Source organism: Brienomyrus brachyistius, chromosome 4, assembly GCF_023856365.1.
Source record: "Brienomyrus brachyistius isolate T26 chromosome 4, BBRACH_0.4, whole genome shotgun sequence".
In the NCBI taxonomy this organism is placed as follows: domain Eukaryota; kingdom Metazoa; phylum Chordata; class Actinopteri; order Osteoglossiformes; family Mormyridae; genus Brienomyrus; species Brienomyrus brachyistius.
The window spans coordinates 8,853,088-9,818,333 of record NC_064536.1 but is presented as its reverse complement, the minus strand read 5'-3'; the positions used below and the strand labels follow the sequence as shown (position 1 = coordinate 9,818,333).

Genomic DNA, 965,246 nt, shown 5'->3' with positions numbered 1-965,246 from the left:
GAATTTGTGCATATGAACCCAAGGTGTTTATATATAGAGAATAGTCAGGTAGATGTTGTGAGGACAGTGAAAGCTTCCTATCCCATAATTTACACTTATTAAAAATGGGTGAGAGCAAGATCCTCTGCTCTTGCATAAACCTTTACATTAGGACTATGAGCCATATTCATTAAGGCCTTAAGCACCAGAATGACACTACTCTCTGTAAGCCTCTTTTCAAAAACCTTGGCAACTGACGTTTTCCCCAGTGCTCAAAAAAGACTTTAATGAATATTCGGGCAATATGAGTATTTTTCTCCTCGTATAACGTTCATTTGTATTCAGTGAACTAACGTAACATTCACTTCTAACCTGTATTGATGGTAATAGTTATAATGGTTACAACTGAATTGGAAATGTTTTCACTGGAGAAACTGGGATAAAATACCTTTTTTCAAGGGTGATGTACTAAGTTCTGACCCTGCTTTAGACCCCATATCCTCAGGTCCAAGGCCTTGTTTTTTAATCACTGCCACACTACCACCTACCTCTACACTGATACAAGCACCGTTTGAAGAAAAAAAATCACCATGTGGAATTTTGGCTTTTTTCACTCATTATATGATATAAAATTGTAAGTTCTTTGTGCGATGCTACACTGTAGATAGAGCGTGTTTCTCGTCCTGCGCGTTGGATACTGAATGACATTTCTTCCCCCTGATAGAAAACGACGCCAAAGTACACCTTAAACTTTGAAAATGATTTCCACAAGTTTGAGTTCGCCCTGAAGTCTTTAATGGCATCGACTGTGGCGCCATCTCGTGGATGAGTGATGGCCATTCAGCGAACGGCACAATGCTTTGCTAACACTTCCCTTTTTTTCGGGTCATGCAGCCGTCGTAAGCACTTACGTTCTGAACAGTAGTATTTTTCACTCTGCCTTTGTGTAAATAATCCTATGTACGTATGTATATATGTGTGTATTTTCTAAAGGAATCTATATTGGCACTTGTATAGCCATTACTATGCAGAAACTGTCAATCCTTCGGCATGCTTCAGAATAAAAAATCATAAAAATGCCTGTTCAAGTTTATAATAAAAGCTACAGTAATTACAGTGATAAGGAAGAGAAAAGCGTAATACAACCAAGAAAGTGATGTCGGTGAACGAATTTCGAAACACGAATGCTACAATCAAACTAAACAGTCCGTGAGTAATGAATGAATGTCAGTCACTGGAGATTTGACACAAAAAATATGTATATACCTTACCTGTAAGGGTCAGCGCTAAAATCAGTTAACCTTATTCATATCAAAAAATGACCAATAACACTACATGGTTTGATTTAGTGTCAGTAGTGCAATGGAATGCAATCCTTACATTTTTTTTTCAATAAACCTAGCTCTTCGGAAAAACTACGCTCGTGATTCTTTTCTTGTGTACTCAAAACATCCGGAATGCATGCTTGCTCATCCGTGCACTATGCATGTATACAGAGTAGCTACTACAAACTTCCGGAGGGGAAAGATAATGAATTCATCATTTTATACATATTTTGTAATAACCGACAGACTAAAGAATCACAGTGGCAGGAACGAAAGAGACACTAGTTCTAAAAAAAGGAACGTGCTCTTTAATAATAGCCCTTGAAAAGACCATCTGATTTCATGTTTATTTTTATTTCGAGATACCGGCAGAAGGTTAAACAATTCGCCTGGTTTTGCTTTGGTCAGTTAGGCCTACTTTCAGACTTACGTTGTGTTTTTTTTTTCTTTTCAGTGGACGCAAATGCCCTCTTCATAAATCCAAAAACAAGTTAAACATATATACACATCTAATATTCTAAATTTGCGGCAAGCAAGTCTTAATACGACAGCACAGTGTTTCCCCACTAGGGATTACATTTTAACTGTGTGGTAATATTTCATTTGTTATTCGGTGGGTTGTATGAGGAGTGAAAAGTAGCATACCCATGGTATCCTGCATTTAACATCTTATTGTCTAAAAATCTGTTTTATTCCAGTCAGGGTGACATTGCTGCCTGGAGCCTATACTAGGCAGGATAGGGCATATGGTTGTGTTATAACCCAGACAGGACACCAGTCAATCACAGGGCAAATACATACACACACTCAAACTCTATGGGAAATTTCCAGACAACAGTTAACCTAACGGCATGGGAAGAATCTGAAATACCCAGAAAAAAACCCCACACAACAGAGGGAAATGAAGCCAATATTACATTTTATTTACACGTAATGGTGAAATCCCCCAGGGGATTTGAACCCGCAACCTTTCGATCATGCGCAGAGTCGTTAGCTCACAAAGCCATACACTTATAAAGTCACCAGCACTGCTACCCACCAAGCCGCTCGAGTCTGATAATGTTACCTGTGAAGTTTCGAATAATTTGACAGCTATTGAACTACCAGGCGCACATCATCCACCCATCCATCCATTTTCCAAACCACTTATCCTACTGGGTCGCGGGGGGTCCGGAGCCTATCCCGGAAGCAATGGGCACGAGGCAGGGAACAACCCAGGATGGGGGGCCAGCCCATCGCAGAGGCGCACATCAATGTTTTATGATTACTTTGTATTCAGAAATCTATTTTACGAAGCAAAAATCAAACAACAATCGTGATGTTGGGTTTTCGTTTTAAAGCTAGTGTGAGCTGCCAGTTTTTCGTCGTTAATATACCATATGTGGTCATAGTTCTTGTGGTTTGCCAGCCCTTTTTAGATCAAACTACATAACTCACTTCCTGAAATGAATTACATACAGCCCACCGTCCAGGAATTTGACATTTGGGGTTGACCAGGGACGATTCTAAGATTTGGACACTGGACTGGGGGTGTAGTTAGATTTTATATTCGCCTATGCTGATGACGTGTTTTTTATTTTTGGTTTAATGAACGGGACCTTTAGGACGTTTTGTATTAACCGTGCAATTACTGAGCTACTTTATACACGAAAAAAGGATGCTTCCGTATTTTTTAGTCAATGCAACCGATAAAGAGACAGTATAATTTGTTCCCGGCACGAAGATCCCACGTTCCCACTGCGGACATGGTGCGGCTCCAACTGGGTGACGCGTCCGTCATGTTTGGCCGCCCGGACTCCTTTCCGTTCCGCCTGAGGGCGTCGCCATTGGGCAGCCGCCTCGTTCCGTAAAAGGAGCCGAACTGACCGATTGCGCGCTTCATCTGTCCGTCAAACAGCAGGGGAAGCGTCGGGCGTCTCCCGAAGACGGAAAGGCGTTGCGCGGGCGTCGGCGCTGAAGCGGTGCTGGAATTAAGCCGCGTCCTGCAGCGTTATCCTCTCCCAGACTAGCGGTGCGGGCGGCAGTCGGGCAGCTGTCAGCGAGCCCATTGGCTGCGGTGTGAGCGGGGCGGGGACGCTACGAGCCCATTGGCTGCGGTGTGAGCGGGGAGGGGGTGCTGTGAGTCTATTGGCTGAGGTGTGAGCGGGGCGGAGGCGCTGCGCTGCAGTCTGCGCTCTGCGGGCGGCGCTCTTCGGCGGCGGGGAGGGCCGATCTGCTGGCCTGAGCGGGCGACGCAAGGCTTCTTCGCGAACTGTCACAGACAGACGGAGGACGGTGAGTCCACCTGCGTGTTTGCGGGCGGCCCGGGCGGGGGGGAGGGACGCGGCGTGGGGGGTTTTACTTGGCTTCGCTAATCCCGGAGGAATACCTGAGTGAGCGGTAGAGGTTTGCGGGTCGGTCTATGTGCAGGATAATGTACGTGTCGGATGAAGTCAGATGGACTTACGAGCCGTGCTTTGAGCATAAAAGTTGTCCGTCTGGCCTTAATGCTATTCTGTCGCTTCTTACCATCATGTATTTCACGTCTCTTATCACGCGTGGCCTTTTTGTTTATGCGCGCATCTGTCCCAAGCCCTGTTAATGCACCCAGTGGTAGTTTTAGTTCGCTACTGCCTGCAATTGAGCTCAGATTTGCTGCGGCGCTGACCTGTGTTTTTATTTTTATTTCATTTTTTTCATTTTATTTTTAAATTCTACGAAAGCTTTGCAGTGACCACCGAGAACAGTTCCGCTATTGTTGTTGTGTGTGTCGAAATGGCGTCAGTTTTAGCTCTATGCAATGTAATTAACTTGAAATGGACAGTCGCATACTCAATTTAATGTAGCTTCTGTTTTGATGTCGATATCAAACTTCCCCTACTGCAGTAAACGCTGGCACGGCATTCTGCTCGGTATTTGACAGGATTGCGACACGCTTTTGCTTCGCACCACACTCTGTTTACTTTGGGTCTGTTAGCCTAATTTCCCAGTCAAAACTTCCCTCTCCGTCAGATTGTACTGCTCTAGGGGCGTAGCGGTTCTCTAAGCCTGATCTGCACACTTTGCAGTGGGAAAATGAAAAACTTAATGATATTTGTATTTATGTGGAGCATGAAGAATAAAAACTGAGAGTAGCAAGACAGATTATACTTTTCATATAAAGAGTGTCTGCCATGCATTTTTGCATTGAGCTTGATTGTTCCTCTGCACAGCACTAAATCCAGAGAAGATGTAGAGGGTTTATCGATTCTGCTTAGTCTGTTGTGGGTCAGCTAGCGTTTAAGGATAGCTGTGTGGAGTGGCCTGAATCATCGGCCGTGCCGTAGGATCCTTCTAGCAATCAGTGCAAAGGGTGGGTTTTTCAGTGGTGCTAGGCTAGAAATTTGAGGGTTGGTAGGTCTGCACACCTCTTTTGAGACATGATTGCTCAACTTCTACGCAGTGCAGAGATTTACCTCTGTTGTGCTGGTAGAATGCCAAGGGACTACGAACAGTGAGAAAGAAACTCAAGTAGCAAGCATTTGCGTTTTATAAAGAATATACCTGCATGTAAACAGTCCCCACAAATAACGTAAAAGATGAGTTTCTCACTTCCTTTCCGGAGGGTGACGTAGCGTGTTATTCGGATGTCAGGACAAGGGCCATTGCTTCACTATAGTGTTTAGCCCAACTGACACACGTACTTTGCAGCTCTCTGGTGGATACGCCGGGCCAGACTTATCACGGTAGACATCACCCCACACCTCCCCCCTCGTTGACGCCACTTCTACATCTTGGACGTCTTGCTGTTCTTTGGTTGTTCCAAGCTCAGTGGAGGGGCTTTTACATACTGTAAAAGTACTGTACACCGGGGAATGTGGCACCTGGACTGTTTCGTGTGCGTTAAAATTGTTGATTTAATCGTAGGAGTCACAGGGCGATGTGCCTTGTGGTGGAGGCAGTGTTCTTTGGTCAATGGCTTCTGCATACCGGTAGTTCCTCAGTAAAATAGTTAAGCCATTAAACTGCTGGTCATGAAAACTGGTGCTGTTTCTGTGTTTGTGTGTGTGTGTGTGTGTGTGTGTGTGTGTGTGTGTGTGTGAGCGTGCCTGCGCTTGTGTCAGAAATGGAGGAAGTCCATGCTCTGTCTCGTTACGGAGGCTGCAGTTTCTTTAATTTTTTTAGCCATAAATCTGTTGCCGTGGAAAGATGGGCCAGCGTTTCCTCATGTGTGATGGGGGGGGGGGGGGCTTTCCCATCACCCTCCTGCTCCCTGCGCCCTCCTATTCCCCGTTTACTCCTGTACTTTGGCTCAGGACATTGCAAAATCCGTTCGGGGCCTGAGCAGAGCTGTCTGCTCATGCCGCGCCAGTCGTCGAACTGGGCCAGGCTGGCGTGCTAAACTGGTATAGCTGGTTAGGATAGACGGCGGCCCTGTGCATGCACAGATGCACGTATGTATTTCTACATGTATGTACAGGAGGGTTTTTCATTTGGTAGTGGGATCTCTGTGTATTAACAGGAGACCTTTGATATGGTCACCATTCAACTCCTGCTTATTCCACTGGTCTTTCTGTGAGATGGAGACTGGACATAGGAAGTTGTTGACATGAAGGAGGTGTCTAGTGGCAGTGTGAGGGCAGACTGCTGAGTCACCTTGGGCTCACCCTGTGCCCAGCCCTGTCAGCGCCAGTGTCTGGGTACATCGCTGTTGTGACATCTTCGTGATTGATTCACTCTTGTCATGGCAGGTCACAGAAGCCTGATTCTGTATCTTATCCCTGTCCTCTGATCTGTAATTAGCATCTGTGGTGAAGGATCTGGTTTGATATCAAATAGCGTTGAATAATAAAAAGATACTTTTGGCGTTAGTGTTTTGAAGGTACCATGTGGTGAATTTTCCAGATTAATCTCACGTACCGCTTGACTTATATTTAAATCCATGCCTTTTCTCAGAGATATCGATCTAAAATGAAATTCACTGGACTGGTCGGAAGGACCTATCTAGTAATCCGGTAAAATGAATGTAGTAAAATTCGATCTTATCTGATGAAAGTTACCTTAAAATACACGTCAATGTGTGAAAATCCATATAAGAGCTTACAGTATGTGAGAATGGTGAACGGTAGGAGACATTGATGCTAAATGGATTTTATAAGCTGGTCTGGGATTGCTTATGCCGACAGCTCTTCAGTATACAAGGTCCATCCTTCTTCCTTTGAGGGTCTGTGCAAATGCAAGCACGTCTCCGAGCGTGTAGGTGTTTTGGTAAGCATGTGTACACCCACGGTTCACAGTGAATATCGTGGCTAAAAGCATGTGCAGCTCATAAAGAGAGGGTGGATGAGAGAAGTCGATCAGACTTAAGAATTTTTTTTTTCTCCCAGCAAATGAGTTCATAGTATTGCAGTGAAGGTGGGGGGGGGGGGCAGTCTCCACATTGGGAGAGAGGGCCAGGGACTTCGGCCTCTGAAGTGAGAGCAATTTAATTATCATTGTTGACACATCACGGCACAACAACGAAATGTGTCCTCTGTATTTAACCCATATGTGACGTAGCAAGGGGTAGCTGGTTTAGCACTTGGTGGGGAGTGGTACCTTGCTCAGGTTACCTCGGTGGTACTTTGCTGGTCGGGGATTTGAACCAGCAACCTTTGGATCGCAAGGCCACCACTCCGTGCGGCATACGTGCGGCTCAGCTCTGCGTCTGTTTGGCTCCAGATGCTCAATTTCAATATTTATCAAGGTTTGTCTGTGATTTATTCTCTCCTCAGATGGCACTTATCGGACTTTGGACACAGCTCATAGGCTGCCAACTGCTATTTAGATAACTGTCTGCCTGGTAGAATAGAAACCAGGCTTTGGATTTTCTGAAGTACCTTTCGGGCAGGAAGAGCGCATAGTTATAGAAGAAATGGAAGGCAAGAAGACAAGTGGGAGACCAGTGACAGAACAGGGAAGGGAGAGGGGTGAGGAGCTGCTCTGCTGAGCTGTGGCTTCTTTTAGTGGTGGAGAGCTGATCTGATGGAGGTTGTGGAGAGCCTCCATCTTTTCCCCTCAGCGTAGCACTGCCAGGAAGATGGAGCTTTCAAGAGGCAGACAGTCCTAAGGGAGCGGGAGGTGAGAGAGACACACTTCGCATGCAGAACATGGAGTTAGTGTTGGACATTTATTTCTTCATTATAAAAATTGAAGTTGTTGCATAACCATACATTGTTGTCAAACAGTGCAGGTCTCAGTTGTGTGTCTCTCTTTTTCTGTTCCGCAGTGCAGGGATTTTTCTACTCCTGTGTGTTTGGTTGTTTTTGGCCTTGCTGGGCATTCACTCGGCTTAGCAGCACTCCCGCTTGTCTTGTCCCCGGCATGTTGAGGCTGATCCTGAAGCAGTGCACATTGGACTTCCCACCGTGACAGTCCCCTCTGCTGAAGGTTCACACGGTTGGTTCATGAGCCTCTGAATGTGTGGGTACAGGTTCTGCTGCAGTTATTTTGGGGACAAGGTCTTCAGATGTCCTCACAGAGAGAGAGAATATGGGGACAAACGGGCGTCGAGGGAATGTCCTCGCAAAGCAGACTCATTTTTGGTTTTTGCAAGCTAATCTGCTGTTTCATTAGTATCCTTTTGGGTTTGTTGGAGTTGTGGTGCATCTTCACTTACTAAACTGAAGTGTAAAGTCACAGAAATGCAGGTCTGTGTATGTACCTGTGTGTGTGTATGTACCTGTGTGTGTGTATGTACCTGTGTGTGTGTGTATGTATGCACGTGTGTGTGTCTGTGTGTGTATGTGTGTGTGTACAGTACGTACCTGTGTGTGTGTGTGTGTGTGTGTGTATATTTGTGTATGTAATATTTGTGTTTTAGTGATGTAGATCATTGCCGTTAAATATCAGCCAAGACCGACACACTAGGCTGATGCCCGTATCTTGGTCTTTAACAATGATGTCCAATACCGAAGTGTTAACCAATATGTTGTGCATCTAGAAGGCTAAAATTGCTTTTTAAATGCCTATCAAGTTAGCTACCTCAGGGTCCTGACCCTTGATATGGTAGCATGCAAAAAAGAACTTTGTAGCATTGTTTCACAGAGGTTATCTTACCATTAGAGTGAGTTTTCTGTCCTATAAACAGGGGCGTGTTTCCCAAAAGCATCGTAGTGCAAAGATAATCAGGAAGGGCTTCCTGTATGAATATCAATAAACCTTTTCCTGCCATCCTGCATTTTGGAAATGTACATGCCGACATTTTTTCTTGCAGCAGATCCGTCTCCCTGCAGCATGTAACCGCCTATATCTGTATTATACCTTTGTAAATCAATTCTGACATTACAGATCGATACATTGAATCGCCACCTTCATAACTGATTTATTATGATGCATCGATGCATCTTTACACCCCTTGCTTGAGTGTGTGTGTGTGTGTGTGTGTGTGTGTGTGTGTGTGTGTGTGTGTGTGTGTGGGTGTGTGTGTGTGTGTGTGTGTGTGTGTGTGTGTGTGTGTTGGTGTGTGCATTTGCCTGTGTGCACACAGACATGCAAGGAGCAAATAATCCAAAAGGCCGGGAGACTGAGTAAGTTATATATCTGATTGTTTCTTTATTTAGAGCAAGATGGGGTAGGTATAAAGTAAAGTAAATGCAGAAATAAAGTATTTGTATTGTATTCTGTTCTGTTCTATAATGCAGGTAAGATAGTTCTCATTGGTTCTCCATAGATTCAGTTCTGGAATCCCTCTGCCTGATGCCCTCACCAGACAGAGAGGAAGACGCACGAGTTTGCCCGCCCCAGTAGGGCGGGGGTAGTGAGGTGTGGGTGGCGATTATGCTAAACTGTGGGGAAAGGAATACAGGCTGTAATGGGCTGCAAGGCTGCTGGAATTAGAGAGTGAGGGATAACTGGATTACTAGCAGACACTGGGGGGCACTAGGTGGGGGGTGGGTTCACACAGCCTCTTTGCTGTGTCTGTGCACCTTCCTCCACACACAGAAGTACACCTGTTTCACATGGGGTGTATGTTGGGGCTAACCTGAGAGGGCAGTGCCCTCAGTCTGTGTGTGTGCGCGTGCCTGTGTGTGTGTGTGCTGCTTCTCCTCACACCATCTGCGGCGGAGAGTGAAGCCCAGTGTGTCCATGAGGAAGCTGCAGGAGATGGGCAAGGCGGGTGGCAGGTGCAGCATCATGCAGATGCATGCAGTAATGCACATGCATGCTGACACGCGTCTGCTGATCTACACCATGGGCACTGACACACATACATGCATGCATGTATACAGTCATGCACTGCTGCATGGGGGCCACTTGCTGGAACGCCTCACAGACGGGCCTGTGGCCGCAGATCCAGCCCGGCTCGCTGGCTTCGCTCCAGGGACAGGCATCCCGCTCCGGTCCATCTGCTCAGGTCTGGAGTCGAAACTTGGAAATGAACAGAACCAGCCTCATTCTTCACAGATCGATCATCTATGGAGTGCGTCTGCTTCGCAGAATCTAAAAAGGGGTTTCACGTTCTGGCTGATTCCAGGATATTTTCATCTATTAATCATCCTTGGGCTGTTTAAGCTCACCTGATTTTCAGGTACTTTGGCTTTGAGGACTGGCTCTCGGTGGGAAACGAATGGGGGACGAGTTATGAACTTCATAAACAAACTACTGGCAGCCAGTAGTACTAACTGTCTGCACTGGTTTTTTCCAGAAAAAACTGGTTGAGTAGCATGACAGACCAGTTTTGGGGAGCAGAGACTGCTGCTGTTTAGAGTTCCGGAAAAGTTAAGCGGTAAAGGAGGACCATGCACTGCTTTCGTAACAAGCGATTTGTATAAATATGTAATGTTTTAAATGCTTGCTATGGAAACATTCCAGAGTAAGCTTGCCTGCTATATGGGTAAATAATTTAGCTCAAAAGAGCTGAGTAAAGCTTTATTCGTCTGCCAGAAAGGACGCGTTGTAAATGACAAAAAGTAAAAGTGATGCTGAGCGATGAGAAGGATTCCTGCATCCTGAGAGACGCGATAACAGCAGGCTGTATGGTTCCATGAGTGTATGCCGACATGCCTTGCGCGTGCATCATGGTTTCCGATATCTAAGTGCTGTCAGTTACTGGCTAGTTTGCACAAAGTGCAACATGGCCGTTGAAGAAGGGATCGAAATAGCGAGTTAATTCACATAGTTAACTGACATGTCTCCACCCTTACCAAAAATGCAACCTCACCCATCGTTAAATCAAAAGAAAAATAATAACAATAAATTGGTCCAATAGCAGTGTTCCAGAAAGTGTGTCAGTTTGACTTCAGCGGCATTCAGGCAGACTTTTCCCTGGCTCACACATACGCGTTTTGGCTCATTCCCAGAACTTGGATGTTGAACCTATTCTGCGCACCTCTGACTGTCTTTGATGACAAATAGGCATTTTCAGGTTTTAAACCTCTCTAATACTTTAACTACTGGTGAAATTGAGTACACAGGGATTACAAATTTATTAATAATCCGCAATACTGAGTATGTTCTTCCCTCAGGCCTGGCTGCTTCCTTTAGATGGCTTCACACCTTTAGAAACTTCACACGAAATCAATGGAGTCGACATCATTTAATAGCAATACGACGCTTTATTGGCGGCGATCACCATTGTTTGTTTTGATCCCACCCTCTGTCCATGATTGGCTGACATAAATGTAACACTACAGGGTTGGTCAGCAGGACTAATTAATCCGTTACCAGCATGCTTTGCACTCCACCATGTGTATCTGTAAGTAATGTAAATGAATATGTGTATTTATGTGGTAAATAGTGAATGTTGTAACCGTGTAATGTTTGTCGTGGAATTTGTGAGAGTGTTGTGTAAATTGCTGGCTTCCCTGCCTGCCGCTGCTAGCCGACAGTGGATGTTAATAAAGAGATACCGACTTCAGATTGTTTATGCCGATGAGTTCGATTCGTCTGGCCATCGTTTGAAGTATACGGGTAGCTTTAGACACTGGTGCACCGTCAGCTTGGAGAGGGACTTGCAGGGTCCTGCTTCAGCTCAGGGGCTGCACATCGTGTTCTGTGGATCTCTTTCCCACAGCATGCAGGTGGGCTTTTATGTCTTGGTGCACTGGGGAAAGTTCAGTTCCAGTTGTCCCCTTGAGAAATAAGAAACCTTGAACTGCTTTTTCAAAAATATGTGACAGATTATATCATTCACAGTATGTCTTGTCTGAGGGTTGATGTTGAGTGATTGATGCAGACCGTAATGTGATTCTATCTGATACTCGTAACATTTTACATTTGGGGAGTTGTCTGTGGCTCAGTGGGTTAGGCCGCTGTGCCTATGATTGCTGGTTCGAATCCAGTCCTTGGCAAATTGTTCACATCTGTTTGGCCATTGAGCAAGGCCCATAACGCACTGAAATGCTCCACAGATGCTGGATAAATGCCCTGACCCCGTGCTTGGACCCTAACCTCTACTCTTATATATATATTTTCTTTTTCTCTTATTATATATATTATCTTATATTATTTTATATATATATATATATATATATATATATATATATATATATATATATATATATATAATAGAGAGAGAGAGAGAGAGAGAGAATTGCAGTGTATCCATACTTGTACTTCTGCAAAAGATTAACTTTATTGATCCCAAGATGAAATTCTGGTGCATACAGCAGCAAGAGCATAGTGCACAGACGAACATGCATATAGTACCAAGCAGACAAGGTACAAACACATAGTGCACAGATGAACATGCATATAGTACCAAGCAGACAAGGTACAAAGACAGTAAACCTAATGCAAACAGATTTTACACAAATAAATTAAATATTCTGAAAGGCATTATTTCATTTAGTGTTTCAGGTGATATTATAATTTCAGCCATCAAAATGCTAAATATCAGAGGAGTCTGAGGTAGGTCTTCTGTGGTGTGATCTCCTGAGAACAGAAAAATAATTGCACATAACCCTGTTAACCCTGTTGACTATGGATGTAACAGTACATGTATTCGTTGTTTACAGTTCGGTGCATCATGTTTAGGTGGGGCCATAAAGTGACACTAATGAATACGTTTGTTGACATTGATTTAAATTTCCAAATAAATGTACTCGGTCTCTCTCTAAAATTACGAGTCTGAAACAGAGGCACTGTAGTCCAAGATTCAAGACCAAGTAGACATGCTTTCGATTCCGTGACAAGACGTACGGAGTGAAAAGTGGTTGTGACCCCAAGACTGGACTTGAGTATTACAGCACTGGACCATAATGAGCAATATAGGCATGAGTGTCAAAAAAATGTAAGAAATATGTAAGTATAATGGAATATATAGTTTGCAGTGGTGGCTTAATGGTTAGGGAAGTGCACTTGTAAGTGAAAGATTATAGGTTCAAATCCCTGATCAGCAAGGCACCACTGAGGTACCCTGAATAACATACCACCCCCAAACACTGCTCTTTGGACGCTGAATTAGCTGCCCCTTGCTATGTCACGTATGAGTTAAATACAGATGCATGCATTTACATTTCATTGTTGTGCACTGTCTGCTGTGGCATGTCCACAATGATCACTGAAATTCTTTAATTAAGAAAAGTTAACTGCAAGCTTCAGGCCACCATAGAAGAAGTATGATAACTGAGACCAAGAGGATTTTTAGACAACTGGCAGCTGCTCTTCATTTCAGCCCCTGGTGGGTGGCCCGCACAGGCCAGACATTTTTTTTTCAGTTAGTCTTTTCCAAATAGTGCCTTTTATAATCCTAATACTCCGGAACGGGTGACCTGCCACGTTTTTGTAAACACGAGGAGCGGAGGAAGAGCACATGGCGGTGTAGCTAGGTGCCCTTGGAGAACTAGGCCTGCCTTCAGCTGCATGGAGAAGCAGGGCGGAAAGGGCCTTGTTGAGGAAAGGCTGTGATGTCGCTGTGATGTCGCTCTGAGATTCGGACATTAATAGCCTTTTCGGTAATGTTACTCCACATATGAGCTCCGCTGCTTCCGACATTGGCCATACTAAACATTCCATTATTGTTTATTTTACATTGTGTGTCAGTGTTTTTTATTTTTTGCATGAGTCCGGTCTGTCCGTGTGCTTTATATATATATCTAGCACCGCAATCCAGGGAATGTTATTTTGTGCCACCTTATGCAGTTCAATGAATCAATGAATTTGTTTTCCTGTGACAATAAAGCCCCCCCCCCCCATTTGACATATGGAACAAGTGCAGTCAGTTGCGTCATTGTGAGCTAAACCCGAAGAAGCCATAAAATTCGGTCGTTGCGTTTTCTTAGCTTGAGTGCGTCGGAATGCAGTTCAAAGTATGAAGTGCAAAGAAATCCAGCCAAAGCGAGTTGTGACTAATTTCAGAAACAGCGCTGTGCAGTCAGTCGTACAAGCTGGTTAAGTTGTGACTAATTTTAGAAACAGCGCTGTGCAGTCAGTCGTACAAGCTGGTTAAGTTGTGATTAATTTCAGAAACAGTGCTGTTCATTCAGTCGTACAAGCTGGTTAAGTTGTGACTAATTTCAGAAACAGAGCTGTGCAGTCAGTCGTAGAAGCTGGTTAAGTTGTGACTAATTTCAGAAACAGCGCTGTTCATTCAGTCGTACAAGCTGGTTAAGTTGTGACTAATTTCAGAAACAGAGCTGTGCAGTCAGTCGTACAAGCTGGTTAAGTTGTGACTAATTTCAGAAACAGCGCTGTGCAGTCAGTCGTACAAGCTGTTTAAGTTGTGACTAATTTCAGAAACAGCGCTGTGCAGTCAGTCGTACAAGCTGGTTAAGTTGGGAGGCAGAAGACCTTTTGACCTGGTGCTTTGAAAACCACTTCAGGGTTGTTTCGCTTAGATCCTTCAGTGCTTGAAGTGGCCACATGGGAGATTGAAACTCTACATTGCTGTCTGATCTGCCCTTGGGATGGCCTGTGGTTGCTCTTGACCCACCCTGTGCCAAACACTCCTTCGCTGGGGAGTAAGTGCCAGTGCCAGGTCACCGCAAAGCCCCTGGGGAGCACTAGGCTGTCCTCTCCCATGAACAGGTTTGCACTTGACTTTAACTCCAACCGACATCTCCTCCAAAACACTGTCCTCTCACACAGTGGGATGCACATTGTGGAGAATTCAGCACTGACCAGGACAGTGTGAAACATTGTTGTGAAATGCCGATTTGTTGACTGCCAGCCCAAAATGACAGTGTGTCTGCAGAACGTGATAGCCAGGGGAGTTTTGTGACTGCCTTGTTTGAGTGATTGCTGAGAGGATCCTGATGTGCAGGACCAGTGTGGGGAAGGTGGCAGTGTCACCCCCAGGCCCTGATATGCAGGACCAGTGTGGGTAACGTGGCAGTGTCACCCCCAGGCCCTGATGTGCAGGGTCAGTGTGGGGAACGTGGTAGTGTCACCCCCAGGCCCTGATGTGCAGGACCAGTGTGGGGAACGTGGCAGTGTCACCCCCAGGCCCTGATGTGCAGGACCAGTGTGGGGAACGTGGCAGTGTCAGCCCCAGGCCCTGATGTGCAGGACCAGTGTGGGGAAGGTGGCAGTGTCACCCCCAGGCCCTGATGTGCAGGACCAGTGTGGGTAACGTGGCAGTGTCACCCCCAGGCCCTGATGTGCAGGACCAGTGTGGGTAACGTGGCAGTGTCACCATCAGGCCTGGCACAGCCCTCTGTGCCCCTCACAGCATTAACTGGTGACTGTCTGAGATGTACGAGACGTATGATGCACTAGGGCAAAGTACAGCCTTCTGTACATGTTTATATACACAGACCAGACTCTGCTATCAGACAGACACGGCAGCTTTGCCAGTCTGTCATAATGACAGGAGAAGCAACGTTTCAGAAAGCAGGCTGAGTGCTAAGGGAAGTGACGTAACTGATGATGGAGCCAACTATGGGTTTTTAAGCCTCATGCTCACCATTCATTTTGATGTAATGCCTAGAATGTTTTCTTTCTTTCTTTCTTGTTTGCTTGCTTTCTTTCTTGCTTGTTTGCTTGCTTTCTTTTGTTCTTGTTTGCTTGCTTTCTTTCTTGCTTTCTTTCTTGCTTGCTTGCTTTCTTGCTTGCTTGCTTTCTTTATTTTTCTTTCTTTCTTAGTTGCTTGCTTTCTTGCTTGTTTGCTTGCTTTCTTTAGTTCTTGTTTGCTTGCTTTCTTTAGTTCTTGTTTGCTTGCTTTCTTTCTTGCTTGCTTGCTTTCTTTCTTGCTTGCTTGCTTTCTTTATTTTCTTTCTTAGTTGCTTGCTTTCTTGCTTGTTTGCTTTCTCTCTCTCTCTCTCTCTCTCTCTCTCTCTGTCGCTCTCTCTCTCTGTTTGTCTTTCTGCCATGCTGCTTGAAAAATAACTGATCAGTAGCAGGGATAATGGTGCACCTGGAAGTCTCCCCAAAGAGAACCGGGCTACCTTCCTCTTCACATTTCTGCTTTTTTCTAAAAGTCAAAAACAATTAAGTAAATTCTGGTTGGCAGGGAAACGTTAAGGACCTAAAACCCCTTAAGGCACCAAAATGAACGGCCCTTCAGTACAGTAAAAACAAAGATAACCCCACCTCTTTCAGGGGGACCCTTAGTGATCTCGCCGGTCTGTAGCTGCTGGCAGCCTGGTGAAGTGACCAGATAAATATAGGCCTGAATGTCTAAGTACACGGAAGAAGGAGAGCAGGGCCTCAGCCTGGTAACCACACTAACCTTGTGCTGGGAGGGGTAATTGAGGTTAATTGGCTGGGGGTGGAGGTTACGTTGTTGTTCCCTGCTCTAATGAAAGAGGACAATATGGCGAATATAGAGCATTCCTGGCCTACTTTCTGCTTCCAGCATCAGTCTGAGGTTGTGATATATGTCCTACTCTGCCCTGGCTCTTCCTTTTGGGTTATACTATCCCTCTTATAACTCCCTCAGCCTATTGCAGATCTCTGGACTTCTAATCTGTCCTCCAAGGACTGTCTGATGCTTTGATTCTGCATGGGCACTGACCAAGATAGCCGGTTGAGCTTCCGTGTTAGATTCTTTGTATACTGTCCGAATCACCCGTGTTCGTGGCCTGAATTTCAAATGTCCGTGGGAAACCAAAGTAAGAAATGCAATGGCTGATCTCTGGCATTAGTGCAAAGCCATATGTGGTCTGTTTGCTCTGATGACTGGATGACCACCCAAACCATGGGAGCAGACTTCATGAGGTAACGCTAAGGGCAGGAAGTACCGGCTGGCTGCTGGTTTCATTCCTTTGTGGGATGCCCAGCATTTTTTGGCTGAGACGTTGGACAGTTATTGGTATGCATGTGTGTACTCAGAAATAAAAATAGGCCAAAATAGGAAATGTAGAGAATGGAAGAAGGCAATTACGTGGGTCAGTGTAGCATGTAATTAAATCTCAATGGAGGTATTTTTGGCTGTTTTTGAGAACCTGAGCAGACCTGAGTGGACGGGTGATGATTACTCTTGGGTTGTCATGCTATAAAGGGGGGGGGATGGTGGGTGTCAAGTATGTGTACACAGCAGCATTGTAATCCTTTTGCCCATAGCGTCCTAATTCCTCTGACTAAAGGAAGCTCGGGGAGGCTGGAAGGAAGAAGAGAATGGCAGGATTATTGGAGAGGGAGATGGCTGGGTGCTGAGAGATGGAGGGACTGCCTGAGAGGTGTAATGGAGGGAGGAGGGGTGGAGATGAGAGAGCCTGAGAAAAAAAATGTGATGGATGTTTGGTCTGGACCCATACACCCAGAAAAAGGCAGCTCTTCTAGTCGTCTTGGTCCGTCAGGCCGAGCGAGACGTGAAGGTTTCCTCAGCTCTCCAAATGGGGGTAGTGTTTTGGATGAAGGGTCCACCGAGACGTCGCTCTGCGTGAAACACCTGGTGGTCTTCAGTGTGACCGCAGTGAGTGATACTCAGGTGTGCGCCCTCTAGTGACATGATATAGAATGGCAGACAAGGGAGCGACAATCCTGCAGAGCCTGTGTATGGAGATATCATCTGATGTCTGCATCTTCTGCAAGGCTTTGCATAGCCCTTTAAAGGCTCCATCCCCTACTGCCGCTGCTTTCTAATTACTAGAGTTACTACTACTGATGGTACTTTCTCAGCATATGTTGTAGCATTTGTTAAAATGATTGGCTGTTGAGTTTTCTCTCTATGGAAGAATGTCGATTAACCCACGGAAGCCCCCTCCCCACAGTCCAGCATTTAACACGTGACCTCTCCGTTTGCCTGCACAGAACAATGGACCTGAGTCTGAGTGATGCTTTGAACAGCAAGCTGCCCCCACAGTCAGAAAGCCTGGTGCAGAAAGATTTCATCGCTACTCTGGAGGCTCAGAGCTTCGAAGACAAGGTCAGAGAGACTGTGGGCAAGACCGAATACTCCCCCCTACGAGACATGGATGGGAAAGGAGACGGTGAGTGGACGACGCGCCAGTTTGCCCATCTTCACAATTAACAACTGAAAATTTTCAGGCTTGTGTTTTAGCTCTGCAGGGTGCATGCATCCTGCTGCCATATCGATAACGGGCATCGTATTCTAACTATCAAAATGGATCTTTTTCTGTTTATCAGCAGCATTTTAGCCGCAGTTATATGGAGGATAACACTTAGTGATACTGAGCACCTTGCCGTCCAGACAGAAAGCGAGGAGTCGTTCCCGGCGGAAAATCAGAGGCGCTTATTTGGAGAGAGAGCGGGCTGGGATGCGCGGTTTGTCCTGACTGCAGGAACACGTGACACCTCCTTCCTATTGTGTGCCTCCGCTCCCCATCTCTCTAACGCGGCGATCAGCTCCTGTCAGACACGCCGGGCCTTCACTCTGTTATTTATATCCCCGGCGTGGGATGCCACTTTTGCACAGTCTTTCTTGTGCGTTTGCAGTGTAAGGATTAAAGCCACAGCGTCCATGTTTTTTGGGGGAAAACTTCCCGGTCCATTGAGTGGTGCCAGCATCCATTAACACCAGTATCTAGTTGTGGTTTGGATCATAGCATCCTTAGGAATGATCCTTGATCCTTAGGAGTGACTCTTGAACTGTTATGCAATGATTGGATATCTAGGTTAATTTTCGTAGCATCGCTAACCTGTGAGATTTAATTGAGGGAGTTGGGGTGGAGTCACTGTCTGCCTGCGAGGGGAGAGTTGAACGACAGTAATTGTGCGGTATTGACTTCCTGCACCTGCACTTGCACTCGCCCCTCCCTCCTGGCTGTTTGTCTGCATCAGTGTCTTCTGTTCCTGATTTTAACAGCTGCACTGGCAACACCCTCGTCAGGTATTTCTGTCAGCAGTTCGACTCTGCAGGCATTTCAGGATTTTTTTGGGCCTCATCTATAAATACATGTCAGAAGAGTGTTACAAAAAGCCATCGCTGCTCAAGTAGGAGTGAAATGTTATGTAGGTCATGTGCACCGGACTCTGCACCTACATGCTCCTCTTTTTTGGGGGGTGGAGGGGGGCGTTGACGTTGGCGTTGGCAGTTTACTGCATCGGCGCCCCCTCTCAGCGCATGGGCTGACTGGCCCTACCTCGGGGCATCTTCCCTGCTTTGCATCTCTTCATGTCCACAGAGATGCCACCTCATGAGGGCACCACTGTGCTCCACATTGAATGCATTTCAGATTTTTCTGCAGTTGAAGTGGATGGTAAACGGGGAGCTTGTTCCGCAAGAACTATGCGGAAAAACTGGAATCAGGCTTGTAAGAGTGAGCATGCATACCGCCCGGGGTTGTGGTCTGGTTCTTTGGGTGTGTGCTGTAGGTAGATACAAGCCTATAATTCCTCTTGCTCTCCATCACCTTTCAGAACTAATGGAAGGTTCGTGTTTTGAAACACACAATGGGCAGGACTTCCTGTCAGTCTGCGTGACACCGATAGGCTTAATACAACAGAAGATGGGTAAACATTGATTGTCATTGTCATCAGATGACTGCAGGATTCTCCCTTCCACCCTGGGGTCCAAAGCCGGGCGTCTGCCATACGTTTACATCCCAGTCCCCTTTCTCCCTGTCTTCTGCTTGCTGGATGATATTGTTGTCCTCTTACCGCTCTGCAGGCCCACCTCCCCCTCGCACCGCCTCCTGCCATCTCTGGCCGCTCCACACGTTTTCTCTTCCTGCTTCCCGTCTCCCTGACATGGAGTGATGCTGATCAGAAGCATCTGCTGACATCACCAGCACTTCCTACGTGCGGCCATGACACCGTCCGGCTTAGCTGTCTTAGCTATTATTTCTCACACTTCCTGCAATAACAATCGCACAGTAGTGCTATCTTAGGCATCATGGTCTGAAACCGAATATTCTAGATAAGTCTCGGTTTCCTCTTTCTTGGAAGGTCAGCATTTTCTTTAACCTTGAACGTGAGCTGTGAAAATGTATTTAAAAAAATGCAGGTAACGTATGCAGAAACTCGCATGCATACAGTTTGAATAATTGATGGGCCTTGTACTCACAGGATTGTGCGGTTGCATCAGTTCTCATCCCTCAATACCCCCCCACCCCCTCGCTTGTTAATTCCCCTGAAGATTGTCTCACTGAGTCGTACCCACCCCTGTAGCAGACACACTTCCTGTGGTCTTCGCCATTGTTCTACCATACCATTTTTGCAATATCCCTCCTTTGCCTGCTGTTCGTATGTCGTCACCAGTGGCACGTTCACTGGTCTGGCGCACACGAGGAGCCTTCAACTTTATTTTTTTGGGCAGTTTTTATTTTGCAGTTCAGATGGGCAGATATGTTAACTCGCATAAGGAATTTGCTTGCGGCCAATGGTGTCTCTCATGCTTTACAGACAACCTACAGATAATGAACATATAATTTACAGGCAATGCACAATATGCATGCAATATACAGATTATATACAAGACAATATACATTAAGTGCAAAGAACAATAATGAGTATGACATATGGAAATGAGGCTGTGATGTATAAGCGTTGTTAAATGCAGTGTTATTGTACAGTATTTCTAAAGGTGAGGCAGACGTTAAGCTGGGTGTGCAGCAACGGTACCTGGCACAGCAGATGATGCTGGTCAGCTTTATGCGCGAGGAGAGAAAGAAAATGGGCGATGGCGCGAGGAGAGAAAGAAAAACTGCTGCCTACCTTAATTCACATGCGTAAATGTCTAATATTCTGATGTTTGTCTGTTTTATTCCTGTTACGCGAGGCATCCCTAACGTCAGTGGCTGGTTTTGATCTCAGCATAACACCCGCTTATCTCAGTCTTCCTCGCTATTGAAGTGGCTCTGGAGAAGGATTTGGCTCCCCCTGCTGGCTGACACTGAGAGAGAGAGGAGAGAGGAGGAGAGAGGAGAGAGGAGGGAGGAGGAGAGAGAGAGGAGAGAGAGAGAGAGAGAGAGAGGAGAGAGAGAGGAGGAGAGAGAGGAGAGAGAGGAGAGATGAGGAGAGAGAGAGAGAGAGGAGAGAGAGAGAGAGAGAGAGAGAGAGAGAGAGAGAGAGAGAGAGAGAGAGAGAATCTACTGTCAAGCAGATTTTTGAAATTCCTGGTGTCCCAGAATTCTGAGAATATCTTAATCCAGGATCCTCTGGACTCCTGCCCTGGATTTGATTAAATGCTTTTATTTAATCAATTATTTATATCAGCATAGGGCAGAGATGTTATCTGTTCGTGGCCAATATTTGTATACGAAGTATAACATTGCAGTGTGTGTCTGCTTGTACTGTGATGCACACGTCAGGCTCCATTTTAGATAATCTGTGTCTTCTTTGTATAATCTGTGTCTGTCTTCAAACTGATTTTAAAAATTTGAGCAAATCCATCCATCCATCTATTCGGGGTTCAAGTCACGGGGGGCAGCAGTCTGAGCAGAGATGTGTAGGTCTCCCTCTCCCCGGCCACCTCCTCCAGCTCCTTACTTAAACTCCTCCACTTGGGCCAGTGACTGATGCTGCTGCTGATCCTCACCCCCTGCCACTTCACACTAAGCTGCAAACCACCCCAGCACATGCCGGACAGCACGACATGCAAAAAAAAACCAAAGGTGTGGTACTGAAGATTTTCAGCACTCGCCGGAAACAAGTTTGACTTACTGCCGGCAATACGAAGCAAACGTAGAGTGACCTAATGGCCCATAATGGCAGGCTTGGTACCCCATAGTCCCGAAAGCACCCCCATATATCACCCCCCCACTCCCAGAGGGACCCAGTCATATGTCTTTTCCACCAAGTCCACAAAACGCATATAAAGTAGTTAGGCAAACTTCACTGAACCCTCCGATAACCTTGTGTGAGGGGGTAAAGAGCTGGTCCAGTGTTTTATTGCCAGGACAAAATCCGCATTGTTCCTCCTGGACCCAAGGTTTAACCAACGGATGGACCCTCCTCTCCAGTACCCGGGCATAAACATTCCCAGGGTGGCTGAGGAGTGTGATCCCCCTGAAACTGGAACGCATGCCGATCCCCATTCTTGAAGATTGGCATCCTTGCGTGGTGGTCCCAATCTCCATGCAGTGTTGGCGAGGCCTGGTCAGCCTTCTACAGCCCAACAACGTCCAGAGCCTTCAGGAAACTTGCGGTAAATCTCCTCCAGCCCTGGAGTCTCACCGCTGAGGAGTGGCCTCAGCCTTGGCGATGGCTCGCGTTTTCCCAGGGAGACGTGTCCGCAGGGTTTCAGAAGATCCTAGAAGTCTGACTATATCCTCCATTGAGGTCAGCGACACTCCATCCCTACTGTAAACAGGATGAGCAAAGCCTTCTTCCTACTCCTAAATTGCCTGTCAGTTTGCCAGGATCTCTTCAAGGCCATTCCAAACTCTCTTTCCAAGATCTCACCACACTCCTCCCACACTTGAGTTTTTGTTTCCTCATTGGCCAGTGCTACATTCGGCTTGACCTGCTGGTACCTATCAGCTGAGTCCGCCAAGGCCCCTGCTTATGACTGCAGGCCAATTCACAAAGCACCTTCTACTGTAAGCCTTCTTTGATAAAAAACGTCAATTAAATATCAGTGACATACATATACATCATTCACATCGAGGGGGGAAAACAAATTGTCTGTAGCCCATCCACAGCACCATATATGCTATTAGTGAATCTGTTTCAATTTTTAAGGTTATGACACTGAAAGTTTTGGTCATAGTGTGAAAATTTCTAAACATAAAAAATAGAAATGCCATTATCAGACATAGAAAGGAATACAAGTAGCCACCTAATTGATGTTTGAAGATTCTGCAAATCGTCATGTAAGGGGAATGTGCAGGTAAATGAATAAGTATATAATCCCACATATGATGACATGGACTCACAGCATTCAGGTAAAAACACATTAATTAGATTTTACGTTTGCAGAATATCCATCCAGTCATAGTAGAAGTTGTACAAGTTGGTGAGTGAAGGACGAGTATGTTTTAGAGAGGGCTGCCTGGGGAAGGCCAAACAGTCGTTTCTACCAGCACAAAATCTAGTGTAAATTTATTTTTTATTTACCCAGATACTCTTGGCGAAAATGATTAACAGGTGACAAGGTGTTGACTGGGCCAGCAGTCTGAACTTCCAGCGATTGCCCAGTCACGAGTGCAATTAGAGCTACACAATATCATTCAGCAAAACAGGAACCTGATATGAGGACCAGTAGCGGAACATTACTTTTTTACTTCAAGGCTTCATGTTTGCTTAAAATTTCCTTCGGATCCCCATGAAACAGATTCGGAAACAGAAGTGTCCCCTGGTCTAATTGAATCTCCATTTCTGCTGCGACATGCAGTTGTAGGATCAGAATGACTGGTCCCAGCCTGCATTCTGTCAGCAGTACCGGCTGGTGGTGGTGGTGGTGTAATGGTGTTGGGAATTCTTGGCACACGTTGCTCCCCCTCCCATGCCAATTGTGCATCGTTTAAATGCCACAGCCACTCTGAGGATGTTGCTGACCATGTGCATCCCATTATGTTCACAATTAAATCGTCAAATGGCTGCTTCCAGCAAGATAATGCGCCCTGTCACGAAGCACAAGTCGACATGGAGTTCATGGTTACCTCAGTGGCCTCCCCAGTTACGTGATTTGAATCCTGTACTGTATGTTGGGATGGATGACTCTCAGCCAGAATGTACAGCCAAGAAATCTGTGACGCAGTCACGTCAGCATAGATCAGAGATGTTATCTGTTCCTGGCCAATATTTGTATACCCAATATAACATTGCAGTGTGTGTCTGCTTGTACTGTGACACACACGTCAGGCTCCATCTGTAGCTTTTACTCATTTATCCAAAGTGACTTACACTAGACCAAAGAGTTATAATTTGCACATGCTCCCTGGGATTTGAACCCATAACCTCTGTGTTATTAGCACGCCGCTCTACTTGCTGAGCTACATAGCATAGCCTGCATGCTGGGCTGTTTGATTCTTTCCTGGAATGTACTCCTGCAGCATTTGCCCTCCTTTTCATTCTATCCTCCCACCTCCAACCTGAGTTCACGCAGGACTTTATTAATAGAGACTTAACACCGTGATACGGGGTCAGTGTCTCCTGCTGCGTAGCGGACGGCAGGTTTCACCAATGGCGCCCAGGACCCTTCCTGCTGCGCAGCCTCTCCCAAGCTGGGGAGCTGGGGTGGGAGTTGGGGGGGGGGGGGTCCTTGCCTGGGTACTGTGCCACATGCTCCTCTTTTAAAGCTAACTGATGCCCCCCCCCTTTCTGTGCTGGTTTTAAGCTCCCTACCTTTGCCAAAGCAGTTAATGGGCTTAATCATTAGGAGATCCCAGTGCTTTGCCAGTTTCATTCACCTCACTTTATTGCACGTCTATAAATAAATCTTGGCAATAATAGTTCGGAGTGGATGTTGATACACATCTGAGTGCTTGGAATAGTGAACATGTGCACAGTTCTGCCCTGTGTAGCAGCAAACAGGGTCATGCTGAGATGTTTTCATTTGTGCTAAACTGGCTTTTACACCAGTCTTCCTGCTTTCTCATCCGTTAAGCAGCAAGGAAACTGCAGTAAGATATCGAGTCTAGTTTTTAAAAAACCCGTCGGAGAGCCTGATGGCCAGACTTGGTTGTGACCTGATGTACCCAAAAGTATGGCACGGTGACAGGCTGGGAGCTGGCTTTCGATTGGCAGATTTGACTTCCAGATCCTCCTGTTGTGGCAGGATTGACGGTATGCTGGGTAAAAACAGAACTGGACTGCCATATTTTTCTGGGGCGGGGGGGGGCAGTGCAGCCCAGCACTGTCATTGCCACACCATCACACTCACTGCGAATGCAAAAAATGTGAAGTAATATAGAGGAATATCACCGGGACCTGGTGCTTTTCAGCATGCAAGCGAATGTCCAGAGTACTTTCGCTGTGCATATTTTATGTAAATAAGCCTTTAACTATAACGAGCCAGTTCTTTCTTTAATCTCCCCATGCAGCTGTTGAAGGTTATTCACTGAATAATAATACGTTTTCCTTTAACCAGCGACAAAAAAAAAAGTCATGGTGTGTGAAAGTCTGTACAGCCTGTATTAAAAATGTGTACGATCAGTATGTCGAAGGGGAAAAGCTTCCCCTTGGCTTGGTAAACAGTTGGCACAAAGGGCTCTGTTTTCCCCAGAGGCTCTTGACTCCGTAAATATTCATGCATCTTTGGTCCTAGTCAGAGGCATTGAATACAAAATTTATAATGGCTTTTCGCTCTGCCTGTCAAACATAGTGTTTTTAAACTGACAGATTTGCTTCTGAATTGTCTGTAAATGCAGACTTTTATGCTTTTATTCTCCCTCGCTGCTAGACTGATTTTTTTTTTCTTTTTCTACCAAAGACTCCCTAGATGGAGCCAGCCAGCCACACACACGAACAGATATGCACAGCCCTGATTGGCTGGGAAGCAGTGAGGAGATCACCCTCACAGCCATTGGCTGCCGTGTCTCTGTCAGCAGTTGCTTGTGTCTGTGTATGATTGCGTGTTTTCATGCTTGCGTTTGTGTGTTTGTCTTTCTGCCTTTTTTCCATGGCGTGGGTCAGCCACCCAGTCACACATTATATTATTATTATTATTATTATTATTTCATAATATAAATCTAAAATCTATTTGCCCAATGGCTCAGAAATCAGAAGCTTGACAACCGTTTAATGCGCGATGAGTAACTTTTAAAGGACCCTCATTTTAAGGTATTAGCCTGCAAGAAAATACAACAAACATTGCAAAGCATTATATCTTTAACAGTGTTTTAAAATGAAATGAGTCAAGCAACAATGATTCCTTACCCCCCCCCCCCCCCCTGGCTTCCCAGTGAGGCTGAATGGTTTGATTTTTAGCTGTGAATTCTGGGATTCTGTGTAAACCCACAAATGAAACTCCTGTGCTGTTTATAGCCAGGGAGGAATGGTATTAGTTTCTAATAAAAATCTTTTAGAAACCCCTGATTTTAACATATAATTCAAATATATCAATATAGACAATGTTGTGCCATCCTATATCTCGTTTTGAAAAAATATCGATATACTAAATAAATCTGATACAGGCTACTGCTAAACATTAGCTTCAGCAGTGTGTTTTTTTTCCTTTTATGCTTTTCAAATAGATTGTCTGCCCCCCCCCCCCGGTGCTCGCTGTATTAAATGATATTGCTGGCATTAATGGCTCGAGCCCTGCAGGGATTGGTCAGTCTGGCTTCTTGTTTGCAAAACCCACATGGAGATTAGAGTGAGGTGCAGGCAGCCTATGGAACTCGGGTCATCAGACTGAAGTTCCCTGATGTTACACACTTGTGCTCTCCATTAGGGTCTGATGCAGAGACGGCTTTAAATATGACCTCCTAAACAGCTTCTGTTATTTGCGTGACTTAAACTTTCATATTAACTAGATTTGCTGCCGTCAGAAATGTTCTTATTTACAGTATATAGAAGGGATTATCTACAATAAACAAGAATGGTGTTTACAGATCAAATATTTTTAATGTATACAAACAAAACAACGAGGAATATTAGCAAACAAGTGACTTCATCTTACATGATGATTGAACATTTCGAATGGTTAAATGTGGTTATTCACTCTCATTTTCAGACACATTGAGACAAATATTTAGATGTACACAGCTGAGAGTGAAGCTTGGGGTTCGAGCAGAGCCAGTTATGCGCGCTGACTGGCTACCGGAGTGCTGCAGATGAAATTTGCTGAAAGGAGCGGCCAGCAAGCGAAAATCAATGTAATGTTCAAAAAATCATCTTAATCACCCCACAGTTTTAAAATTAGTCACCTGTACAAAGAGCTACGGAATAAGATCAGATAGCTGATCTGTGTTTACAAGATGGCGGCTACAGTTTCCATTTTCACTCTTGGCTTCCCTCTGTTGGTGCAGTTGCAATTTTGGTTCTGATCAATTGATCATTTTTAGATTTTCATTCAGGTGGGGGCTAAAAACGCGTATTCCCTGAAAGGCGGGGGGGATTAGGTAATGTAGTATGATTTGATTTGCCTTCATTAAGCTCTTGGCCAAGTCCAAGTCTAGGTCTAATTCTTCATCACTGTCATGCACCACAGGAGTGGAAATTGTGCTGCTGCTATACAAAGCTAACAAGGCTAATTTAATTGTACTCCGTGGCCTTTTGGGGAATATGTATGGCTTTACCACCAGTCTGTCGCCACCGTCTCTGCTGCTACCGCAGTGCTTTGGCATGTGAGTCAATAACTCAAAGAACATTTGACAGGTCTTGTTCAAGCTTTGCACAGGCATTGTATGGGTGAGGAACTAAAAGATCACATTTTGAGACGGATCGCCTTAAAACTGAAGCAGTGCTACACAATGATAACAAAAAGGACAGGGGTCCATCCATTACCTCTAGAAATAGTACAAGTTGGTGAGTGATGGATGAATATAGCTTAGATATCCAGACCGAATGATAGAGCTGTGCGGGCAATGCAAAGCTGTCGTTTGTGGCAGCACCAAATCTAGTTTATCGTATTTCTATGGCAACTAACAAAATAAACAATGTAGGCTATTATCATTATTCTTCAATACTAAAAATGGAAGAGATGAATTACAAATCATAAATACAGCAGTAATTATTTTATTGGTGAGTCATTATTAATGCCCTACTGCGTTTAGATTTTCAAGCTTGTTGGGGTGAATTTCCAATCTGAATTAGGCTAATTATGGTTTGCTGTAGGGGGAGGTAGCATCGTCACGCACCTCCAGGACCGGGGATGTGATTGTGGCCATGTGTTACCGGTATATGGTGGCGCGTCTGTATTATGGAGGAACTGTATACTCCAGGGAGCGGCATGGTGGTGCAGTGGTTAGCACTGTTGCCTCACACCTCTGGGACCTGGGTTCAAGTCTCCGCCTGGGTCACACGTGTGCGGAGTTTGCATGTTCTCCCCATGTCATCGTGGGGTTTCCTCTGGGTACTCCGGTTTCCCCCCACAGTCCAAAAACATGCTGAGGCTAATTGGAGTTGCTAAATTGCCCATAGGTGTGACTGGTGTGTGAGTGTGCCCTGCGATGGGCTGGCCCCCCCATCCTGGGTTGTTCTCTGCCTCGTGCCCATTGATTCTGGGATAGGCTCCGGACCCCCTGCGACCCAGTAGGATAAGCGGTTTGGAAAATGGATGGATGTATACTCCAGTTCAGTTTTTGCCAATCCGCTCCCTGGGGACTCACTGAGCTGGGAGGAAGTGAAAAACATGGACTGTCTGGTAGGGAGCTTGGAGGGAATAAAAGCATGGACCGACTGTGGGTCCCCAAAGACAGGATTGGGAAACATTGCTCTTGTTGTAGCGTTAGCACGGTGCTTAGGCATGGCCTCCTTAAACTAAACTGTCTTTTATAAAGCCTTCTACATTGAAAGCTTTGAGGGACAGTATGCCAGCTGGATGGGGCAAGAGAAAGAACTTCTGACAGTGTCAGCAGTGACAGCATCAGGCTTGAGGTTGAAAGTCATGCTCGCTAATGAGAGGCTGGATAAGGCAGCGAAGCCAGAAAACAGCAAGAGCCAGAAAATGGTTCCGAAATTTGAAGAGCATGGAATCCCGTCCCAAAGGGTACAAAAGTCCCAGATTAAAGGTACCCCTGGCCAAGAGCAACACATCAGGCAGAAGTGACCAGCAGCCCATCTCAACCATCTGCCCATTGGCTGCCTGCATCTTCTGTGAAATAACGTGTGAAACAAGAATGCAGCAACTTCCCAAACCTGAAAAGCAGTCTGGTAACAGTTTGGATTTCACTGGTAATTATTATTGTGGGGACCAACGTGGCCTTAACCAAAGTCAGTATTCGATTGCATGATGTTGTTTAACTTTTAAGTTATGTTTAACGTTTAATGCACATAAGCCTTTGTTAACCGTCTAGTGTCGGTCATCTTCTGCCAAAGGTTTTTGTTATTGCTCCTGGCATTTCTGTCCTGTGGGTAACTAAGTAAATAAAAATGTGTTGTTATATATTATTGTCTCCTCATCATTTTTCTGCCAAGACAGCAGTAGGCTAGCGATAGAGATTTCACCTTTCACGGTTGGTTGCACATAACAGACTGACTGCCTGTAATATCATTAATATTTGAATTTCATTGAATGATGAATCTGTTATATCATACCCGTGTAGTTTCCCAGCCCTAGTCCACGTCTCAAAGTGCATTTTCTCTTGTCGTTGCTGCACTCATTACTGCATCTTTTTCTGTTGTGCTTTTTATGGAAGGAATCATTCTGTTGGTCATTTCATTTTATGAAGGTCAGTGTTTCATTGTTGCATCTTTTGTGACTGAGGTGCAAAATGACTTATTCGCCGCACTCCTTGTCTTTGAAAAGTCAGCCCTTCGCTTCTTACTTTAATTTTACACTTTTTTTTTTTGTTGTTGTAGCATCATAAATATGCAGGACTGTTGGCAATATCTGTGCATAACAATGTGTCTTTGGGATTGCAGAGTTCCCTCAGACCGGGATGCTGGTGAATATGGATGTAGGAGTAGCCCCACATCAAGTGGCAAAGCCACCCGGCGTGCCCCAGCCTCAGACGACCACACTGCCACTGTCCCCCAAGCCCCTGATGCAGCCCCAGAGCATGCAGGACGCCCCTGGAGGTAAGCAGAGAGCACAGAAGGGACCTGAGCATCCAGCATGGGGGGACGGGATTGTTGCTTTCCTACTCAAACCTCTATGCCCACCAGTGTACTTTCTTGTGTTATATGATTTCACGGGCTAGAGTTGCTGTTTTTTAAAGTAGGTTAACTTGGATTAAGTCTCCTCAAGAGTCCCGAGAGTGTTCAGGACGCTTGTAATTTTCATAAAGCCCTAAGTCCTTTGACTCGTATGACATAACATTAAGAATTCCAGTTAGTCTGCGCGCAGATCCGAGCCGTCTGCCATGTCCTGACATGATGAGGCGCCGTTGTGTGTCACGAGGAATCAACGGGAACTGGCTGTTGACTCCTGGTAGATTTATGTTCATGAAAATCCCCAAATCCTCCAGAAACTGTGAGGTTAAGACATTGTAGAAGATTAAGGGATTTCACCGATGATGGCTTACTGTTTTGTCCACTTTGGGGGCCCCTATTAGTTGCTGCTAACTTCTTTCTCATTGAGACATTTCTAGTAATTAAACCCTGGACGGTTAATATAGGTCACATTACTTTCTCAGCATTTCCAGCTCTGTGACGGATCTGCATATTTTTAAGATTGAGCATTTTAAGCAGGTCTTCCATAAGCAGGGCAGCCGTAGAGTCTCCCTGTCATTGGTCCACGGACAGGAAGTAGCATGTGACCAAGCCATCAAATGGAAAATGCATCTCTGCAGCATTCCTCCATGCCCACACTCACCATGGTTTTTTTTTTTTTTTTTTAACAAAAAGTTAAAGCAAGACATTTTATTTCTCTTGATCCTCGTTGGACACACGTGTTGGTTCCATTTCGTGGTTGACCCACATTATGAAGAGTATTTATTCTTGGTGGTTAGGCATCCATTTTTGAGAATGTTAGCAGTCTAAACTCCATTTAAGCATCTGAGTATTTTTAGGGAACAGCAGCTTGCTGACCTCCACAGAATATTCTTTGGTGTCCCTTTATAAAGCTGTTGTTTTGTAATGGCTGGACTATCTTAGATTTGCTTGCTCACTGCATTTGCATCAGAGTCATTTGGACCACAGGCAGATTCAGTGAGTCTATTTAGATGGAGGCAGCAATTCTGCTCACCTTATAAAGGAGGATTCATGTATGACCAACAAGGTACTGTAAACTGACTTTTTTGGCCCCTGTTCCAAATATAACAGGGCTCAGTCTAATGTAATATTTTGAAAATATCTTAAACAATCTTTTTTTGCCTGTGAATGGCTGGATGTATGTACATGAATCTGGCAAATGGCCACTGGTCAGTGTGGCCAAAGACTACATGGAAAATACTGCATGTTATTAAACCGCATGCATGATGATGTGACAGGACATTCAAGTATTTATAGCCCTGAATCAAAAAACGTCAGTATAATAAATCATTTATTGGAATCTATTTAAAACCAAGTATGCTTTGGAGTACCAAGGAGAAGTGATATGTCTTTGCATGTTAACAGCAGTGTGTATGCGTCTGATAAACGCTGATTCTCTACGAGTTTATAGCCTTAGCCTATGAACAGGATAGCCCTTCTCTTATCCAAACTGTGACATGTAAGGCTTCTGTGTTCTCCACAGAACCAGATTAAGTTCCTTGTCCTGAGCCCCTTGTTCTCCACAGAACCAGATTAAGTTCCTTGTCCCGAGCCCCTTGTTCTCCACAGAACCAGATTAAGTTCCTTGTCCTGAGCCTCTTGTTCTCCACAGAACCAGATTAAGTTCCTTGTCCTGAGCCCCTTGTTCTCCACAGAACCAGATTAAGTTCCTTGTCCTGAGCCCCTTGTTCTCCACAGAACCAGATTAAGTTCCTTGTCCGGAACCCCTTGTTCTCCACAGAACCAGATTAAGTTCCTTGTCCTGAGCCCCTTGTTCTCCACAGAACCATATTAAGTTCCTTGTCCTGAGCCCCTTGTTCTCCACAGAACCAGATTAAGTTCCTTGTTCTGAGCCCCTTGTTCTCCACAGAACCAGATTAAGTTCCTTGTCCTGAGCCTCTTGTTCTCCACAGAACCAGATTAAGTTCCTTGTCCGGAACCCCTTGTTCTCCACAGAACCAGATTAAGTTCCTTGTCCTGAGCCCCTTGTTCTCCACAGAACCATATTAAGTTCCTTGTCCTGAGCCCCTTGTTCTCCACAGAACTAGATTAAGTTCCTTGTCCTGAGCCCCTTGTTCTCCACAGAACCAGATTAAGTTCCTTGTCCTGAGCCTCTTGTTCTCCACAGAACCAGATTAAGTTCCTTGTCCTGAGCCCCTTGTTCTCCACAGAACCAGATTAAGTTCCTTGTCCTGAGCCCCTTGTTCTCCACAGAACCAGATTAAGTTCCTTGTCCCGAGCCCCTTGTTCTCCACAGAACCAGATTAAGTTCCTTGTCCTGAGCCCCTTGTTCTCCACAGAACCAGATTAAGTTCCTTGTCCTGAGCCCCTTGTTCTCCACAGAGCCAGATTAAGTTCCTTGTCCTGAGCCTCTTGTTCTCCACAGAACCAGATTAAGTTCCTTGTCCTGAGCCCCTTGTTCTCCACAGAACCAGATTAAGTTCCTTGTCCTGAGCCCCTTGTTCTCCACAGAACCAGATTAAGTTCCCTGTCCGGAACCCCTTGTTCTCCACAGAACCAGATTAAGTTCCTTGTCCTGAGCCCCTTGTTCTCCACAGAACCAGATTAAGTTCCTTGTCCTGAGCCCCTTGTTCTCCACAGAACCAGATTAAGTTCCTTGTCCTGAGCCCCTTGTTCTCCACAGAACCAGATTAAGTTCTTTGTCCTGAGCCTCTTGTTCTCCACAGAACCAGATTAAGTTCCTTGTCCTGAGCCCCTTGTTCTCCACAGAACCAGATTAAGTTCCTTGTCCTGAGCCCCTTGTTCTCCACAGAACCAGATTAAGTTCCTTGTCCTGAGCCCCTTGTTCTCCACTGAGCCAGATCACATTCCTTGTCCTGAATGCTTTGTTTCCTCTAGAGCCAGATAACATTTCTTGTCCTCAGTGCCTTGTTCTCCAAAAAAAACAGATTAAGTTCCTTGTCCTGAGCCTCTTGTTTACCACAGAGCCATATTATATCCTTTTTCCTCAGTGCCTTATTGGCCACGGAGCCAGATTACTGTTCATTAATAGGGACCAGTGGCCATTGTGCTGCTGCCTGATTCCTTTGAGGAAAAGGATGAATCTGTGTCGGTTGTTTTTGATATCGCTATAAGTGGCTTGGTAATTAGAGGCCAGTTGGAGGGCAGCAGGTAGCGTAATGAGCTCTTGGATTTAAGCCAGCCGCTTATGCTCTGCATTGCAGGCTCCTAGAGCAAGAGCTGCTGGGCCGCCTCAGTAGGCCACTGCATGCACAGGGAAGGGCCTGGCTAAATAGGCCATCTTTGCCCCAGTTTTTCTGCATTCACTGCAGCCGTAAGCAGCTGAAGTACATCGACTTCTCATTCCTTGATCCCTCAGGTGTAATTACGCTGATCCTTCCACCAAAGGAGTAGCAAAACAGGGAGAAAATTTCTGCTGATGATTTGAGTTAACCGAAATGTTACATTGTTTTATTTATATGTGACCTCCAGTGAGCCCGCACCCCTGTTTTTGTGTGCCCCCCATGGCTGCTAGCCCTCAGCATTCCTGCAGACTCGCCCCGTGCCTCTTCTGCGTTGTCAGCCAGAGACAAAGGCTCTTTAATGCCATCTTCTGCCATACTCGTCATTCACTCTCACACCAAACACAATTTAAAAGCTTTGCAGCCTTGACTCTGTGACCAATCAATGTCTGTATCTCTTAAAGTGCCTCAAAAAAAAGGGAAACTCCTATTGTGCTTTTGTGCTTTTGACTTCCCGATGAGCTGTATTCGTTATTTGTTGTTTGATCTCCCTGAGGACTATAGCGAAAAGTGTGCATATATCTCTAATGTGAGCATGAAGGTCTTTGCTTTAAACCTGTCAGTGGTTCTTAGCCCCCTTTTTACTGGCAGATGGCCACATGTTCAGGTTGAAAGGCAGAGAAATGCAGTGGGCAGGGTCAAGAAATAATTGCTCCAAGTAACTTTGGTAGACTGAAAACCCTCCATGTGGTAGTGGCCCATCAGAACCAGGGGTGAGAAACATTGCTGTAACATACAGGTACGGTGAATACAATGTAACCATCTCTCCATCTCTGCACATGAGGACCCATAGGAGCATCGCTGGATGGTGTGGGTCAGCCGACAGCCGACCTGTCCCTCAGCCCCTCAACAGAGAGTTCCCCGGGATCCTACCAAGAGAACGTCCTGACCAGAGAGGACAGGGAGGGTGACAGGAAACAGCAGAGGAAGAAGAAGAAGAGGAGAACCAAGGAGGAGATATGTGATGTTGGGGAGGATTGGGGTCCGGAACAGTGGAACCAGGGAGAAGACACCTTTCCATTTGATAGCCCAGACCAGTCCCCACTGAGGGGAGCAGGGTGGCAGTGTGAGGAGGGGGGTAGAGGTGGAGTCAGGGTTAAGAAGGGCAAAGTCAGAAAGAAGATTCCAGATGTGTGGGATATTTTTCCGGAGTCTTCTTTACCCTCTGCAGCCACTGTTCCCAAGATAGATCCTGCAGGGCTCACCTTGAACTCCAGTCTTCAGACCATGGAGAGCCCCAGCCATGTCGCCATGGAAACCCTGGACACTGTTCTGCTGAACGCAGAGGAGGAGCTGTCATCTGATACTCCCCCTTCTCCTACCAAGGATCTGCCAAACCTCTCACCTGGTTCCCACTCAGCAAATAAGGCTGCTTCATCACCGAAACAGACCACCAATCAGGACAGTGTCTTCCCTGAATCCCTTCTCATAAATGCAGGTGAGCCCAGTCAGTTGAGGCACCAAGATGACGACACGTTCCTTCTGCTCCCTGGTGTTAGCACTGACGCTATAGCTCAGCCAGTTAAGCAGGATTGCCATCCCATCCCTACAAGTCCTCAGCCTGAGAGTGCAGTGAATGCCATTACAGCTGCCGCAGAGAACACCTCCAGTGTCAGCACTGTGAAACCCCCTCCCTCAGATGGCCCCGCTTTGATCTCAATGCCATCTCACCCTGCTGTGTCCCCAGTGTCTAGTCCTGTGCCCCCCCAGGCTCTGCCTGTCATGGAGGAAACAGCCCCCATGTCCTCAAAAGTGCTCACTGCAGGTGTCACTGTAGATCCTAACAATGCACTGGCCTTATCTTGTGAGGTTGCTTTAGCTCCTGAAGACGATCCCTTCAAGTTACCACATCACCAGGAGCCTCCTCCCCCTAGTGTCCCAAGCCCTATGAGCCCTGCCCAGTCCACTCCCTCTCCTAAGAAGTCATCTAGAAAGAAGAGTTCCACCTCCCCGAAATCCCCAGGTCCAACCATCCCAGTCCCTACCCCTGCATCCCCAGTCACTCCAAGTGTTACCTCCACCTCCCGGAGCCCCCCACTGGTCACTGCGGCTTCCACACCTGCCCCTGCCACACCTGTAGTGAGCTCAGGCCTGAACCCCTCAGCCCCGCCGTTTTTCCCTAATTCTGTGGAGTATCATCAGTCCCACCTGCAGGACTGTGACCAGAAGCAGGGCCAGGCCGGACCCTTTGTACTGGAAGGTTGGTGACACCCTGCGAATCGCATGGTGTGGTGCAAGCTTGGGCCGGCACTCTTAAAAGCGTCAATTAACTTCCGCTGCGCTGCATCTGTACTGTATAGTATAGAATGTGTCTGCGGATCTGGGGTTTGCTTTTTCAGGCTTGGGAGTGGATCTGATTTTTTGCTGCCTTTCCCATAATGCACTTCTGGCTTGGTAGTGTTTGATTAACCATGGAGTCGAAAACAGACTAATCAAGATTTGATTCGGCTTTTTCAACTTAATGGCTTATTTAAAGCTGTACTAAAACGTTCACCGCCTTATAACACCCTACTGCTGATTCTTTCATCAAATGTCGGTAACATGGTTTAATCAAAATGAATACTGTTTATTCATTTGAAACCCATTATTTGCAGCATGTAAAAATAATCTCTCTTGTTTCTTGTTCCATACATTTCCCACCCCACCCTTTCTGCCACCGACGATGGATGATCAAAATAGGTAAGTTAGTCGATTTTCTTGCTGATTTGTCCTTGACAGCGTGGTTAGGGTGCGATGGCAGTAGCCTGTGTCTGTGGGTTGGACATAGGTAGTGTCCCAAATATTGTTAGTTGAACTCTTAGGAATGCCAGATAAAGTGTAAATAAACAATGAAATTTATTTATTTTATTATTGATTTTTTAAATCGAGTTTTATTTTCATTGATTTTTACCTTTCAGGACCTTCAGTTTTAAGTGGTTTAGAATAGAACTTTGAGCTCCCATTATGTCTGTCGATAGTCTGCGTTTGTAAAATGTATGTCAAGATGAATGATGACTCCTGCAAACCGTATTTACCTTCGGGTACTAAAAACGTAACCTGAACCAAATAACTTGTTGCGTTTAAGGTCCTGCAGTTTAAATGGATTTTACTTTCATTCACTTACGTTTAGCCCAGACTACAGACAAGTTATCCAGCTAAGCTAGAAATCCTGCTTCCTGAAACAGGTCCCTGAAGTTTAATGTGCAGGCGGTTACATACAGCTATGGAAGAAATTAAGAAATTTAATAATAAGCATTTAATTTTTTTTGCAAATTCAAGCCTGCCTGTTCCCTGCTTCTCATTGGTGAAGGGCTTCTTCCTTGGTTTATAGATCTCCAGTCTTGTTTCTAGGAACCTGTTAGGGATTACCTTGCAATGCACTTCACACCACTTAATGTTTTTGAAGGTCACTTGAGGTCATCCTCCAGTTTATGAGGCACTGCCGAATAGGTTGACAATTGCTTCTGCCCTCTACCTGGCTGGTTTTTGGTCATTCCCAGTGTCTCCTGCTTCACCTTATTCTTGTATACTGCTGTCTTAGACACTTTGAGCTTGGAAGCAGCCTGTCGTGCAGTGTAGCCTTCTGCCAGCAGAACCAGGATTAAACCAGAATTTTAAAATGTAATTTTAAAAAAAATATATAGAGTGGTCTCGATATTTTTTCCAGAGCTGTATATGTAAATATCAGGGAAGAGCAAGTGCTGTGAATTCTCGCTGATGATTGTGGGGATTTCCCCCTGTTTGGTTGCAATTGTGTACTTTATTCCAGGAAGTCCCTTATAAAACAGGGAGGTGGCTGTAACGCTCCAGAGTAGCAGGGCAGGCATGGGAAAGGACTCCCCCCACTAGACTCCTCTCTATCCCCCATTTGTCTCCACAAGCCGTGCTGTGCTGGAGTCATATTAAACCTCGTAGGAAACCTCTGTACTGTCGCAGCACTGAATGTACAGGAAGGGGCTCTGTCCTGTCATTAATGTGTGTGCTGGACTCATATTAAACCTTGTAGGAAACCTCTGTACTGTCGCAGCACTGAATGTACAGGAAGGGGCTCTGTCCTGTCATTAATGTGTGTGCTGGACTCATATTAAACCTTGTAGGAAACCTCTGTACTGTCGCAGCACTGAATGTACAGGAAGGGGCTCTGTCCTGTCATTAATGTGTGTGCTGGACTCATATTAAACCTCGTAGGAAAGCTCTGTACTGTCGCAGCACTGAATGTACAGGAAGGGGCTCTGTCCTGTCATTAATGTGTGTGCTGGACTCATATTAAACCTCGTAGGAAACCTCTGTACTGTCGCAGCACTGAATGTACAGGAAGGGGCTCTGTCCTGTCATTAATGTGTGTGCTGGACTCATATTAAACCTCGTAGGAAACCTCTGTACTGTCGCAGCACTGAATGTACAGGAAGGGGCTCTGTCCTGTCATTAATGTGTGTGCTGGACTCATATTAAACCTCGTAGGAAACCTCTGTACTGTCGCAGCACTGAATGTACAGGAAGGGGCTCTGTCCTGTCATTAATGTGTGTGCTGGACTCATATTAAACCTCGTAGGAAAGCTGTGTACTGTCACAGCACTGAATGTAAGGAAGGGGCTCTGTCCTGTCATTAATGTGTGTGCTGGACTCGTATTAAACGTCGTAGGAAACCTCTGTACTGTCGCAGCACTGAATGTACAGGAAGGGGCTCTGTCCTGTCATTAATGTGTGTGCTGGACTCGTATTAAACCTCGTAGGAAACCTCTGTACTGTCGCAGCACTGAATGTACAGGAAGGGGCTCTGTCCTGTCATTAATGTGTGTGCTGGACTCATATTAAACCTCGTAGGAAACCTCTGTACTGTCGCAGCACTGAATGTACAGGAAGGGGCTCATTCCCGTGCATCCCAGTGTCACCTATAATTGAGTGTGCTGTGATTTAATAGGGAGCCATGTTTCGTTTTTCATTTAATATTTATTATGAAGATGGCAGCTATGAAATGTTGCCATACGTCCATATTGCCTGGGGACAGCAATTTAGCTGCGGTTCTGCAAACTCTGCCTCTTTATTGTATTTGCTGGTGAATGTAATGAGCTTGAAAATCCATCCTCAGTTGTTTTATCAAGTTAGTCATTGACTGTGGTGGTTCATCTTAATTACCAGTAATTATTTCTTAACTAAAAGATCCTAGAGAATGAGCAGGCTGTGTGGATTGTGGAGTGGTTTGATGAAGTCCCACTGTGCTCGTCCAGCAGAGAATGGGCTGGGGGGGCCAGGGGCTGCTGCCCGATTCCAGGGATGGTGGAAAAGGAGAGGGTCATGGAGTGTGAGTCGCAGTGTGAGGGGTGCAATGGAGAGGCACAAAGTGTTCAGTGAGCTTCCTGCCTCTCACTGAGCCCCTGTGTACAGAGCGCTTCCTGCCTCTCACTGAGGCTGTGTGTACAGAGCGCTTCCTGCCTCTCACTGAGCCCGTGTATACAGAGCGCTTCCTGCCTCTCACTGAGGCTGTGTGTACAGAGCACTTCCTGCCTCTCACTGAGGCCGTGTGCACAGAGCACTTCCTGCCTCTCACTGAGGCTGTGTGCACAGAGCACTTCCTGCCTCTCACTGAGGCCGTGTGCACAGAGCACTTCCTGCCTTTCACTGAGACCGTGTGCACAGAGCACTTCCTGCCTCTCACTGAGGCCGTGTGCACAGAACACTTCCTGCCTCTCACTGAGGCCGTGTGCACAGAGCACTTCCTGCCTCTCACTGAGGCCGTGTGTACAGAGCACTTCCTGCCTCTCACTGAGCCCGTGTGTACAGAGCACTTCCTGCCTCTCACTGAAGCTGTGTGTACAGAGCACTTCCTGCCTCTCACTGAGCCCGTGTGTACAGAGCACTTCCTGCCTCTCACTGAGCCCGTGTGTACAGAGCACTTCCTGCCTCTCACTGAGCCCGTGTGTACAGAGCACTTCCTGCCTCTCACTGAGCCCGTGTGTACAGTGAGCTTCCTGCCTCTCACTGAGCCCGTGTGTACAGAGCACTTCCTGCCTCTCACTGAGGCTGTGTGCACAGAGCACTTCCTGCCTCTCACTGCGCCCGTGTGCATAGAGCACTTCCTGCCTCTCACTGAGCCCGTGTGCATAGGGCACTTCCTGCCTCTCACTGAGCCCGTGTGTACAGAGCACTTCCTGCCTCTCACTGAGCCCGTGTGTACAGAGCACTTCCTGCCTCTCACTGAGCCCGTGTGTACAGTGAGCTTCCTGCCTCTCACTGAGCCCGTGTGTACAGAACACTTCCTGCCTCTCACTGAGGCCGTGTGCACAGAGCACTTCCTGCCTCTCACTGAGGCTGTGTGCACAGAGCACTTCCTGCCTCTCACTGAGCCCGTGTGCATAGAGCACTTCCTGCCTCTCACTGAGCGCGTGTGCATAGAGCACTTCCTGCCTCTCACTGAGGCCGTGTGCATAGAGCACTTCCTGCCTCTCACTGAGGCCGTGTGCACAGAGCACTTCCTGCCTCTCACTGAGGCCGTGTGTACAGAGCACTTCCTGCCTCTCACTGAGCCCGTGTGTACAGTGAGCTTTTTGCCTCTCACTGAGCCCGTGTGTACAGAGCACTTCCTGCCTCTCACTGAGCCCGTGTGTACAGTGAGCTTCCTGCCTCTCACTGAGCCCGTGTGTACAGAGCACTTCCTGCCTCTCACTGAGCCCGTGTGTACAGAGCACTTCCTGCCTCTCACTGAGCCCGTGTGTACAGAGCACTTCCTGCCTCTCACTGAGCCCGTGTGTACAGAGCACTTCCTGCCTCTCACTGCGCCCGTGTGTACAGAGCGCTTCCTGCCTCTCACTGCGCCCGTGTGTACAGAGCACTTCCTGCCTCTCACTGCGCCCGTGTGTACAGAGCACTTCCTGCCTCTCACTGAGCCCGTGTGCATAGAGCACTTCCTGCCTCTCACTGAGGCCGTGTGCACAGAGCACTTCCTGCCTCTCACTGAGGCCGTGTGTACAGAGCACTTCCTGCCTCTCACTGAGCCCGTGTGTACAGAGCACTTCCTGCCTCTCACTGAGCCCGTGTGTACAGAGCACTTCCTGCCTCTCACTGAGCCCGTGTGTACAGAGCACTTCCTGCCTCTCACTGAGCCCGTGTGTACAGAGCGCTTCCTGCCTCTCACTGAGCCCGTGTGTACAGAGCGCTTCCTGCCTCTCACTGCGCCCGTGTGTACAGAGCACTTCCTGCCTCTCACTGCGCCCGTGTGTACAGAGCACTTCCTGCCTCTCACTGAGCCCGTGTGTACAGAGCACTTCCTGCCCCTCACTGCGCCCGTGTGTACAGAGCACTTCCTGCCTCTCACTGAGCCCGTGTGTACAGAGCACTTCCTGCCCCTCACTGCGCCCGTGTGTACAGAGCGCTTCCTGCCTCTCACTGCGCCCGTGTGCACAGAGCACTTCCTGCCTCTCACTGAGCCCGTGTGCATAGAGCACTTCCTGCCTCTCACTGAGCGCGTGTGCATAGAGCACTTCCTGCCTCTCACTGAGGCCGTGTGCATAGAGCACTTCCTGCCTCTCACTGAGGCCGTGTGCACAGAGCACTTCCTGCCTCTCACTGAGGCCGTGTGTACAGAGCACTTCCTGCCTCTCACTGAGCCCGTGTGTACAGTGAGCTTTTTGCCTCTCACTGAGCCCGTGTGTACAGAGCACTTCCTGCCTCTCACTGAGCCCGTGTGTACAGTGAGCTTCCTGCCTCTCACTGAGCCCGTGTGTACAGAGCACTTCCTGCCTCTCACTGAGCCCGTGTGTACAGAGCACTTCCTGCCTCTCACTGAGCCCGTGTGTACAGAGCACTTCCTGCCTCTCACTGAGCCCGTGTGTACAGAGCACTTCCTGCCTCTCACTGCGCCCGTGTGTACAGAGCGCTTCCTGCCTCTCACTGCGCCCGTGTGTACAGAGCACTTCCTGCCTCTCACTGCGCCCGTGTGTACAGAGCACTTCCTGCCTCTCACTGAGCCCGTGTGCATAGAGCACTTCCTGCCTCTCACTGAGGCCGTGTGCACAGAGCACTTCCTGCCTCTCACTGAGGCCGTGTGTACAGAGCACTTCCTGCCTCTCACTGAGCCCGTGTGTACAGAGCACTTCCTGCCTCTCACTGAGCCCGTGTGTACAGAGCGCTTCCTGCCTCTCACTGCGCCCGTGTGTACAGAGCACTTCCTGCCTCTCACTGCGCCCGTGTGTACAGTGAGCTTCCTGCCTCTCACTGCGCCCGTGTGTACAGAGCACTTCCTGCCTCTCACTGAGCCCGTGTGTACAGAGCACTTCCTGCCTCTCACTGCGCCCGTGTGTACAGAGCGCTTCCTGCCTCTCACTGCGCCCGTGTGTACAGAGCACTTCCTGCCTCTCACTGCGCCCGTGTGTACAGAGCACTTTCTGTCGTTCTCAGCTCTTCTGCCTCACCCACAGTGTTGGTGTATTCAGATGGAATTTCATACGTCAGCAGTGAGGAAGTGTCCTGACCTCAATCGTTACCCAGCAGCTTCTGTGCCTTTGCCTGACTGCTAATGCAGACAGCCCCCCCCCCCCCCCCTGCTGCCTCTGTCCTTGCTCCATGCTGCCTACATCTCATATATCTTTCACAGGTGACTCTTTCTTCTTTCAACCCATTACACAAGATGAGAGCAGTGCTTTCTTTTTATAGATGGGTTTTTTTTTTTTTTGGGGGGGGGGGGGGGGGGGGTCCCTTCATGGAAGTGTGCAGCTTTAATTACCGCACCCTCATTTTTCTGAACCGACTGGCATAACTCAGCATGCCGGCAGCCAGTCGCGTCGTCTTTCGGGGTGGGGGGTCCCTTGGGCCCGGGCAGAGGTCTCCATTGCACAGAAAGGATAACCAAAGCTTTACAGGGCTGCGCATTCGGGGCTTGCTGCTGTGCTTTTGAGAATCCTATTGCGTCAGTCATTGAATTATTGAATTATTGAATTATTGTATTGTATAGGCAAATACAAGTCATCGAAGAAAGTTTATAAATCAGAATATTTGCTGAAGCAGGGTAAATACCTTGAAGAATGGCAGTACAGACAGGCACCCCCGGGGGCTCGAGGCAGCCATCTGTAAGCCATGACATCACAGCGGCATGTCGGTCCTCGTCCCCTTTTGGCCTGTCTGTGGCTGTGTCCACCTGCTTGTCTCTGAGATCCTGCCAGATAAAGGCTCGCAAGTGTGCTTCCTCAAAACGAGGAGAGAGGAACACTGACGAAGATCATAGGCTCCTCCCAAGGTGCTTCAGCCCCATTCCCACCCTTCATAATCTGCTCTTGTCTCACGTATTCTCACAGTGTCCTCACACTGTGAAATATTCTATTTCGTTAGGTTACTTACTTATGGTTAAAGTTAGGGCTGGGTAGCGGTTATGGTTGTCATTGTTGGGATTAGGATTATGCACATAGAAATGGATGGAGAGTCCCTATAAAGATATGAATATGTGGACTTTGTGTGTGTGTTCTAATGAGGGAAGGGTCTTCTGCTTTTGGTGACAGGGTTCTAAAGAGGGAAGGGTCATCTGCTTTTGATGACAGGGTTCTAATGAGGGAAGGGTCATCTGCTTTTGATGACAGGGTTCTAATGAGGGAAGGGTCTTCTGCTTTTGGTGACCGGGTTCTAATGAGGGATGGGTCATCTGCTTTTGATGACAGGGTTCTAATGAGGGAAGGGTCATCTGCTTTTGATGACAGGGTTCTAATGAGGGAAGGATCATCTGCTTTTGATGACAGGGTTCTAAAGAGGGAAGGGTCATCTGCTTTTGATGACAGGGTTCTAATGAGGGAAGGGTCATCTGCTTTTGATGACAGGGTTCTAAAGAGGGAAGGGTCATCTGCTTTTGATGACAGGGTTCTAATGAGGGAAGGGTCATCTGCTTTTGATGACAGGGTTCTAATGAGGGAAGGATCATCTGCTTTTGATGACAGGGTTCTAATGAGGGAAGGGTCATCTGCTTTTGATGACAGGGTTCTAATGAGGGAAGGGTCATCTGCTTTTGATGACAGGGTTCTAATGAGGGAAGGGTCATCTGCTTTTGATGACAGGGTTCTAATGAGGGAAGGATCATCTGCTTTTGATGACAGGGTTCTAATGAGGGAAGGGTCATCTGCTTTTGATGACAGGGTTCTAAAGAGGGAAGGGTCATCTGCTTTTGATGACAGGGTTCTAATGAGGGAAGGGTCATCTGCTTTTGATGACAGGGTTTCTAATTCATGTTGTGATGGAAGGTCAGTTTTCTTGCAAGAGACAGACCTTCATACAAACTGTCTTGGATGGCTGTACTTGAAGGGGTGGAGTGATAGGGTTCTGTCTGGTTTCCATGGTAACTAAGCAGCCGATGTTGCCTAGACAGCAAGGAAAGCTACTGATGACAACGGCGGATGTGCGTGACTGTGATATGCATCGTCCCTCGCTGTCTGTCATAGATACACAGATAAATGAGTAACCACCACACAAGCTCTTTGTACCACACGCGGACCGGACACAACACCCCCCCACCCCCCGCAACACTTAACACTTACTTAATGACACATTCTTTAATTTAGGCCTAAATGTACGATAGCCGACAGTACATTGAGTCATGGGACTGCAACATAACAGTTCAATGAAACAATAGAATTTTGATTCTGCGTTTTACTTTTATTGATGTCCACTGTAACCTGCAGTCTGCAGTGTAAGCGGGGAAGTTACAGTGTGTCGTTCCAGCCCTCTGCTGTCCCTCAGCTTTTCTCAAACTCGACACTCCATCTTTCAGAAATGTATATACAATATACAGTAGCATGTCCTCTGACAGCAGAACTAAAACCACACCTTTTAATCAAGTGCCTATTTTATGAAAATTGTTTTTATGGTCATTGGTTGAGAGAAAAAAAAAAGTTTAGTTCTTATTTAATAATGACAGTTTTAGCATTTAAGATGTAGATTTGAATTCAACTGTCTGGAGACACTGCTACATGCGTGTTTGCTTGGTTTTCATTCAGGTATCAGTCTTTTGTGGTGCAGTGACACATATAAAAAGATATGCGTCCGTATAAAAAGACGGTCAGAATCCCAGGGTGAATCTCAATATGCATATTAACCATACTTATGTTTTTGTGTATTCGTTTTATGTCCTCTTTCACTGCTGAAGACCAGTTCCAATACTCAAAAACACAAGTACAGAGGACGGTAAAAATCCCTGCGTATTGGTTTTGCCTTATCCCAAATATCAAGGATGTGTCGGTTGCATCCTGGCCAAACGAGACCAATCCCATGATTCATTGTGCCCCAAGGTCATTCTAGGAAGTCAAGTTGGCACGATCGGTCTTGCCAAGACCACAAGTACGGTCTTTGCGTTCTTGGTATTGAGAAACACCCCCAGTCTTTATTAATGACAGATGTACAGTAAAAACCTCCATTTAATTTCTGTAGTGGACAGTGTAATGTTGCGAGTACAGTTTTCACCATAGAAATTAGTGGAGAGTCCCCACAAAGATATAATTGCAAACATGTGGGGTGGGGGGGGGGGGGTGTGTGTGACAGAAAGCACACATAGCAGAATCATATTTTTCCAAGAAAAAGGAAAATCAAAACCTATTTCTAAATATTCTTCATTTAGGATTATGTTTCATCATTCTATTGTGAAACATCTGTATCAAACATCCCTTATTTAGTATTTATAACTAAAGAAATCATAAAATTAGAATTTTCTTTGTGTCCATGTCAGCAAGGTTTTCTAGAGTGGTTGATTCAGCATGTTTAGCAGTACAGCAGACGTGACAGGTTGTGAACACACAAAGCAATGGAAAGTTTCAAGAGCTCCAGCCAGGCTGGGTATATCAAAATATCAGTGCATAGACAAACGAACGGTGGACAGCAGGGTCTGGCAGTGGTGTTTCAGGCCTCGTCCACACACACACAGGTATTTTTTAAAACGTCCACATGCAAGCGGCGTTTTAGGTCATTGACAACTCAGCTTTTGCAAAACTCCGTCCAGGGTGAAGATCTTCAGAAGCTCCATTTTCAGTGCCGACGTGTACACAGGAAAAACAAAGTTTTTGGCTTGTAACGTCAGAGCGTGTACCGTTATCTACTTTGAAGACAGAGTGTGTGCCGTTCGCTTTTTACATTAGATGTTTTTAGCATTTTCATGAGGACGGAGATTTTTTAAAGACTTATGAAAAAAAACTTATTTAAAAATTTTAAGAAATATGTGCCCTGCCTTGTCCTATGTGCATGTGTGTTTATGTTTGTTCATATCATTATTTAATATTTTAAGTTAAAATGTCGCATATTATTTTTTTTGATGTTGCCCATCTCTATATCATATCAAAATCCGTGTGTACAAGAAAGGGAGTACTGCTGCTCATACTCTGGAAAAAAATTAGATTGGATGCATCCTTATGTATATAAGATATTTTTAAAATGATAGCTAGTGCTGAATGAAAAAATGATTGTATTCCGTTATAAGCACAGAATTGGGTGTTATGTGGAAAGGGCTATGTTTATCCGAAGCCTGACAAAATAAGGAAGATGTTTGCATGCATGATGTACAAAAGTGTTTCACGATTTTTCTGCCTTTGGCTGAGGAACAGCCGTTCCTGTCATTGATGGAAATTTGGTGTTAATGATACATGGAATCTAAATAGCGTGTCTGTATGTTTTGTTAGAATGTATGCAAAGATTTCAACTCGTTTGAAATCGAAAATTCAGCTCTCTGAATTTGCTCCATCAATAGGGATACGCCGTTGTGGTTCACTTGCCCGTAGATTGAAAATAAATCCAATGTTGGCAGACTCAGTCACCTAGAGGCTACACATAAATTTTGAAAATAATCATCTCAAAACTAGGGCAATTCCAGACTATAACGGTAATTTCAGACGGTTGAACCATCTGCCTGGGCTCTAACCCGCCTCTACCATTAGGAGACTATGGCCTAAACATTTTTGATCTTTTTACTGGAATGTTTTGACATTTAATGTTAAATTATAATTAGCACAGGACCGAAATGGCCGAAATATGTTATTTATTTAAGTGTATTGCATAAATGTAGGACTTTTTGTATAGTGCGTTTCCTTTACAGATTTTATTTTGTTATTATTGTTTTAATACAAAGATTAGTGCTAATTAGATTTAAATTTTTGTGATATGTAACATTTTGCAAAAAATTGACCTTTCTTTCACAGCTCCAGTTAAATTTAGTTACTTGCCTGGGAACATGCATTTTCTATCTATTTATCAGTTCATATTTCACTGGAGACATTCCATCTTCCATCTTGCTACCTTCTGTCATACCTACAGATTGAGTCATGCCACATGGCCTGTGGCAAAACTACCTCTGTCTGGGAGTAGAACCACATGACACACATGGAAGGGACATGGAACAAAGTTATTGGAGAAGGGTCAGGAAAATCAGAAACAATGGCAGGAGCTGTTTGGGAATGAAAAAACAAAAGTCAAAATTGGAGTCTGACATGATTTCAGTTCAATTTCAATGTTCAGTTTATTTCACGAGCTATTATCTATGATCTGTAAGTGGTTAACTGTAGCCACTGAGATTCTACACTGCCCCTGACTTCTGCTGCCTGGAGACTTTACTAGTGGATGTCACACTAAGCAAGTCACGCTCTTGGCCATTTATGAAAGTGTTCTTCAATTAAATTCTGTAGGTACTGAAGATAGTTACTGAAGTAGATAATATGGTTTCATCATATTAAAAACCTGGAAGGCCTAATTAAAGGCCTAAACAGTTGCTACACTAGGGGTGCAGTTCAGGTACCACTTTCTTCCTAAACCTGGTTATGATCTTTAGACCTGGTCTTTAATCATATGGATTTTGACCTTTTTTAAAAAAAAAAAACACTGTGTGCAAGTTTTAATATAGATTCATATGGTTTTGACACCAGCTATACAGCCATTGTATGGGCAAGGTACTGGATCTAATTAAAATTTGAGATGGGTCGCCCCAAAATTGAAGCAGCGCCGCATAGTGATAACAAAAGAAAAGGCAGTTGTGACACTTGATCCCGTTAAGACGATAACTCAAAAACTATTCAACTTCGCAGAGGCAGTGTATGGGTGCCAGCCTGGAACTGGCAAAATCTTGAGATAAATTATCCCAAAACTGAAGCAGGTCGCATAGTAATAGCAAAAAGTGCCCTTGATCCTGTTAAGACGATTTATTTTTTTTGCTGGATCTTTCTCAACATTGCAGAGACTGTGTATAGATGCCGAAATGGAAGAGATTCAGTTTTGAGACAGATCATCACAATATTGAAGTGACGCTGCCTAGTGGAAGCAAAGGAAAGGATGAAAGCAGATGACATTTGATCTTGTGAATGTGATAAGTCAAAAAGTATTTGATGAATCTTTTTTCTGGGTCACTGAAACATTATATTGATGAAGATGTATACGTATACCTGGTTTTATTTGCTGACAAATTGCCTGAAAATGAAGCAGTAGTGCTGCGTGGCAGCAAAGGAAGGAAAACAGCAGCTATAGAAGACACTTGATGTTGTGAACGCAGTAACTATAAAAGTATTGTATGAATTTTTACAGACCCATTGTAGGCATGACAAACTGAAAGTGGTCAAAGCCCCAAAATTGAAGCTGCACCACGCAGTGACAGAAAAAAGGGTAGTTTCAGACATTTGATCCTTTGATCACACAATAACTCAAAAAGTATTTGACAGATCTTTTTCAACCTTTGGATACAAATTTTGAGACAAATCCCATTAAAACTGAAGCAATGGCACATAGTGATAACAAAAATAAGAATAAGATGATTAGAGGCGTGTCCTTGCGAATTGGGTCAATCTATTTGTTATTAACCCTCTGGAGTCAACAGCATTGTTAGCGATGCCGCATATCTTTCTCGTGTATTTCAGTTCATAACTTGCTGAAATCTTACTGTAGAAACATGAATAAAACGCTGACTAAATCCGTAAATCTGACATATTTCCAATGAACACTAAGATGAGTTTAATGCCAAAACAAATATCTAAGAATTTTTTTTTTTTGCCAAGAATTAAGTTTATGATATTGGATGAAATGTGTGACCATGCCCCAGTCAGTGAAAGTGTGTTCCCTACCCCTAGACCCCAGAGGGTTAATATACTTATTCTGTTTGAACTTCCATGGATCTTATTGCCACTTCATAAAAGCAGCATATGGATGAAAATATACACCTAAAAATATACACTTGATCAGATCCAAAACTGCAATGACAGAGGGCAGTCGAGACCAAAAATAGCGCTGTTGTGAGAAATCTCTTCCACCGTTCACATTTCCAGCTGATCCATTTAATACTTGTATAAATTGTAGAAAGGTACTTAGTGTGAGGCAATTACAGATGAGATGGGCGGAGCAAGTGACATGTTCTCCAAGGAATACAATGCTTTCATTTCCATAAGCACCTATTCTAGTTGAATTTTTGGTAGACAGTGTAGCAATAGATTTTCAGTGTCTGTATTAAATGATTCACTGCCTTCCTTAAAGGTTACCCTATATTTACCTTTATCTAACCTAATTTTATTGGTCATAGCCTCCTGGAATGCTGGGGAAAATCCAGCTGCCATGAATTCAAACTCAGTCATGTTTTGGGGCACAGTAATTTCTACTGGATTATAAAAAAGGTTAGTCTTTCAGAATTGACACAATTGAAAATCATTGCAGATGATGAAAATCATAAGATTGGATGGAAGATGAGTTTGAGGTTTGGTAAGTTAAAGACCTATTTGTGAAGACCAATCACCCCCCCCCCCCCAAACCAGGGGGTTCCCTAGGACTAGGAATTGTTCATTCTGCAATATTTCCCCCTCAGAATACTGGAGGTCGATCTAGCTAAGGTATAGAGGCCAGTTTGAAAAACTATACAGTATATATTTAGCTAATGCTAAGTCTGCTACACATGCCACTTACGGCATTTAAAAATACAGTTTAATATTAACCTGTGGATTTTATTTAATTGTGGACTCCGAAGACTCTGTGCTCAGACATTACGATAGTCAGGGTGAAAGCAAGAATGTTCTTTACACATATGGCAATAGCTGCGTTAAGCATCTCTTCCTGCTGGTCTTTAGTGTATGATGGCTTTGTGTTTGCGATCATTACACACTTGAGACCATAATATAAATACATTGTGGTGATAATGGAGTAGAGGAATGTCATATTTGTTTCAAAATCGAAAGGCTTTATTGTCGTCTTTTTTTCTCCTGTGACTCACATCCATTCATCCTCTTGCTCTTTCTCCCCACTCCTCGCTGCTTTCCTCCGCCCTTACCTCTGGCACCGTGCATTGCGGTACAGCCCCTAATCATAGCAGCTACTGTCAAAGGGAGCCTGTTTCCGTGGAAACAGAAGGCTGTTGCCCTGGAGATGTAAGGAATCAGAGCAACCAAGGAAACGATGGGGTGTGACACAGGCCCAGAAATAGAAACCCGACGATATACCCCCCCCCCACCGCTGCCCCCGCTTCCCGAGCTGCAGCCTCCTCATCTCCTTCACACTTTAAACACCTGCATTTCTGCTATAACCTACAATCAGTGCATTGTCTTGCAGTAGTGAAAGTGTCCACCAGCTCGTTGGCATTGTCTCCTGAAGCATTAATCTGTCCTATCATCCTATCAGATTATTTGTATTATTAGCTACCTCGTCCATGCCATTTTCCTGTGTCTAATCTCTCTCTCTCTCTCTCTCTCTCTATCTAAATATATAAGAATATGCTATGTGTATATATATATATATATATATATATATATATATATATAGCATATTCTTATATATCTATATATCTCGCTCGCTATATATAGATATATAGAGATGAATATGCTAGATATGTATATATATGTGTGTGTGTGTGTGTGTGTATATATGTGTGTATATATGTATAGAGAGAGAGAGAGAGGGGGTATATATGGATAGATATGAACATGCTAGAGATTTTCATTAAACAGATAATCACAATTTGATGTTTGGATATGACTGAAAATGTAATTGTTTCAGAGCAGCACGACATGCATCACCTGCCCTACTTCCTATTTTCTCTCTGGTAGAAGTCAGAGTCAGCTTATGAATTGTAAGCTCTTTACTGCCTCCAATTTGAGAGTTTGCCCTTTTTCACTCTGCTTTTTGCCCATGGGACTTCCTTACATCTTCCTTGAATGGCCGCTGTGCAGATGCAGAGAAAGGCTAAGGTTTTCAGCATTTTGGTAGCTTTACCCTATCCTTTACCCTGCCCGTGGTCCATAGCTGAAGAGACTTTGACCAAAGGAGACTGGTTGAGATATTCCATTATACAATTAATTATACTCTCAGTGTGTAGCCTACCAATGACTTTCATTCATAATTGTCCTGATGGCTAGAATGACAAGAGCTCAATGTGTGAGTGAGAGAGAGAGAAAGTCTGTCAGCTGTCATCGTGTGACTTATAATATTATTCAGTTAATGCGTCTTAGCACGGCACTTGCAGATTGTTCCTCTGTGATCCTGGCACTGCAGCATAATCTGTGATTAATCCCGTTTACGTCACCGGTCATCCCACAGGTCGTTACTGGTCAGGCTATGTACTGTAGCCTGTTGAAGAGGGGGTGTATTTATGCAATATGTTCCCATTAAAATTGGAGTTTTAGTTGTTTTTGAGCAAACTCAGGGACACAAATGACCCGTCAGACCTTCCCAGCTGCTGTAGAGTTGGTGTACACACTTGGAAGGGGGGAATTTATGTAACTATGGGCCCCCACTGGATCACAGACCCTGTAAGAGGGTGAGCGCTGCCGTAGTGTCATAGTGGCATGTTTCAGGGGGGCTCACTGAGGTCATGCCACATGCAGGCTGTCGGCTCCTGATCGTCCATCTGCATTATTGTCTGCAGCCTACACTGTCCCACTTTGTGCCACAAAGCTACACCACTGCTGACCAGCCGCCTCCTTATTCAGGTCAGTGAAATCCCAGCCCGTTGTGTCCCTGATGAAAGCCCGCTTTTGTGCACATCCACCATCTGGGTGGCTCTTGGAGAGGAACTGGGAGAATGACAACAGTGTAGCATCTGGTGCTATGCGGGACATGCATCAGTACTCCGCAGTGATTCTGCTGCCGTGTGACACTTTGTGTCCGTCACACACTGGCTGTGGGTCCACACAGCTGCCTGTCGCTGTAGAGGTTGATCTCCTTGGTTGGAATTCAAAGATATGGATTACAGTATGGTTTTTTTTTTTTTTTAAAGTATGTATATGTGAATAGGTATGTATATGTGTGGTTTGCATGTTTGTGTGGCATATAAGCTTGTTAGTGTTTATTTCTGGTGCCACTGCATAGTGATTAAGGTCACAATCATGCAGACACTGGGGTGCAGACTCAGACGTAGAGCATGCTGCTGTACCCTGAGTAGAGGATTTTATTTGACACAAGAAAATGATAGACATGTAATGATATATCATGCAACGATAAATTGCGGTACTTATTTATGACCATTCGTATAGTGGAAATGAAGAATGAACGATGAAATATCTCAAATCATCATAAAATGAACCCAAATTATTCATGGCTGTAATTGCATTATTTAGACAGCAGAAGGCAGAAATCACTTGGCCTGCCACCTGACCAGCAACTAACCAATGCAACCTGCAGAAGTAATACTATGGGATGGCGAAATGGCTATTAATAAAAGGGATATTTTCGTTAAAAAGCTACTGTATTATATTCCAACTTTTACCAATGTTTGTAAAAAAAAATTGTTGGTTGTTAAGAAAATGAAACGAGTATTTTTTTTAAATTTACAAAAAAAAGAATATTGGAGTTGATAAAGAATGTGAAAATAAATGCTGCATATTTTGGTAATAAAATTTTATTTTAATTATGATTTGGGTGAATTTTTACATACCTGGAAAGCATAACATATCCCAGATGTTCGTTGTAAATCAAAAGAAGGACCCCCTAAAAATAATTATAATAATCAAACTCCTCACTAATCTCTCCAGGTCATTGGACAGACCCTTATTACATAGCTTTGGTCGGTCCCCACAACAAAAACACTGAAGCACTCAGAGCCGAGCACCACGCATTTGGGATGTCTGCCAGCAGTGGGCATGGGAGGAGTAGGGGCTCTCTAAGGAGGTGGCGAGCCAGAATAAGATGCAGAGGCTTTGGGGGTGAGGGGGGAATTAAGAGCAGAAGGTAATGGAATTTCTTTGATGGGAGGAGTCAAATGCCACTGAGAATGTGGGCACACTGCGCTTACCTGTGGACACAAATGGGGGTGCAAAAGTGGTTTGGTCCTTCTGGTCTTGAATAAAGGCTTTGGATTGGGCAGCATGGGGTCTCCTGAAACGGTAAAGGAGCAGGGGTATGTAGATCGAGCAAGAGACAGGCGAAGAGAGGAAACAAAGGGGAGGAGGGGGGATTTGTGCTTTATGCAATTGGAGGGAGATGTGTGTCTGCAGTAGCGAATGGGGACCTGTGAGGGAGTCATGTGACCAGAGTCACAGCTAGGCTGTGATGTCAGGAAGAGAGAATGAGCAGCACATCCAGCTCTGCCTCAGTGCTGCTCCTGGTCTGCTCAGTGTGGAGAGAGAGACCTCGCCAGTGAGCAACCCATCACACACATCTACGGATTTAACAGCTGAAGAACACGGCCATTCCCGACCGGGGGGAGGAACAATATACTTTAAGAGAAGGAGACAGACTCTTCAGTAGTGAGAGAGAGTGAGAGAGAGAGGAAAGCATGTCTTCTCTCTCTAACCAGCAGCCGGCAGCTCCGTTTGCAGAGTACAGCGAGCTATGCAAAGTCTCCTCCATACCGACTACACAAGCTCCCCAAAGATGGGACTGGCAGCACGGAGAGAGGGGGCCTTCGAAGAACCTGGGGGTCGCCGGGCTGACGGATGAGGACAAACTGTGCTTTTTTGACGGACCGGCAGGAATCCGCGTGGAGCCTGACCTTAAAGTTCCAGGACGGACAGGGAGCGGTGCTTCCTTGGGCAGCGCCGGGGAGAGTCCTGAGAGCCCCCTCTCCTCCTCCCCATCCCGCTTCTCTCCAGGGAACCTCCCCGCCTCACCTGAGTACGGGAGCAAAGCTGCGGCCAACGGATCACCCGCCCGCCTCTCGGGCACAGCGCTCCCCCCTGACCTGCACCTGCCAGCCGACACCAGTGTCTGGAATCCCTTCTTTGGTGGGACCCCGGAGACGAGCTTGAAACCCGGCGGCCCAGTGGTGCCCAACTACTGCATCACAGGCGTCGTTAATGACAGCTATATGGAGGGTGCCGACGAAGTCTTGGAGGGGTCGACGGACGAGAGCGAAGACGACGTCGCCCCCGGCCTGCAGGGCCGTGCCGAGCAGCAGCGCAAGGCCATGCGGCGTGCCATGTCAGAGTGCTCACACCTGTCGGTGCCCGCCAACCTCGAGCTGCCCGACAAGTACCCTGACAAGCATGGGACTCTGGATGAGCTGTGCCCCCTGGGCGGCGCGGCCCGGCGCACTACCTCCACCATGAAGCGCTCCCTGACTGTGGCCAATGACCAGCCGCCTACACCACCGCCGACTCTGTCTACGGCCGGCGTCACCATGGATGACCTGAGGCAGGAGGTGGAGTTCAGCCCCAAGAGGGTGCCTTTTCTGCCACGACAGAGGGACTGCGCGACTTTCGCGCTGGAGGGAATCGTGGAAGTGACACCGCTAGAGAATGGGCAGGGTGTGGTGTTGCCCGTGCCTGTCGGGGGCCTGGCCTTCGGCACCAACAACGCAAACGGTGCCATGGAGGGTAGGTGATGTCATCTGCTACTGCTTTCCAGCGCACCCACCACAACCCAACCCCCCCGGGTGCTGTCTGGAAATGGTGGATCATATCGACTGTGTGTGGCGGGGAGGGGGATTCATAAATGAACTGGTCGTACTAATCTTGCATGTTTGCTTGGAGGGATGACAAGCCATAGGTGTGTGTGTGTGTGTGTGTGTGTGTGTGTGTGTGTGCGTGTGTGTGCGTGTGTGTGTGTGTGCGTGCACCAATGAAATAAGACATGATGGAGAGATCAGGTCACAAACTAACAGAGTGACGCCACAAATTCACTGCCCTTAGCAGTGGCTTTATGAGTTGTAAAGCTTGCTTTTTGTTAGACAGAAACCCAGGGCACACTGGTAGCGTGAAGCTCGCATCCTCACTGGCAGAGATCCTGAGACGGTCGTGCTTGTTTTTTTAATGAATGAGCGCTTGCAGCCTGTGGAAGACCCTTCACTCCCACCCAGTATGAACGGCCAGAGTTGTTCAGCATGTTTTTGCAAGATTATACAGACAGTGTTCCCCACGTTGAGCCCCCCCCCCCCCCCCCCCGGCTGTGATCGTCCTTGAAGTGGGAAAAGGACGATGCGTATTTGTGGATTTCTGTGGCAAGGTTGCTCAAAGTAACATGGTCTTGTCTTTATGGAGGAGCCAAGCACAGTGATAATCGCCCTAAGCATGTATGCCCTTGACTTTCTTCAGGGATGAGTATGTATTGATTGACCAGTAGAAACCTTCTGTTGACATCATAGGCTGCAGTGTGTGTGTGTATGTGTGTGTGTGTGTGTGTGTGTGTGTGTGTGTGTGTGTGTGTGTGTGTGTGTGTGTGTGTGTATGCGCGCGCGCACGCACGCTTGTCTGCATGGAAATGCCTGCGTGTGATGTCTGTCTGTCTGTCTGAGCACGTTTCTGGGTGTGTGTGTGTGTGTGTGGATTATGTTTATATTACATTGCGGGGACCAAATCTTCCCTACGATCTAATAAAAACCAGTTATTTTGATGTTATGTGGACCATTTTTCAGGTCCCTGCAAGGATCTGTGCATACAATCAAAAAACTACAAATGCCGAAAGTCTCATATTTCATATTTTGTTTGGTTACTTATGGTTAAGGTTCGGGCTGGGTGGGGGTTAGGGTCGTCATGTGTGTGTGTGTGTGTGTGTGTGTGGCCATCTTCATCTTTGCTTCCGCGTCTGTGGATTTAAGATTGCACGTTTGTTTTCCGTGCAGATATGTGCAAGCAGAAGGCTTATTCACCGGGGATTAAGATTCTCTTACTTTATATGCGGTTCAGACATAGTGAGTTATGGGTAAAGGTGAGAGAAGAGTCTGGCTGTCGGAGACAAAGAAAATTTGATACATATGCTGCAAATGGATTTATTGCTGCTCATGCAGTGGCGTCCTTGAATTAGACATTCAATGAAATGTATAAACATATGGCAAGTTCTGATTATTGGCTTTTATGATTTCATTGCTGCAAGCCCCCCCCACCTTCCCATGACACCCAGCTCATCAGCAGCGCATTATCACCAAAGCAGTATGTTTCTGCTGAAGCTTGGCTGAGATTCCCAGTTTTTTTAGTTTCAGTATGTTCTTTGGAAGATATGTCTCTTGTGTCTTTACATGGACTTCCCATGCAGGGGACAATAAGATATGATTTGTTTTATTGTTTTGTTATTTTGGGTATATTCATTTTTGGGAATTTATCATAGCAAGCCCAGTCAGCAAATGTTATTGCAAAGATTTCTAAATACTGTATGGTGATGCCTGCTGCCTCAGTTACTGATGCTTTCCAGTTTTGTAAATCTGCATTTACAAAATATAGTCTTCTTTTTACCAAATGTCTTTAACACAAACTGGATGATTGCTGATTTGCCAGACATAATAAGGGGCATGGGTGTGTGCGTGCGTGCACCACTTATGAAAAACGTTTAAGCTAATATAATAAATTGCTATTCTGTCGAGACCAGTCTGAAGTACCACAACTCCATTATTGCCACTTCACAAAAATGTTGTATGGATGAAAATTTACACCTGTTACGCCTGAGATAATTTGCCCCGAAATTGAAACAGCAGTGATATGTGGCAGCAGAGGATGGAAAAAGCAACAATAGGTGTTTTGCTCTTGTTTGTTTGCTGTGTCTTCACTGTTTTGGTGCTAATTCATGCAAACACATGGATACCACACTGCCTGACCTCCTCAAAATTTTTGTGTTTATCTAGAGGCTTTGGCAGTGGGTACATCGGTGGTAACTTGTTTTGGCAGGTTAGTGGAATGGCTGATGCATTGTGGGTTGAATTACAAAAGCTCTGAGAAGTCGCAGGTTATAGTTGGTATGTGTATTTATATGTTATGCTTCTTTATTAGTTTTCCTTGCTCAAAATATGTGATGCTCTTGACGACTTTAGTTTACAGCAGTGCTTCTTGTTTCTGTGATACATGCCCATCACGCACCACCAGGTCCTTCTTCGTGCCAATTTAAGTCTTCTGCTTTTGCCAGTCCCATTCTCTGACATCAGTGCTAACAATTTCACCATCATTTTGTCTCTTCCAAACCACCCCTTTATCCTCCGCCATGACTCTCTCTGTGACACATCCTGCCTGCCACATCCACCTGACCCTCCCTAGTGTGCTCCTAACAAGCGACGCCTGTTACTCATTTGTCTTACTTCTTATTCGTAACCCTCATGTTAATCACTCCCAGCTGCCTCTTGTCAGCTACCTCGTTAGTCTTGTATATACGTGCTTCCCAGTCCTGTATGCCCCAGTCTAGTCATTTATGTTGTTCCCTCATGTTGCCTGTGCTTTGTTGTTCCACTCAGCCGGTTTTTGTCCGTCGATCTCAATAAAAAACCCCTTTTGTTTAGCCGCAATGCCTGCCCCTGAGTCCTTCGTCCTTCACGGCATGACACTCTCTATCCCCATCCCTTCTGCTCTCTTACTCATCTTTTTTAATCTACTTTGAATAGAGCACAGATCCAGGTTATGTAAACACTCCTGGCCAACAATGTGCTTTTTTTTGTCAGCAGAAGCCTCTGTCATTTTCTGTCTCATTAGATTTTAACTCCTCCCCCATCAATATCTAGTCCTCCCCACACTAATCCCCTCTTTTCCTGCTCATAAACAACTGTGATGATTTATGCAAAGTTAGGGGTTTTGCAGAATTGGAAGTAGATAGACGGGGCTGAGTACAATGCAGATGGTGCGGACTTCCCCTACAACCACACCAGTTTATGATCGGCACACTCATGAACTACATCTGTGTCAACAGGCATTAGCCTCTGAGACACAACATTCCTCTGTCCTTTCGGGGGTAGATCAGACATCGTTATGTGGAAGTAGCCTCATATATTTAGCTTATGTACTCAGCTTATGTATTAAGGTTTCTTTTTAAATAGATGTTTCTACTAGTAATAATCGGTAATTCAGTTCAATTCAGTTTCTTTTTAAATAGCTCCATTCACAACAGAGTCGACCCAAGACACTTTACAGAGAGGTGTACAATGTCATTAAGAGAGAATTATACAAAAACATGGAAAAGGGAAGACATGGGAATGAAAGAAAGAAAGTCAAAGTCCATCATTGAGTTGATTCTCCATGCCGGTGTGTGTAGGGTGACAGATTGAAGGCTGTACCCACGATATTGCAGTTCATGTCGTCCACGATGTCAGCCTTCCATGGGAGTGATCCAGCACCCAGGGCACCATCCAGACATGTGAGAAGGAAGGCAGAGAGCATGGGTGGTCAGAACATGTATAGACACATTAATGGATAAGCACAGTAGATCAAAATGTTATGTTATGTTACGTTACGTTACGTTACGTTACGTTGTGGGCAAGCTAAACTGAAGTAATAAGTCTTGAATCAAGATTTAAAGACTGAAACCAATTCGGTATCCTGTACATTGGCTGGCAAACCTTTCTACAATAATGGGGGCCCTGTCGCAGAATGCTTTACCTCCACGTCACTTTATTTATATGTGGAACGACAAGGAAACCTGTGTTCTGTGATTTGAGCAGACGATGTGGTTTGTAAACATGAAGTAATTCTGTTAGGTAGGCAGGAGCTAGACCTTTAAGTGCTTCATACGGTATGTAAGTAGGAGAACTTTGAAGTCAGTCCTGAATCTAACAGGAAGCAAAAATGGGGAACTAAGAACAGGGATTATGTGTTCAAACTTCCTTCTCCTAGTGACAATTCGAGCTGCTGCATTTTGAATACGCTGCAAGGTGTTGAATGTGCAGTGTGTGCTGACAGATAGCAGAGCATTACAGTAGCCTAACCTACCTTGTAGAAAGGCATGTATCAATTTCTCAGTGTCTTGAATAGTAAGGAATCATCGTAGTTTGGCAGTGTTACATAGTTGTAGGAAGCACACCTTCAATACTGATGTAACTGGATGCAGTTACAGTAGTACTACTGAGTAATAAAAGGCATTACAATCTATGTATTCATTTGGAATTTTTTTTTTCTTCCATAAGAATGTTTATGTCAGCTAACTAGCTGACTACCTTGTTTCCCAGGTGTGGAATTTTCGGAATTTCATCGGTGTTTACCTGGATTAGTCAAAATGTGTTTTGCATTAAACAGCTACGAGTAGTTAGCATTTTTCCCATAGAAGTGAATGAGCGGTCCCCATAAGGATAGGTATACCCTACGTGTGTGTGTGTGTGTATGTGTATGTATGGGAGCAGGAAGGGGTCAGGAGAAATTAATCAAATAAAAAATTTGAGTACCATAGCCCTAACACATGTCTAGACCCTAGACAGGGCGTAAACATCAAGACATACTGTAACTAAGTATTCCAGATGATGCGATAGGGGTTGACAATATAGCAAAAATATCATATCACATTTTTTTCTTATCCAGACAAGTTCCGATATTGAATCCTTTTTAGGGAACAACTCCTCCACGTTGTCCATGCTGCTATATTGTTAAATACGGAATGTGTTCCACGTTGTGCTTTGCATGTTGAGACAAAGGCAGCACCTACTATTTGCTATTACTGGTTTATCGGTGTGTCTAAAGGCATTTTGGCTGACAAAACAACTTTAGATACATGTATGAGTCATAGAACTGCAACTGCTACAATGTGCACTGTAGTGTGATATTAACGATCTCTCCATAAAGCTTAAACTTTCCACAAGCCATTCAACTTCTCCCTTAGTGCGTCCTGAAATGTGTCCATGCTGCACAAAAAACTCTCACCCTTACAAACACTAATATTTATGGAGCATATGACAGACATAATGATTATTTTTGCCAACAACATACTCATCTCTTGTGTAAAAATAGGACATTATAACTTAATTATGTAGCAAAAGCATTTAACCTAAATAGCGATACGCAAATGGATGACGATCGAAGTTCATCATCACGATACGATATTTTACTGATGCATCACCTCACCTTATAATGATGGGAGATGACCTTAAAGTATTCTGGCTGCAGAAGCAGGTGTGAGCAATGCTTTTGGCTAGTGCTGCTGATAAGACTTTGTGTGCCTGTATGACATCCAGGGGTCATAAGGCTGTTTTAAGTCCACCATGAACATCCATCCTAAAGGTCATGATCTGTCTTGAGCGTCAGCATTTCCTGAGAAATTAAGTCAGTTAAATGCTGCAGTTATTTAAATGTGTAACATTATCAGCTTCAGGTTATCAGGCAGGTGCTGAAATCATGTAAGCCTTTGGATTTTGAGCATTGGCCAACATATCACTCATGGTGTCTTCCTTAATTCACAGTGAAGTCCCAGAAGACGGATGAATCGGAGAGGACCGAGAAGACAGACAACTCCCTGAATGTCAAGAACGTTGACTTGGGTGAGATGACAGACAAACCAGAGGAAGTCGAGAAGATGGAGACATCAGAAAGCGACGTTAACGGGAAGAGCGATAATGTGGAAAATCGGGAAACAATGGACCAGACAGTGAAGGCTGATAAGATGAGCGATGAGGACAAGAAGGTGGATAAAACTGACAAGATAGATACTGACCAGGAGAAGACACAAAAGACTGAAAAGGTAGAAAAAGGCAAGGATAAGATACACAAGGTGGAAAAGACCGCAAAAGACAAGAAGATAGATAAGGTGCAAAAGGTGGAGAAAGACAAGAATACAAAAAAGGTGGAAAAGATTGACTGTATCGATAAAAAAGACAAGCAAGAAAAGACAAATAAAGTTGGGAAGGTCAAGGCGAGAGCTCAAGAAAATGGCGAGAAGGTTGGTAAAGTAGAGAAATTAGAGAGAACTGACAAAGCACCTAAGAAGACTATGGCTAACCGGAGCAGTGCACCTCCAAACAAAGGTCTAATTGCTGCAGACAGGAAGACAAAGGTAGGCTAGTACATGTGGAAGATGCTGCCATCACCCATAGCTGTGTGAGCTTCTGCTTTTGCCAGTGCTCTGTGTATGAATGCACTGGAGAGAATGCGGGTTGACCAATACAGAGCAAGCCTACAGATATATTCGTATTCAAAGCTGATGGCTTCCTCTTCTCTGACGACGTGCAAGCAAATAAAGATTGTTATCCGCAGAGGAGTAAACAAAGTCGTGCATGACTATCGTTAAGGTATCGCATGTGTGTGAATGTGCTGTATGGGGCGTCTGTGTATCCATGGTATAGAAGCTTATCTTTGATTGGCTGGAGCTGCCGCACCCGTTCTTGTGTTTATCATTTATGCTGCTTGTGTTTCGTTACCATTGTCATTTCTGTTTGGTTTTCTCCTCCACCCACCTGCCATGCATCCTGTGTGCTGTCCATCTGGTAGCCAGCTGCTGGGCCAACCAAACCAAGTTCTGTAAAAACACGACCAAACCCGTTACCAGCGGGGGACAGTGCCCCTGACGGCCCCACCCCTGTCCCCACGTCCTCCGGCACTGTTAGCAAAAAAAGCCCCGTTCGCAAGGTGTCTGAGCCCACAGCTAGCACCAAGCGGCCCCCGCCTACTGCCAGCCGTACCCCATCCATCACACAGTCCCGAGAGCCCAAGCCCAAGGTGAGTCTTCCTTCACCCCTACCTCAGTGCCCATGCCCCTCCCTGCACTGAAGGAGGGTGATCCAGCTCTAGTCTTCCTTCTCCTCTTCTTCACTTTGATTACCACATGGGGGGGGGGGGGGGTTCTGCTGATGCCAAAGGTCCCATTTAAACGTCTCCATTACCAACGCTCCCGAAGAAACTACTCTACCAATTTTTGAGTCACGGACATTTTTTTCTGTCTACAGCTACAGTATAGGAGCTCATTTCCATCATGACTCTGGCTGCTCTCCCTAATTAGATGTGTTTACAAAGAACAAAACATAGCAAATTACTCACAGCAGCTAAACGTTCTTCTTGTACATAAGTTCCATTCCTGAGAATGGACTAACTGTATAGCTAAGCCTTCTCTAACAAGAATTGTAACTCTCCTGCTCTCCAAAGCTTGTAGGACACCTCATGCGCCATTTGCCATATGCTGTTTTGTCCCATAAGCATTCCCTGTCTCCATCTGCGCTATTCAGTCTGACTGCCCTCCTCCCAGACACTGAACTTTGACAGGTTCCTTCTCTTTCCAGTCGACTGAGGCCCGGCGCCCCCCCGTACCGAAGGCTAACGCGGCCTTGCCCACCCGCACCGCCACCCCGAAGATCAGCTCCGCCACTCTGGCTGCCCCCAAGCCAGCGACACGGACCTCCAGTGGCGTCTCCTCACTGAAACGCACGGCAGGTAGGCATCCCCCCCCCCCCCCCACACACACACACAGCCGACAGCCTGTACCAGCATGTCTGTATTATCGTGCAAACTGGTCCCTGTATTCATAGTCACCAAGACTGAGAGCAAAGCCGAAGAAGTCAAGAAGCCCAGTACACTGAGGACAGCAACCGGTAAGCCCGTCTCAGTGGGACTGTAAATCGTTGGCCCCAAGGCGATCGGAAATCTTACATTTCTGCCATGATTTGATTCAATTGATGTATTGATTTTTTTTGTAATTAATAAATTGTAAAATTTTTCAAATCTAAAAAACTAAGTACATGAACAAACTGTATAGATAATAAATTATATATAGTTATATATGTATTATTAATATATATATATATATATATATATATATATATATATATATATATATATATATATATATATGTGTGTGTGTGTGTGTGTGTGTGTGTGTGTGTGTGTGTGTGTGTATGTATGTATGTATATACACACACACACAGTGTATTCAGAAAGTATTCAGACCCCTTTCAATTCTTAACCTTTTGCCAGGTTCTAGCTTCATGCTAAAATTATGTTCATTTTTCATTTTTGTTCCTGGTGAATCTACACTCAGGACCACATAATTACAACACAAACACGGAATTATAGAATTATTTGCAAACTTATTTAGAAAGGAAAAACTGAAATATCAAATGGCCGTAAGTATTCAGACCTTTGCTGTGACGCTGACATATTTAACTCGGGTGCCGTCCATTTCTCTTGATCTTCTTTGAGATGGTTTTGCACCTTGATTGGAGTCCAGCTGTCCAATGAGATTGGTTGGACATGATTTTGAAAGGCACACACCTATTTATAAAAGGCCTCGCAGATCACAGTGCATATCAGAGCACAAACTAAGCCATGAGGTCGAAGGAACTGCCCAAAGAGCTCGGAGACAGGATTGTGTCAAGGCACAGATCTGGACGAGGCTACAAAATAGATTCTGCTGCAGTAAATGTTCCCAGGAGCACAGTGGCCTCCATAATAAAAATGGAAGAAGTTTGGGACAACCAGGACTCTTCCTGGAGCTGGACGCCCAGCCAAACTGAGCAATCGGAGGAGAAGGACCTTGGTGCGAGAGGTAACTAAGAATCCAAAGATGACTCCGGTTGAGCTCCAGAGATCCTTTGTGGAAATGAAAATTCCAGAAGGGCAACCATCACCCTTCACCATTCTGGACTTTGTGGCAGAGTGGCCTGATGTATGCCTCTCCTCAGTGATAGACACATGATAGTTTGTTTGCAGAAAAAACTCCCAGATTGTGAAAAATAAGATTCTCTGGTCTGACGAAACCAAGATTGATCTCTTTGGCTTTAATTCTTAGCAGTATGTGCAGAGGAGACCAGGCCCTGCTCATCACCTGCCTAATACCATCCCCACAGTGAAGCATGGAGGTGGCCGCATCATGCTGTGGGGGTGGTTTTCAACTGCAGGGACTGGGCGCCTGGTCGTAGTGGAAGGAAAGACGAACGCGGCGAAGTACAGAGATATCCTGGATGAAAACCTAGTCCACAGTGCTCAGAACCTCGGACTGGGGAGAAGGTTCACCTTCCAACACGACAGTGACCCTAAGCACACAGACAAAACAACACAGGAGTGGCTTAGGAACAGCTCCATGAATGTCCTTCAGTGGTCCAGGCAGAGCCCTGACTTAAACCCAACTGAACATCTCTGGAGAGACCTGAAAATGGCTGTGCACCAACGTTCCCCATCAAACCTGACAGAGCAGTGGAGGATTTGCACAGAACAGTGGCAGAAAATCCCCAAATCCAGGTGTGAAAAACCTGTTGCATCATTCCAAATAAGACTTATGGCTGTATTAGCTCAAGAAGGTGCTTCTATCAAGTACTCAGAAAAGCGTCTGAATATTTACGTCCATTTGATATTTCAGTTTTTCTGCTTTAATAAATTTGCAAAAATGTCTATAATTCCGTGTTTGTGCTGTCATTATGGGGTACTGAGAGTAGATTCATGATGCTACAACATGCCAAATGGTTCGCCAGTGGTGAAACTTGTAGGCTTGCCAGTGCAGATTACATTATGTTGCATATGAATGTTACATCATTCATTATTCTGTGGAAAACCAAAGATCGATCTATTGGCCAGATTTCACAATGGATTTTGATCATGTCGCGGGCCGGAACTTCCAGACCTTCTATAATAAGTGGTGAACAAACTGATAAAATACCTCATCCTTCGCTATGGAAAATGACTGATCATCCGATGCACTCATCTCTTATTTTTGGAGCCAGTCTGTGCTACGAAAGAGGGCTGAGCCTGATCACCAAGGGATCGCCAAGTAGCACCTCCTTTATGAATATTACTGAGCCTTCCCCAGTCATCACACGTCTGAAATCCATTTGCCGGTGCTGCTGTTTTGAATGTCTGCTTGTGGCCCGGGAACGCGAGAGCACACAACCAGGAAATAGGAGTATCTGTATTTTTAAAGACTATTTGCCTGCAAAAATTGCTTATAAGCGATCTCTTTATTTGCTTATGAAGTATACAAAATGAAATATATATAGCATAGAAGTAAAGAGTAATTGTGTGATTTTTTTTTTTTTTAATTAAATATATTTTAGGTTCATAATTTGGAGATATTCTTGTGCAAAGAAATGTAATTTATTGATCCATATCAATATTTGCACATGCTAAATAAGGCGAGTTTATACCCGTAAGATACTTCATGCTGTCTAGAGTTGCTGTAATGCTTATTTAATTTAGGCACTTTTAGCAGCTGTCCTGCTGGAGACTTCAGAAATAGCTGTTTGGAGATCTTTCTCCTCCATCTTACATAACTTCAGAATGAATGGAGCTTTTTTTGGTGAAAGTAGCATCAATCGAAGTGGTATATTGAATACAAAATCATTATTAGGCAACTGTAAATTATAGTAAAAAAAAAGCACATTTTTTGGCCCTTCTGCTCTGCTTGCTGGCCATATAAAAATGATTTGGCCAAACAACTTGTATTTTGATTAGTTAAAGATCCGTACTTGGTGACCCAGAGTAAGCAAGTACTATTTGCAGGTTTTTAACAATAAACCTTGGCATCCAAGCATGTACATTTAGGTGGAAATACCGGAAAAATGCCCTCATATTGCATTTTCTGAAGGAAGTAATTAATCTGAACTGCAGGACATATGCAAAAGCTTAAGGATTGTCTCTGAAAAATGAGCGAGGGAGTCGGCAGGTCATCTTCAGCATTCGACCTCTGAGATCTCGACTGACTTATCATCAGTTTTCAAGCTGATTTTGATATTAGCTGGTCTAGAGTTTACATTTTTTTTCCAGGATTAAGAGGTCAAACTTTCAAAGGAAGCCTTAGAAGTGTCTTTCCGAAGGGAGAGGTTATTGATTTCATTTTCAGATCAGGCTTCCTCAGTGAAGCCCTTTTTCTGAAAATGACTGCGAGTTCCACCTGTGCTCCCATTACAGACTCCAGTCGGAATGGACCTGGTTCCACCCGAAAGTCGCCCACCACCCCCAGCACCCCCACGGCCAGCGCCCACAGCACAAAGCCCCCCACACCTACTGCTACTCTGCCAGAAAGAAAGCCCCCAGTTCCACGTGCCCCCCGATCCAGCACCAACCCCCGCCCAAGCACGGCCCCCACACCAGACATCAAGAACGTCCGCTCCAAGATCGGCTCCACGGACAACATGAAGCACCAGCCTGGGGGGGGCAAGGTTAGGCGTCGTGTTGGGGGGGGGGGGACATTTAGCAGTGTGATGCTTCACGTCGGTGCCCTGTGAAAGTCTACCTCATTTCACCATGTTTTTTAATTTCTGTCTGTACCTTGCAGGCCTCTTGATTCTGTGTCATCTGCTTGCTTCTCACACTGTCTGGTCATGTCTCTCATAGTCCGACTAGGTTTGGTATAAACCGAACTAGACAAATCACCCCCACTAGTGTTAAATTATTCTGCTTTGCAAACCTAATTTAGAGCATGTTGTCCTTGAGCAGCATGTTCTATACCTGTGCTTCAGAGTATTGGGATCCGTGACTAAGCTGCTTTACCTATTCAAGGGGGACTTCCCAGAACTGGTACCTGTCCATGAATAGGTGACACCGAACGTCTTGTGCAGCTCAAGGGAATTACGCTAAACGTTCAGAGAACTGAGAACTTGTTTTCTTCGAAGTCCAACCTCTTCTCTGCTCTCACTCCATAAAGCCCCTGTTCAGTTGCCTCGACTTACATCACATCCTGTCGCAACATCCTCGTCATATTTCTTTGTATTTCCCCCCACATTTTTTTTTTTTATCTCCATAAAATGGAGGATTAAATGCCGTTACTCGTAGCACCTTTCCTTAACGACAGTGGGTCATGTTTTCATTATAAGCAGCAGTCGCTGTGCAGTATCTCACCCTGTGCTCTTTTCCAACTGCCACCTCCGTATCCTTCTCCAGGCCGGTCTGAGTGGTATGTTGACCCCGGGGGGTGGTTGTCTCCCCAGGTCTCTACATCACAGGGTACAACTGACACCCTGGCTAAGGGCCCCCTCTCCAAAGAGACCAGCCAGGGCAAAGTGAGTCCATCGCACAGTCATCTCTCACCTCATCTATTTCTAGACAAGACATCCTGTCCTATCCGTTTCCATCCTCCTTTCACATTCACTCATGCTCTTTGTGTTTCCTTAAATCTCACTTCTTCCCTCCTGACACTTGGTTGTCTTGCTGATGCAGGTGAGTGTCTGCAGGCATGAAAAGCAGCTACTTGGCCCTTTGTCTTTCCTGGATGTGTTTACCCTTTAGTCTCTTCGTTTATTTTCTTAAAACCCTGATGGGAAGCGTCTTGCATGCTGACCCTACACTTCCACAAACACTGCAGCACTAACACGTTATACTTTTCTCATCAAAGATGGACAAACACTTGCAGATGTTTACACTTACAGTGCTAACCTGGGTATCTCATCACCAGTGGTGCTTTAATGCACCGGCTCTCCCTGACTGAAGCCCACAGGCTTTGGCTACAAAGCAGCTTTAAGTGACCGTGTTTAATAAAATTTTAACTACTAGCCGCCCCCCTCCCCTTCCGGCCGCCACCCCCCAAATTTTACCGTCGCCGTCCAGGATGACGACCACACTTTTATAGAATGAAGTAGTGCAGTCTCTACTCATGTAGCCCAGAGGTCACTGACCATGCTAATGTGTCTGTACTCATATAACCCAGGGGCCTCTGACCATCACCTCCAGTTCACAGTTTTTCATCCTAGACTGTCTCTTCCAATTAATTGGCCCTTCATTTTAAAAAATGATTTTGTTCTTCCACTTACCACCATACTTTGATTTCCTTCTGACATCGACTTCCTTCTTTCACTGAAATCTGCAGGAAGCGTGGCGCCTGCGCTAAGAATCATCTCTTTGTATGTTCCTTTTTTAACCGGGTCTCCTTCCATTTCTTACTTTCAGCTTTACGGCTGCATGTTGGAGGGTTTGCAGGATTTTTGCAGGACTAAGAAACATTAAAACGTTTCAGTTTTAGCGGATGACGGTTTCACAAAGGGGCTGTAGTACAGTAATTCCGACAGTGTCCAAGCTGGTGGCTCAAGTGTGATGTCATATTGAGAGACAGAAACCTGATCCGTCTCCGTTGGCAAGTTTATGAAGTAGAAAGTCAGTGTTTTTCTTGGGAAGCTGGGCTTCGCAAACCTTTATTCTCTATGGGGTCTATTCTCCCATCAGGTGCAAAAGTCGAAAAAACACCCAAAAAGTTACATGCTTTTGAGTTACACCTATTCCCCCCTGTCATCCCGGTCACGCCCTCCGTGTAAAAGATGTGTAAAGTATAATTAATTCATCAAACAAGAAAAGGGGGTTGGCTCCCTCAGTGATTTCAGCAACAAGCGGCATGTGGAACTCAGACTCTTTAACTTGCAATGTGAACCTAACTGAAATTCACAGAAACCGCTTTATTCTGAAAATGAAAGCGTGCTGGCAGCCGGCTACGTCCGTATCTGTTCATTAACGTCAATTTGAGAATCCTTTGACAAAAATGAGGCGTCACAGTGAAACACTTTTCACTTTTGTGAGCAATTGATATTTAATACTTTCTGGGCTTCGGCTTTTTTTTCGCTCTCTCTTCAATAACAATAAAATAATAATGAAATTTACTGCGTGGTCCATACAAGTTTATATCTTAGATTATTTGCTTACGAATAGTTTTGAGCAAGGCAAGTATCCTGGTCAGGGACTTCCATTGGTAACCCCTGACATAGTATATGTATGAAACAATGTGTACTAATATATCGACAAATCGCATCCCATATTGGTTCAAAATGGAGTCGGCACAAAATGATTAGCCTTTAACTATGTGCCCGGAGACATGCTATGCATTCGGTGCCCGTCATTTGGAGACGATAGCGGACTATACTTGGCCATCTCTGTCTTTGCACCCTTTGCCGTCTTTCCAGCTGCCGGCGGTTCACACGTACATGCATGTCAGCTTAAAGCTGAGAGGGCACACTACCTACTTTGAAACTATTTTTTGCTCATTTTAATTGAGGTAACTATTTTTTAACCGAAAAGTATCTTGGCCTTATTGATTCACCTACAAGGCATTTCGACAAGGCAGCTTGAGTCTAGCCTTATGATTATATTTGCATATACTGATATATTTCTATAGACTATTGTGTTATATAATACTTAGATATTTATATGAATACACTTAAAGGGAAAAAGCACGCAGTTATTATTTTTTTGGTTGTTTGGTTTTTTTTTTGACAGACACGCATGGGAGAATGGACCCCTACATCTGTAGGTACATTTAGGGACCCAGACCAAAGTCTGAGGTATGAATGGAACAGGATATGCTTTGAGTTGGTTGTACTTCTCTGTACTTCATATTGTGTGCATTTATTGGGCATTGGAAAAGACGCAGGGTGCAGGGTGGAGAATTAGTGTATCTGAGGTTGGTTTGTCTGTCATCTTATAATGGACGTCTTTGATGCCTTTGGTCACCTTAAGCTCCCTGGAACCTGAGCTGTAGTTCTGCCCTGGTTTGCAGGTCTAGGTGCTCTTATGTTGCTTAAATTTACTGCATTTAACTTTTGTAGCACTTAATGTAGAACTATGAATAAGCAGAACAGTAAACATAGTAATTTTTTGCACATTAATATTGTTGCAGCCATATTTAATCGTTAAGTTGTAAAATTTGAGTGGGTGGCTGAGCCAGGGTCTCAGATATCTGAGCAGACAGACACCTTAGCAAGGCTGGAAGAGCAGCAGGTGGGCTACGGGCAGTACGAGCTGGCGGCCAGTCAGCGAGCGACTGGCTCTTCATGTGTTTGGTGATTCATGAGTAACACCTATGAGACCAGCCACTGGCGGATTTTCATCTAAATCCTACGAGGGATGATATGATGTTTTAACTTTTAAATAAATCAAAATAAGTCATCTCCTCAGACAACTTGGTACTCGCTGTGTGAGTTACTTTCAAAACCCTATGGAAACCATCTAATTTAGTTTGTATGCAGTAAACTGAGAACTTGGGATCATGCACGAACACCTGAAAACATGAACTAATGACTAATCCCGGGCCTGAGCACTGCGGGGTGACTGTAGTTTTGGTCTAACATCACATAGAAGCTTCTGCTCGCCATCCTGCTCTTTCTAACCCGGGAAGCTGGTGACTCTGTCCTTTTCTGCTGCTGTGCTGTGTTATAGGTTCAGATAGTAACCAAAAAACTGGACTTCAGCCACATCACGTCACGCTGTGGCTCCAAGGACAATATCAAGCATGTGCCAGGTGGAGGCAACGTAAGTACATGGCTGCTGTGACACAGGTGCCATTTGCCCCAACAACTCAAGCAGTAAGAATCTCCTTCAGTGTCCCTTAAGCAGCAGAGACCAAATTCACATGACAAATGGAGATGCCTCTAGACTGATGTTTCCTGGCGCAGTGTCACAATGGGAATTACATTTTCTGAGTAATGAAATCCTATAGGACCAGGGTAACCGCTGTCTGTCATGGTTTTCGCAGCATCCAGTGTGAGTCAGTTTCAGTCTGTATAACATAGTGTGTTATCTCACTCCTCACTTCCGGGTGCCATTTAACCTTCTTAGCTTATAGCTCCTAACTATTCGCTGTCCTTTGAATATTTGCTCTGGGTGCCACAGCATTGCTTTTCACCAGCATGTGGCACATTTGGGGATTTTGAATAATGGACCTATTTTTAATAACATTGGCTGAGCTGTTGCCCACTTTTCAAAACCCTCGCGTCAGGATTCTCACCGAGTGATAGGGGCTGTAACGGTACACATATTCATCGTGTGTCATTCGGTTGCATCATTTTCGGTTCAGAGCACACAATGAGGCAAATGAATACATTTCTTGGCACCTAAACTCAAGTAGATGTTCAGCATGGAAAATATAATTCACCTGCAGCTGTTGGTTGGTTATGACTAGTGTTAGTTACAGTCAGTTCTTAGCTCGAAGATCCTCCCACATAACTTAAATCAGTAGTTTGGGAACATTTCGGTTTTCTGGAAAAGCTCACCAATGCTAGAGAGAGGGTAGTTGATAGGACCAAGACCGTCTGTTGGCTCTGTTATACCAAACTCGGATATGTTGCTGAAAACACTTCCAGCATGCCAACTTATTTAAGGTGACATCATCGGGGTGTGTATACGACCAGAGCAATACAGAAGCAGTTTGACAATTTAGTCTTCCAGTGACATTTTTAAAAGTGCCAGGAAATTTACACTGAAATAAATAAATACGACTGTGAAGTGTTTATCACTACAGGTATACAACCGTACTTGACAGTAGAGAGGATTCGTTTCATCATTATTGTTACGATGCAGTCTTGCTTTTGGATGATTATTTAACATATTTATTTTTCCCGTGTGCAAATAAATGTCTTTTAGGTTTTGTTTTTTTTTTTTAGACGTCAGTAGACACATTGTTCCTAATTGTTTTTGAGGTTTTAATAATAAAAAAAAAAAATAAAGAAATGAATTCTGTTTTTCCTGCTGTACCTAAATGGCAGTGAACCATGAACCCAAAACCACAGTGTGGACATTGTGTACCATTACAGCCCTGCTAGTGAGCGCTGAGCTACATCTCAGCAGCTGGACTTATGGTCGCGTAATGGAGTCTCCGGCTTGGATTGGATCCTTGCAACCATTTAAAAGATATTTTTAAATGATAATAATAATGTGTGTGTATTACAGTTTACTTTTTTATTATGTAATTTAATAGTTTAATAGCCATCAAATATGCTTGTAATTTAAGGAAAGCATGTATAACTCCTGCTGCTGTATAATAGCTTTCAAGCATTTTCAAGAATTGAGCGGCTGTTTCTGACTCTTCTTGTTGTCATCGTTTGTTGAAAAGCTGTTTTGTTTATTTTAGATCCAGATACTGAACAAGAAGGTTGACTTGAGCAAAGTGACATCAAAATGTGGCTCCAAGGCTAATATGAAGCACAAACCAGGTAACCGGCATTTGTGATTGAGGCTTCATCGACTAGACTACTTTTCGTTGCGTGTCAGTGATTTCTTTGCTTGTATATATTCCTATATAGTCACCCCTTCACGTTTGTGAGAGTTTGGGGCAGAAGATCCCAGCAAATGTGAAACCTGGTAAATAATACTTGTGCAACCCTAACCTCAACCCATAGCAGTCTGCTGGCCTGAGCGATAAGATAAAATTCTATTCATTACCATTAGCAGTACTGTTAACAGTACTGTTGAATTACTTTGTCATTTCCTATCAGGACCTTTTTATATAATATACAAACCATCTAAATTATGCCTCTGTATGTACATAATTAGTACTGTATGAGCTGTGAGCACTAAGTTTTGAACTCATTACTAAAAATGCAAAATTAATAGTACTAAAAAGTTAAAAAGTAACTGCAAGAAACGCAAGATCCCACGGTCACAGACAGCTAACGTGCGAATGAGGCTGGTTGCCAATGATGCGCGACGAACCCAAGCCAAGACTTTTTATATTAAAGGTACCATGTGCGCTCACACTAACAAATATTTGTATATTATAAGATTTTATGTCATCCAAATAATTCTCTGTATTGTTTTTGGCTTACGCCTCGTCGGCAAGTTTTTGAAATGCTACAGCAAGCTCCAGAAATATCCCTGTTGAATTGTTCACAGCCGACTCGAGAATAACCAAAGCCACGAATATCGAATGTGCAAAGTGAAGGGGTTACTATATGAAGTGTGCATGTCAGAGTCTCTAGCAGCATAATGTAATAACTACTGTTAATGCAATAACTGCAGATAACATAATAAATTTTCCATTCTTAAAGTTATGTTATTGGTTCAGAAAATGTTACATTATTGGCCAGTTGTTGTATTGTTGACTTCTATTACATTAATAAGGGAAAAATTAGTCGTCATTATTTTATTACATTAACAGTAATAATCACATTATTGGCTGCTATAGACCCACTTATCTGCGGATTACCATGGTCGGGGAAAATAAATATCTGAAAATTTCGGAAATAAATGGTTCATAACCTTCAAACCTGGTATGGCAAGTGATTACAGGCTGTAACATGGTGAAATCTGCCAGCCCAGTCATACCCAGTACATGACTCATCCCTCTTTTGACCCCAAACCCACACGTCCCCACGGAACTCTCATCCCGGCCGCCTCTAGCGTTATCACTCATCGCATTCACCGCCACATTATCGCAGTGTCTGTGTTATAGGAATGTATAAAAAGCACGACTTTCATTGTTCCGTCATCCCTTGATACATGATATTTGTTCATTGTTCTGTCCTCTCTTGAAAATTAGGCTAAAACGTCAGAATTGCTTTCTTTTCAGAGAGATAGTATTATATAGTAATGTACAATGTACTTGATTATTAATGCTGGTAATGTCTTACTTGGTGTAATTTATCGGTTTAAGTTTATGATATGAATATGCGTGAAAATCGCGTTGTACCGTATATTGGGTCCAAGGACGGTTCGCTGTTTTTCGCGGCTTTGGCCATCCACGGTGGGTCTTGGAACATATCACCCCTGAGTATGGGGGCGACTGCTGTACCTGTAATTTTTGCCGAATCTATGTCTCCTGTAGGGGGAGGAGATGTGAAGATTGAGTCCCATAAGATCAGCGTCAAGGCTCAGTCCAAAGTGGGGTCTATGGATAACATGAACCATAATCCCGGTGGCGGCAATTTCAAGGTGAGGATTTCAGTTGGGTAATCAGGCGTAAGCATCCGCACCAATGGGGTATATAAAACAGTCCTAAATGCTGCATTACATTCATGGGGATTACAGGACAAGCTCCAAAATATGTATTTCTTTTTCCATATAATTAACTTCTGGAATGTTCACATGACAAGTGATTGCTCTAAGATGACAGGAGAAGCACGCTTTCCCTATAAAGTTGCCACAAGAATTGAATTAGTCCGTGTACCAATGCAAATCAATTGTATTTGCCATTAGAAATGTCATTTTTCTTACTAATTGAATCACAGCACTGATCATTTCACGGGAGTTGCTTTTGACAGTATATATATATCAATTTCCCCTCTAAACCCAGGTTATTTACAGCCCATAGATGCCCATTCATGCCCAGTGATGCAGGGCTTCACTGTAAATGTGTGGAAGAGCCGTGCTTCACTGGGAGTCTATGAGAGCATCATACATGGTTTTTCATGGGCAACGTTTATTGGAGACCTGCCTGGAAGCCAGGCTTCTTTTCACAGGACATGATAAACTACCAGTACCATTAATGCTCAGGACTGACAGGTTTCACATGCTGTTGGCGGTGTTGGCTCACAGAATTTATTTATTATGTCACATGCAGGGACGCAGAAGTGTTTAGCTGAAGCCCAGAGTGACTGTTTCATATGTCATCTTTCGCCACTGGCATTTTAAAATATTGTACAGTAACTAAAGTCATCAAATTGTACTGATTTTTAGTAGACTGTTTTGGTAGGTAGCTTGCCAACTAAGCTGTGCGTGCTGGAACTGAGCTAGGGGCTCTGAAGCACTACAGACCTTGCAGCTAATGCTGTTGACTTCTAAAGAAGCCCCTTGACGGAGGAGAGCGGAATTTACATATAAGCAGCAGACCTAATAAAAAAAAAAAAAAAAACGTAGCCTGTTTAGGTCACGCTTCCAGCTGTCCACACTGTGCTTCCTCCCTTTTTAAAAATCACTGCCACTGATTCACACACAATATATTCCATATGTGTGTATGTAAGCAGGCATGTACAGAATAAACAATAACAATTATAAAGATTTACATATGTAATCTTTTAAACTTCAAAATGTTTAACTTAAGCAAACATTTGATGTGTGTGTGTGAACTTTTTCTTTCTGACTTTAGTTTGTTCACCCTGCTATGATTCTTAAAGACACAAACTCTTAGTCCTCAACCTGTACAGTTTTGAAATGATCAACCGTATGCGTTGGAATGGCGTATTATATACCATGTCTTGCACACCCTAGAAAACTGGATGCCGCAAAGTTCTTCCTAGTTATCTTTTGTTGTTTTTCTACTTGCCAACATGTTTGAAATTGAGAGATATGCCTACATTTGGTAAATATGTACTGGACGCTGGAAATACTGATCGGTAAGTTTGTTGGAACATGTATGAATGAAATTGCGATGACAGGTGTCTCGGGATCCCACAAGTAACATCCTAATAAATCATATCTAGCAACGTGTAGTTTTTTCTTTATGTTACCTATATTTTATCACTATATTTGCCTAAACTTTAGGATAATTATGTTAATACATTAAAAGGGTTCTAGATTTCAATGCCCTAGTGTGCTCCTCGTCTTCCTCGTCCTCTCGTGTCCTCGCCCAGGTCTGGATGACAGTTGGCTCCATGCCACTGCCCACATGTGCCAACTTCCTGCTGGACATTGGACGGGTGTCTCCGTCTCCGCATGTGTGCCCCCCGCCCCAGTCCCGCTGCCCCGTCTAGCCCAGTGTTCCATTTTCTTAGTCTTTGTTTTGTCTTTAATGCCTTTAATATTGTTAATAACGCCCTTGCTGGTGAGGGCTGCTTTGAACCTCCATCAAGGATCCACATCTCCAGCTGTTTTAACCCCAAGGATGACCTTGAGTCCCATTTTTGGGGTGGGGGTGGGGGGGTCCCCAATGGTAATATTTGCTGAGCAAGACATGGAGCACTTTGCCTCTGGGTCAGTATTTGGCCTAGAAGCATCAAAACATTACAAATGACTTGGTTAGACATATTGCCCACAAGGAATCTGCAGGACACAAAAGAAGGTTAGATATCAGAGGGAAAGAATAAACGTGGACAGAGCTGACCTGACTGTTCTGACTCCTTGGCCTGATCTCTCCAGCTCATCCTGAGTCTGAGAGGACTGACAGAGAATGGGCAGCCAGTCAGAGTTCAAGGGTGATGTCACACTACCCCTCAGCCTATGGAGATCCATCTTTCAAACAGCATCATTGCTATGTCCATGGTTGCATCACTCATCATCTGTGGCAATGTTGGTCGTCCCTCGTAACCCCCCCCATCAGACATTTATAAACCCAGTCAGTACATCATAAGAAGCCAAATTTGAGAGTCCATGTCACAGTTGGTGTAAATACCAGCATTTATGTGGTCCAGATGCTTTTACGTTATACAATGAGCCATCTCAACAAAACATGTTTAAAGTTTTTCACGCACTGCGTAAAAGATTTCAGCCGTTACCTACATTGCACCAAGATTTCTAGAACAGACAAAAAAAAAAGTTCAAATGAGAATAACTACCCAAGCATAAAATCTAGGTGCACATGAGGCTAACTGTCCTAGCTGTTCTCTGTTGTGTGCAAAGACGCACAGCCCCAGACCCTTCTGCACAAAAGCATTCACTTCCCTTTATTTTGGTTATGCATTTGCACAGCTGAGCTCTCACCTGTCATTAACGTGAAAAACCACATTGATGAAATCCAGAACTGCACAGTGTGCTTGCTGAGGCATGGTGGCCCACTGCACCATATGATGCCGCTGGGATCTCGCATGGGAACCGTGACCATCACAACTCCGACTCCATCTTCTCCCTTTCTGTAACTGAGACCTCCCTCTTGGTTGTCTGAACTGCCCCCTTCTGGCCATTAAAGGGGTTGCAGGGAGATAAACTGAACCAGTCGGTTACCACACAGCCAAACGAGATTTTCCTAAGATCTGATCATTCTCCGCTGGCTTCTAAAATCATGCAGCTTATTTGGCCACAAATATAGACTCTAATTAAAGTAATTTTGAAGCACCTACTTTACAGTAGACGGCGTACATCGTGCCTGGAGTGAAAGTGTTACTGTCGAACTCTTGAGGATGCGACTTAAGTCCAAGTGCTTCATCAGATTTGTAGCCAAATAAAGCATCATATGAATTACAGTGTCACTAGTGTGGGGCCTTATTTTAATATTTCACGGTCATTGCCCATCGACATTTTGTGTTTTAACCATTGCTTTTCCTCCACCTGACCAGGTTAGAGGACACCTTCCTGCAATTTGTCATCTCAGACCCGTTTCATGTCATTTTTGGTTGGCAGCATCAGCCATACATTGCGGAGACTTGTGATCGCCCCATCATCCCATGGCCATCCCTCCTCCCCTACTGACACCCTACTGTCCCACTGTGTGTTTCTAGGCTGAGGGGATGCAGGAGACAACTGAGGGCAATGGGGCCCCCTGTATTGGGGGTACAGCCCAGGAGACTGGCCTGCTGGAGGCTGTGTCTTGCGGGGGCGAGGGGCTTCGTGACCCCCAGGTCCTGGACACACGCATCCCTGAAACAAGTAAGTGTGCCCCACCCATGGACCACCCTGCCCCCGCTCCCATCGGTCCTGCTCTCTCCCATCCCTTATAGTGGGACTCCAGCTGAGCTAAACTGTGTCCCCTAGGTTTGCTTTTTTTTGGGGGGGGGGGTCAGTTGCTACACCTGGCTGACAGTTTTGGGCAGGAAGAGGGAGCAGTTCCTAACAGTCCATAGCAGGGGCTACAGCGTGACCTCCTACCCAGGGCAGGGTGCAATGCTTTTTTTTTTTCTCATTTGAAGCGTCGCGTAAAAATTTCCCTCAAAAATGTTTCATGCAAATTTGGAGATTCTTATTTTTTTCATGGTGGAAGCAGGAGGACAGTGGCGTTTTGTGTAGGTGAGAAACGTGGTTTGTGTATGGGGTTCTGTGTGTACGGGGTTCTGTGTGTACGGGGTTCTGTGTGTACGGGGTTCTGTGTGTACGGGGTTCTGTGTGTACGGGGTTCTGTGTGTACGGGGTTCTGTGTGTACGGGGTTCTGTGTGTATGGGGTTCTGTGTGTACGGGGCCCTGTCATTCACTCGATGAAGTAGGCCGTCAGGGGTCCTGCTACGCTGCACAGGAAGGAAGACGCCAGTCCGGAGCAAGATGCTAATGGGCGTTTTATGTTTTATTAGCATCGTTAAATCCAAACCCGTGATCTCTCCATCCGCTCAAACTTCCATTGTGTGTGTCTGGATTATTTCTGATGGCATGTCTGTTCTCCTTTAATTACTTTCTGTGACATTGGGAAAATGCAGAACTGAAATTCTCAGCTAATGCTCTAGCTAAGTTTTATTTTAGCATCTTGTTACATAATAGCTTAAAGTAAGTATAGTTAAAACTCTTCATGAATCCTCATGCAAATATGGTCTGTTTTTAAGGCACAGTAGAAATAGCTAGAAAATAAATCTTTACTGAGAGGTAAGACAGCAGCTGTTACTTTGCATTTAGGTTTTATTTCACCGGGTGTATATGTAGATATATATTTGGTAATACATTTGTAAATAGTATTTTCTATCCTGGATGAATGGTAACCTATTTTTATGTTACTGGAGACTGGCCAGCTACACAAAGCAGTGGTTTAAGGGTATTATTCTAGGTGTTTGAAAGTATATGTGGGATGATTGCATTCCAGGGGCTGCATCACACTCACTGACAAGGCAGAGTCATTCCTGCATCCTGCTGAGTTTGTGTTCATAGGTCCGGTCTCTCCATCCCTCTTCCTCTTCCTCTTGCCTTTCCTTGCTGCAGATTGAGTCTCACAAGCTGAACTTCCGTGAGAACGCCCGGGCTCGCACGGACCACGGCGCTGACATCATCATCCGAACGCACCCACCGCGCAGCATCTCTCTCACTGACTCCCTGGGGTCCGCCAGCATGCTCCGCTCCCCCCCGACCCCCTCCTTCATGTCCATGATAGAGCAGGGGGGCGACGGTGTGCTGCCGGGACTAGCAACATGATTTTAGCTCTCTCCCCACCTCTCACCCCTCATCTCTCGCTTTCTTCTTTTCTTCCTCAGCTCTCCCTATCCCCTCATCTCCCCAGTCACCGTCGTACACAGTGCAGGTAGCGCTTTCAGCTTCCCAGCTTCCTTTGCCTCATGGGGACCTGCTTCACATACAGATTCAGTGCAACTCATTATCACAAATCACCCCCGCCCCCCAGCCACGCCCTTCTGCCCCTACACAGGAGCTATAGTGAGATGCTCCCCCCCCCGTTCCCAGCAGCAGTGCCGTCATTGTTAAAGTGCGGCTGCCACCAACATCGTCATTCATACAGTGTGACACCTCAGTCTTGATAAGTCAATGTCCCGTTGTAATTCCAATGATGGCCACCAGGAGGCAGCCTCACCCTGTGTGTACCCCGTGGCAGGCAGCTTTTAGAGTGCACTATGAAAGCAATCCAAAAAAAAAGCAAGTCTTGTCAAGAGCCTGTAGGACTATTGTATGTAGCTAATGACTGCAGACAGCCTGCCCTTCCCTCTTCATTCTCCCTTAGACCCTACACCACACCTTCTCACTCCCAAACTTCAGAATGCATACAAGTATTAGAAACACGTAGGCTGTCCAAACAGTAGTCTATTTAAATCTTGTTAAAAATTCTGTGTTGTGTTTGCGTAACTGTGTATTTCGTTTGTGCCTTTTTTGCCCCCGGTTCTTCATTCTTGTCTTTATCGTTGTATTCTCTTTAAGCAATACGGTGGTCTTTGCTGATACGATACAAGAATGTGCACAGACACGAGTACATGTCACCTTTATGGTCTGAGCGATACGGATGGCCTGGGGTGGAGCAGGGAGACCAGGTGGGGCGATTAGGAAGCTGTCCAGAGGGAACGAGGTGGGTGGGGCTGGGGAAGGTGGATTTATGGACAGAATGACATGCAGTACATTTATGTACACTTATTCCTTTTGGTTGCTTAGCGATTTCTGCAGTTGGCAGTAGAAGAAAGGGGAAATTTTACATTAGTGATTCCGCCATGAGGAGGACGTGAGTTAGGGAAATTGGGGGGGGGATATGCACCTTTTGTATAACTAAAGCCGTGGGGGGGAGAGGGTCTCTCGAGTCTGAAAATAGATAACACACAAATTGAATGGCAACAGTAAAAAGATACATTTAATCCTGATGTATGTGTAACTCTTGTGTGCTTTAATACTGAACAGATTTGAATATCTTTTATGGATTTTAACAGTTTTTTGTCTTGTAGCTTGTACTTATCACTTATAAAATGAGTCAACTATACAGTTTTTATGATCGTAGGATTGGTGTGGCAATGATGTAGCTAAGCAATGCTAGCACTACCAGTGACTTCGACCTGTAAGGTGGTCAAAGGTAACGGAATGGCGGCCCTAGAACAAAGTTATATGGTTTGTGAAAAGGAGATTGTTTAAAAAACAAGAAAGGATTTGTAACGTTATTTAAGTCTCTGGGGACTTCAGCGGGTGAATGTGGAGAAGGTTCTCGTCCTTTAAATGAGTTTTAGCAGCAGCCTGCTTCTATAAATGCAGCTGTACTTTCTGGTGCAGCAGGAAGCCTGTTGTATAAGTAGAGGCAGAGTCCTGTGCTGCCTTTTTAATAATGACTGTGAGCAAGCAATGGCGCTTTGGGTCAGCCAGCACTGATTGTATGCTGTGTCTGAGAACTCTCACATCCAAAGTGTAGTACGTACACACATTCACAGTGTCACTCTAATAATATCTAGGGGTATAGTTTGCTTATAACTCTTTAGACTTTTAGCCAGAGGGAGACGGAGAGAGCAATGCAGAGGGATGTGAGGAATGCTACTTTGTGAATAAAGATGTGGTAGACCGTGGGTGTTTATCAATAGCAAGAATGCAAAGATCGTACTTGTGGTCTTGGCAAGAGCCGCCTTGAAAACCTGCTTCCCAAGAACAGACTTCGGACACAGTGAATCGTGGGATTGCTCTCGTTCTGCGAGGATTCAGCCGATGTATCCTTGATATTTGGGGCGAGGCGAGAACGACATTCGGGGATTATTACCACCCTCCGTACCTCTCTGCTTAGTATTGTAACTGGTCTTCGGCCATGGAAGACGTTGAAGAACGGGGGCGAGAACCCAAGTACGGTCGAGTACGCATATTAAGAGACACCCTGTGACACCAGATGCATTTTTCCTGTAATGGCATTTGTTTCTGACAGTGGAGGGCTGTATTGTCCCTTGTGTTTTTAGTGCACGTGACTAGTGCCGTGGTATCTGTTCACTAGCTAGTTTAGGCATGGACCCTGGGCTCATCACCATAACTATATTGAGTGAAACAGGAACCTTGTTCTGATCTTCACTTAGTTCTTCCATGACCTAAGCTTGCAGTGTGTAAGGTGGAGCTAGGAGGTGGTAAGGTGAAGATAGGGTTAGGGTTCAGGGGACAGGCACAGTTTGCAGCATAGTGTGATGGTGGGGGGCACCCGGTAATGACAAGCAAATGAGTAGAAATGATTATAAACGTCATCTGGTCTTCTTTGATTAGCAGTATAGGCACTGTTGTGCTGTCATACGGAGAATAAAAAAAATGGTTTATAAACGATTTGGAGTTGTACAGAGTTTAAAAAAATATAGTTTTAAACCCTTCTAAGGTGGATGGCAATCATATTGGTCATCCAGTCCATGACCTGTTGGGTGATGGCAGTGTAAGTCTCGTGCCTGCGCCAGTACTTTCTATGGAGTTTGCGAGCTTAATTCTGTGTGGGTGACGATCTGCTTGCCGTAATGGTAACCCCTGTGACCTTTAGACAGCGCCTGCACTCGACTGCTGGTAGTTACTCTCCTCCCCTTGTCCTTGTCATCCCTCGCCTCTTCTCTCCAAGCTGATCGTGTGCGTGCGTCATTTCGTATTACATATGCTGGTTCGCCACAGGGTCATATGGTTATATGGATGTTTTAACTCAACATTAAGCTTTTTTTTTTCCTTTTCTGAAGGTTTGTCTTTTCTTAAAAGAAGGAGCTGAAGTAAAAGAACATTTTTAAAACATTATGTATTTAAGAAATAAAACATATATATATATATATATATGTGTGTATTATTTCATTGCACTTAACCACTACAGTGTAGGTGTTTGGTGAGGAACACTGGAGGGGTTATTTGTGGTGTGTCTTAACGGTAAGTCTTTGAATCAGAAATCCAGCAGGGTACAGCTGTTGTACCTAAGAAAAACCTTTTCAACAACTGTAGTTCCTGAGTCGAATGGTGCATTAATGAAGTCAGGCTGCTATATTTAACGATTTCTACAGTTGGCAAATGCCCATGTGCCATCTCCCTGATGCTCTAAAGCATTGGTAGGATTTTTTTTTTAATTACTGAAATTGTATATGCTTTAAGATGTTTATTAAGTTAAATAATTTTGACAAGTGCGCTAGTGAAAAAAGCTGAAATAGAGATCAAAAGTTGTATTTGGTCTGTACTGATGGCCCCTCCAGTGCAACCTACCAACACATAAACACACACACACACACCGCTGTAGAGTGTGCAGGAGATGTCAGACCCCACCACACTCCTGTGTGAGATTTCAAAGGCGGTCTGCACCATCGGATACAGCAGTGAGGATCCCCTCTGTTGTCATGGCACACTGGGTATGTGCACTCTAATGGGAAATACCAGAAGACAATGTATCCTATCAAACAGACATTTGTCATTTTTACAAGTATTTTTCTTTTTTTTAATATTTTCTGGTTTGGAGGAGATGGTTATTGTGGTTAATTGTTAATTAGTGATGTGATTATTAATTATAAAATAAACATGTTACAAAATATATTTGGATATGTGTGTTGTTCTTTGTTTTTGTAAATATTTCAAAGTTATTTCCTTGATGCTGTAGTTATCAGATTTTACTGATTAATGCAATTTCATCCATCCAGCCATCTTCCAAACCTGGGTCGCGGGGGGTGCGGAGCCTATCCCGGAAGCAATGGGCACGAGGCAGGGAAGAACCCAGGATGGGGGGGCCAGCCCATCGCAGGGCACACTCACACACCATTCACTCTCACACGCACACCTACGGGCAATTTAGCAAGTCCAATTAGCCTCAGCATGTTTTTGGACTGTGGGGGGAAACCGGAGTATCCGGAGGAAACCCCACGACGACACGGGGAGAACATGCAAACTCCGCACACATGTGACCCAGGCGGAGACTCGAACCCGGGTCCCAGAGGTGTAAGGCAACAATGCTAACCACTGCACCAACATGCCGCCCCTGTTACTGGTTATGTTGTCAATATTTTAAATAAGAAATGTGCAAGTTGTAGTTAGTTCAGTTGTTTGGTACGTATATGGTTTTAAACCGTATATCTATCTGCAGGGCAAACAGAACAAATCTACCCTATTGCATATAAATAACCTATGATAAGATAAGATAAGATAGGACTCTATTGATCCCACAGTGGGGAAATTTGAGTTATCACAGCTCTAGACAGATAGCAAGAAAGAGTTACAAGAGTAAAGAATATAAAAAATGCAAGAATAAGAATACAGAAATAAAAATATAAAATAAGATAGGCACTACTATTGTATTAGTGTTTTATGTACACCCATATACAGTATGAAATATGGATAGTGGGTCGTGGAAAAGTGCAAGTAATAATAAATATCAACTATTTAACTACTATAGCTACTATAATACCAGGGAAGGGAATAACAAAGGAGAAATGATCCATGCAGCAGCAATCAACAAAGAGGGTTCTATTAAACAATACAGAACACAAAGGGAGAACCAGAAAACAAAGGGACCATGAGGGGCCAAGAGTAGGCAAGAACAAGAATTAAAATACAACTAACTACAAAGTAAACTAACACTAAAAGTACAACTAAGAAGACAGCAGCAATAAGACCTGTGCTGACCAAGCAAAGAGCAGACCACTAAAAACACAGTAACAACCACTATGACCGTCTAAGGAACAGAACAAAAGGCAGGCACTAAAATACACTGACTAGACGAGGGACAGGTGAGAACCATAACCAATTACTAAGGACCCAGGGCAACAAGGAACAGGTGGGAGCAGTCAATCAACAGATACAGAAAAGGTCCAAGCACCAAGGGAAACTAAAACAAAGAAAATTGAACAAACAGGCAACAGGGAGTAAAAATCAAGGAACCACACAGTTCTGGCTCAGCTACCTCTTTACCACAGCAGAATGGTACAGCAACCTCATAATTGCCAACGCTGCACCGATCTGTCTATCGATCTCCCGCTCCCTGCTGTCTGGGTAGTTATGTAATTTTAGTGTTGCTGCTATAATATGGAGTTTGATTACTGTAGACATAAATCTTACTTAAGTTTCACATTGACATTGTAATTTAATGAGACACAAATCTATATTCAGAGTTGCAAATCTGTGCTTTTTCCACACAAGGCAAAACTAACTAGTAAGAAGCCCATTTAAATTTCAGTACTTTTAATTGCGTTATTTAGTTTGAAAAGGTAATTGGTTACATTACTCATTACCACTAAAAGTAGTGGAATTACACTAATACCTTACAAACTACCAACACTGGAGGAGACAAAGAGAAATATTGACTCTCAGACAATACTGACATATACTGTAGTATCCAGCACCATTAAACATTAAAGGGGAAACCAAAACACACAAATTGGCTATTTTTAAACTAACCTAATGTTCTAACATGCCTAAACTACCCCCAACATGCACCTTCTTTTAATTCTAAGCAATAGCAAGGAGCTGCTGCGCTTCTTATGATGGACCACAGAAAATAGGAACTCTGACACAAATCAAACAGGTTCATTGAAAGTAGTGATGGCAAAAATAGGGCTTCCGAGAGACAAACAATTTATTTGGGGGAAAAAAAAAAATAACATTTTGGCAACAATCGAAACATAACGCTACATGGTGCCATCTAGTGGCCAAATAATGCTTAATTGACGCTGCAATGGAGAAACAGAATGCATGCGGCATTAGTAAAGCCATATTAAATAAACACCGATTTAATGCTCCCAAATTCCCCAGATCTCAGTGCAATCGAGCATCTGTGGGATGTGCTGGACACACAAGTGTGATCCATGGAGCCCCCCCCCCAACTTACAGGGCTTAAAGGATTTACTCCTAACCAGAAACCTCGTGACACTTCAGGGAGTCCAAGAAAGTCAGAAACAAATAACAATTTTTTAAATGGTATATTTTGGATCAGAAAATCAGTTAGTATCCATGATGTATTATACTGACTTTAATAGGCATGATAATTTTATTTAAACTAATCAATGCCTACAGTAAGAAAATGTTGACTCTCTTTACACATTTCAGTAGTGGTTAAATAGAAAGTCTGGAAGAATTCTTAGCTTGTCTTAAGATAGAAGAAATGATATTTTGAGGTATAAATGTAATAATGAGATCCTTACGGCTCATATATCTGATTATATCTTTGCAATTTATTACCGTTTATTGGAATTCTGTATTTAGAAAATGGTTTGATTGGAAAATGATTTGGGTGATAACCAATAAGTGTTTTTATAACTAATAAAACTAAGAGATACAAGATAATTCATAGAACTTATCCAGTGAAAATCCTTCTTAAACATCAATTTAATTTCCTTCTAGATGAAAATTATGAGGTTTGCAAAAGCAGCCCTTAAGCTATTCGACATTTATTTTGGTTGTCAGGGTCGGTGCCTGAAGGACCCAGTCCTCCATGTGCTGTTTTTGGCCAACATATGTTGCTGGTCATTCTGGTTCTCCTCCCTCCCTCTTGTAGACCGCAGCCCTTGTGTTTTTGCAGCTCAACAGGTTCAGTATGTGGCTCAGAAGTTGCACCCTCCAGTTGTGGGTTTGAGTCCAACACGTTTACTCAACACAAGGAGTGCAGTATTTATACAGATAGCTAACCTTTGGCCGTCTCATGAATAAATCATGCGTACTATTAATCGGTTTATTAAATGGTGGGGGTAAATAAACATCCTGCCCCTTTTCCTCTTTTCAGCCGGTCATTTAATCAGTTGGGTTGCTTTGTTTGCTCCCGGTTTTACTGTGTGTATCTGTTACCTGACTGTTCCTGTGTTGCTCCCTGTTTTAGTTCACTGTTCTCTGCCTGTATTCTTGACCCCTCATGGTTCCTTTTGCTTCTTGTTTTTTGCTTTATTTTAAAGGCCTTCGTTCTTTTTGAGCCTCAGCAAGGATCATCCCTCCATGCTTCACCATGCCCGTCCATAACAAATACGTGAAATTGTTATGTTTTATTTCTTAATCTCAGTTTTATATGTTTTTGTTGAATTAGGGTTAAGGGCCTTGTCCAGGGACCCAACAATGAAATCATTCTGCTGCTTGTGGTCCTCAAACCAGCAACCTTCCGATTTAGGGGCACAGAATTCTGACCCACAGAGCCATTCCACAGGAAAATGGGCAAATTTAGAATGGATTGGGGTGGGTGGGTGGGGGGGGGTAGTAAGTTAATGTAAAAAAGGCCTGCACTTGGAATTGCTTTTTTCTGTAGTAGGTCAGCTTTTAGCCCCCTTTTCACATCATCTATTTTACATCATCTATTTTCACACACTGAATCTAAATTACAGAAACATCAATTTGTGTACAAATGAAACGCCTCATATAAATGGAGGATCTGAATTTTAGCCTCACACAGTTTTATTTTTTGCATTAAATAGATCCTAACAAACTTTAAAATCCATTACAAAAACTTGCGTGACAATCTATTCTCCATTTAAATATCATTAAGAAACCTGGGATTAACGAGAGCTAAAACTGTAGACTAGAGAATGTCAACAGCACTCAGGTGTGACAAACTGGGCCCTCCTGCTGTTTTCATGGAGGCCCAAGGTCACTACAGGCTACATTATTATCCAGAAGCCCTTTGTCTTGTTGTCATTGCATTGTGTCATTTTTTTATCCTTGAGCACAAAGATAACCCTGTGAAATGCTTCGTCTTTTCTTGACCCAGGTGGAAGGTTATTAAGACGCATCTTCTTCTTTGTCGGCATCCACTCACAGTGTATAGTTTAAAGTCAGTTATACACATCAAAATAAAAATCTGTTCATCTATTTGATGTAGTCTTTGACATATATTTTAGGTATTCCCTAGTGTCCTGAGCACATTGCATTCAAATGTTCAGGGATCAGGGATGTCTGCCTTTAAGCAATAATTCAATTCCCCTGTAAACATTTTAACCTTAATAAGGTATAATTTTTTTCCCCATTCGGTTTTAGCCTTACAAGTACAAATACAAGCATCCTCACAGTAAATTGTTTAATTGTAGTCATTGTATTCAACCATATGGTACATATTCAATCACAATGCCTTTCAGTTGAACTTTGGGTGTTAAATCTCTCACGGGATAAATCTCCCGACAGATTTTTGATGTGTTTAAAGAGAAGCTTGTTTATGATCCAGTTGTACAGCTGAGAGTATTCTAGAGGTCAATGCTAAACATGTAAGCTTCAGATATGTTGCAGACACACTGAATAACGCGCACGGCTGCCTGATTTTCCAGTGGCAGGATGCGACAGGACTGATGTACTGATGTCCCACAATTAAAAAGGGTGTTTCATACTTAATATGTAGTAAAACTTCCCTATTTGTTCAGCTTTTCCCATGTTTAGTTAAGCTAATTTTAAATATTAACTGGAGATGTGGAAAGTTCAGGTTAAGAAAATACCGATCCAAACCAATATTTTGTTTCAATCAACCAGTTCAGTACTCTGTGACTGAGTACTCTGTACTCAACACTTCTTGCAAAGGCTAAAATATACTGGACTTACATTTGAAGGGTTTTTGTTCTGTGATCACGCCGGACCTGAATGAATATTTTTCACTGTTGTGGAATTATGCATTGATGAATGAAACAACTTTATAAGGTGCAGGTTGAACAAAAGGGGTAGTACAGTTTGACCTCATAGAAGGCACAAGGTGTAAACTTTCATTAACATACTATGTTTCGATCACAGTCAAAATGAGGTTAAAGGGAACATGCATCCAGGCCATAGCCATGCTTAAATGTCATGAGAGTTCAATGAGTACTGGGTGTGACATTATTGCCAGTCAACAAGCTGCCCGCGAGTGTTCACAACTGTCGAGTCCATAATGTTAATTTAGAAATGTGCTAATATACAGTGACAGTGTGATTATGGTTCTTCCATCCTTTAAGAGATTTGCAGTTGCTGCTATCATTTGACGCTCTCTTTGGCTGCTATGACACTCCCTCTGTAAGCACCTTAATTAGCTCTAGCACTTGGCCATTCCTTTCACTGCTCTTCAGTGACACTGGGACCCCTCCCCCAGCTGTCCCAACTCCCTGCCAGCGGTTTATTAGAAGCAGTAACCCGACTCTTCATTGTCTCCTAACATGGGCTATTATTGGACTGGGTTTCAGCATCTTATTTGACTGAAAGAACAAATGGATGCTGCTAACCCTAACCTCTCTTCTCTGAACTTTTTATAGCATCGCAGCTGCTCTTTCATTTAAGACTTGAGGTTGAAAGTTAAAAGAACTGGCGTGGAACAAGTTCTACAAAACCAAACCCAATGACCACTTCAGAAAGAAGTTAATCATATCCATTATGACAAGGTCTTAGACGAAGCACGAGAAATTTGTATTTATAATTGTATACAACATTTATACATTGACGTTGCCTTATTGTCATGCGACAATGGAAATGCATCTCATTTGCACTAATTTCACATGCTTAGACCTTAGAATTGTTTCTCCACAAAAAGGTCAAGGCCACACAAGGCCGTATTCCATCTCAGAGCAGGTGCAGGCCGGCCAGAGGTGAGAGGTCGTCACGGGAATATTTGTAATGTAAGCAGGATCTCAGCAGTGCGAAGATTTGCATCAATAGGGGATCTGCAATTAGTAACCAGCACGACTCTCCCTCCTGTTCCTCATGAAGGTCTTAACAGGCTACTGTGATGATGATGAGGACCTATGTGACAGACTGTACTCGGGATCGGGCACCAAAGAGGCGAGGAGGTAAGGGCACGTTCCATGCTCATTTGAATTTTTTATTTTGATGAAGAAGACAACTTGACTTTACAGGCAGTGTTATGATAAACTTTGGTAATTTTTTTTGCAGAATTGTATAATTAAAATTAATAACGTTAACATTAAAGAGTACAACTGCTTTCACTTAGATCCTTATACTTCCTGTGATTAGTAATGTAGGGCAAAATAGCATGCTTTTTATTTTTTGTCTTATTTATTTATATATTTATATTTATAATTTATATATATTTGTACATACGCATACACATACATACACTGAAGAGCCAGATCATTACCACCACCCAATGAATAATGGCGATTATCTCAGAACAATTGCGCTAATCATGATCTGAGATATATTAAATGGCAGTCAGTTTTCTTGGGTAACAAGTTGGATGCATGAGAAAAGGGCATAAAAATCTGAGTGACTGGCAAGGGATATAATGCCAGTTGATTGACTGACCTATATAACTGGTCTAGCCAGTTTCCTCACTGTGAGGTACTGCTTGCTATGAACTACTGCCGGCTGCTCTTGATTCCTAGATTTCCCTGCATGCTTGCCCCCCCCTCTTGTGCTTGATCCAATAATGACCACATACAGCGTCTTAAGAACATAAGAAATTTACAAACGAGAGAAGGCCATTCGGCCCATCAGGCTTGTTTGGGGAGAACTTAATTAGTAGCTCAGAGCTGTTAAAATCTTATCTAGCTCTGATTTAAAGGAACCCAGGGTTTTAGCTTGTCCTACACTAACAGGAAGACTATTCTATACGGTGGGTAAAGAAGCGCTTCCCTCAAATTCATTTTGAAATGTTCTCCCGAATTTATTTGCAGTCTTCAATTTATTGAAGCTTAAGCTATTCGACATTTATTTTGGTTGTCAGGGCCCTTGAAGCTTTGAAGTTTTCCTGTCAATTGCATTGAAAAGTGGTTAATTTCTCAAGGCTTCAGCTGCTCAGTAGAGCGTCCTGTAGATCAAAAGAGCTTGTAGATGGATATGATGTAACACACAGGCTGGCACACATAAGGTCATCAGACCAGTGTAACGGTGATTCAGTATTTTTGCACCGTTTGTAGTCTTAAATCTGTTTAGTTTCTGTTCATTTCTGTTTAGATGGTCTCATTCTGTTTAGTTGTATTTCTTAAATAAATGTCTTTACCTCACATGTTTGTCCCCAAATGGTATTGAATTTTATAATAAGATTATAATGTTTCAGTAGGGCGGCATGGTGGTGCAGTGGTTAGCACTGTATGGGGCGGCATGGTGGTGCAGTGGTTAGCACTGTTGCCTCACACCTCTGGGACCCGGGTTCGAGTCTCCGCCTGGGTCACATGTGTGTGGAGTTTGCATGTTCTCCCCATGTCGTCGTGGGGTTTCCTCCAGGTACTCCGGTTTCCCTCCACAGTCCAAAAATATGCTGAGGCTAATTGGAGTTGCTAAATTGCCCGTAGGTGTGCATGTGTGAGTGAATGGTGTGTGAGTGTGCCCTGCGATGGGCTGGCCCCCCATCCTGGGTTGTTCCCTGCCTCGTGCCCATTGCTTCCAGGATAGGCTCCGGACCCCCCGCGACCCCGAAGGATAATCGTTTTGGAAAATGGATGGATGTTTCAGTTGTGTGTCCCAACTCTTAATGTTGTTGTCTTCTATTAAACTGGTAAAGCATCTGATAATAGTGCTATTACTACGAGTGTTCCAACTATTGTGAGTGAGTAAGAAGAGATTTGCTTGTGTGACTGGAATGGTCATATGTAGAACAATAAATGTGTGAAAAGTAAAAAAGTAAAAACTGTGTTTCTGTTTCTCAGCATGTCATTTAAATGACCATCTATTTCTATTTAGCAGAGCCCCCTCACCATCAAGGAATCAAATCCCGGCCTCCCAAGTGACAAGCAGGGTTACTCATTTCTGTGGATCAAAAGGATCATCATGTTACAAACAGCTGTATTTATAACATATCAGCATTACAGCTCCCTGTTATATTTCACCTTTATTAGTTGATACCATGTGAAATGTCCTGGGAGGGATTTTGGAGCCGGCTCCATCTCAAACTGTCGGTCATTACTCACTTATTGCCTAAATAAGAAAGTACTATGGGGAAACAAGCCAAAACCATTCTGTGAGTGACAATACCTTAGCGCTGGGGCCACCCATGGGGCAGTGTGGCGAGTTGGAGCGGTATTGGCGGGTGTAAATAATTTAGTGTCGTTGTCATATCTTGTCTTGTTGCTGTGTAGTTCAGTAATGTCACATGTAGCATTAATTGTTATACATAGTGGGGTGCGTGTGCTAACTGTGTGTGGTGTGGGTAGTTGGGGTGACCTGTACAGTGGGCAGTGTGTGTGTGTGTGTGTGTGTGTGTGTGTGTCGTTAGGAGTGAATGGTGTACATATAAAAAATGCCACCTTGTGGTTGAGTAAACATTGTTCACTGCCTCATCGTTTACCACAAACATGCTGCATCTGTATAGCACAACATTCATTAGCAACTTTATGGAAAATAATAAGCACAAAATCGCTTATAATAAGCAGAACTGGAAACACTGAACCCAGTCCACTTTTACCTCATAGTCCCTAAACGAGGCTGCAAACCTTATTGACGCCGTGATTCAGTCAATAAATACACGTCTTGATGGAGAACTTTGGCAAAAAAATGAATGAATGTTACATTTACAGTATATAGTGCTTTTCGGAAGCAAAGGGGAGCCACTTCAGCCACTGTCACTGTGTGGCCCCCCACCTGGATCAGGCGACTTCAGTCATTCTGTGCCAGTGCCCTCACCACATAGTGTTCTGAGGGGCAGGTGAGAATTCGCCAGTTGGAAACAGCAAATAATTATTGTAGGAGGCTGTATGTGATTTTTAGCCCGAACATTGGGATAGCACCCCTACTGTTTCAAAAGTATGTCTAGGGGTCTTTTTTTTAACTCAGAGGGTCAGGACCTCAGTTTTACATTTTCATTCAAAAGATGGTGCCATTTTTCCAGCACAGTGTCCCCATCACTGCATTGGGATCCACACAGACCACAGGGCGGCCCGACCAGTTGGGCGAACCAACACCTTTTCCAGCAGCAACCCATCTTTCCTAGTTGGTCTCGCATCCAAATACTGGCCGGTCCCAAGCCTACTTAGCTTCAGGTGGATCACCTATTCTGAACTGCAAATGGTGTACCTACCACAGATGCATACAAGCCTCGGCTTCAACCTCACCATGATACACCCTAAATGTGCAAGGCCTCCGTTCGGTCTATGTAGGATTTGACTGCAAATGGAGATGAAGCCAGTTTGACGTTGATTATTTCCTCCTGTTCTGGTGCCCTGCCCCAAAGATTTCTCATTACAATGCGCAATAAATTCATATTCTTTTATTACATATTTCTAGAAAGTATTTTGTAAATATATTTTGGGTATTTACTGTTACAAATTGGTGAGGTTTTGATATGTGAAGATTGATGGATAGTCGTATAATGCTCTTTAATATTTTCATGAATGCTCTTAAGCTATAATTACTGAATAATATTGGTTGTTTATCTTATCTTCTAATAGAAATGCATGTCTTTCCAGTGATATATAAAAAAAAAATTGTTAAGACCAAAAGAAAGCCATTCAATTCAAAACCATTAAGAAGGGTTCACATAGAAAGGAACGGGGTTCGAATTTTAACGGTGGACATGGTGACAGTCTCTAGTAATGACTTTTATAAATAGTGGGGTCAATGAAGAGAGCTTTGTGTCAGTTGCAAAAACGTTTTATTCTACAAAGATACAACGTGGGGGGGGGGGGGACTAGCACACGGCATGCAGGTTCTCAGGAGGCGCCATCCGAGAGCTTTACTCTTCATCATGGCCTTTCTGTAATGGGAAGGTGGGATTGGGACCGTGGATGACAGAAAGAAGGAGGAAAGTGAGAAGACTTGGTAACATAAGCACCACCATTGCATCAGACCTAAATTACATGATACATTAGTGTTCACATTGGACCCTTACAAGGGTCTCTGTTGATCCTTTCCCCTATTTTTGTGTTATTCTGTATAAATGATATAGTCGTGTATCACTCTCATGGAAGACGCCTTGGGGTGACTGCTGTGAAAGACTTTGTAGAAAAATAAGACTGAATCGAACTGAAACCGTGAGGATAAGAGGCAGACTGGTTCAGTGGCTGCAGTTTTGTGGACACCAAGCAGATCCGTGGAAGTATAGAGGGAGATAAAAAGTCAAAAGAGGCCAGTGATTTACCAGTCCATCTATATCCATATTCTCACTAATCTGCATGTGTTATGGATAATGACGCACACAACAAGGTCATATATATATATATATATATATATATATATATATATATATATATATATATATATATATATAAGTGACTTGCGGGGCTCACTCTCAGTGGAAGTATCGTAGTTTGGAGGCTGGAATGGAGCGATTGCTCCTTTGCATCACAGGTGGATCAGTGATTTCATAATGGATGCTGCCATTTCAGAGTGGAAGGGAGCGGTACTGGGCAATTTCCACTGAGTGGAGGCCCTGGAGCACACCCAGGAGATACCAGAGCCATTATTTATCTCAGCTGGCTGGGGAACATCTAGGATTCCCCCTGAAGAAGCTAAAGCCAGGAGAGAGCGGCCTAGCCTGGCCTGTTCGGAAGCCTTCGCCTTTAGAAGTGGCATGATTATGCACACAAGCGAAAGACACAGTTATAGCATGCAAACGTCCAAGCATGTTTCCTTTACCTTGGAGCTGACGTCGCGACTCTTGGCGCGCAGCTTGTTGACCTGCGACTCGGCGATGTCGGCTCTCTCCTCGGCCTCGTCCAGCTCGTGCTGCAGCTTGCGGAACTTGCCTAGGTTGGTGTTAGCTTGTTCCTCCTGGGTCACGGAAATATGGACCACAACACATGATTGGCCTGAGGAATTATGCTGTGTGTATTAAGGTCCCCATTAAGACATATAAAATATAATCTATGTGCAGTAGCGTGTGGTACTTGAATAATTGTACTTTGTTGCAGTACTTAAGTATTATTTTGGAAACTTCGTATTTCAGTTATTACCGATATTAGTAACCTTCGCTTTCTACTCAAATACAATTTTAAAGAAATTCTACACTTTGTACTCTAATATACTTCTATTGACAGCAGCCGTAAATTGCATTACATTTTGCATGGACAAACTATCACAGAAAGGGCAGTGCCGCCTGAAAGTAATTGTACCAAAATGACTAACATTTACCACCACTTTAGTGTACATGTAATACCAGCTAAAAACTTTTGTTGCTTAATTAATGTTAATATCAGATGTAATGTAAGACTTACTCAAGTGGTATCTTAATGAGTGGCTTTCTATGTTTACTAGTCATATTCCCAGTAAGGTATCTCTCCTTTTACTCAAGTTTGGTTTTAAGTTACTCTGTCTGTATACTTACAGCTTCCTCTGCAGTCCGCTTGTACGATTTCACCTTCAGCTGCAGTTTGTCCACCAGATCTTGCAGACGGGCCAGATTCTTTCGGTCCTCTTCAGTCTACCCATTTAGAAAATGTGTCAATGTAAAAAATCGAAACCATTTTTTATATATAACCAGATTTCTGCATGTTGCTCTCCGTGACAGAAAAGTAAGTGAAGAACAGAGAAAGGCAGGACAGACCTGATAGGTGAGTTCCTTGATGCGTCTCTCATATTTGCGGATTCCCTTTATAGAATCACTGCTTTTCCTTTGCTCAATTTCCAGTTCATTTTCAAGCTCTCTCACCTGCAATTCACAAATGAAAAATCATTACCCACAGAAATCGGTATTGTAGAAGAGCAGTGAATGTTAATTGCTTTGTAGTCTGCAGAGCAAGATATCAGTTACAAACTAGATACTCACACGAGCCTCCAGCTTCTGCACCTGCTTCTTGCCCCCCTTCATTGCAATCTGCTCGGCTTCATCCAGCCGGTGCTGCAGGTCTTTGATCGTCTGCTCCATGTTTTTCTTCATGCGCTCCAGGTGAGCGCTGGTGTCCTGCTCCTTCTTCAGCTCCTCCGCCATCATGGCAGCATCAGTGATGGCTTTCTTGGCTTTCTCCTCAGCATTCCTACACTCCTGCACAGCCTCCTCCACCTCAGTCTGAAGCTGGGATGTATCGGCCTCCAGCTTCTTCTTCTGGTTGAGCAGGCTGGTGTTCTACACAGTCGGAGAGATGTGGGACAATGGAGATCCCCAGTGAAGAACACACTATATCATCTAGACTAGGACTAGACAGATATAATTCTTATATAATTCTTTCCTTACCTGGGAGTGCAGGAGCTGCACCCTCTCGCTGACATCCAGAAGCTCCTGTTCAGCCAGCTTGCGACCCCTCTCTGTCTGCTCCACCATGGACCTCAGCTCCTCCAGCTCTGCCTGCAGAAGGTTGTTACGTCTCTCTACGATGGCGATGTTCTCTTTCAGGTCATCATTTGCTCGTAGGGAGTCATCCAGTTGCAGTTGAGCATCCTGAAAAATTGTGCATTACATCTGTTATTGAAGGAGAAATGAAGACTGTGCAATTATGAAATAATAGCATAAAAATGATTACAAAGTGATTTCCCCTAACTCACCTACAGCATGTACTGTGTACTGGGAAAAAAACAAAACAGCAGATTGGTAGTTTACCTTCATATGTGCATGGAGACTCTTCAGTTGCTTCTGAGCCTCAGCTGCCTGTCTGTTGGCCTGGCTGAGCTGGATCTCCATCTCATTGAGGTCACCCTCCATCTTCTTCTTCAGCCTAAGGGCTTCATTCCGGCTCCTGGTTTCTGCCTCCAGGGAGCTCTGCAGGGTATCTACCACCCTCTGTTGGTTCCTCTTGGCCTGTTCCATCTCCTCATCCTTCTCAGCCAGCTTGCGTTCAATATCAGCCTTTACTTGACTGAACTCAAGCTGGGCTCGCAGGATCTTTCCCTCTTCGTGCTCTAGAGAAGCCTACAGGGGTGGATATACATATACCTCCATCCATTGATCTTCCAAGTGCTTATACTGAGCAAGGTAAATGGAGAGTCCAAGAGCCTAATATAAGGCAGCAGTACACTCTGGACTCAGTGCTAGTCAATCACAGTAAACATGCATTTACCATTATAACACACTAATGATACAGTAACAGTTGCCTAAAAAACCCAACTTATTCCTTAATATAATGCTATAGCAATGTCTCCATTGCTATCTGCCAGTCAACATAACATAGACAGGCACAAGTTTACTTTTAACAGCATAATAAAAGTAGATTGACTACCAACTATAGTAATCAAATTATATTCCAGATACATTCTGCATTACTTACCTCTGCTTCTTCCAGGGCAGCCTGTATCTCAGCCTTCTCCTGTTCCAGTTGTTTACGGATCTTCTCCAGTTCATGGATACTCTTTCCGCTCTCACCAAGTTGCTCAGTCAGATCAGAGATTTCCTCTATTGAAAATAGGGATAGCAATTTAAGATACCATCCACCCATCTTTTAACTGTTTATCTGGTGCATACCCTGAATAGAGCATCAGTCTGTCATAGGGAACATACTCAGATACACAAAATCATACTCTATGGGCAAATCAACTAGCCTAACCGCAAGTCTTTGGACAACAGGAGGACACTAGAGTACCTGGAAGAAACCTGTACAATAGGGAAAACATGCAAACTCCACGCACAGTAGGAACGGAGGCGTGAGGCTGCCACAGCACACCTGGAGGATTTCTCATATTTATTTAATAGAATGTATTTTAAAACTAAGGGATTTTTGAAAATGACCTTGCAGGTTCTTATTCTCTCTCTTCATCGTCTCCAGATGATCCAGGGATTCTTCATAAGAGTTCTTTAGCTTGAACAGCTCAGTGCTCAGAGACCTGGCCTCCTTCTGGGAGCTCTCCAGCTCACTCTGAGACTCCTCATACTTCTGCTTCCACTCAGCTAGGACCTGACAACACATGCATCAAGACTTTAAGAATCAGCTCTGGGATTTACCTTTACATTGCAGACACTCCTGTTCCTCATTATTACCTTGTCAAAGTTTCTTTGCTTCTTGTCCAGAGCGGCAGCAGCTGCGTTGGATCGTTCTACATCCACCATGAGATCTTCAATCTCATTCTGCAGCCTGTGCTTGGTCTTTTCCAGCGAGGAGCATTTAGCATTAACAGCTTCCACAGCCTCTTCTGCATCTTGCAGACGCTGAGCCAGTTTCTTCCTGGGCAGAATGGATGGGGTGGATGCTGTTTAGTTTGCTGTCACAGCACAGCCATTCACATTTATAAAAGTACTTTACTGTACTGACTTGGCTTCTTCCAGCTCCTCGGTCCTCTGTATGGCATCAGTCTCATATTTTGTCCTCCACTGAGCCACCTCAGTGTTGGCCTTGGAGAGACTACGCTGCAGCTCCCCCTTGGCCTCCTGCTCCTCCTCATACTGCTCCCTCAGCAGGTCTGAGTCGTGGCGAGCAGACTGTACCGCGTGGGCCAGTGCATTCTTAGCCTGGTATATACAGAAAAATGGTACAAAAGGTCAGGTTTATTGTATAGTGTTTACTGAATTATACATATGCAGGATCTTATGATTTACCTTGACTTCTTCTTCCAGTTGTCTTTTGAGGTCCTCAATCTGTTGAGTATAGGACTGTTTTCCTCTGGTTAACTGGGAGACGAGTGCATCCTTCTCCTCTAGCTGCCTAGCAAGTTCTCCTGTAATGCAGAAAAATGTTGAGAATTGTATACTCTCCACTTCTTGGTCATGGTAGTGTGTAATGGACATACTTACCATTTTCGGTCTGAAGCTTAGCCTTTTGCATGGTGAAATCATTGATGCTACGTTGACTTTCTTCTGCTTTCGTTCTGTATTCACTCATCTGGTCTTCCAGGGTTCGACACATTTTCTCCAAATTTGTCTGAAATGCGTATTTGAAATTGAATAATTCTGATTTTTCTGTATTGTGTCAATTTTAATTTACAGTTTTTCTGAGTTGCTAAAACACAAAACCTCATTCTTGAAACAAAATTGTCAAACTCTTATTTATCAGATTATCACTCTGTTGTAAACAGTGTTTGCCTAGTTAAATACAATTTTCACCTGAGTAACCCTTTTTGAAAAACTTTAAACACATTGTCATTCACCAAAATATATTTTGCACCCTGGTGACTCAGGCCGCTAAAGGCAAACACAGCAAGCACACGGCAGTCATCATATAATGTCAATGACACAAAACTGTTCACACATGTTTGTAAACATTTGAGGAAGCCAGTTAGTGACTAGAACAGAGAATATGTGCCAGATGAGAGTGCCATAGAGTGCCATAGAGTGCCATAGAGTGCCAAAGAGTGCCATAGAGTGCCATAGAGTGCCAAAGAGTGCCATAGAGTGCCATAGAGTGCCATAGTACCACATTTCAATGTGAAGGCATGGAAGGGTCACAACAGAGGATTCTTCCCCCCTTTCCTAGCAAGCGAGAACATTGCCTGTGATGTTGATGGAGTACTCTGTCCTGGCAATGCCCTGAGACTTGATGATGAGGTAGAATCATACATTCAAAAGACGTCTTTTCAACATCTCATAAGACATTGGAAATATGTCCCCTGGGTAGGCAAAATGAAAGTTCATAAGATGCCTTCTAAATGTCCAATATTGTGTCGTGCACCTGTCTTGCATGTCCACAAATGTCCAAAAAAAATCACCTAGCAAGACATTCGAATATTGAACTGCATATCTATGTTCAAGCAGAGTCACAGTCAGATGTTTGATGATGCAGACATACAGATACGCTACTGGACTGACTGACGGATTATAGATATGGTCTACACATCTGGAAGATGCCTCATGTTTGCTGGAATGTATATTCTTCCTTGACTTTGGCTTGGCAGTTGTACTCTAATGTGCTTTTCATTTGGATATTTTTACTTTGTCCTCTACAGTTGTGCAGATGGTTTCCAATGTTGCTACTCAACATGCAAGACCATATGCATTATGCACTTCTCTACATGCTATGAACCATTTTCTTTTAGTGTCATGGATGATCAGTAGTGCTTATGTACCAACGAGCGTTGTGTGTCATCTGAAAGGAGTGCTTGGTTTTGAGCAAAGATAAAGTTTTGATTCAATTTCATAAGAACAATGATAGGTTTTGTTAATGTAATTAAATGAAAATTACATTTTGTGTTTGCCTTTTTGAGAAAAGGGATGGAAGATAACAGGAAATGTGGCTTAGCAATTGAGAAAAACTGTAAAGCACGAAATTGCTACTGTGTTACTGAGGAGACCCCTCCTGACCTTAGCCTTCACAGTCTGTTCCATGTTGGAGACGACATCATCCAGCTCCAGCCGTAACTCGCTCTTCTCCTTCTCCAGCTTCTGCTTCACTCTCTGCAGGTTGTCAATCTGCTCGCCCAGGTCAGCCACACTGTCGGCGTGTTTCTTCCTCAGTGTGGCTGCCGTGGCTTCGTGCTGCAGTGTGGCCTCTTCTAGGTCTCTGCGCAGTTTCTGAAACTCTGCCTCCCTCTTCTTGTTCATCTCGATCTGGGCAGAAGTGGCTCCACCAGCTTCCTCCAGCCTCTCGCTGATCTCCTCCAGCTCCCTGGACAGGTCTGCTCTCTGCTTCTCCACCTTGGCACGGGCAGCTCGCTCTGCTTCCAGCTCCTCCTCTAGCTCCTCAATGCGAGCCTAAAAGTTTATTTTTGAGGGTTATTCGAAAGTTTCGTTTTTCTATACCATAGACTGTGATTTCCTGTTTCTTGGAGTTTTCTATAGTCGTTTACACATTGTCAGTGCAACCTAAGACAAAATCGCTGAAACCCAAAATTCGAATCACCCTCCCCCAGTTTGAATATTTTTTCAAAGCAATGCATTTTGCATTTAAATGTTTTTGTCCCGCAGTAGTGTCTGTCTGTCCATAGATACTCGAGTAAGCAGTTCACATGGAGTTTTACTGGCTACTATATTATCTTTAAGTGTAACATTAAAAAAAGGCTTAAAAGGCACTACAACAGCTGGCAGTGTTTTCCACTGAGCACATCAGCATGCTAGATCACTGAAAGGGACATGCATATATTCATGTGTTTATAATTGTGATAGAAAAAATACCATTTTGAGACTGGATTGCATAGTTTTGATAGCACTTTCATTTTGCAAGAGACGTGAGATGTTCTGTTCTTTGTGTTGTTAGTGAGGGTCGTGTGTAGAGTTTTGAGAAAATGGGAGTTTGAAATTAGTCGTATAAACAATTATAAAAAGCTGTAACTACTTAAAGATCACCTGCAGTTCTTTCAGCTTCTTCTGGAGTTGTGCACCTACTGACTGCTCATCTTCAATTTTACTGTTGAGTTGACTTATCTCAAAATCTTTCCTGCAATGAGGAAATAGATCTATTTTAAATATTGTACACATTGTCCCATATATTCTTTAATTACGGTATGCAGTATAAATTTACTTCTTTAGCCTCTCTTCAAGCTGCTGCTTGTCATTCTCCAAGTCCATCACATTTTCCTGAGTCAGCTTCAGATCACCCTCTAGCTTCCTTTTGGCTCTCTCAAGATCCATTCGAACCTTCTTTTCTTGTTCGAGAGAACCTTCAAGCTGGGGTTTAGCATAACATGTCAGACTTTCGTTTCACAGACTACGTGTCTTCATTCTTCTCAGAAATGGTTTCCCTCACAAATAAGTTCTTGAAAAGTTAATGTGTTTCTTTTATGTTCATTAAGAAACTCACATCATCGACTTGCTGCTCCAGTTTAGCCTTGGCCTTGGTCAGTGTGTTGACTTTGTCCTCCTCACTCTGCAGGTCATCCAGCGTTTGCTGGTGAGCCTCTTGTAGAGCTTTCTTCTCCTTTGTCAGCTTGGCAATAATTTCATCCAGAGCTGCCATTTCCTCAGTCAGGTTCTTCACCTGTGTACAGACCGCTGACTGTCAGTATGCATGCTTCCCCATATTCATTCTGTAGATCATCATCACGAGAGACTCTAACCTTGTTCTCAGTTGCATGCTTCTCCTTCTCCACTTTGGCCAGAGTGAGCTCCAGATCATCAATGTCCTTCTTAAGCTCAGAACACTCATCCTCCAGCTTCCTCTTCTTAGCAGTCAGCTCTGAATTCATCTCCTCCTCATCCTCCAGTCGCTCGGTCATCTCCTTGACTTTGGCCTCCAGCTGAATCTTGTTTTTTATCAGTCCTTCACATCTTTCTTCAGCATCAGAGAGGTTATCTTGCTCCTGACGTGAAAAAGTATGCAATTATAGATTCACACTTATCAAAGCATAACAGTAATTATTCATGCATAATATATAACCTGTAAACATAAGCATATTTTACAATTTTATACATTCACACATACAGTCTGGACTTGTAACTGCAGGTCATTCTTCTCTTGGAGAAGAGAGACCATCTTCTCTTCTAGCTCCTTCCTGCGGGCCTCTGACTTTGCATACGCCTCTTTCAGTTTCAGGAACTCCTCCTTCATATTGGCCATCTCCTTTTCAGTCTCAGCGGATTTAAGCAGAGGTTTGATTTTGAAGTAGAGCTTCATCCAGGGCCAGTTTTTCACACCCATGAAGGCCCGGATATTCCACTGGATCACAAGCAAGGAATCCCTATGATTTGGAACAAAACACACTTAGCTGCTGGCTGCAGGTTTCCGTGCACATGAACTAAATTTGCACATTGTGCTTTTTTATTTTTATTTTTTTTTTACCTTCGCTCAACAATTTTTTGGAACTCAACCCTTGCGAGAAGGCCGCGTGCTCTAGCCTGGATGCCTGTCAATATCAGTGCCAAACGGTCATCCCTCATCTCTTCAAGCTGACCTAATAAACCGGCCTTGAAAAAAACCTGGAAGAATGAAATAATGCCTGTCATTCCTTTTTCACTCCTCATTCAGATGATTATTTTTTCAGCCTGTAAATGCGCCTCTTTACCTTGGTGTGTCCAAATCTGTACTGCTGATGGTCAATATCCAAAGAGCCCAACAGTTTTTCTGCCCCCTTTTTGCTGTCAATGAACTGCCCCTCTGGGATGGCTGCAGGGTTGAGGATCCGGTATCTGCATTTGGACAGTAATTGGCAGCAGTTTACGACAATCTGTTTTTGTTATTTATGTTTCGCATTAGTTATAGTGAAGCCGGTACTGTGAAAGATGGAGAAAAATGATTATAAGGTGTGAGATAAATGCACAAGGTTGTGTTTTCTTGCTGTTTGAAGATCTTGAAATTTATATTATAGCCACAGGTACACAAGGCTATGTGATTTCACCAGTTCTGTTGATGGGGACCTAAAGTAAATATGAATGATGCAAGGAAAAATAAACGTTTGCGTTTTAGGAGATATTGCTCGTATTTTCATAAATTATTATGCAGTGTAGTAAATCACCAAAATAGGTTCTATGGTAAGAGAGACAGACCTCTGTTTGAAGTCTCCGTAGAGGATCCTATTTGGGAAGCCCTTTCGGCAGATCCTGATGCCTTCCAGCACACCGTTACAGCGTAGCTGGTGCATCACCAGAGGGTTCTCCATGGCCCCGGGAGTCTTGGTCTCATTGGGGATGATGCAGCGCACAAAGTGAGGGTGGGTTGACCTCAGGTTTGTCATCAGCTTGTTCAGGTTCTCCTAAAATGGGAAAAAAAACAATAACAGATTAATTTCCAGGTTCTGAGAAGTGTATTATGTTAATTCAGTGAATGAGATGGCATTAAGGAGATCAGGTATGCTGAACTGGTTCTCACGCTCACCCTGTGCAGAGCCGACACAGTCTGGAAGGAGGATCCCTTCTTCTTTCCTCCTCCTTTACCTTTTCCTCCAGATTCTTGTGCTATATTAAGATGGAAGAAAAATGTTTGGTTGCTGTCCTAAATAGTTATTTGTTTACAACTTCAGCTGTATTTAAATTACATCACAACTGTAAATTATTTAACGGACTCCTATCTTTATTAGATAGGTACCTGAATCTGCCCCTGCATAGTTGGCAAACAGCATAGCCAGCAACTTGAGCGATGATTTCTGGTACAATCCCACCACAGTCTCATTCAGAGGGTCCTTGTTCTTCACCAGCCAGTTGGTAATGTTGTAATCAACAGTGCCAGCATAGTGACCCAGGGCAAAATGGGCCTCTGGTTTCCCTTTAACAATCCTGGGCTTCTGGAAGTTGGCAGATTTTCCCAGATGGTTGTCGTACAGCTTTGCTTTGAAGGAGGCATCGCTGGCCTTGGGAAACATGCACTCCTCTTCGAGGATGGACATGATGCCCATGGGCTGATGGTAAGGGAATTGAAAATGCAAATACACTGATTATTCAAAAGGATTATCTGAACAGAGAGTTTTCTATGGATTTTGAAAGTTAGAAGACATGCTTATTATGGACCATGGTTACAAAAACTAGACGATGCATTTCATTTTCAAAACTTCTTTCAAACCCAAGCAAAAATGTTGTGTATAACATACCTTTTCGATGAGATCAATGCAAGCCTGCAAGTCCATGCCAAAGTCAATGAACTCCCAGTCAATGCCCTCTTTCTTATACTCTTCCTGCTCCAGGACGAACATGTGGTGGTTGAAGAACTGCTGCAACTTCTCATTAGTGAAGTTAATGCACAGCTGCTCAAAAGTGTTGAACTGCAAGAGATTTACAGGCATTGATATTTTCTTCATGTTATTTAAAAATACATCAGCATTCGAATATTGAAAGATTTGAAAAAGGTATAGTTTTAGAGGAACTCACGTCAAAGATCTCAAAACCAGCAATATCCAGCACACCAATGAAGTACTGGCGAGGCTGTTTGGTGTCCAGTGATTGGTTAATTCTCACCACCATCCACAAGAACATCTTCTCATATACTGATTTTGACAAAGCACCAATGGCATAGTACACCTGTAATGGAAAAATGAAGATTTTAGGGAAAACTCTGGGATTAAGATACCATTTGTTGTTGTTAAATGCTTTTCTTTTACAGCATTAAATACTTACCTGCTGGACATTTTGTCCTTTGGTGACCCACTCATTTCCTACTTTGACCCTTGGGTGACACAAGCCCTTGATGAGGTCAGCAGAGTTCAGGCCCATTAGATAAGCTGATTTGTCAGCATCTGACCCAAACATGTAAATACATTTAAGTACAAAGCAGCAAGAGTTTCTAAATTGCCAGTGAAAAACCCACAACCCACACGCTCACAAGAATCATAATCATTAATATAACTGGATCATTAAAATACCTTTATCATTAATAAAACTGTTTTTTTACACAGCAGACTCACCCTCAGTGCCATCAGCTTCTGCCTGCTCCTCACGCTGTTTCTGCTTGAACTTCATGTTGCCATAGTGCATGATGGCGCCAATCAGCTTGTAGATGCCATTCTTCTCTTCCTGAGTGAAGCCCAGCACATCAAAGGCATCCTGAAGGGAAGAGACAAAATGCAATTCTCTGCTTTTTATGATATGCAACCTGCATAGAAAGGCATATCTTCTTAAATAATGAGGTTCTCACGTCAGTCGCAATCAGCTCTTCAGCATCGTCGATAGACGCTACAGTGGTTTCTCCTTGGGAGATGTAGGCATAGTCGTAGGGGTTGTTGGTGATGAGCAGCATCTCTAAGGAAAATATAAAAAAAATTAGCATCTACTGATGTAGATACCAGACGATTCTAGAATGGAACAGACATCTCTACTTACCCAGCAATTCTGGTTTCCTTTGTGAAAGAATCTGGTAGAAGATGTGATAGTCTCTCTCAGCCTTGAGCTGAAATGTCACACGGGACTTCTCAAGAAGATCTGGGAGTAAGTAAGAAAATGTATTTATCTAATATGTGGGTCTCTAAGCAGCCCATGAGCAATTTACAACAGTTAAAAATCACAAGTCTCCTTACAGGTTTCAATATCAGCAGATGCTAGTTTTCCACTGGCAGCAAAGTGAATTCTAATGAACTTGCCCTAATTAGAAAAGAAATAACGTGAAATGTAGCAAATATGTCTTAGTTAAATATTTGAAGCTCATAATCATTTTTAATCTTGTAAATAATACTCACAAATCTTGAGGAGTTGTCATTCCTGATGGTCTTTGCATTACCAAAGGCCTCCAGGGCTGGGTTGGCCTGGATGATTTGATCCTCCAGGGTCCCCTAATAAAAGAAAAAGCAGCTGTCATCTAACAAGAATTAATTTTTAAAATGACTCTTTATTGACTCATATGTGCGAGTGATAGTAGAGGTGGAGACTTGGGTCACATAACTCGCAACTCAACTCAGACTCAAGTCACAAATCTGATGACTTGTGAGTCGGCTCTGCAACAATGATGGAGAGACTCAGACTCGATTTAGACTTGAGGTCAAAAGACTCCAGTCAGTATTTGACTTGAACCATAGAACTCGAAAAGACTTGAGATTACTGTCCCCATCTGAATACTGTAATGTTATTTTTTTCAGTCTATATTAATTGTCTACTGTCTGCATTTTAATTTTGCTGAACGCAAGATCTCCTGAGATCGTTTGTTGAGAAAATGCATCACTCTCTGCATGTATACAGACCTAAAAAATGCACGAAGACAACTGTAATGGAATGGAGACTCTCTTTTCAACCTGTCTCTGTCAATGAAGGACATAACTTACATGATACTGTTTCAGGTTTTTGCTTCAGCAGGTTTTTGATTCAAGGATACAATACAATTAATGCGGTCTTGCAAATTGTCTGATTTTAGATAGTCAGATGTGTGATTTCCAATTTCCCATTGCGTAAAAACACGGACAGAGGTGGGGACTCGAGTCACATGATTCGCAACTCAACTTGGACTTGAGTAACAAATCTGATGACTTGTGACTCGACAGCAAAAAATGACAGAAAAATTTGGATTCGACTTGGACTTGGAAGCCGAAGGCTCAAGACTTGACTCAGACCTGCACTGAATTGACTTGAGACTTGACTTTACTCACTAAGGAGTGACCTGTTCCCATTTCTGTGTGATAGAGGTTAGGTTTGGCCTTTTATTTGAGTGTGTTAATGTAATAATCACTTTTCCCAAGACCCTGCTTAGGATAAGAGGTTGGAAGATGGACAGTATTCACTCTTCATCGTGAGTGAGGGGGTTTACCTTTTTCTCTTGAGCTGCATCCTTCTTCCCAGACACGGCAGCAATGCTAGCAAAGTACTGAATGACCCTTTTGGTGTTCACAGTCTTTCCAGCACCAGATTCTCCACTGAGCGTAGAAACAGATTATATATTATTTTATTTTCTTTGTCTGTCTTCTCACCGCGATTTTGACCGAGCTGAGGTCCCTCATGTCACCCTCTTTAATGCAGCTGTCTTCAGACTTTCACCCTACTTGTCAGAAAGTATGAGCGGCAGTTGTGTTTCTTTGATATTGCTTCACCAAATATCTGTCATTATTAGCTAGAACACAGAATTAGCGAACAGCCAACACATCCCTTGTAAAACATTTGGCAGAGATGCTCCTAACGCTCTTGCTCGGAGACATAAAGCAAATAGAGCAAATTACAAAGCCAAGATTGCACCGGTGATCAAAGCCAAATTATTCCAGCAATTTTGCAAATTTGTATATTGTATATAAAGGTGTACGTGATATATTTAAATGAGCATATTAAAGATAATATTGTTTAAAATGAAACAATACACAAATATGCCAGGCCATTACATAAGTAATGGAATATGTGTAGTATGAGCCAAAACAGTTTAAAATACTCACAAAAAGCTGTATTAAGACAAATAATGAGAAACAGACTCACGTGATCAAGATAGACTGGTTTTCTCTGTCTGGCAGTGGGATAAATAGACATATTTTCATATAAATAGACAGATTTTTTTTAAATTGTTGCAAGAAAACCGTTTTTCAAATATCAACATGAACATTATTATAATCAAAGTACATGACGAAGAGTTTTTACCTGACAGCATGTACTGATAAGCGTTGTCGGAGATGGAGAAGATGTGAGGAGGAGCTTCAGTTCTCTTCTTTCCTCTGTAAGCAGTCACTACAGCGGGATCATAGACTGGCAGCCACTTGTAGGGGTTGACAGTGACACAGAAGAGCCCAGAGTAGGTCTGCAGGGGATACAGACCAAATAAGTCAGTATGTTTCTGCTGGATCTGAAAGGGTGAGCTGAGCAAAATGTGTATCTGCGGTTCTACACTCACGTAGATCATCCAGGCTGCGTAACGCTCTTTGAGGTTAAACAGCACGGCGGGCTCATGCAGGAAGGTAAACATCGCCATGTCTTCGATTTTATCGAACTTGGGCGGGTTCTGAGGATTGACATCAGCCTCCTTCACAGTGACGGTCTATAGGCAGAATCAGTTATTGTAACTGTGAACATCTCAACATATGAAGCCTGACTAACACTGTGCACAGTTTAGATAGGTATCAGTAATACGAAATCAGCCAGCCCATCGTAACTGGATTCATTCTACACATTTTCATTCAATTTGTGTTACAGAACTTGTGCTTTTTGGGGAAAACAATACTATACAGTCATATCCCACAAATGGAACAACAGAAATATTGAGCTGCGTTTTTGCAGGAAAAATGTTCATTTTAGTTATTTACAAATAAGTCACTTATATACCTTCCCCTGCTCTGTCTGAGCAGTTACTTTGTCTCCATCTCGGCTGGTAATGGTGGCCTTGACATACTCCACTTCAGCATCAGGCACAAAACATTCCTTCTTCATGTCGAAGGGGCGAGTTTGTGCCTCCAGACGTTCCTTGTCGGATTTCCGCAGGTAGGAGGCCGCTGCCCCAAACTCCTCCATCGCTGCATCCCCCATGCTTAATGTCTGTTATGTATATGTCATCATTAGCTTGGAGTTTCCTTATGATATAGATTTATTGTTTGAGATTTTTTTTTTTACACAAATGCTAATGACCATGACAGATTATCCACCACAAATCTGTGGAGCTTTCAAATAGCATCTGAAACCACATATTGTTTCATACATTTGCATGAAATAAACAGCACCATGGAGACACCTGTTGTCTATAAAAAAAAAATTTAAGAACACAAATGTGTGTTCTATAGATAGACAACGATACTAAACCATATAAGATAAAATAATTCAATTGCATGTCCTTATTTTTGTAACATTTTATTATAAAGCACAACTCTGAACACATGTAAATGAAGCACTTCAGTCACCTGATTCATTAGCAAATACCCACAGCTTTCAGAATTACAATTGATTAATAAATGCAGAAAGCCTTACCTAGTTTTGCAAAAGTGGCTTTTAAGTCTTTACCCTGTAAAACAGTCAGAGAAAACAAGCAAATATTGAATACGTTTGTAGAACCAAGCAGTTGAGTAGTAAACAGCAAACCTACTGTAAACTGAAGCTGTTGGATAAGTCAGGTAAAATTGCATATCAAATTCTGCTATTGTTCTGCTATATCGTTCTGCTATAGTTATTAAAATAACATTCTTGCATAAACAAAATACAAAGCCTGAGGTTTCCTTAATAGAGTCTAACAGACTTTCACCTCGTACCTTGCTGTAGTGAGCTTCCTTGAGTTGAGTAGCTCATCTGATTTTTATAAAGAACTCCCTTTCCTAATTCGGTGGTGCTTCATGAATCATGAGCGTCACGTTCTCTATATGGGAAGAGACAATGTCTCAGAATGAAAAGTGTGGCACTATGCACTCACAGTCATATCAAATTTTTATTTTCTTTGGTCCTAGTTTTATTTTTACAACTGTGACTCAGAGATCATCTTTCTTCAAGAGGTAAAACATATTCATACAGCATCTTGTGGAATTAGATATAATTGTAACAAACAAGAGATAATAGGGTTCTGCCTTTTATTTTGATTTATAAAACCGGGATTTAGTCTACATTAATTCTGTAATAGAATATACAATACAATTTCATTCATTTCTTTGACTGCAATGTAACAGTAATATAGGGCAAATAAGTCTTCGAACACTTCACAGCTTTTAGACTTTTACCTGAATCTTTTATCGTATTTAACATAATTGTTTATTTGCAGTTTCATGTCTCTATATGCAATTACAAACCATTGTAGTAATCGAAACAATGTAATCTAAAAAAATCTATGGTAAATGATGCTATACCGTGCACCATGAACCTGTACAATGATCATCTTTCTTTTTCAGGCGTTTAAAACATAGCAATTTCATTACGCTACACCTTTTGAACTTACTTCTTCGAAAGTTGTTTTAGGCATGAAAAACAATAAGGTGGCAAGTATTAAATTGTTCCTAAATTGATTCGGGTGCAAACGCAGACCAAGGTCAGCACAAAGTCACATAGTCCACTTGGTTTATCACCCACCAATCATCTCAAAGCTTGACAGAGCATGCTACTTCTAGTGTCATTGTTACCCATGTTGCTGTCACTGCATTGTTTCCTTCAATGTATCCTTGAGAACAAAGATAGCCTTGTGAAATTCCTACTGAGTGCCACCCATTGATTGAGGAGGACAGCTTGTGAAGAATAGTGAGGTCTAGACTTCAGTCATTGCAGCTGTGTATGATCACTTAACCAGGTGACCTTTGTTTAAAGGTCTATGGGGACATAAATAAAGACATGAAGCCATAAAGTAAAGCTTAGAACCTTAAGTTTGTTTTGTATGCTTTTTAGGCTATAATATCAAATTAAATGAAATACAGTCGTAATACATTACATCTAGAAATCTAATTTGGTTTCTACCCAATTGTGAGGTTGAGGTCAAATTAACTGGTTCCCTAATTGCAGGTACATTCATCACAGAAATAGAAAATTCAACTTGATTGTGTCATGGAATGAAGACGCTTCATGCAACAGAAGAAAAAAGTACTTTAAGAAAGAACTGTAACTGCAAGATTGAAACGATCCTGTATTTGCCATTGAACGAGTACAGTTAACATATCCCATCATGCTCTCCTCTGACATACACACACACATTTGGTCCCCACAAGGTAAGGTATACCTGGACTGCACACATGCGCACACACACACACACACACACACACAAACATACACAGAGTAAGTACTAGACAGTTAAACCACAAAACAAGGTTTCAAAAATGGCGGAATCTCATGAAATTGAAAAAGCACAAAAGTACAATTGTACTCAAGGCATACTAAAAAATATAAAATATAATATAATATAGTGAACATCAACTGTATGTAGCAGCCGATAATGTAAATGACATCCTAATAGTAATACATTTCTCAGTACTTATTATACTAAAGGTCACGTAATTGGCCAATAATGTAATACATTTTGCCAATAATGTTATTACATTATTAGCTATTTATTACATTTGTTGACTTTTAGTATATTATGTTATTGGCATGTTATTAGATTATTGGCAGTACATTAACTGCACCTTCATAATGCATTCATAGAACATTCATAGCCATGTAAATATACCTTAATACCCTAACATACTTTAACAACTTTAATATACGTTAATAACTAATATTATAGGACAATAATAAAACATTATTCAGACTCGAACTCTAACAAATAACTAACTTGAAATGTTTGTAAGTCGTTATTCAACATCATTTTAAGGGTAAAATAATTAGGACGCTGGGAGTACGCAGGCTAGGCTGCTGCGCGGCGGGAGTAGCGGCCGGAAGTCGTACTACCTGGAATTGGCGCGCAGAATTTTTTTTTGTTTTGTGGAGACCAATTGTTGTGGACTGGAAACGGGAGCCCAGTGAACACAATTTGGACTCACAGTGCTCTTCGTTCGTATGTCTGAAAGTTCGTAAGTAGAGGAGCGTCTGTAAAGTTAAATGGTAGATAAACCTGTTGGTGCTTTTTCGTTCTTCTAGGACTAATGCTTGTCTGTTCCCCATGTCTTGTACTAGAAGGGTGCTATTCACCTTTCTTTGTCCAATGGTGCAAATGAGCAGTGAAGAAATACTGTAACAACAGACACGGTGCTAAGTATCAGGTCAGGAAATAAAACAAAATGTTAAGGCAAGTGCAAGATTTCTGTCATTGTGACACAGACCATAGAAATAGCATGAAGGCGTCTGCACTCTGGCTTCCGTAGCTGTTAGCGTCTGTGACTGTCTTTCCAAGCCAGTCAACACCCCGAGGACCCTTAGTTAGCACTAGCATTTGGTCATGACGCTGTCTTCTCCTCGCTGACACTTTAAGCAGCTGTCCATGGGCCTATTTGGTGGTGCACTAACAGGTGAGCGGCCACCCTGACACAATGGCAACTTAGCTTTGCACTTGACAGATGCCGCAACATGACTCCAGATCATCTTCCTATTATTAGTGCTCATTTGAAAGGCAGAAAGCGTGATTCTTTTCACCTGTTTTTATTTGCTTTCCCGTTGAACTTCTCGGATATTGTTCTACGATCCAGACACCAAATTGCCTCATTCCAGCGCTCACATATAAAGAAAATGTGAAAGCGCTTGAAAGCACATTTGATTCCATCTTAGTTTGAAATCAGAGGAATCGGACGCTGGATGGCAATGAGTAGGTGCTGACTTGTATGCGGTGTACTACATCTGATTGCAGACGCAGAATGAATGATAAAATGTGAGGGGTAATGTAATTGTTGACCTCCCAAAGAGATACAATTCCGTCCTCCTTCTGGCAACTTTATCATTCCCAGTTGAGTGTTGGAGTTTGCGAGAAGCACAGAACGCTCACAGATGTTAACTAGGACATCCCCCACTCACGTTTACTGATGACATCACACATCACTTTGGACAATTGGCAACTGCATAAATTAGAATAATTTATAAAACACTTCCAAAATAAAAATAATGCAATGAAATTAGAACATATTCCCTACTGGATTTAAAGCCTTTTTTCCCCTAATGAAATATAGATAAGGGCATAAATTATTGGGTCACAACACAACCTTGTGAGGATTTATGCCAAGAGAATAATTCTGTAGTATCCATCATCTTGCACTATGTGTTTTTTGTTCTTCTCCTGATGGCACAAACAGATTTCAGGACGCGGAGGGATGGCACTCAACAGTGGGAACTACAGGGCACATTCGCAGGTAAGGTGTGCAGTTTGTTACGGATTTTGCTATTCATTTCCATAGGAGACCATATTGAGATCAGAATCAGATTTGGTAAATCAGTCAACTTATACGTGTCAAAATGAATGTAGCTTAGTACGAGATTTTATTTTATTCATTATAAGCTGTTACATATATTTCATTATTATCTATATCGGGGTAAAGGGAAGAAAGAAATCCATTGATCGTTTTTTGACCTAATATAACACAAATTGATCCTTGAAACTGATATGTTGCGAAAGCAATTTATAATGCAAAAAAAATGTATATATTTGCCTAGAAAAGAAACAAAAATACAAAAAAAAAAAAAAGATTTTAAAAATGTTGTGTCGATGATTTATTAATATTATATGCTGTTCTGATATCCCTAATACATGATAATGGGGAATATTAAGGTTTTGTATATGTAATACAAAAGTAATATATACAAATATTTATATAGTATGTAATCTTTTTTAGTCTGTCGGAAACACATTAAGTAAGCTTTGCTTATTGTAACATTGCAGATATGTATCTGTATACACTCACTATATTCACTCAGTTTGTTAAGTACACTTTGCTATCACCAGGTTGGGCCCCTTTTGCCTTCAGAACTGCCTTAATTCCTAGTGGTTCAACAAGGTGCTTGAAACATTCCAGGGAGACTTTTGTCCATATTGACATGACAGCATCACACAGATGCTTTAGATCTGTCAGCTGCATCCTCATGATGCGAATCTCCCGTTCCACCACATCCCAAAGGTGCTCTATTGGATTGAGATCTGCTGACTGTGGAGGCCATTTGATGAGTGAACTCATCGTCAAGTTCAAAAAACCAGTCTGAAATATGAGTTTTGTTACATGGCATGTTATGCAGCTGTAAGTAGCCATTAGAAGCTGGGTACACTGTGGTCATAAAGGGACATGGTCAGTAACAATGCTCAGGTAGGGTTAGGGTTAGCACCAAATGATGCTCAATTGGTGCTAAGGGGCCCAAAGTGTGGCAAGAAAATATCCCCCACACCATTACACCGTCAGCAGCAGCCTGAATTATTGATACAAGGCAGGATGGATGCATGCTTTCACATTGTTTACACCAAACTCCCTACCATCTGAATTTTGCAGCAAAAATCGAGATTCATCTGACCCGACAATGTGTTTCCAATATTTCCAATGTCCAATTTTGATGATCCTGTGCCCACTGAACCCTCAGTTTTCTGTTCTTAGCTGACAAGAGAGGCGCCCAGCGTGGTCTTCGGCTGCTGTAGCCCATCTGCTTCAAGGTTCGACGTGATGTGCGTTCAGAGATGCTCTACTGCATACCTTGGTGGTAACAAATGGTTGAATTACTGTTGCCTTTATATCAGCTTGAACCAGCCTGGCCATTATTCTCTGGCCTCTGCCGTCGCAAGGCATTTTCACCCAGAGAGCTGCCGCTCTTTGGATGTTTCTTTCTTTTTCAGCCTATTCTCTGAAAACCCTGGAGACGGTTTGCATGACAAGCCTGGTAAATAAGTTTCTGAAATACTCATGCCGCTCAACCATGCCGCGTTCAGATTTAAAGTCACTTTAAATAACCCCCTTTTGGTGTTTGATGTGAGCATTAACTGAAGCTCCTGACCTGTAGCTGCGTGATTTCATACACTGTGCCACTAACCTCAGAAATTCAATCAGAAAAATGAAAAAAAGAGAAAACAAAATACAATACTCTGCAGTCTTAGGCAGTGAAAGAGGACGATACTGTAAATGATCTTCATGTTGGTGTGAATCTATATTACATCTGTATAGGTGTGTTAGCTTAGCATTTCAAAACCTCTCCTAAAGTCATCCCAGCGTTTGCAGTGACCACCCAACACCCATGTATTTCGAAACTCACCCAGCAACAGACCGTGTATGACTAATCAATACTTCATTACCTGAGAAAAAGTTTGGGAATGGAATTGGGGTTCTTCTGGCCAAGCAGAAGAAATTCCTGCTAGTTTTTATTTCATTACTCTTAATTTGCATATAATCTAATGTTGAATTGTGCTTTTGGTTCTGAGCAAATATACACTGACTACCCAGATAAACGACATTTTCTTTGGGGTGGGGGCAGGGCTGGTCATCATCGTGTAGAAAATAATAGCAGTGTGTGTATGTGTGCATAGTCATGTATATATTGCATTGCGGACCAAGCGTCCCCACAATGTGATTAAAAACCTGCTATTTTGACCCTGTGAGGACATTTTTCGGTCCCCACAAAGGCAAATTCAGGTTTTTTAAAAATCTGTGAATGCAATCAAAAATCTAAAAATGCCAGATGTCTTGTACTTTGCTATCTTTAGCGCTTGGTTAAAGTTGACATGAATGGAGAGTCCCCACAAAGATGAATACATGGCCACATATGTATATATGTGTTTGTGTAAATACACTTAAGCCTGGTATTGGTACTATTTTCATATTGCTCAATGTAGCAAAAAGGAAGGGAACAAGGAAACCTGTCAACTAAATATCCCCAGAAATGATGCTCTTTAAATTCTGGCATAAAGCAAACGCAATGGAAGCAATGCACTTATTCTCAATACTGCCAGCTGTCTGCGTGGCCATATGCAGGCAAAGAGTTTCATACATTCCCCTTTTATTAAGTTTGAATTGATTCACTATTAAAACCTATGCTGTACAGCAGCTTAAAATATTTACAATAGAACTATAAAGATTGTCGTACTTCAGGAGCTGGCTAATTAAACACAATTGCTAATTGTCATGTTTCTTTTTATATACTGGTTCAGGAAATACACAGACAACAATCGAGTTTTGCTTAATATCTCCATCATTAAAATATCTTTTACACAGCGACTATGTGCAGTTATTATACTTACCGTGTCGTCCAAGGTCGTTATTGTTTATTCGTTTCCTAGACAGCTTGTGCAGCCAATCTGCATGGCAGGGGTTAACCCTGTCACAATGTCTCGCATGAAATAATCCATGGATATTGACGTTAAATTAAATTTAGCCTCCCTTCACAGATCACAGTATTGTAGGACTAGTGCTTGTTTTGTCCCCTCCATGAATCACCACTGCACTGCGGTGGAGGGGTTTGTGTCTCCCAATGACCCTAAGAGTCCTGATGTCGGAGGCAACACGCTCTATGAGGGTCTCCAAAGGCAAATTGGTCCTAAGTGATGGGTCACACTAAGTATTATTTCAGTGACGAACTAAAGGATCCAGAAACCTGACTCCAAACAGGTATACAGTACCACGAGGATGGACTGAGCTGCTAGAAAGGGACTGGACCCTATTTCACTGTGGGGTTTCCTTGGGCCATCAGGCAGGTGTGGGTTTCTCATAGTTCCCTGGTTCAGAGCTTGTGCATTGGAATTCGCCTGAGTGAAAGACAGGGCAGCTTCTGTTTAACTTTGAGTCGGGGATGGGTTCTGACTATTGTCCTTGTCTATGACTAAACACCAGAAAAGAGTATCTGGCTTTGTTGAAGACTTTGGGTGGTATGCTGGTAGACAGCCCCTCTAGGGACTCCATTGTTCTACTGGGGGACTTTCACACTCACATGGGTAACCGGAAGGATATGACTGAGAAGAATGTCCTGCCCGATCTGAACCCCAGCTGAACTGAGCTGTCAACTGGCCACCACCTAGTGGTGAGTTCAATCAGATGGTAAGTGAAGATAGTCACACCTGTTAGACCTAAATGTATAGTGAGCATGTGCAGGGTGATTCTGGCAGAGGCCCCTGAACAAGAGAACCTCAACTCACAGCTCCAGCAGAACTTCTCTTGCCTTCCAGAGGAGGCTGGAGACATTGAGGCGAGTGAGCTATGTTTAATATCTCCACTGTTGAGGTGTCTGTTGTGGCAGCAACCCCTGAACCAGCGGTAAAGGGCACTGTCAGCCTGAAGAAGGAGGCCTTCCAAGCTTCATTAGCTTGTAGAACTTCAGAGGCAGCTGACAAGTACCAGGAGGCCCAGCAAAGCACAACCTTACAGTTATGGAAGCAAATTTAAGGTGTGGGACGAGTTCGGTGGGGCTTTGGAAAATAACTTTCTTTTGTCCTTGATGAGATTCTGGCAAAGTGTTAGGAAATTCAGGAGGAGGAATTAGGACTTTGCCCATACTGCTCATGGCAGGGATGGAGTGCTGTTCACCTCAAGTGGAATATAATTGGGAGACAGAAGGAGCACTTTGAGGAGCTCCTCAGTTCCAATGACATGCCTTCCTTGGAGGAAGCAGAGTTGGAGGAATCACCCATCACTAGATCTGAGGTCACTGTAGTAGTAAAAAAACTGTTCAGTGGTGAGACTTCAGGGGTTGATGATATTCACATGACTTAATATAGCCCTCAAGAGCATGTAGTGAAAAATTCAATTAACCTCACTTATGTCAGTAGCAGAATGAGGTCATTTAAACACAATTTTGGTGCTTCTTCTGCCAAAGTGCGTTTCTGGCCTAAGCACTCGTAAACTCCACGCGTAAGTCGATGGGAGAATACATTATGCGCTTTTTGACTTAAGTGCATGGAATGATAGATCCCTGTGTGAATAGTATTAGCATTGATTGTTGTTGACTGTTTTCAAAGTGAATTATTCTTTGCCATGATGAATGTGTGTATGCATGTGATCAGAATGGAGAAAGGGATCAAAAGACCAGTTTGCTCCAGGGCCCTTGGTGCTGATTCTTGTAAGACTGAAACTCATCAGATAGCTTCTCCTCCAATCATTCTGAAAACACATTGGGAGTGACTTATTATTTAGCATCACTAAGAATTTTGATATTAAGGAGAACCAACAAGCATTAGTGTTAGAAGAACGAAAAAGCACCAATAGGTTTATCTACCATTTAAGTTTACAGACGCTCCTCTACTTACGAACTTACGACAAACATACGACAGAAGAGCACTGTAAGTCCAAAATGTGTTCACTGGGCTCCCGTTTCCTGTCCGCAACATAATTTTTTTTTTCTGCGCGTCAATTCCGACTAGTAAAACTTCTGGCTGCTACTCCCACCGTGCAGTAGTGTAACATGCGTACTCCTAGCATCCTAGTTCTTTGTACTTGTGTATACCCTTAAAATGATGTTGAATAATGACTTACGAACATTTCAAGTTACGAAAGGCCATTCAGAACGTATCTCGTTCGTAAGTAGAGGAGCGTCTGTATTCTACAGAATTGCTTAGTAAAGAAGGAGTAGACGGTAACAAATGCACAATAAACAAGTTTCAGAAAGGTCCATCAGAGGGCTTCACTCTTCATCAAACCTTTTCTGTGACATGAAAGATGCATAGAAAAACAAATTAGGAATAAGAAGAAAACAAGCCAGGAATAACTATGACTATAAAATATCACATTCAAACTGCATTATTGCCCAAGTAAGTACTGTCAGTACATCTCTGAACAACTGACAAAGACTGAAAATGAACTCGTCCAACTTTTCAATGTATAAACATTTATCCATTATCCCGCGGCTTGAAATAGATAAATAAAAACTGTTGACTTATTACTGTGCATCTATATGTCTACTAAGAGGAGTATCCTTCAATAATATCATATATTGTAGATCAGTACATACACATTGTGTTCAGGATGCTTCATGAATGCATAGCAATGCATGCATGTCTTTGGAGATTATTTCTGTGATCATTCTTATTATCTAAAGCAGCATAAGTGGAATATCAACAGAAGTGTATTGTAATGTAAGACATTACAATACATCCATAACAACTGTTATACAAACATTTATACAAAGATATACTGAATTAATACAGAATAACTGCTTTACCTGCTGCCTTTTCCCAAAATATTCTTTATTATACAATAAAAACATCTCTTAGTTTTAAGTGAACGACATAATATATCTAGCAGAGCCAATGGAATATAAAAATCTGGTGCGTAAAATTAATTTTTCATTATTTTTCAACCACTATGTACCTACTTAGAGTTCTACTGTTTGTACTGTGGCAAGATTGTGATGAGATTTTTTGAAAATGTAGTATTTCAAAGACTGCAATAGCACAGCTGGAAACATTTGGTGTATATTCCATTCTGTATATCCTATATCATCTGTGGATTTGAGATTAGTAAACTTGCCCAGTGAAGTCCAGCAAGGCAGCTTGTTGACCTGCAACTCGGCGATGTCGGCTCTCTCCTCGGCTTCGTCCAGCTCGTGCTGCAGCTTGCGGAACTTGCCTAGGTTGGTGTTAGCTTGTTCCTCCTGGGTCACAGAACTACAGATCAGAACAGTTTAGTGTGACCTGAAAATCAGTGATGTGAGCAGAAAGACAGAAAACTAACAAAATATAAGTGAACTACTAACAGCTTCTTCTGAAGCTCTTTTGTAGGTCTTCACTTTATGCTGCAGTTTGTCCACCAAGTCCTGAAGACAAGCCATGTTCTCATGGTCCTCTTCGTTCTGTGAACATCAGGTGAAATGCATTTTATTAATGCAACGTGTTAATTCAACACCATGCATATTCAGACTGCTAACATAAAGTATATTTGCCAGCAGCTGGTAGGTGAGCTCCTTAATGCGTCGCTCACATTTGCGGATTCCTTCCAGACCGTTGCCACTCTTCCTCTGCTCTGCCTCCATCTCCGCTTCCAGATATCTTACCTGTAACACGTCATAAAATTGACTATGGAAACATTTATAATGTTGACAAAAACCAAACAGCTTGTAAACTCCACCATCGGTGACCACATGTTGAAAGTTCTCACCCGAGCTTCCAGCTTCTGCACCTGCTTCTTGCCCCCCTTCACTGCAATCTGCTCAGCTTCATCCAGCCGGTGCTGCAGGTCTTTGATCGTCTGCTCCATGTTTTTCTTCATGCGCTCCAGGTGAGCGCTGGTGTCCTGCTCCATCAGTCTTATATTTTGTCCTCCACTGACTGAGTTATATGTTACTGAGATGCCTGGCATACGCCCCTAACCCCTCACACATGTCTGAGCTCCTCACCCTATCTATAAGGGTGAGTCCAGATGCTATGTGAAAGAAGCTAATTTCTACCTCTTGTATTCTTTTGGTCTTTACCCAACGATCATGACTTTAGGAGAGGGATAGGAATATAGGTCGACCAGTAAATTGAAAGTGTCACCTTTCGACACTTCATTCTTCACCACGACAGACCAGTACAATATCCACATAACTGCTGTTGCTGCACCAATCCGGCCTATCATTCGCCCAGTCTGCCTCCATGACTTCAGCCCTAGTGATGGCCGAGTGCTCCTCCAATCGTCTGACTCTGCTTCCATTATGGAAGGCGTTTCAGCAGGATTCAGGAGGTCCTCAAAGTGCTCCTTCCATCATCCGACTATTGAGGTCAATAGTACTCCATCCCTGCTGTACTCAACGGGGGAAAGCCCTGCTTCTCCCTTCAGAATCACCTGCCAGAATGTCTTTGAGACTGATCGAATGTCATTTTCATCGGCCACATCAAACTTCTCCCACTCCGAAGTTCTTGTTTCCACAAATGCCAGTGCTGCACTCTGATTGGCCTCCGGAGCAGAGGTGTGAAGTATTGAAATACAAATACTTTGTTATGGTACTTCAGTAGTTTTTTTTTTTAGATTTGTACTTTACTTGAGCGTTTCAAGTTGTTGCAGCTGCAAACTCATTTCACTTCTTGAAGTATTGCCATCCAGTCCAACATAGAGAATGCAATTGATTACAAACAACTGGGGTTTCCACTTTCAATGAGAATAAATATAGGACAAATCGCATCCTGTAATCTTTTCAATATGGGATGTTTGCTAACTGTGCTCACAATTGCACTAATTAAATAAGAGCAATCAGCCATGGGGAAGTCAAGGAAAAAACACAGCAACAAATCAAATTATAGGCATTTTCTAATGTTAAACCCTACAACAATTGGCCTCTACCAGTCACTCCCAGCACAACCTCACTCTACATTTAGATCTACCAGGTTTGTCCGGCATAACACACGACGCCCGGCAGGTGGGGGGCCCACAGCTGGTCCGTAACTGTAATTGTATTTAATATTTATATTTTCTGTTCAATTTGTGTAACTCTGTTTTTGGAAGGTAAAAAAAAACATACGAAAAGAAAACATGATATTGAAAATTATGAAAATAATACAGTCTATGAAAGTGTTTTAAAACTGAATGTCATGACCCTTTAACTGACTTCTAAACCATGCAGTAGAGCTGACTTTGACAGTGAAAAAACCTATGGGAAGAAAACAAATCTGCCCAGCATCCTGATTGGTGTGGGGCTCCAACCCCCCTTAATCAATCTGCATAAAGGGAATCTTATTCTAACACAGCTACAGTGCCTGCACTTTCCCCGCTCCGAGGACAAGTGCATCACCACAGATCACTCCCCAAACATTAGGGCATAAAGTGGGGATTTGTTAGGTTAGGGGCACAACATGATGTTTTTTATATAGTACAGTAGATTCTTTAAAGGATAGGAATATGATACTAAATTGTGCCAGAATTTCACAAAAACATGCTCAACTGCGTGGTTGATGTCAGTAAAGGGTGAACAAGCAAAGAAATTAGATTATATTATTAAAAAACAATCTTATGCGTTAACATATGCCTTAGTATGGATATGTATATTACAGGGAAACGTACTGCAGTGTAGTGAGACCTTCATTGCTTTCATTCTTAGTGATGGACATCAATTTTTATAATGGCAGAGGAAAGGGTAGCAATGCTGTGCTCCCCCTTGATTCGTAGGAACCAGACATGCTGTATGATGCAGCATGTCAGTACATACAGACCTGTGTGCCATTGTAATTGATGAGACGTTTGTAGGCCAAATTCATGTTGATGGAGTGCAAAAAAAAACAATATATTGTTTCAGGGTTCTAACGAGAGATTAAAATGATTATTTCAGGAATACTGTTAAAAATTCTGCGATTTTTCAGCTTCTATTCACCGTAAACTGACAGCTCAGCCATTAGATAGAGGTCTATTATTTCTTTTTTAAAAAGGGAGGGTCAAATTTTGGAAAAAAAATAATTAAAAACTTGTTAGACATTGTTATTTGGTGCTCCAGTAATAGGTATTTATGGTTAAATGGTTTTCTTCATCACTTCTTTCAACGAGTGTCTGTTAAAGGGACATAATTTCATCAGTTTCATTGTTGTACATCCCTTTTCACATCCCTATACTAACAGTGCATTTCAATTTCCTTACAATGAAACTGCAACAGCGGTGCCTGTACTGCGAGAAAGAAGATCCTACCTTCCCTTTCTCAGTCTCAGCAGTAACTACACCTCCGTCTCGGCTGAGGATGTTGACTCTCACATACTCCTCCTCCTTCTTCATGACGAAGGGGCGCGTTTGTGCCCCCAGATGCTGCTTCTCTGACATCCTCAGGTGGGGGGCCGCTACCCCGGACTCAGCCGTCTGGGAATCTGCCATATTTACCGGACCAAAAGGTTTACTTTGAAAAAATTTTTAAACATACCAACAACCATAACCTGATTAAATGTACTACAGTAAATTGAATTTTGAAATACATACAAAATACATAAGATGTCTTTGAGCAAAATCGACTAATCAAAATCGACTAATCAGAACGAACGGAGGAGAAAGATACGTTGCGTACTGGTACCGTTACGAAGTGTGTGGTAGGACGTTCAGCACTGTAACTCTGCGGAGTTAAAAAAGTCAAGTTAGACTTTAAAAATGCTTTACTGAAATCAGAGATTTGACTGCAGATGGCAGCATAGGAGAATATGAGCAGCTCAGTACTGCCACTGAAATGTTTAAAGTTCAGCTTCCTGCCAGAGTCTGCATCTAATCATTTTAAACACATGCACATTGCCGTTTTCCCGCTCCGTGGCAAATAGAAACAGTAAATATTGCAAAATCCAGTCATAGCCTACCATGAGATGAAACAGTGAGTGATCTCGGCCCTTCTTCACTGTTTATAAATGGGCTGTGCTCACATATTTAGGAATGACATCCCAGGAGGATGTGTCTGTCTATGTGCCTGTGTTTGGTAGAGCTGAAGAAGGAGGGGAGTGTGTAGGCTGATAAGAGAGGGAGAAAACAGCAGTATAATCTATGTCGGGAGCCTAATTGGTGATAGGCTTGCTGCCTATACATATTAGCAGAGCCCTGGAAAAAAGTAGCCTATGATTGCAATAGATATTTTGTGGGCTGTACTACATATTTTCTTCATTGGTGTTTTGAACCATTTTCATTAAATTTTACTCGATGGGGCACAAATACTTAGTGATAACTTAGTTCCTACTGAAGCACAAATCGTGAACAAATCATAGACACATGTTGTCAGTACTTGAGACAAAAGATGCTTCATGAGTCATTAATGATGAACAAACATGAGACCAATATTATACTTCTGTTATTCATTACTTGTTCCTTCAGTTTGTCCTATATAGTTCCTTCAATGATTCCTTCAATAATTCTCAAAGGAATTAACAGATATAGTAACAAATATAGTAACTACTTGAGGTAAAACGTGCATCATAATTCATTAATGATGAATTAACACGAGATCAGTATGTATAAGACTTTGTGATTAATTTGTACATTATTTGTGCCCCATCAAGTAAAGTGTTACTGAATCTTTCACTTCATTGTCTTACCCAAGGGGTGGTCCAGTGGTTGGCATTGTTGCCTCACATCTCTGGAAGCTGGGTTTGAGTCTCTGCCAGGGTTCCACATGTGGGGAGTTTGCATGTTCTCCCTGTGTCCTCATGGGCTGTCCTCCAGGTACTCCAGTATCCCCCCACAGTCCCAAAATATGCTGTGGCTGACTGTGGTTGCCGAATAGCCCATAGGTGTGAATGAATGGTGTGTATATGAGTGTGCCCTGAGATGGGTTGGTGCCCCATCCTAAGCTGTTCCTTGCCTTCCACCTGTAGCATCTGGGATAGACTCTGGACTGCCTACAACCTTGAACAGGATAAGCAGTTATATATATCTCAAGTGCTTTTGATAACATGAGCAATTGGGGTTAAAGCCCCTCTTCAAGGGCCCAACAGGGACATCACTCTGCCAGCCATAGGACTTGATCCAACAACCTTGTGATCACAGGCATAGTGCCCTGAGCCCCTGAGCTACCCACCTTCCACTTCTTTTCCATAATTTACTGCGTTTTAAATTAAAATGGTGCAACCATTTTATAGAGTCACAATACTACGTTTCACAATATTTACTATGCTGTTGATAATTTGTGTATGTTGCTGATTTTTGCAGTGTAGATCACTTGGATAAAACAGTTTTACATCTAATTTCACAAAAATGTATTTGATTGGCTAGACTAATCACATTTCCATATGTGTCTCTATTTAATATTTTCTACTTTATAGTCCCATATAAGGCTCCGGACCCCCCGCGACCCAGTAGGATAAGCGGTTTGGAAAATGGATGGATGGATGGATGGATGGATGGATGGATGGATGGATAGTCCTATGTAGTGATGGACTTATTTATGGAACACTTTAGGTCCAGTTTGTAGGATCACAGAAAGGGCATTTACAGCCAACAAAATGAAATAAAATAAATACATTACTTCCATATATACGAAATGTTTTTACCAATTAAGAAATAGAATAACTGAAATGTATGATAACAGTAACATTTTGGTAAAAACAAAGATATTACTAGAAATTATCTTGTTAATGGGGATTTGCTCATCAGTATAATATTTACTGCAGTAATGTGTTTTAAAAGAGTATAATGAAGAATAACATTTGAGCATTCTAGACTGTAAATAAGAATCTTGTAATGGGTTAAATGGTGGTACACACCACCAGCACACACTGACACTGCTAACCCGCTTTGGAGGGTAATTGTAGTAAGAATTTGCATGAAGTGCTAGTTTGACCCATGTGCAGCTCAAGGTGTCCAGTAACTTGTTGTCCATTATCACCTACCTAGGAAAGAAAAGCCTTTGCCCCGTGTTAGACCTTCTTGTCATTGCACTGTCGTTTCCTTCTCTTTATCGCCGAGTGCAAAGATAACTCTGTGAAATTCCTGCCGAGTGCCTCTTGCTGACTGAGGAGGACAGCTTGTGAGGCTGCTGACAGCTGCCCGGTCCATAAGGCCACGTCAGGAAGGTGACAGACAATCTCCCTGCCGTGTACAAAGTCTGATACGAAATTCTAGCAATAAGATTATTAGCTACAACGGTCTGGACCCGCCATTTTATGTGATGCGGCTGGCAGTAAAGACAGGAAACTGAAGAAGCAGTTTGCATACACTTTGCTAGATATTTGTCAAGGTCATACAACTTTATGTTTTTTAATTATTTATTTATTATATTTTATATGTTTTATTTTTTTTATTTTATTAGTTAATGATAGGGGCAGCATGGTCGTGCTTCAAGTGTGTGGACTTTGCATGTTCCTCCTGTGTCATCATGGGGTTTCCTCTGGGTGCTTTAGTCCCGCCCCGAAGTCCAATGACATGCTGAGGTTAATAGAGGTAATCGGACACATAGGTGTGAATGTATGGAATATTATTTAGCACTATACAACGTAGAATATAATCATTATGGTATTATTAAAAAGCATGCCAAATACCCATGATGTAATCATTACAATGTAATCATTATAATGTAATCAACACAATGTAATCAACTTGGTATGTATTTGCACCTTGTATTAGCCTCAAACTTTCTGTTAGATACTTCATTTTAGCCCTGAATGTATGAATATCCACCTTTATTAGTGTTATACCTTATCACTATAGGTTTGCTACTGAAGGAAGGGATTCGCCCGAGTTCACCAAAAGTTCACGGCTGAGCATTTTTAAAAAACCAAGTGGAGATGGTCGCACCACTATTATGTTCGGCCGAGGGACCAAACAGTGAAAGAAATGATGGACAAACGTATCACCTAGGGGTGTGGATTGAGGGAAAAAAAGATTGTGAATTGTTGATGGAATGATGATGCTTAAGTGACGAGATATTGTTAAATGATAAGAACTTGTATAAAAATTGGTGTAAAACAGTACTGGACACACTTTACGTGTCCGGCCTTGGTTGTAACTTCATTGTTGCAATAAAGACTGAATTTGGATCTAAACCAGCGGCTTCTGACTTCTGATTTGATGGGGAAGGAAAAACCACAACAAATGGTGTGTGAGTGCAATGGGCTGGTGTCACAACCCTGAATTGGACAAGCAGTTACAGAAAATGGGAAATAATGTAATAAAATGAACATGTAAATCAACTTGACACACAATCAAAGTGTATGAAGGTATTCCTCTTCTAAGTTTGGTTTTATTAAGTCAAAGGCTGTTTGTTATGTCTGAGGAACAGAATAAATAGTTATTACTTCCAACCATCAGATTTCCTGCTTGTACAGACTTCTCTAATTTTTGTCAGATACTGTGATCAAGCGCTATAGTTCCAGTGTGCTGCAGACAAATACTGTAAAAGCTGTTTCCCCTAACTGCTATTACAACAAAAACATTATTAGTAGCAGAGGTGGACATTTCAGGTCCAGAGAGTACAAATCCAAACCAAGATTTTGTTTCAACCAACCAGTTCAGTACTCTGTGACTGTGACTCTTTATACTCAAATGGTTGGTTGAAACAAAATCATGGTCTGGATTTGTACTTTCTGGACCTGAAATCTCCACCTCTGGTGTCACATATTACTAAATCGCAGATATACAATGTTTTTTTTTTTTTGAAGGTGAAATCAATGTGGTGTGACTTTACAGACACCGAAATACATGTTCAGTATGTTAACTGCATTCATATTTGAATTCATAGCCATCAGCATAGCATGAGAATGCTGGGCTCTTGCATGGGATATCAAACAATACTGCTAACATGAACCCATAAGTAAAGTGTAGGGAGACCCTGCTAAAGTCAGAGCTGCAAAGGATCTCTGATTATAACAACTAAGGGACAAGTATTGAAACTGACAGGCTCACCGGTGGGGTGTTATTCACATAATGAGAAATAACTAGTCAAAGGTTCCCTCCCGATGACGATGATAATGACCCTTAACATTCTGCTTGACAGGTGAGTCTACCAGGCACAATGGAAAACAAAACACCATTAATTCGCTGCTACTGGTTTTGGATCAGTTCACTTGCAAAAGAACTGTACTTTGGGTTTGTTCAAATTGTCAAGTCTCACGTAGAAAGTTTGAGCCTACAGCTCCCCATCGGCTCCTTAATTAGTCCTATCAGTAGAACATTCCCTTCCCTACCCCTCACTGACGATCCCTTTGCAGCCGGGCCCCTCTCCAAATCACCAGTGGTCACTTCTGCACAAAAGCAATGTGACACTTCACAGTCGCCCTTAGACTGTGCTGATCTGAAACCTGATTCCCCACCTTTCCCTCTCTGCCTAATATTAGCCTGGGGTTCTCTTTCAGTGTTTGAAAGGACAATGAGGTCATTAAGACACTCAGCTTTAAATATAGAAAGCAGCAATTGTGAATAAAGAGCAGGGAGACTGCCGAAATACAAAGCAATCTTCTGTAAATTGGACCACTCTGCAGGAAATTAGTTCAAACAATTAAATGGTACTATAAATATAATTAGAGAGAGCCTTAAGTTTGATGACTACAAAACAGCATTAAATACATTCACTTCAAACATTATTCATGTACTGCTCAACTATGAACGATTTAACTAAAAGGATTCATGACTTTATATTAGTTGTAATAACTGGAGTAAAACTTTGTGAAAAGTCCCATTGTGAGAATGATCGTATATGGGAATGAATACTTGAACACCGTATAATGGGCAGAAAACATAAAACAGATTTTTATTTTGAAATTTGATATTGATCATTTGAAGCATAATATTGTGCCTACGTCTGTCGTACTGTGAATGTCAGGTATGGAGACCTTTGTAACATGAGCAGTAACTCAGCGGTGTGAAGATTCGCACTTGGAGTATAAGTCTGTAATTAGCATCCATCATGCTTGCTTGTGCTCCTCTCTCTTCCCCTGACTGGCTTTGCTGGGCTCTGAGGCGCTGAGCTGCTCTGAAGGGCAGCTGCTTGAGTGACTAAGGTAAGGCAGCACCTCCGAAAATGACCCACTTACACTTTGGTCTCAGACCATGATAACAACTATTTCAAATTTAAAGTAATGCATGAAGAATTTCATACTGAATAGTCATTCATCTTTTAAGATTTCCATTTGATTCATTGCTTTGATGCATATAATGAGCCATATAGAGAAAAATATTCATATGTACAGTATATAAACAAAAACACGGTTTATGTTAGAACAGGCTCTCACCCTTCAAATACAGCCAAACGCTTCACTCTGATCTGCTACGTGGAGGCAGCAGTTCCATGGCTGACTCTGGTCAGACTGCAGGAGCAGGTAGGTGATGCCTAACTGAGTGAGAAGAAGTTCACATGGAAGCAGATGATGGTCAATGTATCTTCCGGAAATTCAATCAGACGAATAACGATTAAAATGTATATCATACTTATACAGTTTTAGTTTACAGTTTCGCTTAGAAATTAATGCTCCGACAATCTAAGGATGATTGATAGACAGACAAATGTTTATAAAATAGTGTTTTATAAACTATGATTAAATACTTATAATTGTCGTCACAAATATATATTTTGCAAAACGAACTGACATTTTGTCCAAATATGTGAGATTTTAACATCCTGGTCAAATGTACGCATGTGTATGTGACTGCATTGTGCCGAAAGGTCTTCACACACGGCATATGTGATTATGACAAAGACCATTGGCAGCCTCAGTACTTGAACTTCTGCAGATGAGTGACACAAATAGACCAAATGAAAGTTAATATCGGGCCTGGTCAACCTTCTGCATCTGACCTTGAGACTTTAGATGTGTGTGTGTGTGTGTGTGTATATATATATATATATATATATATATAAAACCTCAATTTTTAAAAATCTGTGAATGCGATCAAAAAAGTAAAAGTGCCAAAAGTCTTGTATTTTGGTCGGTTATGTCACGGGAGATCGGCAGTGATCACGAGCAGAGCGGCGATCGTGCGGGCAGGCGGGTAGGAAGCAGGCAGACAGCCGAGAATCAGGGTAAATGAGGGGTTTAATCATAGGGACGAGGGCACGAACATCGACTGACATCAGGTAACATCAATGACGGACGAAGGACTCAGGTAAGACACAGACTGAAATACACAGGACTGATTGAAAATAAGCAGACACAGCTGGGTACAATCGGGAAAGAACACGTGGGTAATCCGGGGGCGTGGCACACACGAGGAGCCGACGAGCAGGGCATGACAGGTTACTTATGGTTAAGGTTAGGGCTGGGTGAGGGTTAAGGGGGTCGTGATTGGGGTTAGGGTTTTTCCCATAGAAATGAATGGATGGTGCCCATTTAGAAAGGAATACCAGTTTAGACCTAGCTTAGTTCTTTCCCTTGATTTGGCTCAAGAGCTGTGTGGTAATTAGCACAAGGAGTTGAATCAGGTGTGTTAAATGAGGGGAACCCAAAAATGTGCAGGGCTCTGGCCCCCCAGGACTGTTTTAAAGGCTGAGTTATGTAGCACAGGACAGGGGTATTATTTATGCTGTAAATGTACCTCAGGAGTTTGGTTGCAAGTGCAGAGTTGTTGGGATCCCAAAGGATCAAAGGTTTTTGTTACGCTTATATGTACAGGTAAAGTGGGGGTCCTCACAGCATTTGTAATTTAGTACAATTTAGGAGAATTATTTGGTAGCGTGTTCTGAGGTTTTATAAAACAGGCATCTCATGCCTGGCAAATGTTTTTTCCAAACCTTTTGCCTAAGATAATTTATCGACACGTATGAGTCCTTTTTAAATGTGTACATCTTTCAAACGTTTGACACGGCTCACTGTTTAGAAATTGCCACAGACTGTGAATCAAAATCGCTGGGGCTGCAGTTTTCAGGTCCGGGGGGGAAGCAACTCAGCCAGCAGGGGGCATTGCGGCAAAGGAAGCAGCCGTCTGATTAGGGGGCTTATAATGTGTGTTAATTAGTTATTTGTGGCATTCAGCATGTCAAGAAAGACCATACTGAAGGAAGCTTTTTTAAGTAGGCTTTTAAACGCAGCATGTGGGTGTTAATGCTATTAAATTTCAACCTCCTGAAGTGTACACTGAAACTCTTACTGTTATTAACAGTTGTTTTCATTGCAGTAGTTCATTGGCCTGTCACACAAATGGCCTGTTTATTGTCTTAATAACATAATACAATATATTCAACTGTAAGATGAAAATTATAGGTGCAAGTTTACATGAATTGTATCAGAAACCTGTTCCTATGCCTTTGTGCTGAGTCTGATGTCATATTTGTTATGAAATACTTTCTATAGAATCAATATTTAATTTTTGTTTAGACAAACAATAAAGAAATTATGAGAGCTGATTGTACTTTCCATCGGTGTTGGCAATTAATATCTACAAAATGACTTGGCGACATTATAGATGCAGGTAAAAATTTCTGTTTTAATTAAATCATTAGATTCAAGAAAGGTGCATGGCAGAACTTTATTCTACTCGAATAGAGGAGAAGCACTGATAGTGGAGAGAAACTACAGCAGGAGGATTTCAGAAGGGTCCATCAGAGAGCTTCACTCTTCATCAAACCCTTTCTATGGTGGCAGACATAGTTGGAAAGAAGGAATAAAAACCTGGTTAGTTTCTGCTATAAGCTTGGTTTAAATGAGTTTTTTATAGAAGAACCCAAACCTGAAGACTTGGAAGAAAGAAATTCATTTATCTAAAGAGTGCTGCTTCTTAACAGTACTAAAGCTGTATTTATTGCAATATAAAATAAAATGCAGCATTTAGTTTTCAACAGGTGGGATGTTTTTTATCTGTGGTTATTATGGAATGTCTGACCTTGGAGCCGACGTCGCGACTCTTGGCGCGCAGCTTGTTGACCTGTGACTCGGCGATGTCGGCTCTCTCCTCGGCCTCGTCCAGCTCGTGCTGCAGCTTGCGGAACTTGCCTAGGTTGGTGTTAGATTGTTCCTCCTGGGTCAAAGAGACACGGATCACAGCAATTAAGTCTGAACTGGTGAATAATGCTGCGTTCAGTAAGATCCTCGAGAAGAATCTTTACGAAGCGTAATAGTGATAAACGTCTCAAATCTATATACGTACAGCTTCCTCTGCAGATCTCTTGTAAGATTTGACCTTAAGCTGCAGCTTATCCACCAAATCCTGCAAGCGGGCCATGTTTTTGCGGTCCTCTTCAGTCTGAAAAAGAGGTTATCCACCATTAAATCTCTTTTCAAACCAAGTTCATGAAGCAATCAATGTACAAGTTGCCTTAGATGGTATCCTAAATGATATACCTGGTAGGTGAGCTCCTTAATGCGCCTCTCATATTTCCGAATTCCCTTAACAGATTCATTGCTTCTCCGCTGTTCTGCTTCAATTTCAGTTTCCAGTTCTCTCACCTGCAAAGATAATGCAACAAATTAGGAAAAAAAAACTCCCAGTGATTTAGACATTGTTATGTACATTCATGCAAAACTCAATACATGCAATCATTAAAAGAGGAAAACTTGATACTCACACGAGCCTCCAGCTTCTGCACCTGCTTCTTGCCCCCCTTCATTGCAATCTGCTCAGCTTCATCCAGCCGGTGCTGCAGGTCTTTGATCGTCTGCTCCATGTTTTTCTTCATGCGCTCCAGGTGAGCGCTGGTGTCCTGCTCCTTCTTCAGCTCCTCCGCCATCATGGCAGCATCAGTGATGGCCTTCTTGGCTTTCTCCTCAGCATTCCTACACTCCTGCACAGCCTCCTCCACCTCAGTCTGAAGCTGGGATGTATCGGCCTCCAGCTTCTTCTTCTGGTTGAGCAGGCTGGTGTTCTACACAGTCGGAGAGATGTGGGACAATGGAGATCCCCAGTGAAGAACACACTATATCATCTAGACTAGGACTAGATAGATATAATTCTTATATAATTCTTTCCTTACCTGGGAGTGCAGGAGCTGCACCCTCTCGCTGACATCCAGAAGCTCCTGTTCAGCCAGCTTGCGACCCCTCTCTGTCTGCTCCACCATGGACCTCAGCTCCTCCAGCTCTGCCTGCAGTAGGGTGTTACGTCTCTCCACGATGGCGATGTTCTCTTTCAGGTCATCATTTGCTCGTAGGGAGTCATCCAGTTGCAGTTGAGCATCCTGAAAAATTGTGCATTACATCTGTTACTGAAGGAGAAATGAAGACTGTGCAATTATGAAATAATAGCATAAAAATGATTACAAAGTGATTTCCCCTAACTCACCTACAGCATGTACTGTGTACTGGGAAAAAAACAAAACAGCAGATTGGTAGTTTACCTTCATATGTGCATGGAGACTCTTCAGTTGCTTCTGAGCCTCAGCTGCCTGTCTGTTGGCCTGGCTGAGCTGGATCTCCATCTCATTGAGGTCACCCTCCATCTTCTTCTTCAGCCTAAGGGCTTCATTCCGGCTCCTGGTTTCTGCCTCCAGGGAGCTCTGCAGGGTATCTACCATCCTCTGTTGGTTCCTCTTGGCCTGTTCCATCTCCTCATCCTTCTCAGCCAGCTTGCGTTCAATATCAGCCTTTACTTGATTAAACTCAAGCTGGGCCCGCAGGATCTTTCCCTCCTCATGCTCTAGAGAGGCCTAAAGAAAAGAAGAAAGCAAACAAATGACCATACAGCCAACAACTACTTTAAATGCAAATAAGAGCCAGAAATACAAGTTTTTAGCTATAACTTACTGAACTGAATGCAGACTCATCTGAAAATCTTCACTATATACCAGCTACATTCTGCATTACCTACCTCTGCTTCTTCCAGGGCAGCCTGTATCTCAGCCTTCTCCTGTTCCAGTTGTTTACGGATCTTCTCCAGTTCATGGATGCTCTTTCCACTCTCACCAAGTTGCTCAGTCAGATCAGTTATTTCCTCTAAGAAATGTTGCAAATATTAAAATGCTGTGTAGTTTCTTGTCATGTCGGTTGTAATATTCACGGTCAGTTATCAAATTTGGCAGTAATGCAGGATACCTTGAAGGATCTTATTCTCTCTCTTCATCGTCTCCAGATGATCCAGGGATTCTTCATAAGAGTTCTTTAGCTTGAACAGCTCAGTGCTTAGAGACCTGGCCTCCTTCTGGGAGCTCTCCAGCTCACTCTGAGACTCCTCATACTTCTGCTTCCACTCAGCCAGGACCTGACAGCAAGATTTTTAGAATGACTTCTGCGGTTAACTTTATAACGTGCTGCAGATCTACCGCGGTGCCTCGGGTGTCCTGGGCCCACCCAGATGAAACTCCGGCCCACCCATTCAGCATTTACAGTGAGCGATACAGTACGATAAAACTATCGCGTCTGACAGGTATGTGTGTACATGGCTAGATCGACTAATGAAGCAGTGCTGTTAAATAATTCTCCTTATCTGTTCATGTGGTATTAGTAATGCCACGGGTCATTTAAAAACTGATAAAAAATAGGCAGGTGAGTCTGTAGTGTGACTTATTTTGCCAAGTGAATTGTTATGGGACTGGGCCACCTGATTTCCTGCCAGTCCACCCACAGTATGATTTCTGCATCCACTCTTGTTGCAGACACTCCTGTTCCTCATTATTACCTTGTCAAAGTTTCTTTGCTTCTTGTCCAGAGCGGCAGCAGCTGCGTTGGATCGTTCTACATCCACCATGAGATCTTCAATCTCATTCTGCAGCCTGTGCTTGGTCTTTTCCAGCGAGGAGCATTTAGCATTAACAGCTTCCACAGCCTCTTCTGCATCTTGCAGACGCTGAGCCAGTTTCTTCCTGGGTAGAATGGATGGGGTGGATGCTGTTTAGTTTGCTGTCACAGCACAGCCATTCACATTTATAAAAGTACTTTACTGTACTGACTTGGCTTCTTCCAGCTCCTCGGTCCTCTGTATGGCATCAGTCTCATATTTTGTCCTCCACTGAGCCACCTCAGAGTTGGCCTTGGAGAGACTACGCTGCAGCTCCCCCTTGGCCTCCTGCTCCTCCTCATACTGCTCCCTCAGCAGGTCTGAGTCGTGGCGAGCAGACTGTACCGCGTGGGCCAGTGCATTCTTAGCCTGGGAAATTAAAGGAAAGGCTATACAGTTATGGATATGGACATACTGTCTCTTCAGGGACGTCATACATCTTTGCTATATCCTCAACCAATCTGGATTTTAAATTAAATGATGAATCTAAGGTAAAAGTACAGAATGTCTCTTAAGTTAAAAAATATAATTGTATCTTACTGGAATGGCAACAATATATTTCCTGGACAGCCCAGTCAATGCCCCCCATCTAATCCCTACACCTCCCACACCCCCAAACTCTACAAGCTTTAACCCTCCTACACATGCTCTCCAAATGAGGTGTACATCATTATCCATATGATGTTTTTGTGACGTGGCAATAAGAGCCATCAAACACTTTTTGAGTTATCATGTTCACTAGATGAAGTGTTTTCAGCAGTCCCCTTCCCTTTGCTGTTAGGTCCAAATCTTCACCCAAACAATGCGTCTGCTATGTTTGAAAAAAATCTGTCCAATACTTTTGGAGTTATCATTCTACCTGGATAAAATGTGTGAAGCTGATATTTTCTTTGCTGACACTATGTGGCACTAATTCAATTTTGATGCAGTTTGTCTCTGGGCCTAAGTCAGTATATATATAATGCTCCTCTGAAGTTTGAAAAAGATCTGACTAATACTTTTTGAGTTATTGTGCTATTCACATGTGTCTCTTTGGCTACCCATCTCTTTGCTAGCACTATGTGATGCTTATTCAATTTTGGTGTGATTTGTCTCAAAATGTGACCATTTCCAGATTTTCACCCATACAATGTGTCTATAAAGTTTGAAAAAGATATGTCAAATACAGTGGTACCTCAGAACTCGAACTTAATCCGTTCAGAACTCGGGTTTGAATCCTAAAAAGTTCAAGTTCTGATTGAATTTTCCCCATAAGAAATATTGGAAAACCAATTAATTGGTTCCCGGCCGCAAAAAATTATACCTATATATACGTGCCGCGTGACTCATTTCCCCGCGCGTACAAGTCGTCTTAGGTTGGTTTTTGCGGTTCGACTTCTGAGGTTCAGATCGAGTGCTAGGTCATTTTCTTCGAACTGGTTGGTTCGACTTTTAAGAAATTCGAGTTCCAATGAGTTTGAGAACTGAGGTACCACTGTACTTCTTAAGTTGTCATGCTAACAAGCAGATCAGTTGCAAAACCGGGATGATATATTACCTTGACTTCCTCTTCTAGTTGTCTTTTGAGATCTTCAATCTGCTGAGTATAGGACTGTTTGGCTCTAGTTAGCTGAGAAATTAGAGATTCCTTTTCTTCTAGCTGTCTGAAGAGCTCCCCTGAGATTAAAATTGACAAATTACATACATTTGTTTTATTAAGTTCACACCTCTTCCTTTGCATGACTCATAGTTATGCTTACCATTTTCAGTCTGAAGTTTTGCTCGCTGAGTTGTAAAGTCATTGATCGTCCGTTGATTTTCCTCAGTCTTTGTTCTGAATTCACTAGTCTGATCTTCTAGAGTCCTACTTATCTTCTCCAGATTTGCCTTTTAAAAAATGTATACATAATTTTATGAAATCAACAGATGAAGTTAGCATACTCAGAGAAAGCCTTTGATTAACAATATTTTATTATTATAACCATGGTAACAGACCAATCATTTCATGATTACCAATTTTGGTATTCACAAATGACAGTGGTGATGTTCTAACCTTGGATTTTGCAATCTGTTCCATGTTGGAGACGACATCATCAAGCTCCATTTTCAGTTCACTCTTCTCCTTCTCCAGCTTCTGCTTCACTCTCTGCAGGTTGTCAATCTGCTCGCCCAGGTCAGCCACACTGTCGGCATGTTTCTTCCTCAGTGTGGCCGCCGTCGCTTCGTGCTGCAGTGTGGCCTCTTCCAGGTCTCTGCGCAGTTTCAGGAACTCTGCCTCCCTCTTCTTGTTCATCTCGATCTGGGCAGAAGTGGCTCCACCAGCTTCCTCCAGCCTCTCGCTGATCTCCTCCAGCTCCCTGGACAGGTCTGCTCTCTGCTTCTCCACCTTGGCACGGGCAGCTCGCTCTGCTTCCAGCTCCTCCTCCAGTTCCTCAACGCGAGCCTAAAAGAGGTAGATTGCAGATGTTTGAAACACATGTTAACACTGGTTAGACTGTTAGTACCTTCTCCATAGACCCAAGACTTTACCTGCAGTTCCTTTAGTTTTTTCTGCAGCTGTGCGATCATTGACTGCTCGTCTTCAATTTTACTGTTGAGTTGGCTTATTTCAAAATCTTTCCTGTTGAAGACATTGTATAGTTAACAACCTATTATAGATTTTAGTCATGCAAATTTTAAGTCATTAGATTGTTTTCTATATGTGTATTTGCATTTTAAACCAATATTAAGTTTTATATTTTAAATATTACTTCTTCAGTCTTTCCTCCAGTTGCTGCTTGTCGTTCTCCAGGTCCATTATGCTCTCCTGGGTCAACTTCAAGTCTCCTTCTAGTTTCCTCTTGGCCCTTTCAAGGTCCATCCGTACTTTTTTCTCTTGTTCCAGAGATCCTTCAAGCTAAAGGAAGTAATAATTAAAGGATTTTCATGGAAGTGTTATCACTTAGAAAATCTCCTTCATATTTTTAGTAGCACTCACATCATCGACTTGCTGCTCCAGTTTAGCCTTGGCCTTGGTCAGTGTGTTGACTTTGTCCTCCTCACTCTGCAGGTCATCCAGCGTTTGCTGGTGAGCCTCTTGTAGAGCTTTCTTCTCCTTTGTCAGCTTGGCAATAATTTCATCCAGAGCTGCCATTTCCTCAGTCAGGTTCTTCACCTGTGTACAGACCGCTGACTGTCAGTATGCATGCTTCCCCATATTCATTCTGTAGATCATCATCACGAGAGACTCTAACCTTGTTCTCAGTTGCATGCTTCTCCTTCTCCACTTTGGCCAGAGTGAGCTCTAGATCATCAATGTCCTTCTTAAGCTCAGAACACTCATCCTCCAGCTTCCTCTTCTTAGCAGTCAGCTCTGAATTCATTTCCTCCTCATCCTCCAGTCGCTCGGTCATCTCCTTGACTTTGGCCTCCAGCTGAATCTTATTTTTTATCAGTTGATCACACCGCTCCTCAGCATCACAGAGGTTATCTTGCTCCTATGGAGACAATTAAAGGATTGAATGAATAGATAGATAATCTCATAAACCTCTGTAGCTCTGTAGGGCTTATTAACTGTGTGTTATATGCAACTAATTCATTGTAATTAACTGTAAACTCACAGCTTGGACTTGTAACTGCAGGTCATTCTTCTCTTGGAGAAGAGAGACCATCTTCTCTTCTAGCTCCTTCCTGCGGGCCTCTGACTTTGCATACGCCTCTTTCAGTTTCAGGAACTCCTCCTTCATATTGGCCATCTCCTTTTCAGCCTCGGCTGACCTCAGTAGAGGTTTTATTTTGAAGTAGAGCTTCATCCAGGGCCAGTTCTTCACGCCCATGAAGGCCCGCACATTCCACTGGATCACAAGCAATGCATCTCTGCAGTAGATACATGCAGATATTTAATGGATGTATGGTGTCAGTGGTGATTCATGGGATAATAAGAAGAAAACTGTAAACATTATCCAACTTGAAACATTTAAATTTTAGATGCACTCCGTTCTAAAAAGCCCAGTGTTTTTAAACAGTACTTTGCATATTAATCCATCCATCCATTTCCCAAACCGCTTATCCTACTGGGTCGCGGGGGGTCTGGAGCCTATCCCGGAAGCAATGGGCACGAGGCAGGGAACAACCCAGGATGTGGGGCCAGCCCATCGCAGTTGTATATTAATTTAGTTAATATTTTGATATAGAAACTTTTCTTTCTTAATTTTTTATTTTACTTCTTAATTTTACTGAGGTAATGTTTATGACAAAGCTGTGTGGACTTCTTTGATTTTCAATAATTTTATTAACCTTTTTTTTTTTTTTTTAGGGAACTACATAATACTACAATTACGGAATGCATTTTTATGATATTGCAAAAGCATAAATTTAAAGATGTGTACCTGCGATCCACCATTTTTTGATACTCAATTCTTGAGAGAAGACCACGAGATCTGGCTTGGATGGCAGTTATGATTTTGGACAGACGTTCGTCTCTCATTTCCTCCAGTTGACCCAGCAGACCAGCTTTGAAAAATACCTAGAAAGTTCACAATGATGCTGCCTTATTTTTTTCCATTCTTTAACGTAGAAGATGATCAACTTCAACAATTGGTGGGCTAGTACCTTGGTGTGTCCAAATCTGTACTGCTGATGGTCAATATCCAAAGAGCCCAACAGTTTTTCTGCCCCCTTTCTGCTGTCGATGAACTGTCCCTCTGGGATGGCAGATGGATTGAGGATGCGGTATCTATAAGATAAGCACTGGTGTAAGGACTGTCACTTTGTTTGCTTGTAGGTATCATGGAAAAAGCAGACTTTACCTCTGTTTGAAGTCTCCGTAGAGGATCCTATTTGGGAAGCCCTTTCGGCAGATCCTGATGCCTTCCAGCACACCGTTACAGCGTAGCTGGTGCATCACCAGAGGGTTCTCCATGGCCCCAGGAGTCTTGGTCTCATTGGGGATGATGCAGCGCACAAAGTGAGGGTGGGTTGACCTCAGGTTTGTCATCAGCTTGTTCAGGTTCTCCTGAGAGTGAAAAGTTTCCAGTTGAACGTCATTATGTTTGACGTCTCTTTGTGTTCTTGTTTTATGCCTTTAAACTGCCGCTACCAGCTGTTATTACCTGATCTTTTCATTTTTGGATGGTTCAGCCTAACTTTTGATATTTGTCCTGGTTTGAAGAGATCGCAAACATACCCTGTGGAGAGCAGATACAGTCTGGAAAGAGGATCCCTTCTTCTTCTTCTCTTTCTTGCCCTCCTTTGCATCTTGCAACGCTGAACAATTGGGAATCAAGAAAACGTAATTATATATAAAAAAACATCAGTTCATACTAGTTTTTTTAACCATCATACAGAGCAGTTGTACACCCTGTGTCACCTTAAACTGTCGCAAGATTTTAATTAGCAATTAAGCATTTTCCTATTTGACATTACCTTGATCTGCACTAGCATAGTTAGCAAAAAGAGTAGCCAGCAACTTGAGCGATGACTTCTGGTACAATCCCACCACAGTCTCATTCAGAGGGTCCTTGTTCTTCACCAGCCAGTTGACAATGTTGTAATCAACAGTGCCAGCATAGTGAACCAGGGCAAAATGGGCCTCTGGTTTCCCTTTAACAATCCTGGGCTTCTGGAAGTTGGCAGATTTTCCCAGATGGTTGTCGTACAGCTTTGCTTTGAAGGTGGAATCGCTGGCCTTGGGAAACATGCACTCCTCTTCGAGGATGGACATGATGCCCATGGGCTGATGGTAAGGGAATTGAAAATGCAAATATGATGATTATTCTAAAGGATTACAGAGATAAGACGATGCATTTCATTTCCAAAACTTCTTTCAAACCCAAGAAAAAATGTTGTGTCTAACATACCTTTTCGATGAGATCAATGCAAGCCTGCAAGTCCATGCCAAAGTCAATGAACTCCCACTCAATGCCCTCTTTCTTATACTCTTCCTGCTCCAGGACGAACATGTGGTGGTTGAAGAACTGCTGCAACTTCTCATTAGTGAAGTTAATGCACAGCTGCTCAAAAGTGTTGAACTGCAAGAGATTATGTTAAAAAATAGATTTCAACATTCAAATATCATTATGTCAAGAAGATAAGCAAATGCAAAGATTTGAAAAACATGTATTTTTTTTAAAGGAACTCACATCAAAGATCTCAAAACCAGCAATGTCCAGCACACCAATGAAGTACTGGCGAGGTTGTTTGGTCTCCAGGGATTGGTTAATTCTCACCACCATCCACAAGAACATTTTCTCATATACTGCTTTAGAAAGGGCACCAACTGCATAGTTTACCTTAGATCAAGAAAGCAAAACATTCATATAAAACTTTTAAATGCAGAATTTCTGACGGAACTAGATGATATCTGGAGCATGATAAAGAAGCCCCTTATGGGAAGTACTTATTAAATACACTTACTAGTAAGTGTTTGTTTGTTTAAACTTTCATACCTGCTGGACATTTTGTCCTTTGGTGACCCACTCATTCCCAACTTTGACTCTTGGGTGACACAAGCCCTTGATGAGGTCAGCAGAGTTCAGGCCCATCAGATAAGCTGATTTGTCAGCATCTGACCCAAACATGTAAATACATTTAAGTATAAAGCAGCAAGAGATTCTAAAGAATCAGTGAAAACCCACAGCCCCTCTGCTCACAAGTATCATTATTATACCTGGATACTTCATATAACAGTTTTTGTTTTAACTCAGCAGACTCACCCTCAGTGCCGTCAGCTTCTGCCTGCTCCTCACGCTGTTTCTGCTTGAACTTCATGTTGCCATAGTGCATGATGGCGCCAGTCAGCTTGTACACAGAGTTTTTCTCCTCTTGTGTGAAGCCCAGCACATCAAAGGCATTCTGTATAGAATAAGAAATTTTTACGTCAAAGGTAGCAAATTAACAGTGTTGCAGTAATAGCAATAGCCTTAAGACTCTATAAGGCATTGTTGTGTCATCTTATTATGAGCCAATACACTTCATGGACACATGTACTGGGACACCTGGCCATTACACAAACAGGAATTTTTATGACATGCCGTTCTAAATCCATAGGCACCAAACAGGGCTGGTCCCCCCTTTGTAGTTATAACAGCTGCCACTCTTCTGGGAAGGTTTTTCACAAGACTTTGGAGTGTCAGGCACTGATGTGGGACGTGAAGGCCTGGCTCACAATCTCCATTGTAGTGCAAGGTGTTTCATGGGGCTGAGGTCAGGGCTCACCCATTCGTGTCTTTTGAATTGAATTAAATGGCAAAATTAACTTTACGATAACAAAAAATATTCTCTGTCTTTAATTGTGATGAGCTAATTCCTTTTAAGATATCTCTATAGTTGTTATTTTGAATGAAATGATCGAAAAAGTGTCAACATTTTTTCAGTCTAAGGTACCGTCAACCGTTAGATTTGACGCAGTAGCTGGATCGAGATGCAGCAGGGCCACAATTAGTATGAGAAATGTGTCCACGAGCCCTGGTTTGTGCCTGTAAACGACAAGAGTAAGGCAGACGGAAGGCAGAGGGCAATGCACTCACGTCGGTGGCCATCAGCTCCTCAGCATCATCAATGGATGCCACGGTGGTCTCTCCCTGAGAGATGAAGGCGTAGTCATAGGGGTTATTTGTCACCAGCAACATCTCTGTTTTTGGGCAGCGAGAGAGAGAGAGACAAAACAAGCATAAGAGAGCCGCATATTAATGACCAAACTCCTTTTTTGATATAAAAACTACCTACCCAGTATCTCAGGTTTCCTGTTGGACAGAATCTGGTAGAAGATGTGATAATCTCTCTCAGCCTTAAGCTGAAAGGTGACACGAGACTTCTCCAAAAGGTCTTGTTAAACGGAGAGGTAAAATGAAAGATAGAAAATAGGTATCAAATATTCTCCCTCTAACACAACAACAAAAATAATAGTTATTATTATTATTTACTTGCAACTGTACAGCAATCGTACAAAAAAGAACCTTGAAAATGACACATGTGATCATTAAAGTACATGCCCATTCTTACAGGTCTCTATATCAGCTGAGGCCAACTTCCCTCGAGTATCAAAATGGATGCGGATGAATTTGCCCTAATTATAGAAGAAAGAATGACTTGGTTAGATTCTGTTTTATATACAGTCAACCAATTCCATATAATAGCTTCACACTCACAAATCTGGAGGAGTTGTCGTTCCTGATGGTCTTTGCATTACCAAAGGCCTCCAGGGCTGGGTTGGCCTGGATGATTTGATCCTCCAGGGTCCCCTGGAATTTACAAGCAAAACTAATGCTGGATGTTTTTTTTTTAGTTAAATATGACCATCATCTCCTTATTAATCGCTTACCCAGAAGTAGAAAAATTATGATTACAGCTAGTATAAATAATGACCTTATTCTGAGCAGAAGAATCCTTTTTCCCAGTGCCTGCAGCAATGCTTGCGAAATACTGAATGACCCTTTTAGTGTTCACAGTCTTCCCGGCACCGGATTCTCCACTGAGGAAACCGAAACATTAAAAGAAGGTCACATATGGAGAAGAAATGGCTTTTGCCTTTTGTTTCTCTGTTTTAATGTAGGAAAGATTTTTTTTTTTGCACCGCTTAGAACTTACAAACGGCGGCAGTCGACAGTTATTACACAAAACCAGAAAATGCGCTGAACTCACGTGATCAAGATAGACTGGTTCTCCCGATCTATAATACAAAAAAAGGATTGTGAATATCAGAAATGAGGATGATAATGAGAAAAGGAGAAATTATGACCATTTATTACCATTAGATAATAACTCTACAAAACATAATACTACCATAAGCATTATGAAAGATGCTTTACAATTATTGTGAATGGTAAATATTATCTGAATTAGCTTGGTGAGTCTTTTTGTTTTGAGCTACCTGTCAGCATGTACTGATAAGCGTTGTCAGAGATGGAGTAAATGTGAGGAGGAGCTTCAGTTCTCTTCTTTCCTCTGTAAGCAAGAACCACTGCCTGGTCATAGACTGGCAGCCACTTGTAGGGGTTGACAGTGACACAGAAGAGCCCAGAATAGGTCTGAAATCAATATACAGCAAACAGCATTTTAATGCATTGCCTTCATTGTACCACCATAATATTTTGTTTGTGATTCAATCACTCAGATCCTCACGTAGATCATCCAGGCTGCGTAACGCTCTTTGAGGTTAAACAGCACGGCGGGCTCATGCAGGAAAGTTAACATGGCCATGTCTTCGATCTTGTCAAACTTTGGAGGGTTCTGCTGCAGAAGGTCTGTATCTTTGACAGTTAATGTCTGGAAAAATAATATCAGAACGTAACCATTCTTAGGACAAAGATGGAGAGTATATCTTTTGAGTGATATTTCATCATGGTTTGTTTCTTCTGATTCATATCTCCCGTACATTAATTTAATGTTAACTTATCCAAGCTATCTCCAAAGGTATTTATAAAACACTGTTTATTTGTATTATTCATCATTTCAAAAATACAATTAGGATTCGATTTGAATTTGTGTGACGGGCATACTAAGCAACTCACCTTCCCACCGTATGTTTCCACAGTCACTTTGTCTCCCTCTCGACTTACGACGGAAGCCTTGACAAACTCCTCCACAGGATCGGGTACAAAGCACTCCTTCTTCATGTCGAAGGGGCGAGTCTGGGCTTCCAGGCGCTCCCTGTCTGATTTTCTCAGGTACGAAGCTGCACCCCCAAACACCGCCATCTCAGCATCACCCATGGTGACTCTGGAAGACATTTATGGGTAGAGTAACAAAACTATAGTGTCTAACCAGGATTGCGGATATACAGCGTGCCAATGTTCCTGATTGTAACTTACCAGTAGGTTCAAGACCGACAAGAAAACTGAAGAATGGACACGTTAACAGACAACTGACAGACCTGGGGAAAAGAAAAATAGCATGTTAAGATACAGAATAGTGGTCCAAGGATGGAAGTAGGGATACTGAGGCAGCATTATGTCAGATCACACAAGTAGTGGAAAGCAGGGCTGTAGCTGCACCATACAGACAGGGGGACACACAAGCTGCCAGAACTGTCATACCAAATCAGCTGGACTCTTTGGCTCTGCGCTGACTTGGGGTGCAGGATGCAGGTCACTTTTATACCTCTTGATGCCATGCCCTATAAGGCCAGGGGCACGACCACCCAGCGGCCCTCCCCGCCCTCTGCTCCCTTTGCGTGACCTGCTCGCTCACCGAGGGCAGGCCACCATCCTCCAGAGGTGTATCCACTGGCCATTGATTGCCCCCCCCCCAGCCCCCACCACACCAAACCACCCACCACATCCCCTTTTTGAAATGCCATTGTGACAAACTGGGACAATAGCCAGGGACCCTAAATTTCTGTGCTATGAGTCACACGGCCACACACATACCGACTCCGCCAAGATATCCCTCTTTTATTTATCTCTCTTTCCCTCATTCTCCCTCTTTCTTATCTTTCATGGCAGAGTTATGGGGGGGGGCATCCCACTCGAGTGCACTCAGCACGCTTTCTTCCCCTCTCCTACCTGCTACGTGCCTCCTATCAGCTGAGCCCTATTAGGCTGTCTGTGCCTTTGGAGGAAGACAAGGTCACATTGAGTATAACGCCCCCTACTGGCACTCTGTGGCCAACAAACACAGTGCAAGGTCTTTCATCTGGTTATCATTAAAGCTTATTTATAACTTCTGTCAATCCATTACTTCACACATTCCACCATATCTGCGTTCAGCTAAATACAAACTTTGGCATAACCATTGCCTAATAAAAGTATTTGTCCAGTACTAGACATCATCCACAACTTTAAATTAACACTTAGTTTATTAATAGAATGTCAAAGTGCGGTAAAGTAACTTAAAGCAAAAGGACTATACACTTTAATAACTATAGGCTTTTGTTAGGTTATATAAAACTACTAATAATAATAATACTAATGATAGGAAGAAGAATACTTCTTTTATAGGCACTTAAGGATGCCTTACAAAGACAATCATTTGATTGTCATATGACATATCAAACAATACACCATAGCAAACAATAAGAAATATGTGTAGGTTGTTGGCTGTTATTTTTCCTATATGGTGTGGACTTACCAGTGTGTATCCTATTTTTAAAGGGATTACTAAAATTCCACTCAAATTAGGGCCATTTTTTGCACCTGGTAATGGTGTATAATGTTTCACCATTGTTCTTCGATGTGATCATGTCCACGGGTCACACCGCGAGCAAAAGCTGCGGCAGATAAAGGCTCGGCATGCACTTCATGTTCATCAGCCCCCCAGGACTGGTATGTCACAGCCGGGGCAAATGCACTGACCTTCACGTCTACAGAGTCAAGCCACCATGGTAGCAAAGCCAAAAGTCCTTGTGTAGACACTAACTATGGAGATATTTGGGACTTTGAACATTTATGAGCACAATAACATATGGTTTGTCTCTCTCTCTCTCTCTCTCTCTCTCTCTATATATATATATATATATATATATATATATATAGGAGATTAGAATTCCACATGTATAATAACAAATAAACCCAAAAGTATATCAAAATAATGTAAATGCATTATAATAATTGTGTGAATTTATAATAATGATAAACATGCACTATACATCTATTTTTGATCCATTTTACATTTAACTTGAGATAAAAAATAAATTAATTAATTAAAAAATCTACATCTGAGAGGAAATCCAGGTAGCACCGAATGCAACAATGACAGGCAGGGCATTTAGTAGATGGTAATGCTTCAAACAAAATAAGCAAATTATAGAAAGTACCAACTACGGAGAAAATGAAACCTCACACAGAAATAGAAATACTGCCAGAGTACAAACTTAATCCTTATCAAGGAGGAAAAGCCACGAGATTTATGTCATTTTTCCATTTCCATTTCAATCGTGTTTACATTTCTAAAAAAAGAATCTAACATATTATTAGTATTATCAATGAGGAGGAAGATCTATAATCGTAATACCTACATAAGCAAACCTTTAAAATACAAGGAGTTAGCAATAAACTATTTATACACAACATACGCGATGGACATGAATCCACTATACGAAGGAAGAGCGCTTGGGAGAGCGATTTAAAACGGAAAGGGTAAATTAGACGGGGCGCCACTGAAGAGTCACTGACAGCATGGCACAAGGGTTAACAAGGTGCCAGAATACTTTCAGATCTCTGAGAGACTGATGACAACAAATGTGAGAACCACATATCATCTATTCTTTCGCACCTCATCCAGTCTTCCTCTTTTAAAGAGTCTTATAACATAGGAACGCATTATTCCATATAAGAAATATGATTTAACACGTTAAATGATACCCACGACCCCGTACTGAATAAGCAGCTGATTGAATAGATGTTATTTGACAAGTAGACCGATAATGTTATTGTATGACACACAGCTAGGAATGCACATAATTCGCGCGCAAATACGCATTCTCCCTATAAAACTATACATGTACATGTGGTATAGTGAATGCAAGTATACATTGACGAAACAGTACAAATGCGTGCTTATCTTATATGCATTGGCGCTGCTATAACAAGAAATTACAATGCATTTAATCTTTATACCGCGAAAGAGGTATGTGATATCCGTATAAAGGTTGCAGTGCACGGTAATTTCTTGTCATAAAGGCGCAAATGCGCATAAAATAAATGACATTTGCGCTGGCAAGCAAACAAATTGCCGCACCTCTACGGCAAACGTGTACATGCAGACCAGTTACGTGCATCCCTGGTATATAACTATGCTTTTTGGTTTACATAGCCTTCAGGTTATTTTGTAGCCCTTACTCTTTGAAAAACAAAGATAGTGTCAGCTCAACACCTAGGTGCATTTATGTCTTCCAAGAACGACGTTACCCAAACAGATCATTAGTCAGTCTCCCGCTTAAGCCCTGCCTCGGAGATTTACTAGCTATTTCAGTGGCATTAGTGGAGAACGCCATGCATAATGAACCAGCTGTCGTTGGTGTCAATCAAGATTTTACCAGAAGTTCCAGATTGAGCACCAGGGTTCACAGACGAAATAAAATGCAATGACATTTTTCTGATAAGGATGATACACTGCTGACCGCCAACCTAAATTAAACTAACAATATACCCGCAAAATAAGAATACGTGTATTTTAATACTTTAACAGGACACTTACGCTTTCAGACTCACGCACACGCAAGAAATCTTACGAGAAATCTATATCATTCAATTAGTAATGTAAAGAGTTGAGGTAGTTTGCAAACTCTCCATATTATTTACATGGTAATACAACTGTCACATACATGTAAATGAGGGTGCAGCCTTGTCTCGAAATGAAAATCTCACGCCAACCTGCTGACCAAAGTTTGCAACCCACTTTATAATTGATACGTTTAGCATGACAAAAGAGTGATTTCCAAATGAACAAAACAAGAATACACCCAATATACAAAACTAATACATGTAATCTTATAAACAGTGCTCAATAGATAAAGCAAAACAGAGGAAAACAATTTCATAAAAACTGTTTTTTTTTTTAAAGAGCACCGGTATGTCAATGGTAAAGACTAATTTCAAAGAGAAACAAAGGTGACAGACATGAGAGGGACACTGGCAAATAGCACGGGCCAGAAAGGGTCATACAGACAGACATGGTGCGGATAGTGACCTGCAGATATTTAAAGGTACAACAGTGGCTGGCATTCTTTACATTGCACTGTGCTGAAACAATCGGAGGAAATTCGCGAAGGGTACACACAAACAACACACCTATTTTCACACACTAAACAGATGCTTGCAGTCAGAGAGCAGTATTTTTGTGGTAGACTACGCAGTGAACTATTCTGGATGATGAAGGAAAGCAGCATACATTTGCATAGAAATCGGGAAAACATACACACCAATTGAAACTTCTCAAATTTAATCTGATACGCCAATTTTTAAGCAAGAAGGAGAAATAATTACCTGTACATACAATCATAACCAGACATATAATGTCAATCCACTTGTATTTTTGTAGTGCTTTTAACAATGAGCACTGTGGGCCTTAAGTTACTAGAGGTTGAGCAGGCAACACGAAGGACATACTGCCCCCAGAGAAAAGGAAACTTTGGGAGGAACCATACAAGGTAAAGATTGATTCTATCCGCTTTCACCAATGCCATCATTCAGAAGAGATCCGGCGGAGTTAAACTGGCTGTCTCATGTTTACTCTGTATCCTGGATTCAACACAAATACCTATTAAATTCTATTTTCAGAATCAGTCTCAGCTGACCTGCATGTTGCCCGAAAGCCCCCTGGTGTTCGGTAGCCAGCGTGGCATTCTCTCTGCAAGCCACCGAGAGGCAGTGTTTCTTACTCTATTAATATAAGCAACAGATTATAGACGAATTTAGACACCATCAACACTGAATTAAAGAATATGACCTTTATGATTAACGTAACATATTCTACTCTCCGCTTCCCCCTTCTATCTGGAGATGACTCGAAAAATCCACCAAACCAAATCCAGTTTCTCTTGACCAGTTTTGAAGTGGTCGCAACACCGCCATCTGCTGCTCACTTGTAAATTTGTATCCATTTTTGTGAGCATATAGAAAAAGAAAACCTGCATTCATTATTTATAAAGCCAATATTGTACGAAATGAAAGTAAAAGGCAGTTAAAACCTGGCCACGCCGCATTTAAAGGAGAGAGATTATCCATGTTACTGAAATAAAACACAGCAGACCAATGTTTTTACAAGTTTTTTTTATTTTTTTTCCTCTAATTACATTTTTTTTTGGATTAAAATAAAATTAAAATAAAAACCAAACATCTTTTTTTTTTTTCTTTAAATTCAGTCCCCCTCCCTCAATCCTTGCCCCTCCCCAAAAGCCAAAAAACCTCAGCACCTCAGTGTTAAATGTTGGGTGCCTTGTTGCCCCTGGGAGATCTAAGGTGGCTGCCCATGTACACTGAGGGCTGGACCCCAGCTCTGGAACCCCTCTTTGTACCTGCCTCTCTCTCTCATAGTTAAAACAGCTGCCACTACCTTGGCTGAGCTCTCTCTGTATAAATGTGAAGTCTGTGTTATGGTTCCTGTGTATGCATCTATTCTCCATCTCAGCGTTTGTGGTTATAATAAAGGCCCCCCGTGGTGGGTCGGTGGTCGCCTTGCGCCCCACCCCCCCACAAAGATAGGATGGGTTGAGTGTGGATAGTGGGAGCAGAGAGAGAGAGAGACGCTGCCGAAACAGTGGGGGGCGCCGCAGGCACAGGAGGAGGGGGCGTGGTCAACCTCCACTGGTCCTGAAACCTGAAACGACAAGAAGTGGTCTAATACAGAGACAGACAGAGAGAGAGGGAAAAGACGGAAAAGAAAAACAGCGATGGGGCCGGGTGGCGTAAACCCTAATACTGAATGGCAGCACTGGGCGGAGGGGGGGGGGGGAGCACCTGGAAGAATGCTGGGGAGGACAGAGCGGTAAAATGTTACACTGCAAAAGGAAAACCATGGAGGGAAATCAGGGCGTGCTGGACAGCGCTCCTTAAAAAAACCTTCATAAAATAAATAGGAAGAGAACCAAGCACTGAACAGCACTGAACAGTGAACAGAATCGTCATCGATGTCTGACTGGCTACAGGCCGAAAGCCGCTGGTGAGGCGAGGATGAGGGGGGAAAGGCGGCGTAAAGGCGTCAAGCTCGCGGTTATTCCTCAGAGGGCGACGGCGGAACGTCATACAAAACAAAACCCATTCCTGAAACAAACAGCCTCGAAATAAAAACCAAAGGACGAGCTAATTCCGCTAGGAAGCCGCCTTCTGCAAAACATAAGGATACCGGTCGCTGCGTTCGATGGGAATGGGCGAGCGATGTGGTGCGTGAGTCACGGGCAGAAAAGAGGATACATCTGCAGCCTGACATTTCATCCTCACCATCAACGTCATCATCATCATCATCACCACCATTGTTGCCAGGGCGATGTCTGCACATCTCCCTCATAGCCAGTTATACCTTACCAGGACGAGCGCCCCGCCGGGGCAGCCACACACACACGCACTCGCACACTGCGGTCAGTCTGTCTGTCTGTCCAGGAGAAATGAGGCAAGGGCTCACTTTCCCTTTTCGGGGGTTTGTCTTCTGCTTCTTCAATTTTCTCTTTTTTTTTTTGTTTGGGGAAGGGGAGGGGTCAATGTTTTTTTTTTTTTTCCTTTCCTTTTTTGGGGGGATAGGCAATATTAATAAGGGGAATACCACGATGTTGTTCGCCCTCGGTTCCTGGAAAAGAGAGAGAGAAAAGGAGGGTGAGTTTTTTTTTTTCCCAGTGGCCAAGAAAGACAGCAGTTTTTGGAGGCTTGTGTGTAGTGGAGCAGGGTCGTAGGGATGTGGGGCAGTTACTGCAATTTAGCCAATGCTTTTAATAAGGGTATACATTTACCCTAATTATACCAATGGTATATACAAGTAAACAATTTCAACCAACACTAAAGTTTGAATTGACCAAATTAGAAACCAAAATCAATTCAATCATTTATGATGGTTATTTGAAAATGTGTTGAAAGTTGTTGATAATTGATAGTTCATCTGTGGATATGTATGGGAGAGTGAAGACACCCTCTTTCTCCCTCTTTCTCTCTCTCTCTCTGTGCAAACGCCCCTCCTGGAATTGCTGTTGGAAGAAACCTTATGGATGGAGGTTCCCCATCACCACAGCCTTCCTTCAAGCACAAGCATGCATACCCATACGCACGCGCGCAGGTTTCACACTGCAGATCTCTCACAATGGCTTAAGACGGATTGTTACTACTGGTAAAGAGATGGTTAAAAGTTTCAAGAGAATATCAGGCTGCAGGAATGAACCCCGTATGTTGGAAGTGATGCAAACAAGCAGTTGCGAGTGAGCAAACTGGTGGTGGTGGGGGGGGCATGAGAAGGCATCCAACAATAGCTAACATCTGAAACCTGAGGGGCTGCGGCTGCGACTCTCAGCGTCAATCAAAAGTGCATTAAACCAGCGTTTCTCAATCCGATCCACGTTTTTACTCCCTCCCAGCTCCCTGCCAGACAATGCAACATGGTCAGCACACGTTTCTCTACGAACATATACATGGCAAGGCAATGCAAGGCGTGCATTCTGCACTTAAAATTAATCTCCTGCCGAAATTAGCTGCTTTTTGCTATTAAACAACTGATTAGCTTAAAGCACTGAAAATTCAGGGTGCAGACAAAAAACCAGCCCAGGTAAGAGCCTAATTAAACACTTTGATAAATCTTGGAGAGTTGGGGCTCCCTACACAGCAATGCACCGCACTTGAACTCCCCTGCAGATTCTACAGTAACTCAGGATAGCCTCTGATTTATCTCTGAAAGAGCCGACAGCCTTTCCAAGCCCCAGTCCCTCAGAGTTCACACCCAGCTATCAGCATCTCACTCGCTGCCTGCTCACCTGAAGGCCCGGCCTCTGCCTCGGGGTGCTGTGTAACCACTGTAGTACCGCGACCGCGACGATGAGAAGCTGCCGCCCCGTGAGCGGAAGCGGGCCCTTGGGAAACCACGGTCTGTGGTACTGATTCCTGGCCTGTTGGTTCTCTTGGCTCCCACCTGAGGGGAGGAGAGAATGTCAGTGGCTACAGTTGGGTCGTGGGAGTTTTACTCACACAAAAATGTTCTGAGGGCAGACGGAAAAATGGTTCAAAGACATAACCTATCAGACTGTAGAGGAGGTGGATCCAAGCAACTAGAGGAGACAGAACCAATAAATCTGATTGGTTGGTCCCACCTCCCCTTGTTGGTTGGACACACATGCTCTACAATCTGATTGGTTGAAAGAGAAAACCAATCATGTTTCCATCTGCCCTCAAAATATCTGTGCAAGTAAACACCCATGAGCCTACAGTTCTCCTCGCTGGTCAGCTTGACTCTGGAGCTGGCAAACCAAGTCAACACAACGTACAGGTCGGTCTGTTCAAAATCACATTCCTTTACACATCAAATCGCATGAATCACACGAATCCAAATGGTTAGCGGTGCAGCGGGTTTTGCCCAGCAGCAGCCTTGAGGCCAGCCCAGCAAGCCCTTCCCCACTCCCACCTTAATCTGTCTGCCTCTGAACAAAGACTCATCGAGAGCCATGGCCGTCCGCACAGACTCCTTGTCTGCAAATTCGATATATGCAAACCTAGAAAGAAGAATAATTCTGTTAGTGCCTCATGACAAAACCTTCAATAGATTATATTAATGCAAATATTTTCATAGCCAAGAAGTGGGCAGAAAACCATACAAAAATATTTTGAAATTATTTACACACAGTGAACTGTTGCCCACATAAGCAGCAGAGTGACACAGATATTGATATAAACAGACAAGCTGCCATTGTCTAAATTTCAGTTTTACAGCTGATGCAAGTAAAAATAAAAATATGTAGGGGAACCTAAACGTAGACGTACCCCCCTATTCATTATAATGTTGAAAACCAGAGCTGCCAAATGATACACATTAATAATAAATAGTCAATGGGAGAACAGAATTTAAAATGAGTAATTCGTCGTACATAATATGTGCAATAAAGAAATTTAGCACAATAAAATATACATAATACAGTAAGAACATCTCTCTGCAATGTATATTACAGTGCTCCTAGAATAGCTGAGCCAGAGCAAAAGGGTGGGTTAGCTACCCCTTTGGATGCCCAGTGAACTTGTCACACAAGATGGTAACTCTGTTGACGGAGCCACAGCCGTGGAAATGAGCTTCCAGCTCTTCTGCAGTAGCACCATAATCCACCTATGAAAGAACATTCGCCGGTGATTCAAAGACAGCCAAAAGGAGATTAATCCAATATGCCACCAAACCCGATAACATCTACTTACCAAACCTGCTAACCAAACCAACAAGGTGGCAGACACGCACGAGCTTGGAATACACAACTCCTTTTTGCAACACTTCACTTCCACTTAACTGAATGACACCATCTCAACACACTGAATGATACCATCTCAACACAGAACACTAGGTGCCAACCCTCCTTTCGCATACAATCCTGATGGCCAGACACTTACATTTCCAACATAAATTGACCTCCCATCTGCCTCCATCTTCTCCTCTAAGGACATAATAACAGGCCCTGCTGAAGAAAATGGAGAGTGTTAATGAAAAAAGAAAACAACCTGAGTAGAATATCAGTCATACCGAAAGTCAACCCCATGAGTCTCCTTCACCAGCCCTTCAGTTGTAGTGACTATGAAACAAAGGTCCACGTCATGTCTGACATTTAAGATCAAGTTTAATGTTAAACTCCAACAGCTATATTTCCAAGCTCACTGTCACTTGCCATTATGAGCTATTACTATAAATTAACAGAGGGAGCACCACTTCACTTCCAGTTTAATTTGGACATAGTAAGATGAGAAATACTTTTGCCAGCTAGAGGGTAAGGCTAGTCTAAATAAGTGGTACACTTATTATGGTGAGACCCAAGAACTAAAATTACATGGGGCTGTAACCACAACATAAATAACCAATCGAGGCACAGCCTCATTCATCCGAATCAAACCTTTGAGGCAAGTTCCTACTGTAGTTGTTTCACCTGTTCCCAAATTGGGTCTTAGAAACTTGCTCCCCATTGCTTACCAGGTGGAGGACTCAAGTTCATCTGCTTCTCCACCTCATTCTGCAGCTCCTTCAGCTTCTCTGCTTCCTCCTCCATCTCTCGGACGCGAGCTTTTATTGCCTCCAGCTCCTGAATAGAGAACCATTAAAAAAATTAGTTCACACACCCCAAAATGGCAATACTCTCCCATTAGACGTGAATGCAAAACTTAACTCAAGTGATGACAGGTAATTAAAAAAAAACACAAAAATCATGCCTCGTGCTGCACAGGATGCATGTACCAATGCCCAGACAAATAAAGGTCCTTGCATTCCTTAATCTCGTTACACCGATCAATGAGAGAAAACTGCTGGTTAAAGGCATTGTATTAATCCACCAAATCACACAGTACTAAACCTGGGGCTACTGGTCAGAGTGTTCACTGTCAATGTCATTGTAGATGCATTTCATATCAAAAGAACAGTCCTGCTCACCACTGGTGAATACAGCAGTAAAATGCAGCAGCAGAATACAGCAACTAAAGCTAGGGGGTTTAAAAATATCTTTACCAGTCATTGAAAAATTAGGTATACACCTGATGTGGTCAGCCTGCATTGAAGGATACATCTGCAGTGCGATCTGGATGTGTGAAACCGCCGCCCGCATGACAGAAACAATTCTGAACCAACAAGAGCGATGTCGATGCTCAGAAGTTAAAAAAAACGCTGCACTGCAGGGCAGCAGCAGCTGGACAAAGCAGCTTCCAATAAGCCCTGCTTCAGGATCACTACTTTCATACCATTCGGGTCTCGGAAATTACACATCACAACCCTTAAAGATGAGGATGCAACCGACGGCTACTGCTAAAATTGATACGCCAATTCGGCACGTGTGCATTTGGCGCAGACGTGCCTAGCTTCATTCTCAACGAATTCAGTCAAATAATTTTAAGGAAGCGTGTCCACTGCAGATGGTTCATACGTGTGCACATCATAAACAAAAGGGGAAAAAAGCATCATAGTTAACGCACACACTCGCCATGCAAGGGACATTTTAACGAGTAGCTGGATGGTCAGCCAATTATGAACACATAGGGTGCACAAAAGCCACACTAACGACCAGCCACGGACACCACATACATCTCGATCTCTTAAATTCTTACATAATTTAACCCTTTGCATGAGGAACAAAAGGAACAGGTTACTTCCCTAATAAGTCCATTTAAAGCAATCAAATCGCCAAGGATTGCGGAAATCCTCACACAATCGGCGGGTTTAAGTCAAAATGAAACATCATCCAGCCAGCTCCATCTCGAACCCAGCCACCAAGCTACATTTGACAGTGGAGCGACTGCAACGCATCATTAGCCTAAAATCAGCGATTAACATTTTCACGGCCGTAAATGCCCGGAAAAATACGAGCCGCGTTGCTTATGTTAAACCGGGAACCTTCGACGTAAGAAAACATCCGCCGAAAAGGAGAAATGTGTTTACCGTGAGCTTTAACGTTTTCTATGGTGGACAGACTCGCACTGCGGCGCTTACTAATGGCGGCCTGTCCTACCCTCGCCCTAGACTTGCATCTCCGTCTACTAACATTCATGCGACGAAGATAAAAAAAAAACACTACTGGGCACCTGGTGCAGGGAAGCTGGAGTCACGGTGGAGCCAAAATGGCTGCTAGCGACACGAACTGGCCATGCTTCTGCATCGTGTGAACCACAATGGCGATAAAAGGCGAAAAACGGAGACATGGCCGTTACCGCGAAGAATACAAAAATCCCACATTAAAAGAATGAATACTGTACTGATAGCTAAAATAAATGATAATGGTGAAATATTATTTATTTCTTCATTTAAGGTTAACTGCCACTCACGGGGTCTTCGATGGCGGCCTCTCCTTCCTCCAGCCCTGGTTCATCGTCGCCCACACCCGGATCTTCCAGCTCGGGGTGCCCAGAGTCCGAGTCCAACAGCGACTCTTCTGCTAGTCCGTTACCGAACTCCGCCATCACGCGCTCTCTCCGGTTCCAACTGGCCTCGTGGTTAAAGGCCGCTACTCACGCTGGGAGTAACGGGGGGCAACACGGCGGAAAGACGCTGCTTACGAAAGTTAAAATGAGAAGAAGAGAGAAAAAGCGACCGGCGTCGTCCTTTCTGTGTCTACTCGGAGGAATAGTTGTCCTGATTTGACTCGCGTCCTCCGAACGTTAGCTTATTTACACTAATAAGAAGCTATGAAAAATATAAAACGGTAAATCTTCTCTCAGGCGCCGTGTCTCCTGTAACAGTAATGGACATAGAAGGGCGGTGCTTCTGTGTGTCGCTACTGCGGGAGTGAACTCTGAATGCTATTGGCTGGGGCAACCTCTCCGGCACGCCTTCCCCAGGATTTACGCGAGCTCATAGGCTCTTATGCAAATCCATTGTACGTTGACGCCGAGAAGATTTGACCATTCGAAATTCTGATTTGGTTGATATTACGTCAATCGTTGAGGTAGAACACTTGTCTCGTTAATATTATACTGCTTACAACTAAGTCATTCGTTTTTATTGATAATTTTCTTTTTTTTTTTGTTACATTTTTGGCAACATTGACTTTTTCATCCGTCAAATGAATGTACATTTTTAGATCAATATGTTATTATATGTCTTATTTCTTAATTTCCCCCCCCCAAAATTCACGTATAACACAATGTCCTCTGATCTGGAAAAGAGCACATGAAATACGTGATTGGTTTATGTAATATATAAACTAGCTGTATTTAACAGAATTTTTAATATTACATTTTGATGGCATGACATTACAGGACACTGCATGGAAGGTCATAATTAATTGTTTCATTATTACGTGGAAATTGGTAATCATGACCTGATATCGTTTTTAATTATTCGACGTCTTAGACAAATTGTTCACCATGTTTTCTCTCTATTATTTTTAAAGTGAACAACAAAAAATAACTGTGGTTACACAAAATTACCGAATTCTATGTAGTGCTGTCTGAGAACAATGATTTGAATCACCATTGTGCCGTCATTTCGTAAATTATTTTGTGTCCACCACCAACTCAAAATAATCCGCCTTAGGGGTATGTACATTCTGCCTGTGCTCATATTGATGCTTCAGTGGGTGTATGTGGGTAAATAGTAACTTGTTCTCATATTCATGCTCCCCAAGATATCAAATACATTTTATTGCAGCATGTGGATCTACATTATGCAATACCCTTCTTGCGATTAAAAAATGTCCTTTAACAGGTTTCTCCACATGTAAGACCAAATACACTTTAAAATAATAAATTTTGTGAGATATAACAGCTTGACAGTACAGAAAACTGTGAAAAACAAAGTAGCATTTAAATAAACTGATATTGCTTGAAATTCCTTAATTCAGCAATTATGTGTGACATTACATCAACTGATTCACATAACAAGGGCATTTGTAGAATGCAGTTGTTTTAAAGCTGTTCATTAGACTATAGGCTTGCTGTATCAGCACACACATCAGCATGCAGAGCACTCTCCAGGCCCCCTGAAGTGGATGAGAGCTACAGAAGCATCCAACTCAGTATTTCCCAGTACTGCATCACAGGTTGCCAACCACATTTGTAAAGAAACAAACAAGGAAATTAGTACATAGATGATGTGCAAGTTAACACAAAGAGAAAAAAAACACCTATGAGAAACAAGTCACTTAAATTTAAATTGATGAAAACATCAATACAATACTAGACAGATATAAGAGGGTAAATAAAGCAGATTGAAGTTTTCTCCAAAAAAAAGTTCAACAGGTTTTATTTATACTTTTTCTCTGGAAAGCAAAGAAAACAGAATGGAAATCAAACACAAAATAAAGTTACAAGTGTGGACAAAAGAAGCTTAATCAATAAACTATTGATTCATATAATATTATCAACACTGTCACATTATTGTTGATATTCATACAAATGCCATTAAAATGGGTACAAAGCAATAATAATCATGGCAGTGATGATAACAATGATAATAGGAACTAGTACAGTTATGAGTGATAATAAAGTGAAATTGAAAATGGTTACACATGGAAAAAAAAACCTTCATTACTTGTGTCTTCCTTAGACAGTACAACACGTTAAGATAAAAATTTGCTTAACATAGTCCTGGCTTTGTATACATGAGCTACCATCCTGATACACCATGAGACAAAAAAAAAGTAACTGTGCCACTAAAACAAATTCAATTAATTGAAATTAATTCGGTTACAACTTGCTAAATGCTCTGGAACACTGCGAGAAACTCAATATTCAGTTATTTTATTTTGATGTCTTGGTAATGCACTCATCTGTAGCTCATGCATAAATCCTGGGCTAGCTGGCACTGTCAAACAGTGGATGTTTCTTTACACTGAGAATTAAAACATGATCTCACCAGTCATCTCACCCTTTCCTTACCCTAAATATTGTTTTTTGGTTTTTTTTTGTTTACTGATAAAAAGCAATTTAGAAACAACTTTGGAATAACACTTCTCTTAATATATTTAACCTTTATTTTAGGTTTGAGTTTAATAGTAACAACATTAATAACAATAATATACATCTTTAAAGCAAAAGGAAAAAGAATATCTTTAGTATTTCTTTGAATTACATCTGTCTACACCTCCCTTCACTGAACATCGATTAACCCTGGCATGTCAGTACACTCCATTCCTGACCAGTACTATGATCACAGCCCAGTGCATCATCAGCTTTTCACAAATTAAAAATTACAGAATAAAATGTGTACCCTTCACAGGTATATCATACAGGATTCGTTGCAATGGACCTCAAGATATGATCGGCATCTATTATTTCCGTTACCTTTTGCAGACTTTAGTTAGGAACTGTAGACAGGGTAGAGGGGTATGAGGTTAAGTAGTACTGTGGTGTAGACTAACACAAAACAAACGCAATGACTGATTTAACATCAAGTGTTTCTGGATTATACATTATTAGGTTAAAAAAAAAGCCATCAGATTTGGTTTCTGATCACTGCGTGGCTCGATTTTTGAATAAGGTCAATACAAGTTATTAAAAGTAATTTCATTATTTAAAGTCCACTGATAATCATTAAAAAAAACACCCTGGTCATCAGCATTTGTTTTGTAAATCTTTTGTCACAGATGATCTTAACATAAAAAAACAACAACAACAGACTCCCACTGCACAGCACAAATGTCTAGTCTATGCTTTACGATCTGCAATGTAGGCCCTTGTACACAAAGTGCTAAAAGCAGGAACAACAGCAACTATTCAATAGATTTATTTTGACTCACAATCACAGAACATATATATTTATATCCAGCACCTATTGTGTCAAGTGTAGAGCTATATTTTATCTTGTATACAAAAATTGTTTATGTTTTGTAAAATGGATCAAGTGCTGTGTAATGAGAGTCTGACCCCCTGACTTTCATTTCCACTTCCCTTCTCTCTCCAGGATTGTCTTTTGGACAGAATGAGTGTGCAAAAGAGAAAGAGAAAGATTACAACATTTTGGTTATAGGCCCAGTTGTAGACCACCTACGTGGTTCTTTGAAAGCCCAGTTTGAGTCTTCACACGTTCTGTGTTCAGTGCCAAATGATGCCTGATGACTCATGAGCGTTCACATTGTACACTGCATAGCCTCTCTAACTAGGTAGGTTTCTTGTGTACAAAAGGTCAAATTCAACACAATCAAATCCACAAATTGCTCTAGCACCAGCAGGTCCAATCCATCAAAGTATTTGGTGAATCCAAAAACCAAAAATCTGGGTCTCCTTCTGTCCCACAGGAGCCAAATAACCAGCATTCTCTATTCAAAGATTGTCCTGAACCAGTTCACCAGGATTTAACCCAATACATATGTAGGCTGGGCAATGAAATCTCTTGCCATCCATGTCTGAGTAGCAGTGAAGGAGCTGGTTCAATTCGAGAACCTTTTCATGATGAAGGGATTGTTAAGTGTGAAAAGCAGGAAAGGGGTTAAAATGACGACAGATTATCGTGAGCTAACTGTCTGCTGATTAAAAACACAAAAGATCAACCATCACATAACCAGGACAGAGAACCTGTTCCAGCACTTCAGTCTGTAGATTATTACTGTTAGTGAAGCAGTCTGTAGTTAGTCTATTAAAATGGGTCCTGTTTTGTACCAAAACTAGACAGCTCTGCAGATAAAGTCCACCTGATGTCCAATGAAAAATAAAAGGTATCAAGGGGGTTAGGGCTTTGCTCAGAAATTCTAAGTTACTTAAAGACCAGGACCCAGAACCATTTGTGTCCATTAAAAGCAAAGGGCTCAATGGGCCCAGTTTCTGTGCCAGCATCCTGAAAGCTATGTCTAGCTTGTGGTGCTGGCTGGATTTGGGGAAGACTGCACAGCCACTCCAGAAACCAAACTGGACCCAGTACCAGAACCTTTGTTTACGAGTGAAGGAGGCTGACCAAAGTTAGTGGATCTCAGTGTGGCTAAGTGCCGAGGGGAGAAGACGTGGGTTCTCCCTGCTGCTCTGGACTCAAACTCCACTGCGCATGCATCACAGCGCCCCCTCAGCGTTTCACGACCTGCTGGCTGACCCAGGCCAGGGGGAGCCGACGGTTCCAACACTGTCAGTTGAACTGGTTTTGGTAGGATGGGACGGTTGGCTCGGAGTGCATTGTAGAGCAGGAAGCTGCCCGAACTGGTGTCGACTTTCTTGGATGATTCTGTACTGGGAGACTGCAAGTGAATGAGAAAGAGAAAAATGGTTAAAAGAAGAAACGGCTCATGTTTTTGACACTGACCCAAACAGACCGGTACACACAAGTATATGGTATTCTAGCTTGCAGTGGTCTGGAATTGGCCTTAGGTCATAATATAACTCAATAATATGTTTCCAACTAAACTGAAAACAACAAAACTAATAAATCATGCTGCCTGATGCACATCTTGCATATAGTTAGTCCTCTGGAAAAAAAAATGCATGAAAAATCCATCACAAATATGGATTACATGAACCAAAAGTGAAAGAAATTTAAGGTCTGAATATTCAAACAATTTCCCTCTCATCACCATTCTGAGCTGAAGAAGGTAAGTCAACTAACCAATCAAAACAACATGTGAGAACTGCTAGAGCAGGATGTCCTTTGTTAAATAGTGTAACTAAATCAATTAATGTAAAAATCAGGGGACTCTCCAATTAAGCATGGAAAAATAATCCAGGGAGTATTTAAGTCCTGCTGCTCAAACACAGCACTCATATTCAAATCACACAGAGCTAGGGGACGTAATCTGTCTCACCTGCTTCTGCAGCTGCAACCTCCAGCGCTTCTCCTTGGCACGGGTGTTCTGGAACCAGATCTGCACTACCTTCAGGGGCAACCCCAGCTCTGTCCCCACGGTCTCACACTCCAGCGCATTTGGGTGAGGGCAAGTCTCATAACACGACTGCATTATTGACACCTGCAGGGATGTCAGGTGGGTCCGTGGCCGTCGAGGAGTAGAATGAAGCACATAAGATCCTTCCCCGGGACTGGACTTGGGGGTGGTGCTTGCATTAGTGGGAGTGGAGGGGGCTGCGGTCGTTGTGACAGATGTGCGGCCCGATGACAATGACAGTTGCTCTCTGGACAAGGTGGTCATCTTAAAGGTACTCTTTGAGGACCAGTCGTTCAAACCATTTTGTTTGTGAGATTCTGAAGGAGGAGGTTTGATGGCGAGTGCAGAGGGTATTTTCGGTACCATACGGTTGGAGGACCCAGGACCCATTTTCTTTTCTCTATGATCCTCTTCTTCCTCATCAGTCTTTCCTTCTTCCCCTTCATCCTCTTTGCCTCGTTTGCGCTTTTGGGAAGAATTGGATGAAGGAGAAGAACGAGTCTTCATAACCACAATAGGGATAGCAGGAGCGGCAGCCACAGCTTTGCTGGCAGGTTTAGCCACCGTTACTTGATTCTGCGTTTCTGACTTGGGTTTCGGCATCTTCGGCACAACCGACTGAGGGAGGGAAGGGGAGGCGACAGACTCCTTTGAATTACTCTCTTCTTTCTCCTTCCCTTTCTCTTTCTCCGCCCGTGTGTTTTGTGGTGCAGTCACGGGACCAGCTCCAGCAGAAACTTTAGCAATTCCAGAACTACTAAGGCCACTGGTATTTGGGGAGGGACTGCTAGAGAAAATGGGCAGGGTGAGGGGCCAGGTGAACTTAATGAGCGGCTTTCCCACTGCAGCCAAGGTGCCATCACTGATGAATCGAACTTCCCCTTTGCGCTCACGTGCTCTCATGTTCTGGAACCATATCTGGACCACCTTCTTTGGGAGATGGACCCACTCTGAAATGCGCTCAAACTCATGCTTCCCAGGATTAGGATCTTTAAAATAGCAGCCATAGAGAACATCTAACTGCTCCGTTTGAATGATGGTCCTAGATCGCCTCATGTCCCTGAACCGTCTACCCTTGGGATGTTTCTGCTGTTTCTCAATTTCTGTCTCTCTATCTTGCTGCTTCCCTCTTTCTTTCTCCATCATAGAGGCATTCACTCGTTCTGCTGCTCTAATATACACTGTGCTCGTTCTGGAATTATTGCTATTGACACTGCTGTTGGTGGTTGGAATAGCTACAGCTGAATCTGGTTTAACACGAACCACAATTAGCCCACCCGCTCCTGGTGTTGTTGGAGCCAGACCAAGGCCATCGAGTGCGTGGTCTCTCTGGAGGTGCACTGCCTTGCTACCAGCGGAAGATGAGGAACAGGGAGTTGTGGAGCTGGGTTTTTTCCCGATGCTGAGATCCAGAGCAGATTCGCAGATGCCTCCGTTAGAAATGGAACGGGCTGGTGACATGTGGGAGGCTAGAGGAGGGGCTTTCAATGAGTCGAGGAAAGGGGCAGAGCACCGGGTAATGGTAGGGGGATGTGTGAAGGTAGGGCCACGTCCTCTCTCCCGATCTCCATCACCTTCAACCATCCCCAACCCGACTGCCGAGGGTTGGAGAGAGAGCACATATGGGTTGAGAAATTGGGTGGCAAAAGGTGTTAGAGAATGAGAAAGATGGAGAGCTTGCAGGTTGCTGCCACTGGCAATGCTGGGAAAGGCCTGCTGCTCAACAGAGGCAGACAGAGGTGGGGGATCAGCTTGAGCTTCTAGCTCCAAATCTACATCAGGATCTAGTCTGACAGCCTTAACCTCCATTTCCTCAGCCTCCCTCCTCCTTTTCCTCTTCTTTACTTTCTGGTTTGTGCCATCCTCATCCTCTTCAGTGTCCTCTGCATCGGACAGGAACACTGTGGAAGACCGAAGTACTTTTCCTCCTCCTCTTGATTCCTTCTCATCTCTCAGTGTTTCCTCTCTTGCCGGGCTGCCTAATTCTTCCCTAACTGAGCTGTTTTGACTCTCCTCATCAGTCACAATGAAAGAGGTATAGAGTCCATCATTGTCAGAGTCAGAAGTCAGGCAGGACTCTCCGGGGCTCTCCCTCCCTTGCTCCTTGCCTCTACCTCTTCCACCACCGTGCGATAAGTCTATAGCATGACTACTTGTTGTTGGACTCTCACCTTCTTCAGTCTCAACTATAGTAAGAACCCCTTCTTCCTCTACCTCCTCCTCTTGATCAACGGCCTTGTTTAGCTCTTCAAACTGTGCTTTGCCTAAGCTATTTTTTTGCCTGTCTCTGGTACGCCGGGCCTCTCTCAGCCACCTGCGCACAGCCTCTTCATCAAGGCCCACCTCCTTCCCCAAAGCTTCACAGTCTTCCCGTAGCGGACTGGCTGCGTCTGTTTCGCTACGCGATTCCAGAAACGCCCACAGCACCTGCGATTGAAATTCAGACAAGACAGGGGGCACTAATTTGGAGTTGGGACTTTTCAAATTTGAAATACGAGAAGCAGTTAATGGTTGAACCGCATTTAATGGTATGAGACTACTATGTTTTAGGTCAGCGCTGATGCAGTTTAAGAGTTTGTCCAAGTTAGGACTTGGGCTTTTATGAGGGCAACAGGGGTCTACGTTGCCAGGGCAAAAAGTATCATTATTACAAGGGGAGAACGTTGTGATATGTATTCCCGGGGAGTCGTGATGCATAGCATCACGAAATGGTTCGGAGTCATTTTGTATTTCTTCAGTCTTATTAAATGCATCCTCTTTGATTTCCAACTGCTCTGTGATGTCACTTCCCACAGTTGTGTCTTTATCGGTGGGCTCTGCATTAGATTCACCCTCCATGTTCTGTTCACTTTTAGAGGTTCCGTCAGGCTTTGAAAAATGCTTCCCCATATTTTCCCCCTCATTCTCGTTCTTTATAGTAATCTTCTCCAATACTTCACTGTCTGCTTCAAATTTGGGATTCATTGAAACTCTCTCTTCTTTCACCACAACTTTGCCTTGACCATTCTCCCCTCTCTCTTCAGTGTCTTTATTAAGCTTTTCTTCTACATCTCTGGGCTCTTCCCGCTCATTCTGCCCTGTGATGCCTTGCAGAGAAGTAGAAAGTCCAAGTAACGACCCGGTACTCTGGTTCTGTATAGTGCTGAGTCTTTGGGCCAGGAGAGCTTGCTGTGCAGCACTGAGGCCCAACAGGGGGACTGACTGGGTCAACACTGCATTGGGAGTCTCAAGGCTTGAACTCTGGTTTTGGGTCTGCAGTCCATTCAGGAATAGGGGCAGAAGCAGCTGTTGCTGGGCTATCAGTTCCAGCTGAGGGGTGGGCGCACCGGGAGCAGCACCAGGGTTGGCAGCAAACAGAGGGGGAGCCACAGAGTGCGGACTGGAGGTGAGCAGAGTGAGAAAGGCTGAAACAGCCTGTGCCGAGGCCACAGGAGACGAAAGCAGAGAAAGGGCTGGAGCTGAAGGAGGGCAGGTTGAGGGTACAGTCTGGGGCTGACTTTGTTCTGTATCTTTGGTTGCCCCTGACGATGAATTCAGACTTCCCTGGATACCATTAGCGTCAGTGCTGGCACTTCCACACTGCGAAGCATTAACCACAGACCCTGCAGCTGGGTTAGCAGTATTAGCTGCACTTGTTGCTGTGGTAATATTTCCAGAATGCACAGTAACTTTCTTATCAGAATTCCCAGAAATAGTGTTTACAGCATTTCTGCTGCGCGTCTGGTGCAGAACAGACTTCATGTGACTCTCTAAGGTGAAAGCGTGGTTGTAGGAAACGCGGCACACGGCACACTGGTAGGGTTTGCTAGAGATGAAGGGCCGGGGCAAAGTTGGCTGGGAGGCCACGGAGCTGCTCGAGGAGGAGGCGGCATCGCTCTCTTCACCCTGTTTTACTGACCCCATTCTCATCCGCTGCAAGTGGGAGGTGGAGCTGTAATGCACCCCCAGGGCACTTTTAGAAGGAAATGACTCCAAGCAGGCATTGCATTTATAGGGCCGGTTTGGGTCGAGAAACTTTTCCAGCACCGGGTCACTGGTAGCTTTGCTGGTGTTGGTGCTGTTTGCAGCATTACCCACATCAGGAGAGCTGTCCTTTTTAAGAGCACCCTTTCTGGTTCTCATTGATTCTGAGTATGGGGACTTTTCTTGAACGGCTTCCACCTTGATCTTTGCTCCCTCCTGCTCTCCCTCTTCCTCACTTTTAGCTTCCGTTTCTGGCTGGGGTGCGGCTTTGGCCCGGGTGCCCCTCAGCAGCCGTGTGCTCACAGCACCTTGCTTGGATCCCGCCGTGTTTGTGTCTGCGTCCAACTGTGCTCCATTGCTCTCGGAAGGCATCAGCTGCCTGGACAGGGCATCTGCGAAGAAAGAAGCTTCTTTTCCATAAAGCTGAATGACAGCCGATCCTCAAACAAGACTCACTAGCCATTCACAACATGCTACTCTATATTACCTGTTTGTCATTACGAATCCACAAAGACTGAAACTCAAATTTCAACTTAGTTGTTTTTCAAAACATCCGTTTCAGAACAATTTTTTTTTTCTACAGCTGGTTTCATAGAAAAATTCTTTCAGCACATCAATACTATCGTTTTGTCCTGACATTTCTGACGGCTAGATGCATACACAGTTGCTTGTGGCATGTAACTATTAATGGAGTCAGCAACAAAAGATTATGAGTGATACAAGCTTGTCTACTGCCACAGTCAAGATCAATTACCTGGAGAGCAGGTAGTATTGAACTGAGGCTATTTTCTTTGTCAAGCACTTAATGAAGAGAAAAAAAAATAAAAAAAATCACAGTTCCCCGATTATGCATTACTGCTCATATATACACAAATCACTAGCACACTTTACAGTAGAGCCCCCCACACCTTCCGGTTAACATTAACAGTATGCACAGTCATATTGACTCAAATTTGAACTCGAACACTGAATGCGATGCGGCGCCCATGACGAGCAGCGAGATCTTACCAGTGTTGCTTTGACTGTCAGTTTCCTCTGATCCACTCAAATTTTGCACTGGTGTGGCCTGAATCAAGACACAATACAGTAAGAGGTCAAATTAGACCTAAATGCACATTAAAATTCGGGATGAATTTCTCTGAATACTGCACTATGATTCTACAATAACAGAAGAGACGATGAACAATCCTAAATAAATCAAATATGATATATTTCCTATGCAAAATTCTCAGTTAGAAGACTGGCCATATGTAAAAGCACTTACGATACAAATTACGAAGCAGTGTCCACAAATGTTATATGGTATTACTTAATCACCACACATTAAAAAAAAAACACTATTTTAGTTTATTCAAAAACACAATAAGGAACTTACAGTGTCAAGCAATCTGTCCAGACATGCAGGCAGGACACTGTGTTTATCTGTTAGGTGCTGAGCAAGAGAATCTCTGTCTGTCTGTCCCTGTTGACACAAGGGACATGGCCAGACCAACACGTTGCTCTGTCCTTGCACATTCTCTCCTGACTCCTCCTGAGAGACACATAAAACATGCCCATATGTGAACATATTAAAAAGAACATTCTCTGTGTTATCATGGGGCCCCAGTAAAGAATAATAATAAAGAAAATAGTTGCGTGGGTGTTCTGCTGTGGAGGAGGGGTCACAATACAAGGAAACAATATACTCTAGTTCCCAGTGACCTTGATTGTGTGTATGCTGATCACTTCTTTTACAAGATTGAGTTGGCTAGTCTCCCCTGAATTGCACAATGCGTTTTAACATTGCTGGCGAATCAATAAGAGCGGTCATTTAAATACTGGTATTCTAGCCACTAGTCTAATATGAATCCATTGCCTCCATACACATTTTTGAAGAATGTATTTCAAGTATGTACTTAAAGACTTATAAAACTTTGACTGCACCAATATGAACGAGAGTACCTGCTGTTTGAACACACTTATCTATATAAACTATATATATAATGCAATATGACATTTTATGAACACTAAGTGTAAAGCCATTCGTACATAAAACAAGCATACCGTCTATGCCTCCGACTTGTCAGACGTATTGTAAAGTGAACTTGTGAACCAAGCAATACCCTTCTGTGATGTTCACTCAAGATACTTCGAGGAATAACAATTTTGCTTTTTTTAAACACATTTATAAATTGATACGAATACCAATCTTAACAACACCTATAAGCAATGCATGTGAAACGTCTTTGAAGGTCAAGCACCACTTATTTCATTTACGCGCAGTCCTTTATTAAGAGGCAAAAACCAAGATTTACTGGAAATAATTTCCAAATAGTATTCAAGCACTGATGGACACAATTCCACACGGTGAGAAATCCTTGATCACCAGATTTACAGAATCAAACAGCTTCCATTTCTAGTTGAACTGCTTTGGGGAGAGTGGGGGAAACTTCTTTATAAACTCTAGTGATATGATAACTTACATTTACATTTACAGTATTTGGCAGACGCCCTTAGCCAGAGCGACTTACATAAGTGCTTTAAGACGCTGCGATGAATTTTTCCGATACTAGCTCAATAAGGACCCAAGCTATGAATACCATCTATCCGAACACTGTTGAGGAAGTGTAACAATTTTTTATTTTTTTTGTACACATACACACACACACTGAACGTATTTTTCATTTGCACACATATGAACCCATAGAAATTCTCTGGTTTTCAGATATTCCTTCTTTGTCTCCTGAGAGAGACAGAGACAGACAAACAGGGTGTAAATCATTGGCCCTAAGGCGATTCAATTATCATTACTTAAGGAACGATTCAATGCATCAGATATCCTTAATTTGCACCACGATTCCATTAATCAATTATTCTGATTCAAACCTTTAACTTCACTAAACAAATATAACCAAAGAAACTCACATACTACTAATGGAATACAAATGCAGAGTCATTTAATATAGCAGAATTCTTCCTCAAAAACACCAACTAATAAACTGAACAAGAAAAACAACACAGAGAAAGCTCTACCTGATTGGCTGCTTTAACCTAGGGTAACTAGGGGAGCACCACTGTGGAAATTTTAACTGATACAACAACTGATGTGCGTCGAATATTGTCAATACCAATAAACTAAACTACAGACCTCAGTACACCGGAGTTCCCATTTCTAGTTTTTTTTTTATTTCGTTGGAAAACAAAGTGATCGATCTGCAGGCCAGATTCATTAATGAATCAAACATATCAGGGGCTGGATCTTTGAGGCATCTTATGGTGGAGAATGAGCCAATGAAACCCGTCATCCTACACTATGGAAAAAGCTGATCATCCAGTGTGATCACCTCCGTTCTGATGCTTAACTTTGAATATTGATAAAGATTAAATATAGGCCAAGACTGACACTTGGGACCACTGGCGATATTTTAATATTTAATGAATTATCGGCTGTTACCAATATGTTGACCAATATGTTGGTTGTCATCACCAAGGCTAGCATTACTTTTTACTTTGATAGCTAGTTAGCTACCTCAGAGTCTTGACCATAGACATCATAAACAGCAAAAAGATTTACTTTCTGGGTGCTACAAGAGTGGGTTCCCCAAAAGCATCACAGCACAGATTCTCTTAACCATTCTGCACTACAAAGCAGGACAGAGTTTCCACAAAAGCATCAAAGATCATCAAGTAGCACTTCCTTTATGAATATTAATGAACCTTTCCACAGCCATTCTATATTTTGTGTGCTGGAACTGCTACTTTGGAAGCCTACCTGCAGCACAAGTGCAAGAGCACAACCCAGAAGTAGGAATATCTGAGAAATTACCAAACACTAATTACAAATTAATGGAATTGAATCACCAACCTTAACCGATTCATCACCAAATTATCTTTACACCACCACACACACGCAGAACACTCAGGATGTTATTCAGCTCCCCTGGAGCAGTTCTCAGGGTTAAGGGTGTCACTTAAGGGCCCAACGTTCTAATCACAGCCACAGAATGCCAAGCTGTGGAGTCACACAATGCCCCTTGGGCATTAGAATAGAAGAGGTCAGAAGACAGTTCACAAGAGGCCTTTATTTTGATAAATCCCTACCACAACAGGTGAAACTTCACCAATTCAAACAAGGCACCATTTGAAAGACAAAAAAAAAATTAAGATGAGTGTTTAGTTCGTGAAAAATTTGTAAGGGGGGCAGCTATGACATGGCTGGAAGTTCGATTCGCACCTCCACTCTGTGCCCCCCTTTACCCCATGTCACGAAAAATTCCCCCTACAGTTCAACACACATTTAGGATAAATGGTATTGCTAAATTGCACACTGCATGCATGCCCTATGATGGACTGGCATTTCATTGACGGTGTAAAATCGCCTCTGCGACATGCTGCCTGGAAGAGGGTAAGTGATTAAAAGATGGATGGATATTAAGTTATACTTTAATAATTTTATAGCTAAAGATACAATGGATACATGAAGGTATATAACTGCAGTTTTAGAAGTATGCATTTCATGGTCTCTTAAAAACACACAAGTCATAACGTGTATGTGGAGGCACCTTCACCTCTTGGGGTGAGATCACAAGACCAAAACCAACCACCTTTAAGGGAATAGCCTGATAAAACACTGGGCAAACACTTCATTGATCACAGAAGTAAAGTCGTTTTGTGGAAAAGCCAGATGCATACAAGTTTCACTTTTAAATACCCGATTACTAAAACCCAGTACTCAAAAGTATAACATTTGAGTAGTTCCTATCCATTCCATTGCCTTCCAAGACGATACTTCCAATTTATGGTTTCTATTATTAAAAACATACAGAAATGGGAAAAAACTATGCATATAAACACCACACTAAATAGCCATAATGACAAAAATACGACAAAAACAGTCAGTTTTCACTACGAAATCGCGGTGCAAATTACCAACTCTAAAGGTCCTTAAAAGCTATCAAATCTAATCTGATTACAATAGGTAAATCCCACAATGATACATGTAAAGATAGCAAATTAATGTCAGTTATCCGCTGTAATGGAATCCTTTGACTTCCATATTTTCAACATTTGAAGATCACGGGGGGATGGGGGGGGGGTCACTTAAAGGATCACCGCGCTGCGAGTCCCCCCTTGCAGTTTTAGTGGCTCAGGTTAACTTGATGCTTGTGCAATTAGCAGTTAGCCGGTGAAATGTTGCTTAGAAAAAGCTGCATTGTTTATGAACCAAATTGGACGTTTCGAATACGAGGTTAAAATTCGCCCCTGCAATTAAACAAAATAATTGGCGAAGACCATCTTCGTATGACGTTATTACGAGTTCTTATGCAAATTACTACCGTCCCCGTTTTGCCTGCCAATTAACCCACAGACTACTTGGCCAACTGGCTGGCCGCTCAATCTGCTAGCTAGCTGGGTACTTCTCTGCATCGCCGACACGTCTCTTGTAAACAAGCAGCTCGCCTTGTATATTCAAATAAAATGTCCGTGTTAGCCAGGTGCGTTAATTTAGACGAGTACTTCTTGACCATCGGTTATATAAAATAAGACAAAAGACCCCCCCTCCTCCTCCTCTCCAAACACCAACACATAAGAGACGTGTCACAATTACCTCGCTAGGTCGCCATAATCACTACAAATTTACCACTTTTCTTTCGTGCAAAAAAACCAAAGATCCGCCCATTAGAGCGCACACTCACGAAGAGAGGCGACCACAAACAAAAAAAAAGCCCACACTCGTAACGATAACTCATCTACATGCAACGCGTATCCTTAAAAAAATACACGGTGGGGAAAAAACTCCTTCCCAAACCTCGGCCTCGAGTAGTGCCCTAATCGCCGGGGCTTGTGCGACGCTGCCAGCCCGCCGCGCCGCGCCGCGCACCGCCGACCGTCAGCCGCTCGGACGGTGTAGATTGAGGCCTACGACCGCTTAGGCTCGGTGTAATTAATTAGGGCTCTTTTACAGATGTGTAAAAACACTAGCCCCCCCTTCCCCACTCCTCAACCTTATCGCCAAAATTTCACCGCTTTCCTTCGCCCACTCGAACTCCTAAAATGCCAATACGCGGCTCGCTACTTTTTCATAGCTACGAATTTATTCGATTAATTGGCAAATTGGCCGATTAAATCCGCGCAGCGGGCATGCTAGCTAGCTAGCTACTTCTTGTAACAGTCGGTATGCACGACAGAACCGACGGCTAATGGGGTGGTGGTGCTTATACGGGAGAAAGACGGACACGGAAAAAGTTTGAGTTTTTTTCCGAGGTGTGACCTCTCGCAAACTTACTGCCTAGCAAAATGCAAACATATTACTCAAATGCATCTGCACGCTCCATTCAGCCACCCCACACGCAAAGTATGAAATGCGCAGCAGCTAGCCCATTCGGTCGCAAGCTAGTCGCCGCGTAATTAGCGCGGCGCTACATTTATTTAGCCCGGTAAGCAGGTTAGCTAATTAGAGGCAATTCAATTAACGCGTTACCTGCATGGTCGCTGCTCCAGCGCACGCTTCCTCTCGCTCTTTAAAACCCACTGAAAAGTTTTCTCTCTCTCTCTCTCTCTCGCTCGTTCGCTTACTCTCCCTCCCCCTCCCTCTCTCTCTCTCTCGCTCTCTCTCTCTCTCAGTCACTCACTCTCTCTCTTTCCCCTCTTTTCCTCTACTGTAGTAAACATACAGCAGCTCACTGGCAGCCGTGATATGCGCATGCGCAATCATAACACCAAGGAGGACATTGAATTTAATGGTGTGCCTGTATCAGGGGGCCGTTCCGAGGCAACTTTTGTGCCTTATTCTTGTTCCGATCGACTTCCTCTTTCTTCTAACGAAACTTTGTTAACTTACTGTTTGTTATGTATTTCGTGCTTCATTGTTTAATCCTTTTGTGATCTGTTTAAAATCCCTTCAACCAAAGTTGTGTAGTACACGCGTCACACTTTTAGCTATCCGTCAGCATAAAGGGAACATTAAATATTTATTATGTTTTATGTTGTACCATGTATGAATGCTATTTATTTACACATATATATGGACATGAATTCTTGATACTACAAATACTCAAGGGACACTAAGAGCATTTCCATAACAAATAACAATTATGCTAAATAGGAAAATAATTTTCTTTATTTTTTGAGGGCACTTTTATCCAGAGCAATTGGGGTTAAACGTGTTGCTCAAGTGCCCAACGGTGACATCACTGCGCTGATAAGATTTGAACCAGCGACCTTCCAGAATCCTAATCCACATAAACAGGGACGTCATTAGTGGGCCGTATCCCCCCCAAATAAATGAGTATTTCTTGACTGAGGTCATGAATAGCTTTTTATATTACATACAAGTTCGCCACCCAGTAAAGACTCAGCTCCCCTATCCATTCAACTATAACTACGCCCCTGCACATAACCACAATTTACCCCCAAATCCTCTGATTTAACTGAATTTCAGCAACAAAGACAAAATAAGTATGTAATAGGTACTGGCTAATTTAGGAATTCTTTTGACATATCAAGAACAGCAGGTTGCATGGTGTTTAAGGGCAGCCTTTTAACTTGACAGGCACAGAAGGATTCTTGTGACTGTATACCACTGATAGAGGTACTTATGTTTAATTACTCTGGTAAAACAGGAAGCTGAATAAATATATGCAATTATAAAACTTTAAATAAAGACGTTGGCCAAACAAGGTGGTGATATCGCATTTTTAAAAAATAATTGCAACAATATTATCCTGCCCAGTTTGAGAATATGGTGATGTTTATGTATGAGAAGGAACTGATCTTTCTTTAAACAAAACAGTAACATATAACTTAATCATACAGTAACACTCCCACTGTTAATACAATCCTGGCTAGCCAGTAACAGCTAACCATTTATGCTATGTGTGACTGACCAATGATATGGCAATGGATATTCATAATGCATTATTTCTCATTTTATGTGTATATTAAATAATCTATTCTGGTGTATTTATTCACAATAATACAAAATGTTCTGTTCATATCTGTACATAATAAACTGTTTCTTGTTCCTTTGTTTCTTATTTGGTGACCACCGGAAATTTCGTAAGATATACTTTACTGATGCCAAAGGGAAATTCATTATTCATTTGTGAAGTTCACTTATTTAATCTCTTTTCCACAATATACAAGTATGAAATAATACACTAATATAAAATGCTAATGGTAAAAACAGCAATAAGAGCTGCAGTTAACATTTCTGTGGATTATTTAATGAATTGACAAGTAGTTCTTTTTAAAATGCAAGTCATTTTTACCATGTTGGCAGAAAAAAATCACACTTGTGTTGGCATATTAATTTACATAGCATTTGCTTATTTACTGAGAAGAAAGAACTGAAGAATACACAGTGAATTCTGATTTGTTAAGACTTGTAGGATTCAGACATCCAGAAACACAGTCAATCAGCATGTATTTAGGAACAAGATTAGGTTTTGACCTTTGAATAATAATTAATAATAATAATAATAATAATAATATAGATCAGCAATTTAGACATTTTAGACGACTGTGTTTTAAAAGTCTAAACTAAATATTGTACATGTTTATACTAATAAATCGTCTTCATGTTTAATTAGCAGTGGTATGTTTACAGGTGAGGACCTAAAATATCAATTATATGTCTAAATTAATTACTAATATTTTGAATTTTGTATATACGTACCAAAGACTAAAAATATGCATGACTGGTGAGTCCAAAATGCCTCCAAAAGTGAACATTTTTAAAGTGAAAATGTGCCATATATATGCAACCATTCACTTTTTTACACCTTTATAATATAACGCAAAATTGAAAATTGTGCGTTTCATCATTTACTCAGGATCTTGGCAGGAATAAAAGCTATTGATATAATAGCTGGCACTCCAGCCACCATAAAAACTTCACTCTGCTCCAGCAAAACAGACAGGACTCTTTTCTGTTCTCCGCGGGAGTAGCTTTGCTGCAGCCATCTACAGGAAGGCTGCATGTATGATGATGGGGATGGGGGAAAGTCCTCGAGAGCCTCGGAAGAGACGAAACTGCTGGAGAACCAATGGGGTCAGGCCTGTAGAAGACCAGGACTGATGTGGTGCTGAGACACTTCGGTTCAAATCTGAGGCAGCCCATCCTGGTAGGCGTGTGGAAAATCTTTTCTCCCTGCCATGATGACCATCTTCCTCTACTGTCGGAGGAGCTTTGAAATCTCTACATTTCAGTGGCAGGACTCTCCAAGGTACGCAGACCGGGAAGTGGCCAGATCTCTTTAGGTGGGTACACCTGTTATTGGTCTGGTCACTCTGAGTAGCTGTAGCTGTGGTGGATCGGGTCCTCCCGATGGTGTCTGATGTCACTCCTTTTAACGAGCATATTATGAGACTCAGGCTAAGGGACTCATAGGGTGTCTTGTCTGTTGTCTCAGTGTATGCTCTGACCCTGGTGAGTGATCTCTCAATGAGGGAGACATTATATTTGCAACTTTGCTTGATTGTTGAAGGGTGCCCACGAGGTGACATTCCTCTGGTCGTGGGTGACTTCAATGTGACCACTGGTACTGACAGGGCTTGCTATGAGGATTATGCTGGTTCTTGCTGGTCTGGTAACCATGGTAAAAGTGGCTCATTTTCCATGACCTTGCATAAGGTCAGGGACTGCAGGTCGCTGAATCCTGGTTCCAGCGCCCTGAGCCACATCGTTGGATTCAGTACTGGTGGTGCGGTAAATGAGACTGTAGAGTCTACAGGAGTACTCAGTTGTGAATTTTGACCACAGACTTGTTGTTGCTACTCTGAAGATTCAGCTTAGATCCAGTAGGCTGGATCACCTACTAGGAGTATGAGGCTGGACTTAGCCAGACTCCAAGATCAGGCTGTTTCTGATGAGTTTGCACACAGTTTGTGTGAGGAGCTTGCAGACGTGGATGCGACTTCTGACTCTAATGTGATGTGGGAGACCTTCTGTGATAAGAGCCTGAAGGTTACTGATGGTTGTGTTGGTGTTGCCAGTGTTCCCAGAAGGAGGTGTTTCATCTCCCAAGGCACCCTGGATATTATCGAGAGGAGTCACAGCGCATGGCCTGAAGGCAATTCTGGTCTGTACCGGGAACTGAGAAGGACAACTGTGAGGGCTCTGAGGGCAGATAAGGAGGTGCTTGTTAGAGGAATCTGTGAGCAAGTGACACACCATCTATGGTTCAACGATCCATGTCCTGCTCACAGAGGAATTGAAGCATTGCTCACATCCGAATCTTTTCCCTGGAGAGTCACAGTCAGGCTGGGTGATAGAACAGAGCTTATGTATGATACTGCAGTTGTGACTGGATAGGCTACTTTGAGCTGATCCTTCAGCTAGGACATTGGATATCTCTGGTTTCACAGTTCATGAGGCTGATACTCCAGTTAGCTATGAACCACCCAATCTCACCAAGATTGCACAGATGGTGAATCAGCTGGAGGTAGAGAAGGCTGCAGCGATCTGTGCTTTCTTTGGTGAACTTCTCCAAGCTAGTGGTAAGGCTGTCCTCCTGGCATTGCAAGTAATCTTTGTTTCCATTTGGGAGATGGGCGTTATCCCAACTGACTGGAAAACAGGACTTGTTGTCCCTTTCAGGAAAGGGAAGGGTGATCGCCTGGATTTTGGCAACTACAGGGGGATAACACTGCTCTCAGTGCCTGCCGGGTAAGGTCCTTGCTAGGGTCATCCCCAACAGGATCCGTGATCACTTGCTTACCTGCCAGTGACCAGAGCAGTCTAATTTTACACATAAGAAGTGTACCATTGATTGCATCCCGGCACTAGGATTCTCATCGAGCGCAAGCACAAATTTCAGCAGCGTATCCTCCAGCCTTTGTCGATTTTCATGAAGAATTTCACTCAGTTGATCGAGCTGCCCTGTGGGACATCCTGAGACTTTGTGGGATCCCCTTAAAGTTGCTGGAAGTCATGGCCAACCTGTACACTGGTACTGTGAGTGCTGTGCGAAGTGGAGGCAGAACCTCTGAATCCTTCCCAGTTGATTCTGAGGTTCATCAGGGGTGTGTTCTTGCTTCTACTATGTTAAATGCTTGCATGGACTGGGTGTTGGGCAAGGTCATGGTGTCTAGCGGCTTTGAGGCATCTGTTGGTACATACTACATAATACTTTGCCAATAATGCTGTGATCTTCACAGAGTAAATGGAGGTTCTGATTGGGGCTCTTGAGAGACTGAGCAAGCAGTCTTCAGTGTCTGGGCTTGCGAGTGTCCTGGATAAAAACCAAGACCCAAGCCTTTAATGACCTCTTAGGCACAGCCATCGACAATGTGTCTGTCTGCAGAAAGAATGTCAACCGCGTCAAGAAGTACACTTACCTCGACAGTGACATTCATGTCTCTGGTGACTCTTCCTATAAAGTCAGTATATAGACTGGGAGAGAATGGGGAGTCAGAAGGCCGCTGGAATGGGGTGTGTGGTGTTCCCAATTTCTTTTTAAGAGGATTAAAGTCTAAGTCTTTAGAGTCCTGGTGCTCCCTGTCTTGCTGTATGGTTGTGAGACAAGGACACTATCCAGTGAGCTGGGAAGAAGACTGGACTCCTTCAGTACTGTGTCTCTTCGAAGAATCCTTGGGTACCACTGGCTTGACTTTATGTCAAATGAGCGGTTGCTCATGGAGTTCCAAATGAGGCACGTTACCTACATCGTGAGGGAGCATCAATTACAGTATTATGGCCACATGGTGCGATTCCCTGAGGGTGATCCGGTTTGCAGGATCCTCATTTCTGAGGACCCGAGCAGCTAGACCAGGCCGAAGGGACACCCATGTAACTCCTGACTGTGGTAGATAGACAGCCATTTTTGGAGGGTGGGACTGAACCATGTGTGGACCATGGGAGGTCGCCAACCAGGATCCCGAGGTGTTTCGTCGTGTGGTGGGTGTGGCAACAAGCTGTACCAGTGCATGCTCCCCAACCTGACTTGGAAAATTAGGCCACCTGGTTTAAATGTTGAACATGAAGATCCAAGGATATTGGTATCGATGTGTTGATGCCATGTCTCTAAGAGATTAAAGAAGTTTTATCTGGTTCCATTTACTATTTGTTTTATCATAGTAATGACACTCTATAGTAGGTGCTACAGTAAATCATTAAGTTTGTAAATACATGGTATAACGTGGCCTTAAACGCTTCATACATTTTTGTGGCATCTTTTAAAATAGGAGAGGACCAGCCACACCAGTTTAACCTTCAACAAAGGTTCTCCATGAGACACACGGACAGATGAGCGCAAGCTCAGGGGTCGGGGGGTCACAGTGATAGTCAGCCAGCAGGCAGTGCCCCTGGAGCTGGAGGTCAAAGGCCCAAAAACTGGGTTCAAACCCACCACCCTCTGTGTGAACCTCTGTTAGTCTGTATTGGTGTCCTTTATCATTAGTATGTTTTAGGGATGAACTACAAAAACTCTTGCTATCAATTTTGTGGCTATATTGTGTTTTTGTTACAAAAGGTGAACTTGGTGTTCTATTAGATGTTAGAAAATATGCACCAATACTAAGAAAACAAATTCCTAGTAACATTCTGATTCAGATGCATTAAAGGTCATGCATTAAGGAATGTTATATTAGGAACAGGGTTCCCAACTCATGGATCTGGAGTGACTCATATGCTCACGCAAGAAATCTTACAGCAAATATGACCTAAAATTAGCTAGATGAAAAGCATTGTGGTAGTTAGCAAACCCTACAGACTATTTACAAGGTAATAGAACTGTTACATGCATGTATATGCATGTGCATGTGTGTGCAGACTTGTCTCAAACTACAAATCTCAAGCTAGCCAGCTGGCCAAAGTTGGCAACCCTGCAGGAAATTGTACAGACTTTATTTCTCATGTAATTCCATCCTTTAAATGTATCCAAGTAATATATTCAGTTCCCGGCATGGTGGTGCAGTGGTTAGCACTGTTGCCTCATACCTCTGGGACCCGGGTTCGAGTCTCCACCTTGGTCACACGTGCGTGGAGTTTGCATGTTCTCCCCATGTCGTCGTGGGGTTTCTTCTGGGTACTCTGGTTTCGTCCCACAGTCCAAAAACATGCTGAGGCTAATTGGAGTTACTAAATTGCCCGTAGGTGTGCATGTGTGAGTGAATGTTGTGTGAGTGTGCCCTGCGATGGACTGGCCCCCCATCCTGGGTTGTTCCCTGCCTCGTGCCCATTGCTTCTGGGATAGGCTTCGGACCCCCCACGACCCAGTAGGATAAGTGGTTTGGAAGATGGATGGATATTCAGTTCCACAAATATTGTTGCAATATTCATAACACTGAAAACTAGAATGCTTTTTAGCTAATTAATTTATACATTAATTGATTGGGATTAACAGCAAAAATTTCGCTCTAAAATATATTGAGATTATCTTAAATATTACATGGACTGTTAAAGCAAAGAGTATTTTAGATGTGTTTTTGTACATATTATTATGGCTTTGTGTACTTAACTGTCAGGTTATATATTTAATTATCTTCTATATTGTTATCGGTCAGTAGTAAAATATTCTTTTTAAATCTCGCCGTGTTTCGTTTCGTATTAATACACGCTTTCAGAGCCTTTAGAATGTTTTTGCAACAATAATACATGTTTTACAGTAGATGTTGAGCAACAATATTGATAAAATACAACTATTAAATATAGATTACAATAATAAGAATACACAAATACTGGAAACCGAAATAATGTAATAGAGACTCAAAAATGTCTATACTGGGATAGAGAGAAAACTAACCTTTTCAGGTTATTTTTTAATGCATTCGAGCATCATTGGTTCACTTCATTTACCGATGCCATCTCGTCCAATCCGAGTGAGACGCATTCATTAATCGTAGACTAAAACAACTCGCGAATGTAGCGATCATGTGACGGCGAAAGGGCATCACGGACAATGTAAACAACATGGCGTCGCGGGTAGGCAGTGCGGCCTTCGCTGGAGTATCTTGATAAGAAGAGCTGTTTTACGGAGCAGTAAACACTAACAGCGTTCTAATGCTGAGGAATAGCAATCGTTGATTCTAACCTGCCAGCTCATAATTTAATAAATTGAGACTTCGGGAGAAAACGCTACCGAAAAGAGCTGACACGACTGTTTACGCCAAATAAACACGGTAATTTCGGTTTTAACGGGTTGTTTGCTTTTTCATAGCGATATATCTTACGTGACGACGTTTGTTATTCGCAATTGTCACTATCTCTATATATTCGTACAGTGCGCTGCTTTTCCAGTTTTAGGTTAAGAAAATAGCTCGCTGTATAATACGAATCTGCCTAGTTTTATTAGACGGGTAACGTTTGACAGTAAAAATAAAAGCAGCAAAGGTTGATGACCCCATTATCTAATATGTCAGAGCTCCTTTGACTCAGTTTAATATTTTTTACACACGATCTGCATTATGCATGACCATCAGTGCCGTATTAGAATCAGTCTTTTAAGTAAAATGTATTTCCACATAGAAAACGAACTAAATTCAAGTCAGTCGTTAATAGAATTTGATACTGGCTTCTACGTGTGTGACCTATTTTGTCTTGGATAAGACAATAAAATAATACTAATAATAAGACAACGTCCAGAGTTTACACTTCAAATATGGAGCCCTCGTTATATTATGCATCATTTATTCATAATAATTATAACAATAATAATTATTATTATTTCAGTGAAGCATTAAATAAAAAGAAAATGACAAAAAGAACTCATCATTGTACTGGGTGTGCAGTGTATTTGTATGTGTTTCATTAGCTGAGTGCCCCGAGGCTGGCATCTGTCTCCCACATGTCTATGCTGCATGCAACCATTCCCAACCTAAAAGACATGTCATGCATTTTCCAACCTAAAAGAATATTTAAGTGCGTTTTGTGAAAGCCGCTTGAACTATATTTGATTCCTGAAAGGTTTTTGCTAAGTTGAAAACTGTCCAATGACTTTATTCACTCCTATACTATCCCACTCCTATAGCCTCTGTCTATGGGCTCTCGGTCCAGTTCTGGGATGTCCAGTCGTGGGTCCAGCGGCAACCCAGACCAGTCAGAAACAGGACCCAACCAGACCAACAACCAGCAGGGCCGCGGACAGGACGAGAGGCAGACAGACAGACAGTCAGCAGACGAAGAGGACGTCGATTTAGCTCAAGTGCTGGCGTACTTACTGAGGAGGTAAATGGCAGATCGTGACTCACTACCGCTCTGTGTTGACATGTTGTAATGTCTGCCAATCTATTGCTGACAAACTCCACAGTCTTCGTTTCATGTTGGTAACATATTCTGTGCATCCTCTGAGATACTTAGCTAATACTCTGGTAATAGATCATGAGTGTTCATGCTTTATGGCTGAATACAGACTGCTTACCTATTGTAGCTGACTGCCATTGGGCGTGCATGCATCAGTTGTTCAATTCATATCTCTTATACACCTCCATAAGAGTGTCTTTAAAAGTGCATTGGATTTGCAAGACTTTAATTTTGTCATTAAATGTATGTTTGTTGTCATTTAATTGGAGGGGCCAGGTGCGTCTGGTCCATGGGGGTGGAGCAACAGGACTGCAGCTGGTCCAATCGTATTCTGACTCTGATGAAGATAGCGATGGTGCCTGGGAAGGGCGCCTAGGAGACCGCTACAACCCCCCTGGTAACCATAACTGATAAGACGATAAGTCAGTTTGTACATACATTGTGACAGTTTTGTCCTTATGCACCAAAAAAGAGAAGGTGATTATACCCTTAAACTTCTTTGAGCATTTTTATGGATTTTTATGCACCTGTGGGCCTTCCTTGCCTTGCCAGTGGACTCCCAGCCTGACACCCAGGATGTTGATCGGAGCGAGATCCGAACTCAGATCCTCCTGGCCACTGCCTCCTCAGGTCATAAGGGTGCCAAGAGCTTCACCCATATGTTGAGAGAGGTGAGAAGACAGGGGTCTGCTACATATCCACCGGCAGCCTTTTTTTTTTTTTTTTTTAACCGATTAATCTTGGCTGGTTGTAGAAGCTCCTCCAGGTTGAGTCCAGTTATTTAATTTCAGAGGGAACAGGGCCGATGTCTGGGCTCCAGTTTTTCTCATGGGGAGTGCAGCCGCATCCGCTCGCAGTGAGTACATGTCATGGCACGTTAGCACACTCTACAATCCCACCATCCGCTGCTCCATGCCTGTGGGTGGGGTAACTTTGAGTCACAAAGTGCACACAGCTAGGCCATGTGTGTAATTTGTTTCTAAAGTTTTAAATCCTCCTTCTCGTCTTTTATATTTGTTCATGTGGAAGGCCAGCTGTGTGTAATTCCAGGATTACGTTAGCTGGTGAACTTTTTTTAAAAAAAATCACGTTCAGCTGAAATACCTTTGGCAAACCACACATTAAAGTAAGCAAGAAATTTTTTGTCTGGGAATGATAAACATTTCATAATTACCCATGGGGCATTTCCTGTCTGAGGTAAAGCAATTAGGTGTCGGTATTTAGTTTACACCATCTTGTGTCTAAGATGATCAATCCAGTCCAATTTGTGAGTGTCAGAGTAGTAAGAACAGATTATTCTATTCTATTCTGCACATGCATCTCTGAAATTATTTATCCCTGCAACACATTGCAGATTAATGGAATGCATTTTTATAATTATGTTTGATTCTGCTGTTGTTGACATCGCCATTTGCCATTTTGAATGGAGCTGCAGTGGTACAAGGTGTAGGCCTTGATGTGTTTTGTATGCCATTATCACCACACAAGTTTCCTGCCCAACCACGTGGTCCTGAAGGAGACCTATCATCAGAAGGCCTTCTGTGGAGTGTACAGTGAGGATGGCAACATGTTCCTCTCAGCTTGCCAGGGTAATTAGACATGCCATTTGTAGTCTGGTGAATTTTTCATGTTACCATGATACACAGGATTTTTATTTCATATAGGTTTCTAATTTACTGCCCATGTTTGGAAGAACCTGACCTGGTACCTCTTTGCTCTCCTTTCTCAGACCAGAACATCCGCCTGTACGACACCAGCAGGGGGCGCTTTGACCTGAAGCGCACAGTGAGGGCACGGGATGTGGGCTGGAGTGTGCTGGATGTCTGTTTTACCCCTGACGCGAACTGTGTGCTCTATTCCAGCTGGTCTGATTACAGTAAGCAAGGGGACCTCAGTCGCCCAAGTCACATGGTCGCAGTTACCCAATGACATGATGGCCACATATTAAAAATTAAGAACAATATCATGGTCTGTATTTAAATGAAAGCTATACCTGTCATTTATTTGGATATTCAGGTCTGTCAATAATATTGAGTCAAAACTGGATTTAATATGTGACGCTATAGCACTTCTTATTTGACCGAGGTTGTTTACTCTGGAAAGACCCCCACTCAGTCTGGCTACGATGTATTTGGAAGCTAATGACTTTAGCTCATTATGCTATTTGTTTATACAAGTATCTGTAGAAATGTAGGGGAAATGTTTAGTTAGATTAAGTGTCTTCAGTGACCAGAATTGTAATCCAGTCCTTCGTTTACATTAAAGTGTGTGTGTAAGGCAGATACTTTTGGGTGGGGCGGTGCTCTTCGAACAACAGCTGTGTTGAGTCTCTCTCCCCCCTCTCCCCTTGTAGTTCATGTTTGCAGTATAGGTGGAGACAATGAGACACACACCGCTCTGGATCTCAAGTTAGTGCCTCTTCGTGAGCTGTTACACCTTCGAACTCTGCAGCTAGTCACATGCAGCTTTTTGCTTCCCACTCATTTCATAGTTTAGCCGAGGTCCAAAAGCAGTTTATGCATTTAACATGTATAGCACATGATATTTCACTGGGAGACCTTCAGGTTAAGTTCCTTGCTCAAGGGCACAAAGCAGATCCGCTGGGATTTGAACCAGCACACGTACGGTTATATGTGGAGCTGAGACAATGTCCTTTAGGAAGTGGGGGGTGTAAACCCCCTGCAGCGCGTGCTGCCCACACGTGACACTGGCTGGGGGCAGTTTGCTTCACGGTCATGCTTGCATTCCATGAAAGAAGTTCCACGTCCGCATGCCAGCAGAAGCTGGCTCCCATTCGAGGAACGCCTTGTCACTCCAGCTTTCTGTCGCTCCCTCAGCCCAGAGGGGAGGAGATTCTGCGTGTTCTCCTTGGCAGCATCCTCAGATGGAAAGGAGGTCTTGGGCGGGTGAGTGCTCTTCTTATAAAAGTTCAGGGCTCTATACATGAGGAATAATCGCTTTTCCCTTAACTCATGAAGATGAGGAGGGTCCACAGGAATTCATCCTTTGCATATATCCATCCTCTAACCATTTGTCCTGTCAGGGTAGCCTGTAGCCTGTCTCACAAGGCATGGAGTACACCCTGGATGGGATGCCAGTCCATCACAGGGCCCATACACACACACAGACACACGCACACACTACGGGCTCTGATAAACCTAACTGCATGACTTTGCACTGTGAGAGGAAACGTGCCCAGACGTAATGTGCACAACACATGGCAAGCATACACAGTAACAGAGCAGGGGTCTGAATTCCCAGCTCTGGGGGTATGAAGCCTTAGCCCTCGAGCTGCAGCCTTAACCCCTGAGCTGCAGCGCCTCTCTTTTCAAAATGTATTGTCAACGCTTTGGTGCTGCCCACGGCTGGTCATGTGGAGCTGCGGAAGGCATCTGCCAGCTGTTGCACTCTTTCTTGTGGGCACCTTCAGCACCTGTCTCTCATTGTTCCTCAGAGCGAATGATGGCTGCCTTTACGTGTTTGACCGTGAGCTAAACAGGAGGACACTCAAGGTTGGTTGCTGGGGGATTCCCCCATCCCCTCACCCCGCCCACTAGGGTGTCTTCTTGCCATCAGACCCTTAATTCCCTCAGCGTCTGCACCTGACACGCATGTCATCTTCCACTGACAGTTAGACAGTGTGGAATATTTTAACCAAGTGAACTTTATTTTCTGTAACAAAACATTTAGGCATGCATTTGCTAAAAGTGTGTTAACATATATTCTGCCGTAGTCTGTTATCTAGTGCCAGGTGGTTGCACATCTTATTTTGGACCAAATCAACCAATGCAAAATATATTTATTATTTACTGCTCGCATATAAATTTTAGCTTTTGTGTTCAATATATGGCATTCCAATGTTAAAAATAAATCAGGAAAATGCATGACCCTATATGGTTTAAAATTAAATTTTGTATTCTGAAAAAAGACAACGCGAGTTTTTCTTAGTCATCATGTTCTCCACAGAATCAGGGAAAATAAAAGCTTGCTGATTTTATATCTAGACTTATCATTAATATTAAGCTACCGGGTCCAATTATAGTAGCAGCACTGTGAGTGTAACAGCATGTAGACCATATCTGTGACGGCGCCCCCTGGGCTTTGAGTCGGCGTGCTGCAAGCTCACCGTCCACCTGTACGCCCCTCTCAGATTGACGCCCACGAGGACGACGTAAACGCCGTGGCGTTCGCTGACACCTCGTCTCAGCTGCTGTTCTCGGGCAGCGACGACGCCCTGTGCAAGGCGTGGGATCGGCGCATGCTCCGGGAGGACCGGCCACAGCCGGTGGGGCACCTGGCCGGGCACAGGGACGGCATCACGTTCATTCACAGCAAGGTGAGCCTGCACCCCTGCAGTGCTCTGTCACATGCGCCTCTTCACTACCTCATTCACCCTTATATGGAGACACTGATAAATGTTTGCCTATTTATGCACTTAATACTTCAATGGAGCAGGGTAACTTAAGGATAGATACTGCGCTTTAATGCAGTTAAGGATAGGCACCATTCTTTAACACATTTAGCGTTAAGCACCATGCTTTGACACACTTTAGGATAGACACCGCGCTTTGATGCACCTTAGGATAGGCACTGTGCTTTGGCACATTTTAGGGTAGCCACTGTGCTCTGGGTAGACACCATACTTTTATGCATTTAAGGATAGGTACCGGTCTTTGATGCACTTCAGGATAGGCACTGGACTTTGACATACTTGAGAATAGACACTTTGCTTTAGATAGGCACTGCACTTTGATGCACTTTAAAATAGGCACCGCGCTTTGGATAGGCACCGCGCTTTGGATAGGCACCGCGCTTTGGATAGGCACCGCGCTTTGATACACTTTAGGAGAAGCACTGTGCCTTAGATAGGCACCGCGCTTTGGATAGGCACCGCGCTTTGGATAGGCACCGCGCTTTGGATAGGCATCGCGCTTTGATACACTTTAGCACAAGCACTGTGCTTTGGATAGGCACCGCGCTTTGGATAGGCACCGCGCTTTGGATAGGCATCGCGCTTTGATACACTTTAGCACAAGCACTGTGCTTTGGATAGGCACCGCGCTTTGGATAGGCACCGCGCTTTGATACACTTTAGGACAAGCACTGTGCCTTAGATAGGCACCGCGCTTTGGATAGGCACCGCGCTTTGATACACTTTAGGACAAGCACTGTGCCTTAGATAGGCACCGCGCTTTGGATAGGCACCGCGCTTTGTATAGGCACCGCGCTTTGATACACTTTAGCACAAGCACTGCGCTTTGGATAGGCACCGCGCTTTGGATAGGCACCGCGCTTTGGATAGGCACCGCGCTTTGGATAGGCACCGCGCTTTGGATAGGCACTGCGCTGTGATACACTTTAGGACAAGCACTGTGCCTTAGATAGGCACCGCGCTTTGTATAGGCACCCTGCTTTGGATAGGCACCCCGCTTTGGATAGGCACCGCGCTTTGTATAGGCACCGCTCTTTGGATAGGCACCATGCTTTGGATAGGCACCGCGCTTTGGATGGGCACCGCGCTTTGGATGGGCACCGCGCTTTGGATGGGCACCGCGCTTTGGATGGGCACCGCGCTTTGGATGGGCACCGCGCTTTGGATAGGCACCGCGCTTTGGATAGGCACCGCGCTTTGGATAGGCACCGCGCTTTAGATAGGCACTGCACTTTGATGCACTTTAAAATAGGCACCGCGCTTTGTATAGGCACCGCGCTTTGGATAGGCACCGCGCTTTGGATAGGCACCGCGCTTTGGATAGGCACCGCACTTCGGATAGGCACCGCGCTTTGGATAGGCACTGTGCTTGGATGCACATTAGGACAGGCACCATCCTTTGACCACTAGCAGCCTGCCTCTGGGGTAACCTTAATCCTACATACCCGTGTCGTTACGGTGGCAGTTTGAAACTGCTAATAAGTTTTTGTGACTTTACTTATTCAGTCATATGTGGAACAGCAGGATACACAGTACATGGGTACTTTGGAAACAAACTGAACACGCCCCTTATCCCTACCAGGGAGATGCCCGATACCTCATCAGCAACTCTAAAGATCAGTCCATCAAGCTGTGGGACGTGAGGAAATTCTCCCCCAAGGAAGGGCTGGCTGCCTCCAGGCTGGCTGTCACCCAGCAGAACTGGGACTACCGTTGGCAGCAGGTCCCTCAGAGAGGTGTGAACAGTGATGGTTGGGGGGGGGGGGGCAGGCAGAGGTGTGTGCAAGACGGTGTGACATCACAGTTCAAAAGCACTCTCACACAGTTTTCACCTGCCTCACTTCCATGTGGTTTACTCTTTTTGCCTTTTTATCATTTTCTATCTACTAATACTTGTACAAGTGGGACTCAGACCTTAGTGGCTATGCCTTCTGAATTGCCCTGCTCCTTGTGCTTACTGTCATTTGCCCTGCCCGCATATCAGTCATACAGGCCACTCTTATACCCCGTTTCCACCAACTCTGTGCCGGGTTTCTGGTTCTGGGAACTGGTTCCGTACGTTTCCACAACAAAAGTCTGGCTCAGGGCCAGAAAAGCAGGTCCAGCACGGCACCGCAGAAAAGCTGGTCTCAGAATTTGGAACTGTAACGTCAGCGAAAGTGGAATGGGCTATCGCGTCCAAATCTACAGCCAGAAAATTCAACCAATAACCGATACAGTTTTGTCAAATATCGCTGGTGCCAGCTGTAAAGCAGTAAAACAACTTGCCAGCTTATTAGCGGGATAACGTTTTTTTGTTTTTTTTTAATTCTGTGGCCAAATTTAGTAATAAATTATAAACATGTTACAGGTTGAATAAGTAAAGTATTCTGGTGCTTGAGTGGGGAGGAAATCATGAGGCAGACAGCGAAGTTAAGTTTGTAGCAGACTCTGTTATTGCGTGATCCATAAAAGGACAGCGGTAAAAGCTCAGTCACAGACCCAGGAGAAATACAGCCTTTAAGGAGACACAAGTGGATACAGGCGATAGAGACAGAGCGCAGTGAGTCATACTCTGAAAATCGAGACTTTAAAGATTCGTCTTTTTTCAGTTCGGCAGCTTATGAAAACTTAAAATCCAAAACCGGTCAAAATAAATCCAAATAATGGAACAGATTTGGACCTTTGCTTTACTCTCACTTCCGCCTACGTAATGTTTCCGTGCTGTTCTTTTTTGAAACCGGTGGAAACGCAGGCAGGTTCTCAAAAGGCGGCAAGCAAGAACCAGCTCAGCACCGGCACCAGCACTGTGTTGGTGGAAACAAGGTAGAGAGTGAAGGGAAGCTGATCAGGTGTCATCCTAAAGCTGCAGGCGGGCTGCTCAGGTTTGTGAGCATTGTCTTCGGCTCCTCACCTTGACGACATCTTTCCCCCTCAGCCTTGAAGAGGCACAAGCTGACGGGGGACACCTCAGTGATGACGTACCGGGGCCACGGCGTCCTGCACACCCTCATCCGCTGCCGCTTCTCCCCTGAGTTCAGCACGGGCCAGAAGTTCATCTACAGTGGCTGCTCCACGGGGAGAATCGTCAGTAAGTCTTCATGCATGTCTGCGTGTCAGGCAGCAGTGGGGGGTTACCGCCCCCCATGCTCTTTCACCCTTACATGAGGTTCTACACTTTGACTGCTTTTATTATGGATTTTCTCTTTTAATGTCACATAGAGAACCTTTGCATATTCCTGTATTGGTGTATTGGCTCACACCTTCATCGTTGGGTCTGATCAGTGTGTTTCCTCCTACATTCCAAAATGCACAGGTGTTTCTAAATCACCTTTAGTTCATCAATTCTATTTCCATATCCTGTGCTTCTGGGATAAGCTCCAAGCTTGCGACCCTCTATTGAAAGAGGTTTATAGGAAAGATTAATATTTCCCTGCTGTCCTGCACGGTGCTATCTGTTAGTCTTTGCCTGTATCACTATATCCCCTCTCCCTTCTCGCGCAGTTTATGACGTGCTGACGGGCAGCGTGGTGTCCAGGCTGTCTGATCATGGCGCCTGCGTGAGAGACGTCAGCTGGCACCCGTACCAGGACAATATCGTCAGCAGCTCTGTGAGTGCCCTGGCGCCACTGCCGTTTTCCCTGCAGCTTCCGTCTCTGCACCTGTCAGTGCTGAGCGGGACCCGAGGCTGTGCCAGAGTCTGTCTGCGTGTGCAGGACCCCCCAGGCGAAGCCAGGATCTGTCTGTCTGTGCGGGACCCCCTAGGCTGTGCCAGAGACTGCCTGTGTGTGTGGGACCCCCCAGCCTGATCCAGGATCTGTGTGTGTGTGTGTGTGTGTGTGTGTGTGTGTGTGTGTGTGTGTGACCCCCCCCCAGCCTGTGCCAGGGTCTGTCTGTGTGTGTGGGACCCCCAGACTGTACCAGGGTCTGTCTGTGTGTGCGGGACCCCCTAACCTGATCCAGCATCTGTGTGTGTGTGTGTGTCTGTGGGGACCCCCCCCCAGCCTGTGCCAGAGACTGCCTATGTGTATGGGACCCCCCCAGCTTGTGCCAGGGTCTATGTGTGTGTACGGGACCCCCACAGCCTGCGCCAGGGTCTGTCTATGTATGTGGGACCCCTAGGCTGTACCTGGATCAGTCTGTGTGTGCATCTTATTCTCCTGGTGAAGTGACATGTTCCTGTGGTGTCTCCTCCTTTCTCGCAGTGGGACGGAGGGGTGCGGCTGTGGGAACACAGGCAGACTCACCCACTAGATGAGGAGAGGCTCCGGGATCGAGTGATTGACAGGAAAAGGAATTAGTCCCCCTAGTGACTGTCTATCCTGTGACAGCCATGATCACATCTGTAATTGCTAATTAGCAGGCGGCACATGGTTTCAGGCTCTGCAGCGGTGGCAGTCTATAGGTATTCTCTCCTTTTGTAAGATAAAATAGCGGATTGCTGGCCACAGCTGTGGCTTCCTGATTCGCCAGCTGTGAACAGGAGCACATAACTATGCAGCACTTCAGCAAAGCCAGGCGTGTATATATGTTCCAGACTTAGCATATTCATTTTAGTCTGTGATCACTTTTGTTGCTTTGTGTGAAAGCAGCAGCCAAATGCAGAATATTACAGCTACCGAGAAGATTTGAGCAATGTGCACAGGATCAAGAAAGGTATTATTTCAATTAATCTGATCTTTTAAATAAAATATTTTGTAAACAAATGTGAAAATAAATTCCATCTATAAGAACAAATGTCTCTCTGCAGGTTAAGATTGAGCGTGGGGGATGGGGGAAAAATGTGTGTGGGCGTGTTCATCATTGTCTTTCCCTTGAAACAAAATTTCCACTAATAAAATCACTTTAATTTACACTTTGGTATGAGAATTTTGTGTTTGACTGCTTTTGTGTGTGTGTGTTTTTTTAAATTAGTTAAAATTTCACAGTCTTTAATGAACTGTAACCATGTTACTTTTGTACAGCATCCAAAATAATTATTTGAATAGACCTACTTGTGAATTGATTTGGAGAAAGACATTTCCCTCTAGAGTTAGTTAAGGAAACAGTTTCTTTAATGTTTCGGATCAAAGGAAAAGAAGTTCAAAATGGGATGTCTGCCACATAATATTTTCCTTTCCATTTAATTAAGGTTTGGGGTGTGTTTAGTGCAAAAACTGCATGATGGGATTGGTGCTTATGCTGAAGAATTAATAGGTGATTGTGCAGATACCTCAACTTGAACGTTTCAGAAAATGGCATCCTTTTTGAGGATGAGGGGTGTTTTTCCAGTATACACTACATGGACAAAAGTATTGGGACATCAGGCTATTACACCCACAGGAACTTTTATAACATTACATTCTAAATCAACAGGCATTAATGTTGAGTTGGTCTCCCCTTTGCAGCTATAACAGCTGCCACTCTTCTGGGAAAGTTTTCCACAAGAGTTAGGCGTGTCTGTGGGTTTTTTTGCCCATTCATCTAGAAAAACATTGGTGAGGTCGGGTACTGATGTTGGATTTGACTGACTGCCTGGCCAAGACATTTTGGACAATTCTATGCTTCCAACTTCCAACAGTTTGGGGAAGGCCCTTTTCTGTTCCAGCATGACTGTGCGCCAGTGCACAAAGCAAGGTTCATAACATGACTGACTCGCAGAGCCCTGACCACAACCCCATCAAACACCTTTGGTATGAACTAGAACAGAGTTTGCAAACCAGGCCTTCACCTCAAACATCAGTGTCTAACCTCACAAATGTTCTTCAGGATGAATGGGCTAAAATTCCGAAGACGCATTCTAAAATCTTGTGGAAAGCCTTCCCAGAAGAGTGGCAGCTGCAAAGGGTGGGAATAACTCCATATTGATGGGTATGGATTTAGAATGGGGTAAAATTTGTTGTCCATACAGTGTATATACTTGACCATACTTGTGTTCTCACACACCCATGTTACATGATCTTCCACTGCCAAGGACCAGTTCCGATACAAAGAACAGTAGTACAGAGGACGGTAAAAATCCCTGAATGTTGTTCTTGTGAGGGGTGTCCCTTCCAAATATCAAGGATGTACCAGTTGCACCCCTGCTAAATGAGAACAATCCCATCGTTCATTACGTCTCCAGTTTGTTTTTGGGAGACAAGTTGGCAAGATCGTTCTTGTCAAACCCGTAAGTATAATCTTTGCGTATTTGGTACTGTAAAGCACCCAAGATATTGGGGGGGGCTTTCCAGGCTTTCTCCCTGATTATGCTTCCTGTATGCCTAGCTGGAGCCTCTGTCTCCACACCCGAGATACTGACTGGAAACATGGAGAGCGCCACCATCAGGATGGGAGGGCGATGGGGGGGGGGGGGAGGCAGCTGCTGGATGGGGAGGGGGTGGATATAGAGTGGTTGAGATAGGCCCCCGATCCCCTTAGAAACCAGCCACGAGGTTCCACTGTAATGGCGGAGGACAAAGGCACAGATGGCAGGAGCGTGATGAAGCTGACATGTGAGGGGAAGGCCGTGCACCCCCCCCCCCCCCCGAGATTGACAGAAACAGGCTTCGACACCAACAGCTGAGGCTAAAATTGGAGCGGGTACAGCTAAAAATATACGGAGGGGGGCTTATTTAGAATCCCGTCGACATTACAGCACGGCAACAGAATACAGCTGATCAGCTCGGTTTCTGTCTGACTCTAAGTGCTCCTATATCCATTCAGGAATGCTTTGTGATTTCGCACTTAAAAGCATTCGGGAACGAAATGCGAAATGACACGAGTCGCTTAATAAAAATGAACATTGGTCTTGCATGGCCAATTGGATGGAGCTGTACCCTACAACTGATTTTAATTTGCCAGCCGTTCAGCTAGCCTTGATATCCACCCTCCCCCAGTAACTGAAACCAGTCACTGGTGCCCTATTTAAATATCTTTTTGCATTCTTCCCCAGAATCAATTAGCCATTGTTTTTTTGGAATGAATTATAGCTCATCTGAAACTAATCGCCCTTCAACGCAACAGAAAAAAAAAAAGTACTGTAAGAGCGTTCGCACAATGGAAGTTCAGTACACAAAGTGTGGCGCATTGCGGCGGAGGACAGGAAGCGACCGTTTATTATGCAGCATGTGAGTCAGTCGATCTCGCACAGGTTGGTGTGGGCGCAGGATTTCTGTTAAGTGTGTAACACCATAGAACATTAGAACGTCGCCAGAACTTTATTTAACGTTGGCAGCTCTACTGCAGTCTTTATTCAAACGGACATCGCTGCACGTTGAAGATTTGTTTGATTGGCTTGCTGCATCCGTTCTATGCCTTCCTTTGCTGGCCTAGACCATGTGGCATATATATTTGTATGTGTATTGTGTGTGTGTGTGTGTGTGTGTGTGTGTGTGTGTGTGTGTGTATGGGTGTATGTATCACACATGCAGTCATGTAAGGAGGAAATGATACCTTGTGAAAAGGCACTGAGGATTGTGTACGGGCACACGTACACCCCATCACCTTTCAGCTTTTTAAAGGGGCAATGTGACACTCGCTCTGGGAACATGTCTTTTTCTGTAACTCCCTGTCAGGGGAATGGGTGGAGCTGAGACTGTGGGAGGGGCAGAGGGTCCTTTTTTTTTATAACCTCCGAATTGCTGCAAGAGTAAAAGAGAGAGGGGTGAGGGGGATCAAGGAAGCCCAGCAGTGCGCCGGGCAACGCCGTTGTCATTTGGTTGGGTACGTGGAGTGCTGGTGAGAGGGTTGCAAAGTGCCAAAAAGGAACTGACGTGGATAGAAGTGCAGGGAGTTTGCTGAGAGACTGGAAAAGGAGAGGGGCAACCTGGAGGAGAGAGCAGAGGCTGCACCTTGTAGGAATACCATGTGACCAGACGCGACATGCATCTGGGATAAAAGAGGCTCGGCACCGGACCCTTGTTCTGCGAGCGACGACTGGCTTCTGGGCTCACTGACCTGTGCATCACCAGTCTGCAAGGTCATTGAGCTTTGAATCAGTAAGGCGATCAATCTTCTGAGCAACGTTCAAGCACCCTTTCCATTCCTTCCAAAGTGGAAGACTTAATATTACAACAAAGGCATTGTTTTATATGATACAGATTGTTGCATTACTCAAATACCTTTTTGTTGGATTATCACCAGTGGGTTACAAGACAACAAGAGAAAAAAACTTTGGACTTCTGAGACGTCTGAGTTGTTCAGAGACACACACCCCCCCCTGAATCCGTGCCTTTGAAAGGCAGGATCTGTCTTCAGATGTTGCTGAACTCGGTGTTAGTGGCGGTGACTGACCTCGCCGCCAGACTGCTGGGTAATGCCACCTTCAGGCGGCATTTCCACTTGCTGCTGTCGGGCCTGGTTGTATTTGGACCAGCCCTGAGCTTGTGGGTCTCACAGTACAGCGTATTTGCCAAGAAGAGTCACTTCCTGTACAGGTGAGACCCGACCGCTCGCATGCTGCCATGCTCCCTCTCTCTTCACGCTGATGTTGAGTATTCAGCCTGCCCTGTCCTTCTCTCCCGTCAGGATGTTCCTGCGCTCCGGCTGGGGCTGGACCTGCGTCTTCACCGGCTCCTTCGTCTTCCTGCTCTCCTTCTCTGTGCGCCGCTCCCTTGTCATCTCCCTGCGCCACCTCTCCCGGCTGCTGGTGGCGGGCGTGCTGTGGGTCGGCTTCCGCCGCGTCATGTCCGTGCTGGAGAATGCCACAGGGAGCTGTTACGAGCCCCTCAGCACCCCTCCGGATGGGCACCTGACGCAGGGGGTGGTGGAGGCAGGGCAGCCGCTCCTGCTGCTGCGCCAGGGGGAGACCAAGGTCACCTGCCTCGGGGGCGGCATGCTGTGGCGCGGGTACGAGGTCTCAGAGGATGCCTTCTTGCTCTGCATGTGCTGCCTGCTCCTGGCAGAGGAGACCGCAGTCTTTGGGCCCTACCTGACCCTGGGTGGGCCCTCAGGAGCCCCTCTGCGCCTCCTTTTCCTCTTCTGTGTCCTCCTGCTAAGTCTTTGGATCTTCTTGCTTCTCTGCCTGCTGGCATACTTTCCACAATTCCCCACTCAGCTGGTAGGGGGCGCCTTGGGCTGTTTGAGCTGGAGGGGGCTGTACCAGGGCTGGTACCGCATGGGACCCAGCTGGTACTGTCCTGGACGCCCTGGAGTGGGCCTACTGACCAGCCAGGGTCGGAAACATGGACAGCAGTCAGATCCATACGGAGCAAACAAGGCGGAGTGGAATTAATGCAGGAAATGAAAGAAAGGGAAGCAAGGAATAGTCTGGACTAAATGCTGTTCGCATAGTGCATGTGTGCTGCAAAGTGTGATTACCAAAACAGGAATGACATGCTTGAAAGTATAATTTAAAAGGAATATCTTGGACATTCCTAATCTTCAATCCACGGTTTTTGTATATTTATTGTAATACGATCCACTGCACCATATAGCAAACAAATAAGGATTTTAAAGTAGTCTGGCCTTTAGCAGAAAGCATATGTTCCCTGCTGCGGCTGAGAAACCAGATGCAGACTGAGGGGATGAGACACGCATTCCTGCATTACCAGTGCTGAACATACAGGCCGAAATTCACACCGTCGTGTAAGAATGCCGAGGAGGCAGGTACTGACCATATAAAGTAAATGGGAGCGATTGGGAATGAAGAGTAGGCAGCCCCGTGTGAAACATTACAGACAGCTCCCTCAGACAGAGAACTGATCACCGTTAATGGAATCTGTACTGCACCCCCCTCCATTTACCGACATTAGCAGTCAGGTTAGCCACTGCTAGCCTGCTATTATTAGTGCCTTTGTTTGTAGTGGAATGAGAGAGATGTCTGAAGGACACGGCGCATGGTGCTGTGGTCTGACTTTGTTGCTGGCTGAGGGGCGGGGAAGTCCAGCTTCCCCAGTCTCGAGAGAAAGCAGGCCTTTGAGTTATTGGCCGCAGATAGCGCTTCAGTTGTGCCGGTGCTCAGCCCTGGAGCAGAGCCACCTTCCTTCGCTCCACCACCTCAAACACTACACCCAATACAATTTAAATTTATTTGAGTTAAGCTTGGAATAAAAACAGATTGAACTAAAGAAATATATAATCAAACAATCAGTTGTGTTGGATTTTTTTTGACATGCATTCATGTAAATTACTACATTTAGCTTATCTGACTTTTGATTTGAAAGGGGGAAAAATAATGCAACGTACATCCGCAGAAAAATCCACTTTTTGGTCACTAAAATAGATGAAGTTTTCTTCAGAACCATTAAGCTAATAGGGTAAGTCTTTCTCACAGTTAGAAGTAACTAAGAGGTGTCGACAGAAAGTATTGCATTGTACGTTATCATTATTTAAAGACTGATGTGTGTGTGTGATGACATTCAAAGTCAGTGTTCTCTTGCTTTTCAAAGGTACCTGGAATTTGTTGTGTTAGCTATTGACTATTTATCTGTCTAACTAGCTTGTAAAAAAATATGATTACAGCTGAAAATTATTAAGGACAAAACCCATTTCAAACTGATAAGGTACTTTATTGATCCTGGAGGGAAATTTCCTTTGCATATAGCAAGATACATAAAGTGCCCAGATTCAAACACAAAACAAAGACATATTTCAAAGACACATGAGGCAAATGTAAAAAGGCCACAATTCACAAACTGGGGGGCTGTTAAGTGACACTTTGTGCCTGATGACAGGAGGTCAGAATGATCCCCAGAAGAGATTTTCAGTACACCGTGGTAGAGTGAGCTTTGGGCTAAATCAGGGGCGTTGTTGGAGATTTTGGGCCCCATGAAGGGACATCATGCTGGGCCCCCCAGTGCAGACCAATCCAGTTATTTTTCAAATTTTCTAGGCCCCCTGTCACTCAGGGGCCCTTGAAATCATTCTAACTTTCCCCCGCCTTATGGTGTCCCTGGCTAAATGTGCTCCAGGATACTGTGCCCTGAAGAGAATGGGCAGAATCATTCATAATATTGTCCAATTCTGCTAACATACTCTTCTCCACCACTGGAGCTGGCCTTCCTGATGACTTCGGTCAGGCGTTTGGTGTTGCCTGAACTGATGACAGGCCGCAGTGTAGAAAAGCACACTGAGCACTCTGGAATGGTAAAGCGCGCCTACTATCATACTGTACACATCAAAAAACTGGAGCCTCTTCAGAAAGTAGAGTTTGCTCTGGCCTTTTATGTGCAGTGCTGCTGTGTTATCGACCCAGTCCAGTCCGCTGTTCAGGTGGACCTCCAGGTACTTGTCCACTTCCTCCCCCCAAATGGTGACTGGTATCAGGGGCTCCCTGTCACTCCAAAAGTGCACCACCGGCTCCTCTATCTTACTGATGTTGAGCTGCAGGTTTCCTCCCGGCACCAGAAGATGAAGCCTTTAACAAGGGTTGAAGCTGTTTCAGCACCGGCCTCTCAAAGATCTTCGTAACATGTTAGTAACTGGTCTGAAGCACTATTTCTTTGTAACGGGGACCAGAGAGGACGTCTTCCGTAGCTGGGGCGCCTTGTGCAGGCTCAGGTACTGAAGGAGCCTGTGGAGATGTCTGCCACGTCTTCAGTGTGGCATAACGACATAATGGAGAAATCTGTGGAGATGGAATTATCATTAAGATGATAATAGTGCTATTACACTAATGAATAAATTAATTTACAAGCCAAAAATACCCCAGTAAAAGTCTGCTTGTCACACTGTAAGATATTAACTCATCGGCATTCAAAATTAAATGGATGTTGAGTACAAAAACATTTAAACTTTATGTTTTTAGTAAATGTGTTAGTGACATTGCCGTCCACTGAAGAAATAGGTGCCGTACTTATAAAGAATGTTGATCAGGCTTTCGGCTGGTGTTGATTATATTTATTTAATTATTAATCATTTATTGTAGATATGCATTTCCATGCTTTAATGGCTTTGTTTGGGTATTGGTTTAGCAGATCTGTGAACAGGAACGACCCTGTAATCCTGCTGATGAGAGCCTGCTCAACTTCACCAGCTTTCCTGATCTTGACATAATTCATCTTGATGATATCATGCAAAACGACTCTCCATTACTGACAAAACAAAAAAACATTATCAGCTCCTTCATGGCTGTAGCTCAGTGCAAAATGATGACCGTTCCAGATTTATCCATTATCTCTTCGCAGGTTAAATCAATTACCATTAAACTGACATCTAAGCACAGATCCCACAGGGAAACTGAGAAGCGTTTTAACTGGATGCAGCGTGATGTAGAGGTATATCAAATCTATCCACTCCGTCACGTCAGCCTGACTCTTCCCTTTCTCTGAATATCAATCAGTGTTCTGTGAACTGCAGGGAACACATACGTATGTAACTGGGAGACGCAGTCAACGAGCAGCTGAGGATTTCATATGCGTTTGGATGTTAACTGTGCTCCTGCACACAGCCAGTGTCTACTTCAAATACAGAACCACAGTGGGACACTGCAGGGTGCAGAAAGAGAAATGCACTGCACACCCTCACAGAGTTGCATCTCCAGAACCATACTCACAGAACTGGTGCTGATCCAACTCCTCTACTGATTGCTGACAATCTTCCTGAAAGGACCAGTCTGCAGACATGTAGAGACATACACATACACACGCACACACACAGACATGAAGGACACACACGTGTACGCGCACATGCACACACACACACATGCACACGCACAGGCATAAAGAGTCACACATGCACACACACAGACATGAAGAGACACGTACATATACGCACACAAGCACACGCACACATGCACACGCAGACACAATGTTCAGTTCAAACTGGAAATCTCAAGGCTCTTATATAAATAAACATATTGGATGCATTTCTATTCACACTGTTTCTGGCGCATTTTAAAGCAGTGGGAAGTTTTGTTCGCCCCCACACTAATGACGATAAATGCCAAGACGCACTCGCTCACCACATGTGGCTGCATGCAGGCCTTAACCAGTATCTCATCTCTCACTGCAGTCGCCTCACAATGTAACACAAATATGTCACCGAAACTGAAGAACGCACAAGACGATCAATTCTTAAACTCGGATATATTCAGTCAGTGCATGTTTTCGCAATAATACACGAAGAACTGTCGCTAGTGTCATTCTTGAGACATTTGTAACTTTCACTAAATATAAAAAAGCAATAAATATTTTATGTTTGGAAATAATAATTGGAATATGTTACTATAATGCATGAATTAGTGACACAATTAGTCCTAATTTGTAATGTTTATGTAGAATCCTTCTATTTTAATGTGAGAATTAGCTAGGAATCCAGACATCCCTTCCTGTAATGCAGCACTGGTAAAATTATCCTCCTATCCCATCTATAATAACATCTCCTGTAACATTATATTTCAAATCTGTGCACCAAAAGTACACACAGAGCACAAAAGCGGTGCGCTCCCTTCAAATGTTGGGCTGGGAGTACGGCGCTTTGCTAATGCAAACTCATAAAATTATAGGTGGTCACAAATGTGAAGGGGCCAATTTAATGCTCGCTCCACGCTGAGTGGGAAGGCCCCCTCCCCAAAGTCACCCACGCCAGGAACGCTCCCATCTCCAGCCACTCTAACACTTGGCATGACGGCGTCCATGTGATTCAACGTTCTTCACAAGTGTGCCTTTGTTGCAAGCTTTTGCACAACCACAGAACAACATTTGGAACTGGATAATGGATTTTTTTTTTTTTTTAAGTTCTGTATATTAAATAGTGCACTCTGTCATGTTGTGGACCTCTGTGGTATTTAACTGAAGTAACTGCTTTTGAATGCGGTATTAATTTTTGTTTGCAGGAGAAACAACTGCAGTAGCAATAAAATTATACATGTTGTGTCACTACAATGCGTGACAACTGCATCAGTACAAAATGAAAAACAACTCAGTAATGGAAGATGTGACAGGGACTTCTCTGAGACTGCTCTGAGGTTATTTTCATCTTCGGTGATCTGCAGCAGCACCTGGAATGAGACCCGACAGAGAGTCAGCAATTAGCCCCCGCCTCAGTCAGTATGAAGACATCAGACATGTGATGCATTGAGATCAAGGACATGCAGGGAAGCCACACAAGGATGAGCCTTGACTGCAGCAGGAAAGGCAGATGCCTGGCTGATTCACTGCATGGCAATTTGCCTTCACTACAGAAATTTAGCAGATACTTTTATTAAGTGATGGACGTCCTTTCAGAAGGCAGGACCAGACAGTTCCCAGACAAACTGGGGTTAGGGGCCTTGCACCTGGACCCAATTGTGAAATCACTCCTGCTGACCATGGGATTTGAACCAGCAACCGCCTGATCACGGGTGGACTGCCCTACCCTTTCAGGGTCTGGAGGTCCCTTTAACTTCATGATCTTCTTCACTTTCTGGTTGTAAGCAATCGAGCTGTAAAAATAAGAGGCCTGATCACAAAGCAAACCTGGCTACAAACATTGTTACATATCAGACAGGAAAGGAACTGTAACTAAACCTGAGAAAAGTCATAATATATCTAACTAGACAAAGTGTTACAAAAGAACACTTTGCTGATGTAATGGAGGGAAAAAGCCAAACAAAAGATCTTAAAGAAAAATGTGCAAATTTATATAAACTGGTTATGCCTCAATAGAGCTGTTAATTTCAGTGTCTCATTTAATTTTAAAATACAGTAGAAAACTGCTTATCTCAAGGACATATGAAATGCAAAATGTTAGTTGAGAACAGCACCCTCTTGAGTACATGGTTAGAACTGCCGTCAGAAACAATACAACCTGTTGGCTCGGATACATGACTGAGTGCTACAAACAAAAAGAATTTAGCCAAGAGTCACCAGAGGTGTCACTAGGCTAATAGTATTGAGCTTCTTCTTGTTTCAGACCTGTGGTTTTTGTGACTTCCTTCTGAAAAGATATAAACTACATTTCTATGGACAAGAGAAAGCAACTTACCTCTTTATCTGCGTCTAGCCCTCATTAACCCTCTTACTCGTTTGCTGATCAATTTTTTTAATTTTCCACTTTCTTTACATTTCCAGCTGACAGAATATTTTCACACGGTTTGTGCTAGGGCTAATTTTCTTTCACATCAAATGTGAAAATCCATATGTTGGTATGTATTTCCTTATCTAGAGTCCACTATGGCACAGACATAATGGCGAAACAATTGACAGACAGACTGATGCACGTTGTATTTGAAGTCAGTTAGATCAACATTATCGAATCATGTGCAGCTACAATTAACACTAATTAAAAATATTACTTGTGACTGGATCAGTATCCGTTTCAAATTTCTCGTGTCCAGATATTTTTGTGTGATTTTTATTCATCGACAAAAGTGTCAGTATATTTTGCCAAAGTTTCTGTCATGATACATTAATAATGATACATTAATGAAAAATATTTTTTGATGCATAATTTTCATCATAGTCTTCATCAACAAAACACTGGTTCAGCTGTCAGGACATGCCCCCGCTAGTGTCTGCCCCCCCAGGTTGGGAACCTCTGCTATAGCATATCAACTTATAAGTTATTTTGAAAAACAGACTCAAAGTACAGAACTTCACTGTCTTAACTGTTGATTTGCCTCTGGGATAGTTGTTCAATTTTGTTAAATGATCATTTGTTTCTTTAATTAACAGAAGTATTTCATCAAATCCAGGAAAAGAGATGTGGAGATGAAAAAGAGTGACAAACCTAATAAAAAAAAAATTGAGCTAAATATAAACATCTCACAAAGCAGAAAATATTTGTTTATTGTCAGTTACGCTGTGGCCTCTTACGTCTTGGGGGGAGGTGGGGTTCTGACATGAGTCTCTGCATGTGGAGTCTGCAGTCCAAAAGCATGCAGTTGCGTAAGTTAACATCTTCCAAATTACCCATAGTGTGTCCTACAATATGCTGCCATGCCTTCCAATCTACTCCTCTGCCCCCTGCATCCTCAGACTCAGCTGTTACCCTGTGCTATATAAGCGGATAGTCACCTCACCACACCATGAAAAATCCTTAGTTGAGTGGTTACCATGTAAGTACAGGCAGAGTTGCGGCACTGTAATCCGGTCTCGAGTCCACATATCAACAGTCACGTCACACGTTTGAGTGAATCGAACGCGTCGCACTCATGCCCCTCATCATGTCTGCTAAGTCAGCAATTAGCTGAACTAGCAATTAGACATCCAGTAAAAAGAAACACACCAGAGAAAGGAAGTTATTGCGAAGCCTTGTTAACTGAGGTGGCTGGCAGGACGTCCAATTTCTATAAACATCTGGAAAGGAAACAAGGGCACAGGATTGGTTTCAGCAATATTGCGTTCAACACGGGAAGCAGGGTCATTTATTTATATTGTATCATTGTTGGGATTCGCATTTCCCGGTATGCCTCATGATCCATTGTGTGTTGTTGTTAATGGTAATAGTAATGGTGATACTAATGTTCCAGATTGTTGAGTGTGTGTTGGCCTGTGTCTTGTGTGAGCCCTGTTCGATCCTCGCGTGTCTCTAGTTATTATGTAAACTACTCACTGTGTATGTACCTTACTGTCCAGCATCCAACTTTCCCCAGTAAGTTTGGTTCCTGTGCTTGTTGAGTGCCTATGTTAATCCTTTTCAGGACTTAATAAATGGGTGTTGTTTTCTCCTTAAACAGAGCCTCCTCTTCTTTTGCCACTGCCATGATGGCTCGGTCTACCGAGCACTACATTGGTGTCAGAAGTGAGATGCCAGAAGTGGACCCACTGGTTGTGCCGGAGTGGATAGTCCTTATCATCATTCGCCGTGCCTGCTTCAGCCAGGCAGACCTGAAGGCAGAAGTGGAGTGGCGAACCAGGAGGGCCAGCGATGAAGCAGCAACAGGCATGCTACTGCCAGGAAGCCTGTGCCAAAGCCGCCAGCAGCCAAGCAAGGATGGCACCACCCTGTCTGAGAAGCCCTGGACCCGTGCAGCACACCATGAAGCCACCCCTGTCCACCCACTGACTCACCGTCTGAGATGGCATTAGCGACCAGGGAAGGGCCCTAGGGGGCTCTGCCTGCTCACCAGTCAGCAAGGGCTCTTTGCTCGCCAGTCGTGAGGAGCCATGGCACGACCCCAACTTTGAGCACGACCAACGGAGGCAGCAGGCTGTGGCTCTTCTCCTCAGTCATGAGGAGGCGTGCCGCATGCTGGAGGCAAGCTGGCTGAGGAGCAGTGTGAGCTGGACAGAGCCAGCAGGATTGGGAGCGGCTGTGTGAGCTGGGAATGCGAGCAGCAGAAGCATTTAGCGCAGGCAGCATTATGCGGCTGCGAGACGGCGCTGCTCGGCCAGAAGGAGGCGTGCTGTGCTCTGGAGACCCAGCTGGACCAGAAGTGCAGCGATTGGTGCAGAAGGCACAGATCGAGCAGGACAGGGAGTGGCTGTGGCAGAACAAGCGGGAAGGGGGGGCACACCCTGGAAAAGCTGCATGAACAGATACAGCACTGGGAACAGGAGGCCGAGGCAGTAGAGGCTGCGCTGTGTGACTGCAAGGAGGCCTGCCGCGCAATGGAGGCCTGGCTGGCTGAGCAGTGCTGTGATCTGCAGGAGATGATGTCCTGCTGGGAGCAGCTGTACGCGGGCACCCAATCCAGGGAGGTGGAGGGACAGCAGGCTGCCTCTAAGCTGTGTACGGGGAGGGATCTTGGGGTGGGGGGACCCTGCTATGGCAGCCTCCGCAAGCCTCCTGGTCCCTTCAGCCTTATCAGCACTCGCAAGCTCAGGAGCTGACAGTGTCCCCATTTCATTGGGGGTGGTGCACCGGTGACTGCCACCGGACCCTAGAATAGAGAATAAAGTTGGGGACTGAGGGTGGCGGTCGCCAAGACAGCTGTCCTTTTGGGGGGGGCAGTGTAGCATCAGTGGGATAAGCATGTCCAGGCATACCTTGCAAGCCATTGTAAATAGCCCATTGTTGTGTGTTGTTGTTCATACTTGTGTTCCCAATGGTCAAGTGTGTGTTTGCCTGTGTCTTTTGTGAACCCTGTTCGATCCTCGAGCGTCTCTAGTGTAAATTACCCACCGTGTGTGTACCTTGCTGTCCGGCATCTGACCTTCCTGCTTTTCCCCAGTGTGGTTTGTTCTGGTGCTTGGCGAGTACCTAAGTTAGTCCTTTTCAGGACTTAACAAAGGGGAGCTGTTTTCCCGCTTAAAAAGATCCTCCACATCTTCCGCTACCACCGTGGTGCCTTGGTCTGCCAAGTGCAGCAATATTTTACTTGTATGACCTACCACACGTTCGTGATTCTTATTAAATCTGGCCAGCATATTGATCATTTGTTTTCCACAGAATGTAAAAAAACTGCAGTCAAACTATCTGTGCTTTACTGATACACGGTCTGATCTGTGGCAAATCATGTGGAGATGCAAGCAAAAAAATATTAATTTGTGCTTTAAGTCTAATTAATTTACAAAAATAATTCCATCAGTTTTTGCTCCCCTACATCTCTTTTTCTGTACTTCTGAGGGTTTGTGGTCAACAGATCATCAAGCTATCGCTGTAAGCGTCTCCCCAGTGTTCTATGTTCAAAAGAAAAGAACCTACTCTGGAGCAGGTACTAAAAAAGGGTTGTGGAACTGCTTCCGAGTACAATGTACTGAGTACTACAATTGGGCTGAGTTCTTACAGTGTGAACATAACAAAAGTCCGTTCATTAAGATTTGGACCACCAGCCCAATCTGTCGATCCAAAGGCACTGCCTCCAACCTCCACGCAATGTTGAAGAAGTGAGTCAGCCATGACAGCCCAACAGCATGAAGGGCTTTCTGGATCCTTACCACTGAAGAGTTTTTTTTTTACTATTGCAGCGACCTCAGTCCTAGTGATGGGTGAGTCCTCTGAGTCTTCCTTCTACTTCCTCCAAGGACACCATATCAGTGGGTTCAGGAGGTCCTCAAAATTCTCCTTGTACTATATCCCCTTTTGAGGTCAACAGCACTCCACCCCTGCTGTACACGACATGGGTGAAGCCCCCCACCCCCACCCCCCCCCCCCCCCCCCCGATTCGCATGACAGTTTGCCATAATCATTTTGAGGCCGACCGAAAGTCACTTTCCATGGCCTCGCCAAACTCCTTCCGTACCTTAGTTTTTGCTTCAAGAGCTGCCAAGGCTGCATTCCGCTTGGCCTGCTGGTACCTGTCAGTCGCTTCAGGAGTCGCACAAGCCAGATGTTCCCAGCACACCCTCACTATGCGTCGGGTGGTGATCAGTTAACAGCTCAGCTCCTCTCTTTACCCGAGTGGTGGCGGATCTGATGATACAATTACGAAACAGATCGTCAAGCTTCAGCCTAGGGTGCTCCGGTGCCAGGTGCATCTAGAAACACCTTCATTATTGAACGTGGTGTTTGTTATCGACAAACTGTGGTTAGCACAGAAGTCCAATGTCAGTGCATCACTGGGGTTCAGATCGGGCCAGCCAGTCTTCCCAAATACCCCCTTATTGGATTCTCTGTTGCTACCTACATGAGCATTAAAGTCTCCCGATAGAACAATGAAGTTGCAGCACCCCATGCAAAGTCTCCAAGAAGACCGGATACATTGGACTGCATAAGCACAGACAGCACTCCCCGACTCGAAGTCAAAGGGAGGTGACTCTCTCATTCACCAGGGTGAACTCCAACATACTGGCACTGAACCAGGGGGCTATAAGAAGATCCCCACCTGTCTGGTGCCTCTCATCTAGGACAACTTCAGAGTGGAATGCAGTCCAGCCCCTCTCCAAGAATTTGGTACCAGAGCCTGTGCTGTGCATTGAGGTGAGCCCAACTTTATTTAAGCAGTATCTCTCTCTACCTTCAACACCAACTCTGGCTCCTTTGCCAGCCAGATAGGTTATATTCCGTATTGCTAGAGCAAGGTTTGGTTGCCAATGATTGGTCCACCAAGGCCCCTGCTTTTGACTACCATCCAATCCACATTGCACCCGACAGCCATGGCCCGCCCTGCTACAGGCCTAACCACCAGGCGCTCACAAACAAGCTCCCCCACCCAGGCCTTGCTCAATAGCAGGGCCACATAGTCCTTTATGTTATTCATCCTTAAAGGTCAGTCTCACTTTGGCTGCTCACCTACAACCAATTTGCCTTGGGAGACACTACCAGGGGCAATTGTTCACAACCACATAGCTTCAAGAATAACAGAGGTGTACAAACCCCTCCACCGTGAAAAGATGGACGGCGACTCATGGAGGGTTATGCGTGAGTGATAAATACCAATTTGTTCTATGCACATTATGATAAATGAGATCACTCTTCTTATCACCTACTCTCTCTACAGTGCTGGTGTACTTTATTGGGAAACCAAAATGTTCCCAAACTTATGATTGACTGTGGCCAGCATTAGTCAAGGCCAACTCTCAGCCACAATTAACATGTTTTCCATGCTGAGCATCTACTTGTGAATTTACGTTCCATCCATGCCAATAAATGTATTGTTTTGATTAATTGTGCAAACTGAAAAGTTCTCCTACTTACATATGAGGCACTTAAAGGTCTAACACCTGCCTGCCTAACAGAATTACTTCATGTTTACAAGCCACATCATCCACTCAAATCACAGAACACAGGTCTCCTTTTCATTCCACTTATAAAGTGACATGTGGGGGTAAAGCATTCTGCTACAGGGCTCCCATTATCGTGGAAAGGTTTGCCACAATAGGATACCGAATTGGTCTCAGTCTTTAAATCTTGACTCAAGACTTATTACTTCTGTTTAGCATTGCCCACAATATAACACATAACATACTGTAACTATGGCTGCTGTACATGCTATTTTGATCTACTGTGCTTATCCATTAATGTGTCTATGCATGTTCTTACCACCCACAATCTCTGCCTTCCTTCCCATATGTCTGGATGGAGCCTGGGGTGGGCACCATCTGAGCTGGAGTCCTAGTTCAGTCCCACAGATGGGTGACATTGAGGATGTGACTTGTAAACTGTAACATCGTGGATGCAGCCTTCAATCTGCCACCGTGCACAGGTCAGGTTGGAGAATCGACTCACTGATGGACTTTGGCTTTGATCTTGATCACAGTTTGCACTTTGATTATAACAAGCAAAGCCAATTCGTTCTTTTTTATAATCTTAGCATGCCTGGGGGGTTGGGACCTTGGACCCCCAGAGGTTTCTTTTGGTTCCTCCCCTCCATTGTCATCTGGCTCTCTTTCTTTCATTTCATTCCTTTATCTTTCCTTTCCCTGTTTTTGTATAATTCTCTCGTATTGATGTCGTAATGTATTATAATGCACCCATGTAAAGCACCTTGGGGTGACTCTATTGTGAAAGGCGCTATATAAAAATAAGTTGAATTGAACCGAAAATGATGTGCGTGAGGAATGTGCACTTTATTTTTAGCTACATTATGTGAATGTTTAATAAAAAGTTACATTAAAAAGCCTTTTATATGATCTTTTAAAGGAACTGTGTTATGTATATTTTTTTGGTTCCAGAACCTAATTTAAATGTGTTCAGCATGATACAGCCGTGTTACAATGAAATTAATAATTAATCCAAGATACAGTGGAGGTGTGGTTGTGTTACCTTGTTTGACAAATTATTTATTCATTAGTTACAATTATTTTTTATAATTAGTTATTTTCTTTTCTATTTTTTAAAGAAATATTTATAAATTATTAAAAATGAATACAAAAAATTAAATTGAGGTATTTCATTAGGTGTTTAGTCTTCAATTTATGGTTTTTGATTCATAGTCTAGAATTATATTTCTGGTCTTGGACTCGGCTGCCCCGCTATGGTAATGGATTCCCAGACTCGTCCCCTATTGGACTTGGTCTTGACTCGGATTTGATTTGTTAACTTGTTTGACTCGGACAAAACTAAAGTGAAATTTGAGCACAACAGTGAGCATAAGAACCCAAAAGCCAAATATTTGTAAGTGTGGTTTGTGTCAATAGAGTATTCAGCTGCTTTGTCTATTCTGAAGAAAGGAATATACAAATATATGGCCGATTAGGCCATTTATTGTGGTGACATCAGAGGCACCACATATCTGGTATTTACGGCATTTCTGCTTCTACCCCAGGAAGACAGGAATAATCAAAAAACAAGAATGCAAACTATTCGGTAATAATAAAATAATAAACATTAGAGGTAAGAGTTTCTCCACCTCGAAAGGTGTACCAGCAGATGTGCTTCATCGGGGGTTACATAAGCCTGCAGAAGTTTACATTATGGATTCATTTACACACGCCAAAACACACAGCACAAGCCAATAAGGTGACACGCTGCCAAGTCAATAAATCCAGCCAATAGCATGTCTTTGAAATAAACCAGTGTGGGTGTAACTACAGCAATATAAGAGCCCTGTAATGCATTTGCATGATGTTTAAATACTGGGCTTCGACAAATACTTCCAGACACGGAACACCAGCTTCTTTTGTTACATCTTGACGCCTGTTGGGTTTGGTCTCTAGAGAGACTCAGGCTCCACTATGCAGAGACATTCAAATATAAACCATGTTTAAGTTCAGTAACATGTTTTATTGACTTCTTAGTTGTATTTCATTTATCATCCATCTGATCAAATGAGTTTTTTCTCAACACGGACATGAGTGAACCCCACACACAACATAACAGACTCTCACGGTGTTTACTTGAATTTCAGCAATCTTGACACAGCTGTACTTAGAAAATTAGCACCTGGATTAAACATTAACTTCTTCTTGAAGACAACTTTAAGGTAGTATTAATTCTATTAGAGAGTTTATGTTAAACTGAGTTAATTACTATTTAATTTTCAACCTAGATTTACTTAAACAATAGTGTTAAGTATGATTATGTACTTGACAATAGATTTATTTCAATAATCATTAATTGTTTAATGTTCTAGATCTGAATAATAATGTTTTACTTTCTAATATGAAGTATAAAACGGATATTTAATCTGATATTTAATTTCCAAGACATTTAACAGTAAAGACAAATAATGAAATAAATTAATAAACATTAATCAGTTAGTAGAGCATTACTTTCACCTCTGTGATGTCTTAGGACAAATTGGATGGATGTTATTATGAAAAAAGAAACAAAAGTAATTAAAATTCAAATAATCAAGAGGACATATACTGTCTTCTTTACGGCTACACACATTTGTTTGTAATACTGCTCAAGTGGTCAAGGGTCCAAACAATATTTGCACATAGACTTTGGCCCAGATAATCAGTTAATTTGACTAGTGAATAGTCATTAAAGTAGACAATGATTTCATCTCAACCAGGTCATTGATCAAAGGCTTTTAACTAAGTGATACTGGAACAGTGGACCAAAATGAGCTGATTTCACAATGTAGGAGAACTAATAGAACACAAGCAGGCAGTCATGATGGTTAATAAATGTTTGCCTTTATCTCTAGTCAGGCACAATATGCAGAGTGTTCATCCCCTAGTAGAGGAAGGATTCCGGGAAAGTGTAACATTATTGTACTCCCTGGCCTTCGGGTTTAGCTCTAGTTAGAATCTTTGGTATGGAGGCAATAAGTCAAAAACCATTTAATAGATCATTATCAAACTTTCCCTGGCCATTATATGGGTGAGGAGCTAAAACTTTTTAAATTTTGAGACAGATCGCCCAAAAAATTGAAGCAACACCACATAGTGAGAGCCAAGACGTTTTGACACTTGATCCCATGTAGACAATAAGTCAATAACTGGGAAGGGTGAAAGCAGATGACATTTGACCTTGTGAATGTAATAACTCAAATGGTATTTGATGGATCCTATTAAGTCTACTGCTTCACAAAAACATTATACAGATAAAGATCTACACCTGGTTTCAATTTCAAATTGCCCCAAAACTGAAACTGAAGCACTACGTGGTATCAAAGGATGGAAATGATAGCAATAGAAGACATTTAGTTTTGTGAACACTGTAACTCTAAAAGTATTGTATGGATTTCTTTAAATTTTGCAGGAACACTGTAGGTGTGACAAACCAGAAGTCATCAAATTTTGAGATAGATCAGCTCAAAACTGAAGGAGTGCCACTTAGTGAAAAGGGTTTCAGATCCTGTTAGCACAATAACTCAAAAATTAGTTGACAGATCGTTTTCAACCTTTCCAGACATGTTCTAATGTTGAAGATCTGACTTAATCATATTTCGAGACAAATCACACCAAAATTGAAGTAGCATTGCATAGTGATAGCAAAGAGAAGGTCAGCTCACACACTTGATGATTTTAGCATGACAATGCAAAAATTATTTGGCCGACCTTTTGCACGCACATTGTATGGGTGAAGATCTGGATTTTTTGAAATGTTAAGACAAATTGCACCAAAACTGAAGCATCAGCATTTAGTGACAGCAAAAAGAAGTATGAGATGATTAGAGGCTTATTCTTGTGAACAGGATTGATCTATTTGTCAATATTTCTCAATCTATCCTGTTTGATTTTTAATTAATCTTATTACCAAATCACAAAAACTTTTCTGAAACCACGGTCCTATTCAGGGTCACTGGGTTTCCGGAGCCCCTCCTGGTACCAATGTGCACACGGCAGGGAACAACCTAGGATGGGGTGCCAACTCAGTGCACCAGGATGAAAATCTACACCTAAAAATGTACACGAGATCAGATCCAGAATTGTACCTACAATGACAAAGGGCAACGAAAGCAGAAGGTAGTGCTTCAGGGTAGCAGCATAAATGACTTTACCGTGCACTGGGCCCACAAGCTTTACTCTCGACTGTGTGTGTGTGTGTGAAACAGGATCTAAAGGAGAGTGATTAACCATGTTTAACCATTTAAAATGTGAGTTCAACCATCAGGCAAGATAAAGTCACTAGTTCTTCTGTATTGGGGGGAGTGTGTGATTCAGCAGGCTAAGCCTTTGTCGCCAGTTTGAGCCTGGCCTAAGCAGAATAGTCACGTCTGAGGGCCTTTGAGCGAGGCCCTTATCCCCCAGCTCCATGGGCGCCGCTATAGGTGGCTGCCCTTCGCTGCCAAGCTTGTTCTCACCTGTATATGTGTCTGTGTATCATGGAGAGCAGGATGGGGGAGGCGTTATTAAAGTGTTACTGTTATTATTTCTTTTTTGTTGTGGACAAGGACTTGATATACTTTAAGTCAAAGAGCCCAGAGTTAAAACTGCTTTGTTTTGCACGCGCCTCATTTTTGGACTTTATTGGACTATTTCTTGACATATCTGAAGGGGGCGCTGTTTGTGTGCCAACCAGTGGCTTGCAGTCTGGCAAACAGTTTGCTGTTTTATGTTGTTCTATGTTTTGCAGCATTTACTGTTACTGTCTTCTTGTAACAAGTGTGTGTGAGTGATTATATGTTTATTCAATGCGTTTAATGGCCTAAGAGGCTTTGGTAGAGGTATAAATAAAGATGATGGATGTCGTCAAACTGCACCACATTACACTGATTGTGTGGACTTGGCTATACCCACGGTTCAAATGGGAAAATGATCAACACCAAAGAACATGGCCACAGATGTTAAACCATGATTTTATTCTACTATAAATTTGCAATACAGCGGTTTTAGAGACATACTGTACTACAAATACTGTATCAACTACAATATACCATCTGAGATATTACAGGGAAACAAGCTGTGTACAGCTAATACAAACAAGCAAAGTAAGAGGAGGAGAATAAGGAAAGTAAAAATACTACAAGAAGGAGATCCCTGCCATCGGTTATCCTTGGAAATGTGTGTTCTCTGTGGAATAAAGTAGCTAAGCTACAGGCCAATGTGTACCACCTGCAGGAGTATACGAATGCATTTATCACGTCCTTCCCGGAGACAGATTCCTGATTCAGATCTGCATATACAGGGATTTGGTTCGTCGATCTGACTCAGCAGAGACAGCAACATCACCGATAAGCAGGAAGTGAAGTCAAATCATATATTTATATAGCACATTTAAAAACAACAGGTCTGGGGAAGCAAGGATTTACCCATGCTGCTTATAGCAGGAATGGGGAACTGTTGATCTCAACTGGGGATATAGTCAGGTGGTGATAGGAGAACTTCGAGGATCTCCTGAATCCCACTGACATGCCTTCCTTGGAAGAAGTAGAGCTGGAAGACTCAGAGGAGGACTTGCCCATCTCTAGGGCTGAGGTCACCGAAGTAGTCAAAAAACTCTTCTGTTCAGGCCATCGATCACTGGACCAACTCTTTACCCTCACAAGGATACTGGGGGGGTCATGGGAGTTTGCCCATGAGTATGGCATATGGAGTCTGTTGTTGTAGGCCATCAGGTCCCTGTACAAATGGAACGAGAGCTTTATTTGCATTGCCAGCAGTAACTCAGACTTGTTCCCTTTGGGTGGACTCCACCAGGACTGCCCTTTGTCACCAATTCAGTTCATAACTTTTATGGACAGAATTTCTAGGCGTAGCCAAGGGTCGAAAGGGGTCCAGTTTTGGGGGCTCAGGATTGAGTCTTTGCTTTTTCTAGATGAAGTGATCCTACTAGTATCGTGGGGCGGTGACCTGCAGCATGCACTAGGGCGGTTTGTAGCTGAGTGTGAGGGTGCCGAAATGCGGATCAGCATCTCCAAATCTGAGGCCATGGTTCTTGACCAGGAAAAGGTGCATTGACCTCTCCTGGAGGGGAATGAGTTGCTGGCCCAAGCGGAGCAGTTTAAGTATCTCAGGGTCTCGTTCAGGAGTGAGGGAATCAGGGAGGGGGAGATCGAAAGACGGATCGGTGGAGCATCAGCTGTAATGCAGCCGCTGTACTGTTCTGTTGAGGCGAAGAAGGAGCTGAGCTAGAAGGTGAAGCTTTCGATTTACCAGTTGATCTATGTAGATCTTTCTAGAAAATAGTTTTCTACAAAATTAGAGTACAGCTGCTATTCCTCCTCAGTGAAAGGAGCCAGTTGAGGTGGTTTGGGGATCTATTTAGGATTTAGTGTTTTGAGCATGTCCAACCAGAAGGAGGCCCCAGGACAGATGCAGGACATGCTGGACAGATTATATTTCTCGGCTGGTCTTGAAACGTCTTGATATTTGGAGCTGGATGAAGTGGAGCTGGAGGAAGTGCTTGGTGAGAGGGAGGTCTGGGCATCCATGCTTAGACTGAGGCCCCCACGACCCAACCCTAGATAAGCAGCAGAAAATAAATGGATGGATGGATGGATGGATGGATGGCCAATGCTAACATAGACTCTAAAATTATCCACATAGAGAATGTTAAAGATGAGACCATGCCACACAAATTAAATAAATCTTCAAATTGTTTTGATACTCAGGATTTCAGCACCTAGCTCAGTGTGTGCCTGTACTCAACTTGTGTATGTATGTTTTTTTAAAGATTGTTTTAGATTGTCGGTATATTGTCATACATATAGATATATATATATATATATATATATATATATATATAGATTGTTAGCATGTAAGTGTGTGTGTGTGTGTGTGTGTGCGTGTGTGTGTGTGTGTGCATGTGTGCATTGCTGAAATTTCTGACATTAAATTGCTTACCTGCTTGCCTTGAATTGCACCTCTGGGGACAAATAAAGTATTTTGAATTCAATCAAATTGAATTGAATTGTAAATATTGTCCTTGTTGACTGCAGCAAAAATAAAATAAGAAAATATGAAAATAAGAACATTCATTTTTATTCAGTTTTTTATTGTGCCAAAGGAACACTTCACTGTAGTTTGCACCCATCCTGTATATTGCACAAATGCCCTATATTGCATAACAGAAATAAATATAATCCATTCATTTTCTGAAGCTACTTGGGTGGTCCAGAGCCTATGGGCACAAAGTAGGGAACAACCCAGGATGGGGCACCAACCCATCGTAGGGCACCAACCCATCGTAGGGCACCGACCCATCAAAGGGTACCAACCCATCGTAGGGCACCGACCCATCGTAGGGCACCGACCCATCAAAGGGTACCAACCCATCGTAGGGCACCGACCCATCAAAGGGTACCAACCCATCGTAGGGCACCAACCCATCGTAGGGCACCGACCCATCAAAGGGTACCAACCCATCGTAGGGCACCGACCCATCAAAGGGTACCGACCCATCGTAGGGCACCAACCCATCGTAGGGCACCGACCCATCAAAGGGTACCAACCCATCGTAGGGCACTGACCCATCACAGAGTACTAACCCATCGTAGGGCACCAATCCATCGTAGGGCACTGACCCATCACAGAGTACCAACCCATCGTAGTACTTGCAGACGCCACACACATAGAACCCTGGAGGAGACTTGAATCCAGGTGTGAGGTAACAGTGCTAACCACTGCAAAACCATGCCACCCCTAATAGATACAATATAAATATTTAACGATATAGAAACTATAAATGATACAAATGGCATTTTAAAACATGGACATTAAAACATATACAAATGAATATAAGTAACCACCTTGTTGATGGGGAAAGATTCTGCAACAAAAATGCAAGTGGAATATGCAATAAATTAATAAGTATACATTCAGATCTACATGTCACTACATGAACTCACAGCATTCAGGTAAAAACACATTTATTAACTTTCACATTTTCAGGTCACGCATCCAGTAATTGTAAAAATTGTATTTCGCTTTCCCAATCCCAGGTGATTGTCACGGCAGAAATACAGGAAGGACATGAGACCCGTATGGTGAAAACAGGGGAGTTAATTGAAGGGATGGGGCAACCAGGAGGCAGAGAAGTAGTCGGGGTCACAGTGCAAGACAGGCCGATATCTGGAGAAGTCAATCCTATAGGCAGACAGGAGAGGCGGGGCATCAGTACGGGGCAGTACAGGCAGGTGAGCAAGATGGGATCAAGCAGGGCAGGGAGAGGAGAATGAGAGGCAGGGAGAAGAGAACGCTCAGTAATGCACATGAAAGCAACAATGAACGCTCAGTAGTGCACATGAAAGCAACAATACGTCACACTGTTCATGCCATTGGGCATGACTGATCCATCCAGTACTCCTAGAAATCATGCAAGTTAGTAAATGTGGAACAAGTATGGTTTAGACGGTCTAATGACAGGGCTGTCTGGGTAATACAATGCTGTTATTTCCGACAACACCAAATCTATTTTTTTTTTATCCATTCGTTTCCTTCTTTTTTACGTTTGTCTAATATGTATGTTTAATGGTTTTTGTACTTTCAAAGTTATAAATAATAATGAATGGAATATTTGACTCATTTCATATGTCACCTATAGATGCACACAAATCTTACCTCAGGTAGAAAAATTGAGAATTCCAAATTTCAGAATTCCAGCATTTGGCCAAATGAAATTGGTGTGACGTCTATCCTGACTACTCTCTGTACTTCGTCGGATGATCACCAGGCTCCCCGTGACCCTGTACTGAAGAGGAAGGTGCTTGATTATACCCAGAGTCAGAAGTACTTCTCTCAGTTGCTATAGTGTTGTGATTTAATGATTGTGTGTCAAGTGTTGACCATACATTTATTGTAATCACAGAGCCAAAGTTTAAACAGTGGCATGTTCTATTCACCTCTCTCTCTTTTTCTTCTGTCCTTGTTAGCATTTTCTTGAACCTAAATGTTCATCTGCTTAGAATATCTAAAAATGTAGACATTTCAATCTTTCTGTATACAGTTTACAGTCTAGTAAACATTTTTACGCACACATGGCAGAGAAACGTACTAATTTAAATACAGTACATTTAAACAATAAATTTAAATGCAGTGAACCCATTTGAACCTGCATTCATCAATAAAAGAGTAGTTTGGTACTGGAATAGTCAGGTCTCAGGTCTATAAGCTTCAATCAGACGTTAATCCAAATATGTGCCTGTAATAACCAAAACGATCTATTATTCAACAAAGAACATTGAAATTATCCAGAGGAATGTAAAGATCTGCGCAACATAAAAGAGTGTGTATTTAATGATGTGGGCCGCGTTTAAGTAATGCAGCTGTAATTGAAAGCCATGTGTCATTAAGGGGATTAGACAGCAGGCTGACCTTCTGAAAAGAACCTTTTCTGCTAAATTTTCCATAATATTTAGCACATGTCAGCTGAGCCTGCTTACAGCGATCCGTCTGATTGGTGGCATGTGAAAAGACAGCCAGGTGCAGTCTGGTTTCTTGGGGGGGAAAAATAAATAAATGATTTCTGATTTTTGTAAAACCACAAACAGGAAATTTATGATGCGCTGCTAGACATTAAAGATACGCAAAATGGTAATAAAGTACTAATCAAACATTATAACACCCTTAAGATGATACACAGTTCCATGAAAGAACATTTTGAAATGAACGTGAACATGCCATGGATCAAACATAGCTGGGAAGACACACGGCTTAGAATATTTCCTGAACTCATGTTGGGATGCATGCTTCTTGTATTCATTTGATTGTAAGGCACTGACCGCTGACCCCTGGGCACAAAGTGATGGAGAGTTGCTATAAGTTGCTGTAGAGTAGGTAAACTGTGGGGTGTTCCTTGAAGCAGGATTTCCCAGTTAGCTGGGTAACTTAAGCCAAATGTGAAAACTGTCCAATAATAACAGAGATAAGTGACATTCCTATTGGACAATCCCTACATTTACCTTATCTGGCTAATGCTTAAGTCCTGCTTTATGGAATACCCTCAAGAACATTACTGAAGTCTGAGTTTGTTAATCATATGCTATTGACAATGACTACAATTTGGAATATCTTGGGATTACTCATTCAAAGTAAACATTTTTACAACAATGATAACACACATATCTTTATTAGTTACTTTTATCAGTTATCTACACTTCTCGGTAACACTTTACTTCATAGGGCACAAATACTTAGTAAAAACGTATTTACTACTGAACAAATCATGAACAAATATAGTGGGTACGACATAAAAAATCCATTATGATTCATTAATGAACAAACATGAGATCAGTATTTCTATTTTATTTTCATCAATTGTTCCTTCAGCAGTTCCTTGGTAATTCCTTCAGTAATTCCTGCAGTAGTTCATAAAGGTTTACAGAATTAGATATAGCAACAAATATATTAACTGTTTGGGATGACAAATGAACTTTGATTGATGAACAAATGTAAGATCACTATTTAACTCGAGTTATTCATGACTTGTTCCTACAGTAGTTCACAAAAGTTTACAGAATTAATAGATATAGTATCAAATATAGTAAATGCTTGAGATAAAATATTCATCACGATTCATTAATGATGAATTAACATGAGATCAGTATGCACCTAAGACTTAGTTTGTGGTTGATTAATACGTAGCATAAGTAAGTAGTAGCATAAAACTATATTATTTGTGCCCCGTCAAGTAAAGTGTTACCCACATCTCAAACCTCATGCCAAAGCTGGGAATTATTCTGAAAATGTTTTCCAAAAGCATAGCGTATATTACCTGTTACTTACTTCTGACTTATGTTGGCAAGCTAGTCTTTCTCGCATTACCATAAGTCATCCAGGTTTGACAGACTCTGGTATGCGGTTAACAAAAGAGTTTTACGTAGTTTGACTTTAATCATTTCAGACGCAACTTCCTTGTTTTATGTCTCTAGGCAACTTTTTCACAAACTAAATATACCTTTCTCCAAAATACAACATAAAAAATATACACAGGGAATTAGTAAGCTGTGTCCAGTCATTTCCAAATTGCTCAATACACAAATAGTTGTAGTGTACGAAGTACACACCCTTTTACCGCCTATTATTTAAATTTGAAAAGGTGCTCCGGCTATAGTGACATAGGTATATTCCTCCATAGTAATAAGAGGCGGGTCATGAGGCGGTAGTTTATAGGGATATTCTTCCGCATTTTTTATTAATCTCCTCCGTCATATTAATTCAACGTTTACCGCTATAGTAGGTTTGACCCGTGAGTGTCACCCTTACTTCCGCAGTAATGGTTTCTGGGGAGACTTTCGATTCGATGATGTTATTAAATATATGATCGCATTGACACGGGAACTACATTATGATTGCATGGAGCCGAAAGACACAGTGTCAAAGTTCGGGTTGCGAGATATAACAGGGCAAGAGGGAAACCGGTTCCGGCAGGAGGACGGGGAACGCGGCCGGCGTCGGGCTGCGCTTCATGAGTAAATGAACCGTATGCCTTACCTCTGTCTTTGTGTTCCCTTCTACAGACAGCTGTAACATATTCAGTCAATAATAACTCTACTTTATATTTCTGTTTTGGTGTGCCTGCTCAGGGGATTTGCTTCAAAGCCCGTTTTGTAGCATTACGTTTCAGGCGAATTCCGCGGTTTCTGCAAAATTGTAAATGATATTTTATTTTGGAGGCGTTTTTACACGTGTTTTTAACGGCGAGGTTCCGCTCCTCAGACTCATTTTATTTTTTAAATATATTTTAATACGTGCGAGAAGACCACCATTTGGATTCTTTTAGGATTCAAAAATTTTACCTAACGCCTAAATAATAATAAAAATGTCGTTCCGTTTAATGGGAGTTCTAAGAAGGTGAGTGTCTTTATCGTGAGATGTCCTGAATGGCTCACATCGTCCAAAACGTAAATATTAGAAAACAAAAAGTATAAAGTGATTGAACTCTGACGTAATGCTTATATATATTATATTATATATATATATATATATATATATTATATTATATATAATGAGAGAGTGTTATATATAAATAGTGTGTGTGTGTGTGTGTGTGTGTGTGTGTGTGTGTGTGTGTGAGAGAGAGAATTTCTCTAGCAGATATTTGTCGAAGTGTATATTCTAAAAATAAGTATATCTCTTATTACTATCTTACCTGGTCTATTTTCCTTAATTCGTCTTGAACTTTTTAGTGTATACATGGCAATTTATTTAGCACTGGCTTGGGAACATCACCGTTTGAATCACTTGTCTTTTTGCGTTATGACAACAAGCTCCCTAGCTTGTTTATGACATTAACACTATGTAGACCAGTTACTTTCCACATTTTCTTTAACTGTGTTAATGTAATGGCTTAAAATGTATTAAAATATTGTGTGACTGCTGAGTAAGAGTAAAATGAACAATTCCTATTAACTGTCTTTGGAGCGGATTGCATCGATGATGGGGTGAGATGGCACTTTTTGAATAGTGTTGTAAAGTTGTACAGCTTCTGTTGTTTTTGTGGTATTGGTCAGTCTTACCTGTTGATGATGTAATATGCTTCTGTGTTGGGTCTCTGCCTTGCTTTTGCGCTCTCTCTCTCTCTCTCTCTCTCTCCCTCCCTCCCTCCCCCCCTCCCCCCCCCCCCCCAGGCCTCTTTAATTCTCAATCACTACCTCACCTATTACCTCTACCCCTCATGAGACACGTGTCAGTGCCTAGGAGAGTGTGAACAGAGGGTGTCAGGTTACAGGCTGGAATGGGTTATGTCTGCTCTGTTATGGCTTCGGCTGTTTGAGTTGTTTCTGCTGCTGTCATTGTAGCTGCTGACCTTTTTTTTTGTTTTACATTTAGCTTCTGGTGGCACTTTAACAAAAGTGACGGTTTTGTTGTGTGCTGCGGTTTAGAATTGTCATTATTAATAACCACGGGAAGGTAAACTTTGTAAAGGAAAATTGAATAAATTGAATTAAAATAGATCTGAAATTTAGGCAAAATGATGTTGCTGCTGAAAGCTGTGACGTGTTTTTTTTCGGTGTCTGTTTATTGTGAAGACTGTATACCAATAAGATATTGGATTGGGATGTGGGTAATTCATGCCAATGTTGCAAGATCAGGAGTGAGATTGTGGGTGTGGCTACTGGCGGAGAGCTGTAATTGGTCACCTTCTGGGAGTGAGTTGTCTAATTCGTGCACTTCCCTGGAAAAAACAAAAAACAAGAAAAACGGGAGTAAAGCTCAGTTTCAAAAGGGAGTATATTCTGATTACTTATCTTTTGTTTTTTCTTTGGTTTTTCTTTGTCCATCCAGTGAGAAGGGATAGTGTGTCTTCTCATGCAGTGTTGCACTGGAAATACCCCTATAAATGCTGCCTACTTGGCATAGCGGTTGCAACCAGTTGTGTTTAGGCCGAAATTCTGTGGCACAGGTGAACGGTCACCAGTGTGCATTTGCGTACAGTATTACCTGCTTTTAATATCAATCAGCAAGTTGGGTGAAGGTACAAATGCTGCTACTGTAAAGTGTAAAAGAATAAGTGGGAGGATCAGTAATGGTGATTTTAAAAGAATAAAAAGAAGACAGCAGGAAAATAAATTGGATTAATAAGACACTTTGTGTGAGCGATTTCAGTGCTTTTGTGAAGGTGGTAATCATTCATTAATGGGGGCTGTTAAACTTGCTGAACTGTGGTCTTTGTTCATTTTGTCATTGCATGCACTTCCCTGGGCAAAAGGTCATTTCTCAACTGTACGGATTCTGCTGATCTTATTTTGCAATATGAAGTGCTTCTCCTGTGCGTTTGTGTGTGTGTGTGTGTGTGTGTGTCTGGTTACACCTATAAGATGAATCTGGAAAGTGGAGGTTAAACCTAATTTGTTTTTTTTTTTCTTGAGTTTCATCGGTTAGCTGTGATAAGTCGAGATATCGTCCTTTTGGATAGTTCATGTTATGAAGCTTTAGTTCAAATGGGAAAACGGCACAAAACATCTGTTTAATGCGGTGCAGTGTTAAGTTTGGAGGCCTTTATTTTTTGTCATATTTTGACCTTAACATCCCAAAAAACCTTTTGCAGGCAGAGCAGAGTGGGGATTGTGGCATGGACCCGCTCTGCCTCCTCGCTGCCTTCCCTGCCTCCAGCAGTAGCCAACTTTGTTTCGGAGGCAGTGGATGAATGCCAGCCGGCAAAGGTGCACATTGTGAGTGGCACCCAGGAAGAAATTGCAGACATCTTTGCTGGGCTGGAGAGAGACGGCATGGTGAAGCGCCTTTCCAAGTACCAGAACTGGTAAGAAGCGCGGTGGGCACCACCCCCTGCCCCCCCCCCCCCACTACCGCACTGCCTTCCTGCTTTCCTGTGATCCTTTTTCCCCTCTTTTTATGCAGGGTGATTTTCATGTCTTCACTTTCTCTCTTTCTTTTCAACAAGTTTCCCTCTTTCCACCGCCTGCTTTTTCGGCCTCTCCTCGGTCGCTCTCCGTCCATCCCGTCCAGACTTCAGTGTGTGGCCTTCTGTGCACCCTAACTGGAAAGACCTGGATAACTTGTTATGCTGTCAAGTTGACCAAAATTCTGCAAAAAGAGGACCTCTAGTGGTCAGGATGGAGGTATAGCAGTCAAATTGCATAATAAGAGGTGTGTGCGTGCGTGCGTGCGTGCATGCATGCATGCATGCGTGTGTGTGTGTGTTTTCCCTATGATATATCCTGGACAAGATACTGGACTATCTGTCTTCTGCTTTTTGCTATCTGGGATAGGCTCAAGGCTCCCCATGACAAGTTGTTGGAGGTAGGATGGATGTTACCTCACTTTTGTTTGGTGCACTTTGGTCCATTTTTTGACTAAACCACTAGCACACCTCGTATAGCTGATCAGTATCTCATTGACTTTTAAAAATTAATTAATTACATTTCACCACCAGCTCACTTAATTTAATAAATACATGGAATGACTGAGGTGCCCCAAAGGGAAGTTTGGGAACTGAAGCGGTGTTCATTTAGCCATTCAGCAAAATATCAATAACTTTTTTTTTTTTGAGAACAGAGAAAATTTGTACTGGTTTTTGTTGTTAATTTTCACAAGTTGTAATGCAAATTTTTTATTTTTTTTGTTTGAGCAGAAGTGCTCTTACTACCCAGATAAATAGCTTTAATAATTTCTTTTGACTGTCTAAGACTTTTGCACAGTACTGTATAAGTCTGCTGCAAATTTGAATAAAAACTGCCCTGATTTTTGTGTGTAGTTGGTTAGCACGCACGGACCCTAAGGATGTGGCACGTGTGGAGAGTAAGACCGTGATCGTGACGAGGCAGCAAAGGGACACGATGCCCATTCCTGCTCCTGGAGTGAAGAGCCAGCTGGGCAGCTGGATGAGTGAGAGTGACTTCCAGAAGGCCAGGAAAGACCGTTTTCCCGGCTCCATGAAAGGTCTGCACGCCTGTGGGAGACCCCTTCAGATTGCTTGGAAAGGAACTGTTTTTGTTTGTTGTCTTGCTGATATAACTGAACAGCCAGTGACTGCAGTAGCGGATGTTTGTGCGTTCTGTTCAATTTACTTAAGTCCAGATGACGCAAGTCTGCCTGCCTTTGACACTGTTATGAAGGACTATGACCTGGCCTGCTCACTGACTCTTGCTCTCCAGCTACTTTTAAGCTTTAAAAATGAACCCAGATTTTAACGTGCATGACAAAATGGTATATAATGTCTAATCTAAAGTAAAGTTAAAATTAGTTTTTCCCAAAAGGCCGGAAGATGTATGTGATCCCGTTCAGCATGGGACCTGTGGGCTCTTCGCTAGCCAAGTTTGGCGTGCAGGTGACTGACTCGCCCTATGTGGTGGCCAGCATGGGAGTTATGACGCGCATGGGCTCCGCGGTGATGGAGAAGCTCGCCCAGGGGGCCGACTTTGTCCGCTGTCAGCACTCCCTGGGACGACCCCTGCCTCTCAAAGGTATGCATGTCACTTACACTGCGTCCAATCACCCTGCTCCCCTACGTCTTTTACAGTTTTAAGTGTAGATATAGTTCAGTAAATAGTTACATTTTCATTTGTTTAGTGGATGCTTTTGTCCTAAGCGACATGCAAGTAAGGCTGATAATGCATCACAAGCTGTCAAAGAGCGAACTTGTTTCCAAGTGCTGTTAGACTAGAAGCTGATTCATACGCCTACGTCGAGTCGACGCTGTAAGTATGGTGTAGCCTTGGACCCTATGCCGTAGTCTGAGCTGTACCTCCGCCGAAATCTAGCTACATCCTAGGTGCACGTGTATCGCTGATTGAAACTGAAGTGCTATTTATATCTAGCTTTAAATATCCCACCCTAGGCGTCATAGCAACAGGCCTACAAAATGCTGATGGTGACAGTGCCAGTTTCACTTCCCTCCTTTAAGTTTATTCATGCTTTTCAAGAAAAAGTAAGAAGTAGTACAGACACTAGATTTAGAAGGGAAAAGTGTACAAAGGGGCTTTGTAGCGGCTCAACATTTTTTCCGAATTTGTCTGCGGGAAGTTTGGAGCAGCACAAATATAACCATCCATCCATTTTCCAAACCGCTTATCCTACTGGGTCGCGGGGGGGCCGGAGCCTATCCCAGAAGCAATGGGCATGAGGCAGGGAACAACCCAGGATGGGGGGCCAGCCCATCGCAGGGCACACTCACACACCGTGCACTCACACACGCACTCCTTATGGGCAATTTAGTAACTCCAATTAGCCTCAGCATGTCTTTGGACTGCGGGGGGAAACCGGAGTACCCGGAGGAAACCCCACGACGACATGGGGAGAACATGCAAACTCCACACACATGTGAACCAGGCGGAGACTCGAACCCGGGTCCCAGAGGTGTGAGGCAACAGTGCTAACCACTGCACCACCATGCCGTCCCCCCAAATATAACCAGGCCTCAATAAATGGATATTTTTGTTAAATGTTTTTTTTTTTCTTTTTTCTATTTGTTGTGTGGTCTACAATCATACAGGTTGGGAAGACGATAAATGCAACATCCAAAATTATGTGTCACCTAGTGTTTTGACAGTGTAATTGCTGAGCATCAGACAATACCAGCACACAAGTATAAAAGTATAAATGCTCGCAATGGTGTAGGTTCCGACGCTAATGTATAAATCAGTCTTAAACTTGCAGTGAGGGATCAGTAACGAGTGGAAGTGAGCCTTGGAGAAAGCGGCAAACATTGTAGAATCTAGCTTAAGGAAAAGCTGGTCAAATCAAAATATCATCAGAGCTGGCTTCTTGCTAGACGAGGGGAAAATGTAACTAGAAAGGGGGATGCTGAGACGACAACATTGTATTCGCCGGACAGCCCCATCACCCATCTGTTCCTTACTCCAGCCACACTCCTCGGCCTCTGCAATGTCTGGAAGTACTGAATGGATCAACTGGAAATGTGAAACCAAAAAATCTGTTTCTTATTCGAATGCTCTGAATCCTAGTTGTGACACGCAACTTGTTCATTCCACTTGCATACCAGTTTGCACAGTCTTTCCCCACCAGTTAAGCAGTTTACCTGTACCTGTATTTGTCAATATCTGACCATGACTGTTATCGCCTTTGCCTGTGATGTAGCCTTAGGCTACACACAAAGCAAGATTACAAAGACTTGCGATTTGGCTATCAGTTCAGCCATCTAGCCTATGTTTCCAACTCTGTGTACAGATACACACACACACACACACACGCATACACACAGAGTTATGTATGTAAGCATCAGTTATGAAGGCCGGGACATTCTTCTACACAGGCAGGCTGTGTTCGCACATCTGCACGTACAAGACACACACGGAACTGTTCATACTTCTGCGGTTAAGCCCTGGTAGAAAAAGTACTCCAGTTTTCATATTTTAATAAATGTACAGACACTACACTAAAGTGTTACTCAAGTAAGTCATACAGTGAAATATTACTCCGGTAAAAGTAGAAAGTACTATATGTTCAGTTCTGTTGATCTTGAAAATGAAACGTGTCCTTTTAAATTCACCCGACAGGTTTGTATATAGCACTGTAAGTTGCGGAGTGACACATTCATATATTCTTCAGACAAAGTAACAAAACTGGCCAAACTTGCTGGGACAGATTAGCAGAACTTTTATTATTAATGAAATACATACCTTCATACCTCAGCCCTACTGAGGTGCTCTTCATGTAATAGATTTTATTTATTTTTATATTTAATCGGGTGAGTAATGATAGTTATGCAGAATGTTTCAGGAAAGAGGAAAGGACAATAGGTGACCTAACAATGATGTGGACGGAAAATACAGGCCAAATAGTGTCCCATATTTGTTCACCTTTTGGACACAGCATTTGCACCATATGAATATACTCAGGTGTAGATTTTCATCCATATTATGTTTTTGTGAAGTGATTAATGAGACCCATCCAAGATCAAACATTTATCCTGTTCACAAGGTTAAGTGTCTTATCTAAGTCCAGTTTGTCACTCATATGATGTTTTGGAAAAAAAACTCTAAAACCCTTTGATAGATCATCTTATAACAAGCAAGGAACCTGCAGTTGCTGCGGTGGACTGGTCCCTAGACCAAAGCAGGAATACAGAAATAAGCATCCAGCATTGCAAGAGACTGTGCCTATGGAATAGCTAATAATGCCAAGGTGTGTGTATGTGCACATATGTAGATTAAATTAATTTTTTCTTCTCCTGTTATTGCAGCTCCGTTGATTAGCTCCTGGCCCTGTAATCCAGATAAAGTGCTGATCTCCCACCTGCCAGACACCAGGCAGATCCTCTCCTTCGGCAGCGGCTACGGAGGAAACTCGTTGTTGGGAAAGAAGTGTTTTGCCCTGAGGATAGCTTCCTGCATCGCCAAGGACGAGGGCTGGCTGGCCGAGCACATGCTGGTGTGTGGGGAGCAGCGGGGGTGCTGCTTTCGTCACCGTCTCCGTTTTTAGCTTTTGTTGAGCCGCGTACCCAGAAGAACGATTATTTTGTTTACCGTCTCTCAGATCCTAGGAATCACCAACCCTCAGGGAGTGAAACGTTACGTGGCAGCGGCCTTTCCCAGTGCCTGCGGGAAGACGAACCTGGCCATGATGAAGCCAGCCCTGCCTGGCTGGAAAGTGGAGTGCGTGGGAGACGACATTGCCTGGATGAAGTTCGACAGCCAGGGTGAGAGCGGGAGGCAGGACGTTGCTCCTTGAATCGTAATTCTTCTCCCACTTACGACTGATAATTTTGATGTTTGTTTCCTCGATTAGGGAGACTCAGGGCCATCAATCCAGAGAACGGCTTTTTTGGTGTGGCTCCTGGCACTTCGATGAAGACCAACCCGTATGCCATGGAGACCATCTCCAAAAACACTGTGTTCACCAATGTTGGGGAGACCAGTGATGGTGGGGTGTGGTGGGAGGGTATGGACTCCCCACCCCCGGGGGTCTCACTGACTGACTGGCACGGCAAAGCATGGAAGCTAGGTGAAAGAGACTTGATAGACCAGAAGAATCTCTCACAAATATTAGCATTACGTTCTAAAGCTAACTAGCCACACGGCCCCTCTTTACCCCCTTTCAGGAAACCCCACTCCTTGCGCTCACCCCAACTCCAGGTTTTGTGCCCCAGCCGCACAGTGTCCCATCATTGACCCAAAGTGGGAGAGTGAGGAAGGGGTGCCCATCGACGCCATCATCTTCGGCGGAAGACGACCAGAAGGTGGGTCCTATCCACTGTGCCCTATGCACCGCCGTGGGTTTCATAGATTTAACCAAGAAATGCTGCCTGCTCATGGCTGGGGGGGGGGGGGTCCTTAAAGCACCACTTCAGAACCTTGTATATTTCACAAAGTTGCGTTCATTTACATTTATTTAGCAGACGTTTTGTCAAGAGTGACACACAAGTGAGACAAATGGCAGGTTACAAGCATACAGCTGTCAAGGTGTCAGCCTGTATCAGAGATGCAGCAAATGGGAGTTCTAACAAAACGCCTGTTTGCCATGCACAAAAAAAAAGTCCCTTATCTTGGCTGCTTGGCAACTCCACATGTCGTGGTAGTTAATCAATAAAATGTCTTTATGAAGCTATAAATTCAGCATGTATATTTGGTCAGCTCACTGCAGTGCTTAGAGATGAGCTTTAAAGTGAAAGGCTTTATAAGAACAATGTCACACTGAGTAACTATCAGTTTAGGCATAATTCTCTTTTTTTCAGTATTAATCAACAAAGTTTGTCATATCCACTATACAATGAATTTTGAAACTACATTCAAAATGCAAGGTGTTACATGGCACCTTGGAATGTGACCAATTGCTGCTGAAGTTTTCTCAAGATGCACTAACATTGTAGAGTTATGAGTAGGCATATATAATTTGTGTCGTTTGGCATGCACTCAAGGCCACTTGAAGTCTTGCCAAGAACAATGAAGCTGATGACTGATGTTTTTGAAGTGTAGTCGTCTCTTAACAGAAGATCCTGGTTTGTCACCACTGCCACTCCACGGTATCTAAATGGGCTAAAACGACTTTTACACACAATTTTACATAGGTAGTGTTAACACAATCAGTGATGGTAACGTTAGCATTGGCACTACAGAAACGTGTATGCTATCCGTTAGCGGCCCACCCACTTACAGTCTCCTAGCATGGAGAGGAGAGCTCTGAAATGTGTGAACTGAGGGGGGGGGGTATCCTGGGGGGGTGTTTCCTGAAGTCCTGCAGTCCGGAGTCCATCATACCAAAATGCCTTGAGATCCACAATTGCACCTGTATCCAAGAACAACCCAGCCCGTCTAAATGACCACAGTCATGACCTCTGTGGTGATGAAATACTTTGAGAAGGTCATCAGACACTTCACCTGTTCATCTCTGCTCAGCTCTTTAGACTCTCTTCAGTTTACCTACCAGACCAACGGGTGTAGAGACAATGTCATCCCATATGTCCTTCTAACTATTCATTCCACCTGGATATTGGAAGGGGAAACCTGTTTGCAGGTGGTGTGTGTCTGTACCTGCACCTTCAATGCCCTCATCCTCAACACGCGGCGCTTAAGGTTGTGTCCTCAGTGTCTTCCCTGACATGGATTATCTGGTCACCCTAGAGTAGTGGTAATTTTCATTTCCCTGGTGGCGTACCCCTACGTTCATGCATGTGACCCTGAACCTTGAATCCTCAGTCATGTGACGTGTCTTTCCACAGGAGTTCCACTGGTTTATGAGTCCTTCAGCTGGCGTCATGGTGTGTTTGTTGGCGCCTCCATGAGGTCTGAGTCCACTGCTGCTGCTGAGCACAAAGGTACTGATGGGGGGAAAGCTGAATCAAGCTTGAGAATTCAACACGTGGACTTTAAATTTAAGGCAGAGATTCAAAGACTCAAGTGTTTAACCCATGCTGTTCCGTTACAGGCAAGGTCATCATGCACGACCCCTTTGCCATGCGCCCTTTCTTTGGCTACAACTTTGGGGACTATCTGGCCCACTGGCTCAGCATGGAGACCCGGTCAGAGCCCCTCCAGCTCCCCAAGATATTCCATGTCAACTGGTTCCGAAAGGATCCCACAAATGGGTCGTTCCTCTGGCCCGGCTTTGGCGAGAATGCCCGGGTCCTTGAGTGGATCTTCAGGCGCTGTGGCAGGGAGAGGGAGGACGAGGCGGCCGAGAGGAGCATTGTGGGCTGGCTGCCCCAGAAAGGTGCCATTGACCTGAAAGGTCTGAGCAATGTGGATATGGAGGCCCTGTTAAACCTACCGAAGGCCTTCTGGGAAAATGAAGTGCAGGAACTCCAGACATATTTTAGTCAACAAGTGGGGTCCGACCTTCCCCCACAGATATGGGAGGAGCTAAAGGCCCTGAAGGAGCGGGTGAGAAAATAATGGCAGGTGCAAGGGATCAGGAGGAGGAGTGAGGATAAAGACATGTTTCAAAATGATAAAACCTGAAGTTTTAATAAGAAGGAATGGGGTTGGTGACATATCAAGCTGTGCAGTATTTAAACAGTTTTATGTGGGACTCACTGAAGTGTAAAAAAATAAAATAGGGAATCACTGTGTATTTCAATATATTCACATATAATAAGTGGGAAGACGTGGTTGTCTGAATTGTTTATAAATTTAAGTTTTAATTATATATATAATATATATAAATTTGTTTTTGGAAAACTTGAATGGCAAACCAGTAGTAATACGTTTTAACTGAATGTGATGGTGGAGACTTTTTGTATGTTGAGCAAATAAAAATATTGAAATGTGTCGTAAGTTTTTATGCTTATGTTTTTTTGAAGATGATGCAGGCTGTATGTGTAAAGACGGAAAGCTTTATAAATGCACATGTTTTCTAGTTGCAGCACATAAATCTTCATTTAGAACAAATGAGAGCTGCAATTAGACAAATACTTGTGTCAAATGAAAACGACCTGTAAGAAATATAATGGTACTAAATATAATGGAATTAAATTGGCATTGGTGTGTGAAACATACATGTAACCCACATATACAGTATAGATTGTATAAGATTCTGAATTGCCTAACAGTTTCTATGGAAAATGAGTTGGGATTTCCTGGTGCAAGTCTATTACCCATAACTTCTGTGTGTTTCTTTGCAGTCCCACAAAGCTGATTTATGATCCACAGCTTGGCTGGAATTATTTTGCAATGACTCACAACACTACTGATGGAATACCTGCAGAGATTTTTCTTTTTTTTTTTCAGTGCATCTGTACAAAGCGTTTTTTTTTATATCAATATAGACAAGCAAAGAGCTAAACAAGGAGGACCACAGGTTATCATTCCACCAGTAACAATCAATTAAATAGCCAGCATATGCAGGCGGTCTGATCTCTGAATGACGAGCCAGTCATTCTGATTGCTGAGATGACATCACAGGTTTTAGGTAAAAAGGAGTGCATTTTAACTGCAATAATATTTAGTTACAGCTGCTGGGCTTCTCCACTTCCACTGTGTGACATTGCCTCCCTGTTTCATGTGGGTTTCCTCCTGCAGTCCAAACACTTCCAGTAAGGTTAACTGGCATCTCAAATTATTTGTAATGTGAGTGTATGTGTGTTTGTGTGTGTGTGGGGGGGGGGTTCTATATTACATTGTGAGGACCAAATGTGATAAAATCCTGTAACTTTTTACCTTGTGGGGACATCTTTCATGAATTTCATAAAAATCTGTGAATGCACTCAAAAAACTAAAAATGCTAAAAGTCTTGTTTGGTCACTTATGGGTAAGGCTAGGGCTGGATATGCATTGAGGTTGTCATAGTTGGGATTTGAGTTTTGCCCATGGAAATGAAAGAATGGTGGTAGGAGATCGGCAGCTGGACGCTGAAATGCCAGGGGACGCATCATAAGTAAGATACAGGTATGGTGAGAAGAGGGTCTGTCTTAGTTGATTTCCTGTGTGAAATTAGCAAGTGACTGACAGCTTCCTTTGTAGAGCTTAACTCTAATAAAACTGGTGTCTTAGTTATAGCTTCACCTGACTTTTATATGCAGAGTTTAGTCTCAGGTTGTCCTCTCTCTTCATTTCCGAACTTGTGCCCAGAACGTGGGTGTTACATTCAGTCGCTTCCTGAATTTGGATTCTTGTGTTAGGTCCCTTTCTCGCTCCTGTTTTTATTCTTTAGGAAATATTGCAAAATTAAGAACAATAGTGGCCAGTGGCTCAAACGGAGATGTTGGTTCATGTCTTTATTTCGTCACATTTAGATTATTGTAATTCTCTGTTCAAGTGTTTATAAAAAGACCTCACCACTACATTTTCAATCAATTTTAAGTGCTGCTGCTGGACCCGATTTTATTTTCTCATTGGCTTCTGGTACAATTTAGGAAATTTTAGTCCTCACTTAAAGTGCCCTGCATGGTCAAACCCCTCAGTATATTTCTCAACTTCTACACCAACATACCATAAGTCGGTTACTTAGGTCATCTCACCAGGGCCTTCTTATTGTTCCTCGTAGAAGGCTAAAGACACGTGGATCATGCCCTCCAGGCTGTTGCGCTGAAATGGTGGAGCAGCCTTCTTCCTGCTTTGCGGACTCTATTGATGTCTTCAAAATCACATGCAGGCATATTTGTCGTCAGTCCTGTGGGTAGCCATGTGTTCTGTCTTTTGTCATTTTTAGTGCTTACTGCCATTGGAGTGCTAGGTTACATATTTAATCTTGTTTGCTGTCTTTTAATGTTTTTTTTATTATTATGTACGATGCTGTGTGACTGTCTGAAAGGCGCTTTATAAATAAACTTCTTCTTCATGAAAGAGAAATTGAAAGGAGACTGCGGCAAAAAACAGGTGAGTTGATATATGATGAAGGAGAGCAAACGACAAAGTAGGAGAGAGTGTCTAAGATTAGTGTAAGTACGCCTGCCTCTCTTGTGGGGACAGTGTCGCCTGGACAACAGCACAAATGACTTTCAAAGGTGCTTTTCCTCTGAAACATCTCTTTAGAAGTGAACAGCTGCAATTAAAAGAAGTACAGGTATGTGTGGAAGAAAAAAACTGTTAAAAACCAGATTATGGTAGATGAGAGGTATAGACTTACTGGAACCAGTATTCTGACCTGAAAGCAGATTCTACTTCCTGGTAAGGTAAGGCAAGCAAACACACACACGCACAGGTTTGTATAGTTATATTTTTGTGGGGATTCCCCATTCATTTCTATGGGGAAAACTCTTATCACAACATGAGGAGCTTAACCCCTACCCAGCCCTAACCTTTACCATAAGTAAGCAAACAAAATACAATACATTTTTAGTTTTTCGATTGCATTCACAGATCTTTGTGGGGACAAAGAAGGGGAAAATGGGCCCCACAATGCCAAAAAACAAGCTTTTATTACATTGTGTGGTACATTTGGTCCCCACAATGTAATATAAACTTAATCTACCCACAGGCACACAAAACAGAAACACACAAAACCCAGTCTGTAAAGCCCTAAGGCCATGGTGCCTTTGTGCTGATTCACAACTTCACTTAGCTGGCTGACATGAGATCTTTCACTCGAGACAAGTCTGCGCACACATGATCACGCATTTATATGTATGCACCAGTTTTATTACGTTGCAAATAGTCTATAGGGTTTGCAAACAGTGATATGCAGCTGATTTTTGGTTTTTGATGTAATAATATAGATCTGCCGTAAGATCTCTTGTGTGAAAGTCTGAAAGCGTGAGTGTCACGCCAGTTGCGTGAGATTTGGCAACACTGCTTGGTCAAAAAATAATTTTACTCAGCACATTATAATAATAACTATGTTACAATCACTGTGTTCCGCGGGAGCGATTTTCTCCAGGTAGCCTGCTTGCCTATGGGTGTCTCCGAGAAAGCGCGCTTTCTATTAGTTGTTTGAGGCGGATTTCCCAGGGAATGCCCATCTACAACATCGTTTTCGAATTTTTCACATCTGTCAACAATTTCCATTGATTCGCACGTACTGAAAATTTGTCTCGTAATCGGCTGGTTCTAACTCTTGAACGGTGTTTATGACACTATCCTAAGGTAAGCTGACATTTTATACTATATATGTTTAAACTATAAACTGACAAATTTTCATGAAAAATACATGTCCAGAAGATACTTTTTTAGGGACCAAAAGGACAGGTGGTCCGATCAGAATCCATCATGATGGACGAAAATCCTGGAAAAAGGCCAACCATCCCGGCAGAAATAAAGCACCCAAGGACATTTAATATTAGTTTAATCGCAACATTATTTACCTCACCCAGAATCATAGTTTAGATCTCCATCAAATGTCTAAAATGTGATTTCTTTCCACTCTTTAAAGGTTAATGAGTACTTTTCAAGCTTTAATTATTCTCTTTTCCAGCTTAGAAATGAGATATAACTCTTACATTAACAAAGAAGCATGGAATTTCATGGATATAGAGTAGTATCCTTGTGTGGTAACCATCAGCTCAATGCCTCATCAACCTTGAAGATTCTCTCAAATCATATTGTCATTAGAAAGGAAGGGGTTAATTTGGGTTAATAAGAAAATATTCTATTTATCTTGTCCTGTTCATAAGCTGCCCAATGGTACCTCAGTCGTGCAATTTGGATAAGAATTAAGAAAGTTAGAGCATTTTGAAGTGAAGCGTCCAAGAATCAGATCACAAAGCCAAGTACTAGTTCCTATTGTTTTTCAATGACCGAATCAATGGCTATTTTTCACTCATTAAAACGTCATAATATCATTAATATTTGGCCTAGAAAAATATATTTTTTTACTGTTGGAAAGCTCTTTCTAAGATGTTCCAATGAAGGTAGTGCCATAAAAATCTATAAAAGTTGATTTTTTTTTGTAACATAGCTAAATCATTATATCCCGCTTCATAGAAATAATATTCTAAAGGTAAGTCAACATAGATCTGATTTTAATATATAATTTTAAAACCTCGACAAGGACTATATTTATTTTGAACGTTTAAAGGCAGCTCTCATACTTCTGTTACATTAAATAACATTATAATACACAAAAAAAAAAACAGTTTGGGTATCAGCCTACCTACTAAGGAATTGAAATGCCACAAGGGATTTGGACAAAAGTGAAAAAGCGACGGGGAGGCGGGGTCAGCGGCGCGGCTGCGTCAGACCTGAGAGGCTCCACCCACCCCGGAAGAGCCAGGCGCAATGTGCTCTCCCCGATGACGTGTATGGGCAGCTGTCCGAATGCGACTACTAAAATAATAATAACAATAATCGGGAAATTAGCGCCGTCTCCTAGATAAATAAATGCATTTAATTAACTGGCGAGGTGCTGCGGAACATCTGTTTTGAGGCCGAGCTGAGCCCGGGGGGGGGGGATCGCTGCGGGGTTTGTGCGCGAATCTTTCCGGGCCTCGGATCCACATCACCGGCGAGCAAGATATCACTGTGACACTGTAGGAAACTGCGGTACTGTAACCGACTGTGTGCCAAATAGAAGAAAATGCATAGCTGTAAGCGTTGTGTGTCTTGATGGGCGCTTTTGACACGTTCGAACGTTTTCTCTAAGAATATCTGCATTTGGTTGGCTGCCAATGAGGGGTTTTGTTGCATTATGTTTTACAGCCAAACCTGTCAGGTTGCGTTCTCATTACCTGTCCGATGCTGCTGTTTCCAATGTGATTCTAAAACAGAGTAACAACCACCGGCTGATAAATTGCAGCGTTGATATTGCATGTTCTTAATGCTTTATCTTACAAAGATTTAAAATGTATTTAGACGCTGTAACATTTTATTTGATTTCAGAGCGGACATAATTGTGGGATCTTTATGGTTTTAAAGTAGTTTTTCTTTAAAAAAAAAAAAACAGATACATCACATTCTTTGGCCTTAGGGACGATGGAATCGTTTTAATTAAAGAGTTTCGTTGGAAAATGCATTCTTGAGATATACGGATTTATGTTTTAGCTCACTGTTAGTAGAATATGACAAAGTTGGTCTGTGTTTCTTGCTGGAAGTCGAAGGCAAGCTTGGTTTGATCATCGTGGCCTTGCTTTTTCTTCTCAGACTGGTCATTCTGGATTGCTGTAATATCGGTTGTTTTCAAATAAACTTTAAAAGATCAAGGCCCACTGTTGATAATAATGAGGTTCGGTTTCAGGCACTATAGTGAGTCAGCACACGGATAGAAAAGCATATTTCTCCATTGCCCAAGTTGTTGGACACTTTCTACAGAATGTTTTTTTTTCCCTCTGCATGACTCTTTGATTATATGTTTATAATCAACGAATGTTGTGGGATTGATAAATACAACAGGCTACTTGGTACTGAATAAATAAAGAACTATACATATTGATTGTTTGGGGAGATTAACTGTTTATTGCTGACTTCCGTCGGGAGGTGAAAAGACTAATTCTGAGTTTTTCCTATTGTCATTGTTTAATTATCCGGTACCATGAAAACTCGTGTTGATTTGATTATGTGTTTTGTTGACAGGGGCTGTCATGAAGGGAAGCCTGCAGATTTTCATAGAGGGCCTGGCAGTGGGTATAGTAGCTCTCAGTCTACTGCCCTGTGCAGAAGGGGTGATAAAGTACAAGCCGGGAGATCATGTGATGCTCTACGTGAACAAAGTTGGCCCCTATCATAATCCCCAGGAGACCTATCATTACTACACCCTGCCAGTCTGCAGGCCCAAAGAGGTCAGTAGCCAGCGTGCAGCGGCATGAAACCCGGCGTGAGCCCGTGCATCCTGAAGAGTCCTGAGTATTGCTGTTGCCCCCCCCCCCCCAACAGATACGCCACAAATCACTGAGCTTGGGCGAGGTGCTGGACGGAGATCGGATGGCGGAATCCATGTACGACATCCGCTTCCGTGAGAACGCCGATAGGAAGACGCTGTGTCAGCTGACGCTCAGCGAAACCGAGGTGCTGCTTTTCTCCTCGCCTGGACCACTGGGAACTGCTTTGAGAAGATTCTACTTATAGAAATACTTTGCCATTTCCCTGTTGTACTTTTCTTTGTATTTCTTCCTGAGCACAGTGGAATTTACATGTTCTCCGCAGATTTCCGCCTGTAGTCCAGATCCATAAGTGCAGTTAGCTTAATCATGGTCTCTAAATTGCCCATCGTGTATGACCTTCTGTGTGTGTTCGGGCTACCTCATGTCTTATGCTGCCTGGGACAGGTTTCAGCCCCTCCGTGATCTGACCTGGTTAAGGGCTAGAGCATGGATGCAGGGATGGATAGAGAGGCAATCGATAATGACATCAGAAAGATGAGGAATTGCTTTTGCCATTTCTGACCCCTTGTCCTTGCCCTCCACCTCTCTCAGGTCGAACAGCTGCATGAGGCGATAGAAGAGCTCTATTATTTTGAGTTTGTCCTAGATGAGATTCCCATCTGGGGATTTGTGGGTTACATGGAGGAAAGTGGCTTTCTGCCTCACAGCCATAAGGTCTGTACTGTTGTGTCCATGTGCCACCCCTTTGTGTGCCGTCTCTCTGTTCACAGGCGTGTTTCTCCTTTCCTTTGCGGTTCATTTTGCTCGCTTCTCTCACCATGATCTTTCACCCCTAACTCTCCACCCAGGTGGGCTTGTGGACGCACCTGGACTTCAACATCGAGTACAACGGAAACTCTGTGATTTTCGCAAACGTGTCCGTGAAGGACGTGAAACCCGTGCCCCTGGAAGGGGGCGGCGGAGTGGGGTCCATGTCAGGTGCCTTGGGGGGGCTGACGGTGACCCACACGTACAGTGTGCGCTGGTTTGAGAGCCCCATCCCCCACGAGAGGCGGGCGGAGCGACTCAGGGACTACTCCTTCTTCCCAAAAACCCTGGAGATCCACTGGTTGTCCATCATCAACTCTTTGGTACTGGTGGTGCTCCTGCTGGGCTTTGTCATCATCATCCTCATGAGGGTGCTGAAGAATGACTTTGCCAGGTGACAAGCAGCGGGCTTGGGGGGGTGGGGGGTGGAGTGGGGGGGCTGAATGGCAGAACAGCAATGGAGATGGAGCATGCTGACACTTATTTTGCCTGCCTGGTCCTTCTCGCAGGTATAACATGGAAGAGGACGGCAGCTGCGATGACTTGGACCAAAGTGACAATGGCTGGAAGATCATCCACACCGACGTCTTTAGATTCCCCCCTTACAAGAGCCTCCTCTGTGCTGTTCTAGGGGTGGGTGCTCAGTTTCTCACCCTGGCCACAGGTACTGTTCACACCTTGTGCAACTCCAACTCCCTACCACTCTCCTCCTCAATGTCTATTCACAGGATCGTTAAACTAATCACCCTAAACACACACTGTACTACTACCATGAATTTTCGGTAACCTTCCTAATTTCATTAATCTTGCATTTGAAGTCTTTCCGCATATAAATGCCTAGATGCAAACCACTCCTTCATTCCTTGGGCTGCACGGTATATTGAATTTTTATGGTATATTGGTATATACGGTATATGTATTTTCAAAAAGAGATAAGGGATGACACAATACCCCATTTATCGATATATATACTCTTACTGTGCATTAAAATTAGGGCTCTGTTAAATATTTTTTTAATGGAAACCAACAGTATTCCTTCCTGGTTGTAAGCAACGCGAGAGTTTCGGTCATGATCTTGCACAGACTCCCAAGATTGACAGCTAAACTCAAACCAATTCAATTGGCTGAGCGAGAAACGCGACAAATCGTTGTTACTTGGTTCATTTTGCTTTGAAACGTTGACAAGCAGCTCACAGGTTAAAAATATGGTCATTTGCAAAATTTCATTTTATCTTGTTTCCTGTTAAGTCTAAGAGCGGTAACTTAAAATGAGGATCTTTGCCGTTAAGAGCATTTTCAAAATTTCTACAGCCATTTGCCACACAAGTTTTAGATTTTAGTTTTTTTTGTCCTCATAAATATCCACCATCTGCAATACGATAAACTGGTTTTAAAATGCTGTTGGTAGACATGGTGGAATGAAAAGGTTTTATGTTGAAGCTACTTTATTAGACCAATGCAACACAGATATGCGCATCATTTATTTATGTTTTTCTCTTGAGACTTCTGTTTGCAATAAGGAAGATGTCTGTACTGAATAATCATGGCTGCATATTTGCAAACAGAGAAGGGAACACAGTATTTGCATACTGTTTTAATAAAAGCATGTGGCTTAAACTAGAAATGACATGTGTAGTTCACTTCATAGAAAATACTGAGATACAGGTGTTGTGGTTTTGGTCCGTATCACCCAGCCCTACCTTTATTTTTTCGTCTTGTCAGTGTTTTCCCTCTTAAATTAACAATGAATTCCAGATATTTCCTGCAGCCAAACCTTTTCTCAGAAAGTTCTCAGGAACTTCTGATTTTCTCTCAGAAGCTCAGAATCTCTTCAGCTGCCCAAACCATTCGGTTGAGCCAACGTGAGAGCTGTAATCTTCTGACTGAGAACATCCAGTGCTGTTGACCTCTGACGCTCTCATGCCTCCCGCAGGTATAATCATCATGGCATTATTCGGGATGTTTAACGTGCATCGGCACGGCGCCATTAACTCCGCGGCCATCGTCTTGTACGCCCTGACCAGCTGTGTGTCTGGCTACTGCTCCTGCCGCTTCTACACGCAGATTCAAGGGCAGCGATGGGTCTGGAACATCATCCTCACCTCATCCCTCTTCTCTGGTACGTCTGAGGCCTGGGCAAGGTGCCAGGATGCTCCACGGCGATCCTTAGCAGTCACACACACTTGTTTTTATCACGACAAGTGACCAACTCATTTTAAATAATCCATTTTTAAGGTTCACCTTTCATTGTCACGTATGTTTGGAAGAACACAGGAATTCTTGTGCCGCAGTTGCAGGGAAGGGGAGGACAATATGGCAACCAGTGCAGAAAAACAAAACAAAGTTGTAAAAGTGTAATATAGGATTAAGTAAAGATAATAAATGGGAACAGAGTAATCAGCTAGTTCTAATTGTGAAGACCTTGATGTTGGTGATGGGAGAGAGTAGCCAGCTTCAGAGGACTGACGTTCGCTTCGATGCCCAGCGCCGCTCTTCCTCACCTGGAGCGTGGTGAACTCCGTGCACTGGTGCAGCGGCTCCACCCAGGCCCTGCCCGCCTCCACCGTGCTGCTGCTGCTGGCCGTCTGGGCACTGGTGGGCTTCCCGCTCACCGTCATCGGCGGCATCGTGGGCAAGAACGGGGCGGGCAACTTCCAGGCGCCGTGCCGCACGCGCAACATCCCGCGGCAGATCCCGGCGCAGCCCTGGTACAAGCACACGGCCGTGCACATGACCATCGGGGGCTTCCTGCCTTTCAGGTGAGCTTGGCTTCGTCCCCCCAAGACCAGCCTTCATTTTAATCAGGAATCCATCCATCCAGCCGTCCATCTGTCCGTCTATGTTTATCGTGGCCTATAATTTCATCGTGTCCCTACATTCAACTAAAATTAACGCCACAGGTAATTTTCCTGTGTATGTGATAATGGTACTGAGCCCAGTGATTCCTGTGCGGTGTCAGTACTAATCCTGGCAGTAATAAATCGTGCCCTAGTTCGTACAGCAGTACCGATATCCCCCATCCCCTTTCTTTCCGGTTGCCAGTGCCATCTCCGTGGAGCTCTATTACATCTTCGCGACTGTGTGGGGCCGTGAGTCCTACACCCTTTACGGCATCCTGCTGTGTGTCTTCGCCATCCTGCTGTCGGTGGGCGCCTGCATCTCGGTGGCGCTCACCTACTTCCTGCTGTCCGGGGAGGACTACCGCTGGTGGTGGAGGAGCGTACTGAGCACAGGTTCCACTGGCCTCTTCATCTTCGCCTACTCGGTGTTCTACTACAGCAACCGCTCCAACATGAGCGGCGCCGTGCAGAGCGTCGAGTTCTTCGGCTACTCGCTGCTCACGGCCCTGGTCTTCTCCCTGATGCTGGGCACCGTCTCCTTCTGCGCCTCCCTCACCTTTATCCGCTACATCTACCGCAACATCAAGATGGACTGAAGAGCCAGTGAGAGCAGGGGGTGTCGGGCTGGTCCGGGGGGAGGATGGGGAGGTGACTGTGTGTGTTATCGTGGTGGGGGGTAGGCGGGAATGCGGTGGAAATATGCTGGGGATGAGATCGCAGCGATGCAGGGGTTTGTCCGTGCTGAATCAGTGCAGACTGTTCAACAGCGTAACATTGACTGTGATTTCGATGTAAATATCTTTTCAATAAAGTCTCTTTTTATTACAGCGCAGTAATTTTAGTACAGAGGTTAAAAACGATACATTACCAAAACAGCTAAGAGCAACTCTGATAACCCTTCAAACCGTAGGACAAATTGTCAAAAAAACAAGTATATAGGAATAGTTTTGAGAGGCCAGACAAAGCAAACCCAACCTAGCTCAGCCTAGTTTGAATGATTTGGCTCAGGTGAAACGCTTTGCTTTCGAAGAAATCTCTAATACAGCCCAAGTTTAGATGTTGTAGATGTCGGAGATGGCGTCCAGCGCAGCCTAAACGAGAAGCAGATGAATCCATGTTCAGGGGCCACTGGAAAGCTTTGACTCCAGCAAGGAAGAGTATAAAAAGCTTACAAGTCTATATTTATCTATAATTTCACATTACAAGAAGATGTTTATTTTTCCCAGCCCTTTTTTCCCCTTCAAGGTCAATGCCTTCGCTGACGTTTGTTGAAACTGCCAGCCACAAAATTGACTTGTGGGCGAGTCCCCCTCCTTTCTGCACTTCTAATCAAATGTATCATTAAAGCTTAACTTACAAAGCAGCAGGAAACCTGAAGCCAAAAATAGCATGAAAACTTAAGCTCTCTGTCATGTCCTTTATAAATTGGCACAACGGACGTCTAAAATTATGACCTTTGCCTGTATCCATTTCATGGGGGGGGGGGGAGGGGGGCAGGGTGTCATAGCTGTGTTTGCTACAGCTGAGGTCTGGCTATTAGGCTTTGTTCAAAAGTAATAATTGTGATGTTTATTACTGTGAACTACCTTTCTCAAACTGTTGCATCTTTAAAGGCAAACTCCATAATACAGGAAACCATGACCTTTTTTTAAAGAAAATAGTATCCTTAATAAAGACATTTTAAATGCTTAAAGTGTCATTAGTAAACAAATATCTACTGAAGTAACTAAAAACAGCACTCCTCGTGTTTTTTTTTTTTTTTTTTTTTGTTTATTGGTGATAAGGTTTTGATAAACATGGTTAAAAAAAATCAAGATCAAATTTTTGTGCACTGATATTGTGATTTCATAGAATCCCAAATATTAAATCACACTAATACAGAACCGGTATGTCTTTGCATAGTCATTTAAACTGAGCATTAAGCAATACTAAACTTCCTATTACCAGCAATCAAGGACTGCCAGGTATAGGAAAGTTAACCTCTTACACATAATTATGAACAAATATATAGTACGAAAATCAATGAAGGCTGGTACAATATCAATTCATCTATTTTAAATGTATATCATCGGCAGAACAACGTGCGTTTACATGCATTTGCCACTAGGTGGCAGAATGCGCCACGTCACGCTTCCCTACTGTTCTACACTTATTGCTGGTATCGTAACTGCTTTGATTCAACTGAATCAAAATTACTTTGTGACTGACAGGACAAAGGTCAAATTAGACAGCAGGGAAAATCACACATTGGTCCTGCGTATCTAAAAACCACGATTTAACCGATTTGTTAAGTTTAACTGGGACTTGCATACATGTTTCGAAAAATGAATGCAGGTGTGTTGAGTATGATATCGTCACGTACCTTCATTTGCATGACTTCATTTTCCCATGAATGTGGTACTGCTCGCCTTTAAAAATTCCAGTTGGAACGGTTCTCAGAAAAGGCTGGTTGTCAATTTCCAAAAATAAGTTTAAAATACACACACAAGAACACACGAAATAAAATTAAACAGCCGTTTTATATTAGTGTTTTCTGAAATTTTTAGTTTTATTTTAGTTTTGTGTGCAATGTCACTATCCATGCAATGCACTGCATATTACGATGCTGCCTGATTTGTCCGTCCCAACGTATCGTTATCACGTTAGTTTGGTATCGTATGCAGCTGTAGTCCCAGTTTTTATTTTTTTTTATGCCGCGATAGAATATTTTTTACTGATAGACGTTAACGAGAGCTTAAAAAAGATGGAGAGAGATTAAGAGCGCTGCGTGACCACAAACTTCACAATGAAAGCTATACCGAGCTTCTTGGTCAAATGAAAGTGCTTATAAATTTTTCGGGGGTCCGATCTTCAACAAGTACCGATCACAGTATTCTTTATTGTCAAGTTAATGTTAATAGCTAAGTTTATTATGTCATTTTCTGGTACAAAAACAGTGCAGGCAATTCCAAGGAAAGTGTGAAGGTACGGAAGGTGGTTAAAATGATCGTTTGATTGTGACGTATGAAGGAGCAAGTGTAATGAATTTGGGGTAATTAATGGTTTGGCTTGATCCCTTTTGGAAGAAGGCCATGGAGGTGACCCCACTGGAGAGACAGTTACCTTGTCTGTATGCCACTTAGCATACTGCCCTGATGGGATAGACACCATGTTGAGTGGATGATCGGAATTGTCCTTTAATGGCGGGAAGCGTAAATTAGACTTGCAGTGTTGATTTATTTATTTTTTTAAAACTTAGTTTGGATAGTCACTGGTTAGTATTTAACAACTATGATGAGCAATATGGCAGAGTGGATGGGAGGATGCAGGAAACCATTAATAGGCAAGTAGCATCTTTCAGTTTCTGATTTTCTTCTGGTTCATTGATGCACATGGGGAGCTCCTCTGGTCCAGTCCCACAGGAGAGCTATTGCAGTACAGATTGAAGAAAAAAATTAAAGCTGAGTATGATAGAAAGGTGTCAAATCACATAGCATATTGTGGCTTGGTGCATATAGGGCTGTGTAGCCCATAATGAGCCCTGTCCACCATCAGAAGTGCCTACAATGGGCACGTGAGCGTCAGAACTAGACCATGGAGCAATGGAAGGTGGCCTGGTATGACGTATCACGTCTTCTGTTACGTCATGTGGACCACCAGATGAATCTGCATCATTTACCTGGAGAAGAGATGGTGGCAGGATGTACAATGGAAAGAATTCTGCATGTCAGCAGATGCAGTGTGATGGTCTGAGCTATGCTCCGCTGGCAAACTTTGGGTCCTGGCATTTGTGTGGATGTTACTTTGACACGTACCACCTACCACCTACCTAAACATTCTTGCAGACTATGGACTCCCCTTCATGGCCACAGTATTCCGCTGATGGAAGTGGCTTATTTTAGCAGGATAATGTGCCCTGCCACACTACAAAAAATGTTCAGGAATGATCTAAGGAAAGTGAAAAGGAGTTCAAATTGTTGACTTGGCCTCCGAATTTCCCATAGTTCAATCCGATAGAGCTGGACCAACAAGTCCGATCCATGGAGGCCCCACTTTACAACTTACAGTACTTAAAGGATCCATGGCTAATGTCTTAGCGCCAGATACCACAGGACACCTTCAGAGGTCTTGTAGAGTCCATGCCTTGACAGGTCAGAGCTGTTTTGGCTGCACGATGGATACCTACATAATATTAGGTAGGTGGTTTTAATGTTATAGCTGATCGAAGTATATCTTTGATAATTTTGTCAATATGTCAATAGGAATATGTCTACTTTCCCAAGCACAATTGTACATTTGTTACCGCATAAATAATATTCCCTCCGATATATTGGTATGTAAACAGCAAAGGTAACGGTATGCATCATAATTTGGTCAGCGTCGATCTGCCCAGGCGTCCGGTCGCACACGCTCGCATCCGCAGGTCGGAACCTCTCTTCCGAGGCGGCGTTTCCTGTGAGGCGCCGTCAGGTCGTACGCACTTCCTGTTTTTCTGCGTCTGCCGCTTCTGCACTGACGGCAGGGAAAGGGTATGAAACTGTGTTTACCGGCGCATCGACAGCCGAGCTACGTTGACGGAGGTCCCCAGTGGAGTGACAGCGCAGCTGAGGGTGAAGTCCCCCGCCTGCAGAGCCAGCGACATGGCGCTGAGCTCGGGTGGGTGGACGCGCAATCCCCCTCCGGCCCAGAGCCCGTCGGTACTGGCGTCCGCGTCTGCCTACTCACAGCCCGGCTGCAGCACCGTGCTAATGTCTGTGAAGGTGTCGGTGTGTCACTCGGGGATCCGCCCGCTCTGCCTTCCCGGTGCTGGAGACGAGTCTCTGCGCCTGCAGCTGAGCATGGACCCCGGACGAGCGGGGCAGTTCCGCCTGGCGCTGAAGGGCGCTGGAGGCGCGGGTCGCAGCGCGGTAAGCCTGCTGCGCGGTCCGATGGGCATGTGTCACTGCTTCACACATTTCATTATAAACATCGGCGCTTGCTATACTGGTACATGTAGCTGTGTCAACCTGATGGCGGGTTTGTCGGTTCTTTTTGGCGATAAAGAACAATTTTCTGTGACCAGTGCTGGGTAAGATTTCAACAGGTACCCGAAATTCATGCATTAAATCAAGGATAAACCTGCCAAGTCAGTGTCCCTCGCTTGGCGTTATTCTCATCAGCCTCTTTCTCTGGCCTAGGTGAACCAATTTATAATTTCTTATACTTAAGTATTTCCGAACAAAATCTATAGTTTGTTGAATGCCGGCTAAATTACCAATTCAATGCATATGAACTTGATAAGAACAGGAATGACATTTTAATAAAACTTTTACTTTTAATTGGGTCAGTGGGTAGCATTGTGGCCTCACATATCCAAGGTTGTAAGATTTAACGCCATCCCTCTGTGTGGGTAGTTCACATGTTCTCCCCATGCCGTGTGAGTCACTTCAAGGGTCAGATGTTTCAGGCAGAATTACTAATCGAATTTCCCCTGTCGTTATTTGAATAATGTTGGATTAATCCCCCACTTACGGTATACACACAGGTGAAATGTGTACGCAACATGTATAAAAGTTTTTATTTACCTACAAAATGAGATGTATTTGGTGCTGCAAAAGGGTAATGCTAAACATTAAAAAGTAGCTTGAATAGATTGAACTGAAACGGTGTCGTAACATCAATATTTAATAGTGTGTGCCTTGGGCAATCAGGGTGAATAGAGATTATTTTTAACACAATCCTAACACTTCTCTGGCTTATAGGCTATTGAATTAATTTATTTCCATACAAAATGAGGCATCACTTGTTGCTACAAAAGGATATTCCTAAAAGTAGTATTGAAGCTAGGGCAAAATATTGGGGGAGGGACAATCACATTATACCATTCCCACAACCCGAAATGTACTATAGCCAAATAGTAACTTGTGTACCATTAATCTTTAGTCTTTAGTAGGAATGGCAAGTGAGTAGTTCATATTCTGGGTGACTTGTCATAAAGTCTCTTGTGTTGCACTGAAAACACACTCTCTAACATTTTTATTAAGAATCGTTTTCACTGAACATTTTCATCATGAGCATGACAAACTGAATGTTCATATAAGTTAAACCGCAGCCGCATGAGCTTCTACACTTGTTACCGCAAGCTGAACCCGCAGACACAAAACGGTGCTGTGGAATTCTAAATATTTTTCCAAAATATCTTTATGGATGGATAGATAGCGGTATTTCAAATTAAAACAATCATTGCAATGGGAGAATGGTCCAGAAATGTATCTTTGGATCCCTTCAACTACTGAGGTATCTATTATTGGTTGCAGGTTGCGTGGTGTAATGTGGTTATCTCTGAATAGAAGTTTCTAATGAGGAATATGTGTTAATTTAATACTTCTTGAACAAAACACCACATGTCAGCATCAAACATTTACATCATGGTTTAAATATTTAGGTTCTATAAAGTAATATAAAAATCACAGGGTATGTGTCTAAACGTTATAAATGTAGATTCCTGTTTGCCACACAGTGTGTTTGGACTGTGGGTGGGTACTGGAGAGCCCAGAGGAAACCTTTGAGATGCGTGAGGAACATACAAACTCCACACACAGTGGGGGCTGGATTTGGTCACCTATCCAATGGAGATGTCAGGCTGCAGTGCTACCCATTGTGTAACACTGAAGTCATACTCATTTAACTTAAAAAGTTGTCATGTTGTACGGCCCCAGATGTCTAATTCATTGTTTCCCAATCCAGTCCTTGGGGAACCTGCAGACAGTCCACGTTTTTGTTCCCTTCCAAACCCTGAAGCAAAAACGTGGACCGTCTGCAGGTGCTCCAGAACCGGGGCAGGAAACACTGGCCTAATTCATCCGACGATTAATAACTGTGATTAGAGATGACATCAACTTCGTTCTATAGTGTCGGTATGTTTTCTCTGTCAGAAGCTAGGGCTGGGGATGAAGTTACAGACAGTAGATACACACAGTCGTTGCATTCAGTTACTATGGGGGACCCCATCAGTCACGGGAGTGTTTGGAGGAATTAAGTGCCTGGATCCTGCAAACAACTGTGCGCTCTGTCTGCTCCCAGTCCGTTGCAGAGTTCGATTTGTGCTCAGTGCGATACGAGGTCAAGTCCCCTTGCTGCCATGAGCTGCACTTGGTCACTCCCCCCAATGATCGTATCAGCTTCACCTTCCGGTGTGAGCGGGAGGCTCAGGAGTGGGCCACAGTGGTGATGTCATCGCTGAGGGAAGCACATAGAGGTGGGTCTTATTCACAATTTCTTTGCATCCCACAGATGAACAGTCCCAGCACTGCGTTTCGGTTTGTTTTGCAGCTCTGTTCCTTTGTCCTATTTCTGTTGGGAGTCCTCCTATCTGCATATCCGGTGCCTGTGGCATTAAACATAAAATGGAAATCCTGTCCTGTGGGGAACGCTTTAGAACAGAAAATACAGTCAGAAGTGTTCCTCAGGTTTCATTTGTACAGTGTATGCTGCGTTTTTGAAAGTAACCTTGACGTGGTCCAGACATGTCAGGGAATCCATGAACCATCACCCATGCACTCACCTGGAATTGTCTTTACATCTGCTTTTTAGAGTATGTATGTCATGGTAGACGCAGAGATCCTGGCAGAGGTTAGATGCTATGCTGATGGTGTTTATGTTACTTTGGCAGTTCTATTTTTTGTGCACATTGATGAATATGCTTTGTCCCTTTGCACTGGACACATACCGTTCCTGCCCTCCAAATCCCAGAGTACAGTCCTGGTTCCCATAACTAGTGCATCTTGTTGAAACTGGGGTTCTGTATTAGAGTTGTGACAGGAGCTTTCTTCCTCTCGCAGTAGCAAACAGTGCCCCCTTGCCACCCGATGAAGGACTGCCACAGCAGCAGCCTGACCAACATCGAGCCCTCCTTTCCGTGCCCCGCATTGGTTAGTATGTCACCCCTGCCAGCCCCAGCTGTCTCCATATCTAGCATGCTTTTCAGGCCTCACATTCCTGCCTCCTCTCTGCTTTTGCAGAGGAACTGTGTGAGGGACTGTTGCGGGCCATTGAGATGGGGGACTCTGAAGCCGCTTCGCAGTGCGCAATAAACTTGGCTCGCCACAAGGTGGCGCTTAAGATCCAGCCCGCCGAAAAGACCTACTCAAACACAGAGATCAGGTGAGCCGGACGGAGAGATAGGTAGGGTAAAACAGACTTAAACATACTCATTAAACACACTGACATCTTTGTCATCTTATAGCTTGAAGTGTGTAAACCCCTGTCTGTTACTTGATGTATTAATCTATAAATTCTAATTAAGCTTATCAAGCCAATCAGATAACTGCATAAGATATGCAAAATTATGGGATTAATGTTCAAAACCGTTTATAGCATAATGATAGATTTTTTATTTTAAAGATGTAAATCTAGTTATGTTTTTCTTTAGGTTTTAGCAGTTTATTTCTTGGGATAGACAGAACGTTGCAGGACTTTGCTGGCTGCTACAGAATGTAACAATGTACTGTAGCTGGCTATTTCTGTATTCACATGCATTGCAGATAAGTCATTACTTTAAGTATCATTTAAAAATGGTAGTGGGAAGTATTTAGCCATATTTTAATTCAGTTAGTTTCAGAAACGGTATAGTTCTTTATTATAGTTCTTATTGAATTTTTGTATCAATTTATTTCATTTTATGGAAATTTCGTTAATTTATAGCCCTGCCTTACTGTGTTCTACATAATTTATGGCTAATTTTAGCAAAGTTCTTATCTATTCTTCTAACATCCATACCACACTTCATCAACTTGACTTATAAGAGCAGCTTTGCTAGTATGAACATTCAGGACCGTGGACGGTCCGGCAGTACGGTTGGCCGCGTAGCAAAGTTAAAGTGTGAAGCTGCTCTTCTCATGGTGTGGTGTCTGTTGCAGTTTGGCCGTCGGGGTGGAGGACGCCACCTCGTCTTGTTGTGTCACGGTGAAGGTCTTCCCACATATGACCATTGCGTCGCTCAAGCAGCAGGTCTGTATGTGTGGCTTTTTATATAGGGATATTAATGTGTGACAGTAACAAGTGTAGATCAATCGGCAGATCTTAAGCACGGTAGTCGGTGGCGTGGTTTGGTGCCCTTCCGGATGGGACGATGGGGATTGGTCAGCGCCTTTCTCTTCCCCAGGTGTTCCTGGAGTACGGGTTTCACCCGCGGGTGCAGCGCTGGGTGATCGGGCAGTGCCTGTGTACAGAGCCCCGCTCCCTGGCATCATACGGCATACAGAAAGACGGTGACACTGCGTTCCTCTACCTCCTGTCGGCGCGGCAGGGACGACTCACCCGCCAGATGTGTCAGCAGGACCAGGAAAGTGCTCTGCTCACGCCAGCTCCACCTGGCAACGGGCCTGCCAGTCACGACTGGAGGGGCTACAGTACGCTGCCCTCCAGGCTGTCTCACGGGGGCGCAGGTGAGCACCTGGGCTCATACGTAATAAAGGCATATTATGTTTCACAGACCGACGAAGCAGACAGAACTACACTGATCTGAATATCACACATAGTTACACTATAACGGGTGCAACCATTGACGTGGAGTTTTGTGCCGGTTACGCATAAAAACGTCACAGCTTTCTTGTGATTGGCTGTGCAGGCAGTGCGGGGGGCGGGGCACAGAGGCTGGCGGCTGGAGAGTTCCAAGATCATCTCAGCCTGGACATGCTGCATTTGAATGAATCTTTGAGTTCCAGAACCAGTTCACAGGTAAATGACCCTGTTAATGTCTTCTAAGAGAATGGCTGCTATGAACCTCTGTAACTTGGGTAGATATTTCATAGCAGTGTTTCCCAACCCAGTCCTCAGGGAACCCCAGACAGTCCACGTTTTTGCTCCCTCCCAGCCAATCAGTAACACCGAATACCTGGTACCGGAACACTGGGAAGTCAGAGGAAGCAAAAACGTGGACCAGGGTTCCCCAAGGACTGGGTTGGAAAACACTGATTCATAGTACAGTAAAACCTCGGATTGCGAGCATAATTCATTCCGGAAACGCGCTCGTAATCCAAAGCCCTCGTATGTCAAAGCGAATTTTACCATTAGGAATAATGGAAACTCAGATGAACAACAAGAAGATTTTTATATAAAAATGATTAATACAAAACATAAAGTAAAAATACATAAAACAAATTAACCTGCACTTTACATGTGAAAAGACTTGTGGATGGTGTGAGGGAGATGAGAGAGAGGAGAAGAGGAGGGTTATTTTGTAGGACGACGTTCACCATAACTAACGGAATCACTGCTATCTGTTGATTCACTGTTGGTTCAATATTTTTCTTTTTGTGCGACTTTAACAAGGAACCTATCCAATAATCCAATATCCAACTCCTTTTCGATGTCGCTAAAATGTGGACATCGCATTGTCGTTAAACAGATTCATCGCTCACACTGCTACACCCTTATTCGGGTGGTGCTTTTTACTAAGTTTTGACTATACAAGTGAGGCACACAGACTGAGACTGAGCATGGGAGACAATTACCCATAATCCCACAGCGCGAGAGAGAGAAGAACCATCGGCTCAGTTGTGATCACGTGACACTCGACAGACAAAGCGTATATATAATACTCGTATTGCAAGAATTCGCTCGTTTATCAAGTTAAAATTTATCTTTAATTTTTGCTCGTCTTGCAAAACACTCGCAAACCAAGTTGCTCACAATCCGAGGTTTGACTGTACTGTGTTAATGATGCTGCTTGTTTAAAAGGCAATGTTAAACAATTGTCCACTTCAGGATTCCATTGTGTGTTGTGTAATATTGTTTTATGCTGTACTTTCCCAGCTCATATAACCTGCAGTCGTACATATTTGTACAGCCAGATATTCTGCTGAAGCTCCTTTATCAGTGGTTAGGAGTGTTAAGTGGTGGATTCAGTCCTATGGCCTCTGCTCTAGCTGCGTCTCTCCGTCCTGAGTATCCCTTGTTCTCCATCCCACAGGAAGGATGGTCCTGTCCTTCCTGCACTTTCATCAACAGACCCACCCGGCCTGGCTGTGAGATTTGCAGTGCGGATCGGCCCGCAAGCTACGCAGTACCTGGAGGTCGCCGGCCCGACCCGTTAGAATTGCGCCGCGTGCAGCAGGAGGAGGCAGTGGTACATCAGTACCAGCGGGTAAAGCCTGCGCCCTGTGCGTTACGCTACATAACGTGCACAATCAAAACTGCCTTGTGTCTCTATGACTGTTTTCTAGCGATTGCGTGAAGCGAGTAGCATAGGTAGCAGAGTGTGACAAACTGACATAGCTAATGTGAAATGTCAGTACAGATGTGTTTGCGATAACTCTATAGTTGTAAGAATACTGTGTTCTAATTGTGTGGATTAAATGCACTAAAGCCAGTATTTTAGGGCAGCGTGTGGCTCAGTGGGTTAAGCCTGTGTGCCTGTAATCAGAAGGTTGCAGGTTCAAACCCAGCCTCAGCCTGTGGGTCCTTGAACAAGGCCCTTAACCCCCAGCTCCCTGGGTGCTGCTACGGGTGGCTGCCATTTGCAGCCAGCTTACTCACACCTACAGAGAGCCGGGGGGGGGGGTGTAAAGAGAATTTCCCCACAGTGCTGATTAAGTATCAGTTAATATTATTGAGGCGGTGGTGGCCTAATGGTTCGGGAAGTGATCAAAAGGTTGCTGGTTCAATTCTTTGACCAGTAAAGTACTACTAAGGTAATCTGAGCAAGGTACCACCCCCCCACTGCTTCGTGGGCACTAAACAGCTGCCCCCCTGCTATATCACGGTGTCACATATGGATTAAATACAGAGGACGCATTTCTGCGTCGTGTGCTGTGGTGTGACTTTCACTTCCACTCATTGTCTTGTCACTGGTGTCATCTGATTGTTTGGTTATTCACTGCAGAGCTGTTTTGTGGGTGGGCGAGTCTTCGAACACTTGAATCACTGCAGAGAGGGGGGTGTAGTTAAACTACACACAGAGACACACTTTATAATAGAATATTCAGAGAATCATCTTGCACTCCATGATATTAGAATGACAGACCTCCATTCTTTTTGAAGTCTGCAAAAAAAATCCATGGAATAAGCTATGAAGGGAGCTGCAGGCTCCATTTTGAACAATGTATACATTTTTATGAAGTGGTGGTAAGAGATAAATAAAAAGGTGAGTAAATGCAGTAATAATAAATTGATTGATTGGGGGCAGGATGTGGCTCTGTGGGCTAAGCCTGTGTTCCTGTAATCAGAAGGTTGCAGGTTCAAACCCAGCCTCAGCACGTCTATGGCTTCTTGAGCAAGGCCCTTAACCCCTTGGGGCACCCCAACATGTGACTACCCTTCATGGACAGCTTACTCTACAAAGAGCAAGTTCAGGGATGCGTAAAAAGACAATTCCAATAAAAGTATTAATTATTATGTTCACTAAGAGCCGACCCTCCGATTTTAGTGCGATTTGCCTCAAAATTTTGAAAAGGTTGAGATCTTCATCCATTTCATGTGCCCGCAAAGTTTGGAAAAGATAGGTCAAATAATTTTTGAGTCATCGTGCTGATCAAGTGTGCGAGCTGGAGATCTCTCTCGAAATGTAACGTTTTTTTTTGCTAAACCTGGGATGGTCTGACGTCAGTATATCAGTGAGGATTTGCTGAAAAGCATAGTGTGCGGTGACATCGCATGTAGCTGAACTTATAGCCCACTTCCCCGAAGGTGCTGAGAAATATATTGCCTATCACTAATCTGCCTTAAAATACTGAAATATAGTTTACTTTTATTAGTTTTCGTAATAAATCGAAAGCTTTTTGCAAGCAATCTGTTGAGAACTAATCTGAATGTTTGACCATATCTGAGAATGTAATCTTGACTGTTAATATAGCCAATTTCATTATTGTGTAAATAGAATGTACAGGTAGGGGAGATGCCTGTTCATGGGCCTTGTCTCTGTTATTGTTTCCAAGGAGACCACAAGACGTGAGGAGGCAGGAGGTCCAGGACAGAAGAGCTCGCTGCTGCTGTACAGTTTGAACCAAGCCCATGTCCGGGACTACTGACACACACACACACACACACACACACACACTGACACTCAGTGACTCAGCTGGATTGTTGCATGTCTATACCTCACCAGCTGTAAAACAGTACCCAACAAACGCTGGTATGCAGTACCAGCATGTGCACACACAGGTGTTTGGATGAACTTTGACTCTCATTGTCAATGCCCACTTGTAAGCCCTTTTGTATGGAGCCCTTGGCAGATCTGTATAGCCGAAAGGGCATGGAAATGCACGTCAATCGCAGATGCACAGCACAAAATTAAGTGCTTGGACCTTGTATATTTCACAGTTTAATGATCAGGGAGTGGTTTCTGAAGACGTTGAATGTTTTACTTGTGTTCGCCTGATTTTTTTTTTATTTTTTGTTTATAATTGTCATTTTAAAACTGTGAAAAGATATTATGCTGAGAAGCAGATATTATGTCCTGAGTGGGTGGGTGTGAATATTCAGAGGAGGTAGTGGCCTAATGGTTCGAATCCCCCAAGCACTGCTCACCGGGCGCTGAATTAGCTACCCATGATATCACATATGGATTAAATGCAGAGGACACATTTCGTTATTGTGCTGTGTCAGCAATGATATTCTGGTGCCAGATTGCATCACACCAGGACCATTTAATTCATATGCTTGTTCATGAAGTAAACAGCCCCCAAAGCATTGCATACATGTATTTTAAAATGTAATTACATTTTATTTCATAAATCGACAGTGCTAATAAATAAATTTAATTGATCTGCTGGCTTCTTGCTTTTCTACTTGCAGACTTTATACTCTGGAGGGGGCGAGGGTATGTACATCATGTTCTATGACCCCCCCTTCCTCCCCCAAGGTTTCCCAGCGCAGTCCATGTTTTTGCTTCCCCTCAGCTCCCAGCGTTCCTGATTGGCTGGGAACTGGGAGGGAGCAAAAATGTGGACTTTCCGGCATTCCTTGAAAACTGGGTTGGGAAACACTGAAGCTGCGCCTTCCGGTTGGAAAGGTTGAGAAATCCTGTTCTAGAGGACCCGGCCGCATGAAAGTTGTTACAAACACACTCAGGGGCCACTATATTAGGTACACCTACATCTAAGAGAATCTCTACAAAAAGTGATCAAAATTCCAAATAGGCAATGCAATTATGGTTTTCATAAGTATTCGCCTCTTTCAGGTCTTCATCAGAATTTCCCTGCATTTTCTTGCATTTATTTTGCCCTGCTGAGAATCTCACACACTCTGCGATGTGGCCCCCACCCTGCTTCAGGGTGGGGATGTGTACTTTTGGTAATGTGCAGTGTTTGCTGTAAGCGGAACACCCAAAGAGCGTTTAGTTTGAGCTCAATTTTGGCTTCATTAAGACCTTTAGCCCACACATTCCTTATATTTCAAGTAGCTGTAGAAGGTTAGGTAGTGATTGAAAGTTATTAAATTGTTAAACACACACACAGAGTAACAGCCCACTTTATTTTTTAGTAAAACGTCCTTGTCACAATTAAAATGCGCCACCGCGTGGTCATTTAATTTCCGTTCCCTCATTTCCTGTCCTATCTTCAGTGAAATTCCAGTATAGGGCATCTTGCTGGAAGGTCTTTCTTTTTTTCTTAACTTGCATCTTTACCACAAAATGAAACAGGTACTCAGGGCCAAAAGCATGCCTGGGAAACCCCAGTTTCACATAAAAGCAAACCTGATACCGGCTCCCCCCCTGCTCACCATCCCTCAGCAGATTCAGCTCTGCCCCGGACCCTCCTCAGATCGCGGCCGCCCCCCCCCCGCGGGTCTATTTCCAGAAGAGAATGTTCCAGAGAAGCAGCCAGCAGGGGTAGACTAAGAGGGAGATGAGGGGGTAAACCAGGGAGCCGTACAGGTTATGGTCCAGGATGCCCTGCGAGATGACGGACAGGAAGAGGCTCCAGCCATCCAGCAGGGAGACCGGCATTTCCTGTAGCTCCTGGTAGACGAACACGGAGAAGAGGAGCGTGCAGGCGGGACTCAACAGAACCATGGCCATGGCGCTCGGCACCCTGTGCGAGATACACGTGTCAGGGTAGGAAAATATTATATATAAATCGCTCCCAATCAAGCGGTGTGTCTGTATTATTTTACACACACAGCTTGATGGGAGCGTGGCTCAAATTAGAGACTAAAAAAATAAAGCAACTAAATGCCATGAAATCTCATAATTCATCCAAGAGCTTCGATTAAAATTAAATATTAAAATGACTATGGGACATGAGTGTTATTTGCTTAACCTACATTAAGCACAAGTTCCTACATACCATTAATCAGCAATAAGCATGGACTGTTCTCAGTATTCGCATCGAGGCATTTCCTGTCCACATACTCCAGTTATAAAATATGACAGACTAAACATAGTTACAAGTATTGCTTTACATAGTCAGACGGAGGATCGATTTCATACCTGACCACAAAAGTCAAGGGCGTCATGGCGATGGCTCGGCTTACCTGGGCACGTGGGGAGTGATGAAGGCTGCTACGGGAACTAGTGTGAGGGCCAGGATGAAGCCCAGGGAGAAGTTGATGAGGGCAGTGCAGGCCAACAGAACAGCCATGTAGAGAACTGCCACCAGCTTCAGGACACGCCAGCCTTCCTCTGTGCCCTGACCAGACAGCACCCTGACACACACACACAGAAACCAGCTTCAGGACACGCCAGCTTCCTCTGTGCCCTGACCAGACAGCACCCTGACACACACACACAGAAACCAGCTTCAGGACACACCAGCTTCCTCTGTGCCCTGACCAGACAGCACCCTGACACACACACACAGAAACCAGCTTCAGGACACGCCAGCTTCCTGTGTGCCCTGACCAGACAGCACCCTGACACACACACACACACACACAGAAACCAGCTTCAGGACACGGCAGCCTTCCTCTGTGCCCTGACCAGACAGCACCCTGACACACACACAGAGAAACCAGCTTCAGGACACACCAGCTTCCTCTGTGCCTTGACTAGACAGCACCCTGACACACACACAGAGAAACCAGCTTCAGGACACACCAGCTTCCTCTGTGCCTTGACTAGACAGCACCCTGACACACACACACACAGAGAAACCAGCTTCAGGACACACCAGCTTCCTCTGTGCCTTGACTAGACAGCACCCTGACACACACACAGAGAAACCAGCTTCAGGACACACCAGCTTCCTCTGTGCCCTGACCAGACAGCACCCTGACACACACACACACACAGAAACCAGCTTCAGGACACACCAGCTTCCTCTGTGCCCTGACCAGACAGCACCCTGACACACACACACAGAAACCAGCTTCAGGACACACCAGCTTCCTCTGTGCCCTGACCAGACAGCACCCTGACACACACACACAGAAACCAGCTTCAGGACACACCAGCTTCCTCTGTGCCCTGACCAGACAGCACCCTGACACACACACAGAGACACCAGCTTCAGGACACGCCAGCTTCCGCTGCATGCAGAGTACACGTACCTGTGCGTGTTGTGCGGAAGCGCCAGGCCAGCAGTGTAGATGGCGATAGCCGTCAGCACCACAGCCTCGGTTTCCGACACAGGGAAGTGCTCCACAGCAGCCTGCTGGGCCAGAACAGGCAGCGTGTACAAAGCCACCCCTGTGAGATGGCTAATGACCACCGGGGTCATCACTGACAGAAACCCAGGGCTGGAAGGCTGGGGGAGACGAGAAAACCAACAACAGCGTGAAATGCAATGGAAGCACTACTTCTTCAATACAGGTGCATCAAAAAGTGAAATATTTTAGTTATTACACAGAGCACGAGAGTAGAAATGTTTTTTTTAATTCTACTAAAGAACCAAGAACTAAAGCAGTTCAAATATTTGTGTCCCTCAGATGCAGTGACATCCTTACAGTCAGGGCTGATCATCGCCTACAAAAACCTGCATCTACAGATCAGCTTATGCTGGAGCTGATGGCATTCAGACTTACCTGCTCTCCTTCCACCAAGCCATCCACGGCTGATGGTGCTGCACCCTCCAGCTGAACCCACAGGTCAAGAGCGTGAAATGGGGGGTCAAGGACCAAGCAACCTGCAAACAGCTGCTTGCTAGCTCTACCGAATGGAACACTGGCCCTTTATATAGAGCTCTTACATGGTTATTGCCTCTCTTACGGGTACTTTCTCAGTAAATTTTTCAACCAAAACAAATTGCACAGATTACACATAATTACCCATTTGTTGCATAAGGGTAGAAATTCCATGGTTATCTTGGATGAAGCAAAAAAAAAAAATCTTAGTTTTGCATATTAGCACCGTTTGTTTTCAAACCTAATTCATCTACAAAACATCAGATAAATGATTATATAACATCAGGGCAATTCAAATCACAGTCCTCAAGGCTGTTCCCTCCCTGCGCCCGCACCACCCCCATCCCCGCCGCTCCCTCCCTGCGCCCGCACCACCCCCATTGTGCCCCAGTGCCTCGTCAGGATATCCGGAGTAACGGGATGAGAATCAGCAGGCCGAAAGCTGGCATATAGTATCCGATGGACACAAAGTGCGACAAGGAGGGCAGCAGGTAAAAGAAATAGGACTGGTGAAGGCGCTCCAGAAGATTATTCAGCTTACGGTACATTCCCTCTATGAGCCTGGGGGGGGGAAATAAAGCAGATAAATTACAGGGGTTACTGAACATGGACATTTCTTTTGGAATCATTCTACTAAAGGGTTATTTTTAATACTCAGATTTTATACCGAGCACCTGTGCGTTGCAGAATTTTTTTTATTTCATGACTATTGGACCATCTGCATTTACACAATACTACTTTATAAATCTGGATTGGTTATTTCGGACTTCCTCTGCCGGTCCCTGGAGGACGGGCTTCCCCTTTGAGTCTGATTCCTCCCAAGCTCTTTTCCTATGAGGGAGTTCTGCTCCCTTGCTACTATCGCCTCCGGCTTACTCTTTGAGGGCATTGGGCAGAGATATTGTAAAGCACTTTGAGACAATGTAATGTTACAGGTCAATGCAATACAAAAATAAATGGACTGATTGATTGATACTGGATCTGCATAAATAATTCATAGGAGCCCAACTGGAGTGCATTCTTGCACTGAAAATATATGTAGAAAAAAAAATATTAATCTACCCTTTTCTGATGAAAATTAGCTACACTTCATTGCAACACCAGACACGCTTCAATCCAGACCCTACACAGGGTTGCCGGTTTTGCTCAGCTGCTTGGAGTGAGCTTTTCAATTACAAACAAGTCTGCACGCACATTTATATGTACGCAACAGATTCATTACCTTGTAAATAGTCTGCAAGGCTTGCAAATTACCCCATCACTTTTGATGTAGCTAATTTTAGGTTTTTAACGGAATAAGAGAGACTTGTCGTGAGATTTCTTGCGTGACAGTAAAAGGCCGAAAGAGCAAACATCACGCCAGATGCGTGAGATTCGGCAACCCTGCCTACTGCTCCTCCAAAGCACGGCTGCCCAATCAGCATAATCCATCAGCTGTTTATCAGTTGATATATTTACTTATATAACTTTATAAACACAAGTGTATAAATGAGACCCAGGTATATGGCCTCGGTACCGGTGTGGATTACAGGGCAGGGGCAGCTCACCTGCCCACAGTGGTGGCGTCGGTCTTGTACTGCCGGAAGCTGTTGATCCCCCGGATGGTTGCCGCCTCGATGTGGTAGCGCAGGAAGAGGCCGTGGTCGCCCCAGGGCCGCCCGCTTGCCTGCTTCAGCACCATCAGCAGCATGGTCTGCACTGCGTGGCTGTATCCTGCCACACTGTCCCAGTCGTTCCTCTGCAGCTGGTTCAGCCAACATACTTTCATCACACACTGAAACCCCGAGACCTTTACTTGCTTACCTGACAGACATAAAGGCTTGGATGTCTCATAAATATTTACAACTAAATGATAATAAGATCAAATTGTACTAACCCTGAGTATCTGGGTCAACATTCTACTTTTGCAATAGATCATGCACTAAATTTGGGTTTTATCTTTGACTGTGATTTTAAATCTGATAAGCAAATTAATTCTGTAGTTTTGTAGATCATTTTTTTTTTATCATCTTACAAATCTGAGAATCATTTTTATCACCTCCAGATCTCGAGGAAGTTATTCATGTCCTGATTTTGTCCTGCTTAGATTATTCAGGAATCAATAAGTCATCACTCTCTCGCCTGCAACTAGTTCATATAGCTTATACAGACAATCTAACGGTGTAAAAGGCATTCTGTGCAACTACAGGACTAGGTTACTGCTGAAATCTATGCATCAGCAGAAGCCCTCAGACAGGATTCTGTCCTGGTGCCTCAGATCCTCATATATTTCATTTAAAAAATCCCTTTTTAAAATCCGAGCTGTACATTATTATGAGGAACATCTGGTGGCCTACCTTGCCCTGGATGGTGCACAGCACATTGATCTTCTGACAGAAAGCATAAAAGAGGTTGGCCAGGTCCAAATTGGGCAGCTGACCATTGAGACCCTCGAGCACCAGATCCAGGCTGGTGACGACGTCACTGCTGAGCTCCAGCGTGAGGGCGGCCTGGATGGAGCCCCCTCTGCCGTGCAGAGGCGTCCAGCTCATCCCTACACACACAGAAAGTCATCAGCCTCTGCTCAAGCTGACAATCCCCAGGACTTTGGCAGGGCGCCTGGCCTGGACTCATACCAGTGCTGTTAGTGTGGTGGTAGCCCTCCAGCCAAGCCTGCATGCCAATCAGGTCGTGTTCATTCACCAGGAATATGATGTCCTTGGCCCAGTAGACCTGACCTGGCAAAAGCAAAAATACACAGAGCATTTAAACTCAAGAATGAAGCTTCGCCTGGAGTGAATCAGAAAAAATGCTTCAGTCACAGATTGTGTGCGTACATGGCCAAGCTCATGACGATGTAGCTGTATTAGTGTGTGTAGGAGGAAGTGTGTTCATGTGTGTTTTCACTGGGAAAGAAAAACTGAAACTAAAGATGAAACATGGCATTTTTCTTCTATAAAACTGTCTATACTTGCTTTGGAGGACCAAGTTTGTACACAAAAAAAAAGGATTTAAGTGAAATTGTGTTTTTTTAAATACCGCAGATCCCTGAAGGCCAACTCATACTTCACTTTTCCACGTGTGCTTTTAGTCCGAGCAGAGTGCGAGTGACGTGAATTTCATCATCAGGGGTTTATGCCATACTTGGGGGAAGATGGTGGTACAGGAGGTAGTGCTATTGTTCAGCAACTAGAGAGTTGCAGGTTCGAGCCCTGGTTCCTCCTGACCCCATCAAAGCGTCCTTGAGCAGGACACTGAACCCCAAATCGCTCCCGGTGAGCAGGTTGGCACCTTGCATGGCAGCCTCATGTGTGGATGGGTGAATGTGAGGCATGAAATGGAAGGCGCTTTAAGTACTCGTAGCAGTGGAAAACGATATATAAATGCAGTCCATTTACCATACAACGCGTGCATAATCCAGACTGTCTTATGTCTGGCGGAGACCATGTGTGTCGTTGCGTATTAACTGTGTAAGGAAACTGACCAGGCATTTGCTGCAGGTGGCAGCAGTGACTTTCACAGAGCAGAGGTCAACCAAGAAAGAGCAGAAGGATTGTTGTAGGAGGGTCAGAGGTTCCCGCATATCTAATGCTGCATACTGTCCAGACATTATACTGCGGTACATATGGTATTTTCAAAAGCAACAGTATTCCAGAATTTTTAAATCCTTGCAAAAAAAAAATAAATAAATCACCTAGCGTGACATTGTGGGGGTGTCCCAGCTAATTTTGTCGAAAGGAATTCAAAATACCACAGTATGCCGTTTTACCTTAACTTTGCCAAAGCCTAACTTTAAACTGTTTATAATATTTACTTGTATCACTATACTGCTTGTATTTGTGCTTGTCGCACTACATCTGACCTCTCCTGGTCTGGTGGAATATCACTGCTGTATGTAGAAAAACACCATAACACGGCTGTCCGTGACCCAGAAGCGCACATGGATAAGTGATGTATAAACTAAGCTTTATACATATGGATCTGTATCAGAAAATGGATGTGTGACTGTCTCTGTCACTGCGAGACTTGCACCTCACCTCTGAAGTACTGTGCCAAGCCCAGTAGGAGACCCACAGCCTGCTCATTGCCCTGTGGACTGCAGGGGGCACTAAGCACCAGGGCCTCTGTACGGGGGGCGCGGGGGGCCCGGAGGATGCCATAGACATTAGTGCCACGTACCATCTGAACAGGTTGCACAAGGAAACATAGACCCGGTAAGAGGAATATGCAGAAAACGATCCATCATTGTACTGCAAAACCGACAGGAGAGAGCAACACAGTGATTAAGGCAACAGAGCAAACAGCAATGAAATAGGTGGAAAGTTCAGGTGCAGAAAGTCAAAATCCAGACCGAGATTTTGTTTATACCAACCAGCTGAGCACTCTGTGACTGTGACTCTTTATACTCAACCGGTCGGTTGAAGCAAAACCTTGGTCTGGATGTCTACTTGCTGCACCTGAACTTTCCACCTCTGGAAACAAACACAGGAATTTTTACTACTCAAAGTTGGGTGACCATGCATTATAACAACTCTGCAAGATGGAGGGGGGGGCTGACATCAGGTGACACTCACTCAGTTTACCCATTTCTTGTTCGCCGATTCCTTAATCAGTACATAACGCAGAGCTTGTTTACTCTGGCCCATAGTAACCAAAACCAGACCACGATGCCAGATAGATGTAGCCTTTTGTAGGAGCCAAGGCCCACTGTGGCGGAGTGCTTTCCCCACACTGAAACTACAACTCCCGGACTTTGTTTCTGTTCATCCACATCACTTTTGTCTCGATTCCTATCCCCCCGATAACGTCCTTGTCACATCCTCTCATTGCCATGTCACGCTGTTCTCCTTTGAGACCTAAGTAAGAGTTACACTCACGTAGCGTTCCTTGTTCTCATCTGGGAAGGGCAGAGTGCGTGAGAATGTCTGAGTGAACACCTCCAGGCCCTTAGCCTGCATCGCTTTCACCAGCCAGTCCACAGGCATCCCGCTGTGAAGCAGAGACAGGGAGGCAGCGATGGGAATGTAAGCAGCAGGGAACCCCGGCAAGGTGGAGCTCGACACTGGGCCCCAGCGGCACTCACCCTGCCTGCTTCTTGTGAGCGGCAAATTCTCTGCCCATGGCCAGGGCCCTCTCCCCGGCTGGGAAATGCTCCTCCACCATGGTGGAGCCCATGGCATTCTCAGACATGTACGTGCGCAGAGTGAAAGGCTGAAAAGCCAGGCCCATGAACCAGGCCACACCTGCCAGGTAGCACACTACACTAAAAACCAAAGAAGGGGAGAGAAATATCACATCATCCCCAGCCATGTAGAGCCATACATGCAAGAGATTTCATTTATCATTTATTTTATACTATCGGGTATCCGTTAGTCACTAAATTAGCGCCGCTGCAGAGACTCACCAGAGAGGCGTGTTGAGACGGGTGAGAAGCGTGGTGAGCGCCCTCCTCCGATTGGGGTCTGACAGCAGCCCCATTTCTGGAAACAGCACTCAGTGAAAAAGGAAACTGACGAGGCAAGATACGCACAATGTTATTCGACAGCTAAACATCAAACGTTAAGTGTTTGGAAGAAACTTTGTCTTGCTCACAGTTCTACGAGTAAACGTTTGACTTTTTTCCAGGCTCCTAGAAGATGCAGACCACCGACTATGGGTCATAATGTAAATGGTTAAAGGCTGATCCAACTTGTTTTCCCAAGATAAATGTTCATTATGCTCAACATAAAAAAACATGTACAAGTACAAACTGAACTTTTGAGTAAATGTATGCATAAACAATACCTACACGATCGCCATGCATTCTATACGTGTGCATATCGCGCATTTGTGTAAAATATAACATTTGTGTTATTATCGCTATCGTGTATGTATCATGAAAAATAATAAATCTGCAGTGAAAATCGAAAGTATAACTTAAAAAGCATTTTAAGTGGTGAAATTACAAGGTTGGCCCGTTTTAGAATCGTTCCGCCTCAGCAATTGAGATGCTCAGTAAGGTTCCAACCTGAAAGTCGATCTTTTGGAGAAAAGCCCCTCAAAGCGGATGACAGCCCCGGTGAAAATGCGTGCACCCGGCGTTCTCACTATTCCATCAACAGCTCCTGCCCAAATTGCAGCACACATGCGCAAGGTCTTCGCGCATGCGTACGCTACACTACAATACACACTACCGAGCGTGAACGTCCAGCTTTACGTATGCGTATACTACTACACATGTCGCACCGGTTTGTACCGCGCAGGCGCAAACACTTTACGGCACAGGAAGCAGTGTTTCGACAGCCCGACTTTTTTATGATCAAAGGCTTCAAGAGAGTCTACCTGCTGGGTTGCAAAGAAGCATATCAGTATTTGGGCGAATTTTGACAAAACAGTTTAATATACGTAGCCTTTTCTTTACCAATCCCTGGTCATTTTATCAAAAAGCTTAATTGTAATTTTTTATATCATCCGATAAAAATGTTTCGGTTAAAAGAATAGAGGAAGGTGAGCGGAAAATGATTTTGAGGGAATAATAAATTAGTCTATAACAATAAAATGGTTGTAGACCTTTCTTAATACATGACCATAGTTTGTGGTTTGTTTACCCACCGCGTTTATGTCAGCTGATTGGTAGTATTCCATTTCTTTTCAATTATGATTTTCAGCTATGAAACTACCTATTAAATTATCTAATTATCATAAGCAGGTATTACTATATTGGAAAATGTTTTTGCATGATTTCACTCCTCACAGTAGTCCTCTTTGGAATAATAGACATATTTTATGAAGACTATATTGTTCTATAAGGATTGTAGGGAAAAGAGACATTCGGTCTATTCATTTAATGAATAATAATGGTGATTTGTGAGACCACGGTCAGTTTGCTCTAAAATGTAAGCTTGTCAAAACGATTCCTGTTTCTTTTGTAAAGATGGTTAAAGGAATTTTACAGTACTTGACTGTTATCCCAAGAACTGGCAATCTGTGTGTGGGTAACTATAATTTTTTGGATCACAAAAATTTTACGATTGATTGATTTATTGATTGATTGATTAATTAATGAGAAAGGTGGAAAACAGCTGTTTTTTGTATGCTATTATTTAAGTTTTTTTTTGGGGGGGGGCGGTTACTTTAAATAATTGGCTGCTCAACAAAATGGAACATATAAAATTTGGTCTTTTTCTACAAGACCTCGAATAAATTTGCAATAATCTCATTATAATTGCTAAGTTTTATATACATAAGTGTAGATTTTCCTAAGATTACTCCAAATCATGTACCTTTTAAAAATGACTTAAAATTATTCTTTCAAGTATTGAATAATTATTATTGGAAAAATTGTTTTTTCCAAATGAATAATCCCCCTTTGTCTTTGGTTGTTTATATATATATATACATACACACACACACACACACACACAAAACATAGAAACATGTACATGTATACAGTCGGTTTACATACACCGGAGTGTAATACTTTGCTCAACTTCCATTTTGATATAATTTCCTGTTTAATATTCATCATTCAGTGAATTCCTACAATAATTTCAACCAATCTTCTTTATTTCCATGAATGATTACAGCAACTCTTTCACTTTCAATGGTTTTATTTACAATGCAAATATTGAAGTTACAAAATTAGTAGGTCTAAAGTTTACGCCAACCTCATATTGTCTAATACTTTGTTGCATTGCCATTAGTTTTTAGAACTCCAGTCAGTCTTACCGGATAACCATCAGTTAGCTTTTTACATTACTCAGACGGGATTCTTCTGAGAGAGTTTTTTCTTAAGTTCATTCCACAAATTCTCTATAGGATTTAAATGTGGGCTTTGAGCAGGCCATTCCAAAACATCAATTTTGGTCTGCTGAAGCCATCCTGTGACCGACTTGGAGATTGGGTCGTTGTCTTGTTGAAAGGTCCAACGACATCCAAGGCCCAACTTTCAAGCAGACTGCTTCAGGTTCCCCTGAAGTATGTCCAGATAATATTCCTTCTTCATGGTAACATCTATCTTACACAGTGCTCCTGGACCACTAGCAGCAAAACAGCCCCATAGCATGGTGCTGCCACCATTATGCTTCACAGTGGGCACTATGTTCTTTGGGTTGAGGGTCTCTCCTTTTTGTTGCCAAATATACTGTTGGTCATTAGAGGCAAAAAGTTCCATCTTCGTTACATCGGACCAAAGAATACGCACCCAGAAGCCTTTATCTTTATCCAGCCTCACCTTAACGTGGCATTTTTGAAGAAAATCAAAAAGGGGGTGCTCTGCAGCCCCTTAGCCCATTACGATGTAGGACCCCTGGACTGTGGACAGAGAGACACTGATTCTTGAATCCTTCAGTTCTTGACATACTTGTTTCTTTGTCATCTTGGGATTGAAGCGGAGCTTTCGAACCAATGCCCTCTCATCGGTTGGTGTCAATTTCCACTTCCAGCCTGATCTTTTAAGGCAGGGGTAGGGAACCTGATCCATGGAGAGCCGGCGTGGGTGCGGGTTTTTTGGATGTCCTCTCAATCAGCCAATAACAGTGGATTCCAAGGACTGGAGTTGAGAATCGCTGCTTTATTATTGGCTGACTGAGAGGTCATCCCAAAAACCCGCAGCCACACCGGCTCTCCATGGATCAGGTTCCCTACCCCTGTTTTAAGGGTTTAAACTGTCCCAAATCAATGATATCGCTGTACAGTTGTCTGGATGGATGACCGATGTACTCCTAGTTGCCTGGCTTTGGCACCTAGGGAGTTTCCCCGACTTCTGCAACTGAATTATGGGTCTTATGTCTTCAGAGTGCCGCGACCCAGTAGGATAAGCGGTTAGGAAAATGGATGGATGGATGTCTTCAGAGTGTTATTTTCCTTTTCCCATGTTGGATTAAGTAGAAATAAAGCATTAGCAGGTAACTCTGGCCCTTTATATAGCCCTGTGTGCACCACCTGAACTATTACAAAATACTTGCAATCAAGATCTAAAAGGACACACATGAGAACCATTTGGGGATTAATCCACGCTGCTGCAAACGCAAAAATGCACCAGATCACCCTGGCGCATGTAAACTTTTGACCTACTGAACCGTAAATAAAACCATTGAAAATGAAAAAGCTGTTCAAAATCAGTCATGGAAATAAAAGAGATTAGTTGTCATATATCCATCCATCCATTTTCCAAACTGCTTATCCTACTGGATCGCCGGGGGTGCGGAGCCTATCCTGGAAGCAATGGGCACGAGGCAGGGAACAACCCAGGATGGGGGGCCAGCCCATCACTCACACACCATTCACTCACACACGCACACCTACGGGCAATTTAGCAACCCCAGTTAGCCTCAGCATGTTTTTGGACTGTGGGGGGAAACCGGAGTACCTGGAGGAAACCCCACGACGACATGGGGAGAACATGCAAACTCCACACAAACATATATATATATATATATATATATATATATAAAGCTGCTTAGTTGCTGTAAAACTATGTGTATATTGTTAAATTTCTTGCTTTAAGAAGTATTAAAAAAAATGCCTTAGGAATGAAGTCCAATTTATCTTTCATGTGCTGTAATCTGCGTTGGTATTTGTATATTTATTAGTCATTTGGAACTTCTTGTATTTTTGTACTTTTCATTCACTCAGTCCTCCAGTTTATCTGTAGTAATCCGGTTATATTCATCTCAGTACATGAATTTTCAAAGGCAAAAACTGTAGTTTCCCTCAGCCTACATAGTATCGGGAGTAACAAAACAATGTCATCGTATTCATTTTTTAAAAATATCGTGCCTTGGTGGCTTCTGAAAGAGCAAGAATTTAGAAAAATCCGACACCCCCTTTCTATTTTTAAGGGAAAGTACTGCTGGTACATAACAGATATTGTGGATATTGTGGAAAGTGCAGCTGTGTTTATACCGTGACGTGTGACGTGGTCATATGCTGCTGCATTCAGTTAAGCTGCAATCCGGTACATCAGACAAGGAGGCAGATTAGTTACCTGTGCCTGGTCCACACAGCAGAATGTAAGAGCATTCCTAATTACCGAAACACGTTTACGTCCACTGTGATCATCTTTTTAGCTGTCCCAGTGAAGTGGAATAGTGTGACCTGACTGTAGGGCTATAAATGTGTGTTACGTTGGAGTAGCAGGCCTCTGGGCTCCTCATTTATAGTGTTTTCGTTACTGTTGTTTTTGGTATATTTCAATATACAGCTGTGAAAAGAAATCGCGACCACAGCACAATTTGTTTTTCACTCATTGGATGGGCGTCTGTGAATATGTATATATTTTTTTGCAAACTGCAGCCTAGCTCTTCCTGCTTCTAGGAGCCTGATATGAGCTGTCCTAGTAGTGCATTTCTCATCTGCACTTAATGTTTCCCACTCCTTGTGTTAACTTGATGTCTGAACAGTTCACTTGATAACTGTTGGATAAGTTAACAGTCGTCTCTGCCATTAGAATGTTGCTTCCTCCCTTTACCTGACTGGTTTCTGGTCGTTTCCAGCGTCTCCTGCTTCACCTTGTTCTTGTGTACTGCTGTCTTACAGATTTTGAAGCTGTAATCATCCTGCTGCTCAGCATAGTCTTATCCCAGCTCAACCACGATTAAACCAGGATTCAAAAATGCAGATTTGTTTAAAAACATAGAATCATCTGTAATTTTTCCCACAGCTGTATGTATTGACAAATTCTTTCTATTCAAAAGTATGAATTAGAATAATAGTCAATTTACAGTACATAGATATATGTGGCATATTTCATTTAAAATTAAAAATATAATTTTAGTCTATCATGAGATAATGCAGATCTTATTAGCAGTGCCAGTAAAGATCCTTAACAAGTTGGTATGTCGCTCTGCAGGTTACTACTTTGTGTCCGGGACTGGAAGGTCACTGGTTCTAATCAGCTATGATTTCACCATTCACCCTACCTCCAAATAGAATACGACTGAATCAAGCATTTTATACTCCTTATTATGAAACGTAATCATTTTTCAATGAGAATACATGCTTTTCTTGTGCATGCAGCACTCCATGCCTCTATGGACAAAGTGCTTTTTACAGTTGCTGTTACAAACAGCTTTAGACACTTTACACATGTAAAATTTTATTACAAGGTTGTTAACTAAAATATATTGGTTTTGTTTGATTTCTATATGGACCACAAGTTTAGCATGAGTTTAATAAGTAACTGTGCCCTATTCCAAAGTCACAGGTAACATAAGAAGAAGTAACTCACTTGCAGTTTAACAGCCACTTTGATCCAACTTTGAGTACAAGCGACATAGCAGGGTCAGCCGGTCCCCTGAGCAATTGCGGTTAAGAGCCTTGGTCAAGGCTCCAACAATAAAATCTTTCTGCTGACCCTGGGATTTGAGCTGACGACCTTCTGATTAGACGCAGGGTCCCAACGTGCAGAGCCACCTGGACATTGTGGATTACCTTAATTTTCTGCTTTCCGGTGTAATGTTTTATGTTAATATTTAATAATGACTGCACTTGGGTCATGTAACATAATTGTTTTTCCAAAAGGCATCTCTGACTCATGTGTTTGGGCGACTATGACAGTCGTCAGGGAAGCCTCTGAATGTTGCCTAGCAGAACCACATCAGTCACGTTAATCTGACCCAGGCCACAAACCACAGGTGCCACATTTAGTCAAAGCAGTTTCACAAAATCTGTTTTATATAAAGCAACCTATAATGTATATTTTTGACTCCCGAATTTAGTCTTAAGGTACATGGATAAAGACTGTGACTGCAGTTTTGGTACTGGTGCTAAATAAAATAAAGCTGATAGAAATGTACGTGGGTCTTTGTGATCAGGCAGCATGCTGAACACCAGCAGGGGTCCTCACACAGGAAGTCTATAGCTAGACAAGTAGAAATGCCCTCCTCTGTGGGTACCACATATAAAGAGCTGTTAAATAGTTTTCTTTATACATCAATCAATTCTTTCCATCACAATCAAATTCAACCATCCTTTTTCAGTTCCACAGGATCTGATACTATGAACCCTGCACTGCTCACTCCCCCGTCAGGACAGACAGCTCCTGCAGGTGCTGTCGAACAACCCCATCCAGCACTTGGCCCAAGCTGCGGCAGGCAGTCATGGCGGCCTCCATCAGAGTATCCAGGTGGTCCTGGTGCAGTCGGGCGTCCATTTGCACCAGGGCGATCTGCCCGCCTCGTGGCAGCAGCGCCAACGACATGACCGTGCCCCCACCGCTCTCCTCTGCATGGCAGAGGTCCGCGACTGCCGTGTTCTCCATGAAGCCAGCGCTGCAGGCGCACACGTAGTCACGCATCGGGATGCCAGCGTCGATCACCGCCAGGGTGGCTGCGTTCACACACGCGCTGTAGTTTCCACCATCCGACTGCAGGATCTGAGGCGCAGCAAATGAGAGATTCTTCAGGATGACACTAACCGTAAACAACTGAATCTCTTACTCATACAAGGGACAAAACTTCTGGACAAACGATTTTGATTAATAAAATTCAGTGCCCACAATCTACAGGCAAGAAACTCCAGATACACAAAGCAGCATCTTACATAAACATGGTTACAATCTTTATTTTTTAATTGCTTAGTCATTTTGCTATGATTGTTGTAGTTAAGCGTAACATGCTTGCTTCAACGGCTAATTCATTATTAACTTTAAAAAGGAAAACAGAGTTAAAGACACCAGTCTGTGACCTTTCTGAAAACCTGTGACTGTTGTCTATTGTTACCCTGCTCAATCTCAACTGTTTCAGTAAAACATACAGCAATATAAATACATAATACGTAGGTTACCTAACAAGCCAACAATCTGTCACCTTTTTGCACATATAAGATTCCGGCACCTCCACTTCAAACCCCTGTTACTAGGGCTGGGCGATATGACGATTTAAATCGGATGATGAAATAAAACTGTCTATTGTTTCATACTGTGCTTTATCGTTTATTTCGTGGTGCCGCAAAATACACCGTTTACGGCAACATTTGTTCATTTTTGTGGATGACGGTTTTGCTAGGTTACGTCACCACATGGGATTTGGCATTTATATGGAAGTTTTTAATGAGTTTTTAATAAGTTTGTAACCCACAGAAGACAGTTCACAAATATGCACTGCATGGTATGTATAGTCCTACATGACAGTTACAGTGTTCAGTGTCTCCCATAGTTTAATACTTATAGGACATTTAAGACATCTCTGTATCGTTTAGATTTATACTTTAGTCCATTAATTGTATGTTTTGTACTTTAAACAAACACAGTAGTTACTAATAAAAAGTATATTGGGAAGGAACGCAAAACTATTGCGAGGGAACTCACAACTTTTCCAAAAAATATTTTCCCACGTAGACCCCTTAGGGGCTCCGTATACCACAGTTATTCTTTAGAAAAAAAAAATCATATCCACAAAAATACAGAGGGATTTGTACACCTGAACAGGATTTTGCCTATTTGTGGGTCACTTCCCATCTATTTTCGGATCACGTGACATTTATGACCTCGTTCCTTTTTATTTGCGGATTTTAGACCAGTTCCTACCGCTGCTGATCTGTAGAAGAAAATCCATAAGTATGAGGTGCAGCCTTGATATCTTTTGTTATCGAGATAAGATGACATATCGGGATATAAGATTTTGGCCATATCACACAGCCCTACTTGTTACTGCACTTCATCTGCCACTGATTCGATTTCATACAGTTTCGCATGTCTGTATTGTTCTGTGCTCGTGTTGGGCACCATCTGTAATCTTCTGCACTCATGTATTTGTTTTACACTAGTGGTCTCCAACTCCAATCCTGAAGAGCTACTATCCAGTAGGTTTTCTATTCTACCTGGCTTCTGATGAGTCATACCTGTTCCTGGTATTTACCCGAGTAGGATAGAAAACCTACTGGACAGTTGCTCTCCAGGACCGGAGTTGGAGACCCCTGTTTTACACCATCTGCATTGTTTGGCAGTCTATATTGTTTTGCATTGTCTTCTTTAGTCATTCGTAACTGAATGAGCCTGAAGGGGCATTCCACTGCACCTGCTGCACATGTCCAATAAAGAATCGTAAATCATATTTTTTTAGTTGTGTAGATTTTTTCTATAAACTGAATTTGGGATTTGATAATAAATGGCGAAAATGGCACCTTGACGAAGATGTCGATCTGTGAGCGCGGATAGAGGCGAGTCAGCACGGCCGCCTCGAAGGTCTGCTTGAGGTGGAGGCTCATCTCGCTGGACTTGCGGTCCCCGTGCGGCCGGCGCTTCCTCTCCGCCGTGCTGAAGGTGGCCATGCTGTACTGGCAGTTAATAACAGCCCGGTCATGGAGCACCTTGCTGCGGGAGCCACGCACCTGCGGGACATGTACAGGCAGGTGTCACACTCGCAAGCTACTGTTACCGACTTCAAATTTGATTTTAAAAGGCACCATTTGAAAAGAAAGCATCCGACGTATAGTTAAAATGCTCAATACATTGAAAATAACATTGAAAGTAATTGGCAGTTCTAATGCTACTTTCTGATTGGCTAGTATGTAGCTATTAACTCAGTATAAGTCGGGACAGTATAAGTAGGCGGAAAACTCCCTTGTGCCTCGTCCATGAATTCTGTATAACGGGACACCTATAGGAGGGCGTGACGCCGGAAACTGCTTGAAAGCTGGTTGAAATGCGTGTCCGACGATCAATGCATGAGATTTCAGAGTTGATTATAAGTCAGTACTTATGCATTGCATTATGCTCCGTTTCAATAACCAGACACGTACGTACTTTCCCTTTTTTGGTCACGTTTAAAAAGTTTTAGAAAAGAGTGCGGAATTTAATTTGTTCTGTTCCTACCAACTATATTAAGTCTCCTCTAATGGCAATGGATAATATGCCATTTTGTGCCTTTTCATGTTAATATAACGATTCAGGCGGAAACAGTAGCGAGACTCTGAAAATATATTCTGGATAAAAATAATTACTCGTTGTTGCTAAACATTTAGTCTGTGGATAATCGCTCGTTGTCTACTGGAAACCTACCCTATCCAAGTAGAATAAACGGTTAACATTTTTGTTTAGCTATGAACAATCGGTATTACGGAAATTAACACATCTAAAAATCCACAAATAGAGCCCCCCTCAGCGCGAGCAGAACTACATCTGCCAACAAGCCTCACCTCATGGGGGCCGTACACCACCGCTAACGCCTTGGTATTTCCTTGTTCAATGTACGCTGACCCGTCGGCTTGGGTAAAAACTCCCATACGAGCCTGCACCTTCCGCAGTTCGGATGGTTTTCTACCATCTAAGCGGTATCCCTGATCCGACAGCAACTCTAGACCCGCCATAGTGTTGTCACACGTGCGCGCTCGATATTACCCACAATGCTTTATGGTACGTAACGGCAATACTTCCGGTACCCCCCGCCAATAGCAAAGTGTAACATCTATATTGCATATTTATTAACTGGGGTCTTGGATAGTAATGACCTATAAAACCACTCCGAAGGCTAACTAAACTGGGTTTCACATGAAAATTGAAAATATAATAGAGTATAAAACTCATTTAATATGATATAGAAATAATATAAAAACTAAATTAAAAAATCAAAACTATAAATAATACTGACACTCGCAATCATACTGGTTCAAACTTTATGCGGACACGACCGTGCCAAAGTGAGTGTCACTACTCCATCTGCACCTCCTGCCTGATTTGCAGCTCGCCCAGATTTTTAAAACTGTGAAGCTTTTGTGACATAAGAAGAATTCACTGTTGACTTCTAACACCGTACCATCGTTACAAAGCCATGATTTTGCAGGTGACGCCCCCTTAACCTCAAGTCTATTGATAGCTGCAATAAATTTGAATGATAATTCATCCATCCATACATCCATTTTCCAAACCGCTTCTCCTACCTGAGGATAATACATGTCCTAATTAATTGCTGTTGGCCATATGTATAATTCTCCCTCAGCTAGATATTGTTGGGCCACCGAATTTGGAAATATTAATTAGAGAGCAATTTAGACTTATAATATGCCTAATTAAAAAAAAAAATCATACGTCTATTTCACTCAGCAAAACAGGTTCTCTAGAGATTTAGAAATGATAATGATGCAGAATGTACACTACCTTTTCATGTAATACATATTTTCTGTGATGTGTCTGTGTCTATCTAAAGTTATTTTGGTTATATGCTGAATATTGAATACATTATCTGTTGATAATGTTCAGCTGAATGAACAGGATATATTTTATTATGCAAGAAATGATTCTGATGGAGGGGCGGCATGGTGGTGCAGTGGTTAGCACTGTTGCCTCACACCTCTGGGACCCGGGTTCAAGTTTCCGCCTGGGTCACATGTGTGTGGAGTTTGCATGTTCTCCCCATGTCGTCGTGGGGTTTCCTCCGGGTACTCTGGTTTCCCTGCACAGTCCAAAAACATGCTGAGGCTAATTGGAGTTGCTAAATTACCCATAGGTGTGCATATGTGAGTGACTGGTGTGTGAGTGTGCCCTGCGATGGGCTGGCCCCCCATCCTGGGTTGTTCCCTGTCTCGTGCCCATTGCTTCTGGGATAGGCTCCGGACCCCCCGCGACCCAGTAGGATAAGTGGTTTGAAAAATGGATGGATGGATGATTCTGATGGTGAAAGAAAGTTTATGTTGACTCCCTTTCTTTTGTACAGGAAATATTCATAATGTTGATCCCTACCTTGTCTTGTATTGTCTGTTTTTGGCCAGCAGATGTCGCTGGCCATCCCATTCCTTCCTCTGTCTTGTAGCTCCTTTATGATGCTGTGTTCCATTCACCTCAAAGGTTGGAAGTCGGAGCTAGGAATGATGTCACACCCGAGTTAACCAGTACAGCAAGTCAAAAAGCCATTTAGCAATACCAGGGAGCAAACTTGTTGGATTGAATTTACAGTTTAAATGACCTTTATCTTCATTCATGTACATTTAGCCCAGACCACCTTAAATCCGATAAGTTATCTGGCTAAGCAGGAAATCCTGCCTTCTGAAACAGGCCCCAGTTCTTGCTCGGTTAATTGTTAGCCATTGTTAGCAATATCAGTTGATAACAACACATTTTATGGTAATTTGCATATAAATACATTGTAGCAACACAATAGCGGTTGGACAGTACTGTGTGTACAACCGATGTAATGAGCCACAAATAAGATGTAAGCACTAATAAAACAGTATAAAACTACAGCTTTAACTTCTTTTGATAAAGGGTGTAGCCATCTTGAATTCTAAGGTTGGGATTCTGCAGATTCCCCTGACTTTTTTAGTAGGAATTCCGACTTCAAGAGACACTCCAGTTGAAATTTCCGACTAGGAACTTGGAGTTTCCGTGTCATGAGTTCAAATGGAACACAGCTTTAGTTCCTAGTGTGTTTCCCTGTTTCCCAGGTCACCTTGTGGCTGAATGGACTAAGCAGGCAGCCATATATCCCTTTTGTCATGGATTCAAGGCTAGAAGGAGACCAGCCTCAGCCATATATATTGGACACTGAGGTTTGACCCATGTTCATATACATGTAGTTTTTGTATTGTTTCCTAGTTGTTTGTAGTTGTTGCTTCTGGTTTGTGGTTATGTTCTGTCTCACCCTTGTTCTTAGTCTCTCCTAATGTCTGAAGTCAGTCTTTGTTCATGCCCCTCACCTGTTCTCTGAAGCTCCTAGTTCGTTACATGTAATTAGTGATGACCCACACCTGTCCCTCATTTAGGCATGTTCCTGTGTGTACCGTTCCTTTGTCGGTTATTGTGGATATGCATGTGTATGTTTGATTTTGGAAAAATGAAGTCCCCTTTGTCTTAGTCATGGTTGGAGAGAAGGCCACACAATGATAATATGGTTTCCCCACATAGATTTTCATGCACACTGACTGACAAGTTTTCATCCACTTTGACATGCATGCATATTTCATTCATTCATGCATATTTGTTAATTATTTGGTACATTTCACTTATTGTGATTGGTCTGCCTTTCATCACTTTTTTTACATTAAATAGACAAGGCACATCATTTAGTGTAATAAATTAACATCCTGATAAATATAATTATCAGCGGTAATCATGCAAGCATTTATATTTGTGTGCATTATTTTGTGTCTTGTACCTGCACGAGCATAGCAGATAATTTGGGGATTGCGTGGCCATCTTTCCAGTCTGACAGGCAAATAGTTCAAGGTCATGGTGAGTGACATAAATTTCATCATAGGTGACAGCGCAAAGCCCAGAATTTTGGGTGTCTGTCACTATATGTACTTGCCCATTCATGTGTCTTCACATACCCATTTGACTTCATCTTCAACGGTCAAAGAACAGTTCTAATGCTCAAGAACAGAAGGACAGAGGAATGTAAAAGTCCCCGGATGTCGTTCTTGCCCCTCCAGTAATAACAAGGAGGCATCGGTAGCATCCACACTAACAAGAGAGAACAATCCCATGATTCCTTGCATCCCAAGTTAGTTCTTGGGAGGCAAGTTAGCAAGATCGCTCTTGCCAAGCACACATGTATGGTCTTTGCATTCTTGGTACTGAGAAACACCCCGTGTCCCACAGTTGATTGCACATGTGCAGGAAAAGTGACTAGATGCTTCCAATAGGTGGCAGCACTGACTTTCACAAAGCAGAGGTAAATGATAAAAGAGTATCAGAAGAATGGTTGTTGTGAAAAGTTATAATGAGCAGCTAAATGAGGCGGTATGGAGGTACCCACATGTCCAATATGTTATACTATTCAGCCATTATACCGCAGCATGCAGTATTTCCAAAAGCAACAGTATTTTGGCTATTAAGCCCATTAATATAGAAATGCTGGTTAAATCCACCCTTTTTTAAAAAAAAAAAAAAAAAAAATCTGTCATTGTTTGGCTTATTGAGCTGACTGCATTAACAGCAGTAGTCAGATACTATCGTCTGACACTTTCTGTGTCACCCTGGCAGCCGTACTTCCACGTAAAATCATTTGGCGTTCCTCTACTTTGGACACTATAAACTCTGCTCTTCACATTCTGAGAAATTGTTTATGGCTCTATTGTCTCTGAAATTACATTTCAGGGGCTCCATCCTTCTAAGGCCGCATTCAAAGACAGAATGCATGGTGTGACAAGGCTGCCCCATTTTGGAGGGTCCATCAAATGAAGAAATATGTCCTTCTTTTCCAGGGTAGATCCTTTGTGGCCCAACCTATCCCAAGAGCAGATTTTTAGAAGGACACAGCCTACGAAGGCTATGCTTCGAAGGATGCAGCCCCTGAATTGGGATGCAGCTGTAATATCTGGTCGTGTTCACGTGGCTGATTTGCATTGCCAATTTAGGGTCATTTCTGGATGGGAATGGGGTCTATTAAGTGCGCATACCTGCTAATGTGTCTATGATAATGTTTATACGAAGATGTATGACCTGTACGGTGTGCATCTCGGTTTGTGCAAGGTTTTATGAATCTGATTCTCACTGTTTGTACGAACACTGAATTTTGTTACGTACATTTTCTTCCTCTGCAACAATGCACAAACATGTTTCATAAATGAGCTCCAGATATCATACCAGAGATTGTATGCAAACACATTAGGGCATCACCGATCAGATTAAAATCAAATACGGCCAATAGATTCGAATATTGCCTAAGCAAGTACGAAAATGCAGCATTTATGTGATTTCTTGCTGCTGGATTATAAAGTCTCTCCGATGGCTGAAAACTAAAATGAAATTCACTTCTGGCCAAAACAAATTGGACCAAAGCTTAATGTCATGCAATTAGGGTTCGGCCCATTTTTTTGCCCAGGATTGGATGTTGTAACTGCAGTGCCATAAACCTGTATACTGTATTTCCTCGTATTCAGTATTCTTAGTACATAATGCCATACTGAATAAACTAGCAGCTCTGCTCTACAGCGCTACCCCTTGGCATCAAAGTACATAGTTGCCTGATGTATTGGCACAAGAAGTAAAGATTCAAACCTGATTAAACTGTTGTTGCCGTGTTGCTGCATAATGTAAAGACCCGCTAGGGGCGGCACAGGGGCTTGCGTACCTTGACAGATTCAGGGGGCTCAGCACTTTACAGAGGCCCTTGAATATGTAAAATTGTACGACTATAATGTAAGGGGAAAGTAGTCTTTAAAATGTATTGAATTGCAGAGGTTTACATACTTGGAACAATTAACCTAAAATGCCATTTCCTCAAAGTATTAAATTGTTGATAATTATTGATAATACTTTTACAGTAGAGCTTGACCAGGCGCTCTGACGCTTTTAGTTAGCACAGCCTAACCTGCTGCTTTGGGCATGTTAGCGGTGGTGTCTTGCTTTCGGGAGAGGTCTCCAAGCAGCGCGCGCTGGTGGCGCCGGTGGTTGTTATGGAAACGCGGCAGGAAGCGGAAAGGTCGGGAATCTACAGGCTGGTACTTCGGTTTACAACGAGTTTATGTGCTGAAGTAATTAAAATATATCAGGAACTCTCGTGGACGGGTTAAACGATGAACCCAATAAATTAATCCGTAGATAGATAGCAAAGCTAGCAGTCTGTCACCGAATAGCAAAATGCAGCGGAATTCACTTATGCAGCCGGATTAACTGGTAAGATGTGCAGTTTCATTTCTGATTGTTGTGATTTAGCCATTTAGCGTCACATATCTAACTTTTCAGAATAATATGTAGCCAGTGTTACTGTGTGAGCCAAATGATATTTCAAAATATTTGTAGTTTAATAGTCTGTTAGCCATGCAGCTCGGTTTCTTTATGACGGGAACAGTTTGACGACTCTCTGCTTTTCGTTTATTTGTAGGTGTACTGAAGGGTCTTACACCCTGGATTTACTTTGAATTTTCAGAGATACTGATTTTTATTTTACAAGTGGAACTGGATATGCCTCTATGTCCTAGAATTTCGCATGTTTTTACACGCAAGCAAGCTTTAACAGGTCCTAAGTGACAGGAAAACAGCCGATGCGTTCACAGATACACCATGCTGCAGTCCGGCGCAGTGCAGCTCCTGTGCCTCACGGCGAGCAGCGGCGTGCCGCTCTTCTGTCGCGGCGCATCCAAGCAACTTCCCTTCTCAGTCATCGGCTCCCTGAACGGGGTGCATATGTTTGCTGCGGGCCAGGGCGTCCAGCTTTTTAACTGTGAGACGGACCGTGGTGGCCGAGTGCTATGGAAAGTTTTCCACGACAGCGTGATGCTGATCGCTGTCACTGGCCAGCACAGCGATAACTGCGGCGACCTGCAGCTGCGCCGCCTGCTGGATAACGTGTGGAACTGTATGGTACTCGTGCTGGGCCTGGACGAGCTTACTAACGTGCGTAACGTGGAGCGCCTAAAGCGGGAACTGCGCTCCTGCTACCAGCTCATCGACACTTTCCTTGACGTTGGCAAAGACTGGATGGGGGACCTGACGCACTGTGTCGAGTGTCTGCTGCCCGCACAGCCTGCAATGCTGCAGGATACCCTGAATGCCTTTGCCCAAGCTGCAGAGAGTGAGTTTGGCTGCTTGCTGGTCCATGGCAAGATGGTGGTAGCTACTGATAAGTGGTGGCGCCTCGCGCCTCAGGAGGTGGTGCTTTTGGCAGCTCTGGTGCGGACGCTGGGAGGCTCAGCATGCCGTGACTGCCCCATCTTCCTGCCTCAGGGCAGCCCCACGGTGCCCCACCGCCTGCTGTGCTTCCAGCTGCTTCCAGGAGTGAACGTGTGCATGCTGTGCGGACCCACGCCGACACTGCAGAGCGTTGAGGGTGAACTGGTGGTGCGTTTCTGGCACCCCCTGGTGGACATGCTCCATGGTTGCCAGGCCCTGCACCAGCGCTGCTTCCCTGGCTCTGTGGGCTTCCATAGGGACATGCTGGCGCTGTTGTTCATTAACCGGGAGTCCAGTCGGGCCATCTCTTCTGTCCACCCTGCCCCCTCTGGCCCAGATGCCCCCTCCCCCATACGCCGCTGGGAGCTGCTGCGCCTCTTCTTCACGTTTGCCTCCACGCGCTATTTCAGCCCGACGGAAGCGCCGCAGAAAGGGGAGCAGACTCCCTCCCAGGAGGAGTTTGCTCTTGGCTTCTCTGATCAGCCCCAGCAGTGTTACCTGGTGACTGACGAGTGCAAATTCTTCGCTCTACAGACAGCACAGCACCAGCTCTACATCCTGACAGCTGCTTCCGTGCCGACCTTTGCCCTCCGACCCCTGGCCACGCGCACACTCTCCGCACTTACTGACTCCACTGGTTTCTAAAAAGCACTGTTGTGGCCATTAAAGATACACTTAAAACATGATGCTTGAATGTTCATCTAAAGTTTACTTGAAAGTCTGCTAAAAACATGTAGCAATGTAAAATGCAAAAAATTCATATTCTTATGTAATATCAGCATTTCTGCATTTAAAGAAACTAAACACAATTTTTCATGTCATTACACTGGATAGTTAGTGTGTGGCTCAGGAGGCTACACTTCTTTGCCTATGAGCTGAAGGTTGCTGGTTTGAGCCCCCATAGACACATCTATGGCTCCTGGAGCAAAGGCCCTTAACCCCCAGGTCCCTGGGTGGCGCTATGGGGGGGTGACCTTTTCAGCCAGCTTGCTGTCATCTAGAGCACACCTTGGGGGAGGTGTAAAGAGAATTTCTCCATGGAGGTCAATAAAATGTCTATTATTATTTTATTTAAACCAAGGCAGCGTAGTTCTCACAGCTGGCAGATGCCCCGAACTGAGGGCCAGTCCATTACAAAGCAGCTTCTTTAAATTTGCAAATATCATGACCTAGTTGAAATAATCGTTCCTTCCAGTCCTCAGTAAGTGTGGAGCTGTGGGCTCTCTCTTGTTTCAAATAACATGTGACAAGGCTGCACCCATTATCATTTATTATTCACACCATTTAATTTTGTTTGAGTAAGGGGGGAGTCTAATAATTCCAGGAAACTGGTCAAGGTTTAATGACCGCAATGGCGATTATGAATTTATGATTTAATTGTCAGGTAATAAAATGGAGTACTATCTCACTGTTTTAGTATGTAAAAAACTTCCTAGCCATAGTAACAAGAAACATTTTAGTCTGTTTGGTTAGTCTTTCTCATTATACAAATACCTCAATCATTGTCATTACTGTGGCTTGGTAGTGATACATAAATATTTATTGCATATAATATGCTTAATATACAATATCTTACTGTATTTAAACATTTACTTTCTTACAAATGAATATTGGTGAAATACAGTTAAAACTATTAATAGGGAACCTGATTCCAATTTGCTCTCTGTGTGACATGACAGACAGACTCTGGTATTTCCACTGATACCTTGTATTCTAGCCCTTCCTGCTGGAGTATGTATTGTTACTCAATATCAGGTTCTGAATAACATTAGGAATGTAAATAAATATGCCTTAAGTATGCATGAAAAAGACACGTTTTCATTCAGATTTTAATGCTTTTTTGCTATTTGTATCTTGAAAAATGTCACGCGTGGTATTAAAAAGGCTAACTCGAACTGCTTTGGTATTGAGTATTCTAGCATACAAACCTAAATTAAAATAACAATACTTGTAACGATAAAAGTAAATGTGTTCTACGGCCGTATAAGTTGTGGTGTCTGGGATAGGCTCCAGCCCTCCCCTCGAGACCCCATTTAGGAAAAGCTATTGGACGAATGTAAACACACAAAACACACGTTATGTACATGCATTAATGTATGAAAACAAAGGTCACGTGACAGCTGGACACTGCGTGCCTTCGCCTTCCTATTGTTTACCGTCATGTGTCTTTGTGTCTGAAATGGGGAATTCCCGTCACGACAGGCTTAATCCTCCTTAAGTGTTTTTACTGTCCAATCGTATTTATTTGCAGTGTGTTCCAATTAAATAAAACTCATTCAAATTGATTAATGAAAAAGCATGGTATAAACTAATCAACCATTTTGATATCTAATTATTGTGTTTATCGGTTGTTTTCCATTTCACGAAGAGTGCTGGAAACCGACACCTTCCGAAGGCATTCTGGATCCACCCTCGGTGGGATGGCAACACCTCTGTAGCCTAGAGGCAGCGTCTGAATACTCTTGACAATGACAACACACAGAAATGCACAGATCGCTCCAAAGGCCTGCCTCATCCCCCGCCCTTGTCCTACTGTAATGAGCTACGAAGAAATAACAGAGCAAAACAGACCCAGGTAAAAATGTAATTATGAGCTACAAATGATTCTAAACACGTTTGTTTCTCTCTTCTTATTGCTTTACTAATACAAAGTCGTTTGCAATCGCAAATTATATTATATTAGTACAATAGGGCCATTAAGTGCACTTAATACAAATCATCAATAGATTGTGTGGTATCCTGAAAAACAAATGCTTTTCTTTTTCCACTTCACCTTGATAGAGTAATCGTTTCGAACAATGACCTCTACATTGCTTCCTCCGCCTTTGTTCAAACTCCAGGTACAGCTCTCCTGTCCTCAATCTCACGCTTCTTGCCGGGCAAACAACTCTTTGCGGTGGCTGGCATCCAAAGAGGAGGAGTCGTCATCCTTGTGCACCATAAACGAGCCTATAGTCTCCACCTTAATGAAGAGTGTCATTTTTTTCGAGGAGCCGAGCAGAGGTGCATTTGTACTCTTCCTACTGTCCGCATCTGTCTTCTGCTAAGTCTGAAGATCAATCTTGACTATTTCTGGGTATGTAGTTCGCTTCAGCTGTACAGGCAGAGCGGAAAAGCGTGAGTGTAAAAAATGCATTGTAGCGGAAAGTAATATTGCATAATAAAAACAGATAATGACTATCAAGTAAATGAAAATAACTGTTGGCGGGCATCTTGTGAAATCTGCATGGTAAGGTACAAAGGTCTGTTTAGGTTTTTCGGATAAAGATAGTTACACAACGAAAGACAGTTCATGAAGGTGTGCTTACTGAAGCACCGTGCTGGACACTTGCATCTCATGCACAGCTGGCGGTATTTTAATGCTAAACACGCAGGAGCCAAGTTAATACTTAAAGTTACTTGGCAGCACTAATGTTTTCTTTTAGAGAAGCGTGGTCTGTTACTCTGCGGGGGCTGTGTGGGATCCTGCACTCTGCTGCGCGGCAGCGGCCACTTCGCACACCCGCGATGCCGGTCCCAGCTCCGCTGTCACTTTCGTTTGGCAGGGCTCCTTGGTGGCTGTCCGCGACACGCCGGTCAATCAGCTATAAGATGTCCGAGAACGGCGTGGCGTCCCGCCGGGGGAAGGTGCTCACCGTAGACACGATGAACCCACGAATTAAGAGGGTTGAATACGCCGTGAGGGGTCCCATTGTGCAACGGGCGGTGCAGATCGAGAAAGAGCTGAAGGAGGTACTGATCTTTGTTTGTTTGTTTGTTTGTTTATTTATTAAATCCTGATAATTCCCGCCAATGAAAAGGTGCATATGGATATGGTTGATATAAATTGGAATTTGAACTATTACAGGATTTTGGTATATGAACAGGTTAATTATAAGACTAACGAATGCAGAGTTCCAGAAAAAGTTTTAAAAAATCCAGCATGAGGCATGCCGGTAAGTGCCAGACTGGAGAGCTCCTTGACTATAGCAAGGTACTTATCGTGGGCAATTTAGAAACTTGCCTATGAGAGACAAGGTTGCCAATTTTGGTTAGTTTTAGAGTGAGATTTTAAATTTTCATGCCTGCACACACACGCACATGCATTTACATGTATGTAACAGTTTTATTACCTTACAAATTTGTCTGTAGGATTTGCAAACTACCCCAGTGTTTTTAATGTAGCTAATTTTAGGCTTAAATTGGAATAATATAAATTGGCTGTAAAACTTCCTGCGTGAGCGTGAGAGTCTGGAAGTGTGCGTGTCACAGCAGTGCAGTGAGATATGGGAACCCTGGCGAGGTATCCCGGTAAAAACACACGAGTACACAGGTAAGGAGGAAGAATGTGCAAAACCTGTGTACACAGAGTTGGTTGCAGGAGTTGAATCCACCCGTGTCACCCTCAAAAAGTACAGTCGTCCCTTCCGCATCATGGGGGTCAGGGGCATGGCCCCCAGCGATATGGAAAAACCGTGTACATTTTTTTGGTGAACGAAACAAAGCATTTCTGATGTAAGTGTAATTTAGTGCAAAATACAAAAATCACTGCAAGATATCATGCCAGAGGCTGCTGTAAACACGTCTGGTGTTCTCCTGACCAGCACTCTAAATATATTTTATGCATTTGTGAGTTACTAAACTTTTTGTGCGCCGTCTGCGGCTTTTGCAAAACTCTTGCCAAATATCGAAAGCGTGGTGGGGAAGGTTAGGTAGGATGCAGGGTTACGTCGACATGCTGTATATGCGCTGATATATAGAAAGGGGGCTGTTTATGTGCCATTCGGGTAATTGTCAGTCATGATATAAAACTGCTTCTGTGCTATAACTGTGCCGTAAAACTATTCCTTCTGCTGGGTAATCACAAGGATGAACACATTCATATGAGTTATTTCTAATGCTTCCTTTAAACATTCCTTCCATTTCACAGTGTTTTAACACCACAGTGTGTACAAAAATGTCAACAGCAATGGATTCATGACTAATGGGATTTCTAGACCCGGGAAAGGAGTAAATCTTGATTCTAATTTTATGTACGAGTTTAACAGAAGGGCTAACCCAAGCACATTCCTATCTCACAAAGTTGGCTAAACATAAGTCGTAACACTTACGATTATTGAAAAATGATGTTGACTTTGGGCTTTATGTATAATCATATCTCTGTCAGTATAAGTTATTTGGTTACATTTGTTTGAATGCTACAGTGTTGTAAAGAATTCCAAATTGATACTACAGTCACCACCCTCCTTGTATGTAGTATATAGAATAGTGTATAGCAAGTAAAAGTTGCATCGTCAATCACAAGTTGTCTTGTGACACTAATGAGCCGCATAAACGGTTGTGTCTTGTTTGATTCTTGTGCTTAGGTTGGCAAAACCGATGTTAGGGTCTTTTTTTGGTCAGGTTTGTGCATATCGTGGGCTTCTTCAGAAGACAACACTTCACTTGAATTGCTACACACATGTAGGGCTAATTTCAAGGTAACAGCAAGTTGGTTTTCTGCCCAATCATGGTTGTTTCTTGTTCCATTATGAGTCTGAAGGTCACGTGCTCCACTGCCTTTACCACTTTATCAATTATGAGTCGTTACACCAGGTCCACAGAATTTTACTCCCTCCAGTAAACCTCAGTACTTGAAGCTGTATGGAGGAACTCTGAGTGCCAGGTTGTGTGACATCCCCTCCCCCACACCATAACCTTTCCCTAGCATATCTGTGTACTAGAGCTGCGAAACTTCTCTTAAAAGGACTTTTGAATTTCTATGATAGATCAGAAAGCTGTGTATGTTCCCAAGTTCTTGTGCACAACTCCAGGAGTCAAAAGCCAAGATGTTTCACGTCTCTGTCCTTTTCTTACGGCCTCAAATGCTGTCTTCTGCTGCAAAGCCTGGCAGTCTGCAGTGAGAATAAGAGTCACACTAACCTCAGACAAACCTTTGATGAGAGAAGCACCTTTTCGACTTTGGAACGCCAGATGATTCTGTCACACATTAAACTGTGGTTAGTATGAGTTACTCTTTGACAGCAAAGCCTCTTTAATTCATTGGAGATTCCACTGTATTTTTCAGTGTTCAGCAGTAATCTGTAACCTATTCTGAACTTACCATATGTTCTTAGTTTTTGATGCTGACCTGTCGGGTAGAAATGTGATTTTGTGACAGAAGAACTTTATTCGCTTGTTTGGCTCTTCTGACATACGATTGCAAGTAGAAGTATTAATCTTTAACTTCATAAGAAGTTGTAATTTAATGAGAATGGAAATGTTATGCATCAAATCTTCTTCCGGTACAGTTACCAAAAGAATGGCAACCTAAACATCAGCTTATTTCAACAATTAAAACTTGACTAGCACACATGACAAAGCATTAATTAGTCGTTTTTCCTATACAGGATATTTGCCTAGACAGGACGAAATGCCTTTCTATTTAACATACAAATTCCTTTGGAAAAAAATGTTTCCAAGAACTGTAAAAGGCATTTTAAATGTCCTGTACACTGTACTGGCTGGAGGACGGCTTGATGGCAAAGATCACTGGGCTTTTCTGGCTGCCAATCCACCGTATTTGCAAAGGTGAGCTGTAATTGGATGCAAAATCTGAATCCAGAGTCATCTATAGACTTACCTGTTCTGGTGTATGGAAAGGAGGTATGTGAAATCCCATATCCCCCCTTCCACTAATCTGGGGTGGGGGTGGGCGGGGGCTCGCTTCCGGCACCTCTGTACCAATCCATTCTCAAAAACCAGCTGAGCAGCAGTCATTACAGGGAACAAAAGTACTCCAGAAGATGGGGGGGTTGGTCGCTTTTGCAGAGTTCCAGAAATTTTGGGTTGACTGAACCAGAGTGATGTGCCTGTTCAGCAAGCAGTGTTGTAATGATCAAACTGGAAGGGGTTTTTTTGCTCTTGGCTTGTGATGAAACACTGAAGCTGTCGAAATGTGACAGTTTTAGCTGGGAGGGAGAAGGAAGTGACAAGTCTGGGCGAAATATTCAAGAAGCCCTAGAAATTTCGCAAAAGTAAGCCATCTTTGACTGATTTTAATATTTAAATGTCTGCTGTCTGTGAGTGATTATGAATTTGTCAATATCCATAGGGCTGGAACGCATGTTCTGCCTAATGAGTGAGTTAATATTGAAGGTGGGGGTGGTTCCTCCCCAACAGGTCTCTGCTCAACATTGCATAACATGGCATAGGAGTTAAGTAAATATACGGGGATTGGCTGCACGTAGCCTCTCCCATTTAGAACTCTTCCCATTTCACTACACAAAGTTAAACACGATACCTGCGTTTTCTATTTGCTCATGTTACGTGGCAAGGACAAAAGGCTTTCACACAGAATTTTCCACAAACAAGTGAGGCTTCACCTTGACCTGAAGTACCACAGTGACAGTTGTGGTTTGCTGTTTTGTCATTTCCAGAAAGTGGACACATCTCTATTTTGTGTTTACATGTCATGCTAATCTGAAAGTCAACTTAAAACTGCGTGTTTTATAAGATGTTTAATGTATGAAAGAGCCCCTGTGGTTTAAGCCTCTCATCGTGGGCATCCCGCATTCGCTCATATGCTAATATTACAAGTAATGCTAACTCCTGTTACTAATATTGTTCATGCATAGGTGTGGAGGAGGGGAGCAGTACAGGGAAGGATAACAGTAATAGGAATAAGCACAAAAAGAGAGGGAGGGTCTGTGTGTCCAGCAGGGAACAGCGGGATCATTGTGAGAACATTAGCAACAATGGGAGAGGAAAGAAGCTGGTGGTGTAACATACGGGGAAGGTTTATATTTAATTATAGAGATGGGAATGAGTCGCGCATGCAGGAAGCAAATTATAGTAATGATCACAAGTGTACATATACATCTGTGTGTGTGTGTGTGCGTGTGTGTGTGTGTGTGTGTGTGGACTTTGCATGTTCTACCTCTGTGTCCTCCTGCATTCTGTTAGGTGAATTTCTTGTGATAGCCTTCAGGACCCCGCACCCCCAACCTAATACTGGGTAGGTGCTTAGGAGATCCCTGAAGTTCTGTTCACTTAAAAAAATACAGTAACAACAACAAAATGTATAAAAATTGTTTGAAAAATAATGCAGAGCACAGAAAACCTAAGTCGCATGTCTAGTTGCATGCCTAGCTGATAGCTTGTTGATTTATTTCCATCTTATTCATTTTGTGGAGAATAATGCGTCCTACAATGAAGCTGTACAGCAAACACAGCCTTAGGTAATGAAACCTCATTTTCGCATTTTTGCGTTTACCAGATTATAAAGCCTAAGGTGAAGTGTGTATGGATTGTATCATTTATGTCATACAATACACATGGAAAACAGGTTCTTGTGTAAATGTGTAGGATTTACTTATTGAGCCTGGACTGCCGTCAGTCTGCTATTACAGCCTGCAGATTTATAAATCCCTCTGATGCCTCACCAGCACAAAGACCAGTCCCATTCACACCAGCTCAATTCTCCCTTTACCGGACTAACAATAGAGAAGGAGCTTGATTGTCCGTTGGGTCTTTGTGTAACACTGCAATAGGGGACGAGAGAGAAGCTAAATTTAGGTGAAATCGTTTTTGGTCAGTGGTCAGGAAGGCTGCTGTGTCAGAACTTTTTGATTTTGTTAATGAACACAGACTTTTTGAAGTCTTGGAAGTATAAATATTAATAGAAGTGCATGAGGGCCACGTCCCCAGGGTAGGAATGTACAGGAGTTGAAAACCTCTAAGCTCAGGCTTTGTACCCTTGAACTTTAGTGTTTGTATGTAAAACACACCCATCTTGTCCTATTATCTTCTCTGCTTTACTTGATTGGTTGAAAATGAATGATATTCTAGCAGCAGCCCAATTGATGTGCTCTGTAGACATCAGTCATGTTTTTTGAGGCAGAATGTTTTTGGTGAGCTACAAACATTCGTGGTTTATGAATTGTTATAACTCCGAGTTACTTGTGAAAATCAATTGTTTGATAAACTGGTCATCAATTTTGATACACATGTACTTTTGATAAAACTGAACATAGTATCAGCATATCCCATACTGCCTCCAGATATAACTATTTAAAAAAAAATTATGGTGGTATTGAGTGCATCTCGTTCTGGTTCACAGTCAGGACACAGCGTTGGATAACTGGACCCAGGCATGTCCGGGATCTACTCCTTTTAATTGTGGTTAAAGTCCTGAGCAGCGTCTTAGGGCCAAAGCCTCATTTGGTTTCACAGTCGGGAACAATGCATAGTGTCTATTCACATATTAAGTGAACAGGATATAATAATGGGAAAGATTTAGCCATTGTTAAGCTGTAAACTGAACAGGGTATAAGAACCGGAAAGATTCAGTTGCTCCAGGGACTGACTGACCCTCCTTTCTCAATTGTCCATCGCTTAGAATAAAAGCTTCTGCTAAATTAAAACACGTTGACATGAACCGTGCTTCTTATTCACCCCTGCGTTTGGGTCTGATAATAGTCTAACAGGCTATCGTTACTGTTAGCATTCCATGCTAAGCAGCAGCATAAAAAACGTGACATGAAGCTGCCAGTCTCCGAAATAACACAAGTGTTCTATATACAAACAGGATGATTCGCATGGCATCGTACCCCATAAATTCCAGGGTGAACACTGTGCGAGTAGAAAAGGCCAGACCCTCAGCCATTCTGTCGCATGTAAGGCATCAACGTGCTATGTACACAGCAGAGGACAATTGAATCTGTCACCGATGAACAAAGGAAGAGAGGGAACGTAAAATGCTAGACAGCCAGGGAGAAGACAGTAACCTAGTGCCATGCACCGACTCTCCGGGAACCGTGCAGTGGAAACAGAGTCCTGGTACCATATATCGATTGACTTAGGAAGGCAGTGATCTCATACCATATGCCGATTGGTTAACAGATTTGTTTTTATTCAGCACATATATATATATATATATATATATATATATATATATATATATATATATATATATATATATATATATAATCATCAAATTGTTTGGTTTTCTGTTATAACAGGCTGTGCGATGCGCCCTCACAGTGGGAAAAGGCCAGGCTTAATGAATGGCCTAGACTGTGGCTTAATGAATGTTAACCAGGCAGTCGTGTGATTACGCTCACAAGGACATCACTATTATTTCATTAGGGGAAAGAAAAACACAGCTAGGAATACTGCCCCAACGGGGAATTTGAGGCAGGGAATGTTCCTCCTCTTACACCTTCTTACACCTGTTACCTCATCGAAGTAGTTCTCTGAACTTCTCATACTGGCATCCTTGGCATTTAAAGTAGAAACATTAAAAGCTCAATTCCAGTTCCTGAGCCACCGGCCTTGTGAACCTGCATACTGTCTAGCTATACTGTATGTTAGAGTTGGATCGATACCAAAATATTGACTCTGATACTGATACGTACCAGCAGTGGGACCTCGATGTCGATGCCAAATTAATACTATAAAACATTCATATTTAGATGTGGGGGAAATGGTGCCAATCATTTTCATATTTTCTGGGATTGCCAAGCCATTCATCAGTACTGGTCTCAAATCCAGGAACATATACAGAATGTCTTCTCATTTGTGTTCTCCTTTAACCTCTGAAACCATATTTCTGTGTAACATACCGGTGGATAAATTGAACCCTAACGATAAAAAACGTCTGTACATCTTACTGGCTGCGAGTAAAAAGGCCCTCTGGAGGAGGTGGATCAAACCTGAACCACCCGACAACTAAGGATTGGATAAATGTGTTGCAAGGAATTTATACAATGGAAAAACTGCCTTTCTCTCTTAAAGTGCAGAGGGATACCTTTTACAAAATATGGGCGGAATTTGTTAAGCCCGTTAGGTCTGATTTTCTATAAATCATGCTGCTCTGTATGTTGGTGCATGGATTCGAACCCTCATCTCAATGATGTGATTGTAATCTGGCTCATCTCAATGATGCAATAATATTTGTATATATTCAGTGCTGTGGAAAACGTCTTAGATAGTCAAAGAAAATGTTTAAAGCTGTTTTTATGGGTAGCATGTGTATATTTGCTTGGAGGGAAAAAAAATAAAAATGTAACATTAGAAATTAACAGGGACACAATAAGGATTTACAAGAATTTCTTGTGCTTTCCAAAAAGTTACTAATATCTTGTTAAATAGCTAGATGAGCACCGCTTCTTAAGGGGCACCCCACTTAAGTGATTAACTTAATTAGTTAAATCACTCAGTGAGTTATTTATTTGCCATACATGGTGTGCTGGTGCTCCAATCAAAAAACACATTGGTGTATCGCATGGTTGCTGCAAATACTAGGGTGACTTCAGGAGAGGGAGCCACGGTATGCAAGCGCAGCTACAAGGGGTCGGCACGTCCAACCTGGCAAAGGATCTGTCTCACTCACCCTCATTTAATAAAAGGAGTTTAAAGATCGTCAGTGGTGCATGATAACAGCTATAATACGTGATAGTGGTGTAATTTAGCAGTTGTTACTGAACATGCATGCGAGTTCATTCACATCCATTTCAGCGGTGAGGGAAATTGGGTGGGTTAAATGGCAGACAGGACACAGAATTATAGCCCCAATGTCATTGTATTATCTATGAGGTTTTATAACAGCTGAGGCCAAATTAATATCATAATCTTTGCAATGAATGCAGTTTAATTAATTTATTGCATATGTCACAGATAAAGTGAAAGGAGTATTGTGGACAGCACGGATGGCATAGAAACATAAGAATGTTTTGTCAAATAGCTGTACAATCTAGGCCCGTTATTTTACTTGTTCATCTGAAAACACAGTTGACCTTCTGACATGCCTGTGAGCTGTTAGGCTGGGTTCATTTTCCAAGGATAATAATGGGTGACAGATTTGGAGTAGCGCCACGGAATGTCACAGCCCTTCTTGCCTTCACTTTTAGGGTGCGAAGAAGCCCTTCACCGAAGTCATCAAGGCAAACATTGGTGACGCACATGCCATGGGCCAGCAACCAATCACCTTCTTCCGACAGGTCTGCCCATTCCCCTCTGCTCCAGTCCACAGTCAGCAATGCAATCAATAAATGCTCTGCTTTTTATGGTTTTCTATTTATTTCCCTGCTAGGTCATGGCACTGTGCGCCTATCCGGAACTCTTAAACAGCTCCCAGTTTCCAGAGGACGCCAAAAATCGGGCACAAACGATTCTTCAGTCCTGTGGAGGGGGTAGCATAGGTGAGAGAGTTGTGTAGCTATGTAATATAAAAAATAGCAAATTAAATGTATTATTCAGCGTAACAGTGACTCAGATTCAGTCTTCTCATTTAAGTTCAAAGTGCAGGTCAAAGTCTCCAGTGATGTTCTTTCATTTTCAGAAGCTTGAAATGAGAGTTAGGGTTATGTATGTGTGAAATGTTTATGTTTCCTAGCTTATAAGGTTAACCTGGTCATGTGTAACGTTGATTCAATGAAATTAGTTTTTTTTTTTGTAAGACACCTTTCCCATTATACCAGTGCTTGACAATAATTTAACACCAACAACATAATAGATTTACGTTAACTGTTATCTGAAATGTTTTATGAAAATTCAAATGGAAAAAGCTGGAAGATAACAGAATTACTATAAGTAGATTTGTTTTAGTTGCAAGGATTTTCCACTGCCACCAAGAACCGAGCCATACCCAAGCAGTACCACGAAAAAGATGTTTTTCCATTGTAAAGTATGAGATCCATACCTTATCCGTACCCGTGCTAACGTGGCTGTGCTTACCAGCGAACCATATCTGATCCGTACCCATACTAACGTGGCTGTGCTTACCAGCGAACCATACCTGATCTGTACCAGTGCTAACGTGGCTGTGCTTACCAGCAAACCATACCTGATCCGTACCCATACTAACGTGGCTGTACTTTCCAGCAAACCATACCTGATCCGTACCCGTGCTTACCAGCGAACCATACCTGATCCGTACCCGTGCTAACGTGGCTATTCTTACCAGCAAACTATACTTGATCCATACCCATGCTAAAGTGGCTGTACTTACCAGCAAACCATACTTGATCCGTACCCATGCTAATGTGGCTATGCTTACCAGCAAAGCATGACCAAACTGAGCTGGTTGCATCACCCTCATCAGCATGGGGGCAGCGTGTGGCTCAATGGGAGATAAGTCTCTGTGCCTGTCATCAGAAGGTTGTCGGTTCAAGCCTGGCCTCAGTGTGTCTGAAGGTCCTTCAGCATACTTTTCCTGTATGCCAGTGGAGAAGAGCCATATGTCTTAAGCAGAGACACCATCATATTGAAATCCCAGGGAGGTGTCATAGGCATATTGTATATTAAAGAACTGACAAGTAAAGGAAATTGCAGATCAGGGTTGGGTGACTTAGACTAAAATATTCTGTATTCCATTTATTTTATTGATCCCTAGCAAAATTATTTTACATATAGCAGCGAGGTGCATAAAATGCACAGATGATGCCTATTCAATGTGCAATATTAATATCAATATTGGGTGTTATGAATGAAGGAGAAAAGGGAACTGGTCGCCATAAAAGATCTGTCAACTGCTGCATGGAAATATTTTGGATTTTTTAGATATGATACTGAGCAAAACAAGTGATTTATCAACACTGCTTTGTGTCTCACGGCAACACCGCCAACCTATTTCAAGAAATGCATCAATTCATTTCATTGCACGTTCTGAACCGAAAATGGGACACACAACGCGACACACAATGAATGTGCGTATCATTACAGCCTTACACAGGAAGTAGGGATCATCCTGCGCAAACCTGCCCTGTACCTTTCCTCTTCCTGCCTTCCCTCCACTGACAAGCTTAACAACAGCGAGTTAGCATAAAATTTTGCTAAATATTGTAGTTGTAATTGGGTGGCTTTCTTGGGAGTAAACCAGGGCTATGCAAATCAAGGTCTGAGCAGTGCTGATTTTCCAGCCTTCCTCTACTTGTGACCTCGGTGTGAAGCCTCCAGCCAATCAGAATCAGCAATTATAAAACTAACTACCTGGAAAACTGAAACTTGTGAACAGTGCCACACACTAAGACTACTTTCTCATGTGCAGTAACAAATTACGCAATGGATCCTATTTATGTGCAATAAAAGTGAATATTTATATCTGACCCAGGGCCAGAAAAATCAGAAGTAGGACGGGTTATCGCGTCGATATGTTCCACATAGCTGGAAAATACAATCAATAACCAATATAATCTTGTCTAATATCGCTAGTGCCGGAAGTGAAACAACTTGCCAGAACTTATTAACATCATTTTTTTTTTTGTGGAAAGCAAAAGATCGATCGTCTTTCCAAATTTAATAATAAGTTATAATTATGTTTGAGGTTGAATGAATAAAATACTGTGGCACTTGGGTGGGAAAGAGATCATGAGTTGGACAGTAAATTTCAATTTTTAGCAGACACTTTTATTGTCTGATCCTTAAAAGGACAGCGGTAAAAAAAAATATTAAAATCCAAAACAGATAGAAATAAATCCAAAAAAGGCAATTCATGTAGATCTTCACTTTATTGTTATTTCTGTATTTTTGTAAAGCAGTCGAAATGTGGGCGTGTTCTCAAACAGTACCAAACGAGAACCAGCCCAGCACCAACACCAACACCAGCACTGACTCCATGTTGGTGGAAACGAAGTACATGTCAGGGAGAACACAGCTACTTCAGGTTTTACAAACTACTCTAAAACTGAAAGGCTCCTGTGCTTGGCTGCATAGTTCAGTTATTCATGTGCTTTGGCTGGTTTGTCTCCTTGATTGAGAGACTCATCCAGCTGTTAACATTAATTTTAGTGACACATGCGTGATTATAGGAGACTGACCAATCAGCACGCAGCTAGAAGTCGGTGCTTAAATGAAATCCAGGTCCTTTTTAATTGAAATGGTAGTTTATGAATCCTGTCCTAGTTAAAAGTGTCCCACCTGGCATGGATTATCTGGTCACCCTAGTTTATAGGCTCATTCTCATGTTTGTCTCTCAGGGGCCTACAGTACCAGTCAGGGTATTGAATCTGTGCGCCAGGATGTGGCACGTTACATCGAGAAGCGAGACAATGGCATCCCCTCCAACCCCGATAACATCTACCTATCCACAGGAGCCAGCGATGCCATCGTGGTATGATGACCTCATCTGTTCACTTCCTCTTACCCTGTCGGTGTGTTGTGTGTGCAAATTCCTTGTACTATAATCTTGGGCTTTCTGCCATGTTTTTCAACCTGATGGCTCGTTATTCATTGTTTTAAGGAACCATGTAGTCCAACAATGCAGAACATTCAAGAATAAAAGTGCAGATTTTGTGCTGGTTGATTAGCGCTGATGAAAGCCCCCCCTCCTCCCCATGCCGTCAGACTACCCTGAAGCTGCTGGTGTGCGGTGAGGGCATGAGCCGCACAGGTGTGATGATCCCCATCCCCCAGTACCCTCTCTACTCAGCGGCGCTGGCAGAGCTGGGTGCTGTCCAGGTCGACTACTACCTGAACGAGGAGCAATGCTGGAGCCTGGACGTCAGCGAGCTGCGGCGCTCTCTGGAGGCTGCCCGGAAGCGCTGCAACCCCCGTGTCCTCTGCATCATCAACCCTGGCAATCCCACAGGTATTCCTCCACCTGCATTGTGTCACCTATCTGTTCTCCATCGCTTATCTGAGTCTAGGTCACAGGGGCAGCAGTCCGAGTAGAGTAGTTCCCTCTCCCCAGCCACGTCATGCAACTCACCCAGGGAAATAACACAAAGTTCCCAGGCCAGCTGAGCGATGTAGTCTCTCCAGCATGTTCTACAGTTGATCTGCCCTAGGATCTCCTCCTGATTGGACATGACCAAAGCATCTCTCCAGGGAGGCATCCAGGAGATATCCTAAACAGATATCTGAACTAATTTGGAAGAACAGTCGCTCTACCTTATGCCACTCCCAAATTTCTGAGATCTTCGCCCTAACTGAGCTCAGATGATCTGAGAAGGAAGTTCTTTTCCACTGCTAGCATATGTGATCTCATTCTTTCGGTCACTACCCTGAACATTTCACCATAGGTGATGGTAAGAATGTAGATTGACCGGTAAATCGGTAGCTTCACCTTCTGACTCAGCTCTCTGTTTACCACAATAAACTTGCACAATGCCCATATGCCTGCTAATGCTGCATTAGCCCTTACTCTTGAACAACATCCTGAGACAATTAAACTCCTCTGCTTGAGACAATAACTCATCTCCGCCCCGGAGGAGGCAATCCAGACTTTTCAATTTGATTACCATGGCCTCAGTCTTGGAGGTGCTGATCCTCATCCTGACCACTCCACACTCAGCTGCAACCTGCACCAGAGCTTGCTGGAGGTCACAGCTTGATGAAGCCAGCAGGACCACATCATCTGCAAGAAGCAAAGATGCGATCCTGAGGTCACTGAACTGGAGACTCTCCACGCCTTGGCTGCACTTACAAATTTTGTCTGTAAAAGTTGTGAATTGGTTGAGTTTAACTTCTGGAAATACGAGCCAAGCTTTCACTCCAGTTGTACAGTGACCTAATGGCTCATAGCAGCTGGCCAGGCACCCCATACTCCAAAAGCACCCTCCACAGGACCTTCATGGTCATATGCCTTTTCAAAGTCCACAAAACACACATAGGCTGGTTGGGCAAACTTCCATGAACCTCCCAGTATCCTTGTGAGCATAAAAAGCTGGTCCAATGTTCCATGACCAGGATGATATCCGTGTTGCTCCTCCTGGATCCAAAATGTGATTAACAGATGGACCCTCTTGTCCAGTACTCTGGCATAGACCTTCCCAGGGAGGCTGAGGAGTGCGATCCCCCTGAAGTTGGAATACACTCTCTAGTTCATATTCTGTCAATCCAGAGGCACTGTCCCCGACTTCCATGCAGTGTTGAAAAAGAATGTCAGCTGAGACATCCAGAGCCATATCTGGTCTATTTGTGTCCCTTTTGCACTTTATGCCGTACAATATGTAGCATTAACGTGTAAATGTAGTAAGTGAAGTACACTGCCCGGCCAAAGAAAAAGTGGCCATTTGGTGTTCTTGTTTGGCTGGGAGCTGGAAGGGAGCAAAAATGTGGACTCTCTGGGGTCCCCAAGGGTTGGATTGAGAAAGACAGACTGATCTACTGGTATGTGGCAGCTGCCTCCAGAGTCCCATAGGCCACCCAAACTCAGAAGACCTTCTTCTGCCTCGTGACTCCCTTTACTGCTGGTGTCCACCACAGATTGCGGGATTGCCACTGTAAAAGGCACTAACAACCTTATAGCCACAACTCTGTACAGTTGAAATGGAAATGGACGCACAGAACATGACCCACTCAGGCTAAATGTCTCTAACATCCTTTGGATTGCAATAGAAGTTCTGCCAGAGGGGTGAGCTTAAGATCTTCCTGACAGGGGCTTCTGCCAAATGCTCCCAGTACTTGCTGACTGTCTCTTTGGATCTACCAGGTCTGCCTGCCATCTTACCCTACCATCTGATCCAATTCACCACTCAGTGGGTCCCCCACAATAACATTCACTGAATGGCGATCATTATGCTCAATCATTCTTACTCCGTAGGAAACAAAACTTAAAAAGTTTTACAATTTTAATGATTGTTTATTTTCAGGATCAACTAGTATATCTTCAATCAAAAATCAATGTAAAGCTTACCGACGCTGCATTTTCACAAGCTCTGAACGCACTCTCTGACACAATCATGATTTTCATCCTTGTTGTTAGACTCACTCGTAGACCGTGTGGCACGTTTGTGAGAAATTTAACAAAACTGAGCGAAGTGGAGACAAGCGAACATAAGTCTACTGTATGGAAAAATTTTGGATTTCATAGAGATGGTATTGAGTGAGGGCAAGGAATTTGTAACTCGCGGCAATAACACCAATTTACTTGATGTAGTCTATTGGTAGATAGTACGTTCTGTTTGGCTATAGTTTATTTTGCCTTATAAGTATATAATTAAATAAAAAATATATATTTATTGCAAAAACTCCACATCAAATTTTTAAATATTGTGCAGCCCTAGTATGCCTGGTAGTGCATGTCTCAGCAGGTTAGTGCCTGTGGTTGGAAGGCTGCCAGTTCAGATTTCAGAACTGGCAGGGTGATTCCAACACTGCAGCCCTGAGCAAGGCCCTTCACCCCAATTGCTCCAGAGATAGTTTGACCCTTTAAAGCAAACTGAAATAAATAAAATGTAAATTAATAACTGAGGGGTATGCAGCCTTGGTCTTAGTGGATGAAATGTGTCATTTACTTGTTGACTACATGAACCTGAAGTATAGAATAAAGAAAAGTTCATCATTTTATTAAATCATCGTCTAGGTCTTCTTTGCCCCTTTCAGATTGCATCTCTGATCTGTGATAGGTCAGGTCCAGAGCAGGGAGTGCATTGAGGAAGTGATCAAATTCGCTGCGGAGGAGCGGCTTTTCCTGATGGCCGATGAGGTAACGTGTCACGCAGAACTGGCCAGTGTGCTCCCCTCCTCTGCTTCCCCCACTGCCTCTTCCTCGACGTTCGGCTCCCCTCCCACCTTTATAGCCTCTCCTCTCTCTCGCCCTTTCTCACCCGCTTCCTCTCACCCTTCCAGGTGTACCAGGATAACGTCTATGCCGACGGCTGCCAGTTTCACTCTTTCAAGAAGGTGCTGTTTGAGATGGGACCACAGTACTCAGACACACTAGAGCTGGTCTGCTACCACTCAACCTCCAAATGCTACATGGGAGAGTGAGTGACAGGCAAGGGGACATGACACTACACACATAGATCAGCCCACAGAGACGCATGTACACACACGCATACAGAGCAGCCGCCAGAGACACATGCATACACACACATAGATCAGCCCACAGAGACGCATGTACACACACGCATACAGAGCAGCCGTCAGAGACACATGCATACACACACATAGATCAGCCTAGAGAGTCCATGTATTCATATCTATGAAGGGACTCTTCATTTATTTCTATTGGCATAACATTAATCTGCCCAATGATTACCTTAACCCCTACCCGGCCTTAACCTTAGTCAAAAGTAACTAGGCAAAATTCAAGACAATTGGCATTTTTAGTTTTAATTTTTAATTTTTTTTTGCATTCACTGATTATTATAAAAGTCGGGTTATCCTTGTCGGGACCAAAAAAATGTCCCCAGAAGGTAAAAAGTCACAGGTTTTTATCACATTTCGGGGAAACCTGGCTCCTATAATGCAACAACTACAGAAGCACATGTTCACACACCCTCACACAGAGCAGCCCACAGAGGCACACATACTCACAAGGCCTCAGACACACACATGCACTCAAAAAAACAGATTCCAGATATACACATACAGTACGTACACAGACAGGTCCATCTCCTTCGTATTCCATAGGCCTATGCAAGGTCTAAGATGTTTTGAAGTTTTGAGCGAATTTGTATGATGGCGTGGGGCACTGAGAGAAGCCCAAGCTGGGCTTTCATGTCCGTTTTCCACAGGTGTGGTTTCCGGGGAGGATATATGGAGGTGATCAACATGGATGCTGAGGTGAAGGCCCAGCTGACCAAGCTGGTGTCAGTGCGGCTCTGCCCTCCTGTTCCCGGACAGATCATGATGGACCTGGTGGTGAACCATCCCCAGCCTGGAGATCCATCCCACAGCACTTTCATTAAGGTCAGCATCACAGGAAGTATTTGATTGCATTAGTTACCTTATAGAGGGCAGTGTGCGATTCATTGAGATAGGATGCTGTGCTTGTCATCATACGTTTGCTGGTTCAAATCCCACAGGTAGCTTATAGTCCCACAGCACCTTTAACCCAAATTGATCCCGAGACTGGCTGACCCGTCGCTCTTGATTGTACTTTGGATAAACACATCACTTCGATAAATTAAACGTTCATACAAATGTTGTTCTTTTTATGTCATTCATATATACAGCTTGGTAATTCGCTTAAGTGCTACAGTGCACCTACCCTAACTAGCCAAACCAGTCAGCCTGATAATGAGTAATGTTTACCAGCCAATTAACTGATGTTGTTGGTGTTCGGCTGGTGTGTCTTCCCTACCCGCAGGAGAAGTCTGCTACTCTCAACACGCTGGCGGAGAGGGCCAGACTGACGGAGGAGATCCTCAACACGGTGCCGGGGATCCAGTGTAACCCCGTACAGGGAGCCATGTACTCCTTTCCGCGGATCACTATCCCAGAGCGTGCTGTGCAGAAAGCCAAGGTCAGTGCACTGCACATCCCTGTGAGACTTCCTCATATGTCTTTGTGATCGGTGTAATAGGTTCTCGCTTAAATTTAGAGCATGGAAATAATAACATGCTTTTACACTGTTTGACCATATAGTGGCGCCGTATCAGAATACCCGCTGGGATTTTAGTCACTTTTTGGTTAGAGACACTGACACGACTCCAGAACATGACAGCATCAGATGTGAAGCTATTAATACTTGCCAATTAATACCGTACCCTAAATTCTTTTGTACAGAGAGGCCACACATTTTATACATTTATTCTATACTGGCTGCCATTTTTAAGAGGAACAATCATTGCTGTCTGTAGTTATGAGGTAGGTGCGCACAATGATGCTTTTATAATACTGATGATGGGTGTTCTTATTTGATCTCATATACCTTTAGGAGAAAGGTCAAGCCCCAGATATGTTCTACTGCATGAACCTGTTGGAGGAGACAGGCATCTGTGTGGTCCCTGGAAGCGGATTTGGTCAGACAGAAGGGACCTACCATTTCAGGTGCCCTCTAGCATGTCTGATTGACAGAGTGGTGAACTTTCAGTGTATATAGTGGCGTACGATTGTCTTCACTTTCCGCAAATGTACATTTACTATTCAGCATTTATTGCAACGGGACATGCTAAAACACACTAAAACTCAAATGTGCTGCTTGCATGAGTATTTAGTTGCTTTGCTCTGGCAGTTCTAGGTGCAGAAGTATGACTGAAATAACACAGAGACTTATTCACCTTACCGCTGGTCAATGCTTGTGTACCAGTGAAAAAAAAACAACTGTATCTGAGTAAAAATCCTGGCATATCCAGAGATTATCTTTGAAGCACTGAATCTAAAGGAAAAAGTGGACTATGAAACTAAACTATGAAAAAGTAGACCAAAAATCATACTAAATAAGTTGGAGATAAAAGCATAGAGAAGGATATCTCAGTGAGTAGTGTTGGCTCAATAATCAAAAACAGTCAATCCTCCAATCTATCAATCCACCAAGACACTGTCTATAAAAGGCCATCCCTCAAAATTCACCATTCAGACAAGAAAGAGACCTCTGAGGGAAGCTGAGAGCCATACAGCCTCTCTGGAAGAGCCTCTCAGTTTGGTGCCAGATTGGAGTAAATATGCATCTATACCAAGAACTCTGCATCACACTGGCCTATATGGGAGGGTGTCAATTAAGAAAGCCGTACTTAAAGATATTCAGCTCATTTGCTAGACAGCACCAAATTTAAGATGTTGGAAAAGGTAAGTGTCCACTCAAGTCTGGCAGCAGCAAAAATGTGACCCGTCGCCACGAAATGATTTTTAAGTCGCGCTGGTAGAACTTCACCTATAAGACTCATTGGGTCACAAATATGCTCTAGATGTACTTCACATTAGCAGGGACTGTTCAGAATTGAAGAATTGATGGGTGACAGAAAAAAATACAATGATAAACTGCAAGGGGACTCAAGACAGAATAGAATAGAATAGAATAGAATGTTCGACTTTCAGAATGACACCCTAAGCCAAGGCAACATGGAAGTGCTCAGCAAATAGCCGAATGTCCGAGAGCAGCCCAGTCAGAGCCATCCTTAATTCCATCAGAATCAGTGACGTGCACTGAAAACTGCAATTGTCACATGCTGTCCAAGAAACCTGCATGAGCTTGTGGAAATCTGTCGAGAGGAGCAGATGAATATCACTCCCAACCAATGTCAAGCTGGTAAACACCTGCTCCAACACCTGCTCCAACACCTGCTCCAACAGACAGCAAGCTGTCATTGTGAAAAGGTGGTGCTACAAGTACCTAAGGTGTCGGGTCTGAATACTTATGCAAGCAGCATATTTCAATTTTAGGCTTTTGATCTGATATTTATTTATGGGGACACAGTATCCCCACAATGTGATGAATACCGTGTTTTTTTCCCTTTTGGGAAAACTCAATTTAATAAAAATCTGTGACTGCAATGAAAAAACTAAAAATACAAAAACCCTTGTATTTTGCTTGGTTACTTATGGTTATGGTTAGGGCTGGGTAGGGGTTAAGGTTGTCATAGTTAGCGTTAGCATTTTTCCCATGGAAATGAATGAGCGGTCCCCATAAAGATATGTTTACCTGACATGCAGGTGTATATACATGTAACTGATGATGCATGGCACTTTTCCAATTAAAGAAAATGTCTCTTTCCAGAATAACCATCTTGCCTCCCACTGAGAAGCTGAAGATCCTACTGAATAAACTGAAGGAGTTTCACCTGCGCTTCACGCAGCAGTACTCCTGAGCTTCCCAGCCAACGGGCATCAATCATCTCCTCACCAAGTGCCTTCTGCCTCGTGACTTCGATGGCCAATGTTTTGCACTTTGTTACACAGTGCCTTCACTGTTCATTAGTAGTTCGCTCATTGGAGCAATTAGCTTGATATGTTTTACAAAATTTACTTATATATGTGTTGTCCACTTCAAATATCAAGGGCATTTTTAAATTTCTTAATCATCATCATTTTGACGAGTGGATCGTCTTCTATGACTATACAAACACAGTTAGATATAATACTGTGTTTGTACGCCTGTGTACTGCAATTTAACCAAAGTTAATCCTAAAGTTTGCATACCTGGAAATGCTGCTCCTTAAGTGCACCTGTGCTCCAATACTGTTTAAATTGTCTAAATACACATGCATACTTTATAACACCCCCAGCCTCTCACCCTGCCAAGTGTATGCCGCCTTTCCCCTATCACTCATAAATTTCAGTATTTGATGTTGTCCCTGGGAAAAATACCTGTATACACAAAAAAATCAAGTAATTATGTGAAGAGGATGGACCCTTCCTTGCCCTTCGCCTGTAGCTCCCGGGATAGGCTCCGGACTCCCTGCAACCCGGATTAGGGAGAGTGGGTACAGAAAATGGATGGATGGAGTGACCCTTAAAGAACACTTTTCATTGTGTTTCATAACACTGTGATTCAAATCCCAAAGAATGATGATCTTATATGAATAAATGAGTGTTACACTTCTATAGAGCTTTTCCTTGACACTCAAATTTTTTTGTTGGCACTATCAGAAAAAATATATATGTACATGAACACATGAATGAGCAGAAATGATGTACTGTGTTACTGTGAAAGAAAGTGTGTAGTGAAATTTACATGGAAATATCATTAAAGCCATATATTGATTTATATTAACGTTGGAAAAAAAACCAAAATATGAACTAACAATACTTTTATCAAGCATTTCTGGTAATACTATAAGATCCACATTTTTCTGATTTGTGTGATGTATTATGTTTGCATTTAGATTCATTTATTTGACAGACTCATTTGACACTTTCTGGAGGCGTCCTCGACACCAGCGTGAATCCAGCAGGGCGCTCGTCTCTTATGGGTAATGGACCCGGGGGGCTGGTCCCGGTGTCCAGTGGGTGAGCAAAGCTGCAACGTGAGGGTTTTTACAGGGATCGGTGAACAACAGGGGAAATGCGGAAGATGCGTGGGAGTTGGAGACTATAAGTAGCCGGATCCGTCTTGGAGGATGTGATATGCTCCAATTCACCACAGGGCTAACTTACGGCACCCGAGAAGGCGGAGGTTTCCGCGTAGCTAGCTAGACCCTCTGACCAGGACGAAGCGCGGGCCCAGAGCGATGATGTCTGTCTGTCTGTCTGTTCGCTTTCGCTATTGTGCTCCCGCCTGTAAGACTCAGCAAGTTCTGTGCCAAATCCTGCGGCTGTTTCGGAACCACTCATCTAAAGCCGGGATCTCGCTCTGCGAGGGGTCCCAGGGAGACAAGGGGGGCTGGTAGCCTAAAACACACTGGAAAGAAGTCAGTCCGGTCTCTGGCTGGGGGTGTGAATTGTGGGCATATTCTGCCTATGGGAGATAGCATGCCCACTGTGTGGGATGTTCGGAGCGGAGACTTTGGAGGATCTTGGTGATCTCCTGATTGGTGCGTTCCTTCATGCCGTTAGTCTGTGGGTGATAACTGGATGACAAATTCCGGGAAACATAAAGCAGTTTACAGAAAGCAGAATAGGGTCTTCAATGCTGTCCATGCAGTTTCAGCTTCGGGGTTCCTCGCCAGCCATTTTCAGAGAGGTCAATGGCGCCACTAAGGTGCTAAACCCCAGAATGAACCGTCAATAGAAGTTAGAAAAGCCAATAAAACATTGGAGGTCTTTCACCTTTTTCGGCCTTGCACCGCTCTCACCTTTTCTTCGTCCATTCCAACCCCCCCTGGTCGAATCTGATACCTTAGGAACTTAATAGACAAAACTCACATTTCTCCCTTTCATGTAAAGATGATTTTCACTATGGCATTGTAGCACCTGTCGAACGTGAATTACGTGGCTTTCATAGTATGGGGAATACACCAGGATCTCACCAATGTAGACAATGATAAATAGGTGTAACGTTAGCAAACACTTAACACATGAAACTCAAGGAATATTGACGGACTATTAGCTAGCTTGTAAGGCGTAACCAGTTACTCGAATTGACCAGTAGTGGTAATGAAAGAGGTTTTCCACTCGTCACCTTCTCGAATGTGGACCAGGTTGTACGCACTTCGTAGGTCAAGTTTAGTGGAAATCTGAGCGGACTGCAGTTGTTCCAGAGTGGAGAGGATCAAAGGCAGCGGGTCCCCACTGCTTGTGCATGATGGCGTCCAGACCTCAGTAGTCGATGCAAAGTTGGAGACCCCCATCCCTCTTCTGCACAAAGAAGAATCCTGGGGAGACAGGGGACGTGAAAAGATGGATGATACCCTGGGCAAGTGCTTTTTTTTAATGTAGGTCTGCATGGCTTCCAACTTGAGGCGAGAGAGGGCATACAGGCGTCCCTTGGACCAGTGTAGTTTATTGAAGTACACTTGAAGTATACTTTTATGAACTTAGAATTACTAAAACTAAATAATATATATTTTTTGCGATTATACTTACTAATAACTGCTGAGCACTTTGCATACTCGTAAATGGACTGCATTTACAGCTTTATTATTCCTACAAGTACTCAAAGCACTTTACAATACATGCTTCATAATTACCCATCCACACACCGGTGGCGGAGGCTGCCTGCACACCAGGAACAATTTGGGGTTCAGTGTTTTGCTCAAGGACACTTTCATGGGGTCAGAAGGAAGCAAGGCTCGAACCTGCAACCCTCTGGTTGCCAAATAATAACACTACCTTCTGCATTTTAGTTGTAGCATACTACGTATATACCTGAAATATACTTCTTAAAATATTCTTAAATTTAACTCATACTGTATGTACACTAGACTGCAATGTATTTACAAAATCACAAGACAGAATGTTGAGAAGTAAAGTATACTAAAGAATAAGTATAAGCTTTAGTATTAAAATATAAGTGTAAGTATTAATGCACGTAGTCTTAGACTTGTCTTTATACTTATCAGTATAAGTCAAGTATACTTCACTATGCTATTCTTAAGTATATAAAATATAGTATGTAAAAAGTAAACTTCAAGTATACTGCCTCAGTTTTAGTATAAAATAAGTACACTCATAGTACACTTGAATAAACTACTTTTTGCTAAGGCTATCTGTGCTACACGATAAATAAACAATGGGTAACAAGGATAAGTTGAAATATACTCCCCATGTGATCTGGAGTGCTTCCATCTTCATAACATCATCCAGTCTCAATAATATACGGCTACAGCCACCCTCTTCAGTCCCTGCCACTCTCAGGCCCCGGTCTGGTTTAAACTTTTTCTTGTTGAAAGTTTTACTGTTTATACATAAAAATTCACACAGCAAAAATACAAATAGCAGGTGTCTATGATAACTTGTCATGTCTAGATATTTATTGATCACTTTTAAAATCTGAAGCATTCTGCATATTAATTTAGTTACAACATTCTTGATGGTGTAATGATTATGAAACATCTACTGCATTATCTATTGTGTTATTCATTTTGGATACATGAAATACATTTATATCAGGTTTAAAACAGTACTGAAGTAATACCATTATATGATGATCATTTTATTCTCTTATTTTATTCGCTTTTGTGCATGTGAGGTCCTAAAAGTGGATAAGCTTGAGTGTGGTGTATTGTTCTGTGCATGCGTGGACCAGAAGGGGCCTGAGAGCGGCGAGGCTTGGGAAGGGCGGGGCCTGAGGGCGGCTGGGCCTGAGATCAGTGGGGCCCGAGAAGGGCAGGACCTGAGGGCGGCAGGGCCTGAGAAGGGCGGGGCCTGAGGGTGGCGGGGCCTGAGAAGGGCGGGGCCTGAGGGTGGCGGGGCCTGAGAAGGGCGGAGCCTGAGGGTGGCGGGGCCTGAGAAGGGCGGGGCCTGAGAAGGGCAGGGCCTGAGAAGGGCGGGGCCTGAGGGTGGCGGGGCCTGAGAAGGGCAGGGCCTGAGAAGGGCGGGGCCTGAGGGTGGCGGGGCCTGAGAAGGGCAGGGCCTGAGAAGGGCGGGGCCTGAGGGTGGCGGGGCCTGAGAAGGGCAGGGCCTGAGAAGGGCGGGGCCTGAGGGTGGCGGGGCCTGAGAAGGGAGGGCCTGAGAAGGGCGGGGCCTGAGGGTGGCGGGGCCTGAGGGTGGCGGGGCCTGAGAAGGGAGGGCCTGAGAAGGGCAGGGCCTGAGAAGGATGGCTGCAGTCGTATACTTCCCTCCAGCCTTGAAGTGCAAAACAGAATACATTAAGAAAACACAAAACATTAAGAAAATGCAAAAAAATAAATGTACCTTGTTTTATTAATCGTTTTGCATTTGTCCAGTGTTTTGTGGTTTCCTTTTGTGTGTTTTTTTTTGCATTTCCGTTATTTTTTTTTTTTAAATAAAGCTCTGGACTAAGCTCCCAATGGGAAAAGGGGTTATGCAAACACTGCTTGCATCACAAATGCTGTACACATGCAGATCACTCAAGAAAGAAACCAGTTAGAACTTAAACCTGAAGTGCAATATAAGGAAACGAAGAGCACGTTGTACTTCCAAGTTCACCGCGCTTCTGAGGGTTAGTGTGAGGTGAGCTCAGCGAGCATATGTTGAGATTTTCTTGGAAGAAATCAGTCTTAAGCCTTTTTTTGATGTCAGTGTAGGTTTCATATTAACATTGGGGGGAGCACGGATATATTGGGGTCAGAGGTATGACGTCATGTTGTGTGGTAGAAAAATCCATGATTATGCAAATCCAATATAAATTCAATCAGTAATTAATAATGAAACTTATAACAGTGTTGATTCAAATATGATGATTGTAATGATTAACTTTTGCCTTGAAACATTTAATATACTAAACATGTAATGCAAGCTTGCTTAAGTAATAGGTTTTCATTTAGGTAAGAAAAACTAACATATTTTGGCATAAGACCTTGTTTTGCAAAAGGTCAAGTTACAGACCTGATTTAAGAAGTAAGGCTGCTGCAGTAAACATTTCTAAGAGAAGCGTCTATACTGGGAGTCGAGATTTGAGAAAAGAGAACTAAAGGAATGTAAGGGGATGTGAGATGAACATGTTTGAGCAGGGTGATGTAATCACAAGAGCGATCATGAAAAGGTCTACCCTGCCTTTACCTGATAATGGATCAAGTTTAACAGAAGTCACATGTCTACAGATATCTGACCTCTCCCCAAACTGTCTGTAATCTGTTGCGTTTTTGGCTATAAAAGATGTATGCACTTGTTCTTCGGGGAGCAGATCACGAGACGCCTGAAAGTGTCTGTTCCTCCAAAGCTTTGCGGTAATAAAGTGTGGTCAGACTCTTAAACAAATCGACTTCAGCAGAATTTCTACCACAGTTGCATTATAGGGCGATTCCATAGTCATGCTGAATTAAAAAAAGTTTCACTGCATACAGTTCATTGTTTTTTTATTTATAAACTATTACTGTTACAATGTGGGAATTATTAAAATTATGCATAAACCCAGTGATTCTGCCACGAATGTCAGGCCAAGAACTGTACAAAAATGACCTCACCTCAGGGTTCTCTGTGATGTCCCTGTCACTCTCCTACACCCTGTCATCTCTCACAAACGAATAGAAGTAAATATAGGGGATGTATAGACCCTATTCTTAGCAATAACTGGGACTTTCTGTCGGCACTGTTTACTGTATAAATTGAATGATTCTGAGTTTCTGGCAACTCAGTAGCTTACTTTGTGGTGCTTTTCAAATAAATGTCAGGGGGCTATTCCACAGCACAGGATTTCCCAGTTAACTGGATCACTTAAGCCAAACATAAAACCTGTCAAATAGGAAGAGTGATGTGACATTTCTAATGGACAATCCTTACATTTGGTTATTATCTGGCTAATGAACAAATCCTGTTTTGTGGAGTACTCTCCAGGCCTGGCCCTGGTTTTTGACAGCCTTCTTACTCATTCTTATAACACAAATGCTATTTTGCTACAGTATTTGTGTTATGCTATTAACTCATCAAGCTAGTTCCATCCATCCATTTTCCAACCCACTTATCCTACTGGGTTGTGCGGGGGTCCAGAGCCTATCCTGGAAGCAATGGGCATAAGGCAGGGAACAACCCAGGATGGGGGGCCAGTCACTCACACATGCACACACTTATGGGCAATTTAGAAACACCAATTAGCCTCAGCATGTCTTTGGACTGTGGGGGGAAGCTGGAGTACCTGGAGGAAACCCCACGGCAACATGGGGAGAACATGCAAACTCCACACACAGGGGGAGACTCGAACCTGGGTTCGAGGTGTGAGGCAACAGTGCTAACCACCGCACCACCATGCCGCCCCCTAAGCTAGTTCCATAGTTCCTTATGATCTGGTCTGAGCTCTTATTTCTACAGCTGCTTGCTTGGCCACGGTTTACAGTAAACACTTTCAGCCACCTCTTCCAGGGACTCAGCAGTGTGGGCTTTGTTACATCACAGCTTCTTGCTCAAGGCCTGTTTTAGCGTGATGCTTTGTCCAGCACTGTTTGCATTCTCTATAGTTGTTTTAAAGCATATGACAATACATGTAAACAGCTTGTAATGTGTGTTTTATACAAAGCATAGTCAGCCTACCTTCATGGCACCTGAAAAGGTCAAATATGGAGGATCTCCAAAGCAGAGTACAGTGCAATACCTTAGTAGGGACCAGCATTCAGCAATGGTCACTGTATGCTAGTGATGGACACAATGATGCTCCATGAAACATTTACTGATTTTTTGACCCCACTAGATGGCGGTCTTGGTTTGCTTTGGGGTTTACTTTGGGTGCCCTTTTTGAACAGAGAGCACCATCTATTGGAGTCAAAGAAAATCAGCAAATGGTTCATGATGCCTCATTTTGTCCATCCCCACCATGTGTGTTTCCTGTCTGAGGGGGCTCCTGTCAGCATCATGCTGAAGGTGAGCTGCTTCACCTGGCCTGTTAACTTCAGCACCAGATCAAATTTTACCAACAACAATGAGAAAAAACTGCATAAACTATTTACATAAGACATAAAAGACAAACACTTTGCATAGGCTACGAATGCTTCAGCGATTGTTTGTTATCCACTGAGTTTAACACTGCATTACTTTCTTTGATTACATTTTTAATTGTGGTACTTTTCTGCTATGTGAATGGTATGTGCTACTAAAATTAGTTTTTTAACTAGCTGTGTATGGCTAAAATTATTGTTGTTGCTGATAATAGATCACTAAATAGAAATGAAGATTTTGTAGTATCGCAGATGCGGGGTATGATGCAGGCGGGAAAAGGTGATAATCCACTTGCAGATTAGATACTACGGAGGGTTTATCTAAATATGCAAAGAACACTGGGGAAATGAACCAAGAAACAGGACCACGAGGGGTCAAAAGCAAAGAGGGAAAACAACTATGGTTAGGGAAGTGCACTTGTAATTGAAAGATTGCAGGTTCGAATCCCCGACTAGCAAGGCACCACTGAGGTACCCTGAGCAAGGTACCGCCCCCAAGCACTGCTCCCCGGGCGCTGAATTACCATAAACAAGACTTATTAAACACAGGGATAAACAATATCCAAGTAAGGATCAATTAAAACAAGGAAGCAAAAGACTAAACACTAGGAAACACAAAAAGGCAAATAATTGGTGTCAAACCTACAACGGCAGGATTACTAGCCTTTTTGCTGCACACTCAACCCACTGATCTATGCGACATCAATTAAACATTCAAACAGAATAGTGCAAAGAGATTTTTTGCCTTTTCAGTTTCAGAATCCAGTGGGCAGGTCACTGTGACTCCTGCAGTTAAAGATCTTCTTCCAGGACAGATTATCACTGCAGAACCATTTCAGCTATAGCTAGTAGCTGTTACAATGGTGAATTATGTAACTATTCCTGTCTATAGTAGTACCTTCAGAAACCTGGAGAAGCTCTCGTACTCCTAATCTATCCAGGCTGTTACTGGGTCTATGATGGATCAGTATTTTTAAATAGCAAAATATTGTGAGTTTAATGAACTTTCATCATCATTACCTTCCATGCTCAAGAAGTACATCATGCAGTGCAACCATGATTAATGTTAAAAAAATAATATATTTCCTTAATATACATAACATTTTAACAAGTCATCAGTATACTGTAAGTTATTCTGAAATAAAAAATGGTTTGGTCTAACATCACACTAATCCTCACAAAAAAACAATCCATTTTAGATCACTGTTTTAACAGCACCTTAAACATGATGTTCATGTAATTTATAGACCAATTATTTCTCAAGAACCCATATAATTGACAAATAAAGGTATAACAATACTATCCACATGCATATAGCATCAGTGATTAATATTTCCATCCATCCATCCATTTTCCAAACCACTTATCCTACAGGGTCGCAGGGGGTCCGGAGCCTATCCCAGAAGCAATGGGCATGAGGCAGGGAACAACCCAGAATGGGGGGCCAGCCCATCGCAGGGCACACTCACACACCATTCACTCACACATGCACACCTATGGGCAATTTAGCAACTCCAATTAGCCTCAGCATGTTTTTGGACTGTGCAGGGAAACCAGAGTACCCGGAGGAAACCCCACGACGACATGGGGAGAACATGCAAACTCCACACACATGTGACCCAGGCGGAGACTCGAACCCGGGTCTCAGAGGTGTGAGGCAATAGTGATAACCACTGCACCACCATGCCGCCCCGATTAATATTTCATCCATAGTAATTAAAAATGCAATTTTTTATTAAATTTTCTTCCATTCTTGGTTATACCACATGAGCACACGGTCACACTGAATGATATAAAGACTTCATGAGGTTCAATAATTAGTCAAAAAGCCCATAGATACATACCATACAACAACGACGTTTTTATTATTTCCTGAAATAAGTGCGATACACATCAGAGAACTTAACAGTGAAATACAATGCACATCATAAAAAGAACACTGATATAGAGCTCTGAGGACTAACCCCAGGCAGCTTGGAACTTCACCCAGTCTAGGCCAGTCAACTCGGGCCTTTTCTCCCTCCCTCACTGGATGCAGCCCACCGTTTATCAGTCTGTTTTTTCTTATATAATATCTAAAATAGTGATGTATAATATTATGACATGCTGCCATTCTGTGTCAATGGTAAACAGCAAAAGAAAGTTGCATGTTACCATGAAAAAAATATTAAGAACGCTAAACTAAGTAAAATTAGACCACAGTAATTTCTTATCCTTTTCCTCTTTTTCAGTTTTCTTCTAGCAAGCTATTCTTTTGCTGGAGGGATCAGCATTAACACATTTTTTTGCTTGTTAAGGACATATAGGTAATAGGTTAAAACGGTTATAAAACATGTTATAAATATATAAAAATAGGTAATAAATACAATCACCACTGTAAATTTTCTTTCAATTAATCATTTTGCTACTTTTCTTATGAATTATCAACCCATCTGACTGTGCTGAAATCATGGAAAAACATTAGCAATTTACGGTAAAATTGCACCTTATATATGTAAGTTAATGTCTATTTAAGCTAAGCTAAAACAATTTTATATGGCAGTTCGCTACACATGTAACCAATGTTCTGCAACAAAATTTATCAAAAATAGGAATGTTCAGAACTAAGCAAAATGAAAAGTTTTAATTTCTGCCAAATGCACACATTCATACAGTATAGCTCTAAATAACTGCTTGCTCACTGTTTTCAACCTACAGTTTCAGTTTGATCCCTGATATCGCCACTTTCACTTCATCATATTTCTATAAACTGGATGTGACTCCTGACGTGCAGGGTCTCTGTCATTGGCTGCAGTCTTCAGCATGTAAGATAAGAAACACAAGACATAATAAAGTCACACACTATTAATGATCTGAAACATCTATGATTACCTGATTTACTTATAAGAGACTCACCATCAGAGTGTTATATTCAGGTGACTTTTTACGCACATCTATAACTGCATATGTATTATTGTCAGAATCAGAATGACAGCTCTGTAGAGACAAAACATTATATGCAGGTTTTTGCATTTCATTTACATTAACATGCTGAAGATTTTAGCCACAGTCCCCATTTTACCAGTTTCTGCAGAGTGATATTTAACTGGAGAAATTCAGGTTTAGTACCTCATTCAATGATGCTACAGCAGAACCCTTACAAAGTCTGACTACTGGCTGATACCGTTCATTGACTACAGCTGTAAAAGGATTCTGAGTTACAACATTCTGGTTTTATTTGCATTTAACATACACTCTCAACTTTTATCGAATTTAGGTTTGAACATGGTAACTAAAATTTAAATTTAGCTGAGTATTACCAGACCGGCAGTTTGTTTTATCTGTAAACATGGTCTTACACTGAACCCCCTACATTACAGTCATCTCACCTGTTTATTTCCTCCTCTGTTACCTCCTCTGTTACACAGTAATTTAATCGTCCTCCTAAAAGAGAGAATATCAGGGAGCCCCTGAGCAGGAACACGGCACACTGACAAGGTGATGTGCAAGAGATGTGTTCCAACCAGGGATGTACGAAAGCAGCCGATACAATTATCAGTGTTGGGCAGTTCAGGTACAGAAAGTACGAATCCTGACCAAGATTTTGTTTCTACTAATCAGTTGAGCATAAAGACGGTTAGGTTAGCTGGTTAGCTGTGAGAAAGGTCAGCTGAGAGAAATGAGGGGCAGGCAGGACAGAGGGAAGGGAAAACAGTGCGGACTGGAGAGAGAAAGGGGGTCTCTGGGGCAGGGGAAGAGGGAGGGGTCTTGTTTTTGAGGGCTGGGATTCATTTAATTTCATTGTCTTTAATTAGGTTAATTTAGACGTTTTGTGTCGAGTTGCTGATATCTGAATGCATGGTATGGATGATCCTGATAAGCATCAATAAATAAATATTTGCAAATATTTAAAATGTTATTTTAAAGCAAATGAACCCTGAAACACTCACCATATTATGCAAATTATTATAGGTAAAACAGACAGCAGGACTCCCAGTACCACTAGGATTACTGTCATCGGATTACCATTAGCTGAAAAGAGATAAGACCATTATAAAAGGGAAATTATAAATCTGTGCTGTGCCAATAAAAAAATGCATGTTAATCAAGACAAATCTCTTTTTATTATTACTCTTAATTCTGTTTCTTTTGGTATTTTTATAATTTGAGAATTTGAGCCCAAATGAACAAGTTTTGTAAACAAAACTGTGAGAATGAAACTGTATCTGACAAAATGCTCACATTGAAGAAGAAGTAGGATGGGATTAGACAAAGTCCCTCTATATCCTTTTAATGCGCATGAGTATTTTCCAGCATGATGGTAGGAGACAGGATTGAAATGGAGTGTGGACCATGTCTCTGTGATTGGCTGGTTGTCCTTAAACCAGGTGAATTCTGATTGGCTGGGAGAGCAGCTTTCCATGTCACATGTCAGATTCACAGAATCTCCTTCTCTCAATGCGCTACTTCCACCAGATGAAGTCATCACAACCTTTAATTCTGAAATTGTACAGTGTAAGGAATTAGTAATAGGCATTTTCTGCATTTGTATTTCAGGTATTTCTATCACGACACCTAAAACAGCAAGGAGTATAAATCCTAAAACTAGCAATAAGCATTGTTCGGAAACACATCTCATGCTTCGCAGTGCAGTTCTCTTCTGAATGGTTTAATCTCCTTTCTGATATTCTGCTGTTTGTTAATGATCATCGCCAGCAGTAACTGATTCTGTCGTTTATAAGGTTTCTACAGGAAAATAGGCATCTGCCATAGAATGCAATTTGTTTATGTTATATGATACAAATACTTTGGTGAAACTTCAACCAAGTATAGACTCACCACCAACACGAAGTGCTACTCCAGGCTGACCACACTGTTCACACCCATTAGTTGTAAACCTAAATCTATACACTCCGGCATCAGTGTCAGTAATGTCATTTATCTTTAACATACAGTTCTTGACTTTGTCCCCCAAACACTGCGCTCTGCCTCTGTACTCAGATTTGACGTTTATATTATTACTGTGACAGACATATGATTTTCCAGTGCAGTCCCCTGTGTTATGGCTCCACATCATGGACTCCACACTGTATGACTTTGGATAATGATATTCACATGGAATCACCACAGCTGATCCCCTTACTGCACATATGGTTTTCTCTGGATAATCTACAGTCCATGCACCACCTAATACCAGCAAAAAACATATTGAAAAGTTAAATCAATGTTGTTTATACTATTTTACTTAAGAAGAAAAGCTACAAAAATGCATTTTACCTTGAACAATTAAATCCATTTTGTTAGACACTTTACTGTCTTTCAAAGCACATGAGTATTTTCCAGAGTGATATTTGCAGACAGGACTGAAGTGAAGTGTGGACGTTGTCTCTGTGATTGGCTGGTTGTCTTTAAACCAGGTGAAATCCGATTGGCTGAGAGAGCAGCTCTCTGTATCACATCTCAGATTCACAGACTCCCCTTCTCTCAATGTTCTACTTCCAGCAGATGGAGTCATCACAACCTTTAATTCTGAAATTTTACAGTATAAAGAATTAGTAATAGGCATTTTCTGCATTTGTATTTGAGGTATTTCTATCACGACACATAAAACGGCAAGGAGTATAAATCCTAAAACTGGCAATAAGCATTGTTCAGAAACACATCTCATGCTTCGCAGTGCAGTTAGCTTCTGAATGGTTTAATCTCCTTTCTGATATTCTGCTGTTTGTTTATGATCATCGCCAGCAGTAACTGATTCTGTCGTTTATAAGGTTTCTACAGGAAAATAGGCATCTGCCATAGAATGCAATTTGTTTATGCTATGTGATACAAATACTTTGGTGAAACTTCAACCAAGTATAGACTCACCACCAACACGAAGTGCTACTCCAGGCTGACCACACTGTTCACACCCATTAGTTGTAAACCTAAATCTATACACTCCGGCATCAGTGTCAGTAATGTCATTTATCTTTAACATACAGTTCTTGACTTTGTCCCCCAAACACTGCGCTCTGCCTCTGTACTCAGATTTGACGTTTATATTATTACTGTGACAGACATATGATTTTCCAGTGCAGTCCCCTGTGTTATGGCTCCACATCATGGACTCCACACTGTATGACTTTGGATAATGATATTCACATGGAATCACCACAGCTGATCCCCTTACTGCACATATGGTTTTCTCTGGATAATCTACAGTCCATGCACCACCTAATACCAGCAAAAAACATAGTGAAAAGTTAAATCAATGTTGTTTATACGATTTTACTTAAGAAGAAAAGCTACAAAAATGCATTTTACCTTGAACAATTAAATCCATTTTGTTAGACACTTTACTGTCTTTCAAAGCACATGAGTATTTTCCAGAGTGATATTTGCAGACAGGACTGAAGTGAAGTGTGGACGTTGTCTCTGTGATTGGCTGGTTGTCTTTAAACCAGGTGAAATCCGATTGGCTGAGAGAGCAGCTCTCCATATCACATCTCAGATTCACAGACTCCCCTTCTCTCAATGTTCTACTTCCAGCAGATGGAGTCATCACAACCTTTAATTCTGAAATTGTACAGTATAAGGAATTAGTAATAGGCATTTTCTGCATTTGTATTTGAGGTATTTCTATCACGACACCTAAAACGGCAAAGAGAATAAATCCTAAAACTAGCAATAAGCATTGTTCAGAAACACATCTCATGCTTTGCAGTGCAGTTCTCTTCTGAATGGTTTAATCTCCTTCCTGATATTCTGCTGTTTGTTAATGATCATCGCCAGCAGTAACTGATTCTGTCGTTTATAAGGTTTCTACAGGAAAATAGGCATCTGCCATAGAATGCAATTTGTTTATGCTATGTGATACAAATACTTTGGTGAAACTTCAACCAAGTATAGACTCACCACCAACACGAAGTGCTACTCCAGGCTGACCACACTGTTCACACCCATTAGTTGTAAACCTAAATCTATACACTCCGGCATCAGTGTCAGTAATGTCATTTATCTTTAACATACAGTTCTTGACTTTGTCCCACAAACACTGCGCTCTGCCCCTGTACTCAGATTTGACGTTTATATTATTACTGTGACAGACATATGAGTTTCCAGTGCAGTCCCCTGTGTTATGGCTCCACATCATGGACTCCACACTGTATGACTTTGGATAATGATATTCACATGGAATCACCACAGCTGATCCCCTTACTGCACATATGGTTTTCTCTGGATAATCTACAGTCCATGCACCACCTAATACCAGCAAAAAACATAGTGAAAAGTTAAATCAATGTTGTTTATACTATTTTACTTAAGAAGAAAAGCTACAAAAATGCATTTTACCTTGAACAATTAAATCCATTTTGTTAGACACTTTACTGTCTTTCAATGCACATGAGTATTTTCCAGAGTGATATTTGCAGACAGGACTGAAGTGAAGTGTGGACGTTGTCTCTGTGATTGGCTGGTTGTCTTTAAACCAGGTGAATTTCGATTGGCTGAGAGAGCAGCTCTCTGTATCACATCTCAGATTCACAGACTCCCCTTCTCTCAATGTTCTACTTCCAGCAGATGGAGTCATCACAACCTTTAATTCTGAAATTGTACAGTATAAAGAATTAGTAATAGGCATTTTCTGCATTTGTATTTGAGGCATTTCTATCATGACACCTAAAACGGCAAAGAGAATAAATCCTAAAACTAGCAATAAGCATTGTTCAGAAACACATCTCATGCTTTGCAGTGCAGTTAGCTTCTGAGCTTCTGAATGGTTTAATCTCCTTTCTGATATTCTGCTGTTTGTTTATGATCATCGCCAGCAGTAACTCTTCGTGTTACATGTCAGATTCACAGAAACTCCTTCCCTCACTCTTTTAGATGGGGTTACCTTTAATTCTGCAGAAATCCATACTTAATTTTTCATTCACTGATTCTCGCCCTTTTCACGAGTAAATTTAGCGTCAAAACACAGAACTACTAGATGACTTCTCACTTTTTTAAATGTTAACCTACTCATGATCCATTCTGTATCATTTAAAAATGACTCTTATAGAACAGCACCTTTAGAATGAAGAGTTTATTTCATTACTTTCATTAGAATACATTGAATTGTTATGTTTAATGACAGCATTCATTAAAAGTGTTTAAGCAGGACTTACCACCTACTTGAAGAGTCACTCCAGGCCCAGTAACCCATATTTGTGTATCGTAACCGGATGTAAACCCTAATTTATAAACTCCAGCATCAGTGTATTTAATGTCCTTTATCTCTAATGCATAGTTCTTCACTCTATCCCCAAAACACTCTGCTCTGCCCCAGTGGTGAGCATTAATGTTTGTACTATCACTGCGACAGACAAGTGTTGAGGGTTCACAGTGATCATTACGACACCACATGAATGTCACCACTCTGAGGGACTGTAGATAAGCATATTCACAGGGAATCACCACAGTAGATCCCGTCACAGCACAGACTGGACTCACTGGACAGTTTATATCCAAAGCTCCTGGAAAATATACAATATTATGGAAGGCAATATAATATCAAGATGCATGTGGATGATTAATTTTTTAATTCATTACTCAGGTGATATGCTGAAGCAAGCAGATATTTTTCCTTGCAGGTTAAAATTATACATTTGCATTTTTTCAACCTCTAGGATACCATGCTTCATGCTTCATCAAGGTCCATCCATCTGTCTTCTGTAACTGCTGTCCTGTTCAGGGTTGAGGGGGTCCAGAGTCTATCCCAAAGGCTGGAGGGAACAACCCAGGCTGCACCACCTTAACGCAGGGGACACTCACACACCATTCACACACACATGTATACCTACGGGCAATTTGGCATGTTTTTGGATTATGCAGGGAAACCGGAGTACCTGGAGGAAACCCCATGATGACATGTAGAGAACATTCAAACTCCACACATACAATAATGAATTTAAAACGCGATTTGAATTATTCGAAATAATATTAATGGGAGTGCTACCTGTGGCCATGTCTGCCAGCTGCCATTAGACTCAACAATGTGTCTCCTTCCTGACCTCTGACCTCTTACTGCCAAACGGCCTGGAGTTATGGATCGCCACACATTTGCATGGGTTGTTTTTTTTTCCCAATGCCCCACTTTTGGCTACATTGTGCCTTTCATATTCCTATTGTATTGTATTGTTTTACATTTTATGCTGCTGTACCTTCTGTAAATTCTGTAACGCTGATCAGGACCAGCAGATAGAAAATAGATGGATGGATGAGAATGTTATTTATTGTAATCTAAAACTAATTATACCATTTGACCAATAACACCACAAAACTTCAAATTATATTCCATCTGTATAACCTATAATTATATAAATATAATTCACAAATTTAAGCACTTAAAATTTATCTAAACAGAGTCAATCCTTCTAAAAAGATTTTTTTTTGTTCAGAAACTTAGGAATGAAGCTGGACTGTTAAAGGCTTCTTTGAGATACTCGTTTCTGGTTAAAAGCAAGTCATTTGTGCAGCATGTCTAACAGTACATGCGTCCTACCTGAGCAGATGACTCCGGCATCTTCATGATAACCACAGGGAGGATAAACGATTCCTCCGCATACATAGGGTCCACAGCAATACGCTGATGGCCCCCACCCTTCAAAGCACACCTGTGGCTTGATCCATCCTGTTCCTGCCCCAAAGAAAGCACGCCCTGGTGTTGCTACAGCATCTCCACAGGACATCCGCCTACACACCTCTGCAGCGTCCAGCATTCCCCATCCACGATTACACACTGTGCTCCACTGTCCACAATAAAGAACCTCCACTATCCCAGCACAGCGGCTGCCGCCATCCACCAGCCTCATGTCAGCACTGCGTGAAAGCACTGGACACTGAGAATAGACACTGCCTGGAAGCATAGGACAGACAGTTCATGTCAATATTACAGTCATACGGTACATTTTTTCAGAGTTTTCAGAGCTGCATCACATGGGTGTCAGTGGAAAATAAAGTACCCCTGTAACTTAGTTCCTGTTTCATATCCAAATTTGTACTTAATGGAACCTGAAGTGTTAATACCAAGGATCTTCCAATTTCCAAATTCCATTTTTTTGGGGTTTCTGAACATCGAAAGCGGGCCAAATCTCTCACCGATACACCTGCATCTGACTTTCATCTTCTAACTGCAAGGAAATTGTATGATATGTTTAAATATATCATTGGAATTTTCTTCCATTTTCCATCCCTAAACCAGCACAAGGTCATGGGGGCAGGAAAGTCAGCTTAAGGCGAAAGGCAGAGCATGCCCACTGTGAGTGTTACAGCTCTTAGTCATAAGGGCCTAATCAGAGCCAGTGGACAGGGGTGGACAATCTTATCCGCAAAGGGATGTGGGTTTTTGCTGCAACTCCCTAATTAGATTACTGATTAGAGGACTGATTGGCTGAAGAGTCCTCACACCTGGGTGAACAGCTGATCTACATGTTATCCCAAAACCCTGCATACATACTGGCCCCTTGCGGATAAGACTGCCCACCCCTGATCTAGAATGATTTTCAGATTCAACCAAACGAAGGAATTGCGGCCTTGTTTCCACACAGTGTAGAGTTTAGCCATAGCAGAGGATTAGAATAGTGAATAAAATGAGTAACTGGACAACAAATGATATATTGAATTAGTGGGAAATACAAAAACAAAAATATACCGGTGACACATTTTGGGATTAACCATGGCCAAAACAACAAAGAAACCAAGACTAAGTTCATAATATCCCCACCCTAACTTAACTAGCTAAACAAAAAGGGAACAAGAAGACAATCACTTCCCTACCTCCCTAACTAATGCAACGCAGAGCAGGAACATGCTGGACATGCGAACATACAGGAACATGTATCCTGGGCAAAATTTGAGCCAACTGCTTCACCAGAGATTTACAATAATTTTATAGAAAAGCTGTCCGCAGATTTTGTCCAAGGACTCTGGTTTCAATTTGTAGCCCAAAGATGTGCAGTAAGGTTCACTGGTGTTTCTCAGGTGCCCACAGTAGGCATGGGCCGGTATGAGGTTCTGACGATATGATAACCTTAAACAAACATATCACGGTATTGAATTAGAAAAACCAAGACATGTTAATTTACCCTAAATCTGTAATGACAGTTGAAGGAGCAGTTCAGTGATATCCTTGAGGTATGCCAGCATCAGACGATTAAAGGTTTTCATGACCAATAACGTCAAAGCGACTGGTCGATAGTCATTGAGATCAGTGATCTTGTCTATCTTGGGAGCTGGAACAATTGTGGCAACCTTGAAGCAGATCGGGACCTTGCAAAACTGCAGGGAAGTGTTGAATATCCCATTGAAGACAGGGGCTAACAGCTCCGCATAGAGGTTTAAGGTGGCAGGTGATACACCATCAGGGCCTGCTGCTTTCCTGATGGTTGTGAACATCTTCTTGTGTCACAGTGAGTGCAGGGTGAAGGGTGGGTGGAGGGGAGGCCGAAGGAGGTGTGAAGTGCCTTCTTGCATGGGGGGTGGTGGCAAGGGTTGCAGGGGAGATGGTGACAATGGGACTGTCCTCAGAAGTGGGTGAGGGGCAGGGGGGGAACAAAAATGGGTCTGAGTGTGGCGAACTCAGGAGAGGTATGGATGGACAGATGTTGACTGTCCGTGTCAATCCGGCAGTAGAATTTGTTAAGCTTATTGGTCAGACTGTGGGAGAGAGATGCTGAGGGGCTCTTCACTTTGAAGTTAGTAACATGTGATATCATATTTGAACTTGCATTGTCTCCTCTGGCAACCACTCTTTGCAAGCTCGTCTTGCATGTCGGATTACCTTCCTCCACCAATCTGTGGCCGCCTGTGTTTTTTTTCCGTACCCGAAACTACTTGATTGGGGATAAAGTTCGGGGCGGGGGGGGGGGGGGGGGTTCCCCTCCTTCTGCCATCATACATAGCTGACTGACTGTTGGTACCAAATGGAGAGGGAGGGGTTACACTACGCTACACACCACAAGAAGGATTCCTGCACTCTCTCTCTTTGACAGTCGTAAAAACAGCTCATAATTACGCCATACCTTCAAACTGGAAACCGGCCCACGCCCGGCCCACAGCATGTGTTAGTGTGTGTAAGTGAACCATCCCACCTGGGTGTTCCTGTGCCTTGTGCCCCATGCTGCCTGGGAGAGGATCTGAGCCCCTCTGTGACCAGGAGAAGGGGCAGGAAGGTGGGTGGATGCATGTAAAAGTGAAATAGGTTACATTTTAAAGGCCTTTAACTAATTTCCTTTTTTTCTAGATTTCATCATCAGTGAGTCTGCGTCACATTAGATGTATGTTTATCTGATTATCACTGAGAGTCACTGTTATTGCAGAAACACTATCAAGTTGATATGTAATTTTTTTTCTTGACGTATTATTCCTTCATTAAAACTAATTCTAACACAATGGTAATTGTCCTGTAAACCATGTAAATAAACTGCATTACAATTACATATTGAAAGTGACATTACAAGCTGTATGTTTCTTTTTTTCATGGATTCTGTTACCATAGAAACACAAAATAAACAAAAAAAAACAAGAAGTTTGTGACAAAAAGCAAAATGCAGATTGTGAAGGGTCAGAGGCAGTGGGGGTGGGCTGGGGGGGGGGGGGGCAGGCTCTGTGGTCAAGAGGAAGCGCAGCCAGCATTTCCTTCACTTCTGTCTCCCACACCTCCTCACTGCCTCATATTTAAGTTTAGACTTGGGGGGGAGGGGTCTTGTTTTGCCTACTTGCATGTAGTGATGATGAGATGAGGCCTCATTTAACACTGACATGTTCCAGCTAACTGTGTTAAAAATAGGTTTATAGGTACGAATTTGACTTAATGACATGCTTAGTAAACATTAATAACACTGTAGATCGTCATTTACTATGTCAAATCATGGCATCAATCTACCCCAGTTGCCTGAAACATTGAGGCCACAGTGGCCAGACATCAAGCTGTTCCGCTGCCTGGGAGCCCAGAACAAGAGAGATCATCAAGGATGCCATCATGCACACTGCATACCTGACTTACACCCAGGCCAGAATGTATGGATCACCACTGTGAACCAGCACTCGAGGGCAATGCTGTGCATGAAAGCACAAAATGAACGCAATTACCTGAACATGCTCATATTTTTGGTGAATGGTGAACTAAATAAATCAGATTGCTACTCATGAATGTGAACATAAACATCGTTCACAATGGTCAGACACCAGAAGTAGCACCAATAGGCAGAAAATGTTCATATTGGGATATGAAACACGATGCATTACGATGTCTCAAAAATCACACCTTGGAAAATGATCCTGATTTTCTTGCACATTCTTTGTCTTGATCAGTGTTGATGTGCTCTAATGCACTGGTCATGATGCTAATGATTTATTTATATCAATAGACTCAAAGAGCTACCTGATAGTAGGTGATACTCCTGATATTTTAATTGCTTAACAAAAATTTCATTTTGCATTCAAAGCAGCTCATAAGAAAAACTCAGAAGATATAAACGAGAAGTTATTTGGAACCGTGAACAAAATTCAAAACTGTCAACTATGAACGTGAACTAATTCATATTAATCTGTGTGAACTGAACGTCAGTCTGGTTCTTGGTAGGTGTGAACTTCCATTTGCACAACTACAGTTTTATATCATGTCTTTGACAGAGATTATAAAATACTTTTACACCAACTTGAAGATAATTTAAACATCAGTGTCTTTGACTGCCTAACATTTTTGTACAGTATAGTAGGTTATATCATTAATACGATGATATAGGTGAACAATAGAATGATTATAAAGGTATAAATCTGCTAGTTATGAATCCACCCTTTTTATATAGTCACATTTACTTTTCATTTATTTAGCAAATGCTTTTTTCCCAAAGCCACATACATTTGATCAAGGGTCAAAGCCAAATCACGCTGTTTACCCTGGGCCTTGAACAAACAACCTTCGAGTTACAGACCCAACATCTCAACCACATCCTCCACTGGGCTCAGGTATGTTGGATCATTACTAAAACACAAAGATACTACTAAAACTGCAAATAAATATAGACATATAGTTAACTTTTAACATTGTGAAAATATTTGAAATGTGATGTTAAGATCATACATATCAATACTGTGGAATGGCCTCTCAAAATGAACCCTGACCCACTAAATATGAGTGGAAGCAGAAATAGGAAGCAGTCCTTACTGGTTGCGGTGAGCAGGAGCAGGCATGAGAGAGGGAGGATGAACTGGCAGATCTCCATCCTCATCAGAACCAACCGGCTCTCCTAAAGCTGAAACTCCAGCCTTCACTTCTGAGCTCTCAGTGCGAGCGAGTGCCTTTGTACCATCCTGCCCCCCAGCGAGAACACGCCCCCACCCACCACTCACACTCAGAGCTGCCTAATTAGAAGAAATAAAATAGAGATAGCTTATTAATCCCCATGGGGAAACGGTCTACTTGCTAACACCACCATCTAGGTCTGTATGACATAGACACGCATGGGAGAGCAAGCTCAGTGGTCACTGTGAGGGGGCAGCCACCATACAGCACCCAGGGAGCTGGGGGTTATAGGTCTTGCTCAAGGACCTACGGCCATATGACTGTTCTGCTGCGGCTGGGCAACCTTCTTATTACAGGCACAGAGGCTTAGGCTGCTGAGCCACTCACCATAACGATCAGAGAGGCACAGAGACCAATCAGAGGAATCTATGCTTATTTTCCTCCATATATGCATACAGGAGCAGTGATGTCTACCAGGACTCCTTCTCTTGGCAGTAATCCTCGATGTTAAGTCAGGTTAACATCGGGCCCAGTGTTCCCTCTAATTTTTCATGTGTCTCAGCAAACACACAAACTCCCTGAGCGGTCCCTTGGACCACTGCGAGCAACGTCAGACGTGTGCACTGTGGTCACGCCAGCACCGCTTCCATCCGAGTTACATGGTTTATTAAAAGAATCAAATGACAGCATTTGCATTTCTGTTAGAATACTTTTCATTAAGTGCTTTAGCCCACTTACAATGAAAATTACAAAAAATCTCGTACATGACCTGTGCAGTATGCTAACGCTTGGAAGTATAAATATTTAGTTTTACCTATGGCAAAACATGAACTGGCAACCAAACCAAGCCAACTATAAACTCCAATTTTGAAAACACGTTTAACATTTTTATTATAATGCTCTGACTTGTCTGACCTGAGTATGAGCCAGTGTGTGAAGCTCTTGAGGTGCGCTGGGTTAGAGGCTCCTACTGTGGTCTTTGAGAGAGTCCTGTAACACTCTGTCTGCAAAAAACAGTACATAATGACACAATTATTTGCATTTCTACTACTCATAAACTAGTATGAGTATTTCATGATCAATATCCATAAATGAAAACTGTAAAAAAATGACACTAGATGAGCACAAATCTGATTGAGGACTCAAATTTCACCTTCATTTTTCCGTTTGTCCTTCTCACGTCTCCAGTGGTTGTACACGTTGTCCAGGTTGATGGCCTCGTCTGCTTGCAGCTTTGACTTTATGCGCATCAGCTGGTCCAAATGGTCCACTTCAAGACGATTTCTGGATGGTGTTTTGATAAGATTCGTCAAACTAAAGCCTCTTTCACAATCTGCACTGGACGCTTGAAATGTAGCACAAATATCCACAAGCTGTGAGATGTGTTTTTGCTCCTCACATTTTAATGTTGCAGCCACCATATCTGAGAATGTGCCGATTGACCCGTGTTTAAGTTTTTGCCTCATTATGTACTTGAATTCAGCATATTCACTGTTAATGACCTTCACAGAATGTAGGTGATGGAGAATGACCTCATACTTCTTTGCCAGTGTGGCAATGTCTGCTGCTCCATACTCAATGATGATGTCTGAGCTCAATGCTTCAATTTGAAATGCAGACCACTCCTTTAATTCATCCTCTGGAGAATGAGCATCCAAGTGATCACAGAGCTTACGATTAAAACGAGTAATCTTACGGGTATTTTTGCTATCGGCTGATGAGGCCCTCATCGCTCTTTGACACGGTCATTCCACTTAACATCCTTTTCCTCTGTCAAGTATTGGGAATGCAACTTCTCAATCTTTGCTCTTGCGAAGCAGTACCCTTCCATCATGGTCAGCTTGCGACTTTAAAAAGAAAGACACAGGTGTGAGAACTCGCCCGAAACATCTCCCAGAGCAGTGAGAGGAACCTTGAACTTTGAATCGGTCAGCTTTTTGTAACAGTAATTTGCCACTGGATCTTTGTTATCACTGGATTCTCTTTTGCAGTATTCTCCCAGCACAGTGTAGTTCCTCAGCATTCACAGCATTCACAGCTTGGTCCCGTGACAGCCATCGCACTTCGTTCAGAGGCCTGAATGGCAGCGTATCCTCATCAAGAATCTTTGCTACTGTACGTCTTCCAGTGTTCCCCTCTTTACAGTGGATCTAGAGTAAGCGGAATAATCCGTTCTAAGAAGAGTTTCCACATCACGCATCAAAGCGACATCTTACCAAGCATCGTCAAAGCCTCTCTATAGGCCACACAGTGTTGTTCAGTTAGGTGTGGTATTTGCCGCTTTAATAAAGCTGCAACTTCCTAGCATTGCTGAGGCACCATCGGAGGTCAGCACCACCATTCTCTGCATATCTAGTTCATGCTTGGTGTAAAACTGGGTTATTGCCTGCAGGGACGAATTATGGGTTGTGTGGGCCCCTGGGCAAAACGTTCATGAGGCCCCCCCCCCCACCAGCACCACCACCACAACCACCACAATTCAAGGACCCTTGGCAGCCAAACGCCCTCCCTATAGGGTCAGGGGCCCTTGTAGGCAGAGGATCAAAGAATGTAGGCCCTCTAAAATAGACAAATGAAAATACATTGTTGATAAGCATTGCGAATTGTTTTGGGCTAGGGGCCCCACGGGCCCCCTGCACCCCAAGGGCCCCTGGGCAGCGGCCCCGCTGGCCCGGTCCGTAATCCATCCCTGATTGCCTGCACAACATCCTGAACAGTGCATGCTGTCAGCTGGATGATGCCGCCAAACATAGTTTTATGGTTGACGTTATTTTCCTCCCTGTATTTAATATACAGGACTAGCATTTTGTTCACTGTTATCTACGATCAGGGTGGGCCAAGGTGCATTTTTAACTTTGCACATTAACAATTTGATTCATTGAATTCACAAACTTCAAAGGCGTGATTTTTTGTGGTCGTGAATTTGTTGAACCGACAGCACAGAAGCATTCATGCTGATGGCTGGTAGAATATTGTCGACCTTTAACTTACTCGGGGTTGGATTTCTTTACGAGTGACAGCTCGTTCCTCTTCTCTCGGTCTTTGGCACTCTCCCCCAACAATGTACCGATCCCCATCCCCATCTAACTATCTCCTTACAACTCCATACCGCTTTCAAATGACTTTTGTGCTGAGTGTGACGCTTGAGCTAGTCCAGCCTCCATTCTGTCCACACTTTTCCCTCCGAAAACTCGCTCGCTATTTTGGCTTCGCAACAGGTTTTGCAGAGCAGACCTTTCTCGCTCAAAAACGAAAAAAATTCACCCAGTTTAACGTTTTTCTCTTCTGTTTGCACATACTCTGGCAGCTTTTCTACTTTGGCTTGGCGAGGGGAATGTGCCACTGCCTGTTCGTTTTGCCATTATTATAAAGGGTCAACATAAGCAGCACTTGGCATCATTAGCGTGTCTTCACTCCACACCGGCCACACCGCTTTGCTAGCTAAAACACCGGTGGGGGCACATAAGGACGCTGTCAATGACACTGATTGGCTACGCAAATAAGAATGTGAATCGCATCATTGTCTGGAGCCGCCAGTCACCCGTCACTCACTGACTCACATTGCAAAGCAGTTTATTTTATGTTCAATTCAGGTTGGACTTTTTTTGTGTGCGGAGATCATGTCAGCAGTGTGCAATTGCGCACGCGTGCAGCTTAGAGGGAACAGTGATTGTATCCTGTTTAATTCTGTGGTAAAGGACAGAAATCAGACTTTGTTCTAATATGACCGAGGCTGAATCTGCTTGACTTCATCAGTATGGAGTGGACATACATCTCCAGATGCGCCCACTGGCAAATGGAAACCACCAGTCTCTGTTCTTCAGTGTTCCTTTGCATTAACAGAGTCTCACTGGGGAGGAAAAGGATCCCAGCCTACCAACTCATACAGCTGCAAACAGTACAGTGAGATTCAGTGACTGGTGTCCAGCTTGAGGAAAATCCAATCTAAGAAACTCAAAGATGAATAGAGGGCTCTATTTCGAAGATCTAACGCAAGTGCGAAGCGCAGCTAACATTTATGGGCAAATCCTTTTGCTATTTTGATGCCGGAAACAACAGACTTCACACCAGTGCAAGGCAGAAAAGGCTATACTAACTCTCTTAATTATTCAGAGGCATGTTTTGGGTGAGGACAGTGGGGGCTTAATCGTTAGGGAAGCACACTTGTAATTTAAAGATTGCTGCTTTGAATCCCTGACCAGCAAGGCACCACTGAGGTGCCCTGAATAAGATACCAAGCGCTGAATTAGCTGCCCATTGCAGGACACACTCACACCCCAGTCACTCACACATGCACACCTATGGGCAATTTAGTGACTCCAATTAGCCTCAGCATGTCTTTGGACTGTGGGGGGAAACCGGAGTACCTGGAGGAAACCCAACGACGACATGGAGAGAACATGCAAACTCCACACACATGTGACCCAGGCGGAGACTCGAACCCGGGTCCCAGAAGTGGGAGGCGACAGTGCTAACCACTGCACCACCATGCCGCTCACCAGAAGAAAACAGTATGATTACGTGAAACAGGTCTTACATTAAACAGTATGATTACGAGAAAGAACCAGATTACACAATCTGAATAACAAGGGGAATATCAGCACCTGGTACTAAACAACAAGGAGAATATCAGCACCAGATACTGGATAATAAGGGGAATATCAGCACGTGGTACTGGATAATAAGGGGAATATCAGCACCTGGTACTGGATAATAAGGGGAATATCAGCACCTGGTACTGGATAATAAGGGAAATATCAGCACCTGGTTCTGGATAATAAGAGGAATATGAGCACCTGGTACTGGATAATAAGGGGAATATCAACACCTGGTACTGGATAATAAGGGGAATATCAGCACCTGGTACTGGATAATAAGAGGAATATCAGCACCTGGTACCGGATAATAAGGGAAATATCAGCACCTGGTTCTGGATAATAAGAGGAATATGAGCACCTGGTACTGGATAATAAGGGGAGCAGCAGCACCTGGTGCTGGATAATAAGGGAAATATCAACACCTGGTGCCGGATAATAAGGAGAATATCAGCACCTGGTGCCGGATAATAAGGGGAATTTCAGCACCTGGTACTGGATAATAAGGGGAATTTCAGCACCTCGTAGTGGATAATAAGGGGAGCAGCGGCACCTGGTAGTGGATAATAAGGGGAGCAGCGGCACCTGGTAGTGGATAATATGGGGAATATCAGCACCTGGTGCTGGATAATAAGGGGAATATCAGCACCTGGTGCTGGATAATAAGAGGAATATCAGCACCTGGTACCGGATAATAAGGGAAATATCAGCACCTGGTTCTGGATAATAAGAGGAATATGAGCACCTGGTACTGGATAATAAGGGGAGCAGCAGCACCTGGTGCTGGATAATAAGGGGAATATCAGCACCTGGTGCCGGATAATAAGGGGAATTTCAGCACCTGGTACTGGATAATAAGGGGAATTTCAGCACCTCGTAGTGGATAATAAGGGGAGCAGCGGCACCTGGTAGTGGATAATAAGGGGAGCAGCGGCACCTGGTAGTGGATAATATGGGGAATATCAGCACCTGGTGCTGGATAATAAGGGGAATATCAGCACCTGGTACCGGATAATAAGGGAAATATCAGCACCTGGTTCTGGATAATAAGAGGAATATGAGCACCTGGTACTGGATAATAAGGGGAGCAGCAGCACCTGGTGCTGGATAATAAGGGGAATATCAGCACCTGGTGCCGGATAATAAGGGGAATTTCAGCACCTGGTACTGGATAATAAGGGGAATTTCAGCACCTCGTAGTGGATAATAAGGGGAGCAGCGGCACCTGGTAGTGGATAATAAGGGGAGCAGCGGCACCTGGTAGTGGATAATATGGGGAATATCAGCACCTGGTGCTGGATAATAAGGGGAATATCAGCACCTGGTGCTGGATAATAAGGGGAATATCAGCACCTGGTACTGGATAATAAGGGGAATATCAGCACCTGGTGCCGGATAATAAGGGGAGCAGCGGCACCTGGTAGTGGATAATATGGGGAATATCAGCACCTGGTACTGGATAATAAGGGGAGCAACGGCACCTGGTACTGGATAATAAGGGGAATATCAACACCTGGTACTGGATAATAAGGGGAATATCAGCACCTGGTGCTGGATAATATGGGGAATATCAGCACCTGGTGCTGGATAATAAGGGGAATATCAGCACCTGGTACTGGATAATAAGGGGAATATCAGCACCTGGTGCTGGATAATAAGGGGAATATCAGCACCTGGTACTGGATAATAAGGGGAATACCAGCACCTGGTGCTGGATAATAAGGGGAATATCAGCACCTGGTACTGGATAATAAGGGGAGCAGCGGCACCTGGTAGTGGATAATAAGTGGAATATCAGCACTAGGCACTGGAAAACAAAGGAATGTCGGTAACTGTTTTTCCTCACTTCAAGTACTGATTGCATGTAATTTTTTCTGAAACTCTTTAGCACATAAATTTCTTTGTTTTCCATACATTAAATAAGTTTCGTTTGTGTTCATTTGTGTATCTCAAATCTCAGTCTTTTCTTTTTATTAGTCATTCTCAGATACGGCTTTTTCTTAGCAATTCTCCCTAGAAGGCCAGCATCCCAGAGTTGCCTCTTTTTGCAGGATCTGTTTAATAAAGCTGCCAGTTGCAGACCTATGAAGCGTCTGTTTCTCAAACTACACACTCTGCTATATTTATTTTCTCACTCTGTTGTGCACCTGGGATTTCCGCTCCTCTTTCTATTGTGGTTAGAGCCAGTTTGCGCTGCTCTGTGAAGGAAGTAGTACATCTTCAGTTTCCTGGCAATTTCTCACGCGGAGCAGCGTTCACTTTTCAGAACAAGAATAGACTGACGAGCTTCAGAAGAAAGTTCTTTGTTTCTGATCGGTTTGAACATGTAATCGAACCCACAATTGCCGATGCTCCAGATCCTCAGCTTGTCCAAAGAAGGCCAGTTTTATTGCTTCTTTAATCAGCAAAACAATTTTAATCTGTGCTGACATACTTGCAAAAGGGGTTTCTAATGATCAATTAACCTTTTAAAATGTTTAACTTGCATTAGCAAACACAGCATTGCACCGGAACACAGGACTAATTGTTGCTGATAATGGGCCTCTGTACCCCTATGTAGATATTCCCTTAAAAAACAGCCGTTTCCAGCTATGATAGTCATTCACAACATTAACAATGTCTACACAGTATTTCTGATCAATTATTTTAATGGACAAAAAAAAAGCAATGTAATTTCTAAGTCAAGCCAAACTTTTTAACAGTAGTGTATGCCACATTAAATGAGTGACCTTTAGCACACGTCTCAGCCGATGTATGTTCTGTCAGCCATCTGCTCTTTTTTGCGTTGCATTTGCATTACAAACTGACACCTCAGTCCACGGTGGATGATGTAATGTGATGTGATGTCCTTCCTGCTCTGTGCTCGTTCTCACTCTCTGTTTGGTCGGAGTTGGTAGGAGTTTCTCAAAGTTCATAAAAGATAAGAATCAATTTGCTTTCCCATAAATGTATATATAAAATGAAGATTTATTTGCCATTTGTACAATTACATTGGAACTTGTCTTGGCCATATGACATTTCTCTCCTTCTTAAGGTACATGCACAAATAATTTGAGGTTAAAGTGAAGCTTTAAGCGCAGTCAGTCAGCCAGTGGGCCAGGAGTATTTCTTTATTTTATTTGACTTTTTACATTTATTTTTTTTTTTGGGGGGAGGGGGGGGGGGGGGTAAGTGCATTGCTTAAGGGCTCAGTGGAGAGTTGGTTACCCTGCCATGCCCTGCATTCAAACAGCAACCTTATGATTATAGGCCAAACCTATTGATCCACCAGCTGCTGCCCTATATACATTATTTAAATAATCAGTGCAAATTTAGAATTACCAGAACCATTTCCTCTTTGATTAACTCATCCGCGTGGTTAGTGCTGCATCTCACACTTCTGCAGTTTCTACGCTGCTGTGCTTCTGGACATTACATGTCCTCCCTGTGTTCATGTGACTTTCCCCTGCTGTATTTTCTCTTTATCAGCTAAAGATATTTGTCAGGCTATGTGTACATTTCACATTTGAAGAATTTAATTTATGACACAACTAAATATTATCGTTTCATCATTTCTCCCTGGTCAGTATTATGGACTTTTCTTTTGTTACAAGAAATGCACATTGTATTAAAATGCACTTGATCAAGATGGCAGCCGTCTCTGGGTACTACCATCTGTGCAAGCAAGATGTTTAATGGTCTACTTAACCATGCTTCTGAGGAGACCTATGTTACAAATCATCAGACAGAATTCTGGTTTAGTCGTGGAGGAGTGAGGTGCGTGAAAGAGGGGCTCCTGACCGACTTTTCAAACATTGCACTTCATACATTTATCCAAACAAAATACTGTCATGGTAGCATTAATGTTGATTAAGAGGTTTCAAGGTGCCAAATCAGTAGCAAAAAGTTCAGTCTACACCTGCTGCGAGATCTATGTTTAGCATCGCTAGTACACTAGCCACAAAGGCGGTGTGTGCTGGTGCTGAAAAGCTGAAAAAAGCTCATCCATGTGTTTCATAACTAACTATAGTGCATCAGTATTAAAGACGACATTTCAGCACTTATCTGAGAATCTATTAGCTCACTATAGACTTCTGTGATCAGGTTATGAGAGGTTATGAACAGTTTTCAGAATCATTTGGGTGCAGCGGCGTCCCGTGACATGTTGGTCACAGCTGAGAAGACTATGAAGTGTTCATACTTTCCTTTTTAGACATTTGGTCGAATACTGGATGTTCTCGGGTTTAGATCCACATGTGGATAAGCAGCATCCGTCAGAACTATATGGGGGTCGCACTGAATGACAACACAGTCTAACATAGCGCAGGGGGTGGGGTCAGCTATGCACTTTGTTAGTTGGAATTTAAAGGGATTGAACGGACCAATTAAAAGATTGTGAATACTGGCTCACCTAAAGAAAATGAATGGAGATATAGCATTTTGGCATGAATAACATCTACAACTGGCAGATCGTGCGATACTCAGGAAGTTGTAGGTTGGGAAAGTTTTCTATTCTCAATTTAACACAAAAGTGAGAGGAACGGCTATTTTAGTTCATGCAGAGGTGACGGTTACTTTACCCAGCATTGTTTCAGGCACGAAAGCTAGATACGTCATTGTTTCAGGTTGTTTTTTTATACTCCTGTATTAATCTGTGTCTATGCATGGTATCACATTGTGCATCCAACTAGGATGACCAACCTTCGCTCATAAGAACATTTCTAAGCTTCCAGAGTTGAACAGATGTTTCATCTTTGCTGGGGATTTAAATCGTGCCATAGATCCAGCTTTAGATTATTCAGATCCTAAAACATTACACCTAAGTAAAAGGACCCAGGCTTTTTCTACCAACACAACACAAATGGGTTGTTGTGGCCCATAGAAATTCATCATTCTACAACACACTGATTTCTTATGCACATCTCGTCACAAACTCAGGAGGTTCTGGCACAGGGGTGAGGCACGGTGCAGGCAGGCAGGAAGATGGAGAATCCACTGGCAACTCCACAGGAACACAAGGGTTTATTACAGGAACAGAAAACACCAGGAGTACTACTATACAAGAAGGACCACGAGGGGTCAAAAAGCAAAACATACTAAGGTCAGGGCAGCAAGGAGCAGACATATGGGGAACAAAATGCAAATAAATAAATAAACAAACAAACAAACAAACAAACAAACAAACAAACAAACAAACAAACAAACAAACAAACAAACAAACACTGGGGACCTCAAACACACATGAGCTACACCTAATGAAATGCCATAACATACAAAAATGACCCACTAAGGAACTGAACTAAGGCAGGAACTTAAATAGAGAAACTGATCCGGGTAATAATGTAGTAGGAGTGAGACATGAAACAATTAGCCAATCAGGGAGTGTGCAGGACAATGAGCAACCTGGAAACACACAAGGACCGGCACAAGAACAGGAAACAGGTGAAACAAATAATTAACTCAAGGAACTGGGAGAATCATACAGGGAATCTAAGAAACTGAAAGAAACAAAAAGGAAACAGAATCTATCACTGGCGAATAACAAAGATGGGTTAAACACAACCAAGGCACAAAGCAAAACCCAAAACAAACCACAAAATCACAGGAACTAGAACAACTGATAAATGAAACACTAGAGAGCAAAATACAAAAACAGAGGAGGCAGGATTTGAACACATGAGAGAGGAACTGATAGGAAGCTACATGCTCAGCTCATTGAGCCATGTGGCAGACTGGGGAACTGGGGAAACACACTAAAGACTTTGAATACAGGGAGGACAGGACAGCCGGCGACACCTGCTGGCCAAACGGGGAGAAGACACAAAAGACTGGGACAAACAGGTGCTGACCCTGACACATCTTTCCTATTCAAGGGTAGGTTACTTTTTTATAGAAGATAAGCTCTTGCCATCATTAGCAAAAATAGAATACTCAACAGGAGTACAATCAGATCATCAATCTGTTTCTCATTGAACCAGAGAGATTGTCCCTTGTGGAGGTTAAACACTTGTTATGGTGCCTGTTCATTTTGATCCTAGATATCTGATCACCAAAGTCTTTGGTACATAAAGGTGACTAAATAGTGTAGCTGCAACATCTAACTCGTGTCACTATTTCTGGCCTCCTTTCATTGAATATGTATGGTGCGTTCGATTATTTGTCTCTGGCTCGGAACTGGGACGACAACGTCACGAAAAAACGTCACTTCCCATCGGAAACACGCCTCTTTTATGACTTTGATGTTGAACAGAGTTTTTCTTGTCCGAGTTGCTCCTGTGACGTAATTTCAACATGGCGGCTAACACACTCAACAGTAATTCTATTTTATAAATCATTAAAAATGCTTATTTTGTTAAATGTATTAATAGTTATAAATGTAATTGCACGTGTTTGATTTAGCGAATCCCATATCGTGACCGTAAACTGTATCCTAGCAGCAATATCAGATTTTTACCAGACTTGTTAGTGTCTTTGCTTTGTTTGTAGTTTGTTTGCCTCTCGAAAAAATATCGCTATGAATGTATAAAAATATTTGATAAAGCTTTTAATGTGGTTTGACTAGTTTGTGTTTCTTATTTGTTTGTCTCTCCGAAAAATAATCTCACTCCAAAACTGCTAGATATAAAGCAACAACACACGCAGGGTGTTCATGGAGGCAGCCATGTTTGTTCCGAGATGTGGTACCTCGAAGGGGAGATTGTCGGACGCGATGTCACTCAACTCGGAATTTCCGAGTTCCGAGCGTAAAACGAACGCACCAGTAGAGCTTTCATGTGTAGGCATGAGCCATTCACACTTAGCCCCTCCCACCCTTCTTGGGGCCAAGCTATTCACACCTCTCCTCACCCCCAAGACACAAAGAAAGAATTCTGTAAGAGAAGCAAGAGGAACATTTCATTCTTAGAAACATTTATTGCAAAAAAAAAAAATAGAAGTCAGTTTACAATGTAATTTTATAAACATAAGCAACTGCAGATACACACACCAAACAAACCATATACACGGGGAAGCGATTTGCAGTCACAGTTTCTTGTGCCACTCTTGGAAACAGTTCCTTGTAAGCTGTAGGCAGAGTGGAACATCACACGCCTGACATTTCCAGGGAGTGTTCTGCCTCTTGCCATCCTCTCTGCACAGAATACAAGTCCTACGGCCATACGATGCCACTTTGCCGACGTCTGGGTTCACCGGGTTCACTGGCACTGGAACATGTTCGGAATGACGTTGTCGTGGATACTTCCTTGTGCAGCCACACAGCTGCACGATAAGCTCCTCCATGAAGTCCTTGTGCGACATAGGCTTCTGCCGCACTGATGCCGACAGCTCTTTGTGTAAGATGTAGGCGTTAGTGGCAGCAATGTCTAGGAAATGTAAAAACAGTTTTCTGTACCATTTCATATTCTTGTGCTGCGCTGAGTAATACTGAATAAGTTTATCTGAGAGGTCAACACCACCCATGTGACTGTTGTACTCTACAACTGGAGAAGGACAAGGAAAAGTCTTTGTAGTCCAGGTGCCACCTCTGGACTTCACTCTTCTCTGTACTTCATCCCCTTTGTAAGCACTGTGGATAGTGGAGCAGACGGATACCTCTCGTGCGTCCGTCCACTTCACGAAGACCGTTGGGCCATCCCGGATCCACCTGAATGTTCCTCTAGCAGACTCCTCGGACATAGCATTTGATGGGGGGCGGGGACAGCCCTTCCTGTTGTCTCTGTATGTCCCGCAAGCACCAACGCTTTGTGAGAACAGGTCCGTCAAAAGCTTTACGCTAGTGTGGAAATTGTTCATGTACACGTGATACCCACATCCCAGGTAGCGACGATTCAGAAGTGACATCACACTGTCATATGAAAGTCCTTGCCCTGACCGGAAGTCATCCTTTCCCGTGAACACGGAAAAATCTACTGTATATCCGTTGCTACAGTCCACGAGAACAAACAGCTTGAATCCACACTTGGTAGGTTTTGCCTTCATATACTGTGTCATCCGAGTCTTTGCCTTGGTTGCTACCATTCTTTCATCCACAGCAAGGCTCCTGCGTGGCTGATAGAAGGCTTTGCAAGCATCCTGGATCGTGGTCATGAGAGGCTTCAACCGGAACAATCTGTCGTGCTGCGGTGTTCCGAGCTTCTGGTCATTTGCAGGGTCAGCATCAGGATCACTCATGTGAACGTTCCATGAAATTGTCCTGTACCTGTCCCTGCTCATGACTTTCGGCGGGAGAATCTGTGAAAAAAACGTGTTCTGTCGCCAGTAGTCCGTTATGTGGTCCAACTTCACCATAGCCATGTAAAAAACAAGTCCAATATACTTATAAAATTCCTCAACACAGACATCAGTCCATTTATACTTCTTTCCTTCAGCAACATGCATGGCGGCGCGTCGGTTGGTATTCCTGCAGAGTGTCTTCACAGCATCTGTGCTAAAAAACATCTTGAATAAATCCAGCGGCGTGTGACGGTCCTCTGGACTCAGCTGCACTCCAGGTGGTCGGGTAGGCTTGAACATCAGGGCAGGTGGACCCACATCAGTATCTTCTTCGGAGTTCCATGATGAACTTGGCCGAGTCGATTGTGATGCAGGGGACGTGCGTCGTCGCTTTGCAAAAGCTGAACTGTATAATAAACAGAAAAAATATGCATAAATACACACGCTAAGGTTATGACACAGAAGTTTTCACATACAAAACTGGATGCAGGAGTAAAATCTCACATAAAGCCAGTAACACACATACACGCAAGACACGTGGATCTTTTCATACAGTTTGAAATTGCTCTTATGCATGTACAGATCCATCTGCGTCTGTGTGGATCTTGCCAGAAATATGCGATTACCACAATCACGACAACAATAAACCGAAACTGCTCTCCAGACATTATCAGACACGCAACAAAAGAAAGTTTGGATGCAACAGATACTGCATTCCAGCCTTCAGCAGGTATTTAATATGACAACATTTCGCATGACAATGACAAATGACAACTCAAAAGTGACAAAACATCATGCGGGAAAATGATGTTAATACCGCTTCGAATCACGACTACATCAGTGAGACCGTAAAGCAGAAACCTATTACGCCAATACATGGCATAGTAGAAAAAAACTAACACAAAACTCTTTGTGCGTACATGATTTCAATTATAGGATTTTTGTACCAAAACGAATGTGAATGAAAACTGTACTGCTTTTCAACACTGTACAGTTGGGAATTGGCCGCTTTTACTCACCTCGCAGTCACGTGATCCACTTTGACCGACGCTGCAGGTACAGATCCATCTTCATCTCTGTAAATGTTCGAAATATTGTGGTTACAATATGACAACGACAAACTGAAACTGCATTCCAAACGTTAGCGGACACCCAAAAAAAGAAAGTATAGACACACATACAAAGCAGTTGTCACAATATTTTGCTAAATGAAAACTTAATGCGTTCACATGATTTCAATAAACAAATGTTGACTTACGACTGCATTAGTGGAACTGTATAGAAATCATATTAATGACAACAGTTATGCGGCAACACGTCGCATAACAAAAACGTTAAGTCAAACATTTTTGCTTCCATAATTTCAGTATTAGTTTTGGTATTATGACTACATTAGTGAAACTGCAAAATAGTAATCATACTGACCAACCTGAGAACGAGTAAATATAACTTAAGAGAAATATGAATATATCTTACGATAAGATAAGCATGTGCACACTAAATTAGGTTTCATAACTTTATGCACGTATCAAAAATCACGGAAATAAAAATACACTTACTCGGAGAGGTCATCCACCGCTGGATCAAGCCGATCTTGAAAATGACACAGTTCTTCATCAGTGTCGCAGTCTTCGGGCGCAGATGAATCTTCATTTTCACTTTCTTCCATCCATTTCCGAACAGCCTGCAGTGCCTCCTGTCCATTCATGCGACGTGCCATCTTCCCAGCGAAATCAGTGTTCTCAATAAATTTAGTTTCAAGCTGCGTCAGCTTATATGGCGCTGATGCAGATGTATCTGGATCGCGACACACTCACCGATACAACGAGGGTAATTAGAATAAATTTCCATGGATTTCTTCAAGGTGAGGGCGGCACTACACGCCCCCGATGCAGGTAAAACAAAGTAAGGTGACATGGTTTACTTTTTTGCCGATTTAACCTAATTTTAAAAATACTTCCGACAATGGACATTTTGAAAAGAAGACAGATTATCGACGTAGTCTGCGTTTTTTTTCCCAAAAAAAAAATATTTCAGCTAGTTATGAACTGAAATACAAGAGAAAGATACGCTGCATCCCCGACTATGCGCTCGTCCTCAGATGGTTAAAACATGCTATCAATCAAAAAGGGGTTCCCACCTTTAGATAGCTCCTCCAATCATCATGCAGAAACCAAGCGTTCCGGCCTGCCCACTGCTACTTTCACAGCCAGAGACGTTGAGCTTCCCTGGAAGTGACGGTTCTGGTGCATTTATCCAATAACCGTCCAGCATTTCTGCAGTGAAAAAAAGTCTTCTGTACCGGGTCATTGAGGTCCGGCGAAGCTCAGATTCGGGAGGTTTTCAAGCACTGTGCTGCACGGAAATGTATGAGAAGAAAATCGCGTCAAGCAATCAGAAATAAATATCCGATTCTGAACGAGCTCGTCATGACGTTTAACGCATTCTAGCGCACTTTTATTAAAACCAATATAAATACGACAGTGCATATATGAGCATTTATTTCCTGACATGTAAGAGAAAGCGGAGCTTCCGTCAAAGACAGGTTGGCAGATTATGAAATACTATGTTCATAACCAAATTGTTTCTAGCAAAAGAAAACTACAGCCAAGTAAATAGCTGCAGGCTTTTTCACAGAAAGTGACAAATTTGTTTTACATACATAATGCAGCTAAAATACAGATGTATTTTATTTTGCCCCACAATTTTAAATTGAAATCCCAAAGTCTTGGGTACATAAAGATGACTAAATGGTGCAGCTGGATAGATTGGATAGATTTTTCTTATTTAACCCATGTCACTATTTCTGGCCTCCTTCCATTGAATATGTAGGAGCCTTCATCTGTAGGCATGAACCATTCACACTTGGCCCCTCCACGTACAGATCCATCTGTGTCTGTGTGGACGTTGCTGGAAATATGCGATTACAACAATCACAACAACAATAAACCGAAACTGCTCTCCAGACATTATCAGACACGCAACAAAAGAAAGTTTGGATGCAACCAATGCAGAAAAAATTGGATTCACGTCACGTACGCTAAATACAGTGGAGAAGAACTACTCTCAACTGGATGAGGAAGGTTTGGCAGTGGTGTTCACCATAAAACGTTTCCACCAGTACCTTTATGGATGCAAATTTCTATCAAAAAAAAGGAGTGGATGTGGGGGATGCTGGTCCATCTTCAGCAGAACGTTCTTCAGAGGTTCAAAAGCATTTGTACGAGTCACAATGAACAATAAATGTTAAATGTTGTTGATCTGTACATATAACTAGTATTACATTATATGTTTAGAAGCAACAGCCGATCAAGACAGTGTGTGTCTGTGAGTTCCTGTGTGCACACCTGTGTGTGTGAGCGCGCTGGCGTTCATAAGGTTTCTCCATGTAAATGTCTAGTAGTGTGTGTGTGGGATGCCACAGTCCTGCCCCCCAGGACATGAAGCAGACACAGAGGAGACCCGGGCCCCAGACATCCAGAGGCCCCCCAGGGCATGGGCGCCCCCGGAGGACCACCGCAGGGAGTACTGCAGCCCCCACCCAGAAAAGGGCAGAGGAGAGCTCCGGAGGGAGGTCATCCGGCAGCCACAGTGCAGGAACCCCAGTGGGCCGTGGCGGTCACGAGGGCAGACCGGTCCCTGGGTCCAGAGATCCAAGGCCCCCCCACCACCCCAGCAGGGGCCCCACAGAGACAGAAGGGCCAGGCAGCCAGTACCCACCCGAGCATCCAGCCCCAGACATCGAGAACCACCAACGCACCAGAGGCCGGGCCCTCATCCACCGGCAGAGAGTTGATGAAACTTTAATTTATTTCGGGATTGTAGATACAGTAAGATACTCTGGACAGACCTCAATAATTACATAAACACGGTTGTTGTTGTTTTAGTTCTTTTCAGCCATTTATATTGTCACAGTGAACTGTATCCTAAGATGTGCTTGTAAAATGTTTGTATATAGTACAGCATTAATAAAAATAATAATATTAAAAATACTCCGGCAGAGGATCTCTTTGGGGTCACTTTTGCTAACCCCGGATATAGGAGGAGGGTTGGAATTGTGATATATATATGTATATATGAATTAAAAAAAATAAAAAACAGAATAAAGTTCATTTGTAGTTCTAAACATATTCATGGTGTTTTTTTTAACCACTTTTTGTATCTCCAACGACATTATTCCTCTTTCCTACAGCGTCCATTACAATTACATACACATTGCACATTGTGCAAATGAGGCGATGGTGTCATTTAGCCGTTTCTAGCGACTTTTGGGACAGCCAACCACTGCTTTCCTTGCTGAGTTTGAGCTACACAGCTATTTGTTTATATTTTACTTATGCAACCTGTTATATGTTTATAATTCATAAATCTGGCCAGCAGATCCATCTTTCATTTTAAATAGAATAAAAAAATGATGTAATCTTATCCCGCTAATAAGTGCTAAGTAATAAGGGCAAGTTTCACAAAAATAATTCCATCCGCTCTGTCTCTTCTTCTGCAATTCTGCGTAACTTCCATGTTAACGCCAGTGCTTGTGGTCAAGCAATCAGCAACTAATCACTGTAAGCTTCTCCACAGTAGTGCTTCCGAGGAACTACAATCAGACTGAGTTTTTATGAATTCACTCACTCACTCACTCACTTACTAACTCACTTACTCACTCAATCACTCACTCACACACACACCAATTCGTCACTATATGATGATGTGGTCAGCCACTATATGGTATGACATGTTTGTAAGTCATACTAGTGCACCTACTTATAAATTGTTTTAAAAAAATGCAGTCTGGAACCCTGTGGAGCCCCATTTTTGACTTTGTAGGCATTGTTACACTACAAAACAAAGAAAAACAACAGCACACATGTGAACCAGCTCACAACTTTGTCTCTGGGCATATGTTTTCTTTCGGGCCTCTATGACGTGTTTGTGTGATGTTACGTTAGCCAATCATCAGTTACTTAAGATCTTTACATATGTGTGCTGTATCCTTATTAGCTCACAGATGCTGCAATTTACTGTCGGGGTATCTGAAATTGACACAGGAAGATTATAAATTTTTTGATCCTCGAAAATATCGCAGTATTTTGATCAGTGACACAAAAGTACCGAAGTTTGCTACCCACCCCTAGTCAGGTATGCTGCCTGATCCCGCTGCTTTTCGTGAGTTAACTCCCAGCAGAGTTTTCACAAACATCCAGGAGTAGGGAAGATCTTCTTTTCATGCATGTCATTCAGTTTGTTCATAACCTCCAGCTCCACTGCTTTCTCAGTCTGTTCTTCTCAGCCTGGCCTCAGTCCAAAACCACACCTACTGCAAACTGAGAAGCAGGAAGTTCCTCCCACTCTCACACACAGACGACTGTGAGAGAAAATGAAACTAAATCTTGTCAGTGTTCGTGGTAAAATGGCAGACGCCAGTGTTGCAGTGGATCAGAACCAATTCAGCTGCCCAGTCTGTCTGGATCTACTGAAGGATCCAGTGGCTATTCCCTGTGGGCACAGTTACTGTATGAGCTGCATTAAGAGCTGCTGGGATCAGGAGGATCATGCTGGAGTTTACAGCTGCCCCCAGTGCAGACAGACCTTCACACCCAGACCTGTTCTGGGCAGAAACACCATACTGGCTGAAGTGGTGGAGAAACTGAAGAAGACTGGACTACAAGCAGCTACTCCTGCTGACCAGTATGCTGGAACTGGAGATGTGGAGTGTGACGTCTGTACTGGGAGAAAACACAAAGCTGTCAAGTCCTGCCTGGTGTGTCTGGCCTCCTACTGTGAAACTGACCTGCAGCTTCACAATAAACTCCACCATGCAAAACAGCACAAGCTCATTGATGCCACCGGCCATCTGAAGGACAAGGTCTGTTCCCACCATGACAAACCCCTGGAGGTCTACTGCCGTACCGACCAGCAGTGTATCTGTTATCTCTGTTTGATGGATGAACACAGAGGCCATGATACAGTCTCAGCTGCTGCAGGAAGGGCGGAGAAACAGGTCAGACTGGAAACGCTCGTATATAAATTATGAATTTTATATAAAGTAAAAAGTTTTTTGTCGCATGTGAATAAATTTCCATTGAAGAGAGATTATAATTAAGCGTAGTTAATTATCTGAAAGGAAAATGCTCAGAAAATTAGTCACTAAAAATGTCTTAAAGAGAACGTTTAGCACCTTCAGGTCTATCAGTAGATCTTTTCTTGAAGTACTTGAAGCTCCTTCAATCAGTGAATTTGAATGGGTAAGATGTGTGATGATTGTTTGTTAGAAGCATGGTGGTTCCAGTATCTCAGAAATAGCCACCATCCTGAGACTTTCGCACACTGCAGAGAGTAGAGTTTCATGAGAATGGTTCAGTGAACATAAAACACCCAGACGGTGGCAGTTCTGTGGGAGAAAACACCTTGTTAATGTGAGAGGTCAGAGGACAGTGGCCAGACGGATTTAACTACAACTAACACAAAGGACACAAGTGCAATGATAAGAGTGCAGTTTAACAGTGATGAGCAGAATGACTACACTGAACACACATCTAATCTACACATGAAGTGGTTCTAGAGGCAAAGTCCTACCCGGTACTAGCTGGTACCTAATAAAGTGGCAACTAACTACATGCATTATATACAGTAAGTGAACTTCAGGTTGAATGTGAGAACTCTTCATATCCTTCAATGGGAATTGGAGTCAAAGGGTCTTTGTCCAGTTTATCCTACCTACAGTCAATAAACCATTTAAGAACAGCCACCCATCCATCCATCCATCCGTCCATCCAACTCATAAATGTTTATCTGGGTCAGGGTCGTTTGCGCCTATGTCAGGAAGCACGGAGCACAAAGCTGGGGTCCACCCTGGACAGGATGATTAAAGAATATGATATCAGCTAATGAAATAAACTCATTTTTACCATCTTTTTTTCCTATCTGTAGAAACAAATGGGTGAAACACTGCAAGAATTTCAGAAGAGAATTCAGATGAGAGAGAAGGAGCTGCAGGAGCTGAGAGAGGCTATGGGCTCAATCACAGTGAGTATGAACCAGAACAGAAGATAACAGCTGGCTTGTAGGAACCATTTCAGGGTTGAATCGAGGCTCTTCTAAGACAGGTGATTTAAGTCCTTTAAAGTTTAATTAATGTAAGGTCACTGTGGGATATAATGAGTCAGGGTTCTCCCAGAAGGTTGGGATTATGTCACTGGACAGGAGGGTTGAGCTAAAGTCTTTCTCAAATGGCCCTTAAATGATATTCCTCTTGCTAAACAGCACCTTTTCATACACCTCTGTAATGCAAAGAAACAACAAAAAGGTCACCTATTAAACTGAGACCTAATGGTGACAACCAACCTGCCCCATACAGCCACCAGTCTCTGCCAAATCCCTGCAGCTGACAGTGTATAAGCTTAATGAGTGATCATTTCCAATCAGTGCTGGCTGGGTTTCAGTACCTGAGGCGTCCAGCATGGTGACGCTCCAAACCCCAGCCCTGTGCTGTTTTTATACCTCCTGTCAGCTCACATCTCTATTGTACAATGAGGCTCTCTGGAGTCTCAAAAGGGGCCAACTGTAATTTACCGTCCTCTGCTCTCTGTGTCACCAACAGAGCTCAGCACAGTCAGCAGTGAAGGACAGCGAGAGGATCTTCACTGAGATGATCCGCTCCATTGAGAGAAGACGCTCTGAGGTAACACAGCTGATCAGAGATCAGGAGAAGGCTGCAGTGAGTCAGGCTGAAGGGCACATGGAGAGACTGAAGCAGGAGATTGATGAACTGAAGAGGAGACACTCTGAGCTGGAGCAGCTTTCACACACAGAGGATCTCATCCATTTCCTCCAGGTAACAGAACAGCTACTTTGGCAATAAGGAAACCAGAGTATTCAAATGGATGCATATTGCCATTTGTGGTCAGATGTTAATGGTCCTGTTAATTAGATTGCAATACACATTTGTATTGATGAAGCTGTTTAATCAGACTGTGTGTCTGTAGAGGTACCAGGGTCTTCCTGTCACCCCTGAAGCTGAATTTGGACCCAGAATCTCGGTCAGTCCACGCTGCTCTTTTGAGAATGTGAGGAAGGTGGTTTCTGAACTGAAGGATCAACTGGAGAATGTTTGCGAAAAGAAAACAACAGAGATAAATCACACAGGTAAAAAATACATTTTCCACTCTGTCCATGTTTAGTACAGACCATGCAGACAGAGTATGCAGTACAGCCAACTTCACATGTGTGTGATCAAGTCAGTTTCTATTTCCAATGAGATTGAATCTTTCAGAAAACCATTGAAATAGTAGGAATTATGTTTCTACAAAATGATATAATTCAAAAACCTGTACAATGCCTGACAAAAATCTTGTCACTTAACCAAGTTGTAGGAACAACAAATAATACACATACATAGTGAACCTCTAATCAGTGATTGGTTGAATCATTAAAAGACATAAGACTTTTGTCCTTGCAAAAATAGGGCAAGCTGAGAACATTGGTACACTTTTTGACTGCTTCATTTTGTACCCAGTTATTAATGTGAAAGCCCTTGGCATTTACTGTAACAATTGATTGATTAGAAATAAAGTTACATGCCTTTTTATGTTACTATGTCCTTATGTAACAAGACTTTTGTCAATGACTGTATTGTGTTTTACTCAGAATGATTATTACATTTTTGAACTGCCCTCATAATGATAATACCCCACTGCTGTTATCTCCACAGTGAGTGAAGTCCATCTCCCACAAGTAAATTCCTTTTACTCACATCCCTGTTTCTCTCTGTCTCCTTCTAGTTACCAAAGACACCATCCTACCAATATTAGTGCCCAGAACCAGAGCAGAATTCTTACAATGTGAGTCTGTTCACACACACGCTTCTCTCTCCCTGTATGAGGTGGAGTGTGTTTTATTGTGTTTTATTGTGTTTTATTGTGTTTTCCTGTGTTTTATTGTGTTTCATTTTCTTCTGCTAGTGGAGCTTCTCTTTCTCTCTCCTGCTGCCTCCTGGTCTTTCACATTTACATGAGCTGTTTATGTCAGGAGCCTCTGAATCTGATTGCAATGTGGCTGTCAATTTTGCTTGTCATGCTGTTCTCTGAGATGTCCGTGTTGAGAATGTGACCATATAAGCACGAATGGGTAAACATATATTTATTTATATATACTTTTCAAAAACTATTCAAAGCATTAAAAAATACCAAAAAAGTGTGCATTCTTGTTTAATATAAGGAGTGAATAAAACCAAAAGATCACCTCCTGATCTTCTCTTCCGTCAGATTCCTGTCAGCTCACTCTGGACCCCAACACAGCAAACAGATCCCTCCACCTGTCTGAGGGGAACAGAGTAGTGACATGGAATAAAGACACAAAGTCATATCCTGATCACCAGCAGAGGTTTGACACACTCCCCCAAGTGCTGTGTACAGAGGGTCTGACTGGGCGCTGCTACTGGGAGGTTGAGTGGAGTGGGGCTGTAGTTAATATCGCTGTGACACATAGAGGGATCAACAGGAAAGGATGGGGTGACGACACCAAGCTTGGATGCAATGACAAGTCCTGGTGTTTGTACTGCTCAACCTCCAGTCACTCATTCTGGCACAACAACATTAAATCTGCAGTGTCTGCCCCCCCCTCCTCCAGGATAGGAGTGTACCTGGATCACAGGGCAGGAACTCTGTCCTTCTACAGCGTCTCTGACACAATGACCCTCCTGCACAGGGTCCAGGCCACGTTCACTGAGCCCCTCTATCCTGGGTTTCAGCTTTGGTACAGTACAGCCAAACTGAGCTAAGTAAGCTAACTAATATCTCTTTATATTTGGAGTATTTAATCTTCAGTATAAAAAGTGGAAATAATGAATATGAAAATAGACACAAGAAAATTTAAAAATGTTTTATAATGTATGCATTTTGCCCATTTATAGGTGTAAATAACAACAAAATAAAAATGAATACCTTTCAAAGTTTTTATGTGAAATTTCTGTACAGTGATCCAAAGTTTGCTCTCACCTGTATATGTGTCTGTGTGTATTCCTTCAGATAATAGTAACAGGTTTAATTATCACATTGTTCAAAATGTTTCCTTCTGTCAAATGAAAAGGATTATTTTTGTCAAAGAATGATGCATTATGCCGTCATTTAAACTTCTTATTGATAATAAGTACAACCACAGTCAATCAGTATAAATTCATCAGTTGTCATGCTTTTGTCATGTAAGATATCTGTATGAATGATTGCTATGCCACTGCAGTTGCTATCTTTGATATCAAATCGTCTTAAAGTGCAAAAACTATACAGTGCATCTATCCCTGAGCTAATAGCGAAGGTGTGTCTTTGTCAGATTTAAGGGTTTGGTGAATTTTTAAATAAATAATAGTAATAAGAGTCAAAGGAAGCCATTGTCATGTCAAATGCTTTAAAGCAGTCATTGGTCGTAACTGTGTTGCAAACTGTAACCTCATGTCATGAAGCGATGGAAGGTCAAATGCGACACATTAATGTAGATTTATTTTTATAAATGTTCCTACGTCTAAATGAGTTTCACTACACAACCGTTGTGGATTACTTGTAAAATAAAGACAATTCTTCATCTTGCAGTCATATTAAAGAGTCAGAGGATTTTTCCTGCTCTATGCTGCAGTGATTAACGCCAATACCTTTTTACTGAATGGCTCTTTCTGCCTGAATTTAATTGTTTTGCATTCTTCTGGGTTATATTTATAGAATTAGTAAACATCTAAGCCATTTTTACCACTTTAAACACCTCTATATGAGCAGTATAACCAGTACAACAAAGTTTTCCGGTTGCCAAAAAGTGATTACAGTCATTATATTTTTACTGACAGGCATTTTCTACTTTAGTTTAACTTTATAGGGCTCTTGTTACTGTAGATATACTTACTTACAGGATTAGTAATCATATAAGCCATTTTTACCACGGTAAACACCTCTATAGGACCAGTATAACACAGTACAATGCAGTTTTCCTATTGACAAAAAGTGATTAGCGGCCAATACTTTTTTTTTACTGAAAACCTCTCTGCCTGACATTAATTTTTTTGCACTCTTCTGCGTTACATTTACAGAATTACTAAACATCTAATTCAATTGAACTTTTTAACTGTTTTCCTGTTTTTTTTTTTAACCTATTTTCATTTTTTTTTAGTTTTTCTTAGACACGAGTTTTTAGACACCATTTTCTTTTTTCAGTTAACTGGTAAGTATTTATTTTCTTAATATAAAAACTACTTATAATATAAAACTACTACTAACTGCCAACCTGTACAAGGCTGCTATGCCTCTAGTCCTACCTTATTGATTTGGATTCAGCGCAGTTTTAATTTGGCAGTTCACAGGACTGTCCTAGCATCTTTATCAGGACTTATTTTCGACATGGACCCCACTTCGTACAAAGACTTATTGTCTTTCAAAAAGGATGGCATCTGTCCATCTGGTTTGTCAGTTACCCAAAAGTGCAATTTTCGTAGAAAAGCTTGACGTTTTGAGGTGCAAAGTGAATATTATTAAACCTTTACACTGATGCTACATTTATATTTGCATTAGCTAATGTACATGTACTGTTATTTCTACACATGTGATTTTTTCTTTCATGTTTAGGCATCGTATCTTCTAAATATTACTAAAATTGGACAAATTAAAAGCAGACTGCCGCCTGGGATTCTTTTAATTACCCTTTAAGTGACAAGTTAATCTAGTGTGAACTACATACTGCAAGTAGCCAATATGGCGTAACAGTTATTGTCAGTGCTGGCTTCCCAGTATACCTATATTATTGAAGAAGACATGTTTCCCAGATTTAAACTAAAGCACGTTTCCATTAGTTACTATGAAATTCAAAAATGGTACCTTAATTATAATACGCTAAATAGCTACTATAACGTGAAATAGCTAGATATTTAATTAGATTAAGTGATATGTTTTAACTAGAAAAAAAAACACGTGAAAATGCAAAAGGTTTACGTCTTGTAATGGTCAGAATTTTTTTCTCAGTATGACATCATAAGCAACAAAGATAAAACACTGGAAATTTAAAAACTTATTCAGGTCACCTATAGGGGTGTTGTCTTTTCTGCACAACAAGAATAGACAAGCATACTTTCCTAAAATAGCCTATTATTTCCTTAAGAACTGCACTTATCTTAATACTGTAAATTACCAACAATAACACCAACTGTCTTGCATTAAACCAGGGAAGCACAAGCAGAGACGGAAAATCAATACAATGACCGTACTGGGGAAACAAACTAAAACGTGGACTAAATACATCGGACTAAGGACGGCAACAGGAAACAGCTGGTGAACACAGGGAATCCACACGGGGTTAATGAGGGGGCGTGGCATACGGAAGGAGTGGATGACCGGGGCAGGACAGGACCCATCCCCCAAAGGCGTGCACTCCGGGCACGCCTATGGCGAGCGAAGTCACGGGAACCAGGGACACAACAGCACCTGGGGAGACAAAAGCAACAACATCAACACGGACACACAGAACTGGTACAAGGAAGACAACTCAAACAATAAGCCACAAACCATGGGGAACACTGACAAACACAAAGACACCAAAGACGGAAACACAGGACCGGGGAACAGTAAAGGGGACAACGGAGGGACCACACCAGGGAACAAAGGCACGGAGGGATGAGGAGGAAACACAGGGGACACACCTACAGGAGGCACATAGGGACCCGCAGGGGACGAAGACACAGAAGGACACACAGGGGACAGAAAGGGACCGACAGGGAATGAAGACACAGACGGACAGGAAGGAAATGCATGGGGCACAAAAGAACCAGAAGGTACTGAAGGATGAGGGGGAAACACGGAGGGCACAAAGGGACCAGAAGGGAGCAAAGGCACGGAGGGACGAGGAGCTGGGGGGACTACAAAATAGCTGAATACAATCAGGCATTCACTCGAGGTAACGAGGAGGGCGTGGCACACAGAAGGATCATACGAGCAGGTCATGACAGTGCCACATCCTCTACTGCCAGTACCTCCCCTGGGCCATTCACCACATCCTCTACCGCCACTACCTCCCCTGGGCCATTCACGACATCCTCTACCGCCACTACCTCCCCCGGGCCATTCACCACATCCTCTTCTGCCACTACCTCCCTTGGGCCATTTACCACATCCTCTACCGCCACTACCTCCCCCGGGCCATTCACCACATCCTCTACCGCCACTACCTCCCCCGGGCCATTCACCACATCCTCTACCGCCACTACCTCCCCCGGGCCACTCACCACATCCTCTATCGCCACTACCTCCCCCAGGACATTCACCACATCCTCTATCGCCACTACCTCCCCCAGGCCATTCACCACATCCTCTACCGCCACTACCTCCCCCAGGCCATTCACCACATCCTCTACCGCCACTACCTCCCCCGGGCCATTCACCGCATCCTCTACCACCACTACCTCCCCCGGGCCATTCACCGCATCCTCTACCACCACTACCTCCCCCAGGCCATTCACCACATCCTGTACCTCCACTACCTCCCCCGGGCCATTCACTACACCCTCTACCGCCACTACCTCCCCCGAGTCATTCACCACATCCTCTACCGCCACTACCTCCCCCCGAGTCATTCACCACATCCTCTACCGCCACTACCTCCCCCAGGCCATTCACCACATCCTCTACTGCCACTACCTCCCCCGAGCTATTAACCACATCCTCTACCGCCACTACCTCCCCCGAGTCATTCACCACATCCTCTACCACCACTACCTCCCCCAGGCCATTAACCACATCCTCTACCACCACTACCTCCCCCAGGCCATTCACCACATCCTCTACCGCCACTACCTCCCCCGAGTCATTCACCACATCCTCTACCGCCACTACCTCCCCCGAGTCATTCACCACATCCTCTACCGCCACTACCTCCCCCAGGCCATTCACCACATCCTCTACCTCCACTACCTCCTCCAAGTCATTCACCACATCCTCTACCGCCACTACCTCCCCCGGGTCATTCACCACAACCTCTACCGCCACTACCTCCCCCGGGCCATTCACTACATCCTCTACCGCCACTACCTCCCCCAGGCCATTCACCACATCCTCTACCGCCACTACCTTCCCCGGGCCATTCACTACATCCTCTATCGCCACTACCTCCCCCAGGCCATTCACCACATCCTCTACCGCCACTACCTCCCCTAGGCCATTCACCACATCCTCTACCGCCACTACCTCCCCCGAGTCATTCACCACATCCTCTACCGCCACTACCTCCCCCAGGCCATTCAACCACATCCTCTACCGCCACTACCTCCCCCGAGTCATTCACCACATCCTCTATCGCCACTATCTCCCCCGGGCCTTTCACCACATCCTCTACCGCCACTACCTCCCCCGGGCCATTCACCACATCCTCTACCGCCACTATCTCCCCTGGGCCATTCACCACATCCTCTACTGCCACTACCTCCCCCAGGCCATTCACCACATCCTCTACCACCACTACCTCCTCTGAAACATCCACCACTTCCTCTGGAGCACCCACCACCACAGTCCCTGGGCAACCGACGACTACCTGTACTAGTCGAACAGTGGACCCTTTGATCACAAAGAATATGTATCAGACCACTTCATGTAAAATTTTACAAATCATAACAAGTACATCAAATAAAGCTAATAAAAATATTTTATTATAACAATAATTAAAACATCCCCGATGACCCTACATAGGATAAGCAGTTTCAGAAAATGGTTGGATGGATGGACAGTTAAAACATTTAACTAAATCAATTTTAATTCCTTCGACATTTTCTTCTCATGATTGCAAAGCTTACATTAATATAAATTATAATATTTTTCATTAGTCATACATGTAAAATATTATAGAATAAAATAATATTACAATTACCATAGGAATAGATTAAAAAAATAACAACAATCATCCATCCATCCATTATCCTGAATGCTTTTGCATTTAAGGGTCATGAGAGTGCTGGAGACTATCCCAGCTATCATTTGGTGAGAGGCAGGGTACAACCTGGACAGGCCCCAGGCTATTGGAGGCTGACATGCAGAGACAAAATGTAGGATTGATTTATTTATCAACAGGTTGCAATACTAGCCTTATTTATTATGGTTATATCTGTAGACAGGGAACCAAGAAAATGTTAAAGAATCATAGTGAAATTTGGAAGTCCTGGAGTAATATTATATAACATTATACTCAAAACTTTAAGGCAAATTACTTTAACTGTTTTGTTACATTTTACAGGTGTATAAAGATGCATGGGGGGAAAAAGAAATATGTCCTTCTATCAAAGAGCGGACCATACAAAATATTCTATGCAGACATGTTTAACACAGCTCCACAGAGAGAAATAGAGAGGGGGTGAGGTATTATTTCATTCACTTGTTTCCTTCATATTGCTTATACAAGTTTTAAGTTACATTCAACGAGCAGTAAGTTGAAACTCAAATGCAAATACACCTCATCTCCTTTCACTGTATTGCTGTGTGGATTGCAGTGACGATAGAGGCTCTATCTATACAGCGGTCACTAAAGTTAATGCAAAAATGATGGCTGGATGTTTCAAAGAAATGAAAGAAACTAGTCAAAGCCCCCCCCCCACAAAAAAAAAACTAAGCCATTCAGCCAAGCACTGGAGCCCTTCAGTTTCAAAGTACAGTGATCCCACGCCTATCACGGAAGTTAAGCCCCAGACCCATCAGCGACAGGTGAAAATCCGCCTCATAGAAAGACCATATGAATAGACCTTTTTTTGTGTATGTGTTATACTTTGAGCCTTAAAATATCCCTCCCGCACCCTTTAAAAGCGATAATTGAAAATCTGCGATATACAAAGACCATATGATTAAACATTTTTTATATAGTTTAAGCGTTAAAATACCCCTCCTGCATGCTTTAAACACATGTTATTAAACACACTTTGCAAACACATATGATATGTGGATGTCGGGCTAAGGATATGAGTGACATAATAGTAATAAGAAAATGTATAAAAGTTTGCTCACAACAATCGGACCACAAGCAAGGTGCGTGATACGCACAGAACTGCGATGCATCGGGAAAAATCCACGCGGGGGCGCCAGAGCACAGACTGAGAAATAGCGGGGATCGCTGCAGTTTAAAAAGCAAAAAAAATGTCAAGTATCCTCCCTAACATGGATTAATCAAGTAGTAATAAATTGAAATTATATTTCCAAGAGCAGTATATTGTCATTTTGGAAACATTATATAAAATAACTCAAGAGACACATCGCCTTCTGGAATGGCAGGGCCCCACTGACTACATTGGTGACTAAAGTAATTTTAACACACCATTGATAGGTATCTATACTGAACAAAAATATAAACGCAACACTCTTGTTTCTGCTCCCATTTTTCATGAGATGGACTTAAAGACCTACAATTCATTCCAGATACACAATATTACCATTTCTCTCAAACATTTCTCACAAATCAGTCTAAATGTGTGATAGTGAGCACTTCTGCTTTGCTGAGATAATCCATCCCACCTCACAGGTGTGCCACATCAAGATGCTGATCTGACATCATGGGTAGTGCACAGGTGTACCTTATACTGCCCACAATAAAAGGCCACCCTGGAATGTGCAGTTTTTTGCTTTATTGGGGGTCTGGGGACTCAGAACCGGTCAGTATCTGGTGTGACCACCATTTGCCTCATGCAATGCAACACATCTTCTTCGCATAGAGTTTATCAGATTGTCAATTGTTGCCTGTGGAATGTTGGTCCACTCCTCTTCAATGGCTGTGCGAAGTTGTTGGATATTAGTGGGAACTGGTACACGCTGTCGTATACGCCGGTCAAGCACATCCCAAACATGCTCAACGGGTGACATGTCCGGTGAGTATGCTGGCCATGCAAGAACTGGGACATTTTCAGCTTCCAAGAACTGTGTACAGATCCTTGCAACATGGGGCCGTGCATTATCTGTCTGAGTGGCTGGTCTCAGACGATCTTGGAGGTGAACCTGCTGGATGTGGAGGTCCTGGGCTGGTGTGGTTACACGTGGTCTGCGGTTGTGAGGCCGGTTGGATGTACTGCCATATTCTCTGAAACGCCTTTGGAGACGGCTTATGGTTGAGAAATGAACATTCAATGCACGAGCAACAGATCTGGTTGACATTCCTGCTGTCCGCATGCCAATTGCACGCTCCCTCAATGCTTGTGGCATCTGTGGCATTTTGCTGTGAGACAAAACTGCACATTCCAGGGTGGCCTTTTATTGTGGGCAGTATAAGGTACACCTGTGCACTACCCATGATGTCAGATCAGCATCTTGATGTGGCACACCTGTGAGGTGGGATGGATTATCTCAGCAAAGCAGAAGTGCTCACTATCACACATTTAGACTGATTTGTGAGAAATGTTTGAGAGAAATGGTAATATTGTGTATCTGGAATGAATTGTAGATCTTTAAGTCCATCTCATGAAAAATGGGAGCAAAAACAAAAGTGTTGCGTTTATATTTTTGTTCAGTGTATAAGGACTGGTCTCCTGAAGCATTACACACCTATTCTGGCATCCGTCTAGTGTTACTCCAGCTAATTTCAGACATCTAGCTTTACCTCACCTGGACCCATGACCTGACAAACGATAGGTGGGTATGCCCCATTCGCTTTACATCAGCCAATGATATTTTTCCTCCGGAATGGACCGCTCGATGGACCGCTCAGGTGATTATACTTGTCCTCTGGAATGCCGGGGTCCACTGACTGTATTGGTGACTATGATGATCTCCACAAATAGTTAATAGGTTTCTATACGCTCATAATTCCTTATCTGCTTATTCTGGCATGTGTCTACTGTGTCCTCAGCAAATTTCAGACCTTTGCCTTGTATGGCCCAGCCCTCAGGCACCTACCTGTCCTCTAGAGGCCTAAGGTAGGCCAAGCCATCACTAAAAGGTATCCATGAGCTCTGCATTCATGACCAGGGGCGCTGCTAAGGATTTTGGGCCCCATGAAAAGAATCTTGACAGGGCCCCCAACACAGTTTATTGGGGGCTTCTCTGGGCCCCCTCTCAGTCATGGGCCCCGAGAATCGTCATCGTTTACCCCCCCTTTACAGCGCCCCTGTTCATGACCTGATATTTGTCTACTGCGTCCCCCAGCAAATTTCAGACATCCAGCTTTACCCCACCAGGACCTATGGCATGACAAATGGGAGATTTTAATAATTTACACCTCACAATAATCTGTCACCAAACAGCTTGACACTGCCACTTGTCTAGTTACCCTTATGGAAGATGAAGAAGTACCATCAGACACTGATGAAACTCAACTCGCTTTTATTCAAACACACGTACACAAACACAAACATCAAAGCACAGCATCGTGATTTCTGATGTGGAGCGACTCAAGTAGTTGGCCTGGGAACCATCTTTCTACATCAGGTTGAGGGGCCTTGATGTATTCTTCAGCCCTACAGTCGATCATCCCCTTGGTCATTGCTCCCACACACCAATAAACGTGCTGGTTTGACATGAAGAAGGCATAGTTTTAATGGACATATCTAGATGGGATTAAAAAGCAGACTAGTTTCAGGAACACTTTGAACCGTCTTCCTGCATCACTCCCACATGGAGTTATATACTGTCAAATGACAGGTGGGGTGTCTCTATTCACTTAACATTGCCGACTCCAAACTTTGCAGGCATGCTTGGCTATGGCCCTAGTATGTGCACAGCAAATTCAGCCCTCTAGCTTACAGAACTCAGGGTCAAGGCACATTAATGTACTTTGCAGGCCAATGATGAGGGCTACATCCATGGGACTTCAGAGTGCTGTTTGGCCATGCATCTAGCTTGTCTGTGCCAAGTTTCAGACCCCTAGGTTGTACGGTTCAGCCGTGAGATCCCCTGAAGTAAGCTTACCCTTTTTCTCATTTCTGTACATTAAGAACTTAAATTCAAAAGTCCACCAAATATGTCGTGTAAGGTGTGAACTCATGAAACTTTGCACACTTCATCAGGCATGTGTCCAGCACGTCCACACCAAATTTCACTAGATATATGTGTAAGGCGTGAACTCATGAATATATCGCATATATCTAGTTTCTCTGTGCCACATTTCAGACATCTGGCTAAGTGCTTGCTGGAGTTAAGTGCTGACAAAGGATGTGTGGTGGCCCCCATTCACTTTAATTCACTTTCACATTTTCCCAAGTATAGCAAACTACAGTACATTTACCGGTATTCATGAACAAAAATCCACATTTATTCAAACACAGACATCATGTCATATTCTCATGGTGTCTTTCCATGTAGAAAAATATGTTCCAATTTAACGGTGCATTTATTCATGAACAAAAATCTACTGTATACTGTATACGTTTATTCATATATAGTTGTCATGTCATCTTCTTCTGGAACATCATCATAAATCTCCAGGCTCCAAATTCCGTCCTAAATATCTCGCAACTCAGTTTCCTGTAGAACCAGTGGCCTCAATCTGTCATGTTTAGCAATAGCTGTGTCCTTAAATGAGCGCCTCTTGTCCATGTAGCCTTATCGTAGTATAATCGCACCCCCTTTAGTTACCGTACAATCCATGGGACAATAACTAGGACGTATTTTTGGAGTAGGGCTTATATTACGAGCATCCTGAAAAAAATCATGCTAGGGCTTATTTTCGGGGAAATGCGGTAGTAATCAGGAAAAGCGGAAATCTTAGTTTCGGTACCTTGAGAGTGAGTAAATAATGTAACTTATGGAAAGTGTAAGACATGTAAAGGATTTGACTTAATAGTCAGGTGTTGATGCCAGCATTTGGATTGAGTGGGCTGCTATATTTGATGCACATGAACCTTTCCAGTGTTGTTTTTCGCTGTTGTTCTGCGTATCAGGGAAACTGTGCACAAACTGGCTTGTTTTTATAGGTCAGGTTCCCCTGCTGAAACGCAGACGGCCCAAGTCAAGACCAGCGCATAAGTTTCCCAAGCGTGTGTTTCCTGTATCGAATAAAGATGGCAGAATTTTTCTCAGTGTGCAATACTGACTGCCAAGTGTGATATCTGTGACGATTGTGATGTAGTGTTGTTGTACAGTGACATAAGGATTCATTTTAATTAAATATGCTGTCCTCTGTCTTTATAATCCCAAAGGACAAACCAGTTCCAGTGATGCTGGCCGTCGGAAGAAGTGCCGCACCGGGCCGCCGGCAGCCAGCTCCCTGACCAAGTCTGTCTCCCCTGGATCTGCTGCCATCCCGGTGGCAACCAGCAGGGGTCAGCAGGGCACAGGCCACCGTAGAAATACAGCGGGAGGCCGGTCAGGGCGAAGAAGGAGGTCTGACCAACAGAAGGGGTTAGAGCCTGAGCCCAGCTCACCAACCTTCTCCTCCTCTTCATTTTTATTTCCGTCTTCAGCCCCCTCCCCTTTTGTTTCATCCCCATCTCTTTTTATGGGCTCTTCTCTTTTATCACCACACTTAGTTACACCTGTAAGCCCAGCTCCACATCCATATTCAGCTCCAGGTATGGTTCATCTGACCCCTCTGCATCAGGTTCCAGCACAGGCTGCAGCCGCCTCATCTCACCTGGAAAAATTCAATTGGTTGTATAACTTTTATGTAACCAAGTACTCTAAAATGACCTATGACGCCAAGTGTTTTACTTATTGTCATGCCCAGCTCGCCCGCTTCTCCTGTGTGCCACGCCCCCTGCTTACCCACGTGTGTTTCCCGGATCGTACCCAACTGTGTCCGTTTGCTTTCAACCAGTCTTGTGTATTTAAGTCCTGGTCTCCCCAGTTTTCCTTGTCTGTCATTGATGTTTGTGAGCGTCAGTACCCGGTTCTCGTCCTGCTTTCCTTAATAAATTCCCTGTTTGCCCCGATCCTGACTGCCTGCTTGTTCCTGTTCGCTTGCCTGCCCGACGATTGCCCGCTTCCAGCGCGATCGTCACACTTATTACTGGTGTCAGGAATTTTGGAACAGATATTTAAATGAAATTAACTTAGCAAAACAGGGGAAGAATGAAGATAATGAGGGTACTCATGCAACCAAGAGGCGTAGGATTGATGAAGATGAGTTCACCTTTCCTATTAATGCACTGGACCAGCTAAGTACCATGCCCAGGGCTCAGGAGCTGGCTGTGGAGATGGGCTATCAGTCAAATGCACATAGCTACATTTCACTATAGTTTCAGCACATAATTAGACGAGATTTGTGATAAGTACTTAGGATATGTTAAGATGTAGTTCTATAGCATAAGATAACATAGGATAAGATTAAGATAGGACAGGTTATGATAAAATGGTTGAACATAGGATGAGATTAAGATAGGACAAGTTAAGATAGTTTATATGCTATTTTATGTTATACAAAGTCATAATAAATTACCATAAATTTAAGATAAGATTATATGATATAAGATAGGATTGTATAGCATAAGATAAGAAAGATAGGATAACATAGAATAAGATTATGATAGGATAGGTTACGGTAAGGTTAAGATTGTATAACATAGGATTAGATGAATTATAAATAAAGCAGTCCTCCTTAGAGGGGGGGTGGTGGAGGGAATATATATATAAAAAATAGAATTAGCATAAGGTTACGATAAGATTGTATAACATAAGATAGCATATCAGTTAAGACTAAGATAGGATAAGTTATGATAAGGTTAAGATAAGGTTGCATGACACAATAACATATGTTAAGACTAAGGTAGGATAAGTTATGGTTAGGATAAGATTGTATAACATAGGATTAGATTAATTATAAATAAAGTAGTCCTCCTTAGAGGGGGGGTGGTGGAGGGAATATTTAAAAAAATATATAGGATCAGTTAACATAAGGTTAAGATAAGATTGTATGACATAAGATAGAATAAGTTATGATAAAGTTAAGATAAGATTGTATGACAGAACGGGGCGGCATGGTGGTGCAGTGGTTAGCACTGTTGTCTCACACCTCTGACAGTCTCCGCCTAGGTTGCATGTATGCGGAGTTTGCATGTTCTCCCCATGTTGTCTCTTATGGGTACTCTGGTTTCCCCCCACCAATCCAAAGACATGCTGAGGCTAATTGGAGTTACTAAATTGCCCATAGGAGTGCATGTGTGAGTGAATGGTGTGTGAGTGTGTTCTGCGATGGGCTGGTCCCCCGTCCTGGGTTGTTCCCTACTTCATGCCCATAGCTTCCGGGATAGACTATGGACCCAATAGGATAAGCCCAATAGGATAAAAAATCCATTTGTTAAATGGATGGATATGACAGAATATAACATAGGATAAGATAAGATTAAGAAGTTCGTGAGCACAGCACTGCTGTTTGCTAATTGCTCGATTTTTCTGTCCTTTAATAGCATTCAGTGAGCAATACTCGTGAGTGTATTATGAGACTTAGGCTAAGGCACTCATAGGGTGTCTTGTCTGTTGTTTCACTGTATGCTCCGACTGCGGTGAGTGATCTCTCGTTGAGGGAGACATTTTACTCGCAAATTCGCTCGGTGGTTGAAGGGTGCCCACGAGGTGACACTCCTCTGGGGCTGCGGGTGGCTGGATCCTGGTTCGTACAGCCTGAGCCGCATCAGTGGACTTGGTACTCGAATACTGGTGATGCCGCGAAAGAGATCGATCACGTCCTTGTGGGCAGATGCTGGAGGCTCCTGCAGAACTGCAGGGTCTACAGAAGTGGCCAGTTTGTGAATTCTGATCACAGACTTGTTGTTGCTACTCTGAAGATTCAGCTTAGGTCCAGTAGGCTGGATCACCTACTAGGAGTATGAGGCTGGACTTAGCCAGACTCCAAGATCAGGCTGTTTCTGATGAGTTTGCACACAGTTTCTGTGAGGAACTTGCAGACTTGGGTGCGATTCCTGACTCTAATGTGATGTGGGAGACCTTCTGTGGTAAGATCCTGAAGGTTGCCGAGGGTTGTGTCGGTGTTGCCAGTGTTCCAAGAAGGAGATGTATCATCTCGCAGGGCACCCTGGATATTATAGAGAGCAGTCGCAGTGCCCGACTTGGTGACAACTCTCAGTGGAACTGAGAAGGACAGCTGTGAGGGCAGATAAAAAGGCGTTTGTTAGACAAATCTACGAGCAGGTGACACTCCATCTGTGGCCTAGTGACCCACGTCCTGCTTACAGAGGAATCAAAGCATTACGCACATCTGAAGCTGTTCCTCGGAGGCTTGCAGTCAGGGCGGGTGACACTGCAGTTGTGATCCGCTGGGCTGGTCCTTCTGGTATTGCAGGCAATCTTTGTTTCCATTTGGGAGTCATGCATCATCCCAACTGACTGGAAAACGGGACTTGTAGTCCTTATCTGGAAAGGGAGATCACCTGGATTGCGCCAACTACTGAGGGATAACACCGCTCTCAGTGCCTGCCGGGTAAGGTTCTTGCTAGGGTCATCCTTAATTAGACACTAAGTTAACTGTATACAGCAAAACAAGCCCCACAAACCTGTAAAAACAGGAGAAAAGATGACGCAGTGAAACCGGTGCTTCTGGCTACTACAGCTCTGCTGGGTAGAATGAGGGAGAGGCACCAGCCTGCGTGCAAAGTGGGTCCAAAAGGGGGCGCCACACTGACTCCTTGTGGAATGATGGAATTAATGTCTGTTACATTAAAGAAGCTTAAACCTTTAATAAAAAAATATACATATATAGGACTGCATAAAGTCAATCAGGTAAAAAAATCTAAATCTCCCAATAATAAAGTGACCATCCATTTTATGCATCACACTCCCTGACAAAAATAAAATGGCTCCAGACATTTCATAATCTAACTTTAGAACCTTTCATAACCTCATAATCTTTTCAAGTAAGTGTGTGTAGATTTAACATCCAACTAGTTGTGCAGTGCATGGTATGGTATGGAAGTAGTGCAGTGGAAAATTTGACAAAGAGCGGTATATGGCATTGTGTTCACGGGTGAGCAGTACGCCATGGGGTACTTCTGGATCGCCCAGTTTGGTAGGGGCCCCTGGGCTCCCACTGTGTTGCATACTGTCCAGAGCTGGTATGAAGGTTGGGCCAATGAGTCGTAAGTGAGCCTCTGGGTAGGCCTCCTTTCACGAATAGACCTCCACACCTGGGGAGGGCTATGTGAGTCATCAGGAGGTTGTATACTGACTGTCGATGGGAACACCAACCTTTCTTCTTCCTGCATCTCACTGTCAGGCTCAGTTTATGTTGTTTTCCCTTTCGGATCTCAGCAGGCGGTTTGGGACTATATGGGTGGTCATCCCATAATTGGGCCTCCTCTGAGACTTAAGTACAGGCTGTGTGCTTGCAAATTCTTGTCTTTCAGGTATCCTTAGCCAATAACGTGATTCATCATCATCCGAGGAGTCACTACTCAAATACCCTGTGTTTGAGGCAGGTTTATGTGGCTGACTGTTTCTCGTCCTCTTTAGATGCTGGGGCTCTGCAGGTAGAGTAGGAGTGTCTCCTCTCTGCTGTACAGATGGAAGTCTCTGGGGCTGTGGATCTATGGGCAAGGTGAAGCAGGTTTCGGTGTAAGGTTCTTACACATTTTCCACCAGCTACTGGTGCCACCATGTAAATAGGACCTTCAGCAATTCTCTCCACCACATAAACTGTTTTCCCAGTAGGGTCTTAGCTTACCGGGGCCTCCCCTGTTGCCCAGATTGCGCACCAAAACCCAGTCACCAGGTTCAAGGACAATACCTTTCCCATGGCGGTCATAGTACCCCTTGGCGCGAGAACTGGACTGCTGACTGTTCTCGGACGCAACTCTATAGGCTTCTTTCATTCTAGAAGCCCACTTCTCTGCATATCGTCTGGGGCAGGTTCTTTCTTGATCTGTAGCCAGTCCAAAAACAGGTCCACTGGCAGATGCGGTTGATGGTCGCACTTCAGATGACCGCCTATCTGGTTTGTTGGTATACTGGCATGAACACTGCACTTGAGAATCAGATGTCGATGGCTTTGTCTGTGCTGCTGCTTTTGTCTGCAGAGAACTGTCTACCTGAGTTAGGGCCTGTACTTGAATGCTCAATTGGTGGATGAGCTCATCTTTACCAGCTGTCAGGGTTACACATCCCTTTACTTACTTCACTGGTATTCACTTCACTACTTCGCACATGGGTCAGTTTTGGGGCGAGCGCTGTGTCCCAGACACAGTTTTCTTTCACGCTCCTCACTTGTTATTTTAGTGACTTGCCAGAGAAGGGTCTCATCAGTGACCATAGAGTCGGAGAGGAGTGGCCTCAACTCCCGCCTGAAGCCGTTATGCTTCTCACTCAAGCCTTGACAGACTGTACCCAGAAATACATGCTGTGCTGTACGTGCTTCATATTTGATATCTGAGTCTGTCTGGATGTGAATATCACCTTTTGCTTGAGTCCCATTATTCTATACAGAAACTGCTGTGGTGTTTCATAATCATGCTGCTTAGCGTTCATGAGTTCTTGAAAGAGCTCAGTGCTACTTTTCTCTCCCAAATGTAACTGTAAAAAGCTCTTTATCTCTGTAATGGACATGTCATCTTTACTAGCAAGCATATCCTGTTTTATAATGCAAAACACTGCTCAACTGATCTCATCCTCTGTATACTTTTCTTTCAGTCCCTCGTCAATCAGTCTGCTAATGTTTCTGAAGCATGTTTCAGATGCATAAAAATTCACCATTTGTCCTCCATGAATTTTTAATCCTTTCCTCTGCAGGAGGGGGAGGTCCTTGAGGGCAATCATGCTTTTAGTGGTGTTGGTGGCAGGTTAGTCAGCAGTACAGACAGGTGAATGTACAGCAATATTAGACTGGGCGTCATCGTTTTCATTTGTACATGAATGAATTGTAACACTACCCTTGTTAAGCTGTTGACACAATTCGCCATAACTTGACATTAACTTAGTGAGCTGCAACTCAAGAGCCTTACTTTGGGAGGCTAACTCTGCTGTTGATGATTCTGTGTGCAAGTCTATAGGAAGAGCGTTAGCATGAGTCACATTACATGGCGGGGGAGACAAAACATTAGCATCTGGCACAGTAACATGACCTCCCATCTCAACAGAGAGTATATCTCTACCATGTTTACCAATAATGTCAGTAATCATCTCGTTTACAAACAACAATTGTGACATTCCTTCATTCTCTAAATCTAATAATTGTGAGCTTTCTGTTTATGTGCATACGTATTCAATACAACTTTCTTCATCATTAATGTCTAACTTAACTGGGTCTTCGTCAGATGTCCCCGGAATGCTGGTTGCAACTTGAAAGACCTCCTCCAATGAGAGGCGGAAGAGTCCCTTCTTCACCATCCAGATCAGATTCTTTCTGCTGTCTGCCATTGTGATCAATCATCAGATGCCCTTGGCCTTGAGAAAGTCCCTTGCTCTGGAAACAAATGTACTGGACTCTCTCAGCCCTGCTGCTTCTATGATGTAGGTCATGCTGGTCCACAGGTTCATGGATCATTGGATCAACGACGTCCTCCAAACACAGGCGGCGCTGATCCTGGACGAGCCCCCAAAAATCTGTAACAAGTCCCAGTCACGGACCATTATCAGATTGAATCCCTGTAAAAATAGGAGAAAGGATGACGCAGCGAAACCGGTGATCCGCTCAGCAGAATCTTTAATTTTACGGATGGCAGACATACATTTTGTTTTCCCCCCATACAGCTTTTCTTGCATTTTCTTTACAATATCTTAATGTCATTTTCACAGGCAACTTAGGCCAAGGATTAAAACTGTAAGTCAAATAACAAATAAATAATAAAACAGTACTGTAACAATAAGTCTGCATGTACAGTTCGTACTGTTCCTTTTAACACTTCGTATGTTTGGTACCAGTCACGGGTTTGCAAAACTACAAAGTAATTTCCACCATCCACCATGGCAGTTAAAATAAAGAAAACTGGCACACGGCCAACATCTTCCGTTACTACTGAAACTGTATTGCACGAGCTGGTGGCTGAACAAAAAAAACCTTGCATACGTCTGAGATATTTTCAACACATTTATACTCATATAACCCCCAAACACAGCGTTTCTACGCGGCGCCTGCACCCTTAACATAAACACAACCAAACTAAATCTGAAGCCATCAATAAAATTACATTTCATTAACGGGCGGCGCCATTTTGGTTGGCTAACTGATAGCCAAACCGCCCGTTTACATCAGTGGTCTAATAAGTAACCAAACGCGCTCGCTATCGTTACACAATCAATCATAAGATTGATTGGACGTTTTAAGTTATCTGTATACGGCAAAATAAGCCTAAAAACCCCACAAACCTATAAAACAGGAGAAAAGATGAAGCAGCGAAACCAGTGCTTCTGCCTACTACAGCTCCGCTCGACAAAATGAAGGAGAGGCACCAGGCTGCGTGCGAAGTGGGTCCAAAAATTAATGTCTGTTACATTAAGAAAACTTAAAGCTTTAATAAAAATAATATATACATTGGTACCTCGGTACTCGAACTTATTAGAACTCGAATTTCTTAAAAGTCGAACCAACCAGTTCGAAAAAACTACCTAGCACTCGATCTGAACCTCAGAAGTCGAACCAAAAGATAATTTGTACGCGCGGGAAAATGAGTCGCGCGGCACGGCTCTCAGCGGAAACAAAGCATAACGCTTCAGTCTCAGCCTCGCATTCGCTGTGAATTTTTGTTGATAGTGCTTTTTAAAGATATTACTATTAGTGTTATTCGTGCATTTTTTCCAATGTTCATATTGTACACTCAATTTTTTTCTCATTTTTAAAATGTTTTGCTTTTGTTCCTGCATTAAATACAAACCATTAGTACAGTATGACTCAAGATAGTAGAGCTGTGCCTGGGTTTATAAAAAGGTGTCATTGTGGCATGCACTAAATCAGGGAAGCATGAGCAGAGACGGGAAATACGGTATTTAATTACAGGAAAAGCAGACAAACCGCAGACGGACAATACAATGATCGTACTAGGGAAACTGAAACGCGGACTCAATACAGAGGACTAATGACAAGAACCAGAAACAGCTCATAACACGGGGATTCCACACGAGGTTAACGAGGGGGCGTGGCTCACGGAAGAAGCGGACGGGGGCAGGACACATTGTTGTTTTTTTAAAAAAACTTTACACATTGTTTGGATATATTGATTTTCTTGCTTTACAAATTACTGTTTTGATAAATGAGCTTAGATGTGTTTAGTACAGTATATACTATTCTTGTTTTATCCTGTTCATTTTGTGTTTAAGTGCTACAAAAAAAAAAACAAACATATTTACGTGTAATTTTTTGGGACCGGGAACCAATTAATTGGTTTTCCATTATTTCTTATGGGGAAAATTCGGTCAGAACTCGAACTTTTTAGGATTCAAACCTGAGCTCTGAATGGATTAAGTTCGAGTTCTGAGGTACCACATACTGCATAAAGTCATTCAGGTAAAATACAAAATCTCCCAATAATAAAGTGATCATACATTTTATGTGTGTCACAATAGCTCAGGTACGCTTGTGCAATTGTCTAACGCTGCCATATTGGTGCATTGCCAGTTTTTTTAACTGCACATTGTATATTACATTCTAATACTTGCAGAGGATGAAAGCTAACATTGACAACGTGTCTTAAAAGAGGGTAAAGATACAGTAAAGATAACAAAAGTTTCAAGCCAGCATGAAAGTAATGCATAATCAGGGATGTGCAATTTCTGAGGTATATATTTAAAAAAAGTATTTTAATTGAAAAATTGTATTTTATAATTCATATTTGACTTATTGTGTATAATTGTTTTTTCTAAAGACTTTGATCAGTGTTTTTGTATTTTGTAATATACAAGAAATACTATATGCATGGTAATGTCATGTGTGCAAAATATTTGTGCATACAAAGGGCACAGAGCCCCGGGAATTGGCACAGAGCCACTAGAAGGGCACAGAGCCACTAGAAGGGCACAGAGCCAGGCTGAGCACCGCAGCGCTATCCAGCCCATGGCTGCCGATGGTCACATTCCACCAGAACCCCCCAACACTAACTCCCCGGGGAACTTCCAAGCAACAGAGCAGATTCCAACAACCGAGGATCAAAGGAAAGGAAAGATCCTGGCAGGAAGAAGAAGATCTTGTGGCCAAAGATTTAAAATGTAGAAGTTTGAAGAACAAATGTGTTACAAATGAAATATCACATTAAGCCTGGGTAATTTCACCATTTTCATTACAGGGATATTTGGGAAACTTGTATTTGAAATAAATGTATGTGTTACAGCTTATTCATTTTTTTCATACATTATTTTGTATTTTCAAAATGTCTTTATTATGAACTGCACAGCATGTGCCGCTGTGAGCACTATCCCCCGTACAGGGAGTGTGGAGAAGAAGCCTTTAACCTGGGCAGGAAATACATTGTTTGTAAGTCGGTATTAATGAAAGAGGACCAATTTCAGAGGGCTTTAAGGTGAAATATCTAATAAAAATATCTGAATATTCAAACAGCATACAACTCAGTACACGAATTCAAACAATTTCATTTTAAAGAACTTATTAATATCAGAGCCAATTGCCATGTGGCCACAAATATTTGAATTATTGTTTATGATTATAAATGCTGGGGCGGCATGGTGGTGCAGTGGTTAGCACTGTCGCCTCACACCTCTGGGACCCAGGTTCGAGTCTCCGCCTGGGTCACATGTGTGTGGAGTTTGCATGTTCTCCCCATGTTGTCGTGGAGTTTCCTCCGGGTACTCCAGTTTCCCCCCACAGTCTAAAAACATGCTGAGGCTAATTGGAGTTGCTAAATTGCCCATAGGTGTGCATGTGTGAGTGAATGGTGTGTGAGTGTGCCCTGCGATGGGCTGGCCCCCCATCCTGGGTTGTTCCCTGCCTCGTGCCCATTGTTTCCGGGATAGGCTCCAGACCCCCTGCGACCCGGTGGGATAAGCGGTTTGGAAAATGGATGGATGGATTATAAATGCCAAATACCTTCCTGGAGCCTTCGATTTAGCATACACAGTGCCCTCTACAGGATTCTGTTGAAACAGCATCTCTTTCAACCTCGTTAACAAAATGTGCATCTTTTTCACAAACCATTTTTCTTTGTAAGTCCTAAAGTCTTCCCATAAATGAATGTATGAATGCTTCTCGTCTTTTTCAGTCACACAGAGCCTTTATAAATGAGCTCCCCGATAAATCTGTTTACATGAAAACATCTTAATTGCGTTAAGGCATGTAAATGTAGCCACCTAACAAAAGGTAACATCATGACTTAGCAGACTGCATGTTCCTCATGTCCTCTGTATGGATAAAACCACAAGTAAAATACCTTGTAAAATAATACAAATATAGATGGTGCTGAACCATGCTGAACAGTGGAGTCATAACAGAGGCTGCGCATTGTGTTCAGTCACCTTTCACTGTAAATCACACATGGGTTCACAATCTTTTGTGTCTGCTCTGAATCCCTCAGGGCTGGAGTGAAAACTCCATTCACACTAACATGGTGCCAAGGGGTATTGGGTATATTGTGTGATAGTATACATGATTCTATCCTTTTTGGAAGTAATTTCTTTTACTGATTTAAATAAGTTTTAAAATTTTTCAAAATATAAGGATAGCTCATTGTATACAAAGAGATGTGCCAAGCTTGCAGTGTTCAAGTGCTGTCACCTTCAAGCCAATAACTGCTGCTTGAAGCTCCTGATCCTCGGTGGGACATCGGCGATGTGCTGGGAGCCCTGGAACGCGCTAAGGATCGTCGCACCTTTTCCTGCATTTGGAGCTGTTTCATTCCCTAGTTTTGCGACTTAACAGACTTTGGGCCGCCCTTTCTTTCTGTTTGGGGCTGATACAGAGTGACGGCCTGTATTCTGTTACTCATTGTTTGCCCTCTTCATAGATTTCAACACTCAGATTCTTGGTCAGATTGGGGTATTTTCTTTTTGTTTTCCGTTTGTTTGTATACCAGACGCTGCCTCGATTGATCTGTCTGACTAAGATTTGATTGGTCTGGGGTGGTGGTGTTCACACTTTCACCGTGTGCAGTATATTTGTGTGGGGATCAGTGTGGTGGAGCACAGGTGTGTGTGTGTGCGTGTGTGTGTGTGTGTGTTAGTTTAGGGTACTCCATTCCCCCTTTTCATCAACCTCACCGGACACCTGTTTCTTGCTTGCTTTTGTCAGCCGGTGGTCAAAGGCTGGTTGCTGGTTTATTTTTAAGGTTATTGATGCTAAAGCGCTTGTCTTGTTTCTTTGTTTTATATTTTCAACAAACTGTTAATAGTACAAACACGTCCAGCTCCATTCAGTAAATGAACTTGTGTGCTCTTAATTTAGAGTAATTTTTCCTGTGGTGAAATTCCCCAGGTGGTGAAGTCGTGTCCTTGTACTACTCACCGCTCTCTGCCACAAACATTTTACCCTAAACCTAAGCCTAACCTAACCCTAACCCTAATCTTACCCCTAACCATAGCCCCAAACGTCATGTCCTGCCACCTCCCTGACGTGGCTCTAATAAGCCATGCCTGCTGCTCGTTGGTCTCGCGTCTCGTTCCATCCCTCATGTTAAACACTCCCAGCTACTTCCAGTCTGTTCCCTTGTTATTCCTGTATAAGTGCTTCCTGGCCCTGTGTTCCCCATTGATGTGGTGCCCTCCATGTTGCTCGTTCCCTTGCCTCCCATCTTGATCCCAGTAAATCCCAGTTTATTGTCTGACAACACCTGCTCCCAGAGTCTTCCATCCTGGCACCCAACAGACTGACGGAACTCGACAAGCCCCAGTAGATTTCCCAGGTCCCTACAGCCAATCACTGCTACTTGTGTCAAGCATACCTAATGTCGCTGGTTCAGGCCGCAGTACATCTTTCCCCAGAGAGAATGGCCCATCTCTGACAGAAGGCATAGCCGCCCTCTCCCCGGACTCCCAGGTGGAGGGTGTGACAGCTATAGCAGAGATCCTCAGGGCCCTCTGGAATGGAGTGAGTGTGCTGAACCCCGCAGAGGTGGGGTGCTCTGGAGAAAAGGAGCCCGCCGACTCCATGTCGTTTGCCGTAGGGCGACCTGCCTCCTCATTGTCACTTGAAGTCTGACAACATGATGCTTCTCCGGGATTTACTGTGGTCCCCCTGTTCGCCAAAACATGCTCCCCAAAGCTCTCCAACACAGAAGAACAGGCTTCACTCCTAGTTCTATGGTTGTCAGAGTGCTGGACCACAGTAGAGGTAGGGCTTTGCTTCAACATGGTTTTATTGGAAATCTGCACACAATACAGATGGTTCCTACCGTCCTTCGTTCCAATTAAATGTGGAAACGTTTTGTCAGCTGGCTGGACAAGACCCTACTGCCTCTATTAATAGTACAGATAGTAGTGAGTGGTGGTGACGTAATGGTTAGGGAAGCGCACTCGTGATTGAAAGACACTGCATCTACAGCATCTGGCCCAGGAGAGCCAGCCGTTGCATTTGTTACATCCGCACTTAAGGCTCCCGGCCCAGAGAGGGCAGCTCAGGCCGCACCCACAGTGTCCAACACAGGTGAGGCCTTGGTTGCCTCTAGGCTTCTCATAGAATCTGACACGGTTCCCTGGTAACCAGCCGACACCTGCCACACTGCTCCATCATGTCCGGCCAGCGTCCGCCTCGCTGTCCCCTGATGCCTGGCCAGCACCCACCTCAATGTCCCCAGACGTCCAGCCGGCGGCCACCTCATCTCCTGACGGCCTGCTGGTGCCCACTTTCTATCCTGACGTCCCACAGGCACATGCCTGCAGGCTGCCACCAGCGCTGAGAAGATGGATCCAGAGGATGTCCTGCTGGAGTGCCCTGGGTCCTGCTGTGTGGGTCCCTCCTTCGACCCAGACTCCGGTTACTCTGGTCCCAGTTTCTGGGTTGGTCACCAGTATCATCAGGAGCCCAAGAAAGCGGCAGGCAGAATGTCTGTCTCCCAGAGAGGGTTTGCCAGTCTCTGCTCTTGCCCCGTATGTCCCTTGCCATCTTCCTGTTCCTGTCCTGTTGTCTCCTTGCTGCCCTACTGCTCTGCGGTTTTCTCATCGCCTGCCAACCCCTCATGTCCTCCTGCCCTGCTGGCCCTGTCAGACCCTCTGGTCCTGTGATTCGGCGGAGTTCAGCCTCACCTGGAAAGGGGCCTAGGAGGGTCCCCAACCCCGAGTCTTTGCCTGGCTTCCCTGGATGCCCCATGTTATTCCTTTTTGTGCCTCAGTGTTTGTCTTGTTGCTCTGTCCCGCCTGTATCTCTCCTTGTCTTCTGCATCCTGTGCCCCTGTTCTTGTTGACCCTCCACCTGTCCGTCCTGTTTTGGGGTCTGACAGGACTGCTGTACCTGTGGTTCCTAGCTTTTCCTTTATCCGCTCCATGTCCTTAGTGGTGTTCTGCAACTGCTCTTATGTCTGGTGTTGCTCTCTGTCTAATGTTCTGTCTAGTCTTGTCTGGTCTTGTCCTGTCTACCATCTGTTCTGTCGTCCCCTGTCTAGTCCAGAGTCCAGTCTCGTTCCATCCCTGTTGTCGAACCCCCTTGGACTTCATGGCCGGAGCGCATGCTTTTGGTGGGGTGGGGGGTTGGGGCATACTGTCACATTAAGCAATGCCATTTTTATCCACTATGTCTGTCCATTTATGTGTCAATGCGTGTTCTGACCATCCATGCTCTCTGCCTCCCCACATTTCCAGGTGCTGCCCAGGGGGGGCACCATCTGAGCTGGAGTCCTGATTCAGTCCCATGGAGGGGTGACACTGCGAATGGGACCTGCTAACTGTGTCATCCTGGGTGCAGCCTTCAGTGCCACCCTACACAGGCCAGTGTGGAGAACAGGCTTATTGACAGACTTTAATCACACCTCACACCCGGCCTTTAGCAAGCAGCTCCACTCTTTTCTGTTCTCAGTAATATTAGTCTGCCTGGGGGGGTTGGTTAGCCAGTTGACAATGGACCCCCAGAGGTCTTTTTTTCTCCTTATTTGGGGTTTTTTGGTTCCTCTCCTCCGTTGTCATCTGGCTTTCTTTATTTAATATCTTTCTTTCCTTTTTCCCCTTGTGTATTACTCTCTTTAATGATGTTGTAATGTATGACTACACATCTATGTAAAGTGCCTTGGGACGACTCTGTGATGCGCTATATAAAAATGTAATTAAATGTCCCGCCTCCTCCCTGACGTGGCTCTAAGAGGCAATGTTTGCTGCTTGTTGGTCTCACGTCTCATTCCAGCCCTCGTGTTAAACACTCCCAGCTGCCTCCAGTCTCTTCCATCATTAGTCCTGCATTTAAGTGCTTCCTGGTCCTGTGTTCCCCAGTTCGATCACTGATGTGGTTCCTTATGTGTTGCCTGTTCCATAGCCTCCCATCCTGATCCCAGTAAGTCCCTGTTTGTTATCTGACAAACACCTGCTGCACGAGTCTTTCATCCCGGTGACCACGACACCAACCGCCAGTAATGTCTGTGGAGCCCAGAAATACCAGCCTAGCTGCACTAGTGCCCAGGCAGCACCTTGACAGCAGCATGTTTACAGTGTCATGTTTACAGTGTCATGTTTGCAGTGTCATGTTTGCCTCACTTGTTCACCACTTTCGGTAACAGTATCTGCTAAGTACTAGAACTGTAATCATATGCGAGTGAGTCTGTCTGCTTTGAAGGAGCAGAGATCACACCTCCTTACTGTAGGTACAGGGCACAGAAACAGGTAAATCCTGTAAGGTAACATTCTTAAAGTCAGCATAGATTCCAACACAGTTCTGGAATATGAAGTTCATAGTCAGTCATAATTTTGTAGCATTAAAATGTAAATAATTTTTTAAATAAATCCTAACAGTATGTGTGATTGTGGGGGGGTGTGGGGTCTCGGGGTGTAACTTCTGTCTCTGGGCTTGTTTCCTGTCCCCCCTGCTGTATGTGTGAAGTTTGCATGTTCTTCCAATGTGGGCTTTCTCCTCCTACTTTGGAGAACATGAAACTGCGATCAGCCGATTGGAATCTCTAAGCTGCCCTTAGTGTGAGTCTGTATGTGTGACTGTGTGCTCTGCTATAAACTAGTATCCTGTCCATCGTGTCCCCCGCCCTGTGCCACCTGGGACAGGCTCCAGGCTCCCCACCCCCCTGTACAGGATAAGCAGTAATGGAGGACGGCTCCACACTGTTCCAAAGAAATGGCGCTCCAGCTCCCTTCAGGACTTCAGACCAGCTGCTCTCACTTCACGCCTCCAGGCTTGTGGGTGTGGTTCCCACTCCTGGTTCTGCATGTTCAGCTTGCATGTTCTCCCCATGTTCCTGTGGGTTTCCTCAGGTTTCCTCCTGCTTTCCAAGATCATGCAGTTTGGTGAATTAGTGTCTCTTGATTGTCCTCAGCGAGTGAGTGAGTGTTTGCCCTGTGATGGACTGGCATCCCATCCAGGGTGTCTCTGCCTTGTGCCCTGTGCTTCCTGTGATGTGTGTGTCCCATAATCCTGTACTGGATAAACGGGTTTTTGGAATTAATTGGATACTTTTTAAATATATGATCTTTCTGTTCCTGGGGATGGCTGAAGCTGGTCCATTAACTTTTGGCTTAAATATGGGACTTTAACTTAATAGTGTTCAATGAATATCTAGAATAAATTTTCATTATTAGAGTATGGAATTATTTTGGTTGATAAAAATTATCACTCTGAACCTGGTCACCTGACTCTCCTTCCTGACACAAATACACTCCCAGCACAAACACACAGAAAGAAAAGGAAGAAATGACATATATGTGCTACACCCTTTATTATCATGAATATTATATATAGAAGAATGTAAAAAAACAAATCTGTGGATTGACAGCACTTGTCAAAGCTTGTTCTGTCTAATCCTAACACAGTCTGTCTATAATTTCACATCCCTGCATGTTTCACCTGAAACCACATGATCCCAAACATGTTTCTAAACAGACACAGAAATTCATTCTCAGTAGATCTGCTCTCTTATACCTTTATACCTAATTTCTATCTACTGTACAAAATCAAAGAGTAGGATTATAGTTTGTTTACAGAAAAACAATGTCAGTAACTGTTATTCTTATAAAAGATAAATAAATGTTCGCTTTGGGTACAGTTTGTATAATGTTCATAAACTCCAGCTCCACTGTTTGTCCAGTCTGTTCTTCTCAGTCTGGCCTCAGTCCAAAACCACACCTGCTGCAGCCTAACAAGCAGAAAGCTCCTCCCACTGTCACACACAGACGACTATCAGAAAAAATGAAATTGAATCCTATCAGTGTTTGTGGTAAAATGGCAGAAGCCAGAGTTGCAGTGGATGTAAACGAGTTCAGCTGTCCAATCTGTCTGGATCTACTAAAGGATCCAGTGACTATTCACTGTGGACACAGTTACTGTATGAGCTGCATTAAGAGCTGCTGGGATCAGGAGGATCATGTTGGAGTTTACAGCTGCCCCCAGTGCAGACAGACCTTCATACCCAGACCTGTTCTGGGCAGAAACACCATGCTGGCTGAAGTGGTGGAGAAACTGAAGAAGACTGGACTACAAGCAGCTACTCCTGCTGACCAGTATGCTGGACCTGGAGATGTGGAGTGTGACGTCTGTACTGGGAGAAAACACAAAGCTGTCAAGTCCTGCCTGGTGTGTCTGGCCTCCTACTGTGAAACTGACCTGCAGCTTCACAATAAACTCCACCATGCAAAACAGCACAAGCTCATTGATGCCATCGGCCATCTGAAGGACAAGGTTTGTTCCCAGCATGACAAACCCCTGGAGATCTACTGCCGTACCGACCAGCAGTGTATCTGTTATCTCTGTTCGATGTATGAACACAGAGGCCATGATACAGTCTCAGCTGCTACAGGAAGGGCGGAGATACAGGTAAGGCTAATTTAAAAGAATTTCCCCAAAGGGATCAGTGAAAGTATCAATTATTGTTATTATCTAAAAGTTAGTTTTAAATAAATGGATTTTGTCTTAACACATGTTAGTGTAATTGCTACGAAACACTCAGAACAAGTCTGGTTCGGTAAAGTTGTCGTGACCTGCTTATCCGGTCTTACTAGCAGGGTTACTAACTTGTCGGATTTAAGGTAGTCTGGGAAAAATGTAGGTGAACGAATATGAAGTCAATTTAAACTGTGGTACCTTAAATCCGACAAGTTACCCCGACAAGCCAGTAACCCTTCATAGTACAGAAGAACTCGCTAGGGCCACAGTAGTACAGGCCACTGAAGTCAGAGGAATCTACAGAACCCTGACCTCAGAATTCAAGATGGCCGTGCCCTTTATCAGCAGAAGCTAAAGTTGTACTTTTATACTGTTTATTAGCACTTATGTCTTATTTTTAGCTCATTAAATCAGTCATACACACAGTACTGTATAGCTGCTATCTGTGGAGGTGTTGCTACTGTATGGTGTTTTTGTGTGCAAAATATCATGGAATGTGTTGTTACCAAATGATATTGTTAACAATGGCTAACAATTAGCCAGACTGGAAATGCGGCCCATTTCAGCCAGCAGGATTTCTTGCTTAGCCAGACAGCTTGTCGGGCTAAATATAAGTCAATGAAGAAAAAGGCCATTTAAACTGGGACACATTAAATCCAACAAGTAATCTGGCTAAACAAGAAATCTTGCTTTTTGAAACTGGTCCCTGGTTTTGCTAAATTGCTCTCCGACTGGCTGCACTGGAACGTGTTTAACTCGTCTGTGACGTCATTCCCAGCTCCGAGTTCCGACCTCCGAGGTAAATGGACTCAGCATAAGAGTAGCGGCTCCATCACCTCAGAAACAGCCACCGTCCTGGGATTTTAATTTCACACACTGCAGTGTGTAGAGTTTACTGAGAATGGTGCAGTAAACATGAAACCCCCAGAGTGTGATAGTTCTGGGGCAGCCTGTGGCTGAGTGGGCTAAGCCTCTCTGCCTATGATCAGAAGATTGTCAGTTCAAGCCTGGCCTTGGTACATCTGGGGGTCCCTGAGCAAGGCCCTTAGCCCCCAGCTCTCCGGGTCCTACTATAGGTGGCTGTCCTTTGCAGCCAGCTGGCTCTCACCTACAGAGTGCCAGTTGTGGGGGGGGGGAGTTTAAAAAACTGTTTAAAGAAAAAAGAATAAATTTGTATTTTTATAGTGTATTTTCACAACATTACATTGTCTCAAAGCGCTTTACATTATCTCTGCTCAAAGTCCCCAGAGAGACAGTCAGAGGTGACAGTGGCAAGGAGAAACATAGGAAGAGACCTTGGGAGGAGCCAGACTTAAAGGGGGAGCTCGTCCTCCAGGGGGCTGGCAGAGAGTCAAATGATAAAGATGGCAAAATCCTAATTTATAAAGCATAAATTTTAAACGTGGGGGCGGAATGGTGGTGCAGTGGTTAGCACTGTTGCCTCACACCTCTGGGACCCGGGTTTGAGTCTCCGCTTGGGTCACATGTGTGTGGAGTTTGCATGTTCTCCCCATGTTGTCGTGGTGTTTCCTCCGGGTACTCTGGTTTCCCCACACAATCCAAAAACATGCTGAGGCTAATTGGAGTTGCTAAATTACCCGTAGGTGTGCATGTGTGAGTGAATGGTGTGTGAGTGTGCCCTGCGATGGGCTGGCCCCCCATCCTGGGTTGTTCCCTGCCTCGTGCCCATTGCTTCTGGGATAGGCTCGGGACCCCCCGCAACCCAGTAGGATAAGCGGTTTGGAAAATGGATGGATGGATGGATGGATGGATCAGTGAAAGTATCAATTATTGTTACTATTAAAACACCTTGAGTCAAAAGCTCCGGTTCTAACATGCGTCTCCACATCCATCTTGACCATCCGTTTGTAACTGGATCTCACTTTCCAAAGTAACTTAAATAAGCACGTAAATACAGTCGAACCTCGTTACTACGTACCCGGATACAACTTTTTCAACGTACAGGTTTCTAATTCCCGTTTTAGCCTATGTATTATTCCAATAGCAGCCATTGTTTACAGCGTACACCCTTACAGCGTAAACTTCGATACAACATCCAAATTTCTAGAGAAAATACGAAAACTAACCATCGTTACAACGTGCAGCGCTCTCCCCGCCCACCACAACTTATGTCGCTACATCTACCTATATCTACCCGATCTTCGCCCGACAATGCACATTTGTCTATTGCGTTGCTTGGCAATGCTGGCTTTATTCCGTCACGGCCGGACTCCGGTAATAACTGCAGGGCGCCCCGTACGTTTTTCCTCTTGTCATTCAGCACGTGTCAAAATGTCTCCAAAACGAAAGCAGAAATAATTAATTTGACCAATATTTAATTAATATTTTCAGGCCAAATGCCAATTTGGATGCAAATGTTTATTTTAAAAATCTATTTTGACCAGCCGTTGTGTATTTTCGTTGCCGTTTATCGCCGGCCGGCACTAAGTAATCGTGAGTAATTTAAGGAAAATTTCAAGGATCCAAATGAGCTTTGTTGAATTATTTAACAAGTAATAATGTGTTTGTTTGTTTTGTAGTCAATTTAAGGGTCTGTTCTATTAAAGTTTTATCACTTACATGGATATTTCGTGAGTTCTTTCATCCATCTTGCACTGAGTGGTTACAACGTTCTGTGCTTATAACGGACATGTTTTTGATATCCCGTCTTGTACGTAGTAACGAGGTTCGACAGTAACGTCCATATGCAGAATCTGCTGAACATTAAAAGGACAGGAAGAAATCAGAAGCTATTAGCACATTTTAGGGTAACTAAACCGCCTGAGATGTTTGTATGGAACACCATGATACTCAAAATAAAATAAATAAGTATATCAAAAAATATAAATAAAATGATAAATATTTCAATAATGTATCCTTTTATTTTTAAATAATTTCATAAAAGGTATTACATTTCATAATAACACCTGCCTTCCATGTATAATTTTAAAATTTACATATCGTATTAAGTTTGGTAATAATGTTGCGATATTCATTAGACAATCATTATTATAAAATATAATTTTCACAATAAAGTTTAACTTTTCACATTATCCACATGCATTTTTATACTGCATCAGGAGGTGTTTTGCAGGATTGGCACTGCAGCCACCGGATAAAACTCACACTGTTCCATTAGGACTGGTGTGGTGCTGAGGTGTCACCCACTGTACGGCTGCACTCAGGTTCTCATCCCTGAGGTGGTTCGTCGTGTGGTGGGTGCGGTAAGGCACTGTACTCAGTGTGTGCTCCTTACCTCCGTACCTTACCTACATCAACACAGTACAAATGTACATGTTAAAAAAGGTCTTTCAGTACTAAGAAATACGTAGATTAATACTTTTCTATTCAAGGTTAAAGGGCTCAGCCTTTAAAGCATTGTGTTGGTTGCCATAGGATAATATTTTGGCTTTTAATGATAACCAGTGAAGCTCAAAATTTATGAAAATATTAACAAAGAGGTTCATTGTTTTGTCTGATATGCTGAATTATATGTCTGACTTGGAACAAGTGAAGTAAAAGTAGTCAGGGCTGGAGTGGGACTGAATATCTAACCAGGAATTCAAGCCCCCGGACAGCCCAATATAAAACTACATAAACAATGACACTGTTATTATATGTTTCTATTCACACATCCATTTGCTAGGCTACTGAACACACATTCTTACCTACATGCTTTAATTTTACATTATTGTAAATTTTTACCTGCACATTTCACTAATATTAATAACGCGTGGAGCAGCTTTGACATAAATAATGAAGCTTCGTCTCAGTGCCTGTCCTTGTGTCTCTTCCCTGTGTGGCCATCAGCCATCGCTGTCCATCCCCTTTGTCCTCTCATCGTCTTTGGCCCTAGTGTGTTCTTCCTTTTCCCCACATGGCTGCATTTGGCTCATTGGGATGAGTGTGTGACACAGAGGCTGGGACCAGCTGGTCATGGGTTTGAGGCAGGTCAGGAACCAACCTCACCTCTTTCATTTAATTATTGCTTTTCTGTTCTTCCCAGTGTTTATTAGTTCTCTGTTCTCCTTGTGAAGCTTGTCCCTTGTTTTATTATGTTCCACATGTTTCTGTACTTTCTAAGTATTGAATTCCTTGTGTGTGTTTCTTACTTTCAGTGTTTGTGGGAGTTTTCCTAGTCTTGTGTTCATTAATATAAGTTACTGCACTTGTTGCCTGTTTTCCCTGCACTGTTGTTATTGGTTAATTGTCTTATATGTCACATCTGCCTCTTTGTTAGTTCGGTACAGCAGCCTGAGCATTAGATTGGCTACAGAAACCTGCAGTTTTATATCTTGGACCCAGCAGTGTGGCCAGTGTCATTATGCTATGTGAGCTCTGTCTTCAGAGTGACCAATGCAGCTCCAACCGACTCTCCTTGATCATGTGATCATCGCAGCATTGAATAGGTGATATTCCAGCTGGTTTCCACTTCTGTAATCATTCTCAGAGTGGGGCTGCCCATCTGCTGCTGGATTTGACAAAGCCTTTCTCTAGCAGTTTACTGGTTCTGAAGTAGGTCACGTAGAATCTGTCTTACCTTGGACCTGATATTATCGGGTCCTTGTGTCTGATCCATGTCCTTCTTCACAGCCAAACTCAGTGCATGTACAATGCAGGTTGTGTGTCTGACACAGACAATCACATTTTGTGCAGCATCAATGTGAGCCATCGGACTTTATTCTGTATTCCCCACTCCTCCATCAGGCTGCCTCGAATGCAGCCATGTTTTCTGCAGAATGAGACTCTGGGAATTTTCCTGCTCCCAATAATACGGTCGACAGCTCAGTCTTATCATTTATAAAATGGCATTTGACTGCTAAATAAGCTTCCATATGTATTGATGTCCACATGTCAGATGCTAGTCTTACTGCTTTGGCCTTTCTCACCTCTTCCTTTGCTTTCTCTTTTTCTATCTTAAATGTTTCTGTCACCAAACCCTTTCATGTTTGCCTGGATGGGAGAATGTAGGTTGGATCCAGGATCCCCACAAACTCCCTAAATCCAGCGTTATCCACTATGGTGAAGGGTTGTGCATATTGACCAAAGCCTCATCAATCATTTGTTTCTTGGTCTCTATACTGGGAAAATTATACAGATTATTGGGTAATACCCTCACCCAAATCTGATATTATGTATTCATACAATTAAACTGAACCTTGGACACAATAATGACTAATAATTGTTGTGTTCGCCGAAAAGCGGGTAGCGCACGGACAGGCAGGCAGGCAGGATACAGGGCAGAACTCGAGGTTTAATCAGGGAACGAAGCACGAACATCGACTAACATCAATGACAGATCAGGGACACAGACAAGACTTAGACTTAAAAAGACAGGATCAAATCAAAATAACAAGACACAGCTGGGTACGATCAAGGAAGCACACGCGGATAATCAGGGGGGCGTGGCACACACGAGGATATTAAATATTAAACCAACATCCCAGCAGATTCTAATTTTTCAGTATTGCAGGAGAAAAGATGGAATAGAATAGAATAGAATACATCTTTAATGTCCATCAAATTTACATCAGATGGAAATTCATCTTTGACAGTGACGAATTCAACACACAATACAAGCAACACTATACACAATGAACATATGTCAATGCAACTAAAAGTATCAGTCCAGTTTACTCCAAGCGAGAAAGTTTACATAAATAAATGCATTTAAAACAAAATACATAAGATACCAATAAAATAAAACTAGCTGCTAATTAATTTATCTAAGAAAAATAGTCTTTGTTCAGGATGGTTACAGCCGATGGGATAAATGACCGCTTGTAGCCTTTTTTCCTAGCTAATGGGACTACAAGTCTCCTGCCTGATGATTGGAAGGTACAGTGAAGTGGCTGAGTGAAATCTTGATAGACCTGTTGTGCCTTTTTTGTCAAAATCTATGAGTACAGGTGGGAGAGTTGATGTTGTTTATGTCCAATGATTTTCCCAGCCTGGTTTACGATTTGTGCCAATATATTCTTCTGTTTAACCGAAAGTTGCCCATACCATGACACTATGTTGAATGTCAGCACACTCTCAGTCAATGATTTGTAAATCATGGACATTCTGCACTGGCTGGTGTTAAAACTCCTGAGCTTCCTCAGAAGAGACAGACGCTGTCTTCCTTTCTTGTACACATAATCCACATGGTTTTGGAAACTTAACTGATTGTCTATTATTGTCCCAAGATATTTGAATTCGGTGACTTGCTCCACTTCCTGACCCTTCATACTAACTGGCTTGAAGGTGGCCACAGCATTCTTGTCGCCTCCTGTCTTGCTGCTCACCAGCCACATCTCCTTGGTTTTGCTTACATTAAGATCCAGAAAGCTGTTGTCAAACCACAAAGCCAGGGTGTCGATATACTGAAGGTAGGGAGAGCTGTTTAAGTCTCGAAGGCAGGCGACTAAAGCCATGTCATCTGCATGGAAAGGTGGCTGCTATTACACTGAATTTCATTTGTATATATGGAAAAAAGCAGGGGAGATAGTACACATCCTTGGGGGACACCTGTGTTTAGGACAAGAGCATCAGAGAGGCAGTTCTTAATACAGACTTGCTGGTGTCGGTCTCTCAAGAATTCCCTGGTGAAAAGGATGAGACCACCGCTCACTTTCAGGTCACAAAGACGCCCAAGGAGGAGGTGTGGCTGGACTGTATTAAAGCCTGAGGAAAAATCCATAAGAAGAATACGAGCATGAGTGTTGGGTTTGTCCAGATGACTGTAAATGCTATTTAGCAGGGTGAGTGTCGCATCCTCCACCCTCCTGTGGTTTCGATAGGCAAATTGCATGGGGTCCAACGATCCTGCTACCTGGTCAGTTCATCCCGAACATTCCATGCATTTGCTGGGGAGGGGTGTGAGAGCGATGGGTCTAAAGTCATCTTTTGTTTTTGCGTACTGAGTTTTTGGTACAGGTATAATGATCGCTGTCTTCCAGGCCCAAGGATAAAAGTTAGAGTCCAGAAACAGCTGGAACATTTCCGGGATAGATGGTGCCAGCTGGACCCTCCCTTTGAGCCCATCTGGACCCGGGGCTGTGTGAGGATTAACCTTTTGCAGTACAGTGATCACTCTTTCCTCCTGAATAATCATTGGATCATGGGTCAGTCTGGAACAAACAGCGTCACACTCATTTCTAAAATCATGCTTATCAAATCTGAAGCAGAAGATGTTTAAATTATTTGAAAGGTGGGCGGGGTCGTCACACTGAACAGTCTGTCTCTGCTCCCTACCCATCATTTTGTTCAGCCCTCGCCATGCATCTCTAGCATTACCACTCTTCAGTTTCTCCTCAACCTTGTCTTCATAATTCAATTGGGCTTTTTTATTAATCGTCTAGTGTCCTTTGTCAGCTCCTTTATTCTTCCTAAGTCACCTGTCATGCCCTGCTAGTCGGCTCCTCCTGTGTGCCACGCCCCCTGCTTACTCACGTGTGTTTCCCGGATTGTACCCAGCTGTGTCTGCTTATTTTCAATCAGTCCTGTGTATTTCAGTCCGTGTCTTACCCGAGTCCTTTGTCCGTCATTGATGTTAGTTGGCGTCTTCTGTTCCCTGCCTCGGATCCCCTAAATAAACCCCGTATTTGCCCTGATTACGGCTTGTCTGCCCGTTCCTGCCTGCTTGCATGCACGATCGCCGCTTACGGCCGTACCACCCTGAACACGCCCGACCGCGTCCCGTGACATCACCCTGCATAAAAGATATTTTCTTCACATTTAGATAGTATTTAAGTTTCTTACTAACCCATGGTTTGTTATTTTGGTAGATTTTAATTTCTTTTGTTCCAATTACTGAGTCCACACAAAAATTAATATAGCTAGTTACGGTGTCATTTAATAGTTCATAATTGCTCTGACAGTCCTTATCGCTTAGAAACAAATCCCATTCCGCTGCCTCAAAACAGCCCCTCGGTATGTCCACCGAGCTTTCTGTCCAGGCTTGACAGTGCAAAACAGTTGGTTTAGTTCTTTTTAAGGATTGTCGATACTTTGGTAAAAGGTGGATGCCGTTGTTATCTGACAGTCCCAAAGGTGGGCGGGACCGGGAAGCATAAGGACCTTCCACGTTCCCGTAACATAAATCTATAGTTCTGTTCATTCTTGTCGGACATGTGACATATTGTTCCAAATTAGGCAGCAATGCAGAGATATCACATCTGTTAAAATCTCCCAGTAGGAAGACGGGATCATCAGCAGAGTAATGTAGAGCCTTATAATACTTAGCAGCAATCCTCTCTGCCGCGAGTTTAAAGTCTGGCCTCAGCACATACACCAAGATCACTGTTATCTGACCAAACTCACGAGGTAAATAATACGGTCTGAATGAAACAGTCTTTAATTCATAATGAGTGGTGCAATCGATGTCACGTACCGTGATATTTGTTGCCCAGCTGGAGTTTATGAACATACACAGTCCACCTCCAGTTCGCTTTGCCGTCTGTATTATATCCCGGTCACAGCGAACTAGAGAATATCCATCTAAACTGATATTATTGACATCCTCGTTCAACCATGTCTCAGTAAAACAGATCAGGTTAGCCTTGCTGAAATCCCTATCGTACTTTATCAGTGCAGCACGTTCATGCATTTTGTTCAGTAGTGAGCTCACGTTGGAAAGAGTTACTGTCGGAAAGGGGAAGCGGCTTCCACGGCATTTAAGCCTGTTCCGAATCCCACCTCTTGATCCTCTTTTCTTCTTCTTCTTAATGCTCCATCGAGGATAGATTATTCCAGGAGGGCTAAGGGGAAATTTCGGAGGTCCTTTGAGGGAATACCGGAGATTCAGTAGTTCCTCCCTGGTATAGACACGAGCGTTGGATACCGGATCACCATGCCTCAAGTAACACATTTCTCCTCCATGTCCGCTTACAATATCCCAAACTATTACAAGGGCAAAAATAATTATAGCAATCTTACTCAGCGTATTGTCAAATATAATTATCATGCAACGAAGTAGACAAACATACACAATGTCACTGCCGCGGGTCAGCACTCGCGCATGCACCCCTGCATTATTGTTGTTCAGAATACAGTTTACTACACAGTGGCCCATTCTCAACTGACATGCGATCTGACATCAATCTAATAGGACGTCAGTTGAGTAGCCGGTCCTGCAGTGCAGCCCAGGACACATTCGCCTTCACATTGCTATAAGAATGTGGCCATATGCAGCCCAGACCACCTCCCAATGTGGGTTGAGTGATCGGATCTCAATGCATCTTCAATGCGTCCTGGGTAATTAGAGCTGTCCACTTGTGATTGGATCACCCAGGACGCATGTTAATACCAGGTGGAAACAGGACCAAAGGGTCTATGTCCATTGAATCATACCTACAGTCAATAAATCATTAATGAATATCCATCCATCTATCCATCCATCCATCCATGTCCTAACTGGTAATCCAGGTCATGGTCAGGGGGAGTGCCTGGAGCCTTTCCCAGGCAGCATAGGGCCCAAGGCTGGGGTCCACCCTGGACAAGATGATAAATGAATGTGATCTCAGCTAATGAAACAAACTTGTTTTGTCGTCTTGTTTCCTATCTGTAGAAACAAATGGGTGAAACACAGAGGGAATTTCAGCAGAGAATTCAGATGAGAGAGAAGGAGCTGCAGGAGCTGAGAGAGGCTGTGGCCTCATTCACAGTGAGTATGAACCTGAGGAGAAGATAACACCTGGCTTGTGATCATATTGAATCTTCTCTCAGATTCAACAGATTGCAGATTTACAGACTTCCACGGATTAATCAAATTAATGCTGCTCTGGGTTATTCTGGGTCAGTGGGATAAAGTTGCTGGATTACAGAGTTTAACCAAGTGTTGCAGCAGTAGTAGCTTATTTATTTTAAAAAAATACCATTAAAGGCCCATTTGAGAAAAATGCAACTTTTCACAACCCAGCGTAATGCAAATAAACACAGAAAAAGTCACCTATTAAACTGAGACCTAATAGTGACAACCAACCTGCCCCATATAGCCACCAGTCTCTGCCAAATCCCTGCAGCTGACAGTGTATGAGCTTAATGAGTGATCATTTCCAATCAGTGCTGGCTGGGTTTCAGTACCTGAGGCATCCAGCATGGTGACGCTCCAAACCCCAGCCCTGTGCTGTTTTTATACCTCCTGTCAGCTCACAAAGTCTCAAAAGGGGCCAATTGTAATTTACCGTCCACTGCTCCCTGTATTACCAACAGACCTCAGCACAGTCAGCAGTGGAGGAGAGCGAGAGGATCTTCACTGAGATTATCAGCTCCATTGAGAGAAGACGGTCTGAGGTGACAAAGCTGATCAGAGATCAGGAGAAGGCTGCAGTGAGTCAGGCTGAAGGAGACATGGAGAGACTGAAGCTGGAGATTGATGAACTGAAGAGGAGACACTCTGAGCTGGAGCAGCTTTCACACACAGAGGATCACATCCATTTCCTCCAGGTAACAGAACAGCTACTTTGGCAATAAGAAAACCAGAGCATTCAAATGGACGCATATTGTCATTTGTATTTCAACTAGTCTGTCATTGGTCAGATATTAATGGTTCTGTTAATTAGATTGCAATACACATTTGTATTGATGAAGCTGTTTAATCAGACTGTGTGTCTGTAGAGGCGCCAGGCTCTTCCTGTCACTCCTGAAGCTGGATTTGGACCCAGAATCTCTGTCAGTCCAAGATCTGATTTTGGGAATTTGAGGAAGGCGGTTTCTGAGCTGAAAGACCAACTGGAGAATGTTTGCAGAATGAAAATGGCAGAGATCCATCACCCAGGTTAATACATTTTCTAGTCTGTTCATGTTAATATAGACCAGGGCTGGCCAATCAGGGCTGTCTGTGGGGTTTTGCTGGATTACTAATTAGAGGACTGATTGGCTGAAGGGTCTCACACCTGGGGTTGAACAGCTGACCTAAAGGTTACCCCAAAGACCTGCGTACATACTGGCACTTTGCGGGTAAGATTGCCCCCCCCCCCCCCCCCCCCCCCCCGATGTAGACCATGCAGAGAGAGTATGCAGTACAGTCAGCCTCACATTTGTGTGACCAAGTCAGTTTGTTTTCAATAAGTTTAAATCTTTGTGATAACTGGTGAAAGAGCTTCACATTCTATTGGCTGCAAAACCCAGATTACATGAAACATGTTTCTTCTACATTACAAAAACCAAAAATATGTATTATGTGTAATTTACCATGATTTGCAGTTTGTTAAAATGCCTGTTATTGTCCCTCATAATGATAATACCCCACTGCTGTTATCTCCACAGTGAGTGAAGTCCATCTCCCACAAGGAAATTCCTTTTACTCACATCCCTGTTTCTCTCTGTCTCCTTCTAGTTACCAAAGACACCGTCCTACCGGTATTAGTGCCCAGGACCAGAGCAGAATTCTTACACTGTGAGTCTGTTCACACACTCGCTTCTCTCTCCCTGTATGAGCTGGAGTGTGTTTTATTGTGTTTTACTGTGTTTTATTGTGTTTTATTGTGTTTCATTTTCTTCTGCTAGAGGAGCTTCTCTTTCTCTCTCCCGCTGCCTCCTGGTCTTTCACATTTACATGAGCTTTTTATCTCAGAGGACTTTGAATCCAATTGCTAAGTAAGGCAAGTTTATTCAGGGTGCTTTTCCACTGCACCAGGTACGGTGCTTTTGGTTCTTTCCCTTTTCCATTGACTTCCGGTCAAGTACCAGTACCAGAAGTTCCAGTACCAAAAGCACCATTGGAGCTGGGATACTTTTTCAGTACTTCGGAACTTTGGTGTGGGACTTACAAACATGTTCATTGTTGTCATGCCCGGCTCGTCCACTCCTCGTGTGTGCCACGCCCCCTGATTACCTACGTGTGCTTCCCTGATCGTCTCCAGCTTTGTCCACTTACTTTGATTAGTCCCGTCCTATTTAAGTCCTGGTCTTACCTGTTTCTTTTGTCTGTCATTGATGTTAGTCGGCGTCAGATGTTTTCAGTCCTGAGTCTCCCCATTAAACCCCCGTATTCCCTGAATCCTGCCTGTTTGCCTGCTTTCCACTCGCTCGCCCACCTGTGCGATTACCCGCGTCCAGCGAGATCGTGACAATTGTCAATTTAAAAGACAATTTTAAAAAGTCTAAAAGCCCAAAAAGCAAATAAACAGTTAACTAAAAAGAAGTGACATTGTAGAGGCAGCATATAACTAAACTCCTGCTAATTTAATTTATTGAAACAAAGCAGCAACAGTAATGTTTTAAGCCCTGATTATAATGAGCTGACAGTGTTAGCAGAACTCAGGTCTTCAGGAAGTTTGTTCCACAGACAGGGAGCATAGAGACTAAAAGCTGCTTCAGCCTGTTTGGTCTTCATTCTGGGACACTGAGTAAACTTTCAGGGGTCTGGATGCTTCACAAGGTTCAAGGAAGTTAGTGCCTTGTACACAAGTAATATTTAATTATTAATCCTATGATGCTCAGGAAGCCAGTGCAGTGACTATGGACCTGTGTGATATGCTCCACTTCCTTGGTGTTAGTGAGGACTCTGGTGGCAGCATTCTGGATGAGCTGCAGCTGTCTGACTGATTTATTACCAAGACCTGCAAAGACACCATTTCAATAGTCTAGCCTGCTGGAAATAAGCACATGAACAAGCTTTTCCGTATCTGGTTTAGAGAGAAATCCTTCTCTCTCTCTCTTATTGGGCTGGTTTCAGCTTCCGTTGGGTGGATCTTAAGCAGACCTTGGGCTGGACCTGGGAACACTGTACTGATGCCTCATTTCCACCAACATGGAGCCGGTGCTGGGCTGGTTGTCACTTGATGCCTTTTCAGAACCTGCCTGCGTCTCAACACTAGAACTGCCAAATCTACGCGAATTTGCGTAAATTCCCTGGGCCTAACACCTACTAGCATCCCTGCTGAGAGTTTCTTGGGCCATTGTCCTCCTGCTTTTGTTGTGCAAACACACCCATTACCTGTGAGGCCTGGCACATTTGCATTTTTTTACTCAGAGCAGCTAAAATCCAAGGCAGGCTAAACCTCTGTGTGTGACATGGAAACCTTCACAAAAGTCTGCCATATCTATACCAAACATCCCACACGCTGACTGACCTGCAAATATGAAAGACACACATTCACAAAATATATGGAAGCACAAGTCTGTTTTATTTATTAAAAAAATTTACTGTTTCAAACTTTGCAGTGTTTGCAGACCCAGTGACCATCATCCCTGCATTTGGCGCAAGTGAATTTGTAACACTTTGCACTGGTGCTGCGGTTTCTGTTGCAGTTCTCCTGTACCTGACACTGAGTTGTCCATACAAGTCCTGGCACAGCAGCAGCCTTCCTCTGTCCCCATAGCCTTTTGTGGCATAAATTGGCAATGGAGTTCCTTGGCTAGATGACTCAAAAATAATCTTCTTTTGCCTTCCCACCCTGTACATGCCTTGTACAGAACGTAGGAATTTGCCACCACCAGGTCCAGCATGTTGTAAAATACAGCTACTGGCCACCTGCATGTTGCTGCTCTTACGGAATACATGCGCGCCATTTGGTCCAACACATTTACACCACACTATAACAGCAGAGAGAGAGAGAGTCTTGAGTGTATTTACTTTTTTTCTACCTTCTTTCTATATAGGCCTGTATAGTACATATCAGAAAACATTGTAGCACTGATGTAAAATTATACACACATTCACATACCTTCATGTGGTTATAGTCTGTTATCGTGTTGGGTTTCCTCTTTCTGCCTTCACAGATCGCCACATCTTGGTCAAAGGAACTCAGAACACACACAATCTTGTTTTTTTAGGTGCATAAATTGTCAAGGAGACACTGCCACTTCTAAGCACTGACGCGGAGAATTCCTCTTGCTGTGCAGTGTCCTTTGAAATTGGAGGAAGTTCATACCAAACTTTATTCCCTGTACTCAGTAGTGTTGTTTTGCGCTGAAGCAGTCTGTGTGACAGTGCCAGTGAGGTGAAGAAATTGTCCGTTGTGACATTTCTCCCGTCATCCAGAAATGGCTCCATCAGACTCATGACCATGTTCTCTGCCAGCCTCTCCCTTTTCTGGTGACTGGGGTCCTTTCCCAAGTTAGGGGACACGTTGCAGACGTATTTGGTCTCCAAATCCGTGGCCATCCAGAACTTGATCCCAAATTTGTCCGGCTTGGATGCGATATACCAAGTGACATGGAATGGATCCACATCTACTCCACGTTGTCTTTCCACTGGTGTCCCTCAGGGCTCGGTTCTTGGCCCTCTCCTATTCTCCCTCTACACTAAATCTCTTGGCGAAGTTATATCCTCACATGGCTTCTCCTACCACTGCTATGCCGATGACACTCAACTCATCCTCTCCTTCCCTCCCTCAGACACTCATGTCTCCACTAAGATCTCTACATGCTTGGCAGACATCTCATCTTGGATGACCACTCACCAGCTAAAACTCAACACTAGTAAAACTGAGTTGCTTTACATCCCGGCTGACTCATCCCCCCTCCAAGACCTTGCGATCTCCTTTGACAACTCCCTGATCCGTCCTTCGGTTTCTGCTAGAAACCTTGGAGTTACCATAGATGATCGGTTGTCATTTTCCTCACATATCGCCAGTCTTTCTCGCTCTTGTCGGTTTCTCCTCTTTAACATCAGGAGGATACGTCCATTTCTTTCCACCCAGGCTACCCAGATACTCGTCCAGTCCCTCGTCATCTCACGCCTTGACTACTGCAACTCGCTTCTAGCGGGTTTACCACTGAGCGCCATCCGTCCCCTCCAACTGATTCAGAATGCAGCTGCTCGTCTTGTTTTCAACCTTCCCAAGTTCTCCCACACCACTCCTTTGCTGCGCTCCCTCCACTGGCTTCCTGTAGCTGCACGCATCAGATTCAAAACACTGATGCTCGCATACAAAGCCAAAAATTCTCTGGCATCATCCTACCTAAAGGACCTCATCACACCCCGCTCTGCACCACGATCTCTCCGATCCTCCAGCACTGCTCGACTGGTCCCATCTCCCCTCAAGGCACAAGGAAGACACGCATCTCGGCTCTTCTCTGTCCTGGCACCTAATTGGTGGAATGAACTCCCCCTAGATGTCCGAACAGCTGAATCCTTGAATGTCTTCAAGCGACGACTCAAAACTTTTCTTTTTCAGAAATACCTGACGTAGAACTTCTATATTCTTACTCGACTCTTTTTCTGGTGTGTGTTTTAAAAAAATAAAATAAAATAAAAATTCTGCACTACTCAATGGCGTTCTCAGAGATAGTATTCGTAGCTGGGGTCCTTATTGAGCTAGCATCGGAAATTCATTGCAGAGTCTCAAAGCACTTATGTAAGTCGCTCTGGCTAAGGGTGTCTGCCAAATCCTGTAAATGTAAATGTAAATATACTGCATGGACAATGAACCTTGGTCAAGAACAGCTGTACATCTATGTTCATGTGTTCTCCTGGAGTGAAACTTTCAGCACAGTTCTTGGTGAAGGCTGGCAGAGAACGTGGTCATGAGTCTGATGGAGTCATTTCTGGATGACGGGAGAAATGTCACAACGGACAATTTCTTCACCTCACTGTCACTGTCACACAGACTGCTTCACTTTACTGGGCATGGTGAATAACGTTTGCCGTGAACTTCCTCCATTGGCAAAGGACACTGCACAGGGAGAGGAATTCTCCACGTCAGTGTTTAGAATGGCGCGCATGTATTCAGTACGAGCAGCAACAAGCAAGTGGCCAGTAGCTGTGTTTTACAACATGCTGGACTTGGTGGCCGTGAATGCCTACGTTCTGTACAAAGCATCTACAGGGTGGAAAGGAAAAAGAAGATTGTTTCCGATTCTTCTAGCCAAGGAACTCCATTGCCAAATACAGGGATGATGGTCACTGGGTTTTCAAACGCTGCAAACACGGACTTTGAAAGATAGACAGACTGTGTGGGACAGTAACCACTGAGACAAAAGGCAGAAAGATGACGAAGAGATGAACCTGGAACTGAGGCACGGATACATCAATTTTTACATGAACAGCCAAACATGCAAAGCTGGAGAGATCACACAAAAACAAAATTCACTTTTGGTGTTATAATTCAGTGATGGCCAATGAAAATGAAATGACATTTTATTCTGTATGTGTATGAGCATGTCAAAAACCATGGACCATGACTTCACTCAGCTTATGACATTTATATACAAACATGCATTGGAGACTGAAGTGTTAGCATGTTTTCATTTTATTCATTTCATTCTATTTTCACTCAATTTGTTTTATAAATAACACAGACTTGTGTTTCCATATATTTTGTGAATGTGCGTCTTTCATATTTGCAGGTCAGTCAGCGTGTGGGATATTTGGTATAGATATGGCAGACTTTTGTGAAGGTTTCCATGTCACACACAGAGGTTTAGCCTGCCTTGGATTTGAGCTACTCTGAGTAAAAAATGCAAATGCGCCAGGCCTCACAGGTAATGGGTGTGTTTGCACAACAAAAGCAGGAGGAGGATGGGGCTGAAGACCTGCGAAAATCACAGCAGGGGTGACAAACACCTTGGGACTCTCAGCAGAGAATAAAAACTCGGTAAATCTAGTGTTTAAAAAATGAACATAGGTGACAGTGAGAGTAAAGGTTCATATGTATTCCGTTTTGTGGGATTTGTTCTTTTCTGTTCCAGAATAAGTTTTTATAAGCTGCCATTGTGCCTTTGACCGAATCACAGCCATGATATATCAGAGTATCTTCTCATATGTCATTGCTTAATTATACTGCAGTCATAAAGCATTCTAAACACAGCTATTAATATTTATGAAAAAAGCATAACATATTATACCCATCATTATAATGCTTTATGAATGCTTTATGACACACTCAACTATAAGGCACTATAGATACCTTCATAATGCAATACAAAGCATCCTTAATGCTTATACCGATCATTTTAATGCATTATGAAGGTATTTATAGTGCATTAAAAATGAGAGCTTCTTAAATAATTCATTATGCATAATAAGCATGCCTATAATGTGTTATGCCTTTTGATAAATATTTAAAGCCATGATTATAATGCATAACAATGGATTATTATTTGTTGTGAATTTACTAACAACATGGCCTTAAGTGTTCCAGAGATTTTATAGTGTTCCGTAATCTGAGCAAATGGAAGCATGTAGATGTTGAACAAAGAGGCTTGGTGAGGATTAGAATTGTAATTGGTGATCAGTGTTGACACACCACAGCACACAGTGTACAACACCGAAATGTGTCCTCCGCATTTAACCCATATGTGACATGGTGACATAACAAGGGGCAGCTAATTCAGCGCCCAGAGAGCAGTGCTTTGCTTAGGGTCCCTCAGCGGTGCCTTGCTGGTCGGGGATTCAATCCAACAACCATTAAGCCACCACTGCCCACTGCCAATAACGGACCCTTTAGAAACTCCACATGTAATTTCTGTTCATTCAGATTCATAATTACCCTTCTGACAGAAAGTAGTGCCTGACTTGTAAAAATAATTCAAACCCATTAAATAAGGCGGCTGCTCCACCTCCTTCCCTAAGTGCTCTAGTCTCACTGATAAAGGGCAAGTAGGAGTAGCTGGTTTGATCAGGGCTGCTGCATAGTTTTCATTTGACCCCATTTCAGTTTAAAGCATAAAAATCAAGGTTTATCTTGATAATAAAATCAGTCATTAATAATGATTTTCCAGCCACAGACCTGATATTCAGTATAGATCAGTTTAACGTATTAAACACATTGTCTGACCCAGTGTGTAGGTGACGCACAACAGGAGTCAGATGAGAGAGAGTAGCTGTGGGCTTTGATGCAATTTGTTCCCTCTGAAGTCAGTCAGAGCAGGAATGGCTGACACTGGGGCTACTCCTCACTGCCTAGTGTGGGCTGTAGCTGCAGCAGGGGATATAAACCAAATAAGTGGGGGGCGGGGGGGTAAGGGCCCAGTTTGTCTTAGATGTCATCATGCACTGTAATGCTGAAAGCAGGGAGGCTGCCCTTGCTTTGTTTGGGTAGCAGGAACTTTTGGTATCACTCAGTAAGAGCTCGTCAAGACCTTTTATCTGCATCCTTATCCTGTGTGAGCTACGGTATCTATGAGCAGTGAGGTCCGGGGCAGGGGGGGGCTTCCTTCACGTTTGCTTCATTAATATTGTCCTAAGACGGCACCCGCAGTCTTCCCCAAACTGGTTGTGACACTGAACATCTCCTAAGTCTGTGCTTTAGGGCCATGACTTCACACGACACGACTACACCTGCGCGCGTGCATCTATCTGGAGGATTGAAGGTCATGTCCACCAGGGGGCAGTGTGAGAAAACCATCTTGGTCGGTTCCTTCGTTTCCAGTCTGACGTGTTAGTATGAGGTTGTGGCATTAAATGTAGAAGGAGGAGGGAGTCAAGATGGCGCTCTGAAGAACACGCTTTGATTAGAGCTGCAAGCCGACTTGTTTTGTTTACCGTGTAGTGTGAACTACATGCAGTTTTACTACTGTCTGGTTTTATTTAATCATCCAGTGACTGCAATAACTATACATAGTCATGATGACAGGTTCTGAAAAAAGAAAAAAATGATTGAAGAGATTAAACAAGAGATAAAAAAAGTCACAAACTGATTTTTGGCTTATTTCTAATGAATTAGGAAATATTTAAACAAACATTATACCTTCACCATTTTCTGACCACCGAGCCATTGACATCCATGTATCCATATTGTCATCGTCTATCCATCCATCCATCCATTTTCCAAACCGGAAAATCCTTACTGGGTCGCGGGGGGTCTGGAGCCTATCCCAGAAGCAATGGGCACGAGGCAGGGAACAACCCAGGATGGGGGGCCAGCCCATTGCAGGGCACACTCACACACCATTCACTCACACATGCACTCCTATGGGCAATTTAGCAACTCCAATTAGCCTCAGCATGTTTTTGGACTGTGGGGGGAAACCGGAGTACCCGGAGGAAACCCCACGACGACATGGGGAGAACATGCAATCTTTGTCATCGTCTACTGGATATAAAATATCTTCAAACGGGAAATTAAACAGTTCAATCTTGAGAAATAAAGTAGCTATTTTAAATACAGAATGAATAATTGACTTACACTAGAACAGATCCAATACAGAAAAAAAGTATTGCAATAATAACATGATGTAACAAAATTTGTCAGAAGGTTTAGTAGTGACTTGGCGTGAATTGGAAGAGATGAAGAAAACTAAATTATAAATGAGATTTACTGCTTTAACCTGCAAACCAGTCAACCGTCTTACTGATACAGAAAATAATGTAGGAGGTAACTTACAGAATAAATTGGATGATCATATATAAACATAAGGCAGAAGGAGCCTTTGTTAGATTGTGGCAAAAAATGGCTTGAACAAGGTGAGCAGAACTCAGCCTATTTCTTTAGGCAGGAAAGTCAGCAAGTCAGGAACAACTGCATTATGCGGGAGAGGATTTATGGAAATGCTGCAGATGACATCAAGAAAATAGCCAAATTCTGCACTGAGTACTTTAATAATTTGCATGTCATTAGTCTTGATTGAAGATTTTCGATTTCTTCTCAAACATCATGGGAATAACTGATGCGGATCGTGAACTTTGTGACGTCCCAATTGATTTAACTGAGATGTCTGCAGCAATAAATTGCTTAAAAAATAATAAATCGCCGGGAACAGACAGTCTAACCTCAGAATTTTATAAACCTTTCACTGAAAATCTTGCTCCTTTCTTACGGCAAATATAAAATGAGAGCATAATAAACTCAGTACTTCCTGCCAAATTATGCCAAAGCATAATCAATATAATTTTAAAACCTAATAAAGACTTTCTTTTAGTTGATAATTGGCATCCAATATAAAGTTCTAGCTTTGATTCTAGGCAAAAGTGTTGAAAATGACTTTGAACTGTATTTGCCCTCTCCCTCTCTTTCCTTCATTCTTTTTTCTTGTCCTTTCCTTATTCTTTCTCTTCTCTTTTCTCCCGCTTTCGGCTAGTATAAAAGTATATGAATAATTTCATCATGCATTACCTGCTGCGATGGGCTGGCCCCCCATCCTGGGTTGTTGCCTGCCTCGTGCCCATTGCTTCCGGGATAGGCTCCGGACCCCCCACGACCCAGTAGGATAAGCGTTTTGGAAAATGGATGGATGGATGGATGTGTAATAAAGCTGGGGGAAAATGTTGTACAATCGCAGCCTCCACAGTGAGCTGCTAATTTTGTAGCACTGCTGCAGCATCTCTAAACAGACACTCCTCACTTAACCACCGAGTTCCAATCCTACAACTAGGTCCTTAAACTAATCCAGAGTCTTTTTTCATCATTGCTGAAGACTTCAATCAAGCAAATCTGAAGCCAGTTTTACCCAAATTCCTCCAACATGTGAACCTCCCAGCTAAAGAGAGAATCTGTCTGGACAATGTTCACACAAACGTTTGTGAGGCCTACAAGGCCCTTCCCCCCCACCTCGGCTACTCAGACCATGTCACTGCGTTCATGGTTCCTGTGTATAAATCCCTGCTGAAACACAACAAACCAGTCGGTAAGAGTGTGGCCAGCTGGTGTATATAAACTCTGTGATCGATGACCACGAGAGCCGACCAAAGGCCCTGGATGACGAGGGAAGTGCTCACATAGCCCTCACTCTGCCTTATCACTGCCTTAACCCCCCCCCCCCCCCCCCTTTACCCCATAACTAAAGGCCACAGACCGACCCTTAAGCGCTGCACTTAACACTTTGTCACTCTGACATGGGGGCAATAATAAGAATCCCCATTATTCTCTGTCTGCCCCATTATTCTGCTTCTGTTCCTATTTTCAGCTGTTATACATGTTAGACGTGTTACTGCTGTTACTACTATTATCATACACTGTTTTGCACTGTGAACTCAGGCTGTTACAGTGTGCATGATGGTAAATTCAGGTCTAACTGACTACAGAAAAAACCATATTTTTAATATAGTTCTAACAATATTGCACATTACTGTATATTGCACAATCTACTCCTCTTCCTCAGTTGCACTCTCCTGTAAGTCCTTTGCACATTGTCTTGTCTTGTTTTCTATATTGGACTAAGTTTATGTTTACACTGTGGGCCCTGAGCTTCGCCATTTCATCTCTCTCTATACTTATATATGGTGGAGATGACAATAAAGTTCAATTTGACTTTGATCTCAGAGTCTTGATCACAGTGCAGCAATTTGGAAAAAGAGGGAACTGAGATGGAAGGTGAAGCTTTTAATTTACCGGTTGATCTACGTTCCTACTCTCACCTATGGTCATGAGCTCTGGGTGATGACCGAATAAATGAGATTGCGAATACAAGCAGCAGAAATGAGTTTCCTCAGCAGGGTGTCTGGGCTCAGCCTTAGAGAGGGTGAGGAGCTCAGACATCCGGGCTCAGAGTAAAACCGCTGCTTCTCTGAATTGAAAGGAGTCAGTTGATGGTTCTAGGATACCTCTTGGACGGCTCCCTGGGGAGGTGTTTCAGGGCATGTCCAACCGGAAGGAGGTCTGGGGGCAGACCCAGAGATTGTATATAATAGTATAATCTCTCTCTCTCTCTCTCTCTCTCTATATATATATATATATATATATATATATATACTCTGAGAGATTATATATAATATATACCACATTATATATAGATTATATGTTATATATTAGATAAGTGGCAAAAAAATCGATGGATGGATGGAACTGTATGAAAAATAATGCTGCTTATGAAAGTAGGCAAGTAAGAATTTCAGGTTAGAATTTCATTGTACCTTGTACGCATGACACTGCTTTCTTAGAAACTTATACTGCCATTGAATTTTGAAGATGCTGTACAAAGAAGGACACAATAGTGTTCGGAATATTTTTTTCTTGTCTGTGAAAATATACAGCTCTTCTGGACACTCATTCTTAAAAAAATCAAATGCTACTGTAATACTATCTGTACCGTAAGTAAAGAAAATGTTCCGTGACAAAACGTGACCATACTGCCACCCCAATTTCTGGTGGCACTGCACGTCGCGCATGCGTCCTGTTATCCTCATGTAGGTGCACAGACAAAGCCGGAATCAAGACACAAAAAACATTTGGCGGCCAGACTGGTACCTCTCCGCGGACGTGTTTGTGTAGACTTTTATGATGCATTTTATTCCTCCGCGGACGACCGCCTGCCGCACTCCAAATTCGTCTTTAAACGCCAACATAGATTATTTTGATGAGGATTGTTGTAGTTTGCATATACATATAAATGTGTATGCATATGTGTGCAGACTTGTCCCGAATTGAAAATCTCACGCCAGCCAGTTGATCAAAGTTGGCAGCCCCGTGAACTGCCGCTCTGAATTTGTAAAACGTACAACAGTACTACAGTACTGCGGCTGTAGTACGTGTGCAGGGAATATCAGAATAATAATTTACTACTAATAATACTTAAATAGGACACGTGCGCATGTGCACAGCTTGACCAGAGAAATATGAACGTTATCATGTACACGTACGCGGTGTAATACGCGAGTGCTGCGCTTTGCAGAGAACCAGCCTAGATGCGTCCGCGTTGGGAGCGTCGCGTCGGCGCGCTGCTGGAGAGAGGTGTGTGTCCAAAGTGGATTAAAAGAAATTCATATTGTGATCTAAAGAGAAACTCACTTTTAGTGGTAATCTTTGTCGTATGATTTTATGGTTAATATGTTTGATGAATGCTGTTTGTAATTTTATTTACCTGTAATTAAGGCCATTAGTTTAACACGCGCATTATTTTGGCGCGTGTTCCCGCCGGCGTCGCGCGGGCGTCCAACATTTCCTGAGGTATTTCACATATTTGACTTTTTATATTTTATGCATCGTACAGAATAATAGAGCGCAGGCTAAAGTGCAGTTCGGTCCCCAGCGAGTCTCTCAGCGCGGCGTGTCTCACAGCGCAGGGGGCAGCTGGAGCGCCGCAGACTCTGGCGGCTACATGAGTATATTGGGAATAAAATGTGTGTATTGGAGCGAGTTCTGTGTGAGTGAGTGTGTGAGGTGTGACAGTGATAATGATGGAGATGCTGGGCTTCGTCATGGGATTAATCGCTCTTTCTCTTGCCTACAGACTCCTGCCAGCTGACGCTGGACCCCAACACAGCACACAGACGCCTGTCTCTGTCAGAGGGGAACAGGAAGGTGACACGGGGGGCAGAGCAGCCATATCCTGACCAGCCAGAGAGATTTGACTACTGGCCCCAAGTTCTGTGTAGAGAGAGTCTGACTGGTCGCTGTTACTGGGAGGCTGAGTGGAGTGGAGATGACGTCTGGATAGGAGTGACTTATAAAGGAATCAGGAGGAAAGGAGGGAGTTATGACTGTCTGCTTGGATTCAATGACAAGTCATGGATGCTGATCTGCTCTCCTGACAGTTACTCTGTCTGGCACAATAAGAAAGAGACTGTCATACCCATAAAGCCCTCAGTCTCCCGCAGAGTAGGAGTGTATCTGGACCAGGCGGCTGGTACTCTGTCCTTCTACAGAGTCTCCTCTGATGGACTGACCCTCCTGTACAGCTTCACCTCCTCATTCACTGAACCCCTCTATCCAGGGTTTTGGGTTTATTATAACTCCCCCGTGTCGCTGTGCATGCTGGGATAGCTCACTGTGTGCTGGAGGAATCATTTTTACCGTATCAGAGTGTCACATGTCGCTGCTTCTCCGTGGCAAAAAGGTAAAATCTCTGCTTTTTAACCAGTATAACCCTTTTTACTCTGTCTGCAGTGTGACGTATGTTAATAAAACAAGTAATTGGGTTCTGTAAGCTGAACAAACATGCAAAATTACTCTTTTTCTCTGACTTATGTTCTATGTTGTCTGTAAATGCACCTAAACTGCCAAAACAAATTCATAGTACATGCAGTTGTACCAATAGAGTGAATTCTGATTCTGAATAAAATTAAATGTAATGAAATCTAAGCCTGATGAGTAAGGGGAGCTTTTCCCCTCCCCTCTATATGTATATTTTATATTTCTGTCTATATATTGTATTGCTACCTGTACACTGACAATAAAGGCTTCCTATTCTATCCCATTAATGTCCCGGTTCCGCGCTGCCCAGAACGTAACTGAGTAACAGACTTAATCCGCGCTCTCTGCTCACTGAGCGCAGCAGCCTGATATCGCAGCGGCGACGCTTTGGCCAGCAGGGGGCGGCAGACGGCAGACAGTTTATTAACTCAAAACCTACTGCGGTCCTGAGGTAACTTAGTAAAGATAATAATATAATCAAATTAATCATATATTAACTAAGTAAACATAAATAACATAAAATCTTAATAAGGCATGTTAGTACAACAACAGAAAAGCACCTGATCATCAATGAAGTAGTGTAGGTGATTACCAATTACCAGAAATAACACATAAATCCTGTTTCATTAGGAATCCTGAGATATATACAGTACTGTGCAAAAGTCTTAGGCAGTCATAGGAAATGTTTAAAGCTATTTATCTGGGTAGTAAATTTATATTTTCTCAGTATGAAAAAGAAAATTTAATATTATAACGTGTAAATTATGAGTAAAACAAAAAAACTAAAAGGAATTTCTTATGTTCTCCAAAAAGTTACTGATATCTTGTTGGATGGCTAGATGAACACCAATATGGTTCCTAAACCTCTCCTCAGGTTCACCTCAGCCATTTCATGTATTTGTTAATTTTCACGACCAGCTCACTTAATTAATTAATGAAACTAGTTTTGAAAAGTCACTGAGGTATTGATTAGCTATATGAGGTGAGCTAGTGGTCATGTCAAAAATACATGAGTATATTGAAAATACTGCCAATACTGGGATGACTTTAGGAGTGATTTTGAAATGGTTAAGGGCAAAAAGTTTGACAGACATAATATCATAGGTTTAAATCAATATGCAGATCATTTTGCACAGTACTGTATATATATATATAGTAGTCAAGTCAAGTAGTCAAGTAGGTTTTATTGTCATTTCAACCATACACACAGTATATAGAGAAATGAGATAACGTTCCTCCAGGACCATGGTGCAACACAGAGCAGGACAAAGACAGAGCAACATCAGTGCAGACAGGACAGCATAACAGTACAGATTGACAAGACAGACAAGACAACATACAGTGCCAATTAACAGTGGTAACATTTTGGATACAGTATTTGTTACTGTATGGTAGCAGCGAAGGGTGTTTGTGCAAAAAATGCTGTACAAAAATGCCGTGGTATAATAAATAACAATAAATATTATATACAGATGGGCTGGCCCCCCATCCTGGGTTGTTCCCTGCCTCGTGCCCATTGATTCCGGGATAGGCTCCGGACCCCCCGCGACCCAATGGGATGAGCGGTTTGGAAACTGGATGGATGGATGGATATTATATACAGATGTACAGATGTGCATGTGTGTGTGTGTGGGGGGGGGGATTGTGTTCAGTTCCGGTTGAGGAGTCTGATGGCCTGAGGGAAGAAGCTGTTCCCCATTCTGGCAGTGGAGGCCCGTATGCTACGGAACCTTTTGCCAGACGGGAGGAGCGAGAAGAGTGTGTGTGAGGGGTGTGTGGGGTCATCCACAATGCTGGTGGCTTAGCGGATGCTGCGTGTGGTGTAGATGTCCGTAATAGAGGGGAGAGAGACCCCAATGATCTTCTCAGCCGTCCTCACAATCCTCTGTAGGGTCTTGCGGTCCGAGACGCTGCAATTCCCGTACCAGGCTGTGATGCAGCCACAGAGAATGCTCTCTATGGTTCCTCTATAAAACATGGTGAGGATTGGGGGTGGAAGGTACGCTCTCCTATAAGAAGTGGAAGGTACGCTAGATATATATATTAGTTCCTTTTTTATTCCACACAGTTTAGGAATAAGATTATCAGCCACAATATGACCTACAATACACTCACAGTGGCACTGCAGTAATACAGATATACCCCTGAACACAATGGGAAGGTGGATTCTTACTCCCTCTAGTGACGAGCTCCACATTCTGTGCTGCTGCCTCTGCTGGCGGCGTGTTTGTTTCTCTCCCCCCTGTCTAATTTAGACGTGGTGCACTTGTTCCCCTGGGGGTGGGTGTATAAGGTGGGTCCCCGGCTAAGGGGGGAGGAATCGATCCTGTGGCAGCCACCACGCCGGCTTCGGCTCTGCATCAGTGTTTCATTCTCCTTTTCTGTTCTGTTCTCTCCTGTTTGTGCTCTTTGTTAATAAATCACCCCTGACAATCCAACCATCCCGGGTCTGAGTCCGTTTATGCTGCGTCTGACAGCAGCCGGAACGAAACACTTACAGAGACTGAAATGCATGAGGGTTTACAGCCTATATGCACAAGCATTTCTCTCACATCTGTGATACACTTACAGACGGTGACACACATGCAAACAGGGAGATTTATCCCTCTGGTGACACAAACACAGACATTTTTGTCTCCAAAAGCATACAAATTATCACAGTTGTGTCCAGTTACTGTGACACATGTGTGACACGCATGTAAACTGTCCTTTCACAGTCACAGGACTGACTGTCACTGTCATTCCTCTGGGCAAACCCCTAATCCTAACTAAGGTAACCGTATCTTTTATCCAGTTCTAACCTGAACCATAAGTAACCAAACAAAATATAAGACTTTTGGCTAAATTCATTCTTTGATTGCATTCATAGATTTTTGTAAAATTGAAGGTTATTTTGTGGAGAGCTGAAAAATGTTCCCACACGCTAAAAAGTAACCAGTTTTGACACATTGTTGGGATGTTTGTTCCTCACAAATGCGGTAAATACAAACCCGTACACACACACACATTCACATACACACTCTGAAAGTCCACATATATCGTTCCATTCACCCTATTCATGTACACCATCGCAGTGGCCGACGTCCAGGCAGGATGTTCACCAGCATACGCAAAGACTTCTGGAGAAAAACACACCGAACCACCCCCATATGTGCACTCATGGTACAACCTCAGCTGCCAAAAAGCAGCTACCATTAGCATTCCATGGGGAGGGGAGGAGAGGCACTCAGGCTGGTGGTAAGGCTGTCCTCCAGGTATTGCAGGCAATCTTTGCTTCCATTTGGGAGTCATGCGTCATCCAAACTGACTGGAAAACGGGACTTGTAGTCCTTATCTGGAAAGGGAAGGGTGATCGCCTGCATTGTGGCAACTACAGGGGGAAAACACTGCTCTCAGTGCCTGCTGGGTAAGGTCCTTGCTAGGGTCATCCTTAACAGGATCTGTGATCACTTGCTTGCCTGTCAGTGACCGGAGCAGTCTGGGTTTATGCCTAAGAAATCTACCACCAACAATCTCTGCCTCTTGTACAACCCGGCCCAGTGCATAGCTCAGGTAAACCTGTGCAATCATCTCACACTGCCATCTTTGTGCATTTTCAGTTTTTTTAACTGCACAGTGTATAATACATTCTAATACTTGCAAAGGATGAAAGTTAACATTGACAACGTGTCTTAAAAGAGGGCTACAGTAAAGAAAAGAAAAGTATCAAGGCAGCATGAACGTAATGCACAATCAGGGATGTGCAATTTCTGAGGCACATATTCAAAAAAAGTATTTTAATTGTAAAATTGTATTTTATGATCCATATTTGACTTAGCGGAGGCGGCATGGTGGTGCAGTGGTTAGCACTGTTGCCTCACACCTCTGGGACCCGGGTTCAAGTCTCCGGCTGGGTCATGTGTGTGTGGAGTTTGCATGTTCTCCCCATGTCGTCGTAGGGTTTCCTCCGGGTACTCCGGTTGCCCCCCACAGTCCAAAAACATGCTGAGGCTAATTGGAGTTACTAAATTGCCCGTAGGTGTGCATGTGAGAGTGAATGGTGTGTGAGTGTGCCCTGTGATGGGCTGGGCCCCCATATTGGGTTGTTCCCTGCCTCGTGCCCATTGCCTCCAGTATAGGCTCCGTAGTCCTTATCTGGAACCCAGTAGGATAAGCGGTTTGGAAAATGGATGGATGGATGGATGGACTTTGATCAGTATTTTTGTATTTTGTAAAACATGAGAAATACTATGTGCATGGTAACGTCATGTGTGCAAAATGTTTGTGCAAAGGGCACAGAGCCAGGCTGAGCACCACAGCGCTATCCAGCCCATGGCTGCCGATGGTCACATTCCACCAGAACCCCCCAACACTAACTCCCCGGGGAACTTCCAAGCAGCAGAGCAGATTCCAACAACCGAGGATCAAAGGAAAGAAAAGATACTGGCAGGAAGAAGAAGATCTTGTGGCCAAAGGTTAAAAATGTAGAAGTTTGGAGAACAAATGTGTTACAAATGAAATATCACATAAAGCCTGGGTAATTTCACCATTTTCATTACAGGGATATTTGTGAAACTTGTATTTGAAATAAATGTATGTGTTACAGCTTAATAATTTTTTTCATACATTATTTTGTATTTTCAAAATATCTTTATTGTAAACTGCACAGCATGTGCCGCTGTGAGCACTATCCCCCGTACAGGGAGTGTGGAGAAGAAGCCTTTAACCTGGGCAGGAAATACATTGTTTGTAAGTTGGTCTTAATGAAAGAGGACCAATTTCAGAGGGCTTTAAGGTGAAATATCTAATAATAATATCTGAACATTCAAACACAGCATACAACTGTTTGCAAATTAAAACAATTTAATTTTAAAGAACTGTTTAATCTCAGAGCCAACGGCCATGTGCCCACAAGTATTTGAATTATTATTGTTTATGATTATAAATGCCGAATACATGCCTGGAGCCTTCGATTTAGCATACACAGTGCCCTCTACAGGATTCTGTCGAAACAGCATCTCTCAACCTCGTTCACAAAATGTGCGTCTTTTCACAAAACGTTTTTCTTTGTAAATCCCAAAATCTCCCTATAAATGTATGTATGAATGTTTCTCGTCTTTTTCAGCCACACGACGCCTTCATAAATGAGCTCGCCGATTAATCTGTTTACATGAAAACATCTTAATTGCGTTAAGGCATGTAAACGTAGCTACCTAACAAAAGGTAACTATGTGACTTAGCAGACTGCATGTTCCTCATCTCCTCTGTATGGACCATAGAGCTGTGTATCGGAGAGTCTGACAACACGCTACGTTTCAAGATACAGGCATTACAATTCAATGCGCTGCTCTATTTTGCCATTCTTTTTTTAAAAAATCTGCTTTTAGGAAAACATGGCATATTATAGAGAGCACACCACGAAATGGATGAAATCTGAGTAAAAACATTTGATTTTTAACGCAATCAGAATAAAGGGGTCTGCATTTATCACTGTCCCTGTAACAATCCAGCATCGTAGCACTACAGCTATTTCGGATTCAGCCAACGAATAACGTTGCTAGTCAGCAGCCTTGTGCTAGCTACTGAAAATTACTAATTACCAATTACTGCATCTAAAAGTAATTATAATAAGGGTGGGATTCGACCGTGTGTCTGCCTGGGGGGTCGCTGGGCCGGCAGTTTGGACGTGTGGTTGGTGCGGCAATGCGCTGCATCAGCGTCTGCTCCCCCGGCCTGACCTGCCCTGTATAATAATATAATCAAGGAAAATAACAGTGGGCTAAAGGTTGCATAGTGATCACATTAACATCGCGTCGATGTTGAAATACATGGTGCAAACAAAAGTAGTGGAATTACACTGACGAGTTACTACCAACACTGCTAGGCAGCTAGGTTTGCTAATGCTAACGTTAGCAGCGCACCCATATGCTACTTCCTCTCGCAAGATAAGGCAGCGTTACTGTCACTGTAAATACAATGAGATCTCTTTGGAGCAAGCCTGTCGATACCATGTTAAGTGTAAAACCACAAGTAAAATACCTTGTAAAATAATAGAAATATAGATGGTGCTGAACCATGGTGAACAGTGGAGTCATAACAGAGGCTGTGCGTTGTGTTCAGTCACCTTTCACTGTAAATCACACATGGGTTCACAATCTTTTGTGTCTGCTCTGAATCCCTCAGGACTGCAGTGAAAACTCCATTCACACTAACATGGTGCCAAGGGGTATTGGGTAGACATGATTCTATCCTTTTTGGAAGTAATTTGTTTTACTGATTTAAATAAGTTTTAAAAAATTTCAAAATATAAGGATAGCTCATTGTATCCAAAGGGATGTGCCAAGCTTGCAGTGTTGATGTGCTGCCACCTTCTGCGAAAACGATGAACTGATTTTCAGATTAAGAACATGTATGGTTTTCTGGTATCAGGTGAGATCTGTTCATACTGCGAACCTATGCTTATGGGTTAGGGTTAAGCTTGGGTCTAGAGCTCAGGGTACTTCCAGGCTTGGAGGCCAAGGATAAGGTCTCTCTTTCCCCATGTAAGCATTTAATGATGATCCAGCACCAGGGCTTGGGTAAGTCACCATGAGTTGGGAGCCTCATTCCCCAGGTAAAGGATGAACGATGTCCATCCAGCCCGGGGATTCTGGTGAACCTCTCCTTACGCTGGAAGCCTCCTCCCTCAGGTAAGGGTTTAAGAATCTCGCGGTACTTCCATTGAGCCTTGGGGTTCTGGATAAAAATCCCAGGGCCATCCAACTGTAGCAGTGTGGAATTTTGCGAGTAGGACTTGTTGATTATTTCCGGTAAGTGTGTGTGGGGACCCCTAGTGTGTGGAGGCGTCATTGGCGTTTCCCGGTCCGGTAACTCCCCTTCCGCACCGCAGTGGTCTGCCGTGGTACGCTGGCATGCTGGCTGAGGTTCACACTTATTCTGTGTCTTGGTGGGAGGTTTTGCTGTTGTAATTAGCGTTAATCCTCTGCTTGATTTAAATGGCTAATGGTAATATTTTATATTGCAGTGTTTCTCTGGTGTCTGTGTTGCAGCTCCAGTGGTTGCAAGTTATTCCGGTGACTAGACCTATAGCTACTTGTCAGTTGCTTTACTTGATGTGTTTTAATTGTAGTTACGGATGTTGCCAGGATTACAGTTTCAGTTGCTCGTCAGCTTCAGTTTATGCCTCTTCCAGCAGATTTGTCAGACACCTTTTTTGTAAACCAAATTGTTAAAAAAAAATTTTTTTAGCGATTCATTGTGTTTGTTCCGTTGCAGGAAACATAAAATAGTTTGAACCTGCACTGTGGCTGCTGTGTTTCCTACGTCAGTTTTTCTTTTCCGTCAGTCTTGTCTTGTCCTCGGCCGGTCCGATGTCGCCCAACAACCGCGGCTTGAAGCTCCTGATCCTCAGTGGGACATCGGTGATGCGCTGGGAGCCCTGGAACACGCTAAGGATCGCCGCACCTTTTCCTGCTTTCTGGAGCTGTTTCATTCCCTAGTTCTTAACAGACTTTAGGCCGCCCTTTCTTTCTGTTTGGGACTGATACAGAGGGACAGCCTGTATTCTGCTACTCATTGTTTGCACTCTTCATAGTTTTCAACACTCAGATTCTTGGTTAGATTGTGGTATTTTCTGGGAGACTGTGAGCAGTGGCTGCCTCGATTGATCTGGCTGACTAAGATTTGATTGGTCTGGGGTGGTGGTGTTCACACTTTCACCTTGTGCAGTATATTTGTGTGGGGATCAGTGTGGTGGAGCACAGGTGTGTGTGTGTGTGTGTGTGTGTGTGTGTGTGTGTGTGTGTGTGTGTGTGTGTGATAGTTTAGGGGACTCTATTCCCCCTTTTGATCAACTTCACCGGACACCTGTCTCTTGCATGGGTTTAGTCAGCCGGTGGCCAAACGCTGGTTGCTGGTTTATTTTTTAAGGTTGTTGATGCTAAAGCGCTTGTCTTGTTTCTTTGCTTTATATTTTCAACAACCTGTTAATAGTACAAACACGTCTCCAGCTCCATTCGGTAAATGAACTTGTGTGCTTTTAATTTTAGAGTAATTTTTCCTGTGGTGAAAATCCCCAGGTGGCGTAATCGTGTCCTTGTACTACTGACCGCTCTCTGCCACAAACATTTTACCCTAAACCTAATCCTAACCCTAACCCTAATCTTAACCCTAACCATAGCCCCAAACGTCATGTCCTGCCATCTCCCTGACGTGGCTCTAATAAGTCATGCCTGCTGCTCGTTGGTCTCACGTCTCGTTCCATCCCTCATGTTAAACACTCCCAGCTACTTCCAGTCTGTTCCCTTGTTATTCCTGTATAAGTGCTTCCTGGCCTTGTGTTCCCCGTTGATGTGGTGCCCTCCATGTTGCCCGTTCCCTAGCCTCCCATCTTGATCCCAGTAAATCCCGGTTTATTGTTTGACATCACCTGCTCCCAGAGTCGTTCATCCTGGCACCTGACAGAATGATGGAATTCGACAAGCCCCAGTGGATTCCCCAGGTCCCTACAGCCGATCACTGCTGCTTGTGTCAAGCATAGCTAATGTCGCTGGTTCAGGCCGCAGTACATCTTTCCCCAGAGAGAATGGCCCATCTCTGACAGAGGGCATAGCCGCCCTCTCCCCGGACTCCCAGGTGGAGGGTGTGACAGCTATAGCGGAGATCCTCAGGGCCCTCTGGAATGGAGTGAGTGTGCTGAACCCCGCAGAGGTGGGGTGCTCTGGAGAAAAGGATCCCGCCGACTCCATGTCGCTCGCCGTAGGGCGACCTGCGTCCTCATTGTCACTTGAAGTCTGACAACATGATGCTTCTCCGGGATTTACTGTGGTTCCCCTGTTCGCTGCGGATGCAACCGTTGGCTCCTAGTTGTATAGTTGTCAAAGTGCTGGACCACAGTAGAGGTCGGACTTTGCTTCAACATGGTTTTATTGGAAGTTTGCACAAAATATAGATGTTTCCTACCGTCCTTCGTTCCAATTAAATGTGGAAACGTTTTGTCAGCTGGCTGGACAAGACCCTACTGCTTCTTTTAATAGTGCACATAGTAGTGAACAGTGGTGACTTAATGGTTAGGGAAGCGCACTCGTGATTGAAAGACACTGCATCTACAGTATCTGGCCCAGGAGAGCCAGCCGTTGCAGTCGTTACAGCCGCACTTAAGGCTCCCGGCCCAGAGAGGGCCGCTCAGGCCGCACCCGCAGCGTCCAACACAGGTGAGGCCTTGGTTGCCTCTAGGCTTCTCATAGAATCTGGCACGGTTCCCTGGTAACCAGCCAACACCTGCCACACTGCCCCATCATGTCCGGCCAGCGTCCACCTCGCTGTCCCCTGATGCATGGCCAGCACCCACCTCAATCTCCCCAGACGTCCAGCCGGCACCCACCTCATCTCCTGACGGCCTGCTGGTGCCCACTTTCTATCCTGACATACCACAGGCACATGCCTGCAGGCTGCCACCAGCCCAGAGAAGATGGATCCAGAGGATGTCCTGCTGGAGTGCAACCCTCCGGACTTGCCCTGGGTCCTGCTGTGTGGGTCCCTCCTTCATCCCAGACTCCGGTTACTCTGATCCCAGTTTCTGGGTTGGTCACCGGTATCAATAGGAGTCCAAGAAAGCGGCAGGCAGAATGTCTGTCTCCCAGAGAGGGGGTGCCAGTCTCTGCTCTTGCCCTGTATGTCCCTTGCCATCTTCCTGTTCCTGTACTGTTGTCTCCTTGCTGCCCTACTGCTCTGCGGTTCTCTCATCGCCCCCCAACCCCTCATGTCCTCCGGCCCTGCTGGCCCTCCCAGACCCTCTGGTCCTGTGATTCGGTGGAGTTCAGCCTCACCTGGAAAGGGGCCTAGGAGGGTCCCCAGCCCCGAATCTTCGCCTGGCTTCCCTGGATACCCCATGTTATTCCTTTCTGTGCCTCAGTGTTTGTCTTGTTGCTCTGTCCTGCCTGTATCTCTCCTTGTCTTCTGCATCCTGTGCCCCAGTTCTTGTTGACCCTCCACCTGTCCGTCCCGTTTTGGGGTCTGACAGGACTGCTGTACCTGTGGTTCCTAGCTTTTCCTTTATCCGCTCCATGTCCTTAGTGATGTCCTGCAACTGGTCTTATGTCTGGTGTTGCTTTCTGTCTAGTGTTCCATCTGGTCTTGTCTGGCCTTGTCCTGTCTACCATCTGTTCTGTCGTCCCCTGTCTAGTCCAGTGTCCAGTCCGGTTCCATCCCTGTTGTCTAACCCCCTTGGACTTCATGGCCGGAGCACGTGCTTTGGGTGGGGTGGGGGGTGGGGGCATACTGTCACATTAAGCTATGCCATTTTTATCCACTATGCCTGTCCATTTATGTGTCAATGCGTGTTCTGACCATCCATGCTGTCTGCCTTCCCACATTTCCAGGTGCTGCCCGGGGGGGGGGCACCATCTGAGTTGGAGTCCTGGTTCAGTCCCATGGAGGGGTGACACTGCGAATTGGACCTGCTAACTGTGTCATCCTGGGTGCAGCCTTCAGTGCCACCCAACACAGGCCAGCGTGGAGAACAGGCTTATTGACAGACTTTAATCACACCTCACACCTGGCCTTTAGCAAGCAGCTCCACTCTTTTCTGTTCTCAGTAATATTAGTCTGCCTGGGGGGGTTGGGCAGCCAGTTGTTCATGGACCCCCAGAGGTCTTTTTTTCTCCTTACTTGGGGTTTTTTGGTTCCTCTCCTCCGTTGTCATCTGGCTTTCTTTATTTAATATATTTCTTTCCTTTTTCCCCTTGTGTATCACTCTCTTTAATGATGTTGTAATGTATCACTACACATCTATGTAAAGTGCCTTGGGACGACTCTGTGATGCACTATATAAAAATGTAATTAAATGTCCCGCCTCCTCCCTGACGTGGCTCTAACAGGCCATGTTTGCTGCTTGTTGGTCTCACGTCTCGTTCCAGCCCTCGTGTTAAACACTCCCAGCTGCCTCCAGTCTCTTCCATCATTAGTCCTGTATTTAAGTGCTTCCTGGTCCTGTGTTCCCCAGTTCAATCACTGATGTTGTGCCTTATATGTTGCTGGTTCCATAGCCTCCCATCCTGATCCCAGTAAGTCCCTGTTTGTTGCTTGACAAACACCTGCTGCACGAGTCTTTCATCCCGGTGACCACGACACCAACCGCCAGTGATGTCTGTGGAGCCCAGAAATACCAGCCTAGCTGTACTAGTGCCCAGGCAGCACCTTGACAGCGGCATGTTTCCAGTGTCATGTTTGCAGTGTCATGTTTGCAGTGTCATGTTTCCAGTGTCATGTTTGCCTCACTTGTTCACCACTTTCAGCAACAGTATCTGCTAAGTACTAGAACTGTAATCATATGTGAGTGAGTATGTCTGCTTTGAAGGAGCAGAGATCCCAGCTCCTTACTGTAGGTACAGGGCACAGAAACAGGTAAATCCTGTACAGTAACATTCTTAAAGTCAGCATAAATTCCAACACAGTTCTGGAATATGAAGTTCATAGTCAGTCATAATTTTGTAGCATTAAAATGTAACTTTTAAATAAATCCTAACAGTATGTGTGATTGTGGGGGGGTGTGGGGTCTCGGGGTGTAACCTCTGTCTCTGGGCTTGTTTCCTGTCCCTCCTGCTGTATGTGTGAAGTTTGCATGTTCTTCCAATGTGGGCTTTCTCCTCCTACTTTGGAGAACATGAAACTGCGATCAGCCGATTGGATCTCTAAGCTGCCCTAAGTGTGAGTCTGTATGTGTGACTTTGTGCTCTGCTATAAACTAGTATCCTATCCATCGTGTCCCCTGCCCTGTGCCACCTGGGACAGGCTCCAGGCTGCCCACCCCCCCGTACAGGATAAGCAGTCATGGAGGACGGCTCCACACTGTTCCAAAGAAATGGCGCTCCAGCTCCCTTCAGGACTTCAGACCAGCTGCTCTCACTTCACGCCTCCAGGCTTGTGGGTGTGGTTCCCACTCCTGGTTCTGCATGTACAGCTTGCATGTTCTCCCCGTGTTCCTGTGGGTTTCCTCAGGTTTCCTCCTGCTGTCCAAGATCATGCAGTTTGGTGAATTAGTGTCTCTTGATTATCCTCAGCATGTGAGTGAGTGTTTGGGACTGGCATCCCATCCAGGGTGTCTCTGCCTTGTGCCCTGTGCTTCCTGTGATGTGTGTGTCCCATAACCCTGTATTGGATAAGCGGTTATTGGAATTAGTTGGATACTTTTTTGATATATGATCTTTCTGTTCCTGCGGATGGCTGAAGCTGGTCCATTAACTTTTGGCTTAAATGTAAGACTTTAACTTAATAGTGTTCAATGAATATCTAGAATAAATTTTCATTATTTTGGATGATAAAAATTATCACTCTGAACCTGGTCACCTGACTCTCCTTCCTGACACAAATACACTCCCAGCACAAACATACAGAAAGAAAAGGAAGAAATGACATATATGTGCTACACCCTTTATTTTCATGAATATTATATATAGAATAATGTAAAAAACAAATCTGTGCATTGACAGCACTTGTCAAAGCTTGTTCTGTCTAATCCTGACACAGTCTGTCTATAATTGCACATACCTGCATGTTTCACCTGAAACCACATGATCCCAAACATGATTCTAAACAGACACAGAAATTCATTCTCAGTAGATCTGCTCTCTTATACCTTTATACCTAATTTCTATCCACTGTACAAAATCAAAGAGTAGGATTATAGTTTGTTTACAGAAAAACAATGTCAGTAACTGTTATTTTCATAAAAGGTAAATAAATGTTCGCTTTGGGTACAGTTTGTATAATGTACTATTTTGTTCATAAACTGCAGATCCAGTATTTGCCCAGTCTGCTCTTCTCAGTCTGACCTCAGTCCAAAACCACACCTACTGCAGCCTGACAAGCAGAAAGTTCCTCCCACTGTCACACACAGACGACTGTGAGAGAAAACAAAATTGAATCCTATCAGTGTTCGTGGTAAAATGGCAGAAGCCAGAGTTGCAGTGGATGTAAACGAGTTCAGCTGTGCAGTCTGTCTGGATCTACTGAAGGATCCAGTGGCTATTCCCTGTGGACACAGTTACTGTATGAGCTGCATTAAGAACTGCTGGGATCAGGAGGATCGTCTTGGAGTTTACAGCTGCCCCCAGTGCAGACAGACCTTCATACCCAGACCTGTTCTGGGCAGAAACACCATGCTGGCTGAAGTGGTGGAGAAACTGAAGAAGACTGGACTACAAGCAGCTGCTCCTGCTGACCAGTATGCTGGACCTGGAGATGTGGAGTGTGACGTCTGTACTGGGAGAAAACACAAAGCTGTCAAGTCCTGCCTGGTGTGTCTGGCCTCCTACTGTGAAACTGACCTGCAGCTTCACAATAAACTCCACCATGCAAAACAGCACAAACTCATTGATGCCACTGGCCATCTGAAGGACAAGGTCTGTTCCCACCATGACAAACCCCTGGAGGTCTACTGCCGTACCGACCAGCGGTGTATCTGTCTGCTGTGTGTGATGGATGAACACAGAGGCCATGATACAGTCTCAGCTGCTACAGGAAGGGCGGAGATACAGGTCAGGCTAATTTAAATAATTTCCCCTTTCTATCTAAAAGAATTTCCCCAAAGGGATCAGTGAAAGTATCAATTATTGTTATTATCTAAAAGTTAGTTTTAAATAAATGGATTTTGTCTTAACACATGTTAGTGTAATTGCTACGAAACACTCAGAACAAGTCTGGTTCGGTAAAGTTGTCATGACCTGCTTATCCGGTCTTACTAGCAGGGTTACTAGCTTGTCGGATTTAAGGTAGTCTGGGAAAAATGTAGGTGAACGAATATGAAGTTCATTTAAACTGTGCTACCTTACATCCGACAAGTTACCCCAACAAGCTAGTAACCCTTCATATTACAGAAGAACTCACTAGGGCCACAGTAGTACAGGCCACTGAAGTCAGAGGAATCTACACAACTCTGACCTCAGAATTCAAGATGGGCGTGCCCTTTATCAGCAGAAGCTAAAGCTGTACTTTTATACTGTTTATTAGCACTTATATCTTATTTTTAGCTCATTAAATCAGTCATACACACAGTACTGTATAGCTGCTATCTGTGGAGGTGTTGCTACTGTATGGTGTTTTTGTGTGCAAAATATCATGGAATGTGTTGTTACCAAATGATATTGTTAACAATGGCTAACAATTAACCAGACTGGAAATGCGGCCCGTTTCAGCCAGCAGGATTTCTTGTTTAGCCAGACAGCTTGTCGGGCTAAATATAAGTCAATGAAGAAAAAGGCCATTTAAACTGGGACACATTAAATCCAACAAGTAATCTGGCTAAGGAAGAAATCTTGATTTTTGAAACTGGTCCCTGGTTTTGCTAAATTGCTGTCCGACTTGCTGCACTGGAACGTGTTTAACTCGTCTGTGACGTCATTCCCAGCTCCGAGTTCTGACCTCCGAGGTAAATGGACCTGGGATTTTATCCTGTCCTGGGATTTTAATTTCACACACTCTAGTGTGTAGAGTTTACTGAGAATGGTGCAGTAAACATGAAACCCCCAGAGTGTGATAGTTCTGGGGCAGCCTGTGGCTAAGTGGGCTAAGCCTCTCTGCCTATGATCAGAAGATTGTCAGTTCAAGCCTGGCCTTGGTACATCTGGGGGTCCCTGAGCAAGGCCTTTAACCCCCAGCTCTCTGGGTACTGCTATGGGTGCCCATGGGCTCTGAGTGCTGCTATGAGTGCCAGGGGGGTTTGTTAAGAGAATTTCCCTAAAGGGATCAGTGAAAGTATAAATTATTGTTACTATTAAAACACCTTGAGTCAAAGGCTCTGCTTTTAACATGCGTCTCCACATCCATCTTGACCATCCGTTTGTAACTGGATCTCACTTTCCAAAGTAACTTAAATAAGCACGTAAATACAGTCGAACCTCGTTACTACGTACCCCAGATACAACGTTTTCACCTTTTCAACGTACAGGTTTCTAATTCCCGTTTTTAGCCTATGTATTATTCCAATAGCAGCCATTGTTTACAGCGTACACCCTTACAGCGTAAACTTTGATACAACACCCAAATTTCTAGAGAAAATACGAAAACTAACCATCGTTACAACATACAGCGCTCTCCCTGTCCACCACAACTTGTGTCGCTACATCTACCTGTATCTACCTGATCTTCGCCCGACAATGCACATTTGTCTATTGCGTTGCTTGGCAATGCTGGCTTTATTCCGTCACGGCCGGTAATAACTGCAGGGCGCCCCGTACGTTTTTCCTCTTGTCATTCAGCACGTGTTTAAATGCCTCCAAAATGAAAGCAGATCAATTTACAAACGAAAGCAGAAATAATTAATTTGACAAATATTTCATTAATATTTTCAGGCCAAATGCCAATTTGGATGCAAATGTTTATTTTAAAAATCCATTTTGACCAGCCGTTGTGTATTTTCGTTGCCGTTTATCGCCGGCCGGCACTAAGTAATTGTGAGTAATTTAAGGAAAATTTCAAGGATCCAAATGAGCTTTGTTGAATTATTTAACAAGTAATAATGTGTTCGTTTGTTTTGTAGTCAATTTATGGGTCTGTTCTATTAAAGTTTTATCATTTACATGGATATTTCGTGAGTTCTTTCATCCATCTTGCACTAAGTGGTTACAACGTTCTGTGCTTATAACGTACATGTTTTTGATATCCCATCTTGTACGTATTAACGAGGTTCGACTGTAACGTCCATATGCAGAATCTGCTGAACATTAAAAGAAGGACAGGAAGAAATCAGAGGCTATTAGCACATGTTAGGGCAACTAAACCGCCTAAGATGTTTGTATGGAACACCATGATACTCAAAATAAAATAAATAAGTATATCAAAAATAAATAAAATGATAAATATTTCAATAATGTATCCTTTTATTTTTAAATAATTTCATTAAAGGTATTAAATTTCATAATAACACTTGTCTTCCATGTATAATTAAACATTTTTACAATTTACATATCGTATTAAGTTTTGTAATAATGTTGCGATATTCATTAGACAATCATTATTATAAAATTATATTTTCACAATAAAGTTGAACTTTTCCCATTATCCACATGCATATTTATACTGCATCAAGAGGTTTTTGCAGGATTGGCACTTCAGCCACCGGATAAAACTCACACTGTTCCATTGGGACTGGTGTGGTGCTGAGGTGTCACCCACTGTACGGCTGCACTCAGGTTCTCATCCCTGAGGTGGTTCGTCGTGTGGTGGGTGCGGTAAGGCACTGTACTCAGTGTGTGCTCCTTACCTCCGTACCTTACCTTACCTTACCTTACCTTACCTTACCTACATCAACACAGTACAAATGTACATGTTAAAAAAAGGTCTTTCAGAACAAAGATATACGTAGATTAATACTTTTCTATTCAAAGTTAAAGGGTTCACCCTTTAATGCATTGTGTTGGTTGCCAAAGGATAATATTTTGCCTTTTAATGATAACCAATGTCCTGGGTATGATGTTAAACTGCATCTGGCCCTGCAAGCGGTTCTCCAACTTGCAGGGAATTTTTGGGGGTTAGTGGTGGGGGGTAGATGGAGCTCGTCAGCCTTGGCAGGCAGACTGTCTAGGAGAAGGAAAACTCTGATTTCAAACCACAGCGCCAGGTGTGTTGGACAGTTTCGACGCGCAACGACCCTGGGTTCACGGACATGTCTTAAGTATTCAGCAACCATGCCCCTGCCAGGGTTACCAGCCCCACTGCCTTGTGGGTATCTCCCGATACTGAGGAGAAAAGGCTACGGGAGTAAACCCAGACAGAAAATCCGGAGTGGAGCCCCTAAGCAACTCCTGCAGCCAAGCTGGTGCCAAATGTATTGCTTTGCTTTCCTTTGGACTTCGCCTGCAAGGCCGAGAGGGGGATGCTAGTGTCCGGGCAGCCTAGTGTCTCCAAAACCTGCGCCCAGGCTTGCGCCCTGTAGAGGTTACTCCAGTGCCGCTGTCTTACAGCGTCATCACAACACGGAAGACAGCAGTTACGAGTTATAAGCCCATGTCCGATTGGCATAGGATAGGGCACTACGGGCTGTCTTCGACGGTGGGAGAATCCATCGTGTTCCACTGGTCAGCTACCGCCCACCTCAAGCTGGACAGCCCCCGGCTAATTGGGTGCCGACCTGCCACGGTCTGCCTGCTTCATTGGCTGCTTGGAGCTTAGAGATAAACTCGACAAGCAGACCGCAAAACATTGCACCAGGCAAATATCAACAGAAGAAAAAACCAGTTCTACGGCTGGGAAGTTGGAATGTCAGAACTATGTGCCCTGGCCATACAGACGACCTTTCTGTCGTTGATGACTGTAGAAAGACCGCCGTCATAAACCGTGAGTTGAAGAAGCTCAATATTGACATCGCTACCCTCCAGGAAACTAGACTCCCTGCAGACGGCAGCCTCAGAGGAAAGGACTACACCTTCTTCTAGCAGGGGAAGAGACCTGAGGAACCACGACAGTATGGCGTTGGCTTTGCCATGAGTAACGCCCTCCTCACCTCAGTGGTGCCTCCAGAAGGCGGCACTGAAAAGATCCTGTCCCTCCGACTCTCCTACTGCACTGGACCCCTGAACATCCTGAGCGTCTATGCTCCAACACTATGCTCTCCTGCAGAGATCAGGGATCAGTTTTACGAGGAACTTTATGCCGCCATTAGAAGAGTACCTTCCTCAGAAGCCTTAGACCTACTCGGCGACTTTAATGCCAGGGTGGGAAGTGACCATGACTCCTGGCCCACATGTCTTAGCCACTTTGGTGTAGGAAAACTTAATGAGAACGGCCAGAGGCTTCTTGAGCTTTGCTCCTACCACGACCTCTGCATTTCAAACACGTTCTTCTCCACCAAACCTCATCACCGAGTATCATGGCGGCACCCCAGGTCCCGCCACTGGCACCAGTTAGTCCTGGTTATCACACGCAGGACTATGCTTTGCAGTATCCTCGTCTCCCGCAGCTATCACAGTGCTGACTGCGATACAGACAACTCCCTGGACGGCAGCAAACTGCGACTTCAGCCTAAGCGTCTCCAACACACAAGGCAGAAAGGGCGGCCACGAATCAACGTAGCTAGAACCTTTGTCCCCGATCTATGCACCCAGTTCGCAGAATCCATCACGCAAGCCTGCCAGGAACCCCCAACAGGCAGCGTAGATGAGAAGTGGAACTTCATTCGGGACACCACATACCATCATGCTATGGCCACCTTTGGCAAGAAGGAGAGAAGAAACCCCGACTAGTTCGACGCAAAAGTCGCAGAGATTGAGCCTGCAGTAGACGCTAAACGTGCAGCGCTCATCAAGCACAAGAACAACCCATCAGAGGGCACTTTAGCTGCACTAAGGAAGGCTAGGAGCGAAGTCCAACGCATGGCCCGCCGCTGCGCCAACGACTATTGACTGAATCTCTGCCTGAGCATCCAGCAAGCTGCTGACAGCGGCAATGCCCGTGGCATGTTCGAAGGCATGAAGAAGGCGATCGGCCTGTCTGCCACCAAGATTGCGCCACTGGAGTCCTCAACCAGCGATATTATCACAGACAGATCCAAACAGATGGAACGATGGGCCGAGCACTACCAACAACTCTACTCCCAGGAATCCGCCGTCACCAAAGATGCTCTGCAGCACATCCAGACCCTGCCAGTCTTAGAGGAGCTCGATGCCATACCTACCCCAGAGGAGCTCAGCAAAGCCATAGACTCCCTAGCCTGCGGAAAAGCTCCAGGTGAAGACGGCATACCCCATCATCAGTCTCAAGAAGACTAACATCATGAGTCAGGATGTCAGCAGCATCCCCAGTATCTGCATCGGTGACGACACTCTGGAGGTAGTGGAAGAGTTAGTCTATCTGGGCTCTACCATCAGCAGTAACCTATCACTTAACACTGAACTTGACAAACGGATCGGCAAGGCCGCCAGAACGATGGCACGCCTCACCAAACGGGTGTGGGAGAACACCATGCTGACCATCAACACCAAGATTCATGTCTATCAGGCCTGCGTCCTCAGCACCCTCTTGTATGTCCGCCAGGAACACAGACTCAACATGTTCCATCTCCGCTGCCTGTGAAGGATACTGGGCATCACATTGCAGGACCTTATTTCCAACACGGTTGTCCTGGAACAGGCAGGCATCCACAGCATGAATGCTCTGCTCACCCAGCGCCGCCTTCGCTGGCTCGGCCACGTTCATCGCATGGACGATGGACGGCTCCCCAAAGAAATCCTCTATGGAAAACTGGGCTCTGGCGTCAGACCAGTGGGGAGGCCAGCACTGTGCTACAAAGACGTCTGCAAGCGTGACATGAAAGTCTGCGACATCAACCCCACAACATGGGAAGCTGCAGCAGCAGATCACAGTGGCTGGATAATTACTCACGAGCCAGGAAATGCTGATAAGCTGTTCAAAATCAGACCAGTGTTGGATACACTAGAGAAAACCTTCCATTCAGCAGTCGACCCTGACCCTGAAGAATTTCAATCAATTGACGAGCAGATTATTGCCTTCAAAAGCCATCTGTCACTCAAGCAGTACATTGCAAAAAAACCCAAACCCTGGGGAGTGAAAGTGTGGGTGAGAGCAGGGACCTCAGGATACATGTATAGATTTGAAGTGTACCAGGGTTCAGCTGGGCGTGGTCGGGACAGTGGATTGAATGGCTGCAGAACTAGTCATAGGCCTCTGTGATGATATAAAGCAGAAGAATCATAAGGTGTTTTTGACAACTCCTTTTGTACCATTCCACTCATTCAGGCACTGCACCAACAAGGCATTTTTAGCACTGGCACATGCAGAGTTAACAGGCTCCAAGGAGCACAGGTGAAACTGAAGAGCGAGAAGAAACTCAAAGAAGAGGGAAGAGGGGCTTGCTCTGTTGTCACCAATGCTGAAAAAATCACCGTCACACGTTGGTTAGACAGTTCAGTGATTCACATGGCATCTTCCTACGCTGGCCAATCCCCACCAGATGTGGCCAAGAGATGGAGCAAGAAAGAAAGGAGTATTTGGAGACACATAGACAATCTTCTTTTCTTGTTGTTAGAAATAGATTATGACAGTTTAGGCTACATAATTCCTCATCGCTGATTTTTCCAAAGGCTAGAACAGTATAAATCTTAAAATATATAGAAATATCTGTTCAACAGAATTAAAACGAAATACATTTTCATACCTTTCATGTAATCAGTTCTATTCATTAGTTTTTGATGGCATATTGCCAAATGCATGCAGTTCACTGAAGTGGGCATGTAAATAACTTTTAGAAGAAATGTATGTTGAAATAAAAAGTTAACAGCTGTTTTTTTTATCCCTTCAGAGAAATAAAACCACATAGGAAAAAAATCCTGACTCAGATATTCATAATTCATGCATGAAAGGGTTAAATATATTATCTGTTCAAATTCTGAAGCATCTTTAATAAATCCCATTTTACACATTTTCCTTTCTGAATTTGCATGGAACATCAGGGATGTACACTATGACACGGTTTCCATATGAATGGGTCACAACAGTCCAATATTAAACCAACTTCCCAGCAGATTCAGAGTTTTTAGTGTCAATGGAGAAAAGATGCATTATTGTTGTTCACAGTGCAGTTTATACACAGTGGCCCATTCTCAACTGACATGCGATCTGACATCAATCAAACAGGACGTCAGTTGAGTAGCTGGTCCTGCAGAGCAGCCCAGGACACATTCGCCTTCACATTGCTATAAGAATGTGGCCATATGCAGCTCAGACCACCTCCCAATGTGGTTTCAGTGATCGGATCTCAGCGAATCTTCAATGTGTCCTGGGTGCCTTCACACCTGTAATTAGCGCTGTCCACTTCTGACTGGATCACTCAGGACGCATGTTAATACCAGGTGGAAACAGGACCAAAGGGTCTATGTCCAGTTTATCCTACCTACAGTCGATAAATCATTCACGAATATCCATCCATCTATCCATCCATCCATCCACCCATCCATCCATCTCCTAACCGGTAATCCAGGTCAGGGTCAGGGGGGGGTGCCTGGAGCCTTTCCCAGGCAGCATAGAGCCCAAGGCTGGGGTCCACCCTGGGCAGGATGATTAATGAATGTGATCTCAGCTAATGAAACAAACTTGTTTTGTCGTCTTGTTTCCTATCTGTAGAAACAAATGGGTGAAACACAGAGGGAATTTCAGCAGAGAATTCAGATGAGAGAGAAGGAGCTGCAGGAGCTGAGAGAGGCTGTGGCCTCATTCACAGTGAGTATGAACCTGAGGAGAAGATAACAGCTGGCTTGTGATCATATTGAATCTTCTTTCAGATTCAACAGATTGCAGATTTACAGACTTGTGAGGATTAATCAAATTAATGCTGCTCTGGGTTATTCTGGGTCAGTGGGATAAAGTTGCTGGATTACAGAGTTTAACCAAGTGTTGCAGCAGTAGTAGCTTATTTATTTAAAAAAATACAATTAAAGGCCCATTTGAGAAAAATTCAACTTTTCACAAACCAGCGTAATGCAAATAAACACAGAAAAAGTCACCTATTAAACTGAGACCTAATGGTGACAACCAACCTGCCCCATACAGCCACCAGTCTCTGCCAAATCCCTGCAGCTGACAATGTTTGAGCTTAATGAGTGATCATTTCCAATCAGTGCTGGCTGGGTTTCAGTACCTGAGGCATCCAGCATGGTGATGCTCCAAACCCCAGTCCTGTGCTGTTTTTATACCTCCTGTCAGCTCACATCTCTATTGTACAATGAGGCTCTCTGGAGTCTCAAAAGGGGCCAATTGTAATTTACCGTCCTCTGCTCCCTGTGTCACCAACAGAGCTCAGCACAGTCAGCAGTGGAGGAGAGCGAGAGGATCTTCGCTGAGATGATTCGCTCCATTAAGAGAAGACGCTCTGAGGTGACAAAGCTGATCAGAGATCAGGAGAAGGCTGTAGTGAGTCAGGCTGAAGGAGACATGGAGAGACTGAAGCAGGAGATTGATGAACTGAAGAGGAGACACTCTGAGCTGGAGCAGCTTTCACACACAGAGGATCACATCCATTTCCTCCAGGTAACAGAACAGCTACTTTGGCAATAAGAAAACCAGAGTATTCAAATGAATGCATATTGCCATTTGTATTTCAGCAGGTCTGTCATTGGTCAGATGTTAATGGTCCTGTTAATTAGATTGCAATACACATTTGTATTGATGAAGCTGTTTAATCAGACTGTGTGTCTGTAGAGGCGCCAGGCTCTTCCTGTCACTCCTAAAGCTGGATTTGGACCCAGAATCTCTGTCAGTCCAAGACCTGATTTTGGGAATTTGAGGAAGGCGGTTTCTGAGCTGAAAAATCAACTGGAGAATGTTTGCAGAATGAAAATGGCAGAGATCCATCACCCAGGTTAATACATTTTCTAGTCTGTTCATGTTAATATAGACCAGGGCTGGCCAATCTTATCCAGAAAGGGCTGGTTTTTCTAGATTACTAATTAGAGGACTGATTGGCTGAAGGGTCTCACACCTGGGGTTGAACAGCTGACCTAAAGGTTACCCCAAAGACCTGCGTACACACTGGCACTTTGCGGGTAAGATTGCCACTCCGATGTAGACCATGGAGAGAGAGTATGCAGTACAGTCAGCCTCACATTTGTGTGACCAAGTCAGTTTGTTTTCAGTAAGTTTAAATCTTTGTGATAACTGGTGAAAGAGCTTCACATTCTACTGGTTGCAAAACCCAGATCACATGAAACATGTTTCTTCTACATTATAGAAAACAAAAATCTGTATTATGTGTCACTTAGCATGATTTGCAGTTTGTTAAAATGCCTCTTATTGTCCCTCATAATGATAATACCCCACTGCTGTTATCTCCACAGTGAGTGAAGTCCATCTCCCACAAGTAAATTCCTTTTACTCACATCTCTGTTTCTCTCTGTCTCCTTCTAGTTACCAAAGACACCGTCCTACCGGTATTAGTGCCCAGGACCAGAGCAGAATTCTTACAATGTGAGTCTGTTCACACACTCGCTTCTCTCTCCCTGTATGAGGTGGAGTGTGTTTTATTGTGTTTTATTGTGTTTCATTTTCTTCTGCTAGAGGAGCTTCTCTTTCTCTCTCCTGCTGCCTCCTGGTCTTTCACATTTACATGAGCTTTTTATCTCAGTAGACTTTGAATCCAATTGCTAAGTAAGGCAAGTTTATTCAGGGTGCTTTTCCACTGCACCAGGTTCGGTACTTTTGGTTCTTTCCCTTTTCCATTGACTTCCAGTCGAGTACCAGTACCAGAAGTTCCAGTACCAAAACCACCATTGCAGCTGGGGTACTTTTTCGGTACTTCGGAACTTTGGTGTGGAACTTACAAACACGTTCATTTGTCAATTTAAAAGACAATTTTAAAAAGTCTAAAAGCCCAAAAAAATAAATAAACAGTTAAATAAAAAGAAGTGATATTGTAGAGGCAGCGTATGACTGAACTTCTGCTAATTTAATTTATTGAAACAAAGCAGCAACAGTAACGTTTTAAGCCCTGATTATAATGAGCTGACAGTGTTAGCAGACCTCAGGTCTTTAGGAAGGTTGTTCCACAGACAGGGAGCATAGAGACTAAAAGCTGCTTCAGCCTGCTTGGTCTTCATTCTGGGACACTGAGTAAACTTTCAGGGGTCTGGATGCTTCACAAGGTTCAAGGAAGTTAGTGCCATTTAGTGCCTTGTAGACAAGTAATATTTAATTATTAATCCTATGATGCTCAGGAAGCCAGTGCAGTGACTAAGGACCTGTGTGATATGCTCCACTTCCTTGGTGTTAGTGAGGACTCTGCTGGCAGCATTCTGGATGAGCTGCAGCTGTCTGACTGATTTATTACCAAGACCTGCAAAGACACCATTTCAATAGTCTAGCCTGCTGGAAATAAACACATGAACAAGCTTTTCCGTATCTGGTTTAGAGAGAAATCCTTCTTTCTCTCTCTTATTGGGCTGGTTTCAGCTTCCGTTGGGTGGATTTTAAGCAGACCTTGGACTGGACCTGGGAACACTGTACTGATGCCTCATTTCCACCAACATGGAGCCAGTGCTGGGCTGGTTGTCACTTGATGCCTTTTCAGAACCTGCCTGCGTCTCCACCAGTTTAAAAAATGAACATAGGTGACAGTGAGAGTAAAGGTTCATATGTATTCAGTTTTGTGGGATTTGTTCTTTTCTGTTCCAGAATAAGTTTTTATAAGCTGCCAACTGTCCTTTTACCGATCGCGCTATTAAAGATGCTAATAACTGAACTTTGCAATCTGCCTCATGATCTCTTCGCCACTCAAGTGCCACAATATTTTATTTATTAGACCTGGTTTTCATTTACAATGCAAAGTTACTCTGATAATAAGCTGGCTAGTTGTTTTACTGCTGCCACCGGAAATATTAGACAAAACTATATTGGTTATTGACTGAATTATCCAGGTATGCGGACGGTTTGGACACGATTATACCCATGATTATAACGCTTTATGGATTCTTTATGACAAGATGATAGGCGCTATAGATACCTTCATAATGCAATACAAAGCATCCTTAATGCTTATACCGATCATTATAATGCATTATAAAGGTATTTATAGTGCACTAAAGATGAGAGCTTCATAAATCATTCATTATGCATAATAAGCATGCCTATAATGTGTTATGCCTTTTGATAAATATTTAAAGCCATGATTATAATGCATTACAATGGATTATTATTTGTTGTGAATTTTTTAAATTACTAACAACATGGCCTTAAGTGTTCCAGAGATTTTATCTGTAATCTGAGCAAATGGAAGCATGTAGATGTTGAACAAAGAGGCCCAATGAGGATTATAATTCTAATTGGTGATCAGTGTTGACACACCACAGCACACAGTGTACAACAATGAAATGCATCCTTTGCTTATGGTACCTCAGCGACGCCTTGCCAGTTGGGGATTCAAACCAACAATCTCTCAATTACTAGTGCGCATCCCTAACCATTAAGCCACCACTGCCCACTGCCAATAACAGACCCCTGAGGAACTCCACATGTAATTTCTGTTCATTCAGATTCATAATTACCCTTCTGACAGAAAGTAGTGCCTGACTTGTAGAAATAATTCAAACTCATTAAATAAGGCAGCGGCTCCACCTCCTTCCCTAAGTGATCTAGTCTCACTGATAAAGGGCAAGTAGGAGTAGCTGGTTTGATCAGGGCTGCTGCATAGTTTTCATTTGACCCCATTTCAGTTTAACGCATAAAAATCAAGGTTTATCTTGATAATAAAATCAGTCATTAATAATGACTTTCCAGCCACAGACCTGATATTCAGTAAAGATCAGTTTAATGTATCAAACACATTGTCTGACCCAGTGTGTAGGTGACACACAACAGGAGTCAGATGAGAGAGAGTAGCTGTGGGCTTTGATGCACTTTGTTCCCCCTGAAGTCAGTCAGAGCAGGAATGGCTGACACTGGGGCTACTTCTCACTGCCTAGTGTGGGCTGTAGCTACAGCAGGGGATCCAAACCAAGTAAGCGGGGGCGGGGGGGGGGCAATGGCCCAGTCATTCTTATATTATGTGAGCTATCTATGAGCAGTAAGGTTGCGGGGGGGGGGGGCTTCCTTCCTTCACGTTTGCTCCTTTTGTGTATTTGCTGAGTGTACTTTTTCACTCAGTGGTAATTCTTACCTGAAGAACTTTATGCAGCAGTTTGACTGAGCAGATGTTTGGAAAATGACCCGTCCACTTCAAAGACCTTTTACATGGAACAATAACACCTTTTCAAATCAGTCACAAGCTGATTTTTCGCTTATTTTTAATGAATTAGGAAATATTTATACAAACATTATACCTTCACCATTTTCTGACCACTGAGCCATTGACATCCATATATCCATATTGTCATCATCTACTGGATGTAAAATATCTTTATGACGGAAATTAAACAGTTCAATCTTGAAAAATAAAGTAGCTATTTTAAATATAGAATAAACAATTGACTTACACTGGAACAGACCCAATACAGAAAAAAAGTATTGTAATAATAACATTATGTAGCAAAATTTGTCAGAAGGTTTAGTAGTGACTTGGCGCGAATCGGAAGAGATGAAGAAAACTAAATTATAAATGAGATTTACTGCTTTAACCTGCAAACCAGTCAGTCGTCTGACTGATACAGAAAATAATGTAGGAGGTGACTTACAGAATAAATTGGATGATTATATATAAACATAAGGCAGAAGGAGCCTTTGTTAGATTGTGGCAAAAATGGCTTGAAGAAGGTGAGCAGAACTCAGCCTATTTCTTTAGGCTAGAAAGAGAGCAAGTCAGGAACAACAGCATTATGCGGGAGAGGATTTATGGAAATGCTGCAGAAGATTTTTGATTTCTTCTCAAACACCATGGGAATAACTGATATGGATCGTAAACTTTGTGACGTCCCAGTTGGTTTAACTGAGATGTCTGCAGCAATAAATTGCTTAAAAAATAATAAATCGCTGGGAACAGACAGTCTAACCTCAGAATTTTATAAAGCTTTCACTGAAAAACTTGCTCCTTTCTTACAGCAAATATAAAATGAGAGCATAATAAACTCAGTACTTCCTGCCAAATTATGCCAAAGCATAATCAATATAATTTTAAAACCTAATACAGACTTTCTTTTAGTTGATAATTGGCATTCAATATAAAGTTCTAGCTTTGATTCTGGGCAAAAGTGTGGAAAATGACTTTGAACTGTATTTGCCCTCTCCCTCTCTTTCCTTCATTCTTTTTTCTTGTCCTTTCCTTATTCTTTCTCTTCTCTTTTCTTCCGCTTTCGGCTAGTATAAAAGTATATGAATAATTTCATCATGCATTACCTGATGCGATGGGCTGGCCCCCCATCCTGGGTTGTTCCCTGCCTCATGCCCATTGCTTCCGGGATAGGCTCCGGACCCCCTGCAACCCAGTAGGATAAGCAGTTTGGAAAATGGATGGATGGATGGATTACCTGTATTATTTTACTTACTATATTATCTTGTTTTGACATACAATATTCAGTAAAGTTGGGAGGGAAAAATGTTGTACAATCGCAGTGAGCTGCTAATTTTGTAGCACTGCTGCGGCATCTCTATACAGACACTCCTCACTTAAACACCGAGTACCAATCCTACAGCTAGGTCCTTAAGCTAATCCAGAGTCTTTTTTCATCATTGCTGGAGATTTCAATCAGGCAAATCTGAAGCCAGTTTTACCAAAATTCTTCCAACATGTGAACCTCCCAGCTAAAGGGAGAATCTGTCTGGACAATGTTCACACAAACGTTTGTGAGGCCTACAAGGCCTTTCCCCCCCCCACCTCGGCTACTCAGACCATGTCACTGTGTTCATGGTTCCTGTGTATAAATCCCTGCTGAAGCACAACAAACCAGTCAGTAAGAGTGTGGCCAGCTGGTGCCGTCTCAGCTCTCCAAGGCTGCTTTGGATCTACTGACTGGGACATTTTTAAGGAGGCTGCCATAAATGGTGACGCCATCAACCTGGAGGAGTATATAAACTCTGTGATCGATGACCACGAGAGCCGACCAAAGGCCCTGGATGATGAGGGAAGTGCTCACACAGCTAAGAATCAGAAATGCAGCTTTCAGATCTAAAGACAAGGCTGCCCTCAGGACGCCCAGAGGCAACCTGTCCCGAGCTATGAGGATAGCCAATCAGGCACATGCACAGAGGATCAGTGAACACTTTAAATGCACCAAAGACACACGCCGTATATGGCAGGGCATTCAGCCAATCACGATCTACGAGCCCAACCCACACATCAGTGGCAGTGATGTCTCCCTTCCAAATGAGCTAAACAACTGCTTTGTACAGAATAAGCCGACACCGCCCCCCCCCCCCTGCCCCCCAAGTGAGGAGCTACTCTGTCTGACCACAGCTGATGTGAGAAGTACTCTATCCACATAAGGCTGCAGGACCTGACAACATACTTGGCTTAGTGCTGAGAGAATGCACTGCCCACCTGGCTGGTGTCCTCACAGAATGCACCTCTTTAAGCCAGTGGTCTGTCCCAGCATGCTTCAAATTAACCACCATCATCCCAGTGCTGTAGAAGCCACCAGTGACAGGCCTGAATGACTACTGCCCAGTAGCACTCATGTCAATCATCATGAAGTGCTTGGAAAGGCTGGTCATGGCAGTAATACATAAAGACCAATCTTCCCACCTCTCTAGACCCTCTCCGATCTGCATACCGGTCCAACAGGTCTACTGAGGACACCGTAGCCTCTGCCCATCACCTTTCCCTGACACATCTGGGTAAGAGAGTCACATATGTCAGGATGTTATTCATAGACTTCAGCTCTACTTTCAATACGTTCCTCAAAAACTGAGGGGGTTAAGCTTGAACACCACTCTCTGCGGCTGGATCTTGGATTTCCTGACAGAGACGCCCCAGTCAGTATGTATGGGCTGCAACACCTCCAACACCATCATCATCAAGTTTGTGGATGATACCACTGTGGTGGGACTGATAAACAGAGAAGATGAATCAGCATACAGAGAAGAGGTGGAAAGTCTGTCCACAAGGTGCAGAGACAACAATCTATCTGGCAACATTGACAAGGCAAAGGAGATGATTGTGGACTTCAGAAGGACATGACCTGCCCACACCCGACTCAGCATCAAAGGTACTGCTGTGGAGATTGTAAGGAGAACCAAGTTCCTCGTTGTGGACATAACTGAGAAACTTACATGGACAAAAAAACACCGCATCCTTATTCAAGAAAGCCCAGCAAAGACTAAACGTCCTGAGGCACTAAAATAAGCAAACCTTCCCCTCCCATCCTCACCATGTTCTATAGAGGCACCATCGTTCTGACTAACTGCATCACCATCTGGTATGGCAGCTGCAACAAATCTGATCACAAGTGCCTGCAGAGAGTAGTGAAGACAGCAGAGAACATTATGGGATGCCTCTCCCTTCTCTACAAGCCGCATTTTGCAAACGCAGTGTCCGCAAGGCCTGCAGCATTGTGCAGGACCCATCACATCCCTCACATGCTCATTTCACACTCCAGCCACCTGAGAGAAGATACTGCAGCATCAGAGCCGGGTCTGCCAGGCTGCGTGGCAGTTTTTACCCCCAGGTTGTCAGGCTCCTCAACACCATGCTGCCCCCCAGGATCCCTCACTCTGCCTCCTCACTGCCTCAACCCCCCCGTAACCCACAACTAAAGGCCACAGACCGACCCTTAAGCGCTGCACTGCACTTAACACTTTGTCACTCTGACATGGGGGCAATAATAAGAATCCCCATTATTCTCTGTCTGCCCCATTATTCTGCTTCTATTCCTATTTTCAGCTGTTATAAATGTTAGACGTGTTACTGCTGTTACTACTATGATCATACACTGTTTTACACTCTGAACTCAGGCTGTTACAGTGTGCATGATGGTGAATTCAGGTCTAACTGACTGCAGAAAAAACATCATATATTTAATATAGTTCTAACAATATTGCACATTACTGTATATTGGACAATCTACTCCTTTTCCTCAGTTGCACTGTCCTGTAAGTCCTTTGCACATTGTCTTGTCATGTTTTCTATATTGGACTAAGTTTATGTTTACACTGTGGGCCCTGAGCTTCGCCATTTCATCTCTCTCTATACTTATATATGGTGCAGATGACAATAAAGTTCAATTTGACTTTGATCTCGGAGTCTTGATCACAGTGCAGCAATTTGGAAAAAGAGGGAACTGAGCTGGAAGGTGAAGCTTTTAATTTACCGGTTGATCTACGTTCCTACCCTCACCTACGGTCATGAGCTCTGGGTGATGACCGAATAAATGAGATTGCAAATACAAACAGCAGAAATGAGTTTCCTCAGCAGGGTGTCTGGGCTCAGCCTTAGAGAGGGTGAGGAGCTCAGACATCCGGGCTCAGAGTAGAACCGCTGCTTCTCTGTATTGAAAGGAGTCAGTTGATGGTTCTAGGATACCTCTTGGACGGCGCCCTGGGGAGGTTTTCAGGGCATGTCCAACCTGGAGGAGGCCAGGGGGGAAAGCCAGAGATTATATATTAAATATACCCTGAGATATTATATATAATATATACAGCATTATATATAGAATATATGTTATATATTAGATAAGTGGCAGAAAATCGATGGATGAATGAATGAAACTGTATTGAAAAATAACGCTGCTTATGAAAGTAGGCAAGTAAGAATTTCAAGTTAGAATTTCATTGTACCTTGTACACGTGACACATAAAACTTATACTGCCAATAAATTTTGAAGACGCTTTACTCAGAAGGACACAATTGTGTTCGGAATATTTTTTTTCTTGTCTCTGAAAATATACAGCTCTTCTGGACACTCATTCTTAAAAAAAATCAGATGCTACTTTAATACTATCTGTACCGTATGAAAAGACAATGTTCCGTGACAATACGTGACCATACTGCCACCCCAATTTCTGGTGGTACTGCACATCGCGCATGCGTCTTGTTGTCTTCATGTAGGCGCGCAGACTCAGCCGGAATCTACACAGAAAACACGTGGCGGCCAGACTGGTACCTCTCCGCGCGCGTACAGGCGGACGTGTGTGTCTGAACTTTTATGATGCATTTTACTCCTCCGCGGATGACCGCCTGCCGCACTCCAGATTTGTCTTCAAACGCCAACATAGATGATTTTGATGAGGTTTGGGGTAGTTTGCAAACCCTACAGCCAATTTTCAAGGTAATAAAACTGTTACATACATATAAATGTGTATGCATATGTGTGCAGACTTGACCCGAAATGACAATCTCACGCCAGCCAGTTGATCAAAGTTAGCAGCCCCGTGAACTGCCGCTCTGAATTTGTAAAACGTAGGGAAACATACACAGACCTCGCGGTTGTAGTACGTGTGCAGGGAATATCAGAATAATAATTTACTACTAATAATACTTAAATAGGACACGTGCGCATGTGCAAAGTACACAGCGTGACCAGGGAAATATGAACGTTTCCATGTACGCAAACGCGGTGTAATACGCGAGTGATGCGCTTTGCGGAGAACCAGCCTAGATGCGTCCGCGTTGGGAGCGTCGCGTCGGCGCGCTGCTGGAGAGAGGTGTGTGTCCAAAGTGGATTAAAAGAAATTCATATTGTGACCTAAAGACAAACTCACTTTTAGTGGTAATCTTTGTCGTATGATTTCATGGTTAATATGTTTGCTGTTTGTAATTTTATTTACCTGTAATTAAGCCTATTAGTTTAACACGCGCATCATTTTGGCGCGTCTTCCCACCGGCGTTGCGCGGGCGTCCGACATTTCTTGAGGTATTTCACATATTTGACTTTTTATATTTTATGTATCGTACAGAATAATAGAGCGCAGGCTAAAGTGCAGTTCGGCCCCAGCGAGTCTCTCAGCGCGGCGTGTCTCACAGCGCAGGGGGCAGCCGGAGCGCCGCAGACTCGGGCGGCTACATGAGTATATTGGGAATAAAATGTGTGTATTGGAGCGAGTTCTGTGTTAGTGAGTGTGTGAGGTGTGACAGTGATAATGATGGAGATGCTGGGCTTCGTCATGGGATTAATCGCTCTTCCTCTTGCCTACAGACTCCTGCCAGCTGACGCTGGACCCCAACACAGCAAACAGCCGCCTGTCTCTGTCAGAGGGGAACAGGAAGGTGACATTAGGGGCAGAGCAGCCATATCTTGATCATCCAGAGAGATTTGACTGCTACCTCCAAGTTCTGTGCAGAGAGAGTCTGACTGGTCGCTGTTACTGGGAGGCTGAGTGGAGTGGAAATGGAGCCCTGATAGCAGTGACTTATAAAGGAATCGGGAGGAAAGGAGGGAGTGCTGACTGTGGGCTTGGATTCAATGACAGGTCATGGATGCTGATCTGCTCTCCTTACGGTTACTCTGTCCGGCACAATAATAAACAGACTGTCATACCCATAAAGCCCTCAGGCTCTCGCAGAGTAGGAGTGTATCTGGACCAGGCGGCTGGTACTCTGTCCTTCTACAGAGTCTCCTCTGATGGACTGACCCTCCTGTACAGCTTCACCTCCTCATTCACTGAACCCCTCTATCCAGGGTTTAGGCTTCATTATCCAAACTCTTCCGTGTGGCTGTGCATGCTGGGATAGCTCACTGTCTGCTGGAGGAATCATTTTTACCTTATCAGTGTGTCACATGTCGCTGCTTCTCCGTGGTTAAAAGGTAAAATCTCTGCTTTATAACCAGTATAACCCTTTTTACTCTGTCTGCAGTGTGACGTATGTTAATAAAATAAGTAATTGGGTTCTGTAAGCTGAACAAACATGGAAAATTACTGTTTTTCTCTGACTTATGTTCTATGTTGTCTGTAAATGCACCAAAACTGCCAAAACAAATTCATAGTACATGCAGTTGTACCAATAGAGTGAATTCTGATTCTGAATAAAAAAAATGTAATGAAATCTAAGCCTGATGAGTGAGGGGAGCTTTTCCCCTCCCCTCTATATGTATATTTTATATTTCTGTCTATATATTGCATTTGCTACCTGTACACTGACAATAAAGGCTTCCTATTCTATCCCATTAATGTCCCGGTTCCGCGCTGCCCAGAACGTAACTGAGTAACAGACTTAATCCGCGCTCTCTGCTCACTGAGCGCAGCAGCCTGATATCGCAGCGGCGACGCTTTGGCCAGCAGGGGGCGGCAGACGGCAGACAGTTTATTAACTCAAAACCTACAGCGGTCCTGAGGTAACTTAGTAAAGATAATGATATAATCAAATTAATCATATATTAACTAAGTAAACATAAATAACATAACATCTTAATAAGTCACGTTATTACAACAACAACAGAAAGGCACCTGATCATCAGTGAAGTAGTAGTTGATTATCAATTACCAGAAGAAACATAAATCCTGTTTCATTAGGAATCCTGAGATATATACAGTACTGTGCAAAAGTCTTAGGCAGTCATAGGAAATGTTTAAAGCTATTTATCTGGGTAGTAAATTTATATTTTCTCAGTATGAAAAGCAAAATTTAATATTAGAACATATGCAAATTATGAGTAAAACAAAAAAACTAAAAGGAATTTCTTATGTTCTACAAAAAGTTACTGATATCTTGTTGGATGGCTAGATGAACACCAATATGGTTCCTAAACCTCTCCTCAGGTTCACCTCGGGCATTTCATGTATTTCTTAATTTCACCACCAGCTCAATTAATTCATGAAACTAGTTTTGAAAAGTCACTGAGGTATTGATTAGCTATATGAGGTGAGCTAGTGGTCATGTCAAAACATACATGAGTATATTGAAAATACTGCCAATACTGGGGTGACTTTAGGAGTGATTTTGAAATGGTTAAGGGCAAATAATAACAGACATAATAACATACGTTTAAATAAACATGGAGATCATTTAAAGTTTATGTGACTGCCTAAGACTTTTGCACAGTACTGTATATATATCCATCCATCCATCCATTTTCCAAACCACTTATCCTATTGGGTCGCGGGGGGTCCGGAGCCTATCCCGGAAGCAATGGGCACGAGGCAGGGAACAACCCAGGATGGGGGGCCAGCCCATTGCAGGGCACACTCACACACCATTCACTCACACATGCACACCTATGGGCAATTTAGCGACTCCAATTAGCCTCAGCATGTTTTTGGACTGTGGGGGGAAACCGGAGTACCCGGAGGAAACCCCACGACGACATGGGGAGAACATGCAAACTCCACACACATGTGACCCAGGCGGAGACTCGAACCCAGGTCCCAGAGGTGTGAGGCAACAGTGCTAACCACTGCACCACCATGCCACCCCTTGTGTGTGTGTGTGTGTGTGTGTGTGTGTGTGTGTGTGTGTGTGTGTGTGTGTGTGTGTGTGTGTGTGTGTGTGTGTGTGTGTGTGTGTGTGTGTGTGTGTGTGTGTGTGTGTGTGTGTGTGTGTGTGTGTGTGTGTGTGTGTGTGTGTGTGTGTGTGTGTGTGTGTGTGTGTGTGTGTGTGTGTGTGTGTGTGTGTGTGTGTGTGTATATAGAGTCCTTTTTTATTCCACAGAGTTTAGGAATAAAATATAACCCACAATACACTCACAGTGGCACTGCAGTAATACAGATGTACCCCTGAACACAATGGGAAGGTGGATTCTTACTCCCTCTAGTGACGAGCTCCACATTCTGTGCTGCTGCCCCTGCTGGCGGCGTGTTTGTTTCTCTCCCCCCTGTCTAATTTAGACGTGGTGCACTTGTTCCCCTGGGGGTGGGTGTATAAGGTGGGTCCCCGGCTAAGGGGGGAGGAATCGATCCTGTGGCAGCCACCACGCCGGCTTCGGCTCTGCATCAGTGTTTCATTCTCCTTTTCTGTTCTGTTCTCTCCTGTTTGTGCTCTTTGTTAATAAATCATCCCTGACAATCCAACCATCCCGGGTCTGAGTCCGTTTATGCTGCGTCTGACAGCAGCCGGAACAAAACACTTACAGAGACTGAAATGCATGAGGGTTTACAGCCAATATGCACAAGCATTTCTCTCACATCTGTGATACACTTACAGACGGTGACACACATGCAAACAGGGAAATTTATCCCTCTGGTGACACAAACACAGACATTTTTGTCTCCAAAAGCCTACAAATTATCACAGTTGTGTCCAGTTACTGTGACACACGTGTGACACGCATGTAAACTGTCCTTTCACAGTCACAGGACTGACTATTACTGTCATTCCTCTGGGCAAACCCCTAATCGTAACTAAGGTAACCGTATCTTTTATCCAGCTCTGACTTGAACCATAAGTAACCAAACAACATATAAGACTTTTGGCTAAATTCATTGTTTGATTGCATTCATAGATTTTTGTAAAATTGAAGATTATATTATGGAGAGCTGAAAAATGTTCCCACACGCTAAAAAGTAACCAGTTTTGACACATTGTTGGGATGTTTGTTCCTCACAAATGCGGTAAATACAAACCCGTACACACACACACATTCACATACACACTCTGAAAGTCCACATATATCGTTCCATTCACCCTATTCATGTATACCATCGCAGTGGCCGGCGTCCAGGCAGGATGTTCACCAACATACGCAAAAACTTCCGGAGAAAAAACACCGAACCACCCCCATATGTGCACTCATGGTACAACCTCAGCTGCCAAAAAGCAGCTACCATTAGCATTCCATGGGGAGGGGAGGAGAGGCACTCAGGCTGGTGGTAAGGCTGTCCTCCAGGTATTGCAGGCAATCTTTGCTTCCATTTGGGAGTCATGCGTCATCCAAACTGACTGGAAAACGGGACTTGTAGTCCTTATCTGGAAAGGGAAGGGTGATCGCCTGCATTGTGGCAACTACAGGGGGATAACACTGCTCTCAGTGCCTGCTGGGTAAGGTCCTTGCTATGGTCGTCCTTAACAGGATCTGTGATCACTTGCTTGCCTGTCAGTGACCGGAGCAGTCTGGGTTTATGCCTAAGAAATCTACCACCAACAATCTCTGCCTCTTGTACAACCCGGCCCAGTGCATAGCTCAGGTAAATCTGTGCAATCGTCTCACGCTGCCATCTTTGTGCATTTTCAGTTTTTTTTAACTGCACAGTGTTTAATACATTCTAATACTTGCAAAGGATGAAAGTTAACATTGACAACGTGTCTTAAAAGAGGGCTACAGTAAAGAAAACAAAAGTTTCAAGGCAGCATGAAAGTAATGCACAATCAGGGATGTGCAATTTCTGAGGCACATATTCAAAAAAAGTATTTTAATTGTAAAATTGTATTTTATGATTCATATTTGACTTAGTGGAGGCGGCATGGTGGTGCAGTGGTTAGCACTGTTGCCTCACACCTCTGGGACCCAGCTTCGAGTCTCCGGCTGGGTCATGTGTATGTGGAGTTTGCATGTTCTCCCCATGTCATCGTGGGGTTTCCTCCGGGTACTCCGGTTTCCCCCCACAGTCCAAAAACATGCTGAGGCTAATTGGAGTTACTAAATTGCCCGTAGGTGTGCATGTGAGAGTGAATGGTGTGTGAGTGTGCCCTGTGATGGGCTGGCCCCCCATCTTGGGTTGTTCCCTGCCTCGTGCCCATTGCCTCCAGTATAGGCTCCGTAGTCCTTATCTGGAACCCAGTAGGATAAGCGGTTTGGAAAATGGATGGATGGATATTTGACTTAGTTTATGAAATAAAATGTTTTTTTCTAAAGACTTTGATCAGTATTTTTGTATTTTGTAAAACATGAGAAATACTATGTGCATGGTAACGTCATGTGTGCAAAATGTTTGTGCAAAGGGCACAGAGCCACTAGAAGGGCACAGAGCCAGGCTGAGCACCGCAGCGCTATCCAGCCCATGGCTGCCGATGGTCACATTCCACCAGAACCCCCCAACACTAACTCCCCGGGGAACTTCCAAGCAGCAGAGCAGATTCCAACAACTGAGGATCACAGGAAAGGAAAGATTCTGGCAGGAAGAAGAAGATCTTGTGGCCAAAGGTTAAAAATGTAGAAGTTTGGAGAACAAATGTGTTAGAAATGAAATATCACATTAAGCCTGGGTAATTTCACCATTTTCATTACAGGGATATTTGTGAAACTTGTATTTGAAATAAATGTATGTGTTACAGCTTAATAATTTTTTTCATACATTATTTTGTATTTTCAAAATGTCTTTATTGTAAACTGCACAGCATGTGCCGCTGTGAGCACTATCCCCCGTACAGGGAGTGTGGAGAAGAAGCCTTTAACCTGGGCAGGAAATACATTGTTTGTAAGTCGGTCTTAATGAAAGAGGACCAATTTCAGAGGGCTTTAAGGTGAAATATCTAATAATAATATCTGAACATTCAAACACAGCATACAACTGTTTGCAAATTAAAACAATTTCATTTTAAAGAACTGTTTAATCTCAGAGCCAACGGCCATGTGCCCACAAGTATTTGAATTATTATTGTTTATGATTATAAATGCCGAATACATTCCTGGAGCCTTCGATTTAGCATACACAGTGCCCTCTACAGGATTCTGTCGAAACAGCATCTCTCAACCTCGTTCACAAAATGTGCGTCTTTTCACAAAACGTTTTTCTTTGTAAATCCCAAAATCTCCCTATAAATGTATGTATGAATGCTTCTCGTCTTTTTCAGTCACACGACGCCTTCATAAATGAGCTCGCCGATTAATCTGTTTACATGAAAACATCTTAATTGCGTTAAGGCATGTAAACGTAGCTACCTAACAAAAGGTAACTTCGTGACTTAGCAGACTGCATGTTCCTCATCTCCTCTGTATGGACCATAGAGCTGTGTATCGGAGAGTCTGACAACACGCTACGTTTCAAGATACAGGCATTACAATTCAATGCGCTGCTCTATTTTGCCATTCTTTTTTTAAAAAATCTGCTTTTAGGAAAACATGGCATATTATAGAGAGCACATCACCAAATGGATGAAATCTGAGTAAAAACATTTGATTTTTAACGCAATCAGAATAAAGGGGTCTGCATTTACCACAGTCCCCGTAACAATCCAGCATCGTAGCACTACAGCTATTTCGGATTCAGCCAACGAATAACGTTGCTAGTCAGCAGCCTTGTGCTAGCTACTGAAAATTACTAATTACCAATTACTGCATCTAAAAGTAATTATAATAAGGGTGGGATTCGACCGTGTGTCTGCCTGGGGGGTCGCCGGCCGGGATTTCCAGCAGTTTGGACGTGTGGTTGGTGCGGCAACGCGCTGCATCAGCGTCTGCTCCCTCTGCCTGACCTTCCCTGTATAATAACATAATCAAGGAAAATAACAGTGGGCTAAAGGTTGCATAGTGATCACATTAACATCGCGTCGATGTTGAAATACATGGTGCAAACAAAAGTAGTGGAATTACACTGACGAGTTACTACGAACACTGCTAGGCAGCTAGGTTTGCTAATGCTAACGTTAGCAGCGCACCCATATGTTACTTCCTCTCGCAAGATAAGGCAGGGTTACTGTCACTGTGTAAATACAATGAGATCTCTTTGGAGCAAGCCTGTCGATACCATGTTAAGTGTAAAACCACAAGTAAAATACCTTGAAAAATAATAGAAATATAGATGGTGCTGAACCATAATGAACAGTGGAGTCATATCAGAGGCTGTGCGTTGTGTTCAGTCACCTTTCACTGTAAATCACACATGGCTTCACAATCTTCTGTGTCTGCTCTGAATCCCTCAGGGCTGGAGTGAAAACTCCATTCACACTAACATGGTGCCAAGGGGTATTGGGTAGACATGATTCTATCCTTTTTGGAAGTAATTTGTTTTACTGATTTAAATAAGTTTAAAAAAATTTCTAAATATAAGGATAGCTCATTGTATCCAAAGGGATGTGCCAAGCTTGCAGTGTTGATGTGCTGCCACCTTCTGGAAAAACGATGAACTGATTTTCAGATTAAGAACATGTATGGTTTTCTGGTATCAGGTGAGATCTGCTCATACTGCGAACCTATGCTTATGGGTTAGGGTTAAGCTTGGGTCTAGAGCTCAGGGTACTTCCAGGCTTGGAGACCAAGGATAAGGTCTCTCTTTCTCCATGTAAGCATTTAATGATGATCCAGCACCAGGGCTTGGGTAAGTCACCATGAGTTGGGAGACTCATTCCCCAGGTAAAGGATGAACGATGTCCATCCAGCCCAGGGATTCTGGTGAACCTCTCCTTACGCTGGAAGCCTCCTCCCTCAGGTAAGGGTTTAAGAATCTCGCGGTACTTCCATTAAGCCTTGGGGTTCTGGATAAAATTCCCAGGGCCATCCAACTGTAGCAGTGTGGAATTTTGCGGGTAGGACTTGTTGATTATTTCCGGTAAGTGTGTGTGGGGACCCCTAGTGTGTGGAGGCGTCATTGGCGTTTCCCGGTCCGGTAACTCCCCTTCCGCACCGCAGTGGTCTGCCGTGGTACGCTGGCATGCTGGCTGAGGTTCACACTTATTCTGTGTCGTGGTGGGAGGTTTTGCTGTTTTAATTAGCGTTAATCCTCTGCTTGATTTTAATGGCTAATGGTAATAGTTTATATTGCAGTGTTTCTCTGCGCGTCTGTGTTGCAGCTCCAGTGGTTGCAAGTTATTCCAGTGACTAGGCCTATAGCTACTTGTCAGTTGCTTTACTTAACGTGTTTTAATTGTAGTTACGGTTGTTGCCAGGATTACAGATTCAGTTGCTCGTCTGCTTCAGTTTATGCCTCTTCCAGCAGATTTGTCAGACACCTTTTTTCTAAACGAAATTGTTAAAAAAAAAAATTTTTTAGCGATTCATTGTGTTTGTTCCGTTGCAGGAAACATAAAATAGTTTGAACCTGCACTGTGGCTGCTGTGTTTCCTACGTCAGTTTTTGTTTTCCGTCAGTCTTGTCTTGTCCTCGGTCGGTCCGATGTCGCCCAACAACTGCTGCTTGAAGCTCCTGATCCTCGGTGGGACATCGGCGATGTGCTGGGAGCCCTGGAACGCGCTAAGGATCGCCGCACCTTTTCCTGCTTTCTGGAGCTGTTTCATTCCCTAGTTCTGCGACTTAACAGACTTTGGGCCGCCCTTTCTTTCTGTTTGGGACTGATACAGAGTGACGGCCTGTATTCTGTTACTCATTGTTTGCCCTCTTCATAGTTTTCAACACTCAGATTCTTGGTGAGATTGGGGTATTTTCTGGGAGACTGTGAGCAGTGGCTGCCTCGATTGATCTGGCTGACTAAGATTTGATTGGTCTGGGGTGGTGGTGTTCACACTTTCACCTTGTGCAGTATATTTGTGTGGGGATCAGTGTGGTGGAGCACAGGTGTGTGTGTGTGTGTGTGTGTGTGTTAGTTTAGGGGACTCTATTCCCCCTTTTGATCAACTTCACCGGACACCTGTCTCTTGCTTGGGTTTAGTCAGCCCGTGGCCAAAGGCTGGTTGCTGGTTTATTTTTTAAGGTTGTTGATGCTAAAGCGCTTGTCTTGTTTCTTTGCTTTATATTTTCAACAACCTGTTAATAGTACAAACACGTCTCCAGCTCCATTCGGTAAATGAACTTGTGTGCTTTTAATTTTAGAGTAATTTTTCCTGTGGTGAAAATCCCCAGGTGGCGTAATCGTGTCCCTGTACTACTGACCGCTCTCTGCCACAAACACTTTACCCTAAACCTAACCCTAATCCTAACCCTAACCATAGCCCCAAACGTCATGTCCTGCCATCACCCTGACGTGGCTCTAATAAGCCATGCCTGCTGCTCGTTGGTCTCGCGTCTCGTTCCATCCCTCATGTTAAACACTCCCAGCTGCCTCCAGTCTGTTCCCTTGTTATTCCTGTATAAGTGCTTCCTGGCCCTGTGTTCCCCGTTGATGTGGTGCCCTCCATGTTGCTCGTTCCCTAGCCTCCCATCTTGATCCCAGTAAATCCCAGTTTATTGTCTGACATCACCTGCTCCCAGAGTCGTTCATCCTGGCACCCGACAGAATGATGGAATTCGACAAGCCCCAGTGGATTCCCCAGGTCCCTACAGCCGATCACTGCTGCTTGTGTCAAGTATACCTAATGTCGCTGGTTCAGGCCGCAGTACATCTTTCCCCAGAGAGAATGTCCCATCTCTGACGGAGGGCATAGCCGCCCTCTCCCCGGACTCCCAAGTGGAGGGTGTGACAGCTATAGCAGAGATCCTCAGGGCCCACTGGAATGGAGTGAGTGTGCTGAACCCCACAGAGGTGGGGTGCTCTGGAGAAAAGGAGCCTGCTGTTTCCATGTCGTTTGCCGTAAGGCGACCTGCGTCCTCATTGTCACTTGAAGTCTGACAACATGATGCTTCTCCGGGATTTACTGTGTTCCCCCTGTTCGCTGCGGATGCAACCGCTGGCTCCTAGTTCTATAGTTGTCAAAGTGCTGGACCACAGTAGAGGTCGGACTTTGCTTCAACATGGTTTTATTGGAAGTCTGCACACAATACAGATGTTTCCTACCGTCCTTCGTTCCAATTAAATGTGGAAATGTTTTGTCAGCTGGCTGGACAAGACCCTACTGCCTCTTTAAATAGTACACATAGTAGTGAGCAGTGGTGACTTAATGGTTAGGGAAGCGCACTCGTGATTGAAAGACACTGCATCTACAGCATCTGGCCCAGGAGAGCCAGCCGTTGCAGTCGTTACAGCCGCACTTAAGGCTCCCAGCCCAGAGAGGGCCGCTCAGGCCGCACCCACAGCGTCCAACACAGGTGAGGCCTTGGTTGCCTCTAGGCTTCTCATAGAATCTGACACGGTTCCCTGGTAACCAGCCGACACCTGCCACACTGCTCCATACTGTCCGGCCAGCGTCCACCTCGCTGTCCCCTGATGCCTGGCCAGCACCCACCTCAATCTCCCCAGACGTCCAGCCGGCGCCCACCTCATCTCCTGACGGCCTACTGGTGCCCACTTTCTTCCTGACGTCCCACATGCCTGCAGGCTGCCACCAGCCCAGAGAAGATGGTTCCGGAGGATGTCCTGCTGGAGTGCAACCCTCTGGACTTGCCCTGGGTCCTGCTACGTGGGTCCCTCCTTCATCCCAGACCCGGTTACTCTGGTCCCAGTTTCTGGGGTGGTCACCAGTATCAACAGGAATCCTAGAAAGCGGCAGGCAGAATGTCTGTCTCCCAGAGAGGGGGTGCCAGTCTCTGCTCTTGCCCTGTATGTCCCTTGTCATCTTCCTGTTCCTGTCCTGTTGTCTCCTTGCTGCCCTACTGCTCTGCGGTTCTCTCATCGCCCCCCAACCCCTCACATCCTCCGGCCTTGCTGGCCCTCTCAGACCTCTCGTCCTGTGATTCGGCGGAGTTCAGCCTCACCTGGAAAGGGGCCTAGGAGGGTCCCCAGCCCCGAATCTTCGCCTGGCTTCCCTGGATGCCCCATGTTATTCCTTTTTGTGCCTCAGTGTTTGTCTTGTTGCTCTGTCCCGCCTGTATCTCTCCTTGTCTTCTGCATCCTGTGCCCCTGTTCTTGTTGACCCTCCACCTGTCCGTCCTGTTTTGGGGTCTGACAGGACTGCTGTACCTGTGGTTCCTAGCTTTTCCTTTATCCGCTCCATGTCCTTAGTGATGTCCTGCAACTGGTCTTATGTCTGGTGTTGCTGTCTGTCTAGTGTTCTGTCTAGTCTTGTCTGGCCTTGTCCTGTCTACCATCTGTTCTGTCGTCCCCTGTCTAGTCCAGAGTCCAGTCTGGTTCCACCAGTGTTGTCTAACCCCCTTGGACTTCATGGCCGGAGCACATGCTTTTGGTGGGGTGGGGGGTGGGGGCATACTGTCACATTAAGCAATGCCATTTTTATCCACTATGCCTGTCCATTTATGTGTCAATGCGTGTTCTGACCATCCATGCTCTCTGCCTCCCCACATGTCCAGGTGCTGCCCTGGGGGGGGCACCATCTCAGCTGGAGTCCTGGTTCAGTCCCATGGAGGGATGACACTGCGAATGGGACCTGCTAACTGTGTCATCCTGGGTGCAGCCTTCAGTGCCACCCTACACAGGCCAGCGTGGAGAACAGGCTTATTGACAGTCTTTAATCACACCTTACACCCGGCCTTTAGCAAGCAGCTCCATTCTTTTCTGTTCTCAGTAATATTAGTCTGCCTGGGGGGGTTGGGCAGCCAGTTGTCCATGGACCCCCAGAGGTCTTTTTTTCTCCTTACTTGGGGTTTTTTGGTTCCTCTCCTCCGTTGTCATCTGGCTTTCTTTATTTAATATCTTTCTTTCCTTTTTCCCCTTGTGTATTACTCTCTTTAATGATGTTGTAATGTATGACTACACATCTATGTAAAGTGCCTTGGGACGACTCTGTGAGGCGCTATATAAAAATGTAATTAAATGTCCCGCCTCCTCCCTGACGTGGCTCTAACAGGCCATGTTTGCTGCTTGTTGGTCTCACGTCTCGTTCCAGCCCTCGTGTTAAACACTCCCAGCTGCCTCCAGTCTCTTCCATCATTAGTCCTGTATTTAAGTGCTTCCTGGTCCTGTGTTCCCCAGTTCGATCACTGATGTTGTGCCTTATGTGTTGCCGGTTCCATAGCCTCCCATCCTGATCCCAATAAGTCCCTGTTTGTTACCTGACAAACACCGGCTGCATGAGTCTTTCATCCCGGTGACCATGACACCAACCTCCAGTGATGTCTGTGGAGCCCAGAAATACCAGCCTAGCTGCACTAGTGCCCAGGCAGCACCTTGACAGCGGCATGTTTGCATTGTCATGTTTGCCTCACTTGTTCACCACTTTCGGTAACAGTATCTGCTAAATACTAGAAATGTAATCATATGTTAGTGAGTATGTCTGCTATGAAGGAACAGAGATCACAGCTCCTTACTGTAGGTACAGGGCACAGAAACGGGTAAATCCTGTAAGGTAACATTCTTAACGTCAGCATAAATTCCAACACAGTTCTGGAATATGAAGTTCATAGTCAGTCATAATTTTGTAGCATTAAAATGTAACTTAAATAAATCCTAACAGTATGTGTGATTGTGGGGGGGTGTGGGGTCTCGGGGTGTAACCTCTGTCTCTGGGCTTGTTTCCTGTCCCTCCTGCTGTATGTGTGAAGTCTGCATGTTCTTCCAATGTGGGCTTTCTCCTCCTACTTTGGAAAACATGAAACTGCGATCAGCCGATTGGAATCTCTAAGCTGCCCTTAGTGTGAGTCTGTATGTGTGAGTTTGTGCTCTGCTATAAACTAGTATCCTGTCCATTGTGTCCCCCGCCCTGTGCCACCTGGGACAGGCTCCAGGCTCCCCACCCCCCTGTACAGGATAAGCAGTAATGGAGGACGGCTCCACACTGTTCCAAAGAAATGGCGCTCCAGCTCCCTTCAGGACTTCAGACCAGCTGCTCTCACATCACGCCTCCAGGCTTGTGGGTGTGGTTCCCACTCCTGGTTCTGCATGTACAGCTTGCATGTTCTCCCCGTGTTCCTGTGAGTTTCCTCAGGTTTCCTCCCGCTGTCCAAGATCATGCAGTTTGGTGAATTAGTGTCTCTTGATTGTCCTCAGCATGTGAGTGAGTGTTTGCCCTGTGATGGACTGGCATCCCATCCAGGGTGTCTCTGCCTTGTGCCCTGTGCTTCCTGTGATGTGTGTGTCCCATAACCCTGTATTGGATAAGCGGTTATTGGAATTAGTTAGATACTTTTTCGATATATGATCTTTCTGTTCCTGGGGATGGCTGAAGCTGGTCCATTAACTTTTGGCTTAAATGTAAGACTTTAACTTAATAGTGTTCAATGAATATCTAGAATAAATTTTTATTATTAGAGTATGGAATTATTTTGGATGATTAAAATTATCACTCTGAACCTGGTCACCTGACTCTCCTTCCTAACACAAATACACTCCCAGCACAAACACACAGAAAGAAAAGGAAGAAATGACATATATGTGCTACACACTTTATTTTCATGAATATTATATATAGAAGAATGTAAAAAAACAAGTCTGTGCATTGACAGCACTTGTCAAAGCTTGTTCTGTCTAATCCTAACACAGTCTCTATAATTTCACATCCATGCATGTTTCACCTGAAACCACATGATCCCAAACATGTTTCTAGACAGACACAGAAATTCATTCTCAGTAGATCTGCTCTCTTATACCTTTATACCTAATTTCTATCTACTGTACAAAATCAAAGAGTAGGATTATAGTTTGTTTACAGAAAAACAATGTCAGTAACTGTTATTCTCATAAAAGAAAAATAAATGTTCGCTTTGGGTACAGTACATGTACTATTTTGTTCATAAACTGCAGATCCAGTGTTTGCCCAGTCTGCTCTTCTCAGTCTGGCCTCAGTCCAAAATCACACCTGCTGCAGCCTGACAAGCAGAAAGTTCCTCCCACTGTCACACACAGACGACTATCAGAGAAAACGAAATTGAATCCTATCAGTGTTCGTGGTAAAATGGCAGAAGCCAGAGTTGCAGTAGATGTAAACGAGTTCAGTTGTGCAATCTGTCTGGATCTACTAAAGGATCCAGTGGCTATTCCCTGTGGACACAGTTACTGTATGAGCTGCATTAAGAGCTGCTGGGATCAGGAGGATCATGCTGGAGTTTACAGCTGCCCCCAGTGCAGACAGACCTTCATACCCAGACCTGTTCTGAACAGAAACACCATACTGGCTGAAATGGTGCAGAAACTGAAGAACACTGGACTACAAGCAGCTACTCCTGCTGACCAGTATGCTGGACCTGGAGATGTGGAGTGTGACGTCTGCACTGGGAGAAAACACAAAGCTGTCAAGTCCTGCCTGGTGTGTCTGGCCTCCTACTGTGAAACTGACCTGCAGCTTCACAATAAACTCCATCAAGCAAAACAGCACAAGCTCATTGATGCCACCGGCCATCTGAAGGACAAGGTCTGTTCCCACCATGACAAACCCCTGGAGGTCTACTGCCGTACCGACCAGCAGTGTATCTGTCTTCTGTGTGCGATGGATGAACACAGAGGCCATGATACAGTCTCAGCTGCTACAGGAAGGGCGGAGATACAGGTGAGGCTAATTTAAAAGAATTTCCCCAAAGGGATCAATGAAAGTATCAATTATTGTTATTATCTAAAAGTTAATTTTAAATAAATGGATTTTGTCTTAACACATGTTAGTGTAATTGCTACAAAACACTCAGAACAAGTCTGGTTCGGTAAAGTTGTCATAACCTGCTTGTCCGGTCTTACTAGCGGGGTTACTAGCTTGTCGGATTTAAGGTAGTCTGGGAAAAATGTAAGTGAATGAATATGAAGTCCATTTAAACCTTTATCAGCAGACATTAAAGCTGTAGTTTTATACTGTTTATTAGCACTTATATCTTATTTTTAGCTCATTAAATCAGTCATACACACAGTACTGTATAGCTGCTATCTGTGGAGGTGTTGTTACTGTATGGTGTTTTTGGGTGCAAAATATCATGTACTGTGTTGTTACCAACTGATATTGCTAACAATGGCTAACAATTATCCAGGCTGGAAATGGGGCCCGTTTCAGCCAGCAGGATTTCTTGCTTAGCCAGACAGCTTGTCGGGTTTAAGGTCGTCCAGGATAAATATAAGTGAATGAAGAAATAGGCCATTTAAACTGGGACACATTAAATCCAACAAGTTACCCAGCTAAGAAAGAATTTTTTCTTTCTGAAATCGGTCACTGGTTTTGCTAAATTGCTGTTCGACTTGCAGCACTGGAACTTGTTTAACTCGTCTGTGACGTCATTCCCAGCTCCGAGTTCCGACCTCCGAGGTAAATGGAGCTCAGCATAAAAGTAGCGGCTCCATCACCTCAGAAACAGCCACCGTCCTGGGATTTTAATTTCACACACTCCAGTGTGTACAGTTTACTGAGAATGGTGCAGTAAACATGAAACACCCAGAGTGTGATAGTTCTGGGGCAGCATGTGGTTGAGTGGGCTAAGCCTCTCTGCCAGTGATCAGAAGATTGTCAGTTCAAGCCTGGCCTTGGTACATCTGGGGGTCCCTGAGCAAGACCCTTAACCCCCAGCTCTCCGGGTCCTGCTATGGGTGGCTGCCCTTTGCAGTCAGCTGGCTCTCACCTACAAAGTGCCAGTTGGAGGGGTTTGTTAAGAGAATTTCCCCAAAGGGATCAGTGAAAGGATCAATTATTGTTACTATTAAAACACCTTGAGTCAGAGGCTCTGCTTTTAACATGCGTCTCCACATCCATCTTGACCATCCGTTTGTAGCTGGATCTCACTTTCCGCAGTAATTTAAATCAGCACGTAAATAACGTCCGTATGCAGAATCTGCTGAACATTAAAAGAAGGACAGGAAGAAATCAGAAGCTATTAGTACATTTTATGGTAACAAAACCGCCTGAGATGTTTGTACGGAACGCCATGATACTCAAAATAAAATAAGTATGTCAAAAAATATAATAAAATTATAAATATTTCAATAATGTGTCCTTTTATTTTTAAGTAATTTCATAAAAGGTATTACATTTCATAATAACACTTGACTTCTATGGATAATTTTTAAATTTGACAATTTATTAAGTTTCGTAATAATGTTGCGATTTTCATTAGACAATCATTATTATAAAATAATATTTTCACAATAAAGTTTAACTTTTCACATTATCCACATGCATATTTATACTGCATCAAGAGGTTTTTGCAGGATTGGCACTGCAGCCACCGGATAAAACTCACACTGTTCCATTGGGACTGGTGTGGTGCTGAGGTGTCACCCACTGTACGGCTGCACTCAGGTTCTCATCCCTGAGGTGGTTCGTCGTGTGGTGGGTGCGGTAAGGCACTGTACTCAGTGTGTGCTCCTTACCACCTTACCTTACCTACATCAACACAGTACAAATGTACATGTTAAAAATGGTCTTTCAGAACAAAGATATACGTAGATTAATACTTTTCTATTCAAGGTTAAAGGGTTCACCCTTTAATGCATTGTGTTGGTTGCCAAAGGATAATATTTTGTCTTTTAATGATAACCAATGTCCTGGGTATGATATTAAACTGCATCTGGCCCTGCAAGCGGTCCTCCAACTTGCAGGGAATTTTTGGGGGTTAGTGGTGGGGGGTAGATGGAGCTCGTCAGCCTTGGCAGGCAGACCGTCTAGGAGAAGGAAAACTCTGATTTCAAACCACAGCGCCAGGTGTGTTGGACAGTTTCGACGCGCGACGACCCTGGGTTCACGGACATGTCTTAAGTATTCAGCAACCATGCCCCTGCCAGGGTTACCAGCCCCACTGCCTTGTGGGTATCTTCCGATACTGAGGAGAAAAGGCTACGGGAGTAAACCCAGACAGAAAATCCGGAGTGGAGCCCCTAAGCAACTCCTGCAGCCAAGCTGGTGCCAAACGTATTGCTTTGCTTTCCTTTGGACTTCACCTGCAAGGCCGAGAGGGGGATGCTAGTGTCCGGGCAGCCTAGTGTCTCCAAAACATGTGCCCAGGCTTGTGCCCTGGAGAAGTTACTCCAGTGCCGCTGTCCTACTGTGTCATCACAACACGGAAGACAGCAGTTATGAGTTATATGCCCATGTCCGATTGGCATAGTGCGCTACGGGCTGTCTTCGACGGTGGGAGAATCCATCGTGTTCCACTGGTCAGCTACCGCCCACCTCAAGCTGGGCAGCCCCCGGCTAATTGGGTGCCGACCTGCCACGGTCTGCCTGCTTCATTGGCTGCTTGGAGCTTAGAGATAAACTCGACAAGCAGCAAAAAAAAAAAAAGCAAACATTGCACCAGGCAAATATCAACAGAAGAAAAAACCAGTTCTACGGCTGGGAAGTTGGAATGTCAGAACTATGTGCCCTGGCCATACAGACGACCTTTCTATCGTTGATGACTGTAGAAAGACCGCCGTCATAAACCGTGAGCTGAAGAAGCTCAATATTGACATCGCTACCCTCCAGGAATCTAGACTCCCTGCAGGCGGCAGCATCAGAGGAAAGGACTACACCTTGGCAGGGGAAGAGACCTGAGGAACCACGACAGTATGGCGTTGGCTTTGCCATGAGTAATGCCATCCTCACCTCAGTGGTGCCTCCAGAAGGCGGCACTGAAAGGATCCTGTCCCTCCGACTCTCCTGCTGCACTGGACCCCTGAACATCCTGAGCGTCTATGCTCCAACACTATGCTCTCCTGCAGAGATCAAGGATCAGTTTTACGAGGAACTCCATGCCGCCATTAGAAGAGTACATTCCTCAGAAGCCTTAGTCCTACTCGGCGACTTTAATGCCAGGGTGGGAAGTGAGCATGACTCCTGGCCCACGTGTCTTAGCCACTTTGGTGTAGAAAAACTGAATGAGAACGGCCAGAGGCTTCTTGAGCTTTGCTCCTACCACGACCTCCCCATTTCAAACACGTTCTTCTCCACCATACCCCAGATCCCGCCACTGGCACCAATTAGTCCTGGTTATCACACACAGGACTATGCTTTGCAGTATCCTCGTCTCCCGCAGCTATCACAGTGCTGACTGCGATACAGACCACTTTCTGGTCGGCAGCAAATTGCGACTTCAGCTTAAGCGTCTCCATCGCACAAGGCAGAAAGGGCAGCCACAAATCAACATACTGTAGCTAGAACCTCTGTTCCCGATCTATGCACCCAGTTCGCAGCATCCATCACGCAAGCCTTCCAGGAACCCCCAACAGGCAGCGTAGACAAGAAGTGGAACTTCATTCGGGACACCACATACCATCATGCCATGGCCACCTTTGGCAAGAAGGAGAGAAGACACCCCGACTGGTTCAAGGCAAAAGTCGCAGAGATTGAGCCTGCAGTAGACGCTAAACGTGCAGCGCTCATCAAGCACAAGAACAACCCCTCAGAGAGCACTTTAACTGCGCTAAGGAAAGCTAGGAGCGAAGTCCAACACATGGCCCGCCGCTGCGCCAACGACTATTGGCTGAATCTCTGCCTGAGCATCCAGCAAGCTGCTGACAGCGGCAATGCCCATGGCATGTTCGAAGGCATGGAGAAGGCGATCGGCCTGTCTGCCACCAAGATTGCGCCACTGAAGTCCTCAACCGGCGATATTATCACAGACAAATCCAAACAGATGGAACGATGGGCCGAGCACTACCAACAATTCTACTCCCAGGAATCCGCCGTCACCGAGGATGCTCTGCAGCACATCCAGACCCTGCCAGTCTTAGAGGAGCTCGATGCCATACCTACCCCAGAGGAGCTCAGCAAAGCCATAGACTCCCTAGCCTGCAGAAAAGCTCCAGGCGAAGACGGCATACCCCCTGCGGTGTATAAGGCCGGCAAGTCGATCACTCTGCTCACCCGTCTGCATGAACTGCTCTGTCAGTGCTGGGATGAGGGCACCATCCCTCAGGACAGGCATGACGCCATCATCGTCACTCTCTACAAATACAAAGGCGACCGCAGCGACTGCAACAACTGCAGGGGTATTTCTCTCCTGAGCATCGCTGGAAAGGCTTTCGCCAGAGTGGTCCTCAATAGACTTCAAGTGCTCGCCGCGCGAGTTTACCCAGAGACACAGTGTGGCTTTAGAGCTGGAAGATCAACAGCAGACATGATTTTTACAATTCACCAACTGCAGGAGAAGTGCCGAGAACAGCAGCAGCCGCTTTACATCTCTTTTATCGACCTGACCAAAGCCTTTGACTTTATCAGCAGAAAGGAGCTCTTCGCAATGCTCTCCAAGATTGGATGCCCCCCAAAACTACTCAAGATGATCACATCCTTCCACGAGGGCATGCAGAGTACAGTAAAATATGACGGCTCTTCATCAGACCCCTTCCCAATTAACAACGTGGTGAAACAGGGCTGCGTCCTTGCTCCTACTCTCTTCAGCATCTTCTTCTCCTTGCTACTCTCTTACGCCTTCGACTCCTGCGACGACGGCGTCTACCTCCACACAAGAACCGACGGGAAGCTCTTCAACCTAGCCCGACTGCGTGCCAAGACCAAGGTGCGTCACATACTCTTACGGGAAATGCTGTTCGCCAATGACGAAGCGCTAACAACTCACACTAAGGAAGCCCTCCAGCGACTCATCAATCGCTTCGCTCATGCTTGCAGAGCTTTCGGCCTCATCATCAGCCTCAAGAAGACTAACATCATGAGTCAGGATGTCAGCAGCATCCTCAGTATCTGCATCGGTGACGACACTCTGGAGGTAGTGGAGGAGTTCGTCTATCTGGGCTCCACCATCAGCAGCAACCTATCACTTGACACTGTACTTGACAAACGGATCGGCAAGGCCGCCGGAACGATGGCACACCTCACCAAACAGGTGTGGGAGAACACCATGCTGACCATCAACACCAAGATCCGTGTCTATCAGGCCTGCGTCCTCAGCACCCTCTTGTACGCCCGCCAGGAACACAGACTCAACACGTTCCATCTCCGCTGCCTGCGAAGGATACTGGGCATCACATGGCAGGACCGTATTTCCAACACGGTTGTCCTGGAACAGGCAGGCATCCACAGCATGTATGCTCTGCTCACCCAGCGCCGCCTTCGCTGGCTCGGCCACGTTCACCGCATGGACGATGGACGGCTCTCCAAAGAAATCCTCTATGCAAAACTGGGCTCTGGCGTCAGACCAGTGGGGAGGCCAGCACTGCGCTACAAAGACGTCTGCAGGCGTGACATGAAATTCTGCGACATCAACCCCACAACATGGGAAGCTGCAGCAGCAGATCGCAGTGGCTGGAGGCGGACTGTCAAGGTAGGTGTAAAGAACGGCGAACAAAAGCAACACCTATATTGGGCAGAGAAGAGGGAACGCAGAAAAAATGCAGAGAAATGAAGAGAGAAGTGTCCAAACTGCACCAGAAGCTGTACATCCAAAATCGGGCTCTACAGCCACCAAGGAGTAACCAAATTTCATGACGCAGTAACGCAGAATTCCATGGTTTCCCGAGACAGAGGACGCCAGAGAGAATGATAACCAGTGAAGCTCAAAATTTATGAAAATATGAACAAAGAGGTTCATTGTTTTGTCTGATATGCTGAATTATATGTCTGATTTGGAACAAGTGAAGTAAAAGTAGTCAGGGCTGGAGTGGGACTGAATATCTAACCAGGAATTCAAGCCCCCAGACAGCCCAATATAAAACTATATAAACAATTACACTGTTATTATATGTTTCTATTCACACATCAATTTTCTAGGCTACTGAACACACATTCTTACCTACATGCTTTAATTTTACATTATTGTAAATTTTTACCGGCACATTTCACTAATATTAATGGAGCAGCTTTGCCATAAATAATGAAGCTTCGTCTCAATGCCTGTCCTTGTGTCTCTTCCCCGTGTGGCCAGCAGCCATCGCTGTCCATCCCCTTTGTCCTCTCATCGTCTTTGGCCCTAGTGTGTTCTTCCTTTTCCCCACATGGCTGCATTTGTCTCATTGGGATGAGTGTGTGACATAGAGGCTGGGACCAGCTGGTCATGGGTTTGAGGCAGGTCAGGAACCAACCTCACCTCTTTCATTTAATTATTGCTTTTCTATTCTTCCCAGTGTTTATTAGTTCTGTTCTGCTTGTGTGGCGTTACTGCGGGAGGAAGTAGCGAGGGAATACGGAAATGGACAACCCGACTACGCCACTCTGGGAATTGCACCCAGAGAATTAGAATACCGGAGTTCAAAACCCACTCCAATATAGAAGGACACAGATTCGTGATCACCATAGGGGAGACGCGAAGACCATAAACACTCCCTTTATTAGGCTGCTGTTAATTAACACTCCAAATAAAAACACAAAGAAACCAAACAGCAAATTACTAAACCAAAATCACAGCACAAATAATACAAATCAAATCATGTTTAAAACACTCCAATCACACGACAAAAGAGAAAACCCAAACCAGGCAGCTGTTATCGGGAGGGGAATGGGAGGCGTACAGTCAGACAACACTCTAAGGGGTCCCGCAGTACATGACGCACGTACATCCACCCAAGGGGTGGGCTAAAAGAACGCAACGCGACCACGCAGCGCGGTATCGCCCGACACGGATCCTCACCGCCCAGCACTAAGCCTTCTCAACGACACCCCCCAATTTACATCCAATCAATAAAACACATTAATACTTAAAAACAATTAAAACATGAAACAAAACATAACATCCGGGCAAAACAGCAGCAATTGTAGTGACTTAGTATCCCGTTGATGGTCTGGCTCACGTCGGTCCGGGACACTCCAAGTCGCGATCCACTACAAATACAAACACAGTATTAGGTATGCCCCTACTACCCAAACGTTGGTAAAAGGAGACGAGACATACCTGGCAGATTACACGCGGTAAGAGTTGGAAAACCTTAAAAGCGGAAGCAACCGCAAGCTGCTAGATTTACCAAGCCCTTGCAACTGTAAGGAAGATACCAAAGCACATTACAACCACCCATACAGCAAGCAAACGACCCCGTCCACTGATGCCCTACCTGCAGCGTTGGATATAGCCACAACTTCCGGAAAAGGAGATACTGGCGCACGGAGAGTCACGTCACGCTTACAAATCAGTCACACACGCAACCACAACCGGGTCCTATATACGCGTGCTGGCAGCAACAATTAAGCAATCAGGTTAATGAAATTACCGTGCCCCAACCAGATCGCACCCTCCAGCTCCACCTCATTACACTTGTGAAGCTTCTGTCTTGTTTTATTATGTTACACATGTTTCTGTACTTTGTAAGTATTGAATTCCTTGTATGTGTTTCTTACTTTCAGTGTTTGTGGGAGTTTTCCTAGTCTTGTGTTCATTAGTATAAGTCACTGCACCTGTTGCCTGTTTTCCCTGCACTGTTGTTATTGGTTAATTGTCTTATGTGTCACATCTGCCTCTTTGTTAGTTCGGTACAGCAGCCTGAGCATTAGAAAATCTGCAGTTTTATATCTTGGACCCAGCAGTGTGGCCAGTGTCATTATGCTATGTGAGCTCTGTCTTCAGAGTGACCAATGCAGCTCCACCTGGTTCTCCTTGATCATGTGATCACTGCAGCACTGAATAGGTGATATTCCAGCTGGTTTCCACTTCTGTAATCATTCTCAGAGTGGGTCTGCCCATCTGCTGCTGGACTTGACAAAGCCTTTATCTCGCAGTTGTACTGGTTCTGAAGTAGGTCACACAGAATCTGTCTTACCTTGGATATGATATCATCAGGTCATTGTGTCTGATCCATGGCCTTCTTCACAGCCAAATTCAGTGCATGTACAATGTAGGTTGTGTGTCTGACAGACAATCACATTTTGTGCAGCGTCAGTGTGAGCCATCGGACTTTATTCTATATTCCCCACTCCTCCATCAGGCTGCCTCGACTGCAGCTATGTTTTCTGCAGAATGAGACTCTGGGAATTTTCCTGCTCCCAATAATACAGTCGACAGCTCAGTCTTATCATTTATTATGTATTCATACAATTAAACTGAACCTTGGACACAATTATAATTGACTAATTATCATTATTCATCCATCCATTTTCCAATCCGCTTATCCTTCTGGGTCGCGGGGCTCAAGGGCCCATGGGCATATGACTGTTCTGCTGAGGTGGGGGCTCAAAACAGCAATCTTCCAGTCATGGGCACAGATATTTAGCCCTCTGAGCCACTCACCGCCCCCTTTATTATCATTATTATTATTAACTTAATTATTTAAATAAATTATTATGATGATTAACACTTACGCTGCAGTGTGTGTGCGCTGAAATATGTGCTGTACAACAAGTTTGAAACCAGTAATGAGGATTGTGCCACATTTTCAGTTTCCAAAGCAGTCACATGGTTGAGTGCAGAAACGAAGCTTCAGATGACCATGGTCACGTGTTCAGGGTGGAACGAGGGAAACCTTGAAGCTGTGCTTCAGAATGTAGTGAATTATTTTTTTCAATGTCGAGCTTAACATCACTAGCTGCCCCAGTTAGTCTACGTGTCATTTTCTTAGCTACTTTTTCCCTGTTGAGTTTTAACATCTTATTGTTCCTTTATTTTGTGTCTTTCCAGTTTGGTTCAGTCTCCTTAAATCCCTTTGTCTTGGAGCTTTTAAGTGCATCATCACCTTGTTTCCCTGCCTGCACCAGGCTGTGCCCCAACATGCACATTAAATATATGATCTGTTCAAATTCTGAAACATCTTTAATAAATCCCATTTTACACATTTTCCTTTCTGAATTTGCATGGAACATCAGTGATGTACACTATGACATGGTTCCATATGAATGGGTCACAACAGTCCAATATTAAACCAACTTCCCAGCAGATTCAAATTTTTCAGTATCGCAGGAGAAAAGATGCATTATTGTTGTTCACAGTGCAGTTTATACACAGTGGCCCATTATCAACTGACATGCGATCTGACATCAATCAAATAGGACGTCAGTTGAGTAGCTGGTCCTGCAATGCAGCCCAGGACATATTCACCTTCACATTGCTATAAGAATGTGGCCATATGCAGCCCAGACCACCTCCAAATGTGGATTCAGTGATCGGATCTCAGCGAATCTTCAATGTGTCCTGGGTGCCTTCACACCTATAGTTAGCGCTGTCCACTTCTGATTGGATCACTGAGGACGCATGTTAATACCAGGTGGAAAGAGGACCAAAGGGTCTATGTCCAGTTTATCCTACCTACAGTCAATAAATCATTCACGAATATCCATCCATCCATCCATCCATCCATCCATCCATCTCCTAACCGGTAATCTGGGTCATGGTCAGGGGGAGTGCCTGGAGCCTTTCCCAGGCAGCATAGGGCCCAAGGCTGGGGTCCACCCTGGGTAGGATGATTAATGAATGTGATCTCAGCTAATGAAACAAACTTGTTTTGTCGTATTGTTTCCTATCTGTAGAAACAAATGGGTGAAACACAGAGGGAATTTCAGCAGAGAATACAGATGAGAGAGAAGGAGCTGCAGGAGCTGAGAGAGGCTGTGGCCTCAGTCACAGTGAGTATGAATCTAAGGAGAAGATAACAGCTGGCTTGCGGTCATATTAAATCTTCTCTCAGATTCAACAGATTGCAGATTTACAGACTTGCGCGGATTAATCAAATTAATGCTGCTCTGGGTTATTCTGGGTCAGTGGGATAAAGTTGCTGGATTACAGAGTTTAACCAAGTGTTGCAGCTGTCACGATCGCTGACAGGCGATCGTGCGGGTAGGCAGGTAAGGAGCAGGCAAACAGGCAGAAATTGGGGCAAAACTCAGGGTTTATTGTAGACTAGGGAGCAGGAGACACTTATCCACACCATAACCACAGCTAACCACACCATAACCACAATGACGGACTAGGGAGACAAGCAAGACTAGGACTTTAATAGGACAAGACCGATTACTTTAATCGGACACAGCTGGAGACGATCAGGGAGGCACACGTGGGTAATCAGGGGGCGTGGCACACACGAGGAGCGGACGAGCCGGGCATGACAGAAGTAGTAGTAGCTTATTTATTTTACAAAAAAATACCATAAAAGGCCCATTTGAGAAAAATGCAACTTTTCACAACCCAGCGTAATGCAAATAAACACCGAAAAAGTCACCTATTAAACTGAGAGCTAATGGTGACAACCAACCTGCTCCATACAGCCACCAGTCTCAGCCAAATCCCTGCAGCTGACAGTGTTTGAGCTTAATGAGTGATCATTTCCAATCAGTGCTGGCTGGGTTTCAGTACCTGAGGCATCCAGCATGGTGACACTCCAAACCCCAGCCCTGTGCTGTTTTTATACCTCCTGTCAGCTCACATCTCCATTGTACAATGAGGCTCTCTGGAGTCTCAAAAGGGGCCAATTGTAATTTACTGTCCTCTGCTCCCTGTGTCACCAACAGATCTCAGCACAGTCAGCAGTGAAGTACAGCGAGAGGATCTTCACTGAGATGATCCACTCCATTGAGAGAAGACGCTCTGAGGTGACAAAACTGATCAGAGATCAGGAGAAGGCTGTAGTGAGTAAGGCTGAAGGAGACATGGAGAGACTGAAGCAGGAGATCGATGAACTGAAGAGGAGACACTCTGAGCTGGAACAGCTTTCACACACAGAGGATCACATCCATTTCCTCCAGGTAACAGAACAGCTACTTTGGCAATAAGAAAACCAGAGCATTCAAATGAATGCATGTTGTTATTTGTATTTGAACTAGTCTGTCATTGGTCAGATGTTAAAGGTTCTGTTAATTAGATTGCAATACACATTTGTATTGATGAAGCTGTTTAATCAGACTGTGTGTCTGTAGAGGCGCCAGGCTCTTCCTGTCACTCCTGAAGCTGGATTTGGACCCAGAATCTCTGTCAGTCCAAGATCTGATTTTGGGAATTTGAGGAAGGCGGTTTCTGAGCTGAAAGATCAACTGGAGAATGTTTGCAGAATGAAAATGGCAGAGATCCATCACCCAGGTTAATACATTTTCTAGTCTGTTCATGTTAATATAGACCAGGGCTGGCCAATCATGGCTGTCTGTGGGGTTTTGCTGGATTACGAATCAGAGGACTGATTGGCTGAAGGGTTTCATACCTGACATTGAACAGCTGACCTAAAGGTTACCCCAAAGAACTGCGTACACACTGGCACTTTGCGGGTAAGATTGCCCCCCCCCCCCCCCCCCCCCCCGATGTAGACCATGCAGAGAGAGTATGCAGTACAGTCAGCCTCACATTTGTGTGACCAAGTCAGTTTGTTTTCAATACGTTTAAATCTTTGTGATAACTGGTGAAAGAGCTTCACATTCTACTGGCTGCAAAACCCAGATCACATGAAACATGTTTCTTCTACATTATAGAAACCAAAAATCTGTATTATGTGTAACTTACCATGATTTGCAGTTTGTTAAAATGCCTGTTATTGTCCCTCATAATGATAATACCCCACTGCTGGTGTCTCCACAGTGAGTGAAGTCCATCTTCCACAAGTAAATTCCTTTTACTCACATCCCTGTTTCTCTCTGTCTCCTTCTAGTTACCAAAGACACCGTCCTACCGGTATTAGTGCCCAGGACCAGAGCAGAATTCTTACACTGTGAGTCTGTTCACACACACACTTCTCTCTCCCTGTATGAGGTGGAGTGTGTTTTATTGTGTTTTATTGTGTTTTATTGTGTTTCGTTTTCTTCTGCTAGTGGAGCTTCTCTTTCTCTCTCCTGCTGCCTCCTGGTCTTTCACATTTACATGAGCTTTTTATCTCAGTTGACTTTGAATCCAATTGCAAAGTAAGGCAAGTTTATTCAGGGTGCTTTTCCACTGCACCAGGTACGGTACTTTTGGTTCTTTCCCTTTTCCATTAACTTCCGGTCAAGTACCAGTACCAGAAGTTCCAGTACCAAAAGCACCATTGCAGCGGGGGTACTTTTTCGGTACTTCGGAACTTTGGTGTGGGACTTACAAACATGTTCATTGTCAATTTAAAAAACAATTTTAAAAAGTCTAAAAGCCCAAAAAACAAATGAACTGTTAACTAAAAAGAAGTGACATTGCAGAGGCAGCGTATAACTAAACTCCTGCTAATTTAATTTATTGAGAACCTGCAGCAGGCCTGGTCGGGCGCAGCCCGAACAAGGCACGTGGGTCCCCCCTCCAATGGGCTCACCACCCATGGGAGGGGCCATAGGGGTCGGGTGCGAGGTGATCTGGGCGGCGGCCAAAGGCGGGGACCTTGGCGGTCCGATCCTCGGCTGCAGAAGCTAGCTCTAGGGACATGGAATGTCACCTCTCTGATGGGGAAAGAGCCTGAGCTGGTGCGCGAGGTTGTGAAGTTCCGGCTAGATATAGTCGGACTCACCTCGACGCACGGCTTGGGCTCTGGAACCAGTCTCCTTGAGGGGGGTTGGACCCTTTTCCACTCTGGAGTTGCCCGCGGGGAGAGGTGCCGAGCGGGCGTGGGCATACTTATTGCCCCCAGGCTGGGCGCCTGTACATTGGGGTTTACCGCAGTGGACGAGAGGGTAGCCTCCCTCCGCCTTCGGGTGGGGGGACGGGTCCTGACTGTTGTTTGCGCTTATGCGCCAAACAGCAGTTCGGAATACCCACCCTTTTTGGAGTCCTTGGAAGGGGTGTTGGAGAGCGCTCCTCCTGGGGACTCCCTTGTTCTGCTGGGGGACTTCAATGCTCACGTGGGCAGCGACAGTGAGACCTGGAGGGGCGTGATTGGGAGAAACGGCCCCCCCGATCTGAACCCGAGCGGTGTTTTGTTATTGGACTTCTGTGCTCGTCACGGACTGTCCATAATGAACACCATGTTCAAGCATAAGGGTGTCCATATGTGCACTTGGCACCAGGACACCCTAGGCCGCAGTTCGATGATCGACTTTGTAGTCGTGTCGTCGGACTTGCGGCCGCATGTTTTGGACACTCGGGTGAAGAGAGGGGCGGAGCTGTAAACCGATCACTACCTGGTGGTGGGTTGGCTCCGCTGGTGGGGGAGGAAGCCGGCCAGGCCTGGCAGGCCCAAGCGTATAGTGAGGGTCTGCTGGGAACGTCTGGCGGAATCCCCTGTCAGGGAGAGTTTCAACTCCTACCTCCAGCAGAACTTCTCCCATATCCCGGGGGAGGCGGGGGACATTGAGTCCGAATGGGCCATGTTCCGTGCCTCCATTGTGGAGGTGGCTGACCGAAGCTGCGGCCGCAAGGTGGTCGGTGCCTGTCGCGGCGGTAATCCCCGAACCCGCTGGTGGACACCGGTGGTAAGGGATGCCGTCAAGCTGAAGAAGGAGTCTTATCGGGCCTTTCTGGCCTGTGGGACTCCAGACGCAGCTGACGGCTACCGGCAGGCCAAGCGGAATGCGGCTTTGGCGGTCGCTGAGGCAAAAACTCGGGTGTGGGAGGAGTTTGGTGAGGCCATGGAGAACGACTTCCGGACGGCTTCAAGGAGATTCTGGTCCACCATCCGACGGCTCCGGGCGGGAAAGCGGTGCAGCATCAACACTATTTATGGTGGGGATGGTGCGCTGCTGACCTCAGCTCGGGACGTTTTGGGTCGGTGGAGTACTTCGAAGACCTCCTCAATCCCACCGACACGCCTTCCAATATGGAAGCAGAGTGTGGGGACTTGGGGGTGGACTCGCCTATCTCGGGGGTGGAGGTCGCTGAGGTGGTCAAAAAGCTCCTCGGTGGCCGGGCCCCGGGGGTGGACGAGATTCGCCCAGAGTTCCTCAAGGCTCTGGATGCTGCGGGGCTGTCCTGGTTGACACGCATCTGCAGCATCGCGTGGACATCGGGGGCAGTACCTCTGGACTGGCAGACCGGGGTGGTGGTCCCCCTCTTTAAGAAGGGGGACCGGAGGGTGTGCTCCAACTACAGGGGGATCACACTCCTCAGCCTCCCTGGTAAGGTCTATTCGGGGGTCCTGGAAAGGAGGGTCCGCCGGATTGTCGAACCTCGGATTCAGGAGGAGCAGTGTGGTTTTCGCCCTGGCCGTGGAACAGTGGACCAGCTCTATACTCTCAGCAGGGTTCTGGAGGGTTCATGGGAGTTTGCCCGACCAGTCTACATGTGTTTTGTGGACTTGGAAAAGGCATTCGACCGTGTCCCTCGTGGGGTCCTGTGGGGAGTGCTCCGGGAGTATGGGGTACCGGGCTCCCTTTTAAGGGCGGTTCGGTCCCTGTATGACCGGTGCCAGAGTTTGGTCCGTATGGGCGGCAATAAGTCGGACTCGTTTCCGGTGAGGGTTGGACTCCGTCAGGGCTGCCCTTTGTCACCGATTCTGTTCATAGTTTTTATGGACAGAATTTCTAGGCGCAGCCAGGGCGTTGAGGGCGTCCGGTTCGGTGACCTCAGGATTAGGTCTCTGCTTTTTGCGGATGATGTGGTTCTGTTGGCCTCATCGAGCCGTGACCTTCAGCTCTCACTGGAGCAGTTCGCAGCCGAGTGCGAAGCGGCTGGGATGAGAATCAGCACCTCCAAATCCGAGACCATGGTTCTCAGCCGGAAAAGGGTAGAGTGCTCTCTCCGGGTTGGGGATGGGGTCCTCCCCCAAGTGGAGGAGTTTAAGTATCTCGGGATCTTGTTCACGAGTGGGGGAACGATGGAGCGGGAGATCGACAGGCGGATCGGTGCGGCGTCAGCAGTCATGCGGGCGCTGCATTGGTCTGTCATGGTGAAGAGAGAGCTGAGCCAAAAGGCGAAGCTCTCGATTTACCAGTCGATCTACGTTCCTACCCTCACCTATGGTCATGAGCTTTGGGTAGTGACCGAAAGAACGAGATCGCGGGTACAAGCGGCCGAAATGAGTTTCCTCCGCAGGGTGGCTGGGCTCTCCCTTAGAGATAGGGTGAGGAGCTCAGTCATTCGGGAGGGACTCAGAGTAGAGCCGCTGCTCCTCCGCATCGAGAGGAGCCAGATGAGGTGGCTCGGGCATCTGATCAGGATGCCTCCGGGACGCCTCCCTGGGGAGGTATTCCGGGCATGTCCCACTGGGAGGAGGCCCCGGGGAAGACCCAGGACACGCTGGAGAGACTATGTCTCTCGGCTGGCCTGGGAACGCCTCGGGGTCCCCCCAGAGGAGCTGGACGAAGTGGCCGGGGAGAGGGAAGTCTGGGTCTCCCTGCTGAAGCTGCTGCCCCCGCGACCCGACTCCGGATTAAGCGGGAGATAATGGATGGATGGATGGATGGAGAACCTGCAGCAAACAGTAACGTTTTAAGCCTAGATTATAATGAGCTGACAGTGTTAGCAGACCTCAGGTCTTCAGGAAGCTTGTTCCATAGACAGGGAGCATAGAGACTAAAAGCTGCTTCAGTCTACTTGGTCTTCATTCTGGGACACTGAGTAAACTTTCAGGGGTCTGGATGCTTCACAAGGTTCAAGGAAGTTAGTGCCATTTAGTGCCTTGTACACAAGTAATATTTAAAAACCAATCCTGTGATGCTCAGGAAGCCAGTGCAGTGATTAAGGACCTGTGTGATATGCTCCACTTCCTTGGTGTTAGTGAGGACTCTGGTGGCAGCATCCTGGATGAGCTGCAGCTGTCTGACTGATTTATTACCAAGACCTGCAAAGACACCATTTCAATAGTCTAGCCTGTTGGAAATAAACACATGAACAAGCTTTTCCGTATCTGGTTTAGAGAGAAATCCTTCTCTCTCTCTCTTATTGGGCTGGTTTCAGCTTCCGTTGGGCGGATTTTAAGCAGAACTTGGGCTGGACCTGGGAACACTGTACTGATGCCTCATTTCCACCAACATGGAGCCGGTGCTGGGCTGGTTGTCACTTGATGCCTTTTCAGAACCTGCCTGCGTTTCCACCAGTTTAAAAGATGAACATAGGTGACAGTGAGAGTAAAGGTTCATATGTATTCAGTTTTGTTGGATTTATTCTTATCTGTTTCAGAATAAGTTTTTATAAGCTGCCAACTGTCCTTTTACCGATCGCGCTATTAAAGATGCCAATAACTGAACTTTGCAATCTGCCTCATGATCTCTTCGCCACTCGAGTGCCACAATATTTTGTTTATCAGACCTGCGGCATGGTTTTCATTTACAATGCAAAGTTACTCCGTTAATAAACTGGCTAGTTGTTTTACTGCTGGCACCGGAAATATTAGACAAAACTATATTGGTTATTGACTGAATTATCCAGCTATGCGGACGGTTTGGACACGATGGCCCCTCCCACTTGCACTGACTTTGTCAGAATTGTAAATTTTTTTTGTTGTGTCCCCAAACTGGTTGTGCCACTGAACATGTCCTAAGTCTGTGCTTTAGGGCCATGACTTCACACGACACAACTACACTTTGTGCTTAGTTTACATCTATCTGGAGGATTAAAGGTCATGTCCACCAGGGGGCAGTGCGAGAAAACCATCTTGGTCGGTTCCTTCGTTTCCAGTCTCACTTGTTAGTATGAGGTTGTGGCATTAAATGCAGAAGGAGGAGGGAGTCAAGATGGCGCTCTGAAGAACACGCTTTGGTTAGAGCTGCAAACCGACTTGTTTTGTTTACTATGTAGTGTGAACTATATGCAGTTTTACTACTGTCTGGTTTTATTTAATCATCCAGTGACTGCAATAACTATACATAGTCATGATGACAGTTTCTGAAAAAAGAAAAAAAATGATGGAAGAGATTAAACAAGAGATAAAACAATAGCACCTTTTCAAATCAGTCACAAACTGATTTTTGGCTTATTTCTAATGAATTAGGAAATATTTAAACAAACATTATACCTTCACCATTTTCTGACCACCGAGCCATTAACATCCATCCATCCATCCATCCATCCATCCATCCATTTTCCAAACCGCTTATCCTACTGGGTCGCGGGGGGTCCGGAGCCTATCCCAGAAGTAATGGGCACGAGGCAGCGAACAACCCAGGATGGGGGGCCAGCCCATCGCAGGGCACACTCACACACCATTCACTCACACATGCACTCCTATGGACAATTTAGCAACTCCAGTTAGCCTCAGCATGTCTTTGGACTGTGGGGGGAAACCGGAGTACCTGGAGGAAACCCCACGACAACATGGGGAGAACATGCAATCTTTGTCATCGTCTACTGGATATAAAATATCTTCAAACTGGATATTAAACAGTTCAATCTTGAGAAATAAAGTAGCTATTTCGAATATAGAATAATTAACTGACTTACACTGGAACCGACCCAATACAGAAAAAAGTATTGCAATAATAACATGATGTAGCAAAATTTGTCAGAAGGTTTAGTAGTGACTTGGCTCGAATCAGAAGAGATGAAGAAAACAAAATTATAAATGAGATTTACTGCTTTAACCTGCAAACCAGTCAGTCGTCTGACTGATACAGAAAATAATGTAGGAGGTGCCTTACAGAATAAACTGGATGATTATATATAAACATAAGGCAGAAGGAGCCTTTGTTAGATTGTGGCAAAAATGGCTTGAACGAGGTGAGCAGAACTCAGCCTATTTCTTTAGGCTAAAAAGAGAGCAAGTCAGGAACAACTGCATTATGCGGGTGAGGATGTATGGAAATGTTGCAGATGACATCAAGAAAATAGCCAATTTCTGCACTGAGTACTTTAATAATTTGTATGTCATTAGTCTTGATCGAAGATTTTTTCTTCTCAAACATCACGTGAATAACTGATGTGGATCGTGAACTTTGTGACGTCCTAATTGGTTTAACTGAGATGTCTGCTGCAATAAATTACTTAAAAAATAATAAATCGCCAGGAACAGAGAGTCTAATCCAGAGTCTTATGTCATCATTGCTGGAGATTTCAATCAGGCAAATCTGAAGCCAGTTTTACCCAAATTCTTCCAATATATGAACATCCCAGCTAAAGGGAGAATCTGTCTGGACAATGTTCACACAAACGTTTGTGAGGCCTACAAGGCCCTTCCCCCCCCACCTCGGCTACTCAGACCATGTCACTGTGTTCATGGTTCCTGTGTATAAATCCCTGCTGAAGCACAACAAACCAGTCAGTCAGAGTGTGGCCAGCTGGTGCCGTCTCAGCTCTCCAAGGCTGCTTTGGATCTACTGACTGGGACATTTTTAAGGAGGCTGCTATAAATGGTGACGCCATCAACCTGGAGGAGTATATAAACTCTGTGATCGATGACAACGACAGCCAATCAAAGGCCCTGGATGACGAGGGAAGTGCTCACACAGCTAAGAATCAGAAATGCAGCTTTCAGATCTAAAGACAAGGCTGCCCTCAGGATGCCCAGAGACAACCTGTCCCGAGCTATGAGGATAGCCAATCAGGCACATGCACAGAGGATCAGTGAACACTTTAATTGCACCAAAGACACACGCCGTATATGGCAGGGAATTCAGCCAATCACGATCTACATGCCCCACCCACACATGAGTGGCGGTGATGTCTCCCTTCCAGAAGAGCTAAACAACTTTTTTGTACAGAATAAGGAGCGGACCCCCCCCCGTGACCAGGTACTCTGTCTGTCCACAGCTGATGTGAGAAGTCTTCTATCCAGAGTCAATCCACGCAAGGCTGCAGGAGCTGACAACATACCTGGCTGTGTGCTGAGAGAATGCACTGACCACCTGGCTGGTGTCCTTACACACATTTTCAACACCTCTTTAAGCCAGTGGTCTGTCCCAGCATGCTTCACATGAACCACCATCATCCCAGTACTGAAGAAGCCATCAGTGACTAGCCTGAATGACTACTGCCCCATTGCACTCATGTCAATCATCATGAAGTGCTTGGAAAGGCTGGTCATGGCAGTAATACATAAAGACCAATCTTCCCACCTCTCTAGACCCTCTCCGATCTGCATACCGGTCCAACAGGTCTACTGAGGACACCGTAGCCTCTGCCCGTCACCTTTCCCTGACACATCTGGATAAGAGAGTCACATATGTCAGGATGTTATTCATAGACTTCAGCTCTACCTTCAATACGTCCCTCAAAAACTGAGGGGGTTAAGCTTGAACACCACTCTCTGCGGCTGGATCTTGGATTTCCTGACAGAGATGCCCCAGTCAGTATGTATGGGCTGCAACACATCCAACACCATCATCATCAGGATTGTGGATGATACAACTGTGGTGGGACTGATAAACAGAGAAGATGACTCAGCATACAGAGAAGAGGTGGAAAGCCTGTCCACAAGGTGCAGAGACAACAATCTATCTGTCAACGTTGACAAGGAGATGATTGTGGACTTCAGAAGGACACGTCCTGCCCACACCCCACTCAGCATCAACAGTACTGCTGTGCAGATTGTAAGGAGAACCAAGTTCCTCGGTGTGGACATAACTGAGGAACTTACATGGACAAATAACACCACATCCTTATTCAAGAAAGCGTAGCAAAGACTAAACGTCCTGAGGCGCTGAAATAAGCAAACCTTCCCCTCCCATCCTCACCATGTTCTATAGAGGCACCATCGGCAGTGTTCTGACTAACTGCATCACCATCTGGTGTGGCAGCTGCAACAAATCTGACCACAAGTGCCTGCAGAGAGTAGTGAAGACAGCAGAGAACATTATGGGATGCCTCTCCCTTCCCTACAAGCCGCATTCTGCAAACGGAGTGTCCGCAAGGCCTGCAGCATTGTGCAGGACCCATCACATCCCTCACATGGTCATTTCACACTCCAGCCACCTGAGAGAAGATACTGCAGCATCAGAGCCGGGTCTGCCAGGCTGCATGGCAGTTTTTACCCCCAGGCTGTCAGGCTCCTCAACACCATGCTGCCCCCCAGGATCCCTCACTCTGCCTCCTCCCTGCCTCAACCCCCCCTTACCCCACAACTAAAGGCCACAGACCGACCCATAAGCGCTGCACTGCACTTAACACTTTGTCACTCTGACATGGGGGCAATAATAAGAATCCCCATTATTCTGCTTCTATTCCTATTTTCGGTAGTTAGAAATATTAGACGTGTTACTGCTGTTACTACTATTATCATACACTGTTTTGCACTGTGAACTCAGGCTGTTACAGTGTACATGATGGTGAATTCAGGTCTAACTGACTACAGAAAAAACATAATATATTTAATATAGTTCTAACAATATTGCGCATTACCCAATAGTGCACATTACCCAATATTGCACATCTACTCCTCTTCCTCAGTTGCACTGTCCTGTAAGTCCTTTGCACATTGTCTTGTCTTGTTTTCTATATTGGACTAAGTTTATGTTTACACTGTGGGCCCTGAACTTCGCCATTTCATCTCTCTCTATACTTCTATATGGTGCAGATGACAATAAAGTTCAATTTGACTTTGATCTCGGAGTCTTGATCACAGTGCAGCAATTTGGAAAAAGAGGGAACTGAGCTGGAAGCTGAAGCTTTTAATTTACCGGTTGATCTACGTTCCTACCCTCACCTATGGTCATGAGCTCTGGGTGATGACCGAATAAATGAGATTGCGAATACAAGCAGCAGAAATGAGTTTCCTCAGCAGGGTGTCTGGACTCAGCCTTAGAGAGGGTGAGGAGCTCAGACATCCGGGCTCAAAGTAGCGCCGCTGCTTCTCCGCATTGAAAGGAGTCAGTTGATGGTTCTAGGATACCTCTTGGACGGTTCCCTGGGGAGGTGTTTCAGGGCATGTCCAACCTGGAGGAGGCCTGGGGGCAGACCCAGAGATTATATATATTCTAATCTGTCTCTCTCTCTCTCTCTCTCTCTCTCTCTCTCTCTCTCTCTCTATATATATATATATATATATATATATATATATATATATATATATAATGCTGCTTATGAAAGTAGGCAAGTAAGAATTTCAGGTTAGAATTTCATTGTACCTTGTACGCATGACACTGCTTTTTAGAAACTTATGCTGCCATTATTTTTTGAAGACGCTGTACAAAGAAGGACACAATAGTGTTCCGAATATTTGTTTCTTGTCTGTGAAAATATACAGCTCTTCTGGACACTCATTCTTAAAAAAATCAGATGCTACTTTAATACTATCTGTACCGTAAGTAAAGACAATGTTCCGTGACAAAACGTGACCATACTGCCACGCCAATTTCTGGTGGCACTGCACGTCGCGCATGCGTCTTGTTATCCTCACGTAAGTGGACAGACGAAGCCGGAATCAAGACACAAAAAACATTTGGCGGCCAGACTGGTACCTCTCCACGCACGTACAAGCGGACGTGTTTCTGTAGACTTTTATGATGCATTTTACTCCTCCGCGGACGACCGCCTGTCGCACTCTAAATTCGTCTTTAAACGCCAACATAGATTATTTTGATGAGGATTGGGGTAGCTTGCATATACATATAAATGTGTATGCATATGTGTGCAGACTTGTCCCGAAATGACAATCTCACGCCAGCCAGTTGATCAAAGTTGGCGCCCCCGTGAATTGCCGCTCTGAATTTGTAAAACGTATGGAAACATACACAGACCTCGCGGCTGTAGTACGTGTGCAGGGAATATCAGAATAATAATTTACTACTAATAATACTTATAGGACACGTGCGCATGTGTAAAGTACACAGCTTGACCAGAGAAATATGAACGTTTCCATGTACGCAAACGCGGTGTAATACGCGAGTGCTGCGCTTTGCGGAGAACCAGCCTAGATGCGTCCGCGTTGGGAGCGTCGCGTCTGCGCGCAGCTGGAGAGAGGTGTGTGTCCAAAGTGGATTAAAAGACGTTCATATTGTGACCTAAAGACAAACTCACTTTTAGTGGTAATCCTTGTCGTATGATTTTATGGTTAATATGTTTGATGAATGATGTTTGTAATTTTATTTACCTGTAATTAAGGCCATTAGTTTAACATGCGCATTATTTTGGCGCGTGTTCCCGCCGGCGTCGCGCGGGCGTCCAACATTTCCTGAGGTATTTCACATATTTGACTTTTTATATTTTATGCATCGTACAGAATAATAGAGCGCAGGCTAAAGTGCAGTTCGGCCCCAGCGAGTCTCTCAGCGCAGGGGGCAGCCGGAGCGCCGCAGACTCGGGCGGCTACATGAGTATATAGGGAATAAAATGTGTGTATTGGAGCGAGTTCTGTGTTAGTGAGTGTGTGAGGTGTGACAGTGATAATGATGGAGATGCTGGGCTTCGTCATGGGATTAATCGCTCTTCCTCTTGCCTACAGACTCCTGCCAGCTGACGCTGGACCCCAACACAGCAAACAGAGAACTGTCTCTGTCAGGGGGGAACAGGAAGGTGACATGGGGGGCAGAGCAGCCATATCCTTATCATCCAGAGAGATTTGACAGATGGTACCAGGTTCTGTGTAGAGAGAGTCTGACTGGTCGCTGTTACTGGGAGGCTGAGTGGAGTGGAAATGTAGCCTGGATAGCAGTGACTTATAAAGGAATCGGGAGGAAAGGAGGGAGTTATGACTGTGGGCTTGGATTCAATGACAAGTCATGGATGCTGTTCTGCTCTCCTGACAGTTACTCTGTCCGGCACAATAATAAACAGATTGACATACCCATAAAGCCCTCAGGCTCCCGCAGAGTAGGAGTGTATCTGGACCAGGCGGCTGGTACTCTGTCCTTCTACAGAGTCTCCTCTGATGGACTGACCCTCCTGTACAGCTTCACCTCCTCATTCACTGAACCCCTCTATCCTGGGTTTGGGGTTTATCCAAACTCCCCCGTGTCGCTGTGCATGCTGGGATAGCTCACTGTGTGTTTCTCTGACTTATGTTCTATGTTGTCTGTAAATGCACCTAAACTGCCAAAACAAATTCATAGTACATGCAGTTGTACCAATAGAGTGAATTCTGATTCTGAATAAAATAAAATGTAATGAAATCTAAGCCTGATGAGTGGGGGGAGCTTTTCCCCTCCCCTCTATATGTATATTTTATATTTCTGTCTATATATTGTATTTGCTACCTGTACACTGACAATAAAGGCTTCCTATTCTATCCCATTAATGTCCCGGTTCCGCGCTGCCCAGAACGTAACTGAGTAACAGACTTAATCCGCGCTCTCTGCTCACTGAGCGCAGCAGCCTGATATCGCAGCGGCGACGCTTTGGCCAGCAGGGGGCGGCAGACGGCAGACAGTTTATTAACTCAAAACCTACAGCGGTCCTGAGGTAACTTAGTAAAGATAATAATATAATCAAATCAATCATGTATTAACTAAGTAAACATAAATAACATAAAATCTTAATAAGGCACGTTAGTACAACAACAGAAAAGCACCTGATCATCATCAAGTAGTGTAGGTGATTACCAATTACCAGAAATAACACATAAATCCTGTTTCATTAGGAATCCTGAGATATATACAGTACTGTGCAAAAGGGGCAGTCATAGGAAATGTTAAAGGTATTTATCTGGGTAGTAAATTTATATTTTCTTAGTATGAAAAACAAAATTTAATATCAGGACATATAGGGGTGGCATGGTTGTGCAGTGGTAAGCACTGTTGCCTCACACCTCTGCGACCCGGGTTCGAGTCTCTGCCTGGGTCACAGGTGTGCGGAGTTTGCATGTTCTCCCTATGTCGTCGTGGGGTTTCCTCCAGGTACTCTGGTTTCCCCCCACAGTCCAAAAACATGCTGAGGCTAATTGGAGTTGCTAAAATTGCCCGTAGGTGTGCATGCGTGAGTGAATGATGTGTGAGTGTGCCCTGCAATGGGCTGGCCCCCCCATCCCGGGTTGTTCACCTTGTGCCCATTGCTTCCGGGATAGGCTCCGGACCCCCCGTGACCCAGTAGGACAAGAGATTTGTAAAATGGATGTATGGATTAGAACATATGCAAATTATGAGTAAAATGTTCTCCAAAAAGTTACTGATATCTTGTTGGATGGTTAGATGAACACCAATATGGTTCCTAAACCTCTCCTCAGGTTCACCTCGGCCATTTCATGTATTTGTTAAATTTCACCACCAACTCAATTAATGAATGAAACTAGTTTTGAAAAGTCACTGAGGTACTGATTAGCTATATGAGGTGTGCTAGTGGTCATGTCAAAAAATACATGAGTATATTGAAAATACTGCCAATACTGGGATGACTTTAGGAGAGATTTTGAAACGGTTAAGGGCAAAAAGTTTGACAGACATAATATCATAGGTTTAAATAAACATGGAGATCATTTTTAAAAGTTTATGTGACTGCCTATGACTTTTGCACAGTACTGTATATATATATATATAGTTCCCTTTTTATTCCACACAGTTTAGGAATAAGATTCTCAGCCACAATATGACCCACAATACACTCACAGTGGCACTGCAGTAATACAGATATACCCCTGAACACAATGGGAAGGTGGATTCTTACTCCCTCTAGTGACGAGCTCCACATTCTGTGCTGCTGCCTCTGCTGGCGGCGTGTTTGTTTCTCTCCCCCCTGTCTAATTTAGACGTGGTGCACTTGTTCCCCTGGGGGTGGGTGTATGAGGTGGGTCCCCGGCTAAGGGGGGAGGAATCGATCCTGTGGCAGCCACCACGCCGGCTTCGGCTCTGCATCAGTGTTTCATTCTCCTTTTCTGTTCTGTTCTCTCCTGTTTGTGCTCTTTGTTAATAAATCACCCCTGACAATCCAACCATCCCGGGTCTGAATCCGTTTATGCTGCGTCTGACAGCAGCCGGAACAAAACACTTACAGAGACTGAAATGCATGAGGGTTTACAGCCTATATGCACAAGCATTTCTCTCACATCTGTGATACACTTACAGACGGTGACACACATGCAAACAGGGAAATTTATCCCTCTGGTGACACAAATACAGACATTTTTGTCTCCAAAAGCATACAAATTATCACAGTTGTGTCCAGTTACTGTGACACACGTGTGACACGCATGTAAATTGTCTTTTCACAGTCACAGGACTGACTATGACTGTCATTCCTCTGGGCAAACCCCTAATCGTAACTAAGGTAACCGTATCTTTTATTCAGCTCTAACCTGAACCATAAGTAACCAAACAAAATATAAGACTTTTGGCTAAATTCATTGTTTGATTGCATTCATAGATTTTTGTAAAATTGAAGATTATATTGCGAAGAGCTGAAAAATGTTCCCACATGCTAAAAAGTAACCGGTTTTGACTCATTGTTGAGATGTTTGTTCCTCACAATGAGGTAAATACAAACCCGTACACACACACACATTTACATACACACTCCCATGCACACAGACACACACACACCTGCTCTCCTCCCATGAAGCTCGGAGCTCTGAGTGGAGCGCCCTCTGCTGGCCACATCTGTTTCGGCTCCCATTCCTCTAATATGGAAGCCATCTGCTTGTGTTGATGTTTCGCCTGATATTTCAGGTGATATTTCAGGATGCAGGCGGATGGACTGGGTGGTATTACTGTTATAGTGGGGTTTGCTGGATGGATGGGCGATTCACAGTTTATATTCCATGAAAGTCCACATATATCATTCCATTCACCCTATTCATGTACACCATCGCAGTGGCCAGCGTCCAGGCAGGATGTTCACCAGCACTTTTCAATCTCTTAATGCATGTTACAGTGAGCAGCTGCCATTCTGGGAAAGTCTGGCTTCCCTCTTGGGGACATGATCAACAGAACAACGTGGGAAAGACAGTGAACTAAAATTATGTGTTTTGGGGTAACTCTCAGGGGGGGGTGGGGGTGATTTATCACTATTTTCCCAATAGTGAGTCAAAGTCAGAAAACAAAAGCCTTTGTTCTGTTTTGGGATCCTGCGCCCAGATGGGGTGACTGGCCCTGCAGGCTGTTTGACTTCACTGGCTTGTTGTCAGACAGTTTAGCTGTACTTGTGGCTCAGATCACGTGGGGACTTGTGGAACCCATCAGCTGGGTCCAATAAATCTGACTGTCGTAGCCACATTTAGCATTAGCACAACTTCTCTATCCATGGCCTTCTCACTTCATAAGCCAAAGTCAACTTTACTGTCATTGTGTATAAGCACAACGAAATGGGGTAGTAGGGCCAATAAAGGCAGTAGAATAGAATAAATAACGATAAAGGTAGTGCGACAATTAGCGTCCTGAATATATATATATATGAAATTGAGTGGGGGAACGATGGAGCGGGAGGTCGACAGGCGGATCGGTGCGGCGTCAGCAGTCATGCGGGCGCTGCATCGGTCTGTCATGTTGAAGAGAGAGCTGAGCCAAAAGACGAAGCTCTCGATTTACCAGTCGATCTACGTTCCTACCCTCACCTATGGTCATGAGCTATGGGTAGTGACCGAAAGAACGAGATCGCGGGTGCAAGCGGCCGAAATGGGTTTCCTCCGCAGGGTGGCTGGGCTCTCCCTTAGAGATAGGGTGAGGAGTTCAGTCATTCGGGAGGGACTCAGAGTAGAGCCGCTGCTCCTCCGCATCGAGAGGAGCCAGATGAGGTGGCTCGGGCATCTGATTCGGATGCCTCCGGGACGCCTCCCTGGGGAGGTGTTCCGGGCATGTCCCACTGGGAGGAGACCCCGGGGAAGACCCAGGACACGCTGGAGAGACTATGTCTCCCGGCTGGCCTGGGAAGGCCTCGAGATCCCCCCAGAGGAGCTAGATGAAGTGGCCGGGGAGAGGGAAGTCTGGGCTTCCCTGCTGAGACTGCTGCCCCTGCGACCCGACCCCGGATAAGCGGAGGATAATGGATGGATGGATGGATGGATGAAATTGCTAATGACCGCATTCATTTTACCATCGTCAAACTCATATTAAGCAGGTCCCAGCCAATCTTTCCTTCAAAGGAAGTTCTGTCTTGTGGTTATGGGTGTAATAATTTTTCTGTTTGTAAAGATCACTTGACTGTCAAGGCAGAACTATCTGAAGCTCCAGTAGGTGAGATGGGTCCATGCAGGAAATTCATTGAAGAATGAGTCAGGGCGGTGTGTAATTTGGCAGATTAGGGGTCCATGCCCATGTGTAGAAGGCCATGGGGTCAAATCCCATGGTTGGTAAAGTTCTGTCACTGTCACTTGAGCAAGGCTCCTGCTCTCTGATCCTCACTTGTTTGTCACAGATAAAACGTGAACTGAATATTATCATGAATAAGAAGCGTACTGGTCAATTACAAAAAAGTAGGATTCAGATATAAATCAAAGTAATTACATCCCCAAATCAGAAAAAGTTGGGACAGGGTGGAAAATGTGAATAAAAAAATAAAGCAGTAATTCACAAATGTCCCTTAACTTTTATTTCATTGCAGACAGTATGAACGCAAGATAATTCATGTTTTTTTTGGTCAACGTCAGGCCTGAATGGCAAGAATGGATGTTTATTTACAAATCAAATGATGTTGACCAAAAAATACATGAATTATCTTGTGTTCATACTGTCTGCAATGAAATAAAAGGGGTTTGACGGGGTGGCTGGGTGCAGTCCCGTTTTGTTCTGGGTATGTAAGGACTGTTGATCTCTTCCCAGGCTGGGTTCAGGGCGACGTGTGTGTCCGGGTTTATGCTGACGCTCAGGAGATGGTCACTGCTGTTTTGCCTGTTTTGATTTCGTTTGGTTTGTAAGATTATGTGCGTTGTACTGGCATAGTTGTGAATAAGGGGGGGGTGTGGTTACCGGGGCTAACTGGGTGCTGACTGGTATAGTAGGAGGTCTGGAGGGTAGTTTATTCTCTTCCCCATTTACAGCATAGAGCCAGTGAATGTGGTGCTGGAGTTTGGGGGTTGGAGGTTGTTTTCTTTCACTGCATGGAGTGAATGTGGGGTGAGTGAGAGGTATTAACTCCAGGATGTGGTTTGCTGTGATTTTGATATTAACTCCCACTTGGATATGTGTGCCCTCGGGGTGTATGTGTGTGGTGTCTCCCCTTCCTTCCTTTTTCTTCCTCCAGTTAAGCACCTTCCCTGGCTGGCTAAGGGGTTAAGGCGTGATTATAGTATTGGACCACCAGCACCTGGGTTTTGCTCTCAACCCCATTTGTCTGTTTTAGTGGTGTCATATGCTGGTAATTGTTTACCGGCTGGGAGGGTTCTTTTTAAGTATTGTGTTAAATTGTTTTAATTCTGGGATATGCGTCTCTGTATGTTCATGCAAATGTAACTGCAAGGGGGAAGTCGTGGGGTTAATTTGAAGTCCTGAGGGGCAGGGCCTCTGGTGGCGTAGTCGGGGTTACGTAACCTTGCAGCCCGGGGTTACATAATCTTAGTACTTACATGTACTAGTACTACGGATAGCGCACTATTGTATACAAAGCGACAAGCCAAGCTTGCAGTTTTGCAGTGTTCATGTGCTGCCACCTTCTGGGAAAACGAAGAACTGATTTTCACATTAAGATCTAAAAAACTACACATTTACATTTTAGCCCATGTCACACTGGGCTTTTCTCCCAGGGGAGTAAGGTCAGAGAGACCTACCAGAGAGAAATCTACCGTAGTTACTATTGTATATACATTTATACTGACTTACATTTTACTTATTTATCAGAAGCTTTTATCAAAACGACATACAAATGAGGAAGCAGATTGACACTGTACAGTGCTGGGCGTCGCCCCGGTATGCTAAGTGCTTGGAAAGATTAAAAGCGACAAAACATTGTATCAAAGATCGAGTCCAAGTGCAACAATTATTAAAAATAATACTTAAGAATATCAATAACAGAGCTCAGCACCAGCATGTATGGGCCCTCAGGACCTGTGATGATGAGCACAAAAACGCAAATTGCACAATATTGTGTTTTGAGTGACACCTCAATGAGTCTTTAGGTCCATGATACTGTAACAATTTCGAGGAACTTTGGCGCTACATGCAATTCCCAAAGCGGACCACTAGATGGCGGCTTCCAACCGTGAGCTGAAACAGCCGCCGTAGGGGTGATACGCGGCAAGTTTCCCCAGCCGCCAACCGGCGTGCACCGGGGCTGCGTCTGGGTCAGGCTTTTGCCTGCTGCTTTCCTCCAGCTTATTTTCTTGTGTAACTTGGTGCTGGGCTCCTCGCCATATAAACAAACTCAGCCTCGCAAACATTAAGAAATCTGGATGCTATGAAAGGATCGTCTACCATACTCCCATATTCCACTCTGCTTTCATCCGATTGTCTTTGGTTTGTGCTGCTGTGAACCATTATCACTGTCCTTTTATTTTGCTGCAAACGTAATCGTATAATCACATTATATCGCGACGTCCCTTGTCCCAACCAACGTTTTGTTGAAACTGCATGAAGGTCAGACCCAATTTTGTACTGTTTAAAACATATGTTGATCATTTTTTCTCCTGCAAAGGAAGAGCATTTACTTTTATTTTGGAGATATTTTTTTGCAAAGCGACTTACAATTGAGAAAGCGGCGATTTGAGCAACAAACTTAGGGCGGTGTGACTAAGCAGGTTTGGACCCACGAAGCTCAAATTCCACAGTCAAATAATAAAAATAATAATAATAATAAAATAAAAATTAAATTATTTCTTTGAGAAGGCAGACGCAGGCAGTCACTAGTGCGTTTGGGGTTAAGGGCCTTAGTCACAGGAGCAAAGTGATATAAGCCACTGAGCCAAACGCCAACCCACAGCACTGACCTCTGGCAGAATTAACCTTTACAAGCATGTTTGGCAAATGCCACTAAGTACAAAACTGATGCACTTTTAAATAAATAATTGTACTTATCATCATGGTTCAAGTGTCAGAAGTGCTTCTGCTACTCTTTAGTAAGGTTGCAAATTCCATCTGTCCATCCATCCATCTTCTGTAGCCAAGTATACACACGCACACACACACGCGCACACACACACGCACACACACACACAGACACACGCACGCACATGCATGCACACACGCGCACACACACGCATGCACACACAGACACACACGCACACACACAGAGGTTTGTAATTATATCTTTGTGGGGACTCTCCATTTGTTTCTATGGTGAAAACTCTAATCCCAACAATGACAACCTATCCAGCCCCAACCTTAACCATAAGTAAGCAAACAAAATACAAGATTTTAGGTATTTCCAGTTTTGTGATTCTATTCACAGATTTTTTTATGAAATTGAGGTTATGTTTGTGGGGTGTGGGGAGTGAAAATGTCCTTATATGGCAAAAGGTTTTTATCACATCGTGGGGGACGTTTGGTTCCCACAATGTAATACACTGTGTTCACAATTATTAGGCGAGTTGTGTTTTTGGGATTAATTTTAATAATAAACAAATATAGTGTCATTAGTCAGTCCAAAATATTAATAAACCTGAAGCCTGAATGTTATGCAAAGGAAATGTGAGTGTGAACATTATCAGGGGAAAACACGTGTGTGCACAATTATTACACAACTATTAGTGTGCACAATTATTACACAACTATTAGTGTGCACAATTATTACACAACTATTAGTGTGCACAAATATTATGCAACTAAATGAAAAAGCTACATTTTCCCATCTCCCTTGTTTATTATCATCTTTCAAAGTGCGAATAATAAACAAACATCACATAATTTCCAAATAAACATTTCTGACATGAAATATCAATTAGTGAGCAATATAGCCACACCTCCTTACGGACGCAGCAGGAAGTGTGAGTGTCCTGCAGGCTGGAGAGAGAGCTGCTGATGACGCGCTCAGCGGTCCGGACCCTTCAGAAGACTGTGCAGACCGCTGAGTGCATCATCGACAGCTCCCTCCCAAGCCTGCAGGACAATAGGGATAATGTCAGGTGAGGAAGGGGGCCATGTCATTATTTTGTCATCCTTAAGGCTTTTACTGGGTAGCCATGCAGTGGAGTACTTCAATGCATGCGATGGAGCATTGTCCTGCATAAAAATCATGGTCCTGCTGAAAGATGCTGACTTTTTCCTGAACCACTGCTTGAAGAAAGTGTCTTCTAAAAACTGGCAGTAGGTTTGGGAGTTGAATTTGAATCCATCTTGACATTTTCTGGGAAAGTAGAGTGCACCCTTGGGGAGGTGGGTTCCGGCTGGGCTTAAGATATGGTTTCAATAATGAGACTCACACGGTCAGAAGGTTTGAGGTAAACGAGTCTCACTGGCTGTTTCTGAAGGTGGGACCCCCCCCCCCCCAATAAAAATCTCACATCTTCCCATTAAAATAATAATTGTAACTCTCCACTATGATTATTCATGTTACAAGGTCCAACTGACGGCACTACTTTGAGGAGAGTTCTTCATCTTCTACCTGTGTGTTGGTAGAATAGTGATTCAGAACTTGGGCCTGTGATCTGAAGCAGGCAGGTGTTTGCCGTTGTACCTTTGAGGCAGGTTCCTCACTGAATTAATCTTGTTTGTATAAACCTTCAGCAGCGAGAGTAGTAACTATTGTAGTGAGATGGAGCTGGAGGGTGCGATCTCTTCAGGTATCGTGATTTTGTTAAATTGATTGATTAATTGTTGTGGCCAGCGTGCGTATATAAGATCCAGTTGTAGTTGTCTGTTGGACCGCCCTGTAACCAGTGACGCGACTCTCCATGTGCCAGTATCTCCTATTTCAAAGTTGTGGGTATCTCCATCGCTGCAGTGTGCGAGGGTTTGGTAATCTAGCCGCTTGCAGTTGTTCCCGTTTTAAGGTTCCCTTTTAATACCGCTTGTAATCAGTCAGTGGATGGCGATTTGGTGGAGTGTCCCGGACCGGCGTGAGCCAGGCAGCCGGCGGGATACTGAGCCACTACAATTGCTGCTGTTTTGTCCTGCTGTGTTTTCTGCTTTTGTTTCGTTTACTTTGTTTTCGGGTTTCCTGTTTAATTAGTATTAAGTATTTATGTTTTTTGTTTAGTTTGTTGTATGTAAACCGTGGGGCGCCACTGGGGAGGCCTGGTGTTGGGTGCTGAGGATCTGGTTTGGGGGGGGTAGGTCGTGGTCGCTCTGCCTTCTTAGCCCACCCCCCTGGTGTGTGTATCTACGCCATGTGATGTGCTGACCCCGTGGAGTACCTTCTGACAGTGTGTCCCCCCACCCCACCCCAAGGTAATAGCTGCTGGGTTTGGGTTTCTTTGTGTGATTGGAGTGTTATTCTAACATGATTTGATTTGTACCATTTGTGGGTAGTTTTTAAAGTCATTTGTTTGCTGTTTGGTTTTTCCTTTGGAGTGTGAACTAAACGCAGAATAATAAAGGGAGTGTTCATGGTCTTCACGTCCCCCGGGCGGTGATTACGAATCTGTGTCCTTTTATATCGGAGTGGGTTGCAAACTCCTGTACTTAATTCTCTGGGTGAATTTCCCAGAGTGGCATAGTCGGGTCTCCGTTTCTGTGTCCCTCGCTGCTTCCTCCCTAACCGCCACAGATTTGACGCAGTCGGCAGGATTTCACCAGTACATGGTGGAGATGTGACTCCCTGATCGCTCCCTGGGAAGGTTAGGTGAGATTTTTTTGTTCTTTTATTTTTTGGTGTTTAATGTGTATTAGTGGAAAGGCAAAGTAAAACAGCAGCATTTGTTTCCCAGGAGTCGGTACTATTTTGAGTAAATTTTGTTTGCTGGGCTTTGTATCCTGTCTAGTTTTATCGTCTGTTGTCATTATGGACAATAATGTTGTCACAAAGCTAAACATTGGGTGATCATCTAAGACAGAATTCCATGGCACAGCATAGGCCTTCATTGTGGATCGTAGCCTGAGGTAGAAGAAAAATTAGAAGCCAGGCAGAATGTATTCTTTTTGAATGTCCTGGAATGTGCGCACAACATTCGCATCAAACGTATTAGAAAATGTGAAAACCCCCTTGGATGACCAGGGGGGACAAACAAAAGCTTTATAGTCTGACAGAAAGTGGAAATTGTTCCATAAAGGAGATTGTTGACCTATTACTTTTTCGGCGTTGTACCATGCAGCTAAGGTGGATGAAAAGATACAACCAAGTTTGTGTCGTGATTTACGAAGACCTTCCCCTGGGAAAGGTAAGTCCTGGAGTCCGTGGGGATGCACTATAGCCGATTCAATACCTCTCCATGACACTACACTGCCTGCGTCTGTCCAAGTGCGCATAGCCCTAATTTGAAATGCCCAATGCTAGAGCTTAAAATCAGGGAGGGCGAGGCCACCGTCTGATTTGGTGCGCTGTAAAACTGAGAAGCGTTTCCTGGGTTGTCTGCCGTTCCAAATAAATTTGGATACAATGGAATTCAAATCTTCAAAATAATTTGGAGGTGGTACACATGGAATCATAAAAGACCAAAAGATAAGTGAGTAAAATATTCACTTTGATTGAACGGCATCTTCAGATAGAGGAAGACGTGGAGACAAAAGGCTGGAGGAGATAAAGACAGCGCAGAAGGAAAATAAGATAAGAAAAAAACTTTATTTATCCCTAGGGAAATTCTTTTGTCATATACATGCTCAGTGCAACAAGAGGAATAAAGGTAAGGTAATGAGTTTAAAGGGAACAGAAGTCATGGTAATAGAAGTAATAGTGCAAATAACTATGAGTAATACTTTGTATTATAACTATATAAATACTCATAAATACTCATACTCTGTACAAAGTAAAAAAAAACAACTACAAGTAAGCTATAACAAATATAATAAAATAACAGATTATTAGTGCACGTGTAATGAAATGTGACTTAGTGTTTGTGCCTTGAATAGTTGAGACAGCAGCATGTGATGATGGGATAAAACAAACATTCAATAACAAACAGATGAGTAATATTGCACAATCCAAATAAGGCTTAATGACAAATTCTGAAAAGATCACCTACAAAGAAGATGACGTATGCAGACAAGTGACAAACCACTGTTTCACAGAATGGCCAGAGAGATGTAAGTTTGATCCAGACATTAAACCGTACTGGCAGCACAGAATGGATTTTCACCTTGCTCACGACCTTCTCATGAAGGGAGAAGGACTTGTGATACCTCCCCCCTTGTGAGCGGATGTTCTTCAGCGTCTGCATGAAGGCTATCAGGGAATTACAAAATGCCGAGCCAGAGCTACACAGTCAGTATGGTGGCCCGGTATCACAGCACAGATTAGCCAGATGGTGGACAGCTGGGTCCTAAATGGCCAGATCTGCAAGTTTTTCGCAAGCAGGATGAGGAGAGAAGGCGTCAGCAGGTAAAACACTACAACCGCAGACTCCGCTCCAGACCTCTCGCAGAACTCACATCTGGTCAGACAGTTTGGATTAGCACAGAAGGGACTGCTGGGAGTCGTCAGACCTGCAGATACTCCTAGACCATATGTGGTAGAGACTGATAAAGGTCATCTTTGGCCTACAGGGACTGTTACTAGGTCGATTTGACTGGTAAAACCACCTGACAGAATGGACTTGTGAACAAAGAGGGAAGTTCAGTAGGAGAGAGAGAGAGAGAAGGAGGTTGTTGATAGCAGTAACAGAAATTAATGTAAAAAGGTAGACAGCACATTTGACTTAAGTTAAAAGGAGGAGGTGTAATAATAGGACTACTGTTCCCATAATGCTCTATTCCCCACAGTGCTTTTGTGCCTTGTATGCAGTATTCCAGTTGTTGTATTAAACATGATCTAACCATGTACCGACAGTCCCATCTGCTCATTATACAGTTTAGTCAGGGTGATGGACTAAATCCAAGTAACTGAGTGGACAGTTAAGTTACTTTGGTTATTCTTTATTTATTTTGGGTTATTTCTGTATGTTTTTCCTTTTTTTTAATTTTCTTTAATTACATTTGGTTGTTTGGAGCCTATTGACACTTGGTAGAGGGATTTAATGGACAATAAAGCATGTGCATCCTATCCTATCCTGTAAGCATGTGCATCCTATCCCATCCTGTAAGGCCTTCAAGTTTGTCTGGTGGCCCACAGGCCAGCAAGCAAAGGCAGTTTAAAGTTTATAAAAGTTTAGATGAATGCAAGTATTTTCTGATCATGTACACGGGACTGATTGCTTCCTAATCGTATAGTTTTTATTATTTATCGTTTTATATGTTTTATCATGATTAATTCTGCAAGGTATAATGACAGACAGACAATATGTAAAACAATTGTATGTAAATCAATTTTGAAATCAGCCTAAGGCTGGGCAATATTGTACAATAGTAAAGTTTTTCATATGAAATGATATTGATAATTATCACGATATAATTTTATTCCATATTTTTACTTAAAATTCACATAATTGCGTTTAAAAAAGGCAACGTGAAAATTGAGAAACATGGAAAAGTGAATTGACTGCAAACTAAAATCTAAATTTAATAAATCATATATATGATATTTGAATGATGTGTGAGTGTGCCCTGCGATGGGCTGGCCCCCCATCCTGGGTTGTTCCCTGCCTCGTGCCCATTGCTTCCGGGATAGGCTCCGGACCCCCTGCAACCCAGTAGGATAAGCGATTTGGAAAATGGATGGATGGATAATGATATTTGAATGATGTGTGACTGTGCCCTGCGATGGGCTGGCCCCCCATCCTGGGTTGTTCCCTGCCTCGTGCCCATTGCTTCCGGGATAGGCTCCGGACCCCCCGCGACCCAGTAGGATAAGCGGTTTGGAAAATGGATGGATGGATGGACTCTGGGAGAGACGCACAAGAATTCCAATGTACTTCTACTGACCTGTTCTTGTGCAAATGGCAATAAAGATATCTACTACTACGCTACCAATGATATACCAGGCCCTTCAGGTCTGGGTGTGCAGCAGGACCACAAGACAGGAGAGTTCAGGACAACTGACTTCACTGACTCGACCTGGTCCACTAATGCTGAATAACCTCTCAGGTGACAATGAGCGAAAGCGGAGAGATATAGGTGGGAGCTATGGAAGTGAGAAGGGTGAGCAAACTGTAGGATAAACCCAAGATGACGTGAACCAGGATGGGTTAGCAAAACATAAGAGTGGAAATTGGTGGTATAAAAGGGCTGATACAGCGCTGCTTCATTAGGGAGGAGGATTGTGTGGTGTGTGCGAGTGCAGACCCTCCAGCTCAGGGGGTCCCGTTCCCGTACACTAATAACCAGTGTGGAGACTGGGGAATGGAGAGAGTTAGAAGAGTCTGGAAGGGTCTGTGTCAGGATGGTTTGATTCCCCTGATAAAGTATGCAAACTTAAATCTAGTCCGAAAGTGCGCATGCAGTACTGTCCATATCGGTGCCTGATATACCAGGAAAATACTAAATATGCTTATAGGGTGGAAAAACATTGTGGACAGTTTAGGCCTTGGGAAGGGGGACAGCGAGATATTATGGGGCAGAAATTGAGTTTTTTCAAGGGACTTCCTTGTGAGTGTTTTAAGAATAATGGGACAGAGGAGGTAGGCATCTCCGGGGGAAACTGTGGAACTGTTTGGGATGTGAAAGATGACCAAGTGCAGAATGGAGAAGTATCGAGTATTCCGCTGGATGCATTAGAGAACCAGAGCGTGCCTCTGGCAGATACGTGGTGGCTGTGTGGTCAGGAGGGAGGATTTAGGCCTCCTCTCCCCAATAATTGTGGAGGCCTCTGCACTAGGGGGATGTTAGCTAGCCAGGTGGATATTTACTCTGACAAACAGCCCTCTAGGTCCCACAGGTTTGTTACGAGCTGCGAAGATGATCCCAGTGTGTATATAGATGCCATATGCCAGCCAAGGGGCATTCCAGAGAAATATAAGGTGAGAAGTGAGATAGCTGCAGGGCTTGAATCAATATTAATTTGGCCTACTGTTAACAAAAATGTGGAATGGATGAATTATTTGTACTATAATCAGCAGAGGTTTACCAACTATAGTCAGGAGGCACTCACATCTCTGGGGGAGCAGCTTCAGGCTACCAGTCTAATGGCCTGGCAGAGCAGGATGGCCCTGGATTGACTCCTGGCAGAGAAAGGGGGAGTGTGTGTGCTGTTCGGGGATCAATGCTGTACATTTATTCCCAATAATACAGCTCTGGATGTTTCATTTACTGAGGCTATGAGAAAGTTGCAGGGGTTACAGGATGAGATGGCGAGAAATTCGGGACAACATGACGGGTTGTTTGACTGGTGCTATAATATGTGGGGTAGTTGGCAGTAAGCCCTTATGAAAGCACTCTGTGTGCGTGCTGTGTTCATTCTTGCTTTGCTACTAATCTTTTGTTGTGTAGTTCCTCTTGTTCGCTCCCTAGTGGGAAGAGCACTGTCTCAGCAGGCAACTATAGCTGCAATGTTTAGAGTGGTGGGAGGACCGTTTGGAGCGGCAACCTCCTGGACCAACACGGAAACGGATGGCGACATAGACACCTTCGATACACTCCTGCCCATAGCTGAAGTTCGGCCGTACCGCCTGTGAATACTCCATGTTGGAAACGCTGCAGCCTGCCTGCCGCCCACGACACCTGGGACTTTCCTGCTCATGACAGAGTGCCTGTTATAGTAATCTACAGTGTTATCAGTTAACCTTTCAGTTATCTTTGCATTAGCCGTATATGTTTATGTAATGAGCTTGTGGTAGGTGATGTACTCCTGGTAGATTATGTATTCCTGATAATATATGCAATGTATCCTGGGGAGTTCATTGCTGTTGGTTGATTCTGAGTGTTGATAGTTTGTGAGCCATGTCAGCCATGGACCCCAAAGGGGGGCCGTGCCTGTGGCGGGCTGGGAGTGGAATTTCCCTAGATCTTAGGGTTTTAGCCCTCCCTCCTAGGCTGGATGGACAGAATTGTGTGTGGGACTCTTTGGAATCCCAAAGGGGGGAAATATATGGGATATTATTTAGCACTATACAATGTAGAATATAATCATTATGGTATTATTAAAAAGCATGCCAAATACCCATGATGTAATCATTACAATGTAATCATTATAATGTAATCAACACAATGTAATCAATTGAGTATGTATTTGCACCTTGTATTAGCCTCAAACTCTCTGTTAGCTACTTTATGTTAGCCCTGAATGTATGAATATCCACCTTTATTAGTGTTATGCCTTATCATTATGTTGAAGGACAAATATATTATCAACCCTCTAATTAGACAATGTGCAACAGGTTGAAGCTGCCAAGGTTTGCTACTGAAGGAAGGGATTCGCCCGAGTTCACCAAAAGTTCACAGCTGAGCATTTTTAAAAAACCAAGTGGAGATGGTCGCACCACCATTATGTTCGGCTGAGGGACCAAACAGTAAAAGAAATGATGGACAAAAGAAACTTATCACCTAGTGGTGTGGATTGAGGTTAAAAACAATGATTGTGAATGATTGAAGGAATGATGATGCTTAAGTGACAAGATATTGTTAAATGATAAGAACTTGTATAAAAATTGGTGTAAAACAGTACTGGACACACTTTACGTGTCCGGCCTTGGTTGTAACTTCATTGTAGCAATAAAGACTGAATTTGGATCTACACCAGCGGCTTCTGACTTCTGATTTAGCAGGGAATGAAAAACCACAAAACTAACATTTTGCCTTTTTCCCCATCTGTAACTGTTATTGTGTTATTATCATTTAGAACTGAATATCCATACTCCCTTTTAATCTCATGCATCTTTTTTATCATTCCCCAGACTTTACGAATGTCAGTTTCCGTCCTACTGAATTGCAGAAGGACCTCCAAAACTCCCTCTTTGCTCATTTAACTACCCTCCTGACGTTAGCCTGCAACTTTTTGTACTCAATCAAATTCTGAAAGTTGTGAGTACTTTTTAACATTGTAAAAGCTTTGTTCCGAGACTTAACTGCAGTATCACATTCCTTTGTTTACTATGAGATCTTTGGTTAGTCTGCTTTGCTGCCTCTAGAATTACTGCATCACGGTTAGATTTCTTTTGTCTGACATAAAGCCGGCGCTGCAAAACGTCACCACACGTCACCAAGTCACATGGTACAAAAACCTACAAGAGCAAGACGATCGTGACAGATCGTGCAGCACGTGCAGAGAGCAAGGAAGATCGTGCAGCACCTTTTAGCCGGCATAACTGTAAATGCTGCTACTATGTGCCCCTGGCTTATTTAGTAAATGTCTTGTAAATGTTCTTGTTTGTTTTGTTAATCTTAATGGTCACTGGTCAGCTATTACTTCTGTTGTAATTTAAAGCTTCAATAACAATAATAACAAACTGGAACCGCCTCCGTGACGACACAACTTTGCCCTTATTGGCTGAACAATTTTAGTCACACGCATGACGTTTGTATCCCTGGAAGTTCCGATGCGTCATCTGCTATTTCTCCCGAAAAGTCTGTAAAGAAGTAAAGTTTAAATAAATGCTCTAATAGTACACGTAAGTTAATCGTTTATTTATTGTTAGTTACTGTAATGTTGCGCTGCTTTATGTGTTTAATCGTCTAGTCTGTGAAGAAGGCATTCAAGTAAGAATTGCATTGTACTCTGTGCATGACAATAGAAACTTTCCTTGAAATAAATGTATTTGATCTTTTCACTGCTAGCAGTTTGGATCAGGAGTTGGTTATTATAAAAGAAGTTATGTGCATACAGGTGATATTTGTATAGATGTATCTACACCCTTCTGGCAGTGCGGCCATCTCAGTCAGGTCTCGCACTACGAGGAGTAGAAGTTGTCTAGTTTGGCTGCTGTCAGTTTATATTCCACTCTTGCTGCCGTCGGCAGATGGCGCTCCCCCTCACGTCAGCTGCAGACAGACCTAAGCCCAAGTCGAACGCACCCAATGGTTCCTCCCCATTCCCCACTATCAAAAAACCCACTAATTGAATGGGTCGCGTAATTATCGCTATGAATTCTGGGAGTCTGTGCAACTTCAAGACCGCAACTCTCGCGTTACTTATAACAAGGAAGGAATATTATTATAAATCTTTAATGGCGACTGAATGATTGATTGATTGATTGATTGAAATAATGTAGTGTGTCATTCTATATCCTGATATATCGATATTCTATATCGATATTTCGTAAACTTTCGATATACAGTCCAGCCATAATTGGTCCGTCTTCTTTCTTTGTCACCCAGAAACTTCACAACTGTGTTGTGAGCGGATTTTCAGCGCTTATATGTTTTTAAACTTGTCTTCTAAATTTGTGGTACTTCTACGTTACTGCGCTTTTGTAAATGAAGATCGTATGTTTTGTCATTTGATTAAGCGTTTGAAGACTTTGCAGCGCGTTGACACCAATCGGCCACCGTAGCTTAGCAACCGAATCATAACAATTCTAATTCCGTTTAGAGTTTTCATTTGAACATTTAAAGCAACTCAGACTTGCAGTTTATCAGCAAGAGAGAAGACGCGAAAGATGTCCATCGTGAAAACCACCGTGAACCTCCAGAGGATTGACTGGCTGCTGCCGAATGGTGCAGTCAGTGTGCGGATCGCCCCGGAATACATCCCCGGTCCAGTTGGCCGAGGTAAGGACGGCAAAATGATGCCCACACTAACTCAGCCCTTAAAGAGTTAAAGTCAGAATATGCTTGACTAGTCTTCTTGAATCTTCTGTTCTATTATCTTGTTTTAGAAGTACATGTCTAAATAATAAAGTAGTTCACCTTTAGCTTTAATATACGGGAGTCTTTCTGCATGTCTACTGTATTATATAATGAAATCAGTAAAATCTGTGGCTGTGCTGTGTTTAAACATCAGAGAAAATCGTCATGAAGTGGTAAAGTAACCGGTGAATATGTCTCCATATACGGTGTTTCCCCGAAAATAAGACAGGGTCTTGTATTTATTTTTGCTCCAAATGACGCGTTAGGGCTTATATTAAGGTCGTATTTTCCCAAGTATAACATACTACAGTATATTTACCGGTATTCATGAACAAAAATCGACATTTATTCAAACACAGACATCATGTCATCTTCGAACAGTATCTTTCCATGTAAACAATTTGACGGTAAATTTATTCATGAACAAAATTCTGCTATATACTGTATATGTTTATTCATATATAGTCGTCATGTCATCTTCTGGAACATCATCGTAAATTTCCAAGCTCCAAATTCCGTCCTGAATATCTCGCAACTCAGTTTCCTGTAGAACCAGTGGCCCTAATCTCTCATGTTTAGCAATAGCTCTGTCCTTAAATGAGCGCCTTCTGTCTATGTAGCCTTCTCGTAGTATAACCGCATCTCATTCTAGTTACCGTACAATCCATGGGACAGTTACTAGGGCGTATTTTTGGAGTAGGGCTTATATTACGAGCATCCTGAAAAAATCATGCTAGGGCTTATTTTCGGGGAAACGCGGTAGTAATCATGAAAAGCAGAAATCTTAGTTTCGGTACCTTGAGAGTGAGTAAATAATGCAACTTATGGAAAGTGTAAGATATGTAAAAGATTTGACTTAATAATCAGTTGTTGATGCCAGCATTTGGATTGAGTGGGCTGCTATATTTCATGCGCATGAACCTTTCCAGTGTTGTTTTTCGCTATTGTTCTGCGTATCAGGGAAACTGTGCACATACTGGCTTATTTTTATAGGTTAGGTTCCCCTGCTGAAACGCAGACGGCCCAAGTCAAGACCAGCGCATAAGTTTCCCAAGCGTGTGTTTCCTGTATCGAATAAAGATGGTAGAATTTTTCTCAGTGTGCAATACCGACTGCCAAGTGTGATATCTGTGATGGTTGTGATGTAATGTTGTTGTACAGTGACATAAGGATTCATTTTAATTAAATATGCTGTCCCCTGTCTTTATAATCCCAAAGGACAAACCAGTTCCAGTGATGCTGGCCGTCGGAAGAAGTGCCGCACCGGGCCGCCGGCAGCCAGCTCCCTGACCAAGTCTGTCTCCCCTGGATCTGCTGCCATCCCGGTGGCAACCAGCAGGGGTCAGCAGGGCACAGGCCGCCGTAGAAATACGGCGGGAGGCCGGTCAGGGCGAAGAAGGAGGTATGACAAACAGAAGGGGTTAGAGCCTGAGCCCAGCTCACCAACCTTCTCCTCCTCTTCATTTTTATTTCCGTCTTCAGTCCCAGCTCCACATCCATTTTCCGCTCCAGGCATGGTTCATCTGACCCTTCTGCATCAGGCTCCAGCACAGGCTGCAGCCGCCTCATCTCACCTGGAAAAATTCAATTGGTTGTATAACTTTTATGTAACCAAGTACTCTAAAATGACCTATGACGCCAAGTGCTTTACTGAGTACTGGTGTCAGGAGTTTTGGAATAGACATTTAAATGAAATTAACATAGCAAAACAGGGGAAGAATGAGGATCATGAGGGTACTCATGAAACCAAGAGGCGTAGGATTGATGAAGATGAGTTCATCTTTCCTATTGATGCACTGGACCAGCTAAGTACCATGCCCAGGGCTCAGGAGATGGGTGTGGAGATGGGCTATCAGTCAGATGCACATAGCTACATTTCCCGGTAGATTCAGCACATAATTACACGAGAGTTGTCATACGTACTTAAGATAAGATAAAATTAGGATATGTTACGATGTAGTTCTATAGCATAAGGTACTATAGGATAAGATTAAGATAGGATAAGGTTAAGATAGGACAAGTTAAGATAGTCTTAACTTGTATGCCATTTTATGTTTTACAAAGACATGATAAATTACCATAAGTTTAGGATAAAATTATATAAGATAGGATTGCATAGCATAAGATAAGAAAGATAGGATAAGATAACATAGAATAAGATAGGATAGGTTACGGTAAGCTTAAGATTGTATAACATAGGATTAGATTAATTATAAATAAAGCAGTCCTCCTTAGAGGGGGGGTGATGGAGGGAATATTTTAGAAATAAAAATAGGATCAGTTAACATAAGGTAAAGATAAGATCGTATAACATAGGATTAGATTAATTGTAAATAAAGCAGTCCTCCTTAGAGGGTAGGGGGGTGGTGGAGGGAATATTTAAGAAATAAAAATAGGATCAATTAACTTAAGGTTAAGATAAGATTATATAACATAGGGCTACAGTGAAGAAATCAAAAATTTCAAGGCAGCATGAAGGTAACGCACAATCAGGGATGTGCAATTTCTGAGGCATGTATTCAAAAAAAGTATTTTAATTGTATTTTATGATTCATATTTGACTTAGTTCATGAAATAAAATGTTTTTTTCTACAGACTTTGATCAGTGTTTTTGTATTTTGTAAAATACGAGAAATACTGTATGCATGGTAACGTCATGTCTGCAAAATGTTTGTGCTAACAAAGGACACAGAGCCCCTAGAAGGGCACAGAGCCAGGCTGAGCACCACAGCGCTATCCAGCCTATTGCTGCCGACGGTCACATTCCACCAGAACCCCCCAACACTAACTCCCCAGGGAACTTCCAAGCAGCAGAGCAGATTCCAACAACCGAGGATCAAAGGAAAGATAAGATACTGGCAGGAAGAAGATGATCTTGTGGCCAAAGGTTAAAAATGTAGAAGTTTGGAGAACAAATGTGTTACAAATTAAATATTATTTGAAATGTGCTACAGCTTAATCATTCTATCATACATCCATCCATCCATTTTCCAAACCGCTAATCCTACTGGGTCGCGGGGGGTCCGGAGCCTATCCCGGAAGCAATGGGCACGAGGCAGGGAACAACCCAGTATGGGGGGCCAGCCCATCGCAGGGCACACTCACACACCATTCACACCTACAGGCAATTTTTTAGCAACTCCAATTAGCCTCAGCATGTTTTTGGACTGTGGGGGGAAACCGGCGTACCCGGAGGAAACCCCACAACGACATGGGGAGAACATGCAAACTCCACACACATGTAACCCAGGCGGAGACTCGAACCTGGGTCCCAGAGGTGTGAGGCAACAGTGCTAACCACTGTATCACCATGCCAGCCCACAAATTTAAACAAATTCATTTTAAATAACTGTTTAATCTCAGAGCCAATTGCCATGTGGCCACAAATATTTGAATTATTATTGCTTATGCTTATAAATGCAGAATACATTCCTGGAGCCTTCGATTTAGCATACACAGTGCCCTCTACAGGATTCTGTCGAAACAGCATCTCTCAACCTCGTTCACAAGATTTGTGTCTTTTTCACAAAACGTTTTTCTTGGTAAATCCCAAAATCTTCCTATAAATGTATGTATGAATGCTTCTCGTCTTTTTCAGTCACACGAAGCCTTTATAAATGAGCTCCCTGATTAATCTGTTTACATGAAAACATCTTAATTGCGTTAAGGCATGTAAACGTAGCCACCTATCAAAAGGTAACTTCCTGACTTAGCAGACTGCATGTTCCTCATCTCCTCTGTATGGACCATAGAGCTGTGTATCGGAGAGTCTGACAACACGCTACGTTTCAAGATACAGGCATTACAATTCAATGCGTTGCTCTATTTTGCCATTCTTTTTTTAGAAAATCTTCTTTTAGGAAAACATGGCATATTATAAAGAGCACACCACCAAATGGATGAAATCTGAAGTAAAACATTTGATTTTTAACGCAATCAGAATAAAGGGGTCTGCATTTATCACTTTCCCTGTAACAATCTAGCATCGTAGCACTACAGCTATTTCGGATTCAGCCAACGAATAACATTGCTAGTCAGTAGCCTTGTGCAAGCTACTGAAAATTACTAATTACCAATTACTGCATATAAAAGTAATTATAATAAGGGTGGGATTCGACCGTGTGTCTGCCTGGGGGGTCGCCGGCCGGGATTTCCAGCAGTTTGGACATGTGGTTGGTGCGGCAACGCGCTGCATCAGCGTCTGCTCCCTCTGCCTGACCTTCCTTTATTAAAAACATAATCAAGGAAAATAACAGTGGGCTAAAGGTTGCATAGTGATCACATTAACATCGCGTCGATGTTGAAATACATGGTGCAAACAAAAGTAGTGGAATTACACTGACGAGTTACTACCAACACTGCTAGGCAGCTAGGTTTGCTAATGCTAACGTTAGCAGCGCACCCATATGCTACTTCCTCTCGTAAGATAAGGCAGCGTTACTGTCACTGTGTAAATACAATGAGATCTCTTTGGAGCAAGCCTGTCGATACCATGTTAAGTGTAAAACCACAAGTAAAATACCTTGCAAAATAATAGAAATATTGATGGTGCTGAACCATGCTGAACAGTGGAGTCATAACAGAGGCTGTGCGTTGTGTTCAGTCACCTTTCACTGTAAATCACACATTTGTTCACAGTCTTTTGTGTCTGCTCTGAATCCCTCAGGGCTGGAGTGAAAACTCCATTCACACTAACATGGTGCTAAGAGGTATTGGGTATATTGTGTAGACATGATTCTGTCCTCTTTGGAAGTAATTTGTTTTACTGATTTAAATAAATTAAAAAAAAATTTTAAATATAAGGATAGCTCATTGTATCCAAAGCGAAAGAGAGACCTTATCCTTGGCCTCCAAGCCTGGAAGTACCCTGAGCTCTAGACCCAAGCTTAAACCTAACCCATAAGCATAGGTTCGCAGCATGAACAGATCTCACCTGATACCAGAAAACCATACATGTTCTTAATCTGAAAATCAGTTCATCGTTTTCCCAGAAGGTGGCAGCACATCAACACTACAACCTTGGACAAGGATCGCCGCCCCTTTTCCTGCATTTGGAGCTTTTTCATTCCCTAGTTCTGCGACTTAACAGACTTTAGGCCGCCCTTTCTTTCTGTTTGGGACTGATACAGAGTGACGGCCTGTATTCTGTTACTCATTGTTTGCCCTCTTCATAGATTTCAACACTCAGATTCTTGGTTAGATTGGGGTATTTTCTTTTTGTTTTCCGTTTGTTTGTAAACCAGTGGCTGCCTCTATTGATCTGTCTGACTAAGATTTGATTGGTCTGGGGTGGTGGTGTTCACACTTTCACCGTGTGCAGTATATTTGTATGGGGATCAGTGTGGTGGAGCACAGGTGTGTGTGTGTGTGTGTGTGTGTGTGTGTTAGTTTAGGGGACTCTATTCCCCCTTTTGATCAACTTCCCCGGACACCTGTCTCTTGCTTGGGTTTTGTCAGCCAGTGGCCAAAGGCTGGTTGCTGGTTAATTTTTTAAGGTCGCTGATGCTAAAGCACTTGTCTTGTTTCTTGGTTTTATATTTTCAACAAACTGTCAATAGTACAAACACGTCTCCAGCTCCATTCGGTAAATAAACTTGTGTGCTCTTAATTTTAGAGTAATTTTTCCTGTGGTGAAAATCCCCAGGTGGCGTAATCGTGTCCTTGTACTACTGACCGCTCTCTGCCACAAACACTTTACCCTAAACCTAAACCTAACCTAACCCTAACCCTAACCCTAACCCTAACCCTAACCATAGCCCCAAACGTCATGTCCTGCCACCTCCCTGACGTGGCTCTAATAAGCCATGCCTGCTGCTCGTTGGTCTCGCGTCTCGTTCCATCCCTCATGTTAAACACTCCCAGCTACTTCCAGTCTGTTCCCTTGTTATTCCTGTATAAGTGCTTCCTGGCCCTGTGTTCGCCATTGATGTGGTGCCCTCCATGTTGCTCGTTCCCTAGCCTCCCATCTTGATCCCAGTAAATCCCAGTTTATTGTCTGACAACACCTGCTCCTAGAGTCGTTCATCCTGGCACCCGACAGACTGACGGAACTCGACAAGCCCCAGTAGGTTCCCCAGGTCCCTACAGCCAATCACTGCTGCTTGTGTCAAGCTTACCTAATGTCGCTGGTTCAGGCCGCAGTACATCTTTCCCCAGAGAGAATGGCCCATCTCTGACAGAGGGCATAGCCGCCCTCTCCCCGGACTCGCAGGTGAAGGGTGTGACAGCTATAGCAGAGATCCTCAGGGCCCTCTGGAATGGAGTGAGTGTGCTGAACCCCGCAGAGGTGGGGTGCTCTGGAGAAAAGGAGCCCGCCGACTCCATGTCGTTTGCCGTAGGGCGACCTGCCTCCTCATTGTCACTTGAAGTTTGACAACATGATGCATCTCCGGGATTTACTGTGATCCCCCTGTTCGCCAAAACATTCTCCCCAAAGCTCTCCAGCACAGAAGAACAGGCTTCACTCCTAGTTCTATGGTTGTCAGAGTGCTGGACCACAGTAGAGGTCGGACTTTGCTTCAACTTGGTTTTATAGGAAGTCTGCACACAATACAGATGTTTCCTACCGTCCTTCGTTCCAATTAAATGTGGAAACGTTTTGTCAGCTGGCTGGACAAGACCCTACTGCCTCTTTTAATAGTACACATAGTAGTGAGCAGTGGTGACTTAATGGTTAGGGAAGCGCACTCGTGATTGAAAGACACTGCATCTACAGTATCTGGCCCAGGAGAGCCAGCCGTTGCAGTCGTTACAGCCGCACTTAAGGCTCCCGGCCCAGAGAGGGCCGCTCAGGCCGCACCCACAGCGTCCAACACAGGTGAGGCCTTGGTTGCCTCTAGGCTTCTCATAGAATCTGACACGGTTCCCTGGTAACCAGCCGACACCTGCCACACTGCTCCATAATGTCAGGCCAGCGTCCACCTCGCTGTCCCCTGATGCCTGGCCAGCACCCACCTCAATGTCCCCAGACGTCCAGCCGGTGCCCACCTCATCTCCGGCCGGTCTGCTGGTGCCCACTTTCTATCCTGACATCCCACAGGCACATGCCTGCAGGCTGCCACCAGCCCAGAGAAGATGGATCCAGAGGATGTCCTGCTGGAGTGCAACCCTCTGGACTTGCCCTGGGTCCTGATACGTGGGTCCCTCCTTCATCCCAGACTCCGGTTACTCTGGTCCCAGTTTCTGGGTCACCGGTATCAATAGGAGTCCAAGAAAGCGGCAGGCAGAATGTCTGTCTCCCAGAGAGGGGGTGCCAGTCTCTGCTCTTGCGCTGTATGTCCATTGCCATCTTCCTGTTCCTGTTCTGTTGTCTCCTTGCTGCTCTACTGCTCTGCGGTTCTCTCATCGCCCCCCAACCCCTCATGTCCTCCTGCCCTGCTGGCCCTCCCAGACCCTCTGGTCCTGTGATTCGGCGGAGTTCAGCCTCACCTGGAAAGGGGCCTAGGAGGGTCCCCAGCCCCGAATCTTCACCTGGCTTCCCCGGATGCCCCATGTTATTCCATTTTGTGCCTCAGTGTTTGTCTTGTTGCTCTGTCCCGCCTGTATCTCTCCTTGTCTTCTGCATCCTGTGCCCCTGTTCTTGTTGACCCTCCACCTGTCCGTCCTGTTTTGGGGTCTGACAGGACTGCTGTACCTGTGGTTCCTAGCTTTTCCTTTATCCGCTCCATGTCCTTAGTGATGTTCTGCAACTGCTCTTATGTCTGGTGTTGCTGTCTGTCTAGTGTTCTGTCTAGTCTTGTCTGGCCTTGTCCTGTCTACCATCTGTTCTGTCGTCCCCTGTCTAGTCCAGAGTCCAGTCTGGTTCCATCCCTGTTGTCTAACCCCTTTGGACTTCATGGCCGGAGCGCATGCTTTTGGTGGGTTGGGGGGGGGGCACCATCTGAGCTGGAGTCCTGGTTCAGTCCCATGGAGGGGTGACACTGCGAGTTGGACCTGCAAACTGTGTCATCCTGGGTGCAGCCTTCAGTGCCACCCTACACAGGCCAGCGTGGAGAACAGGCTTATTGACAGACTTTAATCACACCTCACACCTGGCCTTTAGCAAGCAGCTCCACTCTTTTCTGTTCTCAGTAATATTAGTCTGCCCGGGGGGGTTGGGCAGCCAGTTGTCCATGGACCCCCAGAGGTCTTTTTTTCTCCTTACTTGGGGTTTTTTGGTTCCTCTCCTCCGTTGTCATCTGGCTTTCTTTATTTAATATCTTTCTTTCCTTTTTCCCCTTGTGTATCACTCTCTTTAATGATGTTGTAATGTATCACAACACATCTATGTAAAGTGCCTTGGAACGACTCTGTGAGGCGCTATATAAAAATGTAATTAAATGTCCCACCTCCTCCCTGACGTGGCTCTAACAGGCCATGTTTGCTGCTTGTTGGTCTCACGTCTCGTTCCAGCCCTCGTGTTAAACACTCCCAGCTGCCTCCAGTCCCTTCCATCATTAGTCCTGCATTTAAGTGCTTCCTGGTCCTGTGTTCCCCATTTGATCACTGATGTTGTGCCTTATGTGTTGCCTGTTCCATAGCCTCCCATCCTGATCCCAATAAGTCCCTGTTTGTTGCCAGACAAATACCTGCTGCACGAGTCTTTCACCCCGGTGACCACGACACCAACCGCCAGTGATGTCTGTGGAGCCCAGAAATACCAGCCTAGCTGCACTAGTGCCCAGTCAGCACCTTGACAGCGGCATGTTTGCATTGTTATATTTGCCTCACTTGTTCACCACTTTCAGCAACAGTATCTGCTATGTACTAGAACTGTAATCATATGTGAGTGAGTCTGTCTGCTTTGAAGGAGCAGAGATCCCAGCTCCTTACTGTAGGTACAGGGCACAGAAACGGGTAAATCCTGTAAGGTAACATTCTTACAGTCAGCATAGATTCCAGCACAGTTCTGGAATATGAAGTTCATAGTCAGTCTGGGGTGTGGGGTCGCGGGGTGTAACCTCTGGCTCTGGGCTTGTTTCCTGTCCCTCCTGCTGTATGTGTGAAGTCTGCATGTTCTTCCAATGTGGGCTTTCTCCTCCTACTTTGGAGAACATGAAACTGCGATCAGCCGATTGGATCTCTAAGCTGCCCTTAGTGTGAGTCTGTATGTGTGAGTTTGTGCTCTGCTATAAACTAGTATCCTATCCATTGTGTCCCCTGCCCTGTGCCACCTGGGACAGGCTCCAGGCTCCCCACCCCCCTGTACAGGATGAGCAGTAATGGAGGACGGCTCCACACTGTTCCAAAGAAATGGCGCTCCAGCTCCCTTCAGGACTTCAGACCAGCTGCTCTCACTTCACACCTCCAGGCTTGTGGGTGTGGTTCCCACTCCTGGTTCTGCATGTACAGCTTGCATGTTCTCCCCGTGTTCCTGTGGGTTTCCTCAGGTTTCTTACTGCTGTCCAAGATCATGCAGTTTGGTGAATTAGTGTCTCTTGATTGTCCTCAGCATGTGAGTGAGTGTTTGCCCTGTGATGGACTGGCATCCCATCCAGGGTGTCTCTGCCTTGTGCCCTGTGCTTCCTGTGATGTGTGTGTCCCATAACCCTGTACTGGATAAGCGGTTATTGGAATTAGTTGGATACTTTTTTGATATATGATCTTTCTGTTCCTGCAGATGGCTGAAGCTGGTCCATTAACTTTTGGCTTAAATGTAAGACTTTAACTTAATAGTGTTCAATGAATATCTAGAATAAATTTTCATTATTAGAGTATGGAATTATTTTGGATGATAAAAATTATCACTCTGAACCTGGTCACCTGACTCTCCTTCCTGACACAAATACACTCCCAGCACAAACACACAGAAAGAAAAGGAAGAAATGACATATATGTGCTACACCATTTATTTTCATGAATATTATATATAGAATAATGTAAAAAACAAATCTGTGCATTGACAGCACTTGTCAAAGCTTGTCCTGTCTAATTTTGACACAGTCTGTCTATAACTGCACATCCCTGCATGTTTCACCTGAAACCATATGATCCCAAAAATGTTTCTAAACAGACACAGAAATTCATTCTCAGTAGATCTACTCTCTTATACCTTTATACCTAATTTCTATCTACTGTACAAAATCAAAGAGTAGGATTATAGTTTGTATACAGAAAAACAATGTTAGTAGCTGTTATTCTCATAAAAGATACATAAATGTTCGCTGTGGGTACAGTTTGTATAATGTACTGTTTTGTTTATAACCTGCATATCCAGTATTTGCCCAGTCTGCTCTTCTCAGTCTGGCCTCAGTCCAAAACCACACCTGCTGCAGCCTGACAAGCAGAAAGTTCCTCCCACTGTCACACACAGACGACTGTGAGAGAAAACGAAACTGAATCCTATCAGTGTTCGTGGTAAAATGGCAGAAGCCAGAGTTGCAGTGGATGTAAACGAGTTCAGTTGTGCAGTCTGTCTGGATCTACTAAAGGATCCAGTGGCTATTCCCTGTGGACACAGTTACTGTATGAGCTGCATTAAGAGCTGCTGGGATCAGGAGGATCATGTTGGAGTTTACAGCTGCCCCCAGTGCAGACAGACCTTCATACCCAGACCTGTTCTGGGCAGAAACACCATGCTGGCTGAAGTGGTGGAGAAACTGAAGAAGACTGGACTACAAGCAGCTACTCCTGCTGACCAGTATGCTGGACCTGGAGATGTGGAGTGTGATGTCTGTACTGGGAGAAAACACAAAGCTGTCAAGTCCTGCCTGGTGTGTCTGGCCTCCTACTGTGAAACTGACCTGCAGCTTCACAATAAACTCCACCATGCAAAACAGCACAAGCTCATTGATGCCACCAGCCATCTGAAGGACAAGGTCTGTTCCCACCATGACAAACCCCTGGAGGTCTACTGCCGTACCGACCAGCAGTGTATCTGTCTGCTGTGTGTGATGGATGAACACAGAGGCCATGATACAGTCTCAGCTGCTACAGGAAGGGCGGAGATACAGGTGAGGCTAATTTAAAAGAATTTCCCCAAAGGGATCAATGAAAGTATCAATTATTGTTATTATCTAAAAGTTAATTTTAAATAAATGGATTTTGTCTTAACACATGTTAGTGTAATTGCTACGAAACACTCAGAACAAGTCTGGCTCGGTAAAGTTGTCATGACCTGCTTGTCCGGTCTTATTAGCGGGGTTACTAGCTTGTCGGATTTAAGGTAAGCTGGGAAATATGTAAGTGAACGAATATGAAGTTCATTTAAACTGTGATACCTTACATCCGAAAAGTTACCCCGACAAGCCAGTAACCCTTCATAGTACAGAAGAACTCACTAGGGCCACAGTAGTACAGGCCACTGAAGTCAGAGGAATCTACACAACCCTGACCTCAGAATTCAAGATGACCGTGCCTATTATCAGCAGAAGTTAAAGCTGTAGTTTTATACTGTTTATTAGCACTTATATCTTATTTTTAGCTCATTAAATCAGTCATACACACAGTACTGTATAGCTGCTATCTGTGGAGGTGTTGCTACTGTATGGTGTTTTTGGGTGCAAAATATCATGGAATGTGTTGTTACTAACTGATATTGTTAACAATGGCTAACAATTAGCCAGACTGAAAATGGGGCCCATTTCAGCCAGTAGGATTTCTTTCTTAGCCATATAGCTTGTCGGGCTAAATATAAGTCAATGAAGAAAAAGGCCATTTAAACTGGGACACATTAAATCCAACAAGTAATCTGGCTAAGGAAGAAATCTTGATTTTTGAAACTGGTCCCTGGTTTTGCTAAATTGCCGTCCGACTGGCTGCACTGGAACGTGTCTAACTCGTCTGTGACGTCATTCCCAGCTCCGAGTTCCGACCTCCGAGGTAAATGGAGCTCAGCATAAGAGTAGCGGCTCCATCACCTCAGAAACAGCCTCCGTCCTGGGATTTTAATCTCACACACTCTAGTGTGTAGAGTTTACTGAGAATGGTGCAGTAAACATGAAACCCCCAGAGTGTGATAGTTCTGAGCAGCCTGTGGCTGAGTGGGCTAAGCCTCTCTGCCTATGATCAGAAGATTGTCAGTTCAAGCCTGGCCTTGGTACATCTGGGGGATCCCTGAGCAAGGCCCTTAGCCCCCAGCTCTCTGGGTACTGCTATGGGTGGCTGTCCTTTGCAGTCAGCTGGCTCTCACCGACAGAGTGCCAGTTGTGGGGGGGGGGGGGGAGTTTAAAGAACTGTTTAAAGAATAAATTTGTATTTTTATAGCGTATTTCCACAACATTACATTGTCTCAAAGCGCTTTACATTATCTCTGCTCAAAGTCCCCAGAGAGACAGTCAGAGGTGACAGTGGCAAGGAGAAACATAGGAAGAGACCTTGGGAGGAGCCAGACTTAAAGGGGGAGCTCGTCCTCCAGGGGGCTGGCAGAGAGTCAAATGATAAAGATGGCAAAATCCTAATTTATAAAGCATAAATTTTAAATGTGGGCTGGTGCAGTGGTTAGCACTGTTGTCTTACACCTCTGGGACCCGGGTTTGAGTCTCCGCTTGGATCACATGTGTGTGGAGTTTGCATGTTCTCCCCATGTTGTCGTGGGGTTTTCTCCGGGTACTCCGGTTTCCCCCCACAGTCCAAAAACATCCTGAGGCTAATTGGAGTTGCTAAATTGCCCGTAGGAGTGCATGTGTGAGTGACTGGTGTGTGAGTGTGCCCTGCGATGGGCTGGCCCCCCGTCCTGGGTTGTTCCCTGCCTCATGCCCATTGATTCCGGGATAGGCTCGGGACCCCCCGCAACCCAGTAGGATAAGCGGGAAAATGGATGGATGGATGGATGGATCAGTGAAAGTATCAATTATTGTTACTATTAAAACACCTTGAGTCAGAGGCTCTGTTTTTAACATGCGTCTCCACATCCATCTTGACCATCCGTTTGTAACTGGATCTCACTTTCCAAAGTAACTTAAATAAGCACGTAAATACAGTCGAACCTCGTTACTACGTACCCCGGATACAACTTTTTCAACGTACAGGTTTCTAATTCCCGTTTTTAGCCTATGTATTATTCCAATAGCAGCCATTGTTTACAGCGTACACCCTTACAGCGTAAACTTTGATACAACATCCAAATTTCTAGAGAAAATACGAAAACTAACCATCGTTACAACGTGCAGCGCTCTCCCCGCCCACCACAACTTGTGTCGCTGCATCTACCTATATCTACCTGATCTTCGCCCGACAATGCACATTTGTCTATTGCGTTGCTTGGCAATGCTGGCTTTATTCCGTCACGGCCGGACTCCGGTAATAACAGCAGGGCGCCCCGTACGTTTTTCCTCTTGTCATTCAGCACGTGTCAAAATGTCTCCAAAACGAAAGCAGAAATAATTAATTTGACCAATATTTCATTAATATTTTCAGGCCAAATGCCAATTTGGATGCGAATGTTTATTTTAAAAATCCATTTTGACCAGCCGTTGTGTATTTTCGTTGCCGTTTATCGCCGGCCGGCACTAAGTAATCGTGAGTAATTTAAGGAAAATTTCAAGGATCCAAATGAGCTTTGTTGAATTATTTAACAAGTAATAATGTGTTCGTTTGTTTTGTAGTCAATTTAAGGGTCTGTTCTATTAAAGTTTGATCATTTACATGGATATTTCGTGAGTTCTTTCATCCATCTTGCACTGAGTGGTTACAATGTTCTGTGCTTATAACGGACATGTTTTTGATATCCCGTCTTGTACGTAGTAACGAGGTTCGACAGTAACGTCCGTATGCAGAATCTACTGAACATTAAAAGGACAGGAAGAAATCAGAAGCTATTAGCACATGTTAGGGTAACTAAACCGCCTAAGATGTTTGTACGGAACACCATGATACTCAAAATAAAATAAATAAGTATATCAAAAAATATAAATAAAATGATAAATATTTCAATAATGTATCCTTTTATTATTAAATAATTTCATAAAAGGTATTATATTTCATAATAACACTTGCCTTCCATGTATAATTTAAAATTTTTAAAATTTACATATCGTATTAAGTTTCGTAATAATGTTGCGATATTCATTAGACAATCATTATTATAAAATAATATTCCATCCATCCATCCATCCATTTTCCAAACCGCTTATCCTATTGGGTCGCGGGGGGTCCGGAGCCTATCCCGGAAGCAATGGGCACGAGGCAGGGAACAACCCAGGATGGGGGGCCAGCCCATCGCAGGGCACACTCACACACCATTCACTCACACATGCACACCTATGGGCAATTCAGCGACTCCAATTAGCCTCAGCATGTTTTTGGACTGTGGGGGGAAACCGGAGTACCCGGAGGAAACCCCACGACGACATGGGGAGAACATGCAAACTCCACACACATGTGACCCAGGCGGAGACTCGAACCCGGGTCCCAGAGGTGTGAGGCAACAGTGCTAACCACTGCACCACCATGCCGCCCCTATAAAATAATATTTTCACAATAAAGTTTAACTTTTCCCATTATCCACATGCATATTTATACTGCATCAAGAGGTTTTTTGCAGGATTGGCACTGCAGCCACTGGATAAAACTCACACTGTTCCATTGGGACTGGTGTGGTGCTGAGGTGTCACCCACTGCACGGCTGCACTCAGGTTCTCATCCCTGAGGTGGTTCGTTGTGTGGTGGGTGCGGTAAGGCACTGTACTCAGTGTGTGCTCCTTACCTCCGTACCTTACCTTACCTTACCAACATCAACACAGTACAAATGTACATGTTAAATAAGGTCTTTCAGTACTAAGATATACGTAGATTAATACTTCTCTATTCAAGATTAAAGGGTTCAGCCTTTAATGCATTGTGTTGGTTGCTATAGGTTAATATTTTGGCTTTTAATGATAACCAGTGAAGCTCAAAATTTATGAAAATATTAACAAAGAGGTTCATTGTTTTGTCTGATATGCTGAATTATATGTCTGACTTGGAACAAGTGAAGTAAAAGTAGTCAGGGCTGGAGTGGGACTGAATATCTAACCAGGAATTCAAGCCCCCAGACAGCCCAATATAAAACTATATAAACAATTACACTGTTATTATATGTTTCTATTCACACATCCATTTGCTAGGCTACTGAACACACATTCTTACCTACATGCTTTAATTTTACATTATTGTAAATTTTTACCTGCACATTTCACTAATATTAATAACGCGTGGAGCAGCTTTGACATAAATAATGAAGCTTCGTCTCAGTGCCTGTCCTTGTGTCTCTTCCCTGTGTGGCCAGCAGCCATCGCTGTCCATCCCCTTTGTCCTCTCATTGTCTTTGGCCCTAGTGTGTTCTTCCTTTTCCCCACATGGCTGCGTTTGGCTCATTGGGATGAGTGTGTGACACAGAGGCTGGGACCAGCTGGTCATGGGTTTGAGGCAGATCAGGAACCAACCTCACCTCTTTCATTTAATTACTGGTTTTCTATTCTTCCCAGTGTTTATTAGTTCTCTGTTCTCCTTGTGAAGCTTGTGCCTTGTTTTATTATGTTCCATATGTTTCTGTACTTTCTAAGTATTGAATTCCTTGTGTGTGTTTCTTACTTTCAGTGTTTGTGGGAGTTTTCCTAGTCTTGTGTTCATTAATATAAGTTACTGCACTTGTTGCCTGTTTTCCCTGCACTGTTGTTATTGGTTAATTGTCTTATATGTCACATCTGCTTCTTTATTAGTTCGGTACAGCAGCCTGAGCATTAGATTGGCTACAGAAACCTGCAGTTTTATATCTTGGACCCAGCAGTGTGGCCAGTGTCATTATGCTATGTGAGCTCTGTCTTCAGAGTGACCAATGCAGCTCCAACTGGCTCTGGGAATTTTCCGGCTCCCAATAATACATTCGATAGCTCAGTCTTATCATTTATAAAATGGCATTTGACTGCTAAATAAGCTTCCATATGTATGGATGTCTGCATGTCAGATGTTAGTGTTACTGCTTTGGCCTTTCTCACCTCTTCCTTTGCTTTCTCTTTTTCTATCTTAAATGTTTCTGTCATCAAACCCTTTCATGTTTGCCTGTATGGGAGAATGTAGGTTGGATCCAGGATGCCCACAAACTCCCTAAATCCAGCGTTATCCACTATGGTGAAGGGTTGTGCATATTGACCAAAGCCTCATCAATCATTTGTTTCTTGGTCTCCATACTGGGAAAATTATACAGATTATTGGGTAATACCCTCACCCAAATCTGATATTATGTATTCATACAATTAAACTGAACCTTGGACACAATAATGACTATTAATTGTTGTGTTCGCCGAAAAGCGGGTAGCGCACGGACAGACAGGCAGGCAGGATACAGGGCAGAACTCGAGGTTTAATCAGGGAACGAAGCACGAACATCGACTAACATCAATGACAGATCAGGGACACAGACAAGACTTAGACTTAAAAAGACAGGATCAAATCAAATAAAAAGACACAGCTGGGTACGATCAAGGAAGCACACGTGGATAATCAGGGGGGCGTGGCACACACGAGGATATTAAATATTAAACCAACATCCCAGCAGATTCAAATTTTTCAGTATTGCAGGGGAAAAGATGGAATAGAATAGAATAGAATACATCTTTATTGTCCATCAAATTTACATCAGATGGAAATTCATTTTTGACAGTGACGAATTCAACACACAATACAAGCAACACTATACACAATGAACATATGTCAATGCAACTAAAAGTATCAGTCCAGTTTACTCCAAGTGAGAAAGTTAACATAAATAAATGCATTAAAAACAAAATACATAAGATACCAATAAAATAAAACTAGCTGCTAATTCATTTATCTAAGAAAAATAGTCTTTGTTCAGGATGGTTACAGCCGATGGGATAAATGACCGCTTGTAGCCTTTTTTCCTAGCTAATGGGACTACAAGTCTCCTGCCTGATGATTGGAAGGTACAGTGAAGTGGCTGAGTGAAATCTTGATAGACCTGTTGTGCCTTTTTTGTCAAAATCTGTGAGTACAGGTGGGAGAGTTGATGTTGTTTATGTCCAATGATTTTCCACTCTTCAGTTTCTCCTCAACCTTGTCTTCATAATTCAATTGGGCTTTTTTATTAATCGTCTAGTGTCCTTTGTCAGCTCCTTTATTCTTCCTAAGTCACCCTGCATAAAAGATATTTTCTTCACATTTAGATGGTATTTAAGTTTCTTACTAACCCATGGTTTGTTATTTTGGTAGATTTTAATTTCTTTTGTTCCAATTACTGAGTCCACACAAAAATTAATATAGCTAGTTACGGTGTCATTTAATAGTTCATAATTGCTCTGACAGTCCTTATCGCTTAGAAACAAATCCCATTCCGTTGCCTCAAAACAACCCCTCGGTATGTCCACCGAGCTTTCTGTCCAGGCTTGACAGTGCAAAACAGTTGGTTTAGTTCTCTTTAAGGATTGTCGATACTTTGGTAAAAGGTGGATGACGCTGTGATCTGACAGTCCCAAAGGTGGGCGGGACCGATAAGCATAAGGACCTTCCACGTTCCTGTAACATAAATATATAGTTAATAATAATAATAATAATCAATACTTTTATTACTAGTTAGTTCTGTTCATTCTTTTCGGACATGTGACATATTGTTCCAAATTAGGCAGCAATGCAGAGATATCACATCTGTTAAAATCTCCCAGTAGGAAGATGGGATCATCAGCAGAGTAATGTAGAGCCTTATAATACTTAGCAGCAATCCTCTCTGCCGCGAGTTTAAAGTCTGGCCTCAGCACATACACCAAGATCACTGTTATCTGACCAAACTCACGAGGTAAATAATACGGTCTGAATGAAACAGTCTTTAATTCATAATGAGTGGTGCAATCGATGTCACGTACCGTGATATTTGTTGCCCAGCTGGAGTTTATGAACATACACAGTCCACCTCCAGTTCGCTTTGCCGTCTGTATTATATCCCGGTCACAGCGAACTAGAGAATATCCATCTAAACTGATATTATTGACATCCTCGTTCAACCATGTCTCAGTAAAGCAGATCAGGTTAGCCTTGCTGAAATCCCTATCGTACTTTATCAGTGCAGCACGTTCATGCATTTTGTTCAGTAGTGAGCTCACGCTGGAAAGAGTTACTGTCGGAAGGGGGAAGCGGCTTCCACGGCGTTTAAGCCTGTTCCGAATCCCACCTCCTTCTTAATGCTCCATCGAGGATAGATTATTCCAGGAGGGCTAAGGGGAAATTTCGGAGGTCCTTTGAGGGAATACCGGAGATTCAGTAGTTCCTCCCTGGTATAGACACGAGCGTTGGATACCGGATCGCCATGCCTCGAGTAACACATTTCTCCTCCATGTCCGCTTACAATATCCCAAACTATTACAAGGGCAAAAAATAAGTATAGCAATCTTAATCAGCGTATTGTCAAATATAATTATCATGCAACGAAGTAGACAAACATACACAATGTCACTGCCGCGGGTCAGCACTCGCGCATGCACCCCTGCATTATTGTTGTTCAGTATACAGTTTACTACACAGTGGCCCATTCTCAACTGACATGCGATCTGACATCAATCTAATAGGACGTCAGTTGAGTAGCTGGTCCTGCAATGCAGCCCAGGACACATTCGCCTTCACACTGCTATAAGAATGTGGCCATATGCAGCCCAGAGCACCTCCCAATGTGGGTTGAGTGATCGGATCTCAATGCATCTTCAATGCGTCCTGGGTAATTAGCGCTGTCCACTTGTGACTGGATCACCCAGGACGCATGTTAATACCAGGTGGAAACAGGACGAAAGGGTCTATGTCCAGTTTATCCTACCTACAGTTAATAAATCATTTACGGATATCCATCCATCCATCCATCCATTCCTCCATCTCCTAACCGGTAATCCAGGTCAGGGTCAGGGGGAGTGCCTAGAGCCTTTCCCAGGCAGCATAGGGCCCAATGCTGGGGTCCACCCTGGACAGGATGATAAATGAATGTGATCTCAGCTAATGAAACAAACTTGTTTTGTCGTCTTGTTTCCTATCTGTAGAAACAAATGGGTGAAACACAGAGGGAATTTCAGCAGAGAATTCAGATGAGAGAGAAGGAGCTGCAGGTGCTGAGAGAGGCTGTGGCCTCATTCACAGTGAGTATGAACCTGAGGAGAAGATAACAGCTGGCTTGTGATCATATTGAATCTTCTGTCAGATTCAACAGATTGCAGATTTACAGACTTGCGCGGATTAATCAAATTAATGCTGCTCTGGGTTATTCTGGGTCAGTGGGATAAAGTTGCTAGATTACAGAGTTTAACCAAGTGTTGAAGCAGTAGTAGCTTATTTATTTAAAAAAATACCATAAATTCCCATTTGAGAAAAATGCAACTTTTCACAACCCAGCAAAATGCAAATAAACACTAAAAAAGTCACATATTAAACTGAGACCTAATGGTGACAACCAACCTGCCCCATACAGCCACCAGTCTCTGCCAAATCCCTGCAGCTGACAGTGTATGAGCGTAATGAGTGATCATTTCCAATCAGTGCTGGCTGGGTTTCAGTACCTGAGGCATCCAGCATGGTGACGCTCCAAACCCCAGCCCTGTGCTGTTTTTATACCTCCTGTTGGCTCACATCTCTATTGTACAATGAGGCTCTCTGGAGTCTCAAAAGGGGCCAATTGTAATTTACCGTCCTCTGCTCCCTGTATTACCAACAGATCTCAGCACAGTCAGCAGTGGAGGAGAGCGAGAGGATCTTCACTGAGATGATCCGCTCCATTGAGAGAAGACGCTCTGAGGTGACAAAGCTGATCAGAGATCAGGAGAAGGCTGCAGTGAGTCAGGCTGAAGGAGACATGGAGAGACTGAAGCTGGAGATTGATGAACTGAAGAGGAGACACTCTGAGCTGGAGCAGCTTTCACACACAGAGGATCACATCCATTTCCTCCAGGTAACAGAACAGCTACTTTAGCAATAAGAAAACCAGAGTATTCAAATGAATGCATATTGTCATTTGTATTTCAACTATTCTGCCATTGGTCAGATGTTAATGGTCCTGTTAATTAGATTGCAATACACATTTGTATTGATGAAGCTGTTTAATCAGACTGTGTGTCTGTAGAGGCGCCAGGCTCTTCCTGTCACTCCTGAAGCTGGATTTGGACCCAGAATCTCTGTCAGTCCAAGATCTGATTTTGGGAATTTGAGGAAGGCGGTTTCTGAACTGAAAGATCAACTGGAGAATGTTTGCAGAATGAAAATGGCAGAGATCCATCACCCAGGTTAATAGATTTTCTAGTCTGTTCATGTTAATATAGACCAGGGCTGGCCAATCTTATCCAGAAAGGGCTGGTTTTGCTGGATTACTAATTAGAGGACTGATTGGCTGAAGGGTCTCACACCTGGGGTTGAACAGCTGACCTAAAGGTTACCCCAAAGACCTGCGTACACACTGGCACTTTGCGGGTAAGATTGCCACCCCCCCCCCCCCCACCCCCCCGATGTAGACCACGCAGAGAGAGTATGCAGTACAGTCAGCCTCACATTTGTGTGACCAAGTCAGTTTGTTTTAAGTAAGTTTAAATCTTTGTGATAACTGGTGAAAGAGCCTCAAATTCTACTGGCTGCAAAACCCAGATCACATGAAACATGTTTCTTCTACATTACAAAAACCAAAAATATGTATTATGTGTAATTTACCATGATTTGCAGTTTGTTAAAATGCCTGTTATTGTCCCTCATAATGATAATACCCTACTGCTGTTATCTCCACAGTGAGTGAAGTCCATCTCCCACAAGTAAATTTCTTTTACTCACATCCCTGTTTCTCTCTGTCTCCTTCTAGTTACCAAAGACACCGTCCTACCGGTATTAGTGCCCAGGACCAGAGCAGAATTCTTACACTGTGAGTCTGTTCACACACACGCTTCTCTCTCCCTATATGAGGTGGAGTGTGTTTTATTGTGTTTTATTGTGTTTCATTTTCTTCTGCTAGTGGAGCTTCTCTTTCTCTCTCCCGCTGCCTCCTGGTCTTTCACATTTACATGAGCTTTTTATCTCAGTAGACTTTGAATCCAATTGCTAAGTAAGGCAAGTTTATTCAGGGTGTGTTTCCACTGCACCAGGTACGGTACATTTGGTTCTTTCCCTTTTCCATTGACTTCCGGTCAAGTACCAGTACCAGAAGTTCCAGTACCAAAAGCACCATTGGAGCTGGGATACTTTTTCAGTATTTCGGAACTTTGGTGTGGGACTTACAAACACGTTCATTGTCAATTTAAAAGACAATTTTAAAAAGTCTAAAAGCCCAAAAAACAAATGAACAGTTAACTAAAAAGAAGTGACATTGTAGAGGCAGCGTATAACTAAACTCCTGCTAATTTAATTTATTGAAACAAAGCAGCAACAGTAACGTTTTAAGCCCTGATTATAATGAGCTGACAGTGTTAGCAGACCTCAGGTCTTCAGGACGCTTGTTCCACAGACAGGGAGCACAGAGACTAAAAGCTGCTTCAGCCTGTTTGGTCTTCATTCTGGGACACTGAGTAAACCTTCAGGGGTCTGGATGCTTCACAAGGTTCAAGGAGATTAGTGCCATTTAGTGCCTTGTACACAAGTAATATTTAATTATTAATCCTATGATGCTCACGAAGCCAGTGCAGTGATTAAGGAGCTGTGTGATATGCTCCACTTCCTTGGTGTTAGTGAGGACTCTGGTGGCAGCATCCTGGATGAGCTGCAGCTGTCTGACTGATTTATTACCAAGACCTGCAAAGACACCATTTCAATAGTCTAGCCTGTTGGAAATAAACACATGAACAAGCTTTTCCATATCTGGTTTAGAGAGAAATCCTTCTCTCTCTCTCTTATTGTGCTGGTTTCAACTTCCGTTGGGCGGATTTTAAGCAGAACTTGGGCTGGACCTGGGAACACTGTACTGATGCCTCATTTCCACCAACATGGAGCCGGTGCTGGGCTGGTTGTCACTTGATGCCTTTTCAGAACCTGCCTGCGTCTCCACCAGTTTAAAAAATGAACATAGGTGACAGTGAGAGTAAAGGTTCATATGTATTCAGTTTTGTGGGATTTGTTCTTTTCTGTTCCAGAATAAGTTTTTATAAGCTGCCATTGTGCCTTTGACCGAATCACAGCCATGATATATCAGAGTATCTTCTCTTATCCATCCATCCATCCGTCCATCCTTCCATCTTCTCATATGTCATTGCTTAATTATACTGCAGTCATAAAGCATTCTAAACACAGCTATTAATATTTATGAAAAAGCATAACACATTATATCCATGATTATAACGCTTTATGAATGCTTTATGACACACTCAACTATAAGGCACTATAGATACCTTCATAATGCAATACAAAGCATCCTTAATGCTTATACCGACCATTTTAATGCATTATGAAGGTATTTATAGTGCATTAAAAATGAGAGCTTCTTAAATAATTCATTATGCATAATAAGCATGCCTATAATGTGTTATGCCTTTTGATAAATATTTAAAACCATGATTATAATGCATAACAATGGATTATTATTTGTTGTGAATTTACTAACAACATGGCCTTAAGTGTTCCAGAGATTTTATAGTGTTCCGTAATCTGAGCAAATGGAAGCATGTAGATCAGGGGTCGGGAACCTTTTTGGCTGAGAGAGCCATGAACGCCATATATTTAAAAATGTAATTCCGTGAGAGCCATACAATATGTTTAAAACTAAATACAAGTAAAAGACCAACATTTTTAATGTACAATAAGTCTCTGAATTCTTTTTAATAACGCTGTTATGCTGTTGCTAACCAATGATGAATAAAGTACTTCTTACCATTAATGCGACTTATGGTGCTGAATAGTTCTGCTGGTGGCTTTGTAGTCTGGGTGATACGTCGTGAGGTTAAGCTTCATGCAGGCATTGAGACTTCCATCCGTTAAACGTGATCGTAGGTTGGTCTTAATGTTCTGTGATTGGCTCCAGCCACCTGCAACCATGAACATGAGCGGTAGGAAATGAATGGGTTGAAATACATGAGCATGTTTTATATTTTTAACGTTATTATTTTTTTTATTAAAGATTTGTCTGTGAGCCAGATGCAGCCATCAAAAGAGCCACATCTGGCTCGCGAGCCATAGGTTCCCGACCCCTGATGTAGATGTTGAACAAAGAGGCTCAGTGAGGATTATAATTCTAATTGGCGATCAGTGTTGACACACCACAGCACACAGTGTACAACACCGAAATGTGTCCTCCGCATTTAACCCATATGTGACATCGTGACATAGCAAGGGGCAGCTAATTCAGCGCCCAGAGAGCAGTGCTTTGCTTAGGGTCCCTCAGCGGTGCCTTGCTGGTCGGGGATTCAATCCAACAACCATTAAGCCACCACTGCCCACTGCCAATAACGGACCCTTTAGAAACTCCACATGTAATTTCTGTTCATTCAGATTCATAATTACCCTTCTGACAGAAAGTAGTGCCTGACTTGTAAAAATAATTAAAACCCATTAAATAAGGCGGCTGCTCCACCTCCTTCCCTAAGTGCTCTAGTCTCACTGATAAAGGGCAAGTAGGAGTAGCTGGTTTGATCAGGGCTGCTGCATAGTTTTCATTTGACCCCATTTCAGTTTAAAGCATAAAAATCAAGGTTTATCTTGATAATAAAATCAGTCATTAATAATGAGTTTCCAGCCACAGACCTGATATTCAGTAAAGATCAGTTTAATGTATTAAACACATTGTCTGACCCAGTGTGTAGGTGACACACAACTGGAGTCAGATGAGAGAGAGTAGCTGTGGGCTTTGATGCACTTTGTTCCCCCTGAAGTCAGTCAGAGCAGGAATGGCTGACACTGGGGCTACTTCTCACTGACTAGTGTGGGCTGTAGCTGCAGCAGGGGATCCAAACAAAATAAGTGGGGGGCGGGGGGTGTAAGGGCCCAGTCTGTCCTAGAGGTCATCATGCACTGTAATGCTGAAAGCTGGGAAACTGCCCTCGCTTTGTTTGGGTAGCAGGAACTTTTGGTATCACTCAGTAAGAGCTCGTCAAGACCTGTTATCTGCATCCTTATCCTGTGTGAGCTACGGTATCTATGGGCAGTGAGGTCCGGGGGGGGGGGGGGGGGGCTTCCTTCACGTTTGCTTCACTAATATTGTCCTAAGACGGCACCTGCAGTCTTCCCCAAACTGGTTGTGACACTGAACATCTCCTAAGTCTGTGCTTTAGGGCCATGACTTCACACAGCGCGACTGCACTTGCGTGCTTAGTTTACATCTATCTGGAGGATTAAAGGTCATGTCCACCAGGGGGCAGTGTGAGAAAACCATCTTGGTCGGTTCCTTCGTTTCCAGTCTCACTTGTTAGTATGAGGTTGTGGCATTAAATGTTGTACAAGGACGAGGGAGTCAAGATGGCGCTCTGACGAACGCGCTTTGAGTAGAGCTGCAAACCGACTTGTTTTGTTTACCGTGTAGTATGAACTACATGCAGTTTTACTACTGTCTGGTTTTATTTAATCATCCAGTGACTGCAATAACTATACATAGTCATGATGACAGGCTGTGAAAAAAGAAAAAAATGATGGAAGAGATTAAACAAGAGATAAAACAATAGCACCTTTTCAAATCAGCCGCAAACTGATTTTTGGCTTATTTCTAATGAATTTGGAAATATTTAAACAAACATTATACCTTCACCATTTTCTGACCACCGAGCCATTGACATCCATGTATCCATATTGTCATCGTCTATCCATCCATCCATCCATTTTCCAAACCGGAAAATCCTTACTGGGTCGCGGGGGGTCTGGAGCCTATCCCAGAAGCAATGGGCACGAGGCAGGGAACAACCCAGGATGGGGGGCCAGCCCATCGCAGGGCACACTCACACACCATTCACTCACACATGCACTCCTATGGGCAATTTAGCGACTCCAATTAGCCTCAGCATGTCTTTGGACTGTGGGGGAAACTGGAGTATCCGGAGGAAACCCCATGACGACATGGGGAGAACATGCAATCTTTGTCATCGTCTATCCCATCCATCCATTTTCCAAACCGCTTATCCTATTGGGTCGCGGGGGGTCCGGAGCCTATCCCGGAATCAATGGGCATGAGGCAGGGAACAACCCAGGATGGGGGGCCAGCCCATCGCAGGGCACACTCACACACCATTCACTCACACATGCACACCTACGGGCAATTCAGCAACTCCAATTAGCCTCAGCATGTTTTTGGACTGTGGGGGAAACCGGAGTACCCGGAGGAAACCCCAGGACGACATGGGGAGAACATGCAATCTTTGTCATCGTCTACTGGATATAAAATATCTTCAAACGGGAAATTAAACAGTTCAATCTTGAAAAATAAAGAAGCTATTTTAAATACAGAATGAATAATTGACTTACACTAGAACAGACCCAATACAGAAAAAAGTATTGCAATAATAACATGATGTAACTAAATTTGTCAGAAGGTTTAGTAGTGACTTGGCGTGAATTGGAAGAGATGAAGAAAACTAAATTATAAATCAGATTTACTGCTTTAACCTGCAAACCAGTCAACCGTCTTACTGATACAGAAAATAATGTAGGAGGTGACTTACAGAATAAATTGAATGATTATATATAAACATAAGGCAGAAGGAGCCTTTGTTAGATTGTGGCAAAAATGTGCCTTGTGCCTTGAACAAGGTGAGCAGAACTCAGCCTATTTCTTTAGGCTGGAAAGTCAGCAAGTCAGGAACAACTGCATTATGCGGGAGAGGATTTATGGAAATGCTGCAGATGACATCAAGAAAATAGCCAAATTCTGCTTTACTTTAATAATTTGCATGTCATTAGTCTTAATTGAAGATTTTTGATTTCTTCTCAAACATCATGGGAATAACTGATGCGGATCGTGAACTTTGTGGCATCCCAATTGATTTAACTGAGATGTCTGCAGCAATAAATTACTTAACAAATAATAAATCACCGGGAACAGACAGTCTAACCTCAGAATTTTATAAACCTTTCACTGAAAATCTTGCTCTTTTCTTACGGCAAATATAAAATGAGAGCATAATAAACTCAGTACTTCCTGCCAAATTATGCCAAAGCATAATCAATATAATTTTAAAACCTAATACAGACTTTCTTTTAGTTGATAATTGGCATCCAATATAAAGTTCTAGCTTTGATTCTAGGCAAAAGTGTTGAAAATGACTTTGAACTGTATTTGCCCTCTCCCTCTCTTTCCTTCATTCTTTTTTCTTGTCCGTTCCTTATTCTTTCTCTTCTCTTTTCTCCCGCTTTCGGCTAGTATAAAAGTATATGAATAATTTCATCATGCATTACCTGCTGCGATGGGCTGGCCCCCCATCCTGAGTTGTTCCCTGCCTCGTGCCCATTGCTTCCGGGATAGGCTCCGGACCCCCCACGACCCAGTAGGATAAGCGGTTTGGAAAATGGATGGATGGATGGATGTTTAATAAAGCTGGGGAAAAATGTTGTACAATCGCAGCCTCCACAGTGAGCTGCTAATTTGGTAGCCCTGCTGCAGCATCTCTATACAGACACTCCTCACTTAACCACCGAGTTCCAATCCTACAACTAGGTCCTTAAGCTAATGCAGAGTCTTTTTTCATCATTGCTGAAGCCAGTTTTACCCAAATTCCTCCAACATGTGAACTTCCCAGCTAGAGAGAATCTGTCTGGACAATGTTCACACAAACGTTTGTGAGGCCTACAAGGCCCTTCCCCCCCCACCTCGGCTACTCAGACCATGTCACTGTGTTCATGGTTCCTGTGTATAAATCCCTGCTGAAACACAACAAACCAGTCGGTAAGAGTGTGGCCAGCTGGTGTATATAAAGTCTGTGATCAATGACCACGAGAGCCGACCAAAGGCCCTGGATGACGAGGGAAGTGCTCACATAGCCCTCACTCTGCCTCATCACTACCTTAACCCCCCCCCCTTTACCCCATAACTAAAGGCCACAGACCGACTCTTAAGCGCTGCACTTAACACTTTGTCACTCTGACATGGGGGCAATAATAAGAATCCCCATTATTCTCTGTCTGCCCCATTATTCTGCTTCTGTTCCTATTTTCAGCTGTTATAAATGTTAGACGTGTTACTGCTGTTACTACTATGATCATACACTGTTTTGCACTGTGAACTCAGGCTGTTACAGTGTGCATGATGGTAAATTCAGGTCTAACTGACTACAGAAAAAACATCATATATTTAATATAGTTCTAACAATATTGCACATTACTGTATATTGCACAATCTACTCCTCTTCCTCAGTTGCACTGTCCTGTAAGTCCTTTGCACATTGTCTTGTCTTGTTTTCTATATTGGACTAAGTTTATGTTTACACTGTGGGCCCTGAGTGTCGTCATTTCATCTCTCTGTATACTTATATATGGTGCAGATGACAATAAAGTTCAATTTGACTTTGATCTCAGAGTCTTGATTCCAGTGCAGCAATTTGGAAAAAGAGGGAACTGAGCTGGAAGGTGAAGCTTTTAATTTACCGGTTGATCTACGTTCCTACCCTCACCTATGGTCATGAGCTCTGGGTGATGACCGAATAAATGAGATTGCGAATACAAACAGCATAAATGAGTTTCCTCAGCAGGGTGTCTGGGCTCAGCCTTAAAGAGGGTGAGGAGCTCAGACATCCGGGCTCAAAGTAGAACCGCTGCTTCTCCGCATTGAAAGGAGTCAGTTGATGGTTCTAGGATACCTCTTGGACGGCTCCCTGGGGAGGTGTTTCAGGGCATGTCCAACCGGAAGGAGGCCCGGGGGCAGACCCAGAGATTATATATAATATTATAATCTCTATATATTATTATATATATATATATATATATATATATATATATATATATATATATATATATATACCCTGAGAGATTATATATTGTACTACATTATATATAGATTATATGTTATATATTAGATAAGTGGCAAAAAAAATCGATGGATGGATGGAACTGTATGAAAAATAATGCTGCTTATGAAAATAGGCAAGTAAGAATTTCAGGTTAGAATTTCATTGTACCTTGTACGCATGACACTGCTTTCTTAGAAACTTAAATTGCCATTGAATTTTGAAGATGCTGTACAAAGAAGGACACAATAGTGTTCGGAATATTTTTTTCTTGTCTGTGAAAATATACAGCTCTTCTGGACACTCATTCTTAAAAAAATCAAATGCTACTGTAATACTATCTGTACCGTAAGTAAAGAAAATGTTCCGTGACAAAACGTGACCATACTGCCACCCCAATTTCTGGTGGCACTGCACGTCGCGCATGCGTCTTGTTATCCTCATGTAGGTGCACAGACGAAGCCGGAATCAAGACACAAAAAACATTTGGCGGCCAGACTGGTACCTCTCCACGCACGTACAAGCGGACGTGTTTGTGTAGACTTTTATGATGCATTTTACTCCTCCGCGGACGACCGATTGCCGCACTCCAAATTCGTCTTTAAACGCCAACATAGATTATTTTGATGAGGATTGTTGTAGTTTGCATATACATATAAATGTGTATGCATATGTGTGCAGACTTGTCCCGAATTGAAAATCTCACGCCAGCCAGTTGATCAAAGTTGGCAGCCCCGTGAACTGCCGCTCTGAATTTGTAAAACGTAAGGAAACATAAATAGACCTCGCGAGTGTGGTACGTGTGTAGGGAATATCAGAATTACTACTAATAATACTTAAATAGGACACGTGCGCATGTGCAAAGTACACAGCTTGACCAGAGAAATATGAACGTTTCCATGTACGCATACGCGGTGTAATACGCGGGTGATGCGCTTTGCGGAGAACCAGCCTAGATGCGTCCGCGTTGGGAGCGTCGCGTCTGCTCGCTGCTGGAGAGAGGTGTGTGTCCAAAGTGGATTAAAAGAAATTCATATTGTGATCTAAAGAGAAACTCACTTTTAGTGGTAATCTTTGTCGTATGATTTTATGGTTAATATGTTTGATGAATGCTGTTTGTAATTTTATTTACCTGTAATTAAGGCCATTAGTTTAACACGCGCATTATTTTGGCGCGTGTTCCCGCCGGCGTCGCGCGGGCGTCCAACATTTCCTGAGGTATTTCGCATATTTGACTTTTTATATTTTATGCATCGTACAGAATAATAGAGCGCAGGCTAAAGTGCAGTTGGGTCCCCAGCGAGTCTCTCAGCGCGGCGTGTCTCACAGCGCAGGGGGCAGCCGGAGCGCCGCAGACTCGGGCGGCTACATGAGTATATTGGGAATAAAATGTGTGTATTGGAGCGAGTTCTGTGTTAGTGAGTGTGTGAGGTGTGACAGTGATAATGATGGAGATGCTGGGCTTCATCATGGGATTAATCGCTCTTCCTCTTGCCTACAGACTCCTGCCAGCTGACGCTGGACCCCAACACAGCAAACAGCCGCCTGTCTCTGTCAGAGGGGAACAGGAAGGCGACATGGGGGGCAGAGCAGCCATATCCTGATCATCTAGAGAGATTTGACTGCTGGCGCCAAGTTCTGTGCAGAGAGAGTCTGACTGGTCGCTGTTACTGGGAGGCTGAGTGGAGTGGAGATGGAGCCCGGATAGCAGTGACTTATAAAGGAATCGGGAGGAAAGGAGGGAGGGCTGACTGTGGGCTTGGATTCAATGACAAGTCATGGATGCTGTTCTGCTCTCCTGACAGTTACTCTGTCTGTCACAATAATAAACAGACTGACATACCCATAAAGCCCTCAGGCTCCCGCAGAGTAGGAGTGTATCTGGACCAGGCGGCTGGTACTCTGTCCTTCTACAGAGTCTCCTCTGATGGACTGACCCTCCTGTACAGCTTCACCTCCTCATTCACTGAACCCCTCTGTCCAGGGTTTTGTGTTTATCCAAACTCCCCCGTGTCGCTGTGCATGCTGGGATAGCTCACTGTGTGCTGGAGGAATCATTTTTACCGTATCAGAGTGTCACATGTCGCTGCTTCTCCACGGCAAAAAGGTAAAATCTCTGCTTTATAACCAGTATAACCCTTTTTACTCTGTCTGACGTGTGACGTATGTTAAAAAAAACAAGTAATTTGGTTCTGTAAGCTGAACAAACATACAATATGACTTATGTTCTATGTTGTCTGTAAATGCACCAAAATTGCCTAAACAAATTCATAGTACATGCAGTTGTACCAATAGAGTTCATTCTGATTCTGAATAAAATAAAATGTAATGAAATCTAAGCCTGATGAGTGGGGGGAGCTTTTCCCCTCCCCTCTATATGTATATTTTATATTTCTGTCTATATATTGTATTTGCTACCTGTACACTGACAATAAAGGCTTCCTATTCTATCCCATTAATGTCCCGGTTCCGCGCTGCCCAGAACGTAACTGAGTAACAGACTTAATCCGCGCTCTCTGCTCACTGAGCGCAGCAGCCTGATATCGCAGCGGCGACGCTTTGGCCAGCAGGGGGCGGCAGACGGCAGACAGTTTATTAACTCAAAACCTGCAGCGGTCCTGAGGTAACTCAGTAAAGATAATGATATAATCTAATTAATCATATATTAACTAAGTAAACGTAAATAACATAAAATCTTAATAAGGCACGTTAGTACAACAACAGAAAGGCACCTGATCATCAGTGAAGTAGTGTAGGTGATTACCAATTACCAGAAAAAACACATAAGTCTTGTTTCATTAGGAATCCTGAGATATATACAGTACTGTGCAAAAGTCTTAGGCAGTCATAGGAAATGTTTAAAACTATTTATCTGGGTAGTAAATGTATATTTTCTCAGTATGAAAAAGAAAATTTAATATTAGAATGTGCAAATTATGAGTAAAACAAAAAAACTAAAAGGAATTTCTTATGTTCTCCAAAAAGTTACTGATATCTTGTTGGATGGTTAGATGAACACCAATATGGTTCCTAAACCTCTCCTCAGGTTCACCTCGGCCATTTCATGTATTTGTTAAATTTCACCACCAGCTCACTTAATTAATTAATGAAACTAGTTTTAAAAAGTCACTGAGGCATTGATTAGCTATATGAGGTGAGCTAGTGGTCATGTCAAAAAATACATGAGTATATTGAAAATACTGCCAGTACTGGGATGACTTTAGGAGTGATTTTGAAATGGTTAAGGGCAAACAGTTTGACAGACATAATATCATAGGTTTAAATCAACATGGAGATCATTTTGCACAGTACTGTGTATATATATATTGTCACGCTCGGCGTCTGCGGGTGAGGCGCACGGACAGGGCGAGCGGGCAGGAAGCAGGCGAGCAGGCAGAATCAGGGCAAACGGGGGTTTATTAGACAGACGAGGACTTGGGAACATGTAACGCCAACTAACATCAATGACAGACACGGGTTAGTACAAATCAGGAACTTAAATACATGAAACAAGGCAGCAGGAAACAAGACACGACTGGGCACGATCAGGAAATCACACGTGGGTAATTACGGGGCGTGGCACACACGAGGAGCGGACGGAGCGGGCGTCACAGAACCCCCCCCCAAAGGCGCGCTACACCGGGCGCGCCCAGGAAGGGGGCGACGGACGGGACGAGGCAGAACAGGACCTGAAAGACAAGAGCAAAAAAAATCAATGGGGAACAGGGAACAAGACAGACAGGCAAAACTGACACAGAGGCAGAAGCCAAGACAGGACACTACACAGGACAGGAAAAGCAGACAGACAGACCAGGAAGGGAGAAACAGAGGGAACAGGCGGAACAAAAGGAGTGGGAGTGACGGGAGGGAACGACGGGAAACCAGGAACAGAGCGGGGCAGAACAAAGGCAGGAGGAGGAACAAAGACAGGCGGGACAGAGACAGGAAAGAAGGGAGAGAAGGAGGAGGAAGGAAGGGGAGCCCGAGGGAGCCCCAGCGGGCGACGGGAGGCAGCCGGAGGGGCCGCAGGCGGCCGGGAGGCCGGAGCCGGAGGGGACCTCGGAGGGGCCGAGGAGGCAGGGCGAGGGACCTGCGGAGGGGCCAGGGAGGGAGCAGGAGGGAGCACCGGGGAAGGGGACGAGGGAGCAGGAGGGGCCCACGGCGAAGGCCCGGAGGAGGGGGGAGCCGCAGCAGGCGGCGACGTCCGGTGGAGGGCCGGAGGTAGGGGCCCCGCAGGCAACCGAGGAGCCGCCGTCGGGGAGCCCGCAGGCGGCCGACCAGGCACCGGAGGGGGGAGCGAGGCGGGGCGACGAGGTACTGGAGGGGAACCCGCAGGCGACAGCCGACCCGGAGGGCCAGGACCCGCAGGCGCCAACCGAGCCAGAGCGCAGGCGAGGGAGGGCGAGCCAGGGGGCAGGGCGGGAGGGACCCCAGTCCGACGTCTGTGCCCCCTCCCCCTGCGGGACACAGACATACCGACCCCCGGTCGGGGTCGATGTCGCCGGGGTGAGGGTGAAGGAGTCACTAGTGCGGTCCCCGAGGGGTCCCATTCAAGCTCCTCCACCTCTGAAGAGGGAGGAGCCACGATGGAGTCCTCTGGGACCACCTCAGGGACTAGGGCGACAGGACTTGGAGCTGCTGCAGGCGGAGGGGGCGCCTCTGGAGCTGCTGCAGGCGGAGGGGGCGCCTCGACAGGAACAGGAGCGCGGTCAGGAACAGGAGCGCGGTCAGGAACAGGAGCGCGGTCAGGAACAGGAGCGCGGTCAGGAACAGGAGCTGGCTGCAGAGGGGGCGCCTGCCCGGGAGCTGCAGCAGGCGGCTGCAGAGGGGGCGCCTGCCCGGGAGCTGCAGCAGGCGGCTGCAGAGGGGGCGCCTCTGCAGGAACAGGAGCGCGGTCAGGAACAGGAGCACGGTCAGGAACAGGAGCACGGTCAGGAACAGGAGCTGGCTGCAGTGGGGGCGCCTGCCCGGGAGCTGCAGCAGGCGGCTGCAGAGGGGGCGCCTGCCCGGGAGCTGCAGCAGGCGGCTGCAGAGGGGGCGCCTGCCCGGGAGCTGCAGCAGGCGGCTGCAGAGGGGGCGCCTGCCCGGGAGCTGCAGCAGGCGGCTGCAGTGGGGGCGCAGGGACTGCTCTCCGGAGAGAGATCAGCCTCCGGAGATCCTTGGCCAACCTCTCAAGGTCACTCAGAGGCGAGGTAGGGGAGAACGCGGCGAAAGCCTGCCCCAGGTGCACGGCAAGTTGTTCCCCCTCCGGGAAGCCCCGTGTGGCAGGTTCCTCCATCATCCTCCAGTACAGCCCCTGGAGGGCAAAGAACCGATTGGCGATGGCCAGGGGCTCACTCGGGACCTCCAGCTGGGGCGCAGCGCATGGGGGAGGCAGCGGCGAAGGAGGCGACTTGGGCTGGGGGGCTGTAGCAGGCAGAGCGGTTGCCTGCTCGGCCTGAGCAGGGGCTGCAGGCACAGGGGTTGCCTGCTCGGCCTGAGCAGGGGCTGCAGGCACAGGGGTTGCCTGCTCGGCCTGAGCAGGGGCTGCAGGCACAGGGGTTGCCTGCTCGGCCTGAGCAGGGGCTGCAGGCACAGGGGTTGCCTGCTCGGCCTGAGCAGGGGCTGCAGGCAAGTGCTGTGGGGAAGCTCGCCCGGGAACTGCAGACCGTCGTCGTGGGGGCGCTCGCCCGGGAACTGCAAGGGACTGCAACGGGGGTGCCTCAGGAGCGGCTGCAGCAGGCGAAGACGGGAGCGGCTGCGCGAGCGGCGTAGGCGGCCGCGCGAGCGGCGTAGGCGGCCGCGTGGGAGCAAAGTCCGAGGGCGGCGGCTGCGTGGGCGGTAAGAGCAGAGGGAGCTCCTCAGGCTCACCAGCTGGGAAGGAGGCGGGGACGAGAGCGCACGCCCCTAGGACGATCGTCCGGGCGACCGTCTGCTTCTTCCTCCTTCTCCGCGTCACCGTCAGGGGGGTAGGCTGCGCACTGTCCGAGAAAGCGGACGGCGGGAGGATGGTCCCCGGTTCGTGTGGCGCAACCCACCGCTCTTTACGGAGCTCGGCCACCCGCTGGAAGTTATCGCGCACCTCCTCCGCGAGGTGCGCGTCCCTTTCCAGGGACAGCCGGTCCAGGATGTCCCAGCTCCGGCTGATGAGATCCCAGGCCGGGGGATCTTCCCGGATGCCGGGCTGGGCGATCCAAAATAGCAGCTGATCGACGTAACTGCGGTAGTCCTCCACAGTTACGGAAGCTGCTTGTTTGTGGTCTGTCATTCTGTCACGCTCGGCGTCTGCGGGTGAGGCGCACGGACAGGGCGAGCGGGCAGGAAGCAGGCGAGCAGGCAGAATCAGGGCAAACGGGGGTTTATTAGACAGACGAGGACTTGGGAACATGGCACACCGACTAACATCAATGACAGCCACGGGTTAGTACAAATCAGGAACTTAAATACATGAAACAAGGCAGCAGGAAACAAGACACGACTGGGCACGATCAGGAAATCACACGTGGGTAATTAGGGGGCGTGGCACACACGAGGAGCGGACGGAGCGGGCGTCACATATATATATATGTATATATATATATATATATATATATATATATATATATATATATATATATATATATATTAGTTCTTTTTTTATTCTACAGAGTTTAGGAATAAGATTCTCAGCCACAATATAACCCACAATACACTCACAGTGGCACTGCAGTAATACAGATATACCCCTGAACACAATGGGATGGTGGATTCTTACTCCCTCTAGTGACGAGTTCCACATTCTGTGCTGCTGCCTCTGCTGGCCGCGTGTTTGTTTCTCTCCCCCCTGTCTAATTTAGACGTGGTGTACTTGTTTCCCTGGGGGTGGGTGTATAAGGTGGGTCCCCGGCTAAGGGGGGAGGAATCGATCCTGTGGCAGCCACCACGCCGGCTTCGGCTCTGCATCAGTGTTTCATTCTCCTTTTCTGTTCTGTTCTCTCCTGTTTGTGCTCTTTGTTAATAAATCACCCCTGACAATCCAACCATCCCGGGTCTGAATCCGTTTATGCTGCGTCTGACAGCAGCCGGAACAAAACACTTACAGAGACTGAAATGCATGAGGGTTTACAGCCTATATGCACAAGCATTTCTCTCACACTTACAGATGGTGACACACATGCAAACAGGGAAATTTATCCCTCTGGTGACACAAACACAAACATTTTTGTCTCCCAAAGCATACAAATTATCACAGTTGTGTCCAGTTACTGTGACACACGTGTGACACGCATGTAAACTGTCCTTTCATAGTCACAGGACTGACTATCACTGTCATTCCTCTGGGCAAACCCCTAATCCTAACTAAGGTAACCGTATCTTTTATCCAGCTCTAACCTGAACCATAAGTAACCAAACAAAATATAAGACTTTTGGCTAAATTCATTGTTTGATTGCATTCATAGATTTTTGTAAAATTGAAGGTTATTTTGTGGAGAGCTGAAAAATGTTCCCACACGCTAAAAAGTAACCAGTTTTGACACATTGTTGGGATGTTTGTTCCTCACAAATGCGGTAAATACAAACCCCTACACACACACATTCACATACACACTCTGAAACTCCACATATATCATTCCATTCACCCTATTCATGTATACTATCGCAGTGGCCGGCGTCCAGGCAGGATGTTCACCAGACTGAGGAAATCCCTAATTTCCATTTTAAAACTAAAGGCAAGTAAACTGCTGATTCTATTTCCACCTGCACTCCTCGGTATTCTAACATTTTTGGTGCAAAACTGATATCTTTCTTTTTTCTACATGTCTCCACCAGGCTGTTGTAAGATCATCCCTGGGTGCATCAAACTTGTGGACCACTGCCTGCAAGGGAGCGGAAATTGACTGGAACCCTGTCATAAGCAAAGTTTGAGCCTCATAAATTTGTTTAGAATCAATGTTTCTAATTAAATAGTTTAATTTCTGTATTTTACTTGTATACCATGTACATAAAGCACAATGAGCGCTTAAAATTTCAATTCACAGGGTAAAACGTCAAATAAAGTGTTTTAACAGAATATTTCATGTAATTTCAAGGTCACAGCAGAGTTGCCCTGCAGCCTCATCGGCAAAGAGCAGGAAACTGATGATGTTTCAATGATCCGTGTGTTGGCCAGTGAAACTGACAATGTACTGTATATTGGGAAATTTTTTAATTTATTATAAACACAGTACTGTATATTAATCTGCAAAACAGTCTGAAACTTAACTGAGATACAGAGGTTATACACTGATCAGCCATAACATCATAATAGGTGAAGTGAATAACATTGATCATTTGGTTACAGTGCAATCTGGCTGTGGGGGGGTTATATTAGGCAGGAGGTGAACGCTTTGTCCTTGAAGCTGATGTGTTGGAAGCAGAAACAATGTGCAAGTTTAAGGATGGGAGTGACTTTGACATGGGCCATTTTGTGATGGCTAGAGAGCTGGATCATAGCGTCTCCAAACCCCCAGCTCTTGTGAGATGGTCCTGCAGTGGTCAGCAGGTTCATGGTGGGGCCCAGGCTCACTTTTGTGCCAAAATAGCCTTGACTCGTCAGGGCGTGGATTCCGCTAGACCTCTGAAGGGTTGCTGTACTATCTGGCATGTAATGAGCCTCCGTTACCCGTTCACATATTTTCCTTCAGTTTTGGAGATGATATGAGTCATCTAGCCATCACAACTACGCCCTTGTCACTCAAATCTTTAGACTTGCCCATTTTTCTGCATCCCAGTATATACTACACATTGTTTATTTGCTGCCTAATAGGTCCCACCCACTACTAGGCGCCACTGTTGCCAGGTAATCAATATTATTCACTTCACCTGTCAGTGGGCGAAATGTTTGATATATAGTTTCAAATATCAGTAATTTAACCAAATTCCAAAATGATAAATGTGGACTGGAAATAATGGAGGCTATTGCTTGTGAGGAGTGAATTGAACTTAATTTTGAACAATGTTTCAAATTGCTACATACCTGAAATGTTTGTGGTTTCTTGTAGAAAAAACAGGAGCACTTGAGGTTTGCCTCCAGGACATCACACCTCCATTTAAGCACCTTTACAAAGTAAGTAATTTCCTTGAAATATCATTAATTTTTTTTTTCTGGACAGCTCTAAGACTGGGTTTCCGTGGGACATTATAGGAATTAGGAGTAATTAAACCAGTTTAGTGAAAATTATGCTCTTACATAGCATTAAAAATGGTTTAATTGACAAATAAGGCCTTAAATGGCTTTAGAAAGCATTACATTTTATTGTCATGTGCACTAAACATTTAATATACACACAGGACCATTTGGCTAAGTTCTCCAGCCTGTGATTGGCTGGTTTGTGATGCATTTATGATGCTTGTGGGTATCACTGTGCTCTCAGAATGGAGTCACAAATATACCAGTGTAACATATACGGTGTTAAGGGGGAATTTGCTTCTGGGTTAATTAGTGACAATTGCAAATGTTTTGTGTTGATTCTTCAGCTTCATATACAGATTCGCAGATTCATCAATTCTACAGAAGGGGAAGTAAAGTCTGTGCTATTTAAAAGCCAGACATGTTAAATTACTGCAGGACACATTAACCTGTCCACGGTGCCTGTTGTATGAGAGCATCATGATTATTAAAAATATACACTGTATTTCAAAAGGACCTGTGGGAGTAAAACTGAGAGTTACCAACACACACCTTGCTTATACCTCTATACCACTGTGAGTCCACACAAGTTAATGTAAAGAAACATCAGCTAGTTTCGGGGAGCACATTTTGACATGGCCATGATTCCATTTTTAGTGAATACCTTATGTATAGAACATAATATGGACTTTCTGACACCTACAGAAACTCTGTAAGAACAAGCAAAAGTCTATATAAACTTTCACCAGCTGTTTCGTTTTTTCTCATTTTTATCTCATACATCTTACTGACTGATCCGAATGTTAATACATTTTGATGTACAAGTTGTAGTAATTGCATGTTTGAACAACCTCTGTCCTCCTAATATTTTTCCTTCTTTACCGTTATAGGCAGGAGATGGAGGTAAAAATACATAGATGGGCCAAGTAAGCAGCAGGAGCAAGGAGCAGAAGAGGAAATAGGAAAGAAGAAGGGAGAGGAAAAGAGAGAGAGAGGAGAGAAGACAGATGAGGAGGGAAAAGCAGTGGAAGAAGGAAGCAACAAATTTAAAGGAGGAAGAGGCTATGAAGACGGAACTTATAGCCCAGCGAAGGCTTTCCAAGCCCAAGGGGGCAAGCGGCCGGTAAAAGGAAGGAAGCAACAAATGTAAAGGAGGAAGAGGCTGTGAAGACGGAACTTATAGCCCAGCGAAGGCTTTCCAAGCCCAAGGGGGCAAGCGGCCGGTAAAAGGAAGGAAGCAACAAATGTAAAGGAGGAAGAGGCTGTGAAGACGGAACTTATAGCCCAGCGAAGGCTTTCTAAGCCCAAGGGGGCAAGCGGCCGGTAAAAGGAAGGAAGCAACAAACGTAAAGGAGGAAGAGGCTGTGAAGACGGAACTTATAGCCCAGCGAAGGCTTTCCAAGCCCAAGGGGGCAAGCGGCCGGTAAAAGGAAGGAAGCTTTTCTCATTGTAATTCATTCATGCATGATAATAAAACAATACATTTGTCATATTGGTTTGTGATTTATTATGCTTTATTTTTTACATAAACATTTCAGCGCACAATTAAAATGAAGTGGTGATATAAGGATATTTTAAGTGCTTAAAAACTTAAAACAGTGTTAAATAACCACCTTAATTAATAAACATTGATGGGTGAAATAATGAATTTTTAAGGTTTACGGACCCTTATAATAATATTAAACTATCCCTTTATTAGAATTAAGGGGAGATTTAAGTAATTTTACGTAGTAAAGGAACCTTACAATACTCTTAAACTGCCCCTTAATTAATCATAATTAAAGGGCAATGTTATGTTATTACAAACCTTGAAACAATCTTAAATTGCCCCTTAATTCATAAAAAAACACTAAAATAATATAACTCCCCAGAGAGCACACATGCATTGGTACTGTCTCCGTGATGCTTGAAAATCCATCGGCAACCATCTCTGTGTTGCAGAAACATCGCTACCGAACATTTGATTCCATATTCCCCCGATGTCTGCGCCATGTATTAGAACAGCGACGCGATGTTAATGTGATCACTACCTTTAGCCCACTGTTATTTACCTTGATTATGTTATTATACTGGGCAGGTCAGGCCGGGGGAGCAGGCGCTGATGTAGTGCGTTGCTGCACCAACCACAAGTCCAAACTGCTGGCGATCCTGGCCGGCGACCCCCCAGGCAGACACACGGTCCATTCCCACCTTTATTATAATTACTTTTATATGCAGTAATTGGTAACTAGTAATTTTCAGTAACTTGCACAAGGTTGCTGACTAGTAACGTTACCTGTTGGCTGAATCCGAAATAGCTGTAGTGCTACGATGCTGGATTGTTACAGGGACTGTGGTAAAAGCAAATGCAGATCCCTCTATTCTGATTGGGTTAAAAATCAAATGTTTTACCTCAGATTTCATCCATTTGGTGATGTGCTCTTTATAATATGCCATGTTTTCCTAAAAGCAAATTTTCTAAAAAGAATGGCAAAATAGAGCAGCGCACTGAATTGTAATGCCTGTATCGTGTTGTCAGACTCTCCGATACACAGCTCTATGGTCCATACAGAGGAGATGAGGAACATGCAGTCTGCTAAGTCACGAAGTTACCTTTTGTTAGGTGGCCACGTTTACATGCCTTAACGCAATTAAGATGTTTTCATGTAAACAGATTAATCAGGGAGCTCATTTATAAAGGCTTCGTGTGACTTAAAAAGACGAGAAGCATTCATACATACATTTATAGGAAGATTTTGGGATTTACAAAGAAAAACGTTTTGTGAAAAAGACTTTTGTGAATGAGGTTGAAAGAGATGCTGTTTCGATCCTGTAGAGGGCACTGTGTATGCTAAATCGAAGGCTCCAGGAATGTTTTCGGCATTTATAATCATAACAAATGATTAAGCTGTAGCACATATTTTTATTTGAAATTTGAGTTACACATTTGTTCTCCAAACTTCTACATTTTTAACCTTTGGCCACAAGATCTTCTTCTTCCTGCCAGGATCTTTCCTTTCCTTTGATCCTCGGTTGTTGGAATCTGCTCTGCTGCTTGGAAGTTCCAAGTTAGTTGGGAGTTAGTGTTGGGGGGTTCTGGTGGAATGTGACCATCGGCAGCCATGGGCTGGATAGCGCTGTGGTGCTCAGCCTGGCTCTGTGCCCTTCTTCTTTCATCTACCCGGGCAGTGCCAGGTTGCCTGTGGTCGTCCCCGAGACACTTTGTCTTCCCTTGGTATCCTCTCAAGCCTCTGAGATAAGCACAATTTAAGCTCTTCACTCAGGAAGATCTTTAAAAGTTTAAACATGAATAGGTTCTAAAAATGCAGGTCTTTTGGCTCAACACAAGTGATCAACTAGCTACTGTCTCTAATGACCATTCATTAAAATGTATGAATAATGAAGCTTCCTCCTTGTGTATAAATAATTTGCACATATGACGTTATCATTAATATAGTATTTCTTGTATTTTCAAAGTACAAAAATACTGAACAAAGTCTTAAAAAAAATATTTTTAAAAAATTTTATGAACAAGTGAAATATGAATTATAAAATACAATTTTCCAGTTAAAATACTTTTTTTGAATACATACCTCATAAATTGCACATCCCTGATTGTGCGTTACCTTCATGCTGCCTTGAAACTTTTGTTTTCTTTACTGTAGCCCTCTTTTAAGACACGTTGTCAATGTTTAATGTCATCCTCTGCAAGTATTAGAATGTATTAAACACCGTGCAGTTAAAAAAATAATAAAAAAAACTGAAAATGCACAAAGATGGCAGCGTGAGACGATTGCACAGGTTTACAAGAGGCAGAGATTGTTCAAATAGTTCTGAGTAACATTGACGTAGGATTAAGGGAAACACAGACAGCTGAAACTGAAAACACTACAATGTACAGCAAACAGTCAGCATTTGTTTTATCATTTTAAATGAATGACATTATATATACAAAATATTAATTCTGTCCAAGGTTAGAGGTGTCATGCCCGGCTCGTCCGCTCCTCCTGTGTGCCACGCCCACTGATTACCCACGTGTTTTCTCCCGATTGTACCCAGCTGTATCTAGTTTATTTGCTCAGTCCTGTGTATTTCAGTCCGTGTCTTACCCGAGTCCTTTGTCCGTCATTGATGTTTGTACTCGTTTGCTGTTTCCCGGTCCCTGGCTTCCTAATTAAACTCCCGTTTTGCCCCGTACGCTGCCTTGCCTACTTCCTGCCCGCACGATCGCCGCTCTGCCCGCGATCGCTGCCGTCTCCCGTGACAAGAGGTGTGCGTATGGACGAGTCAATATAGGCCACAACATGTGTGCCCCTACGTATAATAGGTATATAAAGACCCCTGTCTAAATGTGCCACATGCGGCATCATTGCGGCATACAGTATTTACCTTTGTTTGAGGACGGTGTGTGTGGCCAAATATGAAGAGAGGGAGTATTTAGAGATCACAGTGATTATTTTCCCAGTGATGATTTGGCCCTGGAACATACCAACAGGAACCGACAGATCAGGGATCCCAGCCCATTCTCAGTTCCATTAAACCTTAGGCTGTGGCTGGTTTTAACCGACTATCAACACAGTGTTTTAAGGTTCTTTAGTGTGGATGTTTGGGCCAACATTACAGTGCAATTTGTAACATTGTCCGGCTCCTAATGCTGTTTGTGCTCTTGTTTGCACGCAAACACGCTGCAAATAGTACTAGAACTACTGAGCTTTGTAATTTCCGGTGGGCTGGGCTGGTAGCTCCCTGTCCGGTGTCCTCTGGTGGGGCCCCTAATGTGGGGGGGCTGTTGTCCTGGTGCTGAAATATATGGAATTGAAATACTGTCCATCTCTTTACAAAAGCAGCTTCAATCTCTGATGGTAGAACTACTAAGCCTGCGCAAATCTGCGTAAATTTACTAGAACTACTTAGCCTACGCAGATTTGCGCAGGCATTCAGCTCCATTGTCCTCCTGCTTTTGTTGTGCAAACGCACTAACTACCTGTGAACCCTGGCACATTTGCATTTATTTACTCAGACTCCTAACTCAAATCCATGGCAGCCCAGACCAATGTGTGTGACATGGAAACCTTCACAAAAGCCTGCCATATCTATACAAAATATCCCACACACTGACTAACCTGCAAATATGTAAGACACACAGTCACAAAATATATGGAAACACAAGTGTTTTATTTATAAAAAAAGAGTGAAAATAGAATGAAAAGTTGCTAATAGAATGAAATGAATAGAATGAAAATATACTAACACATCAGTCTCGAAAGTAGTTTTGCACATGCGGCGTTACTGTGGGAGGAAGTAGCGAGGGAATACGGAAATGGACAAGCCGACTACGCCACTCTGGGAATTTCACCCAGAGAATTAGAATACCAGAGTTCAAAACCCACTCCAATATAAAAGGACACAGATTCGTGATCACCATAGGGGAGACGCGAAAACCATAAACACTCCCTTTATTAGGCTGCTGGCTATTAACACTCAAAATAAAACACAAAGAAACCAAACAGCAAATTACAAAAAACCAAAATCACAGCACAAATAATACACATCAAATCATGTTTAAAACACTCCAATCACACGGCAAAAGAGAAAACACAAACCAGGCAGCTGTTATCGGGAGGGGAATGGGAGGCATACAGTCAGACAACACTCTAAGGGGTCCCGCAGTACAGGACGCACGTACATCCACCCAAGGGGTGGGCTACAAGAAAGCAACGCGACCACGCAGCGCGGTATCGCCCGACACGGGTCCTCACCGCCCAGCACCAAGCCTTCCCAACGACACCCCCCCAATGTACATCCAATCAATAAAACATTAATACTTAAAACCCATTAAAACATGAAACAAAACATAAAACATCCGGGCAAAACATCCAGGCAAAACATCCAGGCAAAACATCCAGGCAAAACATCCAGGCAAAACAGCAGCAATTGTAGTGACTTAGTATCCCGTTGATGGTCTGGCTCACATCGGTCCGGGACACTCCAAGTCGCGATCCACTACAAATACAAACACAGTATTAGGTATGCCCCTACTACCCAAACGTTGGTAAAAGGAGACGAGACATACCTGGCAGATTACACGCGGTAAAAGTTGGAAAGCCTTAAAAGCGGAAGCAACCGCAAGCTGCTAGATTTACTAAGCCCTTGCAACTGTAAGAAAGATACCAAAAGCACATTACAACCACCCATACGGCAAGCAAACGACCCCGTCCACTGATGCCCTACCTGCAGCGTTGGATATAGCCACAACTTCCGGAAAAGGAGATACTAGCGCACGGAGAGTCACGTCACGCTTGCAAATCAGTCACACACGCAACCACAACCGGGTCCTATATACGCGTGCTGATTGCTTAATTGTTGCAGCCAGGTTAATGAAATTACCATGCCCCAACCAGATCGCACCCTCCAGCTCCACCTCATTACAATCTACCCCAGGATTTTGCATCGTCGTCCCGACGATGGACAGCTACAACCAAACCCCGAGTTACTGCCAAGGTCTAAACACAGCCCCTACCGCATGAGACACAGGTCCGGAAGAACTCACAGCCCCTAAGGCCACGCCCCCTACCGACCTAGGAAGATGATAAAGATTAGTATGTCGGCCTACAGTGGTCCTGGCGGTTCTTCGTATCCCTACCCCACTGGTACTTGGCTGTTCCATCACTTGAGTGGTGACTACAGAGGGTCTTGAAGGGGTACCCGTATGCCAAGAGGCATATTCCTCCCCGCCTACCCCAGAGTGAATTGGCATGGCTGGAGGCAACGTTGCAGCCAACGACTGGGGGCACTGGGAAAGACCTGTACAGGCAGCCCCAGGGGCAGATGACGCTGTATTCCCCTCCACTGCAGGGATCTGAACCCAGAGCTCCTGCTCAAACGAGTCCTCGGAGGTAGCCACCTCTTCAGCTGGAAAAGGCTGAGGATCACCTTCGACTTCACAACCAACACAGGGCTTAAGCATGGTCCGATGAACATGCTTGACCTTCTCTAGAGCATCAACTGGTGCGACAGTATAAACCACACCCCCCAACCTAGGGGTTTTCAATACCTTATGCACCACTGAACTCCAGAGGTCTTGGATTTTATGTCGGCCCCGGACTCCAAGATCACGTACATACACTAACTGGTTCTCCTGTAACGGTGCAGCCTTCACCCGGTAATCATGGCGCTCCTTACGCCGCCCTGCGGCCATAGCCAGACGCTCCCTGGCACCCTCAAAAGCTAGCTGAAGTCTGGCTTGATGCTCCACTATCCAGTCATTCACTGTACCAGGCACTGGTTCTTGAACCCTGCCCAACAAAAAATCCACAGGCAGTTTGGGATCTTGTCCAAACATAAGAAAGTATGGTGTCTCACCAGTAGATTGATGCGGTGTAGTATTGTAACTAAATGTCACCTGGGGTAAACATGCTGACCAATCCCTCTTCTGGGACGCAGGAAGTGTCCGCAAAAGATTGTGCAAAGTACGATTGAAACGCTCACACTGACCGTTACCCGCTGGATGATAAGGGGTAGTACGTGACTTACTAACACCATACAAAATGCAGAGTTGATGCATCAACGCACTCTCAAAATTACGGCCCTGGTCGGAATGAATATGGCCCGGGACTCCCAATTTGTAAAACCACTCGGTCACCAAAACATGCGCCACTGTTGAGGCGCGTTGGTCCCGGGTTGGTATAGCCAAAGTATACTTACTGAAGACATCAGTCATCACCAACACATTCTCCACCCCATTACGTGCTGGCTCCAAAATGGTGAAATCCAAGGCTACGATTTCATTGGGTCGTGAGGCCAACAAGTGTCCCATGTAGCTGTGGGGAACAGGCTGAGAGTCTTTACTGACCTGGCAGCGTTCACACTCCTGGCACCAGCGTGTAATATCAGATGCCATTCCTGGCCAATAACACCGCTGCCGCACTAGCTGACTCGTTCTCTCGATACCTTGATGACCATGATCTTGATGAAGCTGTTTCAGCACCACCACCTGCAAAGACCTGGGCAAGACCAGCTGGAACACCTCTTCACCCCCATCAGGACGGAGAATCCTCCGATACAGCACCCCATCCTTTTCCACCAGACGGTCCCACTGACGTAACAACAACAAGGCTGAAGATGATAGCTGACCCCGTTCCACAGCAGTAGGACGCTCCCTCCTATTCCAAAAGGTCAGGATGCTACAAATATCAGGGTCAGCTTCTTGCTGAACTCGCAAGTCGACCGAAGAACACTGCGGAAAGACTGAAACAACCGCCTGTGACGCAAAGATGCAATTACTGGGTACCGGGGTCTGCTGCACGACAACTGGGACAGCCGTCCCAGGACGATCTGAGGCAGAACTAGGCGGTAGATGTTGCCGCGACAAAGCATCGGCATTTCTATTACTAGTACCCGACCGATACTTCAGTTCATAATCAAACACCGCAAGTTGAGCCGCCCACCGCTGTTCTGTAGCACCCAGCTTGGCGGTAGAAAGATGGGCAAGGGGGTTATTATCAGTAAACACAATGCACTTAGCGCCCAACAGGTACTCACGAAATTTCTCCGTCATGGCCCACTTCAGCGCAAGAAACTCGAGTTTCATGGAGCTGTAGTTCGACATGTTCCGCTCCGCGGGCCTCAAGCCCCGACTAGCATATGCAATAGGCCGAATTAGGCCACCCTGTTCTTGAGAAAGGACAGCACCCAGGCCCCCATAGCTTGCATCTATTTCCAATCGAAAAGGCAAAGAAAAATCGGCATAGGCCAACACTGGTGACCCCACCAATCTACTCTTTAAGCCCTCAAAGCTAAGCTCACACTGTGCAGTCCATGCAGAAGCCAGAGAACGACCTGAAGCGCCTCGCGACTTTGTCCCGACTAGCTCTGCCACTAACTTATGCAAAGGGGCTGCCAGCTGTGCAAATCCCTCCACAAAACGGCGATAGTAGCTAGTGAACCCCAAAAAGGAGCGGAGCTCAGAAACATTAGAAGGCCTCTTCCACGTAGCCACAGCCTCAACCTTTTTAGGGTCTGTCGAGACACCCTGGCTTGAAATCACATGACCCAAGTAACCAACTTCCTTCTGAAAGAAAGCACATTTCTCCAACTTAGCTTTAAGGCCCTCCCGCTGTAGCCGTCCAAGTACCAACTCCAATCGTTCCAGATGCTGTACAACAGAGGAGGAAAAGACCACCACATCATCCAAGTAGAGCAACAATGCCTGACAATGCTGATCCCCAAAGATTCGCTGCATCAACCGTTGAAAGGTACTAGGCGCGTTACAAAGCCCAAATGGCATTCGGTTCCACTCAAAAAGCCCAAAAGGCGTGCAAAAGGCAGTCTTGGTCCTATCCGATTCCGCAACGGGCACTTGATTATAACCACTGGCTAGATCGAGGGTAGAAAACCAGCATGCACCTGAAAGGGCATCCAAAGATTCCTCGATACGAGGCAATGGAAAAGCATCCTTACGGGTCTTACTATTTAGCTGCCGATAATCCACACACAACCGAGGGCTACCATCCTTTTTCCTAACCAGAACGATGGGGGATGCATAGGGACTGCAACTCTCCCGAATGACCTGTGCCTCAAGCAGCTGTTGGATATGGGCCTTCACTACCTCATACTCGGAGGGAGGTAATCGCCGATAACGCTGACGAACCGGAATGTCATCCAATAATGGAATCTCGTGGGAAATGAGGTTACTGCAACCCAAATCCCCATCATGTACAGCAAACACCGAGCTAAACTTCCGCAAGACGGCCCTTACCTGATCCTGCTCCGAACTAGGCAATGCTGACAAATCAAGTTCCTGGATCCGGGTTTCAATGGAAGCATGGGCAACTTGATCGGTAACCGAACCAGCCACCGCCCTCACTTCAGCAACTCCAGTAGGTAAACTGGTTATAAGAACATCACTCAGCCTCCCCAGAATGGTACGGGGATATAACACCACTGCCTCCGTACCCACGTTAACCACTGGAATATAAGCAGTTCCCCGATCCACTTGAACCAAAGCTGAAGGGGCCAAAAGCCCTCCGGGCAACCCAGCCGCATGCGGCTCAAACAAGACAGAGCCGTGCGCAATGTGACCAGAACAGGTAGTCGGAACAAATGCAAGGACACCCCCAGGGACACGAGATGCCCTGCCTCCCCTTACACGCACAGTCCTACAGGACTCAGTAGGGATCGCATCAACCTGATGACACTGCTGCAAAGCCTGCCGGACTGACCTCGGGGCCTGCACCACAGGCGGATGTTCAACCCAAAGCGGCCCATGCTGACCAAACAGGTCGCGATAACACTTACTAATGATGTTCATCCCTAAAACACCAGGTGCTTGGGGAACTACACCCCCTGGTGGGTCCTTGACCACTAATACACCACAACCTGGTATCTCCCTACCACAAAGGGTCACATCCATTTCCAGATACCCAACATACGGAATGGCCAGGCCATTGGCAGCCCGAAGCTGCAGCCACTGACACAGCTTCAATCGATCAGGCCCCCATGGTTCAAAATGGCTCCTAAAACAGCTTTCCGTAATCGTGGACACCATCGATCCAGTATCCACCAAGCAGGATACCTCCACCCCACCCATATTAACGCTGATGTGCGGACAAGATGACATTAACTGAGACACCATCCCCACATTCTCCACTACAGAGCCAGTAGAAACCCCCTCCGCGCTGTGGCTCAACAACGCGGCGGGTACTCGTTTCCCGGCTGCTGACCAGACTGGGCAAGGCTTGACACCGAGCCGGAAGAGGGTGGGTCCCTAGGACCAGAAACCCTTGGTCCCTCACAATTCCGTGCAAAGTGACCAGGTTGCTGACACCGGCGACAAATGACAGGGCCGTGAGAAGGGTGGCGAACTTGCTTAGAGGCCTGCAAAAGTGATACAGACCGAGTGAGCAAATTAATCTGCTCTTGTTGCTGTGTCAGAAGGTCCTTTAATTCTAGAAACTCACTATTTGAGGCTACCACCCTAGGGGCAGAGTATGACTGACCTTGCAACCCATAGGAGATACCATAGGCAGCGGGAATGGACGAACTGCGACCGCGCCCACCAAAGGGGGTACCCTCACGTTCCCATCTAAGAGCCTCCCTCCGTACATCTAACAACCTCATGGAGGGTTGACACCGAACCAGTCGTTTCAACTCTCTACGGAGTGCACAATCAGCAACATGCTCCATAAATTGGTCTCTTAACATTACCTCGGCATTAGGTACCGCATGTGGCGCAGCCTGTTGAATCTTACCCATCAAACTCATTAGGGCCAATGAAAACTCAAGCAGACCCTCCCCATCCTGTTGCTTCCTCGAAAAGAAAGCTTCCTGCAACAATACATGAGAATAAGAACAACCATACAGCTCACGCAATATTGCCAGTATCCTTTCCGGGTCACCCCGTTCAACCGTGGAGCGATGTTTAATCTCCACCTACAAAAAACCAAAATCACAGCACAAATAATACACATCAAATCATGTTTAAAACACTCCAATCACACGGCAAAAGAGAAAACACAAACCAGGCAGCTGTTATCGGGAGGGGAATGGGAGGCATACAGTCAGACAACACTCTAAGGGGTCCCGCAGTACAGGACGCACGTACATCCACCCAAGGGGTGGGCTACAAGAAAGCAACGCGACCACGCAGCGCGGTATCGCCCGACACGGGTCCTCACCGCCCAGCACCAAGCCTTCCCAACGACACCCCCCAATGTACATCCAATCAATAAAACATTAATACTTAAAACCCATTAAAACATGAAACAAAACATAAAACATCCGGGCAAAACATCCAGGCAAAACATCCAGGCAAAACATCCAGGCAAAACATCCAGGCAAAACAGCAGCAATTGTAGTGACTTAGTATCCCGTTGATGGTCTGGCTCACATCGGTCCGGGACACTCCAAGTCGCGATCCACTACAAATACAAACACAGTATTAGGTATGCCCCTACTACCCAAACGTTGGTAAAAGGAGACGAGACATACCTGGCAGATTACACGCGGTAAAAGTTGGAAAGCCTTAAAAGCGGAAGCAACCGCAAGCTGCTAGATTTACTAAGCCCTTGCAACTGTAAGAAAGATACCAAAAGCACATTACAACCACCCATACGGCAAGCAAACGACCCCGTCCACTGATGCCCTACCTGCAGCGTTGGATATAGCCACAACTTCCGGAAAAGGAGATACTAGCGCACGGAGAGTCACGTCACGCTTGCAAATCAGTCACACACGCAACCACAACCGGGTCCTATATACGCGTGCTGATTGCTTAATTGTTGCAGCCAGGTTAATGAAATTACCATGCCCCAACCAGATCGCACCCTCCAGCTCCACCTCATTACACACACAAATGTCATAAGCTGAGTGTAGTCATGGTCCATGGTTGATAACATGCTCGTACACGTACAGAATGAAATAATGTCATTTCATTTTGATTGGCCATCACTGAATTATAAAACCAAAAGTGAGTTTTGTTTTTCTGTGATCTCTCCAGCTTTAAATGTTCTCTCCTCTGGCTGTTCATGTAAAAAATTGTGAAAAAAAAAAGTAAAAAAAAAAAAAATTCAGTCCCTCAGTTCCAGGTTCATCTCTTCATCATCTTTCTGCCTCTTGTCTCCCACACAGCGTTTGCAGACCCAGTGACTATCGTCCCTGCATTTGGCGCCGGTGATTTTGTGACACTTTACGCAGGCAAACCAGCTGCGGTTTCTGTTGCAGCTCTCTTGTACCTGGCACTGAGTTGTCTGTACAGTTCCAGACACAGCAACAGCAAACCCTGCTGTCTCCATTGCCTTTTGCTGCATGAATCGGCAACAGAGTTCCTTGGCTAGAAGACTCAGGAACAATCTTCTTTTGCCTTTCCACCCTGTACACGCCTTGTACAGAACGTACATACTGCTCGTACTGAATACATGCGCAGCGATGGAGGAAATTCACGGCGAACTATATTCACTGTGCCCAGTAGAGTCGTGTTGCGCTGAAACAGTCTGTCTGACAGTGACAGTGAGGTAAAGAAACTGTCCGTTGTGACATTTCTCCCATCATCCAGAAATGGCTCCAACAGGCTCATGAGCACGTTCTCTGCCAGCCTCTCCCCCTTCTGACGACTGGGGTCTGTTCCAAAGTAAGGGGACACGTTGCAGACGTATTTGGTCTCCAAATCCGTCGCCATCCAGAACTTGATCCTAAATATGTCCGGGTTGGATGCTGCGTGAATGGACAACGAACCTTGCTCGTCTATGGTCATGTATTCTCCTGGAGTGAAACACTCTGCACAGTTCTTAGTGAAGCGTGTCCAGATGTCAGAGATCACAGCAAATCTGTCTGTTTTCAACTGTTCTGCCCGTGTGTCCTTGTCATCAAATCGAAGGTGTTGCATAATTGAAAGGAATCTATCTCGCGACATTGTCTCTTTGATTACTGGCACCAGAAAGTTTTCCGACCAGCAATCTGTAATGGCACCAATGGGAGACATGATCGCTCTCACAAACAGAATAGAAGTGAATGCCATCAGTTCATTAATTGCCAGCTTCCAGTCCGGCTCTGTTCTGCGGGCTTGATGGACTGTACACTCTGTGATGGTCTGCAGCATTCCCACGTCTAGCAGGCAGAGGAAGCTTTGGAGCACACTTGTAATTTTACGCTGTTGGAAGATAAACAAATAGGGAATGGTAAATTTACATGAACCTCACTCTAAATGGGTTTATATAAATAATGGGTATATATAAGTATCATATGTAATATGGGAATGACAAACCTTAGCAAACTCTGTGGGTCTAGCTGATGCACTGGGCGTTCGACTTCCAATGTCCTCCTCTACCCACACAGTGCCGTCTTTTGCCGTCTGGCTCGGACAGGGCTTCCTGGTACCACGGCGCATCTTCCGTGGAGGCATGTCGGGTTCTTCTTCCATCTCCATTTCGGAGTCACTTGTTCATAGGTTCTGGGTCTTTTCCCCATTTGCGCTATAAAATAACTGGGAAAGCAGTAAGATTTAAGCTTATTGCCAAGACAATCAGCTGCTGCTGCTTCTCAATCTAACATATTTGTATGAACGGAGCTTGATATACTTACTGGCCTACGGTTAAATATCATGATAGCGCGAAACAACTCTTCTAAATCTTCAAATTTTTTAAACGCACTTTCGTCTCGCGCATGCTCAATACGACGGAACACAGGTGTTTGGAGACGACTTTGACGAAGAAGAATAGGCTGAACAGCACGTTTTCGGGATGTGGTGGCACAAGAAGTAAGTATGCTCGTGATGAGCTGTTTATAAACCCCAGTGTCATTGTATTACTCATTAAAAACTTAAATATAATTTTCATTTGCTAGTTGTGAGGAAAGAGGAAAATACATAAAAAGGCACATTGAAGTAGTTTTATGTGGAATGCGACCAATTGCTTACTAGCTACGTTGCAAAAATCGATTTTTACTGAACACTCGTTTTATTCACAGCTTGTAAGCTATTTTGATCGGTTGTAAGTTCATGGTTTATCATTAATGATGTGTAAAAACCCGTGCGGCCTTCATGAACATTCTTTCAAGAACTGGACAAGTTCACTCAACGTTTCATCGATATCTTCAGGACTAAAGGTGGAGAGATTGGCGCCAAACTTAAGATGATTCTGCACCAGATTGAAAATGATGTAAGCTCCTCAGACACATCACAATTTTTTTTATATTAAAACAACTGTTTCTTTTGCTGTTGTTCTTTGCTCTGTTTTGTGTTAGTGTCATGAGCTCTATTAAGTAGTAATTTTTATCATGACTTTCCAGAAATCCAACATCAACGCATGACGAACCGCCGTTCTTCAAGGACTACCATTCCTTCTTAGGGAGGACCCAATTCCAATACATTCCAATACTTGCAGAGGATGAAAGTTAACATTGACAACGTGTCTTACAAGAGGGTTGCGGTAAAGAAAACAAAAGGCCAAAAGACTTGCAGGCTCCATTTTTAGGGCCTATTCATGTTTGAACTTTTAAAGATCTTCCTGAGTGAAGAGCTTAAATTGTGCTTATCTCAGAGGCTTGAGAGGATACCAAGGGAAGACAAAGTGTCTCGGGGACGACCACAGGCAACCTGGCACTGCCCGGGTAGATGAAAGAAGAAGGGCACAGAGCCAGGCTGAGCACCACAGCGATATCCAACCCATGGCTGCCGATGGTCACATTCCACCAGAACCCCCCAACACTAACTCCCCAGGGAACTTCCAAGCAGCAGAGCAGATTCCAACAACCGAGGATCAAAGGAAAGGAAAGATCCTGGCAGGAAGAAGAAGATCTTGTGGCCAAATGTAGAAGTTTGGAGAACAAATGTGTTACAAATGAAATATCACATTAAGCCTGAGTAATTTCACCATTTTCATTACAGGGATATTTGTGAAACTTGTATTTGAAATAAATGTATGTGCTACAGCTTAATCATTTTTAAGCCGGAGCTAGCGCTCACTGATCAGGGCAGACACAGGGAGATGAGTAACTGTACCGGGAAAGCAAGACCTCACGCTTACAGGACAGTACTGGCGACATTTGGAAAGTTGCTAAGGTTTGTCCAAAAGTCGATAGATTTGTCGCTAGGCGCTTTTTTGAAAAAAAGTCGTCAAGGGGTCTGAAAAGTCGCTAAATCTAGCGACAAAGTCGCTAGGTTGGCAACACTGTGCCGAATACATTCCTGGAGCCTTCGATTTAGCATACACAGTGCCCTCTACAGGATTCTGTCGAAACAGCATCTCTCAACCTCGTTCACAAGATTTGTCTTTTTCACAAAACGTTTTTCTTTGTAAATCCCAAAATCTTCCTATAAATCTATGTATGAATGCTTCTCGTCTTTTTCAGTCACACGACGCCTTTATAAATGAGCTCGCCGATTAATCTGTTTACATGAAAACATCTTAATTGCGTTAAGGCCTGTAAACTTAGCTACCTAACAAAAGGTAACTTCATGACTTAGCAGACTGCATGTTCCTCATCTCCTCTGTATGGACCATAGAGCTGTGTATCGGAGAGTCTGACAACACGCTACGTTTCAAGATATAGGCATTACAATTCGATGCGCTGCTCTATTTTGCCATTCTTTTTAAAAAATCTGCTTTTAGGAAAACATGGCATATTATAAAGAGCACATCACCAAATGGATGAAATTTCAGTAAAAACATTTGATTTTTAACCCAATCAGAATAGAGGGATCTGCATTTGCATTTACCACAGTCCCTGTAACAATCCAGCATCGTAGCACTATAGCTATTTTGGATTCAGCCAACAGGTAACGTTACTAGTCAGCAGCCTTGTGCAAGTTACTGAAAACTACTAATTACCAATTACTGCATATAAAAGTATTTATAATAAGGGTGGGACTGGACCATGTGTCTGCCTGGGGGGTCGCCGGCCGGGATCGCCAGCAGTTTGGACGTGTGGTTGGTGCGGCAACGCACTACATCAGCGCCTGCTCCCCCGGCCTGACCTGCCCAGTATAATAACATAATCAAGGTAAATAACAGTGGGCTAAAGGTTGCATAGTGATCACATTAACATCGCGTCGATGTTGAAATACATGGTGCAAACAAAAGTAGTGGAATTACACTGACGAGTTACTACCAACACTGCTAGGCAGCTAGGTTTGCTAATGCTAACGTTAGCAGCGCACCCATATGCTACTTCCTCTCGCAAGATAAGGCAGCGTTACTGTCACTGTGTAAATACAATGAGATCTCTTTGGAGCAAGCCTGTCGATACCATGTTAAGTGTAAAACCACAAGTAAAATATCTTGAAAAATAATAGAAATATAGATGGTGCTGAACCATGGTGAACAGTGGAGTCATAACAGAGGCTGTGCGTTGTGTTCAGTCACCTTTCACTGTAAATCACACATGGGTTCACAATCTTTTGTGTCTGCTCTGAATCCCTCAGGGCTGGAGTGAAAACTCCATTCACACTAACATGGTGCCAAGGGGTATTGGGTATATTGTGTAGACATGATTCTGTCCTCTTTGGAAGTAATTTGTTTGACTGATTTAAATAAATGTAAAAAATCTTAAAAATATAAGGATAGCTCATTGTATCCAAAGCGAAAGAGAGACCTTATCCTTGGCCTCCAAGCCTGGAAGTACCCTGAGCTCTAGACTCAAGCTTAACCCTAACCCATAAGCATAGGTTCGCAGTATGAACAGATCTCACCTGATACCAGAAAACCATACATGTTCTTAATCTGAAAATCAGTTCATCGTTTTACCAGAAGGTGGCAGCACATCAACACTGCAACCTTGGACAAGGATCGCCGCACCTTTTCCTGCATTTGGAGCTGTTTCATTCCCTAGTTCTGCGACTTAACAGACTTTAGGCCGCCCTTTCTTTCTGTTTGGGACTGCTACAGAGTGACGGCCTGTATTCTGTTACTCATTGTTTGCCCTCTTCATAGATTTCAACACTCAGATTCTTGGTTAGATTGGGGTATTTTCTTTTTGTTTTCCGTTTGTTTGTATACCAGTGGCTGCCTCGATTGATCTGTCTGACTAAGATTTGATTGGTCTGGGGTGGTGGTGTTCACACTTTCACCGTGTGCAGTATATTTGTGTGGGGATCAGTGTGGTGGAGCTCAGGCGTGTGTGTGTGTGTGTGTGTGTGTGTGTGTGTGTTAGTTTAGGGGACTCTATTCCCCCTTTTGATCAACTTCACCGGACACCTGTTTCTTGCTTGGGTTTAGTCAGCCGGTGGCCAAAGGCTGGTTGCTGGTTTATTTTTTAAGGTCGTTGATGCTAAAGCGCTTGTCTTGTTTCTTTGCTTTATATTTTCAACAAACTGTTAATAGTACAAACACGTCTCCAGCTCCATTCGGTAAATGAACTTGTGTGCTCTTAATTTAGAGTAATTTTTCCTGTGGTGAAATTCCCCAGGTGGTGTAGTCAGTAAACAGACACAGAAATTCATTCTCAGTAGATCTGCTCTCTTATACCTTTATATCTAATTTCTATCCACTGTACGGCCAACAATGTCAGTAACAGTTATTCTCATGAAAGCTAAATAAATATCTGTTGTGGGTACAGTTTGTATAATGTACTATTTTAGTTATAAACTCCAGCTCCACTGTTTGCCCAGTCTGCTGTTCCCAGTCTGGCCTCAGCCCAAAACCACACCTGCTGCAGCCTGAGAAGCAGGAAGTTCCTCCCACTGTGACGCACAGATGACTGTGAGAGAAAACGAAACTGAATCCTATCAGTGTTCATGGTAAAATGGCAGAAGCCAGAGTTGCAGTGGATGTAAACGAGTTCAGTTGTGCAGTCTGTCTGGATCTACTAAAGGATCCAGTGACTATTCCCTGCGGACACAGTTACTGTATGAGCTGCATTAAGAGCTGCTGGGATCAGGAGGATCATGTTGGAGTTTACAGCTGCCCCCAGTGCAGACAGACCTTCATACCCAGACCTGTTCTGAACAGAAACACCATGCTGGCTGAAGTGGTGGAGAAACTGAAGAAGACTGGACTACAAGCAGCTGCTCCTGCTGACCAGTATGCTGGACCTGGAGATGTGGAGTGTGATGTCTGTACTGGGAGAAAACACAAAGCTGTCAAGTCCTGCCTGGTGTGTCTGGCCTCCTACTGTGAAACTGACCTGCAGCTTCACAATAAACTCCACCATGCAAAACAGCACAAGCTCATTGATGCCATCGGCCATCTGAAGGACAAGGTCTGTTCCCACCATGACAAACCCCTGGAGGTCTACTGCCGTACCGACCAGCAGTGTATCTGTCTGCTCTGTGTGAAGGATAAACACAGAGGCCATGTTACAGTCTCAGCTGCTACAGGAAAGGCGGAGATACATTTCATGCTAATTTAAAAGAATTTCCCCTTTCTATCTAAAATAATTTCCCCAAATGGATCAGTGAAAGTATCAATTATTGTTATTATCTAAAAGTAAATTTTAAATAAATGGATTTTGTCTTAACACATGTTAGTGTAATTGCTATGAAACACTCAGAACAAGTCTGGTTCGGTAAAGTTGTCATGACCTGCTTGTTTGGTTACTAGCTTGACGGATTTAAGGTAGTCTGGGAAAAATGTAAGTGAACGAATATGAAGTCCATTTAAACTGTGGTAACTTAAATCCGACAAGTTACCCCGACAAGCCAGTAACCCTTCATAGTACAGAAGAACTCACTAGGGCCACAGTAGTACAGGCCACTGAAGTCAGAGGAATCTACAGAACCCTGACCTCAGAATTCAAGATGGCGGTGCCCTTTAAGGCCGCGCCCGCCTAAGATGTTGGTACGGAACGCCATGATACTCAAAATCAAATAAATAAGTTGTCAGGTTCGCCTTGTAAGCGGGTAAGCGGACGGGCATGCAAGCTGGTATTTTTGATATTTTTATATAAAAAAATAAATAAAATGATCAATATTTCAATAAGGGGCGGCATGGTGGTGCAGTGGTTAGCACGGTTGCCTCACACCTCTGTGACCCGGGTTCGAGTCTCCGCCTGGGTCACATGTGTGTGGAGTTTGCATGTTCTCCTCATGTCGTCGTGGGGTTTCCTCCAGGTACTCCGGCTTCCCCCCACAGTCCAAAGACATGCTGAGGCTAATTGGAGTTACTAAATTGCCCATAGGAGTGCATGTGTGCGCGAATGGTGTGTGAATGTGCCCTGCGATGGGCTGGCCCCCCATCCTAGGTTGTTCCCTGCCTCGTGCCCATTGCTTCCGGGATAGGCTCTGGACCCCCCCGTGACCCAGTAGGATAAGCGGTTTGGAAAATGGATGGATGGACAGATGTTTCTTACTTTCAGTGTTTGTGGGAGTTTTCCTAGTCTTGTGTTCATTAGTATAAGTTACTGCACCTGTTGCCTGTTTTCCCTGCACTGTTGTTACTGGTTAATTGTCTTATGTGTCACATCTGCCTCTTCGTTAGTTCAGTTGTCTGTTGCATTTAAGTGCTTGTCCTCCTTTTTCATGCTGATTCATTGTTTGTCTGTTGGTGGTGGAATGTTAGGTCATTGTCTTTAGTTACAGCCTGTTTTTCTACCTGGTTGTTTTTCCTGGTTTTCTTCCCTTAGTTGCCCATAGTGATGGCAAAACAAAGCTTTCCGAAGGAAGTGTGTCGAAAAATGGTTCAGTACTCGAAGTTTTTCTGAATGGTGAACATTAATGATACTAGGTGGTCAAATATGTAAATAGCATTTTGAGTGAGTGCACAACTTCTCCCACTTTAGAGAACACCTACTAACATGGAACGGAGGTCGCTGGAGAGCATAAAAACTGTAAAGGGTCTTCAGAACGCAGTATATTTGGGTCACTGAGGTACTGCCAAACCTCCGGAGTAGCATCTGCTGTTGAACTGTTGACCCATCTGCTCTCCCCCTGTCACTGTCCAGAAGACCTGGAACTAAAATGACAAAGCATGAGTTATTATATACACTATGCATTTTGTACTGTGCAATAATAATTGTACCTCCAAATTCAGTGTAATTGAACATTCAGATTAAAATGTGAAAGGTTGCAGTACTGGTGTGCATTGCAGTACCAGATGAAGTTCCTCCAGGCTCTGGTTCTGGTGGCTGGATGCATGTTGGTGTGCATGGGTTCTGCTGGGCCTCCTGTAATCTTATGCTGGACACACACTCTGCTGTAAGGCGTTTCACAGCAGCCTGAGCATTAGATTGGCTACAGAAACCTGCAGGTTTATATCTTGGACCCAGCAGTGTGGCCAGTGTCATTATGCTATGTAAGCTCTGTCTTCAGAGTAACCAATGCAGCTCCAACTGGCTCTCCTTGATCATGTGATCACTGCAGCACTGAATAGGTGATATTCCAGTTGGTTTCCACTTCTGTAATTATTCTCAGAGTGGGTCTGCCCATCTGTTGTTGGACTTGACAAAGCCTTTATCTCGCAGTTGTACTGGTTCTGAAGTAGGTCTCACAGAATCTGTCTTACCTTGGATCTGATGTCATCGGGTCCTTGTGTCTGATCCATGGTCTTCTTCACAGCCAAATTCAGTGCATGTACAATGCAGGTTGTGTGTCTGACACAGACAATCACATATTGTGCAGCGTCAGTGTGAGCCATCGGACTTTATTCTGTATTCCCCACTCCTCCATCAGGCTGCCTCGACTGCAGCCATGTTTTCTGCAGAATGAGACTCTGGGAATTTTCCTGCTCCCAATAATACAGTCGACAGCTCAGTCTTATCATTTATTATGTATTCATACAATTAAACTGAACCTTGGACACAATTATAATTGACTAATTATCATTATTCATCCATCCATTTTCCAAACCGCTTATCCTTCTGGGTCGTGGGGCTCAAGGGCCCATGGACATATGACTGTTCTGCTGAAGCGGGGGCTCAAACCAGCGATCTTCCAGTCATGGGCACAGATATTTAGCCCTCTGAGCCACTCACCGCCCCCTTTATTATCACTATTATTATCATTATTATTATTATTATCATTATTATTAAATTGTTTAATTATTGAAAATAAATTATTATGATTAAAACTTATGCTGCAGTGTGTGTGCGCTGAAATATGTGCTGTACAACAGGTTTGAAAGCGGTATTGAGGATTGTGCCACATTTTCAATTTCCAAAGCAGTCACATGGTTGAGTACAGAACGAAGCTTCAGATGACCATGGTCACATGTTCAGGATGGAACGGAGGAAACCTTGAAGCTGTGCTTCAGAATGCAGTGAATCGTTTTTTTTTTTTTGGTGTCAAGCTTAACATCACTAGCTGCCCCATTCCCTCTGTTAGTCTACATGCCATTTTCTTAGCTACTTTTTCCCTGGTGAGTTTTGACCCCTTATTGTTCTTTTATTGTGTGTCTTTCCAGTTTGGTTCAGTCTCCTTAATTCCCTTTGTCTTTGTGCTTTTAAGTGCATCGTCACCTTGTTTCCCTGCCTGCACCAGGCTGCGCCCCAACATGCACATTAAATATATGATCTGTTCAAATTCTGAAGCATCTTTAATGAATCTCATTTTACACATTTTCCTTTCTGAATTTGCGTGGAACATCAACGATGCAGACTTTGACACAGTTTACATATGAATGGGTCACAACAGTCCAATATTAAACCAACTTCCCAGCAGATTAAAAGTTTTCAGTATCACAGGAGAAAAGATGCATTATTGTTGTTCAGAATACAGTTTACTACACAGTGGCCCATTATCAACTTACATGCGATCTGATATCAATCTAATAGGACGTCAGTTGAGTAGCCGGTCCTGCAGTGCAGCCCAGGACACATTCGCCTTCACACTGCTATAAGAATGTGGCCATATGCAGCCCAGACCACCTCCCAATGTGGTTTCAGTGATCGGATCTCAATGCATCTTCAATGCGTCCTGGGTAATTAGCGCTGTCCACTTGTGATTGGATCACCCAGGACGCATGTTAATACCAGGTGGAAACAGGACCAAAGGGTCTATGTCCAGCTTATCCTACCTACAGTCAATAAATCGTTTACAAATATCCCTCTATTCATCCATCCATCCATCCATCTCCTATCTGGTAATCCAGGTCAGGGTCAGGGGGAGTGCCTGGAGCCTTTCCCAGGCAGCATAGGGCCCAAGGCTGGTGTCCATCCTGGGCAGGATGATTGATGAATGTGATCTCAGCTAATGAAACAAACTTGTTTTATCATCTTTTTTCTTATCTGTAGAAACAAATGGGTGAAACACAGAGGGAATTTCAGCAGAGAATTCAGATGAGAGAGAAGGAGCTGCAGGAGCTGAGAGAGGCTGTGGCCTCATTCACAGTGAGTATGAACCTGAGGAGAAGATAACAGCTGGCTTGTGATCATATTGAATCTTCTTTCAGATTCAACAGATTGCGGATTTACAGACTTGTGAGGATTAATCAAATTAATGCTGCTCTGGGTTATTCTGGGTCAGTGGGATAAAGTTGCTAGATTGCAGAGTTTAACCAAGTGTTGCAGCAGTAGTAGCTTATTTATTTAAAAAAATACCATTAAAGGCCCATTTGAGAAAAATGCAACTTTTCACAACCCAGCGTAATGCAAATAAACATCGAAAAAGTCACCTATTAAACTGAGACCTAATGGTGACAACCAACCTGCCCCATACAGCCACCAGTCTCTGCCAAATCCCTGCAGCTGACAGTGTATGAGCTTAATGAGTGATCATTTCCAATCAGTGCTGGCTGGGTTTCAGTACCTGAGGCATCCAGCATGGTGACGCTCCAAACCCCAGCCCTGTGCTGTTTATAGCTCCTATCAGCTCACATCTCTATTGTACAATGAGACTCTCTGGAGTCTCAAAAGGGGCTAACTGTAATTTACCGTCCTCTGCTCCCTGTGTCACCAACAGAGCTCAGCACAGTCAGCAGTGGAGGAGAGCGAGAGGATCTTCACTGAGATGATCAGCTCCATTGAAAGAAGACGCTCTGAGGTGACACAGCTGATCAGAGATCAGGAGAAGGCTGCAGTGAGTCAGGCTGAAGGAGACATGGAGAGACTGAAGCAGGAGATCGATGACCTGAAGAGAAGACACTCTGAGCTGGAGCAGCTTTCACACACAGAGGATCACATCCATTTCCTCCAGGTAACAGAACAACTACTTTGGCAATAAGGAAACCAGAGTATTCAAATGAATGCATATTGTCATTTGTATTTCAACTAGTCTGTCATTGGTCAGATGTTAATGGTCCTGTTAATTAGATTGCAATACACATTTGTATTGATGAAGCTGTTTAATCAGACTGTGTGTCTGTAGAAGCGCCAGGCTCTTCCTGTCACTCCTGAAGCTGGATTTGGACCCAGAATCTCTGTCAGTCCAAGATCTGATTTTGGCAATTTGAAGAAGGTGGTTTCTGAGCTGAAAGATCAACTGGAGAATGTTTGCAGAATGAAAATGGCAGAGATCCATCACGCAGGTTAATACATTTTCTAGTCTGTTCATGTTAATATAGACCAGGGCTGGCCAATCTTATTCATAAAGGGCTGGTTTTGCTAGATTACTAATTAGAGGACTGATTGGCTGAAGGGTCTCACATCTGGGGTTGAACAGCTGACCTAAAGGTTACCCCAAAGACCTGCGTACACACTGGCACTTTGCGGGTAAGATTGCCCCCCCCCCTCTAATGTGGACCACGCAGAGAGAGTATGCAGTGCAGTCAGTCTCACATTTGTGTGACCAAGTCAGTTTGATTTCAATAAGTTTAAATCTTTGTGATACCTGGTGAACGAGCTTCACATTCTTCTGTATGCAAAACCCAGATTACATGAAACATGTTTCTTCTACATTATAGAAACCAAAAATCTGTATTATGTGTAACTTACCATGATTTGCAGTTTGTTAAAATGCCTGTTATTGTCCCTCATAATGATGATACCCCACTGCTGTTATCTCCACAGTGAGTGAAGTCCATCTCCCACAAGTAAATTCCTTTTTCTCACATCCCTGTTTCTCTCTGTCTCCTTCTAGTTACCAAAGACACCATCCTACCGGTATTAGTGCCCAGGACCAGAGCAGAATTCTTACACTGTGAGTCTGTTCACACACTTGCTTCTCTCTCCCTGTATGAGGTGGAGTGTGTTTTATTGTGTTTTATTGTGTTTTATTGTGTTTCATTTTCTACTGCTAGTGGAGCTTCTCTTTCTCTCTCCCGCTGCCTCCTGGTCTTTCACATTTACATGAGCTTTTTATCTCAGTAGACTTTGAATCCAATTGCTAAGTAAGGCAAGTTTATTCAGGGTGGTTTTCCACTGCACCAGGTTCGGTACTTTTGGTTCTTTCCCTTTTCCATTAACTTCCGGTCTAGTACCAGTACCAGAAGTTCCAGTACCAAAAGCACCATTGCAGCTGGGGTACTTTTTCGGTACTTCGGAACTTTGGTGTGGGACTTACAAACACGTTCATTGTCAATTTAAAAAACAATTTTAAAAAGTCTAAAAGCCCAAAAAACAAATAAACAGTTAACTAAAAAGAAGTGACATTGTAGAGGCAGCGTATGACTAAACTCCTGCTGATTTAATTTATTGAAAAGCTGCAGCAAACAGTAACGTTTTAAGCCCTGATTATAATGAGCTGACAGTGTTAGCAGACCTCAGGTCTTCAGGAAGCTTGTTCCACAGACAGGGAGCATAGAGACTAAAAGCTGCTTCAGCCTGCTTGGTCTTCATTCTGGGACACTGAGTAAACTTTCAGGGGTCTGGATGCTTCACAAGGTTCAAGGAAGTTAGTGCCATTTAGTGCCTTGTACACAAGTAATATTTAATTATTAATCCTATGATGCTCAGGAAGCCAGTGCAGTGATTAAGGACCTGTGTGATATGCTCCACTTCCTTGGTGTTAGTGAGGACTCTGGTGGCAGCATTCTGGATGAGCTGCAGCTGTCGGACTGATTTATTACCAAGACCTGCAGGAAATAAACACATGAACAAGCTTTTCCGTATCTGGTTTACAGAGAAATCCTTCTCTCTCTCTCTTATTGGGCTGGTTTCAGGTTCCGTTGGGCGGATTTTAAGCAGAACTTGGGCAGGACCTGGGAACACTGTACTGATGCCTCATTTCCACCAACATGGAGCCGGTGCTGGGCTGGTTGTCACTTGATGCCTTTTCAGAACCTGCCTGCGTCTCCACCAGTTTAGAAAATGAACATAGGTGACAGTGAGAGTAAAGGTTCATATGTATTCCGTTTTGTTGGATTTATTCTTATCTGTTGAATAAGTTTTTATAAGCTGCCAACTGTCCTTTTAACGATCGCGCTATTAAAGATGCCAATAACTGAACTTTGCAATCTGCCTCATGATCTCTTCGCCACTCAAGTGCCACAATATTTTGTTTATCAGACCTGCGGCATGGTTTTCATTTACAATGCAAAGTTACTCCGCTAATAAGCTGGCTAGTTTTTTTACTGCTGGCACCGGAAATGTTAGACAAAACTATATTGGTTATTGACTGAATTATCCAGCTATGCGGACGGTTTGGACACGATGACCCCTCCCACTTGCACTGACGTTATCAGAATTATAATTTTTTTTGTTGTGTCCCCAAACTGGTTGTGCCACTGAACATCTCCTAAGTCTGTGCTTTAGGGCCAGGACTTCACACGACACGACTACACTTGCGTGCTTAGTTTACATCTATCTGGAGGATTGAAGGTCATGTCCACCAGGGGGCAGTGCGAGAAAACCATCTTGGTCGGTTCCTTCGTTTCCAGTCTCACTTGTGGCAGTCAAGATGGCGCTCTGAAGAACACGCTTTGATTAGAGCTGCAAACCGACTTGTTTTGTTTACCATGTACTGTGAACTATATGCAGTTTTACTACTGTCTGGTTTTATTTAATCATCCAGTGACTGCAATAACTATACACAGTCAAGATGACAGTTTCTGAAAAAAAAGAAAATGATGGAAGAGATTAAACGAGATAAAACAATAGCACCTTTTCAAATCAGTTACAAACTGATTTTTGGCTTATTTCTAATGAATTAGGAAATATTTAAACAAACATTTTACCTTTACCATTTTCTGACCACCCAGCCATTGATATCCATATATCCATATTGTCATCGTCTATCCATCTATCCATCCATTTTCCAAACCGCTTATCCTTACTGGGTCGCGGGGGGTCCGGAGCCTATCCCAGAAGCAATGGGCACGAGGCAGGGAACAACCCAGGATGGGGGGCCAGCCCATCGCAGGGCACACTCACACACCTTTCACTCACACATGCACTCCTATGGGCAATTTAGCAACTCCAATTAGCCTCAGCATGTTTTTGGACTGTGGGGGGAAACCGGAGTACCTGGAGGAAACCTCACGATGACATGGGGAGAACATGCAATCTTTGTCATCGTCTACTGGATATAAAATATCTTCAAATTGGATATTAAACAGTTCAATCTTGAGAAAAGTAGCTATTTTAAATATAGAATAATTAACTGACTTACACTGGAATAGACCCAATACAGAAAAAACTATTGCAATAACATGTAACAAAATTTGTCAGAAGGTTTAGTAGTGACTTGGCGCGAATCGGAAGAGATGAAGAAAACAAAATTATAAATGAGATTTACTGCTTTAACTTGCAAACCAGTCAATCATCTTACTGATATAGAAAATAATGTAGGAGGTGACTTACAGAATAAATTGGATGATTATATATAAACATAAGGCAGAAGGAGCCTTTGTTAGATTGTGGCAAAAATGGCTTGAAGAAGGTGAGTGTCACGACCAGGCGCGCCGCGGAGAGCGGCGATCGTGCGGGTGCGGCGAGCAAGCAGCAGCAAACAAGCAAAGTTGGGGTAAAACTAGGGATTTAATAAGGGAACCAGGACAGGAGAACATCGCACACCGACTAACATCAATGACAGACACGGAAAGAGGGGAGACCAGGACTTAAATACGTTAAAGCAGGGCAACATAATCATCCGGGGCTGGAAACAACTCGGGGAAGCACACGTGGGTAATCAGGGGGCGTGGCACACATGAGGAGCGGACGGGTCAGGCATCACAGAACCCCCCCCCCCCAAAGGCGCGCTGCACCGGGCGCGCCAGGGAGGAGGCGAGGAATGGGGGACAGGAACCAAAACCATTAACGAGGGACCGGGAACAAGACAGAGACACAGAACAAGGCAAGGGACAGGACGTAAGACAGGAGCTGAGACAGGACAGGGAAAGCGGACGAACATACCAGAAAAGGGGACACAGAGGGAACAGGAGGAACAAAAGGACTGGGAGTGAACAGAGGGAACCCAGAGGGAGGAGGAGGAACAGGAGGAGTGAAGGGACGAGGGACAAAGAAAGGGGAAGCAAACAAAGGAGGGACAGAGGCAGGGAAGAAGGGAGAGAAGGGGAACAAAGGAGAGCCCAAGGGAGACCCAGCGGGCGATGGGCGGCAGCCGGAGGGGCCGCAGGCGGCCGGAGCCGGAGAGGCCCGCGGAGGGGCCGAGGAGGCAGGGCGAGGGACCCGCGGAGGGGCCAGGGAGGGAGCAGGAGGGAGCACCGGGGAAGGGGACGAAGGAGCAGGAGGGGACCCTGGCGAGGACAAGGTGAGGGGGGGAGCCGCCGCAGGCGGCGACGTCATCCGCTGCGGACAAGCGGGCGGACCCGCTGGCGACGGAGGAACCGCCGTCGGGGAGCCCTCAGGTGACCGACTAGGCACGGACGGGGGGAGCGAGTCAGGGCGACGAGGCACCGGAGGGAGGCCCACAGGCGACGGCCGAACCGGGAGACCAGGGCCCGCGGCCACCAACCGAGCCCCAGCACAGGCAACGGAGGGCGAGCCAGGGGGCAGGGCGGGCAGGACCCCAGCCCTGCATCTGTGCCCCCTCCCCTTGCTGGACACAGACATGCGGGCTTTAGTCTGGGGTTTCTCGCACCGGGGCGAGGACAAAGGAGTCATGAGTGAGGTCCCTGAGGGGTCCCATTCCAGCTCCTCCACCTCCGGAGGGGGAGGAGCCAAGATGGAGTCCTCCGGGACCTCCTCGGGGACTTGGACAGAAGGGACTGGAACCGCTGCAGGCGGAGGGGGCGCCTCGGGAGCCGCTGCAGGCAGTGGCGGCTGTAGTGGGGATGCCTGCCCGGGAGCTGCAGGCTGCTGCAGTGGGGGTGCCGGCCCGGGAACTGCAGGCTGCTGCAGTCGGGGTGCCTGCCCGGGAACTGCAGGCTGCTGCAGTGGAGGCGCCTGCCCGGGAGTTGCAGGAGGACGAGGGAGCTGCGCAGGCGTAGGAGCCGCGGGCGGCGGCGGCTGCACGGGAGCGGAGACCGCCGGCAGTAACGGAGGGAGCTCCTCCGTACCGGCGATCGCCGGTCTCCTTCTCCTCCTCTGGCGCCTGGCGGTGGTGGGAGGCGGCGCGACATCCGAGAAAGCGGACGGCGAGAGAACAAGCTCCGGGTAAGGGTAGAGGAAGGGCTCTTCATCCTCGTCCTCACTTGAGGGCCAGTATCTCCACACGGAGTAAGCGTCCTGTGGGCTCGGCCTCAGGGCTGGAGTCAGGACGTGCTGCTTTATCTCCGGAGACTGCCACATGCGGGAAAGCGCGCAGGCTCCGAGGGAGATCGTCGGCTCCCTCACTCTCCTTCTCCTCTGCTTCTTCGTCTTTTGGTCTGTCATTCTGTCACGACCAGGCGCGGGGAAACTGGTGATCATGCGGGTGCGGCGAACAAGCAAAGTCGGGGCAAAATTAGGGATTTAATAAGGGAACCAGGACAGGAGAACATCGCACACCGACTAACATCAATGACAGACACGGAAAGAGGGGAGACCAGGACTTAAATACATTAAAGCAGGGCAACATAATCAGACGGGGCTGGAAACAAATCGGGGAAGCACACGTGGGTAATCAGGGGGCGTGGCACACATGAGGAGCGGATGGGTCAGGCATCACAGTGAGCAGAACTCAGCCTATTTCTTTAGGCTAGAAAGAGAGCAAGTCAGGAACTGCATTATGTGGGTGAGGATTTATGGAAATGTTGCGGAAAATTTTTGATTTCTTCTCAAACATGATGGGAATAATTGATGTGGATCGTGAACTTTGTGACGTCCCAATTCATTTAACTGAGATGTCTGCTGTAATAAATTGCTTAAAAAATAATAAATCGCCGGGAACAGACAGTCTAATCCAGAGTCTTTTTTCATCATTGCTGGAGATTTCAATCAGGCAAATCTGAAGCCAGTTTTCCCCAAATTCTTCCAATATATGAACATCCCAGCTAGAGGGAGAATCTGTCTGGACAATGTTTACACAAACGTTTGTGAGGCCTACAAGGCCCTTCCCCCCCCACCTCGGCTACTCAGACCATGTCACTGTGTTCATGGTTCCTGTGTATAAATCCCTGCTGAAGCACAACAAACCAGTCAGTCAGAGTGTGGCCAGCTGGTGCCGTCTCAGCTCTCCAAGGCTGCTGTGAATCTACTGACTGGGACATTTTTAAGGAGGCTGCTATAAATGGTGATGCCATCAACCTGGAGGAGTATATAAACTCTGTGATCGATGACCACGAGAGCCGACCAAAGGCCCTGGATGACGAAGGAAGTGCTCACATATCTAAGAATCAGAAATGCAGCTTTCAGATCTAAAGACAAGGCTGCCCTCAGGACGCCCAGAGGCAACCTGTCCCAAGCTATGAGGATAGCCAATCAGGCACATGCACAGAGGATCAATGAACACTTTAAATGCACTAAAGACACACGCCGCATATGGCAGGGCATTCTGCCAATCACGATCTGCAAGCCCAACCCACACATCAGTGGCGGTGATGTCTCCCTTCCAGATGAGCTAAACAACTTCTTTGTACAGAATAAGGAGCCGACACCACCACCCCCCCCCCCCGCCCCCCCAGTGAGGAGCTACTATGTCTGTCCACAGCTGATGTGAGAAGTCTTCTATCCAGAGTCAATCCATGCAAAGCTGCAGGACCTGACAACATACTTGGCTGAGTGCTGAGAGAATGCTGACCACTGACCACCTAGCTGGTGTCCTCACAGAATGCACCTCTTTAAGCCAGTGGTCTGTCCCAGCATGCTTCACATCAACCACCATCATCCTAGTGCTGTAGAAGCCATTAGTGTCTAGCCTGAATGACTACTGCCCTGTAGCACTCAGGTCAATCATCATGAAGTGCTTGGAAAGGCTGGTCATGGCAGTAATACATAAAGACCAATCTTCCTACCTCTCTAGACCCTCTCCAATCTGCATACCGGTCCAACAGGTCTACTGAGGACACCGTAGCCTCTGCCCGTCTCCTTTCCCTGACACATCTGGATAAGAGAGTCACATATGTCAGGATGTTATTCATAGACTTCAGCTCTACCTTCAATACATCCCTCAAAAACTGAGGGGGTTAAGCTTGAACACCACTCTCTGCGGCTGGATCTTGGATTTCCTGACAGAAACGCCCCAGTCAGTATGTATGGGCTGCAACATGTCCAACACTGTCATCATCAAGTTTGTGGATGATACAACTGTGGTGGGACTGATAAACAGAGAAGATGACTCAGCATACAGAGAAGAGGTGGAAAGTCTTTCCACAAGAGACACAATCTATCTGTCAATGCTGACAAGGCAAAAGAGATGATTGTGGACTTCAGAAGGACACGTCCTGCCCACACCCCACTCAGCATCAACAGTACTGCTGTGGAGATTGTAAGGAGAACCAAGTTCCTTAGTGTGGACATAACTGAGGAACTTACATGGACAAATAACACCACCTACTTATTCAAGAAAGCCTAGCAAAGACTAAACTAAACTTTCTGAGGTGGCTGAAATAAGCAAACCTTCCCCTCCCATCCTCACCATGTTCTATAGAGGCACCATCGGCAGTGTTCTGACTAACTGCATCACCATCTGGTATGGCAGCTGCAACAAATCTGATCACAAATTCCTGCAGAGAGTAGTGAAGACAGCAGAGAACATTATGGGATGCCTCTCCCTTCCCTACAAGCCGCTTTTTGCAAACGCAGGGAACTGAGCTGGAAGGTGAAGCTTTTAATTTACCGGTTGATCTACGTTCCTACCCTCACCTATGGTCATGAGCTCTGGGTGATGACCGAATAAATGAGATTGCGAATACAAGCAGCAGAAATGAGTTTCCTCAGCAGGGTGTCTGGGCTCAGCCTTAGAGAGGGTGAGGAGCTCAGACATCCGGGCTCAAAGTAGCGCCGCTGCTTCTCCGCATTGAAAGGAGTCAGTTGATGGTTCTAGGATACCTCTTGGACGGCTCCCTGGGGAGGTGTTTCAGGGCATGTCCAACCGGGAGGAGGCCTGGGGGCAGACCCAGAGATTGTATATAATATTAAAATCTCTATATATAATATATATATATATACCCTGAGAGATTATATATAATATATACTACATTATATATAGATTATATGTTATATATTAGATCAGTGGCAAAAAAAATCGATGGATGGATGGAACTGTATGAAAAATAACGCTACTTATGAAAGTAGGCAAGTAAGAATTTCAGGTTAGAATTTCATTGTACCTTGTACGCATGACACTGCTTTCTTAGAAACTTATACTGCCATTGAATTTTGAAGATGCTGTACAAAGAAGGACACAATAGTGTTCGGAATATTTTTTTCTTGTCTGTGAAAATATACAGCTCTTCTGGACACTCATTCTTAAAAAAATCAGATGCTACTTTAATACTATAGGTACTGTAAGTAAAGATAAAGCTCTGTGACAAAATGTGACCATACTGCCACCCCAATTTCTGGTGGCACTGCACGTCGCGCATGCGTCTTGTTATCTTCATGTAAGTGCACAGACGAAGCCGGAATCTACACAGAAAACACGTGGCGGCCAGACTGGTACCTCTCCGCGCGCGTACAGGCGGACGTGTCTGTGTAGACTTTTAGGATGCATTTTACTCCTCCGCGGACGACCGCCTGCCGCACTCCAAATTTGTCTTTAAACACCAACATAGATGATTTTGATGAGGATTGGGGTAGTTTGCAAACCCTACAGCCAATTTTCAAGGTAATAAAACTGTTACATACATATAAATGTGTATGCATATGTGTGCAGACTTGCCCCGAAATGACAATCTCACGCCAGCCAGTTGATAAAAGTTGGCAGCCCCGTGAACTGCCACTCTGAATTTGTAAAACGTAGGGAAACATACACAGACCTCGCGGCTGTAGTACGTGTGCAGGGAATATCAGAATAATAATTTAATACTAATAATACTTAAATAGGACACGTGCGCATGTGCAAAGTACACAGCTTGACCAGAGAAATATGAACGTTTCCATGTACGCATACGCAGTGTAATACGCGAGTGATGCACTTTGCGGAGAACCAGCCTAGATGCGTCCGCGTTGGGAGAGTCGCGTCGGCGCGCTGCTGGAGAGAGGTGTGTGTCCAAAGTGGATTAAAAGAAATTCATATTGTGACCTAAAGACAAACTCACTTTTAGTGGTAATTTTTGTTGTGTAATTTTATGGTTAATATGTTTGATTAATGCTGTTTGTAATTTTACTTACCTGTAATTAAGCCTATTAGTTTAACACGCACATCATTTTGGCGCGTCTTCCCGCCGGCGTCGCGCAGGCGACAACAACAAAAACAAATTTATTTTTATATAGCGCATTATCACAACATTACATTGTCTCAAAGCGCTTTACAGTATCCTCACCCAAAGCCCCCAGTGAGTAAGCCATAGGCGACAGTGGCAAGGAAAAACTCCCTAGAAGGAAAAAACCTTGAGAGGGACCAGACTCAAAGGGGGAGCCCATCCTCCAGGGGCCGGCAGGGATAGTCAAATAGAGAGAGGAGAGCAAGGAAGATGATAAGCCAATGCCGAAGCCGAGTCTTCTTCCAATTGCCAGGCAACCAGAGGTAAGGCAGCGGGTCATACATGGAAGATCAGAACGGCGAGCTGGATGCAGGGACGTCACTGGTGGTGGCGACGTCACATGTGGCCGGGTGTGCTGGATATCATGATAGATTGAGGTCTCCAGGCATCACCCCCCAGGAGGAGTAGGGGAAATAAAATGTACAATTAGGCATAGTAGAGGAGGCTATTGGCAGTGCTAAAAGCTAGGTGAGTACAATATGAAGTGCAATCTGCAAGCTCCGGCAGATATGGCTATGGCAGCATCAGTAGGAGGGAGAGGCAAGTGGGAATGCCGACATGGGGAGTCCCTGAAATGTCAGCACTCCAGTTCCACAAGAGATTGCAAAGCTAGAGTGACAGCACTGACAGTCCAGTTCATCCAAAGCCAATGGCACCGATCCCCGCCCAGCTCTACACCTCACACTACAGGTCTGACTGGGAGTGAAGAGTTAGCTAGGGCTAGAACTAGTGTCCCTATACGCTAAACTAAACAGGTGTGTTTTTAGTCTGGACTTGAATATTGAGAGTGAACCTGAAACCCGCACATCCGGTGGAAGACCATTCCACAGCTGAGGAGCTTTGTAGGAGAAAGCTCTGCAGCCTGCCGTAGCTCTTTCTACCCTAGGCACTAACAGATATCCCATGGCTTGAGAGCGAAGCAAGCGTGGAGGGTTGTATGTGGTCAGCAGTTCACTAAGGTATTCTGGTGCAAGGCCATTTAGTGCTTTATAAGTTAATAGCAGTATTTTATAGTCAATTCGAGACTTAACTGGCAGCCAATGAAGAGAGGATAAGACCGGTGTAATATGATCAAATTTTTTAGTGTTTGTTAGAACTCTGGCTGCAGGATTCTGTACCATCTGAAGTTTATGCAAGGATCCAGACGGGCAACCTGATAGGAGGGCATTACAGTAATCCAGTCTGGAACTTACGAAGGCATGTATTAGTTTTTCTGCATCATTAAGTGAGAGCATCTTACGAAGCTTGGCTATGTTCCGTAGATGATAAAATGCAGTTCTAGTAATACTTCTTATGTGAGCTTCAAAGCATAGATCTGAATCGACAAGAACGCCAAGATTTCTAACTACCATGTTAGGTTGTGTAGGAAGGTTACCAACGTTCAGGTGGTGGAACTTATTTCTAGCAGCCTTGGGACCAATTACCAGAACTTCTGTTTTTTCTGTGTTTAACATAAGGAAATTTTTTGCCATCCAGCACTGGATATCTAATAGACAGTCTTCTAACCGAGATAGCAGTGATATATCATCAGGGTTAACAGATATGTACAACTGTGTATCATCTGCATAACAATGAAACCCAATACCATGATTTCTAATAATGTTACCAAGAGGTAGCATGTATAGGGTAAACAGTAGCGGGCCCAGGACTGATCCCTGTGGGACACCATATTCAACTTTAGTGGCCTTGGATGATTCATTGTTCACATGGGCATACTGATAGCGATCAGACAAATATGAGCGGAACCAAGAAAGTGCTGTCCCTGTAATGCCAACTACACCTTCTAACCGGTCCAAGAGGATATTATGGTCCACAGTATCGAACGCTGCAGTTAAATCTAGCAATACCAACAGAGATACACAGCCATGGTCAGAAGCCACAAGTAAATCATTCATTACTTTGACTAGAGCAGTTTCTGTGCTATGGTTTGGTCTAAAGCCAGACTGATATAATTCATTGGCATTAGTTTTTTGTAGGAAAGAGGACAACTGACGAACTACAACCTTTTCCATGATCTTTGAAATGAAAGGAAGATTTGAGATAGGTCTATAGTTTCCTAAAACACTGGGTTCAAGATTTGGTTTCTTTAGGACGGGTCTGATAACAGCCATTTTAAAAGGTTTTGGAACATATCCAAGCCTAAGAGAAGAGTTTAACACATTTAACACGGTAGTGCCAATCTGTGGTGCAATTTCCTTGAAGAATTTTGTAGGAATTGGGTCTACAAGGCTAGTAGAGGATTTACAGGAGAAAATTAAGCTCAAAAGTTCTGAGTGTGTAATAGGAATCCATCCATCCATCCATTTCCCAAACCGCTTATCCTATTGGGTCGCGGGGGGTCCGGAGCCTATCCCGGAAGCAATGGGCACGAGGCAGGGAACAACCCAGGATGGGGGGCCAGCCCATCGCAGGTGTAATAGGAATGAATGATTCAAAGGTCTCATTATTGGTAGGCATAAGACTAGCAGGAGGCAGGCAGCCGTAAGTAGGTAAAGGTGTGCACTGTATAGTCTGTCTAATTGTAGTTATCTTACCATTAAAAAATGTAAGAAAGTCATCACTCTTAAGAGCTTGCAGGATTTGCAAGTTTAATGAGGAATTCTGTGTTATCCTAGCCACGGATTCAAATAGGAATTTAGGATTGGTTTTGTTCATGTCTATTAATCTGGAGAGATACACAGACCGAGCAGTTACTAGTGCTTGTCTGTATTTAGAGAGGCTCTCTTTCCAGGCAGATTTGAAAACTTCCAGTTTAGTTGAGCGCCATTTTCGCTCTAGCTTGCGTGATGCCTGTTTGAGTTCACGTGTATTATCAGAGTACCAGGGGGCAGGTTTGTTATTGCTATGCTTTATACTCCTAAGTGGAGCCACAAGATCTAGAGTGCTGCGAAGGGATTTTTCCATGTTTGAAGTTGCCTGTTCAAGTTCATTTACACACGATGCTTCAGATGTAAGGCTGAAGGACTGTGGAAGTTGTTTCATAAATGTTGTTGTAGTTAGTGCCTTAATAGAACGTCTGATTCTATACTTTGGAGTGGTGGTCAACAGGAGGCTATACTGGATTTCAAATGTTAACAAGTAATGATCTGAGAGCAGAGGACTCTGTAGCATAATAGACACATGTTCTACCAGGATGCCATGACTAATGATCAAATCAAGGGTATGGTTACAGACATGAGTAGCCCGACTACATTCTGACATACACCTACAGAGTCAAGAATAGCTGCAAACGCTGTTTTTAAAGGATCATTATCCTTCTCCATATGAATGTTAAAATCACCCACAATAACGGCTTTGTCAGTACTGACCACCAGGTTTGTTAAAAAATCAGCAAATTCCTTAAGAAAATCACTGTACGGCCCAGGCGGTCTATGCACAATAACCATGGTGATTTGGGGTGAAGAACCAGAAAGAGATGAGCCAGCAAGGCTAAGAACAAGAGTTTCAAATGTGCTGAAACTCACACCACATTTCTCAGACACTCCTAAGTCGGACTGAAAAATTGCAGCAACACCACCACCTTTGCGATTTGGTCGCGGGTTATGCTTATAACTGTATTCCGCTGGAGTAGATTCATTTAGTGCCATGAATTCATCCGGTTTAAGCCAGGTCTCAGTAAGGCACAGGGCACCAAGACTAAAATCAGTAATTATTTAATTTATTAATAGTGCTTTAGGGGCCAGTGATATTATATTCAGAAGTCCAAGTTTAAGTTTAAATATTGCATCACAACTGTTTTCTAGTAACGGATTCATTGTGATTTTAATTAAGTTATTATGGCACACTCCACGGTGGAATAGTCCTCCACGATTAAAGACGCGGGGAGCAGACACAGTCTCAATGAAATGAACCCTAGGCGACGACTCTAAGCGACTAGCAGGCGGTCGGTTATGCCGGTTTACCTGCCGCCTGGACTTGGCTCTAGTTAGTCAGCGATTTGCCTGTAGACTACGAGCTATGCTTTTAGACAGGAGGTCGGCACCAGCCCGCGAGGGGTGAATACCGTCACTCTTCAAAAGCCCAGGCCTACCCCAGAACATCCTCCAGTTGTCTATATAACCTACACCATTTATCGGGCACCATTCCGACAGCCAGCGATGTAGCGACGATAATCTGCTGTACATTTCATCGCCACGTCTAGCATGGATGGGGCCAGAGCACGTTACTGACACACACATCTTCTTCGCAATGTTGCACACCTCTTTAAAATTTGCCTTAGTGATCTCCGATTGCCTCAATCGGACATCATTAGTGCCGACCAACATTTCCTGAGGTATTTCACATATTTGACTTTTTATATTTTATGTATCGTACAGAATAATAGAGCGCAGGCTAAAGTGCAGTTGGGTCCCCAGCGAGTCTCTCAGCGCGGCGTGTCTCACAGCGCAGGGGGCAGCCGGAGCGCCGCAGACTCGGGCGGCTACATGAGTATATTGGGAATAAAATGTGTGTATTGGAGCGAGTTCTGTGTGAGTGAGTGTGTGAGGTGTGACAGTGATAATGATGGAGATGCTGGGCTTCGTCATGGGATTAATCGCTCTTCTTCTTGCCTACAGACTCCTGCCAGCTGACGCTGGACCCCAACACAGCAAACAGAGAAGTGTCTCTGTCAGAGGGGAACAGGAAGGTGACAGCGGGGGAAGAGCAGCCATATCCTGATCATCCAGAGAGATTTGACTGCTACCCCCAAGTTCTGTGCAGAGAGAGTCTGACTGGTCGCTGTTACTGGGAGGCTGAGTGGAGTGGAGATGGAGTCTGGATAGCAGTGACTTATAAAGGAATCAGGAGGAAAGGAGACAGTGCTGACTGTCAGCTTGGATTCAATGAAAAGTCATGGAGTCTGTTCAGCTCTCCTGACGGTTACTCTGTCTGGCACAATAATAAACACACTGTCATACCCATAGAGCCCTCAGGCTCCCGCAGAGTAGGAGTGTATCTGGACCGGGCGGCTGGTACTCTGTCCTTCTACAGAGTCTCCTCTGATGGACTGACCCTCCTGTACAGCTTCACCTCCTCATTCACTGAACCGCTCTATCCAGGGTTTTTGGTTTATTATCCAAACTCCTCTGTGTCCCTGTGCATGCTGGGATAGCTCACTGTGTGCTGGAGAAATCATTTTTACATTCAGTGTCACATGTCGCTGCTTCTCCGTGGCAAAAAGGTAAAATCTCTGCTTTATAACCAGTATAACCCTTTTTACTCTGTCTGCAGTGTGACGTATGTTAATAAAATAAGTAATTGGGTTCTGTAAGCTCAACAAACATACAAAATGACTTATGTTCTATTTTGTCTGTAAATGCACCAAAAATACCTAAACAAATTCATAGTACATGCAGTTGTACCAATAGAGTGAATTCTGATTCTGAATAAAATTAAATGTAATGAAATCTAAGCCTGATGAGTAAGGGGAGCTTTTCCCCTCCCCTCTATATGTATATTTTATATATTTGCCTATATATTGTATGTGCTACCTGTACACTGACAATAAAAGCTTCCTATTCTATCCCATTAATGTCCCGGTTCTGCGCTGCCCAGAACGTAACTGAGTAACAGACTTAATCCGCGCTCTCTGCTCACTGAGCGCAGCAGCCTGATATCGCAGCGGCTTTGGCCAGCAGGGGGCGGCAGACGGCAGACATTTTATTAACTCAAAACCTACATCGGTCCTGAGGTAACTTAGTAAAGATAATAATATAATCAAATCAATCATATATTAACTAAGTAAACATAAATAACATAAAATCTTAATGAGGCACGTTAGTACAACAACAGAAAAGCACCTGATCATCATCAAGTAGTGTAGGTGATTACCATTTATCAGAAAAAAACACATAAATCCTGTTTCATTAGGAATCCTGAGATATATACTGTACTGTGCAAAAGTCATAGGCAGTCATAGGAAATGTGTAAAGCTGGGTAGTAAATGTATATTTTCTCAGTATGAAAAACAAAATGTAATATTAGAACATATGCAAATTATGTGTAAAACAAAAAAACTAAAAGAAATTTCCTATGTTCTCCAAAAAGTTACTGATATCTTGTTGGATGGCTAGATGAACACCAATATGGTTCCTAAACCTAAACCTAAACATGAGTATAATGAAAATACTGCCAAAACTGGGGTGACTTTAGGAGAGATTTTGAAATGGTTAAGGGCAAACACAGTTTGACAGACATAACATCATAGGTTTAAATAAACATGGAGATCATTTTTAAAAGTTTATGTGACTGCCTATGACTTTTGCACAGTACTGTATATATATATATATATATATATATATATATATATATATATATATATATATATAGTTCCCTTTTTATTCCACACAGTTTAGGAATAAGATCATCAGCCACAATATAACCCACAATACACTCACAGTGGCACTGCAGTAATACAGATATACCCCTGAACACAATGGGAAGGTGGATTCTTACTCCCTCTAGTGACGAGCTCCACATTCTGTGCTGCTGCCTCTGCTGCCCGCGTGTTTGTTTCTCTCCCCCCTGTCTAATTTAGACGTGGTGCACTTGTTCCCCTGGGGGTGGGTGTATGAGGTGGGTCCCCGGCTAAGGGGGGAGTGTTAGGTTGAAGAAACTATTATTAATCATTTTGTTATCATTTTCGTATAATCAGCGATGAGTGTAAATATGTATATACATTATTTTGTTTTCTTCTAACCTCATACTCTAGATTATATTAATAATAGCGTTCAGCTTGCACGTACCCTGAGTATGTGCTCAACAGCTGCCCACTTAAGCAAAAACAGAACTGTCTCTTCTTGGCCTCACCTCCCTATCTTGCGTGACTCTTGCGCCTCCCACTGATTATAAATAAAGGAGCCAAGGGGAACCACACTCTGTAACACATTCTGCTGTAGCTCGCATTGCAGAGAGTGTGGGTACCCTTGCGCAAGTAAAACTTTAAAGTGTGTTGTCTCGTAATTCATAGTGTAGTGTGAAGTTGGGGTGGAAACGCCGGGCGCTTTCCCCAACAGGGAGGAATCGATCCTGTGGCAGCCACCACGCCGGCTTCGGCTCTGCATCAGTGTTTCATTCTCCTTTTCTGTTCTGTTCTCTCCTGTTTGTACTCTTTGTTAATAAATCACCCCTGACAATCCAACCATCCCGGGTCTGAATCCGTTTATGCTGCGTCTGACAGCAGCCGGAACGAAACACTTACAGAGACTGAAATGCATGAGGGTTTACAGCCTATATGCACAAGCATTTCTCTCACATCTGTGATACACTTACAGACGGTGACACACATGCAAACAGGGAAATTTATCCCTCTGGTGACACAAACACAGACATTTTTGTCTCCAAAAGCATACAAATTATCACAGTTGTGTCCAGTTACTGTGACACACGTGTGACACGCATGTAAACTGTCCTTTCACAGTCACAGGACTGACTATCACTGTCATTCCTCTGGGCAAACCCCTAATCCTAATTAAGGTAACCGTATCTTTTATCCAGCTCTAACCTGAACCATAAGTAACCAAACAACATATAAGACTTTTGGCTAAATTCATTGTTTGATTGCATTCATAGATTTTTGTAAAATTGAAGGTTATTTTGTGGAGAGCTGAAAAAAGTTCCCACACGCTAAAAAGTAACCAGTTTTGACACATTGTTGGGATGTTTGTTCCTCACAAATGCGGTAAATACAAACCCGTACACACACACACACACATTCACATACACACTCTGAAAGTCCACATATATCGTTCCATTCACCCTATTCATGTATACCATCACAGTGGCCGGCGTCCAGGCAGGATGTTCACCAACATACGCAAAAACTTCCGGAGGAAAAACACCGAACCACCCCCATATGTGCACTCATGGTACAACCTCAGCTGCCAAAAAGCAGCTACCATTAGCATTCCATGGGGAGGGGAGGAGAGGACAGGCACTCAGGCTGGTGATAAGGCTGTCCTCCTGGTATTGCAGGCAATCGTTGCTTCCATTTGGGAGTCATGCGTCATCCAAACTGACTGGAAAACGGGACTTGTAGTCCTTATCTGGAAAGGGAAGGGTGATCGCCTGCATTGTGGCAACTACAGGGGGATAACACTGCTCTCAGTGCCTGCCGGGTAAGGTCCTTGCTAGGGTCATCCTGAACAGGATCTGTGATCACTTGCTTGCCTGTCAGTGACCGGAGCAGTCTGGGTTTATGCCTAAGAAATCTACCACCAACAATCTCTGCCTCTTGTACAACCCGGCGCAGTGCATAGCTCAGGAAAACCTGTGCAATCGTTTCACGCTGCCATCTTTGTGCATTTTCAGTTTTTTTAACTGCACAGTGTTTAATACATTCTAATACTTGCAAAGGATGAAAGTTAACATTGACAGGGTGTCTTAAAAGAGGGCTACAGTAAAGAAAAGAAAAGTTTCAAGGCAGCATGAAAGTAATGCACAATCAGGGATGTGTAATTTCTGAGGCACATATTCAAAAAAAGTATTTTAATTGTAAAATTGTATTTTATGATTCATATTTGACTTAGTGGAGGCGGCATGGTGGTGCAGTGGTTAGCACTGTTGCCTCACACCTCTGGGACCCGGGTTCGAGTCTCCGGCTGGGTTACATGTGTGTGGAGTTTGCATGTTCTCCCCATGTCGTCGTAGGGTTTCTTCCGAGTACTCCGGTTGCCCCCCACAGTCCAAAAACATGCTGAGGCTAATTGGAGTTACTAAATTGCCCGTAGGTGTGCATGTGAGAGTGAATGGTGTGTGAGTGTGCCCTGTGATGGGCTGGCCCCCCATCTTGGGTTGTTCCCTGCCCGTGCCCATTGCCTCCAGTATAGGCTCCGTAGTCCTTATCTGGAACCCAGTAGGATAAGCGGTTTGGAAAATGGATGGATGGATGGATGTCGAATACATTCCTGGAGCCTTCGATTTAGCATACACAGTGCCCTCTACAGGATTCTGTTGAAACAGCATCTCTTTCAACCTCGTTCACAAGATTTGTGTCTTTTTCATAAAACGTTTTTTTTTGTAAATCCCAAAATCTCCCTATAAATGTTTGTGTGAATGCTTCTCGTCTTTTTCAGTCACACGAAGCCTTTATAAATGAGCTCCGCGATTAATCTGTTTACATGAAAATATCTTAAATGCGTCAAGGCACGTAAACGTAGCCACCTAACAAAAGGTAACTTCCTGACTTAGCAGACTGCATGTTCCTCATCTCCTCTGTATGGACCATAGAGCTGTGTATCGGAGAGTCTGGCAACACGCTACGTTTCAAGATACAGGTATTACAATTCAATGCGCTGCTCTATTTTTGATATTAAAAAATCTGCTTTTAGGAAAACTTGGCTTAGTATAAAGAGCACATCAGCAAATGCATGAAATCTGAATAAAAACGTCTGATTTTTAACGAAACCAGAATAGAGGGGTCTGCATTTGCATTTATCACAGTCCCTGTAACAATTCAGCATCGTAGCACTACAGCTATTTCGGATTCAGCCAGCGGGTAACGTTACTAGTCAGCAGCCTTGTGCAAGTTACTGAAAATTACTAGTGACCAATTATAATTACTTTTATATGCAGTAATAAGAGTGGGACTGAACCGTGTGTCTGCCTGGGGGGGGGGTCGCCGGCCAGGATCACCAGCAGTTTCGACATGTGGTTGGTGCGGCGATGCGCTACATCAGCGCCTGCTCCCCCAGCCTGACCTGCCCAGTATAATAACATAATCAAGGTAAATAACAGTGGGCTAAAGGTAGTGATCACATTAACATCGCGTAGCTGTTGAAATACATGGCGCAGACATCGGGGGAATATGGAATCAAATGTTCGGTAGCGATGTTTCTGCAACACAGAGATGTTTGCCGATGGATTTTCAAGCATCGCGGAGACATAGTACCAATGCATGTGTGTGTACAAGAACACGATATGACAGTTACATGGTGTACATTGTCCCTCAAAGTTTAATGCTTAAAGCACACGTAAGTGGACTTCTGGATCGTTTACGTTCATATGTCACGTGGGTATTATGGGCACGTGGGTTTTGTTTATATCCTTGTGCCTTTGGTACGTTAGCCGGGATCGCGGGACTAATTAATTGCCTTGACAATTGCGGCGCTGGAACAATGGTTGGGATTGGTTGGGGAAAGTGAAGGGGGAGGATCGCATTACAGAAAAGGCACCCTGGAAGTTAGGACAAGACACCCGGAGGAGAGACCCGGAGGAGAGACCGGAAAAAGGCGCACCAGGGAGTGGACAGCAGAGACCCGGAGGAGAGACCGGAAAGAGGCGCACCAGGGAAAGGACAGAAGAAACACCGGACGAGGCATCGGGAGAAGACGCACCGGAGAGTGGACCGGGGAGCCGATACTGGAGAGCGGAGCACCTCGAGTGGCGATCGCGTCTCGAGACGCTCTGTCGGGGAAGGAGTCGCTGGGACGCCGGAGCGGGGGAGAGTAACTGGGCATTCCCCCCCCCCGCAGCGAGTTAAGTGAAAACTCTGCTCGCTTGGACAGAGCCAAATATCGGGTCGGCGTCGGATCTGGGGTCTGGTTTAGGCTGATGTAGTGGCGGGTGTTCGAAACCAGGTTATCAATCCTCCCTGTAGTGGATACCGGGATATGGTGTCGTTTGTAGTGGGTGTGTACGGGAGTTTCGATTTGTGTGTGTGATTATTGCGGTGCCCTGTGGGGGTGATAAGTGTGCGGTAGTGTGCCTTTGTCGCGATACCCTCGGTATCCCTATACGGCGATTGTGGGTCGTGCTGTGGTAGAATCTGTTTGCTCGCCTTGTGTTTGTCACCCTTATAGGCTGGGGCGGACGGAACCGGGCTTGTGGGGATCATCTGTTGCACGGACATCGCCTGGCCCCGCTGATCTGACAGTGGGCCCTGAATGGACCAAATTTTTATGACGTTTTTGTATGCCATCGGCTAGCCTTGGCGTTTTAAAGTGTGTTTTTACTCTTGTTGTAAAATAAATTGGTAAAATACCAACCCTTGGGTGTTTGGGTGTCTGTGGAGCCACTCATACCAGCACAACCAGTTGGAACCAAATTGGAGGGTCCTGGTGCCCTATGGTAACATCGGGTGGCGTAGTCGGCAGGATATTACTGGTTCGTGCTGGGTGAGTGGAGTTCACATACCCCACACCTATGATGGAGGCCTCTGGCCAACCGCGTTCAGGAGCTGCTCAGGGCCCTTACTCGGGGAGTAATGTAGTAGCGATGTCGCCTTTTTTTATTGGGTCGCCTTGGGTGCCTAGATTTGGGGGTAGTGAGTCAGCTGTCTCATATGGGGAATGGAAGAATAGAATTAAGGCAATGTTGAGGAATGAGTCCTGGGATCTGCAGCAGCAAAGTGATTTTATAGTGGGGGCTTTAGAAGGTGGTGCCAGGAGAGAGGTAGTAGTTTTGGAGGAGCCTTTAAGGAATACCCCCGAAGGGATATTTGCCTACCTGGATGAGCTCTATGGTGATCGTGTGCCTGTGGCCCATTTGAGGGGTATGTTTTTTGATTGTAGGCAGAAAGCTGGTGAGACGGGGAGGGCCTTTGCCTTGCGGCTGCGGGAATTACATCAGCGCTTACAGCAGCGGGACCCGGTTATGATGGGGAATGCAGATCAAGTGCTGAGGGACCAGTTTGTGACAGGGTTGCAGGATGCAGATTTAAGGCAGAATTTGAACCGCTTGATCCGCCGGAGGGAACTTAAGACATTTGATCAGGTGCGAACCGAGGTTCTCTGGGCAGAGGAGGATCGTCAGGCCATGGTTTGGCAGCCACCGGCTTGTGCACAGGTTTCAGCTAACAGGGCTCTGGATGGGAGAGAAGATGATTGGAAGGCAAAGTTGCAGGAGGAGCTGCTACAGGAAGTTCGTGGGCAGTTTGAAGAACTGCAGAACAAAGTGATGTCGGAGCTGCGGGACCTAAGGGCTGGAGCGGACTCTAGGATGCAGGGGATTGAGCCAATGCCCCAAGGGATGTTACCAGGACGGCCAAGTGGTGCCCAGGATCGTATTGGGCATGCTCAACCCACACAGGTGCTGGCCCCTCGAACAGCAGCCCGGAACCCCAGGACCCAGCTACCACGTCATCGATTTCAATGGGATGAGCAGGGACGTCCCATTTGTGGCCGTTGTAAACAGGCAGGGCATATTGCACGGAATTGTGGTGCCACCTCCCCAGCTTTAAACTAGATTGTCCAGACACCAGGGCCCAGGTGTCTGGAGTGGAGTTGCAGGGCCTCAGTCAGTCTTCAGAGGTTTTAGTTGGGACTTGCCCTTTGGTAACGGTTGGTTTTAATGGGATGGAGGTAGAATGTTTATTGGATACAGGGTCAGAGGTGAGTTTATTGCCTGAGAATGTCTTTGACAAACTTCCAGGGAGAGATGAGAGGGTTGTGGGGGAGGCTACATGGTTGACTTTACGGGCCGCGAATGGGCTAGAGATCCCTTATGTGGGCTATGCCCTTGTAGATGTGAAGGTGGGTGGATTATTGCTGCCCAAGAAGGGAGTGGTAGTAGTAAAGGATTTAAAATCATGCCAGCGGCCCATTTTGGGGATGAACATCATTGGGGCATGCTGGAAGGAACTGTTGGCGAAATCCCTCTCTCAGTCTGATTTCCTTTCAGGACAAGTGGACTTCCAAAGTCACCACGGGTGGGCCAAGGCTTTGGCACATTGTAAGAGGGTGGTAGCGGAGGCGGAGGACATCCAGCCAGGGCATGTACGGATAGGACAGCGCCAGGGTGTGATCGTGCCCGGCCAGAGCGAGATGGTTCTAGCAGCCCGAGTGTTTGGACCTAGGGTGCAAACTGGGGTGTATGGGCTGGTGGAGCCATTGGAGGGAGGGGGATCAGTGGATGTTGCCCGGAGTGTAGTTAAGATCGAAGGTGGTAGGGTCCTCCTCCAGGTAAGGAACCTGCACCCGGCTCCAGTACAGCTCCACAGGCATCAGAAGTTGGCGCGAGTGACCCAGCTGAGGCCTGCAGATATTGTTGACCCTGTGGTCACCCTGCGAGAGGTAGAGGGAGGTGTGATTGAGGTAGGTGTAAGGGCAGTGAGTATGGAGCCGGCGGGGATGATGCCTTTGTTGCAGGAATTGGTTGATCAGTGTGAGGGATTGATGGAGGAAGAACGGGAACACGTACAAGGGCTGGTGACTACGTGGGCAGGTGTGTTCTCCTCAGGAGACCACGACCTGGGTAGTACAGATGCGGTACGGCACACGATTCCCACAGGTAATGCCGCCCCTGTTCGGGAAAGATATCGTCCAGTTCCACCTACCCTGTATCAGGAAATGAACCAGCTGTTGCAAGGCATGTTATCCACAGGTGTGATTCGAGAGAGCAGCAGCCCGTGGGCAGCACCCGTAGTCCTGGTCCGTAAGAAGGATGGTGCACTGCGCTTCTGTGTCGATTATAGGAAGCTAAATGCAATCACTCACAAGGATGCTTATCCCCTGCCCCGAATCGAGGAGGCCCTCACCAACCTTAAGCAGGCAAAGTACTTCTCAACCTTGGATTTGGCCAGCGGCTATTGGCAAGTAGCAATGGACCAAGGGGACCGGGAGAAGACTGCGTTTGCCACCCCTATGGGTCTGTTCGAATTTGAGAAGATGGCCTTTGGCTTGTGTAATGCCCCGGCAACCTTTCAGCGACTCATGCAGCGATGTTTGGGGGACCTGGGGACTGATAAAGTGTTGGTATACCTTGATGATGTGATAATATTTTCTGCCACGTTCAAGGAACACCTGGGACTTTTAGAGAAGGTGTTGAGCCGGCTTGGTGGCTATGGGCTAAAGTTGAAGCCGCAGAAGTGTAAGCTGTTTCAGCACCAGGTCCAGTTCCTAGGCCATGTGGTGGACGAGGCTGGGGTCCATCCGGATCCAGAGAAGATCAGGGCCGTGACAGAGTGGCAACCCCCAAAGACGGTGCGGGAGGTGAGGTCTTTCCTGGGCTTTGCGGGGTACTATCGAAGGTTTATCAAGGGATTTGCAAAGATTGCTCGACCCCTGCACGCATTGTTAGTTGGAACGGCAAAAAAGGGGCAGGCACCTGTTGTGTGGACTGAGGAGTGCAGTCAGGCCTTCGTTAGTTTGAAGGAGAGGTTGACCCAAGCGCCTGTGCTGGCCTTCGCAGATTTTTCATTACCTTTCCGGCTGTACACCGATGCGAGCCTTGAAGGCCTAGGGGCGGTATTGGCCCAAGTCCAGGATGGACAAGAGCACGTTATAGCGTATGCTAGCCGCAGCTTGCACCCGGCCGAGAAGAAGGATTCAAATTATAGCTCGTTTAAACTGGAGCTCCTGGCCCTGAAATGGGCTGTGACGGAGAAGTTTAAGGACTATCTATGGGGGGCTCAGTTTACTGTGTACACTGACAATAATCCTTTGGCACATCTGAGAACGGCTCGACTAGGGGCGACGGAACAACGTTGGATGGCCCAGTTGGAGAATTACACCTTTGACCTCAAGTATCGGCCGGGGAAGGAGAATGTTAATGCAGATGTGTTGTCCCGGAGGCCGGACGCAGTGGAAGATGGTGGAGCGACTCCATGGTCAAGAGTCCAAGTCCAGCAGAGAAGTATACAGGTGGAGGAGGAGCCAAGCTGGGGATGGGACCCCCCACGATGGGAAAAGCTCCAAAGTCAAGACGTGGCTCTGAGGCAGTTGGCAGAGTATGTGTCCAGAGGACATCTTCCTGATGGGACTGAGAGGAAGCGGGCAGGTGAGGTGGTGCGTAAGCTATTGAGACACTGGCCCCGCTTGTCATTGAGGGAAGGGGTATTGATGAGGAGAATCCAGGATTCCGCCACTCTGGAGGTTCATGGGCAGATACTGGTTCCCCTCTCTGAGAGGAAGGTAGTATGGGAGGAGGTCCATGGCCAGGTAGGCCATTTGGGAGGAGAGAAGACCCTTTCAGTCCTCCGCAGACGATTCTTTTGGCCGAACATGGAAATGGACAATAGAGATTGGATTGCTGCGTGTGAGAGGTGTGTCGTCCGCAAGTCCCGGACTGAAGGCAAGCCCCCCCTGGTCCCCATTGTGACCTCTGCTCCCTTGGAGGTGGTGGGTATGGATTTTTTAACATTGGGTCGACCCTGTGATGATTACCAGAACCTGCTGGTTGTGACTGACTTGTTTTCCAGATTTGCGTGGGTGATTCCCACCAAGGACCAGACTGCACGCACTGTTGCACAAGCCCTTTGGCATACTGTCATACAGCCATTCAGTTGCCCACAGCGCTTCCATTCTGATCAGGGGGCCAATTTCGAGTCTGAATTGGTGGCAGAGTTGTGCAGGTATTATGGATGTAGGAAGAGTAGGACTAGTCCTTATCACCCTCAGGGTAATGGGACCTGCGAACGTTTTAACCAGACTCTTTTAAACCTGTTGGGTACGCTAAAGGAAGAGCGACAGAGCAGGTGGGTGGAAGCTTTGCCAGAGTTGGTGAAGGCTTATAACACTACTGTCCATGCATCCACAGGTTTCACCCCTCATTATGTTATGTTTGGCACCCAGGCGCGGCTCCCGTTGGATTTAGTGTTAGGAACGTGGACCGGGCAGGAGCAGGTGTCTGTAGAGGGGTGGGTACAGCAGCATCACCAGCGGTTGGCCAGGGCCTATCAGAAAGTGATTGAGCATTCTGCTAGGGCCAGTGATCACCAGGTACAGCTTCATTCCAAGAAGGTGCAGGGGGAGCCCCTCTTACCTGGGGAAAGGGTGCTGATACGTACCTTTAGGAGGATGGGGCTGGGTAAACTTGCTAATCGGTGGGAAAGAACCCCTTGTGTGGTGGTAGGGCAGTTACCGTCTGGGATTCCAGTCTACCAGGTGAGGCCGGAAGGCAGAGATGGGCCTTTAAGGACAGTGCATAGGAACCGATTACGTACCTGTAAGTTTACTCCGAAGCCAGTGGTGGAGCCTCAGGTTGAGCCACCACGTTCTCAGGAGGGACCCAGGTGGATGGGGTGGCCCTGTTGGGGTGCCCCGTATTTGCCCAAAGGGCCAGTTCCTGGGCATAGGCGGGAGTACTCCCAAGGACCAGGAAGTAGTGTTGGTGGGGGTGTGGAAACAGTACGCAGGTCACAGCGGGCTAATTTTGGAAAGAAACCAGTGCGGTATACCTGAAGGCATGCTATGGTGTATGATTGATGCATGGTGTGTTTTTTTTGGGGAAGTGTTAATGTACCTCTGGGAGCAGGCTCGAGGACGTGCCTATGAAAAAGTAGGGAGGAGTGTCACGTGGGTATTATGGGCACGTGGGTTTTGTTTATATCCTTGTGCCTTTGGTACGTTAGCCGGGATCGCGGGACTAATTAATTGCCTTGACAATTGCGGCGCTGGAACAATGGTTGGGATTGGTTGGGGAAAGTGAAGGGGGAGGATCGCATTACAGAAAAGGCACCCTGGAAGTTAGGACAAGACACCCGGAGGAGAGACCCGGAGGAGAGACCGGAAAAAGGCGCACCAGGGAGTGGACAGCAGAGACCCGGAGGAGAGACCGGAAAGAGGCGCACCAGGGAAAGGACAGAAGAAACACCGGACGAGGCATCGGGAGAAGACGCACCGGAGAGTGGACCGGGGAGCCGATACTGGAGAGCGGAGCACCTCGAGTGGCGATCGCGTCTCGAGACGCTCTGTCGGGGAAGGAGTCGCTGGGACGCCGGAGCGGGGGAGAGTAACTGGGCATTCCCCCCCCCGCAGCGAGTTAAGTGAAAACTCTGCTCGCTTGGACAGAGCCAAATATCGGGTCGGCGTCGGATCTGGGGTCTGGTTTAGGCTGATGTAGTGGCGGGTGTTCGAAACCAGGTTATCAATCCTCCCTGTAGTGGATACCGGGATATGGTGTCGTTTGTAGTGGGTGTGTACGGGAGTTTCGATTTGTGTGTGTGATTATTGCGGTGCCCTGTGGGGGTGATAAGTGTGCGGTAGTGTGCCTTTGTCGCGATACCCTCGGTATCCCTATACGGCGATTGTGGGTCGTGCTGTGGTAGAATCTGTTTGCTCGCCTTGTGTTTGTCACCCTTATAGGCTGGGGCGGACGGAACCGGGCTTGTGGGGATCATCTGTTGCACGGACATCGCCTGGCCCCGCTGATCTGACAGTGGGCCCTGAATGGACCAAATTTTTATGACGTTTTTGTATGCCATCGGCTAGCCTTGGCGTTTTAAAGTGTGTTTTTACTCTTGTTGTAAAATAAATTGGTAAAATACCAACCCTTGGGTGTTTGGGTGTCTGTGGAGCCACTCATACCAGCACAACCAGTTGGAACCAAATTGGAGGGTCCTGGTGCCCTATGGTAACACATACTTAATAGTCGATAAATATTAATATTATAAATATTAGATATAAATCTAAATAAAGATATAAATGTTTTGTATTTCAAACAGACATGGCACAGTCATTAATGTTTTGCAGGATCTCGCAAATGTTTCTCTTTTTTTCCCCTCCTGGGCTCTGTAGAAGACAACTTTATTAAATTTTAAGATTTTGATTACAACCTTGAAGTGGACTGTCACAAGCTATTCATTCTTTTTCTAAAAACTCTGGGACCAAGCAGCCTTCTGGCAGTCACTGGTTTCCCGGATCTTGAAGCGCATTCGGTGGCTTTGCCGGCACAGGCGTCAGACTCGATTTGGTTCCCTCGTTTGCTGAGGAGCTTCATTTACATCACTGGCATCGTTGGCTCCTCCCTCCTCCTCCTCCTCACTGCTAGACACCAGTTGTAAGCTTTTGTCCAATTCACTGACCATCGGAGGTTGGGGCTCCAAGCATCTAAGCTCACGCAGGGCTTTTACATTAGCCTGCCATTTTGCCTCCCACATGAGACATCGTCAATCTTCTTTCTGGAACGACATATAAATACTGCAGCGATGTTAATTCATTTTCATATAGCACCTTTAGGGCGTCTCGTCTCGTATCGCTACATCGTAGAGACGAAATGAGACAGGGGAAAGGACAGAAGGCCAGACGACATCTGCATTCAATGAACTGCAAGAGGATGCTTCACTAGGAGCACATTAACCCTAACCCTAACCCTAACCCCATCCTACGGGGAAGCAGAACTGTCATAAAAACAGATGCTGACGTCTGAAAATGCCATGTTTTTTCTAACCCTAAACCTAGCCTCAGTTTGCTAACCCTAACCCTAATTTGGGGCCATAGGGTGAAACATCAGGCTGTTCAAAAGTAGGAAATATGCTATGAAAGTATGCTAAATTGTGGTTTCCTATCCAACAGGGGCCCAGACCTCTCATAAAAACATATATTGATGGCTGAATATGCCATACTTTTTCTGACCCTAACAAAACGTGCTTATTTTGCGAGCCAAGGCATAGCATTTCAATGAATAGCAAAAGGCAGAAATGTAGACTTAATAAAACGAATGCACAGGCAATGATGATACCTGATTGACTTTTAGGATTATATGGATATTACACATGCAAACACACACATATATATATATACATATTGAACATGTTCTGTAAACACGCACTACTTGTAAGGTCATTTTGAGGGATGACAGCTCAAAATCCATAACAGTACATCCATTCTTGGGATGTATATAAATGAAACTTACATTAGCTAGTGCAAGTGTTACGACTTTGTTTAGTGTGTTAGATTCAGTAAACGGAATACGTTTCGATTTATATTTTGCTTTTGGAATGGTTAGACGTTAGGATACAGCTCGCCGGAAAGCTACAGAGCTTTGAATTGATCCCCACCGCAAACACAGCCCAGATGTCGCCTCCGAGGTAGAAATAAGCGCGGCGCCACAGCAGGCCATTTATATATTCGAGGCTGATTATGAATTCCTTGTGTTTGCTGCCTATCTGCATAAGAAACCTGTTGAATCATGGGATATTTTAGCGATTTTATTTGACTAGCTGTGGGGTATTCCAAAAGAGAAATGACGCCTTTAAAGTCTTAAGCGCTAATGAGCTTTAATTGTCAATGGATTTGAATGTTATTACCACCAATTACAATTGGCTTACAATTCCAACTTTTTGTCTTTTTTTGATAGAAATTTAACAATTTTCACCTTTTCGTTGCCCCTTTGAATTTGAATATTGTCATTTTGGAAACGTTATATAAAATAACTCGAGACACATCGCCTTCCGGAATGGCAGGGCTCCACTGACTACATTGGTGAATATAGTAATTTCAGCACACCATTGATAGGACTGGACTCCTGAGGCATTACACACCTATTCTGACATCTGTCTAGTGTTTCTCCAGCTAATTTCAGACATCTAGCTATACCCCACCTGGACCCATGACCTGACAAACGATAGGTGGGTATGCCCCAATCGCTTTACATCAGCCAATGATATTTTCCCTCCTGAATGGCTCCCGTTGCACCTCGATGGACCACTCAGGTGATTATATTTGTCCTCAGGAATGTTGGGGCCCATTGACTGTATTGGTGACTATGATGATCTCCACAAATAGTTAATAGGTTTCTAAATGCTCATAATTCCTTATCTGCTTATTCTGGCATGTATCTACTGTGTCCTCAGCAAATTTCAGACCTTTGCCTTGTATGGCCCAGCTCTCAGGTACCTACCTGTCCTCTAGAGACCTAAGGTAGGCCAAGCCATCACTAAAAGGTATCCATGAGCTCTGCATTCATGACCTGATATTTGTCTACTGTGTCTGCAGCAAATTTCAGACATCTAGCTTTACCCCACCAGGACCTATGACCTGACAAATGGGAGATTTTAATAATTTACACCTCACAATAATTTATCACCAAACAGCTTGACACTGCCACTTGTCTAGTTACCCTTATGGAAGATGAAGAAGTACCATCAGACACTGATGAAACTCAACTCGCTTTTATTCAAACACACGTACACAAACACAAACATCAAAGCACAGCATCGTGATTTCTGATGTGGAGCGACTCAAGTAGTTGGCCTGGGAACCATCTTTCTACATCAGGTTGAGGGGCCTTGATGTATTCTTCAGCCCTACAGTCGATCATCCCCTTGGTCATTGCTCCCACACACCAATAAACGTGCTGGTTTGACATGAAGAAGGCATAGTTTTAATGGACATATCTAGATGGGATAAAAAGGAGACTGTCTAGTTTCAGGAACACTTTGAACCGTCTTCCTGCATCACTCCTACTTGGAGTTATATACTGTCAAATGACAGGTGGGGTGTCTCTATTCACTTAACGTTGCCGACTCCAAACTTTGCAGGCATGCTTGGCTATGGCCCTAGTATGTGCACAGCAAATTCAGCCCTCTAGCTTACAGAACTCAGGGTCAAGGCACATTAATGTACTTTGCAGGCCAATGATGAGGGCTACATCCATGGGACTGCAGAGTGCTGTTTGGCCATGCATCTAGCTTGTCTGTGCCAAGTTTCAGACCCCTAGCTTGTACGGTTCAGCCGTGAGATCCCCTGAAGTAAGCTTGCCCTTTTTCCCATTTCTGTACATTAAGAACTTAAATTCAAAAGTCCACCAAATATGTCGTGTAAGGTGTGAACTCATGAAACTTTGCACACTTCATCAGGCATGTGTCCAGCACGTCCACACCAAATTTCACTAGATATATGTGTAAGGCGTGAACTCATGAATATATCGCATATATCTAGTTTCTCTGTGCCACATTTCAGACATCTGGCTAAGTGCTTGCTGGAGTTAAGTGCTGACAAAGGATGTCGGGTGGCCCCAATCACTTTAAGGGGATGTCTTATTTTCCCAAGTATAACAAACTACAGTACATTTACCGGTATTCATGAACAAAAATCCACATTTATTCAAAAACATGTCTTTCCATGTAGAAAAATATGTTCCAATTTAATGGTGCATTAATTCATGAACAAAAATCTACTGTGTACTGTATACGTTTATTCAAATAAAGTCGTCATGTCATCTTCTTCTGGAACATCATCATAAATCTCCAAGCTCCAAATTCCGTCCTGAATATCTCACAACTCAGTTTCCTGTAGAACCAGTGGCCCCAATCTGTCATGTTTAGCAATAGCTCTGTCCTTAAATGAGCGCCTCTTGTCCATGTAGCCTTATCGTAGTATAATCGCACCCCCTTTAGTTACCGTACAATCCATAGGACAATAACTAGGACGTATTTTTGGAGTAGGGCTTATATTACGAGCATCCTGAAAAAGTCATGCTAGGACTTATTTTCGGGGAAACGCAGTAGTAATCAGGAAAAGCGGAAATCTTAGTTTCAGTACCTTGAGAGTGAGTAAATAATGTAACTTATGGAAAGTGTAAGATATGTAAAGGATTTGACTTAATAGTCAGTTGTTGATGCCAGCATTTGGATTGAGTGGGCTGCTATATTTGATGCACATGAACCTTTCCAGTGTTGTTTTTCGCTGTTGTTCTGCGTATCAGGGAAACTGTGCACAAACTGGCTTGTTTTTATAGGTCAGGTTCCCCTGCTGAAACGCAGACGGCCCAAGTCAAGACCAGCGCATAAGTTTCCCAAGCGTGTGTTTCCTGTATCGAATAAAGACGGCAGAATTTTTCTCAGTGTGCAATACTGGCTGCCAAGTGTGATATCTGTGATGATTGTGATGTAGTGTTGTTGTACAGTGACATAAGGATTAATTTTAATTAAATATGCTGTCCCCTGTCTTTATAATCCCAAAGGACAAACCAGTTCCAGTGATGCTGGCCGTCGGAAGAAGTGCCGCACCGGGCCGCCGGCAGCCAGCTCCCTGACCAAGTCTGTCTCCCCTGGATCTGCTGCCATCCCAGTGGCAACCAGCAGGGGTCAGCAGGGCACAGGCCGCCGTAGAAATACAGCGGGAGGCCGGTCAGGGCGAAGAAGGAGGTATGACAAACAGAAGGGGTTAGAGCCTGAGCCCAGCTCACCAACCTTCTCCTCCTCTTCATTTTTACTTCCAACTTCAGTCCCCTCCCCTTTTGTTTCATCCCCATCTCTTTTTATGGGCTCTTCTCTTTTATCCCCACACTTAGTCACACCTGTAAGCCCAGCTCCACATCCATATTCAGCTCCAGGCCTGGTTCATTTGACCCCTCTGCATCAGGCTCCAGCACAGGCTGCAGCCGCCTCATCTCACCTGGAAAAATTCAATTGGTTGTATAACTTTTATGTAACCAAGTACTCTAAAATGACCTATGACGCCAAGTGCTTTACTTATTGTCATGCCCAGCTCGCCCGCTTCTCCTGTGTGCCATGCCCCCTGCTTACCCACGTGTGTTTCCCGGATCGTACCCAACTGTGTCCGTTTGCTTTCAACCAGTCTTGTGTATTTAAGTCCTGGTCTCCCCAGTTTTCCTTGTCTGTCATTGATGTTTGTGAGCGTCAGTACCCGGTTCTCGTCCTGCTTTCCTTAATAAATCCCCTGTTTGCCCCGATCCTGACTGCCTGCTTGTTCCTGTTCGCTTGCCTGCCCGACGATTGCCCGCTTCCAGCGCGATCGTCACACTTATTACTGGTGTCAGGAATTTTGGAACAGATATTTAAATGAAATTAACTTAGCAAAACAGGGGAAGAATGAGGATAATGAGGGTACTCATGCAACCAAGAGGCGTAGGATTGATGAAGATGAGTTCACCTTTCCTATTAATGCACTGGACCAGCTAAGTACCATGCCCAGGGCTCAGGAGCTGGCTGTGGAGATGGGCTATCAGTCAAATGCACATAGCTACATTTCACTATAGTTTCAGCACATAATTAGACGAGATTTGTGATAAGTACTTAGGATATGTTAAGATGTAGTTCTATAGCATAAGATAACATAGGATAAGATTAAGATAGGACAGGTTATGATAAAATTGTTGAACATAGGATGAGATTAAGATAGGACAAGTTAAGATAGTTTATATGCTATTTTATGTTATACAAAGTCATAATAAATTACCATAAATTTAAGATAAGATTATATGATATAAGATAGGATTGTATAGCATAAGATAAGAAAGATAGGATAACATAGAATAAGATTATGATAGGATAGGTTATGGTAAGGTTAAGATTGTATAACATAGGATTAGATGAATTATAAATAAAGCAGTCCTCCTTAGAGGGGGGGGTGGTGGAGGGAATATATATATAAAAAATAGAATTAGTTAGCATAAGGTTACGATAAGATTGTATAACATAAGATAGCATATCAGTTAAGACTAAGATAGGATAAGTTATGATAAGGTTAAGATAAGGTTGCATGACACAATAACATATGTTAAGACTAAGGTAGGATAAGTTATGGTTAGGATAAGATTGTATAACATAGGATTAGATTAATTATAAAGTAGTCCTCCTTAGAGGGGGGGTGATGGAGGGAATATTTAAAAAAATATATAGGATCAGTTAACATAAGGTTAAGATAAGATTGTATGACATAAGATAGAATAAGTTATGATAAAGTTAAGATAAGATTGTATGACAGAACAGGGCGGCATGGTGGTGCAGTGGTTAGCACTGTTGTCTCACACCTCTGACAGTCTCCGCCTAGGTTGCATGTATGCGGAGTTTGCATGTTCTCCCCATGTTGTCTCTTATGGGTACTCTGGTTTCCCCCCACCAATCCAAAGACATGCTGAGGCTAATTGGAGTTACTAAATTGCCCATAGGAGTGCATGTGTGAGTGAATGGTGTGTGAGTGTGTTCTGCGATGGGCTGGTCCCCCGTCCTGGGTTGTTCCCTACTTCATGCCCATAGCTTCCGGGATAGACTATGGACCCAATAGGATAAGCCCAATAGGATAAAAAATCCATTTGTTAAATGGATGGATATGACAGAATATAACATAGGATAAGATAAGATTAAGAAGTTCGTGAGCACAGCACTGCTGTTTGCTAATTGCTCGATTTTTCTGTCCTTTAATAGCATTCAGTGAGCAATACTCGTGAGTGTATTATGAGACTTAGGCTAAGGCACTCATAGGGTGTCTTGTCTGTTGTTTCACTGTATGCTCCGACCGCGGTGAGTGATCTCTCGTTGAGGGAGACATTTTACTCGCAAATTCGCTCGGTGGTTGAAGGGTGCCCACGAGGTGACACTCCTCTGGGGCTGCGGGTGGCTGGATCCTGGTTCGTACAGCCTGAGCCGCATCAGTGGACTTGGTACTCCAATACTGGTGATGCCGCGAAAGAGATCGATCACGTCCTTGTGGGCAGATGCTGGAGGCTCCTGCAGAACTGCAGGGTCTACAGAAGTGGCCAGTTTGTGAATTCTGATCACAGACTTGTTGTTGCTACTCTGAAGATTCAGCTTAGGTCCAGTAGGCTGGATCACCTACTAGGAGTATGAGGCTGGACTTAGCCAGACTCCAAGATCAGGCTGTTTCTGATGAGTTTGCACACAGTTTCTGTGAGGAACTTGCAGACTTGGGTGCGATTGCTGACTCTAATGTGATGTGGGAGACCTTCTGTGGTAAGATCCTGAAGGTTGCCGAGGGTTGTGTCGGTGTTGCCAGTGTTCCAAGAAGGAGATGTATCATCTCGCAGGGCACCCTGGATATTATAGAGAGCAGTCGCAGTGCCCGACTTGGTGACAACTCTCAGTGGAACTGAGAAGGACAGCTGTGAGGGCAGATAAAAAGGCGTTTGTTAGACAAATCTACGAGCAGGTGACACTCCATCTGTGGCCTAGTGACCCACGTCCTGCTTACAGAGGAATCAAAGCATTACGCACATCTGAAGCTGTTCCTCGGAGGCTTGCAGTCAGGGCGGGTGACACTGCAGTTGTGATCCGCTGGGCTGGTCCTTCTGGTATTGCAGGCAATCTTTGTTTCCATTTGGGAGTCATGCATCATCCCAACTGACTGGAAAACGGGACTTGTAGTCCTTATCTGGAAAGGGAGATCACCTGGATTGCGCCAACTACTGAGGGATAACACCGCTCTCAGTGCCTGCCGGGTAAGGTTCTTGCTAGGGTCATCCTTAATTAGACACTACGTTAACTGTATACAGCAAAACAAGCCCCACAAACCTGTAAAAACAGGAGAAAAGATGACGCAGCGAAACCGGTGCTTCTGGCTACTACAGCTCTGCTGGGTAGAATGAGGGAGAGGCACCAGCCTGCGTGCAAAGTGGGTCCAAAAGGGGGCGCCACACTGACTCCTTGTGGAATGATGGAATTAATGTCTGTTACATTAAAGAAGCTTAAACCTTTAATAAAAAAATATACATATATAGGACTGCATAAAGTCAATCAGGTAAAAAAATCTAAATCTCCCAATAATAAAGTGACCATCCATTTTATGCATCACACTCCCTGACAAAAATAAAATGGCTCCAGACATTTCATAATCTAACTTTAGAACCTTTCATAACCTCATAATCTTTTCAAGTAAGTGTGTGTAGATTTAACATCCAACTAGTTGTGCAGTGCATGGTATGGTATGGAAGTAGTGCAGTGGAAAATTTGACAAAGAGCGGTATATGGCATTGTGTTCACGGGTGAGCAGTACGCCATGGGGTACTTCTGGATCGCCCAGTTTGGTAGGGGCCCCTGGGCTCCCACTGTGTTGCATACTGTCCAGAGCTGGTATGAAGGTTGGGCCAATGAGTCGTAAGTGAGCCTCTGGGTAGGCCTCCTTTCACGAATGGACCTCCACACCTGGGGAGGGCTATGTGAGTCATCAGGAAGTTGTATACTGACTGTCGATGGGAACACCAACCTTTCTTCTTCCTGCATCTCACTGTCAGGCTCAGTTTATGTTGTTTTCCCTTTCGGATCTCAGCAGGCGGTTTGGGACTATATGGTTGGTCATCCCATAATTGGGCCTCCTCTGAGACTTAAGTACAGGCTGTGTGCTTGCAAATTCTTGTCTTTCAGGTATCCTTAGCCAATAACGTGATTCATCATCATCCGAGGAGTCACTACTCAAATACCCTGTGTTTGAGGCAGGTTTATGTGGCTGACTGTTTCTCGTCCTCTTTCGATGCTGGGGCTCTGCAGGTAGAGTAGGAGTGTCTCCTCTCTGCTGTACAGATGGAAGTCTCTGGGGCTGTGGATCTATGGGCAAGGTGAAGCAGGTTTCGGTGTAAGGTTCTTACACATTTTCCACCAGCTACTGGTGCCACCATGTAAATAGGACCTTCAGCAATTCTCTCCACCACATAAACTGTTTTCCCAGTAGGGTCTTAGCTTACCGGGGCCTCCCCTGTTGCCCAGATTGCGCACCAAAACCCAGTCACCAGGTTCAAGGACAATACCTTTCCCATGGCGGTCATAGTACCCCTTGGCGCGAGAACTGGACTGCTGACTGTTCTCGGACGCAACTCTATAGGCTTCTTTCATTCTAGAAGCCCACTTCTCTGCATATCGTCTGGGGCAGGTTCTTTCTTGATCTGTAGCCAGTCCAAAAACAGGTCCACTGGCAGATGCGGTTGACGGTCGCACTTCAGATGACCGCCTATCTGGTTTGTTGGTATACTGGCATGAACACTGCAGTTGAGAATCAGATGTCGATGGCTTTGTCTGTGCTGCTGCTTTTGTCTGCAGAGAACTGTCTACCTGAGTTAGGGCCTGTACTTGAATGCTCAATTGGTGGATGAGCTCATCTTTACCAGCTGTCAGGGTTACACATCCCTTTTCTTACTTCACTGGTATTCACTTCACTACTTCGCACATGGGTCAGTTTTGGGGCGAGCGCTGTGTCCCAGACACAGTTTTCTTTCACGCTCCTCACTTGTTATTTTAGTGACTTGCCAGAGAAGGGTCTCATCAGTGACCATAGAGTCGGAGAGGAGTGGCCTCAACTCCCGCCTGAAGCCGTTATGCTTCTCACTCAAGCCTTGACAGACTGTACGCAGAAATACATGCTGTGCTGTACGTGCTTCATATTTGATATCTGAGTCTGTCTGGATGTGAATATCACCTTTTGCTTGAGTCCCATTATTCTATACAGAAACTGCTGTGGTGTTTCATAATCATGCTGCTTAGCGTTCATGAGTTCTTGAAAGAGCTCAGTGCTACTTTTCTCTCCCAAATGTAACTGTAAAAAGCTCTTTATCTCTGTAATGGACATGTCATCTTTACTAGCAAGCATATCCTGTTTTATAATGCAAAACACTGCTCAACTGATCTCATCCTCTGTATACTTTTCTTTCAGTCCCTCGTCAATCAGTCTGCTAATGTTTCTGAAGCATGTTTCAGATGCATAAAAATTCACCATTTGTCCTCCATGAATTTTTAATCCTTTCCTCTGCAGGAGGGGGAGGTCCTTGAGGGCAATCATGCTTTTAGTGGTGTTGGTGGCAGCTTAGTCAGCAGTACAGACAGGTGAATGTACAGCAATATTAGACTGGGCGTCATCGTTTTCATTTGTACATGAATGAATTGTAACACTACCCTTGTTAAGCTGTTGACACAATTCGCCATAACTTGACATTAACTTAGTGAGCTGCAACTCAAGAGCCTTACTTTGGGAGGCTAACTCTGCTGTTGATGATTCTGTGTGCATGTCTATAGGAAGAGCGTTAGCATGAGTCACATTACATGGCGGGGGAGACAAAACATTAGCATCTGGCACAGTAACATGACCTCCCATCTCAACAGAGAGTATATCTCTACCATGTTTACCAATAATGTCAGTAATCATCTCGTTTACAAACAACAATTGTGACATTCCTTCATTCTCTAAATCTAATAATTATGAGCTTTCTGTTTATGTGCATACGTATTCAATACAACTTTCTTCATCATTAATGTCTAACTTAACTGGGTCTTCGTCAGATGTCCCCGGAATGCTGGTTGCAACTTGAAAGACCTCCTCCAATGAGAGGCGGAAGAGTCCCTTCTTCACCATCCAGATCAGATTCTTTCTGCTGTCTGCCATTGTGATCAATCATCAGATGCCCTTGGCCTTGAGAAAGTCCCTTGCTCTGGAAACAAATGTACTGGACTCTCTCAGCCCTGCTGCTTCTATGATGTAGGTCATGCTGGTCCACAGGTTCATGGATCATTGGATCAACGACGTCCTCCAAACACAGGCGGCGCTGATCCTGGACGAGCCCCCAAAAATCTGTAACAAGTCCCAGTCACGGACCATTATCAGATTGAATCCCTGTAAAAATAGGAGAAAGGATGACGCAGCGAAACCGGTGAGCCGCTCAGCAGAATCTTTAATTTTACGGATGGCAGACATACATTTTGTTTTCCCCCCATACAGCTTTTCTTGCATTTTCTTTACAATATCTTAATGTCATTTTCACAGGCAACTTAGGCCAAGGATTAAAACTGTAAGTCAAATAACAAATAAATAATAAAACAGTACTGTAACAATAAGTCTGCATGTACAGTTCGTACTGTTCCTTAATAGCTTCCACCATCCACCATGGCAGTTAAAATAAAGAAAACTGGCACACGGCCAACATCTTCTGTTACTACTGAAACTGTATTGCACGAGCTGGTGGCTGAACAAAAAAAAACCTTGCATACGTCTGAGATATTTTCAACACATTTATACTCATATAACCCCCAAACACAGCGTTTCTACGCGGCGCCTGCACCCTTAACATAAACACAACCAAACTAAATCTGAAGCCATCAATAAAATTATATTTCATTAACGGGCGGCGCCATTTTGGTTGGCTAACTGATAGCCAAACCGCCCGTTTACATCAGTGGTCTAATAAGTAACCAAACGCGCTCGCTATCGTTACACAATCAATCATAAGATTGATTGGACGCTTTAAGTTATCTGTATACGGCAAAATAAGCCTAAAAGCCACACAAACCTATAAAACAGGAGAAAAGATGAAGCAGCGAAACCAGTGCTTCTGCCTACTACAGCTCCGCTCGACAAAATGAAGGAGAGGCACCAAGCTGCGTGCGAAGCTTTAATAAAAATAATATATACATCGGTACCTCGGTACTCGAACTTATTAGAACTCGAATTTCTTAAAAGTCGAACCAACCAGTTCGAAAAAACTACCTAGCACTCGATCTGAACCTCAGAAGTCGAACCAAAAGATAACTTGTACGCGCGGGAAAATGAGTCGCGCGGCACGGCTCTCAGCAGAAACAAAGCATAACGCTTCAGTCTCAGCCTCGCATTCGCTGTGAATTTTTGTTGATAGTGCTTTTTAAAAATATTACTATTAGTGTTATTCGTGCATTTTTTCCAATGTTCATATTGTACACTCAATTTTTTTCTCATTTTTAAAATGTTTTGCTTTTGTTCCTGCATTAAATACAAACCATTAGTACAGTATGACTCAAGGTAGTAGAGCTGTGCCTGGGTTTATAAAAAGGTGTCATTGTGGCATGCACTAAATCAGGGAAGCATGAGCAGAGACGGGAAATACGGTATTTAATTACAGGAAAAGCAGATAAACCGCAGACGGACAATACAATGATCGTACTAGGGAAACTGAAACGCGGACTCAATACAGAGGACTAATGACAAGAACCAGAAACAGCTGATAACACTGGGATTCCACACGAGGTTAACGAGGGGGCGTGGCTCACGGAAGAAGCGGACGGGGCAGGACACATTGTTGTTTTTAAAAAAAAACTTTACACATTGTTTGGATATATTGATTTTCTTGCTTTACAAATTACTGTTTTGATAAATGAGCTTAGATGTGTTTAGTACAGTATATACTATTCTTGTTTTATCCTGTTCATTCTGTGTTTTAAGTGCTACAAAAAAAAAAAACATATTTACGTGTAATTTTTTGGGACCTGGAACCAATTAATTGGTTTTCCATTATTTCTTATGGGGAAAATTCGGTCAGAACTCGAACTTTTTAGGATTCAAACCTGAGCTCAGAATGGATTAAGTTCGAGTTCTGAGGTACCACATACTGCATAAAGTCATTCAGGTAAAATACAAAATCTCCCAATAATAAAGTGATCATACATTTTATGTGTTTCACAATAGCTCAGGTACGCTTGTGCAATTGTCTAACGCTGCCATATTGGTGCATTTCCAGTTTTTTTAACTGCACATTGTATATTACATTCTAATACTTGCAGAGGATGAAAGCTAACATTGACAACGTGTCTTAAAAGAGGGTAAAGATACAGTAAAGATAACAAAAGTTTCAAGCCAGCATGAAAGTAATGCATAATCAGGGATGTGCAATTTCTGAGGTATATATTTAAAAAAAGTATTTTAATTGAAAAATTGTATTTTATAATTCATATTTGACTTATTGTGTATAATTGTTTTTTCTAAAGACTTTGATCAGTGTTTTTGTATTTTGTAATATACAAGAAATACTATATGCATGGTAATGTCATGTGTGCAAAATATTTGTGCATACAAAGGGCACAGAGCCCCTAGAATGGCACAGAGCCACTAGAAGGGCACAGAGCCACTAGAAGGGCACAGAGCCAGGCTGAGCACCGCAGCGCTATCCAGCCCATGGCTGCCGATGGTCACATTCCACCAGAACCCCCCAACACTAACTCCCCGGGGAACTTCCAAGCAGCAGAGCAGATTCCAACAACCGAGGATCAAAGGAAAGGAAAGATCCTGGCAGGAAGAAGAAGATCTTGTGGCCAAAGATTTAAAATGTAGAAGTTTGAAGAACAAATGTGTTACAAATGAAATATCACATTAAGCCTGGGTAATTTCACCATTTTCATTACAGGGATATTTGGGAAACTTGTATTTGAAATAAATGTATGTGTTACAGCTTATTCATTTTTTTCATACATTATTTTGTATTTTCAAAATGTCTTTATTGTAAACTGCACAGCATGTGCCGCTGTGAGCACTATCCGCCGTACAGGAAGTGTGGAGAAGAAGCCTTTAACCTGGGCAGGAAATACATTGTTTGTAAGTCGGTCTTAATGAAAGAGGACCAATTTCAGAGGGCTTTAAGGTGAAATATCTAATAAAAATATCTGAACATTCAAACAGCATACAACTCAGTACACGAATTCAAACAATTTCATTTTAAAGAACTTATTAATATCAGAGCCAATTACCATGTGGCCACAAATATTTGAATTATTGTTTATGATTATAAATGCCGAATACCTTCCTGGAGCCTTCGATTTAGCATACACAGTGCCCTCTACAGGATTCTGTTGAAACAGCATCTCTTTCAACCTCGTTAACAAAATGTGCGTCTTTTTCACAAACCATTTTTCTTTGTAAGTCCTAAAGTCTTCCCATAAATGAATGTATGAATGCTTCTCGTCTTTTTCAGTCACACAGAGCCTTTATAAATGAGCTCCCCGATGAATCTATTTACATGAAAACATCTTAATTGCGTTAAGGCATGTAAATGTAGCCACCTAACAAAAGGTAACATCATGACTTAGCAGACTGCATGTTCCTCATGTCCTCTGTATGGATAAAACCACAAGTAAAATACCTTGTAAAATAATAGAAATATAGATGGTGCTGAACCATGCTGAACAGTGGAGTCATAACAGAGGCTGCGCATTGTGTTCAGTCACCTTTCACTGTAAATCACACATGGGTTCACAATCTATTGTGTCTGCTCTGAATCCCTCAGGGCTGGAGTGAAAACTCCATTCACACTAACATGGTGCCAAGGGGTATTGGGTATATTGTGTGATAGTATACATGATTCCATCCTTTTTGGAAGTAATTTCTTTTACTGATTTAAATAAGTTTAAAAAATGTTCAAAATATAAGGATAGCTCATTGTATACAAAGAGATGTGCCAAGCTTGCAGTGTTCAAGTGCTGTCACCTTCAAGCCAACAACTGCTGCTTGAAGCTCCTGATCCTCGGTGGGACATCGGCGATGCGCTGGGAGCCCTGGAACGCACATTAGTTTAGGGGACTCCATTCCCCCTTTTGATCAACCTCACCGGACACCTGTTTCTTGCTTGCATTTTGTCAGCCGGTGGTCAAAGGCTGGTTGCTGGTTTATTTTTAAGGTTATTAATGCTAAAGCGCTTGTCTTGTTTCTTTGTTTTATATTTTCAACAAACTGTTAATAGTACAAACACGTCCAGCTCCATTCAGTAAATGAACTTGTGTGCTCTTAATTTAGAGTAATTTTTCCTGTGGTGAAATTCCCCAGGTGGTGAAGTCGTGTCCTTGTACTACTCACCGCTCTCTGCCACAAACATTTTACCCTAAACCTAAGCCTAACCTAACCCTAATCTTAACCCTAACCATAGCCCCAAACGTCATGTCCTGCCACCTCCCTGACGTGGCTCTAATAAGCCATGCCTGCTGCTCGTTGGTCTCACGTCTCGTTCCATCCCTCATGTTAAACACTCCCAGCTGGCTCCAGTCTGTTCCCTTGTTATTCCTGTATAAGTGCTTCCTAGCCCTGTGTTCCCCATTGATGTGGTGCCCTCCATGTTGCTCGTTCCCTTGCCTCCCATCTTGATCCCAGTAAATCCCAGTTTATTGTCTGACAACACCTGCTCCCAGAGTCTTCCATCCTGGCACCCAACAGACTGACGGAACTCGACAAGCCCCAGTAGATTTCCCAGGTCCCTACAGCCAATCACTGCTACTTGTGTCAAGCATACCTAATGTCGCTGGTTCAGGCCGCAGTACATCTTTCCCCAGAGAGAATGGCCCATCTCTGACAGAAGGCATAGCTGCCCTCTCCCCGGACTCCCAGGTGGAGGGTGTGACAGCTATAGCGGAGATCCTCAGGGCCCTCTGGAATGGAGTGAGTGTGCTAAACCCCGCAGAGGTGGGGTGCTCTGGAGAAAAGGAGCCCGCCGACTCCATGTCGTTTGCCGTAGGGCGACCTGCGTCCTCATTGTCACTTGAAGTCTGACAACATGATGCTTCTCCGGGATTTACTGTGGTCCCCCTGTTCGCCAAAACATACTCCCCAAAGCTCTCCAGCACAGAAGAACAGGCTTCACTCCTAGTTCTATGGTTGTCAGAGTGCTGGACCACAGTAGAGGTAGGGCTTTGCTTCAACATGGTTTTATTGGAAGTCTGCACACAATACAGATGTTTCCTACCGTCCTTCGTTCCAATTAAATGTGGAAACGTTTTGTCAGCTGGCTGGACAAGACCCTACTGCCTCTATTAATAGTACAGATAGTAGTGAGTGGTGGTGACGTAATGGTTAGGGAAGCGCACTCGTGATTGAAAGACACTGCATCTACAGCATCTGGCCCAGGAGAGCCAGCCGTTGCATTTGTTACATCCGCACTTAAGGCTCCGGCCCAGAGAGGGCCGCTCAGGCCGCACCCACAGTGTCCAACACAGGTGAGGCCTTGGTTGCCTCTAGGCTTCTCATAGAATCTGACACGGTTCCCTGGTAACCAGCCGACACCTGCCACACTGCTCCATACTGTCCGGCCAGCGTCCACCTCGCTGTCCCCTGATGCCTGGCCAGCACCCACCTCAATGTCCCCAGACGTCCAGCCGGCGCCCACCTCATCTCCTGACGGCTTGCTGGTGCCCACTTTCTATCCTGACGTCCCACCGGCACATGCCTGCAGGCTGCCACCAGCCCAGAGAAGATGGTTCCGGAGGATGTCCTGCTGGAGTGCAACCCTCTGGACTTGCCCTGGGTCCTGCTGCGTGGGTCCCTCCTTCATCCCAGACTCCGGTTACTCTGGTCCCAGTTTCTGGGGTGGTCACCGGTATCAATAGGAGTCCAAGAAAGCGGCAGGCAGAATGTCTGTCTCCCAGAGAGGGTTTGCCAGTCTCTGCTCTTGCCCTGTATGTCCCTTGCCATCTTCCTGTTCCTGTCCTGTTGTCTCCTTGCTGCCCTACTGCTCTGCGGTTCTCTCATCACCTCCCAACCCCTCACGTCCTCCAGCCCTGCTGGCCCTCCCAGACCCTCTGGTCCTGTGATTCGGCGGAGTTCAGCCTCACCTGGAAAGGGGCCTAGGAGGGTCCCCAGCCCCGAGTCTTCGCCTGGCTTCCCTGGATGCCCCATGTTATTCCTATTTGTGCCTCAGTGTTTGTCTTGTTGCTCTGTCCCGCCTGTATCTCTCCTTGTCTTCTGCATCCTGTGCCCCTGTTCTTGTTGACCCTCCACCTGTCCGTCCTGTTTTGGGGTCTGACAGGACTGCTGTACCTGTGGTTCCTAGCTTTTCCTTTATCCGCTCCATGTCCTTAGTGGTGTCCTGCAACTGCTCTTATGTCTGGTGTTGCTCTCTGTCTAATGTTCTGTCTAGTCTTGTCTGGTCTTGTCCTGTCTACCATCTGTTCTGTCGTCCCCTGTCTAGTCCAGAGTCCAGTCTGGTTCCATCCCTGTTGTCGAACCCCCTTGGACTTCATGGCCGGAGCGCATGCTTTTGGTGGGGTGGGGGGTGGGGGCATACTGTCACATTAAGCAATGCCATTTTTATCCACTATGTCTGTCCATATATGTGTCAATGCGTGTTCTGACAATCCATGCTCTCTGCCTCCCCACATTTCCAGGTGCTGCCCAGGGGGGGCACCATCTGAGCTGGAGTCCTGATTCAGTCCCATGGAGGGGTGACACTGCGAATGGGACCTGCTAACTGTGTCATCCTGGGTGCAGCCTTCAGTGCCACCCTACACAGGCCAGCGTGGAGAACAGGCTTATTGACAGACTTTAATCATACCTCACACCCGGCCTTTAGCAAGCAGCTCCACTCTTTTCTGTTCTCAGTAATATTAGTCTGCCTGGGGGGGTTGGTTAGCCAGTTGACAATGGACCCCCAGAGGTCTTTTTTTCTCCTTATTTGGGGTTTTTTGGTTCTTCTCCTCCGTTGTCATCTGGCTTTCTTTATTTAATATCTTTCTTTCCTTTTTCCCATTGTGTATTACTGTCTTTAATGATGTTGTAATGTATGACTACACATATATGTAAAGTACCTTGGGACGACTCTGTGAGGCGCTATATAAAAATGTAATTAAATGTCCCGCCTCCTCCCTGACGTGGCTCTAACAGGCCATGTTTGCTGCTTGTTGGTCTCACGTCTCGTTCCAGCCCTCGTGTTAAACACTCCCAGCTGCCTCCAGTCTCTTCCATCATTAGTCCTCCATTTAAGTGCTTCCTGGTCCTGTGTTCCCCAGTTTGATCACTGATGTTGTGCCTTATGTGTTGCCGGTTCCATAGCCTCCCATCCTGATCCAAGTAAGTCCCTGTTTGTTATCTGACAAACACCTGCTGCACGAGTCTTTCATCCCGGTGACCACGACACCAACCGCCAGTGATGTCTGTGGAGCCCAGAAATACCAGCCTAGCTGCACTAGTGCCCAGGCAGCACCTTGACAGCAGCATGTTTACAGTGTCATGTTTACAGTGTCATGTTTACAGTGTCATGTTTGCAGTGTCATGTTTGCCTCACTTGTTCACCACTTTCGGTAACAGTATCTGCTAAGTACTAGAACTGTAATCATATGTGAGTGAGTCTGTCTGCTTTGAAGGAGCAGAGATCACACCTCCTTACTGTAGGTACAGGGCACAGAAGCAGGTAAATCCTGTAAGGTAACATTCTTAAAGTCAGCATAGATTCCAACACAGTTCTGGAATATGAAGTTTATAGTCAGTCATAATTTTGTAGCATTAAAATGTAAATAAATTTTTTAATAAATCCTAACAGTATGTGTGATTGTGGGGGGGTGTGGGGTCTCGGGGTGTAACCTCTGTCTCTTGGCTTGTTTCCTGTCCCCCCTGCTGTATGTGTGAAGTTTGCATGTTCTTCCAATGTGGGCTTTCTCCTCCTACTTTGGAGAACATGAAACTGCGATCAGCCGATTGGAATCTCTAAGCTGCCCTTAGTGTGAGTCTGTATGTGTGACTGTGTGCTCTGCTATAAACTAGTATCCTGTCCATCGTGTCCCCCGCCCTGTGCCACCTGGGACAGGCTCCAGGCTCCCCACCCCCCCGTACAGGATAAGCAGTAATGGAGGACGGCTCCACACTGTTCCAAAGAAATGGCGCTCCAGCTCCCTTCAGGACTTCAGACCAGCTGCTCTTACTTCACGCCTCCAGGCTTGTGGGTGTGGTTCCCACTCCTGGTTCTGCATGTTCAGCTTGTATGTTCTCCCCGTGTTCCTGTGGGTTTCCTCAGGTTTCCTCCTGCTTTCCAAGATCATGCAGTTTGGTGAATTAGTGTCTCTTGATTGTCCTCAGCGAGTGAGTGAGTGTTTGCCCTGTGATGGACTGGCATCCCATCCAGGGTGTCTCTGCCTTGTGCCCTGTGCTTCCTGTGATGTGTGTGTCCCATAATCCTGTACTGGATAAACGGGTTTTTGGAATTAATTGGATACTTTTTAAATATATGATCTTTCTGTTCCTGGGGATGGCTGAAACTGGTCCATTAACTTTTGGCTTAAATATGGGACTTTAACTTAATAGTGTTCAATGAATATCTAGAATAAATTTTCATTATTAGAGTATGGAATTATTTTGGTTGATAAAAATTATCACTCTGAACCTGGTCACCTGACTCTCCTTCCTGACACAAATACACTCCCAGCACAAACACACAGAAAGAAAAGGAAGAAATGACATATATGTGCTACACCCTTTATTATCTTGAATATTATATATAGAAGAATGTAAAAAAACAAATCTGTGGATTGACAGCACTTGTCAAAGCTTGTTCTGTCTAATCCTAACACAGTCTGTCTATAATTTCACATCCCTGCATGTTTCACCTGAAACCACATGATCCCAAACATGTTTCTAAACAGACACAGAAATTCATTCTCAGTAGATCTGCTCTCTTATACCTTTATACCTAATTTCTATCTACTGTACAAAATCAAAGAGTAGGATTATAGTTTGTTTACAGAAAAACAATGTCAGTAACTGTTATTCTTATAAAAGATAAATAAATGTTCGCTTTGGGTACAGTTTGTATAATGTTCATAAACTCCAGCTCCACTGTTTGTCCAGTCTGTTCTTCTCAGTCTGGCCTCAGTCCAAAACCACACCTGCTGCAGCCTAACAAGCAGAAAGTTCCTCCCACTGTCACACATAGACGACTGTGAGAGAAAACGAAATTGAATCCTATCAGTGTTCGTGGTAAAATGGCAGAAGCCAGAGTTGCAGTGGATGTAAACGAGTTCAGCTGTCCAATCTGTCTGGATCTACTAAAGGATCCAGTGACTATTCACTGTGGACACAGTTACTGTATGAGCTGCATTAAGAGCTGCTGGGATCAGGAGGATCATGTTGGAGTTTACAGCTGCCCCCAGTGCAGACAGACCTTCATACCCAGACCTGTTCTGGGCAGAAACACCATGCTGGCTGAAGTGGTGGAGAAACTGAAGAAGACTGAACTACAAGCAGCTACTCCTGCTGACCAGTATGCTGGACCTGGAGATGTGGAGTGTGATGTCTGTACTGGGAGAAAACACAAAGCTGTCAAGTCCTGCCTGGTGTGTCTGGCCTCCTACTGTGAAACTGACCTGCAGCTTCACAATAAACTCCACCATGCAAAACAGCACAAGCTCATTGATGCCATCGGCCATCTGAAGGACAAGGTTTGTTCCCAGCATGACAAACCCCTGGAGATCTACTGCCGTACCGACCAGCAGTGTATCTGTTATCTCTGTTCGATGTATGAACACAGAGGCCATGATACAGTCTCAGCTGCTATAGTAAGGGCGGAGATACAGGTGAGGCTAATTTAAAAGAATTTCCCCTTTCTATCTAAAAGAATTTCCCCAAAGGGATCAGTGAAAGTATCAATTATTGTTATTATCTAAAAGTTAGGTTTAAATAAATGGATTTTGTCTTAACACATGTTAGTGTATTTGCTACGAAACACTCAGAACAAGTCTGGTTCGGTAAAGTTGCCGTGACCTGCTTATCCGGTCTTACTAGCAGGGTTACTAACTTGTCGGATTTAAGGTAGTCTGGGAAAAATGTAGGTGAACGAATATGAAGTCAATTTAAACTGTGGTACCTTAAATCCGACAAGTTACCCCGACAAGCCAGTAACCCTTCATAGTACAGAAGAACTCACTAGGGCCACAGTAGTACAGGCCACTGAAGTCAGAGGAATCTACAGAACCCTGACCTCAGAATTCAAGATGGCCGTGCCCTTTATCAGCAGAAGCTAAAGCTGTACTTTTATACTGTTTATTAGCACTTATGTCTTATTTTTAGCTCATTAAATCAGTCATACACACAGTACTGTATAGCTGCTATCTGTGGAGGTGTTGCTACTGTATGGTGTTTTTGTGTGCAAAATATCATGGAATGTGTTGTTACCAACTGATATTGTTAACAATGGCTAACAATTAGCCAGACTGGAAATGCGGCCCGTTTCAGCCAGCAGGATTTCTTGCTTAGCCAGACAGCTTGTCGGGCTAAATATAAGTCAATGAAGAAAAAGGCCATTTAAACTGGGACACATTAAATCCAACAAGTAATCTGGCTAAACAAGAAATCTTGCTTTTTGAAACTGGTCCCTGGTTTTGCTAAATTGCTCTCCGACTGGCTGCACTGGAACGTGTTTAACTCGTCTGTGACATCATTCCCAGCTCCGAGTTCCGACCTCCGAGGTAAATGGACTCAGCATAAGAGTAGCGGCTCCATCACCTCAGAAACAGCCTCCGTCCTGGGATTTTAATTTCACACACTCCAGTGTGTAGAGTTTACTGAGAATGGTGCAGTAAACATGAAACACCCAGAGTGTGATAGTTCTGGGGCAGCCTGTGGCTGAGTGGGCTAAGCCTCTCTGCCTATGATCAGAAGATTGTCAGTTCAAGCCTGGCCTTGGTACATCTGGGGGTCCCTGAGCAAGGCCCTTAGCCCCCAGCTCTCCGGGTCCTACTATAGGTGGCTGTCCTTTGCAGCCAGCTGGCTCTCACCTACAGAGTGCCAGTTGTGGGGGGGGAGTTTAAAAAACTGTTTAAAGAAAAAAGAATAAATTTATATTTTTATAGTGTAATTTCACAACATTACATTGTCTCAAAGCGCTTTACATTATCTCTGCTCAAAGTCCCCAGAGAGACAGTCAGAGGTGACAGTGGCAAGGAGAAACATAGGAAGAGACCTTGGGAGGAGCCAGACTTAAAGGGGGAGCTCGTCCTCCAGGGGGCTGGCAGAGAGTCAAATGATAAAGATGGCAAAATCCTAATTTATAAAGCATAAATTTTAAACGTGGGGTGGTGCAGTGGTTAGCACTGTTGCCTTACACCTCTGGAACCCGGGTTTGAGTCTCCGCTTGGGTCACATGTGTGTGGAGTTTGCATGTTCTCCCCATGTTGTCGTGGGGTTTTCTCCGGGTACTCTGATTTCCCCGCACAATCCAAAAACATGCTGAGGCTAATTGGAGTTGCTAAATTACCCGTAGGTGTACATGTGTGAGTGACTGGTGTGTGAGTGTGCCCTGCGATGGGCTGGCCCCCCATCCTGGGTTGTTCCCTGCCTCATGCCCATTGCTTCTGGGATAGGCTCGGGACCCCCCGCAACCCAGTAGGATAAGCGGGAAAATGGATGGATGGATGGATGGATCAGTGAAAGTATCAATTATTGTTACTATTAAAACACCTTGAGTCAAAAGCTCCGGTTCTAACATGCGTCTCCACATCCATCTTGACCATCCGTTTGTAACTGGATCTCACTTTCCAAAGTAACTTAAATAAGCACGTAAATACAGTCGAACCTCGTTACTACGTACCCCAGATACAACGTTTTCACTTTTTCAACGTACAGGTTTCTAATTCCCGTTTTTAGCCTATGTATTATTTCAATTGCAGCCATTGTTTACAGCGTACACCCTTACAGCGTAAACTTCGATACAACATCCAAATTTCTAGAGAAAATACGAAAACTAACCATCGTTACAACGTGCAGCGCTCTCCCCACCCACCACAACTTGTGTCGCTACATCTACCTATATCTACCCGATCTTCGCCCGACAATGCACATTTGTCTTTTGCGTTGCTTGGCAATGCTGGCTTTATTCCGTCTAGTGATGGGATTTATGGCTCTTTGAGGGGATCCGGATCTTGGCGATCCGTTCCTTTCAAAGAGCCGTTCAAAAGAACGGCTCTTTTGGCTCTTTTTAAATATTTAGTCAGTTTTAAGAAGCCAGCTTGGGGGCATCTCAGTTTATCCTGGAAATAATCACTGGGAGGAATGATGAGGTGAGATTTGTAGTCAAATAATTAAAACTCAGATATCACACACCAATATCTGAGTTTGAATTATTCTGAAATATTGATTATTACCTCATTTGTCATGTGTGGACTATATTCCATAGGGCTGCACAACATCCCTCTGCTTAGACAGTGACATCACTATTTTGGATTTACCTTTAGTACAAAGTGTGTGTATGTGTAAAGCTACGTTGACTTATGTTATTCATACAATACCTACTCACAAATAAACACAAACAAACAAAAACAAAGCCGGCTGCAATGAATTTCTGTGCAAAACAGCTTTTACTACAAACACTTCCACACAAGAACATTGTTATCACGGCAGCGTGCATAAGTCATGGCTCCGCTCCTACCCAATGACAGAGGCACGCAGGGTTTTTTCCCACTGGAGCACTCACGTGAAGGATGCGTGCACAGCTATCATCATGCTGTTAGGCAGTAGCACCCCTGCGCTGGGTGCGCCCCTCCCCCTATAACTGTTCTGTCTTGCGGAGGTAATTTGTGTGCATCTGTGTGAAACACGCATAGGAAAAACAGAACGACAGAAAGAACGGCTCCCCCCCAGCCGCGACTCGGCTCCCATCGTTCATGTTTATGAGCCGTTCAAAAGAATCGGTTCGTTCGCGAACGTCACAACTCTAATTCCGTCACGGCCGGACTCCGGTAATAACAGCAGGGCGCCCCGTACGTTTTTCCTCTTGTCATTCAGCACGTGTCAAAATGTCTCCAAAACGAAAGCAGAAATAATTAATTTGACCAATATTACATTAATATTTTCAGGCCAAATGCCAATTTGGATGCGAATGTTTATTTTAAAAATCCATTTTGACCAGCCGTTGTGTATTTTCATTGCCGTTTATCGCCGGCCGGCACTAAGTAATCGTGAGTAATTTAAGTAAAATTTCAAGGATCCAAATGAGCTTTGTTGAATTATTTAACAAGTAATAATGTGTTTGTTTGTTTTGTAGTCAATTTAAGGGTCTGTTCTATTAAAGTTTTATCATTTACATGGATATTTCGTGAGTTCTTTCATCCATCTTGCACTGAGTGGTTACAACGTTCTGTGCTTATAACGTACATGTTTTTGATATCCCGTCTTGTACGTAGTAACGAGGTTCGACAGTAACGTCCGTATGCAGAATCTACTGAACATTAAAAGGACAGGAAGAAATCAGAAGCTATTAGCACATTTTAGGGTAACTAAACCGCCTGAGATGTTTGTATGGAACACCATGATACTCAAAATAAAATAAATAAGTATATCAAAAAATATAAATAAAATGATAAATATTTCAATAATGTATCCTTTTATTTTTAAATAATTTCATAAAAGGTATTACATTTCATAATAACACCTGCCTTCCATGTATAATTTTAAAATTTACATATCGTATTAAGTTTGGTAATAATGTTGCGATATTCATTAGACAATCATTATTATAAAATATAATTTTCACAATAAAGTTTAACTTTTCACATTATCCACATGCATTTTTATACTGCATCAGGAGGTGTTTTGCAGGATTGGCACTGCAGCCACCGGATAAAACTCACACTGTTCCATTAGGACTGGTGTGGTGCTGAGGTGTCACCCACTGTACGGCTGCACTCAGGTTCTCATCCCTGAGGTGGTTCGTCGTGTGGTGGGTGCGGTAAGGCACTGTACTCAGTGTGTGCTCCTTACCTCCGTACCTTACCTACATCAACACAGTACAAATGTACATGTTAAAAAAGGTCTTTCAGTACTAAGAAATACGTAGATTAATACTTTTCTATTCAAGGTTAAAGGGCTCAGCCTTTAAAGCATTGTGTTGGTTGCCATAGGATAATATTTTGGCTTTTAATGATAACCAGTGAAGCTCAAAATTTATGAAAATATTAACAAAGAGGTTCATTGTTTTGTCTGATATGCTGAATTATATGTCTGACTTGGAACAAGTGAAGTAAAAGTAGTCAGGGCTGGAGTGGGACTGAATATCTAACCAGGAATTCAAGCCCCCGGACAGCCCAATATAAAACTACATAAACAATGACACTGTTATTATATGTTTCTATTCACACATCCATTTGCTAGGCTACTGAACACACATTCTTACCTACATGCTTTAATTTTACATTATTGTAAATTTTTACCTGCACATTTCACTAATATTAATAACGCGTGGAGCAGCTTTGACATAAATAATGAAGCTTCGTCTCAGTGCCTGTCCTTGTGTCTCTTCCCTGTGTGGCCATCAGCCATCGCTGTCCATCCCCTTTGTCCTCTCATCGTCTTTGGCCCTAGTGTGTTCTTCCTTTTCCCCACATGGCTGCATTTGGCTCATTGGGATGAGTGTGTGACACAGAGGCTGGGACCAGCTGGTCATGGGTTTGAGGCAGGTCAGGAACCAACCTCACCTCTTTCATTTAATTATTGCTTTTCTGTTCTTCCCAGTGTTTATTAGTTCTCTGTTCTCCTTGTGAAGCTTGTCCCTTGTTTTATTATGTTCCACATGTTTCTGTACTTTCTAAGTATTGAATTCCTTGTGTGTGTTTCTTACTTTCAGTGTTTGTGGGAGTTTTCCTAGTCTTGTGTTCATTAATATAAGTTACTGCACTTGTTGCCTGTTTTCCCTGCACTGTTGTTATTGGTTAATTGTCTTATATGTCACATCTGCCTCTTTGTTAGTTCGGTACAGCAGCCTGAGCATTAGATTGGCTACAGAAACCTGCAGTTTTATATCTTGGACCCAGCAGTGTGGCCAGTGTCATTATGCTATGTGAGCTCTGTCTTCAGAGTGACCAATGCAGCTCCAACCGACTCTCCTTGATCATGTGATCATCGCAGCATTGAATAGGTGATATTCCAGCTGGTTTCCACTTCTGTAATCATTCTCAGAGTGGGGCTGCCCATCTGCTGCTGGATTTGACAAAGCCTTTCTCTAGCAGTTTACTGGTTCTGAAGTAGGTCACGTAGAATCTGTCTTACCTTGGACCTGATATTATCGGGTCCTTGTGTCTGATCCATGTCCTTCTTCACAGCCAAACTCAGTGCATGTACAATGCAGGTTGTGTGTCTGACACAGACAATCACATTTTGTGCAGCATCAATGTGAGCCATCGGACTTTATTCTGTATTCCCCACTCCTCCATCAGGCTGCCTCGAATGCAGCCATGTTTTCTGCAGAATGAGACTCTGGGAATTTTCCTGCTCCCAATAATACGGTCGACAGCTCAGTCTTATCATTTATAAAATGGCATTTGACTGCTAAATAAGCTTCCATATGTATTGATGTCCACATGTCAGATGCTAGTCTTACTGCTTTGGCCTTTCTCACCTCTTCCTTTGCTTTCTCTTTTTCTATCTTAAATGTTTCTGTCACCAAACCCTTTCATGTTTGCCTGGATGGGAGAATGTAGGTTGGATCCAGGATCCCCACAAACTCCCTAAATCCAGCGTTATCCACTATGGTGAAGGGTTGTGCATATTGACCAAAGCCTCATCAATCATTTGTTTCTTGGTCTCTATACTGGGAAAATTATACAGATTATTGGGTAATACCCTCACCCAAATCTGATATTATGTATTCATACAATTAAACTGAACCTTGGACACAATAATGACTAATAATTGTTGTGTTCGCCGAAAAGCGGGTAGCGCACGGACAGGCAGGCAGGCAGGATACAGGGCAGAACTCGAGGTTTAATCAGGGAACGAAGCACGAACATCGACTAACATCAATGACAGATCAGGGACACAGACAAGACTTAGACTTAAAAAGACAGGATCAAATCAAAATAACAAGACACAGCTGGGTACGATCAAGGAAGCACACGCGGATAATCAGGGGGGCGTGGCACACACGAGGATATTAAATATGAAACCAACATCCCAGCAGATTCTAATTTTTCAGTATTGCAGGAGAAAAGATGGAATAGAATAGAATAGAATACATCTTTAATGTCCATCAAATTTACATCAGATGGAAATTCATCTTTGACAGTGACGAATTCAACACACAATACAAGCAACACTATACACAATGAACATATGTCAATGCAACTAAAAGTATCAGTCCAGTTTACTCCAAGCGAGAAAGTTTACATAAATAAATGCATTTAAAACAAAATACATAAGATACCAATAAAATAAAACTAGCTGCTAATTAATTTATCTAAGAAAAATAGTCTTTGTTCAGGATGGTTACAGCCGATGGGATAAATGACCGCTTGTAGCCTTTTTTCCTAGCTAATGGGACTACAAGTCTCCTGCCTGATGATTGGAAGGTACAGTGAAGTGGCTGAGTGAAATCTTGATAGACCTGTTGTGCCTTTTTTGTCAAAATCTATGAGTACAGGTGGGAGAGTTGATGTTGTTTATGTCCAATGATTTTCCCAGCCTGGTTTACGATTTGTGCCAATATATTCTTCTGTTTAACCGAAAGTTGCCCATACCATGACACTATGTTGAATGTCAGCACACTCTCAGTCAATGATTTGTAAATCATGGACATTCTGCACTGGCTGGTGTTAAAACTCCTGAGCTTCCTCAGAAGAGACAGACGCTGTCTTCCTTTCTTGTACACATAATCCACATGGTTTTGGAAACTTAACTGATTGTCTATTATTGTCCCAAGATATTTGAATTCGGTGACTTGCTCCACTTCCTGACCCTTCATACTAACTGGCTTGAAGGTGGCCACAGCATTCTTGTCGCCTCCTGTCTTGCTGCTCACCAGCCACATCTCCTTGGTTTTGCTTACATTAAGATCCAGAAAGCTGTTGTCAAACCACAAAGCCAGGGTGTCGATATACTGAAGGTAGGGAGAGCTGTTTAAGTCTCGAAGGCAGGCGACTAAAGCCATGTCATCTGCATGGAAAGGTGGCTGCTATTACACTGAATTTCATTTGTATATATGGAAAAAAGCAGGGGAGATAGTACACATCCTTGGGGGACACCTGTGTTTAGGACAAGAGCATCAGAGAGGCAGTTCTTAATACAGACTTGCTGGTGTCGGTCTCTCAAGAATTCCCTGGTGAAAAGGATGAGACCACCGCTCACTTTCAGGTCACAAAGACGCCCAAGGAGGAGGTGTGGCTGGACTGTATTAAAGCCTGAGGAAAAATCCATAAGAAGAATACGAGCATGAGTGTTGGGTTTGTCCAGATGACTGTAAATGCTATTTAGCAGGGTGAGTGTCGCATCCTCCACCCTCCTGTGGTTTCGATAGGCAAATTGCATGGGGTCCAACGATCCTGCTACCTGGTCAGTTCATCCCGAACATTCCATGCATTTGCTGGGGAGGGGTGTGAGAGCGATGGGTCTAAAGTCATCTTTTGTTTTTGCGTACTGAGTTTTTGGTACAGGTATAATGATCGCTGTCTTCCAGGCCCAAGGATAAAAGTTAGAGTCCAGAAACAGCTGGAACATTTCCGGGATAGATGGTGCCAGCTGGACCCTCCCTTTGAGCCCATCTGGACCCGGGGCTGTGTGAGGATTAACCTTTTGCAGTACAGTGATCACTCTTTCCTCCTGAATAATCATTGGATCATGGGTCAGTCTGGAACAAACAGCGTCACACTCATTTCTAAAATCATGCTTATCAAATCTGAAGCAGAAGATGTTTAAATTATTTGAAAGGTGGGCGGGGTCGTCACACTGAACAGTCTGTCTCTGCTCCCTACCCATCATTTTGTTCAGCCCTCGCCATGCATCTCTAGCATTACCACTCTTCAGTTTCTCCTCAACCTTGTCTTCATAATTCAATTGGGCTTTTTTATTAATCGTCTAGTGTCCTTTGTCAGCTCCTTTATTCTTCCTAAGTCACCTGTCATGCCCTGCTAGTCGGCTCCTCCTGTGTGCCACGCCCCCTGCTTACTCACGTGTGTTTCCCGGATTGTACCCAGCTGTGTCTGCTTATTTTCAATCAGTCCTGTGTATTTCAGTCCGTGTCTTACCCGAGTCCTTTGTCCGTCATTGATGTTAGTTGGCGTCTTCTGTTCCCTGCCTCGGATCCCCTAAATAAACCCCGTATTTGCCCTGATTACGGCTTGTCTGCCCGTTCCTGCCTGCTTGCATGCACGATCGCCGCTTACGGCCGTACCACCCTGAACACGCCCGACCGCGTCCCGTGACATCACCCTGCATAAAAGATATTTTCTTCACATTTAGATAGTATTTAAGTTTCTTACTAACCCATGGTTTGTTATTTTGGTAGATTTTAATTTCTTTTGTTCCAATTACTGAGTCCACACAAAAATTAATATAGCTAGTTACGGTGTCATTTAATAGTTCATAATTGCTCTGACAGTCCTTATCGCTTAGAAACAAATCCCATTCCGCTGCCTCAAAACAGCCCCTCGGTATGTCCACCGAGCTTTCTGTCCAGGCTTGACAGTGCAAAACAGTTGGTTTAGTTCTTTTTAAGGATTGTCGATACTTTGGTAAAAGGTGGATGCCGTTGTTATCTGACAGTCCCAAAGGTGGGCGGGACCGGGAAGCATAAGGACCTTCCACGTTCCCGTAACATAAATCTATAGTTCTGTTCATTCTTGTCGGACATGTGACATATTGTTCCAAATTAGGCAGCAATGCAGAGATATCACATCTGTTAAAATCTCCCAGTAGGAAGACGGGATCATCAGCAGAGTAATGTAGAGCCTTATAATACTTAGCAGCAATCCTCTCTGCCGCGAGTTTAAAGTCTGGCCTCAGCACATACACCAAGATCACTGTTATCTGACCAAACTCACGAGGTAAATAATACGGTCTGAATGAAACAGTCTTTAATTCATAATGAGTGGTGCAATCGATGTCACGTACCGTGATATTTGTTGCCCAGCTGGAGTTTATGAACATACACAGTCCACCTCCAGTTCGCTTTGCCGTCTGTATTATATCCCGGTCACAGCGAACTAGAGAATATCCATCTAAACTGATATTATTGACATCCTCGTTCAACCATGTCTCAGTAAAACAGATCAGGTTAGCCTTGCTGAAATCCCTATCGTACTTTATCAGTGCAGCACGTTCATGCATTTTGTTCAGTAGTGAGCTCACGTTGGAAAGAGTTACTGTCGGAAAGGGGAAGCGGCTTCCACGGCATTTAAGCCTGTTCCGAATCCCACCTCTTGATCCTCTTTTCTTCTTCTTCTTAATGCTCCATCGAGGATAGATTATTCCAGGAGGGCTAAGGGGAAATTTCGGAGGTCCTTTGAGGGAATACCGGAGATTCAGTAGTTCCTCCCTGGTATAGACACGAGCGTTGGATACCGGATCACCATGCCTCAAGTAACACATTTCTCCTCCATGTCCGCTTACAATATCCCAAACTATTACAAGGGCAAAAATAATTATAGCAATCTTACTCAGCGTATTGTCAAATATAATTATCATGCAACGAAGTAGACAAACATACACAATGTCACTGCCGCGGGTCAGCACTCGCGCATGCACCCCTGCATTATTGTTGTTCAGAATACAGTTTACTACACAGTGGCCCATTCTCAACTGACATGCGATCTGACATCAATCTAATAGGACGTCAGTTGAGTAGCCGGTCCTGCAGTGCAGCCCAGGACACATTCGCCTTCACATTGCTATAAGAATGTGGCCATATGCAGCCCAGACCACCTCCCAATGTGGGTTGAGTGATCGGATCTCAATGCATCTTCAATGCGTCCTGGGTAATTAGAGCTGTCCACTTGTGATTGGATCACCCAGGACGCATGTTAATACCAGGTGGAAACAGGACCAAAGGGTCTATGTCCATTGAATCATACCTACAGTCAATAAATCATTAATGAATATCCATCCATCTATCCATCCATCCATCCATGTCCTAACTGGTAATCCAGGTCATGGTCAGGGGGAGTGCCTGGAGCCTTTCCCAGGCAGCATAGGGCCCAAGGCTGGGGTCCACCCTGGACAAGATGATAAATGAATGTGATCTCAGCTAATGAAACAAACTTGTTTTGTCGTCTTGTTTCCTATCTGTAGAAACAAATGGGTGAAACACAGAGGGAATTTCAGCAGAGAATTCAGATGAGAGAGAAGGAGCTGCAGGAGCTGAGAGAGGCTGTGGCCTCATTCACAGTGAGTATGAACCTGAGGAGAAGATAACACCTGGCTTGTGATCATATTGAATCTTCTCTCAGATTCAACAGATTGCAGATTTACAGACTTCCACGGATTAATCAAATTAATGCTGCTCTGGGTTATTCTGGGTCAGTGGGATAAAGTTGCTGGATTACAGAGTTTAACCAAGTGTTGCAGCAGTAGTAGCTTATTTATTTTAAAAAAATACCATTAAAGGCCCATTTGAGAAAAATGCAACTTTTCACAACCCAGCGTAATGCAAATAAACACAGAAAAAGTCACCTATTAAACTGAGACCTAATAGTGACAACCAACCTGCCCCATATAGCCACCAGTCTCTGCCAAATCCCTGCAGCTGACAGTGTATGAGCTTAATGAGTGATCATTTCCAATCAGTGCTGGCTGGGTTTCAGTACCTGAGGCATCCAGCATGGTGACGCTCCAAACCCCAGCCCTGTGCTGTTTTTATACCTCCTGTCAGCTCACAAAGTCTCAAAAGGGGCCAATTGTAATTTACCGTCCACTGCTCCCTGTATTACCAACAGACCTCAGCACAGTCAGCAGTGGAGGAGAGCGAGAGGATCTTCACTGAGATTATCAGCTCCATTGAGAGAAGACGGTCTGAGGTGACAAAGCTGATCAGAGATCAGGAGAAGGCTGCAGTGAGTCAGGCTGAAGGAGACATGGAGAGACTGAAGCTGGAGATTGATGAACTGAAGAGGAGACACTCTGAGCTGGAGCAGCTTTCACACACAGAGGATCACATCCATTTCCTCCAGGTAACAGAACAGCTACTTTGGCAATAAGAAAACCAGAGCATTCAAATGGACGCATATTGTCATTTGTATTTCAACTAGTCTGTCATTGGTCAGATATTAATGGTTCTGTTAATTAGATTGCAATACACATTTGTATTGATGAAGCTGTTTAATCAGACTGTGTGTCTGTAGAGGCGCCAGGCTCTTCCTGTCACTCCTGAAGCTGGATTTGGACCCAGAATCTCTGTCAGTCCAAGATCTGATTTTGGGAATTTGAGGAAGGCGGTTTCTGAGCTGAAAGACCAACTGGAGAATGTTTGCAGAATGAAAATGGCAGAGATCCATCACCCAGGTTAATACATTTTCTAGTCTGTTCATGTTAATATAGACCAGGGCTGGCCAATCAGGGCTGTCTGTGGGGTTTTGCTGGATTACTAATTAGAGGACTGATTGGCTGAAGGGTCTCACACCTGGGGTTGAACAGCTGACCTAAAGGTTACCCCAAAGACCTGCGTACATACTGGCACTTTGCGGGTAAGATTGCCCCCCCCCCCCCCCCCCCCCCCCCCGATGTAGACCATGCAGAGAGAGTATGCAGTACAGTCAGCCTCACATTTGTGTGACCAAGTCAGTTTGTTTTCAATAAGTTTAAATCTTTGTGATAACTGGTGAAAGAGCTTCACATTCTATTGGCTGCAAAACCCAGATTACATGAAACATGTTTCTTCTACATTACAAAAACCAAAAATATGTATTATGTGTAATTTACCATGATTTGCAGTTTGTTAAAATGCCTGTTATTGTCCCTCATAATGATAATACCCCACTGCTGTTATCTCCACAGTGAGTGAAGTCCATCTCCCACAAGGAAATTCCTTTTACTCACATCCCTGTTTCTCTCTGTCTCCTTCTAGTTACCAAAGACACCGTCCTACCGGTATTAGTGCCCAGGACCAGAGCAGAATTCTTACACTGTGAGTCTGTTCACACACTCGCTTCTCTCTCCCTGTATGAGCTGGAGTGTGTTTTATTGTGTTTTACTGTGTTTTATTGTGTTTTATTGTGTTTCATTTTCTTCTGCTAGAGGAGCTTCTCTTTCTCTCTCCCGCTGCCTCCTGGTCTTTCACATTTACATGAGCTTTTTATCTCAGAGGACTTTGAATCCAATTGCTAAGTAAGGCAAGTTTATTCAGGGTGCTTTTCCACTGCACCAGGTACGGTGCTTTTGGTTCTTTCCCTTTTCCATTGACTTCCGGTCAAGTACCAGTACCAGAAGTTCCAGTACCAAAAGCACCATTGGAGCTGGGATACTTTTTCAGTACTTCGGAACTTTGGTGTGGGACTTACAAACATGTTCATTGTTGTCATGCCCGGCTCGTCCACTCCTCGTGTGTGCCACGCCCCCTGATTACCTACGTGTGCTTCCCTGATCGTCTCCAGCTTTGTCCACTTACTTTGATTAGTCCCGTCCTATTTAAGTCCTGGTCTTACCTGTTTCTTTTGTCTGTCATTGATGTTAGTCGGCGTCAGATGTTTTCAGTCCTGAGTCTCCCCATTAAACCCCCGTATTCCCTGAATCCTGCCTGTTTGCCTGCTTTCCACTCGCTCGCCCACCTGTGCGATTACCCGCGTCCAGCGAGATCGTGACAATTGTCAATTTAAAAGACAATTTTAAAAAGTCTAAAAGCCCAAAAAGCAAATAAACAGTTAACTAAAAAGAAGTGACATTGTAGAGGCAGCATATAACTAAACTCCTGCTAATTTAATTTATTGAAACAAAGCAGCAACAGTAATGTTTTAAGCCCTGATTATAATGAGCTGACAGTGTTAGCAGAACTCAGGTCTTCAGGAAGTTTGTTCCACAGACAGGGAGCATAGAGACTAAAAGCTGCTTCAGCCTGTTTGGTCTTCATTCTGGGACACTGAGTAAACTTTCAGGGGTCTGGATGCTTCACAAGGTTCAAGGAAGTTAGTGCCTTGTACACAAGTAATATTTAATTATTAATCCTATGATGCTCAGGAAGCCAGTGCAGTGACTATGGACCTGTGTGATATGCTCCACTTCCTTGGTGTTAGTGAGGACTCTGGTGGCAGCATTCTGGATGAGCTGCAGCTGTCTGACTGATTTATTACCAAGACCTGCAAAGACACCATTTCAATAGTCTAGCCTGCTGGAAATAAGCACATGAACAAGCTTTTCCGTATCTGGTTTAGAGAGAAATCCTTCTCTCTCTCTCTTATTGGGCTGGTTTCAGCTTCCGTTGGGTGGATCTTAAGCAGACCTTGGGCTGGACCTGGGAACACTGTACTGATGCCTCATTTCCACCAACATGGAGCCGGTGCTGGGCTGGTTGTCACTTGATGCCTTTTCAGAACCTGCCTGCGTCTCAACACTAGAACTGCCAAATCTACGCGAATTTGCGTAAATTCCCTGGGCCTAACACCTACTAGCATCCCTGCTGAGAGTTTCTTGGGCCATTGTCCTCCTGCTTTTGTTGTGCAAACACACCCATTACCTGTGAGGCCTGGCACATTTGCATTTTTTTACTCAGAGCAGCTAAAATCCAAGGCAGGCTAAACCTCTGTGTGTGACATGGAAACCTTCACAAAAGTCTGCCATATCTATACCAAACATCCCACACGCTGACTGACCTGCAAATATGAAAGACACACATTCACAAAATATATGGAAGCACAAGTCTGTTTTATTTATTAAAAAAATTTACTGTTTCAAACTTTGCAGTGTTTGCAGACCCAGTGACCATCATCCCTGCATTTGGCGCAAGTGAATTTGTAACACTTTGCACTGGTGCTGCGGTTTCTGTTGCAGTTCTCCTGTACCTGACACTGAGTTGTCCATACAAGTCCTGGCACAGCAGCAGCCTTCCTCTGTCCCCATAGCCTTTTGTGGCATAAATTGGCAATGGAGTTCCTTGGCTAGATGACTCAAAAATAATCTTCTTTTGCCTTCCCACCCTGTACATGCCTTGTACAGAACGTAGGAATTTGCCACCACCAGGTCCAGCATGTTGTAAAATACAGCTACTGGCCACCTGCATGTTGCTGCTCTTACGGAATACATGCGCGCCATTTGGTCCAACACATTTACACCACACTATAACAGCAGAGAGAGAGAGAGTCTTGAGTGTATTTACTTTTTTTCTACCTTCTTTCTATATAGGCCTGTATAGTACATATCAGAAAACATTGTAGCACTGATGTAAAATTATACACACATTCACATACCTTCATGTGGTTATAGTCTGTTATCGTGTTGGGTTTCCTCTTTCTGCCTTCACAGATCGCCACATCTTGGTCAAAGGAACTCAGAACACACACAATCTTGTTTTTTTAGGTGCATAAATTGTCAAGGAGACACTGCCACTTCTAAGCACTGACGCGGAGAATTCCTCTTGCTGTGCAGTGTCCTTTGAAATTGGAGGAAGTTCATACCAAACTTTATTCCCTGTACTCAGTAGTGTTGTTTTGCGCTGAAGCAGTCTGTGTGACAGTGCCAGTGAGGTGAAGAAATTGTCCGTTGTGACATTTCTCCCGTCATCCAGAAATGGCTCCATCAGACTCATGACCATGTTCTCTGCCAGCCTCTCCCTTTTCTGGTGACTGGGGTCCTTTCCCAAGTTAGGGGACACGTTGCAGACGTATTTGGTCTCCAAATCCGTGGCCATCCAGAACTTGATCCCAAATTTGTCCGGCTTGGATGCGATATACCAAGTGACATGGAATGGATCCACATCTACTCCACGTTGTCTTTCCACTGGTGTCCCTCAGGGCTCGGTTCTTGGCCCTCTCCTATTCTCCCTCTACACTAAATCTCTTGGCGAAGTTATATCCTCACATGGCTTCTCCTACCACTGCTATGCCGATGACACTCAACTCATCCTCTCCTTCCCTCCCTCAGACACTCATGTCTCCACTAAGATCTCTACATGCTTGGCAGACATCTCATCTTGGATGACCACTCACCAGCTAAAACTCAACACTAGTAAAACTGAGTTGCTTTACATCCCGGCTGACTCATCCCCCCTCCAAGACCTTGCGATCTCCTTTGACAACTCCCTGATCCGTCCTTCGGTTTCTGCTAGAAACCTTGGAGTTACCATAGATGATCGGTTGTCATTTTCCTCACATATCGCCAGTCTTTCTCGCTCTTGTCGGTTTCTCCTCTTTAACATCAGGAGGATACGTCCATTTCTTTCCACCCAGGCTACCCAGATACTCGTCCAGTCCCTCGTCATCTCACGCCTTGACTACTGCAACTCGCTTCTAGCGGGTTTACCACTGAGCGCCATCCGTCCCCTCCAACTGATTCAGAATGCAGCTGCTCGTCTTGTTTTCAACCTTCCCAAGTTCTCCCACACCACTCCTTTGCTGCGCTCCCTCCACTGGCTTCCTGTAGCTGCACGCATCAGATTCAAAACACTGATGCTCGCATACAAAGCCAAAAATTCTCTGGCATCATCCTACCTAAAGGACCTCATCACACCCCGCTCTGCACCACGATCTCTCCGATCCTCCAGCACTGCTCGACTGGTCCCATCTCCCCTCAAGGCACAAGGAAGACACGCATCTCGGCTCTTCTCTGTCCTGGCACCTAATTGGTGGAATGAACTCCCCCTAGATGTCCGAACAGCTGAATCCTTGAATGTCTTCAAGCGACGACTCAAAACTTTTCTTTTTCAGAAATACCTGACGTAGAACTTCTATATTCTTACTCGACTCTTTTTCTGGTGTGTGTTTTAAAAAAATAAAATAAAATAAAAATTCTGCACTACTCAATGGCGTTCTCAGAGATAGTATTCGTAGCTGGGGTCCTTATTGAGCTAGCATCGGAAATTCATTGCAGAGTCTCAAAGCACTTATGTAAGTCGCTCTGGCTAAGGGTGTCTGCCAAATCCTGTAAATGTAAATGTAAATATACTGCATGGACAATGAACCTTGGTCAAGAACAGCTGTACATCTATGTTCATGTGTTCTCCTGGAGTGAAACTTTCAGCACAGTTCTTGGTGAAGGCTGGCAGAGAACGTGGTCATGAGTCTGATGGAGTCATTTCTGGATGACGGGAGAAATGTCACAACGGACAATTTCTTCACCTCACTGTCACTGTCACACAGACTGCTTCACTTTACTGGGCATGGTGAATAACGTTTGCCGTGAACTTCCTCCATTGGCAAAGGACACTGCACAGGGAGAGGAATTCTCCACGTCAGTGTTTAGAATGGCGCGCATGTATTCAGTACGAGCAGCAACAAGCAAGTGGCCAGTAGCTGTGTTTTACAACATGCTGGACTTGGTGGCCGTGAATGCCTACGTTCTGTACAAAGCATCTACAGGGTGGAAAGGAAAAAGAAGATTGTTTCCGATTCTTCTAGCCAAGGAACTCCATTGCCAAATACAGGGATGATGGTCACTGGGTTTTCAAACGCTGCAAACACGGACTTTGAAAGATAGACAGACTGTGTGGGACAGTAACCACTGAGACAAAAGGCAGAAAGATGACGAAGAGATGAACCTGGAACTGAGGCACGGATACATCAATTTTTACATGAACAGCCAAACATGCAAAGCTGGAGAGATCACACAAAAACAAAATTCACTTTTGGTGTTATAATTCAGTGATGGCCAATGAAAATGAAATGACATTTTATTCTGTATGTGTATGAGCATGTCAAAAACCATGGACCATGACTTCACTCAGCTTATGACATTTATATACAAACATGCATTGGAGACTGAAGTGTTAGCATGTTTTCATTTTATTCATTTCATTCTATTTTCACTCAATTTGTTTTATAAATAACACAGACTTGTGTTTCCATATATTTTGTGAATGTGCGTCTTTCATATTTGCAGGTCAGTCAGCGTGTGGGATATTTGGTATAGATATGGCAGACTTTTGTGAAGGTTTCCATGTCACACACAGAGGTTTAGCCTGCCTTGGATTTGAGCTACTCTGAGTAAAAAATGCAAATGCGCCAGGCCTCACAGGTAATGGGTGTGTTTGCACAACAAAAGCAGGAGGAGGATGGGGCTGAAGACCTGCGAAAATCACAGCAGGGGTGACAAACACCTTGGGACTCTCAGCAGAGAATAAAAACTCGGTAAATCTAGTGTTTAAAAAATGAACATAGGTGACAGTGAGAGTAAAGGTTCATATGTATTCCGTTTTGTGGGATTTGTTCTTTTCTGTTCCAGAATAAGTTTTTATAAGCTGCCATTGTGCCTTTGACCGAATCACAGCCATGATATATCAGAGTATCTTCTCATATGTCATTGCTTAACCCTCTATGGCATGGTGTAACCCTCAGGCAACAAACCACTTTTTTGGCCCACACACTGCCCCTTTAAATTTTTTCCAAAAAAACATCACAGTAAAAGTCTGATGACAAGTCTGTAACCAATAAAATTTGAGGTGGGCGTGGGTTTGACCTTTCGTCTGGGGGTGGAACAGTCCTTTTTGCAACCATAGCCGGCTTGGACACACTGCTAGCAAAAGGTAAGATACATTTCACTTTTTAACATGTTAAAATGTAAATAATTTTGTATAAATAATATCTGTGATGTGCATGAATATGTGAAGAAGCCTATTTAATTGATTAAAGGCACTTTTTGTCTTTATTTATATACTAAAACGGTAGTCTTTCATTTGTTGCCACAGGGCAACATTGCGCAGTTAGACCACTTTCGTTTTAACAATAACATGCTCATGGATGGAGATGTGTAGGGATGCATAGTTATCACCATAATCAATTTTTTTGATGTACTATCTACTATTATTCACAGGAAATGGATGCAAGGACATTTTATGGGTGTAAGGAACATGATCGAATCCCAATGTCTGAGAAGCTGGCTGTAGATGAGCAGATGGTCCCCTTCAAGGGAAGAAATAGACTCAAGCAATACCTGCCATCAAAACCAAAGAAATGGGGCTACAAGATACTCATCTTAGCTGGCTCTGATGGTGTCCCACACAATTTTGAGATTTATACAGGGAGAGCTGTGCAACCCCCTGAGCTGCCAGATGTAGGAGCAAGTAGTACGTGGGTGGGATGTAGGACGTGGATCTTTTGAACAGAAGACGGCTAAGGTTGGAGAAACCACCTTGCATGTTGTGAAGTGGTATGATAACCGTTCAGTCAGTCTTCTCAGTAATTACATTGGAGCACACCCAGTCACCAAGGTTGATAGGTGGGATGGCAAGCAAAAAAAAATCATTCAAGTCCCCTGTCCTGCTGTGGTGAGAGAGTACAATAAGAATATGGGTGGGGTGGATCTGCTGGACTCTCTCATTGCACTGTACCGCAACAAAATCAGATCGAAGAAGTGGTACCACCGGCTGATGTTCCACCTTATCGACATGACCATCGTGACTGCCTGGCTGCTCTACAAGAGAGACTGCAGCAGTGCTGGGATGAGAAAAGACGAACAGATGAAGCTTTACACGTTTAAGTCATATATTGCAGAAAGCTTGTGCAAAAGTGGCAAGAATCTGGAACGTAAGAGAGGTCGTCCCAGTTCCACAATTGCTGGGGAGTATGAAGAAAAGAGGAGAAGAGGACCCGCTACACCTATTCCAGTCCCTGATGTGAGTCTGGATGCCACAGCCCACTGGATGGTCATGGATGAAAAGAAAGGGAGATGCAAGGTACCCGGATGCAAAGGTAGACCTAAAGCCAAGTGCCAAAAATGTGGCGTGCATCTGTGTTTCACATCCACCAGCAACTGCTTCCTGAGGTTCCATACAGAATAATATAGACTGTGCTTTGTAGGGTTGGAGAAACACTGATTCAGTCTTTACCCCACAGGAACATACATTCAGAAACACAAACATACACTGTAGCTAATCTCCAACACACAGATTGATAAACCATCCACTGATGATTGTTGAAATTGTTGTTGTCGTTGAAATAAAACTTTTTAAATTAATTTATTGCTTGTTTGCTTCTCATTCAACTTATTATATAATATACAAAACCTTGGCGTTTTAGTACCCTTGAAGCATCTTGTTGCCCTGAGACAACAGACCAAAATCTGGTGGGGGGGGCTGGGGGGGACACATTTTATGATTAATATTTTATCAAGGACCCCCAAGCTCCCTAAAACTAGAGTCAAATATTTTTTTCCTCCTAAAATAAAAATTCATGCCATAGAGGGTTAATTATACTGCAGTCATAAAGCATTCTAAACACAGCTATTAATATTTATGAAAAAAGCATAACATATTATACCCATCATTATAATGCTTTATGAATGCTTTATGACACACTCAACTATAAGGCACTATAGATACCTTCATAATGCAATACAAAGCATCCTTAATGCTTATACCGATCATTTTAATGCATTATGAAGGTATTTATAGTGCATTAAAAATGAGAGCTTCTTAAATAATTCATTATGCATAATAAGCATGCCTATAATGTGTTATGCCTTTTGATAAATATTTAAAGCCATGATTATAATGCATAACAATGGATTATTATTTGTTGTGAATTTACTAACAACATGGCCTTAAGTGTTCCAGAGATTTTATAGTGTTCCGTAATCTGAGCAAATGGAAGCATGTAGATGTTGAACAAAGAGGCTTGGTGAGGATTAGAATTGTAATTGGTGATCAGTGTTGACACACCACAGCACACAGTGTACAACACCGAAATGTGTCCTCCGCATTTAACCCATATGTGACATGGTGACATAACAAGGGGCAGCTAATTCAGCGCCCAGAGAGCAGTGCTTTGCTTAGGGTCCCTCAGCGGTGCCTTGCTGGTCGGGGATTCAATCCAACAACCATTAAGCCACCACTGCCCACTGCCAATAACGGACCCTTTAGAAACTCCACATGTAATTTCTGTTCATTCAGATTCATAATTACCCTTCTGACAGAAAGTAGTGCCTGACTTGTAAAAATAATTCAAACCCATTAAATAAGGCGGCTGCTCCACCTCCTTCCCTAAGTGCTCTAGTCTCACTGATAAAGGGCAAGTAGGAGTAGCTGGTTTGATCAGGGCTGCTGCATAGTTTTCATTTGACCCCATTTCAGTTTAAAGCATAAAAATCAAGGTTTATCTTGATAATAAAATCAGTCATTAATAATGATTTTCCAGCCACAGACCTGATATTCAGTATAGATCAGTTTAACGTATTAAACACATTGTCTGACCCAGTGTGTAGGTGACGCACAACAGGAGTCAGATGAGAGAGAGTAGCTGTGGGCTTTGATGCAATTTGTTCCCTCTGAAGTCAGTCAGAGCAGGAATGGCTGACACTGGGGCTACTCCTCACTGCCTAGTGTGGGCTGTAGCTGCAGCAGGGGATATAAACCAAATAAGTGGGGGGCGGGGGGGTAAGGGCCCAGTTTGTCTTAGATGTCATCATGCACTGTAATGCTGAAAGCAGGGAGGCTGCCCTTGCTTTGTTTGGGTAGCAGGAACTTTTGGTATCACTCAGTAAGAGCTCGTCAAGACCTTTTATCTGCATCCTTATCCTGTGTGAGCTACGGTATCTATGAGCAGTGAGGTCCGGGGCAGGGGGGGGCTTCCTTCACGTTTGCTTCATTAATATTGTCCTAAGACGGCACCCGCAGTCTTCCCCAAACTGGTTGTGACACTGAACATCTCCTAAGTCTGTGCTTTAGGGCCATGACTTCACACGACACGACTACACCTGCGCGCGTGCATCTATCTGGAGGATTGAAGGTCATGTCCACCAGGGGGCAGTGTGAGAAAACCATCTTGGTCGGTTCCTTCGTTTCCAGTCTGACGTGTTAGTATGAGGTTGTGGCATTAAATGTAGAAGGAGGAGGGAGTCAAGATGGCGCTCTGAAGAACACGCTTTGATTAGAGCTGCAAGCCGACTTGTTTTGTTTACCGTGTAGTGTGAACTACATGCAGTTTTACTACTGTCTGGTTTTATTTAATCATCCAGTGACTGCAATAACTATACATAGTCATGATGACAGGTTCTGAAAAAAGAAAAAAATGATTGAAGAGATTAAACAAGAGATAAAAAAAGTCACAAACTGATTTTTGGCTTATTTCTAATGAATTAGGAAATATTTAAACAAACATTATACCTTCACCATTTTCTGACCACCGAGCCATTGACATCCATGTATCCATATTGTCATCGTCTATCCATCCATCCATCCATTTTCCAAACCGGAAAATCCTTACTGGGTCGCGGGGGGTCTGGAGCCTATCCCAGAAGCAATGGGCACGAGGCAGGGAACAACCCAGGATGGGGAGCCAGCCCATCGCAGGGCACACTCACACACCATTCACTCACACATGCACTCCTATGGGCAATTTAGCAACTCCAATTAGCCTCAGCATGTTTTTGGACTGTGGGGGGAAACCGGAGTACCCGGAGGAAACCCCACGACAACATGGGGAGAACATGCAATCTTTGTCATCGTCTACTGGATATAAAATATCTTCAAACGGGAAATTAAACAGTTCAATCTTGAGAAATAAAGTAGCTATTTTAAATACAGAATGAATAATTGACTTACACTAGAACAGATCCAATACAGAAAAAAAGTATTGCAATAATAACATGATGTAACAAAATTTGTCAGAAGGTTTAGTAGTGACTTGGCGTGAATTGGAAGAGATGAAGAAAACTAAATTATAAATGAGATTTACTGCTTTAACCTGCAAACCAGTCAACCGTCTTACTGATACAGAAAATAATGTAGGAGGTAACTTACAGAATAAATTGGATGATCATATATAAACATAAGGCAGAAGGAGCCTTTGTTAGATTGTGGCAAAAAATGGCTTGAACAAGGTGAGCAGAACTCAGCCTATTTCTTTAGGCAGGAAAGTCAGCAAGTCAGGAACAACTGCATTATGCGGGAGAGGATTTATGGAAATGCTGCAGATGACATCAAGAAAATAGCCAAATTCTGCACTGAGTACTTTAATAATTTGCATGTCATTAGTCTTGATTGAAGATTTTCGATTTCTTCTCAAACATCATGGGAATAACTGATGCGGATCGTGAACTTTGTGACGTCCCAATTGATTTAACTGAGATGTCTGCAGCAATAAATTGCTTAAAAAATAATAAATCGCCGGGAACAGACAGTCTAACCTCAGAATTTTATAAACCTTTCACTGAAAATCTTGCTCCTTTCTTACGGCAAATATAAAATGAGAGCATAATAAACTCAGTACTTCCTGCCAAATTATGCCAAAGCATAATCAATATAATTTTAAAACCTAATAAAGACTTTCTTTTAGTTGATAATTGGCATCCAATATAAAGTTCTAGCTTTGATTCTAGGCAAAAGTGTTGAAAATGACTTTGAACTGTATTTGCCCTCTCCCTCTCTTTCCTTCATTCTTTTTTCTTGTCCTTTCCTTATTCTTTCTCTTCTCTTTTCTCCCGCTTTCGGCTAGTATAAAAGTATATGAATAATTTCATCATGCATTACCTGCTGCGATGGGCTGGCCCCCCATCCTGGGTTGTTGCCTGCCTCGTGCCCATTGCTTCCGGGATAGGCTCCGGACCCCCCACGACCCAGTAGGATAAGCGTTTTGGAAAATGGATGGATGGATGGATGTGTAATAAAGCTGGGGGAAAATGTTGTACAATCGCAGCCTCCACAGTGAGCTGCTAATTTTGTAGCACTGCTGCAGCATCTCTAAACAGACACTCCTCACTTAACCACCGAGTTCCAATCCTACAACTAGGTCCTTAAACTAATCCAGAGTCTTTTTTCATCATTGCTGAAGACTTCAATCAAGCAAATCTGAAGCCAGTTTTACCCAAATTCCTCCAACATGTGAACCTCCCAGCTAAAGAGAGAATCTGTCTGGACAATGTTCACACAAACGTTTGTGAGGCCTACAAGGCCCTTCCCCCCCACCTCGGCTACTCAGACCATGTCACTGCGTTCATGGTTCCTGTGTATAAATCCCTGCTGAAACACAACAAACCAGTCGGTAAGAGTGTGGCCAGCTGGTGTATATAAACTCTGTGATCGATGACCACGAGAGCCGACCAAAGGCCCTGGATGACGAGGGAAGTGCTCACATAGCCCTCACTCTGCCTTATCACTGCCTTAACCCCCCCCCCCCCCCCCCTTTACCCCATAACTAAAGGCCACAGACCGACCCTTAAGCGCTGCACTTAACACTTTGTCACTCTGACATGGGGGCAATAATAAGAATCCCCATTATTCTCTGTCTGCCCCATTATTCTGCTTCTGTTCCTATTTTCAGCTGTTATACATGTTAGACGTGTTACTGCTGTTACTACTATTATCATACACTGTTTTGCACTGTGAACTCAGGCTGTTACAGTGTGCATGATGGTAAATTCAGGTCTAACTGACTACAGAAAAAACCATATTTTTAATATAGTTCTAACAATATTGCACATTACTGTATATTGCACAATCTACTCCTCTTCCTCAGTTGCACTCTCCTGTAAGTCCTTTGCACATTGTCTTGTCTTGTTTTCTATATTGGACTAAGTTTATGTTTACACTGTGGGCCCTGAGCTTCGCCATTTCATCTCTCTCTATACTTATATATGGTGGAGATGACAATAAAGTTCAATTTGACTTTGATCTCAGAGTCTTGATCACAGTGCAGCAATTTGGAAAAAGAGGGAACTGAGATGGAAGGTGAAGCTTTTAATTTACCGGTTGATCTACGTTCCTACTCTCACCTATGGTCATGAGCTCTGGGTGATGACCGAATAAATGAGATTGCGAATACAAGCAGCAGAAATGAGTTTCCTCAGCAGGGTGTCTGGGCTCAGCCTTAGAGAGGGTGAGGAGCTCAGACATCCGGGCTCAGAGTAAAACCGCTGCTTCTCTGAATTGAAAGGAGTCAGTTGATGGTTCTAGGATACCTCTTGGACGGCTCCCTGGGGAGGTGTTTCAGGGCATGTCCAACCGGAAGGAGGTCTGGGGGCAGACCCAGAGATTGTATATAATAGTATAATCTCTCTCTCTCTCTCTCTCTCTATATATATATATATATATATATATATATATATACTCTGAGAGATTATATATAATATATACCACATTATATATAGATTATATGTTATATATTAGATAAGTGGCAAAAAAATCGATGGATGGATGGAACTGTATGAAAAATAATGCTGCTTATGAAAGTAGGCAAGTAAGAATTTCAGGTTAGAATTTCATTGTACCTTGTACGCATGACACTGCTTTCTTAGAAACTTATACTGCCATTGAATTTTGAAGATGCTGTACAAAGAAGGACACAATAGTGTTCGGAATATTTTTTTCTTGTCTGTGAAAATATACAGCTCTTCTGGACACTCATTCTTAAAAAAATCAAATGCTACTGTAATACTATCTGTACCGTAAGTAAAGAAAATGTTCCGTGACAAAACGTGACCATACTGCCACCCCAATTTCTGGTGGCACTGCACGTCGCGCATGCGTCCTGTTATCCTCATGTAGGTGCACAGACAAAGCCGGAATCAAGACACAAAAAACATTTGGCGGCCAGACTGGTACCTCTCCGCGGACGTGTTTGTGTAGACTTTTATGATGCATTTTATTCCTCCGCGGACGACCGCCTGCCGCACTCCAAATTCGTCTTTAAACGCCAACATAGATTATTTTGATGAGGATTGTTGTAGTTTGCATATACATATAAATGTGTATGCATATGTGTGCAGACTTGTCCCGAATTGAAAATCTCACGCCAGCCAGTTGATCAAAGTTGGCAGCCCCGTGAACTGCCGCTCTGAATTTGTAAAACGTACAACAGTACTACAGTACTGCGGCTGTAGTACGTGTGCAGGGAATATCAGAATAATAATTTACTACTAATAATACTTAAATAGGACACGTGCGCATGTGCACAGCTTGACCAGAGAAATATGAACGTTATCATGTACACGTACGCGGTGTAATACGCGAGTGCTGCGCTTTGCAGAGAACCAGCCTAGATGCGTCCGCGTTGGGAGCGTCGCGTCGGCGCGCTGCTGGAGAGAGGTGTGTGTCCAAAGTGGATTAAAAGAAATTCATATTGTGATCTAAAGAGAAACTCACTTTTAGTGGTAATCTTTGTCGTATGATTTTATGGTTAATATGTTTGATGAATGCTGTTTGTAATTTTATTTACCTGTAATTAAGGCCATTAGTTTAACACGCGCATTATTTTGGCGCGTGTTCCCGCCGGCGTCGCGCGGGCGTCCAACATTTCCTGAGGTATTTCACATATTTGACTTTTTATATTTTATGCATCGTACAGAATAATAGAGCGCAGGCTAAAGTGCAGTTCGGTCCCCAGCGAGTCTCTCAGCGCGGCGTGTCTCACAGCGCAGGGGGCAGCTGGAGCGCCGCAGACTCTGGCGGCTACATGAGTATATTGGGAATAAAATGTGTGTATTGGAGCGAGTTCTGTGTGAGTGAGTGTGTGAGGTGTGACAGTGATAATGATGGAGATGCTGGGCTTCGTCATGGGATTAATCGCTCTTTCTCTTGCCTACAGACTCCTGCCAGCTGACGCTGGACCCCAACACAGCACACAGACGCCTGTCTCTGTCAGAGGGGAACAGGAAGGTGACAGGGGGGGCAGAGCAGCCATATCCTGACCAGCCAGAGAGATTTGACTACTGGCCCCAAGTTCTGTGTAGAGAGAGTCTGACTGGTCGCTGTTACTGGGAGGCTGAGTGGAGTGGAGATGACGTCTGGATAGGAGTGACTTATAAAGGAATCAGGAGGAAAGGAGGGAGTTATGACTGTCTGCTTGGATTCAATGACAAGTCATGGATGCTGCGCTGCTCTCCTGACAGTTACTCTGTCTGGCACAATAAGAAAGAGACTGTCATACCCATAAAGCCCTCAGTCTCCCGCAGAGTAGGAGTGTATCTGGACCAGGCGGCTGGTACTCTGTCCTTCTACAGAGTCTCCTCTGATGGACTGACCCTCCTGTACAGATTCACCTCCTCATTCACTGAACCCCTCTATCCAGGGTTTTGGGTTTATTATAACTCCCCCGTGTCGCTGTGCATGCTGGGATAGCTCACTGTGTGCTGGAGGAATCATTTTTACCGTATCAGAGTGTCACATGTCGCTGCTTCTCCGTGGCAAAAAGGTAAAATCTCTGCTTTTTAACCAGTATAACCCTTTTTACTCTGTCTGCAGTGTGACGTATGTTAATAAAACAAGTAATTGGGTTCTGTAAGCTGAACAAACATGCAAAATTACTCTTTTTCTCTGACTTATGTTCTATGTTGTCTGTAAATGCACCTAAACTGCCAAAACAAATTCATAGTACATGCAGTTGTACCAATAGAGTGAATTCTGATTCTGAATAAAATTAAATGTAATGAAATCTAAGCCTGATGAGTAAGGGGAGCTTTTCCCCTCCCCTCTATATGTATATTTTATATTTCTGTCTATATATTGTATTGCTACCTGTACACTGACAATAAAGGCTTCCTATTCTATCCCATTAATGTCCCGGTTCCGCGCTGCCCAGAACGTAACTGAGTAACAGACTTAATCCGCGCTCTCTGCTCACTGAGCGCAGCAGCCTGATATCGCAGCGGCGACGCTTTGGCCAGCAGGGGGCGGCAGACGGCAGACAGTTTATTAACTCAAAACCTACTGCGGTCCTGAGGTAACTTAGTAAAGATAATAATATAATCAAATTAATCATATATTAACTAAGTAAACATAAATAACATAAAATCTTAATAAGGCATGTTAGTACAACAACAGAAAAGCACCTGATCATCAATGAAGTAGTGTAGGTGATTACCAATTACCAGAAATAACACATAAATCCTGTTTCATTAGGAATCCTGAGATATATACAGTACTGTGCAAAAGTCTTAGGCAGTCATAGGAAATGTTTAAAGCTATTTATCTGGGTAGTAAATTTATATTTTCTCAGTATGAAAAAGAAAATTTAATATTATAACGTGTAAATTATGAGTAAAACAAAAAAACTAAAAGGAATTTCTTATGTTCTCCAAAAAGTTACTGATATCTTGTTGGATGGCTAGATGAACACCAATATGGTTCCTAAACCTCTCCTCAGGTTCACCTCAGCCATTTCATGTATTTGTTAATTTTCACGACCAGCTCACTTAATTAATTAATGAAACTAGTTTTGAAAAGTCACTGAGGTATTGATTAGCTATATGAGGTGAGCTAGTGGTCATGTCAAAAATACATGAGTATATTGAAAATACTGCCAATACTGGGATGACTTTAGGAGTGATTTTGAAATGGTTAAGGGCAAAAAGTTTGACAGACATAATATCATAGGTTTAAATCAATATGCAGATCATTTTGCACAGTACTGTATATATATATATAGTAGTCAAGTCAAGTAGTCAAGTAGGTTTTATTGTCATTTCAACCATACACACAGTATATAGAGAAATGAGATAACGTTCCTCCAGGACCATGGTGCAACACAGAGCAGGACAAAGACAGAGCAACATCAGTGCAGACAGGACAGCATAACAGTACAGATTGACAAGACAGACAAGACAACATACAGTGCCAATTAACAGTGGTAACATTTTGGATACAGTATTTGTTACTGTATGGTAGCAGCGAAGGGTGTTTGTGCAAAAAATGCTGTACAAAAATGCCGTGGTATAATAAATAACAATAAATATTATATACAGATGGGCTGGCCCCCCATCCTGGGTTGTTCCCTGCCTCGTGCCCATTGATTCCGGGATAGGCTCCGGACCCCCCGCGACCCAATGGGATGAGCGGTTTGGAAACTGGATGGATGGATGGATATTATATACAGATGTACAGATGTGCATGTGTGTGTGTGTGGGGGGGGGGATTGTGTTCAGTTCCGGTTGAGGAGTCTGATGGCCTGAGGGAAGAAGCTGTTCCCCATTCTGGCAGTGGAGGCCCGTATGCTACGGAACATTTTGCCAGACGGGAGGAGCGAGAAGAGTGTGTGTGAGGGGTGTGTGGGGTCATCCACAATGCTGGTGGCTTTGCGGATGCAGCGTGTGGTGTAGATGTCCGTAATAGAGGGGAGAGAGACCCCAATGATCTTCTCAGCCGTCCTCACAATCCTCTGTAGGGTCTTGCGGTCCGAGACGCTGCAATTCCCGTACCAGGCTGTGATGCAGCCACAGAGAATGCTCTCTATGGTCCCTCTATAAAACATGGTGAGGATTGGGGGTGGAAGGTACGCTCTCCTATAAGAAGTGGAAGGTACGCTATATATATATATATATATTAGTTCCTTTTTTATTCCACACAGTTTAGGAATAAGATTATCAGCCACAATATGACCTACAATACACTCACAGTGGCACTGCAGTAATACAGATATACCCCTGAACACAATGGGAAGGTGGATTCTTACTCCCTCTAGTGACGAGCTCCACATTCTGTGCTGCTGCCTCTGCTGGCGGCGTGTTTGTTTCTCTCCCCCCTGTCTAATTTAGACGTGGTGCACTTGTTCCCCTGGGGGTGGGTGTATAAGGTGGGTCCCCGGCTAAGGGGGGAGGAATCGATCCTGTGGCAGCCACCACGCCGGCTTCGGCTCTGCATCAGTGTTTCATTCTCCTTTTCTGTTCTGTTCTCTCCTGTTTGTGCTCTTTGTTAATAAATCACCCCTGACAATCCAACCATCCCGGGTCTGAGTCCGTTTATGCTGCGTCTGACAGCAGCCGGAACGAAACACTTACAGAGACTGAAATGCATGAGGGTTTACAGCCTATATGCACAAGCATTTCTCTCACATCTGTGATACACTTACAGACGGTGACACACATGCAAACAGGGAGATTTATCCCTCTGGTGACACAAACACAGACATTTTTGTCTCCAAAAGCATACAAATTATCACAGTTGTGTCCAGTTACTGTGACACATGTGTGACACGCATGTAAACTGTCCTTTCACAGTCACAGGACTGACTGTCACTGTCATTCCTCTGGGCAAACCCCTAATCCTAACTAAGGTAACCGTATCTTTTATCCAGTTCTAACCTGAACCATAAGTAACCAAACAAAATATAAGACTTTTGGCTAAATTCATTCTTTGATTGCATTCATAGATTTTTGTAAAATTGAAGGTTATTTTGTGGAGAGCTGAAAAATGTTCCCACACGCTAAAAAGTAACCAGTTTTGACACATTGTTGGGATGTTTGTTCCTCACAAATGCGGTAAATACAAACCCGTACACACACACACATTCACATACACACTCTGAAAGTCCACATATATCGTTCCATTCACCCTATTCATGTACACCATCGCAGTGGCCGACGTCCAGGCAGGATGTTCACCAGCATACGCAAAGACTTCTGGAGAAAAACACACCGAACCACCCCCATATGTGCACTCATGGTACAACCTCAGCTGCCAAAAAGCAGCTACCATTAGCATTCCATGGGGAGGGGAGGAGAGGCACTCAGGCTGGTGGTAAGGCTGTCCTCCAGGTATTGCAGGCAATCTTTGCTTCCATTTGGGAGTCATGCGTCATCCAAACTGACTGGAAAACGGGACTTGTAGTCCTTATCTGGAAAGGGAAGGGTGATCGCCTGCATTGTGGCAACTACAGGGGGAAAACACTGCTCTCAGTGCCTGCTGGGTAAGGTCCTTGCTAGGGTCATCCTTAACAGGATCTGTGATCACTTGCTTGCCTGTCAGTGACCGGAGCAGTCTGGGTTTATGCCTAAGAAATCTACCACCAACAATCTCTGCCTCTTGTACAACCCGGCCCAGTGCATAGCTCAGGTAAACCTGTGCAATCATCTCACACTGCCATCTTTGTGCATTTTCAGTTTTTTTAACTGCACAGTGTATAATACATTCTAATACTTGCAAAGGATGAAAGTTAACATTGACAACGTGTCTTAAAAGAGGGCTACAGTAAAGAAAAGAAAAGTATCAAGGCAGCATGAACGTAATGCACAATCAGGGATGTGCAATTTCTGAGGCACATATTCAAAAAAAGTATTTTAATTGTAAAATTGTATTTTATGATCCATATTTGACTTAGCGGAGGCGGCATGGTGGTGCAGTGGTTAGCACTGTTGCCTCACACCTCTGGGACCCGGGTTCAAGTCTCCGGCTGGGTCATGTGTGTGTGGAGTTTGCATGTTCTCCCCATGTCGTCGTAGGGTTTCCTCCGGGTACTCCGGTTGCCCCCCACAGTCCAAAAACATGCTGAGGCTAATTGGAGTTACTAAATTGCCCGTAGGTGTGCATGTGAGAGTGAATGGTGTGTGAGTGTGCCCTGTGATGGGCTGGGCCCCCATATTGGGTTGTTCCCTGCCTCGTGCCCATTGCCTCCAGTATAGGCTCCGTAGTCCTTATCTGGAACCCAGTAGGATAAGCGGTTTGGAAAATGGATGGATGGATGGATGGACTTTGATCAGTATTTTTGTATTTTGTAAAACATGAGAAATACTATGTGCATGGTAACGTCATGTGTGCAAAATGTTTGTGCAAAGGGCACAGAGCCAGGCTGAGCACCACAGCGCTATCCAGCCCATGGCTGCCGATGGTCACATTCCACCAGAACCCCCCAACACTAACTCCCCGGGGAACTTCCAAGCAGCAGAGCAGATTCCAACAACCGAGGATCAAAGGAAAGAAAAGATACTGGCAGGAAGAAGAAGATCTTGTGGCCAAAGGTTAAAAATGTAGAAGTTTGGAGAACAAATGTGTTACAAATGAAATATCACATAAAGCCTGGGTAATTTCACCATTTTCATTACAGGGATATTTGTGAAACTTGTATTTGAAATAAATGTATGTGTTACAGCTTAATAATTTTTTTCATACATTATTTTGTATTTTCAAAATATCTTTATTGTAAACTGCACAGCATGTGCCGCTGTGAGCACTATCCCCCGTACAGGGAGTGTGGAGAAGAAGCCTTTAACCTGGGCAGGAAATACATTGTTTGTAAGTTGGTCTTAATGAAAGAGGACCAATTTCAGAGGGCTTTAAGGTGAAATATCTAATAATAATATCTGAACATTCAAACACAGCATACAACTGTTTGCAAATTAAAACAATTTAATTTTAAAGAACTGTTTAATCTCAGAGCCAACGGCCATGTGCCCACAAGTATTTGAATTATTATTGTTTATGATTATAAATGCCGAATACATGCCTGGAGCCTTCGATTTAGCATACACAGTGCCCTCTACAGGATTCTGTCGAAACAGCATCTCTCAACCTCGTTCACAAAATGTGCGTCTTTTCACAAAACGTTTTTCTTTGTAAATCCCAAAATCTCCCTATAAATGTATGTATGAATGTTTCTCGTCTTTTTCAGCCACACGACGCCTTCATAAATGAGCTCGCCGATTAATCTGTTTACATGAAAACATCTTAATTGCGTTAAGGCATGTAAACGTAGCTACCTAACAAAAGGTAACTATGTGACTTAGCAGACTGCATGTTCCTCATCTCCTCTGTATGGACCATAGAGCTGTGTATCGGAGAGTCTGACAACACGCTACGTTTCAAGATACAGGCATTACAATTCAATGCGCTGCTCTATTTTGCCATTCTTTTTTTAAAAAATCTGCTTTTAGGAAAACATGGCATATTATAGAGAGCACACCACGAAATGGATGAAATCTGAGTAAAAACATTTGATTTTTAACGCAATCAGAATAAAGGGGTCTGCATTTATCACTGTCCCTGTAACAATCCAGCATCGTAGCACTACAGCTATTTCGGATTCAGCCAACGAATAACGTTGCTAGTCAGCAGCCTTGTGCTAGCTACTGAAAATTACTAATTACCAATTACTGCATCTAAAAGTAATTATAATAAGGGTGGGATTCGACCGTGTGTCTGCCTGGGGGGTCGCTGGGCCGGCAGTTTGGACGTGTGGTTGGTGCGGCAATGCGCTGCATCAGCGTCTGCTCCCCCGGCCTGACCTGCCCTGTATAATAATATAATCAAGGAAAATAACAGTGGGCTAAAGGTTGCATAGTGATCACATTAACATCGCGTCGATGTTGAAATACATGGTGCAAACAAAAGTAGTGGAATTACACTGACGAGTTACTACCAACACTGCTAGGCAGCTAGGTTTGCTAATGCTAACGTTAGCAGCGCACCCATATGCTACTTCCTCTCGCAAGATAAGGCAGCGTTACTGTCACTGTAAATACAATGAGATCTCTTTGGAGCAAGCCTGTCGATACCATGTTAAGTGTAAAACCACAAGTAAAATACCTTGTAAAATAATAGAAATATAGATGGTGCTGAACCATGGTGAACAGTGGAGTCATAACAGAGGCTGTGCGTTGTGTTCAGTCACCTTTCACTGTAAATCACACATGGGTTCACAATCTTTTGTGTCTGCTCTGAATCCCTCAGGACTGCAGTGAAAACTCCATTCACACTAACATGGTGCCAAGGGGTATTGGGTAGACATGATTCTATCCTTTTTGGAAGTAATTTGTTTTACTGATTTAAATAAGTTTTAAAAAATTTCAAAATATAAGGATAGCTCATTGTATCCAAAGGGATGTGCCAAGCTTGCAGTGTTGATGTGCTGCCACCTTCTGCGAAAACGATGAACTGATTTTCAGATTAAGAACATGTATGGTTTTCTGGTATCAGGTGAGATCTGTTCATACTGCGAACCTATGCTTATGGGTTAGGGTTAAGCTTGGGTCTAGAGCTCAGGGTACTTCCAGGCTTGGAGGCCAAGGATAAGGTCTCTCTTTCCCCATGTAAGCATTTAATGATGATCCAGCACCAGGGCTTGGGTAAGTCACCATGAGTTGGGAGCCTCATTCCCCAGGTAAAGGATGAACGATGTCCATCCAGCCCGGGGATTCTGGTGAACCTCTCCTTACGCTGGAAGCCTCCTCCCTCAGGTAAGGGTTTAAGAATCTCGCGGTACTTCCATTGAGCCTTGGGGTTCTGGATAAAAATCCCAGGGCCATCCAACTGTAGCAGTGTGGAATTTTGCGAGTAGGACTTGTTGATTATTTCCGGTAAGTGTGTGTGGGGACCCCTAGTGTGTGGAGGCGTCATTGGCGTTTCCCGGTCCGGTAACTCCCCTTCCGCACCGCAGTGGTCTGCCGTGGTACGCTGGCATGCTGGCTGAGGTTCACACTTATTCTGTGTCTTGGTGGGAGGTTTTGCTGTTGTAATTAGCGTTAATCCTCTGCTTGATTTAAATGGCTAATGGTAATATTTTATATTGCAGTGTTTCTCTGGTGTCTGTGTTGCAGCTCCAGTGGTTGCAAGTTATTCCGGTGACTAGACCTATAGCTACTTGTCAGTTGCTTTACTTGATGTGTTTTAATTGTAGTTACGGATGTTGCCAGGATTACAGTTTCAGTTGCTCGTCAGCTTCAGTTTATGCCTCTTCCAGCAGATTTGTCAGACACCTTTTTTGTAAACCAAATTGTTAAAAAAAAATTTTTTTAGCGATTCATTGTGTTTGTTCCGTTGCAGGAAACATAAAATAGTTTGAACCTGCACTGTGGCTGCTGTGTTTCCTACGTCAGTTTTTCTTTTCCGTCAGTCTTGTCTTGTCCTCGGCCGGTCCGATGTCGCCCAACAACCGCGGCTTGAAGCTCCTGATCCTCAGTGGGACATCGGTGATGCGCTGGGAGCCCTGGAACACGCTAAGGATCGCCGCACCTTTTCCTGCTTTCTGGAGCTGTTTCATTCCCTAGTTCTTAACAGACTTTAGGCCGCCCTTTCTTTCTGTTTGGGACTGATACAGAGGGACAGCCTGTATTCTGCTACTCATTGTTTGCACTCTTCATAGTTTTCAACACTCAGATTCTTGGTTAGATTGTGGTATTTTCTGGGAGACTGTGAGCAGTGGCTGCCTCGATTGATCTGGCTGACTAAGATTTGATTGGTCTGGGGTGGTGGTGTTCACACTTTCACCTTGTGCAGTATATTTGTGTGGGGATCAGTGTGGTGGAGCACAGGTGTGTGTGTGTGTGTGTGTGTGTGTGTGTGTGTGTGTGTGTGTGTGTGTGTGATAGTTTAGGGGACTCTATTCCCCCTTTTGATCAACTTCACCGGACACCTGTCTCTTGCATGGGTTTAGTCAGCCGGTGGCCAAACGCTGGTTGCTGGTTTATTTTTTAAGGTTGTTGATGCTAAAGCGCTTGTCTTGTTTCTTTGCTTTATATTTTCAACAACCTGTTAATAGTACAAACACGTCTCCAGCTCCATTCGGTAAATGAACTTGTGTGCTTTTAATTTTAGAGTAATTTTTCCTGTGGTGAAAATCCCCAGGTGGCGTAATCGTGTCCTTGTACTACTGACCGCTCTCTGCCACAAACATTTTACCCTAAACCTAATCCTAACCCTAACCCTAATCTTAACCCTAACCATAGCCCCAAACGTCATGTCCTGCCATCTCCCTGACGTGGCTCTAATAAGTCATGCCTGCTGCTCGTTGGTCTCACGTCTCGTTCCATCCCTCATGTTAAACACTCCCAGCTACTTCCAGTCTGTTCCCTTGTTATTCCTGTATAAGTGCTTCCTGGCCTTGTGTTCCCCGTTGATGTGGTGCCCTCCATGTTGCCCGTTCCCTAGCCTCCCATCTTGATCCCAGTAAATCCCGGTTTATTGTTTGACATCACCTGCTCCCAGAGTCGTTCATCCTGGCACCTGACAGAATGATGGAATTCGACAAGCCCCAGTGGATTCCCCAGGTCCCTACAGCCGATCACTGCTGCTTGTGTCAAGCATAGCTAATGTCGCTGGTTCAGGCCGCAGTACATCTTTCCCCAGAGAGAATGGCCCATCTCTGACAGAGGGCATAGCCGCCCTCTCCCCGGACTCCCAGGTGGAGGGTGTGACAGCTATAGCGGAGATCCTCAGGGCCCTCTGGAATGGAGTGAGTGTGCTGAACCCCGCAGAGGTGGGGTGCTCTGGAGAAAAGGATCCCGCCGACTCCATGTCGCTCGCCGTAGGGCGACCTGCGTCCTCATTGTCACTTGAAGTCTGACAACATGATGCTTCTCCGGGATTTACTGTGGTTCCCCTGTTCGCTGCGGATGCAACCGTTGGCTCCTAGTTGTATAGTTGTCAAAGTGCTGGACCACAGTAGAGGTCGGACTTTGCTTCAACATGGTTTTATTGGAAGTTTGCACAAAATATAGATGTTTCCTACCGTCCTTCGTTCCAATTAAATGTGGAAACGTTTTGTCAGCTGGCTGGACAAGACCCTACTGCTTCTTTTAATAGTGCACATAGTAGTGAACAGTGGTGACTTAATGGTTAGGGAAGCGCACTCGTGATTGAAAGACACTGCATCTACAGTATCTGGCCCAGGAGAGCCAGCCGTTGCAGTCGTTACAGCCGCACTTAAGGCTCCCGGCCCAGAGAGGGCCGCTCAGGCCGCACCCGCAGCGTCCAACACAGGTGAGGCCTTGGTTGCCTCTAGGCTTCTCATAGAATCTGGCACGGTTCCCTGGTAACCAGCCAACACCTGCCACACTGCCCCATCATGTCCGGCCAGCGTCCACCTCGCTGTCCCCTGATGCATGGCCAGCACCCACCTCAATCTCCCCAGACGTCCAGCCGGCACCCACCTCATCTCCTGACGGCCTGCTGGTGCCCACTTTCTATCCTGACATACCACAGGCACATGCCTGCAGGCTGCCACCAGCCCAGAGAAGATGGATCCAGAGGATGTCCTGCTGGAGTGCAACCCTCCGGACTTGCCCTGGGTCCTGCTGTGTGGGTCCCTCCTTCATCCCAGACTCCGGTTACTCTGATCCCAGTTTCTGGGTTGGTCACCGGTATCAATAGGAGTCCAAGAAAGCGGCAGGCAGAATGTCTGTCTCCCAGAGAGGGGGTGCCAGTCTCTGCTCTTGCCCTGTATGTCCCTTGCCATCTTCCTGTTCCTGTACTGTTGTCTCCTTGCTGCCCTACTGCTCTGCGGTTCTCTCATCGCCCCCCAACCCCTCATGTCCTCCGGCCCTGCTGGCCCTCCCAGACCCTCTGGTCCTGTGATTCGGTGGAGTTCAGCCTCACCTGGAAAGGGGCCTAGGAGGGTCCCCAGCCCCGAATCTTCGCCTGGCTTCCCTGGATACCCCATGTTATTCCTTTCTGTGCCTCAGTGTTTGTCTTGTTGCTCTGTCCTGCCTGTATCTCTCCTTGTCTTCTGCATCCTGTGCCCCAGTTCTTGTTGACCCTCCACCTGTCCGTCCCGTTTTGGGGTCTGACAGGACTGCTGTACCTGTGGTTCCTAGCTTTTCCTTTATCCGCTCCATGTCCTTAGTGATGTCCTGCAACTGGTCTTATGTCTGGTGTTGCTTTCTGTCTAGTGTTCCATCTGGTCTTGTCTGGCCTTGTCCTGTCTACCATCTGTTCTGTCGTCCCCTGTCTAGTCCAGTGTCCAGTCCGGTTCCATCCCTGTTGTCTAACCCCCTTGGACTTCATGGCCGGAGCACGTGCTTTGGGTGGGGTGGGGGGTGGGGGCATACTGTCACATTAAGCTATGCCATTTTTATCCACTATGCCTGTCCATTTATGTGTCAATGCGTGTTCTGACCATCCATGCTGTCTGCCTTCCCACATTTCCAGGTGCTGCCCGGGGGGGGGGCACCATCTGAGTTGGAGTCCTGGTTCAGTCCCATGGAGGGGTGACACTGCGAATTGGACCTGCTAACTGTGTCATCCTGGGTGCAGCCTTCAGTGCCACCCAACACAGGCCAGCGTGGAGAACAGGCTTATTGACAGACTTTAATCACACCTCACACCTGGCCTTTAGCAAGCAGCTCCACTCTTTTCTGTTCTCAGTAATATTAGTCTGCCTGGGGGGGTTGGGCAGCCAGTTGTTCATGGACCCCCAGAGGTCTTTTTTTCTCCTTACTTGGGGTTTTTTGGTTCCTCTCCTCCGTTGTCATCTGGCTTTCTTTATTTAATATATTTCTTTCCTTTTTCCCCTTGTGTATCACTCTCTTTAATGATGTTGTAATGTATCACTACACATCTATGTAAAGTGCCTTGGGACGACTCTGTGATGCACTATATAAAAATGTAATTAAATGTCCCGCCTCCTCCCTGACGTGGCTCTAACAGGCCATGTTTGCTGCTTGTTGGTCTCACGTCTCGTTCCAGCCCTCGTGTTAAACACTCCCAGCTGCCTCCAGTCTCTTCCATCATTAGTCCTGTATTTAAGTGCTTCCTGGTCCTGTGTTCCCCAGTTCAATCACTGATGTTGTGCCTTATATGTTGCTGGTTCCATAGCCTCCCATCCTGATCCCAGTAAGTCCCTGTTTGTTGCTTGACAAACACCTGCTGCACGAGTCTTTCATCCCGGTGACCACGACACCAACCGCCAGTGATGTCTGTGGAGCCCAGAAATACCAGCCTAGCTGTACTAGTGCCCAGGCAGCACCTTGACAGCGGCATGTTTCCAGTGTCATGTTTGCAGTGTCATGTTTGCAGTGTCATGTTTCCAGTGTCATGTTTGCCTCACTTGTTCACCACTTTCAGCAACAGTATCTGCTAAGTACTAGAACTGTAATCATATGTGAGTGAGTATGTCTGCTTTGAAGGAGCAGAGATCCCAGCTCCTTACTGTAGGTACAGGGCACAGAAACAGGTAAATCCTGTACAGTAACATTCTTAAAGTCAGCATAAATTCCAACACAGTTCTGGAATATGAAGTTCATAGTCAGTCATAATTTTGTAGCATTAAAATGTAACTTTTAAATAAATCCTAACAGTATGTGTGATTGTGGGGGGGTGTGGGGTCTCGGGGTGTAACCTCTGTCTCTGGGCTTGTTTCCTGTCCCTCCTGCTGTATGTGTGAAGTTTGCATGTTCTTCCAATGTGGGCTTTCTCCTCCTACTTTGGAGAACATGAAACTGCGATCAGCCGATTGGATCTCTAAGCTGCCCTAAGTGTGAGTCTGTATGTGTGACTTTGTGCTCTGCTATAAACTAGTATCCTATCCATCGTGTCCCCTGCCCTGTGCCACCTGGGACAGGCTCCAGGCTCCCCACCCCCCCGTACAGGATAAGCAGTAATGCAGGACGGCTCCACACTGTTCCAAAGAAAGGGCGCTCCAGCTCCCTTCAGGACTTCAGACCAGCTGCTCTCACTTCACGCCTCCAGGCTTGTGGGTGTGGTTCCCACTCCTGGTTCTGCATGTACAGCTTGCATGTTCTCCCCGTGTTCCTGTGGGTTTCCTCAGGTTTCCTCCTGCTGTCCAAGATCATGCAGTTTGGTGAATTAGTGTCTCTTGATTATCCTCAGCATGTGAGTGAGTGTTTGCCCTGTGATGGACTGGCATCCCATCCAGGGTGTCTCTGCCTTGTGCCCTGTGCTTCCTGTGATGTGTGTGTCCCATAACCCTGTATTGGATAAGCGGTTATTGGAATTAGTTGGATACTTTTTTGATATATGATCTTTCTGTTCCTGCGGATGGCTGAAGCTGGTCCATTAACTTTTGGCTTAAATGTAAGACTTTAACTTAATAGTGTTCAATGAATATCTAGAATAAATTTTCATTATTTTGGATGATAAAAATTATCACTCTGAACCTGGTCACCTGACTCTCCTTCCTGACACAAATACACTCCCAGCACAAACATACAGAAAGAAAAGGAAGAAATGACATATATGTGCTACACCCTTTATTTTCATGAATATTATATATAGAATAATGTAAAAAACAAATCTGTGCATTGACAGCACTTGTCAAAGCTTGTTCTGTCTAATCCTGACACAGTCTGTCTATAATTGCACATACCTGCATGTTTCACCTGAAACCACATGATCCCAAACATGATTCTAAACAGACACAGAAATTCATTCTCAGTAGATCTGCTCTCTTATACCTTTATACCTAATTTCTATCCACTGTACAAAATCAAAGAGTAGGATTATAGTTTGTTTACAGAAAAACAATGTCAGTAACTGTTATTTTCATAAAAGGTAAATAAATGTTCGCTTTGGGTACAGTTTGTATAATGTACTATTTTGTTCATAAACTGCAGATCCAGTATTTGCCCAGTCTGCTCTTCTCAGTCTGACCTCAGTCCAAAACCACACCTACTGCAGCCTGACAAGCAGAAAGTTCCTCCCACTGTCACACACAGACGACTGTGAGAGAAAACAAAATTGAATCCTATCAGTGTTCGTGGTAAAATGGCAGAAGCCAGAGTTGCAGTGGATGTAAACGAGTTCAGCTGTGCAGTCTGTCTGGATCTACTGAAGGATCCAGTGGCTATTCCCTGTGGACACAGTTACTGTATGAGCTGCATTAAGAACTGCTGGGATCAGGAGGATCGTCTTGGAGTTTACAGCTGCCCCCAGTGCAGACAGACCTTCATACCCAGACCTGTTCTGGGCAGAAACACCATGCTGGCTGAAGTGGTGGAGAAACTGAAGAAGACTGGACTACAAGCAGCTGCTCCTGCTGACCAGTATGCTGGACCTGGAGATGTGGAGTGTGACGTCTGTACTGGGAGAAAACACAAAGCTGTCAAGTCCTGCCTGGTGTGTCTGGCCTCCTACTGTGAAACTGACCTGCAGCTTCACAATAAACTCCACCATGCAAAACAGCACAAACTCATTGATGCCACTGGCCATCTGAAGGACAAGGTCTGTTCCCACCATGACAAACCCCTGGAGGTCTACTGCCGTACCGACCAGCGGTGTATCTGTCTGCTGTGTGTGATGGATGAACACAGAGGCCATGATACAGTCTCAGCTGCTACAGGAAGGGCGGAGATACAGGTCAGGCTAATTTAAATAATTTCCCCTTTCTATCTAAAAGAATTTCCCCAAAGGGATCAGTGAAAGTATCAATTATTGTTATTATCTAAAAGTTAGTTTTAAATAAATGGATTTTGTCTTAACACATGTTAGTGTAATTGCTACGAAACACTCAGAACAAGTCTGGTTCGGTAAAGTTGTCATGACCTGCTTATCCGGTCTTACTAGCAGGGTTACTAGCTTGTCGGATTTAAGGTAGTCTGGGAAAAATGTAGGTGAACGAATATGAAGTTCATTTAAACTGTGCTACCTTACATCCGACAAGTTACCCCAACAAGCTAGTAACCCTTCATATTACAGAAGAACTCACTAGGGCCACAGTAGTACAGGCCACTGAAGTCAGAGGAATCTACACAACTCTGACCTCAGAATTCAAGATGGGCGTGCCCTTTATCAGCAGAAGCTAAAGCTGTACTTTTATACTGTTTATTAGCACTTATATCTTATTTTTAGCTCATTAAATCAGTCATACACACAGTACTGTATAGCTGCTATCTGTGGAGGTGTTGCTACTGTATGGTGTTTTTGTGTGCAAAATATCATGGAATGTGTTGTTACCAAATGATATTGTTAACAATGGCTAACAATTAACCAGACTGGAAATGCGGCCCGTTTCAGCCAGCAGGATTTCTTGTTTAGCCAGACAGCTTGTCGGGCTAAATATAAGTCAATGAAGAAAAAGGCCATTTAAACTGGGACACATTAAATCCAACAAGTAATCTGGCTAAGGAAGAAATCTTGATTTTTGAAACTGGTCCCTGGTTTTGCTAAATTGCTGTCCGACTTGCTGCACTGGAACGTGTTTAACTCGTCTGTGACGTCATTCCCAGCTCCGAGTTCTGACCTCCGAGGTAAATGGACCTGGGATTTTATCCTGTCCTGGGATTTTAATTTCACACACTCTAGTGTGTAGAGTTTACTGAGAATGGTGCAGTAAACATGAAACCCCCAGAGTGTGATAGTTCTGGGGCAGCCTGTGGCTAAGTGGGCTAAGCCTCTCTGCCTATGATCAGAAGATTGTCAGTTCAAGCCTGGCCTTGGTACATCTGGGGGTCCCTGAGCAAGGCCTTTAACCCCCAGCTCTCTGGGTACTGCTATGGGTGCCCATGGGCTCTGAGTGCTGCTATGAGTGCCAGGGGGGTTTGTTAAGAGAATTTCCCTAAAGGGATCAGTGAAAGTATCAATTATTGTTACTATTAAAACACCTTGAGTCAAAGGCTCTGCTTTTAACATGCGTCTCCACATCCATCTTGACCATCCGTTTGTAACTGGATCTCACTTTCCAAAGTAACTTAAATAAGCACGTAAATACAGTCGAACCTCGTTACTACGTACCCCAGATACAACGTTTTCACCTTTTCAACGTACAGGTTTCTAATTCCCGTTTTTAGCCTATGTATTATTCCAATAGCAGCCATTGTTTACAGCGTACACCCTTACAGCGTAAACTTTGATACAACACCCAAATTTCTAGAGAAAATACGAAAACTAACCATCGTTACAACATACAGCGCTCTCCCTGTCCACCACAACTTGTGTCGCTACATCTACCTGTATCTACCTGATCTTCGCCCGACAATGCACATTTGTCTATTGCGTTGCTTGGCAATGCTGGCTTTATTCCGTCACGGCCGGTAATAACTGCAGGGCGCCCCGTACGTTTTTCCTCTTGTCATTCAGCACGTGTTTAAATGCCTCCAAAATGAAAGCAGATCAATTTACAAACGAAAGCAGAAATAATTAATTTGACAAATATTTCATTAATATTTTCAGGCCAAATGCCAATTTGGATGCAAATGTTTATTTTAAAAATCCATTTTGACCAGCCGTTGTGTATTTTCGTTGCCGTTTATCGCCGGCCGGCACTAAGTAATTGTGAGTAATTTAAGGAAAATTTCAAGGATCCAAATGAGCTTTGTTGAATTATTTAACAAGTAATAATGTGTTCGTTTGTTTTGTAGTCAATTTATGGGTCTGTTCTATTAAAGTTTTATCATTTACATGGATATTTCGTGAGTTCTTTCATCCATCTTGCACTAAGTGGTTACAACGTTCTGTGCTTATAACGTACATGTTTTTGATATCCCATCTTGTACGTATTAACGAGGTTCGACTGTAACGTCCATATGCAGAATCTGCTGAACATTAAAAGAAGGACAGGAAGAAATCAGAGGCTATTAGCACATGTTAGGGCAACTAAACCGCCTAAGATGTTTGTATGGAACACCATGATACTCAAAATAAAATAAATAAGTATATCAAAAATAAATAAAATGATAAATATTTCAATAATGTATCCTTTTATTTTTAAATAATTTCATTAAAGGTATTAAATTTCATAATAACACTTGTCTTCCATGTATAATTAAACATTTTTACAATTTACATATCGTATTAAGTTTTGTAATAATGTTGCGATATTCATTAGACAATCATTATTATAAAATTATATTTTCACAATAAAGTTGAACTTTTCCCATTATCCACATGCATATTTATACTGCATCAAGAGGTTTTTGCAGGATTGGCACTTCAGCCACCGGATAAAACTCACACTGTTCCATTGGGACTGGTGTGGTGCTGAGGTGTCACCCACTGTACGGCTGCACTCAGGTTCTCATCCCTGAGGTGGTTCGTCGTGTGGTGGGTGCGGTAAGGCACTGTACTCAGTGTGTGCTCCTTACCTCCGTACCTTACCTTACCTTACCTTACCTTACCTTACCTACATCAACACAGTACAAATGTACATGTTAAAAAAAGGTCTTTCAGAACAAAGATATACGTAGATTAATACTTTTCTATTCAAAGTTAAAGGGTTCACCCTTTAATGCATTGTGTTGGTTGCCAAAGGATAATATTTTGCCTTTTAATGATAACCAATGTCCTGGGTATGATGTTAAACTGCATCTGGCCCTGCAAGCGGTTCTCCAACTTGCAGGGAATTTTTGGGGGTTAGTGGTGGGGGGTAGATGGAGCTCGTCAGCCTTGGCAGGCAGACTGTCTAGGAGAAGGAAAACTCTGATTTCAAACCACAGCGCCAGGTGTGTTGGACAGTTTCGACGCGCAACGACCCTGGGTTCACGGACATGTCTTAAGTATTCAGCAACCATGCCCCTGCCAGGGTTACCAGCCCCACTGCCTTGTGGGTATCTCCCGATACTGAGGAGAAAAGGCTACGGGAGTAAACCCAGACAGAAAATCCGGAGTGGAGCCCCTAAGCAACTCCTGCAGCCAAGCTGGTGCCAAATGTATTGCTTTGCTTTCCTTTGGACTTCGCCTGCAAGGCCGAGAGGGGGATGCTAGTGTCCGGGCAGCCTAGTGTCTCCAAAACCTGCGCCCAGGCTTGCGCCCTGTAGAGGTTACTCCAGTGCCGCTGTCTTACAGCGTCATCACAACACGGAAGACAGCAGTTACGAGTTATAAGCCCATGTCCGATTGGCATAGGATAGGGCACTACGGGCTGTCTTCGACGGTGGGAGAATCCATCGTGTTCCACTGGTCAGCTACCGCCCACCTCAAGCTGGACAGCCCCCGGCTAATTGGGTGCCGACCTGCCACGGTCTGCCTGCTTCATTGGCTGCTTGGAGCTTAGAGATAAACTCGACAAGCAGACCGCAAAACATTGCACCAGGCAAATATCAACAGAAGAAAAAACCAGTTCTACGGCTGGGAAGTTGGAATGTCAGAACTATGTGCCCTGGCCATACAGACGACCTTTCTGTCGTTGATGACTGTAGAAAGACCGCCGTCATAAACCGTGAGTTGAAGAAGCTCAATATTGACATCGCTACCCTCCAGGAAACTAGACTCCCTGCAGACGGCAGCCTCAGAGGAAAGGACTACACCTTCTTCTAGCAGGGGAAGAGACCTGAGGAACCACGACAGTATGGCGTTGGCTTTGCCATGAGTAACGCCCTCCTCACCTCAGTGGTGCCTCCAGAAGGCGGCACTGAAAAGATCCTGTCCCTCCGACTCTCCTACTGCACTGGACCCCTGAACATCCTGAGCGTCTATGCTCCAACACTATGCTCTCCTGCAGAGATCAGGGATCAGTTTTACGAGGAACTTTATGCCGCCATTAGAAGAGTACCTTCCTCAGAAGCCTTAGACCTACTCGGCGACTTTAATGCCAGGGTGGGAAGTGACCATGACTCCTGGCCCACATGTCTTAGCCACTTTGGTGTAGGAAAACTTAATGAGAACGGCCAGAGGCTTCTTGAGCTTTGCTCCTACCACGACCTCTGCATTTCAAACACGTTCTTCTCCACCAAACCTCATCACCGAGTATCATGGCGGCACCCCAGGTCCCGCCACTGGCACCAGTTAGTCCTGGTTATCACACGCAGGACTATGCTTTGCAGTATCCTCGTCTCCCGCAGCTATCACAGTGCTGACTGCGATACAGACAACTCCCTGGACGGCAGCAAACTGCGACTTCAGCCTAAGCGTCTCCAACACACAAGGCAGAAAGGGCGGCCACGAATCAACGTAGCTAGAACCTTTGTCCCCGATCTATGCACCCAGTTCGCAGAATCCATCACGCAAGCCTGCCAGGAACCCCCAACAGGCAGCGTAGATGAGAAGTGGAACTTCATTCGGGACACCACATACCATCATGCTATGGCCACCTTTGGCAAGAAGGAGAGAAGAAACCCCGACTAGTTCGACGCAAAAGTCGCAGAGATTGAGCCTGCAGTAGACGCTAAACGTGCAGCGCTCATCAAGCACAAGAACAACCCATCAGAGGGCACTTTAGCTGCACTAAGGAAGGCTAGGAGCGAAGTCCAACGCATGGCCCGCCGCTGCGCCAACGACTATTGACTGAATCTCTGCCTGAGCATCCAGCAAGCTGCTGACAGCGGCAATGCCCGTGGCATGTTCGAAGGCATGAAGAAGGCGATCGGCCTGTCTGCCACCAAGATTGCGCCACTGGAGTCCTCAACCAGCGATATTATCACAGACAGATCCAAACAGATGGAACGATGGGCCGAGCACTACCAACAACTCTACTCCCAGGAATCCGCCGTCACCAAAGATGCTCTGCAGCACATCCAGACCCTGCCAGTCTTAGAGGAGCTCGATGCCATACCTACCCCAGAGGAGCTCAGCAAAGCCATAGACTCCCTAGCCTGCGGAAAAGCTCCAGGTGAAGACGGCATACCCCATCATCAGTCTCAAGAAGACTAACATCATGAGTCAGGATGTCAGCAGCATCCCCAGTATCTGCATCGGTGACGACACTCTGGAGGTAGTGGAAGAGTTAGTCTATCTGGGCTCTACCATCAGCAGTAACCTATCACTTAACACTGAACTTGACAAACGGATCGGCAAGGCCGCCAGAACGATGGCACGCCTCACCAAACGGGTGTGGGAGAACACCATGCTGACCATCAACACCAAGATTCATGTCTATCAGGCCTGCGTCCTCAGCACCCTCTTGTATGTCCGCCAGGAACACAGACTCAACATGTTCCATCTCCGCTGCCTGTGAAGGATACTGGGCATCACATTGCAGGACCTTATTTCCAACACGGTTGTCCTGGAACAGGCAGGCATCCACAGCATGAATGCTCTGCTCACCCAGCGCCGCCTTCGCTGGCTCGGCCACGTTCATCGCATGGACGATGGACGGCTCCCCAAAGAAATCCTCTATGGAAAACTGGGCTCTGGCGTCAGACCAGTGGGGAGGCCAGCACTGTGCTACAAAGACGTCTGCAAGCGTGACATGAAAGTCTGCGACATCAACCCCACAACATGGGAAGCTGCAGCAGCAGATCACAGTGGCTGGATAATTACTCACGAGCCAGGAAATGCTGATAAGCTGTTCAAAATCAGACCAGTGTTGGATACACTAGAGAAAACCTTCCATTCAGCAGTCGACCCTGACCCTGAAGAATTTCAATCAATTGACGAGCAGATTATTGCCTTCAAAAGCCATCTGTCACTCAAGCAGTACATTGCAAAAAAACCCAAACCCTGGGGAGTGAAAGTGTGGGTGAGAGCAGGGACCTCAGGATACATGTATAGATTTGAAGTGTACCAGGGTTCAGCTGGGCGTGGTCGGGACAGTGGATTGAATGGCTGCAGAACTAGTCATAGGCCTCTGTGATGATATAAAGCAGAAGAATCATAAGGTGTTTTTGACAACTCCTTTTGTACCATTCCACTCATTCAGGCACTGCACCAACAAGGCATTTTTAGCACTGGCACATGCAGAGTTAACAGGCTCCAAGGAGCACAGGTGAAACTGAAGAGCGAGAAGAAACTCAAAGAAGAGGGAAGAGGGGCTTGCTCTGTTGTCACCAATGCTGAAAAAATCACCGTCACACGTTGGTTAGACAGTTCAGTGATTCACATGGCATCTTCCTACGCTGGCCAATCCCCACCAGATGTGGCCAAGAGATGGAGCAAGAAAGAAAGGAGTATTTGGAGACACATAGACAATCTTCTTTTCTTGTTGTTAGAAATAGATTATGACAGTTTAGGCTACATAATTCCTCATCGCTGATTTTTCCAAAGGCTAGAACAGTATAAATCTTAAAATATATAGAAATATCTGTTCAACAGAATTAAAACGAAATACATTTTCATACCTTTCATGTAATCAGTTCTATTCATTAGTTTTTGATGGCATATTGCCAAATGCATGCAGTTCACTGAAGTGGGCATGTAAATAACTTTTAGAAGAAATGTATGTTGAAATAAAAAGTTAACAGCTGTTTTTTTTATCCCTTCAGAGAAATAAAACCACATAGGAAAAAAATCCTGACTCAGATATTCATAATTCATGCATGAAAGGGTTAAATATATTATCTGTTCAAATTCTGAAGCATCTTTAATAAATCCCATTTTACACATTTTCCTTTCTGAATTTGCATGGAACATCAGGGATGTACACTATGACACGGTTTCCATATGAATGGGTCACAACAGTCCAATATTAAACCAACTTCCCAGCAGATTCAGAGTTTTTAGTGTCAATGGAGAAAAGATGCATTATTGTTGTTCACAGTGCAGTTTATACACAGTGGCCCATTCTCAACTGACATGCGATCTGACATCAATCAAACAGGACGTCAGTTGAGTAGCTGGTCCTGCAGAGCAGCCCAGGACACATTCGCCTTCACATTGCTATAAGAATGTGGCCATATGCAGCTCAGACCACCTCCCAATGTGGTTTCAGTGATCGGATCTCAGCGAATCTTCAATGTGTCCTGGGTGCCTTCACACCTGTAATTAGCGCTGTCCACTTCTGACTGGATCACTCAGGACGCATGTTAATACCAGGTGGAAACAGGACCAAAGGGTCTATGTCCAGTTTATCCTACCTACAGTCGATAAATCATTCACGAATATCCATCCATCTATCCATCCATCCATCCACCCATCCATCCATCTCCTAACCGGTAATCCAGGTCAGGGTCAGGGGGGGGTGCCTGGAGCCTTTCCCAGGCAGCATAGAGCCCAAGGCTGGGGTCCACCCTGGGCAGGATGATTAATGAATGTGATCTCAGCTAATGAAACAAACTTGTTTTGTCGTCTTGTTTCCTATCTGTAGAAACAAATGGGTGAAACACAGAGGGAATTTCAGCAGAGAATTCAGATGAGAGAGAAGGAGCTGCAGGAGCTGAGAGAGGCTGTGGCCTCATTCACAGTGAGTATGAACCTGAGGAGAAGATAACAGCTGGCTTGTGATCATATTGAATCTTCTTTCAGATTCAACAGATTGCAGATTTACAGACTTGTGAGGATTAATCAAATTAATGCTGCTCTGGGTTATTCTGGGTCAGTGGGATAAAGTTGCTGGATTACAGAGTTTAACCAAGTGTTGCAGCAGTAGTAGCTTATTTATTAAAAAAAATACAATTAAAGGCCCATTTGAGAAAAATTCAACTTTTCACAAACCAGCGTAATGCAAATAAACACAGAAAAAGTCACCTATTAAACTGAGACCTAATGGTGACAACCAACCTGCCCCATACAGCCACCAGTCTCTGCCAAATCCCTGCAGCTGACAATGTTTGAGCTTAATGAGTGATCATTTCCAATCAGTGCTGGCTGGGTTTCAGTACCTGAGGCATCCAGCATGGTGATGCTCCAAACCCCAGTCCTGTGCTGTTTTTATACCTCCTGTCAGCTCACATCTCTATTGTACAATGAGGCTCTCTGGAGTCTCAAAAGGGGCCAATTGTAATTTACCGTCCTCTGCTCCCTGTGTCACCAACAGAGCTCAGCACAGTCAGCAGTGGAGGAGAGCGAGAGGATCTTCGCTGAGATGATTCGCTCCATTAAGAGAAGACGCTCTGAGGTGACAAAGCTGATCAGAGATCAGGAGAAGGCTGTAGTGAGTCAGGCTGAAGGAGACATGGAGAGACTGAAGCAGGAGATTGATGAACTGAAGAGGAGACACTCTGAGCTGGAGCAGCTTTCACACACAGAGGATCACATCCATTTCCTCCAGGTAACAGAACAGCTACTTTGGCAATAAGAAAACCAGAGTATTCAAATGAATGCATATTGCCATTTGTATTTCAGCAGGTCTGTCATTGGTCAGATGTTAATGGTCCTGTTAATTAGATTGCAATACACATTTGTATTGATGAAGCTGTTTAATCAGACTGTGTGTCTGTAGAGGCGCCAGGCTCTTCCTGTCACTCCTAAAGCTGGATTTGGACCCAGAATCTCTGTCAGTCCAAGACCTGATTTTGGGAATTTGAGGAAGGCGGTTTCTGAGCTGAAAAATCAACTGGAGAATGTTTGCAGAATGAAAATGGCAGAGATCCATCACCCAGGTTAATACATTTTCTAGTCTGTTCATGTTAATATAGACCAGGGCTGGCCAATCTTATCCAGAAAGGGCTGGTTTTTCTAGATTACTAATTAGAGGACTGATTGGCTGAAGGGTCTCACACCTGGGGTTGAACAGCTGACCTAAAGGTTACCCCAAAGACCTGCGTACACACTGGCACTTTGCGGGTAAGATTGCCACTCCGATGTAGACCATGGAGAGAGAGTATGCAGTACAGTCAGCCTCACATTTGTGTGACCAAGTCAGTTTGTTTTCAGTAAGTTTAAATCTTTGTGATAACTGGTGAAAGAGCTTCACATTCTACTGGTTGCAAAACCCAGATCACATGAAACATGTTTCTTCTACATTATAGAAAACAAAAATCTGTATTATGTGTCACTTAGCATGATTTGCAGTTTGTTAAAATGCCTCTTATTGTCCCTCATAATGATAATACCCCACTGCTGTTATCTCCACAGTGAGTGAAGTCCATCTCCCACAAGTAAATTCCTTTTACTCACATCTCTGTTTCTCTCTGTCTCCTTCTAGTTACCAAAGACACCGTCCTACCGGTATTAGTGCCCAGGACCAGAGCAGAATTCTTACAATGTGAGTCTGTTCACACACTCGCTTCTCTCTCCCTGTATGAGGTGGAGTGTGTTTTATTGTGTTTTATTGTGTTTCATTTTCTTCTGCTAGAGGAGCTTCTCTTTCTCTCTCCTGCTGCCTCCTGGTCTTTCACATTTACATGAGCTTTTTATCTCAGTAGACTTTGAATCCAATTGCTAAGTAAGGCAAGTTTATTCAGGGTGCTTTTCCACTGCACCAGGTTCGGTACTTTTGGTTCTTTCCCTTTTCCATTGACTTCCAGTCGAGTACCAGTACCAGAAGTTCCAGTACCAAAACCACCATTGCAGCTGGGGTACTTTTTCGGTACTTCGGAACTTTGGTGTGGAACTTACAAACACGTTCATTTGTCAATTTAAAAGACAATTTTAAAAAGTCTAAAAGCCCAAAAAAATAAATAAACAGTTAAATAAAAAGAAGTGATATTGTAGAGGCAGCGTATGACTGAACTTCTGCTAATTTAATTTATTGAAACAAAGCAGCAACAGTAACGTTTTAAGCCCTGATTATAATGAGCTGACAGTGTTAGCAGACCTCAGGTCTTTAGGAAGGTTGTTCCACAGACAGGGAGCATAGAGACTAAAAGCTGCTTCAGCCTGCTTGGTCTTCATTCTGGGACACTGAGTAAACTTTCAGGGGTCTGGATGCTTCACAAGGTTCAAGGAAGTTAGTGCCATTTAGTGCCTTGTAGACAAGTAATATTTAATTATTAATCCTATGATGCTCAGGAAGCCAGTGCAGTGACTAAGGACCTGTGTGATATGCTCCACTTCCTTGGTGTTAGTGAGGACTCTGCTGGCAGCATTCTGGATGAGCTGCAGCTGTCTGACTGATTTATTACCAAGACCTGCAAAGACACCATTTCAATAGTCTAGCCTGCTGGAAATAAACACATGAACAAGCTTTTCCGTATCTGGTTTAGAGAGAAATCCTTCTTTCTCTCTCTTATTGGGCTGGTTTCAGCTTCCGTTGGGTGGATTTTAAGCAGACCTTGGACTGGACCTGGGAACACTGTACTGATGCCTCATTTCCACCAACATGGAGCCAGTGCTGGGCTGGTTGTCACTTGATGCCTTTTCAGAACCTGCCTGCGTCTCCACCAGTTTAAAAAATGAACATAGGTGACAGTGAGAGTAAAGGTTCATATGTATTCAGTTTTGTGGGATTTGTTCTTTTCTGTTCCAGAATAAGTTTTTATAAGCTGCCAACTGTCCTTTTACCGATCGCGCTATTAAAGATGCTAATAACTGAACTTTGCAATCTGCCTCATGATCTCTTCGCCACTCAAGTGCCACAATATTTTATTTATTAGACCTGGTTTTCATTTACAATGCAAAGTTACTCTGATAATAAGCTGGCTAGTTGTTTTACTGCTGCCACCGGAAATATTAGACAAAACTATATTGGTTATTGACTGAATTATCCAGGTATGCGGACGGTTTGGACACGATTATACCCATGATTATAACGCTTTATGGATTCTTTATGACAAGATGATAGGCGCTATAGATACCTTCATAATGCAATACAAAGCATCCTTAATGCTTATACCGATCATTATAATGCATTATAAAGGTATTTATAGTGCACTAAAGATGAGAGCTTCATAAATCATTCATTATGCATAATAAGCATGCCTATAATGTGTTATGCCTTTTGATAAATATTTAAAGCCATGATTATAATGCATTACAATGGATTATTATTTGTTGTGAATTTTTTAAATTACTAACAACATGGCCTTAAGTGTTCCAGAGATTTTATCTGTAATCTGAGCAAATGGAAGCATGTAGATGTTGAACAAAGAGGCCCAATGAGGATTATAATTCTAATTGGTGATCAGTGTTGACACACCACAGCACACAGTGTACAACAATGAAATGCATCCTTTGCTTATGGTACCTCAGCGACGCCTTGCCAGTTGGGGATTCAAACCAACAATCTCTCAATTACTAGTGCGCATCCCTAACCATTAAGCCACCACTGCCCACTGCCAATAACAGACCCCTGAGGAACTCCACATGTAATTTCTGTTCATTCAGATTCATAATTACCCTTCTGACAGAAAGTAGTGCCTGACTTGTAGAAATAATTCAAACTCATTAAATAAGGCAGCGGCTCCACCTCCTTCCCTAAGTGATCTAGTCTCACTGATAAAGGGCAAGTAGGAGTAGCTGGTTTGATCAGGGCTGCTGCATAGTTTTCATTTGACCCCATTTCAGTTTAACGCATAAAAATCAAGGTTTATCTTGATAATAAAATCAGTCATTAATAATGACTTTCCAGCCACAGACCTGATATTCAGTAAAGATCAGTTTAATGTATCAAACACATTGTCTGACCCAGTGTGTAGGTGACACACAACAGGAGTCAGATGAGAGAGAGTAGCTGTGGGCTTTGATGCACTTTGTTCCCCCTGAAGTCAGTCAGAGCAGGAATGGCTGACACTGGGGCTACTTCTCACTGCCTAGTGTGGGCTGTAGCTACAGCAGGGGATCCAAACCAAGTAAGCGGGGGCGGGGGGGGGGCAATGGCCCAGTCATTCTTATATTATGTGAGCTATCTATGAGCAGTAAGGTTGCGGGGGGGGGGGGGCTTCCTTCCTTCACGTTTGCTCCTTTTGTGTATTTGCTGAGTGTACTTTTTCACTCAGTGGTAATTCTTACCTGAAGAACTTTATGCAGCAGTTTGACTGAGCAGATGTTTGGAAAATGACCCGTCCACTTCAAAGACCTTTTACATGGAACAATAACACCTTTTCAAATCAGTCACAAGCTGATTTTTCGCTTATTTTTAATGAATTAGGAAATATTTATACAAACATTATACCTTCACCATTTTCTGACCACTGAGCCATTGACATCCATATATCCATATTGTCATCATCTACTGGATGTAAAATATCTTTATGACGGAAATTAAACAGTTCAATCTTGAAAAATAAAGTAGCTATTTTAAATATAGAATAAACAATTGACTTACACTGGAACAGACCCAATACAGAAAAAAAGTATTGTAATAATAACATTATGTAGCAAAATTTGTCAGAAGGTTTAGTAGTGACTTGGCGCGAATCGGAAGAGATGAAGAAAACTAAATTATAAATGAGATTTACTGCTTTAACCTGCAAACCAGTCAGTCGTCTGACTGATACAGAAAATAATGTAGGAGGTGACTTACAGAATAAATTGGATGATTATATATAAACATAAGGCAGAAGGAGCCTTTGTTAGATTGTGGCAAAAATGGCTTGAAGAAGGTGAGCAGAACTCAGCCTATTTCTTTAGGCTAGAAAGAGAGCAAGTCAGGAACAACAGCATTATGCGGGAGAGGATTTATGGAAATGCTGCAGAAGATTTTTGATTTCTTCTCAAACACCATGGGAATAACTGATATGGATCGTAAACTTTGTGACGTCCCAGTTGGTTTAACTGAGATGTCTGCAGCAATAAATTGCTTAAAAAATAATAAATCGCTGGGAACAGACAGTCTAACCTCAGAATTTTATAAAGCTTTCACTGAAAAACTTGCTCCTTTCTTACAGCAAATATAAAATGAGAGCATAATAAACTCAGTACTTCCTGCCAAATTATGCCAAAGCATAATCAATATAATTTTAAAACCTAATACAGACTTTCTTTTAGTTGATAATTGGCATTCAATATAAAGTTCTAGCTTTGATTCTGGGCAAAAGTGTGGAAAATGACTTTGAACTGTATTTGCCCTCTCCCTCTCTTTCCTTCATTCTTTTTTCTTGTCCTTTCCTTATTCTTTCTCTTCTCTTTTCTTCCGCTTTCGGCTAGTATAAAAGTATATGAATAATTTCATCATGCATTACCTGATGCGATGGGCTGGCCCCCCATCCTGGGTTGTTCCCTGCCTCATGCCCATTGCTTCCGGGATAGGCTCCGGACCCCCTGCAACCCAGTAGGATAAGCAGTTTGGAAAATGGATGGATGGATGGATTACCTGTATTATTTTACTTACTATATTATCTTGTTTTGACATACAATATTCAGTAAAGTTGGGAGGGAAAAATGTTGTACAATCGCAGTGAGCTGCTAATTTTGTAGCACTGCTGCGGCATCTCTATACAGACACTCCTCACTTAAACACCGAGTACCAATCCTACAGCTAGGTCCTTAAGCTAATCCAGAGTCTTTTTTCATCATTGCTGGAGATTTCAATCAGGCAAATCTGAAGCCAGTTTTACCAAAATTCTTCCAACATGTGAACCTCCCAGCTAAAGGGAGAATCTGTCTGGACAATGTTCACACAAACGTTTGTGAGGCCTACAAGGCCTTTCCCCCCCCCACCTCGGCTACTCAGACCATGTCACTGTGTTCATGGTTCCTGTGTATAAATCCCTGCTGAAGCACAACAAACCAGTCAGTAAGAGTGTGGCCAGCTGGTGCCGTCTCAGCTCTCCAAGGCTGCTTTGGATCTACTGACTGGGACATTTTTAAGGAGGCTGCCATAAATGGTGACGCCATCAACCTGGAGGAGTATATAAACTCTGTGATCGATGACCACGAGAGCCGACCAAAGGCCCTGGATGATGAGGGAAGTGCTCACACAGCTAAGAATCAGAAATGCAGCTTTCAGATCTAAAGACAAGGCTGCCCTCAGGACGCCCAGAGGCAACCTGTCCCGAGCTATGAGGATAGCCAATCAGGCACATGCACAGAGGATCAGTGAACACTTTAAATGCACCAAAGACACACGCCGTATATGGCAGGGCATTCAGCCAATCACGATCTACGAGCCCAACCCACACATCAGTGGCAGTGATGTCTCCCTTCCAAATGAGCTAAACAACTGCTTTGTACAGAATAAGCCGACACCGCCCCCCCCCCCCGCCCCCCAAGTGAGGAGCTACTCTGTCTGACCACAGCTGATGTGAGAAGTACTCTATCCACATAAGGCTGCAGGACCTGACAACATACTTGGCTTAGTGCTGAGAGAATGCACTGCCCACCTGGCTGGTGTCCTCACAGAATGCACCTCTTTAAGCCAGTGGTCTGTCCCAGCATGCTTCAAATTAACCACCATCATCCCAGTGCTGTAGAAGCCACCAGTGACAGGCCTGAATGACTACTGCCCAGTAGCACTCATGTCAATCATCATGAAGTGCTTGGAAAGGCTGGTCATGGCAGTAATACATAAAGACCAATCTTCCCACCTCTCTAGACCCTCTCCGATCTGCATACCGGTCCAACAGGTCTACTGAGGACACCGTAGCCTCTGCCCATCACCTTTCCCTGACACATCTGGGTAAGAGAGTCACATATGTCAGGATGTTATTCATAGACTTCAGCTCTACTTTCAATACGTTCCTCAAAAACTGAGGGGGTTAAGCTTGAACACCACTCTCTGCGGCTGGATCTTGGATTTCCTGACAGAGACGCCCCAGTCAGTATGTATGGGCTGCAACACCTCCAACACCATCATCATCAAGTTTGTGGATGATACCACTGTGGTGGGACTGATAAACAGAGAAGATGAATCAGCATACAGAGAAGAGGTGGAAAGTCTGTCCACAAGGTGCAGAGACAACAATCTATCTGGCAACATTGACAAGGCAAAGGAGATGATTGTGGACTTCAGAAGGACATGACCTGCCCACACCCGACTCAGCATCAAAGGTACTGCTGTGGAGATTGTAAGGAGAACCAAGTTCCTCGTTGTGGACATAACTGAGAAACTTACATGGACAAAAAAACACCGCATCCTTATTCAAGAAAGCCCAGCAAAGACTAAACGTCCTGAGGCACTAAAATAAGCAAACCTTCCCCTCCCATCCTCACCATGTTCTATAGAGGCACCATCGTTCTGACTAACTGCATCACCATCTGGTATGGCAGCTGCAACAAATCTGATCACAAGTGCCTGCAGAGAGTAGTGAAGACAGCAGAGAACATTATGGGATGCCTCTCCCTTCTCTACAAGCCGCATTTTGCAAACGCAGTGTCCGCAAGGCCTGCAGCATTGTGCAGGACCCATCACATCCCTCACATGCTCATTTCACACTCCAGCCACCTGAGAGAAGATACTGCAGCATCAGAGCCGGGTCTGCCAGGCTGCGTGGCAGTTTTTACCCCCAGGTTGTCAGGCTCCTCAACACCATGCTGCCCCCCAGGATCCCTCACTCTGCCTCCTCACTGCCTCAACCCCCCCGTAACCCACAACTAAAGGCCACAGACCGACCCTTAAGCGCTGCACTGCACTTAACACTTTGTCACTCTGACATGGGGGCAATAATAAGAATCCCCATTATTCTCTGTCTGCCCCATTATTCTGCTTCTATTCCTATTTTCAGCTGTTATAAATGTTAGACGTGTTACTGCTGTTACTACTATGATCATACACTGTTTTACACTCTGAACTCAGGCTGTTACAGTGTGCATGATGGTGAATTCAGGTCTAACTGACTGCAGAAAAAACATCATATATTTAATATAGTTCTAACAATATTGCACATTACTGTATATTGGACAATCTACTCCTTTTCCTCAGTTGCACTGTCCTGTAAGTCCTTTGCACATTGTCTTGTCATGTTTTCTATATTGGACTAAGTTTATGTTTACACTGTGGGCCCTGAGCTTCGCCATTTCATCTCTCTCTATACTTATATATGGTGCAGATGACAATAAAGTTCAATTTGACTTTGATCTCGGAGTCTTGATCACAGTGCAGCAATTTGGAAAAAGAGGGAACTGAGCTGGAAGGTGAAGCTTTTAATTTACCGGTTGATCTACGTTCCTACCCTCACCTACGGTCATGAGCTCTGGGTGATGACCGAATAAATGAGATTGCAAATACAAACAGCAGAAATGAGTTTCCTCAGCAGGGTGTCTGGGCTCAGCCTTAGAGAGGGTGAGGAGCTCAGACATCCGGGCTCAGAGTAGAACCGCTGCTTCTCTGTATTGAAAGGAGTCAGTTGATGGTTCTAGGATACCTCTTGGACGGCGCCCTGGGGAGGTTTTCAGGGCATGTCCAACCTGGAGGAGGCCAGGGGGGAAAGCCAGAGATTATATATTAAATATACCCTGAGATATTATATATAATATATACAGCATTATATATAGAATATATGTTATATATTAGATAAGTGGCAGAAAATCGATGGATGAATGAATGAAACTGTATTGAAAAATAACGCTGCTTATGAAAGTAGGCAAGTAAGAATTTCAAGTTAGAATTTCATTGTACCTTGTACACGTGACACATAAAACTTATACTGCCAATAAATTTTGAAGACGCTTTACTCAGAAGGACACAATTGTGTTCGGAATATTTTTTTTCTTGTCTCTGAAAATATACAGCTCTTCTGGACACTCATTCTTAAAAAAAATCAGATGCTACTTTAATACTATCTGTACCGTATGAAAAGACAATGTTCCGTGACAATACGTGACCATACTGCCACCCCAATTTCTGGTGGTACTGCACATCGCGCATGCGTCTTGTTGTCTTCATGTAGGCGCGCAGACTCAGCCGGAATCTACACAGAAAACACGTGGCGGCCAGACTGGTACCTCTCCGCGCGCGTACAGGCGGACGTGTGTGTCTGAACTTTTATGATGCATTTTACTCCTCCGCGGATGACCGCCTGCCGCACTCCAGATTTGTCTTCAAACGCCAACATAGATGATTTTGATGAGGTTTGGGGTAGTTTGCAAACCCTACAGCCAATTTTCAAGGTAATAAAACTGTTACATACATATAAATGTGTATGCATATGTGTGCAGACTTGACCCGAAATGACAATCTCACGCCAGCCAGTTGATCAAAGTTAGCAGCCCCGTGAACTGCCGCTCTGAATTTGTAAAACGTAGGGAAACATACACAGACCTCGCGGTTGTAGTACGTGTGCAGGGAATATCAGAATAATAATTTACTACTAATAATACTTAAATAGGACACGTGCGCATGTGCAAAGTACACAGCGTGACCAGGGAAATATGAACGTTTCCATGTACGCAAACGCGGTGTAATACGCGAGTGATGCGCTTTGCGGAGAACCAGCCTAGATGCGTCCGCGTTGGGAGCGTCGCGTCGGCGCGCTGCTGGAGAGAGGTGTGTGTCCAAAGTGGATTAAAAGAAATTCATATTGTGACCTAAAGACAAACTCACTTTTAGTGGTAATCTTTGTCGTATGATTTCATGGTTAATATGTTTGCTGTTTGTAATTTTATTTACCTGTAATTAAGCCTATTAGTTTAACACGCGCATCATTTTGGCGCGTCTTCCCACCGGCGTTGCGCGGGCGTCCGACATTTCTTGAGGTATTTCACATATTTGACTTTTTATATTTTATGTATCGTACAGAATAATAGAGCGCAGGCTAAAGTGCAGTTCGGCCCCAGCGAGTCTCTCAGCGCGGCGTGTCTCACAGCGCAGGGGGCAGCCGGAGCGCCACAGACTCGGGCGGCTACATGAGTATATTGGGAATAAAATGTGTGTATTGGAGCGAGTTCTGTGTTAGTGAGTGTGTGAGGTGTGACAGTGATAATGATGGAGATGCTGGGCTTCGTCATGGGATTAATCGCTCTTCCTCTTGCCTACAGACTCCTGCCAGCTGACGCTGGACCCCAACACAGCAAACAGCCGCCTGTCTCTGTCAGAGGGGAACAGGAAGGTGACATTAGGGGCAGAGCAGCCATATCTTGATCATCCAGAGAGATTTGACTGCTACCTCCAAGTTCTGTGCAGAGAGAGTCTGACTGGTCGCTGTTACTGGGAGGCTGAGTGGAGTGGAAATGGAGCCCTGATAGCAGTGACTTATAAAGGAATCGGGAGGAAAGGAGGGAGTGCTGACTGTGCCCTTGGATTCAATGACAGGTCATGGATGCTGATCTGCTCTCCTTACGGTTACTCTGTCCGGCACAATAATAAACAGACTGTCATACCCATAAAGCCCTCAGGCTCTCGCAGAGTAGGAGTGTATCTGGACCAGGCGGCTGGTACTCTGTCCTTCTACAGAGTCTCCTCTGATGGACTGACCCTCCTGTACAGCTTCACCTCCTCATTCACTGAACCCCTCTATCCAGGGTTTAGGCTTCATTATCCAAACTCTTCCGTGTCGCTGTGCATGCTGGGATAGCTCACTGTCTGCTGGAGGAATCATTTTTACCTTATCAGTGTGTCACATGTCGCTGCTTCTCCGTGGTTAAAAGGTAAAATCTCTGCTTTATAACCAGTATAACCCTTTTTACTCTGTCTGCAGTGTGACGTATGTTAATAAAATAAGTAATTGGGTTCTGTAAGCTGAACAAACATGGAAAATTACTGTTTTTCTCTGACTTATGTTCTATGTTGTCTGTAAATGCACCAAAACTGCCAAAACAAATTCATAGTACATGCAGTTGTACCAATAGAGTGAATTCTGATTCTGAATAAAAAAAATGTAATGAAATCTAAGCCTGATGAGTGAGGGGAGCTTTTCCCCTCCCCTCTATATGTATATTTTATATTTCTGTCTATATATTGCATTTGCTACCTGTACACTGACAATAAAGGCTTCCTATTCTATCCCATTAATGTCCCGGTTCCGCGCTGCCCAGAACGTAACTGAGTAACAGACTTAATCCGCGCTCTCTGCTCACTGAGCGCAGCAGCCTGATATCGCAGCGGCGACGCTTTGGCCAGCAGGGGGCGGCAGACGGCAGACAGTTTATTAACTCAAAACCTACAGCGGTCCTGAGGTAACTTAGTAAAGATAATGATATAATCAAATTAATCATATATTAACTAAGTAAACATAAATAACATAACATCTTAATAAGTCACGTTATTACAACAACAACAGAAAGGCACCTGATCATCAGTGAAGTAGTAGTTGATTATCAATTACCAGAAGAAACATAAATCCTGTTTCATTAGGAATCCTGAGATATATACAGTACTGTGCAAAAGTCTTAGGCAGTCATAGGAAATGTTTAAAGCTATTTATCTGGGTAGTAAATTTATATTTTCTCAGTATGAAAAGCAAAATTTAATATTAGAACATATGCAAATTATGAGTAAAACAAAAAAACTAAAAGGAATTTCTTATGTTCTACAAAAAGTTACTGATATCTTGTTGGATGGCTAGATGAACACCAATATGGTTCCTAAACCTCTCCTCAGGTTCACCTCGGGCATTTCATGTATTTCTTAATTTCACCACCAGCTCAATTAATTCATGAAACTAGTTTTGAAAAGTCACTGAGGTATTGATTAGCTATATGAGGTGAGCTAGTGGTCATGTCAAAACATACATGAGTATATTGAAAATACTGCCAATACTGGGGTGACTTTAGGAGTGATTTTGAAATGGTTAAGGGCAAATAATAACAGACATAATAACATACGTTTAAATAAACATGGAGATCATTTAAAGTTTATGTGACTGCCTAAGACTTTTGCACAGTACTGTATATATATCCATCCATCCATCCATTTTCCAAACCACTTATCCTATTGGGTCGCGGGGGGTCCGGAGCCTATCCCGGAAGCAATGGGCACGAGGCAGGGAACAACCCAGGATGGGGGGCCAGCCCATTGCAGGGCACACTCACACACCATTCACTCACACATGCACACCTATGGGCAATTTAGCGACTCCAATTAGCCTCAGCATGTTTTTGGACTGTGGGGGGAAACCGGAGTACCCGGAGGAAACCCCACGACGACATGGGGAGAACATGCAAACTCCACACACATGTGACCCAGGCGGAGACTCGAACCCAGGTCCCAGAGGTGTGAGGCAACAGTGCTAACCACTGCACCACCATGCCACCCCTTGTGTGTGTGTGTGTGTGTGTGTGTGTGTGTGTGTGTGTGTGTGTGTGTGTGTGTGTGTGTGTGTGTGTGTGTGTGTGTGTGTGTGTGTGTGTGTGTGTGTGTGTGTGTGTGTGTGTGTGTGTGTGTGTGTGTGTGTGTGTGTGTGTGTGTGTGTGTGTGTGTGTGTGTGTGTGTGTGTGTGTGTGTGTGTGTGTGTGTGTGTGTGTGTGTGTGTATATAGAGTCCTTTTTTATTCCACAGAGTTTAGGAATAAAATATAACCCACAATACACTCACAGTGGCACTGCAGTAATACAGATGTACCCCTGAACACAATGGGAAGGTGGATTCTTACTCCCTCTAGTGACGAGCTCCACATTCTGTGCTGCTGCCCCTGCTGGCGGCGTGTTTGTTTCTCTCCCCCCTGTCTAATTTAGACGTGGTGCACTTGTTCCCCTGGGGGTGGGTGTATAAGGTGGGTCCCCGGCTAAGGGGGGAGGAATCGATCCTGTGGCAGCCACCACGCCGGCTTCGGCTCTGCATCAGTGTTTCATTCTCCTTTTCTGTTCTGTTCTCTCCTGTTTGTGCTCTTTGTTAATAAATCATCCCTGACAATCCAACCATCCCGGGTCTGAGTCCGTTTATGCTGCGTCTGACAGCAGCCGGAACAAAACACTTACAGAGACTGAAATGCATGAGGGTTTACAGCCAATATGCACAAGCATTTCTCTCACATCTGTGATACACTTACAGACGGTGACACACATGCAAACAGGGAAATTTATCCCTCTGGTGACACAAACACAGACATTTTTGTCTCCAAAAGCCTACAAATTATCACAGTTGTGTCCAGTTACTGTGACACACGTGTGACACGCATGTAAACTGTCCTTTCACAGTCACAGGACTGACTATTACTGTCATTCCTCTGGGCAAACCCCTAATCGTAACTAAGGTAACCGTATCTTTTATCCAGCTCTGACTTGAACCATAAGTAACCAAACAACATATAAGACTTTTGGCTAAATTCATTGTTTGATTGCATTCATAGATTTTTGTAAAATTGAAGATTATATTATGGAGAGCTGAAAAATGTTCCCACACGCTAAAAAGTAACCAGTTTTGACACATTGTTGGGATGTTTGTTCCTCACAAATGCGGTAAATACAAACCCGTACACACACACACATTCACATACACACTCTGAAAGTCCACATATATCGTTCCATTCACCCTATTCATGTATACCATCGCAGTGGCCGGCGTCCAGGCAGGATGTTCACCAACATACGCAAAAACTTCCGGAGAAAAAACACCGAACCACCCCCATATGTGCACTCATGGTACAACCTCAGCTGCCAAAAAGCAGCTACCATTAGCATTCCATGGGGAGGGGAGGAGAGGCACTCAGGCTGGTGGTAAGGCTGTCCTCCAGGTATTGCAGGCAATCTTTGCTTCCATTTGGGAGTCATGCGTCATCCAAACTGACTGGAAAACGGGACTTGTAGTCCTTATCTGGAAAGGGAAGGGTGATCGCCTGCATTGTGGCAACTACAGGGGGATAACACTGCTCTCAGTGCCTGCTGGGTAAGGTCCTTGCTATGGTCGTCCTTAACAGGATCTGTGATCACTTGCTTGCCTGTCAGTGACCGGAGCAGTCTGGGTTTATGCCTAAGAAATCTACCACCAACAATCTCTGCCTCTTGTACAACCCGGCCCAGTGCATAGCTCAGGTAAATCTGTGCAATCGTCTCACGCTGCCATCTTTGTGCATTTTCAGTTTTTTTTAACTGCACAGTGTTTAATACATTCTAATACTTGCAAAGGATGAAAGTTAACATTGACAACGTGTCTTAAAAGAGGGCTACAGTAAAGAAAACAAAAGTTTCAAGGCAGCATGAAAGTAATGCACAATCAGGGATGTGCAATTTCTGAGGCACATATTCAAAAAAAGTATTTTAATTGTAAAATTGTATTTTATGATTCATATTTGACTTAGTGGAGGCGGCATGGTGGTGCAGTGGTTAGCACTGTTGCCTCACACCTCTGGGACCCAGCTTCGAGTCTCCGGCTGGGTCATGTGTATGTGGAGTTTGCATGTTCTCCCCATGTCATCGTGGGGTTTCCTCCGGGTACTCCGGTTTCCCCCCACAGTCCAAAAACATGCTGAGGCTAATTGGAGTTACTAAATTGCCCGTAGGTGTGCATGTGAGAGTGAATGGTGTGTGAGTGTGCCCTGTGATGGGCTGGCCCCCCATCTTGGGTTGTTCCCTGCCTCGTGCCCATTGCCTCCAGTATAGGCTCCGTAGTCCTTATCTGGAACCCAGTAGGATAAGCGGTTTGGAAAATGGATGGATGGATATTTGACTTAGTTTATGAAATAAAATGTTTTTTTCTAAAGACTTTGATCAGTATTTTTGTATTTTGTAAAACATGAGAAATACTATGTGCATGGTAACGTCATGTGTGCAAAATGTTTGTGCAAAGGGCACAGAGCCACTAGAAGGGCACAGAGCCAGGCTGAGCACCGCAGCGCTATCCAGCCCATGGCTGCCGATGGTCACATTCCACCAGAACCCCCCAACACTAACTCCCCGGGGAACTTCCAAGCAGCAGAGCAGATTCCAACAACTGAGGATCACAGGAAAGGAAAGATTCTGGCAGGAAGAAGAAGATCTTGTGGCCAAAGGTTAAAAATGTAGAAGTTTGGAGAACAAATGTGTTAGAAATGAAATATCACATTAAGCCTGGGTAATTTCACCATTTTCATTACAGGGATATTTGTGAAACTTGTATTTGAAATAAATGTATGTGTTACAGCTTAATAATTTTTTTCATACATTATTTTGTATTTTCAAAATGTCTTTATTGTAAACTGCACAGCATGTGCCGCTGTGAGCACTATCCCCCGTACAGGGAGTGTGGAGAAGAAGCCTTTAACCTGGGCAGGAAATACATTGTTTGTAAGTCGGTCTTAATGAAAGAGGACCAATTTCAGAGGGCTTTAAGGTGAAATATCTAATAATAATATCTGAACATTCAAACACAGCATACAACTGTTTGCAAATTAAAACAATTTCATTTTAAAGAACTGTTTAATCTCAGAGCCAACGGCCATGTGCCCACAAGTATTTGAATTATTATTGTTTATGATTATAAATGCCGAATACATTCCTGGAGCCTTCGATTTAGCATACACAGTGCCCTCTACAGGATTCTGTCGAAACAGCATCTCTCAACCTCGTTCACAAAATGTGCGTCTTTTCACAAAACGTTTTTCTTTGTAAATCCCAAAATCTCCCTATAAATGTATGTATGAATGCTTCTCGTCTTTTTCAGTCACACGACGCCTTCATAAATGAGCTCGCCGATTAATCTGTTTACATGAAAACATCTTAATTGCGTTAAGGCATGTAAACGTAGCTACCTAACAAAAGGTAACTTCGTGACTTAGCAGACTGCATGTTCCTCATCTCCTCTGTATGGACCATAGAGCTGTGTATCGGAGAGTCTGACAACACGCTACGTTTCAAGATACAGGCATTACAATTCAATGCGCTGCTCTATTTTGCCATTCTTTTTTTAAAAAATCTGCTTTTAGGAAAACATGGCATATTATAGAGAGCACATCACCAAATGGATGAAATCTGAGTAAAAACATTTGATTTTTAACGCAATCAGAATAAAGGGGTCTGCATTTACCACAGTCCCCGTAACAATCCAGCATCGTAGCACTACAGCTATTTCGGATTCAGCCAACGAATAACGTTGCTAGTCAGCAGCCTTGTGCTAGCTACTGAAAATTACTAATTACCAATTACTGCATCTAAAAGTAATTATAATAAGGGTGGGATTCGACCGTGTGTCTGCCTGGGGGGTCGCTGGGCCGGCAGTTTGGACGTGTGGTTGGTGCGGCAATGCGCTGCATCAGCGTCTGCTCCCCCGGCCTGACCTGCCCTGTATAATAACATAATCAAGGAAAATAACAGTGGGCTAAAGGTTGCATAGTGATCACATTAACATCGCGTCGATGTTGAAATACATGGTGCAAACAAAAGTAGTGGAATTACACTGACGAGTTACTACGAACACTGCTAGGCAGCTAGGTTTGCTAATGCTAACGTTAGCAGCGCACCCATATGTTACTTCCTCTCGCAAGATAAGGCAGGGTTACTGTCACTGTGTAAATACAATGAGATCTCTTTGGAGCAAGCCTGTCGATACCATGTTAAGTGTAAAACCACAAGTAAAATACCTTGAAAAATAATAGAAATATAGATGGTGCTGAACCATAATGAACAGTGGAGTCATATCAGAGGCTGTGCGTTGTGTTCAGTCACCTTTCACTGTAAATCACACATGGCTTCACAATCTTCTGTGTCTGCTCTGAATCCCTCAGGGCTGGAGTGAAAACTCCATTCACACTAACATGGTGCCAAGGGGTATTGGGTAGACATGATTCTATCCTTTTTGGAAGTAATTTGTTTTACTGATTTAAATAAGTTTAAAAAAATTTCTAAATATAAGGATAGCTCATTGTATCCAAAGGGATGTGCCAAGCTTGCAGTGTTGATGTGCTGCCACCTTCTGGAAAAACGATGAACTGATTTTCAGATTAAGAACATGTATGGTTTTCTGGTATCAGGTGAGATCTGCTCATACTGCGAACCTATGCTTATGGGTTAGGGTTAAGCTTGGGTCTAGAGCTCAGGGTACTTCCAGGCTTGGAGACCAAGGATAAGGTCTCTCTTTCTCCATGTAAGCATTTAATGATGATCCAGCACCAGGGCTTGGGTAAGTCACCATGAGTTGGGAGACTCATTCCCCAGGTAAAGGATGAACGATGTCCATCCAGCCCAGGGATTCTGGTGAACCTCTCCTTACGCTGGAAGCCTCCTCCCTCAGGTAAGGGTTTAAGAATCTCGCGGTACTTCCATTAAGCCTTGGGGTTCTGGATAAAATTCCCAGGGCCATCCAACTGTAGCAGTGTGGAATTTTGCGGGTAGGACTTGTTGATTATTTCCGGTAAGTGTGTGTGGGGACCCCTAGTGTGTGGAGGCGTCATTGGCGTTTCCCGGTCCGGTAACTCCCCTTCCGCACCGCAGTGGTCTGCCGTGGTACGCTGGCATGCTGGCTGAGGTTCACACTTATTCTGTGTCGTGGTGGGAGGTTTTGCTGTTTTAATTAGCGTTAATCCTCTGCTTGATTTTAATGGCTAATGGTAATAGTTTATATTGCAGTGTTTCTCTGCGCGTCTGTGTTGCAGCTCCAGTGGTTGCAAGTTATTCCAGTGACTAGGCCTATAGCTACTTGTCAGTTGCTTTACTTAACGTGTTTTAATTGTAGTTACGGTTGTTGCCAGGATTACAGATTCAGTTGCTCGTCTGCTTCAGTTTATGCCTCTTCCAGCAGATTTGTCAGACACCTTTTTTCTAAACGAAATTGTTAAAAAAAAAAATTTTTTAGCGATTCATTGTGTTTGTTCCGTTGCAGGAAACATAAAATAGTTTGAACCTGCACTGTGGCTGCTGTGTTTCCTACGTCAGTTTTTGTTTTCCGTCAGTCTTGTCTTGTCCTCGGTCGGTCCGATGTCGCCCAACAACTGCTGCTTGAAGCTCCTGATCCTCGGTGGGACATCGGCGATGTGCTGGGAGCCCTGGAACGCGCTAAGGATCGCCGCACCTTTTCCTGCTTTCTGGAGCTGTTTCATTCCCTAGTTCTGCGACTTAACAGACTTTGGGCCGCCCTTTCTTTCTGTTTGGGACTGATACAGAGTGACGGCCTGTATTCTGTTACTCATTGTTTGCCCTCTTCATAGTTTTCAACACTCAGATTCTTGGTGAGATTGGGGTATTTTCTGGGAGACTGTGAGCAGTGGCTGCCTCGATTGATCTGGCTGACTAAGATTTGATTGGTCTGGGGTGGTGGTGTTCACACTTTCACCTTGTGCAGTATATTTGTGTGGGGATCAGTGTGGTGGAGCACAGGTGTGTGTGTGTGTGTGTGTGTGTGTTAGTTTAGGGGACTCTATTCCCCCTTTTGATCAACTTCACCGGACACCTGTCTCTTGCTTGGGTTTAGTCAGCCCGTGGCCAAAGGCTGGTTGCTGGTTTATTTTTTAAGGTTGTTGATGCTAAAGCGCTTGTCTTGTTTCTTTGCTTTATATTTTCAACAACCTGTTAATAGTACAAACACGTCTCCAGCTCCATTCGGTAAATGAACTTGTGTGCTTTTAATTTTAGAGTAATTTTTCCTGTGGTGAAAATCCCCAGGTGGCGTAATCGTGTCCCTGTACTACTGACCGCTCTCTGCCACAAACACTTTACCCTAAACCTAACCCTAATCCTAACCCTAACCATAGCCCCAAACGTCATGTCCTGCCATCACCCTGACGTGGCTCTAATAAGCCATGCCTGCTGCTCGTTGGTCTCGCGTCTCGTTCCATCCCTCATGTTAAACACTCCCAGCTGCCTCCAGTCTGTTCCCTTGTTATTCCTGTATAAGTGCTTCCTGGCCCTGTGTTCCCCGTTGATGTGGTGCCCTCCATGTTGCTCGTTCCCTAGCCTCCCATCTTGATCCCAGTAAATCCCAGTTTATTGTCTGACATCACCTGCTCCCAGAGTCGTTCATCCTGGCACCCGACAGAATGATGGAATTCGACAAGCCCCAGTGGATTCCCCAGGTCCCTACAGCCGATCACTGCTGCTTGTGTCAAGTATACCTAATGTCGCTGGTTCAGGCCGCAGTACATCTTTCCCCAGAGAGAATGTCCCATCTCTGACGGAGGGCATAGCCGCCCTCTCCCCGGACTCCCAAGTGGAGGGTGTGACAGCTATAGCAGAGATCCTCAGGGCCCACTGGAATGGAGTGAGTGTGCTGAACCCCACAGAGGTGGGGTGCTCTGGAGAAAAGGAGCCTGCTGTTTCCATGTCGTTTGCCGTAAGGCGACCTGCGTCCTCATTGTCACTTGAAGTCTGACAACATGATGCTTCTCCGGGATTTACTGTGTTCCCCCTGTTCGCTGCGGATGCAACCGCTGGCTCCTAGTTCTATAGTTGTCAAAGTGCTGGACCACAGTAGAGGTCGGACTTTGCTTCAACATGGTTTTATTGGAAGTCTGCACACAATACAGATGTTTCCTACCGTCCTTCGTTCCAATTAAATGTGGAAATGTTTTGTCAGCTGGCTGGACAAGACCCTACTGCCTCTTTAAATAGTACACATAGTAGTGAGCAGTGGTGACTTAATGGTTAGGGAAGCGCACTCGTGATTGAAAGACACTGCATCTACAGCATCTGGCCCAGGAGAGCCAGCCGTTGCAGTCGTTACAGCCGCACTTAAGGCTCCCAGCCCAGAGAGGGCCGCTCAGGCCGCACCCACAGCGTCCAACACAGGTGAGGCCTTGGTTGCCTCTAGGCTTCTCATAGAATCTGACACGGTTCCCTGGTAACCAGCCGACACCTGCCACACTGCTCCATACTGTCCGGCCAGCGTCCACCTCGCTGTCCCCTGATGCCTGGCCAGCACCCACCTCAATCTCCCCAGACGTCCAGCCGGCGCCCACCTCATCTCCTGACGGCCTACTGGTGCCCACTTTCTTCCTGACGTCCCACATGCCTGCAGGCTGCCACCAGCCCAGAGAAGATGGTTCCGGAGGATGTCCTGCTGGAGTGCAACCCTCTGGACTTGCCCTGGGTCCTGCTACGTGGGTCCCTCCTTCATCCCAGACCCGGTTACTCTGGTCCCAGTTTCTGGGGTGGTCACCAGTATCAACAGGAATCCTAGAAAGCGGCAGGCAGAATGTCTGTCTCCCAGAGAGGGGGTGCCAGTCTCTGCTCTTGCCCTGTATGTCCCTTGTCATCTTCCTGTTCCTGTCCTGTTGTCTCCTTGCTGCCCTACTGCTCTGCGGTTCTCTCATCGCCCCCCAACCCCTCACATCCTCCGGCCTTGCTGGCCCTCTCAGACCTCTCGTCCTGTGATTCGGCGGAGTTCAGCCTCACCTGGAAAGGGGCCTAGGAGGGTCCCCAGCCCCGAATCTTCGCCTGGCTTCCCTGGATGCCCCATGTTATTCCTTTTTGTGCCTCAGTGTTTGTCTTGTTGCTCTGTCCCGCCTGTATCTCTCCTTGTCTTCTGCATCCTGTGCCCCTGTTCTTGTTGACCCTCCACCTGTCCGTCCTGTTTTGGGGTCTGACAGGACTGCTGTACCTGTGGTTCCTAGCTTTTCCTTTATCCGCTCCATGTCCTTAGTGATGTCCTGCAACTGGTCTTATGTCTGGTGTTGCTGTCTGTCTAGTGTTCTGTCTAGTCTTGTCTGGCCTTGTCCTGTCTACCATCTGTTCTGTCGTCCCCTGTCTAGTCCAGAGTCCAGTCTGGTTCCACCAGTGTTGTCTAACCCCCTTGGACTTCATGGCCGGAGCACATGCTTTTGGTGGGGTGGGGGGTGGGGGCATACTGTCACATTAAGCAATGCCATTTTTATCCACTATGCCTGTCCATTTATGTGTCAATGCGTGTTCTGACCATCCATGCTCTCTGCCTCCCCACATGTCCAGGTGCTGCCCTGGGGGGGGCACCATCTCAGCTGGAGTCCTGGTTCAGTCCCATGGAGGGATGACACTGCGAATGGGACCTGCTAACTGTGTCATCCTGGGTGCAGCCTTCAGTGCCACCCTACACAGGCCAGCGTGGAGAACAGGCTTATTGACAGTCTTTAATCACACCTTACACCCGGCCTTTAGCAAGCAGCTCCATTCTTTTCTGTTCTCAGTAATATTAGTCTGCCTGGGGGGGTTGGGCAGCCAGTTGTCCATGGACCCCCAGAGGTCTTTTTTTCTCCTTACTTGGGGTTTTTTGGTTCCTCTCCTCCGTTGTCATCTGGCTTTCTTTATTTAATATCTTTCTTTCCTTTTTCCCCTTGTGTATTACTCTCTTTAATGATGTTGTAATGTATGACTACACATCTATGTAAAGTGCCTTGGGACGACTCTGTGAGGCGCTATATAAAAATGTAATTAAATGTCCCGCCTCCTCCCTGACGTGGCTCTAACAGGCCATGTTTGCTGCTTGTTGGTCTCACGTCTCGTTCCAGCCCTCGTGTTAAACACTCCCAGCTGCCTCCAGTCTCTTCCATCATTAGTCCTGTATTTAAGTGCTTCCTGGTCCTGTGTTCCCCAGTTCGATCACTGATGTTGTGCCTTATGTGTTGCCGGTTCCATAGCCTCCCATCCTGATCCCAATAAGTCCCTGTTTGTTACCTGACAAACACCGGCTGCATGAGTCTTTCATCCCGGTGACCATGACACCAACCTCCAGTGATGTCTGTGGAGCCCAGAAATACCAGCCTAGCTGCACTAGTGCCCAGGCAGCACCTTGACAGCGGCATGTTTGCATTGTCATGTTTGCCTCACTTGTTCACCACTTTCGGTAACAGTATCTGCTAAATACTAGAAATGTAATCATATGTTAGTGAGTATGTCTGCTATGAAGGAGCAGAGATCACACCTCCTTACTGTAGGTACAGGGCACAGAAACGGGTAAATCCTGTAAGGTAACATTCTTAACGTCAGCATAAATTCCAACACAGTTCTGGAATATGAAGTTCATAGTCAGTCATAATTTTGTAGCATTAAAATGTAACTTAAATAAATCCTAACAGTATGTGTGATTGTGGGGGGGTGTGGGGTCTCGGGGTGTAACCTCTGTCTCTGGGCTTGTTTCCTGTCCCTCCTGCTGTATGTGTGAAGTCTGCATGTTCTTCCAATGTGGGCTTTCTCCTCCTACTTTGGAAAACATGAAACTGCGATCAGCTGATTGGGATCTCTAAGCTGCCCTTAGTGTGAGTCTGTATGTGTGACTTTGTGCTCTGCTATAAACTAGAATCCTATCCATCGTGTCCCCTGCCCTGTGCCACCTGGGACAGGCTCCAGGCTCCCCACCCCCCCGTACAGGATAAGCAGTAATGGAGGACGGCTCCACACTGTTCCAAAGAAAGGGCGCTCCAGCTCCCTTCAGGACTTCAGACCAGCTGCTCTCACATCACGCCTCCAGGCTTGTGGGTGTGGTTCCCACTCCTAGTTCTGCATGTACAGCTTGCATGTTCTCCCCGTGTTCCTGTGAGTTTCCTCAGGTTTCCTCCCGCTGTCCAAGATCATGCAGTTTGGTGAATTAGTGTCTCTTGATTGTCCTCAGCATGTGAGTGAGTGTTTGCCCTGTGATGGACTGGCATCCCATCCAGGGTGTCTCTGCCTTGTGCCCTGTGCTTCCTGTGATGTGTGTGTCCCATAACCCTGTATTGGATAAGCGGTTATTGGAATTAGTTAGATACTTTTTCGATATATGATCTTTCTGTTCCTGGGGATGGCTGAAGCTGGTCCATTAACTTTTGGCTTAAATGTAAGACTTTAACTTAATAGTGTTCAATGAATATCTAGAATAAATTTTTATTATTAGAGTATGGAATTATTTTGGATGATTAAAATTATCACTCTGAACCTGGTCACCTGACTCTCCTTCCTAACACAAATACACTCCCAGCACAAACACACAGAAAGAAAAGGAAGAAATGACATATATGTGCTACACACTTTATTTTCATGAATATTATATATAGAAGAATGTAAAAAAACAAGTCTGTGCATTGACAGCACTTGTCAAAGCTTGTTCTGTCTAATCCTAACACAGTCTCTATAATTTCACATCCATGCATGTTTCACCTGAAACCACATGATCCCAAACATGTTTCTAGACAGACACAGAAATTCATTCTCAGTAGATCTGCTCTCTTATACCTTTATACCTAATTTCTATCTACTGTACAAAATCAAAGAGTAGGATTATAGTTTGTTTACAGAAAAACAATGTCAGTAACTGTTATTCTCATAAAAGAAAAATAAATGTTCGCTTTGGGTACAGTACATGTACTATTTTGTTCATAAACTGCAGATCCAGTGTTTGCCCAGTCTGCTCTTCTCAGTCTGGCCTCAGTCCAAAATCACACCTGCTGCAGCCTGACAAGCAGAAAGTTCCTCCCACTGTCACACACAGACGACTATCAGAGAAAACGAAATTGAATCCTATCAGTGTTCGTGGTAAAATGGCAGAAGCCAGAGTTGCAGTAGATGTAAACGAGTTCAGTTGTGCAATCTGTCTGGATCTACTAAAGGATCCAGTGGCTATTCCCTGTGGACACAGTTACTGTATGAGCTGCATTAAGAGCTGCTGGGATCAGGAGGATCATGCTGGAGTTTACAGCTGCCCCCAGTGCAGACAGACCTTCATACCCAGACCTGTTCTGAACAGAAACACCATACTGGCTGAAATGGTGCAGAAACTGAAGAACACTGGACTACAAGCAGCTACTCCTGCTGACCAGTATGCTGGACCTGGAGATGTGGAGTGTGACGTCTGCACTGGGAGAAAACACAAAGCTGTCAAGTCCTGCCTGGTGTGTCTGGCCTCCTACTGTGAAACTGACCTGCAGCTTCACAATAAACTCCATCAAGCAAAACAGCACAAGCTCATTGATGCCACCGGCCATCTGAAGGACAAGGTCTGTTCCCACCATGACAAACCCCTGGAGGTCTACTGCCGTACCGACCAGCAGTGTATCTGTCTTCTGTGTGCGATGGATGAACACAGAGGCCATGATACAGTCTCAGCTGCTACAGGAAGGGCGGAGATACAGGTGAGGCTAATTTAAAAGAATTTCCCCAAAGGGATCAATGAAAGTATCAATTATTGTTATTATCTAAAAGTTAATTTTAAATAAATGGATTTTGTCTTAACACATGTTAGTGTAATTGCTACAAAACACTCAGAACAAGTCTGGTTCGGTAAAGTTGTCATAACCTGCTTGTCCGGTCTTACTAGCGGGGTTACTAGCTTGTCGGATTTAAGGTAGTCTGGGAAAAATGTAAGTGAATGAATATGAAGTCCATTTACCTTTATCAGCAGACATTAAAGCTGTAGTTTTATACTGTTTATTAGCACTTATATCTTATTTTTAGCTCATTAAATCAGTCATACACACAGTACTGTATAGCTGCTATCTGTGGAGGTGTTGTTACTGTATGGTGTTTTTGGGTGCAAAATATCATGTACTGTGTTGTTACCAACTGATATTGCTAACAATGGCTAACAATTATCCAGGCTGGAAATGGGGCCCGTTTCAGCCAGCAGGATTTCTTGCTTAGCCAGACAGCTTGTCGGGTTTAAGGTCGTCCAGGATAAATATAAGTGAATGAAGAAATAGGCCATTTAAACTGGGACACATTAAATCCAACAAGTTACCCAGCTAAGAAAGAATTTTTTCTTTCTGAAATCGGTCACTGGTTTTGCTAAATTGCTGTTCGACTTGCAGCACTGGAACTTGTTTAACTCGTCTGTGACGTCATTCCCAGCTCCGAGTTCCGACCTCCGAGGTAAATGGAGCTCAGCATAAAAGTAGCGGCTCCATCACCTCAGAAACAGCCACCGTCCTGGGATTTTAATTTCACACACTCCAGTGTGTACAGTTTACTGAGAATGGTGCAGTAAACATGAAACACCCAGAGTGTGATAGTTCTGGGGCAGCCTGTGGTTGAGTGGGCTAAGCCTCTCTGCCAGTGATCAGAAGATTGTCAGTTCAAGCCTGGCCTTGGTACATCTGGGGGTCCCTGAGCAAGACCCTTAACCCCCAGCTCTCCGGGTCCTGCTATGGGTGGCTGCCCTTTGCAGTCAGCTGGCTCTCACCTACAAAGTGCCAGTTGGAGGGGTTTGTTAAGAGAATTTCCCCAAAGGGATCAGTGAAAGGATCAATTATTGTTACTATTAAAACACCTTGAGTCAGAGGCTCTGCTTTTAACATGCGTCTCCACATCCATCTTGACCATCCGTTTGTAGCTGGATCTCACTTTCCGCAGTAATTTAAATCAGCACGTAAATAACGTCCGTATGCAGAATCTGCTGAACATTAAAAGAAGGACAGGAAGAAATCAGAAGCTATTAGTACATTTTATGGTAACAAAACCGCCTGAGATGTTTGTACGGAACGCCATGATACTCAAAATAAAATAAGTATGTCAAAAAATATAATAAAATTATAAATATTTCAATAATGTGTCCTTTTATTTTTAAGTAATTTCATAAAAGGTATTACATTTCATAATAACACTTGACTTCTATGGATAATTTTTAAATTTGACAATTTATTAAGTTTCGTAATAATGTTGCGATTTTCATTAGACAATCATTATTATAAAATAATATTTTCACAATAAAGTTTAACTTTTCACATTATCCACATGCATATTTATACTGCATCAAGAGGTTTTTGCAGGATTGGCACTGCAGCCACCGGATAAAACTCACACTGTTCCATTGGGACTGGTGTGGTGCTGAGGTGTCACCCACTGTACGGCTGCACTCAGGTTCTCATCCCTGAGGTGGTTCGTCGTGTGGTGGGTGCGGTAAGGCACTGTACTCAGTGTGTGCTCCTTACCACCTTACCTTACCTACATCAACACAGTACAAATGTACATGTTAAAAATGGTCTTTCAGAACAAAGATATACGTAGATTAATACTTTTCTATTCAAGGTTAAAGGGTTCACCCTTTAATGCATTGTGTTGGTTGCCAAAGGATAATATTTTGTCTTTTAATGATAACCAATGTCCTGGGTATGATATTAAACTGCATCTGGCCCTGCAAGCGGTCCTCCAACTTGCAGGGAATTTTTGGGGGTTAGTGGTGGGGGGTAGATGGAGCTCGTCAGCCTTGGCAGGCAGACCGTCTAGGAGAAGGAAAACTCTGATTTCAAACCACAGCGCCAGGTGTGTTGGACAGTTTCGACGCGCGACGACCCTGGGTTCACGGACATGTCTTAAGTATTCAGCAACCATGCCCCTGCCAGGGTTACCAGCCCCACTGCCTTGTGGGTATCTTCCGATACTGAGGAGAAAAGGCTACGGGAGTAAACCCAGACAGAAAATCCGGAGTGGAGCCCCTAAGCAACTCCTGCAGCCAAGCTGGTGCCAAACGTATTGCTTTGCTTTCCTTTGGACTTCACCTGCAAGGCCGAGAGGGGGATGCTAGTGTCCGGGCAGCCTAGTGTCTCCAAAACATGTGCCCAGGCTTGTGCCCTGGAGAAGTTACTCCAGTGCCGCTGTCCTACTGTGTCATCACAACACGGAAGACAGCAGTTATGAGTTATATGCCCATGTCCGATTGGCATAGTGCGCTACGGGCTGTCTTCGACGGTGGGAGAATCCATCGTGTTCCACTGGTCAGCTACCGCCCACCTCAAGCTGGGCAGCCCCCGGCTAATTGGGTGCCGACCTGCCACGGTCTGCCTGCTTCATTGGCTGCTTGGAGCTTAGAGATAAACTCGACAAGCAGCAAAAAAAAAAAAAGCAAACATTGCACCAGGCAAATATCAACAGAAGAAAAAACCAGTTCTACGGCTGGGAAGTTGGAATGTCAGAACTATGTGCCCTGGCCATACAGACGACCTTTCTATCGTTGATGACTGTAGAAAGACCGCCGTCATAAACCGTGAGCTGAAGAAGCTCAATATTGACATCGCTACCCTCCAGGAATCTAGACTCCCTGCAGGCGGCAGCATCAGAGGAAAGGACTACACCTTGGCAGGGGAAGAGACCTGAGGAACCACGACAGTATGGCGTTGGCTTTGCCATGAGTAATGCCATCCTCACCTCAGTGGTGCCTCCAGAAGGCGGCACTGAAAGGATCCTGTCCCTCCGACTCTCCTGCTGCACTGGACCCCTGAACATCCTGAGCGTCTATGCTCCAACACTATGCTCTCCTGCAGAGATCAAGGATCAGTTTTACGAGGAACTCCATGCCGCCATTAGAAGAGTACATTCCTCAGAAGCCTTAGTCCTACTCGGCGACTTTAATGCCAGGGTGGGAAGTGAGCATGACTCCTGGCCCACGTGTCTTAGCCACTTTGGTGTAGAAAAACTGAATGAGAACGGCCAGAGGCTTCTTGAGCTTTGCTCCTACCACGACCTCCCCATTTCAAACACGTTCTTCTCCACCATACCCCAGATCCCGCCACTGGCACCAATTAGTCCTGGTTATCACACACAGGACTATGCTTTGCAGTATCCTCGTCTCCCGCAGCTATCACAGTGCTGACTGCGATACAGACCACTTTCTGGTCGGCAGCAAATTGCGACTTCAGCTTAAGCGTCTCCATCGCACAAGGCAGAAAGGGCAGCCACAAATCAACATACTGTAGCTAGAACCTCTGTTCCCGATCTATGCACCCAGTTCGCAGCATCCATCACGCAAGCCTTCCAGGAACCCCCAACAGGCAGCGTAGACAAGAAGTGGAACTTCATTCGGGACACCACATACCATCATGCCATGGCCACCTTTGGCAAGAAGGAGAGAAGACACCCCGACTGGTTCAAGGCAAAAGTCGCAGAGATTGAGCCTGCAGTAGACGCTAAACGTGCAGCGCTCATCAAGCACAAGAACAACCCCTCAGAGAGCACTTTAACTGCGCTAAGGAAAGCTAGGAGCGAAGTCCAACACATGGCCCGCCGCTGCGCCAACGACTATTGGCTGAATCTCTGCCTGAGCATCCAGCAAGCTGCTGACAGCGGCAATGCCCATGGCATGTTCGAAGGCATGGAGAAGGCGATCGGCCTGTCTGCCACCAAGATTGCGCCACTGAAGTCCTCAACCGGCGATATTATCACAGACAAATCCAAACAGATGGAACGATGGGCCGAGCACTACCAACAATTCTACTCCCAGGAATCCGCCGTCACCGAGGATGCTCTGCAGCACATCCAGACCCTGCCAGTCTTAGAGGAGCTCGATGCCATACCTACCCCAGAGGAGCTCAGCAAAGCCATAGACTCCCTAGCCTGCAGAAAAGCTCCAGGCGAAGACGGCATACCCCCTGCGGTGTATAAGGCCGGCAAGTCGATCACTCTGCTCACCCGTCTGCATGAACTGCTCTGTCAGTGCTGGGATGAGGGCACCATCCCTCAGGACAGGCATGACGCCATCATCGTCACTCTCTACAAATACAAAGGCGACCGCAGCGACTGCAACAACTGCAGGGGTATTTCTCTCCTGAGCATCGCTGGAAAGGCTTTCGCCAGAGTGGTCCTCAATAGACTTCAAGTGCTCGCCGCGCGAGTTTACCCAGAGACACAGTGTGGCTTTAGAGCTGGAAGATCAACAGCAGACATGATTTTTACAATTCACCAACTGCAGGAGAAGTGCCGAGAACAGCAGCAGCCGCTTTACATCTCTTTTATCGACCTGACCAAAGCCTTTGACTTTATCAGCAGAAAGGAGCTCTTCGCAATGCTCTCCAAGATTGGATGCCCCCCAAAACTACTCAAGATGATCACATCCTTCCACGAGGGCATGCAGAGTACAGTAAAATATGACGGCTCTTCATCAGACCCCTTCCCAATTAACAACGTGGTGAAACAGGGCTGCGTCCTTGCTCCTACTCTCTTCAGCATCTTCTTCTCCTTGCTACTCTCTTACGCCTTCGACTCCTGCGACGACGGCGTCTACCTCCACACAAGAACCGACGGGAAGCTCTTCAACCTAGCCCGACTGCGTGCCAAGACCAAGGTGCGTCACATACTCTTACGGGAAATGCTGTTCGCCAATGACGAAGCGCTAACAACTCACACTAAGGAAGCCCTCCAGCGACTCATCAATCGCTTCGCTCATGCTTGCAGAGCTTTCGGCCTCATCATCAGCCTCAAGAAGACTAACATCATGAGTCAGGATGTCAGCAGCATCCTCAGTATCTGCATCGGTGACGACACTCTGGAGGTAGTGGAGGAGTTCGTCTATCTGGGCTCCACCATCAGCAGCAACCTATCACTTGACACTGTACTTGACAAACGGATCGGCAAGGCCGCCGGAACGATGGCACACCTCACCAAACAGGTGTGGGAGAACACCATGCTGACCATCAACACCAAGATCCGTGTCTATCAGGCCTGCGTCCTCAGCACCCTCTTGTACGCCCGCCAGGAACACAGACTCAACACGTTCCATCTCCGCTGCCTGCGAAGGATACTGGGCATCACATGGCAGGACCGTATTTCCAACACGGTTGTCCTGGAACAGGCAGGCATCCACAGCATGTATGCTCTGCTCACCCAGCGCCGCCTTCGCTGGCTCGGCCACGTTCACCGCATGGACGATGGACGGCTCTCCAAAGAAATCCTCTATGCAAAACTGGGCTCTGGCGTCAGACCAGTGGGGAGGCCAGCACTGCGCTACAAAGACGTCTGCAGGCGTGACATGAAATTCTGCGACATCAACCCCACAACATGGGAAGCTGCAGCAGCAGATCGCAGTGGCTGGAGGCGGACTGTCAAGGTAGGTGTAAAGAACGGCGAACAAAAGCAACACCTATATTGGGCAGAGAAGAGGGAACGCAGAAAAAATGCAGAGAAATGAAGAGAGAAGTGTCCAAACTGCACCAGAAGCTGTACATCCAAAATCGGGCTCTACAGCCACCAAGGAGTAACCAAATTTCATGACGCAGTAACGCAGAATTCCATGGTTTCCCGAGACAGAGGACGCCAGAGAGAATGATAACCAGTGAAGCTCAAAATTTATGAAAATATGAACAAAGAGGTTCATTGTTTTGTCTGATATGCTGAATTATATGTCTGATTTGGAACAAGTGAAGTAAAAGTAGTCAGGGCTGGAGTGGGACTGAATATCTAACCAGGAATTCAAGCCCCCAGACAGCCCAATATAAAACTATATAAACAATTACACTGTTATTATATGTTTCTATTCACACATCAATTTTCTAGGCTACTGAACACACATTCTTACCTACATGCTTTAATTTTACATTATTGTAAATTTTTACCGGCACATTTCACTAATATTAATGGAGCAGCTTTGCCATAAATAATGAAGCTTCGTCTCAATGCCTGTCCTTGTGTCTCTTCCCCGTGTGGCCAGCAGCCATCGCTGTCCATCCCCTTTGTCCTCTCATCGTCTTTGGCCCTAGTGTGTTCTTCCTTTTCCCCACATGGCTGCATTTGTCTCATTGGGATGAGTGTGTGACATAGAGGCTGGGACCAGCTGGTCATGGGTTTGAGGCAGGTCAGGAACCAACCTCACCTCTTTCATTTAATTATTGCTTTTCTATTCTTCCCAGTGTTTATTAGTTCTGTTCTGCTTGTGTGGCGTTACTGCGGGAGGAAGTAGCGAGGGAATACGGAAATGGACAACCCGACTACGCCACTCTGGGAATTGCACCCAGAGAATTAGAATACCGGAGTTCAAAACCCACTCCAATATAGAAGGACACAGATTCGTGATCACCATAGGGGAGACGCGAAGACCATAAACACTCCCTTTATTAGGCTGCTGTTAATTAACACTCCAAATAAAAACACAAAGAAACCAAACAGCAAATTACTAAACCAAAATCACAGCACAAATAATACAAATCAAATCATGTTTAAAACACTCCAATCACACGACAAAAGAGAAAACCCAAACCAGGCAGCTGTTATCGGGAGGGGAATGGGAGGCGTACAGTCAGACAACACTCTAAGGGGTCCCGCAGTACATGACGCACGTACATCCACCCAAGGGGTGGGCTAAAAGAACGCAACGCGACCACGCAGCGCGGTATCGCCCGACACGGATCCTCACCGCCCAGCACTAAGCCTTCTCAACGACACCCCCCAATTTACATCCAATCAATAAAACACATTAATACTTAAAAACAATTAAAACATGAAACAAAACATAACATCCGGGCAAAACAGCAGCAATTGTAGTGACTTAGTATCCCGTTGATGGTCTGGCTCACGTCGGTCCGGGACACTCCAAGTCGCGATCCACTACAAATACAAACACAGTATTAGGTATGCCCCTACTACCCAAACGTTGGTAAAAGGAGACGAGACATACCTGGCAGATTACACGCGGTAAGAGTTGGAAAACCTTAAAAGCGGAAGCAACCGCAAGCTGCTAGATTTACCAAGCCCTTGCAACTGTAAGGAAGATACCAAAGCACATTACAACCACCCATACAGCAAGCAAACGACCCCGTCCACTGATGCCCTACCTGCAGCGTTGGATATAGCCACAACTTCCGGAAAAGGAGATACTGGCGCACGGAGAGTCACGTCACGCTTACAAATCAGTCACACACGCAACCACAACCGGGTCCTATATACGCGTGCTGGCAGCAACAATTAAGCAATCAGGTTAATGAAATTACCGTGCCCCAACCAGATCGCACCCTCCAGCTCCACCTCATTACACTTGTGAAGCTTCTGTCTTGTTTTATTATGTTACACATGTTTCTGTACTTTGTAAGTATTGAATTCCTTGTATGTGTTTCTTACTTTCAGTGTTTGTGGGAGTTTTCCTAGTCTTGTGTTCATTAGTATAAGTCACTGCACCTGTTGCCTGTTTTCCCTGCACTGTTGTTATTGGTTAATTGTCTTATGTGTCACATCTGCCTCTTTGTTAGTTCGGTACAGCAGCCTGAGCATTAGAAAATCTGCAGTTTTATATCTTGGACCCAGCAGTGTGGCCAGTGTCATTATGCTATGTGAGCTCTGTCTTCAGAGTGACCAATGCAGCTCCACCTGGTTCTCCTTGATCATGTGATCACTGCAGCACTGAATAGGTGATATTCCAGCTGGTTTCCACTTCTGTAATCATTCTCAGAGTGGGTCTGCCCATCTGCTGCTGGACTTGACAAAGCCTTTATCTCGCAGTTGTACTGGTTCTGAAGTAGGTCACACAGAATCTGTCTTACCTTGGATATGATATCATCAGGTCATTGTGTCTGATCCATGGCCTTCTTCACAGCCAAATTCAGTGCATGTACAATGTAGGTTGTGTGTCTGACAGACAATCACATTTTGTGCAGCGTCAGTGTGAGCCATCGGACTTTATTCTATATTCCCCACTCCTCCATCAGGCTGCCTCGACTGCAGCTATGTTTTCTGCAGAATGAGACTCTGGGAATTTTCCTGCTCCCAATAATACAGTCGACAGCTCAGTCTTATCATTTATTATGTATTCATACAATTAAACTGAACCTTGGACACAATTATAATTGACTAATTATCATTATTCATCCATCCATTTTCCAATCCGCTTATCCTTCTGGGTCGCGGGGCTCAAGGGCCCATGGGCATATGACTGTTCTGCTGAGGTGGGGGCTCAAAACAGCAATCTTCCAGTCATGGGCACAGATATTTAGCCCTCTGAGCCACTCACCGCCCCCTTTATTATCATTATTATTATTAACTTAATTATTTAAATAAATTATTATGATGATTAACACTTACGCTGCAGTGTGTGTGCGCTGAAATATGTGCTGTACAACAAGTTTGAAACCAGTAATGAGGATTGTGCCACATTTTCAGTTTCCAAAGCAGTCACATGGTTGAGTGCAGAAACGAAGCTTCAGATGACCATGGTCACGTGTTCAGGGTGGAACGAGGGAAACCTTGAAGCTGTGCTTCAGAATGTAGTGAATTATTTTTTTCAATGTCGAGCTTAACATCACTAGCTGCCCCAGTTAGTCTACGTGTCATTTTCTTAGCTACTTTTTCCCTGTTGAGTTTTAACATCTTATTGTTCCTTTATTTTGTGTCTTTCCAGTTTGGTTCAGTCTCCTTAAATCCCTTTGTCTTGGAGCTTTTAAGTGCATCATCACCTTGTTTCCCTGCCTGCACCAGGCTGTGCCCCAACATGCACATTAAATATATGATCTGTTCAAATTCTGAAACATCTTTAATAAATCCCATTTTACACATTTTCCTTTCTGAATTTGCATGGAACATCAGTGATGTACACTATGACATGGTTCCATATGAATGGGTCACAACAGTCCAATATTAAACCAACTTCCCAGCAGATTCAAATTTTTCAGTATCGCAGGAGAAAAGATGCATTATTGTTGTTCACAGTGCAGTTTATACACAGTGGCCCATTATCAACTGACATGCGATCTGACATCAATCAAATAGGACGTCAGTTGAGTAGCTGGTCCTGCAATGCAGCCCAGGACATATTCACCTTCACATTGCTATAAGAATGTGGCCATATGCAGCCCAGACCACCTCCAAATGTGGATTCAGTGATCGGATCTCAGCGAATCTTCAATGTGTCCTGGGTGCCTTCACACCTATAGTTAGCGCTGTCCACTTCTGATTGGATCACTGAGGACGCATGTTAATACCAGGTGGAAAGAGGACCAAAGGGTCTATGTCCAGTTTATCCTACCTACAGTCAATAAATCATTCACGAATATCCATCCATCCATCCATCCATCCATCCATCCATCTCCTAACCGGTAATCTGGGTCATGGTCAGGGGGAGTGCCTGGAGCCTTTCCCAGGCAGCATAGGGCCCAAGGCTGGGGTCCACCCTGGGCAGGATGATTAATGAATGTGATCTCAGCTAATGAAACAAACTTGTTTTGTCGTATTGTTTCCTATCTGTAGAAACAAATGGGTGAAACACAGAGGGAATTTCAGCAGAGAATACAGATGAGAGAGAAGGAGCTGCAGGAGCTGAGAGAGGCTGTGGCCTCAGTCACAGTGAGTATGAATCTAAGGAGAAGATAACAGCTGGCTTGCGGTCATATTAAATCTTCTCTCAGATTCAACAGATTGCAGATTTACAGACTTGCGCGGATTAATCAAATTAATGCTGCTCTGGGTTATTCTGGGTCAGTGGGATAAAGTTGCTGGATTACAGAGTTTAACCAAGTGTTGCAGCTGTCACGATCGCTGACAGGCGATCGTGCGGGTAGGCAGGTAAGGAGCAGGCAAACAGGCAGAAATTGGGGCAAAACTCAGGGTTTATTGTAGACTAGGGAGCAGGAGACACTTATCCACACCATAACCACAGCTAACCACACCATAACCACAATGACGGACTAGGGAGACAAGCAAGACTAGGACTTTAATAGGACAAGACCGATTACTTTAATCGGACACAGCTGGAGACGATCAGGGAGGCACACGTGGGTAATCAGGGGGCGTGGCACACACGAGGAGCGGACGAGCCGGGCATGACAGAAGTAGTAGTAGCTTATTTATTTTACAAAAAAATACCATAAAAGGCCCATTTGAGAAAAATGCAACTTTTCACAACCCAGCGTAATGCAAATAAACACCGAAAAAGTCACCTATTAAACTGAGAGCTAATGGTGACAACCAACCTGCTCCATACAGCCACCAGTCTCAGCCAAATCCCTGCAGCTGACAGTGTTTGAGCTTAATGAGTGATCATTTCCAATCAGTGCTGGCTGGGTTTCAGTACCTGAGGCATCCAGCATGGTGACACTCCAAACCCCAGCCCTGTGCTGTTTTTATACCTCCTGTCAGCTCACATCTCCATTGTACAATGAGGCTCTCTGGAGTCTCAAAAGGGGCCAATTGTAATTTACTGTCCTCTGCTCCCTGTGTCACCAACAGATCTCAGCACAGTCAGCAGTGAAGTACAGCGAGAGGATCTTCACTGAGATGATCCACTCCATTGAGAGAAGACGCTCTGAGGTGACAAAACTGATCAGAGATCAGGAGAAGGCTGTAGTGAGTAAGGCTGAAGGAGACATGGAGAGACTGAAGCAGGAGATCGATGAACTGAAGAGGAGACACTCTGAGCTGGAACAGCTTTCACACACAGAGGATCACATCCATTTCCTCCAGGTAACAGAACAGCTACTTTGGCAATAAGAAAACCAGAGCATTCAAATGAATGCATGTTGTTATTTGTATTTGAACTAGTCTGTCATTGGTCAGATGTTAAAGGTTCTGTTAATTAGATTGCAATACACATTTGTATTGATGAAGCTGTTTAATCAGACTGTGTGTCTGTAGAGGCGCCAGGCTCTTCCTGTCACTCCTGAAGCTGGATTTGGACCCAGAATCTCTGTCAGTCCAAGATCTGATTTTGGGAATTTGAGGAAGGCGGTTTCTGAGCTGAAAGATCAACTGGAGAATGTTTGCAGAATGAAAATGGCAGAGATCCATCACCCAGGTTAATACATTTTCTAGTCTGTTCATGTTAATATAGACCAGGGCTGGCCAATCATGGCTGTCTGTGGGGTTTTGCTGGATTACGAATCAGAGGACTGATTGGCTGAAGGGTTTCATACCTGACATTGAACAGCTGACCTAAAGGTTACCCCAAAGAACTGCGTACACACTGGCACTTTGCGGGTAAGATTGCCCCCCCCCCCCCCCCCCCCCCGATGTAGACCATGCAGAGAGAGTATGCAGTACAGTCAGCCTCACATTTGTGTGACCAAGTCAGTTTGTTTTCAATACGTTTAAATCTTTGTGATAACTGGTGAAAGAGCTTCACATTCTACTGGCTGCAAAACCCAGATCACATGAAACATGTTTCTTCTACATTATAGAAACCAAAAATCTGTATTATGTGTAACTTACCATGATTTGCAGTTTGTTAAAATGCCTGTTATTGTCCCTCATAATGATAATACCCCACTGCTGGTGTCTCCACAGTGAGTGAAGTCCATCTTCCACAAGTAAATTCCTTTTACTCACATCCCTGTTTCTCTCTGTCTCCTTCTAGTTACCAAAGACACCGTCCTACCGGTATTAGTGCCCAGGACCAGAGCAGAATTCTTACACTGTGAGTCTGTTCACACACACACTTCTCTCTCCCTGTATGAGGTGGAGTGTGTTTTATTGTGTTTTATTGTGTTTTATTGTGTTTCGTTTTCTTCTGCTAGTGGAGCTTCTCTTTCTCTCTCCTGCTGCCTCCTGGTCTTTCACATTTACATGAGCTTTTTATCTCAGTTGACTTTGAATCCAATTGCAAAGTAAGGCAAGTTTATTCAGGGTGCTTTTCCACTGCACCAGGTACGGTACTTTTGGTTCTTTCCCTTTTCCATTAACTTCCGGTCAAGTACCAGTACCAGAAGTTCCAGTACCAAAAGCACCATTGCAGCGGGGGTACTTTTTCGGTACTTCGGAACTTTGGTGTGGGACTTACAAACATGTTCATTGTCAATTTAAAAAACAATTTTAAAAAGTCTAAAAGCCCAAAAAACAAATGAACTGTTAACTAAAAAGAAGTGACATTGCAGAGGCAGCGTATAACTAAACTCCTGCTAATTTAATTTATTGAGAACCTGCAGCAGGCCTGGTCGGGCGCAGCCCGAACAAGGCACGTGGGTCCCCCCTCCAATGGGCTCACCACCCATGGGAGGGGCCATAGGGGTCGGGTGCGAGGTGATCTGGGCGGCGGCCAAAGGCGGGGACCTTGGCGGTCCGATCCTCGGCTGCAGAAGCTAGCTCTAGGGACATGGAATGTCACCTCTCTGATGGGGAAAGAGCCTGAGCTGGTGCGCGAGGTTGTGAAGTTCCGGCTAGATATAGTCGGACTCACCTCGACGCACGGCTTGGGCTCTGGAACCAGTCTCCTTGAGGGGGGTTGGACCCTTTTCCACTCTGGAGTTGCCCGCGGGGAGAGGTGCCGAGCGGGCGTGGGCATACTTATTGCCCCCAGGCTGGGCGCCTGTACATTGGGGTTTACCGCAGTGGACGAGAGGGTAGCCTCCCTCCGCCTTCGGGTGGGGGGACGGGTCCTGACTGTTGTTTGCGCTTATGCGCCAAACAGCAGTTCGGAATACCCACCCTTTTTGGAGTCCTTGGAAGGGGTGTTGGAGAGCGCTCCTCCTGGGGACTCCCTTGTTCTGCTGGGGGACTTCAATGCTCACGTGGGCAGCGACAGTGAGACCTGGAGGGGCGTGATTGGGAGAAACGGCCCCCCCGATCTGAACCCGAGCGGTGTTTTGTTATTGGACTTCTGTGCTCGTCACGGACTGTCCATAATGAACACCATGTTCAAGCATAAGGGTGTCCATATGTGCACTTGGCACCAGGACACCCTAGGCCGCAGTTCGATGATCGACTTTGTAGTCGTGTCGTCGGACTTGCGGCCGCATGTTTTGGACACTCGGGTGAAGAGAGGGGCGGAGCTGTAAACCGATCACTACCTGGTGGTGGGTTGGCTCCGCTGGTGGGGGAGGAAGCCGGCCAGGCCTGGCAGGCCCAAGCGTATAGTGAGGGTCTGCTGGGAACGTCTGGCGGAATCCCCTGTCAGGGAGAGTTTCAACTCCTACCTCCAGCAGAACTTCTCCCATATCCCGGGGGAGGCGGGGGACATTGAGTCCGAATGGGCCATGTTCCGTGCCTCCATTGTGGAGGTGGCTGACCGAAGCTGCGGCCGCAAGGTGGTCGGTGCCTGTCGCGGCGGTAATCCCCGAACCCGCTGGTGGACACCGGTGGTAAGGGATGCCGTCAAGCTGAAGAAGGAGTCTTATCGGGCCTTTCTGGCCTGTGGGACTCCAGACGCAGCTGACGGCTACCGGCAGGCCAAGCGGAATGCGGCTTTGGCGGTCGCTGAGGCAAAAACTCGGGTGTGGGAGGAGTTTGGTGAGGCCATGGAGAACGACTTCCGGACGGCTTCAAGGAGATTCTGGTCCACCATCCGACGGCTCCGGGCGGGAAAGCGGTGCAGCATCAACACTATTTATGGTGGGGATGGTGCGCTGCTGACCTCAGCTCGGGACGTTTTGGGTCGGTGGAGTACTTCGAAGACCTCCTCAATCCCACCGACACGCCTTCCAATATGGAAGCAGAGTGTGGGGACTTGGGGGTGGACTCGCCTATCTCGGGGGTGGAGGTCGCTGAGGTGGTCAAAAAGCTCCTCGGTGGCCGGGCCCCGGGGGTGGACGAGATTCGCCCAGAGTTCCTCAAGGCTCTGGATGCTGCGGGGCTGTCCTGGTTGACACGCATCTGCAGCATCGCGTGGACATCGGGGGCAGTACCTCTGGACTGGCAGACCGGGGTGGTGGTCCCCCTCTTTAAGAAGGGGGACCGGAGGGTGTGCTCCAACTACAGGGGGATCACACTCCTCAGCCTCCCTGGTAAGGTCTATTCGGGGGTCCTGGAAAGGAGGGTCCGCCGGATTGTCGAACCTCGGATTCAGGAGGAGCAGTGTGGTTTTCGCCCTGGCCGTGGAACAGTGGACCAGCTCTATACTCTCAGCAGGGTTCTGGAGGGTTCATGGGAGTTTGCCCGACCAGTCTACATGTGTTTTGTGGACTTGGAAAAGGCATTCGACCGTGTCCCTCGTGGGGTCCTGTGGGGAGTGCTCCGGGAGTATGGGGTACCGGGCTCCCTTTTAAGGGCGGTTCGGTCCCTGTATGACCGGTGCCAGAGTTTGGTCCGTATGGGCGGCAATAAGTCGGACTCGTTTCCGGTGAGGGTTGGACTCCGTCAGGGCTGCCCTTTGTCACCGATTCTGTTCATAGTTTTTATGGACAGAATTTCTAGGCGCAGCCAGGGCGTTGAGGGCGTCCGGTTCGGTGACCTCAGGATTAGGTCTCTGCTTTTTGCGGATGATGTGGTTCTGTTGGCCTCATCGAGCCGTGACCTTCAGCTCTCACTGGAGCAGTTCGCAGCCGAGTGCGAAGCGGCTGGGATGAGAATCAGCACCTCCAAATCCGAGACCATGGTTCTCAGCCGGAAAAGGGTAGAGTGCTCTCTCCGGGTTGGGGATGGGGTCCTCCCCCAAGTGGAGGAGTTTAAGTATCTCGGGATCTTGTTCACGAGTGGGGGAACGATGGAGCGGGAGATCGACAGGCGGATCGGTGCGGCGTCAGCAGTCATGCGGGCGCTGCATTGGTCTGTCATGGTGAAGAGAGAGCTGAGCCAAAAGGCGAAGCTCTCGATTTACCAGTCGATCTACGTTCCTACCCTCACCTATGGTCATGAGCTTTGGGTAGTGACCGAAAGAACGAGATCGCGGGTACAAGCGGCCGAAATGAGTTTCCTCCGCAGGGTGGCTGGGCTCTCCCTTAGAGATAGGGTGAGGAGCTCAGTCATTCGGGAGGGACTCAGAGTAGAGCCGCTGCTCCTCCGCATCGAGAGGAGCCAGATGAGGTGGCTCGGGCATCTGATCAGGATGCCTCCGGGACGCCTCCCTGGGGAGGTATTCCGGGCATGTCCCACTGGGAGGAGGCCCCGGGGAAGACCCAGGACACGCTGGAGAGACTATGTCTCTCGGCTGGCCTGGGAACGCCTCGGGGTCCCCCCAGAGGAGCTGGACGAAGTGGCCGGGGAGAGGGAAGTCTGGGTCTCCCTGCTGAAGCTGCTGCCCCCGCGACCCGACTCCGGATTAAGCGGGAGATAATGGATGGATGGATGGATGGAGAACCTGCAGCAAACAGTAACGTTTTAAGCCTAGATTATAATGAGCTGACAGTGTTAGCAGACCTCAGGTCTTCAGGAAGCTTGTTCCATAGACAGGGAGCATAGAGACTAAAAGCTGCTTCAGTCTACTTGGTCTTCATTCTGGGACACTGAGTAAACTTTCAGGGGTCTGGATGCTTCACAAGGTTCAAGGAAGTTAGTGCCATTTAGTGCCTTGTACACAAGTAATATTTAAAAACCAATCCTGTGATGCTCAGGAAGCCAGTGCAGTGATTAAGGACCTGTGTGATATGCTCCACTTCCTTGGTGTTAGTGAGGACTCTGGTGGCAGCATCCTGGATGAGCTGCAGCTGTCTGACTGATTTATTACCAAGACCTGCAAAGACACCATTTCAATAGTCTAGCCTGTTGGAAATAAACACATGAACAAGCTTTTCCGTATCTGGTTTAGAGAGAAATCCTTCTCTCTCTCTCTTATTGGGCTGGTTTCAGCTTCCGTTGGGCGGATTTTAAGCAGAACTTGGGCTGGACCTGGGAACACTGTACTGATGCCTCATTTCCACCAACATGGAGCCGGTGCTGGGCTGGTTGTCACTTGATGCCTTTTCAGAACCTGCCTGCGTTTCCACCAGTTTAAAAGATGAACATAGGTGACAGTGAGAGTAAAGGTTCATATGTATTCAGTTTTGTTGGATTTATTCTTATCTGTTTCAGAATAAGTTTTTATAAGCTGCCAACTGTCCTTTTACCGATCGCGCTATTAAAGATGCCAATAACTGAACTTTGCAATCTGCCTCATGATCTCTTCGCCACTCGAGTGCCACAATATTTTGTTTATCAGACCTGCGGCATGGTTTTCATTTACAATGCAAAGTTACTCCGTTAATAAACTGGCTAGTTGTTTTACTGCTGGCACCGGAAATATTAGACAAAACTATATTGGTTATTGACTGAATTATCCAGCTATGCGGACGGTTTGGACACGATGGCCCCTCCCACTTGCACTGACTTTGTCAGAATTGTAAATTTTTTTTGTTGTGTCCCCAAACTGGTTGTGCCACTGAACATGTCCTAAGTCTGTGCTTTAGGGCCATGACTTCACACGACACAACTACACTTTGTGCTTAGTTTACATCTATCTGGAGGATTAAAGGTCATGTCCACCAGGGGGCAGTGCGAGAAAACCATCTTGGTCGGTTCCTTCGTTTCCAGTCTCACTTGTTAGTATGAGGTTGTGGCATTAAATGCAGAAGGAGGAGGGAGTCAAGATGGCGCTCTGAAGAACACGCTTTGGTTAGAGCTGCAAACCGACTTGTTTTGTTTACTATGTAGTGTGAACTATATGCAGTTTTACTACTGTCTGGTTTTATTTAATCATCCAGTGACTGCAATAACTATACATAGTCATGATGACAGTTTCTGAAAAAAGAAAAAAAATGATGGAAGAGATTAAACAAGAGATAAAACAATAGCACCTTTTCAAATCAGTCACAAACTGATTTTTGGCTTATTTCTAATGAATTAGGAAATATTTAAACAAACATTATACCTTCACCATTTTCTGACCACCGAGCCATTAACATCCATCCATCCATCCATCCATCCATCCATCCATTTTCCAAACCGCTTATCCTACTGGGTCGCGGGGGGTCCGGAGCCTATCCCAGAAGTAATGGGCACGAGGCAGCGAACAACCCAGGATGGGGGGCCAGCCCATCGCAGGGCACACTCACACACCATTCACTCACACATGCACTCCTATGGACAATTTAGCAACTCCAGTTAGCCTCAGCATGTCTTTGGACTGTGGGGGGAAACCGGAGTACCTGGAGGAAACCCCACGACAACATGGGGAGAACATGCAATCTTTGTCATCGTCTACTGGATATAAAATATCTTCAAACTGGATATTAAACAGTTCAATCTTGAGAAATAAAGTAGCTATTTCGAATATAGAATAATTAACTGACTTACACTGGAACCGACCCAATACAGAAAAAAGTATTGCAATAATAACATGATGTAGCAAAATTTGTCAGAAGGTTTAGTAGTGACTTGGCTCGAATCAGAAGAGATGAAGAAAACAAAATTATAAATGAGATTTACTGCTTTAACCTGCAAACCAGTCAGTCGTCTGACTGATACAGAAAATAATGTAGGAGGTGCCTTACAGAATAAACTGGATGATTATATATAAACATAAGGCAGAAGGAGCCTTTGTTAGATTGTGGCAAAAATGGCTTGAACGAGGTGAGCAGAACTCAGCCTATTTCTTTAGGCTAAAAAGAGAGCAAGTCAGGAACAACTGCATTATGCGGGTGAGGATGTATGGAAATGTTGCAGATGACATCAAGAAAATAGCCAATTTCTGCACTGAGTACTTTAATAATTTGTATGTCATTAGTCTTGATCGAAGATTTTTTCTTCTCAAACATCACGTGAATAACTGATGTGGATCGTGAACTTTGTGACGTCCTAATTGGTTTAACTGAGATGTCTGCTGCAATAAATTACTTAAAAAATAATAAATCGCCAGGAACAGAGAGTCTAATCCAGAGTCTTATGTCATCATTGCTGGAGATTTCAATCAGGCAAATCTGAAGCCAGTTTTACCCAAATTCTTCCAATATATGAACATCCCAGCTAAAGGGAGAATCTGTCTGGACAATGTTCACACAAACGTTTGTGAGGCCTACAAGGCCCTTCCCCCCCCACCTCGGCTACTCAGACCATGTCACTGTGTTCATGGTTCCTGTGTATAAATCCCTGCTGAAGCACAACAAACCAGTCAGTCAGAGTGTGGCCAGCTGGTGCCGTCTCAGCTCTCCAAGGCTGCTTTGGATCTACTGACTGGGACATTTTTAAGGAGGCTGCTATAAATGGTGACGCCATCAACCTGGAGGAGTATATAAACTCTGTGATCGATGACAACGACAGCCAATCAAAGGCCCTGGATGACGAGGGAAGTGCTCACACAGCTAAGAATCAGAAATGCAGCTTTCAGATCTAAAGACAAGGCTGCCCTCAGGATGCCCAGAGACAACCTGTCCCGAGCTATGAGGATAGCCAATCAGGCACATGCACAGAGGATCAGTGAACACTTTAATTGCACCAAAGACACACGCCGTATATGGCAGGGAATTCAGCCAATCACGATCTACATGCCCCACCCACACATGAGTGGCGGTGATGTCTCCCTTCCAGAAGAGCTAAACAACTTTTTTGTACAGAATAAGGAGCGGACCCCCCCCCGTGACCAGGTACTCTGTCTGTCCACAGCTGATGTGAGAAGTCTTCTATCCAGAGTCAATCCACGCAAGGCTGCAGGAGCTGACAACATACCTGGCTGTGTGCTGAGAGAATGCACTGACCACCTGGCTGGTGTCCTTACACACATTTTCAACACCTCTTTAAGCCAGTGGTCTGTCCCAGCATGCTTCACATGAACCACCATCATCCCAGTACTGAAGAAGCCATCAGTGACTAGCCTGAATGACTACTGCCCCATTGCACTCATGTCAATCATCATGAAGTGCTTGGAAAGGCTGGTCATGGCAGTAATACATAAAGACCAATCTTCCCACCTCTCTAGACCCTCTCCGATCTGCATACCGGTCCAACAGGTCTACTGAGGACACCGTAGCCTCTGCCCGTCACCTTTCCCTGACACATCTGGATAAGAGAGTCACATATGTCAGGATGTTATTCATAGACTTCAGCTCTACCTTCAATACGTCCCTCAAAAACTGAGGGGGTTAAGCTTGAACACCACTCTCTGCGGCTGGATCTTGGATTTCCTGACAGAGATGCCCCAGTCAGTATGTATGGGCTGCAACACATCCAACACCATCATCATCAGGATTGTGGATGATACAACTGTGGTGGGACTGATAAACAGAGAAGATGACTCAGCATACAGAGAAGAGGTGGAAAGCCTGTCCACAAGGTGCAGAGACAACAATCTATCTGTCAACGTTGACAAGGAGATGATTGTGGACTTCAGAAGGACACGTCCTGCCCACACCCCACTCAGCATCAACAGTACTGCTGTGCAGATTGTAAGGAGAACCAAGTTCCTCGGTGTGGACATAACTGAGGAACTTACATGGACAAATAACACCACATCCTTATTCAAGAAAGCGTAGCAAAGACTAAACGTCCTGAGGCGCTGAAATAAGCAAACCTTCCCCTCCCATCCTCACCATGTTCTATAGAGGCACCATCGGCAGTGTTCTGACTAACTGCATCACCATCTGGTGTGGCAGCTGCAACAAATCTGACCACAAGTGCCTGCAGAGAGTAGTGAAGACAGCAGAGAACATTATGGGATGCCTCTCCCTTCCCTACAAGCCGCATTCTGCAAACGGAGTGTCCGCAAGGCCTGCAGCATTGTGCAGGACCCATCACATCCCTCACATGGTCATTTCACACTCCAGCCACCTGAGAGAAGATACTGCAGCATCAGAGCCGGGTCTGCCAGGCTGCATGGCAGTTTTTACCCCCAGGCTGTCAGGCTCCTCAACACCATGCTGCCCCCCAGGATCCCTCACTCTGCCTCCTCCCTGCCTCAACCCCCCCTTACCCCACAACTAAAGGCCACAGACCGACCCATAAGCGCTGCACTGCACTTAACACTTTGTCACTCTGACATGGGGGCAATAATAAGAATCCCCATTATTCTGCTTCTATTCCTATTTTCGGTAGTTAGAAATATTAGACGTGTTACTGCTGTTACTACTATTATCATACACTGTTTTGCACTGTGAACTCAGGCTGTTACAGTGTACATGATGGTGAATTCAGGTCTAACTGACTACAGAAAAAACATAATATATTTAATATAGTTCTAACAATATTGCGCATTACCCAATAGTGCACATTACCCAATATTGCACATCTACTCCTCTTCCTCAGTTGCACTGTCCTGTAAGTCCTTTGCACATTGTCTTGTCTTGTTTTCTATATTGGACTAAGTTTATGTTTACACTGTGGGCCCTGAACTTCGCCATTTCATCTCTCTCTATACTTCTATATGGTGCAGATGACAATAAAGTTCAATTTGACTTTGATCTCGGAGTCTTGATCACAGTGCAGCAATTTGGAAAAAGAGGGAACTGAGCTGGAAGCTGAAGCTTTTAATTTACCGGTTGATCTACGTTCCTACCCTCACCTATGGTCATGAGCTCTGGGTGATGACCGAATAAATGAGATTGCGAATACAAGCAGCAGAAATGAGTTTCCTCAGCAGGGTGTCTGGACTCAGCCTTAGAGAGGGTGAGGAGCTCAGACATCCGGGCTCAAAGTAGCGCCGCTGCTTCTCCGCATTGAAAGGAGTCAGTTGATGGTTCTAGGATACCTCTTGGACGGTTCCCTGGGGAGGTGTTTCAGGGCATGTCCAACCTGGAGGAGGCCTGGGGGCAGACCCAGAGATTATATATATTCTAATCTGTCTCTCTCTCTCTCTCTCTCTCTCTCTCTCTCTCTCTCTCTCTCTCTATATATATATATATATATATATATATATATATATATAATGCTGCTTATGAAAGTAGGCAAGTAAGAATTTCAGGTTAGAATTTCATTGTACCTTGTACGCATGACACTGCTTTTTAGAAACTTATGCTGCCATTATTTTTTGAAGACGCTGTACAAAGAAGGACACAATAGTGTTCCGAATATTTGTTTCTTGTCTGTGAAAATATACAGCTCTTCTGGACACTCATTCTTAAAAAAATCAGATGCTACTTTAATACTATCTGTACCGTAAGTAAAGACAATGTTCCGTGACAAAACGTGACCATACTGCCACGCCAATTTCTGGTGGCACTGCACGTCGCGCATGCGTCTTGTTATCCTCACGTAAGTGGACAGACGAAGCCGGAATCAAGACACAAAAAACATTTGGCGGCCAGACTGGTACCTCTCCACGCACGTACAAGCGGACGTGTTTCTGTAGACTTTTATGATGCATTTTACTCCTCCGCGGACGACCGCCTGTCGCACTCTAAATTCGTCTTTAAACGCCAACATAGATTATTTTGATGAGGATTGGGGTAGCTTGCATATACATATAAATGTGTATGCATATGTGTGCAGACTTGTCCCGAAATGACAATCTCACGCCAGCCAGTTGATCAAAGTTGGCGCCCCCGTGAATTGCCGCTCTGAATTTGTAAAACGTATGGAAACATACACAGACCTCGCGGCTGTAGTACGTGTGCAGGGAATATCAGAATAATAATTTACTACTAATAATACTTATAGGACACGTGCGCATGTGTAAAGTACACAGCTTGACCAGAGAAATATGAACGTTTCCATGTACGCAAACGCGGTGTAATACGCGAGTGCTGCGCTTTGCGGAGAACCAGCCTAGATGCGTCCGCGTTGGGAGCGTCGCGTCTGCGCGCAGCTGGAGAGAGGTGTGTGTCCAAAGTGGATTAAAAGACGTTCATATTGTGACCTAAAGACAAACTCACTTTTAGTGGTAATCCTTGTCGTATGATTTTATGGTTAATATGTTTGATGAATGATGTTTGTAATTTTATTTACCTGTAATTAAGGCCATTAGTTTAACATGCGCATTATTTTGGCGCGTGTTCCCGCCGGCGTCGCGCGGGCGTCCAACATTTCCTGAGGTAATTCACATATTTGACTTTTTATATTTTATGCATCGTACAGAATAATAGAGCGCAGGCTAAAGTGCAGTTCGGCCCCAGCGAGTCTCTCAGCGCAGGGGGCAGCCGGAGCGCCGCAGACTCGGGCGGCTACATGAGTATATAGGGAATAAAATGTGTGTATTGGAGCGAGTTCTGTGTTAGTGAGTGTGTGAGGTGTGACAGTGATAATGATGGAGATGCTGGGCTTCGTCATGGGATTAATCGCTCTTCCTCTTGCCTACAGACTCCTGCCAGCTGACGCTGGACCCCAACACAGCAAACAGAGAACTGTCTCTGTCAGGGGGGAACAGGAAGGTGACATGGGGGGCAGAGCAGCCATATCCTTATCATCCAGAGAGATTTGACAGATGGTACCAGGTTCTGTGTAGAGAGAGTCTGACTGGTCGCTGTTACTGGGAGGCTGAGTGGAGTGGAAATGTAGCCTGGATAGCAGTGACTTATAAAGGAATCGGGAGGAAAGGAGGGAGTTATGACTGTGGGCTTGGATTCAATGACAAGTCATGGATGCTGTTCTGCTCTCCTGACAGTTACTCTGTCCGGCACAATAATAAACAGACTGACATACCCATAAAGCCCTCAGGCTCCCGCAGAGTAGGAGTGTATCTGGACCGGGCGGCTGGTACTCTGTCCTTCTACAGAGTCTCCTCTGATGGACTGACCCTCCTGTACAGCTTCACCTCCTCATTCACTGAACCCCTCTATCCTGGGTTTGGGGTTTATCCAAACTCCCCCGTGTCGCTGTGCATGCTGGGATAGCTCACTGTGTGTTTCTCTGACTTATGTTCTATGTTGTCTGTAAATGCACCTAAACTGCCAAAACAAATTCATAGTACATGCAGTTGTACCAATAGAGTGAATTCTGATTCTGAATAAAATAAAATGTAATGAAATCTAAGCCTGATGAGTGGGGGGAGCTTTTCCCCTCCCCTCTATATGTATATTTTATATTTCTGTCTATATATTGTATTTGCTACCTGTACACTGACAATAAAGGCTTCCTATTCTATCCCATTAATGTCCCGGTTCCGCGCTGCCCAGAACGTAACTGAGTAACAGACTTAATCCGCGCTCTCTGCTCACTGAGCGCAGCAGCCTGATATCGCAGCGGCGACGCTTTGGCCAGCAGGGGGCGGCAGACGGCAGACAGTTTATTAACTCAAAACCTACAGCGGTCCTGAGGTAACTTAGTAAAGATAATAATATAATCAAATCAATCATGTATTAACTAAGTAAACATAAATAACATAAAATCTTAATAAGGCACGTTAGTACAACAACAGAAAAGCACCTGATCATCATCAAGTAGTGTAGGTGATTACCAATTACCAGAAATAACACATAAATCCTGTTTCATTAGGAATCCTGAGATATATACAGTACTGTGCAAAAGGGGCAGTCATAGGAAATGTTAAAGGTATTTATCTGGGTAGTAAATTTATATTTTCTTAGTATGAAAAACAAAATTTAATATCAGGACATATAGGGGTGGCATGGTTGTGCAGTGGTAAGCACTGTTGCCTCACACCTCTGCGACCCGGGTTCGAGTCTCTGCCTGGGTCACAGGTGTGCGGAGTTTGCATGTTCTCCCTATGTCGTCGTGGGGTTTCCTCCAGGTACTCTGGTTTCCCCCCACAGTCCAAAAACATGCTGAGGCTAATTGGAGTTGCTAAAATTGCCCGTAGGTGTGCATGCGTGAGTGAATGATGTGTGAGTGTGCCCTGCAATGGGCTGGCCCCCCCATCCCGGGTTGTTCACCTTGTGCCCATTGCTTCCGGGATAGGCTCCGGACCCCCCGTGACCCAGTAGGACAAGAGATTTGTAAAATGGATGTATGGATTAGAACATATGCAAATTATGAGTAAAATGTTCTCCAAAAAGTTACTGATATCTTGTTGGATGGTTAGATGAACACCAATATGGTTCCTAAACCTCTCCTCAGGTTCACCTCGGCCATTTCATGTATTTGTTAAATTTCACCACCAACTCAATTAATGAATGAAACTAGTTTTGAAAAGTCACTGAGGTACTGATTAGCTATATGAGGTGTGCTAGTGGTCATGTCAAAAAATACATGAGTATATTGAAAATACTGCCAATACTGGGATGACTTTAGGAGAGATTTTGAAACGGTTAAGGGCAAAAAGTTTGACAGACATAATATCATAGGTTTAAATAAACATGGAGATCATTTTTAAAAGTTTATGTGACTGCCTATGACTTTTGCACAGTACTGTATATATATATATATAGTTCCCTTTTTATTCCACACAGTTTAGGAATAAGATTCTCAGCCACAATATGACCCACAATACACTCACAGTGGCACTGCAGTAATACAGATATACCCCTGAACACAATGGGAAGGTGGATTCTTACTCCCTCTAGTGACGAGCTCCACATTCTGTGCTGCTGCCTCTGCTGGCGGCGTGTTTGTTTCTCTCCCCCCTGTCTAATTTAGACGTGGTGCACTTGTTCCCCTGGGGGTGGGTGTATGAGGTGGGTCCCCGGCTAAGGGGGGAGGAATCGATCCTGTGGCAGCCACCACGCCGGCTTCGGCTCTGCATCAGTGTTTCATTCTCCTTTTCTGTTCTGTTCTCTCCTGTTTGTGCTCTTTGTTAATAAATCACCCCTGACAATCCAACCATCCCGGGTCTGAATCCGTTTATGCTGCGTCTGACAGCAGCCGGAACAAAACACTTACAGAGACTGAAATGCATGAGGGTTTACAGCCTATATGCACAAGCATTTCTCTCACATCTGTGATACACTTACAGACGGTGACACACATGCAAACAGGGAAATTTATCCCTCTGGTGACACAAATACAGACATTTTTGTCTCCAAAAGCATACAAATTATCACAGTTGTGTCCAGTTACTGTGACACACGTGTGACACGCATGTAAATTGTCTTTTCACAGTCACAGGACTGACTATGACTGTCATTCCTCTGGGCAAACCCCTAATCGTAACTAAGGTAACCGTATCTTTTATTCAGCTCTAACCTGAACCATAAGTAACCAAACAAAATATAAGACTTTTGGCTAAATTCATTGTTTGATTGCATTCATAGATTTTTGTAAAATTGAAGATTATATTGCGAAGAGCTGAAAAATGTTCCCACATGCTAAAAAGTAACCGGTTTTGACTCATTGTTGAGATGTTTGTTCCTCACAATGAGGTAAATACAAACCCGTACACACACACACATTTACATACACACTCCCATGCACACAGACACACACACACCTGCTCTCCTCCCATGAAGCTCGGAGCTCTGAGTGGAGCGCCCTCTGCTGGCCACATCTGTTTCGGCTCCCATTCCTCTAATATGGAAGCCATCTGCTTGTGTTGATGTTTCGCCTGATATTTCAGGTGATATTTCAGGATGCAGGCGGATGGACTGGGTGGTATTACTGTTATAGTGGGGTTTGCTGGATGGATGGGCGATTCACAGTTTATATTCCATGAAAGTCCACATATATCATTCCATTCACCCTATTCATGTACACCATCGCAGTGGCCAGCGTCCAGGCAGGATGTTCACCAGCACTTTTCAATCTCTTAATGCATGTTACAGTGAGCAGCTGCCATTCTGGGAAAGTCTGGCTTCCCTCTTGGGGACATGATCAACAGAACAACGTGGGAAAGACAGTGAACTAAAATTATGTGTTTTGGGGTAACTCTCAGGGGGGGGTGGGGGTGATTTATCACTATTTTCCCAATAGTGAGTCAAAGTCAGAAAACAAAAGCCTTTGTTCTGTTTTGGGATCCTGCGCCCAGATGGGGTGACTGGCCCTGCAGGCTGTTTGACTTCACTGGCTTGTTGTCAGACAGTTTAGCTGTACTTGTGGCTCAGATCACGTGGGGACTTGTGGAACCCATCAGCTGGGTCCAATAAATCTGACTGTCGTAGCCACATTTAGCATTAGCACAACTTCTCTATCCATGGCCTTCTCACTTCATAAGCCAAAGTCAACTTTACTGTCATTGTGTATAAGCACAACGAAATGGGGTAGTAGGGCCAATAAAGGCAGTAGAATAGAATAAATAACGATAAAGGTAGTGCGACAATTAGCGTCCTGAATATATATATATATGAAATTGAGTGGGGGAACGATGGAGCGGGAGGTCGACAGGCGGATCGGTGCGGCGTCAGCAGTCATGCGGGCGCTGCATCGGTCTGTCATGTTGAAGAGAGAGCTGAGCCAAAAGACGAAGCTCTCGATTTACCAGTCGATCTACGTTCCTACCCTCACCTATGGTCATGAGCTATGGGTAGTGACCGAAAGAACGAGATCGCGGGTGCAAGCGGCCGAAATGGGTTTCCTCCGCAGGGTGGCTGGGCTCTCCCTTAGAGATAGGGTGAGGAGTTCAGTCATTCGGGAGGGACTCAGAGTAGAGCCGCTGCTCCTCCGCATCGAGAGGAGCCAGATGAGGTGGCTCGGGCATCTGATTCGGATGCCTCCGGGACGCCTCCCTGGGGAGGTGTTCCGGGCATGTCCCACTGGGAGGAGACCCCGGGGAAGACCCAGGACACGCTGGAGAGACTATGTCTCCCGGCTGGCCTGGGAAGGCCTCGAGATCCCCCCAGAGGAGCTAGATGAAGTGGCCGGGGAGAGGGAAGTCTGGGCTTCCCTGCTGAGACTGCTGCCCCTGCGACCCGACCCCGGATAAGCGGAGGATAATGGATGGATGGATGGATGGATGAAATTGCTAATGACCGCATTCATTTTACCATCGTCAAACTCATATTAAGCAGGTCCCAGCCAATCTTTCCTTCAAAGGAAGTTCTGTCTTGTGGTTATGGGTGTAATAATTTTTCTGTTTGTAAAGATCACTTGACTGTCAAGGCAGAACTATCTGAAGCTCCAGTAGGTGAGATGGGTCCATGCAGGAAATTCATTGAAGAATGAGTCAGGGCGGTGTGTAATTTGGCAGATTAGGGGTCCATGCCCATGTGTAGAAGGCCATGGGGTCAAATCCCATGGTTGGTAAAGTTCTGTCACTGTCACTTGAGCAAGGCTCCTGCTCTCTGATCCTCACTTGTTTGTCACAGATAAAACGTGAACTGAATATTATCATGAATAAGAAGCGTACTGGTCAATTACAAAAAAGTAGGATTCAGATATAAATCAAAGTAATTACATCCCCAAATCAGAAAAAGTTGGGACAGGGTGGAAAATGTGAATAAAAAAATAAAGCAGTAATTCACAAATGTCCCTTAACTTTTATTTCATTGCAGACAGTATGAACGCAAGATAATTCATGTTTTTTTTGGTCAACGTCAGGCCTGAATGGCAAGAATGGATGTTTATTTACAAATCAAATGATGTTGACCAAAAAATACATGAATTATCTTGTGTTCATACTGTCTGCAATGAAATAAAAGGGGTTTGACGGGGTGGCTGGGTGCAGTCCCGTTTTGTTCTGGGTATGTAAGGACTGTTGATCTCTTCCCAGGCTGGGTTCAGGGCGACGTGTGTGTCCGGGTTTATGCTGACGCTCAGGAGATGGTCACTGCTGTTTTGCCTGTTTTGATTTCGTTTGGTTTGTAAGATTATGTGCGTTGTACTGGCATAGTTGTGAATAAGGGGGGGGTGTGGTTACCGGGGCTAACTGGGTGCTGACTGGTATAGTAGGAGGTCTGGAGGGTAGTTTATTCTCTTCCCCATTTACAGCATAGAGCCAGTGAATGTGGTGCTGGAGTTTGGGGGTTGGAGGTTGTTTTCTTTCACTGCATGGAGTGAATGTGGGGTGAGTGAGAGGTATTAACTCCAGGATGTGGTTTGCTGTGATTTTGATATTAACTCCCACTTGGATATGTGTGCCCTCGGGGTGTATGTGTGTGGTGTCTCCCCTTCCTTCCTTTTTCTTCCTCCAGTTAAGCACCTTCCCTGGCTGGCTAAGGGGTTAAGGCGTGATTATAGTATTGGACCACCAGCACCTGGGTTTTGCTCTCAACCCCATTTGTCTGTTTTAGTGGTGTCATATGCTGGTAATTGTTTACCGGCTGGGAGGGTTCTTTTTAAGTATTGTGTTAAATTGTTTTAATTCTGGGATATGCGTCTCTGTATGTTCATGCAAATGTAACTGCAAGGGGGAAGTCGTGGGGTTAATTTGAAGTCCTGAGGGGCAGGGCCTCTGGTGGCATAGTCGGGGTTACGTAACCTTGCAGCCCGGGGTTACATAATCTTAGTACTTACATGTACTAGTACTACGGATAGCGCACTATTGTATACAAAGCGACAAGCCAAGCTTGCAGTTTTGCAGTGTTCATGTGCTGCCACCTTCTGGGAAAACGAAGAACTGATTTTCACATTAAGATCTAAAAAACTACACATTTACATTTTAGCCCATGTCACACTGGGCTTTTCTCCCAGGGGAGTAAGGTCAGAGAGACCTACCAGAGAGAAATCTACCGTAGTTACTATTGTATATACATTTATACTGACTTACATTTTACTTATTTATCAGAAGCTTTTATCAAAACGACATACAAATGAGGAAGCAGATTGACACTGTACAGTGCTGGGCGTCGCCCCGGTATGCTAAGTGCTTGGAAAGATTAAAAGCGACAAAACATTGTATCAAAGATCGAGTCCAAGTGCAACAATTATTAAAAATAATACTTAAGAATATCAATAACAGAGCTCAGCACCAGCATGTATGGGCCCTCAGGACCTGTGATGATGAGCACAAAAACGCAAATTGCACAATATTGTGTTTTGAGTGACACCTCAATGAGTCTTTAGGTCCATGATACTGTAACAATTTCGAGGAACTTTGGCGCTACATGCAATTCCCAAAGCGGACCACTAGATGGCGGCTTCCAACCGTGAGCTGAAACAGCCGCCGTAGGGGTGATACGCGGCAAGTTTCCCCAGCCGCCAACCGGCGTGCACCGGGGCTGCGTCTGGGTCAGGCTTTTGCCTGCTGCTTTCCTCCAGCTTATTTTCTTGTGTAACTTGGTGCTGGGCTCCTCGCCATATAAACAAACTCAGCCTCGCAAACATTAAGAAATCTGGATGCTATGAAAGGATCGTCTACCATACTCCCATATTCCACTCTGCTTTCATCCGATTGTCTTTGGTTTGTGCTGCTGTGAACCATTATCACTGTCCTTTTATTTTGCTGCAAACGTAATCGTATAATCACATTATATCGCGACGTCCCTTGTCCCAACCAACGTTTTGTTGAAACTGCATGAAGGTCAGACCCAATTTTGTACTGTTTAAAACATATGTTGATCATTTTTTCTCCTGCAAAGGAAGAGCATTTACTTTTATTTTGGAGATATTTTTTTGCAAAGCGACTTACAATTGAGAAAGCGGCGATTTGAGCAACAAACTTAGGGCGGTGTGACTAAGCAGGTTTGGACCCACGAAGCTCAAATTCCACAGTCAAATAATAAAAATAATAATAATAATAAAATAAAAATTAAATTATTTCTTTGAGAAGGCAGACGCAGGCAGTCACTAGTGCGTTTGGGGTTAAGGGCCTTAGTCACAGGAGCAAAGTGATATAAGCCACTGAGCCAAACGCCAACCCACAGCACTGACCTCTGGCAGAATTAACCTTTACAAGCATGTTTGGCAAATGCCACTAAGTACAAAACTGATGCACTTTTAAATAAATAATTGTACTTATCATCATGGTTCAAGTGTCAGAAGTGCTTCTGCTACTCTTTAGTAAGGTTGCAAATTCCATCTGTCCATCCATCCATCTTCTGTAGCCAAGTATACACACGCACACACACACGCGCACACACACACGCACACACACACACAGACACACGCACGCACATGCATGCACACACGCGCACACACACGCATGCACACACAGACACACACGCACACACACAGAGGTTTGTAATTATATCTTTGTGGGGACTCTCCATTTGTTTCTATGGTGAAAACTCTAATCCCAACAATGACAACCTATCCAGCCCCAACCTTAACCATAAGTAAGCAAACAAAATACAAGATTTTAGGTATTTCCAGTTTTGTGATTCTATTCACAGATTTTTTTATGAAATTGAGGTTATGTTTGTGGGGTGTGGGGAGTGAAAATGTCCTTATATGGCAAAAGGTTTTTATCACATCGTGGGGGACGTTTGGTTCCCACAATGTAATACACTGTGTTCACAATTATTAGGCGAGTTGTGTTTTTGGGATTAATTTTAATAATAAACAAATATAGTGTCATTAGTCAGTCCAAAATATTAATAAACCTGAAGCCTGAATGTTATGCAAAGGAAATGTGAGTGTGAACATTATCAGGGGAAAACACGTGTGTGCACAATTATTACACAACTATTAGTGTGCACAATTATTACACAACTATTAGTGTGCACAATTATTACACAACTATTAGTGTGCACAAATATTATGCAACTAAATGAAAAAGCTACATTTTCCCATCTCCCTTGTTTATTATCATCTTTCAAAGTGCGAATAATAAACAAACATCACATAATTTCCAAATAAACATTTCTGACATGAAATATCAATTAGTGAGCAATATAGCCACACCTCCTTACGGACGCAGCAGGAAGTGTGAGTGTCCTGCAGGCTGGAGAGAGAGCTGCTGATGACGCGCTCAGCGGTCCGGACCCTTCAGAAGACTGTGCAGACCGCTGAGTGCATCATCGACAGCTCCCTCCCAAGCCTGCAGGACAATAGGGATAATGTCAGGTGAGGAAGGGGGCCATGTCATTATTTTGTCATCCTTAAGGCTTTTACTGGGTAGCCATGCAGTGGAGTACTTCAATGCATGCGATGGAGCATTGTCCTGCATAAAAATCATGGTCCTGCTGAAAGATGCTGACTTTTTCCTGAACCACTGCTTGAAGAAAGTGTCTTCTAAAAACTGGCAGTAGGTTTGGGAGTTGAATTTGAATCCATCTTGACATTTTCTGGGAAAGTAGAGTGCACCCTTGGGGAGGTGGGTTCCGGCTGGGCTTAAGATATGGTTTCAATAATGAGACTCACACGGTCAGAAGGTTTGAGGTAAACGAGTCTCACTGGCTGTTTCTGAAGGTGGGACCCCCCCCCCCCCAATAAAAATCTCACATCTTCCCATTAAAATAATAATTGTAACTCTCCACTATGATTATTCATGTTACAAGGTCCAACTGACGGCACTACTTTGAGGAGAGTTCTTCATCTTCTACCTGTGTGTTGGTAGAATAGTGATTCAGAACTTGGGCCTGTGATCTGAAGCAGGCAGGTGTTTGCCGTTGTACCTTTGAGGCAGGTTCCTCACTGAATTAATCTTGTTTGTATAAACCTTCAGCAGCGAGAGTAGTAACTATTGTAGTGAGATGGAGCTGGAGGGTGCGATCTCTTCAGGTATCGTGATTTTGTTAAATTGATTGATTAATTGTTGTGGCCAGCGTGCGTATATAAGATCCAGTTGTAGTTGTCTGTTGGACCGCCCTGTAACCGGTGACGCGACTCTCCATGTGCCAGTATCTCCTTTTTCAAAGTTGTGGGTATCTCCATCGCTGCAGTGTGCGAGGGCTTGGTAATCTAGCCACTTGCAGTTGTTCCCGTTTTAAGGTTCCCTTTTAATACCGCTTGTAATCAGTCAGTGGATGGCGATTTGGTGGAATGTTCCCGGACCGGCGTGAGCCAGGCAGCCGGCGGGATACTGAGCCACTACAATTGCTGCTGTTTTGTCGTGCTGTGTTTTCTGCTTTTGTTTCGTTTACTTTGTTTTCGGGTTTCCTGTTTAATTAGTATTAAGTATTTATGTTTTTTGTTTAGTTTGTTGTATGTAAACCGTGGGGCGCCACTGGGGAGGCCTGGTGTTGGGTGCTGAGTATCTGGTTTGGGGGGGGGGTAGGTCGTGGTCGTGGTCGCTCTGCCTTCTTAGCCCACCCCCCTGGTGTGTGTATCTACGCCATGTGATGTGCTGACCCCGTGGAGTACCTTCTGACAGTGTGTCCCCCCACCCCAAGGTAATAGCTGCTGGGTTTGGGTTTCTTTGTGTGATTGGAGTGTTATTCTAACATGATTTGATTTGTACCATTTGTGGGTAGTTTTTAAAGTCATTTGTTTGCTGTTTGGTTTTTCCTTTGGAGTGTGAACTAAACGCAGAATAATAAAGGGAGTGTTCATGGTCTTCACATCCCCCGGGCGGTGATTACGAATCTGTGTCCTTTTATATCGGAGTGGGTTGCAAACTCCTGTACTTAATTCTCTGGGTGAATTTCCCAGAGTGGCGTAGTCGGGTCTCCGTTTCTATGTCCCTCGCTGCTTCCTCCCTAACCGCCACAGATTTGACGCAGTCGGCAGGATTTCACCAGTACTTGGTGGAGATGTGACTCCCTGATCGCTCCCTGGGAAGGTTAGGTGAGATTTTTTTGTTTTTTTATTTTTTGGTGTTTAATGTGTATTAGTGGAAAGGCAAAGTAAAACAGCAGCATTTGTTTCCCAGGAGCCGCTACTATTTTGAGTAAATTTTGTTTGCTTAGCTTTGTGTATCCTGTCTAGTTTTATCGTCTGTTGTCATTATGGACAATAATGTTGTCACAAAGCTAAACATTGGGTGATCATCTAAGACAGAATTCCATGGCACAGCATAGGCCTTCATTGTGGATCGTAGCCTGAGGTAGAAGAAAAATTAGAAGCCAGGCAGAATGTATTCTTTTTGAATGTCCTGGAATGTGCGCACAACATTCGCATCAAACGTATTAGAAAATGTGAAAACCCCCTTGGATGACCAGGGGGGACAAACAAAAGCTTTATAGTCTGACAGAAAGTGGAAATTGTTCCATAAAGGAGATTGTTGACCTATTACTTTTTCGGCGTTGTACCATGCAGCTAAGGTGGATGAAAAGATACAACCAAGTTTGTGTCGTGATTTACGAAGACCTTCCCCTGGGAAAGGTAAGTCCTGGAGTCCGTGGGGATGCACTATAGCCGATTCAATACCTCTCCATGACACTACACTGCCTGCGTCTGTCCAAGTGCGCATAGCCCTAATTTGAAATGCCCAATGCTAGAGCTTAAAATCAGGGAGGGCGAGGCCACCGTCTGATTTGGTGCGCTGTAAAACTGAGAAGCGTTTCCTGGGTTGTCTGCCGTTCCAAATAAATTTGGATACAATGGAATTCAAATCTTCAAAATAATTTGGAGGTGGTACACATGGAATCATAAAAGACCAAAAGATAAGTGAGTAAAATATTCACTTTGATTGAACGGCATCTTCAGCTAGAGGAAGACGTGGAGACAAAAGGCTGGAGGAGATAAAGACAGCGCAGAAGGAAAATAAGATAAGAAAAAAACTTTATTTATCCCTAGGGAAATTCTTTTGTCATATACATGCTCAGTGCAACAAGAGGAATAAAGGTAAGGTAATGAGTTTAAAGGGAACAGAAGTCATGGTAATAGAAGTAATAGTGCAAATAACTATGAGTAATACTTTGTATTATAACTATATAAATACTCATAAATACTCATACTCTGTACAAAGTAAAAAAAAACAACTACAAGTAAGCTATAACAAATATAATAAAATAACAGATTATTAGTGCACGTGTAATGAAATGTGACTTAGTGTTTGTGCCTTGAATAGTTGAGACAGCAGCATGTGATGATGGGATAAAACAAACATTCAATAACAAACAGATGAGTAATATTGCACAATCCAAATAAGGCTTAATGACAAATTCTGAAAAGATCACCTACAAAGAAGATGACGTATGCAGACAAGTGACAAACCACTGTTTCACAGAATGGCCAGAGAGATGTAAGTTTGATCCAGACATTAAACCGTACTGGCAGCACAGAATGGATTTTCACCTTGCTCACGACCTTCTCATGAAGGGAGAAGGACTTGTGATACCTCCCCCCTTGTGAGCGGATGTTCTTCAGCGTCTGCATGAAGGCTATCAGGGAATTACAAAATGCCGAGCCAGAGCTACACAGTCAGTATGGTGGCCCGGTATCACAGCACAGATTAGCCAGATGGTGGACAGCTGGGTCCTAAATCGCCAGATCTGCAAGTTTTTCGCAAGCAGGATGAGGAGAGAAGGTGTCAGCAGGCAAAACACTACAACCGCAGACTCCGCTCCAGACCTCTCGCAGAACTGACATCTGGTCAGACAGTTTGGATTAGCACAGAAGGGACTGCTGGGAGTCGTCAGACCTGCAGATACTCCTAGACCATATGTGGTAGAGACTGATAAAGGTCATCTTTGGCCTACAGGGACTGTTACTAGGTCGATTTGACTGGTAAAACCACCTGACAGAATGGACTTGTGAACAAAGAGGGAAGTTCAGTAGGAGAGAGAGAGAGAGAAGGAGGTTGTTGATAGCAGTAACAGAAATTAATGTAAAAAGGTAGACAGCACATTTGACTTAAGTTAAAAGGAGGAGGTGTAATAATAGGACTACTGTTCCCATAATGCTCTATTCCCCACAGTGCTTTTGTGCCTTGTATGCAGTATTCCAGTTGTTGTATTAAACATGATCTAACCATGTACCGACAGTCCCATCTGCTCATTATACAGTTTAGTCAGGGTGATGGACTAAATCCAAGTAACTGAGTGGACAGTTAAGTTACTTTGGTTATTCTTTATTTATTTTGGGTTATTTCTGTATGTTTTTCCTTTTTTTTAATTTTCTTTAATTACATTTGGTTGTTTGGAGCCTATTGACACTTGGTAGAGGGATTTAATGGACAATAAAGCATGTGCATCCTATCCTATCCTGTAAGCATGTGCATCCTATCCCATCCTGTAAGGCCTTCAAGTTTGTCTGGTGGCCCACAGGCCAGCAAGCAAAGGCAGTTTAAAGTTTATAAAAGTTTAGATGAATGCAAGTATTTTCTGATCATGTACACGGGACTGATTGCTTCCTAATCGTATAGTTTTTATTATTTATCGTTTTATATGTTTTATCATGATTAATTCTGCAAGGTATAATGACAGACAGACAATATGTAAAACAATTGTATGTAAATCAATTTTGAAATCAGCCTAAGGCTGGGCAATATTGTACAATAGTAAAGTTTTTCATATGAAATGATATTGATAATTATCACGATATAATTTTATTCCATATTTTTACTTAAAATTCACATAATTGCGTTTAAAAAAGGCAACGTGAAAATTGAGAAACGTGGAAAAGTGAATTGACTGCAAACTAAAATCTAAATTTAATAAATCATATATATGATATTTGAATGATGTGTGAGTGTGCCCTGCGATGGGCTGGCCCCCCATCCTGGGTTGTTCCCTGCCTCGTGCCCATTGCTTCCGGGATAGGCTCCGGACCCCCTGCAACCCAGTAGGATAAGCGATTTGGAAAATGGATGGATGGATAATGATATTTGAATGATGTGTGACTGTGCCCTGCGATGGGCTGGCCCCCCATCCTGGGTTGTTCCCTGCCTCGTGCCCATTGCTTCCGGGATAGGCTCCAGACCCCCCGCGACCCAGTAGGATAAGCGGTTTGGAAAATGGATGGATGGATGGATAGAGGACTCAGACGTCAACCACTCGCACAGGCCTATAGAGGACTCAGACATCAGCCCCTCGCACAGGCCTATAGAGGACTCAGACGTCAGCCCCTCACACAGGCCTATAGAGGACTCAGACGTCAGCCCCTCACACAGGCCTATAGAGGACTCAGACGTCAGCCCCTCACACAGGCCTATAGAGGACTCAGACGTCAGCCCCTCACACAGGCCTATAGAGGACTCAGACGTCAGCCCCCCGCACAGGCCTATAGAGGACTCAGACATCAGCCCCTCGCACAGGCCTATAGAGGACTCAGACGTCAGCCCCTCGCACAGGCCTATAGAGGACTCAGACGTCAGCCCCTCGCACAGGCCTATAGAGGACTCAGACGTCAGCCCCTCGCACAGGCCTATAGAGGACTCAGACGTCAGCCCCTCGCACAGGCCTATAGAGGACTCAGACGTCAGCCCCTCACACAGGCCTATAGAGGACTCAGACGTCAGCCCCTCACACAGGCCTATAGAGGACTCGGACGTCAGCCCCTCACACAGGCCTATAGAGGACTCGGACGTCAGCCCCTCACACGGGCCTATCGAGGACTCGGACGTCAGCCCCTCACACGGGCCTGTCGAGGACTCGGACGTCAGCCCCTCACACGGGCCTGTCGAGGACTCGGACGTCAGCCCCTCACACAGGCCTATAGAGGAATCACTGAAAGTATCCTTACCAGTGGCAGAGAGAGGAAATCTCTTCAAGGAGTTGTTGTAAAAACTGCATAAAGGATCATAGGCTCTGACCTCCCCTCTTTGGACACATTAAATACACAATGCTGTCGGAGGAAAACTCAGAACATACTCAGTGATCAACATCACCCAGCATTATGCCTGTTTAGGAGGAAGAACTTTAGGATACAACCTATGACACCGCAGGCCAGAGAGCATGACCGCCTACAAAACACGATTCTACAACAGCTTTATCCCAGCCACAGTTAGACTGATGGCTAAGCACATTAAAGTGGGTATGAAATACAGCCCCTCACTTCCCCCGTGGACATTATCTGGACAGTTACCACTCCAAAGAGGCAATCAGACACATCGGAGCACTACAGCCTCACTTTCATTCTCTGTCTTCCTCTTAGGTAGTCAAATAACTCTTTCAGTGCAATAGCCTAGCAAACATGTGCAATATTCCAATTTTCTGTAGAATATACTGTCTTGATATTATTTCTGTGAAATAATTCACTCACACACCCAGGCCATACACTCTGTATCCTGTATCTGCATCTGTACACAGTGTGTATCCACTTACTCCGTCCTGGAATTAGTGTGTTGGCTGCTTTTATTATTTACGTTTTTTATATTATGTTATTTTATGTTTTAAAAAACTGTCTCTTCTCCTCTGTCTCTCTATTTTATAAAAATGACTCTGGGAGAGACGCACAAGAATTCCAATGTACTTCTACTGACCTGTTCTTGTGCAAATGGCAATAAAGATATCTACTACTACTCTACCAATGATATACCAGGCCCTTCAGGTCTGGGTGTGCAGCAGGACTACAGGACAGGAGAGTTCAGGACAACTGACTTCACTGACTCGACCTGGTCCACTAATGCTGAATAACCTCTCAGGTGACAATGAGCGAAAGCGGAGAGATGTAGGTGGGAGCTACGGAAGTGAGAAGGCTGAGCAAACTGTAGGATATACCCAAGATGACGTGAACCAGGATGGGTTAGCAAAACATAAGAGTGGAAATTGGTGGTATAAAAGGGCTGAGTACAGCGCTGCTTCATTAGGGGAGGAGGATTGTGTAGTGTGTGCGAGTGCAGACCCTCCAGCTCAGGGGATCCCGTTCCCGTACACTAATAACCAGTGTGGAGACTGGGGAATGGAGAGAGTTAGAAGAGTCTGGAAGGGTCTGTGTCAGGATGGTTTGATTCCCCTGATGAAGTATGCAAACTTAAAACTAGTCCGAAAGTGCGCATGCAGTACTGTCCATATCGGTGCCTGATATACCAGGAAAATACTAAATATGCTTATAGGGTGGAAAAGCATTGTGGACAGTTTAGGCCTTGGGAAGGGGGACAGCGAGATATTATGGGGCAGAAATTTAGTTTTTTCAAGGGACTTCCTTGTGAGTGTTTTAAGAATAATGGGACAGAGGAGGTAGGCATCTCCGGGGGAAACTGTGGAACTGTTTGGGATGTGAAAGATGACCAAGTGCAGAATGGAGAAGTATCGAGTATTCCGCTGGATGCATTAGAGAACCAGAGCGTGCCTCTGGCAGATACGTGGTGGCTGTGTGGTCAGGAGGGAGGATTGAGGCCTCCTCTCTCCAATAATTGTGGAGGCCTCTGCACTAGGGGGATGTTAGCTAGCCAGGTGGATATTTACTCTGACAAACAGCCCTCTAGGTCCCACAGGTTTGTTACGAGCTGCGAAGATGATCCCAGTGTGTATATAGATGCCATATGCCAGCCAAGGGGCATTCCAGAGAAATGTAAGGTGAGAAGTGAGATAGCTGCAGGGTTTGAATCAATATTAATTTGGCCTACTGTTAACAAAAATGTGGAATGGATGAATTATTTGTACTATAATCAGCAGAGGTTTACCAACTATAGTCAGGAGGCACTCACATCTCTGGGGGAGCAGCTTCAGGCTACCAGTCTAATGGCCTGGCAGAGCAGGATGGCCCTGGATTGACTCCTGGCAGAGAAAGGGGGAGTGTGTGTGCTGTTCGGGGATCAATGCTGTACATTTATTCCCAATAATACAGCTCTGGATGTTTCATTTACTGAGGCTATGAGAAAGTTGCAGGGGTTACAGGATGAGATGGTGTTAGGAGAAAGCGCCGTAGCTTTCACTCCTACAATCTAGTTATGTTGGAGAAAGCGCCGTAGCTTTCACTCCTACAATGTCCTGTGTGAGGAAGCGCCGCAGCTTACTACTCACACACTTCCACTTCTAGGACCCAGGAATAATCGAGACAGCACACGTCTTTCTGTTTTACTTGCGAAAGGGTGCCCACTTCAGGTGCAACAGACAGTATCTGCGCCTCTGTTGAGTGTCACACCGGACAGTCCCTTGGCTTCTTTATTTATAGGGTAGGGGAGGGGTTACATGGGTCTTGTCTTTAACTAGTCAATGCTGTGTGAGGCCTCCGTGAAACAGGGTTAATACAAAGCATTACATATCTCAAGGTGGGCCCCCTGCTATGTTGACAGAATCTGTTTCCTTTCTCAAGGTCTCTTATTCCTGCGTCACATATAGGAGGATAATAATATGATAAAATACACAGATACACTCTAACAGATGGCGAGAAATTCGGGACAACATGACGGGTTGTTTGACTGGTGGTATAATATGTGGGGTAGTTGGCAGTAAGCCCTTATGAAAGCACTCTGTGTGCGTGCTGTGTTCATTCTTGCTTTGCTACTAATCTTTTGTTGTGTAGTTCCTCTTGTTCGCTCCCTAGTGGGAAGAGCACTGTCTCAGCAGGCGACTATAGCTGCAATGTTTAGAGTGGTGGGAGGACCGTTTGGAGCGGCAATCTCCTGGACCAACACGGAAACGGATGGCGACATAGACACCTTCGATACACTCCTGCCCATAGCTGAAGTTCGGCCGTACCGCCTGTGAATACTCCATGTTGGAAACGCTGCAGCCTGCCTGCCGCCCACGACACCTGGGACTTTCCTGCTCATGACAGAGTGCCTGTTATAGTAATCTACAGTGTTATCAGTTAACCTTTCAGTTATCTTTGTATTAGCCGTATATGTTTATGTAATGAGCTTGTGGTAGGTGATGTACTTCTTGTAGATTATGTATTCCTGATAATATATGCACTGTATCCTGGGGAGTTCATTGCTGTTGGTTGATTCTGAGTGTTGATAGTTTGTGAGCCATGTCAGCCATGGACCCCGAAGGGGGGCCGCGCCTGTGGCAGGCTGGGAGTGGAATTTCCCTAGATCTTAGGGTTTTAGCCCTCCCTCCTAGGCTGGATGGACAGAATTGTGTGTGGGACTCTTTGGAATCCCAAAGGGGGGAAATATATGGGATATTATTTAGCACTATACAATGTAGAATATAATCATTATGGTATTATTAAAAAGCATGCCAAATACCCATGATGTAATCATTACAATGTAATCATTATAATGTAATCAACACAATGTAATCAATTGAGTATGTATTTGCACCTTGTATTAGCCTCAAACTCTCTGTTAGCTACTTTATGCTAGCCCTGAATGCATGAATATCCAGCTTTATTAGTGTTATGCCTTATCATTATGTTGAAAGACAAATATATTATCAACCCTCTAATTAGACAATGTGCAACAGGCTGAAGCTGCCAAGGTTTGCTACTGAAGGAAGGGATTCGCCCGAGTTCACCAAAAGTTCACGGCTGAGCATTTTTTAAAAACCAAGTGGAGATGGTCGCACCACCATTATGTTCGGCTGAGGGACCAAACAGTAAAAGAAATGATGGACAAAAGAAACTTATCACCTAGTGGTGTGGATTGAGGTTAAAAACAATGATTGTGAATGATTGAAGGAATGATGATGCTTAAGTGACGAGATATTGTTAAATGATAAGAACTTGTATAAAAATTGGTGTAAAACAGTACTGGACACACTTTACGTGTCCGGCCTTGGTTGTAACTTAATTGTTGCAATAAAGACTGAATTTGGATCTACACCAGCGGCTTCTGACTTCTGATTTAGCAGGGAATGAAAAACCACAAAACTAACATTTTGCCTTTTTCCCCATCTGTAACTGTTATTGTGTTATTATCATTTAGAACTGAATACCCATACTCCCTTTTAATCTCATGCATCTTTTTTATCATTCCCCAGACTTTACGAATGTCAGTTTCCCGTCCTACTGAATTACAGAAGGACCTCCAAAACTCCCTCTTTGCTCATTTAACTACCCTCCTGACGTTAGCCTGCAACTTTTTGTACTCAATCAAATTCTGAAAGTTGTGAGTACTTTTTAACATTGTAAAAGCTTTGTTCCAAGACTTAACTGTAGTATCACATTCCTTTGTTTACTATGAGATCTTTGGTTAGTCTGCTTTGCTGCCTCTAGAATTACTGCATCACGGTTAGATTTCTTTTGTCCGACATAAAGCCGGCGCTGCAAAACGTCACCACACGTCACCAAGTCACATGGTACAAAAACCTACAAGAGCAAGACGATCGTGACAGATCGTGCAGCACGTGCAGAGAGCAAGGAAGATCGTGCAGCACCTTTTAGCCGGCATAACTGTAAATGCTGCTACTATGTGCCCCTGGCTTATTTAGTAAATGTCTTGTAAATGTTCTTGTTTGTTTTGTTAATCTTAATGGTCACTGGTCAGCTATTACTTCTGTTGTAATTTAAAGCTTCAATAACAATAATAACAAACTGGAACCGCCTCCGTGACGACACAACTTTGCCCTTATTGGCTGAACAATTTTAGTCACACGCATGACGTTTGTATCCCTGGAAGTTCCGATGCGTCATCTGCTATTTCTCCCGAAAAGTCTGTAAAGAAGTAAAGTTTAAATAAATGCTCTAATAGTACACGTAAGTTAATCGTTTATTTATTGTTAGTTACTGTAATGTTGCTCTGCTTTATGTGTTTAATCGTCTAGTCTGTGAAGAAGGCATTCAAGTAAGAATTGCATTGTACTCTGTGCATGACAATAGAAACTTTGAGTTGGTTATTATAAAAGAAGTAATGTGCATGCAGGTGATATTTGTATAGATGTATCTACACCCTTCTGGCAGTGCGGCCATCTCAGTCAGGTCTCGCACTACGAGGAGTAGAAGTTGTCTAGTTTGGCTGCTGTCAGTTTATATTCCACTCTTGCAGCCGTCGGCAGATGGCGCTCCCCCTCACGTCAGCTGCAGACAGACCCAAGCCCAAGTCGAACGCACCCAATGGTTCCTCCCCATTCCCCACTATCAAAAAACCCACTAATTGAATGGGTCGCGTAATTATTGCTATGAATTCTGGGAGTCTGTGCAACTTCAAGACCGCAACTCTCGCGTTACTTATAACAAGGAAGGAATATTATTATAAATCTTTAATGGCGACCGAATGATTGATTGATTGATTGAAATAATGTAGTGTGTCATTCTATATCCTGATATATCGATATTCTATATCGATATTTCGTAAACTTTCGATATACAGTCCAGCCATAATTGGTCCGTCTTGTTTCTTTGTCACCCAGAAACTTCACAACTGTGTTGTGAGCGGATTTTCAGCGCTTATATGTTTTTAAACTTGTCTTCTAAATTTGTGGTACTTCTACGTTTCTGCGCTTTTGTAAATGAAGATCGTATGTTTTGTCATTTGATTAAGCGTTTGAAGACTTTGCAGCGCGTTGACACCAATCGGCCACCGTAGCTTAGCAACCGAATCATAACAATTCTAATTCCGTTTAGAGTTTTCATTTGAACATTTAAAGCAGCTCAGACTTGCAGTTTATCAGCAAGAGAGAAGACGCGAAAGATGTCCATCGTGAAAACCACCGTGAATCTCCAGAGGATTGACTGGCTGCTGCCGAATGGTGCAGTCAGTGTGCGGATCGCCCCGGAATACATCCCCGGTCCAGTTGGCCGAGGTAAGGACGGCAAAATGATGCCCAGACTAACTCAGCACTTAAAGAGTTAAAGTCAGAATATGCTTGACTAGTCTTCTTGAATCTTCTGTTCTATTATCTTGTTTTAGAAGTACATGTCTAAATAATAAAGTAGTTCAGCTTTAGCTTTAATATACGGGGAGTCTTTCTGCATGTCTACTGTATTATATAATGAAATCAGTAAAATCTGTGGCTGTGCTGTGTTTAAACATCAGAGAAAATCATCATGAAGTGGTAAAGTAACAGCTGAATATGTCCTAATATACGGTGTTTCCCCGAAAATAAGACAGTCTTGTATTTATTTTTGCTCCAAATGACGCGTTAGGGCTTATATTAAGGTCGTATTTTCCCAAGTATAACATACTACAGTATATTTACCGGTATTCATGAACAAAAATCCACATTTATTCAAACACAGACATCATGTCATCTTCGAACAGTATCTTTCCATGTAAACAATTTGACGGTAAATTTATTCATGAACAAAATTCTGCTATATACTGTATATGTTTATTCATATATAGTCGTCATGTCATCTTCTGGAACATCATCGTAAATTTCCAAGCTCCAAATTCCGTCCTGAATATCTCGCAACTCAGTTTCCTGTAGAACCAGTGGCCCCAATCTCTCATGTTTAGCAATAGCTCTGTCCTTAAATGAGCGCCTCTTGTCCATGTAGCCTTCTCGTAGTATAACCGCATCTCATTCTAGTTACCGTACAATCCATGGGACAGTTACTAGGGCGTATTTTTGGAGTAGGGCTTATATTACGAGCATCCTGAAAAAATCATGCTAGGGCTTATTTTCGGGGAAACGCGGTAGTAATCATGAAAAGCAGAAATCTTAGTTTCGGTACCTTGAGAGTGAGTAAATAATGCAACTTATGGAAAGTGTAAGATATGTAAAAGATTTGACTTAATAATCAGTTGTTGATGCCAGCATTTGGATTGAGTGGGCTGCTATATTTCATGCGCATGAACCTTTCCAGTGTTGTTTTTCGCTATTGTTCTGCGTATCAGGGAAACTGCATATACTGGCTTATTTTTATAGGTCAGGTTCCCCTGCTGAAACGCAGACGGCCCAAGTCAAGACCAGCGCATAAGTTTCCCAAGCGTGTGTTTCCTGTATCCAATAAAGACGGCAGAATTTTTCTCAGTGTGCAATACCGACTGCCAAGTGTGATATCTGTGATGATTGTGATGTAGTGTTGTTGTACAGTGACATAAGGATTCATTTTAATTAAATATGCTGTCCCCTGTCTTTATAATCCCAAAGGACAAACCAGTTCCAGTGATGCTGGCCGTCGGAAGAAGTGCCGCACCGGGCTGCCGGCAGCCAGCTCCCTGACCAAGTCTGTCTCCCCTGGATCTGCTGCCATCCCGGTGGCAACCAGCAGGGGTCAGCAGGGCACAGGCCGCCATAGAAATACGGCGGGAGGCCGGTCAGGGCGAAGAAGGAGGTATGACCAACAGAAGGGGTTAGAGCCTGAGCCCAGCTCACCAACCTTCTCCTCCTCTTCATTTTTATTTCCGTCTTCAGTCCCCTCCCCTTTTGTTTCATCCCCATCTCTTTTTATGGGCTCTTCTCTTTTATCACCACACTTATTTACACCTGTAAGCCCAGCTCCACATCCATTTTCAGCTCCAGGCATGGTTCATCTGACCCCTCTGCATCAGGCTCCAGCACAGGCTGCAGCCGCCTCATCTCACCTGGAAAAATTCAATTGGTTGTATAACTTTTATGTAACCAAGTACTCTAAAATGACCTATGACGCCAAGTGCTTTACTGAGTACTGGTGTCAGGAGTTTTGGAATAGACATTTAAATGAAATTAACTTAGCAAAAGAAGGGAAGAATGAGGATAATGAGGGTACTCATTCAACCAAGAGGCGTAGGATTGATGAAGATGAGTTCATCTTTCCTATTGATGCACTGGACCAGCTAAGTACCATGCCCAGGGCTCAGGAGATGGGTGTGGAGATGGGCTATCAGTCAGATGCACATAGCTACATTTCCCTGTAGATTCAGCACATAATTACATGAGAGTTGTCATACGTAATAGGATAAGATAAAATTAGGATATGTTACGATGTAGTTCTATAGCATAAGGTACTATAGGATAAGATTAAGATAGGATAAGGTTAATATTGTATAGAATAAGATTAAGATAGGACAAGTTAAGATAAGACTGTTGAACATAGAATAAGATTAAGATAGGACAAGTTAAGATAGTCTTAACTTGTATGCCATTTTATGTTTTACAAAGACATGATAAATTACCATAAGTTTAGGATAAGATTATATAAGATAGGATTGCATAGCATAAGATAAGAAACATAGGATAAGATAACATAGAATAAAATAAAGATAGGATAGGTTACGGTAAGCTTAAGATTGTATAATATAGGATTAGATTAATTGTAAATAAAGCAGTCCTCCTTAGAGGGGGGGTGGTGGAGGGAATATTTAAGAAATAAAAATAGGATTAGTTAACATAAGGTTAAGATAAGATTGTATAACATAGGATTAGATTAATTGTAAATAAAGCAGTCCTCCTTAGAGGGGGGGTGGTGGAGGGAATATTTAAGAAATAAAAATAGGATCAGTTAACATAAGGTTAAGATAAGATTGTATAACATAGGGCTACAGTGAAGAAATCAAAAATTTCAAGGCAGCATGAAGGTAACGCACAATCAGGTATGTGCAATTTCTGAGGCATGTATTCAAAAAAAGTATTTTAATTGTATTTTATGATTCATATTTGACTTCATGAAATAAAATGTTTTTTTCTACAGACTTTGATCAGTGTTTTTGTATTTTGTAAAATACGAGAAATACTGTATGCATGGTAATGTCATGTGTGCAAAATGTTTGTGCAAACAAAGGACACAGAGCCCCTAGAAGGGCACAGAGCCAGGCTGAGCACCACAGCGCTATCCAGCCCATGGCTGCCGACGGTCACATTCCACCAGAACCCCCCAACACTAACTCCCCAGAGAACTTCCAAGCAGCAGAGCAGATTCCAACAACCGAGGATCAAAGGAAAGAAAAGATACTGGCAGGAAGAAGAAGATCTTGTGGCCAAAGGTTAAAAATGTAGAAGTTTGGAGAACAAATGTGTTACAAATGAAATATTATTTGAAATGTGCTATAGCTTAATCATTCTATCATACATCCATTTTCCAAACCGCTAATCCTACTGGGTCGCGGGGGGTCCGGAGCCTATCCCGGAAGCAATGGGCACGAGGCAGGGAACAACCCAGGATGGGGGGCCAGCCCATCGCAGGGCACACTCACACACCATTCACACCTACAGGCAATTTTTTAGCAACTCCAATTAGCCTCAGCATGTTTTTGGACTGTGGGGGGAAACCGGCGTACCCGGAGGAAACCCTACGACGACATGGGGAGAACATGCAAACGCCACACACATGTAACCCAGGCGGAGACTCGAACCTGGGTCCCAGAGGTGTGAGGCAACAGTGCTAACCACTGTACCACCATGCCGGCCCACAAATTTAAACAAATTCATTTTAAATAACTTTAATCTCAGAGCCAATTGCCATGTGCCCACAAATATTTGAATTATTATTGCTTATGCTTATAAATGCAGAATACATTCCTGGAGCCTTCGATTTAGCATACACAGTGCCCTCTACAGGATTCTGTCGAAACAGCATCTCTCAACCTCGTTCACAATATTTGTGTCTTTTTCACAAAACGTTTTTCTTTGTAAATCCCAAAATCTTCCTATAAATGTATGTATGAATGCTTCTCGTCTTTTTCAGTCACACGAAGCCTTCATAAATGAGCTCGCCGATTAATCTGTTTACATGAAAACATCTTAATTGCGTTAAGGCATGTAAACGTAGCCACCTAACAAAAGGTAACTTCCTGACTTAGCAGACTGCATGTTCCTCATCTCCTCTGTATGGACCATAGAGCTGTGTATGGGAGAGTCTGACAACACACTACGTTTCAAGATACAGGCATTACAATTCAATGCGCTGCTCTATTTTGCCATTCTTTTTTTAGAAAATCTTCTTTTAGGAAAACATAGCATATTATAAAGAGCACACTACCAAATGGATGAAATCTGAGGTAAAACATTCGATTTTTAACGCAATCAGAATAAAGGGGTCTGCATTTATCACTTTCCCTGTAACAATCCAGCATCGTAGCACTACAGCTATTTGGGATTCAGCCAACGAATGACGTTGCTAGTCAGCAGCCTTGTGCAAGCTACTGAAAATTACTAATTACCAATTACTGCATATAAAAGTAATTATAATAAGGGTGGGATTCGACCGTGTGTCTGCCTGGGGGGTCGCCGGCCGGAATTTCCAGCAGTTTGGACGTGTGGTTGGTGCGGCAACGCGCTGCATCAGCGTCTGCTCCCTCTGCCTGACCTGCCGTGTATAATAACATAATCAAGGAAAATAACAGTGGGCTAAAGGTTGCATAGTGATCACATTAACATCGCGTCGATGTTGAAATACATGGTGCAAGCAAAAGTAGTGGAATTACACTGACGAGTTACTACCAACACTGATAGGCAGCTAGGTTTGCTAATGCTAACGTTAGCAGCGCACCCATATGCTACTTCCTCTCGCAAAATAAGGCAGCGTTACTGTCACTGTGTAAATACAATGAGATCTCTTTGGAGCAAGCCTGTCGATACCATGTTAAGTGTAAAACCACAAGTAAAATACCTTGTAAAATAATAGAAATATAGATGGTGCTGAACCATGGTGAACAGTGGAGTTATAACAGAGGCTGTGCGTTGTGTTCAGTCACCTTTCACTGTAAATCACACATGGGTTCACAATCTATTGTGTCTGCTCTGAATACCTCAGGGCTGGAGTGAAAACTCCATTCACACTAACATGGTGCCAAGGGGTATTGGGTAGGCATGATTCTATCCTTTTTGGAAGTAATTTGTTTTACTGATTTAAATAAGTTTTAAAAAATTTCAAAATATAAGGATAGCTCATTGTATCCAAAGGGATGTGCCAAGCTTGCAGTGTTGATGTGCTGCCACCTTCTGGGAAAACGATGAACTGATTTTCAGATTAAGAACATGTATGGTTTTCTGGTATCAGGTGAGATCTGTTCATACTGCGAACCTATGCTTATGGGTTAGGGTTAAGCTTGGGTCTAGAGCTCAGGGTACTTCCAGGCTTGGAGGCCAAGGATAAGGTCTCTCTTTCCCCATGTAAGCATTTAATGATGATCCAGCACCAGGGCTTGGGTAAGTCACCATGACTTAGGAGCCTCATTCCCCAGGTAAAGGATGAACGATGTCCATCCAGCCCGGGGATTCTGCTGAACCTCTCCTTACGCTGGAAGCCTCCTCCCTCAGGTAAGGGTTTAAGAATCTCGCGGTACTTCCATTGAGCCTTGGGGTTCTGGATAAAAATCCCAGGGCCATCCAACTGTAGCAGTGTGAAATTTTGCGGGTAGGACTTGTTGATTATTTCCGGTAAGTGTGTGTGGGGACCCCTATTGTGTGGAGGCGTCATTGGCGTTTCCCGGTCCGGTAACTCCCCTTCCGCACCGCAGTGGTCTGCCGTGGTACGCTGGCATGCTGGCTGAGGTTCACACTTATTCTGTGTCTTGGTGGGAGGTTTTGCTGTTTTAATTAGCATTAATCCTCTGCTTGATTTAAATGGCTAATGGTAATATTTTATATTGCAGTGTTTCTCTGGTGTCTGTGTTGCAGCTCCAGTAGTTGCAAGTTATTCCGGTGACTAGGCCTATAGCTACTTGTCAGTTGCTTTACTTAATGTGTTTTAATTGTAGTTACGGTTGTTGCCAGGATTACAGTTTCAGTTGCTCGTCAGCTTCAGTTTATGCCTCTTCAAGCAGGTTTGTCAGACACCTTTTTTCTAAACCAAATTGTTTATTTATTTACTTTTTAGCGATTCATTGTGTTTGTTCCGTTGCAGGAAACATAAAATAGTTTGAACCTGCACTGTGGCTGCTGTGTTTCCTACGTCAGTTTTTCTTTTCCGTCAGTCTTGTCTTGTCCTCGGTCGGTCCGATGTCGCCCAACAACTGCGGCTTGAAGCTCCTGATCCTCAGTGGGACATCGGCGATGCGCTGGGAGCCCTGGAACGCGCTAAGGATCGCCGCACCTTTTCCAGCATTTGGAGCTGTTTCATTCCCTAGTTTTGTGACTTAACAGACTTTAGGCCGCCCTTTCTTTCTGTTTGGGACTGATACAGAGGGACAGCCTGTATTCTGCTACTCATTGTTTGCACTCTTCATAGTTTTCAACACTCAGATTCTTGGTCAGATTGAGGTATTTTCTTTTTCTTCTCCGTTTGTTTGTATACCAGAGGCTGCCTCGATTGATCTGGCTGACTAAGATTTGGTTGGTCTGGGGTGGTGGTGTTCACACTTTCACCGTGTGCAGTATATTTGTGTGGGGATCAGTGTGGTGGAGCACAGGTGTGTGTGTGTGTGTGTGTGTGTGTGTGTGTGTTAGTTTAGGGGACTCTATTCCCCCTTTTGATCAACTTCCCCGGACACCTGTCTCTTGCTTGGGTTTAGTCAGCCGGTGGCCAAAGGCTGGTTGCTGGTTTATTTTTTAAGGTTGTTGATGCTAAAGCGCTTGTCTTGTTTCTTTGTTTTATATTTTCAACAACCTGTTAATAGTACAAACACGTCTCCAGCTCCATTCGGTAAATGAACTTGTGTGCTTTTAATTTTAGAGTAATTTTTCCTGTGGTGAAATTACCCAGGTGGCGTAATCGTGTCCTTGTGCTACTGACCGCTCTCTGCCACAAACATTTTACCCTAAACCTAATCCTAACCCTAACCCTAATCCTAACCCTAACCATAGCCCCAAACGTCATGTCCTGCCACCTCCCTGACGTGGCTCTAATAAGCCATGCCTGCTGCTCGTTGGTCTCACGTCTCGTTCCATCCCTCATGTTAAACACTCCCAGCTACTTCCAGTCTGTTCCCTTGTTATTCCTGTATAAGTGCTTCCTGGCCCTGTGTTCCCCATTGATGTGGTGCCCTCCATGTTGCCCGTTCCCTAGCCTCCCATCTTGATCCCAGTAAATCCCGGTTTATTGTCTGACATCACCTGCTCCCAGAGTCGTTCATCCTGGCACCCGACAGAATGATGGAACTCGACGAGCCCCAGTGGATTCCCCAGGTCCCTACAGCCAATCACTGCTGCTTGTGTCAAGCATACCTAATGTCGCTGGTTCAGGCCGCAGTACATCTTTCCCCAGAGAGAATGGCCCATCTCTGATAGAGGCCATAGCCGCCCTCTCCCCGGACTCCCAAGTGGAGGGTGTGACAGCTATAGCGGAGATCCTCAGGGCCCTCTGGAATGGAGTGAGTGTGCTGAACCCCGCAGAGGTGGGGTGCTCTGGAGAAAAGGAGCCCGCCGACTCCATGTTGTTTGCCGTAGGGCGACCTGCGTCCTCATTGTCACTTGAAGTCTGACAACATGATGCTTCTCTGGGATTTACTGTGATCTCCCTGTTCGCCAAAACATGCTCCCCAAAGCTCTCCAGCACAGAAGAACAGGCTTCACTCCTAGTTCTATGGTTGTCAGAGTGCTGGACCACAGTAGAGGTCGGACTTTGCTTCAACATGGTTTTATAGGAAGTCTGCACACAATACAGATGTTTCCTACCGTCCTTCGTTCCATTTAAATGTGGAAACGTTTTGTCAGCTGGCTGGACAAAACCCTACTGCCTCTTTTAGTAGTACACATAGTAGTGAGCAGTGGTGACTTAATGGTTAAGGAAGCGCACTCGTGATTGAAAGACACTGCATCTACAGTATCTGGCCCAGGAGAGCCAGCCGTTGCAGTCGTTACATCCACACTTAAGGCTCCGGCCCAGAGAGGGCCGCTCAGGCCGCACCCACAGTGTCCAACACAGGTGAGGCTTGGTTGCTTCTAGGCTTCTCATAGAATCTGACACGGTTCCCTGGTAACCAGCCGACACCTGCCACACTGCTCCATAATGTCCGGCCAGCATCCACCTCTCTGTCCCCTGATGCCTGGCCAGCACCCACCTCAATGTCCCCAGACGTCCAGCCGGTGCCCACCTCATCTCCGGCCGGTCTGCTGGTGCCCACTTTCTATCCTGACGTCCCACCGGCACATGCCTGCAGGCTGCCACCAGCCCAGAGAAGATGGATCCAGAGGTTGTCCTGCTGGAGTGCCCTGGGTCCTGATACGTGGGTCCCTCCTTCATCCCAGACTCCGGTTACTCTGGTCCCAGTTTCTGGGGTGGTCACCAGTATCAACAGGAGCCCAAGAAAGCGGCAGGCTGAATGTCTATCTCCCAGAGAGGGTTTGCCAGTCTCTGCTCTTGCCCTGTATGTCCCTTGCCATCTTCCTGTTCCTGTCCTGTTGTCTCCTTGCTGCCCTACTGCTCTGCGGTTCTCTCATCGCCCCCCAACCCCTCATGTCCTCCTGCCCTGCTGGCCCTCCCAGACCCTCTGGTCCTGTGATTCGGCAGAGTTCAGCCTCAGCTGGAAAGGGGCCTAGGAGGGTCCCCAGCCCCGAATCTTCGCCTGGCTTCCCCGGATGCCCCATGTTATTCCATTTTGTGCCTCAGTGTTTGTCTTGTTGCTCTGTCCCGCCTGTATCTCTCCTTGTCTTCTGCATCCTGTGTCCCTGTTCTTGTTGACCCTCCACCTGTCCGTCCTGTTTTGGGGTCTGACAGGACTGCTGTTTCTGTGGTTCCTAGCTTTTCCTTTATCCGCTCCATGTCCTTAGTGATGTTCTGCAACTGCTCTTATGTCTGGTGTTGCTGTCTGTCTAGTGTTCTGTCTAGTCTTGTCTGGCCTTGTCCTTTCTACCATCTGTTCTGTCGTCCCCTGTCTAGTCCAGAGTCCAGTCTGGTTCCATCCCTGTTGTCTAACCCCTTTGGACTTCATGGCCAGAGCGCATGCTTTTGGTGGGGTGGGGGGGGGGGGGGGGGTACTGTCACATTAAGCTATGCCATTTTTATCCACTATGCTTGTCCATTTATGTGTCAACGCATGTTCTGACCATCCATGCTGTCTGCCTCCCCACATTTCCAGGTGCTGCCTGGGGGGGGGGGCACCATCTGAGCTGGAGTCCTGGTTCTGTCCCATAGAGGGGTGACACTGCGAATGGGACCTGCTAACTGTGTCATCCTGGATGCAGCCTTCAGTGCCACCCTACACAGGCCAGCGTGGAGAACAGGCTTATTGACAGACTTTAATCACACCTCACACCTGGCCTTTAGCAAGCAGCTCCACTCTTTTCTGTTCTCAGTAATATTAGTCTGCCCGGGGGGGTTGGGCAGCCAGTTGTCCATGGACCCCCAGAGGTCTTTTTTTCTCCTTACTTGGGGTTTTTTGGTTCCTCTCCTCCGTTGTCATCTGGCTTTTTATTTAATATCTTTCTTTCCTTCTTCCCCTTGTGTATTACTCTCTTTAATGATGTTGTAATGTATCACAACACATCTATGTAAAGTGCCTTGGGACGACTCTGTGAGGCGCTATATAAAAATGTAATTAAATGTCCCGCCTCCTCCCTGACGTGGCTCTAACAGGCCATGTTTGCTGCTTGTTGGTCTCACGTCTCGTTCCAGCCCTCGTGTTAAACACTCCCGGCTGGCTCCAGTCTTCCATCATTAGTCCTGTATTTAAGTGCTTCCTGGTCCTGTGTTCCCCAGTTTGATCACTGATGTTGTGCCTTATGTGTTGCCGGTTCCATAGCCTCCCATCCTGATCCCAGTAAGTCCCTGTTTGTTGTCTGACAAATACCTGCTGCACGAGTCTTTCATCCCGGTGAGAACGACACCAACCGCCAGTGATTTGTCTGTGGAGCCCAGAAATACCAGCCTAGCTGCACTAGTGCCCAGGCAGCACCTTGACAGCGGCATGTTTGCATTGTCATGTTTGCCTCACTTGTTCACCACTTTCGGTAACAGTATCTGCTAAATACTAGAACTGTAATCATATGTGAGTGAGTTTGTCTGCTTTGAAGGAACAGAGATCACACCTTCTTACTCTAGGTACAGGTCACAGAAACAGGTAAATCCTGTACGGTAACATTCTTAAGGTCAGCATAGATTCCAACACAGTTCTGGAATATGAAGTTCATAGTCAGTCATAATTTTGTAGTATTATAATGTAACTTTCAAATAAATCCTAACAGTATGTGTGATTGTGGGGGGGGGGGGGTGTGGGGTCTCTGGGTGTAACCTCTGTCTCTGGGCTTGTTTCCTGTCCCTCCTGCTGCATGTGTGAAGTCTGCATGTTCTTCCAATGTGGGCTTTCTCCTCTTACTTTGGAGAACATGAAACTGCGATCAGCTGATTGGGATCTCTAAGCTGCCCTTAGTGTGAGTCTGTATGTGTGAGTTTGTGCTCTGCTATAAACTAGTATCCTGTCCATCGTGTCCCCTGCCCTGTGCCACCTGGGACAGGCTGCAGGCTCCCCACCCCCCTGTACAGGATAAGCAGTAATGCAGGACGGCTCCACACTGTTCCAAAGAAAGGGCGCTCCAGCTCCCTTCAGGACTTCAGACCAGCTGCTCTCACTTCACGCCTCCAGGCTTGTGGGTGTGGTTCCCACTCCTGGTTCTGCATGTACAGCTTGCATGTTCTCCCCGTGTTCCTGTGGGTTTCCTCAGGTTTCTTCCTGCTTTCCAAGATCATGCAGTTTGGTGAATTAGTGTCACTAAATTGTCCTCAGCATGTGAGTGAGTGTTTGCCCTGTGATGGACTGGCATCCCATCCAGGGTGTCTCTGCCTTGTGCCCTGTGCTTCCTGTGATGTGTGTGTCCCATAACCCTGTACTGGATAAGCGGTTATTGAAATTAGTTGGTATGGGGCGCCGTTTGTAAAGTTAGCAAACATTTTTGTACTCGCCACTTTTTCAACATTTAGTGCAATTTTCTGACATTTAGCTAGAAGTCAATGGTGTTGTGGATCATCAGGTTTTTTTGCTGTGTAAATTATGTTCAAAATTGTTTATCATATGTAAATATAAAAGGTTTGTCTATATATAAATCCATCCATCCATCCATTTTCCAAACCGCTTATCCTATTGGGTCGCTGGGGGTCCGGAGCCTATCCCGGAAGCAATGGGCACGAGGCAGGGAACAACCCAGGATGGGGGGCCAGCCCATCGCAGGGCACACCATTCACTCACACATGCACACCTATAGGCAATTTAGCCTCAGCATGTTTTTGGACTGTGGGGGGAAACCGGAGTACCCGGAGGAAACCCCACGACGACATGGGGAGAACATGCAAACTCCACACACATGTGACCCAGGCGGAGACTCGAACCCAGGTCCCAGAGGTGTGAGGCAACAGTGCTAACCACTGCACCACCATGCCGCCCCGTAAATGTAAATATAAATGTTAAATATAAAAGTTAAATATAAATGTTAAATCTAAATGTTAAATCTAAATGTTGAGAACGTATGCAAATTAGCCACGCCCATTTGAATAAAATGGGTGGTACCAACGAGAGCGCAGGTTACGGCTGATGCGGGACAATATGGCGAATTCTGCTCACTTAGAGGCCATAGAATGTGCAGTTTTGGCAGGTGTTCGCGCTGCGGTACATGGTTTTGCTACACAGCCGGGAGCAACATCATGTACACCTTCCACTGTGACATCAGGAAGCTCTGAATGTACATTTAAATTTTATATTTAACATTTATATTTATATTTCCATCCATCCATTTTCCAAACCGCTTATCCTAATGGGTCGCGGGGGGTCCGGAGCCTATCCCGGAAGCAATGGGCACGAGGCAGGGAACAACCCAGGATGGGGGGCCAGCCCATCGCAGGGCACACACACACACACCATTCACTCACACATGCACACCTATGGGCAATTTAGCAAGTCCAATTAGCCTCAGCATGTTTTTGGACTGTGGGGGGAAACCGGAGTACCCGGAGGAAACCCCACGACGACATGCGGAGAACATGCAAACTCCACACACATGTGACCCACGTGGAGACTCGAACCCGGGTCCCAGAGGTGTGAGGCAACAGTGCTAACCACTGCACCACCATGCCGCCCCTATATTTATATTTACATATGATGAACAATTTTGAACATAATTTACACAGCAAAAAAACCTAATGATCCACAACACCATTGACTTCTAGCTAAATGTCAGAAAATTGCACTAAATGTTGAAAAAGTGGCAAGTACATAAATGTTTGCTACCTTTACAAACGGCGCCCCATAGGTTGGATACTTTTTTGATATATGATCTTTCTGTTAGTGGGGATGGCTGAAGCTGGTCTATTAACTTTTGGCTTAAATATGAGACTAGTGTTCAATGAATATCTAGAATAAATTTTCATTATTAGAGTATGGAATTATTTTGGATGATAAAAATTTTCACTCTGAACCTGGTCACCTGACTCTCCTTCCTGACACAAATACACTCCTAGCACAAACACACAGAAAGAAAAGGAAGAAATGACATATATGTGCTACACACTTTATTTTCATGAATATTATATATAGAATAATGTAAAAATCAAATCTGTGGATTGACAGCACTTGTCAAAGCTTGTTCTGTCTAATTTTGTTATAGACACAGTCTGTCTATAACTGCACATCCCTGCATGTTTCACCTGAAACCATATGATCCCAAAAATGTTTCTAAACAGACACAGAAATTCATTCTCAGTAGATCTACTCTCTTATACCTTTATACATAATTTCTATCTACTGTACAAAATCAAAGAGTAGGATTATAGTTTGTATACAGAAAAACAATGTTAGTAGCTGTTATTCTCATAAAAGATAAATAAATGTTCGCTTTGGGTACAGTTTATATAATGTACTATTTTGTTCATAAACTCCAGCTCCACTGTTTGCCCAGTCTGCTCTTCTCAGTCTGGCCTCAGTCCAAAACCACACCTGCTGAAGCCTGATAAGCAGAAAGTTCCTCCCACTGTCACACACAGACGACTGTGAGAGAAAATGAAACTGAATCCTATCAGTGTTCGTGGTAAAATGGCAGAAGCCAGAGTTGCAGTGGATGTAAACGAGTTCCGTTGTGCAGTCTGTCTGGATCTACTAAAGGATCCAGTGGCTATTCCGTGTGGACACAGTTACTGTATGAGCTGCATTAAGAGATGCTGGGATCAGGAGGATCATGTTGGAGTTTACAGCTGCCCCCAGTGCAGACAGACCTTCATACCCAGACCTGTTCTGGGCAGAAACACCATGCTGGCTGAAGTGGTGGAGAAACTGAAGAAGACTGGACTACAAGCAGCTACTCCTGCTGACCAGTATGCTGGACCTGGAGATGTGGAGTGTGATGTCTGTACTGGGAGAAAACACAAAGCTGTCAAGTCCTGCCTGGTGTGTCTGGCCTCCTACTGTGAAACTGACCTGCAGCTTCACAATAAACTCCACCATGCAAAACAGCACAAGCTCATTGATGCCATCGGCCATCTGAAGGACAAGGTCTGTTCCCAGCATGACAAACCCCTGGAGATCTACTGCCGTACCCACCAGCAGTGTATCTGTTATCTCTGTTCGATGTATGAACACAGAGGCCATGATACAGTCTCAGCTGCTACAGGAAGGGCGGAGATACAGGTAAGGCTAATTTAAAAGAATTTCCCCAAAGGGATCAGTGAAAGTATCAATTATTGTTATTATCTAAAAGTTAGTTTTAAATAAATGGATTTTGTCTTAACACATGTTAGTGTAATTGCTACGAAACACTCAGAACAAGTCTGGTTCGGTAAAGTTGTCATGACCTGCTTATCCGGTCTTACTAGCGGGGTTACTAGCTTGTCGGATTTAAGGTAGTCTGGGAAAAATATAGGTGAACGAATATGAAGTCAATTTAAACTGTGGTACCTTAAATCCGACAAGTTACCCCGACAAGCCAGTAACCCTTCATAGTACAGAAGACCTCACTAGGGCCACAGTAGTACAGGCCACTGAAGTCAGAGGAATCTACAGAACCCTGACCTCAGAATTCAAGATGGCCGTGCCCTTTATCAGCAGAAGCTAAAGCTGTACTTTTATACTGTTTATTAGCACTTATGTCTTATTTTTAGCTCATTAAATCAGTCATACACACAGTACTGTATAGCTGCTATCTGTGGAGGTGTTGCTACTGTATGGTGTTTTTGGGTGCAAAATATCATGGAATGTGTTGTTACCAACTGATATTGCTAACAATGGCTAACAATTAGCCAGGCTGGAAATGGGGCCCATTTCAGCCAGTAGGATTTCTTGCTTAGCCAGACAGCTTGTCGGGCTAAATATAAGTCAATGAAGAAAAAGGCCATTTAAACTGGGACACATTAAATCCAACAAGTAATCTGGCTAAACAAGAAATCTTGCTTTTTGAAACTGGTCCCTGGTTTTGCTAAATTGCTCTCCGACTGGCTGCACTGGAACGTGTTTAACTCGTCTGTGACGTCATTCCCAGCTCCGAGTTCCGACCTCCGGGGTAAATGGAGCTCAGCATAAGAGTAGCGGCTCCATCACCTCAGAAACAGCCTCCGTCCTGGGATTTTAATTTCACACACTCCAGTGTGTAGAGTTTACTGAGAATGGTGCAGTAAACATGAAACCCCCAGAGTGTGATAGTTCTGGGGCAGCCTGTGGCTGAGTGGGCTAAGCCTCTCTGCCTATGATCAGAAGATTGTCAGTTCAAGCCTGGCCTTGGTACATCTGGGGGTCCCTGAGCAAGGCCCTTAGCCCCCAGCTCTCCGGGTCCTACTATAGGTGGCTGCCCTTTGCAGCCAGCTGGCTCTCACCTACAGAGTGCCAGTTGTGGGGGGGGGAGTTTAAAAAACTGTTTAAAGAAAAAAGAATAAATTTGTAGTTTTATAGTGTATTTTCACAACATTACACTGTCTCAAAGCGCTTTAAATTATCTCTGCTCAAAGTCCCCAGAGAGACAGTCAGAGGTGACAGTGGCAAGGAGAAACATAGGAAGAGACCTTGGGAGGAGCCAGACTTAAAGGGGGAGCTCGTCCTCGAGGGGGCTGGCAGAGAGTCAAATGATAAAGATGGCAAAATCCTAATTTATAAAGCATAAATTTTAAACGTGGGGTGGTGCAGTGGTTAGCACGGTTGCCTTACACCTCTGGGACCCGGGTTTGAGTCTCCGCTTGGGTCACATGTGTGTGGAGTTTGCATGTTCTCCCCATGTTGTCGTGGGGTTTCCTCCGGGTACTCCGGTTTCCCCGCACAATCCAAAAACATGCTGAGGCTAATTGGAGTTGCTAAATTACCCGTAGGTGTGCATATGTGAGTGACTGGTATGTGAGTGTGCCCTGCGATGGGCTGGCCCCCCATCCTGGGTTGTTCCCTGCCTCGTGCCCATTGCTTCTGGGATAGGCTCGGGACCCCCCGCAACCCAGGAGGATAAGCGGTTTGGAAAACGGATGGATGGATGGATCAGTGAAAGTATCAATTATTGTTACTATTAAAACACCTTCAGTCAAAAGCTCCGGTTCTAACATGCGTCTCCACATCCATCTTGACCATCCGTTTGTAACTGGATCTCACTTTCCAAAGTAACTTAAATAAGCACGTAAATACAGTCGAACCTCGTTACTACGTACCCCGGATACAACTTTTTCACTTTTTCAACGTACAGGTTTCTAATTCCCGTTTTTAGCCTATGTATTATTCCAATAGCAGCCATTGTTTACAGCGTACACCCTTACAGCGTAAACTTCGATACAACATCCAAATTTCTAGAGAAAATACGAAAACTAACCATCGTTACAACGTGCAGCCCTCTCCCCGCCCACCACAACTTGTGTCGCTGCATCTACCTATATCTACCCGATCTTCGCCCGACAATGCACATTTGTCTGTTGCGTTGCTTGGCAATGCTGGCTTTATTCCGTCACGGCCGGACTCCGGTAATAACTGCAGGGCGCCCCGTACGTTTTTCCTCTTGTCATTCAGCACGTGTCAAAATGTCTCCAAAACGAAAGCAGAAATAATTAATTTGACCAATATTTCATTAATATTTTCAGGCCAAATGCCAATTTGGATGCGAATGTTTATTTTAAAAATCCATTTTGACCAGCCGTTGTGTATTTTCGTTGCCGTTTATCGCCGGCCGGCACTAAGTAATCGTGAGTAATTTAAGGAAAATTTCAAGGATCCAAATGAGCTTTGTTGAATTATTTAACAAGTAATAATGTGTTCGTTTGTTTTGTAGTCAATTTAAGGGTCTGTTCTATTAAAGTTTGATCATTTACATGGATATTTCGTGAGTTCTTTCATCCATCTTGCACTAAGTGGTTACAACGTTCTGTACATGTTTTTGATATCCCGTCTTGTACGTAGTAACGAGGTTCGACTGTAACGTCCATATGCAGAATCTACTGAACATTAAAAGGACAGGAAGAAATCAGAAGCTATTAGCACATTTTAGGGTAACTAAACCGCCTAAGATGTTTGTACGGAACACCATGATACTCAAAATAAAATAAATAAGTATATCAAAAAATATAAATAAAATGATAAATATTTCAATAATGTATCCTTTTATTTTTAAATAATTTCATAAAAGGTATTATATTTCATAATAACACTTGCCTTCCATGTATAATTTTTAAATTTACATATCGTATTAAGTTTCGTAATAATGTTGCGATATTCATTAGACAATCATTATTATAAAATAATATTTTCACAATAAAGTTTAACTTTTCACATTATCCATATGCATATTTATACTGCATCAAGAGGTGTTTTGCAGGATTGGCACTGCAGCCACCGGATAAAACTCACACTGTTCCATTAGGACTGGTGTGGTGCTGAGGTGTCACCCACTGCACGGCTGCACTCAGGTTCTCATCCCTGAGGTGGATCGTCGTGTGGTGGGTGCAGTAAGGCACTGTACTCAGTGTGTGCTCCTTACCTCCGTACCTTACCTTACCTTACCTGCATCAACACAGTACAAATGTACATGTTAAAAAAGGTCTTTCAGTACTAAGAAATACGTAGATTAATACTTTTCTATTCAAGGTTAAAGGGCTCAGCCTTTAATGCATTGTGTTGGTTGCCATAGGATAATATTTTGGCTTTTAATGATAACCAGTGAAGCTCAAAATTTATGAAAATATTAACAAAGAGGTTCATTGTTTTGTCTGATATGCTGATTTATATGTCTGACTTGGAACAAGTGAAGTAAAAGTAGTCAGGGTTGGAGTGGGACTGAATATCTAACCAGGAATTCAAGCCACCGGACAGCCCAATATAAAACTATATAAACAATGACACTGTTATTATATGTTTCTATTCACACATCCATTTGCTAGGCTACTGAACACACATTCTTACCTACACGCTTTAATTTTACCTTCATGTCATTTTTACCAGCACATTTCACTAATATTAATAACGCGTGGAGCAGCTTTGACATAAATAATGAAGATTCGTCTCAGTGCCTGTCCTTGTGTCTCTTCCCCATGTGGCCAGCAGCCATCGCTGTCCATCCCCTTTGTCCTCTCATTGTCTTTGGCCCTAGTGTGTTCTTCCTTTTCCCCACATGGCTGCATTTGGCTCATTGGGATGAGTGTGTGACATAGAGGCTGGGACCAGCTGGTCATGGGTTTGAGGCAGGTCAGGAACCAACCTCACCTCTTTCATTTAATTATTGCTTTTCTATTCTTCCCAGTGTTTGTTAGTTCTCTGTTCTGCTTGTGAAGCTTGTCCCTTGTTTTATTATGTTCCACATGTTTCTGTACTTTCTAAGTATTGAATTCCTTGTGTGTGTTTCTTACTTTCAGTGTTTGTGGGAGTTTTCCTAGTCTTGTGTTCATTAGTATAAGTCACTGCACTTGTTGCCTGTTTTCCCTGCACTGTTGTTATTGGTTAATTGTCTTATATGTCACATCTGCTTCTTTATTAGTTCGGTACAGCAGCCTGAGCATTAGATTGGCTACAGAAACCTGCAGGTTTATATCTTGGACCCAGCAGTGTGGCCAGTGTCATTATGCTATGTGAGCTCTGTCTTCAGAGTGACCAATGCAGCTCCAACCGACTCTCCTTGATCATGTGATCATCGCAGCATTGAATAGGTGATATTCCACCTGGTTTCCACTTCTGTAATCATTCTCAGAGTGGGTCTGCCCATCTGCTGCTGGATTTGACAAAGCCTTTCTCTAGCAGTTTACTGGTTCTGAAGTAGGTCACGTAGAATCTGTCTTACCTTGGACCTGATATTATCGGGTCCTTGTGTCTGATCCATGTCCTTCTTCACAGCCAAATTCAGTGCATGTACAATGCAGGTTGTGTGTCTGACACAGACAATCACATTTTGTGCAGCGTCAGTGTGAGCCATCGGACTTTATTCTGTATTCCCCACTCCTCCATCAGGCTGCCTCGACTGCAGCCATGTTTTCTGCAGAATGAGACTATGGGAATTTTCCTGCTCCCAATAATACGGTCGACAGCTTAGTCTTATCATTTATAAAATGGCATTTGACTGCTAAATAAGCTTCCATATGTATGAATGTCCACATGTCAGATGTTAGTCTTACTGCTTTGGCCTTTCTCACCTCTTCCTTTGCTTTCTCTTTTTCTATCTTAAATGTTTCTGTCACCAAACCCTTTCATGTTTGCCTGTATGGGAGAATGTAGGTTGGATCCAGGATGCCCACAAACTCCCTAAATCCAGCGTTATCCACTATGGTGAAGGGTTGTGCATATTGACCAAAGCCTCATCAATCATTTGTTTCTTGGTCTCTATACTGGGAAAATTATACAGATTATTGGGTAATACCCTCACCCAAATCTGATATTATGTATTCATACAATTAAACTGAACCTTGGACACAATAATGACTAATAATTGTTGTGTTCGCCGAAAAGCGGGTAGCGCACGGACAGGCAGGCAGGCAGGATACAGGGCAGAACTCGAGGTTTAATCAGGGAACGAAGCACGAACATCGACTAACATCAATGACAGATCAGGGACACAGACAAGACTTAGACTTAAAAAGACAGGTTCAAATCAAATAAAAAGACACAGCTGGATACGATCAAGGAAGCACACGTGGATAATCAGGGGGGCGTGGCACACACGAGGATGTTAAATATTAAACCAACATCCCAGCAGATTCTAATTTTTCAGTATTGCAGGAGAAAAGATGGAACAGAATAGAATAGAATACATCTTTAATGTCCATCAAATTTACATCAGATGGAAATTCATCTTTGACAGTGACGAATTCAACACACAATACAAGCAACACTATACACAATGAACATATGTCAATGCAACTAAAAGTATCAGTCAAGTTTACTCCAAGCGAGAAAGTTAACATAAATAAATGCATTTAAAACAAAATACATAAGATACCAATAAAATAAAACTAGCTGCTAATTAATTTATCTAAGAAAAATAGTCTTTGTTCAGGATGGTTACAGCCGATGGGATAAATGACCGCTTGTAGCCTTTTTTCCTAGCTAATGGGACTACAAGTCTCCTGCCTGATGATTGGAAGGTACAGTGAAGTGGCTGAGTGAAATCTTGATAGACCTGTTGTGCCTTTTTTGTCAAAATCTGTGAGTACAGGTGGGAGAGTTGATGTTGTTTATGTCCAATGATTTTCCACTCTTCAGTTTCTCCTCAACCTTGTCTTCATAATTCAATTGGGCTTTTTTATTAATCGTCTAGTGTCCTTTGTCAGCTCCTTTATTCTTCCTAAGTCACCCTGCATAAAAGATATTTTCTTCACATTTAGATGGTATTTAAGTTTCTTACTAACCCATGGTTTGTTATTTTGGTAGATTTTAATTTCTTTTGTTCCAATTACTGAGTCCACAGAAAAATTAATATAGCTAGTTACGGTGTCATTTAATAGTTCATAATTGCTCTGACAGTCCTTATCGCTTAGAAACAAATCCCATTCCGCTGCCTCAAAACAGCCCCTCGGTATGTCCACCGAGCTTTCTGTCCAGGCTTGACAGTGCAAAACAGTTGGTTTAGTTCTCTTTAAGGATTGTCGATACTTTGGTAAAAGGTGGATGACGTTGTGATCTGACAGTCCCAAAGGTGGGCGGGACCGGGAAGCATAAGGACCTTCCACGTTCCCGTAACATAAATATATAGTTAATAATAATAATAATAATCAATACTTTTATTACTAGTTAGTTCTGTTCATTCTTTTCGGACATGTGACATATTGTTCCAAATTAGGCAGCAATGCAGAGACATCACATCTGTTAAAATCTCCCAGTAGGAAGACGGGATCATCAGCAGAGTAATGTAGAGCCTTATAATACTTAGCAGCAATCCTCTCTGCCGCGAGTTTAAAGTCTGGCCTCAGCACGTACATCAAGATCACTGTTATCTGACCAAACTCACAAGGTAAATAATACGGTCTGAATGAAACAGTCTTTAATTCATAATGAGTGGTGCAATCGATGTCACGTACCGTGATATTTGTTGCCCAGCTGGAGTTTATGAACATACACAGTCCACCTCCAGTTCGCTTTGCCGTCTGTATTATATCCCGGTCACAGCGAACTAGAGAATATCCATCTAAACTGATATTATTGACATCCTCGTTCAACCATGTCTCAGTAAAGCAGATCAGGTTAGCCTTGCTGAAATCCCTATCGTACTTTATCAGTGCAGCACGTTCATGCATTTTGTTCAGTAGTGAGCTCACGCTGGAAAGAGTTACTGTCGGAAGGGGGAAGCGGCTTCCACGGCGTTTAAGCCTGTTCCGAATCCCACCTCCTTCTTAATGCTCCATCGAGGATAGATTATTCCAGGAGGGCTAAGGGGAAATTTCGGAGGTCCTTTGAGGGAATACCGGAGATTCAGTAGTTCCTCCCTGGTATAGACACGAGCGTTGGATACCGGATCGCCATGCCTCGAGTAACACATTTCTCCTCCATGTCCGCTTACAATATCCCAAACTATTACAAGGGCAAAAAATAAGTATAGCAATCTTAATCAGCGTATTGTCAAATATAATTATCATGCCACGAAGTAGACAAACATACACAATGTCACTGCCGCGGGTCAGCACTCGCGCATGCACCCCTGCATTATTGTTGTTCAGAATACCGTTTACTACACAGTGGCCCATTCTCAACTGACATGCGATCTGACATCGATCAAATAGGATGTCAGTTGAGTAGCCGGTCCTGCAATGCAGCCCAGGACACATTCGCCTCACATTGCTATAAGAATGTGGCCATATGCAGCCCAGACCACCTCCCAATGTGGGTTGAGTGATCGGATCTCAATGCATCTTCAATGCGTCCTGGGTAATTAGCGCTGTCCACTTGTGATTGGATCACCCAGGACGCATGTTAATACCAGGTGGAAACAGGACCAAAGGGTCTATGTCCATTGTATCCTACCTATAGTCAATAAATCATTTACATCATCCATCCATCTATCCATCCATCCATCCATCCATCCATGTCCTAACCGGTAATCCAGGTCAGGGTCAGGGGGAGTGCCTGGAGCCTTTCCCAGGCAGCATAGGGCCCAAGGCTGGGGTCCACCCTGGACAGGATGATAAATGAATGTGATCTCAGCTAATGAAACAAACTTGTTTTTTCGTCTTTTTTCCTATCTGTAGAAACAAATGGGTGAAACACAGAGGAAATTTCAGCAGAGAATTCAGATGAGAGAGAAGGAGCTGCAGGAGCTGAGAGAGGCTGTGGCCTCATTCACAGTGAGTATGAACTGAAGAGAAGATAACAGCTGGCTTGTGATCATATTAAATCTTCTTTCAGATTCAACAGATTGCAGATTTACAGACTTGCGCGGATTAATCAAATTAATGCTGCTCTGGGTTATTCTGGGTCAGTGGAATAAAGTTGCTAGATTACAGAGTTTAACCAAGTGTTGCAGCAGTAGTAGCTTATTTATTTTAAAAAATACCATAAATGCCAATTTGAGAAAAATGCAACTTTTCACAACCCAGCAAAATGCAAATAAACACTAAAAAAGTCAGCTATTAAACTGAGACCTAATGGTGACAACCAACCTGCCCCTTACAGCCACCAGTCTCTGCCAAATCCCTGCAGCTGACAGTGTATGAGCTTAATGAGGGATCATTTCCAATCAGTGCTGGCTGGGTTTCAGTACCTCAGGCATCCAACATGGTGACGCTCCAAACCCCAGCCCTGTGCTGTTTTTATACCTCCTGTCAGCTCACATCACTATTGAACAATGCGGCTCTCTGGAGTCTCAAAAGGGGCCAATTGTAATTTGCCGTCCACTGCTCCCTGTATTACCAACAGACCTCAGCACAGTCAGCAGTGAAGGAGAGCAAGAGGATCTTCACTGAGATTATCAGCTCCATTGAGAGAAGATGGTCTGAGGTGACAAAGCTGATCAGAGATCAGGAGAAGGCTGCAGTGAGTCAGGCTGAAGGAGACATGGAGAGACTGAAACTGGAGATTGATGAACTGAAGAGGAGACACTCTGAGCTGGAGCAGCTTTCACACACAGAGGATCACATCCATTTCCTCCAGGTAACAGAACAGCTACTTTGGCAATAAGAAAACCAGAGTATTCAAATGGATGCATATTGCCATTTGTATTTCAGCTAGTCTGTCATTGGTCAGATGTTAATGGTCCTGTTAATTAGATTGCAATACACATTTGTATTGATGAAGCTGTTAAATCCGACTGTGTGTCTGTAGAGGCGCCAGGCTCTTCCTGTCACTCCTGAAGCTGGATTTGGACCCAGAATCTCTGTCAGTCCAAGATCTGATTTTGGGAATTTGAGGAAGGTGGTTTCTGAGCTGAAAGACCAACTGGAGAATGTTTGCAGAATGAAAATGGCAGAGATCCATCACCCAGGTTAATACATTTTCTAGTCTGTTCATGTTAATATAGACCAGGGCTGGCTAATCTTACCCAGAAAGGGCTGGTTTTGCTGGATTACTAATTAGAGGACTGATTGGCTGAAGGGTCTCACACCTGGGGTTGAACAGCTAACCAAAAGGTTACCCCAAAGACCTACGTACACACTGGCACTTTGCGGGTAAGATTGCCCCCCCCACCCCCCCCCAAAGTAGACCACGCAGAGAGAATATGCAGTGCAGTCAGCCTCACATTTGTGTGACCAAGTCAGTTTGTTTTCAATAAGTTTAAATCTTTGTGATAACTGGTGAAAGAGCTTCACATTCTACAGGCTGCAAAACCCAGATCACATGAAACATGTTTCTTCTACATTACAAAAACCAAAAATATGTATTACGTGTAATTTACCATGATTTGCAGTTTGTTAAAATGCCTGTTATTGTCCCTCATAATGATAATACCCCACTGCTGTTATCTCCACAGTGAGTGAAGTCCATCTCCCACAAGTAAATTCCTTTAACTCACATCCCTGTTTCTCTCTGTCTCCTTCTAGTTACCAAAGACACCGTCCTACCGGTATTAGTGCCCAGGACCAGAGCAGAATTCTTACACTGTGAGTCTGTTCACACACACACTTCTCTCTCCCTATATGAGGTGGAGTGTGTTTTATTGTGTTTTATTGTGTTTTATTGTGTTTTATTGTGTTTCATTTTCTTCTGCTAGAGGAGCTTCTCTTTCTCTCTCCCGCTGCCTCCTGGTCTTTCATATTTACATGAGCTTTTTATCTCAGTAGACTTTGAATCCAATTGCTAAGTAAGGCAAGTTTATTCAGGGTGCTTTTCCACTGCACCAGGTACGGTGCTTTTGGTTCTTTCCCTTTTCCATTGACTTCCGGTCAAGTACCAGTACCAGAAGTTCCAGTACCAAAAGCACCATTGGAGCTGGGATACTTTGTCAGTACTTCGGAACTTTGGTGTGGGACTTACAAACACGTTCATTGTTGTCATGCCCGGCTCGTCCACTCCTTGTGTGTGCCACGCCCCCTGATTACCTACGTGTGCTTCCCTGATCGTCTCCAGCTTTGTCCACTTACTTTGATTAGTCCCGTCCTATTTAAGTCCTGGTCTTACCTGTTTCCCTTGTCTGTCATTGATGTTAGTCAGCGTCAGATGTTTTTAGTCCTGAGTCTCCCCATTAAACCCCCGTATTCCCTGAATCCTGCCTGTTTGCCTGCATTCCACTCGCTCGCCCACCTGTGCAATTACCCGCGTCCAGCGAGATCGTGACAATTGTCAATTTAAAAGACAATTTTAAAAAGTCTAAAAGCCGAAAAAACAAATAAACAGTTAACTAAAAAGAAGTGACGTTGTAGGCAGCGTATAACTAAACTCCTGCTAATTTAATTTATTGAAACAAAGCAGCAACAGTAACGTTTTAAGCCCTGATTATAATGAGCTGACAATGTTAGCAGACCTCAGGTCTTCAGGAAGCTTGTTCCACAGACAGGGAGCATAGAGACTAAAAGCTGCTTCAGCCTGCTTGGTCTTCATTCTGGGACACTGAGTAAACTTTCAGGGGTCTGGATGCTTCACAAGGTTCAAGGAAGTTAGTGCCATTTAGTGCCTTGTACACAAGTAATGATATTTAAAAACCAATCCTGTGATGCCCTGGAAACCAGTGCAGTGACTAAGGACCTGTGTAATATGCTCTACTTCCTTGGTGTTAGTGAGGACTCTGGTGGCAGCATTCTGGATGAGCTGCAGCTGTCTGACTGATTTATTACCAAGACCTGTGAAGACACCATTTCAATAGTCTAGCCTGCTGGAAATAAACACATGAACAAGCTTTTCCGTATCTGGTTTAGAGAGAAATCCTTCTCTCTCTCTTTCTTATTGTGCTGGTTTCAGCTTCCGTAGGGCGGATTTTAAACAGACCTTGTGCTGGACCTGGGAACACTGTACTGATGCCTCATTTCCACCAACATGGAGCCGGTGCTGGGCTGGTTGTCACTTGATGCCTTTTCAGAACCTGCCTGCGTTTCCACCAGTTTAAAAAATGAACATAGATGACAGTGAGAGTAAAGGTTCATATGTATTCCGTTTTGTGGGATTTGTTCTTTTCTGTTCCAGAATAAGTTTTTATAAGCTGCCATTGTACCTTTGACCGAATCACAGCCATGATATATCAGAGTATCTTCTCATATGTCATTGCTTAATAATACTGCAGTCATAAAGCATTCTAAACACAGCTATTAATATTTATGAAAAAGCATAACACATTATACCCATCATTATAATGCTTTATGAATGCTTTATGACACACTCAACTATAAGGCACTATAGATACCTTCATAATGCAATACAAAGCATCCTTAATGCTTATACCGATCATTATAATGCATTATGAAGGTATTTATAGTGCATTAAAAATGAGAGCTTCTTAAATAATTCATTATGCATAATAAGCATGCCTATAATGTGTTATGCCTTTTGATAAATATTTAAAGCCATGATTATAATGCATAACAATGGATTATTATTTGTTGTGAATTTACTAACAACATGGCCTTAAGTGTTCCAGAAATTTTATAGTGTTCTGTATTCTGAGCAAATGGAAGCATGTAGATGTTGAACAAAGAGGCTCAGTGAGGTTTAGAATTATAATTGGTGATCAGTGTTGACACACCACAGCACACAGTGTACAACACCGAAATGTGTCCTCCACATTTAACCCATATGTGACATGGTGACATAGCAAGGGGCAGCTAATTCAGTGCCCAGAGAGCAGTGCTTTGCTTAGGGTCCCTCAGCGGTGCCTTGCTGGTTGGGGATTCTATCCAACAACCATTAAGCCACCACTGCCCACTGCCAATAATGGACCCTTGAGGAACTCCACATGTAATTTCTGTTCATTCAGATTCACAATTACCCTTCTGACAGAAAGTAGTGCCTGACTTGTAAAAATAATTCAAACCCATTAAATAAGGCGGCTGCTCCACCTCCTTCCCTAAGTGCTCTAGTCTCACCGATAAAGGGCAAGTAGGAGTAGCTGGTTTGATCAGGGCTGCTGCATAGTTTTCATTTGACCCCATTTCAGTTTAACGCATAAAAATCAAGGTTTATCCTGATAATAAAATCAGTCATCAATAAAGATTTTCCAACCAAAGACCTGATATTCAGTATAGATCAGTTTAATGTATTAAACACATTGTCTGACCCAGTGTGTAGGTGACGCACAACAGGAGTCAGATGAGAGAGAGTAGCTGTGGGCTTTGATGCAATTTGTTCCCTCTGAAGTCAGTCAGAGCAGGAATGGCTGACACTGGGGCTCCTCCTCACTGCCTAGTGTGGGCTGTAGCTACAGCAGGGGATATAAACCAAATAAGCGGGGGGCGGGGGGGTTAGGGCCCAGTCTGTCTTAGATGTCATCATGCACTGTAATGCTGAAAGCTGGGAAACTGCCCTCGCTTTGTTTGGGTAGCAGGAACTTTTGGTATCACTCAGTAAGAGCTCGTCAAGACCTTTTATCTGCATCCTTATCCTGTGTGAGCTACGGTATCTATGAGCAGTGAGGTCCGGGGGGGGGGGGGGGGGGGGGGCTTCCTTCCTTTACGTTTGCTTCATTAATATTGTCCTAAGACGGCACCTGCAGTCTTCCCCGAACTGGTTGTGACACTGAACATCTCCTAAGTCTGTGCTTTAGGGCCATGACTTCACACGACACGACTACACCTGCGTGCGTAGTTTACATCTATCTGGAGGATTGAAGGTCATGTCCACCAGGGGGCAGTGCGAGAACCATCTTGGTCAGTTCCTTCGTTTCCAGTCTGACGTGTTAGTATGAGGTTGTGGCATTAAATGTTGTACAAGGACGAAGGAGTCAAGATGGCACTCTGAAGAACACGCTTTGATTAGAGCTGCAAACCGACTTGTTTTGTTTACCGTGTAGTATGAACTACATGCAGTTTTACTACTGTCTGGTTTTATTTAATCATCCAGTGACTGCAATAACTATACATAGTCATGATGACAGGTTCTGAAAAAAGAAAAAAATGATGGAAGAGATTAAACAAGAGATAAAACAATAGCACCTTTTCAAATCAGCCGCAAACTGATTTTTGGCTTATTTCTAATGAATTAGGAAATATTTAAACAAACATTATACCTTCACCATTTTCTGACCGCCGAGCCATTGACATCCATGTATCCATATTGTCATCGTCTATCCATCCATCCATCCATTTTCCAAACCGGAAAATCCTTACTGGGTCGCGGGGGGTCTGGAGCCTATCCCAGAAGCAATGGGCACGAGGCAGGGAACAACCCAGGATGGGGGGCCAGCCCATTGCAGGGCACACTCACACACCATTCACTCACACATGCACTCCTATGGGCAATTTAGCAACTCCAATTAGCCTCAGCATGTTTTTGGACTGTGGGGGGAAACCGGAGTACCTGGAGGAAACCCCACGATGATATGGGGAGAACATGCAATCTTTGTCATCGTCTACTGGATATAAAATATCTTCAAACGGGAAATTAAACAGTTCAATCTTGAAAAATAAAGTAGCTATTTTAAATACAAAATGAATAATTGACTTACACTAGAACAGATCCAATACAGAAAAAAAGTATTGCAATAATAACATGATGTAACAAAATTTGTCAGAAGGTTTAGTAGTGACTTGACGTGAATTGGAAGAGATGAAGAAAACTAAATTATAAATGAGATTTACTGCTTTAACCTGCAAACCAGTCAACCGTCTTACTGATACAGAAAATAATGTAGGAGGTAACTTACAGAATAAATTGGATGATCATATATAAACATAAGGCAGAAGGAGCCTTTGTTAGATTGTGGCAAAAATGGCTTGAACAAGGTGAGCAGAACTCAGCCTATTTCTTTAGGCAGGAAAGTCAGCAAGTCAGGAACAACTGCATTATGCGGGCGAAGATTTATAGAAATGCTGCAGATGACATCAAGAAAATAGCCAAATTCTGCACTGAGTACTTTAATAATTTGCATGTCATTAGTCTTGATTGAAGATTTTTGATTTCTTCTCAAACATCATGGGAATAACTGATGCGGATCGTGAACTTTGTGGCGTCCCAATTGATTTAACTGAGATGTCTGCAGCAATAAATTGCTTAAAAAATAATAAATCGCCGGGAACAGACAGTCTAACATCAGAATTTTATAAACCTTTCACTGAAAATCTTGCTCCTTTCTTACGGCAAATATAAAATGAGAGCATAATAAACTCAGTACTTCCTGCCAAATTATGCCAAAGCATAATCAATATAATTTTAAAACCTAATAAAGACTTTCTTTTAGTTGATAATTGGCATCCAATATAAAGTTCTAGCTTTGATTCTGAGCAAAAGTGTGGAAAATGACTTTGAACTGTATTTGCCCTCTCCCTCTCTTTCCTTCATTCTTTTTTCTTGTCCTTTCCTTATTCTTTCTCTTCTCTTTTCTCCCGCTTTCAGCTAGTATAAAAGTATATGAATAATTTCATCATGCATTACCTGCTGCGATGGGCTGGCCCCCCATCCTGGGTTGTTCCCTGCCTCGTGCCCATTGCTTCCGGGATAGGCTCCGGACCCCCCACAACCCAGAAGGATAAGCGGTTTGGAAAATGGATGGATGGATGGATGTTTAATAAAGCTGGGGAAAAATGTTGTACAATCGCAGCCTCCACAGTGAGCTGCTAATTTTGTAGCCCTGCTGCAGCACTCTCTAAACAGACACTCCTCACTTAACCACCGAGTTCCAATCCTACAACTAGGTCCTTAAACTAATCCAGAGTCTTTTTTCATCATTGCTGAAGACTTCAATCAAGCAAATCTGAAGCCAGTTTTACCCAAATTCCTCCAACATGTGAACTTCCCAGCTAGAGAGAATCTGTCTGGACAATGTTTACACAAACGTTTGTGAGGCCTACAAGGCCCTTCCCCCCCCACCTCGGCTACTCAGACCATGTCACTGCGTTCATGGTTCCTGTGTATAAATCCCTGCTGAAACACAACGAACCAGTCGGTAAGAGTGTGGCCAGCTGGTGTATATAAAGTCTGTGATCAATGACCACGAGAGCCGACCAAAGGCCCTGGATGACGAGGGAAGTGCTCATATAGCCCTCACTCTGCCTCATCACTACCTTAACCCCCCCTTTACCCCATAACTAAAGGCCACAGACCGACCCTTAAGCGCTGCACTGCACTTAACACTTTGTCACTCTGACATGGGGGCAATAATAAGAATCCCCATTATTCTTTGTCTGCCCCATTATTCTGCTTCTGTTCCTATTTTCAGCTGTTATAAATGTTAGACGTGTTACTGCTGTTACTACTATTATCATACACTGTTTTGCACTGTCAACTCAGGCTGTTACAGTGTACATGATGGTAAATTCAGGTCTAACTGACTACAGAAAAAACATCATATATTTAATATAGTTCTAACAATATTGCGCATTACCCAATAGTGCACATTACCCAATATTGCACATCTACTCCTCTTCCTCAGTTGCACTGTCCTGTAAGTCCTTTGCACATTGTCTTGTCTTGTTTTCTATATTGGACTAAGTTTATGTTTACACTGTGGGCCCTGAGCTTCACCATTTCATCTCTCTCTATACTTATATATGGTGCAGATGACAATAAAGTTCAATTTAACTTTGATCTCGGAGTCTTGATCACAGTGCAGCAATTTGGAAAAAGAGGGAACTGAGCTGGAAGGTGAAGCTTTTAATTTACCAGTTGATCTACGTTCCTACTCTCACCTATGGTCATGAGCTCTGGGTGATGACCGAATAAATGAGATTGCGAATACAAGCAGCAGAAATGAGTTTCCTCAGCAGGGTGTCTGGGCTCAGCCTTAGAGAGGGTGAGGAGCTCAGACATCCGGGCTCAAAGTAGCGCCGCTGCTTCTCCGAATTGAAAGGAGTCAGTTGATGGTTCTAGGATACCTCTTGGATGGCGCCCTGGGGAGGTTTTCAGGGCATGTCCAACCTGGAGGAGGCCAGGGGGCAGACCCAGAGATTATATATATTCTAATCTCTCTCTCTCTCTCTCTCTCTCTCTCTCTCTCTCTCTCTCTCTCTCTCTATATATATATATATATATATATATATATATATATATATATATATATACACACACACACCCTGAGAGATTATATATTATACTAAACTATAACTACACTAGATTATATGTTATATATTAGATAAGTGGCAAAAAAATCGATGGATGAATGATGAATGGAACTGTATGAAAAATAATGCTGCTTATGAAAGTAGGCAAGTAAGAATTTCAGGTTAGAATTTCATTGTACCTTGTACGCATGACACTGCTTTTTAGAAACTTATGCTGCCATTATTTTTTGAAGACGCTGTACAAAGAAGGACACAATAGTGTTCGGAATATTTGTTTCTTGTCTGTGAAAATATACAGCTCTTCTGGACACTCATTCTTAAAAAAACCAAATGCTACTGTAATACTCTCTGTACCGTAAGTAAAGAAAATGTTCCGTGACAAAACGTGACCATACTGCCACCCCAATTTCTGGTGGTACTGCACGTCGCGCATGCGTCTTGTTATCCTCATGTACGTGCACAGACGAAGCCGGAATCAAGACACAAAAAACATTTGGCGGCCAGACTGGTACCTCTGCACGCACGTACAAGTGGACGTGTTTGTGTAGACTTTTATGATGCATTTTACTCCTCCGCGGACGACCGCCTGCCGCACTCCAAATTCGTCTTTAAACGCCAACATAGATTATTTTGATGAGGATTGTTGTAGTTTGCATATACATATAAATGTGTATGCATATGTGTGCAGACTTGTCCCGAATTGAAAATCTCACGCCAGCCAGTTGATCTAAGTTGGCAGCCCCGTGAACTGCCGCTCTGAATTTGTTAAACGTAGGGAAACATAAATAGACCTCGCGACTGTGGTACATGTGCAGGGAATATCAGAATTACTACTAATAATACTTAAATAGGACACGTGCGCATGTGCAAAGTACACAGCTTGACCAGAGAAATATGAAAGTTTCCATGTACGCATACGCGGTGTAATACGCGGGTGATGCGCTTTGCGGAGAACCAGCCTAGATGCGTCCGCGTTGGGAGCGTCGCGTCTGCGCGCTGCTGGAGAGAGGTGTGTGTCCAAAGTGGATTAAAAGAAATTTATATTGTGATCTAAAGAGAAACTCACTTTTAGTGGTAATCTTTGTCGTATGATTTTATGGTTAATATGTTTGATGAATGCTGTTTGTAATTTTATTTTCCTGTAATTAAGGCCATTAGTTTAACACGCGCAACATTTCCTGAGGTATTTCACATATTTGACTTTTTATATTTTATGTATCGTACAGAATAATAGAGCGCAGGCTAAAGTGCAGTTGGGTCCCCAGCGAGTCTCTCAGCTCGGCGTGTCTCACAGCGCAGGGGGCAGCCGGAGCGCCGCAGACTCGGGCGGCTACATGAGTATATTGGGAATAAAATGTGTGTATTGGAGCGAGTTCTGTGTGAGTGAGTGTGTGAGGTGTGACAGTGATAATGATGGAGATGCTGGGCTTCGTCATGGGATTAATCGCTCTTCCTCTTGCCTACAGACTCCTGCCAGCTGACGCTGGACCCCAACACAGCAAACAGATTCCTGTCTCTGTCAGAGGGGAACAGGAAGGTGACATGGGGGGCAGAGCAGCCATATCCTGATCATCCAGAGAGATTTGACTGCTACTACCAAGTTCTGTGCAGAGAGAGTCTGACTGGTCACTGTTACTGGGAGGCTGAGTGGAGTGGAAATGGAGCCCGGATAGGAGTGACTTATAAAGGAATCAGGAGGAAAGGAGGGAGTGCTGACTGTGGGCTTGGATACAATGACAAGTCATGGATGCTGAGCTGCTCTCCTGACAGTTACTCTGTCTATCACAATAATAAACAGACTGTCATACCCATAAAGCCCTCAGGCTCCCGCAGATTGGGAGTGTATCTGGACCGGGCGGCTGGTACTCTGTCCTTCTACAGAGTCTCCTCTGATGGACTGACCCTCCTGTACAGCTTCACCTCCTCATTCCCTGAACCCCTCTATCCAGGGTTTAGGCTTCATTATCCAAACTCCCCCGTGTGGCTGTGCATGCTGGGATAGCTCACTGTGTGCTGGAGGAATCATTTTTACCTTATCAGAGTGTCACATGTCGCTGCTTCTCCACGGCAAAAAGGTAAAATCTCTGCTTTATAACCAGTATAACCCTTTTTACTCTGTCTGAAGTGTGACGTATGTTAATAAAATAAGTATTTGGGTTCTGTAAGCTGAACAAACATACAAAATGACTTATGTTCTATGTTGTCTGTAAATGCACCTAAACTGCCAAAACAAATTCATAGTACATGCAGTTGTACCAATAGAGTTAATTCTGATTCTGAATGAAATAAAATGTCATGAAATCTAAGCCTGATGAGTAAGGGGAGCTTTTCCCCTCCCCTCTATATGTATATTTTATATTTCTGTCTATATATTGTATTTGCTACCTGTACACTGACAATAAAGGCTTCCTATTCTATCCCATTAATGTCCCGGTTCCGCGCTGCCCAGAACGTAACTGAGTAACAGACTTAATCCGCGCTCTCTGCTCACTGAGCGCAGCAGCCTGATATCGCAGCGGCGACGCTTTGGCCAGCAGGGGGCGGCAGACGGCAGACAGTTTATTAACTCAAAACCTACAGCGGTCCTGGGGTAACTTAGTAAAGATAATAATATAATCAAATTAATCATATATTAACTAAGTAAACATAAATAACATAAAATATTAATAAGTCACGTTAGTACAACAGAAAAGCATCTGACCATCAGTGAAGTAGTGTAGGTGATTACCAATTACCAGAAAAAACACATAAATCCTGTTTCATTAGGAATCCTGAGATATATACAGTACTGTGCAAAAGTCTTAGGGAGTCATAGGAAATGTTTAAAGTTATTTATCTGGGTAGTAAATTTATATTTTCTCAGTATGAAAAAGAAAATTTAATATTAGAACGTGCAAATTATGTGTAAAACAAAAAAAACTAAAAGTAATTTCTTATGTTCTCAAAAAAGTTACTGATATCTTGTTGGATGGCTAGATGAACACCAATATGGTTCCTAAACCTCTCCTCAGGTTCACCTCAGCCATTTCATGTATTTGTTAAATTTCACCACCAGCTCACTTAATTAATTAATGAAACTAGTTTTAAAAAGTCACTTAAAAAGTCAGGCATTGATTAGCTAAATGAGGTGAGCTAGTGGTCATGTCAAAAAATACATGAGTATATTGAAAATACTGCCAATACTGGGATGACTTTAGGAGTGATTTTGAAATGGTTAAGGGCAAACAGTTTGACAGACATAATATCATAGGTTTAAATCAACATGGAGATCATTTTGCACAGTACTGTATATATATATATATATATATATATATATATATATATTATAGTGGCTGGATAGTGTAGTGGTAAGATCGCCGCCTTTCACACGGGAGACCCACAATGAATCCCGGTTGTGGCCTACCTCCAGTAGGGGTCCTTAGGCAAGACCTCCTCACGCTATACTGTGCCTACCTCAAATATGAGAGACAAACATACGAATAGAGTCATGCCGGCTCAGACGTCGCCCGGATTAACAAGGTCTGCGCCAGATGTTGAGGAACCAGGACAATCTGACGATAAGTGGGCTACTGGAACAAGAACAAGACATGCATGGACAAGAGATGAGAACAAGGGACTGTTGGAATGCTACTATACAAGTAACCCCAGTGAAAGAGGTTACATGAAGCGGATGTGGGACCTATGGATTCTTCGACACCCCACATCAAGACTAACACCAAAACAACTAGTAGCTCAATGTTCCAACATCCGCAAGAAACAACTGCTATCACAACTAGAGATTGATGAGGTACAACACGAATGCTACGACAAGGGGGAGCCAGGACGACAGGTCAGGGGGGAGATATCATCATCATCCCCACATTCCGAGATTGGGTACCAAGCCCTAGTAGGCTGAATACAAGAGCAGCTGACCTGAGAAATAAGATCATGGCTAAGCTAAACCTGGACCCTCCGACACCGATTACCAAGAATGCGTGAAGTACCCTCAGAAGGTCTACTAGAAGATGTGAATGCAGCACTATGGACAATCCCTACTACAACCATCACTGACACCAACCAGCTGATCTACACCACAGCAACAGTGATCCTTGAGGTGCTTGGCTATAAGATGAACAACAGCCGCAAGGAGCAGTATCCCCCATGGAAGAGAAGGTTAGAGGCTAAAATCAAGGCAGCACGGAGGGAAGTTAGCCAGCTATCGGAATTACAGAAAGGTGTGATGAAAAAAGAGGTACCTAAGAAGTATAACAAGCTGTCCATAGCTGAGGCCTTAGAAACTGCCTTGGCAGTTTCTTGGCAGACTCACAGCCTTGGCTACCCGTCTGAAGAGGTACACCAGAGATATAGAAGCCAGGAGAATAAACCGGACCTTCTCCACTGAACCATCCAAGGTGTACTCTCAGTGGCAGGGTAATAGCATGAAGATAGACCCACCAAGGCTGGAGACTGAGCAATACTGGAAGAGCATATGGGAGAAAGAGGCATCACAGTGGCTTGTGGAACTAAGAGCAGACCACAGCAACCTCCCTGAACAAGCCCCAGTAACCATCACATTGGCAGACATCCAAGAAAGAGTCTCAAACATGAAGAACTGGACAGCACCAGGTCCTGACATGATTCACGCCTACTGGTTACCTGCACTCCATGAGCGCCTGGCAGCACAGATGAACCAGCTGCTAATGGATGGGACCCACCCGGAATGGCTGACCAAAGGTAGGACAGTCCTGATACCAAAGGACCCCCAGAAGGGACCGGTCCCATCCAACTACCGACCAATAACCTGCCTCTGCACAACATGGAAGCTCCTATCAGGCATCATAGCGGCTAAGATGAATAGGCACATGGATCAATACATGAGCGGGACCCAGAAAGGAATTGGTAGAGATACCAGAGGAGCAAAACACCAGCTACTGGTAGATAGAGCAGTCACTCAAGACTGTAAGACCAGACATACCAACCTGAGCACCGCCTGGATTGATTACAAGAAAGCCTATGACTCAATGCCTCACACATGGATCCTAGAATGCTTGGAACTGTACAAGATCAACAGGACTCTAAGAGCCTTCATCAGGAATTCAATGGGGCTGTGGAAAACAACTCTAGAGGCCAACTTCAAGCCAATAGCACAGGTTACCATTAAGTGCGGGATTTACCAAGGAGATGCCCTGTCCCCGCTGCTGTTCTGCATAGGCCTTAACCCTCTCAGCCAGATCATCAACAAGACTGGCTACGGATACCAACTACGGAATGGGGCGAACATCAGCCACCTCCTCTACATGGATGACATCAAGCTGTATGCCAAGAGTGAACGAGACATCGATTCACTGATCCACACCACCAGGATCTACAGCAATGACATCGGAATGTCATTCGGGCTGGATAAGTGTAGTCGAATGGTAACAAAGAGGGGGAAAGTAGTCAGAACCGAGGGGATCGTACTGCCAGAGGGCAACATAGCAGACATTGAGGATAGCTACAAGTACCTTGGAATCCCGCAGGCAAACAGGAACCATGAAGAGGCCACAAGGAAAGCAGCAACAACCAAATACCTGCAACGAGTAAGGCAAGTCCTGAGAAGTCAGCTGAATGGGAGGAACAAGATCCGGGCAATCAATACCTACGCCCTACCAGTCATCAGATACCCCGCTGGCGTTATAAGCTGGCCAAAGGAGGAGATGGAAGCCACTGACATCAAGACAAGGAAGCTCCTCACAATGCATGGTGGGTTTCACCCCAAATCCAGCACACTGAGACTATACACTAAGCGGAAAGAAGGAGGCAGAGGACTAGTGAGCGTCAAAGCCACTATCCAGGATGAAACATCGAAGATCCATGATTACATCAGGAAGATGGCCCCGACTGATGACGTGCTCAGTGAATACCTCAGGCAACAGAAACCCAAGAAGGAAGAGGAGCAAGAACAGGAACCATCATGGAAAGATAAACCCCTGCACGGCATGTACCACCGGCAGATAGAGGAAGTGGCTGACATTGAAAAATCCTACCAGTGGCTGGACAAAGCTGGACTGAAAGACAGCACAGAGGCATTAATCATGGCAGCACAGGAACAAGCTCTAAGTACAAGATCAATAGAGGCTGGAGTCTACCACACCAGGCAGGACCCCAGGTGCAGGCTGTGCAAAGATGCCCCCGAGACGATCCAGCACATAACAGCAGGGTGCAAGATGCTAGCAGGCAAGGCGTACATGGAACGCCATAACCAAGTGGCTGGCATAGTGTACAGGAACATCTGCGGGGAGTATGGGCTGGAAGTCCCAGGGTCAAGATGGGAGACACCTCCAAAGGTGGCTGAGAATGATAAGGCTAAGATCCTGTGGGACTTCCAGATACAGACTGACAAACTGGTAATGGCTAACCAACCGGACATAGTAGTGGTGGACAAGCAGAGGAAGAAGGCCGTAGTGATAGACGTAGCAATCCCAAGCGATGGTAACATCAGGAAGAAGGAACATGAGAAGCTCGAGAAATACCAAGGCCTGAGAGAAGAGCTAGAAAAGATGTGGAAGGTGAAGGTAACAGTGGTCCCAGTGGTAATTGGAACACTCGGGGCAGTAACGCCCAAACTGGGAGAGTGGCTCCAACAGATTCCAGGAATGACATCTGAGATCTCTGTCCAGAAGAGCGCAATCCTAGGAACAGCTAAGATACTGCGCAGGACCCTCAAGCTCCCAGGCCTCTGGTAGAGGACCCGAGCTAGAAGGACAAAGACCGCCCACAGGAGGGCGAGTGGGAATTTTTTTTATATATATATATATATATATATATATATATATATATATATATATATATTCTTTTTTTATTCTACACAGTTTAAGAATAAGATTATCAGCCACAATATGACCCACAATACACTCACAGTGGTACTGCAGTAATACAGATATACCCCTGAACACAATGGGAAGGTGGATTCTTACTCCCTCTAGTGACGAGCTCCACATTCTGTGCTGCTGCCTCTGCTGGCAGCGTGTTTGTTTCTCTCCCCCCTGTCTAATTTAGACGTGGTGCACTTGTTCCCCTGGGGGTGGGTGTATGAGGTGGGTCCCCGGCTAAGGGGGGAGGAATCGATCCTGTGGCAGTCACCACGCCGGCTTCGGCTCTGCATCAGTGTTTCATTCTCCTTTTCTGTTCTGTTCTCTCCTGTTTGTGCTCTTTGTTAATAAATCACCCCTGACAATCCAACCATCCCGGGTCTGAGTCCGTTTATGCTGCGTCTGACAGCAGCCGGAACGAAACACTTACAGAGACTGAAATGCATGAGGGTTTACAGCCTATATGCACAAGCATTTCTCTCACATCTGTGATACACTTACAGACGGTGACACACATGCAAACAGGGAGATTTATCCCTCTGGTGACACAAACACAGACATTTTTGTCTCCAAAAGCATACAAATTATCACAGTTGTGTCCAGTTACTGTGACACACGTGTGACACGCATGTAAACTGTCCTTTCACAGTCACAAGACTGACTGTCACTGTCATTCCTCTGGGCAAACCCCTAATCCTAACTAAGGTAACCGTATCTTTTATCCAGCTCTAACCTGAACCATAAGTAACCAAACAAAATATAAGACTTTTGGCTAAATTTATTGTTTGATTGCATTCATAGATTTTTGTAAAATTGAAGGTTATTTTGTGGAGAGCTGAAAAATGTTCCCACACGCTAAAAAGTAACCAGTTTTGACACATTGTTGGGATGTTTGTTCCTCACAAATGCAGTAAATACAAACCCCTACACACACACATTCACATACACACTCTGAAACTCCACATATATCATTCCATTCACCCTATTCATGTATACCATCGCAGTGGCCGGCGTCCAGGCAGGATGTTCACCAGACTGAGGAAATCCCTAATTTCCATTTTAAAACTAAAGGCAAGTAAACTGCTGATTCTATTTCCACCTGCACTCCTCGGTATTCTAACATTTTTGGTGCAAAACTGATATCTTTCTTTTTTCTACATGTCTCCACCAGGCTATTGTAAGATCATCCCTGGGTGCATCAAACTTGTGGACCACTGCCTGCAAGGGAGCGGAAATTGACTGGAACCCTGTCATAAGCAAAGTTTGAGCCTCATAAATTTGTTTAGAATCAATGTTTCTAATTAAATAGTTTAATTTCTGTATTTTACTTGTATACCACATACATAAAGCACAATGAGCGCTTAAAATTTCAATTCACAGGGTAAAACGTCAAATAAAGTGTTTTAACAGAATATTTCATGTAATTTCAAGGTCACAGCAAAGTTGCCCTGCAGCCTCATCGGCAAAGAGCAGGAAACTGATGATGTTTCAATGATCCGTGTGTTGGCCAGTGAAACTGACAATATACTGTATATTGGGAAATTTTTAAATTTATTATAAACACAGTACTGTATATTAATCTGCAAAACAGTCTGAAACTTAACTGAGATACAGAGGTTATACACTGATCAGCCATAACATCATAATAGGTGAAGTGAATAACATTGATCATTTGGTTACAGTGCAATCTGGCTGTGGGGGGGTTATATTAGGCAGGAGGTGAACGCTTTGTCCTTGAAGCTGATGTGTTGGAAGCAGAAACAATGTGCAAGTGTAAGGATGGGAGTGACTTTGACATGGGCCATTTTGTGATGGCTAGAGAGCTGGATCATAGTGTCTCCAAACCCCCAGCTCTTGTGAGATGGTCCTGCAGTGGTCAGCAGGTTCATGGTGGGGCCCAGGCTCACTCTTGTGCCAAAATAGCCTTGACTCGTCAGGGCGTGGATTCCGCTAGACCTCTGAAGGTTTGCTGTACTATCTGGCATGTAATGAGCCTCCGTTACCCGTTCACATATTTTCCTTCAGTTTTGGAGATGATATGAGTCATCTAGCCATCACAACTACGCCCTTGTCACTCAAATCTTTAGACTTGCCCATTTTTCTGCATCCCAGTATATACTACACATTGTTTATTTGCTGCCTAATAGGTCCCACCCACTACTAGGTGCCACTGTTGCCAGGTAATCAATATTATTCACTTCACCTGTCAGTGGGCGAAATGTTTGATATATAGTTTCAAATATCAGTAATTTAACCAAATTCCAAAATAATAAATGTGGACTGGAAATAATGGAGGCTATTGCTTGTGAGGAGTGAATTGAACTTAATTTTGAACAATGTTTCAAATTGCTACATACCTGAAATGTTTGTGGTTTCTTGTAGAAAGAACAGAAGCACTTGAGGTTTGCCTCCAGGACATCACACCTCCATTTAAGCACCTTTACAAAGTAAGTAATTTCCTTGAAATATCATTAATTTTTTTTTCTGGACAGCTCTAAGACTGGGTTTCCGTGGGACATTATAGGAATTAGGAGTAATTAAACCAATTTAGTGAAAATTATGCTCTAACATAGCATTAAAAATGGTTTAATTGACAAATAAGGCCTTAAATGGCTTTAAAAAGCATTACATTTTATTGTCATGTGCACTAAACATTTAATATACACACAGGACCATTTGGCTAAGTTCTCCAGCCTGTGATTGGCTGGTTTGTGATGCATTTATAATGCTTGTGGGTATCACTGTGCTCTCAAAATGGAGTCACAAATATACCAGTGTAACATATACAGTGTTAAGGGGGAATTTGCTTCTTGGTTAATTAGTGACAATTGCAAATGTTTTGTGTTGATTCTTCAGCTTCATATACAGATTCACAGATTCATCAATTCTACAGAAGGGGAAGTAAAGTCTGTGCTATTTAAAAGCCAGACATGTTAAATTTCTGCAGGACACATTAACATGTCCACAGTGCCTGTTGTATGAGACCATCATGATTATTAAAAATATACACTGTGTTTCAAAAGGACCTGTGGGAGTAAAACAGAGAGTTACCAACACACACCTTGCTTATACCTCTATACCACTGTGAGTCCACACAAGTTAATGTAAAGAAACATCAGCTAGTTTCGGGGAGCACATTTTGACATGGCCATGATTCCATTTTTAGTGAATACTTTATGTATAGAACATAATATGGACTTTCTGACACCTACAGAAACCCTGTAAGAACAAGCAAAAGTCTATATAAACTTTCACCAGCTGTTTCGTTTTTTTATCTCATTTTTATCTCATACATCTTACTGACTGATCCGAATGTTAATACATTTTGATGTACAAGTTGTAGTAATTGCATGTTTGAACAACCTCTGTCCTCCTAATATTTTTCCTTCTTTACCGTTATAGGCAGGAGAAAGAGTGAGGTGGAGGTAAAAACACATAGATGGGTCAAGTAAGCAGCAGAAGTAAGGAGCAGAAGAGGAAACAGGAAAGAAGAAGGGAGAGGAAAAGAGAGAGAGAGGAGAGAAGACAGATGAGGAGGGAAAAGCAGTGGAAGAAGGAAGCAACAAATGTAAAGGAGGAAGAGGCTATGAAGACGGAGCTTATAGCCCAGCGAAGGCTTTCCAAGCGCAAGGGGGCAAGCGGCCGGTAAAAGGAAGGAAGCTTTTCTCATTGTAATTCATTCATGCATGATAATAAAACGATACGTTTATCATATTGGTTTGTGATTTATTATGCTTTATTTTTTACATAAACATTTCAGCGCACAATTAAAATGAAGTGGTGATATAAGGATATTTTAAGTGCTTAAAAACTTAAAACAGTCTTAAATAACCACCTTAATTAATAAACATTGATGGGTGAAATAATGAATTTTTAAGGTTTACGGACCCTTGTAATAATATTAAACTATCCCTTTATTAGAATTAAGGGGAGATTTAAGTAATTTTAAGTAGTAAAGGAACCTTACAATACTCTTAAACTGCCCCTTAATTAATCAGAATTAAAGGGCAATGTTATGTTATTACATACCTTGAAACAATCTTAAATTGCCCCTTAATTAATAAAAAAACACTAAAATAATATAGCTCCCCAGAGAGCACACATGCATTGGTACTATGTCTCCGCGATGCTTGAAAATCCATCGGCAAACATCTGTGTTGCAGAAACATCGCTACCGAACATTTGATTCCATATTCCCCCGATGTCTGCGCCATGTATTAGAACAGCGACGCGATGTTAATGTGATCACTACCTTTAGCCCACTGTTATTTACCTTGATTATGTTATTATACAGGGAAGGTCAGGCCGGGGGAGCAGGCACTGATGTAGTGCGTTGCCGCACCAACCACAAGTCCAAACTGCTGGAAATCCCGGCCAGCGACCCCCCAGGCAGACACACGGTCCAGTCCCACCCTTATTATAATTACTTTTATATGCAGTAATTGGTAACTAGTAATTTTCAGTAACTTGCACAAGGTTCCTGACTAGTAACGTTACCTGTTGGCTGAATCCGAAATAGCTGTAGTGCTACGATGCTGGATTGTTACAGGGACTGTGGTAAAAGCAAATGCAGATCCCTCTATTCTGATTGGGTTAAAAATCAAATGTTTTACCTCAGATTTCATCCATTTGGTGATGTGCTCTTTATAATATGCCATGTTTTCCTAAAAGCAGATTTTCTAAAAAGAATGGCAAAATAGAGCAGCGCATTGAATTGTAATGCCTGTATTTTGAAACGTATCGTGTTGTCAGACTCTCCGATACACAGCTCTATGGTCCATACAGAGGAGATTAGGAACATGCAGTCTGCTAAGTCACGAAGTTACCTTTTGTTAGGTGGCCACGTTTACAGGCCTTAACGCAATTAAGATGTTTTCATGTAAACAGGTTAATCGGCGAGCTCATTTATAAAGGCGTCGTGTGACTGAAAAAGACGAGAAGCATTCATACATACATTTATAGGAAGATTTTGGGATTTACAAAGAAAAACGTTTTGTGAAAAAGACACAAATCTTGTGAACGAGGTTGAGAGATGCTGTTTCGACAGAATCCTGTAGAGGGCACTGTGCATGCTAAATCAAAGGCTCCAGGAATGTATTCGGCACAGTGTTGCCAACCTAGCGACTTTGTCGCTAGATTTAGCGACTTTTCAGACCCCTTGACGACTTTTTTTCAAAAAAGCGCCTAGCGACAAATCTAGCGACTTTTGGACAAACCTTAGCAACTTTCCAAATGTCGCGAGTACTGTCCTGTAAGCGTGAGGTCTTGCTTTCCTGGTACAGTTACTCATCTCCCTGTGTCTGCCCTGATCAGTGAGCGCTAGCTCCGGCTTAAAAATGATTAAGCTGTAGCACATACATTTATTTAAAATACAAGTTTCACAAATATCCCTGTAATGAAAATGGTGAAATTACTCAGGCTTAATGTGATATTTCATTTGTAACACATTTGTTCTCCAAACTTCTACATTTGGCCACAAGATCTTCTTCTTCCTGCCAGGATCTTTCCTTTCCTTTGATCCTCGGTTGTTGGAATCTGCTCTGCTGCTTGGAAGTTCCCCGGGGAGTTAGTGTTGGGGGGTTCTGGTGGAATGTGACCATCGGCAGCCATGGGCTGGATAGCGCTGTGGTGCTCAGCCTGGCTCTGTGCCCTTCTTCTTTCATCTACCCGGGCAGTGCCAGGTTGCCTGTGGTCGTCCCCGAGACACTTTGTCTTCCCTTGGTATCCTCTCAAGCCTCTGAGATAAGCACAATTTAAGCTCTTCACTCAGGAAGATCTTTAAAAGTTCAAACATGAATAGGCCCTAAAAATGGAGCCTGCAAGTCTTTTGGCCTTTTGTTTTCTTTACTGCAACCCTCTTGTAAGACACGTTGTCAATGTTAACTTTCATCCTCTGCAAGTATTCTCTAGTGCCTTTAATACAATTCGGCCCTGTCTGCTCCATGAAAAAATGTCCAGAATGCAGGTAGATCCCTGCCTAGCTGCCTGGATCCACAACTATCTCATGGATAAACATCAGTATGTCAGGCTGAAGGACGTCACCTCTGACACTGTAGTAAGTAGCACAGGAGCACCACAGGGAACTGTGCTATCCCCTCTGCTCTTCACCCTGTACACCTCAGACTTCTGCTATAACTCGGAACTATGTCACATTCAGAAGTTTGCAGATGACACAGCCATCATGGAGTGTATCAGGGACGACCAGGAAGAGGAGTACAGAGGTCTGGTGATGAACTTTGTAGCTTGGTGCCACACAAACCACCTGCAGCTTAACACCTCAAAAACTAAGGAGCTGGTCATTGACTTTGGGAGGTCCAGACCAAGTCCACGACCAGTTCTGATCAGGGAAGAGGAAGTGGAGGTGGTCAACTCATACAAGTACCTAGGACTGTGGGTGGATAACAAACTGGACTGGACAATCAACACACAGCACCTGTACAAAAAGGGTCAAAGCAGACTGTACTTCCTGAGGAGGCTGCGGTCCTTCAACATCTGCAGGAAGCTCCTGTGGATGTTCTACCAGTCTGTGGTTGCCAGTGTCCTCTTTTACGCTGTTGTGTGCTGGGGGAGCAGCACAGCAAAGAGGGACTTATCCAGGCTGGAAAAACTAGTCAGGAGGGCCGGCTCGGTAGTCGGCATGAAGCTGGACTCTCTGTTGACAGTGGCTGAGAAGAGAACTCTCAACAAACTGCTGTCCATTATGGACAATGTTAGGCACCCTCTGCACACTGTCATAAACGAACAGAGGAGCCTGTTCAGTGACAGGATGCTTCTCCCCAAGTCGAGAACCAACAGACTTAAAAACTCCTTTGTCCCGCACGCCATCAAACTGTTCAACTCCTCACTGAGGGGAAGGAGGAGGAGGGGAAACAGGAGGTCAGAGTAGGATGGGGAGAAACAGGAACAATAAATTGCACCGACAATCGAACATTCGGACTGTGCAATGGACCACATAACTGTGCAATCTCATGTGCAATACCGCAATATCTATTACTTCTACTACTATAACATATATGTTCAATTTTTCCTCCTGTGCAATAATGCAATAACCGCAATTTGTCATGTGCAATAATGCAATATCTATTTATATATACACCTTATAGATTATTGGCATATACATATTACAATCTCTATACACACTGTGTCTCTACATAACTACTGCTAAATCCCTCTATTTCCCTTTTATTGTGAATAGTTTTTCCCTTTCCCTTTCCCCCCTCCCTACTCGTATCCTTATCTGTATGTTGGCTCTTACCTTAGTATGTGTATTTTAAATTCCTCCTCTTATATTGTATTTTTTATTGTATTTTTATAACTTGTAATATGCTGGTGTACTGCTGTTGGAAACTAGAATTTCCCAGAGGAACCTTCCCGAGGGATTAATAAAGTTCTATCTATCTATCTATCTATCTATTGGAATGTATTATACACTGTACAGTTAAAAAAATATCTGACAATGCACCGAGACTGAACATGCATAAAAATGGCAGCGTGAGACAATTGCACAGGTTTACCTGAGCTATGCACTGGGCCGGGTTGTACAAGAGGCAGAGATTGTTTAAATAGTTCTGAGGAACAATGATGTAGGATTAAGGGAAATACAGACAGCTGTAACTGACAACACCGCAATGTACAGCAAACAGTCAGCATTTGTTTTATCATTTTAAATAAAAGACGTTATATATACAAAATATTAATTCTGTCCAAGGTTAGAGGTGTGCGTATGGACGAATATAGGCCACAACATGTGTGCCCCCACATATAATAGGTATATAAAGACCCCCGTCTAAATGTGCCACATGCGGCATCATTGCAGCATACAGTATTTACCTTTGTTTGAGGACAGTGTGTGTGGCCAAATATGAAGAGAGGGAGTATTTAGAGATCACAGTGATTATTTCCCAGTGATGATTTGGCCCTGGAACATACCAACAGGAACCGACAGATCAGGGATCCCAGCCCATTCTCAGTTCCATTAAACCTTAGGCTGTGGCTGGTTTTAACCGACTATCAACACAGTGTTTTAATTTTCTCTAGTGTGGATGTATGGGCCAACATTACAGTGCAATTTGTAACATTGTCCGGCTCCTAATGCTGTCTGCGCTCTTGTTTGCACGCAAACACATTGCAAATAATACTAGAACTACTGAGCTTTGTAATTTCTGGTGGACTGGGCTGGTGGCTCCCTGTCCGGTGTCCTCTGGTGGGGCCCCTCATGTGGGGGGGCTGTTGTCCTGGTGCTGAAATATATGGAATTGAAATACTGTCCATCTCTTTACAAAAGCAGCTTCAATCTCTGATGGTAGAACTGCTAAGCCTGCGCAAATCTGCGTAAATTTACTAGAACTACTTAGCCTACGCAGATTTGCGCAGGCATTCAGCTCCATTGTCCTCCTGCTTTTGTTGTGCAAACACACTAAGTACCTGTGAACTCTGGCACATTTGCATTTATTTACTCAGACTCCTAACTCAAATCCATGGCAGCCCAGACCTATGTGTGTGACATGGAAACCTTCACAAAAGCCTGCCATATCTATACAAAATATCCCACACACTGACTAACCTGCAAATATGTAAGACACACAGTCACAAAATATATGGAAACACAAGTGTTTTATTTATAAAAAAAATAGAGTGAAAATAGAATGAAAAGTTGCTAATAGAATGAAATGAATAGAATGAAAATATACTAACACATCAGTCTCGAAAGTATGTTTGTACACAAATGTCATGAGCTGAGTGTAGTCATGGTCCATGGTTGATAACATGCTCGTACACGTACAGAATGAAATAATGTCATTTCATTTTGATTGGCCATCACTGAATTATAAAACCAAAAGTGAGTTTTGTTTTTCTGTCATCTCTCCAGCTTTAAATGTTCTCTCCTCTGGCTGTTCATGTAAAAAATTGTGAAAAAAAAATGTAAAAAAAAAAAATATTCAGTCCCTCAGTTCCAGGTTCATCTCTTCATCATCTTTCTGCCTCTTGTCTCCCACACAGCGTTTGCAGACCCAGTGACTATCGTCCCTACATTTGGCGCAGGCAAACCAGCTGCGGATTCTGTTGCAGCTCTCTTGTACCTGGCACTGAGTTGTCTGTACAGGTCCAGACACAGCAACAGCAAACCCTGCTGTCTCCATTGCCTTTTGCTGCATGAATCGGCAACGGAGTTCCTTGGCTAGAAGACTCAGGAACAATCTTCTTTTGCCTTTCCACCCTGTACACGCCTTGTACAGAACGTAGGCATTCGCCGCCGCCAGGTCAAGCATGTTATAAAATACAGCTACTGGCCACCTGTGTGTTGCTGCTCGTACTGAATACATGCGCGACGATGGAGGAAGTTCACGGCGAACTTTATTCACAGTGCCCAGTAGAGTCGTGTTGCGCTGAAGCAGTCTGTGTGACAGTGACAGTGAGGTGATGAAATTGTCCATTGTGACATTTCTCCCATCATCCAGAAATGGCTCCAACAGGCTCATGAGCACGTTCTCTGCCAGCCTCTCCCCCTTCTGACGACTGGGGTCTGTTCCCAAGTAAGGGGACACGTTGCAGACGTATTTGGTCTCCAAATCCGTCGCCATCCAGAACTTGATCCCAAATATGTCCGGGTTGGATGCTGCGTGAATGGACAACGAACCTTGCTCGTCTATGGTCATGTATTCTCCTGGAGTGAAACTCTCTGCACAGTTCTTAGTGAAGCGTGTCCAGATGTCAGAGATCACAGCAAATCTGTCTGTTTTCAACCTTTCTGCCCGCGTGTCCTTGTCATCAAATCGAAGGTGTTGCATAATTGAAATGAATCTATCTCGCGACATTGTCTCTTTGATTACTGGCACCAGAAAGTTTTCCGACCAGCAATCTGTAATGGCACCAACGGGACACATGATCGCTCTCACAAACAGAATAGAAGTAAATGCCATCAGTTCATTAATTGCCAACTTCCAGTCCGGCTATGTTCTGCGGGCTTGATGGACCGTACACTCTGTGATGGTCTGCAGCATTCCCACGTCTAGCAGGCAGAGGAAGCTTTGGAGCACACTTGTAATTTTACGCTGTCGGAAGATAAACAGATAGGGAATGGTAAATTTACATGAACCTCACTCTAAATGGGTTTATATAAATAATACATGGGTATATATAAGTATCATATGTAATATGGGAATGACAAACCTTAGCAGACTCTGTGGGTCTAGCTGATGCACTGGGCGTTCGACTTCCAATGTCCTCCTCTACCCACACAGTGCCGTCTTTTGCCGTCTGACTCGGACAGGGCTTCCTGGTACCACGGCGCATCTTCCGTGGAGGCATGTCGGGTTCTTCTTCCATCTCCATTTCGGAGTCATTTGTTCATAGGTTCTGGGTCTTTTCCCCATTTGCGCTATAAAATAACTGGGAAAGCAGTAAGATTTAAGCTTATTGCCAAGACAATCAGCTGCTGCTGCTTCTCAATCTAACATATTTGTATGAACGGAGCTTGATATACTTACTGGCCTACGGTTAAATATCATGATAGCGCGAAACAACTCTTCTAAATCTTCTAATTTTTTAAACGCACTTTCGTCTCGCGCATGCTCAATATAACGGAACACAGGTGTTTGGAGACGACTTTGACGAAGAAGAATAGGCTGAACAGCACGTTTTCGGGATGTGGTAGTAAGTATGCTCGTGATGAGCTGTTTATAAACCCCAGTGTCATTGTATTACTCATTAAAAACTTAAATATAATTTTCATTTGCTAGTTGTGAGGAAAGAGGAAAATACATAAAAAGGCACATTGAAGTAGTTTTATGTGGAATGCGACCAATTACTTACTAGCTACGTTGCAAAAATCGATTTTTACTGAACACTCGTTTTATTCACAGCTTGTAAGCTATTTTGATCGGTTGTAAGTTCATGGTTTATCATTAATGATGTGTAAAAACCCGTGCGGCCTTCATGAACATTCTTTCAAGAACTGGACAAGTTCACTCAACGTTTCATCGATATCTTCAGGACTAAGGGTGGAGAGATTGGCGCCAAACTTAAGATGATTCTGCACCAGATTGAAAATGATGTAAGCTCCTCAGACACATCACAATTTTTTTTATATTAAAACAACTGTTTCTTTTGCTGTTGTTCTTTGCTCTGTTTTGTGTTAGTGTCATGAGCTCTATTAAGTAGTAATTTTTATCATGACTTTCCAGAAATCCAACATCAACGCATGACGAACCGCCGTTCTTCATGGACTACCATTCCTTCTCAGGGAGGACCCAATTCCAATACATTCCAATACTTGCAGAGGATGAAAGTTAACATTGACAACGTGTCTTACAAGAGGGTTGCGGTAAAGAAAACAAAAGGCCAAAACACTTGCAGGCTCCATTTTTAGGGCCTATTCATGTTTGAACTTTTAAAGATCTTCCTGAGTGAAGAGCTTAAATTGTGCTTATCTCAGAGGCTTGAGAGGATACCAAGGGAAGACAAAGTGTCTCGGGGACGACCACAGGCAACCTGGCACTGCCCGGGTAGATGAAAGAAGAAGGGCACAGAGCCAGGCTGAGCACCACAGCGCTCTCCAGCCCATGGCTGCCGATGGTCACATTCCACCAGAACCCCCCAACACTAACTCCCCAGGGAACTTCCAAGCAGCAGAGCAGATTCCAACAACCGAGGATCAAAGGAAAGGAAAGATCCTGGCAGGAAGAAGAAGATCTTGTGGCCAAATGTAGAAGTTTGGAGAACAAATGTGTTACAAATGAAATATCACATTAAGCCTGAGTAATTTCACCATTTTCATTACAGGGATTTTTGTGAAACTTGTATTTGAAATAAATGTATGTGCTACAGCTTAATCATTTTTAAGCCGGAGCTAGCGCTCACTGATCAGGGCAGACACAGGGAGATGAGTAACTGTACCAGGAAAGCAAGACCTCACGCTTACAGGACAGTACTGGCGACATTTGGAAAGTTGCTAAGGTTTGTCCAAAAGTCGATAGATTTGTCGCTAGGCGCTTTTTTGAAAAAAAGTCGTCAAGGGGTCTGAAAAGTCGCTAAATCTAGCGACAAAGTCGCTAGGTTGGCAACACTGTGCCGAATACATTCCTGGAGCCTTCGATTTAGCATGCACAGTGCCCTCTACAGGATTCTGTCGAAACAGCATCTCTCAACCTCGTTCACAAGATTTGTGTCTTTTTCACAAAACGTTTTTCTTTGTAAATCCCAAAATCTTCCTATAAATGTATGTATGAATGCTTCTCGTCTTTTTCAGTCACACGACGCCTTTATAAATGAGCTCGCCGATTAATCTGTTTACATGAAAACATCTTAATTGCGTTAAGGCCTGTAAACGTGGCCACCTAACAAAAGGTAACCACGTGACTTAGCAGACTGCATGTTCCTCATCTCCTCTGTATGGACCATAGAGCTGTGTATCGGAGAGTCTGACAACACGATACGTTTCAAAATACAGGCATTACAATTCAGTGCGCTGCTCTATTTTGCCATTCTTTTTAGAAAATCTGCTTTTAGGAAAACATGGCATATTATAAAGAGCACATCACCAAATGGATGAAATCGGAGGTAAAACATTTGATTTTTAACCCAATCAGAATAGAGGGATCTGCATTTGCTTTTACCACAGTCCCTGTAACAATCCAGCATCGTAGCACTATAGCTATTTTGGATTCAGCCAACAGGTAACGTTACTAGTCAGCAGCCTTGTGCAAGTTACTGAAAACTACTAATTACCTATTACTGCATATAAAAGTATTTATAATAAGGGTGGGACTGGACCATGTGTCTGCCTGGGGGGTCGCCGGCCGGGATCGCCAGCAGTTTGGACGTGTGGTTGGTGCGGCAATGCGCTGCATCAGCGTTTGCTCCCTCTGCCTAACCTGCCCTGTATAATAACATAATCAAGGTAAATAACAGTGGGCTAAAGGTTGCATAGTGATCACATTAACATCGCGTCGATGTTGAAATACATGGTGCAAACAAAAGTAGTGGAATTACACTGACGAGTTACTACGAACACTGCTAGGCAGCTAGGTTTGCTAATGCTAACGTTAGCAGCGCACCCATATGCTACTTCCTCTCGCAAGATAAGGCAGCGTTACTGTCACTGTGTAAATACAATGAGATCTCTTTGGAGCAAGCCTGTCGATACCATGTTAAGTGTAAAACCACAAGTAAAATACCTTGAAAATAATAGAAATATAGATGGTGCTGAACCATGGTGAACAGTGGAGTCATAACAGAGGCTGTGCGTTGTGTTCAGTCACCTTTCACTGTAAATCACACATGGGTTCACAATCTTTTATGTCTGCTCTGAATCCCTCAGGGCTGGAGTGAAAACTCCATTCACACTAACATGGTGCCAAGGGGTATTGGGTATATTGTGTAGACATGATTCTGTCCTCTTTGGAAGTAATTTGTTTTACTGATTTAAATAAATGTAAAAAAATTTAAAAATATAAGGATAGCTCATTGTATCCAAAGCGAAAGAGAGACCTTATCCTTGGCCTCCAAGCCTGGAAGTACCCTGAGCTCTAGACCCAAGCTTAACCCTAACCCATAAGCATAGGTTCGCAGTATGAACAGATCTCACCTGATACCAGAAAACCATACATGTTCTTAATCTGAAAATCAGTTCATCGTTTTCCCAGAAGGTGGCGGCACATCAACACTGCAACCTTGGACAAGGATCGCCGCCCCTTTTCCTGCATTTGGAGCTGTTTCATTCCCTAGTTCTGCGACTTAACAGACTTTAGGCCGCCCTTTCTTTCTGTTTGGGACTGATACAGAGTGACGGCCTGTATTCTGCTACTCATTGTTTGCACTCTTCATAGATTTCAACACTCAGATTCTTGGTTAGATTGGGGTATTTTCTTTTTGTTTTCCGTTTTTTTGTATACCAGTGGCTGCCTCTATTGATCTGTCTGACTAAGATTTGATTGGTCTGGGGTGGTGGTGTTCACACTTTCACCGTGTGCAGTATATTTGTGTGGGGATCAGTGTGGTGGGGCACAGGTGTGTGTGTGTGTGTGTGTGTGTTAGTTTAGGGGACTCTATTCCCCCTTTTGATCAACTTCACCGGACACCTGTCTCTTGCATGGGTTTAGTCAGCTGGTGGCCAAAGGCTGGTTGCTGGTTTATTTTTTAAGGTTGTTGATGCTAAAGCGCTTGTCTTGTTTCTTTGCTTTATATTTTCAACAACCTGTTAATAGCACAAACACGTCTCCAGCTCCATTCGGTAAATGAACTTGTGTGCTCTTAATTTAGAGTAATTTTTCCTGTGGTGAAATTCCCCAGGTAGCGTAATCGTGTCCTTGTACTACTGACCGCTCTCTGCCACAAACATTTTACCCTAACCCTAACCCTAACCCTAACCATAGCCCCAAACATCATGTCCTGCCACCTCCCTGACGTGGCTCTAATAAGCCATGCCTGCTGCTCGTTGGTCTCGCGTCTCGTTCCATCCCTCATGTTAAACACTCCCAGCTGACTCCAGTCTGTTCCCTTGTTATTCCTGTATAAGTGCTTCCTGGCCCTGTGTTCCCCATTGATGTGGTGCCCTCCATGTTGCCCGTTCCCTAGCCTCCCATCTTGATCCCAGTAAATCCCGGTTTATTGTCTGACATCACCTGCTCCCAGAGTCGTTCATCCTGGCACCCGACAGAATGACGGAATTCGACAAGCCCCAGTGGATTCCCCAGGTCCCTACAGCCGATCACTGCTGCTTGTATCAAGCATACCTAATGTCACTGGTTCAGGCCGCAGTACATCTTTCCCCAGAGAGAATGGTCCATCTCTGACGGAGGGCATAGCTGCCCTCTCCCCGGACTCCCAGGTGGAGGGTGTGACATCTATAGCGGAGATCCTCAGGGCCCTCTGGAATGGAGTGAGTGTGCTGAACCCCGCAGAGGTGGGGTGCTCTGGAGAAAAGGAGCCCGCCGACTCCATGTCATTTGCCGTAGGACGACCTGCCTCCTCATTGTCACTTGAAGTCTGACAACATGATGCTTCTCCGGGATTTACTGTGGTCCCCCTGCTCGCTGAGGATGCAACCGTTGGCTCCCCAAAGCTCTCTGTAAAAAGGGAAGGGGTTTCTCTATGACTGGGGTTGGTAGTAGCGTTTCGGGGGGTCAAGGAGTCCGATGTTAGTGGTTTATGGTAATGTATAATGTGCAGTTTGTTGAATTGGCGGACTACATATCCCATCATCCCCTGTGCACCGCAAAATAATAGTCCATGCTTAGGGTGCTGTCTGGTTTATTTCTTTCTTTCTTTATTCAAGGCAATAACTTAGAGCTGTGAGGTACCCACTGTTCTAGTTTTATCCATCGGCCATGGTAAAGGGAGAACTTGGGTAAATCAGCAATCTCTCACCAGTCTCTCACCAACTTCCACCCCGGTTGCTATTTCCTCTGGTCCCTCTGCATATGGGTTCCCTGCGGAAGCGCGCGCCGCCTGGGGAAGGTTCCCTTATAGCCCAGGGTGGAACAGGGGAAGGTGAAGGTTTGGCACAAAGGGGGGGGGAAATAGGTGAGGTTGTTTGTTCTTGCTTTTGTGTGAGGTGGGATGTTCTGGGTGAAAGAGCAGTGGATGGCAATGCTTAATGGCCAGCTATGATGATGTGTTCGATGTTAAATGTATGTGTTGTAATGTATGTTAGTACATGAACCTCCAACTGGTTTCCCCTTGTCGTTGGGCTGTCCCAATTAGTTTAATGGGAAGCCGTATATAAGGGCAGGGGATTAGAGTAAAAAGGTGGTTGGTGCTCTTTCTTTTGGTCTAATTGTTTTATTTTTATTTTATTTTTGTTTTTTTTTGTCAGCTTGAGGTGAGGCTGGAAGGGCCCAGGTAATAAAGCTACCTTTTTTCTGAGGCCTACTGTGTTTGTGCCTGGTTTCTCCCCACTCGCATGCGGGGTTGTTGGCAATCCCTCAATAAGGCAGGGCCTGTCCAGCTCTTGCCTTTTTCACACTCTCCAACACAGAAGAACAGGCTTCACTCCGAGTTCTATGGTTGTCAGAGTGCTGGACCACAGTAGAGGTCGGACTTTGCTTTAACATGGTTTTATTGGAAGTCTGCACATAATACAGATGTTTCCTACCGTCCTTCGTTCCAATTAAATGTGGAAACGTTTTGTCAGCTGCCTGGAGAAGACACTACTGCCTCTTTTAATAGCACACATAGTAGTGAGCAGTGGTGACGTAATGGTTAGGGAAGCACACTCGTGATTGTAAGACACTGCATCTACAGCATCTGGCCCAGGAGAGCCAGCCGTTGCAGTCGTTACAGCCGCACTTAAGGCTCCCGGCCCAGAGAGGGCCGCTCAGGCCGCACCCGCAGTGTCCAACTCTAGGCTTCTCATAGAATCTGACACGGTTCCCTGGTAACCAGCCGACACCTGCCACACTGCTCCATCATGTCCGGCCAGCGTCCACCTCGCTGTCCCCTGATTCCTGGCCAGCACCCACCTCAATCTCCCCAGACGTCCAGCCGGCGCCCACCTCATCTCCTGACGGCCTGCTGGTGCCCACTTTCTATCATGACGTCCCACATGCCTGCAGGCTGCCACCAGCCCAGAGAAGATGGTTCCGGAGGATGTCCTGCTGGAGTGCAACCCTCTGGACTTGCCCTGGGTCCTGCTGCGTGGGTCCCTCCTTCATCCCGGACTCCGGTTACTCTGGTCCCAGTTTCTGGGGTGGTCACCAGTATCAACAGGAGTCCTAGAAAACGGCAGGCAGAATGTCTGTCTCCCAGAGAGGGTTTGCCAGTCTCTTCTCTTGCCCTGTATGTCCCTTGTCATCTTCCTGTTCCTGGCCTGTTGTCTCCTTGCTGCCCTACTGCTCTGCGGTTCTCTCATCGCCCCCCAACCCCTCACATCCTCCGGCCCTCCTGGCCCTCTCAGACCCTCTGGTCCTGTGATTCGGCGGAGTTCTGCCTCACCTGGAAAGGGGCCTAGGAGGGTCCCCAGCCCCGAGTCTTTGCCTGGCTTCCCTGGATGCCCCATGTTATTCCATTTTGTGCCTCAATGTTTGTCTTGTTGCTCTGTCCCACCTGTATCTCTCCTTGTCTTCTGCATCCTGTGCCCCTGTTCTTGTTGACCCTCCACCTGTCCGTCCTGTTTTGAGGTCTGACAGGACTGCTGTACCTGTGGTTCCTAGCTTTTCCTTTATCCGCTCCATGTCCTTAGTGGTGTCCTACAACTGCTCTTATGTCTGGTGTTGCTCTCTGTCTAGTGTTCTGTCTAGTCTTGTCTGGCCTTGTCCTGTCTACCATCTGTTCTGTCGTCCCCTGTCTAGTCCAGAGTCCAGTCTGGTTCCACCCGTGTTGTCTAACCCCCTTGGACTTCATGGCCGGAGCACATGCTTTTGGGGGGGTGGGGGGGGGGGGGGGTACTGTCACATTAAGCAATGCCATTTTTATCCACTATGCCTGTCCATTTATGTGTCAATGCGTGTTCTGACCATCCATGCTGTCTGCCTCCCCACATGCCCGGGGGGGTCACCATCTGAGCTGGAGTCCTGGTTCAGTCCCATGGAGGGGTGACACTGCGAATTGGACCTGCTAACTTAACTGCTAACCTGTCATCCTGGGTGCAGCCTTAAGTGCCACCCTACACAGGCCAGCGTGGAGAACAGGCTTATTGACAGACTTTAATCACACCTTACACCCGGCCTTTAGCAAGCAACTCCACTCTTTTCTGTTCTCAGTAATATTAGTCTGCCTGGGGGGGTTGGGCAGCCAGTTGTCCATGGACCCCCAGAGGTCTTATTTTCTCCTTACTTGGGGTTTTTTGGTTCCTCTCCTCCATTGTCATCTGGCTTTCTTTATTTAATATCTTTCTTTCCTTTTTCCCCTTGTGTATCACTCTCTTTAATGATGTTGTAATGTATGACTATACATCTATGTAAAGTGCCTTGGGACGACTCTGTGAGGCACTATATAAAAATGTAATTAAATATCCCGCCTCCTCCCTGACGTGGCTCTAACCGGCCATGTTTGCTGCTTGTTGGTCTCACGTCTCGTTCCAGCCCTCGTGTTAAACACTCCCAGCTGCCTCCAGTCTCTTCCATCATTAGTCCTGCATTTAAGTGCTACCTGTGTTCCCCAGTTCGATCACTGATGTTGTGCCTTATGTGTTGCCTGTTCCATAGCCTCCCATCCTGATCCCAATAAGTCCCTGTTTGTTGTCTGACAAACACCTGCTGCACGAGTCTTTCATCCCGGTGACCACGACACCAACCGCCAGTGATGTCTGTGGAGCCCAGAAATACCAGCCTAGCTGCACTAGTGCCCAGGCAGCACCTTGTGGGTGTGGTTCTGCATGTTCAGCTTGCATGTTCTCCCCGTGTTCCTGTGGGTTTCCTCAGGTTTCCTTCTGCTGTCCAAGATAATGCATTTTGGTGATTTAGTGTCACTTGATTGCCCTCAGCATGTGAGTGAGTGTTTGCCCTGTGATGGACTGGCATCCCATCCAGGGCGTCTCTGCCTTGTGCCCTGTGCTTCCTGAGATGTGTGTGTCCCATAACCCTGTACTGGATAAGCGGTTGGATACTTTTTTGATATATGATCTTTCTCTTCCTGCGGATGGCTGAAGCTGGTCCATTAACTTTTGGCTTAAATATGAGACTTTAACTTAATAGTGTTCAATGAATTCCTAGAATAAATTTTCATTACTAGAGTATGGAATTATTTTGGATGATAAAAATTATCACTCTGAACCTGGTCACCTGACTCTCCTTCTTAACACAAATACACTCCCAGCACAAACACACAGAAAGAAAAGGAAGAAATGACATATATGTGCTACACCCTTTATTTTCATGAATATTATATATAGAAGAATGTAAAAAACAAATCTGTGGATTGACAGCACTTGTCAAAGCTTGTTCTGTCTAATCCTGACACAGTCTGTCTATAATTGCACATCCCTGCATGTTTCACCTGAAACCACATGATCCCAAACATGTTTCTAAACAGACACAGAAATTCATTCTCAGTAGATCTGCTCTCTTATACCTTTATATCTAATTTCTATCCACTGTACGGCCAACAATGTCAGTAACAGTTATTCTCATGAAAGCTAAATAAATATCTGTTGTGGGTACAGTTTGTATAATGTACTATTTTAGTTATAAACTCCAGCTCCACTGTTTGCCCAGTCTGCTCTTCCCAGTCTGGCCTCAGCCCAAAACCACACCTACTGCAGCCTAGAAGCAGGAAGTTCCTCCCACTGTCACACACAGACGACTGTGAGAGAAAACGAAACTGAATCCTATCAGTGTTCATGGTAAAATGGCAGAAGCCAGAGTTGCAGTGGATGTAAACGAGTTCAGTTGTGCAGTCTGTCTGGATCTACTAAAGGATCCAGTGACTATTCCCTGTGGACACAGTTACTGTATGAGCTGCATTAAGAGCTGCTGGGATCAGGAGGATCATGCTGGAGTTTACAGCTGTCCCCAGTGCAGACAGACCTTCATACCCAGACCTGTTCTGGACAGAAACACCATACTGGCTGAAATGGTGGAGAAACTGAAGAAGACTGGACTAGAAGCAGCTACTCCTGCTGACCAGTATGCTGGACCTGGAGATGTGGAGTGTGACGTCTGTACTGGGAGAAAACACAAAGCTGTCAAGTCCTGCCTGGTGTGTCTGGCCTCCTTCTGTGAAACTGACCTGCAGCTTCACAATAAACTCCACCATGCAAAACAGCACAAGCTCATTGATGCCATCGGCCATCTGAAGGACAAGGTCTGTTCCCACCATGACAAACCCCTGGAGGTCTACTGCCGTACCGACCAGCAGTGTATCTGTCTGCTCTGTGTGAAGGATAAACACAGAGGCCATGTTACAGTCTCAGCTGCTACAGGAAGGGCGGAGATACAGGTCAGGCTAATTTAAAAGAATTTCCCCTTTCTATCTAAAAGAATTTCCCCAAATGGATCAGTGAAAGTATCAATTATTGTTATTATCTAAAAGTTAATTTTAAATAAATGGATTTTGTCTTAACACATGTTAGTGTAATTGCGACGAAACACTCAGAACAAGTCTGGTTCGGTAAAGTTGTCATGACCTGCTTGTTTGGTTACTAGCTTGTCGGATTTAAGGTAATCTGGGAAAAATGTAAGTGAACGAATATGAAGTCCATTTAAACTGTGGTACCTTAAATCCGACAAGTTACCCCGACAAGCCAGTAACCCTTCATAGTACAGAAGAACTCACTAGGGCCACAGTAGTACAGGCCACTGAAGTCAGAGGAATCTACACAACCCTGACCTCAGAATTCAAGATGGCGGTGCCCTTTAAGGCCGCGCCCGCCTAAGATGTTGGTACGGAACGCCATGATACTCAAAATCAAATAAATAAGTTGTCAGGTTCGCCTTGTAAGCGGGTAAGCGGATGGGCATGCAAGCTGGTATTTTTGATATTTTTATATAAAAAAATAAATAAAATGATCAATATTTCAATAAGGGGCGGCATGGTGGTGCAGTGGTCAGCACTGTTGCCTCACACCTCTGTGACCCGGGTTCGAGTCTCCGCCTGGATCACATGTGTGTGGAGTTTGCATGTTCTCCCCATGTCATCGTGGGGTTTCCTCCGGGTACTCCGGTTTCCCCCCACAGTCCAAAAATATGCTGAGGCTAATTGGAGTTACTAAATTGCCCATAAGAGTGCATGTGTGCGTGAATGGTGTGTGAATGTGCCCTGTGATGGGCTGACCCCCCATCCTAGATTGTTCCCTGCCTCATGCCCATTGCTTCCAGGATAGGCTCTGGACCCCCCATGACCCAGTAGGATAAGCGGTTTGGAAAATGGATGGATGGACGGATGTTTCTTACTTTCAGTGTTTCTGGGAGTTTCCCTAGTCTTGTATTCATTAGTATAAGTTACTGCACCTGTTGCCTGTTTTCCCTGCACCGTTGTTATTGGTTAATTGTCTTATTTGTCACATCTGCCTCTTCGTTAGTGCTTGTCCTCCTTTTTCATGCTGATTCATTGTTTGTCTGTTGGTGGTGGAATGTTAGGTCATTGTCTTTAGTTACAGCCTGTTTTTCTACCTGGTTGTTTTTCCTGGTTTTCTTCCTTTAGTTGCCCATAGTGATGGCAAAACAAAACTTTCCGAAGGAAGTGTGTCGAAAGATGGTTCAGTACTCGAAGTTTTTCTAAATGGTGAACATTAATGATACTAGGTGGTCAAATATGTAAATAGCATTTTGAGTGAGTACACAACTTCTCCCACTTTAGAGAACACCTACTAACATGGAACGGAGTTCGCTGGAGAGCATAAAAACTGTAAAGGGTCTTCAGAACGCAGTATATTTGGGTCACTGAGGTACTGCCAAACCTCCGGAGTAGCATCTGCTGTTGAACTCTTGACCCATCTGCTCTCCCCCTGTCACTGTCCAGAAGACCTGGAACTAAAATGACAAAGCATGAGTCATTATATACACTATGCATTTTGTACTGTGCAATAATAATTGTACCTCCAAATTCAGTGTAATTGAACATTCAGATTAAAATGTGAAAGGTTGCAGTACTGGTGTGCATTGCAGTACCAGATGAAGTTCCTCCAGGCTCTGGTTCTGGTGGCTGGATGCATGTTGGTGTGGATGGGTTCTACTGGGCCTCCTGTAATCTTATGCTGGACACACACTCTGCTGTAAGGCGTTTCACAGCAACCTGAGCATTAGATTGGCTACAGAAACCTGCAGGTTTATATCTTGGACCCAGCAGTGTGGCCAGTGTCATTATGCTATGTGAGCTCTGTCTTCAGAGTAACCAATGCAGCTCCAACTGGCTCTCCTTGATCATGTGATCACTGCAGCACTGAATAGGTGATATTCCAGTTGGTTTCCACTTCTGTAATTATTCTCAGAGTGGGTCTGCCCATCTGTTGTTGGACTTGACAAAGCCTTTATCTCGCAGTTGTACTGGTTCTGAAGTAGGTCACACAGAATCTGTCTTACCTTGTGTAATGAGGTGGAGCTGGAGGGTGCGATCTGGTTGGGGCATGGTAATTTCATTAACCTGGCTGCAACAATTAAGCAATCAGCACGCGTATATAGGACCCGGTTGTGGTTACGTGTGTGACTGATTTGCAAGCGTGACGTGACTCTCCGTGCGCTAGTATCTCCTTTTCCGGAAGTTGTGGCTATATCCAACGCTGCAGGTAGGGTATCAGTGGACGGGGTCGTTTGCTTGCTGTATGGGTGGTTGTAATGTGCTTTGGTATCTTTCTTACAGTTGCAAGGGCTTGGTAAATCTAGCAGCTTGCGGTTGCTTCCGCTTTTAAGGTTTTCCAACTTTTACCGCGTGTAATCTGCCAGGTATGTCTCGTCTCCTTTTACCAACGTTTGGGTAGTAGGGGCATACCTAATACTGTGTTTGTATTTGTAGTGGATCGCGACTTGGAGTGTCCCGGACCGACGTGAGCCAGACCATCAGCGGGATACTAAGTCACTACAATTGCTGCTGTTTTGCCCGGATGTTTTATGTTTTGTTTCATGTTTTAATTGGTTTTAAGTATTAATGTGTTTCATTGATTGGATGTAAATTGGGGGGGTGTCGTTGGGAAGGCTTGGTGCTGGGCGGTGAGGATCCGTGTCGGGCGATACCGCGCTGCGTGGTCGCGTTGCTTTCTTGTAGCCCACCCCTTGGGTGGATGTACGGGCGTCATGTACTGCGGGACCCCTTAGAGTGTTTGACTGTACGCCTCCCATTCCCCTCCCGACAACAGCTGCCTGGTTTGGGTTTCCTCTTTTGTCGTGTGATTGGAGTGTTTTTAATATGATTTGATCTGTATTATTTGTGCTGTGATTTTGGTTTTGTAATTTGCTGTTTGGTTTCTTTGTGTTTTTATTTTGGAGTGTTAACAGCAGCCTAATAAAGGGAGTGTTTATGGTCTTCGTGTCTCCCCTATGGTGATCACGAATCTGTGTCCTTTTATATTGGAGTGGGTTTTGAACTCCGGTATTCTAATTCTCTGGGTGAAATTCCCAGAGTGGCGTAGTCGGCTTGTCCATTTCCGTATTCCCTCGCTACTTCCTCCCTCAGTAACGCCACACTTGGATCTGATGTCATCAGGTCCTTGTGTCTGATCCATGGTCTTCTTCACAGCCAAATTCAGTGCATGTACAATGCAGGTTGTGTGTCTGACACAGACAATCACATTTTGTGCAGCGTCAGTGTGAGCCATCGGACTTTATTCTGTATTCCCCACTCCTCCATCAGGCTGCCTCGACTGCAGCCATGTTTTCTGCAGAATGAGACTCTGGGAATTTTCCTGCTCCCAATAATAGTCGACAGCTCAGTCTTATCATTTATTATGTATTCATACAATTAAACTGAACCTTGGACACAATTATAATTGACTAATTATCATTATTCATCCATCCATTTTCCAAACCGCTTATCCTTCTGGGTCGTGGGGCTCAAGGGCCCATGGACATATGACTGTTCTGCTGAGGCGGGGGCTCAAACCAGCGATCTTCCAGTCATGGGCACAGATATTTAGCCCTCTGAGCCACTCACCGCCCCCTTTATTATCATTATTATTATCATTATTATTAAATTGTTTAATTATTGAAAATAAATTATTAAATTGTTATTATGATTAAAACTTATGCTGCAGTGTGTGTGCACTGAAATATGTGCTGTACAACAGGTTTGAAAGCGGTAATGAGGATTGTGCCACATTTTCAATTTCCAAAGCAGTCACATGGTTGAGTGCATAACGAAGCTTCAGATGACCATGGTCACATGTTCAGGGTGGAACGGAGGAAACCTTGAAGCTATGCTTCAGAATGCAGTGAATCGTTTTTTTTTTTTGGTGTCAAGCTTAACATCACTAGCTGCCCCAGTCCCTCTGTTAGTCTACATGCCATTTTCTTAGCTACTTTTTCCCTGGTGAGTTTTGACCCCTTATTGTTATTTTATTGTGTGTCTTTCCAGTTTGGTTCAGTCTCCTTAATTCCCTTTCTTTGTGCTTTTAAGTGCATCGTCACCTTGTTTCCCTGCCTGCACCAGGCTGCGCCCCAACATGCACATTAAATATATGATCTGTTCAAATTCTGAAGCATCTTTAATGAATCTCATTTTACACATTTTCCTTTCTGAATTTGCGTGGAACATCAACGATGCAGACTTTGACAGAGTTTACATATGAATGGGTCACAACAGTCCAATATTAAACCAACTTCCCAGCAGATTCAAAGTTTTCAGTATCGCAGGAAAAAAGATGCATTATTGTTGTTCAGAATACAGTTTACTACACAGTGGCCCATTATCAACTTACATGCAATCTGACATCAATCTAATAGGACGTCAGTTGAGTAGCCGGTCCTGCAGTGCAGCCCAGGACACATTCGCCTTCACATTGCTATAAGAATGTGGCCATATGCAGCCCAGACCACCTCCCAATGTGGTTTCAGTGATCGGATCTCAATGCATCTTCAATGCGTCCTGGGTAATTAGCGCTGTCCACTTCTGACTGGATCACCCAGGACGCATGTTAATACCAGGTGGAAACAGGACCAAAGGGTCTATGTTCATTGTATCTTACCTACAGTCAATAAATCATTTACAAATATCCCTCTATTCATCCATCCATCCATCTCCTATCCGGTAATCCAGGTCAGGGTCAGGGGGAGTGCCTGGAGCCTTTCCCAGGCAGCATAGGGCCCAAGGCTGGGGTCCACCCTGGGCAGGATGATTAATGAATGTGATCTCAGCTAATGAAACAAACTTGTTTTATCATCTTTTTTCTTATCTGTAGAAACAAATGGATGAAACACAGAGGGAATTTCAGCAGAGAATTCAGATGAGCGAGAAGGAGCTGCAGGAGCTGAGAGAGGCTGTGGCCTCATTCACAGTGAGTATGAACCTGAAGAGAAGATAACTGCTGGCTTGTGATCATATTGAATCTTCTTTCAGATTCAACAGATTGCAGATTTACAGACTTGTGAGGATTAATCAAATTAATGCTGCTCTGGGTTATTCTGGATCAGTAGGATAAAGTTGCTAGATTACAGACTTTAACCAAGTGTTGCAACAGTAGTAGCTTATTTATTTTTAAAAAATACCATTAAAGGCCCATTTGAGAAAAATGCAACTTTTCACAACCCAGCGTAATGCAAATAAACATCGAAAAAGTCACCTATTAAACTGAGACCTAATGGTGACAACCAACCTGCCCCTTACAGCCACCAGTCTCTGCCAAATCCCTGCAGCTGACAGTGTATGAGCTTAATGAGTGATCATTTCAAATCAGTGCTGGCTGGGTTTCAGTACCTGAGGCATCCAGCATGGTGACGCTCCAAACCCCAGCCCTGTGCTGTTTATACCTCCTGTCAGCTAACATCTCTATTGTAGAATGAGACTCTCTGGAGTCTCAAAAGGGGCCAATTGTAATTTACCGTCCTCTGCTCCCTGTGTCACCAACAGAGCTCAGCACAGTCAGCAGTGGAGGACAGCGAGAGGATCTTCACTGAGATGATCCGCTCCATTGAGAGAAGACGCTCTGAGGTGACAAAGCTGATCAGAGATCAGGAGAAGGCTGCAGTGAGTCAGGCTGAAGGAGACATGGAGAGACTGAAGCAGGAGATTGATGAACTGAAGAGAAGACACTCTGAGCTGGAGCAGCTTTCACACAAAGAGGATCACAACCATTTCCTCCAGGTAACAGAACAGCTACTTTGGCAATAAGAAAACCAGAGTATTCAAATGAATGCATATTGTCATTTGTATTTCAACTAGTCTGTCATTGGTCAGATGTTAATGGTCCTGTTAATTAGATTGCAATACACATTTGTATTGAAGAAGCTGTTTAATCGGACTGTGTGTCTGTAGAAGCGCCAGGCTCTTCTTGTCACTCCTGAAGCTGGATTTGGACCCAGAATCTCTGTCAGTCCAAGATCTGATTTTGGCAATTTGAGGAAGGTGGTTTCTGAGCTGAAAGATCAACTGGAGAATGTTTGCAGAATGAAAATGGCAGAGATCCATCACGCAGGTTAATACATTTTCTAGTCTGTTCATGTTAATATAGACCAGGGCTGGCCAATCAGGGCTGTCTGTGGGGTTTTGCTGGATTACTAATTAGAGGACTGATTGGCTGAAGGGTCTCACATCTGGGGTTGAACAGCTGACCTAAAGGTTACCCCAAAGACCTGCGTACACACTGGTACTTTGCGGGTAAGATTACCCCCCCCCCCCCCCCCCCGATGTAGACCATGCAGAGAGAGTATGCAGTACAGTCAGTCTCACATTTGTGTGACCAAGTCAGTTTGATTTCAATAAGTTTAAATCTTTGTGATACCTGGTGAACGAGCTTCACATTCTACTGTATGCAAAACCCAGATTACATGAAACATGTTTCTTCTACATTATAGAAACCAAAAATCTGTATTATGTGTAACTTACCATGATTTGCAGTTTGTTAATTATTGTCCCTCATAATGATAATACCCCACTGCTGGTGTCTCCACAGTGAGTGAAGTCCATCTCCCACAAGTAAATTCCTTTTTCTCACATCCCTGTTTCTCTCTGTCTCCTTCTAGTTACCAAAGACACCGTCCCACCAGTATCTGTGCCCAGGACCAGAGCAGAATTCTTACACTGTGAGTCTGTTCACACACACGCTTCTCTCTCCCTGTATGAGGTGGAGTGTGTTTTACTGTGTTTTATTGTGTTTTATTGTGTTTCATTTTCTACTGCTAGGGCAGCTTCTCTTTCTCTCTCCCGCTGCCTCCTGGTCTTTCACATTTACATGAGCTTTTTATCTCAGTAGACTTTGAATCCAATTGCTAAGTAAGGCAAGTTTATTCAGGGTGCTTTTCCACTGCACCAGGTTCGGTACTTTTGGTTCTTTCCCTTTTCCATTAACTTCCGGTCTAGGACCAGTACCAGAAGTTCCAGTACCAAAAGCACCATTGCAGCTGGGGTACTTTTTCGGTACTTTGGAACTTTGGTGAGGGACTTACAAACACGCATTGTCTATTTAAAAAACTATTTTAAAAAGTCTAAAAGCCCAAAAAACAAATAAACAGTTAACTAAAAAGAAGTGAGATTGTAGAGGCAGCATATGACTAAACTCCTGCTGATTTAATTTATTGAAAAGCTGCAGCAAACAGTAACGTTTTAAGCCCTGATTATAATGAGCTGACAGTGTTAGCAGACCTCAGGTCTTCAGGAAGCTTGTTCCACAGACAGGGAGCATAGAGACTAAAAGCTGCTTCAGCCTGCTTGGTCTTCATTCTGGGACATGGAGTAAACTTTCAGGGGTCTGGATGCTTCACAAGGTTCAAGGAAGTTAGTGCCATTTAGTGCCTTGTAGACAAGTAATATTTAATTATTAATCCTATGATGCTCAGGAAGCCAGTGCAGTGACTAAGGACCTGTGTGATATGCTCTACTTCCTTGGTGTTAGTGAGGACTCTGGTGGCAGCATTCTGGATGAGCTGCAGCTGTCTGACTGATTTATTACCAAGACCTGCAAAGACACCATTTCAATAGTCTAGCCTGCTGGAAATAAACACATGAACAAGCTTTTCCGTATCTGGTTTAGAGAGACATCCTTCTCTCTCTCTCTTATTGGGCTGGTTTCAGCTTCTATTGGGTGGATTTTAAGCAGAACTTGGGCAGGACCTGGGAACACTGTACTGATGCCTCATTTCCACCAACATGGAGCCGGCGCTGGGCTGGTTGTCACTTGATGCCTTTTCAGAACCTGCCTGCGTCTCCACCAGTTTAGAGAATGAACATAGGTGACAGTGAGAGTAAAGGTTCATATGTATTCAGTTTTGTTGGATTTATTCTTATCTGTTTCCGAATAAGTTTTTATAAGCTGCCAACTGTCCTTTTACCGATCGCGCTATTAAAGATGCCAATAACTGAACTTTGCAATCTGCCTCATGATCTCTTCGCCACTCGAGTGCCACAATATTTTGTTTATCAGACCTGCGGCATGGTTTTCATTTACAATGCAAAGTTACTCCGATAATAAGCTGGCTAGTTGTTTTACTGCTGGCACCGGAAATATTAGACAAAACTATATTGGTTATTGACTGAATTATCCAGCTATGTGGACGGTTTGGACACGATGGCCTCTCCCACTTGCACTGACGTTATCAGAATTATAATTTTTTTTTGTTGTGTCCCCAAACTGGTTGTGACACTGAACATCTCTTAAGTCTGTGCTTTAGGGCCATGACTTCACACGACACGACTACACTTGCGTGCTTAGTTTACATCTATCTGGAGGATTGAAGGTCATGTCCACCAGGGAGCAGTGCGAGAAAACCATCTTGGTCGGTTCCTTCTTTTCCAGTCTCACTTGTGGCAGTCAAGATGGCGCTCTGAAGAACACGCTTTGATTAGAGCTGCAAACCGACTTGTTTTGTTTACCATGTACTGTGAACTATATGCAGTTTTACTACTGTCTGGTTTTATTTAATCATCCAGTGACTGCAATAACTATACACAGTCAAGATGACAGGTTCTGAAAAAAAAGAAAATGATGGAAGAGATTAAACGAGATAAAACAATAGCACCTTTTCGAATCAGTTACAAACTGATTTTTGGCTTATTTCTAATGAATTAGGAAATATTTAAACAAACATTTTACCTTCACCATTTTCTGACCACCCAGCCATTGATATCCATATATCCATATTGTCATCGTCTATCCATCTATCCATCCATTTTCCAAACCGCTTATCCTTACTGGGTCGCGGGGGGTCCGGAGCCTATCCCAGAAGCAATGGGCACGAGGCAGGGAACAACCCAGGATGGGGGGCCAGCCCATCGCAGGGCACACTCACACACCTTTCACTCACACATGCACTCCTATGGGCAATTTAGCAACTCCAATTAGCCTCAGCATGTTTTTGGACTGTGGGGGGAAACCGGAGTACCTGGAGGAAACCTCACGATGACATGGGGAGAACATGCAATCTTTGTCATCGTCTACTGGATATAAAATATCTTCAAACTGGATATTAAACAGTTCAATCTTGAGAAAAGTAGCTATTTTAAATATAGAATAATTAACTGACTTACACTGGAATAGACCCAATACAGAAAAAAACTATTGCAATAACATGTAACAAAATTTGTCAGAAGGTTTAGTAGTGACTTGGCGCGAATCGGAAGAGATGAAGAAAACAAAATTATATATGAGATTTACTGCTTTAACTTGCAAACTAGTCAATCATCTTACTGATATAGAAAATAATGTAGGAGGTGACTTACAGAATAAATTGGATGATTATATATAAACATAAGGCAGAAGAAGCCTTTGTTAGATTGTGGCAAAAATGGCTTGAAGGTGAGTGTCACGACCAGGCGCGGGGAGAGCAGCGATCGTGCGGGTGCGGCGAGCAAGCAGCAGGCAAACAAGCAAAGTCGGGGCAAAACTAGGGATTTAATAAGGGAACCAGGACAGGAGAACATCGCACACCGACTAACATCAATGACAGACACGGAAAGAGGGGAGACCAGGACTTAAATACGTTAAAGCAGGGCAACATAATCATCCAGGGCTGGAAACAACTTGGGGAAGCACACGTGGGTAATCAGGGGGCGTGGCACACATGAGGAGCGGACGGGTCAGGCATCACAGAACCCCCCCCCCCAAAGGCGCGCTGCACCGGGCGCGCCAGGGAGGAGGCGAGGAATGGGGGACAGGAACCAAAACCTAGAAGACAACAACCAAAACCATTAACGAGGGACCGGGAACAAGACAGAGACACAGAACAAGGCAAGGGACAGGACGTAAGACAGGAGCTGAGACAGGACAGGGAAAGCGGACGAACATACCAGAAAAGGGGACACAGAGGGAACAGGAGGAACAAAAGGACTGGGAGTGAACGGAGGGAACCCAGAGGGAGAAGGAGGAACAGGAGGAGCGAAGGGACGAGGGACAAAGAAAGGGGAAGCAAACAAAGGAGGGACAGAGGCAGGGAAGAAGGGAGAGAAGGGAGAGAAGGGAGAGAAGGGGAACAAAGGAGAGCCCGAGGGAGACCCAGCGGGCGATGGGCGGCAGCCGGAGGGGCCGCAGGCGGCTGGGAGGCCGGAGCCGGAGAGGCCCGCGGAGGGGCCGAGGAGGCAGGGCGAGGGACCCGCGGAGGGGCCAGGGAGGGAGCAGGAGGGAGCACCGGGGAAGGGGACGAAGGAGCAGGAGGGGACCCTGGCGAGGACAAGGTGAGGGGGGGAGCCGCCGCAGGCGGCGACGTCATCCGCCGCGGACAAGCGGGCGGACCCGCTGGCGACGGAGGAACCGCCGTCGGGGAGCCCTCAGGCGACCGACTAGGCACGGACGGGGGGAGCGAGTCAGGGCGACGAGGCACCGGAGGGAGGCCCACAGGCGACGGCCGAACCGGGAGACCAGGGCCCGCGGCCGCCAACCGAGCCCCAGCACAGGCAACGGAGGGTGAGCCAGGGGGCAGGGCGGGCAGGACCCCAGCCCTGCGTCTGTGCCCCCTCCCCTTGCTGGACACAGACATGCGGGCTTTAGTCTGGGGTTTCTCGCGCCGGGGCGAGGACAAAGGAGTCATGAGTGAGGTCCCTGAGGGGTCCCATTCCAACTCCTCCACCTCCGGAGGGGGAGGAGCCAAGATGGAGTCCTCCGGGACCTCCTCGGGGACTTGGACAGAAGGGACTGGAACCGCTGCAGGCGGAGGGGGCGCCTCGGGAGCCGCTGCAGGCGGAGGGGGCGCCTCGGGAGCCGCTGCAGGCAGTGGCGGCTGTAGTGGGAATGCCTGCCCGGGAGCTGCAGGCTGCTGCAGTGGGGGCGCCGGCCCGGGAACTGCAGGCTGCTGCAGTCGGGGTGCCTGCCCGGGAACTGCAGGCTGCTGCAGTGGAGGCGCCTGCCCGGGAGTTGCAGGAGGACGAGGGAGCTGCGCAGGCGTAGGAGCCGCGGGCAGTGGCGGCTGCACGGGAGCGGGGTCCGCGGGCGGCGGCGGCTGCACGGGAGCGGAGACCGCCGGCAGTAACGGAGGGAGCTCCTCCGTACCGGCGATCGCCGGTCTCCTCCTTCTCCTCCTCTGGCGCCTGGCGGTGGTGGGAGGCGGCGCGACATCCGAGAAAGCGGACGGCGAGAGAACAAGCTCCGGGTAAGGGTAGAGGAAGGGCTCTTCATCCTCATCCCCACTTGAGGGCCAGTATCTCCACACGGAGTAAGCGTCCTGTGGGCTCGGCCTCAGGGCTGGAGTCAGGACGGGCTGCTTTACCTCCGGAGACTGCCACATGCGGGAAAGCGCGCAGGCTCCGAGGGAGATCGTCGGCTCCCTCACTCTCCTTCTCCTCTGCTTCTTCGTCTTTTGGTCTGTCATTCTGTCACGACCAGGCGCGGGGAGACCGGTGATCGTGCGGGTGCGGCGAGCAAGCAGCAGGCAAACAAGCAAAGTCGGGGCAAAATTAGGGATTTAATAAGGGAACCAGGACAGGAGAACATCGCACACCGACTAACATCAATGACAGACACGGAAAGAGGGGAGACCAGGACTTAAATACGTTAAAGCAGGGCAACATAATCAGATGGGGCTGGAAACAAATCGGGGAAGCACACGTGGGTAATCAGGGGGCGTGGCACACATGAGGAGCGGATGGGTCAGGCATCACAGTGAGCAGAACTCAGCCTATTTCTTTAGGCTAGAAAGAGAGCAAGTCAGGAACTGCATTATGTGGGTGAGGATTTATGGAAATGTTGCGGAAAATTTTTGATTTCTTCTCAAACATGATGGGAATAACTGATGTGGATCGTGAACTTTGTGACGTCCCAATTCATTTAACTGAGATGTCTGCTGTAATAAATTGCTTAAAAAATAATAAACCGCCGGGAACAGACAGTCTAATCCAGAGTCTTTTTTCATCATTGCTGGAGATTTCAATCAGGCAAATCTGAAGCCAGTTTTCCCCAAATTCTTCCAATATATGAACATCCCAGCTAGAGGGAGAATCTGTCTGGACAATGTTTACACAAACGTTTGTGAGGCCTACAAGGCCCTTCCCCACACCACCTCGGCTACTCAGACCATGTCACTGTGTCCATGGTTCCTGTGTATAAATCCCTGCTGAAGCACAACAAACCAGTCAGTAAGAGTGTGGCCAGCTGGTGCCGTCTCAGCTCTCCAAGGCTGCTTTGGATCTACTGACTGGGACATTTTTAAGGAGGCTGCTATAAATGGTGATACCATCAATCTGGAGGAGTATATAAACTCTGTGATCGATGACCACGAGAGCCGACCAAAGGCCCTGGATGACGAAGGAAGTGCTCACATATCTAAGAATCAGAAATGCAGCTTTCAGATCTAAAGACAAGGCTGCCCTCAGGACGCCCAGAGGCAACCTGTCCCAAGCTATGAAGATAGCCAATCAGGCACATGCACAGAGGATCAATGAACACTTTAAATGCACTAAAGACACACGCCGCATATGGCAGGGCATTCAGCCAATCACGATCTGCAAGCCCAACCCACACATCAGTGGCGGTGATGTCTCCCTTCCAGTTGAGCTAAACAACTTCTTTGTACAGAATAAGGAGCCCAGCATGTCCCAGCATGCTTCACATCAACCACCATCATCCTAGTGCTGTAGAAGCCATTAGTGTCTAGCCTGAATGACTACTGCCCTGTAGCACTCAGGTCAATCATCATGAAGTGCTTGGAAAGGCTGGTCATGGCAGTAATACATAAAGACCATTCCTACCTCTCTAGACCCTCTCCAATCTGCATACCGGTCCAACAGGTCTACTGAGGACACCGTAGCCTCTGCCCGTCTCCTTTCCCTGACACATCTGGATAAGAGAGTCACATATGTCAGGATGTTATTCATAGACTTCAGCTCTACCTTCAATACATCCCTCAAAAACTGAGGGGGTTAAGCTTGAACACCACTCTCTGCGGCTGGATCTTGGATTTCCTGAAAGAAACGCCCCAGTCAGTATGTATGGGCTGCAACACCTCCAACACCATCATCATCAAGTTTGTGGATGATACAATTGTGGTGGGACTGATAAACAGAGAAGATGACTCAGCATACAGAGAAGAGGTGGAAAGTATTTCCACAAGAGACACAATCTATCTGTCAATGCTGACAAGGCAAAAGAGATGATTGTGGACTTCAGAAGGACACGTCCTGCCCACACTCCACTCAGCATCAACAGTACTGCTGTGGAGATTGTAAGGAGAACCAAGTTCCTTAGTGTGGACATAACTAAGGAACTTACATGGACAAATAACACCACCTACTTATTCAAGAAAGCCCAGCAAAGACTAAACTAAACTTTCTGAGGTGGCTGAAATAAGCAAACCTTCCCCTCCCATCCTCACCATGTTCTATAGAGGCACCATCGGCAGTGTTCTGACTAACTGCATCACCATCTGGTATGGCAGCTGCAACAAATCTGATCGCAAATTCCTGCAGAGAGTACTGAAGACAGCAGAGAACATTATGGGATGCCTCTCCCTTCCCTACAAGCCGCTTTTTGCAAACGCAGGGAACTGAGCTGGAAGGTGAAGCTTTTAATTTACCGGTTGATCTACGTTCCTACCCTCACCTATGGTCATGAGCTCAGGGTGATAACCAAATAAATGAGATTGTGAATAAAAGCAGCAGAAATGAGTTTCCTCAGCAGGGTGTCTGGGCTCAGCCTTAGAGAGGGTGAGGAGCTCAGACATCTGGGCTCAAAGTAGAGCCGCTGCTTCTCCGCATTGAAAGGAGTCAGTTGATGGTTCTAGGATACCTCTTGGACGGTTCCCTGGGGAGGTGTTTCAGGGCATGTCCAACCGGAAGGAGGCCTGGGGGCAGACCCAGAGATTGTATATAATATTAAAATCTCTATATATATATATATATACCCTGAGAGATTATATATAATATATACTACATTATATATAGATTATATGTTATCAGTGGCAAAAAAAATCGATGGATGGATGGAACTGTATGAAAAATAATGCTGTTTATGAAAGTAGGCAAGTAAGAATTTCAGGTTAGAATTTCATTGTACCTTGTACGCATGACACTGCTTTCTTAGAAACTTATACTGCCATTGAATTTTGAAGATGCTGTACAAAGAAGGACACAATAGTGTTCGGAATATTTTTTTCTTGTCTGTGAAAATATACAGCTCTTCTGGACACTCATTCTTAAAAAAATCAGATGCTACTTTAATACTATAGGTACCGTAAGTGAAGATAAAGCTTGTGAAGACAAGTGAAGACAAAACGTGACCATACTGCCACCCCAATTTCTGGTGGCACTGCACGTCGCGCATGCGTCTTGTTATCTTCATGTAAGTGCACAGACGAAGCCGGAATCAACACAGAAAACACGTGGCGGCCAGACTGGTACCTCTCTGCGCACGTACAAGCGGACGTGTTCGTGTGGACTTTTGGGATGCATTTTACTCCTCCGCGGACGACCGCCTGCCGCACTCCAAATTTGTCTTTAAACGCCAACATAGATGATTTTGATGAGGATTGGGGTAGTTTGCAAACCCTACAGCCAATTTTCAAGGTAATAAAACTGTTACATAGATATAAATGTGTATGCATATGTGTGCAGACTTGTCCCGAATTGAAAATCTCACGCCAGCCAGTTGATCAAAGTTGGCAGCCCCGTGAACTGCCGCTCTGAATTTGTAAAACGTAGGGAAACATACATAGACCTCGCGGCTGTGGTACGTGTGCAGGGAATATCAGAATTACTACTAATAATACTTAAATAGGACACGTGCGCATGTGTAAAGTACACAGCTTGACCAGAGAAATATGAACGTTTCCATGTACGCATACGCGGTGTAATACGCGAGTGATGCGCTTTGCGGAGAACCAGCCTAGATGCGTCCGCGTTGGAAGCGTCGAGTCGGCGCGCTGCTGGAGAGAGGTGTGTGTCCAAAGTGGATTAAAAGAAATTCATATTGTGGTCTAAAGAGAAACTCACTTTTAGTGGTAATCTTTGTCGTATGATTTTATGGTTAATATGTTTGATGAATGCTGTTTGTAATTTTATTTACCTGTAATTAAGCCTATTAGTTTAACACGCGCATCATTTTGGCGCGTCTTCCCGCTGGCGTCGCGCAGGCGACCAACAATTCCTGAGGTATTTCACATATTTGACTTTTTATATTTTATGTATCGTACAGAATAATAGAGCGCAGGCTAAAGTGCAGTTCGGCCCCAGCGAGTCTCAGCGCAGCGAGTCTCAGCGCAGCGAGTCTCAGCGCAGCGAGTCTCAGCGCAGCGAGTCTCAGCGCAGCGAGTCTCACAGCGAAGGGGGCAGCCGGAGCGCCGCAGACTCGGGCGGCTATATGAGTATATTGGGAATAAAATGTGTGTATTGGAGCGAGTTCTGTGTTAGTGAGTGTGTGAGGTGTGACAGTGATAATGATGGAGATGCTGGGCTTCGTCATGGGATTAATCGCTCTTCCTCTTGCCTACAGACTCCTGCCAGCTGACGCTGGACCCCAACACAGCAAACAGAGAAGTGTCTCTGTCAGAGGGGAACAGGAAGGTGACAGCGGGGGAAGAGCAGCCATATCTTGATCATCCAGAGAGATTTGACTGCTACCCCCAAGTTCTGTGCAGAGAGAGTCTGACTGGTCGCTGTTACTGGGAGGCTGAGTGGAGTGGAGATGGAGTCTGGATAGCAGTGACTTATAAAGGAATCAGGAGGAAAGGAGACAGTGCTGACTGTCAGCTTGGATTCAATGAAAAGTCATGGAGTCTGTTCAGCTCTCCTGACAGTTACTATGTCTGGCACAATAATAAACAGACTATCATACCCATAAAGCCCTCAGGCTCCCGCAGAGTAGGAGTGTATCTGGACCGGGCAGCTGGTACTCTGTCCTTCTACAGAGTCTCCTCTGATGGACTGACCCTCCTGTACAGCTTCACCTCCTCATTCCCTGAACCCCTCTATCCAGGGTTTTTGGTTTATTATCCAAACTCCTCCGTGTGGCTGTGCATGCTGGGATAGCTCACTGTGTGCTGGAGGAATCATTTTTACCTTATCAGAGTGTCACATGTCGCTGCTTCTCCGTGGCAAAAAGCTAAAATCTCTGCTTTATAACCAGTATAACCCTTTTTACTCTGTCTGAAGTGTGACGTATGTTAATAAAATAAGTATTTGGGTTCTGTAAGCTGAACAAACATACAAAATGACTTATGTTCATTTTGTCTGTAAATGCACCAAAAATGCCTAAACTAATTCATAGTACATGCAGTTGTACCAATAGAGTGAATTCTGATTCTGAATAAAATAAAATGTAATGAAATCTAAGCCTGATGAGTAAGGGGAGCTTTTCCCTTCCCCTCTATATGTATATTTTATATTTCTGTGTATATATTGTATTTGCTACCTGTACACTGACAATAAAGGCTTCCTATTCTATCCCATTAATGTCCCGGTTCCGCGCTGCCCAGAACGTAACTGAGTAACAGACTTAATCCGCGCTCTCTGCTCACTGAGCGCAGCAGCCTGATATTGCAGCGGCGACGCTTTGGCCAGCAGGGGGCGGCAGACGGCAGACAGTTTATTAACTCAAAACCTACAGTACAGTGGTCCTGAGGTAACTTAGTAAAGATAATGCAATCAAATTAATCATATATTAACCAAGTAAACATAAATAACATAAAATCTTAATAAATCACGTTAGTACAACAACAGAAAAGCATCTGACCATCAGTGAAGTAGTGTAGGTGATTACCATTTATCAGAAAAAACACATAAATCCTGTTTCATTAGGAATCCTGAGATATATACTGTACTGTGCAAAAGTCATAGGCAGTCATAGGAAATGTGTAAAGCTGGGTAGTAAATGTATATTTTCTCAGTATGAAAAACAAAATTTAATATTAGAACATATGCAAATTATGTGTAAAACAAAAAAACTAAAAGAAATTTCCTATGTTCTCCAAAAAGTTACTGATATCTTGTTGGATGGCTAGATGAACACCAATATGGTTCCTAAACCTAAACATGAGTATAATGAAAATACTGCCAAAACTGGGATGACTTTAGGAGAGATTTTGAAATGGTTAAGGGCAAACACAGTTTGACAGACATAACATCATAGGTTAAAATAAACATGGAGATCATTTTTAAAAGTTTATGTGACTGGCTAAGACTTTTGCACAGTACTGTGTATATATATATATATATAGTTCCCTTTTTATTCCACACAGTTTAGGAATAAGATCATCAGCCACAATATGACCTACAATACACTCACAGTGGCACTGCAGTAATACAGATATACCCCTGAACACAATGGGAAGGTGGATTCTGACTCCCTCTAGTGACGAGCTCCACATTCTGTGCTGCTGCCTCTGCTGCCCGCGTGTTTGTTTCTCTCCCCCCTGTCTAATTTAGACGTGGTGCACTTGTTCCCCTGGGGGTGGGTGTATAAGGTGGGTCCCCGGCTAAGGGGGGAGTGTTAGGTTGAAGAAACTGTTATTAATCATTTTGTTATCATTTTCGTATAATCAGCGATGAGTGTAAATATGTATATACATTATTTTGTTTTCTTCTAACCTCATACTCTAGATTATATTAATAATAGCGTTCAGCTTGCACGTACCCTGAGTATGTGCTCAACAGCTGCCCACTTAAGCAAAAACAGAACTGTCTCTTCTTGGCCTCACCTCCCTATCTTGCGTGACTCTTGCGCCTCCCACTGACTATAAATAAAGGAGCCAAGGGGAACCACACTCTGTAACACATTCTGCTGTAGCTCGCATTGCAGAGAGTGTGGGTACCCTTGCGCAAGTAAAACTTTAAAGTGTGTTGTCTCGTAATTCATAGTGTAGTGTGAAGTTGGGGTGGAAACGCCGGGCGCTTTCCCCAACAGGGAGGAATCGATCCTGTGGCAGCCACCACGCCGGCTTCGGCTCTGCATCAGTGTTTCATTCTCCTTTTCTGTCCTGTTCTCTCCTGTTTGTGCTCTTTGTTAATAAATCACCCCTGATAATCCAACCATCCCGGGTCTGAATCCGTTTATGCTGCGTCTGACAGCAGCCGGAACGTAACACTTACAGAGACTGAAATGCATGAGGGTTTACAGCCAATATGCACAAGCATTTCTCTCACATATGTGATGTACTTACAGACCGTGACACACATGCAAACAGGGACATTTATCCCTCTGGTGACACAAACACAGACATTTTTGTCTCCAAAAGCATACAAATTATCACAGTTGTGTCCAGTTACTGTGACACACGTGTGACACGCATGTAAACTGTCCTTTCACAGTCACAGGACTGACTGTCACTGTCATTCCTCTGGGCAAACCCCTAATCGTAACTAAGGTAACCGTATCTTTTATCCAGCTCTAACCTGAACCATAAGTAACCAAACAACATATAAGACTTTTGGCTAAATTGATTGCATTCATAGATTTTTGTAAAATTGAAGATTATATTATGGAGAGCTGAAAAAAGTTCCCACACGCTAAAAAGTAACCAGTTCTGACACATTGTTGGGATGTTTGTTCCTCACAAATGCGGTAAATACAAACCCATACACACACACACACACATTCACATACACACTCTGAAAGTCCACATATATCGTTCCATTCACCCTATTCATGTATACCATCACAGTGGCCGGCGTCCAGGCAGGATGTTCACCAACATACGCAAAGACTTCTGGAGAAAAAACACCGAACCACCCCCATATGTGCACTCATGGTACAACCTCAGCTGCCAAAAAGCAGCTACCATTAGCATTCCATGGGGAGGGGAGGAGAGGACAGGCACTCAGGCTGGTGGTAAGGCTGTCCTCCTGGTATTGCAGGCAATCTTTGCTTCCATTTGGGAGTCATGCGTCATCCAAACTGACTGGAAAACGGGACTTGTAGTCCTTATCTGGAAAGGGAAGGGTGATCGCCTACATTGTGGCAACTACAGGGGGATAACACTGCTCTCAGTGCCTGCCGGGTAAGGTCCTTGCTAGGGTCATCCTTAACAGGATCTGTGATCACTTGCTTGCCTGTCAGTGACCGGAGCAGTCTGGGTTTATGCCTAAGAAATCTACCACCAACAATCTCTGCCTCTTGCACAACCCGGCCCAGTTCATAGCTCAGGTAAATCTGTGCAATCGTCTCACGCTGCCATCTTTGTGCATTTTCAGTTTTTTTAACTGCACAGTGTATAATACATTCTAATACTTGCAAAGGATGAAAGTTAACATTGATAACGTGTCTTAAAAGAGGGCTACAGTAAAGAAAAGAAAAGTATCAAGGCAGCATGAAAGTAATGCACAATCAGGGATGTGCAATTTCTGAGGCACATATTCAAAAAAAGTATTTTAATTGTAAAATTGTATTTTATGATTCATATTTGACTTAGCAGAGGCGGCATGGTGGTGCAGTGGTTAGCACTGTTGCCTCACACCTCTGGGACCCAGGTTCAAGTCTCCAGCTGGGTTACATGTGTGTGGAGTTTGCATGTTCTCCCCATGTAGTCGTAGGGTTTCCTCCGGGTACGCCGGTTGCCCCCCACAGTCCAAAAACATGCTGAGGCTAATTGGAGTTACTAAATTGCCCGTAGGTGTGCATGTGAGAGTGAATGGTGTGTGAGTGTGCCCTGTGATGGGCTGGCCCCCCATCTTGGGTTGTTCCCTGCCTCGTGCCCATTGCCTCCAGTATAGGCTCCGTAGTCCTTATCTGGAACCCAGTAGGATAAGCGGTTTGGAAAATGGATGGATGGATATTTGACTTAGTTTATGAAATAAAATGTTTTTTTCTAAAGACTTTGATCAGTATTTTTGTATTTTGTAAAACATGAGAAATACTATGTGCATGGTAACGTCATGTGTGCAAAATGTTTGTGCAAAGGGCACAGAGCCAGGCTGAGCACCACAGCGCTATCCAGCCCATGGCTGCCGATGGTCACATTCCACCAGAACCCCCCAACACTAACTCCCCAGGGAACTTCCAAGCAGCAGAGCAGATTCCAACAACCGAGGATCACAGGAAAGGAAAGATTCTGGCAGGAAGAAGAAGATCTTGTGGCCAAAGGTTAAAAATGTAGAAGTTTGGAGAACAAATGTGTTACAAATGAAATATCACATTAAGCCTGGGTAATTTCACCATTTTCATTACAGGAATATTTGTGAAACTTGTATTTGAAATAAATGTATGTATTACAGCTTAATCATTTTTTTCATACATTATTTTGTATTTTCAAAATGTCTTTATTGTAAAATGCACAGTATGTGCTGCTGTGAGCACTATCCCCCGTACAGGGAGTGTGGAGAAGAAGCCTTTAACCTGGGCAGGAAATACATTGTTTGTAAGTCGGTCTTAATGAAAGAGGACCAATTTCAGAGGGCTTTAAGGTGAAAAATACACAGTGAAATATCTAATAATAATATTTGAACATTCAAACAGCATACAACTCAGTTTGCAAATTTAAACTAATACATTTTAAAGTACTGTTCAATCTTAGAGCCAATTGCCATGTGCCCACAAATATTTGAATTATTGTTTATGATTATAAATGTCGAACAAATTCCTGGAGCCTTCGATTTAGCATACACAGTGCCCTCTACAGGATTCTGTCGAAACAGCATCTCTTTCAACCTCGTTCACAAGATTTGTGTCTTTTTCATAAAACGTTTTTCTTTGTAAATCCCAAAATCTTCCTATAAATGTATGTGTGAATGCTTCTCGTCTTTTTCATTCACACGAAGCCTTTATAAATGAGCTCCGCGATTAATCTGTTTACATGAAAATATCTTAAATGCGTCAAGGCACGTAAACGTAGCCACCTAACAAAAGGTAACTTCCTGACTTAGCAGACTGCATGTTCCTCATCTCCTCTGTATGGACCATAGAGCTGTGCATCGGAGAGTCTGACAACACGCTACGTTTCAAGATACAGGCATTACAATTCAGTGCGCTGCTCTATTTTTGACATAAAAAAATCTGCTTTTAGGAAAACTTGGCTTGGTATAAAGAGCACACCGCCAAATGCATGAAATCTGAGTTAAAACGTCTGATTTTTAACGAAACCAGAATAGAGGGGTCTGCATTTGCATTTATCACAGTCCCTGTAACAATTCAGCATCGTAGTACTACAGCTATTTCGGATTCAGCCAGCGGGTAACGTTACTAGTCAGCAGCCTTGTGCAAGTTACTGAAAATTACTAGTGACCAATTATAATTACTTTTATATGCAGTAATAAGAGTGGGACTGAACCGTGTGTCTGCCTGGGGGGGGGGTCGCCGGCCAGGATCACCAGCAGTTTCGACATGTGGTTGGTGCGGCGATGCGCTACATCAGCGCCTGCTCCCCCGGCCTGACCTGCCCAGTATAATAACATAATCAAGGTAAATAACAGTGGGCTAAAGGTAGTGATCACATTAACATCGCGTAGCTGTTGAAATACATGGCGCAGACATCGGGGGAATATGGAATCAAATGTTCGGTAGCGATGTTTCTGCAACACAGAGATGTTTGCCGATGGATTTTCAAGCATCGCGGAGACATAGTACCAATGCATGTGTGTGTACAAAAACACGATATGACAGTTACATGGTGTACATTGTCCCTCATAGTTTAATGTTTAAAGCACACGTAAGTGGACTTCTGGATCGTTTACGTTCATACTTAATAGTCGATAAATATTAATATTATAAATATTAGACATAAATCTAAATAAAGATATAAATGTTTTGTATTTCAAACGGACATGGCACAGTCATTAATGTTTTGCAGGATCTCGCAAATGTTTCTCTTTTTTTCCCCTCCTGGGCTCTGTAGAAGACAACTTTATTAAATTTTAAGATTTTGATTACGACCTTGAAGTGGACTGTCACAAGCCACTTTTTCCCTTAAGTGTTCCTCTTTTCTTTTTCAGCAGCGTTAATGCCTCATCTCTTTTTAAACAACCTTGGGGGAAAAACAAAATCTATTCATTCTTTTTCTAAAAACTCTGGGACCAAGCAGCCTTCTGGCAGTCACTGGTTTCCCGGATCTTGAAGCGCATTCGGTGGCTTTGCCGGCACAGGCGTCAGACTCGATTCGGTTCCCTCGTTTGCTGAGGAGCTTCATTTACATCACTGGCATCGTTGGCTCCTCCCTCCTTGTTACATCCCCCAGGAGGATGTCTCTTCTCCCTACTAACTTTGTTTTGTCTAGGCTCCACCTCCTCTGTCCTGATTGGATGCTGCTCGGAGTCCAGCTAATTGTTAATTAGCAGAGCACTACTTAAGGCCTAGGTTGCTGTGTTTCTGGGCCCTCAGGCCATTTTGGTTGCCATACCTGTGCCGGCTTGTATGCCTTTGTGACTTGTATGTGCTTGTTCAGACTGCTTGTAGGGGAGAGCTGCCTTTTGTTTTGACATCCTGTTTTCTCCTGTTTATGTGTTAGGTAGGTTATGGTTATAGGTTGCGTATTTTGTTTTCTTTGGAGTTAGGTAGGTTTATTTTATTTTTACATTAGGGATGTTTTGTTTGTTATGTTGGCCTTGGCTCTCCCTGAAGTTATACCTCAGTCTGAACCCAAATCTTGTCACTTGCATTAAATAAACCTTTTAGATTTACCATCTTGGCTCCTCCTTCACTATCTATCTTTATGTTCGTCCCTTCAACCCCCTAGACTAGCCAGGGGACGTAACACTCCTCCTCCTCCTCACTGCTAGACACCAGTTGTAAGCTTTTGTCCAATTCACTGACCATCGGAGGTTGGGGCTCCAAGCATCTAAGCTCATGCAGGGCTTTTACATTAGCCTGCCATTTTGCCTCCCACATGAGACATCATCGATCTTCTTTCTGGAACGACGTATAAATATTGCAGCGATGTTAATTCATTTTCATATAGCACCTTTAGGGCGTCTCGTCTCGTATCGCTACATCGTAGAGACGAAATGAGACAGGGGAAAGGACAGAAGGCCAGACGACATCTGCATTCAATGAACTGCAAGAGGATGCTTCACTAGGAGCACATTAACCCTAACCCTAACCCTAACCCCATCCTACGGGGAAGCAGAACTGTCATAAAAACAGATGCTGACGTCTGAAAATGCCATGTTTTTTCTAACCCTAAACCTAGCCTCAGTTTGCTAACCCTAACCCTAATTTGGGGCCATAGGGTGAAACATCAGGCTGTTCAAAAGTAGGAAATATGCTATGAAAGTATGCTAAATTGTGGTTTCCTATCCAACAGGGGCCCAGACCTCTCATAAAAACATATATTGATGGCTGAATATGCCATACTTTTTCTGACCCTAACAAAACGTGCTTATTTTGCGAGCCAAGGCATAGCATTTCAATGAATAGCAAAAGGCAGAAATGTAGACTTAATAAAACGAATGCACAGGCAATGATGATACCTGATTGACTTTTAGGATTATATGGATATTACACATGCAAACACACACACATATATATATACATATTGAACATGTTCTGTAAACACGCACTACTTGTAAGGTCATTTTGAGGGATGACAGCTCAAAATCCATAACAGTACATCCATTCTTGGGATGTATATAAATGAAACTTACATTAGCTAGCGCAAGTGTTACGACTTTGTTTAGTGTGTTAGATTCAGTAAACGGAATACGTTTCGATTTATATTTTGCTTTTGGAATGGTTAGACGTTAGGATACAGCTCGCCGGAAAGCTACGGAGCTTTGAATTGATCCCCACCGCAAACACAGCCCAGATGTCGCCTCCGAGGTAGAAATAAGCGCGGCGCCACAGCAGGTCATTTATATATTCGAGGCTGATTATGAATTCCTTGTGTTTGCTGCCTATCTGCATAAGAAACCTGTTGAATCATGGGATATTTTAGCGATTTTATTTGACTAGCTGTGGGGTATTCCAAAAGAGAAATGACGCCTTTAAAGTCTTAAGCGCTAATGAGCTTTAATTGTAAATGGATTTCAATGTTATTACCACCAATTACAACTGGCTTACAATTCCAACTTTTTGTCTTTTTTTTGATAGAAATTTAACTATTTTCACCTTTTCGTTGCCCCTTTGAATTTGAATATTGTCATTTTGGAAACGTTATATAAAATAACTCGAGACACATCGCCTTCCGGAATGGCAGGGCTCCACTGACTACATTGGTGAATATAGTAATTTCAGCACACCATTGATAGGACTGGACTCCTGAGGCATTACACACCTATTCTGACATCTGTCTATTGTTTCTCCAGCTAATTTCAGACATCTAGCTATACCCCACCTGGACTCATGACCTGACAAACGATAGGTGGGTATGCCCCAATCGCTTTACATCAGCCAATGATATTTTTCCTCCTGAATGGCTCCCGTTGCACCTCGATGGACCACTCAGGTGATTATATTTGTCCTCAGGAATGTTGGGGCCCATTGATTGTATTGGTGACTATGATGATCTCCAGAAATAGTTAATAGGTTTCTATACGCTCATAATTCCTTATCTGCTTATTCTGGCATGTATCTACTGTGGCCTCAGCAAATTTCAGACCTTTGCCTTGTATGGCCCAGCTCTCAGGTACCTACCTGTCCTCTAGAGACCTAAGGTAGGCCAGGCCATCACTAAAAGGTATCCATGAGCTCTGCATTCATGACCTGATATTTGTCTACTGTGTCTGCAGCAAATTTCAGACATCTAGCTTTACCCCACCAGGACCTATGACCTGACAAATGGGAGATTTTAATAATTTACACCTCACAATAATTTGTCACCAAACAGCTTGACACTGCCACTTGTCTAGTTACCCTTATGGAAGATGAAGAAGTACCATCAGACACTGATGAAACTCAACTCGCTTTTATTCAAACACACGTACACAAACACAAACATCAAAGCACAGCATCGTGATTTCTGATGTGGAGCGACTCAAGTAGTTGGCCTGGGAACCATCTTTCTACATCAGGTTGAGGGGCCTTGATGTATTCTTCAGCCCTACAGTCGATCATCCCCTTGGTCATTGCTCCCACACACCAATAAACGTGCTGGTTTGACATGAAGAAGGCATAGTTTTAATGGACATATCTAGATGGGATTAAAAAGCAGACTGTCTAGTTTCAGGAACACTTTGAACCGTCTTCCTGCATCACTCCTACTTGGAGTTATATACTGTCAAATGACAGGTGGGGTGTCTCTATTCACTTAACGTTGCCGACTCCAAACTTCGCAGGCATGCTTGGCTATGGCCCTAGTATGTGCACAGCAAATTCAGCCCTCTAGCTTACAGAACTCAGGGTCAAGGCACATTAATGTACTTTGCAGGCCAATGATGAGGGCTACATCCATGGGACTTCAGAGTGCTGTTTGGCCATGCATCTAGCTTGTCTGTGCCAAGTTTCAGACCCCTAGCTTGTACGGTTCAGCTGTGAGATCCCCTGAAGTAAGCTTACCCTTTTTCCCATTTCTGTACATTAATAAATTAAATTCAAAAGTCCACCAAATATGTCGTGTAAGGTGTGAACTCATGAAACTTTGCACACTTCATCAGGCATGTGTCCAGCACGTCCACACCAAATTTCACTAGATATATGTGTAAGGCGTGAACTCATGAAACTTTGCACACTTCATCAGGCATGTGTCCAGCACGTCCACACCAAATTTCACTAGATATATGTGTAAGGCGTGCACTCATGAAACTCTAATCCTATCCATGCATATATCTAGTTTCTCTGTGCCACATTTCAGACATCTGGCTAAGTGCTTGCTGGAGTTAAATGCTGACAAAGGATGTCGGGTGGCCCCAATCACTTTAAGGGGATGTCTTATTTTCCCAAGTATAACAAACTATAGTACATTTACCGGTATTCATGAACAAAAATCCACATTTATTCAAAAACATGTCTTTCCATGTAGAAAAACATGTTCCAATTTAATGGTGCATTAATTCATGAACAAAAATCTACTGTGTACTGTATACGTTTATTCAAATAAAGTCGTCATGTCATCTTCTTCTGGAACATCATCATAAATCTCCAAGCTCCAAATTCCGTCCTGAATATCTCACAACTCAGTTTCCTGTAGAACCAATGGCCCCAATCTGTCATGTTTAGCAATAGCTCTGTCCTTAAATGAGCGCCTCTTGTCCATGTAGCCTTATCGTAGTATAATTGCACCCCTTTTAGTTACCGTACAATCCATGGGACAATAACTAGGACGTATTTTTGGAGTAGGGCTTATATTACGAGCATCCTGAAAAAGTCATGCTAGGACTTATTTTCGGGGAAACGCAGTAGTAATCAGGAAAAGCGGAAATCTTAGTTTCGGTACCTTGAGAGTGAGTAAATAATGTAACTTATGGAAAGTGTAAGATATGTAAAGGATTTGACTTAATAGTCAGTTGTTGATGCCAGCATTTGGATTGAGTGGGCTGCTATATTTGATGCACATGAACCTTTCCAGTGTTGTTTTTCGCTGTTGTTATGTGTATCAGGGAAACTGTGCACAAACTGGCTTGTTTTTATAGGTCAGGTTCCCCTGCTGAAACGCAGACTGCCCAAGTCAAGACCAGCGCATAAGTTTCCCAAGCGTGTGTTTCCTGTATCGAAAAAAGACGGCAGAATTTTTCTCAGTGTGCAATACTGGCTGCCAAGTGTGATATCTGTGATGGTTGTGATGTAGTGTTGTTGTACAGTGACATAAGGATTCATTTTAATTAAATATGCTGTCCCCTGTCTTTATAATCCCAAAGGACAAACCAGTTCCAGTGATGCTGGCCGTCGGAAGAAGTGCCGCACCGGGCCGCCGGCAGCCAGCTCCCTGACCAAGTCTGTCTCCCCTGGATCTGCTGCCATCCCGGTGGCAACCAGCAAGGGTCAGCAGGGCACAGGCCGCCGTAGAAATACAGCGGGAGGCCGGTCAGGGCGAAGAAGGAGGTATGACCAACAGAAGGGGTTAGAGCCTGAGCCCAGCTCACCAACCTTCTCCTCCTCTTCATTTTTATTTCCGTCTTCAGTCCCCTCCCCTTTTGTTTCATCCCCATCTCTTTTTATGGGCTCTTCTCTTTTATCGCCACACTTAGTCACACCTGTAAGCCCAGCTCCACATCCATTTCCAGCTCCAGGCATGGTTCATCTGACCCCTCTGCATCAGGCTCCAGCACAGGCTGCAGCCGCCTCATCTCACCTGGAAAAATTCAATTGGTTGTATAACTTTTATGTAACCAAGTACTCTAAAATGACCTATGACGCCAAGTGCTTTACTTATTGTCACGCCCAGCTCGCCCGCTCCTCCTGTGTGCCATGCCCCCTGCTTACCCACGTGTGTTTCCCGGATCGTACCCAGCTGTGTCCGTTTGCTTTCAATCAGTCTTGTGTATTTAAGTCCTGGTCTCCCCAGTTTTCATTGTCTGTCATTGATGTTTGTGAGCGTCAGTACCCGGTTCTCGTCCTGCTTTCCTTAATAAATCCCCTGTTTGTCCCGATCCTGACTGCCTGCTTGTTCCTGTTCGCTCGCCTGCCCGACGATCGCCCGCTTCCAGCGCGATCGTCACACTTATTACTGGTGTCAGGAATTTTGGAACAGATATTTAAATGAAATTAACTTAGCAAAACAGGGGAAGAATGAGGATAATGAGGGTACTCATGCAACCAAGAGGCGTAGGATTGATGAAGATGAGTTCATCTTTCCTATTAATGCACTGGACCAGCTAAGTACCATGCCCAAGGCTCAGGAGCTGGCTGTGGAGATGGGCTATCAGTCAAATGCACATAGCTACATTTCACTATAGTTTCAGCACATAATTAGACGAGATTTGTGATAAGTACTTAGGATATGTTAAGATGTAGTTCTATAGCATAAGATAACATAGGATAAGATTAAGATAGGACAGGTTATGATAAAATTGCTGAACATAGGATGAGATTAAGATAGGACAAGTTAAGATAGTTTATATGCTATTTTATGTTATACAAAGTCATAATAAATTACCATAAATTTAAGATAAGATTATATGATATAAGATAGGATTGTATAGCATAAGATAAGAAAGATAGGATAACATAGAATAAGATTATGATAGGATAGGTTACGGTAAGGTTAAGATTGTATAACATAGGATTAGATGAATTATAAATAAAGCAGTCCTCCTTAGAGGGGGGGTGGTGGAGGGAATATATATATAAAAAATAGAAATAGTTAGCATAAGGTTACGATAAGATTGTATAACATAAGATAGCAAATCAGTTAAGACTAAGATAGGATAAGTTATGATAAGGTTAAGATAAGGTTGCATGACACAATAACATATGTTAAGACTAAGGTAGGATGGTTAGGATAAGATTGTATAACATAGGATTAGATTAATTATAAATAAAGTAGTCCTCCTTAGAGGGGGGGTGGTGGAGGGAATATTTAAAAAAAATATATATATAGGATCAGTTAACATAAGGTTAGGATAAGATTGTATAACATAGGATTAGATTCATTATAAATAAAGTAGTCCTCCTTAGAGGGGGGTTGGTGGAGGGAATATTTAAAAAAATATATAGGATCAGTTAACATAAAGTTAAGATAAGATTGTATGACAGAACGGGGCGGCATGGTGGTGCAGTGGTTAGCAGGTTAGCACTGTTGTCTCACACCTCTGACAGTCTCCGCCTAGGTTGCATGTATGCGGAGTTTGCATGTTCTCCCCATGTCGTCTCTTCTGGGTACTCTGGTTTCCCCCCACCAATCCAAAGACATGCTGAGGCTAATTGGAGTTACTAAATTGCCCATAGGAGTGCATGTGTGAGTGAATGGTGTGTGAGTGTGTTCTGCGATGGGCTGGTCCCCCGTCCTGGGTTGTTCCCTACTTCATGCCCATAGCTTCCGGGATAGACTATGGACCCAATAGGATAAGCCCAATAGGATAAAAAATCCATTTGTTAAATGGATGGATATGACAGAATATAACATAGGATAAGATAAGATTAAGAAGTTCGTGAGCACAGCACTGTTGTTTGCTAATTGCTCGATTTTTCTGTCCTTTAATAGCATTCAGTGAGCAATACTCGTGAGCGTATTATGAGACTTAGGCTAAGGCACTCATAGGGTGTCTTGTCTGTTGTTTCACTGTATGCTCCGACCGCGGTGAGTGATCTCTCGTTGAGGGAGACATTTTACTCGCAAATTCGCTCGGTGGTTGAAGGGTGCCCACGAGGTGACACTCCTCTGGGGCTGCGGGTGGCTGGATCCTGAGCCGCATCAGTGGACTTGGTACTCCAATACTGGTGATGCAGCGAAAGAGATCGATCACGTCCATGTGGGCAGATGCTGGAGGCTCCTGCAGAACTGCAGGGTCTACAGAAGTGGCCAGTTTGTGAATTCTGATCACAGACTTGTTGTTGCTACTCTGAAGATTCAGCTTAGGTCCAGTAGGCTGGATCACCTACTAGGAGTATGAGGCTGGACTTAGCCAGACTCCAAGATCAGGCTGTTTCTGATGAGTTTGCACACAGTTTCTGTGAGGAACTTGCAGACTTGGGTGCGATTGCTGACTCTAATGTGATGTGGGAGACCTTCTGTGGTAAGATCCTGAAGGTTGCCGAGGGTTGTGTCGGTGTTGCCAGTGTTCCAAGAAGGAGATGTATCATCTCGCAGGGCACCCTGAATATTATAGAGAGCAGTCGCAGTGCCCGACTTGGTGACAACTCTCAGTGGAACTGAGGACAGCTGTGAGGGCAGATAAAAAGGCGTTTGTTAGACAAATCTACGAGCAGGTGACACTCCATCTGTGGCCTAGTGACCCACGTCCTGCTTACAGAGGAATCAAAGCATTACGCACATCTGAAGCTGTTCCTCGGAGGCTTGCAGTCAGGGCGGGTGACACTGCAGTTGTGATCCGCTGGGCTGGTCCTTCTGGTATTGCAGGCAATCTTTGTTTCCATTTGGGAGTCATGCATTATCCCAACTGACTGGAAAACGGGACTTGTAGTCCTTATCTGGAAAGGGAGATCACCTGGATTGCGCCAACTACTGAGGGATAACACCGCTCTCAGTGCCTGCCGGGTAAGGTTCTTGCTAGGGTCATCCTTAATTAGACAATACGTTAACTGTATACAGCAAAACAAGCCCCACAAACCTGTAAAAACAGGAGAAAAGATGACGCAGCGAAACCGGTGCTTCTGGCTACTACAGCTCTGCTGGGTAGAATGAGGGAGAGGCACCAGCCTGCGTGCAAAGTGGGTCCAAAAGGGGGCGCCACACTGACTCCTTGTGGAATGATGGAATTAATGTCTGTTACATTAAAGAAGCTTAAACCTTTAATAAAAAAATATACATATATAGGACTGCATAAAGTCAATCAGGTAAAAAAATCTAAATCTCCCAATAATAAAGTGACCATGCATCACACTCCCTGACAAAAATAAAATGGCTCCAGACATTTCATAATCTAACTTTAGAACCTTTCATAACCTCATAATCTTTTCAAGTAAGTGTGTGTAGATTTAACATCCAACTAGTTGTGCAGTGCATGGTATGGTATGGAAGTAGTGCAGTGGAAAATTTGACAAAGAGCGGTATATGGCATTGTGTTCACGGGTGAGCAGTACGCCATGGGGTACTTCTGGATCGCCCAGTTTGGTAGGGGCCCCTGGGCTCCCACTGTGTTGCATACTGTCCAGAGCTGGTATGAAGGTTGGGCCAATGAGTCGTAAGTGAGCCTCTGGGTAGGCCTCCTTTCATGAATGGACCTCCACACCTGGGGAAGGCTATGTGAGTCATCAGGAGGTTGTATACTGACTGTCGATGGGAACACCAACCTTTCTTCTTCCTGCATCTCACTGTCAGGCTCAGTTTATGTTGTTTTCCCTTTCGGATCTCAGCAGGCGGTTTGGGACTATATGGGTGGTCATCCCATAATTGGGCCTTCTCTGAGACTTAAGTACAGGCTGTGTGCTTGCAAATTCTTGTCTTTCAGGTATCCTTAGCCAATAACGTGATTCATCATCATCCGAGGAGTCACTACTCAAATACCCTGTGTTTGAGGCAGGTTTATGTAGCTGACTGTTTCTCGTCCTCTTTCGATGCTGGGGCTCCGCAGGTAGAGTAGGAGTGTCTCCTCTCTGCTGTACAGATGGAAGTCTCTGGGGCTGTGGATCTATGGGCAAGGTGAAGCAGGTTTCGGTGTAAGGTTCTTACACATTTTCCACCAGCTACTGGTGCCACCATGTAAATAGGACCTTCAGCAATTCTCTCCACCACATAAACTGTTTTCCCAGTAGGGTCTTAGCTTACCGGGGCCTCCCCTGTTGCCCAGATTGCGCACCAAAACCCAGTCACCAGGTTCAAGGACAATACCTTTCCCATGGCGGTCATAGTACCCCTTGGCGCGAGAACTGGACTGCTGACTGTAACTCTATAGGCTTCTTTCATTCTAGAAGCCCACTTCTCTGCATATCGCCTGGGGCAGGTTCTTTCTTGATCTGAAGCCAGTCCAAAAACAGGTCCACTGGCAGATGCGGTTGACGGTCGCACTTCAGATGACCGCCTATCTGGTTTGTTGGTATACTGGCATGAACACTGCAGTTGAAAATCAGATGTCGATGGCTTTGTCTGTGCTGCTACTTTTGTCTGCAGAGAACTGACTACCTGAGTTAGGGCCTGTACTTGAATGCTCAATTGGTGGATGAGCTCATCTTTACCAGCTGTCAGGGTTACACATCCCTTTACTTACTTCACTGGTATTCACTTCACTACTTCGCACATGGGTCAGTTTTGGGGCGAGCGCTGTGTCCCAGACACAGTTTTCTTTCATGCTCCTCACTTGTTATTTTAGTGACTTGCCAGAGAAGGGTCTCATCAGTGACCATAGAGTCGGAGAGGAGTGGCCTCAACTCCCGCCTGAAGCCGTTATGCTTCTCACTCAAGCCTTGACAGACTGTATGCAGAAATACATGCTGTGCTGTACGTGCTTCATATTTGATATCTGAGTCTGTCTGGATGTGAATATCACCTTTTGCTTGAGTCCCATTATTCTATACAGAAACTGCTGTGGTGTTTCATAATCATGCTGCTTAGCGTTCATGAGTTCTTGAAAGAGCTCAGTGCTACTTTTCTCTCTCAAATGTGACTGTAAAAAGCTCTTTATCTCTGTAATGGACATGTCATCTTTACTAGCAAGCATATCCTGTTTTATAATGCAAAACACTGCTCAACTGATCTCATCCTCTTTATACTTTTCTTTCAGTCCCTCGTCAATCAGTCTGCTAATGTTTCTGAAGCATGTTTCAGATGCATAAAAATTCACCATTTGTCCACCATGAATTTTTAATCCTTTCCTCTGCAGGAGGGGGAGGTCCTTGAGGGCAATCATGCTTTTAGTGGTGTTGGTGGCAGCTTAGTCAGCAGTACAGACAGGTGAATGTACAGCAATATTAGACTGGGCGTCATCGTTTTCATTTGTACATGAATGAATTGTAACACTACCCTTGTTAAGCTGTTGACACAATTCGCCATAACTTGACATTAACTTAGTGAGCTGCAACTCAAGAGCCTTACTTTGGGAGGCTAACTCTGCTGTTGATGATTCTGTGTGCATGTCTATAGGAAGAGCGTTAGCATGAGTCACATTACATGGCAGGGGAGACAAAACATTAGCATCTGGCACAGTAACATGACCTCCCATCTCAACAGAGAGTATATCTCTACCATGTTTACCAATAATGTCAGTAATCATCTCGTTTACAAACAACAATTGTGACATTCCTTCATTCTCTAAATCTAATAATTGTGAGCTTTCTGTTTATGTGCATACGTATTCAATACAACTTTCTTCATCATTAATGTCTAACTTAACTGGGTCTTCGTCAGATGTCCCCGGAATGCTGGTTGCAACTTGAAAGACCTCCTCCAATGAGAGGCGGAAGAGTCCCTTCTTCACCATCCAGATCAGATTCTTTCTGCTGTCTGCCATTGTGATCAATCATCAGATGCCCTTGGCCTTGAGAAAGTCCCTTGCTCTGGAAACAAATGTACTGGTTCATGGATCATTGGATCAACGACGTCCTCCAAACACAGGCGGCGCTGATCCTGGACGAGCCCCCAAAAAACTGTAACAAGTCCCAGTCACGGACCATTATCAGATTGAATCCCTGTAAAAATAGGAGAAAGGATGACGCAGCGAAACCGGTGATCCGCTCAGCAGAATCTTTAATTTCACGGATGGCAGACATACATTTTGTTTTCCCCCCATACAGCTTTTCTTGCATTTTCTTTACAATATCTTAATGTCATTTTCACAGGCAACTTAGGCCAAGGATTAAAACTGTAAGTCAAATAACAAATAAATAATAAAACAGTACTGTAACAATAAGTCTGCATGTACAGTTCGTACTGTTCCTTTTAACACTTCGTATGTTTGGTACCAGTCACGGGTTTGCAAAACTACAAAGTAGTTTCCACCATCCACCATGGCAGTTAAAATAAAGAAAACTGGCACACGGCCAACATCTTCCGTTACTACTGAAACTGTATTGCACGAGCTGGTGGCTGAACAAATAAACCTTGCATACGTCTGAGATATTTTCAACACATTTATACTCATATAACCCCCAAACACAGCGTTTCTACGCGGCGCCTGCACCCTTAACATAAACACAACCAAACTAAATCTGAAGCCATCAATAAAATTATATTTCATTAACGGGCGGCGCCATTTTGGTTGGCTAACTGATAGCCAAACCGCCCGTTTACATCAGTGGTCTAATAAGTAACCAAACGCGCTCGCTATCGTTACACAATCAATCATAAGATTGATTGGACGTTTTAAGTTATCTGTATACGGCAAAATAAGCCTAAAAGCCCCACAAACCTATAAAACAGGAGAAAAGATGAAGCAGCGAAACCAATGCTTCTGCCTACTACAGCTCCGCTCGACAAAATGAAGGAGAGGCACCAGGCTGCGTGCGAAGTGGGTCTAAAAATTAATGTCTGTTACATTAAGAAAACTTAAAGCTTTAATAAAAATAATATATACATTGGTACCTCGGTACTCGAACTTATTAGAACTCGAATTTCTTAAAAGTCGAACCAACCAGTTCGAAAAAACTACCTAGCACTCGATCTGAACCTCAGAAGTCGAACCAAAAGATAACTTGTACACGCGGGAAAATGAGTCGCGCGGCACGGCTCTCAGCGGAAACAAAGCGTAACGCTTCAGTCTCAGCCTCGCATTCGCTGTGAATTTTTGTTGATAGTGCTTTTTAAAAATATTACTATTAGTGTTATTCGTGCATTTTTTCCAATGTTCATATTGTACACTCAATTTTTTTTCTCATTTTTAAAATGTTTTGCTTTTGTTCCTGCATTAAATACAAACCATTAGTACAGTATGACTCAAGGTAGTAGAGCTGTGCCTGGGTTTATAAAAAGGTGTCATTGTGGCATGCACTAAATCAGGGAAGCATGAGCAGAGACTGGAAATACGGTATTTAATTACAGGAAAAGCAGACAAACCGCAGACGGACAATACAATGATCGTACTAGGGAAACTGAAACGCGGACTCAATACAGAGGACTAATGACAAGAACCAGAAACAGCTGATAACACGAGGTTAACGAGGGGGCGTGGCTCACGGAAGAAGCGGACGGGGGCAGGACACATTGTTGTTTTTTTAAAAAAACTTTACACATTGTTTGGATATATTGATTTTCTTGCTTTACAATTTACTGTTTTGATAAATGAGATTAGATGTGTTTAGTACAGTATATACTATTCTTGTTTTATCCTGTTCATTTTGTGTTTAAGTGCTACAAAAAAAAAAACATATTTACGTGTAATTTTTTGGGACCGGGAACCAATTAATTGGTTTTCCATTATTTCTTATGGGGAAAATTCGGTCAGAACTCGAACTTTTTAGGATTCAAACCTGAGCTCTGAATGGATTAAGTTCGAGTTCTGAGGTAACACATACTGCATAAAGTCATTCAGGTAAAATACAAAATCTCCCAATAATAAAGTGATCATACATTTTATGTGTGTCACAATAGCTCAGCTACGCTTGTGCAATTGTCTAACGCTGCCATATTGGTGCATTGCCAGTTTTTTTAACTACACATTGTATATTACATTCTAATACTTGCAGAGGATGAAAGCTAACATTGACAACGTGTCTTAAAAGAGGGTAAAGATACAGTATAGATAGCAAAAGTTTCAAGCCAGTATGAAAGTAATGCATAATCAGGGATGTGCAATTTCTGAGGTATATATTTTAAAAAAGTATTTTAATTGAAAAATTGTATTTTATAATTCATATTTGACTTATTGTGTATAATTGTTTTTTCTAAAGACTTTGATCAGTGTTTTTGTATTTTGTAATATACAAGAAATACTATATGCATGGTAATGTCATGTGTGCAAAATATTTGTGCATACAAAGGGCACAGAGCCCCTAGAATGGCACAGAGCCACTAGAAGGGCACAGAGCCACTAGAAGGGCACAGAGCCAGGCTGAGCACCGCAGCGCTATCCAGCCCATGGCTGCCGATGGTCACATTCCACCAGAACCCCCCAACACTAACTCCCCGGGGAACTTCCAAGCAACAGAGCAGATTCCAACAACCGAGGATCAAAGGAAAGGAAAGATCCTGGCAGGAAGAAGAAGATATTGTGGCCAAAGATTTAAAATGTAGAAGTTTGAAGAACAAATGTGTTACAAATGAAATATCACATTAAGCCTGGGTAATTTCACCATTTTCATTACAGGGATATTTGGGAAACTTGTATTTCAAATAAATGTATGTGTTACAGCTTATTCATTTTTTTCATACGTTATTTTGTATTTTCAAAATGTCTTTATTATAAACTGCACAGCATGTGCCGCTGTGAGCACTATCCCCCGTACAGGGAGTGTGGAGAAGAAGCCTTTAACCTGGGCAGGAAATACATTGTTTGTAAGTCGGTATTAATGAAAGAGGACCAATTTCAGAGGGCTTTAAGGTGAAAAATCTAATAAAAATATCTGAATATTCAAACAGCATACAACTCAGTACACGAATTCAAACAATTTCATTTTAAAGAACTTATTAATATCAGAGCCAATTGCCATGTGGCCACAAATATTTGAATTATTGTTTATGATTATAAATGCCGAATACCTTCCTGGAGCCTTCGATTTAGCATACACAGTGCCCTCTACAGGATTCTGTTGAAACAGCATCTCTTTCAACCTCGTTAACAAAATGTGCGTCTTTTTCACAAACCGTTTTTCTTTGTAAGTCCTAAAATCTTCCCATAAATGAATGTATGAATGCTACTCGTCTTTTTCAGTCACACAGAGCCTTTATAAATGAGCTCCCCGATGAATCTGTTTACATGAAAACATCTTAATTGCGTTAAGGCATGTAAATGTAGCCACCTAACAAAAGGTAACATCATGACTTAGCAGACTGCATGTTCCTCATGTCCTCTGTATGGATAAAACCACAAGTAAAATACCTTGTAAAATAATAGAAATATAGATGGTGCTGAACCATGGTGAACAGTGGAGTCATAACAGAGGCTGTGCGTTGTGTTCAGTCACCTTTCACTGTAAATCACACATGGGTTCACAATCTTTCGTGTCTGCTCTGAATCCCTCAGGGCTGGAGTGAAAACTCCATTCACGCTAACATGGTGCCAAGGGGTATTGGGTATATTGTGTGATAGTATACATGATTCTATCCTTTTTGGAAGTAATTTCTTTTACTGATTTAAATAAGTTTTAAAATTTTTCAAAATATAAGGATAGCTCATTGTATACAAAGAGATGTGCCAAGCTTGCAGTGTTCAAGTGCTGTCACCTTCAAGCCAACAACTGCTGCTTGAAGCTCCTGATCCTCAGTGGGACATCGGCGATGTGCTGGGAGCCTTGGAACGCGCTAAGGATCGCCGCACCTTTTCCTGCATTTGGATCTGTTTCATTCCCTAGTTTTGCGACTTAACAGACTTTGGGCCGCCCTTTCTTTCTGTTTGGGACTGATACAGAGTGACGGCCTGTATTCTGTTACTCATTGTTTGCCCTCTTCATAGATTTCAACACTCAGATTCTTGGTCAGATTGGGGTATTTTCTTTTTGTTTTCCGTTTGTTTGTATACCAGTGGCTGCCTCGATTGATCTGTCTGACTAAGATTTGATTGGTCTGGGGTGGTGGTGTTCACACTTTCACCGTGTGCAGTATATTTGTGTGGGGATCAGTGTGGTGGAGCACAGGTGTGTGTGTGTGCGTGTGTGTGTGTGTGTGTGTTAGTTTAGGGGACTCCATTCCCCCTTTTGATCAACCTCACCGGACACCTGTTTCTTGCTTGCATTTTGTCAGCCGGTGGTCAAAGGCTGGTTGCTGGTTTATTTTTTTAGGTTATTGATGCTAAAGCGCTTGTCTTGTTTCTTTGTTTTATATTTTCAACAAACTGTTAATAGTACAAACACGTCCAGCTCCATTCAGTAAATGAACTTGTGTGCTCTTAATTTAGAGTAATTTTTCCTGTGGTGAAATTCCCCAGGTGGTGAAGTCGTGTCCTTGTACTACTCACCGCTCTCTGCCACAAACATTTTACCCTAAACCTAAGCCTAACTCTAATCTTAACCCTAACCATAGCCCCAAACGTCATGTCCTGCCACCTCCCTGACGTGGCTCTAATAAGCCATGCCTGCTGCTCGTTGGTCTCGCGTCTCGTTCCATCCCTCATGTTAAACACTCCCAGCTGGCTCCAGTCTGTTCCCTTGTTATTCCTGTATAAGTGCTTCCTGGCCCTGTGTTCACCATTGATGTGGTGCCCCCCATGTTGCTCGTTCCCTAGCCTCCCATCTTGATCCCAGTAAATCCCAGTTTATTGTCTGACAACACCTGCTCCCAGAGTCGTTCATCCTGGCACCCAAAAGACTGATGGAACTCGACAAGCCCCAGTAGACTGCCCAGGTCCCTACAGCCAATCACTGCTACTTGTGTCAAGCATACCTAATGTCGCTGGTTCAGGCCGCAGTACATCTTTCCCCAGAGAGAATGGCCCATCTCTGACAGAAGGCATAGCCGCCCTCTCCCCGGACTCCCAGGTGGAGGGTGTGACAGCTATAGCAGAGATCCTCAGGGCCCTCTGGAATGGAGTGAGTGTGCTGAACCCCGCAAAGGTGGGGTGCTCTGGAGAAAAGGAGCCTGCCGACTACACGTCGCTCGCCGTGGGGCGACCTGCCTCCTCATTGTCACTTGAAGTCTGACAACATGATGCTTCTCCGGGATTTACTGTGGTCCCCCTGTTCGCCAAAACATGCTCCCCAAAGCTCTCCAACACAGAAGAACAGGCTTCACTCCTAGTTCTATGGTTGTCAGAGTGCTGGACCACAGTAGAGGTAGGGCTTTGCTTCAACATGGTTTTATTGGAAATCTGCACACAATACAGATGGTTCCTACCGTCCTTCGTTCCAATTAAATGTGGAAACGTTTTGTCAGCTGGCTGGACAAGACCCTACTGCCTCTATTAATAGTACAGATAGTATTGAGTGGTGGTGACGTAATGGTTAGGGAAGCGCACTCGTGATTGAAAGACACTGCATCTACAGCATCTGGCCCAGGAGAGCCAGCCGTTGCATTTCTTACATCCGCACTTAAGGCTCCCGGCCCATAGAGGGCCGCTCAGGCTGCACCCACAGTGTCCAACACAGGTGAGGCCTTGGTTGCCTCTAGGATTCTCATAGAATCTGACACGGTTCCCTGGTAACCAGCCGTCACCTGCCACACTGCTCCATAATGTCTGGCCAGCGTCCACCTCACTGTCCCCTGATGCCTGGCCAGCACCCACCTCAATCTCCCCAGATGTCCAGCCAGCGCCCCCCTCATTTCCTGACAGCCTGCTGGTGCCCGCTTTCCATCCTGATGTCCGACATGCCTGCAGGCTGCCACCAGCCCAGAGAAGATGGATCCAGAGGATGTCCTGCTGGAGTGCAACCCTCTGGACTTGCCCTGGGTCCTGCTGCGTGGGTCCCTCCTTCATCCCAGATTCTGGTTACTCTGGTCCCAGTTTCTGGGGTGGTCACCAGTATCAACAGGAGTCGAAGAAAGCTGTCCTGTTGTCTCCTTGCTGCCCTACTGCTCTGCGGTTCTCTCATCGCCCCCCAACCCCTCACGTCCTCCGGCCCTGCTGGCCCTTCCAGACCTCTCGTCCTGTGATTCGGCGGAGTTCAGCCTCACCTGGAAAGGGGCCTAGGAGGGTCCCCAGCCCAGAGTCTTTGCCTGGCTTCCCTGGATGCCCCATGTTATTCCTTTTTGTGCCTCAGTGTTTGTCTTGTTGCTCTGTCCCGCCTGTATCTCTCCTTGTCTTCTGCATCCTGTGCCCCTGTTCTTGTTGACCCTCCACCTGTCCGTCCTGTTTTGGGGTCTGACAGGACTGCTGTACCTGTGGTTCCTAGCTTTTCCTTTATCCGCTCCATGTCCTTAGTGATGTCCTGTAACTGCTCTTATGTCTGGTGTTGCTGTCTGTCTAGTAGTCTTGTCTGGCCTTGTCCTGTCCACCATCTGTTCTGTCGTCCCCTGTCTAGTCCAGTGACCGGTTCCATCCCTGTTGTCTAACCCCCTTGGACTTCATTGCCGGAGCACATGCTTTTCGTCGGGTGGGGGGTGGGGGCATACTGTCACATTAAGCAATGCCATTTTTATCCACTATGCCTGTCCATTTATGTGTCAATGCGTGTTCTGACCATCTATGCTCTCTGCCTCCCCACATTTCCAGGTGCTGCCCTGGGGGGGGGGCACCATCTGAGCTGGAGTCCTGGTTCAGTCCCATGGAGGGGTGACACTGCGAATGGGACCTGCTAACTGTGTCATCCTGGGTGCAGCCTTCAGTGTCACCCTACACAGGCCAGCGTGGAGAACAGGCTTATTGACAGTCTTTAATCACACCTTACACCCGGCCTTTAGCAAGCAGCTCCACTCTTTTCTGTTCTCAGTAATATTAGTCTGCCTGGGGGGGTTGGGCAGCCAGTTGTCCATGGACCCCCAGAGGTCTTTTTTTCTCCTTACTTGGGGTTTTTTGGTTCCTCTCCTCCGTTGTCATCTGGCTTTCTTTATTTAATATCTTTCTTTCCTTTTTCCCCTTGTGTATTACTCTCTTTAATGATGTTGTTATGTATCACAACACAACTATGTAAAGTGCCTTGGGACGACTTTGTGAGGCACTATATAAAAATGTAATTAAATGTCCCGCCTCCTCCCTGACGTGGCTCTAACAGGCCATGTTTGCTGCTTGTTGGTCTCACGTCTCGTTCCAGCCCTCGTGTTAAACACTCCCAGCTGCCTCCAGTCTCTTCCATCATTAGTCCTGCATTTAAGTGCTTCCTGGTCCTGTGTTCCCCAGTTCGATCACTGATGTGGTACCTTATGTGTTGCCTGTTCCATAGCCTCCCATCCTGATCCCAATAAGTCCCTGTTTGTTATCTGACAAACACCTGCTGCACGAGTCTTTCATCCCGGTGACCACGACACCAACCACCAGTGATGTCTGTGGAGCCCAGAAATACCAGCCTAGCTGCACTAGTGCCCAGTCAGCACCTTGACAGCGGCATGTTTGCAGTGTCATGTTTGCCTCACTTGTTCACCACTTTCGGTAACAGTATCTGTTAAGTACTAGAACTGTAATCATATGCGAGTGAGTATGTCTGCTTTGAAGGAACAGAGATCCCACCTCCTTACTGTAGGTACAGGGCACAGAAACAGGTAAATCCTGTAAGGTAACATTCTTAAAGTCAGCATAGATTCCAGCACAGTTCTGGAATATGAAGTTCATAGTCAGTCATAATTTTGTAGCATTAAAATGTAACTTTTAAATAAATCCTAACAGTATGTGATTGTGGGGAGGTGTGGGGTATCGGGGTGTAACCTCTGGCTCTGGGCTTGTTTCCTGTCCCTCCTGCTGTATGTGTGAAGTCTGCATAGCTTGTCATATAACATTTATATTTATATATATATAGACAAAGCATTTATATTTACATATGATAAACAATTTTGAACATAATTTACACAGAAAAAAAACCTGATGATCCACAACACCATTGACTTCTAGCTAGATGTCAGAAAATTGCACTAAATGTTGAAAAAGTGGCAAGTACAAAAATGTTTGCTACCTTTACAAACGGCGCCCCATAGGTTGGATACTTTTTTGATGTATGATCTTTCTGTTAGTAGGGATGGCTGAAGCTGGTCTATTAACTTTTGGCTTAAATATGAGACTAGTGTTCAATGAATATCTAGAGTAAATTTTCATTATTAGAGCATGGAATTATTTTGGATGATAAAAATTATCACTCTGAACCTGGTCACCTCACTCTCCTTCCTGACACAAATACACTCCCAGCACAAACACACAGAAAGAAAAGGAAGAAATGACATATATGTGCTACACCCTTTGTTTTCATGAATATTATATATAGAAGAATGTAAAAAAACAAATCTGTGCATTGACAACACTTGTCAAAGCTTGTTCTGTCTAATCCTGACACAGTCTGTCTATAATTGCACATCCCTGCATGTTTCACCTGAAACCACATGATCCCAAACATGATTCTAAACCGACACAGAAATTCATTCTCAGTAGATCTGCTCTCTTATACCTTTATACCTAATTTTTATCTACTGTACAAAATCAAAGAGTAGAATTATAGTTTGTTTACAGAAAAACAATGTCAGTAACTGTTATTCTCATAAAAGGTAAATAAATGTTTGCTTTGGGTACAGTTTGTATAATGTACTATTTGTTCATAAACTCCAGATCCAGTATTTTCCCAGTCTGCTCTTCTCAGTCTGGCCTCTGTCCAAAACCACATCTGCTGTAGCCTGAGAAGCAGAAAGTTCCTCCCACTGTGACGACTATGAGAGAAAACGAAACTGAATCCTATCAGTGTTCGTGGTAAAATGGCAGAAGCCAGAGTTGCAGTGGATGTAAACGAGTTCAGTTGTGCAGTCTGTCTGGATCTACTAAAGGATCCAGTGGCTATTCCCTGTGGACACAGTTACTGTATGAGCTGCATTAAGAGCTGCTGGGATCAGGAGGATCATACTGGAGTTTACAGCTGCCCCCAGTGCAGACAGACCTTCACACCCAGACCTGTTCTGGGCAGAAACACCATGCTGGCTGAAGTGGTAGAGAAACTGAAGAAGACTGGACTACAAGCAGCTGCTCCTGCTGACCAGTATGCTGGACCTGGAGATGTGGAGTGTGACGTCTGTACTGGGAGAAAACACAAAGCTGTCAAGTCCTGCCTGGTGTGTCTGGCCTCCTTCTGTGAAACTGACCTGCAGCTTCACAACAAACTCCACCATGCAAAACAGCACAAGCTCATTGATGCCACCGGCCATCTGAAGGACAAGGTCTGTTCCCACCATGACAAACCGCTGGAGATCTACTGCCGTACCGACCAGCAGTGTATCTGTCTGCTGTGTGTGATGGATGAACACAGAGGCCATGATACAGTTTCAGCTGCTACAGGAAAGGCAGAGATACAGGTCAGGCTAATTTAAAAGAATTTCCCCTTTCTATCTAAAAGAATTTCCCCAAAGGGATCAGTGAAAGTATCAATTATTGTTATTATCCAAAAGTTAATTTTAAATAAATTAATTTTGTCTTAACACATGTTAGTGTAATTGCTATGAAACACTCAGAACAAGTCTGGTTCGGTAAAGTTGTCATGACCTGCTTGTCCGGTCTTATTAGCGGGGTTACTAGCTTGACGGATTTAAGGTAGTCTGGGAAAAATGTAAGTGAACGAATATGAAGTCCATTTAAACTGTGCTACCTTACATCCGACAAGTTACCCCAACAAGCTAGTAACCCTTCATATTACAGAAGAACTCACTAGGGCCACAGTAGTACAGGCCACTGAAGTCAGAGGAATCTACACAACTCTGACCTCAGAATTCAAGATGGTCGTGCCCTTTATCAGCAGAAGCTAAAGCTGTACTTTTATACTGTTTATTAGCACTTATATCTTATTTTTAGCTCATTAAATCAGTCATACACACAGTACTGTATAGCTGCTATCTGTGGAGGTGTTGCTACTGTATGGTGTTTTTGGGTGCAAAATATCATGGAATGTGTTGTTACCAAATGATATTGTTAACAATGGCTAACAATTAGCCAGACTGGAAATGCGGCCCATTTCAGCCAGCAGGATTTCTTGCTTAGCCAGACAGCTTGTCGGGCTAAATATAAGTCAATGTAGAAAAAGGCCATTTAAACTGGGACACATTAAATACAACAAGTAATCTGGCTAAGGAAGAAATCTTGATTTTTGAAACTGGTCCCTGGTTTTGCTAAATTGCCGTCCGACTTGCTGCACTGGAACGTGTTTAACTCGTCTGTGACGTCATTCCCAGCTCCGAGTTCTGACCTCCGAGGTAAATGGAGCTCAGCATAAGAGTAGCGGCTCTGTCTTAAAATGGATGAGAGAGGGATATAGGGCTCTCGAAGGAACAAACAGGCACGCTTAGGTTCACTCAAAAACACTTTAATACAAGTAATACAAGATAACCTCGCATTAAAATCAATATCAATATATCAATTGTGACAATGCAAATAACCTTGTACCACAACAGATATGGAATAGCATGAATCATACGTATATATATATATATAGGAAGCAACAATAAAAATAAGTAAGGCGAACTATTATCACAAGCGGTGATAATTAATCCCCCTTAATCAACCGGACGCACAAGCAGCTGCTAAACTATTTACACTCGGACGTGCCCTCATCACCCACCTTCACACACGGACTGGGGAGCCCTTTTCACTCCTGGCAGGAGACCAACACGTGAGTCCCGAGAAATGCCGGGCGATGCGCGCTCTATCCCACGGCTAAGCTCCGGTCAGTACTGAGTTTTCCCCGTCCTTTATACTAAATGGGTGCTACCTGTGGGCAGGGGGTGATCTGGCCAGACTCACCCCTTCCCCCCAGGGCAAGGTGTTATCCAATTCCCCCTTTTGTCCGAGTGTTGCTGCTTGTGATAATAAAATACAATAGGCGTCCTGGTGCCGGGTGTTTGCGCAACGCCTCCCTGTCCCCCCTACCCCTCTGTCTCCCAAAACCAAGATAAGCATTCTGCATGCCGATCTAATGGCTCAGACATTCTGGGTGAATCATGGACGATTGATCTTCAGGACGATCAGTCTCCACACGATCAGAATTACTCCACAATTACGACCTCCCAGAATATTACAGTAAAAGGATTAATTCCATATACGTGGGTGACGTAATCGTCCGTGAATTCATTCTAATACAGGCTCCATCACCTCAGAAACAGCCTCCGTCCTGGGATTTTAATTTCACACACTTCAGTGTGTAGAGTTTACTGAGAATGGTGCAGTAAACATGAAACACCCAGAGTGTGATAGTTCTGGGGCAGCCTGTGGCTGAGTGGGCTATAGCCTGTCTGCCTATGATCAGAAGATTGTCAGTTCAAGCCTGGCCTTGATATATCTGGGGGTCCCTGAGCAAGACCCTTAACCCCCAGCTCTCTGGGTACTGCTATGGGTGCCCATGGGCTCTGAGTGCTGCTATGAGTGCCGGGGGGGTTTGTTAAGAGAATTTCCCCAAAGGGATCAGTGAAAGTATCAATTATTGGTACTATTAAAACACCTTGAGGCAAAGGCTCTGCTTTTAACATGCGTCTCCACATCCATCTTGACCATCCGTTTGTAACTGGATCTCACTTTCCAAAGTAACTTAAATAAGCATGTAAATACAGTCGAACCTCGTTACTACGTACCCCAGATACAACGTTTTCACCTTTTCAACGTACAGGTTTCTAATTCCCGTTTTTAGCCTATGTATTATTCCAATAGCAGCCATTGTTTACAGTGTACACCCTTACAGCGTGAACTTTGATACAACACCCAAATTTCTAGAGAAAATACGAAAACTAACCATCGTTACAACGTACAGCGCTCTCCCTGTCCACCACAACTTGTGTCGCTACATCTACCTGTATCTACCCGATCTTCGCCCGACAATGCACATTTGTCTATTGCGTTGCTTGGCAATGCTGGCTTTATTCCGTCACGGCCGGACTCCGGTAATAACTGCAGGGCGCCCCGTACGTTTTTCCTCTTGTCACTCAGCATGTGTCAAAATGCCTCCAAAATGAAAGCAGATCAATTTACAAACGAAAGCAGAAATAATTAATTTGACAAATATTTCATTAATATTTTCAGGCCAAATGCCAATTTGGATGCAAATGTTTATTTTAAAAATCCATTTTGACCAGCTGTTGTGTATTTTCGTTGCCGTTTATCATCGGCCGGCACTAAGTAATTGTGAGCAATTTAAGGAAAATTTCAAGGATCCAAATGAGCTTTGTTGAATTATTTAACAAGTAATAATGTGTTCGTTTGTTTTGTAGTCAATTTAAGGGTCTGTTCTATTTCAAGTTTTATCATTTACATGGATATTTCGTGAGTTCTTGCATCCATCTTGCACTAAGTGGTTACAACGTTCTGTGCTCATAACGGACATGTTTTTGATATCCTATCTTGTACGTAGTAACGAGGTTCGACTGTAACGTCCATATGCAGAATCTGCTGAACATTAAAAGAAGGACAAGAAGAAATCAGAAGCTATTAGCACATGTTAGGGTAACTAAACCGCCTAAGATGTTTGTATGGAACACCATGATACTCAAAATAAAATAAATAAGTATATCAAAAATAAATAAAATGATAAATATTTCAATAATGTATCCTTTTATTTTTAAATAATTTCATAAAAGGTATTATATTTCATAATAACACTTGTCTTCCATGTATAATTAAAAAATTTAACAATTTACATATCGTATTAAGTTTCGTAATAATGATGCGATATTCATTAGACAATCATTATTAAAAAATAATATTTTCACAATAAAGTTTAACTTTTCACATTATCGCCATGCATATTTATACTGCATCAAGAGTTTTTTTTGCAGGATTTGCACTCCAGCCACCGGATAAAACTCACACTGTTCCATTGGGACTGGTGTGGTGCTGAGGTATCACCCACTGCACGGCTGCACTCAGGTTCTCATCCCTGAGGTGGTTCGTCGTGTGGTGGGTGCGGTAAGGCACTGTACTCAGTGTGTGCTCCTTACCACCTTACCTTACCTACATCAACACAGTACAAATGTACATGTTAAAAATGGTCTTTCAGAACAAAGATATACGTAGATTAATACTTTTCTATTCAAGGTTAAAGGGTTCACCCTTTAATGCATTGTGTTGGTTGCCAAAGGATAATATTTTGCCTTTTAATGATGAATGAACCAATGTCCTGGGTATGATATTAAACTGCATCTGGCCCTGCAAGCGGTCCTCCAACTTGCAGGGAATTTTTGGGGGTTAGTGGTGGGGGGTAGATGGAGCTCGTCAGCCTTGGCAGGCAGACCGTCTAGGAGAAGGAAAACTCTGATTTCAAACCACAGCGCCAGGTGTGTTGGACAGTTTCGACGCGCGACGACCCTGGGTTCACGGACATGTCTTAAGTATTCAGCAACCATGCCCCTGCCGGGGTTACCAGCCCCACTGCCTTGTGGGTATCTTCCGATACTGAGGAGAAAAGGCTACGGGAGTAAACCCAGACAGAAAATCCGGAGTGGAGCCCCTAAGCAACTCCTGCATGTCCGATTGGCATAGTGCGCTACGGGCTGTCTTCGAATGTGGGAGGATCCATCGTGTTCCACTGGTCAGCTACCGCCCACCTCAAGCTGGGCAGCCCCCGGCTAATTGGGTGCCGACCTGCCACGGTCTGCCTGCTTCATTGGCTACTTGGAGCTTAGAGATAAACTCAACAAGCAGACCGCAAAACATTGCACCAGGCAAATATCAACAGAAGAAAAAACCAGTTCTACGGCTGGGAAGTTGGAATGTCAGAACTATGTGCCCTGGCCATACAGACGACCTTTCTATCGTTGATGACTGTAGAAAGACCGCCGTCATAAACCGTGAGCTGAAGAAGCTCAATATTGACATCGTTACCCTCCAGGAATCTAGACTCCCTGCAGACGGCAGCATCAGAGGAAAGGACTACACCTTCTTCTGGCAGGGGAAGAGACCTGAGGAACCACGACAGTATGGCGTTGGCTTTGCCATGAGTAACGCCCTCCTCACCTCAGTGGTGCCTCCAGAAGGCGGCACTGAAAGGATCCTGTCCCTCCGACTCTCCTGCTGCACTGGACCCCTGAACATCCTGAGCGTCTATGCTCCAACACTATGCTCTCCTGCAGAGATCAAGGATCAGTTTTACGAGGAACTCCATGCCGCCATTAGAAGAGTACATTCCTCAGAAGCCTTAGTCCTACTCGGCGACTTTAATGCCAGGGTGGGAAGTGACCATGACTCCTGGCCCACGTGTCTTAGCCACTTTGGTGTAGGAAAACTGAATGAGAACGGCCAGAGGCTTCTTGAGCTTTGCTCCTACCACGACCTCCCCATTTCAAACACGTTCTTCTCCACCAAACCTCATCACCAAGTATCATGGTGGCACCCCAGGTCCCGCCACTGTCACCAGTTAGTCCTGGTTATCACACGCAGGACTATGCTTTGCAGTATCCTCGTCTCCCGCAGCTATCACAGTGCTGACTGCGATACAGACCACTCCCTGGTCGGCAGCAAATTGCGACTTCAGCTTAAGCGTCTCCATCGCACAAGGCAGAAAGGGCGGCCACAAATCAACATACTGTAGCTAGAACCTCTGTTCCCGATCTATGCACCCAGTTCGCAGCATCCATCACGCAAGCCTTCCAGGAACTCCCAACAGGCAGCGTAGACAAGAAGTGGAACTTCATTCGGGACACCACATACCATCATGCCATGGCCACCTTTGGCAAGAAGGAGAGAAGACACCCCGACTGGTTCGAGGCAAAAGTCGCAGAGATTGAGCCTGCAGTAGACGCTAAACGTGCAGCGCTCATCAAGCACAAGAACAACCCCTCAGAGAGCACTTTAACTGCACTAAGGAAAGCTAGGAGCGAAGTCCAACACATGGCCCGCCGCTGCGCCAACGACTATTGGCTGAATCTCTGCCTGAGCATCCAGCAGGCTGCTGACAGCGGCAATGCCCATGGCATGTTCGAAGGCATGGAGAAGGCGATCGGCCTGTCTGCCACCAAGACTGCGCCACTGAAGTCCTCAACCCGGCGATATTATCACAGACAAATCCAAACAGATGGAACGATGGGCCGAGCACTACCAACAACTCTACTCCCAGGAATCCGCCGTCACCGAAGATGCTCTGCAGCACATCCAGAACCTGCCAGTCTTAGAGGAGCTCGATGCCATACCTACTCCAGAGGAGCTCAGCAAAGCCATAGACTCCCTAGCCTGCGGAAAAGCTCCAGGCGAAGATGGCATACCCCCTGAGGTGTATAAGGCCGGCAAGTCGACCACTCTGCTCACCCGTCTGCATGAACTGCTCTGTCAGTGCTGGGATGAGGGCACCATCCCTCAGGACAGGCACGACGCCATCATCGTCACTCTCTACAAATACAAAGGCGACCGCAGCGACTGCAACAACTGCAGGGGTATTTCTCTCCTGAGCATCGCTGGAAAGGCTTTCGCCAGAGTGGTCCTCAATAGACTTCAAGTGCTCGCCGCGCGAGTTTACCCAGAGACACAGTGTGGCTTTAGAGCTGGAAGATCAACAGCAGACGTGATTTTTACAATTCACCAACTGCAGGAGAAGTGCCGAGAACAGCAGCAGCCGCTTTACATCTCTTTTATCGACCTGACCAAAGCCTTTGACTTTATCAGCAGAAAGGGGCTCTTCGCAATGCTCTCCAAGATTGGATGCCCCCCGAAACTACTCAAGATGATCACATCCTTTCACGAGGGCATGCAGAGTACAGTAAAGTATGACGGCTCTTCATCAGACCCCTTCCCAATTAACAACGTGGTGAAACAGGGCTGCGTCCTTGCTCCTACTCTCTTCAGCATCTTCTTCTCCTTGCTACTCTCTTACGCCTTCGACTCCTGCGACGACGGCGTCTACCTCCACACAAGAACCGACGGGAAGCTCTTCAACCTAGCCCGACTGCGTGCCAAGACCAAGGTGCGTCACATACTCTTACGGGAAATGCTGTTCACCAATGACGAAGCGCTAACAACTCACACTAAGGAAGCCCTCCAGCGACTCATCCGCTTCGCTCATGCTTGCAGCGCTTTCGGCCTCATCATCAGCCTCAAGAAGACTAACATCATGAGTCAGGATGTCAGCAGCATCCTCAGTATCTGCATCGGTGACGACACTCTGGAGGTAGTGGAGGAGTTCGTCTATCTGGGCTCCACCATCAGCAGCAACCTATCACTTGACACTGTACTTGACAAACGGATCGGCAAGGCCGCCGGAACGATGGCACACCTCACCAAACAGGTGTGGGAGAACACCATGCTGACCATCAACACCAAGATCCGTGTCTATCAGGCCTGCGTCCTCAGCACCCTCTTGTACGCCCGCCAGGAACACAGACTCAACACGTTCCATCTCCGCTGCCTGCGAAGGATACTGGGCATCACATGGCAGGACCGTATTTCCAACACGGTTGTCCTGGAACAGGCAGGCATCCACAGCATGTATGCTCTGCTCACCCAGCGCCGCCTTCGCTGGCTCGGCCACGTTCACCGCATGGACGATGGACGGCTCTCCAAAGAAATCCTCTATGCAAAACTGGGCTCTGGCGTCAGACCAGTGGGGAGGCCAGCACTGCGCTACAAAGACGTCTGCAGGCGTGACATGAAATTCTGCGACATCAACCCCACAACATGGGAAGCTGCAGCAGCAGATCGCAGTGGCTGGAGGCGGACTGTCAAGGTAAGTGTAAAGAACGGCGAACAAAAGCAACACCTATATTGGGCAGAGAAGAGAGAACGCAGAAAAAATGCGGAGAAATGAAGAGAGAAGTGAGAAGTGAAACCAGACGCCGTCTTCATATGTCCAAACTGCACCAGAAGCTGTACATCCAAAATCGGGCTCTACAGCCACCAAGGAGTAACCAAATTTCATGACGCAGTAACGCAGAATTCCATGGTTTCCCGAGACAGAGGACGCCAGAGAGAATGATAACCAGTGAAGCTCAAAATTTATGAAAATATTAACAAAGAGGTTCATTGTTTTGTCTGATATGCTGAATTATATGTCTGACTTGGAACAAGTGAAGTAAAAGTAGTAATGGCTGGAGTGGGACTGAATATCTAACCAGGAATTCAAGCCCCCAGACAGCCCAATATAAACAATTACACTGTTATTATATGTTTCTATTCACACATCAATTTTCTAGGCTACTGAACACACATTCTTACCTACATGCTTTAATTTTACATTATTGTAAATTTTTACCGGCACATTTCACTAATATTAATAACGCGTGGAGCAGCTTTGACATAAATAATGAAGCTTCGTCTCAGTGCCTGTCCTTGTGTCTCTTCCCCGTGTGGCCAGCAGCCATCGCTGTCCATCCCCTTTGTCCTCTCATTGTCTTTGGCCCTAGTGTGTTCTTCCTTTTCCCCACATGGCTGCATTTGGCTCATTGGGATGAGTGTGTGACATAGAGGCTGGGACCAGCTGGTCATGGGTTTGAGGCAGGTCAGGAACCAACCTCACCTCTTTCATTTAATTATTGCTTTTCTATTCTTCCCAGTGTTTATTAGTTCTCTGTTCTGCTTGTGAAGCTTCTGTCTTGTTTTATTATGTTACACATGTTTCTGTACTTTGTAAGTATTGAATTCCTTGTATGTGTTTCTTACTTTCAGTGTTTGTGGGAGTTTTCCTAGTCTTGTGTTCATTAGTATAAGTCACTGCACCTGTTGCCTGTTTTCCCTGCACTGTTGTTACTGGTTAATTGTCTTATGTGTCACATCTGCCTCTTTGTTAGTTCGGTACAGCAGCCTGAGCATTAGATTGGCTACGGAAATCTGCAGTTTTATATCTTGGACCCAGCAGTGTGGCCAGTGTCATTATGCTATGTGAGCTCTGTCTTCAGAGTGACCAATGCAGCTCCACCTGGTTCTCCTTGATCATGTGATCACTGCAGCACTGAATAGGTGATATTCCAGCTGGTTTCCACTTCTGTAATCATTCTCAGAGTGGGTCTGCCCATCTGCTGCTGGACTTGACAAAGCCTTTATCTCGCAGTTGTACTGGTTCTGAAGTAGGTCACACAGAATCTGTCTTACCTTGGATATGATATCATCAGGTCATTGTGTCTGATCCATGGCCTTCTTCACAGCCAAATTCAGTGCATGTACAATATAGGTTGTGTGTCTGACAGACAATCACATTTTGTGCAGCGTCAGTGTGAGCCATCGGACTTTATTCTGTATTCCCCACTCCTCCATCAGGCTGCCTCGACTGCAGCCATGTTTTCTGCAGAATGAGACTCTGGGAATTTTCCTGCTCCCAATAATACAGTCGACAGCTCAGTCTTATCATTTATTATGTATTCATACAATTAAACTGAACCTTGGACACAATTATAATTGACTAATTATCATTATTCATCCATCCATTTTCCAATCCGCTTATCCTTCTGGGTCGCGGGGCTCAAGGGCCCATGGACATATGACTGTTCTGCTGAGGCGGGGGCTCAAACCAGCAATCTTCCAGTCATGGGCACAGATATTTAGCCCTCTGAGCCACTCACCGCCCCCTTTATTATCATTATTATTATTAACTTAATTATTTAAATAAATTATTATGATGATTAACACTTACGCTGCAGTGTGTGTGCGCTGAAATATGTGCTGTACAACAAGTTTGAAACCAGTAATGAGGATTGTGCCACATTTTCAGTTTCCAAAGCAGTCACATGGTTGAGTGCAGAACGAAGCTTCAGATGACCATGGACACGTGTTCAGGGTGGAACGAAGGAAACCTTGTTAGCTGTGCTTCAGAATGTAGTGAATTATTTTTTTCAATTTCAAGCTTCACATCACTAGCTGCCCCAGTTAGTCTACGTGTCATTTTCTTAGCTACTTTTTCCCTGTTGAGTTTTAACATCTTATTGTTCCTTTATTTTGTGTCTTTCCAGTTTGGTTCAGTCTCCTTAAATCCCTTTGTCTTGGAGCTTTTAAGTGCATCGTCACCTTGTTTCCCTGCCTGCACCAGGCGGCACCCCAACATGCACATTAAATATATGATCTGTTCAAATTCTGAAACATCTTTAATAAATCCCATTTTACACATTTTCCTTTCTGAATTTGCATGGAACATCAGTGATGTACACTATGACATGGTTCCATATGAATGGGTCACAACAGTCCAATATTAAACCAACTTCCCAGCAGATTCAAATTTTTCAGTATCGCAGGAGAAAAGATGCATTATTGTTGTTCACAGTGCAGTTTATACACAGTGGCCCATTCTCAACTGACATGCGATCTGACATCAATCTAATAGGACGTCAGTTGAGTAGCTGGTCCTGCAGTGCAGCCCAGGACACATTCACCTTCACATTGCTATAAGAATGTGGCCATATGCAGCCCAGACCACCTCCAAATGTGGATTCAGTGATCGGATCTCAGCGAATCTTCAATGTGTCCTGGGTGCCTTCACACCTATAGTTAGCGCTGTCCACTTCTGATTGGATCACTGAGGACGCATGTTAATACCAAGTGGAAAGAGGACCAAAGGGTCTATGTCCAGTTTATCCTACCTACAGTCAATAAATCATTCACGAATATCCATCCATCTATCCATCCATCCATCCATCCATCCATCTCCTAACCGGTAATCTGGGTCATGGTCAGGGGGAGTGCCTGGAGCCGTTCCCAGGCAGCATAGGGCCCAAGGCTGGGGTCCACCCTGGGTAGGATGATTAATGAATGTGATCTCAGCTAATGAAACAAACTTGTTTTGTCGTATTGTTTCTTATCTGTAGAAACAAATGGGTGAAACACAGAGGGAATTTCAGCAGAGAATACAGATGAGAGAGAAGGAGCTGCAGGAGCTGAGAGAGGCTGTGGCCTCAGTCACAGTGAGTATGAACCTAAGGAGAAGATAACAGCTGGCTTGCGGTCATATTAAATCTTCTCTCAGATTCAACAGATTGCAGATTTACAGACTTGCGCGGATTAATCAAATTAATGCTGCTGTTGGTTATTCTGGGTCAGTGGGATAAAGTTGCTAGATTACAGAATTTAACCAAGTGTTGTAGCATTAGTAGCTTATTTATTTAAAAAAATACCATAAAAAGCCAATTTGAGAAAAATGCAACTTTTCGCAACCCAGTGTAATGCAAATAAACACAGAAAAAGTCCCCTATTAAACTGAGACCTAATGGTGACAACCAACCTGCCCCTTACAGCCACCAGTCTCTGCCAAATCCCTGCAGCTGACAGTGTATGAGCGTAATGAGTGATCATTTCCAATCAGTGCTGGCTGGGTTTCAGTACCTGAGGCATCCAGCATGGTGATGCTCCAAACCTCAGCCCTGTGCTGTTTTTATACCTCCTGTCAGCTCACATCACTATTGTACGATGAGGCTCTCTGGAGTCACAAAAGGGGCCAATTGTAATTTACCGTCCTCTGCTCCTTGTATCACCAACAGAGCTCAGCACAGTCAGCAGTGGAGGAGAGTGAGAGGATCTTCACTGAGATGATCAGCTCCATTGAGAGAAGACGCTCTGAGGTGACACAGCTGATCAGAGATCAGGAGAAGGCTGTAGTGAGTCAGGCTGAAGGAGACATGGAGAGACTGAAGCAGGAGATTGATGAACTGAAGAGGAGACACTCTGAGTTGGAGCAGCTTTCACACACAGAGGATCACATCCATTTCCTCCAGGTAACAGAACAGCTACTTTGGCAATAAGAAAACCAGAGTATTCAAATGAATGCATATTGTCATTTGTATTTCAGCTAGTCTGTCATTTGTCAGATGTTAATGGTCTTGTTAATTAGATTGCAATATACATTTGCATTGATGAAGCTGTTTAATCAGTCTGTGTGTCTGTAGAGGCGCCAGGCTCTTCCTGTCACTCCTGAAGCTGGATTTGGACCCAGAATCTCTGTCAGTCCAAGATCTGATTTTGGGAATTTGAGGAAGGCGGTTTCTGAGCTGAAAGATCAACTGGAGAATGTTTGCAGAATGAAAATGGCAGAGATCCATCACCCAGGTTAGTACATTTTCTAGTCTGTTCATGTTAATGTAGACCAGGGCTGGCCAATCTTATCCAGAAAGGGCTGGTTTTGCTGGATTACTAATTAGAGGACTGATTGGCTGAAGGGTCTCACACCTGGGGTTGAACAGCTGACCTAAAGGTTACCCCAAAGACCTGCGTACACACTGGCACTTTGCGGGTAAGATTGCCCCCCCCCCCCGCCGATGTAGACCATGCAGAGAGAGTATGCAGTACAGTCAGTCTCACATTTGTGTGACCAAGCCAGTTTGTTTACAATAAGTTTAAATCTTTGTGATAACTGGTGAAAGAGCTTCACATTCTACTGGCTGCAAAACCCAGATTACATGAAACATGTTTCTTCTACATTATAGAAACCAAAAATCTGTATTATGTGTCACTTACCATGATTTGCAGTTTGTTAAAATGCCTGTTAATGTCCCTCATAATGATAATACCCCACTGCTGTTATCTCCACAGTGAGTGAAGTCCATCTCCCACAAGTAAAATCCTTTTACTCACATCCCTGTTTCTCTCTGTCTCCTTCTAGTTACCAAAGACACCGTCCTACTAGTATTAGTGCCCAGGACCAGAGCAGAATTCTTACAATGTGAGTCTGTTCACACACACACTTCTCTCTCCCTGTATGAGGTGGAGTGTGTTTTATTGTGTTTTATTGTGTTTCATTTTCTTCTGCTAGTGGAGCTTCTCTTTCTCTCTCCTGCTGCCTCCTGGTCTTTCACATTTACATGAGCTTTTTATCTCAGTGGACTTTGAATCCAATTGCTAAGTAAGGCAAGTTTATTCAGGGTGCTTTTCCACTGCACCAGGTACGGTACTTTTGGTTCTTTCCCTTTTCCATTGACTTCCGGTCAAGTACTAGTACCAGAAGTTCCAGTACCAAAAGCATCATTGCAGCTGGGGTACTTTTTCGGTACTTCGGAACTTTGGTGTGGGACTTACAAAAATGTTCATTGTCAGTTTAAAAGACAATTTTAAAAAGTCTAAAAGCCCAAAAAAACAAATAAACAGTTAACTAAAAAGAAGTGACATTGTAGAGGCAGCGTATGACTGAACTTCTGCTAATTTAATTTATTGAAACAAAGCAGCAACAGTAACGTTTTAAGCCCTGATTATAATGAGCTGACAGTGTTAGCAGACCTCAGGTCTTCAGGAAGCTTGTTCCACAGACAGGGAGCATAGAGACTAAAAGCTGCTTCAGCCTGCTTGGTCTTCATTCTGGGACATGGAGTAAACTTTCAGGGGTCTGGATGCTTCACAAGGTTCAAGGAAGTTAGTGCCATTTAGTGCCTTGTAGACAAGTAATATTTAATTATTAATCCTATGATGCTCAGGAAGCCAGTGCAGTGATTAAGGAGCTGTGTGATATGCTCTACTTCCTTGGTGTTAGTGAGGACTCTGGTGGCAGCATTCTGGATGAGCTGCAGCTGTCTGACTGATTTACTACCAAGACCTGCAAAGACACCATTTCAATAGTCTAGCCTGCTGGAAATAAGCACATGAACAAGCTTTTCCGTATCTGGTTTAGAGAGAAATCCTTCTCTCTGTCTCTCTCTTATTGGGCAGGTTTCAGCTTCCGTTGGGTGGATTTTAAGCAGAACTTGGGCTAGACCTGGGAACACTGTACTGATGCCTCATTTCCACCAACATGGAGCCGGTGCTGGGCTGGTTGTCACTTGATGCCTTTTCAGAACCTGCCTGCGTCTCCACCAGTTTAAAAAATGAACATAGGTGACAGTGAGAGTAAAGGTGTGGTGCTGGCCAACAGAAAGGAGCAGGGATCCAGTCGTGCGTGCAACCTGAGGTTTTATTAGGAGCACGGTAGCGACAGTACAAATAGGGATTAACGAGGAGAATGGTCGAGGTCGGAAAGCAGGGTTCAGAAGCCGGGAGGTCTGTCCTACAAAGAAACACAAGACACGAGAACACGGGGTGCGGGAAGCAAGAGGCGCCGGTCTCAGCGGGGAAGACGGTTCAGGTACGGGAACGGGTCTGGGGAGAGGAAGAGGAATAGGAATGGTAAGTACACGGGGATAACAGAGCAGGGAGGAAACAATGGGTAGACGAAGGACAATAGATCGCTCAGCAAGGCACATTAGCATGGCTCAATACTTCGCACCGTCTTACTGGTGCCCGGTGCTTAAATCTGTTTCCCTATCAGTCTCTGACACACCCCGCGAGTTCCGCCCCTGGGGCGTGGTCGGGGTGGAGCCCCTGGCTGAGTCCCCGGCAGAGTCCGTCGATGTGGGCGTGACAAAAGGTTCATATGTATTCTGTTTTGTGGGATTTGTTCTTTTCTGTTCCAGAATAAGTTTTTATAAGCTGCCAACTGTCCTTTTACCGATCGCGCTATTAAAGATGCCAATAACTGAACTTTGCAATCTGCCTCATGATCTCTTCGCCACTCAAGTGCCACAATATTTTATTTATTAGACCTGGTTTTCATTTACAATGCAAAGTTACTTTGATAATAAGCTGGCTAGTTGTTTTACTGCTGCCACCGGAAATATTAGACAAAACTATATTGGTTATTGACTGAATTATCCAGCTATGCGGATGGTTTGGACACAATTATACCCATGATTATAACGCTTTATGGATGCTTTATGACAAGATGATAGGCGCTATAGATACCTTCATAATGCAATACAAAGCATCCTTAATGCTTATACCGATCATTATAATGCATTATGAAGGTATTTATAGTGCACTAAAGATGAGAGCTTCATAAATCATTCATTATGCATAATAAGCATGCCTATAATGTGTTATGCCTTTTGATAAATATTTAAAGCCATGATTATAATGCATAACAATGGATTATTATTTGTTGTGAATTTTTTAAATTACTAACAACATGGCCTTCCAGAGATTTTATCTGTAATCTGAGCAAATGGAAGCATGTAGATGTTGAACAAAAAGGCCCAATGAGGATTAGTGATCATTGTCGACATGCCACAGCACACAGTGTACAACAATGAAATGTGTCCTTTGCTTATGGTACCTCAGCGACGCCTTGCCGGTTGGGGATTCATACCAACAATCTCTCAATTACTAGTGCACATCCCTAACCATTAAGCCACCACTGCCCACTGCCAGTGGACCCTTGAGGAACTCCACATGTAATTTCTGTTCATTCAGATTCATAATTACCATTCTGACAGAAAGTAGTGCCTGACTTGTAGAAATAATTCAAACTCATTAAATAAGGCAGCGGCTCCACCTCCTTCCCTAAGTGCTCTAGTCTCACTGATAAAGGGCAAGTAGGAGTAGCTGGTTTGATCAGGGCTGCTGCATAGTTTTCATTTGACCCCATTTCAGTTTAACGCATAAAAATCAAGGTTTATCCTGATAATAAAATCAGTGATTAATAATGATTTTCCAGCCACAGACCTGATATTCAGTAAAGATCAGTGTAATGTATTAAACACATTGTCTGACCCAGTGTGTAGGTGACACACAACTGGACTCAGATGAGAGAGAGTAGTTGTGGACTTTGATGCACTTTGTTCCTCCAGAAGTCAGTCAGAGCAGGAATGGCTGACACTGGGGCTACTCCTCACTGCCTAGTGTGGGCTGTAGCTACAGCAGGGGATCCAAACCAAGTAAGCGGGGGCGGGGGGGTAATGGCCCAGTCATTCTTATATTATGTGAGGTATCTATGAGCAGTAAGGTTCGGGGGGGTGGGGGGTGGGGGGCTTCCTTCCTTCACGTTTGCTCCTTTTGTGCATTTGCTGAGTGTACTTTTTCACTCAGTGGTAATTCTTACCTGAAGGACTTTATGCAGCAGTTTGACTGAGCAGATGTTTGGAAAATGACCCGTCCACTTCAAAGACCTTTTACATGGAACAACAGCACCTTTTCAAATCAGTCACAAGCTGATTTTTCGCTTATTTTTAATGAATTAGGAAATATTTATACAAACATTATACCTTCACCATTTTCTGACCACTGAGCCATTGACATCCATATATCCATATTGTCATCATCTACTGGATATAAAATATGTTTATACTGGAAATTAAACAGTTCAATCTTGAAAAATAAAGTAGCTATTTTAAATATAGAATAAACAATTGACTTACACTGGAAAAGACCCAATACAGAAAAAAGTATTGCAATAATAACATGATGTAGCAAAATTTGTCAGAAGGTTTAGTAGTGACTTGGCTCGAATCGGAAGAGATGAAGAAAACAAAATTATGAATGAGATTAACTGCTTTAACCTGCAAACCAGTCAGTCGTCTGACTGATACAGAAAATAATGTAGGACGTGACTTACAGAATAAATTGGATGATTATATATAAACATAAGGCAGAAGGAGCCTTTCTTAGATTGTGGCAAAAATGGCTTGAAGAAGGTGAGCAGAACTCAGCCTATTTCTTTAGGCTAGAAAGAGAGCAAGTCAGGAACAACAGCATTATGCGGGAGAGGATTTATGGAAATGCTGCGGAAAATTTTTGATTTCTTCTCAAACATCATGGGAATAACTGATGTGGATTGTGAACTTTGTGACGTCCCAATTGATTTAAATAAGATGTCTGCTGCAATAAATTGCTTAAAAAGTAATAAATCGCCGGGAACAGACAGTCTAATCCAGAGTCTTTTTTCATTATTGCTGGAGATTTCAATCAGGCAAATATGAAGCCAATTTTCCCCAAATTCTTCCAATATATGAACATCAAAGCTAGAGAGAGAATCTGTCTGGACAATGTTTACACAAACGTTTGTGAGGCCTACAAGGCCCTTCCCCCCCCACCTCGGCTACTCAGACCATGTCACTGTGTTCATGGTTCCTGTGTATAAATCCCTGCTGAAGCACAACAAACCAGTCAGTAAGAGTGTGGCCAGCTGGTGCCGTCTCAGCTCTCCAAGGCTGCTTTGGATCTACTGACTGGGACATTTTTAAGGAGGCTGCTATAAATGGTGACGCCAATCAACCTGGAGGAGTATATAAACTCTGTGATCGATGACCACGAGAGCCGACCAAAAGCCCTGGGTGACGAGGGAAGTGCTCACACAGCTAAGAATCAGAAATGCAGCTTTCAGATCTAAAGACAAGGCTGCCCTCAGGACGCCCAGAGACAACCTGTCCCGAGCTATGAGGATAGCCAATCAGGCACATGCACAGAGGATCAGTGAACACTTTAAATGCACTAAAGACACACGCCGTATATGGCAGGGCATTCAGCCAATCACGATCTACGAGCCCAACCCACACATCAGTGGCGGTGATGTCTCCCATCCAGATGAGCTAAACAACTGTTTTGTACAGAATAAGCTGACACCGCCCCCCCACTCGCCCGCCCAAGTGAGGAGCTACTCTGTCTGACCACAGCTGATGTGAGAAGTACTCTATCCACATAAGGCTGCAGGACCTGACAACATACTTGGCTTAGTGCTGAGAGAATGCACTGCCCACCTGGCTGGTGTCCTCACAGAATGCACCTCTTTAAGCCAGTGGTCTGTCCCAGCATGCTTCAAATTAACCACCATCATCCTAGTGCTGTAGAAGCCATCAGTGATTAGCCTGAATGACTACTGCCCCGTTGCACTCATGTCAATCATCATGAAGTGCTTGGAAAGGCTATAGTAATGCATAAAGACCAATCTTCCCACCTCTCTAGACCCTCTCCGATCTGCATACTGGTCCAACAGGTCTACTGAGGACACCGTGGCCTCTGCCCGTCATCTTTCCCTGACACATCTGGGTAAGAGAGTCACATATGTCAGGATGTTATTCATAGACTTCAGCTCTACCTTCAATACGTCCCTCAAAAACTGAGGGGGTTAAGCTTGAACCCCACTCTCTGCGGCTGGATCTTGGATTTCCTGACAGAGACGCCCCAGTCAGTATGTATGGGCTGCAACACGTCCAACACCATCATCATCAGGATTGTGGATGATACAACTGTGGTGGGACTGATAAACAGAGAAGATGAATCAGCATACAGAGAAGAGGTGGAAAGTCTGTCCACAAGGTGCAGAGACAAAAATCTAATCTGTCAACATTGACAAGGCAAAGGAGATGATTGTGGACTTCAGAAGGACATGACCTGCCCACACCCCACTCAGCATCAAGAGTACTGCTGTGGAGATTGTAAGGAGAACCAAGTTCCTTAGTGTGGACATAACTGAGAAACTTACATGGACAAAAAAACACCAAATCCTTATTCAAGAAAGCCCAGCAAAGACTAAACGTCCTGAGGCGCTGAAATAAGCAAACCTTCCCCTCCCATCCTCACCATGTTCTATAGAGGCACCATCGGCAGTGTTCTGACTAACTGCATCACCATCTGGTATGGCAGCTGCAACAAATCTGACCACAAGTGCCTGCAGAGAGTAGTGAAGACAGCAGAGAACATTATGGGATGCCTCTCCCTTCCCTACAAGCCGCTTTTTGCAAACGCAGTGTCCGCAAGGCCTGCAGCATTGTGCAGGACCTATCACATCCCTCACATGGTCATTCCACACTCCAGCCACCTGAGAGAAGATACTGCAGCATCAGAGCCGGGTCTGCCAGGCTGCGTGGCAGTTTTTACCCCCAGGCTGTGAGGCTCCTCAACACCATGCTGCCCCCCAGGATCCCTCACTCTGCCTCCTCACTGCCTCAACCCCCCCCCCCGTAACCCACAACTAAAGGCCACAGACCGACCCTTAAGCACTGCACTGCACTTAACACTTTGTCACTCTGACATGGGGGCAATAATAAGAATCCCCATTATTCTCTGTCTGCCCCATTATTCTGCTTCTATTCCTATTTTCAGCTGTTATAAATATTAGACGTGTTACTGCTGTTACTACTATGATCATACACTGTTTTGCACTGTGAACTCAGGCTGTTACAGTGTGCATGATGGTGAATTCAGGTCTAACTGACTGCAGAAAAAACATCATATATTTAATATAGTTCTAACAATATTGCGCATTACCCAATAGTGCACATTACTGTATATTGGACAATCTACTCCTCTTCCTCAGTTACACTGTCCTGTAAGTCCTTTGCACATTGTCTTGTCTTGTTTTCTATATTGGACTAAGTTTATGTTTACACTGTGGGCCCTGAGCTTCGCCATTTCATCTCTCTGTATACTTATATATGGTGGAGATGACAATAAAGTTCAATTTGACTTTGATCTCGGGGGTTTGTTCACGGTGCAGCAATTTGGAAAAGGAGGGAACTGAGCTGGAAGGTGAAGCTTTTAATTTACCAGTTGATCTACGTTCCTACTCTCACCTATGGTCATGAGCTCTGGGTGATGACCGAATAAATGAGATTGCAAATACAAACAGCATAAATGAGTTTCCTCAGCAGGGTGTCTGGGCTCAGCCTTAGAGAGGGTGAGGAGCTCAGACATCCGGGCTCAGAGTAGAACCGCTGCTTCTCCGCATTGAAAGGAGTCAGTTGATGGTTCTAGGATACCTCTTGGACGGCGCCCTGGGGAGGTTTTCAGGGCATGTCCAACCTGGAGGAGGCCAGGGGGGAAAGCCAGAGATTATATATTAAATATACCCCGAGATATTATATATAATATATACAACATTATATATAGAATATATGTTATATATTAGATAAGTGGCAGAAAATCGATGGATGAATGAATGAAACTGTATTGAAAAATAACGCTGCTTATGAAAGTAGGCAAGTAAGAATTTCAAGTTAGAATTTCATTGTACCTTATACACATGACACATGAAACTTATACTGGCATTAAATTTTGAAGTCGCTTTACACAGAAGGACACAATAGTGTTCGGAATATTTTTTTTCTTGTCTCTGAAAATATACAGCTCTTCTGGACCCTCATTCTTAAAAAAATCAGATGCTACTTTAATACTATCTGTACCGCATGTAAAGACAATGTTCCGTGACAAAACGTGACCATACTGCCACCCCAATTTCTGGTGGTACTGCACATCGCGCATGCGTCTTGTAATCTTCATGTAGGCGCGCAGACTCAGCCGGAATCTACACAGAAAACACGTGGCGGCCAGACTGGTACCTCTCCGCGCGCGTACAGGCGGATGTGTTTGTGTGGACTTTTATGATGCATTTTACTCCTCCGCGGACGACCGTCTGCCGCACTCCAGATTTGTCTTCAAACGCCAACATAGATGATTTTGATGAGGATTGGGGTAGTTTGCAAACATTACAGCCAATTTTCAAGGTAATAAAACTGTTACATACATATAAATCCATATGCATATGTGTGCAGACTTGCCCCGAATTGAAAATCTCACGCCAGCCAGTTGATCAAAGTTGGCAGCCCCGTGAACTGCCGCTCTGAATTTGTAAAACGTAGGGAAACATACACAGACCTCGCGGCTGTAGTACGTGTGCAGGGAATATCAGAATAATAATTTACTACTAATAATACTTAAATAGGACACGTGCGCATGTGCAAAGTACACAGCTTAACCAGAGAAATATGAACGTTATCATGTACACGTACGCAGTGTAATAGGCGAGTGATGCGCTTTGCGGAGAACCAGCCTAGATGCGTCCGCGTTGGGAGCGTCGCGTCGGCGCGCTGCTGGAGAGAGGTGTGTGTCCAAAGTGGATTAAAAGTTCACATTGTGACCTAAAGACAAACTCACTTTTAGTGGTAATCTTTGTTGTGTAATTTTATGGTTAATATGTTTGATGAATGCTGCTTGTAATTTTATTTACTTGTAATTAAGCCTATTAGTTTAACACGCGCGTCTTCCCACCGGCGTCGCACGGGCGTCCAACATTTCCTGAGGTATTTCACATATTTGACTTTTTATATTTTATGTATCGTACAGAATAATAGAGCGCAGGCTAAAGTGCAGTTCGGCCCCAGCGAGTCTCTCAGCGCGGCGTGTCTCACAGCGCAGGGGGCAGCCGGAGCGCCGCAGACTCGGGCGGCTACATGAGTATATTGGGAATAAAATGTGTGTATTGGAGCGAGTTCTGTGTGAGTGAGTGTGTGAGGTGTGACCGTGATAATGATGGAGATGCTGGGCTTCGTCATGGGATTAATTGCTCTTCCTCTTGCCTACAGACTCCTGCCAGCTGACGCTGGACCCCAACACAGCAAACGGCCGCCTGTCTCTGTCAGAGGGGAACAGGAAGGTGACATGGGGGGCAGAGCAGCCATATCCTGATCATCCAGAGAGATTTGACATCTGGTCCCAAGTTCTGTGCAGAGAGAGTCTGACTGGTTGCTGTTACTGGGAGGCTGAGTGGAGTGGAGATGGAGCCTGGATAGGAGTGACTTATAAAGGGATCGGGAGGAAAGGAGGGAGTGCTGACTGTCGGCTTGGATTCAATGACAAGTCATGGATGCTGAGCTGCTCTCCTCACAGTTACTCTGTCTATCACAATAATAAACAGACTATCATACCCATAAAGCCCACAGGCTCCCGCAGAGTAGGAGTGTATCTGGACCGGGCGGCTGGTACTCTGTCCTTCTACAGAGTCTCCTCTGATGGACTGACCCTCCTGTACAGCTTCACCTCCTCATTCCCTGAACCCCTCTATGCAGGGTTTCGGGTTTATGATCCAAACTGCTCCGTATCGCTGTGCATGCTGGGATAGCTCACTGTGTGCTCGAGGAATCATTTTTACCTTATCAGAGTGTCACATGTCACTGCTTCTCCACAGCAAAAAGGTAAAATCTCTGCTTTATAACCAGTATAACCCTTTTTACTCTGTCTGAAGTGTGATGTATGTTAATAAAACAACTATTTGGGTTCTGTAAGCTGAACAAACATGGAAAATTACTGTTTTTCTCTGACTTATGTACTATGTTGCCTGTAAATGCACCAAAACTGCCAAAGCAAATTCATAGTACATGCAGTTGTACCAATAGAGTGAATTCTGATTCTGAATAAAATAAAATATAATGAAATCTAAGCCTGATGAGTGGGGGGAGCTTTTCCCCTCCCCTCTATATGTATATTTTTTATTTCTGTCTATATATTGTATTTGCTACCTGTACACTGACAATAAAGGCTTCCTATTCTATCCCATTAATGTCCCGGTTCTGCGCTGCCCAGAACGTAACTGAGTAACAGACTTAAGCAGCAGCCCGATATCGCAGCGGCGACGCTTTGGCCAGCAGGGGGCGGCAGACGGCAGACATTTTATTACAGTTTTTTACGATTGTTTACACTGTAAAATAAAAATTTCCACAGAATTTGCAAAAGTCTACTCCAAGGAGCAAAACACCGCAACAGATTTGCACAACATTACACACAATGTCTGCTTCACTCTTTTTGCAAAACATTACACACAGTGATTTGTAAAACTCTACACACATTTCGACAGCTTAGACACAGATAAGGATTGTGAGGTTACTTCCTTGTCATTACAAAGCCCCAGATTGCCAATGACCACACTAATGAACTAATTGGATAAGCACATCCACAAGGTGTGGAAGCACACATGTGCTAATTAGAAAACGCAGCACTCAGGTGTGCTATAAAAGGCAGCAGGTGAGTTCACCTGTATTCATCAATGAATTCTCAAATGGAAGGAGCTAGAAGAAGAGTGAGAATGAGAGGGGGAGCTCAAAGAGGAGAAGGAGGAGATAGAGGAAGAGGCCTAGGTAGAGGAGAAGAAGAAGGTAGAGGAAGAGGCCTAGGTAGAGGAAGAGGAGAAGGAGGAGATAGAGGAAGAGGCCTAGGTAGAGGAAGAGGAGAAGGAGGAGATAGAGGAAGAGGCCTAGGTAGAGGAAGAGGAGAAGAAGAAGGTAGAGGAAGAGGCCTAGGTAGAGGAAGAGGAGAAGGAGGAGATAGAGGAAGAGGCCTAGGTAGAGGAAGAGGAGAAGGAGGAGATAGAGGAAGAGGCCTAGGTAGAGGAAGAGGAGAAGGAGGAGATAGAGGAAGAGGCCTAGGTAGAGGAAGAGGAGAAGGAGGAGATAGAGGAAGAGGCCTAGGTAGAGGAAGAGGAGAAGGAGGAGATAGAGGAAGAGGCCTAGGTAGAGGAAGAGGAGAAGGAGGAGATAGAGGAAGAGGCCTAGGTAGAGGAAGAGGAGAAGGAGGAGATAGAGGAAGAGGCCTAGGTAGAGGAAGAGGTAGAGAAGAACTTGAAGAGTTGACAGAACCTGAACAAAGAAGACGAGGACCAAATTTGACTCAAGAAATCCGTGCAACACTTATTGACCATGTTCTCAACCATGGACTGACACTGATGGAAGCTGGACAAAGAGTTCAACCAAATCTCAGCAGAAATACTGTTGCGTCAGTAATTCGGACATTTCATCGAGAAAACAGGTAAGCTAACCACACAGTACATTGAAACTTAAGCTTGCTGTACTTGTCATCAATATTGTTTACTGTGACATTTGAGGCTGCATGTGTATTTTTTTATATATACAGTATATTTTTCACATAGGATTGAGGGTCGAGGACACCAAGGTGGAAGGGGCCCTATGTTCACCCGTGCACAAGAGGCCGCCATAGTGAACATGGTTGTGGCCAATAATTGTATCAGGCTGCGAGAAATCCAAGCCAATATCATCAACGATGACCGTATTTTCAATAACATCCACCGAGTCTCTCTGTCAACATTAGCTCGAATCCTCAAGAAAAAGCAAGTACACATGAAGCAACTATATCGGGTACCATTTGACAGAAATTCAGAGCGAGTGAAACATCTGCGCTCTGAATATGTGGAGGTATGTATTGTTCATTTTACTGCTATGGTGTGGTATTGTGCACTGCTCATAATGTTCTGGCACAAAAAAAATGTGCAATAGATATTGAATAGCATCCTATTGTCTTTTACTGTGTTTCAGAGAGTCTTGCAAATGGATGCAGAACAAATTCAGCATGAATTTATATATGTGGATGAGGCTGGATTTAACCTTGCAAAAACACGAAGACGAGGGAGAAATGTAATTGGACACAGGGCAATCACCAATGTGCCAGGGCAGCGAGGGGGTAACATCACCCTCTGCGCTGCTATCACACAAAATGGGGTCCTCCACCACCATGCAAATCTGGGACCCTATAATGCAAATCTAATACTTGCATTTCTTGACAGATTGCACGAGATTGTCACAGCATTAAACAAAGTGGACCAGATGCGGTACATTGTCGTTTGGGACAATGTCTCATTCCATCGGGCTGCTCTGGTCCAGAATTGGTTCCATGGTCACCCTAATTTTGAAGTGTTATACCTTCCCCCATACTCCCCCTTCCTGAATCCAATCGAAGAGTTTTTTTCAGCGTGGCGGTGGAAGGTATACGACCTGCGGCCCTATGACCGTTTGCCCCTCATTCAGGCCATGGAGCAGGCATGTGATCAAATCGACGCAGCTTCTGTGCAGGGGTGGATTCGTCACTCAAGCCGATTCTTCCAACGGTGCCTTGCCAATGAAGACATAGCCTGTGATGTGGATGAAATCTTATGGCCTGATCCAGCCAGACGGAGAGATGAGGAATAGTTACAGTATTTGTGTTGCTTTTTTTTCCAGAGTCAAACTGTATGTACTTCAGGCAGTAATTTTTATTTGTCTACAGATTTTATTTGTTTCATTGATTTCATTGTTGGTTGATTACTGTAACTGATTATGGTAAGAAATACTGTATTTCTTGAATTGAAATAAATACCGGTACTTGAAATATTCAGTCTGCAGCATCAGTGTTGTGCAGTGCTTGGTAAGTTTATAGTAGGCCTATTTGTGTACATTCTCCCTATATCTCAAACTAATCATGAAGAATGTTGTGGGTTTGTCACTATTTTTTGTCATCGAAATGATCCCTTACATAACATCTGCCCAAAAATCTAGCACATGCTATTTCCTAAAATTAGTTTTTCTACACATGTGTTTTTTATTTATCACAGCAGTGTGAAACTGTCTGCAATAGTGTCTGATCATTGAGGACTGTGTTGGTTAAATGAAAACTAATAGCATTTTCACAAATATGTGTATATGTTTTGACTGATATGTGTATGTTTTGACTGATATGTGTATGTTTTGACTGAAGTGTGTCATTTTGCAAACAATCTAGGAATTCTGCAAATTGAGTGTGGTGTTTGGATAATTGTGATTAGATTTTGACAAAAAGAACCTGCTTTTCAAAATTGTGTGTAAACAATCGTAAAAAACTGTAACTCAAAACCTACAGCGGTCCTGAGGTAACTTAGTAAAGATAATAATATAATCAAATCAATCATATATTAACTAAGTAAACATAAATAACATAAAATCTTAATAAGTCACGTTAGTACAACACTTGATCACCTGATCATCAGTGAAGTAGTGTAGGTGATTACCATTTATCAGAAAAAACACATAAATCCTGTTTCATTAGGAATCCTGAGATATATACAGTACTGTGCAAAAGTCTTAGGGAGTCATAGGATGTGTTTAAAACTATTTATCTGGGTAGTAAATTTATATTTTCTCAGTATGAAAAACAAAATTTAATATTAGAACATATGCAAATTATGAGTAAAACAAAAAAACTAAAAGGAATTTCCTATGTCCTCCAAAAAGTTACTGATATCTTGTTGGATGGCTAGATGAACACCAATATGGTTCCTAAACCTCTCCTCAGGTTCACCTCGGCCATTTCATGTATTTCTTAATTTCACCACCAGCTCAATTAATTCATGAAACTAGTTTTGAAAAGTCACTGAGGTATTGATTAGCTATATGAGGTGAGCTAGTGGTCATGTCAAAAAATACATGAGTATATTGAAAATACTGCCAATACTGGGATGACTTTAGGAGTGATTTTGAAATGGTTAAGGGCAAATAATAACAGACATAATAACATACATTTAAATAAACATGGAGATCATTTAAAGTTTATGTGACTGCCTAAGACTTTTGCACAGTACTGTATGTGTGTGTATATATATATATATACACATACATACATATATATATATATATACACATACATACATATATATATATATATACACATACATACATATATATATATATATACACATACATACATATATATATATATATACACATACATACATATATATATACATATATATATATATTTATATATATATATATAACATATATATATAGTCCTTTTTTTATTCCACAGAGTTTAGGAATAAGATTATCAGCCACAATATGACCCACAATACACTCACAGTGGCACTGCAGTAATGCAGCTATACCCCTGAACACAATAGGAAGGTGGATTCTGACTCCCTCTAGTGACGAGCTCCACATTCTGTGCTGCTGCCTCTGCTGGCGGCGTGTTTGTTTCTCTCCCCCATGTCTAATTTAGATGTGGTGCACTTGTTCCCCTGGGGGTGGGTGTATAAGGTGGGTCCCCAGCTAAGGGGGGAGGAATCGATCCTGTGGCAGCCACCACGCCGGCTTCGGCTCTGCATCAGTGTTTCATTCTCCTTTTCTGTTCTGTTCTCTCCTGTTTGTGCTCTTTGTTAATTAATCACCCCTGACAACCCATCTCGGGTCTGAGTCCGTTTATGCTGCGTCTGACAGCAGCCGGAACAAAACACTTACAGAGACTGAAATGCATGAGGGTTTACAGCCTATATGCACAAGCATTTCTCTCACATCTGTGATACACTTACAGACGGTGACACACATGCAAACAGGGAAATTTATCTTTCTGGTGACGCAAACACAGACCCTAACCCTAACTCCCCGAGCGCAGGCGGGGCAGGTAACTCCCCGAGCGCAGGCGGGGCAGGTAACTCCCCGAGCTCAGGCGGGGCAGGTAACTCCCCGAGCTCAGGCGGGGCAGGTAACTCCCCGAGCGCAGGCGGGGCAGGTAACTCCCCGAGCGCAGGCGGGGCAGGTACCTCCCCGAGCGCAGGCGGGGCAGGTAACTCCCCGAGCACAGGCGGGGCAGGTAACTCCCCGAGCACAGGCGGGGCAGGTAACTCCCCGAGCACAGGCGGGGCAGGTAACTCCCTGAGCACAGGCGGGACTAGCTGCTGGGCGTTGCTGGTGTATCAGATCCCCCCCAGCGCCGACCTTTCCTCCTCTGCACCTTAAGGGGACCTAACACTGCTTCCAGGGGGTTCACCTGGCTGGGGTACCCTACACCCAATGACACGCACAGCCAGGCTCCCTTCTCTGGGGACAGCCAGCACACTGCCGGTGGTGCAGCCTCTTCCTGGCACTGGCCCTTCTGTCTACCCCACTTAGAGGGGCCCTGATGTTGTGCGACAGACAGGTCCTGCCATGGGGCCTCCTGCTTGCAGGGTCAGACTGCCCTGCATAGCTGCTCCTGCTCCAGGTGAATGACCTCTCCCAGTCGTGCCGAATGGGCCTCCTTCTGTAACCGCTCGCAGATCTCCTGCATGTTCTGGGCCTCCACCTCTAGGTGCTTCTAGGCCAGCTGGCTCTACAAACTGCGACATGCCTCCTCTCGGCTGAGCAGCGCCTTCTCAAGGCCCCGTAATGCCGCCTCCGTATAGAGGTGTACTAGTTTATGTAGTGGGACTACAGTTCCCATGATGCTCTGTTCCCCACAGTGCTTTCCTGCCTTGTATGTGGTATCTTGGTCGTTGTACTAAACACGATCTAACCACGTACAGACAGAGTCCCTTGTGTTCATTATACATGGTATCAAAAGTGACGAACGGCTAGTCAGGATCAGGATTTTCAGGATCAGCTGCACGGTGCACCGGGCTGCGGAAGAGTGGCGATACGTAAGGCTGCGGGGGAGATCAGCTGGGAATATCGGCACGGATGACCAGGATGAATCGGTATGAATAAATAAATAAATAGATAAATAAATAGATAAATGAATGAATGAATGAATGACCACTGCGTGCTAGCTACTTGTGGGTGAGCGTGACTAGTACACGGTCCCGAGTGTCACGTCAGCTGAGGGAGAAGTGCAGAGATACGGCACATCCAGAAATCTGCATCCTGAATGTGAAGAAACGAGGGATATAATACAGGGTGACTGCACTGTAGTAAAAGGTAGTAAATGAAATCAGACAAAATTAAGGCCCTTGAAAGGCATTAAAAGATAGTAAATGGAATTTGACTTGTTAGTAAATTTTTAATCGTCCACCTCAGTATATTATGAGTTTCCCATTTATCTACGTGTTTTAACTTCATCGAAATAAAAAGTATTTAATATACTCGCTAGTAGGACCTGAGTCAGAATTAATAGCCTATCAGAGTGACGCTGATGCCATTCCTCCACCTTTTAAATCAGTTGAGCCAGGGTGATCTAACGTGCTGATTTTAGCAGAGCCTCTGAAATTAGCTAGTAGCCACTTGGCGGTGAAATGGGGAAATGTAAGTTTTCAATTAGTTGGGTTGATAACCCAGGGGCGGCATGGTGGTGCAGTGGTTACCAATGTTGCCTCACACCTCTGGGACCCGGTTTTGAGTCTCTGCCAGGGTCGCATGTGTGCGGAGTTTGTATGTTCTACCTCTGTCGTCTCCTCCGGATACTCCGGTTTCCCCCCACAGTCGAAAGACATGCTGAGGCTAACTGGAGTTGCTAAATTGCCCGTAGGAATGCATGTGTGAGTGAATGGTGTGTGAGTGTGCCCTGCGATGGGCTGGCCCCCCATCCAGGGTTGTTCCCTGCCTCGTGCCCATTGCTTCCGGGATACTCTCTGGACGCCCCACAACCCAGTAGGACTAGCGGTTTGAAAATGGGCGGATGGATGTTCATTTCATAAGGTTATTTAATTTTATTTTTAGAAAACAATTACCATGTTTGGATAGTTCACAAACTTCCAAGCAGCAATGTATATAGCTCAGGAAATTTTTTTTTTTTTTTTTACTAATTTATCAATTTATGGGTGTGACTCACTGTTTCTCATTAATGAAGGGCTTCTTCCTTGCTTTTTGGGACTGCAGTCTAGCTTCTAGGAGCCTGACACACACTGTCCTGGCAGTGCACTTCACACCGGCACTTAATCTTTCCCATTCCGTTTGAAGGTCACTTGACGTCATCCTCTGATTCATGAGAAACTGTCAGATAATTTCCTGCCATCTCTGCCATTATAAAGTGGCACCACCCTGTACCTGGCTGGTTTCTGGTCATTTCCAGTGTCTTCACCTTATTCTTGTTCTGCTGTCTTAGAAATTTTGAATCTGGAAGCTACCTGCTGTTCAGTGTAGATTTCTGCTAGTAGAACCAGGATTGAACCAGGATTTAAAAATGCAGAATTGTTTAGAAATACACAGTGGGCTCTTAATTTTATCCACAGCATATATATACATACATAAATACAAACTTATTTATCTGTTTGTTTGCTTGAAGGCAGTAGGTCCTGCTTTTTAATGATATTTAGGGTTCAGTTACTTGTACATTTAAATATAATCATACTGACATATTTCTAAATAAATCAAGCACTGAAATTCAACTGATTTGACTACATTTGCATTAGTATGTTTACATATATATGTAAGCAGGGCCACGGCCGCGTCAGGAATGCTCACCCAGGCACGCAACGCCAGCTCACTAAAAATGTGAATGTACAGATGTGTGCGAGTATGAGTGCGTGTAAGTGTCGTTGTGTATGTATGCAAGTACGAGTGTGGGTTATGTGCGTTTGTGTGTGTGTGATTATGAAAGAAGTGTGAAGTCCTTATTAACTGTTGCTGTCTTTATGCTGCCTATCTAGTCATGAGCTCAGGGGCAACGTACTTCGGTTTCCCAGGCAGGACATTAACCACAGACAGGGACAGCAACAAACCTCAATTAAAACTAAATACAAAATATTTATTAATACAAAAACATATGCCACTTTCCAGGATCAATTAACAGTGCCCATTCACTCGCTCATCCACTCGCACCGATCCTGTTTCAAAGAGTAGACAAATGAAATAAAAAACACATCAATTACCACTTTTAGGCAAATTAAACATTTTGTTCATTAAACAGTGTTTTAAGAGAACATCTCCCATTAACAAACACTATATGTTAGAACGTGTACACCGTAGCTGATGTCACACTGAGCCCAAACACTTTTCTCCGTTTTGCTGAGGACAATTTTACAAGAGTCTGTCCCACATGTAATTATCGCTTAGTCCAAAGTCCTCCAATGCCTTCAAACTACTGCGGTGAAGCATTCGATGCAAGTCACTTGCAATATATAAACATATGGGCTCAAAAAGTGTGTTCACTGCTCTTCTTGTGTCTCCATAAACATGCTACAATCATTAAAACTGGAACGTAGTACCTTAATCTCCGGAAGATTGGTTGAGAGGAGTCACTGGCAGAAGTCGACGAATGGCAGGGCACTGATAAAATAGCACCCGATGTCGAGAAGACGGATATTTACGTCCATGCTTGTCCAAAGGACCCTCCTATGACCTTCACTGCTTAGCCACTCCGCTTTTCTGTCGCACAGGCCGTCCACGGTGTCTGTAAACTTCTCTGCACGATGTACGCAGGCCCCTTTGGCCTATCCAGGCGTCTACATCAGAAGTTCAACTGCACGCCGTATCCACAGCTTCAACTGTGCGCTACGTTGCACTTCAGTGGGAGTCTTGGTCGCTTAATAATTAGTCACCTTTGCTTGCAGCTAGCAAATCGCACACTAAACACGCGTTATGAATGCGCACCACACTAAAACAGGAGCTAGCAGGGTAAACTTGTTATCTCGGTAGCTAGAAAATAACCGCCTAAAGTAAGCAAACTCTCAGCTCACTTGCTTTTACAGCTTTCACAGTTTCCACTTACAAAAACACCTTTTTCTCACCTGTTTTCTTTCTATGTCTGCGCTTATTCTTCTCCCTCTTCCGTGCCACGCTCTCTCTCTGATTTTCCCAAAAAAAACAACACGCACCGTTTCAGCACGGGCTTGTTCTGACCAGTTCTCTCCCGCTCTTAACTCTTCAACCAATCACAGCCGCCCAAAAATCCCGAGCAGTCTACATACTTGTCAAAATAAAAGCCTCTAACTGGAGCCCCTGTTACATATAAATCTATATACACAGAGATACATTGGCACATAATATCCATCCATCCATCCATCCATTTTCCAAACCGCTTATCCTATTGGGTCGCGGGGGTCCGGAGCCTATCCCAGAATCAATGGGCACGAGGCAGGGAACAACCCAGGATGGGGGGCCAGCCCATCGCAGGGCACACTCACACACCATTCACTCACACATGCACACCTACGGGCAATTCAGCAACCCCAATTAGCCTCAGCATGTTTTTGGACTGTGGGGGGAAACCGGAGTACCCGGAGGAAACCCCACGACGACACGGGGAGAACATGCAAACTCCGCACACATGTGACCCAGGCGGAGACTCGAACCCGGGTCCCAGAGGTGTGAGGCGACAGTGCTAACCACTGCACCACCATGCCGCCCCCTGGCACATAATATACAGAATGGAAATACTATTGAAAAGATTTACACTGTTATTTTAAAACACCACTATGACATTTATGGAAAATAACAGAAAAATTATAGAAATGCAAAAATTCTAATTGTACAAATTACATGTATAATAAATGTATATTTTTGCCTGTATTCCATTGTACTATATAGCTTTACACTCTACTACAAAATACTAATTAAGCAAAAATTAATAAATGCCTACATTAATACCTTTCTTGATGAAAATAATGGAAATCATAAAATTATCCACTTGACTCTGTGTCACGATCGCTGGAAGCGGGTAAGGCTCACGTACAGGCAGGCAAGGAAGCAATCAAGACAGGCAAGGTACGGGGAAAATGGGGATTTAATAGAAAACTGGAGATCAGGAAACATCAGACACTGACTGACATCAATGACGGACAAGGGGAACAGGTCAGACCAGGAATTAAATACACAGAGACAAATCAAAGTAAGCGGCCAAAGCTGGAGATGATCAGGGTAGTACACGTGGGTAATCAGGGGGCGTGGCACACACGAGGAGCGGAAGAGCCGGGCATGACACTCTGTAACAGATAGCAATTAGCTATTGGAGGGGGGGGGGGGGGGTTGGTGGCCCCCTCTGCTTGGGCTGTCTATCGGCATTGTTTTACCTATGCAATTGGCAGCAAGATAAATCATTTAAATGTATTATATTTAAACATTTTAGTTGTTATTAGATTTGTCTGTATTACATATTATTGTTACTGAAGGATAAAAGTTGTTCTGCTATCAAGGCAGAATCTTACCTGATAAAACAGCAATGACAGAAATGAAGAAGAATCCTACAATCATCTTTGCACCACACAGTGTTTCTCATCTGAAACAGTTCATAGCTTGTGACCTGATAGCTCAATAGCATGTGCTTTCTGGAGAATAACTCTGACTTCCTGTTGCACGACCACATCTCACACGGACCCTACATACTCATACAGACAGTTTTTACCGTCTTAAGAATGACAGTGGATGCTGGTATGCATTAATTTCAAACTATGAATTCCTTGAGAGTGATTATATGCATACATGCAAAACATTTTAGCTAAGATATAGTAAAACTTTAACATATATGATCTGTTTTGTCTCTGCACATCTGTTCTGTTTCTCACAAGATTAGTAAAAAAAATCAATTTAAATAAAATCAAAACTAAACCTACCACATGTCCATTAGATTCAGTCCCCACTCAACTTCTTATTGACTCCCCGGGAGTCCTGACAGAGCATATAACTGGTACAAAGATCACATCCTTGTCTTCGGGTGCCGTACAAGATCATTTTACAATAGTGATGCCTGTGTGTTCAGGGGCTGCATCAGCACCACAACAATAACATTCTTGTCCCCCATTGAGTTGAGCCAGGTTTAAGCTTTGTGAAACATTCCCAGGAAATACTCTAAGTACTACATTCTTGGATGTACAACAAAAATCAATATATGTTGAGTGTGACGCTGAGTGCCCTCCATTTGTAAATGGTTTGTCTTACAGTGGATGGATGGAGATGGAACCTTTTGCAGATGGACATCTAAGGTTTGATTTCTTTGCATGTGTGGGCTGCATGGGTTGTTATCGACATCTGGTGAAAATTTCATACCAGTAGCACGTTTAGAAATATATTTACTGAGAAAAATGGTGACATGTTCAATACTTCTTTTCCCGCTGTATGAATAGCCCAGAATGTGCTGAAAGGAAAGATATACAGCTGACTCTTGTATCATGCAATAAGCCTGAATCCCAAGGGATACTAAAACACTCAAAAGTGGGCAGGGTTGAAATGGTTAATATATAACATACATTAATACTGTAATGGGGCTTCGCCACTCCAGCCTTGGGGCTGGGGCCGGGCGTCCCGGCTATTGCGGGTCTCTGGTGCCCAACCGGCGGGGGTCAGTGTCCCTGAACGGTTACAGGTCTGACCTGGGGGGTGGCATAGGAGGTTCGGGGGCCTCATCTTCCTGGGTGGGGATGCACTCGGGGGGATGTGGGATGGGGAGGCCGTCGGGCTCGTCTGCACCGCCATGCTGGTGTGGGCGGGTCTGGGGCCGAGGCTCCGTGGATGGGGTGCCGAGCTGGCTGCCGGGGGGGTGCCTGCCGCATGCAGTGGGGCCATGCTTCCCTGGTCCTGGTCACCAGGAGGAGGGGGGGCTGAGGGCTGCCAGAATGGTCCAGAGATGGGAATGTCCAGGGGGCTGGGATACGCCACATGGCCTGGCCCACAGGCCCTACCATTGGCCAATGTGCTGCCCCTCAGTCTTAATTGCAGAATAGTCATCATACAACATTAGGGCCTTGGGGCGGGTGGGGCATGCTGGGATCTACCATCTGCCAGTGGGGAGGGGTCCTTATTTCCTGCCTGCTCACCCAATTTTAATGCACCTCAGTTATCCATACAGCCCATCTAGCCGTGATACACCTGGGATGGGGCGCATGGGATTCCGCCACCTTATACACACTGAGCAGTCCCTCAGTTCCAGGTTCATCTCTTCATCATCTTTCTGCCTTTTGTCTCCGTGGTTACTCACCCACACAGTCTGTCTGTCCATCTGTTTCAAAGTCTTGAAGTGTTTGCAGCCTTTGCAGAACCAATGACCAGCATCCCTACATTTGAAGCAGGTGATAAACATCAGAGAAAATCACCATAAAGTGGTAAAGTAACCGGTGATTATGTCTCCATATACGGTGTTTCCCCGAAAATAAGACAGGGTCTTGTATTTATTTTTGCTCCAAATGACGCGTTACGGCTTATATTAAGGTCGTATTTTCCCAAGTATAACATACTACAGTATATTTACCGGTATTCATGAACAAAAATCCATATTTATTCAAACACAGACATCATGTCATCTTCGAACAGTATCTTTCCATGTAAACAATTTGACGGTAAATTCATTCATGAACAAAATTCTGCTGTATGCTGTGTCATACCCGGCTCGTCCGCTCCTCGTGTGTGCCACGCCCCCTGATTACCCACGTGTATTTCCCTGATCATCTCCAGCTTTGTCTAGTTACTTTGATTAGTCCTGTGTATTTAAGTCCTGGTCTCCCCGGTTTCCCTTGTCCGTCATTGATGTTGTCGGTGCCCATGCCCTGCCCTGCCCTGCCCTGCCCTGCCCTGCCCTGCCCTGAATAAACCCCCGTTTTCCCCGTATCCCGCTTGCCTGCCTGCTCCTTCCGCACGATCGCCGCTCTGCTCGCGATCGCTGCCTTGTCTCCCGTGACAGAATGACGGACCGCAAAAAGAAAAGGAAGCAGCAGAGGAAAGGGATCCCAGAGGAGCCTGAGATCCGCCTGGGAGCCTGCTCTGCTGGAAGCCATCCCGCGAGTACCCCGGTGTCTTAAAGGGGCCACGACCGTCTCGCCGCCTGCGGCAGCGGCGCCCCCACAGGAGGTCATCGCTACGCCCATTGTCCTCGCCACCCAGTTCTTCACCCTCCAGGGATTATACTGGAGGGTGATGGATGAACTGGCCGAGCAGAGTTCGCCAGAAGCGGACCAGCTCGCCATGCAGCTGAGGGAAGGGTTTGCCGCGTTCACTCCCGCCTCTCCTCCAGCCGACCTGGAGAGATTGACTGAGGATCTCCGGAGGCTGATCCAGCTCCGGAGAGCGACGGACCCCGCTCCCGAGCGACCGCCGCTGCCGACGGACCCCGCTCCCGAGCGACCGCCGCTGCCGACGGACCCCGCTCCCGTGCAGCCGCCATTACCGGCGGACCCAGCTCCCGTGCAGCCGCCATTACCGGCAGACCCAGCTCCCGTGCAGCCGCCATTACCGGCGGACCCAGCTCCCGTGCAGCCGCCCCCACTGCAGCCACCTGCAGCTCCCGTGCAGCCGCCCCCACTGCAGCCACCTGCAGCAGCTCCCGGGCAGGCGCCCCCACTGCAGCCACCTGCAGCTCCCGTGCAGCCGCCCCCACTGCAGCCACCTGCAGCAGCTCCCGGGCAGGCGCCCCCTCTGCAGCCGCCTGCTGCAGCTCCCGGGCAGGCGCCCCCTCTGCAGCCGCCTGCTGCAGCTCCCGGGCAGGCGCCCCCTCTGCAGCCGCCTGCTGCAGCTCCCGGGCAGGCGCCCCCACTGCAGCCAGCTCCTGTTCCTGACCGCGCCCCCTGACCGCGCTGCAGCAGCTCCCGAGGCGCCCCCTGACCGCGCTGCAGCAGCTCCCGAGGCGCCCCCTGACCGCGCTGCAGCAGCTCCCGAGGCGCCCCCTGACCGCGCTGCAGCAGCTCCCGAGGCGCCCCCTGACCGCGCTGCAGCAGCTCCCGAGGCGCCCCCTCCGCCTGCTGACCCTGTCCCCGCTCCTGTGACTCCTCTGCCCTTGCCTCGGCGTCCTCGGCCCCGACCGAGGGGCGTGATGTCCGTGTCCCGTAAGGGGCGGGGACACAGACGCAGGGCTGGGGTCCCGCTCGCCCTGCCTCGCCTGCGCTGGGGCTCGGTTGGCGCCTGCGGGTCCTGGCCCTCCGGGTCGGCTGTCGCCTGCGGGTCCCCCTCCGAGGCCTCGTCGCCCTGCCTCGCTCCCCCCTCCGGTGCCTGGTCGGTCGCCGGGGGGCTCCCCGACGGCGGCTCCTCGGTTGCCTGCGGGGCCCCTACCTTCGACCCTCCACCGGACGTCGCCGCCTGCTGCGGCTCCCCCCTCCTCCGGGCCTTCGCCGTGGGCCCCTCCTGCTCCCTCGTCCCCTTCCCCGGTGCTCCCTCCTGCTTCCTCCCTGGCCCCTCCGCGGGTCCCTCGCCCTGCCTCCTCGGCCCCTCCGAGGTCCGCTCCTGCGGCCCCTCCGGCTGCCTCCCGTCGCCCGCTGGGGCTCCCTCGGGCTCCCCTTCCTTCCTCCTCCTTGTCTCCCTACGCCCCTGCCTTTGTCCCGCCTGTCTCTGCCCCTTCGTTTTTTGCTCCCCCTTGCTTTGTTCCTCCCGTCTCTGCTCCTCGTCCTTCTGGGTTCCCTCTGTTCACTCCTGGCCCTTTTGTTCCGCCTGTTCCCTCCGTGTCCCCGTTTCTTGTCTGTCTGTCTGCCTTTCCTGTCCTGTGTCATGTCCTGTCCTGGCTTCTGCCTCTGTGTCAGTTTTGCCTGTCTGTCTTGTTCCCTGTCCCTCATTGATTTCTGGTTTTGTTTTTCAGGTCCTGTTTTGCCTCGTTCCGTCTGTCGCCCCCTTCCTTGGCGCGCCCGGTGAAGCGCGCCTTTGGGGGGGGGGGTTCTGTCATACCCGGCTCGTCCGCTCCTCGTGTGTGCCACGCCCCCTGATTACCCACGTGTATTTCCCTGATCATCTCCAGCTTTGTCTAGTTACTTTGATTAGTCCTGTGTATTTAAGTCCTGGTCTCCCCGGTTTCCCTTGTCCGTCATTGATGTTGTCGGTGCCCATGTCCTGTCCTGCCTTGCCCTGAATAAACCCCCGTTTTCCCCGTATCCCGCTTGCCTGCCTGCTCCTTCCGCACGATCACCGCTCTGCTCGCGATCGCTGCCTTGTCTCCCGTGACATGCTGTATATGTTTATTCATATATAGTCGTCATGTCATCTTCTGGAACATCATCGTAAATTTCCAAGCTCCAAATTCCGTCCTGAATATCTCGCAACTCAGTTTCCTGTAGAACCAGTGGCCCCAATCTCTCATGTTTAGCAATAGCTCTGTCCTTAAATGAGCGCCTCTTGTCCATGTAGCCTTCTCATAGTATAACCGCATCTCATTCTAGTTACCGTACAATCCATGGGACAGTTACTAGGGCGTATTTTTGGAGTAGGGCTTATATTACGAGCATCCTGAAAAAATCATGCTAGGGCGTATTTTCGGGGAAACGCGGTAGTAATCATGAAAAGCAGAAATCTTAGTTTCGGTACCTTGAGAGTGAGTAAATAATGCAACTTATGGAAAGTGTAAGATATGTAAAAGATTTGACTTAATAGTCAGTTGTTGATGCCAGCATTTGGATTGAGTGGGCTGCTATATTTCATGCACATGAACCTTTCCAGTGTTGTTTTTCACTATTCTGCGTATCAGGGAAACAAACTGGCTCATTTTTATAGGTCAAGTCAAGACCAGCGCATAAGTTTCCCAAGCGTGTGTTTCCTGTATCCAATAAAGACGGCAGAATTTTTCTCAGTGTGCAATACCGACTGCCAAGTGTGATGATTGTGATGTAGTGTTGTTGTACAGTGACATAAGGATTCATTTTAATTAAATATGCTGTCCCCTGTCTTTATAATTCCAAAGGACAAACCAGTTCCAGTGATGCTGGCCGTCGGAAGAAGTGCCGCACCGGGCCGCCGGCAGCCAGCTCCCTGACCAAGTCTGTCTCCCCTGGATCTGCTGCCATCCCGGTGGCAACCAGCAGGGGTCAGCAGGGCACAGGCCGCCGTAGAAATACAGCGGGAGGCCGGTCAGGGCGAAGAAGGAGGTCTGACAAACAGAAGGGGTTAGAGCCTGAGCCCAGCTCACCAACCTTCTCCTCCTCTTCATTTTTATTTCCGTCTTCAGTCCCCTCCCCTTTTGTTTCATCCCCATCTCTTTTTATGGGCTCTTCTCTTTTATCGCCACACTTAGTCACACCTGTAAGCCCAGCTCCACATCCATATTCAGCTCCAGGTATGGTTCATCTGACCCCTCTGCATCAGGCTCCAGCACAGGCTGCAGCCGCCTCATCTCACCTGGGAAAATTCAATTGGTTGTGTAACTTTTATGTAACCAAGTACTCTAAAATGACCTATGATGCCAAGTGCTTTACTGAGTACTGGTGTCAGGAGTTTTGGAATAGACATTTAAATGAAATTAACTTAGCAAAACAAGGGAAGAATGAGGATAATGAGGGTACTCATTCAACCAAGAGGCGTAGGATTGATGAAGATGAGTTCATCTTTCCTATTGATGCACTGGACCAGCTAAGTACCATGCCCAGGGCTCAGGAGATGGGTGTGGAGATGGGCTATCAGTCAGATGCACATAGCTACATTTCCCTGTAGATTCAGCACATAATTACACGAGAGTTGTCATACGTACTTAGGATAAGATAAAATTAGGATATGTTGCGATGTAGTTCTATAGCATAAGGTACTATAGGATAAGATTAAGATAGGATAAGGTTAATATTGTATAGAATAAGATTAAGATAGGACAAGTTAAGATGTCTTAAGTTGTATACCATTTTATGTTTTACAAAGACATGATAAATTACCATAAGTTTAGGATAAGATTATATAAGATAACATAGTGTAAGAATAAGATAGGATTGCATAGCATAAGATAAGAAAGATAGGATAAGATAACATAGAATAAGATTAAGATAGGATAGGTTACGGTAAGCTTAAGATTGTATAACATAGGATTAGATTAATTGTAAATAAAGCAGTCCTCCTCAGAGGGGGGGTGGTGGAGGGAATATTTAAGAAATAAAAATAGGATCAATTAAGATAAGGTTAAGATAAGATTGTATAACATAGGATTAGATTAATTGTAAATAAAGCAGTCCTCCTCAGAGGGGGGGTGGTGGAGGGAATATTTAAGAAATAAAAATAGGATCAGTTAACATAAGGTTAAGATAAGATTGTATAACATAGGATTAGATTAATTGTAAGTAAAGCAGTCCTCCTCAGAGGGGGGGTGGTGGAGGGAATATTTAAGAAATAAAAATAGGATCAATTAAGATAAGGTTAAGATAAGATTGTATAACATAGGATTAGATTAATTGTAAATAAAGCAGTCCTCCTCAGAGGGGGGGTGGTGGAGGGAATATTTAAGAAATAAAAATAGGATCAGTTAACATAAGGTTAAGATAAGATTGTATAACATAGGATTAGATTAATTGTAAGTAAAGCAGTCCTCCTCAGAGGGGGGGTGGTGGAGGGAATATTTAAGAAATAAAAATAGGATTAGTTAACATAAGGTTAAGATAAGATTGTATAACATAGGATTAGATTAATTGTAAATAAAGCAGTCCTCCTCAGAGGGGGGGTGGTGGAGGGAATATTTAAGAAATAAAAATAGGATTAGTTAACATAAGGTTAAGATAAGATTGTATAACATAGGATTAGATTAATTGTAAATGAAGTAGTCCTCCTTAGAGGGGGGGTGGTGGAGGGAATATTTAAGAAATAAAAATAGGATCAGTTAACATAAGGTTAAGATAAGATTGTATAACATAGGGCTACAGTGAAGAAATCAAACATTTCAAGGCAGCATGAAGGTAACGCACAATCAGGGATGTGCAATTTCTGAGGCATGTATTCAAAAAAAGTATTTTAATTGTATTTTATGATTCATATTTGACTTACTTTATGAAATAAAATGTTTTTTTCTACAGACTTTGATCAGTGTTTTTGTATTTTGTAAAATACGAGAAATACTGTATGCATGGTAACGTCATGTGTGCAAAATGTTTGTGCAAACAAAGGGCACAGAGCCACTAGAAGGGCACAGAGCCAGGCTGAGCACCACAGCGCTATCCAGCCCATGGCTGCCGACGGTCACATTCCACCAGAACCCCCCAACACTAACTCCCCAGGGAACTTCCAAGCAGCAGAGCAGATTCCAACAACCGAGGATCAAAGGAAAGAAAAGATACTGGCAGGAAGAAGATGATCTTGTGGCCAAAGGTTAAAAATGTAGAAGTTTGGAGAACAAATGTGTTACAAATGAAATATTATTTGAAATGTGCTACAGCTTAATCATTCTATCATACATCCATCCATCCATTTTCCAAACCGCTAATCCTACTGGGTCGCGGGGGGTCCGGAGCCTATCCCGGAAGCAATGGGCACGAGGCAGGGAACAACCCAGGATGGGGGGCCAGCCCATCGCAGGGCACACTCACACACCATTCACACCTACAGGCAATTTTTTAGCAACTCCAATTAGCCTCAGCATGTTCTTGGACTGTGGGGGGAAACCAGCGTACCCGGAGGAAACCCCACGACGATATGGGGAGAACATGCAAACTCCACACACATGTAACCCAGGTGGAGACTCGAACCTGGGTCCCAGAGGTGTGAGGCAACAGTGCTAACCACTGCACCACCATGCCGGCCCACAAATTTAAACAAATTCATTTTAAATAACTTTAATCTCAGAGCCAATTACCATGTGGCCACAAATATTTTAATTATTATTGCTTATGCTTATAAATGCGGAATACATTTCTGGAGCCTTCGATTTAGCATATACAGTGCCCTCTACAGGATTCTGTCGAAACAGCATCTCTCAACCTCGTTCACAAGATTTGTGTCTTTTTCACAAAACGTTTTTCTTTGTAAATCCCAAAATCTTCCTATAAATGTATGTATGAATGCTTCTTGTCTTTTTCAGTCACACGAAGCCTTTATAAATGAGCTCCCTGATTAATCTGTTTACATGAAAACATCTTAATTGCGTTAAGGCATGTAAACGTAGCCACCTAACGAAAGGTAACCACGTGACTTAGCAGACTGCATGTTCCTCATCTCCTCTGTATGGACCATAGAGCTGTGTATCGGAGAGTCTGACAACACGCTACGTTTCAAGATACAGGCATTACAATTCAATGCGCTGCTCTATTTTGCCATTCTTTTTTTTAAAAATCTTCTTTTAGGAAAACATGGCATATTATAAAGAGCACATCACCAAATGGATGAAATCTGAGTAAAAACATTTGATTTTTAACGCAATCAGAATAAAGGGGTCTGCATTTATCACTTTCCTTGTAACAATCCAGCATCGTAGCACTACAGCTATTTCGGATTCAGCCATGAATAACATTGCTAGTCAGCAGCCTTGTGCAAGCTACTGAAAATTACTAATTACTGCATATAAAAGTAATTATAATAAGGGTGGGATTCGACCGTGTGTCTTCCTGGGGGGTCGCCAGCCAGGATTTCCAGCAGTTTGGACATGTGGTTGTTGCGGCAACGCGCTGCATCAGCGTCTGCTCCCCCGGCCTGACCTGCCCTGTATAATAACATAATCAAGGAAAATAACAGTGGGCTAAAGGTTGCATAGTGATCACATTAACATCGTGTAGACAGGAGTCCAAGAAAGCGGCAGGCAGAATGTCTGTCTCCCAGAGAGGGGGTGCCAGTCTCTGCTCTTGCCCTGTATGTCCCTTGCCATCTTCCTGTTCCTGTCCTGTTGTCTCCTTGTTGCCCTACTGCTCTGCGGTTCTCTCATCGTCCCTCCACCCCTCACGTCCTCCGGCCCTGCTGGCCCTCCCAGACCCTCTGGTCCTGTGATTCGGCGGAGTTCAGCCTCACCTGGAAAGGGGCCTAGGAGGGTCCCCAGCCCCGAGTCTTCGCCTGGCTTCCCTGGATGCCCCATGTTATTCCTTTTTGTGCCTCAGTGTTTGTCTTGTTGCTCTGTCCTGCCTGTATCTCTCCTTGTCTTCTGCATCCTGTGCCCCTGTTCTTGTTGACCCTCCACCTGTCTGTCCTGTTTTGGGGTCTGACAGGACTGCTGTACCTGTGGTTCCTAGCTTTTCCTTTATCCGCTCCATGTCCTTAGTGGTGTCCTGTAACTGCTCTTATGTCTGGTGTTGCTGTCTGTCTAGTGTTCTGTCTAGTCTTGTCTGGCCTTGTCCTGTCTACCATTTGTTCTGTCGTCCCCTGTCTAGTCCAGTATCCAGTCTGGTTCCATCCCTGTTGTCTAACCCCCTTGGACTTCATGGCCGGAGCACATGCTTTTGGTGGGCTGGGGGGGGTACTGTCACATTAAGCAATGCCATTTTTGTGCCAACGCATGTTCTGACCATCCATGCTGTCTGCCTCCCCACATTTCCAGGTGCTGCCCGGGGGGGGGGGGCACCATCTGAGCTGGAGTCCTGGTTCAGTCCCATGGAGGGGTGACACTGCGAATGGGACCTGCTAACTGTGTCATCCTGGGTGCAGCCTTGAGTGTCACCCTACACAGGCCAGCGTGGAAAACAGGCTTATTGACAGACTTTAATCACACCTCACACCTGGCCTTGAGCAAGCAGCTCCACTCTTTTCTGTTCTCAGTAATATTAGTCTGCCTGGGGGGGTTGGTTAGCCTGTTGTCCATGGACCCCCAGAGGTCTATTTTTCTCCTTACTTGGGGTTTTTTGGTTCCTCTCCTCCGTTGTCATCTGACTTTCTTTATTTAATATCTTTCTTTCATTTTTCCTGTTGTGTATTACCGTCTTTAATGATGTTGTAATGTATGACTACACATCTATGTAAAGTGCCTTGGGACGACTCTGTGAGGCGCTATATAAAAATGTAATTAAATATCCCGCCTCCTCCCTGATGTGGCTCTAACAGGCCATGTTTGCTGCTTGTTGGTCTCACGTCTCGTTCCAGCCCTCGTGTTAAACACTCCCAGCTGCCTCCAGTCTCTTCCATCATTAGTCCTGCATTTAAGTGCTTCCTGGTCCTGTGTTCCCCAGTTTGATCACTGATGTTGTGCCTTATGTGTTGCCGGTTCCATAGCCTCCCATCCTGATCCCAGTAAGTCCCTGTTTGTTGCCTGACAAACACCTGCTGCACGAGTCTTTCATCCCGGTGACCACGACACCAACCGCCAGTGATGTCTGTGGAGCCCAGAAATACCAGCCTAGCTGCACTAGTGCCCAGGCAGCACCTTGACAGCGGCATGTTTGCAGTGTCATGTTTGCCTCACTTGTTCACCACTTTCGGTAACAGTATCTGCTAAGTACTAGAACTGTAATCATATGTGAGTGAGTATGTCTGCTTTAAAGGAACAGAGATCACAGCTCCTTACTGTAGGTACAGGGCACAGAAACAGGTAAATCCTGTAAGGTAACATTCTTAAAGTCAGCATAAATTCCAACACAGTTCTGTAATATGAAGTTCATAGTCAGTCATAATTTTGTAGCATTAAAATGTAACTTTTAAATAAATCCTAACAGTATGTGTGATTGTGGGGGGGTGTGGGGTCTCGGGGTGTAACCTCTGTCTCTGGGCTTGTTTCCTGTCCCTCCTGCTGTATGTGTGAAGTCTGCATGTTCTTCCAATGTGGGCTTTCTCCTCCTACTTTGGAAAACATGAAACTGCGATCAGCTGATTGGGATCTCTAAGCTTCCCTTAGTGTGAGTCCGTAAGTGTGAGTTTGTGCTCTGCTATAAACTAGTATCCTGTCCATTGTGTCCCCTGCCCTGTGCCACCTGGGACAGGCTCCAGGCTGCCCACCCCCCTGTACAGGATAAACAGTAATGGAGGACGGCTCCACACTGTTCCAAAGAAAGGGTGCTCCAGCTCACTTCAGGACTTCAGACCAGCTGCTCTCACTTCACGCCTCCAGGCTTGTGGGTGTGGTTCCCACTTCTGGTTCTGCATGTTCAGCTTGCATGTTCTCCCCGTGTTCTTGTGGGTTTCCTCCGGTTTCCTCATGCATGCAGTTTGGTGAATTAGTGTCTCTTGATTATCCTCAGCATGTGAGTGAGTGTTTGCCCTGTGATGGACTGGCATCCCATCCAGGGTGTCTCTGCCTTGTGCCCTGTGCTTCCTGTGATGTGTGTGTCTCATAACTCTGTATTGGATAAGCGGTTATTGGACTTTGTTGGATACTCCTGATATTTTATCTTTCTGTTCCTGGGGATGGCTGAAGCTGGTCCATTAACTTTTGGCTTAATTATGAGACTTTAACTTAATAGTGTTCAATGAATATCTAGAATAAATTTTCATTATTAGAGTATGGAATTATTTTGGATGATTAAAATTTTCACTCTGAACCTGGTCACCTGAATCTCCTTCCTGACACAAATACACTCCCAGCACAAACACACAGAAAGAAAATGAAGAAATGACATATATGTGCTACACCTGTTAGTTTCATGAGTATTATATATAGAACGATGTAAAAAACTAATCTGTGCATTGACAGCACTTGTCAAAGCTTGTTCTGTCTAATCCTGACACAGTCTGTCTATAATTGCACATCCCTGCATGTTTCACCTGAAACCACATGATCCCAAACATGTTTCTAAATAGACACAGAAATTCATTCTCAGTAGATCTGCTCTCTTATACCTTTATACATAATTTCTATCTACTGTACAAAATCAAAGAGTAGGATTATAGTTTGTTTATAGCAAAACAATGTCAGTAACTGTTATTCTCATAAAAGAAAAATAAATGTTAGCTTTGGGTACAGTTTGTATAATGTACTATTTTGTTCATGAACTGCAGATCCAGTATTAGCCCAGTCTGCTCTTCTCAGTCTGGCCTCAGCCCAAAACCACACCTACTGCAGCCTGAGAAGCAGGAAGTTCCTCCCACTGTCACACACAGACGACTGTGAGAAAAAACGAAATTGAATCCTATCAGTGATTGTGGTAAAATGGCAGAAGCCAGAGTTGCAGTGGATGTAAACGAGTTCAGTTGTGCAATCTGTCTGGATCTACTACAGGATCCAGTGGCGATTCCCTGTGGACACAGTTACTGTACGAGCTGCATTAAGAGCTGCTGGGATCAGGAGGATCATGCTGGAGTTTACAGCTGCCCCCAGTGCAGAAAGACCTTCATACCCAGACCTGTTCTGAACAGAAACACCATACTGGCTGAAGTGGTGGAGAAACTGAAGAAGACTGGACTACAAGCAGCTACTCCTGCTGACCAGTATGCTGGACCTGGAGATGTGGAGTGTGACGTCTGTGCTGGGAGAAAACACAAAGCTGTCAAGTCCTGCCTGGTGTGTCTGGCCTCCTTCTGTGAAACTGACCTACAGCTTCACAACAAACTCCACCATGCAAAACAGCACAAGCTCATTGATGCCACCAGCCATCTGAAGGACAAGGTCTGTTCCCACCATGACAAACCGCTGGAGATCTACTGCCGTACCGACCAGCAGTGTATCTGTCTGCTCTGTGTCATGGATGAACACAGAGGCCATGATACAGTTTCAGCTGCTACAGGAAAGGCAGAGATACAGGTGAGGCTAATTTAAAAGAATTTCCCCTTTCTATCTAAAAGAATTTCCCCAAAGGGATCAGTGAAAGTATCAATTATTGTTATTATCTAAAAGTTAATTTTAAATAAATGGATTTTGTCTGAACGCATGTTGGTGTAATTGCTACGAAACACTCAGAACAAGTCTGGTTCGGTAAAGTTGTCATGACCTGCTTGTTTGGTTACTAGCTTGACGGATTTAAGGTAGTCTGGGAAAAATGTAAGTCAACGAATATGAAGTTCATTTAAACTGTGGTACCTTAAATTTGACAAGTTACCCCGACAAGCCAGTAACCCTTCATAGTACAGAAGAACTCACTAAAGCCACAGTAGTACAGGCCACTGAAGTCAGAGGAATCTACACAACCCTGACCTCAGAATTCAAGATGGCGGTGCCCTTTAAGGCCGCGCCCGCCTAAGATGTTGGTACGGAACGCCATGATACTCAAAATCAAATAAATAAGTATATAAAAAAATATAAATAAAATGATAAAGATTTCAATAATGTATCCTTTTATTTTTAAATAATTTCATAAAAGGTATTATATTTCATAATAACACTTGTATTCTATGTATAATTTTTTTATTGTACAATTTACGTATTGTATTAAATTTCGTAATAATGTTGCGATTTTCATTGGACGATCATTATTATAAAATATTATTTTCACAGTTACATGTGTGAGTGAATGGTGTGTGAGTGTGCCCTGCGATGGGCTGGCCCCCCATCCTGGGTTGTTCCCTGCCTCGTGCCCATTGCTTCCGGGATAGGCTCCGGACCCCACGTGACCCAGTAGGATAAGCGGTTTGGAAAATGGATGGATGGATTATTTTCACAATAAAGTTTAACTTTTCACATTATCGCCATGCATTTTTATACTGCATCAAGAGGTTTTTTGCAGGATTGGCACTGCAGCCACTGGATAAAACTCACACTGTTCCATTGGGACTGGTGTGGTGCTGAGGTGTCACCCACTGCACGGCTGCACTCAGGTTCTCATCCCTGAGGTGGTTCGTCGTGTGGTGAGTGCGGTAAGGCACTGTACTCAGTGTGTGCTCCTTACCTCCGTACCTTACCTTACCTTACCTGCATCAACACAGTACAAATGTACATGTTAAAAAAGGTCTTTCGGTACTAATAAATACGTAGATTAATACTTTTCTATTCAAGGTTAAAGGGCTCAGCCTTTAATGCATTGTGTTGGTTGCCATAGGATAATATTTTGGCTTTTAATGATAACCAGTGAAGCTCAAAATTTATGAAAATATTAACAAAGAGGTTCATTGTTTTGTCTGATATGCTGAATTGTATGTCTGACTTGGAACAAGTGAAGTAAAAGTAGTCAGGGCTGGAGTGGGACTGAATATCTAAACAGGAATTCAAGCCCCCAGACAGCCCAATATAAAACTACATAAACAATTACACTGTTATTATATGTTTCTATTCACACATCCATTTTCTTGGCTACTGAACACACATTCTTACCTACATGCTTTAATTTTACCTTCATGTTATTTTTACCGGCACATTTCACTAATATTAATAATGCGTGGAGCAGCTTTGACATAAATAATGAAGCTTCGTCTCAGTGTCTGTCCTTGGGTCTCTTCCCCGTGTGACCAGCAGCCATCGCTGTCCATCCCCTTTGTCCTCTCATCGTCTTTGGCCCTAGTGTGTTCTTCCTTTTCCCCACATGGCTGCATTTGGCTCAATGGGATGAGTGTGTGACATAGAGGCTGGGACCAGCTGGTCATGGGTTTGAGGAAGGTCAGGAACCAACCTCACCTCCATCATTTAATTATTGCTTTTCTATTCTTCCCAGTGTTTATTAGTTCTCTGTTCTGCTTGTGAAGCTTGTCCCTTGTTTTATTATGTTCCACATGTTTCTGTACTTTCTAAGTATTGAATTCCTTGTGTGTGTTTCTTACTTTGTTTGTGGGAGTTTTCCTAGTCTTGTGTTCATTAATATAAGTTACTGCACTTGTTGCCTGTTTTCCCTGCACTGTTGTTATTGGTTAATTGTCTTATGTGTCACATCTGTCTCTTTCTTAGTTTGGTACAGCAGCCTGAGCATTAGATTGGCTACAGAAACCTGCAGTTTTATATCTTGGACCCAGCAGTGTGGCCAGTGTCATTATGCTATGTGAGCTCTGTCTTCAGAGTGACCAATGCAGCTCCAACTGGTTCTCCTTGATCATGTGATCATTGCAGCATTGAATAGGTGATATTCCAGCTGGTTTCCACTTCTGTAATCATTCTCAGAGTGGGTCTGCCCATCTGCTGCTGGATTTGACAAAGCCTTTCTCTAGCAGTTGTACTGGTTCTGAAGTTGGTCAGGCACAATCTGTCTTACCTTGGATCTGATATTGTCAGATACTTGTGTCTGTTCTATGTTCTACTTCACAGCCAAACTCAGTGCATGTACACTGCAAGTTGTGTGTCTGACACAGACAATCACATTTTGTGCAGCGTCAGTGTGAGCCATCGGACTTTATTCTGTATTCCCCACTCCTCCATCAGGCTGCCTTGACTGCAGCCATGTTTTCTGCAGAATGAGACTCTGGGAACTTTCCTGCTCCCAGTAATACGGTCGACAGCTCAGTCTTATCATTTATAAAATGGCATTTGACTGCTAAATAAGCTTCCATATGTATGAATGTCCACATGTCAGATGTTAGACTTACTGCTTTGGCCTTTCTCACCTCTTCCTTTGCTTTCTCTTTTTCTATCTTAAATGTTTCTGTCACCAAACCCTTTCATGTTTGCCTGTATGGGAGAATGTAGGTTGGATCCAGGATACCCACAACCTCCCTAAATCCTGCGTTATCCACTATGGTGAAGTGTTGTGCATATTGACCAAAGGCTCATCAATCATTTGTTTCTTGGTCTCTATACTGGGAAAATTATACAGATTATTGGGTAATACCCTCACCCAAATCTGATATTATGCATTCATACAATTAAACTGAACCTTGGACACATTAATGACTAATAATAATAATTATTATTATTATTAAATTAATTATTGAAAATGAATTATTGTTAAATTATTATGATGATTAAAACTTACGCTGCAGTGTGTGTGTATGTCGAAATATGTGCTGTACAACAGGTTTGAAACCGGTAATGAGGATTGTGCCACATTTTCAGTTTCCAAAGCAGTCAGATGGTTGAGTGCAGAACAAAGCTTCAGATGACCATGGTCACATGTTCAGGGTGGAACGGAGGAAACTGAAGCTGTGCTTCAGAATGCAGTGAATCATTTTTTTCAGTGTCAAGCTTAACATCACTAGTTGCCCCATTCCCTCTGTTAGTCTACATGTCATTTTCTTAGCTACTTTTTCCCTGGTGAGTTTTGATCTCTTGTTGTTCCTTTATTTTGTGTCATTCCAGTTTGGTTCAGTCTCCTTAATTCCCTTTGTCTTGGAGCTTTTAAGTGCATCGTCACCTTGTTTCCCTGCCTGCACCAGGCTGCGCCCCAACATTCACATTAAATACATGATCTGTGCAAATTCTGAAACATCTTTAATAAATCCCATTTTACACATTTTCCTTTCTGAATTTGCATGGAACATCAGTGATGTACACTATGACACGGTTTCCATATGAATGGGTCACAACAGTCCAATATTAAACCAACTTCCCAGCAGATTCAAATTTTTCAGTATCGCAGGAGAAAAGATGCATTATTGTTGTGCACAGTGCAGTTTATACACAGTGGCCCATTATCAACTGACATGCGATCTGACATCAATCAAATAGGACGTCAGTTGAGTAGCCGGTCCTGCAGTGCAGCTCAGTGTCACGTCTGGCACAAGGAAGTAGGTGAAGGAAGCTGTGGATACGAACAAAAACGATTTATTCACGGGGTAACACACTACAAAACACATGTAACTTTAACGACCGGACTGGGGAAACAAACTGATGCTGTAAGTGGACTAAATACATTGAACTAATTACAGCAACAGGAAACAGCTGGTGAACATGGGGAATCCACACGGGGTAGGTGAGGGGGCGTAGACACACAGGAGGATCGGACAAGCGGGGCATGACACTCAGGACACATTCGCCTTCACACTGCTATAAGAATGTGGCCATATGCGGCCCAGACCACCTCCCAATGTTGGTTGAGTGATCGGAACTCAATGCATCTTCAATGCGTCCTGGGTAATTAGCGCTGTCCACTTGTGATTGGATCACCCAGGACGCATGTTAATACCAGGTGGAAACAGGACCAAAGTGTCTATGTCCATTGAATCCTACCTACAGTCAATAAATCATTTACGGATATCAATCCATCCACCCATCCATCCATCCATCTCCTAACCGGTAATCCAGGTCAGGGTCAGGGGGAGTGCCTGGAGCCTTTCCCAGGCAGTATAGGGCCCAAGGCTGGGGTCCACCCTGGACAGGATGATTGATGAATGTGATCTCAGCTAATGAAACAAACTTGTTTTGTCATTTTTTTTCTTATCTGTAGAAACAAATGGGTGAAACACAGAGGGAATTTCAGCAGAGAATTCAGATGAGAGAGAAGGAGCTGCAGGAGCTGAGGGAGGCTGTGGCCTCATTCACTGTGAGTATGAACCTGAGGAGAAGATAACAGCTGGCTTGTGATCATATTGAATCTTCTGTCAGATTCAACAGATTGCAGATTTACAGACTTGCGCAGATTAATCAAATTAATGCTGCTCTGGGTTATTCTCAGTCAGTGGGATAAAGTTGCTAGATTACAGAATTTAACCAAGTCTTGTAGCAGTAGTAACTTATTTATTTAAAAAAATACCATTAAAAGCCCATTTGAGAAAAATGCAACTTTTCGCAACCCAGCATAATGCAAATAAACACAGAAAAAGTCACCTATTAAACTGAGAGCTAATGGTGACAACCAACCTGCCCCATACAGCCTCCAGTCTCTGCCAAATCCCTGCAGCTGACAGTGTATGAGCTTAATGAGGGATCATTTACAAACAGTGCTGGCTGGGTTTCAGTACCTGAGGCATCCAGCATGGTGTCGCTCCAAACCCCAGCCCTGTGCTGTTTTTATACCTCCTGTCAGCTCACATCTCTATTGTACAATGAGGCTCTCTGGAGTCTCAAAAGGGGCCAATTGTAATTTACCGTCCTCTGCTCCCTGTGTCACCAACAGAGCTCAGCACAGTCAGCAGTGGAGGAGAGCGAGAGGATCTTCACTGAGATGATCAGCTCCATTGAGAGAAGACGCTCTGAGGTGACACAGCTGATCAGAGATCAGGAGAAGGCTGCAGTGAGTCAGGCTGAAGGAGACATGGAGAGACTGAAGCAGGAGATCGATGAACTGAAGAGGAGACACTCTGAGCTGGAGCAGCTTTCACACACAGAGGATCACATCCATTTCCTCCAGGTAACAGAACAGCTACTTTGGCAATAAGAAAACCAGAGTATTCAAATGGATGCATATTGTCATTTGTATTTCAACTAGTCTGTCATTAGTCAGATGTTAATGATCTTGTTAATTAGATTGCAATACACATCTGCATTGATGAATCTGTTTAATCAGACTGTGTGTCTGTAGAGGCGCCAGGCTCTTCCTGTCACTCCTGAGGCTGGATTTGGACCCAGAATCTCTGTCAGTCCAAGATCTTATTTTGGGAATTTGAGGAAGGCGGTTTCTGAGCTGAAAGATCAACTGGAGAATGTTTGCAGAATGAAAATGGCAGAGATCCATCACGCAGGTTAATAAATTTTCTAGTCTGTTCATGTTAATATAGACCAGGGGTGGCCAATCAGAGCTGTCTGTGGGGTTTTGCTGGATTACTAATTAGAGGACTGATTGGCTGAAGGGTCTCACACCTGGGGTTGAACAGCTGACCTAAAGGTTACCCCAAAGACCTGCGTACACACTGGTGCTTTGCGGGTAAGATTGCCCCCCGATGTAGACCATGCAGAGAGAGTATGCAGTACAGTCAGCCTCACATTTGTGTGACCAAGTCAGTTTATTTTCAGTAAGTTTAAATCTTTGTGATAACTGATGAAAGAGCTTCACATTCTACTGGCTGCAAAACCAAGATCACATGAAACATGTTTCTTCTACATTATAGAAACCAAAAATCTGTATTATGTGTAACTTACCATGATTTGCAGTTTGTTAAAATGCCTGTTATTGTCCCTCATAATGATAATACCCCACTGTTGTTATCTCCACAGTGAGTGAAGTCCATCTCCCACAAGTAAATTCCTTTTACTCACATCCCTGTTTCTCTCTGTCTCCTTCTAGTTACCAAAGACACCGTCCTACCGGTATTAGTGCCCAGGACCAGAGCAGAATTCTTACACTGTGAGTCTGTTCACACACTCGCTTCTCTCTCCCTGTATGAGGTGGAGTGTGTTTTATTGTGTTTTATTGTGTTTCATTTTCTTCTGCTAGTGGAGCTTCTCTTTCTCTCTCCCGCTGCCTCCTGGTCTTTCACATTTACATGAGCTTTTTTTATCTCAGTTGATTTTGAATCCAATTGCAAAGTAAGGCAAGTTTATTCAGGGTGCTTTTCCACTGCACCACCATGCCGCCCCCATTATAATCATGGCTTATTATGCATAACGAATGATTTATTGAAGCTGTCATCTTTAATGCAATACCTTCATAATGCATTATAATGATCGGTATAAGCATTAAGGATGCTTTGTATTGCATTATGAATGTATCTATAGTGCCTTATAGATGAGTGTGTCATAAAGCATTCATAAAGCGTTATGGCTATAATGTGTTATGCTTTTTTATAAATATTTATAGCTGTGTTTAGAATGCTTTATGAGTGCAGTATAATTAAGCAATGACATATGAGAAGATACTCCGATATATTATGGCTGTGATTTGGTCAAAGGCACAAGGCCACAGGCCACCACAAAACAAAAAAAAAATAATTCTGATAACATCAGTGCAAGTGGGAGGGGCCAACCGTCCGCATACCTGGATAATTCAGTCAATAACCAATATAGTTTTGTCTAATATTTCCGGTGCCAGCAGTAAAACAACTAGTCAACTTATTATCGGAGTAACTTTGTATTGTAAATGAAAACCATGCTGCAAGTCTAATAAATAAAATATTGTGGCACTTGAGTGGCGAGGAGATCATGAGGCAGATTGCAAAGTTCAGTTATTGGCATCTTCAACTGCGCGACTGTTAAAAGGACAGAAGAAAAACATCAAGCAGAAATAAACTGACTTACACACAAACAGGGAGCCTTTACCCAGACAAGAGTGGATACAGGCAGTAGAGATAGAGTGCAAGTCAGAGCTGTCTGACTGAACTTTTGGTACCAGACAGTAACAGCTCTTTTTATCTGCATCCTTATCCTGTGTGAGCTACGGTATCTATGAGCGGGGGGGCTTCCTTCACGTTTGTTCTTTTTGTGCATTCGCTGAGTGTACTTTTTTTGAAATTCATTAATATTGTCCTAAGACGGCACCCGCAGTCTTTCCACAAACTGGTTGTGACACTGAACATCTCCTAAGTCTGTGCATTAGGGCCATGACTTCACACGGCACGACTACACCTGCGTGCGTAGTTTACATCTATCTGGAGGATTAAAGGTCATGTCCACCAGGGGGTAGTGCGAGAAAACCATCTTGGTCGGTTCCTTCGTTTCCAGTCTGATGTGTTAGTATGAGGTTGTGGCATTAAATGTAGAAGGAGGAGGGAGTCAAGATGGCGCTCTGGAGAACACGCTTTGGTTAGAGCTGCAAGCCGACTTGTTTTGTTTACCATGTAGTATGAACTATATGCAGTTTTACTACTGTCTGGTTTTATTTAATCATCCAGTGACTGCAGTAACTATACATAGTCATGATGACAGGCTCTGAAAAAAGAAAAAAATGATGGAAGAGGTGAAACAAAACTCAAAGTTAACGTGTCTGCTACCACAAAAAAGATGGCTACAACCAAAAACCCGCCAACGAGATCAGACCATAACTATCTTAAATCAAAGCCATAACTGTACTGCTTTTATGCCACTTGAAAAGGATCATCCTTCCCTTCCCAGCACACCCTGTGAATCCCCTGCCACTGAACAGCGGAAAGCTGACAGCTCAGAGACAACTACTATTCTATCCAGACTTTCCAAATTATCAGTTAATTAACAACAGTTCAGATGCTCTGGAAAAGAAAGGTTGATGGAAACTCTAAAGAAATCAAAGAAAGGAAAGAAGCCATTAACGTTAACATAAAACAGATAACAGAGGTAAAGGAAGCAATAGACTTTATTTGAATGGGAAGCAAAGAACTTAAGGACAGGGTCACCTGCGTTGTCGTTTTGGAAAAGCTGAGGAAACACTGGATCTACAAGAGACTCACATTTCCCATATCTAATGTTACTCACGACATTGGAATTTGAAGATTTATGGTATTTCAGAAAATGATGCACAAGATAAACGCCAAGAGGTCATCAAGGTCTGCTGCACCATTTTTCCAGAGGTCAAGTAGAAAACCGATGTGATTGACACGGTCCGTTGAATTGGCTGAAAGATCCCTGATGTCACCAAACCCAGAGGACCGATTGTTCAGTTTACCTTGAGAATCATTAGGGATGGGGTCTGGCGTACTGCAAAGGAATCTGCGTTTTTGGTGAACATCCACCTGAAGATAACAGAGGACCTCTCACCAGAGGACAGAGAGAGAAGGAGGAAATTCTGGCCCGCAGAAGAAAATGTGCGGAAAGAAAACAAATGGGCGTACTTCGCTGGAGGTTGTACTTTTGTAAATGTAGCTGAAATCTTTCCTTTCCGCTAAACTAGGCTGGCAGATATGATATGTAAATTAAGGGATCATTCACATCCGATAGGGCTTCCTCTAGATATCACCCACATACTGTCCTTTAGCCCTGGACACGTGTGATTCCCTGTCAGCCGCCACAGAAGTAGTTGCTGCAATGTTTTTCGTCTTTTCAGTTGTTTTATACAGTAGCGTCTTTCTGTCATCTGTTAATTTATTAGAGTACAGGGGACACAGAGAATCTTTGCACATTTATTCTGCTTTCTATAAATATAGCAATAAGCTGAGCCTTTCTACCAGCTTTTCCATTTGAATGATTCTGTACACTGTATCTTTTACTTACAGTAATAGAAGGGATTGACGTTGACGTCATCTGTTAACATACTTTTATCAAGGTATTACAGCCAGTGTTCTCTGACCACAGCGATTCCTTATCTTTATCGCTGAAACACTTTATACCTGTTATGCTCTTCATATGTTTCTCTTTAATTTCTCATAATGTGAGAGGGCTTAGAATCCACTGTAAGCAGAAAGCTATTTTTCAAAATCTTAAACAGTTCAATACCGATTTACTTTTGCTAGAATGTCATTCTGCAGAACTGGATATTAATTTCTGGAGATCCCAGTGGGTATCAGACTTACAGCCAGCTCATGGGGTGACTCACTCAGCTGGAGTATGTATGTTGAAAGATTGTTTTTCAGGAAAGGTCCTCAGTTCTTACTGTGGTAAGGATGGCCATTTTATACGTCTGTTAAATGAAATGGCAAACTCTGTTTTTATTGTTACAAATATATATGGCTATAACTGTCAGAGAGAAAACAAAATGTTCTTGTAGAGGGTAGAAACTTGTGTGCTTCAGTTATCAGTTAACTTTCTGTCATGCCCTCGTGTGTGCCACGCCCCCCTGATTATTCACGTCTGCTTCCCTAATCATGCCCAGCTGCACCCTATTATTTTGCTCTGTCTTGTCTATTTCAGGCCACGTCTTGCACTGCTTTTGTCCGTCATTGATGTTAGTTCTGATGTTAGAATCGTTGCAATTGTGGCGTTACTGAGGGAGGAAGTAGCGAGGGAATACGGAAATGGACAAGCCGACTACGCCACTCTGGGAATTTCACCCAGAGAATTAGAATACCGGAGTTCAAAACCCACTCCAATATAAAAGGACACAGATTCGTGATCACCATAGGGGAGACGCGAAGACCATAAACACTCCCTTTATTAGGCTGCGGTCAATTAACACTCAAAATAAAACACAAAGAAACCAAACAGCAAATTACAAAACCAAAATCACAGCACAAATACAAATCGAATCATGTTTAAAACACTCCAATCACACGACAAAAAGAGGAAACCCAAACCAGGCAGCTGTTGTCGGGAGGGGAATGGGAGGCGTACAGTCAAACACTCTAAGGGGTCCCGCAGCACATGCCGCACGTACATCCACCCAAGGGGTGGGCTAAAAGAACGCAACGCGACCACGCAGCGCGGTATCGCCCGACACGGATCCTCACCGCCCAGCACCAAACCTTCCCAACGACACCCCCCCCAATTTACATCCAATAAATAAAACACATTAATACTTAAAACCAATTAAAACATGAAACAAAACATAAAACATCCGGGCAAAACAGCAGCAATTGTAGTGACTTAGTATCCCGTTGATGGTCTGGCTCACGTCGGTCCGGGACACTCCAAGTCGCGATCCACTACAAATACAAACACAGTATTAGGTATGCCCCTACTACCCAAACGTTGGTAAAAGGAGACGAGACATACCTGGCAGATTACACGCGGTAAAAGTTGGAAAACCTTAAAAGCGGAAGCAACCGCAAGCTGCTAGATTTACCAAGCCCTTGCAACTGTAAGAAAGATACCAAAGCACATTACAACCACCCATACAGCAAGCAAACGACCCCGTCCACTGATGCCCTACCTGCAGTGTTGGATATAGCCACAACTTCCGGAAAAGGAGATACTGGCGCACGGAGAGTCACGTCACGCTTACAAATCAGTCACACACGCAACCACAACCGGGTCCTATATACGCGTGCTAGCTGCAACAATTAAGCAATCAGGTCAATGAAATTACCATGCCCCAACCAGATCGCACCCTCCAGCTCCACCTCATTACAATCTACCCCAGGATTTTGCATCGTCATCCCGACGATGGACAGCTACAACCAAACCCAGAGTTACTGCCAAGGTCTAAACATAGCCCCTACCGCATGAGACACAGGTCCGGAAGAACTCTCAGCCCCTAAGGCCACGCCCCCTACCGACCTAGGAAGATGATAAAGATTAGTATGTCGGCCTGCAGTGGTCCTGGCGGTTCTCTGTATCCCTACCCCACTGGTACTTGGCTGTTCCATCACTTGAGTGGTGACTACAGAGGGTCTTGAAGGAGTACCCGTATGCCAAGAGGCATATTCCTCCCCGCCTACCCCAGAGTGAATTGGCATGTCTGGAGGCAACGCTGCAGCTAACGACTGGGGGCACTGGGAAAGACCTGTACAGGCAGCCCCAGGGGCAGATGACACTGTATTCCCCTCCACTGCAGGGATCCGAACCCAGAGCTCCTGCTCAAACGAGTCCTCGGAGGTAGCCACCTCTTCGGCTGGAAAAGGCTGAGGATCACCTTCGACTTCACAACCAACACAGGGCTTAAGCATGGTCCGATGAACATGCTTGACCTTCTCTAGAGCATCAATTGGTGCGACAGTATAAACCACACCCCCCAACCTAGGGGTTTTCAATACCTTATGCACCACTGAACTCCAGAGGTCTTGGATTTTATGTCGGCCCCGGACTCCAAGATCACATACATACACTAACTGGTTCTCCTGTAACGGTGCAGCCTTCACCCGGTAATCATGGCGCTCCTTACGCCGCCCTGCGGCCATAGCAAGACGCTCCCTGGCACCCTCAAAAGCTAGCTGAAGTCGGGTTTGATGCTCCACTATCCAGTCATTTCAACTCTCTACGGAGTGCACAATCAGCAACATGCTCCATAAATTGGTCTCTTAACATTACCTCGGCATTAGGTACCGCATGTGGCGCAGCCTGTTGAATCTTACCCATCAAACTCATTAGGGCCAATGAAAACTCAAGCAGACCCTCCCCATCCTGTTGCTTCCTAGAAAAGAAAGCTTCCTGCAACAATACATGAGAATAGGAACAACCATACAGCTCACGCAATATTGCCAGTATCCTTTCCGGGTCACCCCGTTCAACCGCGGAGCGATGTTTAATCTCCTCCTTGGCTCCCGCCTCTAAGTGGTCAAACAGAAAAAATGCTTGATCAGCAGATGACAAATGCCGAGCCCGCATACATGCTTGCACCTCGTCCTCCCATTCCTCGAAGCTCACCCCAGACCTGCCCTACCTGCAGCGTTGGATATAGCCACAACTTCCGGAAAAGGAGATACTAGCGCACGGAGAGTCACGTCACGCTTGCAAATCAGTCACACACGCAACCACAAACGGGTCCTATATACGCGTGATGATTGCTTAATTGTTGCAGCCAGGTTAATGAAATTAGCATGCCCCAACCAGATCGCACCCTCCAGCTCCACCTCATTACACAATGTCCTGTTCTCCCCATAGCCGTCTCTCCCTTAATAAATCCCCAGTTTTCCCCGTATTTCGCCTGTCTGCCTCGTCCTCCCTGCCTCCTTCCTGCCAGCCTGCCCGTCCTCACCCGCGAAACCTGACACTTTCATAATGCATTCTGAATTTTGGGAGGAGCCCTTAATGACATACTGGGTAGCAGCATGGACAGATGGCCTCCACATCATTCCGCCAGTGGTAATTCTTACCTGAAGGACTTTATGTAGGAATGTGACTGGGCAGATGTTTAGAAAATGACCCGTCCACTTCAAAGACCTTTTACATGGAACAATAGCACCTTTTCAAATCAGTCACAAACTGATTTTTGCCTTTTTTTCTAATGAATTAGGAAATATTTAAACAAACATTTTACCTTCACCATTTTCTGACCACCGAGCCATTGACATCCATATATCCATATTGTCATCATCTACTGGATATAAAATATCTTCTTCCTGGAAATTAAACAGTTCAATCTTGAGAAATAAAGTTAATTTTAATTTAATTTAATTTTAGATAAAGCTATTTTTCACACGTACAGGCGGACGTGTCTGTCTGGACTTTTATGATGCATTTTACTCCTCCGCGGACGACCGCCTGCCGCACTCCGGATTTGTCTTCAAACGCCAACATAGATGATTTTGATGAGGATTGGGGTAGTTTGCAAACCCTACAGCCAATTTTCAAGGTAATAAAACTGTTACATACATATAAATGCGCATGCATGTGTGTGCAGACATGTCCCGAATTGAAAATCTCACGCCAGCCAGTTGATCAAAGTTGGCAGCCTTGTTAACTGCCGCTCTGAATTTGTAAAACGTAGGGAAACATACACAGACCTCGCGGCTGTAGTACGTGTGCAGGGAATATCAGAATAATAATTTACTACTAATAATACTTAAATAGGACACGTGCGCATGTGCAAAGTACACAGCTTGACCAGAGAAATATGAACGTTTCCATGTACGCATACGCGGTGTAATACGCGAGTGACGCGCTTTGCGGAGAACCAGCCTAGATGCGTCCGCGTTGGGAGCGTCGCGTCGGCGCGCTGCTGGAGAGAGGTGTGTGTCCAAAGTGGATTAAAAGAAGTTCATATTGTGATCTAAAGACAAACTCACTTTTAGTGGTAATCTTTGTTGTGTAATTTTATGGTTAATATTGTAGTGACTGTGGGGGCGGGGCTGCGCCCTCATTGGCTGCTTCCGCACTGCCCGCGCGGAGCATCATGGGAGTTCGGGGTTTGGGAGCGGGTTAGCGCTATATTGTTCCAGTGTTGTGCTATGTTTTTCTGGGGTCAAGGGCATGGGTTCATTGTGTGCTATTGTGATTATTGGTTAATGACGGTGGGCGCGGCTCGCTCGATATCAAGGTAGCTCCCTCATGAGGTAAATCAGGCAGTGCAATCTCCAAACGCAAGAGAGCGTACAGGTTCCTTTATCCTTTTTCAAGGCTGGAAAATAAAGGGTTTGATGTGTTTCATATTGTACCTGAACTCCTTGTGTCGAGCCTTCTTTTCCATAGTGGATTTGGTCTCCCTCAAGTTCATTAAAACATGTTTGATTAATGCTGTTTGTAATTTTATTTACCTGTAATTAAGCCTATTAGTTTAACACGCGCACCATCTCGGCGTGTCTTCCACCGGGGTTGGCGGGCGAGCAACATTTCCTGTAGTGATGGGATTTATGGCTCTTTGAGGGGATCCGGATCTTGGCGATCCGTTCCTTTCAAAGAGCCGTTCAAATATTTAGTCAGTTTTAAGAAGCCAGCTTGGGGGCATCTCAGTTTATCCTGGAAATAATCACTGGGAGGAATGATGAGGTGAGATTTGTAGTCAAATAATTAAAACTCAGATATCACACACCAATATCTGAGTTTGAATTATTCTGAAGTATTGATTATTACCTCATTTGTCATGTGTGGACTATATTCCATAGGGTTGCACAACATCCCTCTGTTTAGACAGTGACATCACTATTTTGGATTTACCTTTAGTACAAAGTGTGTGTATGTGTAAAGCTACGTTGACTTGTTATTCATACAATACCTACTCACAAATAAACATCAAAACAAAGCCGGCTGCAATGAATTTCTGTGCAAAATAGCTTTTACTACAAACACTTCCACACAAGAACATTGTTATCACGGCAGCGTGCATAAGTCATGGCTCCGCTCCTACCCAATGACAGAGGCACGCAGGGTTTTTTTCCACTGGAGCACTCACGTGAAGGATGCGTGCACAGCTATCATCATGCTGTTAGGAAGGAGCGCCCCTCCCCCTATAACTGTTCTGTCTCACCGAGGAGCTAATTTGTGTGCATCTGTGTGAAACACGCATAGGAAAAAAACAACGACAGAAAGAACGGCTCCCCCCCAGCCGCGACTCGGCTCCCATCGTTCATGTTTATGAGCCGTTCAAAAGAATCGGTTCGTTCGCGAACGTCACAACTCTAATTTCCTGAGGTATTTCACATACTTGAATTCCTGCTTTGTTTTTATAATCGTACAGAATAGTAGAGCGCAGGCTAAAGGGCAGTTTGGCCCCCAGCGAGTCTCAGCGTGGCGCAGTGTTGCCAACAATTTTCAATGGAAAGTAGCTAAAATCTGCTCGAAAAGCCGCCAAATGTCATTTGATGACGTCATGCGTATATTTGCATATTGATGACATAATTACGTCGTATTTGCATTCTGCGTGTTTTCCCTAATCCTTCCTCACGTGTCCAATATAAAACTGTTATCAATTACGTTACATATTTTCTGTCAGACAACACAACAGAGCTTATTAACCAGCAGTTACATCCTCTGCAATTAAATAATTCAGTATATCTTTAATAAAGTGATTTAAATTTATATTATACGTATATATGTTTTTTATGTGTATATGAATTTAATAAGTTTAATGAAGTTTATCGTTGTGTATGAGTAAGTAGAATCACGTACAGTCAATCAGATGTAGCTCAGTAAACGATCTCACGAGTTCAGAAACTGGAATGAACTCAAGCTCTGTAACAGTGAGTAATATAAGTGCATCAGAAGAAAAAATAAATAAATAAGAAGAAACGGTCAAATTAAAATAGTTTTATTTCAAGCAAAGGAAAAGCAGGTAAGTAATTGGTCCGTAGCAACACCGTTTGCACATGCGCAGCTCATTCACATCTATGTCAGCTGCCGTGCGGTAACGGGAGTATGCTGCTTCTTTCAGCCGGAGCTATCGCTCACTGATCAGAGCAGACACAGGGAGATGAGTATCTGTACCGGGAAAGCAAGACCTCACGCTTACAGGACACTACTGGCGACATTTGGAAAGTTGCTAAGGTTTGTCCAAAAATTGCTAGCTTTGTCGCTAGGCGCTTTTTTGAAAAAAAGTCGTCAAGGGGGTCTGAAAAGTCGCTAAATCTAGCGACAAAGTCGCTAAGTTGGCAACACTGGCGCGGCGTGTCTCACAGCGCAGGGGGCAGCCGGAGCGCCGCAGACTCGGGCGGCTACATGAGTATATTGGGAATAAAATGTGTGTATTGGAGCGAGTTCTGTGTTAGTGAGTGTGTGAGGTGTGACAGTGATAATGATGGAGATGCTGGGCTTCGTCATGGGATTAATTGCTCTTCCTCTTGCCTACAGACTCCTGCCAGCTGACGCTGGACCCCAACACAGCACACAGACTCCTGTCTCTGTCAGAGGGGAACAGGAAGGTGATACGGGGGGCAGGGCAGCCGTATCCTGATCATCCAGATAGATTTGACAGATGGTACCAGGTTCTGTGCAGAGAGAGTCTGACTGGTCGCTGTTACTGGGAGGCTGAGTGGAGTGGAAATGAAGCCTGGATAGCAGTGACTTATAAAGGAATCGGGAGGAAAGGATTGAGTAATGACTGTGGGCTTGGATACAATGACAAGTCATGGATGCTGCGCTGCCTTCCTGACAGTTACTCTGTCCGGCACAATAATAAAAAGACTGTCGTTCCCATAAAGCCCTCAGGCTCCCGCAGAGTAGGAGTGTATCTGGACCGGGCGGCTGGTACTCTGTCCTTCTACAGAGTCTTCTCTGATGGACTGACCCTCCTGTACAGCTTCACCTCCTCATTCACTGAACCCCTCTATCCTGGGTTTGGGGTTTATCTAAACTCCCCCGTGTGGCTGTGCATGCTCGGATAGCTCACTGTGTGCTGGAGGAATCATTTTTACCTTATCAGATTGTCTCATGTCTCATAATCTGCTTTTTAACCAGTATAACCCTTTTTACTCTGTCTGAAGTGTGACATATGTTAAAAAAAATAAGTAATTGGGTTCTGTAAGCTGACTATGCTATGAAATATGACTATGCTATGACTATGAAAATGACTATTTTTCTCTGACTTATGTTCTATGTTGTCTGTTATTACACCAAAACTGCCAAAACAAATTCATAGTACATGCAGTTGTACCAATAGAGTGAATTCTGATTCTGAATAAAATAAAATGTAATGAAATCTAAGCCTGATGAGTAAGGGGAGCTTTTCCCCTCCCCTCTATATGTATATTTTATATTTCTGTCTATATATTGTATTTGCTATCTGTACACTGACAATAAAGGCTTCCTATTCTATCCCATTAATGTCCCGGTTCCGCGCTGCCCAGAACGTAACTGAGTAACAGACTTAATCCGCGCTCTCTGCTCACTGAGCGCAGCAGCCTGATATCGCAGCGGCGACGCTTTGGCCAGCAGGGGGCGGCAGACGGCAGACAGTTTATTAACTCAAAACCTACAGCGGTTCTGAGGTAACTTAGTAAAGATAATAATATAATCAAATTAATAATATATTAACTAAGTAAACATAAATAACATAAAATCTTAATAAATCACGTTAGTACAACAACAGAAAAGCACCTGATCATCAATGAAGTAGTAGTTGATTATCAATTACCAGAAGAAACACATAAATCCTGTTTCATTAGGAATCCTGAGATATATACAGTACTGTGCAAAAGTCTTAGGCAGTCATAGTAAATGTTTAAAACTATTTATCTGGGTAGTAAATTTATATTTTCTCAGTATGAAAAACAAAATTTAATATTAGAACATATGCAAATTATGAGTAAAACAAAAAAACTAAAAGTAATTTCTTATGTTCTCCAAAAAGTTACTGATATCTTGTTGGATGGCTAGATGAGCACCAATATGGTTCCTAAACCTCTCCTCAGGTTCACCTCGGCCATTTCATGTATTTCTTAATTTCACCACCAGCTCAATTAATTCATGAAACTAGTTTTGAAAAGTCACTGAGGTATTGATTAGCTATATGAGGTGAGCTAGTGGTCATGTCAAAAAATACATGAGTATATTGAAAATACTGCCAATACTGGGGTGACTTTAGGAGTGATTTTGAAATGGTTAAGGGCAAATAATAACACAGACATAATAACATACGTTTAAATAAACATGGAGATCATTTAAAGTTTATGTGACTGCCTAAGACTTTTGCACAGTACTGTATATATATATATATATATATATATATATATATATATATATATATAGTTACTTTCCTTTTTTTATTCCACAGAGTTTAGGAATAAGATTATCAGCCACAATATGACCCACAATACACTCACAGTGGCACTGCAGTAATACAGATGTACCCCTGAACACAATGGGAAGGTGGATTCTTACTCCCTCTAGTGACGAGCTCCACATTCTGTGCTGCTGCCTATGCTGGCGGCGTGTTTGTTTCTCTCCCCCCTGACTAATTTAGACGTGGTGCACTTGTTCCCCTGGGGGTGGGTGTATAAGGTGGGTCCCCGGCTAAGGGGGGAGGAATCGATCCTGTGGCAGCCACCACGCCGGCTTCGGCTCTGCATCAGTGTTTCATTCTCCTTTTCTGTTCTGTTCTCTCCTGTTTGTGCTCTTTGTTAATAAATGACCCCTGACAATCCAACCATCCCGGGTCTGAGTCCGTTTATGCTGCGTCTGACAGCAACCAGAACGGAACACTTACAGAGACTGAAATGCATGAGGGTTTACAGCCTATATGCACAAGCATTTCTCACACATCTGTGATACACTTACAGACGGTGACACACATGCAAACAGGGAAATTTATCCCTCTGGTGACACAAACACAGACATTTTTGTCTCCAAAAGCCTACAAATTATCACAGTTGTGCCCAGTTACTGTGACACACGTGTGACACGCATGTAAACTGTCCTTTCACAGTCACAGGACTGACTATCACTGTCATTCCTCTGGGCAAACCCCTGACCCTAACTAAGGTAACCGTATCTTTTATCCAGCTCTAACCTGAACCATAAGTAACCAAACAACATATAAGACTTTTGGCTAAATTCATTGTTTGATTGCATTCATAGAGTTTTGTAAAATTGAAGATTATATTATGGAGAGCTGAAAAAAGTTCCCACACGCTAAAAAGTAACCAGTTTTGACACATTGTTGGGATGTTTGTTCCTCACAAATGCGGTAAATACAAACCCGTACACACACACACACACACATTCACATACACACTCTGAAAGTCCACATATATCGTTCCATTCACCCTATTCATGTATACCATCACAGTGGCCGGCGTCCAGGCAGGATGTTCACCAACATACGCAAAGACTTCTGGAGAAAAAACACCGAACCACCCCCATATGTGCACTCATGGTACAACCTCAGCTGCCAAAAAGCAGCTACCATTAGCATTCCATGGGGAGGGGAGGAGAGGACAGGCACTCAGGCTGGTGATAAGGCTGTCCTCCAGGTATTGCAGGCAATCTTTGCTTCCATTTGGGAGTCATGCGTCATCCAAACTGACTGGAAAACGGGACTTGTAGTCCTTATCTGGAAAGGGAAGGGTGATCGCCTGCATTGTGGCAACTAGAGGGGGATAACACTGCTCTCAGTGCCTGCCGGGTAAGGTCCTTGCTAGGGTCATCCTGAACAGGATCTGTGATCACTTGCTTGCCTGTCAGTGACCGGAGCAGTCTGGGTTTATGCCTAAGAAATCTACCACCAACAATCTCTGCCTCTTGTACAACCCGGCCCAGTGCATAGCTCAGGTAAATCTGTGCAATCGTCTCACGCTGCCATCTTTGTGCATTTTCAGTTTTTTTAACTGCACAGTGTTTAATACATTCTAATACTTGCAAAGGATGAAAGTTAACATTGACAATGTGTCTTAAAAGAGGGCTACAGTAAAGAAAAGAAAAGTTTCAAGGCAGCATGAAAGTAATGCACAATCAGGGATGTGCAATTTCTGAGGCACATATTCAAAAAAAGTATTTTAATTGTAAAATTGTATTTTATGATTCATATTTGACTTAGTGGAGGCGGCATGGTGGTGCAGTGGTTAGCACTGTTGCCTCACACCTCTGGGACCCAGCTTCGAGTCTCCGGCTGGGTCATGTGTATGTGGAGTTTGCATGTTCTCCCCATGTCGTCGTGGGGTTTCCTCCGGGTGCTCCGGTTGTCCCCCACAGTCCAAAAACATGCTGAGGCTAAGTGGAGTTACTAAAATGCCCGTAGGTGTGCATGTGAGAGTGAATGGTGTGTGAGTGTGCCCTGTGATGGGCTGGCCCCCCATCTTGGGTTGTTCCCTGCCTCGTGCCCATTGCCTCCAGTATAGGCTCCGTAGTCCTTATCTGGAACCCAGTAGGATAAGCGGTTTGGAAAATGGATGGATGGATGGATATTTGACTTAGTTTATGAAATAAAATCCATCCATCCATCCATCCATTTTCCAAACCGCTTATCCTATTGGGTCACGGGGGGTCCGGAGCCTATCCCGGAAGCAATGGGCACGAGGCAGGGAACAACCCAGGATGGGGGGCCAGCCCATCACAGGGCACACTCACACACCATTCACTCTCACATGCACACCTACGGGCATTTTAGTAACTCCACTTAGCCTCAGCATGTTTTTGGACTGTGGGGGACAACCGGAGGAAACCCCACGACGACATGGGGAGAACATGCAAACTCCACACACTCATGACCCAGCCGGAGACTCGAACCCGGATCCCAGAGGTGTGAGGCAACAGTGCTAACCACTGCACCACCATGCCGCCCCGTATGAAATAAAATGTTTTTTTCTAAAGACTTTGATCAGTATTTTTGTATTTTGTAAAACATGAGAAATACTATGTGCATGGTAACGTCATGTGTGCAAAATGTTTGTGCAAAGGGCACAGAGCCACTAGAAGGGCACAAAGCCAGGCTGAGCACCACAGCGCTATCCAGCCCATGGCTGCCGATGGTCACATTCCACCAGAACCCCCCAACACTAACTCCCCGGGGAACTTCAAACAGCAGAGCAGATTCCAACAACCGAGGATCAAAGGAAAGAAAAGATTCTGGCAGGAAGAAGAAGATCTTGTGGCCAAAGGTTAAAAATGTAGAAGTTTGGAGAACAAATGTGTTACAAATGAAATATCACATTAAGCCTGGGTAATTTCACCATTTTCATTACAGGGATATTTGTGAAACTTGTATTTGAAATAAATGTATGTGTTACAGCTTAATAATTTTTTTCATACATTATTTTGTATTTTCAAAATGTCTTTATTGTAAACTGCACAGCATGTGCCGCTGTGAGCACTATCCCCGTACAGGAAGTGTGGAGAAGAAGCCTTTAACCTGGGCAGGAAATACATTGTTTGTAAGTCGGTCTTAATGAAAGAGGACCAATTTCAGAGGGCTTTAAGGTGAAAAATACACAGTGAAATATCTAATAATAATATTTGAACATTCAAACAGCATACAACTCAGTTTGCAAATTTAAACTAATTCATTTTAAAGTACTGTTCAATCTCAGAGCCAATTGCCATGTGACACAAATATTTGAATTATTGTTTATGATTATAAATGTCGAACAAATTCCTGGAGCTTTCGATTTAGCATACACAGTCCCCTCTACAGGATTCTGTTGAAACAGCATCTCTTTCAACCTCGTTCACAAGATTTGTGTCTTTTTCATAAAACGTTTTTCTTTGTAAATCCCAAAATCTCCCTATAAATGTATGTATGAATGCTTCTCGTCTTTTTCAGTCACACGAAGCCTTTATAAATGTGCTCCGCGATTAATCTGTTTACATGAAAATATCTTAAATGCGTCAAGGCACGTAAACGTAGCCACCTAACAAAAGGTAACTTCCTGACTTAGCAGACTGCATGTTCCTCATCTCCTCTGTATGGACCATATTGCTGTGTATCGGAGAGTCTGGCAACACGCTACGTTTCAAGATACAGGCATTACAATTCAATGTGCTGCTCTATTTTTGATATTAAAAAATCTGCTTTTAGGAAAACTTGGCTTAGTATAAAGAGCACATCAGCAAATGCATGAAATCTGAGTAAAAACGTCAGATTTTTAACGAAACCAGAATAGAGGGGTCTGCATTTGCATTTATCACAGTCCCTGTAACAATTCAGCATCGTAGCACTACAGCTATTTCGGATTCAGCCAGCGGGTAACGTTACTAGTCAGCAGTCTTGTGCAAGTTACTGAAAATTACTAGTGACCAATTATAATTACTTTTATATGCAGTAATAAGAGTGGGACTGAACCGTGTGTCTGCCTGGGGGGGGGGGGGGGGGGTCGCCGGCCAGGATCACCAGCAGTTTCGACATGTGGTTGGTGCGGCGATGCGCTACATCAGCGCCTGCTCCCCCGGCCTGACCTATAATAACATAATCAAGGTAAATAACAGTGGGCTAAAGGTAGTGATCACATTAACAGCGTCGCTGTTGAAATACATGGCGCAGACATCGGGGGAATATGGAATCAAATGTTCGGTAGCGATGTTTCTGCAACACAGAGATGTTTGCAGATGGATTTTCAAGCATCGCGGAGACATAGTACCAATCCATGTGTGCGTACAAGAACACGATATGACAGTTACATGGTGTACATTGTCCCTCAAAGTTTAATGCTTAAAGCACACGTAAGTGGACTTCTGGATCGTTTACGTTCATACTTAATAGTCGATAAATATTAATATTATAAATATTAGATATAAATCTAAATAAAGATATAAATGTTTTGTATTTCAAACAGACATGGCACAGTCATTAAGGTTTTGCAGGATCTCGCAAATGTTTCTCTTTTTTTTCCCCTCCTGGGCTCTGTAGAAGACAACTTTATTAAATTTTAAGATTTTGATTAAAACCTTGAAGTGGACTGTCACAAGCCACTTTTTCCCTTAAGTTTTCCTCTTTTCTTTTTCAGCAGCGTTAATGCCTCATCTCTTTTTAAACAACCTTGGGGGAAAAACAAAATCTATTCATTCTTTTTCTAAAAACTCTGGGACCAAGCAGCCTTCTGGCAGTCACTGGTTTCCCGGATCTTGAAGCGCATTCAGTGGCTTTGCCGGCACAGGCATCAGACTCGATTCGGTTCCCTCGTTTGCTGAGGAGCTTCATTTACATCACTGGCATCGTTGGCTCCTCCCTCCTCCTCCTCCTCACTGCTAGACACCAGTTGTAAGCTTTTGTCCAATTCACTGACCATCGGAGGTTGGGGCTCCAAGCATCTAAGCTCACGCAGGGCTTTTACATTAGCCTGCCATTTTGCCTCCCACATGAGACATCGTCGATCTTCTTTCTGGAACGACATATAAATATTGCAGCGATGTTAATTCATTTTCATATAGCACCTTTAGGGCGTCTCGTCACGTATCGCTACATCGTAGAGACGAAATGAGACAGGGGAAAGGACAGAAGGCCAGACGACATCTGCATTCAATGAACTGCAAGAGGATGCTTCACTAGGAGCACATTAACCCTAACCCTAACCCTAACCCCATCCTACGGGGAAGCAGAACTGTCATAAAAACAGATGCTGACGTCTGAAAATGCCATGTTTTTTCTAACCCTAAACCTAGCCTCAGTTTGCTAACCCTAACACGAATTTGGGGCCTTAGGGTAATACTTCAGGCTGTTGACAAGTAGGAAATATGCTACTAAAACATGCTAAGCTGTGGTTTGGTATCCTATGTGAGTATAGTCTTGTCATAAAAACACATGCTGATGCCTGAAAATGCCATACTTTTGCTGACCCTAACCCTAATTTGGGGCCATAGGGGGAAACAACAGGCTGTTCAAAAGTAGGAAATATGCTATGAAAGTATGCTAAATTGTGGTTTCCTATCCAACAGGGGCCCAGACCTCTCATAAAAACATATATTGATGGCTGAATATGCCATACTTTTTCTGACCCTAACAAAACGTGCTTATTTTGCGAGCCAAGGCATAGCATTTCAATGAATAGCAAAAGGCAGAAATGTAGACTTAATAAAACGAATGCACAGGCAATGATGATACCTGATTGACTTTTAGGATTATATGGATATTACACATGCAAACACACACATATATATATATACATATTGAACATGTTCTGTAAACACGCACTACTTGTAAGGTCATTTTGAGGGATGACAGCTCAAAATCCATAACAGTACATCCATTCTTGGGATGTATATAAATGAAACTTACATTAGCTAGCGCAAGTGTTACGACTTTGTTTAGTGTGTTAGATTCAGTAAACGGAATACGTTTCGATTTATATTTTGCTTTTGGAATGGTTAGACGTTAGGATACAGCTCGCGGAAAGCTACGGAGCTTTGAATTGATCCCCACCGCAAACACAGCCCAGATGTCGCCTCCGAGGTAGAAATAAGCGCGGTGCCACAGCAGGCCATTTATATATTCGAGGCTGATTATGAATTCCTTGTGTTTGCTGCCTATCTGCATAAGAAACCTGTTGAATCATGGGATATTTTAGCGATTTTATTTAACTAGCTGTGGCGTATTCCAAAAGAGAAATGACGCCTTTAAAGTCTTAAGCGCTAATGAGCTTTAATTGCCAATGGATTTGAATGTTATTACCACCAATTACAACTGGCTTACAATTCCAACTTTTTGTCTTTTTTTTGATAGAAATTTAACTATTTTCACCTTTTCGTTGCCCCTTTGAATTTGAATATTGTCATTTTGGAAACGTTATATAAAATAACTCGAGACACATCGCCTTCCGGAATGGCAGGGCTCCACTGACTACATTGGTGAATATAGTAATTTCAGCACACCATTGATAGGACTGGACTCCTGAGGCATTACACACCTATTCTGACATCTGTCTGGTGTTTCTCCAGCTAATTTCAGACATCTAGCTATACCCCACCTGGACCCATGACCTGACAAACGATAGGTGGGTATGCCCCAATCGCTTTACATCAGCCAATGATATTTTTCCTCCTGAATGGCTCCCGTTGCACCTCGATGGACCACTCAGGTGATTATATTTGTCCTCAGGAATGTTGGAGCCCATTGACTGTATTGGTGACTATGATGATCTCCACAAATAGTTAATAGGTTTCTATACGCTCATAATTCCTTATCTGCTTATTCTGGCATGTATCTACTGTGGCCTCAGCAAATTTCAGACCTTTGCCTTGTATGGCCCAGCTCTCAGGTACCTACCTGTCCTCTAGAGACCAAAGGTAGGCCAGGCCATCACTAAAAGGTATCCATGAGCTCTGCATTCATGACCTGATATTTGTCTACTGTGTCTGCAGCAAATTTCAGACATCTAGCTTTACCCCACCAGGACCTATGACCTGACAAATGGGAGATTTTAATAATTTACACCTCACAATAATTTGTCACCAAACAGCTTGACACTGCCACTTGTCTAGTTACCCTTATGGAAGATGAATAAGTACCATCAGACACTGATGAAACTCAACTCGCTTTTATTCAAACACACGTACACAAACATCAAAGCACAGCATCGTGATTTCTGATGTGGAGCGACTCAAGTAGTTGGCCTGGGAACCATCTTTCTACATCAGGTTGAGGGGCCTTGATGTATTCTTCAGCCCTACAGTCGATCATCCCCTTGGTCATTGCTCCCACACACCAATAAACGTGCTGGTTTGACATGAAGAAGGCATAGTTTTAATGGACATATCTAGATGGGATTAAAAAGCAGACTGTCTAGTTTCAGGAACACTTTGAACCGTCTTCCTGCATCACTCCTACTTGGAGTTATATACTGTCAAATGACAGGTGGGGTGTCTCTATTCACTTAACGTTGCCGACTCCAAACTTTGCAGGCATGCTTGGCTATGGCCCTAGTATGTGCACAGCAAATTCAGCCCTCTAGCTTACAGAACTCAGGGTCAAGGCACATTAATGTACTTTGCAGGCCTGATGAGGGCTACATCCATGGGACTGCAGAGTGCTGTTTGGCCATGCATCTAGCTTGTCTGTGCCAAGTTTCAGACCCCTAGGTTGTACGGTTCAGCTGTGAGATCCCCTGAAGTAAGCTTACCCTTTTTCCCATTTCTGTACATTAATAACTTAAATTCAAAAGTCCACCAAATATGTCGTGTAAGGTGTGAACTCATGAAACTTTGCACACTTCATCAGGCAGGTGTCCAGCACGTCCACACCAAATTTCACTAGATATATGTGTAAGGCGTGAACTCATGAATATATCGCATATATCTAGTTTCTCTGTGCCACATTTCAGACATCTGGCTAAGTGCTTGCTGGAGTTAAGTGCTGACAAAGGATGTCGGGTGGCCCCAATCACTTTAAGGGGATGTCTTATTTTCCCAAGTATAACAAACTACAGTACATTTACCGGTATTCATGAACAAAAATCCACATTTATTCAAAAACATGTCTTTCCATGTAGAAAAATATGTTCCAATTTAATGGTGCATTAATTCATGAACAAAAATCTACTGTGTACTGTATACGTTTATTCAAATAAAGTCGTCATGTCATCTTCTTCTGGAACATCATCATAAATCTCCAAGCTCCAAATTCCGTCCTGAATATCTCACAACTCAGTTTCCTGTAGAACCAGTGGCCCCAATCTGTCATGTTTAGCAATAGCTCTGTCCTTAAATGAGCGCCTCTTGTCCATGTAGCCTTATCGTAGTATAATCGCACCCCTTTTAGTTACCGTACAATCCATGGGACAATAACTAGGACGTATTTTTGGAGTAGGGCTTATATTACGAGCATCCTGAAAAAGTCATGCTAGGACTTATTTTCGGGGAAACGCAGTAGTAATCAGGAAAAGCGGAAATCTTAGTTTCGGTACCTTGAGAGTGAGTAAATAATGTAACTTATGGAAAGTGTAAGATATGTAAAGGATTTGACTTAATAGTCAGTTGTTGATGCCAGCATTTGGATTGAGTGGGCTGCTATATTTGATGCACATGAACCTTTCCAGTGTTGTTTTTCGCTGTTGTTCTGCGTATCAGGGAAACTGTGCACAAACTGGCTTGTTTTTATAGGTCAGGTTCCCCTGCTGAAACGCAGACGGCCCAAGTCAAGACCAGCGCATAAGTTTCCCAAGCGTGTGTTTCCTGTATCGAATAAAGACGGCAGAATTTTTCTCAGTGTGCAATACTGGCTGCCAAGTGTGATATCTGTGATGATTGTGATGTAGTGTTGTTGTACAGTGACATAATGTTTCATTTTAATTAAATATGCTGTCCCCTGTCTTTATAATCCCAAAGGACAAACCAGTTCCAGTGATGCTGGCCGTCGGAAGAAGTGCCGCACCGGGCCGCCGGCAGCCAGCTCCCTGACCAAGTCTGCCTCCCCTGGATCTGCTGCCATCCCGGTGGCAACCAGCAGGGGTCAGCAGGGCACAGGCCGCCGTAGAAATACAGCGGGAGGCCGGTCAGGGCGAAGAAGGAGGTCTGACAAACAGAAGGGGTTAGAGCCTGAGCCCAGCTCACCAACCTTCTCCTCCTCTTCATTTTTATTTCCGTCTTCAGCCCCCTCCCCTTTTGTTTCATCCCCATCTCTTTTTATGGGCTCTTCTCTTTTATCCCCACACTTAGTTACACCTGTAAGCCCAGCTCCACATCCATATTCAGCTCCAGGCCTGGTTCATCTGACCCCTCTGCATCAGGCTCCAGCACAGGCTGCAGCCGCCTCATCTCACCTGGAAAAATTCAATTGGTTGTATAACTTTTATGTAACCAAGTACTCTAAAATGACCTATGACGCCAAGTGTTTTACTTATTGTCACGCCCAGCTCGCCCGCTCCTCCTGTGTGCCATGCCCCCTGCTTACCCACGTGTGTTTCCCGGATCGTACCCAGCTGTGTCCGTTTGCTTTCAATCAGTCTTGTGTATTTAAGTCCTGGTCTCCCCAGTTTTCCTTGTCTGTCATTGATGTTTGTGAGTGTCACTACCCGGTTCTCGTCCTGCTTTCCTTAATTAATCCCCTGTTTGCCCCGATCCTGACTGCCTGCTTGTTCCTGTTCGCTCGCCTGCCCGACGATCGCCCGCTTCCAGCGCGATCGTCACACTTATTAATGGTGTCAGGAATTTTGGAACAGATATTTAAATGAAATTAACTTAGCAAAACAGGGGAAGAATGAGGATAATGAGGGTACTCATGCAACCAAGAGGCGTAGGATTGATGAAGATGAGTTCATCTTTCCTATTAATGCACTGGACCAGCTAAGTACCATGCCCAGGGCTCAGGAGATGGCTGTGGAGATGGGCTATCAGTCAAATGCACATAGCTACATTTCACTATAGTTTCAGCACATAATTAGACGAGATTTGTGATAAGTACTTAGGATATGTTAAGATGTAGTTCTATAGCATAAGATAACATAGGATAAGATTAAGATAGGACAGGTTATGATAAAATTGTTGAACATAGGATGAGATTAAGATAGGACAAGTTAAGATAGTTTATATGCTATTTTATGTTATACAAAGTCATAATAAATTACCATAAATTTAAGATAAGATTATATGATATAAGATAGGATTGTATAGCATAAGATAAGAAAGATAGGATAACATAGAATAAGATTATGATAGGATAGGTTACGGTAAGGTTAAGATTGTATAACATAGGATTAGATGAATTATAAATAAAGCAGTCCTCCTTAGAGGGGGGGTGGTGGAGGGAATATATATATAAAAAATAGAAATAGTTAGCATAAGGTTACGATAAGATTGTATAACATAAGATAGCAAATCAGTTAAGACTAAGATAGGATAAGTTATGATAAGGTTAAGATAAGGTTGCATGACACAATAACATATGTTAAGACTAAGGTAGGATAAGTTATGGTTAGGATAAGATTGTATAACATAGGATTAGATTAATTATAAATAAAGTAGTCCTCCTTAGAGGGGGGGTGGTGGAGGGAATATTTAAAAAATATATATATATAGGATCAGTTAACATAAGGTTAGGATAAGATTGTATAACATAGGATTAGATTCATTATAAATAAAGTAGTCCTCCTTAGAGGGGGGTTGGTGGAGGGAATATTTAAAAAAATATATAGGATCAGTTAACATAAGGTTAAGATAAGATTGTATGACATAAGATAGAATAAGTTATGATAAAGTTAAGATAAGATTGTATGACAGAACGGGGCGGCATGGTGGTGCAGTGGTTAGCAGGTTAGCACTGTTGTCTCACACCTCTTACAGTCTCCGCCTAGGTTGCATGTATGCGGAGTTTGCATGTTCTCCCCATGTCGTCTCTTCTGGGTACTCTGGTTTCCCCCCACAATCCAAAGACATGCTGAGGCTAATTGGAGTTACTAAATTGCCCATAGGAGTGCATGTGTGAGTGAATGGTGTGTGAGTGTGTTCTGCGATGGGCTGGTCCCCCGTCCTGGGTTGTTCCCTACTTCATGCCCATAGCTTCCGGGATAGACTATGGACCCAATAGGATAAGCCCAATAGGATAAAAAATCCATTTGTTAAATGGATGGATATGACAGAATATAACATAGGATAAGATAAGATTAAGAAGTTCGTGAGCACAGCACTGCTGTTTGCTAATTGCTCAATTTTTCTGTCCTTTAATAGCATTCAGTGAGCAATACTCGTGAGCGTATTATGAGACTTAGGCTAAGGCACTCATAGGGTGTCTTGTCTGTTGTTTCACTGTATGCTCCGACCGCGGTGAGTGATCTCTCGTTGAGGGAGACATTTTACTCGCAAATTCGCTCGGTGGTTGAAGGGTGCCCACGAGGTGACACTCCTCTGGGGCTGCGGGTGGCTGGATCCTGGTTCGTACGCCCTGAGCTGCATCATTGGACTTGGTACTCCAATACTGGTGATGCAGCGAAGGAGATCGACCACATCCTTGTGGGCAGATGCTGGAGGCTCCTGTAGAACTGCAGGGTCTACAGAAGTGGCCAGTTTGTGAATTCTGATCACAGATTTGTTGTTGCTACTCTGAAGATTCAGCTTAGGTCCAGTAGGCTGGATCACCTACTAGGAGTATGAGGCTGGACTTAGCCAGACTCCAAGATCAGGCTGTTTCTGATGAGTTTGCACACAGTTTCTGTGAGGAACTTGCAGACTTGGGTGCGATTGCTGACTCTAATGTGATGTGGGAGACCTTCTGTGGTAAGATCCTGAAGGTTGCCGAGGGTTGTGTCGGTGTTGCCAGTGTTCCAAGAAGGAGATGTATCATCTCGCAGGGCACCCTGGATATTATAGAGAGCAGTCGCAGTGCCCGACTTGGTGACAACTCTCAGTGGAACTGAGAAGGACAGCTGTGAGGGCAGATAAAAAGGCGTTTGTTAGACAAATCTACGAGCAGGTGACACTCCATCTGTGGCCTAGTGACCCACGTCCTGCTTACAGAGGAATCAAAGCATTACGCACATCTGAAGCTGTTCCTCGGAGGCTTGCAGTCAGGGCGGGTGACACTACAGTTGTGATCCGCTGGGCTGGTTCTTCTGGTATTGCAGGCAATCTTTGTTTCCATTTGGGAGTCATGCATCATCCCAACTGACTGGAAAACGGGACTTGTAGTACTTATCTGGAAAGGGAGATCACCTGGATTGCGCCAACTACTGAGGGATAACACCGCTCTCAGTGCCTGCCGGGTAAGGTTCTTGCTAGGGTCATCCTTAATTAGACACTAAGTTAACTGTATACAGCAAAACAAGCCCCACAAACCTGTAAAAACAGCAGAAAAGATGACGCAGCGAAACCGGTGCTTCTGGCTACTACAGCTCTGCTGGGCAGAATGAGGGAGAGGCACCAGCCTGCGTGCAAAGTGGGTCCAAAAGGGGGCGCCACACTGACTCCTTGTGGAATGATGGAATTAATGTCTGTTACATTAAAGAAGCTTAAACCTTTAAAAATATATATACATATATAGGACTGCATAAAGTCAATCAGGTAAAAAAAATCTAAATCTCCCAATAATAAAGTGACCATCCATTTTATGCATCACACTCCCTGACAAAAATAAAATGGCTCCAGACATTTCATAATCTAACTTTAGAACCTTTCATAACCTCATAATCTTTTCAAGTAAGTGTGTGTAGATTTAACATCCAACTAGTTGTGCAGTGCATGGTATGGTATGGAAGTAGTGCAGTGGAAAATTTGACAAAGAGCGGTATATGGCATTGTGTTCACGGGTGAGCAGTACGCCATGGGGTACTTCTGGATCGCCCAGTTTGGTAGGGGCCCCTGGGCTCCCACTGTGTTGCATACTGTCCAGAGCTGGTATGAAGGTTGGGCCAATGAGTCGTAAGTGAGCCTCTGGGTAGGCCTCCTTTCACGAATGGACCTCCACACCTGGGGAGGGCTATGTGAGTCATCAGGAGGTTGTATACTGACTGTCGATGGGAACACCAACCTTTCTTCTTCCTGCATCTCACTGTCAGGCTCAGTTTATGTTGTTTTCCCTTTCGGATCTCAGCAGGCGGTTTGGGACTATATGGGTGGTCATCCCATAATTGGGCCTCCTCTGAGACTTAAGTACAGGCTGTGTGCTTGCAAATTCTTGTCTTTCAGGTATCCTTAGCCAATAACGTGATTCATCATCATCCGAGGAGTCACTACTCAAATACCCTGTGTTTGAGGCAGGTTTATGTGGCTGACTGTTTCTCGTCCTCTTTCGATGCTGGGGCTCTGCAGGTAGAGTAGGAGTGTCTCCTCTCTGCTGTACAGATGGAAGTCTCTGGGGCTGTGGATCTATGGGCAAGGTGAAGCAGGTTTCGGTGTAAGGTTCTTACACATTTTCCACCAGCTACTGGTGCCACCATGTAAATAGGACCTTCAGCAATTCTCTCCACCACATAAACTGTTTTCCCAGTAGGGTCTTAGCTTACCGGGGCCTCCCCTGTTGCCCAGATTGCGCACCAAAACCCAGTCACCAGGTTCAAGGACAATACCTTTCCCATGGCGGTCATAGTACCCCTTGGCGCGAGAACTGGACTGCTGACTGTTCTTGGACGCAACTCTATAGGCTTCTTTCATTCTAGAAGCCCACTTCTCTGCATATCGTCTGGGGCAGGTTCTTTCTTGATCTGTAGCCAGTCCAAAAACAGGTCCACTGGCAGATGCGGTTGACGGTCGCACTTCAGATGACCGCCTATCTGGTTTGTTGGTATACTGGCATGAACATTGCATTTGAGAATCAGATGTCGATGGCTTTGTCTGTGCTGCTGCTTTTGTCGGCAGAGAACTGACTACCTGAGTTAGGGCCTGTACTTGAATGCTCAATTGGTGGATGAGCTCATCTTTACCAGCTGTCAGGGTTACACATCCCTTTACTTACTTCACTGGTATTCACTTCACTACTTCGCACATGGGTCAGTTTTGGGGCGAGCGCTGTGTCCCAGACACAGTTTTCTTTCATGCTCCTCACTTGTTATTTTAGTGACTTGCCAGAGAAGGGTCTCATCAGTGACCATAGAGTCGGAGAGGAGTGGCCTCAACTCCCGCCTGAAGCCGTTATGCTTCTCACTCAAGCCTTGACAGACTGTACGCAGAAATACATGCTGTGCTGTACGTGCTTCATATTTGATATCTGAGTCTGTCTGGATGTGAATATCACCTTTTGCTTGAGTCCCATTATTCTATACAGAAACTGCTGTGGTGTTTCATAATCATGCTGCTTAGCGTTCATGAGTTCTTGAAAGAGCTCAGTGCTACTTTTCTCTCTCAAATGTAACTGTAAAAAGCTCTTTATCTCTGTAATGGACATGTCATCTTTACTAGCAAGCATATCCTGTTTTATAATGCAAAACACTGCTCAACTGATCTCATCCTCTGTATACTTTTCTTTCAGTCCCTCGTCAATCAGTCTGCTAATGTTGCTGAAGCATGTTTCAGATGCATAAAAATTCACCATTTGTCCTCCATGAATTTTTAATCCTTTCCTCTGCAGGAGGGGGAGGTCCTTGAGGGCAATCATGCTTTTAGTGGTGTTGGTGGCAGCTTAGTCAGCAGTACAGACAGGTGAATGTACAGCAATATTAGACTGGGCGTCATCGTTTTCATTTGTACATGAATGAATTGTAACACTACCCTTGTTAAGCTGTTGACACAATTCGCCATAACTTGACATTAACTTAGTGAGCTGCAACTCAAGAGCCTTACTTTGGGAGGCTAACTCTGCTGTTGATGATTCTGTGTGCATGTCTATAGGAAGAGCGTTAGCATGAGTCACATTACATGGCGGGGGAGACAAAACATTAGCATCTGGCACAGTAACATGACCTCCCATCTCAACAGAGAGTATATCTCTACCATGTTTACCAATAATGTCAGTAATCATCTCGTTTACAAACAACAATTGTGACATTCCTTCATTCTCTAAATCTAATAATTGTGAGCTTTCTGTTTATGTGCATACGTATTCAATACAACTTTCTTCATCATTAATGTCTAACTTAACTGGGTCTTCGTCAGATGTCCCCGGAATGCTGGTTGCAACTTGAAAGACCTCCTCCAATGAGAGGCGGAAGAGTCCCTTCTTCACCATCCAGATCAGATTCTTTCTGCTGTCTGCCATTGTGATCAATCATCAGATGCCCTTGGCCTTGAGAAAGTCCCTTGCTCTGGAAACAAATGTACTGGACTCTCTCAGCCCTGCTGCTTCTATGATGTAGGTCATGCTGGTCCACAGGTTCATGGATCATTGGATCAACGATGTCCTCCAAACACCGGCGGCGCTGATCCTGGACGAGCCCCCAAAAATCTGTAACAAGTCCCAGTCACGGACCATTATCAGATTGAATCCCTGTAAAAATAGGAGAAAGGATGACGCAGCGAAACCGGTGATCCGCTCAGCAGAATCTTTAATTTCACGGATGGCAGACATACATTTTGTTTTCCCCCCATACAGCTTTTCTTGCATTTTCTTTACAATATCTTAATGTCATTTTCACAGGCAACTTAGGCCAAGGATTAAAACTGTAAGTCAAATAACAAATAAATAATAAAACAGTACTGTAACAATAAGTCTGCATGTACAGTTCGTACTGTTCCTTTTAACACTTCGTATGTTTGGTACCAGTCACGGGTTTGCAAAACTACAAAGTAGTTTCCACCATCCACCATGGCAGTTAAAATAAAGAAAACTGGCACACGGCCAACATCTTCTGTTACTACTGAAACTGTATTGCACGAGCTGGTGGCTGAACAAAAAAAACCTTGCATACGTCTGAGATATTTTCAACACATTTATACTCATATAACCCCCAAACACAGCGTTTCTACGCGGCGCCTGCACCCTTAACATAAACACAACCAAACGAAATCTGAAGCCATCAATAAAATTATATTTCATTAACGGGCGGCGCCATTTTGGTTGGCTAACTGATAGCCAAACCGCCCGTTTACATCAGTGGTCTAATAAGTAACCAAACGCGCTCGCTATCGTTACACAATCAATCATAAGATTGATTGGACGCTTTAAGTTATCTGTATACGGCAAAATAAGCCTAAAAGCCCCACAAACCTATAAAACAGGAGAAAAGATGAAGCAACGAAACCAGTGCTTCTGCCTACTACAGCTCCGCTCGACAAAATGAAGGAGAGGCACCAGGCTGCGTGCGAAGTGGGTCCAAAAATTAATGTCTGTTACATTAAGAAAACTTAAAGCTTTAATAAAAATAATATATACATTCGTACCTCGGTACTCGAACTCATTAGAACTCGAATTTCTTAAAAGTCGAACCAACCAGTTCGAAAAAATTACCTAGCACTCGATCTGAACCTCAGAAGTCGAACCAAAAGATAACTTGTACGCGCGGGGAAATGAGTCGCGCGGCACGGCTCTCAGCGGAAACAAAGCGTAACGCTTCAGTCTCAGCCTCGCATTCGCTGTGAATTTTTGTTGATAGTGCTTTTTAAAAATATTACTATTAGTGTTATTCGTGCATTTTTTCCAATGTTCATATTGTACACTCAATTTTTTTCTCATTTTTAAAATGTTTTGCTTTTGTTCCTGCATTAAATACAAACCATTAGTACAGTATGACTCAAGGTAGTAGAGCTGTGCCTGGGTTTATAAAAAGGTGTCATTGTGTCATGCACTAAATCAGGGAAGCATGAGCAGAGACGGGAAATACGGTATTTAATTACAGGAAAAGCAGACAAACCGCAGATGGACAATACAATGATCGTACTAGGGAAACTGAAACGCGGACTCAATACAGAGGACTAATGACAAGAACCAGAAACAGCTCATAACACGGGGATTTCACACGAGGTTAACGAGGGGGCGTGGCTCACGGAAGAAGCGGACGGGGCAGGACACATTGTTGTTTTTTTAAAAAAAACTTTACACATTGTTTGGATATATTGATTTTCTTGCTTTACAAATTACTGTTTTGATAAATGAGCTTAGATGTGTTTAGTACAGTATATACTATTCTTGTTTTATCCTGTTCATTTTGTGTTTAAGTGCTACAAAAAAAAAAAAAAAAAAAAAAAACATATTTACGTGTAATTTTTTGGGACCGGGAACCAATTAATTGGTTTTCCATTATTTCTTATGGGGAAAATTCGGTCAGAACTCGAACTTTTTAGGATTCAAACCTGAGCTCTGAATGGATTAAGTTCGAGTTCTGAGGTACCACATACTGCATAAAGTCATTCAGGTAAAATACAAAATCTCCCAATAATAAAGTGATCATACATTTTATGTGTGTCACAATAGCTCAGGTACGCTTGTGCAATTGTCTAACGCTGCCATATTGGTGCATTGCCAGTTTTTTTAACTGCAAATTGTATATTACATTCTAATACTTGCAGAGGATGAAAGCTAACATTGACAACGTGTCTTAAAAGAGGGTAAAGATACAGTAAAGATAACAAAAGTTTCAAGCAAGCATGAAAGTAATGCATAATCAGGGATGTGCAATTTCTGAGGTATATATTTAAAAAAAAGTATTTTAACTGGAAAATTGTATTTTATAATTCATATTTGACTTATTGTGTATAATTGTTTTTTCTAAAGACTTTGATCAGTGTTTTTGTATTTTGTAATATACAAGAAATACTATATGCATGGTAATGTCCATCCATCCATCCATTTTCCAAACCGCTTATCCTATTGGGTCGCGGGGGGTCCGGAGCCTATCCCGGAATCAATGGGCACGAGGCAGGGAACAACCCAGGATGGGGGGCCAGCCCATCGCAGGGCACACTCACACACCATTCACTCACACATGCACACCTACGGGCAATTCAGCAACTCCAATTAGCCTTAGCATGTTTTTGGACTGTGGGGGGAAACCGGAGTACCCGGAGGAAACCCCACGACGACATGGGGAGAACATGCAAACTCCGCACACATGTGACCCAGGCGGAGACTCGAACCCGGGTCCCAGAGGTGTGAGGCGACAGTGCTAACCACTGCACCACCATGCCGCCCCTGCATGGTAATGTCATGTGTGCAAAATATTTGTGCATACAAAGGGCACAGAGCCCCTAGAATGGCACAGAGCCACTAGAAGGGCACAGAGCCAGGCTGAGCACCACAGCGCTATCCAGCCCATGACTGCCGATGGTCACATTCCACCAGAACCCCCCCCAACACTAACTCCCCGGGGAACTTCCAAGCAGCAGAGCAGATTCCAACAACCGAGGATCATTTACATTTACATTTACATTTACAGGATTTGGCAGACGCCCTTAGCCAGAGCGACTTACATAAGTGCTTCGAGACTCTGCAATGAATTTCCGATGCTAGCTCAATAAGGACCCAAGCTATGAATACTATCTCTGAGAACTCCATTGAGTAGTGTGTCACGACCGGTCGCGGAGGTAAGCGGCGATCGTGCGGTAGGGCGTGGAAGGAGCAGGCAGGCAAGCGGGATAACAGGAAAACGGGGGTTTAATGAGGTAACGGGGAGCAGGAGACATGTAACGCCACTAACATCAATGACAGACCAGGCAAACTGGGGAGACCAGGACTTAAATACACCAGACTGAATGACAGCAAACGGAAACAGCTGGGTACAATTCGGGAAACACACGTGGGTAAGCAGGGGGCGTGGCACACAGGAGGAGCGGACGAGCCGGGCGTGACAGAACCCCCCCCCAAAGGCGCGCTACACCGGTCGCGCCCAGGAGGAGGCGAAGGACGGGAGAGAAGGAGGAACACGAGGAGCAGAGACGGGAGGAACAAAGGAACGAGGAACGGAGAAAGGAGGAAAGATGGGAGGAGGAGCAAACAAAGGAGGGACCAGGGCAGGAGAGAAGGGAGAGAAGGCGGGGGAACAAAGGGGAGCCCGTGGGAGCCCCAGCGGGCGACGGGCGGCAGCCGGAGGGGCCGCAGGCGGCCGGGAGGCCGGAGCCGGAGGGGACCGAGAAGGGGCTGAGGAGGCAGGGCGAGGGACCCGCGGAGGGGCCAGGGAGGGAGCAGGAGGGAGCACCAGGGAAGGGGACGAGGGAGCTGGAAGGGGCCAGGGCGAAGGCAAGGCGAGGGGGGGAGCCGCTGCAGGCGGCGACGTCCTCCGACGGGCCGCAGGTAGGGGCCCCGCAGGCGACCGAGGAGCCGCCGTCGGGAAACCCCCAGGCGATCGACCAGGTACCGGAGGGGGGAGCGAGTCAGGGCGACGAGGCACCGGAGAGGGACTCGCAGGCGACAGCCGACCCGGAGGGCCAGGACCCGCAGGCGCCAACCGAGCCCCAGCGCAGGCGAGGCAGGGCGAGCCAGGGGGCAGGGCGGGCGGGACCCCAGCCCTGCGTCTGTGTCCCCTCCCTTTACGGGACACAGACATGACCCCAGGTCGGGGTCGAGTTCGCCGGGGCGAGGGAGAAACTGTCCCAGGGGGAGAAGGAACAGGAGCACGGTCAGGGCTTGGAGCGCGGTCAGGAACAGGAGGTGGCTGCAGTGGGGGCGCCGGCCCGGGAGCTGCAGGTGGCTGCAGTGGGGGCGCCGGCCCGGGAGCTGCAGGTGGCTGCAGTGGGGGCGCCGGCCCGGGAGCTGCAGGGTGCTGCAGTGGGGGCGCCGGCCCGGGAGCTGCAGGGTGCTGCAGAGGGGGCGCCGGGACAGGAACAGGAGCGCGGTCAGGAACAGGAGCGCGGTCAGGAACAGGAGCGCGGTCAGGAACAGGAGCTAGCTGCAGTGGGGGCGCCTGCCCGGGAGCTGCAGCAGGCGGCTGCAGAGGGGGCGCCTGCCCGGGAGCTGCAGCAGGCGGTTGCAGAGGGGGCGCCTCTGCAGGAACTGGAGCGCGGTCAGGAACAGGAGCGCGGTCAGGAACAGGAGGTGGCTGCAGTGGGGGCGCCGGCCCGGGAGCTGCAGGTTGCTGCAGTGGGGGCGCCTGCTCGGGAGCTGCAGGTTGCTGCAGTGGGGGCGCCTGCCCGGGAGCTGCAGCAGGCGGCGGCGGCTGCACGGGAGCGGGGTCCGCCGGCAATGGCGGCTGCGCGGGAGCGGGGTCCGCCGGCAATGGCGGCTGCGCGGGAGCGCAAGCCGCAGGTGGAGGAAGCTGCGCAGATCTAACGGACAGCGGCGATGGCTGCTCCGGCTGCGCAGGTTGCAGAGGCTGGCGCTGCGCTGTTAGTGCAGGCAGAACTGGCACGTCCTGGGAGGGGGAGACGGGCGCGGTCCTCTTCGGGACCCGGGGTATCGAGTCCCTTACGGCCCTAATACCTCCCCAATTAGCCAGGTGTTCGGGCCGGTGATTATACCGGTACAGGGGCGGTAGTTCATCCGGAGCGAACGGCTCCAGCTCGGGAAACGAGAAAGGAAAGTCCTCCTCGTCGCTGCTGGAAGCCCCGACTCTCACCAGGAAGTGGACTCCCCTATGGAGCGGGTCAGGGACGGAGCCCTGGACGAGCCCCTCTCTCTCGTCCTCAGCGAGAGACCAGGAGTCGGCGAGGGAGCATGTGCCCAGTCGGATGGGCTCAGGCAGGGGCTTCCCTCTCCTCTGCTTCCTCCTTTTCCGGTCTGTCATTCTGTCACGACCGGTCGCGGAGGTAAGCGGCGATCGTGCGGTAGGGCATGGAAGGAGCAGGCAGGCAAGCGGGATAACAGGAAAACGGGGGTTTAATGAGGTAACGGGGAGCAGGAGACATGTAACGCCACTAACATCAATGACAGACCAGGCAAACTGGGGAGACCAGGACTTAAATACACCAGACTGAATGACAGCAAACGGAAACAGCTGGGTACAATTCGGGAAACACACGTGGGTAAGCAGGGGGCGTGGCACACAGGAGGAGCGGACGAGCCGGGCGTGACATAGTGCAGAATTTTTTTTTTTTTTTTTTTTTTTTAAAACACACCAGAATAAGAGTCGAGAAAGAATATAGAAGTTCTACGTCAAGTATTTCTGAAAAAGAAATGTTTTGAGTCGTCGCTTGAAGACAGTCAAGGATTCAGCTGTTCGGACATCTAGGGGGAGTTCATTCCACCAATTAGGTGCCAGGACAGAGAAGAGCCGAGATGCGTGTCTTCCTTGTGCCTTGAGGGGAGGAGGGATCACAGGAAAGGAAAGATTCTGGCAGGAAGAAGAAGATCTTGTGGCCAAAGGTTAAAAATGTAGAAGTTTGGAGAACAAATGTGTTACAAATGAAATATCACATTAAGCCTGGGTAATTTCACCATTTTCATTACAGGGATATTTGTGAAACTTGTATTTGAAATAAATGTATGTGTTACAGCTTAATCATTTTTTTCATACATTATTTTGTATTTTCAAAATGTCTTTATTGTAAACTGCACAGCATGTGCCGCTGTGAGCACTATCCCCCGTACAGGGAGTGTGGAGAAGAAGCCTTTAACCTGGGCAGGAAAAACATTGTTTGTAAGTCGGTATTAATGAAAGAGGACCAATTTCAGAGGGCTTTAAGGTGAAATATCTAATAAAAATATTTGAATATTCAAACAGCATACAACTCAGTACACCAATTCAAACAATTTCATTTTAAAGAACTTTTTAATATCAGAGCCAATTGCCATGTGGCCACAAATATTTGAATTATTGTTTATGATTATAAATGCCGAATACCTTCCTGGAGCCTTCGATTTAGCATACACAGTGCCCTCTACAGGATTCTGTTGAAACAGCATCTCTTTCAACCTCGTTAACAAAATGTGCGTCTTTTTCACAAACCGTTTTTCTTTGTAAGTCCTAAAATCTTCCCATAAATGAATGTATGAATGCTTCTCGTCTTTTTCAGTCACACAGAGCCTTTATAAATGAGCTCCCCGATGAATCTGTTTACATGAAAACATCTTAATTGCGTTAAGGCATGTAAATGTAGCCACCTAACAAAAGGTAACATCATGACTTAGCAGACTGCATGTTCCTCATGTCCTCTGTATGGATAAAACCACAAGTAAAATACCTTGTAAAATAATAGAAATATAGATGGTGCTGAACCATGCTGAACAGTGGAGTCATAACAGAGGCTGTGCGTTGTGTTCAGTCACCTTTCACTGTAAATCACACATGGGTTCACAATCTATTGTGTCTGCTCTGAATCCCTCAGGGCTGGAGTGAAAACTCCATTCACACTAACATGGTGCCAAGGGGTATTGGGTATATTGTGTGATAGTATACATGTGTGACGGCCTGTATTCTGTTACTCATTGTTTGCCCTCTTCATAGATTTCAACACTAGGATTCTTGGTCAGATTGGGGTATTTTCTTTTTGTTTTCCGTTTGTTTGTATACCAGTGGCTGCCTCGATTGATCTGTCTGACTAAGATTTGATTGGTCTGGGGTGGTGGTGTTCACACTTTCACCGTGTGCAGTATATTTGTGTGGGGATCAGTGTGGTGGAGCACAGGTGTGTGTGTGTGTGTGTGTGTGTGTGTTAGTTTAGGGGACTCCATTCCCCCTTTTGATCAACTTCACCGGACACCTGTTTCTTGCTTGCATTTTGTCAGCCGGTGGTCAAAGGCTGGTTGCTGGTTTATTTTTTAAGGTTATTGATGCTAAAGCGCTTGTCTTGTTTCTTTGTTTTATATTTTCAACAAACTGTTAATAGTACAAACACGTCCAGCTCCATTCAGTAAATGAACTTGTGTGCTCTTAATTTAGAGTAATTTTTCCTGTGGTGAAATTCCCCAGGTGGTGAAGTCGTGTCCTTGTACTACTCACCACTCTCTACCACAAACATTTTACCCTAAACCTAAGCCTAACCTAACCCTAGCCCTAATCTTAACCCTAACCATAGCCCCAAACATCATGCCCTGCCACCTCCCTGACGTGGCTCTAATAAGCCATGCCTGCTGCTCGTTGGTCTCACATCTCGTTCCATCCCTCATGTTAAACACTCCCAGCTGCCTCCAGTCTGTTCCCTTGTTATTCCTGTATAAGTGCTTCCTGGCCCTGTGTTCCCCATTGATGTGGTGCCCTCCATGTTGCCCGTTCCCTAGCCTCCCATCTTGATCCCAGTAAATCCCGGTTTATTGTCTGACATCACCTGTCCCAGAGTCGTTCATCCAGGCACCCGACAGAATGATGGAACTCGACAAGCCCCAGTAGATTCCCCAGGTCCCTACAGCCGATCACTGCTGCTTGTGTCAAGCATACCTAATGTCACTGGTTCAGGCCGCAGTACATCTTTCCCCAGAGAGAATGGCCCATCTCTGACAGAGGGCATAGCCGCCCTCTTCCCGGACTCCCAGGTGGAGGGTGTGACAGCTATAGCAGAGATCCTCAGGGCCCTCTGGAATGGAGTGAGTGTGCTGAACCCCGCAGCGGTGGGGTGCTCTGGAGAAAAGGTGCCCGCCGACTCCATGTCGTTTGCCGTAGGGCGACCTGCCTCCTCATTGTCACTTGAAGTCTGACAACATGATGCTTCTCCGGGATTTACTGTGGTCCCCATGTTCGCCAAAACATGCTCCCCAAAGCTCTCCAACACAGAAGAACAGGCTTCACTCCTAGTTCTATGGTTGTCAGAGTGCTGGACCACAGTAGAGGTCGGACTTTGCTTCAACATGGTTTTATAGGAAGTCTGCACACAATACAGATGTTTCCTACCGTCCTTCGTTCCATTTAAATGTGGAAACGTTTTGTCAGCTGGCTGGACAAGACCCTACTGCCTCTTTAAATAGTACACATAGTAGTGAGTAGTGGTGATTTAATGGTTAGGGAAGCGCACTCGTGATTGAAAGACACTGCATCTACAGCATCTGGCCCAGGAGAGCCAGCCGTTGCAGTCGTTACATCCGCACTTAAGGCTCCCGGCCCAGAAAGGGCACCCCAGGCCGCACCCACAGTGTCCAACACAGGTGAGGCCTTGGTTGCCTCTAGGCTTCTCATAGAATCTGACACGGTTCCCTGGTAACCAGCCGACACCTGCCACACTGCTCCATAATGTCAGGCCAGCATCCACCTCTCTGTCCCCTGATGCCTGGCCAGCACCCACCTCAATGTCCCCAGATGTCCAGCCGGTGCCCAGCTCATCTCCAGCCGGTCTGCTCGTGCCCACTTTCTATCCTGACGTCCCACCGGCACATGCCTGCAGGCTGCCACCAGCCCAGAGAAGATGGATCCAGAGGATGTCCTGCTAGAGTGCCCTGGGTCCTGATATGTGGGTCCCTCCTTCATCCCAGACTCCGGTTACTCTGGTCCCAGTTTCTGGGTTGGTCACCAGTATCAACAGGAGCCCAAGAAAGCGGCAGGCAGAATGTCTGTCTCCCAGAGAGGGGGTGCCAGTCTCTGCTCTTGCCCTGTATGTCCCTTGTCATCTTCCTGTTCCTGTTCTGTTGTCTCCTTGCTGCTCTACTGCTCTGCGGTTCTCTCATCACCTCCCAACCCCTCATGTCCTCCTGCCCTGCTGGCCCTCCCAGACCCTCTGGTCCTGTGATTCGGCAGAGTTCAGCCTCACCTGGAAAGGGGCCTAGGAGGGTCCCCAGCCCCGAATCTTCGCCTGGCTTCCCCGGATGCCCCATGTTATTCCATTTTGTGCCTCAATGTTTGTCTTGTTGCTCTGTCCCACCTGTATCTCTCCTTGTCTTCTGCATCCTGTGCCCCTGTTCTTGTTGACCCTCCACCTGTCCGTCCTGTTTTGGGGTCTGACAGGACTGCTGTACCTGTGGTTCCTAGCTTTTCCTTTATCCGCTCCATGTCCTTAGTGGTGTCCTGCAACTGGTCTTATGTCTGGTGTTGCTGTCTGTCCAGTGTTCTGTCTAGTCTTGTCTGGCCTTGTCCTGTCTACCATCTGTTCTGTCGTCCCCTGTCTAGTCCAGAGTCCAGTCTGGTTCCATCCCTGTTGTCTAACCCCTTTGGACTTCATGGCCGGAGCGCATGCTTTTGGTAGGTTGGGGGGGGGGGGGGGTACTGTCACATTAAGCTATGCCATTTTTATCCACTATGCTTGTCCATTTATGTGTCAACGCATGTTCTGACCATCCATGCACTCTGCCTCCCCACATTTCCAGGTGCTGCCCGGGGGGGGCACCATCTGAGCTGGAGTCCTGGTTCAGTCCCATGGAGGGGTGACACTGCGAATTGGACCTGCTAACTGTGTCATCCTGGGTGCAGCCTTCAGTGCCACCCTACACAGGCCAGCGTGGAGAACAGGCTTATTGACAGGCTTTAATCACACCTCACACCCGGCCTTTAGCAAGCAGCTCCACTCTTTTCTGTTCTCAGTAATATTAGTCTGCCTGGGGGGGTTGGGCAGCCAGTTGTCCATGGACCCCCAGAGGTCTTTTTTTCTCCTTACTTGGGGTTTTTTGGTTCCTCTCCTCCGTTGTCATCTGGCTTTTTATTTAATATCTTTCTTTCCTTCTTCCCGTTGTGTATTTCTGTCTTTAATGATGTTGTAATGTATCACTACACATCTATGTAAAGTGCCTTGGGACGACTCTGTGAGGCGCTATATAAAAATGTAATTAAATATCCCGCCTCCTCCCTGACGTGGCTCTAACAGGCCATGTTTGCTGCTTGTTGGTCTCACGTCTCGTTCCAGCCCTCGTGTTAAACACTCCCAGCTGCCTCCAGTCTCTTCCATCATTAGTCCTGTATTTAAGTGCTTCCTGGTCCTGTGTTCCCCAGTTTGATCACTGATGTTGTGCCTTACGTGTTGCCTGTTCCATAGCCTCCCATCCTGATCCCAGTAAGTCCCTGTTTGTTATCTGACAAACACCTGCTGCACGAGTCTTTCATCCCGTTGACCACGACACCAACCACCAGTCATGTCTGTGGAGCCCAGAAATACCAGCCTAGCTGCACTAGTGCCCAGGCAGCACCTTGACAGCGGCATGTTTGCAGTGTCATGTTTGCCTCACTTGTTCACCACTTTCGGTAACAGTATCTGCTAAGTACTAGAACTGTAATCATATGTGAGTGAGTATGTCTGCTTTGAAGGAGCAGAGATCACAGCTCCTTACTGTAGGTACAGGGCACAGAAACAGGTAAATCCTGTAAGGTAACATTCTTAACGTCAGCATAAATTCCAACACAGTTCTGGAATATGAAGTTCATAGTCAGTCATAATTTTGTAGTATTATAATGTAACTTTTAAATAAATCCTAACAGTATGTGTGATTGTGGGGGGGTGTGGGGTCTCGGGGTGTAACCTCTGTCTCTGGGCTTGTTTCCTGTCCCTCCTGCTGTATGTGTGAAGTCTGCATGTTCTTCCAATGTGGGCTTTCTCCTCCTACTTTGGAGAACATGAAACTGCGATCAGCCGATTGGGATCTCTAAGCTGCCCTTAGTGTGAGTCTCTATGTGTAAGTTTGTGCTCTGCTATAAACTAGTATCCTGTCCATCGTGTCCCCTGCCCTGTGCCACCTGGGACAGGCTCCAGGCTCCCCACCCCCCCGTACAGGATAAGCAGTAATGCAGGACGGCTCCACACTGTTCCAAAGAAAGGGCGCTCCAGCTCCCTTCAGGACTTCAGACCAGCTGCTCTCACTTCACACTTCCAGGCTTGTGGGTGTGGTTCCCACTCCTGGTTCTGCATGTACAGCTTGCATGTTCTCCCCATGTTCCTGTGGGTTTCCTCAGGTTTCTTCCTGCTGTCCAAGATCATGCAGTTTGGTGAATTAGTGTCACTAAATTGTCCTCAGCATGTGAGTGAGTGTTTGCCCTGTGATGGACTGGCATCCCATCCAGGGTGTCTCTGCCTTGTGCCTTGTGCTTCCTGTGATGTGTGTGTCCCATAACCCTGTACTGGATAAGCGGTTATTGGAATTAGTTGGTATGGGGCGCCGTTTGTAAAGGTAGCAAACATTTTTGTACTCGCCACTTTTTCAACATTTAGTGCAATTTTCTGACATTTAGCTAGAAGTCAATGGTGTTGTGGATCATCAGGTTTTTTTGCTGTGTAAATTATGTTCAAAATTGTTCATCATATGTAAATATAAAAGGTTTGTCTATATATAAATATTAAATGTAAATGTTAAATATAAATGTAAATATCCATCCATCCATTTTCCAAACCGCTTATCCCATTGGGTCGCGGGGGGTCCGGAGCCTATCCCGGAAGCAATGGGCATGAGGCAGGGAACAACCTAGGATGGGGGGCCAGCCCATCGCAGGGCACACTCACACACCATTCACTCACACATGCACACCTATGGGCAATTTAGCCTCAGCATGTTTTTGGACTTTGGGGGGAAACCGGAGTACCCGGAGGAAACCCCACGACGACATGGGGAGAACATGCAAACTCCACACACATGTGACCCAGGCGGAGACTCGAACCCAGGTCCCAGAGGTGTGAGGCAACAGTGCTAACCACTGCACCACCATGCCGCCCCATAAATGTAAATATAAATGTTAAATATAAAACTTAAATATAAATGTTAAATCTAAATGTTGAGAACGTATGCAAATTAGCCACGCTCATTTGCATAAAATGGGTGGTACCGACGAGAGCGCAGGTTAGGGCTGATGCGGGACAACATGGCGAATTCTGCTCACTTAGAGGCCATAGAACGTGCCGTTTTGGCAGGTGTTCGCGCTGCGTTACATGGTATTGCTACACAGCCGGGAGCAACATCATGTACACCTTCCACTGTGACATCGGGAAGCTCTGAATGTACATTTAAGTTTTATATTTAACATTTATATTTATATTTATATTTATATATAGACAGACCATTTATATTTATATATGATAAACAATTTTGAACATAATTTACACAGCAAAAAAACCTAATGATCCACAACACCATTGACTTCTAGCTAAATGTCAGAAAATTGCACTAAATGTTGAAAAAGTGGCAAGTACATAAATGTTTGCTACCTTTACAAACGGCGCCCCATAGGTTGGATACTTTTTTGATATATGATCTTTCTGTTAGTGGGGATGGCTGAAGCTGGTCTATTAACTTTTGGCTTAAATATGAGACTAGTGTTCAATGAATATCTAGAATAAATTTTCATTATTAGAGTATGGAATTATTTTGGATGATAAAAATTTTCACTCTGAACCTGGTCACCTGACTCTCCTTCCTGACACAAATACACTCCTAGCACAAACACACAGAAAGAAAAGGAAGAAATGACATATATGTGCTACACACTTTATTTTCATGAATATTATATATAGAATAATGTAAAAATCAAATCTGTGGATTGACAGCACTTGTCAAAGCTTGTTCTGTCTAATTTTGACACAGTTTGTCTATAACTGCACATCCCTGCATGTTTCACCTGAAACCATATGATCCCAAAAATGTTTCTAAACAGACACAGAAATTCATTCTCAGTTGATCTACTCTCTTATACCTTTATACATAATTTCTATCTACTGTACAAAATCAAAGAGTAGGATTATAGTTTGTATACAGAAAAACAATGTTAGTAGCTGTTATTCTCATAAAAGATAAATAAATGTTCGCTTTGGGTACAGTTTATATAATGTACTATTTTGTTCATAAACTCCAGCTCCAGTGTTTGCCCAGTCTGCTCTTCTCAGTCTGACCTCAGCCCAAAACCACACCTGCTGCAGCCTGACAAGCAGAAAGTTCCTCCCACTGTCACACACAGACGACTGTGAGAGAAAACTAAACTGAATCCTATCAGTGTTCGTGGTAAAATGGCAGAAGCCAGAGTTGCAGTGGATGTAAACGAGTTCAGTTGTGCAGTCTGTCTGGATCTACTAAAGGATCCAGTGGCTATTCCCTGTGGACACAGTTACTGTATGAGCTGCATTAAGAGCTGCTGGGATCAGGAGGATCATGTTGGAGTTTACAGCTGCCCCCAGTGCAGACAGACCTTCATACCCAGACCTGTTCTGGGCAGAAACACCATGCTGGCTGAAGTGGTGGAGAAACTGAAGAAGACTGGACTACAAGCAGCTACTCCTGCTGACCAGTATGCTGGACCTGGAGATGTGGAGTGTGATGTCTGTACTGGGAGAAAACACAAAGCTGTCAAGTCCTGCCTGGTGTGTTTGGCCTCCTACTGTGAAACTGACCTGCAGCTTCACAATAAACTCCACCATGCAAAACAGCACAAGCTCATTGATGCCACCGGCCATCTGAAGGACAAGGTTTGTTCCCAGCATGACAAACCCCTGGAGATCTACTGCCGTACCGACCAGCAGTGTATCTGTTATCTCTGTTCGATGTATGAACACAGAGGCCATGATACAGTCTCAGCTGCTACAGGAAGGGCGGAGATACAGGTAAGGCTAATTTAAAAGAATTTCCCCAAAGGGATCAGTGAAAGTATCAATTATTGTTATTATCTAAAAGTTACTTTTAAATAAATGGATTTTGTCTTAACACATGTTAGTGTAATTGCTACGAAACACTCAGAACAAGTCTGGTTCGGTAAAGTTGTCGTGACCTGCTTATCCGGTCTTACTAGCAGGGTTACTAACTTGTCGGATTTAAGGTAGTCTGGGAAAAATGTAGGTGAACGAATATGAAGTCAATTTAAACTGTGGTACCTTAAATCCGACAAGTTACCCCGACAAGCCAGTAACCCTTCATAGTACAGAAGAACTCACTAGGGCCACAGTAGTACAGGCCACTGAAGTCAGAGGAATCTACAGAACCCTGACCTCAGAATTCAAGATGGCCGTGCCCTTTATCAGCAGAAGCTAAAGCTGTACTTTTATACTGTTTATTAGCACTTATGTCTTATTTTTAGCTCATTAAATCAGTCATACACACAGTATTGTATAGCTGCTATCTGTGGAGGTGTTGCTACTGTATGGTGTTTTTGGGTGCAAAATATCATGGAATGTGTTGTTACCAACTGATATTGCTAACAATGGCTAACAATTAGCCAGGCTGGAAATGGGGCCCGTTTCAGCCAGTAGGATTTCTTGCTTAGCCAGACAGCTTGTCGGGCTAAATATAAGTCAATGAAGAAAAAGGCCATTTAAACTGGGACACATTAAATCCAACAAGTAATCTGGCTAAGGAAGAAATCTTGCTTTTTGAAACCGGTCCCTGGTTTTGCTAAATTGCTCTCCTGGCTGCACTGGAACGTGTTTAACTCGTCTGTGACGTCATTCCCAGCTCCGAGTTCCGACCTCCGAGGTAAATGGAGCTCAGCATAAGAGTAGCGGCTCCATCACCTCAGAAACAGCCTCCGTCCTGGGATTTTAATTTCACACACTCCAGTGTGTAGAGTTTACTGAGAATGGTGCAGTAAACATGAAACCCCCAGAGTGTGATAGTTCTGGGGCAGCCTGTGGCTGAGTGGGCTAAGCCTCTCTGCCTATGATCAGAAGATTGTCAGTTCAAGCCTGGCCTTGGTTTATCTGGGGGTCCCTGAGCAAGGCCCTTAGCCCCCAGCTCTCCGGGTCCTACTATAGGTGGCTGTCCTTTGCAGCCAGCTGGCTCTCACCTACAGAGTGCCAGTTGTGGGGGGGGGGGGGAGTTTAAAAAACTGTTTAAAGAAAAAAGAATAAATTTGTAGTTTTATAGTGTATTTTCACAACATTACATTGTCTCAAAGCGCTTTAAATTATCTCTGCTCAAAGTCCCCAGAGAGACAGTCAGAGGTGACAGTGGCAAGGAGAAACATAGGAAGAGACCTTGGGAGGAGCCAGACTTAAAGGGGGAGCTCGTCCTCCAGGGGGCTGGCAGAGAGTCAACAACAACAACAACAACAAATTTATTTTTATATAGCGCATTATCACAACATTACATTGTCTCAAAGCGCTTTACAGTATCCTCACCCAAAGCCCCCAGTGAGTAAGCCATAGGCGACAGTGGCAAGGAAAAACTCCCTAGAAGGAAGAAACCTTGAGAGGGACCAGACTCAAAGGGGAAGCCCATCCTCCAGGGGCCGGCAGGGATAGTCAAATAGAGAGAGGAGAGCAAGGAAGATAAGCCAATGCCGAAGCCGAGTCTTCTTCCAATTGCCAGACAACCAGAGGTAAGGCAGCGGGTCATACATGGAAGATCAGAACGGCGAGCTGGATGCAGGGACGTCACTGGTGGTGGTCGGGTGTGCTGGATATCTTGATAGATTGAGGTCTCCAGGCATCACCCCCAGGAGGAGTAGGGGAAATAAAATGTACAATTAGGCATAGTAGAGGAGGCTATTGGCAGTGCTAAAAGCTAGGTGAGTACAATATGAAGTGCAATCTGCAAGCTCCGGCAGATATGGCTATGGCAGCATCAGTAGGAGGGCGAGGCAAGTGGGAATGCCGGCATGGGGAGTCCCTGAAATGTCAGCACTCCAGTTCCACAAGAGATTGCGAAGCTAGAGTGACAGCACTGACAATCCAGTTCATCCAAAGCCAATGGCACCGATCCCCACCCAGCTCTACACCTCACACTACAGGTCTGACTGGGAGTGAAGAGTTAGCTAGGGCTAGAACTAGTGTCCCTATACGCTAAACTAAACAGGTGTGTTTTTAGTCTGGACTTGAATATTGAGAGTGAACCTGAAACCCGCACATCCGGTGGAAGACCATTCCACAGCAGAGGAGCTTTGTAGGAGAAAGCTCTGCAGCCTGCCGTAGCTCTTTCTACCCTAGGCACTAACAGATATCCCATGGCTTGAGAGCGAAGCAAGCGTGGAGGGTTGTATGTGGTCAGCAGTTCACTAAGGTATTCTGGTGCAAGGCCATTTAGTGCTTTATAAGTTAATAGCAGTATTTTATAGTCAATTCGAGACTTAACTGGCAGCCAATGAAGAGAGGATAAGACCGGTGTAATATGATCAAATTTTTTAGTGTTTGTTAGAACTCTGGCTGCAGCATTCTGTACCATCTGAAGTTTATGCAAGGATCTAGAGGGCATTACAGTAATCCAGTCTGGAACTTACGAAGGCATGTATTAGTTTTTCTGCATCATTAAGTGAGAGCATCTTACGAAGCTTGGCTATGTTCCGTAGATGATAAAATGCAGTTCTAGTAATACTTCTTATGTGAGCATCAAAGCATAGATCTGAATCGACAAGAACGCCAAGATTTCTAACTACCATGTTAGGTTGTGTAGGAAGGTTACCAACGTTGAGTCAAATGATAAAGATGGCAAAATCCTAATTTATAAAGCATAAATTTTAAACGTGGGGTGGTGCAGTGGTTAGCACGGTTGCCTTACACCTCTGGGACCCGGGTTTGAGTCTCCGCTTGGGTCACATGTGTGTGGAGTTTGCATGTTCTCCCCATGTTGTCGTGGGGTTTCCTCCGGGTACTCCGCTTTCCCCGCACAATCCAAAAACATGCTGAGGCTAATTGGAGTTGCTAAATTACCCGTAGGTGTGCATGTGTGAGTGACTGGTATGTGAGTGTGCCCTGCAATGGGCTGGCCCCCCATCCTGGGTTGTTCCCTGCCTCGTGCCCATTGCTTCTGGGATAGGCTCGGGACCCCCCGCAACCCAGTAGGATAAGCGGTTTGGAAAATGGATGGATGGATGGATGGATCAGTGAAAGTATCAATTATTGTTACTATTAAAACACCTTCAGTCAAAAGCTCCGGTTCTAACATGCGTCTCCACGTCCATCTTGACCATCCGTTTGTAACTGGATCTCACTTTCCAAAGTAACTTAAATAAGCACGTAAATACAGTCGAACCTCGTTACTACGTACCCCGGATACAACTTTTTCACTTTTTCAACGTACAGGTTTCTAATTCCCGTTTTTAGCCTATGTATTATTCCAATAGCAGCCATTGTTAACAGCGTACAGCGTAAACTTCGATACAACATCCAAATTTCTAGAGAAAATACGAAAACTAACCATCGTTACAACGTGCAGCGCTCTCCCCGCCCACCACAACTTGTGTCGCTGCATCTACCTATATCTACCCGATCTTCGCCCGACAATGCACATTTGTCTATTGCGTTGCTTGGCAATGCTGGCTTTATTCCGTCACGGCCGGACTCCGGTAATAACAGCAGGGCGCCCCGTACGTTTTTCCTCTTGTCATTCAAGCACGTGTCAAAATGTCTCCAAAACGAAAGCAGAAATAATTAATTTGACCAATATTTCATTAATATTTTCAGGCCAAATGCCAATTTGGATGCGAATGTTTATTTTAAAAATCCATTTTGACCAGCCGTTGTGTATTTTCGTTGCCGTTTATCGCCGGCCGGCACTAAGTAATCGTGAGTAATTTAAGGAAAATTTCAAGGATCCAAATGAGCTTTGTTGAATTATTTAACAAGTAATAATGTGTTCGTTTGTTTTGTAGTCAATTTAAGGGTCTGTTCTATTAAAGTTTGATCATTTACATGGATATTTCGTGAGTTCTTTCATCCATCTTGCACTAAGTGGTTACAACGTTCTGTGCTTATAACGTACATGTTTTTGATATCCCGTCTTGTACGTAGTAACGAGGTTCGACAGTAACGTACATATGCAGAATCTGCTGAACATTAAAAGAAGGACAGGAAGAAATCAGAAGCTATTAGTACATTTTATGGTAACAAAACCGCCTGAGATGTTTGTACGGAACACCATGATACTCAAAATAAAATAAATAAGTATATCAAAAAATATAAATAAAATGATGAATATTTCAATAATGTATCCTTTTATTTTTAAATAATTTCATAAAAGGTATTATATTTCATAATAACACTTGCCTTCCATGTATAATTTTAAAATTTACATATCGTATTAAGTTTCGTAATAATGTTGCGATATTCATTAGACAATCATTATTATAAAATAATATTTTCACAATAAAGTTTAACTTTTCACATTATCCACATGCATATTTATACTGCATCAAGAGGTGTTTTGCAGGATTGGCACTGCAGCCACCGGATAAAACTCACACTGTTCCATTGGGACTGGTGTGGTGCTGAGGTGTCACCCACTGCACGGCTGCACTCAGGTTCTCATCCCTGAGGTGGTTCGTCGTGTGGTGGGTGCGGTAAGGCACTGTACTCAGTGTGTGCTCCTTACCTCCGTACCTTACCTTACCTTACCTTACCTGCATCAACACAGTACAAATGTACATGTTAAAAAAGGTCTTTCAGTACTAAGAAATACGTAGATTAATACTTTTCTATTCAAGGTTAAAGGGCTCAGCCTTTAATGCATTGTGTTGGTTGCCATAGGATAATATTTTGGCTTTTAACGATAACCAGTGAAGCTCAAAATTTATGAAAATATTAACAAAGAGGTTCATTGTTTTGTCTGATATGCTGAATTATATGTCTGACTTGGAACAAGTGAAGTAAAAGTAGTCAGGGCTGGAGTGGGACTGAATATCTAACCAGGAATTCAAGCCCCCGGACAGCCCAATATAAAACTACATAAACAATTACACTGTTATTATATGTTTCTATTCACACATCCATTTCTAGGCTACTGAACACACAATCTTACCTACACACTTTAATTTTACCTTCATGTCATTTTTACCAGCACATTTCACTAATATTAATAACGCGTGGAGCAGCTTTGACATAAATAATGAAGCTTCGTCTCAGTGCCTGTCCTTGTGTCTCTTCCCCGTGTGGCCAGCAGCCATCGCTGTCCATCCCCTTTGTCCTCTCATTGTCTTTGGCCCTAGTGTGTTCTTCCTTTTCCCCACATGGCTGCATTTGGCTCATTGGGATGAGTGTGTGACATAGAGGCTGGGACCAGCTGGTCATGGGTTTGAGGCAGGTCAGGAACCAACCTCACCTCTTTCATTTAATTATTGCTTTTCTATTCTTCCCAGTGTTTGTTAGTTCTCTGTTCTGCTTGTGAAGCTTGTCCCTTGTTTTATTATGTTCCACATGTTTCTGTACTTTCTAAGTATTGAATTCCTTGTGTGTGTTTCTTACTTTCAGTGTTTGTGGGAGTTTTCCTAGTCTTGTGTTCATTAATATAAGTTACTGCACTTGTTGCCTGTTTTCCTTGCACTGTTGTTATTGGTTAATTGTCTTATATGTCACATCTGCTTCTTTATTAGTTCGGTACAGCAGCCTGAGCATTAGATTGGCTACAGAAACCTGCAGTTTTATATCTTGGACCCAGCAGTGTGGCCAGTGTCATTATGCTATGTGAGCTCTGTCTTCAGAGTGACCAATGCAGCTCCAACTGGCTCTGGGAATTTTCCGGCTCCCAATAATACATTCGATAGCTCAGTCTTATCATTTATAAAATGGCATTTGACTGCTAAATAAGCTTCCATATGTATGGATGTCCGCATGTCAGATGTTAGTCTTACTGCTTTGGCCTTTCTCACCTCTTCCTTTGCTTTCTCTTTTTCTATCTTAAATGTTTCTGTCACCAAACCCTTTCATGTTTGCCTGTATGGGAGAATGTAGGTTGGATCCAGGATGCCCACAAACTCCCTAAATCCAGCGTTATCCACTATGGTGAAGGGTTGTGCATATTGACCAAAGCCTCATCAATCATTTGTTTCTTGGTCTCCATACTGGGAAAATTATACAGATTATTGGGTAATACCCTCACCCAAATCTGATATTATATATTCATACAATTAAACTGAACCTTGGACACAATAATGACTAATAATTGTTGTGTTCGCCGAAAAGCGGGGTAGCGCACGGACAGGCAGGCAGGCAGGATACAGGGCAGAACTCGAGGTTTAATCAGCGAACGAAGCACGAACATCGACTAACATCAATGACAGATCAGGGACACAGACAAGACTTAGACTTAAAAAGACAGGATCAAATCAAAATAACAAGACACAGCTGGGTACGATCAAGGAAGCACACGTGGATAATCAGGGGGGCGTGGCACACACGAGGATATTAAATATTAAACCAACATCCCAGCAGATTCTAATTTTTCAGTATTGCAGGAGAAAAGATGGAATAGAATAGAATAGAATACATCTTTAATGTCCATCAAATTTACATCAGATGGAAATTCATCTTTGACAGTGACGAATTCAACACACAATACAAGCAACACTATACACAATGAACATATGTCAATGCAACTAAAAGTATCAGTCCAGTTTACTCCAAGCGAGAAAGTTAACATAAATAAATGCATTTAAAACAAAATACATAAGATACCAATAAAATAAAACTAGCTGCTAATAAATTTATCTAAGAAAAATAGTCTTTGTTCAGGATGGTTACAGCCAATGGGATAAATGACCGCTTGTAGCCTTTTTTCCTAGCTAATGGGACTACAAGTCTCCTGCCTGATGATTGGAAGGTACAGTGAAGTGGCTGAGTGAAATCTTGATAGACCTGTTGTGCCTTTTTTGTCAAAATCTGTGAGTACAGGTGGGAGAGTTGATGTTGTTTATGTCCAATGATTTTCCACTCTTCAGTTTCTCCTCAACCTTGTCTTCATAATTCAATTGGGCTTTTTTATTAATCGTCTAGTGTCCTTTGTCAGCTCCTTTATTCTTCCTAAATCACCCTGCATAAAAGATATTTTCTTCACATTTAGATGGTATTTAAGTTTCTTACTAACCCATGGTTTGTTATTTTGGTAGAAATTTATTACACACAAAAATTAATATAGCTAGTTACGGTGTCATTTAATAGTTCATAATTGCTCTGACAGTCCTTATCGCTTAGAAACAAATCCCATTCCGCTGCCTCAAAACAGCCCCTCGGTATGTCCACCGAGCTTTCTGTCCAGGCTTGACAGTGCAAAACAGTTGGTTTAGTTCTCTTTAAGGATTGTCGATACTTTGGTAAAAGGTGGATGACGTTGTGATCTGACAGTCCCAAAGGTGGGCGGGACCGGGAAGCATAAGGACCTTCCACGTTCCCGTAACATAAATCTATAGTTCTGTTCATTCTTGTAGGACATGTGACATATTGTTCCAAATTAGGCAGTAATGCAGAGACATCACATCTGTTAAAATCTCCCAGTAGGAAGACGGGATCATCAGCAGAGTAATGTAGAGCCTTATAATACTTAGCAGCAATCCTCTCTGCCGCGAGTTTAAAGTCTGGCCTCAGCACATACATCAAGATCACTGTTATCTGACCAAACTCACGAGGTAAATAATACGGTCTGAATGAAACAGTCTTTAATTCATAATGAGTGGTGCAATCAATGTCACGTACCGTGAAATTTGTTCCCCAGCTGTAGTTTATGAACATACACAGTCCACCTCCAGTTTGCTTTGCCGTCTGTATTATATCCCGGTCACAGCGAACTAGAGAATATCCATCTAAACTGATATTATTGACATCCTCGTTCAACCATGTCTCAGTAAAGCAGATCAGGTTAGCCTTGCTGAAATCCCTATCGTACTTTATCAGTGCAGCACGTTCATGCATTTTGTTCAGTAGTGAGCTCACGTTGGAAAGAGTTACTGTCGGAAGGGGGAAGCGGCTTCCACGGCGTTTAAGCCTGTTCCGAATCCCACCTCCTTCTTAATGCTCCATCGAGGATAGATTATTCCAGGAGGGCTAAGGGGAAATTTCGGAGGTCCTTTGAGGGAATACCGGAGATTCAGTAGTTCCTCCCTGGTATAGACACGAGCGTTGGATACCGGATCGCCATGCCTCGAGTAACACATTTCTCCTCCATGTCCGCTTACAATATCCCAAACTATTACAAGGGCAAAAAATAAGTATAGCAATCTTAATCAGCGTATTGTCAAATATAATTATCATGCAAAGAAGTAGACAAACATACACAATGTCACTGCCGCGGGTCAGCACTCGCGCATGCACCCCTGCATTATTGTTGTTCAGAATACCGTTTACTACACAGTGGCCCATTCTCAACTGACATGCGATCTGACATCAATCTAATAGGACGTCAGTTGAGTAGCTGGTCCTGCAGAGCAGCCCAGGACACATTCGCCTTCACATTGCTATAAGAATGTGGCCATATGCAGCCCAGACCACCTCCCAATGTGGGTTGAGTGATCGGATCTCAATGCATCTTCAATGCATCCTGGGTAATTAGCGCTGTCCACTTGTGATTGGATCACCCAGGACGCATGTTAATACCAGGTGGAAACAGGACCAAAGGGTCTATGTCCATTGAATCATACCCACAGTCAATAAATCATTAATGAATATCCATCCATCTATCCATCCATCCATCCATCCATCCATGTCCTAACCGGTAATCCAGGTCAGGGTCAGGGGGAGTGCCTGGAGCCTTTCCCAGGCAGCATAGGGCCCAAGGCTGGGGCCCACCCTGGACAGGATGATAAATGAATGTGATCTCAGCTAATGAAACAAACTTGTTTTGTCGTCTTGTTTCCTATCTGTAGAAACAAATGGGTGAAACACAGAGGGAATTTCAGCAGAGAATTCAGATGAGAGAGAAGGAGCTGCAGGAGCTCAGAGAGGCTGTGGCCTCATTCACAGTGAGTATGAACCTGAGGAGAAGATAACAGCTGGCTTGTGATCATATTGAATCTTCTTTCAGATTCAACAGATTGCAGATTTACAGACTTGCGTGGATTAATCAAATTAATGCTGCTGTGGGTTATTCTGGGTCAGTGGGATAAAGTTGCTAGATTACAGAGTTTAACCTAGTGTTGCAGCAGTAGTAGCTTATTTATTTTAAAAAATACCATAAAAGGCCCATCTGAGAAAAATGCAACTTTTCACAACCCAGCATAATGCAAATAAACACTAAAAAAGTCACCTATTAAACTGAGACCTCATGGTGACAACCAACCTGCCCCATACAGCCACCAGTCTCTGCCAAATCCCTGCAGCTGACAGTGTATGAGCTTAATGAGTGATCATTTCCAATCAGTGCTGGCTGGGTTTCAGTACCTGAGCCATCCAGCATGGTGACGCTCCAAACCCCAGTCCTGTGCTGATTTTATACCTCCTGTCAGCTCACAAAGTCTCAAAAGGGGCCAATTGTAATTTACCGTCCACTGCTCCCTGTATTACCAACAGACCTCAGCACAGTCAGCAGTGGAGGAGAGCGAGAGGATCTTCACTGAGATTATCAGCTCCATTGAGAGAAGACGGTCTGAGGTGACAAAGCTGATCAGAGATCAGGAGAAGGCTGCAGTGAGTCAGGCTGAAGGAGACATGGAGAGACTGAAGCTGGAGATTGATGAACTGAAGAGGAGACACTCTGAGCTGGAGCAGCTTTCACACACAGAGGATCACATCCATTTCCTCCAGGTAACAGAACAGCTACTTTGGCAATAAGAAAACCAGAGTATTCAAATGGATGCATATTGTCATTGGTATTTCAACTAGTCTGTCATTGGTCAGATATTAATGGTTCTGTTAATTAGATTGCAATACACATTTGTATTGATGAAGCTGTTTAATCAGACTGTGTGTCTGTAGAGGCGCCAGGCTCTTCCTGTCACTCCTGAAGCTGGATTTGGACCCAGAATCTCTGTCAGTCCAAGATCTGATTTTGGGAATTTGAGGAAGGCGGTTTCTGAACTGAAAGATCAACTGGAGAATGTTTGCAGAATGAAAATGGCAGAGATCCATCACCCAGGTTAATACATTTTCTAGTCTGTTCATGTTAATATAGACCAGGGCTGGCCAATCAGGGCTGTCTGTGGGGTTTTGCTGGATTACTAATTAGAGGACTGATTGGCTGAAGGGTCTCACACCTGGGGTTGAACAGCTAACCAAAAGGTTACCCCAAAGACCTACGTACACACTGGCACTTTGCGGGTAAGATTGCCCCCCCCCTCTGATGTAGACCATGCAGAGAGAGTATGCAGTGCAGTCAGCCTCACATTTGTGTGACCAAGTCAGTTTGTTTTCAATAAGTTTAAATCTTTGTGATAACTGGTGAAAGAGCCTCACATTCTACCTGCTGCAAAACCCAGATTACATGAAACATGTTTCTTCTACATTACAAAAACCAAAAATATGTATTATGTGTAATTTACCATGATTTGCAGTTTGTTAAAATGCCTGTTATTGTCCCTCATAATGATAATACCCCACTGCTGTTATCTCCACAGTGAGTGAAGTCCATCTCTCACAAGTAAATTCCATTTAATCACATCCCTGTTTCTCTCTGTCTCCTTCTAGTTACCAAAGACACTGTCCTACCAGTATTAGTGCCCAGGACCAGAGCAGAATTCTTACAATGTGAGTCTGTTCACACACTCGCTTCTCTCTCCCTGTATGAGGTGGACTGTGTTTTATTGTGTTTTATTGTGTTTTATTATGTTTTATTGTGTTTTATTATGTTTCATTTTCTTCTGCTAGTGGAGCTTCTCTTTCTCTCTCCCGCTGCCTCCTGGTCTTTCACATTTACATGAGCCTTTTATCTCAGTAGACTTTGAATCCAATTGCTAAGTAAGGCAAGTTTATTCAGGGTGCTTTTCCACTGCACCAGGTACGGTACTTTTGGTTCTTTCCCTTTTCCATTGACTTCCGGTCAAGTACCAGTACCAGACGTTCCAGTACCAAAAGCACCATTGGAGCTGGGATACTTTGTCAGTACTTCGGAACTTTGGTGTGGGACTTACAAACACGTTCATTGTTCTCTTCTCATATGTCATTGCTTAATTATACTGCAGTCATAAAGCATTCTAAACACAGCTATTAATATTTATAAAAAAGCATAACATATTATACCCATCATTATAATGCTTTATGAATGCTTTATGACACACTCAACTATAAGGCACTATAGATACCTTCATAATGCAATACAAAGCATCCTTAATGCTTATACCGACCATTTTAATGCATTATGAAGGTATTTATAGTGCATTAAAAATGAGGGCTTCTTAAATAATTCATTATGCATAATAAGCATGCCCATAATGTGTTATGCCTTTTGATAAATATTTAAAGCCATGATTATAATGCATAACAATGGATTATTATTTGTTGTGAATTTACTAACAACATGGCCTTAAGTGTTCCAGAGATTTTATAGTGTTCCGTAATCTGAGCAAATGGAAGCATGTAGATGTTGAACAAAGAGGCTCAGTGAGGATTAGAATTGTAATTGGTGATCAGTGTTGACACACCACAGCACACAGTGTACAACACCGAAATGTGTCCTCCGCATTTAACCCATATGTGACATGGTGACATAACAAGGGGCAGCTAATTCAGCGCCCAGAGAGCAGTGCTTTGCTTAGGGTCCCTCAGTGGTGCCTTGCTGGTCGGGGATTCAATCCAACAACCATTAAGCCACCACTGCCCACTGCCAATAACGGACCCTTTAGAAACTCCACATGTAATTTCTGTTCATTCAGATTCATAATTACCCTTCTGACAGAAAGTAGTGCCTGACTTGTAAAAATAATTCAAACCCATTAAATAAGGCGGCTGCTCCACCTCCTTCCCTAAGTGCTCTAGTCTCACTGATAAAGGGCAAGTAGGAGTAGCTGGTTTGATCAGGGCTGCTGCATAGTTTTCATTTGACCCCATTTCAGTTTAAAGCATAAAAATCAAGGTTTATCTTGATAATAAAATCAGTCATTAATAATGATTTTCCAGCCACAGACCTGATATTCAGTAAAGATCAGTTTAACGTATTAAACACATTGTCTGACCCAGTGTGTAGGTGACACACAACAGGAGTCAGATGAGAGAGAGTAGCTGTGGGCTTTGATGCACTTTGTTCCCCCTGAAGTCAGTCAGAGCAGGAATGGCTGACACTGGGGCTACTCCTCACTGCCTAGTGTGGGCTGTAGCTACAGCAGGGGATCCAAACCAAGTAAGCGGGGGGGGGGGGGGGGGGGGGTAAGGGCCCAGCCTGTCCTAGATGTCATCATGCACTGTAATGCTGAAAGCTGGGAAACTGCCCTCGCTTTGTTTGGATAGCAGGAACTTTTGGTATCACTCAGTAACAGCTCATCAAGGCCTTTTATCTGCATCCTTATCCTGTGTGAGCTACGGTATCTATGGGCAGTGAGGTCCGGGGCAGGGGGGGGGGGGGGGGGGGGGGGGGCTTCCTTCCTTTACGTTTGCTTCATTAATATTGTCCTAAGATGGCAATCACAGTCTTCCCCAAACTGGTTGTGACACTGAACATCTCCTAAGTCTGTGCATTAGGGCCATGACTTCACACGACACGCCTACACCTGCGTGCGTAGTTTACATCTATCTGGAGGACTGAAGGTCATGTCCACCAGGGGGCAGTGCGAGAAAACCATCTTGGTCGGTTCCTTCGTTTCCAATCTCACTTGTTAGTATGAGGTTGTGGCATTAAATGTTGTACAAGGACGAGGGAGTCAAGAAGGCGCTCTGACGAACGCGCTTTGAGTAGAGCTGCAAACCGACTTGTTTTGTTTACCGTGTAGTATGAACTACATGCAGTTTTACTACTGTCTGGTTTTATTTAATCATCCAGTGACTGCAATAACTATACATAGTCATGATGACAGGCTGTGAAAAAAGAAAAAAATGATGGAAGAGATTAAACAAGAGATAAAACAGTAGCACCTTTTCAAATCAGCCGCAAACTGATTTTTGGCTTATTTCTAATGAATTAGGAAATATTTAAACAAACATTATACCTTCACCATTTTCTGACCACCGAGCCATTGACATCCATGTATCCATATTGTCATCGTCTATCCATCCATCCATCCATTTTCCAAACCGGAAAATCCTTACTGGGTCGCGGGGGGTCTGGAGCCTATCCCAGAAGCAATGGGCACGAGGCAGGGAACAACCCAGGATGGGGGGCCAGCCCATCGCAGGGCACACTCACACACCATTCACTCACACATGCACTCCTATGGGCAATTTAGCGACTCCAATTAGCCTCAGCATGTCTTTGGACTGTGGGGGAAACTGGAGTATCCGGAGGAAACCCCATGACGACATGGGGAGAACATGCAATCTTTGTCATCGTCTACTGGATATAAAATATCTTCAAACGGGAAATTAAACAGTTCAATCTTGAAAAATAAAGAAGCTATTTTAAATACAGAATGAATAATTGACTTACACTAGAACAGACCCAATACAGAAAAAAAGTATTGCAATAATAACATGATGTAACTAAATTTGTCAGAAGGTTTAGTAGTGACTTGGCGTGAATTGGAAGAGATGAAGAAAACTAAATTATAAATCAGATTTACTGCTTTAACCTGCAAACCAGTCAACCGTCTTACTGATACAGAAAATAATGTAGGAGGTGACTTACAGAATAAATTGGATGATTATATATAAACATAAGGCAGAAGGAGCCTTTGTTAGATTGTGGCAAAAATGTGCCTTGTGCCTTGTGGCTTGAACAAGGTGAGCAGAACTCAGCCTATTTCTTTAGGCTGGAAAGTCAGCAAGTCAGGAACAACTGCATTATGCGGGAGAGGATTTATGGAAATGCTGCAGATGACATCAAGAAAATTCTGCTTTACTTTAATAATTTGCATGTCATTAGTCTTGATTGAAGATTTTTGATTTCTTCTCAAACATCATGGGAATAACTGATGCGGATCGTGAACTTTGTGACGTCCCAATTGATTTAACTGAGATGTCTGCAGCAATAAATTACTTAAAAAATAATAAATCGCCGGGAACAGACAGTCTAACCTCAGAATTTTATAAACCTTTCACTGAAAATCTTGCTCTTTTCTTACGGCAAATATAAAATGAGAGCATAATAAACTCAGTACTTCCTGCCAAATTATGCCAAAGCATAATCAATATAATTTTAAAACCTAATACAGACTTTCTTTTAGTTGATAATTGGCATCCAATATAAAGTTCTAGCTTTGATTCTAGGCAAAAGTGTGGAAAATGACTTTGAACTGTATTTGCCCTCTCCCTCTCTTTCCTTCATTCTTTTTTTTGTCCTTTCCTTATTCTTTCTCTTCTCTTTTCTCCCGCTTTCGGCTAGTATAAAAGTATATGAATAATTTCATCATGCATTACCTGCTGCGATGGGCTGGCCCCCCATCCTGGGTTGTTCCCTGCCTCGTGTCCATTGCTTCCGGGATAGGCTCCGGACCCCCCACGACCCAGTAGGATAAGCGGTTTGGAAAATGGATGGATGGATGGATGTTTAATAAAGCTGGGAAAAAATGTTGTACAATCGCAGCCTCCACAGTGAGCTGCTAATTTTGTAGCCCTGCTGCAGCATCTCTATACAGACACTCCTCACTTAACCACCGAGTTCCAATCCTACAACTAGGTCCTTAAGCTAATCCAGAGTCTTTTTTCATCATTGCTGAAGACTTCAATCAAGCAAATCTGAAGCCAGTTTTACCCAAATTCCTCCAACATGTGAACTTCCCAGCTAGAGAGAATCTGTCTGGACAATGTTCACACAAACGTTTGTGAGGCCTACAAGGCCCTCCCCCCCCCCCCCACCTCGGCTACTCAGACCATGTCACTGTGTTCATGGTTCCTGTGTATAAATCCCTGATGAAACACAACAAACCAGTCGGTAAGAGTGTGGCCAGCTGGTGTATATAAAGTCTGTGATCAATGACCACGAGAGCCGACCAAAGGCCCTGGATGACGAGGGAAGTGCTCACATAGCCCTCACTCTGCCTCATCACTACCTTAACCCCCCCCCCCTTACCCCATAACTAAAGGCCACAGACCGACCCTTAAGCGCTGCACTGCACTTAACACTTTGTCACTCTGACATGGGGGCAATAATAAGAATCCCCATTATTCTTTGTCTGCCCCATTATTCTGCTTCTGTTCCTATTTTCAGCTGTTATAAATGTTAGACGTGTTACTGCTGTTACTACTATTATCATACACTGTTTTGCACTGTGAACTCATGCTGTTACAGTGTACATGATGGTGAATTCAGGTCTAACTGACTACAGAAAAAAACATCATACTTTTAATATAGTTCTAACAATATTGCACATTACCCAATAGTGCACATTACCCAATATTGCACAATCTACTCCTCTTCCTCAGTTACACTGTCCTGTAAGTCCTTTGCACATTGTCTTGTCTTGTTTTCTGTATTGGACTAAGTTTATGTTTACACTGTGGGCCCTGAGCTTCGCCATTTCATCTCTCTCTATACTTATATATGGTGCAGATGACAATAAAGTTCAATTTGATTTTGATCTCAGAGTCTTGATTCCAGTGCAGCAATTTGGAAAAAGAGGGAACTGAGCTGGAAGGTGAAGCTTTTAATTTACCTGTTGATCTACGTTCCTACCCTCACCTATGGTCATGAGCCGAATGAATGATTTATTCGGTGATGACCGAATAAATGAGATTGCGAATACAAGCAGCAGAAATGAGTTTCCTCAGCAGGGTGTCTGGGCTCAGCCTTAGAGAGGGTGAGGAGCTCAGACATCCGGGCTCAAAGTAGCGCCGCTGCTTCTCCGCATTGAAAGGAGTCAGTTGATGGTTCTAGGATACCTCTTGGACGGCTCCCTGGGGAGGTGTTTCAGGGCATGTCCAACCTGGAGGAGGCCAGGGGGCAGACCCAGAGATTATATATAATATTATAATCTCTCTCTCTCTCTATATATATATATATATACACCCTGAGAGATTATATATTGTACTACATTATATATAGATTATATGTTATATATTAGATAAGTGGCAAAAAAAATCGATGGATGGATGGAACTGTATGAAAAATAATGCTGCTTATGAAAATAGGTAAGAATTTCAGGTTAGAATTTCATTGTACCTTGTACGCATGACACTGCTTTCTTAGAAACTTATGCTGCCATTGAATTTTGAAGATGCTGTACAAAGAAGGACACAATAGTGTTCGGAATATTTTTTTCTTGTCTGTGAAAATATACAGCTCTTCTGGACACTCATTCTTAAAAAAATCAGATGCTACTTTAATACTATCTGTACCGTAAGTAAAGACAATGTTCCGTGACAAAACGTGACCATACTGCCACCCCAATTTCTGGTGGCACTGCACGTCGCGCATGCGTCTTGTTATCCTCATGTAAGTGCACAGACGAAGCCGGAATCAAGACACAAAAAACATTTGGCGGCCAGACTGGTACCTCTGCACGCACGTACAAGTGGACGTGTTTGTGTAGACTTTTATGATGCATTTTACTCCTCCGCGGACGACCGCCTGCCGCACTCCAAATTCGCCTTTAAACGCCAACATAGATTATTTTGATGAGGATTGTTGTAGTTTGCATATACATATAAATGTGTATGCATATGTGTGCAGACTTGTCCCGAATTGAAAATCTCACGCCAGCCAGTTGATCAAAGTTGGCAGCCCCGTGAACTGCCGCTCTGAATTTGTAAAACGTAGGGAAACATAAATAGACCTCGCGACTGTGGTACATGTGCAGGAAATATCAGAATTACTACTAATAATACTTAAATAGGACACGTGCGCATGTGCAAAGTACACAGCTTGACCAGAGAAATATGAAAGTTTCCATGTACGCATACGCGGTGTAATACGCGGGTGATGCGCTTTGCGGAGAACCAGCGAGATGCGTCCGCGTTGGGAGCGTTGCGTCTGCGCGCTGCTGGAGAGAGGTGTGTCCAAAGTGGATTAAAAGAAATTCATATTGTGATCTAAAGAGAAACTCACTTTTAGTGGTAATCTTTGTCGTATGATTTTATGGTTAATATGTTTGATGAATGCTGTTTGTAATTTTATTTACCTGTAATTAAGGCCATTAGTTTAACACGCGCATTATTTTGGCGCGTGTTCCCGCCGGCGTCGCGCGGGCGTCCAACATTTCCTGAGGTATTTCACATATTTGACTTTTTATATTTTATGTATCGTACAGAATAATAGAGCGCAGGCTAAAGTGCAGTTCGGTCCCCAGCGAGTCTCTCAGCGCGGCGTGTCTCACAGCGCAGGGGGCAGCCGGAGCGCCGCAGACTCGGGCGGCTACATGAGTATATTGGGAATAAAATGTGTGTATTGGAGCGAGTTCTGTGTGAGTGAGTGTGTGAGGTGTGACAGTGATAATGATGGAGATGCTGGGCTTCGTCATGGGATTAATCGCTCTTCCTCTTGCCTACAGACTCCTGCCAGCTGACGCTGGACCCCAACACAGCATACAGATACCTGTCTCTGTCAGGGGGGAACAGGAAGGTGACACGGGGGAGAAAGCAGCCATATCCTGATCATCCAGAGAGATTTGACTGCTGTCCCCAAGTTCTGTGCAGAGAGAGTCTGACTGGTCGCTGTTACTGGGAGGCTGAGTGGAGTGGAAATGGAGCCCGGATAGGAGTGACTTATAAAGGAATCAGGAGGAAAGGAGACACTGCTGACTGTGGGCTTGGATTCAATGACAAGTCATGGATGCTGTTCTGCCTTCCTGACAGTTACTCTGTCTATCACAATAATAAACCGACTGACATACCCATAAAGCCCTCAGGCTCCCGCAGAGTAGGAGTGTATCTGGACCGGGCGGCTGGTACTCTGTCCTTCTACAGAGTCTCCTCTGATGGACTGACCCTCCTGTACAGCTTCACCTCCTCATTCACTGAACCCCTCTATCCTGGGTTTTATGTTTATCCAGACTCCTCCGTGTGGCTGTGCATGCTGGGATAGCTCACTGTGTGCTGGAGGAATCATTTTTACCGTATCAGAGTGTCACATGTCGCTGCTTCTCCGTGGCAAAAAGGTAAAATCTCTGCTTTATAACCAGTATAACCCTTTTTACTCTGTCTGAAGTGTGACGTATGTTAATAAAATAAGTATTTGGGTTCTGTAAGCTGAACAAACATACAAAATGACTTATGTTCTATGTTGTCTGTAAATGCACCTAAACTGCCAAAACAAATTCATAGTACATGCAGTTGTACCAATAGAGTTAATTCTGATTCTGAATAAAATAAAATGTCATGAAATCTAAGCCTGATGAGTAAGGGGAGCTTTTCCCCTCCCCTCTATATGTATATTTTATATTTCTGTCTATATATTGTATGTGCTACCTGTACACTGACAATAAAGGCTTCCTATTCTATCCCATTAATGTCCCGGTTCCGCGCTGCCCAGAACGTAACTGAGTAACTGACTTAATCCGCGCTCTCTGCTCACTGAGCGCAGCAGCCTGATATCGCAGCGGCGACACTTTGGCCAGCAGGGGGCGGCAGACGGCAGACAGTTTATTAACTCAAAACCTACAGCGGTCCTGAGGTAACTTAGTAAAGATAATAATATAATCAAATTAATCATATATTAACTAAGTAAACAAAAATAACATAAAATCTTAATAAGGCATGTTAGTACAACAACAGAAAGGCACCTGATCATCAGTGAAGTAGTGTAGGTGATTACCAATTACCAGAAAAAACACATAAATCCTGTTTCATTAGGAATCCTGAGATATATACAGTACTGTGCAAAACTCTTAGGGAGTCATAGGAAATGTTTAAAGTTATTTATCTGGGTAGTAAATTTATATTTTCTCAGTATGAAAAAGAAAATTTAATATTAGAACGTGCAAATTATGTGTAAAACAAAAAAACTAAAAGTAATTTCTTATGTTCTCAAAAAAGTTACTGATATCTTGTTGGATGGCTAGATGAACACCAATATGGTTCCTAAACCTCTCCTCAGGTTCACCTCAGCCATTTCATGTATTTGTTAAATTTCACCACCAACTTAATTAATTAATGAAACTAGTTTTGAAAAGTCACTGAGGTATTGATTAGCTATATGAGGTGAGCTAGTGGTCATGTCAAAAAATACATGAGTATATTGAAAATACTGCCAACACTGGGATGACTTTAGGAGTGATTTTGAAATGGTTAAGGGAAAACAGTTTGACAGACATAATATCATAGGTTTAAATCAACATGGAGATCATTTTGCACAGTACTGTATATATATATATATATATATATATATATATATATATATATATATATATTCTTTTTTTATTCTACACAGTTTAAGAATAAGATTATCAGCCACAATATAACCCACAATACACTCACAGTGGCACTGCAGTAATACAGATATACCCCTGAACACAATGGGAAGGTGGATTCTGACTCCCTCTAGTGACGAGCTCCACATTCTGTGCTGCTGCCTCTGCTGGCGGCGTGTTTGTTTCTCTCCCTCCTGTCTAATTTAGACGTGGTGCACTTGTTCCCCTGGGGGTGGGTGTATAAGGTGGGTCCCCGGCTAAGGGGGGAGGAATCGATCCTGTGGCAGCCACCACGCCGGCTTCGGCTCTGCATCAGTGTTTCATTCTCCTTTTCTGTTCTGTTCTCTCCTGTTTGTGCTCTTTGTTAATAAATCACCCCTGACAATCCAACCATCCCGGGTCTGAATCCGTTTATGCTGCGTCTGACAGCAGCCGGAACAAAACACTTACAGAGACTGAAATGCATGAGGGTTTACAGCCTATATGCACAAGCATTTCTCTCACATCTGTGATACACTTACAGACGGTGACACACATGCAAACAGGGAGATTTATCCCTCTGGTGACAGAAACACAGACATTTTTGTCTCCAAAAGCATACAAATTATCACAGTTGTGTCCAGTTACTGTGACACACGTGTGACACGCATGTAAACTGTCCTTTCACAGTCACAAGACTGACTGTCACTGTCATTCCTCTGGGCAAACCCCTAATCCTAACTAAGGTAACCGTATCTTTTATCCAGCTCTAACCTGAACCATAAGTAACCAAACAAAATATAAGACTTTTGGCTAAATTTATTGTTTGATTGCATTCATAGATTTTTGTAAAATTGAAGGTTATTTTGTGGAGAGCTGAAAAATGTTCCCACACGCTAAAAAGTAACCAGTTTTGACACATTGTTGGGATGTTTGTTCCTCACAAATGCAGTAAATACAAACCCCTACACACACACATTCACATACACACTCTGAAACTCCACATATATCATTCCATTCACCCTATTCATGTATACCATCGCAGTGGCCGGCGTCCAGGCAGGATGTTCACCAGACTGAGGAAATCCATAATTTCCATTTTAAAACTAAAGGCAAGTAAACTGCTGATTCTATTTCCACCTGCACTCCTCGGTATTCTAACATTTTTGGTGCAAAACTGATATCTTTCTTTTTTCTACATGTCTCCACCAGGCTGTTGTAAGATCATCCCTGGGTGCATCAAACTTGTGGACCACTGCCTGCAAGGGAGCGGAAATTGACTGGAACCCTGTCATAAGCAAAGTTTGAGCCTCATAAATTTGTTTAGAATCAATGTTTCTAATTAAATAGTTTAATTTCTGTATTTTACTTGTATACCACATACATAAAGCACAATGAGCGCTTAAAATTTCAATTCACAGGGTAAAACGTCAAATAAAGTGTTTTAACAGAATATTTCATGTAATTTCAAGGTCACAGCAAAGTTGCCCTGCAGCCTCATCGGCAAAGAGCAGGAAACTGATGATGTTTCAATGATCCGTGTGTTGGCCAGTGAAACTGACAATGTACTGTATATTGGGAAATTTTTTAATTTATTATAAACACAGTACTGTATATTAATCTGCAAAACAGTCTGAAACTTAACTGAGATACAGAGGTTATACACTGATCAGCCATAACATCATAATAGGTGAAGTGAATAACATTGATCATTTGGTTACAGTGCAATCTGGCTGTGGGGGGGTTATATTAGGCAGGAGGTGAACGCTTTGTCCTTGAAGCTGATGTGTTGGAAGCAGAAACAATGTGCAAGTGTAAGGATGGGAGTGACTTTGACATGGGCCATTTTGTGATGGCTAGAGAGCTGGATCATAGTGTCTCCAAACCCCCAGCTCTTGTGAGATGGTCCTGCAGTGGTCAGCAGGTTCATGGTGGGGCCCAGGCTCACTTTTGTGCCAAAATAGCCTTGACTCGTCAGGGCGTGGATTCCGCTAGACCTCTGAAGGTTTGCTGTACTATCTGGCATGTAATGAGCCTCCGTTACCCGTTCACATATTTTCCTTCAGTTTTGGAGATGATATGAGTCATCTAGCCATCACAACTACGCCCTTGTCACTCAAATCTTTAGACTTGCCCATTTTTCTGCATCCCAGTATATACTACACATTGTTTATTTGCTGCCTAATAGGTCCCACCCACTACTAGGTGCCACTGTTGCCAGGTAATCAATATTATTCACTTCACCTGTCAGTGGGCGAAATGTTTGATATATAGTTTCAAATATCAGTAATTTAACCAAATTCCAAAATAATAAATGTGGACTGGAAATAATGGAGGCTATTGCTTGTGAGGAGTGAATTGAACTTAATTTTGAACAATGTTTCAAATTGCTACATACCTGAAATGTTTGTGGTTTCTTGTAGAAAGAACAGAAGCACTTGAGGTTTGCCTCCAGGACATCACACCTCCATTTAAGCACCTTTACAAAGTAAGTAATTTCCTTGAAATATCATAATTTTTTTTTTTTCTGGACAGCTCTAAGACTGGGTTTCCGTGGGACATTATAGGAATTAGGAGTAATTAAACCAATTTAGTGAAAATTATGCTCTTACATAGCATTAAAAATGGTTTAATTGACAAATAAGGCCTTAAATGGCTTTAAAAAGCATTACATTTTATTGTCATGTGCACTAAACATTTAATATACAAACAGGACCATTTGGCTAAGTTCTCCAGCCTGTGATTGGCTGGTTTGTGATGCATTTATAATGCTTGTGGGTATCACTGTGCTCTCAGAATGGAGTTACAAATATACCAGTGTAACATATACAGTGTTAAGGGGGAATTTGCTTCTTGGTTAATTAGTGACAATTGCAAATGTTTTGTGTTGATTCTTCAGCTTCATATTCAGATTCGCAGATTCATCAATTCTACAGAAGGGGAAATAAAGTTTGTGCTATTTAAAAGCCAGACATGTTAAATTACTGCAGGACACATTAACATGTCCACAGTGCCTGTTGTATGAGACCATCATGATTATTAAAAATATACACTGTGTTTCAAAAGGACCTGTGGGAGTAAAACTGAGAGTTACCAACACACACCTTGCTTATACCTCTATACCACTGTGAGTCCACACAAGTTAATGTAAAGAAACATCAGCTAGTTTCGGGGAGCACATTTTGACATGACCATGATTCCATGTTTAGTGAATACTTTATGTATAGAACATAATATGGACTTTCTGACACCTACAGAAACCCTGTAAGAACAAGCAAAAGTCTATATAAACTTTCACCAGCTGTTTCGTTTTTTTATCTCATTTTTATCTCATACATCTTACTGACTGATCCGAATGTTAATACATTTTGATGTACAAGTTGTAGTAATTGCATGTTTGAACAACCTCTGTCCTCCTAATATTTTTCCTTCTTTACCGTTATAGGCAGGAGAAAGAGTGAGGTGGAGGTAACAACACATAGATGGGTCAAGTAAGCAGCAGGAGCAAGGAGCAGAAGAGGAAATAGGAAAGAAGAATGGAGAGGAAAAGAGAGAGAGAGGAGAGAAGACAGATGAGGAGAAAAAAGCAGTGGAAGAAGGAAGCAACAAACGTAAAGGAGGAAGAGGCTATGAAGACGGAACTTATAGCCCAGCGAAGGCTTTCCAAGCCCAAGGGGGCAAGCGGCCGGTAAAAGGAAGGAAGCAACAAATGTAAAGGAGGAAGAGGCTATGAAGACGGAGCTTATAGCCCAGCGAAGGCTTTCCAAGCCCAAGGGGGCAAGCGGCCGGTAAAAGGAAGGAAGCTTTTCTCATTGTAATTCATTCATGCATGATAATAAAACGATACGTTTATCATATTGGTTTGTGATTTATTATGCTTTATTTTTTACATAAACATTTCAGCGCACAATTAAAATGAAGTGGTGATATAAGGATATTTTAAGTGCTTAAAAACTTAAAACAGTCTTAAATAACCACCTTAATTAATAAACATTGATGGGTGAAATAATGAATTTTTAAGGTTTACGGACCCTTATAATAATATTAAACTATCCCTTTATTAGAATTAAGGGGAGATTTAAGTAATTTTAAGTAGTAAAGGAACCTTACAATACTCTTAAACTGCCCCTTAATTAATCAGAATTAAAGGGCAATGTTATGTTATTACAAACCTTGAAACAATCTTAAATTGCCCCTTAATTCATAAAAAAACACTAAAATAATATAACTCCCCAGAGAGCACACGTGGATTGGTACTATGTCTCCGCGATGCTTGAAAATCCATCGGCAAACATCTGTGTTGCAGAAACATCGCTACCGAACATTTGATTCCATATTCCCCCGATGTCTGCGCCATGTATTAGAACAGCGACGCTGTTAATGTGATCACTACCTTTAGCCCACTGTTATTTACCTTGATTATGTTATTATACTGGGCAGGTCAGGCCGGGGGAGCAGGCGGTGATGTAGTGCGTTGCCGCACCAACCACAAGTCCAAACTGCTGGCGATCCCGACCGGCGACCCCCCAGGCAGACACACGGTCCAGTCCCACCTTTATTATAATTACTTTTATATGCAGTAATTGGTAACTAGTAATTTTCAGTAACTTGCACAAGGTTGCTGACTAGTAACGTTACCTGTTGGCTGAATCCGAAATAGCTGTAGTGCAACGATGCTGGATTGTTACAGGGACTGTGGTAAAAGCAAATGCAGATCCCTCTATTCTGATTGGGTTAAAAATCAAATGTTTTACCTCAGATTTCATCCATTTGGTGATGTGCTCTTTATAATATGCCATGTTTTCCTAAAAGCAGATTTTCTAAAAAGAATGGCAAAATAGAGCAGCGCACTGAATTGTAATGCCTGTATTTTGAAACGTATCGTGTTGTCAGACTCTCCGATACACAGCTCTATGGTCCATACAGAGGAGATGAGGAACATGCAGTCTGCTAAGTCACGAAGTTACCTTTTGTTAGGTGGCCACGTTTACATGCCTTAACGCAATTAAGATGTTTTCATGTTAACAGATTAATCGGGGACCTCGTTTATAAAGGCTTCGTGTGACTGAAAAAGACGAGAAGCATTCATACATACATTTATAGGAAGATTTTGGGATTTACAAAGAAAAACGTTTTGTGAAAAAGACTTTTGTGAATGAGGTTGAAAGAGATGCTGTTTAGAACCTGTAGAGGGCACTGTGTATGCTAAATCGAAGGCTCCAGGAATGTTTTCGGCATTTATAATCATAACAAATGATTAAGCTGTAGCACATATTTTTATTTGAAATTTGAGTTACACATTTGTTCTCCAAACTTCTACATTTTTAACCTTTGGCCACAAGATCTTCTTCTTCCTGCCAGGATCTTTCCTTTCCTTTGATCCTCGGTTGTTGGAATCTGCTCTGCTGCTTGGAAGTTCCCCGGGGAGTTAGTGTTGGGGGGTTCTGGTGGAATGTGACCATCGGCAGCCATGGGCTGGATAGCGCTTGTGGTGCTCAGCCTGGCTCTGTGCCCTTCTTCTTTCATCTACCCGGGCAGTGCCAGGTTGCCTGTGGTCGTCCCCGAGACACTTTGTCTTCCCTTGGTGTCCTCTCAAGCCTCTGAGATAAGCACAATTTAAGCTCTTCACTCAGGAAGATCTTTAAAAGTTTAAACATGAATAGGTTCTAAAAATGCAGGTCTTTTGGCTCAACACAAGTGATCAACTAGCTACTGTCTCTAATGACCATTCATTAAAATGTATGAATAATGAAGCTTCCTCCTTGTGTATAAATAATTTGCACATATGACGTTATCATTAATATAGTATTTCTTGTATTTTCAAAGTACAAAAATACTGAACAAAGTCTTAAAAAATAATAATTTTAAAAAATTTTATGAACAAGTCAAATATGAATTATAAAATACAATTTTCCAGTTAAAATACTTTTTTTGAATACATGCCTCAGAAATTGCACATCCCTGATTGTGTGTTACCTTCATGCTGCCTTGAAACTTTTGTTTTCTTTACTGTAGCCCTCTTTTAAGACACCCTGTCAATGTTAACTTTCATCCTCTGCAAGTATTAGAATGTATTATACATTGTGCAGTTAAAAAAATGATAAAAAAAACTGAAAATGCACAAATATGGCAGCGTGAGACAATTGCACAGGTTTACAAGAGGCAGAGATTGTTCAAATAGTTCTGAGTAACATTGACGTAGGATTAAGGGAAACACAGACAGCTGCAACTGAAAACACTACAATGTACAGCAAACAGTCAGCATTTGTTTTATCATTTTAAATGAATGACATTATATATACAAAATATTAATTCTGTCCAAGGTTAGAGGTGTGCGTATGGACGAGTCAATATAGGCCACAACATGTGTGCCCCCACATATAATAGGTATATAAAGACCCCCGTCTAAATGTGCCACATGCGGCATCATTGCGGCATACAGTATTTACCTTTGTTTGAGGACGGTGTGTGTGGCCAAATATGAAGAGAGGGAGTATTTAGAGATCACAGTGATTATTTTCCCAGTGATGATTTGGCCCTGGAACATACCAACAGGAACCGACAGATCAGGGATCCCAGCCCATTCTCAGTTCCATTAAACCTTAGGCTGTGGCTGGTTTTAACCGACTATCAACACAGTGTTTTAATTTTCTCTAGTGTGGATGTTTGGGCCAACATTACAGTGCAATTTGTAACATTTGTCCGGCTCCTAATGCTGTCTGCGCTCTTGTTTGCACGCAAACACATTGTAAATAGTACTAGAACTACTGAGCTTTGTAATTTCTGGTGGGCTGGGCTGGTGGCTCCCTGTCCGGTGTCCTCTGGTGGGGCCCCTCATGTGGGGGGGCTGTTGTCCTGGTGCTGAAATATATGGAATTGAAATACTGTCCATCTCTTTACAAAAGCAGCTTCAATCTCTGATGGTAGAACTACTAAGCCTGCGCAAATCTGCGTAAATTTACTAGAACTACTTAGCCTACGCAGATTTGCGCAGGCGTTCAGCTCCATTGTCCTCCTGCTTTTGTTGTGCAAACACACTAACTACCTGTGAACTCTGGCACATTTGCATTTATTTACTCAGACTCCTAACTCAAATCCATGGCAGCCCAGACCTATGTGTGTGACATGGAAACCTTCACAAAAGCCTGCCATATCTATACAAAATATCCCACACACTGACTAACCTGCAAATATGTAAGACACACAGTCACAAAATATATGGAAACACAAGTGTTTTATTTATAAAAAAAATAGAGTGAAAATAGAATGAAAAGTTGCTAATAGAATGAAATGAATAGAATGAAAATATACTAACACATCAGTCTCGAAAGTATGTTTGTACACAAATGTCATAAGCTGAGTGTAGTCATGGTCCATGGTTGATAACATGCTCATACACGTACAGAATGAAATAATGTCATTTCATTTTGATTGGCCATCACTGAATTATAAAACCAAAAGTGAGTTTTGTTTTTCTGTCATCTCTCCAGCTTTAAATGTTCTCGCCTCTGGCTGTTCATGTAAAAAATTGTGAAAAAAAAAGTAAAAAAAAAAATATTCAGTCCCTCAGTTCCAGGTTCATCTCTTCATCATCTTTCTGCCTCTTGTCTCAGTGGTTACTCTCCCACACAGCGTTTGCAGACCCAGTGACTATCGTCCCTGCATTTGGCGCAGGTGAACTTGTGACACTTTACGCAGGCAAACCAGCTGCGGTTTCTGTTGCAGCTCTCTTGTACCTGGCACTGAGTTGTCTGTACAGGTCCTGTCACAGCAGCAACAAACGCTGCAGCAGCCTTCCTCTCTGTCTCCATTGCCTTTTGCTGCATGAAACGGCAACGCAGTTCCTTGGCTAGAAGACTCAGGAACAATCTTCTTTTGCCTTTCCACCCTGTACATGCCTTGTACAGAACGTAGGCATTCACTGCCGCCAGGTCAAGCATGTTATAAAATACAGCTACTGGCCACCTGCGTGTTGCTGCTCTTACTGAATACATGCGCGACGATGGAGGAAGTTCACGGCAAACTTTATTCACTGTGCCCAGTAGAGTCGTGTTGCGCTGAAGCAGTCTGTCTGACAGTGACAGTGAGGTAAAGAAACTGTCCGTTGTGACATTTCTCCCGTCATCCAGAAATGGCTCCATCAGCCTCATGACCACGTTCTCTGCCAGCCTGTCCCCCTTCTGACGACTGGGGTCCTTTCCCAAGTAAGGGGACACGTTGCGGACGTATTTGGTCTCCCAATCCATCGTCATCCAGAACTTGATCCCAAATTTGTCCGGGTGGGACGCGATATACTGTGTGAATGGACAACGAACCTTGGTTGGGAACAGCTGTTCGTGTATGAACACATGATCTCCTGGCGTGAAACTCTCTGCACAGTTCTTAGTGAAGCGTGTCCAGATGTCAGAGATCACAGCAAATCTGTCTGTTTTCACCCGTTCTGCCCTTGTGTCCTTGTCATCAAATCGAAGGTGTTGCATAATTGACAGGAATCTACCTGGGGACATTGTCTCTTTGATTACTGGCACCAGAAAGTTTTCCGACCAGCAATCTGTAATGGCACCAATGGGACACATGATCGCTCTCACAAACAGAATAGAAATGAATGCCATCAGTTCATTAATTGCCAGCTTCCAGTCCGGCTCTGTTCTGCGGGCTTGATGGACCGTACATTCTGTGATGGTCTGCAGCATTCCCACGTCTAGCAGGCAGAGGAAGCTTTGGAGCACACTTGTAATTTTACGCTGTCGGAAGATAAACAAATAGGAAATGGTAAATTTACATGAAACTCACTCTAAATGGGTTTATATAAATAATACATGGGTATATATAAGTATCATATGTAATATGGGAATGACAAACCTTAGCAGACTTTGTGGGTCTAGCTGATGCACTGGGCGTTCGACTTCCAATGTCCTCCTCTACCCACACAGTGCCGTCTTTTGCCGTCTGGCTCGGACAGGGCTTCCTGGTACCACGGCGCATCTTCCGTGGAGGCATGTCGGGTTCTTCTTCCATCTCCATTTCGGAGTCATTTGTTCATAGGTTCTGGGTCTTTTCCCCATTTGCGCTATAAAATAACTGGGAAAGCAGTAAGATTTAAGCTTATTGCCAAGACAATCAGCTGCTGCTGCTTCTCAATCTAACATATTTGTATGAACGGAGCTTGATATACTTACTGGCCTACGGTTAAATATCATGATAGCGCGAAACAACTCTTCTAAATCTTCTAATTTTTTAAACGCACTTTCGTCTCGCGCATGCTCAATATGACGGAACACAGGTGTTTGGAGACGACTTTGACGAAGAAGAATAGGCTGAACAGCACGTTTTCGGGATGTGGTAGTAAGTATGCTCGTGATGAGCTGTTTATAAACCCCAGTGTCATTGTATTACTCATTAAAAACTTAAATATAATTTTCATTTGCTAGTTGTGAGGAAAGAGGAAAATACATAAAAAGGCACATTGAAGTAGTTTTATGTGGAATGCGACCAATTACTTACTAGCTACGTTGCAAAAATCGATTTTTACTGAACACTCGTTTTATTCACAGCTTGTAAGCTATTTTGATCGGTTGTAAGTTCATGGTTTATCATTAATGATGTGTAAAAACCCGTGCGGCCTTCATGAACATTCTTTCAAGAACTGGACAAGTTCACTCAACGTTTCATCGATATCTTCAGGACTAAGGGTGGAGAGATTGGCGCCAAACTTAAGATGATTCTGCACCAGATTGAAAATGATGTAAGCTCCTCAGACACATCACAATTTTTTTTATATTAAAACAACTGTTTCTTTTGCTGTTGTTCTTTGCTCTGTTTTGTGTTAGTGTCATGAGCTCTATTAAGTAGTAATTTTTATCATGACTTTCCAGAAATCCAACATCAACGCATGACGAACCGCCGTTCTTCATGGACTACCATTCCTTCTCAGGGAGGACCCAATTCCAATACATTCCAATACTTGCAGAGGATGAAAGTTAACATTGACAACGTGTCTTACAAGAGGGTTGCGGTAAAGAAAACAAAAGGCCAAAAGACTTGCAGGCTCCATTTTTAGGGCCTATTCATGTTTGAACTTTTAAAGATCTTCCTGAGTGAAGAGCTTAAATTGTGCTTATCTCAGAGGCTTGAGAGGATACCAAGGGAAGACAAAGTGTCTCGGGGACGACCACAGGCAACCTGGCACTGCCCGGGTAGATGAAAGAAGAAGGGCACAGAGCCAGGCTGAGCACCACAGCGCTATCCAGCCCATGGCTGCCGATGGTCACATTCCACCAGAACCCCCCAACACTAACTCCCCAGGGAACGTCCAAGCAGCAAAGCAGATTCCAACAACCGAGGATCAAAGGAAAGGAAAGATCCTGGCAGGAAGAAGAAGATCTTGTGGCCAAATGTAGAAGTTTGGAGAACAAATGTGTTACAAATGAAATATCACATTAAGCCTGAGTAATTTCACCATTTTCATTACAGGGATATTTGTGAAACTTGTATTTGAAATAAATGTATGTGCTACAGCTTAATCATTTTTAAGCCGGAGCTAGCGCTCACTGATCAGGGCAGACACAGGGAGATGAGTAACTGTATCAGGAAAGCAAGACCTCGCGCTTACAGGACAGTACTGGCGACATTTGGAAAGTTGCTAAGGTTTGTCCAAAAGTCGATAGATTTGTCGCTAGGCGCTTTTTTGAAAAAAAAGTCGTCAAGGGGTCTGAAAAGTCGCTAAATCTAGCGACAAAGTCGCTAGGTTGGCAACACTGTGCCGAATACATTCCTGGACCCTTCGATTTAGCATACACAGTGCCCTCTACAGGATTCTGTCGAAACAGCATCTCTCAACCTCGTTCACAAGATTTGTGTCTTTTTCACAAAACGTTTTTCTTTGTAAATCCCAAAATCTTCCTATAAATGTATGTATGAATGCTTCTCGTCTTTTTCAGTCACACGAAGCCTTTATAAATGAGCTCCTTGATTAATCTGTTTACATGAAAACATCTTTATTGCGTTAAGGCATGTAAACGTACCCACCTAAGAAAAGGTAACTTCCTGACTTAGCAGACTGCATGTTCCTCATCTCCTCTTTATGGACCATAGAGCTGTGTATCGGAGAGTCTGACAACACGCTACGTTTAAAGATACAGGCATTACAATTCAATGCGCTGCTCTATTTTGCCATTCTTTTTTAAAAAAATCTGCTTTTAGGAAAACATGGCATATTATAGAGAGCACACCACCAAATGGATGAAATCTGAGTAAAAACATTTGATTTTTAACGCAATCAGAATAAAGGGGTCTGCATTTATCACTGTCCCTGTAACAATCCAGCATCGTAGCACTACTGCTATTTCGGATTCAGCCAACGAATAACGTTGCTAGTCAGCAGCCTTGTGCTAGCTACTGAAAATTACTAATTACCAATTACTGCATCTAAAAGTAATTATAATAAGGGTGGGATTCGACCATGTGTCTGCCTGGGGGGTCGCCGGCCGGGATTGCCAGCAGTTTGGACGTGTGGTTGGTGCGGCAACGCGCTGCATCATCGTCTGCTCCCCCGGCCTGACCTGCCCTGTATAATAACATAATCAAGGAAAATAACAGTGGGCTAAAGGTTGCATAGTGATCACATTAACATCGCGTCGATGTTGAAATACATGGTGCAAACAAAAGTAGTGGAATTACACTGACGAGTTACTACGAACACTGCTAGGCAGCTAGGTTTGCTAATGCTAACGTTAGCAGCGCACCCATATGCTACTTACTCTCGCAAGATAAGGCAGCGTTACTTTCACTGTGTAAATACAATGAGATCTCTTTGGAGCAAGCCTGTCGATACCATGTTAAGTGTAAAACCACAAGTAAAATACCTTGAAAAATAATAGAAATATAGATGGTGCTGAACCATGGTGAACAGTGGAGTCATAACAGAGGCTGTGCGTTGTGTTCAGTCACCTTTCACTGTAAATCACACATGGGTTCACAATGTTTTGTGTCTGCTCTGAATCCCTCAGGGCTGGAGTGAAAACTCCATTCACACTAACACGGTGCCAAGGGGTATTGGGTATATTGTGTGGACATGATTCTATCCTTTTTGGAAGTAATTTGTTTTACTGATTTAAATAAATTTAAAAAAATTTAAAAATATAAGGATAGCTCATTGTATCCAAAGCGAAACAGAGACCTTATCCTTGGCCTCCAAGCCTGGAAGTACCCTGAGCTCTAGACCCCAGCTTAACCCTAACCTATAAGCATAGGTTCGCAGTATGAACAGATCTCACCTGATACCAGAAAACCATACATGTTCTTAATCTGAAAATCAGTTCATCGTTTTCCCAGAAGGTGGCAGCACATCAACACTGCAACCTTGGACAAGGATCGCCGCACCTTTTCCTGCATTTGGAGCTGTTTCATTCCCTAGTTTTGTGACTTAACAGACTTTAGGCCGCCCTATCTTTCTGTTTGGGACTGATACAGAGGGACAGCCTGTATTCTGCTACTCATTGTTTGCACTCTTCATAGTTTTCAACACTCAGATTCTTGGTTAGATTGTGGTATTTTCTGGGAGACTGTGAGCAGTGGCTGCCTCGATTGATCTGGCTGACTAAGATTTGATTGGTCTGGGGTGGTGGTGTTCACACTTTCACCTTGTGCAGTATATTTGTGTGGGGATCAGTGTGGTGGAGCACAGGCGTGTGTGTGTGTGTGTGTGTGTGTTAGTTTAGGGGACTCTATTCCCCCTTTTGATCAACTTCACCGGACACCTGTCTCTTGCATGGGTTTAGTCAGCCGGTAGCCAAACGCTGGTTGCTGGTTTATTTTTTAAGGTTGTTGATGCTAAAGCGCTTGTCTTGTTTCTTTGCTTTATATTTTCAACAACCTGTTAATAGTACAAAAAAGTCTCCAGCTCCATTCGGTAAATGAACTTGTGTGCTCTTAATTTTAGAGTAATTTTTCCTGTGGTGAAAATCCCCAGGTGGCGTAATCGTATCCTTGTACTACTGACCGCTCTCTGCCACAAACATTTTACCCTAAACCTAATCCTAACCTAACCCTAACCCTAATCTTAACCCTAACCATAGCCTCAAACGTCATGTCCTGCCCTCTCCCTGACGTGGTTCTAATAAGCCATGCCTGCTGCTCGTTGGTCTCGCATCTCGTTCCATCCCTCATGTTAAACACTCCCAGCTGGCTCCAGTCTGTTCCCTTGTTATTCCTGTATAAGTGCTTCCTGGCCCTGTGTTCGCCATTGATGTGGTGCCCTCCATGTTGCCCGTTCCCTAGCCTCCCATCTTGATCCCAGTAAATCCCAGTTTATTGTCTGACATCACCTGCTCCCAGAGTCGTTCATCCTGGCACCCGACAGAATGATGGAATTTGACAAGCCCCAGTGGATTCCCCAGGTCCCTACAGCCAATCACTGCTGCTTGTGTCAAGCTTGTGCTTGTGTGCTGCTAATGTCGCTGGTTCAGGCCGCAGTACATCTTTCCCCAGAGAGAATGGTCCATCTCTGACAGAGGGCATAGCCGCCCTCTCCCCGGACTCCCAAGTGGAGGGTGTGACAGCTATAGCGGAGATCCTCAGGGCCCTCTGGAATGGAGTGAGTGTGCTGAACCCCGCAGAGGTGGGGTGCTCTGGAGAAAAGGAGCCCGCCGACTCCATGTCGTTTGCTGTAGGGCGACCTGCCTCCTCATTGTCACTTGAAGTCTGACAACATGATGCTTCTCCGGGATTTACTGTGGTCCCCCTGCTCGCTGAGGATGTGACCGCTGGCTCCTAGTTCTGTAGTTGTCAAAGTGCTGAACCACAGTAGAGGTCGGACTTTGCTTCAACATGGTTTTATTGGAAGTCTGCACACAATACATATGTTTCCTACCGTCCTTCGTTCCAATTAAATGTGGAAACGTTTTGTCAGCTGGCTGGACAAGACACTACTGCCTCTTTTAATAGTACAGATAGTAGTGAGCAGTGGTGACTTAATGGTTAGGGAAGCGCACTCGTGATTGAAAGACACTGCATCTACAGTATCTGGCCCAGGAGAGCCAGCCGTTGCAGTCGTTACAGCCGCACTTAAGGCTCCCTGCCCAGAGAGGGCCGCTCAGGCCGCACCCACAGTGTCCAACACAGGTGAGGCCTTGGTTGCCTCTAGGATTCTCATAGAATCTGACACGGTTCCCTGGTAACCAGCCGACACCTGCCACACTGCTCCATACTGTCTGGCCAGCGTCCACCTCGCTGTCCCCTGATGCCTGGCCAGCACCCACCTTAATCTCCCCAGACGTCCAGCCGGCGCCCACCTCATCTCCTGACGGCCTGCTGGTGCCCACTTTCTATCCTGACGTCCCACCGGCACATGCCTGCAGGCTGCCACTAGCGGTGAGAAGATGGATCCAGAGGATGTCCTGCTGGAGTGCAACCCTCTGGACTTGCCCTGGGTCCTGCTGTGTGGGTCCCTCCTTCATCCCAGACTCCGGTTACTCTGATCCCAGTTTCTGGGTCACCGGTATCAACAGGAGTCCAAGAAAGCGGCAGGCAGAATGTCTGTCTCCCAGAGAGGGGGTGCCAGTCTCTGCTCTTGCCCTGTATGTCCCTTGCCATCTTCCTGTTCCTGTCCTGTTGTCTCCTTGTTGCCCTACTGCTCTGCGGTTCTCTCATCGCCCCCCAACCCCTCACGTCCGCCGGCCCTGCTGGCCCTCTCAGACCTCTGGTCCTGTGATTCGGCGGAGTTCTGCCTCACCTGGAAAGGGGCCTAGGAGGGTCCCCAGCCCCGAATCTTCGCCTGGCTTCCCTGGATGCCCCATGTTATTCCTTTTTGTGCCTCAGTGTTTGTCTTGCTGCTCTGTCTCGCCTGTATCTCTCCTTGTCTTCTGCATCCTGTGCCCCTGTTCTTGTTGACCCTCCACCTGTCCGTCCCATTTTGGGGTCTGACAGGACTGCTGTACCTGTGGTTCCTAGCTTTTCCTTTATCCGCTCCATGTCCTTAGTGGTGTCCTGCAACTGGTCTTATGTCTGGTGTTGCTGTCTGTCTAGTCTTGTCTGGCCTTGTCCTGTCTACCATCTGTTCTGTCGTCCCCTGTCTAGTCCAGAGTCCAGTCTGGTTCCATCCCTGTTGTCTAACCCCCTTGGACTTCATGGCCGGAGCGCATGCTTTTGGTGGGGTGGGGGGGGGGGGGTACTGTCACATTAAGCAATGCCATTTTTAATCACTATGCTGCCCGGGGTGGGCACCCTCTGAGCTGGAGTCCTGGTTCAGTCCCATGGAGGGGTGACACTGCGAATTGGACCTGCTAACTGTGTAATCCTGGGTGCAGCCTTGAGTGTCACCCTACACAGGCCAGTGTGGAGAACAGGCTTATTGACAGACTTTAATCACACCTCACACCTGGCCTTTAGCAAGCAGCTCCACTCTTTTCTGTTCTCAGTAATATTAGTCTGCCTGGGGGGGTTGGGCAGCCAGTTGTCCATGGACCCCCAGAGGTCTTTTTTTCTCCTTACTTGGGGTTTTTTGGTTCCTCTCCTCCGTTGTCATCTGGCTTTCTTTATTTAATATCTTACTTTCCTTTTTCCCCTTGTGTATCACTCTCTTTAATGATGTTGTAATGTATGACTACACATCTATGTAAAGTGCCTTGGGACGACTCTGTGAGGCGCTATATAAAAATGTAATTAAATGTCCCGCCTCCTCCCTGACGTGGCTCTAACAGGCCATGTTTGCTGCTTGTTGGTCTCACGTCTCGTTCCAGCCCTCGTGTTAAACACTCCCAGCTGCCTCCAGTCTCTTCCATCATTAGTCCTGTATTGAAGTGCTTCCTGGTCCTGTGTTCCCCAGTTCGATCACTGATGTTGTGCCTTATATGTTGCCGGTTCCATAGCCTCCCATCCTGATCCCAGTAAGTCCCTGTTTTTTGCCTGACAAACACCTGCTGCACGAGTCTTTCACCCCGGTGACCACGACACCAACCGCCAGTGATGTCTGTGGAGCCCAGAAATACCAGCCTAGCTGCACTAGTGCCCAGGCAGCACCTTGACAGCGGCATGTTTGCAGTGTCATGTTTGCCTCACTTGTTCACCACTTTCGGTAACAGTATCTGCTATGTACTAGAACTGTAATCATATGTGAGTGAGTATGTCTGCTTTGAAGGAACAGAGATCACACCTCCTTACTGTAGGTACAGGGCACAGAAACAGGTAAATCCTGTAAGGTAACATTCTTAACGTCAGCATAGATTCCAACACAGTTCTGGAATATGAAGTTCATAGTCAGTCATAATTTTGTAGCATTAAAATGTAACTTTTAAATAAATCCTAACAGTATGTGTGATTGTGGGGGGGTGTGGGGTCTCGGGGTGTAACCTCTGTCTCTGGGCTTGTTTCCTGTCCCTCCTGCTGTATGTGTGAAGTTTGCATGTTCTTCCAATGTGGGCTTTCTCCTCCTACTTTGGAGAACATGAAACTGCGATCAGCTGATTGGATCTCTAAGCTGCCCTTAGTGTGCGTCTGTATGTGTGACTGTGTGCTCTGCTATAAACTAGTATCCTATCCATTGTGTCCCCTGCCCTGTGCCACCTGGGTCAGGCTCCAGGCTCCCCACCCCCCTGTACAGGATAAGCAGTAATGCAGGACGGCTCCACACTGTTCCAAAGAAATGGCGCTCCAGCTCCCTTCAGGACTTCAGACCAGCTGCTCTCACTTTACGCCTCCAGGCTTGTGGGTGTGGTTCCCACTCCTGGTTCTGCATGTACAGCTTGCATGTTCTCCCCGTGTTCCTGTGGGTTTCCTCAGGTTTCCTCCTGCTGTCCAAGATAATGCAGTTTGGTGAATTAGTGTCTCTTGATTATCCTCAGCATGTGACTGAGTGTTTGCCCTGTGATGGACTGGCATCCCATCCAGGGTGTCTCTGCCTTGTGCCCTGTGCTTCCTGTGATGTGTGTGTCCCATAACCCTGTACTGGATAAGCGGTTATTGGAATTAGTTGGATACTTTTTTGATATATGATCTTTCTGTTCCTGGGGATGGCTGAAGCTGGTGCATTAACTTTTGGCTTAATAATGAGACTTTAACTTAATAGTGTTCAATGAATATCTAGAATAAATTTTCATTATTAGAGTATGGAATTATTTTGGATGATAAAAATTATCACTCTGAACCTGGTCACCTGACTCTCCTTCCTAACAGAAATACACTCCCAGCACAAACACACAGAAAGAAAAGGAAGAAATGACATATATGTGCTACACCCTTTATTTTCATGAATATTATATATAGAATAATGTAAAAAAACAAATCTGTGCATTGACAGCACTTGTCAAAGCTTGTTCTGTCTAATCCTGACACAGTCTGTCTATAATTGCACATCCCTGCATGTTTCACCTGAAACCACATGATCCCAAACATGTTTCTAAACCGACACAGAAATTCATTCTCAGTAGATCTGATCTCTTATACCTTTATACCTAATTTCTATCCACTGTACAAAATCAAAGAGTAGGATTATAGTTTGTTTACAGAAAAACAATGTCAGCAACAGTTATTCTCATAAAAGATAAATAAATGTTCGCTTTGGGTACAGTTTGTATAATGTACTATTTTGTTCATAAACTGCAGATCCAGTATTTGCCCAGTCTGTTCTTCTCAGTCTGGCCTCAGTCCAAAACCACACCTGCTGCAGCCTGACAAGCAGAAAGTTCCTCCCACTGTCACACACAGACGACTATCAGAGAAAACGAAATTGAATCCTATCAGTGTTCGTGGTAAAATGGCAGAAGCCAGAGTTGCAGTGGATGTAAACGAGTTCAGTTGTGCAATATGTCTGGATTTACTAAAGGATCCAGTGACTATTCCCTGTGGACACAGTTACTGTATGAGCTGCATTAAGAACTGCTTGGATCAGGAGGATCATGCTGGAGTTTACAGCTGCCCCCAGTGCAGACAGACCTTCATACCCAGACCTGTTCTGAACAGAAACACCATGCTGGCTGAAGTGGTGGAGAAACTGAAGAAGACTCGACTACAAGCAGCTGCTCCTGCTGACCAGTATGCTGGACCTGGAGATGTGGAGTGTGACGTCTGTACTGGGAGAAAACACAAAGCTGTCAAGTCCTGCCTGGTGTGTCTGGCCTCCTACTGTGAAACTGACCTGCAGCTTCACAATAAACTCCACCATGCAAAACAGCACAAGCTCATTGATGCCACCGGCCATCTGAAGGACAAGGTCTGTTCCCACCATGACAAACCCCTGGAGGTCTACTGCCGTACCGACCAGCAGTGTATCTGTTATCTCTGTACGATGGATGAACACAGAGGCCATGATACAGTCTCAGCTGCTACAAGAAGGGCGGAGATACAGGTCAGGCTAATTTAAAAGAATTTCCCCAAAGGGATCAATGAAAGTATCAATTATTGTTATTATCTAAAAGTTAATTTTAAATAAATGGATTTTGTCTTAACACATGTTAGTGTAATTGCTACAAAACACTCAGAACAAGTCTGGTTCGGTAAAGTTGTCATAACCTGCTTGTCCGGTCTTACTAGCGGGGTTACTAGCTTGTCGGATTTAAGATAGTCTGGGAAAAATGTAAGTGAATGAATATGAAGTCCATTTAAACTGTGGTAGAACTCACTAGGGCCACAGTAGTACAGGCCACTGAAGTCAGAGGAATCTACACAATCCTGACCTCAGAATTCAAGATGGCCATGCCCTTTATCAGCAGACATTAAAGCTGTAGTTTTATACTGTTTATTAGCACTTATATCATATTTTTAGCTCATTAAATCAGTCATACACACAGTACTGTATAGCTGCTATCTGTGGAGGTGTTGTTACTGTATGGTGTTTTTGGGTGCAAAATATCATGTACTGTGTTGTTACCAACTGATATTGCTAACAATGGCTAACAATTATCCAGGCTGGAAATGGGGCCCGTTTCAGCCAGCAGGATTTCTTGCTTAGCCAGACAGCTTGTCGGGTTTAAGGTCGTCCAGGATAAATATAAGTGAATGAAGAAAAAGGCCATTTAAACTGGGACACATTAAATCCAACAAGTTACCCAGCTAAGAAAGAATTTTTTCTTTCTGAAACCGGTCCCTGGTTTTGCTAAATTGCTGTTCGACTTGCAGCACTGGAACTTGTTTAACTCGTCTGTGACGTCATTCCCAGCTCCGAGTTCCGACCTCCGAGGTAAATGGAGCTCAGCATAAAAGTAGCGGCTCCATCACCTCAGAAACAGTCACCATCCTGGGATTTTAATTTCACACACTCCAGTGTGTAGAGTTTACTGAGAATGGTGCAGTAAACATGAAACACCCAGAGTGTGTTAGTTCTGGGGCAGCCTGTGGCTGAGTGGGCTAAGCCTCTCTGCCTATGATCAGAAGATTGTCAGTTCAAGCCTGGCCTTGATACATCTGGGGGTCCCTGAGCAAGGCCCTTAGCCCCCAGCTCTCTGGGTACTGCTATGGGTGGCTGCCCTTTGCAGTCAGCTGGCTCTCACCTACAGAGTGCCAGTTGGGGGGGTTTGTTAAGAGAATTTCCCCAAAGGGATCAATGAAAGGATCAATTTTTGTTACTATTAAAACACCTTGAGTCAGAGGCTCTGCTTTTAACATGCGTCTCCACATCCATCTTGACCATCCGTTTGTAACTGAATCTCACTTTCCGCAGTAATTTAAATCTGCACGTAAATAACTTCCGTATGCAGAATCTGCTGAACATTAAAAGAAGGACAGGAAGAAATCAGAAGCTATTAGTACATTTTATGGTAACAAAACCGCCTGAGATGTTTGTACGGAACGTCATGATACTCAAAATAAAATAAATAAGTATATCAAAAAATATAATAAAATGATAAATATTTCAATAATGTATCCTTTTATTTTTAAGTAATTTCATAAAAGGTATTACATTTCATAATAACACTTGTCTTCTATGGATAATTTTTAAATTTGACAATTTATTAAGTTTCGTAATAATGTTGCGATTTTCATTAGACAATCATTATTATAAAATAATATTTTCACAATAAAGTTTAACTTTTCACATTATCCACATGCATATTTATACTGCATCAGGAGGTGTTTTGCAGGATTGGCACTGCAGCCACTGGATAAAACTCACACTGTTCCATTGGGACTGGTGTGGTGCTGAGGTGTCACCCACTGCACGGCTGCACTCAGGTTCTCATCCCTGAGGTGGTTCGTCGTGTGGTGGGTGCGGTAAGGCACTGTACTCAGTGTGTGCTCCTTACCTCCGTACCTTACCTTACCTTACCTTACCTACATCAACACAGTACAAATGTACATGTTAAAAAAAGTTTTTCAGTACTAAGAAATACGTAGATTAATACTTTTCTATTCAAGGTTAAAGGGCTCAGCCTTTAATGCATTGTGTTGGTTGCCATAAGATAATATTTTGGCTTTTAATGATAACCAGTGAAACTCAAAATTTATGAAAATATTAACAAAGAGGTTCATTGTTTTGTCTGATATGCTGAATTATATGTCTGACTTGGAACAAGTGAAGTAAAAGTAGTCAGGGCTGGAGTGGGACTACATTTTTAACCAGGAATTCAAGCCTCTGGACATCCCAATATAAGACTACATAAACAATGACACTGTTATTATATGTTTCTATTCACACATCCATTTGCTAGGCTACTGAACACACATTCTTACCTACACGCTTTAATTTTACCTTCATGTCATTTTTACCGGCACATTTCACTAATATTAATAACGCATCGAGCAGCTTTGACATAAATAATGAAGCTTCGTCTCAGTGTCTGTCCTTGTGTCTCTTCCCCGTGTGGCCATCAGCCATCGCTGTCCATCCCCTTTGTCCTCTCATCGTCTTTGGCCCTAGTGTGTTCTTCCTTTTCTCCACATGGCTGCATTTGGCTCAATGAGATGAGTGTGTGACACAGAGACTGGGACCAGCTGGTCATGGGTTTGAGGCAGGTCAGGAACCAACCTCACCTCTTTCATTTAATTATTGCTTTTCTATTCTTCATAAAATTAATTATTATTAAATTATTATGATGATTAAAACTTACGTTGCAGTGTGTGTGTACGCCGAAATATGTGCTGTACAACAGGTTTGAAACCGGTAATGAGGATTGTGCCACATTTTCAATTTCCAATGCGGTCACATGGTTGAGTGCAGAAAGAAGCTTCAGATGACCATGGTCACATGTTCAGGGTGGAACGGAGGAAACTGAAGCTGTGCTTCAGAATGTAGTGAATCGCTTTTTTTCAGTGTCAAGCTTAACATCACTAGTTTCCCCATTCCCTCTGTTAGTCTACATGTCATTTTCTTAGCTACTTTATCCCTGGTGAGTTTTGACCCCTTGTTGTCATTAATATAAGTTACTGCACTTGTTGCCTGTTTTCCCTGCACTGTTGTTATTGGTTAATTGTCTTATGTGTCACATCTGCCTCTTTGTTAGTTCGGTACAGCAGCCTGAGCATTAGATTGGCTACAGAAACCTGCAGTTTTATATCTTGGACCCGGCAGTGTGGCCAGTGTCATTATGCTATGTGAGCTCTGTCTTCAGAGTGACCAATGCAGCTCCAACTGGCTCTCCTTGATCATGTGATCATCGCAGCATTGAATAGGTGATATTCCAGCTGGTTTCCACTTCTGTAATCATTCTCAGAGTGGGTCTGCCCATCTGCTGTTGGACTTGACAAAGCCTTTCTCTAGCAGTTGTACTGCTTCTGAAGTAGGTCACACAGAATCTGTCTTACCTTGGATCTGATGTCATCGGGTCCTTGTGTCTGATCCATGGTCTTCTTCACAGCCAAATTCAGTGCATGTACAATGTAGGTTGCGTGTCTGACACAGATAATCACATTTTGTGCAGTGTCATTGTGAGCCATCGGACTTTATTCTGTATTCCCCACTCCTCCATCAGGCTGCCTCGACTGCAGCCATGTTTTCTGCAGAATGAGACTTTGGGAATTTTCCTGCTCCCAATAATACGGTCGACAGCTCAGTCTTATCATTTATAAAATGGCATTTGACTGCTAAATAAGCTTCCATATGTATGGATGTCCGCATATCAGATGTTAGTGTTACTGCTTTGGCATTTCTCACCTCTTCCTTTGCTTTCTCTTTTTCTATCTTAAATGTTTCTGTCACCAAACCCTTTCATGTTTGCCTGTATGGGAGAATGTAGGTTGGATCCAGGATCCCCACAACCTCCCTAAATCCAGCATCATCCACTATGGTGAAGGGTTGTGCATATTGACCAAAGCCCCATCAATCATTTGTTTCTTGGTCTCTATACTGGGAAAATTATACAGATTATTGGGTAATACCCTCACCCAAATCTGATATTATCTATTCATACAATTAAACTGAACCTTGGACACAATAATGACTAATAATAATAATAATTATTATTATTAAATTAATTATTTTAAATGAATTATTATTAAATTATTATGATGATTAAAACTTACGCTGCAGTGTGTGTGTACGCCGAAATATGTGCTGTACAACAGGTTTGAAACCGGTAATGAGGATTGTGCCACATTTTCAATTTCCAAAGCAGTCACATGGTTGAGTGCAGAAAGAAGTTTCAGATGACCATGGTCATGTGTTCAGGGTGGAACGAAGGAAACTGAAGCTGTGCTTCGGAATGTAGTGAATCGCTTTTTTTCAGTGTCAAGCTTAACATCACTAGCTGCCCCATTCCCTCTGTTAGTCTACGTGTCATTTTCTTAGCTACTTTATCCCTGGTGGGATTTGACCCCTTATTGTTCCTTTATTGTGTGTCTTTCCAGTTTGGTTCAGTCTCCTTAATTCCCTTTGTCTTTGTGCTTTTAAGTGCATCGTCACCTTGTTCCCCTGCCTGCACCAGGCTGCGCCCCAACATGCACATTAAATATATGATCTGTTCAAATTCTGAAGCATCTTTAATGAATCCCATTTTACACATTTTCCTTTTTGAATTTGCGTGGAACATCAGTGATGCAGACTTTGACACAGTTTCCATATGAATGGGTCACAACAGTCCAATATTAAACCAACTTCCCTGGAGATTCAAAGTTTTCAGTGTCCCAGGAGAAAAGATGCATTATTGTTGTTCACAGTGCAGTTTATACACAGTGGCCTATTCTCAACTGACATGCGATCTGACATCAATCTAATAGGACGTCAGTTGAGTAGCTGGTCCTGCAGTGCAGCCCAGGGCACATTCACCTTCACATTGCTATAAGAATGTGGCCATATGCAGCCCAGACCACCTCCAAATGTGGGTTGAGTGATCGGATCTCAATGCATCTTCAATACGTCCTGGGTAATTAGCGCTGTCCACTTGTGATTGGATCACCCAGGACGCATGTTAATACCAGGTGGAAACAGGACCAAAGGTCTATGTCCATTAAATTCTACCTACAGTCAATAAATCATTTACGGATATCCATCCATCCATCAATTCATCCATCTCCTATCTGGTAATCCAGGTCAGGGTCAGGGGGAGTGCCTGGAGCCTTTCCCAGGCAGCATAGGGCCCAAGGCTGGGGTCCACCCTGGGCAGGATGATTAATGAATGTGATCTCAGCTAATGAAACAAACTTGTTTTGTCATCTTTTTTCCTATCTGTAGAAACAAATGGGTGAAACACAGAGGGAATTTCAGCAGATAATTCAGATGAGAGAGAAGGAGCTGCAGGAGCTGAGAGAGGCTGTGGCCTCATTCACAGTGAGTATGAACCTGAGGAGAAGATAAGAGCTGGCTTGTGATCATATTGATTCTTCTTTCTGATTCAACAGATTGCAGATTTACAGACTTCCACGGATTAATCAAATTAATGCTGCTCTGGGTTATTCTGGGTCAGTGGGATAAAGTTGCTGGATTACAGAGTTTAACCAAGTCTTGCAGCTGTCACGATCGCTAACAGGCGATCGTGCGGGTAGGCAGGTAAGGAGCAGGCAAACAGGCAGAAATCGGGGCAAAACTCAGGGTTTATTGTAGACTAGGGAGCAGGAGACACTTATCCACACCATAACCACAGCTAACCACACCATAACCACAATGACGGACAAGGGAGACAAGCAAGACTAGGACTTTAATAGGACAAGACCGATTACTTTAATCGGACACAGCTGGAGACGATCAGGGAGGCACACGTGGGTAATCAGGGGGCGTGGCACACACGAGGAGCGGACGAGCCGGGCATGACAGAAGTAGTAGTAGCTTATTTATTTTACAAAAAAATACCATAAAAGGCCCATTTGAGAAAAATGCAACTCTTCACAACCCAGCGTAATGCAAATAAACACCGAAAAAGTCACCTATTAAACTGAGACCTGATGGTGACAACCAACCTGCCCCATACAGCCACCAGTCTCTGCCAAATCCCTGCAGCTGACAGTGTATGAGCTTAATGAGTGATCATTTCCAATCAGTGCTGGCTGGGTTTCAGTACCTGAGGCATCCAGCATGGTGATGCTCCAAACCCCAGACCTGTGCTGTTTATACCTCCTGTCAGCTCACATCACTATTGTACAATGAGGCTCTCTGGAGTCTCAAAAGGGGCCAATTTACCGTCCTCTGCTCCCTGTGTCACCAACAGAGCTCAGCACAGTCAGCAGTGGAGGAGAGCGAGAGGATCTTCACTGAGATGATCCACTCCATTGAGAGAAGACGCTCTGAGGTGACAAAGCTGATCAGAGATCAGGAGAAGGCTATAATGAGTCAGGCTGAAGGAGACATGGAGAGACTGAAGCAGGATATTGATGAACTGAAGAGGAGACACTCTGAGCTGGAGCAGCTTTCACACACAGAGGATCACATCCATTTCCTCCAGGTAACAGAACAGCTACTTTGGCAATAAGAAAACCAGAGTGTTCAAATAAATGCATATTGTCATTTGTATTTCAACTAGTCTGTCATTTTTCAGATGTTAAAGGTTCTGTTAATTAGATTGCAATACACATTTGTGTTGATGAAGTTGTTTAATCAGACTGTGTGTCTGTAGAGGCGCCAGGCTCTTCCTGTCACTCCTGAAGCTGGATTTGGACCCAGAATCTCTGTCAGTCCAAGACCTGATTTTGGGAATTTGAGGAAGGCGGTTTCTGAGCTGAAAGATCAACTGGAGAATGTTTGCAGAATGAAAATGGCAGAGATCCATCACCCAGGTTAATACATTTTCTAGTCTGTTCATGTTAATATAGACCAGGGCTGGCCAATCTTATCCATAAAGGGCTGGTTTTGCTAGATTACTAATTAGAGGACTGATTGGCTGAAGGGTCTCACACCTGGGGTTACCCCAAAGACCGGCGTACACACTGGCACTTTGCGGGTAAGATTGCCCCCCCGATGTAGACCATGCAGAGAGAGTATGCAGTACAGTCAGCCTCACATTTGTGTGACCAAGTCAGTTTGTTTTCAATAAGTTTAAATCTTTGTGATAACTGGTGAAAGAGCTTCACATTCTACTGGCTGCAAAACCCAGATCACATGAAACATGTTTCTTCTACATTATAGAAACCAAAAATCTGTATTATGTGTAACTTACCATGATTTGCAGTTTGTTAAAATGCCTGTTATTGTCCCTCATAATGATAATACCCCACTGCTGTTATCTCCACAGTGAGTGAAGTCCATCTCCCACAAGTAAATTCCTTTTACTCACATCCCTGTTTCTCTCTGTCTCCTTCTAGTTACCAAAGACACTGTCCTACCAGTATTAGTGCCCAGGACCAGAGCAGAATTCTTACACTGTGAGTCTGTTCACACACTCGCTTCTCTCTCCCTGTATGAGGTGGAGTGTGTTTTACTGTGTTTCATTTTCTACTGCTAGAGGAGCTTCTCTTTCTCTCTCCCGCTGCCTCCTGGTCTTTCACATTTACATGAGCTTTTTATCTCAGTGGACTTTGAATCCAATTGCTAAGTAAGGCAAGTTTATTCAGGGTGCTTTTCCACTGCACCAGGTTCGGTACTTTTGGTTCTTTCCCTTTTCCATTGACTTCCGGTCGAGTACCAGTACCAGAAGTTCTTTTGGTAAAAGCACCATTGCAGCTGGGGTACTTTTTCGGTACTTCGGAACTTTGGTGTGGGACTTACAAACATGTTCATTGTCAGTTTAAAAGACAATTTTAAAAAGTCTAAAAGCACAAAAAACAAACAAACACTTAACTAAAAAGAAGTGACATTGTAGAGGCAGCGTATGACGAAACTCCTGCTGATTTAATTCATTGAAAAGCTGCAGCAAACAGTAACGTTTTAAGCCCTGATTATAATGAGCTGACAGTGTTAGCAGACCTCAGGTCTTCAGGAAGCTTGTTCCACAGACAGGGAGCATAGAGACTAAAAGCTGCTTCAGCCTGTTTGGTCTTCATTCTGGGACACTGAGTAAACTTTCAGGGGTCTGGATGCTTCACAAGGTTCAAGGAAGTTAGTGCCATTTAGTGCCTTGTACACAAGTAATATTTAATCATTAATCCTATGATGCTCAGGAAGCCAGTGCAGTGATTAAGGACCTGTGTGATACGCTCTACTTCCTTGGTGTTAGTGAGGACTCTGGTGGCAGCATTCTGGATGAGCTGCAGCTGTCTGACTGATTTATTACCAAGACCTGTGAAGACACCATTTCAATAGTCTAGCCTGCTGGAAATAAACACATGAATAAGCTTTTCCGTATCTGGTTTAGAGAGAAATCCTTCTCTCTCTCTCTTATTGGGCTGGTTTCAGCTTCCGTTGGGCGGATTTTAAGCAGAACTTGGGCAGGACCTGGGAACACTGTACTGATGCCTCATTTCCACCAACATGGAGCCGGTGCTGGGCTGGTTGTCACTTGATGCCTTTTCAGAACCTGCCTGCGTCTCCACCAGTTTAAAAAATGAACATAGGTGACAGTGAGAGTAAAAGTTCATATGTATTCAGTTTTGTTGGATTTATTCTTATCTGTTTCAGAATAAGTTTTTATAAGCTGCCAACTGTCCTTTTACCGATCGTGCTATTAAAGATGCCAATAACTGAACTTTGCAATCTGCCTCATGATCTCTTCGCCACTCGAGTGCCACAATATTTTGTTTATCAGACCTGCGGCATGGTTTTCATTTACAATGCAAAGTTACTCCGATAATAAGCTGGCTAGTTGTTTTACTGCTGGCACCGGAAATATTAGACAAAACTATATTGGTTATTGACTGAATTATCCAGCTATGCGGACAGTTTGGACGCGATGGCCCCTCCCACTTGCACTGACGTTATCAGAATTATAATTTTTTTTGTTGTGTCCCCAAACTGGTTGTGACACTGAACATCTCCTAAGTCTGTGCTTTAGGGCCAGGACTTCACACGACACGACTACACTTGCGTGCGTAGTTTACATCTATCTGGAGGATTAAAGGTCATGTCCACCAGAGGGCAGTGCGAGAAAACCATCTTGGTCGGTTCCTTCGTTTCCAGTCTCACTTGGGAGTCAAGATGGCGCTCTGAAGAACACGCTTTGGTTAGAGCTGCAAACCGACTTGTTTTGTTTACCATGTAGTGTGAACTATATGCAGTTTTACTACTGTCTGGTTTTATTTAATCATCCAGTGACTGCAATAACTATACATAGTCATGATGACAGTTTCTGAAAAAAGAAAAAAAATGATGGAAGAGATTAAACAAGAGATAAAACAATAGCACCTTTTCAAATCAGTCACAAACTGATTTTTGGCTTATTTCTAATGAATTAGGAAATATTTAAACAAACATTATACCTTCACCATTTTCTGACCACCGAGCCATTAACATCCATCCATCCATCCATCCATCCATTTTCCAAACCGCTTATCCTTACTGGGTCGCGGGGGGTCCGGAGCCTATCCCAGAAGTAATGGGCACGAGGCAGCGAACAACCCAGGATGGGGGGCCAGCCCATCGCAGGGCACACTCACACACCATTCACTCACACATGCACTCCTATGGGCAATTTAGCAACTCCAGTTAGCCTCAGCATGTTTTTGGACTGTGGGGGGAAACCGGAGTACCTGGAGGAAACCCCACGACAACATGGGGAGAACATGCAATCTTTGTCATCGTCTACTGGATATAAAATATCTTCAAACTGAATATTAAACAGTTCAATCTTGAGAAATAAAGTAGCTATTTCGAATATAGAATAATTAACTGACTTACACTGGAACCGACCCAATACAGAAAAAAGTATTGCAATAATAACATGATGTAGCAAAATTTGTCAGAAGGTTTAGTAGTGACTTGGCTCGAATCAGAAGAGATGAAGAAAACAAAATTATAAATGAGATTTACTGCTTTAACCTGCAAACCAGTCAGTCGTCTGACTGATACAGAAAATAATGTAGGAGGTGCCTTACAGAATAAACTGGATGATTATATATAAACATAAGGCAGAAGGAGCCTTTGTTAGATTGTGGCAAAAATGGCTTGAACAAGGTGAGCAGAACTCAGCCTATTTCTTTAGGCTAGAAAGAGAGCAAGTCAGGAACAACTGCATTATGCGGGTGAGGATGTATGGAAATGTTGCAGATGACATCAAGAAAATAGCCAATTTCTGCACTGAGTACTTTAATAATTCGTATGTCATTAGTCTTGATCGAAGATTTTTTCTTCTCAAACATCACGTGAATAACTGATGTGGATCGTGAACTTTGTGACGTCCTAATTGGTTTAACTGAGATGTCTGCTGCAATAAATTACTTAAAAAATAAGAAATCGCCAGGAACAGAGAGTCTAATCCAGAGTCTTATGTCATCATTGCTGGAGATTTCAATCAGGCAAATCTGAAGCCAGTTTTACCCAAATTCTTCCAATATATGAACATCCCAGCTAAAGGGAGAATCTGTCCGGACAATGTTTACACAAACATTTGTGAGGCCTACAAGGCCCTTCCACCCCCACCTTAGCTACTCAGACCATGTCACTGTGTTCATGGTTCCTGTGTATAAATCCCTGCTGAAGCACAACAAACCAGTCAGTAAGAGTGTGGCCAGCTGGTGCCGTCTCAGCTCTCCAAGGCTATTGTGAATCTACTGACTGGGACATTTTTAAGGAGGCTGCTATAAATGGTGACGCCATCAACCTGGAGGAGTATATAAACTCTGTGATCGATGACCACGACAGCCAATCAAAGGCCCTGGATGACGAGGGAAGTGCTCACACAGCTAAGAATCAGAAATGCAGCTTTCAGATCTAAAGACAAGGCTGCCCTCAGGATGCCCAGAGACAACCTGTCCCGAGCTATGAGGATCGCCAATCAGGCACATGCACAGAGGATCAGTGAACACTTTAATTGCACCAAAGACACACGCCGTATATGGCAGGGAATTCAGCCAATCATGATCTACATGCCCCACCCACACATGAGTGGCGGTGATGTCTCCCTTCCAGAAGAGCTAAACAACTTTTTTGTACAGAATAAGGAGCGGACCCCCCCCAGTGACCAGGTACTCTGTCTGTCCACAGCTGATGTGAGAAGTCTTCTATCCAGAGTCAATCCACGCAAGGCTGCAGGAGCTGACAACATACCTGGCTGTGTGCTGAGAGAATGCACTGACCACCTGGCTGGTGTCCTTACACACATTTTCAACACCTCTTTAAGCCAGTGGTCTGTCCCAGCATGCTTCACATCAACCACCATCATCCCAGTACTGAAGAAGCCATCAGTGACTAGCCTGAATGACTACTGCCCCGTTGCACTCATGTCAATCATCATGAAGTGCTTGGAAAGGCTGGTCATGGCAGTAATACATAAAGACCAATCTTCCCACCTCTCTAGACCCTCTCCGATCTGCATACCGGTCCAACAGGTCTACTGAGGACACCGTAGCCTCTGCCCGTCACCTTTCCCTGACACATCTGGATAAGAGAGTCACATATGTCAGGATGTTATTCATAGACTTCAGCTCTACCTTCAATACGTCCCTCAAAAACTGAGGGGGTTAAGCTTGAACACCACTCTCTGCGGCTGGATCTTGGATTTCCTGACAGAGATGCCCCAGTCAGTATGTATGGTCTGCAACACCTCCAACACCATCATCATCAGGATTGTGGATGATACAACTGTGGTGGGACTGATAAACAGAGAAGATGAATCAGCATACAGAGAAGAGGTGGAAAGTCTGTCCACAAGGTGCAGAGACAACAATCTATCTGTCAACGTTGACAAGGCAAAGGAGATGATTGTGGACTTCAGAAGGACATGACCTGCCCACACCCCACTCAGCATCAACGGTACTGCTGTGGAGATTGTAAGGAGAACCAAGTTCCTCGGTTTGGACATAATTTAGGAACTTACATGGACAAAAAAACACCGCATCCTTATTCAAGAAAGCCCAGCAAAGACTAAACGTCATGAGGCGCTGAAATAAGCAAACCTTCCCCTCCCATCCTCACCATGTTCTATAGAGGCACCATCGGCAGTGTTCTGACTAACTGCATCACCATCTGGTATGGCAGCTGCAACAAATCTGACCACAAGTGCCTGCAGAGAGTAGTGAAGACAGCAGAGAACATTATGGGATGCCTCTCCCTTCCCTACAAGCCGCTTTTTGCAAACGCAGTGTCCGCAAGGCCTGCAGCATTGTGCAGGACCCATCACATCCCTCACATGGTCATTCCACACTCCAGCCACCTGAGAGAAGATACTGCAGCATCAGAGCCGGGTCTGCCAGGCTGCGTGGCAGTTTTTACCCCCAGGCTGTCAGGCTCCTCAACACCAGGCTGCCCCCCAGGATCCCTCACTCTGCCTCATCACTGTCTGAACCCCCCCTTACCCCACAACTAAAGGCCACAGACCGACCCTTAAGCGCTGCACTGCACTTAACACTTTGTCACTCTGACATGGGGGCAATAATAAGAATCCCCATTATTCTTTGTCTGCCCCATTATTCTGCTTCTATTCCTATTTTCAGCTGTTATAAATGTTAGACGTGTTACTGCTGTTACTACTATTATCATACACTGTTTTGCACTGTGAACTCAGGCTGTTACAGTGTACATGATGGTGAATTCAGGTCTAACTGACTACAGAAAAAACATCATATTTTTAATATAGTTCTAACAATATTGCACATTACTGTATATTGGACAATCTACTCCTCTTCCTCAGTTACACTGTCCTGTAAGTCCTTTGCACATTGTCTTGTCTTGTTTTCTATATTGGACTAAGTTTATGTTTACACTGTGGGCCCTGAGCTTCGCCATTTCATCTCTCTCTATACTTATATATGGTGCAGATGACAATAAAGTTCAATTTGATTTTGATCTCAGAGTCTTGATTCCAGTGCAGCAATTTGGAAAAAGAGGGAACTGAGCTGGAAGGTGAAGCTTTTAATTTACCGGTTGATCTACGTTCCTACTCTCACCTATGGTCATGAGCTCTGGGTGATGACCGAATAAATGAGATTGCATATACAAACAGCATAAATGAGTTTCCTCAGTAGGGTGTCTGGGCTCAGCCTTAGAGAGGGTGAGGAGCTCAGACATCCGGGCTCAGAGTAGCGCCGCTGCTTCTCCGCATTGAAAGGAGTCAGTTGATGGTTCTAGGATACCTCTTGGACGGCGCCCTGGGGAGGTTTTCAGGGTATGTCCAACCGGAAGGAGGCCTGGGGGCAGACCTAGAGATTATATATTGTACTACATTATATATAGATTATATGTTATATATTAGATAAGTGGCAAAAAAAATCGATGGATGGATGGAACTGTATGAAAAATAATGCTGCTTATGAAAATAGGCAAGTAAGAATTTCAGGTTAGAATTTCATTGTACCTTGTACGCATGACACTGCTTTCTTAGAAACTTATACTGCCATTGAATTTTGAAGATGCTGTACAAAGAAGGACACAATAGTGTTCGGAATATTTTTTTCTTGTCTGTGAAAATATACAGCTCTTCTGGACACTCATTCTTAAAAAAACTAAATGCTACTGTAATACTATCTGTACCGTAAGTAAAGAAAATGTTCCGTGACAAAACGTGACCATACTGCCACCCCAATTTCTGGTGGCACTGCACGTCGCGCATGCGTCTTGTTATCCTCATGTAAGTGCACAGACGAAGCCGGAATCAAGACACAAAAAACATTTGGCGGCCAGACTGGTACCTCTGCACGCACGTACAAGTGGACGTGTTTGTGTAGACTTTTATGATGCATTTTACTCCTCCGCGGACGACCGCCTGCCGCACTCCAAATTCGTCTTTAAACGCCAACATAGATTATTTTGATGAGGATTGTTGTAGTTTGCATATACATATAAATGTGTATGCATATGTGTGCAGACTTGTCCCGAATTGAAAATCTCACGCCAGCCAGTTGATCAAAGTTGGCAGCCCCGTGAACTGCCGCTCTGAATTTGTAAAACGTAGGGAAACATAAATAGACCTCGCGACTGTGGTACATGTGCAGGGAATATCAGAATTACTACTAATAATACTTAAATAGGACACGTGCGCATGTGTAAAGTACACAGCTTGACCAGAGAAATATGAAAGTTTCCATGTACGCATACGCGGTGTAATACGCGGGTGATGCGCTTTGCGGAGAACCAGCCTAGATGCGTCCGCGTTGGGAGCGTCGCGTCTGCGCGCTGCTGGAGAGAGGTGTGTGTCCAAAGTGGATTAAAAGAAATTCATATTGTGACCTAAAAACAAACTCACTTTTAGTGGTAATCTTTGTTGTGTAATTTTATGGTTAATATGTTTGATGAATGCTGTTTGTAATTTTATTTACCTGTAATTAAGCCTGTTAGTTTAACACGCGCATTATTTTGGCGCCTGTTCCCGCCGGCGTCGCGCGGGCGTCCAACATTTCCTGAGGTATTTCACATATTTGACTTTTTATATTTTATGCATCGTACAGAATAATAGAGCGCAGGCTAAAGTGCAGTTCGGCCCCAGCGAGTCTCTCAGCGCGGCGTGTCTCACGGCGCAGGGGGCAGCCGGAGCGCCGCAGACTCGGGCGGCTACATGAGTATATTGGGAATAAAATGTGTGTATTGGAGCGAGTTCTGTGTTAGTGAGTGTGTGAGGTGTGACAGTGATAATGATGGAGATGCTGGGCTTCATCATGGGATTAATCGCTCTTCCTCTTGCCTACAGACTCCTGCCAGCTGACGCTGGACCCCAACACAGCACACAGAGTCCTGTCTCTGTCAGAGGGGAACAGGAAGGTGACAGGGGGGGCAGAGCAGCCATATCCTGATCATCCAGAGAGATTTGACTGCTACCACCAAGTTCTGTGCAGAGAGAGTCTGACTGGTCGCTGTTACTGGGAGGCTGAGTGGAGTGGAAATGGAGCCTGGATAGGAGTGACTTATAAAGGAATCAGGAGGAAAGGAGGGAGTGCTGACTGTGTGCTTGGATTCAATGACAAGTCATGGAGTCTGTTCTGCGATCCTGAGAGTTACTCTGTCTGGCACAATAATAAAGAGACTGACATACCCATAGAGCCCTCAGGTCCCCGCAGAGTAGGAGTGTATCTGGACCGGGCGGCTGGTACTCTGTCCTTCTACAGAGTCTCCTCTGATGGACTGACCCTCCTGTACAGCTTCACCTCCTCATTCACTGAACCCCTCTATCCAGGGTTTGGGCTTAATTATACAAACTCCCCCGTGTCGCTGTGCATGCTGGGATAGCTCACTGTGTGCTGGAGGAATCATTTTTACCGTATCAGAGTGTCACATGTCGCTGCTTCTCCGGGGCAAAAAGGTAAAATCTCTGCTTTATAACCAGTATAACCCTTTTTACTCTGTCTGAAGTGTGACGTATGTTAATAAAATAAGTAATTGGGTTCTGTAAGCTGAACAAACATGCAAAATTACTCTTTTTCTCTGACTTATGTTCTATGTTGTCTGTAAATGCACCAAAACTGCCAAATTAAATTCATAGTACATGCAGTTGTACCAATAGAGTTAATTCTGATTCTGAATAAAATAAAATGTAATGAAATCTAAGCCTGATGAGTGGGGGGAGCTTTTCCCCTCCCCTCTATATGTATATTTTATATTTCTGTCTATATATTGTATTTGCTACCTGTACACTGACAATAAAAGCTTCCTATTCTATCCCATTAATGTCCCGGTTCCGCGCTGCCCAGAACGTAACTGAGTAACAGACTTAATCCGCGCTCTCTGCTCACTGAGCGCAGCAGCCTGATATCGCAGCGGCGACGCTTTGGCCAGCAGGGGGCGGCAGACGGCAGACAGTTTATTAACTCAAAACCTACAGCGGTCCTGAGGTAACTTAGTAAAGATAATAATATAATAAAATCAATCATGTATTAACTAAGTAAACATAAATAACATAAAATCTTAATAAGGCACGTTAGTACAACAACAGAAAAGCACCTGATCATCATCAAGTAGTGTAGGTGATTACCAATTACCAGAAATAACACATAAATCCTGTTTCATTAGGAATCCTGACATATATACAGTACTGTGCAAAAGGGGCAGTCATAGGAAATGTTAAAGGTATTTATCTGGGTAGTAAATTTATATTTTCTTAGTATGAAAAACAAAATTTAATATCAGGACATATAGGGGTGGCATGGTTGTGCAGTGGTAAGCACTGTTGCCTCACACCTCTGAGACCCGGGTTCGAATCTCTGCCTGGGTCACAGGTGTGCGGAGTTTGCATGTTCTCCCCATGTCGTCGTGGGGTTTCCTCCAGGTACTCCGGTTTCCCCCCACAGTCCAAAAACATGCTGAGGCTAATTGGAGTTGCTAAAATTGCCCGTAGGTGTGCATGCGTGAGTGAATGATGTGTGAGTGTGCCCTGCGATGGGCTGGCCCCCCCATCCCGGGTTGTTCCCCACCTTGTGCCCATTGCTTCCGGGATAGGCTCCGGACCCCCCGTGACCCAGTAGGACAAGAGATTTGGAAAATGGATGGATGGATTAGAACATATGCAAATTATGAGTAAAATGTTCTCCAAAAAGTTACTGATATCTTGTTGGATGGCTAGATGAACACCAATATGGTTCCTAAACCTCTCCTCAGGTTCACCTCGGCCATTTCATGTATTTGTTAAATTTCACCACCAACTCAATTAATTAATGAAACTAGTTTTGAAAAGTCACTGAGGTACTGATTAGCTATATGAGGTGTGCTAGTGGTCATGTCAAAAAAATACATGAGTATATTGAAAATACTGCCAATACTGGGATGACTTTAGGAGAGATTTTGAAACGGTTAAGGGCAAAAAGTTTGACAGACATAATATCATAGGTTTAAATAAACATGGAGATCATTTTTAAAAGTTTATGTGACTGCCTATGACTTTTGCACAGTACTGTATATATATATAGTTCCCTTTTTATTCCACACAGTTTAGGAATAAGATTCTCAGCCACAATATGACCCACAATACACTCACAGTGGCACTGCAGTAATACAGATATACCCCTGAACACAATGGGATGGTGGATTCTTACTCCCTCTAGTGACGAGCTCCACATTCTGTGCTGCTGCCTCTGCTGGCGGCGTGTTTGTTTCTCTCCCCCCTGTCTAATTTAGATGTGGTGCACTTGTTTCCCTGGGGGTGGGTGTATAAGGTGGGTCCCCGGCTAAGGGGGGAGGAATCGATCCTGTGGCAGCCACCACGCCGGCTTCGGCTCTGCATCAGTGTTTCATTCTCCTTTTCTGTTCTGTTCTCTCCTGTTTGTGCTCTTTGTTAATAAATCACCCCTGACAATCCAACCATCCCGGGTCTGAGTCCGTTTATGCTGCGTCTGACAGCAGCCGGAACGAAACACTTACAGAGACTGAAATGCATGAGGGTTTACAGCCTATATGCACAAGCATTTCTCTCACATCTGTGATACACTTACAGACGGTGACACACATGCAAACAGGGAAATTTATCCCTCTGGTGACACAAACACAGACATTTTTGTCTCCAAAAGCATAAAAATTATCACAGTTGTGTCCAGTTACTGTGACACACATGTGACATGCATGTAAACTGTCCTTTCACAGTCACAGGACTGACTATGACTGTCATTCCTCTGGGCAAACCCCTAATCGTAACTAAGGTAACCGTATCTTTTATCCAGTTCTAACCTGAACCATAAGTAACCAAACAAAATATAAGACTTTTGGCTAAATTCATTGTTTGATTGCATTCATAGATTTTTGTAAAATTGAAGATTATATTGCGAAGAGCTGAAAAATGTTCCCACACGCTAAAAAGTAACCGGTTTTGACTCATTGTTGAGATGTTTGTTCCTCACAATGAGGTAAATACAAACACGTACACACACACACATTTACATACACACTCCCATGCACACAGACACACACACACCTGCTCTCCCATGAAGCTCGGTGCTCTGAGCAGAGCGCCCTCTGCTGGCCACATCTGTTTCGGCTCCCATTCCTCTAATATGGAAGCCATCTGCTTGTGTTGATGTTTCGCCCTGACATTTCGGGTGATATTTCAGGATGCAGGCGGGTGGACAGGGTGGTGGTACTATTATAGTGGGGTTTACTGGATGGATGGGCGATTCACAGTTTATATTCCATGAAAGTCCACATATATTGTTCCATTCACCCTATTCATGTACACCATCACAGTGGCCGGCGTCCAGGCAGGATGTTCACCAGCACTTTTCAGTCTCTTAATGCATGTTACAGTGAGCAGCTACCATTCTGGGAAAGTCTGGCTTCCCTCTTGGGGACATGATCAACAGAACAACGTGGGAAAGACAGTGAACTAAAATGATGTGTTTTGGGGTAACTCTCGGGGGGGGGGGGGGGGGGTGATTTATCACTATTTTCCCAATAGTGAGTCAAAGTCAGAAAACAAAAGCCTTTGTTCTGTTTTGGGATCCTGCGCCCAGATGGGGTGACTGGCCTTGCAGGCTGTTTGACTTCACTGGCTTGTTGTCAGACAGTTTAGCTGTACTTGTGGCTCAGATCACGTGGGGACTTGTGGAACCCATCAGCTGGGTCCAATAAATCTGACTGTCGTAGCCACAGTTAGCATTAGCACAACTTCTCTATCCATGGCCTTCTCACTTCATAAGTCAAAGTCAACTTTACTGTCATTGTGTATAAGCACAACGAAATGGGGTAGTAGGGCCAATAAAGGCAGTAGAATAGAATAAATAACAATAAAGGTAGTGCGACAATTAGCGTCCTGAATATATATATATATGAAATTGAGTGGGGGAACAATGGAGCGGGAGGTCGACAGGTGGATCGGTGCGGCGTCAGCAGTCATGCGGGCGCTGCATCGGTCTGTCATGGTGAAGAGAGAGCTGAGCCAAAAGGCGAAGCTCTCGATTTACCAGTCGATCTACGTTTCTACCCTCACCTATGGTCATGAGCTATGGGTAGTGACCGAAAGAACGAGATCGCGGGTGCAAGCGGCCGAAATGAGTTTCCTCCGCAGGGTGGCTGGGCTCTCCCTTAGAGATAGGGTGAGGAGTTCAGTCATTCGGGAGGGACTCAGAGTAGAGCCGCTGCTCCTCCGCATCGAGAGGAGCCAGATGAGGTGGCTCGGGCATCTGATTCGGATGCCTCCGGGACGCCTCCCTGGGGAGGTGTTCCGGGCATGTCCCACTGGGAGGAGACCCCGGGGAAGACCCAGGACACGCTGGAGAGACTATGTCTCTCGGCTGGCCTGGGAACGTCTCGGGATCCCCCCAGAGGAGCTGGATAAAGTGGCCGGGGAGAGGGAAGTCTGGGCCTCCCTGCTGAGACTGCTGCCCCCGCGACCCGACCCCGGATAAGCGGAGGATAATGGATGGATGGATGGATGGATGAAATTGCTAATGACCGCAATCATTTTACCATCGTCAAACTCATATTAAGCAGGTCCCAGCCAATCTTTCCTTCAAAGGAAGTTCTGTCTTGTGGTTATGGGTGTAATAATTTTTCTGTTTGTAAAGATCACTTGACTGTCAAGGCAGAACTATCTGAAGCTCCAGTAGGTGAGATGGGTCCATGCAGGAAATTCATTGAAGAATGAGTCAGGGCGGTGTGTAATTTGGCAGATTAGGGGTCCATGCCCATGTGTAGAAGGCCATGGGGTCAAATCCCATGGTTGGTAAAGTTCTGTCACTGTCACTTGAGCAAGGCTCCTGCTCTCTGATCCTCACTTGTTTGTCACAGATAAAACGTGAACTGAATATTATCATGAATAAGAAGCGTACTGGTCAATTACAAAAAAGTAGGATTCAGATATAAATCAAAGTAATTACATCCCCAAATCAGAAAAAGTTGGGACAGGGTGGAAAATGTGAATAAAAAAATAAAGCAGTAATTCACAAATGTCCCTTAACTTTTATTTCATTGCAGACAGTATGAACACAAGATAATTCATGTTTTTTTTGGTCAACGTCAGGCCTGAATGGCAAGAATGGATGTTTATTTACAAATCAAATGACGTTGACCAAAAAATACATGAATTATCTTGTGTTCATACTGTCTGCAATGAAATAAAAGGGGCTGGACGGGGTGGCTGGGTGCATTTCTGTTTTGTTCTGGGTATGTAAGGACTGTTGATCTCTTCCCAGGCTGGGTTCGGGGCGACGAGTGTGTCCGGGTTTATGCTGACGCTCAGGAGATGGTCACTGCTGTTTTGCCTGTTTTGATTTCGTTTGGTTTGTGAGATTATGTGCGTTGTACTGGCATAGTTGTGAATAAGGGGGGGTGTGGTTACCGGGGCTAACTGGGTGCTGACTGGTATAGTAGGAGGTCTGGAGGGTAGTTTATTCTCTTCCCCATTTACAGCGGAGAGCCAGTGAATGTGGTGCTGGAGTTTGGGGGTTGGAGGCTGTGTTCTTGCACTGCATGGAGTGAATGTGGGGTGAGTGAGAAGTATTAACTCCAGGATGTGGTTTGCTGTGATTTTGATATTAACTCCCACCTGGATATGTGTGCCCTTGGGGTGTATGTGTGTGGTGTCTCCCCTTCCTTCTTTTTCTTCCAGGTAAGCACCTTCCCTGGCTGGCTAAGGGGTTAAGGCGTGATTATAGTATTGGACCACCAGCACCTGGGTTTTGCTCTCAACCCCATTTGTCTGTTTTAGTGGTGTCATATGCTGGTAATTGTTTACCGGCTGGGAGGGTTCTTTTTAAGTATTGTGTTAAATTGTTTTAATTCTGGGATATGCGTCTCTGTATGTTCATGCAAATGTAACTGCAAGGGGGAAGTCGTGGGGTTAATTTGAAGTCCTGAGGGGCAGGGCCTCTGGTGGCGCAGTCGGGGTTACGTAACCTTGCAGCCCGGGGTTACATAATCTTAGTACTTACATGTACTAGTACTACGGATAGCGCACTATTGTATACAAAGCGACAAGCCAAGCTTGCAGTTTTGCAGTGTTCATGTGCTGCCACCTTCTGGGAAAACGAAGAACTGATTTTCACATTAAGATCTAAAAAACTACACATTTACATTTTCTCCCAGGGGAGTAAGGTCAGAGAGACCTACCAGAGAGAAATCTACCGTAGTTACTATTGTATATACATTTATACTGACTTACATTTTACTTATTTATCAGAAGCTTTTATCAAAACGACATACAAATGAGGAAGCAGATTGACACTGTACAGTGCTGGGCGTCGCCCCGGTATGCTAAGTGCTTGGAAAGATTAAAAGCGACAAAACATTGTATCAAAGATCGAGTCCAAGTGCAACAATTATTAAAAATAATACTTAAGAATATCAATAACAGAGCTCAGCACCAGCATGTATGGGCCCTCAGGACCTGTGATGATGAGCACAAAAACGCAAATTGCACAATATTGTGTTTTGAGTGACACCTCAATGAGTCTTTAGGTCCATGATACTGTAACAGTTTCGAGGAACTTTGGCGCTACATGCAATTCCCAAAGCGGACCACTAGATGGCGGCTTCCTACCGTGAGCTGAAACAGCCGCCGTAGGGGTGATACGCGGCAAGTTTCCCCAGCCGCCAACCGGCGTGCACCGGGGCTGCGTCTGGGTCAGGCTTTTGCCTGCTGCTTTCCTCCAGCTTATTTTCTTGTGTAACTTGGTGCTGGGCTCCTCGCCATATAAACAAACTCAGCCTCGCAAACATTAAGAAATCTGGATGCTATGAAAGGATCGTCTACTATACTCCCATATTCCACTCTGCTTTCATCCGATTGTCTTTGGTTTGTGCTGCTGTGAACCATTATCACTGTCCTTTTATTTTGCTGCAAACGTAATCGTATAATCACATTATATCGCGACGTCCCTTGTCCCAACCAACGTTTTGTTGAAACTGCATTAAGGTCAGACCCAATTTTGTACTGTTTAAAACATATGTTGATCATTTTTTCTCCTGCAAAGGAAGAGCATTTACTTTTATTTTGGAGATATTTTTTTGCAAAGCGACTTACAATTGAGAAAGCGGCGATTTGAGCAACAAACTTAGGGCGGTGTGACTAAGCAGGTTTGGACCCACGAAGCTCAAATTCCACAGTCAAATAATTTAATTTTTTTTCTTTGAGAAGGCAGACGCAGGCAGTCACTAGTGCGTTTGGGGTTAAGGGCCTTAATCACAGGAGCAAAGTGATATAAGCCACTGAGCCAAACGCCAACCCACAGCACTGACCTCTGGCAGAATTAACCTTTACAAGCATGTTTGGCAAATGCCACTAAGTACAAAACTGATGCATTGTTAAATAAATAATTGTACTTATCATCATGGTTCCAGTGTCAGAAGTGCTTCTGCTACTCTTTAGTAAGGTTGCAAATTCCATCTGTCCATCCATCCATCTTCTGTAGCCAAGTATACACGCGCACACACACACGCACACACACACACACTCACACACAGACACACGCACACACACGCATGCACACACGCGCGCGCACACACGCACACACAGACACACACGCACACACACAGAGGCGCAGACACAGAGGCGCACACATGCACCCAAACACGCACACACAGACACACGCGCACACACACAGAGGTTTGTAATTATATCTTTGTGGGGACTCTCCATTTGTTTCTATGGTGAAAACTCTAATCCCAACAATGACAACCTATCCAGCCCCAACCTTAACCATAAGTAAGCAAACAAAATACAAGATTTTAGGTATTTCCAGTTTTGTGATTCTATTCACAGATTTTTTCATTAAATTGAGGTTATGTTTGTGGGGTGTGGGGAGTGAAAATGTCCTTATATGGCAAAAGGTTTTTATCACATCGTGGGGGACGTTTGGTTCCCACAATGTAATACACTGTGTTCACAATTATTAGGCGAGTTGTGTTTTTGGGATTAATTTTAATAATAAACAAATATAGTGTCATCAGTCAGTCCAAAATATTAATAAACCTGAAGCCTGAATGTTATGCAAAGGAAATGTGAGTGTGAACATTATCAGGGGAAAACACGTGTGTGCACAATTATTACACAACTATTAGTGTGCACAATTATTACACAACTATTAGTGTGCACAATTATTATGCAACTAAATGAAAAAGCTACATTTTCCCATCTCCCTTGTTTATTATCATCTTTCAAAGTGCGAATAATAAACAAACATCACATAATTTCCAAATAAACATTTCTGACATGAAATATCAATTAGTGAGCAATATAGCCACCTCCTTACGGACGCAGCAGGAAGTGTGAGTGTCCTGCAGGCTGGAGAGAGAGCTGCTGATGACGCGCTCAGCGGTCCGGACCCTTCAGAAGACTGTGCAGACCGCTGAGTGCATCATCGACAGCTCCCTCCCAAGCCTGCAGGACAATAGAGATAATGTCAGGTGAGGAAGGGGGCCATGTCATTATTTTGTCATCCTTAAGGCTTTTACTGGGTAGCCATGCAGTGGAGTACTTTGATGCATGCGATGGAGCATTGTCCTGCATAAAAATCATGGTCCTGCTGAAAGATGCTGACTTTTTCCTGAACCACTGCTTGAAGAAAGTGTCTTCTAAAAACTGGCAGTAGGTTTGGGAGTTGAATTTGAATCCATCTTGACATTTTCTGGGAAAGTAGAGTGTACCCTTGGGGAGGTGGGCTCCGGCTGGGCTTAAGATATGGTTTCAATAATGAGACTCACATGGTCAGAAGATTTGAGGTAAATGAGTCTCACTGGCTGGTTCTGAAGGTGGGACCCCCCCCCCCAATAAAAATCTCACATCTTCCCATTAAAATAATAATTGTAACTCTCCACTATGATTATTCATGTTACAAGGTCCAACTGATGGCACTACTTTGAGGAGAGTTCTTCATCTTCTACCTGTGTGTTGGTAGAATAGTGATTCAGAACTTGGGCCTGTGATCTGAAGCAGGCAGGTGTTTGCCGTTGTACCTTTGAGGGAGGTTCCTCACTGAATTAATCTTGTTTGTATAAACCTTCAGCAGCGAGAGTAGTAACTATTGTAGTGAGATGGAGCTGGAGGGTGCGATCTCTTCAGGTATTGTGATTTTGTTAAATTGATTGATTAATTGTTGTGGCCAGCGTGCGTATATAAGATCCAGTTGTAGTTGTCTGTTGGACCGCCCTGTAACCAGTGACGCGACTCTCCATGTGCCAGTATCTCCTTTTTCAAAGTTGTGGGCATCTCCATCACTGCAGTGTGCGAGGGCTTGGTAATCTAGCCGCTTGCAGTTGTTCCCGTTTTAAGGTTCCCTTTTAATACCGCTTGTAATCAGTCAGTGGATGGCGATTTGGTGGAGTGTCCCGGACCGGCGTGAGCCAGGCAGCCGGCGGGATACTGAGCCACTACAATTGCTGCTGTTTTGTCCTGCTGTGTTTTCTGCTTTTGTTTCGTTTACTTTGTTTTCGGGTTTCCTGTTTAATTAGTATTAAGTATTTATGTTTTTTGTTTAGTTTGTTGTATGTAAACCGTGGGGCGCCACTGGGGAGGCTTGGTGTTGGGTGCTGAGGATCTGGTTTGGGGGGGGGGGGGGTGGGTCGTGGTCACTCTGCCTTCTTAGCCCACCCCCCTGGTGTGTGTATCTACGCCATGTGATGTGCTGACCCCGTGGAGTACCTTCTGACAGTGTGTCCCCCCACCCCAAGGTAATAGCTGCTGGGTTTGGGTTTCTTTGTGTGATTGGAGTGTTATTCTAACATGATTTGATTTGTACCATTTGTGGGTAATTTTTAAAGTAATTTGTTTGCTGTTTGGTTTTTCCTTTGGAGTGTGAACTAAACGCAGAATAATAAAGGCAGTGTTCATGGTCTTCACGTCCCCCGGGCGGTGATTACGAATCTGTGTCCTTTTATATCGGAGTGGGTTGCAAACTCCTGTACTTAATTCTCTGGGTGAATTTCCCAGAGTGGCGTAGTCGGGTCTCCGTTTCTATGTCCCTCGCTGCTTCCTCCCTAACCGCCACAGATTTGACGCAGTCGGCAGGATTTCACCAGTACATGGTGGAGATGTGACTCCCTGATCGCTCCCTGGGAAGGTTAGGTGAGATTTTTTTGTTTTTTTATTTTTTGGTGTTTAATGTGTATTAGTGGAAAGGCAAAGTAAAACAGCAGCATTTGTTTCCCAGGAGCCGGTACTATTTTGAGTAAATTTTGTTTGCTGGGCTTTGTGTATCCTGTCTAGTTTTATCCTCTGTTGTCATTATGGACAATAATGTTGTCACAAAGCTAAACATTGGGTGATCATCTAAGACAGAATTCCATGGCACAGCATAGGCCTTCATTGTGGATCGTAGCCTGAGGTCGAAGAAAAATGAGAAGCCAGGCAGACTGTATTCTTTTTGAATGTCCTGGAATGTGCGCACACCATTCGCATCAAACGTATTATAAAATGTGAAAACCCCCTTGGATGACCAGGGGGGACAAACAAAAGCTTTATAGTCTGACAGAAAGTGGAAATTGTTCCATAAAGGAGATTGTTGACCTATTACTTTTTCGGCGTTGTACCATGCAGCTAAGGTGGATGAAAAGATACAACCAAGTTTGTGTCGTGATTTACGAAGACCTACCCCTGGGAAAGGTAAGTCCTGGAGTCCGTGGGGATGCACTATAGCCGATTCAATACCTCTCCATGACACTACACTGCTTGCGTCTGTCCAAGTGCTGGAGTCGCTAAATTGCCCATAGGTGTGCATGTGTGAGTGAATGGTGTGTGAGTGTGCCCTGCGATGGGCTGTCCCCCCATCCTGGGTTGTTCCCTGCCTCGTGCCCATTGCTTCCGGGATAGGCTCCGGACCCCCCGCGACCCAATAGGATAAGTGGTTTGGAAAATGGGTGGATGGATGGAATTCAAACCTTCAAAACAATTTGGAGGTGGTACACATGGAATCATAAAAGACCAAAAGTTAAGTGAGTAAAATATTCATTTTGATTGAACGGCATCTTCAGCTAGAGAAAGACGTGGAGACAAAAGGCTGGAGGAGATAAAGACAGCGCAGAAAGAAGATGACGTATGCAGACAAGTGACAAACCACTGTTTCACAGAATGGCCAGAGAGATGTAAGTTTGATCCAGACATTAAACCGTACTGGCAGCACAGAATGGATTTTCACCTTGCTCACGACCTGCTCATGAAGGGAGAAGGACTTGTGATACCTCCCCCCTTGAGAGCGGATGTTCTTCAGCGTCTGCATGAAGGCTATCAGGGAATTACAAAATGCCAAACCAGAGCTACACAGTCAGTATGGTGGTCCGGTATCACAGCACAGATTAGCCAGATGGTGGACAGCTGGGTCCTAAATGGCCAGATCTGCAAGTTTTTCGCAAGCAGGATGAGGAGAGAAGGCATCAGCAGGCAAAACACTACAACCGCAGACTCCGCTCCAGACCTCTCGCAGAACTGACATCTGGTCAGACAGTTTGGATTAGCACAGAAGGGACTGCTGGGAGTCGTCAGACCTGCAGATACTCCTAGACCATATGTGGTAGAGACTGTAAAGGTCATCTTTGGCCTACAGGGACTGTTACTAGGTCGGGTTGACTGGAAAACCACCTGACAGAATGGACTTATGAACAAAGAGGGAAGTTCAGTAGAAGAGAGAGAGAGGGAGAGAAGGAGAGAGAGAGAGAGAGAAAGAGATAGAAGGAGGTTGGTGATAGCAGTAACAGAAATTAATGTCAAAAGGTACACAGCACATTTGACTTAAGCTAAAAGGAGGAGGTGTAATAGTAGGACTACTGTTCCCATAATGCTCTATTCCCCACAGTGCTTTTGTGCCTTGTATGCAGTATTCCAGTTGTTGTATTAAACACAATCTAACCATGTAGAGACAGTCCCATCTGCTCATTATACAGTTTAGTTAGGGTGATGACTGACTGATGACTGATAACTGAGGGGGACAGTTAAGTTACTTTGGTTAGTCTTTATTTATTTTGGGTTATTTCTGTATGTTTTTCCCTTTTTTAATTTCCTTTAATTACATTTGGTTGTTTGGAGCTTATTGACACTTGGTAGAGGGATTTAATGGACAATAAAGAATGTGCATCCTATCCCATCCTGTAAGGCCTTCAAGTTTGTCTGGTGGCCCACAGGCCAGCAAGCAAAGGCAGTTTAAAGTTTATAAAAGTTTAGATGAATGCAAGTATTTTCTGATCATGTACACGGAACTGATTGCTTCCTAATCGTATAGTTTTTATTGTTTATCATTTTATATGTTTTATCATGATTAATTCTGCAAGGTATAATGACAGACAGACAATATGTAAAACAATTGTATGTAAATCAATTTTGAAATCAGCCTAAGGCTGGGCAATATTGTACAATAGTAAAGTTTTTCATATGAAAAGATATTGATAATTATCACAATATAATTTTATTCCATATTTTTACTTAAAATTCACATAATTGCGTTTAAAAAAGGCAACGTGAAAATTGAGAAACGTGGAAAAGTGAATTGACTGCAAACTTAAATCTAAATTTAATAAATCATATATATGATATTTGAATGATGTGTGAGTGTGCCCTGCGATGGGCTGGCCCCCCATCCTGGGTTATTCCCTGCCTCGTGCCCATTGCTTCCGGGATAGGCTCCGGACCCCCTGCAACCCAGTAGGATAAGCGATTTGGAAAATGGATGGATGGATATATGATATTTGAATGATGTGTGACTGTGCCCTGCGATGGGCTGGCCTCCCATCCTGGGTTGTTCCCTGCCTCGTGCCCATTGCTTCCGGGATAGGCTCCGGACCCCCCGCGACCCAGTAGGATAAGCGGTTTGGAAAATGGATGAATGGATGGATAGAGGACTCAGACGTCAGCCCCTCGCACAAGCCTATAGAGGACTCAGACGTCAGCCCCTCGCACAGGCCTATAGAGGACTCAGACGTCAGCCCCTCGCACAGGCCTATAGAGGACTCAGACGTCAGCCCCTCGCACAGGCCTATAGAGGACTCAGACGTCAGCCCCTCGCACAGGCCCATAGAGGACTCAGACGTCAGCCTCTCGCACAGGCCTATAGAGGACTCAGACGTCAGCCCCTCGCACAGGCCTATAGAGGACTCAGACGTCAGCCCCTCGCACAGGCCTATAGAGGACTCGGACGTCAGCCCCTCACACAGGCCTATAGAGGACTCGGACATCAGCCCCTCGCACAGGCCTATAGAGGACTCGGACGTCAGCCCCTCACACAGGCCTATAGAGGACTCAGACGTTAGCCCCTCACACAGGCCTATAGAGGACTCAGACGTCAGCCCCTCACACAGGCCTATAGAGGACTCAGACGTCAGCCCCTCACACAGGCCTATAGAGGACTCAGACGTCAGCCCCTCGCACAGGCCTATAGAGGACTCAGACGTCAGCCTCTCACACAGGCCTATAGAGGACTCAGACGTTAGCCCCTCACACAGGCCTATAGAGGACTCAGACGTCAGCCCCTCACACAGGCCTATAGAGGACTCAGACGTCAGCCTCTCACACAGGCCTATAGAGGACTCAGACGTCAGCCCCTCACACAGGCCTATAGAGGACTCGGACGTCAGCCCCTCACACAGGCCTATAGAGGACTCGGACGTCAGCCCCTCACATGGGCCTATAGAGGAATCACTGAAAGTATCCTAACCAGTGGCAGAGGGAGGAAATCTCTTCAAGGAGTTGTTGTAAAAACTGCATAAAGGATCATAGGCTCTAACCTCCCCTCTTTGGACACATTATATACACAATGCTGTCGGAGGAAAACTCAGGACATACTCAGTGATCAACATCACCCAGCATTATGCCTGTTTAGGAGGAAGAACTTTAGGATACAACCTAAGACACCGCAGGCCAGAGAGCATGACCGCCTACAAAACACGATTCTACAACAGCTTTATCCCCGCCACAGTTAGACTGATGGCTAAGCACATTAAAGTGGGTATGAAATACAGGCCCCCCACTTCCCCCGTGGACATTACCTGGACAGTTACCACTCCAAAGAGGCAATCAGACACATCGGAGCACTACAGCCTCACTTTCATTCTCTGTCTTCCTCTTAGGTAGTCAAATAACTCTTTCAGTGCAATAGTCTAACAAACATGTGCAATATTCCACTTTTCTGTACAATATACTGTCTTGATATTATTTCTGTGAAATAATTCACTCACACACCCAGGCCATACACTCTGTATCCTGTATCTGCATCTGTACACAGTGTGTATCTACTTACTCCGTCCTGGAATTAGTGTGTTGGCTGCTTTTATTATTTACATTTTTTATATTATTTTATGTTTAAAAAAACTGTCTCTTCTCCTCTGTCTCTCTGTTTTATAAAAATGACTCTGGGAGATACGCACAAGAATTCCAATGTACTTCTACTGACCTGTTCCTGTGCAAATGGCAATAAAGATATCTACTACTACCCTACCAATGATATACCAGGCCCTTCAGGTCTGGGTGTGCAGCAGGTCCACAGGACAGGAGAGTTCAGGACAACTGACTTCACTGACTCGACCTGGTCCACTGATGCTGAATAACCTCTCAGGTGACAATGAGCGAAAGCGGAGAAATGTAGGTGGGAGCTATGGAAGTGAGAAGAGTGAGCAAACTGTAGGATAAACCCAAGATGACGTGAACCAGGATGGGTTAGCAAAACATAAGAGTGGAAATTGGTGGTATAAAAGGGCTGAGTACAGCGCTGCTTCATTAGGGGAGGAGGATTGTGTGGTGTGTGCGAGTGCAGACCCTCCAGCTCAGGGGGTCCCGTTCCCGTACACTAATAACCAGTGTGGAGACTGGGGAATGGAGAGAGTTAGAAGAGTCTGGAAGGGTCTGTGTCAGGATGGTTTGATTCCCCTGATAAAGTATGCAAACTTAAATCTAGTCCGAAAGTGCGCATGCAGTACTGTCCATATCGGTGCCTGATATACCAGGAAAATACTAAATATGCTTATAGGGTGGAAAAACATTGTGGACAGTTTAGGCCTTGGGAAGGGGGACAGCGAGATATTATGGGGCAGAAATTGAGTTTTTTCAAGGGACTTCCTTGTGAGTGTTTTAAGAATAATGGGACAGAGGAGGTAGGCATCTCCGGGGGAAACTGTGGAACTGTTTGGGATGTGAAAGATGACCAAGTGCAGAATGGAGAAGTATCGAGTATTCCACTGGATGCATTAGAGAACCAGAGCGTGCCTCTGGCAGATACGTGGTGGCTGTGTGGTCAGGAGGGAGGATTTAGGCCTCCTCTCCCCAATAATTGTGGAGGCCTCTGCACTAGGGGGATGTTAGCTAGCCAGGTGGATATTTACTCTGACAAACAGCCCTCTAGGTCCCACAGGTTTGTTACGAGCTGCGAAGATGATCCCAGTGTGTATATAGATGCCATATGCCAGCCAAGGGGCATTCCAGAGAAATATAAGGTGAGAAGTGAGATAGCTGCAAGGTTTGAATCAATATTAATTTGGCCTACTGTTAACAAAAATGTGAAATGGATAAATTATTTGTACTATAATCAGCAGAGGTTTACCAACTATAGTCAGGAGGCACTCACATCTCTGGGGGAGCAGCTTCAGGCTACCAGTCTAATGGCCTGGCAGAGCAGGATGGCCCTGCATTGACTCCTGGCAGAGAAAGGGGGAGTGTGTGTGCTGTTCGGGGATCAATGCTGTACATTTATTCCCAATAATACAGCTCTGGATGTTTCATTTACTGAGGCTATGAGAAAGTTGCAGGGGTTACAGGATGAGATGGCGAGAAATTCGGGACAACATGACGGGTTGTTTGACTGGTGCTATAATATGTGGGGTAGTTGGCAGTAAGCCTTTATGAAAGCACTCTGTGTGCGTGCTGTGTTCATTCTGGCTTTGCTACTAATCTTTTGTTGTGTAGTTCCTCTTGTTCGCTCCCTAGTGGGAAGAGCACTGTCTCAGCAGGCGACTATAGCTGCAATGTTTAGAGTGGTGGGAGGACCGTTTGGAGCGGCAACCTCCTGGACCAACACGGAAACGGATGGCGACATAGACACCTTGGATACGCTCCTGCCCATAGCTGAAGTTCGGCCGTACCGCCTGTGAATACTCCATGTTGGAAACGCTGCAGCCTGCCTGCCGCCCACGACACCTGGGACTTTCCTGCTCATGACAGAGTGCCTGTTATAGTAATCTACAGTGTTATCAGTTAACCTTTCAGTTATCATTGTATTAGCCGTATATGTTTATGTAATGAGCTTGTGGTAGGTGATGTACTCCTGGTAGATTATGTATTCCTGATAATATATGCACTGTATCCTGGGGAGTTCATTGCTGTTGGTTGATTCTGAGTGTTGATAGTTTGTGAGCCATGTCAGCCATGGACCCCGAAGGGGGGCCGCGCCTGTGGCGGGCTGGGAGTGAAATTTCCCTAGATCTTAGGGTTTTAGCCCTCCCTCCTAGGCTGGATGGACAGAATTGTGTGTGGGACTCTTTGGAATCCCAAAGGGGGGAAATATATGGGATATTATTTAGCACTATACAATGTAGAATATAATCATTATGGTATTATTAAAAAGCATGCCAAATACCCATGATGTAATCATTACAATGTAATCATTATAATGTAATCAACACAATGTAATCAATTGAGTATGTATTTGCACCTTGTATTAGCCTCAAACTCTCTGTTAGCTACTTTATGCTAGCCCTGAATGCATGAATATCCAGCTTTATTAGTGTTATGCCTTATCATTATGTTGAAAGACAAATATATTATCAACCCTCTAATTAGACAATGTGCAACAGGCTGAAGCTGCCAAGGTTTGCTACTGAAGGAAGGGATTCGCCCGAGTTCACCAAAAGTTCACGGCTGAGCATTTTTAAAAAACCAAGTGGAGATGCTCGCACCACCATTATGTTCGGCTGAGGGACCAAACAGTAAAAGAAATGATGGACAAAAGAAACTTATCACCTAGTGGTGTGGATTGAGGTTAAAAACAATGATTGTGAATGATTGAAGGAATGATGATGCTTAAGTGACGAGATATTGTTAAATGATAAGAACTTGTATAAAAATTGGTGTAAAACAGTACTGGACACACTTTACGTGTCCGGCCTTGGTTGTAACTTCATTGTTGCAATAAAGACTGAATTTGGATCTACACCAGCGGCTTCTGACTTATGATTTAGCAGGGAATGAAAAACCACAAAACTAACATTTTGCCTTTTTCCCCATCTGTAACTGTTATTGTGTTATTATCATTTAGAACTGAATATCCATACTCCCTTTTAATCTCATGCATCTTTTTTATCATTCCCCAGACTTTACGAATGTCAGTTTCCCGTCCTACTGAATTACAGAAGGACCTCCAAAACTCCCTCTTTGCTCATTTAACTACCCTCCTGACGTTAGCCTGCAACTTTTTGTACTCAATCAAATTCTGAAAGTTGTGAGTACTTTTTAACATTGTAAAAGCTTTGTTCCAAGACTTAACTGCAGTATCACATTCCTTTGTTTACTATGAGATCTTTGGTTAGTCTGCTTTGCTGCCTCTAGAATTACTGCATCACGGTTACATTTCTTTTGTCCGACATAAAGCCGGCGCTGCAAAACGTCACCACACGTCACCAAGTCACATGGTACAAAAACCTACAAGAGCAAGACGATCGTGACAGATCGTGCAGCACGTGCAGAGAGCAAGGAAGATCGTGCAGCACCTTTTAGCCTGCATAACTGTAAATGCTGCTACTATGTGCCCCTGGCTTATTTAGTAAATGTCTTGTAAATGTTCTTGTTTGTTTTGTTAATCTTAATGGTCACTGGTCAGCTATTACTTCTGTTGTAATTTAAAGCTTCAATAACAATAATAACAAACTGGAACCGCCTCCGTGACGACACAACTTTGCCCTTATTGGCTGAACAATTTAGTCACACGCATGACGTTTGTATCCCTGGAAGTTCCGATGCGTCATCTGCTATTTCTCCCGAAAAGTCTGTAAAGAAGTAAAGTTTAAATAAATGCTCTAATAGTACACGTAAGTTAATCGTTTATTTATTGTTAGTTACTGTAATGTTGCGCTGCTTTATGTGTTTAATCGTCTAGTCTGTGAAGAAGGCATTCAAGTAAGAATTGCATTGTACTCTGTGCATGACAATAGAAACTTTGAATCCTTGAAATAAATGTATTTGATCTTTTCACTGCTAGCAGTTTGGATCAGGAGTTGGTTATTATAAAAGAAGTTATGTGCATACAAGTGATATTTGTATAGATGTATCTACACCCTTCTGGCAGTGCGGCCATCTCAGTCAGGTCTCGCACTACGAGGAGTAGAAGTTGTCTAGTTTGGCTGCTGTCAGTTTATATTCCACTCTTGCAGCCGTCGGCAGATGGCGCTCCCCCTCACGTCAGCTGCAGACAGACCTAAGCCCAAGTCGAACGCACCCAATGGTTCCTCCCCATTCCCCACTATCAAAAAACCCACTAATTGAATGGGTCGCGTAATTATCGCTATGAATTCTGGGAGTTTGTGCAACTTCAAGACCGCAACTCTCGCGTTACTTATAACAAGGAAGGAATATTATTATAAATCTTTAATGGCGACCGAATGATTGATTGATTTATTGAAATAATGTAGTGTGTCATTCTATATCCTGATATATCGATATTCTATATCGATATTTCGTAAACTTTCGATATACAGTCCAGCCATAATTGGTCCGTCTTGTTTCTTTGTCACCCAGAAACTTCACAACTGTGTTGTGAGCGGATTTTCAGCGCTTATATGTTTTTAAACTTGTCTTCTAAATTTGTGGTACTTCTACGTTTCTGCGCTTTTGTAAATGAAGATCGTATGTTTTGTCATTTGATTAAGCGTTTGAAGACTTTGCAGCGCGTTGACACCAATCGGCCACCGTAGCTTAGCAACCGAATCATAACAATTCTAATTCCGTTTAGAGTTTTCATTTGAACATTTAAAGCAACTCAGACTTGCAGTTTATCAGCAAGAGAGAAGACGCGAAAGATGTCCATCGTGAAAACCACCGTGAATCTCCAGAGGATTGACTGGCTGCTGCCGAATGGTGCAGTCAGTGTGCGGATCGCCCCGGAATACATCCCCGGTCCAGTTGGCCGAGGTAAGGACGGCAAAATGATGCCCACACTAACTCAGCACTTAAAGAGTTAAAGTCAGAATATGCTTGACTAGTCTTCTTGAATCTTCTGTTCTATTATCTTGTTTTAGAAGTACATGTCTAAATAATAAAGTAGTTCACCTTTAGCTTTAATATACGGGAGTCTTTCTGCATGTCTACTGTATTATATAATGAAATCAGTAAAATCTGTGGCTGTGCTGTGTTTAAACATCAGAGAAAATCATCATAAAGTGGTAAAGTAACCGGTGAATATGTCTCCATATACGGTGTTTCCCCGAAAATAATCAGAGTCTTGTATTTATTTTTGCTCCAAATGACGCGTTAGGGCTTATATTAAGGTCGTATTTTCCCAAGTATAACATACTACAGTATATTTACCGGTATTCATGAACAAAAATCCACATTTATTCAAACACAGACATCATGTCATCTTCGAACAGTATCTTTCCATGTAAACAATTTGACGGTAAATTTATTCATGAACAAAATTCTGCTATATACTGTATATGTTTATTCATATATAGTCGTCATGTCATCTTCTGGAACATCATCGTAAATTTCCAAGCTCCAAATTCCGTCCTGAATATCTCGCAACTCAGTTTCCTGTAGAACCAGTGGCCCCAATCTCTCATGTTTAGCAATAGCTCTGTCCTTAAATGAGCGCCTCTTGTCCATGTAGCCTTCTCGTAGTATAACCGCATCTCATTCTAGTTACCGTACAATCCATGGGACAGTTACTAGGGCGTATTTTTGGAGTAGGGCTTATATTACGAGCATCCTGAAAAAATCATGCTAGGGCTTATTTTCGGGGAAACGCGGTAGTAATCATGAAAAGCAGAAATCTTAGTTTCGGTACCTTGAGAGTGAGTAAATAATGCAACTTATGGAAAGTGTAAGATATGTAAAAGATTTGACTTAATAATCAGTTGTTGATGCCAGCATTTGGATTGAGTGGGCTGCTATATTTCATGCGCATGAACCTTTCCAGTGTTGTTTTTCGCTATTGTTCTGCGTATCAGGGAAACTGCACATACTGGCTTATTTTTATAGGTCAGGTTCCCCTGCTGAAACGCAGACGGCCCAAGTCAAGACCAGCGCATAAGTTTCCCAAGCGTGTGTTTCCTGTATCCAATAAAGAAGGCAGAATTTTTCTCAGTGTGCAATACCGACTGCCAAGTGTGATATCTGTGATGGTTGTGATGTAGTGTTGTTGTACAGTGACATAAGGATTCATTTTAATTAAATATGCTGTCCCCTGTCTTTATAATCCCAAAGGACAAACCAGTTCCAGTGATGCTGGCCGTCGGAAGAAGTGCAGCACCGGGCCGCCGGCAGCCAGCTCCCTGACCAAGTCTGTCTCCCCTGGATCTGCTGCCATCCCGGTGGCAACCAGCAGGGGTCAGCAGGGCACAGGCCGCCGTAGAAATACGGCGGGAGGCCGGTCAGGACGAAGAAGGAGGTCTGACAAACAGAAGGGGTTAGAGCCTGAGCCCAGCTCACCAACCTTCTCCTCCTCTTCATTTTTATTTCCGTCTTCAGCCCCCTCCCCTTTTGTTTCATCCCCATCTCTTTTTATGGGCTCTTCTCTTTATCCCCACACTTAGTCACACCTGTAAGCCCAGCTCCACATCCATATTCAGCTCCAGGCCTGGTTCATCTGACCCCTCTGCATCAGGCTCCAGCACAGGCTGCAGCCGCCTCATCTCACCTGGAAAAATTCAATTGGTTGTATAACTTTTATGTAACCAAGTACTCTAAAATGACCTATGACGTCAAGTGCTTTACTGAGTACTGGTGTCAGGAGTTTTGGAACAGATATTTAAATGAAATTAACTTAGCAAAACAGGGGAAGAATGAGGATAATGAGGGTACTCATGCAACCAAGAGGCGTAGGATTGATGAAGATGAGTTCATCTTTCCTATTGATGCACTGGAGCAGCTAAGTACCATGCCCAGGGCTCAGGAGATGGGCTATCAGTCAGATGCACATAGCTACATTTCCCTGTAGATTCAGCACATAATTACACGAGAGTTGTCATACGTACTTAGGTTAGATAAAATTAGGATATGTTACGATGTAGCTCTATAGCATAAGGTACTATAGGATAAGATTAAGATAGGATAAGGTTAATATTGTATAGAATAAGATTAAGATAGGACAAGTTAAGATAGTCTTAACTTGTATGCCATTTTATGTTTTACAAAGACATGATAAATTACCATAAATTTAGGATAAGATTTTATAAGATAACATAGTAAAAGAATAAGATAGGATTGCATAGCATAAGATAAGAAACATAGGATAAGATAACATAGAATAAAATAAAGATAGGATAGGTTACGGTAAGCTTAAGATTGTATAATATAGGATTAGATTAATTGTAAATAAACCAGTCCTCCTTAGAGGGGGGGGTGGTGGAGGGAATATTTAAAAAATAAAAATAGGATCAATTAAGATAAGGTTAAGATAAGACTGTATAACATAGGATTAGATTAATTGTAAATAAAGCAGTCCTCCTTAGAGTGGGGGTGGGGGAGGGAATATTTAAGAAATAAAAATAGGATTAGTTAACATAAGGTTAAGATAAGATTGTATAACATAGGATTAGATTAATTGTAAATAAAGCAGTTCTCCTTAGAGAGGGGTTGGTGGAGGGAATATTTAAGAAATAAAAAATAGGATTAGTTAACATAAGGTTAAGATAAGATTGTATAACATAGGGCTACAGTGAAGAAATCAAAAATTTCAAGGCAGCATGAAGGTAACGCACAATCAGGTATGTGCAATTTCTGAGGCATGTATTCAAAAAAAGTATTTTAATTGTATTTTATGATTCATATTTGACTTCATGAAATAAAATGTTTTTTTCTACAGACTTTGATCAGTGTTTTTGTATTTTGTAAAATACGAGAAATACTGTATGCATGGTAATGTCATATGTGCAAAATGTTTGTGCAAACAAAGGACACAGAGCCCCTAGAAGGGCACAGAGCCAGGCTGAGCACCACAGCGCTATCCAGCCCATGGCTGCCGACGGTCACATTCCACCAGAACCCCCCCAACACTAATTCCCCAGGGAACTTCCAAGCAGCAGAGCAGATTCCAACAACCGAGGATCAAAGGAAAGAAAAGATACTGGCAGGAAGAAGATGATCTTGTGGCCAAAGGTTAAAAATGTAGAAGTTTGGAGAACAAATGTGTTACAAATGAAATATTATTTGAAATGTGCTACAGCTTAATCATTCTATCATACATCCATCCATCCATTTTCCAAACCGCTAATCCTACTGGGTCGCGGGGGGTCCGGAGCCTATCCCGGAAGCAATGGGCACGAGGCAGGGAACAACCCAGGATGGGGGGCCAGCCCATCGCAGGGCACACTCACACACCATTCACACCTACAGGCAATTTTTTAGCAACTCCAATTAGCCTCAGCATGTTTTTGGACTGTGGGGGGAAACCAGCGTACCCGGAGGAAACCCTACGACGACATGGGGAGAACATGCAAACTCCACACACATGTAACCCAGGCGGAGACTCGAACCTGGGTCCCAGAGGTGTGAGGCAACAGTGCTAACCACTGCACCACCATGCCGCCCCGGCCACAAATATTTGAATTATTATTGCTTATGCTTATAAATGCAGAATACATTCCTGGAGCCTTCGATTTAGCATACACAGTGCCCTCTACAGGATTCTGTCGAAACAGCATCTCTCAACCTCGTTCACAAGATTTGTGTCTTTTTCACAAAACGTTTTTCTTTGTAAATCCCAAAATCTTCCTATAAATGTATGTATGAATGCTTCTCGTCTTTTTCAGTCACATGAAGCCTTCAGAAATGAGCTCGCCGATTAATCTGTTTACATGAAAACATCTTAATTGCGTTAAGGCATGTAAACGTAGCCACCTAACAAAAGGTAACTTCCTGACTTAGCAGACTGCATGTTCCTCATCTCCTCTGTATGGACCATAGAGCTGTGTATCGGAGAGTCTGACAACACGCTACGTTTCAAGATACAGGCATTACAATTCAATGCGCTGCTCTATTTTGCCATTCTTTTTTTAGAAAATCTTCTTTTAGGAAAACATGGCATATTATAAAGAGCACACCACCAAATGGATGAAATCTGAGGTAAAACATTTGATTTTTAACGCAATCAGAATAAAGGGGTCTGCATTTATCACTTTCCCTGTAACAATCTAGCATCGTAGCACTACAGCTATTTCGGATTCAGCCAACGAATAACATTGCTAGTCAGCAGCCTTGTGCAAGCTACTGAAAATTACTAATTACCAATTACTGCATATAAAAGTAATTATAATAAGGGTGGGATTCGACCGTGTGTCTGCCTGGGGGGTCGCCGGCCGGGATTTCCAGCAGTTTGGACGTGTGGTTGGTGCGGCAACGCGCTGCATCAGCGTCTGCTCCCTCTGCCTGACCTTCCCTGTATAATAACATAATCAAGGAAAATAACAGTGGGCTAAAGGTTGCATAGTGATCACATTAACATCGCGTCGATGTTGAAATACATGGCGCAAACAAAAGTAGTGGAATTACACTGACAAGTTACTACGAACACTGCTAGGCAGCTAGGTTTGCTAATGCTAACGTTAGCAGCGCACCCATATGCTACTTCCTCTCGCAAGATAAGGCAGCGTTACTGTCACTGTGTAAATACAATGAGATCTCCTTGGAGCAAGCCTGTCGATACCATGTTAAGTGTAAAACCACAAGTAAAATACCTTGAAAAATAATAGAAATATAGATGGTGCTGAACCATGGTGAACAGTGGAGTCATAACAGAGGCTGTGCGTTGTGTTCAGTCACCTTTCACTGTAAATCACACATGGGTTCACAATCTTTTGTGTCTGCTCTGAATCCCTCAGGGCTGGAGTGAAAACTCCATCCACACTAACATGGTGCCAAGGGGTATTGGGTAGACATGATTCTATCCTTTTTGGAAGTAATTTGTTTTACTGATTTAAATAAGTTTAAAAAAATTTCAAAATATAAGGATAGCTCATTGTATCCAAAGGGATGTGCCAAGCTTGCAGTGTTGATGTGCTGCCACCTTCTGGGAAAATGATGAACTGATTTTCAGATTAAGAACATGTATGGTTTTCTGGTATCAGGTGAGATCTGCTCATACTGCGAACCTATGCTTATGGGTTACGGTTAAGCTTGGGTCTAGAGCTCAGGGTACTTCCAGGCTTGGAGGTCAAGGATAAGGTCTCTCTTTCTCCATGTAAGCATTTAATGATGATCCAGCACCAGGGCTTGGGTAAGTCACCACGAGTTGGGAGCCTCATTCCCCAGGTAAAGGATGAACGATGTCCATCCAGCCCGGGGATTCTGGTGAACCTCTCCTTACGCTGGAAGCCTCCTCCCTCAGGTAAGGGTTTAAGAATC

General features: G+C 44.2%; 26 protein-coding genes, 7 long non-coding RNA genes and 1 pseudogene across 96 annotated transcripts; 18 read left to right on the top strand and 16 right to left on the bottom strand.

Moving 5' to 3' along the window:
- Nucleotides 1-3,419: 3,419 nt before the first annotated feature.
- LOC125740736 (microtubule-associated protein 4-like) lies at nucleotides 3,420-81,044 on the top strand. 11 transcript variants are annotated; one of them, XM_049012299.1, is made up of 15 exons: nucleotides 3,420-3,578; nucleotides 17,436-17,614; nucleotides 29,058-29,213; nucleotides 33,375-34,790; nucleotides 59,055-59,644; nucleotides 60,079-60,306; nucleotides 60,864-61,014; nucleotides 61,110-61,172; nucleotides 64,480-64,730; nucleotides 65,499-65,570; nucleotides 68,707-68,799; nucleotides 70,397-70,478; nucleotides 72,089-72,195; nucleotides 75,633-75,780; nucleotides 77,033-77,172. In XM_049012299.1, the coding sequence occupies exons 2-15, from the start codon at nucleotides 17,440-17,442 to the stop codon at nucleotides 77,035-77,037; spliced, it is 3,537 nt and encodes a 1,178-aa protein (XP_048868256.1). In that variant the 5' UTR covers nucleotides 3,420-3,578; nucleotides 17,436-17,439; the 3' UTR covers nucleotides 77,038-77,172. The 11 variants fall into 11 exon arrangements, 9 of the variants coding, with proteins under 9 accessions (XP_048868256.1, XP_048868255.1, XP_048868263.1 ...); XM_049012298.1 differs by lacking the exon at nucleotides 75,633-75,780 and having other exon boundaries at nucleotides 33,384-34,790; nucleotides 77,033-81,044; XM_049012306.1 differs by lacking the exon at nucleotides 75,633-75,780 and having other exon boundaries at nucleotides 33,375-34,028; nucleotides 77,033-81,044.
- LOC125740737 (uncharacterized) lies at nucleotides 37,786-40,960 on the bottom strand. Its single transcript, XM_049012307.1, has 4 exons — nucleotides 40,919-40,960; nucleotides 40,235-40,702; nucleotides 39,155-39,190; nucleotides 37,786-38,794 (listed from the first exon to the last, which is right to left on the bottom strand). The coding sequence occupies exons 2-4, from the start codon at nucleotides 40,542-40,544 to the stop codon at nucleotides 37,863-37,865; spliced, it is 1,278 nt and encodes a 425-aa protein (XP_048868264.1). The 5' UTR covers nucleotides 40,545-40,702; nucleotides 40,919-40,960; the 3' UTR covers nucleotides 37,786-37,862.
- Nucleotides 81,045-87,026: 5,982 nt separating the features above from the next.
- On the top strand, nucleotides 87,027-113,008 carry LOC125740888 (uncharacterized). Its single transcript, XR_007397805.1, has 3 exons — nucleotides 87,027-87,219; nucleotides 110,117-110,173; nucleotides 111,401-113,008. It is a non-coding gene; the product is annotated as an uncharacterized LOC125740888 (long non-coding RNA).
- LOC125740885 (myosin-7-like) lies at nucleotides 90,955-106,694 on the bottom strand. Its single transcript, XM_049012687.1, has 39 exons — nucleotides 106,676-106,694; nucleotides 106,398-106,431; nucleotides 105,762-105,971; nucleotides 105,334-105,477; nucleotides 105,084-105,240; nucleotides 104,925-104,952; nucleotides 104,272-104,377; nucleotides 103,214-103,306; nucleotides 103,055-103,118; nucleotides 102,861-102,959; nucleotides 102,676-102,779; nucleotides 102,446-102,584; nucleotides 102,159-102,277; nucleotides 101,913-102,062; nucleotides 101,636-101,806; nucleotides 101,137-101,446; nucleotides 100,927-101,006; nucleotides 100,599-100,804; nucleotides 100,118-100,241; nucleotides 99,895-100,031; nucleotides 99,538-99,793; nucleotides 99,173-99,415; nucleotides 98,917-99,093; nucleotides 98,638-98,783; nucleotides 98,463-98,553; nucleotides 97,482-97,871; nucleotides 95,979-96,105; nucleotides 95,784-95,902; nucleotides 95,500-95,696; nucleotides 95,229-95,412; nucleotides 94,980-95,145; nucleotides 94,522-94,646; nucleotides 93,858-94,166; nucleotides 93,495-93,698; nucleotides 93,090-93,386; nucleotides 92,868-92,972; nucleotides 92,649-92,744; nucleotides 91,961-92,095; nucleotides 90,955-91,079 (listed from the first exon to the last, which is right to left on the bottom strand). The coding sequence occupies exons 3-39, from the start codon at nucleotides 105,960-105,962 to the stop codon at nucleotides 91,059-91,061; spliced, it is 5,820 nt and encodes a 1,939-aa protein (XP_048868644.1). The 5' UTR covers nucleotides 105,963-105,971; nucleotides 106,398-106,431; nucleotides 106,676-106,694; the 3' UTR covers nucleotides 90,955-91,058.
- A 2,370-nt stretch (nucleotides 113,009-115,378) lies between the features above and the next one.
- LOC125740886 (myosin-7-like) lies at nucleotides 115,379-121,033 on the bottom strand. 2 transcript variants are annotated; one of them, XR_007397802.1, is made up of 7 exons: nucleotides 120,742-121,033; nucleotides 120,016-120,162; nucleotides 119,736-119,780; nucleotides 116,876-119,541; nucleotides 116,699-116,771; nucleotides 116,475-116,570; nucleotides 116,230-116,385 (listed from the first exon to the last, which is right to left on the bottom strand). XR_007397802.1 is itself a non-coding variant. In XM_049012689.1 (4 exons), exons 1-4 carry the CDS (start codon nucleotides 117,074-117,076, stop codon nucleotides 116,094-116,096), a joined length of 687 nt encoding a protein of 228 aa, XP_048868646.1. In that variant the 3' UTR covers nucleotides 115,379-116,093. The 2 variants fall into 2 exon arrangements, 1 of the variants encoding a protein (XP_048868646.1); XM_049012689.1 differs by lacking the exons at nucleotides 119,736-119,780; nucleotides 120,016-120,162; nucleotides 120,742-121,033 and having other exon boundaries at nucleotides 115,379-116,372; nucleotides 116,661-116,771; nucleotides 116,876-117,076.
- Nucleotides 121,034-125,040: 4,007 nt separating this feature from the next.
- LOC125740887 (uncharacterized) lies at nucleotides 125,041-136,312 on the top strand. Of its 2 annotated transcripts, none has more exons than XR_007397804.1 (3): nucleotides 125,041-125,139; nucleotides 125,384-125,457; nucleotides 135,522-136,312. It is a non-coding gene; the product is annotated as an uncharacterized LOC125740887 (long non-coding RNA). The 2 variants fall into 2 exon arrangements; XR_007397803.1 differs by having other exon boundaries at nucleotides 125,059-125,139; nucleotides 125,358-125,457.
- On the bottom strand, nucleotides 127,539-140,448 carry LOC125740884 (myosin-7-like). The gene is made up of 37 exons (XM_049012686.1): nucleotides 140,248-140,448; nucleotides 139,859-140,002; nucleotides 139,608-139,764; nucleotides 139,379-139,406; nucleotides 139,103-139,208; nucleotides 138,886-138,978; nucleotides 138,740-138,803; nucleotides 138,464-138,562; nucleotides 138,265-138,368; nucleotides 137,452-137,590; nucleotides 137,185-137,303; nucleotides 136,879-137,028; nucleotides 136,597-136,767; nucleotides 136,163-136,472; nucleotides 135,924-136,003; nucleotides 135,547-135,752; nucleotides 135,350-135,473; nucleotides 135,127-135,263; nucleotides 134,359-134,614; nucleotides 133,993-134,235; nucleotides 133,737-133,913; nucleotides 133,510-133,655; nucleotides 133,289-133,379; nucleotides 132,813-133,202; nucleotides 132,520-132,646; nucleotides 132,318-132,436; nucleotides 130,953-131,149; nucleotides 130,682-130,865; nucleotides 130,099-130,264; nucleotides 129,875-129,999; nucleotides 129,405-129,713; nucleotides 129,042-129,245; nucleotides 128,637-128,933; nucleotides 128,413-128,517; nucleotides 128,219-128,314; nucleotides 127,955-128,089; nucleotides 127,539-127,704 (listed from the first exon to the last, which is right to left on the bottom strand). The coding sequence occupies exons 1-37, from the start codon at nucleotides 140,446-140,448 to the stop codon at nucleotides 127,684-127,686; spliced, it is 5,820 nt and encodes a 1,939-aa protein (XP_048868643.1). The 3' UTR covers nucleotides 127,539-127,683.
- A 5,023-nt stretch (nucleotides 140,449-145,471) lies between these two features.
- Nucleotides 145,472-152,592, bottom strand: LOC125739732 (polyadenylate-binding protein 2-B-like). Of its 5 annotated transcripts, none has more exons than XM_049010154.1 (7): nucleotides 151,760-151,871; nucleotides 150,308-150,416; nucleotides 149,737-149,801; nucleotides 149,355-149,461; nucleotides 148,769-148,856; nucleotides 148,125-148,279; nucleotides 145,472-145,993 (listed from the first exon to the last, which is right to left on the bottom strand). In XM_049010154.1, the coding sequence occupies exons 2-7, from the start codon at nucleotides 150,381-150,383 to the stop codon at nucleotides 145,801-145,803; spliced, it is 684 nt and encodes a 227-aa protein (XP_048866111.1). In that variant the 5' UTR covers nucleotides 150,384-150,416; nucleotides 151,760-151,871; the 3' UTR covers nucleotides 145,472-145,800. The 5 variants fall into 5 exon arrangements, with proteins under 5 accessions (XP_048866111.1, XP_048866110.1, XP_048866108.1 ...); XM_049010153.1 differs by having other exon boundaries at nucleotides 145,475-145,993; nucleotides 149,737-149,804; XM_049010151.1 differs by lacking the exon at nucleotides 151,760-151,871 and adding an exon at nucleotides 152,143-152,592 and having other exon boundaries at nucleotides 145,480-145,993.
- An 852-nt stretch (nucleotides 152,593-153,444) lies between these two features.
- Nucleotides 153,445-168,196, bottom strand: LOC125739731 (zinc finger homeobox protein 4-like). Of its 3 annotated transcripts, none has more exons than XM_049010147.1 (5): nucleotides 168,043-168,196; nucleotides 162,958-163,113; nucleotides 162,591-162,648; nucleotides 157,542-161,974; nucleotides 153,445-156,980 (listed from the first exon to the last, which is right to left on the bottom strand). In XM_049010147.1, exons 1-5 carry the CDS (start codon nucleotides 168,046-168,048, stop codon nucleotides 156,603-156,605), a joined length of 5,031 nt encoding a protein of 1,676 aa, XP_048866104.1. In that variant the 5' UTR covers nucleotides 168,049-168,196; the 3' UTR covers nucleotides 153,445-156,602. The 3 variants fall into 3 exon arrangements, with proteins under 3 accessions (XP_048866104.1, XP_048866106.1, XP_048866105.1); XM_049010149.1 differs by lacking the exon at nucleotides 168,043-168,196 and adding an exon at nucleotides 167,848-168,018; XM_049010148.1 differs by lacking the exon at nucleotides 168,043-168,196 and adding an exon at nucleotides 167,170-167,823.
- A 7,253-nt stretch (nucleotides 168,197-175,449) lies between these two features.
- Nucleotides 175,450-186,066, top strand: dcaf11 (ddb1 and cul4 associated factor 11). Its single transcript, XM_049011167.1, has 15 exons — nucleotides 175,450-175,682; nucleotides 176,531-176,727; nucleotides 177,072-177,199; nucleotides 177,355-177,473; nucleotides 177,594-177,658; nucleotides 178,291-178,391; nucleotides 178,532-178,678; nucleotides 179,156-179,210; nucleotides 179,640-179,708; nucleotides 180,257-180,314; nucleotides 180,953-181,138; nucleotides 182,817-182,970; nucleotides 184,152-184,304; nucleotides 184,718-184,824; nucleotides 185,419-186,066. The coding sequence occupies exons 2-15, from the start codon at nucleotides 176,540-176,542 to the stop codon at nucleotides 185,512-185,514; spliced, it is 1,626 nt and encodes a 541-aa protein (XP_048867124.1). The 5' UTR covers nucleotides 175,450-175,682; nucleotides 176,531-176,539; the 3' UTR covers nucleotides 185,515-186,066.
- A 2,739-nt stretch (nucleotides 186,067-188,805) lies between these two features.
- LOC125740770 (fat storage-inducing transmembrane protein 1-like) lies at nucleotides 188,806-190,559 on the top strand. The gene is made up of 2 exons (XM_049012420.1): nucleotides 188,806-189,609; nucleotides 189,701-190,559. Exons 1-2 carry the CDS (start codon nucleotides 189,431-189,433, stop codon nucleotides 190,404-190,406), a joined length of 885 nt encoding a protein of 294 aa, XP_048868377.1. The 5' UTR covers nucleotides 188,806-189,430; the 3' UTR covers nucleotides 190,407-190,559.
- Nucleotides 190,560-209,475: 18,916 nt separating this feature from the next.
- LOC125740535 (uncharacterized) lies at nucleotides 209,476-210,749 on the bottom strand. The gene is made up of 3 exons (XR_007397652.1): nucleotides 210,594-210,749; nucleotides 210,313-210,442; nucleotides 209,476-209,838 (listed from the first exon to the last, which is right to left on the bottom strand). It is a non-coding gene; the product is annotated as an uncharacterized LOC125740535 (long non-coding RNA).
- A 2,152-nt stretch (nucleotides 210,750-212,901) lies between these two features.
- pck2 (phosphoenolpyruvate carboxykinase 2 (mitochondrial)) lies at nucleotides 212,902-223,877 on the top strand. Of its 2 annotated transcripts, none has more exons than XM_049010992.1 (10): nucleotides 212,902-213,161; nucleotides 215,741-215,953; nucleotides 216,908-217,092; nucleotides 217,410-217,616; nucleotides 220,355-220,542; nucleotides 220,648-220,810; nucleotides 220,900-221,115; nucleotides 221,213-221,350; nucleotides 222,830-222,925; nucleotides 223,036-223,877. In XM_049010992.1, exons 1-10 carry the CDS (start codon nucleotides 213,010-213,012, stop codon nucleotides 223,500-223,502), a joined length of 2,025 nt encoding a protein of 674 aa, XP_048866949.1. In that variant the 5' UTR covers nucleotides 212,902-213,009; the 3' UTR covers nucleotides 223,503-223,877. The 2 variants fall into 2 exon arrangements, with proteins under 2 accessions (XP_048866949.1, XP_048866950.1); XM_049010993.1 differs by having other exon boundaries at nucleotides 212,902-213,543.
- Nucleotides 223,878-227,022: 3,145 nt separating this feature from the next.
- tm9sf1 (transmembrane 9 superfamily member 1) lies at nucleotides 227,023-235,138 on the top strand. Of its 3 annotated transcripts, none has more exons than XM_049011809.1 (9): nucleotides 227,023-227,129; nucleotides 229,551-229,756; nucleotides 229,851-229,982; nucleotides 230,390-230,512; nucleotides 230,647-230,999; nucleotides 231,115-231,269; nucleotides 232,539-232,724; nucleotides 233,091-233,364; nucleotides 233,648-235,138. In XM_049011809.1, exons 2-9 carry the CDS (start codon nucleotides 229,559-229,561, stop codon nucleotides 234,039-234,041), a joined length of 1,815 nt encoding a protein of 604 aa, XP_048867766.1. In that variant the 5' UTR covers nucleotides 227,023-227,129; nucleotides 229,551-229,558; the 3' UTR covers nucleotides 234,042-235,138. The 3 variants fall into 3 exon arrangements, with proteins under 3 accessions (XP_048867766.1, XP_048867765.1, XP_048867764.1); XM_049011808.1 differs by lacking the exon at nucleotides 227,023-227,129 and adding an exon at nucleotides 228,236-228,524; XM_049011807.1 differs by lacking the exon at nucleotides 227,023-227,129 and adding an exon at nucleotides 228,236-228,568.
- Nucleotides 235,139-237,869: 2,731 nt separating this feature from the next.
- Nucleotides 237,870-247,167, top strand: LOC125740225 (ranBP-type and C3HC4-type zinc finger-containing protein 1-like). Of its 2 annotated transcripts, none has more exons than XM_049011119.1 (9): nucleotides 237,870-238,331; nucleotides 240,487-240,661; nucleotides 241,245-241,334; nucleotides 241,425-241,566; nucleotides 242,322-242,412; nucleotides 242,567-242,849; nucleotides 243,032-243,141; nucleotides 244,376-244,565; nucleotides 246,339-247,167. In XM_049011119.1, coding segments are annotated over exons 1-9 (1,350 nt in total). In that variant the 5' UTR covers nucleotides 237,870-238,064; the 3' UTR covers nucleotides 246,341-247,167. The 2 variants fall into 2 exon arrangements, with proteins under 2 accessions (XP_048867076.1, XP_048867074.1); XM_049011117.1 differs by having other exon boundaries at nucleotides 237,871-238,331; nucleotides 244,376-244,549.
- A 689-nt stretch (nucleotides 247,168-247,856) lies between these two features.
- Nucleotides 247,857-256,618, bottom strand: gpaa1 (glycosylphosphatidylinositol anchor attachment 1). Of its 2 annotated transcripts, none has more exons than XM_049011116.1 (13): nucleotides 256,451-256,618; nucleotides 255,848-255,923; nucleotides 255,527-255,706; nucleotides 255,321-255,432; nucleotides 254,481-254,625; nucleotides 253,080-253,181; nucleotides 252,801-252,997; nucleotides 252,012-252,208; nucleotides 250,872-251,025; nucleotides 250,366-250,437; nucleotides 249,892-250,088; nucleotides 248,878-249,048; nucleotides 247,857-248,435 (listed from the first exon to the last, which is right to left on the bottom strand). In XM_049011116.1, exons 2-13 carry the CDS (start codon nucleotides 255,919-255,921, stop codon nucleotides 248,192-248,194), a joined length of 1,845 nt encoding a protein of 614 aa, XP_048867073.1. In that variant the 5' UTR covers nucleotides 255,922-255,923; nucleotides 256,451-256,618; the 3' UTR covers nucleotides 247,857-248,191. The 2 variants fall into 2 exon arrangements, with proteins under 2 accessions (XP_048867073.1, XP_048867072.1); XM_049011115.1 differs by having other exon boundaries at nucleotides 255,848-255,952; nucleotides 256,451-256,617.
- Nucleotides 256,619-262,077: 5,459 nt separating this feature from the next.
- exosc4 (exosome component 4) lies at nucleotides 262,078-265,765 on the bottom strand. Its single transcript, XM_049010713.1, has 3 exons — nucleotides 265,561-265,765; nucleotides 264,547-264,753; nucleotides 262,078-262,798 (listed from the first exon to the last, which is right to left on the bottom strand). The coding sequence occupies exons 1-3, from the start codon at nucleotides 265,729-265,731 to the stop codon at nucleotides 262,439-262,441; spliced, it is 738 nt and encodes a 245-aa protein (XP_048866670.1). The 5' UTR covers nucleotides 265,732-265,765; the 3' UTR covers nucleotides 262,078-262,438.
- Nucleotides 265,766-270,753: 4,988 nt separating this feature from the next.
- On the top strand, nucleotides 270,754-272,656 carry fuz (fuzzy planar cell polarity protein). The gene is made up of 2 exons (XM_049010704.1): nucleotides 270,754-270,976; nucleotides 271,185-272,656. Exon 2 carries the CDS (start codon nucleotides 271,364-271,366, stop codon nucleotides 272,615-272,617), a length of 1,254 nt encoding a protein of 417 aa, XP_048866661.1. The 5' UTR covers nucleotides 270,754-270,976; nucleotides 271,185-271,363; the 3' UTR covers nucleotides 272,618-272,656.
- A 139-nt stretch (nucleotides 272,657-272,795) lies between these two features.
- Nucleotides 272,796-295,142, top strand: LOC125740024 (alanine aminotransferase 2-like). Of its 3 annotated transcripts, none has more exons than XM_049010703.1 (13): nucleotides 272,796-274,547; nucleotides 274,813-274,975; nucleotides 275,518-275,704; nucleotides 283,843-283,932; nucleotides 284,025-284,133; nucleotides 286,909-287,042; nucleotides 287,276-287,519; nucleotides 290,281-290,360; nucleotides 290,504-290,640; nucleotides 291,394-291,568; nucleotides 291,969-292,124; nucleotides 292,539-292,651; nucleotides 294,318-295,142. In XM_049010703.1, exons 3-13 carry the CDS (start codon nucleotides 275,564-275,566, stop codon nucleotides 294,406-294,408), a joined length of 1,470 nt encoding a protein of 489 aa, XP_048866660.1. In that variant the 5' UTR covers nucleotides 272,796-274,547; nucleotides 274,813-274,975; nucleotides 275,518-275,563; the 3' UTR covers nucleotides 294,409-295,142. The 3 variants fall into 3 exon arrangements, with proteins under 3 accessions (XP_048866660.1, XP_048866659.1, XP_048866658.1); XM_049010702.1 differs by having other exon boundaries at nucleotides 274,813-275,048; XM_049010701.1 differs by lacking the exons at nucleotides 272,796-274,547; nucleotides 274,813-274,975 and having other exon boundaries at nucleotides 275,235-275,704.
- On the bottom strand, nucleotides 274,967-278,809 carry LOC125740035 (uncharacterized). The gene is made up of 2 exons (XR_007397425.1): nucleotides 278,574-278,809; nucleotides 274,967-278,081 (listed from the first exon to the last, which is right to left on the bottom strand). It is a non-coding gene; the product is annotated as an uncharacterized LOC125740035 (long non-coding RNA).
- Nucleotides 295,143-303,734: 8,592 nt separating the features above from the next.
- Nucleotides 303,735-315,790, bottom strand: LOC125740018 (sialoadhesin-like). The gene is made up of 10 exons (XM_049010665.1): nucleotides 315,698-315,790; nucleotides 311,033-311,386; nucleotides 309,657-310,004; nucleotides 308,842-309,093; nucleotides 308,404-308,751; nucleotides 305,749-306,006; nucleotides 305,457-305,538; nucleotides 304,896-304,950; nucleotides 304,423-304,503; nucleotides 303,735-304,322 (listed from the first exon to the last, which is right to left on the bottom strand). Exons 1-10 carry the CDS (start codon nucleotides 315,759-315,761, stop codon nucleotides 304,254-304,256), a joined length of 1,911 nt encoding a protein of 636 aa, XP_048866622.1. The 5' UTR covers nucleotides 315,762-315,790; the 3' UTR covers nucleotides 303,735-304,253.
- Nucleotides 315,791-327,289: 11,499 nt separating this feature from the next.
- Nucleotides 327,290-333,866, bottom strand: LOC125740019 (piggyBac transposable element-derived protein 3-like). Of its 2 annotated transcripts, XM_049010666.1 has the most exons (6): nucleotides 333,687-333,866; nucleotides 330,701-330,915; nucleotides 330,378-330,436; nucleotides 330,120-330,280; nucleotides 329,580-329,636; nucleotides 327,290-328,966 (listed from the first exon to the last, which is right to left on the bottom strand). In XM_049010666.1, the coding sequence occupies exons 4-6, from the start codon at nucleotides 330,278-330,280 to the stop codon at nucleotides 327,370-327,372; spliced, it is 1,815 nt and encodes a 604-aa protein (XP_048866623.1). In that variant the 5' UTR covers nucleotides 330,378-330,436; nucleotides 330,701-330,915; nucleotides 333,687-333,866; the 3' UTR covers nucleotides 327,290-327,369. The 2 variants fall into 2 exon arrangements, with proteins under 2 accessions (XP_048866623.1, XP_048866624.1); XM_049010667.1 differs by lacking the exon at nucleotides 333,687-333,866 and having other exon boundaries at nucleotides 330,701-331,383.
- A 55-nt stretch (nucleotides 333,867-333,921) lies between these two features.
- On the top strand, nucleotides 333,922-339,150 carry LOC125740022 (E3 ubiquitin-protein ligase TRIM16-like). The gene is made up of 6 exons (XM_049010698.1): nucleotides 333,922-334,558; nucleotides 335,488-335,583; nucleotides 336,158-336,391; nucleotides 336,543-336,702; nucleotides 337,338-337,397; nucleotides 337,821-339,150. The coding sequence occupies exons 1-6, from the start codon at nucleotides 333,935-333,937 to the stop codon at nucleotides 338,333-338,335; spliced, it is 1,689 nt and encodes a 562-aa protein (XP_048866655.1). The 5' UTR covers nucleotides 333,922-333,934; the 3' UTR covers nucleotides 338,336-339,150.
- Nucleotides 339,151-364,724: 25,574 nt separating this feature from the next.
- Nucleotides 364,725-389,423, top strand: LOC125740023 (tripartite motif-containing protein 16-like). The gene is made up of 6 exons (XM_049010700.1): nucleotides 364,725-365,322; nucleotides 374,942-375,037; nucleotides 375,586-375,819; nucleotides 375,991-376,150; nucleotides 376,712-376,771; nucleotides 388,429-389,423. The coding sequence occupies exons 1-6, from the start codon at nucleotides 364,732-364,734 to the stop codon at nucleotides 388,959-388,961; spliced, it is 1,674 nt and encodes a 557-aa protein (XP_048866657.1). The 5' UTR covers nucleotides 364,725-364,731; the 3' UTR covers nucleotides 388,962-389,423.
- A 12,578-nt stretch (nucleotides 389,424-402,001) lies between these two features.
- Nucleotides 402,002-421,185, top strand: LOC125739799 (tripartite motif-containing protein 16-like). The gene is made up of 6 exons (XM_049010258.1): nucleotides 402,002-402,625; nucleotides 410,223-410,318; nucleotides 410,892-411,125; nucleotides 411,297-411,456; nucleotides 412,002-412,061; nucleotides 420,650-421,185. Exons 1-6 carry the CDS (start codon nucleotides 402,035-402,037, stop codon nucleotides 421,183-421,185), a joined length of 1,677 nt encoding a protein of 558 aa, XP_048866215.1. The 5' UTR covers nucleotides 402,002-402,034.
- A 12,720-nt stretch (nucleotides 421,186-433,905) lies between these two features.
- On the top strand, nucleotides 433,906-457,780 carry LOC125740032 (tripartite motif-containing protein 16-like). The gene is made up of 6 exons (XM_049010717.1): nucleotides 433,906-434,529; nucleotides 444,334-444,429; nucleotides 445,312-445,545; nucleotides 445,717-445,876; nucleotides 446,436-446,495; nucleotides 456,993-457,780. Exons 1-6 carry the CDS (start codon nucleotides 433,939-433,941, stop codon nucleotides 457,523-457,525), a joined length of 1,674 nt encoding a protein of 557 aa, XP_048866674.1. The 5' UTR covers nucleotides 433,906-433,938; the 3' UTR covers nucleotides 457,526-457,780.
- A 27,599-nt stretch (nucleotides 457,781-485,379) lies between these two features.
- LOC125740031 (tripartite motif-containing protein 16-like) lies at nucleotides 485,380-505,317 on the top strand. The gene is made up of 6 exons (XM_049010715.1): nucleotides 485,380-486,020; nucleotides 494,022-494,117; nucleotides 494,690-494,923; nucleotides 495,095-495,254; nucleotides 495,818-495,877; nucleotides 504,364-505,317. The coding sequence occupies exons 1-6, from the start codon at nucleotides 485,430-485,432 to the stop codon at nucleotides 504,894-504,896; spliced, it is 1,674 nt and encodes a 557-aa protein (XP_048866672.1). The 5' UTR covers nucleotides 485,380-485,429; the 3' UTR covers nucleotides 504,897-505,317.
- Nucleotides 503,675-550,160, top strand: LOC125740030 (stonustoxin subunit beta-like). The gene is made up of 3 exons (XM_049010714.1): nucleotides 503,675-504,080; nucleotides 549,286-549,458; nucleotides 549,569-550,160. Exons 2-3 carry the CDS (start codon nucleotides 549,437-549,439, stop codon nucleotides 550,102-550,104), a joined length of 558 nt encoding a protein of 185 aa, XP_048866671.1. The 5' UTR covers nucleotides 503,675-504,080; nucleotides 549,286-549,436; the 3' UTR covers nucleotides 550,105-550,160.
- LOC125740020 (tripartite motif-containing protein 16-like) lies at nucleotides 530,164-941,461 on the top strand. Of its 28 annotated transcripts, none has more exons than XM_049010668.1 (8): nucleotides 530,171-530,494; nucleotides 582,089-582,321; nucleotides 622,371-622,505; nucleotides 718,329-718,424; nucleotides 807,025-807,258; nucleotides 807,430-807,589; nucleotides 847,053-847,112; nucleotides 940,497-941,461. In XM_049010668.1, exons 1-8 carry the CDS (start codon nucleotides 530,203-530,205, stop codon nucleotides 941,030-941,032), a joined length of 1,746 nt encoding a protein of 581 aa, XP_048866625.1. In that variant the 5' UTR covers nucleotides 530,171-530,202; the 3' UTR covers nucleotides 941,033-941,461. The 28 variants fall into 28 exon arrangements, with proteins under 28 accessions (XP_048866653.1, XP_048866646.1, XP_048866654.1 ...); XM_049010690.1 differs by lacking the exons at nucleotides 530,171-530,494; nucleotides 582,089-582,321; nucleotides 622,371-622,505; ... (1 more) ...; nucleotides 807,025-807,258; nucleotides 807,430-807,589 and adding exons at nucleotides 653,790-654,107; nucleotides 753,120-753,286; nucleotides 795,823-795,957; ... (1 more) ...; nucleotides 845,946-846,179; nucleotides 846,351-846,510; XM_049010692.1 differs by lacking the exons at nucleotides 530,171-530,494; nucleotides 582,089-582,321; nucleotides 622,371-622,505; ... (1 more) ...; nucleotides 807,025-807,258; nucleotides 807,430-807,589 and adding exons at nucleotides 709,732-710,032; nucleotides 753,120-753,286; nucleotides 795,823-795,957; ... (1 more) ...; nucleotides 845,946-846,179; nucleotides 846,351-846,510.
- Nucleotides 547,318-549,018, bottom strand: LOC125740026 (uncharacterized; annotated as a pseudogene).
- Nucleotides 569,394-570,647, bottom strand: LOC125740034 (uncharacterized). Its single transcript, XR_007397424.1, has 3 exons — nucleotides 570,614-570,647; nucleotides 569,626-570,053; nucleotides 569,394-569,513 (listed from the first exon to the last, which is right to left on the bottom strand). It is a non-coding gene; the product is annotated as an uncharacterized LOC125740034 (long non-coding RNA).
- LOC125740036 (uncharacterized) lies at nucleotides 572,883-573,917 on the bottom strand. Of its 2 annotated transcripts, none has more exons than XR_007397427.1 (3): nucleotides 573,808-573,917; nucleotides 573,678-573,765; nucleotides 572,883-573,004 (listed from the first exon to the last, which is right to left on the bottom strand). It is a non-coding gene; the product is annotated as an uncharacterized LOC125740036 (long non-coding RNA). The 2 variants fall into 2 exon arrangements; XR_007397426.1 differs by having other exon boundaries at nucleotides 573,875-573,917.
- Nucleotides 621,981-925,684, bottom strand: LOC125740033 (uncharacterized). 4 transcript variants are annotated; one of them, XR_007397421.1, is made up of 4 exons: nucleotides 925,562-925,666; nucleotides 795,656-795,747; nucleotides 654,012-654,107; nucleotides 621,981-622,107 (listed from the first exon to the last, which is right to left on the bottom strand). It is a non-coding gene; the product is annotated as an uncharacterized LOC125740033 (long non-coding RNA). The 4 variants fall into 4 exon arrangements; XR_007397422.1 differs by lacking the exon at nucleotides 925,562-925,666 and adding an exon at nucleotides 887,792-887,867; XR_007397423.1 differs by lacking the exons at nucleotides 795,656-795,747; nucleotides 925,562-925,666 and adding an exon at nucleotides 753,120-753,227.
- Nucleotides 818,199-820,355, top strand: LOC125740028 (uncharacterized). Of its 7 annotated transcripts, none has more exons than XM_049010712.1 (4): nucleotides 818,199-818,265; nucleotides 818,644-818,854; nucleotides 818,976-819,258; nucleotides 819,379-820,355. In XM_049010712.1, exons 2-4 carry the CDS (start codon nucleotides 818,772-818,774, stop codon nucleotides 820,027-820,029), a joined length of 1,017 nt encoding a protein of 338 aa, XP_048866669.1. In that variant the 5' UTR covers nucleotides 818,199-818,265; nucleotides 818,644-818,771; the 3' UTR covers nucleotides 820,030-820,355. The 7 variants fall into 7 exon arrangements, with proteins under 7 accessions (XP_048866669.1, XP_048866662.1, XP_048866664.1 ...); XM_049010705.1 differs by having other exon boundaries at nucleotides 818,224-818,307; nucleotides 818,350-818,854; XM_049010707.1 differs by having other exon boundaries at nucleotides 818,239-818,331; nucleotides 818,396-818,854.
- Nucleotides 941,462-965,246: the final 23,785 nt, after the last annotated feature.

Bases quoted from the DNA above. Each gene is read 5' to 3' on its own strand.
- LOC125740032 (XM_049010717.1), top strand. From the start codon at position 433,939: ATGGCAGAAGCCAGAGTTGCAGTAGATGTAAACGAGTTCAGTTGTGCA. The intron at 434,530-444,333 runs GTGAGGCTAATT...TCCTATCTGTAG, and splicing joins CAGGAAGGGCGGAGATACAG to AAACAAATGGGTGAAACACA. The intron at 446,496-456,992 runs GTGAGTCTGTTC...TCTTGCCTACAG, and splicing joins CAGAGCAGAATTCTTACACT to ACTCCTGCCAGCTGACGCTG.
- LOC125740886 (XM_049012689.1), bottom strand. From the start codon at position 117,076: ATGCCAGGCATCTCAGTAACATATAACTCAGTCAGTGGAGGACAAAAT. The intron at 116,571-116,660 runs GCAAATATACTT...TGATGTTCACAG, and splicing joins AGCTCACCTACCAGCTGCTG to AACGAAGAGGACCATGAGAA. The intron at 116,373-116,474 runs GTTAGTAGTTCA...TCTGTGACCCAG, and splicing joins AAAGAGCTTCAGAAGAAGCT to GAGGAACAAGCTAACACCAA.
- LOC125740028 (XM_049010712.1), top strand. From the start codon at position 818,772: ATGGAAGCTGGACAAAGAGTTCAACCAAATCTCAGCAGAAATACTGTT. The intron at 818,855-818,975 runs GTAAGCTAACCA...TTTTTCACATAG, and splicing joins ACATTTCATCGAGAAAACAG to GATTGAGGGTCGAGGACACC. The intron at 819,259-819,378 runs GTATGTATTGTT...ACTGTGTTTCAG, and splicing joins TGCGCTCTGAATATGTGGAG to AGAGTCTTGCAAATGGATGC.
- LOC125739799 (XM_049010258.1), top strand. From the start codon at position 402,035: ATGGCAGAAGCCAGAGTTGCAGTGGATGTAAACGAGTTCAGCTGTGCA. The intron at 410,319-410,891 runs GTGAGTATGAAC...TGTCACCAACAG, and splicing joins AGGCTGTGGCCTCATTCACA to AGCTCAGCACAGTCAGCAGT. The intron at 411,126-411,296 runs GTAACAGAACAG...GTGTGTCTGTAG, and splicing joins ATCACATCCATTTCCTCCAG to AGGCGCCAGGCTCTTCCTGT.
- dcaf11 (XM_049011167.1), top strand. From the start codon at position 176,540: ATGGGCTCTCGGTCCAGTTCTGGGATGTCCAGTCGTGGGTCCAGCGGC. The intron at 177,659-178,290 runs GTGAGTACATGT...TCACCACACAAG, and splicing joins TGCAGCCGCATCCGCTCGCA to TTTCCTGCCCAACCACGTGG. The intron at 179,709-180,256 runs GTGAGTGCTCTT...ATTGTTCCTCAG, and splicing joins GGAAAGGAGGTCTTGGGCGG to AGCGAATGATGGCTGCCTTT.
- LOC125739731 (XM_049010147.1), bottom strand. The intron at 161,975-162,590 runs GTAAGATCTCGC...CTTTCTTCGCAG, and splicing joins TGACAGTCAAAGCAACACTG to ATGCCCTGTCCAGGCAGCTG. The intron at 156,981-157,541 runs GTGAGACAGATT...ATTCACTTGCAG, and splicing joins GGTTGCAGCTGCAGAAGCAG to TCTCCCAGTACAGAATCATC.
- LOC125740018 (XM_049010665.1), bottom strand. From the start codon at position 315,761: ATGAGGATGGAGATCTGCCAGTTCATCCTCCCTCTCTCATGCCTGCTC. The intron at 306,007-308,403 runs GTGAGTCTATAC...GTACAATTTCAG, and splicing joins AGTAGCACTTCGTGTTGGTG to AATTAAAGGTTGTGATGACT. The intron at 304,504-304,895 runs GTGAGATGACTG...TTGTCTCTACAG, and splicing joins ACAGAGGAGGAAATAAACAG to AGCTGTCATTCTGATTCTGA.
- gpaa1 (XM_049011116.1), bottom strand. From the start codon at position 255,921: ATGGGGCTGCTGTCAGACCCCAATCGGAGGAGGGCGCTCACCACGCTT. The intron at 255,433-255,526 runs GTGAGTGCCGCT...TCTGCTTCACAG, and splicing joins GCTCACAAGAAGCAGGCAGG to CGGGATGCCTGTGGACTGGC. The intron at 252,998-253,079 runs GTATGAGTCCAG...CTGTGTGTGTAG, and splicing joins CCACCACACTAACAGCACTG to GGATGAGCTGGACGCCTCTG.
- LOC125740024 (XM_049010701.1), top strand. From the start codon at position 275,384: ATGTTTTCTTTTAGAGAAGCGTGGTCTGTTACTCTGCGGGGGCTGTGT. The intron at 275,705-283,842 runs GTACTGATCTTT...CTTCACTTTTAG, and splicing joins TCGAGAAAGAGCTGAAGGAG to GGTGCGAAGAAGCCCTTCAC. The intron at 292,125-292,538 runs GTCAGTGCACTG...ATATACCTTTAG, and splicing joins GTGCTGTGCAGAAAGCCAAG to GAGAAAGGTCAAGCCCCAGA.
- LOC125740736 (XM_049012297.1), top strand. From the start codon at position 17,440: ATGGACCTGAGTCTGAGTGATGCTTTGAACAGCAAGCTGCCCCCACAG. The intron at 34,791-59,054 runs GTTGGTGACACC...CTTAATTCACAG, and splicing joins CGGACCCTTTGTACTGGAAG to TGAAGTCCCAGAAGACGGAT. The intron at 64,731-65,498 runs GTTAGGCGTCGT...TTGTCTCCCCAG, and splicing joins ACCAGCCTGGGGGGGGCAAG to GTCTCTACATCACAGGGTAC.
- fuz (XM_049010704.1), top strand. From the start codon at position 271,364: ATGCTGCAGTCCGGCGCAGTGCAGCTCCTGTGCCTCACGGCGAGCAGC.
- LOC125740770 (XM_049012420.1), top strand. From the start codon at position 189,431: ATGTTGCTGAACTCGGTGTTAGTGGCGGTGACTGACCTCGCCGCCAGA. The intron at 189,610-189,700 runs GTGAGACCCGAC...CTCTCCCGTCAG, and splicing joins AAGAGTCACTTCCTGTACAG to GATGTTCCTGCGCTCCGGCT.
- LOC125740031 (XM_049010715.1), top strand. From the start codon at position 485,430: ATGGCAGAAGCCAGAGTTGCAGTGGATGTAAACGAGTTCAGTTGTGCA. The intron at 486,021-494,021 runs GTGAGGCTAATT...TCCTATCTGTAG, and splicing joins CAGGAAGGGCGGAGATACAG to AAACAAATGGGTGAAACACA. The intron at 494,924-495,094 runs GTAACAGAACAG...GTGTGTCTGTAG, and splicing joins ATCACATCCATTTCCTCCAG to AGGCGCCAGGCTCTTCCTGT.
- LOC125740885 (XM_049012687.1), bottom strand. From the start codon at position 105,962: ATGGGGGATGCAGCGATGGAGGAGTTTGGGGCAGCGGCCTCCTACCTG. The intron at 103,119-103,213 runs GTGAGTATTATT...TTTTCTAATTAG, and splicing joins ATGACAACTCCTCAAGATTT to GGCAAGTTCATTAGAATTCA. The intron at 94,647-94,979 runs GTCATTTTCAAA...TATTTTCAATAG, and splicing joins AGAGAATAAGAACCTGCAAG to AGGAAATCTCTGATCTGACT.
- exosc4 (XM_049010713.1), bottom strand. From the start codon at position 265,731: ATGGCGGGTCTAGAGTTGCTGTCGGATCAGGGATACCGCTTAGATGGT. The intron at 264,754-265,560 runs GTGAGGCTTGTT...CATGTCCCGCAG, and splicing joins TGGTGTACGGCCCCCATGAG to GTGCGTGGCTCCCGCAGCAA. The intron at 262,799-264,546 runs GTGCCATTTTCG...GCTGCGCCTCAG, and splicing joins AGATCGACATCTTCGTCAAG to ATCCTGCAGTCGGATGGTGG.
- LOC125740023 (XM_049010700.1), top strand. From the start codon at position 364,732: ATGGCAGAAGCCAGAGTTGCAGTGGATGTAAACGAGTTCAGCTGTCCA. The intron at 375,038-375,585 runs GTGAGTATGAAC...TATTACCAACAG, and splicing joins AGGCTGTGGCCTCATTCACA to ACCTCAGCACAGTCAGCAGT. The intron at 376,151-376,711 runs GTTAATACATTT...GTCTCCTTCTAG, and splicing joins GGCAGAGATCCATCACCCAG to TTACCAAAGACACCGTCCTA.
- LOC125740737 (XM_049012307.1), bottom strand. From the start codon at position 40,544: ATGCACACGGGCTCAGTGAGAGGCAGGAAGTGCTCTGTACACACGGGC. The intron at 39,191-40,234 runs GCAGGAAGTGCT...GCTCAGTGAGAG, and splicing joins ACACACGGGCTCAGTGAGAG to GCAGGAAGCTCACTGTACAC. The intron at 38,795-39,154 runs GCAGGAAGTGCT...GCTCAGTGAGAG, and splicing joins ACACACGGGCTCAGTGAGAG to GCAGGAAGCTCACTGTACAC.
- LOC125740019 (XM_049010666.1), bottom strand. From the start codon at position 330,280: ATGGCACGTCGCATGAATGGACAGGAGGCACTGCAGGCTGTTCGGAAA. The intron at 329,637-330,119 runs GTAAGTGTATTT...GAACATTTACAG, and splicing joins GCGGTGGATGACCTCTCCGA to AGATGAAGATGGATCTGTAC. The intron at 328,967-329,579 runs GTGAGTAAAAGC...TTTATTATACAG, and splicing joins GTGGATCACGTGACTGCGAG to TTCAGCTTTTGCAAAGCGAC.
- pck2 (XM_049010992.1), top strand. From the start codon at position 213,010: ATGATCGCATTGACACGGGAACTACATTATGATTGCATGGAGCCGAAA. The intron at 221,351-222,829 runs GTGGGTCCTATC...GTCTTTCCACAG, and splicing joins CGGCGGAAGACGACCAGAAG to GAGTTCCACTGGTTTATGAG. The intron at 222,926-223,035 runs GTACTGATGGGG...GTTCCGTTACAG, and splicing joins TGCTGCTGCTGAGCACAAAG to GCAAGGTCATCATGCACGAC.
- LOC125740884 (XM_049012686.1), bottom strand. From the start codon at position 140,448: ATGGGTGATGCTGAGATGGCGGTGTTTGGGGGTGCAGCTTCGTACCTG. The intron at 135,753-135,923 runs GTATGTTTGCGA...TTTCACTCTCAG, and splicing joins CTGTATCTGCTCTCCACAGG to GAGAACCTGAACAAGCTGAT. The intron at 130,265-130,681 runs GTAATAATGAGG...TCTTGCTGTCAG, and splicing joins AGCAAAGAAACTTTGACAAG to GTCCTGGCTGAGTGGAAGCA.
- LOC125740225 (XM_049011117.1), top strand. From the start codon at position 238,065: ATGGCGCTGAGCTCGGGTGGGTGGACGCGCAATCCCCCTCCGGCCCAG. The intron at 240,662-241,244 runs GTGGGTCTTATT...TTCCTCTCGCAG, and splicing joins GCTGAGGGAAGCACATAGAG to TAGCAAACAGTGCCCCCTTG. The intron at 242,413-242,566 runs GTCTGTATGTGT...TCTCTTCCCCAG, and splicing joins TTGCGTCGCTCAAGCAGCAG to GTGTTCCTGGAGTACGGGTT.
- LOC125740030 (XM_049010714.1), top strand. From the start codon at position 549,437: ATGAGTATATTGGGAATAAAAT. The intron at 549,459-549,568 runs GTGTGTATTGGA...TCTTGCCTACAG, and splicing joins GAGTATATTGGGAATAAAAT to ACTCCTGCCAGCTGACGCTG.
- LOC125740020 (XM_049010668.1), top strand. From the start codon at position 530,203: ATGGCAGAAGCCAGAGTTGCAGTGGATGTAAACGAGTTCAGTTGTGCA. The intron at 622,506-718,328 runs GTCAGGCTAATT...TCCTATCTGTAG, and splicing joins CAGGAAGGGCGGAGATACAG to AAACAAATGGGTGAAACACA. The intron at 807,590-847,052 runs GTTAGTACATTT...GTCTCCTTCTAG, and splicing joins GGCAGAGATCCATCACCCAG to TTACCAAAGACACCGTCCTA.
- tm9sf1 (XM_049011807.1), top strand. The intron at 231,270-232,538 runs GTACTGTTCACA...TGCCTCCCGCAG, and splicing joins GTTTCTCACCCTGGCCACAG to GTATAATCATCATGGCATTA. The intron at 233,365-233,647 runs GTGAGCTTGGCT...TCCGGTTGCCAG, and splicing joins GGGGGCTTCCTGCCTTTCAG to TGCCATCTCCGTGGAGCTCT.
- LOC125739732 (XM_049010150.1), bottom strand. From the start codon at position 152,277: ATGGCGGAGTTCGGTAACGGACTAGCAGAAGAGTCGCTGTTGGACTCG. The intron at 150,417-152,142 runs GTGAGTGGCAGT...TTCTCTATTCAG, and splicing joins AGGCCGCCATCGAAGACCCC to GAGCTGGAGGCAATAAAAGC. The intron at 149,462-149,736 runs GTAAGTGTCTGG...GTTCTTTCATAG, and splicing joins GGTCAATTTATGTTGGAAAT to GTGGATTATGGTGCTACTGC.
- LOC125740022 (XM_049010698.1), top strand. From the start codon at position 333,935: ATGAAACTAAATCTTGTCAGTGTTCGTGGTAAAATGGCAGACGCCAGT. The intron at 336,392-336,542 runs GTAACAGAACAG...GTGTGTCTGTAG, and splicing joins ATCTCATCCATTTCCTCCAG to AGGTACCAGGGTCTTCCTGT. The intron at 336,703-337,337 runs GTAAAAAATACA...GTCTCCTTCTAG, and splicing joins AACAGAGATAAATCACACAG to TTACCAAAGACACCATCCTA.